Raw genomic sequence first — 1053046 nt, 5'->3', positions numbered from 1 at the left:
TCAGATGAGGCAAATGTCTTGGATCTGGGGCATGGCAACGTGCTATCATACTATTATGCTTTCTAGTCCCAACCTTGGTAGCTCCTGGGCAACCTGCCTAACCATTAAACAGCAGACAGTGTAGATATACTTATAGTCTATATATTGTATTATTTTTAATACCTGCTGGTTTTAATGATGGTTGATTAGACTTCTACAGCAATGGTAGATATGAGTGAAGAAGAGGACTAATACTAATTGAATATAAGGGTAATTTTTTTCCTTTTAAGTTTTTTTAAATTTGCACATGCATGTCCTAGGTGAATCAGCTATTCCTTAAGATTTCCTTTATATGCCCCCTTCTAAAAAAATGCCCAGTGAAAGAATAAATGATGCCTAGGCTGAAGCACTAAAAATAAAACATCGGCATCGTACCAAACACCCAGTGATCGGGTCCAATCTTAGTCAACCTGGTTTACAGAATTACTGTCCTTCAAAACCCCTGGTTCTGTAGTAGCAAAGCTCTTCTCACTCCCTAAGACAAAAGAAGCATCCTTTACAGTGGTACTTTCAGTTGCACTTAAATCATCCCTTTATTCAACCAATGTTTGAGAAAATGTACAGTGGTGGGAAAGAGTTAGGGTGTGAGCTGTGTTTGTTAAAAATAAACAAATGCTCACCCCACCTTCTCACCATGACCTTTTCTTATCTAATCTTTTTCTTGGCACCAGTGAGCAGGGCCAGGCTCATTTTAATTAATGACTCTTTGGTTTCTGTACAGGACATAAACCACCCTGCAGCAACCAAACTTCACAAGATCAGAGGCTGCTAATATGTGCAGGGTGAACGAATCTTCATCCATTCTTCTCGGTGCTCTTGCAATACACACAAGTGTGAAATGGCACCCAAAAGGGCTTCCTTAGGCTTTAAGATATGAAAGCATCCAGGGAAAACTAAGCGGTCACCCTACACATAAGAAGCTAGCTTGTGGGTTATTGATTTGTCACCTAGTCTTGTTTAGGTGCAGTTATTGACCTAGTAGGTGTTTGCTGATTTTACGCCTCTCTTGCTCTTAATTTTTTTTAAAAAAACCCTGCAGATAACTAATTTTATCTCATATGCTAATAATACAGATGTAAAAACCTGCAAAAGAAAATGCTCCCCAGGATTAAAAACTCTAGGGTTCCTTTAGAACATATGCTTTTAAAGGAAAGCTGATTTCTCCAGGAGGAGAGCTTTCCTGATTTTGTCTGCTGTAGGATTGAGATACATGGAGCGCCCACTGACATACAATGCAGGAAAATCAGCCGTGCGTGGTAAAATGCCATCATATCGGTGGCTCTCTCGCAAAGCAAGCTCTTATCACTTTGTTCTAATGTCTGCGGAATATATTGTGTGGGGTTTCCCAGGCACCATATCAGTGTCAAAGGGGCTAGACAGAGCATTTTCAGGCACAAGGAAGGAGTGGTCTTTACTGAAGACAATTTGGAGTTTTCCAATGGTGGTGAAAATACAGGTTTGGAGGCTCCAGCTTCATCAGGTAGAGCTACTGGTCTCATTTTGCACAGCACATTTTTTCAGGGCGTGGCTGGCCTGTCCTTGAGACCAGGGCTGCTGCTGCTGAAAAACCTGCTGGGGGGGGGGGGGGCGCATATCTCAGCCCTGTGCTCAACCAACTCTTGGCAGGAACTGCCTAGGATGAATTTCAGGTTTCTAAAGTCTCTCCGCCAGGGATCCAAAATGTTCATTTACTCATGCAAAGCAGTTTGTGTCCACCTAGGCTGAATTTACCAGGGGTCTGACTGAATTTATGAGACTTCAGAAGGAATTAGGGGTATCGGGCACCACCATTATACTACACTGTTGGGAGATACACTTCAGGGACAAAAGTTGTGGCAGGAGCAAGATCCGGGGGTACTTTAACACTGATTGGTGGTCCAGGCTTTTCTGTATAGCTGCAAGGTAGGGGTACCCAATTATACTGTCTCTTTTTTTTTTTTTAAGAAAATGTAGCAAACATTAAGTGCACCTAAAGGGTGAGGGTCTTCATCACAGGTCCTCCCTCAATCTTCTCAAGAGAAGGACTGATGACCACTCATCTCATTATCTCTAAACAAAAAAGAAATTCCCCTTCCAAGACGTAAATTAATCCCCCTTTAATCCCGCTCATTCACTCTATGCTGCAAAGGACCCTAGCTCCAGAAGTGTTTTCATATCGTGGCAGCCCATGGGTTGATCAGTGGATATCTACTGATGGGTTGTGACTGCGTGGTTTCGGGAGCTTCTGCTTGAACACTCTAATTGCAAAGTTCCTTCAATGGATAAACAAACATAGACTGGCCTTTGGGGGAAATGAGTCGCCTGAACTTCAAAGATCACACTCGGCGAAGTGATTTGTTGTACCGTCTGGCGTCTGAAGCACCCTGAATAGCTCCGTTTTTCAGGGAGGTACAGAGGGAAGGGGGCCTTTCTGGAGCTCCCTATTAAGCAGGGGCAACCTAAAGCTTTGGGCCCCCCCCTTCCCTCTTTGCTTTCCAGGCTGAGGAATGCCCCCTGGAATCCTTTGAATGCTCTGCCAGTTTTTGGAATGTCCTCATTTTAATCACTTCACTTCAATGAGCTCATTCACTGATGGTTTCCCACAGCAGAGAATGAAATCTGGGCGGGCCTGCTCGGATTTTAGGAGCCACAATGCCAGGAGAGAACAGGAAAACAGCTTTGCTGGGCTACTGACAGCATTCCTGGGCTCCCATGTCATGGGATTTGGGAAGGGGTTAACAATCTCATTGCTTCAAACCTTCTGCCCAGAGCCATGAATCTACCTTGGAAAGGAACCTTCTCTGAAAATCATACAGGATGGAGAAGGTCCTCAATTTAGAGAGCTAACACTATTTTTTAAAAGGTATTTATAAGGGAAATTATTAGTAAATTGTATACAACCTAGTTCTGCAATTCTGCTGCCCAAAATATTAATGGAGGGGACAGGGCATTTCCTCTATATCAAGGCCTCTAAAAGGGAAAAAAAAAAAATAAGGCACGGGACTTCCTTCAAACTACCTCTGTGTTCAAAAAGTAGCAGGGATAGGGAGAGGAGGGAGGCAGGAGATTTTTAGGGTAGTGAATCTATTTGTATGATAACTTAATGGTGGATAAATGTCATTAGGCTTTTGGCAAAACCCATAAAACTGTACACACACAGAGTGAACCCGCCTGTAAACTCTAGATTTTAGGTAATAATAGCGTATCAATTTATTTCACCAATTACAACAAAAGTACCACACTAATGCAAGATCACAAGATATTAATAGTAGGAAAAATGTATGTTGGGGTGGGGGTGGGGGAGGGAAGGGATATGGGAACTCTGCATTTTTTTCTGCCTAATTTTTCTGTAAACCTAAAATTGCTCTAAATGATAGTCTATTGATTTAAAAAAAATAGCCATGGAGGATGCCTCTAGCATTTACAAATTAGAATATCAACTATCAGGAGAAGAGCTCAGCCATTCCTTCATGAAAACATAAGGTATCTTGCTATGCTTTGCTCCTAGGAGTAAACCAGTTTTTCACAACCAGGTGACAATTTTGCATACCCTGCCCCTGCCCTGGGATGCTTTGTGATAACTGGAGGCATATGCATTTGTCATGACTGGGATTTGCAATTGGTGTCTAATAGGGCCAGAGATGCTGGTATACCTTCCCCAAATCCCAGGACAGCCTACACAGCAAAGAACTACCTGGCCCCAAATGTCAGTTGTGCCGCAGTTGAGAAAGTCTGGGATGGAACGAGAGGCAGGGAGGTGTCTCAACCTGCAGAAGACAATTTGTCATTCCCTACTGTAACATCAAGACTTGCTCAATATATCAGCTTTGTCAGAAATTGGGCTGCTTCACTCAAAAGAAGTATTAAAAAATAATATTGCTCTTATATTTAGTTCTCTTTCCCACTTCCTGTCTCTTAAATCATATGTACCTTGATATAAGTTTGCTTGGGATTCCTCACAAATGTTTACATTGTGTAAGCATCAGTCAGGCTCAGCTGAGGGGAAGGTGGCTGGGGAAGGCATCCTTGCACCCTCAAAGTACACCATCTCCCTGCAAATTCTACAGTGCAAGGTATTCAAGTGTGGATATGACAATATCCATTTAGTATCCATAAAGGACCTAAGTCCCCAGTGTCCAAGCTTCACTCCACATTCTACCATCTGCCCAGCCAAGAGACTTTGCAGAGCTTGAGACCTTTGCTTTTCTCCCCATTTCTTGCCAATGACCATGATGTGGGAAACTGAATCTACCAACTGAATTAGTTGCAATAATGCCAGCAGCTTCAGTGGGTAAAGCCTAAATAGCGGTAGCTTAATGAAGTGATAGGATGTCAGAAAAATATAAGTAGCTTAAGAAAATAAACTTGCTTTCCCCTCACCCCTTTTGCCTTACTTAACAGCCCACCATGGTATTATTGGGCAGGCAGCTCTTATCTCGTGATGATTCAAGGACCCAGGTTCCCACCGCTTTATGGATTTCCCATTTCGGACATGGGTATCTACAGAATGTCTATGGATAGCTGGGGGTCCATCTCCTGTGGTTCTTCTCAGAGAATTCCTTTTTGCTCCTCTCCCTGATTCTTACCCCTTGATGCCCTTTTTGGGTTCTCCTAACTCTTTCTGAGGGCAATTTAAGAACAAGCAAAGCATCATGCTGAACTCGGGTTGGATTCCCAGTACCTGCCCATGCAAAAAAAAAAAAAAGAAAGAAAGAAAGAAAACCGAAGCAAGCAAAGTCAAAAACTGCAAAACTTTTGGGTAATTCCAGCTGATTCAAAGGGCCATCATATAAAGAGAATGAGTCCACCCTTGGGTCCCTCTTCCAGCAGTGAAAATTCACCTGTAGAGCAGGTAGCACACACTGCCTGAAGCAGAAAGATCTGTTTTGACATCAGACGAAGACTAGCTTCAGTTTGGGATACTAAGTTAGGTGTGTAATACCTAAAATGTGGATAAATATGCAAGATGAGGGAAATATGTTTTCTTCCCAAACGCTTACTGGTTCTATCCCCAAAACAGAATGAGCTAGACCCAGGATGCTTGGCTATTGCTATATACCTCACTTGCATGTGGCTCTGCTCGATATAAAAATATTTCCATGAGAAGGTGGCCCCAAGAGTAATATGCATGATTTGTCATAGTTATTCCCTCTGCTACATTCAACCTATCTCTAAATTCTTACCTCATGGTTTCCCAGAATGCAGATAATCCCAGTTCTCCTTTTTGTTTTCTTATTTGTTTTTCCTTTAACACCTTTCTGACTGATAGAAGGTTACCTGAACACACTTATGACTTAAGCATTGTAATTCCACTAATTCCTGATTCCAGCCCCTTCCTTCCAATCCATTTCACCTTTTACAGATCTTTCTAGATTTCTTATTTCTGTAGATATTATTTCTTTCCTCCTTGGTACCAGCTAGTTTGGCTCCCAGAAAGCTAATAATTTGAGAATAATATATTAATAAATGTACATATTCTCTTTCATTCTGCAAACTGTAGGGGTTGAACCTTCCTTAACTGCTCTATGGATTGCACCACTTCCTTGCTATTCCTATATATCAAGAATAAACCTGCTAACTTGGCATTTGAGGCTGTGTGAAATCTTGTTAAGTTGTTTCTGTCTACCTTTGTTGACCTCCTCTGCTCAATGCACATTTCTGCTGAACTGAGATTATCTTCTAGTCTAATATGCAATTCTTATTTAACCCTCGATTATTATTGTCATGTACAGAATGCCCTCCCATGTCCTTCCATCCACAGAACTGGTACAAAGCCTCAAGGCTCAATCTAAGACCCACTGGCTCCATGAAAAGCAAGTTTAACTGTCCAGTTCTCATTGTTTCCTTCTCTTCTGAGCTCTTACTATGATTATCACTCATGTGGCCTTTGATTATCCTAAGAGTTTGAAGTTTGAAAGGATCTTGTAGGGGATTTCCTTCAATTCTTTAATTTTACAGGTGAAACAAACAGAATCAACATAACATCATTGTATTGTCAGATGTAAACTTCTGGTCTGCATAGCTTTTATTCCACGTATCTTTTTCTCTGTCCTACTAGATAGCAAGGATTGAGTCGTATTCCTCTGACTTTGAAGCTTCATCTCACTGTGCCAAGTGTATAGTTATAGGGACCTGATCTGTCAGTCTCAGCGATTCTTCTTTACATGTTATTTTTATTTATTTATTTATTTATTTATTTATTTATTTATTTATTTATTTTTATTTATTTTTTTTTTACACACACTTCTGCGATTTGGGATTTACCAAAAAAAGTCTCATGACTGGCTGCTGTTCTGAGGGATTTGGAAATAAGCTGTGAATTTAGCTATCAAATGTCAAGTTCAAGGTAAGGAAGCAGTAGAATCCTCTTTCAAACTGTGGCAGGCAAGTTCATTTCCCCTGCTGTGGAACTACATTCATTTGCATCCATTCATAGTTACTTCCCAGAGGCAAGCGGCTGGAGGCCTCATCACTATGTGATGCAAGTGCTTAAAGGTGTATATCCATTTTATCAACACCCCAAACCATCTCTTTACTTATATCCAGCTATTTGCAACTTCTACTGTTCTCCTTAACTCAGTGCATAAAATACACAATTATACGTACATGCAGATACTAATTATATCTTTATTTCCTTAGAGGTATTCTCGTAAGTAATGAGATGTGACCCACTATCTTTTTTTCTTTATAGGGAATATAGGGTCCATAGCCCAAACATGATCATGCTGGTACCCTTACACTGGTATCTCATTTTCTGGGACCTATGTCACTCTGGTATTTGGTATTCATATAAATGTTTCTGAGAATGGGGTTATTGGGATAAATGTAGTTCTTCCAGAAATTCAAATATCTTCTTTATCTCTTTAGGGTTCATGGCCTCTGTTCTACTCAACTTCAATCCAGCCACAGTGGAGCCCAAACTCACACACCACATATGTACTATATGTTGTTCAGGGTTCTCTAGAGAAACTACCCACAGCATATACGTATAGATAGAGATTTATTTTAAGGAATTGGGTCACCTAATTGTGGGGGCTGACATGTCTGAGATCCACAAGGCAAGTGGGCAGACTGGAAATTCCAGCAAGAGTTGATAATGCAGTGCTGAGTCTACAATCTATGGGGGCAACCAGCAAGTTGGATGCTGAGAGAGGAACAGAGGTGTGGAATATCTTCTGGAAACCACAGTTTCTGCTCTTAAGGCCTTCAGTGTATTAGACTAGGTCATCTCCTTCACTTAAAGTCAACTTTTTTTATGCTAATCATATCTACGACCTAGCTCTACCATAACATCTAGCTTAATGTTGGACCAAACAACTGGACACCCTAGCCTAGTCAGGTTGACACATAAAATTAACCATCACATAGAACCACCGGAGGGGGCAGAGGCATCTTCTCTTTCCTTACAGGCAGTAGATGCATTCTTGAAACATGGGTGTCCATCCCGTAGAGACTGGAAGCAGTGCCAAGGTTATTCTAGAAACATACTTGAGACTCTGCAACCCAATCTGCCTCTCAGCAGAAGAGAAGCCATCTGAAATATTAATATTTACCTGGACAACTTTCACCTAATCTGAACTTTAAGGAGTGTCCCACAAGAAGGACATAATCCCCAGCTGCTGAGTTGGGCTCTCATCTTTCCTCTTCACCTCTCCCAAATTATGTCAAAATGCCTGGTGAACAGTTTCATACCTAGGGCATGCTCCTAATGTTCCACCTAACTTGTTAAAACTAGAAATGCCTACAAAGAAAATAATATGGAATCTATCAGGAATCCCTGGGTCCCTCCTCTACCTTCTCCTACAGAACCTGACAACTTTCTCTAGTTTTCACCCTTCATCTATGCACTCTCACCTCCTCTAGTATATACTTATCAAGCACTTATTTTAATGAGTGTATTTTATCATTGTATTATCTTTTTTATATCCTGGAAAATATCCTTCAATTTCTAAATAAAGCATCAGAGACTTGTGAAATGATGAAGGGGGAGGAAAAGATATTGCATAATTGTTAGAAATCTTGCTTACTTAGCCCCAAATTAAAACCGCTATTACTAATAACTAAAATATCTTTCATAACTAGGCTTTATATGCTGTATTAGCAAGTGTTCCATACTTTTTCATTAGATTTTAAATTAGTTTTATTGTCTATTAGTAGGGGGGCTTTTAATTACTGTTCAATACAAAAGATACCATATGCCTTGTTGGAATTACCTTTCTAGAAATTCCACATGTGAATGGACTCAGGATAGTCAATGGCTATTAAAAACACGTAGAAATGCAGTCCTTGGGCTTTCCAAAGACCTCCACTCAAAGATACCCAGGGCACGGACAAGTTAATGCAATAGTGAATTAATGGTGGTCTTATCTGTTCCTTGTCCTGAAAAAAGACATAAAAACCAGTTGTGGGAGTGAGCTGGGTCTCTATGTTATCAGCAGGCCATGTACCTAAAGGCTTGGGTGACAGGTCCAACCCACACAACTTCAATAAAACGTGCAGTTCTACTCTAAAAATGTACATAGACCACCACCATCTCTGTAGAATTGGAAATGCCAGAACTTGATTTTAAACTGTAGTACAGAACAGAATCCATTCTGTGTGAACAGATGTGGTCAAAATACATCTATTTTGAGATCAAATTAGCTATCATTTGCAATCCCCCTTTAAAAATGTATGGAATATAAGCATTGTCAGGAACTAAAGCATCAATAAATTCATATGAGATTGCATATTGAGATTAATTGCCTCCTGAACTTTTCTCTGTATACTTGCTATATTAAATCAATAGCAGATATTTCATCAGAGGAACACAGCAGGTGACAAATTTTCATTGGCTTAATATGAATAAACAGACACAATGATAAAATAGATTCTTGTGGTAGATAGGATCATTTTTTCACTAAAAATCAGAGTGATCTGATGAATTTCAGTTATGGGACTTGACTGCAATTATTAGATTTGATATTATTGTATATTTGCTTAGTGTTAAGAGTAAAAGCCCAGGAGAGTCACACATGATCTTTGCAGAAATAATTAATTATTAGAACATGGTAAGTGGGCTCCCCCACCCTGCCCCAGGATATAAACATGACTGAATGGTTAAAATCCAGTTTCATACCATCAGTGAGAGAGAAAATTGACACAAATAAAAAGATGAGACATGAACATATTAGAAAATGCTGGGGCCTAAAAGTGAAGTAGGAAAAAAAAAATAAGGGAAAATATTTATGGATTTGAGGCTGCATATTTTTTTTTTCGTGTAAGTCCATTCTTTGAAGAGCAAATGAAATGTCATTGTCATTGTATAGCATCAGTTAATTAAGGGTCCAGAATCCAAATAATTTAATGGAAGTTTAGAAAGATTGATTACTACTACTGTCTGTTTGTAATTACTCTGGAGCACAGTTTATTTATATAGTTATTTTTATTTACAGTAGCTAAGGTTCTTGTCATTTCCTTGGATAATCTAAAGACAGATTAATTTTTCAATTACAAATATAAATGTCTGTGTCAGAAAAATGTTAACTATATTTTAATTTACGGTTTTCTTCTTATTTGGAGTTGGTTATTACTCTATTTCTATTTTGAGAATATTAACCCTTTTTTAAAATATCCAATCCAATTAAATATTAAATGTTCTAAGATTATCTGTCACCAGAAATAAAACATGATGTCTTTAAGCAACAAGTTCAAAGAGCCTCAGTGTTTTGTCAAGTTGCCTAATAAGAAGAACATTCTATGTGCCATTAAAACACTTTTGAGTTAAGCTTTAAAGAGTTTAAATGTGGTAGGATGGAGATTAAAGGGTTTGGTCCAACGTTTATCATCTGATCGAGATAGGATAGCAAACATATTTCATATAAAAGGGATTATTAATAATAGCAAAAGACAATGAAAAGATAGAATGTAAAATTAAGGAGTTAGCATTGATGTGGCTCAAGAGGAAAATTCATTCAACAAAAATTAATGGGAGGCTGTGTCTTATCCTAGCGTTATTTCTAACTTCACTGTAACCTTGAAACAGAAGTCCCTAAGTTCTCTGGAGCCCAGTTGCCATACACTAAGGAAGGCGGACCGAAAGGGAGGGGCATGGAGATGGTAAAACTTTGTGATTCTATTGTTGGGAATAATGCAAAAGTCACTACCTCTTCAAGGAGTTGATAAGCAGGAGTAGTGAGAGATTTTCCAGAAGGGAAGATAACCCATGCAGATAATAGGAAAGTATCCTCGCTACCTTCTTTCCTTCTCTCTCCACATCCCTCTCTGAGTGTTACAAGAATTCAACATGTAATGCACCCTCTCCATGTGTATGTACAGGAGGAACCCAAATAACCTCCACGAAGCAAAACCCCAAACGAAAATTGACAGCCAGCTTGCTGTCTTGGTAACATTTGCTGTGATTGACTACTCTTCATTTCCTAAAATTTGGTCTCTCCTAGACTTTTGTGGCATCACTATTTCTGGCTTTCTTTTGACTCCTCTTTCAGATCTTCCTCATTGTGTTTGCTCTCTGCTTTTCCTGAAGAGTTCCTGTTCTTAATTACCATATCACAGGCTCTTTCACACTCCACATACCCAAGCAATTTCATGTTCCAATGCTTCTAAAGTCTCCATTTCTGCCCCAAATCCTTTTCCTAAATTTTAGCCACTCTCTCCATCACCTAGTTTTTCACCAGAGCAGACTTAACTAATTATCTTTTTCCCTTGAACTGTTCTGCTTCCAACGTTCTTTGCTTTAGTGCTATGAAGTCCCCCACCCATTTCATTGTCTGAGGATGGAAATGGTCTGAACAATTTTCCTCCAAAATTTATCACCAATCCTTTTACTTTTCTATCCCAATGCCACCTTGCAGTCTAAATTGGCAACATCTCACACAAGTATTAATACATCAGCCTCCTATCTGATCATTTGTCTACAATTTTGTTCTCTTCCAATACATATTGTACACTGCAGCTAGTGTTTTTACTAAGGAGCAAATATTGTTAATAACATCCTACACTCACTAAAGAAGCATATTTTTCAAATACACCCATGTTCATCGAATTATAATGTGTGTGCCGTCGGAAGCTGATTCCTGGTTTTTAGGAACATTCTTTGTCATGCTCCAACATTGTTCAATAAGGACTTGAACAATGATAATGAAAATCAACCGAAATTGCATATGCAGAAGCTAGAGAAAACTCTTTTCAAAGAACTAAAAATGCATGTTCTAATGAACTACAAAACAACAAGAAAAAAAAACAGGAAAAACCAACTACATTTGAATTATAAGATTTGAGCATCATAAAAGGGGAGGGGAGAATATGATTTAAGCATGCCAAGTATAAACTTTGTCTTCTACAGTGTTTAGGCAACTTTAACTAAGACACATTAGTAGACATCACTGTCCCCTCTGATGAACTTCTAAACACTGCTATTTTTAAGATGAGTTTATGAAATTCTAGGTTTGTTCATAAACATATGGGACACTGTAGTTGAGAGTTTGGTCACTCAATCCACAAATTTATTGGTAGGATGTGAATAGTATTTTTACCAGTCCATTTAGCTATGATTAAGTTCTGGGAAATAAATTCATACTAACCAATCTCAGAATTGCAATGAACCGTTCTTGAACAGAATAGGGGACAAGCTATCAGAGGACACAATTTAGAAGCAAGCTGCATCATCCATTCCTGTATGACCTTGATGAAGACAAACAATGTCCCACACCCACTGAGCACTTACTATACAAGGCTCTTTGTTAAGCACCTTGCTTTTATCAGTTCATTTACTTCATTAATCCTGAGTGGTAAAACTGTATTTCTCTCACTTAGTGGATCATGAAACCAAAACTGATCTGAGTTAACTGACAAACCCAGCCAAAATATCCCATGTAACAAGAATTGACTCCAAAGTCATGTTCTCAAATGCTCCAATAAACAATCTAAAGTTACTTTACTTATTTTTTTAACCTTAATTTACTTCTGTGTAAAAACGGATAATAGCTACCTTACTTTGCAGAACTTGGGGGAACAAGCAACATTTATTCAAGTATGGTAAACTTCAAATCTCTCTAATAATATGAGGTATTACATTTATTATTTTAAACTTACAAGCAAGGTGTGTGTTGCAAAATGTCCAAGACTGTCTTCTTTTCAGGATATTCTTCCTTGTTGATCATCCCATCCAGGAAAACCAAATGTGATGCTGGGAAAAGTTGAAATAAGAATAAAGGGAATTTAGGGTAAATGAACATTTCCATTCAACACTAGGGCATTGTCCCAAGAGCAGAGTCATCAGAACAAGCATTTCCTAAATCAGCTGAGATCAAAGGATCTGTGGCCAAAGATGCTTACAAAACATTGCATATGATAGTTGTTTCATGGAGGTCCATAAACACAATGCTGTGCAAATACTAAGATTTTTTTAGGTGGTTATTTTACTCAGACTTCTAAGGCTTTTATGGCAATGGTGAGGTTTTAAATGTAGTAATTGTTACTATTCCTCAGGAAAAAGTAATCCCCAGAACACACTTGGAAATGTCAATCTTGAAGTCAGAACTTCCCATAGTGGCTCTAAACACAATCTTAGGGAATTTAGATAATGCAGTGGTTGCCTTCACCAAAGAAAACCATCAATCCTCTTGAAGAAATTGCCAAGAACATTTATGGGCTCCTTTAGCTTTCCCCTGTCAATATGGTGAAATTGTCCTTATTCACAATAAATGGGCCCCTCAAACTGAATTTAAATCGCATTTACAAGAAGAAGTTGCCATCCAAATATTCATAGCAATGCTGGCTCTTTGCTTGGTATTTCTGGTCAAAGAACATTCAAGCATTCCCTTTGTCTATTTACTCAGTCCTTGTAATTTTAACCCAGAGGATCTTTCAGTCCTCAGTTTCACAAAACTATCAAAGAAATAGAGATGTTTGATAATGAGCTCTGAATTATGCAACACTATTAAAGTGATTACTGCATAAACAAAATCCATCCAGATAAATTTTGTAAGAGAAAATCCTTTTAGTTTCTGTTTACCTGTAATGAGTCCACATGTCTTCCTTCCTTGAGCTCATACTCACCTGATGCAATCATGCTCCACATAATTGAATGGAAACATCCCATTCTATAAATCCACAAGACTCTTAATGAAAGCCTTCTGTATGAAATAAGTCGGTCACTGAGAAAGTACAGGTGAGAAAGAAAGTTGCCCTTTTGACTTACCCAGGCTACTGGGGTGTGCAAAAGGAACAGACCGCTTGCAGTAAACTGAATGAACTTTTGGAAAAGAAGGATCCTTTTCTTTTCACAAGTGCCATGAGTTGAAAGTTGAAGAATGTCAACTCATTACTGCATTCATAAAAAACAAACTTGAAAGTCTCAAATATTTCTGCATCTTAAGGCAGGAAATGGACCATAAAGAACTTGCTTAAGCTTATCTTGGACAACCTCCAGCTCTACCTAACTGCTGTCTGGCTCATTCCAGAGGTTTATTAAGAACCCTGCAAAACACCTGAGTCATTCTTGCTTTCTTCAATGTTCTAAAACATTACTCTTTTAACAAGGATCTGAGTTTCTAAAATGCTTTCCCTTTGATTCCCAAAGAATAGGATCCCTACCCAGTTAGCAGCTGAATAGAGAATCAAGAGTGTTTTACTTTTTTTAATGCTATTTACTGACACATTGATACAAGGCACTAAAATCTACTGTTATTTCATGACACCTCTATAATCGTGAGGTTTCCTAAACCAGCAGAAAACCCAATATCGGGAAAACAACCTTATTCTGTAGGATACAAACACCCTGTCATGTGAAACATCTGTCCCTCAACCCACCCTCTCCATCCCTCTACCCTGGTCCCTCTCTCCTCCTCTCTTTCCTCTCTTGCTCTGTCTTTCTCTCAAGCATCTTCTTATTTTCATTCTTATTCATGTGTCCATCCAGTTTCCCACACATCCCTGCTTTCAATAATGTCTATGTTTCCCTAGCATTTATGAAGCACCTTCTTTGGTATTTTTTAAGGATTGGATAGGTAAATGTGAATTCATATATACAAGGGCAGTGCAAATGTTGTCAGCATTGGGAATTTAGTGGTTAAGAAAGACAAAAAAACACATACAAAAAAGCAGTCCATTCCCTGCTCTCAAGGAACTCACATTTCAGTAGGATAACCATGGTTGCATTATGTCCTTCTCTGAGTTTGAAATCAATTTGGTTTCCTTTGCTCAGCTGGGAACTGAACTTAAAGAATCTAATTCATTTATATCACCATCTCTCATCTCCCCCACCTTTTTTATTTGTTTCCTAATTGAGTTTGTCTCACAGTTGTCCATTTTTGAGCATCCAACTTTTACAATCTATACACCTAAGAAAACCACAGCTAGGTATCGTAGAAGAAACAGCAGGCTGTTATAATATATTCACCAAAATGTTTCTGGTCGATCTCCCAATCAAACCCCTTTTAAGAGATTACTTGTATCAGAATTTTCTACTAATATATGACATAAATTATCATTTAATTTCTACATTACATGACCTGGGAAACTAGTATTTTAATGTATTTTTGTTCAGCAGATACCGAAGTAAAGCTTTACCTCAATAAAGAACACTATTATAAGCCCATACCTTATAATGACTCATAACTTGAATAAAATGCTACATATTTTTGTACTTCACCCCTTGGTCATTTACAATTTGTATAAGCAACCCAGCTCCAATTTTCCTCTATTAAAAGTTTTCTTAGGAATTTTCATTAAAATTCTAAAGTTTTAACAGTTCATTCCTGGTCTCAACTACAAATTCTTTGGCTAGCTCTTAAAAAAAAAGAAAAAAAAACACCGTAATACTTAAGATTTAACTTTGTAACATCATTCTATTTCAATTGGAAGAAAGTTGATGCATTCATTGTACATCTAAATATGAGAAAAATTCATACAAGAATCTAAGAGACTGAACTCACGACATACATTAATAACTTATGAGTTACTGAGTTAGTTGTGCCTGGATTACTAAAAACCTGTTGAATTTAGTCATACTTGTTTATAAAGGCATTTGTTTTATTTTTCGCCTTGATGTCATTGGCTACATTTTTCAGATACGAAATAAAGGAGTTTTGTAAGAGCATATTTATAGGAAAATTAGGGCCAGATTCTTCATATGTAATCTCTTGTACCTCAAATTCAATACAGCCTTTACCTCTTGTTGGGTATTAAATCATGTCCCCCACAAAAGGCATGCTTAGTTCTCAAATCCTTTAAATAGGATCTTTGATGATGATGCTAGTTAAGGCATGCCCAAATGGAATGAGGGTGGGTCTTAATCCAATATGGCCAAAATCCTTATAAGCAAAGGAAACTGGACAGAGAAAAAGAAGCTATGGGGAGCTAGAAGTTAGAAGGCAATGGCCTGGAAGAGAAGGAAGACACAGTCATTGCAGAAAAGACAAGAACCAAGAATTGTAGGCAACCAGCCCCAGAATACTGCAGTCTTCAGGGAGATAGCATCGCCTTCCCTCTTACCATTCCCTCTTACCCAAGATGCTTCCCTATTTCTATCAAATGCAGGCTTGCTTTCCTGGGACCCTTGCTTAACTTACCCTTGACAAGATAGCATTAAACACAACAGACTCCATCTCCTAGGTAGCTGATATTTGAGTGGAATTTCTCAGGGCGAAAGTCATATAAACATCTCTACAACAGAACTCAATACACATAGTTGGATTGTTTGTGATCGCCTTGCTTATTAGATTAGGAACCCCTGGAGGACAAGAATGAAACTTTCATACTGGTACACCCAAGTGTTTTGAGCACAATAGTTGTTGAATACATACATGTTAGGAGAATGAATGCATGAGATATTAAGACTACCTTCAAAAGTAGATTTTCTATGGGAGCAGAGAGTAGAGCATCTTTTCAGAAGGTCAGATTCAGACTGCTGTCTCCATATCATTTGAGCTGAATGTACCGTGGCTTTCATATGCATTTAGAAAGTCAGAAAAGCAGGCTGATGGTGAAATGGGCCAGTTCCTGGGCCACAGAGTGACTTTCAAGCAAGAACTGCTCCAATCAAAGGATAAAACACTATTCAGAGTCATGAGGACCACATGCTTTGAGAGGACTCTCGTCGTGATAAAAGATGTACCAGGAAGTAGAAAATTATGAGCAAATGTAACTCAGCTAAAGGGCAGTTGCTCTTCTGGAATAGATAAAGACCCCAAATCATCAGGCTAAGTGAGAACCCCAGTTCAATCATAAACTAGGCACGCAAAGTTAGATAAGCTGTATAAAGTTTTTGATGCTCAGTATGCCAACTGAAAAAATCAGACCAATGCCCAGGGCTGTTGGGAAAATGAAGTAAAGTGTATACAATGCTTTGTAAGCTGTGATTGTTCTACACTGTTATGGGTTGAATTGTGCTCCCAAAAGACATGTTTGAGTCCTAGCTGTGGGTCCTACAAACACGATCCTATTTAGAAACAGGGTCTTTGAAGAGGCAATTAGTTAAAAGGAGGCCAAACTGGGTATAGGTGAGCACTAATCCATCATGGCTGGTACCTTGACAAGAGGGAATTTTGGACACAGAGAAAGATGAAGGCTATGCAATGAAGGAGGCAGAGATGGGGTGCGGGATGCAGCTGCAGCCCAAAAATGTCAAAAATGGCCAGCCATCACCAAAAGATAGAAGAAGCAAGGAAGAATTCTCCCCTAGAGCTTGTTGAGGGAACATGACCCTACTAGATCTTGATTTCAGATTTCTAGCCTCTAGAATTCTGAAACAAGTTCCTGTCAGTTTAAGCCACCCAGTTTGTGATACTTCGTAATGTCACCACAAGGAAACTTAAGACATATGCCTAAAATCCTACTTTGGGAGTATTCAGTCAAGGCACTAGTGTAAGTTTATTATTTCCATAGATAGTAGAATCTTCTGAGACAAGGGCTTATCATTATTTTATGTTTCAGTATGTGAGAGACGTAGCATGTTTTAGTTATCCACAGTAGTGTAAATTTTGACTGCGCTGTCACATAGTTTTGAAATCTCCTCAAGCATTTTCAACAACAGTGGCTATTTAAAATTGCTAACCCTTTTCTCAGTTGCCCAGTGTTTGACATTCATATTGATGATAGTAAAGTATGACATGGTTACAGTAAAGATTGAAATGCTTTTCTTATTTCCATACGATTAACCCCATTGTATGTTTAGGAATGTACAAAATATTAGCCATGGAATAAAAACAGATTACTTGAATCTTTCTTATCATAACTCCAAATGTGTTTTTAAAGATCCTCTTTATAGAAAAGTATCATCTGTTTGTTAGGTGGTATTCTCATGTCTTATTCTGATCTTCTATTTTACCAGTTGCTAAATAAAATCAGTAAAGTATTACTGGAAATCTCAAGTTAGACCACAACCCAATGGCTCACTGATTCTATTTAAGCAAATTTAAATAGATGCTTGTTGCAAATTAAAACTTAATGATTATAAATTTTTAAAAATTGAAAATTATCTTCAGAGGGTTAGGCTTTCATTTCTGGTAATACAGCTTTGGACTTAGAAGAACCACGTTCTACCTCTGTCAATAACTAACTCGGTGAGCTTTGGCAGGTCACTGCAACTCTCGCAGTTAATTTTCATCATTGTTAAAATGACAGGATTGTGATAAAGCTGTCTGTGAGCCATCAAACACTAAGATTTTTTTAAGTGTATATTTTGGATACTTTTAATTTAGGAAGCATTTGGGAAATAAAATTGGAGAGGTAAAATTGAACAAATTGCTTTGAGTACATGGTGTCATATTGTCTGTGTGATAATTTGCTTTAACATGCCTCATGGTGTACACATGCATGAAAATTAATTTTAATATATAATAGCAGGGGCAGTTATCATTTGAAGCATAGTAATAAAAAATCTAGATGTGGTTATATAAATATTTCAAATATTCTTTTGAGACCTGATTTATCATAGGTATTTTAGAGATCATTTTTCCTTGGTGGCATGGGTGGAGAATATGATTCTATAGTGTGGTAGGCAGGGTAATGCCCCTTTCCCCTGAGATGTACAATCCTAATTCCTGGATCCAGTGAACACATTAAGCTATGAGGCGAAGGATAATTAGTAGACTTTGAGATGATGAGATAACACTGGACTATTCTACTGGGCCCAATAGAATGACAAGAGCCTACAGAGGCAGAAGAACTTAACAGTGATGTCATGTGAGAAGGACTCAATCAATCCCCAACTGCTGGCTTGAAAGATAGAGAAGTGCCCATAAGCCGAGGAATTTGGGCAAGCTCTAGAAGCTGGAAGCAACAAGGAAATGAATTCTAGAGCCTCCAGAAGGAATGCAGCATTGTCAACATCATGATTTCAGCCCAGAGAGACCCATTTGGACTTCTAACTCCAGAACCTTAAGATAACAAACTTAATCTGCTTTAAGCCACTAAGGTGTGGTCACATGCCATGCAACAAGCAGAACCCAATACACATAGCAAGCTTTCTGAGGCTCCGTTTCCCAACTTGGAAAGGTCTTGGAATCTCCAATACCTTCAGGGCGATATTATTTGTCTGTGTTCTCGCTGGCCCCATGCACCCCCATTTCAAAGGGGCACTTTTGCCTAAACCAACTAAATCTTGCCTGATCCTGTTCTTAGATTTTCATTCTTTGATTTTGACGCATACCTTTTATGAGAAGGGCTTGTGTTCTAAGACCGAGAGTGGAGATTCTTGAGATCCCCAATATGTGCCCACTGGCTAAATAAATATTTGTATTGTTGGCTGAGTTCACTTGAGTTGCGGTCTCCTGGCAGCCAGGTTATAAGGCTGGAATCACACCTGGAGTCTTCTGAGAGCTACAAAAGTACCTGGGAGTGGCTGAGTATGGCTAGATTGACCCAGGTTGGGTGAGAAAAATCAAAAGCTATATGTTTGAGAATAATTAATTTATGAATTAAAACAATTCATAAATAAAATAATGAAAAAAAATAGATGAATAAACAAGAGCAAGCATGTTTCATTCATTAAAGTTAGCACCAAGGAAAAATTGTTAGTACTTAATTGGTAAATGAGCCTTCTAAAAATTCATGGTTTTCATTAATTTGGACTGACCTTTCCTTCTCCATCAATTGGCCTCAAATCATGAATATTATATTGTCACTGATTTGCTACAGCAGAAATCAACCTGGGGTCAATTCCAAGCATAATGTACTAACATGGATATTCTCATTATTAGGAATCAAATCTTTGTCTCATTGAATGATAAATAATGATAATGCTTACATTGACTTGGGATGAGCTATGCTGAGAAAAAAGGAGTTGGGGAGCATTCCTATCATTTATTTATAAAGTGTCGATACAGCTTATCTTCTTCTAGCTTTAAACTCCTAAACTGCAGGGACTTTGCTTTGCTTGCCTTGTGTCTTTCAAAATACCTACCACAGTGCTTTGGTTAATCATGAATATATTTGAATTGAATTAAGTTTTTTAAAAAGGTAGTAATCTCAAAGGAGGAACAGAATAGGAAAATAGATCAAAATTATTTATGAGGTGGTTTCTGTAATGGGGTGTGAGAGAGAGAGGGAGGCTTTTCTGGATATAGGCTAAAGAGGAAGATGCCTAAGGAAGGTGTATTCCAGGTCTAATTTGATTTGATGCAATCAATCTGACGTAAGTGTTGATAGCTTAATAGTCAGACCACTATTTAGGTATTGAGGATGGAGCTCTGGTCAAAATAAAAAAGAAAGACACCGATTTTATTGGATATGGAGATAACTTCAAACTGGGAAGGGAAAGTCCTTGCATGCTCAGAACTCAGGCAAATGATCTTACTGCATCCAAATTTGACAGATATCTAATACTAAGGTTTCATGGATAGGGTGGCTAAATTAACTAACTTAAATGTATTCAACAACAATGGCTTTAACTCTGAGAAGAAATATTTAATCAATGAAAATTTTAAAAGAGTACAAGTCTCACTCTTTCAATTAAATTCTGCTTGGTGGGAGGGTGCATGGGTGGTTCAGTTGTAGAAAGCTTGCCTTTCACACGGGAGACCCAGATTCGATTCCCGGATATTGCACCCTCCGAAAAAAAATCTGCTTAATGGGAATATTAGCTGTTGTCAATTTAATTATGTAAAAATTAACACAGAAAAATTTAAAAAGGTAAAAAGGTATATGGAACTTAATTCCAAAATTGACTTTTGTTAGGTTACTTCAGTTAAAGCATGGTCTAGGGTGGGTTTAATCCTTTTACTGCGATCCTTTAGAAGAGAATGAAATTCAGATAAAGAGAGAGAAAGCCATGAAGCAAGAAGGTGAAAAAGCAAGGAAACCCGGAAAAGAATGGAAAGACCAGCAGATGCTACCATGTGGCTTGCCCTGCAACAGAGGAGCCCAGGATGCTGGCAGCTGGTCTTCAGTAAGAAAGGATTGTCTTGATGATGACTTGATTTCAATGTTTTCACAGCCTCAAAACTGTAAGCTTGTAAGGAGTAAATTCCCATTGTCGAATGCCAATTCATTTCATGGTATTTCCTGGAGGAGCAAATCATTGTCTAAAACAGACAATGATTCCATTGAACTGGAAGTTAAGACTGCCATTTGGCCACAATGGGCTCCTCATGCCTCTGAATCAACAGGTAAAGAAGGGGTTACTGTGCCGGCTGGGGTAATTGATCCCGACTACCAAGGGAATATAGGACTGCAACTACACAAAGGAGGTAAAGAGGAGTTTTCCTGAATACCGGAGATCCCCTAGGGTGTCTCAGTACTACCATGCCATGTGATTAAAGTCAATAGGAAAACTGCAACAACTCAATTCAGGCAGGACTACCAGTGGCCTAGAAACTTCGGTAATGAAGGTCTGGGTCACCCTACCAGGCAAAGGACCAAGCCAGGTGAGGTGCCTGCTGAAGGTAAAGGTAACATGGAATGGGTTGTGGAAGAAGGTAGTGATAAATACAAACCAGGGATGCATGGCCGGTTATAGAAATAAGGACCATACAGTTATGAATTTTTTCCTTGTTTTATTATGTTTGCATTATATACTTAAAGCAAATATCTGCTTTCTTCCTTATCCTTATCCCCTTATCATAATGGCATAAGTTGTATTAGTTTCATGTCATAGTATTTAAGTTATAGAACACCAAGTTTAAGAATGAATATTATCCAAGGACTTGCACCCTGTTCTGGGGAAAATTGGTGTATATCTGGTTGTACATAGGACAATTAAGTATTGTTAGGTGAAAATATGATTTATTGTTTTTTATTTGTACATTAAGTATGATTTAAAGAGATGTGTATGACTGCCAAGTTGATAAGGGGTGGACTGTGATGGTTAATTTTTGTGTCAACATGGCCAGATAATGTGTCCAGTTGTTTGGTCAAGCAAGCACAGGACTAATTGTTACTGTGAGGAATATTTGGGGGCTTAAATAATCAGTAAATTGATTGCATCTATGGCTGATTACATCTTCAATCAACTGAGGAGATTGCCTTCAGCAATGAGAGTCATCTCATCCAATCAGTTCAAGGCTTTAAAATGAAAGGTGATAGTCTCAGCAGTCAGAAGAGAGAATTTCCATCTCTACTTCAGCCAGCCAGCTTTTCCTGAGGAATCCATTGACTGCTTGGTTGGAGTTCCCAGCTTGCAGCCTGCTGCATCCTTCTAGGTGCATGAGACAATTTTTATTAAATCTCTTATTATTTACAGCTATTTCCTGTCCATTTTGTTTCTGTAGAGAACCCTGACAAATATACACATGCATTCAAAATAAAAAATGTGCAAGGTTTCTTGGGTTAACAGAGTTCAACTTAAAAAGGTTTCTAGCACTTTAAAATATAAAATTGTCTGTACTTAAATCTTTATATATTAATTTGGGTTTACAAAGGAAAGGTATTATAAGGTCTCCAGGTATTTCCTCAGCTCATTCTTTTTTTCTCAGAGTAGATACTGGGAATGAGCTGAGAAATCTTACGTGCAAGAACACAGTAGAATTGACATGGGAAGACACGATATAATTAACATAGAAGATATTCTCTTGAAAAGTTTTATGAAATAACTGATCACGCACTCATTTTCCAATTCTTCAGATTCAGATATTTTGCTATATAGAATTACTTGCTGTGAGATTCATTGTTGATAATCCAAATATTCTCCAGAGAGTGAACAATGGAGAGATAGATGCTAAATTTCATTCTTCCACATACCGTGCACTATTTAGTCTCTATAGCTTAGGCTATAGTTCAAAAAACACTGGCCAGTGACAATTTTGTTAGGCAGTAAAGGGCTAGATGTCCTTGGCACATTCAACACAGGATAAAATAATCAGTTTTATTGTCCAGTGGCTAGATGTGTGCATATAATTATTTAATAAAAACTCTTAGAAAAATTCTTGTAAAGAAAACTAAAAGTTAGTTTTAATATTATCCATTTATGGTGGTTTTTTCTGATATGGAAATTGATAGTTTTGATTTGATCAATATTTACTCTTTAAATATTGTTTTTTAAATTTAAAAATGTGTTTTATTTGTATTAACTTGTAATTATAAAAGTCCTTCCCACTCAAGGGCTATAAATTTACTTTTCTTTCTAGTGTTTTTATGCATTTATTTACATCATTGATTATTGTAATTTACTCATATGTACTTGTGAGACATGGATACAAATTTGTTTTTTCAGTTGTCTCAATACTCTTCCTGAAATTTATGTTTCTTGACTAACTACTAAGCTAGCTTTTCATGTACTTAATTCCCATGTGTATTTTGGTCCATATCTGGACTCTCCAATCTGTTTCACTGGTCCATCTCTGTGTCTGTCTTTTAATATCATGCTGTTTTAATCTTTGAGGCGTCATAATATGAGAGTAATACTATGGTAGTCTTTTTTTAACATCTGTTTTATTTATTCTAACGGCTTAGATATTCTCAAGGTCTCCAGATTGGAATGTGGGGCTTAGGAGAGTGACAAGGATGACAGCTTCCAGGTCCAGGACCCCAGCTCTGAGCTGGGAGGGGAGTTGCAGTAGGTGGGCAAGGAGCTGGTCTCTGAATCTGGGTCTCACCAAGCCTCTAGGGGCTTGGGGATGGAGCCTTCCTTGAGATCTGTTGGCACCTGTGTTTGGGCCACTGAGCAGGCACCGAGAATAACAAGTGAGGCATGTGAAGAAGGAGGTCGAGAGATGAGATCGCCAGCCCCCAGCTCTGTGCGTAGAAACATCAGCAGACATGTCCTTACCCATTCCTACCCACATCCCCAGGCACAGTTCCTCAGATACCTTCCTACGCGTATCATATTTGCCATAGTATACACGTTATTGCAGACCTTTTAGAGCTGTGCCCAGAATGTGCTAAATGAACGGTTTCCTACTTAATGTGATTCCGTCCCTCTTCTCTCTCGGACATTTGTTGTGCCTTCATCTGCTACATAAAGGGATTTATAAAGGCTGGATGCTAAATGATTCAGCTTCTGAGTATTCTTTGACCCAACTGCTCATTCCTGGGAAATTGTAGGTCAGCATGAAGCATGGGGCCTGCTGAGATCTTCTGTCTACTTAAGCATCCTGGGTTAGTCTGCACCTTCCCAGCCCCTGGGGTTTCCTGGGTCTGCTTCCACAGACCCCGGAAGGATCTGGGAGGAAGGCTATCCCAAGGTCTGGGAGTGAATTCCAGCCTCTGTCCTGAGTAGCTGGACACTGACAGGCTGGGCTGAAAGAGGAGGCCCCTTCCTGATGACTGCCTGATTTCAGCAATGAGGTCATGGCAGGCCAGCAAACTGGGTCCCTCCTTAGACCTGAAAGTCAAATATCAAGTGCGTTATTTTCTAAAAAGGGTGAGTCTTCAGTGAAAATAATCACTTTTCTAAATGTCTTTTCTTGCACACGTTCTGTCTATGGAGTGATGCTGCAGAACAGAATAAGGGCATGTCTCCTCATGAGAAATTAAATGCAAATTGTATTTTCTCCTTGACTTTCATTATCAAATTAGAGCTATGTTCTCTGAATTCCTACCCAGGCCTGCCGATTCCTCATTTCTGCCTCCTTTTCTATTCCTTTGCCTTCCATGGCCTTAATTTTTGGCTCACTTCTATTCTGGCATGAGAAATTCCAAGCAGGTCTGTCCCCCCTTTACCAACTCCGTATCCTTTTTCACCCCAACTCTGGCTTTCCCACTTTTTTTTTTTTTTTGGCAAATCTTCACACATACATTCCATACATGGTGTATGATCAATGGCTCACAATATCATATTAAAATATTTTAACTATCTTCATCATTTTTCTTATTTTTCAAAATTCTTCTGTTATTTTTGTGCATTTTCCCAAATGGTCTTCCAACTGGTTTTTGTTTATATACACAAAAATCATTTGTTTTTATGTTATCTTTTAAACCCCCTACTGAATCCCCAAATGACAAGCTAAGAAGAAAATACTGCAACTCATAGCACAAGCAAAGGGCTAACCTCCTTTCTCTATGATCAGTTCCTAGTAAGTGATAATGAAAAGACCAACAACCCAATAGCAAATGGGCAAACGTTATGAATTAATAGTCATTAAAAAAAGTATCATGACTGGCTTTTTAAAAAGGGTATAGATGCTTACTAAAATAATTTAAATAAACAAATTAAAACTCTTACTGAGATACCATATTTAATCTATCAGCTGATGAGGGGGAGAAGGCAGGGAAGAGGGAGGAGGAAGGGGGAAAGGAAGAAAAGGAGCAGTGAGAACCCAGATGTCGGGGACTGAATCATATGCCCCACAAAAGACATGTTTAGGTCCCAACCCCTGTTCCTGTGGGTGTGAACCCATTTGTAAATAAGGCCTTTGAAGATGTTATTAGTTAATATCTATCCAAACTGAATGATGGTAGGCTTTATTCCAATACAACTGAAATCATTATAAACAATGGAAATTGGATGTAGGAGGAGAAGCCTGGAGAGAAGCAAGAAGCTAGAAGTCAACAGAACCTGGAATAGAAAGGAGAAGATGCTGCCATTGTCATACAATGGAAAAGCCAAGGAACCTCAAAGATTGCAGGCTAAGCAGAAGATGCTGACCCCTGGAGAAAGCAAATCTAGCTTCTGAAACTGAGAGTCAAGACATTCCTGTTGTTAAGCCAAACTGTTGTATGGTATTTGTTTTAGCAGCTGGGAAACTAAAACATCAGAGTGCCATGGTGCATTCGGTTAGGGCTCCATTTGTTTACCAGCATCCAGCCTCTGTGTACAAAATAAATGATGAACTCTGAGTCCCAAACCCAAGAAGCAGATGCTTTCAGTAGTTACATGTGCTTAGGTGCTGGCCTATAGCCCAGTCCCTTTAGGAGGCAGGGCAGTTTAAGAAGACACCCATTTAGACCCATTTCATTGGACAAATTTATATATTACTGAATACTTTTGGTTGCTGCTTCTCTCCCTTTAATGGGGAAAGGGGGGGAAAAGCCTGTTTTATATGGAAAATCTGAATGTCTCTTAGTAACTTAGCATTCTCAAATTGACTATGTGTGTTTTCTTGTTTGCCTCATATCTGTCAGTGCCTGGAGCTCATAAGAGGCAGTAAAATCGGAAGATTAATGAGGAGAGAAAAGTAGACCAGGAGACAGGGTTGATTCAGAAATATGTCACCATTAATTGAGGAAGCTGAGTACTGGGGAGAAAAGTGGCATGTCAATTGACACAAGAAAACCCCACCTTTGTCCACTGAGAATTTTGACAAAAAAAAAAACAGGCATAACAATTAAAGGTAAGAATGTGGAAATGTGGTTGAGAAAGTATGATCGTGATATGCCCAAGATTGCATGGTGATTGACCTTGTTCTGACTTGAGAGAATTAATATTTTAAGAAGCAACCCAAGTGTGCATCAGATGAATGGCTAAGCAGTAATACATATCTTAGGAGAATATTGTTCAGTCATGAAAAGGAATGAATTATCACTGCATGCTACAACACGGACAGACCTTGAAGACATCATGCTGAGTGTAATAAGTCAGACACAAAAATGAGTATATTGTGTGATAGCACTTATATAAAATACCTAGAATAAGCAAATTCATACAAATACATGATAGATTACAGGTTATCAGGGTCCAAGTGGTGAGAGGAATGGGAGTCATTGCCTAATGTGTGCAAGAGTTACTGGTTGAGGTAATGAAAAAGTAGGGGAAGTTCTATCAGTGATGGTACAATGATATTGTGAATGCAATATTACTGAATTTTTTTTAAGGTGTATGGTCCAGGAATTGAACCCAAGTCTCCTGCATGGAAATTACTACTGAATTTTATACTTAAAAGTGACTAAAATGTGAAATTTCAAGTTGTATCCTTGTAACTATAATAATAAATTTAGAAGTTTAGAAAAAAAATTACAGACCCAAGCCATGGGAACAAGTGTAGCTTAGATCTGTGCTGTCCAAAATGGCAGCCATTAACCACATGTGACTTCTGAGCACTTGAAATGCAGCAGATCTGAATCGAGATAGGTTGCAAGAGCAAATGAACACCAGATTTCAAAATATATAAAATACCTCATTAACAAATACTTCGTATTGATTACATGTTGAAATGATATTTTGCATATATTGAGTAAAATAGAACATATAATTAAAATTAATTTCACCTATTTATCTACTTTTTAAAATGTGGCCGTTAGAAAATTCTAAATTACATATTTGGCTTACAATACATTGCTATTGGAATTCTAGAACCTCACATGGCCCCCATCAATAAATTCTGTTCCCCCTTCAGCTCAGTTATTCTCAGCTTTTCCCAAGCAGGGAACTCCTTCATTTTCTTCATAAGGTAAATACTTTCCTGGATTCATTGAATGTTTACTTTTTTCTTAAATCAGCAGCTAATTTGTCCCTTTCCAGAGAAAATAATTCCCTTCTGCTTAATACAGTGGCTACAACATGCTTTCACCTGCTATGAAATGATTCCATCTTAGCATGGGGAAAAATGTTTTTATATCTCCCAGCTCCTTTCTCCGTTCAGAATGCATGGTCTCAAGACAAACTGGGACCCCTACCCCATAAACAAAAAGGATTCCTTTGGAAGACTTCTGGCCTTGGAGAAAAGTATTTGAAAATCACTGCCTGGGCTTGTTGCCAGCTTCTCCTCTTTATCTAGGTTGGCTCCATTTCAACAAAGTCTTGTTTCCCTAGATAAAATTAGGTCTCTAACACATGAATCTGTTATTTAACTCCTTGGTAGAACTATCATGGAACTATTTCTATGAGACTTTTAAAATATTTTTTCCATCCAATTACCTTAGAAAAATGCTGGAAAATGATAGGTTTTGACATTTTGACCACTCAGTCAATCCATTCAAGCTTCTATGTAGCCAGATATCACTTAATTCCTATATCTTTGAAACAGACATTTCAAAAAATCTTATTTTGCGCACTTTACCAATGGAAGTTTTTAAAGCCTTTGTTGAAATGTAGATCTTAATATATACGTTCTACTCAGAAAGTGCCTGTTGATGTAGAAAATGATTTTTTTTTTGAGGCTCTAGTTTTAGAATGCTAGATTTCAAAATTCAGTTAGCCAGCTCAAATGATAGAGTTTTGAGGGTGCAGCTGCCTACAAAGGTTATCAGCACACACCTTTTAAAACTTTGTAAGACACAGCTAAGACAATCAACTGCAACTGTTCTCCTTCTTATCAGAAAGTGAGTTAAGACACAGTATGTCTAACTTTAGGATTTCCTCATCATCTAAAATCTTTGGTTTCTCTCTCTATTCCTTCATTTTGGAGAGCCTCACATTGTCTTCTTAGCTCTATCCACAAGGTGGATTAGGTGGGTAATTTTGTTTCACATCACCTTGCCCTAGGGTTGATCATTTTTTATTGTGATGTAGATATAGCTGGTTTAAACACAGGATAGAGTGGAGGACTTCTAATGAAATCCATTCATCTCTCTCTCTCACACACACACAAACACACACATACACACCCCTCCATCGACTACCTAACAATCCCATACCCTGGCAATCTGGTCTCCCCTTGAGCTTCTCCCAATCACCAATACACTTTCCTTTATGTCACAACACTTCTTCCAAAACTCAGCCTTGGTGATAACACTTTGGACATCAGCTGTCCCTTCTTGGACTGATTACTTATTGATGGGAAAAGACCACACATGCAAACATTAGATGCAGCTCCTACTTGGTTAATCAACAATCATCAGCAAGAAAACTGCATACCCTGGCATGCCTGTTCTCTGATCTTGTCAAGGATTCGTGAACCCTTTCAAGAAGTTGCATGAAGTCTGTTCACACTGCTCCCCCAATCTGTCCAAACTGGAGATAAGAGCACAGTTCTTGGTAAGCTCCTGACTTTTAATACTGAGGTCTTCATTCAGAGATGAAAAAGAATTTACAATGAATGTACTTGCGTTTAAGAACATTTTTAAAAATATCAGGATTTTCTGGTTTTGAAACAAAGCTTTACATCACCAAAATTATAGTTTTATCCAGTATTCCCTGAGTGAGATTTAAAACGCTTTTGTCTTAGTAGCTGAGGCCGAATTTTGTTAAAGGACCATTCCTCCAAATTCATTTGCCTATGAATAAATTCAATATCTATGGAGAAGGACAGAAAAAGAGAGTGAGCGTGAATGAGAGTAAACAAGAATGAGAGAGAGAGGGCATGACCCGGGAGCAAAGAAGAATAAGACAAAGAGAGAGCACAATCCAATCAATGCAGTATGGATAATATTGGCAGAGACGAGCTAGAAGTGAAATGATCAGGGAAGCCATTGTCCTTTGAATAAGTGGGAGATAAAGGAATAATGAAGTAGACCCGAAGAAGACATTATAAATTGGGGAAAAGTAGGCAGTCTGGAGGGAGCAAATGGTACAAGCAACTCGAATCTGGAAGATACTATTTAAAGAAAGTTGAAAAGAGGAAGTGGGGCCAAACATTCGTGAACCCTTCAATGCCAGGGTGAGGAGTTCTATATTCACGAAATATAGGCATAGTTCATACAATCCATACCCTGCAAAGCTAATCTAATTTAAAAGAGCTGATTTTTTTTTGCATGAAACAGAAATGACACTGCAATAAAAGGTGATGCCATGAAGCTTAGATTTTAGACTGCAGGATTGGCCAGAGGCAAAGTTTTTGCAATACAATGTCTTCCTTTGAGTACCTGTTGTGAATACCTGTCTCTCCTGTGTAGTGATTTGTTCCCTTTGGATACTAAGGGTCTCCTAGCACATTAATGTCTTGCCATTTTACAAATTGGCAGTGAGGATTTCTGTCTTAAAGTTTATCTTAACCAGAACCATAGTCCCTAAGTACTCCCATTCAAAGCTAATTTTACTTTCACTTTTACTTTTAATCATCTCTCTGTGGCTGTTTTACAGGGGTGAAGAGTGGAGTACTAACAAATACTTAGTGGTTCTCCAAAGAGGGGGGAAAAAAAAGCAAATCTAATTTGAACTGTTAGCCAATTTCCATAGAGTAAATACTCCTACCGTGGCTGATTTCACTGCACAGGGACTGGGAAGAGTTTAGCTCCACCGAGTTAAAGCAATATGAGGGATTACTGACTGAGTAAAACAATATAGACAGAGTCTATTGGTAAGGCTAACTCTAAAAAATATGGAATTCTAGGAGGCTTCTATAATCTATATTGCAACTCAAATATGGTTATAAATGTGAGGTCTGCACTGAGCTTCTCAATATAAAATTTGGACACAAGCAAAAAAGGAAACTCACACAGCATAACATCACACATGTAGGGAATGTTACTAGTTCTCAAATCTGGTGGCTTATACCCACCAGCATTGGTTCTCATAGGATTTACAGCTTTTTTCATGCCAAGAATACTTGTCATAATACAAATGAATGGAACAAAAAGACTGTGTAAATACTGACAGCTTTCTAGCAGCCACCTAAAAGTAGAGCTATGAAGAGGCAAAAGATAGAGAATTCATGCCTTAGAGCAAATCCAACTGTGGTGGCTTAGAGCTCTGTACCCCAGAAACCATGTTCTTCAACTTAATCCATTCCCATGGGTGTGAACCCAACGTGAGTAGGACCTTTTGATGTGGCTCCTTCAGTTAAGATGTTGGCTTAATTGAATCAGGATGGCCTTAATCCTATTAGTGAAGGCCTTACAGGCAAGGACACAGAGAGAAAACTAGAGGTAGCAGCCAGAAGATCAAAGTCCACAGAACCCAGAAGAGAAAGGAGAAGCCAGATGTGCTGGTTTGAAAATATTATTGTGCTGGTTTGAATCTCTGGTGGACCCCAGAGAAGCCATGTCCTTTAATCCTCATTCAATATTGCTGGGTGGGAGCATTTTGATTGTTCCCGTGGAGATATGACCCACCCAATTGTGGGAGGTAACACTTGATTAGATGATTTCCATGGAGGTGTGTCTCCACCCACAGAAGGTGGAGTTGCTTACTGGAATCCTTTAAAAGAGGAAACATTTTGGAGAGAGTCCCTGTTGATAGAGCCATGAGAAAGCCAGCAGACGTCTCCATGTTCGCCATGTGCCCTTCCAGCTGAGAGAGAAATGCTGAATGTCATCGGCCTTCTTGAACCAAGGTATCTTTCCCTGGATGCCTTAAATTGGACATTTCTATAGACTTGTTTTAATTGAGACATTTTCTCAGCCTTAGAACTGTAAACTAGCAACTTACTAAATTCCCCTTTTAAAAGCCATTTTGTTTCTGGTATATTGCATTCCAACAGCTAGCAAACTAGAACAATTATGTACCCCAGAAAAGCCATGTTTTAATACTAACTCAATCTTGTGGAGGAAGCCATTTCTTTTAATCCTGATTCAGTATTGTATGTTGGAATATTTTAAATAGATTATCACCATGGAGATATGATACACCCAATTATGGATATTAGCTTTTGATGAAATGGAGATATAATTCCCACCTGGAATGCGTGGATTTAATTAGATTACTGGAATCCTTTCAAAGAGGAAACATTGTGGAAAGAGTCAGAAATGACAGAAGGACAGAGCCTAGAGTAATGAGGGAAGCCTCAGAGCCGACAGAAACTTCACAGCAGAGCTGATACAGATGCAGACATGTGGAGAACAGAGACACAAATGTTTGGAGATACTTGCTGCCCAGCAGCCATCACCATGAGATGTTAAGCAAGGCAGAACCTGGAGAGAGCCAAGGAAGTCCAAGAGATGAAGGTTAGACCCGGAGAAGTAACAGGAACAGAGGTTAAAAGCAATTGAGCCCAGGAGCAATGGACCAGTGTATCTTCCCAGCCGACAGAGGTACTGCAGACGCACTGGCTTTCCTTGAATTAAGGTACTTTCTCTTAATGCCTTAGTTTGGACATTCCCACAGGCTTAGAACAGTAAACTTGTAACTTATTAAACTCCCCTTTTGTAAAAGCCGTTCCTGTTCTGGTATATTGCATTCTGGCAGCTGGCAAACTAACACACCAGGAGAGGCCGCCATGTGCACTGCCACATGACAGAAAAGCCAAGCACCAAGGATCACCAGCAGCCAGCCCCAGAGTGCCCCAGTCTTTAGGAAGGAAGCATCACCTCATGGATGCCTCAATTTTGGACTTCTCCTTGTCTAAACTATGAGCTAATAAATACCAGTTGTTTACGCTAAATCTTTGCACAGTATTTGCTTTGGCTTCTAGGAAACAAAACACCTCATAGTGTTTCAACAACCAGATGAGGGCATCTGCAAAAAACAAATATGTTTTAAAAATATGCAACTTTCATCTTTTAGGAAAAAAAAATCTGCTTTATGATAAGCGCTTACGTTTGCTGTGAAGAATGAAAAAGGCATGCTTGTATTACAGAATGGATCCTTTCGTAAGACCATACCCTAGCAAGAAATAGTGCTGTGAAGTGAATGTTCACAACTCCTAAACCTCAGTAGCTGAGACAGTATCTCAGTGAAGCACTTCTATCTGCAAAATACTCAGGGAGCTTGGGAAATCACTCTGAGTTGGCATGCTCTTGTTCTAAGAAGAGGTTTTTGAGAAATTAACTAACCACCCCTTTCTTTCTAGTATTTTTCAGATAGGTACTTTAATTGCATGTCCCTTGCCTTGCAGGGAACACTTTTAATGGGGTAAGGCCAGAATGTACACTGGTTTTCCTGGCCTTGATTTTCAAAGGACTAAAGCCGCAAAGGAAGTATGCTTGATGGGAAAGAATTTCGTGGTGATGCTAGGGAGCTATCAGGGAAGGATGGAGAGATGGAAAGCATCTGTTGTGAGCAAAAGGAATTTGCATCACAGCGATGAAAATAATAAGAGAAACTGGCATATATTAACTCTAAGTATCATCTTCATTTTTCCATATTTCTAAAATTTTTTCAATTAAACATTTATATATTAAATAAAGAAAGGCAAGATTTTTTCAACCTCAGCACCACCAATATTTGGAGGCAGATGATTCTGTGCTGTGAGGGCTGACCTCTAAGTTGTAAGAAGTTCAGTAGCGACCCTATCTCTGTCTACAAAACGCCAGTGGCACCCACTGCCTAGTACAAATCAAAAACAACTCCAGACTTTGTCCAATGTCTCCTGGGAAGCAAAAAGTACTCCCTTTGATAGACCCTGAGTAAAAGCAAGTTCAAAAGGTTTGAGGTCATGGTTATGAACTGGGATAAAAGTGGTCACTACCAAAAGAAAACAAAGTCAAAGTAAAAATGGCCAGCAGGGACAAGACCAGATGACAAGTCTTGTGTGCATTTGGGCAAGGTCAGTTTACACCCCATTTTCATACCCCATAAGGAAGGAGACTTTGAAGGGACACACCAACAGTGCATAAGTGTGGATTGTGTGTGACAACGACCCCTGTGCATTGAATGGGACTTGTGTGAGGCCCAGACATGATTACCTGTGACTTAACCAATTAAAGTTGTCAAGAAGTTAGACCGTTCCTTCATTTGGTTTAAGATGTTACTGAAAATAATTGCTTGGATAAACACATTCTTATTTGAGGAATTTTTTTTAAGTATTGTTGACCTGAAGTAAGAAGAGTGAAAATCATAGTTTACAAAAGTTATCATCTGGAGTTGAGAACAAGGGATGCTGAGAGGTGAGTACATTGTGACTTCAAGAGAGTTGCTAGACATGTCGTTGTTTTTTGAAATCTAACAGTAGAGATGTTTTCTTTTCCTCCCACATCTGTAACAGTCTTTCCTGTATTCCTTCCTGAAGATCAAGAACTAGACATTTTACTTTTTGTCCCTTCCATAGAGTAATTTTAAATTAAGTTGGTCCTGGGCTGTTTTATTTATTTTAACCCTCTGTATTTGTTTTTGTGAGTGTTCAAGCCTACAGTTTATGAATGTACTGGTGGACGATGTTGAATACTCAAAGACAGAGCCATTATCTTACTCGGTAAATGGATTTTCTCTTACCTGTAGACATGGGTCTACAAGTTTTATAGAAATGTTTCAGACTCTTCTTAGGAAATCAGATGAATTTTTGTCCTGCTCATTTCAGATCATAAGAAATGATGGAATTTTAAAGTGTGAAAGAATGTTAGATTTAATATCTCTTAAAATTAGGTTCTTAAAGCCGAGAGTCAAATAGATATTAAATGTTTATAACCAGTGTCTTGGGTCAGGTTTTCTAGAGGCTCAGAGTAAGAGAGGGATTTCTGTACATGGAAAGGATGGGATAGGATAGGATGGAGGAGTGGGGATAGGGGAGGAGAGTGAGGTGAGTGTGGCTCATCTGGAAATGAGTTCCTGTCTGATCCCAAGGGGAGTACTAGGCTTAACCCACATTTGGGAATCAGCCCTTCCATGCCTCAGTTTCCACCTGTCATTGTTGCAGGCTGCGGGCAATGATGGGGCATGCAAAATATCCACATCGAGATGATGCTCCTGAAGGATTTTAATGGTGAGAAAAAAATGAGTATGATACCTGTTGAATGAACCAGGAATCTGTAAACAGTGTGTTCAACCAAGGGCCTAGACAGAAATATAACAAAGTACTATTAGTAGTAGTCTCAGGAGGATACATGATTTCTGGAAGATGGCGCTTGTCATTTTCTATAATTTTCCCAACTTTTCATGGTGAACTGAGTATAGTATATAAGAAGGCATAGTCAGTAGTATATATTCAAAAGATATATAATCAAACCCTTGATTAGCCACTTCCCTGAAGGCATGACTTTGAACAAGTTACTCAGCATACTTTAGGTGAGGGATCAGCAAATTTGGTGCATGGACCAAATCCGGCCCACAGCCTGCATTTGTAAATAAAGTTGTATTGGAACACAGCCACACCCACTCATTTTGCCCTACACAATGGCAGATTGAGAAATCTCAGTAGAGAATGAGTAGCCTGAAAAACCTAAAATATTACAGAGGAAGTTTGCTCACCCCTCCCACCTTAGACCCATACTTCTCATCTGTAAAATAGGGTAACAGTTCATTCCATATAGAGTTTCTGAAAGGGTTCAATGAAAAATATATGTTAAGTGCTTGTTGCAACTCTCTCCCACCCACTGCTGCATTTATTTTATATCTGAAACACAACTAGTCCTAGCAGCCTCCCATTACAGAAGGAAAAATTGAGGCCCAGAGAACTAAAGCAAATCACCCAATTATCTCAAAGTATGTGGGAACAGACACATCTGATTCTGAGCACAGTCTCTTTTCAATGCATTGATTGCTTCAATGCAGAAAATGGATTCTCTATTTTCAAGTATATCCTAGGTTTTTAGAGGAGAACTAGCAAACATTGAAAGCTGCATATTTAAATTCATTCCATTTTAATGACATTAGTTTTTTTTCATACAACATCAAATTGCTTAAGCATTTTTATCAGTTGAGTACAATGTGGTTAAGATAAATCCAACTCCTGAGTTATAATAAATTTTCAAATTTCTTTCTTCTGTATATTGTAAATTTATATATATAAATTTGCATATAGCATGTTTGTACATAAGATTTCTTTTTTGTGCCAAGGAAAAATGTAAAGAAAACCAAACTTCATTACTTGGATTCCGCAAGATGTACAGTACCGTGCATTTGGATTCTATTACATAATGCTGAGCTGGGAAGCAAAGGTAATCCTTAACAGACATTTTATTTTAGCTGTTTCCACTATGATCACAATATATGTGAGCTAGAGACAAAAAAATAAAAAATAAAAAAAATAAAATCGATGGAGCTGAATGAATATATTTTCTGTGTCTTTATTTTTCATGTAAAGATTTCATCTGGGAATCCTTAACCGTGAAATGCAGGTAGTTCTAAAACCATGTGAAAAAAACTGGTCTTTCAATGCTATTTCCATTTCTATTCTTCCAAGCAGCTGTTGTCTTCTTGTATAACTGGGTGTGAATAAATAATTTCAAATGTGTTAAATTACAATGGTTTGGGCTGTACCAAAGGAGGGGCAGTATTCTGATCCATTCTGACATGGGGGCCAAGTCATACTTATAAATAGACCATCCATTTACACACAGTTGATAAGAATCTCCCATGTGCAAGGCAACCTGCTAGGAAAAGTCTAAATGAAACACCATTCCTATATTAAATGAGCTCAAACTTTTTGTAGAAGAAATAAATATTTAAGGCAAATACCTTTAGTGCAAGGAAATCTGCAATTTCTTCATGCAATTCAACAGACAAGAGTGGGGCGTTTCCTATCTGCAAGGTCTTTTACTAGAAAGACCAGCATATACCCCTTCAGTCTCCTCTGCTTGATATTATGAACAGTAGGGTCTTGGAAGCACTCAAGAAGCAGAAAAATGAACTAGCAAAGATTGAAGATTTTCCCCCCAAAGTGATGGGGAGAGAAGCTGGGATTTGGAGAAACCAATCAAAGGCCAGTATTGTGTCAGATGCAGCTTCATGTTCTAGCCATTGGAGTTGGGATGCCTAGAAAACCAAGGACTACAAGATACACCACCACGCCAGGTAAATGCATTACAGAAAACCATCATCTACACATTCAGAATATCTCAGAAGTTTCTGTTCTACCTTGTAGAGGTCCACTGGGTGAGTGGTAGAATGGGGTCCCAGGCAGTCAGATTAAAGGTATCAAGTTATGCCCTGCCACAGCCACAGACAGGAGAAATATTCAACCACAAGGCAGTCCTGCCTTTGGGGCAGTGCCCATGAGTGACTTAGGACAATGGGCTGTCCCTATTCATGTTTTCCATTTTACCCTTTAAAGAGTTTTACTTTGGGCACTAAATTTAACTGTGCTAACATCATTTAGGGAGAACAGTGTATGAATGAGCCATTCAGCTTGGACAGAAGTCCTCCAATAAGCTCTGCTCCAGGGCTTAGATTTTTTTTTTAAATGAAGAAGCTCAAGGTAAGGAAAATGATATATACCCTGTGCTGAGCTAAATCAAGTTGTACTCGGAGAACCTAAATACCCAGAGGCTTCACTCTGAGTTCATAAGTCATGGACCTGAACTAGAAGAAAGATTCTTCCTTTCACTTTGGGTTGGTTTCTTAGCTTTTTCCCCAAGAGAAAGCTTAATACATCAAAACAGACTGAACCTCATGCCCTGAAAATGAGGGACAACAATTTTGCTGAGTCCTATAGTCTAATTACCCCAGGATGAAATAAAAAGTCTCAACAATGAAAAGAAAAGGACCTTAATTTATGAATGTTCTAACAGGAGAAACAAATCATCAAGGATTTTGCAGAACCTTAGAGAAAGGCACTGTGTTTTCTGACTATAAGGAATGGAAGAGTCCACTGGGATGAGATGGCATTTGATCTGGTCACCAGGAAGAATTAGGAGTTCAGCAGGTGGATGTGGGGCACAAAATGGCTCTAGGACAAGGTCATGCTCAAAGTCGAAGAGGTGGGATATTTTACAGCTCATACTCCAAGCCCTGAGAAGTATTGTCTGGGATATTTTACAGCTCATACTCTAAGCCCTGAGCAGTATTGTCTGTTTGCAATATAGAATACATAAGAAAAAGTCAAAGGATCTTAAGCTGATAGGATGACCAGATGGGGGAGGATTCCTACAAAAGACTTCAGACTCTGAAGGGTTAGAAGCCACACTGGTTAATCTTTCTGTCCTTCAATAAGGTCAGCTGGAGGAAAAAGAGGAAGGAAATCTAGCTTCATTCCTGAAAATGGCCCCTAAGACATACTTTAATAAGATTATTGAATAATTTGGAGATGATCCGTGACTATCTTTAGTAGAGAAGGACAGCATCAGTGCTTCTAAACATCTATGGTGGCATGGCTCTTTTGATGTATTTCAGGAATGGTGTGAAAGTCTTCTAGGGGAAAAAGGCATCTATATGCACAGAGAGATATAAACATTGCCATTCTCAATTTAAATTATGTTTATGAGACCCTAGTTAAAATCTCTTGTTCTTGTAAGATGAGGAAATTACTTTCTGCTGGGGCGACTCCTCCTGAGCTATGCCCTGTTAGCCATAGAATCAAGAGAATGTGTCGATGAAGAAACGAGACAGGACTGTGCATTCCTTGAAGGTTGGTGTCTGCAGTGGGAGGGTACTTGGGGATGATAGCATTTTGCCAGCCACAGGGATGCCATACACCAGTGTCCTCTAAGAGAGGCAGGTACCAATTCCTGTGTCTTACTCCCATGGGTGATATCTTATTTAAACTCCAAACAGCGAATTGAGGTAGTATTGAAGTATTTAGTGAGCATACTCATTGAAGAGGAAGATGCGCTCTCATTGCCTGCCCCTGAGCTACCTGCCTGAAGATCAAAGAGCTGGTATTCGGTGACTCTGGCATTCAAATGTTCTCTGACAAACAAGGTCTTCTTCATTGTACTGCTATAATTCATATTCTCCCATTCCAAAGCTTTAAGAAGAACATGGTGAAATTGCTTACATAAATCTGCTCAAGGAAGGCCAGCAATTGGTATTGCTCAGAGAAGTATTTGAGTACTGAGTGTTCCTATAAACAAAGCAAGCATGACTTGCTTAACTAGCTGGAGGGACTTTTCCACCATAGTTATGACATTCAAGACAAAAGGTCAAATATTCAGTTATTTGACAAAGGAAAGAGTCTGAGCTCATTTCAGCTGCCTGACTTAGGCTACAAGAGAATGGTGCGTGCCAGACAATTATACATCAAAAAAAGTATGTCTCTATGCCTTTGTTCCAATTGTGCACCAAAATTGAAAAGATCTATCAATTTTTTATAGCTGTGCAGAATGAGTCTCCAGGGGGGGTTTCTCGGTTCCTCAAACTCTTGACTTCCCAGTCCAGCTATGATTCCTTTCTGTATCAGGAAAGTAAAACATATCCATCTATACTTAGGAAATTAATCCACCATGCAAGATTGTGCATCATGTTATCTTCTGAAGTGTTTGAGAATTATAAGCATTCCAATTGAATTCAATTCAGCAAACATTTACTGCACAGCTCAGGGACCAAGAAGTGTGCTAGGTGGTGTGGAATACTCAGAGATAGCCAGACACTGATGATGTCTTTCTAATGCTTATAGGAGAGAAACAGCAGACTTAAGAAATACATAAAAATGACCATCGTGGAAGTTCCGTGTGTATCAGGTAGGGTCCAGCCAGAACAGCGTGTGTAACAAATGGAACTGAATAGAGGGCATTTGCAGCACAAGTGATATGAAGAGTTAGGGAGGCATCTCTGAGACTAATAACAGGAAGTCACTATCACCCCTAGAATGGAGGGGCCAGGGAGAGGGTGGCTGTAGCACACTCGTGGAGGTGGAAGCTATGGCACATGTAGGGATGGAGCCACGGAGGAGAAACACCACAGGACGTGTGGGAAAAGAGCTGGAGTTCCCATCCTCCCAGTGACCCAACCCAGTAGGAGGCTTGGTGACAGATCCTGGGAAATGCTGCCATCAGGGTTCAGCATCTCTGTGGTTCAGAAATGAGCAAGGAAATAAAGAAGAGGGACCCCCAGAGCAGGCATGCTCACTAAGTGATTAACTTAGTGTTACAGAGACTCAAAGAGTGGGCAGGTCAGATGATGAGAAAAAGGCTTCAAAAATTCTAGATTGTGGAGGGCTTTGTGTGCTTTATGAGGTCAATTTAGGAACATTAGCATGCATTTTAAGGAAGCCAAACATGATCGATATGAATCCCCTTCCAGGAACCAGGAAAGTAGTTTTTCCATGGATCCTAAGGATGACTCTTAATCAGAGCTAGATTTATCACCTAAAATGTTTATGACTTTCTTTCCATGTCCATGACATCAGCTTTGGGTCATTGTCTATTGTAATTCATCCAGGATAGAGGGGAAAAAAAAAGTTAAAAAGAGGAAACAGAGAAATGAGCATACTGGTTGGGTTTATCTGCCATTTGTATGAGTCTTCACTTTCCATAAATAAAGCAACTTATGTTATAAGAAGAAGCTATATTATAACACTTTGGTCACTAATTTTTTTTTCTTGCTGGGAAAGAGCTATTTAAAAAATAATAATCATAATATTTTGACTTGGTTCTCTGCTGTTAGTTTCTCGTATCTGAACAACTCAGAATATTCCAGATTACTTTCATCCAGGATAAAACTTCTTGAAGAAAACCTTGTCCGGATTCTGGATCAGAGGCCAGCAAACATTTTCTGTAAAAGACTTGGTAGTAAATATTTTTGCAGGCCATATGGACTCTTGCAAATACCCACCATCGCCACTGGAGCACAGAAGCAGCCACAGATGATGCACAAACAAATCAGCGTGTCTGTGTTCCCATAAAACTTTATTTACAAAAAACAGGCTGAGGGCCATGGATTGCAGAGGCCTGGTCTAGATGCCATTACTTCAATGCACACACAAAGGTCCTGGTGTGAGCAAGGTTATTTATTTTGGCTTTTGGTAAAATCAACAGTGTAAAAAGAGGATGGTTGCCATGGCTACCTTCTAATATGAAAACTTAAACAGACATTCTTGGATTGATTTAGCTCCATTACAATCTTGATAGGTTTATTCTTTTTTTCCCCAAACACTTACACATTTTATAATGATATTAATCAGCAATAACAATGGGTATCATTATACCCGTTTTGGAAACTGGAAACTAGGGTTTAAGGAGATGAAGTCACTAAATCAGAGGTACATTGCTTATTAAATGGGGGAATTGGAATTTGGATGCAGACCCAATGGGCAAAAAAGTTTCTGTGCCTACTCTAAAAACACTGCTTAATAAGGCAACATTTATTTGAATTAAAGCGTATCAAGTACTTTGTAGGAAGAGCAATTTAAGATTCCCTCAATTTATAATACAGAAGGATAGATGGAAACAGAACTGCTGTGCAATGACACTCTCTTTCCTTAGCATTTTCCCCTTCTCCTTGATAAGGTTTTACAACTTGGGAGCTGTCCTTAAAATGAATGGCAGGGCACCGGGTGCCAGCATGGGTACCTTGGAAATTTATCACTCTTTCTCTTTCCACTTTGGGGAAAATTAAGCAGATACCTGAACTCTGACAGTGCTCATTTGATACCCATTGTTAACAACTCAATTACCTCTAGTTTCTGTAAGAGAATGATTTGTTCAGAAAAGCTGCTAGGTCTAGCTTTGTTTCTTCACTTAGCAAGATCTGATTCTCAATTCAATGAGCTGAAATTAACTGCCTCTCCCCAGCTGGCGGAAAAACAAGCCTCCCAGACCATTTCTACACTAGTAAAGTGAATTAATATATTTGCACACACTCTGGAGAATGTGACAGCTCCTCCACCAGCCTAAGGTTTCCTTGGCAGAGAAACAAGCTTCTGTTTGCTCACTTGACTAGTTTTTGCTTAAAGGAACAACGCAGCTTAAGGATAAATAGGGATTGGTTTATCTAGGGAAAAGTCTGAAGTCAGAGCTCTCTCTGGCTTTGAAGAATTACGGAGTAATTTGAGGTCTGGTATGGAAGAAGAGAAATGATACATTTTGCACTTGAAATGATTTAAGGAATTTTTAAAGGAAATAGTCAAATGATATCCTAAATGCTCTCAGTTGTTCTGCTGAAAGAACCCAGCTCTCACAATTGATAAAGGAGATGAGAGATAGACATTTCATTTTAGGCAATTTGAAAATTGATGAGGCATAATTTACTGGGTTGATGGTTAATCGATTTTATAAATCAATTGATACAACAACATAAAATTATTGGGCTCCCTTTATCTGGAGATTATTGTACAGAACAGAAAGGGGAGTGCATTTATTCCTTTAAAAGGGAGGAATAGAGACAAATGATGTTTTGTACACAATAGTTCCTTTACACACATACTTATTCCACCACAATCTTATAAGGTAGGTATAAAGATGCACTTTTGAGAGCTGAGAAAATGGAGAAGGAAGAGAACATCCTGCACGGCTGACTAGAAGCAGAATCATGACTCAGACTCAGGTTTTCCTGATTGCAGAACACACACCTCTTACTACACCACACGCCTTCAAGGGTGGAGAGAAAAATAGGCGTGTATGCGTGTAAATACAAAGATGCACATGCATGCATGTCAAGCACAAGGGACAGGCTGCCAGTTGGGTGGGCTGTAGCAATACCCCCATTTTAACTGGCTCCATGAATAGATAAGATCAGAACAGAAAGTAATTTAGGGAAAGAAGAGTGGGACATTAAGACAGGGGCCCTAAAGCACAAAGCAGGAAAACTTAGGGAATACTGAAGTTTCAAGAAACGGTATGGTTTGGCTGGAGCCAAGATCTGTGTTAAGATATAGTCAGAAATGAGGAGGGAAGGGAAGTGGGATCTGAAACATTAAGAGTAAAGGACATGAGGATTTAGATAAATCAGTATTGGGAGTAATTACCAAAACCAGAGATTTAAAGAGTTAATACGGTTAAAAGAAATTTTATTTTTGTGCAAAAACAATCCTTAGTGGATTAGGAATAAAAAAGGTACATTTTGTAAAACCCTAAATCTTAGAATCAACAAATGAAAAGTTTTATTTCAGAAAGTAGAGGAAGCTTTGTATTACTTGATGAAAAATTCTCAGCTAGCCAAATATGGAGCCGAAAATGAAGAAAATTTCTGATCCAAATGAATTGAATGATTTCCAAAGTGCAAACGAACTAAAAGTGGAAGTCAAAAGGCTTAGGGAAAGTAAGAGAATTTATTTCCCCCAAAATAAAAGATGGAAACTCTTCCATCCTGGAAAGCTACCCCCATCTTCCATCAACAATCTACTATAATTTAAAAGAGATGAGAACACGCAGCTTAGAGAACAAAACCTAGCTCTGATCTTGTGATTTGAAAAAAAAAAAAAGTTCTTTACCTGACAATTTGAAGGTACTTGCAACTTCTTTGGCTATGCAATTCTCAAATGAAGGTGACCTCCAACAAGAAATGAAAAATGCACCGAGTGCCATTATAAAATCAAATAACACAGAAAATCAAAATACTATCGCCTGAAGAAGAAAACTGATTTAAAAAGATCTCCAGGTCCATGCTGATCACCATTCCACATTTTTACAGGGAGGAAATCATAAAGGCAAAGCAGACTTGAAATATGACAGGCTGCAGTCTGTGAATTAGAAATGAGCTTTAAGAAAGAAAAGTATTTTCTCTTTTCCAATCCCTCTAATAATTCAATCAATGCTATCTTCAGTCTAGAGAATGTTTTAATGTGTGATTTAAATGAATGCTCAGTGACCTCTCTAAGAGAAGGATTGATTGCAAAAATAAACCCATGATGATAACTATTTTAGGAGGAATATGTCATAACATATTTTTTTTAAGTCAACTCTTACAGGAAATTTGGCATTTTCACTATGTATGTGGGACAAGTCTAGACAAATACCATGAGAAATACTTATGGTTTTCTCCAAAAATGGAAACAGAGATCTATAGAAGTTCTATTTGCAAATGTTTGAACTGAATGTGTTTTCTTTTGTGCTAATGTTATGATATAGATTATTGGCAATAAAGATTTTAGCTACTTAATAGTAAGGATTTCTGGTTTTATCTCTCTCTGTGATGTGAATTGTGTGACTGAGTCACCAGGCTTTTGCCTGTCCAGCACTCAAGGTGGTGCTGGACATAAATGACCATTTCCATGTGGATAAGAGGTTCAGCTCTCTCACTGCTTGAGCAATGAAAATGAAACACCTTATTTTTCTCTTCTTCCCCTTAATTCCTTTCCACATACATGTAAACCCTCTGTGAATGCTAGAGATGCAAAAATATCTTAGAATACAGGGTCAAAGAAATGAAAGTCAACAAATATGTAATGAGTCCATCTTCTGAGCCTGGACTCAGAAGTTTATGCATATTTATTTATTATTAATTCCTTAAAGCTACCTGAAAGGTGAATCATGCTGGCATCCTTAAAGAAACTTGTCTGGATTTCATGCTGGTCTAAAAAGGTAAGCCCTGTTTTTCCTGGTATTACGGGTTTTTGAAACTTCTTAGTGATGTGGTCAAACGCCATTTAGGACTTACAGAAATGAAGTCATTGGAGCAACAAGACTTACCTAGAGATCTTGAGACTTCTGATACAGTGCTATTAATTGACTGGATCTTCATATCATTATGACTAAGTTGATGCTTTATGTTTTTTAGATCTTGTTTTGAAAATATTGGAACTTGTCCCAGAATCAGTGAGTTTTTAATCTAGACTGCATAAATTTGTTATTTAATGAATATATTCTACTGTTTCTTTTATTTTTTGAGGACAGAATAAAAACATGCAATTTTATTAGAGCCTAATATTCTCAACATCTATTTTCCCATTTTAAGAAGATAGAAACATAGGTAGACACATAAATATCTCTCTACTATATCAAAACTATGTATATAGAGACAGAGCAAAGAGAACCCCTAAAAATAAATTCAGAAACTGACATTATCTGTCTCTTGATTTGTTAAAAAACATTTAAGTAATGTTCTTGCCAAAAAGCTTAACTTGAATCTAATCATGAGGAAGCAATTAAATGCAGGTTGAGGTGCATTCTATGAAACAATCAGCATGGACTCTTCAAAATGTCAATTTGATGAAAGAAGCCAAAAAGTTGCAAAGAAAATTCTGGACTGAAAGAAAATAAAAGGATATGTTACCAAATTACTGAGTGATCATTAACTGGAGCCCGGATTTAAAAAACTATATAAAGGACTTTCGAGATAACTGGAAAATTTTAATATGGGTGTTATATTAGATAATATTGTACCAATTTGCAGTTTCTTCGGTGTGATAATGTAGGATAATGTTCTTAGATCAAAGGGAAAGATTTAGTGGTGAAAATTCATGATGTGTTACTTTCAAATGATTCAGGAATGTTTCTATGTGTGGAGAGAAAGAGACAGGCTAAGAGAAAAGAACAAACACATAGTAGAGATATTCAACAAATTAGGAGATGGTAAATCATTAATAATTGGTGAATCTCAATAAAGCGTACTTCTTAATTTTCTACAAATTTGACTATTTTTAAAAATAAAAATTTGGGGAGTGAAGTAAATGCAGATCTGAGTCTCAAGCTAAGTTCTTCTCTGTCCCGCTGTAATAGATATTTTGGTTATGTAGTACCAGATTGCCTCTGTATTTTAATATATTCAGAATTGCTTTTGGACACAGCAACTAATATTCTTGCTATCTTCAATGAAGATATTTTTGTAAGCATCTGGCAGTGACTTTTAGTCTGGGAAATAGCTGAACTTATTCAGAGCCAACCACTGCGAATATGGCAGGTAATCAATATGGCACATGACACAATAGGGAGAGAAGAAGAAAGATGGTTGGAAAATTACACAAAGCCTGTGAGTTTTGATGTAACTTGGAAACTTGCAATCAGGTAATTTTGAGCAAGGAACCAAATATCTGAGCCTCAGTTTCTTTAGATGCCGGCTGGTAAGTTAAGACAATGCATGGAAAAGGGTTAAAGTTCAATATAGATACCATACAATATAGTTGATAAGGCATAAAGAACAATAATAAAATGACCAATGTTGTCTAGATGTTCTTTAAGCTTTAAGATTGATTGTTTTTAGTATGTCATATATTATCTTTTCCAAAGAACTTCTACCAGATGAGTTTCAAAAATAATTTGAGTGATGATACTAACATTGCCAAATAACACTTGAATACATAGATTGGGTCCATTGTTTTAAGAGTTCCATTAAGTAATACATCATGCATTTACGTAGAATTACTTTTATATGTACATTTTGACTAAGAACACGGTGACAGAAGCTTGGAATGATTTACTAAAAGCTGCAAAATAAAGGATAATCATGAAGTGAAATGGGATGAAAGGAAACAAAAGCAAATACTGATTATTATATGTAGAATACAAATGAAATTTTCAGTCAACAGATATGGGCAAATGATGGGATTTTAAACAGAAAATTACTACCTGTAAAGTCTATTTTGGGGAATTGGCAGACCTTGCTCAAAAGCCACTTTTTAGGTGATAATACAATTTTCATGTTAATTAACGAGTTGCTTTTGTGACAGTAATTTTTCCATAATCACCATTTATAAATACCTCTATCCTTGAGCCACAGAAATTTTATGAATTAACATATTTTTTCTTGACATATGAAAAGAAGTAAGAAAATTAGCCACATTCTTTCCAATTTCTAGCTCACACTGGAAGAGTGACTTTCAAAATAACACATTTATCCTGCCCCCATTGGTAACTGTATTAGTTTGTAAGCTTCCAGAATGCAATATACCAGAAATGACATGGCTTTTATAAAGGAAATTTAATAAGTTACAATAAACCTATAAAAAATGTCCAAACAAAGGTATCCAGGGAAAGACAACTTAATTCAAAGCAGGCCAATGAATCAGGAACACCTCTGTTGGATGGGTAGTCACATGGCTGGCATCTGCTGGTCCTTTGCTTTCAGCCTCTGTTACTGTGGGGTTTCCTCACTTTGCTTCTCCAGGGCAGACTTTAATCTTTCAGCTTCCCTTGACTCTTTCCACATTCTGATTTGCTTAACATCTCATGGCATCGTCTGTTGGGCTCCAAGCATCTCCAAATATCTGTGTCTTTGCTCTCCAGTTGTTGGCATCTTTGTCGGCTCTACTCTCTCCAAAATGTTTCCTCTTTTAAAGGACTCCAGGAAACTAATCAAGATCCGTATGAAATAGGTAGAGTCACATCTCCATCTAATCAAAAGTTCATACCCACAAATGGGTGTACCACATCTTGGTGGACATAATCTAATAAAAAGTTTCCGTCCTAGAATATTGTTGAATCAGGATTAAAAGCAATGGCTGACTCCACAAGGTTGAATCAAGATGAAAACGTGGCTCTTCTGGGGTACATAATACTTTCAAACTGGCACAGTAATTAATATTAATGTATTGTATTACCTTTTCCTTCCAGGCAATATTTTATTTCACCCAAACTGGACTACCTTCAGGGTCTGTTTCTGATGTAAGCATCTTCCTTGGTGGTGAGATAGCCTTCTGTGCTGGTTTGAAACTGTCATGTACCCCAGAAAAGTCATGTTCTTTAATTCTCATTCAATATTGCTGTATGGGATCTTTTAGAATGTTTCTGTGGAAATGCAGCCCACTGAAATGTGGGTTGTGACTTTTGATTAGGTGGTTTCTATGGAGGTATGTTTCCACCCTTTCAAGGTGGGGTTGCTTACTGGAGCCCTTTAAGAGGGAACCATTTTGGAAAAAGCTTCAGAGCTGACACAGACAAAGACATTTGGAGATGCAGAAGGAAAATGCCCCAGGGAAATCATTTCAAATGAGAAGCCAGTAGAGAAAGCTAGCAGACGTTGCCATGTGGCTTCCCAGGTGAGAGAGGAACCCCAGATGTCATCAGTCCTTTCTTTAGAGTTAAGGTAGCTTTCTCTGAATGCCTTAGTTTGGACATTTCTATGTCCTGAGAACTGTAAACCTGCAACTTAATAAACTCCCTTTTTAAAGGCCATTCCATTTCTGGTATATTGCATTCTGGCAGCTTTAGCAAACTAAAACTCCTTCATTTAAGGAGAACACAGACAATTCATGAGTGGAGTGATGGCAATTAAACAAGCCAAGCCCTTGATCTTGAGGCTTGCCCTTTTGAAATTTATATCTGTAATGGTTAAACTAAGCCTACTCATAATTATGCTGAAGAGTCACCCCCAGAGAGCCTCTTTGGTTGCTCAGATGTGATCTAAGTCAACCTCTGCAAATAAACTCACTATCCTTCCCCCTATGTGGGACATGAATGCCATGATGTAAGTCTCCCTCAGGGCTTGCCTTGGTCTTGCAATATGGTTGGTTCATGTCAGCAAAGGGCAAATTCTACTGGATTAAAATGCATTGTTGAAGGTGGAAACAACCCAGGTATCCATCAATTGATGAATGATCCATGATGCCTGACCCTGGTATCATGGGATTTAAAATGCCTTCTTAACCAAAAGGGAGAAAAGAAACAAACTAAAATTTCAGTGGCTAAGAGTTAAAATAGAGTCAAGAGGTCATTCTAGAGGTTACTCTTATGCAAGCTTCAGCCAGATATTGAAAATTGCCACAGTATGGCAGGACCCAAACAAAACAGTAATCCTGAAAACCCTAAAAAATACCCTAGGTACTATCTAAGGCTCTTTAAAAACTTACTTACTATTTTTCAGAAGCTTAAAGCCTCCAGATTGCTTCTATGCCAGATAAGCCCTAAAACCCAGAAAACCAGTTTCTCCAAAAACATCAACTAGTTTCATTCTTCTACCCCATAATGTTGACACCCCTTTCCAGCAGAAAGAAGTTAAAATGGTCACTGCCCAGATAGCCCTGAAGATTGAGAGAATGATCAAATGAGAGGGAGGAGTTGTAACTGAGAAGTTAGGATTTAACAAATGACTGTGATTATTGATCATTAGATATTTACTTTTAGTTTTTAAGGCATTAGATTATCCAGAAGGCGATATCTGAAATTGTTGAACTGTAATCCAGTAGCCTTGATCATTGATAATGATTGTATAACTATGTAGCTTTTACTGTGTGACTATGATTGCAACTGACATCCCCTTTATCCAGAGTGTGGGTAGATGAGTAATAAAGTAATGACATGCATGAAAAAAATAACTGGTTGGGAATATGGGGAAAAATACCCCAACATAAACTATGGGCAATAGTTAATAGTACTACTTTAATAATCTTTCATCAATTGTAACAAATATAACTACTGTTAAAAAATGTATAATTACAAAAAAAGTGCTATCATCAACTGTAATAAATTTTCCACATCATTTGCAAGTGTTGGTGGTAAGGTGTATTCGGTTTGCTAAAGCTGCTTGAATGCAATACACCAGAAATAGACTGGCTTTTATAAAGGGATTTATTGCTACAAGTTTACCATTCTCAGGCCACGAAAATGTCCAGATTAAGGGACCAACAAGAGGATACCTTCACTCAAGAAAGGGAAATGGTATACAGGATTTCTCTGTCAGCTAGGAAGGCACATGGTGATGTCTGCTGTCCTTCTCCCTTGGCTTCTGGCTTCAAATGGCTCTCTCAGCTTCTGTTTCCAATGGCTTTCTCTCTACATATCTGTGGGTCTTCACTCAGCTTCTCTGGGACAGACTCTTGGTTTCATCTCTTAGCCTAGCAGCTCCCAACTTCTGTGTCTTGGTTTCATCTCTCTGCTCTCTGTGTAGGCTCTGAGCTTTCTTTATGTTTCCTGCCTTTTTTCTCTTCATAGAGGTCTCTAGTAAAAAGATTAAGACCCACTTTGAATTGGGTGGGTCACATCTCCATGGAAATAACCTAATCAAAAGGCCCACCCAACAATAGGTCTGACTCCAGAAGATTGGATTAGAAGAACATGGATTTCATGGCAACATGACAGTTTCAAACCAGCCTTGGTAGTGTATAGGAATTCCGTATTTTATGCATGATTTTTCTGTAAACCCACAACTTCTCTAATAAAAAAAATTATTAATTAAAAGAAAGAGTGCAGGGATGGGAATATGCTTGTAGCACTCTTTGCAGCATCCTAGCCCACCGTATACCAAGCCCCTTAAGCCCCTCAGGGCTTGCCTTGGTCTTGCAATATGGTTGGTTCGTGTCAGCAAAGGGCAAATTCTACTGGATTAAAATGCATTGTTGAAGGTGGAAACAACCCAGGTATCCATCAATTGATGAATGATAAAGAAAGTATGTATATCCATATGATGGGATATTATTCAGCCATAAAAAGGAATGACATTCTGATACATGATACAATGTGGATAAGCCTGGAAACATTATGCTAAATGGAAAAGGCCAGATACAAAAGACTAGGTATTGTATGATTCCATGTATAAAAAATGTTCCAAATAGGTAAATTTGTAGAGATACAGAGTGTATTAGCGGTTGTCAGGGCATGGGGTGAGGGGAAATGGGGAGTAGCTGCTTAATGGGTACTGTGCTTCCTTTTCAGGTGATGAAAATGTTTTGGAAGTAGATTGTGGTGATAGTTGTACAACATGTGAATAGCATACATATCACTTTGGAAAACAGTCTGACAGCTCCTCAAGCAAAGATTTGCCATACGACCCAGCAATTCCACTTCTAACTATATACTCAAGAGACATGAAAATATATATCCATGCAAAAACTTGTACCGAAATGTGCATAATATCAATATTCCTAACAGCCAAAGAGTGGAAACAACCCCAATACCTAACGAATGCTGAATAGATCAACAAAACGTGGTCTATCCAAACAATAGGATATTATTTGGCCATAAAAGGGGAGTGAAATTCTGATATATGCTACAACGTGATGAATCTTGAAAATATTACGTTAAGTGAAAGAATGTAGTCAAAAAAAAAAAAAAAGAACACACATTGTATGACACATTCAGGGAAGTCTAACTCCTCTAACATTCACCGTGTTACAAAAGGAGAGGTAAAGTTTCAAAATATTGACTATGCATGGCATTTTTTCCTTATAGGTGTACTTATATTTTAAACTGTTTTCATGGAATCTGGCCAGGGATCTCTAGTAGGTGGGGTATTAGTTTTCTAATGCTCCTGCCACAAATTACCATAAATTTAGGAGCATAAAACAACACCCACTTATCAACTCATGGTTTCCTTGGGTCAGAAGTCCTGGCACGGTGTGGTTCAGCTGATTTTCTGCTTAGAGTCTCACCAGGGTGAAATCAAGGTGTGGGCAGGGCTGTGTTCCTTCCCAGAGGTTCTAGGAGAGAATCCTTTTCCAGAATTTGTTGGTTGACAGGTAGCATGTGGTGGTGGACCTGAGACTCTGGTTCCTTCCTAACTGTGCTCAGCTTCTAGGTGTTGTTCGCATTCCTTGCTCTGTGGCTCAACCATGGGTTGTGTCCTACCTGTGCTTTGACTCTCTGCTCTTTCTTTCCTCTACCTCTCTCTTCTGCCATGTTTCTCTGACTGAATCTTCTGCAGACTTCTTTTCCTCTTAAGGCTGCATGCGATTACACTGGGCCCACCTGGGTAATTGAGGCTATTCTATTTTATGATCACCTGATTAGTAATCTCATCTGTGAGGTCCTTTCACCACAATGCCTGGAATAGCGTTTGAGGGATAACTGGAGAATGGAATCGTGGGGGAAAATCTTTTGAATTCTGTCCTCCACACATGGGGAGGAAAGTAAATCATGTTCAGTGACCCTCTAAAGGCAAAATTAAACAACCATTGGAATGCTAGGGGACACCAGAAACAAGATGGCATAAATCAATGGAAAGGTGTAAACTGTGTGGTCCTGAGATGGAGAAGAAATATGAGTCCATGACTCTATTCTCTGAGCACGAGGGGAAAACACAGGAGATACCTGGGACAGTTGCTGTGCCTGTGTTTCCCAGGGAATTTTGGCTCATTGTGGTCTCGCCACATGCAATCTCAAACCACTCTACATATTTGTAGACCTCCCAGAATTTCCCTCTGATATTCTCTCCACCTCGCTGTTCTTCCTGGAGTGTTTTCTTGGAGATCTTCACTCTGTCTCCAAAATAAAGTGTGTGTGTCCTCATCCAGGACATCTTTGTTGATCTTCTCCCTGCAAAGTGAGCTGTATTCTCTTCAATGCTGCCCCACCATAGAATGCTCACATTTATTCCCTACAGCAGGTGTTGCTCCTTTTGCATACTCATCTCCTCTATTAGGCTGTAGCACCTTCTCCTTTATTTCCGTATGGCCAATTCAATGGTTCCTGGCATATGGCAGGCACTAAATCAATGTTTGTAGAATGAAGTGCTATTATTATAAATTAAATAGCCAGTTGGTGATAAATCATGCTATTGAGCATTGGTAGCGAAAAGCTTATATAATTATTACACTATAGCTCAAGCGGTTTCATAGTAAACCAAAAGTTTAACATGTTTCTTCAGGGCTAAGTGATTTTGTTGTTAACAAAAGCACACAAATACAATTAAATTTAAATATTTATGGTATGTAAACTTGCTAAGCCTAAGCAGGCAGAAGAATGAATGCCTGAGAAAGCCACAAGGCAACTCCGGGGGGAAATAAAAATCAACCCTTGCTCTGTAGAGTTGCAGCTAATTTGCTGTAACTAATACTATGACTTACATTGACAAGGCTAAGAACAAAGGATTTCCACTTGAGACTTAGACCTTTGAGAATTGAAGAGATTTACAATACACTCCACGGTTAAAGCTGTATGGGTAAATCAGGTTTGGAAAATTCTCCTCTGTAGTCACCCTGGGTCATTTTGAATTGGGTCCTTGACAAAAGTCGTATTTTATCCAGAAGAGCTGCTTACAGCTTAAAAAAATTTTTTTAATACCTTCAATTTTGTTTTGTGCACAGTCCTTAAAGTATGTGCAGGTAACATCAACCATTCTAGTAATAAAGGAGGAGAATCTTATTTCTTTCAATACTTTGCTTGCTTATTAGTTTAAGGGCTTTGCAAACCGTGGGTGCCAAGTATTTTTTATTGTTGAATGATGGCAAAGATTATTTATGTTTGTAGGCATTTTCTATTGCTGATATACAAATTAATAGCTTGGTGACTTAAAGAAACACCCATTTATTATCTTACAGGGCTGTAGTGAAGAAGTCCAGGTGGTTCAAATGGGTTTTCTGCTCTGAGTCTCAAAATTGATCTCGGCTTGTTTTCTGTCTGGGCTGGAGTGGTTACACAAGTTGTTCCTCTAGTTGTTAGTAGAATACCAGTCCTTGTGGTTGTAAGAACTGAGGTCCCCTTTCCTTAATGGTGGTCAACTAAAGGTTCTTCTTAGCTTCTAGAATCTACCTACAATCCTTATCTTATAGCCCTCCATCTTCCAAGCCAGTGATGACAGGTCAACACCTTCTGTGCTTTCTCTCTTCTGCCTCTTCTTGCTGCATCTCTCTGACTCCTTCTGCAAAAATTTCTCTACTCTTAAGGGTATATAGGGTTAGACGGGGTCCACCAAGAGAGAATCTCCCCCTCTCAAGGTCCATACCTTAATCACATCTGCAAAGTCCATTTTTCCCATGTAATACAACATATTCAGCAATTCCAGGGCTTAGGAAGTGGGCATCTGTACAGAGCCGATACTCTGTCTAACAGGATGTTGAACTCTTGAGAAACAGCAAATAATTGAGTACATTTTATAAGAGTAAAACCTTAGAGTTCCTGGCATGGTTATGAATCAATGATTCAAGTTTTTCATGGACAACAATATCATATTTGAGACAACCCTTCTCCTTGCTGAATCTACTAATAGAAGGACACACCCATACGTTACATCTGCTGATGAGCAAACTTAACTATGGCTTATAACATAACTCTCTTGAACCTCAGATATCTTAGTAGATGTGGGAAACACCCAAATGTTACTACTACTGGTTTTAAGTAACTTAATTTCAACTTTTTATTCAGGTTAATGTCATCTGGTAAAGACATCCTGCACTTTCAGACAGAATAGTCACTAGCTACATGTAGCTATTTAAGCTTAAATCTAGATCATTAAAATTAAATAAATTTGAAATTCAGATATACTGGTTTCTTTCAGTGGATCAATAGTCTCATGTGACTAGTGGCTTTGATATTAGGCAGCACAGATTTAAAACATTTCCATCACTATAGGAAAGTTTTATTGGACAGTGCCAGTCTAGACAGTAAAATTGTGAATTTCCAATGATGGGACTCCCTCAAGATTTTGTAACCTGATAAAGGATATTACATTCTGGAGGCTGATTTCTTATTAAATATATATTTATGATGATTTATATATAAAGGAATAATTATCTACCAAATGCATGACTAAAGAAATGAAGACTGCCATTTATATTGAGGGTATCAACTAATAAAGTAACATAATTGCTCAAAGATGTATCTGTCTGCTTAGTGCATTTACTTCTGTGTCCTGACAGGAATCCAGAAACTGATGCTCACCTTTATCCGTTAAAGATAGATTATACCCAGTAGACCCTTGAACTCTTGGCTTCCAGTCGTCTGTTTTCAGAACTCAGTTTCTTTCTTTAAAACAAAGTTCAAGGGCGGGCAACAGTGGCTCAGTGCAGAGTTCTTGCCTGCCATACTGGAGACCCAGGGTCACAAAAGTGTTGGTGAACTGTGAAATTTACCTCCCAGCATAGTTACTGCTATATAGAGAGAGAGAAAAAAAAAAAACTCTAATCCAGAGTTCATTGGCACAGGCTTGGGCTTTCATGAATTTGTCAGGTATCAAAGTGGTATGAAACCCCATAAGTCCTTCATGCCTACATTTATTTATGGATACAACTAAATGCTGAAATACATTTCACTTGAATTCATGCACCCAACAAATGTTTTCAAACAATTTTTAAAGAAAAAAAGCTCTTTGGAACAAATGACTTTTTATTCAAGTCCCGGTGATAACTTAGAGTGTTGATATATTGGTTCTCCATAGACATATAGAAATGAAATGCCTTGAGAGACACAAAGGCAGAGAGGTCTGGAGGAAAGCCCATTTGTATTAATGTGTGTAATGTGGCTTGTCTTGATGTATCAGGCTCATGGCCTGATCAATTTGTGTTCCTGGCTGCTTTGCTAATGCACTGTCCAAGGAATCGGTGATATGCAGAGATACTTGCCCATCCCTCCTGGGGTGGGCTTACTCCAAGGTGCAGAATTGGTATAAAAGGATTTTTCCTATGTACCTGAATGGGAGGCCATGTCACTGTTTAATATTGGCATTGAAGCACCTTACCAACCTCAAATAGCCTTGAGCTCCTTGCACTTGTCCCAGAAAATTGCCTCCTGCTTTCAGCACTCTGTGGTCAGAGATGTAGATTAAAGGAGCCTTCAGAATTGGAATGCCTGCAGCTCAAATCATGACCCAGTTGTCTCTTACTATGGGGCATCAGCAAATCCTTTAACCATCTAAACCCACCAATAAATGTCCCATCCAGCAGGGTTGTTGGAAGTACTAGCAGCTATGTATATGAAAAATGAAGGCTGGGTGCTCAGAGAATATGATTATCTACAGTACGAGTCCACAAACTTTTCCTGTAAAGAGCCAGTTCATAAATATTTTAGGCATTGTAAGCTGTACTATCTCTGTCATTAATGTTAACTCTGCTGTAGTAGCATGAAAGCAACCATAGACAAAGTGTAAACCATGGACATAGCTTATACCAATAAAACTTTATTTACAAAAACAAGTCATGGGCCAGATTTTGCCCATGGACCATAGTTTGCAGACCCTTGGCTTATAGCATCCAATATTTGTTGACCCAAAATATATATTTATATATATATATATATATATATTTAGCCAGCGAGTATTGCCATCTACCACTTCATTTGATCTTCTGCCTAAAAATGCCTTAATATTAATACTTCATGTTTATAAATACCATATATATTTATAAACTGATAAGGCATTTTCCTGCTTTAAAAATTAACAAATTTTCAAATTTAGCACATATATCTCTAGAATAAGATGGGAAACTTGAATGTCTCATTTGCATAATCTGCTGAGTCAAATCGACAATGAGCTGGATTTGTTCACAACTTCAGGATAGTAAATAGCCAAGAAATAATTATCAAATCTATTCCTGTTAAAGTGCTTATGACCTACCAGTCCTCTGTTTGGGAACTCCCCTTTAAAGTGTTTAGGAAGTACTGTCATTGAGAGGTGGAGTTATTATTCAAGGGCTGTGTCGTGGAAAGCTTTCCTACAGCTGACTGAGGAAGGGCTTGGTCTTAGACAGAAAACAGTGTAAGGAAAGCATATATATAGACTTGATGCTTTTGAGACTGGGAAGCTGATTTATTACATAGTCCTTAAGATGCTGTGCTGAAGTGCACATAGAAGGAGCATCTGCAGGGTTAGTAACTAACTAACTAACTAACTAACTTGTGGCTTGATGTAAAATTTACAGTATTAAGTTTTAGTGCTGAATTTCCTGACAAGGTCTAAGAAGGTGGCAATCTGTAGAAACTTAAACACCAATTGCTTCTGCATCTAAGACACCCAGACAGCACCAACCCGCCCACTTGAAGCTTAATATAATCATCAGTAAATCATATTGGGAATAATCATGAGAAGACCAGAAACAAGGAAAATTATAGAGCAGCTACCACATGATACGAACCCGCTAAGAGTTTTACATTCACTCTACCTTCTAATCCTCACCTCAAACCTAGACTTCTGTTGTAAAGCCGATGAAAGTGAGATTTTGATTTCCACTGCTAGGAAGAAAAAAACAGGGTCCAAATTCCTGCCTGCTCTCTTGAAGTTGTTGGTTTTGAGATTTAAGTGGACAATCCTGCCCCATGTGATACTCTGTCTCAGCAAGAAGTGTATGGGAAATTGGAATGACCCAATAAAGTAAGATTTCTAGGGATCCCAAGGGGATTTGGAGTTACCCAAACTCAGCCCACCCACCAAGAGTGAAGACAATTGCGGCTCTTTTTCAAAATAATTAAGGCAGTGGCTGTTAATAATTCATTTATCTTGCTGGTTTCCCTGATAGCCATTCATGACTGGGGGAGGGAATGAGATGAAAAAAGAGGAAAGAAATGCTGATGTAAGGAGTTAGTACAGAGATCTTGACCAAAGTATAAGTTAAAATGTGTAGAGAAGATTTTGGGTCTCCCTTTAAAGTGTCCTGCCAGGATGTGAATATACTTGATGACCTATTTTGCTTTTAAGCCTTGCAATAGCCCCCTGATTGCTGTAAGAACCCCTGGAATCAATCTTCTCTGCTCCTAGGTATGGGACCTGGCCAGCCCCATACCATCTACTCTGGACATATGTCTGGGATCCCTGCTGAGTTATTTTTAACTTGCCATACAGGCTTTACTCACTGTACTTTCTCCGAACATATTCATTTTCTGTAATACCTATGTCTAGCCTCTCCTTTCCACAAGCTTCTGGCTCTCCTGGGGGAATTTGGTCTTAGTTCCCTTTCTAGATGATTTCTGGATTCCCTTCTCTGCAGAATCCTCCCATTTGTCTCTTTGTTTACAATGATAAACAAAGATGTTTTGTTGATCAAATGTCCTGGCTCCAGCCATGGTCCCTTAGAACTCCCCATGTCTCAGGAAGGTAAATGTTTTCATTTGTTCTTCCCTGTGTTCCCAATCACAGTTTTATAATTATCAGTATGAAACAAGACTAACTCCCGGAAAACAGATAATGCACAATCACTTTACAAACCACTCTTAAAACCATTCCATCATAAGTATTATTATGGTGATTATTAAAATCCTCCTAATGATGATAATAAAAACAATCATGAAAGTACCCATTAAGCTCTTGGCCGGTACAGATACTTAACTTTCAGGACAATGTTATGAAGTGGGTAAAATTAGTACATCCTTTTAAAAGTACATAAAATGAGGTGTGTTTTAGAGAATAGGCAGAGCCAGTATTGAGTTGTGTTCACAGCCCAAATGTTGAAGCCATTACAGAATTCTATGGGTTAGTTAAAGTGGGTCAAATTGATATGCACAAAGGTAGATTCTCTACCTGATGTACATAACAGCCAATTTATGATACTGGGGTTTCAAAGAGAGAGAGAGAGTTTATTGCTACACGTGAAGCAGGAGATCAGATGGCCTCTTAGCCCACGACCTGTCTCCTCCAGTTTAAGGAGTTCAGGGTTTTTATGGATTTAAGCAAGGGGAGATGGACTTGTAACCATTCAATAGTCAGTCAACACAGAGCTGTGACCAGGCTAGATTAACCATCACATAGTGAGTCTGCATGGGGCTGAGGCCAGACTAGATTAACCATCACATAGTGAGTCTACACAGGGCTGAGACCAGACTAGATTAACCATTACAATATTGAGTCTACCGAGGGCTGAGACCAGGCTAGATTAACCATCACATAGTGAGTCTACACAGGGCTGAGACCAGACTAGATTAACCATTACAATATTGAGTCTACCGAGGGCTGAGACCAGGCTAGATTAAGCATCACATAGTGAGTCTACACTGGGCTGAGACTAGGCTAGATTACATCACATAGTGAGTCTACACAGGGCTGAGACCAGGGTAGATTAACCATCACATAGTGAGTCTACAGAGGGCTGAGACCAGGGTAGATTAACCATCACACAGTGAGTCTACAGAGGGCTGAGACCAGGGTAGATTAACATCACAATTGTAAGTCTACACAGGGCTGAGACCAGACTAGATTAACCATCACATAGTGAGTCTACACTGCACTGAGACTAGGCTAGATTACATCACATAGTGAGTCTACACAGGGCTGAGACCAGACTAGATTAACCATCACATAGTGAGTCTACCGAGGGCCGAGACCAGGCTAGATTACATCACATAGTGAGTCTACACTGGGCTGAGACTAGGCTAGATTACATCACATAGTGAGTCTACACAGGGCTGAGACCAGACTAGTTTAACCATCACATAGTGAGTCTACACTGCACTGAGACTAGGCTAGATTACAATCACATAGTGAGTCTACACAGAGCTGAGACCAGGGTAGATTAACCATCACATAGTGAGTCTACACAGGGCTGAGACCAGACTAGATTAACTATCGCATAGTGAGTCTACAGAGGGCTGAGAACAGGCTAGATTAACCATCACATAGTGAGTCTACACTGGGCTGAGACTAGGCTAAATTACATCACATAGTGAGTCTACACAGGGCTGATACCAGGGTAGATTAACCATCACATAGTGAGTCTATACAGGGCTGAGACCAGACTAGATTAACCATTACAATAGTGAGTCTACCGAGGGCTGAGACCAGGCTAGATTAACCATCACATATGAGTCTACACTGGGCTGAGACTAGGCTAGATTACATCACATAGTGAGTCTACATAGGGCTGAGACCAGACTAGATTAACCATCGCATAGTGAGTCTACAGAGGGCTGAGACCAGGCTAGATTACATCACATAGTGAGTCTACACAGGGCTGAGACCAGACTAGATTAACCATCACATAGTGAGTCTACACAGGGCTGAGACCAGACTAGATTAACCATTACAATATTGAGTCTACCGAGGGCTGAGACCAGGCTAGATTAACCATCACATAGTGAGTCTACACAGGGCTGAGACCAGACTAGATTAACCATCACATAGTGAGTCTACACTGCACTGATACTAGGCTAGATTATATCACATAGTGAGTCTACAGAGGGCTGAGACCGGGGTAGATTAACATCACAATTGTAAGTCTACACAGGGCTGAGACCAGGCTAGAGTGACCATCACTATAGTGAGTCTACAAATGGCTGAGATCAAGCTAAAATAACTATTACAAAAATATAAGCAGGGCTTAGGCTAGTTGCATTTCAGTAATGTCAGGTGGTAACTTTTTGCTATTCTACAACACAGAAAGAAAAAAAATCTATATAAACACACTCTTCCAGTGCAGAGCTAAGGGTCATCAGTGCTGTTGGTCTCTTATCAAATTTACTTTATGCTCTTTTTCTTTCTGATGTGTAAACTTGAGCAGGAATGTAATCATTTTGTCTCTGTTTCTTTATGTGGAAAGTGGGAATGAAAAACCATATGTTCCCCCCAAGACTAAGGAAATCAGTTAATTTATAAAATGCTTATAAGAATCACTGCAAATGGTCCATGCTTGTACTGTAGCCATTACAAGCTGGCCGACACAGGGTTTGGCAGCACGGTGAGAGGTACTGACAGGGACTTAAATTTGGATGTTAACACTTAGAGATAGTATTTAAAGCCATTAGGCTGAGTAATAACTACAAGGGAAACAGTGCAAAAGTTCTTTTGTTTTTAAAATTGGAAGGCTAAGCCCATGAAGAAGCCTTTCTGCTAAGGCTGAAACCAGACAGCTCAGAGTCACAGAGCCTTTACCCAAGCAGGTATTGTCTTGTCATAAAATGAGTATTTCTTCTCAACAAGTACCTCATTTAATGTTGGTGGCCCTGGTCTTTTTCCCTAGTTATGACACACTGGCATAATGATTTTGAAAAACATGTACAAATGTTATAAACATTTACCCAAAATCCATGCCTTCCAGCCCCATTGCATTTCCAGGGGAGCATCTTCCCACATCAGGATTGGATGGTCCCTTTAGTGGCAGTGGACCACGGAGAAGAGGCAAGAGCTAAGACTGGAACTAGCCCCCTCCCCTCATATGGGAAGGAAGATAAGAGAGTATAGCAGGGCCATATGCAATGGGGTATGTCCTTGTGAGTGAACTGGTGAGACAAAGACAGGGTACTTATGCTTGGCATGACTTAGGTAAGGCTATGGGAAATAGATTGAAAGCCAGTTATCGTAACAGGAGCAAACATCAGAAAGGGTGAAAAGACTGAGGATCTTAAAACCTTTCTGCCTGAAGGAGGAACTGAAGGATGGGGCAATGACAAGGGATGGTATCCTCAAGTTTTCCCATCCAAGCTGAAGGGCAGCTAGCACGGCAGGAGAAGGGTATTGGAGAGACTGATGTCAGGCATGGCTTGATAAGTGCTCATTAGATCAGCAAAGTCCCCACAAAGGGCTTGCTTGGTGCTTTCCTAACAACCTGTGCATGTCAGAACACAGTCCTTCAGTATGCTTGGGCCCTTAAATCCAAGATCCTGATGTGAATCTGCAAATCAGCCCAGATTTTAAGTGCACAGAATAAATTCTTGAAAGCCACTCTCCAAAAATAAATGAAATGGAAACTCATGTTTTATACATTGATTACTTCTGCACCACCACAGTCCTTTGATATAGATGTTCTGCTGTAGGCTGAATTAATTAATTAATTTGCATCAGGCCTCTGAACTCAAAGTGCTTCTTTCTAAACTAATATACATTCTCACAAACAAGTCTGCAAAATAGAAGTCAAAGTAGGACAGCACGCCCTACCTCCATTCAAAAGTGTTGGCTCTGTAATCTATTACCAAATCTTTGATGCACAGGTATCTTTAATGCATAATTGAGACACATTTCAGAAAATTCATTTTTCATTCTGAGAGTTCTAAAATTCAATATTGAATATCCCTTTAAGCTGTTTACATTACATGGTGGATATATTTTGCTTATGATAGTGCAAATATCTCTTTTCAACTCTTTTTTCAGAAATCTGTGGACATTCAAGGTCATTCCTGAATAGCATCAAAGATGAGAATGCAGATTTTTATGTCTCATTTTATTCTTGAACTATTAATTATGCCATGCATTGTGCAAAGTGCTTATAAGGTGAAGGTGATGATGACCAACCTTCACCCTCTACAGACTTCAAATCAGGGAAACATACTTAAATTCTATACCATGCAGTGTGGCAGAGACCAAGGATCAGCCAACTATGGCTTGCAACCAACCCCACTACTGTCCATTTTAAATATATATATATATATTATGATATCTTCATGCACCATACAGCCCATCAAAAGTATACAATCAATGGCTCACAATATCATAACATAGTTGTATATTCATCACCACGATCATTTTTAGAACATTTACATCACTCCAGAAAAGGAAATAAAGAGAAAAAAAAAGAAAAAAATCATACATCCCACACTCCCTACGCCTCCCTTTCATGACTATTTGCATTGAAATCTACTCAATTATGTTTACCCCTTATCCCCCCCCCATTATTTATTTTTTGTTCTGATTTTTTTTACTCATCAGATGCTGTTTTTGTATGGCTTGTGTGGTTGACTGAACTATGCAGCCCCATTTGGACATGTTCTTGGTTTTGACCCATGTTCCTGCGGGTATGAACCTATTGTCGGTAGGACTTCTTACAAATGTTATTTTAGTCAAGGTGTGGCCCAACTCAATGAAGGGGAGCCTTGATTCAGGTTACTGGATTCCTTCTTCAGCAGAAGAAATTCAGATTTAGAGAGAGCCATGGGGAAGAGCCACTGGAAGCCAACAGAATCCAGAAGAGAAAGGAGAAGACATTGCCAAGGCATAGGAAAGCCAAGGAAACCAAAGGTTGTTGGATAGATTTTTGGACTTCTGGCATCCAGCATTGTGAAAGAATAAAAGTCTGTGGTTTAAAGTCACTTAGTTTGTGGTTCTAACATTGTTCCAGCAGCTCTAGGAAACTAACATACCCTCATCATCCACACAGAAACTCCTCAAGGACAGAGGCATCGTACTCTACTACTGCATCTATCTCTCTTCTCTGAAGCGCAGGCAGGCAGACAGCACAGGAAAGAGCATTAGTGGGATGCTCAAACAGGTGCCTCTACTTGAGTCAGGAAAACTGACATTTAACCATCAAAGCTAGGGGCATGACGATGTATAGATTAATGCAGAAAGATTCACTCAAAACACAGTATGTGGATGTAAGCAAGGATTTTTATTGCAGAACTTGTGTTTTAATTCCAAATTTAAGTAGGTGTAATGTTCAAAGCTATCATAAATTGAGGTCTACTATGATACAGACAAATGTTCACTGTATTATGATAAATAAAAATAAACTCAGATATAGGGAAGGAGAAACAATTTATTTGAAAGGATAACTGTAAGATGTGCAAGTGTCTCAAAGCTCAAGCAGAAAGATTTTCTAGGGAAGGAAAAGCAAGGCTATAAAGAACTGGGTATGGAGAAATGGGTGGCCTGATAGGACAGATGACCAGAACATGTCCTTCCCTGCAGGTAAGCTAATTTCTCAGTAGGGTTGTAAGCTCACTTAGACTGAGGGCAGGCAAGAGGTGAGGAAAGAGAGAAGATTAAAGTTTGGTCAAGCCAGTTAAGGAGCATTTTATTCTGGTGGGTCAGCAGGACAGACTGTTCAGCTACTCTTTTAGGAGGCACAGAATAGGAATTTGGAAGGCCTGCATCTGGCCTTTTAATAGGTAAAAAATGAGGCATCTCTGAGTCTTATCTAAGTCATATAGGGAAGGATCATTCCTAAAAGTAAGCCATTTCCATGTACACAAATGGGTAGGAAGATATCCTATCCATTGCTGCTTTCCAGGAGCTCAGGTAAAGTCCAATATTATTAATTTCATGCATTACCCCTACTTCTTGAACAGCCTTCTAAGACAGTGCTACTTGTCCTTTTCCACATAAACACAACACATGCATGCACACACATACACAGTGATCACATTTGCTCTATGTACTGGGATAAATGGATGAATTTGCTTCTTCCTGAAAATAATAGTAACTGCCTAGGGCACTGCAACGGTGACTTAGTGGCAGAATTCTCGCCTGCCATGTTGGAGACCCAGGTTCAATTCCTGGACCTTCCCAAGCGAAAAGAAAGAAAAGTAACTGCCTAGTCTCTGAGGCCCTAGCATACCATTGGGATGCTCTGTATTAAAATATGGAATGTTATCCCCATTTTACAGATGTGCAGAATGAATCTCAGGGAAGTCAGACAGATTTTTTGAAGGTTACACAGTGAAGACTTGATGGAGGAACAGGAGTCAAATTCACAGTTAACTGATTCTAGAACCCTTTCCTATGCTGCTATTCTACATCCCCTCCCCCTTAAATATCCACAACGAAAGGTAAGCTTTTAGCTTTTCAGATGCTGTACTTAAATGGACGTCCAATAGGTAAAAATCTAGATAAATACATTGAACTTTCACTCCTATAATCTTGATGAAAAAATTGTAACCCATTAACACTGTCTCCTACCAAAAGATAGAAGTTCTGTTTCTGGGCTAGACTTCGAATAAGAAATGTAAGACCCAAGAAACAAAGGGGACCCCCACAGTCAGAACAAGGAGGCACAATGGTAAATCAAGGTCAAAATTATGCTGCTCCCATCAACCCTTGTCACATCGTGGTGCTTTCCTACAAACCCAAGAAAGTGGACAAATGCCTTCCGTGTCAACACATTCACATATGCACACTGAATTGTCCCTGTGATACAGCTGCTGTCAAAAAAAAAGTTCACATGAGAGTCTCAGAAACATGGAGCAAATTCCACATGCCAACTAGGAATGAACGTTCTTAAAGGAGGTTAATAGGCAGCTCACGGTCCCCTCTTTTTCTGTAGTACCCGTAGTTAAAATGCATCCAACCGAGATGTCAAATGTTTTACAGAATCTACTTATCCATAGAGCATGACCAAGAGTTACAACCGAATTGCAAAGAAACATATTGGGCTTCTAGATGGTCTGATTTAGAAAGAATATATTGAACCACAAATAATGGATTAATGGATTCTCTACGGTTCTCTGCAAGATGACTAATGACGGTTTGATTCTGCAGAGGGAGTTACTTATGGGTGAGGGCTAATCAGGGCTGGAGGACTGCTTTTTTTCTTGTGTATGCTCAGAGGTGGCCAAATTTCCTTCTGGATGACGAATGGTCTGTGCCAAAGAGCATAAAACCTACACGTTTGAAACACGCCTTGCTGTGCTGGCTCTTTTGGAGGAGAGCGGTGGAAAGGGAAGCTGAGCATTACATGCGTCCTTGTCCTTGGGTGCTAAGGGGTCAGCAATGACTGTCCGGGGCATCCTCTCTTAGCAACCCTCTGTGCAAAGGGGTCAGCAGAGACTGCTTGGGGCAGTTAAGGGTGAGGGGTTTGCTTCTGGAACTTTAACAGCTACAACAAAAATGACTCTAATCTGATATTCATAAACCACAGCAAGTGGCTACTGAGCAAAATAATTTAGTAACAGGATCAAGTTAACTGAGGCCAGCGAAATGGAACCCACTCACTAAGATGGACATGATATGAAAGCAGGGCTGACTCGGGTTCTATCAAGATATTTGTATTCTTACTTTCAGGGCTGAGGTCCTTCTAAGGCAGTGGTATTTTTTTAGAACAAAAATGTGGGCAGGTAGTGACTGCAGCTAGCTGGGTGGTAAAAGTAAGGGTGACTGTGGAAGCAAATACTTCCCAGTGAAAATGATAATAAAAAAAGACTGACCCCTCCCCAAATGAACTTAGTCCATTCGCATGAGCTGACAGTTATGGCTTAACTCTATAATTTCTCCCCCAAATGGGATGTAGTTGTTATCTCTAAACTACAAAAACTATATCTTTTATCTCCTTTCCAAAACAGGAAAAGCCAAAAGGCAAATTTTTATTTCAGTTAATACTTATTTTAAATGACAAGGGCAAAGGGGGAAATAAATGTCTTAATAACACAGCAAACCACGGTGGGCTCTCTGTCACAGGTAAATGGATATAACAGTTGGGTTCTTGTTGTCATGTGTTCTGCTCCATCTTCTCTTTTCCTTGCTCCACCAATGTGGTTCATCCATCTCCCCTCCTCCCTTTATTTCTGTGCTTTTGTCCCTGCTGTGTGCCTCTGGCTCCTTCAAGGAGCACACATTCATTTATTCATTCAAAAGGCATTCAAATGGTTTACCCTGAGTTAGCGGGTAAAGCAATTATATTCTTAATCAAATAAAGATGAATGAACTCAGGAAATCGACTAGATAATTTCTCTTTAAGAACAGACATCTCTTAGAAAAAGACCATAACATGTTTCCAATTTTGTATGCCAAATGGGTCCTTGAATAAGTCAAACCCATTTAGCTATTTTCTAAATGTAACAGACAATGCTTTCTCCAAATAATTCCGTTTATTGAAGAAAAATCTTAAATCGTCTGAACATGTATGTCCAGTGTATTCCTTGAGAGCTGTTGGAATGCTAAATTTCACTGCCTCTTCCTGTTTTCTTGGAAAGAATCTTACAGATTGAAGTTAATCATCCAAGCAATTTTACAATTGTTTGCTTCCCACATTGAAGTCAATTTTTTATTCTTTGTATATCTTGGACTACCTTTCCCCTCCAAATATCAAAATATTTTTCAATGAGTCTCTTACAGGGAAATAACGAGGCATATAAATCCTCTTCTTGAGGAGAAGGTATTGGGATTTTGTTTCCTCTTCAATTTAAGATTTGTGAGCTATTATCATTAGAGATGAGTAATTCTAAATTGGATCCAGGTAGTTAATCAGTCGCCATTAGGTGGAGGTAAATTGTACTGTGTTGGGTCGTAATCATGCAGATCTACTTCCCAGACTCTTGATGCGGCCTCCGTTAATCAGTGCACAGAGACACTTCTATTTTCAATACAATATTCCAAGGTAAGAGGCTTTCATTAATAGCACCTTGGAATATTTTAGTCTGCCTGCCACAGAGAGAGAATCAGAACTCTGTGAAAGGACCTACATGTGGATAGAGGGTCATACTTCATTCTTACAGTGCACATTCCATTTGCTTTTTTTGGAATTTATGTTTTATTTACTGGCGAGGAAATGCCTATTTAACTATGTTTAAATGGAGGCTGCATGAATATTTAAAGTCATGGCATCCAACCAAAGGCACATTATCATCATGGGCTGAACAACAGAATATTCCACTCGACTTGCTCCACAGTCTTGCAAAGCTTTAAAACCATTCTCTTGAAAATAACAGTGACATTCACCATCTCCGTCACTAAAATGAATGGATTGGGAATAAATAGCCGAATTCTGATCCTTTACACAACTGCATGAAAAAGAAAACTACATGGACCCCTAAAATATGTAAAGCCATCTCCTAAAGGCTGAAATGAGTCCAGTGCAATGTTTATGATGATAACTAGCTTGGGCTTAGAACTTTATTATATGCACCAAATCCTCAAAACCACTCTGTGAAGGGATGGCTAGAATTATACCTGATTTGCAAATAAGGAAACTGAGGCTTAGAGAGGCTTAGTAATTGATTGGAATCCAAACTTAAGTTAGGTAAGGAGACAGATTCTCTACCCAGGGTGTCTATGGAGTGTGATCTTGTAACCACACCCAAGTTTAGAGCCTTCTCCCTTCCTCTGTTCAAAATGAAAGCATGAAGTACTTAGTAAAAATAACAATAGCAAACTTAGTAAGTACCTCATGTGTACAAAACACATGGTACTATGAGAAGAAAATTCTACAGAGATGGGCAAGACAACTGCTTTCAAAAGTTTTTGATGGGGCAGGCCACGGTGGCCCAGCAGGCAGAGTTCTCACCCACCATGCCAGAGATCTGGGTTTGATTCCCAGTGCCTGCTTATGCAAATAAATAAATAAGTTTATGATGCATGGGAGAGAGAAATAATCTCAAATAATTATAGAACATAATATTGACTAATAAGAAAAATTATAATTATCCAGGACACCACATTCTCTAAGCATTCTCTTTACCTATTACTATTTGTTTTAAATGAGAACATAATACTGTCAGTAGGATGCCAACTGAATGTTCATTTCTTTGTTTTTTTGAAAAAAAGTTTGATCTTTTAAGAGCCCATTGATTTTTATTTGACAAATATTTACTTTACCAACTTAGAGCTCCCATCTCTTGCATCAGGATTTGCATTGTTTAGTGTGAATTAAAGGGGTTAAAGATATTAATTCAAACACTCTAGAAATTGGTTAGCATTTCTCTTGGGCGTTTTTCTGAAATTTCACATAGCAGCCAATCAACTGTAGTAATGGATTTTTTTAAGATCTAAAAGTATAAAAGATTGAACTAAGATTGAATTTATAGGGCAAAATATATAAATTTTTAAAAATAACACTTGACCTCAGTTTCATCAACCAACAAGTGGAAACTATAATGTCTCAGCACCTACCTCATAGGGTACATCCAAATATAGGGTTTCTAAAGGTAATTTGCTGATTGTAGTCATTTATAAAGTCTAATCTACCGAGTCACTTTCTCAACTGTGGGAGCAACTTTGCTTTCCCTATGTATATATAGCCAGATTCCATTTTAGCTTTTGTCTTTATACTCTATGAGGGAAGAGAAATTTCACTACAGTAAATTAGTTAGATAATAATATAAAGAACTATGTAGTCACTGTTGTTTATGTCATCCAAGGAATTGGTTGTATAGGAAAGCAGAGAAGGAAATCAGTGACACTATGCGTTGGTTCCATGCTGTAGGAGGCAGAAATGATCCAGAAGATGTGAACATGCTTGATTGTAGGCCAGAGAAGAATTAAGGCTGCCGATGGAATTAGGTTGCTTATCAAATGACCTTGAGATGTAGAGGTGATCCTGGATTATCCAGTGGGGATAACACACTCACAGGGGTCCTTAAGTGGAAAAGGGAAGTCAGAAAAAGTGCTTATAGAACTATGATACTGAAACAGGGTCAAGAGATGCTAAATGGCTGGCTTTGTAGGTTGAGGAAAGGGACAATGAGTCAACAACCACAGGCCAGCTCTAGAAGCTGTAAAGAACTAGGAACTCCATTCTCTCCTAGAGCATTCAGAAGCAATGCAGCCCAGCAGACCCCCTGATTTTAGCTTTGTGAGACCTGTGTTTTGGACTTCTGACCTCCGGAGCTGTGAGAGAATACCTTTCTGGTGGTTTTAAGCCATTAAGTTTGTGTGAATTGTTATAGCAGCAAAAGGAAACTAATACATACATAGACACCTCCTCTGAAAACATTACTGTTGGGTATGGCAAGTTGACTCATGTGGTTTTCCTACAGAAAGAATAAATGCCTGGCCTCTGGCCAAGGGGAAAGCTGTCCAGCATATGAGTGTGACAGTTTTTTATCCTGCTACCCATAACCTCGCCATAGGCACTCAATGATAGACAAACAATCACTACATACTAGTCTACACTAATGCAGGCATCATGTCTTATTTATATTTGTATCCCTGTTTGGCATTCTGGCAGCAAATGTTACAAGAGGGCACACAAAAATACACACTGTAAGACTTGTAAAAACGAGTTGGATTTGCCATCTTAATGTTCTCAGAACTCACCCTCATTTCTGCAAAAGTGGCTCACAGATCACTAGCATGGATATTACAGAAGCTTATTAGAAATGCTGAATGCCAGTTCCTACCCCAGACCAATTGAATTAAAACATGCATTTTAACAACATAAGCAGGGGCTTCCTATGCATGGGAAAGTTTGAGAAGCACTTCACACGTGTTTTCAACCTTAGCCGCACATTAGAATCACTTTGGCAGTGTCTGATTTAACTGCTCTGGGAGATGACCTGGATATCAGCATTATACAAAAAATTCCTCAGGTGATTCCACTGTGTGGTCCAGGTTAAGAACCACTGCTTTCATCTCAACTCTGCATTTCAGTCAAAGTTTGAACTTTAATGACCTACAGGGTCAACTATTGCTTACCTAATTTAAATCCTTGGTCTAAGATGCCCCATATGCATTGAGTAACCACATTTTCTTGTCAATAATTCCCTCCATCCTTTCTAGAAAAGGTATTCCTATGTACCCCCATGTTCTTAATCTTAATCCACATTTCTGTAGATGTGAACCTATTGTAAATAGAACCTCTTAAATATGGATTTTTAGTTAAGGTATGACCCGATGGAATCAGGGTGGGCCTTAATACATATTACTGGAGGCCTTATTAATAAGACCCAGGAGTCACAGAAGGCAAAAAGGAGAGGAGAGGATCTCGCTATGTGATGGGGGTAGAAATACAAGCCAAGGAATCACAGACAGCCCACTGAAGAATGTTAGTCTTCAAGAAGAAAGCAAGTCTTGCTGATATCTTGATTTTGAACTTCTAGCCTCAAAACTGTGAGCTGACAAATTCCTGTTGTTTAAGCCACACCACTGAGTGGTATTTGTCATAGTAGCTCTGGAAAACCAAGATACTAACCTTCTGGACAGTGTAGGACATATTTCTCCTGGCAAAAATCTCTTATTATTTAAGGGCATGTTTCTCATTGGAACTTTGAGGAAGCAGAACATAAAAGAAGTGAATAGTGTAAAAAAATGCACTGAAAATCTTCAGGTCAATGTGAAACTCAAGTTGTTTTCCCCTTTATTAGAAATTGGTAGGAAACTTTAAGGGCCTGTATCACAGGTGAGTTTATTTCAAAAGGAAAATGAAAATAAAAGGGATGTCTGGTTATTTATGATATAACTTCTAGTTAAAATATTTTTTATTGTAATTTAAGAGAAAAAGTAGCTGTCTGGATGTTACCTCTGAGGATACCTATCAAAGCAAAATGAAGGCAATTTCCCACATTACTGGCATATCGAAGCACTTGCATTTGTTTAGATAGTGCTAGGATGGAAGAATGAAAGGAAGATGTCTGCTATATTATTGCACTGGACATCGTGTGTCTGCCACTTCAAAATCCTTCATCTCCGCCTCTTATTCCAGCCACCACTCCTGTGGCACTTTGTGTTCAGGTGTAAGTGAACGGTGTGCTCCCATACCACCTGCCATGGGGCTTCTCTGACACCTTAGAACAGGATCTCTCCAAAACCCACTTTGTACTTGTGCACATGCAACCCCAAATCATAAGGCATCGAATGCCCTTGAGGCTACCCTTGACCAATGGCTAACAGCATCTGGACAACTCATGCTCCCTCTGTTCTCATTTGAAAGTTGATGGAATGCAATATAACAGAAACAGAATGGCTTTTAAAAAGGAGAATTTATTAAGTTTCAAGTTTATAGTTCTAAAGCCATGAAAATGTCCAAATTAAGGCACCAAGAAGAGGTTACCTTCACTCACGAAAGGCCTGTGAAGTTCAGGGTTTCTCTCTTACCTGGAAGGGTACATGGTTATATTTGCTAGCTTTCTCTCCAGGCCTCTTGTTTCTCTGGGGTGTTTTTTCCTTCTTCATCTCCAAAGGTCTCTGGTTGCATGGGCTCTGTTGGTTCTGGTGGCTCTGTCAGTTCTTCTGGCTCTCAAGCTTTTTCCAAAATGGTTCCCTCTTAAAGGGCTCCATTAAACAACCCCACCTTGAAAGGATGGAGACATATCTCCATGGAAATCACATAATCAAAAGTTACCATCCACAATTGGGTGGGACACAGCTCCAATGGAACAATCCAAAAGCTCCTACCCAGCAATACTGAATGAGGATGAAAGAATTTGGCTTTTCTGGGGTACACAACAGAGTCAAACCGGCATACCCTCTTTACATATCCCAAGTGAATAGTTCTGAGATACGTTTTGAAAGGGTCTTCAGAAACTCTACAATGAGATCAAACAGCATTTTCCTATAGAGGTGGTCAAGTCCATGAAGCATTTCTGTACTCGCTGTGCCTCCTTCCCTATTTCACTCTCTGTCTTGGGCTTCTGTTTCCTGTTCTACATTCACACATGAAGTTCCCACCCCCAAGCCTTTCCCTCTGCTCTCAGGGGAAGCCTAGCTAAAACAATTATCCTGTTATTCGCCTTCTTTCTCCTTCACTAGCCTCTGTGTTTTTATCGAGGATGCAGCTTTTAGCTCACAAAACCCTGCATAAAACAGGGGCTCAATGAATGTTTGCTGAATCAGTGAATACATTTCAGTGCTCCACTTATTTAAGAAATTTGCTTCTGACATCTCCAGTTTTTCTTCAAAGCTAAAGCACTGATGCTACCACATTCCTGCAGGTCTATATATTTCAACTACTCCAGTTTTTAACTACTGTTCACTGTCATAAATGCACCACCAGTTTTATTGACTTCTGAAAGCCAAAGATTAAAACCATATGCAAATGCTTTGCAAACGGGAAAGACCAGACAAATAGTGACTATGGCAAAAATGATGACGATGATGATAATGGTGATGATGATGATGGTGGTGACAGTGATGATGATGATAGTGAACATGACAGTGATGGTAGCATCGACAACCACCAAGGAGCCATCCAATATTAAAAATAACACCTGAGATATCATCTCACACCCACCAGAATGGCCATTATCAACAAAACAGAAAATGACAAGTGCTGGAGAGGATGCGGAGAAAGAGGCACACTTATCCACTGTTGGTGGGAATGTCAAATGGTGCAACCACTGTGGAAGGCAGCTTGGCGGTTCCTCAAAAAGCTGAATATAGAATTGCCATATGACCCAGCAATACCATTGCTGGGAATCTACTCAAAGGACTTAAGGGCAAAGACACAAACGGACATTTGCACACCAATGTTTATAGCAGCGTTATTTACAATAGCAAAGAGATGGAAACAGCCAAAATCTCCATCAACAGACGAGTGGCTAAACAAACTGTGGTATATACATATGATGGAATATTATGCAGCTTTAAGACAGGATAAACTTATGAAGCATGTAATAACATGGATGGACCTAGAGAATATTATGCTGAGTGAGTCCAGCCAAAAACTAAAGGACAAATACTGTATGGTCCCACTGATGTGAACGGACATTCGAGAATAAACTTGAAATATGTCATTGGTAACAGAGTCCAGCAGGAGTTAGAAACAGGGTAAGATAATCGGTAATTGAAGCTGATGGGATACAGACTGTGCAACAGGACTAGATACAAAAACTCAAAAATGGACAGCACAATAATACCTAATTGTAAAGTAATCATGTTAAAACACTGAATGAAGCTGCATCCGAGCTATAGGTTTTTGTTTTGTTTTGTTTTGTTTTGTTTTGTTTTTACTATTATTACTTTTATTTTTTCTCTATATTAACATTCTATATCTTTTTCGGTTGTGTTGCTAGTTCTTCTAAACTGATGCAAATGTACTAAGAAACGATGATCATGCATCTATGTGATGATGTTAAGAATTACTGATTGCATATGTAGAATGGTATGATTTCTAAATGTTGGGTTAATTTCTTTTTTTCCGTTAATTAATAAAAAAATAAATAAATAAAAAAATAACACCTGAGCTCACATACTGGCAGAAACCCATGGTTAATTATGTTTCTATTTTTATTTTTGTTTTTTGTATGTTGTGTGGTGGGAGTCATGTTTCATTCTTTTGCCATGTGACTATCTCCTTATTGCCATTTGTTGAACTTTCCTTCCCATGGTTAAATTTTTACCAGAAGCTGGGTCCATTTCTATATGGGTTGGAGGCAATACATTACGGTAAATTCCATTTCTCCAAATTTCTGGTGCAATGGAAGCTGTATTATTCCATCTCCTACATTTTCCTTATGGGTGGAGCTCTGGTGTCACATAAGAAAGGCAACCTAAGAATTTCTGCATGAATATAAAAATAACATATAAGGAGATTCTAGCACTACATTTTAAAAATTTTCTTGGATTTCGTTGAAACTCCATAGCCTAAAATATTTATAAAGAATATTTCTACTAACCCTGCTTTTTAATCATCATCAAGAACTGGGCTGCATATGGTTAGGCCATCCTGTAATGATCATTTGAAACATGGTTATTGTAGTTTAAACAGACTTCTTACTCTTAATATGGAACTAAGTCTTGTAGCTACAGAAATAACCATGCATTAAGTATGCAGAGGTAGAAGGACTATACAGGAACAGACCCCTACTTCCTCTGAAACAGAATGTTTATTTGCTCATTTTAAAATACAGAATTATAAGGAGAAATCTTTAGGGGATATTTACATTGAAGGATGTAATATTAGGTCAAAAACATTCATTTGAATATCAGCAGCAGCAGCAGCAGGTGTTATTAAAGTTAAAGCCCTTAACGATGATGGAATAACTTTAGAAAAAATATATACACTATTATTTTCTCACTATGAGATTAACTTAAAGATATGACTTGGCATAAGATAGGTATATATGTTCGATGAGTGTAGCACTATTACAGATTTATGGGAGGTAACACAATTTATAGAGAAGAAATTTCAAGGTTAAGTGTGAATTATGGGAATAATATTAACCATTCTGAAAACATGCTGAAATTTTATTGTGTTCGAATAAAAGTTCATACTGTCCATGTTCTACTTATCGTGCTGCCATTTCTGCTTTTGTTACCTGATTATCACTGAGAGCTTGCTTGATTTGACTGAATTTCTCATTTCCTCCTGGCCTATTTTTCCTCTTTCTTCCCTTTCTTTCTTCCCTGGGTGCATGTGAAATATGACTTCTTTAGATTACAATACAGTGAGGTGGAAGTTCTCATCGCATAAGAAAGTCCATGGCTTCTGCAGTACAGAGAGGGATGTCCCTCAGTTGTACACAGAGACCCTTCAGTTGACAAACAAACTCTTCCTTCTGCTCTTCAGAGGAAATGAGCAGTTTTGTGGAAAAATCCAGGGGAAAGGTGGAGCCTGATGGCTCATGGTGAAAAGAGAAAAGAAGGAATTTTGGAAGCTACCAAACCTATCTATTTGCATTGTTCTGTGGGAGTCACCCAGAAATATCATCATGCTCTCGATTTAATGCCAGACCAGTGATGCATTGTGTAGGCACTGCAATTCGAAGGCAAATTGTTGGCATTCATATACAATGTGTAATTTTAAAATTAAATTTATAAGCTTTTGAAATATGAGAAATTTTAGCTTTTTTGGCAAAATCTTAATTATTATCTAGTATCTATGATGGCCTGGTAAAGTAACAATAATTTTTCTGAGGATATATAGATAGATAAAACATGTTAAATCATTGCTGCTGAGGAAAGGAAGTGGGGTGCCTGAAGAGCAGAAATGTAGGCAAACAGATGACTTTGCTCCTTGGGTCTCTGATGAAAAATTCTTGTCACATGCATTATTCTTAGCGTGATCTTGTCAAGAAAATTGTGTCTTTTTACCATTCAATTTTTAGTCTCATATAGGAAAAAACTACTAAATAACCATTATAAAGGCTAGTTCTGGAATATTTCAACTTGAAGACAGTCAGAGATTAAACATATTATTACATAGAGCCCAGAAAATATTACGCATTTGAAATATTTATGCCTACAAACCAATAAAGCTGATCTTTAGAATAAAAGAAATTGTCTTCTCGTGGGCACTATTTTTTATAATCCAAGACTGTGTGCAGACACAATTCAAGATTAAAATTTCTTTCATTATGAATTTTTAAAATATTACTATGATTTTGTCAACCAGATTCAGATAGCTACAAGAAAAATTGATTCCTTCAAACATGCAGCATCTATACATTTACCGGAGAAGTTAATGCTGCTTGAAATGTGCCATGTTTTACCAGATGGACATGACCAAAGCAAACTTCCAGCCTAACATCATAGCCATTATCTGAATTGATGCAATAGATTTATTTCCAAATGAATACAGGCACTTTTACTGGTGACCCTGAAGGACGATATTCCGACAACAAAATTCTTCTGAATCCTGGTATTGGAAGTACCAGGCACTAAAGAAAGTTATTTTATGTAGTTAACAGAAGTTACATTTCCTTCAAATTACTTATAGATTATCTGGCACATAGGATGATTTAATTTTTTATCACACCAAAATTAATCAATCCTCATGTAACAAAGTATTAAGTCTAAGGCTGCTATTTTAGCCATTATTTCTTCTGGCATAGCTTTACAAGGAGACTATATGCGCACTAAAATTTGGAAAACAAATGGACTAGAATTGCAACAGCATTTTAGTTCCTAATGTTTTTACTATACTGTATCATTCCTAAAGATATTACCCACTTGAAACTGATGGCTTATTTTATTAAGCTCTTCTGTACATGAGGAAAGCAGAGTAGCGAATCTGAAACAAGATCACTACAGTATTTTCCAACCTTAGATTATATAAAAAGGATTTAAATGTTTTAAATATTCACAGAAAACTGTCCTGCACTGAAAATCGTGGCAGTATCTTTTGATGCCATCACTTAGAATTTAAAAAATGACAGCCAATAAGAAAGCTCATTTTGAATCTGAGTTGTTAGAGCTTGTATCAATTTCCTACTGTTGTCATAATACAGTACCGCAATCTGGGTGGCTTAAAACAATAGAAATTTATTCTCTCAAATCCTGGAAACTGTAAGTCTGAAGTCAGGTTGGCTCTCTCTGGAGACCCTGAAGGACAGTCTGGTCATGCTTCTCTCAGAGCTTCGCATGGTTTACTTGCAATCTTTGGCCTTCCTTGGCTTCTAAACTTCTTGGCTTCCAAACTTCTTGGCTTCCTTAGCTTCCAAACACAATGCCATCTATGCCTGTGTTTTCACAATGTTTGCTCCCCTGTGTCTGTCTATGTTCCTGTGTGTCCTTCCTCTTCTTAAGAGAACACCAGTCATTGGATTTGGAGCCCAGCCTAATCCAGTATGAACACATTTTAATTGAACACATCTGCCAAGACCTTATTTCCAAATAGGGTCACATTATGATGTCCCAGGTTGACATGAATCTTGAAAGGGACTCTATTCAGAGTTGATCATTTTCATTCATTCCACATTTATTGGCTATAAGACCAATGAGTTTGCCGAAGAAGAAATACTCCCTGGTTTCAAAGAAGATTGCAATCCAGTAAGAATGATGATGGTGCTGTGTGACAATACAAGGAAGAGGAGTTTGATGTGAAATGACTGGTATGAAAACCTCAGTGACTAGATGGTTGTGTCCTGGTCCACTCAGAAGCAGACACCAAGACAGGATTGAACATGGAAGGATGCTATTAAAAGAAATGTCTTTGGGAGGGAAAATGGGGTCGGAGGGATTTGCCTATTCTGGACATTTCATATAAGTGGTTTCGTACAATATGTGGTCTTTTGTGACTGACTTCTTTCACTCTGCATAAGGTTTTCAAGGTTCTTCTCTGCCTTAATGTGCATCAGTACTTAGTTCTTTTTTATTACCAAATCATATTCCACTGTACAATATTTTATTTATCCATTCATCAACTAATGACTTTCATTCCATTTTATTACAGTACCTCAGAATATCAAATCATGTTCTTTATAAAGATCTGTTCCACTCTGCCTCTCTCTCAATCCCCATGGCCCCTCCCTCTGATGTAATTCTAGGGTTCTAGGGTATGTAAACCTGGACTAGGGAAGGTGAGCATGCAGTCTCACCTTCACTTCTCTAATCCTGAAGCTCTCATTATCACATCCATCTATGCCAATCACACCTGGTATTTTAAAAGCATGATCTGTTTCCAATCCTAGCATTGAGCTTCCCACTTCAACCAGATCAAAGTACATCACATTTTTTTTCAGTGTATGCATCACATTCTAAACTGTTACAGAATCTCTGATTGTATATTCCTCCAGTATGGAATGCATCACTCTCTGCTTTCTCTTATCTATGCATCCATTTCCTTTGCCCAGTCCAAGAATTCCATGACCTACTGGGCTAACAAGTATCTAGATAACACTTACACAATCTGAAGAAATTATATAAAACAAGTTCCTGAAGAGAAAGGAGAGTATGCAAAAAAAAGGCCAATTCTGGAAGGGAGTTAACACTTGGAATAAACAAACTTTCAAGGGCGAAGGGAGTTAACACTTGGAATAAACAAACTTTCAAGGGCGAGCTGTCCATTCTTATACCTTTAGCCTGAAATCATGCCACAGTTGGCACCGCAGCTAAAATTCCAATGAAATGTCCAGTCTTTACAGCACAAAGAACAGAAGTCAGTCTGGGATCATAGCCTCTGTAAAGCGAAGGTATAAATCCAAGAAAGGAAAAATCTAGAGACAGAAAACCTTGAATGCTATGTATAACTTCTGTTCAACTATCTGACTGAACCCTGCATATTAAAGGCAGAGATAGAAAATCTCAGGCAAGAATAAAAGAAATGAATTGAGATGTGAGCTTCCATGCCAGAGAAAGACAAAGGGAGAGAGCGAGAAAGAGAGAGAGGATGAAGTTTCAGTCTGGTCAAATTAATAACATCATAAAACAAATAAATAATAATTTTGAGTCTCCAATACATGGCATTCACAGGGTCCAGGATACAATGTCAAAATTACTTGAAAAACAAAGAATGAGGAATATATGTTCCAGTGATAAGACTATCACTGGGACACGTGGAAAACCCTTTAAGCAGCACCTACTTCAATGAAGCTATCTTATCATAAGTGCATAATAATAATGGCTCTTATTACTGAAAACTTACATGCCAGCCTTTAGTGTTGTAACTGGGTTACCTTATTTACTCACAGCAACCATTTTGTGGTTTCTATCTTTATATATATATATATATATAATTGAGGACAATGAGATTTGGAGAGGATAAACTACTTTTCCTAATCACAAAGTTAAGGAATAGCATTGTTATTTATCATTGGTGCTCAAAAGCACTCTTCTATCTTTGCATTTGTAGCATCCATAATGACATGAACCATCATTTCAATTAACAAATTAATTAACAGACTGACAAAAATACTTAGATTATCTGTGGGGAAAGAGCACACTGCTTGTGGGAACAAACTTTGCATTTTGCTGTCATTCAGTCTACATAACTAAATAAGTCATGAAAGAGCCCAACTGGATTGTGAAAATTTTGAGTTTGTGCTCTTCGTTTATATTTTAGGGATTATTGGAATTTATCATTGCAGGGTTTTGGGCATTTCTACTTTAATGAAATATTATTTATCAACTCACTCAATTTTCAGATATTGTGTAATTTCCAGAAAATGAGATTTGCCCATTTTCATTAATCCAAATAAAGCCTCCTTTTGAACTTCCCTAATTCTTCCTTAATTGATATCTTTAGTTAATAACTTTGCTGATTTAGAAGAGTGGTTAGTTCAGTGATATTCAAAACATTCTCAAAACATCATTATGAGGCAATGATGTTAGTTTTATCTTTATTATAAAAATAGCTGTGTCCATGGCAACTCTACACAGTCTCTTAGACTAGATTTTCAATGTTGATTTATGTGGAAGAGAAAATCATATCATGCTTATTTTTTGTTTCACATTGAATTCATGTAACATTTTTAACTAGTCACCAATAATGGATGATCAATATGAGACAATTTCATTGTTCTCTTATGCACAAACAATTGACAAATAAAATGTATACAATTGAAAACTTTTATATTTCCTAGTTATGATATTCTGAAAAAAAAATGCTATCAGACACTCTGTTGACCGAAACTGTTGAAAATTACACTGCTTTCATATTATTAACTTTTCCTTAGAAGTTGAATATGTTAATGAGAATTGAGACACAGCTAATACTTTTTATTTATCCCATTTAAATTTATCCAGAGAAGAATGATTTACCTATAACCTTATTCTCTTTGAAGATTCGAAAACACAGAAGTAGAATTCTGTTGAAAACAAATTGCCTTGCAAATTAATAACAGGCAAGCTTACACTTTCAAAGGGAAGATGCTTCTTAAGGTTTAGAGTTGCAAAACTACCCCACGTTTTCATATGGAAAGAGTTTTTCAGGGTGGAGAAAAGTAGTGTCAGAAAATACTTTGAAAATTTTAAACAAAAATACAATCAAATCTGTAACCTAGTGCTTTTACATAATAAGTGGAGGAAATGATTTTACGCTTAAAATCAAGAAGATTGGAACAATGAATAACTGAAATATTTATATCTTGATCCATTGATGAAGCAATGTACTTGTTTATTAGCTTTAAAAAAAAGATGGGCGATGAAAGGAGCAAACATGTCTGGTAGAGATTTTTATGGCTCAAATTCTGAGACACCCATTATCATAGGAAGCACTGCTAAGAACTGAAGTATTCTGTTTCTTTGAATTACTCCATTTCTGTTCCTTCTGCCAAGTATTATTGCTTTTTTATATCATATCCAATCCAGATAGCAAAGATAGTGCAATATCATGGGAAGAACAAAACATATAAGGTCAAAATATCTTGCTCAAATTCTGAGGCTGCTTCTTTACATCCGTATAATATGGACCAAGTCCATGAAACCATAAAGACATCATTTCTTCCTTTGTAAAGCTCAACTAAAATCTATCCCACCTGCCTCACAGATTTGTTTTGAGGATTGTGGGGCCAAATGTATGTGAAAAAAAATGTTTTTGTGAAATGTAAAATACTCTACCTTTTACATACACAAAAGCTAGGTATAAGAAGGGGTGAAATGGAAGAAACATCCTCGACTGGTTGAGAATAAAATCCGCAGAGGGAGTGTGGGCTGATGGCTGAAGAATTGTTGTGGACACATGGCAAAGTTCAAGTCCAACATTAGTGTCTGAGGAATTAAGCAAGTGTCACAAAATCTTTCAGAAAAACATTCCATGTATCTACATTGTAGGGTGACCTGAATTCTCACATGCGAATACCTTATCATTCATTTCATGGAGTGTACAATTCAGGTAAACTGACAGTTCTCTTCAATGCATTATGGAAGAGGCTCAGATAATATATAAAACTATCATTACTCAAAAGGAGCCATTGTTATTATAGCCATATAAGGGATCCACTGAAAAAAGAAAAATAGTCTTGTCTCACAGTGTGTATGTAATTAAATCTACATATAGGATTCCAATTGTCCCCTGTGAATGAAGGAAGAGGCATTTAACATTACATAGTGAAAAGCTGTCTCACCAAACCAAGACTTGCCAACTGTTCTCCTCTATATAATATGAGGGAAACATGGCAGTCTAGAATAGGGTTTCCATCAGACAGAGGTTCCTTGAGAACTTTGGCAAGAAAATGAGTTTGATTTCAAGAGTAAGAGAGAGCCCTAAACTGATTTGCTACTAAACACACATTTACACATAATCTATCAACTACACATTTATTGAAATATTAAAATCTATTGAAATTTTAAGGCTTCCTGGCTACAATACCATCTAGAGTTAGGAACTGCATAGTTTTGCCTACTTATCTGAAAATAGATATTCCACGATTATGTCTTTCCCATTTGCCAAATACAGTTATCAGGTTGCATTATTTCTCAAATACAGCATAACAAATTATTCCCAAATAAACTGCACTGGGCAACTCACATTGATGACCTCACTGTTTCTGAGGTCAGGAATTTGGATACAGCTTGGATACTCCCACAATAATCATCTTAAACTCAATAGAAGGATTTGCTTCCCAGCTCATGTGGTTGTTGACAGGATTCCATTCTTCATGGATGGTTGAACCAAATGACCCAGTTCCTCCCTGGCCACCTTCAGCTCTTTGCCATGTGGGCCTCCTGGACATGGCTGCTTGCTTCAGTAAATTGTGCAAGTTGAGATGACAACACCAAAAGTCTGTTACCAAGGCAGAAGTCATAGGCTTTAATGACCTAATCATGGAGGTGCTATCGTATCACTTTTGTAGTTCTCTATTTGTTAGAAGCAAGTTATTAGGTCCCACCCAGAAAAGGTGGAAATAATATGGATAATATGAGTGTGTATACTTAGGAGGTAGGGGTCATTTTAGAAGTGTCCTACCATGCAGTCCGACCTTACGGTACTGATGTATCCAATGAGATCATAAATATAGAGCTCTTAGCACAATTCTGGGTGGATAATAACTAATCAATAATATACTCTGAATCTAAATCCTTTTCATTATGAGTCTTTTCTCAGTGTTTGCCTTAGTTTGCCAGGTTGCTATGATAAATATCACACTGTGCGTTGGCTGAAACAACAAACATTTATGTCTCTGAAGACTAGAAGTCCAAAATCAAGGTTTTGACCTGATCTTTCTTTCAACCTGGAAAGCACAAACCCATGCTTTCTCCCAGGGTCAGTAGCATTCTGGTGATGTCAGTCCATCAAATGGCAATGTCGCTGGTCTCCTACGGCTTTCTCTGACTTCTGCATCAGAATTTCCTCTCTTTATGAGAGCTCAGATAATGCAGATGAAGTCCCACTCTGATTCAGTGTGGCCAACCTAAATAGGATCTTAGAAGGACTTATTCATAAATAAGTCCATACCTGACTCACCTTAACAACAGGGTTCAAACCCACAGGAATGTGGGTTAAGATGTAGAATGTGTCTTTTGTGGGGGGCACGATTCAATCCCCAAATGTGTTTCAGATTGGGGTACAAGCAGAGTTAGGAGAAAGCATAACGGCAAATTATTTCCAGTTCTTACCTTATCATCTCAAATGACTTAATTCTCATTATGGCAACCAGGCAATCATATTTTCTTACATATATTCATAAGTTCTTGAATTTGATAGGATAGCTAGAAAGAAAAGAACAAAATTTTCTTTTTTTATCTTATAGAAATGATAAATCCCTATCAAACAGTATACACATGGAGATAAATCCTGTAGACAGAAGTTGGACAAGCATATCAACCATGCAACTCACAGCATATATTTTTAAATTACATATATTATTAGATTTTGATTAATACTTTCTGATTATAAAAATATAAGGTCATGGTGGGTTCAATTTCCAGACCATGCACCCCCCCACCAAAAAAAAAAAAATATATATATATATATATATACACATATATATATATATAAGTTCATGGAAGAGAATATAAGAGATACTTAATGAGGCAAGCAAACTTCTGTAACATAAAGAACATCACTGTTTACATTTTACAACAGTTTTGTTGAGATATAATTCACATACCATACAATTCACCTCCATAAAATATACAATCCAATGGTTTTTAATGCATTCAGATTTGTACCTCCATCATCACAATAAATTTTAGCCCACTTACACTTTACCATGCAATCCCCTAGCCTTTATGTCCCTGCATTAACAAACATTTTATAACCTGATTTTGCACTTGATATATTGTGACCATTTGCCAAATTCACAAATATTCTCCTAGAGCATGATTTATAACAGGTACACAGCAATTTAAGGACAGTTGACCTCTGTTGATTGTTACTCCTCCAGGCAATGGATCATATTATTTAACTTTCATAATAACCATGTAAAATAGATACTATGATTGCTAGAGGACTGAGGATTAAAAAGGAAGGCTTAAGTTTCTTACACAACCAATAAGTAGATGCAAAGGATTCTCACATAGGCTATTTAACTCCACTTTCTTCTAACATGGATATACCGTAACTTAGTTGACTAAGCTCCTTGTGCTTCATATTTAAATGTTTTCCAGCTTGGGGGATATTATAACTGCCTTAATTATCTATTACTTCATTAAAAAAAATTACTCAGCACTTAGTGACTTAAAAGAGACAGTTTTTTCACAGATTTCATGGGCCAAGAATCAGACTCAGCTTGGCTAGTTCCTCTCACTTAGACATTCTGCCGGTTCCACAGTCAAGGCATTGGCTGGAGTTGGGGTTTCGTCTGAAGATTCGATTGGGGAAGAATCTACTCCCAGCCTCACTCTAGTGGCTGATGGCAAAGTTCAGGTCCTTGCTGGCTCTTAACCAGAGACAGCAGTTCATTGTTATGTAGTTCTTTCCAGAGGGCAATCAAAAGACTGCAGCTGGCTTCTTTTGGAGCAACTGAGAAATGACATCCAAGATGAAAGCCACTGTCTTTTAGCATCCCAGTCCCAGAGGTGACATCCCAAGGTTTTGCTGTATTCCATTTGTTATAAGTAAGTTATCAGGCATAGCTGCACTCAAGGGGGAGGGACTGAACGAGATTTTGAACACAAGGAGGAAGAGTGGCAGCCACCTTAGAGGCTCCCAACTACAGCAACTAATGCATATTTGTAAGTAAATATTTATGCATGCATTTCATTTGTTTAAATTACCAATGATAGAGGAGGCAAATAATATAAATATATTTCAGTACATTATGTTTAGATATACATATATATGAATATATATATTTAAGTTGAATCTATGTTGACAAATGACCATAAATAGCATTGCAGGTTGCATATCTGTGATCCACTTCTTAATGTTGCCCATATTTTTATTTCAGCATCTACCTCTTCTCAACATAGTCTGTATACCTAGATAGAAGCTGAACCTTCCCCTGGTGCTCCTGATGCTGTGGTGTGGCTCAGTTGATCTAGCCCACTCAAGCAGCAAATGGAAGACATGTGATCTGAGTCATCTAATTAAGATTGACTTTGATTAGCTTCTTTCACCGAGGCAGGAGAACTTCCTCTCTTCTATAGATTCTGAGGTATATCGGTGTGATGGCTGCAATGGTGCAGCCATTTTGGCATAGACAGGAGAGCAAAATGAGGACAAAACCAACACTCAGCAAAAGGCAAGGTCAAAGGAATAACAACAAAATGGAGCAGGAGCCTCTGGTTAAAACAGCCATGATAATGCCCCTGCATTTGAATTCCTATTACATGTTCTAAGAGATGCCATCATCTGTAAAGACAGTATGAGTTATTTTTTCCCTACACCTCAAATAGTCAACCTAGAAGAATGTGCCACAATTCACAAATCACAAAATGTTGAATTGACTGAGCCTAGGCACAAATGGAGGGCACTGAAGATTTCTCTACCCTGGGCTAGGAAATTGGTTATCCTTGTTATGCACTTGAAAAACCCTAGTTAAATTGTCACCAATTATCCCATGTGAGTCAGATCCTGTGCCTATCAAGGATGTATAAAGTTTTAGGGGTATTTGGAGCTTTCTGGCTATTTTCTGAAGGTCTCAGTAAAATCTACAAGCAAGAAATAAGGTGTCTCTGTTCATGAGGCTGCTATGATAAATGCCACACGCTGAGTTGGGTTAACAACAGGAATTTATTGGCTGACAATGTGAAAGGTTAGAAGTAAAAAATAAAGGCATCAGCAAAGTCTTGCTTTCTCCTCCAAAGCCGTTTGTTCTGGTACTGGTTTGTAGCAATTCTTGCATCCTTCTCTCCAGCCACAAGGCCATCTCTTTCTCCTTATGTCTGTTTTTCTGGTTTCTGCTGACTTCTGATTTCTTCTTGTGTGGCCTTCTCCAGTCACTGGCTTTGGGTTTCCATTCTTTAGATAGTTTCTACAAATATGGATTAAAACCCACCTTAATTCAGTTGGGCCTCACCTAACTAAAAATAACATCTTCAAGTGGTTCTATTTATAATGGTTTCATATCACCTTTAGCACATTTGGTTATATGATTCAACCTACCACATAAGGTTATTACAAAATAGAGTCATGTGAAATTAGAAGGGAGAAGTACAGCTTTTGTAAGAGAGGACTTTTAAACTTATAGAATATCATTCAAAATGTCTGGCAAAAGCAAAATCTTCTATCTACCCAAGCTATGGTTTCTCCAACGCCATCCCCATCTCCTCCAGACCCTCTTCAGCTCTATCTGCTCCTCCCATAGTCTTTCTCATGTCAGAAAAGGACAATTCCATTCTCAAAGTTACTGAGACCAAAAATAGATGGACCTTATCTCTTCTTTCTCACACACGCTCCAGCAAGGGTCAAAATGAATCTGGAACCTGACCACCTCTCACCACTGTCTCCACCCCAATCTGGGTCAAGCCTTCATCACCTCTTCCCCAGGTGAAGGCAGCTGCCTCCCTCAATTCTTCCATTCTATTCTTGAGACAGTATCCAGGTTAATCCCTTTTAAGTGTAGGTCAGACTGTGTCACTTCTCAGCTGAAGTCCTTTGAATGGTTCTCCATCTTACACAATAAAGATAAATCCTTTATCATGGCCTCAAAGTCCCTGCTTTTCAAGGAATCCTGTTACTTTTATGATTAATCTTCTCTAACCACTTAATGTATTTATTCTATGGCAGTGATAATGTCCCACATGCTGCTTTCAGAACACACCAGCCACATGCTCCCAAACCATACATTTTTACTTACCCATCCTTCTACCTGCAATGCCATTTACCACATTTGGATGATTCCCACATGAAAACTGCATTATAAATTGTGTATGTAGGTGTTTCCAGTCTTGCTTCCAATATCACCTAATCCAACAATGTTTTTCTTGGCCAGCCTATCTGTGGTAGTTTTCCAGGGATGTTAAGCAAATAATAGAGACTGGTTGGTTTAAGCAGCATGACTTCATTGGCTCACAGTTTTGGAGGCTGGAAGTCCAAAATCAAGATATTAGTAAGCCATGCTTCCTCCAAAGTTTGCATGTTCTGGTGATGTCTTGCCAGCAATCCATAACTTAACTTTTGCCTCTGTTTGGCAGTCTATCTCCTTATGTCTCTTCCTTACTCCTACTACCATACCCAAATTTACTTTACTTATAAGACTCTAATCATGTTGGAAGATTCAATTAACAAATGAGTCCACCCCTACAAGACTGAGATTTAGGATTTGAATGTGTTCTTAGGGCAGCATGATTTGATCCATAATACTATCTTGAATAGCAACTTCTCCCCCGTCACATCCCATTTCCCTTACCCTGCTTCATTTCTTTCTGTAGCTTCTGTCACCTCCGGACTCATTATAAACTCATCTGTTCATCTGTCAATGTCTGTTTTCCCCCATAGAATGAGTTTCTTTAGAAAATGGACTATATTCTGTTCTCTCCTATTTCCCCAGCCCAAAAAACAGTGCTTATATAGTTTCCACTAAAAATATATGTTCAGTGCCATGAATGGAACAAGTATTGGCAGAGTCAGAGGAGAAAATACTGGTACGAAAGCCAAGTCTGCCTCCACACATCTCTCTTAAGTACACGTCAACTTGGTCTGGGTTGTAGAATGGGAATGAGGATTTTTAAAATTCCCTGGTGATTATAATAAGCCGTCAAGTTTGAGAAGCTCTGAGAGGCATTCTCTGCCTATCAGGGAGATGATCGAGCTCTTCTTGATTATGCATGTGGGCTAAAGATGGGGTAAAGGAAAAATGATCTTTCCTGAGAATATTGTTTCAAGTTGCTTGGAGTCAGAAGCCCATATTAACATTAACCACCATTAAGCTACAATGGCTGATGCATGGAGTAGATCTCAGACAACATGCAGAAGACTGCATCTGACATATGGAGATTCCCAGACTCAAAGACCATCCTCTGATATTTCTAGTGTTTTGAATGGTATGAGTATTCTAGTTTGGTAGCTACCAGAATGCAATATACCAGAGACGAAATGGCTTTTAAAAAGGAGAATTTAATAAATTGCTAGTTTACAGTTCTAAGGCTGAGAAAATGTCCCAATTAAACAAATGTATAGAAATATCCAATTTAAGGCATCCAGGGAAAGAGACCTTGGTTCAAGAAGGCCAATGAGATTCAACATTTCTTTCTCAGATAGAAGGGCACATGGCGAATGTGGAGAACATGGTGGCATTTGCTGGCTTTCCCGTGACTCTACAGAAAAAGGATTCTCTCCAAAATGTTTCCTCTTTTAAATGATTAATGGGTGGAGTCAAGACTCCATGGAAGCTAACTGATCAAAAGCTACCTCCCACAATTGGGTGGGTCACATCTCCATGGGAACAATCAAAATGCTCCCACCCAGCAACATTGAATGAGGATTAAAGGACAAGGTTTTTCTGGGGTCCACCACAGTTTCAAACTGGCATGAGTTTTACAGCAAGCTCAGGGGAATTCTAAGGGAGATCCATAATTGCCAACAACCATCTTGGACAGCCCAGTACTTTAGGTTGTTCTAGCAACCTCTAGAAATATATGAGGAAATACATGTATCATCTCAGTCAAGGATATAGCAAACTATGGACCACAGCCTGGCTTTGTAAGTAAAGGTTTATTGGAACGAAACCATGCCATTCCTTTATGTATTATCTATGGTTGCTTTCATATCACAAGGACAGAGACTGTATGGCCCTAAAAAGCTGAAATCATTTCCTATATCATCCTTTACAAAAAAAATTTTCAAATCTTTATTATTGCCCAATGAGGTAGGGATAATAAATGCGAAAGAAAAAAAAACATTGAAGATCTTTATAATTATGTGTGCTATGTTTTGTATGTCTAAGAAGTTTATTCTGAACATGAGAGCAGGTACATTCTTCTATATTATCTTCTTACTTAGTGTTTTATCATGAGTTTATTTAAAGTATGAAGAAACACTTCAGACATGTACATTAACTAATTTTCTACCAAAGTTTCATCAGCATTATAAAATGTCTTGAGGTACTTACTCATTTTGTTCTTCTAATCTAAGCTTATGGGGGCAGACCTATTGTTGGGTGGGACCTTTTGACCAGGTTGTTTCCATGAAGATGTGGCCCACCCAAATGTGTATGGGACCTTTTAAGTAGATGGAGATATGACCTGCATATTCATGGTGGATCTTAATCTACTTACTGGAGTCCTTTAAGTGAAGGACATTTTGGAGAGAGCATGGGCATTTGAAGATTCAGAAGGAAAATGTCCCAGTAGATAGCAGAAGCTGAGAGAGTCATTTGTAACCAGAAGCCATCATTTGTACATCATTTGTAACCAGAAGACATCACACATGTGCCTTCCCCTGTGACAGATGAGCACAGATGCCAGCTGCCTTTCCTCTGAGAAGGTATCCTCTTGTTGGTGCCTTAATTTGGAAATTTTCGTGGCCTTAGAATTGTAACTTGCAACTTAATAAATCCCCTTTGTAAAAGTCAACGCAATATATCACATTCCATCCATTTTAGCAATCTGAAACAAACCCAAAAGGGCAGGAAGAAACCATAATCAGCTACTTCACTGGATAATGTCATATTTGCAATTTAATGTCATGTGATATGTTGATATGATGCAACTAATCATGAAACAGCTATGATGGAGTCTCAAAGTTTGCCCTTACAGTTTAGCCTTGGGGATGCCTTTTGAAGAGTCTTTGTTCTCTAGATGTGCCAGTTTGAAACTGTTGTATAGCCCAGAAAAGCCATGTTCTTTAATAATGATTCATTATTGTTGGATGGGATCTTTTTGATTGAGTTGTTTCCATGGAGATGTGTCTCTCACCCATGTAAGATGGGGTTGCTTACTGGATTCCTTTAAGAGGAAAATATTTTGGAAAAAGCTTCATAGGTGACACAGGCAGAGATGTTTGGAGATGCAGAAAGAAAGCACCCCTGGGAAAACCATTTGAAAGGAGAAGCCAGGAGAGAAAGCTGTCACCATGTGCCTTCCCAGTTGAGAGACAAACCCCAAACGTCACCAGCCATTTCTTAAGTCAAGGTATTTTTCTCTGATTGCCTTAGTTTGGACATTTGTATGGCCTTGGAACTATAAACTTGTAACTTAATAAATTCCCTGCATAAAAGTCACCCATTTCTGGTATATTGCATTTCTAGCATTAACAAACTAAAACACTTTGTAAAGTCAATTCCCTGACCCTGACTTTCTTCTGGGTAAAATGGGCATTCAGATGAAAACAAACTTCCTGGATTATGCCTGTTGTCCTAACGAAGTTTAAAATAGCATCCTTTTTAATTCTCAAAAACATCCTTGTCTCCCATTCAAGTATTAACCAGGCCCAACTCTGTTTAGCTTCCGAGATTAAATTGCATTCAAAGTGCCATACTTGTAAGCAATAGATGGTGGTGAAAATGGTACAACATTATGAATGTAATCAATACCATTAAATCATATATCTGAGTGGAGTTAAAGGGGGAAATTTTAAGATATATATATTATTAAGAAAAACTTTTTTAAAAAACAGAGAACTATGAAACACAATGAATGCTAAACTCTGGGCTGTAGTTAATTATATAATTAAAATAATATTGTTTAATAAATCATAACAATAACACTATAATAATGCAAACTGTTAATAAAAGGGAAAATTGCATGTGTGGGGGGGTGTATATGGGAACTCTGTATCTTCTTGATTTTTCTGTAATGTGCAAATCTCTAATAATTAAAAAAAATACTTGTTTATATGCTCATCTATAGTCTTTGGGCATCCTAAAACCGGATTATTTTGAGGGTTCTTTTCATATGCAAATATGAAAAAGCATCTTTAATCTTCCTATGGACTATCTCCAGGTTTGCAATCAGAAATTTCACATCTTATAGCTCATTAATGATTAACAAATTCCACCGGTTCCCTGTTCAAGAAGTTTCCGGCCAGCTGGTTGCAAAGTGTATGATATTTTGTGTGCTGAAGTTTCCATATTAATTAGGTAGGAAGTGATTTTTTAATTGTATAATTTATAGTTTTATTTATGCATAAAAGTCCATTAAGAAAGCAGGACACATGTTGCATAATATTTTCAGAAGATGAAAGATAGAAATATTAAATACTGTGACCTCAAACAACAAAACAATGAAAATATACTCTTAATTCTAAAAATGTCAATTATTAGATATTTCCCAAATGCTTCCTAAAGCCATGACTAAGAAGACGTTCAGAAAATATGAATTGTTTTGAAACCCATTTTATATTTCCTGAAATGAAATAACACAGTACAAAAAAATAAGATTAAATTGGATTATTTTCCTGAAACATACCAAACGAAAATCTCCAGATTTCAGCAACATTTGATATAAATAATCATCCATGTAAACAAGGTTTACTATATAAGTGTATTTCCCTCGGCACTTTGTCATGGAACTTATTATTATAGCTATTTGCTCTTCTTCAATTTTAATATCATAATTCTAGGGGCAGAATGGGTTAGATGACAAGGAGACAAGAGCTCACTTTGCATCTTTCAGCATGGTCTATCTTTCAAGAAGAGCTACTGTCATAATATATTCTGTGGGTGATCACACAAGGGGAAGCATTCAGTTACACAGAAATCATCCTCTACTCTCCCCAAGTAGGGAGACTAAGTCTATAAAGAAAATGAGGAATCGACGCTAATTGTAAAATTTGGTGCTTTCTCAACTTGTGCTAGAGGGGACACTTTGGCTTTAATGAAAAGTTGTCTTTTATCTATTGTCCTTTGCCCCAAAGTCTTTGAGTAAGATAAAATAGGGACAGTCCTATTGCTCACACTTAATTCACATGTAATAAAACGACTGTTTATTGGATATATTAAATATACCGTTTTCAACAAGATTCAGGCCATGGAAGTTTGTGTCCTGTTCCACCCATCCTGGATGATTGAAACAACCTATCTCAGGACATCATTAGCTATTACTGTAATGTGTTCTCTTTAAGTGAGACCCCTTAGTCTCTGCCTTATAACATGCCATTCAGATGCACTTAACGCTCCCATTTTTAAAAATGCTCCTCAAAGCCAAGGGTAAAGACACCTGGTTCCTATAAAGGACCATTGTGCAAAACCCAGGGAGTCTACTATTTATAACTAAACTTGTTTGTAGTAGAAACTAGACTAACCAGGCCTTCCAGCTAGTAACAATGGCATTCTCCTATATCTTGACAGTAAAGTCTGCTTTTGAAGTAGATAATACGAGTTTATATTTGGAAAATTGCATTTTCAGCCTAGATTTTACAGGAAGAGATAGCAATGTCACTAGCCCTACATTCTTCCTGGAACAGCCTTGTTTAGCAATTTGGGTCCCAAAGGCTTATTTCTTAAATCTTACAAAATATCAAAGTCATACTTTGGTACCAAGACTTATGTTCTGGGAAGGATATCAGAGGTCAGTTGAATTACAGTTGCTTGCAGTTGCTTAGCAATTTTATTTGAAGGTAAATCTTGCAGCACTGAGCAATGAGGAGCAGAAAATGAATTTATATTAAGAGAAGAGCCAATTCACAGAGAAACAACCACTTCCAAAGGTATTAAGCATGGGATGTTAAAACTGATACCACCTGGTCAAAGAGATGAGCCTATTAAAGCAGTTTGTCAATGAGGGAAACACCACCTTTTCTTTTTCCTGGGCCACTTGAGAAATAGCGTCAGTTTAAGAATCAAGCAGACAGACCTTCTCTTCCCACCCCCACCCCAAAAATCTCAAATGTTGCTTTATCTGAATGCCCTCTGTTTTATAGAGCCCAAGTCAAATGATGCCACCTTCATAAAGATATTCCTGATTTTCCAATCTGAAAGTATCCTTTGTCTGCTCCAAAATCCAATGTTCTGCTGTTTCTATTAAACAGCACACCTCATCGTTTACCTCGCATTGTATTTTTTGTGTGTTTGTTTTTAACTTTAATTATGCTGTCATATTGTGCTTTTTACTCCAAAACCTCCAGGATGGAGCAGCGTGCAATACATGCAAAGACCAATATCTGCTTAATGAATTAATAATTTGCCTCAATGGATTGTCAAATATAAATTTGGATCAACCAGTAATTATCACCAAGTATCTCAAATAACATCAGGCCATATAAATAATTGAAAATGTCTACATCACAAAGAATTTCATCTATCATTATGCAAGGTCTCTGGCCCCGTGATGAAATTGGATAATTCAGATCAAGCCGGCAGAAATTCAAACACTTACAAATTCATGAAATGCGTTTCTGTTTCCACTCCTACACTCAAATTTAGCAGTGTCTGCCTAACGCAAGATGTCATCGCATTAACCCATTTACAAAGCTCACTGGCTGATATATTTTGAAAAGTACTTGTAAAATATAGGCTGCTGGCTTGCAGAAGGCATTAACCCACGCACTAGTCTTCATCTAGGACAACTAATTATCCTTAAGACTAGAAGCGTAAACAAACAGTTAATGAATTTGCTAATTGTTTTCCCATTCTTTGGAGTTCTTCATGGTCTTTAGCTGCTAAAGATGCTGTAATTAAGGGGAAACAAAAAAACAGCTAAGTTCCGACCTAGCTTTTATTTCTTCTTTGTTTTCTTTGTCCTTTTTTCCCTATAAGCCAACTAAGCATGCATATAAAAACAAACTAGGGCATATTAAGATGCAATTTCATTCAGTGAAAAAAGGCCATTTGTACTTTTTAAAGGTGGTACATAGTATATCTTCATTTATTCATCAAATATTTATCAAAAGCCAGGCACCAGGATCATGTTCACAACACTCTCCTTATCCTGTGGGGTTCTACAAGCTTGTCAGATGTATGGAAAAATCCAGCTGCTACAATTAAGTAGGATGTGCAAAAATAAGAATACGTGCAGGGGGCCTTCTGTGGAAGCACACAAGAATCGTGCCCCATCCTGGTCCAAGAGCTGGAATGGACATCTAATCCACACCTTCAAACTGAACAGGCATCAAAGAAAGCAAGAAGGGGAGTGGGACAGACACTGTTAGGGTGCCCTGTCTAAGGGAGACACATGCGCAAACCCTGAGAGGTAGGATAATAAAACACATCAGTAATCCAAGTTCACCATGGTCAGAGACATGGTCAGGGATGAAAGAGCCAGAAAGCAGAAGGGGAACATGACTCTCACTACAATGTGGGGATGGAACTGAGGGAGAGACACCAAAGGACATGATTGACTGTGCAAACTTGTACATGTGGCAAAGCATATGGAACCATCATTCAGAGGAAGCTACACAAAGCTGAAGTCATCACTACATACAATCTTTCCCAGGGAGCTAGAGGTATCTTGAGGCTCTCAGTGAACCTACTGCTACTCTGATACAGCTTGCTCATGCCGAGTGAGGAGTTGATCTTGTGGTCTTCCTATGTCATGGGCTGACCATTAGATGTAAGTAATAAACATCTAATGTATCATGGTGCTAAACAATAGCAAACATTCCTGATGTCTACTGTAGTAAGGCATAAAATAAAGTCCTTTGCCCAAACCAGCATTCACTAGCAGATCCATGCTTCACGCCTTCCCAAGATTCATTTCTACAATAGGGAAGACGGGAACTTTTTAGAGAGTATGCGCCATGTGCCCCAGAATTGCTTATTTTAGTCAGGGTAGGACAGGGGTAACGAGCTGTTAGTAGTGACTCAATGTTGACAACTTACAGGGAAACCATCAAGAATATATGGCTACCAGGTCAGTATAATAAAGAGAGAGAGATTATGGGAAACTCACCTTTGCTTTTAAATGTCTTGGATTGGATACAACATGCGTCACTTCTCACAGATCATTAGAGAAAAGTAGGTCCCTGGTCATTGCCAACTGCATGGGAGTCAGGGAAGTCCAAGGGACCCATATTTAGTAAGCATTGTTGCCTTTACCACACTGCTGAATACACTAAACATATTTTAATTCACAACAATGGCATAAGATATTGACTATTATTTTACATATTTATAAATGATGAAACTAAGAAGAATTATGGGATCTTCCTAAGCTAAAGTGGGAAATCAAAGATAGAGCTGATCAAAATTTCATGTTAAGAAATTTGGGCATTTTATTGAGGGTAATGGAGAGTCATAAAAAGGTTTCAAGTAAAGTACCATAATTCTATTTATGATGTTGGGATATCCTTTGTCTACGGGTGGGAGAGTGGATTCCAGGGAACTGGTGATAGGACAATTAAAAGACTGTTAAAATCTAGGAAAGGAGATGATGAGAAACTGAGCAAAACGTATTGTGGAGCCAGTTGCTACAATAGTATGTCATAGGAACACAGGTTCAGGGCACAACAGGAACTTTCAGCATCCCTTTACTATGTGCATAAAACAGAGTGTCCAGAGGGGCAAGTAATCTCCTGTCACTTACTCGGCACAGAGTCCAAAAGAAAAGTGCTATAATGGCAAGTCTCCTTGGGTAGCCAAAAACTGCTCCAAGTCAGGGTTGGAAGACAGCAGCTCTGCATGCCCCAATTCACATTGCAGAAGGGAAACCAATCTACACTGTTTGAATGTAGTTTTTATCTACCTCTGGGGGTGGGGGAGTTGCCACTGAAAATTCCTGTTCTGATAAGTATCTAGGACTGCTTGTTCCCAGTTTCCTTCCAGGTTTAAGGTGCAGTGGGGTCTTTCCATTAGACATAACACCTCTCACACAAAGAAAAGAAAGTGTGAGGTGTAGATGGCTGGGAGATGGCCCCTGTTTTTGATTTTGCCAAAATGCAAAACACTAGGAATGGACTGGCTTTTTTTTTTTTAATTGGACTGGCTTTTAACAATAGGGATTTATTAGCTTAGTAGTTACAATTCTAAGCCATGAAAATGTCCAAATTAAGGCATCAGTGGGAGGATACCTTCTCTGAAGAAATGCTCCTGGCATCTGGGGTTCCTCTGTCACCTGGGAGGGCACATGGATGGCGCCTGCTGGTCCTTTGCTCCTGGGTTTTAATGATTTCAGTTTCTGCTTACAGTGGCTTCCTCTGTGGGTCCTTGCTTGCTACTCTGGGGCTTTTCTCTACTTTCTGAGCTTTTCCTGTCTTGTATTCTTTCATAAAGGACTCTACCTAAAAGATTAAGGCCCACTTTGAATGGGTCTTACATATATCTCAATTGAAATAACCTAACCAAAAGTTCCTACCCATAGCAGGTCTGCTCCCACAGGCATAGATTAAAAGAACCTGGTCCTTTCTGGGGTATATAACAGCTTCAAACCAGTATAGCCACTTAAAGTGTGTTTGTGTCTTCCTCAGAGAAGGAGGTGGGGCATGTAAGGAATGGGTGATGGACGTTTAACAGGTGTGATTTCCCTAACACATACTGTATTAATCAAGAATATATTTGTTTCAAGTGACATAAAATTCACCTCAAATTGGCCTAAGTGAAGACCACTTATGACTCAGCATTCAAATGAGGGATTAGTATCTGAAAATACAGCAAACAAGCTTATCAAAATCCAATTTCTGTTTATAGTTTTGTCCTGTGTTTCAACAGGCTAAAACAAATACCATAAAATGGATTGGCATAAACAACAGAATTTACTGGCTCATGGTTTTGAGGCTAGGAAAAGTCCCCAGTCAGGGTGTCAGCTCGGTGATGCTTTCTCCCCAGACTCTGGCTTTCTGGGGCTGGCTGCCAGTGATCATTGGTCTTTACCTTTTCTGTCACATAGCAATGCACATGGCAGTCTTCTCCTCTCTCTTCCAGATTGCAATGACCTCCAACTTCTTTCTGTGGTTTTTTTCTTTAGTTTTGAATTTCATTCTGCTTATAAAGGACCCCAGTAATTCAGATGAAAGCTCGACCTGATTCAGTACAAAGTAGCATCTTAAAGAGATCCTGTTTACAATGGGTTCGGATCCATACCCATCAGAATGTGGACCAAAATCATGAAGATGTCCAAATCGGGGATGCACAATTCACTCCACCCACAACCTGGTGTCAGCATGCTCAGCAAAGTCCTCACATATTCACAGCACGTTGTCAAGGTCAAGAAAGAGAAAGGGTGGGATGTTTTTAAATAAGAATTTATCTCCTAGCAGTCAATTGACTATAACTTGACTATACATATATATAGATCTGTGTTTAATTCAATCAGTTTTGATGAGGGAGGGATGAGATCCACTGGGTGGTTTAAGCAAATACAGATCTGGGCTGGAGTCTGGTGCAAGAGTAAATGATATCCAAACCATACACATTGTAAAAGAAGAATGGATGAGTCTCCCAACTAGGATAAGAATATGTTGCCTGGTGAAAGGGAGTTGCTGTAGAGTAACAAGCAATGAGTGAGTCTACATTCCATCTCTTTGCCTATTCAATGTTTATACATTTATCTGTTTCCCTTAAAACATAGTGAAACTATGATCCCCAGAATCTAATTGATTGATTGCATGCCGTTCAATGCCAATGATCTCTGCAAAATGTACTATCTTCTCAGTCTAGTAAGACATAGCTTCATATTATCCAGGAATAATGATAATTTTAACACCTCTGGGCATGTCTACGGTGCAGTTTGGGGGAGTGGCCAACAAGATCACAACTGCTAAAAAGAAACAAACATATAAACACACACATCTTGCTTAGAAAAGGAGAGAATGAGGAAAGATAAAAGCGGTGCTCCCAGAACCATGGCCCAGGTTACATTCTGCTTGACCAGAGAAGAAAGACTCCCTGCCTGACGAAGAAGTGTTCTACTTGATCAGATACTTCTCTTGGGAATATCTCAGTTTGCATTAGACCCAGATCCACATTCAAGATATGCCTTAGGTACATGACCCTTTCTGGGGACTGCTGCTCTTCGGCAGGCCACTTCTACTTGGTAACATTTTGGGAACAGAAATGCCTTGTGGGGTTAGTGAACATGATATTGTTATTCAGCTTGTGGTTTATTGCCAGAACTTACATATACTAAACATTCTTGTGTGCATATATGTAAGCTAATATCTCCTAGTACACTTCTATTCCATTGACTTCTGGATAATTCCATGGACCAATAATAACAGCCAAGGTTCTTACTGAATATTAGTCCCTCTGTCTAGAACTGAGCTCAGGAGCTGCTGACTCCTAGCAATGCCTTCTGTAGACTCTTCCCACCCCTTCTGATGCATTGAAGGAACCACCCTGTTGTTGGTGTCTACTTGGGTGAAGAAGTAGCACATGGCACAGGGATGGGGGTAAGGTATACCATTACTCTGCCTTTTGCAGAAGGCCATTTCCCAGCTCTATTCACACTGGACCAATTTTGCTCTTTGCTTCTTCATAGAGTGGATAGATGGGCAATGCCTGACAGAGCTTCAGCTCCTGCTTTGCTTCTTTCCTATCTTCCCTAACTCTGAGTGTACCCCTGTGGATCTATTCTTTTGCTTTCTTTTGTGGGAGGCTGATCTGTGTGGATTTCCATCCTTTCCAGGCCTCCAGTGGGGTATGTGAATGGGGAGCACTGGCAGGAAGAGGAGGGAGGGAAGAAAGTCTATTCACCTAATCTATTCCTCTGGGTGGGTGCTGCAGGTATGCTATCATCCTTCCTGATTGTCACTGCTTATCTCAAGGCCACCTATGCTATAGGAGTGTTTGCATCTGGATTCAACTAATCCCTTTCGCCCCTTGTCTTTTTCACTTTAGAGGTGATCCCAGCTAATATAATATCTTATTTCATTCCCTGGCACCTTCCCACACATTTATAAATGGTCCCTAGATAATTATAGCCTCCGCTGATTATCTATGTTTAGGTGTCCCTTCTCTTTCCTCTGGGACCCTCAGCTCCTCTTAAGATGTTTTGTGCTTGGTATTTTCCCACTGCACTACTGAACTGAATTATCAACTGCTCATTTATTGCTAGACTCCACCCATACTTACACATATAATGAAATATAAGAGCCACAAAAGCAGAGACCCCATTTGTTTGCTTACCAGAATAACCTTTTTTGTCTAGGATGATATCTGGAACCCAGGAACTATGCAATAGGCATTTGTTTAATTAATTGTTTACTTTATAATGAGCTACATTCAATAGTCTATGTGCACGTTCTTGTGCATGATATATTTATATAAATAAATATACCAATAAGATGATGACTGATAAATGGATTAAATGTTTAAGGAGATACTTATAATACATAAGGGGTGTAGGACAAGTGCTGCCTACATCTCTGCTTAGAAGGCTGTTCTCTCATTAAGTGATTAATGTCTTCATTTGAACCATCCTCCTACCGTAGATTATGCCATGGCAGGGCTACATTTATTAATACAATTATTCAACCTAAGTTACAGTAGACCCCAAGTTGAATCACATTTCAAGAATGGAAATAGAAGTGTTTTTTTTGTTTTTGTTTTTTTTTTTACCAAGAGGATGTTATTTGAACCAGCATCTTTGAAGTTTATAGTATAAGAAAAGTTTTGCTGGTGTTTGTCCCATTTCTGGGGCAACAAGTTCTGAATCTTTGAACTTTCCCATGAGAGAAGTATCTTTTCTTCTTGAAGGTGGGCCCAGGAACATACTTGATAGTTCATATGTTTAGGAGACAACAGGGAGGGAGTAGCCACACGTGCAGCCTTAGGGTACGGCTGGACCCACCAGAAAGACCAACCAGCTGAGCCAAGTCACATGACATCAGTCCGACTCCTTAACCTCTGGAAGGGGAGGAGGGGTTGCGGATTGAGTTCAACCAGATGGACAATGATTTTATCAAGGATGCCTACCTAATGAGGCCTGATAACAACTTAGGACATTTGAAGCCCCAGGGAGACTCCATGATGGAGAAGATACATCACGGTGCCAGAAGTTTCATGTTCTAACTCCACATAGAGAGGTCATAGAAGCTCTTTTCTTGGCTTATTTGTATTCTTTTACTATATATAAAACTATTAAACATGAGTATAGCAACTTCATAAGTTCTGGGAGTTTTAAGTTTTAGTGAGTTATCAAACCCAAGGGGGTTATAGGAGCCCTTGAATTTGTATCCAGTGAGTCAGAAAGCAAGAGCCCTAAGAACTCCACCCCACTCCTCCCTGAACTTTTGACTGATGCCTGAAGGAAAATCTAGTATAGGATTGACCTTAACCTGTGTAATGTGGCATATCTCTGGGCAGTTAAGAGTCAGAATTGTATTGATTGAGTTCCTGTCGTATTTGCAGTTGGTTGTCAAAGTTGTGCAAGTTTTTGACAAACTAACGTTTATCCTAGCTAGCTTCATAATAGAGTCCCAAGTGTTTAAAAGGGGAAAACGCATAATTATTTCATTTCCTGGGTATACAGTTATTGAGTCCATAGATGTGCTTAAGCTATTAGGGCAATTCCTTTGTGGTAGAAATTAATTTATTTGCAACTATTTTTTTAAAATGGACATTTCCTCTAGACAGCTCTGCAATCTGTCTCCATTGCTAGGAGTTTCTAGATGCTCAAATTATTCAATATCTCTAGTTTTATCAAATAATTTATGCAAAGCTGTTTGTCTTTCTTTCCATTCCAACTAACCCAATAAAGAATATCAGCTGGGAGGTGGTTCAATAACTAATTTAACCTTAGACCTAATTCTTTTAATGATGTATCAATCACAGTCCCTTAAAATGCCCATGCCAAATGAAAATATACAGCTTTGGCTTGAATTTAATTAACTTATATAGCATTCATTTTACCTTAATGAACACCCATATAGACAAACTGAATACTTATGAATATACATAAGCCACGGGTCCAATTTCTCTATCAATAAAAAATAAGGCCAAATGAATGAAAAAAATCACCCATGAATTTTAAAAATGAGGTGCTTTCTTTCTATGATAGGGCAAGAGGGGTTGGTGGGAAGAAAGGAAAAGTGAGAAGAAAAGACTTTAACAATTATTCAAGTACCTATGTTAAGCATTTTTTAGATATTTCAAGTATTTTCCCAAATGTAGTTCTGAAGACAAGTCTATGAAGAGAGAAATTGGTGTTTGGAGAGGGAGAGGGATTTCTGCTCAGGTCTTCTGGTTTGGAATTCTCTTTTCTTTCTGTTATGTTCCAATGCAACCCTCCAAAGAGGGTTTGGAGAATCAGTGAACTCTGGCTGAGCTGGTAGAAAGTTCTGGGTTATGCCCCCAGCGTGTTGACTGAGTGGCTCCCAGCAAGAATCCAAGCTTATGGACCTTGGGTGTTTCATGTATTTAATGAGGCCTTTGAATGGAATGACCTCAGAGAGTAAAGTTCAACTCCCACTGGCCAGATGTTGCTGCGGGTTTTTTCTGGGCGTTGGGCCATAGCTCTCCACACTAGGTGAAGACAGTCAAGATGAGCTGCTTTGCTTTTCTCCTTATACAGATAGACATTGTCAAAGTGAAGGCATGATCCCGAAGAAAGACTAGACTTATGACAGTAGGTGAACCCCAAAGAGATGAATCACATGACTTCTGTCCTCTGCAGGAACGATGCTATCACTTAGGAGTTGTTCAAAACCAACGTCTCTCTCATGGATGGACATAAGGAGTTTGGAGCCTAGGACTATGAAGAAGTTTGGAGACTGTTTATTCACGCAGATTCTTTTTACCCATTTCTTTTTAGGATGAAGGAAAGAGGGAAGGTGAAACTTTAGTTTCATGTCCTGGACTAAGTGTACGATCTTAGGGTTGCTAGTTCTGTGTGAAGGGAGGAAGAAATCAAGTAGCTTTCCTTCCAGTCTAAGAGAAGAAAAGAGAATCCAGGAAAGCTTGCATACATTGCTTAGAAGCTTAAGTTAACCTAGATGTCACTCTTCTTTCTGGTTAACGAGATATTTAGGCATAAGTAATCCAAACTCTGAAGCCGTAGATGGACTTTTGTTAACTTAATTACTAGCTTTTCTTTTCCAATACACATACACATAAATTCAAGTAATACAGAATAGCGTAAAGGAGAATCCAAAAAGTCACCAATTATAAATGTAGTCAACATTTAGTCAACCAATATCATTCTTGGCATCTCCATAAACAGAGAAACAAGAAATGTAGATAAATAGATGAAATGCATAGAATTTGTGTTGTTTTTTTTATGAGGTCATACACCTGAGATTCGGAATTAGAGCTCTGAAGCTAAGAAAGTCGGCATTATCCCATAGAGCAACTGTTAAAAAAGTTGCTGTATGTGATCAGACTTCAACTAGAGATATAAATGAAGCTGATTTGGTGAGGACTAAGGTATATTAGAACACAGGATAAAGGATGATGTGGTCCATATTTTAAAACTTCAACTTCTGTGTGAGACAAAGGAAGATATGTCTATTTGGTACAAAATTTATATTTTTGATAGCACATCATCTAATTTAACTTGTATGGTCAGTTTATTTGAGTACCATAATTATATGGAATCTCAGATAGGGTGTGAGATTTTGTTGATTTGTACAGGTTAGTGTGATGCCTCAATATATCCCAAAGTAATTTAGGCAGAGAATAAAAAAGTATTTACAAGGTCCCCTTAGGGGACTGGGGAAAAAGGAGAAAATACTAAACTTCCCCATGTGGGGAATTCCTGATGTTCTTGTACACAGAGGGGACACCCAATTCAATAGGCTGCACCGTTGATCTTGGGGCTTGCCTCTATGGAAATTTTCCTGCAAAGGAGAAGCTATGGCTAATTATGCCTAAGAATCACCCCTAGAGAACCTCTTTTGTTGCTCAGATGTGGCCTCTCTAAGCCAACTCAGCAGGTGAATTCACTGCCCTCCCTTCCTATGTGGGAAAGGACTTCCAGGGGTGTAAATTTCCCAGCAACAGGAGACAGAAATCCCTGGGTGAGCCAGGACCCAGCATCACGGGATTGGGAAAGGCTTCTTGACCAAAAAGGGGGAGAGAAAAATTAGATAAAATAAATTTAAGTGGCTTAGAGATTTCAAACAGAGTCGAGAGGTTATCCTGGAGGTTATTCTTAAGCATTACATAGATATCTCTTTTTAGTTTATGCTGTATTGGAGTAGCTGGAGGGAAATACCTGAAACTGTTGAACTGTGTTTCAATAGCCTTGATTCTTGAAGATAATTGTATAACTTTATAGCTTTTACAGTGTGACTGTGTGATTGTGAAAATCTTGTGTATGATGCTCCCTTTATCCATGGTATGGACAGATGAGTAAAAAAATAAGGACAAAAAATAAATAAATAATGGGGGTTGAGGGGTAAAAAAATTGGGTAGTTTGCAATACTAGTGGTCAGTGGGAGGGAGGGGTAATGGGTATGGGATGTTTGGGTTTTTTCTTTTTCCTTTTTATTAATTTTTCTGGAGTGATGCAAATGTTCTAAAAATGATTACAGTGATGAACACACAACTATGTGATGATATTGTGAGCCATTTATTGTATTCATTGGATGAACTGTATGTGTGTGAAGATTTCTCAATAAAATATATTAAAAATGAAGTCTTGGCATATATGCTTAAAATAATGTGTATTTTTAAATTTACTTCAATAGAAGAAAATAAAAACTGAGTAAAGCTGAAAATATTGCTGCTGTTGAGAAAGATATTTCTTCTACAGAGTCTTCTAATGAAACATGTTGAAAAACATGTTTCAAATGTTGGTGACGTGTTTTTAGCAGCATACTTCGGCTAAGAACGATGATGGACTTTCTACAATTCCCTTTCTTAGAAACTCCTCTCTCCCTAACCTTGCAATTGTGTGAGTTGTATTGCTACATTTAGAAATGGCAGGCTTTATAACAATTAAAGTCAGCTAGTTCCCAAAATTTCCTCCATAATTTTATTTTAGGACCGTATTGGAATGGATTGCACTCCTTTTGGGTGAAGTACTCCTTTGGATCAAGCCAGATTTTAGATGGATTTTTTTGAACAACTCTCATCCTTAAGTAAACGTCTTTCAAGAAGAAGTCATAGCTGCTCTCAGATAACTTTATAGTTAAAGGATGATTTTGAAGGACACATTCTTTTTCAATTTTAACTATTGCCCCATTAAATTCTGGCATTAAGTATCTCTATGATATTATCTAAAGCCAACTTGGGTTTTTGTTTCCATTTTATATGGAACTTGCCATTTCTACCTGAATGCCTCTTTCCCTATTTAGTAAATTCCCTAGGATATGCATTAATAAGAGGTTTTTTGTGTAGCAGCTTTTCCTGGAACCAACTTTCAACCACTAGATTCAAGTCTTTCTTTATCTTAAAAAAATACTCCTGAATTATGTCTTTGCATTTTCCTTCTGTTATCATCTTCAGGAACACCAGTTATATGAACATTTTGTTCTCTTTGAATTTCATTGCTATCATTTTCGTGATTTTAAATATATTTTTCTTTTCCTTCTGTTTTGAGTGATTTCCTCAAACTTATCCATTGGTTTCTAATGGTTTCTCAGCCTTTTAAATTCTATTTCATGGTACTCCAAATGGCATCTTCAGTCTTTAATTCTTGTTTATCTCCTCCATTTCCCTAATGAACTTTGATTTACATTTCCCCTACATTTGTAATCTCTTTTATTGAGCTATATCATGTCTTTCAAGTCATTTTGAAAAATAAATCACGTTGAAAATGTATTGCAGGCTATGAAGAATTAATGATCTGAAATCTTGCTCTGCTTATATGAAGCTTATCCTTCACTTACTTTATGGTTTCATGTTCCTCTTTCTTTTCCATCCTTACCAGCTTTCTTTGCAGTTTATTGGCAACTGTTTTCTGGTGGCTTCTTTCTGATTTTTTCTTATATCAGAATAGATACTTGGCAATATACACACATTGAAGTGTGGTGATGTGCTCTGCAGTTTTATACAGTCTGATGCTTTAAACTCCCTCTCATCAACTCATTTATTCTTTGCCCTGGGGAGAATGTTTCTCCACAAATTCAAGAGTTCAACGAATTGGTATCAATTTTGCATGGCCTTTTTACTCATAGCTGCTGTGCAAGTTATAACTCCTTCCCAATTTTGTCCAACTTGCTTCACTTCAAGCAGCTTTGTAAAATTAGGAGTCTACATACTGTAAAAACAATGGACGTAACAGTTAAGAATATTCAAATTATTTCCTCATTTTTATTCCTAAAATTATGAATGTATCCTAAACCAGTCATGTTTTTATTGGAGTGAGATGGAGAGAAGTTTATAGTCAACTTTTGAAATTCAGAATAGGATTTTGTAGCAAGCAATCTGGGCTTGATGGAGATCTGTGACACCTTTTTTTTTTTTTTTTTTTTAAATGTCTTTACTCTGTTAGAGGACAAGGATAGATATGTAGCTGCTGCCCTTGGGTATATTTCACAATTAGCCAAGGGGTAGCTTGGTTAGCCGTCATGTGGTGTCACCATTTCTTGTTTGCATTGAAGATGGAATTTCTTCCATTTAGTTGTTGAGAGAGCAATTGAAGTAAAAGTCTTAATCACATTTAATAGGAATATTGGATAATTTTAATCTAAAATATTCATCTTGGAAGAAATCCTGTAACAGCTTGACCTTTAGGCTCTAGGAGTCAATTTAAAGTGGTGCAAACATTTATACAAGAAATATTCACAAGAACCAGCTACAAACTAGTGATTGTGATAAGACTTTAATATACACCAATGAATAAAAGAGCATGGCTACTACTTTCTCAGAACTTACGATCTCATCTTGAATTTCATGATCCCCACAAATTCCAATAGGCCATCTGAAAATGAAATTAAGAAAACAAATCTATTTACAATAGTATCAAAAGTAATACAATGCTTAGAAATAAAATGAAAGTTACAAAATGTTGTTGAAAGAAATTAAAGATCTAACTCAATGGAAAAATCCTACACTCAGGGATCAGAAGATTTATTATTAAGACAGCATTACTGTGGAATTAATTTATATACTCTACACAATCCCTATCAGAATCCTAGCTGACTTGTATATAGAAATTCATATGCTGATTCAAAAATTCATATGGAATTGTGAGGGATTCTGAATAGCCAAAACAATCTTGAAAAACAACAAATTTAGAGGACTCACATTTCTTGACTTCAAAACAAACTGCAAAGCAAAATAACCAAGGCAGTATAGTACTGGCATAAGGATAGACATACAGACTCACAGAATAGAACTGATATTCCAGAAATAAACTCATGTGCCAAATGATTTTTGACAAGGGTGCTAAGTTCTCTCAATTGAGAATCATCCTTTCAACAAATTGTGCTGGGACAACTAAATAGCCATATGCAAAAAGAATTAAGTTGACCCTTCACCTCATACCATCTACAAAAGTTAACTCAAAATGTATCAAATACCTAAATGTAAGTACAAAACTCTTAGAAGAAAACATAGGACTAAATCTTCATAACCTTGGATTTGCAAAGGTGCCTTAGATTTAATACCTAAAGCATGAGCAAAAAAAAAAAAAAAAAAGGGCTTTATCGAAGTTAGGAATTTTCATGCATCAAAGGTCACCATCAAAAAAAATGAAAAAGGAAATCCACAGAAGAGGAGAAAATATTTGCAAACCATATATCTGATAAGGGTCAAATATTCAGAGCATATTAAGAACTCTTACAACTCAACAACAAAAAAGGACAACTCAATCTAAAAATAAGCAAAGGATTTCCATTGACAATTTTCTAAAGAAGATGTACAATAGCCAAAAGGAACATGAAAAATGCTAGTTATCATAAGTCATTAGAGAAATAAAAACCAGAACCACAATGAGATATTACTTCTAGTGCACTAGGATGGTTATAATAAAATTTAAAAACAATGGAAAACAACAAGTCTTCCATATGTTGATAAGAATGTGGAATAACTGGTGCCCTTCTACATGGTGAGAATGTAAAGTGGTGCAGCTATTGTGGAAAACAGTTTGGTGGTTCAGAAAAAAGTTAAATGTAGAAGTACTATGACACAGTAATTCCACTCCTAGGTACATAATCCAAAGAATTGAAAACAGGAGTTCAAACAAATACTTGTATACAAATGTTCAAGGCAGCACTAATTACAATAGCCAAAAGTTGGAAATAACTCAGATGTCCATCAAGTAATCATTGACTAAATATAATGTGGAATATACATAGAATGGAATGAACAGTGCAAACATTTATGCTATGAGAAAGAAGCCAGTTATTAAAAACTACTTATTTTAGGGCTCCATTAATATGAAATGTCCAGAACAGTAAATGTATAGAGACAGAAATTAGGTTACTGGTTACTTAGGGCTAAGAGGTAGGTGTGGTGCATAGGACAACTATACCTAAAGTGTATGTTCTAAAGTTGATTATGATGATGGCTACACATATCTGTGAATATGCTAAAAGTCACTGAATTGTACATTTGCAATGGATGAATTGTATTAATCATTGTATTATGTGACTTTTATCTCAAGTTGTTGTTAAAAACCCAATAGCCCTTATTTTGAGCAGAATTAGCTTTAGAAACCAATGTGTCACTCTGGGCAGAAAATATGCTACTTTTATTTTAAAAAGGATTTCTCTTTGAAGGTAAATAAGTGACTACATTTGAGGAGTGCCAGCTATTTTCAAGACCCATCTCTGTTAGCCTATATCAGACTTATTGTGGTTACTATCATTTCCAATTTTAGATTTGATCAAAAATGTGCCTATCCCAGCATTTTCAAATCATTTCTGTACACAGTTGCTTTATTGAATGGTGTTCTCCATTTTTATTTTTCACGTTTCTCATGAATAATGAGAATGTGTGCTAGTATTAAGAATTCTTGACATTTACCACTGAGCTCAGAGTACATCAGATATTCAGTAAATGTTGATGGACATTATGTAGTTTTGGTGAAGTCTCTATGTAAAATTTGGGAGAAAGAGAGAGTCACCTTCCAGATGCATTCATTTTTTTTTTTTTCCAATTTAAGGTCTTAACAATTGACACGATTAGTCTAAAATAAATAATTAGGATTGATTTGAGTTACTTAATAGTCATGTAAGCACCCGTGTTTTGTGTTAGAAAATTAAGCAATTAAGACAACTATTGATCATTGCTGATGACAATATAAATGCATATTTCCAAAGGGAAGAGTTCTAAATATTTCATCAATGTGCCTAGCCATTTAAACCGGAAACCTGTTTACTGATAAATGATGCTTAAACAATGCAGAAATAAATGTGTTAGCATTGTTTGGTAAAGTAAATGAATGCTGAGTTTGAGTTGTTACATCAGAAGAAAACATTTTAACTAATGAAAATGACCAGTTAACTCTCCAAATTCCTCAGGCATGTCTTAAAATACTGAAAAGATGAAATAGCATGTGGTTGTTAGGGCTCCGTTATAGTTAGGCCTGGCATAGATTCAGGAAAAGAAACAATACAATTTAAAAACTATCACAACTCCATTGCTTGGAATTTATCCCAAGGAACTAATCAGATTTACAGAAAGATTTATGGATGAGGATGTTTATTGCAATTTCATTTATAAGTGAAAATCAGAAACAAGTCCAAATGCTCAATAACAGAAAATCAGTTGAGCAAGGTCAGTAGTGATAGTCAGCCATTAAAATACAGATAAAAATACACACGACACTGGAAATTGAAAATTTAGCATCACATTTTTAAAACAGATTACAAAAACATATGTACAGCATGATCTTAAATTTGCAAACACTTTATTAATTGTATGTCATATATAATGCATATATTTATGAATAATTTATATATAATGAAATGTTAACAGTGTTCATCTTTGGGATGCAGAAATATTCAAGGCAAATTATCATTATATATATATTTTTACTTTTCCATATTTTTCAAATTTTTGCTATAAAGCTCTATTAGTTTTCTAAAGGGAAAGCAAAATCAACCCATGGTATAAAACATTCACATTACTATTTTCTCATGTCTGAGAAAACTGATAATACAAACCACTGTTGATGAGTGTCTTAGTTTGTTAAGCTGCCAGAATGCAACATGCCAGAAATGGAATAGCTTTTAAAAACTGCAAGTTTATAGTTCTAAGGCCATGAAAATGTCCAAATTAAGGCACCAACAAGAGGTTACTTTCATTCCAGAAAGCTGATGCCATCCAGAGCCCCTCTGTCATCTGGGAGAGCATGTGGCTGGCATCTGCTGGGCTCTTTGGCTTCTGAACACCTGTCAGCTGGAAAGGTACATAGTGATGTCTGCTAGCTTTCTCTACTTTCTCGTTTCATAAGGCTTGCCCGGGGGCATCTTCTTTCTTCATCTCCAAAGGTCTCAGGCTGTGTGGGCTCTGCTGGCACTGAAGCTTTTTCCAAAATGGTTCCCTCTTAAAGGACTCCAATAAGCACCCCCTCCTTGAATGGGTAGAGAAACATCTCCATGGAAACCAACTAATCAAAAGTTACCACCCACAATTGGGTGGGTCACATCTCCATAGAAACAACCCAAATCAAAAAGATCTCACCAGCAATTTTGAATGAGGATTAAAGAACATTGCTTCTCAGGGGTACTCAACGGTTTCAAACCAGCACAATGAAGAAACCAGATCAGAGGCTAATCCATCCATTTGTGCATTAATCCCATCTCATCTCCTCTGCCCTAGCGAGGGAGACAGACCAAAAAGGAGAAAGGAACAATGCATGCAATATAGAGTGTAGGAGGATTTTAGAAAGAGAAAAGGCCTAAGAATCAATAAAATAAAATAAAGCACAGAAGGGGAGAAGGATGTGTAGGTGTGTAGGGAGCACTGAGGCAGTAATGGTCTGGGAAGAGTTCCTGGGAAGGTTGGTAAAGGACCAAAGAGGGACCTTTTACAGGCAAAGGAAACAGTAGGTGCACAGACTTTGAGGAGAGAGAGTGCACCTGATGCCCTGAGCTGTGTGGAGGTAATAAGGATGGGAACCCCTCTGGTGTATTGATCAGAGAAGTAAAATTACCTGATATAAATTTTTCTCCCCTGTGATCACTCTGCATGTCCCCTGATGACCCCCAGGTGTCCTCAGGATAAAACTGACACTTCTAAATATGCTTGCCTGTCCTAAACACCGTCCACACCTGCCCAAAAATCAAGAGGCTCCAGCCTTTGCTAAACCATCCCCATTTCCCCAAATCCGCCTTGCAGCTTCTTTCATCGTGCTTCTTTGCTGGCTGGTCCCTCGGCTCCAAATGGTCTTTCTTCCAGGCTTTGACAAGTCAATTCCATCTTGGGCATTTAAACTACTGGTTTAGTGTGACTTTCTCTATCGTGGTACTAATTGGGTTTTATTTTAGCATCTTTTAATCTGTCTGCCTCTCACACCAGATGGCGAGCACTGTGAGGACAGAGGCTTCTCCCAGAGGCATACTCATTGTCACCGAAGAATTAAAAAGAAGATGTGGATTTTGAAAAGCCTCAAATCATCATGAAAATGGCAAGCAGAGCATCCAAAGAGTAAATCGCAAGTGAGAAATACAATCAAAAACAGCTCCTAGGTTTCCTCAGAAGCAACACAAAAATTAAATTCCACAAAGTGGCATAAAGTTAGGTGACAAATACCCTCTTTGGAGAGTTCCTACCAAGATGCTCGAAGCCAAAAATCCAATTAAGCCTGTAGTTTAGCATATCTGGCCCAATTAAACGTTAAGCCCTGCTGGTGGGAAGATGTTAGCGTAGGAGATTCAGGACCCCGCCCTCCACCAGAAAAAGTATTTCAACAGACAGGAACAGTCTCAATGAACTATTTCAAAACCCTGTAGGCCAGTAGAATACTGCACAACATTCACATGAGGGTGGGAAGAAGAGACTGGTAAGGTAAGGTAAATACCAGTAAACCATGCTTTCTGTGCAGCAGTTTGGGGCTCCCATCTCCCACCTCGCAGTAGGCAGCAGTCGGTTCCAGCCCCTGATTGCTGGTGCCAGTGTGAGAAATAAAAATCCTTTCCCCCAAGATCTGGGCCAGGGGCTGGGGGTGCAGGCTGATTGCCGGTCACTGCTTTTGAGTAGCTACTTAGAGTGACCCAAAAGGGTCCTATAGGCTCTCTCTTTCCACGATAAATCTGAGGGTGGGAAAAGCCCTGAAGGAATCAGGGCAAATCTGCTATAAGATTCTATATTAGGGCAATTTAAAAAAATCTGAACCATCTCAACACACATTGGTGGGGGAGGCTTCAGCCTCCATTTTGAACTAGCTAACCTCAACTTGTCCAGTATGATGGGACTACAATGCTAAAAAATACTACAACGGGGCAAGGACTGAAAGCCAGCTGTTTTATATAAAGGAGTGAGTTTTATATTTCTGTACTCTGTCCTTCTGTATTTCTGAGTCAGTTTGTTGGACTCATGGCAATGGTTGGAAATATTAAGTCATGAGTTTCTGATTTGTATCTGCCTATATGTATATATAAGTATGGTATTGTCTTATTTCTGGATGGTATTACAAAATTAACTTGCACAATCCCTAAAAAAACAGCACTGAATTATATATTTGAGTGGGGTTAAAAGTGGAAAGTTTAGGTTGCATAAATGTTACCAAAATAAATTTTTAAAAAATCAGCGTAAGCTAACAGTGACCCCATTGTAAATGATCAACTATAATTAATAGTACAATTATAAAAATGTTCTTTCATGAATCGTAACAACTGTGCCACACTATGCAAGGTGCTACCAAGAGGCTCATATATAGGAACTCTGTATTTTGTGCATGATTTTTCTGTAAGCCTACAACTTCTCTAATTAAAAAAATATATATTAAAGAACACGGTTGAAATTGGCTTAAAGATAAATAAGCACTTAGAGAAATTAAATACTTCAACATCTCAAGAATTAGAAAAATTAAACCTGCAATACTCCTAATGTCAAGTAATAGAAACAGCTATGTCTTTTGAGTTATCAACATTAGATATAATACAAGCATACAAAGTTTTTTTACTTGTGTATATTCTTTCTAAATTTATACAGTTTGAGCAAATAAGTTAGCAAAGATATTTGAAATGCTGATAATTGTAAGTCTATGTTTAAGCAAATTCAGTTATTATCCTGACAAATTTTATTTCAACACTAATTATGTTGTATAATATGTTAAGCTAAAGACAGTTTGAGAGATCGTTTCACAAACTTAAATATATAAGGTATGTAGGATGTGCTTTAATAAGGAAAAAATGTAATTTTGTCCTAAAATAAAATGATTGTTCCAGAATAAGAAGAAAGAGAGAGTAGGACAAAACCTGGATAAATATGGAAAATCGTAAAAAGGTCATAGAAAGGAATTGTATTTGTTATGGTCTTTGAGGCTAATATCTGTACGTTTATCAGACTTTTTATGAGTTTGTATATCATATAATATATTCATGCAAAAGTAGGATTTGGTTTTCTTTCCTTTAAACTGGCAAAATTTTCTTAGACTATTGGTCTGTTCTTCATAAGAGATTGTAGAAGCTTTTACTTAACCATCTGAGTATTCTGCCTAGAAGGAAAATATTCTGTGTCTTAGAATAATTTCCTGTGCTTTATATTGAACTAATTGTCCTTTTTTGTTTAAAAGGACAATTCTCATATTGAAAAGAACCAGAGTTTTGCTTTTTTTTTTTTTTCCAATTATGTTATCTCCTCTCTCTTTCTCTATATATTTTTTCACTTTGGTTAAATAAAAGCCACGAATTGTTTCACAATGACCTTTGATCATATTTAACCAACTGTTCACAACGGACAACTTTTAACATTTTGCCTTCCCAATATCTAATCCTAAATGATGTCTTCCAAATGACAAACTGTCTTTGGTATTTTTCAGAAGCCCCTAGAGAAACCTCAAAGGGTTTGTTCTTTCATCTTATAAAACAAGAGATGCTGGAAAAAGTTGGGTTTATTTGATGTGCTATGAATTGCATTTAAGTGTCATAATATTAAATGGGATTTTCTAATCTTCTGATGGTTAAATTTGCAGATAAAAGTTATTGACATAAATATTTCAGAAATTACATAAAATTCCTAGCTATTTGTCAATACTATTTAATATCAATATAGTATTATCTGTGATAAATTCAATTATTCTTAAAAAATGTTACATGCCACAGAAATGATGAAATTTCCTTGCCAGTTATATTTTCACTCTAATGCTTCCCCTAAAAGTGCTTGCAATGGACTATAGGTCAGAGCTTTGACTTTAACAAAAAAGAGATTTCAAATGAGAAGGAAGGCAAATATATAAATTAGGTTACACCACCAGCTGCATCATCCTGGTGAAACAGTGAAGGTAGGACAGGATCATTTAAAGGTCCAGTTAAACATTTCAGCATTTTCAAATGCACTTTCCACAGCTAACCTCTTCTATAGGATATAAATATGTCCCTGTTATCATGTGCCTGTTTCTAGATAAAGATTTTTCTTGGTTGTAAGGCTACTGCCCTCACAGTAGCTTAAAAAGAAAAAAACAAAACTATTACAATTTGTTTTACGCTACCTAGGCAATTCCCACTCTCCTCTCAATTGAGAAGCACTCATTTTATTGGAACTGTAGTCAAAGGACTTTGCAAGTTCTTTCCCATCAACCAAAAACTTTACTAGCTCCTACCATCTTCAATGAATGAGAATTCTTTAAAAAAGTTAAAAAAAAATGAGATTATCTAAATTGCCCCTCTCTTCCTTAGCCTAAGGGTCTTCCCTCAGTCTTGATGGCCGTAAGATATAGCCCACTGGGAAAATATTGACTATCCCCTATAAAATTATAACGAGAAAGCCTGTCAGAGTCATTCTTTCTCTTATTATACCAGACTTCAGTCCATTACAATCTAAAAGTGTTGATTTTTGTCAAGAACTAATTGCATATTCCCAGCTCTGCCATTCACAGATCCAAAGGGCGTCTTCTCAAACTTCAAGAAGTTAACCCCTGGGTCCTTCTGTCACAATTAAAATGTACTCCAAGCTCTTGGGAGGGCACTCTCATTTCAGACCTCAAACTAAAATGTACATGAGGGTGGCTTCCGGGTCAAGATGGTGGCTTAACAACGTGTGCATTTTAGTTCATCCTCCAGAACAACTACTAAATAACCAGAAACAGTACAGAACAGCTCCCGGAGGCACGATAGTGACCAGACACACAGCGTACCCCAGTCTGGACCAGGTGGACCGGCTGTGAGCACCCCCCAGAACCGTGAGTTCCCCAAGCCAAGGCGGTCGGCACCCCGCCCCCACAGGGTGCTTCCCAGAGGGGAAGGGAAAGGACTTTACCAGCAGCAGGGACTAGGCACAATCAAACGCCAATTGTGGAACTAATTAACAAATTCTGACTACTAAAAATAGGCCCCCAGCTTAGGTAAACCTGATCAAAGCGGAGGTTGCTCATTTTTGCCCCAGCGCAAGGGGGCAGGAGTGACAGAAAAAGGGAAAAAAAAAAAAAAAAAAGAAGGAAACAGGTTTTTGTGGCTGTGTATCTACAAAGGCTTGACTGCCTCTGGACACAGTTGCAGGACTTTTCAGGCTGCAACTGCCCCAGACATAGGCAGAAGTGAGCTCTTTGGGGGGCTTATCTGGAGCTTGTGCCTTCCCTAGGGGAGGGGTGAAGGCCCACCCAGGTGGAATCCCTCCATCAAGGAATTCAGACACCAGGGCTTGGTAATTTGAAGCCATTAAAACCAGCCTACAACCTCTCCTCTGTCTCCACCAGGCCCCCAGCAGGGAGAGTCTGCCAAAGTTAAAGGTACTGCATCATCTTATGCTGGTGGGACCTGCAGGCAGACAAGTGCCACATACTGGGCAGGATAAGAAAAACAGAGTCCAGAGACTTCACAGGAAAGTCTTTCAACCTGCTGGGTCTCACCCTCAGGGAAAACCGACGCAGGTGACTCTTTCCTCCTGATAGGAGGCCAGTTTGGCCTGGGAAAATCTGGCTGGGGTCTATAATATCTAAGTAGACCCTCCTAACTATGTGGGGAAGAAGGCACCACACAAGCAGGACAAGAAACAAGAAAACAAGAACTGAAAAATTCTCCTCTGTTAAACAAAACTTAAGCTAAAGGTCCAGATAAAGCTGAATGGAATGTCAAAGAACAGATAGACAACAAATTCATCCAGCAAGAAAACCCTAGATAAAAGAAGTGAAAGCAATCTCCAGAATAAACTAATTAAGGTAATTAAATGCCTAGACACCAGCAAAAATAACAAATCACACTAGGAAAATTGAAGATATGGTCCAGTCAAAGGAACAAACCAACAATTCAAATGACATACAGGGGCTGAAACAATTAATTCAGAATGTACGAACAGACATGGAAAACCTCATCAAAAACAAATCAATGAATTGAGGGAGGATATAAAGAAGGCAAGGAAAGAACAAAAAGAAGAAACAGAAAGTCTGAATAAACAAATCACAGAACTTATGGGAATGAAAGACACAGTACAAGAGATGAAAAAAACAATGGAAACCTACAATGGTGGATTTCGAGAGAGAACATAGGATTTCTGAACTGGAGGACGGAATATCTGAAATCCGACAAGAAACAGAAACTATAGGAAAAAAAATGGAAAAATGTGAGCAGGGACTCAGGGAATTGAAAGACAATATGAAGCGCACGAATATATGTGTTGTGGGTATCCCAGAAGGAGAAGAGAAGGGAAAAGGAGGAGAAAAACTAATGGAGGAAATTATCACTGAAAATTTCCCAACACTTATGAAAGACTTAAAATTACAGATCCAAGAAGTGCAGCATACCCCAAAGAGAACAGATCCAAAGAGACATACTCCAAGACATTTAATAATCAGAATGTCAGAGGTCAAAGAGAAAGAGAGGATCTTGAAAGCAGCAAGAGAAAAGCAATCCATCACATACAAGGGAAGCCCAATAAGACTATGCGCAGATCTCTCAGCAGAAACTATGGAGGCAAGAAGACAGTGGGATAATATATTTAAATTATTAAAAGAGAAAAACTGCCAACCAAGAATTCTATATCCAGCAAAATTGTCCTTCAAAAATGAGGGAGAAATTAAAACATTTTTAGACAAAAAATCAGTGAGAGAATTTGTGACCAAGAGACCAGCTCTGCAAGAAATACTAAAGAGAACACCAGAGACAGATACGAAGACAGAAGAGAGAGGTGTGGAGAAGAGTGTAGAAAGGAAGACTATGAGTAAAGGTAAAAAGAAGGAAAATGAGATATGACATATAAAATCCAGAAGGCAAAATAGTAGAAGTACTACCCATGCAATAATAACACTGAATGTTAATGGATTAAACTCTCCAATCAAAAGAGATAGTCTGGCAGAATGGATTAAAAAAACAGGACCCATCTATATGCTGTCTCTACTCAAAGGAAACAAGGCCAAGGACACAAATGGACATTTACACACCAATGTTTATAGCAGCATTATTAACAATTACGAAGAGATGGAAACAACCAAAATGTCCATCAACCGATAGTTGGCTAAAGAAACTGTTACATTTACATAAGATGGAATATTATGGAGCTGTAAGACAGAATAAAGTTATGAAGTATATAACAACATGAATGGACCTTAAGGACATTATGCTGAGTGTGATTAGCCAGAAACAAAAGGACAAATACTGTATGGTCTCACTGATATGAACTGACATTAGTGAATAAACTTGGAATATTTCCTTGGTAACAGACCATCAGGAGATAGAAATAGGGTGAGATATTGGGTAATTGGAGCTGAAGGGATACAGATTGTGCAACAGGACTGAATATAAAAACTCAGAAATGGACAGCACCATATTACCTAACTGTAATACAATTATGTAAAAACACTGAATGAAGCTGCATATGAAAAAGATAGAGGGAGGAGGGCTGGGGCATAAATGAAATCACAAAGAAAGATAGACTATAAAGATTGAGATGGTGTAATCTAGGAATGCCTAGAGTGTATAATGATAGTGACTAAATGTACAAATTTAAAAAATGTTTTTGCATGAGGAAGAACAAAAGAATGTCATTACTGCAGTGTGCTGAAAATTGATGGTACTTAATATTTTAAAATTTCAACTAATGTGTGAGACTAAAGCAAAAAAATGTTTATTTGGTACAAATCTATACTTAAATGTACATGAGGATCCCAGAAGCATATGGCTTCCAATGTGGACAACTAACCCAAGGACAGCAAAACTAACAAATGACCCTTCACTGAGACCACCCCCTCTACAACAAGATCAAGTTGTTTGCTTATTCATCTTTTCTTTCTCTGGTGCCATTTTATCTTATCCTAATATTGTATTCCCACCTCAAAAGCTGAACCCTTGGCATGTAGGACTCATTTTCAAATATGGGTTTGGGTTCTCAGACACCTTGGCTCAGAGATATCCTAATAGGAGAACTTGTTATCTTTTTAGTCATAATACCCTTCATTTGTTTCCTGGCCTCTTGACTCTTAAAGGACGGGTACTGCACAGCCATTCAGTTGACAAATGACACAAATAAAACTTCAGGAACAATAATAATTTTTCAAATGACTCTGCAGAGCTTTGTGAAACTGAGCTCTGAGCTATGGAAAGTTTACCCAATACAAGAGGCAACTACTGGTGAAGGAGAGTGCAACAATGGCTTTGCTGAAAGCTTTACAACTGAGAGAATGTCTAAAAGGAGAGGATTGATGATATAATAAAAAATACCTTCTGGGTTTTCTCAGAACCAACCCAAAAGTTAAATTCCCTCAACTAGCATAAAATTAGGTGACAAACATCCTCTTTGGAAATTCCCTACCAAGACACCCACCCCAGAAGGGCCGACTAAGCTTCTAGTTGGGCACGTCTGGCCCAATTAAAAAGAAAGCCCACTTACTCCTAAGCCACACCTGTAAGACCAACAGTTCTCTGCTCCACTTAACAGAACTGAGCCAACTTTCTTCTTTCTGTTCATAAAACTGCCTGCAAACTCCCCGGCCTCAAAGCTGCATTCAGTTTCATAGGTGATGGGTTTCCTGGCAGTAATCATTTTGGCATTCTGAATAAAATGCTGTAAACTATAATTCAACTCTGATTGGCCTTACAACATTAGAAAATAACCAAAAAGGAAGATTGCAGGGCAAAGCCCGTTCCTGACAGAGCAAGAGAAACAGACTTAAAATTTGCTATTGAATAAATAAATGCTTATAAATATATAGATAGCAATAGGGGAAGGGGGAAGAAGAGACTGAATTCTATGTATTAAAGCCAATGAATTATTGTTACCAAAAATGCCATGCTGCAATTTCTAGTGCTCTCAATGGTTTGATTGTTTTGAAAAATAGGTTTAGATTTTTTGAGGGGTGTATCAATTCCTAATTTAAATAAATTCAGTCAGTAAATTCATATTCTATACTGTACACATAAATCCACTGGCATTTATTTTTCCAAAAGTGCCATAAAACACATTCTAAAAATGGATACTGAAAAGGAAAAAGAGGGTATGGTTTGTGCGATGATCTAAAAATACTTCATTTCATTAAATATTTAATATTGGTAAGCTCATACATTCACTCGTCCCATAAGGTAACTCATTTCAGTGGTTCTGTGCTCACTTTTAATCAGTTGTCGTTCTCAGGATGTGCGCTTTGGGAAATAATTTCCCTGTTTCTATTTCTGTCTTCTCCCTTTGCAGTAAGGGAGGAAATGTTTCAATTTCTAAAAGTTATTGGGAATAATTTCCAGTGAAGTGCACTGTGTAGCTACATGGAAAGTAGCATTATTACTTCAAATGTATTTGCCAGGCAATATCATTTTAAATAAATACTCTTGCATTTGTCTATTATTTTACAATTCTCAAAAACATTTCACATACATTATCTCATTATAAGATTCAATCCACCGAGAAAATTAACTGAAAACAGTTATTTTTATGATTTGAGCAACTCTGTTATTTTTGTGCATTCCTGTTTATCAGTCTGCATAAGGGATAGAAATATAATTTACCAATATGTGAGAATGCTCGGCAGTTACAAAGGAAAAAAAATTACATTTTATAAGACTATTTTAAAGCAAGATTTTCATGTTGTATTTTACTGTTGACTTTTAAGATGTACATAAATGCTCCATGTATATATATCAGGAATACGTAGATGGGGGAAAAAAGAATAAAATTTAAATATTATCCCATTAGCAATAGTAAACAAAATGAAAATACCTTGAAAATATTAAAAAATGTACAAGACAAACATATGGGAAATTTTAAGCTTTGTTGGAAGACATAAAAATATTAGGTGAAAAGATAACAATATTTTGCCTTGGAATTTGGCAAAATATTTCTAATTTCATCAAAATAATAGGCAAACTATCCAAAACAAATCTGAAGCAGGGTAATGAAGGGTGGGATTTATTTAATTTAACCGACCAGATATTAACGTGTTTTCCATGAGTGCAATGACCAACAGAAATAATATCTTTAAGAGATGTATATACATTGCATATAGTCACCTGATGAACTATTATACAGCAGTGAATATGAATGTGGAACATAAAACCATCTAAAGATACCTTATTAATATAATGTTAAGTTTATAAAATAAATATCAAAAGTTTCAGGCATATACAGCTGAAAAGCTCAAATGAATAAAATATGGTCTACCCATACCATGGACTCTTCTTCAGCCAGTCGAAGGAATGACATTCTGATGCATGCTAGGACATGAATGAATCTTGCAAATATGATGCTCAGTAAGAGAAACCATGCACAGAAGATCACATGTTGTATGATTCCATTTATACGAAATGTCCAGAAAAGGCAAATTCATAGAGATGGAAAGCAGATTGGTAGTTGCCCAGGGGTTAAGGGGGATGGAGAGATTGGGAGATGATGGCTAAGCAGTTCCATATTTCTTTCTTGGGTAATGAAAATGTTCTAAAATTGCTCATGGTGATAGGCACACAACCTCTGTGAATATTGAGTTATGCATTTTATGTGGGTAAATCGTATGGTATGTGCTCTGTATTTCAATAAAGCTGTTTAAATACAACTAAACACTGCAGTGTTCAGGCAAAAAATGAAAATACATAGATTACATTCTACCCTTTTTTTTTAAAAGTCAAGGGTTTGTAACACAAAATTCAGGATAGCGGACACCTTTCAGAAGGAATCAGAGAAAGTGGGGTAAGAGGGAATTTCTAGGAGGAGTGTTGGTTTTTACTACTATTCTAGGACAGTCCAAATGGGACTTTCTATGACAGTGGAAATGTTGTCTGTCTTCACTGTCTAAAGTGGTAACCACTGGCCATGTGGCTATTGAGCATTTGAAATGTGGCCAGCATAATGGAGAGACTGAGTTTATAATTTCATTTACTTTTAATTGATTGAAATTTTGCCTAGCAACTACCTCACTGGTTGGGACAATTCTAGACCTATAAAGACAGGCCAACAGAATTGGCAGAAAAGTAATATATAAAGATATATGTACATATATACATATTTTAATATATAGAGATATAGATAGATACACACATATATACTATAGTATATTTTACTATATATTTACTATATATATTTGTTTAGGGAAAATTAGAAAAATGATGATTATCCAGTTTTCAAAAAACCTCACCAACTATTCTACCGCCCTAGAGATAAAAGCTGTCAATATTATTTAAGTCTATATTCTTTCCCAGTTAGTAAACAATATGCCATGATTATATCTGTGTTCATTATTAAGTATGGTATTCTTTTATATGGCTATATCATAATTAATTAACCAATACCTACCATTGAAGAATAAATCTATTCTAATATTTTGGTAATATAAACATCTCTGGGATAAATTATTTACCAAGTTGTGCTGTTTTTCTTTAGGATAAATTACATTTACAGAGACAAATGTAAGGGTCACTTTTAAGGGTTTTAGTACATATTTCCAAATTGCCTGCGAGAAAGTGTACATATTTATTCAAAATGCCCAAGAGACCCCTTTTCCCAGAGCTTTGTTTATAATTCTCTATTATTATTATTACATTTATCAATCTCATCACAGAAAACTTCTTGTCACTTTACATACTCATTTTTTGTTCATTAATGAATTTTGACTTTTTTCATAATTATGAGCCTTCTATATACATTTTGCAGATAATTTTTTATAGTGTTGGTAACATTCTTTATTGCTATATTCCCTATCCATTTTAGGAGCTCTTTATATAGTATTAGACCAATATATATGTCATATATGTTAAAAGCTATTCTCTGCTGATTTGTCAGGTACATTTCCTTTACTCTACACAGGATATTTACATGTAATCTCTATAAGTATTTTCTTTTCATTTAACAAATATTTCTGTTCCCCATCTATGGGCAATGTGCACTAATGCTGTATCATTAAAGTAAAACAGATTTTGTTTCTTTCTGGGGGGGTCTTAATGTTTTGAAGAAAGAAAGATATTAATTTAAAAATTACAGAAATAAATGTCATTACCAAATTTAGTAAGTGCTATGAAGGATTATCAGAGTTAGAGGACTCTCACAGACACAGAAATTGGAGTGGAGGATGGGCGCAGGGGAATGGGCAATTAATGCCTAACAGGTGAAGGGTTTGGGTTTGGGTAGATGGGACAGTTTTTGTAACAGAAGGTGTGCCAGTTTGAATCTGTTACTGCATCCTAGAAAAGAGTATGCTATTTTAATCCACTCTTGTGGGGGCAGACCTGTTGTGGGTAGGATCTTTAGATTAGGTTTCCATGAAGATGTGACCCATCTGTTTAAGGTGGGTCTTAGTCCTTTACTGGAGTCCTTTAAGAGAGCTCAGGGAGAGAGAGAGAGCTTAGAAAGAAAACGGCCGGGAGGACTAAAGAGAGAAAGAAATGCCCAGAGACATTGGGACAGATCCACTGAAACCAGAACCAGGGAGGAGATGTCACCATGTGCCTTCCCCTGTGACAGAAAAACTCCAGATGCCAGCAGCCTTTCCTCAGAGAAGGTCTCTTCCTCTCAGTGCCTTAAATTGGACATTTTTATGACCTTAGAGGTAAATTTGTAACCTGATGAATCTCCACCTAAAAAGCCAACCCATTTCTGGTTTACTGCATTCCAGCAGCTTTAGCAAACTGAAAGAGAAGGTGATGAGGGTACCATAATTTGTGAATGTGATCAGTGCACTGAATGGCATAATTGGGAGTGGCTGAGATGGAGAAGTTTATGTCATATATATGGTCCCATAATTAACAAAAAAGAAAGAGCAACTAGAGAGATGATGACAATTAAATGCAATACTTGATTCTGGATGGAATTGAGCAAGGAGGAGAGAAGACTCAAAGGGACATTATTGGGATATATGGAAAAGTGGATTATAGAATGTATGCTTTATATCAACGTTAAATTTTTTGACCTTGACAACTGCACTTAAGGTGGCTACATAAGGGAATATCCTCGTTCTAACGGATTGTACATGGCTATATTCAGTGGTTAAGGGTCATCACGTATACAATCTACTCTTAAGCGTTCAGAAAATAGATAGGTAAATAGACAGGCAGATAGATAAACAGATAGGTGGGTAGATGATAGACCAACAGAGGAAGAAAGAAAAACAGAGTGAGACAGAGAAGGAGGGAGGGAGAGTGAGAGAAAGGAAGGAAGGAAGGAAAAAAAGAAATGGCAGATGTAGCAAAATGTTAAAATTAGTGGGGGGTGGGGTGGTGTGCTAGTTTGAAAGGATTTATGTACCCTAGAAAACCCATGTTTCAATTCTAATCAACCTTGCGGGAGCAATGGTTTCTTCTAATCCCAATTCAGTACTACAGGTTAGAACTTGATTATGTTATCTCCACAGAGATGTGACTTAATCAATTATAGGTATTAAACTTGATCAGATAGTGGCATGTCTCTACCCATTCTACGTGGGTCTTGATTAGTTTACTGGGATCCTATAAAAGAGGAGGCATTTTTTAAGAGAATGCCTTTTGAGAATGATGAGAAAGCGATAGCAGAGCCAAGCAGAGTCACTAGACCAAGAAAACCACCGAGGCCATCAGCCAGCAACCTTTGGAGATTCTGAGAGAGCAGAGAAGGATGACAAAATGATAAGAGCCATGAAGCAGAGTCCACCAGGCAGCGACCTCTGGAGATGAAATAGAATGCCCTTGGGGGAGCTTCATGAAGCAAGAGGCCTGGAGAGGAAGCCAGTAGATGACACCATGTTCACCATGTACCTTCAGATGTGACAGAAACCCTGGTTTCTGGTGGTGTTTGCCATGTGCCTTCCAGCTGAGAGAGAAACCCTGAACTTCATCGGCCTTCTTGAATCAAGGTATCATTCTCTGGATACCTTAAATGGGGTGTTTCTATAGATTTGCTTTAATTGGGACATTTTCATGGCCTTAGAACTATAGATCTGTAACTTATTAAATTCCCCTTTTTAAAAAGCCATTCCATTTCTGGTATATTGCATTCCAACAGCTAGCAAACTAGAACAAGTAGGGTGAATAGTGATATTTTTAGCTCTTTACATGGAGGGTTGTATTACTTTTTTAACTGTCCTGTAAGTTTGAATGTATTTCAAACTGAAAATTGAGAAACCTACTTCATACCATCACACACTCCCTAAATTTCTAAATTTAAAAAGACTCAAGGGCCATGGTGGCTCAGCTGGCAGAGTTCGATTCCTGGTACCTGCCCGTGCAAAAAAAAGACTCAAAATAGTGAGTATTGCAAGGATATAGAATGGTGCTGTCAAACAGAACTCTTTGTAATGATGGAGACAATCTATTTGGTGCTATTAAATATGGTAGCTATTAACACATGAGGCCACTGAGTATTTGAAATGTAGCTACTAGGACTGAGGGACTGCATCTCTAATTTTCAATTTCAAACAGTTTTAATTTAAAAGTGGCTAGTAACTACCATATTGGATAGCTCAATTTGATATAAACATAAGGAGGCATTTACAATTTTTCATCTGAAAATTTATTCTATCAAAAGCAAAAACTGTAAAATAAGCCCTTGTAGACATATGCATTGGAACATGGACACTTGCTTCCCAGGATGCATTTACCCATTTGTACTTCTAGTTAGTCATGTGCTTTTGTTCTTATCTTCACAAATACCTACTCCCCGACTCCATCTCCATGCAATCCAGTGTTCCTGGAAAGGCTGATGCCATTTGCAGCTCTATGTGGGGCCTGATTGAACCACAGGTAATTCCTGTTTCTTCACTAGTGAGTGGTTCAAGGACAGGGCAGTCTTCTGACTCTTAACAATAGGGTGGGGATGGAAGGCTGTTAAAAGATTCTTGGGAAAAATGTCTTCCTCACAAAGAGAGAGGCTCAGGAAGAGATGAACCCTCTTCCCCATATCAGTCCCTATCTCCTGAAACCAAGCTCAAAACTGTACAGCGATCTTGCTACCAAGCTGAAGATGACGATAATGACAACAGAGCAGGGCTATGAAAAGCATCTGGCTCCTCAGTGACATTGTAGAGCAACTTCATTTGCTCACTTGAAGCCTGGTCTTACCCCTCAGCTTCCTGCCAATTAATGGACCTAGTGGACCTTCCCATCGTAGTTGGGTTCTGGCAGCCTGTTGGAAACAAAATTATAGTTTTTTTATCACAGCTGACCAAATAGAGTACTGAGTCACAGTGAGGACGGAAACTTTAGCAAAGAAAAGGCAAACAAATGAGACAACAAGATGCAGGCAGACTTTCCCAGCCTTGCTGGGAACTCTTTACGTTGGCCAGCTCTCTCACAAATGCATGGCCAATCTCATGTGGTCTGGCTAAAAGACAACCAGGTGAATGTAAATCCACCACCACTCTTGTGAGCCAAAGTTCATGCCCTCTGGTATTAGGTTACTGGCAACAGATCCGTACAGGAAAAAGAGAATATTTTGTTTGGGTTTGCTGGCAGCCTAACCATCATTGGGAGATAACCCAACCTTCACTTCTTTGATAATATCTGGTTGACTGGAAACCTCTCACAGTTCTGTTTTCAAAATGAATTAGGGTTAAGTTTTTTAAAAAATAATAAAAATGAAAACAGTTTTGGTTGTATCCAAGTGTTTTCGTTTGTTAAAGCTACCAGAATGCAATATACCAGAAATGGAATGGCTTATAAAAAAGGAATTTATTAAGTTGCAAGTTTACAATTTAAGATTGTGAAAATGTTCAAATTAAGGCAAGGCTATGAAAATGTTCAAATTATGGCACCAACAAGAGGTTGCCTTCACTCAAGAAAGGATGATGAAGATTAGGGTTTCTCTCTCAGCTGGAAGGGCACATGGCGAAATCTACTAGCTTTCTCTCCTGACTTCTTGTTTCATGAAGCTCCCCTGGGGGCGTTTTTCTTCATCTGCAAAGGTCTATGGCTTCATGGGCTCTCATGGCTCTGAAGCTCTTTCCAAAATGTTTCCCTCTTAAAGGGCTCCCGTAAGCAACCTCACCTTGAATGCGCAGAGACATATCTCCACGGAAACCATCTAATCAAAAGTTACTACCCACAACTGGGTGGGTCACAGCTCCATGGAAACAATAAAAAAGATCCCACCCAGCAAGACTGAATGGAAATGAAAGAACATTGCTTTTCATAGATACATTAAAATTTCAAACCAGCACAGCATGCAATTCAGCATTCCAAATAAACATGGAATAGAGCTAGCACAAAGCTTATTAATCATCAGTGCTATTAAGAATTTACTCTAATTTGGAGGAACCCTCCATTATCCCTTCTCAAGAGTCCTATCTACCCAATACTTCATCTCTTCTAAAATGACTCAAGTCAAACTTGAATCTAAACAGAATTGTTTTCTTTGTCTTTCTTTCTCTGGGCTAAAGGGACAAGGGAATAATGCAGTACAATGAAGACATTTGCTAGACTAAAGAAAAAAGCAATAGTTATGATTTTAGCTCTAAATACTGATGATGCTGTTGCTATTGATGATGACGATGATGATGATGACAATGATGATAGAATCCATTTACTGAGGGCCTGCCAAGCACTTCACAGCTGGCTTTAATACTTGGGCACTGGGGTTCTCATGTTGGAGACAGCAGTAGCTGATTGGTTTTATTAGCACCTTCCCAGCCCTAGAAGTCACTATGTTTTGCCTATCTAATTTCTATCTCTTTCTTCCTTGCAGATATGTCCTCATTTAGTTCAGGGAAGAAATAGGACTAATTAAACATTCTCCAGATTCCCTTCTTGCTTTGAGTGGGATCAGGACATTCCTTCTAAAATAAATGACAAAGAATTGCTTTGAAAAGGCCCTTCAGATTTTTGCTATTTCTCCTTTGTCCTGCCATGAGTGTGGATCTTGATGCATGGAGATGCTGCATCCACTTTGCAACCATAAGGCAACGAAATTCATGTTCATGAAGATCTTCTTCACCCAAGGGATGCCCAGACTAAGATGCCCTTAGGAAAAGATGGGATGGGCCTGGATCCTTTAGCACCTCACTGAGCCATTACTCTAGCTAACAAATTTCTCAACATTGAAATTAGAGTTACTTTGCTTTTCTGTTAAATGGATCAGAATGCAATTCTGATTGATGCACCCTGCCAGCTTCGGGAGTAGGAGATTGATTTGCAAATTAGTGCAGAATGTCCCACGAATTTCTCTATGATACTTCAAATCAGGACCACTTTGAAGATTTGTGTAATGGAAATGAACTTTCCCTATCAACTATAAAGATGCCTTAAAGATGAGCCCAGATTTCTGGGCTGAGTTTCCAAGAAGGTGGTAGATTTACTTATCAAGATATGGAAACTAAGGAGGGTGGAACATAATAATGGTGTGGGCATAGAGAATTCAGATCTGAACCGATTAACCAGTGAGGTTCCAACTTAGTGGGGACAAGACAGAAGTTGGAGCCCAGACAGCAGGTCTGTAAAGAAGTAAATGTATATGTCATCAGGATGGTAATGGGAAATGACTGAGATCATCTTGACAAAATCTATAGAAAGAGAAGAGAGGACCCAGTATCCACCCTAACTACTCCAGCTCAAGTACTCAACTTCTTAGAGGGTGATTATAAGAAGAGCAGGTGGAAAGGAGGCTGAGAAGGAGGAGACAGATGGGAAAAACAGAAGAATGTGTGCTCAACAAGACTGAGAGAAGAGTAGTCCAGGAGTTCCCATCCAACCACATCAAATGATATGAAATGGCCATAAAGAAAATTGAGCATAGCAAGCACAGGAGTTTTCAACATAGAATTTACAACAGTATCAATAGCTCTCAACATAATGTTAAGTAGAAAAGACAGAAAAATAAATCTATTTCAGCATGATACAATTATTTAAATGCAGATGCATATGTATAATCATATTACTAGACCCTTAGACCATAATACCCATTCTCCTGAGAACAACAACTGTCCCCAAATGCTGAAAGAGTTATTGTTGGATGGTGAGATTTGGGATGACTCACATTTTCTTTTATTACACTTTTCCTATATATTCTCCATTTTCAAGGGACAATTTTTTCTTAATTATATGAAAGAAGAAAAATAGCAAAACTGCAAAGTTCATGTATTTCTTCACTCCATGCAGTCATATTTTTAATGTAATTTTATGGAGATATATGATATATCCACATACTAGATAATCATCCAAATTGTACAATCAGTGGTTCACAGTATCATCATATATCTATGCATTCATCATCACAATCGATTTCTGGACATTTTCATTACACCAAAAAAAAAAAATTAAAAGATGAATAAAAGTGACAAAGAACACCCATACATCCCATACCCCTCCCCACCATTATATATTTATTTTTTGTCTTTTTTTTTTCTTTTCTTACTTGGCTGTCCATACATTGGATAAAGGGAGTGTCAGTCACAAGGTTTTCACAATCACAGAGTTGCACTTTAAAAGCTCTATTTTTAATGAAATGCCATTTCATGTTATTTGAGATAGTCAATTAATTAAGGTCTTTGTGCCAGTAACAAAATTTTTTAAACAATTGCTCTTGTTTCTTCACCTCCTGCTGTTTCTCACTACTGTCTAAACAAAAAAGTATTTCCATTTGAGTCAAGTGTAGTAGACTAATGTACGATTAGTAGGTTGTTATAATTCCAATAGTATCAGACTCTTTTCCATCTCTGAAACCTGCCTTATAACATATGCTCCTCTTGAAAAACAATCTTAATAGACCATTTACTTAACTTTTCCATCAAAGAATAACAACAAAACAGGAATAACAAGTATGCTTATATAGTTCAACACTCAGGATGATAAGATATATAATTGCTTATGTATACAAAAAGACCATTGTACCATCCAATTAAAAAATGGACAAAAGACTTGAATAGACTTCTCTCCAGAGAAGATATAGAAATGGCCAAAAAGCACTTGTAAAGGTCCTCAACATCATTAGTCAAGAGATGGAAGCAACTCAATGCACATTAAAAAGATAAAAGGATAAATAAAATGTGGTATATATACATGATGGAATATTATTCGGCAGTAAGAAGGAATGAAGTCGGGAAGCACGTGACAAAATGAATGAACCTTGAGGGCATCATGTGGAGTAAAATAAGCCAGACCCAAAAGGAAAAATATTGCATGGTTTCACTGATTTGAAATAATTACAAAAAGCAAACTCATAAAGTCAGAATGTAGAATAAAGGTCATCAGAGGATAGGGTGGGGACAAGGAATGGGAAGTTAAGGCTTAAAAAATACAGGATTCCTATTCGGAATGATGGAAATATTTTTGTGATGAATAGTGATGATGGCACAACATTATGAGTATAATTAACAGCCCTGATACAGATATCTGAATATGATTAACATATATCTGAAATGCTAGATTGCATATATGGTAATGGAATGCATTTTTTAAAAAATCCATGGAACTGCACAGCATAAACAGGGAACCCTAAGTTAAACCATGGACTATGGTTAATAGTACAATTATAAAAAAGGGATTTCATCAATAGTTACAAACATCCCACACCAAGGCAAGGGGTTAATTAAGGTGGTACATTGGAATCCTGTATTTTATGCACTATTTTTCTGTAAATCCAGATTGTTCTGTGTGTATCTTGGATAATGGAATGTACACCAGTTCGTTCAAGGTAAAGTGGAATCCAGAATTTCCCAAACAAATATCGAGTAATGAAAAACAGCCTGAGGAATGAGCTTTGTAATTATGGAGAACTGGACAATATTTGGGGGGCAGGAATGTGACATTGTAAGGACAGTTGGAACAGGGAGAATGTGTGGTTAGGAAATTACATGCTTGATTGATTTAACACTGGCAAAGTTATCCTCAGAGAACTTGCTGTGTCTTTGCTGTTATAACTTGATAAATAAAACTCCATGAGGTTAGAGAGACTTTGTGCAGGGGTGATATTGTCAGAAGCAGAAATAAGATAAAAATCAAATTAAAATAATGCCTATTCAACTTAGATACAGCTGATCTAACAACACTGCTTATACAACCCACTTAAAAACTGATAATATTTACTTCTTAAAATTGCCCCAAGTGTTTGAAAATAGAGCTGGCAGCAAATCTAACCAGTAAGCTGCACCTGCACACCCCACAAATTCCCTGCCATGCCTGCATTTGGTTGCACCCTGTTCTAGTTTGCTAGCTGCTGGAATGCAACACCCCAGAGACGCATTGGCTTTTAATAAATGGGGATTTATTTTGTTGGTTCTTCAGAGGAAAGGCAGCTAACTTTCCACTGAGGTTCTTTCTTACGTGGAAGGCACAGGATGGTCTCTGCTGGTCTTCTCTCCGGCCCGTGGGTTCCAACAACTTTCCCCGGGGTGATTTCTTTCTCCATCTCCAAAGGCCTGGGCTGAGCTGCAAGTGCTGAGATGAGGAATGCCAAGCTGCTAGGCCGTGCTACATTGCGTTCTCTCATTTAAGCACCAGCCAATTAAGTCAAACGTCACTCATTGCAGCAGACACGCCTCCTAGCCGACTGCAGATGTAATTAGCAACAGATGAGATTCACCTACCATTGGCTCATGTCCACAGCAATAGAACTAGGTGCCTTCACCTGGCCAAGTTGACAACTAATCTAATTACCACACACCCAAATCTTAAATTCTATCAAGAAGGCTTCATTTGTCGTGTGGACACTCTGTTCTGTTCTTGTGGCATGCTGAATGCACAAGCTGTGTAGGGCTGAAAACACATCACATGCCCATTTTACTTTAAATTCTCTTCATCTTTTCCTCATAGATGCATAAGGTCATTTATGTTGAAAACAATTGTGAATGAGTGCTTCTTTTAAAAAGAGGAATATGAAGAAACGGAAGTCCATTTCTAGCTAATTCATATTTTGGTAGCACAGCCTATTAATGGATATGTACCAGGCACCATTATACTCATGTTTATATTTATTCAGCAAATATCCTCATCACCAAGAAGGCCCAAAGTCCAAATGCACAGGTGCCCAATTCACATTGTGAAGTTAGAATATACAAGTGCAAACAAGTGAAAATACTAGTACAAAAATTAAAGCTGGTTGTAATTAAATATAGATTTTAAATTAACATGCTACCTATTGAAGTTCTACTAGTCCATTAAAAGAACATTGTAGCCAAACTCATCAGCTTCCTGCCCAAATTAAAAGTCTTTATATTAGAAAGTCTAAAAGGAGAGGGAAAAATCGACCATCTGAATAGATACTGTTACAGGTATAGAAAAACCAAATCCTTGATTTTGATGTATTGTCTAAAGTTTACAAAACCTGCTGAAAACCAAGAAGGAAAACAGGGGTCTTTGTCTAGATGAAGATTTTTGACCTCATGCTCAAAGCCAATCAACAGAGTAAAATCAAGGTAGGCTCATTAAAATCGGGAGCAAAACAAGGATACCCACTATAGATATGATTATTGAAAATTCTGTGCAATAATCGAAGTCCTGAAGGAGAAATATGAGAGACAGATATTGGAAACGACAAGGCAAATTAGATTTATTTCCTGAAGCTATGACTGTGTGCCATGTGAAAACAAGAGGATCCACTATTAAGTTTGTGAGCAAATTGATTAAAGATTTTGATAGCATTCCTATATGTCAGACATAAATAATAAGAAAAAATATTGTTTTGAAAGATCTTGAAACAGACAATGCAAAATATAAAATACCTTGCGATGCACTGGGTGGGAGCTTGCCAGTATGTATACTGCATCAGTGACCACTTGTCACAGTAGGTCTCCTTCCTAGGTCTGAAGGAGAAAGGATGTGCTGTTAATTCTAACAGCCACGGAGAGCCAATGAGCGTTGTAAGCAGGGAAGTGACATGATCTGATCTGTGTTTTAGAGAATTCCTTCTGAGAATGGCTTGCAGGGGAGAATGTCAAGGGCCAGCAAGACAGATGAAGGGAAGGCATTTGTTCTAAAGGTGAAAAAAAACTTGAAAACAAATCTATATCCTACCAATGAGAACACAGGTTTTTAGTTAAATCCCTCTGATGTCCTAGCAACCTTATAAAGTCTAAAGAGCATCACATATCTGAGATACTATAGACTCCCGCAAAATGTTTTTGATACCTGATGTGCTGATTTGAAAGGAAGTATACCCCCTAGAAAAGCCATGTTTTAATCAAAATCCCATTTCATAAAGGTAGAATAATCCCTATTCAATACTGTATGTTTCAAATTGTATGTTTAATCGGATCGTCTCCCTGGATTATGTGATTTAGTCAAGAGTAGTTGTTAAACTGGATTAGGTGATGATGTCTCTAAACCTTTTGGGTGGGTCTTGATTGGCTTACTGGAGTCTTATAAAAGAGGAAACATTTTGGAGAAAGAGATTCAGAGAGAGCAGTACCACGAAGTAGAGACTCCACCAGCCAGTAACCTTTGGAGATGAAGAAGGAAAACACCTCCTGGGGAGCTTCATGAAATGGGAAGCCAGGAGGGAAAGCTAGCAGATGATGCCATGTTCACCATGTGCCCTTCCAGCTGAGAGAGAAACCCTGACTGTGTTTGCCATGTGCCTTCTCACTTAGAAACCTTGAACTTCATGGGCCTCCTTGAATCAAGGTATCTTTCCCTGGATGCCTTAGATTGGACATTTCTATAGATTTGTTTTAATTGGTGCATTTTCTCGGCCTTAGAACTGTAAACGAGCAATTTATTAAATTCTCCTTTTTTAAAGGCCATTCCGTTTCTGGTATATTGCATTCCAGCAGCTAGCAAACTAGAACACCCGATGGTCATATTTGGAAAGATATAGGCATCCTATTTGAAAGCATGTATTTTCCTTTTAGGGTTAAGCAGCGGCACCTCCTTGCTGGTGTAGGACCTGTTAACACAACTACCAAAAGCCTGTGGGAAACCCAGCCTCGTTTTGAGTTCTGCAATTCCTGCCTGGTTGAAAGCAGCTCTCCACTCAGCCTCTGGAGCAGTTTTCTAAAAACATAGGCCATGGCATGCCATCCACACCCAGACGTCTAAACGCATCTGAAATGCAATAGCAACTCTTTGCCCTGGCTTACGCAGCCCTAGACAACCTGGCCTCTCCCTACATCTGTAACCATCTGTATTTCCTATGGCTGCTGTAACAAATCACTACAAATGACGGGGCTTAAAAGAACAGAAATCTATTGTCTCCTAGTTCTGAGGGCTAGAAGTCTGAATTCAACATGACAAGAAGACTGTGTTCCCTCTGACACCTTCAGGGCAGGATCTTTGCTCACCTCTTCCTAGCTTCTGATGGTGTGCAGCAATCCTTGATGTGCCTTGGTTTGCAACTGGAGCACTTCAATCTACCTCCATTGTTATATGGCTCTCTCCTTGTGTCCATCTGTGTTCAATTCTCCTCTTTTTATAAGGACAACAGTCCAAACAAATTAAGGGCCCAACCTACTCCAGTATGACCTTATCTTAATTTAATTCCATTTGCAAAAACCCTATTTCTCAGTAAACTCCCATTCACTGGACTGGGGATTAGGAGTAGAATTTGGGAATTTAGGAGAAATGCAGATTCTTGGGTCCACTTTGCATCTGCTGAAGCAGAATCCCTGGGATGGGGACCAGCAAGTGTGTTTCTGTGTTTTAATGAGACCTCATTCAAAGGGAAGCTGATGGGAACTGTTGCTGGAATGTGGCTGAAATGAAAACATTTACCCTTCCATCTCTGTAAACAATTTTATAAAGAATACAGCAATTGTATAAGCAGAGCATAATTTTACTTTTTTTTTTTTTTTAAAGGATGTATCACTGAGCAGTTTATGAAAGAGATTGCCTATTTGGAAATTCACGTTTCATTACTGAACCATAGTGATACCAATGAAGCATTTGCTTGAAAACGGGAAGGCACACAGTTCCATTTGGCTGCTGATAAATTTTATTCAGCCAAAGCCTGGAAGGGAGCAACAGTTGTAGTAGGTCCTATTTGTGGTAGCTTCAGACTGGGGATTCTGGGGTTAACGCAGATGGTTTTCCCAGTCAGAAGCAGAGAACAGCAGCTGTCTTCCAAAAGTGGCTGCCCAAGCTCTGATTCTCCAAAAGTCATGATATCCCTGGGACGAAAATGACAGCAGCTTCCTTCTAGAACCCCATGCTGGCTGCTCGAGGGGCATGGCTGGGTCTGTCCTACTTCCTCATGGGTTATCTATGTGGCCATGAGAAACAGAACATTCTGGAGAAGCACTGCTGTGTTTACTCCCCATTCCTTTTGAGGCCTGGGAGAGTGTGATTCCAGTAGGCTTGGATGTCCCCATTTCAAAATCTTATTTCAGCTTTGAAAATGCTTTCCAGACCCAGCTCTGTGTGATTCGTAAAACCTGTTGAGCTTATTACTGATGACACGCATAGCGGTAGTAAAAGGCATGGACGCGAAATAAAATGATCTCCATAATAGGATGAGAGGATTATAATCAGAGAATGAAATTTGTTTTCTAATCTGGTTATGCCCCCGCAAAGCTACATTCAAATGAGCTGCCTTCGTCTCTGCTCAAGGGGAAATCATATAGGATATCTGTATCATGTTTTTAGGAATGTTTCACACAGTGTAATCACATAAAAGTGGACAAGAGGAAAGCAAGTTTACTCTTCAAATGTCAGAGTAGAACAAACATATGTATGAAAGTGATAAGACAATTCAACATAATGGGAGGACAAAGATGAATTTTTCTCTTTGACTTGATGATATCAGACAAAATGAAGAGAGCCCTGAAAATCTTTAATAGTAAAATGCAGTTTTTAAAAAAAGTATGATTATATTTTTCAGAAATCTATAGACAACCTATAGAAACAGTATCTCTAGCTCTTCTTCACTCTCTCTCGGCTCCCCTCTCTACACACAGACCAAACACCAAACCTCCTACATCTTGAATTTATATACACATATTCTAAGTGGTATCACTCTGAATGGTAATTATTATAAAGTCCATGGGATTCAGATCGTTCTTGACGTTGTTACTCTGATAAAGGATATCAATTGTAAATAAATTACATTATGCACCATCTAGAGCTACGCTTTTGATAGGCAATCAAAATGAGAATATTTTCAATGAGAAATAATAAAACTCTATGTAATTTGAGAGACAGAGAAGAATTTTTCAATGTGTGTGAAAATACTATAAAACTAAGGTTAAATCTATTCCAGAATGTGATTTCAAGAAACAGATAAAATGCTTGTAGAGAGAAGAAAATGATTTTAGAAACTAAAGCAACTTCCAGGACTAGTCCCTTGAGGATGATAAACTGGAACTGTATCTTGAGCAAACTGGAGATGGCTCGTGGGAATCTGGGGCATCCTAGAGGCAGACTAGTCCTGCCTCAGGGGCAGAAGGATCTCCAGGCAAGATCGTTCCAAGTCATGGGTCAAGTGATGGAGGAAGAGCAAAATGCGCCCTATAGGATCTTGAACCTTCCAAAAGGTGCTGGAAACATGTCATTTGGATGTGTCTGGGACATCTCCCAGCTCCTATGTCTCATCTTTATATGTATTTTTTCTGGTTTGTCCAAGGACTCACTCCGGTTTTCATATATGTCTTATTTAGATATCACATATCTAGCTGTTTTGATGCAATATTTATCTGAGGTGCATCTCCAACTTGTAGATTCCTGGACGAAAGTTTGGCATTCTGCCCAAACTTTCTCAGTGTCTGATGTGGTCTGTCCATGCTTTCAGTTGTACCCCTCCCAAAGTGACCCTGATTTGGTAGAATTTGAGCACCATTCGGTCCCCAATGTCTTTCATATAAACTGCCACAAAACTTCATGGAATTTGTCTCTTCATTCCCTCTGTCTCCTCCATGATTTCTTCCTTCAATAATCTGCTCTCCTGTTCTCTCTGTTGCCTCATCAATATCCTTCTCTAATATTTCTGATCAACAAGCACACCTGGCACAGTATCTCTTATTTAAAAATCAAAACAGATCTTCCTTAATCCCACAGCTGCTGCTTCACCATCTCTCTATTCCCTTCAGAAAACTTCCTGAATTGGCCATATCCACTCACTGTCTTTACCCCAATCTACTGTCTCTTTCCTTGTCCTCTCTTGAGGCCACACCAATGAGATCTGTGTCATCATGACCACTCACAAAATCCAATGACCATTTTTCAGTCCTCGAATTATGGATCCTCTACAGATCTTGACAGAGCTGGTCCCATTTTCTTGAAGATCTTCTACACTGAGCTTCAGAGACGTCAAGTTGTCCTGGTTGAACTCCTATCTCATGGTTGCTCCTTCTCAGTCTTCCTTGATGGATCTTTCTCATGCACCTAACCTTGTGAGGTTCAGTCCTCAGATTTCTTCTCTCCTCTCTCTCTCTCCTCATACCCCTGCTAGTCTCATCCAGCCCATGCCTCCAAAATTAGATCTCTAGCCTGGATCCCCAGGCACAAATACCCATGTGTATACTTGCTATCTATACTCCATTACCCAGGAAACATGTAAAATTTAACATGCCTAAGACTGAACACTTGATTCCATCACTCCCAACCTGCCTTTGCCCCAGTCTTCCTCATATCAGTAAGTAGCATCTCCACCCTCCCAGCTACTCTGGCTGACTCCTTGGAATCATCATTCATCCCTAAATTGCTCATGCACCAAGTCCAACCCTGAAGTGATTACTGTAGGCTCCACCTTTAATATGTATCCTGAATCCAGTCATTTCTCAATGCCTCCGCCATCACCACCCTGGTCAATAAGATCTTAACTAGACTTCTGCTTCTGTTCCCACCTCCCTATGGTCAAATCACTATACAGTGGCTGGAGAAAATGCCTTATTCTAAAAATATTATCTTGTTACTTCCATTGCAAAACCTTGCAAGAGATTTGACTCACATGTAGAATAAAAACAAAATCTATGCCAGCTCCCTATAGGATCTTATCTGTTTGGGTTCCTTACTACCTTTATGGATTAAACTGATACCACTTTCCCCATGGCTCATCATGCTACAGCTACTATGACCTACCAGATCTTCCTCTAAAAATCCAAACTCAATCCCACCTCATGTGCTTTGCATGTGTTCATTTCTTTGCCTTGGTGACTCCTTTCCAGATATTCTCATGATAGTTCCTTTGCTTTATTCAAGGTCTTGTGACCTTCCCAATTTTGGTGCTAGTGACACTCATACCCCTGAGCCACATCACTCTCCCTTACCTTGCTTTGCTTTAGTTTTCTGCATGTCTTTTATGCCCCTTTGAATTACATATGATTCAGCTTTTTTTTTTTTGGTTTATTTACATTCATCAGGATGTAAGCTCCATGAGGGAGGGACTTCATTTTATTTATCACTTTATTCTAGGTATCTAGAACAGTGCCTGCCACCCAATTAAGTGCTCAATAAAAATATCACCAAAGAGTTAATGAGCCATCAGATGGGACTGGATTTCCTGGTTATAGAATAGACTACCCTAATTCTTAATGTCATGCAACTTGGGGTTTGAGCCACAAATGAAAAAGGTTATTAAAAAAGAAAAACAGACTTAGGGCATAATTCATTCCTGAGATAGTGTTAATGCTGTCCTTTCAAGATATTATATATGTAAGTATAGTGTTATATTAGCTAAAAAGTCACCACATTTCTATCTTTATGCCACAGTAAATACTAAATGAAGGACTAACTGAATATGAACGCAGAAAAGACTTATGAATGCAACATTTACTTGCAAGAGGGGTATGTTTGGAAAATAAAAATCTTAACAGAACCATCCAATTTAAGTTGTTTTGGAAGCTAACACATTGATGCAGAAGGGTTTCCATAATCACCCCCAAGCAGCTCTGCTCTCACCTTAAACAAAATATTTTGTGATCCACTTGAGGGCTCTCAATGCATGGGGGGATATTTCAGGGCAATCACTTACATTTCTTCAAGGTAATCCTCTTCTCTGGGCCCATGGTACAATTCTGTGGGCAATGCTAATTTATAAGCAAGTTTCTTTTATGATTTCAGTGTCTAAATTCCAACAGGTTAAAGTCAACATTGCCCCAGAATATGTCAAATTCTGAAGATCGAATTGTTGGGGCGAAGGTCACAGATTTTAACGTTTGTTATTCTGAGACATTTGAAAGTGAATATCAAGCTAGGTAAACTTTATGCTCAATTCGGAATAAAGACATAACATGGATTAATGGGGTCAGCCAAGCCTCTTCAAAGAACCTCTTCTTTGCGCTATTGACTGATAACCATAACCTCTTGCTGTGTGACCTTAAATCACCCTCTTCAATATACTCGCACAACAATTACTGATGACCTCACAAAGCATTGTCAAGTCCAGTTACCTCATCTCAGGCTCTCACTGGATTTATGGCTGGCCTGCATCCTGGCTTCCAAGAAACTGTTCTGTGGCTTCCATCTTCTTGGTGCCCTGGGTAGGCTCCATCACAGACTTGTGTTTCTCCACCTCTCCTTAAATGTCAGAATCTCCCAAAGGTAGGCCTGAACCAAAGCCTGTGCTGATAAACCCTGTTCCCTAGGGGATCTTATCGGCAGCTGTGACTGCCACCACCAGCTCTATGCTGATGGAGCCTGGGCTATATCCCTGCAGGCCTGCTGAGGTCAGAACTAACATTCCCTCAACACACGCCCGCAATTCAAGGTGTCTAAAATTAAACTCATTATTGTCCTCCTTATTCGTGGTCCTGGAGAATCTATCCACATGTCCTAGCTTAATTAGGATCACACCCTTCTCATCTAGCTTCAAACTAGCGAAATATAGGACTCTTTCTTGCCCAACACAATCACTGACAAATCGCCAATCCCTCAAACTAATCGATGGTAAAACTATGTTATTTACATCTCTGAAATGTCTCTTGTATCTTGTTTCTCATTTCTCAGGCTTTCCTTGGCTCTTGCCTGCCCTGTTGTATTTGCTCTTATCAGGTCTCTCTCCAACTTATTGAATTGCCAATCTTTCATCGCTTTACTTAAAGCAAAATAAACCCAGCCATATTAAGAGTACCTATTAATGAACACTTTTCTCCTTTGTACTCATTGTATTTCTAATTCAATGCATAGTTTATTCTTTTTAGTTTGGACTAGTCCAATTGGTCCTCCTCATTTATCTGAAACCCATGGAAGTCTGAGAGGACATTCAGAGCCCAGTGGTCAGCCTCCTGGCAAAGAATCCCAAGGTACCTAAAATCTTGTTGCCCCTTTTTTTACCAAAGCCATTTTTCTGTTAACTCTGGGCTGAGCATCATGTCCATTATCTCATTCAGCTCACAACTACTCTACAAAGTATTCATAATACTTATTATATTACTGGGGTTTGTCAATGCTGATGAGATTTCAACTAACACCCTCCACACTTCCTGGTGGAGAAGGTGCAGCCACACAATAATCTGGGAGTGAGAGGTGAGGAAGCACTGTAGCTGAGGTAAAGCTCCCACATTTGGGGTGTTGATTAAACTATGAACTCTCAAGCTGGGAGAATGCCCTATTATCTCTGTTGCAATGATGTCTCAATACTATCTCAGCTCCATCCCTGTAGGAAGAAGGCTGCCATAGACTTCATGTAAACAAATGGGCATGGTGGTGTTTCAATGCATGAAATTTGGATATCAGGTAATTTCACCACCACAATTATTATTATTCCTCCATTAATTTCTCCCAACCATTTAACAATGTAAAGTTGAATTCTTAGCTAGTGGGCTCTACAAAAAACCAGTAGCAGGACAGATGTGGCCCACGGGATGTGGTTTGCTGACCCTTCTCCACGGTGTTGGATCTCAATCTTGCCTGCACATCAGAATCACCATGCATGTTTTTAAAAAATTCTCATGCCCAGACAGTATCCCAGACCAATTTAATCATGATTTCTGGGGTTGGAAACCCAGCATCTCTGGGTCTAGTTGGACAATCCTTTTAGGCATCCAACTTAATTCATCTGAGGGACACAAAAAGGAGGGTTTTAGGGCCCTCAATCTGCTCACACATGACAATACCTGGGGGTACCTTTTGGCCCTGCACTGTGTCATTTGCAAATCTATAAGGACTGTTCTAGGATCTAAATGGTGAGCAACTACAAGACCCCTAAGGCACCTTAGGGTAAGGATAGCCTAAGAGTAAAACACACACAAGCATTCTTTACAGAATCGTGTTTTTTCTCTGATGGCCTGAAGGGATCACTTAAAAACTAGGATTTCCACCATAACATATCTAAGTGATTTGAGATAACACAAAACAGCAAACTATTTATCACCAAGAGAGATGACTTCCCTAAAGGAAAAATAAAATAATTTCATTGGAGACTCAGTTGAAAACAGAATTATTTCTAATCCAAGAGTAAAAGCAATTGTTCATAGGAATACTGAATTGTAATAAAATTTTGGGCTTCTAAGTACACTGGAGGCTCACAGATAGAAATATTTCAGATGCCTAGGTTATTTTTTTGCCTGACATTTTCAAGTGAATGGTCTGGATGTTTTGCAAAATAACGATAAAATACCATAACAAGTTATCATTTCTTCAGTTGCGTTAATTCAAAATGCACTTACAAAGTACAAGGAGGGGGTGTTATACTTTTGAAACAAATTTCACTCACTCTATAAATGGGAAATAATTGGGATTTTTGGAATTTTGTGGATAATATGCATTAATCACAAATTTTATTTTTAAATATTTTTTGAATGAGCATATTACATTTATCATAAAAGAAGTTACATAAAACCCTTTTCACTTTAATTACTATACTTTTAGATATATGTTCATGTGTAGCATATGAATTTAAATGGATGTATATGTATCTAACCTATAGAAATTCATGTATACAGGATTTGGGAAGTCTTGGGGTATAGGATTTCTGCTTTGAGGGACAGTTGGATGGTCTGTGAAGTCAAACTATGTCCTCTCCTTATCCTTTCAGTTAATAACACATCCATAAAGGCTCAGAAAAAAAAAAGTCTTCTGTAAGACCAAGGCAGAATTTATCATTTTTGCAAATGTAAGGGCAAAGTTTCCAACTAAGAAGAGTTTAAGGATTAAAATTGTTTAAGGATTTCACACTCCAGTGATTCCTCTTCCATTGGAACAGTTAATGTCAGTTTGCTCTCTATAAAAATGCAAAAATATTAAAAGGATGTATACTGACCAATGATTTTATCCCTAAAACATTTTGAAATGCATTAAGTATTTAAGACACTAGTCTCTTAGTGCAGGCGGAGACAAAAGCCTAGAATTTCTTCCTTTCTTCCTGCTGCTCAATAACTACTAATAATGAGATTACTCAGGCAGCTATGAGCTGGTAATTAATCAGAAACCATCTAGTCAACAGTGTAAGTGAATGACTGATGGTTCCGCGAAAAAGGTTTTGTCATAACCTATTATTAACGCCTTTCATTCCCATGAGACTAAATTTGATTTTTAAGGCTGCTAATTCCATGCATGTTCAAAGTAATGCTGTAGGACTCGTATCAGGTTGCAACCAGGAAGAAAGTGGGGGGCAAGCTCTAGAACATTTACAGATGCCTCCCTGGGGGAGACCCACATAGAGAGCTCCTCACTGTGAGGCCAAAGAGCAGCTGCACCATCCCGGGCCAACACTTCATAAGTTATGTGCCCCTGTCACAAGCCTGCATCCATCACTGGGCTTCTTTGGTTGGAAATGTCCCCATCATTTCTGCCTCTGTTTAATCCAGGATCTTTTACTCTCCTCCTTAGAAAGCAAAGATTACCTTTATCTGGCTTTAACAATGTCTAAGAAATAAACTAGTTACTTCCATTTTTCACTAACAGACTTTGTTTTCTTTTCCTAGTCATCCCCTTTAGATGTTCTTTGGGGGGAAATAAAAGGACTCTAGAAGATATTAAGGTTTGCCCCTCCAGGGGGCACTTGGAAATGTCTAGAGATGTTTTTGTTGTCCAAACAGAGGAAATGCTACTGGGTACATAGAGGGTAGAGGCCAGGGATGCAGCTAACACACCTGCCATTCACAGGACTGCCCCCATGGCAAAGCATTACCTGGCCCCAAATATCAATAGTGTTGAGGCTGAGAAACCCTGCTGTTTTCCAAACCAGGGGAGGAAGAGTTGCCACAGAATTAATTAAATCCTTAACTAATATAACCACCTGCTCTAAAGCTAACACAGAGATGGGCTTCAGTGCAATTCCTAGCATGTCTAAAATGTGTTTGAGCACACCCATCATTTATTTTCTTCTGCTTTTGTTCTGGTTTAATGACCCTTTAGGGAGTCTCAGTTGTATGCTAGGAGCTGGGGCTAAGACCAAAAAAATGGCCATTGGGTGGCTGAAGTCTGGGAGAGAAAGCAAATGTGTAACCCACACACACTACAATGCAATGGGACTTCACAGTGGGGCCATCCCAGCCTCTGGGGAGCCAAGAGAAAGGACTAATTCTCCTAGAGGAGCATGAGTATTTTCAGAAAGGAGATGTGTTTTGTGAGGTCTTTACCCGGTGGGAGATAAAGAGGGGAGCTGAATGGAAAATGATAGTCCAGAGACCCAAGAGAGGGCTAGTGTTTATGAGGCATGAGAAAGTTCAAGTGGCTGAAGCAACAAGTGAGACCAGTTTTGGAAGCAGGGTGGGATAACGATCAGGGAAGATTGTCCTGAATTTAATGTGATTGTCAGCTTGGGAAGGTGAAACAGGAATGGTAGGTAGCATTTTCAATTATATGTTGGGAAAGATAAATCAAGTGTCTAAAGAAACATTTATTTTTCAATTTTGAAATAGCAGAGCTGGCTTCTCTTGATATTTGGAAACTTTGCAAATATCTCTTTAATAGACCTTTATTTCTTTTTAAGTTCAAGAAGATTAGGATCGAAAGATCGTTCACAAAATGTTAGACAAGCATGGCTATGTTTTTATGAAGCTACCTGCTGGGTTGGGGGTGAGTGGTGGAAAAGGGATGGAAAGAGCATCACAAGGGCTTGGATCAATAAACAGAATTTCCATCAGTGAACAAGCCAAGGAAGTCTGGGCATCAAAGGGAGCCCCGGCGTTTTGTCCATGGGATCACCCGGCTATCCCCTAAGAGTCCAGTCTAGGCTTTGTTTCTTGATTAAAGATTCTTGCCTTTCCTTGGAGAATTCAGCACCTTTCATGAGACTCTCTCCTCCATCCCCACTGTGTCTGACTGACCAGTCCTTTGTCACTTCTTATAAGTTTACCACCATGATATCCACATTAGCCTATTTCTACTGCCTTCTACACAATGGCCATGGGAGGTTCCTAAAAACATCACTATGTTATTCTCAAAAATTTTTGCAAGACAAACACGTGAAAAAGAACAAAAAGGAAAAAAAGGTCAAACTTCATAGCCTGGCACTCGCTTGGCAGTTTTGTGTCTACTGTTTTATCCAAGGTAGCGCTGGCATTAATATCCTACCGCCAATGCCCAGGTGTTCAGTTCTGCTCTCTCCTCAATGACCGGTTTCCATGGCTTCCACATCCAACCACCCCTGGAAGAGTTGATGGCCCTCATCCAAATGCAGGAATATATGTGGCCTGATTTATGTTAGTGACAAGTGACCTAAATAGGAGACATGTGTAACTGTCACTTAGCCAAATCCATCCCCTATTCCATTGCATTTTCAATCTTTCAACTTGTCACAGACTTAGCATCGTCAACAGATGCTGCCTAACTCTAAGGACTGTTCACACAGAATCAATCCTAGACAAACAGGATGCATACCCAGATACTGCAATTGTTGTGGACACCAGTTAAATGCTGCGCCGTTTACTTCTCTAATTTCCCATCCACCAGAGCCTTGTTATAGAGCTACACAGACATTTAATGCACTATCATAAAGCTCAATATTCAGAAGGAGAGAGCAGGCAGGAAGAGGCCCTTTGCCATTTACGAGTGACAAGCTTGTGTGAGCATGACAGAGATACTGATTAAGAGCTGGTGCTTTTGTCATGTGAATACTATTTTGTATTTCTATAGCACCTTTCTTCACAGAGCTCAAAATAGTCAGACATTCTCTTTTTGTACCTTGTAAAATTCCTGCAAACTAATGCCAAACTTTATTTTTAGACCTTCCCCATCATTATTACCAAGAGTGTTTATGCACCCAAAAATCGCAAAGTGTAGACTGGACATGGCCTTATCCTCATTGGGATGATAATATGTTATAGAAGGTAAGGCAAAAAATACACAATCAGTGAAACTGTAAAGAGTTATAGAGTCATTTTAGGATGTTCAACTTTAGTTGTTATTCTTTCAAAAGATGCTATTTTAAGCCTGGATGTCAGTGCATCTGAAACACAACAATAATTGACAATCATAAGCACACCTACAAGACACTGCAACTTCTTAATACATCTCCTGAGTTGTCAAAGAAATATTAAGTTATGAATTTACTCAGCACAATGGTGAAATTAATTTTGGTTTATAGCCCAGTAACTATCTATATTTATTTGGGGAAAAATCCCAGAGGTTGTCAGCTATTGTTTGGCTCTCAAAAGACACTAGTATTGGGTAAAAACTGTAAAAAAGAACAATAAAAGAAGGAAGATGACTTGAGTGCCTTTTAGTTAATTTTTCTGTCTTCCTTTTTAAAACACATTTAACTCCCTTTTAATTTAAAGTAAAAGTAATAGACATTGTTTCCCGGTGCCTGTCCATGTTAAAAATAAATAAATAAATAGACATGCATGGAGGACAGAGTGAAAGGGGAAAAGGGAAAATTTCCAATATGATCTCACATCTGTCATAGTGACAAAGTAATCCTTTTTCTGGAAGCACCATATTTATGTCACTCATCTCCAATATGGACACCTGGTTTTTTTCTAGTCTTTTGTTTTAGAAATGATGCTAAAAGGAAACTTTCCATCTGTAGAACTTTGTGCACTTAATTGAGTATATGGGTAGCATACATATCTACATTTGGATTTGCTGAATGCAATGTCTCTCCAAAGAGACTGAACCAATTTATATTCTCACCAAGAATATACAAGTGAGCCTGTTTTCTCTACACTTTGGCCAACGATACGTATTTTCAAATCTTTTGAATTTTGTCAAAATAACAAATACAGGTTGAAAAAATATTTTTTTCTGCTGTAATCTGCCTTTTAATAGTGTGATGTGATTGGATTAACTGGCCATATATTCATGAGCAAATAACATTTGTTTCTCTTTCATGTCTTTTATTCATTTCTTCGTAGTTGTTTGGGCTCTTGGTTTCTTATTAATTTGTAAAATCTCATTAAATAGTAGCAGATTAAGGCACTTTAGATGATATCTTACATAATTTTACTCTTCTGACTTCCCCTGCTATTTTTCCAGGAATTAATTATATTTTAATTTATATATTCAAATGTATAAGTCTTTTCTTTATGGCATCTGGATTTTTACTCTGCTTAACTCACTGATACTCTAAGATTAATTTTAAAATATTACCCCATCTCTTTTACTCTGTGATGTGTTTCTCTTCTATGCTTAAATCTTTGATGTATGTTATTTTGTTGGAAGGACTGAGATGAACTTAACATTTTATTAAGCTTTTCTTCTTTCTCCAAACCTTTGGTTAGTCAGATATCAGGTGGTCTGTGCTTTATATGCTGTTTTGAAATGTTACTTTTATTAAAAATGTAATTTCCATATGTATTGAGAGCAATTTCAGGGTGCTCCATTCTTTTGATCTGACTTTTCACGCACCTGTTCTAAACTTTTATTATTAATAGTGCTTAATAACTGCTTCCATATTAGATGGGCTAGTTCTGTGCTTTTCTTCTTGCTTTTGTGGATTATTTTTTGATAATTTTTATATTTTGTTTTTCCATATGAACTTGCATACCATAATATCATATATATATACACACACAGAGATATATAGAGTGTTATATGCATATAATTATTGAATTACTATCTAAGAGGTTTTCAGATCATTCTCTCAATTTTTCCAGTTATATAATCATATCTGCAAAAAAAAAAAGTTGTACTTCTTCCTTCCCAGTTTTTATTCCTTCTTTCTTTTGTCTAACTAAGTGGTTCACTAATTTCAGAATGATGTTAAGTCCTAACAATGATAGTGGGTTCCTTAGCTATACCTGACTTTAATAGGAATTTTTCTAAGTTCTCCATATTAATGAAGGTGCTAGATCTTGGCTGGATCTTGGCTAAAAATAATTATTTTGGGGCTAAAAATAATTATTTTTTCAAAGTATTGAATTACACATTTTTAACCAGAACAGACATTGAATTTTGTCGCATTGATTTTGGTACACATGGTTTTTATCCTTTGGGATTTATTATCATGCCGAGTGATATTAGGAGATACTGAGCCATTCTTATATTTTTTGGAATGAGTCAGTTTTGAAACGAATACTTCCAAAATTCAGTAATGTTACAAGGCACTGATGCCTAAGCAATGAGTGTCAAAAGGCTGGACGGAGAGCCTGCATTAGGGTTGAGGGCTCCAGAATCGCAGTGCCTGGATGATTTCCGTAGTACATGTATGTATGGGAGGGGTGTCATTTCTTCCCCCAGATACGGGACCCTTCCTGAAGTGGTACTGGGTGCGGGAAGAAAACAAGTCACACCCAGACCCTATCTCCGTGGAGCCTAGAGGTCAGCATACCTCCTGCCATCCTCCCTAACAAAAGGTATTTTTGCTTGCTCTTGTTCATGCCTGCTCTAAGGTTATTTTTATTTTACACTGAGCACTGTTAAATAACTAAAATGAATCATGCCAAATACCATAGAGAAGGGCGTCTTTCCCCAAGTTGAAGACATTTATTTGAGAACTTTAGGAACTGCATTAACGTCTGGGGAGAAAAGACAACATTTTTTGATTAATTTAAATAAAGTGAAATCGAATCATTGGAGTGATGAGAGTAGAGAGTTTATGTGAATATTCCTACAGCTCCCAAATGGGTCAATGTCTCAGGTAGAGCAGTCCCTTGAATTTTTAATTTAAACCACGAAGCTCAAGAAACTTCCGGGGAACAATAATTAGTCCCATAATCTTCTTGTTTGAACATAATGCAAGCCAAATGTTGAGAAAATCTAGAGAATGAATAAAATGAAACTGGAAAATCATTAATTTGTAACTGCTTTTAAGTGATCAGTAATTGAGGTATGGAACTGCCACATTTGTATTCTTTCACAGAGTGTATATTAAATACATGATTTTTGCTTTTAAATTGTTTAAATTTTGAAAATTTAAAAAATGTATAGAATTTTCTAATATCAAATATATGTATGGGCAGGTGGTACTTTTCCATATTTATGTTTTGCTTTTTTTTGAGATAAAACATTCACTGTTGGAGATTGTCACAATAGATTCATGAGAGGTACTATGCTCTGTTATACTTTATCTCCTGTAGGGGCATTTTAAAGACCAATTAAGGAAGCTCTGCGGTATGTCACAGCTGTCCTTCCTTGCCTGGGTTTGCTGGAGAAAGAGCTTGCCATCAAGAAACATTCCCAAAGACTGACCTGGAAAGGGACCTCTTCCATCTCCCTAATGTATTCCAGTGTTTAACAGTTAGAATGGAGCTGGCTTTCCTTTTATGGCAATCAGTAAGATATGTCATTTTGCTCACTTCCGTTTCTTTTTTCACCCATTTGTGTGAATTTGGCCCTCTATCTGTAGACCTGTTGGCAATTTTAACAATAAAAGTCATGTGGTCTCACCGACGAGTTGAATTCAAAGTAGAAAACAGTTAGGGCAACAGGTCAGAACCAATGGCCATTACTCAGCAGGCTTGGTGCTACTGGTGGACAGGGGAGGACATTGATTATGAAATTTAAGAAATTAGAGGTTGAGTATGATGACTGTCCTGTATCACTTTAACCTCTACAGTTTTTTCTTTTTCTGTGAAATATGAATGCCTTTTCCTGCCCCAGGATCCAAACTCAACGCGATTATTTGTATCAATCATTCTTATAGCATTCCCCTTCCCCAAAAACACATCGGGAAGCTAGGTCTTATTGATCTATTTATTATCTATTTCTACAAGTTGATATTATCTAGGAAATGAGATAATAAGCTTTCAAATGGCTCAGCTAGATCATTTAATGTATTTTATATTGATACATTTTCTTATGCCTTTAATAAGTATGGGTGGATGAGATGTGCTTTTCTTTTGGATAAGGGTGTCATCTTCATCACTTAAATTAGGTCAGAATTTCTCCAACAGGAGCCAAGATGGTGGCTGAGTGAGGTGTGGAATTTAGCTCATCCTCCAGAGCAGCTAGTAAATAGCCAGGAACAGTACAGAACAACTGCTGTGGCCACATCAGTGACCGCACACACAGCATACCCCAGTCTGGACTAGCTGGACCAGCTGCGATCTCACCCAGAACTGCTTCTCAGGCTCCAGCTGCCCCAGGCATGGGCCAAATTAAGCTTGTCTGACAGTTTATGTGGAGCCTGTGGCTTCCCCAGGAGAGCAGTGGGGCCAACTCAGGTGGAATCCCTCCCTCAAGGAATTCAGACCTCAGGGTCTGGAAAAGTGAAGCAATTAAAGCCAGCCTACAACCTCTCCTCTGTCTCCACATCGCCTTATGCTGGTGGGATCAGCAGGTAGACAAGCACCACATACCAGGCAGGACAGGAAAACCACAGAGTCCAGAGACTTCATCGGAAAGCCTTTCAATCCGCTGGGTCTTACTCTTGGGGAAAACTGATGCAGGTGACTCTCTCCTCCTGAGAGAAAGCCAGTTTGGTCTGGGAAAATCTGATTGGGGTCTATAATACCTAAGCAGACCCTCCTAAGGGTTAAAAAAAAAAAAAAAAAAGGCACCATACAGACAGGGCAAGAAAAACAAGAACTGAAAAATTCTGATCTGGTAAACAAAACCTCAGCTAGAGGTCTAGAATAAGTGGAACTGAGTGTCAAAGCACAGACAGCCAATAAAGCCATCCAGTGAGAACATCCTACGTTAAAAAAAAAAAAGTGAAAACAACCTCCAGAATATACGAAGGAAATTAAATACCTCGAGCCAGCAAAAGATAACAAATCATACTAGGAAAATTGAAGATGTGGCCCAGTCAAAGGAACAAACCAACAAGTCATATGAGATACGGGAGTTGAAACAATTAATGCAGAATGTTCAAACAGACATGGCAAACCTCATCAAAAATCAAACCAGTGAATTGAGGGAGGCTACAAAGAAGGCAAGGAATGAACAAAGAGAAGAAATCAAAAGTCTGAAAAACAAATCACAGAATGCATGGGAATGAAAGTCACAGTACAAGAGATAAAAAAAAAAAAAAGGAAACCTACGATGGCAGATTTCAAGAGGCAGAAGATAGGATTCGTGAACTGGAGGATGGGACATCTGAAATCCGACGAGCAAAAGAAAATACAGGGAAAAGAAAGGAAAAATAGGAGCAGAGACTTGGGGGATTAAGTGACAACATGAACCACATGAATGTCTTCAGTATCCCCAGAGGCTTTATCAAAAATGTTTGGCTTCCTCAAGTAGCAAGCCCATTTTTTCACTGGTCCCACTCCTCGGGGAAGAAAAATAAAAATAAATTAATTGTTGGTGCTTCCAATTTCCACCCACTATATTACATCCTCGAGTTACAACAGGGGCAACATGCTTGCAACTACTGTGGAATTTATCATGAGTGAGAAGGACAGCATTGAGGAGAGAGCCACAAAATTACTAGTAAATAATAATGTGGGAAAATGTGGTTCAGAAGAATGTTTTTGATGCGACACTACTATTTTAAGCCCAGACATCATTCCTCCTTAGCAATCAACATGAAATAATTAGACAAAAATTAGAATAAAATTCCAATTATAATTTTAGTCTCATCTAAGCAGTTCATAAAATCAATAGAAAATAGAAACAGGAAAGCAGAAATGCACATTCTTTTTCCAAATCTCTATGCTTTCAACCACTGATTCTTATGAGGTATGCGTATTTGTTCAGACTTTTGTTCACTTAGTCACTTAACAATTTATCATCCCATCATTCTTTCATTCACGTTCATTCATTATTTAGTGAGGGCAAGGAACATCATCAAATGGTAGGAACAGTGTAATAAGAAAAGCATGGTCCTGAAGTATCTAGTACAAGAAGGAAGGAGATGAATTAAAACAATTTAATTCAATGGAATGAACGTAAATTGCAAATAGGAAGAAAATGCTGTGAGAGCAAGAGGAAGGCTCAAATAACCTGTGCAATGAAGGAGGCTTGTAGGATGTGTCACATTTCACCCAGCGTGTTCCTAGATCATTGCCTTACTTCATCTCACCACTGCCCGCAGGTGTTATCACCATGTCATGATAATGAAATTGATGTTTGGCGAAGAGGACAGATTGGACCAAATTCACACATCTGGCAACTCTTTTTACTGCTATAGTACATCGCAATGCTTTTTTAACACTTATTGTCTACATTTTTATGCAAAGCCCATAATTTTTCCTATAAATGGATGTTACATCTTATGAATTACATTATGGCAGTCTCCATTGGGTGTTCTTCAGTCCAAAATTTAATGGATGAGGTTAAAAAGGATTTGATAATACAGGGTGGAATGTCAAACCCTGATTGGCAATACGATGTCATTTCATGCAAAATTCAAAAGTCTAGATGTCTGAATTCATGAACATCAGATAACTCCTTAGTAACTTAAATGACCACAGTCTGAAAAAGAAACAAAGGATCATATTCTTGAAGTGGCAGACAAATATTTCTCTTCTCTTCTTCATTTCATGATAACTAAATCCTAGATAACAATGGAGCTAACCAATTTCAGCTGAATCTGATAAAAGTACACATAAAATGTGCACTAATAATGTTTATTCTCTGTTCAATACTGAATAGGTCTGATTGTGAAGTTCTAGTTTAGCCCTTGAAATACTATGGGATTTTCTTAAATTAAAAATTAACATGCTCTTTGCATGCATGTGAAAACACAGAAATCAAAGTTGGGAAACATCTCTAAGGCATATTGTTATGCATTATTAAAATTTACCAAGCAATTGTTTGCTTTAAGTAACTTAGTCTGGCCTTTTAAGGGTTGTTTTTTTTTTTTTTTAGGAGAAATGGTGGTATATTTTTACCACCTAAAAGTTCACTTTATAAAAGTACACTGGTGAGCGGGCCACAGCAACTTACTGACGGAGTTCTTGCCTGCCACACCAGAGACCCAGGTTCAATTCCTGGTGCCTATCCATGTAAAAAAAAAAAGTACACTGGCTTCTGTCATATAAATTTTATTTGGAAATAGTTGAATGAATAAAAGGGGGAAAACAGTTCCAGCATTCCTAAAAGTTTTTTCACTCTATTATATGAAAAGTATTTTCAAGACTAGCTAAATTTTCTTATAAATTCCTCCCAGGGTCTTCTCTCCTTTGTTTTGGTTCTGATTTGACATCAAACTGAGCAATTATATGGGAGAAGCTAGCATCTGTGGACGCTGACACAAGATGGGTAGGTCTTTAGAAATTTCCCTCCCCTTCCAGCTACTGGCCTAGTCCCAGTTTTTAGGCCATTACCACTTTTCCAGGAGGTGGCCCTGAACAGTGCTACCTACTGTTTTGTTTTTGTTGGTTTTTTTTTTGGCATGGCAAGTTCTGGGAATCAAATCTGGGTCTCTGGCATGGCAGGCGAGACTTCTGTCACTGAACCACCATTGCAGCACCCTACCTACTCGTTCTTCAAATGGACAGAGAAGAAATATCAAGTCTAGAAATCAAGAGCATCCTCTCAAATGTGACTTGGGATATTTTCCTAAAATATGGACTTCAATGAAGCAACTTGATGTGGAAACCTAGGTAGGTGGAATTGAAATTTCTCCCTCTGAAATATATTCAAGCTCATTGGAATTGGATTGAATAACAAATCAAATGAAGAGAAATATCATTCTACTTGTTAGCAACGCTATTGCTTTTATCAGTCTTAAACTTCAAGGGGTTTAGATTTAAAAGATGCCTCTAATAGTTGTTTTCAATAGAGACAGGAATATTTCAGCCTCTTTATTTTTTTGAGGTGGTCTCTGCATTATGCAAGTCAAAGAGCAGCTGCACCTGGTGAGCACTTATCCACTCTGCAGGTTCTTCATGTACAATGAGCTAAACCCTCGACATTGGTCAAGGCTATGGGAGAAGTATAATATATCTAATATATGGATTGTATGCTCTAAATTTGGCAAACATGTGAAATGCAAGAAGACAAAATGAATTGAAGGAGGTTTTTAATTCGTAGTTTACTGTGTTAACAGAGATTATTTAAAGAAACTCATAAACAGAATCAGACAATATTTGTCCTTTGTATCTGGCTTCTTTTGATTAGCCTAATATTTTTGTGATCCATCCATGTTGTAGCGTGTATCAGAGCATCAGTTCTTTTATGGTTGAAGAATATTCCACTGTATAGTTGGAACACATTTGTCTATCCATTCAGCTGTTGATGGACATTTGGGTTGTTTCCACCTTTCGGTTATTGTGACTAGAGACTATCAGGAATAACTGTTTAATGGGTACAATGTTTCCATTTGGGGATATAAAAAAGTTCTGGAACTAAATAGTGGTGACGGTTGCAAAATGTCATAGTATACTTAATGCCACTGAATTGGACATTTTAAAATGGCTACAATGAGAAATTTAGGTTATATTATTTTACCACAATAAAATAAGATTACATCAAAATATAAAAATAGATGCCAGAATGTTTATATATATATGTACAGTTTTGAAAGTCATTTGATGATTTCATCTCCATGTGAAAAGGTAAGCTTTGGGTATTGGTGGTATTTCAAATAAAACAAAACTTCATTAAGACTTCATTGGGTGCTATCCAGAAAGCAATTTGGATTTGGGTCCCTGATCCTTTTCCAGCTCCTCATTGCTTCTTTCTCATAATGTTTGATAATTCAGAGGACTCCTGATTGGGTTTTAATGGCTATTGCAATCCCAATGGTTGCTTTGGTCTTCCTCCTTCTAGAACTCATGATTGGTCAAAATGTCCTTCACTTTGCTTCCATGGTTACCTGTCCTAATTCACCTCTACCTATCTCCCCAAGAAATCACAAGCTCTTGAGGTCTTGTCCCCACCACCCAGAATCTCCTCCAGGGCCTGTGTACAGAAGGCACTCCAAGGTTTGCCAAGTTAATGGAAAGTTCAAAGTCAACAAATAGGTAGGGCAATAGCATAGAGGGAAGAAGTATATCTCTTTTAAATAGGTGTGTTATACCAGTCTGTAAACCAAATGGAATTCAATGTCACACTGTTCATTCTTTTGCAATGGATGAGGTCTGCATATGCCACAAATAATCAGGAGAGCATCCTTACTTCATCAACAGGTTGTCATTGAAGGGTGTGTGATATGTGCAGTCACATAAGACCCCGTGTTCACAAGTTTCCATATTTGGTTGAATATTCTGCTGTTATGGCAAAAAAAAATTCTTAATAATCTTTGAAAAAGGGGCCCTGCATGTTCGTTTTGCACTGTGTCCTGCAAAATTTAGAGCTGTCCCTGTTCCTCATCAATATAAAAACTTTTTTGCCAAGTTTCATGACAAAACCTGGATTCCAATTTGCTTTCCAAAGCTAAAAGACAGGACCTAAACCAGAAGAAAAGATTCATGTTGGGATTGATTTTTTTTTAATTACTTACAGATAAAATTGTAAAATGTGAGTAGAGAATTTAGGACTATCTATATTTTATGATTTAATATCATTTATCATTCAACGATCCAAAAATACTTTTTAAAACTAAAATGATCAATGTGAAACAAATATTTTCTGCTGGCACTGAAAAGGACTTGAAAGGATCAGCCCTCTGCTTCCTTATAGGACCAACAAAGAAAATATCTACACAAATACTGCATTTGCCATTTCACAATAGAAATTACACAGCTCAGACCCAAAATACAGTTGAGATTTTATCATCCACATCTAAATCCAGTCACTTGATGCAATTTAAACTAATTTGCTCCGCATTCAAACTTCATGAATAAGAGAATTCTCTTAATGGACAGATATCTCAAGTAAGTCATGCTCATGTAGAAAAATATAACATGTACTTGAGTTATATTCATTATATTTAAATGATAGTATATACCATATTTTATATAACCTAAATGCAGACTGTATGTTATTTTCTTTTTAAGCTGAAGAGCTAATAAACTTGCTTCAATTTATCTCAGAAATGACTACATACGTTTTAAATAAAAGAACAAAAAGTACAAATGTGTTAGGTCTAATTTCATTTGTGCTGACCCTTTAAACTTCTCTGACCTTTGCTGGAATTTTGAAACATGCTGCTCAGAATATATTATCAAGAATTCCCCATTACCTAAAGACTCGCTCTAAAAATCTGATTATTGATTATGACTTGACTATCCTGTATTGTTACTGTATGTTTCTTTTCCTTTCTACATTTTCGTAAATGCCCTTCACTCAAGTAAACTTACTTTGTTTTAAAAAACCAGTGGAAATTCAATTTTAGAAACAGATATTGTAAAGCAATTAATTTCAGTTTAGTCTAAAGCAATTCTTTAATTGATGTGTTCATGGTGATGTTTTCACTTTTTTTTTTATTTTGGCTACTTGTAATAGAGACAGGTGTGTCTAGAAAGAGATACAGTTCAGTATCTCTGCAGCAACAGCAGACAACATGAGTTCTTTTAAGCATTTGGTCTTTTCAATCTGTACCAATAGAAAGCTGTGTCCTTAATATATATTTAACCCAAGGTGTATCCAAAGACCCCCTCAAGCACTGAGTCTTGAGATAGAATCTCCTTTCCTTTTTTCTTTCTTTTTATTAAAAGAAAGGCTTTAGTATTGGACAAGTCACTTAGATTTAGTTGAAGCAATATGTTGGGTTTTTGTTTCCCAGTTGTGGGCATGCAGGTCAGAAGTCCATGCGAAGTGTATTTCAGTTCAGGAAAGGCTGTCATTTGTCCCCTCAGCCTATCATGGTTTAACAGCATGGAAGACCAAGACTGAAGACTGATAAACCCCGAATTGTAAGAGAAATTCCTATAAGATTGATTCTTCACACTATACTTTACGTTCTATGTCTCTAAGACAAAAATAACAGTCTCTTGTCTTTCTTCCCTGCGGGTCTACTTCTAAAACTTTGCGACTAACTCTAGATAATGACATAAAACTTCTGCTGAAACCACCCACTGTGAAGTTTTGTTATACAAGAGTACATCTGAGTTCAGCTGTATGAGTAAAATTTAGGAGAGTGCCTTAAACAGCATTGAACTGCATATTGTATAGGAAGCTAATGATGGTGCTTTTTCTATGAATATGATAAAGAATCACTGGGAATTCTTACATTCAGATTTTGTGTCTCCATTCAGAAGAAATCGGGCTGAACCTGCATTATACAAGACTGAATTGCTGTATTTATTTTGGCTTTGTTTTTAAAATCATAGAATGCATGACAGAGGTAAGCTAGGGAATTGTTTTACAAGTATAACACCTGGGACTTAACTTGGAATCATTTGTTGTTCTCCAAACATATCACGTTTGTTTATTCCCCATACCCGTGTGTTTTCACATTCAATGGTCCATTTGCCTGGACTAGACCTTCTCAAACTTGGGCATGCAATGGAGTCATCTGGAGCAAGGCTACTGAAAATACAAACTCCTGGGATGCATTCCTGCAGTTTCTGACTCTGTGGGTGTGGGATGGGATCTGTGGAATTGTATCTCTGGATAGAACCACGTGGAGCTGTTGTACGGCAAGGAATACTCTGAGTCACATCGTATTTGCAACACCTTTCCTGATCTAACCATTTTCCACATATCTTTCAAAATAAGGTCAATGACTCCTTCAGGGAATATCCCACAATCTCTGTTTTTTTCCTAAATTGAGTACCCCTTGCACCTTTTCCATATCTCAGCCACCATCTTTGGACTTAAATATTCTGCACTCATTAATTTACATGGTAGACTTCCACCTAGTAGAGTTAAACTTCTTTGTTTGCTCACCGATTCTCACGTTGTTTGTTTCTCCAATACTTGGTATTTCTTGTTGATCAGAACATCTCTATTAATGAGGGTTTTGATCGATCATTATTGGTGGCTAGAACAAAAGTATTGCTTAGAAAAAGTGAAAAACTTTTATGTCCCAGTCAGTGAAGCGTGAATATCATGAGATCCAGCCACCTTTGAAGGGGGAGGAACAGGATGTTAAAGCAGTTGCTACTATCTGGGCAGCAGCCTCTTCAGTTTTTAATGCACAGAGGGGAGAGCTCCTTGCCACTGTAGGATCTCAGAAGATAAAGATTACTCACTCTCTGACCCCAACACTGGAAGTCTCCTACAACAAATTCAGGTCTCCCTCCTTTTCTTCTCCTTCTCCTTCTGTCACTTCTCTTTCTCCTCCTCCTCTTTATTCTTCCCCATCATCTTCTTCCTCTTTTTCTCTCTCATCTTCTTTCTCCTCCTTCTTCTCCCTCTTCTTTTCCTCCTTCTCTTTCTTCTCCATCATCTTCTTCCTCTTTTTCTCTCTCATCTTCTTTCTCCTCCTTCTCCATCTTCTCCATCATCTTCTTCCTCTTTTTCTCTCTCATCTTCTTTCTCCTCCTTCTCCATCTTCTCCTCCTCCTTCTCCACCTCCTCCTTTCTTTTTATGCATCTTCTCCTTCCTCTTCTTTTCTTTCATCTCTTGGTCACCTTCTTTTCTTTCTCTTCCTCCTCCTGTTCCTCTTCTTCCCTCTCTTCTTTTTCTTCCTACTTTCTCTCCTCTTTCTCTTCCTCCTTGTCTTCCTCCTCATCATGTCCTCCTTTTATTTATCTCTGATTTTAGCTTGGCAAAAAAAAAATGTAGGAGTGAGCCAGTGTGGGAGATGAGACTCCAAATCCCCCCAGCAGGTGAGTGGGTCTGTGCAGGAGGCTTGCTGCCGGTCTTGCCAGATCGTGGGTGTGCAGGCTGGGCTCCGCTACTCTTTGGGGTTGCAAATGAGGGTTACGTGTTCTATCTGCAAACACCTTGAGGACCAATGCTAGAAATGACCTACCTTGGAGACACAGGTGACATGAGAATATTTTTCCCCTTGGGAAAAATTCCTTTCACTGTCTGCCCTCCCTAACTCCATGCCAATGCACAGGCCCAAAGTGACCTGAAATTCTCTCTTTCTCTCTCTGATCCAGGGGACCCATCCATTTCCTGTCCCACCTTGACTGCAGGCAGTCTACTGTCTTCATTTAAGGATCCAGTCATAGGGCTTTAGCCTGAGGACTAACTCTGTAGCTGGGTGCCCCGTGTAACTAAGAAGGGTTGGACAGCTGAGCCAGTTGTTCTGTGACTATCTCATTTTATTCCCTAGGACCTCTTTGGTCCAGTTGTTTCTCCCTATAGAGTTGGCACCATTTCTTTAGGAAGCACTCCCATTTCTGTCTTCTTCCTTCCCTGAGCTAGTTTGGGCCTATGCTTCTGCTGCTAACCCTTTCCCCATTGTGTCTCGGGTTTTGTCATCTACCACGTCTTCAAAGCTACTGTTTACTCTTTCCTGTTTTCCTACATGTAGTGAACTCATTTTTCTCTTTGAATCTTTTATTTTCACTTGCACAGACTTTGCCAGTTACGTGAGGTCACATGAATTGTCCATGACAAACATCTTACATGATAAAACTTTTTCTTTGGGATAAAGAATTGGATTCAAAGAATTAAAGGATGCATATGTTATGACTTTTGAATTGACTTCCACAACGACCTCCAAAGATGTGTGTTTGTGCTATTTTTGAGTGGGGTGTGAGGGGGTTCCTCAATGGCCACTCATCTTTTGATTGATATTTATTGAGTGCTTATTATATAAAATAAACAAATCTGATTCCTGTCATCCTAGTGCTGATATTTTAGTGAAGAGACAAACACAATATATAATTAACTATGCCATTACAAATTGTTATGAACTAAAAGCTCTAGATACTATGAAAGAAAAAATAAGGCTCGGATAGGGTCATAGTCACCAACATTGGATATAGTTTCTAACAATGCTATAGCCTAAAATGGTTTGAAATTGTTTTAGTTTGTCTGCCTTTGACTCTTAAAAAGGTTGAACACATTGCTCTTTTTTTAGGTGCTGCATTTGCTTTCTGAATAACCTTCAGATTTTTACTTTTTTTTCTATGTGGGCATTTTAAATATGCTTTATTTATTGACATATGAATAATTGAAAAATCATCTTAATTTTTTCTCAGATATATACTGTAATTACCAAATTTGTTTGCTTTTTATTTACTTAGTTTTAGAATCAGAATTTTTTTTAATGTGTTGCTCTTATTAACCCAAGTTCAGATAAACCTTCCCTTATATTTTCTTTTAAATCTTTTACAAATACACTTCTTCAATAAAATCTTTATTTTGGTGTTTTGTATAAAGTGGTGGGTGATCTATCTTTTTCCTTTCTTTTCTTCACTGATTTCAAATGTCACCTCATATTTTAAATGTACACACATATGCACACATATACACACCCACAGTCACCTGGGGCTCATTTCCAGGCACATTATTTTCATAATTGAGCTGCAAATAATGTTTACACTATTTACATTCTTTTAAAATTCATTCTACCTTTGCATTCACTTTTTTTTTTTTTTTTTTTTTTTTTTTTTTTTTTAAAGGAAAGACAGAGAGAAGGAAGGAAGGAAGGAAGAAAGGGAAACATCTTTAAACATTTTCTTGTTTTATTGTATTCTGTTTCTCCGTATTTGTTACATGGGCTGGGGCCGGGAATCGAACCGAGGTCCTCCGGCATAGCAGGCAAGCACTTTGCCCGCTGAGCCACCGCGGCCCGCCCTGCATTCACTTTTAAGTACAGCAACAGCAATCATTTAGATTTAACTCAGATTAACAAATTTGCCTCAGTCCTTTATCACTCAAATTTCCTTTCATAGATTCTTTAAAAAAATCTTGGTAGTTGGAACTACATCTTTAAATACATTTTGTAGTGAGAATGCAGATGTCACCTGTGCTTGTATGATCGTAGGATGAATTTTTGGCGTTTCTCATGACTAACCACCTGTTCTGTGGAATCCTAGGTTACAAACTGCTTCCTCCAAATTTTGGAATCATTTCTCCTTTGTTCAGAGTTTGGCCATGCACCACTGAAGCTGCCACTCCCCATGCCTGGGCAAGGGGGTTTTCAGTAATTTTATTCTGTACCAGGGAAGTCCTTGTGTCTGGAGGGTCAGAATTTTCTAAAGTTTCAGGAACTTTTTCTCCTGTGCTTATTTCTGTGGCTTCTGGTTTTGAGTTTCTCATCATATATAAATTATACAAGCAATATAAATTAGAAATTCTTTTCTTCCACTGTTCTCTACTATTTCTATTTCTCCACTTGATTTTATGTAAGATCTCCCCCTTTTTTTTTTCTTGCATAGGGAGGCTCTGAGAATTGAACCCAGTCTCCAGCATGGTAGGTGAGAATTCTCCCACTGAGCCAACATTGCACTGCCCTGTAAGATCATTTTTTAAATTTCAACGACCAATTTAGTTTTCTTTAATACCCAGCCTGTTGTTATTGTCCCCATTACCATTTTTAGTTCAGCTTATTTTTTGCTTCAATCATTAATTTTTTATCTTTGTGGCTTGCTTTTCTAGTTTAATAATTGCATTTTTCTCTTGAATTGTGTATGTGTGTGACAATGGATCAAGAATCTTCACATAGTTTCTCTGGCCTCTTCTAATAAGCTCTGGTATACAGATGCCACCCTTCAAATGATGCAAGTTATTCTATGTCTTTATTTATTTGGCTACATAATGTAACATCATTTTCAGAAGGATTTTTATTTCTTGTGGCTACATTCCATATCATCATGAATTTTACTTAGCCAACTGCATTTTAGTAAATATTTGGGTAGCTTCTAATTTTTAATTTTATAGACAGTACAATAGAGATTATCCTACACATAAATCTCTCACTACATTTCTGACAGTTCTTTCAGGAAATATGCCTAAAAGTGAGGTTAGTTGGTCGAAACCAAGGAAGCTTGTAAACATTTAATACTAACTGTCAAATTACCTTCCAGGAAAATTCTAAAACTTTTACGAATCTGCTACAAGTGTATGAGATGCAACTTTATTAAGTTAAAGTATTTTCCTTTTAACTGTTTCAAATTGTGTTCTTATAAGGCAGAAGATTGTTTCTTACACTTACTAGCCATCAGCATTTTTTTGTTTACTTTTGTAACTTCTTTGTGTCTTTTGTCCATTATTTTGTTCTGGTATTAGGTATTTTTCTTTTATTCATAAGTGATCCTATAAGAGTAACTCTATTATGCTATGTGTTTTCATGATTATTTATTATATATTTTATCTATCTTTTATTCGTATAATTTATCTAGTATATATATACTCTTTTATTTTTTCATTTGTGGAATGGTTTTCCTAACAAACTTCATTTGACAATTTCATTGTCTGGGTTAAATCAAGAGTTGTTATCCTTAAGCTATCATGACAGGTGGTGATCATTGTTGCTCTTTTTTATTCTTTATTTTTCTTCTTTTCGAAAATAATTATGTGAATGAATACAGGACTGTTGTCAAACTTGGGGATGCTATTTTAGGAAACAGCTGTTTCTGTAATTGTCACAGCTATAGTTTTGCAATAAAAAAATTTCCTATATTTCTATCTTCTATCATTTACTGAACTTTTTTTTTCTTTTCTAGAGGCAAAAGAACGAAAAGTATAAAGACTGATTTACTCATTACATTTTTTGAGCTACTAACTCTATAAGACGTGTGTCCTTGGAAAAGTCATACTGTTTTCCTTTGGTATAAACAAGAGCTCTCTGCTTTGGTAATATTTTCAAATAGTCTTCAAATTATTTGGTTCATATAGAGTTAAGTATTTTTTGATGCGTGGTATAGTTTTTGTTGAATTTAGGATTGGTTAGAGGAATTTAAATAATAGACTAATGAAATTGGATCCAACTATAATCTAAAACAAAGTTTCATTGTTGTGTGTTTTTAGAACCAAAGCTACAGATCCAACAGGTGTGGGGAACACCCACCTTGGAAGTCTTCCTTTCTTGGCGGGCACACTGACTATTAAAACCCTTGGCACCTCTTGGAAAAGAAAGCTATTATAAATGTTTTTAGCCCAGCAAAATCCAAACATTTGTCCACACAACCTTGTACACGTGTGTGTGCGTTTTATGTGAATGTGTGTAAAACACCTATTAATAACATGAGAGATTATCAGTATCCATGGAACATTTGGGGAAATACTTCTCTAAACAGCAATCACTCAATATCCTCAAATATTCCCTCCTATTTCACTAAAACATTTTTTTTAATCAAAGGAAATATAGAGAAAGAGAGGGAGACAGAGAGAATGCACACACCATAGAATTTTTGTTCAAATATCAAAAGCATCCAACCAGTTCAGAATACATTCCTTTATATGATCACATTGCCCTGGTATCTTGACGAGTGTGGACTTCATTAGTTATCCTCTCAGTTTCTGATGGAAGAGAATGAGTAAAATCAGGATGACATCTTTTTACTTTTGCAATGAGGCTGTTTCTGTGTACCTGAACATTAACTAATAATCTGACACCATCATTTTTTAATACTTTGTTAAAAAAAAAAAAAAACTTAAAGGGGGGAAAAGGGAAGACTTCAACGTATGCAGATGTTACTCATTACCTATCTTATTTTTAACCTTGAGGCAATTTTCTTAGCGATTTCATTGCCAACTTGTCATCAGGGGCAGACTCTTCTCAAGACCCCACTTCATTATGCATACAATTACAACAACAAAACAGGTGTGCCCAGAAGAGGGGAGCTGATCAACCTCAACTACTACAGGAAAACAGGTACAGTGAAGTGCTAACAACAAAATTCATTAAGCCCTGACCCTGAGAGTCTGACATTTTAAAAAAGCAACAAGGAAGGTCTCTTAGATAAGATCGCTGAAGCTTAACGCTTTTGGGCAACTGCGACCCCAGGGCATCCAAGAGCTGCATACAAAACTCAATGAAAGCAGTTCTCCAAATCTAGTGAGCGTCACACCTTGTGGAGGGACCCACCTCCAGAGCTGCTGATCCTGTAGGAAGCGGAGACAAGGCCTGAGAATGTGCCTTTCTAACAAGTTCCCAGGTGATGCTGATGCTTCTAGACCTGGGACACACTTTGAGAAGGGATGGGCTCTTCTGCCGATGGGTTAAATGTCTTTTCCTGAAGGAAGTTAGCAGTTTATGAATGCAATGGCTCACAAATCGCCCAAAGACAGTTATGAATCATGCATTTTAACCATCCCTTGGTTCTTTAGCTCATAATTTCTTGAAAAGTACAACCTTAAATAACCAAGCCAGGTTAATCATTGCTTCCACAACATTGACATTCTGTCCGGCAGAAGGAATATTCTATTGCACTTTTATACATATCTCTGGGTTTGAAAAATCTTTTGGCCTTCAGACTTGCAAGATGATCCTTGCTGTTGTACTACACAAAACACTCATGAGGTGGCATGAGCCCACTTCTCAATGGATACCTTCCTTCTAGTGCTTCCCATGTACTTGCAACAAAATGTCACACTGCCCTTTCCATTTAAAATGATCCTCAAATCATTTTCATCTTCATTCATTCCAAAATTATGGGCTTGCCTTCCTTCCCAGGACCTGAACCTGTATCTTTTTTCAGAGTAATTATATTTTCATATTCTCTTAGAGAATTATGATGGATGGCTTACATTTTGTTTTGTTTTTATTTTTTTTCTCTACAATATAGTCCAGTTTCAAAGCAGTAAAATAGTATAAATGCACTGAGTCATTTTTCAAGACTTAAAAAATATATTCACATATGTATATATGTCAGTCTTTCTCCCCTTTTGCTGATTCCTTTGATTAGTTTTCAAAGCCATCCTTTGGAAACCATAAACAGAAGGGACCCTTATCTTAACAGGACTTTTTATTTCTCCCCAGGTTCTTCAAATGGCTCTTCATTGGTTTTTAGGAAGTCCCCTCCTGAAGTATCTTCTTTTGTATATTCATTTCTGGTCCTTCTCAAGCCATCTTCTCAAACTCACCCTCCACCCCCCCAAGACAACTAGGGAGCCTGATACTTCAGATCAGCTTTAATATTTTCCCCTGACAACGCCACTAAAAGTGATGCCTCTTTCTTGTTAGTCTATTGTTTAAACATTAATGTAATACTATTAATATTTTGTTAACATAGCACTTAGTATTTTTAAAATACCATTAAATATTATCTTAGGACAATGCCAGGAATTCTAGGCTTGATTCAAAATTGACTTTTCTTTTAAATACAAAGCTGATTAAAGGGAATTCTTTTCATCCATTTTATCACCACTAGATGGTACTTTAATTTTTCAAGTGGGCTTTAGGTCAAATAATTTTGAGTCAAAACTAATAACTATTCAACTAGAAGATATATATTTAAAGATATCTCCTTGGAAATTATCATTGGAAACCTGGAATAAAGAATTGTTTTATTATTTATACTTGAAAATTTTGAAGTGTTGGTTTGTATCCTCAATTTTTTTTTTTTTTACTTCCACCAGTTTTGCTTCATTTTCATTCAAACTCTAGGTTCAGTAAAGTCACTGTATTCTGCATATCAGAAAACCTTTGCACATTTGAGAATTGAGTACAGGAATTTAGGATTCAAATTACCCAGGATAACTTTCAGAAAACTTTCCTGTACAACAGTAAAGAAAAAACTAAACTTTACACCACAAAGTTCAGAAGACTTGGCTTCTTATGATGGTATTGGCATTGACTTCCCATGGAAACTTTTTTTTTTTTTTTTTTAATTTTTTTATTAATCAAAAAAAAGAAAAGAAATTAACACAACATTTAGAAATCATTCCATTCTACACATGCACTCAGTAATTCTTAGTATCATCACATAGATGTATGATCATCATTTCTTAGTACATTTGCATCGATTTAGGAAAAGAACTAGCAAAACAGCAGAAAAAGATATAGAATGTTAATATAGAGAAGAGAATTAAAATAATAATACTAATAATATATATATATATATAAAAAGGAAAAAGAAAAAACAAAAACAAAAGATACAAACACACAAACAAACAAACAAAAAACCATATTTCAGGTGCAGCTTCATTCAGTGTTCCAACCTAGTTACATTACACTTAGGTATTATTGTGCTGTCCATTTTTGAGTTTTTGTATCTAGTCCTGTTGCACAGTCTGTATCCCTTCAGCTCCAATTACCCATTATCTTACCCTGTTTCTAACTCCTGCTGGTCTCTGTTACCAATGATATAGTCCAAGCTGATTCTCGAATGTCGGTTCACATCAGTGGGACCATACAGTATTTGTCCTTTAGTTTTTGGCTAGACTCACTCAGCATAATGTTCTCTAGGTCCATCTATGTTATTACATGCTTCATAAGTTTAGTCTGTCTTAAAGCTGCATAATATTCCATCGTAGGTATACGCCACAGTTTGTTTAGCCACTCGTCTGTTGATGAACATTTTGGCTGTTTCCATCTCTTTGAAGTTGTAGGTAATGCTGCTATAAACACTGGTGTGCAAATGTCCGTCTGTGTCTTTGCCCTTAAGTCCTTTGAGTAGATACCTAGCAGTGGTATTGCTGGGTCGTAATCCATTCTGCCATTCTATGTCTTTTGATTGGGAAATTCAGTCCATTAACTTTTAGTATTGTTACTGTTTGGATAATATTTTCCTCTACCATTTTGGCTTTTGTATTATATATATCATATCTGATTTTCCTTCTTTCTACACTTTACTCCATACCTCTCTCTTCTGTCTTTTCGTATCTGACTCTAGTGCTCCCTTTAGTATTTCTTGCAGAGCTGGTCTCTTGGTCACAAATTCTCTCAGTGACTTTTTGTCTATAAATGTTTTAATTTCTCCTTCATTTTTGAAGGACAATTTTGCTGGATATAGGAGTCTTGGTTGGCAGTTTTTCTCTTTTAGTGATTTAAATATATCATCCCACTGTCTTCTAGCTTCCATGGTTTCTGCTGAGAAATCTACACATAGTCTTATTGGGTTTCCCTTGTATGTGACGGATTGTTTTTCTCTTGCTGCTTTCAAGATCCTCTCTTTCTCTTTGACCTCTGACATTCTAACTAGTAAATGTCTTGGAGAACGCCTATTTGGGTCTATTCTCTTTGGGGTGCGCTGCACTTCTTGGATCTGCATATTTAGGTCTTTCATAAGAGTTGGGAAATTTTCAGTGATAATTTCTTCCATTAGTTTTTCTCCTCCTTTTCCCTTCTCTTCTCCTTCTGGGACACCCACAACACATATATTTGTGCGCTTCATATTGTCATTCAGTTCCCTGATTCCCTGCTCAAGTTTTTCCATTCTTTTCCCTATAGTTTCTGTTTCTTTTTGGAATTCAGTTGTTCCATCCTCCAGTTCACTAATTGTAGCTTCTGTCTCTTTAGATCTACCATTGTAGGTATCCATTGTTTTTTCCATTTTTTCTTCTTTGTCCTTCACTCCCACAAGTTCTGTGATTTGTTTTTTCAGATTTTCTATTTCTTCTTTTTGTTCAGCCCATATCTTCTTCATGTCCTCCCTCAATTTATTGATTTGGTTTTTGAAGAGTTTTTCCATTTCTGTTCGTATATTCAGCATTAGTTGTCTCAGCTCCTGTATCTCATTTGAACTATTGGTTTGTTCCTTTGATTGGGCCATATCTTCAATTTTCCGAGCGTCATCCATTATTTTCTGCTGGTGTCTGGGCATTTGATCAGATCTCCTTGGGTGTGGGACCCAGCTGGTTGAAAGGTTTTTCTGTGGAATCTCTGGGCTCTGTTTTTCTTTTCCTGCCCAGTAGGTGGCGCTCGTGGCGGTCGTTTGTCTGCGGGGCAGTCGGCCTGGGAAACCGCGCGTGGAGGCGGGGGTCGCTGGCCGTGGCTTGGGGGAGTGCCGGTCCAAATTGCCCAGCTGGCCCGAGACGCCAAGCGTGACGGGAGGGCCCCGCTATCCAATGTTCCCAGTCAGACCGGGGAGCCACGTGCGTGGAGGGGACCCCAGATGCCAGCCACCCCAGCCGGGAAAACGTGCACCCCTCGGGTATCTCACAGCAGTGGATTCTCCCTACCCGTTCAGCTGTTCCAGAATGGGGTACGCTGTCTTTTTTGGTCTCTGTCGTGACTCCGGGAGCTGTTTTGTATTGTTTCTGTTTCTTTAGTTGCTTTTCTGGAGGAGGAACTAAGACCCGCGCGTCTTACTAAGCCGCCATCTTCTCCGGAAGTCCCCATGGAAACTTTTGATAAATTACTTTCTTCCTCTGCAAAATGGTGATAATAACATTTTCTCTAACACATTTTTGTTTGAGGGTCATGAGATTATAACTCTGAAAGAACTCAGTAGATGTTGTATTACTGCAACCTGGAGTTTTGGGTTTGCCTGAGACATATTCTTACATCACAATTTTTAAGAGCTGCCCTTACTTTAGATTATGTTATAGACTCCAAAAGTTGGGAATAACAAACATTCTTGTGAGTATTTAAAGGGATGGATTTATTTATTGTGTCAGCAGTGTGCAAAGCCAACAAGAACTGTTTAGGAAAAGTAAACATTTTAGCACAATCCAAAATCAATCTTAGCGTTTTCTGGGTCCAACATGTACATACTGAATATGCAGCACAAATGATATTCAGTTGAGATGATCGGCCACAAGAGAATTTCAGATATGCTCAATTGCTAACCTTTCTAAAAAGGGACCTTAGAAATGCAAAAATCCAAACGTGTTCTTAGGTGATAGAATTTTTAAAGCACTAGGTATAGAGACTCAATTACTTTGAAACACAGTGATTAATTACAGACTTATAAGGAAGAAAAGAAAAAATGTTAATTCAGATCTATCTCTGCTGGCTTCATGATATATGAACATATTCATCTATTTGGTTCTATTAAGAAGTTTTGTCAAGAATTTTAAGTTTTCCTCCATAATACAGTAGGTTAACCATCCTACATTCTTAGATAGTCAAACACTGCATTCTTCTTAACTGGTTCATTAAGAATCTCTAACATTCTTTGTGAAAATGTGTCATTGCCTTACAGTCTTCTATCATAATTAGTCATTAACCATAACTTGCATTGCTCAAAATATTCAAATGTAACACAGAACCTGTGGACTGTATTTGGAAGAAATCCAAGAAAGTCTGTAGGGAATAAAAAAGAATATATAAAACTCTGTAATGCAAACTACCCTCTTAACGTTAAAATGAAAGCTAAAATTTTAAGTAGCTCAAAATCTGAGGATTCAAAATTATGACTCTCTGAATTACGGCCTTATTAGAAATATGTATTTTATTTTGTTTTTTTTTTTCACTGCACATTTTAATGAGAAGTCCCTAGATTTAGATTTGCCTGTTTAGTTGTACTGTTGATTTTTTTTTTTAGCCTGAAAATAAAGTGAGTCATGATTAATTTCTGAGTGCAGAGAGTAAAAACAAAATTGTCAGTTGATGTATATGAATAGAATAAGACAGATCCTATTGTTTGGAACACGTTTTATTCCAAGGCTAACATAAATCAAATAACATGCTTTTCAACTAAACTCCATAGAACTGAATGAACAAAAAAATGGCTATTGATGATGCATTAATATTATGAATATACCCTTAAATGAAAATGACCTACATAAGCACAAATAGGTACATTTGAAAATGAGTGTATGAATGCAATTTTGAAAGCCATAATCGGTACTCCATTATCAATACAAACACAGACAACTTTCCCTTCACTCATACTTCATGCCAGAGAGTAGTAGGTTTGGGAAAGAAATTCACAGTAAATGCCAACAATTTAAGTAAATAATCTATGGGAAGTTTAGGCCAGTAAAAGTAGCTTCTAATAAGGCTCATGCCAAGATATTGAAAAGCAAATCAATAATGGGAATTTGTGATCCCTGCCCATGTTTTTCCTTACATGGTCCATTGATGAGATAGATTTATACAAAGAATGAACAATACATAATAAGTTGCAGCTGTAAACATCAGCCTGGGAAAAAATTTGCCAAGAATAATGTTGAATAAAAAAAAAAAGACTCAAAGAAGAATTAGTCCAATGTGATCAAATTACAAGAATTTCAAAAACATGAACTACCAAATAATATATTCATAATATTTACATATTTGCAAGTACATACCCATGAACAAATATGTAACTAATTTTTAGTAATCTTGATCACAGGTAAATATGTATGTGATAAAACTATAAATAATAACACCAAGCCAAAGTTAATCATAGTTCCTCCTGTGAGCTTGAGATAAATGTTTCAATGGAAGCACATGTTTATAGTGACTTAAAACTTCAAATAAATAGGAACAAAGAGAACTTATACAAAACAAAAGTGAGCCTCCAAAAATGTGATAGAGTTGGGTTGAGAATGTGAGGTTGAATCTTGGACCCATCACTTGAGAAGGAAACGCGTGACTAGGGAATTTAACAATAGTTTTGAATGTTAGATTTCTCACATGGAAAAATGGAGGTGGTGCCAGCAGTGAGGAATGAATGGGACCACTGGCATTAAAGGTGCTTAGCTCAGTTCTGGTGAAATGGCTGGCACATAACATTTCTGCATAGATTCATTCACCCAACAGTAATCTAGCATTGACTGTGTTGGGAACTACAGATAGAAAGAGAGAAGAGAAACAAGAGCTCATCAGTAAGTTATATCATTAAAGCTCTCTTAACTCACAAAGAGAAGAATAGATGTTAGAATAAGGACACCTGTGTCAGCTTTGGGTATTCAGTGAAATTTTTCTGGAGTAGAAAGGGAATTTGATGCTCTGAGTTTTGAGAGACATATAGATGTGCAGCAGATAGGAAAGAAAGCTGGTGCAAACATATGGGCATGGAGGAGAACAGTGTTCTGAGAAATGCAAGAGATTTGATAGTTGGGGAAGAAAGATGAAAAATTATGGTGAAAAATGAAGATAAAATTTTAGGCATGAACCAAATGTTGGTGGACCCAAACTCCTAAATGTCAAAGGGGTAAGACTATCGACCTTGAAACAGAAGGAGGGAGTGGGAGACAGAAAATGGAAATTCAGTGCACAGGAAGATTTGAGGAAGCAAGTGAAGTCACTCATATGAGACCAGAGACATGTAAACCAAAACCCCTGTTAGGATGACCCTAGAAAGAAGATTTTAGAACAGCTTTGGGACTGTCAAGGAGCAACTGTAGTTGGCACAAGGAACATGGTAAATGTAGAGAGGAGTTTGATGGCCTCTTATACTGAGACTGAGTTAGCTTCTATAGAACATGTACTGAGGGAACAAAAGCATAGGACTGGGTCATTTTGATAAAATAAAAGGTTCTTTTTAAAATATATATATGTTTGTGAATATAGAGAGCAGATGAAAACATCTCAAAGTTTGTGGCTGTATCTGAATCACCAACAATATGTAAGTACAGTGTTAGAGACTGAATCATGTCCCCCACAAAACACAGTTGAAGCCTGACCTCCAGTTCCTGTAGGTGTGAACCCATTTGTAAATAGAATCTTTAAAGATATTATTAGTTAAGGAATGGGTTCTGTGTGAATAGGATATTTGAAGAACCTATTTGATTGAGGCCAGATTGAATCAGGGCATGGGATGGGAGGTGGTCTTCATCTCTAGCACTGAAGCCTTTATAAGGAGATGAAATCTAGAGAGAGACACAGATGGCTTCACAGGAGAAGAAGCTAGAAAGAGATGCCATGTGATAGAGGCAGAGATGCATCTACAAGCCAAGGAACCCCAGGGATTGCAGCAAGTCAGTGTCAGAAAGCTTTAGACTCTGGAAGAAAGCATGGCTTGTTGAGACCTTGACTTTGGATTTGTAGTTACTGAAATCATGAGACAATCAAGTCCCATTGTTTAAGCCAACTTACTTTTTAATTGTGAAATATGTATACAAAAAAACTATAAATTGCAAAGTACATTGTAATATGTAATTATTAAACAAATTTCAGAGTTTGGTATGGGTTACAGTTCTACAATTTTAGGTTCTTCCTTCTAGCTTCTCTAAGACACTGGAGACTGAAAGAAATATTGATATAATGATTCAGCAGTCATACTCGTTTGTTAAATTCTATCTTCTCTGTTATAACTATTTCATCTCCTTTGACCTTTCTCCCAATCATTAAGGATATTTGAATTATGCCCATTCTAATTGTTTCATGTTGGAAAGTGCTGCCAATACTATGGGATGGGGATTGTACTAGCTGATGTTCTAGAGAAGCTGGCCCTTTTTGGTTTCAGGACTTATCTGGCCTAGGAACCCATCTGGAGGTTGTAGGATTCTGGAAAGCAGTCATAGTGCATGGAACCTTTGAGGAATTTCAGATAGAGCCCTAGGTGTTCTTTAAGTTGTTTGGGGTTTGGCAAACCATGGTAGATAGCAATAACCAGCTGAAACTTGCATAAGAGTAGCCTCCAGAATAGCCTCTCAACTCTATTTGAACTCTCTTAGCCAGTGATACCTTATCCTGTTACAATTCTTTTTTCCCATTTGTTCATGTAGGCATTGTCAATTCCACAGTGGCAAGGCCAAGCTCATCCCCGAGATTCATCTCCTACATTGCCAGGGATACTTGGATGACATCCATACCTGGAGGTCATGTCCCTGCTAGGGGGGAGGGTAATGATTTTCCTTGCAAAGTTGGGCTTAGAAAGTGAGAGGCCACATCTGAGCAACAAACAGGGCCTCTGGAAGTAATTTTTAGGCATAATTATAGATAGGCTTGGCTTCTCTGCTACACAAATAAGCTTCACAATAGCAAGTCTCAAGATCAAGGGCTTGGCCTATTGACTTGGGAGTCCCTAATGTCGGAGGTAGTATGAGGGGTTCCTTCAGTGGTAAAGCTTAGTAGTTCTACGTTTTTTCTCCTGTCCCTCAAGAGACTTTGCCAGTACTTTCTATTATCTGCTCAACAGATTCTGGGATGTATCCAGACATTCATTATGTTATTCAAAATTACAAGCCCTCATTTCCATTATGGGCTCCATGTGTTTGGGTTGTTTATATGATTTATCCAGACAGGTTGAGTTAGATGATGTGCTTCAGAAATTTTAGGTTTTGGACAAAATAAACCTCTCTTCCTTTGGTCTCATGTATTAGGTGAAGTTCTAAAATACCAACACTGTCATCCTTTACCTTGTATTCTGATTTACCTTAAATCTTGACCCAATTGGCTTTATTCTTATCTCTAATTGAAGCCTGATCTCTTTTTCAGTTTCTTTAACAGTTGTTGTATGTACAATGCTGACTTTCAGACCTGCAGAACTCCTACTCTGAGTCTCAGGTGACACACAGGTACCCAAAGTTCCAAAGAAATGCCAGGTGATGCATATATAGCATAGCATCTCAAAATCTAGAAATAACAATTACAGCTCCAGACTAAACGTTACTGCTATAAGAGCTTACAATCTAGGCCCCAATTTTCTTACAACTATTTTCTAAATGAGATCATACAATATTTGCTCTTTTGTTTCTGGCTTATTTTTGCATCACATAATGTCCTTAAGGTTCATCTCTTTTGCATGCCTCATAACTCCGTTCCTTCCACAGCCACATAAAATTCGATCATGGGTATACACCCCAGTTCACCATTCTACTTTTCAGTCAATATGTCCTTTAGCCACCTCCATCCATTGGGCATCATGGATAATGTCTAAAGTCAACAATCCATGTCTCACAGTATCCTCACTTAGCTGTACAATCCTCAACATCCTCAATTTTAGACAATTTTCATTGCTCTGTGTGGGGCATATTTCAAGTCATAAATAAAGCTCTCAAAAGAAGAAATCAGGTCAAAGGTCTTTAAAATATTGGTACTCATCAGAGAAACTACTGATGAGACAAGAGGCAGAAAGTTAAAGTTGAAGGAACAGGAATTGTTTTGCAAGATCTAAGAACATGAACATTTTACATGGTACTGGGTACAGCATCAGAAACAAACACAATCTCTAGGAAATGGTGCAGGGGCAAGAAGTTCAGCAAATGAAGAGAACTGACACTGAGGATGAGGAAAACTAAAACGACTGGACAGAGCTCATCCCACACCGGCAGTGAGTGTGGTGCAGGATTCTGAAGCTCACTTGTGGTCCAGCTCTTGGCATCTCAGCAAGCTCGCATCAAGGACCCTCTTAACCTGGCTCCTCCTTGATTCTCACTGCATCAGGTGTTCCCTAATCTCTGGGGTTTCACAAAGCCCTGGAAAGCCCCCTCTCCCCAAGTCCTGGATCCCTGGCATCTCTTCACCTAGCTAACTCGACCCTCTAGGTTCTATCTTTGCATCAATTCCTCTGTGAGGACCCCAGTCACTTGAACTGCACTGTACTTGCTTAATTAAGTGACCACCTCCTCAAAGCTTGATACTATCTCAAGGCGCAACTAACCCTGGTGTTATACTCTTTCCAACCTTATATCACTAAAGTATTCTTAACTTCTTCTATGAATACTCTTCAAACCTTCTACATTTTTTCTTATATTATAAATATATTATATTATAAATAAATTTCTTATATTATAAATTATTATTGTAAAAGACTGATTTCTGGAAATAAAGAGTTACTCTCATTTATTTTTTTATGACACTCTCCTGTTGACAAATGCTAATTCCACAATTATTTTAAATTCAATGTACTGTGATTTATATTAAACTATTACCTATAACTCCTGCCTCTTTTTCTGATGTGTCACCAGTTATTTTCAAAATAAGATATTTGCAAGTTTATTTTTGTCTCCCAATGTGTAGTTGCCCATAGAATATGCCAGAAGATTCTCTGTTTCTATCAGAGCTTCCCTATAGCTACAGTACATTCTCCAAAAAATGATTGGTTGAAGACTTTGATATAAACCATGGAACACATTTAGGGAAATCCTGGAGATCCTCAAAGCAAAGGTATTGTCTAAGATGTAGCAGTTATTAATTCTTCATACTGTAATCCATTATTTGGAAATTTTCTGGTGAAGTTATTTAGCAAGCCAGTAAAGCCAGGTTTGAAAATTTCCCACTGTGTTCAACTGCATACATTGCGTGTCCCTTTGGCCAACAACCTTAGCATATACTAATGTGCCTGTGGTTAGCCCAGGCCAATTTTTCCAGAAGAAATGATTTCCAAACAAGAGCCAGGAGTGAGTCTCTTTGCCACAGTATACCTTTTGTCTTTCCTGCATGGTCTACTTTTGTGCTATATAACCACAATATAGCATGGTTGATGAAGATACTTGGAGGCCATCAAAAGTGTACTCAGGATCATCCAAGGTAGAAGAATATGCTCTTAAAAGGCTTTATATGTTTTCCATAACAAACTCTGCTCCAAAAGCACAGAAGAAATTTCATTTTGAGTTTATTAACAACCAATGGTATAAAGAAGAATTTGTTCTTAAGTGGAGCTTGCCTTATACATGAGTGTTTATACTTGATCCATAAAGAAATTACCAGGCAGAGGCGCAACCCTTCTCTCCTCCTTTCCCACAAACCTCTGAGATTATGTAGACAATAAGAAAGAGAGATTTCAACATATAAAATAAAATCTTTCTTCTCCTCTTGCTTCACAAAAAATTCCTATGTTTTCAGGACAGCCCTTATGTTTAAATGGCTATATGAATTTTGCTGCCCATTGCTTATTTTTCCCCACTTAGATATCCTTTAGCATAGGACATTTTAAAATTCATACCTGAAACATCAATATTTCATCAATTCACAGGAAAAGGCAGCATTTGGGAGAATATTATGACCTTCAAAATGTTTGTATGAAGTTGAAAGCTCTTTGTCTATGAAATTGCTTGTAATTTACAGAAACATGATTGAAAATGTTGGTCTGGAAATGGAATTATAAAGCATGTACCTTTGGGGAATGGGGTGATGATAAATATAAGTATTTTGAGTTGGAAATAATTTTACCACTTCTACTGTCAGAACAAAAATATCACTCATACTAAAGCACTACAATGAGATGTGTTTTTAAAAAGCATGTTACTGCCATATAGGTAGAGGATATTTGAAAATTGAGGGGGTTACAAACTTCAAGCTTCCCCAGAAGTAGATATCTATATTTATCTATATAACACTCTCCTGTTGATGTACTTTTTAAGTCTACAATTATTTTAAATTCAGTAAGTAGATATCTGTGGACCATTTAAGATGAGATAATTCAGCCCCTAAATATGAATATGCTTGATCTCATAATATCCAGTAAACAGAGCGCCATTAATAAGAGCAGTTGGCCATTGGATGGATTGATTGATTCCTCCATTATATCACTGCTCTGGGGGGAAATACTGTTACTTTAGTGCTGAGATTCTATTTCTCTCTTGTTGAGAAATAGGTATTTGCATGTATTATGATGCTTTCAAGTGATGAATTATAACTGCTACAGAAAAATGGAGTTCCTGGGTTTTAGCCATGAGGCAGACAGATTACAATTAGGCTGTGTGAGTTATACTTTATAAACCCATTTGTCAACAGGAGAGGTGTCACATGTAATACGATTCATTGTATGTAATGTATTAGGTGAAATTTACTTAGATTTTCAGCCATCGGTGTAAAATAACTAACTTAACCCATTGACACACTATATTTTATCTTTTAAATCTTATTACTGGTCCCTGGACACATACAAAGAACAGTTGGTTGTATTTCAACTATTAGGAGGGGACAATGTCACAATTTCCTACTAAAAATCATGGTCAGATCAGCCTCACGTAGTCTTTTTGCTTTATATTTGAAAACTCGTATGTTTATAGATACAGTATAATTATTTGTACACATATGTTTGATCTTGTAGAAAAGAAATATTTCTGTATATGAAGTGGATACTTTCGCTAGGAAAATATCTAACTCAATTGGTCTGAATATTTGATTAAAAAAACAGTTACTCATGGAATAAAAATAAATAATAGGGGGAACAAATGTTAAAATAAATTCAGTTTGAAATGCTAGTGATAAATGAAAGCGAGGGGTAAGGGGTATGGTATGTATAATCTTTTTTTCTGTTATCGTTTTATTTCCTTTTCTGTTGTCTTTTTATTTCCTTTTCCTAAATCGATGCAAATATTCTAAGAAATGATGAATATGCAACTATGTGATGATTTGAGAATTGCTGATTGTATATGTAGAATGGAATGATATGTTATTATTTTTGTTTGTTTGTTGTTAATTTTTTTTAATTAATAAAAAAATGAAAAAAAAAAACAGTTACTGATGATTTCTATGAGTTAAGAAACATGGACACCTTTCTCATATTTTTATTTCTCAAGAGCTGCTTAATGGGCTGTAAGTGCATCCAAATTTCCTTTTGGAGAAACTGTCTCTTTTCTTTTGGGTGTAGAAAGGTACGTCAAGGTACCTGTTTCCCTCTAAGGAAGGCACATGGGACAACTGCACCCTCTTCCTAGAAGGCAGCATCTGACTTAAGCCCCTCCAATCAGAGACAGGTCCAAGGACATTGCAGCTCCAGCAAGCAACAAGGAAGGATGCATGGCTGAAACAGAACAACTCCATGCTGTCATGCTGATAAGAGGGCTTTTGCGATCCTGGAGTTTCCCTGGCCTCCATTTGCTCCCAATTCTTGGCATCCATATACAGGCAGATTTGTGAACCTTCCTGCCATCTTTGTACCAAAGTTCCAAAATGGGTTTCCATTGCTTTCAACCCAAACCTAGACTGATATGGACTTTCTCTCTTGGAGGGAGAGAAGGATAAAAACCTGAAATATTTGTTTCTAATCCATCTCACTGGATATTGATTTCTTTTAAAGAATGATGGTAAGGCAAATTTTTAAGGGATTAGGTGCCTCATCTTATGTGTCATTTAAAAAATAACCATGCTCAGAAGAACACACAACTAAAGCTAAACCACAATGTTTAGAAAGGTGAACTTTAATTTTAAGGCAAAGTAAATTCAGTGTAAAGGCCATTGTTGTATGCTTTGAATTAAAATGAGAAATTGTGGCATCATCTCAGGTTGGTCAACATCAATGTTGTCAAAACCCTCTAATGCATTTCAGCTTTTTGTTTTGATGGAAACACAGGATTAAACCCCCAGTGGAAAATGGTAGGTGAGGAAAGCAATTGGAATCGCACAGTTCTCTCTGCCAGATGAGAATAGTCTTGGAGAAAAAATTCTCCCTATATCTGGCACAGTCATTTCTACTAGTATTTAATCCTGCCACCACCCTAATTCAGGTAACCTAACTGAACTCCCTGTTTCCAGTCTTGCCTTTTCCCATTTTGTTTTCCAAACTATAGGCTGAGCAATCTTTAAAAATAGAACTCTGACCCTGAAACTCATCAAAAATAATAACTTCTACAACTCCCACATCCTTCAGGATGAGGTCCTAAGTCCTTCCATGGGCCTTGGGTCCCTGCTGACCACACACCAGCCAAACCACATCAGTTTCCAATTCCTTAATATGACATGGCCTCTCACACCTCTGGGTTTTCCCTCAGGCTGCTCTTGTGCCTTGAACTTTCTCTAACTCACCTCACAACCCATGACCTCGCACCAACCTCCAAAACCCTTAGTTAGCAAAATCTGTACTCACTCTTCCTGAAGTAAGCATTCCCTGACTTCTCCCAGGTACCTTTCACGACCATCCCCTGTCATAAGTATCACATTATTTAAATCTGCTGAATTCTCTTCTGAAATGTAATTGACCACTTGTCCATATACTTTGGGTGGAGGCTGTCTCTTATGGAGCACTATATTCCTAAGACCTCGTAAAATGCCTGACCTCTAACAGGTATTCAAAATAAAGTAATTCGTTGTCAGCCTTTTATTGATCAAATACCAAAATCCAGTCTAGTAATGACACTGATACAGGGTGTCTTGGTTCCCTAGAGCGGCAATAACAAACTACCACAATCTTGGTGGCTTAAAACTAAAGAATGTTATTGCCTCACAGTTCTGGAGTCCAGAAGTCTGAACTTGAGGTGACCTCAGGGTCATACTTCCTATGAAACTTATAGGGGAGAATCTTCCTTGCTCCTGCAGCTTCTGGCTTTGGCCAACAACCTTTGCAGCTTCAGCTCTTCAAGCTCTGACTCCATCTTCCTATGGACTTCTCTGCCCTGTCTGAGTGTCTCTGTGTCCAAGTCCCCCTCTTCTTATAAGGAGATTTGCCCTCTTCTTATAAGGAGATTTGCGCTCATCTTAATCACATCAGCAAAGACCTTATTTCTAAATATCACATTTATGAGATCGGGGGTTAGGACTTGAACAAATATTTAGGGGGATACAGTTCAACCCATATCACAGAGGAACCCTTCATTTCGTCCCCATCCCCACTAACCTGAGAAATACGTAGGGAAGGAAGTCTGTCTACTTACCAGAGAGTGTAGACAGTTACTCAAGCCAGACAAGCTAACTGCACTAACAATAAAAATGTTTTGATTAGCCCCAATAAAATTGCATTGACTGAAGACTCCCTACCACAACATGATCCACAAATCCAGGCACAGCATTTTGAAAACTGTAAAGCTCTTTATAAATGTAAGACATAAAGTTAAGGATGATGAGAACAAAGGCACAAATAACTATAACCTGAGAAAACCATCCAGGCAGTTTGCACACATTGTGAGCTCTAAAAGAAGCTAGGAGATGAATGAATCTTCCACAGTGATGCTGTTAATTGAAACATTACATAATTATTCTGCAAGTCATGACACTATTTTCACAATTTTCCTACAAAAATGTATAAAATCTCTGCTTAAAAATGGAACCAGAGTGACATGTTTTAAGTGAAATAATTAGGAGAATTTGAGAAGTAGTAATTTTGGTAATTACCAAATAGTGTAATTCTCTCCCAATAAAGCATATGTCAAATTACATAAAAAACATCATTATGTTGCTTGCCTTTTTTTAAGATTTCACATATGTAGCATACCAATTTAAATATTGTTGCATTTCCCCCATGTTTTGTTTAAGAAGTTTTTAAAAAATGTCTTTCAGTGCTTTTTGACATTCGCTTATTCCTTTGAAATTTCAAGCATTGGATATTTCTTCTGATCGTTCCTTGGTCACTTTTCAGGCAGAAATGTAAATTTTTTAATTTTTAATTTTTTTTTTTTTTCAGACAAGTAGCATGGGAAAGGGGTGTGGGAGGTGGGAATGTTAAGGAATTTTGCATTCTCAGAAGAAAACAGAAACCTCTGTGCATCACCTCCCTATGTATGACCTTTCCCATTTTATGTTTCTAGAAATAGTGACTATATATTCAGTAACTAATCCTCAATGTATTCACTCCCTGTGAAACTCTTAAGACAACTTATTAGCCTGATCAAACTTACAATATTTTTGATAACATGTTTTTTTTCAATATAAAAATACTAGTACTGAACTGACGTTGAAGAATATCAGATTTCACTTTTCATGTTTGTTTTGTTTCATTCCCCCCAGTTCTGGGAATAGCTCTCATGGGAGCAATACGGCAGTTTTTAATGTGAACTCAGTCAAGAAGCAAGGGCCAAAAGAAAGGGAACCGGTCCCAGCAGTGGTGGAGCTTGGTGTCTGGCTTTCTTCATTAACACTTGATTATCTGACCCCAGAACTATTGGAATGAACTTCCCCAAATAATCCAAATGGTTTTTTGAAAGAGAAAAAAGAAAAGACAACAATGACAAAAAAAAAACCCTCCTAATATTCCAGAAAGCCAATGCCCATTGGTTTGGAGTCATCAGAGCTAGAAACTGTGGTTATGGTTTCTGCGTGTATGGAATGTGGGATGTTATCTTCACACAGATAAGTCCTCAGTGGACAACAGCTGAGTCAACACTTGGTATCAGGAAGAGATGGCACTAGAGCTAATCAAGACAGGTTCTACAGGGCAGGCTATGGTGGCTCAGCTGGTAAGAGTGCTTGCCTGCCATGCCCGAGGACCTGGGTTCGATTCCCGGTGCCTGCCCATGTAAAAAAAAAAAAAAAAAAAAAGACACGTTCTACACAGGGGGAAACTGTGGCTCAAAATTCAGACACTAATGAGGAAACCTTTATTCTTATAAAGCTATGCCTCCCAGAAGATAAGTTTTACTATGAACCCAGAATAAACAAGACATGCCCACTGCTTTAGATAGCTAAAGGTGCCAAAATGCAATATACCAAAAATGGACTGGCTTTAAACAGTGAGGCTTTATCCGTTTACAAGCTTACAGTCCTGAGGTCATAAAAATGTCCAAATCGAGGCATCAACAGGTGATCCAGAGGTCCTGAGCTCCTCTGTCACCTGGGAAGGCCATGATGGTATCTGCAGTTTCCTTGCTTTCAGCTTTGGGCTGCTCCATTTGTGGTTTTTCTTCTGAGCTTCTGTGTCTTTCTCTCTCAGCTTCTGTGTGTTTCTCTTTCTGTTTCTGTCTCTAACTCTCACCCACTTACAAAGGACTCCAGTAAGAGGATTAAGTCCCACCCGGGACATACCTCAACTGAAATAATCTAATCAAAAAGTCCCACCTGCTGTATAACTATATAGCTTTTCCAATGTCATTGTGTGACTGTGAAAAGCTTGGGTCTGATGCTCCTTATATCCAGGGTATGGACAGATGAGTAAACTAAAAATAAGGATAAAAAAGAAACAAATAGTAGGGGGAGATAAAGGGTAAAACTTGGGTAGATGGAAATACTGGTGGTGAATGAGAGGGAGGGGTTAGGGGTTTGGGATGTATGAGTTTTTTGTTTTGTTTTGTTTTTCTTTTTCTGGAGTGATGCAAATGTTTTAAAAATAGCCATGGTGAAGAATATACAACTATGCAATGATATTGTGAACCACTGATTGTATAACATGGTTGGATTTATGTGTGTGGAAATTTCTCAATAAAAGTATTTTAAAAAATCAATTTGGCAAAACAAACAAACAAAAAAAAGGTCCCACTCACAACAGTTCTTCACCCACAGGAATGGCTTAGCTTCAAGAACATGATCTTCTGGGGTCCATAAAATTTCCAAACTATTACACCTGATTTTATGGGCTCTTTCATTTAATCAACAGTGTCCTATCTGAAATCCATGAGAATCACTGTCCCAAGGAAACAGACCATGTCTGGAGTTTATCAGGGCCCAGGTTAATTCTCTTAACAGATCCACCAATGTAGATAACTGTAAGGGAGTATGGTGATCATGGCTGCCAATCACTTAATTTTGCAGAGGAGAAAATTAGAGTCCATATTGGCTGAATGAGTTGACTGAAGTCACACAACCCATCAGTGGCAGAGATTCCAATCAGGGCCATCTCAGCTAACAACATGGCATGTTTGTATTAGAATTTGCACCCAGCTTTCCTTGTGTAGATGATGTTGTAGAAAAGGTTTTCAATGATTCCTTTCATCCTGCAAATGATCATGTGTGTGTATAATCATGTACATGAAAATATGCAAAAATATGTATGTATACATCCAATGTATAAAAATGCCAGCAGGACAATACATGTCAATGCAGTAATACTAAAACAGCCAATAATAAAATAAGAGGAAGTTCACATGTTGATTTCTCCCTCCATTTGACATTGTCTGAACATTTTCAGCTGCCAAATGGATCATCAGAACCATCATCATGAACATCCGCATGTGATGGTTCTAATGCCTGGCTTTGTCACATGTCTCATTTGCACTGGGTTTTGGGGGACCAGATGAAACTGGAAGGAAAGGAAGAATGGACACTGCTGAATATGTACATTGTGCCAGACTCTTTCAAATACTATTCAGTTGCGCCAAATCTTACAGGGCAAATACCCAAGTTCTACCATAGCTTACACAGATTGATAGATGTGTCATGGAGATACTACAGCTCAGTGCTCTGCATTTCTCTTCATCTTTATGAGATTGCAAAATTTTTAAAAGCCAGGAAGAGTGAGTTATTTATCCTTCTGTCTCCCAAAAATAACTGATGCACTAGGTACTTGAAGCATTTGATGAATCAATTAATGACCTCTGTCTTAGTTTGCCAGGGCTGTTACGGCAAATATAGACACTGGTGGGCTTAAACAAGAGGGATTTATTGGCTCACCATTTTGGAGGCTAAAAGTCCAAACTCTAGGTGTTTGGCAAGGCCAAGCTTTCTCTAATGTCTGATGTGCTCTAGAGATGGCAATTCTCTACCACTTGGCAAGATCTTTCTCTGGATTCTCCTACTTCTGGCTTCCAGTGACTGTGTCTGAATTTCTTTTGCTTATAAGACGTTCAGCCATTTTGGATTAAGACCCATCTTCCTTCAGTCTAGGCATACCTTAACTATTTTTATTTATTTTTTATTTATTTTGCATGGGCAGGCACAGGGAATTGAACCTGGGTCTCTGGCATCATACCTTAACTATTAATGGCATCTTCAAAGATGCTATTTATAAATGGACTCACATCCACACAGCTGGGCATTAGGACTTGAACAGGTCTTTTGAAGGAGACCTGACTTAGAACCAAATAATATGTTTTCTTACAACATTGTTAAAAACATTTCTTTCCAGACTTATTCTTCATTACCTTGGAGACCATATGGTGTGGTAGGTTGTTTAAACTTTGGGCTGTTGACTTGGACCAGTTTAGAACTACAGTCCATTGCAATTTCTTTCTGAGTCTTCTGTCACTGTTTCTGAGTCCTTTCCCATCATCTCTTGTCTTTGTTCTCAGTCTTGGGTAAAGCTCTCTAGGGATCCATTTTCCTGCCCTAAGAGCAACCTGACTTTCTTTGTAGGGGAAATACTTTTGCCCAAGCTCTGTAAACTTTTTGGAAAGGTGCCTCTCTCCCACTCAGAAAGCCCAAAGGGAAAGATCCTCTTCTGTTTTCCTTTCCTGAACCACGAGGCAGGGATTTGGCTTCAGCTACAAAACTTCAGGCACTCCCTGCAGGGTTGATTTTCTTTACTTAGGCTCAACTTCCTATTCCTCTCTGAAACAACGACTCCAACCTATAAAAACTTATAATCCACTTCTAGATACCTGCCTGGGAGATAGCATCTTATGTATGATCTCAGAATAGAAAAAAGCCTTCTTTCTACTGCATTTTCAAAGGCATTGTCATTTCTTTTTGAGACGATAAAGACATGCAAAGGTCATGGCACTCAGGCAAGCCACCGGCATTGCAACTCGAAGGACTGCTTTGATGAGCTGGTGACATGAAGGTGTGTGCGACAGCAGGTTTCCAAAACAACCTTGTACCATGAACAGAAGAAAGATGCTTCTACAGGGGGTTGTCAGAAGCAGACTTCAAGGACCCCTAATCTGAGGCTGAGTGGCTTCGGATAGCTGGGGAGTAACAGTGGCAAACAGAAATCAAAGTTTCTCCATGGGAAAAAGTAGTGCTAAAGATTCTGTTAAACCAAGAGAAGGAGGGAGAAAGTTAGAATTCTGGGAGCAGCAATGAGAGCTACTGGCTGAATAATACCCAGAAAATCTAGGGGGAAGTCAATAGTCTTCAGTTGTTTTTTTCTTCAAATCTAATATAAGAAGGAAGGTAGTTAATTCAATGAACATTTGAGTATTCATTTAGTAATAGGAATGGTGCTAGAAGCTGGTGCAGTTGCTAAGAAAAATAAGATACTAAAGCAGACTCCATTGGGGTTGGGCCCATAACCTCTCAGTCCACCTGAGAGTTCACCCAGGGCTTTAGTAGACAATCCTGGCAAAGATTGCCCAGGTGTGGTATTTAAGGGGCCTTGCCCAGCTTCACAGAGCATACCCATGCAGAGCTTCGTCTCAAAGCCAAATGCTATGGCATATAGAATGAGAGAGGGAGTGAGTGGAGATGGAAGGGAGCAAAGTACTCATAGGAAATCCAAAAGTCATTCCAGGTATCAGCTTTCTGAGGTCTTTATTCATACATGGATGGTGCTCTGCTTTAGAATTGAAATCTCCAAGGTCTCTACAAAGAATCACTGATATTATTCAGAGAGAGAGCTCAAAGCACAAGTTTCCAGTAAGAGTTTATGCTCCTCTGACCATGTAATAAAGTCAGGTCATCTCATCCGTTTGGCCAACTGGAAACCATTGTTGGGGACAATTAAAGTAGCATGTATAAATTCCACCCTCAGCGATGCCGGAAACATGCAACATGGCCGCCAGGGCTGAAACAAAGAACAGCCTAAGCTATAATCAGCCTTCTTTAAGGAAGTAATAGTAGTTTGCGCCAAAAGTTCGCGCCAAAAGTACTAACCGTACATCTGCCCTTCACCCTAGCAACAGCAGTCACCAATCTCAAGTCATCCCTTTGTCCTTATTCACCCAATCAGAGATTGTCACCTATCCCTACTAGCTACCCCCTCTCCTAGTGTATATATATACCCAGCCTTTTCAATAAACTTTTGCAGCTTGATCAGAATATTTGTCTTGCTGTCATTCTTCGTGTCTCTTTGTCCCATTTCATTCTTCCCTCACAGGAGTTGGAGCCTCGGTTGATCGTCCTGCGGGTTGGGAGAAACCATCAGTAAAGAAACAGAGCCTGAGGGTGGCCAAGGGGGTGCTGCACTCAAAACAGCACATCATAAATCCCAGTGCCTTTAACTCAGCCAAGAGCCAGAAGCTGTGCTTTCAGATGCAAAAATTCAGCTTCTCCAACCCAGTAGAAATTCAACTCCATCTCGAAGGTCCTGAGTGTGAAGAGATGACCTCAAATGCCTGTGTCTCTCTGCAAGGGGCTTTCTCTGTCAGCTTGCCAGGACTGTGCTAGAGCCATGAGTGGGGCAGTCTGGAAATGTAGGGGAGGTGGTACCCCAGCAACTGCTCCGAATGACTGAGGTATGGGAGTGGGTGGATAAATACCCCCCCCCAATTGGGACAGCTCTGATGGCTTCTCACAGTCTTGCTGCTGATCAAGATGGAGGCGCTGGACACTGGGTCCCACAGGGGAAGCCTCTCATGAGTACATTCTTTATGGGTGGAGGATGCAGAAATCTAAGATGCCCTGGTGTGCCCACCCAGCTCCTTGAGTGTGGGCAGGAATACGATGATGGGATGTCATTCCTGTGACTAGGTACTCATTTATTGACTTTGAGTTTATCAAAAGGAAGATTATAAAAGGTCAGGCTGATCTAATCAGAGGAGGCTTTAAAAGAAGGGTTAGAGCCAGAGAGAGACACTCCTCCTGGAGCGCAAGAGAGCAAACAGTCAGGTGGCTAACATGACAAGGAACAACAGGTAGGCTCCTGGAGTGGAGAGCAGTCCCAGCTGATGGCCAGAAACAAAGTAGGACCCTCATTCCTACAATATCTCTACCAACAACCACATGGGCTCGAAAGAGAAACCTGAGCACCAAATGAGAACCTGTCAATTGCAGCCTGGCAAGATTCTGGGCAGAGAACCTGACTGAACTGTCCTGGGACTCCTGACCCACCAGAACAGGAAGATAAGACATGTGTGTTTTACAAGCCTCTGTGATTGTGATCATTTGTTATGCAGCAGCATTTGGCCTTACTCACTTACCTATCAGTTTCCTACTCCTTTATGTTTTGTAGGAACACCTCTCAAACTACTTACACTAAAATTTTTGTCTCAGGCTCTGCTTTTGGGCAATTTAAAAGTAGAGAAATAGATTCTCAAAAAGTATAAAAATGCTGTTGGGTAAATAGAAAGCAATTGAGCAGAAATAGATGATAATATTCTACTTACATTTGCTGAAGGGCAAATGAAATGAAACAGGGAGTTTTTGAGGTGAAATATTCCTAACACCGCTTAATGGGCCTTTTATCTAATTCCAACTAGGAATGAATTTGTTACCAAAGAAACAATGAGAGAGTATAAACTTAAATTATCATATGAAGGAATTTGGGGAGATGTTACAAGTAATTTTATGTCTATAAATGGATCGGGAGGATGTTAGTGGGAAAATTGATAAGGCTATTTCTATGAAGATTTTAAACAAAATCAGTAAGAGTTATAATATTGGCATTTGGGGAATAACAAACCTTGATTGAAGGAAATGGGCCTTCCTAAGGAGGAAACTGGTTTTAATTTTAATAGTCGGGAAGATTCTCCATCGATATGATTACATATAGAGTTTTACTAACATCTTGTTCCAAGTACTTAATTGCTGAAGGAATTCAACTGATGCTAATTCAAACGTTATTGAGAATGTTATAAGAAGGTTTCTTTTCATGCAGTTAAGAATTGTACAGAAAATCCTTTGGGCCTTTCCTCCTCTAGTTTATGCTGATTCTGGTAATTTTCTAACAATGCACAGTGTTAGAACAATATTTTCACCCCGTTGGATAATTAACATTAACACTTTATAGAAAAGTTTTTTCTTCATTTTCATGTGCATGGATTTACCTTGAATTGGAGGCAACTCAGACTCATCTATGTCTTCAGTTTATTTCTGCATAATTATGGATGGTTTAATTTTGAATTCCCCAAATGAGAGGCCATAATCAAATCCCTTCTGACCGTCAGGCTTGCTAAATCACATCCTGGGAGAGGCTGGAGCTGCAAAGAGTTTCCCACATGAAATCTCAGTCTCTCTAACAGCCATTCTTTAGACCTGAGCTGGCCTCCAGCATGTAGAAGTATGGACCACAGACAGGTAGAAGGAGACACGGGAGGACCACACTACTTCCTCTCTTTCTTACTTCCCAAGCTTCCCCTCTGCTCTAAATCATGTACCACTGGCTTGGTTACATTTATAAGTTACCTCTGATAAACTCAAATGTTAGTAATGATCATGATACTTTGTAGAAAAAAGTTGAGCTTTCAGTTTGAGGGGCATTACAGATTCTAATATTATTTTTTAAAAATAATCAGACACCTGGGATACAAGGAATTAAATGATTTAACTTTTTCTTTTGTTGCCATGTGGTTCGATGACTACAAAAGTTTGGGTGAAAGGTACGCTTATTTTCGGCTTTGTGCCACTCATCACCTGTTCTCACTCTGGGGTTCTGTATGCGCTCACCTTATTTCTTTTCCATGTAACAGAAACAAATAAGAAACAACGCAAACCTTCCTGGATTGCCAACTACCTACTAATCTTTCCAGTCTTTCTGATGATGGGGATTGAAGCTTTCAGGGGCCCTTTGCGTGGCCCCAGGACCACATTTTTAATTTTCAAGGACAATCAAGTTCAATAGGAATGAAACAGCCTCGCAGGTTTTTGCATTTCTCTAATTTGGAATCCAGCCTGTCATCAAAACCTGGGAAAGAAGTATTGGTATCACCCAGGGTGTGAGCACAAGGGTGTCTCTTTCCCTCTCTTTATCGTCCTTCTGTTGGCTCTCACCTTGTCGTGAGCTCAAGGAGTTGTGAAGCCTTTTTCGGAGGGAGGAAGGAGAAGTCTGCTATTCTGGGCACAGCCTGTTATTTATAGCCAGATCCTGTCCATGGATCACACGCCCCAGGAGCCCTGGGATAAATATTCGGTAAGATCACATGTCAAGCTCAGAATCTGAACAAAAAGGAAAAACTGTGACAATAGGATTAGGACTCTGAGCCTCAACCCTTAAACTTGTCCTCCTCTCTGGAGCCTTCTAACTAATTGTGCTAACTGCAAAATATCCAGGTCTTTTGTTGCTTTAATTGGGTATTGTTCTCCACCTCAAACTTAATAAGCTCAGTTGCATTCATCTGAGTTTCTTTTTCATTCCATTGGTAATTTTTTTTTTTCTTATCAGCAAGTTGGAAGGAAACTGAGCAATTCCCCTTCCCTGCCGTGTTTCTTTCTGGGAGCAAGGACACCGGGATACTTGGTGCCTGTCCATCAAAGCGAGAGAGGCACAAAAGCTTTCCTCAGGGGCTGCCTGCCAAACCCAAGGAGGCAGTTGCAGTACTGAGCTCACATTCAGGCTAGATTATCTCCGCTTTTGGGTTCACTGTTGTACCACAAAGAAATGTTTACAGAACGTGATGGGACCCTGCCACCAGTGGTGGAAGGGGGTGATGGCTGCACAAAAGCAAAGAGAGAGCTGATGGGTGTGTCGGCTGAGGAGAAGGGATTGAGCTTGATCTGTGCAAAGGGGGAGAAGTAATTGCCCGTTTCATCTCTAATGGGTATTGATTTAAGTCAACCTAGATAACGCACGTGCGCACAAGGAGGTTTCACCAAGATGGATGAACGTGAGAGAAACTCGTGACATCTGCCTGCCTTTCTGAAAGTGGATACCAAAGAAAACATGATAATCACAGTGATTATGGTAAGGCTTGATGCATATGTAGTGATTTTCTTTATAGGATCAAAAATACTGGAAATTCAGCATTCTCTCCTCACCTCAGCTTTGAGGGAGCACATCACTATTTCTCAATAAAATAATGGCCTCCTTCACAAATATGCTATTTTAGGAGCTCTAACTGTCATCATTCTGGGCAGCAGTTTTAACCTTGAAAATGTTCACTGGACCTTAAGTTTAAGCCTATGATTTCCCTATGTTCACTGGACCTTAAGTTTAAGCCTATGATTTCCCTATGTGGTTCCAGGTAGGTGTGTGGTTAGTTCACAAAATTACTACCCTGTATTTACTCATGCATTCATGCATCCATTCATTCGATATTTTTCTGAGCACATGCTACTAATAAGTCAAATCTATCTATTGAAGTTCTACTAAGTGTAGAGTTGCAAGGGTGATGACTTCCTGCAAGACAAACAATGGGATACTGTGGGAAACTGAAGCAGAGTGGCCTGACTCAGCCTGGGAGGTCAGAGACAAGTCCCCCAAGCGTGACTGTAGGCAGAAACCCAAAGTATGAACACGAGCAGGTGAGAGGTGAGGAGGGAAGATTCTAGGTGGAGGTGACAGTGTACCAAAGGCCTTTAAACAGCCATTTGACAGAACAGGTTAAGTTATGCTGCTAAGAAAAATAACCCATAAAATATCAGTAGTCAACACCACAAAACTTCATGTCTTATTCACCTGTGAGTCTGCTATGGGTTGGGGGTCTCTCCAAGTATCTTAGGGCTTTGTTCTCTGGGCCATGTGACTACCTCGCAGGGGAAGAAAGGAGAGGAGAAGTACTGGCCACTCACCTCCTGTGCCTGGAAAGGTGATATGGCCCTTCTGGTCATAAGTCATCAAGTAGAACTAGCTGCTAGTCACTCGGTGCTACCTAATGGCAAGACAGCCTGGGAAATACAGGGGAGCATGCAATATTTGCTGAGCTAACTGTCCAAGCTACACTAATGATCTCTACTGCAAGAGCTCCAGCCTGAATGATGAGGGCAAACACATAGGGAGAGAATTGCATAGGACGAGTTTGGAAAGACAGAAACCATGCCATAGCATGCTTTGAAGACATTTCGAGGGATAATTTTAAGGGTCATAGGAAGACTGTAGAGATGTAAATATTGGATGTGGGCTTAAAAATGTTAGGTGGCTTGCAGTGATATACCCAGGAAAGACATGTTTTTAATCTTAATCGATTCTTGCAGGTGTGAACCCATTGTCGAGAGGACCTTCTGATGTGGTTACTTCAATTAACGTTTGGTCAACAGAATGAGGATGAGTCTGAATCCTATACGGGGGCCTTATGGAGAAGTCACAGAGAGAAGCCAAGGGAGAAGCCAGAAGCTGGAAGCCAAGGGAACCCGGAAGGAAAAGGAAAAGATGCTGCCATTGTGTGCCTTGCCACAAGATGGAAAAGACAAGGAACCCTAAGAATACCAGACAGTGAGAAGATACTGACCCCAAAACCCTATCTGGCCTGAAGACAGAGAAGTGAGGGCAGGGTGATGTTCAAGCAATTGACCGTGGATCCAAATGGATCTGAATGGATCCGAGATGGTCACTGGCTGCAGAAAAACAAAACAACTGTACCTGTGTATACCTGCTAATCAACTGTGTCCACAAGTCCTTCACACACCAGATGACATGGATGCCCAGGTTTGTTCAGGGTTCAGAGCTAATGAGTGCGCCTTAGAAAACACTGGTATTTAATGTACCTACCCTGTGTCAATATGCAGTTAAGAATTAACTCAGCAGGACTGGGTAGCCCTAATCCTGCATATTCCAAAGAAAGTTCTGGCCTTTGATCCCCTTCTGGGTCAAAGACCTTGAAATATCCTGCCATGTTCTTGAAATATCTAAGTCCTTGAGCTACCCTGCTATGCCATTGTGACCCCCTCCAATAAAAACCCTGCACACCAAGGCTTTAGTGAATTTCTCTGTTTGGCAGTTACTTTGTGTGTGTTGTCACTCATAGCTATTAGAAGACTGAACTGCTGTCAGTATCACTCCACCAGAAGGGGACAACTGGAAGCTCATGGTTGAGCTCCTCTATGCACCTTTCTCCTTTGCTGACTCTAACTAGTTCCGTTTCATTGTGATAAACCATAATCATGAGAATAACAGCTTTTCTGTGTTCTTTGAGACCTTCTGGTGAATCACGGAACCCGAGAGTATCCTTGGAGACGCCCATTGACAGTCAAGCCCTGTGTTAATACATTTCAGCTACAATCCCATTCTCCTCTGGTTTCTCTACATATTTCAATTTCTCAATCATTCGTTCTCCCTCCATTCTTTGTCCTACTCAGAGAAATTCTCCTAGGCTCCTCTGAACATACTATCAGGTTCCAGTCATCTTGAAAAATTACTCCCAGTCATTTTGACAGCATGGCTACCATCAGTGGTATTGGTAACAGCCATTCTGTAGCAGAAGGGGAAAAGACAGAATCAACATAGCAGTGGGTGTTGGGATGAATGGTCCTGAGCTATGGCAAAGAGGATACAGAGGAAAAATAAATATTGGGGTACCAGTTTATGGAGGTGCAGCAAAATCACCAGGTGCAACATTTTCTTTAGTTTCAAGTTTGCTCTGAATTACTGAGTTTAGGTCTGTTGAACAATGAATACACACATGCACCGTAGTCTGGCCATGCATTGGATCCTTTCCAGTCAAATTCTTATTCAGGGATGAAGTGTGAATATGCATGTGTTTCTTTATCCCTGGTGCCACTTACCCAAACAGCACTAGTTTGAATAAACTTAGCATCCTTTAAACATGGGCAGCCACTCTCCAGGCAATGCCAAGCCCTAATTTATAACATTCAATGGGATCTCCTCATTAAAGTTCCTGTTGCCATAGAGTTTACAGGCTCTGAAATAAAAGACATCATGGTTTCTACATATGGTTTATAGCACCTCACCCTAAAGAACAAAATAATGTGAGGGAGGAGGAAGAGGAGAAGAAGGACAAAGAGGAGGAGGATGAAGAGGAGGAGAAGGACAAAGAGGAGGAGGATGAAGAGGAGGAGGAGGATGAAGAGGAGGAGAAGGACAAAGAGGAGGAGGATGAAGAGGAGGAGAAGGACAAAGAGGAGGAGGATGAAGAGGAGGAGAAGGACAAAGAGGAGGAGAAGGACAAAGAGGAGGAGGAGAAGGACAAAGAGGAGGAGGATGAAGAGGAGGAGAAGGACAAAGAGGAGGAGGATGAAGAGGAGGAGAAGGACAAAGAGGAGGAGGATGAAGAGGAGGAGAAGGACAAAGAGGAAAGGAGGAGGAGCAGCAAAAGTAGTAGAAGTGGAAGGGAAAAGGGAAGAAGAAACAAAAACTGGGTGACAACACTTAGCCTCAGTTTTTAAGGAAGTTCTGAATATTCTGTTCTTGTTCCCACACTATCTATGGACTTACTGTTTCAGGACCCTATAGCTGAGCCTACATTTTCATCTCTCAATCCCTGAGTCCTGACATTTTATGAATGAATTTAAATGCAAGAGTCCACCAATAGAATGCTTGGTTCAAAAGCCAAATCCAAGGTGCTTCTCATTTCTGTAAAAAACAAAACAAACATTTGGCATCCTGTGCAGACATTTGCTTAGGATTTGTTGAAGTCTGCTTTCAAGCTACAATGGTAAACTTGACTCATTGGGATGAGAGTCTAAGTCCCTCAAAGCCTAAAATATTCCCTGTCTGGCCCTTTACAGACGATGTTTGCCGATGCCTGTTGGAGGTTTTGGGGGGGATAACTGTAGTCAGTGCCCTCATTTATGTTGGGCCTTTGGATAGTACTATTTATTATTTCCATGGGCAATATGATCATGGTTAAATGAACAAATACAGCGAAAACTGCAAGCCATTCATGGGTACTAAGGATTAGAAAGAAAGAAACAGGTGAATGAGGGGAATGAAATACTTGGGAAAAAATATCTACTTCCATAAAGATAAATTTCTTTCCTACCTATGAAATGGCTGTCTGGAAGACTAAATGTCAGAAGCTTCTCCTCTGTGCAGATACACCTGTTGTCTACAGAATTTATTTCAGTGTTCCGACTCTGATTTTAAACTCTAGAGTTTTTCTCTGTGATATGAAATTAGTTACATCTCACATCTTTGATGTTAGAATGGATAAGATAATTTGTTTTAATTGTATCTACTTATACCTTATGGGTCTTTAGAATTGAAGAAAAACACATCGTAGTCTGAAAACATGGAGATAGTCTATTAGAAGATAGATATTAATTCTCCGTATATGGAGCAGAGACTTAAAAATTATTTCCTTTCTTTTAAAAAAAAATGCCAGAAATTTTAACACGATTAGCTACCCCTCTCTGGGGTTGGCCTGCTATGCTCTATCCATATATTTCTGGGACATATACAGCTTGAAAAGATGTGTATACTTATGCTAAGTCAGACATATAAAATTTAGTAATTGGATCTGCCTCTAATTCATTAAGATGTAGTGAATACATTTTTGCAGAGGTTTCTAATTGATAAACATATCTGAGTCTCTGTTATATCTACTGTAAGTGGTGGATATCAGCTCAGATGATTTTGCTATGTATTTTTTTTTTGCATTCTTTCAACTCGTGCTCTCTGCCTGATAATACCCTTCAATAATGCAAAACAGTACAATAGCTATTCTACAGCAATAATTCAGCCAGACCTTAACAACCCTAATCTTTAGTACTGAACTCAAGAAGAATTACACTTTCCACATTTTACAAGGTCATCGAGTGAGCACTGATATCTATTTTTCTTCATTTGTCCTGAATACTCTAACTGTTGCACATTACCAAACCATCAAAATCTGTCCTATTAAAATGCATATTAGAACACTTAATATTCAAAGTATAATGGAGTAATATTTTTTTCTATTTCTGGAAAATGTACAATTGAGATTAGTTATTCAATGCTATTAAGAACAAAAACACCACTTTTTCTATAAAAATAAGGAAAAAGATGTGGCCCTACATAAGGCCTGAGTTTTGAATAGGGGGTGAAAAGAAAAAGAAGGAACCAAGTGTAAGCTAAGGGTAGAAGGAGAAGGTACAGTGAACTGAGACCAGAGAAGAAATATCCTTTGTCATCAGGGTTGCTGTAGGCATTTGGAGCTGACCAAATGGATCCTAATAAACTTCCTTGTTAACAGTTGTTCTTCTAAAGAATGATTTTTTATGAAGGACAAAATTTACTGAGAATGTAAACAAAGACTAAAGTGAATGGAGAAACCTAGGATGCATTTGAATGAGAATATCCAGCTAACATCAATCTATCAATCTATTTTGGTTGACACAAAGCTAATCAAAATGGTAATGGAATGTGCTTAGCTTTTAGTTCATAAAATGATTCTTCTGGGCATCTGGAAGAATAAATGTATAAGAACAGTCCTGGTAATTTAAGCAGGAAGACCAACAGGGGAAGGACAAGCGAGAGCTGAATTTCCCAGTATAAATTTTCAATGATTAGAATAGTTGGTATTAGAATTGTATGGAGGCTGATTATTAAAACAAACAAAAGGGCACCAGTGCATTAGATGATCAAATATGAAGTAATGAGAGTTTGGTTAACTATATAGGGAAAAAATAAAATTCATTTCCTATCTACTTAACCTGAGAATTAAATATAATTGACAGGACTTCTACTTCCAATTTGCAAAGAACATCACTCCCAACCTACCTAACAAACAAAACAAGTGAAATATGCTCTCAAAAAAAAATCATACTTTTTTTTTTTATTCATTAGAAATCTAAAGACATGAAGAAACATAAAAAACTAAACTCCAAAAACTAACAAGCCCTTCATCGGAATAAAACATCCCATGTCTCGTTTCATCCATGGTAGAGTAGAGGGAGCAGAGGAGTTAGCCATAGCTGAGGGCAAGGAGAAAGCCAGCTAATCTTTACTTAAGAACTTTTAATGGGCACGTGTGGGTTGGCAAATCAGATTAGAGGTCTGGGGCATCCTAGCTCAGGTCAGATCTGCAACCTGCTGCCTACTGTTTCCTAAGGATCTGCACAGAGTAGACAGACAAGATGCCCAGCGTGGGGCAGACACAGGAGGAGTGCTGAGATAGAAAGCCCCTGAGGCCCGTGAGGCCTCCTGCAAGTTTGAGGCTATCTCAAAAGACGGGGTTCCAGACATCCCTGGACTTCTCAGAATATAAGGCAGCAGCTCTGCAAAGACTGGGAAGTGGGACATGGTGGTAGTGGGGATGGGAGGTGGGGAGAGTTCTCCTGAGGTGCAGAAAACTGCCTGTGATAGACAGACTAAATGGACTTCTGAGCAAACTCTCCAAAATTCTTGTTGGTGGTCAAGTGAGAGCAAGAGCAAGAGAGAGAGAGCCAGCTCTCATGGCTAAGGAAACGAATGGCTTGAGCTGTAAAGAGATCTCTGGGATCTTGCCAAGGCATAGTGCTCAGATCCAATTCTAATTGAAAAGAAGGTCCTGTCCTAAAACCATCAGAAGCCAACGGTGAACTGAATGAAACCACAGCTTCGGCCAAGCCCAGATCCAACTCAACACTATCTGATTAACTCAGCAACTCAGTCCAGCAGTTTAAGACAAGAGACAGGTCTGTTTCTGGAAGGGAATAATATTTACTCCATTATCCTCTGTTCTTAAATACAAAATGGCTGTGGGGCACCAGGACTGGTGTGAATAACGATCTAAATGTTTAATTTTACTTTGCTTGTATTAATTTCAACAGTGACTAATGGCTGGTGATGGTTGTGATAGACTGTACAACTGTACGGTAGATGTGCACACTTTCTGTCAAGGGTCAATTAGTCTATATTTTAGGCATCAAAGAACAAAAGGCAAAAATTGAGGATATGTGTAGGCCCAGGTAGCAATGTAATGACTTAAAAATGCAGAAGATATTCTTAAATAGCAGATTGTACAAAAACAGGTGGCAGGCTAGATTTGGCCTGCAGGCTGTAATTTACCACTTACAGACTGATCACTAAAATCATCCCACAAATATGTATAGCGAAAAAGTCAACAGCAGGGATAAAATAGAGTACTAAAAAATACTCAGCTGACCCCAAAGAAGGCACAGAAAGGATAACGTGGCAACATAAAACAGGAGGGACAAATAGAGAACAAGCATCAAACTTAACTGGAACCCACGTGTGCATTGCTGATGGAAAAACAAATGGTACAAGCATTCTAGAAATCGGTTTGGAGTATCTTTTACAAAATTAGACACTCCTCTACCCTATGCCCCCAAATTCTCCTCCTGACTACTTATATCTAAGAAACGAAACTACGTGTCCTCAAAAAGATTTATCTAAGAATGTTCACAGCAGTTTTCTTCATGATAAAGAAAAACTGGAAACAATACAAATGTCTATTAAGAGGAAAATGAATAAACAAATTGTGATAGTCACATTATGACTTATTACCCAGCTGTAAAAGGAAATCAGATAAGAAATCTTGATAAATTTTCACAAATTGGACACACCTGCATCATCACCAGACAAGTCAAGACTTAAGATGTGGCCAGCACCCCAGAAGCTCTGGTATCCCTCTCAAGGGGGGGTGATTTTACTCTCATTTATATTTCTATATTTTCCAAATGTTCTACAAGAAAAATAGAAATATATTTCATATAAATTTTGTATAAGTTCACTGTCTATAGAAGAGCTTGTCCTAGAATTGGCAGCCTTCACTAGCTGACATAAACAACGTCACACATTTCACTTAAAATATTCCCTTTTTTACAATTATCCTAGGTTTTTCCTCTAATACAATTTAGAATAAAATTGAAGATTTCATTCAATGTCTATAAACTTTATTTCTAATTTGGATTATTGCTGAAGCAAAGAGATTGTGAAAATTTGTAACATAAATCTATATTGTTTCTTATTATATCAATTCCCAATTATTTTGGTAGATTTCTCTCATTCTTATAGGCGCCGCACATCTGCAAAACACATTGACAGGAGTGGATTTTTCTGATATTTCACTGGAGATTTAGGAAGATAACATCACTCAGTGATATACTGGAATGTCTACTTACTGTGCCTCTAAGTTACAAAGGACAATAACTTCTACAGAAATAAATTTCTTAACACCCCCAACCTTTGTTCAGCCAGAAACCAAAATAGAGCTTTGATTGCTCTTATCTGACCTATTTCAGTGTAGAAGTCATAACGACCTAAATTCCTAAAGTTATGGGGCTTGAAGGAACTGTGCAGAGTTGTCCAATCTGTCCTCCTAACTTCAGGTAGAATCATACTTCTGCTCGTCTTGATTCATACAAGTCCATACTATTTCTAAAAACATGCAAGAATTTGCCACCCTTAACTCTGGATTCTCAATGAGATTTTTAGGAAGATGCATGCCTTCCCATTTTCTATCCCAAAATGTAATATAGCCAGGTCATCTAATAGCATGATTAAGTGATATAGTTATAGGAGGCACAGGAGGATGGAGCCCAGGCCAGTTGGGATTATAATTTCACCTGTCACATACTCTAATTCTGACAATATTTTATGGCACCCATTTTTAAGAATCACAATTACCTTGAAATCTATTCAGAGGCATAAAGATCTATAAATATTCCCAAACCAGACAGGAAGATAATCGAGGCTTTGTTTTCTTAACTTGAATGTGAGATGTTTCATAGTCCTTTCAGGTATTTGGCTTTGTAAGCTGGCCCTGATTGCTTCATCCATTCCAGATCTATCCTTCCATTGCTTACTGCCTTGGACCTATGAATGAGCTTCTACGGAGTAATAGGTTTCAGATATTTGCCTTCAATTCTGGACTTCTTTTCAGAATATCCAACCCTGTCTCTTAGGCAGCACAAACTCCAATATATTCAAGGCTGAACTGGTGACTCTCCTTCCCAGGATACCTGCTCCTTATGTAATGTTCCCTATTTATGAGGATAACACCATCCATCCATGTGCTCTTACTAGAAACCTGGGGCTCTTTTAGCACCTCCCTTTTCATTGCTTCTCACATACAATCATTAAGTTTGATGGATTCTAATACGCAAACACATATGTGTGTATCTGTATACAAAAATTTGCGTGGGGTGTATGGGTCGTTCAGTGGTAGAATGCTTGCCCTCCATATGGGAGACCCTGGTTTGATTCCCAGACCATACACTCAATCAAACAATCAATCAATTAATTTGTGTGGTTTTTTTTTCAACTTTATTTTCTTAGTGTGCAGTGTAGCTATGCAACTTCAAATCACTGTCTTCTGCCACCTGGACTGTTACAGAAGACTCTTGTAAAGGGGCATCTGGAATTGACCCATGCCAGCCGCAGTCTATTCTCCTCAAGGCAGTGTGACTATCTTTGAAAAATACAAATTGGATCATGCTGACTAAAATCCTTCAAGGATTTTTTATAAAAATCTTGAAAAATAGCAAAAGTCTAAAATGCTACACAGACATTCCGTGATCAGTGTTGTGCTCACTCTCTCCCCAGAACATCACACCAAAATGATAAAATGCTCCTGAAGAACCAAAAAGCTTTTAAACAGAGTCAAATTTAAATATTTTCAAGACTTAAGCAGAATTTCCAGTGCTGTTTGGATAGCTGAAGTTTTGACTTCTGGGTGGTCTTTGCTGGAACAAGTGTTAGATGGCCTGCTGGTCAACTTCCTAGCATAAGGCAGAATATGATCTAGGTTTAGATGATGCACCTTCACCAGAAGCCAATTTGAACCTTGAATTCTTACCTTGAATTCTAAAGGCTATGAATGTTCGTCAGGGAATTAGAAAGACTGCCTCCCTCCTACCTCGTGTCTCTCAAATTATACTCCTCCATGAACTCTATTTTCACACCTAAAGATATGATCACTTTTCTATTGTTAAAAAGATTTCTATAAGGACAGGAGTAAAGCAAGGTGTGATGGTTTGGAGCTATATGTATACCCATCTGTCCCACATTGTGGGTGGGGCCTTTTGATTAGGTTATTTCAGTTGACACATGCCCCAAGTAGGTCTTAATCCTATTACTGGAGTCGTTTAAAAGAGATGAAATTGAAAGAAACACAGAGAGAAAAGCCAGAGAAGCTGAAAGAGGACACACAGAAACAGAGAAAAAGCCATGGAAGCCAAAAGCTGGAAGCAACAAAGGCCGGGAGAGAAGGGAGAGACCAGAAGATGTTGCCTTATGCCTGACCACATGACAAAGTCACTGAGGATTCCCGGTAGCAGGTCTTCACTGAGAAAGCATCGCCTGTTGAAGCCTTGATTCAGACATTTCCACAGCCTCAGAACTTTAAGTTGTAAGTTAATAAATCCCCATTGTAAAAACCAGCCCTTTTCTGGTATATTGCTTTTCAGCAACTTCAGCAAACCAAATCACAACACATTTTAAAAAATAACATTGACCACTTCAAAGGCATTGGTATTATTTCCAGTCTCTCAACTCCAGTCTTCCATTTAGTATCATTAGAGTGTAAAGATGAATGAACCTGACCATGTATTGATTTTTTTGATGACTATAAGCAGGCCTGAAGAATTCATTGGCCTCAATTCCCATGAATGTGTGGACATCACTAAATCTGGCATCTGTGCATTCTGAAAGTATTAAGTCAAGATTCTAGGCATGAGTCTGTGAGTGCGTATAGAATTTCAACAATGTCAGTGAGGCTGACTCAACATTTTTTCTCTAGAACCCACTTTTCTAGAACATTGAGAATAGGGAGAATTCATTGTCTAATATACAGGGCTTTGGTAAACAATTTTAAAAACCAGAAAAAAAAATACCTAAATATATTTCAGAAGAAAAATTTTATTTGTAGAAAGGATCATAAAAAATATATTCACTTTTTTTTTTTTTTGTCTGTCTGGTTGTCTTTTTTTTTTTTTTACTATTATTATTACTTTTATTTTTTTTCTCTATATTAACATTCTATATCTTTTTCTGTTGTGTTGCTAGTTCTTCTAAACCGATGCAAATGTACTAAGAAACGATGATCATGCATCTATGTGATGATGTTAAGAATTACTGATTGCATATGTAGAATGGTATGATTTCTAAATGTTGGGTTAATTTCTTTTTTTCCATTAATTAATAAAATATATATATATATATATATATATATATATATACTATTTGATATTTGGACCTTCATTACTGAATTGATAGCAGCTATGGGTGCTTGAAAGACAATTAGCATGGAGTCACAAAATAATTATAAATTGGGGCCAACTGCATTTCCAACTGGGTGTCTTTGGAGAAGACATTTTCCTGTTCCCTGTGATGAAAACATGAATTAAGTGTACATTTAAATGACTTCTACCCCTTAGAGAAGCCTAGAGACAATCTCCTTTATTTATTTACACAATCTTGAGAGACAAATGCCACTCTTCCAAACCATAGAGACTTTTACTGGCACCAATGTCTCAATTTGCCAGGGCAGCTATAACAAATAGCATAGGCAGGTTGGCTTAGAACAACAGGAATTTATTTTTGCACAATTTTGGAGGCTACAAGTCTCCAAAACATCCATTTCAGCTGGGACGTGCTTTCTCTGAAGATAAGAGTGAGTTCTGGCAGCCCAGAACTCAGTCTCTGCCTCTATTACACAATGGTCTCACTCCCCATCTGTTTCCTCCTGTGGTGTCCCAAATTTCCTCTGCTCATAAGGACTCCAGTCGTATTGGATTAAGGCCCACCCTGATTCTGTTTGGCTTCACCTTAAATAAAATCATCCTGAAAGATCCTATTTACAAATGGGTTAACATCCACAGACTGGAACATGTCTTTGTGACGGACGTGATTCCAACCACAACAACCACTGCTGTATTCTTATGGGTGAAATCTCCACAAGTCAAAATGGTGGTTCTCTTACAAATGGGTTCGCATCCACAGACTTGAACATGTCTTTGTGACGGACGTGATTCCAACCACAACAACCACCGATGTATTCTTACGGGTGAAATCTCCACAAATCAAAATGGTGGTTCTCTTACAAATGGGTTCACATCCACAGACTTGAATATGTCTTTGTGACAGACGTGATTCCAACCACAACAACCACTGATGTATTCTTACGGGTGACATCTCCACAAGTCAAAATGGCGGTTCTCTTACAAATGGGTTCACATCCACAGACTTGAATATGTCTTTGTGACAGACGTGATTCCAACCACAACACCCACTGATGTATTCTTACGGGTGAAATCTCCACAAATCAAAATGGTGGTTCTCTTGGGCACATTTTAGACTGGGCGTGGCTCCTACCATACAGCTAGTTAGCACTAAGCTTATGGTTGACCAGAATGCAATTAATGAATGGATATTTCCAGTAGGACATCTTTATATTTTAGAGAAATTTAAAAATAAAGAAAACCTCTTTTTGGAAAGTTTAACTCCTCTACTTGTACCACCTGTTTATTCTCACTGGCTCACCATCCTAATCCTCAATTTGTTGAATCGCAATTGGCTGCCGTGGAGATGATTGCGATGTCACAAACAGGATTATGACTTCAAGTGGAGAATAAACAGCAGGCACACTAAATCTTTATCAAACAAAATCCTGTTATTATGCAAATAACCTTCAAATAATCAAGCATGACCCAAAATACATAATTTTGCTTTATGTGATTTTTTTTTTCTGGATAAAGAAAAATTCATCCCCATCAGCTAAATTCAATTCTAAAATGAAGATATCATAGAATTTCAAAAACATGTTTAGGTTGTAACACCCTAGTATATACAAAGAAAAATATTAAATTATTATGTTGCTAAGATCCTTTTAGGATTTGTAATTTTTGTCCAAATCTAGCCAGATCAACTTTTCCTAATCAGCAGAATAAATAATTGCAATCCTGCTGAAAAATTGCCAAATAATACATAAAAGTAAAGAACTCACAATAGATATTGAATAGTATTGAATGCTGTCTTTCAAAATTGCACTAGCTGAAATTTCTGTACCTCAGGGCTAATCTTAAACACAGATGGTCTGGGAATGGTTTCTAGGACACCGCAAAAGTCTCCTCACACCAGAAATACCATTCTTAATGCATCTGGATCAGCGCCTAAATTTGCCATGTGAGTCACCCTTTATAATAAATGGTAAAAGAATGGAACTAGCAGTAGCAGATACAATGCCAGTTATTGTACCTAATTTTATTGAGTTCTCAAAACAATCTTGTAACAAACACCATCTCATTATCCCCATCTTTTAAAGTGTGATTTTCAGTCTTAAAGATTTTACAATATTTAAAATGATTAAATATTATGTTGGGTCTGTGGTTAACAAGTGTGGGCACCATTATTTAAACCCATCCTCACCACCTCCATTGCCTTGATACACCCAACAACTGCTGTTAACATCCTGATATACTTCCTCCATCTTGTTTCAGTGCACAAGCTTTTGATAACAATGATGTTAAATTTGCATGCTTAAAGTCTAAATTAATGAAAAGAAATGTGGGAAATAATGAAAATTGTGTTTTCTTTGTGGGATTATGGTTAACTATTTTGTCTTAAATTGCTTCAATGGTCTTTGGTATTTTGGAATAAACTTTATGTATGTATTTTGCATTACAGATATAATATATACTCATAAAAAGCTTTGGAAAATTCAGTAATGTAGAAGAAAAAAAAATCACTTGTATTCCCAGCATCAACTACTATTAATATCTCGATCTATTTCCTTTGGCTCATTTCTGTGCTCCGGTCTGTGATTGTTAGGGTGTTGCTAGAAGTACACATAAAGTCAACAATGAGAAGAAAGATGGAAAACAATTGAGAAATAGTTGTATGGTGGTTGTGGGATTTCAGTTAAACATTTCATTTCAGTTTCCTTGAATGGTCTTCGTATTACAGGGTTTTGATAATCCATCTTTGTTACACGTATTTCCATTATAAACACAGTACATGTTCATTATAGAAACTTTGAAGTTGCCGAAATGTAGAAGAGAAACTCACCCATATTTTCACCAACCAAAGACTGTGGTTAACATCTTGATATAGTCTCTTCATCTTGTTTCAGTGCACAGGTTTTTCATTTGTTAACATGGTTGTGGTCGTTCTATCTATCTGTAATAATGCCAACAATAAAAACAAAGCTAAAAGTTAAAAAAAAAAACAGTTATGTATGGTGTAGTAGAGTGGCTAGAGGGAAGTAACTGCAACTGTGATGACTGTATAACTATATAGCAGTGTAATTGTGAAAACTTTGTTGCTTCTTTAATCCAGGGTATGGACAGATAAGTTAAAAAAATAAGGATAAAAAATAAATAATAGGGAGAGATAAAGAGTAAAAAAAATGGGTAGATTGAAATACTAGTGGTCAATGAGAGGAACAGGTAAGGGGTATAGGATGTATGGGTTTTTTTTGCTTTTTCTCAAGTGATCCAAATGTTCTAAAAATGATCATAATGATGAATACACAACTATGTGATGATATACTGAGCCATTGATTGTATACCACGTATGGACTGTATGTGTGTGAAGATTTGTCAATAAAATTATTTTTTAAAAAAACCTCAATTATACAATGTCAAAATGATCAGTCCTTATCACTGTGGTTCTAAGTAGACTATAACTTTCTGTTTTTCATCTAAGAAGTGTCTTGAGTTCTTAAGAGCAAAAGAAAGAGGGAGCGATACATATTGAGTTCTACCAGGGAGGCAAAAAAAAAACACGAAATGGGTGCATGGCTGGTAGACCAAATGTCTATGGAATCTGCAGCCTTGGGTAACTTTCCTCTAAGCAACCACCTGTAAAGTCCTATAATCGAGTATTTTAGATGGTCACCAGTAATATTTTCATACTTCTCTGAATCTTGGGGTTTGAGTTAAGGGGACTAAGGCAGTTAGATTTAACAGGTGACTCTAAAAAGATTTTCTGATTAGGGCAATCTTGATGCAGAATCCATGGATCCATCCATTATTAGGGAGAGACGACTTAAGAATAAACTAGATAATAAATACTACCTGTCAGTTCTTTAATAATACAGAACGAAGTGGGTCCCAGTATAATCCCAGGGCAATATGCATTGTTTTTAATGCTTAGGAAAAACAGAGACTTATGAGTTAAGATAAGTGAGAGAATCTACCAGTGGGTCAGGAGTAAAAATTTTTTTAGCAAGTACTATTCAGCAAAGTTGAAGGAGGTAGAGCAAAGTCCAAGATTTCATGCATCCACTGCAAAAATACCACTCTTAGTAGGCAAACCCAAAGACAGAGAAATTAGATTAGAGGTTCCTAGTAGCTGGGAGTACAGAGTTTCTATATGGTGTGATGAAAAGTTTCAGAAATAAATGGTGGTGCTGGTTGGCACAACACTGTGGGTGTAATTAATGCCAATGAACTGTACATTTAAAAGTGGCTAAAATGGCAAATTTTATGTTGTAAAATTACCACATATTTTAGAAATATCATTCTTAAACAATTCCTTGGATGACTATTCCTTGGAGTAAAGGGAATTCCATTTTCACTGCACAGTCCCCCAAGTGCACCATGGTGGCATTTATGTGTTAGGAATTTTATTTCATGGCTCAGTAATGCTTGAGCACATCACTGAAAGAAAGAATTAACAGGATAAGTCTGCACACCTGGCTTGGGGCCACAACCTCCATTCCCTCAGACATGTGGTCTGCTTAGGGAACAGAGCTGCTGGACTGAGCCCTAGGATGGCAGGATTCCTGGTTGGCCAGCCAAGGTGGTATACAGCCAATGTTGGCTCCTCTTGACTGCTCTGGCAAGGAAAAGAACCCTCTGGGAAAGCTTTAATTCTGCACTGCAGGGGATCTCTGGGCTTCAGCTGCCATTATCATCTTAACCATGACTGACCCAGCCCCTTGTTCCTGGGTGAGAAGGAAAATCAGCTGATGAGTTGGCAGGTTCTGGTTTATTTGGCTTGTGTGATGTCAGAGCCTCAATTGCACTGCATGAGGAAGTTGTAAAATTTGGATAATCAGCTGGGTTTGCCTCAGGTAAATTGAAATAGGCTGCTTGCCTTCCCTGCTTTTTATCCCTTTCTTGTTTTAGGTGTTTCTTTGCTTTTGTACCTTGTGGACTCATCTTAACCTGTGGTTTCTTAGAGAGCTCTCAAGTTAGTCATGCCCAGTTTGGTCCTCCCATACCCGTCAAGCCCAATACTCTGAACTTTTTTCTCTCCTTTCTCTCTTCTTTTTGGTGCTCAAGGCTTTCTTCAGTGAAAGCTCAGATAATTATGAACTACAATGGCAAGGTGTCAGTGACTGATGATTACGAGTTAATATAGATCCAACTGTTTTTTAACAGCTTTACTGTGCTATAATTTCATACCAGATATTTGGCTTATTTTAAGTGCACAACGTGATGATTTGGGATTCATTTACAGAATTGTGCAACCATCACCATTATCTAATTCCAGAATATTTCCACCACCTTGGAAGAAACCCCATAGCCATTAACAGCCAGTCTCATCTTTCACATCCCCAGCCCCAGGAAACCACTAAACTACTTTCCATACATATATAGCTTTGCCTTTTCTGCACATTACATAAAAAGAGAATCATACAATATGTTTTTGAGTGTGTGTCTGACCTCAACATTCTTCCATGTCATAGTATTTATCAATACTTCATTCCTTTTTATGGCCAAATGACATTCCATTGTATGGATATACCACATTATACCCATCGATTAATCTGCTGATGTCTATTTGGGTTGTTTCTGCTCTTTGACTATGATGAACATTTGTGTACCAGCTTTTGTGTGGACAGATGCTTTCATTTCTCTTGGGCAGATTCCTGGGAGTGGAATTGTTGGGTCATATGGCAACTTTATGCTTAACATATTGAGAGACTATCATACTGTTTTTCAAAGGAGATGCAACATTTTGCATTCCCACTAAGCAATGTATGAAAGTCCCAATTTCTCCACAACCTTGTCAGTACTTGTTATTGTCTCTTTTATTTTAACCATCTTAGAAGGTGTGACGTAGTATCTTAACTGTGGTTTTGATTTGCATTTATTTAATTTCTTTGGGAAAAAAGTGTTTTCATTTCCTTTGCATTTGTAGTTGGATTTTTATTATTTTATTATTGAGTTATAAGAGTCCTTTATATATTAGAAAAATACAAACAGAGGAGCAATGAATTCTTAAAGGAAGCTTTCATTAAAGTACATTTGTTATTGCACCTTTCAAATGAGAATATATTTTTTCATCCCAGCGTTCCTGGCTGTTAAGAATTCCTTTATATACCAGAATCAACCACACCCTGCAAGTTTTTCTCCACTACGAGATTAAAGCAGGAACATGCTTTAATCTCACCATTTGCTCACACAGAAACCACTTAGCTAAATGTCATAATTCTATACCCACCCTACCAAAAAAGAAAAAGAAAAAAGGAAAAAAAAAAAAAACAACTGAGACAAGGCTAATTTAGCTGCTACATGGAACCACTGGAATCATTCTACTAGAGGTGGTCAACTTGTTTATTTATCAACAAACTGAGAGACATGAGTCAGGTATATCAGGACTGGCTGATTTGTCTGAAGAGTGTCTAGTCCGAGAGTTACCATATCATTATAAATGTTTGATCTTTACCCTCTTGCTTCTTTCCCACTTGCCTTCTCTAAAATATTTCCCTGAATAAGCCTATTTTCCAGGTCTTTCTATGTACTTGATGGAGAAATTATAGATGAATCCTTCATTAGAACTGATAAGTATTGTAGTTCCAACAAGTACTCCAAACTGGATGGCCTAAAACAATGGAAATTTATTGTCACACAGTTGTGAAGACTACAATTCCAAAGCCACTGTGTCAGCAGGAGCCCACTCAATCTGAAACCTATAGAGGAGAATCCTTCCTTGCCTCTTCCAGGTTCTGACCATCCCTGGAAATCCCTGGAGTTCCTTGGCTTGTGGCAGCATTACTCTCATCTCTGCCTCCAACTTCACATGGCAACTTCACATGGCCGTCTTCTCTCTCCTTGTCTGTGTTTTCCTTTCTTCTTCTTAGAAGGACACAAGCCATATTGCATTAAGGGTCAACCCTCCTCCAGCATGACCTCTTCTTAAGTACTTACATTTGCAGCAACCCTATTTCCAGATAATGTCAGATCCTGAGTGGGGGTTAGGGCTACAGCATATCTTTTTGGGGAAAATAGTTTCACCCCTAACACTGGCATTCCCTCAACCACATGACATCATGGGCACCCAGGTAGCAGTGGAGTTCATGTATAAAACTTCATTATCATCCACCTCCAGGAAACCACATTTTAAAGAGAAGCTAAATATCATGCCCTCATAGGCCATGAGAGGCTATGTTCCCCACTTGATATTTTCCTGGGCTCTTTTTAAATAACATTCCTTCAGCCTCAGGAATGCTCATTAAAAGACATTTTTATTTTGCCCCTTTATTGTTATGAGCTGAAGGGTCTTTGTCAGGGACATTCTGTAATTCCTTGTTACTTGATTTACATGGAATATTTCAGCCCTGGACGTGGTTGTGTGTTTTTTCCTCTCATTATCCTTAGCAAGAGTTATTCAGGAAGGAAATGAAATTCAACAAATGATGATGGAAAAATAGTTATGCTACTTTTTCTCCCCCATTTCTCCCCAAAGATGCTTCACAGATTGTGTAAACTGGGCTTGTTGAACACTCTGTTCTGGAATTCTATAGCCAAGTTTACCATGTGTAAGATCAAACTGTCAAACACGGTCCAGTTTAACTTGAAATGGGGACTGCTCAAAAACGCCTCTGCTGACATTTATGGATTATACAATGATGACAATGGTGAACTTTCCTGGATCTCTGGAAACCTGAGAAAGTTAAGATCCCTCCACCCCCTACTACCCACACCCACCCTTTGTGTTCCAGAAACAACTTTCTGCAAAGAATGACTATTCTCCAGATGGCTTAGCTCAGACTCAAGGACACCCCCTTGGTTTTATAGGACAAGGGCAGACACTGACCCTTCAAATCCCCATTCCCAGCCTCATCAAGGGAAAAATTCTTGTTACTAAAACTTTGGTTAAGCTCCCCTTCTTCCTCCAGGCTGAAAATCAGCCTGAGACAGCTCTCAGGTGATCTTGATGTGCGGGATTCTGTCAAACACCCTCCCATCTGCTGTCTGGTCATACCAGCCTTCCATCCCTCCTGCCCAGGGTGCTCTCTAGCCCTGTTTACTCCTCTTTGCAAAACAAAAGCTCTTTCTCCCCAAACCTTGAGATGCTGACTTTTTTTTTTTATTTAATATTTGGTGGCAGACCAGACAGATAATTGTTAGCCTCTTGTCTTCTCTTTGTGGTTTTCTTGGGTCCAAATGCAGCCCAGGAAATTCCTGATTCTGCATTCTTTGCTCCTTTACCACAAGTTCCATTGATAAGATATTAAAAAAAAAAAAAAATTAAAAATAGTCGCTTTCTCATTTCCTGGCCGCCTAGACCTCAGGAACTGATCTTCCCAACTTAAGAATTCATATCACTTCATTGAAGATATTCCTGTTTCTCTTTTAAAAATCACTTTAGTCTTACATCTACACCCTCCCTTGAGTAATAATACAGTAAAATCTTAAGAAGGAGGAAGCAGAGGTAAACTAGGGTCTTGGTCTGGACAACGTTTCAAGAGAAAATTACACTAAAGTGTTCCTGTATTAGTTAGGGTTCTCTAGAGAAAGAAAATCAACAGGAAATATTCGTAAATATAAAATTTATAAAAGTGTCTCACATAACCATGGGAACGTCCAAAATCTGTAGGGCAGGCTGTGAGGCTGATGATTCCAGTGGGGGGTCTGGATGAACTCCACAGGAGAGGCTTGCCATCCAAAGCAGGAAGAGAGCCTGTCTCTTCTGAATCCTCCTTAAAAGGCTTCCAATGATTAGAGTAAGCATCACTCATTACAAAAGACACTCCCCTTGGCTGATTACAAATGGAATCAGCTGTGGATGTAGCTGATGCTCTCATGACTTAATTCTATGAAATGTCCTCATAGCAAAAGACAGGCCAGCATTTGCCCAACCAGAGAAACAGGTACTACCACTTGGTCAAGTTGACACATGAACCTGACCATAACAGTTCCCCACCTCTGCATAAGTGATACTTATCCATTTGGGCTGGATAATTCCTTGTTATGGTGGGGTCTGTCTTGTCTGGCAGCATCTCTGGTCTCTACCCAAAGATGCCAGGAACACAACCTCAGCCCCCACTTCTGACAGCCAGAAAAGGTCTCCAGACCACATGCCCTTAAAAGTGCCCTTGGCTGAGACCTGCCTCACACTGATGCATAAGAGGTACAGACACAAACACTTAATGCATTTTATTAACCTCACATTAATTTTCCCAAAGGATATGTAATAACTATTGACATCTGCACAGCAATATCAAAATCCCCCTTCCATCTAATGTAAAACTCTTTTCCATTGTGATGCTTTAATAAATATCGTCCTGATAAGAGCATTTGAATCATTTTATTTAAAAAGACTTATTCTATTGGAATCACAGTTTTAAGACATCCAGGTGGCATTTGGGTCAGGGATGTTGGAGCAGCCTCTTTGACTAGAAAATCATAATTTCTCTGTGTCTTGAGGATAGCTGGCTGACTGTGTTTTACAAAGAGCTGCAAAGAACAAACTTCAATATCTTTTCCATATCTAGCCATGTTGAAAGTGATGGAAGCCCTGTCCTGGTTTTTTCCCTTGGTAAACCTTGCAATTTAGATTTACAAGAGTCAAATAGCCCAGCCCAGCCTTGCACTGGTTGAGAAAACAGCTGCAGGGGAAGCATCTCTAGGTGTTAATCCCTGCTCCCCATTTCTAGCCAGAGGCAGGAAATTCAGGCAGCAGCAGCAGCTTCCTAATACCCTACAAACTGCAGCTTCCCATCATGGGCCTCCTGGCCTCCCTTTCCTGTCCTGGGCCTTTTAAATGACAATGAATCCTAGCCTCCTTTCTTTGGACAATTATTTCCGGCCTTGACAGCTTTAATTAATTAACACACTAAACCATTCTGTGTGCTTTCTCCCAACCTCCCTTGATAATAACGGCTGGTTTTAAATGAACACTAAAGGACCACAGGGGCCTTCTCAGGTACATTATTATAAACAACATAACATATAACCTGACACACCATTTTTCATGTAAAATAATAGAATTACAAGCAAACAAAGATGATTAGGTGGAAACACTGTTCAAATGAGAAATGTATGGAAATGAAGTCACAGAAGGTACCGTGAATACGGAATTTGCAGGGTTTCTAGGAGCTTGGACGGCTCAAATAGCTGTAAACAGTACTCAGATTCCTTTCTTTCTACAAAGCTCCAGGGAAATGATGGAGGCAAGTACTCTCCTCCATTCCCAAGATTCTTATCTTTATGCAGATGCAGCCCAGTGCTAGCCATTTTGGCCCCTGCAGCTCAGTGTTTGGATGCTGACCCTTTACCTTAAAGACACAGGATTGTGCAAAGATGCCAGAGAAGGGAGCTCTACCATGCAGTCCTTCCACCAGAACAACTATGGAACAGGCAGAAACTGCTTAAAACAACTCCTTTGAAACTCCGGAGGCCAGAAACGCCCAGAAAAGCACTGTATAGCATCCAGGAAAGAGCAGGAAGAAAAGAATGATAAACTATGGTGAAGAACCGTTAACCGCTTTTTCTGGTGCCCATTCCCATCTCTCATGGTGGGTTGCTGTGGGCAGTTTGGTCCCTGGCTACCTAACTGGTGACAAATTCCACTTACCAGGATCAGGGGCAAGCAAGGCTGATCACGACTTCTGGTTAGCAACTGCAGAGGGCTGGGGCCCTGGGCAAAGGCAGCTGGGGAGACTTAAAGAGTATAATTCCTCTCAGCTGTAGGGGCAGTTCAAAGGCTGCATTTTCTGGGCAGATCTAGAAAGCACAGCTTTGGGCAGCCATAGGAGAAGCCTTGGCCCACTTCCTGGTCCCCTCTCCAGGTCCCTCTGGAATAGAAGTGCTCCTTTCGTGGGTCCTTGGTCTATGAGTGATGAACTGGGAGAACTCCTCTCCAGGGAGCCCTGCCCTTCCCACTCCCAGAGCTTGCCCTCCGGGTGAAAACAGCTGGAGACAATGAAAGCAGCATAAGAAATTAGGGAGGCTGATGGTTGGGGCCAAGGATCAATTGCATTAAACACAAGGACCAGGGGGAAGGTCTGTCTCCAGGGGAATAGAGTGAGCAGTCAAACTCCTCTATATAGTGGCACAAGAGGAGCACAGTATGAGACAAAGAAACAGGAAATGAAAGCCCGTCCAAAGGGAGAGGATAAAAATCCAGAAAACAGCAACAAAGAAGACAAGAGTATGGACAAACTGAACAAAGCTGTTAAAAAAAAGACCTTAAAAATTTCATGGAGATGAAGAAAAATGGAAGAGGAGAAGCTATGAGATATCAGGGGGGAAATGAATGATCAATATGAAAATCTTAGTAAAGAGATAGAAATTTTAAAAAGGAACCAAATGGAACCCTGGAGTTGAAGACCACAATGACTGAAATGAAGAATGCACAGGGGGGTTAAATGGCAGGCTGGGGCTGGCAGAAGAACAAATTAGCAGTCTCGAAGACAAGATGATTGAAATGAGACAGACTGAGGAGCAGGAAGAAAAAAGAATTATAAAAAGCGAAAATAGCCTCCGAGACCTCTGGAACACCATCAAGCACGTCAATATATGTGCTGTGGGAGAAGGAGAAGGAGAAGGATAAGAAAGAGAGAAAGAGGCAGGAAGAATAGTCAAAGAAGTAATGACAGAGAACTTCCCAAACTTAGCAAAAAACATGAATATGCACATCCAGGAAGCCCAGAGAACACCAAACAGGATTAACACGAAGAGGGAAACACCCTGCCATATATTGATCACAATATCAGATGCAAAGGACAAAGAGAGAATTCTGAAAGCTGCAAGAGAAAAGCAATGTGTGATGTGCAAGAGAGACCCGATTAGATTGAGTGCTGATTGCTCATCAGAAACCTTGGAGAAAAGTTGGCAGTGGCATGAAATACGTAAAAGTGCTAAAGGAAAACAACCACCACCCAAGAGTTTAATTTGTAGTGAGACTTTCTTTTAAAAATGAGGGATAAAGAAAAAAAAAAAGAGGGGTAGATGCCCAGGGATGAATCCACACCTGACACTATGAGATCAGCAATTAACATGCTGACCAAAAAGGGGGAAAGAAGTGTAATTAATAAAGTATCAGTGGCAGAGAGAGTTCAAAGAGAGTCGAGAGGCTACTCTGGAGGTTGCTCTTTAAGCAAGCTTCAGGTAGACTTTGCTACCTATCGTAACCTGTCAACCCCCAACGAGGACCATTTCAGCCCATCCTAAAGAACACCTAAGGCAATGTATAAGATTCCTCAAGGATTCCATTCACTAGAGTCACTTTCCAGAAACCTACAACCTCCAGATGGGTCCCTGGTCCAGATAAGTCCTGAAACGTAGAGGGCCTAGCCTCTCCAAAACATCAGATAGTTCTATCTCCCTGCCCCATATTACTGACAGACCCTTCCAATATGAAAAATTTAGAATTGCCGTAGCCCAAATACCCCTAAAGAGAGATATAGAAAGATCAAAGGTGATGGTGGAGTTATACATAGAAGATAGCATTTAACAAATGAATATGAATGCTAAATCATTAAATTGATATCTCTTTTAGTCTCCAGTATTTTAGAGCAGCTACAAGTAAAAACCTAAAATATGGAATTGTAACCCATGTCAAAGTCTGAAATATGTTCTACAACTGATTGTGATGCTGTGCTTTGAAATTTACTGCTTTTTTGTATACATGCTATTTTTCACAAAAATAAAGAAGGAAAAAAAGTCGATTGTGATGATAAAATATTTAAGCCTCCTAGCCTCTTACATTCTGGAGTAGCTAGAAAGAAAAATATGAGAAGATCATAGAGTAGACCATGACAAACTCTGGGATCTGTCCTGTAACCACTTGTTGAAGAGTGCTTTGAAAACTATTGCTTTTTTATTTCTTTGTTTTGTATTGTAACATATATACATATAGTATAACATGTATACTATACAATAAAAAAAGTTAAAAATAAAAAAATGAGGGACAGATGAAGACATTCCAGATAAATAGAAGCTGAGGGAATTTGTCCCCACTAGACCTGCCATATAAGTTACACCAAAGGGAGTTCTTCAGCCTGAAAGGAAAGGAATCTTGATGGTGGTTCAAAGCAGCATGAAGCAATAGACCTCAGGTAAAGGTAGCATTTGGGTAATTATAAATGCCAGTCTCATTGTATTGTTCGGTATGTAACTCTACTTCTTAATTCTCACAGGCACTGAAATGCAAAGGCATAAAAAGTCATGATAAATCTATGGTTTTGGACATAGCATATACAAAGACATAAGTGGTAGCAAGTACAAAAGAAGGTGGGGGGACCAAGGGGTATAAGAAAAGTATATGTGCATGCTGTTATAGTCATGGTATATCAAACCAAGTATGATTGTAACAGATTTAGGATGTTAAATTTTTTAATGCAATTTTACTGAGATATATTTACCCACCAAATAATTCATCCAAAATATACGATCAATGGTTCACAGTATTATCACATAGTTGTGCATTCATCACTACAACCAATTTTGGAATGTTATCATCCCCCCAAGAACAAAAATTAAAATAAAAATAAAAAGGAAATCTCACAGATGATATGAAAATCAACTCAAAATGGATCAAAGACATGAGCCAGAACCAAATTCCTAGAAAAAAAATGTAGGGAAGCATCTTCAGGACCTTGTGTTATGCAGTAGTTTCTTAGATATTACACCTAAAGCATAAGAAACAAAAGAGAAAAATAGATAAATGAGACCTCGTCAACATGAAAAATTTGGGGATTTAAAAGGACTTCAACATGAAAGCAAAATAATAACCCACACCATGAGAGAAAACATTTGGAAGCCATATGTGCTGGTCTGAAACTGTTGGGTACCCCAGGAAAGCCATGTTTTTCAATCATGATTCAATATTGTTGGGTAGGGTCATTTTTTTCATTTTAATGCAATTTTATTGATATAAATTATATATTCACATACCATATAATCATCCAAAGCACAGTCAATGGTTCACAGTGTCACCATATAGCTGTGAACTTATCACAATGGGCTTTTCTCCCTTTTTGTGAAAAATATATAGAAAAAAAGCAATAAATTTCAAATAACACCACAACAATTGGATTTCAGAGTTTAGTAGGGGTGATCATTCCACAATTTTAGGTTTTTACTACCAGCTGCTCCAAGATACTGGAGACAAAAAGAAATATCAGTATAACGATTCAGTAATCAGGCTTATTTGTTAAATCCTATCTTCTCTGTTACAACTCCTCCTTCCCCTTTGATCTTTCTCCCACTGTTTAGGGGTATTTAGGCTTTGCTCATTATAACTTTTCATGTTGAAAGGGGCTGTCGATAATACAGGATAGGGGAATGGAACTAGCTGAGGCTCTGGAGAGGCTGGCCCCTCTGTGTGTCAGGACTTATTCAGTCTAGGAACCCATCTGGAGGTTGTAAGTTTCTGGAAAGTAATCCTAATGCATGGAACCTTTGTAGAATCTTATATATATATAAGATATATATACATATATATATAAGATATAGGTGTTCTTTAGCATTGGCAGGAATGGTTTTGGATGGGGTTCAGCAAAACATAAAAGGTAGTCATGTCTAACTGAAGCTTGTGTAAGAGTAGCCTCCAGAATAGCCTCACAACTCTATTTGAACTCTCTCAGCCATGACACCCTATTTGTCACACTTCTTTTCCCCCTTTTGGTCAGGATTGCATTGTCAACCCCATGGTGCCAGGGCCAGTCTCATCCCTGGGAATCATCTCCCATGCTTCCAGGAGACTTTCACCCCTGGATGTCATGTCCCACATAGGTGGGAGGGTAATGATTTCATTTGCAGACTTGGGCTCAGAGAGGAAGGGTACAACTGAGCAACAAAAGAGGTCCTTTGGAAGTAACTCTTAGGCAAAAGAGGTCCTTTGGAAGCAACTCTTAGGCATACCTATAGGTAGGCTAAGCCTCTCTGCTAGATAAATAAGCTTCCCAAGAGCAAGCCTCAAGATTAAGGGTTTGTCCTATTGATTTGGGTGTCCCTAACGTTTGGCACAGGATCAGGGGTTTCTCCAGTGGTAAAGTTTAATAGTTCCATATTTTTCTCCCATCCCTCAAGGGACTTTACCAATACTTTTTGATTATCTGTTTAATGTACTCTGGGATGTATCTAGAAATTACATTAAATTATACAGAATTACAGGCCCTCATTCTTATTCAAGGCTCCCTATGTTTGGGCTGTTTATATGATTTATCCAAACAGGTCGAGTTAGATTATGTGCTATAGAAAATTTAGGTTCTGGACAAAATAAACCTTTCTTCCTTTTGTCTCATTGAGTAGGTGAAGTTCTAAACTACAGACAATGTCTTCCTTACCCCTGTATTCTGAATTACCTTAATTCCAACGTGATTGGCTTCTTTCTTATCTCTAAACACTAGGATATACATATATAGCACAGCCTCTCAAACTCCAGAAGTAACAATCACTGCTCTGGACTAAATGTGGATACTATAAAAGCTAACAATCTAGGCCCCAATTTTCTTATAAGTCTTTTCTAAATGAGACCATACTATATTTGCTCTTTTGTTTCTCACTCATTTTGCCTCACAAAATGTCCCAGAGGTTCATTCACAACAGTGCATGCCTCACAACTTTGTTCCTTTTTGTAGTGGTACAATATTTGATCACATGTATACACAATTGTTCATCATTCTACTTCCCAGTCAGTGTATCCTTCAGCCACTTCCAACTATTTGGCATTAAGTATAATGCCCAAAATCAATAATCCATCACCCTCAATTTTAGACAGTGTCATTTTTTCCCAAGAGAAAAATAACCATTAAACATACTCTCACTAAATAGAAAAGCCAAACCTTCCCTTAACTCTTCTCCCCCACCCCCCATTATTTACTCCTGATATTGCTGTGGTACTGTTGATATTTTCCTGTTAAACAGAGCCCATAGTATATGCCTAAGAGTTGCTTCTGGAGGACCTCTTTTGTTGCTCCGATGTGGCCTCACTCTCTTTAAGCCCAACTCTGTAGGTGAAATCATTGCCCACTCCCTACATGGGACATGATATCCAGGGGTGAAAGTCTCCCTGGTGGTGTGGGAAATGACTCCCAGGAATGTGTCTGGCTCTGGCACTGTAGGACCAATTCCATCCTGGCCAAAAGAAGGAAACAAAGTATAACTAATAAAGCATCAGTGGCTGAGAGAGTTCAATAGAGTCAAGAGGCTACTCCAGAGGTCTCTCTTACACAAGCTTCAGTTAGACATTGTTACCTGTCACAACTTGTCAAACCTCAACCAAAACCATTCCAGCCAATCCTAAAGAACACCTAGGGCAATATATAAGATCCCACAAGGGCAATTTCCTAGACACTTACAACCTCTAGATGGGCCCCTGGACCACATAAGTACTGAAACTTAGAGCACCAGGCCTATCTAGAACATCAGCTAGTTCTATCTCCCTACACCATATTATTAATAGCCATTTCCAATATGAAAAGGTTAGAATGGCCATAGTCCAAATACCCCTAAAGACTGGGATAGAAAGATCATGGGTAATAGTGGAGTTATAAAGAGAAGGTAGGGTTTAACAAATGAATATGATTGCTGAATCATTAAATTGATATTTCTTTTAGTCTTCAGTATCTTAGAAGTAAAAACCTAAAATCGTGGAATTGTAACCCACACCAAATCCTGAAATATGTTCTACAACTAATTGTTGTGCTGTGCTTTGAAATTTATAGCTTTTTTGTATATATGTCATTTTTCACGAAAAAAAAAGTTGATTGTGATGACAAAAAAATATTTACTCCTTCTAGCCTCCTATGCTCTGGAGCAACTAGAAGGAAAATTCTGAGGTGATGGTATGATAGCCCATAACAAACTCTGGGATCTGTTCTGTAACTACTTGTTGAAGAGTGCTTTGAAAACTATTGCTTTTTTCTTTCTTTGTTTTGTATGTATGTTATAATATACAATAAAAAAAAAAAATTCCTGGGTTCAATTCGCAGAGCCTGCCCATGCCAAAAAAAAAAAAAAAAAAAAGTTAAAAAAAACAACATAGCTCATAGCATGCAATAGAAAATTTCCCCCCACCATGAAATTATACACTCTTTGTACAAGATTCATACCTTTGAAGTAGTTCAGGCAAGAACTTATTTAATATTTGTAGCATTAATTGGTGAGACACATGGGTCTACAAAATCCCTTTCAATAATGTTCAACCTCAATATGGCAGGTGGATCTTTTTTATTAAGTTGCTTCCATGTAGATGTGAACCTAACCAATTGGGGGTGGGACCTTTGGATTAGGTTGTTTCCATGGAGATGTGTCTTCTCCCATTCAAGGTGAGGTTGCTTACTGGATTACTTTAAGAGGGAATCATTTTGGTAAAAGCTTCAGAACCAGCACAGAGAGAGACATATAGAGATGCAGAAGGAAAACACCCCTAGGGAAGCTGCTTTGAAAGGAGAAGCTGGGAGAAAAAGCTAGCAGACTTTGCCATGTGCCTTCCCACCAGACAGAGAAACCCTGAACATCATCAGCCCTTTCTTGAGTCAAGGTATCTTTTTCTGGATGCCTTAGTTTGGAAATTTCTTATGGCCTTGGAACTATAAACTTGCAACTTAATAAATTCCCTTATACAAGCCAACACATTTCTTGGATATTTCATTCTGATAGATTTATCAGACCAAAACACTCTATATCCAATAAAAGTTTAATATCCAGAATATATAAAGAAATCCTTCAACTTAAAATTTTTAAAATGGGCAAAAGCCTTGAATAAACATTTCCTCATGCAATTGGCTAGAAAGCACATGAAAAGATGCTCAACATCATTAGCAATAATGGAATTGTAAATCAAAACTACAATGAGATACCATTTCACACCCACTAGAATGGTTAGTATAAAAAACAAACAAACAGGGAACTAAAAGGGTTGAAGAGGATGTGGAGAAATAGGAACACTCATTCATTGTTGGTAGCAGTGCAACATGGTGCAGCCCCTGTGGAAGACAGTTAGGTGGTTCCTCAGAAAATTAAGTATAGAATGTCCCTATCATCTGGCAATCACACTTCTAGGTATATACCCCAAATAATTGAAAGCAGAGACTCAAAGAGATATTTTTGCACTGATGTTCACTGCAGCATTACTTACAAGTGTCAAAAGATAGAATCAACCCAAGTTCCAATCAACCAATGAATGTACAAACAAAATGTGGTATATATATATACATACACACAGTGGAATAGTATGCAGTGTTCTAGTTTGCTAGCTGCCGGACTACAATATACCATATATGGAATGTCTTTTAAAAGGGGGAATTTAATGAGTTGCTAGTTTACAGTTCTAAGGCTGGGAAAATGTCCCAATTAAAACAAGTCTATAGAAATGTCCAATCAAAGGCATCCAGGGAAAGATACTTTGATTCAAGAAGGCTGATGATATTCAGGGTTTCTCTCTCGGCTGGAAGGGCACATGCTGAGCAAGGCATCACCTGCTACTTTCTCTCCTGGCTTCCTGTTTCATGAAGCTCCCTGGGAGGCATCTTTCATCTTCATCTCCAAAGTGTTGGCTGATGGACTCTCTGCTTAATGGTGCTGCAACATTCTCTGTTCTCTCTGAATCTCCATTCTCCAAAATGTTTCCTCTTTTATAGGACTCCAGAAACTTATCAAGGCCCACTCAAATGTGTGGAGACATGTTGTCACCTAATCCAGCTTAACAACTACTCTTGATTAAATCACATCTCCAGAGAGATGACCTGATTACAGTTTCAAACATACAGTATTGAATAGGGATTATGCTACCTTTATGAAATGGGATTTTGATTAAAACATGGCTTTTCTAGGGTCCATACATCCTTTCAAACCAGCACATGCAGCATTAACCATGAGTGAAGTTGTGATCCATGTAACAACATGGATGAACCTTGATGACATCCTGTTGAATGAAATAACCCAGATATAAAAGGACAAATATTGTATGATCTCACTGATATGAACTAGTTATAATAAGCAAACTCATAGAGTTAGAGTGTAAAATATAGGTTACCAGGGGATATATTGGGATTAAAGAAAGAGGCCTTGATGCTTGACTTGTACAGAATTTCTATTTAGGTTGATTGTAAAGGTTTGGAAATGGATGGTGGTGATGGTAGCAAAATATTGTGACTATAATTAACAGCACGGACTTATATAGGTGAATTGTGCTTAAAAGGGGAAACCTTAGGGGGTGTAAGGGTAGGTCAGTGGTAGAATTCTCGCCTGCCATGTGGGAGACCTGGGTTCAATTCCCAGTCCATGCCCTTCCCAAAAAATAAAGAACAAACAAATAAACAAATTCAACAAACGGTGCTGCAATAACAAGATACTCACATGGAAAAACAATGAAATGTGACCCTGTCATACAGTATACAAAAAAAAATAGGCAGGTGGGAAACTTCAGGTTATATATGTTATCTTGCTGGTGGCAGATTTCATTTTCTTAAAACTCTACTTTGTTTTCTGCAGCAGCCAAAAGCCATTTAGGGACAAGTTTAGAGAATAAAGAATAAAGCTGAGTAATACTATACTGAATTTAAAAAAGGAGAACCTAGGAAGCCTTTTGGCTAAGAGGGATTTCCAAAAACGAAAAACTTTATAGATGTGATTCAAATTAGAACTTTAAGACAGGAAAATGATACCTCATTATTTTAAGGATCCCTTAAAAGCAGAATAGAAAGTGAGAGAGATGCCTCAAAAGGGAAGTCAGAGAGATTTGCAGCCCAAGAGGGACTGCACCTGCTGTGGCTGGAGGGGCACATGGAAAGCATGAGTAGGGATGTGGGAAAGACTGGACTCAGGCTGACACAACAAATAACCAGGGACCTTCATCCTAGAATTGGAGTTTATCCAACAACTTGAATGTGCTTGGAAGCTGATTCTTCCCAGAGCCTCCAAATAAGGAGCAGAAGAATTTCAGCCTTCTGAGAGTACAAGCAAAGGATTCAGCCGACCCTACCAGACATCTCACCTAGAGAAACTGCAAAATTATAAATGTGTATTGTTTTAAACCTCTGCATTTGTGGTTAGTTGTTACAGTAGCAATTGAAAACTAACACAGTCATTTACAAACTCTTGGTCATTGTTCTGGTTTGTAAGCTGCCGGAATGCAATGTACCAGAACTGGAACAGCTTTTACAAAAAAGGATCTTATTAAGTTACCAGTTTACCATTCTAAGGCTGTGAAAATGTCCAAATTAAGGTAAAACTATAAAAAGACATGCAGGGAAAGATATATTGGTTCAAGAAGGCTGATGATGTTCGGGTTTCTATCTCAGGTGGGAAGGCATATGGTGACGTCTGCTAGCTTTCTCTCCACTCTTCTTCAATGGCTTCCCCAGGGGTGTTTTCTTTATGCATCTCCAAAGACCTCTGGCTGTGTGGGTGCTGTCTGCTCTCTTCAATATGGTTCCCTCTTAAAGAGCTTCAGTAAGAAATGCCATCTTGAATGGGTGGAGTCGCATCTCCACGGGAACCATCTAATCAAAAGCTGCCACCCACAACTGAGTAGGTCACATCTCCATGGAAACAGTAACAAAGATCCCTCCCAGCAATACTGAATGAGGATTAAAGGACATGGCTTCTCTGGAGTACACAGTATCTTTAAACCGTCACAGTCATTGTTAGGTAGCTGAAGCAGATGCTGGAATGAGTCTCCAATTTATTGGTACCATGAGCAAGGGTTTCTACAGGCAAGGTGAGTAAATGCCTCTTCCAGGAATCTAGGGCTGCAGCCCCAAGTGGAAATATTTTATTATCTTTTCATAAGGTTTTTCTGGGATGCCTCCCATCTGATCCTCTCTCATGCCAGCCTATTATTCTTCCCACAGCTGCAGCAGTTAGTTCTTGCAAAGCCCCAGTGAGCTTACACAGATGCAACCTGGCACCCTGTCATTTCCACTTCCCCAGAACTCTTTCTGTCTTGTAAATTCTTTTTGCCTAAGCCTTGAGAGCTTGCAGACCTTACAACCAGAGCATACTCCTATTGCGGTGGTTTCTTTCCCTTTTACAATAATCGTTTAGAATAAAGTCTCTTCTTACTAATTCCATATTTGTTTTTCAATTGACAGTATTGATACAGAAGTAATTTCCCCTTTTCCTATTATATGTTACTCCAGAGACACGTTCTTTGCCTTCTATGTAGCATCTTCTCAGTCCTGTATCCCAGGGGGCATATCCCAGGAAGGCCATCAGAACTTGGGGGAACTATCAACACCAGCCAAACACTGATTATTTAGAAAAATAGGATTTCAAACTCTTTGATGTTATCAATAGAATATGTAATTATTTGGAGTTTTTGAAGTATTTTCCTAGATTGCGGGGGTGAGCAAATTACAACCCAGGGGACAAATCTAACCCCTTGTTCTGTTTGTGTACAGCCTGTGAGCTAGAAAGTTTTTTATATTTTTTTAATGATTATATAATTGCTTAATACCCTCAATTTTGCTGCATGGACCCCAGAGCCTAAAATACTTACTCTCTGGCCCTTTAAATACATTGTGTAAACCCCTGCTAGGCACTCTGATTTCCTCTCCCATGAAAGATAAAGAACTTAAAGGGAATAAAAAACAGAAAAGAACAAGAATCTTTTCCTGACTGTAAATATAAATATATTTACAGTCTAGAGTAGCTGAGCTCCAAGCATGGCCCCTGGACCAGCAGCAGCAGCAGCAGCAGCAACCTGGGGTGGGGAGGGGGTGGTGGAGAGTGGGGGTATTAGAAATGCAAATTGTTGAGTTTACAACAGATGCATGGAATCAGAAGCTCTGGGGTGGGGTGGGGGCAGTAATCTTCATTCTAACAAGCCTTGCAGGGGATTTTGAGGCTTAATCTGGCTAGCCGACACAGACTCCTAGACTTTTTTCCACCCTCTAAAATTGGAGGTCAAAAAAAATGATTGTCAATAAAGGAAATAAAAAACCAAACACCAGCATGATCATTATAATCCATAAAATAAAGGATGCGCAGGGGGAATTTGTACTTCACTGGTTAGCTCAAACCCGTTCAAGTTATCTGATTCTGATGCTTTGGGTAATTTGAGTTAATTTACAACTCTGTAACTTGAAAGCAACTGATAGCAATGCAAAAAAATTCTTGTCTAGAGATACACAATTGTTTTCCAGTGGAGGTTCAACTGATCACTCTTCATTTCAAACTGGAAGTCTATTTTGCCTCAGTTTTCACCTCCACTCCATCAGCCTTGACTTATAAATATGACCACTCTTTGGATTGTTCTTTGAAAGGGTTGTAATAACTTACTGGTGCACTCATGCTTAAGGAGTTAAAGAATATCTTTAACACTCATGTCTTATATCTGTTTGGGCACCACAGTTTTACCTTTCCTTTGAAAATTATTCTTTAAAACACATTTTACATGGAAATGACATATTCTCAGGAAAACAAAGTTTCCATGGACCAATTATTGGAAAACTTAAACATCAATAACTTCCCCTAGAGAAATAGTTCAGATTTTCACTGAGCAAACAATCACAAGATAAAACCCTGATGATGTTGCAATGTTGTCTGGCTAGAAGTTTGTCCATTTCCTGACCTTTTTTGTTTTCCCCCAATGCAACTCAAACTGGAGTAGGAATATCAAGCTTGTTATAAATCTTTTTAAAAATTGATAAGGGTTGTCAGAATAATGTTTTCTGTTTGTTTTGTTTTGACTTTTAATGCTGCCTCCTTCCAACAAGAATACATGGAGAAACCAGACCTCAGACTGGGCCTTCTCTCACTTCTCCTTTAAAAGATCAGTGAGATGTTTGGCTATGGCTGGCCAGGGACAACAGGGAAGGGGTTTTGCAGGTGAAGATCTTGACCCTTCAATGGAGACAAGTTGGGAATTGATCCAAAAAAGACCTCAAAGCCTGGTGAGAACATTTCAGCAGATGGCTTCCACCTATTTACCAATGTTTAGGAACTGTTATCATTGGTTGGACTTCTAAAATTGACTGGACAAAGAGGTAGGTCTGAAGGTCCCTCTTTTTCTTCACCCCTCCTTCCTACGCCCTGAAATATGATGATTCTTCTCCTGTTCGTGAAACTGTTCCCTCTATGCTATCTGTGCTGGTTTGAAAGCATTATGTGCCCCAGAAAAGCCATGTTTTAATCCTGATTCAATCTTGTGGGAGCTACCTTTTTTTAAATCCTGATTCAATACTTTAGTTCAGAAACCTTTAATTAGATTATCTCCATGGAGATGTGGCATGCCCAATTGTGGGTGTGACCTTTGATTAGGTGGAGATGTGACTCCAGGTGGGTCTTGATTAGTTTACTAGAGTCTTTAAAAGGGGAAACATATTGGAGAAACAATAGAAATGAGAGAGCTAACAGAAATGTCAGAGCAGAGTTGACACAGATGTTGACATATGGAGAACAGAGACATGGATATTTGGAGATGCCTGGAGCCCAGCAGATATCACCATGAGATGTTGGGCACGCGAGAACCTGAAGAGAACCTAGGGAAGCCAATAGATGAAAGCCAGCCCCAGAGAAGCAAAGTGAGGAGCCCCCACAGGAACAGAGGCCGAAAGCAATGGAGCCCAGGAGGAAGGGACCAGCAGATGCCAGCCACGTGACTTCCCAGTTGTCAGAGCTGTTCCTGACCCATTGGCCTTGAATTAAGGTATCTATCCCTGGATACCTTAATTTGGACAATTTTATAGACTTAGAACTGTAAACTCGTAACTTATTAAACTCCCCTTTTCAAAGCCACTCCAGTTATGGTACATCACGTTCTGGTAGCTTGCAATTAAACACAGTGTCTTTGAATATCTGTCCATTAATAATGACTTCTACTATCAGATTCACAACAGAATACTACACAAAGTATTTTTTAAACAATGGTATTCACGGAAATCATCTTTCTTTTCTTAAGATTGCACAAATGGTATATTTTACACACCTCTTAGTACTCTTTTACCCAGCCAGTATGTAACCATAAACTGACTGTTTTAGTTATCTATTGCAGCATTTTGGGGGCTGAATCATGTCCTTCAAAAAAGGCACACTCAGGTCCCAACCCCTGGTTCTGCGGGTATGAACCCATTTGCAAACAGGACCTTTGAAGATGTTATTAGTTAAGGTGTGCCCAAACTGACTAAGGGTGGGCCTTAAGCTAAAAGGGCTAAAGGCCATATAAGTAGAGAAAATTGGACAGAGAGAATCCACAGGAGCAGTCAAAGCTGGAAGTCAACTGAACCCAGAGGAAAAAGAAGATCCCTCCATAGCATTGCCATATGATGGGAAAGCCAAGGAAAGCCAAATATTTCCAGCCAGCCAGAAGATGCTGACCCTGGAAAAAAGCACATTTTATAGTCTCTGAAACCAAGAGCCAAAAAATTCCTATTAAGTCAACCCATTGTATGACAATTATTTTAGCAGCCAGGCAATCAATACACAATGTAACAAATCATTACAAACTTAGCAGCTTTAAACCACATGTGTTTATTATCTCACAGCTTCTTTGGGTCAGGAGTTCAGGCTCACCTTGGGAGGGTCTTTTGCTAGTCATGTAAGAATACAGTCAAGATTACAGATTGAGTCAGCATTCTCATCTGGAGCTCGGGATCCTCTTCCAAGCTCATCGATCACTGGCAGAATTCATTTCCTTGTGACTTGCTTTTTCAAGGGCAGCAAGAAAGAGGTCTTCACCGCATCAAATTTCTGAGCACTAGAACTTTTCTAAAGGAATCATCTGAATTGGCTTGGCCTATCCACAAAAATCCCATCTGAGTTTTTCTGAGTTGCCATGACAGATATCACACAATGGTACGGCTTAAACAATGAAAATTTGTTGACTCATAGTTTTGAGGCAGAAAAGTCCAAAATTGATGCATAGGCAAGGTGATGCTTTCTCCCTAAGGTCTGGAAAATTCTGGTGCTGGATGTCAGCCATCCTTGGGGTTCCTTAGCTTGTATCCCTGTCTTATGTCACATGGCAATGTCCTCTTTTTCTTATACGCTCTGCTGACTTCTGGCTTCTGGCTGATGCCTGTGGCTTTCTCTCATTTTGGATTCAGTTTCCTTCTCTTTATAACACCTTCAGTAATCCAAACTAATACTCAACTTCATTCAACTGGGTCATGCCTTAACTAAAAAACAAAACAAAACAAAAATCTTCAATAGATCCTACTTACAATGGGTTCACACATGCAGGACTGCAGATAGTAAAAAATATGTCTAAATAGGGGCACATGATCCAATCTACCACATCCCCTTTTGATGAACTCAAAGTCAACTTACTAGGAACCTCAATTATATCTACACAATCTCATCTCCTTTGCTATATGACATAAATGAATCATGGGCATAATATCCACCAGAGTGAAAGGTCCCACCCATACTCAAGGATTATATAGTACTTATGACCCGAGAGCAAGAATCCTGGGAACTATTTTATGATTCTGCCTCCCACACTTACAAGAAACTCAGATAGTCTCTTACACATTCTGTACCACAATGTAATATGATTGGGCATGTCAGTTTCACCTATCACTTGAGCAATGTCAATTGACTTGAAAAGTTATCTTTCTTTTAGCCTTCACTAATAAAAATTGAATGCCACCAATGAAAGGTTTTGCTGATGTTTGAGAAATAAGGTTCACAGAAGGAATGTTTCTCTGGCCATTTTTTAAAAGCTTCTGCTTGCAGTAGATTTGCTTTAGTCTCAAGAAGTTAATTCAGTCACTCATATTCAGGACAGAGCTATCTTATAACACCTGAGGATGGGATATTGTAATTACCCAAAATAATAAAATAAAATATCGTAGGAAGCAGTCCTAGCATGACCTGCTGCTTTTCCGTGGGACCCACAAATACATCCTGGGCTTAGGACCAGGTGTGACAGCCTGGTGGGATAAAATGCAATCCCTTAGTAGATAAGGGGACTGCAGTACATTTCTGAACATATGTAAACATTCCCTGAAGACAGGTTGACTCTAATGGGCATGTTTTATGCCATCCAGCTCAGGCCCTGGTGGTATATCTGCCCCTGGCAGGGAGTAAGTTTCCTCCATTGTGGTAGCACCAAACCCAAGAGAACTGCATTGTAGATCATCTTCCTGCCTCAGCCATGGAATGAGACCTGCTGGCCATGGAGAACTGACACTCACTCAGTGAAGCTGATCCTGCTCTGTCTCTTCTCTGTGTGTGTAAAACATCTTTCCCTCAGAGCCTGTGTGTGCCATGCTTTTGCTGGTGACCCTGACACCTGTATTGGAGTGAGTGACATCTCTGGAGATATCTCTCCTCCTGACCGATCTTTAAAAAAATGTCAAATAGTGTTTGCATTTACTGCCAACTCTTAAACTCTTAACCATGCTTCTCAGATGCTGAGGGATTCTCTTAGATGTTAGGTATGATCCAGGAATGGGAACTGATAATGTAGAGTGAGAATGTGAGATATGGAAAGGACCATGCAATTCTATACCAATGCATTCATTTTAAGATGAGGAAGCTCAATTCCACTGGACTTCCCGGAGGTCACAAAGAGAATGTGTTCATGGAGAGAAGAACCCAAGCCTCAGATGCCCAGGTCCCTACAACCCTAGTCTGATACTTACGGTTGTTGGCCCAATACACTGCTGAGTTTGAAATAGCCAGAAAGCACTAAGCATCATTGTTGGCAACAAAAGAAAAAAACATAATCCCATCTTCTATAAAATGATAACATGCCTGTATTTGGAATTCTCTAGGTAAGGGTCTAGCTTCTGAACATTAGGAAAGATAGAAAAACAATGGAAATGTAATCCAAAGTAAAAATATCACCAATAAGCAAAACTTCTGAAGAAGATCTACATTGAGAAATCAACATCAGGAGGGTTAAGGCAGAAGGAAGATGAGGTATAAGGATAATCCAAGATTGGTTGGGTCTCTATGGTCCAGGAAAATGGAAAATGAAGATAAAATTGCAATGAGCTGCTCAGCAACTAGGACCCCAGGGTTCCCATCTATATGGTGAGTTGAGCCCTATAGCATCAGCTCTGTTGGATAAAGTTGTTCACCTGGATTCACCTTCAGGTCAAGCAACATCTACAATTGTGTTTCTGCAGCAGCCATGGAATTCTGCCTTGTTTGTAAGCCTAATTTCCTGTCTTGGCTCCTGCCATCTCATCCACCATGTTAAAAACTAAAGCTTCATGCCCAAAATTTTCCCACGCAAACCTGCCTCAATACTCAGTTTCCCCAAGATCGGGCTTTGCTTTTTTCTGTCTGCTTTTACCTTGACAAAAGTCTTTCGCCTATGGCAATAGTTCTCTGACTTGAGCATGCATCAGGATCCCTGGCAAGGGCTTGTTACAGCTCTGATCAGTTCCCCTCTGCCTAGCTGAGTTTCTGACCCACCAGGTCCAGGGTGTGGTTGAGAATGTATATTTCTAACACATCCCCAGTAGATGCTGATGGGCTTATGTGGCATGATACTTTGAGAACTACCATCCTAAAGGATAGAGCTTTCTACTGGCAGTTCTCCCTAATACTCACTGCCTGGGTTTTTCCATCCTATTGGCACCTAGTATCCTCACTACCACACTCAAGCCATGGGGCTCAACTTCTCCCAGTGTCTGCGGCTGTCAGCCACTGAACACCTATGGCATGCATGACAAAAAGATATATTGAAGACCTACAATCCTGTACCTGTGGATGTGTCCTTAGCAGCATTGCAAATGGAATTGGGTAAGTTACAATGAGGTCATACTGGAGTTGATGGGGGCACTAATCCTATAAGACTGGTGTCCTTACAAGAAGAGAGGACACATAGACAGAGATGACAGAGGCAGAGATTGAGTTACGACATAAGCCAAGTGTTTCTTTGTTAAAGCTGCAGAATGTAATGTACCAGAAACAGAATGGCTTTTAAAGGGGGGATTTATTACATAGCAAATTTTTAGTTCTAAAGCCATGAAGATATTCAAACTAAGCCATCCAGGGAAAGATACCTTGATTCAAGAAAGGCCAATGAGACAGAACACCACTGTCAGCTGGAAAGGCACATGGTGACATCTGCTAGCTTTCTCTCCTCATATCAGAAGGATTCCACCAGGCGTTTTCCTTCTGGGTCTCCAAAGGTCTCTGGGCTATGTGGGCTCTTTTGATTCTGAAACTTTTTTCCAAAATGGTTCCCTCTTACAGGGTTCCAGGAAGGAGCCCCACCTTGAATGGGTGGAGACACATCTCCATGGAAACCACCTAATCAAAAGTTACCACCCACAATTGGATGGGTCAAATCTCCATGAAAACAATAAAAAGGATCCTACCAGCAGTATTGAATGAGAATTAAAAAGTATGACTTTTCTGGAGTACACAATAGTTTCAAACCAGCACACCAAGGAATACTAAGGATCACTGGCTACCACCTGAGGCCAGGAGAAACACATGGAGCAGATGCTTCCCTAAAGACTCCAGAGGGGAAGCATGGCTCTGCCAACCCATCCACCTCATTTAGGACATCTGAATTCCAGAACTGTGAAATAACACATTTCTTTCATTTTAAGTCCCCCAGTTTGTGGGGCTTTGTTATAGCAGCACTTGGCATATAAGACATAGGCCTTCCCCCAAATGTGGATGAGAGAGGCATCACTTATCCCTGTTTTACCAATAGGGAAAGTGAACTTAGAGATTCTGAGAAACTTACTCTTTGCACAGAGCTTATAAAAGGCCAACTTGGGATGTGCAGTTGGTCTTTTCTGGCTTCTGTCCCTTCTTTTTATTGGGTACAATATTGTCTCCCTAAAGATTAGCCATCTTCTTTCAGATTCTGACAAATGTTATTTCCCACTCCTCCTTCCATCTCTTTCAAATGCTCTTATGAGCGCTGGCTTATGGAGAATCCACCAGGAGAAAGTGCTCAGAGGGACAGGGACTGAAGGTCAGCAATTTGGAAAGCACAAAGTTCAGCTCTTACTCACCTGGCAGAAACACAGCAGCATCTTTTCCAAGGCATTTTTTCCCCTTACCTAAATGTCTCACTTCTCATGTTTGGTTTCAAATGTTTTCAAATGTGCTTTGTTTTCAAGTGTGTCCTTGTGAGATGGAGAAGCTCAGTGTAGAGAATGATCTAATTTCGCAGCTTTCTCTGATTGGCAAATTGAGTTACACAGAGGTTAATTAGCTTTCCTAATATCTCAAGCTGGCCATGGTATTGAAAGTAGCGACGGGGAGTGTGTAATTGGCAGTTTTGTGCTGTGATCGCTCACCAGTTCTCCTTTATTGAAGGAATCATTGACATTTTCTGGGTAACTCTTAAACTCATTATTATCTCACATTAAAATGGGCCCTATACACTTGACATAGAGTTTGATAAATATTTTTACTTCAGAAAATCAACAGGTGAACAACTTCAAGTTAATTAGGTCAACACCAGTTTAGAAATTTCAAATCATAGCAAGTCTATTAGTTTGTAGGCAGAAAGAAAGGCCACATTTAAATGTGGACAACTGTAGAAAGAAACGAGGTACTTGTCATGGGAAAGCCAACCCATGAATGAAGTAATGTGTCTGGTGATGAGGCAATCCCAGCCCCTTGTTCTTATCTCACCCCAAAACATGGAAGCCCTTGGCCCTGGCTAGCTCTTCTAAAATGATAGGGTTAAAAAAATGACCAAAGAGAAAGAAACTGAGAATGGTCTTTTTTAACCAAATTTAATCCTGCTGTAAACTAGACCTCGTAGTTAAACATCATACAAGCTGCATTTCTAACCCAACAAAATGCAGCATTTTGCCATTTTCCAATGCCCTGCTGTGGATTTTTTCCCCCTGAATGAACCCAATAAGATACTAGAGCAAAATGTCCTATTTAGGTATGGTAGCGCATCTGTTACAATTTTTCTACATTTGATCTATTTTAGCAGTATCCTCATTGTGTCACAGGAGCCTGGTGAGCTAGCCAAGCCAAATAAAAATGTTATTGGCATAACTGGTATGAAAAACAACAAAACTTGAGAGCCTACTTTTTATCATGTAATGTATTTTCTTGTTTAAGCTGTATCATAGTGTATGTGTGTGTGTATATATATGCACACATTTTATACATCTACAATATATGTATATATGAAAATATATGTATAGATAGGTAGGCATAGATAGATATAACTTCTAAGAGATGATGTTTCTTGAGGGTAAGGTTTGTATCATATTTGATTTCTTAACCTAAGCACCTACCACAGGTTTAACAAATTATAAGTCTTCAATGCTATTTGTTGAATGAAATATTTCATAACTCTTCTTGTGTTGGGCATCTACCAACGACCCAAGTTTTACCCTTTAACTAAAGAGTATAATCCCAAATGGGTTACTTTAGCTTTTTTTTTTTTTCTGATCTTTACATAGCTATTTTCCCAAGGTGAGATGCTATTGTTATATCCCCAAGTCAACTTAACGTACTTATTCTGATGTTGCTATGGAAAAGGAAAAAATACTAAATATCAGTAAACACACAAGATGCTCATGGTCCAGGAAAGAGATAATATATGTAGAGGTGGATCTTTCTGAGCACCAGCTGGAGACAATGACATCTCAAGGTTTCTGTCTTCAGTCCTGGGATTCTACTCCAGTGCATCACAGTTTTACTGTCCCTGCCCAGTGGGGAAGAATAAAGACATGGAATAAAGCACTTTTACAACTTTGATTAACTTTACATGGAAGGACGAGAGCATGCATGTGGAAGGTGAACTTGGGATTTGTAAAATAATGAGTATATTTAGTAGTGCCATAAAGAATAATGGCTCTGCTATGTTAAATGGTTAAGCAAGAGCATAACATCTCCAACTCTTCATTTTCTGGGGGAAAAAAAAAGACCTAATAATGATTATTATATTTTATAATTGGATTTAGTGGCTGCCTAACTGTATTTTGATTTTCCAGGATTAGTGCTCGGTGCCATAATTATAATTCCTTCTGATTACAGACTGCACTGCGGTTGCACAGCTACTTGGTTCATTCTGAGCACCAGCTTCTGCATTCGTTTCAGGTAATGAAGCAATCTATATTTAGGTATTTTGCAGAGGTTTTTATTTTTGGCTAAATGTTAAGCATACATTTTCCTGTAGTAAATGCTGCTAACGGCAAAGGAGTAAAATGGATTTTCAGTAGGAAAGTGTTTGAAACAGGACTCGACTTTAATCAGCCTCATCTCATTTGTACATCTCACCTCTCTTAAGATGATGATGAAGGGGAAATTGGAAGATGGATGACATTTTCAGTGTCTATTCAAATTCCATCAAATATTTGATGCAGAATATAGTAAATAACTTAGGGGAACCCCCGTTTAGGCTTCAGGCAGCAGAAATTTCCAAGCAAACAGAACTCACTTTGGGAGCATAAACAAGCAACTCAACAATTTAACATACCAAATTTATGATCCTTTCATGGCAGGTATATATTCATATGTGCATGAATAGAATTTTCTGTTCTACTTATGTCTCCATTCTAGATTTCTCCTTTTCATTCTCACCCAATTTTTTCATTTGGATTGTTCATTATTCTGTTAGCATCTTTATTTATCTTCTCTATACGATGTGATCCTTTTAAGCCATTTAAAATTTTTTTTGTGGAACAAAGAATGGATGAATGGTTGGTGGACAGATGGACGGATAGATGGATGGATGGATATGTGAAAGAATGGACGAATGGTTGATGGACAGATGGACGGATAGATGGATGGATACGTGAAAGAATGGATGAATGGTTGGTGGACAGATGGACGGATAGATGGATGGATGGATACGTGAAAGAATGGATGAATGGCTGGTGGACAGATGGATAGATGGATGGATGGATACGTGAAAGAATGGACGAATGGTTGGTGGACAGATGGACGGATAGATGGATGGATGGATACGTGAAAGAATGGACGAATGGTTGGTGGACAGATGGACGGATAGATGGATGGATGGATACGTGAAAGAATGGACGAATGGTTGGTGGACAGATGGACGGATAGATGGATGGATGGATACGTGAAAGAATAGACGAATGGTTGGTGGACAGATGGACGGATAGATGGATGGATGGATACGGGAAAGAATGGATGAGTGGTTGGTGGACAGATGGACGGATAGATGGATGGATGGATATGTGAAAGAATGGCTGGAAGGATGGGGAGATGGATGGGTAGGTGAACAACTGGGTGGATGAATGGATGATAAACAAGTGAAGGAAAACACACTTATTTCAGCAAATATCTTGAGTAAATACTGTTCTACTACACCATCATTTTTCTAGCCCTTCTCCTCCCCATCTCTACTAACATCATTTTATTATTCAGCTCTCAAACTATTTTTCATCCTTCAAGGGTCCTCTCACAGAAGCTTGTTTTCTCACGGTCTCCTCTCTCACTCCAGAATTTAGGCACCATTTGTTTTCCTATGCCCAAATCATCATAAACTTAGACTCTATTATAACACAATCCATGCCCTTTGTGTTGTCTCTCTCTCCTTTAACAAACATTGTGCCTTTTTGAGGCACTTCTTTTCATCTTATTTGGTATCCCCAACACTAGACTTGGCACTCTGTACACTGTCAGAATAGAATCAAATATAAATTCTTTAGTTTCTATTAAATACCAGGTCTGTTATATGTGCCTCATATGGATTCCATCTTCCAATCTTCATAGGAATAAAAGATACTAAGTGGTAGGTGTTATTGTGATCCTTAGTTTTAAAGTTAAGAAAACAGAGGCACAGAGGGGGTTGGTGCCTTCCCTAAAATCAAAAGGCTGGTAAGTGGTGGGATGGAGCTATAAACCCAGGTAGAGAATAGAATTTAGAAGATTGTGAGGATCTAGAATCCCCCAATTTAGATGTAATCATCATACATCATGATAGTACCAGTTTTCGAGTTCTACCCTTATTGATAAGATGCCAGTGCATCCTGGTGTGCCTAGGAAAGTCTTCTGTTGCCCCAACAGAATTATTAATGAGGTTCCCTTTTTTCTGCACAAAATGCCCCAGATGAGTATATAAATTCTATGATCCTCTGTGCTAATTTGAATCTGTTGTGTACTCCAGAAAAGCCACGTCTTTTAATCTTCATTCAATATTGCTGGGTGAGAGCTTTTTGAATGTTTCCATGAAGATGTGACCCACCCAATTGTGGGTGGTAACTTTTGATTAGATGGTTTCCATGGAGATGTGTCTCCACCCATTCAAGGTGGGGTTGCTTACTGGAGCCCCTTAAGAGGGAACCATCTTGGAAAAAGCTACAGAGCCACCAGAGTCACCAGAACTGACTGCCCTGGGGAAGTTGTTGAAGAGAAAGCTAGCAGATATCAACACATGCTCTTCCAGCTAAGAAAGAAACCCTGAATGTCAGTGGCCTTTTTGAACCAAGGTATTTTTTCCTGGATAACTTAAATTGGACATTTTCACGGCCTTAAAACTATAAACTTGCAACTTAATAAATTTCCCTTTTTAAAAGCTGTTCCATTTCTGGTATAATTGCATTCTCACAGTTTACTAAGTAGAAACCCTCCTACTTCCCATTCATAGGAAACACTACATAAATTCCAGAATTGTAAAGGATTGGGAAGAACTGGGCTTATCTGCACTATTGTGGAACTTACCATCTAAAGAAAAGCAGTTCAACGTTTATTGTAATTAGTACTAAAGGAAATTTAAATGCAAAAGAAACATGAAGAGCTGTTTTATTCATGAAAAACATTTGTGCAGAAAATCTCAGGGGTCAGCAAAGCAATAATGACCTACTGTTTTATAGCGTCCTATGTTTCCAAAAAGTGCTTTGATGTATTTATCTCCATTGATCCAGAAAAGTAGTCTGTAAGGTAAACCAGAAATTATTATAGCCAATTTAAAGATAAGAAAATTGAGATTCAGAAAGTCAAGCTGGGTGGTTTACTCAATTTTGTATAACAGAGCTTAGACTTGATCCTAGGGGGTTGGAATTCATAGCTAATGAGCTTTCCGCTCTCAAACTTTTCACAACAACCTGTTCGCAACAATTGGGTATCTTGTTTGTGTTTATAAAATAAGTATAGAATATATTTATTAGGGGCAGGGGAGCTTGTGCCAATCTTTGGTTAAGTATTATTAATCATTTAAAGGACTAATATAAAAACTAATAATAACAAGTTTTAATAAAGTAGGCGAGCGTTTGCAAATGTGACTGTCCTCCTCTATGACCCCACAACGATACTCAAAGCTGAAGAAGAAATGACCTTACATTCATTTGACTGTCTTCATTCAGTTGCCCCCAAATAATTGCTCTGGAATGCCAATATTGTTTCCTGTATCCTCATGACAGCAGCAAGCTCTGAGGATGGGTGTAGCTCACTTTAAACCTGCTTTTAAGAGGTCAGCGCTGAGCTTATTAGAGATGTGGCAATCACTGAAATATCAAAGGAGAAGGTACAAAGAGAAACTTGTCTTGTAATAGTCATGTGGCTTGCTGTGGAAGGGCAGGGTGCTGGGAGATAAAGGCAGTGGAAACTAGAGGTGCTATTAGTAATACTTTGGCTTGCTTTGGCTCACTTAAAATTTCTGAAATGTTCTTTCTGAAGAAGGACATCGCCTAAATCCCCACTGCATGTTGGACCCCACATACCAAACAAAGTCATCTAAGATATCCCCAGCTGGATGAGTTTCCTATTGCTTCTGTAATACAATCTCAAAACAACACAAACGTATGACTTTACAATTCTGGAAGTCAGGAGTGCCAAATGGGTTCAACTGGGCTAAAATCCAGGTGTTGACAGGCCTTTGTTCCTCCTGGATGCTCTCAAGAGAATCATCTCCTGCCTTTTCCAGCATCCAAAGGCTCATGGCCCTGTCGTCCATCTTCAATTCAACCTAGATGTAGCCAGCATTACAGCATCTTAAAATTGCTCTGTGACTGACCCTCTAGCCCCCCTCTTATAAGTACCCTCCATTATGTCTACACTGGGTTCATCTGGAGAACCCAGGATTCTCCCCCATTGCAAGACCCTTAACTTCATCACAACCGCAAATTTCTTTTTGCCATGTCAGACAACACATTTGAAGGTTCCGAGGATTAGGGTATAAACAGCGTTGGAGGGCGGGAGGGTGTTCTACTGCCTTCCATGCCAGTCAAACCATCTCTCTTCATGTATTATTTCACCATTGTCCCTGGGATGCCCAGGATCCTGGAAAGTTTCCATAACTGGAATATAGGGAGAAAAGTGTGGTTTCTCGGGAGCCTTAAATGATGCAGTGTGGCTATATGGTTGAACCAGATAGCTATCCTTTTTATTTTCATCTCCCAGCAAGGAACATGCATAAAGAACACTGTGTACCAAGCACACTAACAGCTCTCCCACAAATGTGGCCTCCCAGGAAAACCCAGTAGGCAACAGAGAGGATAAATGGAATTTAATATGTTTATTGCAAGCTAATTGCTTGATTTACTCAAGGGGTGGCCAGCTGCAGAAGTCAGTGGAGCAGCTTTTAGAGCAGTTGCTGAACTTTAATCTTTACTTAGGGAAACGCCATGATTCCCCAAGAATTTTGCCTCTGCAAAGACCATAGCATACGGATCATTTGCAGAGACATATGTTTGAGTACTGGGTCCTCCAGCAAAATTATCACAAATGTCTCTCCTGCTCATCTTTAAATTTCCAGCAAACACACTTTTCCACTCCCTTATCTTCCTGCCCCTTAAATGAAGGTGCTGTATGGGTAACAGTCAGACATTCGTGTCTGATGATCTGCTCCCATTAGAAAGGGGAAGTGAAGATACTTAATCACAAGATTTTACTCATAATGCCAAGAATAATTTTTTTTTCTACAGAGTGCATGAATAGCTTCCTTTATTGCCTTTGGCCCTAGAAGGTCAATCATCTGTTCTACAAGGTGCAAATCAGAATTGACGAGCTTTAGGGGGTACTGAGAGTTCAGTCGTGTCTGGGCAAGAAAGGGGCAGAGCTTCAAATGGGCAGCTTGAACATCTGGCCCCAGTGTGGCTTCCAGGCTTTTCTCCCCATGAAGTGAGTAATGCATGCACATGCCATTTCCATCTGGAGATGGAAGACACCCTCAGTGCTCTGTGACTGTTTGCAAGTCACTTTTTCTTATCTCCCTTTGCCCAAACTCCACCAGGAACTGATGCCTGCCTGGGATCACCAAGACAGTATAGAGATGACAGAGGTTTCTCAAGCTTGTGGATAGTCAGTCAGGGTTGTGAGCCAAAGAGGGTGGCTTGGCATTGTTAGAGAAGGCAAAGGTGCAAATAGAAGCCAGCAAACACAGCATTCCCTAGACCAAAAAGTTCCTGCACTTTTGTACAGTAGGGGGTGTGCCTTTTGCTCATAGTTTGATGACTTGGCCCCCACACAGGCCAGTGATAGAATTAAAGCACACCCATTTGTCTAGCATCTATTACATACCAAGTACTGGAGAGATTATAGCCAATGAGACAGATAAGATTCTCACTCTCAGGGAATGCAAAAGGAAAATATGGGTTGGGCAGATAATCATAAGTCTGATGAGCCTCCTGAAGGGAAAATATAGGATCCTAGGCAAACACATAGAAAAGGAATCTTGAGCCAAAGCCACAGGGTCTGGGATGTCTTTTGTGAGAAGCAAACATTCTAGAGATTTTCCACAATCTCTATTCACAATCCATCTCCTTTACCCTGCTGTGATGAGATTAATCCAATTAACCTACCCTCAACACAATACTCTTAAATGAATATTTATCCACCAGCCACAGCTGCCTGGAGGAAGATTGCTCAGTTTTGTTTTGTTTTTTAATTGGGACGGGGGTGAACAAAGGTTAGACAAGGGAAGGTACCAATCAACTTCAAGGCAGTAGGGCAAGCAATGACAGGACATTACAATAGAACACAGTGGAGAAGAACAAGGAAGAAGACCAACCCCCAAACAAAGTTGGCCTCAGTATTCTGCCAAGGATTGGGGCTCATTTTAGCAAACTCCCCTACTGGATAAAATCTCCAACTGCAGCACCATGCAAGCCATTCCACTTCCTTGAATCTCTCCCTTGAATCAGAGCTTCTACTTTCTGACAGAGTCAATATAATCTCATTAAGACATCTGGTTAACGTCAACAGCTTATCTGCATGGAAACTCGACTACAAATCCATCCACTGATAGAATGAATGTGTGCAAAGAGCAGGCAGAGTAAATAAAGAAAGAAAGCTGTCCCCATGCAGGGGACAACCGCAGGAGATTGGAAATCATTTTCAATCGATACCTAGAAAGTTTTACATTAGGACCTGAGCCTGGTAAATGGGTTGTGTCCTCAAACTCATCCACATGTTCATTATGGAAAGAATTCAACAGATCTGTTACTGCAAGAGGCAGCCCCATGGTAATTTTTAAGCTAGGCTCAATATATTTTCAACCTCGCCTTTTTTATTTTCAGAAGTCATGAAGGCTTGGCTTTCAAAAGTAAGCTTCCTCTCCTTTCCTGCAGCTTCTTATTCTCCTCTCCTTAAATGTTGTCTTTTGGCACTCTACTTCATTTTATCCCCACGACTCCATCCTAGCAACAGCCGCCTACTCCTCTTACAAATCCCTTGATAAAACTCACATATTACACCCAGCCTGGCAGCACTGTTTGCGTTGCCACTCATATCTGCTCACTTCAGCGTTTTCCCAAACTGTCATGCTGGATGGGAGTGTTTACTGAGGATGTCACCTCGTTGTGTTGGATAAGCTGCTCCCTCAGCTACAACAGGAGACACACGATTGTCATTCTCTGCAGGCTTCCTGCCCAGAATAAAAGAGCAAAGGTGTGTTTTGTTGGAAGCAAAACCCTAGTGGCAAGTCCTCAACCAAGACCCATGGCCTCAGTTATCAGTTGCAAAGGGGTGGTTAGAAAATGGTGTTTTTCTCTCTCACTCTCTCCCTCCCTTTTCTTTCTTTTTCTCTCAGTATTGACTTGGAATTGTATTTATCAGGGTTCTCCAGAGAAACTGAACCAAACAGATACATACATACATATATATAAAGAGATTTACTATAGGAATTGGCTCTTGGGACCATGGGAATTGACAAATCCAAATTCCATAGGGTAGGCCTATACAGATGACTCTAAAATCTGATACATCTGAACTCTGAAGGGCAGGCCTCAATCTGGAAATTCTCATGTTGGGGAAGTTGAATTCCCAAACAGAAGGGGAGAAGGTAGAGGTAGAAATTCTTCTTTTTGGCTTCCAAAATCCTCAGTTCTGCCATTAAGACTTCCAAATGACTGCATGGAGAAACTCCCTTCATTGCTGAGAGCAATGTCCTTTGTTGATTGTAGATGCAATCAGCTGTAGATGCAATCAATTGACTGAAGATGCTATTTATCTACAAAATACCCACATAGTATCAACCAGGTCAGTGCTTGACTAAACAACTGGACACCATCACCAAGCCAAGTTGATACATTAACCTAGTCATCCCAAGAATGAGCCATCTCTGGAGATCCATGGTCATCTAGTTGACAGTACATATAAACAGAGGGGCAAAGCCGCATGCCACAGTGGTCTATAGCTAGGAAGGTGGGGTCTTCCATCCAAACTCCCTCTTCCCTTATGGTTTCTGGGGAATGCATTGCTGGAGGAGGGAAGAGAGGAAGAGGAGAGTGACAATCCTAAGGCCAGACTCACTGCTTTGAGTTGTTTCCTTAAAAGGAATTGGGGATGGAGGTGCAAGGGTAGTTCAGTGGTAGAATTCTCACCTGCCGTACAGGAGACCTGGGTTTATCCACAGCCCATGCACTTTCCAAAAACAAACAAACAAAAATTCAAATGGTGCTTCAATAACGGGATACTCACATGGAAAAATAATGAAACATGACTCCCATCATACAACATACAAAAATAAAGAAAGTGGGGATTTTCCTATGAAGGATTGAACAAATGACATGGTATCAGAGAGACCTGAATCTGAAGACAGGAGAAATACTAAGGACTTGTTTCCTTTTCCTTAAAATATAAGGACAATAATAGAAAGCCTATGGTTTAAGCCAATATCCTCTCTTGTTGTAATTCCCTGTAGATAACCTTGACTTACGCAGCAGCCTACCAAACACAATGAGGAAGAACTGCGATAGTAAGTGTGGTGACAATTCAATAAACATTGTTTATTGTTGAATGACTTGCACAGTGACACTGCTACCCAGAATTGCAATTCTTTCCTTTCCAGGAGTCCTCGGGACCAGAAGCTTTAGGGAATGATCAGGAGCAAAGCAAATGGTCTTAGAGGACTTATAGGGTAGACAAGACCTTGGTGAACTCTGTCTTTCCCTAACAGTTGGAGAAAGACTAGCTACTGGTGTGTGGTAGTTAGTTTCAGGTGTGAACTTGGCCAGGTGGTGGTGCTTCGGGCTGTTGAAACATTAGCACGTGAGATTCATCTAGGCTGATTATATCTGCAGTTGGCTAAGGGGTGTGCCTTCCACAATGAGTGACATTTAATTTAATTAGAGGGAGGCTTAAAAGAGAGCACAGCCCAAGCAGTTCAGCATACCTCATCTCAGCACTCACAGCTCAGCCCAGATGTTCCAAGATGCAGAAAGGAAATGCCTGCAGAGGGCCCTTGGAACCGAGGAGCCAGGAGGGAAGGTCCATGGACGTCGCCCGGTGCCTTCCCATGTGATAGAGAACCTCAGAGGAAAGTTAGCTGCCTTTCCTCTGAAGAACTACAAGTTTTTAGCTAAATAAACCCCCTTTTATTAAAAGCCGATCTATCTCTGGTGTGTTGCATTCGGGTAGCTTTGGCAGACTAGAACATGGATTGAAAGTGACAGTGATTTGGTTAACCTGCATCAACTAACTTTCATCAATTGCATGCCTGTAAGTATTATAATCTCTATATGGAGATAAGGAAACAGGGTTCAAAAGGGTATGTATGTGAGTAGTTCAGAATGCTTGCCTGCCATGTGAGAGACCTGGGTGTGATTCCTGGCCTATGCACTGCCCCCCACCCTCCAAAAAAAACAAAGATATGTAGCCTTCTCCATGACACAGCATCTCCCATGCTTCTATTCGTAAGCTAAAACATTTGTAGGAGCTGTGATTTCCTACAATGAGTTTTGCTGGCTTAAACTGTTGACCTTTTTCCTTTTAAATGAAATGATTATTAACACTTGGATTTAACAATATCTTAACTGGTGAAACATTATCTAAAGCTTTTTGAAAATCTAGGCATATAGCAGTCATTGAACTGCCACTGTCTCCTGCAGCAAAATTATATTTGAATATCTCCTGACAGTATAAGAAAAATCTCCATCTCATAAATCCTTGATAGTTGTTGTTAATCAAATGGTTCTTTTAGAAATGGTCTCTGAATATCTTTTTATCCATTTGTTGCTAATATATTTTTACCACAATGGTGGAAACTATAAATGCTCAGTATTGATCTTAGTGAGAAATGGCATCATGCATGTCAATTCAGAGGCTTGAATAAATTAAGAGAAAAGCTGGGACAGAATTCAAATTATAGAAAACTGAAGATAGTTGAGTTATTGGTTTTTAGTCTCTTTTTTCTGATGAACTAATTCATACTATTTTAAAAGTATTTATCTCATCCTTTGTGGTCTCCAACCTATAGTGAAAATTAGTGCTAATTCTTATTCCTATCTGGCAAGAAATAAAGAGAATGGGAGACTTATGGGCACTTTTGTGGAAAACCATTTCTGTAAAAAATAATCTGATGAACCAGAAGTGTGAGGGATATAAACACTATGAAACAAAAAGGTACTTTGTAGCTTTTAAGAGTGGAAAAGGGGACTAAAAGAGGAGGTGGGAGAAAATAGAAGGTAATTTTGGCCCACTTCAATAATTGACAAATTGGTGACTCTTGTCACCAATTCACTGCTAGATAAAAAGGACTAAATCATTCTACAGAAGAAATACTAAAGGATGTGACTAAGAACTACTGGGATAATAAATACAGGAACAAGTCAGTAAGTGCTGTTAATCCTTAAGTACTGGTTGATGAGTTTACTCATTGCCTTCAGAATTCACTTGTCTACTAACTAGTAACTGTTTTCACAGATGAAGAGAAATATTATAAAGAGTTTGAGATAAACATAGCTTGTCCATCTTTAAAATAAGAATAGCATTATAAAGGGGATATATAATAGTAATTAGTTGGATTTATTCCTGTCAATATTTCTTCACTGATTTCCATTATGCTTAGAAAATGAATCATGCTTTTATATAAATTTAGAGATAATATTCTCTTCAGATGTCACTTTTTTCTGAGCCGAGTTAGTTTCATAGATGTTTCAGTCAATAGAATAAGGTTCTCTGGTGAAGAAAATTAGAATGGAAGTATTATGTTCTTTGTTTAACCAAAAATTAAGGTATATTTAAGAAAGATAAATTATTAACTCAAGATCACATCTAATTTTCAACATAAGTCTTGGACTCAATTCATTAAAGCAGAAAGTCTCTCAATTTTTTTTAGTGTTCTGCAAAAACCTTCTATTTTTAAAGTAGTCTTTAGATCAGTTAAAAATTGATAAACTGTTATTCTTATAAATAATAAGATCTGTAGCAAGGCTAAAAGATGTATTTGTGGTAATTATTTTATCAGATGAATATAGAAATGAGGTAAGACACTTTTCTTCCTTCATCTCTCGTCAAACCTACCCTTTATTTGAAAGTCAAGTAAAGCCCATTAGCATTACGTTTATAGATGCTAGACCCTATTTGAATTATATGTCTGACAATAGTTTTCCATAAGGGTGGATTTCATGTAAAGACTTCATCTATTCTTTGTAGTAAGCCAAAAATGAACTTTACCGTATACCTCACCAGTGAAAGTTATAAGAGATATTGCTACAGTAGAAAAAGGAGTAAAAGAGATTAATTCCAGTGACAGAGTAGGTTTTAAATAAACAGAAAATAGTAAGGTGAGAAAGAAATACATATACATCTCCTAAGCATCCAAGAAAAATTCCTTTGTTATCAATATATTTAGCTTTAAAAGTTATCAACATGCATAGCTTTAAAAGGATCTTACAGACTTACATTTCAAAGGACATTGAGTTTTTGTGTCTTTGGCCAATTCAAAATCACTTGGAAGGAAGCTGGGGGCCTGGAGCAATTTTCCAGGCAAAGGGATAGAATTTCCCATACATTTAAAGGAGAAAATAGTATTTGGAGTCTATTATATCTGGTTCAAGTTGGTGATCCAGTAATCTCCAATTTGCAGAGTCCTCTCTCTAAACCTCGATCCTTTACTTTCTTTCTTTTCACTGCAGCGATTTCCAACCTAATGGATATTTTAAGCCATAAAATTGGAAATAATAAAGTACAAATACGGTGTTGGGAAGAACAAGGAAGTAAAGCCACAGGTAGACATGAATAAACGTTTTTGCAATTTGTCCTTGGAGAAGGTAAATAGAAATGAGGCAAGAACCAGACTCTAGCTCTCTAGGTGGGAACTTCTATGGCTGCACAAGAAACCAGCTGACTCCAGGTCGAGTCCTGCTGTGTTCTAAGGAAAGACACCACCAGGTGAGCCTGTAGGTGCTCCATGCCCTTGGGGGCTGGGGAGGAGTGGTCAGTGGTTCCAGCTTTCATGAGATGGTTTCATTAAAGAAATAGACGCTACATAGAGCATTTTCATCTTCAACTGCCCAAATAGCCTGTGTTGGAGACCATGGTCAGGACTAAAACTTGCCAAACAATAATCACTAGTCACAAAATAGGAGAGATCTTGAGTAACACGATGGTGCAGCATAAAAGCAGCAATTAAAATGGAAATTTTCAAGCATATTACTCATTTTACAAAGACATCCAACACTTGTTATGGAACTCAGGCTGCGTTTGGATAAATACTTATAAGTTCTGTTACAACCTAGGTCTCTGTCTTAGTTTGCCAGGCTTCTATGATATGTACCACACAAGGGGTTGGCTAAACCAATGAGAATTTATTGTCTCATGGCTCGTACTGGTGTGCGCTTGCCACAATCTTTGGGGTGCCCTGATTTGCATCTCTGCCTCCTGTCACATGGTAATATTTTCTCCTTTCTCACTTCTGTAACTTCCAGATCCTCTTTATAAGGCTTCCTGAAATACAGATTGACACCCGACCTCATTAAGTTGGTCACATCTTAACTAAAAATATTATCTTCAAGAGCTCCTATTTACAAAGGGTTCATACTACAGGAATGTAGATTACAATAAAGAACACATGTTTTTTTCTGGGGCACCTACTAAATCTACCACCACAGTCTCCCAAGTCTAAATTTTCCTTGAGTTCTGTTACAACATGAAGTAGCATTGGTATTTTAAAAGGGAATACAGTGTTTTTCTCCATGTCCTGATACTTTTCTAAATATATAACACAGTTGGTAAATATTTTTTTCAGGTTTAGACATAGTTATAATTTTTCAGTTCCTTGTGTTTTCATATTCTCTTAGAAGGTCTAAATGGTGAAAATAATCTTTGAATTTGAAAACTCAAATGATAATTCTATATCTGAAACCCTACTATGTACCAAGAAATTTGCTATGTACTTTTATATGATAACAATTTTTTTCATTTAATCTCTAAACTAATCCTGCATATTATGGGTTATTCATTTTGTTTCACAGAAAAGGAATGCAGATGGAAGATAATTTAAGGTACTTAGTTTCTGAGAAAGAGCTAAAGAACCTGAGTTACATCCACTCGTTCAAAAACCCAAGCTCTTTTACCTGTTACCTGGTACATGTTTGTAACCTAATGAACTCACTAAACAAAGGCTTAATTTCCTTCTCCCTAGTTTTTCTTTGACACAAACAGGGGATTAAATTGCACTGAGTGTGAGTGAGAAAGCAGAATCTAGAACCATGTGTCTCCAACTTGAACAGGCATCAAACCTAGAGAAAGGTCTGGCATATATATATATGTAATTTTTAATTTCATACAATGTTCATGTGTTGCAAAATATATTATCCATCCTTTGCTTTCTTCCCAACCATTAAGAAATTCTTAATTTTTTAATCATTTTTAGATCAACACCCCCCCACACACAGATGTACACATGTAATCTCATTGGCTTATATGTTGGTCAGAGAGGTAAGATTGCTCCTTTCAATTTCTAGATAAAAGAAGATAATTGCAAAGGCTAAGAAAATTGCCTGACTACATAGCTAACAGGTGGGAAAGAAAGAATTTAATACCATATCGAGCTGACCCTGAATGATGCGATCTTTTCTATTTATACTATATCTCTTGCTTCTCAAGCCAGAGCAAAATATATCTTTTCTACAGCCATTGGTATACCCGAAAATGAAAACCTTTCCTCTCTCTTCTTGTAGGTGTTCAATAAAATATGCAACAGTGGATTATTTACCAGAAATACATACCAAATTTTATACATTTTTTATCACTTAGAGTCCCATGGTTTCTTAAAATACAACAAATTTCTAAAAAATTCTTTCCTTTACAAATCTACCATAGTATATTTTATTCTTTGACATGTAATTGCATTCCAATCAATTTTGATTCTCTGTTCCTCAACAGGCAATATTTGTTTGAAATATCTCTGATTTGGTTCTTCAAAGAACAAGCCATGTGTTGAATAGAAGAATCAGAATCATGGTTTATGAAGAAGACAGGAGAAGCAATTTTGAATTGCTACTGAAGATGGGTTCAAAGGTTAGATGTCAAAATCATTCCACAGATTCATTAACTTCAGCGATGCTGAGAAAGGGGCGGTTGTAAAAATCAAGCAGATGAAACAACATTTTATATTTATAGAAAAATGAGCATGATTAACAATTGTTTTAATCCTTGTGAATTATTAAAAGTGTACCCAATATATACTGTTTTTTATATGTATTTATATTTATATACATGCATATACAATGCACCCACATACACACCTACCTCCCTCATACATACATACATGTATGCGTGAGACATTCCTATCAGGATTCACATAGAAATCCTAATTCCTAGAATTTACTTTATATTCAGAGATATTCAACATTATTATCAAGTTGTATTTGAGTGTGTGTACACACATATAAAACATTCCTATCAGGATTCACATAGATTCTGAAAACCATAATTCCTAGAACTTATTCTAGATTCAGAGATGCTCAATGAATTATTGAAAGTTGTGTTTTTTCTCTTTATGATCCCATAGAGCGTGTTGGTATGCATTATACTTGTATGGCATTTCTTTGTAAAATCCTTCAGGCTGTTTTCCTGTCAGACCCTGAGTCACAAAGAAACCAGGACATTGGCGTGCCATATCATCCCCTCTTACTTCTTGGGGATGGATCTGTAAATGCTTCCTTAGTAAGGAGTGATCTAAGGTTTAACTAGAAATGATACAGCTGTAATAAGTCAAAAAAAAAAAAAAAAAAAGTAAACTTGCTTAAAACCTCAACCCTGAAAATCTGTCCTTTTGGTTGGAAACAAAAATAAAATCTTTTACATAAGCATCTGGAATCTTTTAAGCTAGGTTATCCTTTGGAAGAAAATGGAAGATTTTAGTGAAAACTTATATATTCTCTAATATAACTTTGGTCCCTACTTTGGTATGAACATTTTAAGTTGTACAAAACTTTTGATTTTTCTTTTTCAGCAGTTTTTCCCCCTTTCAAGTTGTTGGAGCTTCTCTTTGTTGTCCGTTCTCAGTTTCTTTACCCAGGCAGCCGCTCAAAAGAAGGAGGAAGTTTTTCCAGGAATCCTGGCATCTTGCATTGTAAATTTCCGACCAGCCTGTCATGTTTGTCTGTAAGAGAACAGGCAACTGCTTTGAGGAGATGAAAAAGGAGGCAAATGTGATTGGCAGCGTTCACATTTAAAACAAAGGAAAAGGCAGGCAGAGCGTGGAGAATGGAGATGATTGCTCTTTTGCTGTGGGGTAAATTGGGGACTTCCGGTCCACAGTCCTTCCCAGTGATTTAAACGTAATTTCTTGTTATTGAAATCTTCAGAGGCATTTTTGTTTGTCTCCACACAGAAAGTATAAATTGTCTCAGTCTTTAGGGCAGTAGAGGAATTTAGGTACACCAATAAATTATTGCAAATGCATTCTTCCTAGGTAAAATATTCGAGAGTAATGGCTCAGGAGCGGTGAACACAAAGGGTTTTCAAACCCAAATAAGCCAAATGGAGAAAAATGCACTTAATCAGGTTCACAAAATCTACGTGATATATAACAATGCTATATTTTTAAAAGACAAAAACGCTATCTTTTGAAAAGGAACGTTTAAACTTTTGCTTAAACTCAGATATGAATAGAGAAATAGCTATGCTTTCAGCTGAAGTTTGGTAAACAAAGAACAGGCATTTTAGTACATTATAAGTACACAGACTTTTCCTGAAAATGCTACATTTTTTTTTCTCTTGGTGCATTTAAACACAAGCTACAATTTTCAATGTATGCAGTGTGCTTGTACAGCTTCCATGGTTATCAGTGAACACATTCAGCGCTGATCCAGAGATGCAAGTTTGGGTCAGTTTACATGAAGCCAACCACAATACTCAATTCAGTGTGAAAAATCATCACCTTGGTATTCCACCCTGGGAACAAGAATGAAGCCAGCTGTTTGACTGAATTTAGTACTTTTAAACTAATTTTATTGTTTTAATTTAAAATGTTACTGTGTTAGGACCAGAAAACAAGGATTGAATGACCCTGAACTTTTGAAAAATGTTGGCACGTTTCCTTTATAGCCTGGATATGGTGAATTTTTTGTAAGGGCATCCTGTGTTCCTAAAATATATATATAGAGAGAGAGTGTAGATAATTCAATGTAGCTTTCATAATGCAATCCTGTTACAGTGTGTTGTTCAAAATTTAATGTCTCTATTTCTTTATCATTGTTATTTAGCAATTTGATTGCTTCGATTAATGAGAAGGATATGTTAGAAATTTTGGTAGTGAATGTGGTGATAGTAGCACACTGTTGTGAATATATTTAAGAGCACTGAATTATATATATGAATGTAGCTAAAAGGAGATATTTTAGGTTGTATACAAGTTCTTAGGATAAAAATGAGAAGAACAAATAGACTATACAGCACAATGAACCCTATGTAATTAATAGTACAATTATAAAATTGTTCCTTCATGAATTATAATAAACGTACTTCATTAATGCAAGGTGTTAATATAGGGTGATCTCCTCTCTACGTGGGACATGACTTGCAGGGGTGAAAGTCTCCCTGGCAATGTGGGACATGACTCCCAGAGATGAGCCTGGCCCTGGCACCATGAGATCAACAATACCTTCCTGACCAAAAGAGGGAAAAGAAATGTGATAAAATAAGGTATCAGCGACTGAGAGAGTTCAACTAGGGTCTAGAGGCTACTCTGGAAGTCACTCTTACACAAGCTTCAGTTAGACGTTGCTTCCAATCATAGCTTGCCAAACCCAACCAAAACCATTTCTGCCAATCTTAAAGAACACCTAGGTTGTTATATAAGATTCTATAAAGGTTCCATGCACTAGGGTTACTTTCCAGAGTCCTAGAACCACCAGATGGGTCCCTGGGCAAGTTAAGTCCTGAAACCTAGAGGACCCAGACTCTCCAGAACATCAGCTAGTTCCATCTTCTTATCCCATATTATGAAAATATTTAATATTTTCTAACAGAAAAAAGTTAGAATGGCCATAGCCCAAATAGCCCTAAAGAGTGGGATGGAAAGATCAAAGGTGATGGTGAAGTTACACAGAGAAGTTAGGGTTTAGCAAATGAGTATGAGTGCTGAATCAGTATACTGATATTTCTTTTAGTCTCCAGAACCTTAGAACAACTAGAAATAAAAACCCCAAATTGTGGAATTTTAGTCAGCTGTGGAATTTTAGCCAGAATACCAAATTCTGACATCTGTTCTACAATGAATTCTTGCATTGTGCTTTGAAATGCATTGCTTTTTTGTATGTATGTTATTTTTTACAATAAGAAAAAGAAAAAAGAAAGGTAGAGGTCCCAAATAATAATAATAATAGTAGTAATGATAATAATAAGATGATATATGTGGACTCTGTATTTTGTATATTTTATGTATGATGTTTCTGTAAACCTAAACTTCCCTAACCAAATAATTATTAATAAAAAAATTGCTTTAAATCAATTTCTCCTTATATTTTGAGGTTTTATTGTTGGGTTGCATGGGTTTTAATATTGAGTAAATGTTCTTATTCTGTGATTTCCTTAACTAGAGCATATACCTTTCTTCATCCATTAATTAAACATTTTTCAAACTATATTCTATGTAGTCAGATGTTAGAATTGCTATCTCAAGCAAAGATTTCTTTGAAAGGACAACAAAAGAATTAAACGTAAAAGAAACGCTTTGAGCCCCCTCTCTTTCTCCGCCGGCCCGCCGCGCGGCGCCCACGCCCCGCAGCAGCCGAGCCGCCCGACCTCCTCCCCCCCTCTCTTTCTCCGCCGGCCCGCCGCGCGGCGCCCATGCCCCGCAGCAGCCGAGCCGCCCAACCTCCTTCCCCTCCCTCCTCCCCCTCCTGCTCCGGCTGCTCTCCAACCACCACGGTGCCCTCTTCCCCCGCCTTCACCGTGCTCCTCCGCCACCAGCCTCGACAGCCTTGCCGCCCTCACCTTTCCTCCTCCAGAACAACTACTAGGGGAGTGGAGATAATACAGAGCAGCTCCCGGAGCCACGAGGGAGATCAAAGGGACAGCGTACCCCATCCTGGAACGGCTGACTATCTGGGAGAACCAGCTCCGGTGAGATCACCAAGGGGCATGGGCTTTCCTGGGTGGGACGGCAAGCGACCGGAGTCCCTCCCTTCCACCTTCCCAGGCCAGCTGGTAGAATTGGACAGGCGGTCCCCTTAGGCCGCGGCGGCTGGTGCCCCCACCACACGAGGCCCCCCGGAACAACTGAGATAGTTGGGTCGGAAATCCCCAGACTGCGGAGAACAGTGACCGGGGGATCCCTTCCAAACACGTGACTCCCCCGTCGGCTGGGAACAGTGCACTCTCCCGGGCTGCGACAGCTGGCGCCCTCCCGCCACGCTTGGTGCCCTGGGCCGACTAGCTAATTTGGCCGGACGCTCTCCTGTGCTGCGACGGCCGGCGACCCTCCCCGCATTCGGAACCCCAGGCCGGCTGGCATTCTTCCAAGACGCTTCGGCTGCCGAACCTCCCCTACGGCGAGAATTTTCCAGAGTTAAAGGACCTACAGCAACTTTCACCGGTGGAACCCACAGACAAACGTGTGCCACAAGCGCCACCTACTGGGCAGGATAAGAAAAACAGAACCAAGAGATTGCACAGAAAAATCTTTCAACCTGTGGGGTCGAACACCCGGGGAAATCTGACTAAATGCCCAGACGCCAGCAGAAGATAACGGATCACGCTCAGAAAATTGAACATATGGCCCAGTCAAATGAAGAAACCAATAGTTCAAATGAGATACAGGAGCTGAAACAACTAATGCTGAATATACGAACAGAAATGGAAAACCTCTTCAAAAACGAAATCGATAAATTGAGGGAGGACATGAAGAAGACATGGGCTGAACATAAAGAAGAAATAGAAAAACTGAAAAAACAAATCACAGAACTTATGGAAGTGAAAGATAAAGTAGAAAAGATGGAAAAAACAATGGATACCTACAATGACAGATTTAAAGAAACAGAAGATAGAATTAGTGATTTGGAGGATGAAACATCTGAATTCCAAAAAGAAACAGAAACTATCCGGAAAAGAATGGAAAAATTTGAACAAGGTATCAGGGAACTCAAGGACAATGTGAACCGTACAAATATACGTGTAGTGGGTATCCCAGAAGGAGAAGAGAAGGGAAAAGGAGGAGAAAAACTAATGGAAGAAATTATCACTGAAAATTTCCCAACTCTTATGAAAGACCTAAAATTACAGATCCAAGAAGTGCAGCGCACCCCAAAGAGATTAGACACAAATAGGGGTTCCCCAAGACACTTACTAGTTAGAATGTCAGAGGTCAAAGAGAAAGAGAGGATCTTGAAGGCAGCGAGAGAAAAACAATCCGTCACATACAAGGGAAACCCAATAAGACTATGTGTAGATTTCTCAGCAGAAACCATGGAAGCTAGAAGACAGTGGGATGATATATTTAAAATACTAAAAGAGAAAAACTGCCAGCCAAGACTCCTATATCCAGCAAAATTGTCCTTCAAAAATGAGGGAGAAATTAAAACATTCTCAGACAAAAAGTCACTAAGAGAAATTGTGACCAAGAGACCAGCTCTGCAAGAAATACTAAAGGAAGCACTAGAGTCAGATAAAAAAAGACAGAAGAGAGAGACATGGAGAAAAGTGTAGAAAGAAGGAAAGCCAGATATGATATATATAATACAAAAGGCAAAATGGTAGAGGAAAATATTATCCAAACAGTAAAAACTCTAAATGTCAATGGACTGAATTCCCCAATTAAAAGACATAGAGTGGCAGAATGGATTAAAAAACAGGATCCTTCTATATGCTGTCTACAGGAAACACATCTTAGACCCAAAGATAAATATAGGTTGAAAGTGAAAGGTTGGGAAAAGATATTTCATGCAACCAACAACCAGAAAAGAGCAGGAGTGGCTATACTAATATCCAACAAATTAGACTTCAAATGTAAAACAGTTAAAAGAGACAAAGAAGGACACTATATACTAATAAAAGGAACAATTAAGCAAGAAGACATAACAATCATAAATATTTACGCACCGAACCAGAATGCCCCAAAATACGTGAGGAATACACTGCAAACACTGAAGAGGGAAATAGACACATATACCATAATAGTTGGAGACTTCAATTCACCACTCTCATCAATGGACAGAACATCTACACAGAGGATCAATAAAGAAATAGAGAACCTGAATATTACTATAAATGAACTTGACTTAACAGACATTTATAGGACATTACATCCCACAACAGCAGGATACACCTTTTTTTCAAGTGCTCATGGATCATTCTCAAAGATAGACCATATGCTGGGTCACAAAGCAAGTCTTAACAAATTTAAAAATATTGAAATCATACACAACACTTTCTCGGATCATAAAGGAATGAAGTTGGAAATCAATAATAGGCGGAGTGCCAGAAAATTCATAAATACATGGAGGCTCAACAACACACTCTTAAACAACAAGTGGGTCAAAGAAGAAATTGCAAGAGAAATTAGTAAATACCTAGAGGCAAATGAAAATGAAGATACAACATATCAAAACTTATGGGACGCAGCAAAGGCAGTGCTAAGAGGGAAATTTATTGCCCTAAATGCCTTTATCAGAAAAGAAGAAAAGGCAAAAACGCAGGAATTAACTGTCCACTTGGAAGAACTGGAGAAAGAACAGCAAACTAATCCCAAAGCAAGCAAAAGGAAAGAAATAACAAAGATTAGAGCAGAAATAAATGAAATTGAAAACATGAAAACAATAGAGAAAATCAATAAGGCCAGAAGTTGGTTCTATGAGAAAATCAACAAGATTGATGGGCCCTTAGCAAGATTGACAAAAAGAAGAAGAGAGAGGATGCAAATAAATAAGATTAGAAATGAAAGAGGAGACATAACTACTGACCTCACAGAAATAAAGGAGGTAATAACAGGATACTATGAACAACTTTACGCTAATAAATACAACAATTTAGAAGAAATGGACAGGTTCCTGGAAAGACATGAACAACCAACTTTGACTCAAGAAGAAATAGATGACCTCAACAAACCAATCACAAGTAAAGAGATTGAATTAGTTATTCAAAAGCTCCCTAAAAAGAAAAGTCCAGGACCAGACGGCTTCACATGTGAATTCTATCAAACATTCCAGAAAGAATTAGTACCTACTCTCCTCAAACTCTTCAACATAATCGAAGTGGAGGGAAAACTACCTAATTCATTCTATGAAGCCAACATCACCCTCATACCAAAACCAGGCAAAGATATTACAAAAAAAGAAAACTACAGACCAATCTCTCTAATGAATACAGATGCAAAAATCCTCAATAAAATTCTAGCAAATCGTATCCAACAACACATTAAAACAATTATACATCATGACCAAGTAGGATTCATCCCAGGTATGCAAGGATGGTTCAACATAAGAAAATCAATTAATGTAATACACCATATCAACAAATCAAAGCAGAAAAATCACATGATCATCTCAATTGATGCAGAGAAGGCATTTGACAAGATTCAACATCCTTTCCTGCTGAAAACACTTCAAAAGATAGGAATACAAGGGAACTTCCTTAAAATGATAGAGGGAATATATGAAAAACCCACAGCTAATATCATCCTCAATGGGGAAAAATTGAAAACTTTCCCCCTAAGATCAGGAACAAGACAAGGATGTCCACTATCACCACTATTATTCAACATTGTGTTGGAAGTTCTAGCCAGAGCAATTAGGCAAGAAAAAGAAATACAAGGCATCAAAATTGGAAAGGAAGAAGTAAAACTATCACTGTTTGCAGACGATATGATACTATATGTAGAAAACCCAGAAAAATCCACAACAAAATTACAAGAGCTAATAAATGAGTACAGCAAAGTAGCAGGCTACAAGATCAACATTCAAAAATCTGTAGCTTTTCTATACACTAGTAATGAACAAGCTGAGGCAGAAATCAAGAAACGAATCCCATTTACAATCGCAACTAAAAGAATAAAATACCTAGGAATAAATTTAACTAAAGAGACAAAAAACCTATATAAAGAAAACTACAAAAAACTGTTAAAAGAAATCACAGAAGACCTAAATAGATGGAAGGGCATACCGTGTTCATGGATTGGAAGACTAAATATAGTTAAGATGTCAATCCTACCTAAATTGATTTACAGATTCAATGCAATACCAATCAAAATCCCAACAACTTATTTTTCAGAAATAGAAAAACCAATAAGCAAATTTATCTGGAAGGGCAGGGTACCCCGAATTGCTAAAAACATCTTGAGGAAAAAAAACGAAGCTGGAGGTCTCGCGCTGCCTGACTTTAAGGCATATTATGAAGCCACAGTGGTCAAAACAGCATGGTATTGGCATAAAGATAGATATATCGACCAATGGAATCGAATAGAGTGCTCAGATATAGACCCTCTCATCTATGGACATTTGATCTTTGATAAGGCAGTCAAGCCAACTCACCTGGGACAGAACAGTCTCTTCAATAAATGGTGCCTAGAGAACTGGATATCCATATGCAAAAGAATGAAAGAAGACCCATCTCTCACACCCTATACAAAAGTTAACTCAAAATGGATCAAAGATCTAAACATTAGGTCTAAGACCATAAAACAGTTAGAGGAAAATGCTGGGAGATATCTTATGGATCTTACAACTGGAGGTGGTTTTATGGACCTTAAACCTAAAGCAAGAACACTGAAGAAGGAAATAAATAAATGGGAGCTCCTCAAAATTAAACACTTTTGTGCATCAGAGAACTTCAACAAGAAAGTAGAAAGACAGCCTACACAATGGGAGACAATATTTGGAAATGACATATCAGATAAAGGTCTAGTATCCAGAATTTATAAAGAGATTATTCAACTCAACAACAAAAAGACAGCCAACCCAATTACAAAATGGGAAAAAGACTTAAACAGACACCTACCAGAAGAAGAAATACGGATGGCCAAGAGGCACATGAAGAGATGCTCAATGTCCCTGGCCATTAGAGAAATGCAAATCAAAACCACAATGAGATATCATCTCACACCCACCAGAATGGCCATTATCAACAAAACAGAAAATGACAAGTGCTGGAGAGGATGCGGAGAAAGAGGCACACTTATCCACTGTTGGTGGGAATGTCAAAGGGTGCAACCACTGTGGAAGGCAGTTTGGCGGTTCCTCAAAAAGCTGAATATAGAACTGCCATACGACCCAGCAATACCATTGCTAGGTATCTACTCAAAGGACTTAAGGGCAAAGACACAAACGGACATTTGGACACCAATGTTTATAGCAGCATTATTTACAATTGCAAAGAGATGGAAACAGCCAAAATCTCCATCAACAGAAGAGTGGCTAAACAAACTGTGGTATATACATACGATGGAATATTATGCAGCTTTAAGACAAGATAAACTCATGAACCATGTAATAACATGGATGGACCTAGAGAATATTATGCTGAGTGAATCCAGCCAAAAACTAAAGGACAAATACTGTATGGTCCCACTGTTGTGAACGGACATTCGAGAATAAACTTGAAATATGTCATTGGTAACAGAGTTCAGCAGGAGTTAGAAACAGGGTAAGACAATGGGTAATTGAAGCTGAAGGGATACAGACTGTGCAACAGGACTAGATACAAAAACTCAAAAATGGACAGCACAATAATACCTAGTTGTAAAGTAATCATGTTAAAATACTGAATGAAGCTGCATCTGAGCTATAGGGTTTTTTTTGTTTTTGTTTGCTTGTTGGTTTGTTTGTTGTTGTTGTTTTTTACTATTACTACTACTTTTATTTCTTTTCTTTATATTAACATTTTATATCTTTTTCTGTTGTGTTGCTAGTTCCTCTAAACCGATGCAAATGTACTAAGAAACAATGATCATGCATCTATGTGATGATGTTAAGAATTACTGAGTGCATATGTAGAATGGTATGATTTCTAAATGTTGTGTTAATTTCTTTTTTTTTCTTTCCGTTAATAAAAAAAAAAAAAAAAAAAAACCCAAGGAGAAAAAAAAAAAAAAAAAAAAAAAGAAACGCTTTGACAAATTGTACTCCATCAAAGTTAAAATCTCTGTTCTTCAAAGGATACTATTAATAAACTGTAAAAGTAAGGCAGGGGCTGGGAGGAAAATATTTGCAATACATACACTAGATATATGACTTGTACTCAGGTTTTTTTTAAAGAAACTAGAAATCAGTAATAAAAAGACAAGCAACCCATTAAAAAGTGGGCAGAAGGCTCAGATACTTCACAAAAGAAAATATACAAATGGCCAATAAATACACGAATAGGTGATCAACATCATCAGTTATTAGGAAAATGCAAATTAAAACCACAAAAGGTAATGCTTTCTACCAACTGGAAGAACGAAACTGGGATGACTGTAACACATACTGGAACTTTCATAAATTGGTGGTGAAAGTGTACAAGTTCCATCCACTTTGGGAAGCTAGCCATGTTAAAACTGAAATGTACTGATTCGATGACTTTGCCTAATATTTACCTAAGAGAAATAAGCTTTTTTTTTTATGGCCACAAAAAGACATGGACAACAATATTCATAGACACTTTATCTATAATAACTAAGAGCTATAAAGAATCCAAATGCCCATCAAAGGAGAATGGACAAATGACGGTCTAATCGTAAGATGAAATAGGACTCAGGTTTGAAAAAGAGCAAAACCAGTGATATATGAAACGATACAGAAAGAAGATACTGTATCATTCCATGTATATAAAGCTCAAGAATAGCCAGACTGATCTATGGTGACATAAATAAGAAAAGTAGCTGCCCATAATGGATGGTGCAGATTGATTAGAAGTGAACATCAGGGAACTGTTAGTATCATGAAAATATTCTTTATCTTGATTGGATATCCGTTACATGAGTACATACATTTAACATCACTCATCAAATTATACCCTTAATTTTTATAGTACGCAAATTTAAATAAATTTAGGCACTAGTAAAAATACATAAAAGCTGGGCAAAGCATATGTGGGATCACTTGTTTGAAAGCTGCTTCCTCAAATTCATGGAAAGTTAATGAGTTCATTCAAGTTTGTAACAATTTTAAGAATAGGGAGTAAGACCTAGTTATAGTCCATTTCAAAATCTCTTAGTTACATAATTAAAGGGCTGAAAAGTCAAGAACAAGACAAGATATTCATTATCACTGCTAATGTTTGACATCATTTTGGACATTCTAAGAAAACCAATGAAACAAAGAAAGGAATTTATATATGTTAACAGAAATGAGATTAATTGGTGTTATATATAAATATATGATTATCCACTTTGAAAATGCCAAGACAAAAATATTAACAATAGAAAAAAGCCCTACAAAATAATAAATGTGACAATAAGTGCTTAAAGACTTTTCTACATACCAGAAATGAACACTTTCCAAAATATGATGAAAATAATATTCTATTATCTATAACAGAAAAAAAAAAACAGAAAATGTTTTAAAATGAACTCAGCAGGGGGTGCAAGGGTAGTTCAGTGGTATAATTCTTGCCTGGCATGTGGGAGACCTGGGTTAGATTCCCGGTCCATGCACTTCCCAAAAAACAGCAAACAAGTGAAACAAACAAAAATTCAACAAAAGGTGCTGCACTAACAGGAAATATACTGAAATGTGACCCGGCCATACAGCATACAAAAAAAAAAAAAAAACCAGATTATAATTATATGATTATATGTATTAAATATATATATCAAATCTCTCTGAAGAATGTAAGAGACAAGTAAATGAATGACTCAAATATATCATGTTTTTCTCAAGCAAATTTTTACATTAATTCAATTCTAATTTAAAAATTTCCAGCTTATAGAAAATTGGAAACATGGTTCCAAGTTCATATGGAAGAGTAAGTTGATACACATTTTTTCTGTAAAGTGGTGAATAATTTTGGGGAAATCCCTAGAACAGGAATTGCAACACATTAGAAAGGTATAGGAATTATGGTAACAGATTACTTATTCAGGGACAGATATACCAATGAAAGGGAATTGAGACTAGAGAAGCAGACTCTAGGCTTTAATACATGGCATGCTTACATAAACTCATCATTAGTGCATGGCATTGCTTATATAAGGTGTTGACAATTTAAATTCATAGAAGGATAGATTCTTCAGTAAACTGCACTGAAATAATTAGCTGTTTGAAAAATTAATGTTAGATTTCTTCATGCTACAATTAAATGAACTTCAGAAGACAACCTGTTTAATTGCATATGGAACATTTATAAAATGTCTTACACAAATAAATATACATTGCATCAAGTACATTTTATAATAAACAATTAGTATACAAATAATATAATTTTATATGTAACTTAACTGCATGCTAGAACATAAATTAACACTCTTCAGAGGAAAATTATGGAAACCCGAATCTCTAAAACATACCTTCCATAATGTCCCATGTACAATATAAAAAATTACTAGCAGTGTGAAAAAATAGGTAAGTATAATACATAACAATAAGACAAGGTGGCCAATAGAAACAATAGAGTTATTGGGATTATTGGGAATATCAGACAAGGACTTTAAAGCAGTTATTGTAAATATGATCAATGATTATAAAAAGGGAACCATTATGAATGTCCATCATAGAAATGAGAGCTTTAAAAAATAACCTAATAGATATTCAAGAATTCTTATGCAAAATTTGTAAAACTTAGTTTCCATGGCTGGTCTTAAGAGCAGACTGAAAACAGCCAAAGAACGTGACAGTGAACTTTAAGAAACATCAATAGAGACTAATTTGAAGAAGAAGAAAGAAAAAAGCAAAAGGAACATAACTAATAGACAGAGTCTCAATGACCTGAGAGAAAACAGTTCAACATATGTATGTTTGCTATCACAAAAAAGGAGAAAATAATGAAGCATAAAAAATATTGAAATGATGGCGAAAACTTTATGAATTCATTTTAAAATATCAAATTTAGGATGTTAAGTATTGCTTTCTTTCTGTTTATTCTGCTTAGAATTCACAAACTTAACCAAGTGATAAATACAAAGAAAACTAAACCTAGGCATATCAGAGTCAAAATGATGAAAACCAAAGAAAAAGAGAAAACCTTGGAAGCAGCGAAAGTAAAACATCTTACATACTGAAGTATAAAGATAAGAATGTTTACTGAGTTTTCAACAGCAATTATGCCAAATGGAAAGCAATGGGAAATTTTTAAAAGTGCCGAAGGAAAATCCCTCTCAATCTATTATATCTAGTAAACATATCCTTCAAAATTGAAAGTGGAAAAGATTTTAAAATAAAGGAAAACTGAGAAAAAATTTTTTACAGCAAACTTGCAACTGGAGGAAAAATGCTAATGGGTATATTTCAGGCTGAAGAGAAATAACATAAATGGAAATTTGGATCTATGGAAATGAATAAAGAACCCTGGAAATGGTAAATATATGGGCAAGATTGTCCTTTTTTCTTAACCAATTTAAAGTACAGCTGTTTAATGTAAAGTTGTAATGTTCTGTGGTGTTTTTGACATTTGTAAATGTAAAAATACTCAAAACTGGCATAGAGAATGGGGGAAGAAACAAATGGATCACAACATTCCATGGTTCTTACATTTTATATGAAGCAGTATAATAGTAACTAAATAAACTGTGATAAGCTAAGGATGTATATTTTAATTTTCATATTAATGTGTATAAAAATGAGACAAAGAAATACAACTGAAAAACCAATAGAGAAAATGTAGGTCTAAAAAGTATTTACTGATACAAAAGAAGTCAGAAGATGAGGAACATTACAATAACAACAAAAGATGAGACAAACAGAAAATAGCAAAATGGTAGATACATACCAAACCATATCAACACTTAACATTAAATGTAAATGGACTAAACATTACAAATAAAAGACAGAGATTGTTAGAAAGGATTTTTTTAAAAAACAGGGAAAAAATAGAAGCTGTTAAAAAATCACTTTTCACTTTAAATGTACACTGAGAGTAAAATAATGAAAAATACAGTCCTTAAAAGCAGCAAGCATGAAAAAGATTATATGGCTCTAATGATATCAAACAAAGAAGGGCTTATGACAAAGACTACTACCAGAGTTAAAGAGGGACAGTTTATAATGATAAAAGGATCAATTTATCATAAAGATGTAAAATCATAAATGTTAACGTAGAAAAAATATATACAAATGGCCAATGAAATATGAAAAGATGTCCAGCATCATTATTCATCAAGAAAATGAAAGTTAAAGCCAGAATGAGATGTATTTCATAATCATTAGAATATCTAAAATTTAAAAAGACTGACATCTCCATAATTCCTGGCAAGGATGTTGAGCAACTGGATCATTAAATCATTATATGTTAATGATCTAAGTATAAAATGATAAAAAATACTTTGGGTTATCATTTGGCAATTTCTTAAAATTTAAACATATCCCCACTTCATGGCCTAGGAACTTGCGTAAAAGAAAAAAGAAGAAAAACGCACATCCATAAAAAAGCTTGTGAAAGATTGTTCTTACTGGTTCAATTCATAATAGCCCATAGCTAGCAAAGAGGCAAATTTCCACCAAAAGGAGAATGTATAAACAATCTTTGTTACATTCACATATGTTCTCATTTGCTAGTTGCCAGAATGCAAAATATGAGAAATGGAACAACTTTTAAAAAGGAAAATTTAATAAGTTGCTAGTTTACAGTTCTAGGACTGAAAAAATATCCGCATTTAAGCAAGGCAATAGAACTGTTCAATCTAAGGCATCCAGGAAAAGACACCTTAGTTCCAGAAGGCTGATGATGTTCAGAGTTTCTCTCTCAACTGAGAAGTCACATAGTGAGCATGACGGTGTCTGCCAGCTTTCTCTTCAGGCTTCTTGTTTCATGAAGTGCCCTGGGAGGCACTGTCCTTCTTCAACTCCAAAGGTCTCTGGCAGCGTGGACTCTCTGCTTCATTGTGCCTCGGCTCTGTTGTTGTGTCGTGGCCCTGCATCTCTCTCCTCATTCTCAAAAGGAACTCTCTCCAAAATGTCTCCGTTTTTATAGGATTCCGGTTAACTAACCAAGACCCACATATGTCTCCATCTAATCAAACTTAATACCCACCCCTGATTGAGTCACATCTCCATGGAGATAACCTAATCAAGTTCCCAACCTATAGTTCTGATTAGAGATTAGAAGAAACCATTGCTCTCACAAGATTGATTACGATTAAAACATGACTTTTCTAGGGTACATACATCCTTTCAAACTGGAACAACATAATAGAATAGAAACAACATGGATGAGTCTCAATATCTTATTTAAATAAACAAAGAAACAGACACAAATGATAATACTCTAGGTTTCCATTTATATTAAACTCAAGAATAGGCAAAATTCATCAGTGGTGATAACAATCAGAACTTTGATTGTTTATAAGGCATGGATATTGACTGAGAACAGTTAGGAAGGAACTCCCCGAGGTAATAGAAATATTCTATATTTTAATTTGGGTACAACTACATAATTTTCAAAAGCTGTGGAACTGAAAACTTAAGATTTCTGATTTAGCCTTGATGGGAGGTGACTACAGAGCTTAATCTGAATTCTAACATTAATAGTCGTTTTAAAGATAGGTGTAGCACAATCATTGGGGTGCTGATAATAAAGTACATAAGTACATTTGGCCATTCTACCTCCCATTAAATTTGCATGGAGAATTCTCAAGGCTCCCTTATAAGAGGCCTTCTCTTTACTGAAATGCAGGCATATTTGGCTCAAAGCAACAACAAGGAAACAAAGAACAAAAGGTTCTTTCACAGAACAGTCTGAAAATACAAGCATTTGAAGGGAAACTTCAAAATCATATTTGTATGCTGAATTCCTATAGGTACTATAGAAATTTCCCTAGAATTAATATTAGGAAAATATCACTATCATAGTTGACTTGATTGAATCCATGGGAAATCATATATGTGCCACGAAACAGAGTATGCAAAACGTAGTTTTCCCCTACCTTCTGCCACATGTGCAATATTTCTCAAAGCTTTGAACCAATACAGTAAAAGTCCTTCTTCACAATCAAAGAGGTATGCTTTGCCTCGAATAGTTGGAGAGAGATGGCTCAAGCTCAACACTCAGCATCCTCCCCTCCATATCCTTATTCATTTGTCCACTCCTTCATCACTGGTTATTCTGTTGCCAATTATTGAACAAATTGAACCACTAGTTTGCTAAGTCATTGTTCTGGCCATTGGAGACACAGCTTGTGATAATTTGAAAAACGTCTGTGTGCTGCCTGGGCTTCCACAGTGTTTAAGAAACACCTTCCAGCCCTGAGTCATGAACTCCCCTTGCCCCAAGTTGGAAATGTGGCCACTCCCATCCCACGCACACACCTCACCCCAAACCCACAGTGGGTCCCACGTGATCAACTCACCATCCCACTGCCCTTGGATTGCCAATCCCTTTTCATTTTCAACTGCACATACCTTAAATCAAGCTCTCCTTAACTCCAGCAGGAGAGCTACCAATCTCTACCCCCGACCCATGACAGGACACAAGCTCTTGGAACCCTCTCACTTTACCTCTGTCCTCCCCACCTGCTGGTTGCACCCTGAGCTGATGGCACTTCCCTTGGACCCCTCACCCACCCCCACCCGACGCTGAACCTGTGAATAACAAACAATCTTTTCTATGCATTATGGCCTCAGTTTCCCATTGTGTCGCACCTCAACTCCACTTGGACCCAAATTTAAAATGCAACTTGACATTCAAAACACAACAGGATAAAAACAGGTAAGAATCCTTGCCCTAAAGTAGCTTGCATTTTAATTTGAGGGAGGAAAATTTTAAAAATAAATAAACAAAATATATGGCATGTTAGGTTAAGGAGGGAATCTTGGTTGTGGGTATGTGCGTGCAATTTTAGAAACAGTTATGAGAAAATCCCAAATAGGAATCCCATCTATGCTTACCCTTTGAGAGACGCTGCTCTGAGCACCTTCCGTGTATCAGCATATTGGTCCTCATGGACCCCTAAGGAATGGGTGCAGTGCTGTTATTACCCCATTACCATTACCAATGTGAACATCTCACACCCTTGCACTTTAAAAAAGATGACAACTGCCATTCCCACCTTGCCATTCTCTTGGAGGTTATTAAACTTCAGAAACTTGAATCCATGAGCACAACTCAAGTGGTGTTTCCCGGACATGGAGCATTCTGCTCACGCTTGGATTCAGGACACCCAGCACTGCTGGAGAAGGGAACTCAAGTACTGTGGAAGACGCTTAGAAAGAGTCAGCGCAATGATGGACTGCCTGCTTTTGGAAGGTGCAAGCCAGCAAGCTTGGGGATTTGGGATCACTGTCTCTCCCTCCTCAGTGGACTTCCCTTTGGCTAACTGCAGGGAAGCCACGGGGCCTTCACTGCAGCCTCCTGTGGTTCATTGCTGTGGCCACTCCTGCCTCATGGTACTTCATTTCATCTGACATCAAGCTGCCTGGGGGGTCTTGTCACAATGCAGACTCTGATTTGGACTCTCTGGGGCCAAATTTGGCCTTTCTGGGGCAGGCCTGAGATTCTGCATTTCTAACAGGCTCCCAGGTGATGCCAGTATTACTGGTCATTGGAGCGCACTTTGAGAGGCCTGAGTTAGCCTAAAGGATGCAGTCTAGAGTGATGTGAAAACAGACTGAAATACCAATGCCAAAATGTCTGAGGGGTCTCAAACGATCCTGTCACCAGACAAAGGTAATGCACTCAAATGACCTATGCCCTCAAATGACCAATTCCTGAGACACCTGGGTTTCAAGGAGACCTCAGGAAGCAGGAGATCAGATGGACTTTGGGCCCAAAAATCTGTCTCCCCAAGGCTAGGGGAGATCAAAGTTTTTATGGATTCTAAGAAGGGGAACTGCAGCATTACAATTTCAATAGCAAGTGTAAGCAGACCTTGAGACAGAGTTATCATCACAATAGCAGGTACAGGCAGAAACAATTTACAGATGTAAAGGACAGAAACAGCTGGAGCCAGTGGATGGTTGGTTCTGAGTTGATTCAAGTTATCCCACTAGCATTAGGGGATTTGTCCTCACAAGTTACTTTGAGGGGGGGAGAAAACCTGGATAAAGGGAATCCCCGCTTTTACAATCACAAAGGCAGAAGATAAAGACTTTTACAATCATTATCAGAGATCCCGGCAGCTGAATCGCTGTTCAGAGATTTCAGCTTTTTCCCTCTATCTACTCCAACATACCAGAAAGAATAAAAAAGGAATATTTATATAATGATTCAGTGCTCATAATCATTCATTAAATCCAAACTTCTTGCTTATAACCACCCACCAAAGGTGTCGACTTCAGCAAAAACAAAACTAGGTTTTCAAAGTGTTAATAGCATGTGTGAATGTAACTTGGAACGCTTGCAGAGGGCTTCCATATTCATTTATTTCAAGCTCAAAGAATCTCTGTGAAATCAGTAAGACAGAAATTATTTTTTCTTATTATTATTAAAGAAGAAAACTCACTTCAAGACAGGTTAAATAGATAGATAAAAATAACATTACAAATTAGTCTAAGGACAGAGCGAGAATTCTCTCACCATCTGAGTTTTATGACTTTTTTCAATTGTATCCAGATTCCTTACATGGTTTCTTTCCCCACAAGTCCAGTTATATTTTTCTTCCACATATAAGCTCAATAAATAAACATGATTGACAATGATGAAGTTGATTTATTTGTTAATTCAAAATCAAGACTATCAGTTTAGGGAAAAAGTTTCCCTTTGGGGGAAAAAAAGAGCTACATTTTTTCTAGTAGAGTGTGATTATTATTTTTGTTTTAGGATGTTAACAAGTCATTCACACCACAAAAGAAGCATTATAATTCCCACTCACAGAGTGATTATATGCTAGAGATGTAAAATATGAAGTTATTTCACTTTTATTACCCAGTACTTATTTCAAGATTGGCAGAGAAAAAAATTCAAAAATTCCATTTATTACATAAGCATGTTCCACTTCTTAGAACCACCTAAAATATCTTTCTTCTGCATCAAAAAGGCTTAGCTATTTTCAACTTCGGTAGGAAGGAAAGGGTCAATATAAGTGACACTAAGAAGAAAAACCTCACACAACGAGCCATTGAGCCCTCTTGACTTACATAATGCCAGAAAGAAAACTCAGCAGGAGTTAGAAAAAAATGAGTGAAGACAAAGTTTGTAAAATTAAGTTTTGAGGAATCAGGAGTTTTAAACATATTTGTACTCACAGGTCTTCTTTGAATGACATACTATCTTCCAAGGGTGTGGTTTAGAAATTTTATGATTTCCTTGGTCCACAAAGTTATAGAGCAAATGGTGTTTACATATGTATAAGTGGTGCAAAGTCTTTCTGTTTCTCTGGCTTTTGAATAGGGGAGAGTCTGGTCTGGGAACAAATTAAAATGTGAACACTAAGTTGATTCTTTGAATTTTATTGAAGCCTAAAAAATAAAATTATTTTTTAACCCTAAAACTTCAAATTGGTAAAAAAAAAAATTGTATAGTGAAAATACCCTGCACTGGAAGTTAGAAAACAAAAGCTTCTCTGATTCTTTTACCTATTAATTATGAGGTTTAGGATAAGTTCTTAACTTCTTTGACACTCATGATAGTAATAACTCTAAAACTATTGAGACAGTTAATCAGAGATAATTCCTAAACCTACTGAGAATCGTATCCCACACATTATCATACTATCCTTATTAGAAAAAAAGTATATTTTGTGTTTTAGAGTAAGATAGATTGGTGGTAGGTAGGTAGATGGATAGATAGATAAATGGATGGATGGGTAGATAGATGGATAGGTAGGTAGAAAAGATAGATGAGATAAAAGAATAGATGGATGGATAGATGGATGGATAGATGGACAGACAAAGATTCCCCTCTTATTTCTGCAGAGGGTTTGGGGACTAAGTAAAATAATTATATAAACATCTATTATTATCTGCCATATAAACCTTATTACTATTTTTATTTCTAAATTATCTTCATTTGTTGAAAGAATTTTTTTTAAAGAGTGGCTATATGTAATAAGTTCAATTTAAAAAACTATGGGAAATGAATCCATATTACTATTATTTTAATATTCAGCTAGAAATGTAACAGCTAAGGACCACTTTTAAATTCTCCTTAACTCTTATAAATGAAGGTCCCCTTTTGGACCTTACTTGGCATGTCCAAGATTCTCACTGTAAGAGCTAATGTGGTAAAACCAGGCCCTAGGACCATGTGCACAGAGCGGTGGTTATCATCAGGACAAAATTTGACAAGGATGGATCCTTAGACAAGACATTTCAGATATCTGGATTCCAGTCCTGTTTCAGGGCTAACAATTACTTTGGGAAAAACCTGTGTCCATTGCTGCATTTCAGTCTTCTCTGTTGTGTTGCCAGACACTTGTCTCATGAATGTCATGAGATTAAATTAGAGCATATTATGGACTTCTAAAAGAAAGAGAGCTGAGAGTCAGATGGGAAGATTTAGAGCCACCCCACTGTGTTTGGCTCTTCTAGTTCACACAAGAGGATCATCTAGACCAATTAAGGTAATTTCATCCTGCTTACCAGGGCTCCAGGGATTGGTCTACCCACACCGAATACTGACAAAAGAGGGGATTTCCTGGATGCTGGTTCCCAGAAGAGAGAGGTCCATTCCTCACTGTCAGGACACGGGTGAGGAAGCTCTGCTTACTGTCGGCAATAGCCTTATGGAGATGAGGAAGCTGATGCTGTAAAAAACAAAAGTGGGCAGGTGAAGGGGTCTGACTCTATTTTTCTCCTTTATTAAACAGAAATTCACATGTACTTTAATATATAGTTAATACATTAATTATATATATTAATGTTGTTAATTTTTTGATTGTCCAAAATAATTTTTCAAGAATCTATTTTGAAATAATTTTCTTTGTATTTCATTTTTACTTTAAGCTCAAGCAGTACCCATACAAAATAAGATTTGAAAGCAGGTAATATTTATGCTATATTATTCATGAAATAAGTACAAGTTGTAAAAAGCATGAGATGATTCCATCTTTTTAACACATGTGTTATATACAGAGATATAAACTTCTTATATGCATATATGTAAATATACAGTCGTACACAGTTGTATTTGCTGATATTTACACAGAAACAGATATATGGCCAGATTATCTGGCAATTGAATTAGGAGCTTTAAAGAAAGGTGAGCCATTTGATTTTTTTAGAGAAGCATTAAACTTTTGAAATAACTTCCCCCAAATTAGTAGTTTGCATTCCCAAATATTTAAAACATACACAATGAATATAGTTGCATTTTACTAGACAAATAAAACGTAACTGACCATGTAAATATAACACCAAGTTAACGGATCCCAGTGATTTTTGATTGGTCTTTTTGTTAGAGAATCATTGCTTCTGTGCCTCTCTGTAACTGTAAACAAACTACAATTACATTACACCCTTTTTACTCTATTTTTTTTTTTTTTTACCTTGCTGGTCTCTTAGGCATTGCCTAAAATCACTCACATATCAAGAACCTTCAATAGAGAAGTGTCTTTGACATTCATTAGAAACAAGTTATTTGCTGAGCTCTCAACATAATGCCTTCAAATCTATAGATTTTCCAAATTCTGTATAGCTGAATACTGTAAATCAGTCAGAAGAAGCATGTCATTTTTATTAACAAACATAATTTTATCACTAATATGGCTTGGCATATTTCTGGAGCAAGGATGTTAAAATGAAGCAGATTCCATAATTAATAGATTGATTCAGATCAAGAGGAAGAAACTCTTTCCTGCCCTTTTTTCCTTTTAACAATTATTTTATAATTTCCCTTTGCATCTCAGTCTCACAGTACTGTAGAAGTTTCTAATAACAACACACCAATTTGCCACATTTGCAGATGTATTCCTTATTTCATTTGCCTTTATTAAGTTACCTTTGATTCCTAAAGTGTTTCAATATCTCTGTGAATACAGAGACTGATCAAATACTTTTTCAGATTTTCTGCAAATAGAATGCAGAATACTTGCATTTATATCCATTGCCCAATGGTTCATAACCCAGGGTATATCAGAATCATCTGAGGAGCTTTTAAAATCCATGGTCTGAGCCATGTACACCATTCCCAAAAGTTGCCAATGACACTGCAGTTTGGGATATTTGTTTCAAAGTTTAAGTTTCCCTGGTCAGTGACCTAGAAAAATCTTTGCATTCCCTAACATTTTCAGCAAAGATATTCCTCTTATTAGTTTTTGAGGATTCTTATACCTAATTATAAAGAAACAGCTCTTATTTAACTAACCATCCAGTAATTTAAGTGTCTGTTTCATTTTCTGGAGGATACTTCATTAAGCCATGGATGCTGATATACTGGAAAATTACTGACAAACACGACATTCTAGTCCTCAGAGACTCTTGCTGGACCTTTCAAAAGGAAAAAGATTTAACTGCGTGGAGAGAAGGTTATGCTAAACTGCACTGTCTATGTTAGCAGTGGCGTACTTGATCATCTTTCAAACCAGAAGCCCGTTCAACAGCTGAATTATAGCATTCCGATGGTAAAGATGGATGGACGTTAGTTTTTTCTACTCTTCCCTTAAATTCCTCTGCCAGTGCAAAGGAATCAAAGAAAGTTTAAATTAGGAGTCATCAATTTCACACTTTTTTCGCAGCTCACTCTATCTCCAGACGTAAAATAGAATGCGTCCCTTTTGTAAAGCCATTACTTAATTGACATGGAAGCAAAATATCGGCATAGATAGTTTTGGAAAAATTATCCAAGATTACTTAAATAAACCTTGGTAACAGTACAGATGAATTCTTAAAACAGGGTTGGAATTCAGTAAGCGCAGAAAAGCGAGGACCCCCTAGGCCTGATGAAGGGAGGTGAGTTCTACGGGTTTACAGGCTAAGTAGTATGTTCGGGAACCTTGACTTGCTGAGCCTTTCTCAGCCACAATATGGACTGCAACAGGGTAACAAGAAACATGGGTGAAAACACAATGTGTCAAAAGACAAAAGAAGAAACACAATGTGAGACATGGACTTGGTACTTTACCACCTTGTAGCAATTTTGAAGAAACACCTACCATCTTTGTCAAAAGCTATCTTTCCTTCAATATTTGAACTCAATTTCACTATTTTGCTGTCCATTTTTGGTTGTCTCCTTTAAAGCAAGAAATGTGGATTTTCCCCAATAATGAAGGGCTAGAGTCCATAGACAACGTCCTTTCTCATCCCCCAAACAAGTTGAATTCTTAAAATAGTTTAGTAACTCAAAGAACTGCCAGTCATGACGAGATGTCCCAAGGAAAGAATGCTTTCTCTGTTTCTACATTCCCAAATTGAGTTGTCTTCCTTTGTCCCTCTCTTGGAAAGAACGCTTCTGAAATGTCAACTGCCTATGGCAGCACTGGGTGAGCAACTATTCCCCAAGCTGGGTAAGCATGGTTGTGTTCAGAGGATTTTCCAAAATAAGACTTGTCTTTCTGCAAGGGTGGAAATTGACTCTGTGGCCTGAGGTAAGACATTTGGTGTCTCCCCCTGGTTTCCATAATCTATGAAGCATGGCCCACAGCTGTCAGGAACTTCCTGGAAGTGCTGGAGAGAGTAATGAGATTACATCCATGGAGTCCTTTGGGGCTTTCAGAAAATGTACTGCATTCATAAATGAACTATAATTTGATATTAACCTAAATGTACTTATGCTTCTATCAACTAGATTGTTTAACAGTGACAGAAAACAAGTCCTTCTCAGGGTTCTTTATCATTTCATCAAAATAATCTTTGGAAATAAATGATGTATCAGTTCTTCAGTCATCTTTTTTATCATAATGAACTTTATTTTCAGAGCAGTTTTAGGTTTATGGAAAAACTGCCCAGAAAGGACAGCATTCCCATAAACCCCTCCCCGCACCTACACATACACACAGATTCGCCTATCATCAATATTTTGTGTTTGTGTTGTCCATTTGTTACAACTGATGAACCAATATTGATACATTTTTAGTATCTAAAGACTATAGTTTACATTAGGGTTTATGCTTTGTGTTGTACAATTCTATGGGTTTTCGCCAAAGGAATGTCATGCATACACCAAAACAGTTTCACAAGGAATAGTTTCACTGCTGTAAAAATGCAATGAAACATTAAGATTAGAGGATGCCCTGTCCATGCCCCACCTATGAAATAAAGCCCATATTACGGAGGCCAGTGAGAAGTACCTTCCAGGCACTGGGCTCCAACAAACTTCCCTGCCTACTGATGCCCTATGCTACAATCTCACACCCTGCTCTCCCATTTTTCCCCTGATAGGTCATACTCTCAGGCCCTTGCTCCAATTTCAAATGTCCTTTCACTCCACACTCTTTCTCTGACTCTCTCTGAATCCTCCTTACCTGCCAAGGCCCTGTTTACATACATATCCTTAGGAAAGTGTCTCTTGATCCACCAGACCAAAGTAATCCCTTCCTCCACTGCTGAATAGAACATCAGCGGGACCTTTTCTTCATGCTTGTACCACTGGACTTGGTACAAGAGTTATTTGCAATACCTCACCTCTAAGTCGCATTCACCAAAGGCTGCTCTTTTTTGTATTGCCACCCCACCCCCTTCCCTGGGCAGAGCACACTGTCTTATTTGTAAAACGCATCAGTACATGTTGTTGAGATGATTATGTCTGCCTTGGGTCCTTCAAATGAGGCAGGGCAATGTCATTCCATCATCTGTTGGCTAATTAACTTTTACAGCATAGATTTATATACATTTCATTGGTAGGTTCTCTTATTTTCTCAAACATATGGCACGAGCAGAGAAACAGAACATTTTAAGGCTGAATTTGAGACCCTGGTATGCATGGAACACTACACTGGCTAAGCAATTCTGCCCTTTAGTGTACATTCCCGATACAATCATCCGTATCATCTGACTTCTTCCCGTTAACTCAGCACCTGCTGGAAGTGAATAAAACCCTGAACCAGGAACTGTTGGTTTTGACCCATGTGCACTGCAAACTGCCCAAAACTAGAGCTGAATTGCAGACCCCTGGAACAAAATATGAATCTTCCAAGCAAGCCTCATTCATTCCTGTTTTAAAGCACCACTGCTGGCATTCGACTCACACCTGCCCTGAACTGGGTGCCTGTCCACTTTACTCTAGACCCAGTAGAGTGTGTCAGTGTGACATATCCCTGGAGTGACACTTTGGGGGGGACGTTATTGTTAAGTTTATCAAAATGAACTGTGAACACCATCTGTTCATTGTGGTGGCCATTGGATGTGCAGTTCCAAGTCATACAGGGGCTCTTGACTGCTGGATTCAGAGGCATAAAGTCCACCTTCTGCTTACCCAATCTAACAGTGGGAGCTTGTGGCTCTATACACCCACATCTTGATTTCTTTGTTGGATTTATGTTTTTAATGACCCGCTCTCCTCTCATGCCAAGAAGGGATAGTGTGTTCCACATTTTCCCCCACTGCTGGAGGTCAACACTGTGTGTGGCTGACATGTTCGAAACCACATTGCTCTGAAGTCCTTTGAAGCACACATCTCCACCATTAAAGACCGCATCCCATTGAGAAAAAAATGCAGCACAGGAGTGAGACTGAATTGACCAAATGAACAAAGTACCTCATACAAGCACTATTGTTTTTCAATGTCCCTTATTGGAGGAAATACCACTTGGAGGACTAAGCTACAGACTTAAGATTTTTTCTGTAAGTTAAATGCTGAGTCCATTTGGGATTGCACTCAGTAATTCCATCCATCCCATTCATGGCAGCTTACTGGCATTGCCCTGCTCTGCCTCCAAGCCTGGGAAATACTGCTTATCCAGAGTGTGTCCTGCATTTGGGGCTTGGAGGACTCCAACAGACAGACCACTGTGCTTTCCCATCCAACCTCTCACTGTCAGTGCCCCCAGACTACTCACAGCATGGGCAGCACTGGATGGCTGCCCTGAACCTTCACTCTGCCTCTCTGGCTGGAGTTGGCTTATCTCTAAATTGTCCACCAGATTCACAAAATAACTGCATGTCTCCTAGTGGTGTGATGTGTGCAGTCAACCTTGGGATGTTGTAGAGTCTGTAAGTCAAATTATAGGAGTACTATTCATCTTTTTCTGGGTGGTGAGTAGGTGGGGGTTCATGGTCTGGGAATGGAACCCAGGTCTTCTGCATGGAAAGCAAGCCCTCTACCAATGAACCACCCTTGCAACCTTAGGGGTACTATTGAAAACAGTGCTTTCATATACATAAATCTCTGTTTTCAATCTGAGCGATGATGCGGAGTTCTACTCTCTCTGCAAAAGGCATAGGATGGAGAGGGGGAGTGGTTTTAGCCAGAGGGATAGGGACCTGTCCTTCTGCCACATGCTTCAGGGAACCTGAAAACCTTAGAGGGTTCAAGACCCCACGCCTCAAGAAAGGGCCAATACCCCAAACTGGCAAGTCTTCCCAGGTCATTGCAATGCTACTTAAGAACCACCATAAGGTTGAACTTCATGAGAATGTAAGCAATTCTCAGCCAGGAATCATGTCTTCTCATCTTTATGTCCCCAGTAATTACTGCAATGCCAGGACTGTTGAAGTTCACAACTTAATGGAAAGGATTGTTACTTCTTTAGCTTTGTTTTTTTCTACTTGACACACAGTATCTAGAACCAAGATACCACTTCAAAAAGCTTACATTTAATTTTATGTCCCAGGAGGGGACAAAACAAGCTGATCTCTATCAGCATACTCCTTTCCCTCCCTCTAGACACAGCCAGGACTGGTCTCGAGCCAGTGGGTGTAGGGACTTTTGGGAAATTGAGATTCAGAGAAATGTATTATGAAGGAGATGCCTAGCTGGTAAAGGAAAGAACAGAGCTCAACAGGGAACAAGTCATTCTTTCAAATGAATAAAGCTAATGTCTGAGTCTCAGAAAACGCAAAAATCAAGAGAATCAATAATTTAACCATTCATAGTAAACCATGTCAAAATTTAGGTCTGTATCTGCTTATCTATCTATCTATCTATCTATCTATCTATCTATCTATCTATCTATCTATCTATCTAATCTAATCTATGTACCTACCTATCATCTACATACCTATCTACCAGACCCATCTATTATCCATCAACATCTAATTAGTTGTCTTTCCATCATCTCTCTCTCTCTCTACCTATTTATCTATCAATCATCTACCTATATAGATATTTACAAAAAAAGATCATCTATTCTTTTTTCACTTATCAATAGACTGTAATCGTTTCCCCAACTCAATAAACACTTCTATGAATTCCATGGCATGACTATATTTTTATGTATTTAACCATTTGTATTCTGGATATTTCTCAATTTTGTGAAGTGATCTTAATCTAATGAATGTTTGCAACTGACTTCACCCCAATTATGGTTTTAAGTAACATGTAAAGATTTTCTCTGTTTCAGAGAAACAGATAAATATAAGAATTGCAAGACTCACTAGCCAGACTCTTCTCACACATTTTTGAGTCATGGTTGATTATGCATTCCTGCATGCTGCCTTGCTCATGGAATGTATTCAATCAATGATTGCTTAACCAAGGAAATTATGTAATTACAGATAAATAGACTAAAAGATGCTAAAAATGTAAACATCTATGGGGGTGGGAGAAAGTGAACAGCTCTCTTTTCCAAACTGAGCTGTGAACCAGTGGAGATACTCAGAGGCATCGGGACAAAAGAGTCCAAAATGTTAGCTGTATTACTGGGAAATGTAATATTTTAGGTCATGTCTAAGCTAAGGAGCAACGCTGGGGTCCCCCAAGCTTAGTTGCCTTGTTCTCAGAAGTTCTGAGCTACACAGTCACCCCAGTAGCCCTCACTGACTTCACCCCTTAGTTAAGAGCAGAAAACTGAAGCAAAGTTCCAGAGAAGCTAGGCTGAGCTACCTAAGGCAGGCACCCAGACCAGAGGCCAGGAAGGTGGGACTCCAGGGAAGCAGAACTCATGGAAACCCAAGGAAGGGAGACGGGACCACACTAAAAGTAGATGATATTTCACATGTCTCTAATACCAATTTATCACCAAAATAAAAATCAATGCTCATTTGCTTGTCTACCCCACAAGCTCATAAATATGTGCTAACTAGCCTAAATCACATATCCATCGCTGATTTAACAAAATGATCCTCATTCTTTTGAGCAGCTCTCCTCATCACTTCTGAGAACACACTGATATTTTGGAGGGTATGATTACCGATAAGCCAGCAGAGTTGTTCACGGTTGAACTTCCCCAGAAAGGTATGCCATTGTCTCCCAAAGACAATGTGTCTACAGCATTTATATGTGAGCCAGTTATTTAATTCAATGCTGACAAAAAGTGAAATGTATCCCTCAAAAGAAAATATTTGGCAGGTGGCAGCATATAGACCTCAAATCTGATAGCTTCATTGGATGCCCTAGAAGGACCTGATAGTAAACGCAATTGCTCTCCACATCACTAAGCACACACTTTAAAAGGAATGTGGATGCAGGTATGGGGAAAAGTCCAGAAGTGTAGGAACTGAAATATGAACCAGACGATGATAGTACACACAGGATCTTTGTGCCTTTCTTTATAAGTGGCTGAATTTCTGAGTTTGCCTTTTTTTTTTCACCCATATATTGACTTTTAAAGTTAGGGGAAACATATGTTATTTCCAGAAGAGAAATAAGATTGATTCAGCCTCACTTCCTATAGAAAACAATGTCAGTGCCCTGTCTTGGAGCATTTTTCACCATTTCTGGATCGTTTTAACAATTTTCAGGGAGCCCACCTTGGCTTCAGTGAGTTGGCAACCTTGATGGCCATTGAGAAGGACATCCTTGGAGATCTTGCACCCATATGCACAGCAGGCTAAATAAGCCTTTGAGTCTGCATCCCTTTTCCTTTAACCAAGGGCTCACAGGTGCAGGGTGAAAAAACCTGGTTCTCTGGCTCAGGTTGCGATAAGTCTGAGGAGTAATAGACAGGGGCAGGCTCAAGTCTCCTCTTAGTGGTGCTTGCCTGGCTTCACACCTTTTCTTGTCTCTGCCCCTTCCATCCTACTTTCCTCCTCCTTTTCCTACCTTTCCCCTATGGCGGCCCCCACCCTTCCTGCCCCATGGTTTTCAGAACCTGTATAACTCCCTCCCCTTGAGAGTGGGTGGCATCTGTGACTTGCTTCCAGCCAACAGTATAGCAAACGGGAAGGGATTCTGCAAGTGTGATTAAGGTCCCAAATCAGGTTAACGAAAAGGGAGATCGTCCTGGGTGGGCCTGACTTAATCAGGTGAAAGTCAGAGCCACCCTTTCTCCATTTCTGGATTTGAAGAACTCAGTTGCCTTTTGGGGGAGAGGGACCATGGAGAGGGTCATGTGGCAAAGAACTGTGGCTGGCTTCCAGGAGCTGAGAGTGGCCCTCAGCCAATAGTCTGTTGGGAAAGGGAGGCTTCAGTCCTGTAACCACAAGGAGACGAACCCTGCCAATAGCCTGAAGGTAGGAGATGGGTGTTTCCTACAGCTAAGCCTCTCAGGAGCCTGCAGCCCTGGCTGATCTGGATTGAAGGGAGTGAGATGCTGAATTAGGGAGCCGCACGAAGCCATGCTTGAATTACTGACAGCAGAAACTGTGAGATAATAAATGTGTGTTGTTTTAAGTTGCCACGTTTGCATTAATTTGTCATGCAGTAACAGAAAGCCAGTGAGGAAAATGTGTTTTGGTAAATGACTGTCCCTTCCAATCCATTCTGCCCCAGGACAGGTCATGGAAGTTCCCAAAATATGCTCTTTCTTTTTGCAGTTAGCTCCAGCATCTGACCTTCCAGATGTCCAGATTTGCAGAAAAATGTAAATGAAGAAATCTCACAAAACCAGGGGTTGAAAACCGTGTTGGTAATATCTAAATGCTGTGTGACAAGGTTCTGAGTTGAAATAAAGGGCAGAAGAATAACAAGATTATTCCATGGCAGACTCTTGTGTTCCAAAACATCCACTTCAATATATTCTAAACAAAAAAAGTGATTGCTAGAGAACACATTCGCGTGTGGATTTGGCAGGCACTGAATACACCTCAATTCGACTTGCTTGTTCATGAAAGCAGTCTCTCAGCACCTGCGGCATGTGATGGGAAGGCACTGCAGGGGCGGGAGAGGACAAGGTCCCTCCAGGTGTGGAACTTCAATTCTGGAGGAGAAAGCAGGCTACAGGCAAACAGACTCACAAGGAAATAGCAAGATAGTATCAGAGATGTTTAGTGCCCTGAAGAAAACGAAGCAGGGACTGGGGACGCTGGGGCAGGGTTGATACAGACCACAGCCCAGGAGACACTTCTCAGAAGGCAGCAGAGGCAGAGGACCCAAAGAAGAAACTGCCCTGCGGAGTGAGAATATAACAGTGGAGAGAAGGGCTTTCCCTCCGTGCAGAGGCGCAAGCTCAGAGAGGCATCCATCTCCTTACATAAAAAGGTAACTTGTGGTTCAATTTATTTATGTCATTAACCATGTGGCAATTTAAAGAATTCTTTTTGAATTAAAACATTACTCATGATTTCTGGAGAAGATGGCGGCTTAGTAAGACACGCGGGTCTTAGTTCCTCTTCCAGAACAGCTACTAGGGGAGTAGAAACGATACAGAACAGCACCCGGAGCCACGACAGAGATCAAGAAGACAGTGTACCCCATTCTGGAACGGTTGACTGGCTGGGAGAACCCGCTCCGGTGAGATCGCTGAAGGGTGCGGGCTTCCCCCGGCCAGGGCGGCAGGCGGCCGGAGTCACTCCCTCCCTCCTTTCCGGGCCAACTGGGAGAATTGGACAGGCGGTCCCCTCAAGCTGCGGCGGCTGGCGCCCCCCGCCTCACACACGCGCGGCCCCCCAGACCAGCTGGGAGAATTGGATCGGAGATCCCCAGGCCGTGGAGAACAGTGACCGGGGTCCCTTCTAAACACGTGGCTTCTCGGTCTGGCTGGGAAAGGTGCACTCCCCTGGGCCGCAGCAGCTGGTACCCTCCCGCCACGCTTGGCGCCCCGGGCCGGCTAGGAGATTCGGACGGGCACTCTCCTGGGCTGTGGCAGCCGGCGACCCTCCCCGCGTTCGGATCCGCGGGCCGGCGGGGAGATTCGAATTGGCACACTTCCAAGCCGCTCCGGCTGGCGAACCTTCCCCACGGCGAGAGTTTTCCAAACTTAAAGGACCCACAGCACCTTTTACTGGTGGGACCCGCAGACAAACGAGTGCCACAAGTGCCACTTACTGGGCAGGATAAGAAAAACAGAACCCAGAGATTTCACAGAAAAATCTTTCAAACTGTTGGGTCCAACACCCAGGGAAATCTAACTAAATGCCCAGACGCCAGCAGAAGATAATGGATCACGCTCAGAAAATTGAAAATATGGCCCAGTCAAAGGAACAAACCAATAGTTCAAATGAGATACAGGAGCTGAGACAACTAATGCTGAATATACGAACAGAAATGGAAAACCTCTTCAAAAACAAAATCGATAAATTGAGGGAGGACATGAAGAAGACATGGGCTGATCAAAAAGAAGAAATAGAAAAACTGAAAAAACAAATCACAGAACTTATGGGAGTGAAGTACAAAGTAGAAAAGATGGAAAAAACAATGGATAACTACAAAGATAGATTTAAAGAGACAGAAGATAGAATTAGTGATTTGGAGGATGGAACATCTGAATTCCAAAAACAAACAGAAACTATCTGGAGAAGAATGGAAAAATTTGAGCAGGGGATCAGGGAACTGAAGGACAATACGAAGCGCACAAATATACGTGTTGTGGGTGTCCCAGAAGGAGAAGAGAAGGGAAAAGGAGGAGAAAAACTAATGGAAGAAATTTTCACTGAAAATTTGCCAACTCTTATGAAATACCTAAAATTACAGATCCAACAAGTGCAGCACAGCCCAAAGAGAATAGACCCAAATAGGTGTTCTCCAAGACACTTACTAGTTAGAATGTCAGAGGTCAAAGAGAAAGAGAGGATCTTGAAAGCAGCAAGAGAAAAACAATCCATCACATACAAGGGAAACCCAATAAGACTATGTGTAGATTTCTCAGCAGAAACCATGGAAGCTAGAAGACAGTGGGATGATATATTTAAATTACTAAAAGAGAAAAACTGCCAACCAAGACTTTTATATCCAGCAAAATTGTCCTTCAAAAATGAGGGAGAAATGAAAACATTCTCAGACAAAAAGTCACTGAGAGAATTTGTGAACAAGAGACCAGCTCTGCAAGAAATACTAAAGGGAGCACTAGAGTCAGAAACGAAAACACAGAAGAGAGAGGTATGGAGAAGAGTGTAGAAAGAAGGAAAGTCAGATATGATATATATAATACAAAAGGCAAAATGTTAGAGGAAAATATTATCCAAACAGTAATAACACTAAATGTTAATGGACTGAACTCCCCAATCAAAAGACATAGAGTGGCAGAATGGATTAAAAAACAGGATCCTTCTATATGCTGCCTACAGGAAACACATCTTAGACCCAAAGATAAACATAGGTTGAAAGTGAAAGGTTGGGAAAAGATATTTCATGCAAATAACAACCAGAAAAGAGCAGGAGTTGCTATATTAATATCCAACAAATTAGACTTCAAATGTAAAACAGTTAAAAGAGACAAAGAAGGACACTATATACTAATAAAAGGAACAATTAAACAAGAAAACATAACAATCATAAATATTTACGCACCGAACCAGAATGCCAGAAAATACGTGAGGAATAAACTGTAAACACTGAAAAGGGAAATAGACACAAATACCATAATAGTTGGAGACTTCAATTCCCCACTCTCATCAATGGACAGAACATCTAGACAGAGGATCAATAAAGAAATAGAGAATCTGAATATTACTATAAATGAGCTAGACTTAACAGACATTTATAGGACATTACATCCCACAACAGCAGGATACACCTTTTTCTCAAGTGCTCATGGATCATTCTCAAAGATAGACCATATGCTGGGTCACAAAGCAAGTCTTAACAAATTTAAAAAGATTGAAATCATACACAACACTTTCTCGGATCATAAAGGAATGAAGTTGGAAATCAATAATAGGCCGAGTGCCAGAAAATTCACAAATACGTGGAGGCTCAACAATACACTCTTAAAAACGAATGGGTCAAAGAAGAAATTGCAAGAGAAATTAGTAAATACCTCAAGGCGAATGAAAACGAAAACACAACATATCAAAACCTATCGGACGCAGCAAAGGCAGTGCTAAGAGGGAAATTTATTGCCCTAAATGCCTATATCAGAAAAGAAGAAAAGGCAAAAATGCAGGAATTAACTGTCCACTTGGAAGAACTGGAGAAAGAACAGCAAACTAATCCCAAAGCAAGCAAAAGGAAAGAAATAACAAAGATTAGAGCAGAAATAAATGAAATTAAAAACATGAAAACAATAGAGAAAATCAATAAGACCAGAAGTTGGTTCTATGAGAAAATCAATAAGATTGATGGGCCCTTATCAAGATTGACAAAAAGAAGAAGAGAGAGGATGCAAATAAATAAGATCGGAAATGGAAGAGGAGACATAACTACTGACCTTACAGAAATAAAGGAGGTAATAACAGGATACTATGAACAACTTTACGCTAATAAATACAACAATTTAGATGAAATGGATGGGTTCCTGGAAAGACATGAACAACCAACTTTGACTCAAGAAGACATAGATGACCTCAACAAACCAATCACAAGTAAAGAAATTGAATCAGTCATTCAAAAGCTTCCTAAAAAGAAAAGTCCGGGACCAGATGGCTTCATATGTGAATTCTATCAAACATTCCAGAAAGAATTAGTACCAACTCTCCTCAAACTCTTAAAAATAATTAAAGTGGAGGGAAAACTACCTAATTCATTCTATGAAGCCAACACCACCCTCATACCAAAACCAGGCAAAGATATTACAAAAAAAGAAAACTACAGACCAATCTCTCTAATGAATATAGATGCAAAAATCCTCAATAAAATTCTAGCAAATCGTATCCAACAACACATTAAAACAATTATACATTGTGACCAAGTAGGATTCATCCCAGGTATGCAAGGATGGTTCAACATAAGAAAATCAATTAATGTAATACACCATATCAACAAATCAAAGCAGAAAAATCACATGATCATCTCAATTGATGCAGAGAAGGCATTTGACAAGATTCAACATCCTTTCCTGTTGAAAACACTTCAAAAGATAGGAATACAAGGGAACTTCCTTAAAATGATAGAGGGAATATATGAAAAACCCACAGCTAATATCATCCTCAATGGGGAAAAATTGAAAACTTTCCCCCTAAGATCAGGAACAAGACAAGGATGTCCATTATCACCACTATTTTTCAACATTGTGTTGGAAGTTCTAGCCAGAGCAATTAGACAAGAAAAAGAAATACAAGGCATCAAAATTGGAAAGGAAGAAGTAAAACTATCACTGTTTGCAGACGATATGATACTATACGTCGAAAACCCGGAAAAATCCACAACAAAACTACTAGAGCTAATAAATGAGTACAGCAAAGTAGCAGGTTACAAGATCAATATTCAAAAATCTGTAGCATTTCTATACACTAGTAATGAACAAGTGGAGGGGGAAATCAAGAAACAAATCCCATTTACAATTGCAACTAAAAGAATAAAATACCTAGGAATAAATTTAACTAAAGAGACAAAAAACCTATATAAAGAAAACTACAAAAAACTGCTAAAAGAAATCACAGAAGACCTAAATAGATGGAAGGGCATACCGTGTTCATGGATTGGAAGACTAAATATAGTTAAGATGTCAATCCTACCTAAATTGATTTACAGATTCAATGCAATACCAATCAAAATCCCAACAACTTATTTTTCAGAAATAGAAAAACCAATAAGCAAATTTATCTGGAAGGGCAGGGTGCCCCGAATTGCTAAAAACATCTTGAGGAAAAAAAACGAAGCTGGAGGTCTCACGCTGCCTGACTTTAAGGCATATTATGAAGCCACAGTGGTCAAAACAGCATGGTATTGGCATAAAGATAGATATATCAACCAATGGAATCGAATAGAGTGCTCAGATATAGACCCTCTCATCTATGGACATTTGATCTTTGATAAGGCAGTCAAGCCAACTCACCTGGGCCAGAACAGTCTCTTCAATAAATGGTGCCCAGAGAACTGGGTATCCATATGCAAAAGAATGAAAGAAGACCTGTATCTCACACCCTATACAAAAGTTAACTCAAAATGGATCAAAGATCTAAACATTAGGTCTAAGACCATAAAACAGTTAGAGGAAAATGTAGGGAGATATCTTATGAAACTTACAATTGGAGGTGGTTTTATGGATCTTAAACCTAAAGCAAGAGCACTGAAGAAGGAAATAAATAAATGGGAACTCCTTAAAATTAAACACTTTTGTGCATCAAAGAACTTCATCAAGAAAGTAGAAAGACAGCCTACACAATGGGAGACAATATTTGGAAATGACACATCAGATAAAGGTCTAGTATCCAGAATTTATAAACAGATTGTCCAACTCAACAACAAAAAGACAGCCAACCCAATTACAAAATGGGAAAAAAACTTGAACAGACACCTGTTAGAAGAGGAAATACAAATGGCCAAAAGGCACATGAAGAGATGCTCAATGTCCCTGGCCATTAGAGAAATGCAAATCAAAACCACAATGAGATACCATCTCACACCCACCAGAATGGCCATTATCAACAAAAGAGAAAATGACAAGTGCTGGAGAGGATGCAGAGAAAGAGGCACACTTATCCACTGTTGGTGGGAATGTCAAATGGTGCAACCACTGTGGAAGGCAGTTTGGCGGTTCCTCAAAAAGCTGAATATAGAATTGCCATATGACCCAGCAATACCATTGCTGGGTATCTACTCAAAGGACTTAAGGGCAAAGACACAAACGGACATTTGCACACCAATGTTTATAGCAGCATTATTTACAATTGCAAAGAGATGGAAACAGCCAAAATCTCCATCAACAGAAGAGTGGCTAAACAAACTGTGGTATATACATACGATGGAATATTATGCAGCTTTAAGACAGAATAAACTTATGAAGCATGTAATAACATGGATGGACCTAGAGAACATTATGTTGAGTGAGTCTAGCCAAACACTAAAGGACAAATACTGTATGGTCCCACTAATGTGAACCGACATTCGAGAATAAACTTGGAAGATGTCATTGGTAACAGAGTCCAGCAGGAGTTAGAAACAGGGTAAGATAATGGGTAATTGGAGCTGAAGGGATACAGACTGTGCAACAGGGCAAATACAAAAACTCAAAAATGGACAGCACAATAATACCTAATTGTAAAGTAATCATGTTAAAACACTGAATGAAGCTGCATCTGAGCTATAGGTTTTTTTTTTTTGTCTGTCTGTTTGTTTGTCTTTTCTTTTTTTCTTTTTTTACTATTATTATTACTTTTATTTTTTTCTCTATATTAACATTCTATATCTTTTTCTGTTGTTTTGCTAGTTCTTTTCCTAAATCGATGCAAATGTACTAAGAAATGATGATTATGCATCTATGTGATGATGTTAAGAATTACTGATTGCATATGTAGAATGGAATAATTTCTAAATGTTGTGTTAATTTCTTTTTTTCTTTAATTAATACTAAAAAAAAAACATTACTCACAGCCATATTAGACACACAAATGTCATCCTATAAATGTCAACGTGCACCATGGAGATTGACTCGTGTCCCCACAAAGACAAGTTTGAGCCCTAAGCCCTGGCCCTATGGGGGTGGACTCAATTGTACATTGGGTCTTTGAAGGTCCTATTAAGATGAGGCCAAGCTAAGCCAGGGTGGGTCTTCATCCAGTATGACTGGAGCCCTTAGAAGTGGAGGAAATTTGGATGCAGAAGCACAAGCTGCAGAAGTACAGAGAAAGTCAGATTGACGCGCGACACAGGCAGTGATTGCCAACTGGTTTGGTGAATGCATGGCCTGCTGACACATCTAGGTTGGCTCTCTAACCTTCACATGATAAGCCAATAAATTCCTGTTGCTGAAGCCCACCAGGGGCTGGCATTTGTCATAGTGGTCCCAGCAAACCAAGACATATACTGTCTATGCCAACTTACAGTGGAAATGCTAGTGAGGCAATTAGACAAAAATGTTCAAAGAGATGCAAAAATTCTGCAGTGAGAAACTTTCTATTCTCTGACAATATGATTATCTATTGAGTATATAAGAGAATCTTCAGGGACGCTAATAATAAGTGAGTTCCATAAAGTGGATGAATATAGGGGTAATACAAAAGGCAATTTGCATCCCTCTATACCAGCCACAAATAATTAGAAAACATCATTTAATGAGCATTATATTAAAAAGAAAATTAATAAAAACAACAAGTATAAAGTATCTAAAATATACCTATCATAATCATGAAAACTCATTATGGAGAGTAATAAACAATGTTATGGAGAACATAAAAGAAGATGTAACAAATGAATAGATATACTTTGATCATTAAAGGGAAGATTCAATACCTTCAAAGATGTTTATTCTCCTGAAACACATAAAAATTCAATGCAATTCCTATCAAATCAAAATTGAGTATTCATTAAACTGGACAAACTGGGTCTCAATTCGCATGGAAGGTAAATGGCCAACACTCATCAAGAAAATCTGGAAGAATGATAAAGATGGGGAAATTCTCCTGAAAAATAGCAAGAACATTATAAAGCATTTAGTAACTAAAACACTGGGGCAATGGAGAACAACTAGACCAAAGGAACGAAACAGAGAGACCATAAATACATGAAGGCATAAAAAGCAACTCATAATATGACAGAAATTCACTTAAGTCAGTGGGGTAGTGATCAGCTTTCCGAAAAACTGGTGCTGAAGCCACTGTCTCTCCAAGTGGGATGGGATGGGATGGGAGAATGCTGCACTCTATCATACAAAAATTAGGGGGGTTAAAAATCTAAATTTAAAAAGAAAGTGTCCAAATTTTTAGACAAAAGTATATGAAAAATATTTTATGGCTTGGGACTAGGGAAAATTTTCCTCAAACACCAAATATAGAGAATCAAAAGCAAAATTTTGGCATGCAAAATTGCACCAGTCAAACGTTTCTGTATAACAGAAGGCACCATAAGTCATCTGTAAAGTTGTTGTCTGGGAGATACTTACAAGGGACAAAACCCAAACCAGATTTGTCCCCACCTCTGTAAGGAAGTTTTACAAATCAGTAAGAAAAAGGAATACTGAAGAAAATGATCAAACGATATGAAAAGACAATTTATATTAAAGTAGATGGAAGAGCCAGAAACATTATAAAAACGTGTTCAAGCCCTAAAAATCAAGAAGCTATACCTTAAATAACAGGGAGTTCTTATTTAATTCTAATTTGACTTCTATTTTTTTTTAAATTTACAAGATATGACAGAATCAAGTGTTTTCAAGGTTGCTGAAAATGGAGTTTTTCAATCTGCCAGTAAGCCTGCAAATCTGTTAAGCTATTTTTGTAAATAGCTACTTAAGTTAAAACTGTACCTCCTTGTCGACCTTATGACCTAGTTATTTCACATACACACATTCCTAGAAAAAAAAAGCTCATGTACTCACACATGTTCAAGGAGACACAAAGTATTTCTTGCAATTAAAAAAAGTCACAATGACCTAAATAGTGACTTAAATCTCAAATTATGCAACAATTAAAAATAAACGAATTATATCTACATATATGAGCTGGGATAAATCTGAAAACTATATAAGAAGAGGATTTAGGATGTGGCCATGTGGCAGAAAACTATAGTTTGATAATGTGCATGCAAGCTAAAAAAAGAGGGAGACAGCCATGCCACAAATGGTTATCACAGGCATACGTATGTCATAAAAAACATGAAATGGAAGGAAGGGTTTTCAACTACTTGACAATAATAGTTATTTTCAGGGAGTAAGAAAAAGCAACAAGTAAGTATTGCTTCAACTATACACATTTGAGATCTTTTTTAAAAATATTTTTAATGTAAACAAAAAACATACATTCATTTTTCCTCGTGCAAAAACATTTTTTAATTTGTACATTTAGTCACTATCACTGTACACTCCAGGCATTCGTAGACCATCTCAGTCTTTATTGTCTATCTTTCCTTCTGGTTTCCTCTGTGCCTGCAGCCCTCCTCCATCTATCCTTCTCACATTCAGCTTCGTTCAGTGTATTTACATTATTGTGCTACAATCAGGTAGTACTGTGCTATTTCTGAATTTTTACAATCAGTCCTGTTCCACAATCTGTATCCCTTTAGTTCCAATTACCCCATATCTACCCTATTTCTGTCTCCTGATGGTCTCTGTTCTTAACTGAAATTCTCCGAGTTCATTCATTAATGTTAGTTCATATCAGTGAGACCATACATATCTGTCTTTTGTTTCTGGCTAATCTCACTCAGCATAATGTCCTCAAGGTCCATCCACATCATTACATGCTTCATGACTTTATTCTGTCTTACAGCTGCATAATATTCCATCGTATGTATATATCACAGCTTGTTTAGCCACTTGTCTGTTGATGGACATTTTGGCTGTTTCTATCACTTGGCAATTGTAAACAATGCTGCTATAACCACTGGTGTGCAAATGTCTGTTTGTGTCCTTGCCCTCATGTCCTCCGAATAGATACCTAGCAAAGGTATTGCCAGATCATATGTCAATTCTGCAGTTAGCTTTCTGAGGAACCGCTAAACTGCCTTCCACAGCAGTTGTACCATTTTATATTCCCATCAACAGTGGAGAAGTGTGCCTCTTTCTTCATATCCTCTCCTGCACTTGTAGTTTTCTGTTTTGCTAATAACGGCCATTCTGGTGGGTGTGAGATGGCATCTTATTGTGGTTTTGATTTGCATTTCCCTAATAGCCAGGGAAGCTGAGCATCTTTTCATGTGCTTTGTAGCCATTTCATACAAACATTCTTGGCATACAAACATTCTTGACATGGTTACACTCGATGGCTCACAATATCATCACATAGTTGTATATTCATCACCATAATCATTTTTTTGAACATTTGCATCTCTCCAGCAAAAGAAAGAAAAAAGAAAAATCTCATACATGCCATACCCCTTAACCTCACTCTCATTGACCACTAGTATTTCAATCTACTCGATTTACTTTAACCTCTGTCCCTCCTATTATTTGTTTATTTCTTGTCCATATTTTGTAGTCATCTGTCCACACCACAGATAAAAGAAGCATCAGACACAAGGTTTTCACAATCACAGTCATATTGCAAAAGCTCTATCTTTACACAATCACCCTCAAAAACCACCGCTACTGGAACCCAGCTCTATAGTTTCAGGCACTTCCCTCTAGCCACTATAATACATCATAAACTAAAAAGGGAATATCTATATAACGTGTAAGTGTAACCTCTAGGATTACCTCTCGACTCTGAAATTTCTCAGCCACTGATACTTTATTTTGTCTCATTTCTCTATTCCCCCTTTTGGTCAAGAAGGTTTTCTCAATCTCTTGCTGCCAAGTCCCAGCTCATCCTAGGATTTCTATCCCACATTGTCAGGGAGGTTTATACCTTTGGGAGTCATGTCCCATGTAAAGGGGGGAGGGCAGTGAATTCACTTGCCGTGTCAGCTTAGAGAGAGAGGCAACATCTGAGCAACAAAAGAGGTTCTCTGTGGGTGACTCGAGCCTAATTTTAAGTAGGCTTAGCCTATCCTTTGCAGGGATAAGTTTCGTAGGGGCAAACCCCAAGATCCAAAGCTCAGGCTATTGATTTGGTCATCCCCATTGCTTGTGAGAATATCAGGAATTCTCTAAATGGGGAATTTGAATCTCTCCCTCTTTCTACCCCATTCCCCCAAGGGGACTTTGCAAATGCTTCTTTATTGACTGTTCAAATCACTCTGGGATTTTTCAGGGCATCACACTAACCTGGACAAACCAACAAAATCTCATGCCCTATTCAAGGTTCCATGTACTTATGGTGTTAAATTAAACTGTCTATATAAGTTAAATTAGGAAATGTACTAGTTAAAATATAAATTTTGCACTAAATGACCATTTCTTTAGTCTCACATAGAAGTTGAAGTTTTAACATTTGAATGACTATTTTCAACACCCTGCAACATCTTGAAAAAGAGGCATCTTAGATCAACATGGCAAAATGTTAGCATATTTTGAATATGAGTTTGGGTTTTAGAATGTTTCCTCATATTACTCTCTACACATATTTGGTTATGAAATGTTTCAAATTTCTTTTTAATTTAAGAATCTGGGTTGATTGGGTTTAGCAAAGTATGTTGCTGACAGATGAATTCAAACTAAGAAGAAATTTGTTTCTTTTTTTCCCAAATGATTCCATTCCTTCTTTTATTTTAATCTTTTTCTGCTACATTTTTACTTCCATTAAACCACACCATCTAAATGATAAGAGGCCCAAATAAAAACAAGTTCACATAAAATGTGATTTAATATGCAATAATGTCAAAGTCTCACACCCCATGGTGAAGACTAAAAAAAGCACCATTTAAGCATTCTCTCCAAAAAGACATTTCCTGAGTCACAATATCTTAAAGAACAAAATGGATGAATTCAAGCCTTGAAAGGTCAAGGAATAATAAAACCATCTCATTATGCATTTACTAAAATGAGCAAACTTATGCTGCATAAAACTTACTAATATCTGCAGTTTGCCAACGTTCTCTCTATAGTTTTCATTTCCCTTCTCTATTATTCATGACATTTTCATGATATTTGAAAAGAAAAACATAAAAACATGCATAGAAAGCACTTATTTGCACAACACAGAACGAGTATCCAGAACGCATTTTTGGCAGGATGGCATGAATATGCGATTTCATGGCTTAACCTAAACAAACTTAATTTGATCCTCCAGGTTATATTTTTTAACAATTAGTAAATTAAGCAATGCTTTCAATTAATGTAGATCCCATGTTGTTTAGGTGGGGTTGCTTAAGCAGATGGCTTGCAGATCTCACCAGGTTCAATCTCAGGGAAATGGTAGTGACGTTGAGGGGCCACCCACCACCTCAACTACAGCCCATTTGGATGACTGCGCCGGTCAGAGAAGCTTGAAGAAGTCCATTTTCATAGGCCCCAACCTAACCTGTATAACATGGAGCACTCTTACTACCAGGTCCTTGAAAAGGGAAGAGGGTTGTTTGTAAATATGGACAATAGAAGTGATAACAGCTCTCGTTCTCCATAATTATCACTGCACCTCCGCGGTCTACAAGCATTCCCTCTTAGGTCCCGTGTGGTTGGGTCAATGTGTGTGGGTGGTGTGTGTTCTCTCCACACTCACAGCAGGAATTGCTGAGAGACAGGAATATGTCTGAAGTACCACCCCAACGTCGGGATGAAGCCCGGGAATTCTATCCTCCGCCCTCTAGCTTCCAAACGAAACAAGCACAGCAGTTTCTCTTCCTTCCATCTCTCAAGGCTGTCCCATGGCTGGGGAGGGTTTCTCTCTCTCTTGGGTTGGTTTTCTCCCCCAAGAGACCCTCAGAGCTGAAGGAGGTCTGAACGCCATTGGCTCTTCTTCTTGATCGTGCTTGAGATGACACACTTTAACACTCGGGAATGACGATGTTTATTGCCATGTGTCACAGCATTATCTCTGGCACATATGTTAAGAAATAGACAATTTGAAAGCAAATCCTAATGTGATTTACATCTCATTATTCTCAGGTTGAGATGGTCATAAAACACATACTTTGGGAAATGTTACACACATACAAAACCAGCCAAGAGGGATGTTTTAAATGTGCAAGGACACTGAAAATATATCACTCTTGGAAATAAATAGCCACGTAAGAGATGTATCCCAATAAAATGAGTTGTCAATCAAAATAAAAACCTTATGATTTGCGGCAGCAAAGCTTGATGGAGAGGCAGCAAATAGGGATCTATTTATCTGTAGAATTAAGTCTAAATAATGGTGATAAATAACACTGAAAAGCAAAATATAACTGTTAAAATTCTTGTAAGAATTTCTACTAATGTGTTAAATTATGATTATGATATATTCTTATAAAAGGTAGGAAGATATTTCTTTGGAAAACAGAAGAAATATGATAACACATTGTAAAGTGAAAAAAAATTGTTGAACTGATAAATTCAAAACCTAAATCATTGACAAAATAGTTGAAGAGAAAAAATCTCTCTCTCTCTCTCTCTCATCTAATCATCTAATCCATCCATCCATCCATCATTGATCCATCTAATCTGTCATCTCTCTCTCAATCTATCATCTCCATCCATCCATATAATCTATCTTTATGTGTTTATCTCTAGATTTATGTCTCTATATCTAGCTAGCTAGCTAGCTACCATCCATTCAGAAAGAGAGAGAGAGAGAGAAGAGAAGCTAAATTACAAAGCCTTAGAAGTAAGAGATGGACTATAATCTAGATAAAGATGAAATAACAAAAATGTAAAAGTCCCTAAAAGAATAACTGTCCTATTAACTTTGAAAATCTGCACGAGGTAAATGTTTAAAACATAAATGCATATATCAACTCAAGCAAATTTAGAGAATCTCAAAACACTAATTATCATGACGCAAATGTAGTGTATTTTCAGGAAACTAGACTTCAAAGAAGGCAGATTTTCCTATTGGGGGATTACCTACTTATTTCTTTACACCATTTCTATAGGGGATCCTGTCTTCTCATGTTTCCAGAGTTGCCTTGCAGCCTGCCTCTCAGCAAAGGTGAACTTGACACCTCATTTGCCAGTGACCCACCAGTGGACCCTCCCCTCCCTGAAGCACCTGCTTTTTTCCTTCTGCCGGAAGGATCCTGCCAACGTGTGGAAGTGCAGAAAGAATATAAAATAGGCAGAGTAAGTTCTAGCTCATTTAGGAAACTCAGAAAGCGGCAGGACAAAAACTCCATAAACATCTATAGCATGTCAAATCCATTGGTATAGGGCCAGGAAAGCCAGGCTGTTGGAGGAATTCTCTTTAAGTAAATAGTACAAAATTACAGATACAAGTGCCAAAGTCAACATTTTAGAATGACAAAATCAATGACAACAAAAATCTGAGAACTACTCTCCCAGAATCACAAAATCTAATAATGCAACATTTTTAAAAATTTGTAAACCACATGACAAAACTCTACAATGCTTTTTCTTCTACATTTTCATCTGCTTACTCTTTGATTACCTCTTCATGTGATAGCAATTTTACAATATTATTTTCTAGAATGGCAGGAATTGGTAATTGGAGTTCTAGAGTGGATGGTAAAATATGCTTTTAAAATTGGTAGTTGGAGCGAAATAATATGAGATTGTATATATGAATGTAATCACTGTTTATACAGCTGCTACAGGTTTATGTCCTGAAAACACAGGAATTCTAGTAAATTCTATTTTGTTCAATTTCCAACAGAAATGAAAAGATAAATGAATGAAACATTTATAAATGTATATGCTGTATTATAGAGTGTATTGATGATGCATGAGACTTTCTGATTTAACTAGGATTTGGTGAGAGCTGCATCCTCTACATGTCTTAGGGTAGCAAGTCTCCAAAGATGGCCACTATCGAGTACTCCAGTCTTTTTATCTGCACTGCGGCAGGTACAGCAGAAGGAGGTACAATCTGCTTCCACTCCCCTTGAATCTGGGCAGGTCTAGTGACTTGCTTTTCTTTATAGAACAGAGCTAAAGTGGAAATAGTCCAATTAGGGAGGCCAGTTTCATGCTGCCAAGAGCTGAAATTGGGATGAGATACCGTATGGAGAGGGAGAGGTCATTTGGGAAGGACTGGGGTTCCTGACAAGGGAGTGAAGGCTTCCCGTCAGCAGCCAACAGAATGTAACTGGATCAGTAACCCACAGCAGGTGACATAGAGCAGAAGAAGTGCCCAGATAAGCCCTACCAAAATTCCCAACCCACTGAATCAGGAGAACAAAATAAAGTATTGTCACTTGAAGTTGCTAAGCTTTTGGGTGATTTGTTATGCAGCACAGATAACTGAGACAACATCTCCTAAGTGGAAGAATTTTTGGCAGACTTGCTTCTGGGTCAATTACATCTCTAACTTTGTCTTTAAGTGCTCATGTGCTTTTGATGCTGACACCATAAGACGCATTCATATTGCCACTTGGTCATTAGTCCTACAACTTTGGGTCATAACAATGGAGGAGCTGATACTGGGAACAAAAGGAGTATTCCAGGAAACCATTCCTACACCAGCACAGTTAGCAATGACTTGCCTAAAATCAGAAGTGGTAGCAAACTGCATAACCTCAAGATAAAAATATTCCTAACTCAACTTCCTGGCTGGATCCCAAAATGCTTTTGGCCATTCCAAAGTTGCCAGGCATGATGGAAAGAGTGATAAAATGGACATCAGAGAGGAAAGAGGGAGTGGCATAACTAACTTGGGTAAAAATACTTTACAAGTGCACATTTCACAAAATCATATGACTATAAGAACATAGCACTTAGACCCTTCCTGGGTCCTAGAAGGGAATATGTTGAGAGAGTACAAATATTAAGCAATAGAAAACATGGAAGAAAATATTGGAGCCTCAGAGGACAGATCCAGGAGACATAATATGTGGATCCATGGGGTTTGAGAAGGAGGGAAAATGTCACGGTGACGAAGAAATAATTAAATAATCCTCAGCCATGGACCCACTCTTTTTTCCAAACTATTGTGATCAAGGCATAAGGCAGTAGTCTCTGCAAAAAACTAACTAAAGAATCACCTAGATTTATACCAATCTCAAAAGAACACAGGTACTCCTTTGAGATGTGTATTTTTTGTTGTTGTTGTTCCAAGATTGCAGAAGGTAGTGTTAAGCTGCATAAAAATAAATACAGAAGTCAAGTTACTGAAGTGTGAAACCCTGAAATTTAACAATCAGGGTAAACAGAAAAGTTTTCTCAGCAAATCAGGTAAAAATTCTGGGCTGTAAAAAGCAGAGAATATTCTAGAATTCCTCTTTTTTCCCTTTCTAGTTTAATGATGTGTAACTGTCTTGTGATCTCCCAGAAGCAGGTAATACACATAAATGACATGGTCTGACTGCCACAAAATAGGCGTGCCTCTACAGATAATTGTCCCCACAGTCTAACAGAAATCAGAAAGTAAAAAGATGATTTATTAGTAACTAGGTGTGAATGAAAGTCATTATTTTGGACAGATGTCATGAGAAAATTTAATTGGTTCATTTTTGATAACCTCTGACTAGAGGGTAATTCATTTGCTTGCTGAGGAATACATTTAGCCAATAATTTCTTCTGGAAAGATTAGGGAGAAAAGTTACTGCTTGAAAATCATGCTTCACTAACAGCAATATTGAGATTTTTCCTAGAACCATGTTGGTTACTGTAATCCCTGCAAAAAACATTTTCCAAATTATTTTGGCCATGCTCTACAATGTAGAAATTTGAGAGCAAAATTATGTTTTGTTTTGTTGTTTTTAATAAGCTAGTTGTAGGCATTTCTGTGATAAGACATCTAGCATTCCTGTACTCTTAATCCCTGAAAATTTTGATGTCATAATTAACTAACTATTAATTATTCAGCAGATATTACTAAGCTCTTACTACATGAGCTTGTGTGCTAACATTTAATGTATTCACCATAAAATCATGCTTGTGCATTAGAATCACACAACTCTAATAAGTAATCTCATCATGAATAGTATATTTACATTTAGTTATAGTTTACCCTAATAAAAATTTTGCCGGAAACCATTATAACTGTTCATCTTCTTAATGACCTGTTTGAAAATGGTTTGAAATGTATGTACCCCAAAAAAGCTTTGTTCTTCTAATCCTGATTCAATATTGTAGGGTGGAACATTTGATTACATTGTTTCCATGGAGATGTAATCCACTCAATTGTGGTTGTGACCTTTTGACTAGATGGAGATGTGACTCTGCCCATTTAAGGTGTGTCTTGATTAGGTTACTGGAGTCCTTTTAAAGGGGAAACATTTTTGAGAAAGCTCAGAAGTGACACAGAAACAGACATTTGGACATGCTTGGAGTGCCAACAGAGAGAGCAGACACCTTGACACAGATGTCTGGAGATGCAGAGCCCAGTAAACATTGCCATGTGCCTTCCCATAACATGCTAAGCAAGCCAGAACCTGGAATTTTGCCCCAGAGTAGTTAAGTGAAGGCCCACGGATACTTACAGAGAAAGCTACTGGAATCAGAAGCTGGGAGCAATGGAACTGGGAACAAGGACCAGCAAATGCTGGCCACGCGTCTTCTCTTGTGACAGAGGTGACCTGATGCCATCTGGCCCTTACTTTGGAATCAAGGTATCTTCCTCTGGATGCCTTAGGAGGGATACGTTAAGGCCTCAGAACTGTAAACCTGTAATTTAATAAATCCCCTTATAAAAATGAACCAATTTCTGGTATATTGCATTCCAGCAGCATCAGCAAACTAAAACACGACTCCAAGGCACAAATGGAAAAATCTTAGGGATAGACAGGTTAAGTAACTTACTCAAAGTCAGGTAGCTAGTGAGACATAGGGCATGAACTTTTTTGTTTTAGAATGTGTTTAGACTTTTAAAAAAATTTACAAAGATACTACATTCTGTAAACCCCACACCAGTTTTCCTCCAAAGTTAATATTTGATATTACCATGTGTTTTGTTTCCTCTTTGCTGAAGACAGTATCATGCAATAGGTTGGTGTGCTGGTTTGAAACTATTATGTATGCCAGAAAAGCCATGTTCTTCTAATCTAATCTTGGGTTCAGAACTATTGTTGGGTGGGATCTTTTAATTAGGTTGTTTCCATGGAAATGTGACCTTGCCCATTCAAGGTGGGTCTTGATCTGCTTGGTGGAGTGCTTTAAGAGAGCCCAGAGAGTTTAGAGAAGCTAAGATAGAAAACACACCAGCAGAAGCCAGAAGGACCCATGGGAGCTGAGAGACATTTTGAAACCAACCCAGGAGACAAGGGTCAGCAGATGCTACCATGTGAAAGAGGAGCCCCGGATGCCAACTGCCTTTTCTCCAAAAAGGTATTCTCTTCTTGGTGCCTGAATTTGGACATTTTCATGGCCTTAGAATTGTAACTTTTGTAACTTAATAAATCCTCTCTGTAGATGCCAATCCATTTTTGGTATATTGCTTTGGGAGATTTAGCAAACTGAAACAGTTGGCTTCAACAATGGGGATTTATTGGCTCATGATTTTGAGGACAGATGAAGTTCAGATCAAGGTTTCATCAAGGAATGCTTTCTTCTGAAGACTGGTTGCCAGTGAACCTTGGTCCTGGGCTTTTTTGTCACATAGCCATGTACATGGCCTCTCCTGGCCTCTCCCTTCTCTTCCAGGTTTCACTGACCTTCAACTTCTTGCTCCCCCTGGATTTTCCTCTTTGTCAAAATTTCATTCTGCTTATAAAGGACTCCAGTAATAGGATTGAGACCCATCATGAATGAGGTATATCACATCTTAGCTGAAGCAACCTCTTCAAAAGGTCCTACTTACAATGGGTTTACACCCACAGGAATAGACTAGGTCTAAGAACATGATTTCTCTGGGGTACATAGCTCCAAATGACCACACCATGGTAGAGTTTTCAGAACTAAGAAACCAGCATCAGTTCATTACTACTAGCTGCACTCCAGACTTGATTTGAATTTCACTTGATTTTTCGCTCATGTCCTTTTTCTGCTGTAGGATCTCATCCAGGAATCCATAGTGTGTTTAGTTGTGTGGTCTTTGTCACTACACACACACAAGACTGGAAACCACAAAAGGACGAGACAAACAAATTAAGTTCTAACACTGTCTTCCCACACTCCCATAGGAGGTTTTGTGCACCCTGTGGGAATACACACTCTATGTGGGAAACTCCTGGTACAAAGGTGGGACCTACAAGCAAATATGCCATATAACATATTATGGTCTTTGGGTAGAAATGGGAAGAAAGGAGATACATCCAGCTGCTAAGAGTTAAGAAACAGTTTGCCAGGGTGGGTGATCCTTCCATGGAGTCTTGTAGAATAAGTAGGATAAGTCCAGCATTATGGAAAATCACTGCCATCCAAAAATCACCTGTGCCAAGGACTAGAGGCTTACGAAGACACCTAAGTCCAATATTCCTAGGGCACAGAGTGGAGAAGTGCTGTACCAAGTGACAGATTCAAAGAGAAATTCACAAACCCATATTACAAAGAGTTTTGCAGTGCCAACCCCAAGAGTTGAGCTTGACCTGTTACTATCAAGGAGTGAGAGCCCAAAGTTTGCTTCTTAATTTTAACTAGCGAAGATCTGTTTATCAGAGGATCTATTCATTTGAATTCTAAAATCATACCATAGTCAGCCATAGAATATTGCATTTTGGATACTTGTCAAAGAATATAATCTTGAACTCTGTCTGTCTTACCAGAATGTTCAGTTGACACATAAGTGGTGAAACACCAACTAAAATAATGGGATACCAATTGTCACTCACCACCTTGGCAAAGATTAATACATTTGAAAATAATCCTTTGTGAAGGAAACTATCACTCTTCCTTGCTCCTGAGAGTATCTTGGAGAGCAATTTGGAAATAAATGTATCAGCAATCATAATGCATATGCCCTTTGAAATAATAATGTCATTTTGTAGGATAAGCTAGGAAATAAGCTACAGATGCGCTTACCCAAATGTGCAAATAGGTTTATGCAATTATTTCCCAGGGCATCATTATTTCCAGTAGCAAAAAGAAGGAAAAAAAAGGAAACAAACCAAATGTCCATCAATAGGAATGTACATTAAAGCACTGGGCACCTCACACTGTGAGTTATTGGACGACTGCGTGAGATGATACTAAAAACTATGCAAGATATTGTTAACTGAAGGAGAAGTTATAAAATAACAAGTGTAGACAAATCCCACTTGTGTTACACCATGTTCGATATAAATAGATTAGGTAAGTGTGTTTGCAAAAGTACAGAGCATTTCTAGAAATGCAACTAATTATTATGCGGGGCTACTTGTGGAAAGTGGTGTGGCAACTGGTTAATTTCTTTATATTTTTCTGAATTGTTTTAAGTATTCATAGAAGTACATTATTTCATTAAAAACTCTCTTTCTCAAAAGTCCATCTACAAATGCAATGTTTCTGGGGAGTTGTAGAAAGCTATCTGTGCACCCCTTCTTACTGTTTTGCGTCATTAGATAAAAGGTGTTTTCAAAAGCCTGTCAACTTAGATGCTATGCTTCTGGCCTCCCAAAGATTTGTTTTCTTGGCCAGTCATCTTGGTATTCCATGGTTGGGTCTCATCGAGGAGGTGGCTACATGTATCTACACATTTAGGGCTGTTTTCCTTCAGCATCTATAAACTTGAGTGTGTTTGTTTCTGTAGGTACATATTCCGTATTAAAAATAAAATCTCACCACAAATTTTCTATAAAAAGCTCATCATATTAAAATGTTCTTTTTAGCCTCCAAAGATATTTAGATCCATATGTGAAGTTATCCAAAGAATGAGAAGAGATGAAAAGAATAACGGAAGAAAACTTCATACATGACTGGACTGAGACCATAACTGAATAAGTGAATTGATAAATAGATTTGTAATTTGATGGCTCTGAAAAATTTTTACATTTTATTTTCATTAATCAGGTTTTTTTAAATGAAACCAGTTTAGCAGTGGAGTACCATTTTTCTCTTCTGTGCTCCAGGTGGATTTTAAAGATGCATTCGTTTTAGGGAAGCTACTATTTGGAGCTGGCACCAACCCTAAATAAACACTTCAAAAGAGAATTCAGGAAGATTCTCTCAAATTGCATTCCAAAAGGCAGGTAAAAAACTACAAGTCCTATGGTGTGAACTGTGTCTGGGGCATCTGGCCTGTATTAATGAATCCATCCCACCTGTGAACGGAGTTCACCTTCACTCAGGGCGGGCAAGGGGGCAGTTCATCCACTGCAGGCCAAGGGGTCAGGAATGCTGGCTCCGGAGATAGGATTAAGTAGGAGATTCAAGGGAGTGATTTCAGCTGCCCTCAGGGGCAGCCAGGAGGAAGCAGGAGAGGAAGCCAGCGAGGCAAGGGGCACAGAGATTGCAGGGTCTGAGGGCTTCACGGGAACTCTGGGGAAGTGGGGAGGTTATTCAGGGTTTTGAGCAGAGTTCTAAGACGACTGGACTTTAATGGTCAACAGCTCTCTCTGGCTGCTGTTTGTGGGAGACTAGTCAGGAGGCTCCTGTAGGAATCCTGCAGGAGACAGATGGTCTGTGGTGGCCCAGAGCAGACATGCTAAGAGTTTGGATCTGTACTGAAGGCACTGAGAGTCAGAGAGGGGATACATCAGTCCCAGATCATGCAGTCAAGTTGCAGAACCACGGTGAATCGGATCTATTGCCAAGTCCTTGTGCTTTTCTCTATATTGAGAATGTTGTTTCAAAGTGTTAGGAAAGGGCTTTCCCAGTTCAGCCCAGCTTCCCTGCAATGTCTGTCTCGCTGCTCTTTCTCCCATCAGTGGAACTGGGCCTGCTTCCATCCTTGATAAACTCAGCTAAGAATCTTGCTCAAGGATTCTGAAGCTGCCAGGTGCTAGAAAATGTCACAGCTACGTGGCTTCCCCTGGATTTATGAGAACCAGATGCACAAAGGAAATACAAATAGCGGACTCGATGCTCCAAGTTTATAAACACAAAACTGAAGTGTACATCATAAACTAATTAAAAATGAATTAATCATATTAATGTAGAAGGTCTACTGGAGCAAGTCTGCAAAATAACATTAAAGAACTTCCAACTATAATCTGTTCTACATCAAAAGTATGTACTTAAGCTCCTGTTCATGAACATCTCCCTGGTTCATGAATTCTGGGTGCCCCCTGACAGCCTCGGATGGTTCCCAGAATGTCAATTATACTCAGAGCAGGTGGTTTTCTTTTCAACCAAGTTAAGGTTACACTTTGTTAAAGAGGATAAAAACGTTATCTTCATGGTTCAGGCAGCCTCGGGCTGCAATTGCCCACACTCGACAGAGGTTCTAGAGAACCTCCCTGTTTTCTAGTTGCTCAGTCACCTACCACTCAGGACTTTGCAAACTGATGGGAAAGATTGTGCTTCCGATTAAAAAAAAATTGATATATAGAAACATTAAAGCCTCCACTTAAGCAAACAGATTTATTTTTTGTATAACTTCTCTTTTCTGCGTTTACTTAACACAGATTTTGCATATTGCTCATAAATGTCAGACACAAAAGCATAGTGTTTAGTATAATGATCCATTCCCTCAAGTTAAAAAAAAATATTACTAATATAGTGGAAGGCTTCTGGTATACTTCTGCATTCTATTCTCTACTCTTTTCCTCCCATCCACATCATAGTAATTAACCCTCCTCTCGAACTCATTTTTAAAAATGCTCTGTGCATTTTTGTACATTTACTATACATCTTTCTTCGCTGTCCACTTATACATATGATAGACACAGCCTGCATCTATAGACATGTATACATAATGTCTTGCCTATCCTTTATACCACATGTATTATATGCCATATATACCTCTGTGGGATGATTCACTCGGTTCTATATTTGTCAAGCTCATTCATGTTGATAGTTTACTATTTGTTCTTTCATTTCTCACTACTGCTGTGGTGTAATTCAGACCATGACCCTTCCACAATTTATTTACCCATTTTCAGGTCAAATATTTTATTTTTAAAATTGCTTTTGCTTCTGACTATAGTTTCACAGGGAACATTCTGGTAAACATATCACTATGCAAATATGTTATAAGAAGAACTCCTGGGTGACAAGACATTCATATCCTCAACCTTATTAGATATCTTCAACGGCTTTTCAATATATTTACAGCAATTAACATTCCTACCAAATGCATCTGAGTTCCTCGTTTTTCATGATCTCACCAATACTTGATATCTTACTTAATATTTTATTCATTGACATGTAAAATTTAGGTAAATTAATAACTATTTTTCCTAATCTTGGCTTTGCTTTTTTTTTGGTGGGTTGAAATTTCTTTAAGTTGAGTTTTCCCTGAACTTGCTGGGAATTATACACTTCATTTCTTTCATTTTCATCAGGGATCTCTTGGTCTTTGACTGTTTGCATGAATTTCCTGTAAATTTATTTGTATTGCATGTGGGAGTTAGATGTCAGGTCTTTTGTAAATTCTATAAAATTCTCAGCTATTATCTCTTCCTCTCCCATATTCTCTCTTTCTCCTTCTGAAACTCTAATGACTGAGAGAGTAGGCATTATTTTATGCCCCATGAGTCTTAAACTCTCATATTTGCCAACTATACTTCTGTGGTGCTATATTCTGGGTAATGCATTTGGAAGCATCAGCCAATGTTCAGCCCTTATAATCCATGAAGGTTTTCTTTAATTAATATCTACTCCATTGAAGTATTTAAAAGGCTTATAATGATACATTTTGTTTGCTGGGGGTTATTTTTCTTTATTCAGAAAACATTTTTAAAATTATTGGCTTCTACTTTATTCTAGCTGAGGAATACAGTGACAGTAGAAAATAGTAAAAGAATCCCTTGCCCTGATGGAGTTTATATTATAATAAGGGAAGATATAATGAACAAATACAGATGAAAAAGAAATAGTGTACAAGGTTGAATAATGCCCTTCCTTCACCCAAAGATATCAGGTCCTAATCTCTGGAAGCTGCGAATGCTTCCTTATTCGGAAATCAACTATTTGCAGATAGGATTGAGGTAAGGATTTTGAGATGGGGAGAGTATTCTGGCTTATCAGTGTGAGCCCTAAATGCAGTCACCTGAGTCCTTTATAAGAGTGAGGCAGAGCGAAATTTAATAACAGGAGCAGAGAATGGTTTGGAGGTGGTGGCCTTGAAATATGGGGTGGTACAATCACAAGCCAGTGAAGCGAGCAGCCACCAGAAGCTGGAAGAGGCAAAGGGCAGATCTCCGAGGAGCACAGCTCTGCCAACACCTTGATTTTGGCCCAGTGATACTAATTTCTGAATTTTCAGTTGCTTTAAGCCAACAAGTTTGTGATGGTTGCTACAGTAGCTCCACGAAAGTAACACAGGGGTCAAGAAATACTATGAAGAAAATTAAAGTCAGAAGGGAAACACGGAGTGCTTGAGTGTTACAATTTTAGATAAGATAGTGACAGAAGATATCAAGGAGAAGGGGGGGGGGCGGGGAATGCAGACAGGTGGGCAGAGGTTTCCAGAGAAAGCTGAAGGCAGAGGTTAGGGCCCTGAGGTAGGGGCATGGCTGAATTGGTCCACAAAAAGCCAGAAGTATCCCCGGTGCTGAGTAGTAGCACCCACGACATGAGACCTTGAACATCACTCAAGTCTTTCTGATTTCACCTTGCATAAGAGAAGACGATTGGGGGTTGATGTAATCTGTCTTCTCTTTCAAAAGGCTTTGTCTGCTGGCTTTGTTTACAATACCCCTGGGGAGTTGGGTAGGGAGGTAAGGGAGGAGGCAGAGAAAATAGTTATCTTGAAAAGAGACATAATGGAAGGGACTGGAAGGGCAAGTAGGAGAGTAATGAGAAAAAGTCATATTCTGGGTATATATGTTCAAAGATAAATGGTCAGGATTTTTGACGGATTTGATATGAGGGAGGAGAGAAAGTGAAGAGTCCACTGTGACACACTAGAAAACTATTAGCAAGATGGGAAATGGCACTGAGGAGAGTAGCTGTTGCATCATGCCTTCTGATCTCTAAACCTACCTCCTCTCCTCAGCACATCTCAAACAATCCTTAGATGTTCAGAAACATGCAAGATTTCTAGAATTAATTATTTGTCCCCATAATCAATGATTCTATAGATCATCAAACTTTCATAGATGATTGTCGATGGTTTTATGGGTGCCCTGGGTATGGCTTTCTGAGATAGTGGGTGAAACTCTGTTGGAACTGTTATGGTCTTTTTCTTTCTCATGATCAGAAACTCTGAACCCTGTCTGCACATTAAAATTACCTGGGGAGCTTTCAGAATGCTTGATGTTTACACTAGACCAATCAGTCCAAATCTTTGAGGGGTGGGACATGGACATCAGTACTTTTGAATGTTCCTTGTAAATCCTTTCCTAAACTTTTCTTGCCTTTCAATTTCGGTTCATCTTTATCCATTAAAGCAATGGTACTCAAGTGGGGCTATTCTGGAACATTAGACAATGTTGTCTGGAGACATTTTTGGTTGAACAGCTGGAGGGGGGACTGCTACTGACATCTAAAGGCTTGAAGGCAGGGATGCTGCTCAACATTTTATGAAGCACAGAGCAGCCCCTCCTGCATAGAATCATCCTGCACTGATTTTATTAGTGAAGCCAAAGGATTTTATTATTGTGCTGTTGGGTTTGAGATAAAAGACAAACATAGTCCATTAGACATTGCCAGACATTCTTAAACGTCTTGATATTTTTTTTTGCGGCTTTTGATTTTAATTGACAAATTGAAGGTTGTGGGAATACAAAGGGGAAGTTGGGGCAGAGAGAGCTCCAAAGTGGAATCACCTGTGTTGAATCCCTGTCTCCCATATACCTAAGTGCCTCTAGAAGCTAGTCAGGAGGACAACTAGCAATTTTTGAGATTAATGAGAACAACTATTTGCATGTTCTTTTCCTTCCTGAATGGTGTTTGGAAGAGCTGAGGTAATTATCTGATAGACCCTTGTTGGCACACCAGGTGTTGGGCGCCAGCTTGAATCTCTTCATTTCTTCAAGGTTTTAAAATGGTGCATTGCTGTTGAAAGGTCTGCTGTTGTCTTTGTAGATAAAGTTTTGGGCACATAACCACACCCATTCATTTACTTATTGCTCTCCATTCATGCTCCAACAGCAGAATTGAGCACTTGGAACAAAGCCGGTATGACAGCCAAAGACGAAATATTTACTATCTGGCTTTTTACAGAAAAAGTTTGCCAATGTTTGAGTTAGACTAAAGACAGGTAAGTTCAATTATTATTATTACTATTACTATTACTATTACTTTTGCATGGGCAGGCACCAGGGATCAAACCTGAGTTTGAGAACTCTGCCTGCTGAGCCTCCGTGGCCTGCCCTCAATTATTTTTAAGAATAACTGTTTTGGGGAAACAGAAATTTATAGCTGCCACTCAGGTTGAAAAGTTACACATATTTGGTAAAAAATCACCCTTTTAATTTCTCAAGACTATCTTTATGAAAAATATTAGTTACCTGGTTTAGATACTGTATATCATTATAAAAGGTGTTTCCACTGGGGGAAACTAGGAGAGGAATTCATGGGACTTCCTGTATGTTTTTTAAATGTCCTGTGAATCTGTAATTATTTTAATATAGTAAGTAAAAAATAAGCTGTGAGCTTATGTCCATTTTGCTCTCTCTTTAGTGCAGTTTCCATCTCCATCATTCGTGACTGGTTCTACATGAGGTGGTATATTGATGGCAGCCCTGTCAACCAGTCAACAAAGTGTTGAGTAGAATTCCACAGTTCATTTGGGACACAGTACACATCTTTACGATTTCAATTGCTACAGGCTAACATGCATGCAGTGTTTGTTATTTACCATCACTGAATCAGACACTTGGAAGGGTTTTTCAGATTTTGTCCTCAAAAGTTGTCTGTGAGGACATGCCTATAACATACTGGTCTTGTTTGCTGCTCCCACCCAGGTTTTACAGTGCTTTCTCTTTTCGCACCTTACTTACTTTATTTTAATATATACTTTATTCCCTACTCAATCCATTTTGGAATAAGAACTGCAGGCAAGATAATATATAGTTCAAGACCAGTATGAACAATGATTTGCTGCTATAACAGAGACTATAAGAGCCCGCATTAGAAGTTCTGATTCTTAGCATCAGTTTCAGCATGCATTAGTCATGTGGCTTAAATCATCCAAACACTAACCAGTTAGTCCTAAGGCCCTGTATTCTGAAATGCTGATCCATCCCCTTTGCAAACAGGGAAGTCATTGTAATGGGAAGTAGAATTAGCTTGAATTTTTAGCCTACCTTTCCCAACCCTAAGTTTAGGCAGTCATTCGCTCGTAATGGCCACACCCATATCGTGGGGAAGACTGCAGTGTTTTTATGAACATGGTACTTCCGAGAAATGGCGTATCCAGGTGATGTACCTCCTTTGGGGACATCTTTTCATTTACTTCCCAGTGGGCAGAGGTCTCTCGGTCCTTCCCCCCTCAGCACCTGAATGACTGAGGAGGACTGAATCTGGACTTGGTGTCAAGTATGGGTGTATACTTATTCCTGGAAGAATTAGTACCACATGTGGTCGAGGAAAGGGCAATTCTATTACTTATAGGAAGGCCCCTCCCCCCTCAGAATAGCTCTGCTCTATGTCATTGCAAAGAAGGTAAATTGGCCAGATAAAACAAGAACCTTAAAAATGTGAGAGGTTTTACTAGTAATTCCTCATCTAAATTTATGTTAGTGAACAAATCTTCAATGTGCAAAATTCTTTATGTACAGAGATGCTCAAAGCAACAGTATGCAGTAACATAAAAGAGGACACAATCAAATATTTATAAAATAGAAGAAGGGTTAAGTATGCAATGGTCCATCCCCTTGATGGAACCTTAGACAAGTGCTCAAAATGATGGTGGAAAAGAATATATAATGACATGAAAAACATATTCATTATAATTCTGAGAATCCTTGAGTCAAGTACTATAACATACTATAACATATAGCCAAGTACTATAACATCACCTCAATTAAATATTCATGACAAAACTATTGCACCATTAGAATGTGTGTTACACATGAAAAAACTGAAGTAGTGAGAGGTTAAGGGACCTGCCTAATGTCCCACAGGTCGTGCCTGGTGGGCAGAACTCATCTCTCTGACCCTAAAAGCTAAGCTACCACCCATTACTGTGTTCCGTACCACCTTCTCAGGCAATATGGATGATGCTATGTCCTTACTGCAAAATTTTAGAGCCCAGATTGAAAAATAACAACAAGAAAAACAATCTGAATTGAAAAAAAATGCAAAATGTTTACTTTACTTTGGGTGGAAAGTAAGCTAAAAATAAAATATAGTGAGCCACCTTAGATTTGCCTAAACAATCCAGGGAATAAAAAGGACATTTTACTGATCGGCAGCAGTTACGATGTCATGTCCTTGGCCATTTATTCCTGCTTCGCAAAAGAGCCATTCCTTTCTCTCCTTTTCCTTTCTGGACAATCCTCCTCAAAATCAAACAGGATGACTGCAATACTCAAAGCTGCTTTAACAAGCAGTTATGAATGAACGAGTGAAGTGATTAAGTAAAAATGTGATTGCACCTGGGTGAAATTAAAGCTCTACTGTGCAGCTCAGCACTAACTAAATCCTCTCTGGCATTGTTACTTCACTTCTCCTCTCTGTGCGTTACAAAGAATTGTACAAATAGAAAGTCCCTTTCTTCACCTCTGGGGTCTTCCATCTGTACCACCTGTCCAGGAAACACAGTTTCCATTACATGATAGCTGTTGCAATCCAACATCCCCTCTTTTTTTTTTTTTTTGTATGGGCAGGCACCAGGAATGGAACCCAGGTCTCTGGCATGGCAGGCAAAAACTCTGCCTGCTAAGCCACCATGGCCCGCTACCACCACCCCTTTTAAAGGTCAGTTGTTTGGAAGCTTCTGTCACTGCTCTGTGAGAGTCTCTCTGCATGGAAATGAACCAAGATGCAAAGAGAAGGCTAAGGGAAATGAGCAAGAAGGCTTCACCCTGCAATCTCATTATGAGGCAAATATCAAGACAGGCATGTACGTCAATGAAAATCAGCGTGTTCTCTCTCTGAAAATGGCCAGGGGGTGTTTTCTAGAAATGATGTACAACAGTATCTCAGGTGTCACCTGCAATTTCTTTAATTGGTCCCTGGGAATAAGACTGAAAAAAAAATTCACAATGGTGAGTTTTTTTTCACCTTTATCACCAAGAAGAAAACACAAGGGTGAGGTACTGTAACAACATCACTTCCTGTGACTATTCTATGCCTCTTTTTTCGTGCGTGGTTTTTCTATTTCAGCAGTGTGGAAACCCTCCTTTTACATGGAAATATGATCTTTATTGCTTAGATGTTCTATTCCTTATGGATTTACTGGTTTCTGGTGGTAAAATTTCATTTACTATTATTTAGCCCAATGCTTTAAGTGTAGAATGAAAAGAAATGTTGAGTGTTAAGGGTGAGATAAATTGCTCTAGGGTCCATCACATACAGGCGTGGGACACACAAATATAGACAACCTGTAGATATGAGTGACTTTCCCTTTTCTCAGGATGGAGTAAGCAGCATCCCAAGAAAAGATTTAAATGGGTCAGTGTGTAATTGCTGAACATAGAGGGTTTTTTACAAACAAATTTTCACACTAAGCTACTACCCCCAAATAGTTAAACTTACCTACGCCTACTAATACTCTCTGTCCAATGGTCACCAGAAACACAGCTGTGGCTGAACAAGTTGGATTTATTACTTATTGCAAAGATTAAGAACACACATTATGAGGACTCAGTAAAAGGGGATTAGAAAGGATTTATTATGGAATTTGGTTTGGTCAGATGATTTTGAGGTGGGACCGAGGAATCAGGGGTTCAACTGGATTGGGTGTTAAAAAGCACGGACAATTTTATGCTTGGTTATCTCAATAAATCATATCCATAGAGAAGGTAGATAAAAGCAAGGCTAAAGCTGTAAAGCTGTAATTGGGAGGAAGCAACACTCACTCACATTTGCCAGGAGAGGGGATTGTTTGAAATGTTGTGGTTTGGACAAGGTTCATGTTTTGTCTGTGTTCAGACATGATTACAGAGAGGTCTGGTTTTGGATTCGATCCATCAAAGGCAGAGAGTGGTCCTGCCTGACACTGACGTACTGTAAAATTGTTCATGTCCAACAGGAGAATGCCATGGCCTAGCTTTGGGTGCCAGCTCCTAGATATCAGGGGCTGCTTTTCTCTTTCATGACTGTATGTATTTGGCTAATGCAATTAGCTCATGCTTGGGTAGTGGGGTGAATTCTACCTGAACCAAACTTCTTGAGTAACGTTTTACAAAAAGAGCTTCCAAGAACAGTGTTTCAGTTTCCTAGGCTGCTCCAGCAAATCCCATGAAATGGGTTGGCTTTAACAATGGGAATTTATTATATTATAGCTTTAAGGCCAAGCAAATGTCCAAATCAAGGTGTCATCAAGATGATGCTTTCTTCCTGAAGACTGGCTGCTGGTGATCCTTGGTTCCTCTACCACATGACATAGCACATATCAGTATCTGTTGGTTGAACTTAGGATAAAGTTCAATCCTGAATTATGAATATTTGAAAGTTGGGAAGGAAAGCCTATATACCCTTAGTGATTCAACATTTGACTACTGAGAGCCCTTCCATCAAGTGAGGGTGAATACTCACTCATCCCACAGCCCCTGGGACTGTAGCTTTAGAATTGGCATGGCAAGTATGACCAGATAGTTTCCTGTGACTTCCCTGTGACTATGTTTTCTTCCAATCCAACTCAAAAGGTGACATCTCAAGTCTTCTCCAAACTGAACCTCCCTCACCCTCTCAAATGAGAATTGGCCATTACCCATGTGCATACGAAAAGCTCTGTGCACCTCTCTTAAGGTACTTTTGCTATTTTGCCTTGTGTCACACCCTTAATCACCTGCTTCCCCTTTGAGACTAAATACCCTGAGACTGAAGGCTATATTTTATTTTTATAAATTTATTCATTTTACATATTTTATTTAGCAAAGTGCTTTGGCCAATGCATGCTGTCTGTAATGCATGAATGAATGAACTAATGATGCCTAAGGTGGGGTGAGTATCCTATTTCCCCCTGGGTTCAATATCTGTGCTTGAGTTTGTCAGCTTAACCAATGGACTTTCAGAGAAGTGGATACATGTATTTTTTCAACCTTATTCTCAAGAGGTACTTTGCCATAATATGACTTATCTTGACTTTTCCAGGTACGTACATATGCAGCAGACCCTTATCAATGTTTAAATTTTCTCTCAAAATAAATAGACATTAGCTTGCCGATGCCCAACTAACTATACACATCATTTTGGAGATTTTTCCAATCAGTTATTAGCATGCTGGTCATTAGCTAATGTTAATGATAGAGCCATAATAATTTTTGAAAAACAGAATATAGTATCCTCTTTAGAAAGGTATATTTAAATATCAATTTAGTCTTTGAGATACTTGTGAAAATGCTCCAATGAGAATAATTCTACAGGATCATAATACTCAGTAAAAATCCTAACTCTTTTCTGACTCATTATTAAAATTCCAAATTGCAAAGTCCCATGTACCAAATGATGTATTGTACATAATGACTTTCTTACTCAATTTTTCTAATCCTATTTTTCATCCCCTAGAGGTTTTTCTCTTCTCAGTAATTGTCCAGAGCTTTAAATAAAAGAATAGTAGTGATTGAATCTTCATGCATCTTTATTTTTAGACCCACATCTTGAGGTCTGCAGAACGAGCTGCAGAGAACATAAGAGAAAAAAATTGTGTGAAGACAGTCTATGAGAATCATTTTAAGTTATTAGATGTCCTTCACTGCACAGAAAAGGAAGGGAAAAACCTTGTAGGGGATAAATAACTCTCCTCTTTTTGTGACTGATCAATTTTAGCCATTAGTATTTATCCATCTGACACCTGAGGGCCTCATCAACAGTAGGATTCAGACATAATGTCATCTTTATCGTAGCACAGTTGTGGGGTTGTGACCTCTAAAGTAAGTGTGGAATAGGGAACCCAGGTCACCACACCTTCTTCGTGGGCATTTTTACTTGTCTCTGTGAAACACAGAATCCTCAGGTCCTGTATTTGAATAATTGTTGCATTTCCTGCATGCTTCTTTCATGTTCAATATTAAAGGTTAATGCAGAGTCTCATTGCATGATTATGCTTTGTCTTATTGTTAATGACATAATTCTTCTCTCCAAAATCAGCCATATCCTATGTACCCACTTCCTACAGTGGTAGGTTAGATTATGATAAACACCAATGAATGGACTCAATATTCAGTGTCTCTCTGAGTCTCAAAGGTTGAATAAATGCAAAAGTTCTAGAACCAGAGTATTTGGACAAGTAAAGTTTAGTTTTCACTCCTTTTAAAGGAGACTTTCTGATCTTAATGAATCACATTATCTTGAATGTGATTTATTCATTTATCCATTCATGCAACTATGGAGCTCCTACTACAAATTAGGCAAAGTTCTATAGGATGGGACTCAACAGTGAACCAAACAGGCAAGGTTACTGCGCTCTGGGAAAAGTCAATAGGGAAAGACAGTAAAAATGCAGGTCATCTGTTTTAGTTTCTTGGGCTTCTCTAGCAAATACCATGAAATGGGTTGGCTTAAACAAGAGGAATTTATTAGCTTATGGTTTTTGAGGCCAAGAAAATATCCAACTCAAGTTATCATCAAGGTGATGCTTTCTTCCCAAAGACCTGCTGCCAGCAATCCTTGACTCCTCTGTCACATGGCAAAGTACGTGGTAGTGTCTGCTGTTCTGGGTTCTGTTTCGGGTTCTTACTTCCTGTTTTTTTTTTTTTCTCTCTCTCTCTCTTTCTGTATTCATTTTGTTTATAATGGACTCCAGTAATAAGATTCAAACCCATCCTGAATGAGATGGCCCACACCTTAATGAAGTCACCTCATCAAAGGGTCCTACTTATAATGGGTTCACACCCACAGAAATGGATTAAATTTAAGAACATGTGCTTTTTGTTGTTTTTTGGGGGGTTGGTGGTTATGAACAGCTTGACACCACCACATCAACCCATAAATAAATGAATTAGGTTTAGTCAGTGGTGAGTTCGGTGAAACAATAAAACAGAGTAACTGCATAAAGGACAACATCCTCAGGAAAGAGTTCACCGAGAAAGTACTATTTGAGTGGAATATTGGATGATGAGAAAAGATCCAGCTCCTCAGGATTTGGGAAAGAGTTGCAAATAGAGAAAGACTTGTGCAGAGGCCCTGGGGCGAAAACAAGCCTCACCCTTGGAAGGTGGGGGAAGACACAGTTGGAGCACTGTGGGTGAGAGGTGGACAGCGAGATCCAAACAATGAACTCGGATCTGGATGAGGAATTATGATTTCAGTCAAACTGATGGGATCTTTTTGGTGGGCATTTAGCAGGGTCAGGATATGACGAAATTTTGCCCTCTCGTAGGCTCAGTTTGGTCATTGTGAAGAAGGTGGAGGGTGGCAAGAGAGGAAGCAGTGAAGAGGCAGCTGCAATGGTCCAGGGCTTGTGGACCATGGACCAGCCACATTGGCATCAATATGGGACTCGTTAAAAAAGTAGTCTTGGACCCCACCCCCTGAACTAGGCTTTTCCTATTAATAAGATCCCCAGGCAATTCATATGTATGTTAAATTCTGAGAATCTGGTAGACCAGATGACCAGGCAATACGCTATACTAACTACATACCCTATACTAACTACTAACTACATACTAACTGTACTAACTAATCACTGGTAGGTGAGGCCCAGGCATAAGAAAAGTTCCCCTCAAGATTCAAAGGGGTAGCAGATTCTGAAAACTAGTGGTCTGGCTTTCCAACCATTTTGCCAGGAATGTTTTTATTGGAACAAGACATACGTTAAAATATTTTGCTTCCAAAAAACACAAACAAACAAACAAAAAAATATTTTGCTTCCAGGTTACTGTGCAGGGATGCTGGTGATCACAGGCCCTGAAATAACTGCAACACCCCCATCCCCATTGATATCCTCATGGGGATCTTTGGAGAGTGAACTGTGAGGAGCACTGTGGATTTCCTGGAAGAGCTGATTTTCATACAATGCAGAATTTTCCATGAAAAGTTGCCCACAGTGGGTGAAGATTCATGGAAGGTTTTCATTCCCTACTAGCATTGGCTGCAAGGAGAGTGCTTCCAAAATGAGTTCTTAGGAAATTAGACAAGTGCTAGAAGAGGAAAGAGGCACTTCAGGCAAAGGATCACAAAAGAGAGGCTCATGGGTTTATGAACCAGGTCAATGTATTTAGGCAAACCACATATTACTTACTACTTCAGAAATATAAAGACAAGGGGTGGGGGGGTGACAAGGTGATAGAAGATGCCAGAAGTGTCAGTATGAGCCAAGCCAGGAGATATCTTAGAATCTACAGAAGATTGTTTTTTTCTGAGAGGTGCTGGTAAAAGATGAGCTTCAATCTACATTTTATGAGATCACTTTAGGGGCACTGAGCAGGATGATATGCACCTTAGATAATCTTTCTAAAGCATGTTTTCTTCACATTAGTGTATTTTCCCTTAAAGCATGTATAGAAAATGAATACAATTTAGTCACTTGCTAATTAATATTTTTAAAGTATAAAAACTGTGATGTGGATACAGAGGCCGGGAATATTATAGCAGCATAATGTTATGTATGTGGATCTTCATTATCAACAGACATAGCACTACACAGAAATGTGAGATTCTGGTGGACAAATTTATACTATTGAGACTAGCATATAGGATCCTTGGTCATCATTAATAGAAGTTTTTTAAAATATTTGACAGAGTTTAGAAACCACATTTCCTTGTATTCCCACTGCATCCAATTAGGTGGGAACCCAGAACTGAATAGAGGCAAGCATATAGCCATGTTTTAGAAGTATACCCATGGTTTGGCAAGTCACAAGTCTTGCCAAGGACATTCACAATGTCCATACTTGTAGCTTGAATCCATAAATCAAGAGGTTCAGTACCCAAACCAGAAGCTAATCCAGAGTATAAAGAGTTGAACCTGAGCACAGATTCAGTAAAGCCAGGAATAAGTTCAAAAGCACAAAAATGGGTTAAAAAGCCAGGAGGGATATGGTGGTGTCAGAATATCTGGGGGCAGGGAAGAGACCAGGAAGAATTCCTAAGGTAGCAAAAGACCAGTTGCCCTTACAGTTATGAGTCTGAGGTACTGGTAAGAATGGACATAGATAGCTGTTGATCTTTCTGGCTCCTCCACAATATACTGGGTATGTTATTGTCTAGGAGGCAGTGATATTCAAGGAGGCAGTTGGTGGATGGATGAGTAAGCTCAAGGTGTATTGGGGGCTGCCACCTAATCTGATAAATACGTGGTTTATACAAGAATGTGGTAGGTGACCTTGCTAGATGTGCAGGTTGGAGCCTGGGGATGGACATTTGTAGAAGTTGTTCTAAGGAATGTAAGCTTCACCTATGAGGCTCCATGTCACCTCTGAGGATTTCAGTGTAAGTTATCACAAAGTCTGTATTGCAGGAAGATAGTGCTGGATACTCACCAATTGTTTGCTGGAAGGAGGCAGGTAGAGCCAAAGAGAAGGGTTGGCAATGGTCCAGACAAGTGCCTGGGGGATAGCACATGGAAGTAAAGAAAGAAAGGGAAACAGCAAATACAGGGCAGAACTGGTATTATGCAATTGCAACTGGTATCAACTCAGGTGAACAGCTCTCATTATCAGAGAAGGGAGGATAATGTGCTTTGGGTTTGGAGCATTTAAAAATATTTTTAAGTGCTTGCAGGGATCTCTATTAACATTTCCAGAAGGCCACTGAAATACCACTAGGGAAATGTGGTGAAGTCTTTCAAACTGGGAATCATTTATCCCTTATACCAGGAGGTACCAAGTATCCAGGAACTAGTTGTGATTTCACTTCACTTTATGTGGCATTACCTGCTGTGCTAGTTTGAACCTATTACATATCCCAGAAAAGCTATGTTCTTCTAATCCAATCTTATGGGGGCAGATCTATTGCTGGGTGGGACCTTTTGATTAGGCTGTTTCCATGGAGATGTGACTCACCTAATTCAAGATGGATCTTCATCCTTTTACTGGAGTCCTCTACGAACAGTATAAAAGACAGAAAACAGAGAGAGAGCTCGGAGCTGATAAAGAGAGCAGAGAGATAAAACCAAGTGAAGAACACAGAGGTAGAGAGATGCCCTGGAGATGCTGAGAGGAGATCCTCAGGACACAGGAGCACAAAGAGGTGTCCCCAGAGGAGCAAGGAAGGAGCCACAGAAGCACAGAGAGAAAGTTACTGGGATCAGAAGCTGAAAGCAATGCAACCCGGAGTGAAGGACCAGAAGATATCAGCCATGTCACTTCCCAGCTGGCAGAAGAGTCCCAGATGCCATCATCCTTTTCTTCAGAGTCCAGATATCATCTTAATGATACCTTAAATTTGAACATTTTCATAGCCAGTAAATTTGTAACCTAATAAATCCCCTTTATAAAGGCCAACCTATATCTGGTATATTGCATTTTGGCAGCTTTAGCAAACCAAAACTGCTGAGTTTGGTCCTTCTGCCTAAAGGCAGGGTCTTGAATATGCCAAAGGTCTCAGGCATTTCAGCTACTCTCACATATGTGTCCCAATGATGGCAGCTGCTTGCTTCCTGAAGTGGGTCTCTCCCAGTGTATCCTAATGGTTCAGTCTCATCTCTTCTCTATAATCTTGATAAAGGAAGAAATTGAATCCAATCACAACACCACTATTTTATTTGAGACATTCATGGGAAGAGTTCCTCCTGATCTATTCAGATAAACAAGCATAGTCTGCAAAGGAAAATCTACATATGTGTAACTCCTCTATCTCATGACTGATTCCATGGCACACATGCCCAACAATTATAATAATATCTTGAAAACCCCTCAGTTACCTGAAAGAAAGGAAAATTGTTATGTGACAGTGTCTCAGCAAATCTCAGGACCATTCTGGGGCTCCCTATAATAGGAAGTCAGGAGAAAGTTCAGCTCAAGGTGAGATCTGAGTGAGATGATCACAGAGGACGTGGATACAGGGCAATGTTAGAGTCACCTGTTGAAAAGGTATGCAAAGAAAGAAATGTGAAAGGACCAAGGATAAAGCATTGGAGGATACCTCACTTAAAGGTTAGGGAGAGAAAGAAAAAATAATATAGAATATAAGGACGGAGTAATCCAAGCATTAGGAAGAGTCATACAGGTGTGACTCATGGATTCAAGGGGAGGAAAGAGGTTCAAGATTTGGTTGTTAATGAAAAATAAAAAGTTGAACAAAGCACAGAGACCAACTAGCAAGACAGTTTAAAAGAAGTTATTAAGGTTATGTTCTAAAGAGATCAGGAGCTGAAATGGAGTAGAGTCTGAAAGCAGATGTTAATGGGTTGAGGAATAAGTAGGTGAAAAAAAATGCGCCAGTCAGTATAGACAATTTTGTGAATACTTGCTGGTTAAAGTATGTGCTAAAATTGCAACAGCATGGATTGATGACATCGGGCACGTATGCTGAGAAGCCTAGAGGATCCCATCCATTTATAGATGCTGCATTCTTAGGAAGGTTGATGATAAGGAAGACAAAGAGGATGAATGATGAAGACCGGTCGTGGACTGTGATGGATCTTATGGGCCAGATAGGGAGATTCTTATCTCTGGACTATGTTCCCAGAGAATAGAGGGAAGGAAGGATGCAAGCATAGATCATTTTGTAGCTGATATCAAAGACAAAGACAAAGGAAGGTTATTTCTGATAATATCTGCTTTCCCTTTGCATTAGAAAGATTATGTGCAGAGAGTGAGGAGGTGAGTTAGAGGAACTGAAAAGAATTGGTGAAACCAACCCATGAGAAATGGGTTATCAGCCAGCACCATCAGAAGTGTCCACATCACCAGTTGGTTTTGATGCTAGGATAGTGCTGGGGCCATCCATTTTCACTGGTTGCTGTGCTCAGTTTCAGGAGCAGAGGGGGTATATGGTTAGATTGGTCCCAGGATTAGGGATTGGTGGGACCAAGCTGGGTTAATGAAATAACAAGGTGGTAAGAGAGATGGGTGTGGTGCCCAGAATGGCCAGTATCATCATGACTGAGGACAGTATCTCGCAAATTCTTGAGAAAGAATGTGATTAGTTAATAAATGACAGTGACTGAGACATTCCTGGACTACCAAAGGAATTCTGACATGAATTTCATAGGATAGTTGAGTGTTAGGTGCATGTTAAAAATTGTGCTTCCACGGTGCCCTTGTCTATGATATGGGAAATGATCGTTTTGACAAAAAGTTTCTACAACCACAGATCTCATTTGTCTATCAAACCACCTAAAAATCCGTTTCAAGCATCCTGAAGGAAATGATCGCACTAAGTGACCGACATCACCTCTTATATGTGTGACCCCTATTAAGACTGGGAAAATTTGGCCTTAAAACCTGACCATGGATCATAGGGATGCAGTGCATTAATTTTTTTTTTTTCCTGTTTCCCTCCAGGAGCGATTTTTGCTCCAAAGCATGAGATTTGATTCTGAAATGTTTTTTGACTAACGGCACTGGCAGGTGCCGGTCAGCTAGGATTCAAGAATAAATGGAATGGATTTGGCACAATGGAGAATACTCAAGGGTGTCCTTGTTAAATGTTTACTATTCAGCTTCTTGTCCCAAGGGAGAATGAGCCAGCAAGATTGTCCACCGGTTAAGACCACACCCAGGGAATAACTGCAAGCATTGTTTCGGAGTGCACAGCAATTCATGTTTAAAGGGCTCCATCCCTGTTTTACAAATGTAAAGTGTGCAAAGAAGCATAGTATAAAGAATGTCATCAGATTAAGACTGACTCAAAAATGGCAGCTCAGTGGGGACTCGGGCTACCCCTGCTGTTTCCCCTCACATTTAAACATTTTGTTTTGACTACATTGATTTGTACTTGTTGATCTAGAGCTTTGGAGAAAGAGTTTTGGCTTAATTGTGTGTGTGTGTGTTTCTTGCTCCTAAACAAAGACAATGAACCCTTGATGACCAGGCCATTTCTCTCCCATATTCCCACATAGGTGCTAAATGTAGGTACCTACTGGCTGGCACCAGACAGCTGCAGTTCTCCCTTGGAATCTTTGACTGGTGGTGCCTACTCTGAATTTGGTAGGGTTTTATGTTCCCCTCAAAGAAACAATTAAATTAAAAATTTCAAGAAAATCATTTGAGATTTAAACCAACCACAGGATGTGCCCTAGGCGTCACAGAAAACTTATTTAATTTAAATTAATTGTGGTTTGGTTATTACCCTGGAAAGTACTTCAATTGAAAGACCAAAAGGGGATGCAGAGACATGTCTGAACATGGCACAGTCAGCAACTCCCAGGAAATTTCTTTGGTGACACAATGCTAACCACTCTGTGATAGCTTAATGACCTCAAAAGAATTGTGTTCTTCATACACTGAAAGGAAAGGGGGAAAAACAGAAGCCACTTATTGTGTCTTCATCGCTTCTCTGTGTGGATTTCTTTATGTAACTCACTTGGCAAATGGCTTTGCAGACTCTCTGGTTTCCAATAAAGAAATCACAGTAGCTAGAGATGGAGTACACATTGGTCCCTAGTCATGTTTTCATAATTAATGCCTCCAGCTCTACATTCTATGGATTTATTTAGTAAACAGCCTGCTCATCAATACTTCAGTGATGAAAACATTGAACGCTTCCTTAAAAAAAAAAAAAAAAAAGAAGAGAAAAGAAAAAGAAATCAAATAGCATGCACCCAAAAAATCTTATTAGAGAATGAGAGTATTTTCAAGGTTCTTGTGGTCATTTTTCAAGATATAAATGCAATATTTCATCTCATTTGGAAATATGTCAGAAATATAAAAACTCATTATCAGTTACACATAGGTGAGTACTTCTTTTCACTTTTCACCTCAGAATTCCCCTGTATTGGTATGACTGATATTTTAAGTGTGAAAACCCATAAATTATGCAAGGTATGTTTTATAGCAGGAGCAATTTGGCTGAGCACTTAATCAGAAGAGTGACTGGTGTTCCTGCAGCCTCACTGGAAGGTTGAAAAACAAGACTTTCCTTGGAGCAACAACTGCACATCTTCTACCCAGGCTTGCCCCTCAGCATCCCAGGCTGCCCCTTGCTCCCGGGTCATGATTCCCAGCGGGCTGACCTACATTTGTCCTTGTGCTTCCTCATCTCCCTTCAGTCTCTGGCCTCTCGGTTTCTGTTTCTCCCTCCACTCAAACTGGTTTCCCAAAGGATCTCTCAACGGTCACACCCAGTGGACCCTCGTAAATCTTCATCCACACTGACCTCTTTTGGAAGCATTTTAAAAATCAGCTTACTTAAAACTCTCTCTCCTTTGACATCTGACCACACCTTCTCCCGCTGTAACTGGACTGCGTGGTCTCCTTCCTCCGCCGTACACCCTTCGTCTGCCCTTTCCATACCCAGAAGCCCCCAAGGCTGTATGCTTGGCTCTTTTCTGTGCTCACCTACAGCGTCCCTCTGAGTAATCTTTTGGCTCTTACACCTTAATTTGCAGCTTGTCATCTGTGACAGTTGAGGGGAGTAAACAAACCAGAAACTCAGAACTTTGAGGTTGGGTTTGGTTATTTCCCAAGGATCTGCCTGTGGCAAGAAATGAGCTGCCTGACCACCAGCCAGAGGTTGACCACAAAACCTCAGTTCTCGACACAGGAGTTTCCTGATTCCCTTTTACCATGAACACCAGCCCAGCTTCCCTGCCTGGCCTCATTAAACAATCTATCTGTGGTGAGCAGAGAAATGGCCTTGGCTTCACAAGGAAACGAACTTCCAGAGGCAAATCAAAAGGAAAAGCTGATATACACATCGGAAAAGAGGCCAGATACACACTGGAAAACAAGGGGAGGCTGTATTTGAGAGAACATAGACAGGGAAATTTAAGAGCCTACAGGAACAGGGGAGAGAAGATATTATTGAGCCAGCAAGATGAGCTAAAGGGAGCTAATCTTATGGTTTTCCACCCAATATACAGACTGCATATTTTATTATTTCTTTTATACATATACATATATAATATTTGAACTTATACACATACATATGTATGTGCAATTGTTGGTTGAATTAATTCACATATCTTTTTAATGTATAATGTAGTATATATGTAGGTTGATTTAATTTATTTTACATATCATAACTTATATACAATAAATTATCCTATATATAAAAGATGAATTAGACATGTATCAAGTGAATAGTCTATATTATACTATAAATATCATCAATTACAAATGTTAAATTAAAAACAATAGGAAAATATATATTATAAAACATCATATATCTATAATATATGTTTATTGCATCTTTATATAAAGTTTGCATTATAAATTATCTAAATTATACTTAGACACAAACTGTATATAAATTAATTCGATCTGGAGCGCGAAAACCAGGAACGAGGCCACAGGCCTCCAGGAATGTTTAGCGAAGTTAGAACAGGCTGAGACTAAGGATCCGTAGTTTCGGGAAGCAGGTTTTATTTGCTATGGCCATAGGGCTCAGCCGAGTAGCCTCCGAAAGTCTGAGCCCTGAACAAAAGGCAACCTTAGCTTTTTTAGATTGTGTGACATGTTAAAGACAAGGTAAACAACTGGCTGATTTAAGTTGAGAATGGCCCAGAGCTGAACCGTTGAGGGGCCTCCACCCCAGGAATGTCTTCTCTTGCCTACGTGCATTTTCACCAGTTCCTGAAGGCTAAGGAGGGAGGGGGTTTCTATCCCAGGAATGTTTCTTATTTGCTTGCCTGCAAGAAGAGGGGGTTTGGGGATTTTCCACAGAGAGCACAGCTGAACCAGAAAGAGGGGGAGGCCTGCCTGCTACAGATCAACAATTACTTGTTTGTGTGTATTGATTAATAATGTATATAGAATTATTATATAACAACAATTAATTTTTATACTAATTATATAATAATACAATTATTGAATGCCCATAATATTCCAGAAACTCTGGTGGGTACGAGGAAATCAAGATTCTAAAAAACAATATCCCTGCTTCCTGTTCTCAGTGCACTCATCCCTCAATGAAGTGATTTTCCAACTTTAAGCACCTCCGCAATTCCCATTTAGATCACACTCTCATCAATAATATCTTAAAATCTTCGATTGAACACAGAACGATCTTCAGGTGAAATGCTGATCTGCTTTACTGGATGGATGAGGGTAGCATTCATCAAGAAATGGGTCAGAGGAAGAAGTTGATGGTGGCAGCTTGTTTCCTTGAGTTTGAGGTATTGATGGATGTCTCTAGGGAGATCGTCATCTTATGGTTAGAAGAGAGATTTGGGCGAGAGTTACCACTTGGAGTCCTCGGTGCATGAACCATGTAGGGTAGTGGGCTAAGTGAGAAGATGAGGGAGCCACCCAGGGTGATGACAAACAACCAAGAGGGAGGCCATCCCAGGGGGCAAAAGGAACTGTGAATGGGCTAAATCAAGAAGGAGTTATCCCAGAAGAGGAGAATGTTGTCTTGAAATCCAAGGGGAGACAACTTTTTATGAGGAGAGGTGAGTGTCAGCAACATCACCAAGGTCAATGTAAGAGAAGAACTGAAAATCCTCTGTGGAATTTGGCCACATGGAAGTTACTGGCGACCTAATAGAAATAGATTTCACAGACATGATGAAGTAGGACTTGTAAAAAGAAATAAAACAAAATCGAGTTTCTATGGCAAATAGATATTAAGTGGAGTCAGGCCATTTATTCTTGAGGTACTCTTATGCACAGCTCAGCCAGATAACACAAACTGCTACTATATGCAAAGCCTCCAGTCACAGTGCTCCTCAAAACTCAGAGGACATTTGGACATCAGGAGCAAACCATAAGATAAAGAACTGAGTAAACTATCCAAAATGAAGGACATTTGGAGCACCTTGAATATCCACCAACCATATCATCCTAGTAATTTTCCTTTTTCTTGAAAAACCCTTGCCTAGTAGTCCCAAGATGGGACACAATTTAGGTTGCTACCTGAATCTGTGCTCCTTGAATTGTAATTCTAAGACCTCCAATAAATGTCTTTGTTTTCTTCCGCTCAGTTTCTTATTTTTCAGTTGACAAGAGGTTAAAGCAGACTGCATGTTGAGGAAGAGAGTGGGGGAAAGAGTTTCATAAAACAGTTCCTGAAAAGGTTAAACATAAGTTATCCTATGACCTAGCAATTCTACTCCTAGATACATATATACTGAAAAGAAATGAAAACATATGTCTACACAAAAATGTTTATGTGAATGTTTATCACAGCACTATTTACAATAGCCAAAGAGTGAAAACAACACGAGTGTCCACCAACAGATGAATGGATAAACAAATGTGATCTATCCGTACAATGGGATGTTATTAAGCAAGAATACATGGTACAATATGGACGAAACTTGAAAACATATAAGTGAAAGAAGCCAGACAAAAAGACCATGTTTCTGATTGCATTTAAATGATTTGTCCAGAATGGGCAAATCTAAGGGGACAGAAAGTAGATTAGTGATTGCTAGGGGTTGGGGCAAGGAGGCCTGGAAAGTGTGCTGATTTAAAGCTAATATGTAGCCCAGAAAAGCCATGTCCTTTAATTCTCATTCAAAATTGCTGGGAGGGATCTTTTTTTATTATTTCCATGGAGATGTGACCCACCCAACTATGGGTGGTAACTTTTGATTAGATGGTTTCCATGGAGATTGTGTCTCCACCTATTCAAGGTAGGGTTGCTTACTGGAGCCATTTAAAAGGGAACCATTTTGGGGAGTGTTCTAGTTTGCTAACTGCTAAATGCAATATACCAGAAACAAAATGGCTTTTAAAAAGGGGGATTTAATAAGTTGCTAGTTTATAGTTCTAAGGCTGAGAAAATGTCCCAATTAAAAGAAGTCTATAGAAATGTCTAATCAAAGGCATCCAGGGAAAGATAACTTGGTTCAAGAAGGCCAATGAAGTTCAGGGTCTCTCTCTCTCAAGTGAGAAGGCGCATGGTGAACACACTTAGGGTTTCTTTCTCATCTGAACAGGCACATGGCAGACATGGCATCATCTGCTAGCTTTCTCTCCTGGCTTCCTGTTTCATGAAGCTCCCCAGGAGGCATTTTTCTTCTTCATCTCCAAAGCACTGGCTGATGGACTCTGCTTCATGGTGCTGTAGCATTTCCTGCTCTCTCTGAATCTCCTTCATTCTCCAAAAGGTTTCCTCTATTATAGGACTTCAGAAATTAATCAAGACCCACTCAAATGGATGAAGACATGCCTCTGCCTAATCCAGTTTAACAACCACTGTTGATTAAATCACATCTCCAGGGAGATGATCTAATTATAGTTTCAAACATACAATGCTGAATAGGGATTAGAAGAAGCGGCTGCATTTACAAAAAGGGATTAGGATTAAAACATGGCTTTTCTAGGGTACATACATCATTTCAAACCAGCACAGGGAGAGCAGCCAGTGCCCATACAGCCAGAGATCTTTGGAGATGCAGAAGGGGAACCCCCCCCCCCACCGCCCCCTAGAAGCCTTATGAAAGGAGAAGCCAGGAGAGAAAGCTAGCAGATGTCGCCATCTGCCTTTCCAGCTGACAGAGGTGTTCTGCACCCATTGGCCTTTCTTGAATCGAGGTGTCTTTCCATGGATGCCTTACTTTGAACATTTTCATGGCCTTAGAACTGTAAACTTGCAGCTTAATAAATTTCCTTTTTAAAAAACCATTCCATTTCTAGTATATTGCATTCCTGCAGCTTTAGCAAAACTAAAACAGAGAGTGACTGTTAACATGTTCAGGGTCTCCGTTTTGGGGTGGTGATAAATTTTCAGAATTAGAGGTGATAGTTTTACAACTTTGTGGATGTACTAAAAAACCACTGCATTGTGCACTTTAAATGAATGGTATGGTAGAGTGAATTATATCTTGATAAAGTAGAAATTATAATGATTAAAGATAACTTTAGATGGCTAATCCAGTAGAGTAGAAGAGACACTAATGCAATAGCTAGATGGAGATATAAAATAGAGAGACTTTTAAAAAAAACTTTGTTTCGTTTTTATAATTTTGTTTTGTTACATATGGTTTGGCTGTTTTTATTTTAAGATGATGTATACTTGGGCATAATTCTATAGTGAGGAGGAAAATTCAGAGACTTCAAGGAAAGTTGAGTAAAATTTGGGAGGTTCAAATCATAACAATAGAAATATTTGTCTTATATTTCAGAAAGGATAATTCTTCCATGACCTCAGAAGGAAGTCATTAAAATAGGTAGAGTTGTAGATAATAGAAGAAGGATGAGGTAAAGTGGCAAAGCAGTAAGGAGCTCATACCAGATAGCTTCTGCATTCTCTCTGAAGTAAGGAAGAAGTTCTCCTGAGAGTAAGGCAGAGGGAAAATGAAGCACTTGAGTGCCCTGAGCAAGGCAATGGAGATTTAGAATTGCTACTGTGAGGAATACAAAGGAGATCACAGATGTGTAAGGATGGCCCATAGCACTGGTGGTTCATTTAACTCGGAAGTAAAATGTTTTCTGTGAAGTGTTACAATACCAATCCTTAAGCAAGAGTCAGGAGTTAAAAGTCTGAGAAGGAGGATGGTATTTTCAGCCAAGGTTTAAGAAATCGTGGGTCAGAGGAAACAAACACAAGGGGAATAAGGGAATCATTCGCACCAAGAAGAGGGCTGAAATGCAAAGCTTGGGATTGAACCTGAAAGGAAAGGAAAGTATTTTTCCTCTGAGATGGGAGGTAGGCAGACATGGACAGAAGAACCAGTCAGGACTGGATGTAATGGTGAGGCCAAAACTCACTGACAACAGAGATAAGCCATGGTTCTGGGAAGAAAACTCAAATAGAATGGATGGTGAGTGTTTTGCAAGAGGTGCAATGGGTTATAAATATTCCATTTTGATTTACATATTACAAAATCTGAACAAGTTTAAACAGGAAATGGTAGCACCCTTAAGTCAGACACATACATTTGAATATGAATGAGATCGGATGCTGCTCAGCAGAAAACAACCAGCATTGACCTATATATATTTATTGAACCCAGATTATAAATTTCAGGTTGTAATAAGGCAAAAAACTCTGAAATGTTGATAGGCAGGTCTTGCTTTGAATCATAAGATTGCACCACCACCTTTCTGTGAGTTCCATTCAACTGAACAAAATTTACCTCCATTGAGACCCAATGCTTCAGCCACTGTGTTGGATGAGACGCTGTGACTTCCCAAGATTGGCACCATATCTAGGTGCCAGAATAATCACTTTGTGGATGACTAAGAGCTGTTTTCTCTCTGTGACCCATCATGGGGACTGCTGATAGAAACATTTTAACATGAACTGCCTTGGGAAATAATTTTGTCAACTTAAAGATGACTAAGTCCAGACACTAATTTCTCAGAGAAATACCATATTCAACTAGTCTTTTTAAAAAATCACAGTGTGCTAGTTTGAAAGTATGATGTACCCCAGAAAAGCCATGGTGTAAGCCTGGTTCAATCTTGTGGGGGCAGCCATTTATTTTAATCCTGACTCAAGATTGTAGGAAGAAACTTTTGATTAGATTATCTCCACAGAGATGTGGTATGCCCACTTGTGGGTGTGACCTTTTGATTAGATGGAGATGTGACTCCAGTCATTCCAGATGGGTCTTGATTAGTTTGCTGAAGTTATTTAAAAGAGGAAACATTTTGGAGAGAGTTCAGAGCCAATAGAGAGAGAGAGAGATCCAACAGGAACTTCAGAGCAGAGTTGACACAGATGCCAACACTTAGAGAACAGAGACATGGATGCTTGACAATGCTTGGAGCCAAGCAGATGTCGCCATGAGATGTTAAACAAGCCAGAGCCTGGGGAGGGTCAAGGGAAGCCAAGAGATGAAGGCCAGCCCTGGAGAAGCAAAGTGAGGAACCCCCACAGAAACAGTGGCTGAAGGCAATAGAGTCCAGGAGCAAGGGACCAGCAGATGCCAGCCATGTGTCCACCCAGCTCATAGAGGTATTCCTGACCCATCAGCCTTCCTTGAATTAAGGTATCTAGGGAGTGCAATGGTGGCTCAGTGGCAGAATTCTCACCTGCCATGCCATAGACCTGGGTTCAATTCCTGGAGCCTACTCATGCCCCACCCCCCCAAAAAATTAAAAAAGGTATCTATTCCTGGATGCCTTAGTTTGGACATCTGTATAGGCTTAGAACTTAAACTTGTAACTGATTAAATTCCCTTTTTAAAAGCCATTCTAGTTCGGCTATATCACATTCCGGTAGCATGCAAACTAATGCACGCAGTATCATGCTATCTTGGTTAAATAGTCATGAAATCATAGTAAATATTGAAAACAATTATACCCTTTCCTTGGCCAGCAGCCACAGCAGAGATTTAGCAAGGGATCCTGAATTCAACTAAAGTGATATTAAATGAGGTGCTAAGTAATTGTGAGATGGGGACCCCACCCACTGTAGACTTTCTGCCATGTTTGTACTTATTTGTAATAGAGAAAAGGAAATTCTGGAAAAGCACCCACCTCCTCAGATTAATGCTGGATCTCAGTCACCTACAGACCTACAAACTTGGAGAGAATGGCTGTCAGATCACCTCACAGTGGCTCTGTGAGAATTTGAAGAGAAGCTGTCCTATCCATGTGAGCATGAGAAGGATGACAAGGACATAACAAAATGCAGTCTAGCCATGTGACACAGCATTGGACTCAGGGAAGAAATAGAGGCAGACAAGCCATGCCGTGGGGTTGTGATCATTGGACAAGTGGCTGGTTCAAACGGAAATATCACCCAGAGACGTCAGGTAGAGAGGTGGAACCACAAAGAGTCACCGGCTCTGCAAAAGGTGGTTCCTGTTGCTAATCAGACGACAGAAGACATGGGAAATCAGCTTGCGTCCTGTCTGTGAGCTTCAGCACTCAGACAGAAGCTCTGACAAACACATCATCCCAGACTAAAGAGAATATCCGATACCCACGCTTTGTCATTTAATTGTAGCTATAAGATTTGTCTCATTTGTGCTGGCTCATGAATTTGATTCCATCTTTTGTGGGGCTTCCCATGTAACCAGCTTTATGAAATCTTTCAGTGACTTTACGTATTTTACTAGAGGTTGATGTTAGCCTGACATTAGCCTAATTTTTTTCTTTCACCTGTATTCTTGTTAACTTTTTTTCCCACCGAAAAGTATTTTTTTCCCCTACCTCTTATGCCAGGAATTCATACAGAATGGTTTATAGTAGATCAGGCTTCTTGACATCAGTCCTCATGAAAAGGTCTTCCCTACATTGAGCAGGGTTTTTCAGCCTCAGCACTACTGACATTTGGGCTGCATCATTTTGTTGTTGTTGTGGGAGAGTTGTCTTGTTCATTATAGAGAGCATAGCAGCATCTCTGAGTACAAGTACCTGTCAGAGCCATATCCCCTCAATTGGGATAACCAAAAATATTTCCAAGTATCTCCTAGGGGCCTAAAACTGTCTCTGGTTGAGGATTACTGGCATAGAAGTCAAACCCGGGTGTTTCTCTCTTTGCTTTCACCTTTTTCCCATCAGTTTCCTACATATGCTTCAGGTCTGAGAGTTCTTAATATGCAATGAACACATGAATTTTGTTGGTGAAAATACTGGCCACAACTTGCCTATTTATGATACTGCTCACAGCAGATTCTGGGATGTCATGGACCCTTCCAGGTTTCCATGGCAGAAAGGGGCTCTATTTGCTGGACATTTCCATGCCTTTGAGGCACTACTGCACCCTGGTTGTTGATTCAATACAAATGGCCCAAAACAAAATGCTATGTTTACAAAAGGGCCCCTTTCTTTATTCCCTTTGTGTTATCTCATTTTATTTGTTGCTCTATTATTTATTCAGCTTTTAATATAAATTATTGGAGGTTGGTTCCATCTGTAAGACAATGTAGCATTTTCACAAAATGTATTCAGCACATAGTCCTGGCAGATTCCCTGTCAATTAACTTATATGTATTAGGGAAGAGAACCGAAAGATGCTAGGCTCTCCTTGGTACCACCTGTGAATGAGTATATTACACTCCTACCTGTCACCCTGTCTCTGGGTTGAGTGTGAAGATTTGACTGTCTCTCTCCTGACCCCTGAATGCTCTGCCAGCCAATTCCTGCTACAGTTGTGTGGCCCTGAATACTCACCCGTGCCAAGCTGGAAGGCAAGGAAGGTGTTATTCATGAGTGATGGTGGCTTGAACAATAAGAGCCAGACCTTGAGGAAGGTAGGATCACATGTTACTAGTTGGCCAAGACTCCAGTGGAATCCATCATTCTTGATACACAAAAGACCCTGCTAACATCCCACAGGACGGGCTTTATGAGGACATATTTCAGGAGATACAGATTCTGTGCCTTCTGCACTCAGGGGTGAGTGTTATAACATGAACCATGCATTCCTGTTGATTCCTGTATCAATTAAAATTTATATCAAGACAAATTATACACAGTCAGGAAACCCTTCCTGCAAAGCCTTAGCTGGAAATGAGTCCTGATTCTCAAACTACAGTAAGATTTTCCCTTGAGAGAGGCGAACTTCATGGACAGAATGATACTGCTGTTCTGCTTTCTTCTTATACTTACTCTTGTCTATATTTTTAACTTAGAGGCTCTTATACATCTAAGGCATTCCTTTTTAAAAAGAATACTTTAGCATCAAAAAGTAAACATCGTAACACTTCTCATGTAGCAATTATTGAGGCTCATTAAGACATTGGATTTAAATAGATTTTATTAAATGAGTGGAATTAAAAGAATGTTGATTCACATTTAAGAATGTGGCCCATCAAATTCTTATTTTGCATGAATGAAAATAGCCATAGAAGACTTAGGTCCTAGTTCCATTGCTAATTAGCTGTGTGGCCAAGGGCAAGTTAGTTTTTCTTTCCAACACTCAGTTCCCTTATTTCAAGGATGGGATAAGGGCAGTATTGAACCCAGCCACCCACCCCCCATATATATATATATATATATATATATATATGTATGTATATGGTTCAATGAGGTAGTATATGTAAAATACTTAAGAGGACTTGGCAGGGGATAGATTATAGGGGCAAGCAACATAGGAATTAGCATTATTCCTACAGGACACTATTCCCTTCCCCTCCATACCCTCTTCCCTACAATGGCATTAAAGAAGGGACTTAGCCACTCTCTGAGGCCCTATAGAGCCCAGTCTTCATAGCAAGTAATGTGTGAAGTGTCCAGCCATCATCCAACTTCTGCTAAGAACGGGTGACCAGCATTTCCCTCATCTGCAAATCCCTTGATCCTTCATTCTCTGGCACAGACATGTGGCCTGAATATTTACTTATGGTTGCAGCCCCACTCTCTATATTGTCAGTGCTATGGCTTCTCTGGCTTTGAGCCCTCGCTTCCTTCACTGACTAGTTAAATCCTGGGTAATATTAGCAGGTGTGCAGGCTAAGTCTTCTCTAGCACAGCATTCCTAGCATTAAAAACAGTGGCTGAGGCAGACCTGGTACCCAGCAAAGATGTGCAGGTGAACAAATGGACAAACCAACTAAGTGGACAAAGCTGTGTGGTGTGGGATACTGTATCCTGATGGAGCATGAAAAATATCCTAACAGGATGTCCCTGGGGCAAGCAGATTGGGTATGAAGATGGGTTTGGAGCAGAAAAGAGCCCATAGCATGGAGACCATGTTTGTCACTTCCCATGGCTGTGTCTTCAAAGGAGAGTAGACATCACATTGAACAGGACATTCTAGATAAATAGATGGTGCTTGTGTGTTCCCTACGGGCCAACCGAGAATATCGGTAAGAGAAGGGAAGGGAAGCTGTTGAAAGTTATCCTTCCTGTAGCTAAGCTAAGGGGATCCTGACCCAAAGGTCTATACAGGGTTCAAGGCATATGAAAGAAAAAGTATTTTCCTATTTTAATCACTGCTGGCATGGTAAATTTTTCCATTGAAATCATCCTGGCCACAACATTGAGGGATCACACGATCCTGAAAACATTAAAATTAAATCTGTGGCATTTGAAAGCAAAGTACCCTTTTTCAACTTTCTTTTCCAATATAATGAACTCTGTTTAAAGTCTTCCCCTTTCGGCTCAGAATAGAACTTTGAAAAATGTCATACTTGAGAAAGATCATTGGATGGGAGACGGAGCAAAGAGGAGGAAAAGGAAAAGAATGAATGAAATAAATGACTGAAGGACATTCCGAAAATAGATGACAAACATCCTTGAAAGAGGGAACAAAAAACATACAGGGAAACAAATTTCAAAATACGGAAAATGAATCCTTAAAATAGCCAGAGAAAGAACCAGCTTGAGAAAATTTTTAGAAAAGCCTATTACAAAGTAATGTTTCTTATTATAAAAATAATACTCACTCATTGTTAAAGCATTTAGCAAACACTGATATGCATACAAAGGGAATAAAAATCATTTCAAGGCCACCCTACAGAGAAAATCATTTTAATATTTTGGGGTAGGTCTTTCTAGTCCATTTCCTATTCATATGTTTTAATGAAACCAAAGGAATATTCTAAAATTGGTTTTAGACCCTACTGGGTTTTTTCATTTAATATTATGCTATGAGCAGTTTTCCATATAAATCGTGTTTTAAAATGTTATTTTATTAGCTATATTTTATTAACTTTATTGACTATAGTCCATGGGCTAAATTCTGCCTACTGTCTATTATTTATAGCCTATGAGCTATGAATAGCTTTTAATTATTTGAAAGGTTTAAAACAATCCAAGAATAAAATTTCCTGCACATGAAAATTATGTAAAATCCAAATTTCAGTGTCAATAACAAAATTTGATTGGAACACAGCCATACCCATGTGTATTCTCCATGGCTGCTTTTGTGCTACCAGCGCAGAGCAGAGTTGTGACAGAGAGGATTTGGCCTGCAAAGCTGAAAATACTTACTATCTTGCCCTTTACAGAAAAAGTTTGTCCCTTTGAGCTTTATAGTAATACAAACTCTGTATATATCATAATTCAATTAAATGTTTCCCTATTGTTGAGCATCGTGTAGGTTTTCCTTGCCTATTTTAGAGAACAACATCTAAGCTGGTCTTGACATAAGTTGTAGCTGACATCTCTGAGTATTTACTGGGTAATTAATTATGGGTATTTGTTCTAGTTTGCTAGCCGCCGGAATGCAATATACCAGAAATGGAATGGCTTTTAAAAAGGGGAATTTAATAAGTTGCTAGTTTACAGTTCTAAGGCCAAGAAAATGTCCCAGTGAAAACAAGTCTATAGAAATGCCCAGTCAAAGGCATCCATCCAGGGAAAGATACCTTGGTTCAGAAAGGCCGATGAAGTTCATGGTTGTTCTCTCAAATGAGAAGGCACATGGCAAACACAGTCAGGGCTTCTCTCTCAGTTGGAAGGGCACATGGCAAACATGGAGTCATCTGACAGCTTTCTCTCCTGGCCTCTGGTCCCGTGAAGCTCCCTGGGAGGTGCTTTTCTTCTCCATCTCAAAAGGTCGCCAACTCGTGGACACTGCTTCGTGGTGATACAGCATTCTCTGCTCTCTCCGAATCTCCTTGGTTTTCCAAAATGTTTCCTCTTTTATAGGACTCCAGAAACTTCTCAAGCCCACCCAAATGTCTGGAGACATGTCTCCCCTAATCTAGCTTAACAACCACTCTTGATTGGGTTACATCTCCAGCGAGATGATCTAATTGCATATAATATTGAATAGGGATTATTCTGCCTTTATGAAATGGGATTTAGATTAAAACATGGCTTTTCTAGGGGACATGCATCCTTTCAAACCAGCACAGTATTTTTCAACATCTTGAAGCATTGTCTCCCAGAAAAGCATATGACAGTTTAACTAAAGGGATGCTTACAAGAAATAGGGGCTCTGGCTGAATTGGCACCCTGTTTTTTTCCCATATGCACAGTTTTATCACCTTCAACCAACATGCAACTAGGAAACAAAAGGCTGGTGTTTTTAACTCACCAGAGTAGGTTTATCTCATTCTCGTGGTATTGAGGAGTAGAATGTGACCCATATCCACCTGTTATAGCCGTACAGGGAGAGCAAAACTTCGATCTTAACATTCTGTAGGGATTTTAACCATTAGGATAATCCCCTTGTTTGTGTAACTTTTATAAAGCTGGGCAGGTGACAGAAGATAGAATAGCATAGGCAGAGTAACCCCCACTATGTCAATGATGTAGGCAGAGTGATGGAACTAACTGTGCACAAAGCAAGATGCAAGGCAGATGGTTCCCCATTCTGGGCTGGTCAGACATGATGGCAGAGAGTTGTAAGGAATTCAAATTTCCCTGTGAAGCATGTGCACTCTGTCTAACAGAACATCAGAAAGGAAGGCAGCACCAGGCAACATTGCAGATTTGCTTATTCATTAGATAGGTGGAAATGATGTACTGGTCACTTGTATTTCTTCTATTAGTTACCCATTGTTCTATAGGGAAGTTTATCTTTCTTCAAAGTTCTTTGCAAGGTCTTTCTATATTTTAAGAATACAGATGCTCTGTTTAACAAGTATAATTATACAGGATTTCTCAGTGTTTCCATGATATTTGATACGCCATGCCTTGCAACTAGGAAACAGTAGAACAAACAAGGTTAAACAAGGTCTGTTGGTGTAGGGGTTATCAAAGTATTTAATATGATAAGGTAGGTTTTAAAATCAACAGATGGGGAATTAAACTGTGGCATTTGTCAAAATTTTTGACCATACAAGGCTTTTTATTTTTTGCCATACATCTTTTAGAATCTGTTTTAATCTGTTTTGCAGATAAAATTCAGGCATCCAGACAGGAAGTAATAAATCTATGAGGAATATTTTGAAAAAATATGAATCTTATTGAAAAACAGGTAGCATTTGATTAAAAGTTTTAATAAAGGGTTAAATACAAAATAAATATAATAAAGCAACAGTTTTCTACATATAAGAAACAACTAGTTGTAAAATTTTACCATCCCAATAGCCATTGAGACATAAAAAATCTAGAAATAACCTTAATAAGAAATGTATTAAACATATAGAAAATCATTTAAAATACTACTAAGCAATATAAATTTAGAGTTGCATAAACAGAAAATTCAAAAAATGATTAACCCAGAATTCAAAATATGAATATTTCAATTATGTCAATTTTTTTCTAAATACCTTATAGATTTATACAATAACAATAAATATCCTTAATGGACATTTTAGTAATTTGTAAAGTTTTTTTTTTGAAAATTCAACTGGAATAATTAGTAAACAATCATATCAATGAAAGCCTTACAGTACTAGTGAGAGGAGAGTAAAGAGAGGTTCTAAAACATTTCACGTAGAAGGTGTATAGAAGTTCAACAGAAATCTAGCCAAGAAAAGATAACAGATGCACTCTTTATGTATATTGTGTGAGTTATAATACCCAATTATGGGTAACTCAGCTGGCAAAGATCATCCAAAGCTTATCTTTGACCCTCACAAAAGCCACCTGTTTTTCTAAAGAGAGATCTGGATGGATTTATTATCTGGGTTCTATAATCTAGGCCCCTGACTTCAGGACTTGTTTCAAGGACTAAAAGCTATATTGTTTGTTTTGAAGTCGACTGCTGTATCCTGTCCAGAGTTAATGCTATTATGTAGTCTCAAAGGATCCAGCAACTCTTTCTTCAGCAAAAGGAACAGGAGAGGCTAACCCTATTCCAAATATAGACTGTGTTCTGTAAACAACTGCCTCTTCACCAAAATCGTGACAATGCTGTAAATGTAGATATCATGAATTGATGCCCTGTGGCTTATCCCCGGCCAAAGCAGGGACTGCCAAAGAGAGACACATCCCTAAAGAGCCTAGAGTTGGCCAGGTGTTCACAGCCAGGCAGAGTGTTCTCCTGCTAAACTTAAACAACTTCACAGAATGTCAACATCAGACAAGGCACTCTGATATCAATCGCTCCATGACTGTGACAGATTAAGGCAAAAACTCAACCCTTCCATAGTCATATCTGAACACAAACAAAACAGGAACATTCTTCAAACCACAAGGTCTAAGACAACCACTCTCTAACTAAAGTGATGGCTGCTTATTCATCAATTACAACTTTAGTCTCCTCTATTAATACAATTCACTGTTACCCATCATTGAATTCACCGTACTTCCCAACAGCATTCAATTCAGAAGAAAGAAATACTTGCATGAACCTTCCACAAATCACCCGGCCTGTCTTAGTTTTCTAGGTCTGCTATAACAAACACCACACAATGGGTTGACTCAAGTACTAGAAACTTACTGAATCATGGTTTTTGAGGCCAGAAGTTTGCAGCCTTCAGGAAATCCTCAGTTACATGGTTATCTTTCTCCTAGTGTCCACTACTCTGATTTCTGCTGACTTCCAGCTTCTACTGACTTCTGGCTTCTTCTGCTCAGTTGGCTATATCTCTGTGTTGATTTTCTCTCCTTATAAGAACTTCAGCCATGTGGATTAAGGCCAAGTCCCATACATTTTGACCTCAGTCTAAAAGGGGTCTTCAAAGACCTAATTCACAAATGAGACCACATCATAAGTAATGAATGCATCTCCCAAGGTCCTATTTAGAAATAGTTTCATATGCACAGAAACATGGATGAAAACTCACATGTGTTTTGTTGGGGGGGACATGATTCAATCTTAAACATAGCCAAAGCCCAAACTCTACAATAAATCCTCTAATAGCATCTTTCTGAGATGCCCCATAGGTCCTCATGGCACGTATTTCCTTTTGCCACAATAAGATGTGTCCCAATTTGCTCAAAACCAGATGTGATCCTGGTGCTCTTTGTCTGGAAGGCATTGACAGTGAAATTGTTAAAGACCACAATACAGTAAAAGCGTGGGCATAACCCCAGAAACAGACCCTCATATTTAATATGTGATAAAGAGACATGATAGTTCGGCAGAAAAGTGGATGATTATCCAATACATTCACTTGGAACAACTGATGAGACCCTTGCTTCATATACTATACTCAAAGTGGGTTAAAAAGTTGAAATTAAAAAAAAAATCTACAAAATCCCAAAAAGAATACAAGTATGTATTACATCTCTGCAAGGAAAAGGTTTTATACGCTTTAAGGCAATAGCTAAAACATCAACCAAGAAAAAAAAAAATCAAAGTAACTGTATACAAATTGAAAATTTCTCTATGTCCTAATTAAAAGACAAGCAAAATATAAAGGAAAAAGTATCCCCCCAAAATACAGCAAATAGTTAATATTCTCAGAGTATATAAAATGATAAGAAGATCTTGATAGATGGATGAGAAAATTAAATGAACAGTACTTTTACAGAAAATAAATACAGATTATAAATACAGAAGAAAACAAGTTGGATTCCCCATGGCATCAAGGTAAGCAAGTTAAAACACTATGCTGTAAAGAACTTTTTAACCAATAGGATTAGAGATATTATTTTTAAAGAATGTAGTCATTATTAACAAGGACACTATTATTTCATTATAGTGAAATATTGAAAATACATAAAATGTTCAACAATGGGATAACGATGAAGTTATGGCTCAATTTCTTCCTTTTCCACTTTTATAACCTTCCATATTACTTTTTTCTGATAGAGACATACTACATTTATAATATAAAATTGATAAATTCAAGTGAAAAAATTCTCCAAATTACTGCTATGTAAGCTGTAAATTTATGTTTTCAAAGAAATTTTAGTGAGGCAGGCTTCTGGAATGGTTGTGTGAGGAGTTAAAGGAAAATATCTCTTAAGCTCAGAGACATCTATTATGCTTGTTAAAATTAGCAAATACAATCATTTCAAGTTTGCAGATATTGATGAAACTGAGAAGCATTTACTCAACAAACTTTGTAGAAAGTCACTAAGAACAGTGAGATATGCTTAAAGATGGAAAAAAGGCAGACTAGCTAGAGAACATCACATTCAAGGAATGACATGGTGGTGAGTTCTCTGAGTTTTATTTTTGCCTCACATTTTACAGACTTGGAGCTGAAGAAGCTGTAAACTCAGAAATGTCAATGGGCACAGACAAAAGAAAAGTCTAAACCAAATGATGAGGAAAGGGGCAACCTAGTAAGATAGAAAACTTTTAGGTGATATCAATGCTACTCCAACCAAATACCACAGAAAAATTGTGGCTCATGTGACAAGGATGACTGGAGACCCTAGACTTCTACCCTTGTGAGTCTGTAATGAGGTACCTCAACATCACTGCCAGGCTGGGTAGTGGGAAGCCAGGACATTCAGTATAATGATGGTCACACCTGCAATGTGAGTAGAGACCACATAGAAAGCCATAACTCCCACCTCTGCCCAAGATTAATGAGGAGTCCCTCCTCAGGTGTCAATGGAGACCGAGTGGGGAACCAGAAATTTTCTCTCCACCTAGCAAAACAAGGTGGGTTCCCACCCTCACTCTCCTCTACTGGAAAAGAGAAAGCCAGCTAAGACAGAGGGCTTAAGTAATGTCCAGAGTCTCAAAATATAATATAAAAATGTTCAGGTTTCAATAAAAAAAGTTACTCATCATAAAAAGAAGCATGAAGATCTTAAGCAGAAATAAATAAGACAATCAACAGATGTCAACACTGAGATGACAGAGATGTCAGAATCATCTAACAAAGATTATCCCTTTTTTGGGGGGGGTGCATGATCCAGGAATTGAACCTGGGTCTCCCACATAGAAGGTGAGCATTCTACCACTGATCCATCCATGAACCCTGCAGAATCATCTAAATAAAGATTATAAAACATCCACGATAAAAATGTTTCAGTGAGCAATTAAGACTATACTTGAAACAAATAAAAAAATAGCAAACCTTGGCAATGAAACAGAAAATCTCATTTAAGAAACAGAAGGTATAAAGAAGAACCAAATGGAAATTTCAAAACTGAAAAATTACAATAACTGAAATAAAAAGTTCAGTGGATAGGCTCAACACAGAATGGATGGGATAGAAGAAAAGTGTTAATGAACTGGGATATAGAATAATGGAATGCATCCAATCTGAACAAAAGAGAGAAGCTGAAACAAATGGACAAGGCTTCATGTACCTTTGGAACTATAAAAAGAGATCTAACATCTGTGTCATCAGAGTACCTGAAGGAGAGGAGGAAGAAGGAAGGACTTAAAAAGTACTAAAATATGGCTGAAAACTTACCATGATAGGCAAGAAACATAAACCTGTAGATTCAAGAAGCTAAACAGATCCCAAACAAGATGAATCCCCCAAAATTTACACCCAGACACATCATAACTAAAATCCTGAAAACTAAAGACAAGGAAAATCTTAAACATGGTCAAAGAAAAACAACACTTTACTTATAAAGAAAAACAATTAGAATGTCTGTGAATTTCTCACTAGAAATCATGGAGGCTAAAAGGAAGGGGCACAATATTCTACAGGTGCTTTAGGAAAAGAACTGTCATCCTACAACCCTATATCCATGAAAATATCCTTCAGGAATATAGGGGAAATCAAGATAGTCTCAAATAAAGGAAATACAAGGGAATTTGTCACCAGTAAGCCTACCCTAAAGTAATTGCTAAAGGAAGTTCTCTAAAGGGAAAGAAAATGATGAAAAAAGAAAGAAGGAAAGAAAGAAAGAAACCCTGGAATATTAGGGAGGGAAAAAGAACATACTAAGCAAAAATATGGGTAAATAAATAGGCTTTACTACTCCCAATGAGTTTTCCAATTATTTTTGATAGTGGAAGCAAACATTATAATATTATCTGTCATTCTAAATACCTATAGGAAATATTTAAGAATAATAATAGAAATGGAAGAAAATAAAGGGAGGTAATTTTCCTATACTTCAATCAAACCGATAAGGTGATGCCACTGGTAGACTGCAATAATATGTAGATAGATATAATATGATCTCTAGAGCAACCACTGAAAAAGCTATAGAAAGTGATGTGCTCAAAAATACTATAAATAAAAAATTGAATTTTAAAAAATGTTTAGGTAATCCAGAAGGAGGCAGGAACAAGAATATAGTGAACGAACATCAAAGAGAACAAAAATTAAAAAATAAAAAGCAGTTATGCCCTAACATATCAAAATTATATTAAATATAAATAGTCTAAATAAACCAGTTAAAAGGCAAAAACTGATAGCCATTTATGACAAAAACTACCAGAAAAATAGAGAAAACTTTACCAACTTTATAAGGACCATCTATAAAATATTTTCAGCTAGCATTATATTTAACGGTGAAAGACTGAATGCTTTCCCCCTAAGATCAAGAACAAAAAGAGATGTCTTCACTCACCATTCTTATTCAATACAATGTTGGAAGTTATAGCAAGTGCAATGAGGAAATAAAAGACATATAGATCAGAAAGAAATTAGACTGTTATCATACTCAATTTCAAAAGCATGATCCATAAAAGGAAAAACTGATAAATTGGTCTTCATCAACGTAGTACATATTTTACACTGCTCTGTAAATGACCTTGTTAAGAGGATGAAAAGACAAACTCTGGAGTTGGAGAAAATATTCACAAGTCATATATCCAATGTATTGCTAGTATGCAGTATATATAAAGAACTCTCAAAACTCAACAGTGAAAAAGCAAACGAATTAGGATGTGAGAAAATTTACGAATAGAGGGTTTACTGAAGAAGACATATGAATAACAATATAAAGAGATGTTCAACATTCAAATGTTCCCCATTATGGAAATGCAAATTAAAATTACAATGAGGTATCACATTGTAAATCTATAGTAATTCCTAAAACAAAAAATATAGAGAGAAAACACCAAATGCTCATAAGGATGCAGAGAAGCTAAATCACTCATACACTGATGGTTGGAATGTAAAATGTTACAGCCACTTTGGAAAACACTTTGACAGCTTTTTAAGAAACTGAACATGTAACTACCATAAAACCTAATAATTGCATTGTGGTCATTTATCCAAGAGAAATGAAGACTTACATTTACATAAAAATCTATGCATGAATACATATAGAAGCTTTATTTGTAATAGTAGAGAATTGGAAACAACCCACATTTTCTTTAGTAGGTGAACAGGTAAATTGTGGTACATCGATATTATGGAATTCTATTAAGTAATAAAAAGGAATTAACTATAACATTCAACAACCTGATGAATCATTAGAGAATTATGCTGCAATAAATAAAAATCCCAAAATGTTATATGTTATGTGATTCCATATATATATATGGAATATGTATATATATAACAAACTTGAAATGATGAGATTATGAAATGGAGGACTGATAAATAGCTGCCAGGGGTTAAGGAGGAGCTAAGTGTGGCTATAAAATGGTGACAAGGAGAGCTCTTTCTGGAGAGGGACATGCTCAGTGTATTAACTGGATCAGTATGAATGTCCTGGCTGTAATGTTGTACTATAGCTTGTGAAATGTTACTATAGAGGAAACTGGGTGTAAGGGATCACTCTGTATTATTTCTTACACATACACATGAATATACAATTAACTGAAATTAAAAGTTTAATTAAAATGAAGAATAATAAGGCTATTATGAACAAGAGCATAAAATGAGCTTTTCATGATTTGGAGAAAACATCGTATTATGTGAAGTAAGAATGTTTTATGTATCATTTTAAAAGCTGTAAGAATATATCACAATATCATCAAGAATTTGTGAGATCTGTCTTCACTTTACTTTTATTTTCCATATCTGATCATGTTACATTTATAAATAGGAAAAACATATGCAAAAGCACTGAATGAATGCTACACTGTAAGGTTGTGTAATAATTATTTAACATAGCTAGGCTCAATAATGACACGTTGTGTCCATTGTTAGCAAACTCAAAACCAGTACCATTACTGTTTTCCAAGTGCATGCCAGAGAGAGGGCACACTTGTGTTAGCCTGCCATTCGTCTATATTTCTGCTTTATTATGGAACTCGTTCATTAGTGAGGCCTCACATTTTCCCAAATGAAGACCTCACAGGAGGAAGCCTTTTTTCGATTTTATTTTCCTCATTAGTGGGTGGCGAATGTGGCATGTACAGCCAAATGGCAATCATAACACTTTTTAATGGGCTCACCTTGTTCCTAATGAAGACTTAGGATGATGCCACTTCAACCCTACTAGTAAGTACCCTTTACACAGAGCGGGTCATTTCACAATAAGCTTGAAGCTCAAATGGACTCATGACCAATTTCTGCAGGATGACTCTGAAGGACATAAGAAATATGTTAAGAAAGATTCAAATTTGCCTAAGGCTCTCTATAATAATGGGGGAAAGAGGAAGTTGAATCAAGTTCTATTGTTTACACCTTTAAGAAAGTCTACTTTGAGCCTATCTCCATTTTTCCATCCCAATCCTTGGCCTTCCTTCTCAGCAACTGATCTGTATGTAGGTTTTAAAGTACTGTAAATTCAAACTCCAAGAGTAACTTGATTTTCTGTTGCATACTTCAGATCTGCTGGGTTTGAGAAAGAGCCACAGGTACCCACATCCCTCTTTATTCCTTTCATCTGCACTCTGACCCCCAGGTGGTTTGAAGCTGCATGTACCCAAGAAAAACATGATCTTAACGTTAATCCATCCCTGTAGGCATGAACCCATTGTAAGGAGGACCTTTTGATGAGGCTGCTTCAGTTAAGATGTGGCCCACAGCATTTGGGACGGATCTTAATCCTGTTACCTGAGTCCTTTATAAGCAGAATGAAATTCAGACAGAGAGAGAAAGACACGGGGGTGGGGGTGGGGGGGGGGGGGCGGCAGGGGCAGCCAGAAGCTGAACACCAACAGAATCCTGAAGAAAAGGAAGAGATGGGTAGACACCGTCATGAGCCTTGCCGTGTGGCAAAGGAACCAAGGATCCCTGGTCACCAGCCTCAGAAGTCACAGTCTTCAGGGAGAAAGCATTACCTTGGGGATGCCTTGATTTGGACATTTTCATGGCCTCAAAACCTTAAGCAAATAAACTAGCATTGTTTAGCCCAGTCCATTTCATGGTATTTTCTTAGGCAGCCTAGGAAACTAAAACAGACCTCATCTGAAAAACAGACCTGGAAAAACTGACCTATCACAGGAGCTTGGAGGCAAACTGCTGACTGTCATGTTTAAAAATAGGACATTGCCATTTTAAAGTATAATTTATTTGTTTTTAATTGTGGTAAAATACATACAAAAACCATCTTCACCATTTTCAGTAGACACTCTTTGACATTAAGTCCACTGACAATTTTGCAGGCCAAAATGGATCCAGGGTTGGCTTTTCACGTGGTTCATCTCAGTGATTCTCAAGTAGGGGGTGATATTGTGCCCTCCCCCACCCCTCAATGGGTGCGGTGATGCCTGGAGACATTGCTGGTAGTCACAACGTGGGTGAGGAGGTGCTAGCGGCAGCTAGTGGGCAGAGACCAGGGATGCTCTGTGCACAGACTCATCCCCTGCAACAAAGAACCATCTGACCCAGAAGGTCAGCAATCTCGAGTGGAGAGAAACTGGTTCCCTGTAAAATAATGCAGGCATTACAGACAGGGACCTAGAACCAAGCTTCCAGGATCCAGATGCTCACACTCACACTTGCTGTATCTGCATGAGTATGCTAGCTAAAACAGTGGTAATGATTGTTTCCACAACGGGGTTTGCTTTGGGGGAGGATTAAGTGAGTAAATACGTATTACACATTTGAACAGTGCTGGGCTGTAGATGTCAGCTATAGAAATTTTGGGGGGATAAATATTCCAAGATTCTGAATGCACAGAAAATGTATCCCAAGTGTCCATTTTGCTTTGAGTTTTTGGATTCTTTTTTTTAATTTTTTTTGTCCTTCCTTTTAACCAACATATATGCATACCCCAAATAATTAATTTTTTTTGGAGTAGGCCAATAATTTTATTGCAGAGGATCCCAAATTCACATGCATAGCATTAAACCACGTCTATAAACCAGCACTTCTCCAAGCATATTCCAGAATTTAATGATGTTACTGGGGGGGAAAAACAGGTTGCTATGGCTGAATAAGTTTTAGAAATTATAGGACTTCTCAGACCCTTTCTTATGCTGCTGTGAAGCTCCAAGATGAGTAGAAAGTCTGCAATTTTCTAACCTTATTTAACCAGGGAAGGCTTCTTTTTCTATTGTTTTTTAAATTTATTTATTAATTAAAAAATTAAGAAACCAAATAAAACATCAACATATACAATCAGTAATTCACAATATCATCAGTTGCATATTAATCATTTCTTAGAAAATGTGCATTAATTCAGAAAAAGAAATAAAAAGACAATAGAAAAAGAAATCAAACGAACACAGGAAAGAAAAAAAAAAAAAAGATAGGTATAATCTGGTATACCATACCCCTTACCCCTCGCTTTCATTGGTAGGTATAACCATACCCCTTACCCCTCGCTTTCATTGATCACTAGCATTTCAAATTAAATCTATTTTAGCCAAATAATTAATTTTTAACAAGTCCACAAGGACAGAACATTATTACACATGCTTTACAAACAGAAAATGAGCTCATCGCAGGAAACTAATGGCTTTTATTTATGTTGTGTATTCTTGTTTGAGAGAGAGGGCCACACTGTTAAAGTCAGACCTGCCCACTGTCTGTTAAAGATACACAGAAGACTAAAGTACAGCATTTTTGTGCGCTGAAAGGAAGCACCGTGTTGTTGGTTTGGTGCTTTAGATGTCACATAAATTCTGTCCACACTCCGTGGAATGGGTTTTGAACACAGGGTATAAATGCCTCCCTATCTCTTATTTAATGTCTCTCTTAGCAAGTCAATCTTACCCCTCCAATTGCACTCCTAGTAGTCTGTCAGATATAAACCCATATTTGCATGGCTTCTACTGGGTTTCAACGTCTAAGAAGGCAAAGATTTTGCAGAAATTATTTGGATGAGAAACAAAGACAGCTGGTGAATGAACAGGTCAATTTTTCTCATTAAGGTGTGGGAGAAAGTCTGCTGCAATGCAGGCGCCCAGTTCTCCTTCAGTGGGGAGGGCAGGGCCATCTCGCCAGGTGAGGTTCCTCTGAGAGGTAACTCTGCAACTCCAGCCCCCTTCCTGCCCCCATAGTCCATGGAGCAGGTGGGAGGAAGGAAACCTGTGATTCTTCATCACCCAGACAGGGCATCAAGATCGGCTGTTAGGAGTCTCACTTTCAATTCCCCAGTTCAAAAAAAAAAAAAAAAAAAAACCCACAAATAAATAGGGGTGATTTTTCCCTTTATTGTTTGGTTCTTGTTTACATTGACACCGAGGATTCATCTGGTTAGCTTCTGTCTGGAGTTTGTCTCTTTTGGGATTCTGAATGCCTGAGTTCTACCACGTCTGAGAAAATTGCAAAACTGTATTATTCCAGCGTCTTCTTGCTGCTTGGAGACCTGCTTTATAGAACAATCATAAGCTCGTTCAGTGTGTTAGCCAGGATTCTGCATGAGCCTAGCAGCTGGGCTCTCAGTCAAACTTAAATAAATGGCAATTTTGATGGGAAGAAAACTCCACATGAAGAAACAGTTTCCAATCATTTGATGGGGCCTGTTCACATCCCTGGAAAGTGGCCACCCTAAACGCAGGATAAATTGGAAATTCGATCTGTTCTGCGGCTGGGCTGCAAAGCTCTTCAGTCTGCCTTTGGTGTGATAAGCTTGAAGGATCTGCTCCTGGGGTGGCCTGAACGGACTCCTCCCCAATCGATGGGGTCCATTTTGATGTTGCATATTTAAACATTCAGAATCTTGACTTAGATAAAAGGGAGCTCTCTTCCATGCGAGGAGATGAAGATTCCAAGAAGATTCCGAGTCTCCTTCTACCTTTTCCTTCCTAGAATATTAGAATTGGAAGATGGACAGATCTATCCAAGCGTGGGCAAACTATGACCCTGGGGCCAAATCTGGCAGGGCCTGTTCTCTGATATCGCCTCCGGGGCTGCCCTTGCTGTACAATGGTGGAGTTGAGGAATTGCAACAAAGACCACTCCTGCTGTAGACCCTAAAATGTTTACTATTTGGCCCTTTAGAGAAAAGGGTTGCTGGCCCTAATCTAGTCCAGCCTATCAATTTGGAGTTTGGAGAGGTAAGATGATTTGTTAGGATCAAACAGGCAGTGATAAGCCAGGAATGGAGATGGTGTCTCTCCCACGTTTGTTTTGAGGGCTTCAATATGGACCACGTGCCCTGGGACTCTACTGAAGGTTAATTTACATCATGCTGAGGAATGTTCTTGAACACAAAAACTTAAAGGACTAGAAAAATTATTTTTTTATGAAAGGCAAGAAAAAAAAATTTCATACCACTGCTTCATTCACACTGCACCTATGTCTGTCTAGAGAACAGAGCACCAACTCATAAATCACGTGGAACATAAGCAAGGAAGCATAATGTTAAGCTGGTTGGTGAATTTGAACAGAAGACCTATCTCTGAAAGCAAAAGTCTCGAGTGATGGAGAAAAGATGGTACCCTATCTTCTCATGGCAAAATCATCAGGAGATATAAAATTTCCCCATCTGAGGAATAAGGCTCTCACCCTCCAAATTCAGCCTGTCCACCGACATGTAATGAAGTTAAGTCATTCTGAATATTCTGTTGTTTCACTGTCTGAAAGTCTTTGGTGGCTTTCCTCTGAGCCAGGTGCAAACTCCTCAGAAGCAAAACCTGCCCACACACTAGCACAGCCCTGTCTGCCTTATTTCTCATCCCTATCTTACAGGCTCGGGGCCTGTTCTAGTTTGCTAGCTGCCGGAATGCAATATACCAGAAATGGAATGGCTTTTAAAAAGGAGAATTTAATGAGTTGCTAGTTTACAGTTCTAAGGCCGAGAAAATGTCCCAATTAAAAGAAGTCTATAGAAATGACCAATCAAAAGCATCCAGGGAAAGATACCTTGGTTCAAGAAGGCTGAAGAAGTTCAGGGTTTCTCTCTCAAGTGAGAAGGCACATGGCGAACACAGTCAGGACTTCTCTCTCATCTGGAAGGGCACATGGCGAACACGGCGTCATCTGCTAGCTTTCTCTCCTGGCTTCCTGTTTCATGAAGCTCCCCGGGAAGCGTTTTCCTTCTTCATCTCCAAAGGTCACTGGCTGGTGGACTCTCTGCTTCATGGTGCTGCAGTATTCTCTGCTCTCTCTGAATCTCTCTCTCCAAAATGTTTCCTCTTTTATAGGACTCCAGTAAACCAATCAAGACCCACTCAAATGGGTGGAGACATGTCATCCCCTAATCCAGTTTAACAACCATTCTTGACTAAATCACATCAACCAGGGAGATGATCTCATTACAGTTTCAAATATACAGTATTGAATAGGGATTATTCTACCTTTATGAAATGGGATTTATATTAAGACATGGCTTTTCTTAGGGGGCATACTTCCTTTCAAACCAGCACAGGGCCCCCAGACATTGCACAATCACCCACAGTGCCTGAAGAAGCCTCGCCTTGCAACTGTGGTACAAGGCAGTCTTCTCTGCTCCAGAAAACCCTATCACTCAATTTATTTCAACGCCCCCTGCACTTCCCTTTCTTGCATTCTTGAACGGTCACCTTATAATACATTTCATTATTGAATACTTCTTAGAAGACCACCTCCTTTCTCAAATCTTCTGCAACCCCTGGGCTGTTGTTGAGTTGTCCTTTAACCTATCACCCAACACAAAATTTTGAGTCTCCCAAGGCATGTCTTATACTTCACTGAAACTAATAGGCATTTGCACCTCAACCATTAGATCCTCTTAAGGGCAAGAACTATTTCACTCAACTTCCTAACCCTCACCATGCCTTCCAATAAAGTGTGTTGGAATTGGGCCACAAAAGTTAAGAAAATTAACTGATATCTGTTCATGTTTCTGCTCTATCTCAACTGCATATGATAGAATTCTTTATTGGGGTTTAAAGTCTCCTTATCATGAAATCAAATATCAATGTGGTCTCTCCTCTCTGAGTCATCTGCCTGGTCCATTTCACATATAGAGAGCTGTGGATAGATGAGAACCTCATATACAGCAGCAAACATGGGAGATGTCAGTCAACTTTTCAGATAACAGATATTTTAGACTTTGTGAGACTCTTGCCACTACTCACCTCTACTGTTAGAGTACGAAAGCAGCCACAGACAGAAAGAAAAATGGCCGTGGCTGTGTTCCAATAAAATTTTTTTACGAAAGTAGGTGGCAGGCGGGATTTGGCTCATGGGTTTCAGTTTGCAGATCCTGCAAAACCCTCAACAAGGAAATCCTTCGCACTGCCTGTGACATAGAGCCAGATGATAGCTGAATGAAAAATACCTTAACATTTGTTTTCTATACAAGAAATAATGCTTCAGATGTTAATTTTCTCCCAGTAAAGCCTTTTAAAAAATCTGTTTTGCCAAATGCCTTGCATCCTATAGCAGAGGACATCCTTCTCCTTCCTTCCATTTTGCTTTTGCTCAATTACTCATTAGTAAGATTTGCTTGTGAATCACTCATTTTATGTGGCTGCTAATTCTATGGAAATTAGTTTAACTCTGTCCAGAGATATGAGCTTGAGCTGAGAATTCTTCTTTTGATGCTATTAAATGCATTCATTTTCCCAAAATGGTTATTTTTGTCAATTCATGAATCTTGGGTAGATGTGAAAGCAAAGAGACAGTTTAGGTTTAAGGGCCTACAGATACAGTCATTAAGACATCTATAAACTAACATTAACAGATTAATACAAAGAACAAGGAAAATCATTTACTACAACCTCCTTATTGGGACCAACTCATCTTTGACCACCAAACTGTCCTCATATCTAACATCTTGAACATATACCATATAAGGCTAAAAATTATGTTGATATTTCCAGCAAAACAAATTTGAGTATGGCTCTTTAAACTTTCAGAGAAATATCAAGAAGCAAAGAGCCTATTGAGTTGTTTACTGATATAACAGAGAGGGTATTTGGCATTCTTTACCCAAGGTTATAAGCTTTCTTTCCTGTCTTGGTAGTTTTGTTATTTATAGGAATTGAGTCATCCCAGGATGAATTTGAAAAATACACATAAAGGATTTTTTTAGATGTTCATTGACCTAAGTGTAGCCTAGAAAGATATGATAAAAAGGTTTATAGAGCTTGGAGATGAGTGGAAAGTTGGATTTCTCAGGGACGAGTTTGCTATGCATATGCAATCACACCTTTCCAGTTTACTTTGACTTTAAAATCGAAACTTCAGGGTCATTTTGATTTAGGATGACAGACGGCAATGTTGTGAAGGGACTCTGTACCTTTTCTGTATTCTCTTGTTTTCTGATTCAAGTTTCAATGTGTCTTATCTTTGTCTACAGTTCCTACTCAAACCCTTCAGGTATGAAAATTAGGGTCCTTCTTAAGGTCTCATTCAATTCAAGATGGTTTCTGAAGTTTCACTTTGGACTGAGCGGATCCAGGAGACTTGCCCTGTAGTTGTGTTTCTCACATAGTGATTTATGGACAAAAAGTGGACCTCAGAATCATAGCGAGTTCCTTTATAAGGAGTTCTGTTTCCAAATAGTTTGGGAAATGATGCATGTCAAACTGCACAATGCTTTTGGAGAATAGCCAGGTCCAGAAGTTTCTCAAAGATGCCCAGAGATGCTGAAGGATATAACTGCATTTAACTTTCCAACAGCATTCCCCAAGCTACATGGGCAATAGAAACTCTGTGTCTGGGGTCAAGCAATAATAACTCATAGCACACCAGCATTCATGAAGCACAATGTGAAAAAGAGGCTGTGCAAACTGAACCGTACATCTCAAACTTCAATGCACAGGTAAAGCGCAGGGATTTCAGAAAAAGGCAGATGCTGATTCAGAATATATGGAGTATGGCTGGAAATTCTACTTTCCTGGCAAGCACCCAGGTGGTTCTCTGCTGCGAGTACATGGACACTGAGCAGCAAAATGATGGAGCCAACCCATTAAAATGGGTCCTTCCATCCTCTGTTGTCCTGTTCTCCTTGCTCTGACCCTCACCCGCAGTACTTCCAAGTCGGGTCCTTCATTACTGTTATTTGAATAACTCCCAGGTCATTCATTGGTGTTGAGTTCAACCTAGCTGTGCATTAGAATCATCCAGGAAGCTTTTTAAAAAGACTGATGTCTAGGACCAGATTATTAACTCAGAATATCTAGACTGGGGTCTGGACATTGCTTTGTATTTTTTTTAACTGGGATAAAATTCATAGAACATAAAATGGACCACTTTAAATGTACAATTCAGTGGCATTCTCCATGTCATGAAACCACAGCCTCTGTCTGGTTTCAGAACATCATCATCGCTCTAGAAGAACAACAGGTACCTATGAAGCAATTACTTCTGCTACCGCCTTTCCCCAGCCCCTAGCAACCACTCATCTGCTTTCGGTCTCTATGGAGTTGCCTTTTCTGGACATTTCATATAAATGGGATAAGACAATATGTGGCCCTTTGTGCCTGGCTTCTTTCATTTAGCTTTGTTTCCAAGGTTCATTGGTGTTTTTATTAAAAGCTTCTTATTAAGTCCAAGAACCACCCTGTACTGACAACCAGTGTTCTGCAAGAAAATACAGTCTTTAACACATTTAATGCATAATATTTGTTTGGTTCCATGATTCTGAAAGTGGGGTTCCAGGATCAGCAGCATCAGCATCACTTGGGAACTTGTTAGAAAGACAAATTCTTGGTCCTCATACCAGATCTACTGAATCAGAAATGCTGAAGTCAGGGAGGGCAGCTCCCTGTGTTAGCAAGTCCTCCAGGGAATTCTCAAGTTGAATACCCCTACTCTATACAGAATTTTGTAGCCTGCAACTTTTTTGTCGCCTGCAACTTTTCCACTTATCCTTTTATCACGTGTATACGTGTATTTTCCCATGCCATGAGTTATCATTCGAAAATATAATTTAATATTCCTATATACTATTCAAATACAAAATACCCCACCGTATGCCCTTGTCTTAGTTTTCCTGGCTGCTATGACAAACACCACACACTGAGTTGGCTCCACACAGTAATTTATTGGCTCATGGTTTGAAAGACTAGAAGTTCAATGTCAAGGTGCCAACATGGCCAGACTTTCTCCCCAGAATCTGTAGCATTTTGAAGCTGGTTTGCCACAATCCTTGGGTTTCCTTGGCTTGCACCTCTTCCTCCCATCTCATGCACATGTGTCTCACTGTGTCCACTCTGGCTGCACCTGAATTTCCTTTCTTAATAAAGTTTTCACCTTATGGATTAAGACTCACCCTGACTCAGTTTGGCCTCATCTAAAAAAGGTCTGAGAAGAAACTATTCACAAATGAGTCCACACCTTAACTGATAAAATATCTTCAAATGGTCCTTTTGGAACAAGGATACAATTAGGAATACACCTTTGTGGGTACATGGTTCGGTCTACCACAGCACATACCCATTCAGTTACTTGGGCACATTTGGTTTATTCCTTTTTTCCAAAGGTAAATCGTGTTCAATGAGTATTCTTGAGAATAAATATTTTCCCACATCTCTGAGTATTTCCTTTGGTTAACTTGAGAAGTATAATGGCCAGCTTATAGAGCCTAGGCAATTTATTCTTATTCTGCATTGGTTACTTCACTGGGTATGAGATTTCTCTGTGATTTGAAAGTCAGTACTCTTCATACATTAGAGATGATGGAGAACATATGGTTGACTGGTTATTTGTAATGGATTACAAATACTGTTCTATCACCAACTCTTGGCTACATTTCCTCCCAAACTGGAGACAATGGATGAGTCAGACAGACTCTCTAGATTTCTGGTTTTGCTTTGCTTCTTACCTCTCTAGGATGCTCTGGCCAGTTTCTCTACCCATAATTTAAGGGTGAAAGTACCTGAGCACTTGGTGTGCTTTTCAGAAACATCAAATGTGACAATGTGTGTAGAGATCATCTTAGACATTGCAGAGCATGATACATGTGAGGTATTTTTATAACTATGCTTAGTGCTTTGAAAACTTCCCTCCCAGAGGATTGCCTTGATGGAAATATTCTCATTTTTTCTGAGCTGAGATTTTCATAAGCCTGACCTAAGCTGTTTTATTTGCTCTGGATTCTTAAGGGGCCAAAGGAAGCTTGACTATTTACATATGCATATATTTGTGCCTGTATGGATGTACTACTTCAATTTCTGGGGTCAGCCCACTTCTGATAGGATTCATAAGTAGTACACTTCTAGCTTGCTTTTCCACTTCTTAAAGAAACAAAAACAAAAACAAGCCATGGATAAGGAAATGTATCACATTGTATGACTGGATTTGGCTTTGAATCCAAAATAGTAATTAGGTTGCTTATAATCTCATTTTTCACAGAGTGATTGTGATCTATTCATTGCCTTGTATCGTCAGTGAACACAGATGCAGAAAGATTAGGGGAAAGACAGAAAAGTTACAGGCCCAGTGAACTTGGGGGAGTCTAATGCATGAGCGAATTGGGAGTTGCTGAACTCTATAAAGTTTAGTAAATGTTTAAAGCTCTTCTTTTTCTTGATGGTGTGGGATAAAGTATATAGATATCCTAAAATGAAACAAACTGCCAAGTTTGAGATGGTAAAAATCAAGAAGCCAACCATCAAGTTCCCAGTGCACTTAATACACAAAAGTATGTTCTGGGCACCTGCCGAGGACAAGTAACTCATAATTCTGCCGCACCTTCTCTGATAAAAAGAATACGAATAATCCCCACCCCTCCTTTTTGTCCATCCATGATCCAGAAGGTTGAGGAGAATATTTGATGCTCTTAGTTAACATATTTTCTTCCACCACTTTTTATGTCCTTGATGTGCAATTTCTATTGAATTCATCTTTATGGAGTTTCCCTCAACTTCTTTTTTGGAAAGAGACAACAGACAAACTAATAAATAAACTAGCAAATAAAGTGATATGCTGCATCCTGTACCTGATACTGCATGTCCCTTTCAAAACGTTATAGCAAGTTCTATATTTATATGGAAATGACACCCACACCAAAACAGGTAATGTTGCCCATTTCCACAGGTCACCTGTAAAAAGCCTTGGCTTGCTTTCTAAATTAGGGGAATTTTTAGACCTTCTGAGTTGCGGATGAGCAATCAACTGCTATAGTGCTGCTTAAATAGCATCAAAAAACAAAAAAACAAACCCTGTTTCTTCCGTAATCCTGAATATTTCTTCCAATTAAGATACATTTTGAAAAGACTGCCCTGAAGCAGATAAGCAAAGCTTTGGTTTGTTTTAATGAGCCAAGATGAGATGGCAAGGGAGCTGTGATAAAAGAGACCTGCTCCGCAGACTGCCTGTCAGAGCAGAAGGGAGCTTCCACCGCTCTGCAGCAACCCTCTTCCCCCTTAATTCCTGACATGGTCTCTTTTCTGAGGTAGGACTGGCTGGGGGGCCAGCTTGAGAGGCAAGGCTGAGGAAGCCCCCATCTCAGCGGGGCTCATGCTTTCACAAAGAATAGGAGCATGGCAGTGTGCCCAGGGGCTGATCTGGCAGGGATGCCAGCAGTAAGGGGCTGGGAATGTGTGTGTGAGCTCGGGCCAGCTCTCAGAGCCACTGCAGCACCCTCCTGGATTTCAAGGGAATGCACCCCCAGCCTGGGAGAAACACTGACACCCTGGGCTTGCAGTAAGGGGTGCAATGTGTGAGCCAGTCCCCTTTGGTGCCTCTGCTTCAGAAAACGTCAGAAGCAGGGAACAGATATGAATCAACATTTGCATCCAGAGGGCTAAAGGCATTCCTCCAAGAGCCAGCAGGTGGGTAGCAGGAGCTTAGGGGGTGGGGGTGGGTGGTGCCCTGTTCTGTTTTGAACTCAGAATGGGGAAGAAATACCGAGAGGGTTCCAACAGAGCCGACCAGGGCAGGGTTAAATAAAAACAGTGGTATTCATTTTAAAAAGCAGGGAGAGCCGTGGCTGGCTGGAACGGTTATTTCATGTTAATCACTTTATATTTGCTGCAGCCTGAGAAAGACGCATTTGTTATGCAGACAGCGTTCATTGTCAGAGGCTGATCAAAACTGCGGTAGGGCCAGCCGCAAAATGAATCAGCTCCCTGAATAGCAAACTGGAAAACCCATCTGAACCAGAGCATGGCACGCTGTCTCCAGCAGGATTAAAATATACTATGCGCCCGTGAGAGCATGCACTGTGACCCCTGCTAATTGTCAGCTATTTTTAGGCAGGGCATTGGAGAGGGATAACTGGGAGAGGGGGAGGGGCAGCCCAACAACAGCACTCATTTATGATGTCTGGTGTACAGCTCTCTCTCCAAGTTGATTTCCCATGCTCTGGAACAGCCTTCATTTTTTTACTCAATAATTTATTATTTATCCTCCTGACGAATGTTGGGAATTTCAGCAATTCCCGGCACGCCACAAAGGAAGATCTGTGCTGTACAGAGAGAATGAAAGCAAAACCCTGTTCAGGCAAAGCCTCACTGTGCCCAGAAGAAGATGGCACAGGCTCAGGCAAAGGCAGAACAACAGAGAGGACGTTTTCGCCCTGACCTGGGCATGGGTGCCAGGGGCCAAGGAGGGCACTGCTGTGACTCCCGTGGGCAAGAGGCAATGAGCTCACAACAGCAACCAGGCTATTAAGGTGGTCAATGGAGAGGAGTCAGGAGGAGGGGAGGGGATGGTGCTTGCATCCCATTCTAGGTGGGCATGGGTTGAGCCTGCCAACTGGGTGAGTTTTATAGCTTCCCCTTTTTGCTTTCTTTCATCCCTATATCTTGCACTTCCAGCCAGAATGTGAAGCTCCGATCCTAAGCTTTGGAACTTCCCTGGGCTATTCTTTTTGTCCTCTGGATTACATTGCATTTCACACCCCTCAGTGAAGGCCCTGTACTGGTAAGGCATCACCATGGAGGTGCTACAAGGTTAAGAAAGCTTACCATGTATTCTAGTTTGCTAGCTGCCAAAATGCAATGTACCAGAAACAGAATGGCTTTTAAAAGGGGGAATTTAATAAGTTGCTACTTTTCAGTTCTAAGGCTGAGAAAATGTCCCAGTTAAAGTAAGTCCATAGACATGTCCAATCTAAGGCATCCAAGGAAAGATACCTCAATTCAAGAAGGCCGATGAAGTTCAGGGTTTCTCTCTCAAGTGAAAGGGCACATGGTGAACATAGTCACATTTTCTCTCTCATGTGGAAAGGCACATGGTGAATTACAGTCAGGGTTCCTCTCTCATCTGGAAGGGCACATGGCAAGCATGGCATCATCTGCTAGCTTCTTCTCCTGGCTTCCTGTTTCATGAAGCTCCCCGGGAGGCATCTTCCTTCTTCATCTCCAAAGGTTGCTGGTTGGTAGACTCTGCTTCTCGTGGCTATGTCATTCTCTGCTCCCTCAGAAATCTCTCATTCTCCAAAATATTTCCTCTTTTATAGGACTTCAGAAACTAATCAAGACCCACCCAAATGGGTGGAGACATGCCGTCATTTAATCCAGCTTAACAACCACTCTTGATTAAATCACATCTCCAGGGAGATGATCTAATTACAGTTTCACCATGTTATACCCTTGTCTTTGTATTGATGGTAAAAGGGTAAAAAGACAGATCTTTAAATCTCTAAAATATTAGGGAGATTTGGAAAATAAAACATGTTTCACTGACACTAATATAGATGAATCTTTCAGTCTGTTGGAGCACTGTGTCACTCAAAAGTGGCTGGCCGGGTTTTCACCAAAAGAAGAAGGAATGTTCAGAAAGAGGCAATGTAAAATCCAGGCTAATTGTCTTCCATGGAAGACATGGACAGCCAGCCCACAGAGCCGCCGAAAAGGAGGTCTGCAATTGAGATGCTTTGCATATGAGCAAATCCAGAACGGGCACCAAGGTGAGCAGGAGCAGAGGCTCATTTGGCAAATGGTGGTTAACAAGTGTCCCTGGCATCTCAAATATGTACACACTCACACACAAATGCACATGCAGATGCACACACCACCAACAAAAACCCAACCAGCAGGGAAATTTCTATTCACCAAAGTACACACCACCACCAATATCAGCAAGGAATCCCAGTAGAAGAGAAGGAAGCATATGGTGTGAACCACTGGGGAACATATCATTCCTTCATCAACTTCATGGCCCAGGCATTGCAATGCGAGCAGGCGTCTTAGATTCCCAGTGTTGCTGTAACAAAGAACTACAAACTGGGTGGCTGAAACAACAAAGCTTCATTGTTGCACCCTTCTGGGGGCTGGAAGTCTGAATTGAAGGTGGCAGCACAGCCACGCTCCATCTGCAACTTGGACGGGAGAATCTTTCCTTGACTCTTCCTAGCTTCTGGTGATTTGCTAGGTGGACCCGATCTCCTCTTTGGAAAATTCTGGCTAATCTCATTCCACATGACACAGGGGACATTTATTAATTAAAGTTCCTTCAGATGACACTTTCCAGGATGCCCAGCCTCCTGTTTGTGGGCTCCTAGAGCAGCTGCACTGTCTGAGAAGATTGGGCACTGGCGAAAAGCCAGTCCCATGGCAGAGGCCTTAATCATATCTCTAGGTATTGCCAGAAATCTAAGTGTTTTAAAATGTGCTCAGTGCACAGAAGTAGAGTGTGACTTGTTCACATGCAGAGGTTAGACTGAGAGAGGAAAAGGGAGAAAGAACTCAAAGGATGGCTGCAAAGGACATATGTGTGTTTTCTAAAGCAATCTAACGAGAGGTCTTGCCCATAATAGCAGCCTCTCCCCCACCCTCAATCACGTAGCAAAATGGGAGAGGACAGGATTCAGTGAAGGGGGATTCCATGAAACCCAGAAGGAGTGCATGCTTCCTAATCACCTAGCAATCAACAGGAAAGGAACATAGGTGGCGATATCTCAGGTAAGCCATGGACAGGTCTCTTGCTAATGGAATGTTAGAGATAAATGTAGCTTACCAGGAAGGACTTAGGAAAAAATTCATTTGCGCAGCCATCTTCTAGCAACCTCATGACAGGTGCTTCAATGGATTCTAACTATAGCCTCTTCTATTGTATGATATTTGGAAGAGAGGTGTTTATGTTCCTTGTGTTTCAGGCTGGTCTCTCCCAAATTGTAACTGGACACATCTTCCTTCTAAAGGATATGTTTCCTACAACCATGGCTGGCACCCTCCTGGAATTGGATTCCATTCCAGGGACATTCCAGGAAGCTGATGCACTAAGTCCAAGAGGTCAGAGCTTCTAAGGAAGGGAAAGCAGCTCCGGGGCAGCATTAGCATTAGCAATTCACTCCCCAAGGGGAGTGTATGAGCTGTCCATCTTCCTTGTCCTATACATACCATGTCACTGACCATGGAATATGCGCAAATTGTTCTGGTCTGACACTGACTTGAAGATATTACTTCCCAATCAATGACAACCTAGACTTGCTTCCTGACAGGTCATTAACGTCCCACTTCCTGTGTTTTCTATTCTTGTATTGTCTCTGTCACCCTGACACTTTGAAACAATGCTTTTGTCAGGTCCACATTTAAAAACAAAAGGCAGAGAGAAAATGAATATGCAACTTGTGGAAGCAGGATTTTCATGGTCAACAGTATCAGAAATATCTGGAAGTGTCTTCCTAAGGCCCATTAGGTAGACGCAAGGTTGGGCAAAGGACACCTTGACAAATTCAGGAGAAGGATTTATGGGCAAAACTCATAGCTTCCATCATCACCCTGAACAAGGGCTTCATGGAGTCTTCAGCACTCACCAGATCCCTGAGCATCTGCACCACTGTGTATTTTGTATGACTGCCACAGAAAATCAAATTTAATTCCACTCTCAGATATGTCTTAGAGAGTATCAACCGCTATCCTCCTTTCTCCCACTGATTTGAACATTTTATCAAAGAGCAATTCATTATTTCTGGTTTGGTTTGACTGGATCAGTGATAATTCAAAAGCGTTTTTCTTTTTATAGTGACAATTGGTTAATTTTAGAAGTGGTCCTCTCTATACAGGCACACACTTAAGTGACTAAATCAAATGCCACTGCAAAACCTGTGGTTTTATTTTGTTTTTCTCTCAAGATTTCCCTACTCGGCAAATGCTTTACATATGGGTAAGAAAATTCATTAGCTAATTCCCTTACTACTCAGGGATGCATTTCCAAGAGATTTTCCATTTCAATATTTGTAAATTCCTCTTCAAATTATATTTCTTTTCTTAATGTTTTTCATTTTCATAGAAATGGATACTTTCTGCACCTTAATTGTGTTCTCTCTCAGGATGGTGCTCCAACCTTATCCATATCTTATAGGTTTGATATTTCTTCCCATTAAAGCATAATCATTAGGTAACTTGACTGTCAAAAAAAAAATCACTTTAATGCCTTAATGTTATAAAGCTGTGCTTTTAATTTGGCTTCTCCTCAATGTATTACCGTCAATCTACAGATGAGCAATCTGGCAATGACTTGTGTCTTATATGCTTCTTACCCCTTCCCACTGAGGCCCCATGACCAAATAAACACACGATCTTAATAACAGGATCTCATATGTCATGATTGACTCATTGGGCAGCAACTATTACAAAGAGATATAGGTTTTACTGGAAGGCATTTGCAGAGCTCTGGTTTCCTGTCCACATAGGCTTCTCTCTTTCAGGTTAATAAGAGACCCTTTCTCCCCCAAATCCACTCAGATGCTGTAAGACATAACCAGAACATGCATTGTTCATTTTCACCTGAGGAAGCTCAGGTCTTTTCTCTAGAAATATCACCTATCACTCAAGTCCCACCCAAGCCCAGCAACCTTCATAATTACTCAACTCACTGGTCCCTCCCTTTCTAAGGCCCCATAACATTTACTCTGCAGGTCCCCTGTTTGTCTAGATATAGATACTAGAAAGCCATTTCATTTGCATTGACTTTTCAATAATGGATTTATTGATCATTTATTGGGTGCCCAATAAAAGGTAAGTTCAATGCCTGGGTGATGGAGCTTACAATCAGACATTTAATGAAAACACACAAGGTCATATCATGACCCCCACAGGAAGATTAGCAATGTCTCAGAGTAGGGTTCTGTCTTCCACAGATCACAGCTCTTTCAAGTTGCTCAAGGTAAGAACTCTTTAATTTCCATTTCTGTGCAGAGACTCTGGTCTTTTTCCCTATAAGAGCATCCACCCGTCTGGGGCATCCTGTTGTGTGTAAGTCTTAGCTTAGGTTTTAGATATTTCAGGCATACTTTGTACCTTTGAGCTTCAATGAAACAGACTTCCTAGCCTGTCAGGAGTGGATACTCTCCTCTTTTGGATATTAGATTAAAGTGTCCAATCCACTTTAGAGTTCAAAGCCCCCCCCCCCCCCCCCACCATTTACCCACCTGCCTCACCTGTACTAGCTCTTCTTTCCATAACCTACATCTAATTTCAGCACTGGGACCTGCTCTTCAGGGTATTATAAAATATTCCTCCACCACCTCCTAAAATGTATTATGCCAGCAGAAATTTATCATCCTTCTGAAACCCATAATTTTCTTAACTCTTCGGTCTTTACTGTCTTGGGTGGGATTTCCTTCAGCTTCCCCATTCCAGTTTGAGCACACCCAAACCCCTCCTATAAGGTCAGTTCACATTGGAAAACTATAGCAATGGCCTATCAGCATATAGCTGATCAAATTTCCCATGGTTCACCCACTTTATGCAACTTCAGTAGATAGAGCTGAGAAATAATTTGATAACTACTGAAACAGCCACTGTTGCAAGGCTTAAAGAACCAACCAAGTAGTCAGAATCTTGAATAACCTAAAATAAAATACTGTGTAAATTATGATAATAGGACATAAAATGTCTTGCTCCTGGCCTCAAGCAAACTGCACCATGTAGATTGGAGGTAACTTGCTAAATATAAGCTGGAACTTCTATGTGTCTGTCATTTGCAGTTGTGTGCATCAGTACATACTACCGAAAAAAAAACTGCCCAACACATAAGACTATTTAGGTAGACACCCAAGGAAGGAACAGAACTTCTGCCTTATCACTGAAAACCATTTCCCATTTTCTCTGCTCTTTTACTGTCATAGATGTTTTGTTTGCGTGTGTGTACTATAGAGTATCATTGCTCTATTTTAAAATTCTATGACATTAGTGCTAAATTCAATGAAGCAATTCTTAAAGAAATGATAGATAATTATTTTTCCTTGGGCTCCTTTTCCATAGTTTCATGATGTTTATAACACAATTACCTAAGACCAAAATTTGGAACTTAATTCCATACTTGTTGGGGATGGGACAATATGGTCATTAATTACTAATTAGCTTTGCTAGCAAAACTCATTATATACCTTATCAATATTCTTTCTCTTTATTTAAGCACTCAAGGATTATCTTTGTAGTCACTGGCAAAAGCTTGAAAAAGTTATATTTATGCATCTTGAGACCAGCCACTATTATATTTTTACTACACATTTGTGCCTAATGCCTATGTTTATTGGAGGATGAAAACTTACTTATATAACCTCAATTTTTTAGGTTATCCTACTCTATAAAAAGAATTAAGTATACATTCAATAAACATTTGGTGGGCCCTGTGCTGGTTTAAGGTTGTTGTATACCCCAGAAAAGTCATGTTCTTTAATCCTCATTCAATTTTATTGAATGGGATATTTTTGATTAGGTGGTTTCCACGGAGATATATCTCCACCCATTCAAGGTGGGGTTGCTTCCTGGAGTCGTTTAAGAGGGAACCATTTTGGAAAAAAGCTTCAGAGCCCACACAGCCAGAGACCTTTGGAGATGAAGAAAGAAAATGCCCCAGGGGAAGCTGTTAGAAACAAGAAGTCCAAGACCAAAGCAGATGCCAGCCGTGTGCCTTTCCAGATGACAGAGGTGACCTAAATCCATCAGCCTTTCTTGAATCAAGGTATCTTTTCTGGATGCCTTAGTTTGGACATTTTCATAGACTTAGAACTATAAACTTGCAACTTAATACATTCCCTTTTAAAAAGCTGTTCCATTTCTTGTATATTGCCTTCTGGCAGATTTAGCAAACCAAACTAAGTGCTCATAAGTGTTCTAAGGGCTGAGGGAAGGTCACTGAAATGATAAATAGAATTCTTCTCATGAAACTTTCACAGTGAAGTAGGAGACAAACAATAAATAGGTAACATACAACAGGTTATGTAAACAAGATAAATGCATTACCATGCTGTTTAATATGATAGATAAAATGAAACACAGACATGCAAAAAGAGTAACCATGGTAAGGGGATAAAGAATGAAGGAGATTTGGAGAGTGATGGAGAGTAGAAGAGTGGGGAGAATATTTTAGACAAGTGGCCAGAGTATGTTTCCCTGGAGAGCTGATATTTAAGATATCCCAATGATGAGAAGGAGGGTGGCCATACTGGTTGACGGAATAGAAGAATGATAAGCATGGACAGAGGCTAAAGAACAAGGAGAAGGGTTGACAGACCCTCATATCTTAGAGATTCAAGCAACTTGCTAGGAGTTGGCCACTTCAGATCCTTGGAGACTTTGGAAGAAATTTACATTTTATTCTGGGTTCAATGGGAAACCATTACTGGGTTTTTAGCAGAGATGTCACAATCTGATTTGCATTTGCCAAAAAGTGGCTAAATCTTTAGTGTGGTGAATGGATTGTAAAGAGGGGGCATAAGTGAAAACAGGTGAGAGATAGGGTTTGAAGTGGTCTATATATATAAGAGCTGAAGGTCACCTGGCTAGAGTGGCTGGACATAGGGAGAGAAAAGCGAGGGCCAGTAAGACATATTAGTAGATTGGATATGGGATAGGAAGGAAAGAGAAAAATTGAGGATGATTTGTTGGTTGTTTAATTATGATAGATAGATAGGTAAACAGTAAGATAGACAGATATAGATACATGATAGCTAGATAGGTAGATAGGTAGATGGATAGATAGATAAACAATAAGATAAATTAGATTAGATAGATATAGATAGATGGGATGAATGGTTGAATGGATAAATAGATAGATGAGTAAACACATAAGGTAAATTAGACAGATATAGATAGACAGACAGCTATAGATCGATCCTAGATACACAGGATTTGAAATGGGCTGGAGCTTAAAAATGTTTGTTAGAATGTGACCCCCTTGGTACATAGTTTATCTCCCACCCCCTGATCTATCTAGCCCTCCCTCTCTGGTACCACCCACCCATTCCTCTGCCACCCGTTACAGGTACTTGGGGATTTAGCAACATCAATTCAAGTGACAATGAAATACTGGGTTATAAACCACACTTAGGAAACTCCTTGCTATCAGAGGAAATACTTCTTCCTCCACAAAAACTGGGTAATAAGACACAGATATTTTCATATGCGACCAATATCATCTTCTTTCTCCTTGCGCTTCAATCGGAGTCCCTTAAAAACTGTGAAATGTCTGAGATTTTACCCTAGTTGCAGTCTTTCAGGATTTTCTGGGGTGCTTGTAGAAGATACCACCCTCCTGGATCAGAGACAAAGGATTGTTTATTAGTCGCAATAATGGCAGAATCCAAGAGTAATGGTGTTTGTGTTACAGTTTCCAAAGGGTGATGTGAAGAGGGCCAGGCATGGTCTGCAAACACAGTGTAACACATGATAGGAGAGGGCCCATGCACTGAGGGAACCTGGACATTTTAACTAGGGAGGGGGCTTGCCTGACCTTCCCTCCATTATTTTTATTATGCTGGTGAATAAGCAAATCTAATATTGGCTTTAGAAGAAGACATTATCTCTGTCTTCGAAGTCTTTCAAACACCCTCAAAAAGATAGTCCAGGATAAAGGCTGTCAGTATATCTAGTTGCAATATGAGCAGAAATGCAAGAGACCCATGAAGAATTGCATCCCTAAATCTCTTCTTATGGGATTTCTTGAATAATAAGAAAATGACTTAGGGATATAACACAGCCTATAATATGTGTAAAGCTGTGGCAAATCTGTGATTCTCAGTTTCCACAGAAAATGGAGGGAGAAACTCCCCATGGGTAAGTCTCCTTTCCCAAAATTAAACCTCTACAATTAGTTTCAGTTGATTTCATTGCTGGTTTAGAGCTTCTTCCAGAGAAATCCTAAAACAAAACTGATTTTTGGGCAATTTCGTGAGTCATCTTGACTGTCTGAATTATGAAGTTATTATAACATCCCCAAAAAGAAGTGATGTCCAGTGATGGAATTTGATTTGCATTTCCAAACCAATGTCCCTTCTTAGCATAGTACAAGTTTTCTGAACCATAAGAAGGCGCTGAATGGAAAGCTCTTATTGCCTATCATATGGGACTTTTTATATTACTGGAGGAGTTGGGGGGATGGGAGCAATATTGTCTTCTTTGGTTAAGATCGGTCAGTGTGTGCGTGTGTGCGTGTGTGTGTTCATGAACAAATTATGAAGACGTGTTCATCAGCATGTCCCTTTATTCTTTCTGAGTTTTTGAACCGAAGTCACAACTTGAGGGCAATCAAATTATGGTTGGGGAAGGGTGAGTAAAGGAAAACACTAAAAGTTTACTAGCCAATAGTATAAAACACTAATGTGCTTCCTCCACCAAATTGCTATTTTTAATTCAACTACTTTCAACTCATCTATTATCTCAATATCCCTACTTAGGTGATGTAGAATTTGGATAACAAATTTGCTTGATATAAGTTATAGCTTAGAGCTTATATCTTCCTGATTCACTGGAGGGTCCAATTCTTTCTAGATAACATACCCACACACGTCTGTAGGTTTGTAACCTAAAAGAGAGATGCAGTGAAGGAGTTCATCAAAAACAGGATCAGAAGTCTTATTATTAAACCACTTCTTGTTTTTGTTTTTGTTTTTTTTTTTTAGCAAAAACTTTATAGAAAAATCATGCAGAAAGACCAGAGCTCCCATTCAGCCATTTCTTACAGGTTATTCAGTCTACTGAGTCTGCAGGAATAAAGTAGAAACTTTAAACATGGGGGAAAAGTGGTGAGAAAAAAGGAGTATTTACCCTGTTTGCTGAAAATGTGGATAATGGTAGCCCTGTTGGATACATAGCAGACGGTAAGGTCTGTGAGAAACAATTTGAACTGGTTTAGGGAAATGATTTTCAATCTAAATGAAGAGTTTTGGAGGATAAAAAAAATGAAATTGTTAAATTAAAAAAAAAAAAGACTTATGCTAATGATAAATAGGAGACTACTTCAGAGTAAACCCAGTGGTTATTCATAGAGGCCATTTGTTCACCACCATCAACGGCACTAAACTGCACATATATGCAATGGTAACAAATTATGAATGGAAATCACTAGACCATATGGAATTGGAAATCTGAAAAACAATCATCTGTTCTTGGCTCCACAATGAGAACTGTCTTCTTAATTATGTGGTTGCCACCTCTAAGTTCCCTGCCTCTGAGTATTCACTGTCTTATACATTATCTGACACATAATACTGTCTTATCAGTATGCATTGTATTAAGGTTAGTTTGTTTGACCGATAGAATTGCTACTGGTGATGGTACATGGCTGCAAAGGTTAGGTCATAAAGGATGTCATGACTTGTGCCTTGTTCTCCCTCTTGGGTCCCTCATCTGAAGGAAAGCTGGCTGCCATGCTGTGAGGTCACTCAAGCAGCCCCATGGAGAAGGCTGCATGGTGAGGAGCTTTCTTTTAACAGATGGTGGGAACTGAAACCTCCCACTAATGGCTGTGTAAGGGGGTGTCTTAGAATTGGATTTTGCAGTCCCAGTTAAGTCTTTGGAGCACTGTGGCAGCTCCAGCTGACATCTTAACAGCCAGCTCTTGAGATAACCTGAGCTGAAAACTCCCAGCTCAGCCACTCCAGGATCCTTGGACAACAGAGGCTGAGTGAGTTAATGCAAGTGTGTTGCTGTAAGCCACTACCTTTTCAGAGGATTTGTTGCACAGTATTCAGTAGTGGAAACAATCACCAATACCATCTTCTATTTTGGAAGCAAAATGATAGCATCACAATTATGGTTTTGACATTGTTTGATGTTGGCATCAGTGTTATTGCTGCCAGTGCCAGCCGTTGGATAACTATAATAATGATGATGGGTGGGTGACTCAGTTTGCATAACTCCCATTCTCCTGTTATTAGAGCCAATGTATCAGAATGCAGACTCTTTAGAAATGAAAGTATTAGAGTATAAAACATTTTTAGATTTTTCATCATCCTCACATATCCATGTTCACACTTGAAAAAAATACAGAACGATCCAGATTTATGTCTGAACTAAACAAGCTGATTCCAAGGTTCACAGGGAAGAACATACAAAAGGAGCCAATAAAATTCAGGGAAAAACAAGGTGTGCCAGTTTGAAAGTATTAGGTACCCTAGAAAGGCCATGTTTTAATCCTGATCCAATCTTGTGGGAGCGACCTTTTCTTTTAATCCCGTGTCAATACTGTAGGTATTAGAGTTTTTTAATTAGATTATCTCCATGGCTATGTGATGTGCCCAATTGTGGGTGTGATTTTGATTAGATGGAGATGTGACTCCACCCATTCCAGGTGGGTCTTGATTAGTTTACTGGAATCCTTTAAAAGAGGAAACATTTTGGAGAGAGACAGAAATGACAGAAACTTCAGAGCCAACAGAAAGAGCAGATGCAGATGTTTGGAGATCAGTTGCTTTAGAGAAGAGAAACGTGGATGTTTGGAGATGCTTGGAGCCCAGCAGATGTTGCCATGAGATGTTAAAACCTGGAGAGAGCCAAGCCAAGCTAAGAGATGAAAGCCAGTCCTGGAGAAGTAAAATGAGGAACCCCCATAGGAACAGAGGCTGAATGCAATGGAGCCCAGGAGCAAGGGACCAGCAGATGCCAGTCACATGACATGGTTGTTGCAGACCCACTGGCCTTTCTTGAGTGAAGGTAGCCTCTTGTTGGTGCTTAATTTGGACATTTCCATAGGCTTAGAACTATAAACTTGTAACTTATTAAATTCCCCTTTTAAAAAGCTGTTATGTTCCTGGTATATTGCCGTTCCAGCACCTTACAAACTAACATACAAGGTAATGAAGAGGGAACATGATGCTTCACCTACATTAAATCATTGAATCATTTTATAAAACCACAGTATTTAAAACAGTTGATTCTGCCTCATGGCATATGATGAGAATATTTATTGCAGAATTATCTATAACAACAAAAATTTGAAAAAAACTTTAGAGTCCAATAATGGAATAATGGTTAAATCCATTTAATAGAATCCCATGCAACAATGTAAAAGATTGAAGCATCTCAGTATAATTATGGAGGAATGTCCAAGTGATTCTTTATATGACTAAAATAATGCAGAAAACAGATGACCTAGTGATGCCAAATGTGCTTAACTGATAAACTGTACCTCTGCTCCTTGAAACTGGTTAAGTCCAAAGTTATGTAGTGAGGATTTTCTTCTCTGTGGCATTTGGTTCTGATTCACTGGGATGACTGAGAGGAAGGTACACCCGTGATGGGGTATTTTTAGCGGTAGAAATAGTCCAAACCATTTTAGGAAGAATTCAAAACATGCCTGGCTAAACTTTAAAAAAATACTATTTTAAGATGTAATAACATCTAGATACTTAAAACATGGTTGGAAGAGTTTATTGGTAAATTCTTTAACTATGTCTACATATTTAAAATATTCCTGTACCAAAAAATAAATAGCATATTTGGCCAGTCTTGTGCCAAACAAGTCAAGATTCTATGTCTTTTTTAAAACCTCAAGGGAAAAGAGAAATAGAAGTTGAATATAAATTGGTAAAAAAAAAAAAAATCTTATGCCTACTCCCTCAAGCTTCAAAATTTTAAAGCTTTGGACTTTAAGATTAAGATCCACAAATTGCTTCTTGATCATGCCATAAACATAACTTCAGTAATTAATACAGCATAAAACTCTTTTTTCTTCTAATTAGTTTCCTGAGAAAGAGAAAATGGATACTTACTTACCAAGGGCTATTCAGAAAACAGGGCTTCCCTTCATAGGGGTCTCTGAATTTCAACCACAGGGGAGATATTTAATTGTAAGGCTGCATCACAGATAAACTGGAATGCAATAGGAAGGATGATATTTAACCCAAATCACAGATGCAAAAGTAGGTCTAGCATCTGAAATGATAACTTTGGTTTTCTTGTCTCTGAGTCCAGTCTAAATCTACACATAGAAATAGTTCTCTCCATTCTTCCTTTGAAAGTATGAAGAAATGAATTTCAAATTTTAATATTCTTGTTTCCCTAATGCTACTGATTTGGGGTGCTGGTGTATTCCTTGTGATATTCATGTAATGGAGAAGAAAATCTCATTAGAAATAAAAGGAAAAGGGGGGGGGGAATTCGCAACAAAATAGTCTTATAATTAGTTCTTCCAGAGGAACAGTTATCATATTTCAAAACTGGCTATCAGCTGTAGGTAGAAGTTCAAAGTATGCGTACTTCTCACTTGCCCTGAAAACTCCTTTAAAGTCCGCTTTTTCTCCACTGTGAGATGTTTCGGCTCTCACCAGGACAGCCCTCTTCCCACTTAAACTCGATTTCCCACCATTAGGTGAAGGATGCTCAGCAACATCGCATTAATTTTTGGTGGACACTGAGTTTTATTTCATTCAGCAGCAAGCCTCTGTAATTAGGCCTCGCAGGATAAGTGATGGCCGAGATCGCTTCTAACTGTCGCTGATCGATACCCACGGCTCCAGCTGCTCCAGCGGTCAATTGCTTCGGCTTCTGAGCAAGAGCGAGGGTCCTCTTTTGTTAACAACTTGTGCTTGCCTGAGATCACAGCTGGCTCCTGCCTTGCCCGTGGAGTCCACCTCTGCATACAGATAGCTCCTAGCCCTCTTCCTCTCCGTCTCGGCCTGGCATGGACCTGCCGGGGAGGAGCGCCTGCCCGCAACCCCTGCCGCCCCGCCACCCCTGGGACATGGCACCCCCGCTGACAGCCGGCGCATTCCAAGCCCAGACCTGACGGATGGGCACGTCCACCTGCTGACAAAGCCAGCAAAGATGGGCTGTTTGATCCCAGCAAACAGGGCTTGTTTGATGAGGCCCGGGGAGAGTAAGTACATGAAGGCTAATTTAATGTAATACTGCTCTGCAGTTACTTAAAAAGAAAAGGATGTTCAAAGCCCACACGATTTTGTTTCTTTCCTGGCGGCCATTCTCCACAAAGAGACAGACGTGCAGTGACTTTGGGGCCAGATATCGTCTGTGCCAAGGGGTTAAAAATGCGCCCTTCTACGAGGTGGCGGAGGGTGGATTCTCCCAAGGTACTCTGTTAAGCTGACACACCTGACATTTCGGTGTGGGAAACAATGCACAGAAAGGTCATCATAAACTAAAGGAAATATAGTGCCATCCTGCCACACTTAGCACAACTCACAATCAGCGGGGCCATGGAGGAGCCTGAGGTGGGGAGAAAAGGGCAATGCTGACAAGGTGGAATATATCATTGTTCGTTTAAATTGTTTTTGCCAAAAAAGAAAAGAGGTCAGTGCACGGCAGCCCAGCCAGGTGCCTTCTTGCCTTATGACAGGTGATTTTCAAATCGCTCCTCTCTAACCTGGTTTCCTCTGCACATCAGCATTCCAAGTCTCACAACTTGGCCTCTTTTTTCTAAAAGGAAGAAACCTTGGTGGGAATAACATCCCATTGCAGGCTAAGGTGCATCCCTTCATAATTAATTTTAAATGTGCTGAGACCCTTTTCTGTGTGTCCACACTTAATTAAACCCTGTTAGCAGGTGGCACCGCATGCTCCCTGTGGGGAATATGTTTCCAAACTGAGGCATAAAGATTTGGTGGCCACCTACCAGACTGCAGGAAAGAAAAAAGGAAAAACAATAGGAGTAAATGGAAAGTTCTATGGTGAGCGAAGTCAACACTGAAAATCACTAAGGCCAAAATTCTGTTTTCCACAGACTCTTACGCTGGGGAAAAGGTCAGGAATCGGTTCATCAATCAGGATTTGTGTGCTTGTGTGCACTTACTTCCATAGTAACATTTACCTTGATAATAATGGTAGTTATTCTTTGCTTAACATGCTGTAATTTACTAAATATTTCCCCTTATATTATCTCACTCGAGGCCTCATGTGAAGAAAGTAAACCATCAAACCCACTTTAAGGATGTGAAAACTGAGGCTCAAAGAGCAAATCATCCAGAAGGGAATGGAAAACCACTCTAAGTGTAACCTGGGTCAAGGACAACAAGTTAAACCTGTTTAATGAGTAGGTACAACAAACAAGACTGTAATCCAGCCAGAGCAGGGGCTTAGTGATAATCTACCCAACCCACTCATGAATGAAAAGCCAGCGCCCTACACTCATATCAAAGTCAAATCACACTTTGTTCACCAGCATCAAACTCAATGACAGGGCAAAGAAGGACTGATTTCCAAGCAGGCTCCACGGCCAGCTCTATGTTCATTCAAAATAACCCCAGTGTCCCAAGCAAGCTTTTAAAAAAATAATAACTGGGGCACATATTCAAAGAGCCTTTCTTGTGCTTTTCAACATTTTAAATAACTACTTATTTAATAGTTAAATGAATTATTTAACATTTAAACTAATTATTTACCATGTGATATAAGCAAAATCAAAAGACTAGAGCTTGATTTCCGGCTCACCACTTCTTTTTTTTTTTTTTTTTTTTTTACGTGGGCAGGCACCAGGAATCAAACCCGGGTCCTCAGGCTTGGCAGGCAAGCATTCTTACCTGCTGAGTCACCGTGGCCCACTCCCGGCTCACCAATTTTGACCCTGAATTCTTGACAAGTCATTTAATCCTTCTAAATGCCTTGTTTCTTATCTATAAAATGGGTCAATGGGAGTTTTGGGAAGATTGGGTACTTTGAAAGTGCCTTGGAAATCCTAAGCTACTGTACAAAGTTAGTAACGACCTGATGCTTGGTTGAAGGCCAAGTTCATCATAAAATAAGACCTCAGATGATTTTCAGAACTTTGTTGCTGAAATCAAGCAGTGGATTCCTGAGTCAGTATTGGGTAGGGGTTCTAGAAATGAGGATACATGCACAAATCAGTCTCTTATACAGCAGTTTAGGATCTAAACTCACATGGCCTCTCTCAGTCAAAGCACCCTTTGCCCCCTTGAATTCAAAATCTCTCAGCCTTGACACTATTGACATTTGGGGCCAGATGATTCACTGTTGTAGTGTCTCCTGTGCAGCATCCCTGGCCTCTACTCACTAGATGCAAGTAGGACATATTTCTAGGTGTTATCAAATATCTCCCAGGGCCACAATCACCCCCAGTTGAGAATCTCTGGTTTATTTCAACCACATTATTTATTCATTTACCAGGTGCTGAGAGCTGAATGGAAAGAGCTGAAGCGATATGATTTTGATTCTATCCTTACAAATTATGGTAAGGTCTATGACAAAAGAGTGCAGAAGAATTGGGGAGAATGTGAGAGGTATCTAACATATGGTGGAGAAACCAGATAAGGGCTTTCTGAGGCAATGACAGCTGATTGTTGAAGGGTGAGTAAAAGTTCCTGGAAAAGAGAACAGGAAGGGATTTCAGCCACCCAACAGCTTGTTGGGGAGGTCAGAGACCAGAGAGAGAGAAGAACATGTAATGGGCTGAAAGAGGGGGAGGGTAGAAAGCTTGGTGAGCCAGGTGGAGAATGACATGAGATGAAGCTGAAAAGCAAGTCAGGAGAGAAGTTCTGCACGGTGAGACAGACCATATCATGAATATTGTATCTCATGCTGAGAACAGTAGGGAGCCAGGGCTGATGTGTGAGCTGGGTAATTCCATGATCAGTTGACACTTTCAAGAGGTCATTTGAGATGTTGTATGGAGCATGGACTGGGAAGGGAAAGGGTGGAAGCAGAGATCCCATTTGCGAGGTTACTCCATAAGCACTGGTGAAACAGGATGGTAGCTCCGCTAAAGTGGAACCAGTAGAGATGGAGAGAAAGAAGATGGAGAGACATCTACGGAGGTGTGGCCAACTCCTCACAAAGCCATTACCTGCCCTCTCTACACTCCCAGGTACTACACTAGCCTTGTTCTTCAAAAAACTAGCATGATTTACAACATGAAATTTCCTTTGTGGGCTTTTTTCTTTCCTGTGTCTCTCCCTCCCCAAGCATTTTCCAGCTGTAATATCACCCCCAAAGTTGGGGGACATTTTGAGAGTAGACCAGGCAGGACTTGGTAAGGGATTTTAAGTTGGAAGGGGAGCAGTGAAAAAGGAAAGCTATCGAGATTGACTCCCAGTAGCATAAGTACTCGATCTATGGAAGTGCATTTACTGAGAGGAAGACAGGGTGGGGGGCAGGGAACAGCTAGAGGCAGAAGCCCAAGAGTTAAGCATGGGACTGGTTGAGACTGAAATTCCTCTGTGACATCCAAGTGGATATGTGAATTAGTAGGTAGGTTGTGCAGTGGTTGAGTTCTCCAGAGGTGAACTGGGCAGATCAATCCAGGATTCGACGAGCATGCAGAGGGTATCAAGGCCACAGAACACGAATGAGGAAAAGCACTGAGTCAGGACTAAGTTCTAAGGAATTCTACCAGCTACAGGATAGCTAGACAAAGAAGAGCAGGCAATGAAGACTCAGAAGGAGCCATCTGAAAGGAAGGGGTTAAAAAAAAAAAAAAAGGGAGATCCAGGAGATGGACTGTGTCAGGAAGGCGTGCCCTTCAACACTGTTGGATGTTGCTAAGCGCCAACAGAATAGTGAGTAAAAGGTGACTTCAAAATGGGGCATTTTAACTTAAGGGCTCAAAATATATTGATTCTCCAATGGAAAGTTTTTCTTTAAATAGTCTAGATGACCTTTACATGGCTATGTTAGAGCAACACCTTCACTTAAGAGCCCCTAAAGGAAACTGCCATAGTTTCCTTTGTTGCTGGGTTATTTTCATTACTTTTGCCATCATTATTCCTGATGGAGGTCACTCAATAAATGTTCGACAGTGGACAGGCAGAGCAATGTGATATCTAAATGTAGACACGTTGTATTACCCTACAGTCGCTCTTCGCAATTGTTTTTCAGGCATTAGGCAATTGCGGCATAATAGAACTATTAATAAATGTCAATGCTTTACTCATCTCCCTTATAATCAAAGCACCCATCTAAATTAAATTGCTGACCGAATTATTTGGGAGTCAAAATTTACTTTCCACTATCTCAACATTTATGTTCTGTTTCAGATCTTTTCCACTTGCAGTTGAGAGAGAGATGGGTTCCCTGTTTCTCTAGGTTTTGAAATTGAAACAGAGGATGTTTGGGCATGAGTTAATTTTAATATGTGTGATATTGGTAGAGAAGGTGTGATATACAAGGACAAGGCTTGTTTTGGGGAGAAGGAAACATATGATGTCTTTTTTTCAGGATGCCTAGAACAGGTTAGCCTCAACTGAGAAGGACCAGCTGCTGGCACAAAGATCAAATATGTCCCCCGAGACTGGCTGTCACTGGATTGTGTTCAGCGTTTGCACTCATCTCTATGGATGAGGACAGATATGCAAAGCGATACTCCAAGTGGCTGAAATTTCCATTTGCCATATGCAGATAGATGGAAATATATGCATCTCTATTATAGATACTGGGAAGCATTTGTTAACGAGGAGAGACAAGTAAAAGTGGCTAAATTTGACTATGGAAAAGATGTTCATGAAGTGAATAGCCAAAAATGATGGTAACTGTTCCATTTAGGAAAAGGAAGTCTGAGAAAAAAATATAATATATATATATATAAAGATGAAAGAAGGCTATCGTTACCTAAATGAAGATCCAAGTTTGGGTGAGAAAGAGTTTTAGGAGTCAGACAAATATAACTTTCAACATTTATTAGCAATAGCAATGTGACTATAAGCAAGTCATTGATTATCTCCGGATCCCAGCTCCCTCATATTTAAAAAGATAAGGAGTTCTACCCATGTATATCAAAATGCCTAATGACATACATAGTATGTGATTGATGGCAGTATATTTTAGTCTTCCATCAGAAAATGTTTCAACTATTTAAATTTTACTCTCACATCTTAAGAGTATCAGTAAATACATCCAATGACTTTAAAATATTTTTCATAGCTTTGTAAAACTTTAGGAAAAGAAACTTTAGAAAACCTATAAAGATTTCATAAATACAAAATTAGAGCCTACAGGAAGGTAAAATTTTATTCCATGGTTATGATGTATATCTCCAAGAAATAACCCTTGATATGCATGAAGCTTTATCTCCTTTATGGTCTTATTTTGATGCTGGGATAGGGGAAATAAAACTGCCCTTTGCTTGACATAACTTTCACTCCATCCCCCTTCTCCTTGAACTAAAATTGCCAGAATAAAGGAAAATTACAATAAGTACCGTGGTTCCCAAGTAGGTTTGTCTTGATTATTTTAATTAACCATGACAGTGATCTTGCTGACAGTGAAAATTAATAAAATTATCAATATACGGGTAAAAGAAAAATCTTACAAATATAGATGTACTCTTAGGCACCTTTGGGATAAGATTTAATAGTAATGCATTGAGTCAATGGGCGATGTTTGGAATACCTTATATACTTTTCAGTACTCAATTCCAAACATGTGAAAATGAAGAAGAAATAGTCTCTTTTGTGGGTTCAATTGTATCCCCCAAAAGATATGCTCAAGTCTAAGCCCCTGATTCCAGTGAATGTGACCTTATTTGGAAACAAGGTCACTGTAGATGTCATCAAGTTAGGATGAGGTCACACTGCAGTAGGGCGGACCTGACACCCAGTGACTGGTGTCATTATAAGGACAGAGAGATCTGGAGACCTGTAGAGTGGGAAAAGGATCATGAGAAGATGGAGGGAGAGAATGGAGTGATGCAGCTACAAGCCAAGGTTACTGGCTACCACCAGGAGGTGGAAAAGGCAAGGGTAGACCTGCCCCAGAGCCTTCAGAGAAAGCACTTCCCTGCTAACACCTTGATTACTGACTTCCAAGGCTGTGTAAGAATAACTTTCTGTTGTTTTAAGCCATTCAGTGTGTGGTAATTTGTTACAGATGCTTTAGGAAATTTATACAGTCCCCAACACCACAGAGAAAATGGCTGGGTCAGGGAGACATACCTGGACATAAATCACTGTAATAAAGTAAGAAAAGAATAGCCTTCCCAGACATGGTGGCATGAGAACAGATCTGTTGAGTGGACAGCTACTTGCTAGGCATGTGTTTGACAACAGGGACATGAAGAGAACTTAGTCTTGAAGATTTGCACACGGTCCCTAAACATGGGGCCAAGTCAGACCAAAATGTTGGACCACTGCTCCTTCCCCATTCCCAAGCTGAACCCTCTTTCTAATCTGTCAAACAGGGCCTCGGCATGTCTGCAGGACATCATTTCTGAAATGTTTCATTGTAGTATAGAAAGCAAACCATGAAGTTCCCCTCACTTTTCTCTCATTCTTATATCCCAGAGTGTCTCAGCTCTGTCAGATCCAATATACCCTCTCTGTCTGTATGTGTCCAATTTCCTTTCTGTTTAAGCACCCCAGTCACATGGGATTAGGACCCACCCCAACACATGTTGCATTCATCTTAACAACACCTTCAAAGGTCCTATTTTCAAATATGGTCACATTCCTTAGGGCTTAGAAATTGAACATATGTTTTTGGGGGCACAATTGAATTTGTAACAGTGATCTTGGTTCTCTAAGGTCTTTAATGTTTGGGCAGGATGGGCTGACCTGTGTGAGCAGAGACTCAGAGATCTGCAAACAGGTATATTTCCCTGCGGGAGCCATTGTCCATGCATGCCATCTTCCTTTGTTAACACTTTCAGCTCATGTGTACAAGAAGGAGGAAGAGGCTATAAATCAGAGGATTCATCGACTTTCTAAATACAAAAATGTAAGGAGAAAAGGCCAAAAATCCCAAAGCTGTTTTAATGAACAATTCAGAAGTGGAAAAGAAAGGAGAGGCCTCTGGAAAAAAGAGGTCATCCAGAGAGCTAGAGAGGAGAAAATAGAACCTGCGAGGAGGAATGAGAGTGGGGACTAACAGAAGCAGAGAAGGTGACATCAAGATGCTCCTCTGGCTGAAATTATGCCAGGAGCTGAACTACATGGTGGCTCTGTGACTTGCAGTGGTGCTATCTGAAGAAGATTTGCATCTCCGGGCAAGACTCACTGCTGCAAATTCTGATGAGAAAGGCATGCACAGGCAGACTTTAATCTACAGTCCTGAGACCCCAAGCACACAGAGGGTGAGATGCTTCAGAAAAAGTCCTGGAGAGCTGGGGGATGATGTCAGACATGGAGCTTTGAAAAACTCATCTTGCAAGGGTGATGAATAGCAGTTTTGACAATTCGATCAAACTCTTCAAATCTTAAATGAAAGGAAAGTTTCTGCAATCACTTCTTTTAAAAAAGTGGAATGGCTTGTTTCCATTGTCATGCAAATGACCTCCCCAAAGCTGTCTATTGTCAGGTAACTAGGGTTCTGGGGCAGCTTCTCCAAGCATTGAGGGGGTGGGAATGGGGATAGGTATAGAGATTTTTATGATTCCTTCAATAAGAAAACCAGGAAGCACATTTACTTGAAGAAATAAGATGAATGTATTATTTTATGTATGAGAGGATTTAACCTTTATTTATATGTGAGATTTTAAAAGTATGTAAAAATATTTTATGAGAGGATCCTGAGTCCTGCATGACACTTGACAAAACAATACCCTATGCTTTCCCCTATCCCAAACAAAAGCAACTTCAAATTTTAAAGATGGCTTCATTGACAAGCATTGAGCATCTTTTCTTCATAAAGAACTGTTGTTGGTCTTAAGAAATAAAGTTCAGTTTCCAAAACCTTGTGAAAGACTCAAACATAAATACAAATAATGCATGGGAATAGCAAGGAGAAAAAGATCAGGCTATGCCACTCCTTACCCTGAAGTTTTAAATCATGGTGGCAGAATTACATCTGGGTCACTTGAGAGCTCTTCCAATGAGTGCTCAGAAGGAACACAGTTCCAACTAGCCTGCCATAAAATTCTCCCCTCCAATCAAGACTATGCTTGGGGTTAGCCTAATGAAATGCCAGAGAAGGAGCAAAGTAATCTCTCTCTTTTCCGCCACTAGAGCATGGCAAGGCATGAGGCAAAAGAGAGGGAATCGGGCAAAACTTGACATTAAAGCTTGCATCCTCACCCTTCTTATTTAACCAGAAGCCAGCGCATCAGCGCTCAGCATCTCTATTCAACAGCATTCTTGATTGTTGGTAGGAGACCACAGATCAGACAATGGTTTGGGTATAACTATTGACATGTGTTCAGCAGATTCAGCCCAGTCTGTACTGTTTTAGGCCAGGCAGGTGACTGAGTTGTCAGGGGAACTACAATTGCCAGAAATTGGGTGGGTATGCAGAAAATGGAACTAAACCAAAGACCCAAGTCAAAAGCCAGATGTTGGACTTTGTAGTGCTTACAAGGCGGGTGGAGGGGCAATATTAGGGTGGCTGGTTCATGAAATGCAGGTGTGGTAGAATTAGCCCATGCAGGCTCTAGAATCCACAGTTGCTCAGAAAAGTGCTCCACTTATTAGCCTCTCCTTCCCTCTACTCAATATCATCAGGTATTGCACTGATAGAGAGTGGTTGACAATGGTTTTTGGCTTTGTTTATTTTTGTGTTTACCTGTAAATTGTTTTAAAGCTGATAGAAAAGAGCCAATTCTGAGCAGACAGACAAAATCTTCCTCTAAATTTCAGAAGAAACAATAAAAGAGTTGAGAATAATGGCCTCTGGGAAAGCAGTAAAAATGGGAGGGAGGATGAGGTGGGACAACAGAAGACCTTCTTGATAGAAGTATTTTTATGTGCATCTGACTTTTAAAAATTATTTGCATTTAATTCTTCAAATAAAATTAAACACAAAATACTATTCTATGATCTTTTCTCTACCAAAATTAACATGATCTGATTTTTTAAAATACGATTATGTTACTCCTTACCAGAACTCTTTAGCACACCCCAAATTCCTTTAAAATAAAGTCAAAATGTATTAACATTGTCTAAACGAGGTTTCATCTCCCATATCCTTGCATGATCAGGTGAAGTACCTCTTTACCTGTCTCCACAGCACTGCAGAATTCTCCTTTCATATCAGAACTTTTCTGTCTCCTCTAAACTCCAGATTCCCTGAAGATAGTCTTTCACCTTTGCTCTTGAGAGTCTTTCAGTGCCGACACCACTGCTGAATGTTTATTAAGTGAATGACACTGATCAATGCTTGGAAAAAAAAATCAGGTTATCAGAAAAGACACCCCAGCTGTGATTTACTGAAAATGGAAAGAACTCAGCATTTCCATTTGCTAAAGTGAAGAAAATAACCTGTCCCAGAATATGCCTGGTGGGTAGAGATTCTTATTCCAGCTTTCTCCTTGTCCACTACAGTCTAAATATATTTGAAGGAAAAAAAAAGGTAAGTCTAGGAAAAGAAACTGGAAATAACAGAGTGTCAGCTATTCAGTTTCAATTACTTAAACTGGAACTCTAAAATCTGAGGGTTAAGTATTGCAGGTCTTCTAATCCAGGGAGTCCCCATCTTTAGTGGTTGGACTTGATGCATCAAAGAGAGAGGGGAATTTGTCAACAAATATGCAATTCTGGGCCTTACTGCTAACTTGCAGAATCAGAATCTCTCATTGTAAGGCACAACTCAGCATTTTCTAAAATCTCCTGATGTGATTCTGATGGGTAGCCACATTTGGGAACCAGGGATCTAGCACGAACTCCATACAAGACAGCTCAACCTCGTTTCTAAGACATGATCATTCAGTCTGTGTTTAAATTCCCTAGATAAGAAACTCACTTATTCTATTTTCAGAACTCTCAAATGGTTACAAAGGATTTATTCATTTTAAGTAAGCCCTATCCACCCCCTTAAAGTCTTCATATGTTGGCATGTATTTGCTCTTGGAGACTCAACAGAATAAATATAAATATTTTCCATCATTTCAAGCACTTTAAACTCTTGAGCAATGCTAACATGTTGTGCAAGTTAGCTATTGCTCCATAAAAATTATCAAATTATCTCAATTTTAGTGGCTTGAAGTAACATTTCTTACAGTTTCTGAAGCTCAAGTCTCTGGGCATGGTTTTGCAAGGTCCCTCACAGGCTGCAAAACAACTTCCAGCCAGGGTTGTGGGCTCATCTCAAGATACCCCCTGGGAAAGGATCTACTTCCCATGAGTGCTGGCAGGATTCAGGCCCTCATGAATTGCTGGACTGATAGCCTCAGTTTCAACCTGGCTGTTGGCTGAAGGCTGCCCTCGATTCCTTGACATGTGGGCTGTCCAACAGGGCAGCTTGCCTCATGAACTCGGCGAGCTGCGAAGTACAGTCTCAGTGTGCTGGCAAGACAGAGGTCGTAGGCTTTGAGAATTTCATCTTAAAATGACATCCCATCACCTGTAGGATATTCTATTCATTAGAAAGCAGCTGCTGGGTCTTGCCTACACATGAGGGGAAGGGATCACACAGGAGTATGTTTCAAGAGTTGGGGATCCTTTGAAGCCCTTTTGGAAGGCTGCCAAGCACACCTATGACTCCAGGTTGTCATTACTCCAGATATACCCATTTTCCTTAAGTTCTCATAAACTCGCATTTCTGTACTCCCTGAACCAGTCTTCACTTGTCTTTGCCCTTTGGCCATCAGTTCTCCAACATTTAACTGGAAAAGGAAAACAAGAAGGATCTCTCTCTCTCTGCCTTCTTTTCCCTAGGTTCTTATTTTTTATTTTAGGAAATTTTATTTCAATCTGCCCCCAAAACTCAGGAAATTTTTCACATAAGTCAATAAGCAACATTCAGATGGAAAGGCTGCATGTGTGAAAATGTGTTGTGACTCCCACTGCCTGGCTGTAATTCTCGCCTTTCTTTTCTAGTTCATGCTTGATGTCTCAAAACCCATATTGTATAGGAAGTCCCATCGCTCAAGCTGGGGAACCTTTGTTCTCCAATATCCTTGAAGTATGACACACACACAGAAACTCTATCATGACACACACACACACCTTGGGTAGAAGCCTTTAGATTAGTTTGAACTATTCTAAATCTCAGCGGATTGAAATGCACATGCTGAGTAACTCTCAGCAGAACTAAGAAAGGTCTATAAAGATTATCTTACTGTTAGAATCAGCCAGAGGATTTTATTTTTACTTTCCTTTGGTCTGTTTTGAGTCACAGACAGCCTACCATTGTAGTTGTGCTGCAAAACATTTTATTTAAGATTCGATAAATCGGTCTATCGGCCAGCCATAGCTTCTCAACTTAAAGTGAATTAATTCATAAAGATATTTGTTCCTAAAGCTAATAGAACAAGTAGAGCAAATCTTCTGGATTTCTAGTTTCCACCACATGAAGTTTTATGTCTTCAACATGTACAGCTCCTACTTTGAAAAGCAGAAAGTCAGGTCTACCCCACCCCCACCCCAAATAGCACTACAAACCAGAGCCATTGATAAGTTTATTGCTACTGACAGTTTGTTATTAAAAGTTAAAGACTTATCTTGCGTATCTAGTCAGTGAATGCGAACAAGCCCAGTACAGAGCCCAGTACAGAGTCTGGTCCAGAGCTAGCATTTAGGATCAACCTAATCCATGCTTGCTTCCTCCCTTTGCCCTCTATTTAGTTTTTCAGGCCCAACTGCCCCAGGTAATATCCACACAGTATATGGAGAAATCATGTGCTTTGAGTTGCATAGATTTATGTTTACCACTGAGCTGAATTCAACCATTTAAGAAGTGAGTAAAAATCATTGGCCCTTTTTGCCCTACTCTCTCACCATTTAAAAATGTAAGCGATGATGGTGATGATGACGATTGTGGTGGTAACAGCAAGAAAGGCTGATGAAACAAAGAGCAGGTACATAAAAGGTTCTCTTTCCCCCTGCTATTTCCACAAATTGCTAAGACATTCCTTCCTGAAAGATGTACTTCTTACTGGAAAGATTTCATACAATGTACTTAAAATCCTCAAAAGTTTAACAGTTAAATAACATAAAGAATGAATAGAGAATGGAAATCTCAGGAATACATTAAAGAGAGGGGACTTTCGATGGTGTCATGGTGTGAGGCTACGAAGCATCTGTGCATTCTGAAATGTGCTCATTGGCTTTCCATGAAAGCTCCCTTCCCTTGATTATTTATCCCTCATCCCAATTCTTACTATTTATACACACTCACACATACACACAACAAACACATCCTCTAAGCTAAATTTTAAAGTTACCTTTCATCCAAGAAGTTAGTTTCATACCTTGATTTAGATATTCCACATGCCTTTGCTTCTTTCGAATGCAGTGATGAACATCGTTTTGCAATGATTTAAGAATTACTAAATGAAATGTAAAAGGTCTCTTTCTTATCTCCATAGTGAATGAGGCAAAGGAAGAATGGCTTCATTCACAAAATCATATTTGAGGAAAGTCTTCATGAACATGTGGTGCTTTTTTTTCCAGGTCTTCAGTGGCAATAATTTTGTCTCCGTTCACAATTGTAGAATTCTGACAGGCGATTTTGAAGGCTCACGGCTTTTACAAGATGAGTTTCTTTTTCCAGCTAATATTCTTATATAGCCCCAGTCTATGGTGCAGTTTGCCACATTTGGTATCTTTAGCATTAATATAATATTCTGGGAGGGGATAAAAAGCACCCAGGAAATAATTTAGAAACAGTGAGAATTGGTGGCCATGGGTGAAAATCTCTACTCTGCAGAGGCAGGGCAGTTTTGATGTAGGTCACGTTTGTACTGTTATGAGCAATGCACCCACATCATCACATATTCCGAGGTCTTTAGGGAAAGGGAAGAAAAGGGGTGACACCCACAAGGCTGAAAGTTGAGGTTCAAGGCAGAGGTGGACAATCTTTTGATGTTGGCAGAGAGGAGAGCAGAGGGCTGGGATCGCCCAAGCCAAAAAGGAACAAGAATAAAAAGGCTGCATAGAAGACCTGTATATAGCCACATTCATAGTTTTACAAAATTTCACAGGAAATAGGAAGGCAACTGTAAAAATTAATTTTAAAATATTAAAAGTAATCTATAAGTAATAATAAACATGCTTTGTTTATTATTAAATATATATAATCGATATATTATTTGTTTATAATTGATAGGGAAAGCTAGCAGAACTCCTATGTGCCTATCCAGCTGAGAGAGAAACCCTGAATGTCATTGGCCTTCTTGAATCAAGGTATCTTTCCCTGGATGCCTTAGATTGAACATTTTCATAGCTTGCTTCAATTTGGACATTTTCACAGCCTTAGAACTGGAACCCATGCAATGTATATTCCCCTTTTCAAAAGCCATTCTGTTTCAGGTATATCATATTCCAGCAGCTAGCAAACTAAAACAATGGGTACACACGATAGCCTAAATTTTGCAGATATGCCTCATAGCATAAACTCTCATAGATATACACAGTATATACAGGGATATATATTGTAGCTAAAGTTATGTGGATATAAAAGAGTACACTCAGTAGCATAAAGGTAGGTGGATATACTTTGTGGCACAAACATGTATGAATGCACACTGTAGCAAAAAGGAAGAAAAAGTCAAGGAACCTTTAGCATGCCCATTTAGCAACTAACCAGTATATGCCCTGGGTTTCATCATCTAAGGGAAAATGTTTAAAATCCTGCCTCTGCTCCAGAACCACATGTACATGGCCAGTTTTGAATCTTTCTGTGGTTAGAAAGATCATATGGAGAGTTTCCTGTGCCTTCCTAGAATCCTCCATGGAAGAAGAAAACCAGACTCTCACCATAAGCTCCCGGAGAAAACTGGGGGAAAGTCTACCTAACTGGTCTGCATGTTCAAGTAGGGAAGGAACTCACCTCTCTCCTACTCCTAAACCTCCTGCACTGTCTTAGTACAGAGCCCAGCACCCAGAAGCTATAAGGAGACCCAGGTACAGGAGGTGCTGCAGTGGCACACATTTTCACTGATCTTTTCCTAGGAACCTTAGACAGTAAGTTTGCCTTCTGCTCTCAAACGAGAAAATGGCCGGATTCAGGTCATAGTGCTCAATTCTGGGGGGAGCCAGAAGTGTGTTATTCCCTTAAATAAGCCTCAATGACTGTTAGTGCAGATTCTTCTGGATCAGTGCCGTCAGCTCACTTTTATGAAAGGGCAGGTACAAAGCGAGAATTCTGCTTCTTTTATAACTGGAGCAAATCTCCACCTGTGCAGAAATGTCACCGGCAAATGTGGGCTCCAAAGGGAAAATGAGGGCAACGAAAAGTTTCCCAAAAGCACTGCACCTGCCCGTGCTTTCCAAGACCATCCCGCTCCATAAAGTTGCGCATCTTTGCTAAATAAATTGAATTATGTCGAGCAGCCTGTGCTTTGCCTCTTCCTGGACAATCTATAATCTGATGCACGTTACACAAGAGGGTATATACTTTCAATGACTCCCTAATGTCAGTGGTGTGGGTTTTGTAGGGGCAAACCTCTTTGCTTGCTTTTGTGAGTGATAGGTGCATTTTTATATGGTGGTTAGTTTGAGGAGGTAGGTGGCATCTGAAGCTACAAGAGACTGCTTCTGTTATGAGCCCTGTACTTTAAACAGGGAGCTAAAAACCCACTAGCAAAGTTTCCTATCAACAATGGATGCATTAGTGTCCTATGCTGTGAAACATACCACAAACTTAGCCACAACACAAATTCGTCATCTTCCAGTTCTTATGATTAGAAATTCCCCAAGGGTCTCGCTGGGCCAACATCAAGATGGGGATAGGGTGGCAGTCCTTTCTGGAGCCGCTGGGGGAGTGGTAGCTTGAAGCTGTATGTTCCCCAGAAAAACATGTTCTTAAAGTGAATCCATTCCAGTGGCTGGGAACCCACTGTAAGTAGGCCCTTTTGTTGAAGTTATTTCGGCTAAGGTGTGGCCCACCACACTCAGGACAGCTATTCCTCCCATTAGTGGAGTCCTTTGTAAGACAATGAAATTCAAACAAAGAGGAAGCCACAAGAGGCAAGAAGCTGAACCTGGAAGGGAAGGGGGAGACCTGGAGACCCCATCATGTGCCATGTGACTAGCTAAGGGCCCCAGGACTGCTGACAGCCAGCCCCAAATGCCACTTCTTCAGGGACAAAGCACGCCTTGATGATGCCTTGATTTTTATTGTTTCTTGGCCTCAAAACCATAAGCTATTAAATTCCCATTATTGAAGCCAAACCTTTGCTTGAGCAGCCCAGGAAACTGAAACACGGAAAATTCATTCCCTTGCCTTTTGCAACTTCTATAGGCTGCTGATGTTTCTCTGTGTCTGGCTCTTTCCATCTTCCAGGTCAGCAGTGCAGCATCTTACTCTCACTCTTGTACTACTGTCACTTCTCTCTCTGACTCTGAACTCTTCTGTCCTTCTTCCCCATTTACAGGGATCCTTTGGACCACATTGGATCCACCTAGATACCTGAGGATTTTCTCTCTATTTTAAGGTTGGCTGATTAGCAACCTCAGTTCCATCTACAATTGTAACCCCCCACTCTTGCCATATAACCTAACACAGTCGCAGGTTCTGGGGGTTACAATGTGGAAACTTTGGGGGACTATCTTCTGCCTACTACAACACGTGAACACACATTTATGCTCACCTGCGATGAGACCTTTTTCCATCTGTCTTAACTAACACCTATTTCGCAACATAAAATGGAGCAAATATGCCAGTTAAATTGAGCCAGATCCATGCTTGTACCACTTCACACCTGCTCTTCTTCCACGGTTCACAGCTTATATGGACAGAAAATGCCCCCCACACCCCAGTGTTGCACAGCTGCTTTTAAAAACAGACTTTTTGACCTTGAGCCTTCTGTCAGCACCCCTGCACGCAGAGATGGGAACTTTTGGGAGTGAGAAGCAGAAGCACAGGGGGTCCTGGGCTGTGGGAGCTGAGGATGTCAGATGCTGGGTAGGGTTGGGGAGGGGCTGCTTCAGCATCAGCGCATCTGGGGAGCTGGGAGATTAACTACATTAATTCAAAAGGTAAAACAATCATAGTAATCTAGCAGTGAGATAAAAAAGACTTTCTGAGCAGACAGCAGCACTGCATGAGATACTGCCAGTTAGTAGTTAGAATCTAGAAATAGGCTTGGCGCTCACGCAAATAAATGCATCCCCAAGTGGGCAGAGAGCAGAGCAAAGGAGAAGCCACACACCCAGGCTGTCAGCACAAATGGGGCCTAGAGAAATGTGTCTTCCTTCAAAGATGTAAGACAAGAAATGAATGCCAACAGGGATCTATGAAAGGAAATGTTAGAACAAGGGACATACAACATTAACCTGAAAGTTAAGAACCCACTTGCCCTAAAATATAATCTGAAATTTTTCTTTTTCTGAACTATGAGAACAAAGGGAAAACATTCTTCAAGCATTCAGGCAGGAGAAAAAAAGAAGGTTACCCACAAGGAGCCAGAGTCAGGTAGTACTCAGAGAGCTCATATGGGAGCCTAAATTTAAAATGTCCTATTTAAAATAGAAAAGTTTGGGACCAAAGAACTTTATCCACCCAAGACGTATTTATTAGTGCAAGAAAGAAATAAATCATTATCAAATATTCAAGGATCCTAAAATTTTAAAACCCAACACCTTTCTAAAGAATAAAATCTACCTCAATGCATCGGAATATGAAATGCAAATAAAAACTCAAAATGCAGAAATTATGAAGTAAAAGGACTGAAAATGAGTACTGAAGCAGATAAGCATAGTGCTACCTTCCCCCAAATTTCAACTATGATTATTGAAGTGAATTTAATATTAAACATTATTAAAAGAATGTATTTTTATCTTTACATAATTTAGGTTTAAAACCCCATATTCTATTAGAAAAAGTCTGAAAGGAAACGAGTTAACAAAACTTACCAATACCCCTCTCCGCCTATTTTTCATAATAGGAGTTAAAAGATATGACTTCATTCTAGTTTGGAACCATTTAGATCACGATAATAATGAAAGCAACTCACATTTATTGAATCTGTATAATGATGTTCCAGGCATTCTTCTAAGCATTGCACATATATGTTTGCAAAATGGGTTCAATAATGCTCTTGAAAAACTAAAAAAGAACCACAAGCATATTTAAAATCAGGATCTGCCTTCCAACCTTAGGAAGAGATATAAACAAGCAAGATATAATCATATGACAAAAGACAGAGAACGCAGAAATCAGCAGGAAAGCCTTAAAAATACCCATTAGACAATGAGACAGAAGTGCAGTCAATTACATCTGTTATTATCCTGAAATACAGAAAAGTTAAACTTCCACCTAAACAGACAAAATCTCTCAAATTAGGCTAAGAAAAGCCAAATCCAAACATTAGGAGGAAATAGCAGCCCAAGAACAGGTCTCTAACTCTTCTGCTCTTATTTCATAAACCCCACAGAACCTCACAAAGGATACCAAAAAAAAAAAAAAAAGAAAAAAAAAAACAACAACAAGAAAAACAATCATGGTCCTCAAACAAACAGAATGGCGCCAAGCTATGCTGCAGACCTCAAGGGATTTCTGCTGTGTCTAAGAGGCCATCAGATGCTACCCTAAAACTCTCCCTCCTGAGAGAGGGGGGAGATTTGTAGGATATAGAAAGAAGAAAACCTGGAAAATTCAAAGGGCATCATCTAATTTGGAGGGACAAAGAGCAGGGATGAGGCCACATTGCAAGAGATGGAAATGGCTCCCCTGTGGCCCTGTGACCTCACAAATCCTTGGGACTAAGACAACGTGATAATGACAGAACGGAATGGTCTCTCCTTGCGGTCTCTAAACCGGCCTATTCATAACATCCTCAAACTTCTCCATTTGGGGAAAGGAGGAGGATGGGTGAGCTGGGAATTCCTGAAAGTGAAAAGAGGACTAATTATGGAGTGATGAGGACCCATATATTTGAAGCCATTTTCAGCTGTGAAATGGCAGCAACCAGGAAAACTCAGCAGGAGAACCAAGTCCTTCCCCAATTGTCAGTCCAGGAAGCCTCGATTTATGGAGGCACAAATCTCCTAGGGTTCTTCTTGGAGCACAGTTCTCCTCCTCCTGCCCCCAGTTGGCTGGCATCTGACTCAGCCATTGCCCAAAGTCTGAGCCTGCTATGCAGGTCAGTACTGCACAGGATCCCACTACACATTCTCCATCACTAACTTAGCCATGTCTAAACCAGCTCTCAGTCAAGGACTGCTTTGGAATAAATGTGGGTTATCCCATGACCCTTCTCTTTCTCTTTCTCTCCCCGCCCCAACTGTCTCTCTTTTTCTTTCCCCACCCCAACTGTCTCTCTCTCTCACACACACACCATTCAGCCATTTAACCAAAGATGATCAAGATTTAGCTTTATATTTACATAAAAAGCTATTAAAAATGATTCTTTACAATTATGAAGATGATATACAAGGGAAGTTAGGTAGTAAATGAACACAAAATGATATTTTCACAATAACAAATTTGTTTTAAAAGTATGTCTCTAAAATACAAATATATTTACAATTATAATGTAGTTAGGTAGGTAGGTGAATGGATGGATGGATGGATGGATGAATGGATGGATGGATAGATAGATCAAAGATAATAGATGATGGATGCATGGGTGGATAGATGGATTAACAGATGGACATGGTAGATCTTGGTAGGTGGACAGGTAGATAGCTGATTATGATAGATAGACAGATAGAGAGGTAATAGAAATTAGGCAGAGAGTATAGGTGATAGACAAAGAGACAGGGAGAAAGGCAGATAGATGGATGGATGAATAGACAATGAAACAAACATACAGTGGACTTTGAGGTCACTCATCAACACATCTTAAAAGATACTAATTCAATTGTAAATTGAATTGTAATTGAATATATAAATCGAATTGTATTGAATATGTAAAAACTAGATAACTTGTCTGAGCTTAAGTTTCCTCACCAGTAATACAGGGATAATAATGTATTTTCAGCACAGTTCTTGTAAGGATCAAATGGTATTATCTGTCACAGTACTACCTCATAAGTTTTTCAATAAATTGCAGTTTTCTGTCCCGTCTAATTTAGAATTATATGTACCCATACAGACATTACTTAAGAACAAGCAGTCTTAAATCCTGGATAACCTTGGGGCAAATGAACTTGAAATCCCAATCTGTAAATAGATGTGTCCTACAATTGTACATTACATTTGAAAAAAAAATAGTCTTAGAGGATCTAAGACTATTTACATATATATTACATAACTGCATTCCTTCAAGGAATGAAAGCCAAATACATAGAGAATTAGACCACAATGGACCACACTGTCTTTTTATCTTTAAGGTAATGAAGGAGAGGAGGAGAGGAAAACTGAGGGCTCGTTTAACTTCAGCAATGACCCATCATGAGTGACTTTCGCATGCTCACTTCTGAAGGGGGAGGCAATCAGCCTGCTCTGTGAGGTATTTCAAGCATCACCTCACTGAGCGTTGTTGATTTCATAGCTTTCTTTATGTTCTGTAATCAATCAGCCCACTTTATTTCATCAGTCTTGATAATAGATGACTTTGTTCCTAAACCACCCAAGAGGAAAAAGTTTAGGTGAAAGTTGAATTTTCCTAGCTCCAGGTTTAGGTCATCTGGTTTCTTATACTATATGTAATAATAATAATATTATAATGTAATTATAGGCAATTATGACCCCTAAGAAGAATCTCCACCCTGATTTCAAGGACCGTGGATCTGCTACCTTCCATGGTAAGTGGGGCCTTGGAGGGGTAACTGGTTAAGCACCTTCTGATGGGGAGATTATCTTGGCCAACTGGGGTGGGCCATGTAATCCCCTGGGTCCCTGAGGTCAGAGACCCTTCCCACAGAGGTCACAGGGAGATGTGACTATGGAAAATGGTGAGACAGCAGCAGAGCTCTTGGCTTTGAGGATGCAGGAAGAGCCCATGAGCTGATGGCTGCAGGTGGCATTGAAAAGGGAGAGAAGGGAGTAGGTTTTCCCCAAGCATCCCCAGAAGGAGGGCAGCCCCAACAACAACTTGGATTGAGGACAGCAGGCATCCAAGGCTATGAGAGAATAAACACGCACTGTTTTAAGCCACCAACTGCATGGTAATTTGTTATAGCAGTGATAAAAAATTAATCCAGGCAGTGTGGCGGGGCAAGTTGTTATAAAGGAAATTATAAATTGGTAACATAACTTTTATAGGTTATTGGATATGAAATATAAATGTGCATGTGCAATGTAAATGAAAACAAATACACAATAATATACACACAAAAAAAGAAGTTTAAAATTATACTTTTAAAATGTACTGGTGATGTAAGTTCTATAAACATGGGAGAGACAAGGGAAACTTCTTTCCTTTTTCATTTTTTCCCCCTTCTTTCCCAAAGAGAATGAATGCTGCCTCTTTTATCTTTTAAGAAACAGACAGGTTTCCCAAGAAACAGTTTTCTCATGGTTGTTTATTACGTTTTAGTTAAATATATTTTAGATGCCTTTGCCTATAAATTTGGAACTAGTGTTCTAAAAATAATAACTTATTACATAATGTGCTCTATTACATTGTTTACTGTATTGATTTTCTTTTGTTTTGCATGGGCAAGCACTGGGAATCGAACCCGGGTCTCCAGCATGGCAGGCGAGAACTCTGCCTGCTGAGCTACCGTGGCCTGCCCTGTATCGGTCTTCTATTGTTGGAATAACAAATCACGGCAATACAACACACGTATCATCTCATAGTTCTGGAGGCCAGAATGCTGGCCCGGGAAGCTGAGTTCTCTTTTCAGGGTCCCACCAGGTTGAAACGAAGGTGTCAGCTGGCCTGGACCTTCCCTGGGGCCTTTGGGGACAATCTACTTGAAGACTCATTCCAGATGTCATCAGAATTCAACTCTGTGCAACTCTCAGACTGATGTTTCCTTGCTGGCTGTCAGTCAAGGGTTTTGAATGCTTCTAGAGGCCCTTGGCTCTCTTTGGTTTGTGACTTTTTCTCATCATCTTTCAAGCTGGTAATGGTCTGTAGAATCCTACCCATGCTTTGAGTTTCTCTGACTTCCTTTTCTATCACTCCTCTCTTACGTCCTCTTGTGCCTCTGCTTTTAAGGGCTCATAAGATGACCTTAGGCTGACCAGACAAGCCAGGAGAACTTATGTTACAGTCAACTGATGAGTGACATCTGCTAAGTGATGAGGATTAGGATGTGGGCATCTGCCCTATCATCTATGCCAGGCAGAAGGGAGGGTCATAGAAATGACTTGATTATATAACTTCATTGATGGTTGGTCTCTGCCAAAAATGCACAGAACACAGTGTGTCGCAGATCATCATTTTCTATCCCTGTTATATACGAGTAGATCAAGGAAAAGCTAGGAAAGGGGATGAGGTCAGGGGAAATCCTACACTTTGGCCAACTCGATATCCAGAGATGATTACATGTATATTCTGGCAACACTAAGCTCTTTTGTTATAAAAATAGATTCAATGTCTTTACTTTAACATGAACGTGGATGATGGGGGACAGAATTAGGTTAAACAATTAGCCTATGACACATACAAGGTCAGTTTAAGCCTTTAAATGTTGCCAAGAGCATAGATTGTCAAACTAGAGATTTTCCCAATCACTGAGCACATCCTTCGTTCCTTGGCAAGAACAAACAACAAGCTCTACGATGCTGCAGGGGAAACAACTTTCCTGCGGTCCCTTAGAAGGATCAGCCATCAACCTCAAGCTACCACCAAGAGAAAGGGAGACTTCCAATGCAGGTTTCAGAGCTGTGAGAATACCCACAGGGACCAAGCTTTCCTTCTCACACCAAGCTAACTTGGTCACCCTCGGGACAAACGGGAGAGCTGTCTACCTTCAGCAGATCGCACACACACACATACCCAGTCACACAGGATGGGGCATTAGAGTCCCTGCATCCTAATTTTCCTCCACCCCTTCCAGATGACTTCAGTATTTCAATCTCCCTTGCCTCATTTTCCATGTATTAAAAAAGTTTGTATCGTGGTCTCCAAGTTACCTTAGAGACTGGAGGTCAGGAATTCTGGAATTCTATAAACATACACATACTGAGTGGCAGAGGACAGAGGCGCTCAACCCGTTCTGCTCTCATGGGGAGGATGGTGCCCTTACCTTTGGAGAGGAAGTAGCCTTTGCAACTCTTTTGTGTATGGGTACACCAGCTAATCTCTCCCCACTAAGGAGGTGAGCCATCTCCAGAGACTAATTCTGCTTTGTAAAACCAAAGATTTGATGTTATCTTTATTTCCAACCCCCCCCCCCCCGCAAAGTAGCTAACAGAGTGCCATATCTTATAAATAGCTCAACACAGAAGAAATATAAGTGTATAATTAAAATGTAAGTGATATGCTGAAGCTCTCATTAAATCACGCTTTTCTATGAAAATAAAGATAAAATCATTTTTACCCACCCCTTGTTGCCAGAGATATATGTAAATTATAAATGGCACAGACGTAAATGACCTATTAGGTCTGTTGGCTATGATATCTTCCTCCAGAGCCTTGAGGTTATTTGGAAAGAAAATAAGGTGAAATGTAGTTAAGGAGCAAATCCTCCAAGAATTTTCATCCTCTTTCTTTAGAATATGACTTCAAAATGCAGGCAAATTAACACACTTGCCTGTACTAGATAAAGCTTGGCAAAATGCCTGAAATGAGGCGAGCAGAAGGAGATACACAATCTCTGCCGTCTGTCTCTTAGAATTAAAATAGCCCTGCAGATAATTCAGACCAGACATTTCTGAGAAACTTAGGGTAAAATGAGCTGGCAAGGACTCTGCATTGATGACATTTCAGTTGCCCATGGAGGGTACATGTGGGTATATGTATTTCAAATAATTCCCTACATGCTTCAGATATACTCTTACACACCACCATCTAAACTTTAGGTTTACTTTCATAGCCACCACCTCAAAGATAGGCAACATTTTATCGTGGTGTATTTGGTAATTCATTCAGATCATCACAAAATTAATACAGTATGTCCAACAAGGTAAGTACTCTGAGCTGCTGGAGGAGGACTGAATATCATACTAGTAATACATTAAAATGGGGATTCACCTGTTTGGGGATTATTTATTATTTCACCAGTTAAATGTCTTTATAAAGTCTTTCACCTTCTCTTGGTCTCACAATATTTCTTTGCTATTAAAATGATGACATTGAATCTGAGGCACCTATGTCCTCTCATGCTATAGAACATGAAAGAATTTGCAGTCCAGTCTTCAATGTGTGCATCTCAAGAGGGCTTCCATCAGTATCACAAGGGTCACCAAAGAAAGCTTCTTCCCTAAGTGTCTTCAAAAGTACAAGTTCCTCTTCTATCAGCCAGGGCCATGCTACCTCTCAGGACTTCCTCGCCATTTGGTTCAGAGAAAAATATGTAAGTCCAAGAGGCTTGCTGGAGCTGCATCTCAGGTATATCGTCTGCAGGTAACCATACCCAAAGTGATAACACCTTGACAATACCACCCATCCTGAAGAAACCCTAAGCCACTGCATTTGTCAGCGTTGTACATTTTCTTAATTACCTTTTTCTAGCTTTAAAGTATTAGGTCACATGCTCAACTCCCCAAGCCCTCTCTCCTTTATGCTCTACCAGAAGACATCTCACCAGGGATGTAGAGGCCCTGCAAAATGTCTCTCCTGATTCAAAGCCCCATATGGGGCTGAACATCTTTCTCACTTCTGGGTGACAAAGGCTAAGAGGGATGCTGAGAGCCAACACAGTACCCAGGCCACCATAGCCAGGAGGGGAACAAGGGAAGAAACTGTCATTTGAGAGCCTTTGGAGGAAGCTAGCTATGCCATCGTGGCCACTGTATCCAAAAGGATTTGGAGCAAAGCTTGGTGTGTGCATGTAGCAGGGGGTGGGGTGGGAAGGAGGGAGGTCAGGTTGGAGCTCAACACAAGAAGGAACTTCCCTGAAGTTTGGCTGCCTCATGTTGCCTTAATATTCACAGTTGAACCCAACCAAATCTCCTCTGGAGTTTCCTCCTGACTTACCCTTGCTGGCCAGTCAGCTTCTCTGTGGCTGGGTCCCTGCCATGCCCCTCTTCTCTACTTCTTCAGGGATCCCCAACTTGATCTGGTTAGTAGGGTTAGGTCCCCTAAGTCTGGATCACCTTTTCTCCTATATTTTGGACCTTCTGGGTCATGTACAGGCATTGGCCAAATGGATCCTTATTGAAAGATGCACAGAACAACAAGTAGAAGCTTGAAGCGTGGAAGGAAATAATTGCCCCAGCAACCTCCTTGGCAAAATAAATAAATAAATAAATAAAAATTCTTTATCTTTGGACATTCTCTCTGAATCAGTGAAAGCTATTTTACTCAAGTACCCAAGAACAATGGGTTTTCATATAGAGGGCTTAAATCCCTTTCCATCCAAATGGAAGCTTAAATTCATTACTTTCATAGAAAGTAATTTTATAAGTTCACATACATAATATTTATTTAATGTAATTTCAATTAACAAGAGCAATGGAATTATTTAGATAGGCACCCATGTTTGAAATTCAGAGTTAAGGATGACTTTTGCATTATGATCAGCCTTAGTGTGTGATTTCTTTTTGTATTTTTTCTCCTGGCAGGCAAAGTGTGATGAACATTCTGATTCACAAACAGAAATAATTGCAAATAACAATTCTCTGTGTCGTGTGTGTGTGTGTTTTGTGTCTTTGTGTTATGTGTGTTGTGTGTGTCATGTGAATTATGTATATGTGTGTCGTAGATGTTGTAGTATTTGTGCTGGGTTTGTTTTATAATGTGCCTCTGAAACTTCCTTAATGAAAGAAGAAGCTTGAAAGAGATGTGATAGGATATTTGTTTCAAAATGAATAGCTCATAATATCTCTTAAATGTTCATATTCCTCTATTGTTAAGTTCAATTTGGAGGGAGCATATGAAAGAGTTTCATAGCCAGTTTAATTCTCATTTGGGGGAAATAAATAGTTTTCCAGTACACAGTCAAACATTATGAAGATCATATGTATGTATATTTAGATAGCAACTTCCTCAGTGTCAATTTCAGTCTTCTATTCAGTCTCTTTCAAAACTCTCAAATGTGTGCGCTTTCTTTCCACCTGAGGCAAAAATCTATTGTGATTTAGTTCTGACACTATATCTGCAGTTATAAACATAAGCATTGCCACTCTGTATAACCAAATTGCATCTATTCAAATTGCTAAAAAAATGGTCCAAAACACAAAAAGTGGTTCTGAATCTTGGTGATATTTAGCTAAAGAATTTCTATAACTGCTTAAAATTAAAACAATGAAAATGTTAAACAGAAATACATTCACTCATTTCAAATAGACATATCAGTGTCAATGACTTCAACAATGATAGAAAAAAGTAAATTCAAAACTCTTATTTGGATTATTACACCTATTACGAAAACATATCTACTGAAGTCTGTTCATTGCTGTAACTGGCACTGGGATAAGAATACCAAACACCGGCTAACTCGTTTAACTCGCGTTTCTCTAAGCAACAGCTAATGCTACATCCTGGTCACAGCTCTCATGAGAACTTCTGTTGCAACAGTTTTTACTGCCATTGGTTTTGAACCATCCAGTAGAGGTAACACTCTTTGTGCTGGCTCATTTGAAAAGTGTTACAGTCGGTCTAAACACTTTGAAAGTTCTTGCCTTTTATGCATGTGTCAAGTGATTTGAAACTTCAGGAGAAACCCCAAATCAGAACTACACAGTTGAACTACTCCAGAGTTTCTGAAACACAGAAATCACAAGTGAAAGTGTATGTTGTTTCTTGGTTGTTTGAAACCATCCAGTTTTGGGATGATTTAGGTGGCAGTAGATGACTAGCACAACCCTCTTCCCTCAGACAGGGGAGCCTCTGCCTGTGGTAATCCAGGAGCTCCAAAGGATCAAAGGGAAAACTCCAAGTGACTAAGGAGACTCTCAACTCTAACTAATGCACTTTATTCTCCTGGATCGCTCAGACATGGAGGATCCAATTCTGTGTCTCCCAAGCCTCACAACTTGGGAATGGAATCAACCCCCCACTGAGCTCCAGTGGTAGTGATACCATTCAAATTCAGCCTTAGGTTTGCCAGCAGGCTCTTCACTGGGCTCTTCAGTGGGCTCCTTGGCCCCAGTGAGGCTATTAATAAAAGCATGGCACAAATACCCCATAACAAAGAAATGGAGTGCTGTGAATGCCATCTAGCTCCTGTTGTCAAGTAACAGGGTTAGTAATAAGAGAACATGGTGGCCAATTAACAACAAGCAGTGCTTTGTCCACATCAAAATAATCATGATAGTGTTGCTGAAGAAAGAGGTCAGTAACCAGAAGTCAAACTCATATGGAAGGGCACAATCTAAGAAGGATCAGCATGCTTCTCTGACCCTGGGAATTTCTAAATGCAGAAGTGAGTTCCCCTCTGGATTCAACACACTTCTAAGCTCCAATTCCAATCATGTCCGTACAGGGAATCCTTCATGTTGGCCAGAATTTCACCAATCAAAACAGTCCTGCTGCTCTCCTCTGGATGAATTTTTCATTCATCTATTTAATATTTAATAAGCATAGAATATTTTTAAGATACTGTATTCATTTCCTATTGTTGCTGGAACAAACTACCACAAAACAACACAGCAATTTTTACATTGCATTTCTGGGTCTCATTGGGAAGCCTTCCTTTCTGGAATGTTGAGGGGAGAATTTGCTGATTGCCATTTCCACCTTCTAGATGTTGTTTGCATTCCTTGGCTTACAGTCCTTGTGATGGTTAACTTCATGTGGCAACAACTTGTCCAGGTTATGGTGTCTAGTTGTTTAGTCAAGGAAGCACTGGACTGATTGGTACTGTGAGGACATTTCATTGACTTAAATAATCAGCAAGTTAATTGCCTCCAAAAATGAGGGAGATCTCATCCAATCAGTTGAAGGCTTTAAAAGAAGTAGTGATTTCAGTAGTCAGAGGAGAGAATGTCCATTTCTACTTCAACCAGTTAGCTCCTCCTGGGGAATTCATTGAAAACTTTCATCAGAGTTACCAGTTTGTAGCCTGCCCTATGGAATCTGGACTTGCCCATTCCCACAGTTGTCTGAGAGAATTCTTACAAAAATCTCATAATATTTACAGTTACTTCCTGTCAGTTCTGTTTCCCTAGAGAATCCGGACTCATATAGCTCCCTTCCATGTGGTCAAGTCTTTTTCACACTCTGCCTTTTCTGTCTCTCTAGTCCCCATTTATAAGAATCCTTGTGATTATATTGGACCTACCCAGACAGTCCAAGATAATCTCCTAATATTAAGGTCGGCAGATAAGCACACTTGATTCTACCTGGAACCTTAATTTCCCCTGCCATGGAACACTGCATATCCACAGGTTCCAGGGATTTGAACCTGTCCATCTTTGTAGCCATTATTCTGCCTACATAGATACTTTGTTTATCTCAGAGATACAAAAGCAAATCGAACATAGACACAGCCACTGTGGGTCTTCCAGTCTAAAGTAGAAGATCTGCAATAAAATATTACAACTACATGTCCTATAAGAACACAGAAGAGGAGGCATGTCAGAGATACAAATCAGAAAAGTCTCCCTGAGGAGGCTGCATTTGATTTAAGTCTTAAACTACTGTTACCAAATTAATGATAATGGGAAAGAGTACAACACTTTAACTTGTTGTACGCCAAGTTAAGGGAACACCACGGACAAGGATCTAGAGGCAAGAATTAATATAGCTTGTTGGGATGCTGCACTGATTCATCATGGAGTTTTCTTACTGAGAAATGGAATGAAATTAAGACCAAGGAAGAGTTAGGGACCAAGCCTTGGAAGTCTTTTTTTTTTTTTTTTTTTCACTATGCTCATGACTCTAGGCTTCATCCCTAAAAGATATATCAATAATTGAATGTTTTTTTTTTCCAAACACAGCCTAATGGTGAAACTCCAAATATAAAGGAGGTAAGCAGAAGAATCTAAGAGTAGCAGGGAGGGAAATTCATTTCTTCTCTCTGAAAAATGGCAAGTATATGGAATCTTAGAGACACAAGGAGTGCTACTTAGGGCATATAAATGAGTAGCAGTATGAGAACACTGAAGTTGAGAAATGATGTGATTAGAACTTGCCTTGCAGTTTTGAACAATCACTCTGACTACATTTAGGAGAATGGACTGAGGGATGAAGGGGATAAGAGGCAGGTAGACCAATACCCCTACACCTTGATGACAATGACAAACTTACGCTTTTTTTTCTGGTGACAAAAACCTTTTGCATTTCAGTTTAAAAACTGGACCCTTTTTTATCCCTAATTGCATGCCTTAATTTGAAGACCAAATTACAAGGCCTGGAATAACGCCTTTCAATTCCAATCTCATGGTATCTGGTAAAACCAATCTGATCCAACTACTTGGATGGGTTGCCTTTTAACACCGCCCAGCAGAAAGACTTGTGATCTCTCAATCCACCTACCTGTGCCTATCCTTTCCCGGCATACACTGGGATCTTGAAAGGATAAATGGAAGCTTTTTAAAAATATGAGAAATCATCTTATGAAATAACAAGTGGTCTTTCCCTAGAAACATTCAAATCAATTATGATAGAGGAATATTACCAAGAAGGATTGCATTGTGAGGAAATTTTACGCGTGTCTTCTAGGAGAGCATGGACAGGAGCCAGTCCCAGGTTGTTTCTTTCCAGACCACAATCAGATGAAACAGAAATGGAGCATAAGCCTTTGGAAAGGGAGTTAGCAATTTAATCAAGGAATTTTAGGTCTGTTGAGTCTAATAATAAAAACGTGGGCTTTTATTTTGTAAGTCTGTTTGTTTCATGTTTCTCGTCATTCATTTTTTTTTTTCTACAAAAGTGTTGGTGTATGGTGGATTGGAAGGGTTTTTATAGAATGGTGGGACACTCTAGGATCTTTTCCACTTAGTCTGAGGTTCAAAGTGAAGTCTGGAGCATGGCTGTGACACATGCTCTAGTACTTATTCCCACTTTGCTCCTCTATCATCCCTAATGCCTCATCCATTTTTCATTAATTCTCCACTAAATCCCATTCAACCCTCTATTGCCATTGTCTTCACTCTGAATTTAGCAATGGTATCTCTTAAATTATGCTCTTAAACTTCAGAACCAAATAAAAACATTCCTTCAAAATTCTAAATTGCATTAATAAAAATGATCATTTACTGAATCTCCACTATATTCAAGCACTGCTTAGAACTTTGTATATACTCTTTTTTTATACAGAGTAACCACCAAGGAAATTAGTCACATTGTGGACAAGGAAATGGAGTCCAAAAAAAACAAGTGCCTAAGCTGGTTTGGGGGCCAGAACACATTCCTTCCCCTCAGCTGCACTTAATTTATACCAAAGGATCATGTCTAGCTTCACCAAATAATTATAATTTAATATTTCCTAGTTCAGGGTTGTAATCAATCTAAAGTCCAGTCATGCTGACCTAAAACTATAAAATACAGTACAGGAAGTTCAGTAGCCACTTTTCAAAAAGATCTGTATTCTAAATAGCTAATTGCAAAGGTTCTTTGTTAAATTGTAAAGTTAATGATTTGAGAGGTGTCATTTAAGTAGGGCATAAACTTTGCTAGAACTCAATATCTCTTGCAAAAATCATGAAAATGTTACTTATATATCTTCATTTTCTCAAAGGCAAGTTGTCAGGAATTGACATTTGATGATGCTAAATCTACTTTTTCAAGGCCAAAAACTTAGAGTAGAAAGCTCTAAAACAGAAATGGTTTTAGAGTTGAGACCTATCCTCCTCCACCCCCTGGCTCCAAAGATAAAAATATTTTGTGCAAATTCAAACTGGGTTAAAAGAATTACTATAACATCCAAAATTGAAAATCAGTACAGCCAGGGAGTAGATAGGAATTTTTGTCTTCTCTTAGAAAATCTGTTCTGCTGTAAAGTCGCACTTTCACTTTTAAGTGACACAAAAAGATCCCAGTCTCTACACATTTCATAATTAAATTTAGTTACTTGGATGTCTAATGTGTTCCAGATAATTGCAAAGCCCTTTATTGTGCATTATCTTATTTATTTCTCACACTATACATAGACATGTGTATCAGTTAGTTATTGCTGTGTGTAACAAAACACTCCAAAACTTAGTGGCCCAAAATAGCAGCCATTTGCTATTTCTCACATATCTTTGGTCACCTGGGAAGTATTTGTGACCTGAAATGAATTTGTTTGCTCTTAGAGAGGCTTGACTTTCCATCAGTGTACATCTAGTGGGCCAGTTCAGGAAGACCTCTCTTCCTCCATAGTGGAGGCTAGCCCAGGCTTGTCCCTATGGCAGTGACAGGGGACAAGAAAGGAAGCAGGAGTGCAGACATGCTTTCTCAAGCCCCTGTTTACATCACATTGACAATGTGAGTCACAAGACAAAGTCCAGGGACAAGGATAAGATGGAGTGCATAGAAGGTGTGTCACAGAGAGAATAAGTGCCTGAGCTGGTTTGGGGATCAGGTCTGAATCCAGCGGGTGTTACTTCTACATTGCCACATTTAATTTATACCATTTTCAACAAATGATTATAATTAATCCTTTCCACATCAGAATCATAATGAAACAAGCATACAGGCATGCTGACCACATTTATAAAAATGCACACCAGGAAACAGAGGCACCACTTTTCACAAAGTCCTTTAAAGATCTAAAAGTATCTAACTGTAAAGGATGTGGATAAAGGGAGGCTATTAACAGGGTGATTGATGCAATCAAGCCACTACATCAAAACTCAAACAATCTAATAAATTGTCCATGGTCAGACAAGTAGTAATTTGAAAATGGTTCTCAGTGCCCTCAAGTCTGTCTCTCTGCCTCTGTGGTAACGTGTTAACATTATGAGCTTTATCTGCTTCCCTTGTTGACAATTTTCTATGCATTATACATGCAATGGATGTGAAAATGGAAGCTTGGACCAAGACACAAGAATATAATTGAGTCTGCATACCAAAATGAGGTGAGAGACACCCATGCAGAAATTATTGAGGAAATATTCTCCAATTCTCAGACCCTTTGCCAGATCAAGGATGAAAAAGGGATCACTGTGCAAAAGACAAGTTTCTCTGACCAAGCAACAGAGAATGGAAATTCCAATCCCCTTCAAGTTGTTTACATCCATTTTTTTCCCTCTAAACTAGTATAGCTTCTACCACAATAAAGAAGAGCTGGTTAGCTTTCTCACGGTCACTGTAATCAACAGAATGCACATTTCTTAAAATCCTTCAAACATAATCTTACAGTTTTCCACATTCTGTTTCCAGTGTTGTCATGATTTAATTATTCAATGCCCTTTTTTCAATACATTAATCAGCATAGGATCATTAAATTCTGCTCTTTGACATGTGTTCTGTGCCTGGATGTCTTCTACAATCATGGAAGGCTTCTCAGGTCCTTTATCAGAATATCAAACACACAATAGTGAACAACTGTGCAAACTGGTTTTGATCCCTCAATACCATCTGGGAACTGTTCTATATCTCAAGATTTCCCATCCTTCCCTACCCCACCATTTGCAGTTGCCCCCTGGCTTGTACATCCTCTACTGAATGGGCAGTGTTGAATAAATATCTTTCTACAGTTGACCTTCTGCTCCAAATTAGTCCATCTTAATGAAAGCATTCAAGCTGTGAAAATCAATTTCAGGACAGAGATGCAGAACAATTCCATGTGAACACATTAGGTTCTTAACTCCCCAGCTGTGAGATCCTGGATAAGTTGCTCAACCTCTTTATTTCCTCTTTTGGAACCCAGACAAGGCCAAATTCAAAAGTTTGTTGTAGGCTCAAAAGAAGTAATAAAAGGATATGTCTTGTAAACAATAAAATGTTTTACAAATATATTTGCTCATTTAATAAGTAAATCAAGAGGCTGTTCAAGTGCCTTAAAGAAGTCAGATATAATTTTTTGGTCCTATGTGCACTTCAAGCAAGAATTATATCTGCTATGTGAGCTGGATAAAATCTCTCATGAATTTATCAGAGAAAGCAGGGATATATAAACATTCTGATTAGAAAATATAGAGAGCTTCAAAAAATAAATGGCAGAACTTCTGGGAATGAAAAGCATGAGAAAAGAGATGAAAAATGCAAAGAAGACTTGCAACAGCAGATCTGAAAAGGCAGAAGAAAGGATTAGTGAACTAGAGGACAGAATATCTGAAATCCTACACACAAAAGAATAGATAGGAGAAAGAATGGAAAAATACAAGCAGCGTCTCAGAGAATTGAATGACAACATGAAGCACATGAATATATGTGTTATAGGTATCCCAGAAGGAGAAGAGAAGGAAAAAGAGGCATAAAGAATAATGGAGGAAATAATCACTGAAAATTTTCCATCTCTTATGAAAGACATAAAATTACAGATCCAAGAAGTGCAGTGTACCTCAAACAGAATAGATCCAAAAAGACTTGCTCCAAGACATTTACTAATCAGATTGTCAAATGTCAAAGACAGAAAGAATCCAGAAAGCAGCAAGAGAAAAGCAGCCCATCATATACAAGAGAAGCTTGATAAAACTATGTTTAGATTTCCCTGAAGAAATCATGGAGACAGCATGTGGTATGATATATTCAAGATTATAAGAGAGAAAAAAACACTAACCAAGAATTCTCTATCTGGAAAAACTGTCCAGCCAAAATGGGGGAGAGTTTAAAATATTTTCAGACAAAGAAACACAGAGAGTGAACTGTGAACAGAGATTGGCTCTACAAGAAATACTAAAGGGAGCACTATGGGCAGGAAAAGACAGGTCTGGAGAAGAGTGTAGAAATGAAGGCTATCAGTAAGAGTACAGAGAAAGATAATATAATAAGATATGATATATCAGAATAATGTCATGATGCCTTCAACAATGTGGATGAAACTTGATGACATTATGTTGAGTGAAATTAGCCATAAACAAAAGGATAAATATTGTATGGTCTCATTAATACAAACTAACATTAATAATCACACTTTTAGAGTTAAAGTTGAGAAAACAGGTTATTAAGAGTTAGAAAGAGGGTAGAGATTAGGCATTTGATGCTGAAGAAGTACAGAATGTTCCACGGGATTGATCGAAAAGATTCAGAAATGGATAGCACAGTACTACCTGATGGTAGCACAATACTGTAGGCACACTGAACAAAGATAAATGTGAGCATGGTTGAAAAAGGAAGGCTATGGAGCATGTATGACATCAGAAGGAAAGATAGATGATAAAGACTGGGACTGCATAACTTAGCTAAACCTAGAATGGACAGTGATGGTGATGCACAAATGTATACATATAAGAATATTTTTATATGAGGGAGAATAAAGGAATGTCAACAGTGTGAGTTGTTAAAAATGGAATGGTATACAGAAAAAAATACAATCAATGCAAATTAGGGTCTACAGTTAACATTAAAATTGTAAGATGCTTCCATTAAATGTACAAGACCATATACCAAAGCTAAATGTTAATAAGAGGAAAATATAAGGGAGGGGTATGGGATTTATGTTGTTAATGTTTCTTCATTTTATTTTTTATTCTTCATTTTTTCCTCTTCTTCTTTCTTTATGGAAGGAATGGAAATGTCTTTATATAGACTGTAGTGGTAAATGTACAAATATGTGATTATACCAGGAACTACTGATTGTTATTTAGGATGAAATGTATAGTATGTAAAAAAAAGTTTAAAAATAGATAGAAAGACACAGGTGCTGGCGAAAATGTGGAGGGAAACATGAGCCTATTCCCTGTTAGTAAGGAAGTAGAATGGCACAGCCCCTCTGGAGGGCATGGTGTGGTTCCAAAGGAGGCCAAGCATAGAGTTGCCATATGATCCTGCAACCCTGTTTTAAAGTCTATACTTGGAAGAACTGAAAGCAAGGACATAAATGGACATTTATGCTTACAGTGGCAGTATTTATTATTTTTGCAGTGGATGGAGGTGGCCAAACAGTCCATCCATTGATGAACAGATTGGCGAACTGTGGTATCTACATATAATGGAATATTGAGCAGCTGCGAAAAGGAATGAAGTTGTAAGGCACACAAATAGATGAATGAACCTTAGAAAGTATGTTGAGTGAAATAAGACAAAAACAAAAAGATATAAAATGGACTAACTATAATGTGGAAACTCTAAGAATTGAATTTGACAGCAAAGGCTATCAGGGAAGACTTACTGTAAAGGTTCTAGATTATAAACTTTTAGAGCAGTCACACCTATTCCTGAGTTATAACAGTTATTTCTAAATTCTGAGATGCAGAACTCTTTGTGTATAAATTGGCCATTCCCTGGAACTTTGGGTATGTGTGTGACACCTGCGACTCAGAGCTAGAGTCCTGCAGCTAAGAAAGTCAGCATTAGCCCATATAGCAGCTGCTTAAAAATCCAAGAAAGACATCAGAATTCAATTAGAGATATGAATGAAGTTGATCTTGCTAGCACTCAGGTAAATCAGACTAAAGGGTACAGGATGATATTGACTGTTTTAAAATTTCAACTTCTGGGGCTTCTGGGAAGATGGCAGAGTGGGGCAGATTGAAGTCACCCATGCTCTGTGGGACAAGATAGAGAATGGGGGTAGAATGACTGAGAATGGGGGTAGAATGACTGGGACTGATCCCAGTGTTTGGGGGAGTTGATGATGTAGAGGGTCTTCACTGTTTCCTGAAGAGGAGAAAGATGGGGGTGGGGAATCAGGATGGGGAAAGCAGGGTGGGTTGGACTGACCGTGATCCCCACCAGGGGTGGATGGCAGTGCATGGGGAAATGTGGATCAGAGGGGACCGACTGCCTCTCAGGTCCAGCTTGCCCCTGCTGCTGGCTGGGGAAACTGATCTGAGTAGCTCTGTGCACATGGAGAGCCTGAAGATGAGCCTGGCCATCTTTGGTGGCCATGTCCACCAAGAAAAGCTGCCCCCTGGGTGTGGTACGTGCCAGATCTGCCAGGTGCTGGGTGCTCTGGGCTGGCTGCTCCATCTGGGCAGGCTGTCTGCTCCCCCATTTCATTCCAGGAGCAGCTGTCCTGCAATTGTAGACTGGGAGTAGTCCTGTGCCACACACACCATCTTCTCAGATGCTGCCACAGTCCAGGAGGGGCAGGCTGAGGGAGGAGGTGCTTGGGAGCACAAGAAGCAGTAAGCTCAGTCTGGCAAAGTTTCAACCCACCTAGGTTTGTTTTTCTTTTTTCTTATTCTTTTAAAAATATGGTATGGTTATTATTTTATTTCTTATTTCTTATTTTTATTTTATTTTATATTTATTCTCCCTTTTGTGTGCACAAGCTGGAGTTCATTCCCAATATATCTTGGGGTGTCTCCTTCTGATTTTGGGCCTACAACGGTGAGGTGTGTTTTTTTTTCATATTTTTATTTTAATTATTATTTTATTTTTTGGAAGGGAGTGCATGGGCTGGGGTCTCCTGTGGGGTAGGCAGGCATTCTGCCACTGAACAAATCTTGCACCCCTTCATAGCTTTTAGTAGATCCTCAAGTAGAACTGTACTTCCTAAATGCAATCTGGGCCTTGGTTTGGTGGGGAATTAGTGACAAAAAGGTGCAATAGGAAACCTTCAACACAAAACCAAGTAAATACAAGACTTTAGATGAGTGAAGAAATAATCTTAGTAAGATAATCAAATGCCTCTAACACAACAGAAAATCACAAAGCATTTGAAGGTCCAAACAGAAATTGCCTAGCCAAATGACCAATTTAAAACTTCAGAGGGACATAGAATATGGATTGAAGAAAAAAAGGATATCAGGAAGATAAAAGAAAAACATGAAGAGGATTTTGAAACATTAAGTAGAAAAATGGCAGATTTCACAGTGATGAAAGATACACTAAACAAAATTAGAAATATACTAGAGACACATGATAGCAGATTTGAAAAAGCAGGAGAATAAGTGAGCTAGAAGACAAAAATATTTGAGCTATAGCACACAAAAGAGCAAATGGCAAAAAAAATGGAAAGCAGGAGTAACTATACTAATATCAGATAAAATAGTCTTTAAGTATAAAGATGTCATAAGAGACAAAGCACACTACATATTTATAAAAAGGAGATTTCACCAAGAGGAAATAACAATCATAAATGTTTATGCATCTAATCAAAGAGCTCCAAAGTACATGAGGCAGACAGTGGCAAAACTGAAGGGAGCTATAAGTGTTTCAACAATAAAGGTGGGAGACATCAATACACCACTCTCCACTATAGATAGAACAACTAGACAGAGGATCAACAAGAAAATAGGGAACCTAAAAATTGAGATAAATGAATTAGACTAATAGCCATATATGGATCATTACACCTCCCAAACACAAGGATATACATTATTCAGTAGGGCACATGGAAAGTTTTCCAGGATAGATCATATACTGGAACAAAAATGAGTCTTTGTGAATTTAATAAAGCTGAAATTATCCAAGGCACTTTCTCAAATCATGATGGAATGAAGCTGGAAATTAATAATCACCAAAGAACCAAAGCTCTCACAAATATATGGAGATTAAACAACATACTCTGAAATAGTTAGGTGTCAAAGAAGAAATTGCTAGAGAAATCAGTAAATATTGGGAGATGAATGATAATGAGAATACAACAGATGAGAAGTTGTGAGATGCAGCAAAGTCAGTGCTGAAAGGGAAATTTATTGCCCTGAATGCCTGTATTAAAAAATAAGAATGAACAAAAATTGGACTTAGCTGTTCACTGGGGATTTTAAAGAACCAAGAGCAAACTAACCCCAAAGGAAATAGAAAAGTAATAAAATTAAAGCAGAAATAAACAAACTGAACAATAATAAAACAATAGAAAGAACCAATAAAACCAAAAGTTGGTTTCTTGAGAAAGTCAGTAAAATTGATGGACCCATAGCTAGACTAATAAAGAAAAAATGGATACAAATAAATAAAATCAGAAATGAGAGGGGGTTCATTAGATGGATACAGAAGAAATTTTAAAAATCATAAGAGAATATTATGAACAACTATATACTATCAAACTAGATAACTTAGATGAAATGGACAAATTCCTAGGAACACATGAACTACTTATACTGACTCAAGAAGAAATAAATCGCTACAAAACTCTACAAGGGAAAAGATTCAGTCATCAAAAATCTTTCCACAAAGAAAAGCCTAGGACCAGACAGCTTCACAGGGGAATTTCATCAAATGTTCTAAAAAAACCTAACATCAGTCCTGCTCAAATGCTTCCAAAAAATAGAGGAAAAAGGAACACTACCTAACTCATTTTTAAGAAGCTAACATCAAATCCAATATCAAAACTACATAAAGATGCTATAAGAAAGGAAAACTTCAGACCAACCTCCCTAATGAACATACATGCAAAAATTGCTAATGAAATACTAGCAAATGATATCCAACAACAATTAAAAGAATTATACATCACAACCAAGTAGGGTTTATGCCAGGCATGCAAGGGTGTTTCAGCACAAGAAACTCAATCAACATAATACAGCACATTAACAAATAGAAAGGGAAAAATCACAGGATCATATCAAGTGATGCTGAAAAAGCATTCAACAAAATCCAACATCCTTTCCTGATGAAGATACTTCAAAAGGGAGGAATTGAAGAAAACTTCCTCAATACGATAAAAGTCAGATATGAAAAACCCATAGCCAGCATCATACTTCAGGGGGAGAGGCTAAAAGTATTGCATCAAAGATCGGGAATGAGATAAGGATGCCCATGGTCACAATTGTTATTCAACATTGTATTAGAAGTACTAGCTGGAGCAATTAGACAGGAGAAAGAAATAAAAGGCATCCAAATAGGAAAGGAAGAAATAGAACTTTCATTATTTGCAGATGACATGATTCTATACTCAGAAACCCTGAGAAATCTTTGACAAACAATAACCTAAGGAGACAGGGAAGAAAATAGCATTCATAATAGTGACCAAAATAAGCAGATATCTGGGAATAAGCATAATCAAGGATGTTAAGCACTTGTACACAGAAAATCACAAAACATTGCTAAAAGAAACAAACGTGTTTTAAGTAGCTGGAAAGACATACTCATGGACAGGAAGATTAAATGTTGTTAAGATGGCAATTCTACCCAAAATGATCTACAGATTCAATGCAATACCAATCAAGATCCCAACAACTACTTTGAAGACTTGGAGAAGCTAGTTATCAAATTTATTTGGAAGGTAAAGAGACCCCAATTAGCTAAAGATCCACTAAAAAAAGAAGAGTGAAAGGGGAGGATGATCACTTCCTGATTTTAAAGTTTGCTATAAAGCCACAGTAGTCAAAACAGCATGGTATTGGCACAAAGATAGACATATTGATCAATGGAATAGAATTGAGAGTGGGGAGATAGACCATCTATGGACAACTGATCTTCAATAAGGCCCCCAAATCCACTATCTGGGACAGAACAATCTTTTCAATAAATGGGAATGGGAGAACTGGAATTCAATAGCCAAAAGTTTCAATAGATGGACATGGGAGAACTGGATTTCAATAGCCAAAAGAATCAAAGAGGACCCTACTGTATACCCTATACAAAAATTAATTCACAATGGATTAAAGACCTAAATGTAAGAGCTAGTACCATAAAATTCCTAGAAGAAAAAGCAGGGAAACATTTCAAGATCTAATAATAGGAGGCAGCATCTTAAACATTACACCTAAAGCACGAGCTGTGAAAGAAAAAATAGATAAATGGGAACTCTTTAAGATGAAGGGAAACAATATATATGAGTTTCTCTAAATTCTGGCTTTTGGACAAAGAAGATGCTTTGGATCAAGAAGATGCTTATATACTGTCCCTCAAAGGATTTTGTAAAAAAGGTAAAGAGGCAGCCAACTTGATAGGAGAAAATTTGGAAGCCACATTTCAGATAAAGGCTTGATATCCTGTGTACATAAAGAAATTATACAGCTCAACAACAAAAGAACAAACAACCCAATTATAAAATGGGCAGAGGATATAAATAGAAACTTTTCTGAAGAGCAAATATAGATGGCTAAAAAGCGCATGAAGAGATGCTCATCTTCATTAGCTATAAGGGAAATGCAAATCAAAATGACAATGAGTTATCGTCTCACACCTACAAGAATGGCTACTATAAAACAAACAGAAAATTGCAAATGTTGGAGAGGATGTGGAGAAACTGGTAGAGAATGGATAATGGTAAAGCTGTCAAGGAAGACAGTTTGCTGATTCATCAGAAAACTAAGTATTGAGTTACCCTATCACCGGATAATACCAATACTCAGTGTATACCCAGAAGAACTGAAAGCAGTGAAACACATTTGCACAACGATGTTCACAGCAGCCCTATTCACAATTGCCAAAAGATGAAAAGAACCCAAGTGCCCATGAACAGACTACTGGATAAAGAAAATGTAGAATATACATATGATGGAATATTATGCAGCAGTAGGATGAAATGAAGACCCAAAGCATATGACAACGTGGATGAACCTTGAGGATGTAATGCTGAGTGAAATAAGTCAGACACAAAAGGACAAGTAGTATACAATTTTGCTATTATGACTCTGGTAAAGGTAATCTCAGAGGCTACACTGTAGAATATAGCAGACCTAGGAGAACACAGAAGTTAGAAATGAGGGAAAGGCTATGTAATGAGGTTGAACCCAAATCCAAGGGAACAGATAAAAGTGATGGTAACTAATCAGCAGGGTTATAAGTAACATTGCCATATTGAAAGTGAATTTGATTGAAAAGGGACATATATTGCCATGTATCCTGCTGATTAAATCTATAATTATAAATAAGTTCTCATATGAACTATTTCAAAGGTTCAGTATTGGACAAAGTCAACAGTAGAGAGGTACAGGGGGAAACAAAAATGCATGCTATGGCCAGTAGTTAAAAGGAAGACATCATAGTTGGTGATGCTGTTTGTCAGTTCTCTGTTGCTATAGGCCAGTGAAAATTTTCTAAAATTGAGAGTGCTGCTGATTGTGCAACCAAGTGAGGACAGTGTAAGACATGTTTGTTTATTTTGGAAATTATCATGATGCCCAATAGATGGAGGGATCCGAAGGGTGCAAAGACTGAGAAGCAGAATGGCAAACTGTGATGCATTTATATGATGGAATATGGTGTGGCTACAAGTACGGTATTCTATCTTACACAATAGGTCTCCCTCCAGGAGACTGGATTAGGAAAAAGAACATGGCTTTTCTGGGGTACATACCAGCCTCAAACAAGCACACTGGGTTTATGCCACTGTTCTGGTTTGTTAATGTTGCTGGAATGCAATATACCAGAAATGGAATGGCTTTTGAAAAGGGACTTTATCAAGTTTCAAGCTTATAGTTCAAATGCCATAAACATGTCCAAACTAAGGCATCCAGGGAAAGAAACCTTGACTCAAGAAAGGCTGATGGTTCCAGAACATCCTGTCAATTGGGAAAGCATATGGCTGGTATTTACTGGTCCTTTGGCTTCTGGTTTCAAATAGTTTCCCTGGGTGCATTTTCTCTTTGTGTCTCCAAAGTTCTCTCTGTTAGTTCTGAAGCAACTGTGATTCTCCAAAATGTTTCCCTTTTTAAAGGACTCCAGTAAACTTCATTAGTTTACTAATGAAGACATACCTTGAATAGGCAGAGTCACATTTCAAACTAATCAAAAGGTCACACCCACAACTGAGTAGATTATATCTCCATGGAAACAATCTAATTAAAGGGTCCCACCCTATAATACTGCATCAGGATTAGAAGAACAAGGCTTCTTTGGGGTACATGACAATTTCAAACCACCACAGCCACAAGTATTGCATAATCCTGGGTCATTTCTGTTTGAAACACGTAGCATATTCCATTCCCAACATCATAGGTCAAAGGAGAAAACAGTGGTAAATTTCTGGAGAATTTGGTTTGCCTCTCTTACAATATACATGAGTTTCTCTAGATTCTGGTTTTGGATCAAGAGGATGCTTATATTCTCCAGGCACACATGATTTGGTTATAGAAGAGGGGAATACAGGTTAAAAAATGGGTGAAGTTTGGAAATTTAAAAGACCAAAAAATTTAAAGCTCCCAACCTCATCAATCAATGTAGAATTTAAATGACATGATTGTGCCTGTTTCCACAAGTTCTTTAAATACATGTTGTGTTCACCACACTCTGTTGAGAGTCTTTACAGAAAAATGAAGCCTGTGTCAGTTATTTAGGATGTTGGCAAAGAACCTTTGCTACTGCAACATTAATTTGAAAAGATGGGATTGCTATAATGCAAGGTTGGAGATGGTGGTGGTGGTTATTACAGTGTCCCAGGGTAAAGAATTACTGTCTTTAAACTGAAAATTGAAATTCTGGCCAACATCAATTTGTCACAGATCCCAAAGAAAATCACAGAATCTGAGTATTTAATTAATCTAAATGATAAATTACCTGTGAATCTTAAAACACACACAACACCTATGAGGAGAGGGTCACATGAGAAAGAAAGATAAATTAATTTATCTATAAGATAAATTTAGAAATTTATCTTATAAACAACATTATTCTAAATGCTACAGCTGAATAACTTAGAGTCACGTAATGTATTTGCTCATGACTAGTAAGAAGAGAAAAATTCAGAGCATTCTTTAGGGCCTCCCTAAAGATGTTTTGCCATATACATTTGCTATTCCCAAGTATATAGATTTCAATATCTGTTAGCATTACCCTCTGAAGATTTATATATAAAAATAAATCTGAGGTTAACCCAACTATCCAATGGATGCATGATTTATTGTACAAAAAATAAAATAAACAGTTTCATGATTATTCATCTGACATTGAATATCATGGAAAAATCATTTTTAATAGAATCTTCTAGCCATCTAACTTATTTGAATGCTTCATGATCATACATGGATATGTGTATATATATGTATATATGTATATATACATATATGTATGTGTGTGTGTGTATATATATATATCTTCCTTAGAAAAATTACCATTCTTTAAGGGAAGATACCTCCTAGAACTTATCAAAAATATTATGTTTAATGAAAAGATCATCATTTTCTTTCTTGAATTCTGAAGAATATCTGAAGAGGCAGGTGAATTTACAAATTCAGGAAAGGGTGGCTCTCAGGAAACCCAATCACTTTTCAATCCATGATACAATGCCAGATGTTAAAATTTCTCTGAAGATCTCTAGAGAAGAGAAAGCAATTAGATGTTATCCTTCATTTCTTCTGTTCAGAATCTCATTACCAAAGATTGCAGACAGGCTGGTGGGGATATGCATATTGCAGGTGGTAATCTGTCATTGTTAAAATAAAGTGGGGAAGGATAGATCTTACTATAATTTTCCCAGCAGTCAGAGAGAGGAAGAGGGTGAGGGAGAGGGGGAGAGAGGGAGAGGAGAGGAAAATAATGGAGAAAGAAGGAAATGCTATGCATATTAAAAAAAAAACTTACTACATTATTTTGGAAAGCAATTTCATAGCTACTATAACTATAGAGCATTTGAAAGCCGAGTATTCTGTGACACACAATGATAAAACCTAACAGGTAGATCTTCTAGAATGTTTCCTGTAAACAAAGCTACAATAAGAGCTTCAAACCATGACTGTCCCTCCAGCATGGGGACTAGGGGGTTGAGGAACCCAGAATAGGTTGGGTATCACCCTGACTCAGCAGCCTGGCCAGCAGCCCAGGAATCCTGGGTGTGAGTCCAACTCTCATTTCCCTCCTAAGCAGGAGTGGGCCCATTGCAAGTGACCAGTTCCTTCCTCCCTGGGACGATGGCATGAGACTGTCTCATCCCAGGGACCCTCCCTGAGTTCATGATGGCCGAATTCTAACCATTCTCCATGGTTTCCAGCTGCGAGGAACCCAGGCTTGTGGTCCTGGGTCCTACTGTGTGAAATAATGAACTTGGGACATCTGTTAAAGGACATGCCAACTTCTCTATTTCTGTCTGTGAAGTTAAGCTTTTGTGGTTGTTTCTGAATGACAGCTGAGGAAATTACACTGGAGAGGGCAGCAAAGACGCAAAGCTGCCTCTGAACCCCTGGCTTTGATCATTCTGTGAGGACCTACTCTGGGGGAAGCTGCAGAAGCAACAGTAGGAGAGGCAAGAATGCCTGGCCAGATGTCCAGTTGTCCCTGGCAGGCGTCCCGAGAGGGGACAGAGCTCCCCCAGCATGTCCCAGACACGAGAATGTGACATGGTCCAGTCTGGGTGGGAGGAACTGCATATCCACCCATCCATGGAACTCAACACAGCGTCTCTTTGCTGGGCGCTAGCACCTGGCACTTCTGGTGCAATTTCAACCCTGGCAGAGGCGTTGTCCTCTCTGCAGACAAGCCACAAACACGTGGGGAAGGCTCCAACAGGAAAAGGACAGGCCTTCCAGCTCAACACCCCAGACCTCCTCAGACTCCATTTGTAGCTAAAAGGGTTTTTCAGTTTGGTAAACTTCACTAAATTATTGTAGATCCCCTCTCAAAACAGGAATCGGGTAAATTATTTATTAGGCTCACTCACACCTTTTTATTCAGTGAGAGAAAACAAAGGGGGTGATTTATACATATGCATACAGACGAGTATCTTTAATTCAGCATCCACCAGGCACATTCATTAGAGTCACTCAGTGGAGCTCTGAACTCACATTATAACCTCTTTTCCCTACCGCCCCAGAAACCAAGTCCAAGGTCATTCACAGGCATGAGCCAGAGGTGGTCTTATCAATTCTTATCACATTTCTGCCTTTAGGTTTTCCTTCATTGAGGTAAAATTCACATTCCATTAAATTAACCATTTTAAAGTGGATAATCCAGTAGCATTTTTTGCAGTCATGATGGCATACAACTGTCACCTCTATTTAGTCCCAAACCATTTTCATAATTTCCAAAGAAACCCCATACCCATTAATGAATCTTTCCCTATACCCTCCCTCCAGCCGTAGGCAACTGCTGACCTAGTTTCTGTCCTACAGATTTGTCTATTCTGGTCATTTTATATACATGGGATCATATCATTTGTCCTTCCGCGCCTGGTTTCTTTCACTTAGCACAATGTTTTCAAGTTCCATCCATGTAGTAGCAAGTATCAGGACTTCATTCCTTTTTATGGCTGAATAATAGCTAATTTTCTTTACTTTTTAGGCTTTCATAGTATATACATTAAGTAAGGACCACCTCACCTGCACATTTAATTTATTTTTTAACACTCTGAGTCACACACTACTATTTAGTCCAAAGCAATTCCTAATGTAGTCTAAAGGAATTAGGACCAATTCTCAAAACATTCAGAATGAAAGGAAAAGAAAAAAAAATGTATTAGAAATGTACAACTACATTATATTATTCATCTCATATTTAAAAGACTGTTTCATGGCATTTTTTTCTTTTAGGTTGTGAAAATTGAATCCTACCTTTTTCTATTCACTGTTGAGCCATTTCTAAATAATTCATTTCAAAGATGAGTTCTCAGGAGATAACACAAAGGTACCAGCTTTACTACTGTAAACTAGAGGGTTGAATTTGAAATAGATGGTGCATCCTTGGGCACATCCTTTAATCTTATCCTTAGATTTACCAGTTCGAACTGGTTCAGCCTCTTTTTCCATAGGTCCAGCATCCCCGAGGTTCAAGTCTTATTAGGTACTGAGTTTTCAATTTAAAGCTGTGTTCCATATTCTACACAAACATCACGCTGGGTTACTACAAATCTTTTCACCAAATGTGTTCAGGGGAACAAAAATTCTGAAAGATACTAATCGATACTAGGAAGGAGAAAAAGGCCACTATGAAAAATTCTAGATTAAACAAACTGCAGCCAGTTTCTTTCCACCAAGATTTCCAAGCATCTTCAATATTCTAATGCTCCATCTGTGGGGGATAACTTGAAAACATTTTTTCAGTTTTATTTGGACTCAGAAATCTTCTTTCAAGAAGCCTCTATTAGGACTAAATGTGACTTAGTATTAGACCAGGGGAAATGTTGCTCTTGGAGCTGTTAAGATATTTATACCTTAGAAGGAAACATAAATCTAGGAGCAAGTGTGGATAGCAATTTGGGGGAGGGGTCAAAGGGCGCTCAGCTGAGGAGGGGGATGTCAGGCATTAACAAGGGCTTCTCGGAAGTCCTGTGGTTTCGAGATTGGGTAACAGGAGACAAACATGACCTGCTTATTAATATTGTATTGTGATATCTTTTAGGTGCAGCAAGACTGTAGGAATTACCAAGAGTGGGTAAGTGTGATGGAAAAAGAAAGCTGCTCTTCCTCTACAACTCCTTTCTCTGTCTCCCCCTGCTGCTCCTGGAGGGTCTCTGAACCCCACTGAATTGGTCGGTATTCTCCAGAGAAAAAGAACCATTAGGGGAGGATAGGTAGGTAGCTATCATCTGTAGATGGATGGCTCATGCACTGTGTTCTCCAGGAGAAGCTGGATGGTTGAAGAAAAGGTAGTAGTTTTTTTTTTTTTTCTGATTTTTTAAATCCTCAGTTCTTACTTTAAGACCTCCACCTGATTGGATGAGGGAACTCTTCATATTGCAGAAGGCAATCTATTTTGTGGATTATAAATGCAGTCCCCTGCCAATGACATATATCCATCCATGAAACAGCCCCCAGATTAACAATTCGGACAGTACTTACTTAAACAAACAACTGGATACCAACTGGCCAAGCTGACACATGAACTTGACCATCACTCTCACTTAGGACCCCAGACCACTTTTAACTCTGAATCTAGACACTAAGAACACAGGAGAAGTAGAGTCATATTGGAGGTACATGCTCTTCATACTTGCACATCCTGTCTGGAAAATGGAATAACTTGGGCAGGATAGGTCAATGGTACCATGAAACAGATTAGAATTCAGTCTCACCTACTCTGGGATTCACTTTCTTGTTTTAGCTTTTTCTATTTTCTACCTGATTCCTGACATGATGACTTAAGCCATTAAGAAGCTGTGTGTCCAAGCACCACAGCACATACTCAAATTAAAATGAGAATTTTAATTTAGAATTTTAAATTTGAGTATTAGAATTTTATTTTGAGTATGTGCGTTGGATTTGAGGAGTTTCAGTAAAATATTGGTTCATTCATTCAAAAATTTACTGAGCATTTGCTGTGGGGACTTGGGGAAATATTCTTGAGCAGACAGAATGGAGAATTAAAAAATGATGCTCAGAGGGCTCCCGGGAAGAAAGTGAACAGGATATAATGTGTGAGTGTAGGCATTGTGGGAACCGACAGCAGCAATCCTTGGGAATGACACAGAAACGGTTGATCAAGTTGCTCTCACAGAATGCCTTCTAAATAGAGATAACTAGGGAAGTACACAAAATTGAGTACACTTGAGCATGTATCGTTTGGTAGTTTGTTGCTCTTACTATAATCTTGGGTTTAGTCCCGAGTTTAACTTTATTCTAGACCCTGACATTTATTGACACAATCCTCCTTTCCCTTTGGAGCCAGGTACTTCCATGAATTCTAATGTGCAGTCAGAGAAACTGAGGCACAAGTAGGAAATCAGCCTCAGGTAGGGTTTTGGAGCCAGGACTAGAAAACTAGGCAGTTTAGCTTCAAGCCCTACATTCTTAACACACTCCTCTCCTGCCTTCTAATTAAATGCTACTTTTTTCTTCAAGATCTAGAAGATATATTAGATATTTCTTCCCACAGAGGGAGCTATAATATTATTTCAATGATGTGCAGTCTTTTGCTACAAAATGCTCAACCCTTGAGGGAGAGCAATAAGTAAACAGACATACACGTCACTCTAATAAAAAGGATAGATGCAAACATGTGGACATTTTTATTGATGTAAATCTGAGCATTTTTCCTGGGACTTTATATATAGAGAAGTCTAACTGAATGTGATTCCTGCAGTCATATTTGCATATGCAGACATTTTCTAACATGACAAAAGCCTGGGAAATCCCATCTCTATTGAATTTAATATAGAAAGATCTGATGAGAGTTTCTTCAAGTAACATATGCCACTCCAGCTGCAGCTGGTGCAGAATTCACATTCCAATGGCTGGCCATGTCCTTCATCTGACCCCAGCAGATTTAGGGACTGAAGTCCCCAAGGCTGCCCATGAGCCTGTGAGCTTTACAGTGAGGCTCTGAAATAGTCTCGTGTCATGAAAAGCAACACATACACTCAAAGTTTAAAATACTCAAAGACTGGGAAGGGTTTCTAGCTAACTTCTTAAGTGCGACTTAAAAAAAATTTTTTTTCTTAGAGAAGTTGTAGGAGTAGAATTCTCATAAAGCAACCCTCCCAACAGTTTTAGCTATTATTTACATTGTGCATTAGGGTGGTATTTTGTTATAATTGAGAAAACAATATTATTCTAATTATACTATAATTAGAATATAAATATATATATACACACAAATCAATTATACTCATCTTGTGTTTGTGTTAAAGAGTTCTGTTTTTAAAAAACACTTTGTGTTATAGGGTTCTATGTTTTTAAACATGTTTATTCTGCTAACATGTTTACAACCTAAAATTTCCCATTTTACCCATTAGAAAGCTACAATTCAGTGATGCTAATTACAGTTACAATGTTGTGCTACTATTACCACCATCCATTACCAAAACATTACTATCACCTTAAAAGGGGATTTTTTTAACTCTTTTATGTGGCTCATGGCCTCTCATATTACCTTCTCCTTAGTACATTCTAAAGACATTCCATCAAGTTCCACAGTAATAAAGAATTATTATATGTGTAATTAAGCATCAAATAATGATATCTGAAATGCACAAATATCATAATTGCAGAAAGCATGCACATTTTCAAATTATGTCCATAATTTCAGGAACCATGCACATTTTGAAATAATTGGCTCAGAAGTCTTGCGTTGTTGTGTTATTTTGATAGAGTCTTAGTGTAAGTTTGCCCAAGAGCAGACCCTGAAGTAGCAGTTGAAAGTAAGGTGTTTATCTGGGAGGTGAGTCCAGAAGGAATGTGGAGGGCATGGAGAGAGTGATGTAGGGAAGGAAGAAAGCTAAGGAGGGTGTGGTAATGAGCGGTTCCTGCTGCGAGTGAGGAGGGGCCATCACTCTGGGGACTCTGTGAGAAAAGGTGTAGTTTTAGAACCAACACCCCCACCCCAGAACTGGGCATGTGGCCTCTGTGGTGGACTGAATGGTGTCCCCTAAAAAGACATGTTCCAACCATAACCCTGGATCCTGTGAATGGGAACACATTTGAAACCAGGATCTCTGAAGATGTTATTAGTTAAGTCAAGGTCAAAGTGGAAGAGGGTGGTCTTAATCCAATTTGGTTGGTGTCCTTATAAACAGAGGAAACTGGTACAAAGAGAAAGAGTCAGACAGATGGCCATGGATGGAGGCAGGGATTGAGCTACACTGCCACAAGCCAAGGAATGCCGCCCAACACCAGAAGCCAAGGAAGAAGTGTGGAACAGATTCTCTCCTTTAAGAAGGAACCTGGCCCTGCTGACATCTTGATTTTGGACTTCTGGCTTCCAGAACCATAAGATTATAAGTTTCTGTAGTTTAAACCAATTTGTTTGTGGTATTTTGTTACAGGAGCCCTGGAAATTTAAGACAACCTCTGCCTCCATCCCCCTGGGATAAGAGGGCCATCCCAGAGGTATTGACCTATGGGCAGCTGAGCAAATTCCCAAGTGCCAGAGCCAGCCTTGGGCTGAGATGAGGGGAGACAGAGGAGTTTAACGGGAAGCCATCGGCTGCTGGGAACCATCCTCTACATCTAGAGGTGAACTTAGGTGGGCCAATGGGATGAGGGCAGGGTAGCTGCACATACTGCAGTATAGATTAAGGCGCCATTCTAAGAGTGATCTCTGCACGTTTATTTCATGTCTCTATTTCCAGACACCCAGGATGATAAAGAAGTTCTAATGGCACTTCTGCAGGGACGCCACCCTGGACCATTCAGACAAGAAGACCCAGATGGCTGCTCCTGCATCTCCTGAGCTTCTCGCCCTGCCTGCCTCACCCAAGGGAGGGGGGACAGTGCAGGGGTAGGTACCACATGTCCTTGCTGACCCCTGACACATACACAGAAATGTGTCCTCAACAGTTGTTATGTTAAATGGATGGATGGATGGATGGATGGACAGTCTCCCAAGCATTAAGACCAAAAGAATATTGGAGCACTCACTGGAATTCCAAAAGATATTTATTTTACATTCAGAAGCCTGAAAGAAATGAAGTTTTTCAACAACTTTTTTTTCCCATTTCATTTAAAAAATGGATAGCTTATAAAATGAGCCATTAAAGATGAAAATTTAAGAAATCTTCAGGGGAAGGAACTACATATTTCCCAGAATCCTTTTATATGTTCCTAACTGCTTCTGGAAAATATGGGCTCTTCCCAAAGAGAACAATGCTTCACAAATCCTGAGGACAAACTTAGAGGGAATATAGGCAGGAAGCCTGGTGATTCTATATTTTGAAGAATGGTATTATTTTCAGAGGGTCCTTTCAATGACCAGATTTGTAGTTTGAAATTCCAAATATCTATGGTCTACATTAGCAATAATTAATTTGTAAAGGTACATGGAGAGGGTTGATGATCATTTGTAATATTAATTCCAGACCAGCACTGTCCAATAGCAAAATAATGGGAGCTACAGACATTAGCCACATATGTGATTTCAGTTTTCTAGTAGCCCACATTAGGAAAGGTAAATAGAAACAGGTGAAATTAAATTTAATAACATTATTTAAGCCACTATAGCAACAATATTATTATTTCAACATATAATCAACATCTTAAAGTTATTGTGGTATTTTTACACAACTTTTCAAGCTGAGTCTTTGATGAATGGTATGTATTTTGCTCTCAGAGCACATCTCACTTTGGAATAACCATATTTCATGTGCTGGTTAGCCACATTGGTAAAAAAGCCTGCCATATTGAATCATGCGAGCCAAGGTGATGGCAGGCTAGATCTTGGGAGGGTAGAAAACAGTGAATGTGAGTTCAAGCTAGAAAAGTCTTCCACAGATGACACATGCATGGAAGATTCCTTCTCAGTAACAGGTAGCACATTCCTCTACCCTCAGTACAATGCAGGTACTTCTTGTTGGGGTAAATACTCAGGACTAACTGTCAGGTGGTGGAGAAACCCTGAGGTGGAACATTCTGGAAGATGTGTTGACTGTAGAAGATACTTCAGTCCGTGGGAGAATGGGGAGGTGGTCTATATCCAGCCCCTCCTCCCTGGAACTGCCCAACTCAACACAATACAATACCTGTGAAGAAATGATCCCTACCTTTGGCCTTTGTTTCTGTAATTGCAGAAGGACACTGTATCGATTTCTGATTTTTGCTGTTAACAAATCACCACACACTTAGTGACTTAAAACAATCCACATTTATTACGTTATAATTCTAGAGGTCAGAAGTCCAAAATGGGTTTTACTAGATGGAAATCAAGGTGTGAGCAGGCTGTGTTTATTCTAGAGGCTCTGGGAGAGAATCTGTTTCCTTGCCTTTTCCAGCTTCTTGAAGCCAGCTGCATTCCTTGGCTTGTGGCCCCTTCCTCCATCTCCAAGGCCAGCAATTACTAAGGGAATCTTTCTCAGATCACATCTCCATGACCTTTCTGCCTCTTCCACTTATAAGGATATTTGTGATTATATTGGACCCACCTTGGATAATCTAGTATAATCTCCTAATTGTAATGTCAGCTGACTGGGAACCTTAATTTCACCTGCAAACTTAATTCCCCTTTGCCTTGTAAAGTAACATATCCTTAGGTTCTGGGGATTGAGATGTGGATATCTTTGGGGGGGCCATTGTTCAGTCAGCCACAATCCCTGTCATTATCATTCTCTTCTATTGATAATGTTTTTGTGGCTATTGAATCCATAAGGTCTGAAACAAAATGCCCAGCTAAAGCTGTCAGCACTTTTTCCTCTCAGAGCTAGGTATACTTTGTTTTTCTTTTAGAGCTATGTGTACTTTTAATTTACTTGAAACTACTACTTAATATTTATATTTCACGCTTGTCATAGTTTTATGGCCATTATCCTGAAGCAAAGTGATTTTTATAATCTAAAATAATTAGATTTTAAAATAAGTGGCGATTTTCTGTTCAAGACAACAATCTACATGAAAACATTTTCAACTGCCCAATTAAAAATACTTTTCTAACACAATTTTATAAATTCTCTCTCATTAAGAGATTTGCAAATGTTCAATCAAGGCACAAGATGATTTTTTTCCCTTAAGACATATAGAAGAAGAGATGCTGAGAAACAGTATAACACTTTATAGTCACTCAATAAATGTACCAATTTTGGGAACAGAACCACATTCTCAATACTAGATTGTTCTTATCATTAGCAACATCTTGTCCACAGTTTCTACTTCCTGAATCACACTTTCCTTTTTAAATTATGTGACTGAGTCTTTGAATTTTAAATAAGAATGCAACTTTTTTCTAGGCAAAAGGATTAATCTTTGATTGGGCATTCTCTTAAGACAGATAACATATCGAGGCAGATGTGCAAAGGATGGCACAAATTTAAGCAAACCTCACAAGTAAAACTATATATGCAGCTTACTAAGTTGATTGAGCTCAAAAAGTACATTGTTATTGAGGGCTTAAGGGTAGATTAGTAGCTGGAGGTCAAGTAGGAAATCATTTCTACGCCCAGTACAAGATATGACAGTCATAGAAATGAAAGTGGGTTTTTTTGTGTTGTTGTTAATTAACATTCACTTACTTTTTAAAAACAATTTAAATTTTTTCTTTTGAAATATTTTCAAATGCATTGGAAATACATTTAAATTATAATGAATCATAAAATAATACAAACCCCATACAGAGAACTCTACTCTACCCTTATGTTCCTAGATACTCAGATCCATCAGTTGTATCATTTTCACATTTGGTGTATCATTCTATCTAGGTCTACAACAATTTAGCAATTCCTCTATGTAGCTACACATTTATCTGTCCGTCTGTCTGTCAGTCTATCAATCCATTTTCTGAACATGAGTATAGGTTATATACATCATGCTCCTTGAACACTTAACACTGCCATGCACATTTCCTAAGAACAAGGATATTCACTTATGTCATCTTAAGTGCAGTTATTGAGTTCAAGAACTCTAACACTGATATAAAGCTTATAGATTATATTCTAATGTTTCCATATATTCAAATAATGTCTTTTTGAGCCTTCTCTCTTCCTTTATTTGATCTGGTCCACGGTCATGAATCCCTTTATCTGCCATTGTCTCTTTACTTGCTGTATTTTTTTTACTGTAGGAAGACAGATGCAACATGAACTTTTCCATCTGAACTGCTCCCAAACACACGATTCAGTGGGATTAATTACATTCACTATGGTGCGGTACCCTCACCACTCTCCATTGCTAAAGTTTTCCCATCTCTCCAAACAGAAAGCCTACATCCACTTTGTATTAACTCCTCACCGCCCCTGACCCTAGCCCTGACAACCTTAGCTTTCTATTCCATGGGACCACTCTATTCCAATGTGACCTCATCTTAACTAATTCCATCCATAATGATTCTGTTTCTACAGTCTGGGTCCTGGGGGTTAGGGCTTCAACATGCCTTTTTCAGGGGACACAATTCATAATCAAGTGCCTTCTCTGAGCTGGGTGGTATTTCCGGCATTGCAGGTTCAGTAGTGCTCCCACCCTCATGGAAGGGGGTAGGTGGATATGACGGTTTGAAGCTGTTATGTACCTCAGAAAGCCATGTCCTCTAATCCTCATTCAGTAGTGCTAGGTGGGACCTTTCTGATTGCTTCCTTGGAGATGTGACCCATCCAATTCTGTGTAGTAACTTTTGATGAGGTGGTTTCCATGGAGACGTCTCCACCCATTCAAGGTGGGGTTGCTTACCAGATGCCTTTCAAAGGGAACCATTTTGGAAAAAGCTACAGAGCCCATGTAGCCACAGTGCCTTTGGAGATGAAAAAGGAAAATGTCCCAGGGGAGCTTCATGATACAAGAAGCTCGGAGAGAAAGCTAGCAGATGTCACCATGTTCCCTCCCAGCCGACAGAGAAACCCCGAACATTATTGGCCTTTCTTGAGTGAAAATAACCTCTTGTTGGTGTCTTAATTTGGATATTTTCACAGGCTTAGAAGTATAAACTAGCAACTTAATACACTTCCCCTTTTAAAAGCCATTCTGTTTTTTGGTATATCACAATCTGGCAGCTTTCAAACTAGAACAGTAGGCAATAAACAAATTACCGATCAAGAAAAAGAACGGATAGCAGTAAGTACTCAATAGAAAATGGAAAAATCCAACATGATGCACTGGACCTAGATGGCCAAGAAAGACCTCTCAGACGCAATGACATTTAAGCCCAGATCTCAAAGCTGAGTGGTCTGACCGGGGCACTCCACCCTTCATATTCATGATTAAGGGTTTATGGAACAGATTTAAAGGTTCAGGAATATTAGTAATAGAGCACAGACTTTGAGAGAGAACATTTATGCTCAAAAATATGAGTGGACTGGGTCTCATATAGTCTTATTCAGGGTCTCTGTAAACATATAATGATTTCTCATTACGATTTTCCCATTGCATCACATGAACTCTATAGAGGGGAAAAGCATCAAATTAGCATTTAACATTTGTTTTAAAGTTCACTGTATTTCTCTACTTAAACCTCTTTTCTTAGGCTTCTAGAATGTGTTTCTGCTTCAGAAACTCAGTTACTCTATGTTGGAAGCCTAATCTATTTATTCCAGCATCTTTGCATTCTTGAGAACTTCTCTGTGAAAGTCTATATTATCTAAAGGAATAGCATTTTCTAGTGATTTCATGATTACTGACTTAATTATCCATGTATGTCTTTAAATGAAGAACTACCAGCCACATCCTGGGCAAAACCATGAAAGGGTAAATTATGGGGTTAGCACCTCACAATTCTCTTTCAGTCTTTGATTTAGTAGTCTCTCCCTTCTACAGTTCAATTTCAAATCAATATTGGTACTTGCTGGGCAAAATGGCAATTGCTAAACTAGAAAAGATGAATATTTAAAGGTCTCCACAGTAGATGCTTGTTGTTTTCTTCACCCCTTTACCCTGAAAAGCACCCCTTACCTCTCTGGAGATGAACACTGGCTGCTAGCATTGCTGAGCTACACCAACTGCTCTCACCTAAATGGGAATTACCTTGGAGGTTAAGACCTTCCCCAGAGGTGGCCCCAAACTAAGGACAGGCATGAGGGTCTTCTATCTATCTGTGACTACATGGCAAACCATTCCACATATAGGGTCATAAAACAGCCACCATTTTCCTTTGTTCATGAATTGTGTAGGTCAGGAATTTGGAATGGGCACTGTGGGCAAAATCTTTCCTGCTCCATGATGTTTGGAGTCTTAGCTGGTAAGACTTAAATGACAGCTGGAGGCTTCTTATCTCCCTTGCCTGGTTCCTGGGCTAAGATGTCTCAAAAGCTGGGTGCAAGGCTTCCAGGAAGATGGTGGAATAGGATAGGCTGAGTTCACCCCGCCTCCTTGGAGCAACTAGAGAAGTGACAGAAAAATGACCAGGACAACAGTTCCAGGGTGCGAGTGACCAGAGAGGGTTTTTACACTATTTAGGGAGATCCTGAATAAAAAAGCAGAGAAACTGTGGTAGAGAAAAGTGGATGAGTGTGTTCAGTCATGACTTCACCAGGTATAAGTGGTAGAGTTGCATGTACTGCATGACATGCTGGCCTGGGTTTGGGGAAGAACTTCGAAGTCAACTCAAACAAATATGAACCATGGATGAGTAAGGGAAATCAACTTCCAAAATAGCTATCAAGATAATCAAATACCTCATAACTGAGAGAAAGTCAAAAGGCACATGAAGATGCAGGCAGATATGGCACAGTGAAATGACCAAATTAAAACATTGGAGGAGACACAAAACTTGGAACAACTAATTAAAGACACTCATCCAAAATCCTAAATAAACTCAAAGAATAAATAGAAAAATAGCAGATCTCACAAAGATGAAAGATAGTAAAAATCAAACTAAAAATATACTAGAGATTTCCAAAGTTGGCCACATTGTGAAGTGTGGAATTTAGTTTGTCCTCCACAGCAGCTAGTAAATAGCCAAGAACTTTACTGGGGGGACATCAGTGACCAGACACACATTTGCACACCAGTCTGAAATGGGAGGAATGGCTGAGATCCCACAAAGAACTGTAAGTCTCCCAAGCCATGTAGGCCAGTGCTCTGCCCTATGGTATGGTAGACTGGTTCCCCGAGGGGAAAAAAAGCAGACTTTAATTGTAGACAGGAGTTACCTAAACCTAGCTCCAATCGTGGAATTAATTAATAAATTCAGTCCGAGCACAGAAAAGCATGGAGTAAGCACTAAAGGAACCAGATGTCCCCCTCACCTAGCAGAGAGGGGGCAGGGGCTGATGAAAAACAAAACAAAAACAAGACACCAGAGGCCTTTTGAATTGGAAAGCACAAAATACTGGGAAAGTTCTGGGGCACATAGACCCTGGAACATACAGAGCCACGTACCAACTCTATCTATTGTGTGGTAAATCAAGAAATCAGGGGTCTGCCTCTGAAAAGGCTGTTTTTTAAAATTTCTTAAAAGTTCATTAGATAGAACTGTGAGCACTCTCAGGCCCTAGGACTGTTGCAGGGAAGAGTGTAATTAACGCAGGTCTGAGAGACAAAGTAAATAGTGAGGGAGACTATTTCTTAAAGTGTGTATCTTTCCCAAGAAAGGGTGGGTGGGGCCCAGCTCAAGTGGAGGCCCCCCTTTGGGAAATTCAGGTTCCAGGGAATGGAAAACAGAAGCAATCAAAGCTGGACTACTACCCCAGTCTCTGTTTCAACCACGCCCCTGGCTGGGAGAGTCTGCTGAAATTCAAGGCACCCCATCACTTTACAGTGGTGGTTAGCTGTAGATAGACATGCACCACATGCCAGTCAGGATAGGAAAAGGACAGAAACTAGAGGCATTATAGAGAAGTCTGACAACCTGCTGAGTCTCACCCTCAAGGAAACTTGATACTGTCTACTCTTTCCTCTTGAAACATGGGTCTGTCTGGTCTGAGAAAATATGACTGGGGTGAACCATATCTGAAGAGACCATCCTCAGGAAAAAAAAAGCTTCATATAAGCAGTGCAAGAAACAGAAAAACAAGGACTGAAAAATTCTGATCAGTTAAACAGAACCTATGCTAAAGGTCTAGAATAATTTGAACTGAGTACCAAAGAACAGATAGAGAACAAAGCCATTCAACAAGAAAACCCTAGGTAAAAGAGTGAAAAAAAACTCCAGAATAAACTAATTAAGAATCAACTGCCTACATACCAGCAAAATATAACAAGTCATACTAGGAAAATGGAAAATATGGCCCAGTTAAAGGAACAAACCAATAGCTTGAATGAGATACAGGAGTTGAAACAACTAATTTAGGTTGGTCAAACAGACATGCAAAATCTCATCAAAAATGAAAAGAATGAGTTGATGGAGAATAAAAAGAATGCATTGGGCAAACATAAGAACACGAAAGTTTGAAAAAACAAATTGCAGAACTTATGGTATGAAAGGTACAGCAGAAGAGATGAAATACAAAAAAATGGAGACCAATGATGACAGATTTGAAGAGGCAGAAGAAAGAAATAATGGATTAGAAGACAGGACATCTGAAATCCAACACACAAAAAAACAAATAGGAAAAGAATGGAAAAATATGAGCAGGGTCTCAGGGAATTGAATAACATCATAAAGCACACAAATATACATGTTATTGGTGTCTCAGAAGGAGAAGAGAAGGGAAAAGAGGCAGAAAGAATAATGGAGGACATAATCACTCAAAATTTCCTATCTCCTATGAAAGACACAGAATTACAGACCCAAGAACTGTGGCATATCCCAAACAGAACTGTACAGTTTAGCCTAAGGTTCTACTGCTTCGGAACTTTTCAAGATGTCTCAGGAATGTTTCATTTCTATCTTGTTTTGTTATTGATATGTGTCTGCATAAATCTACTTTTGCAGTTTTAATTAATTATTTCATGCATAAAAACTGGAAATGCTTCCTAATGTCCAGTTGTATTTACATCATCTTACAGATAATATCTATTTTATCAGTTCTGCTTTCCAGTCTTTTATATATGTAATCTGTTGAGCAGCCAAATAACAAGAGTAGGGTTATGTCAGCCCTGCTCCTGCCTGGATCCTAATGCTGAAGGGGTTGAAAGGACAGGCTGTGGTCCCCAATGCAGAAGTTTGTCCTGCTTAGAAGCAATCACAAGCAATCACAAGCGAAGTGGCACACTCAGGGGTGCAAGACCTCACTGAAAACCTGGTGTCTCTCTACACTTCTGTCTCTCAGGCCAGACAGACTCTTCTCTATCCCCTTCCTTGTATTTCCCCAGCTTCTTTTACCTTGTATAAACTCTTCTTGGTTTGCAGGGCAGCGATCAAAAATACCACAAGAGCTGGGATTTATTGTCTCATGATTTCAAAGGCTAAAAGTCCAAAATAAAGGCAATGATGAATCAAAAAAAAAAAAAAAAGTAAGGAAGAGATTAAATTTTTCACAGATAAACAAAGGCTGAGAGAATTTATTAACAAGAGATCTGCCCTATAAGAAATACTAAAGGGAGTCCTGTTGGCTGGAAAAGAAGACAGGAGAAAGACGTCTGGAGGAGGACACAGAATTGAAGAGTATCAATAAGGATAAATGAAAGGATAAAAAGAGAGAGAGGGATAAGAATATGTAGATCTGAAAAATAAAAACCAAAGGATGAGATGGTAGCTTCCAGAAATGCCTTTACAGTTATAACTCTGAATGTTAATGGACTAAATTCACCAATTAAAAGATACAGATTGGAAGAGTTAATTAAAATATATGACCCATCTGTATGCTGCTTATAAGAGACTCAACTTAGATACAAGTATACAAATAGATTGAAAGTGAAAGGATTGAAAAATATGTTACATGCAAGCTGCAACCAAAAGCAAGCAGGAATAGCTATTCTAATATCAGACAAAATAGACTTTTAATGTAAAGATGATTCATAAGAAACAAGGAAGTGCATGACATATTAATAAAAGGCACAATTCACCAAGAAGAAATAATGATCATAAATGTTTATGCTCCAAATCAAGTAGTTCAAAAGTATGTGAGGAAAAAACTGACAAAACTGAAGAGAGCAATAGACATTTCAACAATAATAATAATAGGTGACTTCAATACACCACTTTCCCCAATAGATGGAACAGCCAGACAGAAGTTCAATAAGGAAAGAGAGAACCTAAACGATGTGATAAATGGATCAGACCTAATAAGACACAGATAGATCATTACATCCCAAAACACCAGGATATACATTCTTCCCTAGTGCTCATGGAACATTCTCCAGGATAGTTTATATGCTGGTGCACAAAAAATGTCTTTAAAAATTTTAAAGCATTTAAATTATTCACAGCACTTTCTCTGACCACAACAGAATGAAGTTGGAACTCAATAACCACCGAAAAACCATGGTATTCACAAATATATGGAGATTAAATAACACAATCTTAAACAATCAGCGTGTCAAAGAAAAAATTGTAAGAAAAATCAGTAGACATCTGGAAACAAATGAAAATGAGAATACTATAAATGAGAACTTATGGAATGGGAGAATACAACATATGAGAACTTAAAGGCAGTACTGAGAGGGAAATTTATTACCATAAACGTCTATATTAAAAAAGAAGAAAGAGCAAAAATTGAGGACTTAACTGCTCACATGGAGGAACTTGAGAAAGAACAGCAAACTAACCCCAAAGCAAATAGAAGAAGAGAAATAACGAACATTAAAGCAGAAATAAATGAATTGGAGAACAATAATAAAAAAAAAAAATAGAAGGAATCGATAAAACTAAAAGTTGGTTCTTTGAGAAAATGAATAAAATTGATGGACCCCTGGCTAGGCTGACAAAGAAAAAATAGAGATGATGCAAATAAAATCAGAAATGAAAGGGGCATCATTACCATGGACTTTGAAGAAATTGAAAACAAATCATGAGTATAATATGAACAATCATACATCAAAAAACAAGACAACTTAGATAAAATGGACTAATTGCTAGAAACACACAACCTATACTAATTTGAGAAGAAACAAGATCACAAGAAACCAATCACAAGTAAAGAGATACAAGCCTCCCTAATGAATACAGGTGCAAAAATTCTCAACTAAATACTTGCAAATTACATCCATCCACACATTTAAAGAAGTATACACCTTGACCAAATGGGGTTTATAGCAGGTATGCAAGAGTGGTTCAACACAAGAAAATCAATCAATGTAATTCAACATATTAACATATCAAAAGGGAAAAATCACATGATCATCTCGATGTTGTAAAAGCATTCATCAAAATTCAGTATCCTTTTCTGATAACAACTCTTCAAAATGTAAGAATTGAAGGAAACATCCTCAATATGATAAAAGGCATATATGAAAAACCCACAACCAGCATCATACTTAATGGTGAGAGACTGAAGCATTCCCCTTAAGATTGGGAAGAAGACAAGGATGCCCATTGTTGTCATTACAATTCAACATAGTGCTAGAAGTACTAGCTAGAGCAATAAGGCAGGAAAAAGAAATAAAAGGCATCCAAAAAGAAAAGAAAGAAGTAAAACTGTCATTATTTGCAGATGACATGATCCTATACTTGGAAAATCCTGAGAAATCTATGATAAAGTTACTTGAGCCAATAAATTCAGTAAAGTGGCAGGAATCAAAATTAATGTGCCCAAAGCAGTAATATTTTCATATACAAGTAATAATCTAACTGAAGAGTCAATTAAAGGAAAAATTTCATTCAAAATAGCAACTAAAAGCCTCAAGTATTTAGGAATAACTTAACCAGGGTTAGAACTTACCTGTACACAGAAAACTGCAAACATTGCTAAAAGAAATCAGAGGTGGTCTGATTTCCTGCTCATGAATAGGAAGGTTAAATGTCATTAAGATGTCAAGTCTACCAAAATTGATCTATAGATTCAACACAATACCAATCAAAATTCCAACAACATACTTTGAAGACTTGGAAAAGTTAGTTATCAAATTCATCTGGAAGGCAAAGACACCTAAAATAACCAAAAATATTCTAAAAAAGAAGAATGAAGTGGGAGAACTAACTGACTTTAAAGCTCATTATAAAGCTGCAGTGGTCAAAACAGCATGGTACTGGCACAAAGATAGACATAGTGATCAATGGAATGAAATTGAGAGTACAGAAATAGACCATCAAATCTATGGTCAATTGATCTTTGACAAGGTCCCCAAATGCACTGAACTGGGACACAGTAGTCTTCAATAAATGACCCAGTGAGAACTGGATATCAATAGCAAAAAGAATGAAAGAAAACCCCTACCTTATACCCTATACAAAAATTAACTCAAAATGGATCAAAGAGGGGGTATAAGGATAGCTCAGTGGTAGAATTTTTGCCTGCCATGCAGGAGAACTGGGTTCAATTCCCAGTCCCTGCCCTTCCCAAAAAACAAACAAGAAAACCAACCAAACAAACAAACAAATTCAACAAATAGTGCTGCAGTAATGGGATAGTCACACGGAAAAATGATGAAATGTGACCCTGCCATACAGCATACAAAAAAAAAAAGAAAGAAATGTATCAAAGATCTAAATAAAAGAGCCAGTGCCATAAAACTCCTGGAAGAAAACATAGGTTATCATCTTCAAGACATAATAATAGGAAGTAGCCTCTTAAACTTAACACCCAAAGCACAAGCAACAAAAGAAAAAATATATTAATGGAACCCCTCAAAATCAAATGTTTCTTTGCCTCCAAGGACTTTGTCAAAAAGGTGATGAGGCAGCCAACTCAATGGGAGAAAATATTTGGAAACCACATATTGGATAAAGGTTTCATATCCAATATAGATAAATAAATCATACAACTCCACAACAAAAGAACAAACAACCAATTACAAAATGGAAAAAAGATATGAATAGACATTTTTCAGAAGAGCAAATACTAAAAACACATAAGGAGATACTCATCTCCATTAGCATAAAGGAAATGCAAATCAAAACTACAATGAGATATCATCTCACACCTATACAAATGGCTGCTATTAAACAAAAAGGAAAGTACAAATGTTGGAGAGTATATGGAAAAAAATGGAATACTTTTCACTGTAGGTAGGAATGTATAAGGGTACAGCCCTTGTGGAAGACAATTTGGTGGTTCTTCAGAAAACTAAATACCAAGTTGCCTTTTCACCTGGCAGTACCACTTCTTGGTATATACCCAGAAAAGCTGAAAGCAGTGACAGGCACAGACATTTTCTTTTTGTTTTTTTTTTTCTTTTCTGTAATGGAGGGCTTTACTTGACTGGTTGACAAAATGAAGAACTCCAAAGCCCAACAAATCATTTAGTTAAATTACTATATTTTTAGGGAAACTGAGACTATAGGTAGTACCACAAAGTATAACAAATACAAAAAAAAAGTTCATATGAATTTTCTGACCTTTGACAATGTCATTGTTCAAGAATTAAACTAAATTATTTTATTTTCTTAGGTGCATAGTCCAGGAATCAAACCTGGGTCTCCCATATGGAAAGTGAGTATTCTACCATTGAACCACCCATGCACCCTAACTAAATTACTTCTGAGGTATTTTATAATCATGGGTTTGGCATTCGAAAAAAGTTTAATAAAAAGCTCAACATAAACATATGAGTTTGGTAATCATTCATATTTTCCATTCATATTCCGATAAATTAATTGACCCTGGCTGACTGCATGCAGAGTAAGAAGCTAGTCACTAAACAGGCAGGAGAGATCAAGTTACTCAAGGGTGAGCGGTAAATGCAGGAAAAATATGATCTCCATACGGGAGCTGATGACTGAGGCCAAAGCCAGCTATTACCAGTGCCATTTTTGTGACAAGGCTTTTATGAACTAAGCTTCCTACAAAATCATACGCAATGCCACCATCCTGAAGATTCTCACCTTGGGTATAAGAAAAAAGTGTAGACTGATAAGCTCCAGGATGAGGTCAACATGTTGAAGGCTCTGCTGCAGCTCACCAAGTCTCAGTTAGAGGCAGCACAGCATGCATATGCAGGCAGATTTTCTAAGGAGTATGAAATGCAAAAAACAGAAGAGAAAGAATCTCTAAAGTTATTTGATAGGTGGAAAGAGAAGAAAAGGAGAAGCTAGTTGATGAGATGGAAAAAGTCAAGGAGATGTTTATGAAGGAGTTTAAAGAATTAACTTCCAAGAATTTGGAATATCAATTGTCAGGAATCTAGAAGTCCAAAATTAAGTTGAACACAGGCATGTTAAAAGATGCACATAAGTTTAAAGAAGACTGTTCTCAGTATTCCCAGGATTTACAAAATGTAATGCAACTTCTCAACAGTCAGCTCCTTTCACTATAGAGAAACTTGAACCTCAATGATAGATGATCTAAATGCAAGTAAGTCTTCTACAAAAAAAGAACAGAAGAGTTGCTCTGGGAACAGAATGAGCTGATTATTACTCAGAGACAACAGATAAAAGAGTTTACCAATAAACCATTAAACAGTGTTGGTGACCTCAAAGGGAATCCTTTAAGCTGGCAAACTTCTGAACCTAAGCCAGCTACCCCAGACATATCTAGAAGGGAAAATGAACAGAAATTAAGCAATGACAAGATATATTTAAGGAAACCTTTGAAGAATAACCCATCCCTCATTACAAACAGACATTTGCACACCAGTGTTCACAGCGGCATTATTCACAACTACCGAAAGATGGAAACAATACAAATGCCCATCAACAGACAAGTGGACAAACAAAATGTGGTATATACATATAATGGGATATTATGCAGCAGCAAGAAGAAATGAGGCCTTGAAACATATGACAATATGGTTAAGCCTTGAGGACATAATGTGAGTGAAATAAGCCAGACATAAAAGGGATAGATACTGTATGATTTCTCTAATCGTACCCTGGTAAAGCAATGAAAATTGTCAAAAACTGAGAGTGATGATGATTGAACAACTAAGTGAGGGTACCATGAGATAGGGATTGTTTATTTTGGACATTATCCATTTTGCCCAATGGATGAAGGTGGCCAAAACAATTGAGAAGCATAAAAGCGAATTGTGGTATATACAAATAAGAGAAGATTGTACAGTAACAGAAAGGAACAAAGTCATGAGGCATGCAACAAGGTGAATGAATTTTGAGGATATTATGTGGTGCAACATAAGTCAGAAACAAACGGACAAATATTTTATGGTCTCTTTTAGAAAATAGTTATAAGAAAACTTGGGCCTAGATTGTAAGCTCTTATAGCAGTCACATTTATTCCTGAGCTTTAAGTGTTATTTCTAGAATCTGAGATGCTGTGCAATATATGTATAACCAGGTATTTCCGTGGAGCTTTGGGTACCTGTGCGACACCTAAGACTCAGAATTGGAGTTCTGCAGCTCTAAAAGTCAGCATTGATATATATACAAATTGTTAAAGAAACCAAAAAAAAGAGATCAGGCTTCAATTAGAGATAAGAACAAAGCTGATCTGGTTGGGACTAAGGTAAATCAGAATACAGGGAAAAGGATGACAGTGTCTATATTTTAGAACTTCATCTACTATATGAGACCAAAGGAAGAGAGTTTTATTTTGTCCAAAACCTGCATTTTTTTGTAGCACACAATCTAACTCAACCTGTCTGGGTAGCTCATTTAATCAACCAAAAAACATGAAGTCCAGAATGGGAACAACGGCTTGTAATTCTGATGGCTTAATGTAGTATCCAGATACATCCCAGGGTATGCTGGGTAGATATTTAAAACATATCAGTAAAGTCCCCCGAGGGACTGGAGAAAATATATGGAACTATTAAACTCTCCCACCTGTGAAATGCTGGATACCCTCAAACACTAGAGATGCCCAAGTTAATAGGACAAGCCCTTGATGTTGAGGCTTGCTCTTATGAAACCTATTTTTGTAGGAGAGATGCTAAGTCTACCTATAATTATGCCTGAGTTACTTCCAGAGGAAGTCTTGTGTTGCTCAAAGGTGGCCTATATCTCTCTAAGCCCAACTCTGCAAGTAAATCATTACCCTACCCCCTTACATGGGACATGACATCCAGAGGTGTGACTCTCCCTGGCAACATGGGACATGACTCCCAGGGATGAGCCTGGCCCTGGCACTGCGGTATAAACAATGCCTTCCTGACCAAAAAGGGGAAAAGAAATGTAACAAAATAAGGTATCAGGGGCTGAGAGAGTTCAAATAGAGTTGGGAGATTATTCTGGAGGCTACTCTTATATGCAAGATTCAATTAAATATTGCTAATTGCCATGATTTGCCAACCTGCGACCAAAATCATTCCTGTTAACTCTAAAAAATACCCACGGTTCTACCTGAGATCCTTTAAAGGCTGCACACACTAAGTTTACTTTTCAGAAACCTAAAACCTTCAGATGGTTTGTCGGCCAAAGAAAGTCTGAAACCCAAAGGTGCCAGTCTCTCCAAGAACATCAACCAGATCCTTTCCCCTATCCCATATTGTTGACAAGCTTTCTTGCTGTAAAAAACGTGAAAAAAAAAGTTAGAATGGGCATAACTCAAACATCCTTAAAGATCAGGAGAAGGATCAAAGGAGAAGGAGGAGTTATAACAGAGAATTTAGGATTTACTAAACAAGTTTGACTGCCGAATCACACTGATATTTCTTTTTAGTCTCCAGGGTCTTGGAGCAGTTAGAAGAAAAAACTTGAAATGGAACTGCAACCCACCAAACTTTGAAGTTTTGTTCTATAACTACTTGCACAGTGTACTTTGAAATGTATTGCTTTTTGTATATATTTCACAATAAAACATATATATATATATATAAGAAAAAAGCTGGGCTCAGCTGGGACTGTTGATGAGGGCACTGCCCACATCCTCCCCAGGTGGCTTGGCCTTCCCCCAGCAGGGCTGGCCTCAGGGCATTTGGATTGCTTGCATGGTGAACAAGGGCTCCCAGCATGAGTGTATCAGCACACACTGGAGAGGTTTACTTAATTGTAATCCTCCAGAAGTCATGTCTGCCGCTCTTCACTTTGACTGGTGAGTCTCAAGAACTGAGCTGCTAATTCAGGGAGACAATGTGGTGAAGACCAGTCAGAAGCACTGTTGAATGAGCAGGGGCCAGCTAGAATGATCACCTAATCTGGTTTGTCCAAGACAAGGGTTTTCTTGGGACCCAGGACTTCCAGTGTTAAAATTCAGAAAGTCCTACACAAACTGAGAAGAGTTGGTCTCCTGGTGCCAGCTTGCTCACATCTTTCTTGAGTATCTAACATAGTTTTTACCCTCATATTGAAATGGCTATAAATGAAGAAACACAAGTGTCAGCACACCCCATATCAAGATGCCTATGTATCTTCATCTCACAAGCTTCAATAATCCTTTTTGGAAACAGTACATTCAACGGGGTGATAAAAGTTGAGTTTGGTCATACAATTTATTGCAGTGAGAGGGGCACATCCCATGTGGAACTAAGCAGTCTACCTGGAGGACAAGCTGAGTCAGGTCACATGACTCAGGGACAGATTAGGCAGCTGTTGGGTCCACCTGGAACTTTCCAGCCCCTGTGACATAAGGACAAATTAAAAAATAAAATAAAACCAATTAATGAATTGAGTTACTTCTGGGGGCATGTGCGGAGGTGGGGACAGTAGCATCAGGTAGGAATAACTGCCAGATATTTCCTGGAGAGGCAGTAATTTAAGAGCCCCAAAGGCACAAGAAGATTCACACCCTGAGTCTGTAGAGGACATTCAACCATGTACTTCTCTATTAATCTTTAATCATGGGAGCAGTTTGATGAATATGGATTTAGGGAACCTTGGGTTCATTCCTGACTTTGTTGTTTAGTATTACCTAGATTTAGCCACATCACCTATGTGGCCTACTTCCTCGGATCAGACTTTTCCTCATTTGCAAAAGAAATAAGTAAGGAATGTCTAAATTCTCTTTCACTCACTCCCTGTTGAGTGAAATAAACTAAGTGCAAAAGGACAAATATGGTATGATCCCACATATATGAAATATAGAAAATAAGCAAAGTAATAGAGACAAAGTAGATTCAAGGTAACCAGGGGCCAGGGGGAGGGAGAAGGGGCTTTATTACCTAATAGGTCCAGAGTTTCTGTTTGGGGTCATGAAAAAGTCTTGGTAATGGATGGTGGCGATTGGTAGCATGTCATACATTATGATTTTAATGAATTCTGCTGAAAGAGTCACTTAAAAATGAGTAAAATGTGAAAATTTGCATTATATATACATGCTATTGTAAAATTTTCTTTTTCTTTAAAGGTAATGACAATAACATTTTTTAAAAAAGAAACTCAATCCTTCTGGCTTTCAAGATTGCTACTAAGAAAACTTTTGCTTCAATGAATGTTGACACACTGCTGAATGTTACTTAAAACCATTCATTCATCACCAAGCTAGGAATAGTTCACCCGTTTCATGAATAGGATTTCATTGACTAAGCCTAAGTGTATGTTAAAATGGCACTTAGATTTTTTTTTTACAAGGCAAGTCTATTAAATGGATCAGTAGTCTGATCAAATAATGGATTGGCAATTATATCATGTCATATCTTATGTATTTTTAAAAGTATGCTAGGAGCAGAAAACTCAACCATACATTAAACTCCTTCTGTATTAGAGCTCTGTCAACACCCATGGGCAATAGGTAATTACCCACTTTTTACTGGCACTAAAAAAAAAAAGTTGTCATTCAGATTGATGGAACAACCAATTTATTCCTGCACATTGCTATTACATCAAATTGTATTATATCTTGACATAACCCAATAATGTATAGGTGTTTTTCCATTAAGCAAAACACCAATCAGAAAAATTAAAGTTTAAACACCTCTAGTAGAATTCAACCAAATGCTATGGTTAGGAATGTTTTTTTTTTCCAAACCGAGCATTTATTGAACTGTGAACATTGACCATGCATCATATTTCCCCCCCAATTTTGTTGGTCTCATTCTTTTATAGATTTTAAAAGCATTGAGCCACGTTATATGGAAGCTGCTGTGCTAACTAACCGCCATGCATCCAGATGTAAACACTGTTCAACAGGGACAACAGAAGTCAAGAACCCTGTCTGATTATTCAGTAGGGCTCATTTATGATTGTATTACATTCCTCATAAATTGTTTCAGACCAAGTACAGACAAAACATGCCTCCAATAGTGATGCAAATATTTTGAAAAGATGAGAGGTTGTCTGTAGACAATGCAGTTATCTGTATAGATGGCAGTTTGATTACTGTGCAGTGTAGTGTCCAGGAGAGAATTCAACCCAGGAAACTATAGGCTATGCTTACACAGGCCAAATGAAGTGTGAAGTTGTACCATTCTGGTGAATTTGATCCATTTAGATGTCAATTGAGATGAAATGAAATAAAAAAGTACCCTTTCTTCTTATCAAGTTGACTTGTATGTGGTTCATTCCCCACTGTGCCCCGTCACCAGATTAAATAAATATGGAGGACCCATTGACCTAGCTCCCAGTAAGCAACTAAAGCTCCTTTGGGGACTCTAAAGTAATAATCATGTTTCCCTCCGGAAGATTCTGTAGTATCTGCTCCTCTGAGAATTAGCACTTGCTTGGATATTAACATTTAAAATCTATGAATACCCTTTTATTTTCACATCTACTATGATGACTCAAAAGTCATGAGAAAGAGAGAACCTAAGAGCAAAACAAATACATATGGTTATAAATTTTTGCATACTATACAACAATTAACTTTAATTCAAATTAGTTTGAGTACCGCAATTTCATGTGCTTCAGAATTTAACTATGGTGAGAAGAGATTATCAGTTGTACCTCCCACCCACACCCCAACACAAAAGCTCAAATACTTTTACTTTTGAATGACTGTGTCCATTGGAGTTCAGTGCTGCTAACACACACCACTCTAGCTATTTTCTTCAGACCAGAATGAATACAGAACCTGTATTTGCAAATCACTGGTTTGGTCTCTAAGGACATCTCACAGACTGCCATCATGGAAACAGGACCCAGGCTGAAACTTGACCTAGAAATTCAATTCAGCTGCAAGTCATGCCCTGGCAAAATGGGTCCTTCACACAATACCACTTTCTCCTTACCAGTTTCAGTTCCTAATACATAACTTAGAAGATTGGCTCTGATTGCTAGACTTAAAAGCTCAACCAAACCTCATCTACAACCCAAGCTGCAAGGTGGTCCAGGAAATGTAGTGCTTGGCCTCCAGCCTCTGCAGTGTGGGCAACAGACTCAAAGGGTATGGAATAAATGCTGAGTCAGGCAATTTATCATAGCTGCTTGGGTAGCCGTTCATGGTGCAAGCTTAATCTCTTAAAACATATTTGCCAGGTTCTCAAACTATATTTATGTTCTCTACATTAACCATTTATTCTGGAATGTGAAGTATGAGCACTATCTACAGGAAATCGCCAGAGAGCTCACAGAGTCTCTAATAGGGAGGCATTTCCCTAGGGCTGAAAGATGGTCACTACACTTGTTACTAGTCATTACTCAGCTCATCTTCCATTGTCACCAAAATCTCCTGAAAAGTTTGTTAAAAATAAGGGTTCTCCAGCCCTACCTTCAAAGATCCTGGGCTTGGCCTCAAGGAACTGCCTTGCCCCTGAAATGATATTGATGCAGGTGGTCCAGAAATCTACTATTAAGAAATTAGAAGATGGGATGAGGAAGTTGGGGTAGGAAAAGTAATTGAGGTCAGGCAAACCAAATGCAATGAAATGAACACAGCCCTCTCTGGTTTTGACTTTTCTCTAGGCAGGAAAGTGAAGTTGGGTTGTCTGGGATGAAAAGATCATTTTCTGAAGCTGGCTTAGATTTTTAGATTTCTATCTCAAAGTTACTGGCATGACATATTTGAGAAATGTGTCATATATCTACCATGTCCTTATAAAACAACAGCACACATAATTTTTAATCATTGTTTTGGAATGATTTATCATTACCTTTTCCTAGGGATCTGCTTTGCTCATTCAAGTTTAAATAAAAAAATAAGGTTAATTTCTGTGGGTAACAGAATAAATTACTTTTCTCTCTTAAGTTGTCCATTTTCCTCAATCAGTAATGTGAAAGTCCTGCTGTTGAAATACTCTTTGAGCCATATTATATAGAACATTACCCACTTTTCCTGACATTTCTTGATAGTGTATATTACAAAGCCTTTAACAGAAAAAAATTTTCCCAGTTTTTAATTAAGATTTCATCAGATATAATCACAGATAGCATTTCAGATGGAGTCACATGATGGCAGTAGCTCACTGGGAGTATAAAAAAGTTCACATTCCACATCCAGCACACACGGCTCCATGAAATGCTTGTGCTTCACATTACAGACCAAGTGACCCTTGGGATACAGTCACTTGTGATTACTCAGAAATTGTCATGGTTGCTGCTCAGAGGAAAAATTCCTGGGTCAGTGGTAAGCCTTCTCTCTGATCACATCGCATGAAGAGGGATCAGCAACAATGAGTGACCTGAGAATCTCAGAAATAATTTTCTAGGGTCAGTTTCATGGTGCAAAGTGCCTACTGAATATCCTAATAAATGGAAAGGCCTTTTCTAATGAAAACTTAAGGGCATGTAAGATTCATTCTCAATCACCATCATAGATGGCCTAAATCCATTCCTTATGGCTGAAGACCAAGCTACCCCCATGTTTTATGTTCCGTATGTAACAGAGGAAGAACACAACGGACAGATCAAAGGATCTTATCAGAAAGAACTGAATGCTATTGAGTCCCCTTGGTTTACCATCACGTGCTCTGGAATTAACTATGGGAGAGAAAGAGTAAGTATTCATGCCCCTACGTTTATCCATCTATTCAGTCAACACACAGGTCAAAGTTGGGAGTTCAAGAGAGTTTGGCTAATGCTTCTTTTCTCAATGTCATCTCAGATGAGTCATTTCCTACCTCTGGGTCTTGGTTTTCTCACCAGAAGCAGGGGATTAGAATACAGTTAGAATAATAAGGGGACCTATAAGGTCTTTTTTGAAAAATGGCTTTATCTTTTAAAATTCTGTCCACTCCAAAATTTAAGATTGTCCGAATAGCTTGCTTCCACATCTTATTGCCTTTTTTTCAGAAGAAGAGAAATGAAATATATTTTGACATGATTAACTATTTCTTGTTTACTTTTAATTTCTCAGCAGCTTGGCACTAAATTACCTATCTTATCCTAAGATTTGTATAAATCATTCTCTGAGTCTGTAATTCTTTTTTTCTAATAAGAGAGTTCTATATTAATGTGAACATCCATAAAAGCAATTTTAAAACACAAGCTTATTCTAAATAATAAACATTTACAGAGAATTGTAAAATAAAAACATAGGACTTGGATTTACATCAGATCACCAGAATTACCATCCAGGCTATGGTACTTCCTTTAGGCAGGCATTCAATCAAATGATGATTTGATGATTTATTCATTCATTCATTTCACAAATACAGATGAATTGCCTACCAATATCAGACAATGCTAATTTCTGTGAACGCAGCTGTGAAGAGCACAATTTCTTCTCTCATGAATCTTACATACTAGCAGTGGGTAATAACAACAACCCAGAACATATGATCACTGGAGAATGAGACTTCATGTTGTGTTTGGATGGAAATGTTCCATAAACACATTTGCTTTCAGTTGGCCACTGTGCAAGGAAAAGACTTGATCCAGGAGTCTGGGCTTTGCTCAGTAGTCAGAGAATCCACATAACATAGAGAGAGAGATGGTCAATTATCCATGGGTCCAGTGGGCTCCTTTACAGATTACGGAAGGAAACTCAATTTCCTTTTAAAACCTATTTATTCTGTAATTTAAGATAGCAAATGCAATTTTCTAAGACAAAAGGTTTTCAACCTTAAGGAATTCAACTAATACAAGGTTCTTTCTGCTCAGCAGTAAACCAAGAAGACCATCTTACAACTTAAGGTTAGTGTACCTACTTCAATTCTAATGCCTTGATGCCATCGGACTCTGTTTATTATATTCCCATTGTTACCTGAATTATACATACTCTCTGGCCCCTGTGGGCCTCATAGTGGGAATAAAAAGCTTAAGAGGTTTGCAAGAAAATCCATTGGTATGTGGGAAGGTAATGTAGGGAAGTCCATGATGGGCTCCAAGTGGAGGTTTAGGAAGAGTTCCAATCCTGAAAAATGCCTCCTCACTCGTGCAGCCCCCGTGGTAAATGTTACAGTGGGATCCTGGGTTGAATCATGTCCCTCCAAAACTATGTTCACCCGAACCTCAGAATGTGACCTTATTTGGAAATAGGGTCCTTGCAGATGTAATTGTAAAGTTGAGATGGGATCATATTGGATTAGGGGGTCCCTAAATGCAGGGACTGGTGTCATCAATGAAGAGGAGGAGAGGCAGAGGGGAGAAGGCCATGTGAAGATGGAGGTAGAACTGGAGTGCTGCAGCCACAAGCCAAGGAGCACCAAGGACTTGCGAGAGCCACAGGCCAGGAAAAGGCAACAAGTCCTCTCCCCCTAGAGACCTCCGAGAGAACATGGCCCTACTGACACCTTGGTTTCAGGCTTCCAGCCTCCAGAACTGTGAGAGACCACGTCTGCTGATTCAAGCCATCCTATTTGTGGTCATTTATTATGGCATCCAGGAAACCGAGGCAAGCGGAATCTCTGGGAGAGATAGGGGTAGCCTCACTTGTTCTTAGTTTGATTAATATTCTACTCACCCACCCCCACCCCAGCAAACTGTGACCCATTGAAATTAATGATCAGCCTCAAAAGAGGATTTATCACTTATGCTCTCTGGTTTTAAATGAATTAACCTGTCACCAAATGGATGAGTGGCTTAAAGGATCCTACAAAGAAACCAAGATTGACCTTAATACAGACATTGCAAACACAATGCAAATGGCCTCAACTATTGCCATCACAGTGTAAAGTGAAAACAATAATCATCCAATAAAACTTGACAAATTGTTTGCCCCGACCCCAAATAAAATTCTGACTTATCAGAATGACAATTTAAAAGAGTGATGTATACCCACTATCACTAATGTGTGGAATCCCACTATTAATGTACGTTGCACCACCAGATAAACATTTTTGGTGTACAAAAGTGGTAATTTCATATGGTTTGACTTAATACAATTGTGGCTTTCATTTCTGCATTAAAACATTAAGTCCTGGGATGTTGGATCAGGATGTCGAATAGTGATAAAGGGCAATAAAGAAAATTCAATAAGTAGTTGTAAAGAGAATAGCTCAGCCTGTGGGATTGGAGAAGGCCCCCAGCGGGGAGATGGGAACTGAACACTGAGATAGGAGAGGGATTTGTTTGGGCCCATATTCGAAGGGGTGGTGACCCAAGAAGTGGGAACGGCTCTGCCAGAGGACAAGTTGAGCAGCTGTGTCTGGGTTGGCTGGTCCAGGGCAGAGGGTCTTGGAAGAGGCCAGAACCCTGGGCAGGGAGCCGGCCACGTAGGACCCCATGGGGTAGGCAAAGGAGTTGGGTTTCCTGCTGTGCAGAGGGAAATGGAGAGTACTGGGTAGGGTAGGGTCGTGCTCTGTTTCTGATTGTGGTATTTACTTCCCTTCTGGAAGTGCCCACTTCTCCCAAGTTCCCTGAAGGAGTACCCACCCCACAGGGTTTCAGACCTGATTAGATGAGGGCAGGTACTTAAAAGATACCCACTCATACTTCACACATTACAAACAACAACAAAAAAAGAATTCCATCCAATTTTTGAAGGTAGCATCAATAACTTCTTTTCCATTATCAGGAGGGGTGATAATTGAAAGATGATTACTTTAAAATATTTTAAATAATCTCAATAAATTCCAGGTAAAGATTTTATCCAAATACAGTTGAAAAACAACAGGTAGGCAATAGTTAATGACCAAATAAATGAACATTCTAAAGGTAGGAGCTCTTAGGAAAAATCATTTTAAATAGCAAAAAGAGAAATTGGATATTATTATAGTTATTATATCCCTACTCTATGTATTTTCATTCAGGTCTCCTTGTGTTCTTAATGTTTATTAGCAAGAGAGATAGCATCAACTTTCTTTGCTATTGACAGAGAGATTGCCTACATTTGTTACTTTCATTTTGTACTTTAATTTTCACTTTCATTGCAAGAGTTTCTGTCAACATTTTCAAATATGGAGTTTTCAGGAAAGCACTTAAATTAATTCTGCCCTTATTTTCTTTTAATAAATATATCAAAGCTAATGTTTCCAAATGAGAGAATTCTCTTCAAAGCAGTTACCTTTGGAAGCAAATGACTGAGCCCAAGTTGTGATGTATTAGAATTGTCTGTGGAGAGTGTTTCCAAATCACACAATTTCACTCCTTTTTGGCAGCTGCCCATTCTTTTTTTTTTTTTTAGTGTTAATTCAGCGCTAACTATTTTTTTATTATTAATTAAAAAAAATTAACTAACACAACATTTAGAAATCATTCCATTCTACATATGCAATCAGTAATTCTTAATATCATCACATAGATGTATGATCATCATTGGCAGCTGCCCATTCTTATCAAAACTAGAATTTATCTTCTTCATCACAATGAGATCTAATTATTTAGTTAATAGCAAGAAAAAAAAAAATCAAACCATTTCCCAAGGAGTTAACCTCCACCACCATGAGAATGTTGCAATGGGAACAAAATCTTCAACATCAGGGACCTGCCCTGTTCAGCTGTACCCCTTACCCCACCCCACCCAAAGCACTATGCCCAGAACCTGACAACTGGTAGGAATTTCAAAGACCTGAACTCACTTCCAACAAGGAAGTTACATAGGAAGCTTCCCATCAATGCCAACACTGCTTCAGTGAGACTCCTCAGAGTTATCTTCTCTGGTCTCTCAGAGTTAGCACTTAGAAAGGGATAAGGCTTACAAGAATGTACAAGCTTGGATGTGGCATTTGACAAGTCAATTATTGTTTCTTTATAGTCCCATCTGCTGATCCCATACCAGACTGAGAATAGTGTTGAATTAGTGTAAAACATACCAAAACTCCAAGGAGGAGATGGGAAGTTTCAGATGATCACTTGATGATAGCATAAGGAGGAGTTTCCCTGCAGGGTAAAGGAGTGGATGCTGATAAACCAGAAAACAAATTCTGTGACTCAGATGCCATAGAAAGACTCAATAGAGGAAGGAGATGGAGCCATTAGAGTTGACTTCCTTTGGAAGACCAATGGAAGGGGAAACTTGGAGAATGAAACGATAGCCTCAATGAATATGTGGGAGTCCCCATATAAGTTGCTGGACATAACCATAGCTAACAAAATACCCATTGTCCCTGCCCTCATAAAGCCTGGAAATTCCTTGGGGAAAACAATGACCACCTGTGCCAATGGATAAGAAGAAAGTAGATCAAAAAGTTCTCCTGGTGGTAGGAAGTTTTAGAACCAGTGGGGAAGAGTTTGCAATGGGCAGGCTTTGGTGAAGCCGGAGCCTGCTGGAGCAATACTGCCATTGTGACTATCCCTAGGGAGCTGCTAAGCAAGACGAAGCCCTCCCTCCTGTCCCCGACACACCAGGCCTCCCATCCTTCTCCCCCATGTACAACTAAGGAGCAATCCAACTTGTCAATGTCTACATCAGACTGTGAACTCAATCCAGCTATGCTCTGTTTTTTGTTGTTGTTGTTGTTGTTAGGTGCATTGTCTGGGAATCGAACCTGGGTCTCCCACATGGAAGGCAAGCATTCTACCACTGAACAACCTGTATGCCCTGTTTTTGAAAATAAAGATAGAATGTATGACCCACAAAACAAGAAATATTTACTACCTAGCCTTTTACAGGAAAAAGTGTGCCAATTCCGGGTTGTAATAACAATATACATTGCCAAAAGAAAAGAAAACATGCTATGTGTAGAGTGATATTCCAAAATTGAACAGCTGGAACTCAGTGAACAGACATATTTGCATTGTTCTTTAAGTTTACTATCATCTTTCTTTCTAGGAATGTATGGGGTGACTTTTTATATTGTATAATTGATTATTTGAATTTTTGCAAGATGTGAAATTCCACACAATTTTCTGTTGTAAAATAGGTGATATTGCCAAGCCTTTCTATATAGCAGCAAGGCAGGGATGTCATCTATGTGATGTGACTCTCAGGGCTTGCTGGCCATCAACGTCTAACTATAAAATAAACAGCTCTCCAAAAATACCTATGCTAATATGAGCTCATTCTTCTACTGACATAATTTGCATTAAGCTGAATCATTTCCCAGAATAAATTCAAGTGGTATTTCATTTTAAATCCCTATTATTGCAGTTGTTCTAGAAATATTTCTATACATAAAAGAGTTAGGTCCTTTATTAATTTATAAAAAAAAATTTCACAAGGCTGATAATTGAAGTTCTGAAGGCAATAACGAGTTCAATTATAATGCCACCTGTCTTTAATACAGATGAACTCTTTATTTTGGAAATAACAGTACAAAATGAGAATTGAGAAAAATTTTCTAAAGCATGATGGAAAGATGTAGAGAAGCCATTTTCCTTTGTTTTAGAAAGGTACTAATGACCCAAGAAATTCCTGTAATTGATAGACTTCTTTCTCTGGGTGAGATTTACCCTTTACCTTCATTTTTGGATAGCTGGGATTTCAGTTTCTTAACTCAATGGAAGGTTTTCCTATGTGCTGAACAGTTAATAATCCAAAGGTGACAGAATTTGTAAATCCAAGATTCAAAAAGTTGAACAAGGGATAAGAAAGTCTTAAGTCTGTTTAAAATTACCCAAAGATTGAGTATTTAGAATCCTATCACTTTGCTAAAGTATAGCCTGAAGAAGTGCAAGTATTTTATGATACAGCCTTGAATTGTAGAAAATAAAGCTGATGATACTTAGTGACCCTAGAAATAGACATTTTCTGCATCAAGGTGGTACCAGGAAGAGAACTTCAGCATCTTAAAACCGACAAGGATTAGTTGAAGAAAAAAGCAGGTAAAAAAAAAATATTAGCTAATTTATTTTTAGCTTTGTTGGCATATACATTAAAGAGATTTTAGATTGATTGCTTGAAAGAATTTTTAAAACAGTCCTGAAGGGATAATGGCAAACCAAGATGCATAAAGAAAGGTCTACCAGAGCCCTCAGCCTTGGCCACGTGTGAGCATTTCCTGGGACGGTTTGAAAACCTTTGTACTCAAGGACACCAGCATCTCTCTCTGTGGATGAGGCCAGCTATCCACATCCTTTAAATTCCCAGAGTGATTCCAATATGCACTCAAGTTTGAGCCCCCTGGTGAGAGTAAATCCCATCCCTTGAAATTTGCAAGCAGTAAAAAGAATCTCAGTATATAAGTGAAAGTCATTTAATAAGTATGGTTTGTTAGAAGAAATCTTCAAAAACATTTATTTGAAACCTACACCTTCACCCTCACTCAGAACCCACCATTCCCAAAGACTTCAGAAGGCCCCATGGCCAGTCATTTGGCCATTGTTGCCCCCAAATTAGGGACAATAACATAGTAGATTAGGAATTATATTATGGAGAGAGCTTGCCTTTGGGGAAAGATGCCCAAGAATTTTATAGCAACAGGTCTAGAGAGCTAAAAAAAAAGAAGGAAAAACAGAGGCCAGAAGTTGAACTCACAGATATGACAGGTGGTCTTGTCTAAACTTCAAGAACAAAGTTAGGGGTCAGATATGTTCTTATACTCAGTTTCTGGAAAACATATATATGGCAATATTAACATGAAATGAGCTATTTTTTTGAGAAGGACCAATCATTCAAAAATATCAATAATTGTATTTTTTGGTAAAAAAAAATTGACAACAAGAATATATAGTAAGCTAGCATGAAATGTTAAAATTCATTTCTAAAGATGTCTTAAGAATAATTCCTCGAAGGAACCACACTTTTAATGTGGAATTCTGTGTGACAACCACTGACTGTTTTTCTTCAGTGCAATGTGGGAGAGAACACTGCATTAAATCTGACTTAAATGGCCTCAGCAAAGATAATTTATACATATGGGAGAACATTTTATTATCACAAGAAGATTCGTTTCACAGAGACAGAACCCACAACAACATACATCAAGGCTGAGTCTCTGGCATTCTCATCAATGACTTCAGCAGAACTGCCAGAGGCCGGACGTGACAAAGAAGATGGAAATCGCATGTCTTGGCTCAATGTGAAGCAGGAAGATTCTTCCAGAAATGAAGCTTCCAAATACCATTTGAAGATGCCAGCCCAAATCTCAGCCAGATCACCTCTGATGAGAGATTGCACAGCCAGTGGGAAGACATCGTTCAGTGCAGGCTGAACAAAAGATGAGTTTCAGGCTTCTCATTGATTCTGGCAAGGGTAAGCCCTGATTTGGCCATCATCTCAGAAAACAGAGTTGTGGAAATATAAGAAAAAATTAAACACGATTCACCAGGCTGATTACCCAGGACACACACTGTGAATCATTCCACAAGATGCAGTCTCAGAACAATAAGAGACCAAGACACTGCCAAGTATAAATGTAACTCCAACTCATTATACTCATATCTTTGGAAGCAAAAATTCTGTTTGCTGAATTTTTTCCTCTGTGCATGAATGTGACAGAGAATATAAGTGTGTCCTTAGTTCTTCTCTAAATGAGATTTTCTATTCTTTTTTGTTTGTTTGTTTTCTCTCTCTCTCTCTCTCTCTTTCTTTCTGTCTGGATTGACATTTTCCTTTACTTTTCTATTGAATTTGATGCTATTGATCATTGTCTCTTCGAAACTCTTCTGGCTGGGCAGGTACTATTTTTCTTTGTTAGACTTTAGCTCAGTATCTTACATATGCAATAAATATTTGTTGGATGGATGGATAACATAATTTATTAGTTATATGGTTTTATTCTTCTCCTTCTCCCTTTCTGATTTCTTTGTTTTACCTTCACTGGTTTAATTACCTCTTCCTTTAAACAAGTCTCAAGCCTTGGAGACCTCATGGTTGCTGAAAGACTATGGGTACAAAGGCTTACTGGAGGTCACAGGTGATTAGCAAAGGGACATCCCCACAGGGTGTGTCAAACAAGTGTCACTGGAGGAATGTGAGCAGATAGGACAGGTGAGATGCTTCCATGCCTGGGAGGTCATTCTAAAGAAGGGTGGGAAGGTTGGATGTGAGCTGTAGGTAAGCACAGTTATGGTGTGGAAGACAAGAACCAGCCCACGTGGTATGTCAAGATCTGCCTTTGGCTAACCGATACTGGAGGCCCAGGTGGTACGCCAAGATCTGCATTTGGCTAACTGATACTGGAGGCTCAGAAGAGAAGAGAAAATGTTGCACTCACACCAAGGACACAATGTGCCAGACTCCACGATGTTTGTACTGCCTGATTCTCACCAAATACCTCAGGGGGCAGACCAGGGAGGTGTGGCCCTTGAAGTGGTACACAGGGCAAAAGAAGTTTACACTATGATTTTCTAGCCCTTTACTATATTAATGGGTGAAATAACTGTCCCCTCCCCAGCACACACATGGGCATTTAGAATGTAATAGTCTCTTACATCATGTCAAGTACCCTATGCCTGAAATCAGATACTTCACTTTTCCAACAAAATTCCACTTCCCTCCACTCCCAATCTCCTTCACTCCAGCAAAAACCTCTTCATTACTCCCTTGTCCACCCAAGCAATCACCCAGTCTATCAGTTCTCACTTGGTAGTGTCTCTGCCCTGCTCTTTCTTCCCATTCTCACAGCTTTCTCCTCATCCAGACACTTATTTCACAACAGAATTAGCTGTCTCATATAGTAACTCTTCTTTCCAATTCCCAACTCCTGAATGCCTCCCTGTAGCCTGGACAAGCCATTTCCTGCTGCCTTTCATACCTCAACCTTCTCTGCTACCCAGTGAGCTGTGACCCCACCTGAAAGGTCAGATTCAAGGACTACATAAGGCCTCAGTGGTCCCTCCATTCTACAATGACCTCTTTCTTCCTCTCACTCCTTGAGGCACTGTCTGAACTCCTGATCTGATAAACTAAATAGCCAATTTCCTTAGTTAATTTGCATGAGTCACATGGCCAAACACTTCTTAAAACTGGTGACCTCTTTATGCTTCTTGGGATGCCTAAAATATTTTGCACAGTTGTTGATTAAGCTTTGTTCCAGTCTCCTTCAAATCAAGGCTTCTAACAGCTAAGATTGCCAGATAAAACAGAGTGCTCAGTTAAATTTGAATTTCAGATAAGCAGTAAAAGCTATCTTAGTACAAGTGTGTCCCAAATATTGCATGAGGCATACCTATACTAAGATATTACATGTTGTTTATCTAAAATTCAATATTTTATTTTCTAAATAAAAATTTCATTTTCTAAAATTCAATATTTTTCAAATATTTTTACTTGCTAAACCTGGCAAACCCTGCCAACAACAGATTTAGTTTTCAGTGTGAGATCAGAGTGAAGCACTTCCTAAGGAAATACAAAAGTAGTAGATTTCCTGCCTTTTAACTGTGAAGAAGAGGCATACAAAATGAACAGACTTAAGTCTCATTGAGGAAGCTCTCATCAAAGGCCAATTTATACAAAGCAATCTGTGAAGATAAAGGCTGAGGATGACCTAACATGATTAGATTAGAGGTTAGATTAATGGATGCAGGTTTCAAGGACCTGGCTTTCAAGCTGTCTTTTGGGGAAGAGAATTCACAGCTTTTCCAAGGAATGTGGAGGCCAGGGGAACGTCAATGCTGGAGAAGTTAATGCGTAGAAATGACTGCACAAGTTCATTCATCTCTTGCTTTCCCACTCAGTGTCATCAGTTTTGTTTGCTTGTTACAAAATATCAAGAATAAATATTCCCAGACTGTCCATTACAAAGCTTGACCTAGTTAATTGCAAGAAACCATGACCATGCTCCTCTCCATCCACAAATCTCCAAGCTCCAGGGCAGTAAAAATCACACCCTTTTCAGAGAAAGGTATGGAAGTAAGTAATTAACTGCCACAAGACAGTACTTGAGAATGTTATGATGCTAACTCCTTGTGATGACAATTCCTATAGATGATAGTTTATGCAGCCAGTATGAATTCATTTGAAAAGCAAATGTTAAGAATTGGGAACCCTGAGACCAACTCTCAAACCCAGTAAGGGAACACGGCTATTTTCACACTCTTTGGAGATATTCTGCTAACTTTATTCACAACCAGAACCACCCCCAAGTAGGGCACAGAAGCTGTTCCAATGCCGTATTTTACAGCAAGAGCTTCTAAGCCTCTCTGCTCTCAATTACTTTAGTGATGTTTCTATAGTTGAGACTGTAAACTTTGTCCGCCTTGGCCCTCATTATAGTAAAATTTGTGAGGCAATGCAGTTATATTAATATGCTGCAGGTTTGAGGTCAACTCTTATCAGAAAACAAACAAAAAGATTTTGCACCAGGACAGTTTGTAGTCATAAGTGCAAAGGAGATCTCCAGGCTCATCTGGGGGCTGGGAAAGTTGTGTGAACATGACTGATGAGCCGCGGGCTGTGTGGGAGGTCTAAGCTCCTGAAAGCTCCATTCTGGAGGGTAAATGGCAGAATTCTCTTTTTACCCTTCCCTGAACCCAGCCATGGGTCACTTGACCATGCACAGTATGCTAAGAGAGAGGTCAAGGGCATGAGATGAAGCATTGGATATGTTTCTTTGTTTCCAAATTAACATATGCAAGAACTCTTGAACTGACATAAAAATTTTCAGAAGTTCACTTTTCAAGCATTGTCTTGGAAAAGAGGATATGTTTGGTTCCTAGTAGTATTGAAATATAGTTTCTCATTTAAACGCAGGCCACCAGAATAGCCAATTGCTAGTTCTCATCACAGATGCCCAGAGAGAGCAGGAGAATCTAAGAATGGGGTAGTTGTCAGTCCCAAGGATCTGGGCTCCCTCTGTTAGTGGCAAAAGCGATTAAAAATATTTTGTATTAACAAGAGAGAAGACAATGATACAACAACGTAAAATATTTAAATCCCCACTGACAAATATTGTATATATAATAAATAACTTATTGCCTAGGAGAAATGAAACTAATTGCTAATTTAAAATTCATTTCTAAAATCCAGAATAACCTACTGCCTTGACATGGAAACTAAAATGAAATAATACCCACAGCAGATTTCGAAGGAGTGAATAAAATCACTGAATGACTAACTTCTCAAAACCACTAGGAAGAGATAATTCTAGGCACGGAGATTTTCTTATATCAAATCACTTCCCCCAACAGGACCCACTCATTATTAGATCTGCAAAAGCGCCTCAATCAAGCACAGCAGGCAGGAGTTTAGAATTCTATGACTGTTTATATTATAGATTGTAGCTTGTTTTTTTTTCAGAAGTAGATTATCGAACATGTTTTTTATGCATTGACTTGTTATCATTGATTTCCATGTTCATTTCTTGCTCTTTACTTGGCAGTACTCAAATAGAAAAGACACTTTGGTGAATCCTCTGTTTCCAGTGAGTCTTCTATCTTAAAACAGAATATACGATTTTAACATTTAATATAGTAAAACAGTGCTGTGATAAGTTCTTTATTTAACTGGAAAACTAAGGTTTTCTTTGCTGGAACATTAGTTTTTGACCTATGCACCTCACTGCTAACACAAGGGCCAAGAAAACAACACACACGTTCTGTCTGTCATGCACCTGGTGACATCCTAGCTCTACTTCAGGTATCAGGGGATTACAGCTATTGCAGAAAAGCGGACGGTTAATATGGTTGATTGTTTTGTGCCCAAAGTGTGATGTGGCCAGGGCCCCGCTCATCCTTGCTTACCATATTTACGTGTCTAGTATATCACAGTCGGTTGGTTTCTTAGTTCTGCTCCTTAAAGGAGGCTCGAAGGTCCTGGGCTTGGAGTTAAATTGTCATGTGGCCCTGGCACATGAAGACATAGAATGTCCTGCCTTTGAGAAATTCTGACCTTCATTTCCACAGAATTGCGAGAGATGACAGACTTGCCAGGACACAGGGTACTAACAAATTCTAATCTTCTGTGGATTTCTGAAAAGCAGAGTTATTTAAAGTCCATTGCTTGGAAATTTCTGCTAAATATTTTATAGGCTGATGCTCAAAACCAGGTTTAAATAACTGATTTCACCAGGTCGGCAGCATTTGCTGATCTAAAAGTTGTGGTGGTTGTCCAGGACACACTGACCCCTTGACCTAACTCATCAGATTCTACAGTTTCACCTCTTGGATCTTCAGGGGTACAAGTGGACACACCAGGAGGAGGGAAAGAAATATATTTTCCTGGGGGTCCAAGAGAGAGAACTCCATTTAACTGCTAAGTAACTTAAACATCTTTTGAATATTAAAGCAATGGTGGAGGGAATTTTTTGGTGTTAGACTGACTGCTTACTTCATAAACACCAGCTTTGGGATGGCGCGGTTATGATTTAATTGTCAGCTTCCCCTGAACCTCTCTAAGGTCTGCTTCATTGTCCCTAAAATCTTCAGCATGATACATACCTGGTAAGACTGATATGACTGTGATGGTAAGGATTTTAAAAAGACAAACTTAAAACATCCAATATACTTCTATCATGGAGCAGATATTTTAAAAATTGACCAATGATGGAGATGTCAACGATGGTAATGAGGATTTGCAACCACATACAATGACCTAGACTGATGTCCAAGCTTTAGAAACCTGAATCATCACTAGCTCTCAGTACTACAACTGATTATGGTGATATATCATACAAATACCCCCTCCAGAGTAAGATTATTTAAAGTCACAAAACATGCACCTCTTTGAGACAAAAAAGTTATAGCAGATGAAGTGGGACAACATTATAAAGCATCAATTCATCAAGAAGATATAGCAATTATAAAATTATGTGACCATGACAAAAGAACTACAGATTATATGACCAAACCCTGACAATCCTGAAGGAAGAAATAGGTCTATTTGGGAAAATTAACATGCTAAAATCTAATATTAAATTTAGTATAATTGCTTGCATATCTTCTTCAGTATTTCCTATATATAAAGACTTCATGTCACCCCTTCACTTTCTAAAAAAATAAATGGTCTAACTTTTACTCTTTCTTCATTGAGTAAGTCATAAAAGGAGGGTAATTAGAGAAGAACTTTCCCATTTACAAAAGTTCTTTTATAAAAGTATGGATATGCAGCAGTAATTCTAAACCAGGGGCGATATTGCCAGCACCTCACCCCTACCTCCAAGGGACATTTAGCAATGTATGGAGACATGTTTGGTTCTCATGATTGGGATAGAGGGGTGCATCTGGTGCATAGAGGGCAGGAATGTGGTTAAGCATCCTACAATGCTCAGGACAGATCTTCACTCACAGAAAAAAGAATTATCTATCCCCAAATACCAATAGTGCAGAGGTTGAGAAGCCCTGGTACCAAGAAACAATGGGGAGAGAGGCTAGTAACACAGGGCCGGTAGCAGCCAAAGTGTTTCTACTGCAGACCCAAAGGGTGGAGGGGAAGGAGTTGTGACTGACAACACAAGGGGAGAGAGTTGTGTAGTCTCCTCCCTGAGATGAGTAGTGTATTTGGTTGAGGGGCTCAGCCAGTCCAAGGTGCCCTGGAAGGGAGACAGCCAGGGGAACTGACAGTCTAGTTTCCTTCTTTTCCTTTCTTAATGTTCAGGGAGACTCCCATTGACCAAACCCACTGTGAAGCTAAAGGTACAGAGCCTATTAGTGATGTCCGCCCAGATCACTCTACTGGAGGCAGAGAACAGGGCAAGAATGAAGAGCTCCTCTGGCGTAGGGGGAAAGGACAAGCCATCTGACATGCACAGGTTTCTACCATTCCACTTACCCCTTTGCTGCTGGAGTCTGCTTCACTTCTCATTTCAGGATGCCAGCCTTCTCAGCTCACTCCTGTTGGATGCTCATGGTCAATACCCGCCCAGGCTGCCTGGATAACCTGTCCAGAGTTCCTTTCCATTCCATTCCTTTGCCATGCTTTTGGGGGCAGCTACCTCCATTCTTCAAAAGTTGCATTTGATGTCCATGATGCATCCAAGACTAATAGTCATAGAAGTGACAGTCTATAGAAGTGAACACTGCAAATGTCTTTCTTGGGAAAGAATATTGGGTCGGAGGCCTGGATGTGAGTCACAGTTCTGACATGTCCCGGCTGAGTGATCTCAAATTGTCAGCTCTGAGGTGTCTCGACTGATGAAATTGGAATAATACTATAACCTCCCGGGATGAATGCAAAGATTGTCTGATGACGTGTACAGTGATCAGCCCAGACTCTACAATACAGAGAAAGGTAAATCTTAATTATTATTTTCATAGTTATAATGAAGATAATATACCTTAGGGTTTTTCTTAAAAGCCAGAGGACTATATAGATATTATTTTTAATGGGCTTGTACCCTAAATCTAAGGGAAAACAGAATAATTTGAAACAGTTGACATCACTGATACTGGTAATCTTTGCTTCAGATTGTACGGAATCATTTTCTCCTCTACTGTCCTCAGGAAAGATAAATTACAAGGCAACCTTTGTATTCTCGAACTTAATGCATTCTATCCCCGAAGCTTGTTCATCATAACCTTTTCATTATCCTTCACACAGCCTTGTACCCCAAGACACCTTTCAAAGAGCTCAATATGAGATATTTTATGATCCACTGGCTCGGGGAGGGAGCGGGGTGTTGCATCTTAGAGAAAATCCAGTTTGGAAACACCTGCTGTTTACTACAACTGAGAGTCCAGAAGACATCAGGATTCTGCTCTCCTACTAGGTAGCACTCTCAGCCTCCTACCATGAGACCTGAGATAACAGATATCCACAGGCACAACTTTCCCATAACTTAGTGAAAAATTTAAAACACAGTACCTAGGGACAGCAAGTTGTGAGAGACAGAAACTATATGATGCCAAGAAAAGGAGATAAAGAAATTATTATGAATTCCCTTGCTGGGTGAGATGAAAATTGCTTTGAGTTTAGAGAACTGGAGAAATTCCAAATACGCATTTGGAGCAAAGACCCCCAAGGAAGGATGATTCTTGTCAACGCTAGCTCTTGGAAGAGTTAAGAAACACTGTGGAATTCTCCTGGACCACTGGCATGCTGGGTGTGATGGAGACACTCAACTGAGGCAGCAGGAAGGGCTGAGCTAGATCTGGAAGTCTGGGGAAGGAGCCACAAAGCACAAAAAGGATTGTGATCCAGCCCAATGCCAGAGGGAAGAAAGAAAACAAGGGAGCTTATTCCCATATGGTGAGATGACAGTACAATTAAGAAGTGTGGGAAGCTAAGATAACAGCTCAGATGCTCCCAGTTGGCTTCCATCACCATGGAGGGCAAGGCTGTAAATGGAGCAATGGCTTCCCGCTTCTCCAATTTCCCCTTGCTCACCAAACTTTGCATTTCACCAAGCTAAGAGCTCTTTTGTCCCCAGCTCTATTAGAGCCTTCTTCCTTGAGTTGTTCACCAGGTGCACTTTATCACAACAAAAAGTCACCTCCTTATTGAACCTCTCTCTACTCCATTCCCACCGCTGCCCATTTCTCTCCCTCCAGTGATCCTGCTTTATTCTTTTTCACAGCACTTAGCATGAACAGGTATGCAACATCTTGACTTCCTGTTTCCCTTGCCATAGTGGACACCCATGAGGGTCGGGCTTGCTTCGCTCATCACTGCAGTTTTGCAGGAGAGAGCAGCGGTTTGCACAAAGGGCCCAATATACACTGTTTAAATGTATGAATCAGACCGGGAGCAAGGCAAAAGCCTGGACAATTTCATTAATGGAAGGGGAGAAAAATTGGAATTGCAAGTCTAGCCCTGGCCAATGGGGTTGGCAGATGAGAAAACATGTTTCCAGCATTGGTGCAGAGACTGGGAATGGGTGAGGGGGCTGGCAAGTAGCAGCTCCCAAAGGGGCAGGACACAGGCAGCAAGACAAGCTGAGAGGTGAGAAGAGGATGGAGCATCTGGTGAGCTATTTCAAGCTCCACAGGAAAAAATTAGTTGCCTAATTCATTGGACGTCTCACCGGTTCCTAGCAAAGTCTTCAGCCCTGGGGGATGCTTGAGAGTTCATGTGCTGAGGGGAGGAACGCAGGATGCTAGTGGACCCGAGTCCTCCAGCATCACAACAGCCATTACGACTTCAGGATAATAGGACCACCCTGGGTGATTTGACCACAGACAGGGGTACACGCCTAGTTGTGCATCTTTGATTCCAGGGGAGGTAAGGTCTGGAGGTGAGCAAGCATGAGTGCACTGCAAATAGATGGCCTAGCATCTGACAACCGAATGGGATTGATGCAGCAAGAGCACTCACTTCATACATGATTCTATTCTACGTATTCACCCTTATAGTTCTGAGTATGTTTAAAATTACATAAAAGACCCAGACTATCAAATAAGGCTATGAGAAACACAACAGTAAGGATAGTACTTGAAATTGAGTCAGCAGGTATGTAAAAATTGCTATATCATAATGTGATATCTGATTTAGGGACAGATAAAATCCTTACATAGTGGAGGGAAAAGTCATAATTTAAAATACTATTTCAAGCCAAAGAGAAATAGTGATGATATTTTGGGATATTTCCTTAAAGCAGCATTTCATGCATATGGAAATGCACAAACATCTTTTGTTAAAACAAATGAACAATTCTGGTTCTGGAACAAGATAGAATAGACAGACTTCTCCTTGTTCTTCCCGCTAAATTCAGTGAAAACCCCTGGATGCTATCTGTAAAGGAAGAAGAAGTAGGAGGAGGAGGGGAGAAGCAGGAGAGGAAGGAGAAGGGCAGAGGAAAAGGTAGGGAGAAGGAGGAGGGAACAGGAGGAGGGGGGAGCAGACCAGGAGGAGGGGGAACGAGCACGGAGAAGAGGAGGAGGGGCAGGAGAAAGCAGACCAGACAGGGATCTTGAGACCAGAAAAAGGAAAAGGTACCAGAGTGATCAAAAAATGGAAAGAAAAAGAGTTCTAAACTTGAATTTTCAGTTTCCTTGTCCTCCAGGCAAAGAGGGAAATGCATGAATGAAAGAACTCTTGGGATCTAATACAAGAACATAAATCATTTATTTGTTCATGAACCCATAACACTAAGCTGTACAGATAACTTTGGACTTGCGTCTTTTTTTATGAGATACTCTGAACAAGGTCTTTCCTAGCACTCTGAGAGATAACTCAGAAACATTCTCCATGGAATTTTTTTTTCTGCACTGACACTCATTAAAACCTGAGCTCCAACTCTAAAATTCTGTGCTTGGAAACCATCTGTTAAAAGGCAGTGTAACCTCCTGCCAGGAGACTCTGTACCAATTTTCCTCAAAGTGTGATTCATAAGCCAGGTTGAAGTCTGCAATGCTGGATAGAGAAGCGGATATCTGGGCAGCACCCAGACACATTGAATCAGAGTCCTTTAGAGGTGGCCCAGAAATTGGCATTACAACAAGCTCACAAAGAGTCTGTCAGTTATTCCCAGTCCTGGATGAACTTCAGAAACCTGGGGCACAGGTAAAGCACTACTATGAATTCTGGGGTGGGGATCTGGCCTCCATATCTTTGAAGTTTCCCAAGTTTCAATATTCAGCCATGGCTGAGCTGGATGGCGCTAGAGCTGTGGATCTCAACTTGAACAGGCACAAGAATCATCAGGAGGGCTTGTTAAACACAGACTGCTGGGCCCCAGCCCCAGAAATTCTGAGCCAGCAGGTCTCTGGTGGAGACCAAGGATGTGCATTTCTAATAAGCTCCCAGTTGCTGCCACTGCTGCTGGTCCAGGGACCTTGTTAACCCCAGCTCGAGTCGAAGCAAACGATCAAGTGTTCCTCAGATCCACGGTTTCCACAAACCATCTACCCATCAGATTCATCTAGGGAGATTCCTGACTCCCGCCCAAGACCTATCAAGTTAAATCTGTAGGGCTAGAACCACAGGCCAAGAAGTTCTAAGAACATCTCCAAGAAATGTACCTTATAAAAATCACAGAGGGCAGAACTAATTCAACCCTTAGTTTCCTAAGGACATAAGCCATTCAGAGAACTTGGTCCACTTGTTGGAGGAGGGATTGTGACTGATGTGGAAACTTTCACCCCACACACTGCATGGGTACTTCTAACCTCTGCTTTGTGCAGAGTTTATGTTTCCTAAATGTTCTTAAAATAAATAACTTCCATAAATATGTGAAATATATATATATATATGTATATGTATTTTCTTACTATTATTTTCTTGGTTTTACTTTATCCAACTTTCCCTGTCTTCTTTTGTTTTTTCTCCTAGTATCTTTTTTTTAAATGCAATTATATTGAGAAACATTCACTTACCATATAATCATCCAAAGTATACAATCAATGCTTCACAATATTATCAAATAGTCATGCATTCATCATCAAAATTGAGTTTTGAACATTTTCATTATACCATAAACAATGAAAATCGGAATAAAAATAAAAGTAAAAAAGAACACCCAAAACATCTCATATGCCCTACACCCTCCCCCATTATTTGTTTACGTTTTGTCTTTATTTTTTTACTCATCTGTCCATACACTGGATAAAGGGAGTGTAGTCACAAGGTTTTCACAATCACATGGTCACATCATAAAACTATATGTTTATACATTCATCTTCAAGCATCGAGGCTACTGGATTATAGTTCAACAGTTTCAGACATTTCTTGCTGGTTACCCTAACACAACAAAAAGCTAGAAAAGGATAATGCATAAGAAGAACCAGCAGAATGACCTTCTAACTCTATTTGAAATCTCTCAGCTATTGAAACTCTACTTCAATTTCTTCCACCTTTTCATCAAGCAGTCTTTCTCACTCCCATGATTCCAAAACAGGCTCATCCCAAGAGTCATGTCCCATGTCGCCAGGGAGAATTACACCCCTGGGAGTCATGTCCCATGTAGGGGTGAACGCAGAGTTGGCTTAGAGAAAGAGGCTACATCTGAGCAAATGAGGTTCTCTGGGGGTGACTCTTAGGCATAATTATAAGTAGGCTTAGCTTCTCCTTTGTAGGAATAAGTTTCATAAGGGCAAACCTCAGGATCCAGGGCTTGGCCTACTAAGTTGCTAGTCTCCAGTGCTTGCAAGAATATCAAGTCTTCCCCAGGTGGGAATGTTTAATATTTCCACATTTGCCCCCCATTCCTCAAAGGGACTTAGCAAATACTTTTTTTTTTTACCTTCTGCCCCTTTCACTCTGGGATATATCAAGGCATCACACTAACCAGTGCAAACCAACAAGATCTCACTTCCTTTTCAAGGTTCCATGTAATGATGGTGTTTGAATAAACTGATCATACAAGTTGAACTATATAGCTGGTAATATAATTTTTGCATGAAATAAACATCACTGCCTTTGCTCTCACACAGAAGTTGGAGTTTTAAAATACAGTCAACATCATTCTTTACCTTTTAGTCTGATTAACCTTAGTCCTAGTAAGATCAGCTTTATTCATATCTCTAACTGATACTTGATCTCTTTTTCAGCTTTTTCTTCAAGAGTTGCTGTATGGGTTGATGTTGACTTTCATAGCTACAGAACTCTAGCTCTGAGTCGAAGGTGTCACACACATATCTGCAGGTCCAGCAATGATAAGGTTATATATAAAGAGCTCAGCATCTCAGAATTTAGAAAAAACAGCTACAACTCCAAAATAGAGGGGCTGCTATAATAGCTTACAATTTAGGAGATTTTACAATAAGTTTTCCACTGATAACCTACTTATAATTTAGGAACTTTTACAATAAGTTTTCCACTGATAATCTATGGTCTCAAATTCAATTCTCAGAGCTTTCACATTGTAGTTAGTCCGTATTAGTGAGGTGCTATAATATTTGTTTTTTGGTCCTGGCTTATTTCACTCAACATACCGTCCTCAAGTTTCATTCACGTAGTTGCATGGCTCACAATTTTGTTCCTTCTTGCAGTCACTCAATATTCCTTTCTATACATATACCACAATTCACCTTTCCATTCATCAGTCAATATACCATTAGTCCACCTCCATCTATGGAAAATCGTGAATACTGCCACCATAAATACCAGTGTGCAAATGTCCACTCGTGTCCCTGCTTTCAGTTCTTCGAAGTATATACCTAATAATGGGGTTGGAGGAACATATGGTAGCCTTATACTTAGCCTTCTGTGGAACCATCACACTGCCTTCCAGAACCATTTGGACTGCAAACTCCTTGCAGAACCATTTGTGAATTTTTTTTTTTTTCATTTGTTTGTTTGTTTGGGAAGTGCATGGGCCATGAATTGAACCTGGGTCTCTTGCATGGTAGGCTAGAATTCTACCACTGAACTTCCCTTGCACCCTCTCTATTTTTTTATTTTTTATTTTTTGTATGAGCAGGCTCCAGGAATTGAACCCGGGTCTTCAACATAGCAGGTGAGAATTCTGCCACTGAGACACCATTGCCCATCCGACCCCCTTCTGTTTATTTTTGAACAGTTTTATTCACACACCATACAATCCATCCTAAGTAAACAATCAGTGGTTCCCGGTATAATCACATAGTTATGCATTCACCATCACAATCTATATGTGAGGACATTTCTATTTCTTCCACAAAGAAAGAAGAAGAAAAAAAGAAGAATTTAAACAAAAATAAAATAAAAAACAGAAACAACAACAAGAATTCTAAGCCCCTCCCTTTTATCCCACTCTTATTTTATGTCATAAGAAAAAGCTATGTCATAAAAAAAAAGCTAAAAAATTGACATTTAGCTTTGGTATATTGCCTTTGTTAAACTGAATGGAAGCATATTACAATATTACTGTTAAATATAGACCCTAGTTTGCATTGATTGTATTTTTTTCTATACATCATCCCATTCTCAACCCCTTGTGCTGTTGATATTCACTTCTTCGTCCTCATGCAAAAAACATTCTTATATGTGTACATTTAATCATCGTCATTATCCATTCTAATTTTTGCTAAGTTATATAATCCCAGTCACTGTCTTCTAGCTTTCCTTCTGGTGTCATATATGCCCTTAGCCTTCCGCTTTCAACCACACTCACACACAGCTTTGTTCAGTGTACTTACAATACTGTGCTACCATCAGATAGTATTGTGCTAATCCATTTCGGGATCTTTACATTAATCCTGTTGAACATTCTGTTCTCCTTCAGCATCAAATGCCCAATCTCTACCCTCTTTCTATCTCCTGATAACCTGTGTTCTCAACTTTAACTCTCAAAGTTTGCTCATTAATATTAGTTCATATTAGTAAAATCATACAGTAATAGTCTTTATGTTTCTGGCTAATTTTACTCAGCATAATATCCTCAAGGTTCATCTACATTGTTGCATGTGCCATGACTTTATTCTGATATATTCTATCTTCTTATTTCTTTCTCTCCTTTTGCCCTTACTGGTCAACTTCATTTCTATACTCTTCTCCAGACATCTCTCTCCTGTTTTTTCTATATGCCTGTGGTGTTCCCTTTAGTATTTCTTACAGACCTGATCTTTTGCTCAGTGTCTGTCTGTCTGAAAATATTTTAAACTCTCCCTCACTTTTGAAGGACAGTTTTGCTCAATATAGAATCTTAGTTGGCAGTTTTTCTCTTTCAATATCTTAAATATATTATACCATTGCTGTTCTAGTTTGCTAGCTGCTGGAATGCAATATACCAGAAACGGAATGGCTTTTTAAAAAGGGAATTTAATAAGTTGCTAGTTTACAGTTTTAAGGCTGTGAAACTGTCCCAATTACAGCAAGTCTTTAAAAATGTCCAATCTCAGGCATCCAGGGAAGGATACCTTGATTCAAGAAGGCTGGTGAAGTTCAGGTTTCTCTCTCAAGTGGAAAGGCACATGATGAACATGGTCAGGGTTTTTCTCTCATCTGGAAAGGCACTTGGCGAACATGATGACATCTGCAAGCTTCCTCTCCAGGTCTCCTGCTCCATGAAGCTCCCTGGGAGATGATCTCCTTTTTCACCTCCAAGGGTCACTGGCTGGTGGACGCTGTGCTTCTCGTGCTATGTCGTTCTCTGCTCTCTCAAATCTCCCGCTTTCTCCAAAATGTTTCCTCTTTTATAGGATTCCAATAAGCTAACCAAGACCCACTTGCAACTAACACCCACTCTTAAGTGAGTCACATCTCCGTGGAGATAATCTAATTAAAGTTTCCCATATACAGTATTGAAGAGGGATTAGAAGAAACTGTTGCTCCCACAAAATGTGATTAGGATTAAAACATGACTTTTCTAGGGTACATAAACCTTTTCAAACTGGCAAAACTGCCTTCTCGACTCCATGGTTTCTGATGGGAAATCCCCACATAATCTTATCAAGCATTCCTTGTATATGATGGATCACTTTCTCTTTCTGCTTTCAGAATTCTCTCTTTGACTCTGACCTTTGATAATCTGATTAGTAAGTGTCTTGGAGTAGGTCTGTTTGGATCTATTCTGTTGGGGGTGCACTGTGCTTCTTGGATCTCTAATTCAATGTCTTTCACAAGAGATGGGAATTTCTCACTGATTATTTCTTCCATTATTCTTCCTACTCCTGTGCTAGTTTAAAACTGGTATATACCCCAGAAAAGCCATGTTCTTTTGTGTTTTGGTTTGTTGAAGCTGCTGGGATGCAGTATACAAGTAATGGAATGGCTTTTAAAAATTAAGTTGCAAGTTTATAGTTCCAAGGCTATAAAAATATCCATACCACAGCATCCAGAAAAAGATACCTTGATTCAAGAAAGGCCTATGGTTCTGGAACATCTCTATCAGCTAAGAAGGCACATGGCGATGTCTGTTAGCTTTCTCTCCCAGCTTCTTGTTACAAAAGGCTTCCCCGGGGATGTTTTCTTTCTGCATCTCCAAAAGCCTCTTGTCTGTGTCAGCTGTGAAGGTTCCCTCTCAAAGGACTTCAGTAAGTAATCCCACCTTGAATAGGTGGGTTACTTAAATAACCCATTAGATGGAAACCAGCTAATCAAAAGGTTGTACCCACAATTGGGTGGGTCACATCTCCATGGAAACAACTTATAAAAAGATCCCACCCAGGAATATTGAATCAGGATTAAAAAAAACATGGCTTTTCTGGAGTACACAACAGTTTGAAACTGGCATATTTTCAATAATCCAATCTTGTGTGGACAGACCTATTGTTTAGGGTGGAAGTCTTTGTTTAGATTGTTTACTGGGAGATTGACTCACCCAATTACGAGCATGACCTTTTGATTAGATTACTTCCATGGAATTGTGACACACCCAGCTGTGGGAGTGGCCTTTTGATTAGATGAAGATGTGACTCCACCCATTCAAAATGGATTTTAATTAGTTTACTGGAGTCTTAAAGAGGGCTCAGGGAGAAGGAAAGAGCTCATAAACCACAAAGATGCAGACATTTCGAGACACTCAGAGTGCCAAAGGAGATGCTTTGAGAGCCAACAGAGAGGAGATGCCTAGATACAGAATTTGGAGATTGAGAAAGAAAAAGCCTGGGTGCTAAATAATTACTCACAGAACTAGCTAGAACCTGAAGAGAAGAAATTTTCAAGTTTAGATGCTAAAATAAGAGATGAAATCCAGTGTTGTCCTCCTCAGCAGCTAAGTGTGGAACCATAGAAGCTTAGCGAGGAAGCTGCTGGAATCAAAAGCACAAAGCAATGTACTAGAAGCAAGGACCTGAGACACTAGCCACGTACCTTCTTGACTGACAGAGAAATCCCAGATGCTATTTGGCCTTTCTTTGGAGTCAAGGTGTCTTTATCTGGATGCCTTAGTTTGGACATTTTTGTGATCTTAGAACTGTAAACTTGTAAGTTCATAAATCCCCTTTATAAAAGTCATTCTATTTCTGGTATATTACATCCCAGAAGCTTCAGCAAATTAAATCAGTCTTTCATTCCCATAAATTCTGCCATTTGTTGAAGCATTCAAGTTCTTCTTTATGGTCACCCAAGGTCTTCTTTATATCCTTCATCTCTTTTGCCATATCTTCCCTCATTAATTTGATTTTGAATTGATTTAGTATGCTTGTTTGAACATCTTTTAATCAGTTGTTTCAACTCCTGTGTCTAATTTAAAGTGTTAGTTTGTTCCTTTGACTCGGCCATATCTTTTTTTTCCCTACCATGACTTGTAATTTTTTATTGGTGTCTAGGCATTTTACACAAATGCATGTAAGGCCATGTTTTAATTCTAAACTTTTTATTTTAGGTTACATCCTTCATGATGTGATACATAATACATTATTTACTAGGTTTTGAATATCTTCAATCTCTATTTTGATTTTCTTATTAACTGAAAATGTATTTAGATGATGTTTTTAGCTGTCAAATGTCTGTTTGCTTGCTTTTAGTATCTTTTTTTTTTTGTTAGTTCTTCATTCAGTTTTAGCACAGTCAGAGAAAGTGGTCATATGCCAGTTCTTTGAAATTCTTTGATGCTTTGTAAATGTGCTGGTTTGAATCTGTTATGTACCCCATAAAAGCCTATGTTCTTTTAATCCAAGCCTGGGGGGAGGAGATCTGTTGTTTGGTGGGACCTTTTGATTACGTTGTTTTGAGAGGTGACCCCACCCGTTCAAGGTGGGTCTTAATCAACTTACTGGAGTTCTTTAAGGAGAGACATTTTTTGGAGAGAACTCAGAGCCAAGAGAAGCTAAGAGAGACAGAAACACCCTGGGAGAAACAAGCAGGGACCCACAGAAGCCCAGAGACATTTTGGAGTAAAGGATCATCAATCCTTTACTCCATGTGTCCTTCCATATGACAGAGAAACCCTAGACAGTAGCAGCCTTTTCTCCAAGAATGTATCTTCCTCTGGAAGCCTTAAATTGGACATTTCCATGGCCTTAGAACTGAAAATTTGTAACCTAATAAATTTTCATTGAAAAAGCCAACCCATTTCTGATATATTACATTCTGGGAGTTTTAGCAAACTGAAAACAGTAAGCTACTTACATGTACAACTTTTCTAAATGTTCTGGATCTGTTTGAAATAATGTGAGTTCTACTTTTGGGTCATCTAGACCAAGCTTATTAATTATGCAGTCAAATTTTCAATAATCTTAGTAATTTTTGATCTGCTTGATCAATCATTTTCTAAGAATACTATTTTCAATTTTTAAATTTCCTCTAAATTCTGTTACTTTTTTGCTCCCTCTCTCTTGTTTTTTTCCCAGGCTCTGGATAAGATCGATAAATGTTTTTGATTGTTCTAAATTTTAAACAGATGGTTCCTTCTGTTTTTACATAAGCAGTCCTTCTTTGGTTTAATAAGTGGCATATTTTAACTGACTTTCTCCTCATTCTTTTTTTCTGGTTATTTTTTTTCTCATCTTTAGGAGTATTTTCTATAATACATTTTATTTCTTTGTTGATTCAGAAACTACAGGTTTATGAGGTTTCCTTCTCCCATTTCTGCTGGTATCATTATGTAGAATTTAATTCTACCATTTAGTTGTCTTCTTTTTTAAAGTAACACAATTAAATATGCCAACATGCTTGCTTTTCTTTCTCTCTCCCTTTTACTGGCTGTTATTCCATGCATCCCACTCTTTATCGTTGGGTCTGCTTTCCTTCTTGCTGAAATGCCATCATCAGCCTTCCTTTCGGTGAGACTGCTCTGACTTTCTTATACTTCCCGGTCTACATGGATGTTTAGCTTGTTTTTGAGCACAGCTGGGTCTTGTCAAGTTTCCCTTTATTAGTTTCATGTGTTTTGTGTTAAGGACCAGCCTAAGGAATGGTGAATTATTTTGACTGTAAAAACTGTTACTAAGATATCACACATTTTCACTTCAGAGAAATTAGAGTATAAAAATAAGTGAAAGAAAAATGATAAAATGCCCATAAACCCCTCTCCCAGAAATAATTACTGTTCACATTTTTATATTAATAACTCCACATATTTTTCTCTGCATTGGTTTGCATATACTTTAATAAAATACATGTTTGAAAACTGCCTTTTGTTTTTAATACCAAAATACTCTTCTAAATCAATACATCATTTGTACACTATAATGTACAACATGGATGTAGTGGAATTAATTTCATCAATACAACATAATGGGCTACATGAACAGTGCCTCAACTTTTATTTGTGTAGGTGATATTACAGCAAATATCCTAGTGCCTATGTTTTTTAGCCAAACCATGGGTTATTTTTTGAAATTAAGTTTCTAGAAATGAAGCAAAGTGATCTAGATACGGCTTATTATTACTGACTCCCTCCTTTAATCTCGCAGACAAGTAATTTGTTAGGTCTATGGTTTGATCTGGAGAAACTAGCATTCATCTGTACCGGAAAGCATACATTTAATATGTATCATATTTTGAACCTATAAAACTAAACGAAGTTATGGGGAAAAAGCTGGAGGAAAACCATTTCATCAAGATACATTGATATATTTCATCAAAAAATATTGTTTAAATGTTTTAAATTTTCAAGAGCATTTTTTTTCCTTGGGCCTTACCAGTCCTAATTTTACCAAGATTAAGGCAACATAATAACAATATTAAAACAACAAACAACACAGCAGTGAGAAAATTATATAAAAATTCTCTAGAGAGTAAAATTTGCGCCAGATTGATTTTCTAATTTTGAAATGAAACTTCTTGTCCATCCCACTCACTCTAATCCTCCTCAAAGACTTGACTTGAAAATATTTTCCCTTAAAAATACTGATCACCTCTGCTCACCTCAGCAATTGTGAAATTTTTCCCAGGATTGAGATCCTTTCACCTACAGTGAAATTCCAAATATGCAGCACAGTGCCCTAGCATAAGAGCAAAAGTACTTCAAAAGGTAATAGCAGAGGGGTCTATGCAGACTCAGTTTTTTCTGCCGGATTTTTCTGTAAGCCTACAATTACTCTAATAAAAAAAAATAGAAAAAAAAGGCAGTGGCAGCCACCCTTTATTCCAAATTCTCTCACTGGACACCTAAAAATGTTCTTGGTGATACTGGCTTTATTTCCTCCCCAATTGCAGCTCTTATGAAACTCCTCAAAGTTAAAAGTTTAAAAATAGTTCTCAAGACTTTTTCCCCAGAGGCAAAGTTATAAAGTGGTTCAACAAAGTTAGGCACAAACAGGACAGGGAACATTAAAGGATTAGCCAGCCAAAGTAGTTGAAAATGAAAGAGGTGCAGGTGGCTTAGTAGGTACCTCTCTTCCTGCTGCTTTCTGTCTTCTAAATACTTGTTGACATATTTGCTGTCAATTGCTCTCAGTGGACCTATTTATTTTTATCCATTTATTGTCATTTTGGTTCAATTTTGAGAAGATGAGGAAATTGTGCTGGTCCACCCTATTTAAGCTTGACCATGTATGTGCATTTGCAAAAAAAAAAAAGACAATGTAACATAACATTTTCAAACTCTATCTAAAAGTGCTTGTTTCTCCATATTTCAGAGACTGTTCTATTCTCTCCTTTGACCTACTCTGCTAAACCTATTCTAACTAAGGCAAATAACTTCTATAAGAACATACTGCATTTTTATGAGTCCTTTCTTTTTGTTTGGGTTTAAAAGTTGTTGTCTTCAAATTTTAGGTACTGGAATCAACGAAGGTGTGAAGGTAAACAGAATGGGTGGTAAGGTAACAGAATTTATTAGACGCATCCTTACGTTTGTGAATTTGAATACAAAATTCATTTGATGTTAAGATTTTTGGTTACATTGGTGAGGTATGTCTGGAGAAGAGGGAGCCCAAGATAAAATGATTCATACTGCAGTTGCAATGAGAATCAGTTTATACACAGCAGGACTCAATGAATGAAAATTGAATTGGAGAGAATTGGGTTTCGTTTTTCTAAGAGTGACTTACAAATGAGGTCGCTTGAGGCTTTTCCTCTTTATTGAAAATTAAGAGACCACAATATTTCTAATACTCTTTTATTTTAGGTGTTGAGAATTTCTCAGTCAGTACACATTTGCTGATTGCCTGTATACAAAGAATTTGAATGAGAAACGGTGGGAAATCATAGCTCCATTAACAGCAGATGAATAAAGAATTGTACCTCTGGCATCATGTGTAACCAAGAATTCTTTTAAGGCATATTTAAAAAAAAAACAACAACAGAAAATGTAACAGAGGTTTAGCTTTGACATGAGATGGTTCATGTCTCAAGCAAAGGGCTGGGTTTACCTTCAGTGATCATTTATTATGAATTCAAGTGCTGACCCAAGGGCAAGGCTTCTTCTGGCTTTCCGGTCTTTTCCTCATGACTTCCCAACTGCCCAAGGCCAATTGGTTTTCTCTGTGCTCATGGGCCTTTCTGTTTGCAGTGATTTCATAGAGTGGTCAGAAAACAGTGGTTCAGGTGAATTTATATAATTGCAATGAAAAACCCAGCCGAGAGTACTCTAAGGGAGGAGCTCTATTTTGTAGTAACTCACATTTACCTACTCATTTAAATGACAATTACACTGACATCACACATTAAAATCTGAAGTAACTGTGCTAGTGCTGAATGAGTAAGAATTAGAGTCACAAATCCACCAGGCTTGTTTTATTATAGAACAGCTCTCTTTTATTTTTAAGGATTTTTTTTCAATGGTTTTCCTTATTTTCTGAAATTTGTTTTCAAACTTGCGAATGTATCAACAAGGTCCATAAGGTTCTTCATTTAATGACCAAAAGTGAAATGTTATAAATAAAATGTATGAAGTCACACATCGAAGAGAAACAAGCCCCTGGTAAAGGCTTTGGGCTTGGAGGCTCAAAGTTGTAACAGGCTGGGAGATAAGACAGGAGGGAGAAAATGGGAGAACTGGTTGACAGCCTATGTAAGATGCTGTGAGACCACTGGCTTTTCTACCCCGCTCCACCTTCAGAAAGCAGATGGCCAAGGTGGCCAAGCTCACGATCCTTCTCCAATATTGTTACACTCTTGAGGGGAAGGTGGGTGTTTTAAAAGCCTTCTCTAGCATGGTTGAAGTCCATGGGTAATGCTTACATTTGATAAATCAGGAAAGACAATGTGCACACAATTTAGAAATATTAGGATCCAGGCCAGAGAGCCTGGAGTGGGGCTGCCCCCTGCAGATCATCGCTGGTGGGTTCAAGCCTGCTCAGGGCAAGCTTTGCTTCTCCAGGGGTCAACTGGGAAACACCTGCGTCCAGTAAGATCCAGCCTCTTCCTCACAATGCCCACCCTTTCAGCCCTTTCAGCCCTTTCAGCCTTGAAACTATCTGCCTCACTCTTACCATGTGCCCTAGCTTTGTTTGCCCAGGACTCCTTGGTCATTCCTCAACTTAAGCTCTGGTCCCCACTGTAATTGCCTTTTCTGACCCCCTTTCCCTCCATGGTGTGAAACCCTTGCTCTGGGTACTCTACTCAAGTTCCATCATGAGGAAAATCCCTTTCCTCATCCAACCCTTCTGCTCATATCCTAACCCTTGCTTCCCTACTCTTATAGCACAGCCTTTCCTGCAGCCTTCCCAAATGAAGACACTGTTCTCTTATAACCCTGTGTACCTCTGGGCCTGGGGATGGGACAGCCATCATCCTTGTTCTGCAGTCCCATTTCTGATGACCATTCCTCCCCCATTCTCAATAACTTCCAGGTTTGCATCTCAACTCACTGAACTATCCCATACAACTTCTAACTGTTGCTGGTGTCTTCTGACACCCACTGAATGCCCTGATTCCCTGATGAGCTAGCTCCTGGTTCTCTGTCATTTTTGCTCTTGTGACTCTTGGTCATGCCCTCTGTCCAATAATCTAACTTTCAGTTCATGAACTTCTCTTCCTCCATCATCTTGTCCTGCATAATATCTCAGCCACTCCCTCCCAAGGTCATATCCTAGACCTTCTATTATTAATCGTTGTCATTCCTTCATAAAGTCAGTTTCAAATATCCTACACATCTATTTTACCTATCCTTTCCCTCTAGTACACTGAAGTGAGCTATGCTTCTCTTCACACAGAACCCTCCACCCATTCATTCCATCACTTGCACTGTCCCTTACAGCCTTCATGAACTCACTTTTCTCCTCCAACTTTAATTTTGTGGTCAGATATTATAGTCACTCCCTTATACATTCCCTCAACTCCCTTGCCCTCACCTTGCTTCCATGGGCTCATGTAGCAAACCAAACCCTTAAATCCAAATCTTCACCTGCTCCATGTTTGAACTTGGCTAGATTAACGTGGCTGGAGAAAAATGGTAGAAGAAAGTATTGCTTTTCCAGTAGTAACATTAAATGTTAATGGATTAAACTCCCCAATCAAAGGACATAGACTAGCAGAATGGATTAAAAATAGGACCCATCTCTTTGTGTCTACAGGAAACTCATTTTAGACCCAAGGACAAAAATAGGTTTAAAGTAAAATGTTGGAAAAGATATTTCATGCAAACAACAACCAGAAAAGAACAGGAGTAGCTATACTAATTTCTGAGAAATTAGACTTTGAATGTAAAACAATTAAAAGAGACAAAGAAGGGCACTATGTATTAATAAAAGGAACAATTCAACAAGAATACATAACAATAAAGTATTCATGCACTGAGCCAGAGTGCTCCAAAATACATGGGGCAAACCCTGACAACATTGAAGGGAGAAGTAGACACCTCTGCCATAATAGTTGGAGATTTCAATTCCCTGTTCTCATGAATGGATAGAACATCTGTACAGAGATTCAATAAGGAAGCAGAGATTTTGAATGCTGTAATAAATGAACTAGACTTAACAGACATTTATAGAACATTACATCCCACATCAACAGGATACACATGTTTCTCAATTGTTCATGGATCATTCTCAAGGATAGATCATATGATGACTCACAAAGAAAGTCTCAATAAATTTAAAAAGATTGAAATAAAACAAACTACTTTCTCATATCATAATGGAATGAAGTTGGAAACAAATAACAGCCAGAGGGCCAGAAAATTCACAAATATATGGAGGTTAAACAACATACTCTAAAACAACCAGTGGGCCAAGGAAGAAATTATGAGAGAAATCAGTAAATATCTCGAGGCAAATGAAAATGAAAATGCAACATATCAAAATTTATGGGATGCAGCAAAGGCAGAGCTGAAAGGGAAATTACTTGTCTTAAATGCTTATATTAAAATAGAAGAAAGAGAAAAAAAATCAGGGAATCAACTGCTCACTTGGAAGAACTAGGGAAAGACCAGTAAAAGAATCCAAATGCAAACAAAATGAAAGATATAATGAAGATTAGAGCAGAAATAAATGAAATTGAGAATATGAAAACAACAGACAAAATCAACAAAACCAAAAGTTGGTTCTTTGAGAAAATCAATAAAATCAATGGACCCTTAGCTAAGTTGAGAAAAAAAAAAAAAAAAGAAAAGAAAAAAAAACAGAGAGAGAGAGGATGAAAATAAATAAAATCAGAAATGGAAGAGGAGACATAACCACTGACCCTGCAGAAATGAAAGAGGTAATGAAAGGTAAAAAGCTAATACTATGAGCAACTATAAACTATACTATGAGCTAATAAACTAGACAATGTAGATGAAATGGACCACTTCCAAGAAAGGCATTAACAACCAACATTGACTCAAGAAGAAATAGAAGACCTCAAGAAACCAATCACATGTAAAGAGATGTAATCAGTCATGAAGAAGCTCCCAAAAAAGAAAAGTCCAGGACAGATGGTTTCACATATGAATTCTACCAAGCATTCAAGAATTAGTGCCAAGCCTGCTCAAACGCTTCAAAAAAAATTGAAGAGGAGGGAAAGCAATCTAATTCAATCTACGAAGCCAACATCACCCTAATACCAAGCCGACAGAGATATTACAAGAAAAGATCATTACAGACCAATCTCTTTATATTACTAATCTCTTGAATGAACATAGATGCAAAAATCCTCAAGAAAACACTTGCAAGTTGAATCCAGCAGCATAATAAAAGAATTATACACTCTAACCAAGTGGGATTTATTCCAGGTATGCAAGGATGGAACTCCGGGATTTGCCAGGACCCAGCATCAGGGGATTGAGAAAGCCTTCTTGACCAAAACGGGAAAGAGAGAAATAAGACAAAACAAGGTTCAGTGGCTGAAAGATTTCAGAGTTGAGAGGTTATCCTTGAGGTTATTTTTATGCATTATATAGATATTCTTTTTTAGTTTATGTTGTAGTCAAGTGGCTGGAGGGAAGTACCTGAAACTGTTGAGCTGTATACCAATAGCCTTATTTACTGAAGACAGTTGTATAACAATATAGGTTTTATAATGTGACTATGTGATTGTGAAAACCTTGTGTCTGATGCTCCTTTTATCCAGGGTATGGACAGATGAATAAAAAAATATGGATAAAAATAAATAATTAATAGGGGGCCTCAGAGGTAAAATAAATCGGCCAGATTGAAATACTAGTGGTAAATGAGAGGGAGGGGTAAGGGGTATGGGATGTATGAAGTTTTTCTTTTTCCTTTTTATTTCTATTTCTGGAGTGATGCAAATGTTTTTAAAATGATCATGGTAATGAATACAAAATTATGTGATGATATCTTGAATCACTGATTGTACACCATGCACGGACATGGTGAAGGTTTATGAAGGTTTGTCAATAAAAATATATTTATAAAAAATATCAACTACAGCTATCAAATATGTTGTAATATATTTGTTCTCCTTTTTTAAGCATTTGGGCACACTAGTCATTTGTCCCAATGATTAGGATATGGCTGTGAACTTGCCAGATGTCAGAAGCCTCCAGGAAACAATAGGGGATGCTTTTGTGCTTGAGCCTAAGAATGTTTGGCAAAGATTTTGCTACTCTAGGAGAAACAGAGTGTTCATCATGCCTTACAAAATGACACGAACAATCAAACCCAAATCCTCATTTACCTTTTAGTTTAACATACCTTATATTCTGCATTGGCTTTAAGTGAAAACTCTGTTGCTATGATTGTGTAAAATTCCTTTCAAATAAGGAGAAATTGACTCAGTTGTCTGGGTTAGATATCTGAATAATGTGAATCAATCACATGGCTGTAATTATGCTAGTAGCTGAGTGCTTTTGTTTCCCAGGCTTCTATGACACATACCACACAACGGGTTGGCTTAACAGGAATTTATTGGTTCCCTGTTCTGAGGCTAGGAGGAGCTCAATATCAAGGCATTGGCAAGGTGATGCTTTCTCACTAAAGTCTGTAGCATTCCGGTGCTTGCTGCTGGTGATCCTTGGTGTTCCTTTGCTTGTCTCCTTGTGTTGTCACACGGCGATGTCCTCTCCTTTCTCTCATGCGTTCTACTTTTGGTTTTTAGCAACTCCCTATGGTTTTCTCTATGTCTCAATTTCTTCTGCTTGTAAAGGACTCCAGTGATCTGTTTTAAGATCGTCTCTCATTCTTTTGGTCATACCTTGAGTAAAGTAACATTTTCAAGAGGTCCTATTTATTATTATTCCCACCAATAGAAATGTAGATTAAGATCAAGAACATGTGTAAATTATTCAATCCACCACAAGGGTGATTAAATGTTCCTGTCTTCCTTGTGTATGTTTGCTCTTTTCCCTTTCTCTTGTATGTAGACAAGAGGAGGATTTACAGTCCTACTTTTTATTTTCTCCTCTGCAATCCCCATTTAAACAAAAGGTAAATTCCAGTGCTCCATTCAACCATACATCTCTTGAACAGGTTGAAACTGCATCCTGTATATGCAGCATCAGGGTATGATCTTTGATTGAAAGGTATTGTCTGTAGGATGGTGAGGGCGTAGGTGCAAGATTAGCATATCCTCTTGTACGAGGAGTTTCCACAGTAGCATGCCATATACTTTTCCAAGAGCAAGCTGTGTTTTAAGGAGGAGAAATTGCTCTTTAGAGAACCTTGCCACAATGAATGCATCAAACAAATTCCATGCCTGCATCTGCCACCAGCTGACAGTCAGATACTATGGAATTAGAGTGTCTAAAATTATAACTAAATAAACACACAATATAAAACACAAAGGAACGAAGAATTTCAGATACACTCACATGTGAACTGCAAAACTTAAATTATGGGTCTGAAAAGCATGATCTGTTATTTTAAGGTTCTGTACTTAAAAAAAAAATGATTCTAATTCCACAAAAACAGAATGAAGCATTAAGCTTTTAAAAGGGAAAACTGAGGCAGTTCAGCACTAATTCAGTTTAATTAATGCCACCCCATTCTTTAGTCTACAAATAGTTACTGAAAATGCATAAGTTATATATGCCCTTCTTAACTGCTCTCTGTTCTTTTACAAATCCACTTTATCATGCACATTCAGAGCTACCAAGAATGGAACTCTAAATTATTTCAACAGCATTTATAGTTTACTTTTTCCATTAATTCTTCAGGCAGAAATTTACCCTTTGGTTGGCTTGCCTTGGACAAGTTAAATAAATTTCCCACCAACCTCTCTCCAATCATCCCATATTTTTCACTGATTGCCATCATGTTTGTTGGTTTTCATAAATGGTCTTAGCCACAACCTCCAATGCATACCAAGAGAATGATTCTTTATAGTGCTTCTAGCTCTAAAAAAAAAAAGTTCAAATTAGCATGCTTAGGCAGTCTGCTGACACAACCAATCTCCTCATTAGGTGTTTAGTAAATGACTTTGAAAGCTCTGGGAAGTAATTTTCTTTAAGGAACAGAATGTTCATTTATTCCTTAACAGATATCGGTCCTCTCCTAGTGGGAAGAAGCTTCAGACTGGTCCCTCATCCTTCCTATTGATTAGATAGCTATGCAGCCACCAACTCGTGGTGCAGCTCAGCCGTCTATGCTATGCAGGTATTTTCAGACAGGGACAATCCTCAACTTTTCCACCCCACAGGTCATGACTATGGCATAGCACGATCCTTACGGTATACAGGAACACCTTGTAAAATCTCTCTGAGATCTAATACTCTATTTTAAACTTTTAAGTAAATTTGGCATTCTACCACATAATACCACAATGTTGGGTTTAATATAAAATTATAAATTACTCATGATAAAATTGACACCTGCAAAAAGGTGTTATAAATTATTTACCACTTGCCTTGCAATGAAATTGACACCTCCACAGCATGTGATGTAAATTAGGGGCCATTTACCATCCATGTTAACTCCAAAAAAACAATGGGACATGGTTATCCTATAACTTTGTGTATTCCAGATCATTCTTTTCTACCTTAGGAATACATGGACCTCAGTTTACAAAGCATGGTCATAGAAAAATATTCCTGTAGTGAACTCTTGGTTGCTGGTCACTGGTATTAAATCCTTTACTGCGCAAACCAGAGACTGGGAGGGATGATATCAAACCCACAGGAACTACGTTGCACTACCATTGCCAGATTTAGCAAATAAAAGTAAAGGATGCCCCATTCATCTTGAATGCCAGATAAATGATGAATGTTTTTTGGCATAAGCATGTTCCTTATTTATGTGAAATTCAAATTTAAGAGGGCACAATCCTATTTTGCACTGATGTACAAAATCATACTTTCCCCAAATTCACTCTCCCTTGGGTTGTTTCTGTCCAAAGCCCTCCTCTAAACTTCTTCCTGTGAAGTGACTATATCCTTTCAATATGATAGGGCTGCATAATCCAGAATGCATGAGCAGCCAATTATTCCCACTCTTAAAAAACAGGACTCTGTAACCCCAGAAGAGGGAGATGCTAATGGAGGTGGTGAAAGGGCTGTGGATGAAAGTTTAGGAGTAGGACCAGCCAATTCTGTCTCAGGGCAAAGAGGACCACAAGCTACTTATGAGGGAAGACAAAAGCAAGGTGGGTTTGCCCACTTCATCCAGCAGCATCCCACTGCGACAAACATAAACCAGAAGACTGGTTTGTTGTGGATTGAATTGTGCCCCTCCACCCAAAAGATCAGTCGATGCCTCACCCCCTGGTACTTTTGAACATGACCTTATTTGAAGCTATGGCCTTTGCAGATGTAATTGAATTAAGATGAGGTCATGCTAGAGAGGGGTTGGCCCTAATCTAACATGACAGATGTTGTTAAAAGAAGAGGAGAGCAGACACAAAGGAGAAGGCCATGAGAAGATGGAGGCAGAGACAGGAGAGCTGCTGCTGCAAGCCAAAGAATGCAAGGATTGTTGGCAAACAACAGAAGCTGAAAGAGGTAAGGAAGGATTCCCCCCTACAGGTTTCAGAGGGAGCATGGACCTCTGAAACTACTAGACAATAAGTTCCTGTTCTTTGAAGCCAGCCAGTTTGTGGAATTGTGTTGGTTAAGTTCATGTGTGAACTTGTCTAGGATATGCTGTCCAGGTGTCTGGTCAAGTAAGCACTGACCTGGTTGTTAGTGCAAAGAAAGCTAAATAACTAGTAAGTTGATTGCATCTACGGCTGATAAGATCTACAATGAGCAAAGATTACCTTCAACAATGAGAGAAATCTCATCCAATCAGTTGGAGGCCTTAAAAAGAGATGTGATGATTTCAGGAATCAGAAAGGAGAATTCCCATCTTTACTTCAGCCAGCCAGCTTCTACCAGGGAATTCCTCAAAACTGCCACTGGAGTTCCCAATTCATGGTCTACCTATGGAATGTGTACATGCCCATCCTCACAGTTGCCTGAGCCAATCCCTATAATAAGTCACATGTATTATATACATTATATATATATATATATGTTAAGTTTACATTATATATACATATATATCCTGTCAGTTCTGCTTCCTGTGAGAACCCTGATTATAGAGGTACTTTGTCATGGCAGTCCAAGGAGATCAGAACAAGGTCTGTTCTTTCAATTTTTCCTTTAGATTGGGATCTTACCTCCACACCTCTTGACTTTGCCCTTCTACTTCCTGGAACTTTGCCATAGTGCTCAGCTCCAGTGACCAGCTGGTGATCTGAAAGATGGAAGCCATGTGTTAATCTCCATGGTCAGGCAGGAAGAGAGAAGGCATCTCATTGCTCCATGTTCCTTCATGGCTTCTGACTGCATTAGATCCCTGCCTTCATGGCTGGGAGTAATTTTTAACTGCTTCTGGTGACTAGAGTTTCCGCCTTCTACAACTGAAAGGAAGGTCTTGTTTACAGAATCAGAGAATGCCAAAAAGGAACAGATTTTGAATATCACATGCTGGATTTTGGGCTTGTTGAGTTTGAGATAAAATGAGAAATCCAAGAAAGAGCAGTTGGATAAACAGATCTGGAAGCCAGATTAGTGTGGTGAGTATAATGTTTATGAGCACAGAGGGATTGGGTTAAATCCTGACTTTGCTACTTCCAAGATGTTGGCTGTGGCAAGTTACTAAATCTTTCCTTGCCTAGGTTTGCTCATCTGCAAAGTGAGGAAAGACCTGCAGTCACTTGGACATGGTGGTCTGACAGTGGTCTGACTGCATCTGCTAAGGAAACAGAGCAGGACGTGCCAGCAAGGAGGAGAAAACAGGAGAGGGGGGTGCCTGGGGCTCCAGGAAAGAGAGCACTTCCGTTCAACGTGGACAAAAGGGCCATGCTGGGGAGAAGTTCCCCAAGAATCCATGTTAAGATCTGTCCAACAGGCAATTCCGAGTCTCTGGAGACATGGCGCAGCATTGCCTGGGGCAAAGTGAAGAGGCCAGAAGCGAGGCTGCAACAGGCTCAGGAGGAAACGGGAGTTAGGAGGTAGAGGCAGCAGGTACGGACCCCTACCTTGAGAAGCTTGAACAAGGAGGGAGAAGAGAGAGGAGCACTTGAAGGTTTGAACTGACATTGTGGCTAAAAGCAAAAATATCTAGCATTAAGGGAATAATTAAGGGAATTTGTTATAGGCATAGGATGCAAACATATGTAGCCAATAAAACAAGAGCGTTTGCTATTTGTGTTTCTGTTCCTAATTACCACTGAGCAAGCTAATGTAAATTAGAAAAGTTAAGGGAGGCAGCTTTTCTATGTGGGGATCTTGAAACACAAACAAGCTGGAGAGGAAGGAATCCACTAAATTCTGGAGCTCTGGACAGTGCCCAATGTGAATGTGGATGGTAGTGCCTGGAACACCCAACCGCAAGATAGAGAAGACCCATCATTTTCCTTTACAGGACTTCCCTGCTCCTCCTGTGGTCTCAGGTGCAGTGAGTGGTTAAAAGTCTCGTGCTGCTGTGTCTCGGAGAAAGACAAATTGAAGTCCTGACCCCCAGTGCCTCAGGATGTGACTTTATTTGGAGGTCAGGTTGGTGCAGATGAAATCAGTTAAGTTAAAATGAGTCCTATTTGGAGTAGGTGTGTCCTTGTCCAGCATGAATGATGTTGTAAGAAGAGGAAATTTGGACCCAGGCAGAGAGGCGAACACCATGTGGTATGGGAAGCATAGAGCACATGGGCTGCCAGGAAGCCACCCCAGGAGCCAGGAGAGTGCATGGGACAGAGTTTCTCCCCAGACTTCAGGTAAGCGAGGCCCTGCCACCACCATGCTTCAGCCTACTGGCCTCCAGAACTGTAAGAACATAAATTTCTGGTGTTGTGAGCCACCCAGTTTCTGAGGTTTTGTTATGACAACCCTAGGAAATAAGATGCTACTTCAAAAATATCTTAAATGTTTACGATGCCATGTTAAAGATAACTAACTCTTACGCTGCTTCATGACCACTCTAAGCCCCTAAATTAGCCAAAATCAATTTGTTGTTTATCTCACGAACACCTTATGCAATCAGCTTCTTCTTTAATGAATATATTTGTTTATAAAGAAATGCATACCTGTCTGTGTGTATATGTGTACATTATATATAATAACCTCTTTAGGTAAGCTTCCAAAAAAACTTGCCTGCCTTTGGTCTTGCTTTTGTCCACTGCTTATTAACTCAGACCTGCAGTGAGTGAGAAGGTTGCGGGCAGGCTGATGACTTTATAATGAACCGGGAAATGCAGGCATTCCTGCGCTTCATCATCAGTTACACTCTAGCGCGTGACAGGTGAGGGATGGCTCCTGCTGGGAGGACCTTCCACCTATGATGGAAGCACGGGTTGCATGTCTCCACAGACCCCGATTGCACACAGGCCAGCACACAGGCTCTCTGGAAACGCACATTCCCTCTGCTGTACCTGGAATCCTCCATCCTTTCATCCTTGTAGAACAGAGCATTTGTTCAGCTGAAAGGTTTAAAGCTAGGATCGAATCTTGCAAAAAAAGAGCAGGCAACCCATTTCAGGTCAAGGGTCACATGAATTATGCCAATTTAAGAACAACCTTCATAAAGCACCTTTTTTTTTTTTTCCTTTTTGCAATAGTAACCCTGCCGAAGCTAACAGGTATAAAGGTGAACAGGGAACCTTTATGCAAATGTCACATTTTACTTTCAAATTCCTAAGCACAATTATCCATTCTGTCCCAGAAAATTGGTAATAACTAAAAAAAGCAGATAATGGATAAGTACTTCGGCAGACCAATTATAATGCATGCTAAAAATTATCTTTTTTACAAACTCATTCTCAACTCTTCGGTTCTTTTGATTTCTGCAAAGCACGACTTTTTATCTCAAAATTCCATCCCTCATATTCAGAGATCTGGTGAAACCTTTTACATTTAAGGAAGTGGAGGAAATCCAATTTCTTTTCTATCTAGACAAGATAGATTTTTATCTTTATCAACAGTCTTGCAAAAGTGTGGGAAAAATATATTACTATCTGTGAGAGATTTCCTTAAAGAGGTAACTGGGGCCAGAGCACAGAGAAAATAATCTAATGCCATAATATGAATTTCCCAGTACTTTTCATTAAAAAAGACATTTATTTCTATAATCTGAATATGGTAATCCATGAAAAAAAAAACTTCAAGAATTTTGGATAGCTCTTACAGAAGGAATGCTATAAATATCTTTTCAAAATACAAAGAAAATTTGAATATGATAACTTCTACATTTGTCACAATCCACAGGGGATTGGCTCCTCCCTCTTTGAAGCCCTGTCTACTGAAAGGAAGAAAGAGAAGCTATTCAGGGAGAGGTGTGGGATCTCAGCGACCTTTATGGGTGCTGGCATGGTGAGGGGTTTTTAAGGCCTGTACATTCCAAGGGTTTCCATATATATCTCCAAGTTCTTCTACCGCCTACACATCTCCTGATAGCCTTAATCATCAGGACTTTTAAAACATTAAAATAGAATAATGCAACATTTCCTCCTTTGCCAATTAACATTTCAGCAATTACTTTAATATATAAACATTTCTAAAGATTTCTTTCATCTTGGCAGAAAGTCTTTTCACCTAGGAAGCTGTGATTCAGCCATCTCATGTATTATCTCAGATATTTGTTACTTGGATTTTTTTTGTTTTTTTGTTTCATGGTTCACAAGCTTGGACCCAAATGAAAATTTCACCCAGATGCTTCATCTATTGTAAGGTACCAAGAAAGGAGGCAACATTTATTCTAAATCTTAGGCATTTAGCAAGATAGGTGAGGAATAAAACCTTGATATTCTGGAAAACCATGTTTTAACCACTACTAGAAACTTAGTGGGTGGGGAGTCACAATCTCTACACAGTCACTAAAACTCAAGTGGATACTGTTGGCAGTCTATCAGTTAAGAGAAACTGCCTATCAGCATTGAATTTTAAGCTTTCTTAACTTGTACCTCATTTTCAACACTTTCCAAAGCATCTAACACACTGCCACTTGAGGCAAACATGAATATTTTATTTTCCCTCAATAAAACCGTTAAACACATCCATTCGCTTCCTCTCAAGGGTTTATGACCTAAGGTCAAGGCTACACAATTTAAAATGAACAGAGACGAAAGAAAAAAGTCCAAATTCAGGTCCTTCAATTTGGTCATTTCTGTGGAGCTCACTTGTTATTTAAATTCCAGGCTAATGCTACTGTTCTGAAAGTTATACTTCTTTGAATTGATTTTGTTAACTCAACAGTGACATAGAACCTACCAGATCTTGGGCTCAGAAATGGCACAGAGAGAAGTCCTGCTTTCAGGAGAAGGGGTATCATTCTCACTGGTTCCTGGACCCTCAAATCTGGCACCAACCCCCTAATCTTCACCATCACCGCCTACTATTGCCTAAAACCCAATTTTGCAAAGCCCCTCTTTTCCTCTTCTCAAGCACGAGGAATTGGCTTATCTGAAGAGTCTCAGGAAAGCCTCACCCAACTACAGGACTTCCATTTTCTCTAGGGATAAAAAAGATCTACAGTGCACCCACTCACATCTGTCAGAGAAACCTGGCTGAAAGAGGTGCACACCTGTACCTGTGCTTGGCCAGCCACCATCTGTCAGTACATATTTTAGTTTCCATGTTGCTATGACAAATACTATACAATCGGTTGACTTACAAAACAGGATTTATGGGCTCATGGTTTTGCATAACAGAATATTCAAGATGATTCCACTTTATTTTTAAATTATACTATGTATGTTTACAATATGTACATAGTAAAGAGAATGAAATGATACAGGCCCAAACTGGTTACCCCAGGGGGGTGGATATGGAAGAACTTGGAAGAAGTGATTTCTAGCTTGCATTTACACTTTTTTCCATGATTTTAATGAAAAATAAATATTTAACTTTTTTCTATTATTTTAACGAAAAATAAATATTTTAATATTTTTACTTTTAGGCTATAAAAACTATTACATTTATGTTTTATCTAGTTTAAAAGTATAACTGGTAGGAAACATTAAGAAAAAATGGGGAAAGAAGATGAAAGTATAATTAAGGAAGGAAATAAAAGTGGTCAATGAACACATGAAAATCAAAGAAATGCAAATTTAAGATTATGAGTCCTTTTTAATCTACGACATTTGTAAAGATGGTTATAAAATGGTTCCTAGAGGTTGTCAGGAGAGTAGAACCTACTGGGGACCTATGGTGTAAATTAAAAAAAAATGTATAAAGAGAAACATAGAAACACATAAAAATCATAAAATTATGCACACACTTGGTGTCAGAGACTCAGGCTAATTTAACCTAAGGAAATGAACATGAATATTTCCTAAGGAAACGAGCATGAATATTTCCTAAGGAAATGAACATGAATATAAAGAATAATTTAACCAAAGGCTACGTTAGCAGAACTGACAACTTAAGTGCCCAATAATTGCAAGTAGTTGAAACCCTGTACAATATAAATGGAGCAATATGCAGCCAATAAAAAAGCTATCAAAGAAAATAATGAACTGTACAGAAAAATGTGAATAATATATAAAATCAAAATGTTTCACAATGTGGCATGTACGTAATGATACAATTTTTTGGAAAAATATCCTCTGAGTCTCACATATACTTAAGAGTATGGAAGAAGTTACAATAAATTACATTTTTTGGTGATGGGATTATTGTTGATATTCATTTAGTTCTTTTGGCTTATTCATCTCTTCTAGATCTAAGAAATGAACAGATATTGTATAGTCTCACCAAATATAAACTAATTACAATGAGCACACTCTGAGAATTGAATTCAAGAGCATGGGTTATCAGGAGATAGAAAGTGGGCAGAGGTTGGGCAATCAATGATTAAGGACTACAGAATGTTCAATAAAGCTCATTGTAAATGCTCCTAGATTACAAGCTCTTACAGAAATCACATTTACTCCTGAATTCTAACTGTTATTTCTAAATTTTGAGATGCTGTGCTTTTTGTATATAACCTGGCTGTTCCCTGAAACTTTGGATATCTGCACAACATCTGAGACTCAGAGTTTGAGTTCTGAAGCTCTGCAAGTAAGCATTACTCCATACAGCAGCTGTTAAAGAAGCTGAAAAAGAGATCAGACTTTATTAGAGATATGACTTAAGCAGACATGATTAGGACTAAAATAAATCAGAATACAGGGTAAAGGATGCTATTGTCTATATTTTAAAACTTCAACTTCTCTGTGAGATGCAAGGAAAAGTTGTTTATTTAATATAAAATTAAAATTTTCTGTAGCATACTATCTAATTTAATCTTTCTCATCAGTGTATTTAAACAACCTAATTACATGGAACCTAGAATAAGAAATGAGATACTGTGACTCTGTACAGGTTAATGTAATACTCTGATATATTCTAGAGTATTTTGGACAGAAAATAAAAAAAGTATTTCCAAAGTCCCCTTGAGGGACTGGAGAAAAAAAATGTGGAAATATTAAACGTTTCTATGAGAGGAATTCCTGGTATTCTCTTAAGCATTAGGGACTCCCAATTTACTAAGCCAAGCCCTCAATTTTGAGGCTTGCCCAAATGAAACTCACCTCTGCAATGGTGAAGCTAAGTCTACATGTAATTATGCCTAAGTGTCATCACCAGAGAACTTTTTTTTTTAGATAAAAAAAATTATAATTCTCAGAAGCATTCAGAATGTCAACAAAACAGCTACTTTTTTTTTTTTTTTTTGCAATTACAGGGTGGGATTCAGGTAACAGAACAATTATTTTGGATAAACTGCATCAGAGAAAACTGAAGATGAAAAAACTACCGTCCCCATATATATAACAGATTTGTGCTGTGCACCAAGAAGAATCTGTTTTAAATTTCCAGGTCAATTTACAACCCCCATAGTGTACCAGGCAAGGTTAATGGCTACTGAAAAGACCACCAGTTCAAGCCTACCTAAAGACATTTGGTAGTATGTTAACTATACCAAAAAAGACATTGTACGGTTTAAAAACAAATCTTACACTTCAAATTTTTTCTTTAGAAGGAGTGAGCTGTGTATGGGGGGTTAAGTGCTTCATAGACAAGGAAAAAAACTGCTCTAGAACCGACTTCATCATCATCATCTTCTACATCTTCCTCCTCCTCCTTCTTTTTCTTCTTTTCTCAGTCTTGACAATTCCAGTATTTGCTGCATCAGGCTTTCCTTTAGCTGGAAATGCAGCAATATCCTTTCTGTATTTCTCCTGCAGCTTAGCAGCCTTTTTTTCACACGGCTGTGGGTCATGTGCCCCAGTAATTCCACATCTCTTCTGGTTTCTTTACAGCATTGCCAATGGACAGGACAGGAGGCTCGCCTTTGATTTTGGGTGATACTCAGAACAAAGCAAGAAAAAGGCCAAAGGATGCCTCCTAGGTGCACTGGAATCCTTGAATTTTTTTGTTTCCCTTTTAGGAGGGATATAGGTTTTCACCTCTCTTTCATCATGGGCCTTGTATGCTTTGGCTATGTCTTCAAATTTTCTTTTCTCTTTAGTAGACATGGTTTCCTCTGAGAATTTCTGAGAAAACTCTGAAAAGTTGACTGAAGCATTTGGGTGCTTCTTCTTATGCTCCTCCTGGCAAGTTTGCACAAAGAAGTCATATGATGACATTTCGCCTGTCGGCTTCTCAGGGTCTTCTTTGCCCATGTCTAGTTATTTTTCATTCGTGAGGCTCAAAGTTGTCCAGTGCCCACCCAGCCTGCTTTGTTTGGTGCTGTCTCTATGGAGCTCAATGTACTTCAGTGACAGTGAGAGCAGGAGCCAGATAGAGCCCCCTCAACTCTCTCCACTCCAGAACAGTCCAGAGAACATGCTTTGTTGCTCAGCTGTGGCCTTTCTCTCTAAGCCAACTCTGTAGGTAAACTCATTGCCCTTCTTATTACATGAGACATGACTCCTAGGGGTGTAAGTCTCCCTGGCAACGTGGGACATGATTCCCAGGGATGACCTGACCCTGGCATCATGGGATCAACAATTCCTTCTTGATCAAAAGGGAGAAAAGAAATGAAAAACAAAAAATGAAGTTTCAGTGTCTAAGAGATCTCAGATAGAGTCAAGAGGTCATTTTGGAGGATACTCTTATGCAAGCTTCAGCCAGATTTTGCAAATTGCCACAGTATGCCAAGTCTTAAGTGACAGTATTCCTGAAAACCCTAAAGAATACCCTGGGCTCTATCTAATATTCTATAAAATATTATTCTATAAAAGGTCTACCTATTAAGTTTAATTTTTCAGAAACTTAAGGCCTCCAGATGGCTCCTATGCCTGGTGAACCCTGAAACCCAGAGGTACCAGTCTCTCCAAGAACATCAACCAGTCTCATTCCTCTACCCTGTAAGGCCAATACCCCTTTCCAGCATGAAGAAGTTAAAATGGTCATTGTCCAGATTTCCCTGAAGCTTGAGAGAATGATCAAATGCGAGGGAAGACGTATAACTGCAAAATCAGGATGTAACAAATGATTATATCTACTGACTCATTATATAGATATTTCTCTTTGGTTTCTAGTGTATCAGATTAGCCCAAAGGAAATACCTGAAATTGCTGAACAGTAATCTAGTCATCCTGATTTCTGATAATGACTGTATTTAACTATGTAGCTTTATCATGTGACTGTGTGATTGTAAAAACCTTGAGAATGGCGCTCCCTCCACCCAGTGTGTGGGTAGATGAGTAAGAAAACAAAGTATGCATTAAAATGATAATGATGATAGGTTGGGAATATTTGGAAAAATATCTGTCTATAAACTATGGACAGTAATTATAGTATTACTTTAATAATCTTTCATCAATTATAACAAATATAACTGCTATTAAAAAAAGTAGAATTACAATAAAAGTATTATCATCAATTGTGAAAAAATTTTAACACCAATGTGTATGTTGGTATGGGGTAATGTATGGCAGTTCTGTGTTTATACCTGACTGTTTCGTCGACCTACAACTTCTCTAATTAATTCTTGTTTTAGAAAAAGAAATGAAGACGTGTTAATTTGGTACCTAGAAAAAGAGCGATTATTTTAAAAGCTGCATCATATGGAGTTGGTCTAAAGGCCACAAACATACAAGAGTTGAGAATGATGTACACTTGGAAGCTAACAGATGTGTAGGCTGATACTGTATCTTATCACTAAGGGTGGCTCAAAAATGATTAATCTAAGCAGTAGCCACATAAAAGGGGCTTTCTCATTTGAACTGAATATAAACCCGCCAAAATTATAACCATATAGTTCTTGGTTTGACAGTGACTCAAGCTATATGGAGATACTAAGATGTAGGTGATTCTATTTGTCCTCTAAAGAAATCAAGCAATGAATTCAGCTTCTAGCCACAATATTTTCCACTGGGTTTTCAGGTGATGCTAGCTTTCACATCCAGGAAAAGGGGAAAGGAGACAATTAGACATCTCTGTTTTTCTGCCCGAACACCTCCAGGATTTTTGAGAGCAGATAAAAGAAATGAAGAGGTAGGTCCTGGACAGAGCAAAGCTTATTTCACATTCTCCTAGCACACAAAGGAACTGTTTAAAACGATTCGGCAGAGAACTTGCCTGAAGTTATTCTTTGGTTCCAACAGCTATTTGCAGGTTTTAGAAAAGAGGAGGAAAGGATGGCCTTTCTCAATCACTGTTTGAATAAGGGTCCTTGTGTTAAACTGACAGTCTGCTCATCTCATAAAATTCCTGTGAGACCTTCAGAGAACAAAAGAGCTGAGGCCTGGTGATCTGCCCTTGCAACTCAGGCTCCCCAACCACCAAGTGCAGCCTCCTTTGCCCCTCTTGGTTTCATGAGTGCTGACGAGAGTTCATATTTTACAGCAAAGCCTCTCAAACGCGAATGTGCACATGAATCTGCTGAGATCTTGTTAAAATTACAGACCCAAATTCAGTACCTCTGGGATGGTTCTGAGATCCTGCATTTCTAACATGTTCCCAGGTGGGGCAGGTGTTGTTGCAAGACTCAGACAACACGCGGAGACCAAGGTTTTAGGCCATGCCAGCGAAAAAAATGATCGTTTCTCACCCCTAAGAATCGTCCTGAGCTTGCATGTCATATATTGAACTCAGTACAGTATTTATAAATGTGCTGATTTTTAATTCCAGAATGTGGATAGGGTTCATTCCAACAGACGGAAATGAGCCTGAAATGGAAAGAAAAGAAATAGATGTTCTGAGGATACTGGCTTCTAACAGGTCTGGAAACTGAGGGAAATGCCCAGCCTCATAGAAATCTAAACAGTAATAAGGCTGCAATGTGCCCAGGGAAGAGTCAGGGGAGAACCCCATTAAAGAGGCCAGTGGAGACAGTCCAGCTCAGCATTAACAATGGGAGAAGACGATACCGGGTTCCCCTAGGTTAACCCTTCATCACTGCACAGAATATAGAACAAGAATGTATAAACTAGGGCCTCCTCGCTCCAGGATACCCTCTCATAGGCACCCCAGAAGAAAGATGCCCCTTTATCTGAGTTGTCTGATGCAAATGGTCTGTATGGTGGTGTCTCTTTTGCCATTTTCCATAAAAATTCGATTCACACCTGGAGTTTTGTGAATATATTCTGCAAACTTTATTAAATACATCATAAATGAGAAGGATGGTTTTCATTTCACATACCTCAGAGCTTGTAATTCTCCAGATCTCGATTACCTCGTCTGCCTTGTAAGGCTCTTTTCTCTCCTTTTCTCCCTCCTTATCCCTTCCTGCTGGGATGATCTGCACATCCCCCATGAAGCAAGGGCATTATACTCAGATATCCCACTAAACTCCATGCTCCACAAAACCAAAGGACACTGTGGTCAGGGCTGACCCATTTAAGAATCTATGCATGTTGGTGAGGCCTCATCTACACTAAACTGCTAATCATTTGCAGCACTTTCCCTGCAGACAACCCTATGAAACTAAACTTCTTCCATTTTTTTTGTTGAGCAGAAAATTTGCTTTCTGTTCCCCTTATGATACTGCTCAAACTCCATATATTAGTTACCTACCACTGCATAACATATCATCCCAAATCTTAGTAAAACACAATACACATTTATTATCCCCTGGTTTCCATGAGTCAGTAACCTGGACACAGCTTAGCTTGATCCTCTGCTTCAGACTCTCTCATGAGGATACAGTTAAGGCAAGTTCACAAACCTGGCTGTTGGCAGGAGTTAGCGTTTAGCAGACTGTTAGTATCTGCTAGTGGACAAGCTCCATGGGGACTTCTCTAGCATGGCAGCTTGCTTCCAACAGTACGAGCCCACTAGCAACATTAGAGAGACAAGTGGCATTCAGCCACCTGAGATTGAGCAAAGATACGTCTCTAATGCCCTTAGAGGTCTGGAGTTTCACACATGCTACACTGCCTGACTCAGTGTGTGCCTGCCCTTTGCCACCAGGCATAGGTAACCAATTGAACCCCATTCATGATGGGGATTGGGGACTGCAATCATTCCCCATGAACAAGGAATTCCCAGTAAGTGTGGGTTATAATCTTCTGTTGATCGAGTCCCTGCCCTTTGTACACATCACCCATTACTACTATCGGTTGTATGGTTTAGTGAGGCCCTCGGATCACGGTTTATAATCTCATCACAGAAGTGACTTGACATCCTCTTGTTTGCTTTATTGGTTAGAACAATATCCCTTGGTTTGGCTCATATTCACGGGAGGGCATAAGCAGCAGGAGCTGGGGATTTGAGGAAGCCACCTTAGAAGTCTGCCATACAAACTTCTTAAGACTCTCCACCATCTGGCCTTTGATCACAATCCAGCTCAAGCTTTAGCCCATACATGAAACTTCAAGGTCTTTGCACCCATTCCTGAAATGCATCATGCTCTATGTTGCTTCTGGAGACTCACAGCCTGGTCTCCTCTCCCTGGAATGTTCTCTCCATACCTCCCACAGGTATGTATTCACCTGTATAACTTGGATTCATTCTTCAGAATCTAGCTCAGATTCTGCTATTCCCCCATAACATGTTTCTGATCCACTGAGTGAGGGAGGTACATGCTCCAACACTACCAGCTAATTCTCCTAAAAGTTAGCACTTAATGCCATGTTGTGGTTGTGTACCACCACTTCCTCTCCCTATGACCTGCAAGTTGCAAGCTGCACAAGAAATAATTCCATAAATGTTTGTTGAATGAATGTGTGATTGCCTGGGCAAGAAGAGATATGAGGCAGAGATGGGGGTTCCATTTTAGTTCTCGGAGAGTGGTCACTAGGAAAGGAGGCACTTTTGTGGAGTCAACAGGAAAGGACCATGGCCATCTGACCAGACTGCACACTGCTCTTAAACAAGGAGAGGGAATGTCCGATGGCCAGGATTTGGTGGAAATCTAGTCTTTAGGCTTTGGTCTCTAAATACTGCCCTGAGAGTGACTCATTTGTCTACTCATTCAAAAAATATGCGTGGACATAGATACTATAAGAAGGGCCCTGTGTGCAGTAGCAATTTGGAGCAAGATGTTAGAATAGGTAGTCTGCCCACTCCAGAGTATCTATCACCAATGCACCTCTGATTGACTGCCCTGTTTGGGGAGGTAATCACCATATAAGCAAAGGGGAACTGTCAGAATGTTTCCAGGTGCCACTCTTCTCTTTATAGGTAGAAGTCATGGAGGTGATATGGCTTTGACAGTGAGGACCTCTTCCAAAACAGAGAGGAATCTATTTTGCTAGATTCCATTTTCTCAGAAAATATTTACAGGACAAGCAGGACGATGGCACTGGGGTCCTTTTGAGATGACACAGAATCAGGCTTTGTGGGACCTATCAGACTCTAGAGTGAAGAGTCAACTGGTGTCAGGATAATCCAGTAGTGGAAGAATAAACAAAAAATGCAAGTGAATTACCCCATTACCTTGGCTGATGCTTCAAGGTGCTCCAGAATCAGAAAACCTTCCTACGTTTTTGAAATCCCTGACTTGGCTGCCACGTTTTTAGAATTTCTGTGAAGGGGAGTCATTAGATCCCAAATGTTTAAAATAAAGTACCAGTGCCAGGAATAGATAAAAATGCCAAGAGATGCTGTTTTCCCTTAATCTGTTAGTGGAGAAGAAAGGGTTTGAAGCACCAATAACTTAATAGGGAGCACTTGGATTCCCCATGGGTGATGGTAAGTCTCTAAACTCAAACTTGAATAGCTCTTTTCAGTCTTAGTAGGTATTACATGCAGGAAGTGCTGATGTTATCATCCTAGAATATCCATATATAAAGGTTTTATCCAGAAGGTTCCTGATTACCTCATTCCACACACCCTCCCCACTTGATGTGGCCATGGAAATGTTCAATATTAAGAATATGGGATTTCAAGGGAGCAGACTGATCAAACAGTATTATATTGATTTATACAACCCATCAGTGAATTAAGAAATCTTTCTTCTTTAGCTCTTTTCTCCTTGTCTGGAATTTTCAAAATAAAGTTTTGATTTTGGAATAATTTTCTATTTAGAGAGATGTTGCAAAGATAATACAGAGAGTTGCTTCACCCAGTTTTCTCCTGTTTTACATAACCATGGTACGTTTGTCAAAACTATGAAACCAAAGTTGGAGCAATACTCTTAACTATATTTCAGACTTCACTTGAATTTTTCCAAGTTTTTCCACTGATGAACTTTTTCTGTTCCAGGATACAATCAAAGATTCCATATTGCATTTAGATTTCATGTCTTCTTAGTCTCCTCTACACTATGATTGTTTCTTAGTCTTTCCTTCTTTTTTGTTTTTATGACCTTGGTAGTTAGATATTTTATAGAACCTTCTCAACCAGATGATTTTCTGATGGTTAGCCTGGGGATATGAGAGGTGGGAAGGAGTTGCCCTTGTCCTCCCAGCCTATCAGAGGTCCATGATGTCCACAAGCCCCATTGCTGGTGGACTTAGCCCTGAAAACAGGTAAGAGGAAGTGTCTGCCCAGTTTCTCCATTGTTAGCAAGTCCATATAGAATTCTGACGGTGGTATTTTAAATTTTTATTAGTTTTCAAATACCAGAACTTAGATGTCTTTCTTATTCCTATTGGGCTTCTTTTTTCTGTTTTCAATTTATTTCTAGTTTCATCTTTATTATTTTCTTTCCTCCAGTAAAAGATTTCTTAAATAACCACACTTTTCATAGAACTTTTCTGCTTAAACCTGGAGGCCCTTCTTTGCTGAGATAAAAGGAAACCCATATCTTGACAACCTTCTGGGTATGAGGGAATATAATAAATATTTTATATACATTTCCTACTTACATTTCACAAGAGCCCCCTAAGTTAAATATTAACAAACCATTTTTCAAATGAGGAAACCGTATTTCCCAAAGATAGTGAGGAATGAAACAGGAAGGACAGAACCTAAATTCTTTGCTTGGACATTCAAGATCATCCACAGTCTTTCCTGACTTGACTACTGGTGCTCGTCTACACAGACCTATCCTCAAAACCAGATGGTTTCCTTAAAAACCCTCAGTGTACACCTTCCCTCCCACACATTTAACACTGAGCATTTGCTCCTACAGCCCCCATCTCCTAGGGCCCTCCCCAAATATCACCCATCCTCCATGCCCAGTCTTGCTGCATGCTGCCTGCAACTGCTTTCCCTCGTACTGAATGCGTGGTCTCCAGCCACCCTGGCTTGTGGTACTCAGTGTTCCCTGCCTCCAGCATGTAAAGGGAGCTGGCCCAGGCTTGCATCATACCGTGGAGGGGACCCAAATTGCATCCTAATGGGCCAGCCTCAGGAAGCCCCCCAAGGCAACCTGTCATCTTCCTGACCTCCTGGCTGGACCACGCCCTGGGTCCTTGTCATGGAACCTCAGCTCCTGGCTCCATCTGTGGCCTGTGTCCTCCATCTGTCCTCCTTCTGCTCTTGGCTTTATGCTCCTACAGCAAACGTCTTGAAGACCCGCAGTCCTCTTTTTCAGTTCTTAATGCTGCATACGCTTTCCTAACATCACCCAATATGTGCGTTGGCCAGACACTAATCAGACACCAAACATGTTTACGATGGCTTTTCCCTCATGGAGAGTGTTTTATTTTCTCGTTTCTACTTTTCTGCTCTTTCTGTAGTTTCTACAGAAATTGTTCCTTCTATACTTAGTACAGGAAAACATATTTTAATGACGTGTTTTACATGTTACCTAGCCAGCTTTGTGCTCTGTGAGCATCAAAATCTGCCAATTGAGTAAATCCTTATATAAAATAATATTTGGGGAATTGTGGGTTATTTTCCCTCTTGGAATTGTGTGAAAATGACTAAAAAGGATGTACTAATAATAATATAAACCCCATTTGTTTACGAGAACTGTGAATTATATTTTCAGCCATAGTAAATGCAGACAATTAAAAGCATCATACATATAAGGCACGCATATACATAAAAACACAATCAGCTTCTAGGCAGATATAGAGATGTTGAGTAAGCCAGGCCTTCCAGAACACATAGAACTCTTAGGCTAGAATGATTATGGAAATATTCTCTTTTCTGTCTCATCTAAATCCCTTTCTGCCATTCAATACCCCTGTTTCTCAAGCATTGTCAATGGGGACACTACCACCCCAAAGAAGTGCAAATTCTTTTTTTTGGGGGGGGTATAAAAACTCTTACTGTTTTTACATATAAAACACAGATATACATGCAGTACATAAACAGAAATACAGAGTATGTGAGTAGTAAAGTTTCCTCAGGAGGATACAGTCAAGAAAAAAGTGTCTAAAACATCTCCTTAAAGAAGGTGATAATGAAAAATGTTGAGAAACGCTGGTCTGGTGCTGGCGAATGTTTGCAGAAAGTTCTTAGTTTCTGCCCCTGCACCTGCTCAGTGTTCATTTTCAGTAAATTCTTTATAGAATTATTTCTAGAGAGAGAGGCACGGTTTGCTGCTGTGGTGTGCAAAATACCCGAGATTAATTACTTATTGACCAGGGCTGGATTTTCTCCTTCTGCCTCTGTGGCCCAATCCACGTGAGCACAGCTCTCTGATTTCTGCTCCAGCCTGTCCCATGGAAATGGGATGGCGCCCATTCACAACGGCAAGTCCCTTCTTACTCGTTTTATTATAAGCTGTGCACTTTGATTCACATAGGCTCTCCCCTAATACCCTGGTGTTTACGTAATAAGAGCTGGAAGGAATTATACAGCTCAGTGATGGATTGCAGGATGCTAAACCACAATTTGGTGAAATCCTCAAGGGGTTTTTAATGTGGGGTCTGAACTGAGAAACTTCCCTTGTTTCTCCCCAACCTGCATAGTCTGAACTGAATCTCACAGGGCACCAGAATCTTTCAGCAGTGGTTAGAACTACAATGTACCCCCTTATTCATGTCCACTGAAGCCATGCTTAAGCGTGGAAAAGTGAATGATTTCATTCTAAACAACAAAAGGAAAATTACTTCCTTAATGGAGCATTTCAGTTCTCAAATATCATCGGAGAAGAACTACCAAAGCAGTGCATAATCATGAGTAACGACCACTGCACACTGGTGGTGGGATGCGCGGAGGATACATTTAGTGACAACTGAGTAGCATGCCCGCAGTCAAGGTCTGTCATGGTTGAAGAGCACCTGCTCCAAATGCATGTCCACCCAGTACCCCAGAATGTGACCTTATTTGTAAATAGGGTCTTTGCAGATGCAATTAGGTTAAGGATCTTAAGATGAGATCCTTACCTTATTATGATTATGGGTCCCACTTTATCAGTGAGGAAAATGAGACACGGGGACGTAAAGTGCCCAAGTTTCCACAGCTGACAAGTGGAAGGCCCAGGAATGGGACTCCGGACTCTGGCTCCAGGGTTGACCCTCAAAGAAGTCTACCCTTCCCCATCAGTGCACTACAATGATCCCTGCTAGCAATGCAGCATTCGGGAGACGTGTTCTTGATGCTAAGAAAAGGTAGACACTTCTGGAGCCTGGAAACCTACATTCAAGAGATCTCAGGTGTGCTAGGAATTAATACATTTTTAAAAATTCCAATATGAAAGGGACAATCAATCAGTGATTCTGAAAGAAATAACAAGTAGAGGCAATTGTTATAATTTCTCATGTATTGAGAACCTGGAATGCTCTCAATGGTGTCAGGTTTACAGAATCCATTTCCCAAGCCATGGAGGTATAATTTTAGCCAGTAGTAAAGACACCAGTCACAGTTTTCTGATTACAGTGTTAATTTTGCAGGCTCTGCTTCCAAGGGATTTTTTAAAAAGTCATAATTTCTGTTACTGAAATCCTAAACCCCTGTGTTTTAGTCTATAAGCATATTCATACATGACAAATTCAAGGAGCTTGCAACTATAGGTGTTAATCTCTCATATTTCCATCTAGTTTTCAATCAGCGCTCTCATATAAAACAGATAATTTCATAAAGCCCTCTGTTTGGATTAGATTCTATTATTTCTGTGACATAAAGTTGTCTTCCATTTTACAGTTAGTTTGGAAAGTTCCTATTCTGTTAAATGTCCCCAAGCATATGTCTATATAATTACAGTCACCAGAATATGCGAACTTGATACCATGAAATTCATTTAATGGGGAAGTTTCTTTTAAATGTCCCTAATAGTTTAAACCATGACCATTGCAAATGATTGTTTTGAATATTTTTTTCATTTTTTGAGTTCCATGTAAAGCCAATATTTAGACTATTTAAATAGTGCATGGCTATTTGTTGGTCTCTTTCTATATTTTCTAAAACGTATATTTCTTGAATAAACCTATAGTTTCATCTATGACTGAAACAATTACTTCTCACATCTATACTAATTCTAACAATAGGTTTTGCACACCAATGTGCAGTTACAAAGCATTTTACAGGTACTGTTTAATTAACCTTTAGCAGAACAGATGGCGTAGGTGCCGTAACCATCCCCAATTGATAGATGAGGGTCTGAGGGGAAATACTATTTAGCACAGCTAGTGCCTCAGAGTAGGCTAAGCTGCTATAACAAAGACATTGAAGGTTATTTCCTGACTCAGACATGGTCACTCTTGTAAACCATGTACAATTTGTGCCAGTAGGGCAGTGGAAGGCTCTACTTCATCATCCATGGATCCAAACTGACATGACTCTGCCATGTTCAACTCCAATCTCACTAGCATCACCACTGCAGTCAGCTGGGAGAGAGCATGAAGGAAATCTTGTACAAACTTTAACAGGTCAGGTCTGGCATACTTTATTTCTGTTCAACTCATGTGACCTGATCACTCAGGCACACCTAATGGAAAGGGAGGATGGGAAATGAAAGTGGCTGAGAATATGGAAGAAGGGACAGGCATAGCATCTCTCTCACAACCAAGGAAGAGCCCCAACATGACTAGAACTGAATTCCCCTGACCACAGATCCCACATTTTCTCTCCATCTACTACTGCTTGAATGCCCTCTAACCAGGTTCCAGGAAAGTATCTTTGGACCCAAAAGATGTTTCCTCCCTGCAAACATCTTTTGAGAAATGATACAGTCATTGTTTGGTTCAGGCTTACCGTGTACATACATGCCAATATTTTAATTCAGAGGCAGATGGGAATCTTTAAGTCCTGAAAATATCTTTGATTTCAATGTAGTAAAATTTGCAGTGCAAACTTGCATATAGGAACATGCAGGCCGAATAAGCTTGCCTGGAACATAAGAAACCAGAGTATGAAATGTTATTTATTTGGTTTTACCCAAGGTTCACCCATCAGTTGGTAAACAGATAAACAAAATGTGGTCTATGCATACTATGGAATGTAAAATTCTGATATATGCTACAATATGGATGATCCTTGAGAACGTCACACTAAATGAAAGAAGCCAGACACCCATGACCACACGTTGTATGAGCCATTTATATGCAATATCTAGAATAGGTAAATCTATAGAGTCAGAAGTAGTTTGGTGGTTGCAAGGGGCTGGGGGTACGGATGGGAAAATTGGACGTTGAAGGTGATTGGGCATAGGGTTTCTTTTTGGGCTAATGAAATGTTCTAAGATTGATCACAGCAATGGTTGCACCACTCTGTGAATATAATACAAGCCACTGAATTATAAACTTTAAGTAGAATAATTTTATGGCATGTGGATGATATCTCAACAGAGCTGTTAAGATATTTCCCTTGGTAAGGGGCATGAGGTGAGCTTATAGTCACCTATGCCCTAATGGGGTTAAGAAAGAAACCCATCATGCTTCATTCCAGAGACTCAGTGCTTCATGAGTCCTACAGTGGCATCCACCAAAGAAAGTCACAGCCCCAATCCCCTGACACCAACTACGTTCCATGAAATGCAACTTCACGAAACATTCCTTCTGTGCCTCCTCAGAAACCACCTTCATTTGCCCAGTGCACAGGGGCCCAGGCATCCAGGAAGCTGAGCACTTGCATTTCAGCTTCCAAGCAAACCCACACACAGGACTCAACCACAACCTGTACAGAATAGAGCTTCTACAATTAAATTCACAAGAAGTTCTGGTTCCTACCCTGGTCTATTTTTCTTCAACCATGATGGTATCAATTTGTCAAGAGATGTCCTTGCTTCACCTGCCCGCTTCACTTCATCTTCTCTGTTTGCTTATACCAAGTACAATTATTCACTCAATTAACAAATTCTCAAAACATAGCAGTTCTTGGAGAAGTTCTTTAATGTAGACCTTTTGTGAAAGAGGAATTTTTGGTGATGACTGCGTCACCAAAATGAGAACTATGGCCACCTGTAAGTGCAATGAATAATGAAGGATATACCATACATTCCAGCATTCCACTCCAATTCCTCCCAGCTAAGCAATGCTTGAGCAAAGGGTAGAGAGAACCATGTTCACTCTGAGCCCAATTTATCTCTAGGTCCTTGCTTTTCTTTCACCCTCTGGCCTGTGCCCAGAACTCATCTTCCTCTGTTTTTCTTTTACATTCTCATGAAACACTGTGTTTGCAATGTATTTCCAACCACTCTCATGAAATGCGCTGGCTGTTGCTACAAGATGCTGCAGGGTCTCTGTTTATGTAACCTTGTCTCTGTGCAGGTGTACCGACAGGTGAGAACCCCATCCCTGCCTCTGGACAAGGTCACTTCCTGCTTGAAGTTGGAAATGAAAAGGGGGTCTTCACCACACCAGGACAAAGAACACTGTGATGTGTCCCCACAATACGCTTAGATATTTCCCAGGGAAGTGGTTCAAGAAATTGGATTTATTCACTTCATGCCCAACACTTTGTGGGCTGGTCATAACAGGGAAAAGGGTCTAAAGTCATCACTCCTGGCCCTTGAAAACTGGCTGTATGCTTGAGGGAGGAATTGATTCTTCAATGATGCTTTGCCAAGTTCTCCATTTTCCTACAAAAACCACACTTTTGAAACCACACAGAGATGAGTGACGCTTGCCAGCATGCCTATTCTGGTACTTTTCAAGAGCCGTGTTTTAGGAAGTACAATATGGGCCAGCATCTACACTACAAGCAGTGGAGGGCTTTATTTACAAACAGAGCACTTTAGACAACGTCTTTTGCATAATCCAAACAGCAAGTTCTTATTTTCAAATGGCTGTAATACTCCTCGTCAAAAGCTCTTTCAGTTGAAACGGCATAAGCATACATCTTATTTTCTGAAAAATGTACTGAAAACTGCATGAAAAACATACATTCTATGGGCTTTCAGGAGAACTAAAGGCACTGAATCAAAAGGAAAATGGAGTAGTTATTAAAAGACCCGATTTCTCCACTTCGGGGAGGTCTGCTAACTCAATTCAACCAACGGGAATTGAGCTGCCTCTGTGTTTGTTACCATGCACTGCTGCAAGCAGAGATATAAAGTTGAATTATATGTGGTCCTTTCTCTCAAGAGATTATTAATCTAGCTTTACAAATATACTGGTCAACAAATCCCCACTGCCTTGCCAGACAATGACACATTGTCCATTCTTCGCCCTGTGAATCTCCTCCAAGTTCAGTACCTGAAATAAGAAAACAGTGACATCTACTTCAGCCCAAACAACAGTCCAAAGACTTAAAGCTGAGTACCTCTGCTCTCTGTTTGCTACTTGCTTGATTGTTTGAAAAGAGAATGCCAATGACCAATTTTGCACTAAACAGGCACACCCCAATGCTCTCTTTGTTGATAGAAGGTGCTTTGGGGTCACTGAAGTGTCATTTGGAAAATTACCTTTCAACGCATAATATTACAGTAATGATCCCCTAAAGCATGGAATACATGCTCCTCCATGAGAGGCAGCGATTTATTTTCTTCTAAGTATTGCTTTAAAACAATAAGCAGTTGGGAGCCAGAGAGAGGCTTAATGGGACCCTAGGATTTTTAAAACACACTTGAGGGGAGAAAGACTGTTCATAAAGCTTCATTTAGAGAGACATTTCAAGAGGCAAAAAAAAAGATAAATTTCTTTTACATACAAGCACATGATTATAATGTACATGACACCATAAGTAAGGGCAAGTGATAGAAACTACTAGGACATAGGGGTTAAGGCTTAATGTTAGAGAAACCTGGGTTCAAATCCAACTTGCTACTCATTGTTTATGTCCATTTTCTTAATAAATTGAGATTTTTGAGCTCAGTCACCTCTAATTGAGCAAAATTAAAAAATTGCTGTGAGGATTAAAAACAATATCGCATGCAAAGCCTAAAAAGGACAGTGCCTGGTATGTAGTATAACCCAATAAACTCTACTGATAATTGCAATAGTTATTATTATATAGGAGTGTGTTAGTTAGATTCAGTTGTCAATTTGGCCAGGTGAGCATACCTAGTCTTGTTGCTGCGGGCATAAACCAATGGTACGTGAACCTCATCTGTTGCTAATTACATCTGCAGTCGGCTAGGAGGCGTATCTGCTGCAATGAGTGACATTTGACTTAATTGGCTGGTGCTCAAATGAGAGATCACAACGTAGCACAGCTAAGCAGCTCGGCATTCCTCATCTCAGCACTTGCAGCTCAGCCCAGGCCTTTGGAGATGCATAAAGAAATCACCCTGGGGAAAGTTGTTGGAACCCAGGGGCCTGGAGAGAAGACCAGCAGAGACCATCCTGTGCCTTCCACGTAAGAAAGAACCTCAGTGAAGTTAGCTGCCTTTCCTCTGAAGAACCAACAAAATAAATCCCCTTTTATTAAAAGCCAATTCGTCTCTGGTGTGTTGCGTTCTGGCAGCTAGCAAACTAGAACAAGGAGTTATTCCCAAAATGATAATATATAAGGCATACAAAACCTCATCTTCCTTGCATTAAAAAGATTATATGTATTGTGTATCTAATATTATGTGTATAATTATGTATCTAGATGTATATAGTTATACATGTAATATTATCTTAAAGGGTATTTTAAAAGCTAAAATCAAGACTTATACAGAAGATTTTAATAAGTGATCAATAAGTGGGAGGCGTGAGGGGTATGAGATATATGGGATTTTTCTTTTTCTTTTCATTTTCTGGAGTAATGAAAATGTTGAAAAATGATCACGGTTATGAATACACAACTATGTGATGATACTGTGAACCGCTGATTGTATACTTTGGATGGAGTATATGGTGCATGAAGATAACTCACAAAATTACATAAAAAAGACTCATACAGATATAAAAATAAACAATGTTCAGGCTGCTATTTAATTTTTTAATGGGGAAAGTGGTAGAATATTACAGCCACGTCAAAGCAGAGCCATACTTACAGATGAGGAAGATTGAAATGAATGCACGCGAGATTAGCTTCTTCCATGGATGGGGAGGGAAGTCAATTGAAACTTTACCAGACAGGACAGAATTCGTATGCCCATAGACAAGAATTATTTTGCATTGCTCCTGTAGAATCAGAGCCAGGTAAGCCTGTAAGGTATGTCCTAGGCAATGCATAGTTTTCCATCGAAGCACGATTCTCATCACCACAATCATAAATATACAATGCGTGTGTAGTGTATATAACATATGAAATTAAAAATACACTTTATGTAGATGTGTGCATGTGAAATGTGTGCTGTTTTACCTAGCATTTTCATATGTCACACTTTTCACATAAGCCTTCACTCATACTGGCTCCATTTTATATCACTGAATGAATCCTCACTATCCTCCTGCCACATACAGAAAGAAGTAAACTCCAGGGGGCAGCAAGAATGTACAATTTGAGTAAAAAAGATTATTTTATCATTCTAACATGCTCTGTATACTTTGTGGTCTACAGACAATAAATGTCCAACTATTAAAAGATTTCCTCAAGCCTTTTAAATTACCTTCAGATGTCCCAGCCATAGGCAGGAGGGAGGATGCTGGTTTTCACAAGGTCCCCTGATCGGTGTCTGGACTCTCCACCAGCTGGAATGTGCAGGAAGGGCTGAAACCAGTAATCCCCAGCTGAAAGTGAGGTAAGAAAGGACTGCCGCCACTAGCTTCTCAGCTGCTGAAACTTCTTTCCTGCTCCTCCTTTTAAAAGAAGCTGGAGTTGGCCTCACAGGATGTCTTCTCCCAGCAGCGGCTGTAGCAGCAGGACAGAGGTGTCCTGGCCACTCTGGTTCTCGGGATGTAGGACAGACCACCCAATTCATTTCCCACCACTGCCTCACCTGGCCACCCCTGTCTCTACTTCTCTGGTTGACCGTTTCCCCTTCATCTTGCCCTTCACGCCTTGGGTGGGGCCCCAGCCCACTGTCCTTGCTGAAGACCTCAAACCCCTCTTTCTCTTCTTCTTCAGGCTGCATTCATGGAGCCCTGTTGATTTCAGATTTGATGAAAACCCAATAGAATAATCCATAGCTCATGATGTAGGCATTACCTCCATTTTAAAGATGAGGAAATCAAGAAATACAGAGGACAAGTAAATTGCCCCTGAATTACCTATCCAGTAGGTTGAGCAGTGCATTATTTCTCTATTACCACATAATGAATTATCCTGAAACTAAAGATTTGAAACAGCACACATTTATCCTCTCTCAGTTTCTGTGAATCAGGAATTGGAGAAAAGCTTAGATGGGTCCTGTGCTTCAGGTTCTCTTGCAAAAATGGGGAAGAATCTACTTTCAAACTCACTGACACGGTTGTTAAGATGTATTCCCTCAAGGCTGTTGGACTGAAAAACCTCATTTTCTTGCTCATATATACTTTTTTTTAATTATTGTGAGAACTTATATAAAACCCAAAATTCATAATTTTAACTACTTTTTTTACATGTATAACATTTATTTTATATAAGTAATTTACAAATTCCAATTAAAATTTGTTATAGTTTTTTCTTTTTCTTTTATATCTATTTTATTTTATAATCTTGTTTCCTATGATAGTTACTTGTTTTATCCCATTATATAAAATAGGCTCCAAGCTATAATGCTAATATTACTAATAATAGTAAAAGCTATTAGGTGAAATTTAAGATTTTATTTGAAGGCGTTATTTGTGCTTAGCATATGTTCCAAAATTATAGTCTACAAAGTATTATCAGAAAACCATGCATTTTAACCACTTTTAAGTGTATAATTCAGTAGTATCAACTACATTTACAATGTTGGGTTACCATTACCACTTTTGAGTTTTGACAAAAATACCAACTACATGGTCACTACAATCATGCTGGGAAAACTACATGCAAAAGAATGAATGAAGCTGGACCCTGACACCACACAGTATACACAAAATTAACTCAATATAGATCTAGGACTTTACATATAAGAGCTAAAACCATAAACCCTCAGAAGACAAAACAGAGGAAATCTTCATGACTTTCCTTTCGACGATGATTTCTTTGACATGACACCAAAAGCATGAGCAAGAAAAGAAAAAATAGATAAAATGCACTTCATCAAAATTTAAAACTTTTGTATGTCAAAGGAAATTATCAAGAAAGTGAAAAGAAAACATACAGAATGAGAGGATAGCTGAAAATCATATATCTGAGAAAAGTTTAATATTTCATCATCTTTGTTCTTTGTTCCCCTTCCCTCAGCAGCTTACTTTGTCAAAACATGCAAACCAAAAAGGCAGTAGGCAGAATTTACTGGCAAGACAGAAGCTGGGGTTTTTAATAATCTAATCATGAAATGGTATTCAATCGCTTTTGCCAAATGCTTCCAGCCCATATTCAACGGGAAGGGGTTATAACAGGAGGTAAAGATGATGGGGTACCATTGTAGGAATTTGTTTCCCACAAGAAGCCAGGATCCAAACCCTTATTTGTCTAACTCCCAAGTCAAAAATCTCTACTCTGACTCCATAATTGAGCCTGAATACTGGTTTAGCAAGTCAACTTTTATGAGACAAAGAAAAAAAGATTTTAACAGATGTTGGAAGCCTGAGTTTTATTTGCCAGTCCTGTGTGCTCTGGCTGGCAGCAGTGTACAAAGACAAATTTTAGCACAAAGGCCCCATATTTGTAGGGACTTCACATCCCTGTCCCTTAGACCACACAGTCCCATATTCATGACTTTATTTTGACAGCTGGGGGGAGGTAGCTATCCCAACTCAACTACAAAGGGCCTCTTAAAATAAATATCTTCTTTTAGTTAGAAAAAATCATTTTGGGTTCCCATGTAGGTGATGGGTGGCCCGAAGATGGGCTCCACCAAATCCAAGAGCCAGAGAATTTATCTGGTGTGGGATGTGGTGGCATGTGGAAGAGACTGAGCTCCAACTTGGCCATATGCATTGTGTCTCTTTGCATGCATCTTCTAAAATGAAATTGCCCCGGAGAAGAATGATCAACTTTCCAAGGAAAGAACTAACCATTGCTCTCCTGATCTCTCTAAACTTATTTTCAGGATCTAATTTTTAGACACACTAACCTAACCAAGGTTTTTGTTTTTGTTTTTTTGTTATCTATAGAGTTAAGAATGGAAGAGTTAAAGTGGAAGGAGCTTTCATGATAGAGTCAGTCAATAGATGTCAGAGAATTTTCTAGATCCAATCTCCGTTTTGTGCATCTAGGGTAAAGTTTGCACCACTGATAAGATGGTGGTCCTTATAAAAGGTGCCACTGGCAGACCCATTTCTGTAGACTATAATAGGATGATGTCCCTGGAGATATGTATAATAGCAGCAGAACCTGTTATAACTCTGAAGCATAAATATGCTCAAGGGCAGTTGAGAATATCTCCTTCAAAGTAAGTTTCAGTATGACTGTCCCAGCTACTTCCTTCCAGAATGCTGGACAAGGTTCTATGAAAATCAACAATACATCAGCAAAGGGGCATCATACTACTGCATACTCAGAGATTTCTACTCTGTGTTATAATCCGAGATGAAAATCAAAGCTTCTGATTTACCGTTCTAGAAGTCAAACATTAAAGTGAAAACCCTTCCGTCTGATTCTATCAGCATGGAATAAGAACAAAAAACTTAGGGACTCAACAGGCATCTCGAATTTTGGCTAATAAGTAACCATGTAAAACAGGAAAAATTCTTGTTTGTAAATTCCTATCATATTGCAAGAAGTTCTAAGGATCCATATCCTAGGCAACACAACTGTGCTCTGTAAAAGAACTCTCCCCACATGCTTGGCTATTTGCTGCATCTATGCTTTTATTTAAACAAATGAGGAGTTTCTTTTGCCAAGTCGCCCCGCTTCAGCACATCAGCACCCTGTTCGCCAAGACACTCCAATAACAGGCAGAGAGAAGGGGATCTCTCCTGACCTGGGCACCCTGGGCTGCCCCCTCCTCTAATCTACTAGAAACTTGAAGATGGACTACACTAAAGTGACCACTGCAATTATACAGAGCTATGAGATTTGTGGAAAACATCATTGTCCTACAAATTCAGAAAGGACTTCTTTGACCCAGAGTCAACAGCACACAAATTCAAGGAATTCGTTCTCCATGACAAAACCATTTCAATGTAGAGGTGCATCTTTCCTAGTGCATAGAATAATCAATGGAATAAATGTGAAATGTCAGACTATAATATTTTGCAATTGTGGAATAAATTATTTTCTTCCACTGGGGTTTTAATTTGTGACTGGACTCCTTGACCTTGAAGGCAAGGGATATAAATCTAATTACAAACTCTGAGCAGCACTGAAGATAGAATATTCTAGAACCACCTGGGACCCTCACTTTGGGTTTCTCTATGATAATGCTACCTGATCAGTAACTTCACAAACTATAGGCAAGGAGGAAAGCAACTCTACCAGCTGAGGCAAAAATGCTGAGGCCCTTATCCAGTGAGGTCACAAAAGACCTGCCCCTGGCAAAGAACACCAATACAATGGGGAAAAGCAGGGACTCCAGGGTTAAGTACCTGAATCTGCATGCTAACAGTTATCAATGCAGTGACCGTGATGTAGAGTGAAGATGTCATGGAATTTGTTTGGGTTCCAGGCCCCAGGCTACCTCCTGCCCTAGGAGCTCTCCAAGTGGTCCAGTCCTCCCAATTCACATATTGTGTTTGGGGCCAGAGTCCCAGATGGTCATGAAGTACTACTTTACCTAAATGAAACCTCAGGAAGGGGGTGGCATTTACATGGTACTGTAAGGCCTCTGTAGAATTTGGACAAATCATCTGACTATGGGTTCAAGAAGACAGAAAACTACATCAGCTTTTTTTATTTTTTGATCCCAATTCTGTGGCCCTCTGTATATCATGAGATGTCACATTGTAGAGGCCTTTCAGTTTCCCATGAATCTTATTGATGTGGCCCAGGTCGGTTTTTATGCTGAACTCTATTCTTCAGTGGGAACTATCGTGGTTCTTGGTGAGAGTAAGGAATGATTTGAATCAACAGCAGCAATATGTATTTGTTTTCCTTTCATCTTTAACATCAAAATAAGAGATAAAGGAGCCAATAATTCAGTTTTAGTTTTGTTAGTTCATTTGTTTTTAGTAAACTTTTGTTGTCCACATTAAACTCATAATTAAGGAATAAGAAAACAGTGATAAATGGCTCAGTTTAGGTCAAAATGTTGATAATGTTTAATACAAGTCGGATTAATAAAGGATGAATGACAGTTCGACAGGATTAAAAAAAAGAGAGAGAGAAAGAAAAAAACACAACAAAATAAAAGATATAACACCTTCAAAAGTCAATCCTGGGTTATATCAGCCGATAAATATTACAGATGGGGATGGTCAGTCATTGCAGCACTAATAGGTCATTGTTCTAGTTTGCTAGCTGCTGGAATGCAACACACCAGAGACGGATTGACTTTTAATAAAAGGGGATTTATTTTGTTGGTTCTTCAGAGGAAAGGCAGCTAACTTTCCACTGAGGTTCTTTCTTACGTGGAAGGCACAGGATGGTCTCTGCTGGTCTTCTCTCCAGGCCCCTGGGTTCCAACAACTTTCCCCGGGGTGATTTCTTTCTCCATCTCCAAGGGCCCGAGCTGAGCTGCAAGTGCTGAGATGAGGAATGCCAAGCTGCTAGGCTGTGCTACCTTGCGATCTCTCATTTAAGCACCAGCCAATTAAGTCAAACATCACTCATTGCAGCAGACACACCTCCTAGCTGACTGCAGATGTAATAGGCAACAGATGAGGTTCACGTACGGTTGGCTTATGTCCGCAGCAACAAGACTAGGTATGCTCACCTGGCCAAGTTGACAACTGAATCTAACTAACACAGTCATGAAGAGTAGAAAGGGAAACTTTTGGCACAACCAGATAAGTGAACTGTATTTTACAATTTTGGATTGTTATTTATTTAAAAAATCTGCCTCTGTTTTCAATTCCCAACTCCATTCACCAACCTCATACCTCCAAACTTCAGATGCCCGGCCTTGAACATGAAGACAACTGCTTAAAAGTTTATTCCTTAAGGAACTTGAGCAACAACCACAGAGAACCCAGCCATATCTATAATCATGTATCCAGGAATTGGTGCAGAAGATAAGGCATTTTTGGACAAGAAATAAAGACTTGTGGCTGAGGTTGGCTTCTAAATTAAACATTAAATCCTTCAACAGCATGCTTTCCTCAAAAGAATGCTTCCTTGCAACTATTGCAGTGCGTATTTGGCACTACAGATCAATATTTGATTCCAATATTTAAAAATAAATGCAAGGCAGCATATTTGGTAAGTGCCTTTTAAAATTTTGTTTCATTTTTTGGATCACAGCTCACTGTTCCCCACTCCCCAATATTAAGATCATACTCAACAAGAGGATACTTGCCATTGTCCACCCTTTCCTGGACTGGGAATGGAACAGAGTAAAGTAGCAAATTATACTGTTCTAGACCTGGGTAATTTTGTTCCACAAAATCCTTCCAAATAAATCCAAGCTTGACAAATTAACTGCTGCCACTTTGGAGATAAAGATTGTGGCATGTAATCATTTTTTTTTTTTGCATGGGCAGACACCAGGACTCGAACTGGGGTCTCTGGCATGGCAGGCGAGAACTCTACCTGCTGAGTCACCACGGCCCACCCATGTGGCATGTAATTGTAATGGGGCTGCTCCATAGACAGAAAAGGCACATTTAAGGGAGGGGATATTAGGGTATGTATATTCATTAACAACAAAAAAGTAAAGTCTCTGAGTTTTAGTCTGCTAGGACAATTAATTGTACAGCTATGATCCTGCATACAATAGTTTAAAATGTGTATTAAATGCTTGTGCTCTTAGAACCATTTCATGGGAAAACAGAACAGGAAACCTGTTCTACGGCTCTTCTCAGAGACTGACTCAAGCATTCCCAGATGAGGAATATCATCAAATCCAGGAGTCACGAGGTCAGGGATGGAAATTGATGCTCTGTCCCTTCAGACAACTAACAGCATGTTACTAATGGACGAGGATCAAGCAAAAGTTTGCTCCTGGCTGCTCAGGCTGCTCCTTGCCAGTGATTCTAGGGTACTCTCTGACACTGGAATCTCTGTTCTTTTAAAATTAGGGTAAGTTTTGCCCCCATTCATATTTTTCAATGCATTAATGTGCTTAGATAATAAAGTACATTATTAGGTGATCCTAATTTACAGAGAAATTTTTTCTGTTGTCAAACCAAAACAAAATATAAACATGAACATTCTTAATATACAAATATTCTATACATGGTGTACAACCAATGACTCACAGTTTCATCACATAGTAGTATATTCATCACCGTGATCATTTTTTAGAACATTTGCATCACTCCAGAAAAAGAAATGGAAAGAAAAAAGAAAATCTCACATATTCGATACCCCTTACCCCTCCCTCTCATTGACCACTAGTATTTCCATCTACTCAATATATTTTAATCTTTGTTCCCCCTATTTTTTTCTATACCCCTTACCACTCCCTTTCATTGGTTACTAGTATTCCAATCTACTCAATTTATTTTAACATTTGTTCCCCTTATTATTTTATTTATTTTTAATCCATATTTTTTACTCATCTGTCAATACCGTAGATAAAAGGAGCATCAGACACAAGGTTTTCACAATCACATAGTCACATTGCAAAAGCTATATCATTATAAATTCATCTTCAAGAAACAAATCAATAGGTTGAGCCCCCACTCTTGGGGTTTGCGCATATTAAACTTGTCCCCACAAAGGATAGGGTAAGCCTACTTAAAATGAGGCCTAAGAGTCAACCCCAGAGAACCCCTTTTGTTGCTCAGATGTGGCCTATCTCATTCTCATTTAGTATATGTGTGAACTCTAAAGCTTTTTCCAAAATGGTTCCCTCTTAAAGGGCTCCAGTAAGCAACAGGCACACTTAAAAAGCAAAAAAAAAAAAAGAGATCATACAAATAAAAAGGGGGGACAGAAGTAATAACAAAGAAAAAGAAGGCACGGATCTAGGCGAGAAAAGCTGGGCTTTGTTTTGCTCTTCTTACATTAACTTCCCCCTTTCCTTTTGTCCAGTGGCACTCCGAATGTTGGTCTATTATAGGGCTTGTAGCAGTCAGTGTGTATTAGTCTCTTGTTTGTATGCATCTTTCTTCACCACTAGAGAAAGTCTGGAGGACGTGAGCTGATTCACGTTTATCTCCATATCCTCCACACTACCCAAAATGAGCCACACAGAAGCCCAAAAATTGATGTTGCATTGAATCAAAGGTGAGCTTCAACATAAACTAAATTCAAGTCTTCACCAAGATCCTACATGTTGCTAAAATCTTGATGGGCGAAATGATATGACGTTTGGGATTTGCTTTGCCGTAATCCAATGGTGTGGGGATTTGGTGTGCAAAGAGGTGTAGCTGAGACAAGATTTGCCAGTAGTGGAGAACTGTTGAAGTTAGACTATTTGTATACATGTTCACTGCTATTATTCTCCCTGTTTTGCATATGTTTAGATTTTTCTTGAATAAAAAGTAAAAAAAAACAACTGCAATGTTTTAAGATAGTCATGTGTTTAAGAAAACTCTACACACTGATTATCGTCTTCTCCTCTAATAAATGTTCATTACTGTTATTCCTATATCCTTAAATTACAGTTCTTAGTACAATTATAAAAATGTTCGTATAAAATATTTAAAAAAATATTAAAAACGGGGCCTCACCTGAAAAATACTTTGTCCCCAAGAGGTAGAAATAATCGTACAGCCTTTCTTTAAGCACATGAATTCCACATCCTAATGCAAAGATCGGCATTCATTCTTTTAAGGAATGAATATTTAAGGAAAAACTGTTCCCAACCCCATTCTTTCACATATTTTATTTTTCAAAACCTTCTTAAAAATCTGCTACTCCTGTCCAAACTTTTATAATTGTGAAAATTGATGTCAAAAAACACATTTCTGTCCATCTAAAATCATACAGTTAAGTGGGAAAAAGCCAAGGTTAGGGACCAGGGCTTTGGACTCAGGTTTTTCTTTCCTTATTCTTTATTCAAACGCTTGTGGAGTGTACCAGCACAGTGAACTGTGCAGACAAAATCCAAGCTGCCATGTAGGAGGCTCGATGTCGGGGCATGGGTGGGGGAAAGGAGAGGTCAGACAATGAACAAAAAGGAGGAGGGTGGCTAAACACAGACTTATCATCTCACCTAGCAATCCCACTTCTGCAGATTTTCCCAAGAGAAATGAAAACATTTTCCCACAAAGACTTTTACAGGAATGTCCATAGCAGCATTATTTATAAAGGCCAAAGGTGAAACACTCAGCTGTCCACAAAATGTGGCCTATCCATAAAATGGAATACTATTCTTTCATAAACAAGGAATGAAGCTCTGATACATGCTACAATGTAAACGAATCTTGAAAACACTATCCTGGGTGAAGAGCCAGACAAAAAAGGACACATACTGCATGATTCTACTGATACGAAATGTACAGAAAGGGCAAATCTATAAGATACAAAGTATATTAGTGGTTACCTAGGGTAGTGGAAGGGGGCAAATGGGGTGACTGCTAATGGATACAGGTGATTACTGCTTGGTATAGGGTTTTATTTTGGGGTGCTGAAAGTGTTATAAATTGACTGTGGAATTGATGTTCACACAACTGTGAATTATACCTCAATAAAGCTGTTAAAATGTTTTAATTAAAAAAGAAAAAGAAAATATAGAGTATGTAAGCACTGTACACAAAAATTCAATGTGTAGAGGGATAAGAAGTGCCAGAGGGGTTAAAGTTTAGTTCAGTGTTTTCCATCATTCTGTAAACTCTTATAAATAAATGAATTATAAAAGATGCCCATCAACCAGTGCCAAGTCTGGCGCTAACCACTTCCCTCCTGCACCATGAACTGAAATGTATTACCATAGGCTTAGAAAGCATCCAGTCACTTTGTATCCCCAGGAAAGTCAGAATGAGACCAAGAAAATATTGCCTATAAATCTGTGGAAAAATGCTGCTGCAAGGACCAGAACTCTATCTAAGAACTAATTGAGTTTCACGTTATTTGCATACCTGTGGCTCTGTTTTGCAGGCAAAATCCTAGAAAAACTTGAATCCTAGAAAAAAGTTGGATGATTCAATACTCCTGGGCCCTCTGAATCCATAGAGTCATGAAATCAGTATCTAATCCACTTTCCAGACATCATGAGGCTGGTGTTTTTAACAATGTATGTGTTTGGTAATTTTCCAAGTTCTCTTATTTGAGAATGCATTTAGGTTTATCCAAAGTCTTCAGAAAACTCTCCCCGGGCTTCTTATAGCATAATGATTCTTGGAGCCCCAACTTCCTGGAGCAGCGTCCAGCACCCCTGCAAACCTGCCTTGCTCACCATCACTTATCTTTCCACTTTTCATTCAATTCTTCCAGCTCGCCTGTTGCCTCCCTGCCCCTAGCTGGGCCAGGCACTCAGTGCTCCTCTCACAAGTTACACTTTCATTACAGTGAAGATGACGATTGCCCCTTGGCACTAGAGCAGACAGAAGTAGTTGGCACTGTATTTTAATAAAAAATGTAATAAATCACACCCTGAAGAAGTGATGCCCTTGAAAGCATTTTCAAGGCGTAACTTGAAGGCAAGGTAGAAAACTCAGGCAGCTGCCAAAGGCTCTGGCTTAATGTTAACCTTCACTTTTAGCTCTTACTGTAGTTACATATTTTTCTCTGAATTTAGAGTCTTCTCTTGGGCTTCCAACAAAACCTGCATCCTGGATGGCAGCCAGCCCTGAGTGCCTACACGGGCAGCCATTCCAAGAGGGTGATAAAGACTAGCAAATATGAAATATAGATTTAGAGTGTCAGAAGAAAATAAATTGGGTTCACACTGTATTTTCCTCTGCATCAGAATGTCCCTAAAGCAGCATTTCATTTCCAGTGTCAGACCTGAGGCAGAAACGGCCTGTTCAGCCAAGAGGAATCAAAAAAGTCTGCACAAGACTGGATTTTCCAGCTGCCAAGACCTCTGTTCCATCTATTCTCCAAGCAAAATAAAATTAGGGACTGAAAAGTCTGCTCTGGGGTGGTAACTATTTATGTGTGAAACTTGTAAAACTGGAAATCGCCAACAAAGAGGAATAAAACATGTGAGCAGTATGTTAGGGGATATGATAGATTCTGATAGACAGAGAAGAGAAAGCCTGGAGAGTATGCATGAACAGAACTTGGGAAGGAAAATACAAAATCCTGGATGGTTAGAGGTGATCTAAGAGGTACATTAGAAATACCAGAGCTCTAAGAAAAATGGACATCTTTCTTCCTTAAACAACATTAACAAACTGAAGGAGCATTAAACATCAGGTTAGGAGGGAAATGCCATCATGAGTACTGCACACTAAAGATGCAGGATTTCATTCTCCAGCCAGTAACACTCATGTGACCGCAAGTGAATTTCTTAGCTCTGTTGAACTTGGTTGTATCACTTGAAAAAGGATAGATAGCAGTACCCATTTCCCAGAGTAGTTAGACTGTTAAATTGTATATGTACTAGTAACTAAGACAAACTACGTAAAAACAGAAACTGGATTTTGTCACCCATAGACAACATTTTAGAACAGCGGTCAGCAAAGTATACACATGGGCCAAATCTGGCCCTCAGCCTGTGCTTGTAAATAAAGTTTTATTGTAGCACAAATACGCCCACTGATTTATATACTGCCCACTGCTACCATGAACTACCATGGCAGGGACAGATAGTTTCAATAGAGACCTTAGAGACTACAAAACTGAAAATATTTACTATCAGGTCCTTTACAGAAAAAAGTATGCTGATTGCTGGTCTAGAACATCAGTTTATCATCATTCACTTGGGAAGAGGAGTAAGCGTTCATTTGTTGGTCACCTGCCATGTTTTGTCATATGCTATTTCACTTCATGTTATCAGATAAGTATTGGTATCTCCACTTTATTTTTGAAAAACAAACAAAACACAGAGGCTTACAGGTACTATTTTCCTCAAAGTCATAGTTGAAAAGAGGTGGAGCCAAAATTCTGTTTCAGCATCAATTCTCAGTGGCATTTGTATTACAAATAAGGATACAATGCAGGAAGGGGAACAAAAACAAAAATCAAAGCGCTAGCTTAAGAGATTGTTCAGCTAGCTGATGGCAGATAGAATACTGACAAAGAGTGAAACTGACCTCTGTGTGGGGGCATATGCAGAGCTAACAGGACACCCTTCCAAGCCCCATGTCCTTCAGGAAGCAGGCCAAGCAGGTATAGCAGGATTTGGGTGACCTAGTTCCTTCTCACCTCTTCAGCCTCACCTCCTACCTGTTTAGCCTTGCTCATTACGACCTACTAACTACAAACCAAAGGGAGCTCTCCTGCCAGCCCACTCCCATGTGCACACACATACATACACCAGTGACTTCCCATCTGCTTCTGTCTTCTTTCTGAGAAACACGGAGGCCTGGGTCTAAATCCTCACCTCTCCAAGAGCCCATCCCTAACTCCCAACTGAAGCTAGTCCCCTCTCTGGACTCTCAGTGTATATGGTATGGCTGTTTTGCCATTAAGCCCCCCCCCCCTACATTGAGCACATCTAGTCTATTTGCCCACCTATCTAATGATCTGGGGTCACACTGAGGTGAAGGACAACATTTTATCTTGGCACAGGGTACCCAGCTCACACTCTAGTTAAGAAAAATATACTTAGTTGAGCCAACTCTGCTTCTAATCAAAGCCTAGATATGATAAGGAGAAGCAGCAGAAATTTAAATTCGCTTCTTTAAACTATTTCTCCTACCCAATAGGCAATCTTTTGAGCTTGCCTCTTCCCCTTCCCTTCTAATTACTCTGACATTTCTTCCAACAGAAAAAAAAGTCAGACTGTCCAAGTTCCAAAGGAGCAGATTTGGACCTTTGCTGGGCAGGTGGGTGGGAGGGCAGAGGGAGACTTCACCTCTTTGGAAACCCCAATGCCACAAGAACAGAGAGTATCAGGGACCACGTGCCCTACTGAAGGCAGGAAGTTACAAAATAGGTCATTGGCACCCCCCCCCCTTAAATGGAGGCAAATGAGGTCCTTTACCTTAAAGCTTCCCATGAGAACATACATTTCCTTTATCCTGGTGTTGGGAAATTCCAGATGGAATGCTCCTATGGACAGGTTCCATGTTTCTGCACTCACGGCGATACTAGAGGCCTCCTCTTTCTGTTGCCTGTTTTATTCACAGTTGAGCATGCCTCTACTACACTGTTTGGATTTCCTCTGTTCTGCTTGGCCATCAGAGAAGTCAGGCTTGGGTTTGTGGTGTTGCCTAAAATTTCATGGTCCCTCGCCCTTTTGACATTCTGTGTCTTCAGCACTTGACCTGCAGGTATTCTTGTCCCCAAGGAAAATGTTTTCTCTGTGACTCCCATAGACAGGGAAGGCTTCATTACTATATATTGAAGCCCAAACATGGTACGCATACACAGGAGTACTGTTCCGTCTTCAAGAGTTTCTTCTTAACCACCCTGGAGGTAAAAGCATGTTTCTGATCACAGGTGTCAGGTGCCTAGATAACCTGCTATGGTCCATTATTTTCACCATTTGTTTGCTATAAAAATATATCATTCAGGGCGGGCCATGGTGGCTAAGCAGGCAGAGTTTTCACCTGCCATGCCAGAGACCTGGGTTCGATTCCCAGTGCCTGCTCATGCAATAAATAAATAAATAAAATATACATATATATATATATATATATAATTCAAAATATTTTTAAAAGTGAGTGAAAAAGTAAAAATATTCTGCTCATTACAGTCTTCTGGGAAGACAGGAATTTGAGATTGTTGTTAATATAAAGAAAGGATATTTATGTGAAAGAAAAAAAGTGTTCATCACACAGGAACACAAAATCTCCACGTGCCCTGAATTTACTGAAATGTCATATTTATGGTAATCACATACATTATACTCTGTTTTCAGTCGGAGGTAAAACTGAAGTTTGGGTAGCTGCCAGCAGTTGTTGAGCTTGAGGGCAATGCTATAAATTTCCAAGGACATAATTGCAGTTGCACTGTATGTAGTTGTCTACTCAGCTGATTAGCTCAAGTCCAAGTTTAAAACCCAGACAATGTTTAGAAGTGAGCATTTTCAGGGTGTTTATAAGTGTTGCTTGATCTCAGGCAGGATTAGTCAAAGGCAGTGGGTGTAGGGGAAAGTGCACAAGACTGCATATCATGAAAATTAGCTGTACCACTCACCAACTGAGAATGTGTACAATTCTCTCAGCATCCCAGTCTCAGTTCCTCAATCTGTAAAGTGAGGTAGCTGGAGAAGAATGCTCCTAAGGTCACTGCCTATTCCTAAAACCAATGACATTATTGGTGTACAGGAAAATATAAAAGTATATGAAAAATATGAAACAAGATATAATCAAGACAGAGCCTATTCATAGCCAAACAGGTGACCCTGGGGTCCATGAAAATACAGCAGAGGACAGTAAATAAATGGATCTACTAAAAGTGAAAAGGGAAATCCAGAGTTTTTCACAGAACCTGAGGGTCACCCCTCATTATATCACGTACATTTGTTTATTTTCAGTCATCCTGAAGAGGATTTGATACATGGCTATGATAGAAGCTCATTTTGTAAATAGGGAGGAGAACATGCCATTTAAAATGAAAGCAGATATCCCAAAAGTGTCAACTTTATACATAAAATCAGTGTGATCAAATTCATCTTGCTACTTCCATTCCAAGGACTATTATTTTTTTGCGTGAAATGAACAAGCATAAGACCCTTTCTTTAATGTAACCAATTAAACTCAACCAATATGCGCTAGATGAATCACTGCTCATGAAGATGGCAGTCTAATTGGGCATACATATCTCAAGGTAGAATATTAAAGGCACACAAGAAATCATATGCAATTGTATGGCAATTAAAATGGAGATAATTTGCATATTATATTTGTCTCACATTTTGCAATTTTAAGTGCTACTGAGTTCATTAAAAACAAAAAATTTTCCCCATTGATAAATTTAGTTATAAACCTCTCTCCTCTCTCGATCAAAACCACACAAAAACAGTGAAAACAAGGGCAAAAATATAACCAAACTTTATCTTGGAGGAAATGAGGAACCATGCAAATGTTGAATCACAATATATGAAGATGGGTACCAAGTTCAATAAATCTTAGATAGGGGTGGAGGGTGGAGATTTCTGAGGAAGTGTGAACATTTTGGATATGTTTTCCACAGTAGGTGGCACAGTCCAAAAGGGAAAACCTTGAAAAGACAGGATGAAGAAAAGAAGCAAGGAAAGAGGTTTACTCAAGGAAACATTCAAACATAACTTTGCAAGATGCAGTGTCAAGGAGAGGAGAATACACATGTTACAACGGCCTTGAAAATACTAATCTCAGTGGGCTATAAAGATATTTTTCACTATTCTATTCCAAAAAATAAAAACAGTGGCAGTACTTCCGGAGAAGATGGCGGCTTAGTAAGACGCGCGGAGCTTAGTTTCTCCTCCAGAGCAGCTACTAAGGGAGCAGAAACGATACAGAACAGCTCCCAAAGGTACGACAGAGATAAAAAAGACAGTGTACCCCATCCTGGAACGGCTGGCTGGCTGAGAGAACCCGCTCTGGTAAGATCGCCGAGGGGCGCGGGCTTCACTGGGCGGGGCAGCAAGCAGCCGGAGTCACTCCCTTCCCCCTTCCCGGGCCGGCTGGGAGAATTGGACAGGCGGTCCCCTCAAACCGTGGCGGCTGGCGCCCACACCACGCGCGGCCCCCCAGACCAACTGAGAGAATTGGATCGGAAATCCCCAGGCCGCGGAGAACGGTGACGGGGGGGGGGGGCCCTTCCAAACCCGTGACTCCCCGGGAACGTGCACTCTCCCGGGCGGGCCGCTGCGGCTGGCGCCCTCCCGCCATGCTTAGCGCCCCGGGCCGACTAGGAAATTCGGACGGGTGCTTTCCCGGGCTGCGGAGGCCAGCGACCCTCCCCGCGTTCAGACCCCGGGCCGGCTGGCACTCTTCCAAGCCGCTTCAGCTAGCGAACCTCCCGGATGGCGAGAGTTTTCCAAAGTTAAAGGTCCCACAGCACCTTTTACTGGTGGGAACCGCAAACAAACGTGTGCCACGAGCGCCATCTACTGGGCAGGATAAGAAAAACAGAACCCAGAGATTTCACAGAAAAATCTTCCAAACTTTTGGATCCAACATCCAGGGAAATCTGTCAAAATGCACAGACGCCAACAGAAGATAACGGATCACGCTCAAAAAATTGAAAATATGGCCCAGTCAAAGGAACAAACCAAAAGTTCAAATGAGATACAGGAGCTGAGACAACTAATGCTGAATATACGAACAGAAATGGAAAACCTCTTCAAAAACGAAATCGATAAATTGAGGGAGGACATGAAGAAGACATGGGCTGAACATAAAGAAGAAATAGAAAAACTGAAAAAACAAATCACAGAACTTATGGAAATGAAGGACAAAGTAGAAAAGATGGAAAAAACAATGGATACCTACAATGATAGATTTAAAGAGACAGAAGATAGAATTAGTGATTTGGAGGATGGAACATCTGAATTCCAAAAAGAAACAGAAACTATTGGGAAAAGAATGGAAAAATTTGAACAGGGTATCAGGGAACTCGAGGACAATATGAAGCGCACAAATATACGTGTTGTGGGTGTCCCAGAGGGAGAAGAGAAGGGAAAAGGAGGAGAAAAACTAATGGAACAAATTATCACTGAAAAATTTCCCAACTCTTATGAAAGACCTAAAATTACAGATCCAAGAAGTGCAGCGCACCCCAAAGACATTAGACCCACATAGGCGTTCTCCAAGACACTTACTAGTTAGAATGTCAGAGGTCAAAGAGAAAGACAGGATCTTGAAAGCAGCAAGAGAAAAACAATCCATCACATACAAGGGAAACCCAATAAGACTATGTGTAGATTTCTCAGCAGAAACCATGGAGGCTAGAAGACAGTGGGATGATATATTTAAATTACTAAAAGAGAAAAACTGCCAACCAAGACTCCTATATCCAGCAAAATTGTCCTTCAAAAATGAGGGAGAAATTAAAACATTCTCAGACAAAAAGTCACTGAGAGAATTTGTGACCAAGAGACCAGCTCTGCAAGAAACACTAAAGGGAGCACTAGAGTCAGAAATGAAAAGACAGAAGAGAGAGGTATGGAGAAGAGTGTAGAAAGAAGGAAAGTCAGATATGATATATATAATACAAAAGGCAAAATGGTAGAGGAAAATATAATCCAAACAGTAATAACACTAAATGTTAATGGACTGAACTCCCCAATCAAAAAACATAGACTAGCAGAATGGATTAAAAAACAGGATACTTCTATATGCTCTCTACAGGAAACACATCTTAGACCCAAAGATAAACATAGGTTGAAAGTGAAGGGTTGGGAAAAGATATTTCATGAAAATAACAACCAAAAAATAGCAGGAGTGCCTATACTAACATCCAACAAGTTAGACTTCAAATGTAAAACAGTTAAAAGAGACAAAGAAGGACACTATATACTAATAAAAGGAACAATTAAACAAGAAAACATAACAATCATAAATATTTACGCACCGAACCAGAATGCCAGAAAATACGTGAGGAATAAACTGTAAACACTGAAAAGGGAAATAGACACAAATATCTTAATAGTTGGAGACTTCAATTCCCCACTCTCATCAATGGACAGAACATCTAGACAGAGGATCAATAAAGAAATAGAGAATCTGAATATTACTATAAATGAGCTAGATTTAACAGACATTTATAGGACATTACATCCCACAACAGCAGGATACACCTTTTTCTCAAGTGCTCATGGATCATTCTCAAAGATAGACCATATGCTGGGTCACAAAGCAAGTCTTAACAAATTTAAAAAGATTGAAATCATACACAACACTTTCCCGGATCATAAAGGAATGAAGTTGGAAATCAATAATAGGCCGAGTGCCAGAAAATTCACAAATATGTGGAGGCTCAACAACACACTCTTAAACAACGAGTGGGTCAAAGAAGAAATTGCAAGAGAAATTAGTAAATACCTCCAGGCGAATGCAAATGAAAACACAACATATCAAAACTTATGGGATGCAGCAAAGGCAGTGCTAAAAGGGAAATTTATTGCCCTAAATGCCTATTTCAGAAAAGAAGAAAAGGCAAAAATGCAGGAATTAACTGTCCACTTGGAAGAACTGGAGAAAGAACTAATCCCAAAGCAAGCAAAAGGAAAGAAATAACAAAGATTAGAGCACAAATAAATGAAATTGAAAACACGAAAACAATAGAGAAAATCAATAAGACCAGAAGTTGGTTCTATAAGAAAATCAATAAGATTGATGGGCCCTTATCAAGATTGACAAAAAGAAGAAGAGAGAGGATGCAAATAAATAAGATCAGAAATGGAAGAGGAGACATAACTACTGACCTCACAGAAATAAAGGAGGTAACAACAGGATACTATGAAAAACTTTACGCTAATAAATACAACAATTTAGAGGAAATGGACGGGTTCCTGGAAAGACATGAACAACCAACTTTGACTCAAGAAGAAATAGATGACCTCAACAAACCAATCGCAAGTAAAGAAATTGAATCAGTCATTAAAAAGCTCCCTAAAAAGAAAAGTCCAGGACCAGATGGCTTCACATGTGAATTCTACCAAACATTCCAGAAAGAATTAGTACCAACTCTCCTCAAACTCTTCAAAAAAATTGAAGTGGAGGGAAAACTACCTAATTCATTCTATGAAGCCAACATCACCCTTATACCAAAACCAGGCAAAGATATTACAAAAAAAGAAAACTATAGACCAATCTCTCTAATGAATATAGATGCAAAAATCCTCAATAAAATTCTAGCAAATCGTATCCAACAACACATTAAAAGAATTATACATCATGACCAAGTAGGATTCATCCCAGGTATGCAAGGATCGTTCAACATAAGAAAATCAATTAATGTAATACACCATATCAACAAATCAAAGCAGAAAAATCACATGATCATCTCAATGGATGCAGAGAAGGCATTTGACAAGATTCAACATTCTTTCCTGTTGAAAACACTTCAAAAGATAGGAATACAAGGGAACTTCCTTAAAATGATAGAGGGAATATATGAAAAACCCACAGCTAATATCATCCTCAATGGGGAAAAATTGAAAACTTTCCCCCTAAGATCAGGAACAAGACAAGGATGTCCACTATCACCACTATTATTCAACATTGTGTTGGAGGTTCTAGCCAGAGCAATTAGACAAGAAAAAGAAATACAAGGCATCAAAATTGGAAAGGAAGAAGTAAAACTATCACTGTTTGCAGACGATATGATACTATACGTCGAAAACCCGGAAAAATCCACAACAAAACTACTAGAGCTAATAAATGAGTACAGCAAAGTAGCAGGTTACAAGATCAACATTCAAAAATCTGTAGCATTTCTATACACTAGCAATGAACAAGCTGAGGGGGAAATCAAGAAACGAATCCCATTTACAATTGTAACTAAAAGAATAAAATACCTAGGAATAAATTTAACTAAAGAGACAAAAAACCTATATAAAGAAAACTACAAAAAACTGTTAAAACAAATCACAGAAGACCTAAATAGATGGAAGGGCATACCGTGTTCATGGATTGGAAGACTAAATATAATTAAGATGTCAATCCTACCTAAATTGATTTACAGATTCAATGCAATACCAATCAAAATCCCAACAACTTATTTTTCAGAAATAGAAAAACCAATAAGCAAATTTATCTGGAAGGGCAGGGTGCCCCGAATTGCTAAAAACATCTTGAGGAAAAAAAACGAAGCTGGAGGTCTCACGCTGCCTGACTTTAAGGCATATTATGAAGCCACAGTGGTCAAAACAGGATGGTATTGGCATAAAGATAGATATATCGACCAATGGAATCGAATAGAGTGCTCAGATATAGACCCTCTCATCTATGGACATTTGATCTTTGATGAGGCAGTCAAGCCAACTCATCTGGGACAGAGCAGTCTCTTCAATAAATGGTGCCTAGAGAACTGGATATCCATATGCAAAAGAATGAAAGAAGACCCATATCTCACACCCTATACAAAAGTTAACTCAAAATGGATCAAAGATCTAAACATTAGGTCTAAGACCATAAAACAGTTAGAGGAAAATGTTGGGAGATATCTTATGAATCTTACAACTGGAGGCGATTTTATGGACCTTAATCCTAAAGCAAGAGCACTGAAGAAGGAAATAAATAAATGGGAGCTCCTCAAAATTAAACACTTTTGTGCATCAAAGAACTTCATCAAGAAAGTAGAAAGACAGCCTACACAATGGGAGACAATATTTGGAAACGACATATCAGATAAAGGTCTAGTATCCAGAATTTATAAAGAGATTGTTCATCTCAACAACAAAAAGACAGCCAACCCAATTACAAAATGGGAAAAAGACTTGAACAGACACCTATCAGAAGAGGAAATACAAATGGCCAAAAGGCACATGAAGAGATGCTCAATGTCCCTGGCCATTAGAGAAATGCAAATCAAAACCACAATCAGATATCATCTCACACCCACCAGAATGGCCATTATCAACAAAACAGAAAATGACAAGTGCTGGAGAGGATGCGGAGAAAGAGGCACACTTATCCACTGTTGGTGGGAATGTCAAATGGTGCAACCACTGTGGAAGGCAGTTTGGCGGTTCCTCAAAAAGCTGAATACAGAATTGCCATACGACCCAGCAATACCATTGCTGGGAATCTACTCAAAGGACTTAAGGGCAAAGACACAAACGGACATTTGCACACCAATGTTTATAGCAGCGTTATTTACAATTGCAAAGAGATGGAAACAGCCAAAATCTCCATCAACAGAAGAGTGGCTAAACAAACTGTGGTATATACATACGATGGAATATTATGCAGCTTTAAGACAGGATAAATTATGAAACATGTAATAACATGGATGGACCTAGAGAACATTATGCTGAGTGAGTCTAGCCAAAAACTAAAGGACAAACACTGTATGGTCCCACTGATGTGAACGGACATTCGAGAATAAATTTGGAATATGTCATTGGTAACAGAGTCCAGCAAGAGGTAGAAACAGGGTAAGACAATGGGCAATTGGAGCTGAAGGGATACAGACTGTGCAACAGGACTAGATACAAAAACTCAAAAATGGACAGCACAATAATACCTAATTGTAAAGTAATCATGTTAAAACACTGAATGTAGCTGCATCTGAGCTATAGGTTTTTGTTTTGTTTTGTTTTACTATTATTACTTTTATTTTTTTCTCTATATTAACATTCTTTATCTTTTTCGGTTGTGTTGCTAGTTCATCTAAATCGATGTAAATGTACTAAGAAACGATGATCATGCATCTATGTGATGATGTTAAGAATTACTGATTGCATATGTAGAATGGTATGATTTCTAAATGTTGGGTTAATTTCTTTTTTCCGTTAATTAAAAAAAACAGTGGCAGTTCTTCTCTTTCTGGAGTGATGTAAATGTTCTAAAACTGATTATGGTGAAGAATACACAATTATGTCATGATATTGTGAACCACTGATTGTACAATATGGTTGGATTATATGTGTGTGGATATTCAACAAAAATATTTTAAAAATTTAGAGATTTTACAATTTTAAAAAGGTCATATGGTAGACAGGTGGGAACTTTCTTCACTTAGATAACTGGTTGAATAGAGAGTAGGTATATCTGGAATTTTCCCAACCATCTGGCATCCAGCGAAGGAGGTATCTAGTGTGATACGAATGTTTACTTGGATCCTTGCATCTTAAATTATGTGACTGCTCTACTCTTCCTAACTCACCAAAATCAACTGGAATAATAAATAAAGGAGCCTCAACTTTCAATGATTCCTCCAGTTATTCTTTATCCTAATTATTTGGCATCCTTTGGCTTCTCTGATTTTTAACTTCTAACAGGAAATAAACAAATGAATAAAGGAACAAATGCAAACAAACAAGAAGCAAGCAATTATTAGTAGGAAGTTCCAAAAGGAAATGAGTTTGATAACTTGTGACTGTGGAGGATGTATTTTCTCATAGCTGTAATTGTATGTTACAAGGAGCACTTTTAATATATAATAACTTCAGCGTGCCAAATTGATCACAGATGAAAATAGTTGTCAATAATCATAGACTTTCACAAGATCAAGGTATTCCACAAACTGTACTTTATATCCTAGCTGTTCCACCACCTAAATAAGCTTAAGAATCACTGAGTCATTCTTTTGCAGCAAGAAAGGATATTTTCTGGTTCCTTATTTTACTTCATCTTCTCAGTCTTTGAGAAGAACCAGCAGGTAGGTGATTTGGAAATTAACATTTAGAATAACATTAAAGCCCTAAGATCATGAAGAGGCTATAAGAGAAACAAACAGTGGAGGAAAGATATTTCAGCCTGGATAAGCTGCTTCTCAAATCCACGAAAGAGCTTACAAATTATATGGACTAGTAATCATTGGTAATTTGAGAAATCATCAAGAAAACTGAAAATTGATTATGTGTTCTGAGTTTTCAAAGACAAAAAGAAGACGAATCGCACAAACTGGGGAGCAAGAAAGATGGGATAGTGGACAGTGTCAAATGCCATGGAAAGGTCAAGAGAGGGGAGCTGAAAAGGCCATTGATTTGGTAATTAGGATTCACTTGCACTCTCCTAGAAAGCAGATCAGCATTGCAAGAACATGAGCCTACTGTCATCCAAAGGGATAAGTTGGAAATGGATTTAGATTTTAGGTTGGCCAGTGAGGACTTAAAAACAAGAAGATGGAGGTCCCCTTGAGAGTCCTTCTGAGGAAGTCATGCCAGGCTAAGCTCATTTCATTGGATTGATAAATACTAGTAATGTAGTGGACTTAGAAGAGAGCATCTACATTTGAGCCAAGTATTTCACAAAGTGTTTTCATCATAGCCTTGTATACTGGGTGATGAAACCATTAAAATGAGCTTAAAATGTACAAAAACTGATGGTTAAGGGATGGAGGTCCACTTGGAGGGGCATTTTTTATGGTTCATTCCCCAACTGTCTCTTTGGTCCTCTCCTGTTGACCATTTTAATAAGTGACTTGGTTGAGGAAAAGGATGGCCTGCCAATTAGGGCTGAAAATGAAAGGAAGCTGTGAAGATTAGTTAATACCAGTATGACATAATTGAAACCAGAAGAAACCAAGAGGGAAAAGAGAAAAGAAGAAACAAACCAAGGATAACTTAATGGGGTGGATGAAAGTGCTGGATTTGGCAAGAAGACCAACAGCCACTACGAAGTACTCTTTAATCAAACAGGCCAGCTGCACAAGTTCTGACTGGGGGAGACAGGGCTTACCACCTGTGTCCTAAAAATGATTTATTTTAATTGACTGTCAGAGAAATATGTCTTCAGTATAATCAGCCTAACCCTAACAACAAAAGAAATATAAATCAAACAATAACAATATAAACATACTGTTGAGTAATGTAGTGGGTTAGTGCTATGTACCCCAGAAAAATATGTTCTTAAAGTTCATCCATTCCTGCGGGTACAGACTTATTGTCAGTAAGGTCTCTTCATGAGGTTAGTTTAGTACATGTGTGGCCCAAATGGTTTAGGTTGGGCTTTACTCTAGATTACTGGAGTCCTTTCGAAGCAGAGTAAAAAGTCAGGGAAAACCAGAGGGAGCAGCCAGAAGCTGACCATCAATGGAATTGGAAGACAAGTCAGGAGAGGCTGCCACATGCATTTCCATGTGATAGAAAAGCCAAAGGCCAAGGATGGCTGACAGCCAGTCCCAGAATGTTTCAATCTTCTGGTAGAAAGCATCACCTTGATGAAGTCTTTATCTTGGACTTCTCTCCTCAAAACCATGCGACAATAAATTCCCACTGTTTAAGCCAACCCATTGGCAGCCAGGAAAATGAAACTAGTATGATTAAAGTCCACCTTAGCTTGGACCTCACTCTGGGGAACTGTACTCATTAGAATAATAGAGTATAGTAGCTCCTTAAAAATAGTCTTTGATATTTATATATGCAAACTCACAATTAAGAAAAAATGTTGAACCATGTAACTTTTGAATTGGTAAGATTCAAATTTGTGGAGTGTGAGCTGGCAGTCCAATCTCTGCTGAACAGACCACACGCACAGAGCCGTGGAGTTCTGTCCTGAGAAACCGATGATGTGTTTTCAAAGGAAGATGACTATGGTGGTGAGAAACCAAAAGGCAGATGGACAGATGAGTGGGGGAAAGACAACAGAAGGAAAGGGGGCTGGGAGGGGTGGGCACAGGGAAGGGGAGGATGAAAGGCACAGCAGGGTAGAGGAACGGGTCTTGTGCTCAAACCACATCCCCTTTCTGGATGATTTATGTAGCCATGTCTCTCTTCTTATTTCTGTGTCTGGACTTTTGGGTATAGCTAGTGATACAGCCTGCTATCACCACATTAACAGATCTCACACAGAGGCTCCCCATCACACACTGCAGCTTCCCTTTTGTAGAACACAATGAAAATTAATAACTACATGAGTACATCTCTCCTTTCACCTCTAGGCTCTAAGCTAGGTGTAGGGAAGCTGGGGCTGTGTTGGTTTCATTCATTACTGTATTTTTAATGCCTAGTAAATGTGCATGCACACACATAGACTAAGCACACTTTAAACATATTAGAATCAGTTTTTGAACATTGCTCAGCAATTCAATAACTTCCCTATGTAGTAGAAATAAAAAATCAGAAAATATAATGGATAGAAAAATAGTTTTTACATTAGCATCAGAATATTGCAACTACAAATGAAAAATTCACATTCTTTCAAACACACATGGAATATTTTATGAAAACTGGCCACTTAATTCATAAAGAAACTTATCATCAGACTGTATCAGGCTGGTACCACATATGTCTCATTCTAACCCCACAATGCGATTAAGTTAGAAATCAAGAACAAAGAGATAAATAGATACCCCCATACAGAAATTTTAAAATACACATTTAAAAAAACTCGTGGTTCAAAACAGAAATCATAGGCAGGCCACAGTGCCTCAGCAGGCAGAGTTCTTGCCTGCCATGCTGGAGACCCAGGTTTGTTTTCCGGTGCCTACCCATGCACAGAAAAAAAAAAAAAAGAAAAGAAAAGAAATCATAATGGGAAAATGAAATACTGATAAACAATAATAAAAAGCTATATATACATATATATCAATTATACCATAACAATGGAGCAGTACCTAGAGGGGAAATTAAAGCCTTAAATGTCGATATTAGAAAAGAAAATAGGGTGAAAATCAATGAATTAAGCACCCAGCACAGTAAGTTAGTGAAAGAATAATAGATTAAACTTCCCCTATATAGAAAGTATACCAAGACTGGGAAACCTCTGGCAATACTGAAGAGAAGAGAGAGAGAAAACAAGGGAAGGAAAAAACAAATAAACTAAATTAGGAATTTTTTTTTAAAAAGAAAGAAGTATAGATGCTGCAGAGATTGAGAGGATAATAAAAGATAGTATTAACAACTTTAGGCCAATAAATCTGAAAACTTAAATTACATGTTTAAAATCCTAGAAAAATATAATTGACTCAAGAAGAAATAAACTGAGTAAATAATTTAGAACTCTTCCCAGAAAGAAAATACCAAGCCCAGTTGGTTTTAAAAATTAATTATAGATAATATTCAACAAATAATCCCGAAGCAATACAACTCTTTCAGAGAACAAAAAATAAAGAAACTAACTCCAGCTTATTTTATTAGAATTGCTAATCTTAATATTAAATTCAGCCACCAACAGATAATCTTAAATATGGGAGCACACTTCTTAAACAAAATAGCAACAAAACAATCTAGCTATGTATAAAAGATAATACTGATGTCATAACAAAGTAGATTTATCCTAGAAATGTAAAGCTTGATTAACATTAGAAAGATAAATTCATTAATTACCAGAGAAGAGTTATATGACCACTTTAGTAGATGAAGAAAAAACATTCAATAAAGTAAACATCTATTCCTTATTTTAAATGAATACATATGTCCTTACCAAATGAGAAGAGAAAGTAACCTCCTCACTCTGACAAAGAATATCCGTTAAAAAAATAAAAAAAGTAGAATCTATTTGAAATATCATACTATTAAGTAAAAGTTATCAAACCATTAGGTGAAAGGTGTTATCATTCCCTTATAAAATCCTGTATAAGAATGCTTTCTATTATTTCCTCCATTCAGCTTTGAACTGAAAATCAACGTACTGAAGGCCAGTTCAATGAAACAAGAAACAACAAAATGAAGTGTATAAAATTAAAAATGAAAGAAACTGCTATCATTTGCAGATTATCTCATTATCTGCCTAGAAAACCTTGTGGAATACTTAGATAAATTAATGAAATCATTGAGAGTTTACCTAGGTTACTGGATACAAGATAAATATTTGCAATCACTTGTATACCTACATCTCAGCAACAGTAAGAACATAATAATTTTTTAAGATAGCTTTCACAAAAGCCAAAAGAATAAAGAAGTAATAATGAACGTAAAAAATGATAAGATTTCCTGGGGAAGTTATAAAAATATACTGAAAAATAACTAAGAGCATAGCAAATGAAGAGATATAAAGTTGAATAAAAATATCAAAAAAAAATTTTAAAGAAGTCACTATTCCTGTAACCAAGCAATAGATTGAATACAGTTGCCATGAAAATATTAGCAGGATTTTCTGAGGAAATTTAAATGCTGGTTCTGAAATTTATACGGAAGAGCCAAGGGGTTAAGACTAACAATGCCATACCCAAAAGAAGATGGGGAGACTCATCACAAAGTTCTGGTGGCTAATCCCATGTGGAACTGTGGCAAGAACAGGCACACCAACCCAAGAAAAGAACAAAGACCCCAGAAGTAGACCTTAAGTTCTTAGACTTTTCATACATCATGAGATATGGCTTTGCAGATGTGTAGGGGAATATGGAATACAGAGTACTGACACAAGGGGTTAAAACCAGAATCGGGTCTCTACTTTATATTCTATACAAACATCAGATTTAGATGGTTGAAAACCTTTCATACCAAAAGCAAAGCTATAAAACTTTAAAAGACAATTTAGGAGAATATCACATCCTCAGGATAAGAAAAGAGCTGTTAACCAGAACAAAAAATAATGATAAGTCAAGAAATAAAAGAAACATTAATCTGACTACATTCAAATTAAGAATTTGTATTTATCAAGATATGGGTATAGAGAAAAAATTATGTCTCAAGCTGACAAAGGCTTATCATCTGGAATACATAAATAATTTCTATAAATCAATTTATATATAAAAATGTCCAATAGAAAAAAAAAATGAGGAAAAGACTTGAAGGATTTTACCAAAGAGGAAACACTAAAATATATGAAAAGATGCTCAGTCTCATTAGCGATCAGGTAATGAGATACAACCATCCAGTTGGCCAAAAGTTGGAAATCTAAAAAAATTATTTAAGTGCCTGCCAGCTACCAACATGAAGCGGGGAGGGGGGCAAAATTGTATATGATAGGTTTTCATAGGAAATGCAAGAAATTGCTGGAGGACCCTAGAAAGTACTCCAAGACTATCCAGTATCCTCACCTACTTCAAGAATATAACAAGGAGCCAAATCTGAGATTGGTGAGGCACCTCCATTGAAGAACTCTGTTGCCATGCTGTGAAGGCCTCCACTCTCTGGAGGAAGGGGTAGGCTACCATCTGTTCCCAAGACCAACGAGTGAGGCTTCATGGGGACGCCAAGAGAGCTTTGAAATGTTTCTTGCAGAAGGAAGACATGGAGGATGGTTGGCTAACAGAGACCTGAAAAAGCTAATTGGACTGCAGCTTGGTTCTGACTTAGGGGCTCTGACCAGCGCAAGGGAAGGGGGGAAGAGCAAGGAGGAGTAATTGTACTGGGTTCAGTCCACATTTCTTGGATCACATGGAATCCTGCACAGGGAAGGCTGCTGGGTAATTGCTTTGAGCTCCTGGACATCCCAGGAAGAAGGCAGGGTGGTAGGTGGCCACCTAGAATAGAGACACTCTCCCTGCTCCCCTGGCAAGGGGAGGGGTTCAGTTGAAAATCACGGAAGAGCCCTGGAAAGCAGGCATGAGAAAAGGAACCAGCTCTAGCCCTCTGCAGTCCACCCAGGGACAGAGAAAGAGACCTGTCCTGTCCACTTATCCCACCCACCAGTCCAGAGGCAGAGCAGAGAGAAGACATAAACTTGACTTGATAAAGTCAAGTTCAGTTTCGAAGTTTTGACTATTACATGGGACTGGACATCATAATTACGGAAACAAGACAGTTTTATGAACAAAAGTGGAAGGAGGATACTTTATTTTTCGAATGTGGTGAGCATCTCCAAGTGTTTAGAAAGGGAGGTTGGAGACAAAGATATCACACTTGTCCAACACCCTGGCTGTTATGTTCATAGGAGATTAACACTATCAAGAAAAGTCAGGGAATGTTGAATACAGAACTCAATGAGGCTATTTGAGGTGGGCTGCAAAGAGACAGGGTGAAACTCAGAAGGGACAGGAAGTGGAGGCAGCCTTCTGTGATCCAAGGTGGTGGGTGGGTGCAGGTGGCCAATTCACTGTTATTCTAATTATTTATTCCTCTGTTCTACAGACATTTGTAAGCATTCCATATTTAATGTAAAGCAGCATTGAAAGGGAAGTCATTGAAAAAACTGGAAGAAAATATGCACGTCTGTTTATCTGACTCAAGGGATTCATTTATTTATTTATCTTTCTATTTTCTCAAGTCTGTTGTTTGAAATAAACTTTGAATGCCTGTAGTAGTCCAGGTCCCAGTAGTTTTTAGATTTTTAAAAACCAAAGGGCAGAAGAAATTTTTTTTCTCTTTCTGGCTATTTTATATGCCTCACCCCCAGGCAATGAATACATATCTGTCTAGTTGTTTGAAAGATGGATGGGTGGGATGGGGAAAAGGGGATTTATGGGGAGGATGAAAACATGACTTCAAAAATATCTACAACGTTAATAGTGTTTAACTCTACATCATCCAATTATTTGAGATTTATATTTTTATATGATGTCCTATTTGTACCAAGTTTTTTCACAATGAGAAATGAACTATTTATGTAATAAGAATTAAACAGAAATAATTTGTCCTGTCTCTCTTCTCAAGTAGAATGAAATTGTCGAGAGGGCAAGCTCACATTTCATGTCTTAGCCCAGTGCGTGGCCCATTGAAGGCACCCTAAAAATACTTGCTGAATTCAATAGAGTAAGGCAACTTTAAATCCTACCCTTCCATTTATATAAAAGTGAAAAATTATAATGACAAGGCATAAACCTTCTGTATTGCTATGCTTCTGTGCATTCTTAAAAAATGACAATTTAAAGAGTGAAGATTATCAAGACAATCCTTTCTTGTACTTCTCTTGCATATCTGGATATATTATTTATTACTTTAAATAATAAGTGTCTATTCTATTTGTTGAGTGATTATGAGCCAGACTACGCTAAATTATATATATATATATGTATGTGTATATATATATATATGTACACACACACTTTAATCTCACAAGTAGCCTATGATACCTATATTATAGGTGTTGCTGTCCCCATTCGCAGATGAGAAAAAAGTAAAGAGATTAAGTAATTTGCCCATAATGTAAAAAAAGCTAATTAAGTGATAGAGTATAATACCACATTTTCAGCTATTTTACTCTACCCAAACATTCTTTAATTTCTGAAATCACTTTAAAGCGAAAAAAAAAAAAAAAAAAAGCCATCATTATTTTTCCACTCTGGAGGAAAAGCCATTTGTATTGATGTAAATATCATTTTGATTCATCTCTTCCAATCTCACCACCAGGGACATAGAAAAGCTTTCACAGTTCTGATTTTAATAACTGTTTTTTAGCTACCTATCTCACCTCCCTGTCTTAAATCTCAGTCCTCTCCATCTAGCTTCAGCAACCGTCCATGCTGGGTCTTCCTCAAATGCCTGACTCTTCTCATCTCACTTTCATGTTCACCAATGTCTAGATCTTCTGGGAAGCCTTCAGCAACTCTGCACTAGTTTCCTGTTGCTGCTGTAATAGATCACCACCAATTTAATGGCTCAAGACAACACCAATTTATACGCTTACAGCTGTAGAGGCCCAAAGTCCAACAGAGATCTCAGATGGCTAAAATCAAGACGAAAGCAACACTGCATTCCCTCTTGAGGATCCAGGGGAGGAATCCATTCCTTGCCTTTTTTGGCATCTAGAGGTTGTTCACGTTCCTTGTCTCATGGCCCTTATCACTGTGACTTCTGATTCCTTCCTCTCATTTCCTTTTCTGACCCTCCCACTTCTCTCTTTTAAAGACCCTTGTGATTGCATTGGGTCCACTTTTGGATGACCCAGGATAATCTCCCCATCTCACATCTGCAAAGTTCCTTTTTCCATGTAAAGAAACGTATGCACAAGTTCCAGGGATTAGGACCTGGACACATTTGGGGGACGGACGTTATTCTGTCAACTACAAGCACGCCCATTAGCACCTCTTATTTGAGTTCATGCCCTTCCTCTGTGTGCTTAATAGCCCCTAGAGCAAACTTCACCAGGAACCCCCACACAGGACATTATACTTGCTGCTTTACTTTTCTCCCTTTTGTGACTATTGCTATATCATGTTCACCACAATTCCCAGTCCTGTGAGTGAACTCATTTGTAAACAGGATTTTCAAAGATCCTGTTAAAGTGAGGCCATGCTGAATAAAGGTGGGTCCTAAACAAATATGATGCAGTCCCTTATAAGCAGAGGAAATTTGGACACAGGAGAAGACAGATGGGGAAAGAGACGGCCATATGATGAAGGTAGAGACTGAGTTTTGCACCAGAATGCCACAGACTTCAAAGAAAGCATAGCGTGGCTGACACCATGATTTTTACCTTCTAGCCTCCAAATCTGTGATAATAAATTCCTACTGATTACACCAACTAGTCTATTGTTCTTTGCTACAGCAGCCCTGGCAAACAAAGACAATTGAGAGCTCCTGGAAATTAGGAATGGTTTGACATCTTTGTAGAATGAATGAATGAATGAATGCAAGCATAAATGAATGAATGAATGAATATTGTGTTAATTTTTGTATTGGTTCTTCTATGTTTCCACTGGTTGAAATTGGGTCTAACTAACTGTGCACGATATGAAGTGCTAACCAGAACTTTTATTTTCAAGTAGTTATTCTAGCATTCTCATAGGGACAAAGTCATTATAATCAAGATTTATAGTTTCTCTTCTCCATTAGGCTTTATGACTTACATTAGCTACTTTAATTAAAATATTTAGAAATTGGCCCTGGGGAACTTCATTAGGGCTTAGCTAAGGCAAATATGGACTGGTTTGCCTGGAAGCACACTGGTTTATTCTTGCTACCTGCTAATTACTAACAATACCCTTTTACCTTTCTAGATTTCCTGATTTGGATAAGTTATGGACCCTTTACAAATTTTGATATTTTCAATATCAAAGACATCAATTTGTTTTGAGTGAAAAGAAGGGGGAAAGCAAATCCCTGGAAATCTGTGACTGGTATAACTTCCCCTATCTCTTACTTCTTCAAAGCTTTGTACAGGCATCATGGTTCCTGGAAAAGTTACAAGTAGGAAGAAAATTATTAATGATTTCCTTTCAAGAACTGATAGGGATTCAAATACCCTCAAATCTCAGTACTTCTGCTTACATATTTTGTGTTGAACTACTCAGCTTCTTCTTTCCTAAACTTGTATTTTCTAAAGACTCTCATGAAGGGAACTCAATTTCTCTGGCAAATGACTGCAGGACTTTTACTTACTGAGGAGTACAGAAAATGTTAGCATTGGATAGGATCCAACAGGACAAGACGACATAGGAGCAGAAGGACTGAAGTGAAGGAAAATCACTGCATGCCTGAAAGAAAAGGCAACAGTGGAAGAGTGCCAGGTGTAGTGCTCAGAAAGGGAACACGTCTACAAGTGATCCAAATTTACAACTAATATCTTGCCTTGAAACTAGGACTAGACAATGGAAAGCTAAGGAAGGAAAAGGAACTAAGCTGAAAGGACACATCCAAATATGAGCTTGTTTATGGCAGGTCTGTACAGAAAGATTGCCCTTGAAACAATTAGAAGATGAATAAGTGCAGCTTAAAATATCTGAAAGTAGCAGAGGAAATGTAATGCATTATAGTTTATTTGGAGAACTGAATTAATTTTCCTAAAAAAAAAAAACAAAACATGAAAATATAGTAAGAGAAAATGACACTGTCCAACAAATCACTTTTTCAAATACCAATAACTAGAACTACAAACCTTGACTATGAGCCACATCTACCAAGTTGGAGACAGGCATAATTATTGAGAAGTTTTCTGACATATTCCTTAACAATTCTACAGTTTTGACCTATAAAGACTGCTGTGAAATTGTTGATCCATTCCTGACATTTAACTCATTTTCCACAATGGCCTATATAACATACACAACTTAACACAACATAAAGATCATAAATAAACATTTGCCTTTTATTTCTTTTAATAGAACATATGTTCATATCTGCTCTATAGTAGAGCGATTATTCCAGGTTAGACAGAAACCTAATACTATTTGATAAATAGTGATTTTATATTTAGATCATACCCAAGACCTCCTGCTACATATGTGGAAAATGGAATTATTGCCAGAAACATTATTTAAAGATTAGGGTATGAAAGAAGTATTAAGAGGTCAGAAGGGTCTTTTTTTAGAAAGGAGCTTATCTCAATGCATTCTAAGATCTCCATGCCAGCTTGAGGGCTTTCTGAAAATTTAAATTGCTAAATGAAAGACCATATGTGGTCCAACGCCGAAAGAATGCAAAATCTCAGAAGCACTATTAGACAATTCCAGTATCTTCCCTGATTCTGGCAAAAAGAAAAAGGGAAAATAAGTTGTCAAATTATTCAGTTTGAGGACTTATTATGTAGAAATCATTGCACTAGATTTTAAGAGGAGAACATTGGGATCCCTAACCTCATGGAGTTTCTGGACTTGCTGTGACAGTGGGGTCTGGGCAGGAAGACCCACCTGACCAGCATTAACTAGCAATGCATGTATGTCTGTGTCAAGAGTTATGACTGAAACCTACATACCCTGGGATGGCCATGTGGAGAAGGGCAGGATTTAATTCAACTTTGTGGATGAAGGATTATTCCCCATAGCATGCCATACTTGAACTTAATCTTTAGGAGGTTATAGGAATTTAAAGGCAAAGACAGTTTCATAACAGCATTATCCACAGTATTTGAAGGTGGAATCAACCTACATGGCCAGCAACAGATGAATCAGTAAACAAAATGTGATAGATACACAATGGAATAATATTCAGCCATTAGAAGGCATTAAGTTCTGATCCATGCAACAATATGGATGAACCTTGATATGTGCTAAGACAGACATGAAAAGGACAGATATTGCATGAGTCTACATATATGAAATATCTAGAATAAACAGACTCAGAGAGATAAAAAGTAGGTTAGAGGATACCAGAGGTTGGTAAAAGGGAGAAAGGGAAGTTAATGCTAAATGGGTATAGTGTTTGTTTGGAGTGATGAAAAAAGCTTGGAAATAGATAGTGGTGATGGTTTTCCCACGTCATGAATGCAATTAATGCCACTGAATTGTACCATAATAATTATTTTTAAAGGGGAATAAATAAAAGTGAGGTTATTGAAGGAAGAAGGCTCAGAAAGGGTAGGGGCAGAGAAACAAGGCAGTGGGGGTGGGGTGGGGGGAATCTTTGAGGCATTAAATCTGGGAATATGCATTCAGTTCAAGGATGGCCTTATGCCTTGTCTTAGCTAGAATATGAATTTCATCAGGAGCTATGACAGACCCATGGGCAAGGATGGGGCACTGGTTCTCTGAATTGGGAATTTCCATCTAATGACAACTAGAAAAGTGTAAGGGAACCTGAGCCCAGGGGCAGATAGAAAGAGGAGATGAAGCATTCAAGAGGGGACAGGTGATTTTAACACTCCGTGTATATCCTCAAACAGCTGATCAGCAGAAAAATGGTGAATGGAATAATGGTCAAGTTGGAAGTATCGCAATTCACAATAAGAGGTTTAAATCCCAGCTCTGAATACAACAGCATGCTTCAGTCTCCCCATAGTCTGGTAAGGGTTTGATGATGCAATTTATGGAAAACACTTGGGACAACACAGGGTACACACTGTTATGACCCAAGTGATACTGGGTTTATGCCCTTTCTCTGTTCAGTTATGTTCACAGACATAGGCCATCACTGAAGATGTCCTCATTGCTACCCCCTGCCCGAATCTCAACAGATCCAGCCATATGAGAACAGTGAGTAGTGGTTTTGATTGCGTTATTCCCTATTTTTCCCTTGCAGGCTAATAACTTGGCACAGAAACAGACACAAAGTTCCAAGTCCTCATGCCAGCTTTGCAACTGAGTTCACAGACAGACTTCAGGCTCAGTTTTTTAATCTCCATCCTGAATAAAATGAAGGTTGCCATGGTGCTACTTAATGTAAAAGGATTATGGGGATTTTCATCATTAATGAATGATTACCTTATTCTTTGAAACCCCAAGTAAGACTATAACTTCAAAGTCCAATAGATACACAAGGACTATATCACTGATGATACAGTTTTAAAGTATCCCAACTCAAAAAATGAAAATGAAAGCAACTCATTTTAATGTAATCCTCAGACAGGTAAGTCATCTCTAAACCAAGTCTCTCCTACCTTAACTGATGCTGCTTTAATGTGGGCATAACTTAAATTTAGTTCCATTAATGTTTATGCAATCCTAGCCAGACATAAGGAGACCTGGGGAATCTGTGATCCTCCTTGGAGGACTTCCTTCTTACACCTAGCTGCTTGGCATTAAAAAAATAGTTTTCAGGACTTCTTGGAAGATGGTGGAATAGGATAGGCTGAGTGCACCCCTGTTCCATGGAGCAACTAGAGAAGCGACAGAAAAATTACCAGGACAGCAGTTCCAGGGTGTGTGACTTGAGAGTGTCTTCTACACTACAAATGGAGGTCCTGGAGGAAAAAGCAAAGGAATTAGGACAGAGGGAACAGGGTAAATGCACTTAGTTGTGACTCCTCTAGCCTCCACAGCTAACTTGGGAGATGAGCCCCCTGAGCTCCACAACCTGGAGTTCCCTAGGGGATCCTGGAAGCCAGCAAACTTGCTTTCCCTGTCCACAGAGACCGTCCAACTACAGAGCCTATGGTTCCCCTTTCCATATGGATGCAAGGAGCCCTTAGGACTGTGTGGACTGGGAGGTGGAGACTGAACCCCTACACCCTGTGCTCTGCCCCAGACCCCAGACCCGACCCCCCGGACCCCGGGCCCTAGCACCATGCATTCTGCATTGTATTTGCCCCAGCACCACACCCCTACACCCCCATGATCCTGCCACTCCCACCCCTGGGCTGCATCCTGTTACCCTGCACGTCCACACCTTGCAGCCCCATGTTGTACCTTGCGCCCCCATGTCATACCCCACGCCCTTGCATCCCTGTGCCTCACACCCCACACTGTACCCAGTGCCAACGCATTGCACCCTGCCCTGAACTATGCCCTGTACCCAGCACATCAGCGACCACACCCAGTGCCCCCGCACCACATCTTATACCCCCATATTGAACCCCGCACCTCATGTCCAACATCCCGTGCCCCCACACCATGACCTGCCCCGCTGTGCAGGCCACTGAAATACTCAGTCCCACAAGCGGAACCACTGCTGAGGTGCACACTGCCCACACCCAGCCCTGGGGTTGGCGGCTTTCAGTGCCCACCGAGACCAGAAGACCTGGCTGGGATTGCATCAGATCTCCACCTAGCTTAGCCAGCTGCTGCAGTCAGGATGAAGCAGAAGAGGATGCCTAAGTGCACCATCTGCTGGGAAGAAATGGAAAGCGTAGTCTGGCAAACTGCCTATCTGTGTAGCTTTAAACAGATCCTCAAATAGAGCTGCATCCATGTATGAGGTCTAGGCCTTGGATTGGTGGGGAATTAATGACTAATCAAGCACAAAAGGAGAACTTCAAGCCAAACTCAAACAAATACAAATCTTAAATGATTCGGGGAAATCAAATTTCAAAATAACCCTATCAAGATAATCAAATCCCTCAAAGCCAATAGAAAATTGCAAAGCATATGAAGATGTAGGCAAATATGGCCCAGCCAAATGACCAAATTAAAACACTGGAGGAGAAACAGAATTTGGAATAACTAATCAAAGATGTTAATACAAAACTTAATAAATTCAAGCAATTGGCTAATGACATAAAGGATATCAAGAAGACACTAGAAGAGCAAAGACAAGAATTTGAAAGAATAAATAGAAAAATAGCAGCTCTCACCAAGATGAAAGATACTATAAGTCAAATTAAAAATAAACTAGAGAGACACAATAGCAGATCTGAAGGGGCAGAAGAAAGAACAAGTAAACTAGAGGGTAAGACAATTGAATCTGAATGCACAAAAGAGCAAATGGCAACAAAGATGGAAAAATTGGAATGAATCTCAAGGAAATGATGGACAACATGAAATGCACAGACATGAGCATCATTGGTGTCCCAGAAGGAGAAGAATAAAGGGTTAGGAAGATAGCTTGAGAACATAATGAGGGAAAACATTTCAATCCTTATAAAAGACATAAATATGCAAATCAATGAAGTATAACAAACTCCAAATACAATAAATCCAAATAGGCCTACTCCAAGACGTACTAATCAGTCTGTCAAATGTTGAAGAGAAGCAGACAGTCCTGAAAGCAGTAAGAAGAAAGCGACTCACCACATACTAGGGAAACCACATAAGACTGAGTTTGGACTACTCAACTGGCACCATGGAGGTGAGAAAGCAGTGGTATAATATATTTAAGATCCTGAAAGAGAAAGGCTTCCAGCCAATAATTCTTTATACAGTTAAGCTGTCCTTCAAAAGTGAGGGGGAGATTAAAATTTTCACAGATAAACAAAGGCTGAGGGAATTTGTCAACAATAGACCTCTCCTACAAGAAATATTAAAGTGAGATTGGTTGGCAGAAAAAAAAAAAGGCAGGAAAGGGAGGTCTGGAGGCGGGCACAGAATTGAAGAGTATCAGTAAGGATATTCTTAAAGGATAAAAATAGAGACAGAGAAAATTATATTCAGATCTGCCAAATAAAAACCAATGGCTAAGATGTAGATTCAAGAAATACCTTTACAATAATAACTTTGAAGATAAATGGACTAAACTCACCAATTAAAAGACATAGATTGGCAGAATGGATTAAGAAATAGGATCCATCTATACACTGCTTAGACTTATCTTAGATCCAAGAATACAAATAGATTGAAAGTGAAAAGATGGAAAAAGATGTTACATATAAGCTGTAATCAAAGAAGGCAACAGTAGCTATACTAATATCAGACAAAACAGACTTTAAATGTAAAAAATCATAAGAGACAAGGAATTACACTACATATTAATAAAAGGGACAATTCATCAAGAAGAAATAAAATCATAAATGTTTATGATCCTAATCAAGGAGCTCCAAAGTTCATGAGGCAAATATTTGCAAAACTGAAGGAAGCAAGGGACGTGTCAACAATAATAGTGGGAGACTTCAATATACCATTCTCTTCTACAGATAGAACAACTAGTCAGAGGATTAACATGGAAACTGAGAACATAAAAGTTTGATAAAGGAATTAGACATAAGAGTATATCATTTTATACCCCAAAACACCAGGATTATACATTCTTCTCTAGTGCTCATGGAATGTTCTCCAGGATAGATCATATTCTGGGGCACAAAACAGGTCTTTATAAATTTAAAAAGATTGGAATTATTCACAGCACTTTCTCAGATCACAACAGAATGAAACTGGAAATCAAAAACCACCAAAACCCCAGAAATTTCACAAATATATGGAGATTAAATAAAACATTCTTAAACAATCAGCGGGTCAAAAAAGAAATTGCTAGAGAAACTTGTAAATATCTGGAGATAGATGATAATAAGAATACACCATATCAGAACTCATGGGATGTGGCAAAAGCTGTGCTGATAGGGACATAAATTGCTCTTAATGCCCATTTTAAAATAGAAGAAATAAAAAAAACTGATAAATAAATAAATAAATAAAAAATAAGCAAAAATCAAGGACGCACTTGTTTACCTGGAGAAACTAAAGAAAGATCAGCAAACTAACCCCAAAGCAAACAGAAGGAGAAAAATAACAAAGATTAAAGCAGAAATAAATGAATTGGAGAACAAAAACACACCAGAAAGAAACAATAAAACTGAAAGTTGGTTCGTTTAGAAAATCAATAAAATTGATGGCTCCTGGTTAGGCGGACAAACAAAAAAAGACAGATTATGCAAATAAAATCAGAAATGAGAAGGGGTACATTACCACAGACCCTGAAGGAATAAAAGTAATCCTAAGAGGATACTATGAACAACTATATGCCAACAAACTAGACAACTAGTTTTGGTCAAAACAGCATGGTACTGGCACAAAGACAGATGTGGTTAACTACTGAAATTAAATTGAGAGCACAGTGATACAGCACCAAATCTATGGTTAACTGATCTTCAACCAGGTGCTTAAATTCATGCTGTCATATGCTTCAGGACGTGAACTGGGGCCAAATAGTCTTTTCAATAAATAGGCATGGGAGAAGTAGCTATCAATAGACAAAAGATGAAAGAGGATCCTTACCTTATACCCTATACAAAGATTAACTCGAATTGGATCAAAGACTTAAATATAAGAGCCAGTACCATAAAACTCCTAGAATAATATAAAGGGAAACATCTTCAAGACCTAGTAATAGGAGGTAGCTTCTTAAACCTTATACCCAAAGAATAAGAAATGAAATAAAAAAATAGGTAAATGAGAACTCCTCAAAATCAAATGCTTCTGCATCTCAAAGGACTTTTTTGTCAAAAAGGTTATGAGGCAGGGGGCGGGCCGCGGTGGCTCAGCGGGCAAGAGTGCTTGCCTGCCATGCCGGAGGACCTCGGTTCGATTCCCGGCCCCAGCCCATGTAAAAAACAAACAAACAAACAAAATATAATAAAACAAGAAAATGTTTAAAGATGTTTCCCTTTCTTCCTCCCTTCCTTCCTTCCATCCTTCCTTCCTTCTCTCTATCTTTCCTTCCCTTCCTCCCTCTCTCTTTAAAAAAAAGAAAAAAAAAAAAAAAAAGGTTATGAGGCAGCCAACTCAATGGGAGAAAATATTCAGAAATCACGTATCAGATAAAGGCTTGATATCCAGTATAATAAAGAAATCATATGACTCAACAACAAAAGAACAAATTACAAAATGGACAAAAGATACAAATAGGCATTTTTTTCCTGGCTTATTTTGTACCATATAACGTCCCCAAGTTTCATTCACCTCATTGCATGCCTCATGACTTTTTTTCTTTCTGTAGCAACACAATATTTCATCATGTGTATATACCACAGTTCAACATTCTACTTCTCAGTTAATGTATCCTTCAGCCACCTCTATCCATTGGGCATCATGGATAATGTCCAAAGTAAACAATCCCTATTTTTCTTTCTAGATTGTAAGCTCTTACAGTATTTAGTCCAGAGCTGTAGCTGTTATTTCTAGATTTTGAAAGCTGTGAGATATATATTATACTGTTATTTCTTTTAGTCTATAGTGTTTTGGAGCAGCTAGAAGGAAAAACCTGAAATTGTGGAACTATAACCCATACCAAAACAAACTCTGAAATCTATTCTATAACTACTTGTTACAATGAACTTTGAAATTTATAGCTTTTTAATATATATGTTGTGGTTCTTTCACAATAAAAATGGTAAAAAAAAAAAATGAATTAGGAAACAAAAAAAAATCTCCAATTCATAATTTTTCCAACAGAGCTAAAAAGAAATTGACCTAAACACCTTATTTGTAATGTTTATTCTTTCAAATTCTGTGTGCAAACTAATTAAAGGGGTTATAGGCATATACTTGATTAAAAATCTGTCCTTTTTCACCACAGGCCATGCATTAAAATGAAACAAAACAAACCCATTTTTTAAAACAAAAATCAAAACCTAAATTATGCCTGAGGAGAAATCTGCATTTCCAGGTTTATGTCCAAACATTTTGTCACTGAATTGAAAATAGCACTTGAGGCAGTAGGTATAAATAATTGAGAAGGAATTTTGTTGTAAAGTTTACAATGTAGCCAAACACCAGTCGGGTCAAAGAAAAAATTATTCCTGGACTATTTACATTTCCTAATGTGTGGTTCCATGGAGGTGTGGAGTTGGAGGCAGATGCAGGAATAGGTGTGATCAAAATTAAAGAGACAAAGATTGTTATCAAGTCACATGGGAGCTAGGTTAGAAAAGTAGGACCTCTATCACATATGAAATAACTTCAGAAAAAGGCAATGCCAAAGAAAACAGGAACTTTAACCAATATCTGATGCAGGCAGAAATAAAAATATTTATGAGATGTAGACACTGGACAGCAATGGAAACTGAAGTTCCCATTGGGGAAGCTTCCTTTAGGTGTAGGGGAGTTAGAATATTCCTCCTGAGATTCAAAGGAATACAGGCTAGTGACCCTAAATCATGGAAAACAGGAGATAATTCTGACAATTTAAGGAAAGGAAGGAGGGGGTTAAGTGAAGGGTGGACAGATATCTGGATGGTGAGGAAATATTTTTATTCTTTGTGTATAAAAGAAAATCAAAGAAAGATGAAAACAAGTATATCATTTACCAGGTCAAGGGGATATAGTAAAGGTGGTAGGTATTATTTTAACACTCCAGGATTGACCAATGACTTCTGTGACCATACAGACAGAATGGAAAGACAGCATACAATGGATTCTAAAAAAGATGAATTAATTTAATAAGTTGCTGCATGATGAAAAACCAAAGTAAACACACCATTAATTGTTTTCTTGCTAGAAGTATCACTGGTATGGTGATATTACCCACTGTGAGGTAGAGATAGGCATGAGGGAGCCTCCATCATTTTGAAATTCATTTGGTGTTGGTGATAATAATATCAAATAAAAAGAGAACATATTCTAGATGTGCAGAATTTAAGCTTGGAAATAATCTGGCTCCTGTGTGTCCTAAGGTCACGTTTTAATATGTCTTTGGCTAGAGGCTCTAATATTTGGGATAATGAAAAAATAACCATATTCAATCCCCCCTGTGCACCCACCAGTATCTACAAAAGTGGGTTGGGGCTTTTCTCCGCCGGCCCGCCGCGCGGCGCCCACGCCCCGCAGCAGCCGACCAGCCCGCCCTCTTTCTTTCTTTTTCCGCCGGCCCACCGCGCGGCGCCCATGCCCCGCAGCAGCCGACCCACCCGCCCTCTTTCTTCCTTTCTCCACCGGCCCGCCGCGTGGCGCCCACGCCCCACAGCAGCTGACCCGCCCGCCCTCCTCTCCCCTCTTCCCCCTCCTGCTCCGGCGGCTCTCCAACCACCACGGTGCCCTCTTCACCCGCCTTCACCGGCTCCTCCGCCACCAGCCTCGACAGCCTTGCCGCCCTCACCTTTCCTCCTCCAGAACAGCTACTAGGGGAGTGGAGACAATACAGAGCAGCTCCCGGAGCCACGACAGAGATCAAAGGGATGGCGTACCCCATCCTGGAACGGCTGACTGTCTGGGAGAACCAGCTCCGGTGAGATCACCAAGGGGGGCGGGTTTTCCTGGGCGGGACGGCAAGCACCCGGAGTCCCTCCCTTCCTCCTTCCCAGGCCAGCTGGTAGAATTGGGCAGGCGGTCCCCTTGGGCCATGGCGGCCGGCACCCCCACCACGCGAGGCCCCCTGCACCAACTGAGAGAGTTGGGTAGAAAATCCCCAGACTGCGGAGAACGGAGACCAGGGGGTCCCTTCCAAACACGTGACTCCCCGGTCCGGCTGGGAACAGTGCACTCTCCCAGGCTGCACAGCTGGCGCCCTTCCGCCACGCTTGGCGCCCTGGGCCGACAAGGAAATTCGGTCGAGTGCTCTCCCGTGCTGCGGCGGCCGGCGACCCTCCCCGTGCTCGGACCCCCGGGTCAGCTGGCACTCTTCCAAGACACTTTGGCTGCCAAACCTCCCCTACCGCGAGAGTTTTCCAGAGTTAAAGGACCCACAGCAACTTTTACCGGTGGAGCCTGTAGACAAACGTGTGCCACGAGCGCCACCTACTGGGCAGGATATGAAAAACAGAACCCAGAGATTTCATAGAAAAATTTTTCAACCTGTGGGGTCCAACACTCAGGGAAATCTGACTAAATGCCCAGATGCCAGCAGAAGATAACGGATCATGCTCAGAAAATTGAAAATATGGCCCAGTCAAAGGAACAAACCAATAGTTCAAATGAGATAAAGGAGCTGAAACAACTAATGCTGAATATACGAACAGAAATGGAAAACCTCTTCAAAAACGAAATCGATAAATTGAGGGAGGACATGAAGAAGACATGGGCTGAACATAAAGAAGAAATAGAAAAACTGAAAAAACAAATCACAGAGCTTATGGAAGTGAAAGATAAAGTAGAAAAGATGAAAAAAACAATGGATACATACAATGACAGATTTAAAGAGACAGAAGATAGAATTAGTGATTTGGAGGATGGAACATCTGAATTCCAAAAACAAACAGAAACTATCGGGAAAAGAATGGAAAAATTCGAACAGGGTATCAGGGAACTCAAGGACAATATGAACCGCACAAATATACGTGTTGTGGGTGTCCCAGAAGGAGAAGAGAAGGGAAAAGGAGGAGAAAAACTAATGGAACAAATTGTCACTGAAAATTTCCCAACTCTTATGAAAGACCTAAAATTACAGATCCAAGAAGTGCAGCGCACCCCAAAGAGATTAGACCCAAATAGGCGTTCCTCAAGACACTTACTAGTTAGAATGTCAGAGGTCAAAGAGAAAGAGAGGATCTTGAAAGCAGCAAGAGAAAAACAATCCATCACATACAAGGGAAACCCAATTAGACTATGTGTAGATTTCTCAGCAGAAACCATGGAAGCTAGAAGACAGTGGGATGATATATTTAAGTTACTAAAAGAGAAAAACTGCCAACCAAGACTCCTATATCCAGCAAAATTGTCCTTCAAAAATGAGAGAGAAATTAAAACATTCTCAGACAAAAAGTCACTGAGAGAATTTGTGACCAAGAGACCAGCTCTGCAAGAAATACTAAAGGGAGCACTAGAGTCAGATACAAAAAGACAGAAGAGAGAGACATGGAAAAGAGTGTAGAAAGAAGGAAAGTCAGATATCATATATATAATATAAAGGCAAAATGGTAGAGGAAAATATTATACAAACAGTAATAACTCTAAATGTTAATGGACTGAATTCCCCAATCAAAAGACATAGACTGGCAGAATGGATTAAAAAACAGGACCCTTCTATATGCTGTCTACAGGAAACACATCTTAGACCCCAAGATAAACATAGGTTGAAAGTGAAAGGTTGGGAAAAGATATTTCATGCAAATAACAACCAGAAAAGAGCAAGAGTGGCTATACTAATATCCAACAAATTAGACTTCAAATGTAAAATAGTTAAAAGAGACAAAGAAAGACACTATATATTAATAAAAGGAACAATTAAACAAGAAGACATAACAATCATAAATATTTATGCACCGAACCAGAATGCCCCAAAATACGTGAGGAATACACTGCAAACACTGAAAAGGGAAATAGACACATATACCATAATAGTTGGAGACTTCAATTCACCACTCTCATCAATGGACAGAACATCTAGACAGAGGATCAATAAAGAAATAGAGAATCTGAATATTACTATAAATGAGCTAGACTTAACAGACATTTATAGGACATTACATCCCACAACAGGAGGATACACCTTTTTTTCAAGTGCTCATGGATCATTCTCGAAGACAGACCATATGCTGGGTCACAAAGCAAGTCTTAACAAACTTAAAAAGATTGAAATCATACACAATACTTTCTCAGATCATAAAGGAATGAAGTTGGAAATCAATAATAGGTGGAGTGCCAGAAAATTCACAAATACATGGAGGCTCAACAACACTCTCTTAAACAACAAGTGGGTCAAAGAAGAAACTGCAAGAGAAATTAGTAAATACCTAGAGGCGAATGAAAATGAAAACACAACATATCAAAACTTATGGGATGCAGCAAAGGCAGTGCTAAGAGGGAAATTTATTGCCCTAAATGCCTATATCAGAAAAGAAGAAAAGGCAAAAATGCAGGAATTAACTGTCCACTTGGAAGAACTGGAGAAAGAACAGCAAATGAATCCCAAAGCAAGTAAAAGGAAAGAAATAACAAAGATTAGAGCAGAAATAAATGAAATTGAAAACAATAGAGAAAATCAATAAGACCAGAAGTTGGTTCTATGAGAAAATCAATAAGATTGATGGGCCCTTATCAAGATTGACAAAAAGAAGAAGAGAGAGGATGCAAATAAATAAGATCAGAAACGGAAGAGGAGACATAACTACTGACCTCACAGAAATAAAGGAGGTAATAATAGGATACTATGAACAACTTTACGCTAATAAATACAACAATTTAGATGAAATGGATGGGTTCCTGGAAAGACATGAACAACAAACTTTGACTCAAGAAGAAATAGATGACCTCAACAAACCAATCACAAGTAAAGAGATTGAATTAGTCATTCAAAAGCTCCCTAAAAAGAAAAGTCCAGGACCAGACGGGTTCACATGTGAATTCTATCAAACATTCCAGAAAGAATTAGTACCAACTCTCCTCAAACTCTTCAAAATAATCGAAGTGGAGGGAAAACTACCTAATTCATTCTATGAAGCCAACATCACCCTCATACCAAAACCAGGCAAAGATATTACAAAAAAAGAAAACTACAGACCAATCTCTCTAATGAATACAGATGCAAAAATCCTCAATAAAATTCTAGCAAATCGTATCCAACAACACATTAAAAGAATTATACATCATGACCAAGTAGGATTCATCCCAGGTATGCAAGGATGGTTCAACATAAGAAAATCAATTAATGTAATACACCATATCAACAAATCAAAGCAGAAAAATCACATGATCATCTCAATTGATGCAGAGAAGGCATTTGACAAGATTCAACATCCTTTCCTGTTGAAAACACTTCAAAAGATAGGAATACAAGGGAACTTCCTTAAAATGATAGAGGGAATATATGAAAAACCCACAGCTAATATCATCCTCAGTGGGGAAAAATTGAAATCTTTCCCCCTAAGATCAGGAACAAGACAAGGATGTCCACTATCACCACTATTATTCAACATTGTGTTGGAGGTTCTAGCCAGAGCAATTAGACAAGAAAAAGAAATACAAGGCATCAAAATTGGAAAGGAAAAAGTAAAACTATCACTGTTTGCAGACAATATGATACTATACATCGAAAACCCGGAAAAATCCACAACAAAACTACAAGAGCTAATAAATGAGTACAGCAAAGTAGCAGGCTACAAGATCAACATTCAAAAATCTGTAGCTTTTCTATACACTGGTAATGAACAAGCGGAGGGGGAAATCAAGAAACGAATCCCATTTACAATCGCAACTAAAAGAATAAAATACCTAGGAATAAATTTAACAAAAGAGACAAAAAACCTATATAAAGAAAACTACAAAAAACTGCTAAAAGAAATCACAGAAGACCTAAATAGATAGAAGGGCATACCATGTTCATGGATTGGAAGACTAAATATAATTAAGATGTCAATCCTACCTAAACTGATCTACAGATTCAATGCAATACCAATCAAAATCCCAACAACTTATTTTTCAGAATTAGAAAAACCAATAAGCAAATTTATCTGGAAGGGCAGGTTGCCCCGAATTCTTAAAAACATCTTGAGGAAAAAAAACGAAGCTGGAGGTCTCGCGATGCTGGACTTTAAGGCATATTATGAAGCCACAGTGGTCAAAACAGCATGGTATTGGCATAAAGATAGATATATCGACCAATGGAATCGAATAGAGTGTTCAGATATAGACCCTCTCATCTATGGACATTTGATCTTTGATAAGGCAGTCAAGCCAATTCACCTGGGACAGAACAGTCTCTTCAATAAATGGTGCCTAGAGACCTGGATATCCATATGTAAAAGAATGAAAGAAGACCCGCATCTCACATCTTATACAAAAGTTAACTCAAAATGGATCAAAGGTCTAAACATTAGGTCTAAGACCATAAAACAGTTAGAGGAAAATGTAGGGAGATATCTTATGAAACTTAGAATTGCAGGTGGTTTTATGGACCTTAAACCTAAAGCAAGAGCACTGAAGAAGGAAATAAATAAACGGGAACTCCTCAAAATTAAACACTTTTGTGCATCAAAGAACTTCATCAAGAAAGTAGAAAGACAGCCTACACAATGGGAGATAATATTTGGAAATGACATATCAGATAAAGGTCTAGTATCCAGAATTTATAAAGAGATTGTTCAACTCAACAACAAAAAGACAGCCAACCCAATTACAAAATGGGAAAAAGACTTGAACAGACACCTACCAGAAGAGGAAATACGGATGGCCAAGAGGCACATGAAGAGATGCTCAATGTCCCTGGCCATTAGAGAAATGCAAATCAAAACCACAATGAGATATCATCTCACACCCACCAGACTGGCCATTATCAACAAAACGGAAAATGACAAGGGCTGGAGAGGATGCGGAGAAAGAGGCACATTTATCCACTGTTGGTGGGAATGTCAAAGGGTGCAACCACTGTGGAAGGCAGTTTGGCGATTCCTCAAAAAGCTGAATATAGAATTGCCATACGACCCAGCAATACCATTGCTAGGTATCTACTCAAAGGACTTAAGGGCAAAGACACAAACGGACATTTGCACACCAATGTTTATAGCAGCATTATTTACAATTGCAAAGAGATGGAAACAGCCAAAATGTCCATCAACAGAAGAATGGCTAAACAAACTGTGGTATATACATACGATGGAATATTATGCAGCTTTAAGACAAGATAAACTTATGAAGCATGTAACAACATGGATGGGCCTAGAGAATATTATGCTGAGTGAGTCCAGGCAAAAACTAAAGGACAAATACTGTATGGTCCCACTGATGTGAACGGACATTTGAGAATAAACTTGAAATATGTCATTGGTAACAGAGTCCAGCAGGAGTTAGAAACAGGGTAAGATAATGGATAATTGGAGCTGAAGGGATACAGACTGTGCCACAGGACTAGATACAAAACTCAAAAATGGACAGCACAATAATACCTAATTGTAAAGTAATGATGTTAAAACACTGAATGAAGCTGCATCTGGCTAAAGGGTTTTTTTTTTTTTTTACTATTATTACTACTTTTATTTCTTTTCTCTATATTAACATTTTATATCTTTTTCTGTTGTGTTGCTAGTTCCTCTAAACCGATGCAAATGTACTAAGAATTGATGATCATGCATCTATGTGATGATGTTAAGAATTACTGAGTGCATATGTAGAACGGTATAATTTCTAAATGTTATGTTAATTTCTTTCTTTTTTTTTCTTTCTTTCCATTAATAAAAAAATTAAAAAAATTAAAAAAATAAAAATGTAAAAAAAAAAAAAAAAAAAAAAGTAGGTTGGGGTTGAAAGTAAATACACAGTGGGAATGCAGTGTTGATAGATGAGTTCTGAAAGGTCCCAGGCAATTACATCAGCAGAGAGTAGTTCTCCTCATCCTTGCGCATTGAAGAGCACATCAAAAAGGAATCTTCAGGTTTCCCTGAGCCAGGCATTATGCTAACATTCTTAGTGCCATGATTCTTTCCCACAACCTCTCCTCAAAGGGTTAGGAAGTTGTAAAGGATGAGGACCCACTGGCATCTTTTAAAGCAATCAGAAAACACCTCAAGATGCTCACACTCTAGTGTGGGAGAAGGTTCATCAGTCCTCCCAGATAGCACCCTTCAAATGTCCCAGGGCAGTCACCCACTAAAGCCAAACACCCCGATTTCTTCATCCATTTGGTACCCTGGTGTCCACTGTGCACCATCTTAATGACACACTCTCTGGAGACACTGCTGCCCATCACCCTCTTCCTCATTGAGGAATCTGCTTGGGGGATGAGTTTTGAATATAAGAGTTGTTGCTTCCAACAATCAAGTTAAACTTCTTCAGGTTGACCCACTGCTCTGTCAAGGGATGTGCAGAGCCTGAAATGGTCAGAACCCATGTGGGTGCTTTCTCACCCAATTTGATGAATCTGTATCACATCTCAAAACTTTGGATTTAAGTCTCCAACCAAAAGACACAGACATAGGTGGGAACAGAGTCCTTTTACAAGTAGTTCTCAAGCCTGGTCACTTGCTGGGATTTTCCTGTGGAGCTTTAGATAGGTGCTTACTCTTCCTTCAATTAGGGAAACAGCCAATCCAAAACTGTGAGTATTATTATTACAGGGAAACCTGGAATCGGATACAATTCAATGTTTTAAAGAAAAAGTTCCAGACATTAGCATTTCAACTATTATTGGTACATTCAACCATGGTTATGAAGGATTTTTATCAGAAACCTCTCCCCTGTTTGATAATGATCCACTCAAAAGAGCCCTTTGGATTCAGTTTTTCAAATTGTTATTAATTAGCCTAATTGTATTGGCATTTAGTACATATTTCTCCCATTTGTCTAGAGTCAACATCAAGTGTAGATACTGAGGATGCCCTCACACTAATGAGATGGACTGGCTAGTGTTATGCCAAAATTGTTCACTTTTTTCCAGTTTTATTGCCTGGAAAACCAAAGAATGTTCTCTCAATGAAATCTTGGGCACTGGTTAGAAAGTAGTCTTTTTGGTTTTTGGATTTTTGTTTTAAAGCTTTAGAATATTGCTCTAGGGTTCACAGTGACAGATAGCTTTCAAGCCATTGTGGGAAACTCAACAACACGTTGTGTGCTGACACTGGATTATTGCTTTTGGACAAGCAGTGTCTGGCTACTTTGTTCTCTAGCCTTTTTTCTTTCTTTTTATGAAACGATCACTCAAAGAAAGCACCGAGTCTTAGCCATCCTTTTTTCCAGTAAAGTAAGCTTTTACTCATCAACCTCATTCTCTCACTCCATCAAAAGGAGAGATTCTATTAGCCTGGAGATTTGGGAACCCCTAAGGGAGGGGGCTATGGGGGGCATGGCCCAAAGGGCAGGCAAAACCCCTCAACTGCCCTGCAACACTTGCTTCTCTAAGGATTCTCGCTGTGGCATTTCTCTTCAGAGCATGTCCTCTCTAACCCAGTCCAGAGGGCTTCTTTTGATACTTAAAGAACTCAAAAATTAAACAGATGATCTCAAAAGCAAACTGACAGCGATCTACCTTTGGGGAAAATATTGGATTGCTGTGGTCTGATTTATTCATCTGTGGCTTTTATGAAGGTTAGATCTTAAACTAGAATATACATATTTTCATTCTGGTAATTTGTGTTTTGAAAAGTGAATATTGCAGTGTTGAGCATACACATAAGTCTATGTCTGCTTATAAATAAACATATCAATGTGTTTATTTCAGAAAGTTGTATAATATAACACAGTCTACAGTACAAATTGAGCAGTTATCTTTTATTTCTGACACTACCTCTAATGTCCCATGAGTCCCTTTGGGCAAAATCACTTAAAACTTTTATCTTGCTTTCCTTTGTGGGAAAATGGAGATTATACATACCCTTTAGCCATTTTAGAGTAATGTTTTGATGCCAGCCATTATGTGATTATAGGAGAAAAAAGCTCTGAGCTTCTGGCATTTAGGTGCTGTATACATATTATCAGCAAGCTCCTGAGATTTTATCTATCAAAAATGACAAGTCTTTCTCTTCTAAAACCTCCTATCTTTAGCCCCTGGACACATGTTCCTGAGAGCTCTCTCTTTTTAGGGATCCACATAACTCCACAAGAATAGTCATAGTCCTTTGCTCAGACAGTTGCTTCTGAGCACTCAGATACCAGACATTCTGTTCAGGGCAGAAAGCGGTGGACAAGCTGCAGAACCTATGACAATCTGGGTAGTAGGAAGGGATCAAGAAGAAAAGAGATATTCTGGTTGAGAAGGATCATAAAATAGGAGGAAGAATTAGGTCAGAGGAACACAGAACAAGTGTGCAAAGCTGACTGAGCTCATGCAAAGTGGGCAGGTGACAGCAGTTCACACCCGGACATACAGCCCTGCCTTATTGATGGCTCCTCTGCACAAAAGGTTTGCCGTTGGATGTACAGTTAACTGCAGAAGGAACCCTGCTCCTAACACACCTTAAACATGAATCCCTCTGTTTATCTCAAAAGCATTTCCTTCTGCTGAAACTGTTATCCATGATGCTACACAGGGATGGATCATTTGTGTAGGGAGAATTGTCCAGAGGGAAGGAGAAATGGAAACTGCCTTGCCATCTGAGTAACTTTCACTCTCAATTTTTTCTTCATTTCAGTACATGGAAACTTTCATTTACCAAGAGGCAGAGAATTAAATGAGTAAGCGTTAAAAGACCAAAGTAAAATTCAAAAGATATATTCCTATAAAAACGAATACTGGAAAAAAAAAAAAAGATATATTCCTTATTTGTTTTCAAGATGTGTCTAGATAAAACAAGTGAAAGCAGAGCAATGGATATACTCTCTTTCCTGGTGATAACTAAAGCTTCTACTGCTTGGTAAGAATTGGCTCAGGGAATCACGTATGTCACTCAGCTGTCCTGCCGAATGATGAGTGCGATTTGGACTAATTTTCCAAACTGAGAATGGAGTGATTTTTACATTTTTTTTCCTTCTAGTATACGGCATCCACATCAATCAAACTTCAAGTGAATAGGCCAAAAGCCAGAAATGAAATTAGAAAAAAAAATAATTAGAACAGCAAGCATATGTTGGTTTCCTTTGCTGTCATTTTCCAGCAACGGTAGTAATTTGGATATACTGATTTGGGGAATTTTTGGTCATGGGGATAATTTCTGTTTCCTCAGCTTTGCTGAGTGATGCCAGCAAGCTAAACCAGCCCAGGTATAGTTAGGATCCCCTTTGGGATAGTCAAGGCTCTGATCCAAACCTGCAACTGGCCGTTTCATGAATGTCTGGTCGCAACACGAATCAGGAATTTGAAACTTGGAAAGTAGGAGAGAATCCACTCAAATTTACTGGAGTGTCAATGCAATACATTTAACCTGATAGTTATCATTAAAACTATCCTTGGGGTAGAGGCAGACTGAGACAATTTTAGATTTAGAAGGATGTCAAATTAATTGAATACTATTTCTCAACCTGTACAAAAATTATTCCTTTCAGTAACTCCTGTGTACTCAAACACTGTGCTGCATACTAGAAGTTCAAAGACGACCAAGACATAATTTATGTCTGCCCTTTAAATGCTTGGCAACCTAGTGTGGAAGACAGCCAAAACCAGGTCATTTATATAAAAAATGCTAGAAACAGAATGGAGCACAAAGAAGAGGTATTGAAGGCAACCCAGAGGTGTTTAACACAACCTGTAGCATCCAGGAAGGTTAGAATATGTCCAAGTATGGAAAATGGAGATTTAACAAATCACAACATTCCACTGATAATTAACATCTGTTTTTAAAAAGTGTTTTCTAATACTAAATCAAAATTTGCCTTCATATAATTTTTACCCATTTGTCCTACATCTTTTTATTCTCTGGGGTGATCTAGATTATATCTCATTTGTCCCTTCCTTTTTAGAACTCAGAAGGTAAAAAATAAATAAGGAATTAGAAACCTTGCCTGGAATCAATATTACAGTTGCTTCCCTACTATAAAAAATCACAAGGGAGGTATGTTTAGGAATCATCTATATATATTTTTAACTATAAAACTTCTCCACCATGAAAAGTCTCCTATAATGCCCAAGCCTACAAGCACAAGTTAAAAGATCCGTCCCCCCATTTTAATAATCAGATAAGCATGTATCAGACCCCAAACTGAGATCTTTCCTGAACTTCATAATCAATAAATCAGACAGTCGTTCTACAATTGCACCCATGTCCCAAATCCCACATTGGGTTCTGGAACCCAAATATTCCTCATGGTAGGTATTGGGGTGGGGGCAGAAGGTATACTTGGGGTCTTTTTTTCTGTCCTAAGGGCAGTGAAGGGCAGCATCTTCCTGGGTGCTGGACAGCAGCAAGTCAACACACTTTCTCTCACATAGTTCTACGATAACCTTAATTGATAACCCTGCCTCTTGTTGCCCCTCAGGCATCAGCTCTTATGAATATAAGTCAGATGGTTTCATTCTTCTACCTCAAAGCCTCGATTAGCCCCCACTTCCAACTCAAGGGTTAGGGTTTTGCAATATTACATGTTTTCACTTCATTTTATGATGTTTATTATTTTTGAGTTTGCAAGAGAACATTTTTTCCCAAAATGCAAACAAACGGATGTCACCAAGTACTTTAGGACAGTTTAGGGTTCAGTATGTTTGGAGAAGGAGAACATTAATAAACAAATGCTCTTGCTTTTAGGGCCACTGTTCTACTTTGCAAGCTGCCAAAATGCAATAAACCAGTAACAGAATGGCTTTTATTAAAAAGGGGAATTTATTAAGTTGCAAGTTTACATGTTCTAAGACTGTGAAAATGTCCAATCAAAGAAAGGCTACAGAAATTTCCAATCTAAGACATACAGGGAAAGGTACCTAGGTTCAAGAAGGCCAATGACTTTCAGGGTTTCTCTCTCAGATGGAAAGGCATGTGGCGAACATGGTGATGTCTGCTAGCTCTCTCTCAAGGCTTCTCGTTTCATGAAGCTCCCCCAGGGTGTGTTCCTTCTTCATTTCCAAAGGTCTCTGGCTGTGTGAGCTCTGAAGCTTTCTCCAAAATGGTTCTCTCTTAAAGGGCTCTAGGAAGCAACCCCACCTTCAATGGGTGGAGACACATCTCTATGGAAACCATCTAATTAAAAGCTACTACCCACAAGTGGGTGGTCACATCACCATGGGAACAATCAAAAAGCTCCCACCCAGCAAAACTGAATGAGGACTAAAGGACATGGCTCTTCTGGGGCCCAGAAGAGATTCAAATCGGCAGTGATTAAGTTGGCATATTTCACAAATTACTAGAGGAGCACTCGGAGTTATTATGGCCAAACTTCCCATCTCAGGCCCATGTACCCCACTAAAGTGCTGACAACAGGACCTAGGCTATTTCACTCCTCAGTTCTGTGTTCCAGTGGCACACACAGTTTTAGATTGCCCATCATTAAAACTGCCTTTGCTGGCAGGACTGCAGGAAGTGAGAATAGATTTCATTTTATCTGCCGTGCAAATGTAGAAAAAGTAAGCCTTTATTTTCTCTTGGCAACTGAGATTTCTTACAGATGGTCCTAAAATTGGATGTTATCTATGACCTATTTTACATATACCTGGCTGTCCATACAACAAAGCCTGATTAACTTCTCAGGGAAAAAAACCCACTTTTTATTTTCTAAAAGAAAAGTAATACGAACAAATTTGGAACATTAATTTTACCTTTTGATCATCATAAAGTATACAATTATAGATTAGAAAAATACTATATAACGATTTTTATTCATAATCCCACATATCTCTCATGATGAACATACGTTTGGCGTACTGATGCTAAATGCCTTTTAGGGATTACAATGCAAAGATAGTTTTGAGAAATTGAAAAAATGCCTTTATGATATCTAGTTGCACTGGAGAAAACCACCTGCTTTAGAATATCTAAACAAACAAAAATTCATCTTTTCCAAACAGGCAATGTGTTGTTCATTTCTGCATCGGTTTTATTGACCACAGAGCAGAATGGGGTGTGATGTTGTCCCACCTTGCTTAAAAATATGGGAATGCTAGTGCTAACGTAGGGATTTCCACAGCCTGCCTCCCTCCTGCACCTTTGAAGGACGGTGCCGTGTCCATCTGGCTGCTTCTAGGGCTGCTGTTAGTTTATCAAGATAATGGGCTCCGAACAGAAAATGACAAGTGCTGGAGAGGATGCGGAGAAAGAGGCACACTTATCCACTGTTGGTGGGAATGTCAAATGGTGCAACCACTGTGGAAGGCAGTTTGGCGGTCCTTCAAAAAGCTGAATATAGAATTGCCATACGACCCAGCAATACCATTGCTAGGTATCTACTCAAAGGACTTGAGGGCAAAGACACAAACGGACATTTGCACACCAATGTTTATAGCAGCGTTATTTACAACTGCAAAGAGATGGAAACAGCCAAAATGTCCATCAACAGAAGAATGGCTAAACAAACCGTGGTATATACATATGATGGAATACTATGCAGCTTTAAGACAAGATAAACTTATGAAGCATGTAACAATATGGATGGACCTAGAGAACATTATGCTGAGTGAGTCTAGCCAAAAACTAAAGGACAAATACTGTATGGTCCCACTGATGTGAACGGACATTCGAGAATAAACTTGGAATATGTCATTGGTAACAGAGTTCAGCAGGAGTTAGAAACAGGGTAAGATAATGGGTAACTGGAGCTGAAGGGATACAGACTGTGCAACAGGACTAGATACAAAAACTCAAAAATGGACAGCACAATAATACCTAATTGTAAAGTAATCATGTTAAAACACTGAATGAAGCTGCATCTGAGCTATAGGTTTTTTTTTTTACTATTATTATTACTTTTATTTCTTTTCTCTATATTAACATTCTATATCTTTTTCCGTTGTGTTGCTAGTTCCTCTAAACCGATGCAAATGTACTAAGAAACGATGATCATGCATCTATGTGATGATGTTAAGAATTACTGATTGCATATGTAGAATGGTATGATGTCTAAATGTTGGGTTAATTTCTTTTTTTTCCGTTAATTAATAATAATAAAAAATAATAACATTTAAAAAAAAAAGATAATGGGCTCAGGTGCAGCATGAAAGTTCCTGAAAGTCAGGATGCTTTAAATTTTTTAAGGAGCGGGAATTATTCTTAGGGAGAAAAAAGAACAGTATTAGAAAAAATGTGGGGGATGTGTGTGTGTTGTGTGCACGCACAAGCGCCTGAGAGAGAGACAGAGAGAGAGAGAGAGAGAGAGAGAGAGAGAGAGAGAGAGAGAGAGAGAGAGAGAGAGAGAGAGAGAGAGAGAAAGGGAGAGCAGGAGGAAGAGAGAGAGGGAGAGGCTAAAGGAGGGTTGGCTCCTCCTGAGTAGATGGAGTTTGGGGAAGGTGAGTTTGAGGGCACCTAACAGGCTGATGAGATACTGAGGAGGCAAATTGGGGGGATACATGTTTAAGCAGTTCTCCTGTAGGCCTATTTGGAAGACTTCGGCAAAAAAATTAAGTTATTTTTCAGAGCTTCTCTGGATGTTGGAGATAGTTTCCTGTTGAATGTGCCACATGCTGAGATGTGAAATAAGTTTGCCCCACGTTACATGAAAGTAGCCTTAATAGTGCATTAGCCTTTACAAAAATTTTGCCACTCAGCTGAGACATGTTGAGTTTGCTGTTAAAGACTTCAGGTGTTTCTCTCCCAAATTGCAATTATTTGTCAATAATAACTCAGAGCTGTAGTCAGCGCCTCACCTTCTTCTTTTATCTGCCCCTTTAATGGACTGACCATCCAAGCTCTCTGTGTCCACTGATGTCAAAGGTGAAGGACGTTTCATAAGTTTTCAGCGTCAGCAGTAGCAATCTGTAAGCCAGTTCAAACATTAGTCGTGTCTGCATAGTACCCCCACTATGCAGTGGGGGGTGGGAGGGTGCTTATGTATTAAGCACATACAGCACTGCCTTCGAAAAACTTAAGATGATGTATTCATTCTCCCTACCATTTCCCATATTAAACTGTTCTTTGTCACAGGGAAAGGGCCAACACCAGTTTTTTATCCAAAATAAAACTGTGAAGATGTTCAACTAAAGAGGAAATGCAATTCGGGACGTGCTGTTCCCATGGGCCCTGCCACGTTTGAATGCCTAGTATCATCTGGATGGCTGGGGTTATCCTCTCCCAGCAGATAGCAGCTGATATAACAAGGTAAGCAGGCAACCCCAGAGCCTAAACCAGCCCAGAAGTGGCTGGCTCTCGCATCCCTGTGGATTAGCAATTGGAGGTGGCATTGCATTGCATCATCAGCTTGGACTGCCTAGTGAAAATGTTGCCTGGAGCCATTTTGAGTGGCAGTCTGATAGGTTTTTCAGAAGCCATACAGCTAATCCATGCAGTGTATCTGCTAGGATTGCCAGGGGGAGGCTTTCTGGCTCTGCTCCCAACCTTCAACATGTGAACAGAGATCATAAGAACAGAGAGGAGTCGGATGAGGTTGTAGCAGTCTGTTGAGCCCAACGTGGCTAGTACCTCATCTTTTCTGGCTGTGATTGGTATTCCTGATTGAATCAGTCCTCTTTTATTATAAAAAGTAAGGCATCACCTGTAATGGCAGGTATATAAAAAGTAATAGCACCTGTATCAAAATGTTACTTTTTGAGTGGGCCACGGTGGCTCAGCAGGCAAGAATGCTTGCCTGCCATGCCAGAGGACCCTGGTTCGATTCCTGGTGCCTGCCCATGTAAAAAAAAAAAAAAAAAGATGTTACTTTTTGGTTTGGGACAAATTCGTGAGGAGGAAAAGTCAACCCATTAGACTGCCTTGGCCAGGATCTCATTTCTCAGCAACCTGTAACAAAATGGGTGAAAGGGTTGGCTATAGACTGGAGACCTCATGAACCACAAACAAATAGAGTATTCCTCTCACAAATACCATTAACCCAATGCCTCTTTTTCCTACCATATTTCCATCCCAATTCCTTAGTACTGTAAGGGTACAGATATTCTGGACAATTGTTTTAACTGCTGGTTAATCCTTTAGGCATTAAAATGTCTGAGGTAAACTTTTTACTACTGTTGTTACAAATCTGCTTAAAATTATACCCATGAAAACTTTTGTGGGTGGACCTCTCATTTGCTACTTAATCATGTCTTGATGATTTATTATTATGGATATCAATTACTCATACTGTCAAAATCATAACTATGATGCAGATATGTATACTGGTTTTGAGGGTGGAGCCCGCAGTGCTGTGTATTCATTTAGAGACATTCACTGGAACACAGCATTTGTAAAATGCCCTTAATGCTAGCTTACTCTCTGACACTTGCTTCAGACTCATAAAAACAAGTGAAAGATAGGCTGCTACCTAATTTTCAGGACAATAAAATGTGGCTGATTTTATGCAAAATTAATTATGGAATCAAAGACTGAAGCATTATTCTCCCAAGGGTTTTTTTCATCCTCCTGGAAAATCATTTCCCCCTCTGTCATCACCATTATCCTTTGGCTTCACATCATCATTCAACACACTTCATCAGCATCATTAACAAAGTGGACCACAGGCATCATCTTGTCAACTTCAGCAACTTCTACCTTTCTTCGACAGATACTGGAATAAAAGGGGAATCTCTTCTAATATTTTAAGAATTTATGTTGAGTTATGTTTGGAAGGGCATTGTCCAAAGTACACAAATGTGTTCATCCTCTCCAAGAAAGGGGACCCATGACATGATTATCTCAAAGCTCTCTTTAGTGTTTATGAGATACCTTCACTTTCCAGACTTCCCTATATACCAGATGCTAAGTTCAGCCTTGGAGCTGTAGAAATTACTGAGATTGGGTTTCTGCAGGATTTATAGCAAAATTGGGATTTATGGTAAAGTCGATGATTTCATACAGTAGCTCTATGATGGGTTAAATGTATCATCAAGTCTCTTCTGTAATGGCTGGTCCATTCTCAATTTCACTCTCATCATCAGTTCTAATCAACTGGTGGAGACCTGAGAGTACCAGTTTGTGAAGATAATTGTGGAGCATGTGCTTAATGTTCTGGCCGCTATAGACAAACTCTTCTTGGTTCAAATCCTGATACTGCCACTGAATGCCCAGTGACAAGTTATTTCAATGCCCTGTGCACCCATTTTTTCTTCTCTGAAATGGCAGTATTCATGATGTAATATTGTTTCTGAAGGATTAAATAGAAGTAACAGGGACTTCCACTTCGGCCCAAGAAAGACTCTACAGAGGAACTGGATTTACTCTCCCACCTAAAACAACCCAAACGACTTAACTAAATATAGGAAACAATTTTTCATTTCACTGGGTATCAGACAAAGAAGGACAGAGATTGCTGAGAGACTGGAAACAAATTAAGTGAGCCCTATGACTGCCGCAGCTTATAGACTTGAGAGACAGTTTCCAGGATAGAGTGCCAATAGGGGAAACTGAGGCAGAGGGTGATGGACTCTCTGAGTGGAGAAGATGCAGCTGAAAGTCCAGGGACATTAAGGCAGCTAGAGTGAGCGGGACAGATTACCAGAAGTGGTAGCACTGCCCCAGGAAAGACAGCCCCACAGATGTTCATCAGATCCTGGTCAGTGCTTAAGAGTGAGAAAGTCAGTTAATGCTGGGGGAAGGACCACCTGAAAAGATTAGAGGGGACAGGGCATGGTGCTCACACATGGCTGGGAAGAGCAAGTGCTTCCATCAGCCAGACTGAAAACACCTCATAATTCATGGGCCATCGGGAAGAAGGAGATGCAGAAACACCTTGTCTTGGTACTGGGGGAATAACTGATTCACCCTAGAAAGAACTGGCCATGAGTCTGCCTCACAAAATATAAAAGCAAGACCCAATAGTTTCAAGAGATTTCTAGGTAACAACTAAAACTTAGAATACAGCTCAAGAAAATTTGTAGGAATTTTTTTTTTTAATTCAGCACCCAAAAAGATAAGTTCAGAATGCCTGGCTTTGAGGCAAAAAATTTCAAGCATGCAAAGAAACAGGAGAAAAATGACCCAAAAGGAGGAAAAATCAATCAGTTGAAATGAATCCATAACTGAAGCAGCTGTAGATTGTGTTTTCCTCTAGAAGCTTTACTGTTTTAGGTCTACTTTGTGTTAAGATTAGTATGTGATCTACTTTGTGTTAAGATTAGTATGTATGTGTGTTTATTTGCATGTGTTATTTCTAAGTATGGATTAGTGTTCAGTTTTTTTTGCACATGGATATTCACTTGGGGGAGAATTGACATCTTAACAATATTGAGTCTTTCACCAATGAACCAGGTATACTTCTCCATTTATTTAAGTTTTCTTTAATTTCTCTCAGAAATGTTTTTGTAGTTTTCAGTGTACAGGTCTTGCAAGTCTTTCCTCAAATTTATCCCTGCATATTTCATATTTTTGATACTCTTATAAATGGTACTGATTTGTTAAATTTAAATATTTGATTGTTCATTGCCAGAACATAGAATTAAAGTTGATTTTTGTTATTGACCTTGGCTCCTTCAAGTTTTCTTGGCTCAATTACTTCTAGTAGCATTCTGTATATTCCATTGGATTTCTGATCATGCAGTCTGTGCATAGACAGTTTGACCTCTTTCATTCTAATATGGTGTCTTTTATTTACTTTTATTTTCCAATTCTCCAAATTCTTCTTCTGTCTTGAAGTCTTTTCTAGGCTAACTTCCTCCCTATGTATTGTATGCATCCTTCCACCATTATGAAGTTGCCCTGAGGTTCCACATCTTGGCATCAAATTCAGATGCACCAAAGGTGACTGGAAGGCAGCCATAGGAATTGTAGGGAGGCAGTGAAAACTCCCAGCTGCAAAGTCTTGGACGTACCATTTCATAGAGCAGAACCTGACTTTTCAGACCCTTAATTCTCTAGGTGAATGGGGTACACTGTAGATGGCAAATGGGATGAACCTCAAGTCTTCGGAACTCTTCCAACTTTAAAATGCCCTGTTCTAAGAAAGGACTATATTTGCTAGCCCTGAGGGAGAGAAGCTTGTCACTTCAGATTCTCTTTAATTAAAAAGATAATCTGTGCTAATTTTCCATGCACTGCTTTAAGTCAATTCATCACAAAGAGACCATTAGGCATAAATTCATAAATACACTATGTCAACTTTGAAAACTGATTTAGCACTTTTCACTACAAAACCTTCAGATTTCTTAGGTGAGCAAACAGATGCTTTTGCTTAATTGTTTTACTTTGTCAGATATCAATCTGTGTGATGGGGACATATCACTTAGCTAAATGTGAAGGGAAAAGTAGACTAGGTACATCTCAATTAATAGAAATTTCTGTTAAAGTCCTAAATTAGCATGTGTCTGTCTCCCCCATTAGTATGTAAGTTCTTAAGGGACATAGACTGTTTATGTTCATATTGAATTAAGGGAGGAGGCATCTATATTATACAACATGTCAGAATGATGGGTGCATTTGTTCTTTCCAGCCAGACCTTCCAATGTCCTAAGCAGCCTGCCTGGACTGTGCTAGCTCCTCCATCCGTCACAACGGCACAGGGATAGGAAGAAAACTGGTAATCTCAGAGCCCTCTGTTTAGGAGGACTGGGAGTAAGTCCCATTGCCCAGCACACCCAGTGCCAGGGGTCCTTAGTGTCTCAGTGCTACTTCTCTGCTCTCCCTGGCTGGATGGCAGACAGAAGGTGGCGGGCCCATCATTTCTTGCTCCTTTGCTCATGGCAGCCCTCATTTCCTGGTCCTTGGATTCTTTCCTCCATGAGCCTCAGGCTCAAAATCCTTCCCACGGAGTGCATGAGATGTATCTAGAGGTGCTGTTACATTTTGGGAATGGACATACTGCATGAACTCAGGTTGTTTCCCTTGGTCAGCATCAGGAAACCACTCCACCAGTATACTTCTGTGGTTCTCAACTGCAGGTGATTTTGCCCCCAAGGGGACATTTGGTAACATCTAAGGACATTTTTGGTTGACACAGATGGAGGTGTGCTACTGGCATCTGGTGGGTGGAGACCAGGGATGCTGGTCAACATCCTATAGTACAAGGGACAGCTCTCACCTCAGGGAGTGATCCAGGGCAAGATGCCAATAGTGCTGCAGTTGAGAAAACCTGGTTTATCTGACAAAGAAACCTGAGGTTCTCACTCCTCCAGGAATGGGCTCTGTACCATAAGTTTACTGCCCAACTTGTTTGGATTTTGACACCTAAAGCTTACCAGCCTTCCCCCAGGAAACTCAATTCTCCTGCCAAAAGGTCACCGGCTAGAGCTTAACTTGGCATTTTTATTGTTTTCCTGGAAGCCCTCATGACATTCCCTCTGGTGTCTAGCTTGCCCAGACGATGCTTGAGTCTGACATGCTGTGATAAGATCACACAGCTTCTCAGGCAGACAGATTCCCTCCCTCATTCTCCCATCCGCCTGCTCCCAGGTCTGCAGGTCCCATCAAGGTCTCCCACCCAGTTCGCTTCACCATGATGAAACTGATGCTAGGATCCAGCATCTACCATGGCCAGTGTCAAAAACCCTCTCAAATGTTGCCATCCTCAACTGAATAAATAACCCCTTGCTACACAAGCAACCATGTTATTGATTTCCCACCACTTGGTGAAGGTCAAGGGTGGAACTAAGCATGCAAGCAGGTTGTCATGTAATATTTTTCCAGACTTTTCTGGGATTATCCTAAGAGAACTTTTTCACATTTCATTTGCAAAGCAGAAAGATATTCAGCTCACTTTTTATCCAAGGTGAAACCCATAAACATGTATTACTGAGCAAAGATATCTCAACAGAGACAAGATATTCAAATTTTTGACAAGGTCTCATACATAATGGTGAGGAAAAAAAAATCTGGCTTTTGTGCCTCCTAATCAAATTACTCTGACTAATCACAAGATCTTGCAGATAGGCCGAGTCAAATGAGATGCTTCAAATCATCCAGGAAGGAAGACAATGAAGGCAGGACAGGTGAGGTCAGAGCAGCTGGTCCACCAAAGAGATGCAGGGGAGAGCACTGGGTCAGGCCAGTAGAGAGGGACAAGGATACTAGAGAAATAAGCTCTGCCAAAGGGACACAGAAACAGAACACTTAAAGTGCTTAGTGCTATGGCCAGAGGCCCTAAATGGTACACTGCCAATGGAAAGTGAGATGGGATGCTTGAAATCTACAGACCTGCTGTGACCAGAAAGACTCCATCAGTATCCTTCTAGTGGTGGGTCTCACTATGCCATTTTGGGGCAAGTGGACGTCTCAAGAATGGGTAGTGGAGAAATCATAGGTATTGGGCCCTCCCAAGATAACATCCCTGGAGGGATGAGGAAGTGAACCTGTCCATGTATTCACTGAGCACATGGCTATGGGGTAGCAGATGCTCTGTGACTCGTGCCAAGTCAATCTTGTGATAGCTTTTCAACTAGCGTATTGTAAAGGAAAATATGCCTCTTGTCACCACCTTTTAAGGTGACGGAGTCACTGCCTTCAAGTCAATTGATAGCCTTCATTCAGAGTCTTAATTGCCAATTTAATATCATTCAATTTGCCCAGGACGCATTGGCTGGAGGGATGATTTAGGCTGGGAACAGGCTTCTGGAAAGCTTTTTGAGAATGTTATTTAAGTAAAGACAAAATTGAGGAACTTAGAGATTCAGGAAGGTTTGCATTGTTCCCAAAGGTCTTCTAAGCCACTCTTAAACGAATGCTTGGAAGACCCATGTTATGGTGTAGGTGTGTGTGTGTGTGTGTGTGTGTGTGTGTGTGCATATATGTGTCTGTCTTGCTCCTGAGGAGCACAGAGGATTCAGAATGCAGAATGCAGAATCAGGTCTGTTCTTATCACTGTGTCAAAAAGTTGAACGATCCTCACTGAGGCATTGCTGGATTCCATTTGTAGTGCTCATCCTCCTCCATTAGAATCTCAGTAAACTGTCTGTATAAAGTTCTGAAACTTGCCAGGGTTTCTGACACCTTGCTACCAACACAGCCTACCATCAACATTTCATGTAAATGTTTGCTGACTAGATGACAAGAATAACAACAAACGAACACTAACAACACCTGCCCCACAGCATGGCAGAGATACACAACTTGTAAAGTGTGTCCCAAGGCAAGTTAATAGAAGCTACTTGATAAAAGGGTTTTGTGATGAAAGGAAATCGGAAAAGGTGAATTAAACAAAATGGGACGGTTTTCTGTGCTGCAAGGCATGGCAAATTTCCAGGAGAAGTGACTCGTCATCAAGGAAATGCAAAGAGAATTATGGGATAACTCATCTCATATGCACCAGAAAGGGTGTCGTTAAAAATACTGATAATATAAAGTGTTTCTCACTTTACTAATCAGAGATCTTATGGAGAATACATGAAGAATACATGTCAACCACCCTCCACATCCTACCTCCTCCGTCTGCCCAAATTAACGAAGGAACACAATTGGGGTGTTCCCTACTCTACACCAATAAGAAATGTGTTTTTTGCTGCCAAGGACCGAAGCAGCCAGGTAACAGCCAGGTCAATCAGGAGCCTACTGCAGATAAAATTAGGTGTGGGGAAATTGGGTGGGAGCAGAAACAGAAAGTATGGACTATGGGGTAAGGAGAAAGGCTGGAAGCCAGGGAGCAATTGTTGCAGTAGGGTCTGAAGGAGCATCTTGTTACAGAGCAGGTGACATGGTTCCTGTTTTCCATGTGGATCTGGAGAAAGTAGATTGGATTTCTCATGAAGAACACCCCTTATTGCCATCAGAGTTGGAGAAATAAGGATGCCTTTTCCTATGAAATTCTTCCTTTCGGCTGAATGTGGTTGACTCAAGAGGGGACTTAGCAAGCTTCAGACAGGTGAGACACAGAGACAGTTTAACCAGAGTTAAGCCAGACTATTTTATTTCATCTAAAATGTGTAGATAGGATCAAAGTTTGTATACTTAAGACTGCAGTGACCTTCACAACATTTGACTATCATTGCTATGCATTTATATGTCTTTATACTTCTCTTTTGGGGCTGAAAAGTTGGCTTTCCATGGGGTCAGGAGAGATGCAGTTAGGGGAGCAGTGAATTAAGTGCCCCAAGGTTGTAAGCTGTGAACAGGGAAAAACGGCATCCTTAATTGGGTTTGATAAAGTGTCCTACATATATGGGAAGGGCTGGTAAAAACATGTATCAAGTGATTTGAAGAATAGACTAGCAGGCTGGAGATAAGAATGGAGCTGCTGGAATTTACTCATTTTCCTCTGTCCTCTTGCCTCTTCCCTCTCCTTTTGCTTTCTCTTTCCATCTCTCTCTCACTTCCTGGGCTCACAGGAGGGTACCTGCCTACTCCAGGGTGAACCTGCAGCAGATAGCCTCTTCACTCTCAGGGCCCCACAGAGAACGATGAACATGGCCAAGGAGTTAGCTGGGCTGGGGAAGGTGGTAGGAGGGCTGGCCTCTTCGAGCTCTGTTTGTGAGACCAGCACAGGGTCAGCTGCTAAATTAGCAGGGTCTTCTCCATTTGCCTGAGCAGTATGGTGATAGACATATACAACTGGGATGCCCCATTCTCCAGACCAAATAACCAAGATGGCGCTAGGCTGCCCAAACAGGACTTAGGGATAAGGACCGAAGCATCTGTGCAGCCTGGTCAGTGCTGTGGGCAGCATTTGACCCCAACTTTCACCCAAGCTCAAGTAGCCATGTGCGCCATGTGCCTAGATCTGTACCCATCAAACTTAAGCCAAGGACTTTCTGCTCTTCCTCTCTCCGACTGGAGGGAGCCAGAGAACCTGGGACTTTGCTGGCTGCTTCAGCCATCTTAAGACCAATAGTGCCCAACCTTGGGTGAAGCCAAACCTGAGCAGAGCACAGTAGAAAAAGGAAAGACCTGCACCTCTTGGGACAATACCAGGCAATCAAATGCATCAAACAGAAGCTAGCCATCCCTCTGAATTCTCTTCTTGAGGGCCATATGTCCAGGTGGTTTAAGCTGATTGGCAGCAGGTGTGCTATTACCTGCAGCTGAATCATCCCAACTGAAAGGAGTGGCAGTGGGAGCTAGGAAGCACCACAGAGGCCTTCTCTGCATTCATATGCATGACAGCTTTTGGGATAAAAGTTTACCTTTCATTTTGGGGGCTTTCAATGGTATCATAAAGATGTCATCACCACACAACTGCTGTGTTGTGGGAAGGGGACTCAAAAGAGGAGAAAATGTCATTTCCAGCCTAGAATGTCAGCACATACATCTCTTTTTGGACATAGTTATGGTTGCAGGGTCATGTGGGTGAGTCTTACAGGTTGTTCCAGTTTCTACAAATAAAGTAATATACATACACCTGCACGTATGGGAAGAGCTGTAAAATCCAGCTCAGGTCCGTGTCAACAAGATGATGTTGACGGACACAAGCATTTTCAACGTAAGGACAGTAACATTTGTTAGTCACATATTATTTTGAAAGTTTGAATTAAGGGGTGTAAACTTCTAAGAAAATAAAAACTCACAGTTGAAAATTACAATCAAATAAATATGATTAAATGCACTCAGAAATAAAAACTCATTAAATATTAATGCACCTAAAATATAATGTACAACACCCCTACTACATTATTGTTTCTTGATTCTGCTCACAGTCTGTTGGTATACATATTTCTTTTTTACTTTCTCACATAAAAACACATGCACACAAGCTACTATAGGTAAAAAACAAACAATTATCAATCCCATTACTATGTGTATACTCAGAAGATCTGAAAGCTGGGATGTGAACAGTTGCACACCAATGTACATAGCAGGCAGAATCCACAATTGTCAAGAGATGAAAAAAACCTGTGTTCCTCATCCGATGAATGGATAAAGAAAATGTGGTGTATACATACAACAAAATGTTATTCAGCAATAAGAAGAAATGAAATCCTGAAGCATGCAACAACAGGGATGAACCTTGAAGACAATACGTTGAATGAAATGAGTCAGACGCAAAAGAACAAATGTATAATCTTACTAATATGAGCTAATTATAGTAAGTAAATACATAGAAACAAAATTTAGAATACTGGTTACCAGGTGATAGAATGAGGCTAGAGAACAAGGAGTGACACTTAATGTGTGTAGGATTTTTAACTAGGTTGAATTTAAATATTTGAAAATTGATAGTGGTGATGGTAGCACAATATGGAGAGTGCAATAACAGCACTGAATTATGGGTGTGATTGCGGCTGAAAGGGGAAGCTTAGAGCAGAGTGTGTTACTAGAAGGAAAGTGAAGTTAAAACAGGGGACTGCAGAACATAGTGAATCTTGTAGTGGATGATGGCCATGATTAACAGTACAAATATACAAGTGAATCTTGTAGTGGATGATGGCCATGATTAACAGTACAAATATACAAATGTTCCTTCATGAAATAGAACAAATGTATGTCACTATTACAAGGAGTTAAAATACAGGAAAATACACCTGGTGCAAACTATGGACTATAGTTAACAGTAACATTTTAATATTATTTCATCAACAGTAACATATGTATCAACACACGAATGCTAAGGGTCAATAATGGGGGGTGGGGATAAGGGGTATGAAATGTTTCTGTTTTTTATTTTTTATTTTGTTTTTGGAGTAATGAAAATGTTCTAAAATTGGTTGTGGTGATGGTTGTGCAACTATGTGATGATATCATAAACCACTGATTGTACACTTTGGGTGAACTGTATGGTATGTGGATACAGCTCAATAATAAAATTGCTTAATTAAAAAATAAATAAATAATCAAAAGCTCCTTTTGACCAATGACTTTATTAACAGGTTACTGCTGAATGAATGAATGAATGAAAAATGTTTATCTGAATATACACAACACACATGTGAAATTGTGTATATTAAATATATCAATGTTTATGCATCCAGTTTAAAGACAGTTCTTTGATGGTAAACAATCAGAAAAATCAAGTGACTCCACTTTAAAGCTAGAGAAAACATAAAAGGTTTCTGATTTGTTCTGTATCTTTAAACGTAGTATCTATTTTCCGTTTAAAACATCCTCAGCTCTTCATGGCCAGCCTGCTCGGCAGCCGATGCTGTCTGCATCTTCAGCAGACTGCAATGAACGAATAATACCCAGATATGCTTTATAACCACAGGCATAAACGACACTTTTGTCATTTTGTGTGAGAGTGAGCCAGTGCTTTTCCAAAAGAGCTTATACCATTTGGACAGAATTTTAAACTTAGGCCAAGTAGTAATGTGATACGTTGGGTAAAAAATATTGGGTTATTAGAATCTTCTAACCAGGAATTGCATGGCATCAAGTTGCAGCTCAGAACCCTCCACAGCTTCCTCTTGGGCTTCTAAGCAAGGTCCAAACTCTTTGTGGGGTGAAAATTGATTAAACCACCTCTCCTACTCCTATGTGCAATTTGTAGTTCCTCTTGCTCAGTGCTCTGTCATCAGAGAGTTTTCCTTCCTGAGCGCATCTTCACCTTTGTACATCTATGTTTTCATGCACCTGTCACTTCGGACTTCCCCATGTTTGCTGCCTCTAAAGTTCCCTTAATTTAGGAATCTACTTTCTTATTGGGGTATAAGAACATTCAACAGTTCAGCAGGATATAAGCACAATCTCCATTAAGAAAGAAGCCATGTGGTAAGGAGGGGTATGTTTAGACACTAAATGAAGTGAGCAGTTTCACTGCAGTTTAGGGTCGCTCAGAAGAGGTGCTTTGGGGGATGGTGAACATGGTGGGTTCCATTGACAAGGAGGGTCTCAGTTGGTCTCCTAAGAGGTTCTGGGAATTTTAGAGGCAGTGAGCATGGGGTACACATCCCAAGGGACAGGTGCATGAAAACATAGATGTACAAAGGTGCAAGGTGAGCCCAGGAAGGAGGTACAAACTTTTTGCTATGTGTTTTCATTGATCAAGTCTCTGCTCTTCTTTTATTCATATTTTTGTAGCATCTTTCTTTTTAAAGGTCCCTCACTGACCTCTCCCTGTTTTTGTTTTAAAGTAGTATCACACCTCCTCTTTAAAGGAGGAGATAATTTTTGGACTGGGTATTGAGTTCAAATTTGGGGAGAGGGGACAGAAGAATAATCTAAAGGATGGTTAGCTGGAGATTTGAGATTCAGTATGTTATCTCTGGGGATTTCTCAAATGCACTTGACCCTGGGGTGACCTTTTTCCAGGGCAGCAGGAAGTCTTCCTGGTTCACAAGGAGGCCATGCATTTTAAAAAATGTTTTCATGTGGTTATTTAACCTTGACTTATCTTCATTGAGCAAAATTAGCTGTTGTAAGGCTACGTGTCACCTCTTAACATCTCCGGAATCTTGTCAAACCAATAGGCTACTTTGGACAAAAGTAGCTTGGTTTCTTATTCAATCTTCATGTCATGCCACAAATTAAGCCTGATTCAAGGAGGCTTCTGAAACTACCCCATGAATCCACCTTACTCTTTCAAGAGAGAGATGATTGGTGCCACCCACTTTAGAGAGCTGAGTACTGGCATCCTTGCCTGATTTTCCCAGAAGAGGATATCTTCTCTTGCCATTCTCCATCACCTTTAGCCAATTTCTCAGGCATGTGGTCATCTTCCTGCCTATTGTAGTCGAGGATTATAGGTGATTCTTAGCTTCATCAAATCTAACATTTGTTTCTTTTGTGTGCTTTTCTTCCCCTTTGTTGTTTTGGGTTAGTTTCATAGAGGAAATGGGGCAAAAAATATGTGTCAATACCACCAATTGAAATTGAAAATTCAATTCCTTCCAGTAAATCTGTTCATTTTTCACCCTCAATGCATTTGGTGTCAAACGAGAGGGAGGCAGGTAGAGGAGAAAGAGGGGAAGTGGAGAGAAAGAGAGAGGCAGGAAAGACTTTGAAGAGAATGTTTCAACATACTTATATTTAAAAAGTCAATTGTGGGGCATGCAACTAGGCAAATGAAGCTTGAGGATAGTATATTGAATGAAATGTCAGAAATAAAAAGAAAATATTATCATGCCTCAATCATATGGACTAACTATAATATACAAATTCTGAGAACTGAAATCAAAAGCTTGGGTTATCAGGCTTGGCTACTGTAAAGGTGCCTAGGTTTAAGCTCTTACAGCAGTCACACCTATTCCAGAGCTGTAACTGTTATTTCTTAATTCTAAGATCTTGAGATATTTATATATAACCCGATCATTCCCTGGAACTTTGGGTATTTCTGTGACACCTGAGGCTCAGAGTTAGAGCTCTAAAGCTATGAAAGTCAGCATTATTCCATACAGCAACTGTTTAAAAAATTGAAAAAGGGATCAGACTTCAACTAGAGATATGCATGAAGCTGAACTGGATAGGACTAAGGTAAATCAGAATACAGAGTAAATGATGACATTGACTATTATAAAATTTCAACTTCTGTATGAGACCAAAGGAAGCGATGTTTATTTGGTGCAAAATATATATTTTTGGTTGCACATTATCTAATTTAACTTGTACGATCAGTTTATCTGAAAACCATAATTACATGGAATCTTGAATAAGGTGTGAGATCTTGTTAGTTTGTACAGGTTAGTGTGATGCCCCGATACATCCCAGAGTAATTTGGGCAGAGAATAAAAAAGAATTTGCAAAGTCCCCTTGGGGGACTGGGGAGAAAGGAGGAAATATTACACTTCCTCGCCTGGGGAACCCTGGCATTCTTGGAAGCAGTGGGGACAACCAATTCAACAGCCTGAGCCCTCGATCTTGGGGCTTGCCCCCATGAAACTTATTCTTGCAGAGGAGACACTAAACCTACTCATGATTATTCACCCCAGAGAACCTCTTTTGTTGCTCAGATGTGGCCTCTCTCTCTAAGCAACTCGGCAGGTGAACTCATTGCCCTCACCTCTATGTAGGACATGACTCCCACGGGTGTAAATCTCCCTGGCAATGTGGGACATGACTCCCAAGGATAACCCAGGACCCAGTATCATGTGATTGAGAAAGCCTTCTTGACCAAAGAGGGGAAGAGACAAAAGAGACAAATTCAATTTTCAGTGGCTGAGAGATTTCAGACAGAGACATGAGGTTATCCTGGAGTTTATTTCAAATGTCCTAAAAATGACCATGATAATGAATATACAACTATGTGATAATATTGTGAGCCACTGATTCTATATTTTGGATGGACTGTATGTTGTTTGAAGATATCACAATAAAAATATTTAACAAAAAAGAGTCATAAGTATGGGACATAGATAAAATCTCTGAGAATGATGCTGCTGACAATTTTTAATGGTGCATGAGGATGGTCTATACAAAGATGGTGTTGGATAAAGACAGTGGATTCTTTTTCCCAATGGGCTCAAATGACCAAATCTTGAGACATCAGGCTTTCTAAGACAGAAAGTGTTCATTGCTAGATGTGAAGCAGTGAACTGCAGTAATTCTGATAGTTTTATAGCATTAAAAGACAGGGAGCTTATGAAACTTATTTCTGTAAAGGATAGACTAAGCCTACTTAAAATTAGGCCTGAGCCACCCCCAGAGAACTGCACTTGTTGCTCAGATGTGGTCTCTCTCTCTCTCTAAGCCAACTTGGCAGGTGAGCTCACTGTCTTCCCCATTACTTGGGACATAATTCCCAGGGGTGTAAATCTCCCTGGCAATGTAGGACAGGACTCCTGGGATAAGCCAGGACCCGGCATTATGGGATTGAGAAAGTCCTCTTGACCAAAAGGGAGAAAAGAGAAATGAGACAAAATAAAGTTTCCGGGGCTGAGAGATTTCAAACAGGGTCAAAAGGTTACACCGGAGGTATCCCTTTTTAGTTTATGGTATATTGGATTGGCTGGAGAGAAGTACCTGAAACTGTTGAGCTGTGTTCCAGCAGCCTAGATTCTTAAAGACAATTGTATAAAGATATAACATTTACAATGTGACTCTGGAATTGTGAAACCCTTGTGTCTGATGCTCCTTTTATACCGGGTATGGACAGATAAGTTTAAAAATATGGATAAAAAATAAATAAATAATAAGAGGGATAAGGGGTAAAATAAATTGGGTAGATGGAAATACTAGTAGTCAATGAAAGGGAGGGGAAAGGGGTATATGATATATGAGTTTTTTTCTTCTTTTTTTTTTCTGGAATGAAGCACATATTCCCCAAAATGATCATGGTGATGAAAATATACAGCTATGTGATGATATTCTGAGCCACTGATTATACACTGTGTATGGACTGTATGTGTGTGAAAGTGTATCAATAAAAATATTTTTTAAAAAGATACAAAAAAAGACCGACAGGGTTTAGGATGGCTCACAATGGCTCTAGATGATGTGATGAGAGGTGATCTAATTATTGATCACCTGCAAACTGAAGGCATGCATCATTGGATATATGTAAGAAAATGGGGAGATTCATATGATGATGGATGTGATCTTTAGTATTACGAGGTATAGGTGACTTGTAGGTTAAAGTCTGAGCTACTACACATGTCAGGCGGGCCATTCTGGTTAGGTCCAGCTTCCTTTATCGAGACAGCTTTGGACTTGATGAGGGCGGGGTGCCTTCTGTGCTGACTCAAGTCCCTTCACTAATAAACATTAGGAGCTGCTTTCGTGACCACAAACCTCTAAAGTTGAAAAACCAGATAAAATGCGTACAAGTGAAAGTTAGTAACAAGGTGCTCACAATCACAAGGGCACAAGATAAAGGCCATACAATCATTATCGGATATCAGGGCAGCTGGTTTAGTTCAGAGACTTAGGTGTTTCCCTCTGTCTACTCCAACATACCAGAAAGTAAAAAGGAATAGCTCTATAATGATTAAGTAATCATAATCATCCCTTATATCCTAACTTCTCGGTTACAAAAATTCAATCAGTGAGGATACAGAGATGCAGGAAGGACACTGATAGAGAATTTTAATGATTTCTCTAAGAGGGATGGCATATAGCTATACAAATCTTTCCTTAATTCAAACCATAATTAGATTGCTTTATAGATAGCCATGTTCACTTTTCTCGAAGTTATTTTGGTTGAAGTGTGGCAAAGGATATATACTTTAGCCTCTTTTTGCCTTAATTTCTTCTTTCTCCCTGTCCTACCAATTTTATCTGAAGAATAAATTTTCCCTGTTTGAGCTCAACTAGCTGTTCTGCAGAAAATCTGCAGGCCCAGATGAGCTCAGCAGATATTTACATGAACTAGCAGGAAAGGGTACAACTGGGCTACCTAACTTCGGTTGGCGATATAGAAGAAGGATATCAATTTGTTGTGCAAATCATTCTAGAAGCCCCAAGGGTTAAATGCGAAGTTGCTACTTATTATTTCATGGTGTTTAAGATTACCTTATAAAATATTTAAAATGAGGTGAAGAGTGTGGATTTTTGAGAAGCCTTTTTGATACCTCTTGTTTATGACAGCCAGCTTATTTCTAAAAGGGTAAGTTTAAAAAGAGGGGGTTCTTTCCACAAGTATTGCTCAATAGGCAGGGAAAAACGTTCAAAATCATAAAAAGCAAACCAATATTCTCAAATGCCATGTTCTCGTAGTTGGGAAGGAATTACTATATATTCTTAAGTAACTTCATGTTGCAACGAACTAATATTTAACTAAAATAGGCAATTTTAGGAAAAAGTTATATACATAAAGATGAAAAATATCATACACTTAATATTCCACTGGGATAAATGCTGGTCTTTTCTCACACTGTTCCTTAATTTCTAATGGAGGGTCTCTGACTGAGTAGTTAGGATTGAGGGGACGATTATGATTACTGAATCATTATATAGCTATTCCTTTTTTTCTTTCTGGTATATTAGAGTAGACAGAAAGAAATACCTGAAATCGCTGAACCATAATCAAGATGCCTTGATCTCTGATAATGATTGTATGGCCTTCAACTCATGCTCTTGTGATTGAAAAACCTGTGACTGACCCTCACTTGAACCCATTTTATCCAGTTATTCCAGTTTGGAGTCTTGTGATCACTAAAGACAGCTCTTAATGTTTATTAATGAAGGGCCATGAGTCAGCTCAGAAGGAAACCACCCGAATTCCAATGCTATCTTGATAAAGGAAGCAGGATCTAACCAAAATGAGCCTGCCTGACATGTGTAGTAGCTCAGACTTTAACCTACAAGTCACCTAGACCTCATTATAATACTAATGTCCATCATCATATGAATTCTGCCATTATCTTACATTTGTTCTGTGACTGACCACGTAATCAATCTGTGCATGCTCAATAATTAGATGACCAATATTTACATCATCCGGGGCCACTGTGCTCATTACCCTAAACCTGCCCATCCTTTAATTTTACAAAATTATCAGAATTACTGGAGTTCAGTTAGACAGATTTTGGGGCCCATAGGCCATCTGATCTCCTGCTTCGTACCTAGCAATAAACACTTTCTTTGAAATCCGGGTGTCTCAGGAATTGGTCATTTGAGTACATCAGACAGAGAACCCACTGCTTTTGACCGGTTATCAGTTTTCTCTTCAACATTCTACAGTAGACATTTTTAAAAGAATAGTGGAGGGCGGGCCGCGGTGGCTCAGCGGGCAAAGTGCTTGCCTGCTATGCCGGAGGACCTCGGTTCGATTCCCGGCCCCAGCCCATGTAACAAAAACAAAAAAAAAACAAAATACAATAAAACAAGAAAATGTTTAAAGATGTTTCCCTTTCTTCCTTCCTTCCTTCCTTCTATCCTTCCTTCCTTCTCTCTGTCTTTCCTTTAAAAAAAAAAAAAAAAAAAAGAATAGTGGACTTGAGATACCAGTCATGATCACTTATTTGAAAATATGTCTGATATTAATAAGTTACTTAGGACTTTCATAAAATAACACAAAACAATGTTATTTTGGAAATGACGGTTGTGTGGTGGCTGCTGTTGTGAGTAAATGTATGATTTGGGGAGAGTATAATATTGGCATTCTTGTGAATAACTTCCGAGCCTGGTCAGTGAAGAAAATGGCAGAGAATGATGCTTCCCTTATAAACTTTCTCCCAGCCACTGTACCCCTTTAGGGTAGGATTAGAAGTCCTAACCATTGCAATTCTATCTGAAATGCAGGACAGGGTGTAGGGAGATTTCTTTATGGGTGCTCACCCCTCTGACCCTCACAGGTACACTACTGGTGACAAGTAGCGATGAGCATAAGATATGGCCCACAGCTGACATTTCAAAGTATAACATTTTAACAAAAAAAGGTGGCTCAATTCAGCACAGAAATAAATTTCAGGGGACCTGAGGCTCTGCCCTCCACATTGCCTCCCCACCCTGGCCATCACCATGACCTGGGGCTGCAGAGTCAGCCAGTCCTCCACTCGCCCTGGACAGCAGGCTCAGCCAGCGCCCGCTCATCTTCACACTTCACACTGCCCTGGAGGTGGGCCTCTGCCTGTGTCAGAGTGTGGAATCTGGACAGGATGCTGGGACCCAATGGACACCGGTGCTGAGAAGATGTAGGCAAAAATCTGCTTCTACAGGGCTGGACTGAGTAAAGACACTGCCCTGCAGAAGCATTCCCAGCACTGGCCGTGGAGATCTGGGCAATATGCCTCTTATGGTGCAAGGCAACCCCCTCCAAACTGGAACTTGCTGCTTTTGTGCGAGAGAGGCCTTGCTGGTTTGCAAAGAATAGGAAGTGCTTTAAATTGGGAAAATTAAGGGCTTGGAAAAGCAATAGCGACCACTGCCAGGCTCCCCTGATATTCAGAAAACTGTGTGACAGCTCAGTTGAGTTTTCCAGCCCTATGGTCCCACCTGCACCCAACAATTAAATAACAGAAGCCAGCCCTAGGGGAAATCTGGAATGCCTATAGCCACCCTCCTTCTTTGACCTTCCTACCTGCAGGCACTGCTTCCCATTTTCTGCTTTCTTTATGCCTATTACCTTCAAAGTCTTCTATATCGTATGACGTGCTCACTCAAACCTACTTCCATTCCTGCTGTGCTCTATATTCAAAAGTACTTTGCTTTGAACTCCCCTCTTCATCCTCTGCCCTCCTCCCTGCATCAAAATTTGATTCCCTCTTTTAGGAGTGCTCAAGTAAAAATGAGAAGGAAGTGATCTGATTAAACAGGTTAAGAGGGGAGCTCGCATTTTGAAAAGGGGATTAATTAGCATATTTGACAAATGTCGTGTGGAATTCAATGCAGAGATGGAGAGCAGGAAAGAGCTTCCTTCAGTGCAGGAAGGGAGAGTTTAGATCACAAGTATTTTCAGGTGCTTAAATCCTAGGAGCACTTGCCTGCTTCATTAGCATATTCGTAAAACATCTCTTCCGATGAGTGGGGCCCAAAGAACCACAGAAGGTGATGAAGAGTCCTTCAGTTGTTTGGCCATGTTTGACTTGCAGAATTAAATGGATTTAAGGGTGGAAATACCAACACCCTCCTGTAAGTTTGGTCCTCTAAGTTTACCCTCAGTCATCTAGGTGTTTGCTCTCACCTTCCCTTTTCTTTTAAGGTACATTTCTTGAAAGAGAAATTTAAGCTCAACCTCATTATCTTTAGAATAAAGTTCAGATTCCTTTACAAGGCCCTTTACTCGATGGAGCTTAGAAGCCTCACTTCCTCTTTGCACCCTCTTTGAATCTTTCATTTAAGGCATACCAAACTTCAAGAGACAGCCTACTTTGGCAGAAGTCCTTTTCCTCTGCAATGAGTGACTGCCCCATACTTTGGCTTCCCTTGACAGCAACTCTCAAGGATCCAGATGCAGGTATCCACTTGGTCACTTCCATCCTCTCCAATGTGTCTGCTTCCCTGAACAGATAACCAACAATGGCCAAATCCAATCTCTGCTTCTCTGTTCTCATCTCACTTGGGCTCTGAGCAAAAACCTGGAGGTCAACCAGCTCACCTTCACGAAACTCTCTTTTCCTTCAGCACCCAGGCATCACAGTCAATTTCCCCCATTGGCAGTTTGTCAAGTCCAGCCAACCCTTGGCTTGGAGGAAATGTGCAGCTTTCAGGGAGGCCAGGTCTTAATAGACAAGGACGTGTTAAATGAAGAGAGGAAACCAATTCCCTTCTCTTTCTTCATCCCGACTCCCTCATTGCTCAGTACACTGCCAAGTCCCTTTGATGCTACCTCCAAATTGCTGCTGAGACACGTCCATTTGCTTTCTTAACCGTCCTCATCCAAACCATTAACATTTCTCTCTTGCACCACTGCAAAGGCTCTTTTTTCTGCCTCCTTGGTCCTACCCTTGCCTCCCTCCAATTGATTGTCTGTAGTGCAGAGAGAATGATCTTTAAAAATAAGTGCTAATCTGGTGTAAATGTTTTTGAGGGTTTCCTTTGCACAAATCTGAGGCTTGGAGACAAGCTCACTCCCAGCTGGGGACATGCCAACCTCTCTGTCCTTGCTACCTCCCTCCAGAGATGGACACATGGTCTTCCTCCCTACAGAGCCTCATGAGCTGTTGACTCTACTATAGCACTCTTTGCAGGCTAACTCCTTGGGTTTTTTGAGGTATAAAATTTACATTCCAAAAATCCATCCCCTTTAAGTGTCCAATGCAATGATTATAAGTGTATTTAAGGCATTCAGCATCACCACAATCTTAACTCTTTTCTATCACCCCAAAAAGGAATTCCATACCCATTAGCAGTCATCTCCCATTCGCTTCTCCCCAACCTCGCCAACCTCTAATCTACTTCCTGTGTCAATGGATTTGCCTATTCTGGTCGAGTCATAGAAATGGAATTATACAGTTTGTGGTCTTTGGTATGTGGCCTCTTTCACTCCAGCTGATGTTTCCAAGGTTCATCTATATGATAGTATATATCAGAAAAACCTTCCTTTTTATGGCCAAATGATAATTCATTGTAAGGAAAGACTACACTATATTGATCCATCTATCTGCTGATGGACACCTGGGTTGTCTTCTGCCTTCTGGGTACTGTGAAAAGTATAATGTGGATAAATGTCACCATTTCTCTTGGGTATATAACTAGGAGTGGAGTTGCTGGGCCACACGTTTGATTTTTTAAGAGACTGGCCAGGCTGACTTTTACTGCTTTCTGATTTCACCTAAGTGTACTAGGGCCATCCTTGATCTTTCAAGCCTAAATTAAATTAGGTGCCCCCTGCTGCTCTTAGATCTATTTTTTTTTTCCTTTGTGGAGGACAATCTGTTTCTGAAAGTGTGGCCCTTTACTATGTCTCCGCCTGTGAGTCCCAGGTCCCACCCGGGCAGGGCCATGCCTTTCTTTTCACCCCCCGCACCCTACACCGAGCAGAGATAAACACTGGCAAACTGATCAGTCATGGAGGTTGGGTGGTGCTAGCTTTCTCCCCAGAACTCTGGGGATATGTGTTAAGCTATCCTTTCAAAGATGTGCTGGTCAGAGCAGAGCAGCTGACCTTTCATAGACATTGCAAAGAACTGAGCACATGACTGAGAGAGGTGGTCAGTAGAGACACCTGGACCTGCCTGTCTCTGTGACCTTCATCAGGACTCTGGAACAATTTGGTTAACCGGCTCAAGGCTGACTTCCATCATACTGAAGTTCAGGCTGAAGCGTTAACCTGGTCATTATTGCACGGGGTGGGGGTGGGAAGATAAGGAGAACTACCAGCTTGGAGAGAAGAAATCAAGGAGAGAATTGGAAGAACTGAGATTGGAATAGTTTACGGGAGGGAAGTGAGTGAGGAGAGGATCATTCATCCTTGAGAGGCTCTGAAAAACACTACATGGTAATAATCAGATGGCAATTTTTCAGGAAGGCTGAGCCTGGGACTTTTAGGGCCCCGGACTGTGGCTGCAAACAACATGCAAATCATTGTTGACTCAGAGGCAGTCTTCAAGTGAACTGGCTAATAACATGCTTCATAAACACGACTGCATATTAGAAGGGAAATCAGCAGAGAATAAACAGCTCACCACAGAAGGCTGAGGAGCATTTGTGAAGGACTTCTCAGAACTGACATCCTGTAGTATTTCCTAGAGGCAGGAGCAGAAAGCTGAAGGCCAGAGCAATGAGGGAACTGTCTCACACACAGATAAGCAGTCATCTCCCATTGAGAGTTTCCCAATATCCCCATGAGCTTACTGTTTCCCCAATTCGTGGGCACCCTGAACTTGTTTAAAGGAAACAGTCTTCTTGATAAAACTGATAATACAGCAAAGTTAGAAAGGTGCTTGCTATGCTGTCTTAAATAGTGGGGACATATGTTAAATGTGATAAGGACTCACGGCCCCCAGGGAGGATTATTGGGGGGAAGGTCTATCCCAGGAAAGTGATCATGGGAAGACCAACAAACACTCTTTTTACTCTAATTTCCAGAAAAAGTTCTTGCTTGCCCAATGACTGAGGACTGCATGGCTGCACATAATTAAAAGTTTTCTCGAGTATAAAGAGGATATACCTTATAATATTAACAATCCACCATTTAATAAGTGAGTGATCTTGGGCAAGTTATGGCATATAACTGTGCCTTAATTTCCTCAGAAGTCAGACATGGGGATATTGGGAAACTCTCGACCATGGTGAGGCGGGAACTCAGACACAAAAAGAGCAAAGCAAAAGCCCAGGGACATATGCTTATAAATAGAAAGTGCCTGGTTGATGAAGAGGACTCAACAAATGCTAGATGACCTATTTATGCAGAAATGGAGTACTGTGTAATTTTCAAGAGATCGGCATATGTGAATACGTTATACTAATTAAAATAGTTTTACATGAGTTTTTCATATTTCAGCAACTATCTGTCTCCTTGACTTTCTTCACTAGTGAGCGCTTTTTCAGAGACTGGCAAGTGTATGGATTCTTGGTTGCTGAAGCATATGGATTCTTAGTTCACAGAAGTGTATAGATGCTTGGTTCGCTGGAAGCACAGAGCAGGCATTGCTGAGCAGAGGGGATGCCAAGGTTTCCTGTGGGACCACTGGTTCTGGAAGTGCTTTGTACTAGGTCTTCAATTTCTGCAGATCTCCTGGCCCTAAAGGCTGCTCTGGATTTCTGACTATGGGTACGTTTCATTCCTGGCCTGGTGGTCTTCTGGATAGTAATGAGTCTGCCTGGCTTCTGTCTAATTTAAAAGGCTAACTTACTGTAGGTGTGCATGTTGAGACTCCAAGGTGCTGCTCTGGCCGGGCTGGCCCGGTCTCCCATCTACTTGACCCATCTGATGGTGAATAGGCTACTCAGCCTCCCAGCCCCTGGGTCCTCTCCCTTCTGTGTCACAACCTGTGACTAGACTCAGACTATCGATTACATGGACTCCTGAGAATTCACCATTTTCTGTTCAGTTATATGCAAGTGAGCCCAAGAGGTGAGCCTGGTGATCTTTTAAGAGATGATCCCTGAGAGGTTTAGAAATACATAAAATAGACCACAGAATCAAGAAGAACTATAAACTCTAAGCAAGAGCAAAACAAAGCAAGCCATGCCTCAGCAAACTGAAAGCCAAGAACAAAATCTTAGAAGCAGCTAGAAAAAAAAAGAAACATTGTCTTCAAAGATGTAAGAACAGGACTGATGCCTGGGATTTCAATTAAAACTTTGAAAGGCAGACAACAAAGGTACTTTAAAACGGTGAAAGAAAATTACGCTCAAATCAGAACACAATATCCAGGGAAAACATCCATAAAAAGAGTGGTGAAATAAAGATATTTTCAGACAAACAAAAATGGATAATTTTTTGCAATCAGACCCATATATGTAAATGTTAAGTAGTGTTCTTTCTTGAATACCACTTCTAGAACAATGTCAAAGGTTTATAGAGAGTGGGAATCTTTCCGTTTGCTTTGTTCCTGACATGCTGATTTTACCATTAAGTACAGTACTGGCTAATGGTTTACATAGAACAGGTATTCTTAATCACATTAGGAAATAACTACCTATTCTTAATTTATTAGGACTCTGAATGTGGACAGTATACCAATCATTTTGTAGTGAATTTTTAAGTAATTTTTTTACAACATATGACTTCAACATCCTTTGACAATGTGCTTAAGAAGTAAAGATAGATAACTGAATGCTTACTAAGACCTAATGATTGTTAAAAGAGGGAACTGGGGAATATTAGGATGATTAAACTCTTTTTAACATGACTCTTGACCCTTACAGAAATATGGTAATATTTTGGTAAGTCATTGGAAATGTTTTAATGTAAAAACACTCATTCCATGCACATTGTTGTAGAGATCCATAGCCTTTGGTATCATGGTATTGGCAGGCTAGGGAAAGGAATGCTTTAATATTAGAACAGCTGCAAAGCAACTCCATGAGAGACATCTGCCATCCTTTGATAATCAAGAAGAGAGTTAACTACTTAACCCTCAAATATAATGTGAGAGAAATGGTACACGGAAAATGTTAGCTAATTCAAGGACCGTTCATATCAGAGGAGGCCACACTGCCTTCTATCTACTGAAGAACCTTACTGGAAACTAGCATATTTGGAGGCATACAGAAGATGTGCTTTCAGAAGTAACGCCAGCTTCAATCAGCAAATATCCTTGGGCATTTTCTAAAAACTAGTCGATAATACCTCATAGACTTTGAAAGAATAACTACTGTAATGGCCATTAAGTAGGCCATTCATTCTGCTTTAGGCAACCTCATACTGTGACTTCATTCAAGTCTTCAAACCAATACTATGAATTACTTATTAACCCCATTTCACAGTAAAGTATCTGGGGTTGAAAGGGGTAAACAAGATGACCTGACTAGTAGTAGCAGAGCCAGGATCTTAATTGAAGTCTGTCTAGTTTCAAATCCCTTCCTCTTTCAGCATTTCCTTTTTCTGTAAGAAAATAATTCTAGAGGTTGGCAGTGATAGACACAGGTCAGAAAGCCTTCATATCAGGCCTAGGAATTTTGGACATTATCCTATAGAAAGGTCGAGAGCAGTGTAGACAAAACTGTTAAGCAGGGAGCTGCTATGGATAGGTTAAAACTCATTATTTTTCATGTAATGTGTAAATTTGTTTTTAGGAATTAGAAATACCATTCAAAGCATGCCAAATTTAGTACCAAGCTGTCAATTAAATGAAAAGGAGTGTGAACTGCATCCTGTATCTAGACGTTGACTACTGTTGCATAGCAGAGATCATTCCCAGCCTTAATAAGCAGATTCTCTCAAGTGTAAAACAGGTGTCTTCCACATCTTTTTTTCCTTTCAGAATCACTGAACTCCAAATGAGGACTTATTAGGTGGGAAAAAAAAAACTCTAATAAGAAGTAATTAGTAAGGTCTTAAAAGTATTGTGCACGTTTCATGTAAGCCGAATTAAGAGGAGACTGATAGAGTGTCATCTCTGTTGTGGATCCTACAAGTCCTTTTAAGGGTGTATAATGTATGAGCAAACATTAATTCTTGTTAGGGCACAGAAGTCTACCAGTTCTATTGATCACCACACGTCCTAATAGAACACACTTTAAATGTGCTAAGAAAATAGGACAATTATTCTTTTCACTTTTTCAAAATGCGACAAGTACATTGTGGTCTAAATTTTCATCATTATGCGTCTATGAAATCAATGAGTTCTTCAGGGGAATAACACCACTAAAAGGTACTGAAGCATCAGGGCCAATGTGGAAGAAGGAAGACTGTACGTACTTTGACAAGCATTGGTGTTTTTCCTTAGTAAAAATACGAGAATTTAGCTGTAGCCTTGACTAACACACCACCACCACCACACTTCAGATAAAATTCGCACTAGAGAAAATTTGCCCTGATCTAGATCTACGTCATTCAGATGTGCATTAAACCTCTTTGTCTTATTCATACAAAATGGTCTGACGTTTAGATAAGAAAAACCTAAGTACTTTGCTTGAACAAGACACTTAAACAAGTAACTATTGTGCTGTCTTTACTCACTGTACACAAAGGCACTACAGCCTGCTTAAAATGTATAATTATCATTTCCTAGTTTGAGTCCTGTTTGGATTTTTTTAGAGCCAACTATTCACATCTTTCAATTAGTTAGATTTGTTAAGGGATAATTGTTTTTAAAAGATAAAATCATGACTCCCACACAAATATAGTTTGAACATGGGTCAAAGATTTTATTTCACAAAATGAGTGAGGGGATTTGTAAGATATTGCAGCTGGTTCAAAGGACAATCCAAAGAGCAGGCAAGGGCACTGGCCATAAGGAATGCTGAAACGAGTTTGCCACTCAGACAAGCACGTGGGCCATTACAGTCCTATACCTTAGAGTAAATCACAGAGAAGCAGAGGGGCAGCCCAGATCAAATGCCTTGGCAGAACAGCAGAGGGGCAGCCCAGACCGAGCACCCTGGCAGAACATCTTTCCTGCCTGACACATTAGACACAAATCCCAAAGGCTGGGCACATCAACAAAAAGGGGCTGATCGCTCAGTTGTCATATAAATAAACTGTCACTTGGTCCTACCAAGTGTGCATTCTGAAAGAAAAGCATCTTTCCATCAAAGATAGTATTAGGAGACAAATGTTCTTAAAGGAGGAAGATAATTTTTCTGAGGTAGTAAACCTTCTCAAGTACATATAAGGGTGTTGATTACAAGATACATGCCAGAGTTATATGCAAACTAAAAGGAAGCTATAGGTGATATGGCTCAGAGTTAGTTCCTGATCAAAGGTCTAAAGAGACAGTCTGGGGAAGTAAAAAGAATTTTAATGCTTACTAATAAGGAAAATGATTTCTTAGCTGTCATCAATGATGCGAGTCTCCAGTCAGATTATAAATCAAACTGAACTACCATCTAGCTTTTATCAATCGCTATTGCATATGAAGACAGGTGCTGGCAAGAGTGAAGCAGTGTATACTGTATATAATGAACATATATATATATATACACACACAAAAAAAGCATATAAATATATATATATATACATACTTTACACTTTCCAATTAGTGTAACAGACTAAAAAGAAAATAATTCAATGCAGTTTGTCTTGGAAAATTATACATATATATAATACATAAACATAACTGCAGACATATACACATATAAGAATGCATACATGTACATATTTGTATGTCCATATGTATATATACGTGTGTATATTCACTTCAGCACAGTGTCATCACTTTGCTTATTCCAATGGTAACTCAAGACTGCTCTTTATTTCTGGGGCTGTCTCTACTCTGCTTCCCTCAATTGTCAAGTGAGGTTTATCAACACTTTAGAGAGTGGGTCAGGCCAGCCTGGCCAGGAAGGCAGCCTTCCCATGGACTTCGAGGTCCCCCTGGGGCTAGGAGAGAGGACAGGCTGCCAGAAGGTGGAGACGGCCGGGCTGCTTGTGTCCCAGGAGCTGTCCAGCTGCTTTCATCATTTATTTGGCGGTACGGGTCAGGATAGTGGGTGCGGTGGGCGTGGGGGACAGCGCAGTGACCCATTCACTCATAGGGTGGCAAGCCAAACAGCTGCGGCTGGAAGTCCTGCAGGGAGCTCAGTACGATGGTAGCCTTCCGTGTCAAGTCTCGGTGTAAGTTCCCGTCGGGCACCATGACCGCCTGCATCCCAGCTGCCAGGGCTGCCTCCACCCCATTGGGGGCATCTTCAAACACAAGGCACTGTGGGTGAGGACGAGAAAGAGAGTGAGGATGACCTTTCAGGGAGGTGGGCATCTAGGCTGAGTTTTTATCATCACCACCACTGTTAGCATCCTCATCGCCTCTCAAAGTGTGCAAAGCCAGACAGAAAATAAGGAGAGGTGGCTTTCCAGCTTGTAACCTGCAGTCTGAAGCATGCACCGTTCTTTAGGCATTCCTACTGGCACCCCACCTGCTGTTACTTTAGAAAGTAGAGGCTCCTAGCACCTCCAGAGCATTATTGAAATGTAGTGCAGCTGGATGACAAAGCAGGCCTCTCAGCTCAGAACTTTATTTTATTCAATCAATAATTGAACATTCAGAGCCTGAGAGGAAATTGTAAAAAAAAAAAAAAAAATGCTTTTTAAATGCAAAATAAATTCAGCACTGTTAATGTTTTATGTACTGTAGTTTGAAAATTAAATGGTTAGGGTGTTTTAGTTAAAAATTTAGTTCCTGTGTGTGTTGGTGTTATGCCACAAAAATCTCATTAGCACAAAGATTTAGATTTAGTATGAAATGCAGTATCTTTTGCGGTTTTTCATGCAAATCCACCTTATTACTTGGGTTATGGGCACGGTGGCATGGTAAAACCTCCTGTGTTGCCTGCATTCAGATACCCACATTTAAAATGAGTATTGATCCGTGAGTTCGTAAATGCCCTATCACATCAGCAACACTGCAGCAAATTTGGGACTAGGGCACATCAAGAAACCCTGACATCTGTTCTAATGGGAAACAAGAGCAATCAAAGTGTGCTGTCTTTGTTTGACCCTCCATCTTAGGAACATTTCAAGCACTGCTGGCATTACCACAAACTTCATGTGAAAAGGGGCCCATGGATTCTTTTTCCCTAAAAGTAGGTGGCTGGGCTGGCCTCTTCAAAGAAGAGAGGGCCTCCCATCACCATGAGGCACTGTCCTTATGCTCGCTGCTCTCTGTAAGGGACTATCATGCTTGGACCTTTCAGCCCCCACCCCACTCCTCTTGGACTCTTCATCCCCTCACCTTTCATTATGAAAACTTTCCGACCCACTGTGCATAAGGCACAGAACAACCTGATACCCCGAGGACCCCAGAGAGGCTCAAGGATGCCAGCGGAAAACACAAACACACGTGTGCATGCACACACATGCCCGACCCCATGTAGTAGCATGCTTACATCGGCAGTCTCAAGTGACAAAAATGACACCTTCTTTTTCTTCCCTCCCTCCTGCCCTTCCATCTGGGACTAAGATATCTTGTCAGGCACTTGGTGCACAGGGTCAAAAGGAGGACTGATGAATGTGCCACTCATGTGCCACAGTAAAGTGGCCGCTAGATATCTCCAGAGAGAGACCAACTATTCCCGCTGCCCAGGTCCAAGGGACTGTCCGGGAGGCAGGACTTCCAGGGCTAGAAGGGGGACAGTCCTAGGCAAAGCAGAACACTTCTTTCTTCCCGAGAATTGCCTTCTTTCTGAGAACTTCTGAAGTGCTCTGTGTTTTTTTAATTGGTGGTGGTGGTGTGTATTAAAGCGTCCTGCTTTCTACCTTGACGCTGTTTTCCATCTGTGGAGAAAAAAATGAGTCCACTCAGCCCACCCAGGCTTATTCTGTAAGTTGTGTGATCCAGAGACGACCTGTTAGTTATATTTCTGTCCCTGCCTTTCACAGTTATTACTTGACTCTATTGTAAATGTCCTCTTTGTCTGGGGATGGGGTGGGGGGCAGTGGCCCAGAGATAAGAAAATTTGTAAATGTCCAGTTACATTTTGTTGTTGAAATACCCATCTAGTTCTCTGGGGATGTAGAACCTTGTGCAGTGCATCTGTGAAACGTGGTTGGGGCAGGGACATTCATTTTGTTTCTCCCTTAGGGTCACTCTGCGTGGCCAAAGTCATAGTAGCTTCCTTTCTGTGTTTGTAGGCTGCTTCCAGAGAGGCCAAGGACCACAGGTGAGATTGGAAACAGAAGGTGCATAAACTATAACATTTAAAAAAGACAGAGAGGGGGATTTGCCCAGATATTGCACCACCTCAACAAGAGCCTGGAGTTAGAAGTGACGAGAACTCCATGCGATCCAATCATACCTGATCGTGCTTTCCAAAACAGTTGTGTAGAATGACATGAAATAATAATCTAAACTATGAGCAGGAAAGCAGGAAAGGCACCCATAACGCTGAGGCAGTGTGAGTGGTGGGCATCCGCTATCTTTTTGAAATGTTTACTCTTGCTCAAGACTTGCCCAGTTTGTTGGATTCTCTGTCTTCATTTCATGATTTTCCCCCATGTAATTTTAGAATGAAGAAATCAAAGATACGGCTTATATCTGGACTAGTCCATAAATGGATAACATGAATGCAAATTAAAGGGGCCCTGAGGAAGCCTCAGAAATGGAGAAAGTTTTGTTATAATGTCTTTGTTACACTCAGTGGAAACATATTACAATGGTACTGTTGACTATAGACCCTAGCTTGCATTGATTGTACTTTTTCCCATATTCCATCTATTTTCAATACCCTGCAATACAGGCCACTTCACTTGGGCTGGACAAACTCAAGCCACTTGCAATGGCAACTACTTGGAAAGGTCAAAGACTTCAATATGGTCCTGAACTATTGAAGCCATAGTGAGCAGAAAACCTGATTTCATACACTGTGTGGATGGCATGGAAAATCTGTTTGTCTTCCTCCTGGCATGTGGTCATGTCATGCAACAGCTTTTAAAAGATGGTTTTCAGCAGCAGAGGATGGACTCTGTCACACTTAAGGTCAGCCAACAAGAATCAGATTGGAGAAATGTGGAGATATTTACAATAGAATGGGAAATATCAATAGTTAATAGACTAGGCCTCTAAAGCTAGGCCAGTGTAAAAAAATTCACAGGAAAACTGAGCAAAGAGGAGTGGGGGGAGCAGGGATGGTTGTGGCAGGAGTGAGCAGTCCACAGAAGTACGGAAATAAGGGGCTTCTAAGAACAAGCATTGTTTTTACAAAAATTAAACAGCTAAATACAGGACACAAACACCAGACTCCAAAGACAGATCATGCTTGGAAGCAGCAGCTCCCACGGCTCCATCAGGTCACCTGCACCAGACAGCCTGCAGCAGGCGCTGACCTTCAGGATGCAGGAGCAACCAGGATTGCAGGTATTTCCTTTCCTTCTTACAAGCACCAGAATTCTAAAGCTGAGCAGTGACTATATTTTCAAGTATCTATAAAAATGTCTCAAAAGGTTTCTGTCTGACTTAGACAGCATTCCTTGATTCCAAAGACCTAACATGCTTCTAAAGAGGATGAGTAGTATTAGAAAAGCAAGCAATAGCAAGAAACCTATGTTCTAAGAATTTTCATGGCAGAGTTTCTACCTACTGACACCAAATAATAAATCTCAAGAAGTCATCTGCTAAGACACTGCCTATTAATCACAGGGCTCAAAGATCAAAAATACCTGTTGAAAGATAAAAGCTAAAATAATACTGTCCTACAGTCGTGTGCAAATAATGTACGAAGGAAGTATGTTTTTCTAATCAAACACCACAATTTCTCAGCACAGTTTTCGTCTGCCAAACCCAACTAAGTGAAACAAGTTTCACAAGGGTGGATCTTGGCCTCCGTTCTTGTTCTTAAATACTTTTTTCCCTTCACCTTAGGGACTTGCCCATCCCCTCCACCCTTGACTGCCTGATTACACATGACCACAGACTCATTCATACCAATATGTGTAATCAGAACTGCGTATGGGTTTATTTTGGTATCTGTGGAGAGAAATTTTTCCCTCCAAGTTCAGGAACTGCTGTCCCTGCAAGCAGGGGTTAGAGGATGAAGAACAGAACAACTTTTCCTGAGATACATGTGGCGGGCCAATCCTAATTCTTTCAGGGTAGCCCAGGCTGGTGTGGTGGGAGGAACGATCTCTGCTCTCTGCCACCTTCAGTGGAGCAGGGAGTACCAGGCTGGCCCCAGGGGAACAGTGCTGGGAGCGCACACACTCCCAAGCAGCCTCCTTCCCCTAGAAATCTCCCCTTCTGCCCACTTTATCACTCTGCCACAAGTCACATGGACGTAAATGTGGATGCATATGCTTTATACTATCTCGATTAATTTAATGGCTTTTTAGCACAGCAATTTGGTGGATACTCCAAAACAGATCTCTATGCCTTCAAGGAAGTTCTGGTTGTCATCAGAATGTTCTTCTCACTGTAATTAGGCAGGGTCTAGTGTTTAATGCTCCTTCTCACGGTGCCATGGCAAACACTGTAGAGGTGTCATCCTGCAGGGCTTACAGCAACAAAGAGACCACAGTATCTCAGAACCGGAGGAGATTAGCTGATCCAGTCCTCTTGTTTTACAGATGAGGCATCTCGGCCAAGGGAAGTTCAAAGGTAAGCTGAAGGTCACACAGATGACAGATTTTAGGAGCAGAATTCAGGTTTCTGAGACCCGGTGTTCTTTTCTCTGCCAAGCTGAAGGCAAAAATATATCTGATTTCCATCTCCAGGAGAGGAGATGAGCTTAATTAAACTGTAGCTCGAGGCATGTAATTTAGAAAGAATGACATTTCTAACTTTGGGGAGGTGAACCATTTCATGACTTATCACCTGGAGGTACTGAAGTTCCTTCTCTGAAGATGTTTAAGCTCAGCAACCTGTGGGATGGTCCAAGTCTGTGTTCTTAACCTCAGCTACACATCAGCACCATCAAGAGAGCTAGAGGTTTTTGTACTCCTACTTCACAGATACATATCGTATAACTAAGATGTTCCATTTTAGTTGAAGGGAGTAACGGAACAGCATATTTGTCAGAGGGTGGCAGGGGAAAGAATAAAAATGGATGGGGATAAAGAAGTATTTAAGAAGCAAAAGGGACTTGAAGCTAAATGGGTTGTTCTGGCTATGGAAAAAGATGATTGCAAAGGTTCTGACACGGTGGGTGGTAGTGGAGGATTTGGTGGAGGAAGAGTTCATTTTGTGGCATGCTGGGTTGGAGATGACTGTGGGACATTCCCACACAGTATAGTGGCTGTGAGCTAGAGGTGTGGCTGGGTGTCTCCAATATAGTGGCAGCTGGAGCTGTGGCCTTGGAAAAGAGAGGAAAAGGAACCTGGAGAAGCCCCAGCATTGCTCTGCAGTGAGCAGAGAAACAGCATCCCGGGAAGAAGCTCACTGAACAGTGAGGAGCAGGAGGCTAGCCAGGAGAGAGGAGCCAAAGTTTAAGGGGCTGTCAAAAGGGAGGGAGTCATTGAGAGCTTTTTAATGTTCACTTCCTAGATATGTTTATCAGAATTTGTAAAACTCCCCCTCAGCCATCTCTTCCGGTTCATGTTTTAAGATTTAGCTCGCCACCCATACTCACATTCTCAATCTCCATGTCCCTTCCCCACATGTGTCATCATCTCAGATGAACAAAGGGTTAAGAAACAGATCAAAATAGCCACATGAAGAAGAGCTCTATCAAGTCACTTTTCGAATGCCATAGATCCTGTTCTCTTCAGTTATTCACATAAACATTGCCCAGTCCAGAGGTTTGTCACAAATTTTAAGCAGTTACAAGTATGCATTTTAAATGATAATGGATCTATCATTTAAATTCTGGATTAGTGGAATTTTCAAGTAAAACTATATTATCTCCAGGAATAAACTTTTATTTTGTTTAAGGGACACAAAATTTGATATAAAATCATTTAAAGTTTACTTTCAAGACCCTGAAAAGCTCTGGAATTAGATGTATGTGTACTTTAGTATATCCTACAGCAACCCCAATGCCAAGACTGGCTATCATATATAGCCATGTATGATCTGATTCTGAGTCTAATCATTAAAAATAACTTTCAACTACATCAATATGGTTTAAGTTAAAACTTTTATTATAGCACTTTATATCATAGATTTTTTTCTATGCATTAATTTTATAATATTGTTCTAGTTTGCTAGCTACCAGAATGCAATATACCAGAAACAGAATGGCTTTTAAAAAGAGGAATTTAAAAAGTTACTAGGTTACTGTACTAAGGCCGAGAAAATGTCCCAATTAGAACAAGTCAATAGAAATGTCCAATCAAAGGTATCTAGGGAAAGATACCTTGGTTCAAGAAGGCTGATGAAGTTCAGGGTTTCTCTCTCAAGTGAGAAGGCACATGGCAAACACAGCCACAATTTCTTTCTCGGCTGGAAGGGCACATGGCAAGCATGGCATCATCTGCTAGCTTTCTCTCCTGGCTTCCTGTTTGATGAAGCTCCCAGGGAGGCGTTTTCCTTCTTCATCTCCAAAGGTCGCTGGCTATGGACTCTCTGCTTTGTGGTGCTACAGCATACCCTGCTCTCTCCGAATCTGCTTCATTCTCCAAAATGTTTCCTCTTTTATAGGACTCCAGGAACTTATCAAGACCCACCCATTTGGGTGAGACATGTCACCTAATCCAGCTCAACAACCACTCTTGATTACATCACATCTCCAGGGAGATGATCTGATTACAGTTTCAAACATACAGTATTGAATAGGGATGAGAAGAAATGGCTCCCTTTACAAAATGGGATTAGGATTAAAATATGGCTTTTCTAGGGTCCATACATCATTTTAAACCAGCACAAATATCAAAATCAATGTTTGTATTGCTAGATATCAAAAGTTCATAGGGGTCTTAACTTTAATTTTGATTGGTTTTCTATTGCAGGGCTCATATCTAAGGTTTAGGTCTTATTTGTCTCCATGTTCTTCGTTAGACTGTTCATTATCTAGAAACAAATTTGACAATGTAATAAGATTGAATATGTATTTCATTAGAATTTTATTTAAATAATAAACTTACCAATAATGCTAGAAAAATGACTGCTGAAGTTTGCATACATCTTGTTATTAATTAGTTCCTCTATTTATATTATCCAGCTGTCCATCTAACATTCTATTTCGCCCTGCTGGGGAAGTTGTAGACATGCTCAGTGGCCATCTCCAACCCCAATTCCTTTTCCCCTCTTGCTTGTTTGCATGTAGGTGTATGGGACATTTCCATTTCACAAGAACCAGTAAGCGGCCAGGGGAGGGAGACATTAGATTTTAACCATGAAAACACAAGCTGCCCAGAAATGGAACAGCCTAACTATACCTTGAACCTGAAACCAGGATCAAGCAACCCCACTCTGCACAAAGGTTTCTTGATGCATGCTTTTTTGCTGAGTGGTAGGGCTCCAATTTCCTGAGGTGTATAAAAAACCCAGCACTCAATCATCAGAGGTATCCCTCATATCCGACATGAAGCGCAATGCATGGAGTACCATCCATCAATCCTGACACGAGTAGTTGGCCTCCCTGGGGAATAAGCCATGAAGGCATCCCTTTCCCTGCTCTTTTGGATCCTCTGTGCTATTTAAGTAGTAATGCAGTCATTTGCTGAAAATCTGTTGTATCTGAAACTGTGTTCCCATGACACTGTGCAGCAATTTGTTCCAAACTCCCTCTCTCCTTTCATTCATTCCTCCATCCTACCGTCTATTCATCCATCCATTCCTCTATCCATCCATCCATCCATAACAGATGCTGTACTTCTGGTATCCTAACTTATAGTATCCGATGTGGAGAAGTTCAGTATCCCTTTATTGTCTTGTTGAATTAATTCTGGTTTGAAAATCAAGCTATAAAACCAACAGACATAAACAGATTCACAAAAAAATCCTTTAGAGTCACAAGCTAAATAAATTAATTACAGCCATCATTTTTCAAGAATAACCTTTGAAACACTTGGAATTTAAAAATTGGTGAGGGTGGGTAGGAAGCTTCCCAAAGAGTTCTCCATGTCACTTTATCTGTAAAATGTATGAAGAACTCTGAGTATTCATATGAAAGGTTATATGTGTAGGTATATATATAAATTGAGAGCTGAGCAAAAGAACTCCAGATAGACCAAAAACTTCTACTCATTTTTCTTTTTTAATAATATTGACTCCAAGTCCATCAAGCTGTCAGGAATCATTCAAAGCCCAGCAAGGAGGTCCTCAAAAGTGCCTACCGTTTCAAAGAGTAGGCACAGTAGTTTCTAGGACGTCATCAGAATGCTTTTTTTTTCCCTTTTCTACTTCCTCTACGTATTCAGGTCAAATGCGCAAAATTCCATCAGTGTTCCTCAGCCTTTGCACAACACTCATGATATGTGCTTGTGTGAAATGAGATCCCTGTTGGTTTCATGTATTAAGAGCTAAACCAGGACCTTAGCCTCTTGAAGAGGCACAGGAATAGTGCATTTAAATATGTATCATCATAAGCTGTGTTTAAATTTCAATTAGTGCTTCTACAGTGGAAGAACTAAGGTGAAAAACAGCTTGTGGTTTGAGGGGAAGGCAATAAATATTTCCTGGATGGTCTAATTCCACCTGTTCTTAAAACAGCAAAAGCACACAGCCATGTTCTGGCCTGCCTTTGAGAGTAGTGAGTTAAGTGGCTCACACAAACAGGATTATCCCGGTGCAGAGATATGCCTCTCCTGATTATCGAAGTGATGGTCAATGTTGTCCCCAAGTGGACTGTGCCACAGTGGCTGACAATTCTTATGGGAAGCAAAAGGCAAAGGAGGAAATGCCTAGAGTGGGAGACAAAGTTCTGAGTTACCCACCGAGCCAGGCAGCTAGGACTTTGTACTTTGACCTTCATGCCAACCATAATGCAGAGGGTCCCTCTAGTCATTTCCAAGAGTGACATCTGTCATCCATGGCCCAGTCACAGAGTTAACAGATGAGAAGTCTGCAAATGCATGGTGGAGTGAAACGCGAGTATGGACACATCCTTGGCCTTGGTCTGCATTCTGGTGGGCATGAACCCACTATGAATATGATCTTTTCAAGATGTTATTTCAGATAAGATGTCACCTAGCTGAATTATTTTGAGCTTTAGTCCAGATTACTGGAGTAAGTCCTGGATAAGTAGAGTGTAAGTCAGACAGAGAGAGAAGCCACCAGGAACAGCCAGAAGCTGTAAGTCAATGGAACCACCAAGAGAAGGGAGAAGATGCCGCCATGTGCATTGCCACATGATGGAAAAGCCAGGAACCCCCAAAGATTGCTAGCCAGCCAAAAGACACACACCTTAGAAGGAAGTAAATCTTCCAATAAATTTCTTTTGTTAAGCCAATCACTCATTTTATGGTATTTGTTTTAGCAGCTGTGAAACTAAATCGAAAGACGATGCCCTGAAGTGTTTGTTTGCTGGTTTTCAGAAATACCATCAATTTTCCTTCCCACACAGGTGCTGACTCACGAAATAAAAGCCAAACTGGTTTTTATACGTGTCACTGCAAAGTCAGAAAGAGAGATGCATTGGAATTCCAGGTGCACTTGTGTTCCTCTCACTCCCCAACCGTCGTATTACAGTTCAATTCTAAACTGTCTAGACTAGGATGGCATTATGTACAGGGTTTCCAGGATATTCTGAGCACCACTGGTCCAGAGAAATCTTGTGTGAAATGGAGATTCCCTGAGTCAAATTGGGGGGGTGCATATTTGCAATATACAACAATTAGCACAAAAATGTTTCCAGATATATAATGAAATAAGACTGTTTTCTAAATTTTGTTGAAGAAGTTTTCCAAACATGGAATTGTGTTTTCATATATTTGTTAATGTCTCACAAACCAGAATGCTCTGAGGAATATATTTTGGGAACATTTTCATAAGATATTGATATTTTTGACAGTGACATGATGCACATAAATGCAAATAAAATGTACTTGCTTATATTATTGAGGTTCTCTAAATCTCACTTGTAAATAATGACTTTAAAGTACTTTAATAAATAAAAAACAATGAAGCAAATTTTCACCTGAAGTGCTGTTCACATGGCACAGACCACTTTAATTCAATTAGAAATTAAAGTGAAATAAAAGATAACCAGCACTATGTGAAATCGCCTTCTCCCAGCATCTTTTTGTTCAGGCTCTGCTGGACTCTCAGGACAAGATGGCGCCAAGAGCATGTTCTGCACCACTCCCTTTCCTCTGGACAGTGAGGGCGGAAACAACTTCTAAGTCTTAGAACATAGACAACTTCTCTCTTTTCGCTCCCACTGTCTGAGATTTCAGATGATGCCTCTGTGAGAAAACTGGATCCTAGGGCAAGGGGGGGATGAGCAGAGAAGCCTAGTAGTAGCTAGAAGGGATATAGATGGTGGGGGGCACTGGTGAGTAGGAATAGGACACACACACAGAGGGCAATGGAGCCCTGTGGGTGGGAACAGCATCGTTAGGAAGGGCTCGTGGGTCTGCAGGAACCAAGAACTCACAGGGAGCTTGGACGACAAGCCCTTTGTTTCCAAGGCTCTTCTTGGGGGTATCATATGGTTATGGGGTGTCTGTTGACCAAGGTTCCAAGCTGACTCAGATCCTTTGGGCTGATATGAATGTATCCCTGGGTGATCCTAGAATGGAACTCTGGATTTCTGCTCCCTGGGAGTTGGCCAGCAGACACTCCCCGAGATGGAATTAGTATCACATACATCCCCAGGATAGAGGGTTTCTCTGTGGTCCTCCAGGTCCCCCAACATTTATCCAATCCATCCTGTGCAATTAACTGATAACTACAGTTAAAACAAACTAAAGAAGTACTATTTACTTTTGAAAATGATTATTGTAACAATAATGCTGTTTTTTGAAAAAGATCAAAGTGAAAGAACAGTAAGCGTTGTATTACATTAGCTTCACCCTCTAACCTGAGAACATGTGGACAGAGAATACTTTAGCCTCCCATCAATTCATCTTCTCATAGATTTAAATTACTAGAGCTTCCAATTCAGTTTCTCCCCTGATTAAAACAGCAGCGGCACCAGGCATGCACCAACCCCAGTGACTTATCTGTGTGAGGGTAAGCTGGCTACTGTGTGGCTGGCCTTCTCGGACATGGCCAAGGTCACCTCTTTTCCTGGAGAGCAGGTGGCAAGGGGACAGTGACAGGCAGCACACATCAATGCCCTGCAGGAATCAGAATCTGAATTCCTACAGAACTACCTGGAAAGAGCAGAGGATGTAGAGAGAGCAAAAAAGGGACTCAGTGGCTGGGAGAAACTGTATCATTTGTCTGGGGTGCTGCCTAGAGCAAAGAGAATCTCCACAAACCTTAACAGACATATACCCATTGTACAGATGACAGCCCAGAAACTGAGGCTAGGCAATGTGGTGGGTAAAACAAATGGTCGCTACAGACAACCACACCCCAGCCCCCAGAAACTGAATATGGGACATTACATAGTAAAAGGGTCTTTGCAGATGTGCTTAAGCTAAGGATCCTAAAATAGGGAAATTATCCAGTATCATGCAGGTGGGCAGGAATGACATGAGCCCCTAAGAGCAAGCAGAGAACTTTCTCTGCTGGAGTAGGAGAGATGGAGCAGAGAAGTCAGAGAGATTCCAAGCATGAGAAGGACTTGACATGCTGCTGCTGGCTCTGACGTGTAGGGACCACAAGCAAGGACTGTAGTGTGCTGAGTCCAAGAGGCAGCCTCTGCTGAGGAAATAGATACCTCCACCCTATAACCAGAGCAAACTGGAAACACGCAAAATGAAGGCAGGCAACTAGTGCAAGGGCAAACATCTGAATTCATATGTAAGGCTTTCCAAACATAAGTTTTCATAAATGTGGGGAAAACAAAACAAAAATCAAACTGATAGACTCTCTGCTTGTGGTAAAAGAGCTGAGGTTCAACCGCCATTAAAGAAAAAAAGTGTCCACAAAGAATATGTACTATGTGCTGATGGTTGAGAGACAGGGATGCAGGAAGGAATTCCCAACTGAGCAGCCAACCTGCTTTCTTTGTGCAGGATTCAGTTCCACATTCCTGGTGCATTCATTTGGGACAGCAGTGTTTTGTTTTAGAAAGCAAAAAGGGCTTCTAAATGCAATCACCATTGACAAGAATGTGATAGGGTTACAGACGCTCAGGGAGAGTGAAAAATGCTAGGCTCAAGACCCCCAGCAGCCCCTAGGGATCTGGGACCTCTCAGGAACAGCTCAGACAAGACCTTGTCAAACCCAGGCTTAAACAGGGGTGACCAACAGTCTCAGGTAAGCTGGGGCTGAGCAGGTTTCCAGAACACAAGAGCAATCCAAGACCAGTTCATCATGTAGCTTAACCAGACCAAGGGAAGAAACGAGTTCTAATTTGGACCCCTTTAACAATTAGAAAATCATCCTTGAATCAATTACATGCTAACCTTAGAAATTATTTAAGAATATAAACCCAGAATTGGTTTAATCCCGTAAGTGACTAATCTGGTGTCACTTTTCTTTTCATTGTAGTACTCCCCCCCACCAACAGAGTTATTTCACACATTTTTTTTCCTAGTCAATCCTCCTGTGAAATGTTAGTAACATAGATGTCCAGTGTATCTGTTTATCTGGTATGTATCTACATCAGCATGTCTTATACATAAAAAAGTAAAAGAAAAAAATTTCTTTTGCCTCTTGGGACAAACTGGAGAACCTATGAAAAACCACTCTTAAGGTTGGGAAGAAATCAGGTGGGTCTGTGGACCAGAAGGTGAAAGCTCCATAAAGGAAGAAGTAGCTGACGGCTCTAGAAGGTAGAACACTTTCATTACAGAGAAGAATGCTCCCACCCTCACTCCACAACCCCAGCTTTCTGGAATACCCCACATACCTAAACACAAACTACAACCTCCTAAAGTGTTGTCACTAACAGTGAGAGACAACAATGAATTATTTGGGGAGCCTTTTACTTGCCTGGGAGGAGTCACACATTTCAGAGTGTGGGGAACAAATAAACAAGTTAATTCATGACAAGTAATGATATTACAGACCTACCTGAACACAGCTTTCCATCAACATCCCATTCTGTAAAGGAATGAATAAACAATATCCAGTGCTTGCAGCCCAAAGTCCACCAATAAGATAAGCCACTATGATGATAATGGTGGTACATTATGGATGTGATAACAAATTCTTTATGATGTTTAAAATCATTCAAGCCTGTTACAGTTTTAGGCATAGCATCTAATATTTTAATGACTAAAGTATACAGCTAAACATCTCAAATGATAACCCAAGATATTAACAAAACACAAATGAATAGCATTTGTCTGTTACTGTTTGTGTTTTCATGTGATTCATCAAGAATGCATATTGATACTATCAGCTGGGCTTTATTTCAATAGTTATCAGCAATTTGAGTAATTTAAATATACACTTAGGAAAATGAAGGCTGCATGAAGCACTGCCCTGGGTGGGTGGCAGACAGAAAGCAGAGCAGAAGATGCACTCACCTGCTTCAGGCTTACGAACCTCAGAGGCTTGCGAGAGGGAGGCTGAACTCAGACCCATTATGCAGGGCATAACACCCCAAGTGCACAGTTCTCCTGGGCAGGGATATGGGTCATCAGCTTTGGTCACTAGGATTTGGGGAGACGGCTCAGAGGAAGTGGGTTTAGTGAAGATGACTTGGGGTGGCATGGGTCAGGGTCAGGTCATAACCATAAAAGATGGCAGTGGTCTCACCAGATGAATACAGCAAAAGGGAAACTGGAGGTACAGGGAGACCTACAGGCACAGGGAAGGGATTGGCTGAACCTCAGAGTCAGAGTCACAGACCACAGAGAGGGTTCATCTGGGTGTGATGGGCAGGTGGACTGGTAGAGGCTGTGGGTGTATGGTGGGAAGGTAAAGAAGAGAAGACTGACAAGGAAGCCTGCAGTAACAAACGGGGGAGACCAGGGCCAGGCAAAGGGGTTTATACTTTACGGGCTGGTATGGGAATAAGATGGAATCAGAGGAAAACATTATCATACTGGTGTTTTAGAAATATTAAAACAAGGAAAATACGAGGAACATGAACCCGCTGACTTACAAGGAAACATTTAGCATTGTTCATTCAGTGTTGAGCCATGGCTTCCCTATCTTCAGCAGGATTGATTATGTCTAAACAGAGTACTGGGGAGCATGAATAGGCGGTAAGTTTTTTAGAAACTCAAAATGTAACTCACCCTCTTAATCACTGGATTAGTTTCATTTTCTACCCTGTGATGGTGATTTAATATACATATGCTACATGCATGCTTCTATCATGGCCTAATAAGATCAATCATTCTTTGAAACTGCTAATGCATGGAGACTTCACAAATCTCATGTACAGATGTACACAGCATTGAGAAAACTACTTAGCAGTTTTGCTAGTGGAACACATTATATCAACAAATTATAGAGCCCCTCAAGTAATGTTACAAATCACAGCAACAAAAAGTCATTTCTGGCATATTAGTTCAGCGATTTATGTTTTGTTTGATGTGTGTGCTAGTATGTATACATCTAAAGAATTAGTGAAAAATAATTGCTTAGTTATCTATTTACCAGCAATCACACTGAATAAAACTGAACAAAAACATTACAAATATGTAGAGGTCTAAGCTCCTGTTGGGTTAATAGTCTTCGTAAATGCAAAGGAAAATGTTCCTACCATCATTTTTGTTTATTCAATCGGTTTATCTGAAGCTGGAAACATATCAAGAGCAATTACCAGCCATACTTGATCTTTAAACTAAAGGCATACACCCATGCAGTTATTTAGGAAGAAGAGTATGGAGGAGGTATTGTACATGCTGTAAAGGGAGATTACATCTCTTCCATCATTCCATTAGCTCTAGTGAATACCAAGTAATTATGCTTTTAGATATTGCAGTTATACCATTGGTAGACATGTATTCCAAAGTCTGTGAATTGTTGTTGCATGACCCATTCCTTAATGAAGGTTGAAGACACTGTGAATGACTGTATAACTCACCCGTTAATCATGATCATGCCCTATGTATGGCCTTTATTTTAAGTATTTATAGAAAAGAAAGCACAGATGATAGGACCAAGATATTTTATTATGCCGGCACAAATTTTGGCACTGCTTCCTCATGCTGAATAGGAAGTTCTCACAGACAGAAGAGTTCAGGACATAGTTGCAAGATCACTATGGAACAGGTACAAAGTTTAAGAAACCAACATACATTGCAAAAGGATATCAGCTAGAGGAAGGCAAGCTATTCAATTTGCATATTGTAAACGTCCTCTGATAAATGAATAATTAGGACATTATGCACTCCCAGGTGTTGGGTGGGCAACATTTTCAATTGGGATCACAGCCAGAAACAGGAGCTCCTCATTTTCTTTTCAGGCATTGTCATTCAGAATTGGAACATGGAGCTGGGAACAAGGAAGGCAAGGAGACAGAGGAGAAGGGAGTGTCCGATTCCTTGCTCAGGGTTCAATCTGGAACACGCCTTGAGTCCCACGTCTCCAGAAACTTCCCAGCTGTCCCCAGACAATATCTGATTCCTTGAGCTACAAAAATATAGCTCCAGTGATCCTCTGGATGACCCACAGGAAGAGTCTTATTTTTTGCAGAAGACAAGTTTTCTTAACCCCTTGGCAGAAAAAAGCAGATAAAGGAGTAGGAGACACTAAGTTCATTAGACTGATGTTTATTAGACTTATGATGTACTCATTCAGTGAATAATTTAATGCTCAGATGTTTCTTAAGAGAACCAGTCCCTCCTCTAATTTTTTGTTAACAGCATAAAGAGTCTGTACTGCTATTTCACAATTCTTAGGAAAAAAAGCAGTGTATACATAGAAACCAACCACTCTCATCACCCATGATTTTGGCACTTTAAAAGCTGATATTCTGCAGTGTTCTTTAGTTACCCTTCAAATGGCAGTACCTTTCACCTCACAACCTTGTCTTGGAGAAGCACCCACCCTGCCTTCCTCCCTCCCCAGTGAGCTCTAATTTTATCAAAACATGCATGATGTCTGAGCAGTGATTCGTCACTGAACATTTGCCTTCAGGCACACCAACTCCGACTCCTATATCATTCGCCTATGTCTCATCTAGGAGACTGCAGCCCATTTTCCCCATATCTGTTTTTGCAAGTTTAACTCTCTCCTAGTAGAATCTGAAGGTGCCCCTCGGATGGGACTCCCAGAGGTGCTATTTCACGCCTCGCTAGACATCAGAAGTACATCTAGAGCCTAACTGGCAAGGCCTGCCATGCTTTCATCCATAGGTACCTATGCAAACACAACCCCAGGGACCTCCTAGAAATTCTACCCACCTTTCTTACTACACTGAAGACAGGGTGTGTTCTGCTCCCTGCGCAGGGGACAGCGGGGAAGCTGGTCTTCACTGAGGCTGGGGCAGCCATAGCCACAGCTCTTGGGTCCCTCCAGGGGTGCAAGAGACTGACTCAAGGAACATCCATTTTCCCCAAACAGAGAGGCCTAACAGACTCACCCAGCCATGCAATTCTACCTTTAAATTTGACACAGACAATACATCTCTTTGCTTTCCATTACTCTAGGAGGTAATGAAGTGCTCTTTCTAAAGGGCTGTCTCAAACAGCAGCAGTTTTCCTCTTACTGTCAGGAATATACCATATACCATCAACTATAATAAACTTCGGATGGTTTTCAGATATAATTTCAGGTATTATACTTTTTTTAAAAAAAGCCTCTTTCTTACACCTCTTTTTGATTTAGAGAGGAGATACAAAATGAAATTTTTCTTTAAATTTTATACAAACAGATAAAAAACATATATTAGTAATGGATTTCTTATAGTCATTTCACTTTCACTAAGCCTTGCCGAGGTTCTGTCATTGTGGAGAAGTCTTTTCCTAACTGAACAGTAAGCTCCCTGAAGGAAATGGTGTTAGAATTAATATTTTCCATTTCTGTCTCCCTACTACCTGCAGCCATATCAGCACATCCCTCATTAGTTTCTGAAACGCAAATGTTTTCAACAAGTTTCTTGGAAGAACTATGAGCGACCTTTAAATGTGTACTATAGCAGGTGTGTACATTTCTGCCTGGTTTTCAAACTCCTCAAACATATTCTGCATTGCTTGCACTGCCTTCCATTCCTGCCAAATCCTATCCTCTCTGAAAATCTGAGCTAAAATTTTCTAGGCCCCATTTGAGCCTAGCTCCTCCATGTTTTAATGATTCCTGCCCAAGTGGACTTCTCTCTTCTTCTGGCACATGAGTAGAATTCCTTCCCTCAATAGTTTATTAGACAAAAATTCATATTTATAATAGAGGACAAGAATTTCACAGTGATACTGCAGAGACTGCATGATTTTTGGGTGTGCATAAAAAGCAGCAGAAATGTTTAAAAGCTGCTGAAATAAGCCCACCTTATTTAGATGGACGTGCTCTCATTCATTAACAAGTATGTGGGTTTCCAGGGAAAACAGGAGTCTGCCATGTCTCTTGTAACAGTGATGGGTTTTACCTGAACCCTGTGATCCTAGAAAACAGCATCAGCTAAGAACCCCCTCACCCATTATGTTACCACCTATGACACCCTTCACTTCCCCTTAGCTTGAGTCAACTTTAGACTGCTGCCCCTTGAGTTGAGGCCTATTGCCCTCTCACCTGGGCCCTTACGGAATCCAGAGAGGACCCGGTCCCCCCTCACGAGATAATACCCTATAACAGACACCCACCCCTCACTGCCTCACCTTCCCCTCCAGTCCTCTTGCATGAGCTCATCCCAGTCCTTAAAAACTCTCTGTCCCCTGCTTCAGGGGAGCTGAGCCCTCTCTCTTCTTTACCTGAGTCTTCTGGTCTCTTTCTATTATAACTGCCTTCTGGTGTGCATGTGTCTATCACAACAGTTTCTCATCTTTCTATCACAACGTTCTGGTCTCTGTTTCTTCTCAATGCATACAGTTTTGAAAAAAGTCATTGTTAGCTGTATAAAACTGTATAAAGGTAATGTGCAGAGCTCTCTTAAAAACCAAATAATAATAATAAATCCGTGAAACTCAGCTCTTAACAAGAAAACTAATATAAGCAACATTGTGACTGTTGGGCTTTTAAAAACTGATTTCAACTTTTACTTGTAATACAATAAACATCAACCTAAGAAATCATGTATAAACTGGCATCATATTTATTTTACCACAAAACGGACCATGGGGGACTTCAGAAGGCAGATTATTTTTGCTTATTGTAGTATGAAAGAGTGATACATAAATAATTTTAAAATACATATTTTTAATGAGCATTTAATTATTTGACACCAGTTCCGCTAGGCACTTTCTTCTAGAAAAAATGGTAACTAATAGTTTAATGTAATATTTTTCTCCTTCATTCATTTTTTTTTACTCTACTCCTAGTACTACTACTATTATACCTAATTAATTTGATGATACCCATGATAATAAGTTCCCTATAGCAAATGTAGATCTCTCTAGTGACTTAATCACCTGCAAGTAATACCCTTCAACTTCGGAGGCATGCTTCCCCTCTGACTCACATCTGCCCTGCATCAAAGAGAAAGCAGAGGACATGGTTTTACAACTATGCCGTATTTCAATAGCTCCTTGGTAATTGCTTCCTGTACTATTACGAGAAATGCCAGTATAAAACTCAGAGTACTTCCTCAACAAGCAGCCAACTTAAACTTACCTTTCCAATTATAATACATACATCACAAACAGGAAAACACAAAAAGCTTTAACTATAATTGCATAAAAATTATGCTAAGAAATGATTCTCTAATTTCTGTAAGAGAAATACTCCCATAAATCAACAGGTGGATTAGTCACACCAGTAATGTCTACAACACTAAATCACTTTTAAAACATGCAGTTGTTCATTTCTCTTTGACAACTCTACGACAAACACTGTCAATGAACAGCAAGCAAACTGGGATGGCATAGCTGCATGTGGGGAGCCTGTTCTTCTGCATGGGGCCATGATAACGGAAACCCCGCGGGTGGCGGTCGTGCCCTCACTAAACACAGTTCCAACACAGGGAGGTCACAGTTCAACACACACAAGTTCCTGCAAAGCCAGGCCTGCCTACTGATGAAAGGAACCTGATAATCTTCTTCCTTTAACTGCCCTATCTGTGGAAGCAAAACACATTGAAAGAGAAAATATTTTATCAAGTCTTCACCAGATTGAATATAGTATTGAACAGTGACTATAAAGTGAATATTGTACCAGTTTATGGAGGGAGATGCCTGTATCTGACTTGTGAACAGTGAAATATTAACTTGCACTATATAAAGAAAATGGTGACTCTGTGAAGAAGAGGTTGTAAGCTAAAGCTATGGGAAGATTCTCCAGGAAGGGGGAAGGTTCTTAGAGAAAGAGAACATGCTTTAATGGGATTTGTGCTGGGATGCCAGGCACACAGATCTACAAAGATACTACATAGGCAGCAAATCCTCCCCCCCCCCAGGACCTGCTCTGGCCACACCAGGAGAGGAGTCTCCAAAAGAGCAGGGGTTTTCACTGGGCCTTATGGATCCCTGGCTGGGGATCTCAGGCAAGTCCTCCCTCCTAAAATGACTGTCAAGGAGAAGTCAGCAAATGAGATCTGAACTGGCCAAGGCCCAGGAATCCCTACAAATGAATTACTGTCAAAGATTCCTTAGGGTGGACTGAGGTATACATTTCAGCAGGTTTTACAAGTTTGGTATTGTAGGTTGGACCTGGAGCCAAAAAATATATAATTCAGAAATACTCAAGTAGCTTAGTTTTATAGGGAGGGAAATTTTCAAGTAATTTTTCTTCAGTAGACTTTGGAGAAAACTTTTTACTGGAGGTAGACCATGAGATTTATCAATACCTTACTCAGGTCGGCAACACATCTGGATGTCATCACACTCTATGTGATGAAGACTGCCTAGTGTTCTGGTTGGAGTATGTATGGGAACATACGCCTGCTGCTGACATCAGAAACAAGGCCTCCAGCCTAAGAGAAGTTAAGAAATCATGCCCCCTTTTCAAGTGCCCTAGGTTCACAAATAAAAGACCTTCTAAAAATGAGAAAATTGGCCCATATTTCCCCTAATACTTGGGTGCTCTGATTCTCAGGTACAGCACAGATTGTTTTCTTCTTCACTCCACATAAACAGAAACAGTGGACCAGGGTGGGTCGGACAGCACTTACTGGAAGCAGAGGCGGCACATTTCATGTTCATGAGCAAAGTACAAGAGCCTGGGAGACAGTCCAACAGCCATGCATACCAGAGACTGTAGTTTTTTACTTTGGTCCTTGTTCTACGCTAAGGATCTGAGGAAGAAGGGAGGGTACACGATCTGCTCTCAACCAAGGAGACTTGCACAGCTGTTGGCTTGCTAGACACTGGCAGGTTGGCCAGCGATTTTCACATCGTTCGCTGCCCACTCTAGCAGTAGAGTGGGGGTTCAGTATGCACTCAGAATCACCCATCACCCTTTCTGTTGGCACATGCCAGTGGTGGTTGATAAAAGTTCCTTTTCATCTTAAGAAGTTCCAATGCACATGAGAACTGTGTGTTCAGTGCAAACCCTTTCCTTCCCATGAATTCTCTGGTGAATGTGAAGAGGGCAACCACTGCGTTGCTAAGTGTTTACTGTGTGCCAGAAGACAAGAAATCAGACAAATAAGCCTCCTTTTCAGTGTGGTCTCATGAAATATTCAGCCCAGAAGCACTCAAAGCCTTCTGGTCTGTAAGCTCACAACCAAGAAATCAGTCCCGCAGAGCATAGCTTGACAGGCTGGGATGAGAGGGTCCTGGGAGGTAGGGGGGGGGTGGGCTGTGTCTCCCCACACACTCTGCTCTGCTGTGGACTAATTAACTTATGAAATGGCCACAGTAATTACTCTTCAAGAACGTACACATGCAAAAAGATGGCTAAAGTAAGTGCTTTGCTTCAATTGCACCTGCACATGTGCTACCAGCTATTGTACCACTGAAAGTTTGTGAAGATCTTAATTGTGACCCAATGTCTTTGTGCCCTTGCTCTCTGCACCCCTGAGATGAATGATCCTGGGGGATGTTTATGGGCAGGTCACATGAGCCAGGCATCTGGGCCCCCTAATGACACACCAATGCTTAGCAGAGACCTTTTTCCTTCTTTTCTTCCTATTTGTGTTTATGCTTGTTCAAGGTCATTCAATTTCCCCAAGAGCCTAAAGTAAACAACTAGTACAAAAATATTTTATGGTAGATTCAGTGTTAATAGTTTTAGTAGGATTTTTGATGTAACAGGTAAATCTTCAGTATCATATTTTAGTTTTTACCTCCTTTTTAAAAATACTATATTGGGATGACACCCCTTTCATTGAATGAGACACCAGAAAATGTGAGCTAAGCTTCATTCCTTCAACAGGCGTTTACTGAACAACTACTATGAAGTAACTAAAAGCCCAGATTCTAAGAATTATGTTAGACATGGGAATATAGAAATAAAAGGTAACATTCCTCCCAGCAAGAAGCTCAAGTTCTGGGGTAGAGAAGAAAAAGTAACCTTATAATTAAAACGGAGCGTGGAAACTCTTAATCTGTAAGTACAAAGGGAGCTCTAAGAAGCACCAAAAGGCATGTAATTCTGATTTTCTGGGGCTGACGAAGGTCAGGGAAAGCTTTCAAGGAGTGTTTCTCAAGCTTTCTGACAACAGCTCACTTAGGCAGGAAAGGAGGTAATGCAGCAGATGATGCCACCCGCTGCCACCTTCTCACGGCAAAACAGAAGCCAAAAACTTCACGATAAAAAACAAAACGTTACTAAAAAGTGAAAGCAAAAACTTTCACTTACAAATAACAGGTCACTTTGTGAGCAACTGGAGGGGAGAAGTGAGTTTTGAAGATTTACATTTGAAGTGCAAGAAATACAAGACTGAAAGTCTACTGATTACAAAATAATGAAGATGCCATGGCCCCAATCCATTAAAACACCCCCTTCTGTGCAAAGTGCTATATTAGTCATAGCTCTGACAAATGCATTACTCTTTTACGGATGTCCCTGCATCTCAGAAGACTTTGGCCCAGTCTCATGGACCCAGCGTCAGACCTGGCTCTGCTCCCACATAGACCTAGCAGATTCTGCTGCAAAACTCTCAACCCCTCATACACCCTCATTCCCAAACCTGAGGAGATTTCACAGTAGCTCTTGAAGAGTGAAAACAAAGACTTTTACTATTTTAAAAATACCAAAGGAATATTACACTGTGAAGCATGGTCTATCATGGCAACGTTCCATCAATATTCAACTTACCTTTTCCACAGGAGCAGAAGGAGAAAATCTCTTGGCGCAAGTTAGAAATATTGCAGGATCGGGTTTGCCACTTGTCACTTCAGGATCATCTCCCAAAACGATATGGTGAAACAAGCTGAAGAACTCTTTGTGTCTACTTGTTTTCATTGCAAATGATGTGGTCCCTGAGCTGGTAGCAAGAGCAAATGGTATGTGGTGTTTTCGTAGGTGGTGGATCAGTTTTTCGACACCTGGAAAAAAAGAAGGCAAGATCAGCAAGCTGGATAAAGCATCCTCAGGAACAGTTCTTCTAGCTGGGTAATAGGATGCACACTTGGGAAGTATGGAGGACAAGCAGAGAGCACAGGGAGGGCTTCTGTACCTGTGAGCATACAATTGCACTTGGCGGAGGCAATGATCCTGGCACAGATGTGTCAGCCTGTGTTTTTTCTGCAACAATGAATATAGGAGGACTATGCTTTTGGTGCTTTGTGAAAAAACTCTACATTTTACAGAAGGCGACTCAGTCACTCCTCAGGCTGTTGGGGAGAGGAAATAATGAAAGGGCTTCAGCTGGAGACTGAAGGACAAAGGCTGGAGTGACAGCTCTAACACTACTTAATAAAGGACTGGAAAATAAAATAAACCTCGCCCGATTTCACTGAACAATAACAACAAAAACATACCATGTGCAAAGGATGTTCCCACATTCTAACTGACTATAAGGATGAACTGCAGGGAATTCATGGATTAACAGTTATTCACAGAGCTATACGAGAGGCTGGATAAAAGAAATGTATCTGAAATAACCGTACATGTTCATTCTACCTTTAATCTATGCTGATTGGGACAGTAGTGACAGATAAGTTCACCCAAATTACTATGACTTATCTAAAACAGTATTTTAAATAATATATACTCATCACTGTCTTAATAAACATATGTGATAATGGCCCTACTCTGTCAATTGCTACAGAAAAAAGATTGATACTTTTTTCCCAAGTACCTAATAATGTTTAGTATGGCAACAGATTCATGAAAACTTGACACTTTAAGGAAATAGTCCTGTCAAAGCTTAAAGGCAAGGCGTGAACAGACCAACTTCATCTACTAGTAACTTAACTCTGTGGCAGGATAAAGTCAATGCTCTTTAAAGAATAAAGTAAAATCCAGTACTCTGCACTGTAAAATTCACAATGCCTCACGTCCAATAAAAAATTACAAAGTCTACAAAGAAACAGACAGATACAATCAGTAACCAAGAGAAAAAACAATCAATAGAAATGAACACAGAAGTGACACAGATGGTGGAGTTAGAGGATACTGACTTCAGAGCAGTTTATAAACAGTGTAAATATGCCATAGGTAGAGACTGCCATGATGGAAAATAAACAAAACAAAGCAAAACCCAATTATATATTATCAACAAGAAACTTACTTTATACATCTATGGATAGATTACAAATAAAAGGATGAGGAACTACTTATTCTGCAAACAATACTCAAAAGAGGGCTTGAGTTCTAAACTTTAGAACAATAAATGACTCACATAGGGACATTTCAAAAAGATAAAATCGATCAATGTCTTGAGATCAACAAGACAATTCTAAATGTGTATGCATTAAATAATCGACCTTCAAAATAAACAGAACTAAATGAAAATAACTCCTATCAGAAATTGATAAAGGGGTAGAAGTCAGAAGCCCAGAAAGTGGTATAAATGTCATTGCTTTGGCTGGTTTTTATAAACTCAAGATTGGTAAGTACTGCTGAATATTTATAATATTTTAAGATGAGATTAGAAGCAATTATGAAAATCTTGTCTCACAATAAGGCTTGCTGATTTTTATATGGCTGAGTAATCAAGAATTTTTGAACTTAAAAAGTTAAAAAAAAAAAGACAACTGCGCCAAATGGCAGAACTCTTCTCAGGTAAGTGACTATCAATGGTATACTTCATTAGCAGATAAAAAACAACCTGTTCTTTTAAAAAAAGCACCTTTTTCGGAATAAGTGATTTCTGAAAAAAATATTCTATGGAGAGAACATTTTGAAGATGGAGTTCTTGAAATCTTATCCTGAGATTTTTAAATTGAAAAATCTATAAACATTCTCAGATCGTCAAACTTAACAATTTTCAACCAGGTATAAAGAGCCTCTATGAGAAAAGTTTCTTTGGGTTTTTAATTCACAGGTTAAAAAATATAAAAACACCACACCATTCAACTAGTTTGCAATAGCCACTGATTAATATCATGGAAGATAAATTTACTAACTAAATTTCATAACTGGCAAATGGAAAGAAAGAATGAATATAACAGAAGTTCAGCCAAATATGCACTTCTATTCAGATATACATAGTGATTACAGTTCAGTACCAACTTATCTCAATTTCAAACATGATTTCAAATTGCTATATTAAACACATTAAACCTAAATTTTTTTAAAATGGTGAATACTCAAACACAGAAGTCTTCTAAAATACTATAAAAAGAAAATTGTTAGAAAAGTTCTTTCATGCACTGATAGAATGAATAACATGGTTTATTTCATTTTAGCTTATCTTTGTACAATTTATATTTCTGAGAATATTTTGTGCTATACCTTTGCAACAGCAGAGCAGGTATTGTAAACAAAAATGCATACATGCATTGGAATGTTTACTCAACATTTTTACTGGTAGGGGAACGAGTCCTTACATTTTTGGCTGACTGTTTTAAAGCAACAAACTTACTGAGATCCTTCAAACTGTCTGAGAGCAACAGGAAGAGAATACCTGGCAGGAAGATGAATACAGCCTGCCTAGCTCAGGCAAGTTAGAGGCCCTCTTTTGGGCTGCTGTAAGGTTAAATGAGGAAATACTTGCAAGTCCCAGATAAGTATCAGCTATTATTATCAGATGTAAGCAGTTTATAGTCAGCAATAAATGACTCTAATATCCTGATATGTAATTGCCAGAATTCTTCTTTAAAAACTTTATATTCTTTAATTATTGTATACCAACTTAAAAAAAAAATCAGTTGCTTTCCCTGAGAAGCAAAAGACTGTGAACATGTAAGTGGAGTTCTGTCCTAGAGAGAAGATGGTTAATTAAGTTTATAAATGACATCCAGCTAACAGCTCTGAGGACTTAAGTTCATTCAAGAAAAGAGCAGAAAGACAGATACCTATTGCTACAAAGAGCTAACTTTCAAAGGTTCACTCAATAGGGGAAGAGATAGGACGCAGGATGAACAGGTGAGTTCAATAGGAAAAAAACTTCTATTTTACTTCATCTTAGATAACTGAGATGGTAAGAACCTGGACATTGCAATTTAAAGCATTTATTAAAAAAGGAGAAATGCAGGAAATATTAATCACTCTCTTGAGTTTTGTAAGGTATTCAAATGCATTTGTTGTCTGGATATAGCTATGGCAACCCTCCCTAGTCCATGTGCTACTTGTACTATCTCACCCCAAACACAGGGATCTATGGGGAGGAAAGAAAGGAAGCTTGGGCTCTAAGGAAGTTCACAAGAAGGGAGAGATGGGATCATTTTACAGAAACTCCCTCACCACTATGCACTGGGCATTTCTCGAACCCTTCAAGTGGGTCTGGCAGCTGGGGAGCTAATGCAACGGTGTCCATGATGAACCCACCCCACAGAAGAAGGGAATGGATGCTGGAAAGGGCTCTCAGATGCTTCTGCGGGAGGGCTTGGCCTAGTCGAGGCCCCATGCACAGGTGTCCCAGTGATGGGGCTCGAGCCTTCCTCGCCTGAACTCTCCCCATCACCAAGGGTGTGAAGTACATAGGCATGCAGCCTCTCTCCGTGGGACCTTCCCCATTACCTGAAAGGTTGGCTGGCCAACACCAGGATGAAGAAGATCAGAGGTTATGTAAAGAAGGCCCCCCCAAAAAGGTATGGCCAAGGTTTTACTCCTGAATGTGATCTTATTGGGAAAAAGGGATTTTGCAGATGTAATTCAGTAGGGTTTATAAAATGAGATCGTCCTGGATTTAGGGTGGATCCTAAATGAAACCCCATGTATCCTTTTAAGAAAGAGGAGAGAAGGCCACATGACCACAATGGCAGAAACGGGAGTGAGCAGTCACAAGCCAAGCACCAGGAGCCATCAGACACTGGAAGAGGCAGGAAGGATCCTTCTACCCCCGCCCTTAGGGGGCAGCACAGTTCTGCAGACACTAGGCGTTTGCAGTTCTGTGTGCAGAACTGCAAGTGAATACATTTCTGTTGTTTTAAGCCACCCAGTTTGTGGAGATATGTTACAGGAGCCCCTGTAAACTAAGACACCAATTCTCAGGAACAGAACCAGCAATAGAGACTATAAACCAGCATCATGACTTTAAGACACGGTGACTCTTCACTGTAAAAACCATATGGTGCTGGCAATACCTCCGAAATAAAGCGAGGATACAGCACAGAACAGAAGCGTCTCTCCATATTAGTAAACAAGGGCCAGGAATGTCCACCCACCATCTTAGATCCAAAGGCTAGAAGAATCGCCATTCTCCTCCTGGCCTCCTCAGGTACTGCCACAGTGTTCTAGTTTGCTAGCTGCCAGAATGCAACACAACAGAGATGGATTGGCTTTTAATAAAAGGGGATTTATCTCATTAGTTCTTCAGAGGAAAGGCAGCTAACTTTCAACTGAGGTTCTTTCTTACATGGGAAGGCACAGGGCAATCTCTGCTGGCCTTCTCTCCAGGTCTCTGGGTTCCAACAACTTTCCCCGGGGTGATTTCTTTCTGCATCTCCAAAGGCCTGGGCTAAGCTGCGAGTGCTGAGATAAGGTATGCTGAGCTGCTTCGGCTGTGCTATGTTGCGCTCTCTCATTTAAGCACCAGCCAATTAAGTCAAACCTCATTCATTGCAGCAGGCACGCCTCCTAGCCGACTACAGATGTAATCGGCAACAGATGAGGTTCACATACCATTGGCTCATGTCCACAGCAACAGAACTAGGCATGTTCACCTGGCCAAATTGACACCTGAACCTAATTACTACTCACGGGGAAGCATGGAGGAGGTTGCTACGCATTAGCACAGTGGTTCTCAACAGGGGGCTGTTTTGAGCACTCCCCACCCACCAGGGGAACATTTAGCAGTGGAGACATTTCAGGCTGCCATGACTTGGAGGAGGGGGATGCTCCTCACACCCAGCTAAACATCCCACCATGCACACTACAGGACTATGCCACCCCAGTGCTAGCAGTACCAAGGCTGGGAAACCGTGTATTAGCCTGTGTTAGCCTGAGAGAATCCGTCTTTAAAACTTCCATGATTACCACCTTCCCCTGTTGACCACCGTGCTGAGCTATTCCTGTATGCCTAGCATGACAGCTGGTTCAGAGGTACAACAAAGACTGAGAAGGAACCTCTTCAAGTCTGGTCATCAGGCCTTTCCAGCATAGCAAGGAAGTTAGCTTACTGGCAAAGGATACGACATAATGATGAGAGATGCTGTGTTTTTGTCTCTTCAACTTTTCTCTAACTCAACCATTCTTTGTGGTCAGACTGGTTTGACTTCCAGCTTCTTAGCTTCCTTTCTCATTTCTACTTCAACTGATGTGTTGTTTCTGCTGTGAAGGATCTGATAACTCTCATATGGAGACAGTGGGATCCAGCAGTGGAGAGAAAAACATGAGCCTCAGATGGCAATAGACCTGACTGTAAGTCTCAGGAACCTACCGCAGTGGCTATAGGATCTGGGTGCCAGTTCTTCAATTAATGAAGTGGATGGGGTTACCATGCTCATCACACAGATCTAGAGGAGATAAAATAAACTAACTTGGGTGAGAACATACTCAGGAGCTACTCTGAAGTCCTGGGAGATGTTGGCTAGTTAGCCTCCTTTCTTTATTGAAATGGAGTTTCCCTGAGTTCCACAACTCAGATCTGTATCCTCAGGAGAGCCCAATGACTCCTCCAGGTGGCCACCTGCATACGGAATAGTCGAGTGTGGTTTCCTGTTGTGAAACTCAACAAAAGAAAAAACATCTATGTCCAGTGCAAAGGCCAATTAACACCCCAGGATGGCTTACTCATATTGCAACTTCCTACCTAAGCCACTGATATGAGAGAAGGAAACATAACTCGTGTGCTGACGGTTTACCTTAATTCTCTCACATTCTATTAGATGCATCACACATACTGCCAGCAAAATAAAGTGCTCACTCCTGCTCCCCAGCACTACCTCCATTCCTAAGAAGGGAAGACAAGAAGAGAAGGGAGGGGAAGGAAATGACTGAGTAGAATCCCCTAGATTTTCCTGCAAGGAATAAACCCAACCATTCATTCAACAAGCAGGCAGTGAGATTCTCCTTGGGTCCTGGGAGAACAAGGGTTACTTTTAGTTCTTAAACTGAAGAGTGATAAACATGCAACTCAAGAAAATCACAAGGAAGCATTACAAGTTCCATGATGAATTACAAAGGGTTGTAAAGATGGTAACAGTTGATTCTACGTAGGGAGGAGGAGTCTAGAAAGATTTAAAGGAAATGAAAAAACTAGGTCTAACAAAAATGTGTTTGCCAAGTGGACTAAGGCAAAGAAAGAATGTTTTTTTAATGGGCACTGATAAAGAATAACAAAGAAACAGGAAGCAAGGTCCGGATGTAGGGCGTCCAGGGAACAGGCAGAGGTTTGGCACAGAATGAGGGTGGTGATGTGAGAGAGACCTGGGCATCTGCAGAGATCAGAGAGAGGGCAGCGTTTTCTGTCACGCTGAGGAAGTAAAACTCTACTTTGCAGGAACTTAAGGAGATATCAAACAGGTTTTTTTGTCAAGTTATGATGTACTTATTTAATGTTTTAAAATTGAAATATGACTCCAGATTTATAAAGAGAGCAGGCTCCTGCCAGCCCCCCCCCACTACCAAGGCTCAAAACCCTAACAGAAATTGTCCTCAGAGCTGAGATTTCCTGTTTCCAGTATTCTCTTGACTTTTCTTTTACAGAGTTCATCTCTTTCAGTTTAACCTTCAAATGTGCTTCCCCATGGCATTCTGTTCCTGTTTTCAGGATTCAAAATTTCTGCTCTGTAAATACAAATCATCATCGACATTATCCCTTAGCTATGCACTTTGCTCTGGATGGCTATTTTCCATCAGTTTCCTCTTTTCCACCATTTGTGTGAGGCTCTCACACACTTGAGGCTTTCCTCCAAACACCTGGTGACATTTGGGCTGCTCATTCCCATTGGAGAACAGAAGCCCTGGAGAGCCGAGTGGGAGCTCCTCGCCCAGACCCAGGGGGTTGGGAGATTTCATGGTGGTAAAAGAAAAGAGGTCACGTTTGAAAGAAAAGGAAAATAAGAGACACATTTCATATTGAAAGAAGTCAACCAGATGTTTGTGTCTGACATCTGTCTAAGCCTTCTACCCTGTTACCTCAAGACAATAATAACAAGTATTACAGAGAAGAGGAGTTCTTCATGAAACTGATGTACATACCACACAGGAGATTGGCCTTCTTGTAGAATTATCACTCTAGAGGATGAATCCAAAATCTCCAACAGCCTTCTTCCATCATCATTTAAGTAAATACTCTCAATGTTCAAAATATATCGCTTCTCATCCTTCTCGCCCCATTTTATAATTTCCAATTTAAAGGGATAGAGCTGTGATAGGACTTTCCAAATTCAGAATCCAAAGTTCACTGCCTGCATGTTTCCTGTTGCAAAACCAGTGCCTAAGTCATTTATTTGTGCTTACTGTAAATCCAGATTGGGAAAAAGACAAAAAATGGAGCAGTGACCAAAAAAAGAAATACATGCACATGCAGAAGTACAAAAACAAAAGAAAGATAACATTTGAGAATTTAAACTATATAGCATATATAAATCATATTTTTAAAATATCATATATATACACTATATATTATAATCAGATAACATCTAATGGAAACAAACATAGCATATAGGTTTATTAATGTTTGTTAATGTCCCATGTTTAACTTGTGTACTAGGCAACTAGACCACATTAGAATATTTGCTAGTTTGAAGTATACCAAAAATTTTACCAACCATTGGCTCACTGTTTCGGTACAATCAGAAAGCAGCAGAAGGGATAACCTTTTACAATTTTAGTCTTAAGAAATTGGGTCCTTAGTCATTCCTAATAGAGAAAAAAATGTACAAAAAATTTAATAATTTGAGATTATGCTCAAAATCTCCTTATTAAGCTGCCTTTAAATAGACTGTGCCCAGTACAAAAAAGAATCAGTTAAGATTCATATAACCTGTAGAGTGTCCACGCTGCAAGTTTCACATTATTTTCTGAAATATGGTGACATTCAGAAGACGTCAGTAAGTGGCACATCAGCCATGTTTCAGTCCCACATTTAGTTTCTCAATCTGGCAAGGTTATCCCATTCCAACACACAAAAGTCCCTTTATTCTCACAGTACAGATGCTGGAGACTTCTCTGGAAGATCCTACCCTCTCACCCTTCACCTCCATCCTCAGATGCAAACTTCTGTCTAACCCATGTGACAAACTCTACATTTGTCAATTCTCAGTTCTGTTTGGAAAATTCAGAATCTTCTATGGCTGCTTTCAAAATCAAATTGTTTTTGTTCTTCTGTGTTATATAACAGATGAGACAATATGAGAACAACTTCGCCAGCTTTACTTCAATGTGAAAGAAAACATGGTACTGAAAGGTTCTAAAACGGAATATGCGACTTGGTTAAAAAGATTCCAGGGCAGACATTTCCAAGGTTCTGAGTATGACTACCAGCTGCCTTCTGTAAACAAGAACACAATCATTCTGGATACTTGTCTGTGCCTGCTGTCAGTTGTCAATGATGAAAACAAAAAGAAAGGAGAAAAGGATAGAGGTATCCGGTTCTAATAAACTTGTGCTTACTTTATCAACTAGACTACTTCAGGACCCCTAGATTGCAGCAGAGTCCAAAAGAGACTGCAAGGAAGAATCAGGAAACGAAAAAGAAAAGCACGTTTAATGAGGACTTCGATTCTCATTGGCTTTCTTAATATTTAAAACAACTAACCAATAATTACAAAACATTAACAATCACGGGGGACTGTCTGTGCCTTCATTTGTTTGCTTGAAAGCTGCTTAAAAGCACTAATTTTATTTACTTTGAATTACTTTTAAAGGTGCCACTTCTAAGAATCTGTCACTACAAAACCAATATTACAAAACAGCTGTGTAATTAGCTATTATTAACAGTCAAAAAGAAAAGTAAATAAATTACAAAATGTTGATAGCACACTGAATTTTCCTTATTCTTTGTTACATGTTTTTATATGATAAAACAATTTAAATTCACTTATCTAAATAAACACTGAGAACAATATGAAGCCTAATCTGAAATAACCCATCGACCTCATCAGAGATAATGTCATCTGCCATGTCTCGGCAAGGCTAGCGCAGTAAAGACCCGGGAGGTTCTAGACCCAACTTTTCATTCCTCCCTTACCTTCAAGAAACCTGTATTCTCACCTATAAAAGGTAACACCAACACTGCTTACTTCACAGAACTGGTATGAAAATGCAGATGAAACAAGGAAAGACCCTTAGTTTTCAAATCCTACACAAATAAGAAGTATAATGGAAAACAAAACAAAACAAGAACTGGCATGTGCCTTCTAAACAACTCATATTAAAAATCGATTCCCCTGGCATCCAAGGAAACAAAACTCATTGCATATTCGACTATGGTAACCCCCAACTAATCCAAAAGTTGTTAACCCATTCTGCAAACTACTACAGAAAAACAGGATTTTTTCAGTTGTTCATTTTTTCCTGCTAGTATTCTGAGGAAATTCTAACTCTGTGGCCAGACCGGAACATAGTAGGATTTTGTAATTGTTGTTTTCTGTGAATTATGTCAAACAGTGATTCCTGCTATTATATTCTATACTCTAAGGAGTAGAATACAAAGAAAACATAAGTACTTCCTGGTACTCTTCTCTCTGCCCCACCCTAAGGTAGAGAAGCAAACAAGGTTACCAAGGTAGAGAAAACTGTCCTTCACCTCCTGAGACACCCTTCATGTTTCTATTCCCCGAGATGTCCCCTCTGTCTGTGCCCGAGACAGGACAAGAGACAGCGGCCTTGTCATGCTTGAAATGTCAATTAAACGTGATGATGACACTGGGACAAGAGACCACAGAGTCCAATTTCATCAGCCCAGGAGATTTACCAAATATAGCTGCTCAAGTCTTAAATGACTTTCTGCATTTTCAAAAGAGAGGCAACATGATTTCTCCTTGCTTCAAAAACAATAACCAAATCCTAGTGGAAATATTTTGCCTGTTGTGCAATATATTCCCGAGATAATGGTATCAGGAAACAGAATTAAGATAGAAATCAAAACAATATGGCCACATAGGGTTACTTCCTTTAGTGCACACAGGCTATCAAATTACCCAGCAGGTGGTGGTAGAAAGGATGGGCCACATGTGAGCTCTGGGTGAGCGTTGGAATTCCAGGCCACCTCCTGGAACTGGGCAGTTCCCTTGCCTGCTGGAGATGCGTCCTGCCATCCCACGGGTCCTGCACATCCTGACAGCTACTGTGTGAGCACCGCGGCCTCGCCCCCACAGCCTTCCCAGGTGGCCTCCAAGGGGCTCGGCTGCACCACACACCCTCACAGAGGCCGCACCTAGGTTTGCTCCTGTGGCCATTTCCTGTCCATGTCCTGCCCTCTGCACTGAGAGGTCCCTGAGGCGAGGATTTTTCTCACTTGTTATCTTAGCCTCCTGAATACCTAAAAATTCATAGAACAGCCACACATTTAAAAACAGGAATTCTAATTCATTTGAGAAAAACCTTTACACGCCTAGCTGCATGATAACTAATCTCATCTGAGTAGAGATACAGGTCTTGTATTAGGTTAGTCTAGGAGACAACTAGGGCCATGAGCAGTCTTGGAATGCCAGGGAAAAGGAATACCGATCATATTCATTATCAAGTGAGCAGAGATTTGAAAGGAGAAAGGGAGGAAAGAATTTTAAAGGCTTGCTGTCATTTATAACTGACCTGCAGGCTATCTGCCCCTGTTCCCCAACAATCCTAAATATCTCTGGACAGGTACCTAATTTTTATTTTGTAAGTGGAAAGAGGAACTAAGAATGGACTGAATTGGTTACACTGGTGACTAGCCTCTGCTTCTCCCCCCACTGGTCAGAGCGTCCTATAATTGGACTGCTCTTCCACCACTCCCATGAGTCCAAGGAGATGGAGCTGACTCTGAGCTCAGCTAGAAATCGTCAATGACTAAGAACTGGCTAAGCGTACAAAACTCAACCAGCACCAGATGTGACTGTGATGGAGTCCTTTGACCTTCAGGGCTCCATGTGGATTCCAGGTGAATGTAGAAGGCCCAATCCATGACGCCATTTTAGAAAGCATTCTCTTACCTTCTAACTCTCTCGCTGACAGGTGCCCACCTCAATGTAAGGCCAATGCCACCTCCCTGGGGGTGGTAGAGTGCCGTGACTCTAGGTGCAGGCCTGGCTGCAGTTATCTGCAAAACGGAAAAGCTAAGAATACAGGTTGTCACTGGACGCAGGAAGCTCACACGCACTGAGAGCCTGAGATTTGGTGAGGACTCGATGATGTGAGCTGAGGCTACCACAACTACTGCTAAAGAGATGAGGGGTCTGATGGCCAACATCAGGGGCATCCACTGGATGTGACAAGGGAGCCATATCCTGAGCACTGTCCACATAGGGCCATGTGGACCCCACAGGGGCAGGGCTGTGAAAGGATTGCTGAAGACACGTGTCAGGAGAGGGGGGGGATGCTCTCTGTGACCTGACATGAATGGTCCCCCCTCTCTGCGGGGTTCCTGTCATGTGGGGGCCACACTGCCCTAGACAGAGGCTTCCCCCTAGGGAGCTTGTAAACTAACAGGGAGTTAGAGGGCTGATTAGCCAAGGTTTGCCCTTCCGCTATCCGGCTTCCGATGTCCTGCAGCTGACCCTGGTGCTCTGCTTCCCAGAGGCACTGGTTTTCCCTGTGAAGAAGTGGAATTTGGCCCTGAACCACTGCAGGGAGACATGGCTGTGCACACATCCGGGGAGGTCAGATCAGAAAGGATCATGGCAACATGACCGTAACTCAACTCCAGTGCCACCAAGGCACAGACACACAAAAACAGGACTGATTGAGGACTTCTTCCAACTGCACCCAACATGAGCCTCCTACTCATCTGCGGCAGATGAACAGACAGTTGTTCCCAACCACGAGAAACCTGGGCACCTTCTCGTCAGCAAGGAATGCTGTATGTTTCAGAGCACCACAATGAGGATTCACCCAACACTTCACTCGCGTGACGCCTGGCTCTTTCCACAAGCATCGTCGAACCATTTCCCTCAATAACCTGGGATTTTCTTCCTACTAATCCTACGTGTGCTGCTTTGGCTCCTGCCAAATCATCTCATCTGCCTCTCTTCCTCAAGGTGTGCGTGGGTGCATATATTTATGTTGACAAGAAAACTGGCTTCATAAGAAAAGAAGGAACCCTAAAAAGTTAATTAAATGGTGGTACCTCTAGGTCCTGGGATTTACTGGGGCTTCCAATATTTATTCCATATATGTTCATATTGCATTAAATGTGTTATTTTGTAATTGGGCGGAAAAAAGAGTGAGAGAGGAAAAGAAATAGAGATATCATATTAGTAGTTTGTTACCATGAAACAACACTTTCCGTTATCAATACCATCCTTTTATTCTGACTGTGAATCTTTTCACTGTCTAGTAAATCATTTCCTTATACTACTATAAATAGTAGAAAAACTACGTATAGCCTGAGATTTTCCTTCTCTTCTCAAATGTTGTACACCGGAGTAAATTAAGATTCCTTTTATTTCTTAAACTTCAGTGTGTCGATGCTCAGCTAAGGACTCTGAAAACTATAGTTCCTGTCCTGGCCACTCACATGAGTTTTAACTTTGGCCAGATTCAAACAGTCACCTCAACTGGGACTGTGGCCCACTTGGACCTTCTGACAAGCTCCACCTTAGATCAAGTCTTTATGTCCTTAGATGGTCCTCCTACTGCCCATCTAGAAATTCTGCTCAAACCATGTTTCAGTATGGCACACCTCCCCTTCAAAAAGCACAATGGGAGCACAAGCACCTAAGCCTGGGACTAAGGATTTGATTAATTTAGGGAAAATTCCTGCCCGCTCTTCTCACACATCAACAGCAAGAAGCTTAATTTCCAGTTATCACAAGAGCAGATTCATTTTCTGACTAAAAACCTTCATTTATACTACTTTCCACCTGGAATGGCCTGCCCTCCCATCCACATCTTTTGTACCTTTCCCTCAGTCTGCTACATCATAAAGGTGCCACAGCTTTCCTCTATACCCATTCAGCAATTCTTTCCCGATTTTCTCTTTTTGATATGTAACAGTATGCTGCTATAGATTTCCACTTATACCTCATGAACATGTATGTCTCCTCTCTCCCAAATTGGATTCAACACTCCATCAGAAAGGAGACCTTTCTTTTGTGTCCCCTCAGAGCTCACTCAGCAGTATATGCACTGAGACGAGATGAAGAAAGAGGTAAGTTATAAGCTGACAGGAGAGAAGAAAAGAGTTCAGATTGGATGGATGATGAAAAGTATGCTTGAAAACAACAAAAACCAGGCTATCAATGCATCTGCTAATAGCTATAGTGGATCAGACATATAAGAAAAGTAAATCAAGGATGAAGTGGAGAAAAATAAGGCAGGGGTACAGAAACCCAAAAATAATCAACAGGCTAAGTAGGTGTGGCAAAGAATGGACTTGGATAATAACAAAGGCAACCACAGCCTCCATCTGAGTGATCAGGACGCACATTTCACAACTGGTTTTCATGTTTCAATGAAGCTGAGCACAGGGGCAGGGAAGCATGATTAACTTCTCAGGGTGGAGCACACGGTGAGGTGGGTACCTTCCCAGGAAGGAAATGGTGTGCCTATCAGCCAGGAGCTAGAAACCTTGCAAGGGGCTCTCAACACCACCCTCGGGTTGACATCTTAGAGTAACACCCCTGATAAAAAGTCAGCACTTCAGGTCCCCTGAGGACACAGCCATAAGAGCATGTGAATTGTCAGCGTGAGAGCTGGCACATGGCCTGCCCCGCTTAGCCTGAGATGACACCAGTTTACTCCACTCGGCCCCTCTTCCCAGAGGAAGGCCTGCACACCATGTCCACAGCAGCCAGGGAGGACAGAGGGCCAGGGCTCCAGAGAAAGCCTTCTATCTCTCCTGTGCCCGAGGACAGGGGACCGGGGTCCCAGGGAGAGCCTCCTGTCACTCCTGTGCCCGAGGACAGGGGACCGGGGTCCCAGGGAGAGCCTCCTGTCACTCCTGTGCCCAAGGACAGGGGACCGGGGTCCCAGGGAGAGCCTCCTGTCATTCCTGTGCCTGGGGTAGGGACAGAGCACAAAGGTTCCAGGGAGAACTTTTTGTGTTGTACTCTGTCACCCCAAAAGATAGCTTGAAGTTCTGCTGTGGTATCTATGCATGTGACCCTTTTGGAAACAGCGTCCTTGCAGATGGAATTAGTTCATTGAACTGAGGGCCTCCTGGAGTAGGGTGGACCCTTATTCCAACATGACCTGGTCCTCATAAGAGGAGAGCACACAAGGGGAGAAGGGCACCAGAAGATGGAGTCTGGCCCAGCCTTCCTTTGTGCTCTGCACTCAGGCCAATGCTCTCCTTCTCCACTTTTCCTCCCCTTCAGGTACAGCATCACTCTGATCATGTGGCCTCACTGTAATTCCACTCTGAACACCCCAACACTGCCTCTTGCACCCTGTCTTGAGTCTGACCTGCAGCCCACCGTGACTTTAAGCTTCTCCTGCCCAGCATTAGCCCAGGCTTTTCTTACACCCTCAGTGTCTTCTGTGTTTGCTGCTTGCCTCCCTAACAAACCAGAGATAAAATTACATGTGGTGTGTGGAAACAACTGCATATTTTCAAAGACAGACTTTGTTACTGCTGATAAGTACATGCCCTCCACTGTAAAGCTAGTAAAAGCTAAATAAGTACATGCAAAAACTCTTATGGGTACAAACAAGATTCTTAGAATAAAAGAAAAAATTTAAATAGCTCATATAACCCTCTCACCCGAAAGAGGACTAAGAATCTTAGAGGAGGCACAGAGCCTGTCATGCAGTACATTCTACAGGACTCAAATCTTTGAGGAGCTAGCTGTTGGCTCTCCTCTAAGGGGAGCTTGTGGATTCAAGTCACATCAGTGACATGACCAGCACCCTAATTAATTCAACCTCCCTCACTGGGAGAGCTAGAGGAGGCCTCTGCATTGCCTGGATTGCAGGGAGACTTCATAAAATAGATCCATTAGTATTCCAATCAAACTACCGGACAAGCCACACAAACCACCACGTTTTCTTGCAATCAGAATGTAATAGGCTTCCAATATGCTGGGGAATTCAAGAGAAAACATTTCAGAAGGAAAACCTTTTCAGAAGAAATACAAAAGGTGTGCATGGAAGAGGAACGGTAGAGAAGGACGTAGGACAACGTATACTCCGCATGCGCCATTAAGCAGAGGCCAGGTCAAATATTAGCTGTATGGACATGCTCCATTCAGTGGTCAGCCACTCAGTGCACAATGTCAGGGAATTACAAGGTGTGGAGAGCTGCCTTCACATACTTGCCCCTGTGCCTAAGGTCTGTGTCCAATTGCAGCTGGGGCAGAGAGAATGATCACAGCAGGCATGCACGTGTGTGCCGCAGGGTATGTGCATGTACCTGTGTGCTGGTGTAAAAGGATGTATGTCCCATAGAAAAGCCATGTTTTAATCTAAATCCCATTTCATAAAGGCAGAATAATCCCTGTTCATTACAATATGTTTGAAACTGTAATCAGATCATCTCCCTGGAGGTGTGATTTAATCAAGAGTGGTTTTAAGCTGGATTAGGTGACATGTCTCCACCCATTTGGGTGGGTCTTGATAAATTTCTGAAGTCCTGTAAAAGAGGAAACATTTTGGAGAATGGAGATTCAGAGAGAACAGAGAATGTTGCAGCATCATTAAGCAGAGAGTCCACCAGCCAGCACTTTGGAGATGAAGATGGAAGATGCCTCCTGGAGAGCTTCATGAAGCAGGAAGTCAGGAGAGAAAGTAGCAGATGATGCCTTCCTCGCCATGTGCCTTTCCAGATGAGAGAGAAACCCTAAACACCATCAGCCTTCTTGAACCAAGGTATCTTTCCCTGGATACCTTTGATTGGACACTTCTATAGACTTGTTTTAATTGGACATTTTCTCGGCCTTAGAACTGTCAACTAGCAACTCATTAAACTCCCCCTTTTAAAAGCCATTCTGATTCTGGTATATTGCATTCCAGCAGCTAGAAAACTAGAACAATGTGCATGTGCCTATGTGACCAGGCATGTATGTACATGTGCCTATGTGTACGGGTATGCATGTGTATGTGCCCACACGCATGGGCATGGGCATGTGTGCCTGTGTGTATGGGTGTGTACATGTATGCTTGCACATACAAGTGTACGTGCATGTGTCTACCCTTAGGGGCGTGTACGTGTGTGCTTGCATGTGCAAGTGTGTATGTGTGTGCCTGTATGCATGTGTGCACATGTATGTGTCTGCAATACACAGGTGTGTGTGCCGGTATGCATGCGCATGTACATTCATGTACCAGCACGTAGGGGCATGTACATGTGTGCCTGTGTGCATGGGTGTATAATGGTGTGCCCATACACGTGTTGTGTATGTGCATGTGCCTGTGTGCACAGATGTATATGTGAGGGTATGGGCATGTGCTTGTACATGCATGTACCCATGCTTACAGGTGTATACGTGTGCAGCTATGTGCACAGGTGAATACTTGTGTGCACACATGTGCTTGTGTGCACTTGCATGTATGCCTGTGCCTGTATGTGTGTTCCTGCATAAATGTGTATACATGGGTACCTGCATGTATATGTGGATACAATTCAAATTAATTCACTTCAAAACCAAAATTATTGATTTCTCCCTGTCCACAAGTAACTGTAAAGATTGAGTATTCACCCACTGTCCAGGAAGAATCTTAAGGCAGTACTCCACTTTTAAGCATGTTTTAGCCCTCTAATTTAGAATATTCTTGAAATTCTCACTTCTAGCAAGAAACAGCAGGCAATACTGCCCTCATCGATCCTCAGTTACCAAGCCCCAAGGGAGCAAAGTAGTCTTTCCTTTAAAAGGAAAGCAGAATACAAAGAAAGGATGGGGTAAAGGGCATCCAGACATGTTAAAAATGAATTATGTCTTTACATTTTTAAACAGTTATGCTTCTTTGAGATTTAGCTGCTTGCTGTCATCTATATGTTATAGTTTTCCTAATTACTAAAAAGTTAATCCTATATCTAATTTTGAGAAGCAAAAGGAAAAAACAGCTATTAAAATTTAAAGCAATTCCCAGCATTAACATAAGCTTTGCATAATACCGATACAAACAATACTCACGTTTCTTGGGACCTTAGAAACCAGTGAAAACAATTTATACTATTTTGCTAGGCTCTTAAGGAGTTAATTGAACCAAAACCTAGACCAATGTCCACAAAACTCTCTGGGTGGCACTTTAAATCTTAAATAGGAATATTTTTTGACAAATTAATAGGAAGAGAAGGAAACAAACTACACATGCTCTATCCTTAGATTTTAAAAGTGATTTAAACAAAATTGCTGATGCTCACAAATACCAACCCCAACCCAGAAAGGAGACAGCACCTGGCAACAGGGCAGCAGTGGGGAACAGCTGTTTTAACTTGGTCTGGCTTTCTTCCACAAGGTCCTCTTTGGTCATTGGAAGCTGCAAGACTTCGATTATCACCTCTGCCGCTTCTAACGCAGTCTTCCCCATCACAAGGGATTTTACATCCCAGGTGTATTTCTTATCATAGCGACCACATATTTCTTGAAACACCACTGAATAGAGCCTTTCAGTATCTGCAGAGATGAAAAGGAAACAAAAAGGTTTTAAGGGGCATCCTACATTAAGAATAAGTCTACAACCCAAAGGCACCAATATACACAGTATAAATTACAGTCAGTGAAACAAGCTGTCAAGTGGACCTAAGTAAAAATGTTTGCAGGTCACTTTTGCTGCTCTACATCGTGGACCGCCTCCTCTCAGTTTGCTGAGGACTCACTGGTAATAATCGGGAGACTATCTTTATGCCAGCATACACAAACAACGCACAATGGAAATATGTTCTTGTGTCCACAAGCACCTTCAGAATCCACGCAGTGTCTCCACTGATGCCCCCAGGGGTACCTGAAGGAAGCACCCCAGGGCTCTGTGTTCCTGTGCACCCCAACTACTGTTGGGGCACTTCCACCATGGTAGAAGGTCCGCATGGTAATGGAACACCACATGTGGGTCGTGTGTCAGCCCGGAACCACAGCCCTGCTCTGGGTAGGCGAGGGGCAAAACCTCGAGTGACTCACTCAACACCCCGTGCCTCCTTCTCTGTCTGTTAGCAAGAGGCAAACAGTAATATTTGCACATTAGTAAATATGAATAGTAATAACTAAGTAAATATTAATAATATACTACATGTAGAAGCATGCCTTTGTGTGTATTTCTTCTTCGTACAGACTTACCAACAGAATTAATAATAATTGCCTACTAATAACCTATCCAGCCCAGGATGGGTACTCCTACCACTACTACAACTGCAGACAGGGTGAACATAGCATGATGCTACTGCGATCACTGAATGCAGGAATGCATGCAATGTTCTAAGATCAGCATCCTGCTCACAGCATGTGCTCACTCACGCTGTCCTTAGAGGTCTCCGCATCCTGGTTGTCTCCATCACTGTACAACGATGGAGTGCAGGGAGTGCAGAATACAGAACCGACCAAGTATGCTGCTAGAAGGCATCCTCTGCAATGACGCGGATGGTGCCCACAACATGACTTCACACCAGAAGAGTGAGTGCACAGCACCCAGTCTCTGCTCACGGCGCTGAGACTCTGGTCGGCAGTGACTGCGCCCACCCCATGGAAGCAGCCAGCCTCAGAGCCCCCAGCAGGCCTCTGGGGCACTAACAGAGACAGTCCATAAGCCCGAGAGGTGGGCGGGCTGTGCATAATACTTAGAAGACACACAAACTTGCTTAGGAATGTTCAAATTAGAACACTATTATGAGACTGAGTATCCTATTCTGATTTGAGCGTTAAAGCCTTCATTTGTCTTATGAAGCTATTAGCAGTATACACTCTATGCTGAATTTGTACTGTTTGACCCACTAATGGGTGCTGAAGATTGCTGAGAGACTTCAATTGCTTTTAACAGCGTTTCCCCCCTATGGGATGGAAAAATAAAATAATTCCGTATTAGATAATAGTTGGTAAACTCAGGACAAACAAAAGAAAGAAAGTGTGGACAAGAGAGAAGGGAGAAGGCTGTGAGTGTACAACAAGGAATCTACAAATTGATAAAGGCAGGAAACGGTGATAGGGCCGCCACCTCTGCTAGGGTCTCTGATGCCCACTGCCCTCCCCTGGGATGGCTCTCATGGGAATGGAGGACATGGCACAGAGCAGAGGTGGGCCCCTCACCCTCCTTCGGAAAGGCTTGGGATGGGTGCAGGATGTTTTCAAAAGCACGACCTCAGAGCTTTCTCCACATACCACCTTCTCCAAGCACCATTAACAAGTGTTTTCCCTCCGCCAGCTTCTTCCAGCCACTGGCCCTGCTGGCCCTCTCACTGTGCCCCTCAAGTCAGCTTTAGCACTTTCATCAATTTCATCCCAGTTTTTTTCACTGCAGGCTGTATTTCACTGAGAAGCTGTAAAACACACCAAACAAGCCTCAGATTCTACACCCTTCTGGATAATGGGGATGGCTACAGCAAGATCTCTGGATTGGGGATTTGGTGCTTTGTTTTGTTTTCTTTTGTTTTTAGACAAAAGGCACTGGAGCTTTGGTAAAAGTCTCTCTGGGGCCTTTGTAGAAGAAGCTATAGGTTGGATAATAACCTATAAACCACCCTGTACTCACTCTCTGCAAAGAAGTTAAATAATAGAGGAAAGGGCCTTTTCACTCTTCTCCAAGGCAGCAAAACAGAGGGAGAGCTTCTTTAATGGAGGGTCACCTGTAACAAGTGCTGTTTTGCTCTCCCTGTAAGGCGAAGAAAGAGTGAGAGCTCTCAGGGCAAAGAGAAGGGTAGACTGGGAGTGCCAGTTCATAATTTGAGCATTTTTCTTTCACAGTTGGGAGAGGAAAACTGACAAAAAGACGACCTCAGGCTTCTGCCCTGTCTGGAAATTCTGTGGGGCTGAAAAGGTGAGGAAAGTGTGCCAGGACGAGAAGCAAAGGTTGGAGAGGAAATAAGGAGGCACCTTTAAGACACCTGCTAAAACATGTGTACAAGAAAGGAGAAAGGAATTTAAAAAACAGGGATTCCAAAGACAGAAAAATAGCTATATCTTATTGTAACATGCTTTAAATAGTGTTTATGCAAAGCTTAAAATGTCATAGAGTGTTTAATTTAAAAGATACAGAAATGTAGGATTATAAATCTGTAGGGGACTACACAGCCACTTTTCTTAACAATTTTGATAACACCATCCTAAATCCTCCCAGGAATAAGGAAGGATCTAAACAAGTAATTAAACTCAGATCAAATGATAACTCCACCAGCTGATGACAGCATGTCTAAATTAAAGAGGCAGCTTTTTGAAATGAAGAAATTCTCCAGAAGCTAAAACCTAGAGCATTAAATAGCTGTGCTGAACCATCGAATGCATATTCTCACCTGCTTAACGAGGTGAGGTTTAAGCTTCTCAACTTTTAAACAGGAAATTCAACATTTTTACTTCAACATTGTTTTTAATGTACAATAGCCATATATGAATGAGAGAACCTCTTCCCTCTTAGATGAGTTAGAAAACAAATCCCAGCTGTCCTCAAACCTGGCTTTTCAATCGGCCTCAGCAGCTAAAGCAGTCAGGGCACCAGGGACAGTAGCATGTTAAATGGGAATGGCCACCCTGGTCTGGGGTGGAAAATGGTGTTGGGAAGGCTGCTATGTTCATTATGAGCACTACACCAACATTCCAGTGGGAAAAACATAAGGTATTAGAGTTTAAGCTAATTAAATGTTTTAGAAAAAGCCCCTGCACCTGGAGACCACTTTTTAGCTACACGACTTGAGATAAAATCTCAAAATGTCTGCTGTGCAGTTTCTGCAGGTGAAAGGTGGTGAAAACCAGCTGGCGGCATGGTGAGGAGCATACAAGGCCTCTGGGAGGTTCTAGGTAGGGAAGGCTCAGTCAGGTAGCAGCTAAGCAGCCAGCCCACCGGGGACTGATCTCCTGCCCAGCCCAGATGCAAGCTCAGGATGCAAACTATATCCTTAGGATTCAAGCCCACCCCCACAGGCTGGTGTCTTCATCTGCAAAGAGGGGATACACGAATGACCACCTTTGAGACCACTGTGCCAGTGAAGGGAAATAATCAAGGACGTGCTTGGAGCACCATGCTGAATGCATCATCTTGTGGAAGCCTCACGCATCTACTCAGGAGGAGCAACCGCCCCGCAGCTGCAATGACATTAGTTGCTTGAGCGGCTCCAGCCCCACAGCTGCCCCACAGAATGCAGTTAGTAACCACTGGCGAGTTAAGAGGGAATTACAAGATCTGCTTTCTCTTTATACACCAATGCTCTAATGAGAGCAAGAACTGTTTAAACTAGGAAATCAAAATGCTTGGTACCAAACATTTTATCTAGAAAATAGACAACAACAAAAAAACCCACTAGCTATTTGAAGTTAGCAGAAAAATGTGACAAGTTCCATAAACACAGACTGACTGAGAGGGTACAGGAATATGATCCCTTGTCCACAATTTCATAATTCAAAAACTTTCTGAAATTGAAGGTTTCCATTTAGAGGCAAAAGCTGTGCTGAACCCGGCCAGAGGTGGTCTTAATTAATATTTATGGCAGTTACGATGAACATTCATATACTCCTTTAAAAAAAAACATCAATGGGTTTGATTATGGATGTTGCCCTAGAACCCACTGAAGCCATGTAGAATTCAGAAGATATGCATTTGAATACCTTAAGAAAAATCTAAATCTCTCTTGTCCCACAGGTTTTAGATAAGGGACTAATATCTAAATAAACAGGGTTTATTATTGCTTGTTAGATTAGACCTTTAAATCTTTGTGCATCTTAAATAAGTGAACTTGATGGGGCTTTTTCAAAATTTATTTTAGTTTCCTGAACACAGTTTTATTTTTATTAATCTATTATTTCCAATTACAAAAAAAAAAAAAAGGATGCCCTAAAGCCAGGGAATTTTGTTATCGATAAATAAGTTCCTAAAAGAAAAAAATTAACTTCTGCAAGAAAGAACCCATCTTGTGTGAAACTCAAATTGTCACCACTTTGCATTTATGAAGACATGACAGTAATAAAGATGTGGCAAACTGCATGCATCTCTATCCAGAAACGTAGCAGTATTTTTTATTTAGATAAAAATTTGGTATTTTATGATTTAAGTAAGAAGCTGGCATTTTAAATGTGAAGTTGTTTTAATAAAAGGCCAAAATGTTAGCACATCTTGCTAACAGTGGTTTTGTTATTTTTCTATGGTTCAAAGTAGGTAACTTATCATTATTTGTTGAATAGATTTAAAAAATACATTCACTAATTTTTTTTTCACCTGAAATGTTCTATCTACTTGTTTCTTTAACACAATGATTCCCAAAGTGTGGTCCCTGTTCCATAGGCAACAGAATCACTACGTAAAAATGCAAATTCTTGGGCCCACTCCAGACCTACATAACCAGAAATATGGCCACTGTTAAAAATATTAAAAATTAAAGTTACTTCTGATGAGAACTGAGAAGGAAATGAGGACTGTTAGTGGAAACAGGAAGAAAGGTGACCCTCATTATACAGTAACAGAGAGCTTGGCAAAATTGTGTCCTGATGTCCAAAGGAAGGCAGAACTTGCAGGTGATGAACTAGGATATTTCGCTGAAGAGATTCCCAATTAAGTGGGGAAGGCACAGCCTGGCTTTTCCTTGCAGCTTATAGTGAGATAAGAAAGAAAAGGGATAAATCCAGGATTGATCTGTTAAGCACAAAGACAACAGCAGTTGGTGATTTGGAACATTCTCAGCCTATCCAGATAGCATGCTCTGAGACTGAGGCCAGAAGTGGCTCTAACAGAGAAAGTCCTGAGCTTTCAGCAAGTGAGTTCCCAGGGGACAGAGCTCCGTGTGAGGGTTTCACTGAACAGTATTTTGCTAAAGGCTGAACGTGGATTACAGTGGAAATCAGGATTGGAGATGCAATTATGGAAGAAGAGTCTGTGGAAAGTTTTACCATCTGATAGTTTAGACCTGCTTAAATTGCACACAAAGATAACTAGTTTTTGCAAAATGTGAATGAGCAGAACTGTCAGCCTTGACTGAAAGGGACAGAGAAGCGAAAAAGTGAAGGAAAAATTATTTCAAGGACAGGACCTGGAAGCTGAGGCCTGGATAGAACAGATCTCCTCAGGCCAAGAGAGGGGGCCCACGTGTGGTGTGGAAAGGGCAGGTTCAGCCCTGCATTTGGAGGGGGTGGGCCTTGCACCCTGGTCAGGGAGAGTGCTGTCACCCAGTGCTCAGAGAGGGTGGAGCCTCTGCCCTAGTGTTCAGGGAGCACATGGCTGCTACCTAAATGCTTAGGGGTGAGGAGGGAGGCTGCTGCTCCACCAGGCTCAGAGAACAGATGACTCTAAGACCTTGAAATTTAATGGGGTTTGCCCTGCTGGGTTTCTCAATTGTTAGGGACCTGTGACCCCCTTTTTCCCTTTCAATTTCTCCATTTTGGAATGGGACTGTCTATCCTATGCTTGTTCCTCCATTGTATACTTTGTAGCAGATAACTTATTTTTTAGGTTTCACAAGTCTATCAGACAGAGGGATTTTTGTCCCTAGATGGAACCCACCACAACTGATTTTGATGACACTGTACTGATTATTCTAAAATGGCTTAAGGCTTTTGGGATGTCGTGATGGAATGAACGTGTTTTGCAAGTAGGGAGAACATGCTATTTTGGGGTCCAGAGGGCAGACTGTTGGAGACTGAATCATATCTCCCACCAAAGGTATGTTCAGGGCCCAAGGCACAGGCCCAACAGTGCTGTGGGTGTAAACCCATTTATAAGTAGACTTTGGAAGACATTATTAGCTAAGGTGCCCAAACCGAATGAGGGTGGGCTTTAATCCAACACGGCTGAAATCCTTAGAAGCAAAGGGAATTAGACACAAAAAGAAAAAGCTAAGGAAGCAGGCAGATGCAAGAAGTCAACAAATCTGGAAGAGAAAGGAAAAGAGGCTGCCATGTGCCCTGCCATGTGACAGGAAAGCCAAGGCCCAAGGATCACCAGTAGCCAGCTGCAGAATGACCGAGTTGTCACCTTGCTAATACTTAGACTTTGAACTTCTCCTGGCATCCAAACCCTGAACCCATAAATTCCTATTGCTAAGTCAACCCATTGAATGGTGTTTGTCTTAGCAGCCAAGAAACTAAAACAGATGGCAAAGAAGTTATGCACAACACTGCTAAGAACATGGCAAAGGCAACTCTTTAGAAAAGACATGCTGATAAGCGTTGGTTACTTAAGAAACATTTGTCTTGGAAAACAATATATAGACAACTTGATGGAGCATCCTGTATTTAAAGGTTTAGTCAATCAACTCATCTTCCTCTTAAATGGAAATCAAGAAAAAAAAATTTTCTAGCACTGTAACCAAAAAAAAACATGAAATATTTATTGCTGTAATCTTGTTTTGAGAATCATTATTGAAGCTTTTACTTGTCTGCTATATACAAGTTCTAGCAGAAAGAAATCTTTCTCCTCTAGTGAAAGCATTTCCAGCTTCATAAAAGGTATTGTCAGAAAATAAGTCTTTTTCAAAATTTAACTATTTGGGTAGTAGCAGCACTGTGCGTCCCTGGAAATAGGGTCCTGTCACAGGGCTTGGGCAGCTATCCTCTCCCACCTTCACCAGGCCTGCATGGCAACCTTCTCCAAGTGTAGGAGACCTGCCACAGGAGCATTGAGCAGGAATGAAATAGCAAGTGAGTGACGGACAGGCAGTTACATGTGAGAGATGGAACATGCCAGTGAGGCCCGGACTATGATGACAAGAAAACTTGCACCCACCAGCTCTGATGGTTGGCCCAGAATACTGAGGACCTGGCTAAAGGCTGCTGCTTCCATCTCAGAACCAGCCAGGGAAAACCAGATTGCTCCCCAAGCATATCACACAGGAAGACTGCCTCCAGTCAACCTGTACCTGACCCCCTACCACAGCTGTCTCCTGAGAGGTTTTCACAGGTGTGCTCAGTGGAAAAAAGAGGCTATTTGGCTTTGCTTGCTGCTGCCAAGCCACTTGGGTTCTCACGTAGCCCTACCTATAGGATCTGGGCTCTGAGCTATGGACCAGGAGTATAAAGAACAGCAGTTAATAGGTGCTTCACTCAGTGGCCTTAGGAAATACTTCTTGCCGGTAGGGTTTGGTGAATCACTGAACACTTTTAGTTGCCCATCTGTTCAAGACACCATCTGGTCAAGATACCAGAGCTAGCCATTGCTGTGCCCACAACTCATCCTCTCTCCTGAGAAATGCCAGGTTTCCTGGTTCACATAAGTCAGCTCAATGCAGAGAGCTGCTGGGTGAGCTATGGAGCAAGGCTGGAGATGTTCGAGTCCCATTCTGGAAGGTGTGCTGAACTGGCCACAGACTCAGGCCATGGGCTGGACACATGGGACCTGGATGGGCACTTCCAGCTGGCACCGCCACTCTTCCCGGTCACCTGGGCAATCCACAACCATATGCTTAGTGTGTTTTCAGTCAGGCAGTGGGCTGCAATCTAGCCCCCAGGCCCATTCCCCTCTCCCCCACTTTGTCTCCTTCACCTCAATCATTCAACTTAAGAGTTTCTGTGCTTCTGAGTCATTGGTGTAGTTGTGGGAACACTTCACAACCATGTAGCAATGAGTCTACGTATGAATAAAAAATGCAAGTATATAACTGGACAAGGTAACTAAAATTAAAACGGAAATGGGTAAAAATACGGGGCCATCCATTTGCCTCCACAAAGAGACACCATCTTCCTCTCTGTGAAGCTTTCTGTACACTGAAAACTGCCAGTCTATCAACAAAGACAACAAACCTAGCCAGCTCAACATTTGCCTCCCTTGCTTGTTTTGAAGGTATGATACTCTATCTGCTCTTCACTGCTACTGCACATTATTTCAGTTACATTTTGGATGTTTTAACAAGGTTTTAATAGTACAGACTAGAATACAAACCCACCCTAAAATTTACTTTTGTTCTATAAGAAAATTCAGTCCAAATTTCAAATGACTGAGCACAGAGGCCCTTCTGAAACAAATATTTATAAACTTGGAACATCCTATATTACAAAGTAAATAACACACAGCACTGGTTAGAATCATAGATCAATGAACTTAGGGCAGGTAAACAGTACATCATTGGAATGTAATCAGTTCAATTCAACAGGTATTTTATTGGGCTCCTGTTATGTGGTAGGCACTGAGAAAAATGTGATAGTTGATACGGAAACAGTCCTTATAACTAGAAGAAATCAATGATCAGAAATAAAAAAGTTTATTAATATTAGCTGGAAAAGATAAATAAGGAAACGAACAGCCAAATACTGGCAAAGGTAGGGGAAACCTTACAAAAGAATGATTAAGAAAATGCCATTATATAAATCACAAACTTTTTCTCAACTGAAAGCCTGCTGATATTTCACCCACAGTTACCTACAATGACTTACTATCCAGGAAATTTCCTCTTAGATTTGAAAACAGAATTCACAAAAACGCAGTGTTAGAAGCCAAACACAGCAGTCTGGGGGAGGAAAAGGAAACAAGATGGTGAGAAAATATAATGAAGAGCAGCATGAGGATCTACTTAGTGAGCACTGCAAGCCCCTAGGACATCGAGAGCACAGAACTACAATTCTCAAACCCACCAACTTTTGGCACATTCTCTGCACAAGAAAGAGATGCTCAAAGTGCTCTGTTGTAGCTGTTTAACCTTTACAAGGGAGCTCACATGTAAGAGAACTGCTTCTCCGTTCTTAGGAATTTGAAAGACTGAAATGAATAATTAACAAGCACAAAATTATAATGAATATCAGTAATATGTGCTTTGATTTAAGCTCACAATAGTGGGCTTAGAGAAAAGAATGCAGGTATTTGATATGCCACTTCATGTGGTGGTAAACTATCATGTCTGAATTATAAAGAAATAGTAATAAAAGTGGTTGCTTAAAATTAAGATGAGATTAAGTGATCATTTGCAAATTAAAACTTTTGATTAGTATTTAGCATAATTCATGGGATTATCAATTAGTTTCACGTAATAAGTGAAGACACTGGTTTAAGAATTTTCTTCTGATAATCCATATTTAAATTAAAATTCATTATAAAAGTGAACTTTTCAAAGGAGGGTACCAAATGAATTGATTATGTGTATTGGAAAAAAAATGTGAACATAGACTCCTAAGATTATAGATCTACATGTAAAACCCAAATGATAACACTTCTAGAAGAAAACAGACAAAACCTTTGTACCCTTGGGTTACAGGAAAAGCTCCATACAAAGAGGACAAAAAGAATCGCAAGAGAACATATTGATAAAGTGGCCTTCACCAAAATTAAAAGACACCATCAAGAAAATAAAAGGCAAACCACAGAATAAGAGAAAATATATGCAATATGTATTTCAGCTAAAGAACTTGCATCCAGAATATATGAAGAACTCTTACAACATAACAGTAAAATAAATAACCCATGGTACACAGAATTGCCCCCCAAAGATGTCTCCATGGGAATCCCCAAAATCTGTGACTATGTGGCAAAAAGGTCATTGCAGATGTGATGAGATTCAGGGTTCTGAGATGGGGGGAGGTTCTTTGATTACGCAAGTGTGCCCAATATAATTACAAGGGTCCTTCTAAGAGGGAGTGAAGACACTCGTAGAGTCTGAGGAGGACACGGGATGGCAGAAGCAGCGGGGCCATGAGTCAAGGAACACAGGTGGCCTGCGAAAAGCTGGAAAAGATAAGGAAACGGCTTCCTCCCTAGAGTCTCCAGAAGGAACGGAGCCCTGCACACAACTCGATTTTAGGATTTCTGCCCTCCAGAACTGTAAGGTAATAAATCTGTGCTGTTTTACATTACTTAAGCTTGTGATTATAGGTAACAGCAGCCATAGGGAACTAATCCACAACCCAGCATAAAAAACATTTTAGAAAAGTTTGGCAGTTTCTCAAAAAGTTAAACATCCACCTACCATGCACCCACCAAGAATTACTCCATTTCCAGATATTTACCCCAGAGAAATGAAAGCCTAGTCTAGGTCTATACCAAGATTTACCCAGAATGGCCAACACAGATCCACCCACAGTGGATAAAATACTGGGAACAATCTAAAAGTCCATCAACAGGTGACTGCATATCCAAGTTGTGGTAAATTCACACATGGAATTCATACAACATAGACAGGTTTTGGAAAAATCATGCCCAATGAAAGAAGCTAGACAAAATGTTTCAAATGATTCTGTTGTATAAAATTCTATGTAGTACAAACTAAGTCTACAGGAACAGATAGACAGCAGACAGGTGGATGCCTAGGGATGGGGGCAGGGAGGAAGCGGGCTTCCAAAAGGAACAAGGACATGTTGGGGGGTAGGGGGAGATGGAAACCATTCTTTATCTTGGGCATGGAGATCATTCACAGGTTAGCTGCCCGCCAAAATATGTGCAGTTTATTATATTCTAATTATACCTTAATGAAGTTATATAAAAAAAGGGAAAAACGTCAAGGTTAAAAAAAAAAATGGATGGTTACAATGTTAGCAAATCACATCTGTCTACAATGAGCAAGCAATAACTTATTTTCAACCCAATACCAGTAATCTACCCCTGAAGTCCAATGGTATGGAAGCTTCCTGAGACTCAACTTTCCTTCATGAAATGTCATTTCCATAGTGTCACAGGGGAAATTTGCTAATTTCATTGAAAAATCCCATCTTTATGTTCTCAAGACATGAGCAATCTTGCACAAATCGACTCAGGATTTGAGACCATCTGAAGCACTGATGAGATGGATATCCCACACATTTGGAAAATCACCCAAAATGTAAAGCACTGGCTTGCCATCAATTTCAGAGCTGCAGTGGACAGTGCAACCATGCAAGGGCAAGACAAATGGGCTGAGAGCTCCCTTGAAGAGAACATGGTGGGGGTAAAGTTGTCATAGACGGAAAATGCCACGCACACAGGACTGCTTGCCAGCAGAGGCATTGCTGGGGTCAGCCCACAGTGGAATCTGCACCAGTGGGGTAGCAGACAGCTGCATGCTCAAAGATAGCGCTTGTAAACAGAAAGAAAGCCTTCTTTTAGAGATCCTGGCAACTCTGCCGAAGGATACAAGACCTATCAGCATCACTTCTGAAGAAACAAAGACTTTCTCGGGTTTAAGATGCAGGGGAAACATAATCTTTGAGGATATGAGAGAGCGGTATGTCATGGTCTGGTTCATGTGTCAACTTGGCCAAGTGGTGGTACCTGTTTCTCTGGTTGGGCAAGTGCTGGCCTGTCTGTTGCAATGAGGTCATTTCACAGAATTAAATCATAATCATGTCAGCTGCATCCACAGCTGATTCCATTTGTCATCAGCCAAGGGGAGTGTCTTCTGCAATGAGTGATGCTTAATCTAATCACTGGAAGCCTTTTAAGGAGGATTCAGAAGAGACAGGCTCTCTTTCTGCTTCGGTTGGCGAGCCTCTCCTGTGGAGTTTGTCCAGACCCTCCATCGGAATCTTTGGCTTCACAGCCTGCCCTGAGGATTTCAGAGTCTGCATTCCCACGGTCATGTGAAACACTTTTAAAAATTTTATATTTGCGAGTGTTCCCTGTTGATTCTGTTTCTCTAGAGAACCCTAACTAATACAGTATCTTAAAAATAAAATCAACCTGGAGCTGCTTCTGCTCCTGTCCTTTAGTACTGAGGCAAAGGAGAAGACCACGTACTGCAGCTAGGGGCCTGGAAGGCCCCTCCTACCACGCCGGCGGCACAGGGGCCTGTCCTGGAGAACCACAGGGGGAGCTCGCCCACATCCCTGAGTGAGAAGCAGTGGGCATGAGGGCTGCAGGTGCCAGGAGCCCCTCCTGCATACACAGAAGTGCTCAGGCAGAGGCAGGTAAGCTTGCCTACGAGCTAAGGGTGACATGTCCTTTGTCCTTGGTAAAGGATGGGCTAAGGGTATTAGTGATGAGGCATCAGGTGCAGGTTACTGTGAGTAATAGCCACAGACTTCATAGGTAAATCTAAGGGAGGCCTCCCTCTAGATATTCCTGAAGGGGCAACTGCACAGTTGGCACAGATGTCCCTAGTCTGCCAAGGGGAGGCTAAAGATGCTTTGGAGAGTCTAAATCATTCAAGAGTGCTTCCCACAGAACCCCTGGGATAACTATCTCTCCCCTCATTTAAGGAACATGCACAAACAATAATTCATACTTTTCTTCAAGAAAACAGGACTTTAACAGATCCCTGCAACTTATTAAGAAAATCCCATGCTGCTCGTAACTTTCCAAAACAGTTCTTTTTCCTCAAAAATTGGTGACATTCTCTTTATCTCAGCTTTCCCTTATTCCCTGTCTCTTCTGCTCTGCTCACCTAAAACCATGCATAGATTCTTCCTGCCATTCAAAACAGTGGAAGTGAAGGAGGAAGGGGTGCAGGCCTGTGCTCAGGGTGAAACCAGAAGGCAAAACAGCGGGTGGGGAGATGGGGATAAAGGAATAGAAGACAGCAGCAAGCTGGAAAGCATGAGGGAGTGGGGCAAGATGAAGAGAGGCATTAATCAAACACCACATTCAAGATCAGGAGACAAATCTGGTCTAAAATACCAGGACTGGGCCTTTTCTGAATATGTCTGCCCTTTGGTACAGATAATTCAGTGTGTTTCAGGTTGTACATCTCCCAAAGTTATCGGTGGGGCCACTTTACAATTTCTCAATTACTTTCCTAAATGTAACAAGCGTTACTGTTACATAAATGAAATGGAATCTGTTTCCAAATGAGAAAACAGATGCTTACTGAGCTTCCACTGCAGGACTGAAAACCAAGCCTTGTTCACGCGGATCCCTTAAACCCTCCATTTCTGCATGCGGCCACCTCACTGATTCTGGGTGCTCTCCATGGACAGCAGGGGTACTCAAAGCGGCCCTGGACCAGCAGCCTCAGCAGCTCCTGGGAGCTCATTAGAAATGAAGATTCTCAGGCCCACTGCAGACCCACTGAACCATATCCCCAGGAGTGGGCCCAGCAGTCTGCGTTTTCACCAGCTCTCCAGGAATTCTGGAGATAGCAAGTCTGGGAAGCCCCGGAAGAACCCACAGTTTCACTAGCCTTTGTGCCAATTACCTGACAAAGCAAACATCTTGCTATCACCAAGGTCACAACAATAAGCAGTACAGAGCCCAGTGTCGCTAAGCACTGCCTGTTTGCCAGGTTCTAGAAGAAACAGACGCTCTCACAAACCTCTGTGGTGGGGTCTCGCATTAGTCTTCTGATGGGCAGCTGGTGGGCTCAGGCAGCGAGTTGTCCAAGACTATATAGGAAGGGGAGAGAGTGTTGGCCTGTCTTCTCTCTCCCAAGCTCCTCCTCTCTACCACCCCATAAGCCCTTCTCTTCCCTTAACAGCTGTTAGCCAACGCCTGCATTTCATCTCCTGAAGCCTATGCATCTTCATTTCACCACTTTATGGAACGGGTTTCACATCTCGTCTGTTTAATCCCATCTCATGGGAAGGCTAGTCCCCTATAAATATATGGGGAATCTTACAGTGGTATGTTCATATGGTACTCCCTGAATTCTGAACTGCCCAGTTGAGGAGATTAAGTGCAGTGATTACCAGATTACAGGCTGTCAGTAAGGTGTCACCAAGGGTGGGTTCTCTGGAAGATTTCCCCAAAACTTCAAGACAGAGCTCATTCAAGCTGGGGGATAAGAGGACTCCAGGTTGGGTGAGAGTCTTACAGGCAGCTGCAGCTCACAAACACCACCCACATTACTTTCTACAGAGAACCTATCCCAGAAAGAGATCATGTCTGTGACAATCTTACAACAAAATTCTCTACAAACCCTACTCTCTGCAACCCACCTAGCGGAATAGACACAGGCAGAGCACAAAGCACAGTCTGGCCAGACCTGTAACTGAAAAAGCAGAAGAAACATGTGCTTTCACTCTTATACTGTCAAGTCCCTTGAGAGATTGGACAAAAAGTAGAGTCTGGGAACCCTAAAGAACTAATCTCTCTTTGAGGAGAAATCAATGACGTGAGCATTTGAATACAATATGCCCATCGTGCATCTTGATGAAAATGGATAAGGCACACGCAGGCAGCTGCTCTTTAAAAACCTCTCTCCCACCCTGAGAGGACTGTCACCGTGTCTCAATTACATTAGCATGCTGGGTCTTGTGTGGACGCAGTGAGGATGGGCACTTGCTGAAACAGGAATTATGTTATCAGCTACTTCCCCTCACTCTAAGAAATGGTTTTTTGTGTGTGTGGGTAACACAGAAACCCTACCCACGGGAGGGAGGCAAAGTGAAAAGACCAAAAGCACAGGCTCAGGAGTCAGAGACCTGGATTCACAGGTCAGCTCTGCCACTTCCTAACCGGGGCACTCTGCGAGAGAAAACTTAGCTTTGGAACTGGTGCAGCAGGGATAATCGTCCCCATCCTCTAATGCTGCCTGGGGATGAAAGATGATATCACGAATAGACTGTCCAGATGAGGTCTGAAGCAAAAGCAAGGGGTAAGTGCTGCTTGTGACAGACGTGGGTTATGAAGGTATTGGAGGGGAGGGGTGTATAAATGTACAAAGAAGAGCCAATCAATGAAAAGGCACATAAAGAGACAACAGAAAGGAATCCCTTTAGGGGGCCTGCCCCAGGCTGTGCTGGGCTCTTCCCCCAGCAAAGGTCAGTCATACGCTCCACCCCCCACAGCCTCCTAGCTCAAAGCAGGTTCCTCTCCTCTCTCGCTTTTAATTACGGGAGGTGGGTTTGAAGGAATACTTTAAGAAAACAATGGGAACGTGCCCTGGTTTACACTGAGTGACAGGTTGTTTCACCCACACAGAAGAGTGAGGGCCTCAGGGAGCAAATAGCCACAGGGAGGGGGCCAGGTGGGTGGGCACAAGGGGGGCTCTGACTTTAAAGTTGGGGACAGACAATAACAGGGTTGGTTCTATTCTGAGGCCTTCTTCACTACTCTGCTATGGGTCAGATCTCTCCTGAAGCCACAAGAAGGGTAGATGATGGGATAAAGAACTATTAATTCAAATTTACAACTTCAAAAAAAGCTATGGATCCTTAAGTAAAGATGAACAAAGGAGTCTAAGTTCCGCAGATATGGGAATTAAAATAGTGTTTTACACTAATTTGCACACGAATCTCAAGTACAGGATACAGATCAGAGAGTCCAGGAAGGGTGCTGAATAATATTACCATACACATAAACACCGTTCAGCTCTCTTTATAATCACACTTTAGCAGTAAAAAAAGGCTTAAAAATTTTTTTCTTGTCATATATATTTATTATGTACCAGTTTCCTAGTTTCTTTCCTTCCCACTTTTACTACCTAGCTTTTTCACAGCACAATCTCAGAAAGTGCTGTCATGATTAAACTAAAGGACACTTTCTTCTAGAAGGCAGCAGGTATTTTCTGGAATAGCACACCTATTTCCCACTTTGTTTCAACTGTACTTCATCTACAAGAGACATCCTGCTGCAGCTTTCTTTGTTTCACTAGTACTAACTATCCTGAGCAACACTGTTTTATTTTCCTGGTTGCCCAAACAAATGCCATGCAATAGGGTAGCTTAGCAACAGGAATTTGTTGGCTCACGGTTTCAGAGGCTAGAAAGCTTGCTCCCTCCTGGAGTCAGTACCTTCTGGTTGGCTAGAAATTTGGGGGGTTCCTTAATTTTTCTGTCACATACAATGCACATGGTGGAATCTTCTCCTTTCTCTTCCGGGTTCCACTGACTTCCAGCTTCTAGATGCTCTCTTTGGCTTATCAAATTTCCTTTGCTTATAAGGACTTCAGCCATACTGGATTCACTCATTTTGGGTACACCTTAACTAACCATACCTTCACAGGTCCTATTTGACAAATGGTTTCACACACACAGGACCAGGATTGGGATCTGAACATGGTTTTTGTAGAGGGCATGATTCAATCCCCAACAAATATTATAGGGTGGGTAGCCACAAAGCAATCATCCCTTTTTGCAATTTGGAATGATTTGTACAGGCTGCTTCGACATAGCCTGCACACCCAGATTCAGACTCTAATCACCCACTTCTAAACTAAAGTGTACTTAGAAGGCACAATGTGAGAGAGTGCATTATAGAGTACAGAATTCCCACTCATTGTGCAGCCCACAGAAAGGAGCACTAATGAATAGAGATAAAGTACATTCAGTGACTTTCTCCAGAAAGAATGCTCGCAAGGGATTAGTACTAAAAGAGTCACATTATCATTTTGTACATATGTCCCTTTCCAGTCAAAATCACTTTCAATATTTGAATAGAGCTTAACAAACCAAAGAGTAAATAAAATAAAAGCTAAAAAAAAAAAAAAAAAGGTCTAATCCAAAGGCAGCATTTAACGCAAGAATTATTAAACATTTTTACTTTAGTTTTTTTTGTTTGTTTGTTTTGGAACATCTTCAAGCAAGGTTTGGAAACACTTAAAAAATAATCTTGTTATTTCAAGCAAGATTTTGAAACACTTAAAAAAATAATCTTGTTATCTTGTACCATAGCACATATGTAAAGTCCTTTATACATGCAAGTTTTTTAGTTTATTATCCAATAACCAATTCAAATATTTAGTCTTTCTAAATTGTGTAAACTTATTTTTAAAAAAGATGAAGAATTATGATTCTGTAACACTGCTTTTTTTTAAATCTTTGAGCAATGGTTCTTAACTGGGGTAATTCTGCTCCTCTGAGGACAAAAAGATTTGGTTTGTAAATCTTTTATTCTACTATCTGGTTTAAAAGACAACTGCATAAAGCAATAATTTAGGTCTGGGTTGATGAGCACACAATGTCTAGAGATGTAATTGGTATGACAATAAGGACAAGGAAGGGAAGAGAAGGGAACTATAGATGAACAAAGTTTTTACATACTATTTAAATTAAATTAGTATTATGCAAAGTAGACTGATACACATTAACATGTTAATTGCAATTCCCAGTACAACCACTAAGAAAATAATGAAAACTATATAGTAAAAGCAGACAAGAGAATTTAGATGGTACCCTAGAAAATAACCAGTTAATGTAAAAGAAGGCAGTAACAGAGGAGTAACAGAACAAAAAAGATAAGACACTGTTCTGGCATGAAATGCTTACGTACCCCAGAAAACCCATGTTTTAACCCTGATCCATCTTGTAGAGGCAGCCATTTCTTTTAATCCCTATTCAGCACTGTAGGTTGGAAACTTGATAAGATTATCTCCATGGAGATGTGGTATGCCCAGTTGTGGGTATGACCCTTTGAAAAGAGAGATTTTTTTACTCCACCCATTCCAGGTGGGTCATGATTAGTTTACTGGAATCCTTTAAAAGAGGAAAACATTTTGCAGAAAGCTAGAGAGCCATGAGATCCCAAAGAGCAAGAGCCCATGCAGCCAGAGGCTTTTGGAGATGAAGAAGGAAAAGGTCCCTATGCTAACAGATGTTGCCATGTTCACCAACTGTCTTTACAGCTGAGAGAGAAACCCTGAACTTCATCAGCCTTTCTTGAGTGAAGGTAACCTCTTGTTGGTGCTTTAATTTGGACATTTTTAAAGACTTGCTTTAACTGGGGCATCTTCACAACTTTAGCATTGTAAACTTGCAACCTAATAAATTCCCCCTGTTAATAGCCGTTCTGTTTCTGGTATATCGCATTCCAGTAGCTAGCAAACTAAAACAGACATACAGAAAGGAAACAGAAAAAAAGCTAGACATAAATTCTAATTTACTAATTACATTAAATGTAAGTAAGTTAAACATTCTAATTCAAAGGTGGAGGTTGAGTCTTCCGGGAAGATGGTCAACCAGAATAGCTCAAGATTAGCCCTGCTCCACGGAAAAGTTAGAGAAGGGACAGGAAGGCGATTGAGGTGGCAATTCGGGAGTGTGGCTGACCTGGGAGAGCATTCTGCACCACACAGGGCAGCCCTGGTTGCAGAGACTGAGGAACGGAGAGGTACAAAGCTGGAGCTTGGGGTGGAGGAGCAAAGACATGGAGCGGGCGGAAATGCACGGACAGGAGCAAAAGACTAGGAAGGAAGCCAGGCGACATTCCTTGGGCACACTACCCTCACCAGCATAGCCTCATGACCGGCAACTCACCCTACAACCCACACACCTGAACCCCGTCACACACTCCCATTCTCTGCACTCCAGATGTGCCCACCCCACCAGCCCCGAGTGCACATACCTGCCCAACACCCTCACCCCAAGTGCATCCCAACTCACCTCTCCTGCATACCTCCCGAGCACTACCTCCTCCTCCCTGTTCTCTGCAGGCTATCGCCAGCTCATGCAGGTTGCGAGCACTAACCTCCATATCTAGGCTTCCCCCATCCCCCTTGCACAGTATTGCACAGTATTGCACAGTATTGCACAGTCTCACCCTGCCTTCCCTGAACTCAGCACATCCTTTTACAGCACGCCCAGGCCCACGCATTTGCACAGGCCCCCAATCACATCATTCAGTTCTGGGAACCGCACTTTATAGCAGTCCAGAACCGCGCATACACACAGACCTCAGCCTCACTTCCCAGCTCTGAGAGAGTACTGACCTGCACAACCACTTCATATCTGCCCCCAATCTATGAAGGCATAACGTCGATTGCTGCCACAGTTCTACACATGCGCACAAATGACCCTGTGCCTTAGACCAGTGCACACCAGTGTTACACCCCATAGATCGGTGCACGCGCACAGCTATATCCTCCCTGGTCATTGGGCGCCCACGTTCACCACCATCAGCGTAACATCCCCAGCCTGTACCCATACCTGTCCTGAAATAAATCACTGAGAACTCCACTCCATGCCCTGCTCCCAGCTGTACAACCATCCCACAAACACAAGGCCTTAGACTACCAAAAGAAATCAACTCCCAAAGTAAATCAATCAAGATTTTTACATGCCACGAAGACAGGAGATCACTAAGCATATCACAATGCAGAAAGATATAGCCCTGCCTAATGACCAAATTAAAATACCAGAGGAAAGACAGACATTGGAAGAACTAATCGAAGATGTTCATACAACTGTACTTAATAAAATAAGTGGGATACCAAATGACATAAAGGAGATCAAGAACAGTAGAAGAGCACAAAATTCCTCAAAAAAAAAAGATGAATTTGAAAGAATAAATAGAAAAACACTGGAAATTACAGGGATTAAAGACTCTGTTGGCCAAATAAAAAACATACTAGAGGCACACAACACCAGATTTGAAGAGACAAAACAAAGAATAAGTGATAGAGAGGACAGGAGAATTGACATTGAAGACTCAAAACAGCAAATAGCAAAAAAGATGGAAAAAACTGAGTGGGAACGCAGGGAAATGATAGACAAAGCTGAGAGTGCAAATATGAGAATCATTAGTGTCCCAGAAGGAGAAGAGAGGAGTAAAGGCTAAGAAGAATAGCTGAGGATATAATGGGGGAAAACTTCCCAACCCTCATAAAGAACACAAATATACAAGTCAAAGAAGCCCAAAGAACTCCAAACAGAATAAACCCAAATAAGCCTTACCCAAGGCACATACTAATCAGTCTGTCAAATGTTGAAAAGAAGCAGAAAATCCTGAAAGTGGCAAGAGAAAAACAATCTACTACATACAAGAGAAATCAAATAAGACTAAATTCAGACTACTCAACTAGAACCCTGGAGGCAAGAAGTCAGTGGTATGATATATTCAAGATTCTGAAGGAGAAAGACTTCCAGCCAAGAATTCTGTACCCAGCCAAGTTGTCCTTCAAAATTGAGGGAGAGATTAAAATTTTCACAGACAAAGAAGTCCTGAAAGAATCTGTCAACAAGAGACTGGACCTACAAGAAATACTAAAAGGAATTCTTCTGGCTAAAAAAAAAAAAAAGACAGGAGAGGGAGGTCTGGAGGAGGGCACAGAATTGAAGAGCACCAGTAAGGGTAATTTAAAGACTACAAAGAGAAAGAGGGAAAAGAATATAAAGATCTGACAAATAAAATAAGAAAGATAAGATGGTGGAATCAAGAAACAACTTTTCAGAAATAACTTTGAATGTTAACGGACTAAATTTACTAAATAAAAGGTACAGATTGGCAGAATGGATTAAGAAACATAATTCAGTTATATGCTGCTTAGAAGAGACTCATCTTAGACACAAAGATACAAACAGATTGAAAGTGAAAGGATGGAAAAAGATTTTCCACACAAGTGGTAACTGAAACTAGTATAGCAGGAGTAGCTATACTAACATTGGACAAAATAGACTTTGAATGTAAAGACATCATAAGAGACAAAGAAGGACGCTATATACTACTTAAAGGGTCAATTCACCAAGAAGATAGAACAATCATAAATGTTTATTCTCCCAATCAAGGAACTTAAAGTACATGAGACATACATTGGCAAAGCAAAAGGGAGCGATAGATGTTTCAACAATAATAGTAGGAGATTTCAATACACCACGCTCCTCTATAGACAGAACAGACAGAAGTTAAACGAGGAAATAGAGAAGTTAAATAATTTGATAAATGAATTAGCCCTAACAGAAATATATAGCCCTAACAGAAATATATAGGTGATTGCACCCCAAAGCAAAAGGCCATACATTTTTCTCTAGTGCTCATGAAACATTCTCCAGGATAGATCATACGCTGGAGTACAAAACAGGTATTTATAAACTTAAAAATACTGAAATTATTCAAAGTACTTTCTCTGGTCACAACAGGATGAAGCTGGATATCAATAACCACCAATGAACAAGAACATTCACAAATATATGGAGACTAAATAACACACTCTTAAACAACCAGTGGGTCAATGAAGAAATTGGTAGAGAAATCAGTAGCTATCTGGAGATGAATGAAAATGAGAACACAACTTATCAGAACTTATGGGATGTGGCAAAGATGGTACAAAGAGGAAAATTTGTCTGTATTAAAAAACAAGAAAGAGTGGTTCAGTGGTAGAATGCTCCCTTTTCATGCGGGTTCAATTCCTGGACCATGTACTGCACCACGACCCTCCCCCCCCAAAAAAGCAAAAATTGAGGACTTAACAGCAAACCTGAAAGAACTTGAGAAAGTACAGCAAACTAACCCCAAAGCAAATAGGAAAAGAGAAGTATCAAAGATTAAAGCACAGATAAATGAATGGGAGAACAAAAGAACAATAGAAAGAATCAATAAAACCAAAAGTTGGTTCTTTGAGAAAATCAATAAAATTGATGGGCCATGTTCTAGTTTGCTAGCTGCTGGAATGCAATATACCAGGAACAAAATAGCTTTTTAAAAGGGGAATTTAATAAGTTGCAGGTTTACAGTTCTAAGGCCGAGAAAATGTCCCAATTAAAACAAGTCTATAAAATGTCCAATCAAAGCATTCAGAGAAAGATACCTTGGTTCAAGAAGGCCAATGGAAGTTCAGGGTTTCTCTCTCAAGTGAGAAGGCACATGGCGAACACAGTCAGGGTTTCTCTCTCAGCTGGAAGGGCACATGGCCAAAATGGTGTCATCTGCTAGCTTTCTCTCCTGGCTTCCTGTTACATGAAGCTCTTCGGGAGGTGTTTTCTTTCTTCATCTCCAAAATTCACAGGCTGGTAGATTCTGCTTCTCATGGCTATGTCATTCTCTGCTCTCTCAGAGATCTCCCATTCTCCAAAATGTTTCCTCTTTTATAGGACTCCAGTAAACCAATCAAGACCCACCGAAATGGGTAGAGACACATCTCCCCTAATTCAGCTTAACAACCACTCTTGATTAAATCACATCTCCAGGGAGATGATCTAATAACAGTCTCAAACATACAGCACTGAATAGGGATTAGAAGAAATGGCTGCCTTTACGAAATGGGATTAGGATTAAAACATGGCTTTTCTAGGGTACATACATCATTTCAAACCAGCACAGGCCACCAGCAAGACTGACAATGAAAAAAAGAGAGAAGATGCAAATAAACAAAATTAGAAATGAGAAGGGGTGCATTGTCACAGACCCTGAACAAAAAAGAAATCATAAGAGGAACTATACGCCAACAAACTAGACAACTTAGATGAAATGGACAAATTCCTGAGACACACAAAAAAGCTAAACTAATTTAGGAAGAAACAGAAGATCTCAACAAACCAATCAAAAGTAAAGAAATTCAATAAATCATCAAAAATCTTCCTACAAAGAAAAGCTCAGGGCCAGATGGCTTCACAGGGGAATATTATAAAACATTCCAGGAAGAACTAACACCAATCCTGCTCAAACCTTTCCAAAAAATTGAGGAAAAAGGAACTCTACCTAACTCATTTTATGAAGCTGATATCATTTTAATACCAAAGCCAGGTAAAGATGCTGTAAGAAAGGAAAACTATAGGCAATTCTACCTAATGAACACAGATGCAAAAACTCTCAATAAAATATTAGCAAATCGAATCCAACAGCACATTAAAAGAGTTATACACCATGACCAAGTGGGGTTTATACCAGGAATGCAAGGATAGTTCAACACAAAAAAATAAGTTAATGTAATACAGCACATTAACAAATCAAAAGGGAAAAATCATACGATCATCTCGATTGATGCTGAAAAAGCATTCAACAAAATTCAGCATCCTTTTCTGATAAAAAACACTCCAGAAGATAGGAATCAAAGGTAACTACCTCAATATGATAAAGGGAACATATGAAAAACCAACAGCCAGCATCGTATTCAATGGAGAGAGATTGAAAGCCTTCCGCCTAAGATCAGGTATAAGACAAGGTTGCCCACTGCCACCACTATTATTCAATACTGTGCTAGTAGTTTTAGCTAGAGCAATCAGGCAGGACAAAGAAATAGAAGACATTCAAATTGGAAAGGAAGAAGTAAAACTCTCATTATTTACAGATGATATGATAGTATATTTGGAAAATCCTTAGAAATCTACAGCAAAGTTACCTGAGCTAATGAATAAATTCAGCAAGGTGGCAGGTTATAAAATTAATGTGCAAAAATCAATAACATTTCTATACACAATGACCTAGCTGAGGCATCAGTTAAGGAAAAAATTCCATTCAAAATAGCAACTAAAAGAATCAAGTACTTAGAAATAAACTTAATACAGATGTAAAGGACTTGTACACAGAAAACTACATAACACTGCTAAAAGAAATCAAAGGAGATCTAAACAGGTAGAAAGACATTCCCTGCTCATGGATAGGAAGGCTAAATATATTTAAGATGTCAATTCTCCCCAAATTGATATACAGATTCAATACAGGATCAATCAAAATTCCAACAACTTACTTTGAAGATTTGGAAAAGCTAACTACCAAACTCATCTGGAAGGAAAAGAGACCCCGAGTAGCTAAAAGTATACTAAGAAAGAAGAACAAAGTGGGAGGAGTAATACTCCCTGACTTTAAAAACCTACTATAAAGCCACAGTGGTCAAAACAGCATGGTACTGACACAAAGACAGAAGCATGGACCCATGGAATCAAATTGAGAGTGCAGAAATAGACCACAAATTGACAGTCAACTGATTTTTGACACGGCCCTCAAGTCCTCTGAACTGGAACAAAATAGTGTTTTCAATAATTGGGCATGGAAGAACTAGATATCAATAGCCAAGAAAATGAAAGTGGACCCCTATCTTACACCCCATATAAAAATTAACTCAAAATGGATCAAACACCTAAATAGAAGAACTAGCACCATAAAGCTTCTAGAAGAAAATGTAGGGAAACATCTTCAAGACCTAGTAATAGGAGGTAGCTTCCTAAACTTTACACCCAAAGCAAACGCAACAAAAGAAAAAACAGATAAATGGGAACACCTCAAAATCAAATGCTTCTGCACATCAAAAGACTGTATCTAATAGGTGAAGAGGCAGCCAACTCAATGGGACAAAATATTTGGAAATCACACATCAGACAAAGGTTTGATTTCTTGTATATACAAAGAAATCATACAATTCAACAACAAAAGAACAAAAACCCAATTATAAAATGGGCTATGTCAGGTGCAGATGAGACAGAGGTCACACATGCTCACTGCAGAGATATAGAAAAGCTGTCTCTGTGGGAAAAGGCACCTGATGTCCTGAAAAGACTAAAGCATTACAAAGCAGTTTGAGCCTGGGGCAGAAGGAGGCCTTGGGAAACATATAACTTTTGACTCATACAGTCACAATGAAGCAGATAGTTCAGCTCATGCTGCCTCCTCCCCCATTCTTTAGTTATATTTTTGACTTTATCTCCTAGCCCTATAAAATAAACAGTGCTGAACCTCTCTGGGTCTTTGAGTCTCCATTCGAGCTCAGGGTCCCATCTGGTCCCAGCTTTAACTATATCTTTGTCTCTTGTGTTTCTTTCTCAATTTCTTGTCGCTTCCTTCAGTCCTGACACTAAGCTGTGCTGGATGCAGCAGGCTAAAGATATGAATAGGCAATTTTCTGAAGAGCAAATACTGATGGCTCAAAAACACATGAAGAGATGCTCATTTTTACCAGCTATAAAGGAAATGCAGATCAAGACTACAATGAGATACCACCTCACACCTATAAAGAAACAGGAAATTATAAACGTTGGAGAGAATGTGGAGAAACTGGGATACTTATGCACTCCTGGTGGGAATGTATAATGGCGCATCCATTATGGAAGGCTGTCTGGCTGTTTCTTGGGAAACTAAATATTGAATTGCCTATGACCCCAGCAATAGCACTACTTCGTATGTACCCAGAAGAGCTGAAAGCAACGACACAAATAGCATTTGCACACCGACGTTCATAGCAGCATCATTCACAATTGCCAAAAGATGGAAACAAATCCAATGCCCATCAACAGACGAGTGAATCAACAAAATGTAGCATAAATATACGATGGAATATCATGCAGCAGTAAGACAAAATGACATTCTGAAGCACATGACAAAATGGATGAGACTTGAGCACATAATGCTGAGCAAAATTAGCTAGACACAAAAGGATAGATACAGTGTGATTCCACTTTTATGACCAGCATAAAGGCATAATCAGAGGCTTAATACAGAATATAGGGGACTTAGAGATACACAGAAGCTACAGATGGGTGAACCGTTAGCTCATGAGGTTGAACTCCAATGTAAGGGAATAGACAGGAAGGAAGGTGATTCTCTAGTGGGTCTAGAAACAATATTACCATATTGAAGATAAACAAGATTGAAAAGGTTGTATAGACCTATGCATCCCACTGATTTACACTAGAAATATGAATGAGTTCTTGGAAGAATTACTTCAAAGATCCGATTCTTGTATAAAGAGTATTCAAGTCCAAGGTACGGGGGGGGAAAACTATTATCACATACTATGAGCTATGTTCAAAAGGAAACCATCAGCACGACCACAGCAACAGCAAAGGTAAATAACTCTTGAGAGACAAGAGTTAAGAGGAGGTTTAGATTTCCTATTTTGCAAGGGTGTTTATTGTTTTTCTTTTTGGGGGGAACAATGAAATTATCTAAAATTGAGAATCCTGATGGACTGTGAACTTTGGGCCCGCTGCATGATGCCCAATGAATGCAGGTGGCTGAAGGATGCACTGATAGAGAAGTAGATTGGCGAACAATGGTGTATACTTATGAACGAAGGTTGTGCTGCTACAAAAAGGAACAATGTTGTGAGGTATACAATGATGTGAATGAACATGTAGGACATTTGGTGAGACAAAGTAAGCCAGGAACAAAAAAAAACAACAACGGTATGGTCACCTTTAGAAATGCTTATAAGAAAACAGGGGCCTAGATTGTAAGCTTTTAGAGCAGACACATTAAGTCTGGAGTGGTGATTATTATTTCTGGATTTTGAGAGGCTGTTTTTTGGTATATGATCTGATATTTCGAGATAGGAATGAAGCTGAACAGGTTGGGGTTAAAGTAATTCAGAACATAGGGGTAAGGAAGTTAGTGTCCATATTTTAGAACCACATGTACTCTTTGAGACCAAAGGAAGAAAGATTTATTTCATCCGGAACTGAAATTTTCTGTACTGCATATCTAATTCAAAAGTATCTGTATAGTTGATTTGAACAATTGAAACACAGGAAGCACAGACTAAGAAAGAGGTCCTTTAATCCAGTATAGATTATTGTAATGCCTGCAAACATCCTAGCATATATTACGCAGATAATCAAAAAGTACTGGCAAAGTCCCCTGAGGGAGGGCAGAAAGAATATGGAACTATTAAACCTTACCATCAGGGGCCCTGATACTGTGTCAGACTTTAGGAATACTCAAATCAATAGGCCATGCCCTCAATCATGAGGCTTACTCTTGTGAAGCTTACGTAGGTAGTGGAGAAGCTTAGACTACCTATAGGCATGCCTAAGAGTTACTTCTGGAGGACCTCTGTTGTTGCTCAGATGTGGCCTCAGTCTCTCTAAACCCATCTCTGCAGATGAAATCAATGCCCTCCTCCCTATGTAGGACATGACATCCAGGGGTGAAAGTCTCCCTTGTGACGTGGGAAATGATTCCCAGGGCTGAATCCAGACCTGGCACCATGGGATCAACAATTACACCTGGCCAAAAGGGGGAGGAGAAGTGTAAGTAATAAATTATCAGTGGCAGAGAGAGTTTAAGTGGAGTCGGGCTACTCTGAAGGTTGCTCTTACACAAGCTTCAGATAGACTTTGCAACCTATTATAACCTGCCAACCCCCAACCAGGACCATTCCAGCCAATCCTAAACAACACCTAGGGCATATGTAAGATTCCACAAGAGTTTCAGGTACTAGAGTAACTTTCCAGAAACCTACAACCTCCAGATGGGTCCCTGGTCCAGATAAGTCCTGAAACCTAGCCCATCCTCTTCCAAACATCAGATAGTTCCATCTCCTTACCCCATATTAGCAACAGACCCTTCCAGTATCAAAATTTAGAATTGCCGTAGCCCAAACAACCTTAAAGAGAGTTATGGAAAGATCAAAGGTGATGGTGGAATTATACATGGAAGATAGGACTTAACAAATGAATATGAACGCTGAGTCATTAAATTGATATCTCTTTTAGTCTCCAGTATTCTAGAGCAGCTAGAAGTAAAAACCTAAACTTGTGCAATTGTAACCCATGACAAAGTCTGAAATATGTACTACCCCTAATTGTGGTGCTGTGCTTTGAAATTCATTGCTTTTTTGTATATATGTTATTGTTCACAAAAAAAGGACAAAAAAGTCAATTGTGATGATAAAAAAGTATTTAAGCCTTCTAGCCTCCTGTATTCTGGAACAGTTCAAAGGAAAAATCTGAGAGGATCATATGGTAGCCCATGAGAAACTCTGGGATCTGTCCTATAAGCACTTGTTGAAGAGCGCTTTGAAAACAACTGCCTTTTGATTTCTTTGCTTTGTATATATGTTATACTATACAATAAAAAAAGTTAAAAAAAAAAAAAAGGTGGAGGTTGGCAGAATGGATGAGGAAAAAAACAAACACGATCCAACCCTGTGCTCTCTATAAGAGAACACACTTTATATTGAAATGCATGAAAAGGTTGTAAATAAAAGGATGGAAAAGGCTAACTATGTAAATACTAATCAAAAGAGAACTCATGGTGCAATACCTATATGAGAAAAACTGGACTTTAAGACAATTTGTTTTCTAGAAGAAAAGAAGGATAATTTACAATAATAAAAAGGTAAATTCATCATGAGACATAATAATTACAAATATGAACCCAGTAACAGAGCCCCAAACTACATGAGGGAAAACAGACAATTAAAAAATAGTCACTGAAGACCTCAATAACCCATTTTCAATAATGGGTAGAACAACTAGACTAAAGATCAGCAAGAAAAAAAAAGATTTAAAAAAAGAAAAAGATCAGCAAGAAAACAAAAGACCTGAACACTGTAAGCCAACTAGACTAAACAGATATCTAAAGAACACTCCACCCAACAAGAAGAGACACACTTTCTTCTCAAATATACATGGAATATTCTCCAGGATAGCCCATATGCTAAGTCATAAAATAAGTCTCAAATAAATTTAAAAGGACTGAAATCATAAAAAATGTTCCCTTTCAACAATGGAATTAGAAATTAATAACAAAAGAAAATGTGGGAAATTCACAAGTGTGGACATTAAACAACCCACTTTAGGGCAATTGATAGTTCAAGGAAAAAATCACAAGAGAAATCAGAAATACTGTGAGACAAATGAAAACAAACAAACAAACAAAACCAGAACATATCAGAACTTATGGGATATAGTGAAAGAATTGCTTAGAGAGAAATTTCTCATATTAAAAAAAGATGGAAAGAGAGATGAAATGTTACTGAAGATAGGGGGCCATGAGTCAAGGAATGCAGGAGCCTGTAGAGAATCAGAAACAGGAATCAAGACCCTTTTATAAAGAACACGTTTGCATATTATAAATGTTTATATATCTCAGATTTTTTTAAAATTCTACCTAATATTTCTCAAATGAACCAAAAAAGGCAGCAAAATGATTTTTACAGAGTATACCTCTGCAGCATATAATTTTAGAAGTGAAATGTGAGGTAGAGTTTTTCTTGACAAAGGGCAGCACAGCTTGCTGTAGCAGCTAGTTCACTGTACCAAGTCACCCATCCAAGGGGCACTGTGGGGTTAATGGGTCAGAAATACCCACCCATTCTCTCCAGAAGCTACTGACCTATAGTCCTCAGCTCCAAGCCCCTGGGCAGTGACAGCCAGGGAGATTGCCAGCTCTTTGAAGAGGCAGGAACTCAGCCAACACAGTTAAGGACTTGCTCTGTGTTCATTTTCCAGCATATGTCAGTGGTATGGCTGTGTAAGGTTTTGCTGTAATTCAGGCAGACAAAATGCATGAAGGATATCAAGAACTCAGTCAAGATATCTTATCTGCCATCCCTACGACAACTTTATGGACCTAGGGAGTAAATGAAGGCATGCAGAATTCTTGTCAAGTTCATAGGTTATTAAATTTAGGTGGAAAGACATTTAAATTTTTTAAGAAATGCAAAATCCAATCAACTGATCCACCATGGGCAGGAAATGGAAGTACCTGGCAGGGTAACTGTTGTCCTGAATGGACTGGAATCTCTCAACCTCCAAAACATGTAGAGAAATGTTGAAAAGCAAGACCACGGAATAAAACTTTTTGTGCTACTTACTATTTTATTACTTGCCCTTTTTTAATTGAATTAGTCATTTAAGGTGACAATGCTGTAAACAAAGTTTTAAGTGCCTGTCTGAACTACATATTTACTCTCCCAATTTAGGGCAACTTTATTGGATCTCCACTAGAACATTAACCAGAATCTGATGGTCATCATTTTCATAAATTTCACTTTTTTAACTTAAACGATTATTGACTACTCAGAAAGGTTTGATTAGTTAATGCAGACAGCTTTAGTACTCAACAAGGAAATACAATATACTATTTTTATAAATCTGGTTTCATAAGTATAAAAGTATTTGGGTTTATAAAAAAAACTAGTAAGTGAAATCAAATTGTTATATTCTCCTAACAGTGACTGTTAAAATTCATTAGATTTATAAATGAAATAAAGCTGAGAAAATGGAAAAAGCAGAAATTAAAAGGTTAAGGAGTAGCTAAGTCCTTGAATATTTAACATTCATAAGTTATTTACGTATGCTTAAAACCAAAGCGTGCAGCATACAGTTAGGTCCTCAGAGAACATGAGGACACACATTACTGATCAGCACTTCTGAGACCACACCCTTTGTGTGTACAGCTATATTAGAATGGTGGTGAGCAGGTGCTGGAATCCAGGGCCCCGTCAGGGTGAGACTGTGCTCCTGGCATTCCAAGTCCATACTCAGAATAGAGTTCCCCACAATGAGTAAGAGGTGGACAGGACATTTGGAAATAAAGCAGCTCTGCAGAAAATGAGAAAGGTTTTCTGAAGGTGGGTCTAACCACAATTAATAACATTTTTATCTGGGGAAATACATTGCAAGTATCCAAGGATTGACCCTCCATTTACAATCTTGTGCGATGGGAATGAATGACAGTGTGGATCAAATTCAGATAGCCATCTAAAGCACAAGAAGGCCTAAGATGATCATTCCATGAATAACCAAGAATTAATATATACTTTTTACATCATAAATACCCAGCCCAAACCCCTGGTCTCTCTTTTCTGTGACTGGTAACTGTTTATTAAGTATAACTGCATTCAAATGCTGCTGGACTATGAGCTCCCACAGGTGAAATTCCAAGTTAAATACAGTCCTGAAGTGGAAAGACAAGACAGAGAGAGCCCTTGGCCTTCGGCTATTCTGACAGCCAGTGCTTTGGACATAATTAGAGAATACAAGGATATGGAAAAGAGGTGCCAAGACATAATTAGCTATGTCCCATCGTCATTTAATAGCACTCAAGGATCTTAGCATGCACGCCAATCAATATTCCTTGTTCTTTTACTGTTCTAAGGGCTGATGAGTCAACTGTCAACAGAACAGACTGAAATCCAGGTCTCAGTGGATGGTATACTCTAGGATCCAATGTTTTGGTCAGAGTTTGCTCTGGGCTCCAAGACAGTAAGGCAAAGCTCTTCTGTGCTTTTGGAGCACTATAAGCATTCCTCCTTCACCACGTCCCGTCAAGAAAACAGGAATCAGATGCAAAAACCATGACCCACAATGCTACCTCTCTGAGAAGTCCTTTTTATTTATTTATGACATTTTTGAATTACAACCTAGGCTCTTGTCTAGGAAATCATTTCCTTCCTTATTCCAGGATTTTGACCTTTTAAAGATCCCGTCTCCGGGCAGGACACCCAGGTGAAGACAACAAGGGTGTTACCATGACCTCAGTTTTGAAGCCAGGAACATCAACTATGAGAAACTCACAGCGCAGAGCATACACTGATTGGACAGATGTTCACTGGGAAGAGAAACTAGTTTGGGTATAAAACTGTGCAGTATAAATTGAAGCAAAGAACACCATCCAATAAATGCTTATTTTAAAGTTTATACTGGGCATGGTGAGCCAACACCAACATTTATTCTAAAGTACTTTCTTTTCTCAAACCCCTTCTCTGGAAAACAAACTCCTCTGTTTAGAAGCCATCAAGCATAATAAACTCCATGTGACTGGTGGAGCTGGGTCAACAACTTCCCCTGATGTTTGCAGTCAAGCTGGAACTAGAAGGGAGAGAGTGGAGTGAGGAGGCTGAATTCAACACTGTGAATTCCCCCCATTCCGAGGTGAACAAAAACAGAATCTAAGACAGTAGCCTTGATACAGGGATCAGAGAGGAATCAGAGGCCTGACCAGAAGCTGGTAGGGTGGGGGTGGGGAGGTGGTAATAAAGGACCTGGAGCCCGATCCATTTATACTGATGTAGCACATTTTCCTCCTAGCTTCCAAATAGATTTCTTTTTCTCGATTTCCATGCCAGAAAAAAGCCACAAAACATGTTGTGCATAAGGCACGACTGCTAAATTTTCAGATACTTCTTAATTATTCAATGCTCTGTGTGTGTGTGTGTGTGTGTGTGTGTGTGTGTGTGTGTGTGTGTGTGTTATATACTCAGGGTGGGGACTCTACAATGTAAGTTGCATGTCTTCTGAGTACTGTTGATTGAACTCAGTTCTCCTTATATAGTAACAGCATGAAGTGTTTTGTCTGTCTTATATGGAAAATCGTGGTGACTCCCATCCATGAGGTCAACCTAAAAGGTGCCTAGACTTTCATGCATATCAAATAATCATGTCCAAACGTCCAAAATGGAACTCATCACTGTTCAAAAAACCTTGCCACTTCCTCTAGGCTCTGCTTCAGAGCAAGCCATCACTGTTACCCCAAGTCAGATGGGTCTTGGTTGTCTCCTTTCCCTCAGTCCCTCCATCCCAGCTCTCAGTCCAACAGACTCTGAGTGAGGCTTTTTCTCTTCCTTTCATGCCAATCCTTTGGGTCCTTCCTTATAGTGGAGTGAATGGTGGGTACCAAAAGATATGTCTATGTCTTAACCCTAGAACATGTGAATGTGACCTTTGTGGGAAAAAGGTCTTGGCAGATAGAATTAGAGTGAAGGATCTCAAGATGAAGTCATCCTAGATTATCCAGATAAGTCTGAAATCCAATAACAAGTGTCTTTATAAGACACAGTAGGGAGAAGAGAATGTGACAATGGAGGCAGCGGCTAGAGTAACATGTCTACAAACCAAGGAAAACCAAAGATTGCCAACAAGTACCAGACGCTCAGAGAGTGGCATGGAAATGGATTCACCGTCAGAGCCTTCAGAGAGAACATGGTCCTGATGACACATTGATTTTGGACTTCTGGCTTCCACAACTGTGACACAATAAATAGCTGTTGTCTTAGGCGACCAAGTTTGAGATGATCTGTAATGGAAGCCCGAGAAAACTAATATAGTCTGTATCTTCCACCTGGACAACTGCAATAACCTTCTAATTAAGCTTTTTTTTTTTTTTAACTCATCCACATCCTCAGAAATGTCTTTCTAAAGCTCCTATGTTCTTTCCCTCTGCATACAAACTTTGAAGACCATACAATGGCTATACAATAAAATCTAGATTCCAGTGCGGTACAAGTTGCTCACCACAACTTGTCCCCAGATCACATTTCTACCTTCCACTCCACCACTTACCACAGGACATGCACTTACACACAGGTCACCTTGGCCCGAAACCCCTGATTTTTTGTTTGTACTTTATGTTTGCACATGGCGTCCTCCCAGCTTTGAAGGCTCTCTGTCCTCCCCCCTTCTCCACCTAACAAACTGCTACAACTTTAGCACATAGCTCAGGAATTCTCTGGTCTGTGAGACACATCCGACTGACCCATTTCCTTTTCCTTGCTTCCAAGGAAACTTAGTCATCTCCAGCAGATAAGCAACAATGATGCAGCAGGATAGAAAAAGTCTACCTCCCCAAAGCACATCCTTTGAGGTCCCAATAGAGGTCTCCTTGCACAAGAATGGTAGTGGACTCATCCCCCTCTCCCTCCACACATGTTACTGTAGCCGGCATTTGGTGGACATGCCATAAAAGCGATAAAACGAATTCAAGAGTTGAACAAATGTCACCAACATGTCTACCTCTCCTTAAGAACCCAGTGGAACCATAGGACCATACCTTCATTTGATTCCTTTTGAACTTAAAGCCCTTTCCCTAAACAAGTTTTCAACAGCAAAAAGAGCCATCTATCCTCAGCCATCTGAATGGATCCACCTAAACTGCTGGGCACATTAAGCCACTTGAATTGCTTGTGATGGTTATAATGGTTGGCTACCAGCATTGGTCAAATGACCCAGTGGGAGATGTTAAAATGCTCTATCAGGCTGCTCTCCAACAAGCAAAGTCAGCACAACTGGTTTAACAAGATGGCTGCTGAGATATGGCTAGAGCTTTCAGAAAGGAACAAGTCTATCCAGGCACACCTTCCACTATGACCACATAAGCAAACAGAAAAAACAATAGAGGGTAGAAGGCATCGTATTTTTCGCAGATAAGGCTGGAGATCCCCAAGATCTTTCTCTTGAAAGTATTTAAGGATCAGTTTATGACAAAATTCTTCTGATGCAAAGAATCTAGGAACATAAACTGGAAAAAAAGCTGACGTGAAGACTATCTCTCACCAACCCCTTTTCATCAAAATACACCTGGGTCCTAGGAATCTGTTTGCAAAGTCATCTATCTGAGCACCGAAATTCAACCATTGCTACTAATCTTTCTGGAAGTAACAGCTCTTGAAAACAGCTGAATTTTGTGAATTTTTGCACCTTTCCCTGAATTTGTGAGAAGAGGCATGAGCTGTTAGTTATCATGGTCACCACCTCTGAAGTTAGGTCACTTAACCTCACAGAGCCTGAGTTTTCCCATATGTGAAATGGGTGACAATAATAATAACCATGTGTCCTTGGACTGCTGTGAGAGTTTAAATGAGACAACACATGTAAAGCACTTGGAATAGTACTAGGCACATGGAAAAGGTTCTCGATATTAATTGCTATTAGACCAGGAAAATGGTCAAATCTAAAGAAAGGCAAGGATGGCTGCAATAACATGTAAATGGCTTTGAAATATTTAAGAAGACGCAAGTACTCGGAATGTTTAGACAGAAGATGGGGAAAGGAATGGAAGATAACTGCAGGCTTCTGACCTAGACAGCCCATGGTGTCACACTGGCTTACTACATAGGAATGCAGAAGAAAAGAGCTGGCAGGCATTGTAAGCTCAGTGTTTGGGGCTGCCCATGGCCATTAGTTTAGGAATACCAGGTGGTGTCTGTGAAATGCAGATTGGGACTCAAGAAGCAATTCCATCAAGGGGGGGTCAAGAGTTCACAGAGCATAGGTCTTAGGGGTAGTCCTCAGCCAACCAGAGAAGAGAGTCCACAACAAAGCCTGGGGGACACTAAATACAAATTAAGAAGAGAAGAGTATGAGGAGCACAGAAAAAGAACTCTCAGCACAGCTGATAGATATAGAGACTTTCAATTAGAAAGATGGGCAGTGTCAAATACAGCAGAAAATTCTGAAAGTCGAAGAAAAGAGAGCCTGCTGGATTTGGCAATATGGAAGCTACTGCCAACTTGGTCAGAAATTTTCCATGGGCTCTAGAGCTGAAGCCAATCTGCAGTGAGGACAAGGTAAGAGAGGGAGCAGGGGTGTGCAATGTGGCCTGCTCTATCAAGAAGTTTGGCTGAAAATAGAAGCACAGAAGAGTTAGAGCAGAGCAACAAGGTCAAAAGAGCACTCCTGGTTCTGTTTAAATGATCAACTTAACAGGCTCGATGTTAAGGTGAATAAGCAGTAGAAACCAAAGAAGCTGACCATGCAGGAGAAAAAGCATGAAACCAAAGAAGCTGACCATGCAGGAGAAAAAGCAACCACTATTCTAGACCAAGAGCCTGAGGAAGGAAGGGCCAAGGTCCCTGTCCAGGTGAAGGCACTGGAGTGAACAGGAAGAAGGACATCTCACTCCCAAAGGGAAAAAAGGAGATAAGTACTAGGCAACTTCCTCAAACCATGACACTGATGGAAGGGTCAGTTCCAAAGGACCTCATCAAATCCAGGACCTAAACTCTACTGCCAGCCCATTCTATGGAAACCATAAATACTACAAGTATCAAGATAGGTGCTTTGCATGTATTATTCAGCAAAATAGATGTATAATAAAAAGATGTTAAATGTTTCAGGCTACCTCAGAGAAGTGCCATCTGCCCACAGTGGGAATATCTTTTTACCTGATCACATAATTAACACCATTGGTATAAAGAAGGGCTGTAGAATACATTCAGATGAATCTCCTTTGTGAAACCATGTCAGACAGTGCATGGTATTAAGGGCCTAGGATGGGGTATTAATGTGGACCTCATCCTGATAATTTCTATATTTTGCTGAGTCTGCAAAGTCCTAGAAGGGGTCAGGCACTAACAAGGTAATTGTACCACATCAGTGGGGTGAGTAAACTGGCCAAGACACCAGTTAGGCCCCATTTCAGAATGTACCTACCATTGTCACTGAGCAAACTGGCCCTGGGCGGTCAGCAGATGCTTTGAAACCCTCATTTGTGAGATACAACTAACACATTCCATGCTGGTTAGGTGATCTTTTAGGAAGAACTAAGGACTATACCTATACTAGAGGGTTGGCAAGGTGCCAGGTGTATTGATGCGTGTTAACATATGGCAAAAAACACCCAGAGCTATAAGGAAGCTCCTGGGAATGGGAGTAAAGACAGCTGGGTTTTCACTGGGCTCTCCAGCGAGCTCCCGGATTGTCCTGCCTCAATTTCTCGGTAGAGAGGAAGGGGTGCTGCAATTCTAAGTCTCAAATTCAACCACTATTCTATTATTAAAAAGCCAGTCCCCTGAATATACCATATTAAAAGCTTATACACAATCATCAAATTGTCTACACTAAGGTTAAAATAAAGGGTTACAAAAGGTAATAATTCATCAAGTTTCCCTAGAGAAAGTATTTATTTAAGCCAAGGAAATGCTTTATGTTAAGATAAATGAGGGGAATAAATTAGGAGATGAAGAAAGACAGTAAAAATGTACTATACTGAAATCAACAAAATGTTTATTTAATGAGATCCATGTTCACTTGTGGCCAGAACAAAAATATGATTACACCTTGCTGTCCCCAATGTTTCTTCAATAACCAAGTGGCTTATTTTTTTTAAAAAAGCAAGAGCTAAAATGTTTCTAAATGGGTGGAGTTGAGGGAAATAAGGGAAAGAGAACTCTGAAAGTGTATGAAGAGATGACCTCCAGTGCCCTGTGCCACGGACAAAGCTGGGTGCAGTGAATGGACACGCATGGTGGGCATCACTTTAAGAAGTCATCTCTTCACTTATCTTCAAGCCCCAACCTGACTGTACTAAGATGTGGAGGCTTGGGATAAGAGGAGAGGAAGCCAACCCACACCCAGATGTCTGCAGAGAGCAGTCAGTCAAGAGGTGCAATCAGAGCCCCAGGGGATTCAGCTGATGAATCAGCTAGGAGACATTTCCAGCCATGCCTAGTCAACCTATATTGAAATATAGATGTCAATGGCTACTGTTTGAAGAACATTAAGTTTTTATTCTATTCTTTTATCTTATGATCTCCTGACAAAATATCAGTGTCCCTTTAAAATACCACCAAAAGAAAATTCTGTAAACAAATATCTTTCCAAATCCTATATCGCTGGCTAGAACACCACTACAAGAAAAACCAACAGGAACTAACCAAGGAAAACTACGACATGGTATTTTTCTTTTAAGAATCTGTATTCTACCATCATTTAACTTTCAGATCCCGAAGGGAATGAACTGCCACCTAAACTCTCCAGAAAACTGAAGGTTTTAGAACTGTTTATTTCATTCCCCTAAAGTAAATCTTCTGAAGATATACCTTTTTTTTTTTACATTATTGATTCTTTAAATAGAATCCACTGATTACTATTTAAGCTTTTTAAAATTTTTGTTTTTATTTTAGTGGTTCATGCTTAAGACTTAATCCTCAATTTTCTTTTGGTTTTCAAGTATATCAAAAATAAAAAGAGTTGAATAGTAAGCACCCAACACCCATATGGCCATCACATGTATCCTACAAAGATTAACACTTGGGACAGTAGAAACCAGGACACTTCCTCCCAAAGAAAAGGACCAGCCTTCCACACAGTCTTAAGACCACTACCCAACCCAGGCAAATCAATAAGAATTTGCTAGCATCACCTTGATACCCAGTTCATCTCATAGTTCTGCGACTGCCAAACAATGACCCCAAGAGCCTGCCCTTCAGCATTTCCCAGCTGGCAAGGTTATATGTATTTTTATGGATGGAATACCAATAGGGAGTACCAGCAGAAGCATCTAATTACGCTCCCAGAAGCTGGTGCTGGGACAGCTGTTTAACGAGGACAAACACCACACCTCTTGTAAGGTAAACACTGTTCTAAGACCTTTACAAGCATTAACTCATCTAAGTTTGAAAAAAGGCTTGAGCTAGGTACTGTATTTTATTTTTTCCCAAAGACAGAACTGTTAAGCATCCCACTCAATCTAACATCACCCCGTCGTACAAGTGTCTCAGCCAGGTCTCAAAGAGCAACCATGGGGAACTATTCCCCTAATTCTAAAAGGCTTCCACTTTTCCAACCATATGCTTTCTTATTTTAAACACTGCAATTTTCCAGCCACAGTATTCTGTTGTCATCATGGTTTGGCAGCATCCTCCATCTGCTTAGAGTCAACTCCGCTAGCCCTGCTCCGTTCAAACTGAATCTACCACTTGGCGGATCAGAAGCGGCCACATGAACACACAGACTGATCCCAACCTCTTAATGCTGTTTGGGAGACAGGCTGCTCAGAAAAGAAGTTTTTGAGAGAGTCTGAAAATTTTTTGGCAAATTTTCTAGGTAGCAATGACCAAGAATCAGTCCTTTTTTTCCAAAGCTGTGCCTCAGTTTGGATTATTAAATTGACTTTTTTGCTCCTCTGGCTACCAGCTCCTATCCAGGGCAGCGTAAACAAGGGATACTTCCACCATGGCAGCAAATTCTACTGGGGGGGACACTAAGGCTCGAGAGCAGGTAGGTGGACAGCTGTCCCCAAGGACAATGTACATCTCCTAAGTGTGTTGTGACAGGCTATGCGAGTGGGAGGGAAGCCTGACACCTCTTCAGCTCTTGTCCAAGGCGTCCCATGAGCTAGACATGCAGGCTGAGAACAGGACCTCCCATCTGGAAAGCTACTGGGAGTCACACAATCTGAACTGTTCCCCATCAATGTCTGTGATGTGTGTGGTCTGCAACACATCTTAAATAGAGGATCTGTAGTCCCAAAAGGGCTTCTAAATTGGCAGAGCCCTGAGGCTAGGAGAACAGTCAGCATGTGCCTAATGCATGGCCTGGTGCTGCCAGCAATGCTGATGGAACTTCCTGCCAGCCAAGGGCATTGCACAGGGAACCATTTTCAACCCACACAGGACACTTTACTGCGTGGTATGCAGATACTTGGCTACTGACTATGTGCACCCTGAGGAAGGGCAGGAGAGAGGCCAAATGTCAAGGAGAATTAAAGGAGGTGGTGATAAACCAGTGAGATGCCCAAAAGTTGAGAGAGGCTAGAATAACGGGCCACCTTCACAAAGCCAAGGGATGTGTGTACACTAGAAAGATTACATATTTAAGGAAATCCTTATTAGACACCAACTATAGGCAATTTTAAACCACAAATATAAAAACTGTAAAACCAAAGTTGCCCCCTTCCATTTTAACAAAATCAAATGAGGCTTATAAACTATCAGATGCTGCTGTATTAGTCAATGGTATTCACTTAAAGCCAATCGTGGGAGCTTAGTTTTTGAACATAACTCATTCCAGGATATTGCTATTGTACCTTCCAACTACAGCCTGTGTGCAAATCACTTTTCAACCACTTTATTCAAATGTATGATGTCACGTGGACAGCTATGTAATCAGGGCTTTCAGTGGACATATCTCAGGAGATATTATTTCCATTGTCCTTTTATTTTGCATTAAATCTCCACCTACCCTTGTATAATGAGTAGCATTCAACTATAAATCAGAGGTAAGAGTCCCCAGAAGACTGCCCTCATTTTAGATGACAGCTGCAAATTTGGGAGTCCACAGAACTAACCTCACTTTAGACCAGCTGTCTACAAATTCAGGAGTCCCCAAGAACTCCCCTAGGTTTGATAATTCATTAGAACAGCTCACAGAACACAGGAAAGTGCTACATTTACAAGTACAGTTTTATCATAACAAAAGGATAGAAATCTGAACCAGCTTAAGGAAGAGAAGTATAAAATGAGGTCTGGGAGAGTCCTAGAAGTGAAGCTTCCATTGTCCTCATCACATCATTGTTTGACAATACTCAGAGCAAGGCCGAGCAGGAAAGCTCACTTAGCTGTGGTGTCTAGTTCTTACTGGGGTTTCACTGAGAAGGCATGACTGAGTCAGTGCCTAATTGATTAGACTCAATCTCCAGCCCTACTTTCCTCCCTGGAGATGGGGTTATAACATCGCTCAAAGGCCCAATCCCCTAAATACAGGGTCTGTCTTTCTTAAGTGGGCCATCCTGAGTCATCACAGTAGCATCAACTAGCAAGAGGCCCACCAGTAAAAACAAGGACATGCCAATCACTTTGGGAAATCCCACAGGTTACCTTCCAGGGCAAAGGCCAAAACTCTAAACTTAGGACAAATTCTTTATTAAACACCCTAGGAAGTAACAGAGAACAAGTGACATTTAAACCATGAAAAGAAAGAAAGAAGCAGAGTGAAGAGCAAGTAATCAAAAGATAAGAGAGCTCAAATAATCCCCCCCCACACAGCTTTTAAAGGGAAAGGAAGGAGGAACAAAAGAATACCCAGAGAAAAATGATGACTGCTCTCCCATGATTTTATCTAGTTTGTTTAGCTGAGGTTCCAAATGAAACCACTGTGAGGATAAGAAAACTAGGAAAAAGTAAAGAAAGGACATTTTATACCTGCACTGACAAAAATCATCTGAATATTTTAGTCATTGACAGCTCGACAAAACTCCCCTTTATCTGCAATTTAAATCTCACTGGCTTCTCAGTTCCGAAACAGGAGCAGCTGTGGTTCACAACCACCCTCTGAGTATAATAACAAACCCCAAGTTGACATAGTTCAGGTCAATTAGAAAGAACCCAAGAGGGCTGTGTGTATCAACTTTAATCCACAATTCAGTGCTTTTTTTATTACTGACAAATTTACTAACATTTGATTTAGCCTATCATTGCCTTCCTCCAACCCCAACCCACCTCCAATCTTCCTCAGAATCATTTTGGACCTTTATTAGGAAAACCCCTGTCTTATGCTGGCTGTATCATGCTGGCTGTATCTGAGACATTTTTCCTGTTTCTGGGGAAAAAACAAACTCACTGATTATATTGTAGCAAGGAAGGCAAAATCATGGTCCCTTCTGCGTGGGCTCATGCCTTACATTGGTCTCCAAATCTTACTGATTCCTTTGCAGATGTGGAAGAGAACCTAATTTTCACCTAACAAGGTTAAGTGAAACGTAAATGTGCCTTGTGAGTTCCCAGGAGAGCCAAGGCAAAGAGAGAAGGGGGAGGAGCCATGGCATAGTTGCCCCAACATCCAGAAAGAGACTTCAATGCACACAACAGGGAGGGCTGTCTTTAAAACGGAGAGCATACCAATCATTACCTCCCTGCAACTGGGATCTCTGCAAGTTGTGAGACTGAATAACAACCCACAAAGAGAGGGACTGAATGACCCTTTAAAAGATACTTTATAACAGTATGTGATAGAGAACCAACTGGCACTGAAAGTCCATCACTTCCGCTTTCCCACCTCATACATTTAATGCTGGGTCAAAAGATGTAGGCAGTGTAAGGAGGTTCTTCAGAAAATTAGTCTAGGGCTAAAAATAGGGAAGTTCTATGTTTGTCACCAGCTATATGGCTCTTCCAGCATTTTTTAAAAATTAGCTTAGGTGAAGTTATCAAAAGAACAGCAGCTTGAGACTGGATTCTGACCACAGACTGGGCACAGTGGTGAAGTGACCAAGTCCTGGGGTGCTATGCTCAGAGACTACCACAAAATCACTGAGAGCTTAGGATACAGCAAGAAAAAAACTTCCAAACAGCCTTCAAGTGCCGTTGCCGGACAAAGAGAAAGTACCTGGAGTGTGAATAGGGACAGAACAGACATTTCGTCAGGGTGAAGAAGATGCCAAATTGTGTCACCATACAGACATGGTAAATTATAATCCATACCACAGATACTATTATTTCCCTCTCAGATTTTTTTTCTGCTGATTTTTAAAGAATTTTCAAATGAGCTTCCTTAATTTTCTTTGCTGAAGGTTTAAGAAGCATAAATAAGTATTGCATCAGACACTTGGAAAACACATTTTGTACACTCCAGAAGCTTCCTAATTCATCTAGTTTGATAATATCCACTGGGGTGGGAGGGCTGCACACCACAGCTGGTCTCAAAACAGCAGGCAGCCTGGGTGGCTTCCCACAGCTAGAGGCCAGGCCTGTCCATTGCACAGCAACTTCCTACATGTGGCTATCAAGCACCTGAAATGGAACCAGTTTAACCCTGTGCTGTGAGCCTAAAATAAACACAGACTTGGAAGTCTTAGAACCACAGCCCAACCCAAAATAACTCAGAGAGTCCTTACATTGACTAAAAATTAAATAGGAACATTTTAGATACATTAGTTTAGATAAACACATCATTCAAATTAACTTCATCAGTTTCTTTTTGCTTCCTGCTGCAACTAGAAAATTTTATGACTTGGTTATATCAAGACTATATTATACCAAACAGCCTGGCCCTGGACAATAAACTTTCTCCTCCTTTAAAAAGACTGGGTCCATTCTTTGTGCTCCCACTTTTTCACAGCACCTACCTTAGCTAATCAAGCCCTATATAATATCCCTCATCCATGTGTTCAGATCCTGCTCAATGCTTATCAACCTTCCCTCAAAATCTTGTCCTGGGGTGTAAGGGTAGTTCAGTGGTCGAATTCTTGCCTGCCATGCAGCAGATCGGGTTCGAATTCCGGCCCATGCACTTCCCCAAACCAAACAAACAAACAAAAATTCAACAAATGGTGCTGCAATAATGGAATACTCACATGGAAAAAGAATGAAGTGTGACCCCCACCATACCAAAATAATAATAATAATAATAATCTTGTCCTGGTTCCTAAGTAATCTCAGTCCCCACATCCCATCATACTTCTTCTCTGAACTCCATTTGAAAGGCAAAAGGATAACCTAAATTATTGCTGTTACCTTGTGTCAAGAAAAACAGAACCCAAAAGTGTCTTTCAATTGGAAGGAAAAGTAAAGGCATCAAATGTATCAAAAGCACTAGAAGTGCCCTGGCATTCTCAACATTTCCACAAAAATTTCCCTTTACTTCCTCATTCTCTGATTAAACAAGCTCCACTTGTATTATATGAACTCTGATGAAACTATTTGGTGTCAATTTTACTTCCCTGAGAACTGTGGCTCCATTAACAAATGGAACTTCCTGGGGAAATACATATAAAATTCCAAAGACCAAACCTCCTGCAAAAGAAATCATTATAAATTCATGATACCTTGTTATGCAAACAACAGATATATCTGAATGAGGCACTAAAAACATGGAGCAGGCCTTATTTGGTAGATTAAATGTGATACTTTTTTTTTTTACATAGGTAGGCACTGGGAATCGAACCAGGGTCTCTGGCATGGCAGGTGAGAATTCTGCCACTGAGCCACCGTCGCACCACCCTAAATGCAATAAATTTTTGTACAGTTTAAAAAGCTGTTCTGTATAAGATGTTTGGTAAAAGTGCAGAATAAGCAAATGCAAATTTCTGAGACAGCTCTGCAGCTCTTCCCACCATGAAGAAGAGTTAAGGCAAGAAAGGATAAAAGGAGAAAAAAAAAAAGTCTTATCTTCTGAAATCGCAGTAATTTGATTCTCTGATCGGTTCACACTACCAGGAAACAGTGAAACTTGCTTTAAGTAACAAAGAAGAGGACATGGGTTGATAATTACTCCTGAAGCAAAGCCACAAATGCCACATTCACCACTTCAGGGATTGGCTATGTGTAAATCTAGAGTTAGAATGAAGCATTGAGCTCATTTATAAGTTTAATAAATTTAATTGTAATGAGACACTCAGCTTGTATTAAAATTCATGAGACTCCCACAACAGGTTCTCTGGACCTTTCATTAGAGGGTAAGGGATTGATTTAACAATTTAACTTCTTGACCACTTAGGTAGGAAAACTCATGTCTACAAACTATACTTACCAATCCCCGAGGCTTTCTGAAATTGAATCATTTCTAATTTGATAGCTGCATACACCGTTCTTTCCTATTATGGACCTACAGAGGGATTTTGTTTGTTTTCCCCTTGGAATCCCTGAGTTTATATCCCTGTAACCATAAAACCAAGAGACTGGTATTTGTGTGCCTTATTAAACGAAAAAAATCAATCTTATTACTCCTGAATCATGCAGAAAAATGATCAGCTGGAGCAAGGACACACCCCAAATTTAAGATAAACACAAGGTCATTTGAATTTAGAAGTAGATCAATATTCAATTACTTCTCAGTTTTGTTCTTTATTTGCTTTGTGACCTCGGGCAAGTAACTTTACCTCTCTGAGCTTGTGTTGTTTTTTCTTCATCAGTCCAACAGATAAATTTCCTTCTACCTTGTCAGATGTTGAGATGAAGCAATAAGGTGTGTAAATAAGCCACCAAGGTCAACAGGGCAACATAAAGTATGCAGGGTTTTTTTTTACCGACCTAGGAACAGCCTGCTGGTGGATGCGGGTTAGAACGTGAGCTTTACAGTGTTCATTCTGTTAAGGCTTTGGATAGCGTTTGGGGCAATGGTCTCCTGAGTGATTCACCTGGGTCTTTTTCACTGCTGGAACTCAACTCAGTAGTCCCAGCCAATTCCGCGTCTACGGCCAGCGAGCTGACACACATGCGGATGGTTAACCCCTCGGAGCAAAGAGGGGTGCCTCTCAAACTTCCAAGCTTGATCAAATGCAAAGACTGACTGCGCAGGGGCGGGGTGAGGCCCGAGGTTCTGCATTTCTGCACGGCTCCCCAGGGACGCTCAGGCTTGTGGTCCCTGAGCAGCCAGACCCCTGGCAGCCCACGTGGGGCCCGAGCCTGGTGCGCCGGGCAGGGTGTGCCGCAGCAGCACCCCACCTCAGGGCAGGCACGCCGCCGCGCCCCAGCCGCGAGCCCCTCCACATCCTCCGACGCCGCCAGATGTCGCCGGGGAAGGGGGGGCACAGGCGCCGGGCCGACAGCCGCTGCCGCGCAGGGCGCCACGACCAGGGGCTCGCCCCCCCAGCAGGTACCCTCCCGGCTCTCGTGCGCATGGGGAAACTGAGGCAAGGCAGGGCCGCGCGAGGCCGCCCGGGGCGTGGGACGGTCGGGAGTCCCGGGCGCTGCCTGCACGGTCCGGGGCGGGGTGTTCCCTGGGGGCCGGCCTCGGCCGCCCACCCACGGCCTGACCGCCGGAAGCGGGTGTCGGGGCCCCGCAGAGGCCGCCGCCACGCGCGCCCGCGGCCGTGGAATGAGGGGGCGGGTCCTCACTGCGGGCCGACTTGGGAGCTGGCGGGGGGCGCGGGGGTGTGGGGGGCGCGGGGGTCTCCGCCCCGGGACCGGGCCTGAGACGCGCGTCCCCCGCCCCGCCGCCCGCCTTCCCTTCCCCAGAGAGCCCTCGCGGGAGATGGCCGCACGCTACCCACCCAGAAGGAGGCCGTCCATGTCAAAGATGAGGTGGGTGACGGGTCGCGGCGGGGGCAAGGGCGCCGCCATGGTGCCGCCTCCACGGCCGGATGGGGGAGGGGAGGAGGCGCGCGCCGGCCCCCCCGCCTCGTACTGCGCACGCGCACGTGCGCGTCCTGGGCCTGCCGCAGGCTGTCCCGCGCACGCGCATCTAGGCCCGTCCTCGCTGCACCGGCGGGCATGACAAGTCTCCTTACCGCGAAACCGGCTCCCTTCACGCCTGGCGGCTCAAACCCGGCCGCGCAGAGCCAAGCGGCCGGGCTGGGGGAAGTTCACAGCTGGAATTTGGAAAGGACCGGGGTGCAGAGTCGCGGAGCCCTGGGATCCTAGCAGAGGGTCTGGGGCTCCGCTTCCCGGCTGTTCTGCCCCGGGGCTATAGGCACGCGCGCAGTGCGAGGGGCTCTGAAGGGGCGCAGCCTCTCTGCCTCCGCAGCCCGGAGGGTCCAGGGCAGGTGCGTTTTCTCCAAACTGCGCTCCCCGCCCCGGCCCTCACCTGACAGCCTGGAGCTCAAGGTGGACACTGACGTTAAAAAAAAAAAAAAAAAAGGGAAAAAACCATTGCGTTTTCCTTCCTGTATTCCACCTGGCACTGGCTGCCTTGACCATTTTTCCTTTTCTGTCTTTTCTGGAAAGCATCTATTGCACCATTTTCATCAATAGGTTTTTGCCCTTGCTTCTGTTTAGTGTTCCTTTGCATTGCGTATGCACCGTAGGTGTAAAGATGTCACCTTTCAAGAAGCAGAAACAAGACATTTCCAGGGAATTTTAAGTGTGTGTGTGTGTGTGTGTTTAAGCGCCTAGATTTGGAGATGTCTGGTTCCCCAACACGGCTTGTTAGCTGTGATAGACAGTGAATCCCTGTACCTCAGTTTCCTCTTGATGGGCTCATTCCACAAATATTGGGGTGCGGGGGGGTGCCTGCAGTATGCCATCCTCAACAGCTGGACTCTTTTTTTTTCTCATTCCCCATTTATTCCCATTCCCGGTAAACAAATAGATAAGCAAAGGAGTCTTCTTTTTTCTCCATTGTAACATCACTTTTGTGTGTACTCAGGAAGTCAGAAGAGTACTTTGAAAGGAAAAGCGCCCCAATAACCAGGATTATGAATTCAAAAGTACAGTGATAACGCACATACATTGTCCAGGGCAGTTATTTCCTTAGAAGCAGCTTGCGGACTTGTCTGGCTTTTGAAGACCCCACACATTAGTAAACACAGAAGTAAATGAGGAAGGTGTCAGACTAACTGGGGTTGAGGTACTTGGGGAAGGTCGCGTGTGTCATACTTGGTTGGCTGCAGCTCTGGTCTGGTCCTTGCTTTTAGGAGAGAAACCCACTAGTTCACTTCCAGACACTAAGGTGCTGGCGGCGAGTCCCCTCCCCCCAAACTATGGCTGAAATGGCAGAGTCTCATGATCATTGTAGAAGACATACATCGAAGAGCCCTGTGGACTTTGGGAACTTCAGCTCCCCACCCTTATGAAGATATAGTTTATATTATTAATTTTTAGAGTGTTATTTTCCCTGCTCTTCAGAAACACATCTCATATAAAATGGGAGATACCACTTCAGTGGGGGAAAAAAAAGAATACTTTAATGCTTCCTTGTCATAAGACAGATTGGAAAAATAATGAAAATGTGCTCTTTTGAAGAGATTTGTGCACAAGTAACTAACTAGATGCCCTTAAAACTTTTCATAATTCTCCCAACTGCCAAAAAATGGACAGTTTCTATGAAAAAGCAGGATGGATTTCCTTCCATGAATTAAGTTTATGTTCCTTCCATAAAATTAAGTTTATGTTTGGAAATTGTATTTTCCTCACAGGAAAATAGCTTCCTTTCTCTGACAACTTTAAAGTACCGCAGAAAATCCGGTAAGCTGTAGTACTCTGATGTCAAAAGCATGTTAGCAACTGAGAGAACAAATCAAAAGATGATCCTTTCTCACACGATATAAAAATTTAAACATGTTATTTATAATGTCTTAGTTTATTTCATGTTTCTTGTTTTGCTGTGTTGATTCAACTGCCTACAAAGGTACACGTGTTCTTTGCCTGTGTTTGCATCATCTGTTGTATTTGGGAAGTTGCTTATAATCTAGGTCATCTTTGGATATAACCCTAGCCCAGAACTCTGGTTTTCCTTCCCTTAGTCTTCCTAGAGACTCCAGGTTGGCAGGCAAAGCTGCCCTTCCTACTTGCCATTCTGCAGCCCTAGTAGTGCAGAGACCACCAGACCTAAAGGTGAGCCCAGAAATATTGAGTCCAGAACTAAGGAACACTTGAGGCTACTGCTGACTGGACTCTTCAGGCTTTCCTGGGAATCTGGAGGTACCATTGTCCTCTTTGCAACTGCAAGAATCCCACTGCTCAGCACTCCTTTAGCTGGGAAACTTCTCTGGGAGTGTCTTAAGACCTTTTAGGGAACAGGACAAGGAAGACTTTGGAGTGACTGATATCTTCTGTAGACAGCATATAGAAGGGTCCTGTTTTTTAATCCATTCTGCCAGTCTATGTCTTTTGATTGGGGAGTTTTATCCATTGCCATTTAGTGTTATTACATATGGGTAGTGCTTTCTTCTACCATTTTGCTTTTTGGATTTTATGTCATATCTAATTTTTCTTCTTTTTACCTTTACTGATAGTCTTCATTTCTACACTCTTCTCCACACCTCTCTCTCCTATCTTTTCATATCTGCCTCTAATGCTCCCTTTAGTATTTCTTGCAGAGCTGGTCTCTTGGTCCCAAATTCTTTTGATTTTTTTGTCTGAAAATGTTTTAATTTCTCCCTCATTTTTGAAGGACAATTTTGCTGGATATAGAATTCTTGGTTGGCAGTTTTTCTCTTTTAATAATTTAGATATATTATCCCACTGTCTTCTCGCTTCCATGGTTTCTGCTGAGAGATCTGCACATAGTCTTATTGGGCTTTCCTTGTATGTGATGGATTGCTTTTCTTTTGCTGCTTTCAAGATTCTCTCTTTCTTTTTGACATCTGTCATTCTAATTAGTAAGTGTCTTGGAGTATGTCTATTTGGATCAATTCTGTTTGGGATATGCTGCACTTCTTGGATCTATCATTTTAAGTCTTTCATAAGAGTTGGAAAACTTTGAGCAATAATTTCCTCCGTTAATTTTTCTCCTCCTTTCCCCTTCTCGTCTCCTTCTGGGACACCCACAACACAAATATTCAGGTACTTCATGTTGTCATTCAATTCCCTGAGTCCCTGCTTCTATTTTTTCCATTCTTTTCCCTGTATTTTCTTTTGCTTGTCAGATTTCAGGTGTCCTGTCCTCCAGTTCACTAACCCTATTTTCTGCCTCTGGAAATCTAACATTGTAAGTCTCCATTGTTTTTTCATCTCCTCTACTGTGCCTTTCATTCCCCTAAGTTCTGTGATTTGTTTTTTCAGACTTTTGCTTTCTTCTTTTTGTTCATTCCTTGCCTTCTTTATATCCTCCCTCAATTCATTGATTTGATTTTTGATGAGATTTTCCATGTCTGTTCAAACATTCTGAATTGTTTCAACTCCTGAATCTCATTTGAATTGTTGGTTTGTTCCTTTGACTGGACCGTATCTTCAATTTTCCTAGTGTGATTCATTATTTTTTGCTGGTGTCTAGGCATTAAATTACCTTAGTTAGTTTATTCTGGAGATTGTTTTCACTTCTTTTACTAGAATTTTCTTGCTGGGTGACTTTCTTGTCTGTTCTTTGACATCAGTTCAGCTTATTCTGGACCACTAGCTTAGGTTTTGTTTAACAGAGGAGAATTTTTCAGTCCTTATTTTCTTGTTTCTTGCCCTGCCTGTATGGGCCTTTTCCCCCCACCCTTAGGAGGGTCTACTTAGGTATTATAGACCTCTGCCAGATTTTCTCAGATCAAATTGGCCTCCTGTCAGAAGGAAAGAGTCACCGGCATCAGTTTTCCCTGAGGGTGAGACCCAGCAGGTTGAAAGACTTTCCTGTGAAGTCTCTGGGCTCTGTTTTTCTTATCCTGCCCAGTACGTGATGCTTGTCTGCCTCCAGGTCCCGCCAGCATAAGGTGATGTGGTACCTTTAGCTTTGGCAGGTTCTCCATGCTGGGGGTGAGGTGGAGACACGGGAGAGGTTGTAAGCTGGTTTTAATGGCTTCAAATTACCAAGCCCTGGGGTCTGAATTCCTTGAGGGAGGGAATCCACCTGAGCTGGGCCCCACCGCTCTCCTGTGGAAGGCACAGGCTCCAGACAAGCTCTCAAAGAAGATTGTTTCTGCCTATTCCTGGGGCAGTTGCAGCCTGAGAAGCCCTGCTACTGTATCCAAAGGCAGTCAAGTCTTTGTAGAAACACAGCCACAAAAAAGAAAGAGAAAAATCCTTCTCAGAGTAGGACTCCCGTTCCTCAGGTTTGCCAATCAAGAACATAAATTGGTATGTTGCTTTGTGTACCTTCAGATCCTATGTGCCCCCTCCTTTCCTTCAGGAACCAGACCCTTTCAAGTATTATGGGCTATGTGATCCAAAAAAACCTCTGTTTCTCTTTTTTTCTTCTTTCTTTTTCCATCAGCCCTGCCCCCTCAGCGCTGGGGCTAAAATCAGCAACTTCTGCTTTGAGCAGGTTCGGCCGAGCTGGGGGCCCATTTTTAATAGTTAGAATTTGTGAATTAATTCGACAGTTGAAGCTTAGTTGCACTCAGCCCCTGCTGCTGGTAAAGTCTTTCCTTTCCCCTCTGGGAAGCAGCCTGTGGGGAAGGGGTGTTGGCCACAGTGGCTTGGGGAACTCACGGTTCTGGGGGGGCTCGCAGCAGGTCCAGCTGGTCCAGACTGGGGTACACTGTGTGTCTGGTCACTGATGTGCCCCCAGCAGTTGTTCTGTACTGTTCCTGGCTATTTAGTAGCTATTCTGGAGGACAAACTACATCCCACACCTCACTATGCCACCATCTTGGCACTCTGTGACTGAGATCTTGAATGAAGCTCTTATCTGTTAAGTAGTAGTATAAATAGCACACACTAATGAAAATTTAAAACACCAACATCTTAATTGAGTCCTAATGTTACTGTTCTGTCCATTTCACAGATTTGCAAGTTATTCTTGCATCTTGCGGATGAGATACTCACTAAGGGAATATTTACTTTGTCCTTTCCCCATTCAGTGCCTTTCGGATTTTGTAACCCATGGTCCTTTAGTTAGTTCTCCTAAGTTAGAGTGAGCAACTCATCCTGCTTTGCCTGGAATCTTCTCAGTTTTACCACTAAAAGTCTTCCATCCCAGGAATCCCTTTTTAGGCCTGGGTAAGCTGGAACAGTTGGTCAACCTACCCTAGGCTACCATCTAAAGTAACATATAGTTAGAATGTGCTTGAACCAATATTCTCAGCATTGTGGAAACTTATTAACAGAAATAAATGTGCTTGTCCTGAAATTTAAAGAAATTGGAAACTGTGGATGGGGGCCCAAGACTGAATCATTCTTTTCTGTCGACGATAATCCATGTGCACGGAGAAATAGAAATGACAAGATTATTTCTCAAACTTGCATGCCTCAATGTCCAAATGGGCCATTTCCTCAAAATGGAGCACAGAGTGGTACAATAGGTAACCTCTATGCTAGCACAGCCAGTTGTTCAAGGAGAATTTGGAGTTGACCCCCATGGGCCTTCATATGTAATTAGTCCTATTTTAATTTACTAGTGCTGCCAGAATTCACTATACCAGTAATGGGTTGGCTTTTATACAGGGGATTTATTAAGTTACAAGTTTACAGTCCTACAGCTGTAAAAATGTCCAAACTAAGTGTCCAGAAAAAGATGCCTTAACTCAAGAAAGGCTTTTGTCTGTTACATGGGAAGGCATGTGGCTGGCGTCTGCATCCTCCCTCAGCTTCTGGTTTCAAACAGCTCTCTCAGCCCCTGTGGATCCTTCTGACACTTGCTTTGCATCTCATGGGAAGGCATATGGCAACATCTGCTGGGCTCTGCATCTCCAAACATCTGTGTCTAGGCATCTGCTCTCTCTGTTGGCACTCCAAGCATCTCCAGATGTCTGCATCTATGTTCCTTCTGGTTGCTGTATAGCTTCTGTCAGTTCTCTCAGCTCTTGGCATCTCCTGGGGCTTCTGCATTTCCAAATATCTGTGTCTGCATCTGAGCTGTCCCCAAAATGTTTCCCCATTTAAAGGACTCCAGGAAACTAACCAAGAACCACTTGGAATGGGTGGAGTCACATCTCCACCTAATTAAAAAGGCCACACCCACAATTGAGTGGGTCAATCTCCATGGAAACAATCTAATCAAATGTTCCATTCTTAACAATAGGCCTGGCCCCACATGACGGGATCAAGAGTGAAAGAAAATGGTTTTTCTGGGGGTACATAACAGTTTCACGCTACCACAAGATACCAAAGAAATAATTACAGAATTGAGGTTAAGGACCGTATAGAAGCCAGTTGCTTATATAGACCTAGTTCTCCACCTTGGCAATATTGCAGTTTGGGCTGGACAATTGAGGGTGGGCAGTGCATTGTGGGATGGTCAGCAGCATCCCTTGTCTCCACCCACTGGATGCCAACAGCATATCCTCCCCCAACCCCAGTTCTGACAACCAGAAAGGTCCCCAGACATTGCCAACTGTCCCTGGGGGGCAGAGTCATCCAGTGAAAAAACCATGGCATAGAGAAGCATAGGTATGTCCAACTCATTGATTAATGGATTGGTTAGTGATACGTGAATATATATTCATATATATGTTCTAGTTTGCTAGCTGCTGGAATGCAATATACCAGAAACAGAATGGCTTTTAAGAAGGGGAATTTAATAAGTTGCTAGTGTACAGTTCCAAGGCTGAGAAAATGTCCCAATTAAAACAAGTCTATAGAAATGTCCAGTTTAAGGCATCCTGGGAAAGATACCTTGGTTCAAGAAGGCCGACGATGTTCAACATTTCTCTCTCAGCTGGAAGCGCACATGGCAACAATGGTGGCGTCTGCTGGCTTTTTCGTGGCTCTACAAAAGGGACTCTCTCCAAAATGTTTCCTCTTTTAAAGGCTTCCAGTAAGCAGCTCCACCTTCAATGGGTAGAGACACACCTCCATGGAAATCATCTAATTAAAAGCCACCATCCACAATTGTGTGGGTCACATCTCCATGGGAATAATCAAAATGCTCCCACCCAGCAATACTGAATGAGGATTAAAGGACATGGCTTTTCTTGAGTCCACCACAGATTCAAACCAGCACATATGGTAATGTCAAGAGAAGCAAAGTCCCCGATATAATCAAAGGCCGTAGTTTTTGTTAAAAGAAACCGCTCAAGCTGGGAAATCTCAGACAGGACAAGGGGGAGCCAAAGTTTTAAAGTGACAAACTGGTTCCAGTGGCTTATAAAGGCAATTAAGAGAGTTTCAAGGGGGAAGTTATGACTGGTTGTCATTTGAGTTATTACCTAGGAGGGCCTTACATTGATTAATAAAATACACTTTTCCATTTTTAGTGGGCTATCCCTACCAGGCCAAGACCAGCTGATCATTATATGTTGCTCAAACGGCAACTTAACAGAAAAGCTGCACTTGCTCAGTTTTCACTCACCCGTGGTCAATTTTTTATCTTCTCAAATGTCTCTGCCATTCCTTGGAATAGGAGCCACAGCCAGCATCTCCCAGTGCAGATGACAGTTTATTTTATTTAGCAATATGTATGATTCCAGCCTCAAGGAGAAGCAGACAGGATAGGGCAAGAGCTCACAGGTTCTGCCCTGCATGCAGGAGCTTTTCCCCTATCCCATGCCAAATGCAGGCATTCGTGACACAATCAGAGGGGTCCTCTCGGATATAAGAGGGACGAAAGAACCAATTGCCTGTACAACTGAAAAATGACATGACAGATGTATTTTTGTAACATTTTCCCACAAAAATATGCTATTCCATACTTAAGAAATGGGTCCTTCCATGCTAGTGACACAAATAAGGGAGTGTCTCACTTTCCTTAGAGACTCCGAAATACTGAAATGACTGTAATTCAATGTCTGGGCTACATTGTTTCCTTCATGGTAGAAACCAACCCCTAATTGAGTACAATACTTCCAGGGCCTGTATTTGCAACATTTCCTGGGGAGGGGCGGAGGTGGTGGACACAGGTCGGGTAGAGACCATCCATACCTGTGCAGGTCTCATGCGCCCCATGAGGTCCCAACTCAGGGGCTACATGGCTTGGGGCAAGTCTGAGTACACATGCCTCCTGCTGAAGGAAACATGCTGGCCTCACAGGGAGTGGGAAAATTCCAAACCTTTCCCCAAAAGTCTGCCTTCCATCCTGTTGCCTTCATGAAAACTTCTCTCCCTGACTAATTCCTTCCTGCTCCAAGCTTTCAACCTTTATCGAAAGGGCAGAATTCCCTATTACATGCTCTTGGAGCAGGCAGAGGTGGGATGGGGGATACAGGACACAGGATGCCACCACTTCCTTTCAGTGTCAGGACACTCAGCTGCAGGAGGGCCTAGTCGATTTGCCAAGGGGGCTTAGCAGCCTGGAGAACTGGAACCCATTTTCCGTACTCCCAGACCAGTGCTCAGTCTGCTATGCAGACTTTCCATTGTCCCTTTTATGCCATGTTTCTACTTCTCAAGGTTCAGATCCCATTCAGCTGATATCACAGAGCCAGTATTGGTCTGTCGTTGTATTAGGGTTCTCCGGAGAAACAGACACAGGATATCAATGTGTGATTGTGTGTTTGTAAATATGTGTGTGTATATCTCCAGCTTTTTTTATATATATATATGTATATATATACACACACAGACACACATATGGGGTGGGGGAGAGAGACACATTTATTATAGGAATTCATTCACATGACTCTGGAAATTGGCAAGTCTAAATTTCTGTAGAACAGCCCTCAAGCTGGAAACTCCAGTGAAGAGGGTCTTGAATTCCCAGGAGAAACTGACTGAAGTCGGGGCACACATTCTTCTTTCTGAATTCTGAAATCCTTGCTTCTGTCTTTTAATACCTCTGTCTGATTGGATTGCTGAGGGCAATGTCCTTTGTTGATTGTAGATGCAATCAACTGACTGTAGATGTAAATCCATCCACAAAATACTGTCACAGTCACAGTCAGGCCAGAGCTTGCATACCCCAACCACTGGACTCTCCTTCTCATTGGCCCTGCAGACAGTACCGACAGGCTGTTTTCTAGGGTTACCATATCAACGTTTCAGACATTAGGTGGCTTTAGACAATGGGACTGTACCCTTCCACAGTCCTGAAGGCTACAAGTCTGAATTCAAGGTTTCAGCAGAGCCATGCTGCCTCCAAAGTCTCTAGGGGAGAGGCTCCCCTTGCCTTCTCCATTCTCTGGTGGTGGTGGGCAATCCCTGCTGCTCTTTGACCTGTGGATGCCTGACTCTGGTTTCTGCCTCAGTCTTCACAAAGCTGTGCTCCATGGGTCTCCACCTGTGTGTCTCCTCCTCTTAGAAGGACACAGGCATATGCAGCCAAGAACGTGCCAACTCCACCTGACCTTCTGTTAATTTAACAAGTTCAAAAATCTGCCATGGCCCGATTTCCAAATAAGTTCACATTTTGTATACTAGGGGTTAGGACTCAGCCTATCTTTTGCAGGAATTTCTTCATCCTATAACAGGCTTCAATCCACTCCAACCACAGGGGGCTCTCACAGCCCCCCACCCCCACCCCCCGTTTCCAGTCCCCTGGGAGAACAGTCTCTGAATCCCTTGATGGGACTGGATGACACTGAGGCTACAGTGTTCCTTGATGATGACAGTCAAAAACCCCGACTCCCTGACTGCTGCTGGTGGGCTCGCACTTTAGCTGTCCTTGGGGGTCTGCTTCTTTCTCTGGCTTCTCGTATGTAGCTGAGGTGCTGTGGAGAGGGCTGAACTTACCGCTCCTGGCGTTTTCCTCTGAGGTGTTAGTTTGTGTTGGGGCAGTGCTCCAGTTCCTCGCCAGCATCAGAGCCCACTGTGAGGGACCTGCCTGCAGGAGATGGGGCCAAGTTCAGTCCCCACTGCTGGGCTAGAGGAGCCGGCGCTGTTAGAAATAAAGGGTCCTGGGCCCCAGCTACGCAATCGCGTTTGCATTCCAGCCAAGGCTCCTAGGGGTCCGGCCCCTGGCCCCTCCTGGGCATCACCCCTCACACACACACACACACACACACACACACTTCTTTTGGGGGCATATGAGAACTTCTGCTTGTGGTTATTTTGTGTAGGGGAGTAGAAGTGGAAGGAAGCTTAGCTAGCAGGTTGTCCCGGAGAGGTGCTGGGGCTTCGCATTCGGGCGGAAGGTGTGTTTCCGGGTCAGTTCTCCCAGCTCCTAGGAGAGGGGACGGGGTGGGGGGGGCCTCACTCTTTTGTTCAATTTCAGCAGAATGCAATGTAGTATCAGGATGCAGTGTCCTTACAAGTGGTATTCGATTTTAAGCCACCCTCCCAATATAGACAAAGGTCTTAAAGAAACTGCTACAAAAATAATAAAATGCAAGTTCAAATTAAGAACAGGAAAGTGGCACTTCTGGCATAAGCTTAATAGCAGCCCCTTAAAGAAAAAAAAAACGTGTTTTGTAGCATGTATAATAATAGTACAGAAATAGATGTCTATAATTTATAAAATAGCGTATTTCATATGCTGTGAGAGTGAATGCTGAAAGCATCTGAGGGGAGGGGTACAGCCAAACCATGCCATGTTGTACAATTCCTCCTCTCTCCCTAGGCTCTTGGCTGACTGCATATGACCAGGAAATTGGGGGGTGGGGGGGTCATGAATAGCATCATCCCCTACTGGTAAAAGCCCTTGTTTTAGGGTTTGGAGTCCATGTCTCAGTGAAATTCCTCCCTTCCTCCCTCTCTGCCTTCCTTCTTTCCATCCTCTGCCCCTGCCTTCCTAATTCTCTCCTCTCCTATCTTCCTCCCTCCTCATCCCCTCCCTTCCTGCCTTTCTTCCTTCTTTTACTATCTTCTGTCCCTCCTCCATATCCCCTGCTTCCTCACTCCCTCTCTCCCTGCCTCTGTGCCACAGTCCTGCCCTGCTTCTCTCCCACCCTCCATCCCTTACTCCCTCTCTCCCTTCATGGCCTCCTCCCCCCTTACTTGGCCAAATCCTCTGGCACAGCAGGGCTCAGGCCCCTGTTGGGGGTCAGCTGTGCCCCGGGTGGGTGTGACTGGGGGATCTTAGGTCCTTGCTGCTGTGTTCCCCGTTTCCACCCTGAGCGCCCCTGACCCCGCCCGCCCTGTGTTCTCTGCAGACCTGGCCCTGCAGCACCTTTTCTCTCAACCCCTAGCTCTGCTGCTCTGGATTAAACCACACGCTCATTTTAAGTCAGTGATTGTGCAAGGTCTAATGCCAGTCACATGGCACGCTCAGAAATATTTATTGTGGACATGTGTTGAGAGTCCCAGATTAAAAATGATTAATCGTTCATGGTTAAAATCGCTTCTTTGTTTCCTAACACCCCAGGTCATGGCTACCAGTTCTTGACTACTTTATACACGATCTCTTATAATTCTCCCGGTAGCCTTGTAAGGCATGCAGTATAATTATTATTATTATATAAAAGAGAAAATGTAGCTTCAGAGAAGTTAAGACCTTGCCTCAAGTTATGCAACTTAAAAAAAAGGGGGAGCAGGGTCAAAAGCCAAAGCTACAATGGTCCTGCTTCCTCTAAGAACAAAAGAAAATGCATTTTAAAATAGTATTTCCTATAAAGTGGTATTCCTGTCATGGGTAAGTAATCAAAACACGAAGTCTAGTAAGATCATTAGTGTGGAGTCATAGGTGCTGTTGGTCAGACAAAAAAAAAACAGGAACATGTCCCAGAAGCCATCAGCAAAACCAGCAGAACAGAACAAAACAAACAAAAAAACTCAGGAAAATGAAAAGTCAAAAAAATGAACAGGAAGAGAAAGAGACTTTCTGTGTTGGTTTTTGCGATTTGGATGCAAGTGTAGAGCTAACAGGGATAGCTGTACCTCCATTCTGCCAGCAGCTCTCATTCCAGTGGACCCCAAAGTTGCAGGTTTTCACCTTTCGTGTATTCGTCCCCAGTTCCCTAGGGTCCTGCTGGGAGAAGCAGCCTTTAGGCACAAAATCAGGCGGCTGTGTAAGCTCAGATCCCCGCCCCAGCAGGCTAGCGGGGAAACCCTGGGGGCAGCACCCACCCCTCACAAATCCCCAAGCCACATTTTCCCGTGGAGCCCTCCCCTGCCTGCACTCAAGGACGCTCTCCAGGTTTTGTCTGTGAAACATTTTCCAAACTTGCTTGGTGTGAACAGCTCACACAGTTTTTAAAAAGGTAGTCTCTGTAAACAGCCCATTGAGTTGGGTCCCTCCAAAAACACTTCTAGAAATGTCAGGCTACAGTTACAGTGGGTTCTGATTCTGAAATTCTATCCAGCCACCAATTGTCCTGAGGTAATTGCTTAGTAAGAATCTGTGATGTGAATAAGGTACGGTGAAACCAGATGTGTTCAAATAACATGGTGAATAGCATGGCAAATCTACATGATAAGTCGTACACAATGGTGATCTTTTGAGGATCTCAAATGCTTAAGATTTTAAGACTCTTAAGAGGAATAGCATGTGTGTATACAAATATTTGTAAAAATATATGTTGCATATAATTTTAAGACGCTTAAGAGAAAATGTCTATTTAAAGTAGAAATATTTAATTTGCATATATACACATAAATAATTTATGGAAATAATATATGTGTATATTTTAGTTTGTTAGTGCTGCTGGAAATGCAATATACAAGAAATGGGTTGGCTTTTATAAAGAGAATTTATTAAGTTACAAGTTTACCATTCTAAGGCCATAAAAATGTCCAAACTAAGGCATCCAGAGAAAAATACCTTCACTCAAGAATGGCCAGTGAATTCAGAACACCTCTGTCAGCTGGGAAAGCATGTGGCTGGTGTCTGCCTGTCCTTTGGCTTCTGGTTTCAAACAGCTTCTCTGAGGAGGGGAGGGGGTTCTTGCTACATCTCCAAAGATCTCTGTCTGTGTCAGCTCTCAGTGCTTTCCAAAATGTTTTGCTCTTAAAGGGCTTCAGTAAGCAACCCCACCTTTAATGGGTGGAGACACATCTCCATGGCAAAACCTAATCAAAAGGTCCAACCCACAATTGGGTGGGTCACACCTCCATGGAAAAAACTTAATCAAAAAGATCTCACCCAACAAAATTGAATCAAGATTAAAGAATGTGGCTTTTCTGGGGTACACAGCAGTTGCAAACTGGAACGATGTGTGTGGTTTTAAGAAACTTGGAAGGGGAGGTCTTTATATATCTGTTAAATTTCACATTCATATTTGTACACTTGTTACATATTTTCTGTGGATATGTGTGTGTGTGGCTTTAAGGAACTTAGGAGGAAAGGTCTTTATAATTTATATGTTATGTATGTATATACACACACACACACATATAGTTGCATGGGTTTGAGAATTTTATGTAATACATTAAGTGAAGTAGATGAATCAGACAGGTACAATAAATGCAGTTTGTTCTTTTGAGGGTCCACTTCAATTCAATATGCTTGTTGCTTTCCATTATATTAATGTATAAAGAATAACATTTTAAAAGCATGTATTTCAACTTCCTTTCCTAGGGCCATTTAAGCTACTCTGTAAGAGCCTTAGAGGCAATCAATTTCCAGGACTCATTCCTTGTGGGAGTAAACTGCCATGCCATTTAAAGAAAGGCAATTTACTAGGACTTTGGTTTTGGTTGAATGATAAAGCTAGAACTTCAACCCCCAAAATGCAATAGATCAAGGAGAAAACCCTGATTAGCCCTGCTGTTGTAAAAGGGGAAGTGCATGATAATTAAGAACCACCAATACCTAAAACTACCCACCCCAGAACAGTGCTGGATTTTCCCTCATCCTCCTTTGATTGCAGTCTACCCTGGTTCATGTAGCAGCACACAGAGGAAGAATTGTGTGTGGGAGGGGAGGGATACTTCTCACCTGTTTCTGCTCCTTGCCGCTCCAAAGCCTTGATATAGCCAGGAGGGATTTTAGGGTCCGAGATGGGGATTTTATGAAGGTGGTAAATGGCTTGGTTCAGAACTGCTGAGTCCTGGGACTGCATGACAAAGTGCTACCAACTGAGTGCCTTAAGACAAAAGAAGTTTATCATGTCACAGTTCTGGAGGCTGGAAATCTTGGATCGCTGTGTCTGCAGGGCAATGCTTCCTGGGAAATCCATAAGGGACAATCCCTCTTTGCCTTCTCTAGCTTCTGAAGGCCCTGGCAGTCCTTGGGGTTCCTTGGTTTGTGGCTCCATCACTCCAGTCTTGTCTCTGTCCTGACATAGCCTTCTTCCCTGCCTCCATCTTTGAATGGTGTTCTCTCCTTTTTGTATCTGTCTGTGTGCAAATGTCCTCTTCTTACTAGAAGACACCAGTCCAATGGATTGGGCCCACCCTACTCCAGCATCTTAACTAATCCCATCTTCAACAACCATGCTTCCAAATCAGGACTTGAACGTGTCTTTCTTGGAGGACATGATTCAGCTGATAACAGAGCACCTACCCGATAACAGAGTGCATGCAGTTAGTTTCTGCTGGGTCATTCTCGATAAGCAGCGTGAAGGCTGCAGAGTGGATTGGGAGCTCTCCAGGTCCTCTCCTCTCCATGTGGCTCTTTTGCAAGTCCAGACCCAGCCTGGCTCCCCGCTGCAGGCACCATGCTTCCCTGGCCTCAGGTACCCAGTGGCTTGGAGATGCTTGCTCCTTGATTCAGAACTTTGTCATCAAGCCTGTGCCCACACACCGCAGGCACATCCAGTCTTCCAGAGTGAGTCTATGCTTACTAACCCTCAAGTGCCTGCACCAGTATGCTCATCCTATATGCCTTTAGAGTTTTCCACAAAGATTCATCCCATCTTGGAAGGCTTTTCCAACAAGAAGTCCAAAGGAAGAACGTTTGCCCTGCTTTAGTTGGGGAGTGCCACTGGAATGACTTTGACAGTCAAGGCAGCTTCAGAATGCATGAGCTTGAGTAGATCCAGCCTTCGACAGTCTCCCCAAGCACCTACATGGGTGAATAAAGCAAAACCCCTGCTTTTTAAGACCCAAAAAAGGAGCACATATTTACAATGTCATGCATGTGCCCTGCTCTCTTATCAGTGACTGTGCATGGAATGTGTTTCTTTGTCTGCTTTGCAGGTGATTGTAAAGGATAAGACTTTTCCAAGGTGGTGAGATGTCCACTGAGGCGGGGTCCAAGGACTCTCAGGCACCAGACATTGGCCATTACCCACACTCCAAGGGGAAGCCCAGCCCAACCCCGACCACTTACTTGCCCCCATGGAAATTCCCTATTCACTTCAGCCCTAGAAAGAACTAGCACCCAGTAAGTCACAGTAAAGCAAGTGGCCTCGTTGGCTAACAGAAGCACAGGGATTTGTCCATCACAACCGGGACCCCAAGGAGGGCATATGACTTGCACAACTGCTCACCCCACTTCCCATTGGAGGAGAGGGACCCTGAGCCCCCATAGTGAAGCTCTCTTTGTAACCCCAGGGTGGCAATTCCTAGCTGCAGTGCATATTGTGCAAGCTCTTTGCAGGGCCAGCAGGGTAAGGCCCAGGTAAAAGGGGTAAGGTTCCTTAACTCAGCTTACCTCTCCTGCTGACTACTGCCTTTTGTTCTTTTCAGGAATTGCCTGTAGCTAAGTGGCTGGGGAGAAGGGAGGGGTCTGGGATGCTGGGGAGTGATGAATGTGCCCTAGACACCCCAGCAGAGATGGCAGTGGTAGAGGCAGGACTGAATTTAAATCTGACCCCCAAAGCACTCTTCCCACTAAGACAAATGATCTTTGTCTTAGGACCAAGAAGCTAAATCAAAAGGAAGCCAAGATATGATGAGCAGTGCCGATGTCTGAGATCCCGGTGGACTCTCTTGCACCTCAAGGGTGTAAAAGACAGGGAGAGATGGGCATTTGTAAAGAGATTTGGTCAGCATTGTGAGTTTGGCTACCAGCCCAGGGTCAATGTGTGCCTGTCTTCTCCCCAGCCAGGAGAGGGGGCTTCAGTGGTGCCCCTCAAAGAGCTTAATGTCTGATTCTGCGCCCCAGATGTCCCAAGGGGCTGGTACCTGAGTCCCACCTGGGAAGCAGAAGAGACCTGTGTTTGTGAGCAAGGAGGCTGTGCTGGCAGTGGTTGCCTTCCCAGAATCTCCCAGCGGTGCCCACATGCTTCCTGTCAACCAGATGGAGGTCGCGCTGGAGGAAGAAAAGGTTGCAGCCATGTGGACCTTTGTTCACATGCCTGCTTGAGAGGGGTCTCAACAGAAGTCCAGGTCTGAAGAGTGCAGCAGCCAGAAGAGAAGGCACTACCTACATCTCAGAATACAGGATACTCCACTGGAATGGCTCCCAAGAACCTGTGGAAATGCCCGTCAGAGAAAGGGTCACCTCTTGGCAGCATCAGTGAGAGAACTTTCCATCCCCTTTTGCCCCCTCCACACTCCCTGTATGGACAGGCCAGCAACAAAGCAGCAGGCGGCGGGGGCGGGGGGGCAGTGAGAAAGCCAGAAGCTTCCCCAAGCACTCCCTCCTAGGACCCCCAAGAGGAAGAAGTCTCACTGCGAAACTGAAACTGGCAGACTCCTGGTTGCAAGTACTTTGCTGGACATTTCGTCTTGAAATGCAAAGCATCCAGTGACGAGAAGCATCATAGGGCATGCTGGAATTTTGACCAGCTGCTGGTATCAAACATCCTCTGATGAGTAAATTTTATAGACAACCCAGGAGACCAAACATTGCCTCTTCTTCTTATAATATATATTCTGGTAGGGAGGGCCACAGAGGCTCAGCAGGCAGAGTTCTCTCCTGCCATGCCAGAGATCTGGGTTCGATTCCCGGTGCCTGCCCATGCAAAAAAAAAAAAAAAATACACACACACATACACACATATATGTATAGACATCTTGGTCTATGTATACATACATATATGTATAGTATACATATATATATATAGTAGACATCTCAGTACTATAATCCTTAGTGACTAGTAAGAGTGGAAAATATGTTAGCACCCACTTTATTATGTATTAATTATTCAAGTGCATACCAAGAGCCAGAGGCACACAAAATAATTAAAAATAAGTCATGTTTTATTTATAGAAGTGGAAGAGCGAAAACGAAGGCTCTAGATCGAACTTAACTTTTCGTTCCCTGGTAAAGAACATAAACTGAATGATGTAGGTAGTGGGGGGAGTGGGGGAGAAAGAGAAGTAAAGGATTATGTCTTCTGGGATAGTATTTCCCCCACGTTAGACGTGGGGAGCCAAACTCCCTGTGCATTTCATCTGTGTGAAGAGCCCTGGACCCCTCCTTGCTTTCCACCTACGGATCTTTGGACGGTGCCCAACCCTTGTTGACACCGAGAATGAATTCCTTGAGGCTCTCTGTGTCTGTGTAACTCACGTAACAAACCAGCTTGTGGGATGTATGTGCTTGGAGTCCCCACCCTCTGCTGCCATCTCAGGTTCCCGTTGATAAGAAGGCCGGAAGCCCCGTGGGATGGGCTGGCTCAGCTTTGCACAGAATCTTTCTTCTTCATGAACACGTGCTTGTTTCCCTGTGGTGCACAGGAAAATGCAAAGTCCAGTGCCCACTGGAAATAGTTTGAGTGAACCTCCATGTGGTTTGGTTTTGTTGTCCCTATTTGATCAATAAGGGTTGGATGAGGTGTTTGGAGCCAATACCTGCAGCTGCCATGGTGTTATTATTGGTTGAGGAAATGCAGCTCCCCTCTGACTTATATGTGAAGCATGTGGGGCATGGGGGAAGGCCAGGTGGGGAAAAACATGCAGCTAAATATTTTTTTTATGATAGATTCACCAATTACCCAGTGATGCATGACCTGCAATAATCGTCCAATATAACTGGCTCGGCTGTCAAATGGTTGTTCAGCGCATGGTGAGCTCTAGGCTGGGGTGTTGAATGAAATCATTTGGGAAGCTCCTCGAGGTCCTTGAAGCAAAGGCGCGGAGTGTCTGAGCCTCCAGGTAAGAAGCCCTGCCTGGAAGGTGCCTAAGAACCGGTGAGTTGGATTCATTTCTCTGCTTGTCAGCTGCTAAGATAAGGAGATAAATGGTGGCAGAAAACTGCTACTGGAACTAGTTCTTTAGCTGCACTGTTTCAAAGGAAGTGCAAAGGTTCCCATTTCTCTTCCTTTCTGGAATAGCCAATTGGCATACAGGCTAAGAGTTAAGTAAATTGAGGAGCTAAGTCTTCGAGATGGGAGAGAGAAGCTTAAAGTACAATCTGAGGGACAAATGCAAGTTTGTATGTGTTTATCTTTAGTGTTACAGTAACCACCTACGACCACTTATCAAATATGCTTTCGTTTGTTCATTCACACTGAAACAAGGTCTTTGGGGAGAGGAAGGTAATTGCCACATTTTCTGGATTTGAAAACACAAGCTGTGTAAAGGGGTTAGAGGAGAGCTCAGAGGAAAGAAAATGAAAGAGGTGCGTTTTGTGTGAGAGCTTACTAAAAGAGAGACTGGATTAATTAGCCTTATATATAAAAATGATAGAAGCGCTGCTTTTGAGTTAGGTACAATGCAGTGAATATAAAGAAAGCATACCACCATCAAATTTTTCCAATAAAAAATGGTTTTATGACCTGCTTTTCTAAAATATAAATTTGAAAATGAATTAATAGTTCCACTTGAACAATTTTTTATTTTCATTGTGACTTTTTTTTTCATTTAATTGAGGGTCATACAACGTAGATGATTGAATTTATCCTTGGGGCCACTGAGTGAAATGTTTCTTAAGAGGCTATGTTTTCTTTGTTCCAGGAGAGGGTAGTTACTTGATTGTTTAAGATTGGGTTTGGCTATGTAGATTATCTCTATAAAGGATCTAGGTTCACTGAGGACTGAGTTTGTGGTTGAGGAAACAAGTATTCTATTCTCAATATTTATAATGATTACAAAAAATTAGCATCCAGGTGCATGTAACCTTTGCCATACATGCCATACGTCATCTTCCAATTATGAACCAAACAAATGTAAGATTTTTTTCTAAAGTAAGTAATCCCTTGCATCTGGTCCTATGCGCTCATGTGAAGGCATGTACAAAATGAAGAAAGATGCTACCTCTTGCTTACTGTACATCTTAATCTGATTATCAATTTATTTTGCTTTAATTGAATTCTGTCTTCTGTGCTAACCCGTCCAGACTGAATTAGAGGGGTGATAAAAATAATGCATTTTAATTGAAAATGATGTAATTAAAAATAATGTTACTGATTTGTAGAAATATTACTCCCCTTTTTAGCCATTCACTATAGGCATCTTTGTCTCACTAAACACACTAAGTATCTGATAGGACACCTCTGAACTGCTGTCACCAGTGACATCAATATTCACCCACTGAGACATTGCCCCATATTCATGTATAATGAGATTATAGCATAACAGCTGGATGTATCAGGATACAGCAGAGTTTAAGCTTTCAGTGTATGAAAAAAAGATTGAAAGACTATCTTCTATATGCGTCGAAACCCAAACAGTAATTGCCAGGCATCCCTTAAAGGGTGAATGAAACAGACATTCAGAGTTTGTGGATAAACATCATAGACCATGCATCCAGAACCACTGTTTTGTTTCCATCTTGTTTTTACATTAAAATTCCTGTGTTGTTTGGAAATTGACCCCTGTAAACCTTGGACTCTGAGTCAACAACACTTACCCAGTTACCCTGGGTTACAACGATGGAGGATGTAATGATGACGAAACACAAGTCCAGTCTCGCCTTAAGCGTTGTCAGAGAAGGAAGACAGAGACCCAACTTAAATGCTATGTTGGTAATAATTAAATGAGCAGGGCAGAGGCTTGCAGTGGGCTAAGAGGCACACCCTTGAGTGATGGAAAGAAAGCTTGGTGGGTGAACCAGGTTTCCATGTTCCTCTAGGTGTCTCCAAGACTGCAAAGTTTCATTTCCAGGGATGGACCAGGGGACTGTGAGTTCCACTTTGCAATTAATTTGTCTGCCCCAGGGTTTCTCACATGCAATGCTACTGACATTTGAGTCTGGAAAATTCTTTGTGGTGGGGCTGTTCCTGTGCATGGAGGTATGTTGAGCAGCATTTCTGGCCTCCCCACCATGAATGCCAACCACGCCAACTCCTTGTAGTTGTGGCAACCAAAAATGTCTCTGGACATTGCCAACCGTCCTTTGTTGAGAACTGTTGAGTTAGAAACAGGGAAGAAGCAGTGCCCAGGGAATAAGGCAGGTGGTTTGAAGGCTATTCCTGAGGCTCTGTCCTCTGCTGCTTTTCCTGTTTCCAGGCAGCTCTGCCTTTTTGTTGGAGTCTGTCTCAGCTTTTTCACAACTTGGGTCATTGGGCAAGGGTTCCCTGGGTCCCTACCTGTCACCTCTTTTGCATATGAGGCAACTGGAGTTATATGAGTCCACATGATTTGCTAACTTCATGTTTTGCATAGACCGGTTTTTACAGGGCTTGATTTCTTGGTCCCCAGGACTGGTCTCCTTCTTTCTGAGCCCTGCCTTCCAAGCTACAGGTTTGCATTCCTTGGCTGATAACCAAAATAAAAAACAACTCAGGAAACCAAAACGTAGTTTTGTATGCATTTGACAGAGAAACAATATTGAACCGAGTAGCCTGAGGTGGGCTTTGTTTAAATTGCATTGACTATGATCCCCATCTTGTTTCACTGTTGAGCTTATTAATATGTGCGATTGCTGACTGCTGTCCTGGACTTTTCTCAGGGTGTTAGATATCACACAATATATTCACCATTGTCTTCTGAAATCCCCTCACTTCTGAATTCTGAACACATGCGGCTCCAAAAGCTTCCATTCCAAATAGAAGAGGATCCATTTTTAACTGATGCTAACTTTGAGCATCCAATGACACTCATCAATTAACGACCACACTCCTATTGTGATATCACTTTATGCTCCCAAATCTCCGGGGTAGCTTCCACCATTTAAAATATCATTTCTTTTCTGCACTCTCTAAGATTTGCCACATTGTTAGACACTCAAGAGGGTAAACTCAGCCAGAAGGTAGGGCAGAGTATTTCACCTCCTGCTTTCCAATCGATGCACCTAAGATGCTCCCGAGATGCAGATCTATTGGGCACACGATGGTGCACAGTGGGGATGCTATGACTTTGAGATACCAAGCTGAAAGGAGTGTCTTGACTTTGGAAAGGACACATATGTGATACCTTTCAAATATCATCAGGTCCTTATTGGGTTCTTTAAGAAGAAAGGCAAATTGTTCTTTGGCTAGCATGGATCCATCCAAGCCAGTATTTCTAAGCCTTGGCCCTATTTTATGTGTGTTGCCCATAACTCCTTCTCGTGGGGACCATCCTGTGCATCGTAGGATGTTTAGTGCGTCACTATCCTCTCTCTACCCAAGAGCTGCCAGTAGCCTCCTCCCGGCTGCAAACACCAAACATAACTTCAAACATTGCCAAGTGTCCCCTAGTGAGTCAAGTCACCCCTGGCTAAGAGCTACCGGCCTAAGCTGGTGATATGCTGTATGGAATTGCACTAGTTTGACCTTGAGTGGTTCTTATATTTACAGAAGACACTGTCACATATTTTATTTCACTCAATTATTTTCTCAATTCAACCCTGGGAGATGAGTATGTTGTTGAGTCCCATTGGACTTACAGAAATTTAAGCGCAACCTTGTAGAGATGTACTGGGTTCGAGAGTTTTTTCTGCGTTACCATATTGTCATGCCTCCCACATGTGACTCATTTACAGAGGTGACCAAACCTATTTGCCTTCTCTGGCAGTGTGGATCATATCAGATAGTTTAGATTTTACCAAGCAGTGTCTCCACAGTCAACAATGTGGAATCGATCCCAAGAACTTCCCATTGCAAATTAGTCAAGTGATGAGTTAAATGTGGTTGGGTATCGTCATGGGTGCCCGAAGCTGGGGCATACGTTACGCAGACCGTTCTTAGTTGACAGTGATGGGAACCCAGTTCCACCTTGTTCAAACCTAGTAGGAGATGTATCAGTTGTATGTGTGGGAGGCTCAAAGGATCAGAAAAAGGAGCCAGAACAGAATGGCCGGTTGCCTTAAAGACAAACTGTGAAAGTTTTTGAAGGGCATGCAATCAATGGCTGCTTGGGAGGCATATTGAAAGTACTTGATTTTGCATTCTGGTTAAATTCTGTGGCATTATTTTTATTTAATGTGTTTTCGAGACGGGTCAAGGTGTATTAGGTTTCTCTTACTATGTAGCAAATGACCATAATCCTAGCAACTTAATATAACTGTTTCTGTGGGTCAGGAATCCAGAATTTGCTTGGCCCAGTCTTCTGCTTAAGCTCTCGCAAAGGTGCAATCAAGTGTCCTTCCTAGCTGAGGCATCCTCTGAGGCTTGAGATCTTTCTGCATGCTTATTCAAGTTGTCTGCAGGATTCGGTTCTTGCAGTTTAGGACCGAGGGCCTCCACTGTTGGAGGCTGTCCCTTCCCATAGGTGTTTCAGAAGAGGGCTGTTTGGTTTCTCAGGAGAACATCTCTTCTGCTGGTAGTCTCATGGAAAAGGATCACCTGATGAGGTAAGGCCCACCCAAGTTACTCTCCCTTCTGGTTAACTCAGAGTCAACTGATGTGGGATTTCCATTGCACCTGTAAGACCCCTTCACCTTTGCCATATGCTATTGATCCGAAACCAGTCACAGATTCTTTCTGTGCTCAAGGGGAGGGGATGCCAGAGAATGGGACTCAGAAAAGTAGGTTGGAACTTAAATGTAACGTAGGAAACGCATTCTGGAAAGGTGGGTTGGAACTTAAATGTAACGTAGGAAACGCATTCTGGAAAGGTGGGTTGGAACTTAAATGTAACGTAGGAAACGCATTCTGGAAAGGTGGGTTGGAACTTAAATGTAACGTAGGAAACGCATTCTGGAAAGGTGGGTTGGAACTTAAATGTAACGTAGGAAACGCATTCTGGAAAGGTGGGTTGGAACTTAAACGTAACGTAGGAAATGCATTCTGAGAACCAAATGACTTAATTACAAAGAGACTTTTGGGGGAAACTGATTTAGAAGTTGAAGTTGCTGATATTGACTCTAATTAGCTAATATTTAATATCATTTATTTTCCTTTGATGATCGTGAAATAATGGAAGATTAGACACATACTTGATTATTTCATTATGGTAATGTCAGAGTCCCCCCCCCCACACACTCATCAGAGTGAGTTGGACGTACTGAGGCTGGCAACCACTTGGAAAACGTAAGGTGGCCGTGTGCCACTCCTTAAAGGAGGCAACCTGGATGGGTCTCTGTGAATAGCCTCCCCTCACTCTCTGCAGGAGCACATGTGCATCTTTTCTCCCCTACCCCGCCCACTGGGTCAGCCCTGGCCTTCCTTTCGGTCCACCCAGAGCTCGCAGTGGGGTGTGCTGTCTCCGTGCGGGGGGGAATATTCCCCCAGCATCCTCTACCATCCTCCGTGTCTCCCTCCCTGCCCTCCTTATCCAGGGCATTCCTGATGCCCAGAAGCCAGGGTCGCCAGGGCTGACCTGAGGCTGTACAAGGATGTTAAGAGGGCCTTTGTTTTTTTCCTTTGCTAAAATAGGGACATAAGAGTACCAAAGCAGGGTCCCATATACAGTAAGGACCCCATAAACGCTCCCAGTTATTATGAGTGCATTTGTTTCCCAGGGTGGCTTTCATAAATGACAACAGACTGGGTGGCTGAAAACAGCACGTATTTCTTTCCCTATGCTTCTGGAGGTCAGGCATCCAAAATCACTGGGCCAAAATGGATGTGTTGGCAAAACCACCCATGCCCGGCCTTGCCTTTTCCAGTTTCTGGAGCCGCATTCCTTGGCTCTCGCCCCTCCCTCCATCTTCAGAGCTAGTAGTGTAAGACCTTGCTTCAATATTCACATTGACTTTTCCTCTTGTAAGAGTGCTTGTGATTGTATTTAGGGCCCACCTAGGCAATACATGATCTTTTCCCCATCTCGAGAGCTTTAACTTGATCCACCATCTGCTAAGGCACCTGGCCATACAAGGTTAAATAGTCACAGTTTCCAGATTCAGACTTGGTTGTGTTACTGGACAGAGGCAGTGGATTCATTTGTCTGACACACTCAATAACCAATTCCTGAGACCCCAGGGTTTCAAAGAGAGAAAGAGTAGATTGCTAGATGTGCAGTAGGAGAGCAGATGGTCTAGTGGCCCAAAATCTGTCTCCCTGAAGGTACAGTAATTTGGATAGTTTTATTAGAGAAAAGGTAGGCAGGGTTTAGGATAACGAGTCACCCCAGATGATGTAATTAGAGGTGTTCTGATTACTGAACATGCACAGATTGATTACATGCTTAGTCATATAAGCTACTGCATATGTCAGGTGGGACCATTTTGGTTAGATCTAGTCTTGGTTCTCAAGATCACTTTGGACTTGGGGTGGGTTAGTTCAGGGCTGACCTAAGACCCTTCATTAATAAATGTTAGGGGCTGTCTTTAGTGATTACAGGACTCTAAAGTTGAAAAACTAGACAAGTGAAGGTTGGTGACAAGATTTTTACAATCACAGGGCTATGCAATCATTATCAGAGATCAAGGCAGCTGGATCACAATTGAGAGATGTCAGGTATTTTCCTCTGTCTACTTCAATATATCAGAAAGCAAAAAGGCATATCTATATAATGTTCGGCAATCAAAATCATCCCTTAAATCTTGATTTCTTGGATACAGTGATCTTTGGGGGCCAGTGTTCAGCCAACTATAAGCAGCACCACCTACTTTGGGCCAAACTTGGAAATGGTGCCCTGGGACAGCCACAACCTGGTAGGCGTTTCTTGGGGACACGGGGCTTCCTTTTGGCAATGACCCCACACCTTAGGACACTATTTGTCATGTAGGGTTCCTGCTGAATGGTGGCCCCATTTGGCATCCTGGTCATTTAACCAGTTCCTATGAAGTGGTCAGGTCCCACCATCCCTCCCAGACCTAGGACCCTGCCCCAGAATTTCCCCAAGTATAGTACGGGGACTGAGTAGCACCTGCCTGGCTTCCATATCACTGGACTCTACCTGCTTATAGAACAACCAGGTAGTTTCTTTCACTTGGAGCACAACCCAAAAACTTGAATACAAAAGCTCTGAGCAGCTCACATTTGCCAAAAAGTGGCAAAGACCCAGTGTCCACCAAGGGATGAGTGCATGGATAAACAAATGGGTCTGTGCATGCAATGTAATATCATTCAGCCACAGGAGGGAGGGTGGTACTGATTCATGCTACCACCTGGACAGACCTTGAAAACATGATTCTACCTGAAAGAAGCCAGGCACAAAAGGCAGCTAGGGTAGGTTGCATTATGTACCCCAGAAATAAAAGTGTCCTTCGCCTGCCTTCACCTTGCTGTGGATGTGAACCCATTGTAAACAGGTCCCGTTGAAGAGACTATTCTTAGTTAAGGTGCGGTCCAAATGAATGAGGGTGGGTCTTGATGCCGGTGCTAGAGGCCTCGTAAAGAGAAAGCTGGGACGTGACAGGAGGAGCAGAAAGTCCAAAGCCAGCAGTCCAGGAGCCCAGAAGGAAGAGAGGACAAGACCATGTAACCCGAGACAGGGAGGGGTGCCAGCAAACCCCAAGAAGTTGCCAGTAGCCAGCCTGAGAACTGTACCGACAGGACGGAAAGCTTCGCTTTGCTGATGACGTCTCAGGTGTGGACTAGCTTCAAAGCAGTGAGTCAGTAAATTCCTGTTGTTTAAGCCAAATGAGTGTGTGGTGTGTGTCATGGCTTCAGGTTGTCTGATTCCACTTAAAGGAAATGTCCAGAATAGGCAAATAATCCATAGAGAGGGAAAGTAGGCTAGAGGTTGCCAGGAGCTGGGTGGAAAGGAGAATCAAAGGAATTGAAGGCTGACTCTTGATAGGCACAGGGCTTCTTTTTTGGGGGGGGATGAAAGTGTCCTGGGATTTGATAGTGGTGGTGTTTGCACAGCACTGTGAATGCCACTTGAACTGTGCAGTTTAAAATTGTGAGTTCTGTCTCAATAAAGATGCAGGGCCTATGGGCTGAGACCAGCTCAGCCCCTATCCCAGATGTGTTCTGAGCTTGCTTTGCAGCCCTGGGTAAGGTACTTAGCTTCTCTAAGCCTCAGTTTTCCCATCTGAGAAGTGGATCCTGCAAAGATCTGAACCAGGTCTATCTTATCACCTCTGTGTCTTCCTGTGACACTCAATTCCCCTGCTTTCTGATACTCCTTTCTTTTGACCAGCTTCCCCTACTCTGGAGCCTTTCCCCATCCCTTGCAGCCCAGGCTGGTGAATCTCTCTCTCCTGGAGCTTCCAGGACACCCCAAGCCCCGTGATCATGGCTTGTACTGATCTGGTTTGCCAGGAGTCTTTGGGCCCCCCTGCCTTCCAACATGCTACCCCAGGGTCTCGCAGCGTCCCCCTCACAGTGGCATAGGAGAACCCAGTGCCAGAGGGAACTATCAGATGGGAGAATAAAAGACACTGAGCACATCGGAGTGTTCAAAGTTCCAAGGGGAACCCCTGCCCTATATTTTGTGTTCACCTTTCACACTCACTAGCGTATTGTCACATACACAGTGTGTACTGAAATCATTCTTGTTGGGACGAAGAATTAGGGAAATGAGGCCTGGGCTCGTCCAATATGGTTTAAATCTGCAGCCTTTTTCTTTCCCTTTTGGAGCATTTTCCTCAAGTTGGCTAATTTGGTTTCTCTCCTATGCCTTCTCCCAGGTGTAGCATGAAATTAGAAAGCAGGAACGCAGGCTTCCGGCCTCCTAGGAAAGTGTATTTTGGTCCTAGTAGGGCTACAACGTGTAGTTACCTTTTGAGTAATTTAGACTGTCAGTTAAATCCCCAGTCATCTTGAAAGAGGCAGCTCTCATTATCCCGCTTCTCGGGACTGAAGCAGTCATCCTCAGTTTTGTGCCCAGAGACACTGGTTTATATCAGCGGGCATTTGGGTTGTGACAAAGTCTGTGCGTGTACGTGTGCGTGTGTGTGTGTGTGTGTGTGTACATGCCCGGGGAGGGGGCATGGGGGAGGGGGCTTGCTCGTGACACCTACAGCTTAGGAGAGCTGCTCAGCATCCTACAGGGCACCGGGCAGCTCCCACCACAAAGAATAGTCCTGCTGCAGAGGGCAGGTGAGACAAAGAGAGACTCTGAAGGATACAGCATGAATGCCACCGAGAGAGACTAAACTTACAGCTTCAAGCCATTTCCAGCATGAATCTCAGGGAAGTGTAGAATGACTTTCCTTTTTAAAATGCCCACTGTTTTAGGAGGTAGATCTTTGTTGGTTTAAACTTATTTTCTCTTGAATAGATTAGAATTTCTAAAGAACATTTGTTTTCATTCTTTATTTTCTTTTTGTTTGCAAGTGTGGGTGTCAGGTGTTGCCCCCACCCCCACCCCATGGGCTGTAGGCTTCCCCTCTTTGTCCCCCTTCTGACTTCTGTTTGGGGGCCACAGTCCTGAGTCACCCACAGCCCACAGCCAGTGTGAGCTGCCCCCTCCCACAAGAGGGCTGGTGGCACTTGTCACATTTCAACTGGGGATGTAATGGCACATCCGTGATCTCAGAAGACTTCGCAGTACTTGTAAAAAAAAGAAATTGATATAAAATCTTTACTGTTTCTTATTTTTTGGAGATGTGATTCACCTAACGTAGAATTAATCGTTTCAAAGAGTACAGTCCGGGGGCATTCAATGCATTCTCAGGGTCATGCATCCATCACCTCTATGCTCATTCCACAGTACTCTGTCATGCCCAAAGAAGACCTGGTCCTCATTAGTAGTCACCTCCCCTGCTTCCCCTTTGCCCCAGCCCCCAACAGCCACTAAGGTGTGATGTCGCTGTGGATTTACCTAATTTCACCATCTCCTATAGATGGAATCTTCCAGTGTGGTTGGTCGGTTGTGTCTGGCTGCCTTCACTCTGCGTGATACTTTCTAGATCCATCCACACTGTAACACATCAGCAGCCATTCCTTCCTGTGGCTAGGTGACAGCCCGTTATGTGCAGAGATCACGCCTTGCTGATCCTTTCCTCTGCTGATGGACACTCTGCTGGCTTCCACCTTTCGGCTAACCTGAGTAATGCTGCTATGGACATCGATATACAACTATCTGAATGTCCATTTTCTGTTCTGTGGGGCATATACGTAGGAGTGGGAATGTTGGGCCATGTGGTAATTCTGTGTTTATCTTTTGGAGGAACCAATAAATTTCTTTCTATGGCAAGTTCTAAGATCTCTTCATCTTTAAGGTCCTCATGTCAGAACTTTTTCCAGGCTTGGTTTAACCACCAGAAAGGTCACATCACAGTATCTCCTGCTGGTACTTCAGTGGGAGAGAAATGCATCTCGCTCATGAAGTTGCACTTGGCAAAACCATGATTTATGTATGTGTTAGGAGGTGTAAATTTTCAATCCACAAAATACCCCCCAAATAACAATCAGGCTAGTGCTTGCTTGACCAAATAACTGGACACCGTACCCTGGACAAGTTGACACATGAACTTAACCATCACACCCTCTCTGCTTGAAAATCTTGTCCTTTTTCTGTCCTGACACTAAATCATTTGACTGGCTGCTGCTTCTGCCATCTGGGCTTTTTTTCTCTCCTTACCTCAATTTTGGTTATTTTCCAAGAATTGCCATTGTAATTCTTTCCTATACTTAAGTCCATAGGATGGATTTTCCATTCGCCCAAGTCCTCATTGGGCAGTCACACTATCATCTCCCCTTCTGGGACAGTCTGCACTCAATTGAACAAACATATAGTTATTTCAGAAGAAACAGCCAATAAAAGGGAGAAGGAGACTGTACTGAACACTGACAAGTTACATAGTTGTAAAAAAAAAAAAATACTTTAACTCTGGGCATGGGTGCTTGCTGGGACATCATCTGGTGAGGATTTTTTAAAGAGAAAGAAAATCCAAACTCATGCAATTTGGGAGTATACTGTAGACCACCAAGCACGGCCAAGACCATAAACAGCAAATTCTTCGCAACAGATAACAAAATTGCTACAGAGGCCTGCTTGATTGGCAGTATTGGACTTCAGCCTTTGGGCATGTGCCACAGCTCTCGCCCAGCTAAGAACTTCATGTTTGATAAGCTCTTCTTTTTCTGGAAACGTCAGATAAAATAGTGCTCTTAAATGCACTTTGATCAACAAGGAAGAATTGTTTGGGGAAGTGGAAGTGATAGAATTCTCAAGAGGAAGTGACCATAATCTGTAATAGTAAAATGAACAACGTGGTTAGACATGGACCCTGGGGTTTTGGAAAAACAAACTTTTGCGTTATTCAGATAAAAATTGAGAGACGATCTGGCCAGGGACTCTACGAAAGGACAGGCTCAAGCACTGAGAAATACTCAAAAATAAAGTCTGCTGATACAATCACAAAATCATAGGCTATCATTAGAGAGGAGGACGTATGAAACATTTAAAGAAGTCAGTGGGGCAACATGGGGTCCCCTTTCGAGAGAGAGTGAATGGTTCACCTTGCTCTATATAAAGTCAGGAAGACCCAAAACCCAAACAGACAAAAATGCTCAAATGGTAACCTTTGCTTCCTACATCTATGCTCCCCATGGTTTGAAGCTGTTATGTAAAAATTCATAACCCCCAAAATTCATGTTCTTAAAGCTAATCTATTCCTGTGGAAATAAGCCTATTGTAAGCAGGACGTTTGGATGCGGTTAGTTCAGTTAAAGCATGGGTCCACGGTAGGTCTTAATCCTCTTCCTGGAGTCCTTTATAAAGGGGATAAATACAGAAAGAGGAAGTCAGGGAACCAAGAAGCTGAAAGCAAGGAAGCCCAAAAGAGAAGAGAGAGACCAGAGATGCCCCCCTGTGCCTTGCCATGCAACAAAGCAGTCCAGGATGACTGGCAGCCAGTCTTTGGGGACAAAGCATTGCCAGATGATACCTTAATATGAACATTTTTCTCAGCTTGAAACTGTAAGCTTTTAAGATACTAAATCCCCATTGTGGAAGCCAACCCATTTCTGATAGATTGCTTTTGGCATTCTAGCAGGCTAAACAACCCTTATTCAATTTCCTTGCCCTTTGATGTGATAGAGGACCTAGTCCATCAAACTGGCCCTTATTGAGCTAAATATCCAGTTAAGCCATATTCATATATTTTGAGTTTTGAAACTATATAATAGCAGACATTCATGCACTCATCCCCTGAAATTAGCTGATGATAACATTTTTTTCTTGTTTGGTTTATGTCTTCCGTCCTAAACAGTACTGACAAGTTTCCCTAAGACAATTGCATGGACATATTTACCTGATTCATTTAAGAACCTCAACTCCCTTTCTCAACTGTGTCTTTGGTGTTGTTTGTCAGCCAATGTACTAGCATGAACTAATGCTCTCTGGTGTTCCAAACACAGCATTCTCATTGAATCCCAAATCTCACATCTGTTTCTCTCACTTTTAGCAGAGAACATTGCCTCTGAAAATTCTGGGGTGGGTAAGCAAACTAACTGAGAAGTCAACAAATGAACATCATCAAATTTGATGCCCCAGTTCTCTTCTCTTTAACCCCCAGTCTTGCCCTGATTTTAATCCATCCTAATAATCCCCCTTCAGGCAATCCAAAACGAACCTCCTTCTCAGTTCTCTTGAATGCATCAGATTACGTTGGAGAACGGCATCTCAACCTTTATCTAATTGGCTTTGGCCTCATCTGGAATTTCTTTCCCAAGGTTCCCAGTGATCTCCTAATTGACAAATTCAGTATCTTGTCTTTTGTGACCATTCCAACTTCTGGTTCCCTAGCTGTCCTACAGCTCCCTCTTTCTGAGCTTCCTTTGCTAGGTCCTTTTCCCATTGCCAAGTCTGGAAGGTTTGGTTTCGTCAAACTTCTGCCTTCACACATTTTCTCTTTCTCGTTCTTGTTAGTGGTTCACCCACAACACAACCTTGCCATTTTATCTTCTGTTGAGTGGTATCTCCTAATTCTTGATCCCTTCCCTGATTTCTCACCTTTATTCCAGTAGCCAGGGAAACATTGCTGTTGTCATTTGTGATTATGAGCACAGTTCCAGAATCAGAAAACCTAGATCCAAATCCCAGCTTTGCCACATGCAAGCTGAGCTAGTAAAAGTCAGTTTACCCTTCTATAAAATGAGGAGGAATAAAGCATGATTATAGATAACATACATGCATAGCATTAGAATAATGAAGAGTACATTGTGAACTCAGTAAATGATACACACAGTGATGATTTTTTTGTGTGTTTGTTTTCTGATGTGGACAGAGTCAATATGTTCAAAATAAACCCTTGGATCTCTTCTAAATCAATGCCACCTATCTCTATTAATGCCCCCCATCAATGAAGGGGAAGCCTCAGTGTCCACGACCCTCATCTAGTTGTCACCTGTTTGTTGGCTTGGTTTCTGAAATATCCCTTGATTTTACCTACTCTCAGTCCCCGTGGCCACAGCCTATCAATCCTGTTCTTAGGACGTTCACAGTCATGCACCATCTGGATTTGTCCAATAAAACATGCCTTTAGGCCCTTCAGTGTGTTTGTGCTGGAAGCCCGTGATTTTCACTCCATGTTCCTATGTTACTTCCCTAATGTGCTCACCTGGCTTGTTTCTTTTTTTATTAATTAAAGAAAAAAAAGAAATTAACACAACATTTAGAAATCATTCCATTCTACATATGCAATCGGTAATTCTTAACATCATCACATAGATGCATGATCATCATTTCTTAGTACATTTGCATCGATTCAGGAAAAGAACTAGCAAAACAACGGGAAAAAAAATAGAATGTTAATATAGAGAAAAAAATAAAAATAATAATAATAGTAAAAAAAGGAAAAGGAAAAAGAAAAAAAAAGACAAACAAACAGACAAAAAAAAACCTATAGCACAGATGCAGCTTCATTCAGTGTTTTAACATGATTACTTTACAATTAGGTAGTATTGTGCTGTCCATTTTTGAGTTTTTGTATCTAGTCCTGTTGCACAGTCTGTATCCCTTCAGCTCCAATTAACCATTATCTTACCCTGTTTCTAACTCCTGCTGGACTGTTACCAATGACATATTCCAAGTTTATTCTCGAATGTCAATTCACCTCATTGGGACCATACAGTATTTGTCTTTTAGTTTTTGGCTAGACTCACTCAGCGTAATGTTCTCTAGGTCAATCCATGTTATTACATGCTTCATAAGTTTATTCTGTCTTAAAGCTGCATAATATTCCATCGTATGTATATACCACAGTTTGTTTAGCCACTCGTCTGTTGATGGACATTTTGGCTGTTTCCATCTCTTTGCAATTGTAAATAACGCTGCTATAAACATTGGTGTGCAAATGTCCGTTTGTGTCTTTGCCCTTAAGTCCTTTGAGTAGATACCCAGCAAATGGTATTGCTGGGTTGTATGGCAATTCTATATTCAGCTTTTGGAGGAACCGCCAAACTGCCTTCCACAGTGGTTGCACCATTTGACATTCCCACCAACAGTGGATAAGTGTGCCTCTTTCTCCGCATCCTCTCCAGCACTTGTCATTTTCTGTTTTGTTGATAATGGCCATTCTGGTGGGTGTGAGATGATATCTCATTGTGGTTTTGATTTGCATTTCTCTAATGGCCAGGGACATTGAGCATCTCTTCATGTGCCTTTTGGCCATTTGTATTTCCTCTTCTGATAGGTGTCTGTTCAAGTCTTTTTCCCATTTTGTAATTGGGTTGGCTGTCTTTTTGTTGTTGAGTTGAACAATCTCTTTATAAATTCTGGATACTAGACCTTTATCTGATATGTCATTTCCAAATATTGTCTCCCATTGTGTAGGCTGTCTTTCTACTTTCTTGATGAAGTTCTTTGATGCACAAAAGTGTTTAACTTTGAGGAGCTCCCATTTATTTATTTCCTTCTTCAGTGCTCTTGCTTTAGGTTTAAGGTCCATAAAACCGCTTCCAAGTGTAAGTTTCATAAGATATCTCCCAACATTTTCCTGTAACTGTTTTATGGTCTTAGACCTAATGTTTAGATCTTTGATCCATTTTGAGTTAACTTTTGTATAGGGTGTGAGATACGGGTCTTCTTTCATTCTTTTGCATATGGATATCCAGTTCTCTAGGCACCATTTATTGAAGAGACTGTTCTGTCCCAGGTGAGTTGGCTTGACTGCCTTATCAAAGATCAGATGTCCATAGATGAGAGGGTCTATATCTGAGCACTCTATTCAAATCCATTGGTCGATATATCTATCTTTATGCCAATACCATGCTGTTTTGACCACTGTGGCTTCATAATATGCCTTAAAGTCAGGCAGCATGAGACCTCCAGCTTCGTTTTTTTTCCTCAAGATGTTTTTAGCAATTCGGGGCACCCTGACCTTCCAGATAAATTTACTTATTGTTTTTTCTATTTCTGTAAAATAAGTTGTTGGGATTTTGATTGGTATTGCATTGAATCTGTAAATCAATTTAGGTAGGATTGACATCTTAACTATATTTAGTCTTCCAATCCATGAACACGGTATGCCCTTCCATCTATTTAGGTCTTCGGTGATTTTTTTTAGCAGTTTTTTGTAGTTTTCTTTATATAGGTTTTTTATCTCTTTAGTTAAATTTATTCCTAGGTATTTTATTCTTTTAGTTGCAATTGTAAATGGGATTCGTTTCTCGATTTCCCCCTCTGCTTGTTCATTACTAGTGTATAGAAATGCTACAGATTTTTCAATGTTGATCTTGTAACCTGCTACTTTGCTGTACTCATTTATTAGCTCTAGTAGTTTTGTTGTGGATTTTTCCGGGTTTTCGATGTATGGTATCATATCGTCTGTAAACAGTGATAGTTTTACTTCTTCCTTTCCAATTTTGATGCCTTGTATTTCTTTTTCTTGTCTAATTGCTCTGGCTAGAACCTCCAACACAATGTTGAATAATAGTGGTGATAGTGGACATCCTTGTCTTGTTCCTGATCTTAGGGGGAAAGTTTTCAATTTTTCCCCATAGAGGATGATATTAGCTGTGGGTTTTTCATATATTCCCTCTATCATTTTAAGGAAGTTCCCTTGTATTCCTATCTTTTGAAGTGTTTTCAACAGGAAAGGATGTTGAATCTTGTCAAATGCCTTCTCTGCATCAATTGAGATGATCGTGTGATTTTTCTGCTTTGATTTGTTGATATGGTGTATTACATTAATTGATTTTCTTATGTTGAACCATTCTTGCATACCTGGGATGAATCCTACTTGGTCATGATGTATAATTCTTTTAATGTGTTGTTGGATACGATTTGCTAGAATTTTATTGAGGATTTTTGCATCTATATTCATTAGAGAGAATGGTCTGTAGTTTTCTTTTTTTGTAATATCTTTGCCTGGTTTTGGTATGAGGGTGATGTTGGCTTCATAGAATGAATTAGGTAGTTTTCCCTCCACTTCAGTTTTTTTGAAGAGTTTGAGGAGAGTTGGTACTAATTCTTTCTGGAATGTTTGATAGAATTCACATGTGAAGCCGTCTGGTCCTGAACTTTTCTTTTTAGGAAGCTTTTGAATGACTGATTCAATTTCTTTACTTGTGATTGGTTTGTTGAGGTCATCTATTTCTTCTTGAGTCAAAGTTGGTTGTTCATGTCTTTCCAGGAACCCGTCCATTTCCTCTAAATTGTTGTATTTATTAGCGTAAAGTTGTTCATAGTATCCTGTTATTACCTCCTTTATTTCTGTGAGGTCAGTAGTTATGTCTCCTCTTCCATTTCTGATCTTATTTATTTGCATCCTCTCTCTTCTTCTTTTTGTCAATCTTGCTAAGAGCCCATCAATCTTATTGATTTTCTCATAGAACCAACTTCTGGTCTTATTGATTTTCTCTATTGTTTTCATGTTTTCAATTTCATTTATTTGTGCTCTAATCTTTGTTATTTCTTTCCTTTTGCTTGCTTTGGAATTAGTTCTTTCTCCAGTTCTTCCAAGTGGACAGTTAATTCCTGCATTTTTGCCTTTTCTTCTTTTCTGATATAGGCATTTAGGGCAATAAATTTCCCTCTTAGCACTGCCTTTGCTGCGTCCCATAAGTTTTGATATGTTGTGTTTTTGTTTTCATTCGCCTCAAGTATTTACTAATTTCTCTTGCAATTTCTTCTTTGACCCACTCGTTGTTTAAGAGTGTGTTGTTGAGCCTCCACATATTTGTGAATTTTCTGGCACTCCGCCTATTATTGATTTCCAACTTCATTCCTTTATGATCCGGGAAAGTGTTGTGTATGATTTCAATCTTTTTAAATTTGTTAAGACTTGCTTTGTGACCCAGCATATGGTCTATCTTTGAGAATGATCCATGAGCACTTGAGAAAAAGGTGTATCCTGCTGTTGTGGGATGTAATGTCCTATAAATGTCTGTTAACTCTAGCTCATTTATAGTAATATTCAGATTCTCTATTTCTTTATTGATCCTCTGTCTAGATGTTCTGTCCATTGATGAGAGTGGTGAATTGAAGTCTCCAAATATTATGGTATCTGTGTCTATTTCCATTTTCAGTGTTTGCAGTGTATTCCTCACGTATTTTGGGGCATTCTGGTTTGGTGCGTAAATATTTATGATTGTTATGTCTTCTTGTTTAATTCTTCATTTTATTAGTAGATAGTGTCCTTCTTTGTCTCTTTTAACTGTTTTACATTTGAAGTCTAATTTGTTGGATATTAGTATAGCTACTCCTGCTCTTTTCTGGTTGTTATTTGCATGAAATATCTTTTCCCAACCTTTCACTTTCAACCTATGTTTATCTTTGGGTCTAAGATGTGTTTCCTGTAGACAGCATATAGAAGGATCCTGTTTTTTAATCCATTCTGCCAGTCTATGTCTTTTGATTGGGGAGTTCAGTCCATTAACATTTAGCGTTATTACTGTTTGGATAATATTTTCCTCTACCATTTTGCCTTTTGTATTATATATATCATATCTGACTTTCCTTCTTTCTACACTCTTCTCCATACCTCTCTCTTCTGTCTTTTTGTATCTGACTCTAGTGCTCCCTTTAGTATTTCTTGCAGAGCTGGTCTCTTGGTCACAAATTCTCTCAGTGACTTTTTGTCTGAGAATGTTTTAATTTCTCCCTCATTTTTGAAGGACAATTTTGCTGGGTATAGAAGTCTTGGTTGGCAGTTTTTCTCTTTTAGTAATTTAAATATATCATCCCACTGTCTTCTAGCCTCCATGGTTTCTGCTGAGAAATCTACACATAGTCTTATTGGGTTTCCCTTGTATGTGATGGATTGTTTTTCTCTTGCTGCTTTCAAGATCCTCTCTTTCTCTTTGACCTCTGACATTCTAACTAGTAAGTGTCTTGGGGAACGCCTATTTGGGTCTAATCTCTTTGGGGTGCACTGCACTTCTTGGATCTGTAATTTTAGGTCTTTCATAAGAGTTGGGAAATTTTCAGTGATAATTTCTTCCATTAGTTTTTCTCCTCCTTTTCCCTTCTCTTCTCCTTCTGGGACACCCACAACATGTATATTTGTGCGTTTCATATTGTCCTTCAGTTCCCTGATCCCCTGTTCAAAATTTTCCATTCTTTTCCCTATAGTTTCTGTTTCTTTTTGGAATTCAGATGTTCCATCCTCCAAATCACTAATTCTATCTTCTGTCTCTTTAAATCTATCATTGTAGGTATCCATTGTTTTTTTCCATCTTTTCTACTTTATCCTTCACTTCCATAAGTTCTGTGATTTGTTTTTTCAGTTTTTCTATTTCTTCTTTTTGTTCAGCCCATGTCTTCTTCATGTCCTCCCTCAATTTATCGATTTCGTTTTTGAAGAGGTTTTCCATTTCTGTTCGTATATTCAGCATTAGTTGTCTCAGTTCCTGTATCTAATTTGAACTGTTCTTTGTTCCTTTGACTGGGCCATATTTTCAATTTTCTGAGCGTGATCCGTTATCTTCTGCTGGCGTCTGGGCATTTAGTCAGATTTCCCTGGGTGTTGGACCCCACAGGTTGAAAGATTTTTCTGTGAAATCTCTGGGTTCTGTTTTTCTTATCCTGCCTGGTAAGTGGCGCTCGTGGCACTCGTTTGTCTGCAGGTCCCACCAGTAAAAGGTGCTGTGGGTCCTTTAACTTTGGAAAACTCTTGCTGTGGGGCAGGTTCGCCAGCCGAAGCGACTTGGAAAAATGCCAATCCGAATCTCCCAGCCGGCCCGGGGATCCAAACGCGGGGAGGGTCGCCGGCCTCCGCAGCCCGGGAGAGTGCCCGTCCGAATCTCCTAGCTGGCCCAGGGCGCCATGCATGGCGGGAGGGCGCCAGCCGCTGCAGCCCAGAGGAGTATACCGTTCTCAGCCGGACCGGGAAGCCACGTGTTTGGAAGGGACCCTGGTCACCGTTCTCCGCGGCCTGTGGATCTCCGATCCAATTCTCCCAGTTGGTCCGGGGGGCCGCACGTGGGGGGGTTGCCCCAGCCGCCGCGGCTTGAGGGGACCACCTGTCCAATTGTCCCAGCCGGCCCGGGAAGGAGGGAGGGAGGGACTCCGGCCGCCTGCCGTCCCAGCCCAGGGAAGCTCGTGCCCCTTGGCGATCTCAGCGGAGTGGGTTTTCCCAGCCAGTCAGCTGTTCCAGAATGGGGTACGCTGTCTTCTTGATCTCTGTCGTGGCTCCGGGAGCTGTTCTCTATCGTTTCTACTCCCCCAGTAACTGTTCTGCAGGAGGAACTAAGACCCGTGCGTCTTACTAAGCCGCCATCTTCTCCGGAAGTCTCACCTGGCTTCTTAGTAGTTCCTTAGCTTCTCCTTTCCCACCAGAATGTTCCTCAAAAGGGAATCTTGTCCTGGTTCTTTGGAGACATTTCCATTGTTTCCAAACTCAGTCTAGCTCCAAAGTCAGTCTTGGCTGAATTAGCCAGCATCTCATGGATACCAAAATTTCAGATTGTCTCCGAGACACCCTATGGACATTTCCATGGTAAGGGCCTGGATGGGAAAGATGTCTTAGGTTGACTATAAAACGGTGGGCATGGAAACAAGGTCATGCTCAGATAGCAAGTGCATTCTCAGGCAGCAGTTTGAGAGGAAAGCACTAAGGGATGCTGAAGGTCTGGAAACTGATTCGCCTAGAGCACTCCCTACCTTAGCCTTCCCTAGGGCCCCTCAGCCAGTCTTTGTGATTCTCTGGGTGAGTGTCCCATTGTCTGTAAAGCCCCATTCAGTGTAACCACTTTCGCTTCTGTGAGAGTTACGTTTCCACAACATGTCTCATTCTCCTTGGATAACTGTTATGGGTTGAATGGTGTCCTCCCAAAAAGATATGTTGAAGTCCTAAACCCCAGAGCTGTGAACGTGACCTGGTTTGGAAATGCGTTCCTTGAAGATGGAATTAGGCAAGTTAAGATGCGGTCAAACTGGAATAGATTGAGCCCATCATCCAGCATGGCTGGGTCCTTATAATTAAGGGAAAGGAGACATTCAAGAAAGTGGCCTTGTGCCAAGAGGCAGAGATTGAAATGATGCACCTGCTAGCCATGGAATGCCCAGGATTGCTGGCAAAAAAAAAAAACACAAGCAAGCTAGAAGAGCCCCAGATGAATTATCTACAGGTTTCTGAAGGAGCATGGCTCCTTGACTTCAGATTTCTAGCCTCCACAATTTTGAGGAAGTGAATTTCAGTTCTTTTAAGCTGCCAGGTTTGTGGTACATATTACATCAGCCCTAGGAAAGTAAGCAGATATACTCATCATACTGTGCAAATAAGGAGCTTGGCCTGCTAGACTTGCAAAATGTGTTTGGCTTGAGTCATCTAATCTCAGTTTTTTACTGCCCTGCAGTGTCAACCTTCGGTTCCAGGGAGACCAGCTTTCACCATGCCCAGCCTTCCTGCCCCTGACCTTTCCTTCTCCAAAAAGTATCCATACTTAATTTCCAAACTTCTGTGTTCTTCCTTAGGTCGGGAATACTCTGTGCTACTTGTCTTATACACAATACCAACATCGTGATCCAAATCCCGCCCTCAAAGTGCAGTTCTGTTTTTTTTTATTCCAGGAGTGCATGGTGAACTAAAAGGGAAACTAAACATCCTGTAACATTAATAAACCACAGGGGAGAGTCAGGCTGCTCCCTAGAGGAAAATCCACTATTCCATAATTTATGTATGCCCAGTGAGTGATGCCAATTGAGTTTGCACTTATTTCTAATATTGTACTTAAGGCACTTGACATTTATTCTTTGAGTGTGAGGTCATGAACTCCTTGAAAACAGGAGCATTGGCTTACTAACCTTACCCCCTTATCTGATACATAAGCTCTCAATAGAGGATTTTGGACAAATGAACCCCATAAAAATTGTAAAAGGGTCTTAGCACACTTACCTTATTTGTCCTTGCAATGTTTCTGTGATTTAGAAGTGATGGAGGCTGTTTTTCTACTTGTTGGGAATGTGCAAATTTGCCAACTAGTCCACATACCCTCTTTTGAGCAGCTAGCTCCTCCTTAGAGACTTGGTGTATTTGTTTCCTAAACAAATAATCATAAATGTAGTGGCTTGAGACAATATGCATGTAGCATGTTATAGTTCTGGAGGTTAGAAGTCTTCAAATCAATAGGTCAGAAGGACTGTGTTCCTTCTGGAAGTTTGAGGGGAGCATCCATGGCCTTGTCTTTTCTTGTTCTAGACACTGCCCACATGCTTTGGCTTGTGGCCTCTCATCACTCTGACTTCTGTTTCTTATTGTCTTCATACCTTCTTCTCTTACTCCTACCCTCTTGCCTCTCTCTTAGAAGGACCCTTCTGATTGCAGTGGGTCCTCCTTGGTAATCCAGGATGCTCTCTCCATCTGAAGATCCTTAAATTTATCACACCTGTAAAGTCTCTTTTGCCTTCAAGGTAATATACTCACAGGTTCTGGGGATTAGGATATGGACATTTTGGGGGAGCCAATATTCTGTCTACCAAATTTGATTTCTGTTGATGTAGCTAGTAATAGTTTGGTTTGGGGAAATCACTTAGCCAGTTACACATTCAGGAGTTCATTAATAGCAAACGACATTGTTTGCTAACATGAAATTATTTTATAAGTAATAATATGTATTTATTCATAAACAAGTAGTGTATGTTTTAATTTTCCTGCTGTCTCATCATGTCTTACTTTTGGAAAATGAACTTTTTGTTAGGGTTGGTATGCTTGAGCCAGTCAAGGACATGTCTGTAGAGAGAGCCAGAGTTTGTTGTACAATAAACAAACAAAATCTATCTACACAGGGTATTGAGACATCAGAACAGAATGTTCCTTGTTTGCCAAATGGACAAAAAATCAAGTTTTGCCCTTTCCATTTTTTTTTTTAAACTGTGCTTCAGGGCTAAGGGATACTAACTTTGTTTAATAGCATTCCCTTTGGTGTTTAATACTTTTTAACTTCCCTTAATTTGGAGAAACTCATGTTTTGCTGTAGGTACAACGAAGGGGGTTGCAGCTCCTGCCATGGGTGGCCTCTTTTGTGCTTGCTGTGCTCCCTTTGAACCCAGGGAAGGTGTCCATTGCATCAGCCAAGCTGAACCCAGGGAGGGTGTCCACTGCATCAGCCAAGCTGAACCCAAGGAAGGTGTCCACTGCATCAGCCAAGCTGTCCATGTTTTCCTAGCTGTTGTTTTTGGTCTGATGTCATGATTGGCTCCCTCGCTTCAGCCTTTAAACATTCTCAGGAGCTGATGTCTTCCCTTTGTTACCAAACCTCTAAGGAAGGTCTTCACTAGCTTTCCTTGGCCTTCTCCTCTGCCTCCCTTCATATTAGATGGAACTCCATGAGTGAGCACAGGTGTTTCCACCTGGGTCCCTGGTTTCCCAAATTGACCTGCAATGAAAGAGCCAGAAGAGTTGGTGTTTCTGTTTCCACAGCTTGGGAATGTTGCCTCTGGACAGATATGAGGAGCCTGAGATTAAGGAGACTTCTGTTGTCATGAGTGGTCTTGTCTGAAAGGTTATGAATAGTCTCACTGTGGACCAATCCGCACACGGAGAGGGGACTGAAGACCTGGGTGCCCACCAGGGCTTTACAGTTATAGCACCATTCCTCATGACAAGGGGCAAGTGATCAGCCTTCCTGAGATTCCCTCCTCTCACCTATCCAGCTATGGTTTTGATTATAATTTCTAGACAGTGTCACTCAAACTCTACGAAGTCAGCGTCCTTCTGGGTAGACCCCAGACTTGCGCTTTCCACAAAGCTCCCAGGCTAACCTTTGAGGTCAGCTGCCCTGGCATAGCTTCTCCTGTAAAACTAAGTGTTCATTTAATAAATGTTACTGCATCTGGGGGCCATCAAGTATCAGATGATTTATAAAAGTCTCCACCTGAGTGAGCTGGCAGGCCCCATAAATTCCCCCCAGCTACCCAAGATTAATCATTTTGCACTGAAAGCAAGTAATTATGAATTTGCCTCTGAATCACTTCTTAAGTCCACACTCCAAAGTTGACAAACTGTTCTCATTAGTCAGATCTTATCAGCCAGTTACCAGCAAGGATAGCCCCAAACTGACATTTCTCATTGAAGACGCACTTCCAAGCACCATAACTTACACCCACTCCTTCAGAGCTGCCCCTAAGTAAAGGGAATGTTTCATGCCCATTGAGAAGTCTTCTCCGTGTTTCAGTAGGTGGGGCAGCTATGTCTGCTAACTGCAGAAAATGGGACTCTATTCCACAGTCCAGTGACAAAACAAAAGTTGTTGTTTAACCATGTATGCTTTTAAAGTTCTGCATAAATTAATGAATTCATTAAATTGTCATTTTTAGCATAGCATGTTAGAAATGTGAATTATGGTCTTCTAGCTCTCAAATATTTGAGTATAATCAAACCCTTTGGTTGAAGCTGTTGTCTTGAGACCAGATTAATAAGATAAGACCATGCCAAGAAGAGTAAGGGGTAGATTTTATCAACAAAGCTGTCTTAGAGGGCCTTTGGGGAAGATCCATAGATTATCAACATAAACACGCTGAGGACATTGCCCAAGCAAGGCAGTAACTCTTCCAAGACCCACTGGTATGCGCTTGGTTCCAAAGCTGACTGGCCAGGGTTCCATCAGCCATGGCTGTGGGGCCAGCCCCCACACCTGACCATCCTTGGAATGAACATGAGCTCTAGCCAACCTCATGCAGAGGCTGTGGGTTTCAGGTTGTTTATTTAATTAACCCTGGGCTGTTGGTCCACAGCATTTCCACAAACTTCATCTTTGAAAATGAGCTGAAGCTTGCTTTCCTGTGTGTGGATGCCAAAGGGATGACCTTTAAAAAATGCAATTGTAATTTATTTTGTTGTACCTCGATTATATTTTCTAAGGCTCCCTCTCCAACACTTTATTACAATTTTTTCCACGCTCACATCTCATGTGAAAGAAGAATCACCCACATACCCTTCATTAGATTGAGTAATTGTCAACCTTTTGCTGTATTTGCTTTATCTATCAATTTATAAACTTAATGACTTTGTACAGTGCAGCACATACGCAGAAATTCATTCCTCAGGGGGTGCTTGGAGCTCTCAGAGTATACTTGAAGAGAAGAGAATTAATCCTAGGGTACATTTGCATGCTTTTAGGTGTTGGCAAAATATAGATGCATCCTCCAGTCCCCAGGCTGAGTCACGGTACATGGGTCCTGTGTTCTTGGCAGGGGCCTGTCCTTACTGCTCAGCATGGGTGGCTGCTTCTTGCAGCCAGGTGAGGTCCAGGACTCTGGAATGTCCATGGGCCCTTGTGCTGGACTAGAAGTTGGAAAGGATTCCAGCACTAGCTCTACCTCACACTAGATTTTTCCTCCTGAATGTTCCAGATGCTTACGTCTAAAACTAGGGGAAAACAATCTCTTATAAACACAGCCTCTTCCTAAAGGAATGAGTGGGTTATTGCATAGGAAAATGCTTTGGAAATCCTTGTGGACATGCTCCCTGGGGTTACTTTATGGGTGCTGAAGTGAGAAAAGACAGAAATGAGAACCTTAGATGTGTGAAAAAGTGAAGTTTGGTTTGAGTCCGGCGTTCCCTCCTTCCCCTACCTCCTTCTTCTCTAGGGACTCCCACTGGATTGGTTCCCTAGGGCTCCTGTAACAAATTACTGCAACTTGGTGGCTTAAAGCAACAGAAATGAATTCTCTCACAGTCCTTCAGGTTGAAATTGCTAAAATGCAATAAACTTACAAAAGACTTAATAAGACCCACTCTGTCTGCTGCTGTAACGTCAATGGATAATGGAAATAAAATGAAAACGTGGCCTCCTCTGGGAGGGTCATACTGATTATTTAGGGAGCCAAGACACAAATGTTCCCCAAAACAGAGACTCAGAGGTAGAGCAGATTGTAATAAATATTAAATTGCATTACCAGTTCAATTTTGAAAATAAAGAACTTTACATTATGCAGCATATGAATGAAAATAGTCAGATGACTTGATAGGTTTCCATTGAAAAGTCTGTTTATAGAAAAATCATGCAGAAAGTGCATTGTTTCCATATATCCATCCCTCCTCCCAACACACAGGCTTTTCCCTATTATTAACACTTTGCATTACTTTTGGTAAATTTGTTACAATTGATGAACCAATATTATTATATTAACTATAGTTCATACTTTACTTAGGGATCACTCTTTGCGTTTTACAGTTCTATGGGTTTTTTTGTGTTTTGTTTTATTTAATTATTGTGGTAACATATACATAGCATGAAATTTCCCACTTTAACCACTTTCAAGAACACAGCTCAGTGGTGTCGATGACATTCACGCTGTCACGCCACCTTCCCCACCACCCATTACCAAATCGTTTCCGTCACCCTCCATTTTTTTTTAAATCTTAAATATCCAACTGGCCCTTTGAAATTTAGATTACCCTTAGTATCAGTTGAAGGCATAACAACAACTATCCCATCCTGAGCATGCTAAATGTTGCCTAAATACCCAAGCAGCCAACAAATCAAATTTGTCAGCAAATTTGAAAACAGCCACAAAGCAAGGGAGAGTAATGGAGAGAAACTTGTGGTTGTAATTTTTTTTTTCTCGTTGGGTCAATGTTCTTAAGTTTATCTAATGTAAGGAATTTACTTTGTGCCATAAATTCAAATTCAGTCCTATTTCAGGCCTAAAAGCCATTTGGTAGCGAAGCTAAGCAGTGTCTCAAACAATTACTTAGTTTCAATTGTGGTTTTGAAATGAGCCGGGTCCCCTGCCCTGAAACTGAGTCTCTATCATGTAAAATGGGGAAATGCCGCATGAAATCTATTGCTTCACCATTTTACATTGGCTATTGAAACATTGATTCTGCATGAAAGAAGAGGCTCTGAATTAGGACTATGACTCTCTCATTTCAGTCTGATAATTCCAGATGTTCTTTGTTTACAGAGTGACGCCTACACCCTCAGTTTCGTTAAATTCACAGTATTTCCATGATCCTGGGTAACACGAGATTGCAACGCATGCATACTATCGAGATATATGTCCCCAATTTCCTATCGAAAGCCCTTGGAGCCATCTGTGTTTTGAAATTCAGGATTTGTGCATATTTTAGAAAGATAATATGGGCATTTATCATATCCCACAGGACACCTTTAGCAGATAGGAGCAGTGCTGACTAATACGACACATTAACATTTCTGCAGAAAAATGCATGAATCTTCCTGCCGCTGGGATTCATGAAGAGTACAAATAGTACAATAGCTCATTTAAAGTGCAGATATATAGTAAATCACTGGCAAATGAAATTATGGGATAGGTAGACCCTAGTATTCCTTATTCCTAAGTAAAACATCAGATGCCAGGTCTAGCACATTGAAAATAAGTTCTAGCACATTGAAAATAAGTATACACACACCTGCAATCTATGCCCATGGCCTCTGGATGCTTGAATACCTTGGAGAAGAGGATGTGTCAGGACCGCTGTGGTGCTTTCAACCTGTTGAGGTATCCATCTGATGATGGGTAGGAAATAGGATCCTCCAGAGATGAAGTGGTACTGTGACAAACTTTTTAAAGACTTTTTCCATTGCCATGTGGCCCATCCTTTTAGAGTTCTCTTTAAACATCTCTCACTCCTAAACTGCTGGAATCTCTTGTTCTTGAGGCCAGCAATCCACAAGCCACACATTCTAGCCTTATCATTTAGACTATCCATTGGGAAGTAGTTTCTGGTTAGGGCCAGAGAGGAAGTTTTTTGCACTTTACAGGCCATTCAGTCTCTGGATCACATAGTTGTGGGGTGAAAACGGCCCTAAACGTTTTGTAAAAAGAATTGGTATGACCATGGCCCAATAAGACTTTATTGGCAGATGAGGATTGCTTCATGGGCCATAGTTTGCCCCTCTCTGGTCTATAGGATTTTGTTTTTCTACATGGTTCATAATGCATTATCATTACCATCCCTTTTATCTCATGTTATCAATATGTAACTATATTTCATCAATGTCCTGTCACTCAAGGTCCACATTAACTGGTATCATTTTGGGAAAGTGCAGAATTTCCTCTGCATTTTTTACGGATAAGCTGCTGGCATAAGTAATGAGGTTTCATATAATTTTCTCATTAGTAACCTGGCATTCTTCGAGTCCTCATCTGCATGCTCAGTTGCAAACCTTGCTGTAGCCCAGGGTCTGGGCCAGACATTTGTGGAGTTTGATTTCTCAGCATCGTTGTGAGCATTTGCAGTGGTGTAAAGAACATCTTAAGACCAAGCTCTTCCAGGAAGAGCTGTAACTGCCTCAAAGTTAGTAAATTAAGACAATGCCACTCTGTGATCTTACAGTGCTGTAGCTCTGAAGACTCATTTTAGTCACTGGGCTAAAACGTGAGTGTTGGCAGAGTTGTGTCCCTTTCTGGCAACCCCAGGAAAGAATCGATTGCCTTGCCTTTCCCCATTTCTAGGCGCTGCCTTCATTGCATTGCTTGGGTCTCGACCCCTTTCTCCATCCTCCAAGCCATGGCTGCATCTTCAAATGTCCCTTAGCCTCAGACCTCCCTCTTCCATTGTGGTTGCAGTGGGCCTACTTGGCCAAGGTAGGATACTCTCCCTCTTTTATGGCAGCTGCTTAGGAACCTTAATTCCACCTGCAATCCTAATAGCCTCTGCCGTGTAACCTAATGTGGTCACAAGTTCCAGGGGTTAGGATGTAGATCTGTCTGGGGGAGGGCATGGTTTGGGGGAGGGTCTATTTTGGATTCCTAAGCAGCTGATAAAACGTGAAACACAGAGTTGAAGGCAATGTCTATCTGCTCTTTGTGGAATGTGAAATTCCTAGGTCACAGGCCATATGATAGATTTCATACTGAGAAAAAAATAAGGACTTAAAACAATGTTTTATAATTGGGATGGGAGGGGGGAGCATGCAGAACAGTTTTCCAGAAACGATATGACTTCGCAGTTTTTTTCTAGTGCACTTGTCTGCTATTGAAGTACCCCGAGCATTCTTCCTCTTTGCATATTGATAACTAGGCAAACTGTGTGCACATTTCCATCATCTTGGATTTTTTCCGTCACTGGCAGCCCTACCCTGCATTCGCCTTAAGTGTTGACACACCCAAGAATCATCTCCCTGACCGACCCTGAGCTTTGTGGCCTTGTCCCCACTGCTGCCCTCTCACCCGCCTTGGTTAGGGTTTCTCTAGGATGGTCGCTTACTGCCAATATGCGGGTGTTGCATCAGCGTTGGACAGATGTTCAGGACAAAGCTTTTCTGGTCAGATACTGTGCTTGATCCAGTCCCAGGAAACAGGCTCTGAGATGAGATTTGTGCTCGGGAGGTTTGGTGGGGCACAGTTTCAGGATCAGCACTTGTGAGGGAATGAGGAAAGGGAATTGAGACAAAGCTGGGACATCCATGCCATCCCAGTGAAGGCCTCAACCCATGGCAGAGGGGACTCTGGAGCAGGGATGGTCCCTCTGAGTTGTCCCACCGAGAAGCAGGCAGGTAGACCTTTAGGAATCAGTCCTTGCCTGCGTGCTACCCTGGGAGATGACATCACCAGGAGAAAGGAGCACTCTGCAGAGGACTCCCCAAAGGTGGACTTATCTCAGCACTGCCAGTCATCAGCACAACTGGGGGCAAGGACCTAAGTCCTCACTGGAAACCTGAGCTCACACCAACATACCCAACATTGACATTACTTCTGCAAACTCATCAACCTTGTATTTATGTTCAGAAGATGCTTTTTCACTCCAAATTTCCAATGTTTTGCTCCACCAAGCTTCTTAAATTCCTTCCATCAATCATCTGAATGTGCACACTTGCCTTCCATGTTTGCTTCTACATGGAATATTCTGGGGGCTCCGATGATCAAGTAGGTGGGCCAACTTTCTCCTGATGTGAAGACCAGAACTCTGCCCATCCTGGCACACTGATCAGTTGGCTTTTCACAGTTGGCCTCTCTGTTTCTTTAAATGACACATAGAGTGGTTCCTATACCATCTTCATGAAATAAGTTCTCCAAGATGCTGTGCTCAAGCTCCTGCAATAGCTACATTACACTTCTTGGGTCAATGATAGTGGCAAATAGCATTTCTCTTCTTCCCACTGTCGCTCGCTGGGTAACTCTTTTTGACATTTTCATGTCCAAATTAATCCCCAAATCACAACAAGCAGTACAATAGCAGCAAACTGCAGAGGCTTGTGGGCTGAGACAAAACTAATGCCTCTGGTTGGTTCAGGTGGCTTTTTGCTGCCCCACAAACTGAGAATTATAAGAAATACTTAGGTTTCCCAAGATTTTTAGGTTTAGAATCATAGGCAAAGAAGGGTGGGCTACAATGCCATCCCTAGATTGCTGTCATTTTCTGTCTTGGACGACGGAAACCTGATTTGGAGGGGCCATGAGAGAACATTGAGTGATTCACAAAATGACCAAGCAACTGACAATTATGGAAATGTATGACCAGATCCTAAGAGGGATAGTGAAGCGTGTTTTATTATTTTGGAGCTCACAAGCTAATCACAATTCAAGTTCCTGTAATAAAGCAGAATTTACCTGGTGAACACGTCTTCCTGACCTGTGAGTATAATTTAGATGACCACTTTTATCTGAAGAGTCCGATTGCCATATAAGTTTCAGTAGTGAGAGTGGAACACCCGTGAGTAGTTTCTGTGTATAATTGTTTCAGCAGAGTGGGTGTGACAGCCCCCTCCCCAGCTCATTTACCCATCTTTAGGATCACAGTCACTGGAGTGATTTTTAGATCAGTGGTCTAATGCAGGGTTCCTAAACCTCAGCACTACTGACATTTGGGGCTGGATGAATCTCTGTGCTGGGTGCTGCCCTGGGCAATGTAGGGTCTTGAGTAGCATCCACCCACTGCATGCCAGGAGCACCCCGTTTCCCAAATTGCCACAACCTAAAAAGTCTCCAGACATTGCCAAGTGTCCCTTGGGGACAAAATTGTGCCCAGATGAGAATTACATTAATCCTATTTTAAAAGCTGCATTCCAGAGTGGTCCTTTAGGTTTTCCTTTCTGCTCTTTTCATTGTGCGCATTTAAGCTCTTAGCGGCAGCTCTGCTGTGGCAGCCTTTGCCATTTAATCCCTCTGCATGTGTTTCTTCTTCTTTTTTATTCAGTGGGTTTGGCGGGCACAGAGTTTCAAATATGGATCAGACGGTTTCCATGCCAATAACTTTAATCCGTTTTCAGTAAAGAAAGGGTATGGGCAGGAGAAGGGAAAAGGATGATTTGGATCAACCCTGCCTCGCAAGGGGAATTATCCAACTGTTCAAGCCCACATCCGTGGAATCTTCGTCTGCCAAGGTGATGTCATGATGATGTGGCCAAACCCTGTCCTGCCTGTGCTGGGAGGTCACAGGTCAGCGTTGACAGCCACTGTTCCATTTCAGGAAGAATCGACTGTGAAAAGCCATGCTGGAAGATTGATGACGGTTTGAAATGCCATCCCTAGTGGGGTGGGAGATAGCATTTCTGGGTCACCGATTAAACCTAAGAGATTGTTGCTGAAAGCTTAACTTTATTGAAGTGAGCTCCACATTTACAAAAATCTATAGAATGATAATGTTTCTCTAACGATGTTCTCTTGTGGATGTTATTTACCAAGGGGGATTGTGCTTCATGTTTTTAAGCATAAGCTATTGATTTATACATTAGTAAATTACTTCAAGGAATATGTCAGTGTTTGTCTAGATGTCAACAAATATAAGTTTTTCAGTAGTTCCAAAGCCACCTTATTGGCCCTCTTCTGAGCTCGTTTTAGATTCATGTTTGGTGTCCTATACAAGAGGTCAACAAAATTTTTTCCGGTAGGGGCCAGATAGTAAAAAGTTTAGGCTTCATGGTGCATACATAGTTTGTCAGAGCTATGCAAATTTGCTGTTATAGGATAAGGTCAGCGGTAAATAATATGAAAGGAAAGGGGTATGGCTGTCTACCGATAAATCTTTCTTTATGCACATGGAAATTTGAATTAGATGTTCTTTTTATAAAGGCAGTTTTATTCACACACCACACAATCTATCCAATGTGTAGACATATATTTTCAATGTGTCAAATTGTTCATCTTTTCACTTTAGTCCAACCATTTAAACATATAAACTTAGCGGATCATACAAAAAACAAATGATGGAATGGGTGTGTCCTGTGCACCGCACGCAGGAAATATTTACTGAATGCTTGCTGTGTTTGAACACACGCGCTCTCCTCCTTCCCCTCATGATCCTTACACCTGGGAAGAGCATGCATATCAAGAGGAGAAAGCAAGAAATAAGTATATAAAGGCAAAGTGTGATAAATGCTATCAAGGGCAAAAAACAGGTGCTATGATAGTCAGCCATGGGGAAGGCTGCCTTCTATTAGGTAGTCATGGAGGGCTTCCCTGAGGTGGTGACTTAGAAACTGGTAACTGCTGATGGCTGTGAGTTTCACACAGTGGAGGGCAGGCAGTACAAGAAGAGGACCCCTCTAGTCCAGAAAGAGCTCATTTTATTTAAGCATGTCAGGCTCTATCCATTCAGTACATGACCATTCACCGTTTGCTTGAATTCCCAGCGTGAAGCTGATGTGCTCACCCCTGCTGAGTGCTCTCACATCACCACTGTATCTGCACATGGTGACCTCAATGACATGAGATCGTCTGGAGGACGGCTGCTCAAGGATTGTCGTAAATCGTTATCAGGGTAAGTATCACTCTTTACAATGTCATTGCCGATTTGCAAAATGCATATCTCACCCACCTATATTGTCTAAATCATGGTGTTCCAGAGCATTCCCAGATTGCAGGAATAGAGTGTACACGGAGGTATCCCAACTGTCCGTTTTGTTGAGAAGGCAAGTTTTGTTTGAAGGCATGAAAAACTGTACAGGCCAAAGGGTAGCAGTGGGTGCTGTCTAGTAAACCAAAGTATGTGGCAGGAGGTGTGGGAGGTCTTGAGGCTCATGGGGATGGTGATTTTCTAATTGAGTTGATGCAGACCCAGCATCTGTGGCACCTCTAGTTTATCCAGCAAGTCTACAAACCCAGAAGGCTCCTGGTAGGCCTGTTGACCAAGAGGCTCTCTCCTGGCACCAACAGCACTTTCTGCTGGTGAGAGGCGTGTGTGCATGTGTCATTGGGACAGGCTGAGGGAGACGTGTTTTGAAAAGGACTGCAGGTGAAAATCCCTATTAGACCCCTTCTCTCGATGCAATCCGCATCCTCATGTAACTGTGCATTTAGAACTCAGGCTAGGCAATGTGCAGCCACCCAGGGCATCAGGGCTGTCCCTCACAAGCATCAGGGTGGAGAAAGGGGCTGGGAAATCCTTACACAGGAAATGCACAGCTCAAATTCATACAAAGACCCTCTCAAAGATTGGGCCATGTTGTGGAGTCAGAGAATTGCAGGTCCCCACAGGAAGCTGGCTACCCTCTCCCCTCGGTTTCCTCCCCCATGAATGCTTCATAGGGTGGTTGGGAAGAAGGGATGTCATGGGATAATACATGATGAAGCCCTGTAAAAAACTGCCAGCCAAAGTGAGGGGAACTGAAATGAGGGCTGCAGGGTGATTTAGTGATTTTCAAAGGGCAGCTTTGGACAACTGGGGCGGTTTTCCACTGGGCATGTGGCACTGTATGGAGGCGTGGTTGGTTGTGGCAGCTGGAGGTGTCCCTGCATCTCCGTGGTACAGATGAGGGTTCTGCTGAAACTTTCTGCAGCACCCACGACTGCCCGGCAGAAAGCAATTATCCAGCCCCTAATATCAGTAGTCCCACATTGAGAAACCCTGCTCTAGGAAACAAGAAACTTTCACTTAAAATTTCTCTTTCTTCTGAGAGTCATCAACTGTCCTTTACTTTGAAGGATCTTAGACTAAGAATTAAAGACAGCAAAAAGACAATGACCCTTTAGGATTTTTTTTTCCCTGTGGAGGATTCTTGTACTAGAGGGAACATCGTGGAGGCTTAAAGCCTGGCGTGAGTTCATTCTTAGCACTGAGCAGCTTAACTTATTCAGTTTCTATTGTGGTTTCTGTACTTCGTTCTTTAAAAGGAATGGGCTTCCTTTTCTCTGTTTCAGAAACAAACTTTCCAGGGCGGGGGGTGGGGGAGGTTTAAGGAATAATTTATTTCCTAATGTCATTGAAAATGCAGGAGCCTGCTTTGATTTCTGACCTAGCTTTCAAAGCCTTAAGCGCGTCCTAAGCAGGGTTTTATTTTTACTTCTCTGGAAAATGTTTTGCCAGGAAATGCTTAGAGTACCGTTTGTTTTGTTTTTCTCCTGTTGCTTTAGTCCAGAGGGGAGATTGACATTCTTTAGACCCAGCTAGAAAACCCCAGAAAAAAATTGACTGGCTCAGTAGCTAATTAAAAGTATGAGGCTAGAAAGACTAATGATTAATTCATGATAAACTAATAGAACGTTCATTATCCTTTCTTAATGTTCTGATGGAAAGTGGGAGCCATTCAGAGTGGACTAAAATGTCTGTTCCTAAATACCTAATAACAATATCCATTATTTTTTTACCAACATAAAGCCATCCTCACATGGTATTTAATGTGTTCCACAATTCAGAATTCAGGGTTCTTGAGTAGAAAATATGAAAAGTGGTTGAAAACTTTGGAGATAATCAAGAAGATAGTTTTATCTTGTCTCTGTTTTTTCTAATTTCTTCCTGGAATAAAAAAAGATTTGGTGACTTTAAAATATAGTTTTCCTATGCAAAAACAATGAGACTTTCCTTTTCATGAGATCGCATTTGATTTAGAGAGCCGCCGTTAGTCTCTTGGCTTGTTCTGCCTAATGTATAATAAGATAGTCAGTGTTTTGTTCTGTTCTGTTTTTTCTTTCAATCTTTTGATGGTGATAAAAAGGTTTTCCAAGTGGACTGTAAATTTTTAATGAGGATATTTTACTGCAGCAAATAAATACCCCTGGTAATAAGTCCATTTTTGAGTCAAGATGTTAATCCCAGCCCAAAGAGTTAGGTTACCATGTTGTTTGTCTCAGAAGTAGGAAGGCAAGAAGGTGAATTAAGAAGTAAGTTGTGGGGGAAATGGAACACTCTGGAACTTATATCCTCAACCAAGTGATCACCGGTAGTAGATGTCCTGTTGTCGTGGACCTGTTGTCATGGGTATCCCCACAAGGGGCGATAGGTAATGCACAGTAATACCGCTACTGCCAAAAAATGTCAACCTGAAAATTATCCCAAGGATGCAGTCAGACCAATCCAGAACATTCTATAAGATGCTGACTTAGCTCTTTTGAAAAATCAGTGTCTTGATAATCAAAGAAAGGTCAAGATTATTGAAAAAAAAAAAAGATCTAGGAGGCAATACCTGACCCTCAACTGGATCCTGGATTAGAAAAAAGAACCTGTTGGTACCATTATTTGTTGACTTTACATGAGGTAAATTTACCAAATTAATGTTAGTCTTTACAGTTGTGATAATGGTATTGTAGTTACATAGGGAAAATGCCCTTAATTTAGGAAATATGTGATAAAAGTATTTACGGGATGAGGTGCCCTCATCGATAAACCCTTACGATAGGCATATACAGCATTCCTTCCTCTTTCTTCGTGTTTGCATTTGGAAAAAGTGATGTACAAAACTCTCCTGGTTCCCTAGGGCTGCCCTAAGGAAGTACCACAAACTGGGTGGCTTAAAAGAGCAAAAATGTATTGTCTACGAGTGCTGGAGGCCAGAGGCACAGAGCAAGGGGTCGCAGGGCTGGGCTTCCTCTGAAACCTGTAGCAGAGGACCCTTCCTCACCTCTTCCCACCTTCTGGTGGTGGGGGCCAACCCTTGACGATCCATTGCATGTAACCCAGAAGTTACGATTGTGGGGATGCTTATGATTACTGAATCATCATGTAACTATTCTTTTTACTTTCTGGTATGTTAAAGTAGACAGATGGAAACACTTGGAATCTCTGAACTGTAATCCAACTGCTTGATCACTGATGATGATTGTATGGCCTTTAACTTGTGCCCTTGTGATTGGAAAAATGCAAAAACATTGACTCCTCCATTGTACCCCATTTTATCTGTTTTTCTGAGTTTGAAGTCTTCTGATCACTAAAGACAGCCCCTGATGTTTATTAATGAAGAACTTTGGGTCAGCCGAGAACGAACCCACCCCAAATCCCAAGTTATCTTTTTCTTTTTTTCCTTTGTATTTACTTTTTTATTGATATATATTCACATACCATGTAATCATCCAAAGTCTTACAATCAGTGGTTCATAATATTATCATATAGTTGTGCATTTGTTGTTGCAATATGGACTCCAAAGTTATCTTGGTAACCAAAATTGAATCTAACCAAAATGGGCCCGTCTGATATGCACAGTAGTTTAAATTCTAACCTATAAGTCACCTTACCTCATTACAATACTAAAAATCACACCTATCATCGTATGAATTCCACCATCATCTTCCACATGTTCTGTGACTAAGCATGCGATCAATCTGTGCATGCTTAATAATTTGATCACTTCTGATTGCATCATCTGGGGCCACTGTGCTCATTATACTAAAACCTTCCCATCTTTTGATACTATAAAGCTAAAAGAATTACTGCAGTTCAGGTAGACAGATTTTTAGATTGAGAGGCCCTCTGATGTCCTGCTTTGCTCTTAGCAATAAACGCTCTCCCTTTGAAACCCCTGTGTCTCAGGAATTGGTCATCTGGGTGCATCAGGCAGAGAACCCACCACCTTTTTCCAGTAGCAGCTGCAGAATTTCAATCTCTGCCTTGGCACATGGCCTTTTCTCTCTCTCCCTCTCTCTGTCTTTCTTATAGGTACTATTGGTTTAGGGGCTTGCCCTTCTCCAGTCTCATCTAAACTAATGACATTGGTATTGACTCTATGTCCAAATAAAGTCCCATTTACAGGTGCTGGGGTTTAGGTTGTAAACGTGTCTTTTGGGGGCACACAGTTCAACCTGTAACAATATTTATAAAAGTTTCATAGATGAGTCGGTACATCTATGTGTGTGCACATAGTCATACAAAGAGAGCGAGAAATGGAAGGAAGGAAGGAAGGGAGAAAGAAAATGAGGCAAAATGTAAACAGTTTGTGACTCTAATGAAGGAACCCACATATGTTCACTTTTTATTCTTTCAACTATTTTTTTAAGTTTGAAAATGTTCAAAATAGAAGTTTTGGTGAAAAATGATACATAGGAAGTTAATCTTGCTTTCCCCTGTTGATTTTTATTTTTTAAGTATTCCAGAACCAATTCATAAGTGCATGTATCATTTATCTGAATCAGGAGAGCTGCTTTCTGTATGATACACAAGGGACCCCAATCTTGATGGTTTATCATATCACGTACAACATCCTGTCGCCCCTAAGTTGATGGCACCCTGCTTTTGTGTTGTGTGCTATTTATTAAGTAGTGGCAGAGCTCCTTATCTTCCTTTTTCCAGTAGCTTGCTTCTGTGGTGTCCTCCATGGTAAATTCATGCCAAGAGCTGTGCTCAGAACCTCCTTTGCTGATTTTTGTGGTGCCTGTCAAACCTCCCCCACACTTTCCACTTGGCTTGGAAAATGGAAAAGATGGGACAGGGTCACATGACACCCTGATCAATAATACAATGAGGAGGGCTGTTTGAATCTGGAGATTTATGTAGTGGTGCTCTAGTTTCTGAAGTCTCATAACTGTGTGTGTCTCCTCATGGTTTGCCCAAGCAGGATCAATCAGGTGCTGCAGGTTTGTGGGTATTTCTGTAGCAAGACCAAAGAAGTCCACCTAGCTCCTTCTCAACAAGAACATGCCTTGCTTGGGACTTTACAACGATGATTTTGCCCTCCATTTTAAAAATAGGATGAAGAAATTCTTTAGAGTTGTCATATTCTATTTATAAGGAACATCTTCAGACCCCCTCCAGGCAAGACATAGTGTGCAGTCTTTATTTCCATTTTGGAGTAAGCCTCGGCAATGTGAGATTTCACCTGCAATGCTTGACAGACTGTCCTTCTGGACCCTGAAAACTTTTCAGGCTGGCATTGGGAATATGTCCTCAGGCTTGGAATGTCGGTTATGGAGTTATCTCCCACTTGTAACAGAGCAACACGGATTTTCGTGTACATCTGACTTCCTCATGTGACTGAAACGTAAGACGTGGTGGTCTTGTGACTAAAAAAGTGAAAAATACTCATTCTTCTCCTTGTTCCTTCTTACAACTGAGGCCAATACTGATGCTCAAAAAAGTTAAATTATTTACTTGGGGATCCAGAGGTAAAGACGAAATGGGGTCTACTGATGTCCTCGACTAAGTTTTATACACAGTCTCTTCAGGCGCCTTTAGCATTGAGCCATCGCGATTCAGAACAACAAAGCAGACACATAAATTGTCTTGGAAGGAATTAACTTTGATATTCAAAGACCTCTTGTGCAGAAAGCTTTGAGGCCCCCTTGCATTTACTTCATCAGCTGTTGCTCACCTCTGCCCATGTGTATGAAGCTGTACAAGAACACACTAAGCTCAGCAGCTTCTGTCCCCCACATGTCTCTTGATGGCCTCTCTGCATCTCCCAAGGCCTCTATCTTTGCATCTCCCAAGGACTCTATCCTAGCCCCAGTGTCCAGTGGGACCTCCTTAAAACCCAAACCTAATCCTTCCAAGGGACGTGCTGGAACCTTTCAGTGACTCCCTACTAGAAGGAGAATGAAATTCTCAACCAGATGTGGGAAACTCTTCTTTGTCCACATATACCTTCCTCACCCCCAAGTCTTCCTTGCTCTAGGAAGCCTCTTACCTGCCCTGTCCCTCCACACAAGCTACATTACTAAAATCTCTCTGAGCAGGCGTGCTGTCAGGTCTCTGTCAACAGCCTTTCGTCCTCGCAGCCAGATAACCCTCCTCCTTGCCCCAGGCACACTCTTGTCTTCCCTCCCAGCTACACATTTGGGCAACTGCTAGCTGGATGGACCAGTTTTGATAATTACCATGATATTCAAGAACCCATTGCAAGCTCTGGGAGGGCACAAGAGCAGTCGGTGCACTGCCTTCTCCCCACACCACCAAATGGGCTTAGCAGATACTTGGTGACTCGTTCTTGAGGACGTGAATGAAAAAATGAAAGGTTCACAGCCTCGTGTTCGTGTTGATATTGGATTGTATTTGTTGGATTTCAACCACACTAGAAGGTAATGTGCCAAAAAAAAAAAAGAAGCCTGTTTTCTCCTATGATTTGATATAAAGAATGGTATTTAATGACTATCGCCAATAAATCTACCCAAGATTCCTTTAGGGGAAGTAAAATCATCTGATTCCTGGCAGAAGGAAGTACTTTTTCTTTTATTTACAGACAGAAACTCAGCTCATAAATAAAGATACTTGCCTTTTCTGCCATGTTCCACCATGTATTCTTCGCATGTCTTGCTGACGGTGATTTTAAGTATACCAGTTCCTTAATATATACTGCATGCAAGGTGTTTTCAGTTTCTGATGATTTTTCATATTTAGTTCTCCATTTTAGGGAATGAATTCTGGGGATAGATAGGATGTTATACAGTTTTCAAATATAAAGTATGATATTATTTTAAGTCAATCAAGAAATAATCTAAACTGTAAATTCAAATTATTCAGCATGCTTCAATATAAAATATTGGAAGAGAGAAATAACATTTCTGTAATTAGATTGATTTTATAATTTAGAGGTACAGCCTTCTAATTTTCAAATAATAATCAATCAATAATGAGTGGTTAGTATATCTCCGTTTTTATTAAAATTAACTAAAATTTGATTAAATGAAGGGAACTTGTTTAATATATTATAAAACTTCAAAATTTAAAACTTAAGTTCTTTCTTTGAATTCTAAATTTTTGTCTTTGTAATTTACTTTCTGTATTTTGCCTTAGATTTTTCTTCCTTTTTTCCCCAGAGACTGAGGGGAGTTACTGTGTATATTTAATTGTGTAATATTTTACTTGCTATAAATAGGGGACCAGTTGACTTTAGTTTCAGGATTCTGATATTTGGGTGGGGGTTGCAGCTATTAAAACTAAGGAATTGATCAAGTGCACAGTTAATCTATACTTACAGTAATGGTTCAGATGCTGTTTTCTTGCTTAGCTAAATATTTGCTTTTTGAAATTAAGCATCAGACCACTATTCTCAGAACAAACCTCTGACTACAGAATTTATCTTCAAAGGATATTTCTCTTTGCTAGAAATAGGAAATTGCATAATAGCTTCCCTAGGCTTTGCACACCTGACCATACAAATGCCAAAGATAAATGTGTTGAGCATGTGCAATAATAATGAATACCATAATGAAACTCAAAGTAATTTTTGATTTCTCATTGAGCAATCACATATTTGAAGCATTGCAGAGCTTTATGAACTTAACAATATTTTTTATGGGTAATACTGTCCTTTAATATCAAATACAATTCTGAGTTATCTTCATTAGGAAAGTAAAGAACTGGTATGGTCTTCAATCCCTAGTTTTCTTCAACACTTGCAAATATATTTAAGTAATATTTCTGTTTTTATTCTTTCATCATATTGGAAAGCATTCAATAGCTATGATATTTTATTAAAATTTTATATCAGATTTCAGGAAATTTTGAACGTCCACACTACCTCTAAACTCTCAAATCTCAAGTCATATTGCAATGTCAGTGATGTAAAGAAATATTTTCGCTGACATAATAAGAACCAATTCTGCACATTGTCATCTCAAGAGACTACACTAGTGACTAGGATTAGTGCGTTTCCTGCAGAGAAAGGAATGCGTTCGAGCTCTTTCTCCTGTTCCGTCTGGACACTTGTTGAGCCAAGCATGGAAAAGATGGGGACAGGAAGGGGGAGGATAAGCTCCTGTTTTTCTGTCTAGTCAGTAATAGAAATGAGTCCTGAAAGAACAAAAGTGTGCACCCTAGTGCCAGGGATAACATGTTTATCCTCCCACCTGAGCAGATCTTGTGGCTCCATCAGGCACGCTGTACCCCAGCACTGCATCTCTTACTCTTTCTCTTTTTCCCCTCCCCTTGTCCCCTTTGTCCATGGGTCATGATGAAAGCTTGCTGTCCACATGCACTTCATTTGGCCACCCATTGATGTTCTTTTCCAATTCCATGAAGACTCCTTTATTTGTATGTGTCTAGCCAGCCTCATCTGTACTCACGCAGTTTTCATGTTGAGAAGTTCTCAAGCAGGCCTGTTTGTAGTTGATTGCTTACCTCAATGACAAAGAATATCCCCAACATACATTGGTCATATTGTTTGTTATTTCTATTACTGGAATACTTCCAAGTATCGATTTCATTTTAAAAAGTTGTATACATATATATGTATATACAAGTGGGCATGTGTGTGTGTGTGTGTGTATAGCTTCCATAACTGACATTCCCAGGTAAATAAAGGTGCAAGTGCTAACCAATATGTTAACATGAAGAGAAAGGAATAGAGGAAAAGATGAAACTATTTTGTAAATGAAAACTAAATTACAAGGAGCATGAGGGAAGAACTTACAATGAAAAGCAAAGAAAGGGCCACAGAAAATAGAAGGCATGGAAACTACAACAGCAAAACGAAAACAAAACAAAAACACAAAACCGATGTTGCATTTTTTTTCCTCAGCCTCTCCTCTCTCTTTCTTATGTTCTCCTCTTTCTCTTTCTTAGCCTCTCCTCCCTCTCTCTGTCTGTTTCTCTCTCTCACACACACATATCAACACACATGCACACACAGATTTCTTCTTTGGCTCCAGTTGAAGTCAAATGAAACATGATGATAACTAAGAAGGGTCAGGAAGCTCTTCACCTTATGGAAAGGATGTCTCTTTAACCATCCTTGAGATAGGCGTTTTATCCCATCTTGGGTTTTGTGGACATATGGGAAGGATGTTCGTCTCACCCATTCTACTCTTCTCAGTAATGACCCACCCAACCCAATAGTCGCTCATCCTTTTCATTAGACACTTTTATGGTAGTTTACTTTTTTCTTTTCTAACTTTCCCCCCCTAGCCTGATATGGGGGATAAAAAGGGCAATGATAAAGAAATCTGGCCTGGTGACTGTTGGCAGTCCCTGAGGCAGGCTAGGTGTCAGCTTTCGAGGGCGTGTGTGCAGCCGCATTCATAAATGCTGTACTATTATAATCATCTTCCACGAAGAAGAAAAACTCTAAAGACTAGAAATCTTTTTTAATTCAAGTCTCTGCAACAAGTATTTATTAAGCTGTACCATGTCCTTTTTCTAAAAGCCTTTATTAGACTTTAAAAGATTTCCCTAAAAAGGAAACCTTATTTTTTTCCTGATGATGTGACAAGGGCCAGCTGCACAGGATATGACAGAACATCATCATTTAAAAATCAGAGCTCATCAAACTGAAGTTCTCTAAATTAGGGTCTCTTCAGGCCAGCTATGAGGCAAGGCCCACTTTCTTTTTTATTCCCATTAGTGTAAATTGTCAGGTTGGAGTAGTTTTGTAAATTCAACTATGACAGCCTTCATCAGGAGAAATACAATCTGATTAAATTGTATTCATCAGGTTCTTTTCTCTGATTATAAAAATAAGCAAAACATTTGAAAAATACAAGACTATATAAAGAGTCATATAAAAGTGCTTCCCCTAGAGATAATCACAAATAAGTTGTCTCATCTTCCTTTGTAGTCACATATATGCCTGTCTAAACACATATATAAACATAAAATACATACATAAAGAAAGAGGAATAGAATTTTTTAAATTTGTAATCATGCTGCCTCCAAGTAGGTTGAAATCTGACTTTATCGCTTATGAAATGCTCCAACATGACAAGATACTCTTCAAAAATCAGTCATTTTAAGGGCTGCACAACATTCCATTGTGTAATTTATTTACCTTTCCCCAATTCTCATGGCTTTACACTTTTCTAATGAACATTGCTAGTAGCTACCATTTAATATAAGAGTTGGGTGTGTGTGTGTGTGTATATCTGAATATTTCCATAGGATAAATTCTTAGACGTGGGGACATAGAGTCAGAGTGAGAAAAGGTTCAGGCACCAGATATCTGTTGTCAAATTGTCCTCCCTACAGGCTGGCCCATTTGCATCCCCACAACTGGTGGATAAATATCCCCTTTCATCTTGTCTTTTCCAAGAATGTCAGCATGTCGTAATATTTGCTACCTTGATAAACCAGGAACTACCTTTTCCTTTTGTTTTAATTCCACTTGATCTCCTATAAGATTGAACATTTTGTGTTATGTTTACATTAATTTATATAATTTTTGTGTTCACCAATTTGTCTTTTGTCATGTTTTACTATTAGGATGTTGATTTCCCCCCATTCATTTATCTTACCCTCCTTCCCTTCTCTCCTCTTCCATCTTCTTATCCAAATGCTTATAATGTCCTTCCCATTCTAAAATACAGATCACAATGATATATGACTAGAAAGAAAGATGAGTTAACTTTATTTGTGATTATCTCTAGGGGGAGCAGTTTTATATGAACCTTTATACATTCCTGTATTTTCCAAATGTCCAATGATATATTGAGCTCCATTGCGGTCCCATATGTATTTTCCATGCCTGACTCTTCCAGAGGAGAGCTTGTGTTGTCTCATCTCCCAGGTGGGCTTGTGGACCAGAGCATAAGTGGTGCCCAGTCCTTATGAGAAAGAGAAGAAGAGATATAATATTTTGGACCGTTTTCCAATGAGATAGAGCCTTGGGCAAGTGTGTGATGAGGGATGGTAGGTCAGTAAAGCACAGGGAGTATCATACAGGTAACTTGATTCTGGTTCAGTCACACTGGAAAAAGGGAGGGTTTTTCCCTGCCTTAGCACCAACAGCCTGGTTTTTATAGTGAGAAACAGATAGAATGGGGCCTTAATTATTTTAATGACTAGTAATCATTTTTCACTGTTCCTTCAAGTTAAGAGTGGCATCTCCATCCTTGATTCATCTTTGGAATCTTCTTTATGTGAGTCCATCAAGTGAAAATGGCATCGATTGGGCATAAATGCTTTCTCCACAATGAATAAACAGCAGATTCCCCAAGAGCAGAGGCTCTTCCCTGAGCTACAAAGGGCAGACACTCGGTCCTTTGAATTCACACTGGTCAAGGCCAGTGAAGCTGTGGCTTGCATGGTTTGGCTGCCAGAGAACACCCAGTGAGAAAGCATTTGACTCTGGGTTTTGCAGACTTTCCTGATTGCCTTCCATCGTTCAGCGTAGCTATTGTAAGACTGAAGCCATTCTGTGTCTTGCTTTTGTGTACGTGAACCATCTACCCCTCTTCCACCCTGCCACCAACCACACCACTCACCCCCCAAGCATGTAAGATCTTGTTTTTGCCCTGAGCTTTCTACAATTATGTTCCCGTGCTTTGATGTCTACTTTCATTCGTTGTTTTGGGCACCCGATGGTCTGTTTGATGTCGAGATTCGAACCCTTCACTTCTAAAAATGTGCTCAACACTATTTCTTTGGTACTGCATCCCCCATGAACACTCTTTCTCTGAAATCTCCATTTGCTGAATGTTGGACATCCTGGGTATTAGATTTTAATTTTCATATCTTTTCTCCCCTGTTATCAATCACCTTGCCGTTTTTCTATTTTTTCTTTGAGATTTCCTCAACTGGATCGTCCCAGCATTGTGATGAATTATCTCATTTATCAGATACTGAATTCTAGAAGTTCTGTTTTGTTCTCTCAGTATGCCTTTCCCGGTCACGTCCATCGCATGCATGTACGCCTGTTCTGTGTTAGTCCTTTGGTTGTTAACGTTTGTGTCTGAGACATAGTTTCAAAGGCCTTTTGATCCATGGTGCCGGCTTACGTGCAGGAGGGAGGCTCTACTGAGCCTGCCAGCTGCTGTGCTCATTTGTAGGCCTGCGTGTTGGGTGACTGGCCGGTACCTCACTGTGTCTTGACCAAGGCCGTTTCTCATCCCCTTGACCAAGCTGCTGCTCTTGAGCCTCACCCACCGCCATGCGCCCTCCCTAATCCCAATGACCCTGTGGGACTGCAGAGGAAAGTAACTCGGCCTGTAGGAAAAAAATAATGAAAATTTCAGACCTGAATTATTCTGATTATCACCCTTGTCTTCACTTCCCTCTCCCCTCTCCCTCTCATCCTGGCCCTTACACTGCCCAGGCGCCTGAGAGGCTCCTAATTAGGTAGCTCCTTAGTTCCTACCTCCTCTCCCAGCTTAGCACAGCAAAGGAAAGCATTCTGAACCAAGGGGCCCTGATGGCAAGCTCAGTAAATCCCTCACCCGCCTCAGTGACCAGCCTCCCTCACTGTCTTCCAGAATTTTTCCTCCAACCCACAACGAGCCCTTACAAAGCTGGCTGCCCTTTGTTTTGACGGAGCTGAGTTCTACTCTTCTCTTCCCTGCTACAGCAGCCCCAGAACCGCCATCCTGTCCTGTTTCACATTGTTTGGTGCAGTGTTTTCTTTGCCCATCCAAAGGGCAGTGTTTGTTGTTTGAGGCCATCATTTTCTGCAGAGAGGAACTCCTGTCTCCCAGAGAATCACAATCTGCTATCAGAGAAAAAAACCACGCTGGACAGTGTACAAACAAGGAAGATTTCATTCAAGGCTCATGCAGTGGGGAAGGGAGATGAGGTGGCCAACAGGGTAGTTGAGACAGAGACTGAAAGGCTATTGCAATAACAGAGAGAGAGCAGAACCACGTCTGGCTTGGTGGAGAGTGTTCTCTAAGGGCCAGAGTGAGAGGCAGGTCAGAGGCAGGGAGAAGCCAAGTTGAGTCAAGCTGAGAGGAACTGAAGGCCGTCTTGGGCAGTAAGGTAAAGAAGACTGGAGGATTTCTTAACCTATGCTCATTGCAAGGGTCACAGGTTCAGATGAAATCTGACACTGCCACCCACAGCTGGAGCCCCTGACTCTGGGCCTTAGGGCACTCACCTCACTGCAGATTTTATTTGGCCTTCCAGCTGGCTTACTCAGCTCCCCATTCCAGTATCTACTTCCCAAACCCTCTGAAAACCAGTGGGCGGTCCTCATCTGCTCTTATCTTTTTTCTGTTCATCTCTGTCCTGCCAGGTTGGCATATTTGTAAATTTTAGTGGGATATAGTGGAAAAAGGAATATGGCCATCCGCCAGGTTACCGTATTTGATATCAACCCCTCTTTAGCAGATGAGAAAATAGAGACTCAGAATAGGTCAGAAATGTCCCCAGAATCACAGCTCATCGGCTAGAGCTGCCTCCTGACTTCATGGCTGTTAGTATTCACATGAAATATTCGGCTGAGCCATGCGACATTATGATATGGCAATTTGCAATGTCAGGTTGGCCTACAAAAATGGCCATTTCAAATGGCTCATGCTAATAATTTCATCAAAATTGTTGTCTGTTTTCTCAATAATTAAAGCCCTGCTTTTTCATTACAAACATAGAACGCTAAGATCCAAGGGCATTGAATAAAAGCCCATGTGAATGAAATATATTTATTTATGTTTATTTTTATAATATGAATTATGTTATTCATATTTATTCCCTGTGTGAATAAAATATGCAGCTAAAATCTAAGGCAGAGCTAATCAAAGTTACACTAAGTTTTGTGATAACTTTGTTAGATATATCATTTAGACCCAATGACTACCAGAGAAAACATTTCATCCATTTAGGTTTGACAAGCAAATGTAAGATTCTCTTCCTGTAATCCATTTTAATAGCTTTCAATCTTCATTAGAAATTATGCTGGTTTTCTCATGCAAAGCCACACATTTCCTTGAGTTGCTGATCAATTTTTCTGCATTACTTAGGGGTTACATTTTATTCAGAAAATGACAAGTAGCATGCTGGCTTTAAATCACCTTCACATGGCAGTCATGAATCCTTAACTTTGTCTTCCAGTGGTTACACATGTGCAAATGAAACAATAAGGCCACTACTGGAAAGTAATGGACTGGGAAGCCGTTGTTATGTTTTCACAATGTAGTTGAGAAGTCATTTTTCTGTATGCAGGGGAAGAAGTGAATTACAGTTTTCCATGTCAATTGAATTCATTAATATTAATTTTAAAAGTTTTAATTTTTCTAAATGATGTCATACAGAGGTCTTGTAGAAATGTTGAAGCAGCCAAACCCCAAGTTTAATCTATTGGTCGTACTAGTAAAGGTCATGATATACTAAAGATTTATTGGCATACAGAGGAAACTTTAAAGTTCTAAGAATTTTCATGTTGCTGTCCAAATTTGAGCTCTAACAGAAGAGGAATCATTATACACAAATAAACTCACAGGTTTGTTTGGTTGTATTTTCGTCACCTCGTGTGTAATGATAAGCTGGTTAAGAAACAAACAGGTACCTGAAGAATTATGTTATAATTTAAAGGGAAAGAATCGTTTGCTTGATAATTTATGCTAATCATTTCATGATAACTATAATTTAAAGGAAAAGAATTGTTTGATTGATAACTTAAGGTTCAGGTTTATACATATCATTTTAGATTATGCCACTTCCACAAATCCTAATTCATGACAAATATTCACAGAGTTGTACCTGTCCTAAGCGTGGGTTGGTGGTTGGGGACACAAACAGGTATTGTCTTGGCCTCTTGGAGTTTGTCGAACTGCAGGCCAGGCAGCTATAAAAGTGGGATGCATTATAGCCTGCCACAGGGGGTCTCAGCTGCTCACTGCCATTTCATAGTAAAACCGAGCGTTTGCTTCACAAGTCGTGTTTACAAAGGAGCAGCATTTGGACAGACTGACAGTACAATAAAAATATATATTAGGAAAAGGTGAGGATTAAGCTCTTTCTCTCCATGAAGTACTGAGATTACCATACTCTACAATTCTTTGTTTTCTTTGAAAGAATTGTTGTGCTTTCTGTTTGTGTTTTTTATTATGATAATAAAAGCAAGGCATGTTTATTATGAAAAATTGCTTCAGAAAGAGTTATGTCTCAAGAGAAACTAGGGTAAAGAATTTGCTATTTATATAGCAGATTTTATATATTGCTTTCATTTGACTTTGTGTCTTCTTGCCTTGAAAGTTGATTTAAACAGACAAGATATCCATCCAGGAGATAATCAGAATACTTTCTTATTTACATACACAGAAGCCATAATTCTCTCCTTTTGATGTAAATGATGACAAACTGTACTAAATTGTACTTCAATTGCTTTCTTGCTGACAAGTGCTATACTTTAATGAATTTGCGTGATCGAATTGTAATCAGCAATAAATTCAGGTCTTGCTATTTACGTATCTATACTATTTAAGTGGTTGGTACTGGAAATGATAGACTTTAATCTGGTTTGGTCAACATCCAAATTTCTTAATGCTTCTTTTTTGCATTAGAAATCATATCCATCTCTAACCTTAAGAAAGGAACCCTATACAACCAACTTCTCAGGTAGCTTGTTACTTTTTTCCGTGCACACCAACCCCAGTCCCCTGCCAGATCCTAGCATATGGGCGTTAACAATTGTTATCTAATTTGTTGGGTGACAATATCAGTTCTTTTTGACCTTGCTGCTTAAAGAACTTCTCTATGGATCCTATTAACTTAGTGATACATTTTCTATAATTTTCTAGAGACTTGTTCTGTTTAAACATAAGCACAAATTAACTACATGCTATAATCTTTGAATTATGCTTCAAGTGTCCTTGTCTTTTCCAATTGAGCACAGTCGAAACCTACTTTCCAGAAAGGATACTCCTTCACTTTTGTGAAGTTTTCCCTCAGGTTGGGGAGTGTGCTGGTTTGAAAGGATGTATATTCCCTAGAAAAGCCATGTTTTAATCAAAATCCCATTTTGAAAAGGCAGAATAATCCCTATTCAATATTGTATATTTGAAACTGTAATCAGATCATTTCCCTGGAGATATGACTTAATCAAGAGTGGTTGTTAAGCTGGATTAGGTAACGACATGTCTTCACCCATTTGGGCGGGTCTTGATAAGTTTCTGGAGTCGTATAAAAGAGGAAACATTTTGGAGAATGAAAGATTCAGAGAGAGCAGAGCAGAACGACATAGCCACAAGAAGCAGAGTCCACCAGCCAGTGACCTTTGGAGATGAAGAAGGAAAATGCCTCCCAGGGAGCTTTATGAAACAGGAAGCCAGGAGAAGAAGCTAGCAGATGACGCCATGTTCACCATATGCCCTTCCAGCTGAGAGAGAGACCTTGAACTTCATCAGCCTTCTCCTGGATGCCTTAGATTGGCCATTTCTATAGACTTGTTTTAATTGGAACATTTTCTTGGCCGTAGAACTATAAACTAGGAAATTATTAAATTCACCTTTTAAAAAGCCATTCTGTTTCTGGTATATTACATTCCGGTAGCTAGCAAACTAGAACAGGGAGTGAAGGGAAATTTGTACCTTCATGGGATGTGATGTGGAGAGAACGAGTTCTGGACCAGGTTCACCACCCCCACCATGTTTTCCAATGCCATGGGGCTGGTAAGCCTCCCCACCCTCCTGAAATGGGGATAAGAACACTTACCCTGTACTGAGATGATGGTTATCCAGGGCACGTGATGGACAACTGCCCAGTACGAGGACAGGGCCTGGATTGGATTCCTTCCAGCTGCCCCTCAGAGCCTCCCTACTTTCCTCCACCCTGCCCTCTACCCTGCAGGCGCCCCTTTGGAACTATATCAACGGGCATGCTTGCCCAGTGGCTCTCATTGTGTTTGGCCAAGGAGAGCCATGATATCGGAGCTGGACAGCGTCATGGTCAAGTGTTGATCCCCAGTGTCTCCTCCCTGCAGTGTAGTCCAGGAAAGGCTGCGTCATGGGCCAAGGATCCCAGGTGCCCCACAAGGGGCCCTCAGTGACTCAACCTCACGCTGGGCCTTCGGGATGGTTCCAGCATGGCAGCCGGCACTGCCCCTCCTCGCATCCCTGTTTCTGCCCTTTCAGTCAGCTCTCTCTGAGTTACTCTCTTATGCATGCATCTCTTCTCTTTCTGCTTGGACCTTGGTTCTGGTTGGGCCCTTCTGGCATGCCCCGCCATATGCAGCAGTCCATCTTAGACCTACTAAGCTTTCCCCCTAAACCCTGAAGGAAAACAGAAGCTGCTGGTTTGGAGCTGACTTTTGTCACAAGCACATTGAAGTAGGTTGCTCCTACAAGCTGATCAGGCATGTCAGCTGAGTATTATGGAGGACCATATACTACAGTAACTGAGTTTTATATAGGCATTAACTATTATACAGGATTACCCATTCCACAACCTGACAATAGTGTAACTGATACCTGTAGAGACAGGGCAGGCACCCGCTTGCACCAATTTTATTGAAAACAATGTTGGTAAAGTGCCATCTAGCCTTCTAGAGATGCCAGGGAACCAAGTGCTGTGCTCCTCTACTCCGTATGATTGCTCACAGAAAAGGAAGGCCTATCTTAAGTACAGATCAGGCTTTAAATGGAATCAGCTCTCCTGCTCTAAGAGTCTGCCTGCTGCTACCAATCTGGGCTTCCTTTTGTCTTGATGGAGCTGCAAGGGACTTAATGATCAAGGGAGATGCCAAGAGAATGCACACTTCGGCTGGGCAGAGAAGAATAGCCTTGCCACATATCCTGCACAGCCAGGGGCCACGCCAAGCCTGCAGCAGCAGAACCAAGTTGCAGAGTGAAGCTGTAGACAAGAGGGATGGCAGGACCTGGCTGGGCACGCCGCTGTCTGCGGAGAAGTCTCGTCATGGGAACCTGCCTGTGAAACTCCTGCCCAGCAAGAAGCATGCAGAAGGGTAAAAGAATCAAGATGCTGTCTCCTGGATCCTCAGCTCTCATCCCCCCAAAGCAGGGGCAGACACTGGAGGAGCCGTGGAGATAGACACGTATTCCAGTGAGTGCTGTGTGATTTTCACTTTGAAATAAATGGAGATGTGAAGCCCACGAGGACCACCTGCTCCTCTCCCATATTCTCCCAACAAGTATTGTCATGTACTTGTTTCTGCAATGCTTTGTTACTTAGTAATTTCCATTGATTGTATGATTTCCTGTGATGCTTAGCAAGGGAAGGTTTAGAGGGGATTATAAATGGGGCTAATCAGTAAGATGCAAATTGCTTTTATGGCTGTTTGAAAACATTTTAAATGACCCCTAATTAAATCACTTTGCCAAATTATTTGTTAATTATCATCTTCCTATATAGTTGTGTTTTTTTTTTTTCTCCTTAGATCAGGAGATTTCAAGCACAGTCTGCTAAGCAGAACAAGCTGCATCATGGGGATACATGGCCAAAACAATTCAGAATGCTTGCTTTGTTGTGTTTCTTTCTCAATTGGCATACTTCCCCTTTCTGCTTTGGTGTTTCTTAGATGAAGGATAGATATGGTGATGGGCTGAATCTTCTAGCTGGAAAGAGGACAGTAGGCATTTCATTCAGATTCCCTTCTCAATGAAGTAATCTTTTCCACAATATCTGTAACAGGGTGGGGCTTTCCAACCTCCACTTGGACGTGTGAGAAGGCGTCCCAACAGGCTGTTGATTTTGAGATCTGGCAGCTCTTATAAGATCCCATGACTTATTCTGTCCACTGCCCTCACCTCACTCTGTCCTCCCAGATGATAGCAGAGTCCATTCGCTCTTTCACAGACGGCTGCTCAAGTAAGTTTAAAGGAAGTTTTGATTCCTTTTCCTTCTCTGGGGGAAGCATTACTAATTCCTAGGTAATTACTTGTGCACAATGGTTTAGGTACTTTCAGCATCCTCATAGCTGTTCCCTTGATATGCAGGCTGGTCTCTATCCCACTGAAATTGCAGTGGGTAAAACTGCAAATAATTATTCCAACTGTGGTCTGACGTGTTATGTGCTCAGTGGAATGATTGTCTCCCTTTTGTCAAAAACATTTCCGTAGTAATGTCTACTAATATAGGATAAATTTAGCCTTTGAGTGGCCCTATCACTGCAGGCTGACAGTTTGTAGTCCATTGAATCCTTCAGTCTTCTTGTGCCTTGCAGTTAGGCCATGCCAACTTACTATTTCCATCCTTGTGCAGATGATTATTTGTCTTAAATAAGTAGATTATGCTTTTCACTAACGGATTTAGTTTTGTAAGTTGTCATCATCTTTTATTCCACTTTTCAAGGTCTTTCTGGATCTTCTCTCCCAAAGCATATGCTCTCCTCCACGTATTGAGGAAATATTCTAGAAATATATTTATGCAGATCATGGATATAATTGAATAGTGCAGAGCCTTTTAACACATTCTCAGAAACCTTTCACATTTGTGCAAGTTCTTTCTCAGTATTTTTGGGGAGCAGATGTTTAAGCAGCTATGACTCCAGTTACCTGAAGTCCACATTCTACTTTCACTTGCAAACACTGAACATGAGATTTTCAAACTGTATGCCAGAATTGCATCTGTTCAACTGCTGCTAGTACCAGGAATAAGTTATCTGGCATTTCCTTAAAGGACAGGAGGCTGTGCAAGCCAGGATTCTTTCTAATGGACTCAGATGATACCAAGCAGTCACCAAGTGACTTCCTACGTGCACACAAGCCATCTGTAGAGAAATTATTCGAGAATCGAGTGTCAGATAAATGTTGTGTTAAACAGAGATACTAAATTCTAAGAGCATCCTAATGACATGTTATAGTTGTTTATCAAATGACATCCTCTCACTGCAGACCCCTCTTAACATGTAAATGTTTCTCTGTGGACATTTACCTCATACATACAGCTTTCTCTGTGACTGTCTTTGGCATCCTTTGTTTACATTTGTGTAGGCACCCTTTTAATTGATAAGGATCTGCCATTAGCTAATTAGTAAAGAGGAATTTTGTCTTATTGTCAAGTACCATCATGCTGTGGCTTGAACTTAGATTTCTTGGTTTACTGTTCTTGCAACAGTCTGCCAACAAGTGACGATGACCTTAAAGCTTATGTAAACTCAACAGATGAAAACTCACTGCCAGGGGCATCTGTGCTTTATGGAAGATGTTATTCAGCTGGGACACCTCAGTAGGACTGAGCACAAAAAACACATCTATATATGGAGAAACTGCAAAGGGATGCCTCGAATATTTTACCAAATGATATTTAACCTAACAACAATTATCATCACCATTTCCTGTGTTATCTAAGAAGACAGGATGTTGCCCATCTAAGACATAAATAGTGAGCTTGCTGATAACATTTCCTGCATGCTCATCTTCCTTTCAGACTGGGATTAAACTTTTTACTCCAAGATTGGACATACTTGCTTATGTATTTATATCAAAATTGTTTTTCTGCCAAAGGCAATTTTGAATTGCATCCTGTTAATCGATTGACATTGTCTATAGATATTCTTTATATGAAAGAGACTGCTGATGGAATGTAATGGGCGTGCTTATAAATAATGATTGCTTTTGGATTTTTAAAAGAGGCTTATTTTGGCAGTCCTAATAGGAGAACTGATTGTTTTCACTCACTGGGAACTCAGAGGAGTCTCAAAATAAGGGAAAATTTTCCTGGACAAGCAGACAGTTTGTCACCTTCACAGTCTAAGAACTAGGTCCTTTAGTTTATTATTTTTACAATTATACAATTGTATAATTGTAATCATACAATGTTTTCCTCAGTGAAGGATAGTGAGAGTTTAAAGAGTTCCAGAATGACTAAATGGTGTGAATATTTTCATTTTAAACATCAGCAAGAGAAAGGAGTTAAAGTAATCCTGATTTTTGCATGACAAATTTGGGTAGTAAATATTTTATTTGTAAGCAAACTCTGCCACCACAAATATTTCTTTTCCTAATATTTTTTTCTCAAATTTTGTAGGTATTAAAATTGCTTTTACTGAGTAATTTTAAACCCTAGCTGTGAATAAAGTTTTAGATAAAAGGAATGCTGTACCATTACAGTAAGTTATGTCTTTTAAATGCAATAGTGATTATTATGTGTACTTTTCTCTATTGCTTTTGAAAAGCATCCAAAAATGAATTAAATTTATGTTTTAAAAATCTGGTAAAAGCCAGTGAAGGATGTGGAGAGTTGGAGCAGGCATCTTCTATTCTTGCCATTCATAGAAACACTTTGAAATCAATCCATGTGGCTCAGAACAGATGCTGTCCAGGTTGAAGATGGCAAAAAGAGGAGAAAGGAAGAGAGCACCATCGTTGCATACCTTCCATCTGACTTGGAAATTGGGTGTTCTCCATCTATTTCAAAAATGTAATAGTGAGAACCTTTGAATAATAAAACCAGGATTTGAAACCAAGAGGACCACCTGACTCCATGATCTGATCTTTCTCCTCAAACTCCTGAATTCTGAATGAAAAATTAGGAAAGTAGGTTTCCTGGACCTTCATTTACTCTGGACAGGTTCTGATTTCAGCAAGAATTAAAGTCTAACGGGCTGCAAAGCACTGCATGATATTCACCAGCAGCATGAAGCTAGGAGGTGGGACTCATCCCTCCTGGTACTGATTTTCTGAGTCTTTTGAGTAAAATCTTTAACCTCTATGGACTTCAGTCCCTGCACCTGAAAATAGAGGGTTTTTCCCTACAGGATCTCTAAGGGTCATTCGGATCTAAGGGTCTGTGATTCCGAGACCATTTCCCACTATGAAGTTTGATGTTCCCTGGTTTGAAGAATGTTCTGTTGCTCTCCAGCTTTAATCTTCTGTTCTGGCTGCCTCCTCTGATTTCTCTCCTCCCTTGCCATTTACTCTGCATGATTCAAAGTTGAACAGGTGGTCAACAAGATGTCCTTCAAAAATCCCTTGTCTGAGGGTGTGGGGACAGCTGGAGAACCCACTGGAAAGCCAAAAATGTTTAAAACAGTAGACCTGGCCCTGAAACTGTTCCAGACGGACCAAAGGCAATGATATTCCCTGCATTCATAGCCTCCACTTGAAGTCACTTTCATCCAAGAATCAACCTGTATGTAAATGCATGGTGTTTCTTTGGACCAAATGTAGCTAACATTCAGTAATAGGGGAGAAACAAGAAGAAGCAGTGAGAGTACCAAGTCTCTAATTCAGTGATGCTTGTTTCTTGTATCAGGGGTCTCTAAGACCACCTCCAGGTTCCATGATTCATTGGGAGAACTTGCAGATTCAGCAAAGGTTTATTACAGCAAAAAGTTACAAAGTACAGTAAGCAAAGGGAAAAGGCAAATGAGGCAACATCTGAAGGAAACAAGGAAGAAGATTCCAAGAGGCCTCTCCTGGTAGAGTTGCACAGGATGCGCTTAATTCTTCCAGCAAAAAGTACGGCAACCATAAGATGTTGTCCACCAGGGAAGCTCATTGAAAACTCAGTGCTGGCATTTTTATTTGGAGGTTGGTCATGTTGGCTCCCTCTGCCCAGAGCACAAAATCTGGACTTCCAGAAGGAAAGGTGTTCAGCATAAACCACAATATGCAAGCAGTTTAGGCACAATGAGACATTCTTATAAGTTCTGGCAATGGGTGGGAGCGCTCTCAAAATCTGAGTTCCCAGATCAAGCAGACCTTTCTAAGGATAGCAGCCTCAGGCCTGTTGTGTTAACTTTTTTCTGCAACTTTTAAAGTGCTTTCCTCTTCATTATCTATTTAGTGAAATATAAACTGTTCTCAAGGCAGTAAAAAATATAGAAGCTTTAAGGGGGTCTTGAATTATATGTGTTACTGCCTTTTATAGTTAAGGAAGTCAATTATGTTCTTTTTTAAAAAAATATTTTTGAGTTATAATTTCCTTACAATAAAATGCATAAAATTTAAATCTGCTGTTCAATAAGTTTTGACAACTGTATGTGCACATGTAGCCACCATCAAAAACAAACTACAGAGCATTTCCATAACCCCCTCAATTTACTTTTGCCCCTTTCTAGTCAATACCCTGGCCAGACAACCACTATTGTGATTCTATCAGCATAGATTACCTTTGCCTGTTCTTGAACTTTCTATAAATGAAATCGTGAAGTATGTATTCCTTGTTGTCTGACTTATTTCACTCAACTTTCTGTGTTTGAGAATCCTCTGAGTGTTGCATATAATGGTTTTCTTTTCTTGCTCACTTTGTTTCTTTTTCTTGCTTTGTCATTTTCTCCTAAATGAATATTCTACAGTTTGTGTATCCATTCGTCTCCTGATGGTAGTTGGTTTGTTTCCAATTTTTGACTGTTGTAACCAAGGTTCTCCGTGAATGTGTGTTTTCATTTCTCTTCTTAAACTTGGAGTCTTGTAATTGCTCAACAATAAGGAACATGATGTTTAATTTTATAAGAAACTGCGAAATGTGACTCTGAAGTGTTTTCAGGTTTTGTCACTTCTACCAGTGACATATGACATTTCCAGTTGCTCCATGTCCATGTTAACATTTGATATTGTCAGTTCTTTTGATTTCAGCCCCTGTAGTGGGTGTGGCATAGTATCTCATTGTTGTGTTAGCTTAGTGTCTCTGATGACTAATGAGGTTGAGCACCTATTATTTGCTGTTTGGCCACTCATGTAGCTTCTTTTGCTAAACATATATTTAACTCTTTTTCCCATTTTTATTGTGCTGTTTTTCTCTTTATTGTTGATTTCTCCTTTATATATTTTGGATACATATCCCTTAAAGAATGTATGTCTTTTAAATATGTTTTACCAATTGGGGCTTACTTATCCATTTTCATAAAAGTACTTTTGAGGAACTGAAATATTCCATTTATTGTACTTTTTTTCTCTTTGTTTTACTTTGGATAATTTCTACTGATCTGGCTTCAAAGACATTGTTCTTTTCCTTTGCCTACAAAATGAATTCCTTACTGCTGATATTATGTATATGTATGTACTATATATTTTATTTATTTTATATCTAGCATTTCCATTAATTTCTTCTTCTATATTTTCATCTCATCCTTGAAACTCCCCATCTCTTAAAGCATGCTGTTCATCTTTTCCACTCAATTCTTTTCATGAATCCTTTACTATATTTAGTGTATATAGCTACTTTAAAAGACAATATTGCTATTTTAACATTTTTGTTAAATGTTAAAATACTTTATGCTACTTCAAATACTTTATTTTTTTTTAACTTAATGATGGACACCAAGCATAAAAGGAGCATGGAGACTGAAATGCAATAATATCCCCAGAAAATATCTCTTCCCTTTGCCCACTTCTAAGAGGTTCTCAATCAGTACAGCAGCTGTCTGTTGGGGCTCTAATGAGCTTCCGTTCGCCCACTGGCTTCAAATGCTTTGAGAAGGGATCCCTGCTTTTGCTTTAGTAGAGCTTGGGAGCCAAAGGTCTCCCTCTGCTCTGTACTCTAGCAGTTGGCTGGTGGGGGTTTTGTGAGCTGTCTTTGTTCTCTGTCCTGCTTTGGGTTTCTGAGCCTCAGGGCATCTATTTTCACCCTGAGCCCAGCCCCCAGCTTTGGTGGGACAGATAAGGGTGAGTTGGTGGTAGGTGCAGAAATGCCACCTAGCTGGGCCTTCTAGGACCTGATCTGCCCACCCAGCCAGGAACCATCTTCAGCTAGTTTCTCATTACCAATGCCTGAAAGCAATTCTCATCTTACTCCACACCCTCCTTCAGGGGATGGAAGTAACTGAGGGTCTCTTCTTCCTGGGAAGATGCCTCCCCCTCTGCTATCTAAGTTCATGTAGGTTTTGTTGCATCCTCAGCTCTTGGATTTAAAATCCATGAGTTTGAGGCTCATGTGAATTCTCTACCTTGTTAACATGGGTTCAGCTTTCCCTTTGGCCTTCTACATCCTATGGGCAGTGAAAGCCAGTTCCTCTTTTGCAATGTCATAACTTCCATTTTTTTCTGTAAACATTTTCCACTATCTTTGCGCATCTTGGAGTGGCTGTGGCCAGCTGTTCATATTTTCATCCTCTGGTGTCCTGTTGGAATATTTAGGATCCAATTACAAAGAGCCGGGTGGCATAGATTAGTTTGAAATCCTTAGCAAAGCCTAAAGATCAAATCTAGGGAAACCAAGCCCAGCCAGGGAAAGGGAGGGTGGGGTTGAGTGGAGACAGTCCTGGCTGGTTTCTGAATCTGAGTACTGGCTGCAGGGTTCACCAGCAGATGAGAGGATTGGCCCTCAGCAGTCTACTATTCATACTTACTTGGCACGTCAGTCTACAGATGACTTTTACAGGAATTTATCCCATTTATTTTTTTTAACCACCGTGAGAGGTAGAGAATGATTTTGGAAAAAGCAGAGTGAGATGGATTGAGTTCTGTTGGAAATTGTATATTCTTCTACCCTGGCTTAGTTCTGAGATCTTTGATCCAAGAGAAAGAGTCTGGCCAGATTTCATTTCAAATTTATTTTCACTTTCATCCCAGTTTCCCACCCTGAGTAGAGGAATGTGGAGGATATGTTTGTTTTAGCTGCCAAAGGCTGGTTCGGAAGACCCTGGCACTGGGAAGGCTAGTTCTTTTGGGTGGAAAGAGGAATGGCAGGGCTAGGCACTGGTCAGGGGTCCCTGGTATGAGCAGATGCTGACCTGCAAGCTCATGGGAGTCTTCTTGGGACTCTTCTGTCAGCTAGTTGGAGATGCCTGGCTGGCCGACCCTTGTGGCTCATCCCTGCAGACTCAAAACCAAGGAGATGATAACCCCATCACATTGGACACATTTTACATCCAGTGCCCTTTCTTGCTAGACTTTGAACACAGGAGAATTGCCTAATCAAGCCATACATTTCAGATGCTGGCCACCTTACCTACCAAGCAATAAAAAAACACTAACAGAGCCTCTATACATTCTTAGAGGTCCCACAACTCTATGCACATATTTACAGCTAAAGTAGCAGCTATTACAGGAGAGCTTATCCTGGGGAAGGAGCCCAGCACTGAAATGAGGGTCTCTACAGCATCTCCAGAAAGGAAGCCAGGCTGGTGTCCATGATTATAAAATGCTCTAACACACAAAGTCCGCTAGCTTTCTCAAGGGTGAGGATAAGAGTAGCAGCCCCTGGGCATCCACCAGCAGCCTGGCCTTGGCTGTCTTGAGCTATCTTTGTCTTGTTCCTTAACCTGGTTGTTAAATTGCTCATGCCTGACTCTGGCTTATAGCTAAAGTAATGGTTTTCCTTTACATCTCAAGTCATTGCTTGGGCTGAACGGTTCTCACCCCCATAAAGAAAGCTTTAGTACCTCTGAGAGAACAACCCCAGAGGCCCACTGATATTTATGGCACAGGCAGCGATGTCAGGACAGAAGCAAACACTTCACTCCGTTTCTGAATTTCTTGCTATAAGTTCACTTCTGTGTTCTTTCTATTCTCCATTTGTTTGTTGCTTATAGTTCCACCCCTCTCCCCAGTTCCCAATCAAGCAGACCTATTCTTTCATGCCCAGTGTTCTAGTTTTCTAGCTGCCAGAATGCAATATATCAGAAATGGAATGGCTTTTAAAAAGGGAAATTTAATAAGTTGCTAGTTTACAGTTCTAAGGCTGAGAAAATGTCCCAATTAAAACAAGTCTATGGAAATGTCCAACTTCAGGCATCCAGAGAAAGATACCTTGGTTCAAGAAGGCTGATGACGTTCAATGTTTCTCTCTCAGCTGGAAGGGCACATGGTGAACGTGGTAGCATCTGCTGGCTTTCTTGTGGCTCTACAAAAGGGACCCTCTCCACAATTTTTCTGCTTTTAAAAGATTCCAGTAAGCAACTCCACCTTCAATGGGTGGAGACACGCCTCCATGGAAATCATCTAATCAAAAGTTACCACCCACAATTGGGCGGGTCACATCTCCATGGGAACAATCAAAATACTCCCACCCAGTTTGGCGGTTCCTCAAAAAACTGAATATAGAATTGCCATACGACCCAGCAATACCATTGCTGGGTATCTACTCAAAGGACTTAAGGGCAAAGACACAAATGGACATTTGCACACCAATGTTTATAGCAGCGTTTTTTACAATTGCAAAGAGATGGAAAAAGCCAAAATGTCCATCAACAGAAGAGTGGCTAAACAAACTGTGGTATATACATACCATGGAATATTATGCAGCTTTAAGACAGAATAAACTTATGAAGTATGTAATAACATGGATGGACCTAGAGAACATTTTGCTGAGTGAGTCTAGCCAAAAACTAAAGGACAAATACTGTATGGTCCCACTGATGTGAACCGACATTCGAGAATAAACTTGTAATATATCATTGGTAACAGAGACCAGCAGGAGTTAGAAACAGGGTAAGACAATGGGTAATTGGAGCTGAAGGGATACAGACTGTGCAACAGGACTAGATACAAAAACTCAAAAATGGACAGCACAATACTACCTAATTGTAAAATAATCATGTTAAAACACTGAATGAAGCTGCATCTGAGCTATAGGTTTTTTTTTTTGTCTGTTTGTTTGTTTGTGTCTTTTTTTTATTATTATTATTTTTATTTTTTTCTCTATATTAACATTCTATATCTTTTTCTGTTGTTTTGCTAGTTCTTTTCCTAAATCGATGCAAATGTACTAAGAAATGATGATCATGCATCTATGTGATGATGTTAAGAATTACTGATTGCATATGTAGAATGGAATGATTTCTAAATGTTGTGTTAATTTCTTTTTTTTCTTTAATTAATAAAAAAAAAAAAAATACTTCCACCCAGCAATACTGAATGAAGATTAAAGGACCTGGCTTTTCTGGGGTCCACCACAGATTCAAACCAGCACACCCAGTGTTAGAAATTTGGATGCGATTGGGTTTTATCTGGGATTCTGCAATATGGGGATTTTGAAAGGCTGACTTGGCCCACCTCTGACCCATCCTGTGAGGTCCAGGAGAACATGCTATGTTCAAAAATGAACAGTTTAGCCAAAGTAATTCTTTACTACTGGCTCTGGTCTTGATCCTCAAGGTAGAACTTAGTGAGGTAGACTGAAATCTAGCCACAGCTCTTTTCCTTCCATCACCATTATATCTTCCTGAGTTGCTGGATCCTGTTGCTGATGTGCAAGGAAAATCACTCCTCATGGTGCCAGAAGAGAGGAAGTAATGGGACACTTGAGCTTTAGCACTGGGGCCATGGGCCACATGGGAGGACAAGATGGTGGCCAAAGAGTGAGGCCTGTCACCACCGTCAGGGGCAGCCCTGGAGTTTGACCCCTGGGATCTGTGACCCAGTCAGTGAGTTCAAGCCTGAGCATCTCTAGGCAGTTGGAGGGCCTGGGGATAGTGGGGACTTTACTGCTTTGAAGTCGGGTCCATCATAGGGGAAGGGGGAAGGAAAGGGGAATTCTTGAGCTCACCCTATGGAAAGCATCCAGCTTTCTGCATATGCTTGTATATGCTTTCCTTACAAGATCCTTCTGTCATTCACTGTTACCTGTAAATAATCTGACTCTTCACCCTTTCCTCCATATCCCACTGAAACAAACCAATTCTCTAGCAGTAAGAGCCCTCCAAATATAATAGACTCTCATCATCCAAGAAAGTTTTAAGATGTTGACAGGGTTTCTGTGCAGCAAGGTGTAAATTTAAAAACATCGGTCAAACCTTGATGAGTGGATCTGGGCAAAGAGCTGAGATTTGGAGGCATCCTGTAGGCATTAGGCTGAGCTTATAGGCTGTGGCAAGCGCCATTTGTGGTAAAGCATTATCACTTCCCACTCCTGCTTGCCTGGCCTGCAATGGGCATCTCTGCATTTCTTACAAACGTGACTTTGAACCCCCTTTTAAAAGAGAGACAAAATTATTGTAAGAATTTCTAGTTTTCTGAAGCCTAGAATATCAAAAGCAATTGAAGTGGTAAAAGAGGTGTTCAGTTACTGACATTTGTTTGCTTGTGTTAGGATTTGCTAGATTCTCTTTGGAGTGCTCTTCCGTTGCAAAGTACACTTTGTTTTTAAATTTGGGGGGAAAATATGGTTTCCTGTTAAAATCATCTCTTGAAAGGCAATCCACTAATCGCAAAATATACTTTTAAGAAAATGGTACTTTATAAAAGCTCCATGACATAAAGTATTCTCTAGGGAGCAGAAAATGACTAAATATTTGCTTACTAAAATTATGAATTATTACACTTAGAGTGAATGAGTTGCTAATCTCCCTTTCTCTTAGGAGCAAGCTGTAACACATAAACATCTAACCCCATGAGAAGGGGGTTCAGCATGGTTCAAGCAGCAGTAAAGCTTTATTTTAAAATATTTGTAGACATTAAAAATATCAATATACAGACATATGTATGTGTTATATATATGTATATGTAAACAGAGAGATTTGTATTTTGTCATGTTTTTGGCATCCTGTATCTAAAGAGAATATATCTATGTGGTACATGTGATGTATATGGTATATACATACACAAAGCATCTGAGTGCTTTTTTGTTTCTCAGTTATTTGAGAATGTAATGAGAAATTTTACGATGAAGAAACGTTATGTGATATATACATAAAATGTCTTAAATTTAGTTTAATATAGTTCACAGAGACCCAACTTGTTATTCACTTGTATCTTATGTAGTTTATTTCAAAATAGGTGTTCCAAGATTTTAATCCTACAAATAGCTGAGAAAAAGATCTCTAAGTGTGGTCAGCAGCCCAGGCCTGAGGTTCTTACTCTTTTAACTATTTGATGCCTCATTTTATATATTTTTACTTTGTGTTTTGCCCTTGCTCTCCAAGCTGCCCCACCTAACTCTGATGCTTTCTGCTCTTACCACTGCTCCTACTGGGGTTGAGATTGTACTTTTCTGCTCCTCTGGAATAGTGGGGGAAGACCCACGTGCAGCTGCCTGGCCTGAGCGGGTCTTCATGTGGCCGCAGCACACTGAATAGTACCTCTATGTGAAAAATGTCTGCACTCCCACCCCGAACCAAAAGGAATCTAATCTCATGGCACACTTGCTTGCATCTGCACCAGGAATCAGCCAGCTCCCAGCCAAGCGCTCTGCCTCCACTAAGCTCTGCGAAGCTTCCAGGTGTACCTGGAGGCAGGAAAGATTTACCCTGAAAATTGAGTGGAAGGGGGTTGTGTTCTCATGAGCTTGAAAATGGTGGGACATAAAGGCTGTCCGGACTCTGCTTTATACAATTTTCATTGAATACTTTGCTTAGCATTGATGCTTTCTGAGAAAGCCTCTGAGTCACTTCCAGGTAGACTTAGAGAAAGTCTGTCTGATCTGTAAACATCACAGGATGGGAGCCTTTTTGTTGTACAACTATAGAAACCTGCCGAAGTGGGTGACCTGTTCCAGTGTTGACAGCTCATAAGCGGCTATGCCAGGAGGGGATTTTTGTCTCTGGATTTCTTATATACTGCCCCACCCTATCCATCTCCAGATGCCCCAGCTGGACTCACAAAATATGGGGAGAAAAATGGTTGGGAACAAAATGGAGTCTGCAGACTTGCAGAATTGTTTACTGTTTCCCCAAACTTTTCTAAAGATTTCAAAGTAAACAATGAAATTGGCTGGGACTTTATTTTTTCAATCAACTTTTCATTTAATTTGAGTCTGTGTAATTGAGTGTGCTGAGAACTGTAAAAGTCTAGAGCGCTAGCTTCAGTTGCATAATCAGTGAAAACTGAGGTTTGCTAAATAAATAAAATGTGGACGCTTATTTTAGAGAAAACACAGGTCTTTCAAATAGGTGTCTAACTAGAGAAACCCCATTTCAAATACCCATTTATGTCCTAATGTTAGACGAATTTTCTTTACTAATTCAAAAATAGGATTTCAGACAGATAACAAAACTAACCAAATTTCATTTTTTACACATGAATTGAACAAAACTGCCTTTCTTCTAAAAAATATGGGTTGTAACATAGGTTTTTCTTTATTTTTGATAAGACTTTTCCCCATCAAGGAAATGGACCAGGAACATTTTAGTTGCCAGAGTAGAGCCTCAGTTATGTAAGCGGAATGTTAATTTTCTTTTAATGAACAAATTTAATATCATTACACCTGTAATTATGGAAATGTTCCTTTGTAGCTCTCCTTCATAAAATTCTCCTTTAGGAATAAACATTTTCTCTGAAAAAAAAAAGTGTTTCTTGCTTTTGCCAAATTGAAGTTGATCAGAAAAATAATTTAATTTTTTTCCGAAGGGGAAATTATATAGTTTTTCATAAGTTAATGTTCAATGGTCTTAATATTTTGGAGTGCAGCATTTTCATTTCATTTTTGAGCATCTTCATCAGTCCGTTTAATAGTTGGAAACATCTTTATAAATGCCTTGTATTCCATGCTTGTAGGAAAAAATTAAGTCTGGCTATTTCAGAAGGTAAAACTTATATGCCATGGAGTCCAGGTTTATTAACAAATCTATATTTTCACACATCCATAATTGGCCTAGATAGTATTTTTCATTGTAGCCCTGACAGTATTTCCTCCAGGCACATTGTGGGGTTTTATTTAGTGATTTACTGTCACACTGAAATAACCAAAACCGTGCTGTGATTCAGAAATTACTTTAGACCTTAAAAATTATTAGGGTTTTTTTTTAATCCTATTTGAGTTCAGTTTCAATAAATAATCATTAGGCTCCAATGAAAGGTCTGTTCTGGGAGTAACCCTTTCAATAGACACAGACAGTCGAAATGGATCTTTTCCAAAGAGGTGCTTGCACCCAGGCTCGATGCTTCCAGTCGTGGCATCGTAGCAGGAGACAGATTCTTGATGTGCAGCTCTGCTCGTTTTCCATCTTCATCACTCCCCATCGAAGCTGGTGGCACCCATGTGTAAGGTCAAAGGCATCTCAGGCCACTTGCTCTTTCTGACAGCTCATATCCAGCCAATTACCAGGTCCTATTGATTTCCGCTGCAGTCGGGTCCTTTCTCCATCCCAGGCTGGTCTGCGCATCCCCAGCCATCTGGGACAGCCACCCCTGTCTGCACACCCCCTCATGCCACTCCCCAGTCCCTGCACCACCCAGGAGCCCATTTGTCTGCAAAGGCAGAAGCTGCCCACAGTCCTGCTGGCTTCCCGTCACTTCTCAATGAGGATAGATATCCTTCACGCGCTCCGCATCTCCTGACCCCTGCTATTTCCCCAGGCCCTCCCTGCCTCTTTGTGACAGCTCTGTGTGAAGAAAGTCAGGGCACGCGTGTGTAGGAATAGTGGTATTTCAACCACATAAAAAGCATACCTACCAAAGACAATGTGGATAGACACACGCCACATGTGGTTTTCTGGTCAGTTTATGTTTTTCTTTTGAACGTTTATGATGAAGTTTAAAATAGAGAAAACAAAATTCATTTGAAAGGAATTTGATTTTGTCCACAATCAAAGCATAGTAGCCCAAAGAAGAACTCTCAGTAGCTGGTTTTCTGTGAGACTTTCCTCAAGACTCAAATAGAGCTTGATTTGCTCCACGAAATCTCTCTTTCAACCATATCCCTTTGGGCTACCATGAGTCATTTTTTTCCCTCCTCTCCTAGAGTTTTCATCTTTCAATCATGAAACAAAAATTCAGTTTTCACCTGGTTGCTGAGCTGAGAAATGTGTGTGTAATAACTTATATAACTTCTGACTACTCATTACTAAATGAAACGTGTTCTTAGTATAAGTCCAATGTGACCTTCACAGCCAGTGCTGTGGAAAGCCTGTCTGACCCTCACCAACAAAACCCGACTGCCCATCTCCAGCTGCTGTGCTTTGCCTTAGTCATCTATCGCTGCATAGCAAATTGCCCCAAAATGTAGGCACTTAAAGCCACGCACATCTGTTATTTCCCTGCTTCTGTAGGTGAGAACCTCAGTGTGGCTTAGCTGGATTCTCTGGCTCTGGGATTCTCAGTGTGGCTTAGCTGAATTCTCTGGCTCTGGGGTGTAGAAGCTGCCTTGAAATCACCTATCCTGATTCTCTTATTTCAGATGAGAAAGCCAAAACCTAGTCTAGAGACTGGCAGTTTCTAGGGCAAAACCCAGGACATGTGGCTCATGGCCCCTAGGCACAGGACATTGTTTCTAGAGCTTTCCAGCATCCCATTGGGTAGACACCTCAGACTTCTTCAAACGTCCCATTAATTATTTGGGCTATGGAGTGATGCCTGTGATTTTGCAGTACGCTGTCCACCAAATCCCCTCTTGCTGCCAGGCCATATGTGGCTGAACTGGGTATTATTAAATATATATATAATTATAATTGGATAATGATTAATAGTTGAATATTTATATACATATGATCGAATATATATGTATATATATTTTTCAATCCCTTCCCCACTACAATGGTGTTGACTGGGCTTTGTAACTTTCCTTGGTTTCATTATGAGCCTCGAGTGCTTTATAACTCTTGATTTTGAGTTTGACCACATGACTTAACTGATAGAGTGTTATTAGCTGTGAGGGGAGCGGAAGCTTGGAATATGCCTGCATGTTTGGCCTGGTCCTCTTGTACTTCTGCATTGCCCAATCAGGGCTTCCTCAGCCTGCTTCTCAGCCTGAGCCCCCAAAATAAATGTGTGTTGTGGACATAAGCCTAGAGCCTGGCCTGCCTTGTTAACTGACAACTAACCCCCTAGTCCAATACCCATTGTTGTTGTAAGTCACTGAGTTTGGGCATGGATTGTTACACAGCGTTATTTTGGCGGCAGCTAACTGATACACTATATAATCTAAATTACCAGCATGCGGAAACAGTACGAGGAGATGCCCTGCAAATAGTGGCAGAACATAAATGATGAAGGTCCAGAAAAAAAAAATTAACAGGGTTTGGAAGTGAGGTGTTAGTTTTGGTTTTTCATGTACTTATGTTCCCTTAATGCTCAGGTCGTGGGTGACCTTCTTTGCTAGTTCTCCTACCTAGCCCTGTGAGCCAATGCATAGTTATTAAATTGCTCGATGGAATCTTGATAAGGAAGTGTACACAAATACAAATGGCCAGGAGAGTCTCCTGGCAAGGGGCCTGCGGATCACGGGTTTCAGGGGTCAAGGTTAACTACCACAGTTCTGTTGACTTTGGGAATGACCCTTCTTGCTGGGGGGGTTACTCTGTGATTGCAGGATGTTTAGCAGCATCCCTGGCCTCAGCCCCCTAGATGTCAGGAGTGCCCCCTCCCCAAGTTGTGACAGCCAGAATGTCTCCAGAAGTTGCCAAGTGTCCCCAGTAGGGATAGTGGGGGTGGCAGAACTGCCAGTCAAGCTGATCTGAGATGGGAATCCATCCCTGGGCCCCAAGAGAGAGCCAGTCGCCAGCTGCCCTTTCCTCCTGCATCTAAGAGGAGCAAGTTTCCCTAAACACTCCTGAAAAGCAGAACAGCACATCATCAACATCTTCCTCAGTTACACTATTGGGAGTGCAGAATATTTTGCAAGTATGACTTTTTATTTTTTAAGGAGACAGGTTGAGTATGGGAAGGTATGTGAAGTCTGGAAGCATTTCACATGCACGCGCACACACACACACGCACACACACCTTTATTAATCTGAACTAACCACCTCTGTGCCTCCTGGGGAATGTGTTATCTGAACTGAAATGGCATTTTTAGTAATAATTTAGTTTCTTAAACCTCTTAACAGGGATTCACCCTGTTGTATGGTATGTGAACATATCACAGTAAAACTGCATTTTTTTAAAAAGTGATTGATTCTATTCCTCTTAATGTTTGAATAGGATAGAAATGTTTTAAAAAATAAAAATTAAAGGGTTTATTTAGTTTAGGATAAATCTAGAACCCAAGGCATTATTTGATGGTTACCTTTACTTTTAATGATAGAGGGGGTAGTTTAAGTTTTGAAAAATTATTTGGATGGCTCAGCTTAGTTATATCATTAGCTATTCGCATAGAATTCTTTCATGTGATGCACATGTATTTTACTTTATATTTCCTCCTATTTATTTTCATAGGCTGTAGATAAGACCTGGAATGGTGTGGTTAAGTAACTGGCATCCCTGTCATTTTTTTCTCATTTAAGATAGGCAAGGAATAAAGCTCTCCCTTATCTCATCATAAAATTATTATTTTAGAGTTAAAGATTTATAAGGGCTACATGCTGGCTCTGTAATCCTGAGGGTGGAATGAATATATCATCTGCTTCCTGGGTGAGAATTCTCATCCCTATTAAGCAAGTTAGATGTAAAATCCCACGCCATCCCCTGCCACCTCCTTCTGTGCTGTACATGCTGAGCTAGGCAGGGCCTGAAGCAAAGAAGAAAGTCTCCCCAAAACCCTAACCACAGCGCTTTCACACTTTATCTCATTAACAAGTCTTTTAGAGACTAGGCTCAGCTGAAGACCTGGCCTCTACCAAGTGCTCCTTTTATGAAGACTCTATTCCTTTTTGAACAGCTGTTTTGAGACAGTTCTCTCATTCCATTCCATATCAGTTAACTCGCTCTTAAGGTGGTGAAGCCAGGTTCCTGCTCTACATATGGAAAACAGATTCATAAGACGTGCACCCTGAAGTTTGGAGGAGGATCAGAAGCATTGGCAGAAACACAATAGGTCTCTGCCCTACAGGAGACGGCTGGGCGGGCATCACAAAGTGTAAGCTCGTCTTCCTTTCATGGGCTGCACAGCTCGTCTTTTAGGGAGGTGAGCATAGGACTCAGAATAAGAAGGCGATGATAATTTGAAAAGGCCCCTCCCCAGTCCCTACCACCCCCAGCTCTATTGCAGTGTCTTTGGGGACACTCTCGTGTATTCCTCCAGTGGGGACTAAGAGCCCCCATTTCATATTCTGCCACACCCTGGGCGTTTGCTTCTTAGCACTGCTGACATTGGCAGGTGGTTAGGTGCTTCAGATATTTTTGTCTATTCCCCCCTGCTACACTTTAAACATTTTGCAGACAGGAAGCAGGTCTTCTTTACTCTCTGCTATGTGCCCTGAGAGTTCTGGGCTCTAGTAAATAGCCAATTAATATTTGTTGACCAAACAAATGAGTAAATAAGCACAGTCACCTTCCATGGACTTAAGTTTGGAAGGTCCCTTCACTTCCCGATTGGACTGTAGGTGCCACACAGGGAAGGGCTGGTTGAATGCTATAAACGAGAACCACATTACAGACACTGGCTTTTAATCTGTTAATTAAGAATTCCTCACTTTAGCTCAATGCAGGAGGAGATGAAAAAGGATCATGAACCATGATTTCAATAGTGGGAAGGTTTTCTGGAGAGCAGGAAGGATTTGAAAATGAATATCCATCCCCAAAGGTAAAGCATAAGAAATACTCAAGGGTTTAAAGGCTACCAGAGACACCCACCCACTCAGAAGCTTCCTAAATGCTTAGGATCGGGGTCTCAGGGTCTCAGTGTGGATTTCACGGCTTGCAAACCCATCACTGACTTGTCAAAAAGAATGCTCAATAAAGCCCTGTCCTATAAAGTATGTGACAGTATGGCACTCAAACCAGAGATGGCTAGAAACGAGTGCTGTGGTGGCATGTCTGCAAAGAGTTGCATTTTCAGTTTCACTTGATGCAGAGAATAAAAAATACATTTTATTTTCTTAAAACTCCAGTTTTTGAGGGTTTAGTATGTAGCAGGTACTCTAAGTGCCTTACGTACATCCTCTCTTAATCGAGTCACCTGTGTAGAGGAGAAATAGGACCCCGTTTTGATTATGCGTTCTGCTCTGCCTGGTGACCTAGAATTAGTAACAGGGACTCTCTCCTTGGCCTTGCTGGCATGGGGGCTGGATCATTCTTTGTGGCGGGGTCTGGCCGGTGCGTTTGTGGTATCTGAACCCTTGGTGTTTGATACCAAGTTGGCCTCTCACCTCCAGGCCAGATTTTGCATGTGCAAAAGTCAGGCCTCTCAATTCATGCCTTTAAAGAAGAGGCGTCCTTCTTATTTCTTTCAAAACATAACTCTTAGCTACGTGAGTTTGCCAGGATGGCTTAAAGCGATAGAAATGTATTATCCAGCGGTTCTGGAAGTAGACGTGTGAAATCTTGGTGGTGGCAGGTCCATGTACCCCCTGAGCCCCGTAGGGGAGGACATGACCCTGTCTCTCCCCACTCCTCATGTCTGCCGCAGTCGTTGGTGCTCCCTGACTTGTGGCTGTGGCATCTCAGCCTCTGCCTCTAGTTTTGCATGGACACACGTCTGTCTGGGTGTCCTCTTCCCTTAGAGTGACCCCACCCCTATGGGGTTAGGGCACCCTAATCCAGTGTGGCTTCACCTATCTTTTTTCTGTTTATTGAGATATGTTATATGCTTGCACACCAAGTAACCATCCAGAGTGTGCACTCAGTGGTTCACACTCGCTGTGCATTCCTCATCACAATCGATTTTTGAATATTTCATTACTCCAAAAAAAGAATTTAAAAGAATGAAAGTAAAAATAAATGTGGAAAATAACACCCTAAACATCCCATCCCCTGCTCCCCCTGTATTATTGATTTATTTTTTTTCCCTTACTCATCTCTCCATACACAGGATTAAGTGGGGCATCAGTCACAAGGTTTTCACAAAGCAGAGTCACACCTTAAAAGCGCTATAGTTATTCAGTCATCTTCAAGAATCAAGGCTTTTAGATTACAGGTCAACAGTTTTAGGTACTTTCCTCTAGCTATAATCTAATACACCAAAACCTAAAAAGCGATATCTATGTACTGCATAAGAATAATCTCCAGAATGACCTCTTGGTTCTGTTTGAAATCTCTCAGCCCCTGAAACTAGAGACTTTCTCTATCCCATAGTGCCGGGTCCTGGCTCATCCCGGGAGTTCTGTCCCATGTTGCCAGGGAGATTTACATCCCTGGGAGTCATGTCCCATGTAGCGGGGAGGGCAATGAGCTCACCTGCCAAGTTGGCTTAGACAGAGAGACCACATCTGAGCAACAAAAGAGGTTCCCTGGGGGTGACTCTTAGGCATAATCCTAAGTAGGCTTAGCTTTTTCTTTGCAGGAATAAAATTCATAAGGGCAAGTCCCAAATGGAAGGCCTGGAGTTTGGCTTTGTCTTAACTCATCGCATCTTCAAAGACCCAATTTCCAAGTAAGAGGCTCTTCACAGGACTCGGGGTCAGGACTTGGGGGACACAACTTCTCCCCTTGCATCAGCTTCAGCTTTTAAAATAGATACTATCTCTGGGCTTAAGGCATCTTGTCGCTGAGTAGCTCTAAGCACTTGCAAGCGAAGGATGCGGTAAGAAACTCCTTTGCCTAAGTTTTGAATGTATTTTGCTTCTGTATGGATTAAGTTGCACCAGTAGGGGTTGGACTTAGCTGCAGGAAGGGCATCACCTAACGAGCACAGAGAACTGTTCACGTTCCTGAGGTGAAGTTTGTACAAGTTCCTTTTGAGATGCCCAGTCAACACCCATGTGGGGATGTTAGCTCGACTATCGGGTCTGCAATCTGGGAAGCAAAGTGTGGCATTGGCCTTGCCTCCCTCTGTCAGGACTCACCCTAGAGAGTCCATTGGGCCCACATGGGTCACCCAGGTTCTCTGTCCACCTTAAGATCCTTCACTTCGTCACGTCTACAGAGTTCCTTTTTTCCATTACGATCATGTTCACAGGTTCCAGAGACTAGCACCTGGAGATACTTGGGGGGCCTTATGCAGCCCCTACCAGGTGGCAATGAGCATTATGGAGAAAGTTCTTGAGACAGCGTTCAGAGGCCTGGAACGGCCTTCTGGGCTTGCAGAACAGCTGCCTTCCATGGCGCTACCCAGAACATTCTCTCGGGGGTGTGCAGGAGAAAGCATTGAAGGGGTTCCTGCTCCAGGGGCCATCAGTGCCTCCTCCATTTCTGCAGCTCTGGTGGGATCCTCATGTCCCTGTCCCCTCTGTCCTCGACTTTAGCTTCCTCCCCTCTGCTGTTCTGATGCTGCTGGGCTCTGCTAAGCCCTTCTCCCATCCTCTCCCCAAGTCCCTGGTTCTCGCACCAGGGAGAGCAAGGATTCAGGCAGTCAGCGATGGAGCCAGCACAAGGACACTGGTATTTCCCCAGGTGCCTTGATGCCTGCAGGCTCTTTTCCTTGCTTTAATAGTCAGGTGGCAGTTTCTCCAGGCATCAAAGAGCGGCTGTCAGGTGGCTGTCCTCCCGAGAAGCCCTCTGACCTGTCATTTCTGAAGGTCCTAGGGTTGAAATGTTGCAAGGTGATTGTGGGTTGGGCTGGCAGACCTAGCAGGTGGACAGCTGCCCTTCCCAGGGACATTCACTGTTGTCCAGTACCTGTCAGAGTTGCCCTAGACTTCGCCATATGTCCTTTGAGTTTGGACAAGTATATTTGCACCTACATTTATATGTTTAACCTTAAACTTACTAAGCCAGCGCTCGTGCTTCATTTTAAAATGGCTGTGAGCCTGATCATTTGATCTGGATGCAATGTCTGTTTTTCCAGTGTTCCCATATAGGACTTTTAGCTAATTACATGGTGATTTTTCACTTTCATCTCTAAGCCGAAGTTGAGTTTAGGCCCAGGGTAGAAACGAGAGATAATTGCTATCCATGGAGAAGAAAATATTTGTTTTGAAGAAAACACACTGCAGGTGGAAAGGATAAAATTCTCACCTCCTGGGCTTGTCATACCTTCCCTCTTTGGAGCCGGCAATGCCTGGCGGTGGGGGACAAGTATGTCCTGGCCCGAAACTCATGCCAGGGAGTGAGGGTAGAGGGGAGCCACCGCCCCTCACTTGGCTCTTGTCTCCTGACCCTTCTCAGGAGGATGGGGCCCCTTTTCCTTCTGCTGCTGTTCCTGCATGAAGCCTGGGGCGCCATGGAGTCGAGGCCCAACGTCGTGGTGCTCTTGGTGGACGATCTCGGCATAGGGGACCCCGGCTGCTACGGCAACGCCACTCTCAGGTTGGCTGGTGGGGCTCGTGGAGACACACGTGGCTCTGGGTGCAGGTGTCGTCCACCGTGGTGGCTCATGCATGCTCACACACCGTGGGGACACAGATCACAAGGCACAGGACACCCTCCCCGCAGCGTCTTTCCACTCCTGGCTGTATCCTTAGGTTCATGCAGAGGTAATGGCGGCAGGCAAGACTTGGCGGGTTTGAGCATGTGCAGTGAGGTGGGCGAGCCCACAGAAATCACCGTGAACATATATGTTCAGAAGAATTCTTTCTCACGCAGCACTTCCACGCTGCTTTTCATACAGTCCCGTTTTCTTTCCCTTTGCTCTCCTCTGTGCGTCATCTTCTCTCCTTGGCCACGTCTAGCTTGGTTCCATTTGCTTCTGGACCTGCCCCACCCCATCCCAGCTTGTCAGCTCTCGCCGTCACTGCACGCCTTCTTTGCCCTTTCCTCCCAGTCCTTTCTCACTCAGCAGTGACGCTGGCAATCAGGCCCGCTGGGCAGATGTCATAGTTTGGGACAGCATGGCTTCTAAAGGGGCAGGGGTGAGGGCAGCAGGAGGAGAAACTCAGGAAATGACATCTAGAACCATCAGATGCTTGGGTCTGCGTGACAGGGGGCACTTGGTTTCTAATTCCTCGGCATAAAATTGCTTTGACATGAGAAATATCTCTATGGCTCTTCAGTTTAAAAGGGGAAGTAAGTCTCTGTGTAGTCAAATATTGACATTAGGGTTTCGTTTTCTTTTTACTGTAATGAGGAAACGATTACATAAAAAGAGTTCTATGGAGAGCTTCATTGCATCAAAGAATCAATACAAACTAAATTAAAGGAGAAGATGGGGAAAGAGATCATTTTCTTCCGCTAGAATTTTCTCATATGAGCTATGAATAAGGAAAATCTGAACCTGTTTTCATGCTCTGGCTGGGGTGAGCCTGTCAGTGAGTGTCCAGAGACGCTGATTTATTTTCATACCGTTCGCTCAGGCTCCTCATCTTTGTTTCAATGTTAAAATGGGCCTCTGAAAGGGTATTTTGCCGTTCCATGTCAGATTAAACAAAATTAAGTAAATCCTTATTTTAAGAAAAAATTGCTTATGAGACATAGGGAAAAATATCTCAGTTACTCTCTGAATCTTGACATTGAATGTCATGGGGAAAGCACGACATACATTAGATTTTGAAGCATATTTGAGGGTAAGAGCTACCTTCAATGTTCTCTTCACATTTTAACTGACATGCATATTTTCTGCTGTACCTTTGGCACCATTTTGTTAAAAAATTTTGGATCCCCCTTTTTGACATTTGTCACATAAAACCTTTTTTATTTTAACTTAACTTCTCTTCTGAGAGTCATAATTTCTGTTCTATAAGCACTATAAGATTTAAGTGAAATATGTTCTGTTCTCAGCACTATAAGATTTAAGTGAGATATGCAGCAAGTTTTTGACTTCTAAGTATTTTGTCATTTAAGGCAAAAGCAAAATGCGAATACTGACCATGAAAATAATTGTGTACAAACAAAAGTAATAGATGGTGCACTTGTTTGACCTAACAAATGCAATTGAAAGCCATTCCTCTCCAAGTTGTGCATTATTGCCACGTGCTAGGACCAGTTTAGGGAAGCTCTGAGGCCCACAACAATGAACAAGATGCAAACCCCCTTCCCCACAGGCAGTCATCTTTGAAGAGGGCACAGTTAGCCACATTATCGCTTTTACAGAGAGAAAGCTACTGTGCAAGGGAAATTCAGACTGCTGCCCTACACACAGAACGGTGTCCCTCCTCCCTCCCCTTCCCCATGAACCATGAAGGCTTCTAGAGGTATGCCCAGGAGAATTCCACCTGCAAATGGAAGTGAAGAGTAAAACATCACAAGCCAGGGAGAAAAATGGGTCCCGGGGCGGCTGGTTGAGGATATAGGAAAAGAGCTTTGCACCATGGTTCGAGAATTGAAAGATGTTGATTCCCAGTTGCCTGGGAAGTGTGGAACAGGTTCCAAACAGGATGGGCCAGTCCATTCATGGAGACAAAGCATGGAAGGCTCATCTTGAAAAATGCATCATCCTAGAAATGAACCAATCAATAAGTATTCATTAAACTTAAAAATCCATAAACCCATGAAGGGAATGTGGTTCACGCCCACAGTTTTTTCACATCAGTGTGTGTCCATTTTTCCTGGACTATATTAATGCATTTGCTGTACTGTATTAATTGCTAAAGGCACATGGGATCCCATTATTCCCTTCTACCTGAGGCATGTGGGAACTGGCCAGTGATGAGAGCTGGTTGTGGGCCTCCCTCTAGCTATTGCTGAGAATAGAGGGGTCGAGCTGTCCCCAGAGCTATCTTGTTTTAGGGCATGGCGGTGACTAGGGGTGTAGGTATGTGGTGGAGGAGTAAGGCCTGGCCGTTCCACTCGTTGTGTCACATCTCTCAAACTTGTTTGCTCTCTTTTAATCCAGGTCTAAGGGAAATGGGGTGACAGCATGGGTGGTCCCCTGGGGACATCAGCCTTGAATCCTGGTTTGGTTCTAGTTCTGAGCCTTGGTTCTTTGTCACCTCTTCATCCCCCTCCCTCTCCATGTCACACAAGCACCTAACTGCCCTGGGTTGTTGAGAGAAGGCTGTCCACATCTTCAAGGTCACCCAAACCAGCATAGTTCTTGTCTTCTAGAACTCCCAATATTGATCGGTTGGCCAGAGAGGGAGCGAAACTCACTCAGCACCTGGCAGCATCTCCCCTGTGCACACCGAGCAGGGCGGCCTTCATGACTGGCCGCTACCCCATCAGATCAGGTAACCACCTGTCTTCATCCCTCTGTCCAATGGCCGTGGGGCAGCTACCGCCCAGCATTCTCCTCTCTTAACTGTTCATTTCTCCTGCTCAGGAATGGCATCTTATTCCCGCATTGGAGTATTCCTGTTCTCAGCCTGCTCTGGAGGACTTCCCAGCACTGAGATCACATTCGCCAAGCTTCTGAAAAAACAAGGCTATTCGACAGCTCTGATAGGTATCGGCAGCTGAGGAGGGAGGGAACAAGAACCTGGGTAGAGTGGTCAAGGGAGCGGGAGAAAGAATCAGAGCAGTCTTCTCATCAGTGGTGCCTGCTGACATCATATTGCACAACTTTATATATAGGAGACATGATTTCAATTTTAAATTATAACAAAATGACCCTATCTGTGTCCTCTCTCTCTGATAGGTAGGTAGATAGACAGACAGACAGACAGACAGATATATGTATATATATATAGAGAGAGAGAGAGATAGATGATTGATAGATGGATAGATAGATAGATAGGTAGATAGATTAGGCAGATAGATTAGACAGATGAGACAGATAGATTGATTGCTGGAAAAATACTTATCAATGGGCAGTAGGTAGATATAGATAGATGATAGAGATGGGCAGATGGATGGATAGGTAGATAAGATGGGTGGGTGGATGTTAAAAGATATATTAATGAGACAGGCAATAGATTGGTAGCTATAGATTGAGAGATGATCAACAGGGAAGGGATGGAATGGGAGGAATGGATGAGATAAATATTGTGGGAGAGGGAGAGAGAGAAGGATGTATGGATGATGGATAGTTGAAATAGGTAAATGGGTAAGCAGATAATTATACACAGAGAGAGAACTCACAAAACTACATTAACCCAATATGATATTGATAAATTCTGCCATTTTACATTTCCTTTTTTTTTTATCAGTTGCTATTCCCATTGATTTAATTCCATTGGTAGGTGTATTAGTTTCGTGGTTGCAAAATCAAATACCATGCAAAGGATTGGCTAAACAATGCATATCTGTTGGCTCACTGTTCTGAAATAGGAGAGGTCCAAAGTCACGGTGTCATCAGTGATACTTTTCCCCAAAGACCCTGACACTCTGAGGCTGGCTGGCAGCAATCCTTTGGTCCTTGGCTTTTCTGTCACATGCAGGCAATGCATATGGTGGCCTCTTCCAGCTTCTCTCTTCTCTTCAGGGTTCTTTTGTTGTTCAGCTTCTTACTGCTCTTCTTTTCTGCTGTCTGACTTTCACTCTGCTTGTAACATACTCTAATTATCCTTGTTAAAGCCTATTTCATTTGGGCCACACCTTAACTGAAAGAACATTTTGAAGAGGTCTGATTTACAGCAGGTCCTCACCTGTCAAAATAGATTAAGTGTAACAACATGTTTTTTCTGGGGTGCATAGCTTCAGGCCACCACTATAGAAATGACACATGCTCCCAATTTGCTTGATATGCTTGGGTGCAAGCAGTTCGTTGGGTGAATCTTAGAATAGGGATTCATTTCCACTCTTAACAGTCAAAGAAGAAAACTAAGTTGATTTTGAAAGTTTAGTTTTAAGGAAGTTTCTCTGAAAAGCATTTATCTCAGAAAAAATGCTTCTAGATTTCTAGGTAATTTTGTTTCTTATCAAAGAGGTTAGCTTTTTTATTTGCTTGTTTTTTTTTGCAATCATTAAATTGGTTCTCGTCTTCTGGTGGAGTGAGTAACCCAAACCCTCATGGTCTCAGGAAAGGGAGCGAAAAGCAGAGGGGGCGATGAGTACAAAGGCTGGGCTCCTAAAAATGCAGGCAGGTTCATTTTTCCCATGGTAGGCATTTGAAGCTGGCGTTGAAATCAGGGCTTCTGTTGGGTTCAGCGTGTTACTCATCTCTCTCTTCAGGGAAGTGGCACCTCGGGATGAACTGTAACAACAAAAGTGACTTTTGCCACCACCCTCTGAGTCATGGTTTTGATTATTTCTACGGGATCCCAGTAACCAACCTGAGGGACTGCAAGCCTGGAGAGGGCAGCGTCTTCATTCTAGGCTGCCGGCTGCTGGTTTTCATCCCACTGCAGATCATCGGGGTTGCGCTGCTCACCTTGGAGATGTGCAATTGCCTAAGACTGTTCCGCGTACCCCACTGGGTTTTCTTCTGCCTCCTCTTCCTTGCGGCCATCATCCTTGTCCTCTTAGCAGTCTTCCATCATTACATGCGTCCCTTGAACTGCTTCCTGATGAGGAACCATGAGATCACCCAGCAGCCCATGTCCTATGACAATCTCACACAGAGGCTGACGCACGAGGCCATCCAGTTCATCCAACGGTTGGTATCACCTCTCTGCTGGCCTTTGATTCTCCTGCTGCCTGTGAAAATTAACCCACAGTTATTTCCCTGGAGACAGGAGATGCAGGGTTATGCGTCTAGCCTCACGTTCCCTTCCGTGCCTAGTAATTCTTGAGCCAGGTTCTCTGGAGAAGGGAGATGGTCAGTGAAGCCATGTTTGATGGTTTTCGAAAGAACTCACCATGTTTGATGGTTTTTGAAAGAACTCACAAGTCTGTGGGCTCTGGTTATAGTCGGTTGCTTTGCCTCCTTGATGACACAGGAGGAGGAAATTGTCACCATCGAATGTGGTCCATAGAGGAAAGATCATGGAATATTGTTTAGTCTGGAGCTTGTCCTTGTAATACAACATCCATCAAGGAAAGATTCAGAATATCTTATGCAAAAGTGTGAGTTCCCTTATAGTTCATAGTTTGGAAAAATGAAATCAGCAAATAGAATAATCATCAACTGAAAAATGGACAACAGTCCTGGGGTCAAGGCTGTATTGAGAACACTGGGAGTTAAAAAACAAACGAATAACACCATTGCTGTTCCGTTTGTTATTTTTTTATTTTTTTTGGTGCCAAAACCTGAGATGTTTGTCATTTTTGAGATCTGTACTTTAGAAAAAAAAGGAAGATGGAAATCTCATTTGAAATCATGCATTTGGCTTTTGTGGCTATTTGAAACTCTAAGGCAGATTTAAAAGACGGATTTGGGGGGTACTCAAGATGATAAAGAAGTTAGAAGAAATGTAGATAACAATTACACAACATAAAATTATAAAAACTATCCTAACAACAAAAGGACAGATTACTGTGATCAAAGATTTCATTGTTAGTATAGGAAAAAATATGAAACATTTCATTTAAAATAATTTTTTTTCAGTAAGAAACAAAAATGCAAAGCTTAGTAAAAAAAAATACATAGTTGGCAAACTACCTACTTAAGGGCTGGTGAGAAAGGTAAACAGTCAAACTTATTCTATGGAAATTATGTAAAAGATGTAATCTTCCCCCATCTGTGGGCCCATCTGTGGGCAGAGGTTGCCTGACCCCTCCTACTTCAAGTTGTGAGACAGAGGAAGTGTTGTTCATTTCCCTGGGGCGCAGTTATAGTCTTTTGCTAGTGTCATCACCATCTGTACAACAGACAAATCATGGAGCCTGGTTTAGTATAAATATCTGCTACTACGAAAGGGTCTAATACAGCCAGTGAGAGTTTTGTATAGATTGTTAATTAACTGAGACAAATGTTGCCATTGATAATATTCCCAATTGTAAAAATAAGGCAAAAATAGGAGTGATCACCATCTACACTTCATATCCTGTCCAACTTTCAACAGGAAACTGACTTATAATCCAAATTTTAGTTTAATTGTGAAATACATAAACTGGTCATCAGTTATAACTGTTCTCAGTTGTAGCTTCTGGAATATGATTCCAGACCCTATGGTTTGAGCTGCCCAACGGTTTGAGCAGTGAGTAGAAGACAACACTACTTCTGGTGCCCATTTTTGTAGTTGTCAGCCAAGACAGATGAAATCTCAGTAGATTCACAATGGGAAGTTAATTTCTTGCCCATAGAAGACCTATCGCCAAGGAAATTCTCCACAGGGACACTCAGGGATCCAGTTTGCTAAGGTCTCGTGGCCCTATCATCTCAACAAACGGCCTCCCCAAATGCAACAACAGAGGAGAAAGAATCAGAGGGTCATTATTTCCTTATCGTGAAGTAGGACAAGGTCTGTGTCCCCAACTTGAGTACATGTGGTTCGAAGATGCAAACCAACCTGTATGCTCAGGAAGAAGAAGACAAAATGGGTCCATGATTTCAAATTTCTTTTAAGTTGAGGAATACTTCAAATGAAATTATATTAGAAGCTAAACATGTAGGTGGAAGAAAAGTTGAAGTATTTGGGCTGACCTAGAAAGGAGGATACTTTTGGAAATGACATTTCATACACACCATGGAAAATGAATGAACCAGCTAGAGAGAAAGGACAGACTCAACAAAATAATAAAACAGTATGTGCACACACACCTACTTAGTCAGGACTCCAGAGAAATTAATGTTGTGACACACACGTATAAGTACCAGAGGTAGGCACACAAAGAAAAAAGCTAGTGTGAACCTCTGAATTTTAAAAAAGTTGTTTGATATTAATATATGAGAGAAGTATGAAGGAATTTGGGCAATGTTGCAGAGAAATGAAACTTAAGGAACTAACTTATTAAAAAATTTCGATTATTTGAAGGGTTATGAATTTTACATTGACCAATATTTTATCAAAGAAAAATGGAATATTGAGGAAAAAATTAATATTTTGGTTATATACATTAAAAAAATTCATTTACAAAGGGATGTATTATTGAAATTGAATTCCAAGGGAGGTGATAGGAAATAGATATGTAGAGTAGCCAATATACACAGTATCCTTCTTAAACTAAAGAATAAAAAAATGACCTGACCAAGAATGGAGAGCTATAAACAGAGTAAGCTCCAAAAGTCCCTTAATAGCTATTACTGTATGATTTGTTGGTTCATCCAAATTCAGGATAGGACTTGTGCTGCTTGTCTTGATTTCCTTGGGTTTGGGTTTAGAAATCACGTATGGGAAGGGGGAAGCACTGTGCTTGGGCACTGGGTCTTGGATTGTGGCCCAGCCAGCTGACCAGAATGCACCAAACAGCCTGGGACTCTCTCCCTTGACACGTACCCATGTCAACAGCCGATTGTATCCAGCGCTGAGTGGAATGATGTGGTGGACCACAGCACACCATTCTCAGGAGAAAGGGGAAGGTGTTAAGTTGGAGGTCTCTCTCCAACACATTTATTTCAATTATTATTTGCACATGGAGATGCTACCCAACCCTTCAGTGCCCGGGGTAAACCTAAGTAATGCCTCACAGAAGCTATCGCTTGCAATGCCCTCTGCATCCTTGGAGGGGACTGACTTTGAAAGCCTGGTAGATGGTGCCAAATAAAATAGGATCATTCTAACTTTCCACAGATGACCAAAGAGGAACAGCAGGCAATGATCCTACAAGTATGGATCAGTGGTTGCTCAGACTTTGCCCAAGGACCACCCGGGGGGAGGGCTTATTCAAATTGAAGATTGCCAGGCTCACCTCCGGGGAGTCTTAATGGGATGTTTGGGGGTGTGGTCACACAGCTGCCTTTTAATGAGCTCCCCACAAGATACTAAACAGTGTTCCATGGAACACTCCTGAGAAACACTGCAACAAATGTAGATTTTTGTTACTGTGAACAAAATACCACAATCATGGTTTTTAGATCTTCTGGACAATTAGACTAGACCTGTGGGCTAATGCAAAAGCTTTAGAACATTAGAATTTCCTAAGAAATATGGTTTATGCCAAGATCCAGAATATAATTGAAACAGAAGTCTCCTTAAGTGACCCTTCCCTTACCAGGGTGGTCACCTCTGATACTTTCTATCCTATTCTCTTCTGTTTCATGAAAACAATGATCTGTTTGTGATACTAAGTAAATCTCCTGACTCACCAGTAGTTCACAGTCTTTACAATTGGAAAGGCACTGGCCTAATGGCTTAGCGTTACGCTATTTTTATTAGTAAATGCACAGCCCTGTCAAGATGGAGAGGTGGCAAACCAATCCATTTAAGCCAACATTCAACGTCCGTTGCTTGATGAATTTACTAAAGAACTGAACATTCTCCTCTCACTCACCTACCAACAATCTCTCAAAACACACAAGCAAAGGAGATTAATATAAGCATTGGCTAGAAAATGTTGGGGTTCATAAATAATTCTCAGAGTGAATCACTTGTTAGAGCATATATTTTGATGTATATGATTTAATGGAGAGAATGTATGACTATTTGTATGATTGCAATACAGAAATTTCCAATGGGTCCCTTAGCATATGGCTTTGGAAAGGGACCAAAACAAATTTGATTATCCTATGGATTTTAGAGCCCAAACAGTTTATCTTGATTGTCTTCAGGAATTTGTGATTTTCTTCCAGAACTAGAACCTTAGGATGTCCTAGTAAGACATAGATGGAGATAGTCATAATTGAGTTATAACTAAAGGACTTTTTTTTTTCTGCAAAATAAGTGCTTTAAATGTAAATGTCTGTTGTCCATGTTGGAACACTGCATCATCAGTATAAGTGAAAATGCTAGCAGTTTTACACAATGGTGCTATTTACACAAACCTTCTTACATACATTATTCAAAGGTACAAAAATGTAAAATATTGAGGTAAAATTATCCTCAGATAAAATATCCTCGGGTGTTATATTAAGATATCTGATTAGCAGTCGCATCCAAGAGTCAGGAAGAGAATTGCCTTAATATGCCAACAAAGAATGATAACAAGGTGGCACTGCTATGTTCATAAAATATCTTTTCAAGGATCTGAAGACATCTGAATTATCTCATTAATCAGAATATCCTGAATAAATTAGGCAGGTCTTACTACCTTTCTGAGAAATGAATTTAGAGTTCTTCAGAACTCCTGATTAAAGCAATGACATTGTTAGAAAAATTTATTCAAGTGCCTCTGAATTCAGAATCTCCCAATTGAGAACTGGAGCCTTATTTAGATATATTAACAACAAAAAAAATTCTGTGTACACAGCTTCCCCTCTATTCATACATCAGAAGTGGCAGAGCAAGATGATTTAAGCTGCCATTGCTAAAATTTATGTTCTTTCTCTACACTGTATTTCTGAAATGATTTATACTCAAGGGTTTGTTTCTGAGATGCTAGCTTGAGATGGTAACGTAGGAATTATGGGGACATGAGGCTGAGATGCTTCATTGGTTTGTGAGTGTCTCAAATGAGGCATCCTTAGCCAAATTTGGAATGTGCCTTCAGATTACAAGTGCTTATTTCCAAGTGGAGGGGGGCGATGGTTTAAAATATGTAACTATGCACTCCAGGATACCTCACCCTACTTTGTTCTTTTCGGGGTAAATTTGCCTTGGAGCTACTTCTATTATTAGAGAGCTAGTTAATTAGCTTACCATGTATTATAAGCTGTATAGTAATTCAGCAGACTGACTATCCTGAGTTCGCTTTAATTAGCAAGAAAGCCTTGTTGATGGAATGAACTGTAACATTCTCAGAGAAAGCCACCTCTCCATTTGTGTCCTAAATGAAGGATGATCATGTAACCCAAACATCCACCTTCTAATGTGAGTGTCTCTGTAAAATGGTGCTAACTCGATGGCCTGGGGAATCAGTGTGGTGCATATTTAAGCATAGCAAAGGCTTGTTGAGTGGGCGCCAGTTGTACGTCATTCTCCGTGGATGTACACATCTCCTCATGCGTACTTCACCCTCAGTGCCTCTTTCATATTTCAAAACAACACTGCCCCATGGGCAAAGAGATATCTCAAGGAAGAGCAATTCAAGGATTAAAACAATGATGATTCACCAAAGGCTACAGGTCCTCCTGAAGGCAGGACATTTTTAATCAGCTAACTGCACCTCCTGCATGCTGAAGTGGGCTTTCAGGTGCATTCCCAACTGCACTGCCTCCTCTTTGGTGGCAGGCTTGCTGATAAGTCAGAGCAAGGCTTACTGGAAGGAAGCTGAGGCCAGTGGGCAGTTATCTCGATACCCTGTCACGATATAGGAGAGTCCGTGTCCAGTGCTCTCGTCTGCCCCCAAAGCAGGATGGGTTCTGATAATTCCGATATAGACTCTGGTGTCATGAATGGTGCTGTCACCATCTCAATAAAGAAGTGTCTGGGTATTCTGAAAAGAAAATAAAGACAACAGGACTGAGGTGAGTTGAGCAGGCTGATTTTATTCACAAAACAGTTTGTCTTCAATTCAAGTCAAGGCTAAATTTAAAAAGGTGATATGCCAGTGGATAGAAAGGGCTCCCTAGAGGCTGTTAACCTTGGGTAGCCTGTTTTGTGAAAAGACCCATATTTTGGTCTCATTCAAAATGTTGCCTCATTGCTGGGAAAAACAGCTGAAAGAAACCACTTTGTATTTTTCTCTACAAATGGACACATGTTCACATTAAAGAGGAAATTTCTAAGAACAGTGAGGTCTTTATATGCATACATATAATTTGTGTAGCTTTTTGTATCCAGTTATTGGATTCATAAATTCATCACGAGGATTCTGGTCTTTAAAGCCCCTGGTTCACGTAAGTTGATGCAATATGTTAAATATGTGTTCTATGTGTGTGCGCGTGTGTATTTTAAGATGCAATAATTCAAAGTTAAATAAATGCTAATAAGTTTCTGTTCAGCTCAAGATGAGATATTTCATCTCCTTCTTAAGTATGTCCTTTAGCAAATGCTGTATAACAAATCCAGAATGTGGAAATGGCATAGAGTTCTACTTTAATCTCTCATGTCTTAGGATAGTAAGATCTCCTTGTTCAGACTCCTATGAACCCCAATCCCTGACAACACTCCACAGAGAAAATTGGAACATCAGATTTGTGGAGAATACAGGCAACCAGGGGAAGGGAAATCTACCTGGAAAATCTGTGCCCCTCATAGAAGGTCATAGGGAAGTGTCTCCCCTGCCATTTTCTATGGTCTTTAGTTTTACAGCAAATGCATTCTCCTTTCTAAAAGTCTGGTTTGTGTCATTGTAATTCCCTAAAATCCGTGACAGCTGATAAATGGATGATCAGAAGATAGGACCTTTTTCTGGATGTACCACCGTCACCATTTGGCACAGTCAGGATCCTGAAATGTACTTACAGAGCCTCTCCAACCTAACCTTTCACATTTCCTGCTGAGCAGTGGCGTAAATAGCTATGATGAATGGTGCAATTTGGCATCAAGTGTCTTTTTGTCAAAGAGATCTTGGGATGATTTCATTAGTTCAAATTAGAGTTTAAGGCGGAAAGAAATAAGGGTAGTATTGATTTTAATTCGTGATGGAAAAGTAAATCCGATTAGGGTGGGCCATGGTGGCTCAGCAGGCAGAGTTCTTGCCTACCATGCCAGAAACCCGGGTTCAATTCCTGGTTCCTGCCCTTGCAAAAAAAAGGGAAAGAAAATTAGATTAGAGACTAACTTCAAAATATATATGCATGTATGCATTTATGTATATTTATATAAATAGGCATAAACCCGCACACATATATATATATCCACAACATGCATATTGGCATATATATTTAGAAACTGAAATGTTAAATAATTAAAGAATTATTTTCAAAGAATCGCCTCATTCAGTAAAAGGTAGATGCCACTTGCTTTGTTTGTAAGTTGCGCAGCCCCAACAGGATATTTCTTTAAGAATATAGGGGTTCTGTGGACACACCACTCTTTACAGGCTGGTCATGCTATAAACTGAATACAATTCTAGAGGGAGGGTAGTGTTTTTGCATTTCTCTGTACTGGATTCCGTGTTCCTAAGTTGGGAATGATTGAGCTAAACTGAATGCTCCCTGAGGCCAGGTTCTCTAAGAACCCTGCCAGTTGACAAGCTGTGTGACCACAGATGCAGCCCCTTCCCAGCACCGCATGATTCAAGCATATCAGTATCACCTGGCATCGTGGTTCTCTCATCTAAAATGACTAGGAGCCTAGCTTGTTTGACGTCTGCCCTTCTAGCTCCTCCCGGGTGACCTCCTTGCCCCCTGCCACCTCCCCTCCTCCCCATTCTGCTTTCTCCTCCTTCCCTCCAACACAACCCCCACGCACATCCCTCCCAGCTTCCTCCAGGCAGAACGGAAACCCAGCTCTGCCCACTTTCTCTTTTCCGTCTGTGACTTATTTAGGTCCCATGCCATTTGGGCTATCACAGAGGACTCCTATTAAACAGGAACAAGGAAATGAGTAAGAATCGAAAACTGTCACAAGCATTGGAGAAGTTGCAAGTGATAGGCAACCTGCAGCTTCAGTAGACGTAGAATGCAGGGATGGGAGAAGGGAACAATTGGACGTCTAAATCCATCTTCCTTACACAGCAGCGGTAGCTGCCATGTGAACTCTGGCTCGGGGACTGCTGATGCCGTCCTCTGGTTTGTGCTGTCTTCTAATTACTACCAGCAGCAGGCACGCAGAATCAACACAGTTTCCTGTGTGAATTTGCATTACTCCCCATGGAGATTCACATTGGAATACTAGTTGAATAATAAAGGTCAAAAACTCAGTGTGGAATGTTGCACTCAAGACCTTAAAAAAGTAGAGTCAACGACAGAAAAGGGAAAAAACATCATTGCCACCTTCTTGCATAGATTTTTCACCACCACATTTCTGGGATGTAAATCTTTTTGTCCTGAGATTGGATGATTGCATGTTACTGTGATGGCTCCAAGCTGTCACCTGTATTTTTAACAAATGAAGTGAAGGCATGAAGCAGCTGAAAGTTCTATCTTTCCACACAGTGTGCAAGACAGGGGCAATAAATTTTCAAAAGAGTTGTTTACTGAAGTGCTCCAGCTAATAAAAAAGGAGTTAAGCTCTTATTGAGAAATCACCCTCCCACCAACGCGCTGAAGTGCCGTTCCGTTTTCAAGGTCAGCTAGAAGAAGCAAGACTAGGTCTGCTCAAGGAGGCTCACCATGAACCCTTTCCTGCTCCCTCAAAGGATATCACAAAGTGAGAGATCTTTCGCCTGAGAGCCAGCTGCCAATCATGCCCCACATGTCTGCAGGGTGTCTGATTTATGTCTGGTTTGTCCTCATTCCCATGTACCATTGATTGTACCACAATGCCTGGGTGGTAAATCTTCATGTTACAATGTTTTTGGCAAGCCGGGTAATGGTTTTCTAGGTTTATTTTTGTATATAAAACCTAATCACACTCCTCTGACACCCAGAAACTTGGGTGACACCCGTGATGTCTAGCTTACTGAATGGAAAAACTGCTGCTTTATAGAAAGATGATAGAAAAAGGAACCTACAAGTATGCACATGTCTACAGTAAGTGTATTAATGGCCTTTTCCCTGTCCACTGAGATGTCTCCTCTACCCCAAGAAGAAAGCTAGGTTCCATGGGCATGCCTGAACTCCAAAGTAGCGGGTCTTACTACCTCGTCATTCGTGGTATTTCTTTGAGCTCCATCTTCATCATTTTTAATTTGTTTTCACCTCACCCTTCTTAAATACTTGGCTCAGTCCTGTGGTCCTGCTGTTAATGTTGACTGCCTCCTCTTTCTGCTTTGTCTTTTTTCTTAAAATTGTTGGGCAAGAAACCAGAGCCCCATGGAGATAACATGCAATGGCTCGTCATTTGCAGCCAGCTCTGCCTGTCACATCCAGCATTTCCATCCATGACCATCTATTGTGCTCACAAGACTAACTTTTTAAGCTTGCTTGTATCTTTTTCTTAACATTAAATCTAAAGGTAGATGGGAAAACAGATGAGAGAGAAATTGCAGTGAAATTATGTCCATATATAATGCAACTGTCTAGAAATGAACATAATGAGTGTAAAGTTTGTTTTGAAGAATCTAAGCGAATTTTTCAGGAAGGCCACAGCCTTTATTTTGAGAAGGACAAGGAAGTGCAGTTTGGCCCTGTGTGAACCATCGTTCCCCAGAGTGACTGAGGTAGAGACTTACGGCTGCTGTGTATGACAGACGGCCCTGATGTAGCAATGGCTTCATTTGGGTTCCCCTAGGTTCTTCAAGGGATGTCACCAAAGGGATGCCTCAGTAGACATTCTTATGTAGAGATTGGGGTGAGGATGATGTGAGTAGGGGTCTGTTTGAGCACCAGCATCTCTTCTGTTTGTTCTAAGAAGTAATGGTGAGTTATGGACTCTTCAGACCATATGGGTTCCCATCTGACATCTGATTCCCATGATGCTGTTTAACACAAGCTGTTTATAATCTTTTCTTTTTTTTTTTTTTTTTGCTTTCTTAGTTGAGAAGTAATAATTCCTCCATCTTATATGCTTGTAAAAAAAAAATAAAGTGACATAATACTTCCCCAGGCACTATGATTCTAAAACACAGTACACATGACTAGTGATAACTTGCTGAATTTGATCTGCCTGTTTTCAGAGAACAGGAGGTACCTGGCTCAGCTTTCACTCAGACTGCAATGTTTTGGCCTTATTTTCTGTTTTAAAAGACTCGGGCCTAATAAATGCAAAGATTGACCTTAAAAGAGAAGTGTTCCAGCCAGTAGAGCCCAGGAATTGACCCAGGAGGAGCTGTCTGGGCTGCCAGACCCAAGCTCTATTAACGTTAGGAATTACAAAAGCACTTGGAAAAGTATGCATCTGTTCACTTCTTTGCTCCTAATTCTGAAATGGTTTTGGTTATTAGGAAGAGTTAAGGCATTTTTAAAAATTCTAAAAACAAAATTCATTTTCATCAAATATGTAGTTTTTTAGGACTTTTATTGGCTGGTAAGATTGTTAAACACAGGCAATGAGCCCTTCAAAATGACTAGAAAAGTAGATCAGAAGTTAGCCTATAAAGTTGCTACTCTCAAGCAACTTTTAGAAAAACGATGTCGCACATCAGCCCTACCCACCCCCACCCCCCACCCCACCCGGTTCACTCCACTGCTGGATGGGGCTGCCAAAGCCTAGACAGCTGATGGGAACTCTCACCCAAAGATAGATGTTTATAGCTTGTGCTACTTGCCCTCAGTGCACTGGAATGCAAAGATGACATGCCTCTGCTTGTAGTTTAGTGGGAGCATGAGAAAGGAGACACAGCTCCTGTGTAGTGGAGCAAGTGCTTTATTAGGAATTTCATTCATTTGTTCACTCATTTGCTCATTCCTTTGGCAAGAGTAGTGAACACCTTCATAGTCTGTGCTCTGGGTACTCAATTGGAAAGGAAGGCCCCATGGTGCTTAGCCTTGTGGGGTTTACCTGGGAAGAGGGGCAGTTCTGTGGGATCCCTTTGGAAGAATTTTAGGTTGAAGGATCATCACAGGCAGGACGTGAAGCCCCAGGTGTGCATAGAGCTTGTGCCATGTGCGGTGCTGGCGTTGAGACATAGGCAAGTCGGAACTTTGCATGTTGCGAGGAGAAACACAAGGCCCAGAGATTTAAAGAATCCACCTGGGTCAGAGAAGTAATGAAAGGAAGAGCTATAATGAGTGAGAAGGCAGGTCACAGAGCGTGGGCAGCGCTTGATCAAGGTTAAAGGTGAGGCATGCCTGCATCTCCTGATAGCTGCGTCCACCCACTCTAGCAAGCGGGCACACGCTTTTTCCCAGTAGCCTGCAGGGCAGCCAGTGACCCAGCATTTCCTTTTAGCTGAAAAGGAATCGCCGGTGTTTCCCTAGACAGCAGTAAAGATTGAGCCTGTTTCGTGTAACTGGAATGCAACATCAAGTGCTTTTCTCAAGGGTCAAGTGGGTGCAGAGAGGATGAGCTGTGACTCATTGATCCCTTCAGAATGCTCGGTGGTGAGAGCTCAGTTTTACCCACAGTAACCACTCTATGGCAGGTGCAAAAGGGACCGGACATTGCCAGTGACTCGTAACTTTCTAGCATCTGTTCTAATGTGTTCTAACCAAGGAAAATAAAGTAGGTTTAGGTTCATTCTTTTTTTTTTTTTTTTCTTTTTGTATGCTGTATGGTGGGGGTCATATTTCATTCTTTTTCCATGCCAGTTTCCTGCTTTTCCAACATCATTTGTTAAAATTTTGTTTGTTTGTTTGCTTATTTGTTTGTTTTGGGAAATGCTTGAGCTGGAAATTGAACCTGGGTCCCCTGCATGGCAGGCGAGAATTCTACCATTGAACTACCCATGCACCCCAGGTTTAAGTTCACTCTTAACTGAAAAAAATATGTTTGCAGTAATGTTCATCTCTGTAGATAAAAATAGAGGTTTGGGCCAGTTCAAGGAATGTTCCATTGAACTAACAAAAGTTCGGAGTTTGAAGTCAATAAACCGTGAGTCTGTGTTCATTCTGGGAGACTTGGTCTGTAGTTGGAAATGGGAGAGTTTGGAGAACAGCAAAGTGAATTGACATTAAAGAGATTTTGATGAAAGTAGCTGGCACCCAAGAGACTGCCTTTATTAGGTGATAGTGCATGTACATGCTTTTTTCCCCCAAAGAGAACATTATTTTGAAGGTGCTTAAATTCATATGTATCATTGTACAGAAGGAAGAATACAGCCCAAAAAACTAGGCAATCTTCCCTCGTGTTTCTGCATGACTTGTCATTGGAAGCCAAATGGGGGCCCAGTCCTTCTATTTGCAGATCCATAGAGGGTAACAATAAATCATTTCATTGGGACACTGCAAAGACTCCCCTTTCTCTGAATAGAAGGTGTGCTGCTATCGTTTTTTGCTATTTTATGAATTGCCCAATGGTGTTGTCTAATGACAGCTGGTCTCCATCGGAACGGTGGTCCATGGGCTTATATGGGTGTTGGCATTGCTTTGCAGGAGTGCTGAGATGCCGTTCCTCTTGGTCTTGTCCTACCTTCACGTGCACACAGCCCTCTTCTCCTCCAAGGACTTTGCTGGCAAGAGTCAGCATGGTGCCTACGGAGACAGCACCGAGGAAATGGATTGGAGCATTGGTACGTACCACCTTGATGGGTACTTAGAGGTATCTAAGTCTTCTCTTCCTTGTATCTAATTTTCTATGAACTTCTACCTCTGACCCAGAAGCCTTGACAGCCAACACATATGTTTGTCTGTTTTTAAAATTTAACCAACCAACCATTATTTCTGAAGGTAAACAGAATTTTGACCCCATGTGCGTATTTGGGGCTGCCATTCAATCCATGGCTTTGGGTCTGTGGGTAGGTGATCAAAGAGATTAATGGATAAATAAAACCAAAGCATCAATCCTTATCATAAAACCAAAGTATCAATCCTTATCATAACTTTTTCTATTGACAATTAGGCATGTACAAGACCTTGTCAGTTACAGAGTTAGATAAGTGGTGCCCTAACTTTTGGAAATATTAACCTGTAACTTGGTACAGCCTTGGGGAGTAAGCGCCTTGGGGTCATCTGTGGGTGCACTTCTCATCACTGCCTCAAGCAACCATTTTTGCTTCTTTTAGGGCTCATGTTCTATTAGAACAGCCTCCTGCTGCCTACCTGAGCCCACTCTGGTCCTCGTGCCCCTTCTACAGCTTCCTAATAGATCACCCTTTATTCCGAGAAACATGGAATTTTTTTAGATATTGGGAAGACTTTCTTGTTGAGTCTTCGTTTAAAGTACATGTCTGCCACATGCCTAGGAAAACATCCTTATCATGCTTTTGCTTTCTTTTGCACATCTCAACCATCTCAGTTCTACTCCATAGAGCTCAGAGGAAACAGTGGTATGTGGGTTAACGAAAGGGATGGAAAACCCATAGGTTCTGAACTTCCTGTGCAAGTTCCTGTGTTTTTCTTGTGGCATAGTCTCTTGATTCTATATTGCTTGGTCCATTTGGGCAAAGTTACAAAAACAGGTTGTCCAAATGCTTCTCATCAACCACATTGCTTAAGATTTTGGTTTATTTGTTTTCTTTCCTTTTTTTTCCTTCCTCACTCCTCTTCTTCCCTTCTTTTCTTTTGTGCACTAAATTGATAGTTTTATGGGTTTTCTTTTAACTTTTAATATAGACATTTTGGAAATACTTGAACATTGCTGGAAACTTGAGCTTGTTTGTTTTAAACAACTTGAATGTCACGATGGACCTATTTTGGTGATTATAAGAACAAGGTCTATTTTGAATCATGGAAGGAGTGCCGTCTTCAGAGACAAGAAGCCTAGATCCTTGTTCTAGCTTCTGACTCTTCCTTTAACTGTCTCTCTGTGAAATTGGATGCACGTCTGAAACCTCTACGTTTCAGGTTCATCATCTTTACGTGAAGAGCTAGATTAGGCAACTTTCAAGTTCCTTTCTTCTCTAACACTCTGCAATTCTATAAAATCACAGAAATGAGTATAGATAAGTAATACTAGAATATCAAAACCGGAACATTTCCCAAGCAAAAATTATAAGAATTCATTATGTTTAGGGCATTTAGATATACCCATAGAAGCCTGCCTCCTTTTTTTTTTTTTTTTACCTCTTTCTTCTTCAAATGTTGCAAGTAAATCAATTTACATTTTCCATACCTTACTAGTATAAATCAGTAGAATATTTTGTAGTGTAAATCAGTAGACTATTTTCTCTTTAATGAGTGTTATAGTTTACTATATGGGGTTTCTTACACAACACTAAGATTTCTGTTGGCTAGCAAGCAAGCCTATGCTGAATCACACTTATTTTTATTTAATTAAATTTGTATTTATTATAATGGCCCACATATGCCTACTCTGATTTATTATGAAGTATAACTGCCAGTCTCATCCTACAACTAGCTCCCTCAAAAATAGAATGGAGAGCATTTTTTCAATCTTTGAGAATGATACTAGATCCTTATATAATACCTATAGATAATGAGGTTCTCTCTTTTGGGCCAAAATATAAAATAATTCCCCTAGGCCATTATATTAATTTATCAGGATGTTTTAATTGTATTAGAAGTCCCATATATTTGAGTATTTGAAAGAACATTCCTTCTTTCCAAGGAAGAGCTTTCATTCTTATACTGCGGGGAACTGTAAGCATTTTGAATGATTATATAATTAAATAAATTAGGGGTATTTGCTTCAAAAGAAATACTCCACACCCAGGGCAGCTGGGATAGCAACAATTAACTGGAGAGACCACTATCTGCTGTTCAGGCACTTCTACTTCTAAATTTAGGAATGCAGCATGATTGTATGGTGCAATACTTCGCCAAGGTGGGATTTCTCTGTGAGTTCCAAGCTTTATGTCTCTTTGTGCTTTGCCAGCAGCCAGTGCTGCATGTAGCATTATTAAGGTAAGCACTGGAGAAAGCTAAGTACACTGACTCAGGTATCAAAATTAGTAAGTCCTGGGTAGGAATTTACATGCGGTTTCCTATCCAGAACGGGAAGTCTCTACTCCCTTGCTCTACTGCTTTGTGTTTAATTCAGAAAGGCTGCATCATAGCGATATATGGTCAATAATAAATCACAGGGAAAGGGCAAGTTCATTCATTAATTGCATTTATTGGATGTGGACTGAGTACACCATTGTTTTGGGAGATGCAATGATGATAAGACTCTGGGTTTCAGGGAACATAGAGGCTACTAAAGGGTTTAAGATCCTGCAGAAGTCCTTATAACACAGCAGAAAGTGATGCAGAGGAAATACTGGGGTCATTTAGAAAGGGAAAGGGCTTCATAAAAGGGGCAAATGAAAACAGCTAGCTTCATCATTTCAGCTGGACACACAGTTGTATCCTTGGGCACTTGTGGTGCTATTTCAAAAATTCCGTTTCCAACTCCAACTAATTGTTAAGGAGTGATGTGTTGGGGAGGAATACAGTTCTGAAAATTGCCTTGTTTTCAAGTGTACAGAAAGTATTTGGGTTGCGTCGTTTTTGCTGTGTTTCTCCCTTTGAAAGTGCAGTGACATTCACCAGTGTGCTGTCAGTGGGAAGGGGTAGGGAGAGCTGGAGTGGAGGAAGGGTAGGTAGCACCCTTTGTTCCTTATCTGCAACTTGTATTTTTCAGCTCTCATTCCATCAGTCTATTAGGCAGAATTTGCATGCAATCAGCGTTTATTTAGAGCCCCTTGCTATCAATAGAACACATGAAGGAATCATAAATCATTGCTTGCTCAGTATTAGACTAGCAGGTTCTACCTTTTGTAAAGGGAAATGCAAGTAGAGGGTGGTAAAGTGAAACAAATTTCTGACTTCCAATCATGGGCCATGAAACCTTCCTATGTGAAAAGGAAAAAGGAAATCCCTGCTACTGTTAAGCGTTGGGACCAGATGGCTTACAGTGGACTTCTTCCTTTCAAACACAAAAACTGTGAGCCTTTCTCCTCTAGAAGAAGACACATCAGCCTTGAAAATGATGTTGCAAAATTCCTCCTAGTTTGGTTTCCAGTTGCTTGGAATCTATATCTTGCTGCCCCTCTTGTGGCTGTGTCTGGTGTGGCAGTCCTCGGTTTCTCCTTCTGCACTGCCCCTCCCATTGAGGTGCTGGATAGTTCCAGCCTCCCAATGCAAGAATGGAACGGAGAAGCAGGAGGGAAAGTAAGGGCTGAATTCATTAAAAATGAGCTGGGCAGTAGTAGAGAATGCATTCATCCTTCCATGTGCCACTTACCAGCAACATCCACCCACGGAACCCTTCTCAAAGGGTGGAGAATCCTTTGGAGGGCCTTGGAACAAGAGTTCAGGAGAGTGATAAGAACCTCAAGAAGTACAGGGAAACTCTCGAAAGGGAGGACCTTAGGTCTAGGTCCAAGCTCCTGAAATATGCTGCAGAATTCTAAATAGGGGTTGGCTAGCGTGGCTCTAATGAATTGTCCATTTAAAAATGGATTCCTTCTAGGAGAGCTGGACTAACATTGTTTTTAGTTTATGAGATGCAGGATGCTGTGAAGATGATGATGATGATGATGATGCTCATTTTTAGTTTAGTTGATATGGGCAACATCTTTCAAAATCCAAAATCCTATGTCAGGCACATAGTACATGCTCAATAACTAATTTTTAAAAGTGATATCATAGGGATTGGATGCCCAATGTTTACCCAGACTGCTTCAAGATGTCAGAAATTACTAGGTACACTGCAATGTATGCGGCAGAGGTGGTATTCTCTTATATACACAAGTATCAGTCCAATCATGAGGGTGCAAAAGATAACCCTGCAGGAATGTTTAAGGCAGTTGAGCAGCCCACACTGTATCTCCATCTAAATTCAGGATAAAAGTTTAGATATCAACCTTCATGCTTTTACTTCTCCAAAACTAACCTTGTGGGGCTTGAGAAAGCAATACCAGTTTTCTCTTTGACTTTGTTGTAGTCTGTAGAGAATGTAATCTATGCCATGAGGGCTATTTCCCTTGGGATTCAGGGCATCAATTTTCTATCTTGAATTTTTAAATTTTTTTTATACTTGATAAACGGGATCTGCTTCAAAAAGTAAAAATGAGTTGCTCACTCCTGGTGCATATAAGAATGGAAGGCCAGAAGCATTCAAAGGAAGGGCAGGGGGAAAGACCCCCACCCCACCCCCACCCCACAAAAGAAACAAGAAACTTCTACCAGAGTCAGAGAAGCCAAAGGCTGGAAGAAGTAAGGTCGTGGAATCCAGGTTCAAAGAACATTTCAGGGAAGAAGGATCAGTACCCATCAGTGCTTGAGAGCTTCTAGGTAAAGAGAGTGTGAAAAGGGCCAAGGGAACTTGGCTTCTATGACTTGTAGGGTTGAGTGGCTTGAGGAGTGAGCAGGATGGAAAAGCTGGAGGTCAGTGAGTTTGGAGATTTCCTTTTAAGAGCAAAGGAGCTTGGTCAGAGGATGGCTTATGAGCTGTATCTGTGCTCAGCTGTGATTGGAGACCAGAAGTTGAGTGTTGGCAAATTCCAGCAGGTACATTATTTGCTTTTCAGCCCATTTCAAGGACAGACAGGAAGATCATTTAATTAATTGACTTATGATTACAATCATGCTCAGAAAAGACCAGCATAGTCTGGGAATGAGGAAAGAATGGGTCTCAGGGTTGGGAGGTGATGATTGGAGGTACTAATATGTGGGAGAAAAGGTGTTAGGAGGTGAAAATGTTTAATTCCAGTAGTAGAAGGAGTCTGGTGTGTATTGGGGTGGGTGGGGTGGGGTCAATGGTGTGACCATAGGCTGATAAAGGAAGGCCAGAAATGAGGTTCCTGTTGTCAGCAAGCCAAGGAACTAGGAAGCTGGAGTGTTGAGCTGGCATCTTTTCTAATTACGGTCATACCACAGTTCAGCCATCCTATGATGATGAGGGCTCCTTACCCTCACTCACTGTTAAGGTGGGGGGTTATGGCTGGGCAGAGAGAGGGGATGGATAAAGGGTAAATACTTTACAGGAGGGCTGTGGTACCATCATGAACCCTAAGTTGATTATCACCTTGTTATTTCATCCAACAAACACTCAAGACTGAGGCTTGAAAAATTGCTGTGGTTGGAAACCACCCAAAGTTCCTAGTTTTGTCTGGACCCCTGAGAGTTGAGGGGTACATGAAAGCCTACTGGCTTCTGGCGGTCTGTACCACAGTCCTCCCCCCACCCTGCCAACTCTGTGATATGGAGGTAGCAGTGAGATCTAACTGTGGAGATGGCAGGACCCTGTCACATCCCTGCTACCTGTTTCCAGGGGACAGGCTGGAAACCCCCAAGTTTCCAAAGAAAGTCAAGTGTGTATTTTAGTCTAATTGCTTGTTTCTGCAGTGAAGGCTGAATATGGCATGAATTCTTAAAGGTAGTCTTAATTTGCATTTTGCTTAAAATTGTGCCTGGTAGAGTTTAAAATGCATAACTAAAGTTCTGGAAGAGACAGAAAGGGGCCCGAGAACAGAAAGTCCAGAAACAGAGTCTGAGGTGAATTTAAAGGTGGAATTTCAAAGCTAAAGGCTGAGAATACATTCCACATTGATCGGCGAGAGAATAAGTAACTTTGGGATGAGATGTGGAAGTTTACCCACGGCAGCCTGGTACTGTGCTGAGTGTTTTGCATGCACTTAAAAGATAGGATGATGGTGATGGTGAAGAAAATGATGATGGCGATGATGAAGATGAAGACAATGGTGATGGTGAAGAAAATGGTGAAGAAGGTATTGCTGCTGGTTAAGATGAAGTCAATTTTTCAGGGAATCAGAGGTTGGAAGACGAACACAGCAGACCTCACGTGAGGGAGGTAGCATATGACAGCTAGAATTTTAATCTGGTTCTGTCTTACATATTATTATATGCAGCTGCTCCACCTACCTCTAAGTAAGTTCCCCATGCTGATAAATTTGTGAAATGGAACTGAAAAAGACCGGAAGTAAATGTACTGGGAAATATTTATCTATTATATAGCTGAGCCGGGTCTTCCTAAGCTAAAAAGCAAAGGAAGAAGTGCAAAAGGAAAAGACTGCTAGGTTTCCCTATGTAAAATCCAAAATTTCCATATGTCAGAAAGAAGATAAATCAAACTAAGAGATCAATGACAAACCAAGAGCTGTGCAATACCTATGTAAGATAAAAAGAACATACCTAACAGAAAGCAAATGATAAAAAAAATCATGTTCATTGTACCAGTACTAAATTTACCAAATTTGATACCATTTGACATTACAGTTAAAAAAAAATTATTTGCTCATGAGATGAGTGAAAAAGAGCCAGTCTTTTTTTGTGTGTGTGGGAGAGGGATGGCCACTCTGTTTTAAACATTACATTATAAAGATTCCTAAAGAAGTCAACTTTTTTCTTATCTTTTTTACCAATAACAACAAAAAGATCCTCTGTCATCTAGCAAGTAGGGTCAGGATTTTTTTTGAAGCCCCAACATCCCTGGGATGACATGATGGGAAAGCCATAGTAGCCACATATAACACCATTATTTTTAGCTTACAAAGAGCATTTTAAATATTCAGTCAATACTTTAATCCCAGGGCATCCATGGCACAATTATCAAAGCTCAACTCGAGCAACAAATTGGATTTTATTTTCACACTGTTTTGCCTCATTGAAAATTCCCTTTGGGAACTTTAAAAAGGCTCTAAGTTTTCTTGGAATGCACACGTGTGTGTTGACACGTGGCATTTTTACATTAAGTTTCTCTTCAACTGCATCCTAAATAATGCTTCCTAAAATTACATGCGCTTGTAAAGTCTGCTTAATTAAGTAACTTCCATGCGATGCTAATTCCTCAAAGTGGCAACTGCCATTAAGAAAAAAATAAGAGATCCACTAGTTTATCCCAGTCCATCAAATCTTAGATAGATGTTTGGGATGGGAGCTTATCCCTGGGTCAGATAAAATATGACCTCAAGTCGTGTCTTTGCAAACTCTGGTCCTTGAGATAATCATGAGATAGAGCATGACGGCACACCCCATCTTCCAGGGACCTTTTGACAGGGACTGGAGTGAAACCACCCCTGCCCAAGGAGCTAATGTTTTATTCAAGCAGATCTAGGCAGGAGAGAAATGCAATCATTTCCACTACAGACCACTGTTCACCTGAATGTGAGGTACACAAAGAGGGTCTGAATCTTCAGAAAAATATGACGGAGGAGAGAACAGCCCATAAATTGTAAAAGAGTGATTAATACAGACCACCTATGCATAAATCTCTTTCCACGATTGTCAAAATTGCTTAATAAAGAGACAGGATAAAAATCACCAGTCACATGCTCAATTGCAAAATATAATGATTTCCCAGCGAGCTTCAGGACGTGCAAAAAAAATTAACAAGAACATGTCATTATTCTCTTTGAGGCTGCTTAATGTATACTTTGTTATGGGGCTTCCTCAAATAATATATGAGATACTTTTATGCAAGTTTATTTAAGTTTAGGCTCTTTCCAGCTTTGAAAGGAAAATTTGGATTTATTATTAATAAGAATAAAAATCACGTGTACAGACCTTATCTCTTTGCTGTCACCTTAAGAATTGGTGAATAATCGAGCAAGTGTTGGAAGAAATGATAGATATGAGATGCTGACCAGTGGCCCTGACTTCAATCTCTGCCCTGTGCTGCTAAGTTGGAATGTTCTCTATTCATGCAAAGGTTGATCCACCTGGATGAGACACTGAGACTACAGTTCTGTGGTTTTGCCAAGAGCATTGTTTTAGGCTGTTGGTGCAGCATCTCACATATCCCTTTGTATCAGAAAAATCATTGCAAGGACTGTCCCCACCCTGGTTGCGATGACAGAGTGAGATTCTTCAGAGCTCTACCCTTCACAGAAGCTCTGAACAACCAGTGAGAACTGAATGAAGCATCCTTCTCAAAGCTCCAGAGAACAGTTAAAGGACTGCAATAAGAGAGTGAGTGCCAAATCAAGCAAAAGGCTACTTCTAAGCAGTAAGATCTTGTGGTGCCCCAGTGGGTTCGTGCCCCACTCTTCACCAGAAACCTGGTCCTGCTTCTGCAGGGAGCAGAGGAACCCTGGTGACTTACTGGCAGCATGTCTGTCTGGTCTAAGTTCTCTGGTGATGTTCTGAGGGACTCTCTATCCCAGAACTTGCCCTGTGCTCAGAAGGCAGCTCCCACAGCCTCCTGAGAACACTGGGGGACAGCAGTCTTGTTCTGCTGCCTGGACAAGGAATGGGTGACTGTAGGACACACAGTGTAGCACCCAGGACTGTGAGGAAGAGGGAACATTCATATCTGTGTAAAAGGGGGGATTCTTAGGGCCATATGTACATGCCCCAGACAAGATACATATGCCAAAAGGACCAGGGAGGCATCTATGCTTTGGCCTGGAGCTATTCGCTAAACTCATTGTATGGGTAAGCCTTGAGGGAGAGCGCTCACACAGCTTAAATCGTCCAGACTGGGCAAGGTGTTTTCTTCTTTTTCCTTCTTTTTTCTTTTATTTTGTTAGCTCCTGGCCTTCAGGGAAAGCTCTGTCATAACATTTGGTGGATACAAGCTTAAGGAGCAGATGTCTTAGGGTCTAAATTCCAGCATTAACACATTAAAATATCAAAAGTTCCCAGATTTCAACAGAAGGTAATGAAACATTCCATGAAACAGAAAGTACAAGCATTTGAGCCTACCTCTTCCCTACAAGCTGAAAGAACTTTTGCCCCAAGAAGCCTTGGGTGGTGGGAATTCAGGATCACTCCCTGAGTCTGAAGAAGAGTGTTTGTGCTTTCAGATATTTCTGGAATCTTCCAGCATGGCACTTGGTCCCCTAGGCAGGTAGCAATGGTGCCTTAATATGCCTCTGTCCACTTAGGATATAACCTTTCCTGCGAAGAAAAGATTCTTTATGATTGGGCTATGTAAGCCACTTGGTTTGTTCCAAAGCAGTAGAAAAAAGGTGAAGATGATGTAAAATAGCATATTTCTCTAATGACTCCTCAATACAAAATGGATCTTGCTTATTGGGTGTCCCACATTCCCCTGATGGAAAAAAAAATTAAATCTGAACAAACTTCTCTTATTTCCAGAACTTGAGCACTCAGTGTACTTAGCAAAAAATTTCTTTTCTTTCTTTTTTTTTTTTTTACATGGGCAGGCACCAGGAATCAAACTCGGGTCCTCTGGCATGGCAGGCAAGCATTCTTGCCTGCTGAGCCACCGTGGCCCACCCTAAATTTCATTTCTTTAAGGTCACTAACTTGGCTGTAATTTAGAGGAAGATGGCTTCTGATGTTTATCAATTACTTAAATTGGAAGAACAAATAATCAGGAACATTCCTGTTCCACATTATCTCTTTTTTAGGGCAAAATGTACTTTTGTACATATCTATGTCCAAGTTTATAGAAAATTATTAGGGAAAGAATATTGTTGTCATAATTTTTTTTCATGCTGAAGTAAAACAATAGCCAGAAAAATACAAAAATCACAAAATTACAGCATTTTATGTCTTTTAACTTTAATCCTTGGAAGGCAGAATTGCCTGTCCAATAGCTTTGTGGACAGTGTTATTTCCTTCCTGCCAAGTTTCATCAGTAACAACCATCTTATAAATGCATTTATGCATCTGATTTTTAGCAGGTAAATATACCATGCTTTAGGAAGAAGAAAATATGCAGAAAATAAGCTTCTCTGACAATCTTTGAAGCTTTGAATACTGACTTTAAGAAAAACCATTTTGCTTTGTTTACGAAATGTGACATTTTGATTTGGTTTCGTGCAGTCTCACAATTAAAGAGGCAAAAGAGACACGAAAGGATGTCACCACTTAATTTGAAATGGAAAGAATAACTGCATTGACAGATGCAGCAAACACTTCCATATTAGAAACTCTTTGTAACTTTATACTCAGAGAACTTTCTGAGAAGACAGCAACACAGTGGGATGGATGTGTCTGTAAAAAATGTAGCCCTTCTAGAGTGGGAATGAATTTGGGGCAGACACCACTGGTCAAGGAGGTGGTAGGCCAGTCGGTTTTGGTGAAAGACAGGGGCCATGTAATTAGACTATAAAACAACCTCAAGGGTTTATTAGCGCTGACTGAATCCACACCATAAATCCCACCTGTATGTGGACAGACATACCAACAAGCCTTCGAGTAATATACTATGTATTTGTTCTCCCATCCTGTCTCAGCAAAATGCCAAAAGAGATTCTGGGAATGGCCCCTGCTTGCTTTTGTCCCTTCGTCTTCCATGACCTTGTTCTGCATGGCAGGTCATTTGCTCAGCTGGCCAGCCTCAGAGCGGACATTCCCTGGAGTGGGGTCTGAATTCTCTCAGTCCCTCTGGAGGCGCACACTCCAAAGTCCCACTGGAAGCATTTCTAAATTTGAAGGGCGACTCCTGTTACTTTGCTACTGAGCAAAGTAGCAAGTCTACTTTGTTCCAGGTCTAAGTGGTACTGGAAATGAAGGTAATCAGGACAGGGTCATCTCCTCTAAATGCCACTTGTCTACCTGTTAGCCACAGCTCCTTTTTCTGCTCCCAAAGCAGCAGTGGGAGAGGTTATAGAGCTTGCCTTTGATTTAAGAGGGGGAAGAATTCCTTCCAGGTTGACTGCTGCCTAAATACTTGAGGTCAAACCTACAAACCTTGTTGGCCCCTCCATAGCTGGCTGCACTGCATGGTGGACTCTATGCCCTTAAGCTGCCTCCTGGGTTTGAGTGTTGAAACTTCCATGAGCCTCTTGAATATGTTTATTGGGCTTCCTTACTCAGTACCCCTTAAGAAGTAGAAGAATGGAATTCCTAACATAAAGTCCATGTCAAGAATCCAGTGATGATTAAAGATAAGGACAAGCTGCAGCCAGAGGGTCATGGAAAACCATTCCACTGTCTTTCTTGTGTGGGTGGTGGTATTGAAGTTATTTTCCACTTTATTCCCTTGGGAGTACTGTTTCACTCACTTGTCCACCAATTTTAGCTTTTGTCTGTCAGTACTTGTTTATTATTATTATTAGTAGTAGTAGTAGTGTCATTAAAATGTTCCTGCATATTTTTATTAATTCTGTTTGAATTAATTTGGCAACCTGCTTCCTTGTTAATTTATTCTGGGCCCTCTTTGTGAGAAATATTCTGCATCTTCACTTGAAATATTTTGCATCTTCACTTGCCGTAGGTATCTTCAATTTTAAAGACTTTGCTCTTGCAAATTAATCTGTATCCTCAAGGATGCTTTTTTCCCTTCATTTCCTTATTCTTGATTTTAAATGTGTGCTTCAGATCACATATTTGGAAAGCTCATAGTAAATCAGTGTATCACAAAACCCATTGATAAGGAAGCAAGAATAGAGGAAACATTTTTCTTCCTCTTTGTTTTCTGAGTCTCTGCTAAAAAAATAACTATCTACAGCAGGAGGTTCTGCAACCTTAGTCTAGAGATTTAAACAGTACTTTAGTAGGACAGTTAAAAAAGATGAGGGAACATTGCAGCAGGACCAACACAGGACTTGTGATTCAAAATTTTGGCTGCAATACATAGTTGGAAATTCATTGTGCAGATTATTGATTTTGGGCCTCAAAAATCAATTTGGCTTATAAATCATAAAGCCCTGAGTCTCATCAACTTTGTAATAGTGTTACCATTTTTAAAAAAGCTGGAACCTTAATTTCATATGCTTGAGCCTAGGAATAATATTACCTTACTTTGAATTTACATCACACATTTTAATTAATATTTTTAACAGTGTTTCATAAATAGTTCTCATAAAGAGGGTCCATAATAAATTAACAGGGAAGTAAGTTGCCAAATTAATTCAAACAGAATTAATAAAAATATGCATGAGCACTTTAATGATACTAATTATTATAATAAGAATAAATAACTACTGACAGACAAAAGCTAAAATGTAAAAGCATTTATTATATTATACTCACTCATCTTAGCCTTTTCTATGAATGAACTTATTTAGTCTTCACAATTATACTATGATATGTTTTTATCATCCTCTTAGGTTTATAGGTGAGAAAGTAGAGGTTTTGAGAGGTTAAGTAGCTTGCATAAAGTTTTCCCAGCAATACTGCACTATACATTTCTCAAATAGCATGAAAAGATTTCTGGAATGCTGAATTTAATTGAGACAGTAGACCTAGATTCTGCAAGGACTCCTTTCATTTCTAGCCACAGGTTCTTTGTTCTTTAAAAGAAACCTGTTTGAACCAATGATCTGTAATTGTTCTCTCTAGCACCTAAATTCCAGGATTTCATTGAGTCTGGGTTCTTGAGTCTACTGCATATACTCTAAATGTTTAAAGTAGAAAAGGATGTCTGTGTCCAAAATTAAATAATGGACAGGGCAGACAATAAAATATAGACATGTATGCTACGGGACTGTATCTAGCAACAAACCCTCCCAATTATCCCATTCATTTGCTAATTAAATATTGCAAGGCATATTTGGATTCAATCATTTGAGCTAAACCTATGTTGTAAATAATATTCCATTGAATACCAATTCATGTATTTGAAAGGGGAGATCAGAATTTGGGATCAGGAATAGATTTAAATGCCTGTTACTTTTAAGTCTTGACCCATTTATGGCTCAGTCAAAAAAAAAAACCTAATCCAACAATCTCTATCCATATGTTTATTCACCCTGCTTCGATTAATTAATTAGATTAAATGAAGTCATGTATTTAGAGTACTCAGATCAGTATCTGGCAGGTGGTATGTGCTCAGGAAATGCTAGCAGCTGTTATATTATTCTTGTTATTATTAGTAGTAGTCATAGTATTCTCCCTTTCACAGATCTGTAAAGCATCTTTGCTTAAAATGTACATATATCTCCATTTTACATTGAATAGAAAATCATGGTAGAGAAAAATGTCTAATGTAGAAAGCAAGCAGACAACTGCACCATCCTACACTATTTTGTTATTATTTTACCTTATATTTAGAATGTCCCCTGTGGAATTAGTACAGGTATCTCCATCACCTTCATCTACTATGGACTCCCCAGCAGAACCTCTTGATAGCCTCAGTATTAAGGACCATGGGGGAACCGTCCAGAGTTAGAGGATGCAGCAGGCAAATTGCAGAAGGTCAGAGGGGAGGTCATGTTGATTAAAAGCAAAATAAAGGAGAAGAAGCTTTGTGTGGTGTTAGTCAATATGCCTGGGTTTTAAGTAAGCTTAAGAGGAGTCTTGAATCCATGGTGAATGTGCAAGATATTGGCAAAGGGAAATTTTCAATTTTATGTCCTCAGCTTTGTAGGCAATAAAGACAAATCCATTAACTGAAGGATGGATAACCAAAATGCGGTCCATCCATACAATGGACTATTATTTGGCCGTAATAAGGAATGAAGCCTGATCCGTGCCACAACGTGGATGAACCTTGAAGACATTATGCTAAGTCAAAGGAGCCAGATGCGAAAGGAGAAATATAATGATTCCACTTAAATGAAATTTCTGGAATAAGCAAATCCATGGAAACAGAAAGTAAATTAGAGATTACCAGAGGCTGGGAGGATGAGGGTTGGAAGTTATTAACAGATTTTCTAATTGGGAAGAATAGAAAGTTCTGGAACTAGATAGGGATGCTTGTGGCATAACATTGTGAATAGGTTTAATGCCACTGAATTATACACTTAAAATAATGAAAATGACGAACTGTTTGTATATATTACCACAAAAATATATTTAAAATGTAAGTATCTAGTCCTGAAATAAAGGGAGTATGGGCTAGCTGGTAAAGTATTATAAGAAAGAGAATTCTGAAGGGATTAGTTTTCTTGATAGTTGCTTATAGTCTCTGGTTATTTTCTATTCAAAGACTAGCTTAAATGGGAATTTTAATGGTGCCCTTCAGTTGTAGCTGGAGAAGTGCTAACTGATCTCTTTCCAGGTCTCTGGACTAGCTCATTGGAGACACTGTCCCTTGGACATCTGGTCAACCTCATATTCCATGGCAAATCCTGGGAAATGGGAATCACGTCAGCTGAGGACCATTCCAAACAGAAAGGGATGTGCCGTAAAAGCCAACCCTTAATAAAGACAGAAAATTCAGCTCCAGGAAATGCAGTTGCTTACCTGGATTGAGAGTAGGAAGACTGTATGCTCGCTTTAATATGGTTTCTTGTCATCCTGGGAGCCTGGCCCTCGGGCCAACCACTTCCATGGGAGCAGGGACCAGAGTCCCAGATCCCATGTTGCTTTCTCAGCCTTGCAGGCATGACAACTCTGAGTTCTCTCCCAGATTCTCTTGTATAATTCCACTGAATAGATACCATGAATCTATTCTTCCATTTGTGTCTGCCTCGTTTACGCAGGAAAGCACTGGCCTGTTCCAGATGAGTGAGAATTAGTCAGTGTTATTCAAATTATTTCCGGTAAAAACAATACCCTGGAAAAAAATACACAAATTATTGATAATCCAAGAAGGAAGCTGAGTAAAACAACGAAAGCATCCCAGATGGTGAGAGCAGATGTAAGTGCAGAGGCATAAATCACACATTGCAACTATAATGAGGGTGAAAATGGGTTTAATAGAGGAAATCACAACAATATCATAACAAGCAGGTACAACACAAAATAAGGATGGATTTCCAGGAAATTATATGAACTCAGATAGGTTCATATAAGCAAAGGGGAGGAAAAGAGCAAATGAAGAAAGAATCATTTAGTGACACTGATAATCCTAATGATATTGTGTTTATTGACTGTGTATAATAGCTCCATGTTAAATTATCTGAAACTCTAGCCAAATCTCATTATCAGAGCTGATCTTGTCTGTAGAATGCCAACCCTCTCCTTTTTTTCTGTACCAAAAATTGACTAAACATTTAGTCATACATAACCTTCCTTCGCAAAGTGTGTTCCTCAGACTTGCACTATCTCCGTCTGATGGGCATTTGTGACATATCCATGTTCTCAGTCCTCACCTATTATTGAGTCAGAATCTTCATTTTAATGCAGTCCCCACATGGTTAGGACCCACATTAGAATTTGAGAAACACTGATCTATACATACACACATACATAATGAATGCCCTGTGGAGCCTATATTCTAAATACCAGGTTATGATAATTAGTTTGGGTCAGTCAGCTTTATGAAAAAAAAAACACATAGATCAATGTGTAAATCAGTCTAATTGGTTCCTTAATATCAACTTTGCTTTCTTTTCCATTGGTCCTTACAAAATCATTAGGGATGTCTTCCAAAAAGGCTGTGAGTGAAGTTTTTGTTTTGACTTAGGTGATGTGGTTGTGCATAACATGACAGTATAAAAAGGACGAGAACAAAATTAATGACTGTGGTGGGTCTGATTGAATAGAAAATAAACAAGGACTGGCAGGGGGTACATGGATAATATTTCAGCTCTTGCTGTCAGAGAAGAATTTATCCTCTAACTAAGGACCATCTAAGAGGAGGGTTTCATGGCTCCTCCATCACATGTCATCATTAGTGTGTGCTTTCACATGACATAAATGGTTCATGACAAAGTTTGAGCACTTTACCTTGCTCAGTTATCTGAAGATGGAGTCTACCCTCCTCTCCATGCTTGGAATATGGAAATACGTGGAGAAGTTCACCTTTTTGCTTCAAGGTCCTTCTTTCCTGAAACCATCCTGTATGAGTTTCATATCCAATGCTTTCTTTTCTTTGGACCTTGCCCTCCAAGTGACATTTGTCTAATTGAGTCCTGGACCATATCGCATCCAAAAGTGGCGTTAGATCTGAATATAGGAAACCAAAACACCACATCTTCTTAATTATTATGATATTCTGCTTTTTTTTTCTGAAAAATATCCCCACAGCAAATAAATGGAATGGCATAACAAACAACACCAAAAACAGCAAACAAAAAACCCCTAAAACCCCGCATGTCAGTTTTGTATCCCAACCAGCTTATGGCGGGCAGATAAATTAATCCAAATGAAATTTGGGGGGGGGGGTCATATTCTATTTTTTTCTCTTATGAGTAAGCTTTTGAAATTGATTTGATACTGTAGATCTATTGCTTGCCTTTGAATGTCACATCTGTGGATCCCTTGAGCTGCAAATTGATGGTGAAGATTAGAAGTGAAGTTTTGGAGATCATGATCATTTATTTCAGTAAGAAGTACTTGATGAGGTTCACCTCCATGAAATAGACATTGGCTCTAACTGGAAACGATAGGTCATCTGTGTGTGCAGTGACAGATATGGCCTGAGATTGGTGATATTGGTTGGGCCTCTAATCCTACATCAGCTGGTAAAGAATTGCCTTTCTGGATGGGCTGTGGTGGCTCAGCAGGCAGAGTTCTCGCCTGCCATGCCGGTGACCTGGGTTTGACTCCTGGTGCCTGCCCATGCCAAAAAAAAAAAAGTATTGCCTTTCTAGGGCCAATGACAGCAGAATCACTCAAGAAATGGTTTGGTGGCACTTCAGAGCATAGCAGCTCAGACTACTGAACAAATTTCATTTCCCACGGCCAGGGGATGGTCCTGGCCGCCTCCAGGTGGGCTCTTAGTAACTCCCATTTCTTTATCTGAAAACTCTGGCCCTGGTGTTCTATCATCAACCAGTTAGTCAGATGAAGACCTTACATGCCCACTAAAATAGTTTCAGGGGAAATATTTAAGGCTTCTGTGTTTTCCCTAGAGTTACAATGAGTAGGCAGAAACTCTCAATTATTCATGGTAGGTGGCTGCTTAAGATAAAGGTATATATTTCTTTAACGGGCCTGATGCTTCCAAGAATGAATGTAGTTTACTTTGCAGCATTTTGCTCCAATATTTTTGTCTGAGTCTACTTACCTTGTGGAAGGAAAGACAAAATTAAATTAATTGGAACCACAAGGCTTTATTTAATTCAGAGCTAAGGTGCATTGCTCTCTCACTGGGGGAAAGAGGTGGACTGAAGGGTTTTGTACACAATTTCCTTGCTTGTTCATCTTGGCGACCTTGTACTGGGATCCCCTATCATCTCTGACTTAGAAGTAAAGAATCCTCGGTGAACTAGTGGGTTGCACAGGATTCAAGCCAGGTCTGTTTAAACAAGGACGTAGATGCCAGAGCACAAGCAAATATATTCTGTGTGATTTCACCTCTCTCAGGTAAGACCTGGAATTCTGTGGTACATTTGAAGCCTTTCTGTGTGACCCATCATGGGGGCTGACTCGTAAAAGTGGCTTAATCCTTGTAGGTAGAATGAATAAATTGAATGGACAACCTTTCTAGAATTAGACTTCCTCTGCAACCCTTTGAGGAGGGAGGAGACAGATTTTCACTTTCCTAAGTTTTCTGCTTTAGGTTTACAAAAGACTGGTCAAGAAATCCTCTTTTTTGATAAGCTTCCTTTTGTAGTCTCCAGTTAAATAACAAAGTCCTCTTGAAATGGCTTATTTTCTGTATATGCTTTGTTTGGAGGAACCAGGTGAGAAAGTTTGGAAATAACACATTTCATTTATAAGCTATCCTGCAGCCCACAATTGGTGATTCAAAACTATCATCCTATATAAATTGGTATCATTATGCTTTGAGAGCCTTACTGGAAAATAATATTTGAGGACCTGTGAATTGCAATATATTCCTCTGAAGGCAAGAATAATACAGTAGTGTTTCTTCCCAGGGGAGATTTCTGATCAGAATTTTTAGGAGAGAAATGTGTTAGACCTTTATAGGATCAATCTTCTGAAAAAGTGAATGGTTAATGGGCTCTGGGCTTTACAAATGAGATTCTGGGTTAAGACTGACATGGTACAAGAACTAGTATGTCTTTCAGGTGAGAAAGGACTAAGAAGAAATCAGTCTAGCCCAATATTCTAGTATTTACACATGCATGGTAGTCTCAGCTACTTTCTCTGATATTAATTCCAGCCCAGTTTTAGATGACACCTTTGATGAAGCTGGTAGTTAAAATGATCAGTCTAGGCGATGAATGAGAAAAATTGATGGGAACAAGGTAAATAGCTCATCATGGCTGTTTGCAATATTGGAATTTTGGGGAAATATCCAGGGAGGTGTGTTAAGAAGGAAAAGGATGCAGTATATTTTAGTAGAAGGAATTTATATAGTAAATGCAGTTGCAATTTTGCCTGAAGACAAAAACACCCTAAAAGGGAAACTGTAAATAGCAAATATACCTCACTTGAACAAAGGAAATGTGTCACCAGCAAAGCTTTGGGGATAAGAACTGTCCCTATTCCCTGTCTTACCCCAGCTTTTGGTGTACACCCTGTGTATAAGAGGTACTTAATATACAAGGGTCCAGTAGTTGAAGGAACGAAGCAGACTCTGAGTCAAAATAGCATTTAGGAGATACATGTGTATAGAGGTATTTGTTCATGACATTTTCTTCATGCTAAGGTACATCTAAACCTAAGTAAGAGTGAATTTTATCTGAAGTGGAGATGTATGGTAGCATGTCCTTTTGCAAAATGCTAATTACCACACAAGTAAGTAAAACCCTCCACCCTGTGCCATCTTCCTGGTTTTATTACTTTACATAGAAATTGTGATAGGAGCAAAAGGGGGTATGTGCTTTTTAAAGTACAAGCGGGGGTTCTATGGTTTTGTTGCTTCTTTTTATTCCAAGTAACTGGACGAATGACCTTTTTCAAGGTAACCAGGCTTAAATTAGCAGCAGAGCCAAATATCCCAATCCAAGAGCTCAGGTGGTTTCTTGGTGTGCAAAACAACACCATAGAATACATCTGCCTCATCATCATTGATCATGGGTTACAAGTCATTGAAAGGCCCTCCTTGGTTCTAAGTATGTCTTAGTCTTATATGTTTGGATTCCAGAAATGTTTCCATTTAAGTTCAAAGTCGAGAATGCTCTAGCCTATGGCATTCTCATTCAAATAGCAAAAATATATCTTATAACATATAACTTGGCCATATTGTTTTAGCATCAGAAATCATCTCTACCGTCTCCCTGGGAGATAAACTTTTCAGTCCTTCTAGCCCTTTTCTGGGTCAAGTGGATGATGGTGCCACCTGTGGGGGAGAGCCCAACCCCCATGCGGCAGGGCCCACCTGCTGGATAGGATCTACCCACATTGAGATTGTTTTTCCTAAGATGGAGTCCATCCAGTTAAGGTGGGCAGTGCTTGAGAGTGTGGGTTTGGGATTTAGGTCTCGCTTTCTGCGTCTCCCCCTTCCTAAATGCATGACCTTGAGCAAGTTGTTTAACTTCTCAGAACATTGTTGCTTGCATCAGTGAAATGAGCTGATGCTATTTACTCCTTGGGTTTGGCATTGTCTCAAGAGACTGTGTAATAAAATCCTTTGCATGTAGAAAGTACGCAATCAATGGTAGTAATTATTATTATTTTGGCCATGGTTATTTTAAAGTTGAGGCTGGTGTACAGTATTATGGTTGGGGACAGAATATGTGGGCCAAAAAGAAATATGAGGGATATTGATAGGTACAGATAGGCTATTTCATATTTGGGTATCTACTGTAAGAATTTTAAAAAGATACGCGTCCTAAAATACTTTTGGACGTATTTGTTCATGGAAGAGGAAATTTAAGGATGTAATTTTTTTATTCAATAATGAGCAACAGTAGACTCTGTTATAGCATCAGTGTGACAGCTGGTTGGTGGAGCAACAGTTTGGCCTTGTCTTCTACTGCCTTGCTCTGAGTGGCTCATGATGTATGAGCCAGATTCTTCTAAAAGAGTCAAATGATGCTTCTGAAGGACACTAAGGCCAATGACTGAGTTTTCCTGGGGTCTATACCAAGAACCCTGCCCAATCAAACTCTCCTGATGATATGACATCCCCTGTTGGGATCAGCCTGGGGAAAGCTCCAATATTTGAGAGCATTCCCTCCTGTGTTGGAAATTAACCAACAAGTTAATGAGGGTAAACATCTCCATTACTTTTGTTTGGATTGAACCACTTCGAATTTGATTATTTTCTCCCTTTCAGGGCAGGTCTTAAATGCCCTAGATGAGATGAGACTGGCTAATAAAACCCTCATCTACTTTTCATCGGACCAAGGAGCACATGTGGAAGAGGTGACTTCCAAAGGAGAAATGCATGGAGGAAGCAACGGGATCTATAAAGGTGAGCAGTGCACTGATCTTCATAAATTCTATCCTCCCAGCTCACCCACTGCCAAAATGGCCATGTCCATGACCATCCCCAAGGAACTTAAAGGCACACGTTTATATGCCAAGATGTTAGAATGAGGTCGCTTTCCCTCAAATGTCAATACAGTCCCATATTGGGTAACCACCAAAAATAAGATCTTCTCTACCTTTGTTTATTAGTCTCCCGTTGCTGCTGTAAAAAATACCACACTCCTAGGGACTCAACACAACACAAATTTATTATCTTACCTTTCTGGAGGGAAGAAGTCCAAAATGTTTCTATGTTCCTTCTGAAAATCCATTGCTTGGCCTTTTCCAGCTTCTAGAATCTGCTGGCATTCCTAGGTTTGTGCTAACTTCCTCCATCTTCAAAATTAGCCATATAGCCTCTTCCCCCCCCCCGCCTCCTGCTTCCATCATCACATTTCCTTCTTTAACTCTAACTCTCCTCCCTCCCTCTCTCTTAGAAGAACCTTTGTGATTGCATCGGGCCCCCTTGGATAACCCGAGAGAACCTCCCCATCTCAAGAGCCTTAATTTATTCACCTCCGCAAAGTTCCTTTTTGCCACATAATGCAACTTCTTCACTGGCTGTGGGGGTGAGATTGTGAACATCTCGGGGGAGCTGGTGACATTATTCAACCAACCGCACCCTGCGATAGCCTTTTGAGCTGACACGTCATTCTTTGCACAGCCGCAGTGGAGCCGTCCCCATGGAGGATTAGATAACACCCAGCCACTGCCCCCAAGGAGCTCCCACAGTGGACACATGGAAACACAAGACGTGCATGAGGGCCATTTCCCACAGACTTAGATAACACACCTCAGAGGGCATATCAGTGCTCAGGGGTGGGAAAACCCACCAAAGCTATGGTGGATAAAGAGGGATCGGTATCATAGAAGGTGAAGCCTGAGTCAAGAGAGCAGGTAAGCAGAGGTGGCCAGGAAAGGGGAAGAATGATGCCGAGACATGGGGCTTGATCTGAATAAGGCAAGACCGTGTGTAAGAAACAGAAATCCATGGGACCATTGAATCTTGATAGCAGAAAGAGATAAAGTGCTATTAGCCCTGTCAGTATTTCCTCATACTGACATGTTTCATAGACTCCCAAGACTCTGGAAAGCACAATTTACCCCCCAAAGATGTAAAGGGATGATATATGGGGCGCTTTCATCCATTAACTTAGTTAGAAATATTAGAATGTCCTGCATGTCTAGCACTGTGCTTGAAGTAAAGATAAATATGAGATGTGATGTGTGCCCTCAAGGAACTCATGAGGAAGGAGTGAGTGTGTGGGTGGTGACAGCAAGCCTGGAAAGACCTCGTGCCATTGATAAGAGCTTTGACATTTGCCTGTGCAAGACGCACATGCAAGAAAGAGTCTCACTGGGCCAGTGGGGCCCAAAAAATATTTCCAAAGGAAGCAAGGCTGCAAAGCCGTCAGTTTGTGCTCATTCTCTTGCAGTTCTTCTAGCTCTTCCCCAAATCCTTATTCTCTTTGCAGTGCTGGGAATAAGGAGAAGGAAGACGTGGCCTCCTTGGCAAACTGCAGGAACCTGAGTCATGTCAGATTTCACCAAACCTGATTTTGCAAAGGGGCAGAGCAAGAGTTGTTTACTCTTTATCCTACTCCAGGCAAGGAACCAGAGAAACTTAATACTTCCAAATTTGTATCTTTAAGTTCATATGGGAGTCCTATTAAACACTGAATTCCTTGGGTCAGGGGCCATTTGTTACATCTTTTGTTACCTGAAACCTAGCATGAGAGAGTTCCTTGGCAGTGTTTGTCTGGTCAACCCTCTAGATTGCACAGTTCTGAGAGAAGCCATCCATTCCCCTGGCACTGCGATGCTTATCTTAAGCCAATGAGGGGCCCAGGATCCAGTGTTTAATGTGGGGTTAAATGAATGAGCCTGTATGTTTCATCTGAACAGCTCTAGCCCTGGTAGCCTGTCACCATTTCAGCCTTCCTGTACTTAATTTTCAAGAACTGAGAAAGGAGAACTTATGTACTTATGTGTTAAGACTGGGTGTTCCAGTTTTACATTCATAAGGTTATTTGGATACCCTCTGTAGAGGAACTTATTGTTATTTTATTTTCTAGATTATGATGCCTCTATGACATTTCACGTGCTTGACCATCCACCCATGCATCCATTCTCACGTTGGGTGTTTTCCAGGTCCCAGAGTAACCTTATCAATAGATATATACTTAAATCACAGTGATTGAAGTGACTTAAAAGGGATGTGCTACTTAAGAAAACTACATGTGCCACGCTATGGCTGCGGTACAGGGAGAGATAGCAGCTGATGAGTCTAGAGAAGTTTCTGCAGAGAGGAGGAGATGGCCTTGGAACTTTGCTTTAACAGTTGGGAATCTGGAGACATAGCTGTAAGGACTGGCCAGAAAGTGTCCAGGCTGCTGAATGTTGGTTAGGGAACTGGGAAATTTGGTTATCATATCAACAGCTTTTCCACATATGCTTTGTTAGAAACATATTGGATGTGTTAGAAGTGTTTTGCTGCAGTGTTGGAAATCTCATTAATTTATGGCACTGTACTGCTTTCTCAGCTGCTTCTCCATTGTGAAGCATTATTCTTGGGCCACATTTAGTTGAAATCAAGTTGTCGTTGAAACATTGTTGAAATGCAATGTCTTCCAAGAATGGTGTGGCTTCCTCCCAGCTATAGGAAGTGACCAAAGACTTCTGAGCGCCAAGACTTCTCATTTTCCAAGTTGCGAGTTCAAACACATGCTCATGGCTTGAGCCAACACAGGGGTATCATTCCCTCACCAAAAGACCATGCTTTTCTGAACAATAATGCCTTCGACTCTAAATCAAAGCCTCTCAAAACCATCTTTACTCTTTAAGCCTCAGTTATGCCACTGAATTTCCAGTCCCATCACAATTTCTTTCACTAATGAAATCTTTGAGTTAATTTGACTGGGAATAAGTCAGTCTTATACAAACTCCAACAGGTCGGTCTTTTGATCATAGAAACATTTCTTTCCTACTGTCGTCTGCATTTCAAAAATGATAATGTAATATTATGGGAGAGAGGGAGCAGAGCTACCACTCATTGTTTCGCTTGTGTTTTTTTAAGGAAATCTGTTAGCAATGTGATTTTCCTGTTTAGATTGAGATATGGTTAAATTCTGTCTTTGTCAAAAGAATCCAGCAAGAAGGGAAGTGGAGAGATAGAAATAGGGTCAAATGTGTATTTTCAATATAATTTTGGTCAAATTTTAGAAATCTTGGCTGTAATTCCTTCATACAGTAATTCTTGAAATATTTACCACTGAGAACCTTTTAAGATAATTTTTTCTACTATCCACATGTTTTGAATGATTATGTCAACCTAATAAACCTCAGTTTAATAAGTAATAATCTGTATTCCCTCTAAAGAATTAATGAATAATTGTCTCCATTAGAGCTTCTAATGAATTTGACAGTATTCCCAGGCTGAGTCGTTAGGATTTTCATCAAGAGCAGGATAAATAAATAAATAACATGAGATTCCCAGACCCTCTTCATTAGCCTGAAACATCACAGTGCTTGTAAATGTACACATCCCTTCAGGTCTTTTGAAATATTGAAAATACCCATGTTACTGCCCTGGAACTCAGGACTGGAAACCACTGCTTCATGTTGACAGAGTTTTTCCAGTTTCCTTGCAATCCTCAGCTCCCTCTGCAAGACATGGATTATGGCTCTCAATTTGTGTTCCTGTACCTGAGCAGGTATTAGGTCTGTTTAGATCCAGGTGAGCAAGTGAATCTTGGGAAAACCCTTCTCTTGTCTACCTTTATTGATGTGCGTCAGGACAATTAAATTAGAGTTTCCAAAATAGTCCTGCAATATGTGGTTCTCCAGCTGCCTCACTTGGGGATCTCCTAGCAGATAGAGGAGCATATAAACCAGCAGCTATTCCTTCTCAAGCTGCCTTGCTGATGGTTTCTCATCTGACCAGCTCTTGAATTTTGACAATTCTGGGCTCTATCCTGAGCCCTTTTCCTTTCTTTTGTACCATATATGATTTCATTACAGCATCCAAGTGCTGGTCATTCCCAAATACCTAGTCTTGACCCTTCCTTGGAGCCCCAAACTCTTGTGTCCAGCTCTGCACTTGACCTCCGACATGGATGCTGAGTAGATACGTCGTATTTAACCGATCCCAATTAGAGGTCTTATTTCCCAAGCCCACACATCTCTTCTGCCCCATCTTATGGAACAGCAGCACTCTTTTTCCACTAGTTCAACCCCCAAAGTTTGGAGTTTACCCTGGCTTGCCACTTTCTCTGCCACCCCTCTACCCCATATTACGATAGCAAGTCCTATAAACATTATCTTATAACTATAACTGATGTCAATCCACTTTTCTCACTTCCATTAATTATAACCTTGTTCAGGCCACCATAATTTCTCATGGAACTTTCTCCAGTTGAGTTTCATAATTTATCATTTATCCCCTGAGATCCATTCTCAACTGAAGCATGAGTGGTCTTTTGTAAGCACAAACTCATAAACACCTTTCCCCTTTCTTAAAACACTCTCATAACTTCCAATCCACTGGGAATGAAATGTCAAGTCTACAAGCTGGCTGGATATAGCCCCACTGTGACCCAGACCTGCTTCTCTCTTCTTTTCTCCTGGCTTTTTCTCAGATCCTCCAACACCTTCATCTCGACCCAAGCTTAGAGCCTTTACATTGGCTGTTCCTTCTGTCAGAACACACCTTTCCTGATCTTTGCATCAATTTGATCCTTTCATTGAATGATGCCCCTAGATGGCCAAATCAAAAGTTTTTGTCTCTGGCTACCACAGGCAGTCATAAGATCACTCTGTTTAATTACCTGCATACTTTGGATCTCACCTGCCATTAATGTATTTGCTCATTGTCTGCCATGCCCACCCTCCATTATACTGTGAGCTCCAGGGTTCTGCACTGTCTGATTTCCCTCTGCATCCCCAGTGTCTGTCATAACCACACAATAGGTATTTGATAAATGCCTACTGAATGAATTATGACTCTTTCACAGAGCCCTTTTCTTTCTGTTCCTTCCTATGCCACCTGAGTGTTTCCCCCTCTACTCTAAGCCCCCATCCACACTTTAGCCAGAGCCAGAGTGGCTTCCCTAAGATTTTCTTAGAGTTCAGAGTTATTTCCCTCTTTCTCATCACAGAGAATTTCCTGTTGTCTCAGATGAAAGCAGTTAAACTCCTAGCTCTGGCTTCATTTCCACTCCTCTCCCAAGTTAAGGTCACCCCAAAGGCAGCTTTTTTTTTCCCCTCCCCTTTACTCTGCCTAAAGGCAAGTAATAAATATCAATTCAATGGATAAATTAACACTATACACGGTTTCTGCAGAAGCAGGAGGGGAACTCATATTTTCCTCAGTGTTCAAAATATAGACTTTCTCCCTATTCAGGGAAATGTCTTTAAAATTCCCCAGTTCCTACACCTAAGGCACCACTTCTCTAGCATATCATCTTTGCCTTAAGTGCAGATTCCAAAAGCAGCTGACTGGCTTGAATCCATATCTCTTAGGCATTCTTACATCAATGAATTTGGCATCTCTTTATCTCATGCAATAACACAGCTGAAAGAAAGGATAACAGCAGGAGGTGCTGATAGTTTATCAGTAGGTGGTTATGCTCAGGTTGTTCCTTCAGATGTTGGCAAGCATTTTCATCAGCTTCCCAGGGTTGGGCGAGCCTCCTCCACCTTGCCAGTATCTACACTTAGTCAGGAGGTGCCCGCCAGCCTTTTTTCACCATTGAAAGAGGATCACATTTTCTACTCGTTCATCCGTTCACTCTCATTCAGTTGAAATTCTCCTGATATGCTTTCATATATCGGCTGTATGTGGTGTGCCAGGAGTGGGGCTGCCTATGGCGAATAATACTGGCCCCCTGATCTCTAGCAGCTCGTGGTCTGGATTTTGAGACATAGCTATAAAGCGACTATTTCAGTATAATGAGCTGATAAGGCAGTTGTTGAGGAGGGGCGGTTACAAGCAGTGAGCCCAGGCTGGGGACTCTGAGACGCTTCCAGGAGAAACTGGTGTTTTGCAGGCTGGTGTTTTTTTGAAGCACTGTCTGGGATTAAAATGTGGAAGAACTTTGTAGGCAGGCAGGGGGTACAGTTGATGAGCCACAGGCAGCTCAGTATGGTCAGGAATAATTGTGTAGTTGTGCAAGGGGATGAAGCTGGTGAGGTAGGTAGATGCAAGGGATGCGGACTGTGCCTCTGTGTACAGACACTGGGCTCTACTTTGTTGTGGGGGAGGTTCACTGGAGTGTGTTAAATCACTGTGACTTGTGGACAGATTTGGGCACCACTTTAGCAGCAATGCTGATCAAAGGAGTTGATTCTTAGAGGCTGTGGAAAGACTCCAAGCAGTTGATGACAATGTCCTGAACTAAGGAAGCAAAAGAAGTGGAAGGGACAGATTCCAGAAGTGTTTGCGTGGTAAAACAGGCATAACCTGTTGACTGGGAAAGGGGAGGCAGGAGATGTCTGTGCGTGGTGGCACTAGATGCGGTCCAAGTTTAAGAGTCATTGGGATGGGAAAGATAAGGAACTAGATTTTGTATTATTGAATTTGAGATACCCATGCTATACTCATGCTCAGATGTCCAGCAGAACTAAGGATATCTGTGCATGAGTCATTAATTTTGGGGGGTAATTAAGGCTGAAAGTGAAGAACATCACCCAAAGACAACATATGGCAAGAGTAAAGCAGTGGATTTAGGGAACAGGAAAACAGAGTAGTCAGAGAAATCTCAAGGAGAAGAGGAGAAGCTACTGCCAGGAAAGACAAGGGATTGGAAAGTTTCAGGAAGAGCGTAGTTATCATTGTCAAAGAGAGGACCAGCAAGATAAGGTTTGTGAAGTGTCAGTTGGACTTAGAAATATAGCAGTCATCCCTGAACTTTGCTTGAGGGATTAGTGGTAGATGCCAGGCTGAAGACGAATGAAGACTAAGTGGGAAGTGATGATGAGACACTGGTGGTTGATCACAATTTTAAGAAGCTCAGGCAGGAAGAGAAGGATATATAGTAGCTTGAAACCATTGTGTACATATCTGTTTGTAGGCTAAAGATAAAGAGCTAGGGGAAGGATTGAGGTTGCAGACAGAGGAAAAGGATGGAAAATTTGATGAAGCTAATCTAATGAAGAGATGGAAATAGGTACAATAAAGAGCACAGGTTTGGGGAACTGACTTGGAGCAGGAGGACACTCTATCCATGCATTCATTCAGGAGATGTTTGTTGAGTGCCTACTCTAAGCAAGATCCTGTACTAGACACTGAAAGTGCAGCTGGGAAAAACTGCTGCAAAGACTCTAACTCAGAGCATTTATGCTCTGATGGCAGAGACAGGCATCAGACAAGGTAATATGAAAGTATTCAGTGACCTCAAATGACCTGAAGGAGTAGGGGGGATAGGAGAGTTGAGAATAGCCCATGCTGTTGAGTTTGTGGCCTGCATTCAAATTCTAGCCCTGCCACTTACTGTTTCTGTGTCCTAGGGTCAGTTATATAAACTCTCTGTGTATCCATTTCCTCCACTTTAGAATTCGAATAATAGGATTTTTATTATAGGAATGTCATAGAGAATTCCTTTTTCTGTAAGAAGAAATGAATGTCAATTATTTGCACTTTTAATGCTAATTACTATTGTATTTTAACAACTTAAATGTATCTAAGGGCAACATTTTCCTGCTATTACCATCTTGTATTCCTCAAGTAGCAACGCTTTTAATCTTTTCTTAGTGTATTCTTGTGATGAACAAAAAGACATTACAGGTAGAGTTCTTTGCAGACATTCCTAGTAAGTGCCTGGAGTTCCTGTCATCCACTAGAGGTCAAGCTCTGGATCCCCAGAACCTACCATAGTGCCTGACATGTTTTGAGAAATATTTGTTCGGTAAATGTATGACTTTAAAAAAAAAATTGAGCTTTAATTTGAAGGATATATAAGTCACTTGGATGAATTGGAAGAGGAAGAACATTGTTACATGGGTAGATCCACTGGAAGGCAATCAGTTGGGCATTTGGTTTGAAGGAAAGGAAGCAATAAAAGTGCCTCCCACATGTTTGGCTTGTGTGTTTGGGTGGACAGCATATGCTTCAGGGAATTGAGACTCACTGGCCGACCTCCATATTGAGTTGGCATCAGGGAATGGGTATGAGAACATTTAGAGAAAGTAGAGAAGAGGGTCAAGGTCAGATACCAAGCCTTGAAGAACTCTTCATAAAAGGTGAAATGGAAGATGATACTCTAGCAAAGAGGACTGAAAGAGTGATTGGGGAAATGCAAAGAAAATGAGGAGAGAAGAGAGGATTCTGGGAAAGATATGGTTGGTAGAAATAAGTGCTGATAAAAGTTCAAGAAATGTGAGGATGAAAAGAGCCAATTGTATTTAATGCATAGGACAACCATTTGTAATGGTAATAAGTTTATTTTCACTGGAGAGGTGGAGCCGGGGGCCAGATGGATTGAGAGGTATGTGGAAGGTGAGCTATTTTCTCAAATTCATTTGAGAAATTTTTCTGTGAAAATAGGCAGGCTGTGAAAGGAAATGACTTTTAATAGAGAATAGAGAATAAAATGCATTAGAAAGATACTTAACATATGAGGCATAAGTGAAAAGGTCAGATTTTTGAGATCATGAAAAGTAAAATCCAAATGCTAAAGGAGGACTGGTCTTTGAAAAGAAGAGGCACATTCTCTTCCATAGGAGGGGGCAAAGGAGAGCAGATGCTGGTAGATTTGAGTGTGTAGTGGCTGAATATTGAAGCTGTTTCCAACCTAAGCCTTCAATTTCTCTCTGCAGAAGGAAGGAAAGGTATCTGCTGGTGGGTTACAGAAGTGTGTTGGTAATTAAAGTGGCCAAAAGGATAACGGAGGAGGGTTGATGTCCTAGTTGTATTTGGGGATCACTGTCTTACAGTAACAGTGTAGGACTGTATTTTGTTACTTTTCTTAGAAGTACAAAGCTGAGACGATCAAGATTTATAGAGAACAGCTATTTTCATTGAGGGCTGGTGTTTTACCGAGGAGGTGTGAAAACACATAGAGGATCTATGGAATTCAGAATTGTGGCAAGAAAGTGATGGAAATGGTGCAGTATGAGATATGATCGTGTGGTGGGGACATGAGAGATGGGACCAAATTAGCAAATACCCCTAAAGTTGGTCCACATACAATAAGACCTGCATAGAATCCATGGTCATATATCCCATAAATAAGGAACTAGAAAAATGCCATCAAATAGAGTAGGAAAACATTGACTGCTGTGGTGGTTGCAGTTTAGCATTGTCTGGTGTAATTTTCTCTTTGACAGAGGCTTAATGAAATGGGAAGGGATGTCATCCAGATTTTCAGGGATTCGCAGAAATGATTTGGAGATAGGAGCACATTTGGGCAAAGCAAACAGCGAGAGCAATGGAACATTCCAGGAGGCAAGAAAGGATGAGCAATTTCCGGGGACCAGTACGTGAGACTCTCTTACTGTATGAAGGGAGATTTCATAAATGAGCTTAGAAAAGGATGTAGTTAGCTTTATGTTTGAGGCTAAAATATTAAAAAAAAATTTCCTGCCTTCAGAAGATATTAAGAAGGGATCCCATGAAATGGAAAAAAGTAAAAGTTTGAGTAACATTTTCTACCTGTATGAAAGGGTTTAATATTGTAGGCTAAGGTCATACACACACACCCCTGCCCCCACCACACACACACACACACACTCTCTCTCTCTCTCTCTCCCTCTCTCTCTCCCTCTCTCTCTCTCTCTCCCAAAAGCAACATTTGTTCAATAACTTACAACAGGGGTCAGCACACTAGGGTTCATGGATCAAGTACTGCACACCACCTGTTTTTAAGTAATGGAATTTTTTAAAATCATTTTTACTAATTTTATTTACACATACTCCATATCCACCAAATGTACACGCCCTTTCCCCCTCCTGCATTCCCTGCTAACCTCTACTCTACTTAATATCACTGCAGAATTATTCTTTCTATACATCTCTTACAAGTGATACCAGAAAGTATTCATCCTTTATGGATCTTGCTTATTTCGCTCAGCATAGTTAAAGGTTCTTTGATGGTACGACATGTACCATCTCAGAACTTCATTTTTTCTTATGGCCAAGTAACATTCCCTCATGTGTATGGACTGCATTTTAGCTATCTGTTCTTCCATTGATGTGCACTTGGATTGTTTCCACCTTTTGGCTATTGCAAATAATGCTGCTATAAACACTGGTGTACGAGTGTTTGTCTGAGACCCGGGTTTCACTCTTTTTAGAGATAGAATTAGAAGTGGAATTGCTGGGTCTTATGGTAATTGTGTAGTTCACTTTTTGAGGAATTGCCATATGGGTTTTCATAGTGAATGAACCATTCTACTTTCCCACCAACAATGCACTGGAGTTCCAGTTCCTCCAAACCCTCTCCAACACTTTGTTTTTAATATCCATCCTCATGGGTGTGCAGTAGTATCTCATTTTGGTTTTGATGTGCATTTCCCTAACGGCTAATGTTTGTTGATAGCACTGTCTGTGACTACTTTTGCAGTACAGTGGCAGAGTTCAATAATTTCAGGAGAGAACTTGTGGCCTACAAAGTCTAAAATATTTACCAGCTGGCCCTTCAGAAAAGAAACAATTGCCAACCGCTGATTTATTTATCAGTTTGATGTGTTGCTTTAGTAGTCACCCTTAAGCATTTGAGCTGAGTCAATTTTAGGGGTGTCCTTCCATTCTTTATCCCTCATTTCAGTACTGACATCAGCAGGTTTTTATTCTTCATGTTTGTCCTTCTAATATGTTGGTAAAACCCTGATAATATGATTATGGTTCCCATCTGTAATTTGTGTGTTTTGGTGCCTAGAATGAATGTAAAATACAGCAACTTGGGCAAGAAACCAGCAAGTGTGAATTACACTCGTGTTGTAATTTGCTAGCTGCCAGAATGCAATATACCAGAAACAGAATGGCTTTTAAAAGGTGAATTTAATAAGTTGCTAGTTCACAGTTCTAAGGCCGAGAAAATGTCCCAATTAAAACAAGTCTATAGAAACATCCAATCAAAGGCATCCAGGGAAAGACACCTTGGTTCAAGAAGGCCAGTAAGTTCAGGGTCTCTCTCTCAAGTGTGAAGGCACATGGTAAGCACAGTCACGTTTCTCTCTCAGCTGAAAGGGCACATGGCGAACACAGCATCATCTGCTAGCTTTTTCTCCTGGCTTCTTGTTTAATGAAGCTCCCCAGGAGGCATTTTCCTTCTTCATCTCCAAAGCACTGGCTAGCAGACTCTCTGCTTCATGGTGCTGCAGCATCCTCTGCTCTCTCTGACTCTCCCATTCTCCAAAATGTTTCTTCTTTTATAGGACTCCAGAAACTTCTCAAGACCCACCAAAATGGGTAGAGACATGTCATCACCTAATCCAGCTTAACAACCACTCTTGATTAAATCACATCTCCAGGGAGATTATCTAATTACAAATCCAAGCAAACAGTATTGAATAGGGATTATTCTGCCTTTACGAAATGGGATTTTGATTAAAATATGGCTTTCTAGGGTCCATACATCCTTTCAAACCAGCACAACTCGTCTCATGCTTCAATATGGTTTGTACCAACTCAGGGAATCAGTGTTTCCTGGGTAAGGAGACACCCGAGAGGAGGAAAATGAAAAGCAGAATGTTTCATAAAATGCTGTACTCAGATCAAGCCTGAGAATGACTAGCATATGCTATTGCCATTAAAAATGATTTGACCTGCTGTGTGGCAGCATTTGAAAGGACAAAAATAGAAGCCATGTTTGGAACCAGCTGTTCCTAACGAGAGTCTCAGAGTCGATTGTATAAGAATCTTCTCTGCATTTGCTGGGAAAGAGTGTGAAAATCAGGCATCATCCTTCTTTGACTTTCTGTCACACCAATGTGACATCAAGATGTTAAAAATGTGCATTTGACAATTACTCAACCAAATTTCAAATTGAAACATTGCCTTTATCTCTGCCCATACATCTTCAGAAAAACAAGAAATTCAGGTCCCTTAATTGCTCTTTCCTTTCTCATTCCTCAGTCCCATATTATCTTTCCTAAACTTATATCTCCTTTGGCAACCCAACACAAAGTCCAATGCCTTGGGGCAGGTTTCCCCAGATTTTCCGTGTTTCTGTTGACACCCTACTAGAGTTATCTGTGGGTGTACCTGAGCCCTCTCTTGGGATTTTGAGTTTCTGTGGGGAAGAGATCACTATCATATGTCTTTGTTCCCTTCTGTGGTTTTGAGAACCCATGAGGCCTAGTTTTGAGTCACACAGACTCTGCACTTCCGCCTGGTCCTGTCACTTCCTAGCTGTGTAACCCTGACCACGGTTTACTCATTTGTAAAGTAAAGATTATGGGTTGAATTGTGTTCAAGGACCCCTGGTCCTCTGAATGGGACCTTATCTGGAAATAGGGTTATTAGCAGATGGAATTGGTGAAAGAGGATGTACTGGAGGAGGGTGGGCCCTTAATTCAATATAACCAGTGTCCTTACAACTGGGCACACAAATAGACACAGAGAGAAGATGGCCATGTGAAGATGGAGGCAGAGATCGAAGTTATTCAGCTGCAAGGGTTGCTGGCCACTCCCAGAAGCCAGGAGAGAGTCATGGAAGACATTCTCCCCTATAGGTTTCAGAGTAGTGTGGTTCTTCTGATACTTTGGTTTCAGACTTCTGTTTCCAGTTGCCCAGTGTGTGGTACTTTGCTGCAGCAGCCTTAGGAAACCAATACCATGGGGCATCAACCCTATTATGTGAGCCTAAGAATTGAATGAGTTATTATGTGGAATGACCTTTGAATAGTGTCTGGCTGTTCTCCACCATTATTGAACAATGTCTGGTAAACTCCACCATTATTGCTGGCCATGGAAAGCTGTTGCTAAATAAATATTTGCATCCATTTCTCACCCTCCTGAGTTTGGGTAGTGAGTGAACTTCCCATGATCCCCAATTAATGACGCGCAGTGCCTGGAGAGCCGTGTGCTATAGTCAATGAGTCTGATGGGCTCATCTTGTATATGTGCCTTTCCAAGAAGTATGGCTGCAGGAATAAGATGAAAAGTTACACCATATAACAAGCAAGGGAATTTGTTCATCAACCTATGCCTGGAAATGTGTGAACCTGAGAAAACATGTTTTTCCATAGGTAGTATATACATGGATGTGTTTATAATCTGTTAAAAGTTTCTAAAAATCTTTTTTTTTTTTTGCCATGGCTGTTGTACAAAAAGATTTTTTTAAAAAAACCTTACAGTTTTAGGCATTTTTACAAGATTATTGATACATTTCTTTACTTTCTAAATATCAATTAAAAACTCTAAGATGAAAGTCTTAGAAACACAGAGTGGGTTCAGTTTCCCCTACTGAAACTGTCCCAATTGTAACCACCTTAGTCAGGGGAAGTGGAGGCTGCAGATACAGCTGGCCACTATGGTCCTGTGCTATGGGGATTGCTCTGAACATCTCACCCAGAGCCTTGCCTCCATGCAAACCTGTTGCCCCCAGGTGACTGGTGGTAGTTTAGAGCTCTCTTGGAGATCCACAATCTCTGGAAAAATGTGAAATTCTAAAGTCTCTATAGGGGGTTATTTTCAAAGTGTCTATACCTCAAGTCTTGCTCTCATAAGACTGTTCCCATCACCGTCATCTTAGCAGAGTCCTGGAAGAGACCTGATCCCTAACAGTTGAATAGTGAAATAGGCAAAACTTGCATGCCCCTCCTGGTGGATTTCTATGGAACGATCAGCTTTTTAACAGCCATACTTCTCACTCACTTCTTGCTTGGCTCTGCAGCCAGGTGGACCCCTCGACTTTACCTGGTGAGCCCCCACCTAACCAGGCTTGCATAATCATGGCACACATATAAACTCCTGGGAAGAGATTAAAGTTGCATCGTGTCACTGTCCTGGGCTCAGGAGGTCTCCTGCTCAGATTAGTCTTTATATTTCTAATCTAGTGGACCTGTCAATTGAGCACCAATTTGGGGGGATGGCAAAGATGAAATGATACTGAGAAATTGTTCAAATCTACAAACTTTGGAGTTGGAAAAGCTGGATTTGTATTTGTACCCCACCCTTTATTAAATGAATAAGTGAAAAGTTACCTCTCTCAGCCTCAGATTTTCCATCTATAAGTGTGGGATTAATGGTAGCACCCTTGTAGATAAGTAATATAGGTAAGTAGTACTTACTACTCATAAGTAGTAATAGTAGCACCTTTATGAGTAGATGTGAGGAGTTACTGAGGTAAGATGTGTAATGTAGTCCATGAGATATAGGAGGTAATTCATAGAGTTACTCATTCATATGTCAAGAGATGATGCCTTATGCTGTCCTTTGAGATGGTATAAGGGCTTTCCTAATATTGTCACTGCAGGAAACAGACACTTAGTCAAAGGGACAATTTTTCTTGGGTCAACTTTCTATTTCAGGATAAGTTCGAATTTATAGAGTAATCGCAAAATAGTGTAGAGAGGTCCTGGATATCCATCACCGATGTTCCCATGATTTCAATAATCCTACATAACAATCATGAATTTGTCAAAACTAAAAAGTTAACATCAGTATGTCACTATTAACTAGTTTTATAGATATTATTCAGGTTTCGCCCACTTTTCCACCAATGTCCTTTTTCTGTTCCAGGATCCAGCCCACAATGCCATGTTCCATCTAGAAGATAAACTTTAAAAGGGTACTTTTTCATTATTTTAATATTTTGGCCTACTTTCCCATTTTTATTCTTATTTTGACCAATGAAACATGTGTATCCATTCATAGAAATTGGTCCTTTCTCGTCACGCAGTGATCGCTTGTTTTCCTGTTAAATTTAAGATGAAAATGCTATGGGCTTGATCTAGTAAGACAACCACCCTGAAATTCACATGCTGAATTTCTCCTACAGCACCACTATTGACAGCTTGAATAAACTATGGCAAATTATTTAAACTTTCCATTTCTTGGATGTGACATCTGTGAGGCAAGAATAATGGTGTTTGTCAGATAATTACCTCAAGGTTGAACAGATAAAGTTAGGAGAAGAGTTTAAAGTTTTTTAAGGAGAGCGCTGTGGAAACCACAGACTCTTATTTGGATTTATATATGAATTTTTCCCAAGTGTCTGCATATAAAACATATGAGTGTATGCAATTTAAAGGTCTTGCCTTTAAGGGGAATTCAGTCTGCAACATTCAGCTTTAAGAAGTTAACTTTAAGAAATGAAGAGTTGCTTAAAAATCCCTTGCACCTCTGACCCCAGCCATTCACTTTTTAAATTTAAATGACATTTATGTCCAACGTGAATCATGCACTGAATCCCTGCTATGAGTGTTCTTTTTTAGCTTTCCTCGTTTTAGTCCTTGATAGCCATTGTTTAGAATGGGCTATATTTTAAATTCGCTATACTTTAGGCTCCTGCCCTCCCTCCCCAGCCAGCTTCCTGAGACTTGCTGCTAGCATGCTCAGTTCTGTGCTCGGTTCTGTGCTCGGCTACTTCTGAAGAAATGGGGAACTGCTTTGGGGGAGCAGGGCATGTGCTTCTTCATCCATCCAAGAGCCATCCATCTGCATGGACTGAAGAACTCCAGCCCTCATCTCTCTGGGCCCTGTGCTGGCATCCCTCGGAGCCCATCAGCTGGGGCATTTCTGGGTACCTTCTGTAACATCTCTTTTGACATTCTGAGCCACCCTGACCTCTCCTTTTCCAGGCTCCTCCCAGTACTCATCGTCTGTTTAAGTTAATGATATTCTAATTGTCCCATAAGTGCAAAGCTTATTTCCTCAACTAAACAGTAAGCGCTGAATGGATGATAAAGTAATCGCAATGATGGTAACGGCCAATTGTTGTGCACTTCTTCTCTTCCAGGCAATGGATTTTGCACTTGGGATAATAATATCCGTTAATGCTCATACCTGGAAATCTGTGAGTCTGAGACACAGAATGCTTAAGCAGTTTAGCTGGGGGTGTATGGCTGGGAAAGAGTAGAAAGTAAGTGGGATTTGAACTTGTGACTCTGACTCTTTGTCATTGCTTATGACTGTGCCATTCTATGGGAATGACCTTGTCTTGGATGTTATTTTATTTCCCACCACTACATGGTTTGCTGCTCATGAAATGCTCATTCAGTCCTTATCATTAAAATACTTGCTCCTTCCCAATTGATGGCTCCACATTATGTAGGCCAGTGACCAATGAAGACTTAAATTTCCCTGTTGCCTCTCTTTTGGCATTTTAGGAGGAAAAGCTAACAATTGGGAAGGAGGTATCCGTGTTCCAGGCATTCTGCGATGGCCTGGGATGATACAAGCTGGGCAGGAGATTGATGAGCCAACTAGCAACATGGACTTATTTCCTACGGTAGCCAAACTTGCTGGATCCCCGTTGCCTGAGGACAGGTACTGTGAATCAAGGGTGCTTGGTAGAGTCATGTTCAGATTTCCCAGGGCATTCTGGTTGTGTTACCAGCCCTCCTTGGATCAGACCCTATAGAAGGTCTCTCCTGTCCAGTGTCACTCATGCCTATAGAACACTACCAGACTCAGTGAAGCAAAGCAAAACTTTTATTCTTTGACCAAAGAATGGAGAAGGGTGGACTTGTATTCAAAAGGGAGCATCTCTTTGAAGGTAGGTAAGTGTGGTTCTTTTATGGGGTTCAGGGGATGCAGGTGCAGGTGACTTGTACAGGTGGCTTGTGCAGTTGGGCAGTGGGGTTTCATCATTGGTTCTGATCATGTGCAGTTCCAAGAACATACTTACCTACATCATATGTTCAGAAAATGACATCGAAATCCCACCCAGAGGGGCAGAATTTACTTGTATAATAAGCAAAGGTAAAGTAAGGTTAGGGTTGGGGGCATAGCATGCATACTCTGAGAAGGGGATTCTCCAGCTGAGGCATGGTAGAAACTTGTGGACAGCATCACACATGCTCCTGCTATTTCCTTGTCTGGGACTTTGTGGCTCACCATGAAGTGGTAGGGCAACAACTGCAGTACCTATAATTTGCCATGGCTTCTTGCAGGTGTTTGCTGGCTTTATTTTTCTTGGAAATAAGCCCAACTCAAGTAGAGACAAGTTAGAAGGAACAATTCATTTGGTCAGATTTCATCCTGGTAACAGTCTGTCTGCATAATGGCACAGTGCCTCAGGCTGAACTTGTCATCCTGTTAGGAAGCATAGTGGGTTGGCCAACATAAAGACTTCTCTGTAAATTCCTTTATCCCAAGGAGTAATAAATGCTAACATTTTTAGTGACCAGGATTGGGGGTTGATGGTCTTGAATTCAGCCTTCTACTTTCTGTACCAAGTTCATCCTGTCTTCCCTGCCTGTCTTGATCATTGACTTGTCATAGGGCATCTGGTCAACTACCCCTTTTGACCTTCCACCTACTGATCTTACCCCTTTCCTTTTGGCCCTACTCAGCAGCTCTCTGCTGTAACAGAAAGAAAGGCAGCTGGTTCCACAGTCAAGGCCCCTATTTCCCAGCATGTCTTCATTTAGCAAGTTCTAAATGAAATGTCTTTCTCTTAAATTTAAATACAACTTCTTATGACATTGCCAATGGTTTCTTCTTAAGTGTTATTACCAATCTGAAGAGTTTTAAGTGAAGCATGCTGATTAATTGTTTTCATTAGTTGGGGGCAGGTCAGGCTAATGTCATACAGGCAGCTGCAAATCTTATTTAAATTCGACTGCCGGCAGAACCAAGAGGGAAAGGGAAACCAAAGACAGAACAACTCAGCCAAAACTGAGCCAGTTTAGGTTCCCTCCATCTGCTATTGTTTACAAGCCTCTTTCCTGCTTTCATTGTCTTTTCCTTCATTGTTTTCTTAAATCTGTTGATTTCAAGATTGTTCTCAAATTTCTACCCCCCCACTACACACACACACACACACACACACACACACACGCACACACAGAAAGCGGCATTGTTGAGTGCAGCCATTCTCAAACTTTATGGTCCGAGGAACTCTTCACAATGTGCAATTATTGAGGCCCCCAAAGATTTTCATTTGTTTTTATGGATTATTTTTAATATGACAATGTCTGTTGTATTAGAAATTAAAACTGAAATTTCTCTAAATTAAAAAAAAATTGTATTAGAGAAGTTGTGACTTTACAGAGCAATCATCCATAAAATAAAGGATCCCCATATACTGTCCCGCCACAAACACTTGTATTGGCCTGGAAAGTTTGCTGCAATTGATGATGATTCTTTTTTTGTAATTCTACTTTTTTAAAAAACACTAGTTACATTTGTTACACTTGATAAATGATTATTGAAATAGGACTGTAACTATTGTCCATAGTTTACATAAGGATACTTTTCCCCATGTTCCCAGCCTATTTTTTCATGCATGTCTTTATTTTATAACTCATCTACCTATCATTGGATAAAGGGCATTACCCAGTTTTTACCATCACATGGTCACATGATAAAAGCTTTATAACTATTGAATCATTATCAAAGATCAAGGCTGCTGGATTGCAGTTCAACAATTTCAGGTATTTCCTTCTGGCTGTTCTGATATACTAGAAACTAAAAAAGAGACATCTATGTAATGAGTCAGGACTCATAATCATTTGTTAAATCCTAATTTCTCAGGTACACCTCCTCCCTCTCATTTGATCAGTCTCTTAATCTTCAGAGAAATCTGGGCAATGGTCATTTTAACTTCTCCATACTGGAAAGGGGTATTGACTTTGTGTTCTTCTGGAGGTATACCTGAGAAATTAGGATTTAACAAATGATTATGAGTACTGACTCATTACATAGATGTCTCTTTTTTAGTTTCTAGTATATCAGAATAGCCAGAAGGGAATACCTGAATTTGTTGAACTGCAATCCAGCAGCCTTGATCTTTGATAATGATTCAATAGTTATAAAGCTTTTATCATGTGACCATGTGATGGTAAAAACTGGATAATGCCCTTTATCCCTTTATTGATTTTATGTGGCACAGAAACGTAGTTGATATTCTTGGAGAGACTGTTACTGTGGGTTTTAGATGGCATAGGAGCCATCTGGAGGTTTTAAGTTTCTGAAAAAATAAACTTAGTAAGTAAAACGTCTGTCGGCTTTCAGATAGCTCTCAGTGTTCTTTAGGATTGGCAGGAATGGTTTTGGTTGGGGTTTAGAAAGCTATGATAGGTCAATGTCTAACTGAAGTTTGCATGAGAGTGACCTCCAGAGTAGCCTCTTGACTCTATTGAACTCTTTGTTACACTTCTTTCCCCCCTTTTGGCCAGGAAGGCATTATCGATCCCACAGGGCCAGGGCTAGACTCATCCCTGGGGGTCATCTCCCATGTTGCCAGGGAGACTTTCACTCCTAGATGTCAAGTCCCATATAAGAGAGGAGGGTGATGAGTTTATTTGTGCTTAGAGAGAGAGACTATCTCCGAGCAACAAAGGAGGTTCTCTGGGGGTGACTCTTAGTTATAATTATAAGTAGGCTTAGCTTCACCATTGCAGAAATAAACAACTGAATTTTTAAAACACAAGAGCACCCCAGTGTACATCCTATTGGCTGACAATAGGATATTAGAGGGATGATGTCATCACATGCCATAGGCTCATGGGGGAGTGAGAGTGAAAACAGCAAAGAATGTCTTATTATTATTTGAAAAATAACTTTAACCTTATGGCCTTCCTGAAAGGGACTTGAGGATCTAGGGGTTCTGGACCCTATTTGCCTCTACGTGCTGGCACAGGGTAGAGGAAAGATTTTGGAGCCACGCCACTTGCCTTCATGTCCTGCGTCCAGCACTGATACGTGTTTCACCTTCCTGGGCCTTGATTTCTTGCCTGGAAAATGGGTCCAAGAATGGCATCCACCTTAAGGGGTTATTATAAGAATTAAAAGGATCCCTGCATGAAAAGTACATTAGAGAACATTTGACCATTTGCAATTTTTCTTGCACCCGTCATATTGAGAAGTAGTTGTAACATGTACATAAGTACACATCTTTTCTCTTCTATGTTTAAGATTCATCTAGGAACACGGACTTATAAAACATGAAGGCTGAAGGAGATGTTTAAGATCTACTCCAACTATTCTTTTTGTACTCTAGTGACAGAAGACTTGTCAGCACTAACTCATAAGGGTCTTTTCTCATATAAAGCCAGAAAGCTCACTCCCTATTTCATCTGCTCATTGGCCCTTGGAACAAAGCGTATTGCTCCCTCAAATAATTAAGCCCCAAATTTTAGGTAATCTCATTAGTTGCATTTTTCTGTTATGAGTCATTGTGGTAAAATCATAACTGCTCTTCACTACTCTTTATAATACCATTCATGGGTTCCCATTCTTGTGGGGAAAGGCAAGTTGTGAAGAAAATATTCAGAGGCCAGGAGGTAAATCCATAAATAGAAACCTGAACTTCCTACCCAGTTCTGAGGCTGATAGGAGGTCATTATTTTCCTCTTGTGCATGCTTGTTGAAGAAGGAAATGGCCTCTTTCTTAGATAGACCCAAATATTTCATGTGTGAACTTGTGCTGCTAGCAGAACCCATTCTCAATATTGAAGATGTCTTTCTGTTGCCATTTCTTTTTTTAATACTTTTATTGATAAAACTTATCATACAAACACAAAAACATTCTTAACATATAAACATTCTATACATGGTGTACAATTAATGGCTCACAATGTCATCACATAGTTGTGTGTTCATCACCATGATCATTTTTAGAACATTTATATCACTTCAGAAAAAGAAATGAAAAGGAAAAAGACAAAACTCATACATATCATACCCCTTACATCTCCCTCTCATTGACCACTAGTATGTCCATCTCCTCCATTTATTTTTAACCTTTGTCCCCCCTATTATTTGTTTATTTTTTATCCATATTTTTTACTCATTTGTCCATACCCAGGTAAAAGGAGCATCAGACACAAGATTTTCACAATCACACCGTCACACTGTAAAAGGTATTTTATTATACAATCATCCTCAAGAAACAAGGCTAGTGAAACACAGCTCTACAGTTTCAGGTACTCCCTCTAGCTACTCAGATACTCCATAAACCAAGAAGGGATACCTATAGAATGCATAAGAATAACCTCTATGATAACGTCTCAACTCTGTTTGAAATCTCTCAGCCACTGACGTTTTATTTTTTCTCATTTCTCTTTTCCTCCTTTTGGTCAAGAAGGTTTTCTCAATCCCCTGATGCCAGGTCCTGGCTCATTCCAGGAGACCTGTCCCACATTGCCAGGGAGATTTACACCCCTGGGAGTCATGGCCCACATAGTGGGAGGAGGGCAGTGAGTTCATTTATGTTCATTTTAGAGAGAAAGGCCACATCTGAGTGACAAAAGAGGTTTCTGTAGTGACTCTTATGCCTAATTTTAAGTAGGCTTAGCCTATCCTTTGCAGAAATAAGTTTCTTAAGGGCAAACCCCAAGATTGAGGGCTTGGCCTATTGATTTGGTTGTCCCCACTGCCTGCGAGATTATCAGAAATTCTCCAGATGGGAAAGTTAAATATTTCCCCCTTTCTCCCCATTCCCCCAAGGGGACTTTGCAAATACTTCTTTATTCACTGTTCAGATCACTCTGGGATTTATTGGGACATCACACTAACCTGAACAACCCAACAAAATCTCATGCCCTATTTAAGATTCCATGTACTTATGGTATTCAACTAAAATGACCGTACAAGTTAAATTAGGAAATGCACTACCCATAATATAAATTTTTGTTGCCAGTTCTTCTTATGGGGCCTGTTGACCTAAGTCAACCCACTGATATTATCTTTGAGAGCAAAGTGCCTCTTCAGGTCCCCGTATTAGTTCAGTTATGAAACAGCACAGATTATAGAACAGAAATCTGCTACCAAGTCCTTCACGGCAATAACATTTTTCACAAAATAGCTTATTTAAAGCACTTTGTCATCTAGGTTCAGTAGCATCTGTGTCCTTCTGCCCTGGGGGCTAGGGCCACCTAAAGCAGTGGTTTCTTATCTGGGGTGAATTTTCTCCCCCAGGGAGCATTTGTCAAGTCTGGGGAAATGTTTGATTGTCTGAACTGGGAGCTGCACCTGCCCTTAAGTGGGTGAAGGCCAGGCATCCTTCTCAACACCCTGCAATGCCCAGGCCAGTCCCACCACAGAGGACCATCCAGTTCAGTGTCAGTCAAGCAGAGGTTTTCATTGCTCCTTTATGGAAAATGCTGTCATATTCCAAGTCCCATCAACGCTTTCCAGTAAGAGCATCTAGATCATATCTGCATATCTATGTCAACCTGTAAATGCCATGCAAAAATTATCTACCTTTTAGAAGGTGGCTCCCAGCTACCCAGCTTCCAGGATTTCTTGCTAGAGCAACAATTAAAATTAGGTTTAGCGGGAGGATAAACTCTCAGAGCATTGGAGTCCAACTGTTTGAAAACCACTTAGCGAGTGGTCTTTGTCCCTTTCCTACATTCTTTGTTTGAATGAGAGGGCATCCTTTAATTCTCAAGAAGCATTTTGCACCTAGTAGGAGACTTCCCTGGCTAATCGAACTTTGTGGGAGATAAGAAGCCCTTCAAACCAGGGTTTCTCCTTAGGTGGAAAGATGTTGGTACAACAAGGTGGGCCAGAGGGATTTTAGCTTTGCAGAGTCTTAGTGCTGCCTGAGAATAGTGCTTTAACATGGCCCTGCCATGTGTCTCTATGTGATTTCTCACAGGCAGAGAAATTTTCCTTCAACCACACTTGAGTGGTTCATTTGCATCTAGTGTGACATGTTTTATCAAAAGAACTTTCAGAGGCCGTCACCTCAGGCCAATTCAGAAAAATCATTCCTCCAGAATCTCCAAATAAGCTGATTCTGGAAATAAATGGAGGGCAACCTTTGGTGATGTAAAAGGAGGTAACGAGGGCTTACGAAAAAGAAGACTGTCTCACACCTAGGTATATTAATTCATTAAAATGAAAAACATTTCTATCACATCCTTGCAGGCAGATATAATTTTACATTGACCAAACTTTCCTGAGCCCCTACTAATATTGTAACAAAGAATCACAACCTACCATCATTAGTGCTTTTGGAAAATATTTAAATTTTGATCCTGGTCCATTCAGCTGGGAGAAGGGGATGAAGGCTTAGAGGGCAAACATTTGATCTCCTGTCCCATAGTTAAAGTGAAATTTGGTTCTGTTCTTGATAAATAAGACTATTGGGGAGCTGTATCGAGTTTACCTCTTTGCAGGATGAAAAGTAGATTCTCTTCCTTTTTATGTGAACAATCCAAGCCTTGTACTTGGAACCACTTGTAACTGATCTTGCTTTGTATTTACATATAGCAAAGTGTTTAATATTGATAAGTATAAACATGTTTCTAAGTTATGAAAAAATTATCAACATAACATTCTGGATACTTGGGATTCCCTTTATTTTGTGAAAGATGTGTTTACTTTCTTCTAAAAATATTTCCATGGTGATTACTTTCTACATTGACAATCACTGTACTTTGAATATTGCACAGGTAAGCCCCAAACTTTGTACATCAACTAACTTCTTAACCAGTCCCCCCAATTTTTCCCTGTGTGTCCCCCAAAGCTTTCCTTTCTCCTGGGAGCCCCAAACCCTTCCTATGTCCTGTGTCCCCAAATGCACTTCCTTCTCTTGTGTCTCCCCGAGCATTCCCTTTTTCCTCTGCCCCCTAAACTCTTCCCTTCTCCTGTGTCCCCCAGTCTTCTCCTTTTTCCCATGTCTCCTGGCCTGGTTAATCAGAACCTCAATGCAAGGCAGCATTCCCCATCCTGCCACCCGGTTGGTAACCTGGGGAGCCCTCCAGGGCTGGAGTTCACCATCTGTAGCAGCCCTCAGCCACGCAGCACTGAGTGGAGTCCTCTACTGCCTTCACCTTTAGTTCTCCACTTCCTCACCTGCCACAGGAAGCTGGCCCTCACGCATGTCAGCTGCACCCTCTTCCTACCTTTCACAGCCTCCTCCTCCTCCTCTCCCTCTCCTTACCTCCATCCTCCGCCCCAGCTGGAGCCCAGATGCTGCAGTGGGTCATCTGCACCACATGCAGTGTACACATGCCATTTGTGTGACCGTGTCCCCAGTGCCCTGCCTGCCCTCGTTCATTTCGGGCAGTTTGGGGAGTTCGGAACGTGAGCTGGGCCTGTTCCTGCCTCCTTTCCAGCCTCGCTTCCAAATACCCTCTGCCTTCTCCACTGCTGCCGTTTTACGGTGCTCTTTACAAAGGATCCTCCCACCCCGTAGGGATGTTTCATCCCCCTGTCTGCTCTGTGTCCCCCTCTCCAGACCACCTTCGTGGTCTGCCACAACTTGAGCTGTGCCATATTTAAACTTTGGGGAATACCTCTAGGATAGTACCGGCTACACTCTATTGCCACAACCCTCGCTCTCCCCTCCACTCTCATTCCTTTAGGTCAGGGCTCGGCAGCATGCCTAGAAAGGATGCCTGATAAAGAGCCAGGCACTAAGTATTTTAAGCTTCCCATCCCATACTATCTGCATCGCAAATACTTAACTCTGCTGGTGTAGTACAAAGCAACCCTAGGTAGTGTGTAAAAACAAATGGGTAGGACTGTCTTCCAATAAAACTTTATTTACAAAAACAAGTGGAGGGCTGGATTTGGTCAAGGGGATGTAGTTTGCCAATTTCTGCTTTGTCTTCTTAGACTACTTAATTTATCTTTCTATGTTGGTTGCCTAGCACATGTCCAGTCCCAACACATAATCAACAAATGTATTTTGGCAGATTCCATTCCTATTCATTTTATGTTACACCAACTGAGGAAATGTTCATTTAGCCATCCACTGATTTTATGAAGCTATTCAGTATCTGCTACGTTCCACCCACAGTGCCACACAACAGATAGGAAACATAGGTGCTTCCTTCAGCTCAGGGCCTAGAGGGGGAGGTGGGCAGGCATCCAAAGGCACTGTTAATTCTGTGTTATAAGCTTAGAGGAGGGAGGGCAGGAGAGGGTTGTCTCCTGGACTCAGCTCGCAGATGGAGATTTGCTCAGCCCTGGAAGGGGCTCTGGGGAGACTGTGTATCCTGAGCTCCATTTTCCCAGAGTTGGCCAAGCAAAGGCAGGTGGGAAGGACACTGCAGGCAGAGAGAGGGGCATGTATGAAGGCCTAGAGCTGGGAGACAGCAAGGTTCATTCATGGGTAGGGGGCAAGGTCATACTAGTCCAAGGAGAGTTTCCAAATGTGGCCAGCTGAGTTACGGGGAAGTCACATTTATGCTATTTGTATCAACCTGATAGTCTCAAACTTCAGTGCCTTGGAAATGAGTTGTTAAATATGACTCAGTGTGACTCATGAACCGAAGGTGAATAATCTCACCTTCCAAATTAAAAACAGTACCAAATGAACACATTTTCAAAAGCATTCAAGCACATGATACAGCGGCTCTCGGTCAATTTTGTTGCATCGGCTCTCTGTGCAGAATTTCTATGAAATTTCAAAGTAGGTTGCAGAAAATGCCAATTAGAACTTTTCCAGAGGAAACAGCTATGTTCTGAATGTGAATTGAAGTCTACCCCTGAATCATGACATTCTAAAAACCTCCCAGTGTGAGCCGAGTCACAGGCAAGTGCTGTCTTGCAGGTTATTACCACCGTGAAGTCGGAATTGCACAAGAGGCGGAAAACAACCCCCAGTATTTTGATAGCTTGGACATCATTTAAAAGTTTAGCTTCAATAGGGTCACTTTCAATTTTTCACGGCAGAAATAAATGCTTCCTTGACAGGCCGGATATCTGCAGCTCTGTTAAACAGCCGCTTGCTGCAGCAGCATGATTTATTGCCTGCTTCTAGGATAGGGCGCCTTAGTTTTTGGATATAAAAAAAGTAGGTCTCTCTCTGCATTTGCAGAATCGTCTTTCTCCCCATCCTTGTAAAAAAGATATCAAATATTTTGCTTTAAAGTAAGAAAAAGAATTCCAAAACCTGGGAGTCTCATTATTTTCTTTAAGTAAATTTCCCGTCATAGTTCCATGACCGCTATTAACTGTCAAACACTGATGTTCAGAAAGCAGTTCCATCTGCCATGTTCTTAAGTCGAGTATTGAGTTTTGTGGGCCTGTGATGAAAACAACTTCAAGAAACAGAGATGAAGATGGTTTCCAATAAACAGGGATTCCTTCTAGCTCTGCCTGGTCATGGGAAGGCTCTCTCCTAAGTGGAGAGGGACAGAAGCCCAGTGTCTGCCCTCCCCTCTCTTTGAGGGATATTTTCACCACTGGGACATCCTATGATCTGATACACATACCTGCATACTTCCCTTCCCGTCCCTTCCCTTCTTTCAACTCCATTCAGAATCTCATGTTATTAAGGCCTGATTGTTTCTTGAAAGGAATTTGAAAAGAGCAAAGCACAATACCTGCCATTCTAGGATAGAAACAGTATTTCAGAGAACGTGCTGTTTCTGAATAGAACTGTCTCAGCCATGTTTCCTTCCCCACTCCCCCACCCACCCACCCTCCCACCCCGCTCATGATTAATGGAAATGGAGCCTTGGGATGTGAGCCAAGCTTGTCTTTTGTTCTTATTTTTAACTTATGATAATGGAATATTTTCAGTCCATAGGCTTCTGTGTAATAGCAAGGGTTGAGGCTGGGAAAGCGCTAAGCAGTGAGGCTACAATTATAGAATGGTGTTTCAGCGACACCAAAATAAACCACAAAAAGCTCAAGGGACTTGGGACCTCTAAGATGTGCTTACCCAAATTATAAAGCCATGTTAAACTTCCAGTTTCTAAGTGCCTTTTAATAGAGGATGGCAGGGATGCCGTACTTTTAATCAGAGAAAGAAAATCGACACAATAAACTCTTTCAGAGCAGCTGTTTGCCACATTTCACCTGTAGAACCCTACAGTGTCAATGGCTTCGTGTTCTAGAGGAGCTGTTAATTTCAATTTAACTCAAAACAAAATTGTAGGCTTTTCCTTTTATTTGAACGCCAAGTGATCTTATTTTTCCCACAATCAACTTTATATATTGATTGTCCACAATCTCCAAAGTTCCCCTCCTTAGTGTAGCTGGAGGCCCAGTGGTGGAGGAGATATATTTTCATCCATCAGCAACTCATCCATTGGATTTAAAAAATATTATCATTATTTATGAATTAATTCATTCTGATTCGGAAATTTACTTTCATTAAAGTCTATCTGATTTAAGTTGACTCATGCCATGTCTTAGATTTTTGAGCCCCAATTGTCAGGTACTTTTATGTGTTCATTAGACCCATCATTTATGATGAGAGCTTGCCCTTTGGCAAAACAATAGGTAGAAAATTGGGGTTAGGAGAAGCAGTAGGTGGAGCAATTGAGAGCTGGATGCCAGACAGCTCTGTCTCTTCTGATATGGCCTGGGATACATCACTTAGAATTTCTATGCCTCAGTTTCCTCCCTTCTATGCTGGGAATGGTTATTGTCCCTAGCCAAGGTCTGTTAGGAAAATTCACTGAGTTACCATATGCCCAGAGCTGGGGTCTCCCCTCCAAGTTGGCTAGTGTCCTTTGTATGGCTACTTCATTGTGACCATGCGGCTGTATCATCCTCTTGCTTGCTAAGGAAGGACAGGTTGGAAGTCAGGGTGTTTCTGTCCCATGATGACGTGGCTGCCCCTCCACATGACCCCCCACTGATTTGTCCCACAGGATCATTGATGGACGAGACCTGATGCCTCTACTTCAGGGGACAAGTCAACGCTCAGATCACGAGTTTCTCTTTCATTACTGCAACTCCTACTTAAATGCCGTGCGCTGGCACCCACAAAATGGTGAGTAACCCACCTTTCCAGGCTTCTCATCCTCTCTGCGATTGGGGCCAGGGGAATCAATGGAATGAATGCAGTCTTTGCCTCGAAGAGCATAATGGGTGCCTCAACATGCCGGTGCGCTTTGCTTTCTCCTCCCTTTTCCTCTTCTCTCTTCTCCTTTTCCTTCTGAGGACCTGGTGGTCCAGAGACTCAGTGTCAGGACTGTGCCACTATTCCATACTAGCCCTGCCAAGGGCTCCTCCTTCCAGGGGTAGCTCCAAGTTCCTAGGGGGTTGGGGCACCATCCTCCACTGCTTTGCCAGCTGCCCTGCTCCACTTCTTCCTCACTCTGAGTTTCAGCCAAATGGCCCTGCATCATCTGCATCAAACACACACTTTGCACCTCAGATTCCTTGACCTGGAAGGACATCCTGCCTCTTCCCTCCTGCAGGTTGCTCACCAGCCCCTCCAAGACCCCAGAGACAGACCAGCAACTCTGTCCATTCCCAGAGTGATTTCGTGGCCCCCTCACTTTGCACTCATCGTGCTGAATGAAAGATTCACCTGGGTCCCTCCCCGGCCTCAAAGATAGGGGACCATGACATGTTGTTGTTTTGTCATAGACCACATATCTGTGCTAGGCTTAGATGTTTACAACAGCATCCACAGGCTTTCATGCTACCGTATCTCCCCAGTCAGGTGTTCTTTGAGTTGTGCCCTCCATCAGTAATGGCATCTCATTCAGTTTTTCGATACCAGTTTTATAATTTTATTTCTAACAGATGTAGGGAATAAATGGAACCAATATAAAATCTAGAGTGTTGTTGTAGGTTTTAGAAACTGTTGACCATATACTTTAAACTTCAGTGTGCAGTAATGTTCTTTATGAGACTAAGATGTGTGGAATCTACAGAAATCAAGCAATGTATGCACTTGTTGTATATTCCTTGAGGCGGTTTCTGAGGTTGGACTTCCACGCCCCTCTTGAGAGGTTAAATACAACTTCTCTTTTCTCCAGCGTGCCTTGGGGTTCATTTCCTAGAGGTCACACACCCCCAGGCCATGTAGTAATCTAGCAAGGATGGCCCCCCTTGAAAAGGGTGAACCCCAACTGTTTTCCCATCGTGCTCCCCACCCTACAAACCCAGCGGATTTACAAAGGGCTTAACTTAAAGAACTGCCTGTCCATCCTTCTTTAAGGTGGAAATTATGACCATTACATTATCCTCAGAAATCACACCAGGTTTTCCCTTCAGAATTTCGGTTTTGAATCTGGGCAGCTTCCTTACTATATTTTCTGGAAGACAGAAAAAAAACAAAGGTTTTGGTTATAGACCTATAAAGACTTTATTTACCTATTTCATCCACATGTTTACAGTTCTCCATAGGAATCCTGTTTATTCTTTACATTAGTTTATAGTGTTTATGTCTAAACAGTGTAATAAATGGGACCTCTACTCCCAATTCTTTTTATATAGAGCCTGCAAAAACAAACAAACAAACAAACAAACAAAAAAAACAGTTTCTGTGACATCCTGAACCCTGCAAAACTACATTGAAATAAAGCCAATCCCCCTTCAAGGGGCAGGATGGGACCTCCTAAATTAGGGCTAAGGGACACAGTATGTGTGGGAATCACAAGTAAAAGAACTAATAAGTGAGAAAAGCAAGCCCCAGTTTCTGATGGGCAGCTGGCACTGGGATATAATTTGCCTCTTAGACTGATGCAAGTGGCATTTCCACTTTGTGCATTCCTTACAGTCTTCTGCCTTGAACTGGCAATAAAACAGGAATCGCTGTATCTCAATGCTAGAATCATTTGTCTCCCCAAAGGTTCTCCGTAAACCATGGAGTTTGTGAACCATCAATTTGCTTTTCTGATTATAGCTGAAACTCGGCTGTGATGTGTACCCTCTCACTATCAGGCATGGCTCAGTGCTTATTTATCCAGCATTTTGTCTATTCACTTTTTTTTGCAAATGCTTATTGAGTCCCTAGTATGTAAAATGCACTATTAGAGGCACTGGCAAAATATTTTACACGGGAATATTTTGCCTACTTCTTAGAGTTAAGTGCTGTGAACTGTGACTGACAGCTGGATGAAGTTTTGTGTCCATTCGGGAAAGCTGTGCACATGGATGGGGTCTGCTTAGTTTGTCTCCGGATGCTCTGGTGAAGACTTTTAGGAATCACTGGATTACGTGGTGTCCATAAGTCTTAGGATAAGAAGGTTGCTGCCTGACCTCAAAACACTTAGTAGAAAATAAAAGAGAAATTTAGCTGTGGGGTTAGTCACAGACAGCCCTGTGCTTGAGGTCCGTCTTACCTGTTTAGGAATCTTGCCAGCTGGTTGTTAAAACATTGGTGCTCAAAATTGACCGTGTTGAGAGAATTTGCACCGTGGAAATTGGCAAACGCTGCAAATCAGAGCTTTCCTTCTTCTGCACAGAGCTAGTTTAGTAGTAGTTCACTGGTATGAGGAAATTAGAACTGACTGGGAATGCGTTGAAAAATCCAATGACTATTTATCCTGATTAGTTTGAAGATTGCATTTTTACAGTTCCAGACTCATTAAATACTTATTTTCAAAAAACACAGAGCTAGAATTCTGTTTCTACCTTTTTATTTTAGAAAAAAGAATCCATTTTAACTTTTATATGTGATTTCTTCTCTATAATTTATTTATTTGTCTCAGTGAGTGAAATGATAAAATATATGGATGATCTGATACGATTATCCCTGTGGCATTTTAAAAGAACCCATGAAAACATTATTATACGTGGAACTCCGAGTTAAAAATTGCTGTTCCACTTATATTACAATTTTGGCTTTAAGTTTTGACATGCAAACTGATGCTATTAATATTTCAACACAATGACAACCTGATTTTATGGATACAATTTTCCTTAGAAAGTAGGTAGATATTGGGCTCTAGGATCCCATTGCAGATTTCCCAGTTGATCAGTATAGACAAAATACTTGTATTAATGTGAGAATTAGTAAACCAGGACTCATAGGATGGATGGCTGTGGACCTGTTCTGGAACACATTGCAGTGTGCACAATTAGTAGTTTAGAGTTTTTCTGTAAACATGTATGGGTTTCTGACATCCTCTAGAAAAAAATCATCTTTTTTTTTTTGCTCCTGTGGAGAAATGAGCTCTCCAGGAAGCTGCAATGATAGATGAGGAGGAGAAGATATAGACAGCATTCCTCCCCTTGGAAAAGACCATGGCTGTCCCCACGCTGACCCAGCAGTGTCATGGATCTGCTCCATTTCAATTCAGAGTCATTGGAAACTTTCATTGACCAGCATGAAAAAAAAAGCATCATTATTTTTTAAAATAACTGGATGGTAGAATTCATTCTAGAAAAAGGGTGTTTATGTCTGACTCTTCTAAACAGTCCTTTCATTCCAAAATAGAAGGTAATAATGGTTTAAAGTCAAACAAGTATTGCCGTGATAGGGACACGGTCTTCCTTTTTCAATATTTAAAATGGTTTTCATTCAATTAAGATGTCAATTTCTCTTCTAAAATAACTTAATGCAAGAGCAAAGGTTTCATTTATAGCTGCTTGAGTTAACTGACTATGAAAGGTGTGGTTAGCATTTGTTTCTATTGATAATTTTAGTATCTGCCCTCTCCCTCTGTCAGCAGAATTAGACTCTACAGAGTCGGAAATAAAATATGGAGGGTTAAAACTGAAGGAATACAGGTTTTAACGTTTCCAAATGCAAGTGCACAAAGAACTTTGCCTAACTCCAGCGTTCCTTAAAAAGGACATGCTCTTTCCCTACCATCACTTGGGTAGAAATTAAGGAAAAGCATATACAGTCAATCCGCATTGGTTTTAACAATCCCTATTATACAGATTCTAAATCCATGACACTTTCATGATCTTTAGTGGTCATTAGCAGACATGTGCAGAGTGACAAAAAAAAAACATTGACTTCCCCAATGTGTACATCCCCAGCTGAGCTTGAATAAGGCTAGGAGGTTCTACCTTCTTATTTTAGCTGTCCTTATTTTAGATCGTTAGTCATTGATACTGCTTCTAGGTGGATTAAATGGGGGGCATTCTCTAAAAGGCTGATGAAAGAAAGTACTTCCTTTCTGTGGTCATTTAAGGAGGAAGCAGAAGACACAGGGTATCTTTAAACAGAAGCAAACATAAAGCAAGGTTAAGTCTCAGCAGGATCAGTGGAGGAAATGTGGTGCCCCGGGGGCTGGCAGAAACTTATCCCGGTTTCCCAGCAGTTCAGTATTCACCCATTCAGAGTAGGCATCGGCTGTAAAGAACATAACCAGCGTGGATAATGAGAACAGGATGTTTAGGCCAACCATTTCAAGAGTATATTTTAAGTTTTAGGATTTAGGCGGGAAATTCCCAGAAGGTGGAACAACATGCAAAAATATTTACACTACCAGAGATTAGGGCTCATTCATGCAGGGGGAACGGGCAGGGCTGTGGAAATGGATTGGGTTGTGAAGGGGCTGGGGCAGTTGTTGAGGTAGGAAGGGGAAAGAGCCTCAGGCAGCAGATTTGGGAGGGCAGCAGTGTGTACAAAGGATGAAGGAGGTAAGACTGAAGGCAGGAAAGTAATGGGACTCAGGGATGGAAATTCTTATATCCTTGTCACTCAGACTTCAGAAATGCCCTAACCATCCCAGCCATTCATTTCCTTTAAAGGAAACACACTCATGTGCATATTTTGCTTTTTCCTTGATGTATTCTATTAGACATAATTATTCACATGACATTTTATATTACTTACAATACGGGATTAGACAATTTGTGAAAGAGACATTCACTTTTCTGCTCAAGTTTTCATGTCTGACCAAAGCTGATGTTAATGGCATGGATGAAGCAGCCATTACTTTTGTTAATTGACCCCAGTACAAACTTGCTTCCTTATGGAGGCAAAATAAATCCATTGTATTTTCTTTCCAAAATACGAGAAAAAACAAAACAAAACATTGTTTCTGTATGTTTGAACACCCTCTTCAAACTTAACTCAGCACCAGTTTGTCATCCTTTTCACCATAGTTCAGTGTTTTTTCTGTTTACATACTCATTTCATTGATTTTCTACATGATGTTCCACATCTCTTTCCTCTGACATCCGCGTGGGGTATAACTCTGTCCTTCTCATATGTTTACTTATGTCTCCAACCTCAACTCCTGATTTGCTTTCATTCGCTCTGTCAGACCCGGCATTAACGAGGGCATGTAGTATTTGACCAGTATTTGTGTCTTCTTTATCTTTTTGTCTCCAATACCAAAATGTTTTGTAGGTGGTTATGTACTTTTCCCTTTGTAAATCTTTTTTTCTTGACATTTTCATCTCTTTTATGTGGCTACTGAATATCTTTCAAAGCCATACTTAAACTTTGCATTTGTTGCATGTTTACCATGTGGCAGACAGGCTGCTAAGCACTTTGCATTCCATAGCTTATTTAATCCTCATGATTAAAGAGATGACAAGTCTATTAGAATCAGGCTTGGGTGTATCAAAACACAAAAAAAATAGATGTAGCTTATATCAGAGATGTTTACAGCTCCTTCTCATCCATGAAATCCACAGGTGAATGGTCTAAAGCTTGTGTGTGGACTCCACTCCACAAAATCTCAGGGATGCTGACTCCTCCAGCTTCCCTTCCACCCCCTATAGGAGGCAGTGACTTGACTGATGACTGTGTCCATACTTGGACACAAGGTAGTGGAATGGGGGAAACATTGAGAGGGTAATGGATGTGTCAGCTTCTCCCTGGAGAGCTATCCAGACTTTCCCAACTGTGGGTCCCAGAAGCAGGTCACCTGTGCACACCTAGCAGAAGGGAGGCTGGGTCTTGGTGCATCAGGAGCAGAGCTGGTGCACAACCAAGATGTGAAGCCAGCTCTGTGTGTCTTCTGAGTCTGCTCACCTAACATGGTTTGGTTGCCTTTCCATGGACTGGAGCTTCCTCCCCAGAGACAGTCAGTTATCTCACTCCTTATCGCCATTGTGAGGCCTCCTGCCCCTTGCCATCGACCTGGTACCTGTGTCCTGGTGCCCCTGTATGTGGCTGTCCTGGCTTCCACCACTTGTGCCTGTGCACTGGCCCCCTCTGTGGTCCTGCACCCTCCCGGCCGCCAGCCTGCCTGGCCTGCCTACTCCCGCTTGGTCATTCTTTTCTGATCGCAAAAGTATCTCGGATTTGCCACACTAGTCCCTTACGCTGCCTGCTTGGGGATGCTGGAGCCCTGCATGCAGATGGACTGCCAAGCTCTCCGGCTTCCTCTGTAGCTGATCTGCTGTCAGCCCACTGTCCTCCCCGGCACTCGAGGCAGCTGGAAGTCGGGGTGTCTCAGTCAGTGGGGGTCCCAGAGGGCAGACAGCAGAGGGCACCAGGCCTCTTTCCCCCTCTCTGGCCTCTGCCACATTGTCCTGTAGCCTGTTCCCTCTCTTTCAGCCCCTCCCCGCTGAAGGCCATCATGTCATTCATTTATCAGTTCACCGAAGGAATGTTGATGGGATATCTGTAAATGTGAACCCTGGGTACTGTGCATTTAAGAGATTCCAGGGATAGAACTAGCCTCGCCTCTGAGGAGGCATAATCTGTTAAGAGAAATGGGGCCCCCAGATGTGATATACTCTAAGGGCTGCTACACAAGTGGGGAAAACTGGAGAGGGAAAGTGGGGTGAGTCCCAGGCTCCTGGAGGTGGGATTTGTTGCAGGATTTTGAAAGGATGGGTAGGATTTCCATGTTCAGAGGCGAGGACAGGAAGGTAAAGGGCCAGCCATGTGCCATGGCCCCCTTTTGGGCCAGGTTCTAGATTAATGTGTCCCCTAATGGGTGAAACCTGAAGCTTGGTCAAGGACAGCACTTTGCTCTGGACACTGCAGCATGCAGCAGAAGATGAGGCTCTCTCTCTGACCACCTGGCTCCAAAGCTGTGCCCCTCGCCAAGCCCAGAGTCACTTCTTCCTTCTGCCAACTCCAGAGCAGTCAACAGACTAAAGGCAGGAGTTCAGCTGTGTGCTTTCCCCTAAGACCAACCAGAGGTTTGAGTTACAGAGAGGTCAGAGTGGACCTCAGGGGTCAGGAAGAAGGCCTGGGACCATGGTTCTTTGGGATCATATGGATGTGTCAGGTGAGAAGACATGGTCCGCCATGGGGGCGCCCCTGAGGACATACTGTCACATCCCGTGGCTTTAAGGAGATCGTACTTTTCAAGTGGAGATTGGTATCTGTTCTGCAGAATTAAGCAACTGTTCTGAATGTACCCACAGAAAGGCTTCCAGTGCCTTCCAGGACAAAAGGGCAGAGTCAGGGTTCTCTTTGCACACCAAGATGGTGGTAGGCAAGATGGTGATGGAGCCTGGGCTCTGGCTGGTGCACTTTCTCCCGGGGCCTACTCCCTGGGAAGCTGTCTTAGAGAGCCTGAGTCAGAGCAGGGCACGGGCTTTTGGTGTCTCACACTAGCAGTGAGGCTGAGAAAACCAAGTACACCTAGATCTCTTCCAAAGATATCACTGCACTCGGGGCAGGGGCAGTTTTGGGCCCCTGGCACCCTCTCTCCATCATACACCTTTACAAAAGTGTTATCGTGATAACAAATATCTAACATCAAATTTGCTGCTTTAACCATTTTTTCAGTGTACAATTAGTGGCATTAATTACATTCCTAATGTTGGGCTGCTGTCACCACCATCCATCACGCAAGCATTTCCATCACCCCCAATGGAAACCCTGCACGCATTCAGCAGTAAACACCCGGACTTCTCTCCCTACACCCCCTGATAAGCTCCCATCTGCTTTCCATCTCTATAAATTGCCTATTCTGGGCATGTCATGGAAGTGGACTGTGTGTTCTTTTGGGTCTGGCTTCTTTCACGTAGCATAATGTCTTGAAGGTCCGTCCAAGTTGTAGCATATATGCCTCTTTTATATTCATCTATTTTATATATTATCCTTCATATGTCTTGGAAGAGCACAGAAAACGTACCTTTCCCTGTGTCTCTGTTTGCCCTATAGTTGCATTGCTCTTTGATGCATGTTCTCCCCTTTAGAGATGTTAATCCATTTACACAGTTTATTGCCAAATCTTAGGGACTTATGATGACTGCATAGATCCCAGTTTGGCTTCTGATTTATATTATTGAAAGTCAAATTTGTGTTATTTTGTATTTTAACCATCAAGGGGTATACCAGTAGGATGTGGCCAGCCTATCCTGGGGTAAGCATTTAGCCCTGAAATCTCAGGAGCCTGAACATGGCAAAGGCTCATTTTCTCTCATTAGGTTTCAGGGTTTCTCCACCTCAGCACTGTTGGCATTTGGGCTGGATAATTCCCTGGGCATTGTAGGATGTTTAGCCTCCACCCCCCTCCCAGATGTGACAACCAAAACTGCCTTCAGTGTCCCCTGGTTGAGAACCACTGTTGTGTATCCCTGGCAGTGGCGGGGAGGTGGGGGTCTAGGAAGAGGGGGCCCAGCACCCCTGAGTCATCCAGGGAACAATCCTGACCGAAGTGCCATCACCTGGGATGCTGCCAGCAGAAGGGCCAGCTCTCCTGTGCTTGAGCCTAGAAAGGACCTGCCACATTCTGCTTTCACTAAGCCAAATGCCATCACACAGCTTCTCATATCTTAAAGGAAGCCGAACCATATGGGATCACATGAATTATTTGTCTCCAGGACAGGATGAAGTCTTATTTTTCTGGCATCAAAGTTCCCGGTTGGGGACACTTTCCTTTAGCCCCCATGGGTTAGAAGCAGGGATCTGAAATGCTGCTTGCTGTAGCTACCCGTGAGCATGGATGATTGTCTATTGTGGAGTGACATTGATACTTGCACGTGCAAGAGCTTTCCCAGCTTAGCGTAATTTTGTCTGCACAAGGGCTCTGAGACTTTTTCAGGGTAGGGGCTTGGGAATTCAGAGCCCGAAGGAGAGGATCCCAGGGTCCGGGTTCAGCGAGCTCTGCCGAGTGTCGTTACTGCTACCTGGTGACCAGGAGATGCTACCTGAGGTTCTTGTTTCAGCAGGACAGACAGGGTCACTCAGAGCACTTGGGATAAAGGCAGAATGAAACTTGGAGTGACCTCTTCAGCAGGACGTTGTCAAATTGGCAAGGAATTGAGCCTGATGCGACTCAGGGGTGTCAAGAAAGAACATGTGCTGGACTTGAATATTGTTTGTTTTCTTTTTTTAACTTTGGGATGCCCCTCAATTTCAGGTTTGAAGTTCTGACCCCTTTCTTTTCAAATAAGGAGTAGCATTGCCAAATGAACTTTATCAAGAACTGTCTTCCTTAGTTAGCCTGCATTTTTAATGTAAGATTTAATAACATTTTCCCTATAGTCATAGGATCTCAGTTATTTGTATGTGAGGTTAAAAGCCTTTTGTGGTAAAAATATTTATCTTTACAGAGGTGAGAAGAGTAATTTTTTCCCATAGGTCTCCCCAACATCTTTTTCCATTGGGAAAGGCAGAACCAATATCTATCTGAATAAAGAAAGAAATTCTATTTACCATCTACCTCAGAGAATTGTTTATTTTTTCACAGAGAAGTGGGAGGAAGGTTTAGTATCTACTTAGATACCAGTTATTGTGTTGGGTATATGTTGCAGATAAATCAATTTCCTAAAGAGGGGCCTATATAAAATATGTAATTTTGGCATAATTATAAAATAATTGAAGTAAGTATGCACCATAAGAAAGGTAGAGTGAGAAATGCAAAATTATACTTAGTCAGTACATCATAAAAGGAAGCAGGAAGGTGTTCATAGAAGGAAGGGGATATTCTCTTTCCTGAAAAAAGCAACTGCAGTGAGGAATTAGGAACTCATGGAAATGTTAGAATTGAATGTGTGGATCGCTGCCATTGGTCCTCATTAGAAACCAGCTACCAAGTGGATTTTCTTTTCCCCTAGAAGAAGGAAAAAACTCTTCCAGAGACTCAACATGTGTGAAAGAACCAAAACAAAAGTCCAGTGTATAATCTCAGCCGTGAACTGGTCAAATGCACGGCTTTAACCTCATGAGCATACAGACTCCAGACGCGTCCTCTACAAGAGAGACGGTGATAAAATGACCAGCCTAAGGACTTTTTCATTGATTATGAATGAATCATTGGTGGGCCCTTTGAAAGTCACCACTGCTAGGAGGCAATGAGCAATCCTTTCAGATGGAAGCTTCTGGAAGCACTGCCTGTCTAGGCATCAGCTGACTCATGCTGGTTTCCCGGCTATACCCTCTGTGTCATCTTGGCCAAGAATGGGCGATTCTACCCAAAGGGTTTTACAGGTTGCATCCCTGGGTATTGGGTTCCAGCTTCACAGGTTCCCGTGGAAACTTTGTTGACTAGAGGGGGCCAGGCTCCCATCAGAGGGCGTCCTGAATTTGTGGTCCCAAGAATGAAGAATTGACACCATCTGTCCCTTCTGAAAACTTGAGCTGGCTGCCCCACTGCCCTGTTGATGCATCTTGGAGCTGTATGCGCCAGAGCAGATCCGGTGCCCATGAGAGTGGATGTTAGCAGGAAGGGGCCAGGACTCAGACGTGTGAGGCTGGGTCTCTGTCACATCTCAGAGTGCTGGATGGATACTACCATCGCCTGGCCCACAGCATGATTTCACCCTTTTTCTTCTCTTCCCTCCCCCAGCCCCAAACAGTGGACTGGAATTTTAAAGTTATTAATGCATTTTTAAATCCCAGTGTTTTTCAAAGACAAGGAAAAATTCAGAATGAAGTGAGTAAGCAAAATAATTTTAGAGTACAGGTAAATATACTAATTAAAAATATAGCGTGACTCCAGGTACCTCCTATTTTATAAAACGATTGGAGTTTCCTCTTTATCTGAGAAATGGCACGTTGAAGATGTCGGCTCCCTAATGAATGAAGGAATAATCGGGTGCTGAAATTAGGATCTGTGACTTGTGAATGCATGTAAGATAAAATGCCATTCTGTGCCTCTCATTCAAACAACTCCTTTGTGGTACAAGGAAACCATACGGTGAAGAAGCAATTGATCATTTTATAAAAAGTTTAAAAGATTCCAACGAGAGGATGAAGGGCAGATGCCCCCACATCATGCTGAATAATTTGTCAGAAAAATTCATCCTTAATTCGGCTCTTGTCTACACTCCCAAGCAGAGAGGTCAGCAGTTTTTGAACTGACCCTTAAATCCACCTCCCTGCTCATGTCTGGGTCGGGCAGAGTGCAGGTGACAATACCGGAATCTGTGTGTGGGGCTTCCAGAAGCAAGTGGGAAATATGGGTTCTTAAAATGAATTGGTTCCAGGAGCCTGTGCTCCCTGGGGGTTTAGTGCATGCTGAGACTTGACTCGAATATCAAATTCAGAACGCCCTCCAGGTATGCAGCGTTCCCAGCAAGAACAAAAAGGGGATCCCCAGCCCCCTTCTTTGGGAACGTCCCTCCTGCCACCAACCCCTATGACATGTCTAAAAGAGCCAGGAGCTCTGTCGGCTTGTCACTGAGATGGTGGCACAAAGCAATCTGTCATACCTGGGAAGAAAGGAGATTGCAAGCAGTCAATGTAAGGGTTTTCAGGTTAGCCTTCTTCCTTAGTAAAACTCTTTTGGAGACAGTAACCATGACCCCAAATTCTCCCTGCAGCCGTGTGTGTCAGCCTGACCTTATCTTTAAAAGGCAAGCGCGTCCAGCATGTGCAAAGTGACACAGATGTTAGGTCCCAGCTCTCCTCTCAGACGACGACGCTGCAGACTGGGGACATCTCATTATAGAGTCCCTTTAATATCTTCCTCTATAATATATCCCCAGAGCTTGCTTGATGTCCACAGTTCTTGCTAAGAACCACAGAGAGGCTTGCTTTCCCTTTGGTGAGCCTGCCCGGGACCAGGGACTGCTTGGTGCCAGTGAGGATGGCCGGTAACTGTTGATTTAAACGGATTCCACGAGTTTATTTTGCAGTTTGATCCACTGATCACGAAATACCTATATTTACAAAAGTTGTCGTTGTCATTATACACGTGAATTTCGAAACGTGTTTGTGACACGTCCACGTAGGGAGATGCCTTACAGCTTTGTGTGGAGAACTATGGGGGATGTGTGAAAATGGAGGTTCTCTTTCTCTGCCTGATTCTAATCGGCTCATGCTTTTTGGCTCTTGACGTTTGTTTTATCGGCCACTTTCATACTTCTTTATAAATCCATTTTTTTTGGTAAAAATATTTGTCAATTGATTTTCTTTTGGTAACAATTTCACTATTCTGGAACATGAATGGAATACAGTTTAATGAGGTATAACTAACATTCCATAAAATTCACTTGCTATAAGTGTGCAATTCAATGGTTTTTCAGAATATGTATAGGATTATGCCACCTTCATCACAATCTCATTTTAGAACATTTCCTTGTGTCCATTTGTAGACACACACTCCTATTCCTATTCCTACTTTAGTTTACTTCTCAATTTGATGTTTGGAGACTTTATCAGAGCCCAGAAGAGAGAATAAAGTGTTAACTGAGATCCTTCTGTTTTCAAGATTGATCCAAGGGCAACTTTGTGTATGTGGCTTCATCATCTCAGCACAGTGCCAGCCTCTTCCTCCATTTTTATTTTAAGCCAAAATTCAGGATAAGCAAATGTGAAGCAATAAAGTTGGAGGGCAGGAGAAAGCAGAGCTAGAAATTTATAATATGTTTGTCAATATGTATTTACTGCCTGACTGCTATATATTTCCAAACTGTAAAGTTTATCAACTAAAACAACAGTCCTGTTTGAGTTCTATGCTCAAACCATGATGCACTTTCTCCACTTTTGCCAGCACAGCACCGCCTAATAAATTAAGGGTTGGGAGAAAGAAAGGTGCTGGGGTGGGGAGACAGTAAGAGAAGAGGAGAGCGTGGGATGAGAATTGATTTCTGAAGAAGGAAGTGCTCTTGTTTTATGGTGCCTGAATTTACTACGTAGCAGTTCTCACTTCCTCAGCTTCATCTTTCTTTCCTTTGCCACCATTGGCAATGAACCAGCAGTGCATGGTTGGATGGCTTCGCTTTTCTTTTAACTCTGGTCCTTACCCTTTTGAGAAATATATATATTTCATCCATTATCAACCCGGGACAGCATCATGTCTGTATTGCCTCACTCCTGATAAATGCTTGGCACGTAACTCAACACTGCTTTCTGTCCTTTCAAATCGCAGGCACTTCCATCTGGAAAGCCTTTTTCTTCACACCCAAGTTCAACCCTGAAGGCTCCAATGGATGCTTTGCTACCCACGTGTGCTTCTGCCATGGGCATTACATCACCCATCACCATCCACCTTTACTCTTCGATATTTCCAAAGATCCCAGCGAGAAGAACCCTCTGACTCTGGAGACAGAGCCTCGTTTCCACGAGGTCCAGCAGGTCCTACAGGAAGCCGTCGACAGGCACAAAAGGACCTTGGCAGTGGTGCCCAATCAGCTGTCTCTAGGGAACGTCCTCTGGAAGCCGTGGCTCCAGCTGTGCTGTCCCACCTCCGGGCTGTCTTGCCACTGCGACACAGAGAGTCAGGACCCAGGGGTGAACCGTTAGTACCCTGGCAGATGTTCATCTGGAAGAGGTTTTGGGTAGAGTGGGCCCCAATCATCTTCACCACCCCGGATCTGAACCGAGGCTCTACTTTAGGTCTGAATGATTCGCTGAAAGCTCATCAGTTACCCAAAGCTGGGGAAAGAGGTGTGCAGCATAAAAGGGAAAAATGTTAAACATCTGCCTTCCATAGCCAAAGTCTTGGACTCATGTAATCGTGATGGAGAGGGGATCTACGGTGCATCCAAAACCACTAAAGACAGATAAAAGGAAGGTGCAAAAGGGAACCTCAGTTTACCCTTCAGCAAATACATGTGGGTAAGCGTAATGTGTCCTGTATTTCATAGTCGGAAGATGTACGATAGGCACCGTGGTTCCCCTAGAGCACTGATAAAAAAAGACAATAAAATTAAACACAGTTTAGTGAATCTTAAGATAGGCAACATTGTAATGAATAAAAATCCATCTTATCACCAATAGTAGACGATGGTAGATTCTGATTTAGTTATTACTGGTATTATCTAAAACATATATTAAACACTATTCAAAAATACAACTGTATATATTCAGTGTTTTTCTTTGTTCAAGAAAGTTAAGATGTTTAAAATATGGAGCTAAGCATGTATCACTAATTAGATGGAAACAGAAAAGGCTCAGAAACAGATTTGTTTCTGCAACAAACAAATGAAGGATTTCTTCATTAGCAAAAATCCCAAGCCAGTCTTTCCTGTACTGATTTAAACAGTAGAATTTATAGTTATTATATTCAGCTTCTACTGTTTCTTTTGTGGATGGAAGTTCTGAACTTAAAAACTACTTTATGAATGCTGCAGTTCAGGAACCTCTTCCAATGCAATTCAGAATCATAGCCATGGAAAGTACGAGGTATCTGGTGGGACAAAGAAACAACAGTGCTGACACATGCTTCATAATATCTTGAGGTTCTAGGCAGAAGTTCATGATGGGAGAGCAGTCATAAATGTAAATACTGTTGATGGGAGAGGATTTCTGCTATGGCTGAGAAATATCTGTACCTCCAGTCCACAAGGAGATGTACCTCTGTGTGTTGATCTCATTTTTCCCCAAACCTCGTTCACTCCAGGAAGTACATACACATAAGAGATGGGCTGAGGGTGGGGCAGCTGCAGAGTTCTGAAGTCTCAGCCAGCCCCCTCCCGAGGGAAAGACTGCTCCGTCTGTATGGAGAGCACTTGTACCAGCTCTTCAGACACAGCACGTTCTCTTTACTGATAAACCAGAGGCCACTCTCCATCTGCTTATCCATCCAGGTCTTCTTTGAACATCGCAGAGTGTCCTCCCTTTGCCCCATGATGGATCAGCTGTGAGGGACCATAGGTGATGGGATACTGTTTGCATGCTCATGGGCCAGTGGGTGAGGGGTGCATGCTGGGAGTGTCCCTGTGGTCAGGGGTGAGTGCAGTGCCCCAGGGCAAGGCAGAGAAGGAGTTCCAGACTTCCCAAGGTCATTTGGGGGACTGTGAGATGCATCTGAGGCTCTCCTACACTTGACCATGATCTTCTGTTTCTCTTCCCCTGAGGGATTTCCAGGATGCAAGAGAATCCCTCCAGTTTTTCTCTGGTTTTCCTATTGAGACATCAATTTTTGCTCTCCTTTTCTGAAGTAAAGAAGTGATTATCTCCCCCCCCCCCCCCCAGGAATTATTGGAAATTAAGGGAAAAAGCAACAACAAGAACTCTTAACTTTAATGTGGACTTCTCACTCCAGGAATTGGAGAAAATCTGATATGTTGTTTTAGAATACTATCATTAAAGAATAGGGTTTGGTTCTTGGAACCTTTGCCTTTGCCAAAAAAAAAAAAAGTAAGAAAGAAAGAATGTACCAGCATATCAATAACCTGTTAAGATTACTGGTGATACTATAATGCAGAAAATATTGAAGGCCATTAGTATGAACTTCTGAGTTAAGATGACAACGTTTACTCAAAGTTTAGCACATTCAATGGAAATGGAGTTTTAGGAAACACTTTATGATGTGAGAATACTGTAGATTATATGAATATATGTTTGCATATAGAATTAATTGTTTAATTGTTTAACCTGTAAAATATTAGTAAAATATTAGTGTCAAATGAAGCACAAGACATACTTTAGATGTTTCAATTGAACTCGAAAGTGTTTGCCTCAAAAATGACAAATAGCAGTACTATTCTATTTAAGAATTTTTGAAAACCAGGTTTTGTAATGACTGTGATTATCTTAGATTTCAAACAATTGCCCTCTGAATATTTTGCATTGATTGTGTGACAGGAAATTTGGATTCTTTTGTCCAAGAGAGACCCACCAAACACTTTAGTTTGGAGAGCTTAGTTTTCTTGGAGAGCTGTAAGGCATGGCCACGTGTTTTCAAAGCATCTCATTGATATGGCCTCTTGGGTTGTATGTGCAAATCTGAGAATTTCTGAAGCTTTAAACAAAGTACCTAAAAATATTTCCTTGTATTCCTAGCCTTTTGTAGATGTTAAAATCTAAGCAGGGGAGCAGTGATAGAATGTTCACCTTTCACGTGGGAGACCCAGGTTCAATTCCCAGACCATGCACCCCCCCCCAAAAAAGCTAAGCAAATATAAGCCTACCTACAGTTATGCCTAAGAGTTACTCCCACAGGACCTCTTTTGTTGCTCAGATGTGGCATCTCTCTCTCTCTAAGCCCAACTCTGCAAGTAAATTCATTACCCTTTCTTCTGCGGGGACATGATATCCAGGGGTGAAATTTTCCCTGGCAATGTGGGATATCACTCCCAGGAATGAGCCTGACCCTGGTACTGTGGGATTGACAATGCCTTCCTGACCAAAAGAGGGGGAAAAAATGTAACAAAATAAGATACCAGTGGCCGAGAGATTGCAAATGGAGTTGAGAGGCTACTCTGGAGGTTGCTCTTTTGCAGGCTTCAACTAGATATTGCTATTTGCCAAAGTTTGCCAAATGCCAACCAAAACCATTCCTGTCAACCCTTAAGAACACCTAGAGCTCTATCTGAGAGTCTACAAAAGTTTCATGCAGTAAGATTGCTTTCCCGAAACCTAACCACCTCCAGATGGGTTCCTAGGCCAAATAAGTCCTGAAACCCAGAGAGGCCAGTCTCTCCAGAGCATCAACTAGTTCTTTCCCCCATCCCATTAGGTCAACACCCGTTTCCAACAGGATAAAGTTAGAATAGGCATAACCGAAATACCCCTAGAGTTGGAGAAGGATCAAAGGAGAAGGTGGAAATATCATTATATTGATATTTGCTTTAGTGTCCAGTGTGTTGGAACAGCTAAAAGTAAACACCTAAAATTGTGAACTGTAACCATACCAAGCTTTGAAATTTGTTCTATAATTATTTGTTACAGTGTACTTTGAAATGTATTGCTTTATATATATATATATATATATATATATATATATATATATATATCTCACAATTTCAAAAAAAAACTTCAGAAAACAAAAGCTAAGCAAACAGTAAGCACAGCATCATCTTGTCAGGTAACACTCAAAGAAAAGCACAGTTGCATCGTACATATCTGTGAAACTAAGCATTCAAGAAGGAAACACATTCTTCAGATTTCTCCTAAGGTCATGGAGTGGAAAATGCAGAAATGAAACTGGGGAAACGTTTGGCCCATGTCTGGGAAATGCAATCTTCAAAAGCTAATTGTGTCCAGTAAAAAAGTTTTCTTATTAGAACATGTTAATATACAACTAAAATAGACATTACCTTCACAACTAAATAGGTTGTGTTCTAGTGCCATGTTTTCTAATGTAACTCACATTGATGAGTGTTTGGAGCATTGCCTAAGTCCGAAGCGTGATGTTACACTTGAAGAATACAAGTTTTCAGTTGATAAATATTTATTGAGGGTTCTCAGTTGGTTCAGGACAGGATTACGGAGGGCAACATGACAGAGAGAGAGCCCCAGGCTCAGTTTGACCGTGATCAGGACAAGTCCAATACACCTATGAGGCACAGAACCTAGGACCTACAATACTTTAGGGTCCCATGACAATGTCTTTTTCTTTTAAAATCAGAACAGGAAAAAAAAATGTACATTTAGGGTTGAAAATGTTATTTAGACCAGCACAGTTGACTATGGAATGTAATCTAGAATATGTTGTCATATGCCTTATGTTTTTTATTGTTGTAGCATACAACAATATACAATTGTGAATACTAGTGAAGGAATTGTATACTGAATATACTAGTGAAGGAATTCCTTTGTTCTACAAATGTTTGGAGAAGACAAGTTAAAGAGTCCAACATTTTATATGATGTATGATTATCCTCCCTTCTCTTTCAACTAGATTTCTTAGGAAAACCGAAAAAGAAAACCTCAGAAGCAGTAAGAAGAAGAAATAGAAGCCAGGGCATAGCATTGAGACCAGGATAAGTTAACATTTGATCTAAAATTCTAGTTAAAAGCTGTAATAGTGGGATGCAAAGGTAGTTCAGTGGTAGAATTCTCTCCTGCCATGTGGGAGACCCGGGTTTGATTCCTGGTCCACGTACTTCCCAAAAAATAGACAAGCAAAGCAATTAAAAAACAAAAACAAAAAAAATCAACAAATGGTGCTACAATAACAGGATACTCACATGGAAAAATAATGAAATGTGACCCTGCCATACAGCATGCAAAAAAAAAAAGGTTAAAACATTACCATCAAGAACATACTGGATGATGGATAACAGGAGAGAATATGCCTAGGACAAGAGTGGTTGGTTTCATGGAGAATTTCTTTCAACTGATAAAAAATGAAACCATATTATTCCCTTTAGCCTATAGTATGTAATATTATAATGTAGATTACTTAGTCCCTTAGATTTTTAAATAATAGCTATCTATTCTCTCCTTATCTGTCATCTGTCTGGGCTTCATCCAAGAAGACATATACCCAACTGTCCACGTTTGCCAGGCTGCTGTCATAAATGCCACACAATGGGTTGGCTTGCACATGGGTACTTATTGACTCACAGTTTCAGAGGCCAGAAGTCCAAGTCAAGGCGTTGGCAAAACCATGCTTCCTCCTGGGGTAGGTGGCATCCCAGTTTGCTGACTGGCAGCTATCCATAGGGTTCCTTGACTTGTATCTCTGCCTCCCACCACATGGCCATGTTCTCTCCTTTCTGTTTTCTGTGACTTCCAGGTTCTCTTTCTATGGCTTTTGGTAGTCTGGATTAAGGACCATCCCGCTTCAATTGACCACACCTTAACTAGAAATCTTCAAGAGCCCCTATTTACAATGGGCTCACACCATCAGGAAGACAGATTAATATGAACATCTGGCTATGTTGGGGTACATAATCCGGCCTACCATGCCAGCCTTGGACAGCTTGAGGTGGGTGGGGTAGGTTCAGGTTGCATGTCCCAAGCCCTGCCCATCCTTGTTTTTTTGACACCATGAACCACTTCTGTATTACTACTGTTACTTCAAGCGAACATTATTTAATGCCTTTTCTTTGTGTAATGGGCTCTGAATAAAGGGATTGTAATTTGCCAATATTTAACAGTGTCAAATTTTATGTTAGTGGAAACTTTCCAATTAAGGAAATGTCAGCTTTCCTAACCAGAATGCTGGTAGATATGTCCCTGAAAAGGAAGCTTTGTCATATAACTACTTATTGGTTTTCTAAGGGACATTTAATGGGGCTTTCTTATAGAGGAAATTTTGCCCCTCCCCCTGAAAAAAATGGTTCTACTCATTAATTTCAAATCCTTTAAATAATTTTTCAGTATAAATCCATTGTACAATGTCTAGGCATAACTTAAAGAGCAAATATAATCACTTTACTGTTGAGGTCTGTAATAAGAAAATTCGCTCTATTGGTGATAGAAGACCTCAGGTTTCCAATTATATTTTCTGTGCTAAGGGATGATGATATTTTTCTAATGATGAAATTTCTAATGAATATATTGTTATAATTATGTGCTTTGAATAGCACAACAAGCTTTACATTGTCTAAATTCCATGGAGGATGCAAAAATAAATGCATAAGAACCATATTTCCAAAGGCATGTCATATCCCCTGGTGGGCAGAGTCTAATTGGAACTATATTTTAATACAAATTGTCTCATGGCTCAAATAGGTATAATGCAAAACATTATACCTATACCCTCACAGTTATGCTGGGTCCAAATGAGCCACTCGGCATGACCAGAAAGTTTCCTGCTTAATCCTCTAGGGATACTCTCTGATTGTTGCCCCTGGATGCAAAGTACCCAGGAAGGACTGTGAGAAGGATATAAGAAATAGTGATGCCACAGAGAGCAGGAGCCTGGATCCTTGAGTCACCACCTGGAGCCAACACTGCAGGGCTGCTTGATAAACAAGTGAAGGTGACCTGAGGGCGGGAGCCTGGATCCCTGAGTCACCACTGGAGCAGACCCCACAGGGCTGCCTGATCAACAAATATCCCTGAGCTGAAGAAAAATAAACTCTCATTTTTTCAAGCCACTGACTTTTGGAGATTGCAGATGTGTAAGCAGATAGAGTTAGGTACCCTGGCTAGTACTATACCTTGGCCACACCGTATAAACCTGACATTTGATGATCATTCTTTAGACTTTAAAAAGATACTTTCATTCACTGTTACTACTTTAAATAGAAGCTCAATGCTTTAACTCTATAAAATATGAGAAGGTAAGAGTTAGATAGACTTGAAGATAAGAGAGAGCATAGTCAGAATTACCATCACCCATTGACCATGTCCCAGATGGAGGAGAAATGATTTTCTAATTATAAGTTAATGAGAAGATACAGCTGGATGCTTACACAAGCAAATAGATGATTACTTAAATTTTGAAGTTCTTTTTCAAAGTGGAAGCTTATACTTTGCCTCATTGCTTATGGGAGGATGGCAGATTTCAAAACATATTACATTTGTTGAAGGTTGATGGTATTTTTAATGGCAAAATGTCAAAAATATGCTTATATATAAAACATTGTTTGAATAGCCCATTAAATTTCATCACTTTAGAGATGCTTTTTAAAATTGTTTGTGTACATTATAAAGTACTGCAGTGAATGCAATCTTTTAGTGGGTTTTTTTTTCAGACCTTAGTCTTAGAAAAAGAATAAAAGTCGATGTAATATTTTCAGGCCAACTTCTTTCAGCGATCTTTGAAATAATGCCATGCCACTCATGGTTAATAGTTCCAATTAATCCATAAGGTTCTTGCTCTTTTTTGTTGCTTTTCCTTAAAAGTCATGTTTTAAAACATTCAGTTGACACAACGCATATGCTGTGTTTTAAAATTGGAGTGGCATCCCACAGCCAGGTCTGCAAGTAGCGTAGTCTAGTGCCTCTCAGGTTGAAGTGTGTGAAGTCAACAAGCACTGGATGAAAAGGTTGGGAGAAGTCAGAGTTTCACGGAATTCAGAAAAGGGCACTCGTGGCATTTTATCAGACAAGGGAAATGCCTCAAATTGGTAACTGCTGAAAGAGGGATCAGATGGATGAGCCATTAAACCTCCTCTCAGGGAGACCCGTTTGCAGTGATTTCATCTGTAACAGAGGCAAAGTGAGTTTCGGCAGTGCCTCCCGTCTCGTTGTTACACGAGATGGAAAATGGTCTAAGGGAATCCAGCAGATGGTGCAGCTTGGAATACAGGGCTCCCTCACTGCAGGCCTTCTTCTAGAAGATGTGGGGGATTAATGCATTTAGTGCTCACTGCAGACCCATCAGAGAGTGGTTGTCCTGGGTTGAACACTGTCCCTGCAAAGTTTGCCTCTAGAACCACAGAATGTGACCTTGCTTGGAAAGCATATCTTGGCAGATATTATTAGTTAAGCTGGACTGGAATGGACTCTAAATCCCATGGCTGGTGTCCTCATAAGAGGCCATGCAAAGACAAAGAACCGCACAGAGGGAAGGCAGAGGCAGGTGGTGGCGTGATGCAGCCATAAGTCAAGGAACACCAAGAATAGATAGAAGCCACCAGAAGCTGCAGGTAGCAAGGAAGGCATGGCCTCACCCACACTCAGGTTTCACACTACTCGCCTCCAGATCTGAGAGAGAATAAAAGTACGTTGTTTGAAGCCTTCCATTCATGGTAATGGACTACAGCAGCCTAGGAACCTAAGACGGGTGTAGTTATACCAGTAAAGATGAGGAAGCAGGTGCAAAAAGCAATACCTAAATAGATTGTTTTATGCTTAGGTTTATGTAGCAATCCTTTTGGTGGAAAAAAAAAGTAAATGGACAGATCGACAATGTCCATAAAAGACTGTATATCCATCCTGTGCACAGTCTAATCCCAGGTGTGGGGGCGTTCACATAGACCACGATGGGAAGAGGGCTTCCTGAATTTCACAGTGTACCACCCGTCCTGCCGTACTTGGTGATCCTGGTTAGATGGTGGTAAGAAATAAATAGATGAAAATGTAGTTATGGGATAGGAGCCATTGCCTTGATGCCTAGAGCAAGGAATACAGGGGTGTGCCTTAGGTGTGCTTTGAATATAGCCTTGAGAAATTTCCAGGGGGAAAGGAGCCACAGAGAGTACTGATCATGAAAATGGAGCCCAAATAGCAGAGTTGCCTTTTTGGCCCTCAAGGCAAAAAGGCACATGGTTTTGCATTTATTGGTTGGTTGTATGGGCGTACCAGAACCACTGGCTCAAGGTTCCAGGTGTCTCTGCTGTCCAAACACATGGTAGGATGATACATCTGGTCTCCAGTAAGTGTCACATATGCTTGCTGAGTTAGAACCTCACCTGTTGGTATGAGAATCCCCAGCACTTTCTCAATGCCCCAGACACAGGTTACTCCCCCGAGCTGGTTCCCGAGTGAAGACCCCAAAAAGACCCTCAGCTGATTCATGATAAATGTATAGCAAAACTGAGAAATTAACCTTTGCTGCTTTAGCCACTGATATTTCAATGTTGCTGCAGCATAACCAAGTTTGTCCCAAGTAACTTATGTTACCAACCTGTTACTGCAAAAGAACTAATTATTAAATTTTGTAAAATAACTGATGGCCAGTTTCCTTTCTCTTGGGTTCCTGGGATATTTTGGACCCTGGCTTAGTTAGAATTGGAAAGATGTTTTAGATGGTTGGGGGAAGAGTCACTGGGGATGACTTTAATCCAAGGTAAAAGATAATAATCTTTAGGTTGACTGTATCTTCATAAATAGATGCATTTCACAACTTTGTCGAGGTAAATAGAAATGGTAAGTATCACTTCATTTGATAACATGTGACGCCATGTGAAAATTTAATTAGCATTGTACAAATACAAACATCCTTGCTTAAAAAATATAAACACTCTACATCTTATTACCACTTTAAATGTGTTTATGTGTTTTGTTGTATTTAATTCCATGTTAAAAAATGTTGACAAAACTCTTAAAGTTCAAAGAATATATATTAGGAACAATAATGTTTATATACACACTGCTTAATAGCACTTGGAGTACACGGAAACCATCGTTTGACCTTTAATCATTTGAATTGTTTGCCCTTTTTTCTCACCCCAATAATGTTTTGTGAGTTCTGTATTAACAAAAAATAATAAAGGTTAAAAATTATACGGTTCTATTCTTTTCATGACAGTGTTTTAAAGGGCAACTTGTGCGGGGCAATATTTAAAAGCATATTATGTAATTTCATCAAGGCAAAACAACACTAAGGATTTTCCAGGACTATAAATGGCTCATTGCATGTAATGGCTGAATTCCACAATGAAGACAATTATACATGAGCGCTCAAGTTGAAATGAGACAGTGTCTTATGTGTCACAATGGAAAAGGGGGAAGGAAGACAAGGGAAAGATTAGTGTAAAATATAGAGGGAAACCTTCATCGTCCCTTTTTCTGTTCATGGTGCTGTTCTCTTAAAGATGACAAAATAGAGGGTGTGGGACCACCTAGCCATCAGTCGCAGTGTGGCAATTACCCAGTAACCATATATCCTAAACAATCTTAGATAAGGCATGAGACACTGCTTGATGAATGCTTCTGTCCAAACACCAATTTAGGCTCTAGGGCAGAGAGAAGAGCTGGAATTTCAGACCCCCGCACTTTATACATACTGTCTCGGATGTATAAAGCTGCAGGCATCCAGTGTCAGCTCATTACTTACCACCCTTTTAAAATACATATTTCTCTGCAAAGGATTGCCTTTCTGCTCTGTCGCTCCACTAAAGTTTTCTGAAAATAGAAGAAATCCTTTTTGGAGATGTCGCGATGTATTTTAGGAAATGACAGCCCTCTTGGTCTATCTTTCAGTGAGATCTGTCCGTGAACAGCGCCTCTATCTATGTTAGATGACAGGCTGCCCTTTTTATAAATGAATGGCGATGACAAAACTATTTCACTATAGCTTGGGCAGCTGTGTTAACGTGTACTCTGTGAATGCTGTGGGTACTTGGCCATGCCCATCCGTTTCAAAACTTTCATTAATAGCATGGAGATAGCCCTTTCTCTTCCCTCCCTCTGTTGTAAATCTACACTAACTTCCTTGCCTGCGCTCTCTCTCTCTCTCTCTCTCTCTCTCTCTCTCTCTCTGCTTTATTACTGCAGAGATTTGCATTCTTAGCTAAAATAGCTATGCTAAAATGCTGACTATCCAGGAAACAGCACTTGACCTAGTGAGTTAATATTGCCTCATATCCCTAATTCTGAAGACTGTGTCAACATAAAATGATTCAATTTTCGTAATATAAATAATGTCTGAGAAGGGAGGTAGGTGGAGACAGCGGTAGCTGAATTTTAAAGCATCGTTGTGATTAAACACAATCATTTTATCTATACACATTTTAATTATCCTAATAGGAGAGGATTATCCAGTTAGAAAATGCTTTTAGCATTTCCATGTGGAGATTCCTTTTCGATACATCTTCCCTACTGTTTTAATTGTAGTTTGTAAGGACAAATGCAAATGGAAATATACTCAAAGCCATTTCTTATTCAGTGGATTAATATTTTCCTGAACCATAAAAATATGGATTCACCAATGTAGGGCGTTGTTCATGTTTCCCTACCTAGATTTCCTTTTATCTTGGCAGAGAACAGAGAGTTCTTTCCAGCATGGAACTCAGCTTGCTGATTATTCAGGGCTCCATTTTAGTTGCCAGTACCTTAGAAGTTACAAGATACTCTGTTATAAAAGCAATGCATCTTCATCAAACACAAAAATATAACATCATCCTCTTTGGGAGGCTCTGAGCGTTTTGCATTTTTACATTAAATGTGATAATAGTATAGATTGTTTATGTCTAATTTGCATGGGATTTTTGCAGTGAACTTTGCCAGAAGGAAAATTCTTTCAAACCACTTATGGAAGCCTTAGCAATTAGGAAGGAAAGTGTACAATAAAATAATGTAATGCTGTTTCTTGAGTGAGGTAGGAAAAAAATTATATTTTAAAATCCAATCTAAGTCATACTGTTCTAGATAAGAATGCAATACAGAAAAGATTGGACTTCATTTTTTACAAATATTTTATTGTGGAAAATTTCAAATGCACACAAAAATAAAAATTACTATAACGTTGAACCCCCATGAACTCATCTCCAGCTTCAAAAGCTGAATTTGCCAATCTTTACATGCAATTAGAGTCACAACATTTAAAACATTTGTATGGTCATCCATGAGCAGAAGATAAGAATTGTAATGTTTCAAAATATATTCTGTAAATTGAAATGGCAACATTTTTCTTATGAGTATATGCATTTTCTTAGGGATAAATAATAAAGGAAGTGAGTTTAATAAGAGCATAAATCATATTGGTGTTTTCTGTGTGTCAAACCCTCTCAAAACTTAGTGGTTTAAATGCCCATATTTTTAGCTCCTGGTTTTGTGGGTTGACAATTGCATGTGGGCCAGTTGGATGGTTTTTGCAGTTTTAGCCCAGCTCATCTGATTTTGGCTGGGAGAACCCAGATCTGTAATTAGCTGAGGAGCAGCTGGACTACTGGTTTATGATGATCTCATGTGGGAAGGTAGGAACAAGTGGAGCCTCTGTCCACTGCAGCAGGCTACCCAAGGCATATCTTAAAGGCTATGATTCTAAGGGTCCTAAGATTAGCGGGAGAGGGAAGCCCAACAGGTAGAATTTGCAAGTCTCTCCTGACACACATTTGCTATTTTTGTTTGGCCCCAAACAAGTCACATAGCCAAGCCTAGATCCAAACGGTAAAGAAATAAACTCCATCTTTCAAAGACACTTTGAAAAAGGACATGCATGCAGGTGAGGAACCAAACTGTGATCTGTTTTATAATCTACTTCATAAAATTAGCTTTAGCTTTATCAATGAAAGCAAAAGGAAATGATATTGACATCAGTGAGAAGGGCAGACTTTCTCTCCCACATAAAAGCAATGAGAAAACTGGAAGAGTTTAAGAATCAATATTTATAGAACTCTGGAAATTAACCAAAGGCTTACAGTAACCTGGAGAGTCTTTGAGAAAAACAGCCAAATCTCAGTAAGAACAGTGAGATTTGTTTAATTTGCCCTACTATCTACCATTCCCCATTCCCATGCCCCACTATAGTTTTGAAAACACCAGCTTGTGTGTGTGTGACAGTTGTCTTACAGAGGAGGGAACAGAAAATAGCTGGAGCACCTTCAAAGCCACATTCCTAAGGAATGGTTACTACTTAATTTGACTGAAGGTTTCAGGTATAAGGTTATCTCTCTTTGACCTGATTCAGAGCCAACATGCTATAAATGCTTCCCCTCACCCCCACCCCAGGGCTGTTTGTTGAAAACAATTAAAGGTAAGTGTTTAATTTTAGAGCTTCCCATGGCAGTGAATAACAGTTGGAGGAAACAATAGAAGCCAATTAAAAACTTTTAAAAGAAAATCTGGGGAAATGAGATGTCCATAGGAACTTTGAATAATTCTGGCATATTCCTAACAATCTAGAAGTCCAAACCCCTGTCCAAAGCCTTTTATTGGCTCAGGAAAGCCTTGAGTAAGTCCTAAGCTCTACCACTGATTTCTTATCAGAAACCATAGAGTTCAAAAGGCAGTGGGATGACATCTTCACAGTGCTAAAAGAAAAATGCTTGTCTACCAAGAATTCTGTTCAGCAAAAATAGCCTTTACAAATGAAGGAAAAATTAAGGCATAGCTAGATGAACAGAAAGTGAGAATGCTAGTCTGTAGCAGACCTGCCAAACAAGAAATGCTGAAGGCGGGTCCTTCAGGCTGAAAGGAAAATAAATAAAATGGAAAAGGGTCTAGGACATAGTTCGTGTATACTCTTACAGTTAAGTTGGTATCAAAACAAATAGATTTGATATAGATATAAGATGTTAAATTTTAGCCCCAGAAATTACAAAGAAAATATTGGGGAATATACAAGCTCATAGAGACAGAATTAGAGTACAGGTTGCCAGGGATGGTAGAATAGGGGAAATTGATGTGAAATGAGTATAGGGTTTCTCTTTGAGAGATGGGAAAGGTTTAGAAATGGAAAGTGGTAAGGGTACTGTGATATACTGAATGTGATTAATCCCATTGAATAGCATGCTTGGGAGTGGATGAGATGTGAAAGTTTATGTTTTAGATATGTTCCCACAATTTCAAAAGGAAAGTAAAAGCAACTGATTAGACAATGACAATTAAATGCAGTACCTGATCCTGGATGGGACCTAGCAAGGGAGGACGAAAGGCTCAAAAAGGCATTATTGGAATATAGACCATAAGCTTTACATCAGCATTAAATTTCTTGAATTTGATAAATGCACTTAAGTTGATTACATAAGTGAAAATCCTGTTATAGGAAATGTACGTGGCAATATTAAGTATTCAAGGAGTATGATATATAAAACATACACTCAAGTGTTCAGGAAATGGATCAATGAGTAGACGATTAGAAAAAGAGATGGATAGTTAAGTGGACTGATAGGTAATGGAGAGATAAAATGATATGACAAATGTAGCAAAATGTTAAAATTGGTAGCTCTGGGTATCTAGTGTTTAGGTCTGTTGGAGTTCTCTTTAAGAGGTTTGTATTATTTTTCTAAGTATCCTGTACGTTTGAATATTTTTTTCAAAATAAAACGTTAAAAAACGTATGTCCATATAAAAGCTTGTGACAGCTACATTGTCATAATAGCCTAAAAGTAGAAACAACTTAAATGTCCTTTAACTGATGAATGGATAAACAAATGTGGTATATATGTACAATGGAATATTAACCAGAAAAAGGAATGAAGTTCTGATGTGTGTAGGAACAACACAGATGGGCCTAGAAAACATGCTGTATTGATTGCCATCCTTTGTGGGAAATTTCCAGAAAAGACCAATCCATAGAGACAGCAGAATAGGGGTTGCCAGGGCCCGTGGAGGGTGCGGGGTATAGAGAATGGCTGCTAATGGTTTAGGATGTCTTTTGGGGGTGATGGAAATGTTACGAATTTAGGTAGTGGTTATGGTTGCACAATCTTGTGGATACACTAAAACTACAGATTTGTCCACTTTAAAGTACAAACAATTATGGTATGGGAATTCTATCCCTAAAGAATGAAGTCCCTTATTTCAATAAATTAAAAAGCAATCAAGGACGGTGCAACAGTGGCTCAGCAGGCAGAATTCTCACCTGCCATGCTGAAGACTGGGGTTCGATTCCTGATGCCTGCCCATGTGAAAAAAACAGAACAAAACAATCAAGACAAGGCAGCTTTCTTTTCACCTTCACTTATTCAAAATTGACCCTCTTGACTGACTCTGTTGAATGACTGCTTAATTTCATACATTCATGGAATTTTGGTGGTGCCACTTTTGTTCCTTTCATGCACTATGATGCACAGGTGCCCAAGTCCATGGCCCAGCTGCTCTCTTGGGTTCGAATGCTCCCTTCTCTCCCCACCTGTTCCCATCCCCAACCTTATTAGCCACTGTTTATCTTAGAATTCACAGCCCAGTCATCCCCTCTGTATGAGATTTACTTTCTTTGTCTTGAACTCTTTGCACTATAGCTTTCATAACATGTGTTTTCAACTATATATATTTCAGAACTGCCAAGTCCTTGAGTGCAGGGCCAGTTTTTATTCCTCTTTACATCCAGTGTACAGTTCAAAGGGGTCATTTCATCACCCCACAACACTGTGTAGTTTAGATTCCATATAGACAAGTGTAAACTCTGTGGTCTGCAGAACATGTCACCCACCCCAGCTATGCCTCTTCAAATGCCAACATCATGGAGGTGACTCGAAAACAGAAGATAGTTGAGTGTCAAGTTGGTCCCATCTGTAGACCCATTCAGTTTTTCTTGGGTCTTGGAGGTGACTGAAGAACAGAGGACAGTTGGGTTTCAAGTTGGCCTCATCCGTAGACCTGTGTGGTTTCTCTTGGGTCTAGAGAAAGAATCCAGTCTACTCTCTAGGGTATGTTCTTCTGAACCTGACTTGAATCTGAATCCCAGTGTAGAGCCACCCTGACTCCAGGGAGCATATTTCACTTTGAATTCTCTGTGGACAGACAGTACAGCGCCCTGCATTGGACCGCACTGTGGAATCTTCAGCATGGCCACTGGTCCCTAGAAGAGTGCACCAGAGCTTCAGTGGTCTACTCCATTCTTTTCTTCCCAGTCTCTGGCTTAGGTGGGGCTCCAGGTGACAGCCTAAGGTGTCCAGATTTTGGCCACCTTTCTGTAGGTGGCCTGGCTCTGACTAGTTAACCTGGTTGCCCAGCTTACATTCTGAACTTTACTTATCCCCTCCAGTTTGTCTCCGTACTCTAATCTCTGGTCTAAGATTTGCCCATACTTGTTCTTGTTTCCTTCATATGAAAATCTGTTCCTTTCCCTCTGTACCACCTAGCTTCTGTGACTCTCTGTTGGTCCTCCACCCCAGCCTGCCACAGAAATCACCTTGATCTAAATTTATATATCCAATATGTTTAATTACTCATTGACCTCAACGTCTCAAGTGACTATGTTTGTAACATGTACATTTGTATCCACATCTCTTCTTTGAGAACGTATTTTTAACATTGTTTCAGGCTACTTCATAACCTGTGAAGAAACATCTCACAGAGTATCCCCATTGAGCAAATTTCAAACTTTCTGTGGGTTCTACATCTTCATTGATACACTGGTGTATTTGGAAAGTTAGATTTTTAGCAACGAAAAATAAAACTGGAGACTGAGCTGGCTATCAGAATCAAAATACTGGAGCCACAAGGCAACAAGTGATATTTTTAGATAACATCGCCTTAAACTTGCTTTATCTCTTGTTTGAAGATAGCAGGAATAAGACCATGGCACAATTTAAACCATGTAACAGAAGTTTATAACATGTATACAACTTGCAGTTATTGAAAAGATCACATACTTGAGTGTGGGTCAGTGATAAATGATGAAACCAGTTGTCAAATTAAAACCTTAAAAAAGCGCTAAATAATTTCTGTAGGTTTACTCAAATCCACTAATTAAATTGATTGGTTTATTATTCCCTGATTGTCTGAGGTGCTTTTACGTTTTGAGAAAAGAAGATATGTAACATGTTTTGTCAGTTTTTATGCTCTGAAGAAAATGTAGATCTTTCCAGTGTGAGCTAAAGAACAAACACGGGCATTTAGAATTAAATGAGTGGCTTTTACTGACTTACTGTCTTTTTAGATGTGTCATGGAAGGACTCAGATTTGTAGATTGCAAATGAGTGATATTCATCATATTGGTGAGTTCTAAAAAGTAAATTTTCTTAGGCATGTATGGATGTGATGAATTTGTGCAAGCATTTACATACATTTGAGCATGTGGAGTTTAATGGTCCTGGTTCAGAACAGACCTTGACCTGCCTGGTTTATTTTCATTCTGTTGTCATTTTCTTGGTTTTGAGGCCGTTTATCGGTCTTCTTTGATCTTCAGATCTTTGATGCTAGAGCCTTTTCCTATTTCATTCTGCCTACCCCCAAACCACAGGAGACAGACTTTCAGACAAGTTTAACAACTCAGGTCCAGGTCTCTGTGGCTTTGGCTTGGATGTGATCAAGTATTAGTCAGCTATTATCACAATAATGTCATCTAACAAGTTACTCCCTTTCTCAAGGATGTAAAAATACACATAAATTCTCATGCTTATTAATCTTCAGGTCACTTTATGAGGCTCTGCCCCACATGTCACATTCCAGGGCCCAGGCTTGAGGGACAGAGTTGAAGAACTTCAAGGAACAAAAGGAAATGTGTGCTGCACTTCAGAAGCAGGCCCAGAACTGTTATTTCTCTCCTTAGTCCTTTGACCAAAGTATGTGGCAGAGACATCTACTCCTCCCATGGAATTTGGGTGGTACTATATTGGCTTCCTTTCCATGCAGCATAATGATAACCTCAAATTTAGTGAGTTAAAACAACACCTTTCTTATTTTCTAATTTTTAGCTTCACGGTTCTTCTGTAGATCAGAAGTCTGGCATGGTGTATCTGGGTTCTCTGCTCCAGGTCTCATAAGATTGAAATCAAGATATCAGCTGGAGCTGGGGCTCTCACCTCAGGTTCAAGGTCCTCTTCCAAGCTCAGTGGTTCTTGGCAGAACTTATTTCCTCTTACTTTCCAGGTGGTTTACTCCATAATTATACCAATAATAGTAGGTGGAGTCATTATGCCTCAAAACTCTCTGCCCACAAAAAAAGATAAGTACAATTCAGTGAGTCAAATGGAGCTGGCAGAAGTATTAGGAGTGTAAGAAGCAAATGTTCCAGAAGTTTCCTTTGTAAAAGGTCAAGTTGGTAGAAGTTTTCAAATGGCACCGAATCTGCCCTGAAAACTGAGCTGTGGCATCTCTCCCAGTCCCAAGATTTTTGGATATACTCAAAGCATGTTGGAAAATAAAGGTAGGAGGAAGAGAAGCCAAATGTTTATGCTGTTATCTGACCTCCTGCCAATTGAGCCGCTACTGACATTCCTGAGAAAGCTAAGATCAGGAATTTATTTTCAGTTGTCTGCAGAGAGAAGAAATATAGGGGTTACAATACTACATTTCATGGATCTGCAACTTCTAAATAGCCTATCCATTTCCCATGAGAGCGTGCAAATAATTTCAGTTCTGGAATAGCTTCATGCATAGCCCAGGCAAGGAATGACAGCTGCAGGTCCTAGGAAGGACATGGTATGAGGCAGGCAAGGATGACGAATGAGTTCACTTAGGTCCATCAGTATGTCTCTGCACCAAGTGAGTTTGGGGGAATATGTATTCACAGTAGATCAAGACCCTGGAGCGAAGATGTCATAGAGAAATGAATGATGCTCACTGGACTCCATTCTCCATCTATCCATCCATCCACATGGCCAAAGGAAGCACTTTCCTATTACTCAGTGTTTGAGATTGGCAGCAAGGGTGAAAATGCAGAGGACTCCAGGAATGTCGCTGCTGTTCTTGAACAAGGAGAAAGAACTCTAGGATCCAAAGCGTCTTCTGGGCAAATGCAGTGATTTAGGGATCCAGGCTTTCCCTGGGGGACTCAGTTCCAGAGTCATCTAACAGGCCAGCAGCTGCAACTCTGCTATATCCCTAAGCCACTCAGGGCTCTTGCACCATTGAAGAAGACAGGAAACAGAGTATATGGTGGCCAGTCTAAGAAATACCAATCAGTTATGCTGCCATCCACCTCCCAGGTGTCTTAGTTTGCCAAAGCTGCTATCACCATTACCACACACTGGTTGGCTTAAAAACAGTAATTTACTGGCTCACGGTTTTGGAAGCTAGAAGTACTAAATCAAGGCTTCCTTACAAAAGTCTGTAGCCTTCTGGCTTTCTGCATTCTTGGGGTCCTGTGGCTTGCACCTCAGCCTCCCATCAAGTGGGCATCTCTCTCTCCTTGGTCTGGCCTTCAGCTTTCTGCTGACTTCTGGCTTCTTCCTGCGTGGAGTTCTCTAACTTATGGTTCCCAGTTTCTTCTCTTTATAAAATCTTCCCTAATATGGGTTCAGACCCCACCCTGATTCATCTTCCAAGGGCCCTATTTATAAATGGGTTCACACCCACAGGAATGCAGGTTAAGATTAAGAACGTGTCTTTTGAGGCAGTACATTATTCAGTCTATCAAACCATGCTACTTCTTGGAATTAAATTAAAATGGCATCGATTGCAATGGAGATTACCCACCCACACTGAGAGCAGAGGCCTCAGACTCTAAATTAGGGTTGGACAAACTACAGTTTGTGCGCCAAATCCAGCCCCCCACCACCATCTGCTTTTGTAGGATCCATGAACTAAGAATGGTTTTTACATTTTTTAAATGGTAGGGAAAATCAAAAGAAGAATGATATTTCATAACATGGGAAAATTATATGACATTTCAATTCTATTTTCCATAAGTAAAGTTTTATTGGAACATAGCCATGCCCATTTTTATAAACATTATCTATGGCTCCTTTCAAGCTACAGCTGCAGAATTGAGCAGTTTCTACAGACAGGACAGCCCTTAGAGCCCAAAATATTTACTAGCTGGCCTTTTACAGAAAAAGTTTGGCATACTCTGTGCTTAATTCCTAAATTCAAATAGCCCCACCTTCAGTGTGTGAGGGAACAGCTTTGCGTGAAGGTGGGGAAGACAGAACTGATTGGCTTTCTCTTCTCAAGAAAGCACAAGGTCAAGGACCTGGGAAGGGGAGATATTAAATGGTTTGTTGTGAAGTAAGGGATTGATAATAAAGCAGATTCATCCCCTACTTTTCTTGTGGTTGGGCTCCTCCAGATGCAGACCAGGAGACAAAGATTTGAGTGCACTCTGGTTGAAATGGAGAGAAAACATGGGCAGGATCATGGGGAAATGAGACCAGGTAGGGCAGAAGGGATAAAAGGTACATTCTCAAGCCTAGTCCTAATCCTTTGGCTGAGTGTACCTTTTTTTTCATATGCACAGGCACTGGGAATTGAACCCAGGTCTCCGGCATGGCAGGCAAGAACTCTGCCTACGGAGCCACCGTGGCCCACCCAGTGGCTGAGTGTACCTTAATCCAACTAGGAAACTCTGGAAGTCAGCCCAGGGCACACACCTTAGAGCCATACCGTCAGAAAACTTTTTCATGACCCCGAACTTAAACTCTGTGCCCACTAAGCAATAACTTCCCGTTCTCCCTTCCTGGGCTTCTGGTGCCTCTAATCAACTTTCTGTCTCTATGTATTTGTTTATTCTAGATAGTTCATATAAGTGGAGTCATGCAATGTGTCATCTTTTGTGACTGTCTTCTTTCACTCAGTATAATGATTTCAGGGTTCATCCATGCTGTAGCATGTCAATTTTTAAGCAGTATTTTTTTGTGAACATGCAATATTGGCACTTGCATTTGACTATAGAAAGGCTGTAAGGAGTGGCACTCTGAAACTTTTATAGAGTTGGTTAGTAGTCCATTTGGAAGAAGAATCTATGGGTCTGGTCTACATTAGCATTCTAGGTTATTTGAGCATTTTCTTGGGGTGGTAGGTGGACCTGTAGCACCTCATCCCATATCCTCCTTAGAACTACCTCTCCATACAAAACTGGCTGGGAATCTCTCCTCCTCAGCTCAATACTGGCTACTTTATTTTAGCAAAAGGACAACATCTGCCCAGTTAAATTTATCTTTTAAAAGGAAATGTAATAGATTTTGAGTTTGTATCAATAAGACAGTGTTGCATAGTGATTGGGAACTCAGAATCTCGGACCATGTTGTCTGGGCTGAAGCACTCACTCTACCTAGAATGATCTCATTTTCTTCACCTGAGAAATGAAAGAAGAGGGTGGAAAGGCACACTGGAATGGCTTTTGGAGCAAATGAATTCCAGATGGGAAGCCATAGAACATAGATAGAAAAAGAGATGAGGTGAAAATTGAATCAGAATGTAGAATCAAGGGAAGTTTCTCTCCCTGTCTCTCTCTCTCTCTCTCTCTCTCTCTTCCTTTCTCTCAAGGTGTCACTAAAACATATTTATATTTCTATAGCTGATATCTAAAGATAAGCCCTGGATACTTGAGAAACATATTTCAGGAGAGGAACTAAAGAATCGTTGACATCTGTTTTCTCATTTGCCCCACAGCCATTTTGTCTTCAGTGATGTTCTGAAGTTCCATTAGGAAAAAAAATTGGGTATCCTCCACCCATGTGGTTCTTGTCATGTTTAGCTACCCCCAGCTCTCAACCCCACAAAACAGTGATGGATATGTGCCCTAAGCTTGAGCAATTACAATGCATATTATGCCAAATTCTGTTTCATGCCTAGCCTGTGACATAAGTCAAGTTAATAAGTCAATGCCATGGCCTTTCCTGAAATTACGGGGGAAAGATGATTAAAATTTTCTCTAGAGTTGATAAGTTGGTAGAATTTTAACCTGTAGCTGCTGGTTGTCACCTTACTGAGATGCCAGCTCAGAATAAAGCAGAGGTTAGAAAGAGAGAACAACTTCCAGTGTTAGAGCTTAAGACATCCGGATCCAACAATATCTGAAACTCCCCATACTTCTAGGAGCCTAGAGATTGGCTCAATTCAATCAAGCCTGATTGAATTGGGTTTCTGACACTATCAACTTCAAGAGATCCATCTAATACCTGTGACAAAATAGCAAAGACTTCCCCAAATAGCAATGCATTCCTCAAACTTTCTTGAACAAGCTTAGCCTCTGGGCCTTTGCACCCACCATTCCTTCTGCCAGAAATACTCTTCTACCTGCCCCTTGGCTTGCTCCTTCACATCTCCTCAGGTCTCTGCTCAAATATCAGCTTAGAAAAATAGAAGAGAGAACAATGTTGTATCCTGGGCTAGTCTTCTTCCTAGCATTTATTGCCGTCTGGTTGTTGTTGATGATGGTGGTGGGGGTGATTTTTGGCCATGCCCTCCACCGGCAGCTAGAATTTAAGTTCCGCAGGAGCAGGACATCATGTGTTCGGATACTGCTAAATCCCAGTGCCTAGAAGAGGGATTGGAACCTATGTTACACTCCTGAATGCTTTGTAATGGTATTTAATTGATACAAAATGAGTAAATGGATAAATACAATTGAAACACGAAAGCTACATTGTTTATATGCACAGACAGCAGGCTAGACCACCTCCATTCCTCCTTTGGGAACTAAGGGAGGGTGTCTGGGAGAAAGAGGGGTGAGGGGGAATTCCATCACTATGTAGCTGGGCATCTTAAAGAGAGATATAAACTCTGCTATCTCATCTCTTCCAAGTATCTCAATGGTCCTTGTTTATCCATTCTTGTCTTCTCAGACATTGGTACAGAGGTATTGGTAAAAACTTATTGGGAGAGTGATTGCTGGGCAGCAGGTGGAATTAGAGGGAAGAGGAATGAGAAGTAGGAGATGAGGAAGAGGCACAAATGAACAACTTAAGAGAAAAAGACACCATCTCTTTTAGGTTAGCTTGCCCTTTGAAGCATTCGGGGTCTCTTGTTATTTCCCTTGCCCACTCTAGAAGAATCCAGGGACTATGAATTGAAACCATCAATCTTGTAGGTGGACTGAGGGCAACTCAAACTTCTAGGGTATGTTCTTAGGAAAAAGAACAGGAAGGGATTCCAGGAAGAAGGAGGCTTTGAGAAGGAAGGCAAATATACAAGCTGCTTTGCCATTTGACTGAGCTTACCTAGGATTATTCCAGATATTACTTGAGTTAAAGGTTTATAGGCTAGCCACAGAGACCCAAATTCAATGTGGCTTATGTGATATAGAAGTTTATTTCTTTGCCACATAAAATTTGGGTTGGGCTTTGTATTATAAGACTTTAGCAAGGGTTCAGGCTCCTTCCATCTGATTTTCCAGTCTTGCCTAGGGTGGTGATTTCCAAGAAGGCTGCCCAAGATATGACATTACAACCCCTGAAAAAGGAAAAGTGTGGATAGTGAAAGCATGACTCTTCTCTAAGAACCTGTGTTGGAAGCTGTACAAGTCATTGACTTTCATACCTCATTGGCTGGACCTTTGTCACATGACCAAACCCAGACACAAAGGAGGCTGGAAAATGTAATCTTTAGCAGGGAACTATTTTCTCAGATAACAATTCTCTAATGAAGAAAGAAAAACAGAATTTATATTGCGAACCCACTGGAAGTCTCTACTGCCCTCCACAATGACTGACATCCCAGCCCACCAATAGTCTCAGTTGACTTGCTTCATCTAATTCTCATACTACACTCATGGGCGAGGAGTAATCTCAGTTCCCAAGAGAGAACAATGTGCTTTGCTTGACAGAGGTAATGTTCAGTGAGTGGGGTAAGTCATGAAGGAATTCTAGGAAGAAGGTAGGAGGGTACAAAGGAAGGGAGGGTGAAATGTTATTCTACATCTAACAATTGAAGAGCTTTTGATATTCTTGTATCTCTGTGTGTGTATGTATCATTGTGTGAATGTGTGTGTTTATTTGTGCATAGGTTTGTGTGTCTGTGTGTTTGTTGTTGAGCTGTGTGAGGGTGTGTGTCTGTATATTTGTATATCTGTGTGTTTGAGTGTATGTCTTTTTATATTTGTGTGTCTGTGTTTTGAGTGTGTGTTTGCCTCTGTGTTTGTGGGTGCGTTTGTATGTGTGTGTTAATTATGAGCTGTGGTTGAAGTGGGAAGCACTGAAAGGCTTTAAGAAGGGGACTAAAACATTTCTCGGAAATTAGACTTTGGCAGCTAGCTCTTTATCTCACCCCATGGCACCTCCAGAGGTGACATGGCTCAGCTGGATGAAAGGGCCTTGTACATAAATGTATGAAATTTCATAATTAAAGCAAGCCAGTCATATGTCACTATATACACAAATAAGACTCAAGCCTATTTTATTGGAAGGGATAAAATCTTCCCCTTTGTATAATATTTTGTAAAATGCAGAAATGCTTTCCCATGTTTCAGCAAGTTGCATTTCTGTGGTGCAAAGAAGAGGAGACAAAATAAGCTTGAAATTTTCCTTCCAGATTGAAGGCATCAGATTTTAGAAAAGGCTCATATTTCCTCTGGGATTTCTAAGGTTGCCGTGACTCAGCAAAGGTGCTTAGCTGGGTTTCTTCCTTGTCTCCTCCTCCGTAGTCTCTTCTCTTCTGCAGTGTGGGTCTTTTGCAGGAGCCGTGTCACGTGGCAATTCTAAATCACATTAGGATTGTAAATGAATTTGAGCAGTAGCAGATGCCATAAACGGGTTGCTGTCTTGAGATATGACATCTATGCCAACCAATATATCTTTGAGGAAAGACGGCTGTTCCTCCTCTCTCCTTATTTACTCTGAGGTGCCCCATAAAACCCTCCACAATCAAATAAATGATGGCAGAACAGAGAGCCTATGTTCAATAAATCCCGTGCTTGGCAGATTGTACTAGATGTATTTCAACGTAACAACTCTACCTAGAAACTGTTTCCTAGAGCAACCCTTGCCTTAAGACCCTATTCAGGGGCCATGCCTGTTTCTGAACAATGTAAGTTCCTTCTCTCCTTACCCCCTACCCCGTAACTACACACACAAGCAGCTTGGAATAAGAATGGGCACTTGACCCATGGTCAGCTGATACATTTATGATCATTTTACATGAATATGAGAGCTGGGCCATCAAATATCTTGCCAGGAATTTGAAATTGGAAAGCAAACTAGGAAACTGAGGCACATGGCATGGGTTGAGCTTGAGCGGAGATATTGTTTTTTCCTGGTGTTACATTGAGAGCCATCTGATGGTTAAAGTTATTAGAGAAGCCAATTTAAAGGAGGCAATAAGAATAGAGACTCAGAGCAACATATTAGGTTGTGTGTTAAGTTAAGGAATGATGAATTTTGTATGTGGTATATTTTAGGTATTAATTTTTGATGTAAGATTGTCACTTGTCCAGGACTTGTGGGTCATTGGGTTGACCATACATTAAGACATAAATTGATCCCAAGCCAGGGATTTCAAATTGATTGATTTTGCCAAGAAGAGGGTCTCTCTATAGGACAAAGAAAGAGAAAGCTGTCCACATGGACAACAAAAATAAACAAGAAAATGGAAACTGTGGGAATAAATGACTCATCTAGAAAATAAGTCATATAGCTGCTAACTGGTGAGGTGATTCTGAAGGAAATAGGAAGTATGGAAGGTAAAGGCAGAGCTGACATGCATGAGCACCAGGATAAAGTCCTCACCTGCCTTTCTACTCCAAGATACACATCAAAGTATCCTCTTTCCCGGGGCAAGTTCTCCCCCACCCTCTGGACTACTACGGGAATGTTGTTGAGAATGAGGACTTGAGAGTCCATTAGCACATGAACTCTGGCTTTGTAAAACTCATGGCTACCAGTTGTGTGACCTTGCACTCAGCTTTTCTCACCTGCAAGATGGACATATGAGCAACACTACTTTGTAAGGTCATGATGTGGTATCATTAATGCAAACACATATCAAAAGATTTGCAATGTCTAGATGATATGCCCAAGCCTTGTCTGTCAACAGCCATTAGTTATCCACGTATGCTTGTGTATCTTTGTTCCATCCCCTGACACACTTCTCCTCCCTTCTGCATATTTTATCCTACAGCAGATGTTCTTCATACTGCATTCACTGCCTTCAGGTGCCTAGCTATCTTCTCTCTCTCTCTCTCTCTCTCTCACTTTCTCTGGTTTACATATGACTACAAGACTATTTGACCTTCACGGTTCAGATAATTCTATCACGCATTACTGAATTCCACTCTGACACCTCTTAAATTTCTGAATTTCCTTGGTGTCTACATTTTGATAAAGAATTCGAGAAACATTAAAACATTTTAAAATTTATACATGCATATTGAGCAAATTTCAATCAATATGAAAAATATATATATACTGCCTCCATCTGTGTCCTTCAGCCACCCAGTTGGCAGTTGCTTGTTCATATTTCCAGATTATTCTATGTAAGCATGGTATGAGAATCTTTCCTTTCTTCTTTTCTTTTTTCTTCACATTAACTTTAATACATGATTTTATAATTCTGCTTCATATGGAAGTGAAAGGAGAGATGACATTTCTCAGGTAGCCATCGTGTCCTGGCTGTCTCTAGATTAAAAAGGGCCCCGCTTGATGGGAAAGCATCCAAACATGCTTAAAATTTCAGAGACGAACTTCCAACTGCTTTGCAGATGGCAGCAGTGGGAGTTGGTGGTGTGTGGGCATCTCAGGATAAAGCAAAAAATGTGTGAGAAGGCCGGAGATAAGAGCTCTAAGCCATGAATCCACTAGCCTTTCTTCCCAGGTTAAACAAGCACCACCTACTGTGTAACAAGTGAGGACCACAACCGATGTGCCACAAGCTGCTCTCTGCTAGTCCCAGGTGGCTGTCCACAAACTCGCAGACACTTGACAATCCCCTCCCTTATCTCTCTATTCTTACTGGACCGAGAACATGGAAGCCCTTTGGCTAACACACCTTCAGTTTCCTTTGGCTAACACACCTTCAGTTTTCCCACCCTTCATCCCAAACAGTTTCTGTGCCATTATGCTCTATGTCTGTCTTGGTGGACTCCTGTTTGGCTGGACTCCTAAACTTTTGAATCCACTCACATCATCTACACTCTTGCTTCATCTGAATTCTCCTTCTGTATCTTGGTTTCTTCCTCTCCACCATCGCTTCCCATCAGTCTTCCTAATTCCTGCTGCCTTTCTATAAAAGGTAGGCATTTCCTCCCTTACTTTTGTTATTTTATACTCTTTCCCAACTAGAACAACTCCATCTTAGAAATGACTCCCAACCCCCTCATTAGCTCTCACCTTTACCTAAAGTTTCAGTCAGTGTTATAGCCCCTTTGCTAGAGGTTTTAAACTCAACACATCCCAAGTGGAATCTGCTAACCTCCCCTTCTCTCAAAAAAGAAAAAAAAATGTGTATATATATATATATATATATATTTTTTTTTTCTTTTTTTGCCCTACTCTTTCTCCTCCCCTTGATATCCTCAGTATTGGTTAATTGCATTACCATTTTCCATTTTGATTCATTTAGCCTCAAAATATTGAAGTCACCTTTTATTTCTTTCTCAACATTTTATTCAATTTTTATCGAGTTCTGTTGATTGTGCTTTAGAAATATCTCTTGAACTTGTACACTTCTATTGATTCCAAATGCCACTCTTTCAGTTCAGGGTCTTGTCATCTCTTATCTAGATTCTTTCTGATTGATGATCCTTCCTACAGCTTCTTTGTCCCTCTAATCTATTCTGCAGACAAATGCTAGAACTGTTTTTCTCGACACTCATGTCCTAACCTTATTTTTTCCCATCTCTGTTTGCTCCTCTGTCCATATTTCTTATGTTCCAGCCACATCAGATAACTTGATGTTCTCTCTCCTTGGTTCTTGCCATATATCTTGGCTTATGCCAACCAAACGTGCTGACTGGAAAGACCTCTCTCCCTTCTCCCTCATTGAAGTCTCTATTAGTTTTCTATTGCTGTCAAAACAAATTACCACACATTTAGCAGCTTAATGAAACTCCAATTTATTATCTCACACTTTTTAGGTCATAATTCTGGGTGGGCTTGGCTTGTTTCTTTCAGTTGTTTGGAGGAATTCAGTTCCTTGCCAGCTATTTGCTGGAAGCTTTCCTCAGTTCCTTATCACATGGGTACTGCTAACATGGCAACTTGCTTCCTGAATTGTGTAAGCCAAGAAGTCAATTGAGTATGCAGGCAAGATGGAAGAACGGTCTTTTGTAACTTAATCATGGAAGTGAGAAAGTCAACTAAACTCTGTCATCCTCTCCAATCATTTTATGTACACCAGAACAGAGCAAAAACTTTTCAACTGAAAAAGAAACTTAAGGCTGGTTACTTCCATATTAGCCAAACCCAGGTCTTCAGAACCTCCTCGTTTTATTTATTTATTTTGGGGATTGTACTTATTATCTTAATTAAAAATTCATTTATACATAGTTTATTCATTTACAATGTAAAAATTCATTTACATTATAGTTTCTACCCATTCAATTATAGTTTTTATTAATTTGCTTGTAGCTTATTCATTACTTATAGTTTTGTGAACATCTACTGTTCAACTAGATCAAAAACCCCTTTGAGGATTCTGTATATTATACAACATTTTTGAAATATTAAACACTAAAGATATTTGATAAAGAAATATATAGTATCTAAGCAAACTAAAAGAGAATTAAAGATTTAATAAAAGTGTATAGACCCCATGTAGAATGTAGCTGTCCTTGTTTTTGTAGTAGCAAAATGGCACATTGGATATAAAAGCAAACTGACACAATCTTTTCATTCTGTTCTACTAAAACCCATCTTGAAGAGCTCATAGAAATATATACCACAGGCCAACACAAGTGATTATAAATAAAAGCAGTTCTAGAGAGACATAAATAGAAGTTAAAATGAGAAGTGATTAAATAACAACATACTTCTAAAAGCAAGGATTTTATAATTGCTCTTTAATCAAATGAGTTTGCATAGGGGAACTATCTTAAGATTTAGTAGTGATTCTAAATGACCTGGTAGCTTTCCCATTTTAAAGCTTGTTTTGCAAAATGTGGGACAAAAATTTGTATAAGTTCTTAACTGTGGACCAGCTTCTAACCCAGGTGTTGCCACTTTACCTCTGCCCAGAACTAAACTTCCCATAATGGGGAAATTCCTTGACTACTTCTTAAGCCTCAGTTTCCTTTTCTGTGAAAATAGTTTTAAAAACATCTATTCTTAAAGAGTGGTATGAAAGAAATAATATATGTGGAGCAGTTGGCACATAATCAGTACTCGATAAGTATAACTTTCTTAACATAATGCTTATTCTATATTAGCAGATAACCATTTTTCATTTCATAAATTTCTGAGAAACTGATTTTTCTTTAAAATTCAATTATTTCCATGACTCAGCTCCTATGAGGGACATTCTCAAAGGAATGTCGTTGATTACTAATGACATTCAATTAATTCCTCCCCACATATGCTCATTTGCTCCTCTAATCATCATGTGCTTCACCTGCACTCAGAGTTTGCCATGGACGTGTCTTTGTGATAACCTCTTCCTGGGCAAAGATCCTACATATCAATTTTCCTTTCTGATGACTTTCCTTGGTCTTCAGGTCTGGGACCCTCAGAGAAAGTGATGTATGCTCACTTGACTCAAGTAATTCTTACATTTGTGCCACCAATGTTGGATCTCAAGTTCCAAGATAAATATGCTATGATTTAGCAATTCTGCTAGAATCAGCCTTCAATTGTCATTACCAAGGTCTGCTCCAAAAATATCTGCCCCTCCTTGCTTTTCAGCTGTGCACTGGATTCTGAAAAGACATGAAAGAAATGGAGAGAATATTCTTTAGTTGGTTTCTGTAATACTTATGCATTATTAATTTTCTTTAAAAAAAAAAAACCATGAATGTCCAGATTGATTAGAATCCTTAATGACATATATAATTTGAGGATTTTCACACCATGACATCCACCCAACAGAACTGATTGCTAGAAAGGAATGAGTCTTCGTCTCCTAGTTACAGTTACACATGAGTATTGTGACTAATGATGTCAGACAAGCAGCCTGGTAACTTTATGTCTTCACATCCATTTACACTTGTTTTTCCTAATTGAAATTAATTGGAATAAATATGTGTCAAATAGTTAAACTCAGTAACCTAATTTTAATGAAATGATTGAGCTCTTTTTCATACTAATGAGCCTTGCTGATTCTTCATCTTATAAATTTGCCCTTTGATGAGCCTTTTAATGACAGTGTATTTCTCGTATTCTAGGCTTTGAAGGATCTCAGGAGTATGGTGAGGTAAGATCCAGGATCTCTCTGCAAATGGGAAAAAAGCTGGTCAGTTTAGTCATGTCAGAAAAGTAGTAAGTGAAGAGGTATAAAACCCTTCAAATGAATTGGTAGCCCATAGCTATTCCAAATAGTAATTATTCTATAAATGCTGAATAAGTTTGTCTGAAATGAACAAAAGTGTCATTTTTTTACCTTTCCTCTTTGCAGTCACATAAATACAGCAATAGACAACTGATAAACAGACTTGTAATGTTTTCAGAACTCAGTGCACATAAAAAGACATTCATATTCCATACAAGGCAAACTTGCATTACTTTATCGTTATGAAATCTATAATTGGCAGTGACCTTAAAAATAGTACACATGGTGAGTATATACAAGATGATTAAATTGCCCTCTATTTTCTAAGCACTATATGCATTAATATCATGTGGGATAAGCCCCAAGGTCATCCAGGAGTTTTACATTTAGAGTTGCAGATGAATTTGCATGTGATGGGATTAGATTCCTCCTGCATACTATCTGTTCTCATATCGAACCAAAGGACCCCATATTGCCTGAGGTTCCAACTGCTGATGGTTGAGAAAACTGAAGAATCATCCATGCCTCAAAGGAAAACATCCTGAAACAAACATACTTTTGCCACATTAAGCATCCATATTGGTGAACTCAAAGCTGACATTTGCATGTCAATAATCATATATTCATATCATTATTTATTATCATTATTACTGAACCCATAACATGGATACATGTGTGGTGATCAACATTTTTCACATCTTATACAGAGACATGCATGGTTGAAACTGTGAGTCCTTAGCTTTTACCAACAGTTCATAGCAACAGGGTATCACCAAGTGCCAGCTCTGGAAGAAACATCCTGATATCTTGGTCGCATTGGAATCAAATTAGATAGTTCAAGTTTCTTGGCAACCAGATGCCAGCAAATGCATCTTGTTTTGCAGGCAGTCAGCTTTGAAGCACATATATACCTGGGCTTAAAGAAATTCGGTCTAAGCATTTGTACGATGTTGGCAGATGAAAGTTCACCAAAATCATCTTGTGGGAAATTTGCAGCAACAATCCGAAGAGAATGGCAAACCAAGACAGCCATGTCAGTATTCTCTATGAGTGCCTTAATTCTTCAATTTGGTTTGGCTCAGGAGTCATTCTCTTTGATGAATTTTTAAAAGGCACCCGTAAGTAAAAGGAAAGTCTGTGACAATAGCCAAAGACTCCAGGGCCAAGAACAAAATATAGGTCAAAATATTTTACACTACTTTTCAGTGTGAAAGGAAAAAAAATAGCTTTCATTATTTTCGGTGTAGCCACGTATTATTGTCAAAACCCCCTGTTATAGTTTGCTAGGTGCCGGAATGCTACACACCAGAGACGGATTGGCTTTTGATAAAAGGAGATTAAGTTAATGTATGGTTCTTCAGAGGAAAGGCAGCTAACTTTCAACTGAGGTTCTTTCTGACATGGGAAGGCACAGGGCAATCTCTGCTGGCCTTCTCTCCAGGCCTCTGGGTCCAACAACTTTCCCCGGGGTGATTTCTTTCTGCATCTGCAAAGGCCTGGGCTGAGCTGCGAGTGCTGAGATGAGGTATGCTGACCTGCTTCGGCTGTGCTATGTTGAGCTCTCTCATTTAAGCACCAGCCAATTAAATCAAACATCATTTGTTGCAGTAGGCATGCCCTAGCCAACTGCAGATGTAATCAGCAACAGGTGAGTTTCACATGCCATTGGCTCATGTCCACAGCAACAAAACTAGGCACCTTCACCTGGCCAAGTTGGCACCTGAGCCTAACTCCCACACCCCCATTTCCACTGGTGATGCGTGAGAAAAGAAATCCCCCATACCCAAACTTACCATTTGGGATACCAGTCATGTCCAGTCTTATACATTGCATGAATATCCAGTCATCTCAAAATTGAACATCCCCAGCAGGTTGGAGCCCTTCCCTTCTCCTTCTTAAAGGCTACCCCCCACCCTCCATTCCAAGATGTTGTCCAGATCTGTGAGGAGCTTCGATATCCTCATAGAGGTAGGGAGTGGCCTGTGGAGTAACATGTTTTGCTTGTTTGTTTTCCTTATCCCCTGCACTGCTGAAGTGACAGTGGGTCCCTCCTCTGGTTGAAGATTTTGCTTCCAGTTGCCCGCAAAGAGCTGCTAGCAGGGGATTGTTCTCCCTAGATTCTGGCTATTATTTCCACTTGTTCTTTGCTTTGCACATTCCACCTTGCAGTTCTCCAACTCAGGGTTATTTTACATCCCTTCCAGAAGGCAAGTTTCCCACCTGCAGTCTTCAGCGCTCTTCCAGGTAAAAATTTCTAGATTTTTCATGAAGTTCGCATATGATCTGAGGAGAGCCAGTGTTGACGTGTGGTAGACTGGGATTTCTCTTGAAATATTTCTTGCCCAAACAAGACATGATACCATTTTGATCCCCACTGTAATTTTGATTTCATTCTTTGTCTCAAACTCCAGGCGTCTCTCTCCTTCCTCTCAAGGGCTGTGACATTTAAGAGGAGAAAGCTCCCCTCACCTCGACTCCTGGCATTCCTTGCTCTCTTTCTTCTCCTTCTTAATACTTACTTACAGCACACAAAAAAACCGTTTTACCTTTTAGGTCTGATAGAGACTTTTCTTACATTTTCTTTTGTGCCTCTCTGCTCTATTGCTTACAGCTAAAGGCCAGGCTTATATTTCCAAGTTTTGCTCTTGGTTTATCAAGACAAAGTTTGGAGTTTGGAAAACCTTTATCATTGCTGTCGGTGTCAGGCATGCAAAACTATTGCCTACCTAATAATTTAAACCAAGCCACCTTGCAAACCCAGAACTGAGAAATGAGTTCTTTGTTCTTTATATTTCCTTCTGACACAGTCAATTCCAGTAGTGCAATGGGTGGGGCAGGCAGGGCCTCGTGGATTATGGGGAGCAAATATTTTGGTTTAATATCTCATGTATATTATCCACTTTATATATATGGATATTTGTATATTTTCCATCAAATCACTGATTCCATTTGTATATGTAGTTCTTAAAATAAGTCAGTTTTACATATTTATAGTTAGAGCAAGTAGCAATTTTCAACTCTAATATTCTAAATGGCAGAATGATTTGAGAGAGTGAATAAAATTGAACAATAAGAAGTCATCAATCTTTGCCTTGAAGAGAATGGACAGTGTCTAATTATAGCTTGTAGCTGCTGGAGACCTCAGTCCAAATCCTGCCCGCCCCGCTCCAGGCCCTTTCATCTCTCCACCCTTGGGGTCAGTCCAGGTTTGTAAACCCCGCTCCCCACCTTCTCCATAAAGCCCTTGGACCCTTTGTCTGTCAGTGAGGTAGGGGAAGATGCTTAGGCTCAGGGACCCAAGCCTGGTCCTACTTCAAACTTCGTTGCCTCCTCCACTCCAGTCCTAGTGTTGTCAGGATCCCCACTTTGTCTCCTAGTCCTGCCTTCCATTTGGTTAGAATAGTCCCATTTGGCTTCTCCATCCCCTTGACAAAGCAGGAACCGGGAGGCAGGCAATCAGGCGGAGGACCGTGTAACATCACAGTCTGTTGCATTTATCTCTACCCCCAGCACCTTCAGTGTGTCCTGAGACACGTACCCATTGCCTTATGCACATCCCCCTGTTGGCCAAATGTGACATAAAAGAGACTGAGCTTTAGAGTCTGATTCCTGATTGGCCATATATCAGCTGTTTGACTCTGGGCAACTTATACCATCTATTCATATCTCTGCTTCTTTACCTGTAAAATCAGAGTAATTTCCACCTAATTACATTGTAGGTTTGGTAGGAGGAACAAATATTGCATGAGAAAGTAACTGGAACATTGTATAATCTCAATAAATTCTCATTTTCCCTTCCCTCTGGAGGCTTATCCATACAACTTATTCTCAAATGTCTCTTCTCCTCAACCCCCAACCCCAGCTCCATGTCTGTCACACCAGTACAGTTTCACAGATCCAAGGTTGACATGAATATTAGGTACAAAATGTAAACCCAGTTTTATTTCAATATGAATAGCCCTAAAACGATTTTCAAGGTCCATGTAAAACCATGTTGATTCATAGGACTCTGGATGACTAGCATGAAGGTTTTTTCCTTTATTTCATCACTTGCATTTGCTTAATGGCTAGAGAATTATCACAGAGGAACATAACGTGGACATGCCAAAGGAATGGTGATTGGAGTTGAATGATTGAAGTTTTACCTGGGAAGAAAAATCCAACTGCTGCTTGCCCTTTAAAGTCATGGCAGTTTTGTTCATCCATAAACAAACTGCAATTTCTAACGGTGAGATTGGTGTTTTGCTCAGAGGAAAAACAATGTATATAGTTGTGCTGGTTTATTCTGTTATGTACCCCAGAAAAGCCATGCTCTTCTAATCCTAATCCAATCTTGTGGGGGCAGACCTATTATTTAGGTGAAACCTTTTGATTAGGTTCTTTACATGGAGATGTAACACACCCAAATGTGGGTGGGACCTTTTGATTATATTATTTCCATGAAGATGTGACCCTGATCATTCAAAGTGGGTCTTAATTAGTTTACTGGAATCTTTTAAAAGGGGATATATTTTGGAGAAAGCTCAGACGCAGACATTTGGAGATGCTTGGACTGCCAACAGAGATGCTTAGGATGCCATATGAAACCAGAACAGAGACACTTAAAGAGAAGAAATCTCTGGCCTTAGGAGATTATAAGCTAAGAGATGAAACCCAGCATTTTGCTCTGGAGAAGCTAAGTGAGGGCACACAGATGCTTGGAGAGAAAGCCACTGCAATGAGAAGCTGCAAGTAATGAACTGGGAGCAAGGAGCCCAGTCTCCAGCCATGTGCCTTCCCATTTGACACACATTGGCCTTGCTTCAGAGTCAAGGTATCTTTCTCTGGATGCCTTAGTTTGGACATTTTTAAAGACTTTGAACTGTAAACTTTTAACTTAATAGATCCCCTTATAAAAGCCAATCCATTTCTGGTATACTGCATTCCAGCAGCTTTAGAAAACTAAAACAGTAGTCATGGTAGGACATGGAGTTAGAGTTCCAAAGGTATAATCCAATGTGAAGGTAAAGAGAAGAACCCATGGATAATGACAAAGAGAGACAGAGAGAGACCAGAGACAGAGAGGAGTCAGAAATAGCTTGAAAGAAGGGGAAAAAGTATGGATACATATATTTTTATCAACAGAAAACAACTGGCCTCATCGTTAGCATGCTCCTCTCTAAGCCTTCCACTCAAACCAATACACTGACACAAAGTCACTTGTACCCCTTGAAGAAATAAAGATTTCCTTTATTCATTATTTTGCTCATCTATTGGTTTCTTCACTTCCACCAATAGCAGAAGAAAGGCTACCATCAGAGCTGAAAACTCTTGGTTGCAAAGTTATCCCATGGCTGAATTTCAGTCCTTCTGATATCTGAGCCTCTCATAGATATTGGGAGCTATCGTGTTTTTCAACATGCTGTATTGAAATGTTATGCATGGCCCATGAAAAATATGCCATTTGATAGACTTCATAAATCCATCTGCTATAACAGCAACTGTGATAAAAATCAGCTGTCATACCTGGGAGACATGAATAGGTGCCTCCCCAAGCAAGTCACTCCAACCTTTCTGCTCCTTCACTTGTCCCCTGTGATGGCACCGTTACCTGACAACCCAAGCCAGGACGGCACTCAGTGGAAAAGTAATCTCCTTTGATTTAGTAGGAGAAACACCAGGCAAGAGACTTGTGAATCCACGTGCAGTTCCATGGATGCCCAAAATCACATTGTGTGAACTCAGACACCTCATTTTTGGTTCTTCAGTTGTTGAGTTACTTTTTAAATGCCAGAAGGGAGACTGAACCAAAGCACACAGAAGCCAAATTCTAATACTATGAAGCCATGTGGGGGATGATCCCTGGCTTTTGTCCCTTGGCTCCTACTAAATGTGGCCAGTAAATCCTCCCGAAGATCAAGCAGTGTACATGAACATATTTGGATGTGCCAAACATGAAATTCCGCTTTTGTGACTCCTGCCCTTCACCCTCAGGGGGGAGAAATGTTCTTTGGGTGTTTACTCTCCACTCACTTCCCAACTTCTGCAGGGAACCTCAGTTATAACCACAGAGTTTAATCCCTTAAGGCAGGAAGAGGATCTTCTATTCTTTCATTCAACAAAAATGTTTCAAGCACTTACACCTCTGGGCCACGATATGAATATTAAAATAGCTGCTGTGCTTAAACAAATTGGGGAGGTAGAGGCAATGAATACAATCAGGAAAATGAAGATAAGCATATCAGAGTTGCTTGACCCACTGAGAGAGGGGCTTCTAGCAGCCTAGGGAAGGGGAGGCCCTCCCAGAGAGCTTCTCCAAGGGGATTCAGCCTGGGCAGGCCTTCAAGGCACTGCAGAAGTCAGACAGATGGTGTTTGTGGGGAGCATTTTCCAGGCAGGATCTCTAACAAGGAGCAAAGACAAGGAGGTGTGAGTGTACCTGTTGCCCCAGGGAGCTGTGCACAAAATGAAGCTGAAGAGGTACCCAGAAAACAGGGACATTCCCAAGAATTGATTTCTCATATTGAAAGAGAGGTATGGAAAGAAGGACTATGCAGGCTATGAGGTGGGAATTTCCCCGTTATACAACAAGAGCTTTTCCCAAATCATAGCCTCTTATCCTAAATTCTGCATTCATGGAGTTTTTTGTTTTTTTTTTTTCATAGAGTGGGGCTTCTGCTGAACACTCTTGGAGAGAAGGAAAAGAAGTTGAACCAGCACGTGCATCTTGGTCTGTCCAGGAGTTAAATTTCTCATGTCAAATATTCACATTGGTCTTTTTGTGAATGACACTGGTCTTTCAAGTGTTACCATCTGTTAGTCCCCCGAGCTGCACCTTGGCTTGGCAGGGCAGCTCCTTACTGCCAGGACTTGTGATTCCAGCCTGAACCCACAAGGTAGTGTACCCCTCCCATTGCTGGTTCTAACTGCAGAAGCCTCTCCTACCCCTCCAACCTCCCTTCCCAATGCTAACTCTCTTCTAAAGAAACATAATATTCTGGGTCTGGGTTTCCTAAGTGGTATCCCCTTGAACAAAGCACTCTGCATCAAATTTGTCTAGACAATGCTGGGTTGTATGCACAGGCTTCTTTACAGTGGGACTCCTTGGGCCATTTTATTTTTCAAAATGTGTTGTGAAAATCCAAGAAAGAGAGATGCATGATGAGGCATTTCCCTGATGTATTTCTGTAAAGAACATGTTTTCCGCAACATGTATTCATTTAGTATTTCTGACTAGTTTTCCTGCCATCCCCTCTTACGTGGCTTACTTCTATGCCAAACAATGCCAAATGGATGATCATTTCAGTGTGTTCTCTGATCCCTACCCAAGAAGAATTAATCACGTCTGTGTTTGTAAACATCTCCAATACAAATCCAAGCACATTGTATTAATACTGTATTTGTTCAATTTTTGCCTCTTTCGCTAGAGTTTATTTTTTATTCACCTCTTCTGAGAGCCAAGATATTTTTCGCAATCAGCTTCTCATCTACTTAACCTCACCTCACCTCTCACTTTATACCCGTATCTGGCTCACAGTGGGTGTTCACTGAAGTCATATTCAGAATAAAATCACATTCATTACACAGATATCATGAGTCAGGAAGGCTACCAGACTAAGAAGGAGAGTGAAAGAAATAGGCAGATGGGCTAGAAGTAATATGAAGGCAGAAACATCAAGAAGGGGGAAAGAAAGCTATGAATTGTGTAGAGATTTCGATTTCCACCTTTCCAATACCCTTCTAAGTAAGGTTACTAGGCTAGAATATGGCAGAGTGCCATATCACATCACATGTCTCAGACTCTTAAATATTGGGCAAACTTCCCTCTGAAAACAAGGCACCAAGAATCCAAGAATTTACCAATGATTCAGCTTTCCCTCCTTTTCTAGCAGATATGAGTTCATCTAATTTCCATTGACCATCCATCTTCTTTCTTTAAGGCCCTAGACATTTCCCCAGACCCCAACTTTCTAAGTACAGTTCAAGGTCAACTGATCTCTTAGAGAAGGGTTAAACAGAAGGAAGAAATTAAATGTGAAAGGTCATACTGATTTTAGCATTGCTATAAACTTAACTGCAAGGCTCTGCTGTCTACTTCATGTTGTTACTAGCAATTTTAATTCAGGCTTCCATGCTGAGAATTGCTGTCTATTATTTTTATTGTATGATATAACCTAGCAGGGATTAATATACTTGCCTCAAAATGCCAGACTTGATTTTAAGGAATAAAACAAGGTCTAAGAGGAAAACAGTCATAGTTGAGCTAAATTTTTCTGGAGCACAGCTTCCAGGTGTGAGGTAGGAAGTTTGGAAGCTTCTTGGAGTCTTTTGGGTGGGATATTTTTCCCTCTGTGGGAAGCCATTTAGAGATGGAAAACCAGAGTTGCATTGCACAGCTGAGAGTCCTTCCTGGACTCCTCCACCCCTCACCCCACCCCCCACTCTTATCCTACTCTCCCTGTAATCCTCTTCGATTCTCACTAACCGCAAATCTTTCCATCAGTTAAGAAAAAGCAAATTCATTAAAAAGGAGACTTTCTACGGAATGCAGGGAGGGAGAAAGGCTGTGTATGTTTAGTGGATCTGGAGTGTTTGTAAATGACATTAATTTGTTTAAAAAGGAGATATTTTTACTTCTATTCACTCCCCTTTTCAGTTATGCAAATGGAAATGGAGCTCTGTACTTTCTAGCCTCTACTAAAAGACTGAGAAGGTAGGGAAAGAAGTGGAATGTGCTAATGGGTGTTAAGTGTTTGCCTGTTTGTTTCCATGTTGGGAATCCAGAAGCCTTTCTAAAATTAAAAGAAAAGGCGGTATATTGAGAAAGCTCTCTAAACATAGAGAGTCCTATAAAAGAGGAAACATTTTGGAGAATGGAGATTCAGAGAAAGCAGAGAATGCTGCAGAACCACAAAGCAGAGAGTCTATCAGTCAGCACTTTGGAGATGAAGAAGGAAAATGCCTCCCGGGAAGCTTCATGAAACAGGAAGCCAGGAGAGGAAGCTAGTACATGACGCTGTGTTTGCCATGTGCCCTTCCAGATGAGAGAGGAACCCTGACCATGTTCACCATGTGCCTTTCCAGATGAGAGAGAAACTCTGTGTTTGCCGTGTGTCTTTCCACTTGAGAGAGAAACCCTGAACTTCATCAGCCTTCTTGAACCAAGGTATCTTTCCCTGGATGCCTTAGATTGGACATTTCTATAGACTTGTTTAATTGGGACATTTTCTCGGCCTTAGAACTGTAAACTAGCAACTTATTAAATTCCTCTTTTTAAAAGCCATTCTATTTCTGGTATATTGCATTCTGGTAGCTAGCAAACTAGAACAGCGGGGGAGGAAAAAGAATCACATTGGGGTTCAAAGAGTAAAGGAATTAATTTTTTCTATATTTTATATGTCTCCCATATAATTTATTTGCATTTAATCTTTCTATTATCTTGTACATGCACAGACAGATTCAGTGGGCTCTATTAGAGAATACTTACTAAAAGTCCATTTTCTGGGCAGGCCACGGTGGCTCAGCAGGTAAGAATGCTTGCCTGCCAAGCCCGAGGACCGGGGTTCGATTCCCGGTGCCTGCCCATGTAAAAAAAATAAATAAATAAATAAATAAATAAATAAAAAGGGGAATCTAAAAAAAAAAAAAAGATATGCATTAAAAAAAAAAAAAAAAAAAGTCCATTTTCTTCATTTCCTTACTTTAAATACAGAGGCAGTTTTTCCCAGGCCCTTTCATAGAAATCTGAAACAAATCTATGCCCTTTACAAATATAATAAACATGCTGCAAGTCAATTGGGATTTTTTTTGTTCACATTTTCCTGAAGGTGATGGATAAGGTATTTAAAAATTAAGCACAATTCTCAATGGAACTTCAGTTGAGGAAGAGCCTGACAAATGAAATAGATCCAATTGCCAAGAAGAGAAAAAAAATGTTCTGTATAATGGAGAGGTAAAAAGAAAATTTCATCCTCAGTTCTTATTAAGGCAGTATGTTGACATTGCTTCACCATTACTGCAGAGTATTATAAAAAGAAATGGATTCTCTACGCTACCTGCTACAATGCAGTCTAAACATTGCTAGCAAGCAAACAGATATTGCTCTGCAAATTCCTCCTTAAACACAACTCTTACGAAAATAATAGGGTTAGTAACATCAAGCATCCACTGAGCACATATTACAAACTATGTACTAAGCAATTTACATAGACTATGTAATCTTTTCTTAGCGGTAGCAGCTGTGGTTTGCCTCATATTTTGGTTTAGGGTATTTATAAGTCTGATTTCTTTCAAACAATAAACTCTTCTAGAGAGAGGGCTCCAGGAAAAGCAACAAAATTTTTTTGCTGATAATCAATTTCTGTTACACTATTAAGTAATTAACCTACTCATACATTCGTTGATTCACCAACATTTTTGTGTACCTAGAACACTGCCCAACACAGAGATTGTGTCCAATATACGTTTGTTGGTTGGATGATGAATAAAAGAACGAATGAGCAATTCATGTATAAGAAACTAAGCTAGAAATGTGGGGCATGAAGTACTGAATTCAGATAGGAATATCGTTCCTAATTGTAGTCATGGAAATCCATCTTGCACCTACATAGCAGTAATTTCAAATAGACATGGTATATCGAAAAAGAGTTCTTGGAGAAAAATGTAACTCCAAGATGGGTGATCAGTAGGGGCTTTGTGGAAGAGAGAGCATTTGAATTTGACCAGCATGGAGGTCAAGAAGCCAAGAATCATAAAAGGGAAAGAGAAGAGATTCAAATGTAGGCAAAAATAGCTGGAAATTCCCTCTACTCTCCAAGTACAGAAAGTGCCCCCTCAAAATCCACTGCAGGAAATCTTTAAACATTCTCATTAGCATAAATGAGATAAGCAGAATAAAGGTGTATCGCCACCCCACCCCCCCGGTAAAAAATCGATGGATGCCATGTCCATGTCCTAACCCATGACAAAAAGTAATTTACAGGTGTGATTAAGATAAGGATGTTGAGACTGGGAAATTTTCCCAGATTACCTGCATGAGCCCAATGTCTCCACCACAAGGGTCCTTAAAAGAAGGATGCAGGAGGGTCAGAGGCAGAGGAGATTTGATAGAAATAGACTGGGTTTGGATGATGTGGCCAAGAGCCAAGGAATGCTAGCAGCCTCTAGAAGCCAGAAAAGGCAAGGAATGAAATCCCTCCTGGAGCCTCCAGAAAGAATGCCATCCTTGATTTTAGTCCAATGAGACCCATTTTGGACTCCTGACTTCCAGAACTGAGATAAGTATGTGTTGTTTTCAGCCACCAACTTTGTAGTACTTTGTTACAGCAGCCATAGAAAATTTCATATAGTGAGCTCATGTCTAAGCTCTGTCCCTTTTACTTTCCAGTGTCCTTGTTCTACACAATGAAACAAACCTAGTAGTTCCAAAGTCCTGAGAGCTGTGCCAATTCATACAGACAGACCCAAAGAGCCAAAGTAGAGTGGTGTTTAAGACATCGTCTGACCCTTTGAATTGAATCTATTCTTGATTCTCTGCCTCCTGTTGCTATGGCACCCAGATAAAATGACTCAAATGCTTTCTTCCTAAGGGCAAAACCATCAGCTCACACATTCCAAGAAAAATGCTGCAACATTCATCTTCATTCTGGGAATACAAATGTACAGATTTTTTTTTCCAGAAGTGTACATGTCAGAAAATCATCTATATGAGCCTTCACAATATTGGGAAGGGAACAGCATCTGAAATACACACCTTCTGAACACTGATTCTATTCATCTTTGGCCTGCTAACCTCTACCTTCCTATTTTCCCAGAGAACTGATGAATTGTTCCCACAGAAGGATAAAAGATATTAATGAATTGGAGATCATGTATTTTCTTATCTTTCTCCATGTCCATGATGAAAAATGACTCTCTTAGCTCATCATCAATATTTATGACATTTCTGAGTCAGATACAAACTCACTATCAAGCATACTCATCAAGGATTCTCCAAAATTTGCAGTTTGTGGGCTGCGGTTTTTTATGATACAAAGTTAAGTTCTTTGGTCAACTGTGGAAAACATCACAGATTCTTTAGATTTCTATGTAACTAGGGAAATCCAACTGTGTTCCAAATTTAGTGTAAAGATGTCAGGATTTCTTTCCCCTTCAGTTAAATTCTCTATGAACCAGCAAATACACAAAGGTATATTTGAGTTGGTTTTTTATTTGAATCAAGGACTTCAGATAGAACAGAAAGCATAGACCTACAATGACTGCAGGTCAGCCTTCTTGATCATGGGGCATAAATCAAACCACAAAATCCAGACAGTCTTATCTTTGATCTTCCTTAAAGCCTAAAAGAGAGGATGGGTTTTGATCTAACAGAACTCCTGTTTTGCAAGCCCACAAAGAATTTTTCATGCTTATGTGAGTATGAATAAATACTAAAGTTTGTGTTATTCTACTTTTTGTAGTTGTCCTCAGAGACAATCATGCTGGGAAACAAGCACCTCTTTAGAAAATAGCAAGTATCTACAAAATGAAGCTAGTTTATTCGGTTTTCATTTGTTTATATATGTTCTATCAGTAAGAATTTCATGAGATGTCTTAAAGGTCCTGAAGCTGAATAAATGTAAGGACTTTCCTAGATACCAGAACTTAAAAAAAAAAAAAGTCATGTGTCATTCATTAAATAAAGGCAAGAGAAGGACAAAGTAGAATAAAATAGGATATTAAGAGATATCCAATTTGAAAGAAAAGGTGTTAGGAAGTGTGCTGGTTTGAATCTTTTATGTACCCCAGAAAATCCTGTGTTCTTTTAATGCAATCTTGTAGAGGTAGAACTGTTGTTGGGTGGACCTTTTGATTAAGCTCTTTCCATGGGGATGTGACACTGCCTATTCACGGTAGGTCTTAATCCTTTCCTGGAAGCTTTTAAGAGAGTTCACTGACAAAAAGAGCTCAGAAAGAAAAATGCCCTGGAAAGAAGCAAGAAGGACCCACAGGAGCAGAGAAAGCTGTGTGAAACCAGAAGCCAGGAGAGAAGGACAGCAGATGTTGCCACGTAATTTTCTGTTTGACAGAGGAACCCTGGATGCCAGCTACTTTTCCTCCAAAAGGGTATCCTCTTTTTAGTGCCTTAATTTGGATATTTTCACAGCTTTAGAATTGGAACTTGCAACTTAATGTATCCTCCTTGTAAAAGCTAATCCATTTCTCAGCTATTGCATTCGGGCAGCTTTAGAAATCCAAAACAGGAAGATATGTTCCTTCAAGTTGTGTTCATCAGCTAATCTGGACCTAACCTCATGGTAGGCATCATGTAAATGGCAAAAGTACACCAAGTTTGGAAAGAGGGTGATGTTAGATAAGATCTTAGGGTGGGTGGCTGAGAACTTGAGGACAAGAGTATGTCAACTTAACTACATATTCAGTTCCAGGAAAACCCAACAAAAGACAAAGTCTTGGGGCGATAGATTCCACAATAGCAGTATAAAGTTTAAATGGATCTCCTAAGAAGAGAAAGCTAAGAAGCAGCCTATGCTATTTAGGGCAAAGTAGTCCCAAAATTCTTTGTGGGCTTTGTGGGAGGAGAAGGAGAATAGAATGCTGGTTTGCTCCCTATGGGGATGCCAAGGTGGAGATTGGCTCTCGGCAGAAGGTGGCTGCTGTAGACTAATTGCTGTCATTTCAGAGGTGGTGATACTCAGTTGTCCTTAGCCCAGGATTCTTGAGCTGACTTCTGTTTCCTAATTAGCCCATTTGTTTAAACAACAGCGACAACCACAGTCACATCAAATCCTTCACAAACAATCTTAATTTGAATGTACCCTTCCTTTCTCATTAGCACATCCTCCTCCTATTATACCAGAGATGCAGATACACTTCAGAGGCGATCAATTCCTGGTCTCTGTTAAACTCCGGCCATGGAATCATTTGACTGACCTGGATTCCAAGGTCACACACTTGTGATCCATTCTCTATGAGTCCAGGGTTTCAACATGACTTTAGTCATCCTCCACCAGTATTAAACCAATACATACTTGGTCCACACTAGAGGCTTGACACTGCATGTGTATTACATGAGTTATTTTGGATGTAAACCTTCTTTAAAAAAATTTTTGCATAGATTAATCCTGTGCAAAATGTACTTTAAATTCAGTGTGTTAGAAATTTCCCCATATAGGCGAAGCAACATTCTTCTTTTGTTTTGGGGTTTTTATATGTATCTGAACATTCTATTTTTAATATGTTGTATAGATGATATAGGGGAAGATTTTTTTTAAGATTTCTCCCAACAACTGTAGAGAAATCCTTGTACATTATTTCACTGGCTTTCAAACACCACTGAAACCCTTGCATTTCTCTCCATCATACAGCAGGATAATTGTTTCTAGTTCTTTTGGATAAGATATAAGTTATTTTCTTATCCTCTCGTAAGAGAGCTAGATGTCAGTTTTGGTGTTGGAATATTAAAGAAGGACTAATTACCTTGGAGTCAGGGAAGGAATAATGGAGGTGCTGTTTTCTGGGCAGGACTTGGAACAAATTTCAGGGACCTCCTTTGAAATGCTTCAGATTTCTTCTCTTGTCTCAGGAGAGAATCCAGTGAAGCTGGAATCTGCAGGGTCTTCAAACTTTAAGCTGTAGCTCTTTGACTGAGGATAAATCTGATATAGTAGGTCTCCCAAGGAAGTTACAGAACACAATAATTCATCCTGAATTCACTCCCCTACCACCACTTGAACATAGAACCTTTTACCCATTTCTGACAATATATCTGTTTCATCAAAGGCAGGCACGTTCAAAATCCAGTGAGAACACTGGGGAAAATCTTTTTTGGTTGCAGAAAATGTTCAAGGAAACTGTTTGCAATGGAATAGTAGGAATAAGAAGTGTATTAGTTATGTGTCGCTGCATAACAAATAACCACAAACCTAGCTTAAAACAACACCCATCTATCTTCTTACAGTTTCTATGAGTCAGAAATCCAAGCACAACTTAGCTGAGTACTTTTCTCAGGATATCTCTTTTTGTAAATGCAATTTTATTGAGGTGTATTCACATAACATATAGTCATCCCACTTGTACAATCAATGGCTCACAGTATCATCATATAGTTGAGCATTCATCGTGACAATCAATTTTAGAACATTTTCAATACTCCAAAAAAATTAAAACAAAAAAACCACTCAAAATGTCCCATATCCCTTATCCCCCCTATTATTTTTTTATTTTTTGTCTTTATTTTCTTATATCTGCCGTTACACTGGATAGAGGGAATGTCAATCACCAGGTTTTATAATTACACGGTCACACCTTATAAGCTATATTGTTATACAATCATCTTCAAGAATCAAGGCTATCAGATTACGGTTCAAAAGTTTCAGATATTTCCTTCTAGCTATTCTAATACACTAGAAACTAAAAAAGGAGTATCTATATAATGCAAAAGAATAACCTCCAGGACAACCTCTCAACTCTGAAATCCTCAGACACTGAAACTTTATTTTGTTTCATTTCTTTTCCCCTTTTTGGTCAAGATATCTTTCTCATTCCCATGGTGCCAGGGTCAGGCTCAACTCGGGGAGTCATGTCCCACATTGTTAGCGAGATTTACCCCCCTGGGAGTCATGTCCCATGTAGCTGGGAGAGCAGTGTGTTTATTTGCAATGTTGACTTAGTGAGAAAGGCCACATCGGAGCATCAAAGGAGATTCTCTGGGTGACTCTTAGGCATAATTATAAGTAGGCTTAGCTTCTCCTTTTCAGGAATATGTTTCGTGAGGGCAAGTCCCAAGATTGATGGTAGTTCCTCGTGCTTGTGAGAGTATCAGGAATTCCTCAGGTAGGGAGGTTTAATACATCCACATTTTTCCCCAGTCCCCGAAGGGACTTTGCAAATACTTTTTTATTTGCTGCCTGAATTACTTTGGGATATATTGGGGTATAACATTAACTGCTCAGGGCATCTTAAGCCTGCAGTTAGGGCTGCCAAGCTCCCTGGGGTTGTTGGCAAAAATCATTTCATTGTCACTGCAGAATTGATGACAACTTGCTTCTTTAAAGCCAGCAATGGAAAGAGAGAGAGATTCTCTGCCGCTTGGAGACTCTGACTTCAGGGAAGCCTAGACCTTCTTTTCAAGAACTTGTCTGGTTAGGTCAGGCTCACAAGATACTCTTCCTTTTGATTGACATAAGTTAATTTGAGCCAGTCACATTGAATTGTCTGATGAGGAGCTTTAATTGCATCTGCATAACCACTTCACATTTGCCATGTAACATAACTCTGGGAGTGACATTCAATTACCTTTGCCACATTCCTTTGTTTAGAAGTGGATCGCAGTTTCCACCTGCAGTCGAGTAGAAGGGATGGTAAAAGGCAGGGATACTGAGGGGGCAAATCAGGGGGACCACCCTAGGCTACGTCTGCCCCAGATACATAATTAGGCTGCTGTTCTTTTCTTCAGCTGAGCTTGAGGTCCCCCATGCCCAGAAACTCTACAGTAGAGCTTTACAGTCCTTAGAAGAGATTCCTGGCTAGGCTTCCAGAAACCCAGGCGCCCCCTGAGAGCATATGCAAAATGTCACATAAATTCCTATTTATGTATTTTTCTGGCGAGGAGCAGGTCAGTGGCTGACATTTGTTTTTCCACAAGCACTGTCATAAGATCTTTCTCTAGAGACACACTCAGGAGAGTCCTCTGAAGAGCTCTTCTGTCTAGGAGGGAGGGGTACGAAAGCAGGTGGCTCTTTCCATTAATATCATGCTAAGCTGTGTCCTAACTAAAGAATTAAGACTCCAATCTGGCTAATGGCTCTAGCATTTAGTGTCTTATGATAAGTCTTGTTGATCCATATCAATAAAATCACATTTGGTTCTGAGCAATTCTGGGCTGCTTTTGGCTTTAAATTAGCCTCTGCCACATTCGCTGCCCATTTAATTGCTGGGTCACACCAGATTCACCCTTGTAGGTGTTCTTATTGTTTAATAGCCTGGCTTTACCTGGGGTGAAAAGTCTGGTTTCCAATTGAGTGATTTATTGGTTTTTTTTTTTTTTAAATAACAGTATGCTCAAAGTCCTTTCCTGTTTACTCTGGTTGAGTCTATAATCTGGAACTGAGCCAAGGAATACTTGCTTCTGCTCTCCCCATCTCCTGAGAAATGGTTCTGGCTGCACCTGTCTACATAAAAGCATCCTTTTGAATGAATGAAACACATGTTTATCGAGTCTTTTATTCATGGACCAGACCTGAGACAGGGGATTTTGTGCACCTTGTCATATTTAAACCTCACAGCAATCCTGGGAAACCATTAATTTTACTCTCATTTTACAGATGGGAAACTCATGGTCCTAACCAAAGCTTACCTGCCTCAAGGCCATATAGCCAGTAAGGGACAGCACTGTATTTTTTAAACTTTTTTATTGCATAATATAACATATATACAAAGCAAAGAAATAAAAAAACAGTAATTTTCAAAGCACTCTTCAACAAGTAGTCCAAGTAGTCACAGAAGAGATCCCATAATTTGTCATGGGCTACCATGCCATCCTCTCAGGTTTTTCCTTGTAGCTGTTCTAGAACATTGGAGGCGAGAAGGAATAAATATTTTTTTATCAATACAATTGACTTTTTTTCTCTGTTTTGTGAAAAATAATGTATATACAAAAAGCAATAAATTTCAATACACAGTGCAACAATTAGTTGTAGAACAGATTTCAGAGTTTGGTATGGGTTACAGTTCCACAACTTTAGATTTTTACTTATAGCTGCTCTTACATATTGGAGACTAAAAGAAATATCAATATACTAATTGAGCGCTTATACTCTTTAGTTAAACCCTACCTTCTGTATAATTCCACCATCACCTCTGATCTTTCTCCCACTCTTTAGGGGTATTTGGGCTATGCCCATTCTAACTGTTTCATGTTGGAAGGGTTTGTCAATAATATGGGATGGGGGATGGAACTAGCTGATGTTCTGGAGAGGCTGGGCCCTCTACATTTCAGGACTTATCTTGTCCAGGGACCCATCTGGAGGTTGTAGATTTCTGGGAAGTTACTCTAGTTCCTGGAACCCTTGTGGAATCTTATATATTGCCCTAGGTGTTCTTTGGGATTGGCTGGAATGGTTTTGGTTGGGGTTTAGCAAGTTATGCTGCATAGCAATGTCTAACTGAAGCTTGAGTAAGAGGGACCTCCAGAGTAGCCTCTCAATTCTGTTTGAAGTCTCAGCCACTGATACCTTGTTTGTTACACTTCTTTTCCCCCTTTTGGTCAGAATGGCATTGTTGATCCCACGGGCAGCACTGCATTTTAAACCCAGATATGAATGACCACCAAATCCATGGTCTTTCTATGAGCTGGCATTATCAAATTCAAGTTTTTAGAATTCATGAAGCCTATTCTTTAAGACACAAAGCCTACAAGTCTCATTCTCCGGATGACTCTATATTGTAATGAATTCTTCCCTCTTATTCAAACTACATCCATGGTTCTCAGCCAGGGACAAACTTGCCCCCCAGGGGACAGTTGGCAATGTTTAGGGACATGTTTGGTTCTCACAAGTAGAGGTGGGGTAATGTTTCTGGCATCTATGGGGTGGAAACCAATAGAATGCTAAATATCCTATGGTGCACAGGCTTTTGCAGCCCCAAACGTCCTTACTGCCAGCGTCAATAGAGGTCAAGAAACCTTGCACTTCATTGTGACTTAATAAACACTGTCTCAGAAGCATTGCTTTTAGAAAAATGCCCTTTGCTATTCTGCAGTTGTTCCATCGAAATACATATTCACCATTGATGGCACAGCATTTAATCCAGTTCATTTTTATGATTCTCGCCTCTTATTTCCTTTCAACTCTTTGTTTATGACTTTTCCTGCGGGTAAGTGTTTTGCTGCTACAAATCTGTTTATTGTTTGCTCTTTTTTCTCTGTGTTTAGCTATTTATTCTGCATCTCTGGAATCCTTCTAAGAGGTGCTATATAAAATAAATAACAATAATGACAATGTTTACAGTGCTTATCCCTAGCAATTTCAAGAGCATCATGAAAGGAGACACAGAGAGGCAAATGACAAAGGAGTTAGTTTGCATTTTTGCATTTTGCCTATAAATAAACACAGAACAGCTTTCCTCTGTTGTGAACTATTTATAGATTGTTTTCTCAGCATAAGTGGGCATTTAGTTCTTAAATGTATATCACCCTTGGATACATACAATTTGTCTTCATTTTACAGTGCATTCTGTTAATTAGACAAGGTTGGAAGATTAATAACTCTTCATTGCTAATACATTCAGTGGACTGCATGTTTAGTTTGATGAGGAGTTCTCTCTCTCCAAAGGAACATTAGTGATCAGTTTATACAAGTCGTATCAAGCCTTTGATGAAGTACACTGCAGAGAAAGGGCTCGAGACTATAATAGTCTTTAATGATTTTCAGAACCATCCAAACATCGAAAAGGCAATTATGTTACATGTACATAATAAAGTAACTACCTTGAGGATGAGGAAGATGTTTTTAATTGAGATGATGCACATGATGTGACTGGTTCTAGTTGAAGCTACCTAATAATAGCAGTAATGACAGAGCCTTATTCTCGATAGGGTTTTCCATTGTCAAATGATTTCTACATGGATGCATTTTGATTTTCATAGCCAGGTCAGACAATTTTTATTCATTTGTTTGGTTGTTTTTAATTCCATAGCAGTTTTTAAAAATGGCATAGCATCATATAATGCGTGGAAAAGCTGGAGCTAAATAAACCCAGTTCTGCTGACTCTGGGTCCATTTCCCTCTCTATTATAAAGCACGTCAGTTTCTAGAAAAGGCAATATTAAAATTACGTATCTTGGACATGGCACGTTGCAAATGAAGTTATAAAGAAAAACTGTTGGTCGTGTCAGAGGTTTGACAAAAACAGCCTTTCTGAAATAACTGGCAGCCCCCTTCCCTGTTCATCACAGTTTCTCTGTTGTCTCTGCACATGCTTAGGGGGACTGAGGTTCCCAGGGACAGAATCCTCAGAAGTTGCCATAGTTTGACTACAGTTAACATGTGCCCTGGACAAGCCAGAAATGAAAGGTACTTCTCCAGGAAGCCCTTGCTTTGTCCACTACCCTCTTCTGAGGGATTTTGTTTTGTAACTTTTTATTTTGATATAATGTCAAATGTACACAAAAGTTGCAAGAATAGTAAGAGAAACTCCTGTGAACCCTCTTTCTTCAGATTTACTGGCGGTTAACATTTTGACCCAGTTTCTAGAGAATAAGGTTTTACTGAAAAATTAATTTGAGAAATAGAGATGGTGAATACCAAGCCAGTAGACAGGATGGGTCTCATGACTATATCGTCTAGAAACTCAGCCCCATGTCCATGAAGTCTACCATCTCCAGTCTCTCCCGAAATAACCCTTAACCACCTCCACTCAACTCTGCCACTGTCAAATATGATAACCACATTTGAAGATTTATCAACTTCTCTATCCAAGTCAAAACAAAACGATCAAGTCAACATCATAATGGCTTTAGTATTTACCATCAATTAAATTACGTTGAATATGAACACTTTAGGTGCCGACATAACAGAAATTCAGACAGTTTTCTCTAATTCAAATATAAGCTAAAGATACCCTGAATCTGGCATCTGGTCTGAGTGGCCCATAAAGACTTCAGACACAGAGAAGGACTTGATGATGATGATGAAGTCTCTACCATATCCACAGCATCAGTGTTGGGGTAAACTGCAGATGGAGGTGGAGGTAGGTTCAAAGCACTTATCAACAACTGGCATAGACCAGATATACTGCTAGGTGCAGAAGATATAGCAACAGGATATGGTTTCCTCCCTTAATAGTCTAAAAATCCTATAGGAGAACTCTGTAGAAATGTGAAGTTTCACTCACAGGGGACATCCTCTGGCATCTCATTAAAAAGTCCTGTTACTTTTTGAGGTTCTCTTGTGAGCTCCAGGACTCACATCTCAACCTCATCTATCAACGTGTCTCTTGACCCTCTACCCTCTCTAGGACCCAAGACCAGTCATTTCGGCCCCTCTCTGAATAACTTCACTCCCAAGGCTTCTGATGTACCCAAATGAGAGACCTTGGGATCCTCTTTGGTGTTTCTGTCTTTTCTTCTCACTCCCTGCCCCTGTCTTCTCTCCCTCTTACCCACTATGGTCTCATGCCATGTTATCAAGCCTTTGAGGATGATTGGTCTTTTATAGGAACTCCTTTGTATGGGATCCATCACCTTGTACTGTAATGACCTGTAGGTTTCTCTTTAGAGGCTGTGAGCTCCTCATATGCATGTTCTATAAATCTTGTTATAATAAATTTGTATCATCTGCTATTAATCCTTCGAACAAGACTTCTAGTTGCAGCAATTCATCATTTCCTTCCTGGCAGTGATTTTTAAACATACTTCTATTTACTGATCTGGAGGCAACCACTTTGCAGTATATTTTTTTAGAAAACAGATCTAACAAATGTGCGATAAGTTAATGATGTGATTTCAGGATTACTCTGTGATCTTATATTTAGGGTAGGGGTATGTGATTATCTGTATTCATTTCATTCTCAGTCATGGCATAGTCTGTCTCCCCATTACACAGTAGTCTTGTACCTACTGGGTAGTGGAAAAACTTAAAAAAGCACTACATGTTTAAATTTAAAATGTACACTATTTCAAAAAGGAGGAAAGGGACTGCTATTAATTGTCTCCTCTGGGTGTTATAAAATAATTGCCTATATTGAGGAAGTTTTACAGTAATATACATATATATATATATTTGCATATATATGTATTTGCATATATATGTTCTTAACACAACAGAAATTTATTGACTCACAGTTCTAAAGGCTAGAAGTCTGAAATCAAGGGTTGGCAGGTTCATTCTCCCTCTGAAGCCTCTAGGAGAGGATCCCTCCTTGCTTCTTTTAGCTTTGGGTGGCTTCAGGCAATCCTTAGCACACTTTGCTTCTAGCTGAATCACTTCAATCTCTACCTCTGTCTTTGCATGATCTTCCTATATCCTCTTCTTATAATGACACCAGTCATTGGATTTAGCACTCCCCTAATCCAGTAGGACCACCTCTTAACTTGATACATCTGCAAAGACCTTCTTTCCAAATCAGGTCACATTCCCAGGTAATGGGACTTAGGACAAGAACATGTCTTTTGAAGGGACACAATTCAACGCATATCAGAGGAGGTAGGAATGTATCGATCCTGGGTAATAGAATTGGGGTACACAAAATATTGACAAACTGAAATGATAGGCCAATCTGTTAAATTTACATTTAATAAGGGAATTTGTAGATCTCAACCCTTGAGTCTAAAAACAAATTTAAAAAAATTAAAAATGCCACAGGTATAGAATGGGTGGAAAATGTGGTTGAGTAAAAGTATGTGTTTTCAGAGAGAGTTTTGGTTGCCAGGCACAATCTGTGGGGTTCTAAGTTGGTAGACCCTACAGCCATTTTGTTCTACCCTCTTCCACTTAGGCAAGTCACACAAGCCCCATGCATTGCATTTGATTGATATATGTCTTAAATTTCTTTTAAGCTATCATATTTCCCCCTCAATTTCCCTTTGTCATGTCATCCATTTGTGAAAGAAGTATGGCTGTTCCTTCTGCAGAATGGAAACAGTATTTTAACATTCTGACATCAGTAAAATATGTTTAAAAGTTTCCTCATAGTAGGTAATAGTATGACCTTGACTATATGGTTTTACATATCAGAATAAGGTTTAGAAATGTCCTTCCTGGCAGTCAGGAATTGCTATATCTTCTTTCTTCCCATAACTGATGTGCAGATGGCTTAAAAGGATCAAGGAATAAATAATACTATTTTCCCATGATCTGTATATAATGGAGAGGAACTCAGCTGGTGTTGTGGTAAGGTCACCATGAATTATTAGACTATACTGCATTTTGCTGCTCTTTAAGCTGAGGAAGACATACTTCAGTTGAAGGAACAGGCAGAATAAGATAAGAGCACACACATCTCTCCTGAAAACAAGCAATGCACAGCAGTGATAACTGATATATTTGGGGAGCAATCAGAGATTTTTGGATAAAGCCCTACATTTATTACTAGAAGATGGGATGCAAATCTTAGCATGACCACTTCCTACTCACTTGACACTGGAAAATTCTTATAACTTTCAATACTGTCTACACTATGACAATAAGGATAATTAGTACACTAGCATCAATGAAATGTTAAGAGAGTACCACATTTAAAAAAGGAGGAAACAAAACAAAACAAAACCTCTTTGAGAAATATAAAAACCACAAACCAACAAAAATAAGCAGTAAATTATTAAAATGTTATTGCCATGCACATATCAATTTTCTAATGTATTTTCTCTTCTAGAAGCTAAACTGGTTGTAAATTACTTCAGTTGTTAAATCTTCAAAGTATATTTGAAAATGACTTGGCATGCCACAAAATGATTTGCTAGATTCATAAAATTACAAAATTTGTGATTTGAGGATAATGTCATTATTTCCTATAAAATAAAAGGAGGTTTTTTTTTTTATCAATTTAAGTCTTATCTAAAGTTTTTTGTATAGGACTTTTATCAAAACTATTTTTTACTTCTAATCTGAGTATTACCCATAATAAATCCTGAAAAATGAGGTGCATTCTCCAGGACATTGAAGCAGTAGGTATTGTCTTGACTTAAATATATAAATCCTTTTCTGAGATAGTGATTTTATTTCTACTGATTCCAGGAGTTTAAAGAACTGGGGGTGGGGGGGTGGGGGAGAGACCTATTAGGTTGCTATAAATATACTGGATTTAGCAGCCTAGATTTTTCAAGATGAGCATAACCACGGGGATATTATTTATGGCTGGGTTAAAAAACTTAGTGGCTTAAAAGTACACACATTTATTTTCTCATGATTTCTGCTGGTCAGGAATCCAGGCATGACTTAATCGGGAGCATCTGTCACAGGTTGCAGTAGATGTATGGGCTGGAGCTGTAGTCACATCCAAATGTGACTAGGACTGACTGCTTCCAAGCCCACCCATTGGTGGTAGGCGGGATTCCGTTTCTTTGGCACTGTTGGACTGAGGGCTTCATTCTTTGTTGACTCTTGGTTGGAGACCACCACCAGTTCCTTGCATGGAGTTGGGTCTCTCCATCTTGGCGTCTTGTGTCATCAAAGCCAACAAGAAAGACAGTCTGCTGCCAAGATGGAAGTCATAACCTTTTACAACCTAATCATGCATATGACTTCATTGCTTTTGCCATATTCTGTTTGCTGAAAGTGAGTCACTGCTTCCTGCCCATACACAAAGAGGCATGAATATATGGCGGTGGGGATCACTGAAGGCCGTTTGAGAAGTCTGCCTTCTACAGATGTCTACTCTATCATTATATCCCCAAATGAGGAAAATTGGACCCAGCAAGTTAAGTGCATTGGCTAGGATTTCCCAGCAAGTTAGGAACAGTGTACAGATTGGAGCCCTTCACCTTAGCAGTCAGTTCTAGATCTACCTATTGCCTCCTGCTTTTTGCTCCACGTAGGTCTGACCAACATGGCAGGATGCTAAACACGAAGCTGTGATTCAGCCCTGGACCTGCTTCCCTATAACACACTCTGTGGTCCCAATGTGAGGAAGAAATCCTGCAGACTGATCAGAGTCCCCTCCCAGAGCTCTTTATTGTTTGCTGTTGGTAAGGTGACTCTGCCTGCATTCATGACCCTTGAAACACAGTGGCAACCAAAAGATGAGAATATCTTTTGAAATATGCTTCTGTGTCAATTTTACGAAACATGGACGATCACTGCCTGGAGCCATAACCTTTCCATCCAAGCCCAGCTCTGCAAACCATTCAGCTGCATGGATTCTGGGAGATATGAAATAAGTATGCTTTTCTTTTCTTTTTTTTTCTGACACTGAAAACTTTTATGATTGCTTTAAGGGCAAGTAGTTGTACTGCCCTGTTTTCTGAGGATGTGCCCTACTCGTTTCTCTTTATAGTATAATGCCCTCACTTTTAGAGGATCTCTCCCCAGATATTACATAAATTGAGCATGGAGGTCCATGTCCCTGCACCTGCCCTAGTGTTGATGCAAAATTTCTTTCTATTTTCTTAGGTGAGAATTCCATAACAAAGAGAATTAATTCTGTTTGGGGGAAAACTAAGCAGTTAAGCTCAGTTTTAACCAGATCTTGCTGTTTCCCTCCTTAAGCACATGGTGGAAACGGCCAAGTGGAAAGATGGGCTTGATTCATTTGGAAATGTTAACCCAGTTTCACTTTCAACCACATTTCTCTTGAAATGGGCTGTAGAAAATGATGCCTGAAAGTTATTTTTTTTAAACTTTTTTTATTAATTAAAAAAATTAAGAAACAAAACATTGATATCATTCCATTCTACATATACAATCCGTAATTCTTAATATCATCACATAGTTGCATATTCATCATTTCTTAGAACATTTGCATCGATTTAGAAAAAGAAATAAAAAGACAACAGAAAAAGAAATAAAACAATAATAGAGAAAAAAAGATTATACATACCATACCCCTTACCCCTCGCTTACATTTACCACTAGCATTTCAAACTAAATTTATTTTACCATTTGTTCCCCCTATTATTTATTTTTGTTCCATATGTTCTACTCTTCTGTTGATATAGTAGCTAAAAGGAGCATCAGGCACAAGGTTTTCACATTCACAGAATCTCATTGTGAAAGCTATATCATTGTTCAATCATCATCAAGAAACATGGCTACTGGAACACAGCTCTACATTTTCAGGCAGTTCCCTCCAGTCTTTCCACTACATCTTGAACAACAAGGTGATATCTACTTAATGTGTAAGAATAACCTCCAGGATAACCTCTCGACTCTGTTTGGAATCTCTCAGCCACTGACACTTTGTCTCATTTTACTCTTCCCCCTTTTGGTCGAGAAGGTTCTCTCAATCCCTTGATGTTAATTCTCAGCTCATTCTAGGTTTTTTCTCAGTCCCTTGATGCTGAGTCTCAGCTCATTCCAGGCTCTCTGTCCCACATTGCCAGGAAGGTCCACACCCCTGGGAGTCATGTCCCACGCAGAGAGAGGTAGGGTGGTGAGACTGCTCATCGTGTTGGCTGGAGAGAGAGGCCACATCTGAGCAACAAAAGAGGCTCTCTTGGGGGTGACTCTTAGGCCTAAATTTTAAGTAGACTTGACCTATCTTTTGTGGGGTTAAGTTTCATATGAACAAACCCCAAGACTGGGGGCTCAGCCTATAGCTTTGATTGTCCACACTGCTTTTGAGAATATCAAGAATTCAACTTGGGGAAGTTGAATTTCTCCATGCTCACCATTCCCCGAAGGGGGCTTGCAAATACTTTTCCAGTCACTGATCAAATCACTCTGGGATTCATCGGGGAATCACTCTGCACAAATCAAGAAAATCTCATGTCCTACCTGAGATTCCAAGTTCTTATGACATTCAGTCAAGCTCTCTACATGAGTTATATTAGGAAATGCTCTAGTCAAAATATAAATTTTGTAACAAATAAGTATTTTTTGCTTTAGTCTCACACATAAGGTGACATTTTAAAGTATTAATTATCATCTATTTTCAGCACCCTGCAATAATGACATTCCTTTGTTCTTCCTCATGCAAAAACATTTTTAAAGTTTGTACATTGTACATTTCACTATTATTATACACTCTAGGCATTCCTAGATTATACCATCTTGATCTTTAACATCTATCTTTCTTTCTAATTTCATTTATGCCCCCAGCCCTCCTCCCTCTATCATTCTCACATGCAGCTTCATTCAGTGTTTTAACATAATTACATTACAGTTAGGTAGTATTGTGCTGTCCATTTCTGAGTTTTTGTATCTAGTCCTGTTGCACAGTCTGTATCCCTTCAGCTCCAATTGCCCAATGTCTTACCCTATTTCTGTCTCCTGATGGTCTCTGTTAATAACGACATATTCCAAGTTTATTCACTAATGTCAGTTCATATCAGTGAGACCATACAGTAATTGTCCTTTAGTTTTTGTCTAGTCTCACTCAGCATAATGTTCTCAAGGTCCATCCATGTTGTTACATACTTCAAAAGTTTATTCTGTCTTAAAGCTGCATAATATTCCATCATATGTTTATACCACCGTTTGTTTAGCCACTCATCTGTTGATGGACATTTTGGCTGTTTCCATCTCTTTGCAATTGTAAATAATGCTGCTATAAATACTGGTGTGCAAGTGTCCATTTGTGTCTTTGCCCTTAAGTCCTCTGAGTAGATACTTAGCAATGGTATTGCTGGGTCATATGGCAATTCTATATTCAGCTTTTTGAGGAACCGCCAAACTACCTTCCACAGTGGGTGTACCATTTGACATTCCCACCAATAGTGTGTAAGTGTGCCTCTTTCTCCACATCCTCTCCAGCACTTGTCATTTTCTGTTTTGTTGATAATGGCCATTCTGGTGGGTATGAGGTGATATCTCATTGTGGTTTTGATTTGCATTTCTCTAATGGCCAGGGACGTTGAGCATCTCTTCATGTGCCTTTTGGCCATTTGTATTTCATCTTCTGAGAAGTGTCTGTTCAAGTCTTTTTCCCATTTTGTAATTGGATTGGCTGTCTTTTTGTTGTTGAGTTGAACAATCTCTTTATAAATTCTGGATACTAGACCTTTATCTGATGTGTCGTTTCCAAAAATTGTCTCCCATTGTGTAGGCTGTCTTTTTACTTTCTTGATGAAGTTCTTTGATGCACAAAAGTGTTTAATTTTGAGGCGCTCCCATTTATTTATTTCTTTCTTCAGTGCTCTTGCTTTAGGTGTAAGGTCCATAAAACTGCTTCTAATTATAAGATTTGTAAGATATCTCCCTACATTTTCCTCTAACTTTTTTATGGTCTTAGACCTAATGTTTAGATCTTTGATCCATTTTGAGTTAACTTTTGTATAGGGTGGGAGATGTGGGTCCTCTTTCATTCTTTTGCATATGGATATCCAGTTCTCTAGGAACCATTTATTGAAGAGACTGCTCTGTCCGAAATGAGTTGGCTTGACTGCCTTATCAAAGATCAAATGTCCATAGATGAGAGGGTCTATACCTGAGCACTCTATTCAATTCCAGTGGTCAATATATCTATCTTTATGCCAGTACCATGCTGTTTTGACCACTGTGGCTTCATAATATGCCTTAAAGTCAGGCAGCATGAGACCTCCAGCTTCGTTTTTTTTCATCAAAATACTTTTAGCAATTCGGGGCACCCTGCTCTTCCAGATAAATTTACTTATTGGTTTTTCTATTTCTGAAAAGTAAGTCGTTGGGATTTTGATTGGTATTGCGTTGAATCTGTAAATCAATTTAGGAAGAATTGACATCTTAACTATATTTAGTCTTCCATTCCATGAACATGGTATGCCCTTCCATCTATTTAGGTCTTCTGTGATTTCTTTTAACAGTTTTTTGTAGTTTTTCTTTGTATGGGTCTTTTGTCTCTTTAGTTAAATTTATTCCTAAGTATTTTATTCTTTTAGTTGCAATTGTAAATGGGATTCGTTTCTTGATTTCCCCCTCAGCATGTTCATTACTAGTGTATAGAAACACTACAGATTTTTGAATGTTGATCTTGTAACCTGCCACTTTGCTGTACTCATTTATTAGCTCTAGTAGTTTTGCTGTGGATTTTTCAGGGTTTTCGACGTATAGTATCATATCATCTGCAAACAGTGATAGTTTTACTTCTTCCTTTCCAATTTTGATGCCTTGTATTTCTTTTTCTTGTCTAATTGCTCTGGCTAGAACTTCCAACACGATGTTGAATAACAGTGGTGATAGTGGACAACCTTATCGTGTTCCTGATCTTAGGGGGAAAGTTTTCAGTTTTTCCCCATTGAGGATGATATTAGCTGTGGGTTTTTCATATATTCCCTTTATCATTTTAAGGAAGTTCCATTGTATTCCTATCCTTTGAAGTGTTTTCAACAGGAAAGGATGTTGAATCTTGTCAAATGGCTTCTCTGCATCAATTGAGATGATCATGTGATTTTTCTGCTTTGATTTGTTGATATGGTGTATTGCATTAATTGATTTTCTTATGTTGAACCATCCTTGCATACCTGGGATGAATCCTACATGGTCATGATCTATAATTCTTTTAATGTGTTGCTGGATTCGAATTGCTAGAATTTTGTTGAGGATTTTTCCATCTATATTCATTAGAGAGATTGGTCTGTAGTTTCCTTTTTTTTGTAATACCTTTGCCTGGTTTTGGCATGAGGGTGATGTTGGCTCCATAGAATGAATTAGGTAGCTTTCCCTCCACTTCAATTTTTTTTAAGAGTTTGGGCAGGATTCGTACTAATTCTTTCCGGAATGTTTGGTAGAATTCACATGTGAAGCCGTCTGGTCCTGGACTTTTCTTTTTGGGAAGCTTTTTAATGACTGATTCAATTTCTTTACTTGTGATTGGTTTGTTGAGGTCATCTGTTTCTTCGAGTCAAAGTTGGTTGTTCATGCCTTTCTAGGAACTTGTCCATTTCATCTACATTGTTGTATTTATTAGTATAAAGTTGTTCATGGTATCCTGTTATTACCTCCTTTATTTCTGTGAGGTCAGTGGTCATGTCTCCTCTTCCATTTCTGATCTTATTTATTTGCATCCTCTTTCTTCTTCTTTTTGTCAATCGTGCTAAGGGCCCATCAATCTTATTGATTTTCTCATAGTACAAACTTCTGGTTTTATTGATTTTCTCTATTGTTTTCATGTTCTCAATTTCATTTATTTCTGCTCTAATCTTTGTTATTTCTTTCCTTTTGCTTTATTTGGGGTTAGTTTGCTGTTCTTTCTCCAGTTCTTCCAAGTGGACAGTTAATTCCCGAATTTTTGCCCTTTCTTCTTTTTTGATATAAGCATTTAGGGCAATAAATTTCCCTCTTAGCACTGCCTTTGCTGCATCCCATAAGTTTTGATATGTTGTGTTTTCATTTTCATTCTCCTCGGGATATTTACTGATTTCTCTTGTAATTTCTTCCTTGACCCACTGGTTGTTTAAGGGTATGTTGTTGAGCCTCCATGTATTTGTGAATTTTCTGGCACTCTGCCTATTATTGATTTCCAACTTCATTCCTTTATGATCTGAGAAAGCGTTGTGTATGATTTCAATCTTTTTAAATTTGTTGAGACTTGCTTTGTGACCCAGCATATGGTCTATCTTTGAGAATGATCCATGAGCACTTGAGAAAAAGGTGTATCCTGCTGTTGTGAGGTGTAATGTCCTATAAATGTCTGTTAAGTCTAGCTCATTTATTGTAATATTTAAATTCTCTGTTTCTTTATTGATCCTCTGTCTAGATGTTCTGTCCATTGATGAGAGTGGTGAATTGAAGTCTCCAACTATTATGGTAGATGTGTCTATTTCCCTTTTCAGTGTTTGCAGTGTTTGCCTCACGTATTTTGGGGCATTCTGGGTCGGTGCATAAATATTTACGATTGTGATGTCTTCTTGTTGAATTGTTCCTTTTATTAGTACATAATATCCTTCTTTGTCTCTTTTAACTGTTTTACATTTGAAGTCTAATTTGTTGGATATTAGTATAGCTACTCCTGCTCTTTTCTGGTTGTTATTTGCATGAAATATCTTTTCCCAACCTTTCACTTTCAACTTGTGTTTATCTTTGGTTCTAAGATGTGTTTCCTGTAGACAGAATATAGAAGGATCCTGTTTTTTAATCCATTCTGCCAGTCTATGTCTTTTGATTGGGGAGTTCAATCCATTAACATTTAGTGTTATTACTGTTTGGGTAGTACTTTCCTCTACCATTTTGCCTTTTGTATTTTATACGTCATATCTAATTTTCCTTCTTTCTACACTCTTCTCCATACCTCTCTTTTCTGTCTTTTCATATCTGACTCTAGTGCTCCCTTTAGTATTTCTTGCAGAGCTGGTCTCTTGGTCACAAATTCTCTCAGTGACTTTTTGTCTGAAAATGTTTTTATTTCTCCCTCATTTTTGAAGGACAATTTTACTGGGTATAGAAGTCTTGGTTGGCAGTTTTTCTCTTTTAGTAATTTAAATATATCATCCCACTGTCTTCTCACCTCCATGGTTTCTGCTGAGAAATCTACACATAGTCTTATTGGGTTTCCCTTGTATGTGATGGATTGCTTTTCTCTTGCTGCTTTCAATATCCTCTCTTTCTCTTTGACCTCTGACATTCTGACTAGTTAGTGTCTTGGAAAATGTCTATTTGGATCTATTCTCTTTTGGGTGCGTTGCACTTCTTGGATCTGTAATTTTAGGTCTTTCATGAGAGTTGGGAAATTTTCAGTGATAATTTCTTCCATTAGCTTTTCTCCTCCTTTTCCCTTCTCTTCTCCTTCCAGGACACTCACAACACGTATATTTGTGTGCTTCATATTACCATTCAATTCCCTGAGTCCCTGCTCATAATTTTCCATTCTTTTCCCTATAGTTTCTGTTTCTTTTTGGATTTCAGATGTTCCATCCTTCAGTTCACTAATCCTAACCTCTGTCTCTTGAAATCTACCATTGTAGGTTTCCATTGTTTTTTTCATCTCTTCCTCTGTACCTTTCATTCCCATAAGTTCTGTGATTTGTTTTTTCAGACTTTCCATTTCTTCTTTTTGTTCATTCCTTGCCTTCTTCATGTCCTCCCTCAATTCATTGATTTGGTTTTTGATGAGGTTTTCCATTTCTGTTCATATATTCTGAATTAGTTGTTTCAGCTCTTGTATCTCATTTGAACTATTGGTTTGTTCCTTTGACTGCGCCATATCTTCAGTTTTCCTGGTGTGATTTGTTATTTTTTGCTGACGTCTAGACATTTAATTACCTTAATTAGTTTATTCTGGAGATTGCTTTCACTTATCTTACCTAGGGTTTTCTTGCTAGATGAGTTTGTTGTCTATCTGTTCTTTGACCTTCAGTTCAGCTTTTTCTGGGTCTCTAGCTTAAGTTTTGTTTAACATAGGGTAATTTTTCAGTTCTTGTTTTCTTGTTTCTTGTCCTGCTTGTAAGGTGCCTTTTCCCTCCCTACCCTTAGGAGAGTCTACATAGGTATTACAGACTCCAGCCAGGTTTTCCTAGACTAAACTGGCCTCCTATCCGGTGGAAGGAATCTCCTGCATCAGTTTTCCCTGAGGGTGAGACCCAGCAGGTTGAAAGACTTTCCTGTGAAGTCTCTGGGCTCTGTTTTTCTTATCCTGCCCAGTATGTGGTGCTTTTCTGCCAGCGGGTCCCACCAGCAAAAGATGTTGTGGCTCCTTTAACTTTGGAAGGCTGTCCCTGCTGTGGGCGTGGTGGAGACAGAGGAGAGGTTCTAGGCTGGTTTTAATGGCTTCAAATTGCCAAGCCCTGGGATCTGAATTCCTTGAGAGAGGGGTTCCACCTAAGTTAGGCTTCACCCCTCCCCTGGGGAAGGCACAGGTGTGAGACAGCCTTGAAAGCAGTCTGTTTCTGCCTATGTCTGGGGCAGTTGCAGCCCAAGTAGTCCCACCACTGAATCCAGAGGCAGCCAAGCCTTCATAGAAACAGCCAAAAAAAACCCTCCATTTTGTCCCCTTTCCTCTTTTTCGGTTAGCCCAATAAGCGACCTCCACCTTGACCAGGTTCGCCTGAGCTGGGGGCCTATTTTTAGTAGTCAGAATTTGTTTATTAATGCCACAATTAGTGTTTGGTTGGACTCAGTCCCTGGTACTGTTAGAGTCTCTTTCCTTTCCCTCCGGGAAGCCGCCTGTGGGGGAGGGGTGCCAGGCGCTGGGCGCCAGCCTCCACAGCTTGGGGAACTCCTAGTTCCAGAGACTCGCAGCTGGTCCAGCTGGTCCAGACTGGGGTACGCTGTGTGTCTGGTCACTATCGTAGCTCCAGGAGCTGTTCTGTACTGTTTTTGGTTATTTAGTAGTTGTTCTGGAGGATGAACTAAGACGCACAGATTGCTAAGCCACCATCTTCGCCCCTCCCCTCATTCTCTCTGAAAGTTATTTTTTAAATTAATTAGCTGTACTTACTGTTCTCCATCCTAGCACAGCTCCTGACTTGTTCCACCATTCCAAATTCTTATAATTGTTGTCTCTATGATTGACACATACTAAGTGGTAGGTCCTGGATAAGATCTGGGCCTTAAATAAAATTAGATCAGATCTTTTCCCTCAAAGAGCTTATAGCCTAGAGTGAGTCTGATAAGGAAATTGACAAAGAAAATGCAATGAGAAAAGCAATAGTAAACTTGAGCTTGTTGGTATGGAGAATAATTTGACAAAGAAGGGGAGGATGATTCTCCCAGGCAAACAACATTGTGATGTGAACTGTTAGAAACTTTTAAAGAAGTAACGATATTTCTATATCATTGGCAAAAACAGTGCATGCTTAATTAAAGATTAGGGAAGCCTGGCCTTGTGCGAAGCTAAGGAGACTGAAATTTATCCTGAAAATGGTGGAAATCCACTGAGAGGGTAAAGAAGGCAAGAATAACTCTAGGGAATACTAACTTTTAAGTGGCATTTTGAAGATAGAGGCCCCATTAAGAAGATAAGGAATGAATGGACATGAAAGTTTGAAGATAACCTGGACCTGCAGAAATATAACTAAAAAGAAAATTTTATGTCAACCCTTAAAACCTATCCACAAAAGTAGAAGAGGAAGAAAGCAGTTTAATTATTGAGGCATTAAACCAGAATGTGATGCATATCATAGGCAGTCTGCTAAAGAGTTTGTAAAAACAGAAAGAAATCTCTACCCTTTTGTGGAGCCAAGCATACATATTCTCAGGATAAAGGATTAAAAGGACTTGACAGCACCATTTGTCACCCAGAGTTCATCTGAAATTCACCTGGTGTTGGAGTGGTCTACTGTCTTAGTTAACTGGCTTTATCCAAAGGAAAAATAAACTCATATTTTTATGACAGGAGATAGTTTTACAATGTGGAGCAACAAGGAACTTAAATTTTTATCCTCCCCCAGAAACTGAAAGATAAGGGCACTATCTTCCTTGATGAATGCTTTGCAAAGAGTTGATTCCCAATTCTTGACATCCTTGAAGGGACTCTACTGGGTTATTGACCTATCCAGAGACTTATTTAGCTTTTCAAAAATATTTACATACAGTTCAAAAGAAGCAGAGAAGGAAGTTTTCTAATGTAATCTGAGAACTCAGGTTTGTGTGGGGTGGAAAGTCTTTTTTGTACCAGGGAGGTTTTTATTTCCTGATTTGTGACTTGCATTTGCCCTTACACCTGTATGGTATGATGATACCAAGCGTGAAGGTGGATATCTCAAGAAGGAAGAAGTGGTAAAATGGCAGAGTGGCTTATCTGAAACAGCCCTCCCACTGAAAACAGCTAAATGATTCTGTCCTCCATGGGCCAAAGAATTGGCAAAGTAGTGAGATAGTATCTGGTCAAGATCTAAGTGATATGGAGAACATAAAAATAAAGAGAGCACTAAATAAGCCATTCTTCTGAAGTCATTGGAATCAGGAAAACTTGAGCAGTGGTGAAAAAGGGTCTGGAGAGGCAAGGAGAGCAGATGTCAAATTCCACACTCAGTATATTCCGGTGGAAAACATTCCTCCATAAATCCAGGATCCCTATGGGTTCCCCCTTCCCAGGGTAGCAGTGAAATGGGAGTAAATCTCCCTTACCCTCCATCCCTAGGAGGCAGCAAATTGTTTGGGTGCAATGCAGAGAGAAGGAGGTTAAACTACAGTTCAGATTTCACTCAAATCTGTGAGGCTCCTGTTGGTCAATTCAATAGCCTTTAACCAAAAGACAAATATTAAGACCACTCAATCTGGAATGTTATCAGAGAAAGAGTTGGACTTTAACAGTGCTGTTTATTGAGAAAAAAGGTAACATGGAAAATATACATCTGAAGATCGTATGCATATGATACAACAATTGATCATAATTAATTCACATGTAACCTACTTTCAACCTTCTATTTCCAAACAAGTGGCACTTTCCTAACAGACTGTATCTTTTATTTCACATCACTTTGATTCAAGGAGTCCAATGGTGCTATTGATCTCATACTGTAATGCAAATGCATGCAGCAAAAGACTAAGTCAATAAAGTTTCCTGAATAAGAGTAATGTGTGCAACCAGTGCTTACAGTCCTAGGGTGAAGTAAAATATGATATATAATCATAAAATATGATTTACTATGATTTTTTGCTCTGCTAGGGTTATTTATAATTTTTTTGTTTGTGTTTTGCCTCTGTTGAGTGAAATTAGCCAGTATCACCAACTCATGTTACAGAATGGGAAGTAAAGAAGTAAAATCATTGAAGGGTAAGCATTCCATTTGTCATGTAAAAGCAGAGGAGTAGGTGCCCTTGGGAAACTTGAGTTTCCTTTGTGTTCATGAACTGAGAGTGTGGGAGACAACAGAGTACTCAGACTGTGACCCAATCAGCCTACACGATGGAACCCTTCTTACTTGTTATGTGATTACTTTGTGGATCACCTAACTCAGAAAGATGTCTTCTGTAAGAAAAAATCATGCATCGAAAATGGTGGCCCATCAGGAGCCAAATCTTGATGTAAGAAGATACTAGACATAACATCCACTTGTAGCCACTTATAATAAAGGAAGAATATTCAGATACTTCCTTGGGATCTGGTGAGACAGACTTGGAAGAAGATGACTCATTCCATAATGACCACTGACTTGTGGTCTGTTATGTCTTCCCTCTCCCCTAAAGAAAATGTTCATGTTCCATTTTAATGGCTGGTGCTCAAGAGTGTTTGGCTAAGTTTGGACATTATTGAATACAAATATATTTTAATAGACTATGTTTTAGAAGTTTTGGATTTACAGAATAATTGAGTAGATGGTACAGATTTCCCATGCACTATCCCACACACACACACTCATTTTCCCTAGTATTGATGCCTTCCAGTCATATGGTACATTTGTTATAATTAATGAATAAACATTCATACTTCACATTAAGGTTCATTCTGTGTGCTGTACAATTCTATGTCTTTTGACAAATGCCTCATCTCATGGACCTTTAAACATTACACAATACAAATATTTTTAAATGTCAGTTAGCTAAGCAGACTTAAATGAAGCAGAGTATGAATTTAGGCATGTCCAGAAATCATAGTAAGGGAAAATAATCTAGATAGAAATTTCCATTATCACAAAATCCTATTTTTGTTTTCACCATACAAGTAATCCTATGAGTCAAATAGAAAGATGTGCTTTTTTGTGACATAGCAAACTTTCAGACATAAAGCATGCATATCTCTAAGAAAGTTACAGAAAATGAACGAATTTATGATCTGGAGTCAGGGCTTACAGTGTTTGTGAAACTGATTTCATGGTAGAATAGAATTAGATCTTTCATGCCTTCACTTTTAGGAGAGTAAGCTCCATTAACTTCAAGGTTACCCTACAGTGCTAAAGTATGGCTCAATCATTGAGACCTGGAAGAAATTTGAAGACAAATTTTTATTTTTGCATTGGAGAAGAAACAATAGTGCTTTGTATTTAACCATTTATTTTTCACATCCTGTTTTAGGAGAGTTATTACCTGTACTTCCATCATGTTTTCCAATTTTATCAAGTTTATCCTATTGTATCTGTTTTTCTGCTAATACTTTCTCTTCTGATTTTTTTAATATTTTCTGAATTGAAATTTTTTTTCTTTATTAGGGAAGTTGTGGGTTTACAGAGCATTCATCCATAAAATACAGGATTTGCATATGCCAGCTGTGGTAGTTTGGTTCAGGTGTCAATTTGGCCAGGTGAAGGTGCCTAGTTTTGTTGCTGTGCGCATGAGCCAATGGCATGTGAAGCTCATCTGTTGCTGATTACATCTGCAGTCGGCTAGGAGGCGTGCCTGCTGCAATGAATGATGTTTGATTTAATTGGCTGGTGCTTAAATGAGAGCGCTCAACCTAGCCAAGCCCAAGCAGCTCAGCATACCTCATCCCAGCACTCACATCTCAGCCCAGGCCCTTGGAGATGCAGAAAGGAATCACCCTGGAGAAAGTTGTTGGAACCCAGAGGCCTGGAGAGAAGGCCAGCAAGGATTGCCCTGTGCCTTCCCATGTAAGAAAGAACCTCAGTTGAAAGTTAGCTGCCTTTCCTCTGAAGAATTATACATTTTCAACTAAATAAATCCCCTTCCATTAAAAACCAATCCATCGGGTGGGCCACGGTGGCTCAGCAGGTAAGAATGCTTGCCTGCCATGCCCGAGGACCCGGGTTCGTTTCCTGGTGCCTGCCCATGTAAACAAACAAATAAAAAATAAAAAACCAATCCATCTCTGATGTGTTGCGTTCTGGCAGCTTTGGCAGACTAGAACCCCACCCTATTATTAAGACCTTGCTTTGGTGTGGAACATTTGTTACAATTGATGAAAGCACATTTTTATAATTATACTCTTAAAATTTTACTGTTTTATGAAGTCTTAAGCTCTTCAAATATTTTTTCATCTGAAAATTATTTTGAGCATTGGTTGTTACTTTTTTCCCTTTGATGAGTGAGCTGTGTCTGCCTATTGCTTTAGAATAGTGGTTCTCAACCTCCTCCTTTTCCCCGCCACAGGAGAAATCTGGCAATGTCTATGACACTTTTGATTGTCACAGTGTGGGCGGGGGTGGGTGTAGGTGAGTGTTCCTGGCATCTGTAGGGTAGAGGTCAGGGATGTAGGTAAGCATCCTATAATGCAAAGGACAGCCCCACAACCAGGAATTATGTGGTCCCAAATGTCAATCATGCCAAGATTGAGAAACTCTTCTGTAGAAGTGTTCTTCTGTGTTAGGTACTAAAGAGGAGACATAGTATTTAGTCACCAAGATCCTTCTGTACACCATGACAAATGTGCTAGTGTAAAAGAGTGAGAAGACAGAGGGGTGCAACAGGATAATTAGTCAATGTAAATTAGTCTTCTGGGTAAATAAAATTAAGGAAAAGAGGAATTATGTGGTATGAGATGAAACTACGATTCAAAAAATAAAATAAACTGTTATGGTACAGTTCTATTTAAACTGCTAAAACTCAACTTTCAATGGCAATAGTTTCCAGAGTCCAAATCTAAATGAACTCCCTGCTGTTACAGAACTCATTTATTTCTCTTTTCAGTACTCAAAATTCAGAAATTATATTCATATTCCTAAGCAGCACATGCCTCTCTCTTCCACTAAGCTTTGTGAGTACAAGTATGGTATCTGTTTTGTTTATTACTGCCATGACTAGGACACAACTTTCTTATTATTCAGTGGCTGCCGGTGTCACTTGTACAGGAGGTTTGGATGTTAACAAGGTGGAATCAATAACCAGAACTTGCAGATGCAGGTGGAACCAAGGAGTGTGTTTTTGTTGGAAGGTCGACAAAAATAGGCCCAACCTCCTGATTGGTCTCCTGTAATTATAGTGGCTTGATTGGTAGGGAGAAGAATTTATACCTAATGGGGTAGGGATTCAGGACAAACTCATAAGCAGGAGTAAGACACAATGGAAGCTGTATTTATAAAACCTGACATAATCTTCCATGAAGATTTTGTCATTAATACCTAAGTACAATGTATATAAGCATTGCATGTTATATTGTTTGCCATGCTTAATATTAAATATTAAAGTGAAATTTTGCCATGCTTATTAGATCTGTCTTTCAAAATCTCTCTTGCACACCTACTAAACGTGTGCATGATGTATGTGGAGAGTGTCAACATCTTCCTCTCAGCTTGTCTTGTCATCAGGATATTCTCACAGCCTATCATTTTCTTTGAATCACTGCAGTTTGGTCTTTAAGAACCTCTCCTTAAAATACTTATGGGCAAAATACCGTGATGAGTAGTAGTTATTTGGATACCTTTACTAGAACAGCACCACATTATATTATCCCATCAGTCTCTAATATTTTCACTTCTTTTTTTCAGAGAATTTCTGCTCCTCCCGTTTTTTGGGTTTTGAATAAAGGACATGTATCTATCTCTTTTTCTAGAAAACAGAGAGTTGGAGAGGTAATGGCATGGAAGGTGGGGTTGTGCCAAGACAAATTTTGGCCTTGATTTGGTTACACTTTCATCCTGTGCCCTGCTTTCTAGACACATCACTGCTATGATATTTAGGAACAAAAATGAGATGTGATTATACTCAAATTCCACTACCTCTCTGTTCTCCTTAGTTCTTTGAGTTTGCTTTTGATCCCAAGTCTTGTTTCTTCAACTTCATATCTAAAAACTCTTAGCATCCACTCTTCTTTCATGCCAAATTATTTTTTCTAAATCCCTCTTACTTTTTGGGATACTATGATCATCCTAAAATCATTGTATTTTCCTTATCTTCCAACATACACACATTAGTCTCAGATTCCTTAACTAGCTTTCTTTCATTTCCCATGTCAACTTCCATAATTGCACGCATGAAACTGTTCATCAGTACCAAGTACATGTTTGCATCACTGTGATTCTGTAATTATCCTGACATGAGGAAGAAGTTCCAGTGACAGATTGAGGCCCAAATTGTTTGTTGTGAGTTTGTATCTCCCTGAGGGCCAGGGCTGGCTTCATGGGTGTGTGACCCGTAGCATCACACAGGGCTCTGTGCTCAGAAGGGTCCTGCAGTTTCTTTAGTGCTTTGTTGTTGTCATCTTGAAAGTGGGCCCCACATTTTCAGTTCACACTGAGCCCTGCAAATTATGTATCTTATCGCTGTTGAGGGCTCATCATTTTTGGTCGTAGTTTCCATTCCGAATGTTGGAATCACCAACATTCCAAACCATGCCCACTATATCACGATGCATATAGGGATACAACCGAAGACTCTCCCTTCTCTTTTCATAGATATCCCTAAACATTTCTCTAAATTCCCTATTTACTCACCCTTTGATAGACATTGTTCCCCTAGGTATTATTAACCACTTGAACTCTGCAATTTATGCATTTAAGCTGTAGCTAACTCACAATATAAATAAGAAAGGAGATTTTTAATAATAAGCTGCAGTATGGTGTTCTTATCAGTAGGTAATAATTTTAGGTATTCTTTTTATGTGCAGAGTGTTTTATATAGTTTCAAAATACAGCTGTGATAACTAGACTAATCCACCATCTCCCTAAAACTCCTTCCACTAGCTTTTCTGTCATTTTTTTATGCTTAGATACTTTTGAATAAAAAATGAACTCTCCCCTTTACCTCCTATTTTGCTGAAGAGTACCACTTCCCCCTGCTTGCCCAAGCCAGAATCCCTGGTCCTCTTGTTTCCATCTGGCTCTCATTTCTCAGCCCAACCAGCCACTGTAATCGATAGACTCAACTACCAAAAATCCCTTGAACCTACTCCTTTTATGTAGCATCACTGCTGTTGTTGTAATTGATACATACATGGTTTCCTGTGTTAAAACATAGTTTCCTCTTTTATTCTCTATTGTTGTCTCCGGTTTATTCTTTGTGCTTTAGCTAGAATGGTCTTTATGAACACCTGAGTTTGTCATTCTTATGCTTAAAATCCAGAAAGAGTGATTCCTAGTTTTCTTAAATATAAACTCCGAACTGCTTTGTTTGGTGCTGGAACCCTTGGTACAGGATGCCTGTTAACCTCTGCAGGCTTTCTCCCTTCACACTTAAAGGGCTTGCATTTCTGTACAAAGATCCACGTCTGCCATTTGCTCTTACTACCCTTCCTGGCAAAGATATATCTCCTCTCCTTGCTGCCCTTACTAATTCCCACTCAAAGGCTTAGCCCAGTGGAGGCTTCTTTGTTCTTTCACTCTTGCTCTCTCCTGGTCTCTGCAGCATCCTTTCCATGGGTCCCTGTGCCATCATGGCTTGCTATTCCAACCACATGTATGGCCCTATGATGCAATTGGCTGTCTAAGTAACCATTGTCTCTACTAAACGATGGTATCTGGTCATGCAAAAATAATATTTTCTTCATCTTTGAGTCTTCAATGCTAAGCAATAACTGGTGCATTTTCCTCAGAGAGAGAAAAAGAAAGAGAAAGAGAGAGAGACGGATTGTATGTTTATGAGAACATTCTCCTGGACTCCCTTTAACATCTTTGAATACTGTTACTAAAATTATCTTGGATACAATTCATTCAGACCGCAATTATTCCTTCTTGAAAACAAATAAAATTTCTCATTGTCTAGATATACACTGACAGAAAGTATAAGAATTAAGAGCCAACCTCTCCCCAATGATGCAGAAATCACCTATTCAACTTCTAAAATACAAATAGAAACAATTTCCTTACTCTAGTAGATACCTTAGAAAATACTATTCTTTACCTATTAATATAATCCCCCATAGTAAAGATATACTATAAGCTGTCACATTAATAATAATAACAATAAACAGATTTTCATTATTTACATGCAAATCGTTGAGTTTCAAATTAACAACACTCAAAGGAAAACTGTTCACACAAATGAAATTTGAATTGAAGATAAAGTGACACTTCACAAGGGTTAGGTCACATTGTAGCGTTTTCACACTACCAAGATTTAATTTATGTAGTGTCATTGCAAAGAAAGAACTCTAATGGCTTTTTAATTACTCTCAACTTCAAAGAGCATATGAGAGAGTGGCCAGTTCCCAGACAAAGGGAGAAAATATTGGAAGCTGACTGAAGATAATTATTTAGCAATGCCCTAGTGAAAGTATTTTAGGAGATGGGAGACTGTAGAATACTTTTTCCTACATCAAACCAGACAGAATACAGCTGTATTCTTTGTTCGCTTTGCCACCATCATGTCTCATCCTCAAAAGCTGGTGATCACAGTAAGTAACACAAAATTTTAGAGAGCTTTACTTACACTTTGAGGCAAGCTTGTTGGGCTGTGGATTACACAGAAGTAGTAGAAGCCATTTGTTATGTCAGTTTACAGGAGTAAGGTTAGAGTGATTTTTGACCCAATGACTTCAGAAAGACCTACAAGTCCAAAATAAAATGTTGTGAGCACTTCAATGTTGAAGAGAAGCAGAAAATCCTGAAAGTTACAAGAGAAAAACAATCTACCATATACAAGGGAAATCAAATAAGACTAAATTCAGACCACTCAACTAGCACCCTGGAGGTGAGAAGGCAGTGGCATGATATATTCAAGATCCTGAAAGAGAAAGACTTTCAGCCAAGAATTCTGTACCCAGCCAAATTGTCCTTCAAAATTCAGGGAGAGGTTAAAGTTTTCACAGACAAAGAAGTCCTGAAAGAATCTGTCAACAAGAGACTGGCCCAACAAGAAATACTAAAAGGAATTCTGCAGGCTGAAAAAAAAAAAAAAAAGACAGGAGAGGGAGGTCTGAAGGAGGGCACAGAATTGAAGAGTACCAGGTAAGGGTAATTTAAAGAATATGAAGAAAAGGGGGAAAAGAATATACAGATCTGACAAATAAAATAAGAAAGATAAGATGGTGGAATCAAGAAATGCTTTTTCATAAATAACTTTGAATGTTAATGGACATTATTAAAAGATACAGATTGGCAGAATGGATAAGAAACATAATCCAGCAATATGCTGCCTACAAGAGACTCATCTTAGACACAAAGATACAAATAGATTGAAAGTGAAAGGATGGAAAAAGATTTTCCATGGAAGTTGTAACCAAAAGAAAGCAGGAGTAGCTATACTAACATTGGACAAAATAGACTTTAAATGTAAAGACATCATAAGAGACAAAGAAGGATGCTATATACTAATTAAAGGGTCAATTCACCAAGAAGATATAACAATCATAAATGTTTATGCTTCCAATCAGGGTGCTCCAAAGTACGTAAGGCAGACATTGGCAAAACTGAAGGGAGCGATAGATGTTTCAACAATAATAGTAGGACACTTTGATACACCACTCTCCTCTATAGACAGAACAATCAGACAGAAGTTAAACGAGGAAATAGAGAAGTTAAATAACTTGATGAATGAATTAGACCTAAAAGACATATAGGTTATTGCACTCACAAAGTCCTAAATTCTCCTCTAGTGCTCGTGGAACATTCTCCAGGATAGATCATAGACTGGGGCACAAAACAGGTCTTTACAATTTTCAAAATAATGAAATTATGCAAAGCACTTTCTCTGATCTCAATGGGATGAAGCTGGATCTCAATAACCACCAAACAACAAGAATATTCACCAATATGTAGAGATTAAATAACACTCTTAAACAACCAGTGGGTCAGAAAAGAAATTGCTAGAGAAATCAGTAGCTATCTGGAGATGAATGAAAATGAGAATACAACTTATCAGAACTTATGGGATGTGGTAAAGGCTGTGCCTAGAGGGAAATTTATTGCCTTAAATGCCTATATTAAAAAACAATGAAAGAGCAAAAATCAACGTCTTAACAGCTCACCTGGAGGAACTTGAGAGAGAACAGTAAACTAAGCCCAAAGCAAATAGGAGAAGAGAAATAACAAAGATTAAAGCAGAGATAAATAAATGGGAGAACAAAAGAACAATAGAAAGAATCAATAAAATCAAAAGTTGGTTCTTTGAGAAAATCAATAAAATTGATGGGCCTCTAGTAAGACTGACAAAGAAAAAAAAGAGAGAGGGTGAAAATAGACAAAATCAGAAATGAGAAGGGGTGCATTACCACAGACCCTGAACAAGTAAAATAAATCATAAGAGGATACTATGAACAACTATACACCAACAAACTAGACAACTTAGATGAAATGGAGAAGTTCCTGGAGACACACAAACAAGCTACACTGACTCAGGAAGAAATAGAAGATCTCAGCAAACCAATCACAAATAAAGAAATTCAATCAGTTATCAGAAATCTTCCTACAAAGAAAAGCCCAGGGCCAGATGGCTTCACAGGGGAATTTTATCAAACATTCCAGAAAGAACTAACACCAATCCTGCTCAAACTTTTCCCAAAAAACTGAGGAAAAAGCAAGTCTACCTAACTCATTTTATGAAGCTGATATCATTTTAATACCAAAATCAGGTAAAGATGCTATAAGAAAGAAAAACTACAGGCCAATCTCCTTAATGAATATAGATGCTAAAATTCTCAATAAAATATTAGCAAATCCAATCCAACAGCACATTAAAAGAATTATACACCATGACTAAGTGGGGTTTATACCAAGAACACAAGGATGGTTCAACACAAGAAAATCAATTAATGTAAAATATCACATAGCAAATCAAAAGGGAAAAATCAAATGATCATCTCAATTGATGCTGAAAAAAGCATTCAACAAAACTCAGCATCCTTTTCTGATAAAAACACTCCAAAAGATAGGAATCAAAGGTAACTACCTCAATATGATAAAGGGAATATATGAAAACCCAATAGCCAGCATTGTACACAATGGAGAGAGATTGAAAGCCTTCCCCCTAATATCAGGTACAAGAGAAGGATGTCCACTGTCTCCACTATTATTCAACATTGTGCTAGAAGTTCTAGATAGAGTAATAAGGCAGGAAAAAGAAATAAAAGGCATCTAAATTGGAAAGGAAGAAGTAAAATTCTCATTATTTACAGGTGATATGATACTATACTTGGAAGATCCTGAGAAATCTACAACTAAATTACTTGAGCTAATCAACACATTTAGCATGGTGGTGGGATATAAAATTAATATTCAAAAATCAGTAATATTTCTATACTCAAGCAATGACCTAGTTGAGGAGTCAGTTAAGGAAAAAAATACATTCAAAATAGCAACTAAAACAATCAAATACTTATGAATGAACTTAACTAGGGACATAAAGGACTTGTACACAGAAAACTACATAACATTTCTAAAAAAAAATCAAAGGAGATCTAAATAAGTAGAAAGATATTCCCTGCTCATGGATAGGAAGGCTAAATATAGTTAAGATGTCAATTCTCTGCAAATTGATCTACAGATTCAACACAGTACCAATCAAAATTCCAACAACCTACTTTAAAGATTTGGGAAAACTAACTATCAAATTCATCTGGAAGGGAAAGAGACCCCCAGTAGCTAAAAACATCCTTAAAAAGAAGGAAGTGGGAGGATTAACACTCCCTGACTTTAAAACCCATTATAAAGCCACAGTACTTAAAACAGCATGGCACTGGCACAAAGATAGAAGCATTGACCAATGGAATCAACTTGAGAGTGCAGAAATAGACCACCAAATCTGTGGTCAACTGATTTTTGACAAGGCCTCCAAGTCCTATGATCTTGCACAAAATAGTCTTTTCAATAATTGGGCATGGAAGAACTGGATATCAGTAGCCTTTTGAATGAAAGAGGACCCGAATCTTACACCATACCCAAAAATTAACTCAAAGTGGATCAAACACCTAAATATAACAACTAGCACCATAAAGTTTCAAGAAGAAAATGTAGGGAAACATCTTGAAGACCTAGTAATAGGAGGTAGCTTCCTAAACTTTACACCCAAAGCATGAGCAACAAAGGAAAACATAGATAAATGGGAACTCTTCAAAATCAAATGCTTCTGCACCTCAGAAGACTTTGTCAAAAAGGTGAAGAGGCAGCCAACTCAATGGGAGAAAATATATGGAAATCACACATCAGACAGGGGTTTGGTTTCCTGTATATATAAAGAAATCATACAACTCAACACCAAAGAACAATCAAATTATAAAAGATATGAATAGACATTTTTTTGAAGAGCAAAAACAGATGTCTCAAAAGCACATGAAGAGATGCTCATTTTCACCAGCTATAAGGGAAATGCAGATCAAGACTACAAAGAGATACCAACTCACACCTAAAAGAATGCCTGCTATTAAACAAACAGGAAACTATAAATGTTGGAGAAGATGTGGAGAAATTGGGGCACTTATGCACTGCTGGTGGGAACGTATAATGGTGCAGCCACTATGGAAGAGGTGTTTGGCAGTTCTTTAGGAAACTAAATATCAAGTTGCCCTATGACCCAACAATAGCACTACTTGGTATATACCCAGAAGAGCTGAAAGCAACAACACAAACAGATTTTCACATCGATGTTCATAGCAATATTATTCATAATCACAAAAGATGGAAACAAACCAAATGCCCATCAACAGACGAGTGGATCAACAAAATGTGGTATATACATATGATGGAATATTATGCAGCAGTAAGACAAAATGACATCCTGAAGCACATGACAAGATGGATAAGCCTTAAGGACATAATGCTGAGTGAAACTAGCCAGATGCAAAAGGACAGATACTGTATGATTCCATTTTCAAAACCAGCATAAAGGTATAATCAGAGGATTATAATACAAAATATAGGGGACTTAGAGATACATAGAAGCTAGAGATGGGTGAGCCACTAGCTAATGAGGTTTTGAACTCTAATCTAAGGGAATAGATAGGAGTGAAGATGATTCTCTCGTGGGTCTAGCAGTAATATTACTATATTGAAGATGAACAAGATTGAAAGGGGTTGTATAGACCTACATGTTCCACTGACTCACACTAGAAATATGAATGAGTTCTCATAAGAATTACTTCAAAGATATGATTCTTATGTAAAAAGTGTTTAAGTCCAGAGTACAGGGGGAAAGCTGCTATTGCATGCTATAAGCTATGTTGAAAAGGAAACCATCAGCACTACCACAGCAACTGAAGAGGCAAATAATGGGGCGAGGGACAAGAGTTAGGGGGTTTTGATTTCTTATTTGGTGAGGGTGTGTTTAGTGGTTTTCTGTTTCTTGAGAGCAATGAAATTATCTGAAATTGAAAATATTGATGGACTGTGGACTTTGGGTCCTCTACATGATGCCCAATGAACACAGATGGCTGAATGATGCACTGACAGAGAAGTAGATTGGTGAACGATGGTGTATACTTATGAACAAAGGTTGTGTGGCTACAAAAAGGAACAATGTTGTGAGGCATGCAACGATGTGAATGAACATGTGGGACATTTGGTGAGACAAAATAAGCCAGAAACAAAAGAACAACAATGGTATGATCACCTTTAAAAAATGCTTATAAGAAAACAGGGGCCTAGATTGTAAGCTTTTAGAACAGACACATTAAGTCCTGAATGGTGATTATTATTTCTGAATTTTGAGGGGCTGTTTTATATATATAACCTGATATTTAGAGATAAGAATGAAGCCAACCAGATTGGGGTTAAAGTAATTCAGAATATAAGGGTAAGGAAGACAGAGTCTATATTTTAGAACCACACATAGTCTTTGAGACCAATGGAAGAAAAGTTGATTTGAAATTGAAATTTTCTGTAGGGCATATCTAATTCAACCTGTCTGTTATAGCTCATTTGAAAAAGTGAAACACAGGAAGCACAGAATGAGAAAGAGGTCCTTTAATCCTGTATAGATTATTGTAATGCCTGGAAACATCCTAGAGTATATTAGACAGATCATCAAAAAGTTTTGGCAAAGTCCCCTGAGGGAGGGGAAAAAGACTATGGAACTATTAAATCTTAACATCAGGGAATCCCCTGATACTGTGTCAAATCTTAGGAATACCCAAATCAGTAGGTCAAGCCCTCAATCATGAGGCTTACTCTTGGAAAGCTTATGTAGGTAGCAGAGAAGCTTAGACTACCTATAGGCATGCCTAAGAGTTACTTCTGGAGGACCTCTGTTGTTGCTCAGATGTGGCCTCAGTCTTTCTAAGCCCACCTCTGCAAGTGAAATCATCGCCCTCCCCCCTATATGGGACATGACCTCCAGGGGGGAAAGTCTCCTTGGCAACGTGGGAGATGATTCCCAGGGATGAATCCAGACCTGGCACCATGGGATCAGCAATTTCATCCTGACCAAAAGCGGGGAAAGAAGTGTAATTAATAAAGTATCAGTGGCAGAGAGAGTTCAAATAGAGTCGAGCAGCTACTCTTGAGGTTGCTCTTAAGCAAGCTTCAGGTAGACCTTGCTACCTGTCCTAACCTGCCAACCCCCAACCAGGACCATTCTAGCCAATCCTAAAGAGCACCTAGGACAATATATAAGATTCCACAAGGGTTCTACGCACTAGAGTAACTTTCCAGAAACCTACAACCTCCAGATGGGTCTCTGGTCCAGATGAGTCCTGAAACCTAGCCCAGCCTCTCCAGAACATCAGATGGTTCCATCTCCCTACCCCATATTAGTGACAGACCCTCTCAATATGAAAAATTTAGAATTGCTATAGCCCACACAACCCCAAAGAAAGGGATGGAAAGATCAAAGGTGGTGGTGGAATTATACACAGAAAATAGGATTAACAAATGAATATTAATGCTGAATCATGAAATTGATATCTCTTTTAGTCTCCAGTATTTTAGAGCAGCTAGAAGTAAGAATCTAAAATTGTGAAGTTGTAACCAATGTCAAAGTCTGAAATATGTTCTACAACTGATTGTGGTGCTGGCTTTGAAATTTATAGCTTTTTGGTATATATGTTATTGTTCACAAAAAAAAAGAAGGAAAAAAAAGTAGATTGTGATACTAAAAAAAAAGTATTTAAGCCCTCTAGCCTCCTATATTTGGGAGCAGCTAGAAGCAAAAATATGAGAGGATCATATGGTACACTATAACAACTCTGGAATCTATCCTGTAACTATTTTTTTCATCACACAGTTGTATATTCATCATCATGATCATTTCTTAGAACATTTGCATCAAGTCAGAAAAAGAAATAAAAAGACAAGGAAAAAAATTTGTACATACCATACCCCTTACCCCTCCCTTTCATTGGCCGCTAGCATTTCAATCTAAATTTATTTTAACATTTGTTCCCCCTATTACTTATTTTTATTCCATATGTTTTACTTGTCTGTTGATAAGGTAGATAAAAGGAACATCAGACACAAGGTTTTTGCAACCACACAGTCATATTGTGAAAGTTATATCATTATACAATCATCTTCAAGAAACATGGCTACTGGAACACAGCTCTACATTTTCAGGCAATTCCCTCCAGCCTCTCCATTACATCTTGACTAACAAGGTGATATCTATTTAATGTGTAAGAATAACCTCCAGAATAACCTCTCGACTCTGAAATCTCTCAGCCATTGAAATTTTATTTTGTCTCATTTTGCTCTTCCCCCTTTTGGTTGAGAACGTTTTCTCAATCCCTTGATGCTGAGTCTCAGCTCATTCTAGGTTTTTTCTCAATCCCTTGATGCTAAGTCTCAGCTCATTCTAGGATTTCTCTCCCACATTGCCAGGAAGGTCCACACCCCTGGGAGTCATGTCCCACATAGACATGGGGGAGGGCAGTGAGTTTGCTTGTTGTGTTGGCTGGAGAGAGAGGCCACATCTGAGCAACAAAATAGATTCTCTTTGGGGTGACTCTTAGGCCTAGTTTTAAGTAGGCTTGACATATCCTTTGTGGGGTTAAGTTTCATATGAACAAACCACAAGATTGTGGGCTCAGCCTATTGCTTTGGTTGTCTGCACTGTTTGTGAGAATATCAAGAATTCAACTTGGAGAAGTTGAATTTTCCCCCTTTCTCACCATTCCCTGAAGGGGACTTTGCAAATACTTTTTTTTTTTCACTGTTCAAATCACTCTGGGATTTAACAGGAAATCACTCTGGACAAACCAACAAAATCTCATGTCCTACTCAAGGTTCCATGTACTTATGGTATTTAATTAAGCTGTCCACATAAGTTATATTAGGAAATGCACTAGTCAAAAAATAAATTTTGTACCAAGTAAACATTTTTTGCTTTAGTCTAACACGTAAGTTAAAATTTTAAAGTATTAATTACCATCAATTTTCAACACCCTGCAGTAATGACATTCCTATGTTCTTCTTCATGCAAAAACATTTTAAAATTTGTACATTTAGTCACTATCATTATACACTCTAGGCATTCCTAGATTATACCATCTCAGTCTTTTGTCGTCTATCTTTCTGGTTTCACTTGTGCCCCCAGGTCTCCTCCCTCTATCATTCTCACATTCAGCTTCATTCAGTGTTCTAACATTATTGTATTACAGTTAGGTTGTATTGTGCTATCCATTTCTGAATTTTTACAATCAGTCCTGTTGCACAATCTGTATCTCTTCAGCTCCAATTACCCAATATCTTACCCTATTTCTATCTCCTGATGGTCTCTATTACCAACTGAAAATGTCCAAGTTCATTCACTGTCAGTTGATATCAGTGAGACCATACAGTATTTGTCCTTTTGTTTCTGCCTAACCTCAATCCTCATAATGTCCTTAGGGTCCATCCATGTTGTTACATACTTCATAACTTTATTCTTTCTTACAGCTGCATAATATTCCATTGTATGTATATACCACAGCTTGTTTAGCCACTCCTCTGTTGATGGACATTTTGGCTGTTTCCATCTTTTCACAATTGTAAATAATGCTGCTATAAACATTGGTATGCAAATGTCCGTTTGTGTCTTTGCCCTCATGTCCTCTGAGTAGATACCTAACAATGGTATTACCAGGTCATATGGCAATTATATACTTAGCTTCCTGAAGCTAATACTTATAATTGCCAGGTCATATGGCAATTATATACTTAGCTTCCTGAAGACGTGCCAAACTGCCTTCCACAGTGGGTGTACCATTTGACATTCCCACCAACAGTGGAGAAGTGTGCCTGTTTCTCCACATCCTCTCCAGCACTTGTTGTTTTATGTTTTATTGATAATGGCCATTCTGATGGGTGTGAGATGATATCTCATTATGGTTTTGACTTGCATTTCCCTAATAGCCAGAGAAGTTGAGCATCTTTTCATGTACCTTTTGGCCATTTGTATTTCCTCTTCAGAGAAGTACCTGTTCAAGTCTTTTACCCATTTTGTAATTGCCTGTCTTTTCGTAAGTGTCTGTCTTTTTGTTGTTGAGTTGAACAATCTCTTTATATATTATGGATACTAGACCTTTATCTGAAATATTATTTCCAAATATTGTCTCCCATTGTGTAGGCTGTCTTTTTACTTTCTTGACGAAGTTCTTTGATGCACAAAAGTGTTTAATTTTGAGGAGTTCCCATTTCTTTCTTTCTTTCTTCAGTGCTTGTGCTTTGAGTGTAAGGTCTAGGAAACTGCCTCCTATTATAAGATTTATAAGATATCTTCCTACATTTTCTTCTAATAGCTTATGGTCTTAGATCTAATGTGTAGGTCTTTGATCCACTTTGAGTTAATTTTTGTATGGGGTGTGAGAATTGGATCCTCTTAAATTCTTTTGCCTATGGATATCCAGTTCTCTAGGCACCATTTATTAAAGAGACTGTTCTGTCCCAGGTGATTTGGTTTAACTGCCTTATCAAAGATCAGTTGTCCATAGATGAGAGGGTCTATATCTGAACACTCTATTTGATTCCATTGGTCAGTATATCTATCTTTATGCCAATTCCATGTGGTTTTGACCACTGTAGCTTCATAAATCGCCTTAAAGTCAGGTAGCGTGAGACCTCTGACTGCATTTTTCTTTCTCAGGATACTTTTAGATATTTGGGGTATCCTGCCCTTCCAGATAAAAAATTTGGTTATTGGTTTTTCTATTTCTGCAAAGCAAGTTTTTGGGATTTTAATTGGTATTGCATTGAATCTATAAATCAGTTTAGGTAGAATTGACATCTTAACTATATTTAGTCTTCCAATCCATGAGCATGGTATGCCCTTCCATTTATTTATGTCTTCTGTGATTTCTTTTTAAGAATTTCTTGTAGTTTTCTTTGTATAGGTCTTTCATCTCTTTTGTTAAATTTATTCCTAAAATTTTATTCTTTTGGTTGCAATTGTAAATGGAATTTTTTTCTTGATTTCCCCCTCATATTGTTCATTACTAGTATATAGAAACACTACAGATTTTTAGGTGTTGGTCTTGTAACCTGCCACTTTGCTGTACTCATTTATTAGCTCTAGTAGTTTTGCTGTGGCTTTTTTGAGTTTTTTGTCATATAGAATCATATCATCTGCAAACAGTGAGAGTTTTACTTCTTCCTTTCCAATTTTAATACCTTGTATTTCTTTTTCTTGTCTAATTGCTCTGGCTAGAACTTCCAACATGATGTTGAATAAAAGTGGTGATAGTGAAACATCCTTGTCTTGTTTCTGATCTTAGGGGAAAGTTTTCAGTTTTTCCCCATTGAGGATGATGCTAGCTGTGGGTTTTTCATATATCCCCTTTATCGTTTTGATGAAGTTCCCTTCTATTCCTATCCTTTGAAGTGTTTTCAACAGGAAAGGATGTTGAATTTTGTCAAATACCTTTTCTACATCAATCAAGATGATCATGTGGTTTTCCTGCTTTGATTTGTTGATATTGTGTATTACTTTAATTGATTTTCTTATGTTGAACCATTCTTGCATACCTGGGATGAATGCTACTTGGTCATGGTGTATAATTCTTTTAATGTGCTATTGGATTCCATTTGCTAGAATTTTTTGTTGTTGAGGATTTTTGCATCTATATTCATTAGAGAGATTTGTCTGTAGTTTTCTTTTTTTGTAATATCTTTGTTTGACTTTGGTATGAGGGTGATGTTTGCATCATAGAATGAGTTTGGTAGCTTTCCCTCCTCTTCAATTTTTTTTTGAAGAGTTTGAGCAGGATTGGCACTAATTCTTTCATGAATGTTTGGTAGAATTCACATTTGAAGCCATCTTGTCCTGGACTTCTCTTTTTGGGGAGCTTCTTAATGACTGATTCAATTTCTCTACTTGTGATTGGTTTGTTGAGGTTGTCTGTTTCTTTTCGAGTCAATGTTGGTTGTTCATGCCTTTCAAGGAAGTTGTCCATTTCATCTACATTGTCGAATTTACTAGCATAAAGTTGTTCATAGCATCCTCTCATTGCTTCCTTTATTACTGTGGGGTCAGTGGTTATGTCTCCTCTTCTATTTCTGATTTTATTTATTTGCATCTTCTCTCTTCTTTTTGTCAACCTTGCTAAGGGTCCATTAATCTTATTGTTTTTCTCATAAAACCAACTACTGCTTTTGTTGATTTTCTCAATTGTTTTCATGTTCTCAATTTCATTTATTTCTGCTCTAATCTTCATTATTTCTTTCCTTTTCTTGCTTTAGACTTAGTTTGCTGCTCTTTCTCTAGTTCTTCCAAGTGGACAGTTAATTCCTGAATTTTTGCCCTTTCTTCTTTTTTGATATAGGCATTTAGGGCAATAAATTTCCCTCTTAGCACTGCCTTTGCCGCATCCCATAAAATTTTGATATGTTGTGTTTTCATTTTCACTTGCCTCGAGATATTTACTGATTTTGCTCGTAATTTCTTCCTTGACCCACTGGTTGTTTAAGAGTGTATTGTTGAGCCTCCACATATTTGTGAATTTTCTGGCACTCTGCCTATTATTGATTTCCAGCTCCATTCCTTTATGATCTGAGAAAGTGTTTTTGCATGATTTCAATCTTTTTATATTTATTAAGACTTGCTTTGTGACCCAGAATATGGTTTATCCTTGAGAATGATCCATGAGCACTTGAGAAAAAGGTGTATCCTGCTGTAGTGGGGAGTAATGCTCTATAAATGTCTGTTAGGTCTACCTCATTTATTGCATTATTCAAATTCTCTGTTTCTTTATTGACCCTCTGTCTAGATGTTCTGTCCATTGATGAGAGTGGTGAATTGAAGTCTCCTATTATTATGGTGGAATTGTCTATTTCTCTTTTCAGTGTTTTCAGTGTTTGCCTCATGTATTTTGGAGCATTCTGGCTTGGTGCCTAAATCTTTATGATTGTCACGTCTTCTTGTTGAATCATTCCTTTTATGAATACATAATGTCCTTCTTTGTCTCTTTTAATTGTTTTACATCTCAAGTCTAATTTGTTGGATATTAGTATAGCTACTCTTGCTCTTTTCTGATTGTTATTTGCATGAAATATCTTTTCCCAACTTGCACTTTCAACCTATGTTTGTCCTCATGGCTAAGATGTGTTTCCTATACACATCATACAGATGGGTCCTGTTTTTTTGTATTTTTTAAACTTTTTTTATTAATTAAAAAAATTAACAAACAAAACATTTAGATATCATTCCATTCTACATATACAATCAGTAATTCTTAATATCATCACATAGTTGCATATTCGTCATTTCTTAGTACATTTGCATTGATTTAGAAAAAGAAATAAAGACAACAGAAAAAGAAATAAAATGATAAGAGAGAAAAAAAAACTATACGTACCATACCCCTTACCCCTCGCTTTCATTTACCACTATTTCATACTGAATTTATTTTAATATTTGTTCCCCCTATTATTTATTTTTATTCCATATGTTCTACTCTTCTGTTGATATAGTAGCTAAAAAGAGCATCAGACATAAGGTTTTCACATTCACAGAGTCTCATTGTGAAAGCTATATCATTGTTCAATCATCATCAAGAAACATGGCTACTGGAACACAGCACTACATTTTCAGGCAATTCCCTCCAGCCTCTCCACTACATCTTGAACAACAAGGTGATATCTACTTAATGTGTAAGAATAACCTCCAGGATAACCTCTCGACTCTGTTTGGAATCTCTCAGCCATTGACACTTTGTTTCATTTTACTCTTCCCCCTTTTGGTTGAGAAGGTTCTCTCAATCCCTTGATGTTAATTCTCAGCTTATTCTAGGGTTTTTCTCCGTCCTTTGATGCTGAGTCTCAGCTCATTCCAGGATCTTTGTCCCGCATTGCCAGGAAGGTCCACACCCCTGGGAGTCATGTCCCACGCAGAGAGGGGTAGGGTGGTGAGACTGCCCATCATGTTGGCTGGAGAGAAAGGCCACATCTGAGCAACAAAAGAGGCTCTCTTGTGGGTGTGGGTCCTGTTTTTTAATCCGTTCTGCCAGTCTATGTCTTTTTGTTGAAGATTTTAATCCACTAACATTTAGTGTTATTACTGTATGAGTAGTACTTTCTTCTACCATTTTGCCCTTTGGATTTTGTATGTCATATCTAATTTTTCTTCTTTTTACCTTTACTGATAGTCTTCATTTCTACACTCTTCTCCACACCCCTCTCTCCTGTCTTTGTGTATCTGCCTCTAGTGTTCCCTTTAGTATTTCTTGCAGAACCAGTCTCTTGGCCACAAATTCTCTAAGTGATTTTTTGTCTGAAAATGTTTTAATTTCTCCCTCATTTTTGAAGACAGTTTTGCTGGATATAGAATTCTTGGTTGACAGTGTTTCTCTTTTAGAAATTTAAATATATTATCTGACTGTCTTTTCACCCCCATGGTTTCTGCTTAGAAATCTATGCATAGTCTTATTGGGCTTCCCTTGTATGTGATGGCTTGCTTTTCTCTTGCTGCTTTCAAGATTCTCTCTTTCTGTTTGACCTCTGACATTCTGATTAGTGTTTTGGAGTACATCTATTTGGACCTATTGTCTTTGGGATTCGATACACTTCTTGGATCTGTAATTTTAAGTCTTTCATAAGAGTTTTTCAGTGATTATTTCTTCCATTAGTTTTTCTCCTCCTTTTCCCTTCTCTTCTCTGTCTGGGACACCCACAACACATATATTCGTGCGCTTCATGTTGTCATTCAATTCCCTGAGTCCCTGCTCCTATTTTTCCATTCTTTTCCCTATATTTTCTTTCGCTTGTCAGATTTCAGATATTCCGTCCTCCAGTTCACTAATCCTATCTTCTCCCTATTGAAATCTGACATTGTAGGTTTCTATTGTTTTTTTTTATCTCTTCTGCTGTACCTTTCATTCCCATAAGTTCTGTGATTTGTTTTTTCAGACTTTCAATTTCTTCTTTTTGTTCATTCCTTACCTTCTTTACATCCTCCCTCAATTCATTGATTTGATTTTTGATGAGGTTTTCCATGTCTGTTCAAACATTCTGAATTAATTGTTTCAACTCCTGAATCTCATTTGAATTGTTGGTTTGTTCCTTTGACTGGGCCATATCTTCAATTTTCCTAGTGTGATTTATTATTTTTTGCTTGAGTCGAGGCATTTAATTACCTTAATTAGTTTATTCTGGAGATTGTTTTCACTTCTTTTACCTAGGATTTTCTTGCTAGATTATGTTATCTATCTGTTCTTTGACATTCAGTTCAGCTTATTCTGGACCATTAGCTTAGTTTTGTTTAACAGAGTAGAATTTTTCAGTTCTTGTTTTCTTGTTTCTTGCCTTGCCTGCATGGTGCCTTCCCCCTCCCCTCCTGACACTTAGGAGGGTCTACTTAGGTATTATAGATCAGATTTTCACAGACCAAAGTGGCCTCCTGTCAGGAGGAAAGAGTCACCTGCATCAGTTTTCCCTGAAGGTGAGACCCAGCAGGTTGAAAGACTTTCCTGTGAAGTCTCTGGACTCTGTGTTTTTCCTATCCTGGCCAGTATGTGGTGCTTGTCTGCCTGCAGGTTCCACCAGCATAAGGTGATGCAGTACCTTTAACTTTGGCAGACTCTCCCTGCTGGGGGTGTGGTGGAGACAGAGGAGAGGTTGTAGGCTGGCTTTAATTGCTTCAAATTTCCAAACCTTGGGGTCTGAATTCCTTGAGGGAGGGATTCCACCTGAGCTGGGCCCCATCCCTCTCCTGGGGAAGGCACAGGCCCCAGACAAGCTCCCTAACAACCTTGTTTCTGCCTATGCCTGGGGCATTTGCAGCCTGAGAAACCTTTCAGCTGTATCCAAAGGCAGTCCAGCCTTTGTAGAAGCACAGACACAAAAAAAAAAAAGAAAAAGAAAAAATCCTTCTCAGAGCAGGACCCCCATTCCTCAGGTTTGCCAATCAAGAGCATAAGTTGGTATGTTCAGATTCTATGTGTACCTTCAGATCCTATATGCCCCCTCATTTCCTTCAAAGTGCAGACCCTATCAAGTATTATGTGCTCTCTGATCCAAAAAAAACCTCTGTTTCTTCTTTTCTTTTTCTTTCCCATCAGCCCTGCCCCATTGGCACGGGGCAATAATCAGCAACCTCCACTTTGACTAGGTTCAGCTGAGCTGGGGGACTATTTTAAGTAGTCAGAAATGTGAATAATTCCACAATTGAAGCTTAGTTGCACTGAGCTCCTGCTGCTGGTAAGGTCCCTTTCCTTCCCTCTCTGGGAACCAGCATGTGGGGGAGGGGGCACCGGCCACCACAGCTTGGGGAATTCACGGTTCTGGGGGGCTTGCTGCTGGTTCAGCTGCTCCAGACTGAGATATAACTTGTGTCTGGTCACTAATGTGGCCCCAGGAGATATTCTATACTGTTCCTGGCTATTTAGTAGCTGTTCTGGAGGATGAACTAAATCCTGCACCTCGCTATGCCACCATCTTGGCACACTCTCCTTCTCTGGTGTTTTCATTTGGTCATTAGGCAGGGATGTATCTGTCGGAATTGTGATAGGCTTAGTGATCTTCCACTGTCTTCATTGCATGTAAACATCTTGAGTGATTTAATTTGGGAGAAGATTTCTTTCAATAGTCGAAAGCTTTGTGTTTGTGGGATAGTTGTAGAGCAGGGAGCAGGCCATGCGGTGGCACACTCAGTGTGGTGATTTGTTTCAGGGCAAGTATGGGCGCAGGTTGGAGATGTTATGCTGATGTTTCCACATTCCCTGCCCCTCCCACAATACCCCCTCCTGTAATTCCCTTTATGACACATCATACTGTACGTCACCCACAATTCACTCATTCCCCAGAGTACACAGTCATTCTCACACTTCCAGGTCATAACCACAAATCCTGGTCACAACTACAATTCCCCATTTCCTTCCAACGTGGTTTTGTTGTTACAAAACACTGCCTCCCCCAAAGTTTATTATTGTGTCTGTGATTATGCTCGCACCACTTGCCGTGTCTCTTCCTTATTATTACCTCCCTCCATACTGTCCCTCCCCTAATGCACCTTGTCACCACAATTTCCAGTGCCTCCCACAATTTCTTTTGGACCCATAATTCTGCGTGGAAACCCCCATTCCCTACCCCGGCCACAGCTCCCCGTCTCTCCCACAATTACCTCTACACCCATCATTCTGGGTGTCATCCTCAATTCACTCATTAGCCAGAGTTCCCTGTCATTCTTACACTTACGGGTCATAACACAAGTCCTGGTCACAGCTGCATTTCCCTATTTCCCTCTGCCGTGGTTTTGTTTTTATACAACTCATTCCTCGTCTGAAGTGTGTTGTAGCGTCTGTAATTATCTGGTACTACTGCTTGCCCCGTCTCTTCCTCATTATTAGCCTCGTCCATATTGTCCTTCCCATATTTCACTCTGTCTCCCACAGTTCCCTGTTACCCCACAATTCCCTTTGAGCCCATAATTCCGCGTGTTGGCCACAATGCCCCGTCACTCTCACAGTTTCAGATGAAACCGACAGGACTCTGTGCATCCCACAATTCTCTCTCACTCCCACTATTCCCTTTATGACCCACAATTCTCAGTATGTCCGACAATTCCTTGTTACTCGCAAAAGACAGATATAACCCACAATTCCTATTACCCCACAATTTTGCGTGCAGCATAATTGAAGCTGGACCCAGAGTTCTGTGTCGTTGTCACAATTCCAGGTCATAAACCCAGTCTTCAGTGCAACAATTCCCCATCTCCTTGCATGATGGTTTACTGCTTACAAAACTCTCTCCTCATCTAAACTTTATTATCCTGTCTGTGATTATCTGGTACTTCCCCTTGCCCCATGTCGTCCTCATTATTAGCTTCCTCCATATTGTCCTTCCCATCATGCACTTCATCACCCACAATTCCCTGTCACTCCCACAATGTGCTGGGACCCATAATCCTGTATGTTACCCACAATTCCATGCCCCACCCACAGGTCCCTGTCACTCCCACAATCCCCTTTACACCCCTCATTCCATGTGTCACCCACAATTCAGCCATTCCCCAGAGTTCCCTGTCATTCGCACACTTCCGGGTCGTATTGCAAGTCCTGGTCACAACTACCATTCCCCATTTCCTTCCACCCAGGTTTTTTTCTTGCACAAGTCTCTCCACACCTAAAGTTTATTGTAATGTCTGTGATTATCTAATACAATGCTTGCCCCATCATCTCTCATTATTACCTTCTCCATATTGTCCCTCCCATAATTCTTTATGTCACCACAATTTCCTGTGACTACCACTATTCCTTAAGGACCCATAATTCCGCCTGTTGAGCACCATTCCCTATCCATCCTCAATTCCCTGTCACGCCCACAATTACCATTATCCCCCCTCATTGTGTGTCACCCATAATTCCCTCATTACCCAGAGTTCCCTCTCATTCACTCATTACCCACAGTTCCCTGTTGTTCTCATACTCTGGGTCATGACACAATACTTGTTCATAACTACATTTCCCTGATTCCTTCCAGTGTGATTATGTTTTTATACAATTCTTTCCTCACCTAACATTTACTATTGTGTCTGTGATTATCTGGTACTAAGACTTGCCCCGTTTCTTCCTCCATATTGTCCCTCCTATCCTTCACATTATCTCCCACAATTCCCTGTCACTCCCACAATTCCTGAGGAAACCTACAATTTTCTGTGTTACTCACAGTTCCATCTCACTCGCACATTTCCCTTTATTACAAATAATTCTGCTCGTCTCTCAAATCCCCTGACACTCCCAACAGCAGGTATAACCCACATTTCCACATTGCTCACACTCTTCCGTGTCCACCACAATTCAAATATAACCCAGAGTGGGCCACAGTGGCTCAGCAGGCAGGAACACTTGTTTGTAATGTGAGAGGGTCTGGGTTCAATTCCTGGTGCTTGCCCATGTTAAAATATATTTATATATATGTATCAACTTAGGGCGGGCCACGGTAGCTCAGCAGGAAAGAGTGCTTGCCTGTTATGCCAGAGGAGCCGGGTTCGATTTCCGGTGCCTGCCCATGTAAAAAAATATATATATATTTATAACCCAGAATTCCTGTCATTCTCACAATCCCAGATCAGAAGGACAAGTCCTGGTCAACAAATACAATTTTCCAATTTCTTTCCCAGTGGCTTTGTTTTTTGAAACTCTTTCCACATCTGCTGTTTGTCACAGTGCCAGTGCTTATGGTACTACTGCTGGCCCCATGACTTTGTTATTATCAGTCTTCTCCATACAGTTGCTTTCATAATTCATTTTGACATCCAAAATTACTTGTTACTCTCATAATTCCCGTAGGACCCGCAATTGGTGTGTTAACCAAGTTATCCAGCCCCTACCACAATTCCATGTTCCTCCCACAGTCCCTTTTTCATCCATCCTTCAGTGTGGGGTCTACAATTCACTCATAACCCAGAGTTCCCTGTGCTTCTCCCACTTCCGGGTCATATCGCAAGTGCTAGTCACAACTCCAATTCCCCATCTCTTTCTACTGTGGTTCTGTCTTTACACAAATCTTTCCTCATTCAAAGTTTATTATAGTGTCTGTGATTATAAGGTACTACCGCTTCCCCACGTGTTCCTCATTATTATCCTCATGATTTTATCCCTAACATAATTCACTTTGTCATGCCCACTTCCCTATTATTCCCACCGTTCCTTTAGACCCAAAATTCAGCATGTTGAGCACCATTCCCTACCGCGCCCCTAACTTCCTTTCACTCCCACGATTCTCTTTATCACCCATCATTCCGTGTGTCACCCACAATTCACTCATGACCCAGAGTTCCCTGTCATTCACACACTTCCGGGTTCATATGGCAAGTCCTACTCACAACTACAATTCCCCATTTCCTTCCCCCATGGTTTTGTTTTTATGCAACTCTTTCCACACCTAAAGTTTATTACAATGTCTGTGATTATCTGATACTACTGCTTGCCCCATCTTGTCCCGATTATTAGCTTCCTCCATGTTGCACCTCACATAATTCACTTTGTCACCCACCATTTCCAGTCACTCCCACAATTCCCTGTTGATGCATAATTCCACATGTTAACCTGACCCTCCCACAATACCCCCTCACTCCAATAATTCCCTTTATGACACAGTCATTCTGTGCATCACCCACAATTCACTCATTACCCACAGTACCCTGTCATTCTCACACTTCCAGGTCATCAGCACAAGTCCTGGTCACACCTCCCGTTACCAGTGTCCTTACACTGTGGTTTTAGTTTTACAAAACATTTTCCTCCCCCAAAGTTGACTATTGTGTCTGTGATTATGCTTGCACCACTTGTCATGTCTCTTCCTTAATACTAACTTCCTCCATACTCTCCCTCCCACAATGCACCTTGTCATCACAATTTCCTGTGCCTCCTGTGGGGGTCAGAAAGAGGAACTATAAGTGAGGCCCAACCACAACAGAAACAGGAGGTATGTGTGAGACAGAGTGAAATGGGGAATTGTCGTTGTGACCAGGACCTGTGGTGAAGACTTTGAAGTTTGAGAAGGAAAGGGTACTCAGGTTCATGAGTGAATTTTGGGTGACACAGAGGATGAGGTGTCACAAAGGGAATTATGGGAGTGAGGGAGTATTGTGGGAGAGGAAGGAATGCTGGGTACCATGTGGAATTATGGGTCTACAGGGAATTTGGGGAGTGAGAGGGAATGGCGAGTGACAAAGAGAATGATGGGAGGGAAAACATGGAAGAAGCTACCAATGGGGACGAGATGGGGCACAATCGGTAGTATCAGATCATCACAGACAGTCTAATAAACTTGAGGTGTGTAAAGAGTTGCGTATAAACTAAACCGCAGGGGAAGGAAATGGGGAAAGGTCGTTGTGACGGTGACTTGTCATACGAACCAGGAATTGTGTGAATGACAGGGAAGCCTGGGTCATCAGTGAATTGTGGGTGACACACGGAATGATGGGTGATGAAGATAATTGTTGGAGTGACTGGAAATTTGGGGCGGGGTAGGGAACAGTGGTTAAGACGCCGAATTGGGTCTACGGTGGGAATAACGGGGAATTGGGCATGTAAAATGAATTTCATTAGGGATCATACGGCCGCTTCTAAGAATGAGAAACACGGTGGGATGAAATGGGGAACTGGGGAACTTGGAGTTGTGACCAGGACTACGATATGACCCGAAAGCAGACGAATAACAGGAGGCTCTGGGTAGTGAGTGAATTGCGGGTCATAGTGAAGAAGGTCCGAAGAAGGGAATGGTGGGAGGTAAATGGAAATGTGTAAGGGGCCGGAGAATTTGGTTAACAAATAAATTGTATGTTCTATTCGAACTATGAAAGGAAGAAGAAAACTTGGGTGTTCAAATCAATTCTAAAACTGACAGTACCGACGTGGTCGCTGAAAAAGAAGACACACAGTCAGCCGTGGTATGGTGTTATGTCAAACTGCAGAGAGAAAAAAGCTTCTAATACCAAAAAACAAACAAACAAAAAAACTGGTTAATAGAACAGAAGAACTGTTCTCGTTGACCAGGACTTGTGCCTCTGATTCGGGATTGTGAGAATGACAAGAATGCTGACTCCTATTTGAGTTGTGGTGCACACAGAATAGTGGGAGAAACGGGGACCTGGGGCTGATACCTGGTGTTGGGTGTGAGGGGGAATTGTGAGAGACAAGCGGTTTTGTTTGCACTCTGGTTAATGTCTGAAGTGTGGGTGACATATGGAATTGGGGGGGTCAAGGGAATTGTGGGAGTGACAGGGAGCTGTGGGTGGGGCAGGGGATTGTGGGTACCATACATGGTTATGTGTCCAAGCGCATTGTGGGAGTGACAGGGAATTGTGGGTGACAAAGAGAATGATGAGAGGGGAAACATGGAAGAAGCTAAGAATGGGGATGAGATGGGGCACAAGCGGTAGTATCAGATCATCACAGTCAGTCTAATAAACTTGAAGTGTGTAAAGAGTCGCGTATAAACAAAACCACAGGGGAAGGAAATGGGGAAAGGTCGTTGTGAGGGTGACTTGTCGTACGACCCGGAAGTGTGTGAATGACAGGGAAGTCTGGGTCATCAGTGAATTGTGGGGCACACACAGAATGATGGGTGATGGAGATAATTTTCGGAGTGACAGGAAATTTGAGGCGGGGTAGGGAATGGTGGTTAAGACACCGAATTTTGGGTCTAAAGGGAACGGTGGGGTGGGAGTAACGGGGAATTGGAACACGGCAGGAAGAAATGGGGAACTGGGAGTTGTGACCAGGACTACGATATGACCCGGAAGCAGACGAATAACAGGAGGCTTTGGGTAATGAGTGAATTGCGGGTCACAGTAAAGAATGTCCGAAGAAGGGAATGGTAGGAGGTAAATGGAAATGTGTAGGAGAATTTGGTTAACAAATAAATTATATGTCCTATTGGAACTGTTAAAGGAAAAAGAAAACTTGGGTGTTCAAATAAATTCTAAAACTGACAGTACCAACTTGGTTGATGAAAAGGAAGACACGTGGTCAGCTATGGTATGGTATCACACGAAAATGCAGAGAGAGAAAAGCTCTTAATGCCAAAAAAAAAAAATTGGTTAACAGAACAGAAAACCTGTCTTTCTTGGCCAGGACTTGTGCTTCTGATCCGGGATTGTGAGAATGACAGGAATTCTGACTCCTATTTGTGTTGTGGTGGACACAGAATAGTGGGAGAAATGGGGACCTGGGGCTGCTACCTGGGGTTGGGTGCGAGGGGGAATTGTGAGAGACAAGCAGTTTTGTTTGAACTCTGGTTAATGTCTGAAGTGTGGGTGACATATGGAATTGGGGGGGGTGAGGTCAAAGGAATTGTGGGAGTGCCCGGGAACTGTGGGTGGGGCAGGGGATTGTGGGTACCATACATGGTTATGTGTCCAAGCGCATTGTGGGAGTGACAGGGAATTGTGGGTGACAAAGAGAATGATGAGAGGGGAAACATGGAAGAAGCTAAGAATGGGGGTGAGATGGGGCACAAGCGGTAGTATCAGATCATGACAGACAGTCTAAGAAACTTGAGGTGTGTAAACATTGCGTATAAACAAAACCGCAGGGGAAGGAAAGGGGAAAGGTCGTTGTGAGGGTGACTTGTCGTACGAACCCGGAAGTGTGTGAATGACAGGGAAGTCTGGGTCATCAGTGAATTGTGGGTGACACACGGAATGATGGGTGATGGAGATAATTGTCGGAGTGACAGGAAATTTGAGGCGGGGTAGGGAATGGTGGTTAAGACGCTGAATTTTGGGTCTAAAGGGAACGGTGGGGTGGGAATAACGGGGAATTGGAACACGGCGGGCAGAAATCGGGAACTGGGAGTTGTAACCAGGACTATGATATGACCCGGAAGTGGACGAATAACAGGAGACTCCGGGTAATGAGTGAATTGTGGGTCACAGTTAAGGATGTCCGAAGAAGGGAATTGAGAGCGGAAAATGGAAATGTGTAGGGGCAGGATAAGTTGATTAGCAAATAAATTTTATGTCCTATTGGAACTATGAAAGAAAAAAGAAAACTTGGGTTTTAAACAAACTCTGAAATGGATGATACCGACATGATGGATGAAAAAAAAGACACAGGGACAGCCATGATACCATAATCACCAATTTCACAATGAACAGCAAAAACAGAAAAAATTTTGCCAAAATAAAAAACCATGGTTAATAGAACGACAGAACTGTCCTCATTGACCGTGCTGGTAACCTGGGATTGTGAGAATGACAGGAATTCTGACTCCTATTTGAGTTGTGGTGCACACAGAATAGTGGGAGAAACGAGGAACTGGGGCTTATACCTGTTGATGGGTGTGAGAGGGAATTGTGAGAGACAAGCACTTTTGTTTGAACTATGGGTAGTGTCTGAAGTGTGGGTGACACATGGAATGAGGGGGCGGGTAAAGGGAATTGTGGGAGTGACAGGGAACTGTGGGTGGGGCAGGGGATTGTGGGTACCATACACGGTTATGTGTCCAAGCGCATTGTGGGAGTGACAGGGAATTGTGGGTGACAAAGTGCATGACGGGAAAGACAATATGAAGGAACCTAATAATGAGGACTGCATGGGACAAGCGGTAGTACCAGATAATCACAGACAGGATGACAAGGTTTAGATGAGGAAAGAGTTTTGTAAGCAGCAAACTGTAGTGGAAAGACATGGGGAATTGTAGCTGCATTGAGGCCTGGGTTTGTGACTGGAATTGTGAGGATGACAGAGGACCCGGGGTCCTGCTTCAATTGTGCTAACCAAGAATTGTGGAGTAACCGGAAGTGTGGTTTATAACGGTCTTTTGGGAGTGAGAAGCAGTTCTGGACAGACCGAGAATTGTGGGTAGGAAAGGGAATAATGGGAGTGGGAGAGAATCTGGGGATGCACAGAGTACTTTCGGATTCATCTGAAACTGTGAGACTGACAGGGGATTGTGGCAAACACGTGGAATTGTGGGTCCAAAGGGAATTTGTGGTAGCAGGGAACTGTGGGAGACAGAGTGATATGGGGAATTGTCGTTGTGACCAGGACCTGTGGTGAGGACTTGGAAGTTTGAGAAGGAAAGGGAACTCGGGTTCATGAGTGAATTTTGGGTGATGCAGAGAAAGAGGTGTCACAAAGGGAATGATGAGAGTGAGGGGGTATTGTGGGAGAGGAGGGAATGCTGGGTACCATGTGGATTTCTGGGTCTACAGGGAATTTTGGGAGTGACAGGGAATGGTGGGTGACAAAGAGAGTGATAGGAGGGGAAACCTGGAAGAAGCTAAGAATGGGGACGAGACGGGGCACAAGCGGTAGTGTCAGATCATCACAGACAGTCTAAAAAACTTGAGGTGTGTAAAGAGTTGCGTATAAGCAAAACCGCAAGGGAAGGAAATGGGGAAAGGCTGTTGTCAGGGTGACTTGTCGTACGAACCCGGAAGTGTGTGAATGACAGGGAAGTCTGGGTCATCAGTGAATTGTGGGTGACACACGGAATGATGGATGATGGAGATAATTGTCAGAGTGACATGAAATTTGGGGCAGGGTAGGGAACGGTAGTTAAGGCGCCGAATTTTGGGTCTAAAGGGAACGGTTTGAATAACGGGAATTGGGCATGTAAAGTAAATTTCATTAGGGATCATACGGCCGCTTCTAAGAATTAGGAACACAGTGGGAAGAAATGGAGAACTGGGAGTTGTGACCAGTACTACGATATGACCCGAAAGCAGACGAATAACAGGAGGCTCTGGGTAGTGAGTAAATTGCGGGTCATAGAAAAGAATGTCCGAAGAAGGGAATGGTGGGAGGTAAATGGAATTGTGTAGGGAGCCGCAGAAATCGGATAGCAAGTAAATTGTATGTTGTATAAGAACTATGAAAGAAAAAACAAAACTTCCGTGTTCAAGTAAATTCTACAACTGACAAGGCCGACGGGATTGATGAAAAGGAGAACACGCAGTCCGGCACGGCATGGTATCACAGTAAACTGCACAAAAAGAAAACCTTTTACTACCAAAAAAAAATAAAAAAATAAAAATAAAAATTTGATTAACAGAAAAATTGTTGTCCTTGACCAGAACTAGTGGTTCTGATTCGGGATTGTGAGAATGACAGGAATTCTGACTCCTATTTGCATTGTGGTGGACACAGAATAGTGGGAGAAACGGGGACCTGGGGCTGATACCTGGGGTTGGGTGCGAGGGGTAATTGTGAGAGACAAGCAGTTTTGTTTGAACTCTGCTTAATGTCTGAAGTGTTGGTGACATATGGAATTGGGGGGGGGTGTCAAAGGAATTGTGGGAGTGCCCGGGAACTGTGGGTGGGGCAGGGAATTGTGGGTACCATACATGGTTATGTGTCCAAGTGCATTGTGGGAGTGACAGGGAATTGTGGGTGACAAAGAGAATGATGGGAGGGGAAACATGGAAGAAGCTAAGAATGGGGACGAGATGGGGCACAAGCGGTAGTATCAGATCATCACAGACAGTCTAATAAACTTGAGGTGTGTAAAGAGTTGTGTATAAACAAAACCGCAGGGGAAGGAAATGGGGAAAGGTCGTTGTGAGGGTGACTTGTCGTACGAACCCGGAAGTGTGTGAATGACAGGGAAGTCTGGGTCATCAGTGAATTGTGGGTGACACACGGAATGATGGGTGATGGAGATAATTGTCGGAGTGACAGGAAATTTGGGGAGGGGTTGGGAATTCTGGTTAACATGCCGAATTTTGGGTCTAAAGGGAACGGTGCAAATAACGGGGAATTGGGCATGTAAAGTGAATATCGTTAGGGATCCTATGGACGCTTCTAAGAACGAGGAACACGTGGGGCAAGCAGCAGTACCTTACAGTCACAGACACTATAATAAACTCTGGTCGAGGAACGGGTTGTGTAAAGATAAAAACACGGTAGGAAGAAAGGGGAATGGAGAGTTGTGACCGGGACTTGTGCTATGACCCAGAAGCGGGCGAATAACAGGAGACTCTGCATAATGAGTGGATTGTGGGTCACAGTGAAGGATGTCCGAAGAAGGGAATTGTGGGAGGAAAATGGAAATCTGTAGGAGACGGAAAATTTGGTTAACACATAAATTGTACGTCCTCTTTGAACTATGAAAGGAACAAGAAAACTTGGGTGTTAAAACGAATTCTGAAATGAACAGTACCATTGTGGTTGATCCGCAGAAAAACACAGGGCCACCAGTGGTATTATAATCGCTAGCAACACAACAGACTGCAGATGGAAAACAACTTTCACACACAAAAAAAGCTCGGTTAACAGAAGAGCAGGATTGGACTCATTGAAGCTTATGGAAGAGCAACCTCCAGAGTAGCTTCTTGAATTTCTTTGAAGTCTCTCTGCCATTGATACTTTATTAGTTATACCTCTTTTCTCGCTTTGGTCAGGATGTAATTGTTGATCCCACAGTGCCAGGGCCAGACCCATCCCTGGGAGGCATGTCCCATGCTTTCACCCCTGGATGTCATGTTCCATGTAAGGGGGAGGGCAATGATTTCACTTGTTGGGCTTAGAGAGAGTGAGTCCACCTCTGAGCAACAAAAAGAGGTCCTCCAGAAGTAACTCCTAGGCATATCTATAGGTAGGTCAAGCTTTTCTGATACCTACATAAGCTTCACAAGAATAAGACTCAAGATCAAAGGCTTTGCTAATTGATTTGGGTATCCCTAAAGTTTGACACAGCATCAAAGGATTCCCTAATGGTAAAGTTTAATAGTTCCATAATTATTCTCCCATCCCTCAAGGGATTTTGCCAATACTTTTTGATTATCTGCTTAATAAACTCTAGGATGTTTCCAGGCATTACAATAATCTATACAGGATTAAAGGACCTCTTTCTTATTTTGGGCTCCCTGTGTTTCAGTCGTTCAAATGAGCTATACAGATAGGTTGAGTTAGATTATGTATTATAGAAAATTTCAGTTCTAGACCAAGTAAACCTTTCTTCCTTTGGTTTCAAAGATTATGTGTGGTTCTAAAATAAAGACAATGTTTTCCTTACCCATGTGCTCTGAATTACTTTAACCCTGACCTGATCAGCTTTATTCTTATTTCTAAATACCAGGCAATATAACCTGGTCTTTATATATATATATATATATATATATATATATATATAACTGCCTCTCAAAATCCGGAAATAATAATTACCACTCCGGACTAAATGTGTCTGCTATAAGAGCTTACAATCTAGGCCCCTGTTTTCTTATAAGCATTTTCTAAAGGAGAAGATACCATAATTGTTCTTTCTTTTCTGGCTTATTTTGCTTTACCAAATGTCCCACATGTTCATTCACATTGTTGCATGCCTGACAATTTTGTTTCTTTTTCTGGCAGCACAACATCTGATCATATGTATACACCATATTTGCCAATCTACTTCTCAGTCAGTGCATTCTTCAGCCACCTGCATTTATCAGGCATCATGTATATAATGCCTAAAGTCCAGTCTATCAACACTCTCAATTTTAGATAATGTCATTGTTCTGAAGAGAAAGATAACCAACAAACACACCCTCGCCAAATACAAAATATAAACCTCCTCTTAACTATTGTCCCTCACCCCATCATTTACCTCTGCTGTTGCTGTGATAGCGCAGAGTTTTCCTTTTAAACATAGCCCATAGAATGCAATAGCAGTTTTCCCTCTGTACCCTGGACTTAAGCACTCTTTGTACATGAATCATACCTTTGAAGTAGTTCTTATAAGAACTAATTTGCATTTCTAGTGTTAAGCAGTGGGACACAGAGGTCTACACAACCCCTTTCGAAACTGTTCATGTTCAATATGGTAATATGACTTATAGACCCACTAGAGAATTGCCTTCACTTCTATCTATTCCCTTACAATGGAGTTCAACCTTATTAGCTAACGGTTCACCCAGATTTGGCTTCTACGTATCTCTCAGTACCCTATATTCTGTATTATAAGCTTCTGCTTATACCTTTATGCTGGTCATAAAAATGGAATCATATGGTATCTATCCTTTTGTGTCTCAAGGATATCCTTTTATGTATGTATCCTTTTATGTCCTCAAGGCTCATCCATCTTGTCAGGTGCTTCAGGATGTCATTTTGTCTTACTGCTGCATAATATTCCATCATATGTATATACCACATTTTGTTAATCCACTCGTCTGTTGATGGGCATTTGTTTTGTTTCCATCTTTTGGTGACTGTCAATAATGTTGCTATGAATATCGGTGTACAAATGTCTGTTTGTGCATTGCTTTCAGCTCTTTTGGGTATATACCAAGTAGTGCTATTGCTGGGTCACAGGGCAAATCCATATTTAGTTTCCTAAGGAACCACCAAACTGTCTTCCATAGTGGCTGCATCACTATACATTCCCACCAGCAGTGCACGAATGTCCCAATTTCTCTACATCCTCTCCAATATTTATAGTTTCCTGTTTAATAGCAGCCATCCTTATAGGTGTGAGGTGGTATCTCATTGTAGTCTTGCTCTGCATTTCCCTTATAGCCAAAGAAAATGAACATCTCTTCATGTGCTTTTGAGCCCTCTGTATTTGCTTTTCAGAAAAATGTGTATTCATACTTTAGCCCATTTTATAATTGGGTCGTTTGTTCTTTTGTTGTTCAGCTCTATGATTCCTTTATGGATACAGGATATCAAACCTTTGTCTGATATGTGATTTCCAAATATTTTCTCCCATTGTGTTGGCTCCCTTTTCACCTTTTTGACAAAGTCTTCTGAGGTGCAGAAGCATTTGTTTTTCAGGAGTTCCCATTTATCTATGTTTTTTGTTGTTGCTTGTGCTTTGAGTGTAAAGTTTAGGAAGCTACCTCCTATTACTAGGTCCTGAAGATGTTTCCCTACATTTTCTTCTAGAAGCTGTATGGTACTAGTTCTTATATTTAGGTGTTTGATCCACGTTCAGTTAATTTTTTTATAGGGTGTAAGGTAGGAGTCCTCTCTCATTCTTTTGTAGCATGGCAAATATTTTTGAGTGCCCTTTTTATGCTAGGCACTATTCTAGCCACTCGGAACATAAATCAAAGTCCCTGACCTTATACATTTGAGCTTCTGGTTCAGGAGACAGACTATGCCTGCATATATGTATGTATCTAGGTAGATATGTGTGTGTGTGATCAGATTATGTATATATATAATTTTATATATATAATCAGAAGATGATATACAAAATTAGAAGACGGGCAGTGCTTTATAAAACAGGAAAGGATTATAATGAGTGCTGAGCTGCAGTGAGGATTGTCATTTTGTGGGGGGAAATTTAAGGAAGGCCTCTTCAATAAAGGGGCTCTTGAAAGGAGAATTGAAGAAAATAAAGACAGAGCAACATATGTGTCCATCCACATAGAAGAAAGAGTGAGTGGCATGCCTGGTATATTTGAGGACTGGAGGTGGGCAAGGAAGAGATACGGAAGGGTGGTTTAGGCAGAATACAAGTGAATCCACAAACAGAATTTTTTACAGCAACCAAGAAGGGAATCTTAAAAGAAGGACTGTGAGGCTTGTTTCAGAGGCTTGGAAGCAAAGGAAACACAGTATTTGCTTAATTACTATTATTCAAGATCAAAGGATGGACATGAAAATAGCTCCCAAAAGTGGGTGAAGGCAACCAAAACCATTCCTGCCAATCTTAAAGAACATCTAGGGCATTATATAAGTTTCTACAAAGGTTCAGTGTACTAGGGTAACTTTCCAGAACCTGCAACCTCCGGATGGGTTCTGTGCTGGGTTAAAAGGATTTATGTACCCTAGGAAAGCTCTGTTTTAATCCTAATCAATCTTGTGGGAGCAATGGTTTCTTCCAAACCCTATTCAGTACTATAGGCTGGAAACTTGATTAGGTTAGCTCCACGGAGATGTGACTCAACCACTTGTGGGGATTAAACTTGATTAGGTGGAGATGTGTTTCACCCATTCTTAGTGAATCTTAATTAGTTTACTGGAATTCTATAAAAGAGGAGACATTCTGGAGAGAGTGCCTTTTGAGAATGAGGAGAGAGCTGCAGAAGCAGACCAGAATGACGAGAGAACCCCAGAGTCCACCAGCCAGTGACCTTTGGAGATGAACAAGGAAAAGGTTGCCAGGGAGCGTCATGAGGTCTGGAGGGGAAGCTAGTAGACATCCCCCTGTTCACAATGTGCCTTTCAAGTGGAGAGAGAAACCCTGAACTTTATCGGCCTCTTGAACCAAGGTATCTTTCTCTGGATGCCTTAGATCAGACATTTCTATAGACTTGCTTTTGTACATTTCCATGGCCCTAGAACTGGAAACTAGCAACTTATTAAATTCCCATTTTTAAAAGCCATTCCAGTTCTGGTATATCACATTCTGGCAGCAAGCAAACTAGAACAGGCCCCTGGACCAGATAAGTCCTGAAATGCAGAGAGGCCAGCCCTTCCAGAACATCACCTAGTTCCATCCCCCATCCCATATTCCTGATGGCCCCTTCCCACATAAAAAAGTGAGAATGGGCATAGCCCAAATACCCCTGAAGAGTGGAAGAACAATCAAAGGTGATCGGGAAGTTATATAGAGAAGGTAAGGTTTAACAAATGAGGATGACTGCTGAATCATTCTACTGATATTTCTTTTAGTCTCCAGTATCTTAGATCAGCTAGAAGCAAGACCCTAAAATTGTGGAATTGTAACCCACACCGAACTCTGATATCTGTTCTCCAACTAATTGCTGTGATATGTAAAGGGAAAAATAAGAGAAGAAGTTAAAGCAACAGTTTTGCAAAACATCTGCAGACACAGAACACTGAGCCTTGTGGGTTATGAAGGAATATTAACTTTAGAACATTCAAGTCAGCCAAAGTTGAGAAACATCCACTTGGCTATCACTCAATAAAGATAGAGTTAAAACATGCTCTTTGTCCTGTAATCATTACCCCAATAATGAAGGAATAGGCACTCTCTCTGCCTGTACGTATGGTTAAAGAAGAAGCACAAACAAAATGTTATTTCTGTGCACTCCCTGCTGAACTGAGAAAATAAATATGATGCTGAGCAAGCATTCAGGGCTCTTGTCCTTTGAGACATGAGTCCCCTGCTCTCATCTTAAAACACTCTTCTGTGTGAATGTCTTTATTTTTCAGATTCGTGGTGCCTTCCTTGACCCCTCGTGCTGAGCTGGTCTCAGCAATGTGTTTTGAAATGTATTACTTTTTTGTATATATGTTATTTTTTACACAAAAGAAAAAACAGAGAAAGGAGTAAACAGAGAAGACAGAATTTAATAATTGAGTACGACTGCTGAATCATTGATATTTCTGTGGTCTCCAATGTTTTGGAGCAGCTAGAAGGAAAAAAAACAAAAAATTGTGGAACTGTAATGCATACCAAACTTTAAAATCTGTTCTATAACTACTTGTGAAAATGTACTTGGAAATGTATTGCATTTTTGCATATATGTTATATTTCACAATAAAAAAACTATTAAAATAAAGTGGGTAGAAGATAAGGCTCAAGCAAGTGAAGTGAAATAGAGTAGAAGACAGTAGATAAAAGGACTTTAAAATACTTCGATTCTATCCTTTGATACACTCACTACCTACCTCCACCAGGTAACTTGACCCTCCCTTATTTCCACAGACCCCTGTTTACAGGATTCTTTCCTGCAGTCTGCATTCAAAGTGAAGCTTCTCTCGTGGTTAAAAAGAGGTCTCTTCAGCATGCTCCTGTAGCAGTGCATTTACCCTTTTTCTGGCCTCCTGGGTCATCCTAACAGGAAGAAATGTATAGTCTCGATGTTGGCCTATATTTATGTGCTGGTTTGAAAGGAAGGACGCCCCCTAGAAAAGTCATGTTTTAATCAAAATCCCATTTCATAAAGGTAGAATAATCCCTATTTAATACTGTATGTTTGAAATTGTAATCAGGTCATCTCCCTGGATGATGTGATTTAGTTAAGAGTGGTGGTTAAAGTGGATTAGGTGACGACATGTCTCCACCCATTTGGGTGGGTCTCCATTGGTTTACTGGAGTCCTGTAAAAGAGGAAACGTTTGGGAGAGAGAGATTCAGAGAGAGAAGCATCACGAAGCAGAGAGTCCACCAGCCAGTGACTTTTGGAGATGAAGAAGGGAAACACCTCCCGGGGAGCTTCATGAAACAGGAAGCCAGGAGAGAAAGCTAGCAGATGACGCCATGTTCGCCATGTGCCCTTCAAGCCAAGAGAGAAGCCCTGACTGTGTTCGCCATGTGCCTTCTCACTTGAGAGAGAAACCCTGAACTTCATCGGCCTTCTTGAACCACGGTATCTTTCCCTGGATGCCTTAAATTGGACATTTCTACAGACTTGCTTTACTTGGGACATTTTCTCGGCCTTAGAACTGTGAACTAGAAACTCATTAAATTCCTCTTTTTAAAAGCTGTTCTGTTTCTGGTATATTGCATTCCGGCACCTAGCAAACTAAACAACTTACAACCCAATCACTTGTGCCTGGACCTTCTCTCAAGTAATTCTGCTAAACCATACACCAAACGCCCTTTGTGACATGCTAATGCACACACACCACTCTCCCATCACAGTGCTCTCCCTCTCTTTTGATCATCTCCATCTTCTTTCTGCTTTTCCTTCCTGTGGGTATCGTGGGGCTGGAATCCTGACTCATTTCCATTTCTCTGATGTGTACTTTTCTACTTGATCCACCAAAACCATATGATCCTTCTTTTTAATTCAATATTTTATGCAAATATTGCATAATATGACTTCTATTAGTCAGAATTCTCTCAGGTGGGGGACACATGACAGAATATAATATATGTATATATATATATATATATATATGTATGTATATGTATATGCACATATTATGAGATTTATTAAAGGAATTGGCTTATGCAATTGTGAAGATTGGTAAGTCTAAACTCCACAGGGTAGGCTCCAAACTGGGAACTCAGATGAAGGTTTTGATGAATTCCCCAGGAGAAACTGGCTGGCTGAAGTAGAGATGGAAATTCTTCCTTCTGACTGCTGAAATCATCAGTTCTTCCTTTAAGGCTGTGCCAGTTTGAAAGGATTACACACCCTAGAAAAGCCATGTTTTAATCCTGATCCATCTTGTGGAGGCAACTGTTTCTTTGAATCCCTAGTTTGGAAACTCGATTAGATTATCTCCACAGAGATGTGGCATGCCAAGTTGTGGGTATTAACTTTTGATTAGAGGGAGATGTGACTCCACCCACTCCAGGTGGGTCTTGATTCGTTCACTGGAGTCCTTTAAAAGAGGAAACATTTTGGAAAAAGGTTGAGAGCCATAAAATCCGTGAGAGCCCATGCAGCCAGGGACCTTTGGAAATGAAGAAGGAAAACACGCCTGGGGGAACTTCATGAAACAAGAAGCCTGAATAGTAAACCAGCAGACATCACCATGTTTGCCATGTGCCTTTCCAGTTGAGAGAGAAACCTGAATGTCATCACCTTCTTGAACCAAGGATCTTTCCCTGGATGTCTTAGATTGGACATTTCTATAGTCTTGCTTTAATTTGGACATTTTCACGGCTTTAGAACTGTAGACTTGCAACTTAATAAATTCCCCCTTTTAAAAGCCATTCCATTTCTGGTATATTGCATTCCAGCTGCTTGCAAACTAGAACAGATTTTGGTACTGGGAAAAGTGGGGTGCTGCTGCAGTTTGCAAATATCAAACATGTTCGAATGGCTTTTTAAATGAAAAAGGGAAAGATTTTGGAGGAGTTGTGAGGTGCTTGATAGAGAAGGCCTAGAATGCTTAGAAGAGACTGTTGGTAGAAATGTGGACTCTAAAGATACCTCTGATAAGGCTCTAGATGGAAATGAGGCATGTGCTATTGCAAATTGGAAGGAAGGCAATCCCTGTTTTAAAATGGCAGATAACCTGGCAAAATTGACTAGTGGCTTTGGCAAAATTGACTAGTGGCTTTGGCTGGAAGGCAGATTTTAAAAGCCATGAATTTGGATATTTAGCAGAAGAGATGTCCAGATTAAATGTGGAAAGTGCAGTCTGGTTTATCCTTGCAGCTTATAGTGAAATGTGACAGGAAAGAGATAAGCTGAGATCTGAATTTGGGGTACAAAGAAACCAGAAATTGATGCTCTGGAAAATTCTGGGTTTCTAGGAAGGAAGACTCCAGAGAATAGGTCCCCATGTGAGGCTTTAATGAAATGTGGAACCAATCAGGCATTTCAAAAAAAAAAAAACCAAGATTGGAGATGGAATTATCCAGGAAGGAACTGTGGAAATACCTTCTGTCTGATGGGCATGTTCACTTACTACATAGAAAGCCAACAAGACTGCTGTGTGACCTGTATAATTGGAACTGCTGCCAGTCTGCACTAAAAGTCTACAAAAAGAGACAAAGTGAAGGTAAAATGTCTTCAGAGGCAGAACCATGGAGACTAAAGCTGAAGTCAAGAAACCTCAGGCCAGGAGATCAGACCCACCCAAGTACTTGGAGAGGGTGAGTTTGCCCTGAAGGCAGAGGGTGGGCATTCCACCTCATTGCGATGGAAGATTTGTGCCTCCTCAGGCCTTGGAGAGAGTGGAGCACATTCCTTGGGGATTGGGGAGAGCCTGCCTGCCACCACATGGAGGAGTTGAGCATGTGCCCGGGAGATAGCAGGGAATCCAGGTGCAGCCCCTGATCCTTGGAGAAGGTGGAGCTGAGAAAAATGTGGTCTCCCAAGGTTCCATTTTGAGAGAGGCAAGCCAGTTGTGTAGGCCCCGGGAAGGGTGGGACTGTCACTTTCTAAGTCCTGAAAGATAAATGACTCTCAGACTTTGAAATCTAATGGAGTTTGCCTTGCAGTCTTTTGAAAGTGCTTGGGTTCAGTGACCCTTGTGGTTCTTCCAATTTTTCCCTACAGAAATGGGAATACATGTCCTATGACTGTCCCTCCTTTATACGTTGGCAGCAAATCACTTGTTCTGAGTTTTACAGGTCCAGAGCAGAGAATTTTGCCTTAGAACAGACCACGCCTGCAACAAACTTTGATGAGACTTTGTACTGGCTTTAACTTTGCATTGTATTAGTATTGTTACTGAAATGGTTTAAGGCGTTTGTGATATTGTGATGGAGTGAATGTATTTTGTATATGGGAAAGAAAACATATCTTTTTTAGGGTCTAGAGAGTGGAATGTGCCAGTTTAAAAGGATTATGTGCCCTAGAAAAGCCATGTTTTAATCATGATCCATCTTCTGGAGGCAACTGTTTCTTTAATCCTTATTCAGCACTGTAGGTTGGAAATGTGATTAAATTATCTTCATGGAGATGCAACATATCCGATTGTGGATATTAATTGTGGATTTTAATTACAGGAAGATGTGACTCCACCCATTCCAGGTGGGTTTGGATTAGTTTACTGGAATCCTTTAAAAGAGGAAACATTTTGGAAAAAGCTTGAGAGCCATAAAAAACCATGAGAGCCCTCACAGCTAGTGAGCTCTGGAAATGAAGACGGAAAACACTCCTGGGGGAGCTTCGTGAAACAAGAAGCCTAGAGAGTAAGCTAGCAGGCATTGCCATGTTTGCTATGTGTCTTTCCAGTTGGGAGAGAAACCCTGAATGTCATCAGCTTTCTTGAACCAAGGATCTTTCCCTTGATGCCTTAGATTGAACATTTCTATAGCCTTGCTTTAATTTGGACATTTTCATGGCTTTAGAATGCAAACTTGCAGCTTAATAAATTTCCCTTTTTAAAAGTCATTCTGTTTCTGGTTTACTGCATTATGGCATCTAGCAAACTAGAACAAAAGCTTTCAATTGATCAGATGAGACTTCCTTCACTGCTGAAGGCAATCACCTGTACTGATCATAGATGTAATCGGTCATAGATGCGACCAACTTACTGATGATTTAAATCCACAGAGTACCCTCCCAGTAACAGTCAGGCCAGTTCTTGCTAGGAATATGCATCTTTATCTCAAGTCCAACATGTTCACATGTTGTATTTCCCACTGTCTGTGTTTCCTATGGCTGTTATAACAATTTGTCACCAATTTAGCAGCTTAAAACAATGCAGATGTGTTATTTCACAGTTCTGTAGGTCAGACGTCTCAGTGGACTCAATTGGTTTCCCAGGATCTCTTCAGGCCAAATTCAATATATTAATCAACCTGGACTCTTAACTAGAGGCTCTGGGGGTGACTTCACTAACAAATTCATTCAGACTGTTGGAAAAATCCAGTTCCTTGCGGTTGTAGGACTGACATCCACGTTTCTTCAGTAGTTTTCATCACAGACTCAGAAACTTAAGCTTGCCTGTATTTCACATCACATTGTCCCCACCATCTTCAATCCAGCATTGCCTATTGAGTCCTCCTGCTTCAGACCTCTCAGTCTTCTCTTTCTTCCAAATCTCTCTGCCTCCAAACAGGGAAAGCTCTCTTACAATGAGCCCTCCCAGATAAACCAATAAATCAAGATAATCATCCCATCTTAAGGTCAACTGATTACTATGCTTAATTATGTCTGTAGAGCCCCTTTTCCCATGTAACATAATGTAACCATGGGAATAACATCAGGTGACAAAGATCATAGGGCCTCAAATTCTACTTCATGTACCCACTGAACATCTCTGAACACCTAGATGCACCTGCACCTGCCTTTTATTCCAAAACCTCACCCTTTAATTTTCTAAATAATTGTAATGGTGCCACCAGCCATCATTTTTGTCCCTCTTTGTTCTCTCCTTCAGCTGAAAATTTCCCAATATCACTAACATTGTATGATTTTAGGTTGTGTAGGCCAACACTTTCCATGCCAAAACATATAGAGAAAATGGTCACATCATTATGGCACATTGGTGTCAACAAATAGGGCTGCTCCTGGACAGAGGCAGCCCAGACTCAGGCAATATGGCCCTGCTCAGCCATTCCAGGGATGAGTGAATCAATATCTCAGCCAACTTCCCACACGCTGACAATGTTCTCCTGACTTGCTCCTCAAGTTGTGAGGATGAGCCATATCAGCATGATTTTGGAGCTTGGTAGAAATGCAGAGACTGTGGCTCATTGCGCACCAGCCCAATTCAAATTTGCACTTTCATAGGAACCCTACAAGATTTGAAGCAAGAGAAAATGGCCTTAAGTCTGGGATGTTCTTTCTTCAACTTCAACATGATGCCCCAAAATGTAACAAATTGTACAGATTTTCTTATCTCTCTTTTCTGTTTTTTTTTCTTCCTAAACCCTATTGTTTTTTAGACCTGAGCACACTGTTACCATTCATGACCCTTTCCCTCAGAATCTCCCAGTCTGGCTTTCTATCTGCTTCCAAACACTCGCTGAATGTCCTCTAAGGACCACTGATGGCAGACTTAATTTTGCCTGATTATCACAGATCTCTGACAATTCCTCCAACTTCTCCATCAGGCTCTGTTCTGGGATATCCTTTTTGTACCTAAGTGTCTGTCCACCTTACATGGTGCTCCAGTTTGCTAGCTGTCAGAATGCAATATGCCAGAATGGAATGGCTTTTAAAAAGGGGTACTTAATAAGTTTCTAATTTACTGTTCTAAGGGAATTGTGGGTTATAAGGGTCTTTTGGGAGTGAGAAGGAGTTCTGGACAGACTGAGAATTGTGGGTATGAAAAGGAATAATGGGTGTGGGAGAGAATCTGGGGATGCACAGAGTACTGTCGGATTCATCTGAAACTGTGAGAGTGACGGGGCATTGTGGCAAACACGCGTAATTGTGGGTCCAAAAGGGAATTGTGTGGTAGCAGGGAACTGTGGGAGACAGAGTGAAATGGGGAATTGTCGTTGTGACCAGGACCTGTGGTGAGGACTTAGAAGTATGAGAAAGAAAGGGTACTCGGGTTCATGAGTGAATTTTGGGTGAGGCAGAGGATGAGGTGTCACAAAGGGAATGATAGGAGTGAGGGAGTATTGTGGGAGAGGAGGGAATGCTGGGTACCATGTGGAATTATGGGTCTACAGGGAATTTTGGGAGTGACAGGGAATGGTGGGTGACAAAGAGAATGATGGGAGGGAAAACACGGAAGAAGCTAAGAATGGGGACGAGATGGGGCACAAGCGGTAGTATCAGATCATCACAGACAGTTTAATAAACTTGAGGTGTGTAAAGAGTTGCGTATAAACAAATCCACAGGGGAAGGAAATGGGAAAAGGTCGTTGTGAGGGTGACTTGTCATACGAACTTTGGAAGTGTGTGAATGACAGGGAAGTCTGGGTCATCAGTGAGTTGTGGGTGACACACGGAATGATGGGTGATGAAGATAATTGTCGGAGTGACAGGAAATTTGGGGCAAGGTAAGGAACGGTGGTTAAGATGCCGAATTTTGGGTCTAAAAGGAATAGTGGGAATAAAGGGGAATTGGGCATGTAAAGTGAATTTCGATAGGGATCATATGGCCGCTTCTAAGAATGAGGAACACGTGGGGCAAGCAGCAGTACCTCACAGTCACAGTCACTGTAACAAACTTTGGTCGAGGAACAGGTTGTGTAAAGATAAAACCACAGTGGGAAGGAAAGGGGAATTGGGAGTTGCGAACAGAACTTATGATATGACCCGGAAGCCGGTGAATAACAGGAGACTCTAGGCAATGAGTGAATTGTGGGTCACAGCGAAGGATGTCCGAAGAAGGGAATTGTGGGAGCAAAAACGAAAAGTGTAGGGACCACATAATTTGGTTAACAAATAAATTGTATGCCCTATTGTAACTATGAAAGAAATAACAAAACTTCAGTGTTTAAACACATTCTGAAACAGAGAGTACCGACATGGTTGATAAGAAGTTAGCCACGGGGCCAGCCACGGTAACAGTTTTGCTAATTCCACAACAAATAGCAGGTCCACATAAACTTTTATGGAAAAAATTTTTTAAAAACCTTGGTTAACAAAACAGTACAACTGTTTTCTTTGACCATGACTTGTGCTTCTGACCCGGGATTGTGAGAATGACAGGAATTCTGACTCCTATTTGAGGTGTGGTGCACACAGAATAGTGGGAGAAACAAGGAAATGGGGCTAATACCTGTTGTTGGGTGTGAGAGGGAATTGTGAGAGACAAGCACTTTTGTTTCAACTCTGGGTAATGTCTGAAGTTTGGGTGACACATGGAATGGGGGGGGTAAAGGGAATTGTGGGAGTGACAGGGAACTGTGGGTGGGACAGGGGATTATGGGTACCACATACGGTTATGTGTCCAAGTGCATTGTGGGAGTGACAGGGAATTGTGGGTGACACAGCGCATGATGGGAAGGACAATATGGAGGAAGCTAATAATGAGGACTGCATGGGACAAGCGGTAGTACCAGATAATCACAGACAGGATAACAAGGTTTAGATGAGGAAAGAGTTTTGTAAGCAGCAAAATGTAGTGGAAAGACATGGGGAATGGTAGCTGCATTGAGAACTGTGTTTACGACAGGAATTGTGAGGAAGACAGAGGACACGGGGTCCTGCTTCAATTGTGCTAACCAAGAATTGTGGGGTAACGGGAATTGTGGGTTATAAGGGTCTTTTGGAGGTGAGAAGGAGTTCTGGACAGACTGAGAATTGTGGGTATGAAAGGGAATAATGGGAGTGGGAGAGAATCTGGGGATGCACAGCGTACTTTCGGATTCATCTGAAACTGTGAGACTGACACAGGATTGTGGCAAACACGCGGAATTGTGGGTCCAAAGGGACCCACATGATGAGGTGTCACAAAGGGAATGATGGGAGTGAGGGGGTATTGTGGGAGAGGAGGGAAAGCTGGATACCATGTGGAATTATGGGTCTACAGGAAATTTTGGGAGTGACAGGGAATGGTGGGTGACAAAGAGAGTGATGGGAGAGGAACCATCGAAGACGCTAAGAATGGGGACGAGATGGGGGACAAGCGGTAGTATCAGATCATCACAGTCTAATAAACTTGAGATGTGTAAAGAGTTGCGTATAAACAAAACCGCAGGGGAAGGAAATGGGGAAAGGTCGTTGTCAGGGTGACTTGTCGTACGAACCCGGAAGTGTGTGAATGACAGGGAAGTCTGGGTCATCAGTGAATTGTGGGTGAAACACGGAATGATGGGTGATGGAGATAATTGTCGGAGTGACATGAAATTTGGGGCGGGGTAGGGAACGGTAGTTAAGACGCCGAATTTTGGGTCTAAAGGGAATGGTGGGAATAACGGGGAATTGGGCATGTAAAGTGAATTTCATTAAGGATCATACGGCCGCTTCTAAGAATGAAGAACACAGTGGGAAGAAATGGGGTACCAGAAGTTATGACCAGGACTACGATATGACCCGGAAGCAGGCGAATAAAAGGAGGCTCTGGGTAATGAGAGAGTTGCTGGTCATAGCGAAGAACGTCTGAAGAAGGAAGAACTGGTAGGACATAAATGGAAATGTGTAGGGAGCCTGAAAACTTTGTTAACAAATAGACTGTATGCCCTATTGGAACTATGAAAGGAAGAAGAAAACTTGGGAGTTCGAAACTAACAGTACCGACATGGTTAATGGTATCATGTCAAACTACAGAGAAACAAAATCTTTTAAAACAAAAATAAAAAAAGAAATTGGGGAACTGAAGACTGTTCTTGTTGACCAGGACTTTGCTTCTAATCCGGGATTGTGAGAATGACAGGAATTCTGACTCCTATTTGAGTTGTGGTGCACACAGAATAGTGGGAGAAACGGGGACCTGGGGATGATACCTGGTGTTGGGTGTCAGGGGGAATTGTGAGAGACAAGCAGTTTTGTTTGAACTCTGGTTAATATCTGAAGTGTGGGTGACACATGGAATTGGGGGGGGGGTCAAGGGAATTGTGGGAGTGCCAGGGAACTGTGGGTGGAGCAGGGGATTGTGGGTACCATACACGGTTATGTGTCCAAGCGCATTGTGGGAGTGACAGGGAATTGTGGGTGACAAAGAGAATGATGGGAGGGGAAACATGGAAGAAGCTAACAATGGGGACGAGATGGGGCACAAGCGGTAGTATCAGATCATCACAGACAGTCTAATAAACTTGAGTTGCGTATAAATAAAACCGCAGGGGAAGGAAAGGGGAAAGGTCGTTGTGAGGGTGACTTGTCATACGAACCCGGAAGTGTGTGAATGACAGGGAAGTCTGGGTCATCAGTGAATTGTGGGTGACACACGGAATGATGGGTGATGGAGATAATTGTCGGATTGAAAGGAAATTTGGGGCGGGGTTGGGAACGATGGTTAAGACGCCGAATCTTGGATCTAAAGGGAACGGTGGGAATTACGGGGAATTGGGCATGTAAAGTGAATTTCGTTAGCGATCCTATGGACGATTGTAAGAATGAGGAACAAGTGGGGTAAGCAGCAGTACCTTACAGTCACAGACATTATAACAAAATTTTGTTGAGGAACGGGTTGTGTAAAGATAAAACCACGGTGCGAAGAAATGGGTAATTGTGAGTTCTGACCAGGACTTGTGATATCACCCGGAAGCGGGAGAATAACGGGAAGCTCTGGGTAATGAGTGAATTGCGGGTCACAGTGAAGGATGATCGAAGCAGGGAATTGTGGGAGGAAAACGTAGGAACTGGGTAATTTGGGTAACACATCAAATATACGTGCTATTGGACCTATGAAACTAACAAGACAAATTGGGTATTAAAATTAATTCTGAGATGGACTGTATGGACGTGGTTGATGGAAAAGAAGACACGGGCACAGCAGCAGTAGCATAATCACTGACACAAGACATGGGAACAACAGGGGTAGTATAATCACTGACACTAGAACAAACTGCAAGTGAAAAGGAAACCTTAAAAAATAAAAAAAAAAACCCTGATAATCAGAAGACCAGAACTTTCCTGGTTGATCACAACTTGTGCTTCTGACCTGAGATTGTGAGAATGACAGGAATTCTCACTCCTATTTGAGTTGTGGTGCACAGAATAGTGGGAGAAAAGGGGACCTGGGGCTTATCCCTGGTGTTGGGTGTGAGGGGGAATTGTGAGAGACAAGTAGTTTTGTTTGAACTCTGGGTAATGTCTGAAGTGTGGGTGACACATGGAATGGGGGGGGGTAAAGGGAATTGTGGGAGTGACAGGGAACTGTGGGTGGGACAGGGGATTATGGGTACCACATACGGTTATGTGTCCAAGTGCATTGTGGGAGTGACAGGGAATTGTGGGTGACACAGCGCATGATGGGAAGGACAATATGGAGGAAGCTAATAATGAGGACTGCATGGGACAAGCGGTAGTACCAGATAATCACAGACAGGATAACAAGGTTTAGATGAGGAAAGAGTTTTGTAAGCAGCAAAATGTAGTGGAAAGACATGGGGAATGGTAGCTGCATTGAGAACTGTGTTTACGACAGGAATTGTGAGGAAGACAGAGGACACGGGGTCCTGCTTCAATTGTGCTAACCAAGAATTGTGGGGTAACGGGAATTGTGGGTTATAAGGGTCTTTTGGAGGTGAGAAGGAGTTCTGGACAGACTGAGAATTGTGGGTATGAAAGGGAATAATGGGTGTGGGAGAGAATCTGGGGATGCACAGAGTACTTTCGGATTCATCTGAAACTGTGAGAGTGACAGGGAATTGTGGCAAACACGCAGAATGGTGGGTTCAAAGGGAATTGTGTGGTAGCAGGGAACTGTGGGAGACAGAGTGAAATAGGGAATTGTCGTTGTGACCAGGACTTGTGGTGAGGACTTGGAAGTTTGAGAAGGAAAGGGTACTCGGGTTCATGAGTGAATTTTGGGTGACACAGAGGATGAGGTGTCACAAAGGGAATGATGGGAGTGAGGGGGTATTGTGGGAGAGGAGGGAATGCTGGGTACCATGTGGAATTATGGGTCTACAGGGAATTTTGGGAGTGACAGGGAATGGTGGGTGACAAAGAGAATGATGGGAGGGGAAACATGGAAGAAGCTAAGAATGGGGATGAGACGGGGCACTAGCGGTAGTATCAGATAACCACAGACAGTCTAATAAACTTGAGGTGTGTAAAGAGTTGCGTATAAACAAAACCACAGGGGAAGGAAATGGGAAAAGGTCGTTATGAGGGTGACTTGTCCTATGAACACGGAAGTGTGTGAATGACAGGGAAGTCTGGGTCATCAGTGAATTGTGGGTGAGACACGGAACGAAAGGTGATGGAGATAACTGTCGGAGTGACAGGAAATTTGGGTCGGGGTAGGGAATGGTGGTTAAGACGACGCATTTTGTGTCTAAAGGGAACGGTGGAAAAAACGGGGAATTTGGCATGCAAAGTGAATTTCGTTAGGGATCATATTAACGCTTCTATGAATGAGGAACACGGTGGGAAGAAATGAGGAACTGGGAGTTGTGACCAGGACTCCAAGACTATGAGATGACCCGGAAGCGGGCGAACAACGGGAGGCTCTGGGTAGTGAGTGAATTCCGGGTCATAATGAAGAATGTCCGAAGAAGGGAATGGTGGGAGGTAAATGGAAATGTGTAGGGGAACCGGATAATTTGGTTGACAAATAAATTGTGTGTCCTATTGGAACTCTGAAAGGAAGAAGAAACCTTGGGTGTTCAAATAAATTCGGCAACTGACAGTACAGACATGGTTGATGAAAATGAAGACCCTCGAGCAGCCGTGGTATGGTATCACATCAAACTGCAGTGAAAAAATCTTTTAATACAAAAAAAAAAAAATTGGTGAACAGGAAACTGTCCTTGTTGACCAGGACTTTGTACTTCTGACCCAGAATTGTGAGAATAACAGGAATTCTGACTCCTGTTTCAGTTGTGGTGCACACAGAATAGTGGGAGAAACGGGGACCTGGGGATGATACCTGGTGTTGGGTGTGAGGGGTAATTGTGAGCGACAAGCAGTTTTGTTTGAACTCTGGTTAATGTCTGAAGTGTGGGTGACACATGGAATTGGGGTGGGGGTGTCAAGGGAATTGTGGGAGTACCAGGGAACTTTGGGTGGGGCAGGGGATTGTGGGTACCATACACGGTCATGTGTCCACGCGCATTGTGGGAGTGACAGGGAATTGTGGGTGACAAAGAGAATGATGGGAGGGGAAACATGGAAGAAGCTAAGAATGGGGACGAGATGGGGCACAAGCGGTAGTATCAGATAACCACAGACAGTCTAATAAACTTGAGGTGTGTAAAGAGTTGCGTATAAACAAATCCACAGGGGAAGGAAATGGGAAAAGGTCGTTGTGAGGGTGACTTGTCCTACGAACCCGGAAGTGTGTGAATGACAGGGAAGTCTGGGTCATCAGTGAATTGTGGGTGACACACGGAACGAAGGGTGATGAAGATAATTGTCGGTGTGACAGGAAATTTGGGGCGGGATAGGGAATGGTGGTTAAGACGACGGATTTTGTGTCTAAAGGGAACGGTGGAAAAAACGGGGAATTTGGCATGCAAAGTGAATTTCGTTAGGGATCATATTAACGCTTCTATGAATGAGGAACACAATGGGAAGAAATGGGGAACTGGGAGTTGTGACCAGGATTCCAGGATTATGAGATGACCCGGAAGCGGGCGAGTAACAGGAAGCTTTGGATAATGAGTGAATTGCGGGTCATTGTGAAGAACATCCGAAGAAAGGAATGGTGGAAACTGAGCAGAAATGTGCAGAGCTGCCTGAAAAATTGGTTAACAAGTAAATTGTAAGTCTTATTGGAACTATGAAAGAAGAATATTTGGGTGCTTTAATAAATTCTGAAACTGACAGTACTGACATGGTTGATGAAAAAAAAGACACGCAAGCAGCTATAATATAGTATTACATCAAACTGCAAAGAGAAAAAAAAACAAAACAAATAAAATTGGTTAATAGAACAGGAAAACTGTTCTTGTTCTTCTAACCCGGGCTTGTGAGAATGACAGGAATTCTGACCCCTATTTGAGTTGTGGTGCACACAGAATAGTGGAAGAAACGGGGACCTGGGGCTGATACCTGGTGTTGGGTGTTAGGGGGAATTGTGAGAGACAAGCACTTTTGTTTGAACTCTGGTTAATGTCTGAAGTGTGGGTGACACATGGAATTGGGGGGGGGGGTCAAGGGAATTGTGGGAGTGACAGGGAACTGTGGGTGGAGCAGGGGATTGTGGGTACCATACACGGTTATGTGTCCAAGCGCATTGTGGGAGTGACAGGGAATTGTGGGTGACAAAGAGAATGATGGGAGGGGAAACATGGGAGAAGCTAAGAATGGGGACGAGATGGGGCACAAGCGGTAGTATCAGATCATCACAGACAGTCTAATAAACTTGAGGTGTGTAAAGAGTTGCGTATAAACAAATCCACAGGGGAAGGAAATGGGGAAAGGTCGTTGTGAGGGTAACTTGTCCTACGAACCCGGAAGTGTGTGAATGACAGGGAAGTCTGGGTCATCAGTGAATTGTGGGTGACACACGGAATGATGGGTGATGGAGATAATTGTCGGAGTGACAGGAAATTTGGGGCGGGATAGGGAACAGTGGTTAAGACGTCGAATTTTGGGTCTAAGGGGAACGGTGGGGTGGGAATAACGGGAAATTGGAACACGGCAGGAAGAAATAAGGAACTGGAAGTAGTTGTGACCAGGACTACGATATGACCCGGAAGCAGACGAATAACATGAGCCTCCGGATAGTGAGTGAATTGCGGGTCATAGTGAAGAATGCTCGAAGAAGAAAATTGTGGGAGGAAAATCTGCACGGACTGGGTAATTTGGTTAATACACGAAATACACATCCTATTAGACCAATGAGATGAATAAGATAGCTTGGATATTAAACATGGCTGCTGAGAAGGAAAACACGGGCACATTAGGAGTAATATAATAACTGACACCAGGACAAACTGCAGATGCAGAAAAACCTTAAAAACAAAAATAAAAATTCTTGATAATCAGAAGAACAGGACTATCCTGGCTGACCAAGACTTGTGCTTTTGACCTGGGATTGTGAGAATGACAGGAATTCTGACCCCTATTTGAGTTGTGGTGCACACAGAATAGTGGGAGAAAGGGGGACCTGGGGCTTATCCCTGGTGTTGGGTGTGAGGGGGAATTGTGAGCGACAAGCAGTTTTGTTTGAACTCTGGGTAATGTCTGAAGTGTGGGTGACACATGGAATGGGGGGGGGGGTTCCAGGGAATTGTGGGAGTAACAGGGAACTGTGGGTGGGGCAGGGAATTGTGGGTCACATACAGGAGTATGGGTCCAAATGCATTGTGGGAATTACAGGGAATTGTGGATGACAAAATGCATAAAGGGAATGGCAATATGGAGGAAACTAATAATGAGGAGGGCAGGGGGCAAGCAATAGTATCAGATAATCACAGACAGTATAATAAAGTTTAGATGAGGAAAGAGTTTTGTAAGCAGAAAGCCACGGTGAAAGGCAGTGGGGAATGGTGGCTGTGTTGAGGACTGGGTTTTTGACCAGAAATTGTGAGAATGACACAGAACTCTACGTCCTGTTTCAATTGTGCTGCATGTAGACCTGTGAATGAATGGAAATCATGAATTATAATGGTCTTTTGGGAGTGACAAGGAATTGTGGGACACACTGCGATTTGTGGGTAATAAAGAGAATAATGGGAGTGAGAGAGAATTATGGCATGCACAGAGTATTTTTGGTTTCATCTGAAACTGTGAGAGTGACAGGGAATAGTGGCAAACACGTGGAATTATGGGTCCAAAGTAATTGTGTGTTACTGGGAAATGTGGGAGACAGTAAAATATGGTAAGGGCAATATGGAGGAGGCTAATAATGAGGAAGAGACGGGGCAAACGGTAGTATCAGATAATCACAGATGGTATAATACACTTCAGATGAAGAATGAGTTGTTTAAAAACAAAACCACGGTGGAGGGAAATGGGGAAATGTTATTGTGACCAGGATTTCTGTTATGACCAGGAAGTGAGAGAATGACAGGGAACTCTGGGTAATCAGTGAATTGAGGATGACACACAGAATGATGGGTGTAAAGGTAATTGTGGGAGAGACAGGGAGCTGTGGTCAGGGTAGGGAACAGTTTACCATGCTGAAGTATGGGTCCAAAAGAAATTATCTGAGGAACAGGAAATTGGGGTGACAAAGTACACTATGGGAGGGACAGTATGGAGGAAAGTAATAATAAGGAAGACACATGGTAAGGGGTGAGAACAAAATCACAGGAACTATAGTAAACTCTACTGGGGGAAAGTGTTTTGTAAAAACAAAACCACGCTGAAAGGAAATGTGGAACTGTAGTTGTAACCAGGACTTGTGGTTATGACCTGGAAGTGTGAGAATGACAGCATATCCTCAGTAATCACTGAAGAGGAATATATGGAATGGTGTGGATACTGTGGGAGGAGCAGGGAATGTTGGCTAACGTGGCATTATGCATCTAAAGGGAATTGTAGGAGTGACAGAATTGTGGGTGACAAAATGAATTATGAAAGGGACAGTAGGGAGGTAGCTAATAAACAGTAAAAAACCAGGCAAGCAGCAGTACCACAATCACAGGCAGTAGTATAAACTTAGAGTGTGGAAAAACTTTAGCAAAACAAAACATTTGTAAAACTAATTGAGAAATTGTTAATAACCAGGATTTATGGTACTGGCCTGGGATTGTGAGAATGATGGGAATTCTGGGTCATATTTGAATTGTGGTGCACACAGAATAGTGGGAAGAATGCGGAATTGTGGGTTATACCTGCTGTTAGGTGTGAGAGGGAATTGTGAGAGACAAGATTTGTTTGCAATGAAGGGAAATGTGTGAGTGAGATGGAATTGTGGGTGACACAGAATATTGTAGGTTTACTCAGGAATTGTGGGAGTGAAAAGCAATTGTAATTAACACAGGGAATTATGGGTCCAAAGGATTTGTGGGAGTAACGGGGAATTGTGGGAGACAAAGTGAATGATAGGAGTGACAATATGGAAGAGGCTAATACTGAGGAAGAGACGGGGCAAGTCGTAGTACCAGATAATCACAGACAAGATAATAAATGTTAGGTAAGGAAAGAATGCTATAAAAACATAACCACAGTGGAAGGAATTGCAGAAATGTAGTTGTGAACAATTGTGCTATGACTGGGAACTGTTAGAATTACAGGGAACTCTGGTTAATGAGTGAATGAGAAGGAACTATGGGCAATGAGGGTATTGTGGGTGACACACCCAACAATAACGGGTGATAATGGTAATTGTGGTGTGAGAGGAAATTTGTGGTGGGGTACGGAATGGTGGTTAACACACCAAATTGTGGGTCTAAAGGGAAAGGTGGGAATAACAGGGAATTGGGCATGACAAAGTGAAATACGTTAGGGATAAAATGGATGAGGCTAATAATGAGGAACACAAGGGGCAAGCGGGAGTATTTTATGATCCCTGTCATTCAGGCACTTCAAGGTCAGAACACAAGTAATGGTCACAGCTACATTTTCCCATTTCCCTCCACCGTGGTTCTGTTTTTATACAACTCTTTCCTCATCAAAAGTGAGTTATAGCATCTGTGATTAACTGGTACTATCACTTGCCCCGTCTCTTCCTCATTATTAGCCTCCTCCATATTGTCCTTCCCCTATTTCATTCTTTGTCTCAGAGTTCCCTATTACCACACAATTGCCTTCGGACCCATAATTCCACGTGTGTGCCACAATTTCCTCTCAATTTCACAGTTTCAGATGAATCCGATAGTACTCTATGCATCCCAAAATTCTCTCTTGCCCTCATTATTCCCTTTATTACCCACAATTCTTAGCGTGGCCCAGAATACCTTCTCACTCCCAAAAGACAATTATAACCCTCAATTCCCGTTCCCCCACAATTCTTTGTGCAGCACAATTGAAGTCGGACCAAGGTTCTGTGCCATTTCCAAAATTCCAGGTCATAAACCTAGTCCTCAGTGCAGCTAAAATTCCCCATGACCTTCCACCGTGGTTTTCTGCTTACAAAAACACTTTCCTCTTCTAAACTTTATTATCCTGTCTGTGAATATCTGGTAGTACCCCTTGTCCCGTGCAGTCCCCATTATTAGCTTCCTCCATATTGTCCTTCCCATCACGCACTTTGTCACCCACAATTACCTGCCGCTCCCACAATGCGCTTGGACACATAACCGTGTATGGTACCCACAATCCCCTGCCCCACCCACAGTTCCCTGTCACTCCCACAATTCCCTTGGCCACCCCCCTCATTCCATATGTGACCTACACTTCAGACATTACCCAGAGTTCAAGCAAAACTGCTTGTCTTTCACAATTCCCACTCACACCCAACACCAGGGATAAGCCCAAGGTCCCCGTTTCTCCCACTATTCTGTGTGCACCACAACTCAAATAGGAGTCAGAATTCCTGTCATTCTCACAATGCCGGTTCTGAAGTACAAGTCCTGATGAACTAGAATAGATGTACTGTTTTATTAACTATATTTTTTTGTTGTTATTGAAGTTTACTTTTGCATAATGTTGTGTAATCAGTAGTAATGGCTCCGTGAACGCCACCTGCTTTTCTTTTAATCCACTGCATAAGTACTGTCAAATGTTTTTTTTCTTTTCGTAGTTCCGATACGATATGCAATCTATATGTTAACCAAATTTTCGGCCACTACACATTTCACTTTTTTTTCCGCAATTGTGTTTTTCGGGAGTCCTTCACTGTTACCCACAGGTTCAGTCATTACCCACAGTTCACTCATTACCCACAGCCTCCAGGTATTCGCCCGCTTCCGGATCATACCTTAGTTCTGGTCACAACTCCGATTCCGCATTCCTTCCATCCTTGTTTTATCTTTACACAACCCATTCCTCGACCAAAGTTTGTTATAGTGTATGTGTCTGTAAGGTACTGCTGCTTGCCCCACGTGTTCCTCATTTTTAGTAGCGTCCATATGATCCCTAACTAAATTCAGTTTGCATGCCCAATTCCCCGTATTTCCCACCGTTCCCTTTAGACCCAAAATTCAGCGTGATAACCACCATTCCCTACCCTGCCCCAAATTTCCTGTCACTCCGACAATTATCTCCATCACCCATCATTCCGTGTGTCACCCACAATTCACTGATGACCCAGACTTCCCTGTCATTCACACACTTCTGGGTTCGTAGGACAAGTCACCTTACAAGGACCTTTTCCCATTTCCTTCCCCTGTGGGTTTGTTTATACGCAACTCTTTACACACCTCAAGTTTAATAGACTGTCTGTGGTTATCTGATACTACCGCTTGTGCCCCATCACGTCCCCACTCTTAGCTTCTTCCATGTTTCCCCTCCCATCATTCTCTTTGTCACCCACAATTCCCTGTCACTCCCAAAATTCCCTGTAGACCCATAATTCCACATGGTACCCAGCATTCCCTCCTCTCCCACAATACCCCCTCACTCCCATCATTCCCTTTGTGACACCTCATCATGTGGGTCCCTTTGGACCCACAATTCCGCGTGTTTGCCACAATCCTGTGTCAGTCTCACAGTTTCAGATGAATCCGAAAGTACGCTGTGCATCCCCAGATTCTCTCCCACTCCCATTATTCCCTTTCTTACCCACAATTCTCAGTCTGTCCAGAACTCCTTCTCACTCCCAAAAGACCCTTATAACCCACAATTCCCTTAGAACAGTAAATTAGAAACTTATTAAGTACCCCTTTTTAAAAGCCATTCCATTCTGGCATATTGCATTCTGACAGCTAGCAAACTGGAGCACCATGTAAGGTGGACAGACACTTAGGTACAAAAAGGATATCCCAGAACAGAGCCTGATGGAGAAGTTGGAGGAATTGTCAGAGATCTGTGATAATCAGGCAAAATTAAGTCTGCCATCAGTGGTCCTTAGAGGACATTCAGCGAGTGTTTGGAAGCAGATAGAAAGCCAGACTGGGAGATTCTGAGGGAAAGGGTCATGAATGGTAACAGTGTGCTCAGGTCTAAAAAACAATAGGGTTTAGGAAGAAAAAAAAACAGAAAAGAGAGATAAGAAAATCTGTACAATTTGTTACATTTTGGGGCATCATGTTGAAGTTGAAGAAAGAACATCCCAGACTTAAGGCCATTTTCTCTTGCTTCAAATCTTGTAGGGTTCCTATGAAAGTGCAAATTTGAATTGGGCTGGTGCGCAATGAGCCACAGTCTCTGCATTTCTACCAAGCTCCAAAATCATGCTGATATGGCTCATCCTCACAACTTGAGGAGCAAGTCAGGAGAACATTGTCAGCGTGTGGGAAGTTGGCTGAGATATTGATTCACTCATCCCTGGAATGGCTGAGCAGGGCCATATTGCCTGAGTCTGGGCTGCCTCTGTCCAGGAGCAGCCCTATTTGTTGACACCAATGTGCCATAATGATGTGACCATTTTCTCTATATGTTTTGGCATGGAAAGTGTTGGCCTACACAACCTAAAATCATACAATGTTAGTGATATTGGGAAATTTTCAGCTGAAGGAGAGAACAAAGAGGGACAAAAATGATGGCTGGTGGCACCATTACAATTATTTAGAAAATTAAAGGGTGAGGTTTTGGAATAAAAGGCAGGTGCAGGTGCATCTAGGTGTTCAGAGATGTTCAGTGGGTACATGAAGTAGAATTTGAGGCCCTATGATCTTTGTCACCTGATGTTATTCCCATGGTTACATTATGTTACATGGGAAAAGGGGCTCTACAGACATAATTAAGCATAGTAATCAGTTGACCTTAAGATGGGATGATTATCTTGATTTATTGGTTTATCTGGGAGGGCTCATTGTAAGAGAGCTTTCCCTGTTTGGAGGCAGAGAGATTTGGAAGAAAGAGAAGACTGAGAGGTCTGAAGCAGGAGGACTCAATAGGCAATGCTGGATTGAAGATGGTGGGGACAATGTGATGTGAAATACAGGCAAGCTTAAGTTTCTGAGTCTGTGATGAAAACTACTGAAGAAACGTGGATGTCAGTCCTACAACTGCAAGGAACTGGATTTTTCCAACAGTCTGAATGAATTTGTTAGTGAAGTCACCCCCAGAGCCTCTAGTTAAGAGTCCAGGTTGATTAATATATTGAATTTGGCCTGAAGAGATCCTGGGAAACCAATTGAGTCCACTGAGACGTCTGACCTACAGAACTGTGAAATAACACATCTGCATTGTTTTAAGCTGCTAAATTGGTGACAAATTGTTATAACAGCCATAGGAAACACAGACAGTGGGAAATACAACATGTGAACATGTTGGACTTGAGATAAAGATGCATATTCCTAGCAAGAACTGGCCTGACTGTTACTGGGAGGGTACTTTGTGGATTTAAATCATCAGTAAGTTGGTCGCATCTATGACCGATTGCATCTATGATCAGCACAGGTGATTGCCTTCAGCAGTGAAGGAAGTCTCATTTGATCAATTGAAAGCTTTTGTTCTAGTTTGCTAGATGCCATAATGCAGTAAACCAGAAACAGAATGACTTTTAAAAAGGGAAATTTATTAAGCTGCAAGTTTGCATTCTAAAGCCATGAAAATGTCCAAATTAAAGCAAGGCTATAGAAATGTTCAATCTAAGGCATCAAGGGAAAGATCCTTGGTTCAAGAAAGCTGATTACATTCAGTGTTTCTCTCCCAACTGGAAAGACACATAGCAAACATGGCAATGCCTGCTAGCTTACTCTCTAGGCTTCTTGTTTCACGAAGCTCCCCCAGGAGTGTTTTCCGTCTTCATTTCCAGAGCTCACTAGCTGTGAGGGCTCTCATGGTTTTTTATGGCTCTCAAGCTTTTTCCAAAATGTTTCCTCTTTTAAAGGATTCCAGTAAACTAATCCAAACCCACCTGGAATGGGTGGAGTCACATCTTCCTGTAATTAAAATCCACAATTAATATCCACAATCGGATATGTTGCATCTCCATGAAGATAATTTAATCACATTTCCAACCTACAGTGCTGAATAAGGATTAAAGAAACAGCTGCCTCCAGAAGATGGATCATGATTAAAACATGGCTTTTCTAGGGCACATAATCCTTTTAAACTGGCACATTCCACTCTCTAGACCCTAAAAAAGATATGTTTTTTCCCCATATACAAAATACATTCACTCTATCACAATATCACAAAAGCCTTAAGCCATTTCCGTAACAATACTAATACAATGCAAAGTTAAAGCCAGTACAAAGTCTCATCAAAGTTTGTTGCAGGCGTGGTCTGTTCTAAGGCAAAATTCTCTGCTCTGGACCTGTAAAACTCAGAACAAGTGATTTGCTGCCAACGTATAAAGGAGGGACAGTCATAGGACACGTATTCCCATTTCCACAGGGAAAAATTGGAAGAACCACAAGGGTCACTGAACCCAAGCACTTTCAAAAGACTACAAGGCAAACTCCATTAGATTTCAAAGTCTGAGAGTCATTTATCTTTCAGGACTTAGAAAGTGACAGTCCCACCCTTCCCAGGGCCTACACAACGGCTTGCCTCTCTCAAAATGCAACCTTGGGAGACCACATTTTTCTCAGCTCCACCTTCTCCAAGGATCAGGGGCTGCACCTGGATTCCCTGCTATCTCCGGGGCACATGCTCAACTCCTCCATGTGGTGGCAGGCAGGCTCTCCCCAATCCCCAAGGAATGTGCTCCACTCTCTCCAAGGCCTGAGGAGGCACAAATCTTCCATTGCAATGAGGTGGAAAGCCCACCCTCTGCCTTCAGGGCAAACTCACCCTCTCCAAGTACTTGGGTGGGTCTGATCTCCTGGCCTGAGGTTTCTTGACTTCAGCTTTAATCTCCATGGTTCTGCCTCTGAAGACATTTTACCTTCACTTTGTCTCTTTTTGTAGACTTTTAGTGCAGACTGGCAGCAGTTCCAATTATACAGGTCACACAGCAGTCTTGTTGGCTTTCTATGTAGTAAGTGAACATGCCCATCAGATAGAAGGTATTTCCACAGTTCCTTCCTGGATAATTCCATCTCCAATCTTGGTTTTTTTTTTTTGAAATGCCTGATTGGTTCCACATTTCATTAAAGCCTCACATGGGGACCTATTCTCTGGAGTCTTCCTTCCTAGAAACCCAGAATTTTCCAGAGCATCAATTTCTGGTTTCTTTGTACCCCAAATTCAGATCTCAGCTTATCTCTTTCCTGTCACATTTCACTATAAGCTGCAAGGATAAACCAGACTGCACTTTCCACATTTAATCTGGACATCTCTTCTGCTAAATATCCAAATTCATGGCTTTTAAAATCTGCCTTCCAGCCAAAGCCACTAGTCAATTTTGCCAAAGCCACTAGTCAATTTTGCCAGGTTATCTGCCATTTTAAAACAGGGATTGCCTTCCTTCCAATTTGCAATAGCACATGCCTCATTTCCGTCTAGAGCCTTATCAGAGGTATCTTTAGAGTCCACATTTCTACCAACAGTCTCTTCTAAGCATTCTAGGCCTTCTCTATCAAGCACCTCACAACTCCTCCAAAATCTTTCCCTTTTTCATTTAAAAAGCCATTCGAACATGTTTGATATTTGCAAACTGCAGCAGCACCCCACTTTTCCCAGTACCAAAATCTGTTCTAGTTTGCAAGCAGCTGGAATGCAATATACCAGAAATGGAATGGCTTTTAAAAGGGGGAATTTATTAAGTTGCAAGTCTACAGTTCTAAAGCCGTGAAAATGTCCAAATTAAAGCAAGACTATAGAAATGTCCAATCTAAGACATCCAGGGAAAGATCCTTGGTTCAAGAAGGTGATGACATTCAGGTTTCTCTCTCAACTGGAAAGGCACATGGCAAACATGGTGATGTCTGCTGGTTTACTATTCAGGCTTCTTGTTTCATGAAGTTCCCCCAGGCGTGTTTTCCTTCTTCATTTCCAAAGGTCCCTGGCTGCATGGGCTCTCACGGATTTTATGGCTCTCAACCTTTTTCCAAAATGTTTCCTCTTTTAAAGGACTCCAGTGAACGAATCAAGACCCACCTGGAGTGGGTGGAGTCACATCTCCCTCTAATCAAAAGTTAATACCCACAACTTGGCATGCCACATCTCTGTGGAGATAATCTAATCGAGTTTCCAAACTAGGGATTCAAAGAAACAGTTGCCTCCACAAGATGGATCAGGATTAAAACATGGCTTTTCTAGGGTGTGTAATCCTTTCAAACTGGCACAGCCTTAAAGGAAGAACTGATGATTTCAGCAGTCAGAAGGAAGAATTTCCATCTCTACTTCAGCTAGCCAGTTTCTCCTGGGGAATTCGTCAAAACCTTCATCTGAGTTCCCAGTTTGGAGCCTACCCTGTGGAGTTTAGACTTACCAATCTTCACAATTGCATAAGCCAATTCCTTTAATAAATCTCATAATATGTGCATATACATATATATATTATATTCTGTCATGTGTCCCCCACCTGAGAGAATTCTGACTAATAGAAGTCATATTATGCAATATTTGCATAAAATATTGAATTAAAAAGAGGGATCATATAGTTTTGGTGGATCAAGTAGAAAAGTACACATCAGAGAAATGGAAATGAGTCAGGATTCCACCCCACAATACCCACAAGAAGGAAAAGCAGAAAGAAGATGGAGATGATCAAAAGAGAGGGAGAGCACTGTGATGGGAGAGTGGTGTGTGTGCATTAGCATGTCACAAAGGGCGCTTGGTGTATGGTTTAGCAGAATTACTTGAGAGAAGGTCCAGGCACAAGTGATTGGGTTGTAAGTTGTTCTAGTTTGCTAGCTGCCAGAATGCAATATACCAGAAACAGAACAGCTTTTAAAAAGAGGAATTTAATGAGTTGCTAGTTCACAGTTCTAAGGCCGAGAAAATGTCCCAAGTAAAGCAAGTCTGTAGAAATGTCCAATCTAAGGCATCCAGGGAAAGATACTGTGGTTCAAGAAGGCCGATGGAGTTCAGGGTTTCTCTCTCAAGTGAGAAGACACATGGCGAACACAGTCAGGACTTCTCTTTCAGCTGGAAGGGCACATGGTGAACACGGCGTCATCTGCTAGCTTTCTCTCCTGGCTTCCTGTTTCATGAAGCTCCCCGGGAGGTGTTTTCCTTCTTCATCTCCAAAAGTCACTGGCTGGTGGACTCTCTGCTTCATGGTGCTTCTCTCTCTGAATCTCTCTCTCCAAAACGTTTCCTCTTTTACAGGACTCCGGTAAACCAATCGAGACCCACCCAAATGGGTGGAGACATGTCGTCACCTAATCCACCTTAACCACCACTCTTAACTAAATCACATCATCCAGGGAGATGACCTGATTACAATTTCAAACATACAGTATTAAATAGGGATTATTCTACCTTTATGAAATGGGATTTTGATTAAAACATGACTTTTCTTAGGGGGCGTGCTTCCTTTCAAACCAGCACATAAGTATAGGCCAACATCGAGACTATACATTTGTTCCTGTTAGGATGACCCAGGAGGCCAGGAAAAGGGTAAATGCACTGCTACAGGAGCATGCTGAAGAGACCTCTATTTAACCACGAGAGAAGCTTCACTTTGAATGCAGACTGCAGGAAAGAATCCTGTAAACAGGGGTCTGTGGAAATAAGGGAGAGTCAAGTTAACTGGTGGAGGTAGGTAGTGAGCGTATCAAAGGATAGAATTGAAGTATTTTAAAGTCCTTTTATCTACTCTCTTCTACTCTATTTTAGTTCACTTGCTTGAGCCTTATCTTCTACCCAATTTATTTTAATACTTTTTTTATTGTGAAATATAACGTATATGCAAAAATGCAATACATTTCCAAGTACATTTTCACAAGTAGTTATAGAACAGATTTTAAAGTTTGGTATGCATTACAGTTCCACAATTTTTGTTTTTTTTCCTTCTAGCTGCTCCAAAACATTGGAGACCACAGAAATATCAATGAATCAGCAGTCGTACTCATTTATTAAATCCTGTCTTCTCTGTTTTACTCCTTTCTCTCTTTTTTCTTTTTTGTAAAAAATAACATATATACAAAAAAGTAATACATTTCAAAACACATTGCTGAGACCAGCTCAGCACGAGGGGTCAAGGAAGGCACCACGAATCTGAAAAATAAAGACATTCACACAGAAGAGTGTTTTAAGATGAAAGCAGGGGACTCATGTCTCAAAGGACAAGAGCCCTGAATGCTTGCTCAGCATCATATTTATTTTCTCAGTTCAGCAGGGAGTGCACAGAAATAACATTTTGTTTGTGCTTCTTCTTTAACCATACGTGCAGGCAGAGAGAGTGCCTGTTCCTTCATTATTGGGGTAATGATTACAGGACAAAGAGCATGTTTTAACTCTATTGAGTGATAGCCAAGTGGATGTTTCTCAACTTTGGCTGACTTGAGTGTTCTAAAGTTAATATTCCATCATAACCCACAAGGCTCAGTGTTCTGTGTCTGCAGATGTTTTGCAAAACTGTTGCTTTAACTTCTTCTCTTATTTTTCCCTTTACATATCACAGCAATTAGTTGGAGAACAGATATCAGAGTTCGGTGTGGGTTACAATTCCACAATTTTAGGGTCTTGCTTCTAGCTGATCTAAGATACTAGAGACTAAAAGAAATATCAGTAGAATGATTCAGCAGTCATCCTCATTTGTTAAACCTTACCTTCTCTATATAACTCCCCCATCACCTTTGATTGTTCTTCCACTCTTCAGGGGTATTTGGGCTATGCCCATTCTCACTTTTTTATGTTGGAAGGGGCCATCAGGAATATGGGATGGGGGATGGAACTAGGTGATGTTCTGGAAGGGCTGGCCTCTCTGCATTTCAGGACTTATCTGGTCCAGGGACCTGTTCTAGTTTGCTTGCTGCCAGAATGTGATATACCAGAACTGGAATGGCTTTTAAAAATGGGAATTTAATAAGTTGCTAGTTTCCAGTTCTAGGGCCATGGAAATGTACAAAAGCAAGTCTATAGAAATGTCTGATCTAAGGCATCCAGAGAAAGATACCTTGGTTCAAGAGGCCGATAAAGTTCAGGGTTTCTCTCTCCACTTGAAAGGCACATTGTGAACAGGTGGGTGTCTACTAGCTTCCCCTCCAGACCTCATGATGCTCCCTGGCAACCTTTTCCTTGTTCATCTCCAAAGGTCGCTGGCTGGTGGACTCTGGGGTTCTCTCCTCATTCTGGTCTGCTTCTGCGGCTCTCTCCTCATTCTCAAAAGGCACTCTCTCCAGAATGTCTTCTCTTTTATAGAATTCCAGTAAACTAATTGAGATTCACTAAGAATGGGTGAAAACACATCTCCACCTAATGAAGTTTAATCCCCACAAGTGGTTGAGTCACATCTCCGTGGAGCTAACCTAATCAAGTTTCCAGCCTATAGTACTGAATAGGGTTTGGAAGAAACCATTGCTCCCACAAGATTGATTAGGATTAAAACAGAGCTTTCCTAGGGTACATAAATCCTTTTAAACCAGCACAGAACCCATCCAGAGGTTGTAGGTTCTGGAAAGTTACCCTAGTACACTGAACCTTTGTAGAAACTTATATAATCCCCTAGATGTTCTTTAAGATTGGCAGGAATGGTTTTGGTTGCCTCCACCCAGTTTTGGGAGCTATTTTCATGTCCATCCTTTGATCTTGAATAATAGTAATTAAGCAAATACTGTGTTTCCTTTGCTTCCAAGCCTCTGAAACAAGCCTCACAGTCCTTCTTTTAAGATTCCCTTCTTGGTTGCTGTAAAAAATTCTGTTTGTGGATTCACTTGTATTCTGCCTAAACCACCCTTCCATATCTCTTCCTTGCCCACCTCCAGTCCTCAAATATACCAGGCATGCCACTCACTCTTTCTTCTATGTGGATGGACACATATGTTGCTCTGTCTTTATTTCCTTTAATTCTCCTTTCAAGAGCCCCTTTATTGAAGAAACCTTCCTTAAGTTCCCGCACACAAAATGACAATCCTCACTGCAGCTCAGCACTCATTATAATCCTTTCCTGTTTTATAAAGCACTGCCCATCTTCTAATTTTGTATATCATCTTCTGATTATATATATAAAGTTATATATATACATAATCTGATCACACACACAAATATATCTACCTAGATACATACATATATGCAGGCATAGTCTTTCTCCTCAACCAGAAGCTCAAATGTATAAGGTCAGGGACTTTGATTTATGTTCCGAGTGGCTAGAATAGTGCCTAGCATAAAAAGGGCACTCAAAAATATTTGCCATGCTACAAAAGAATGAGAGAGGACTCCTACCTTACACCCTATAAAAAAATTAACTGAACGTGGATCAAACACCTAAATATGAGAACTAGTACCATACAGCTTCTAGAAGAAAATGTAGGGAAACATCTTCAAGACCTAGTAATAGGAGGTAGCTTTCTAAACTTTACACCCAAAGCACAAGCAACCACAAAAAACATAGATAAATGGGAACTCCTCAAAACCAAATGCTTCTGCACCTCAGAAGACTTTGTCAAAAAGGTGAAAAGGTAGCCAACACAATGGGAGAAAATATTTGGAAATCACATATCAGACAAAGGTTTGATATCCTGTATCCATAAAGGAATCTTACAGTTGAACAACAAAAGAACAAACGACCCAATTATAAAATGGGCTAAAGTATGAATACACATTTTTCTGAAAAGCAAATACAGAGGGCTCAAAAGCACATGAAGAGATGTTCATTTTCTTTGGCTATAAGGGAAATGCAGATCAAGACCACAATGAGATACCACCTCACACCTATAAGGATGGCTGCTATTAAACAGGAAACTATAAATATTGGAGAGGATGTAGAGAAATTGGGACATTTGTGCACTGCTGGTGGGAATGTATAGTGATGCAGCCACTATGGAAGACAGTTTGGTGGTTCCTTAGGAAACTAAATATGGATTTGCCCTGTGACCAGCAATAGCACTACTTGGTATATACCCAAAAGAGCTGAAAGCAATGCACAAACAGACATTTGTACACTGATATTCATAGCAACATTATTGACAGTCACCAAAAGATGGAAACAAAACAAATGCCCATCAACAGATGAGTGGATTAACAAAATGTGGTATATACATATGATGGAATATTATGCAGCAGTAAGACAAAATGACATCCTGAAGCACATGACAAGATAGATGAGCCTTGAGGACATAAAAGGATACATACATAAAAGGATATCCTTGAGACACAAAAGGATAGATACCATATGATTCCATTTTTATGACCAGCATAAAGGTATAAGCAGAAGCTTATAATACAGAATATAGGGTACTGAGAGATACGTAGAAGCCAAATCTGGGTGCACCGTTAGCTAATAAGGTTGAACTCCATTGTAAGGGAATAGATAGAAGTGAAGGCAATTCTCTAGTGGGTCTATAAGTAATATTACCATATTGAACATGAACAGTTTTGAAAGGGGTTGTGTAAGACCTCTGTGTCCCACTGCTTAACACTAGAAATGCAAATTAGTTCTTATAAGAACTACTTCAAAGGTATGATTCATGTACAAAGATTGCTTAAGTCCAGGGTACAGAGGGAAAACTGCTATTGCATTCTATGGGCTATGTTTAAAAGGAAAACTCTGCACTATCACAGCAACAGCAGAGGTAAATGATGGGGTGAGGGACAATAGTTAAGAGGAGGTTTATATTTTGTATTTGGCAAGGGTGTGTTTTTTGTTTATCTTTCTCTTTGGAACAATGACATTATCTAAAATTGAGAGTGTTGATAGACTGGACTTTAGGCATTATATACATGATGCCTGATAAATGCAGGTGGCTGAAGAATGCACTGACTGAGAAGTAGATTGGCAAATATGGTGTATACATATGATCAGATGTTGTGCTGCTACAAAAAGAAACAAAGTTGTGAGGCATGTAACAATGTGAATGAACATGTGGGACATTTGGTGAGGCAAAATAAGCCAGAAATGAAAGAACAATTATGGTATCTTCTCCTTTACAAAATGCTTATAAGAAAACAGGGGCCTAGATTGTAAGCTCTTATAGCAGACACATTTAGTCCTGAGTGGTAATTATTATTTCCGGATTTTGAGAGGCTGTTTTATATATATATATATATACATATAAAGACCAGGTTATATTGCCTGGTATTTAGAGATAAGAATAAAGCTGATCAGGTCAGGGTTAAAGTAATTCAGAGCACATGGGTAAGGAAAACATTGTCTTTATTTTAGAACCACACATAATCTTTGAAACCAAAGGAAGAAAGGTTTACTTGGTCTAGAACCGAAATTTTTTATAATACATAATCTAACTCAACCTATCTGTATAGCTCATTTGAACGACTGAAACACAGGGAGGCCAAAATAAGAAAGAGGTCCTTTAATCCTGTATAGATTATTGTAATGCCTGGAAACATCCTAGAGTTTATTAAGCAGATAATCAAAAAGTATTGGCAAAATCCCTTGAGGGATGGGAGAATAATTATGGAACTATTAAACTTTACCATTAGGGAATCCTTTGATGCTGTGTCAAACTTTAGGGATACCCAAATCAATTAGCAAAGCCTTTGATCTTGAGTCTTATTCTTGTGAAGCTTATGTAGGTATCAGAAAAGCTTGACCTACCTATAGATATGCCTAGGAGTTACTTCTGGAGGACCTCTTTTTGTTGCTCAGAGGTGGACTCACTCTCTCTAAGCCCAACAAGTGAAATCATTGCCCTCCCCCTTACATGGAACATGACATCCAGGGGTGAAAGCATGGGACATGCCTCCCAGGGATGGGTCTGGCCCTGACACTGTGGGATCAACAATTACATCCTGACCAAAGCAAGAAAAGGGGTATAACTAATAAAGTATCAATGGCAGAGAGACTTCAAAGAAATTCAAGAAGCTACTCTGGAGGTTGCTCTTCCATAAGCTTCAACGAGTCCAATCCTGCTCTTCTGTTAACCGAGCTTTTTTTGTGTGTGAAAGTTGTTTTCCATCTGCCGTCTGTTGTGGTTCTAGCGATTATAATACCACTGGTGGCCCTGTGTTTTTCTGCGGATCAACCACGTTGGTACTGTTCATTTCAGAATTCATTTTAACACCCAAGTTTTCTTGTTCCTTTCATAGTTCAAAGAGGACGTACAATTTATGTGTTAACCAAATTTTCCGTCTCCTACAGATTTCCATTTTCCTCCCACAATTCCCTTCTTCGGACATCCTTCACTGTGACCCACAATTCACTCATTATGCAGAGTCTCCTGTTATTCGCCCGCTTCTGGGTCATATCACAAGTCCCGGTCACAACTCCCCATTCCCCATTTCTTCCTACCGTGTTTTTATCTTTACACAACCCGTTCCTCGACCAGAGTTTATTATAGTGTCTGTGACTGTAAGGTACTGCTGCTTGGCCCAGTGTTCCTCGTTCTTAGAAGCGTCCATAGGATCCCTAACGAAATTCACTTTACATGCCCAATTCCCCGTTATTCCCACCGTTCCCTTTAGACCCAAAATTCGGCGTCTTAACCACCGTTCCTTATCCCGCCTCAAATTTCCTGTCACTCCGACAATTATCTCCATCACCCATCATTCCATGTGTGCCCCACAATTCACTGATGACCCAGACTTCCCTGTCATTCACACACTTCCGGGTTCGTATGACAGTCACCCTCACAACGACCTTTCCCCTTTCCTTCCCCTGCGGTTTTGTTTATACGCAATGTTTACACACCTCAAGTTTCTTAGACTGTCTGTCATGATCTGATACTACCGCTTGTGCCCCATCTCGTCCCCATTCTTAGCTTCTTCCATGTTTCCCCTCTCATCATTCTCTTTGTCACCCACAATTCCCTGTCACTCCCACAATGCGCTTGGACACATAACCATGTATGGTACCCACAATCCCCTGCCCCACCCACAGTTCCCGGGCACTCCCACAATTCCTTTGACCTCACCCCCCCAATTCCATGTGTCACCCACACTTCAGACATTAACCAGAGTTCAAACAAAACTGCTTGTCTCTCACAATTCCCCCTCGCACCCAACAGCAGGTATCAGCCCCAGGTCCCCATTTCTCCCACTATTCTGTGTCCACCACAATGCAAATAGGAGTCAGAATTCCTGTCATTCTCACAATCCCGGATCAGAAGCACAAGTCCTGGTCAAGGAGAACAGTTTTTCTGTTCTGTTAACCAATTTTTTTAGCATTAAGAGCTTTTCTCTCTCTGCATTTTGGTGTGATACCATACCTCAGCTGACCACGTGTTTTCCTTTTTATTAACCAAGTTGGTACTGTCAGTTTTAGAATTTATTTGAACACCCAAGTTTTCTTTTTCCTTTCATAGTTCCAATAACACATACAATTTATTTGTTAACCAAATTCTCCGGCCCCCTACACATTTCCATTTACCTCCTACCATTCCCTTCTTCGGACATTCTTTACTGTGACCCGCAATTCACTCATTACCCAAAGCCTCCTGTTATTCGTCTGCTTCCGGGGTCATATCGTAGTCCTGGTCACAACTCCCAGTTCCCCATTTCTTCCTGCCGTGTTCCAATTCCCCGTTATTCCCACCCCACCGTTCCCTTTAGACCCAAAATTCGGCGTCTTAACCACCATTCCCTACCCCGCCTCAAATTTCCTGTCACTCCGACAATTATCTCCATCACCCATCATTCCGTGTGTGCCCCACAATTCACTGATGACCCCGACTTCCCTGTAATTCACACACTTCCGGGTCGTACGACAAGTCACCCTCACAACGACCTTTCCCCATTTCCTTCCCCTATGGTTTTGTTTATACGCGACTCTTTACACACTTCAAGTTTATTAGACTGACTGTGATGATCTGATACTACCGCTTGTGCCCCATCTCGTCCCCATTCTTAGCTTCTTCCACGTCTCCCCTCCCATCATTCTCTTTGTCACCCACAATTCCCTGTCACTCCCACAATGCGCTTGGACACATAACCGTGTATGGTACCCACAATCCCCTGCCCCACCCACAGCTCCCTGTCACTCCCACAATTCCCTTGACCCCCCCAATTCCATATGTCACCCACACTTCAGACATTAACCAGAGTGCAAACAAAACCGCTTGTCTCTCACAATTCCCTCTCATGCCCAACACCAGGTATCAGCCCCAGGTCCCCGTTTCTCCCACTATTCTGTGTGCACCACAACTCAAATAGGAGTCAGAATTCTTGTCATTCTCACAATCCCGAATTAGAGGCACAAGTCCTGGTCAACGAGAGCAGTTCTGTTCTATTAACCAATTTTTTTTTTGTTATTAAAAGTTTTTTTTCTCTCTGCAGTTTGACGTCACACCACACCACACCACAGCTGACCGTGTGTCTTCTTTTTCACGGACCACGTCAGTTGTCAGTTTTAGAATTTATTTGAATACCCAAGTTTTCTTCTTTTTTTCATAGTTTGAATAGAACATACAATTTATTTGTTAACCAAATTCTCCGGCCCCTTACACATTTCCATTTACCTCCCACCATTCCCTTCTTCGGATATTCTTCACTATAACCCGCAATTCACTCACTACCCAGAGCTTCCTGTTATTCGTCTGCGTCCGGGTCAACAACTCCCAGTTCCCCATTTCTTCCCACCGTGTTCCTCATTCTTAGAAGTGGCCGTATGATCCCTAATGAAATTCACTTTACATGCCCAATTCCCCATTATTCCCACGCCACCGTTCCCTTTAGACCCAAAATTCGGCGCCTTAACTACCGTTCCCTACCCCGCCCCAAATTTCCTGTCACTCCCACAATTATCTCCATCACCCATCATTCCGTGTGTCCCCCACAATTCACTGATGACCCAGACTTCCCTGTCATTCACACACTTCCGGGTTCGTACGACAAGTCACCCTCACAACGACCTTTCCCCATTTCCTTCCCCTTTGGTTTTGTTTATACGCAACTCTTTACACACCTCAAGTTTATTAGACTGTCTGTGATGATCTGATACTACCGCTTGTGCCCCATCTCGTCCCCACTCTTAGCTTCTTCCATGTTTCCCCTCCCATCATTCTCTTTGTCACCCACAATTCCCTGTCACTCCCAAAATTCCCTGTAGACCCATAATTCCACATGGTACCCAGCATTCCCTCCTCTCCCACAATACCCCCTCACTCCCATCATTCCCTTTGTGACACCTCATCCTCTGCCTCACCCAAAATTCACTCATGAACCCGAGTACCCTTTCCTTCTCAAACTTCCAAGTCCTCACCACAGGTCCTGGTCACAACGACAATTCCCCATTTCACTCTGTCTCCCACAGTTCCCTGCTACCACACAATTCCCTTTCGACCCACAATTCCGCGTGATTGCCACAATTCCCTGTCACTCTCACAGTTTCAGATGAATCCGACAGTACTCTGTGCATCCCCAGATTCTCTCCCACTCCCATTATTCCCTTTCATACCCACAATTCTCAGTCTGTCCAGAACTCTGGAGGTTGCTCTTCCATAAGGTTCAGTTAGACATTGCTGCCTATCATAACTTGTCAAACCCCAACCAGAACCATTCCAGCCAATCCTAAAGAACACCTAGGGCAATATATAAGATTCCACAAGGGTTCCAGGCCCTAGAGTAACTTTCCAGAAACCTACAACCTCCAGATAAATCCCTGGACCAGGTGAGTCCTGAAACCTAGGGTGCCCAACCTCTCCAGAACATTGGATAGTTCCATTTCCTTACCCTATATTAGTGACAGACTCTTCCAACATGAAAATTTAGAATGGCCACAGCCCAAGCACCCCTAAAGAGAGGGATAGAAAGGTCAAAGATGATGGTGGAGTTATACAGAGAAGGTAGGATTTAACAAATGAATATGATTGTTGAATCATTAAATTGATATCACTTAGTCTCCAGTATCTTAGAGCAGTTAGAGGTAAAAACTTAAAGTTGTGGAATTGTAACCCATGCAAACTCTGAAATATGTTCTACAACTAATTGTGGTGCTGTGCTTTGAAACTTAGTGCTTTTTTGTATATATGTTATTTTTCACACAGAAAAGAAATCAATTGTGGTACTAAAAAAATATTTATTCCTTTTTTCCTCCTATATTCTGGAGCAGCTAGAAGGAAAAATCTGGGGGGATGGTTATGGTAGCCTCTGACAAACTCTGGGATCTGTCTTGTAACTACTTGTTGAAGAGTGCTTTGACAACTATTGCTTTTTTCTTTCTTTGCTTTGTATATAATGTATATTATACAATAAAAAAGTTAAAAAAAAAATATTTACCATGCAATGAATTGGTTTACACAGTGTGTTGATTTTGCAAGCTGCCAGAATGTGATATACCAGAACAGGAACAGCTTTTAAAAAGGGGAATTTGATACATTACAAGTTTATAATTCTAAGCCTATGGAAATATCCAAACTAAGGCATCCAGGGAAAAATACCTTAACTCAAGGAAGGCCAACGGGTCTGCTGGAAAGACTTGTGCTGGAGTCTGCTGGTCCCTTGCTCCTAGGCTCTGTTGCTTTAAAGCCTCTGTTCCTGTGGGGGTTCCTTACTTTGCTTCTCCAGGGCTGGCTCTCCTCTCTTGGCTTCCTTGGCTCTCTCCAGGTGCTAACTTCCTTAACATCTCATGGCAACGTCTGCTGGGCCCCAAACATCTCCAAACATTGGTGTCTCTGTTCTCCAAATGTTGGCATCTGTGTCAGCTCTCTCTGTTTGGCTCTGTTGTTTCCATCAGCTAGTTGTTTCTGACTCTCTCCAAAATGTTTCCTCTTTTAAATGACTCCAGTAAACTAATCAAGACCTACCTGGAATGGGTGGAGTTTCATTTCTCTCTAATCAAAGGTCACACCCGCAATTGGGCATGTCACATCTTTAGGGCAATAATCTAAATCAAAAGTTTACAGCCTACAGTATTGAATTAGGATTAAAAGAAAGGGCTGCCCCCACAAGATTGAATCAGGATTAGAATGTGGCTTTTCTTGGGCACATAAATCTTTCAAGCTGGCACACCCAGCATGTCATTCTGCAGTATTATTAATTCAGGAGCCAAATAACATAAAGCTGTCAATCCTTCTAGATCCAGGATCCCATCAGAAGCTTTCCTGCATTCTACTGCTTTTCATATGTTTTCCCTTATTGCAAAATTGAGTTTATCCATTAGCAGAAATTGCATAAGATTCTATAGCAACCACCTAAGAAGTTTCATTCTTACCAACCTGATTTCACCATTATTTCTGAAACCAAACTAAGCCAACAGAGTTGAGTACTGATAATTGTTAGATGTCATATAGTTAATACATTTCTTTAACATCCAAGGTATAACATTATGGGAATAAATTTACGTATTCTAGATATGTTTTCCAAAAGGAAAAAGGAAGAAAGCTAGGAGTAACTTATTTTTGCCCACACCACTGACATTGCAAAATTATGACCCCAAAGTGGTTAACTGGTGAAAAGTTACTACATTTAATAATCATAGATTGCAAAAAAAGTAGTAACCCATCCATTTACCACAGCCATTGAAAAGTTGTAAGAGGAAACTGAAAGCTTTTTAAATTGATGGGGCAGCAAAATGCATCAGAACTAAGAAATGATAATTGAGTCACTTTCAGCTTGCATATTCTTGCAGGAAGGTCATTTTAAATCTTAGAAAAGAATATTTTACAGGAAGGCCAATCAATGAACAGATGCATTCAGGAATGCATATAAAAGAGGTTATTTTGCAGGAAGGTAAGTCAACGAACACATGCACTCCCAACTGCATTTAATTAAGAATAAAACTCAAACGTGACTGAAAGACATGGCAATGTTGATTGAAAAGACACTGGGAGAAAGCAGAACATTTAGAAAGCTGCCAAATTATTAGAAACAATAATATTCCAAGGAGATTAAACTGAAAATATAGTTAAGTATTTTTCCTCCTTGCTCAAGTATAGGCACAACTTCTCCCTTTGTGGAATAAGAAACATTAGAAACCACAAGGCATGAATAGAGGTAATATTGGGAGTTGCCCACTGGGCTAACTCATTAGACACACTGGCCTGGTCCCCCAGTTGCAGTGTAGAACCAGCCTTTGTCGAGAGATTTGCTGCCTAAAATGCATTGGAACACAAGCCAAGTTTTATGAGCTCATAACATTCACTATTTCAATTAGATACTTCCTTTCCTTTATATTTGTAGCTAGGAATCAGGCCCAAAGCCTTCTGACCGAGATTATTGCTTCTTAAGTAAAATGATGATTTATATGAATTATATAAGAATAAGCATTTTAATCCACCCACCTACAAAGTGTCACTGCTAGTCTACAAGTTCAGGAAGACAGAGGCTGGAAAATATAGACAAAGAACTATTGGGTGGGCCACGGTGTCTCAGCAGGCAGAGTTCTCGCCTGTCGTGCCAGAGACCCGGGTTCGATTCCCGGCGTCTGCCCAACTATCGACATGTACATCTTCAACAATTGTCCCTGAGTATAGACAACAAAAACGAATACAGTAGCCTTCTTTTTCCTTCCACTTGGTTATTTTGTTCCCTCTTCAATCTCTCTGAAGGCACCTATTTAGTAATCAAATTCATGTGCCCTTACGTATATGTGAGAAACCTGCATAGAAAGCCTGTTTGGAGATTGGTGTCCAAACTGTAAACTTGTAATGCATCAGTCCAGAACACAACCTTGGGCACTTTAGGATCAAAAGCCACAACACAAGATGTTGGATTAACCGGACAATAGAATTTGAATTGTCTAGTCACAGTCCTGTGATTCATGAGGCTGGCTGCATTTGAATGTGAATGATTCCATCTTTCCATCTCAAATGTAAAAAAAAAGAGAGAGAGAAAGAAGAGAATTGTTATTATAATTTTTGAAATGAGGAAATATTTGTTGCTGTGCTTTTGAAACAGGATTATATGACATTGAACTAGATGGCCCAGAAACAATTTGTTCTTTGAAACATATTGTGTAATCTGTGTCCAATTGGGCATGAATTTCCCCTGGAGGGATCTTGTCCAAGGCTAATCCCCTGAGAATAATTGGTTCAGTCACCACAATAGCCATCGTCCATACAGCTGGGCAGGAAAATCATCCTGCTGCATGGAGTTTTCCATGACAAACAAAGCAGACTCTATGTGCTCTTCAGCAGGTAAAATACAGGTAGAGGAAATGATGAACCGAACATAAAGAAGAAGGGAGGTTGCGAGAGACTCACATAGCAACAAGTCACTGGATTTCTCTCCTTTCCTCTCTCATTTTCATGGAGCTGCACAATGTATTTTTCTTAAAATCAGCATAAAGAATCCCTGCATGTTCCAAAAAGGAGGCTGAGAACAGGAAGGATTATTCTCCATCTCTCCCCATTAAGTCGCTGTTTTCACACCACACAAAATCATTATCGACCTGGCTTCCAGAAATGATCAGTCATTTATTTAATAGAATTAATTTACATCACTCCATATATATTATCATGTTGAACCATACGAAATTTCCACTATTTGGCCATGATGGTTTTGCGTGATTCAACGCAATGTATCTATAAAAGTTAGTTGAATCAATTCAGAGGAATAAATCAATGCTCTTAAAACAATGAACCAGGGCACTGGGGCTTGGCATGATCAGTCATCTCGTCCCCTGTGAAATGCATTATAAAGTTCCCCTCTCCTGGATACATGCGGGGTTATAATTACTCCATGCCCTAGGCGTTAGGTCGGCTCAGGTGACTGCTTTTGACTATTCACAGGGAAACGTGACTAGAAGTGAGATGCATCCCTTCTGGGCTGAAGCAGTGAATCACCTTAGCTCAGCGCCCGAGCCCGCTTTGTCTCTGTGTCTGCAAACCTGATGCCTAATGTGCAGGTGGTGGCGTGGTAAGATGGCAGCGTCTCCATCAACCCGCAGTGTGATTCACGAGGTTGAACAGCATCTCTCCGCTAAAGGCATTGGCTAGAGAATGTGAACAGGACAGAAGCCTTTGTCATTGTAAGCCAGTGGCATTTTTGGAGAGGTTAGATACTGTGATATAACCTGACTCATTCTGACTAAGAGGCCCCTGGGAGTGAATATTACAGACTCAGTGATACTTCTTGGTGATGATAAGATTAGAATCCATGTTTATTTATTTACAATTTAGAGAGCATAAATTGCCACTGCCAAAACTCTGGTACCAGGATTCCCTCTCACTAGATATCCTATTCAGAAATATCTTTTCCTGGGAGGTTATCAAAACTCCTGATGTGATGTCTTGCAAAAGAGATGTACCCTCTCCTGTTTAATATCTGGTTATGATAGATTTCATTAAGTTTGAAATCCCAAAAGGGCAGGGTGTAGGTCTTTGGAGTGGCACCAGTCCCTTGTTTAGTTTAGGAAAGAGGGAACTCTAGAAACTTCCTGAACCTCAATAAACACTCCTAATATCACGAGCAATTAATAATAAATTACACTTGGAACTGACAGTCCAAAGTTAATACACAGAAATGTCATCTTTTCAGAGTGAAGCTCTTTTGACATGCTAAATTCCAATAATATTAAACACAGCTGTCACTTCAGTGTAGGAGTGATGACTGAGTTAGGTAAAATTAGGATCATGACCACCAGAAGAAAATAAAAGGCAGGAATGATAGAAAGAAAGAAGAGTTGCTATCAGAAGAAAATATAACAAAATATGAATTTATGCAGAGCCTGTCCTCCAAGTAGTTCTTTTTATCCCCAAGGGAAGGGGAAACAAAACTTTCAACCACTATATTTATAGGCTCTGATATATCTGTAGTCTAATCTTTTCTTTGTAGACAAAATCTGACAACAAACACAATAGAAATAAGCCTAAAGTACATAATTTTGAGTAGACAAAACCTTTTTCTATAAAACACCCAGAAATGAGCAACAGAAGCTTTGCTATTAATTTCCACTGCTATTTTTAAGCAAGCTGTAGATTCCACAAACAACTTTCACTTAAGTTCTTGTTTTGTGATAATAAAGTATGTTGACAGCACAATAGACTTGTGCCAATCCAATTTGAAATTAAAATAACAATACTTAGAAGGAAACAAAAGACAAAAGGGATATGATGGGCTACAGTTATTTAGCCTGGAAAAATAAACCTGGCTCTCTTTTTCAAGAAACCTGATTTGGTTAAAGAATGCGATTTGCTTCTCTGATTAGAAATGCTGGTTGGAAATGCTATAGTTCTTTGTGATTAATGTACAAAATTTGGTTTTACCGGATTCCAAGTATTCATTCCTGGAAATCTAACAAGTGCATAACCCAGGAGAAAGAGAGAGCCTTCATTATACCTTAAAGAAGCTCAAGATCATGACATGGCATAATTCATCTGTGATAGCATGCTCTCTCACTTGACGTCCAGGGTCTAGTACATCAAGTACTGTCCTTAAACAGCTCAGGAACCCCGAACAGCCATGAGTCCATGTCTCCATGCCTGGGAATCTTCTTTTCTCTCTGGCCTCCATCTTCTCCTAGGCCCCCTCAGGATTCTGCTTTCCCGTGGTGGTGAGATTAGAAAGAGCTACTCTAGCGAATCCCCCACTGATTTCAAACCATGGAGGCTTCACCCAGATGGAAGTCGCCAGGCTTCAGAGTTAGGGGTTTAAGAGGGGAGGGGCTGCGATGTGTAGGGAGGCGTTTAAGACCTGCCATGCCCCTCTAGAGGGTGAGGCTACACCTCCCTTCTTCCCCAGTTGGAAACTGGAATCTTGGGTCGGGGCAGTGGTATGATTATGAAAATTCCTTTCCTTGATTTTTCTTCAAAGAATTTCTCTGCTGTCTGAGGTCCTGCTCCTGTGAACTTTGAAGGTAGAGAGGAAGGAGGAGGGTCTAGCTCAACCGAGGCAGAATGAAGATGGAATGAGGGCCCAAGGGCCATGGTCGAGAAAGGAGAGCATGTTTCCTGGAGTGTTACATGCTCACGGTGAATGTGGAGGATGCCCTATGGGTCAGTCCAGGAGGAGGAACCCTCAAATCTTTCAAGCAGGCCTGGAAGATTCCTGGAAACAGATGTACCATTAGCTCCCTGAAATCCTCTTGTGTCGACATCCACGTGGTCTACCTGTGCTTAGGAATTATAACAAAGTGCTTTATTTCCCAATATGGGGATATAAATGCTGGCACACTTCATTGCAAAGTGAATTCCAGTCACCCACCTCCTCCACCTTGTTTGGTTTATGCAAAATACCATGGCCTTTATGCACCTTGGGTTGGCATGTGTGTTTGTTGAGACCATCTCTCTTTGCAAAACCCTACCAGTCTGCTCTCTGAACCTCCCTTTGCCTTTACATAGAATGACTTATTTGGCCCCACAGTTTCTATAACGGAGAAGGCCGCCACTTTTCTAAAAGGGATTTCCCTGGGTGTCTAAGAGTCTGGATTATCCTATGTAACTCCATGCAGTTAACAGAATTCTTAAGAGCAAGTTTATTTTTTTCCCAAATCTACATTAATCTTATTAAAGTGCCTTAATTCAACCTTAATGCACATAAATGCCAAGTCAGTATGAGATCAGAGACCCGGAATCAAGTATATTTTGATAGCCTTGGATATGTTTGGAGTCTGCAGTAACTAGAGTTGCGGCTGGTTGGAGCAGTGCTGAGGACTCTGTTCTAAAGCAGCCATGTCAAGGGTCACAGATCTGCACCTGAATCCTGGCATGTATCCTTAAACTCAAAGCTGGCCTCCTTCAAGGGTCTGGGGTGTGTGGTATGTACATACATGGAATAATGCCAATCTCTTTCTACTCTCGGGGAGACAGCTCAAAGCCCTTCCCTTGTCAATGGTGGGTCAGTCGCCTGGTTAGTAGGAAGGACAGAACAAAATCAACCTGGTTACAGAGGGATCTAAAATTCATGTATATACTTAAGCAAATGCATCTTTTGTGGACAAAAATACAAAATATTGATTCCTGCTGTTGGACTTTGCATGTGAATACTTGAAAGTAAATTCCTCTACTTTCATACCTGTCTTTGTTCCTATGCTTTTTCCCAGCCCTTTCAAGTTAATTGCTTTGCTTATTTTGTAATCTGACATCAGAAAACAACTCAAGTACAAATTGCCCCACTTCCCAAGAAACATGTACTGCCGTATGATTGAAGCCACTTCAAGCCTTTTTGCAAACCCATTATGAAGAATTGAATTTTAGCCTTTTGTTATTTACTGCTGTGACCAACTAGTCTCTTTAATTGCCTCCTTATATCCACAACCCGGGAGGGTATGTTTGCATGAACAAAGAGTCCAGAGAGAGAGAGAGAGAGAGAGTGGCTGAGGAAGGAAAATGACTTTTCCCTGTGATGAGAATAGAGGCTCAACTTTGGGGTGGGATTCATTTGGGCCTAGAATTGGTCCAAAGTAGTTAAAAATAAGCAGACAGTGCACGGGTAGTTCAGTGGTTAGAATGCCTGCCTTCCGTGTGGGAGACCCGGGTTTGATTCCCGGACCATGCCCCCAAAAAGAAAAAAAGAAAAAAGAATTGGAAGGGCCTGGTCCAGTGACTTTGTCCTCCCTATGTGTGTGTGTGCACGTGTGTGTGTCTTTGCAGATAAATCCAGACACCCTCAGCCCCAAGGAGACAGAACCCAAGATGATCCCAAAGTGAAAGTGTCAGGCTCTGCAGTAGACGACTCGAGGGCAGCCCAGCCTTGTCCCTGGAACCTGGGAAGACCTTATGTTACATGGCAAAAGGAACTGGCCTTTGTTCCTATGCTTTTTTTTTTTTTTGCATGGGCAGGCACCAGGAATCAAACCCGGGTCTCCAGCACAGCAGGTGAGAACTCTACCTGCTGAGCCACTGTGGCCCACCCTGTTCCTATGCTTTTTCCCAGCCCTTTCAAGTTCATTGCTTTGCATATTTCATCAGACATGATGAAAGTTGCCAGCCTTGAAATAAGGAAGATGATCCTGGATTATCTGGGCCCAGTGTAAGCATGCAAGCCCTCTAAAGTCGAAGAGGAAGGTAGAAAAGTCACTCGTGGCCGAAGAAGGAGAAAATGAGCTCTTGCTGGTTCTGCCATGTGGCTGGGGACAACAGGGACTGGAGGGGTGACTCCTGGACAAGTGACCTACAGAATACTGAGCTGATGAGTGGGGATTGTTTTAAGCTGCTAAACTTGGGGTTATCACTGCAGCAACAGGAAGTGAACGCAGGTGCATCCTACCACAATTTCGGGTGTTGGTACCTGCTGGCCTCAGGGGATTTTGTTCCTTAATGCATGTGCTGGTTTGAAAGGATGTATGTCCCCTAGAAAAGCCATGTTTTAATCAAAATCCCGTTTTGTAAAGGCAGAATATTCCCTATTCAATACTGCATGTTTGAATCTGTAATTAGATCATCTCCCTGGAGATGTAACCCAATCAAGACTGGTTGTTAAACTGGATTGGGGGAGATGTGTCTCCACCCATTTGGGTAGGTCTTGATCGGTTTACTGGAGTCTTATAAAAGAAGAAACATTTTGGAGAATGAGAGATTTCAAAGAGAGCAGAGAATGCTGCAGCACAGCACCATGAAGCAGAGAATCCATGAGCCAGCGACCTTTGGAGATGAAGTAGGAAAACATCTCCCAGGGAGCTTCATGAAACAGGAAGCCAGGAGAGAAAGCTAGCAGATGATGCTGTGCTTGCCATGTGCACTTCCAGCTGAGAGAGAAACCCTGAACTTCATCAGCCTTCTTGAACCAAGGTATCTTTCCCTGGATGTCTTTGATTGGACATTTCTATAGATTTGCTTTAATTGGGACATTATCTCAGCCTTAGAACTATAAACTAGCAACTTATTAAATTCCCCTTTTTAAAAGCCATTCCATCTCTGATATTTTGCATTCTGACAGCTAGCAAACTAGAACAATGTACAAAGTGGGATTTATGGTCCAGCAGCCTGAGAATCACCTGGGAGCTTGTGAGACCTGCCACCCACTCCCCCCAGACTTCCTGAATCCAAATCTGCATTCTAACAAGATTCCCAGGTAATTTGCTTGCACACTCAACTGCCACTGGTATCCATTTAGACATCACTGCAAGATAATGCATTTATTTCTTACAGTGTGTTCTTTTCTATTTAACAATGCAAAAAGAAGTTTTTAAAAAGCATGTAGGTAAAATAAACCTCTTAGCTGTACTACAGAATGAAGAGTATTTTATGGAGTATTTCTGAGTCCATATATTTGAAGCATTTTAAACATATGAAATTCCTGCGGTCTGTTTCCCGGATGGAAAATGTTCTGTTTCTGGAACGTTGACGGGAACATTCCCAGGAACCAAAACCACTTCTGCCTGAATCTCGGCATTCTCCATTACAAACTCTTTTCTCTGTGAACACTCATGCACGCAGGGCAGGACGGCAGCTGTCCTAGAGGAGTGATGCCAAGGCGAGAAGCGGGGCGGTTATTAGGCATTTATAAAACTGCCTGGAGACCCTCCGCTTCCTCTTGTCAGCCTCTCCTCTGGCTGAAGTCTCATGCTCTACCTTTCCTGGCAGACACTGGTGTCTATTATTCTCTGAATGCAGCCTGGCCTTCCTCTCGGTTTGCCAACTTCTTAAACCCTGACCGATGTCTTCCTTTGACAGCTGCTCTGGGCAATTTGTGGGCTGCTGATAATCAAGGCTTCTTTTCTCTAATCTGGATTCTATTTGGCTTTCTACAACTTTTTATTGTGTCCCCCCACCCCGATTGGTTCTTAACTGCAGCAGTTTTCTCATTCCCTATTTTTATCCTACAATGAGATAAAAACAGCTCAGATTTCTGCACACTTAATTTTTAATTCCTCTTTTCACCAGAGTTTACCTGCTAACTAATCTTTTCAGCCATTCTGATTGTGAAAAATTAAGCTAAATTGCTGCCTCGGTCTAGCTTTTCTAGAGATAACATATTTCTAATTAGATCTTCCTAGAGTTCAGCCCAGATAGAAATCTGCATAAAAACAAATTAATTATAGTTCACCAAGTAAGCCTGATAGTCAATTAAGGCAACTTTGGAATTAATGTATTGAGCAAAAAACTGCTCTACTGCATTAAGGCTAAGGCTATTTGCTTAATGAGAAATTATCTTAGAATTTTAAATATTGTAAACTTTTTTATACAGTATATATATTGGCATTGCTTAACTCTTCACATTTCTGATAATAGAAAACAAGCGTTATTCAGATCCTGCTATGAAAACTCAGTCCTTCTGTGGTAGAGCCCATATCCTATGTATGATGATATAAAAATATGAACAAATACATAAGATGCAATGTGTTGAAAACTATAATGTATATATTCAACAAAGACTATAGCATATATGTGTGTTTACAAGTGATCAGGGGTAGTACATGGAGTCATCAGTGAATTGTAAATCATATTACAATAAAAATATAATGTATATAACATTTATTCATCTATGCACACCATTAAAAGAATACAAAGGCTAGTCAGAGAGTTGGGAGAAGATATTTATGACTCAAATCTAATAAAAGACTATTATCCTGAATATATATGAAGAACACCTATAAATGAATATCCAAATTTCAGATAACCTAGTAGAAAGATGAGCTAAAGACTTGAACAGGTACTTCAAAAAGAGACTAAATGGCCAGTAAAGCAGATTAAAAGCTTCTTGAATGCAAATTAAAAACACAGTGTGATACCACTACACATACTCCAGATCTTGCTAAAATGAAAAAGGCAGGAAAAAAATCAGGTGTTGGGGAGAATGTGGAGCACGTGGAAATCTCATCCAATGCTGGTGGAAGTACACATTGCTCAGTTTTGACAAGTGGCAGTTGTCTACTAAAGCCGAACATGTGCAGACCCGTGTGCCCCAGAAATGCCACTCTTAGGTACCTGCACATTGTGCACCACTGGTATGTAAAATAATGTTTTAGCAGCAGTATTTATTATCACCTCAAACAGGAGACAATCTAAATGCCCAACAGCAATAGGTTGAATAAAAAAAAAAATCGAGAATTTTGAAAAGAACAAAACCTTTGGGCTAGGTGTTGAAGGGTGTTCTAGTTTGCTAGCTGCTGGAATGCAATATACCAGAAACGGAATGGCTTTTAACAAGGGGAATTTAATGAGTTGCTAGTTTACAGTTCTAAGGCCGAGAATTAAAACAAGTCTATAGAAAAGTCCAATCAAAGGCATCCAGGGAAAGATACCTTGGTTCAAGAAGGCCGATGAAGTTCAGGGTTTCTCTCTCATCTGGAAAGGCACATGGCGAACGCAGTCAGGGCTTCTCTCTCGGCTGGAAGGGCACATGGCAGACACGGCGTCATCTGCTAGCTTACTCTCCTGGCTTCTGGTTTCATAAAGCTCCCCGGGAGGCATTTCCCTTCTTCATCTCCAAAGGTCGCTGGCTGGTGGACTCTCTGCTTCGTGGTGCTGCAGCATTCTCTGCTCTCTCCGAGTCTCTCTCCGTGTCCAAAATATTTCCTCTTTTATAGGACTCCAGTAAACCAATCAAGACCCACTCAAATTGGTGGAGACATGTCATCCCCTAATCCAGTTTAACAACCGTTCTTAACTAAATCACATCAACTAGGGAGATGATCTCATTACAGTTTCAAATATACAGTACTGAGTAGGGATTATTCTACCTTTAAGTAATGAGATTTATATTAAAACATGGCTTTCTTAGGGGGCATATATCCTTTCAAACCAGCACAAAGGGTGAGCTGAATTTCATCGGTGATTTGGTGTGAAAGTGCTTCTGCTCACTTTAGTACCATACATATGAACGGACCTATTTATGTTGCTTTTATTCGTTGGTTTGCATCCCATGCCTTTGCACGACTCAGCAGAGTCTACTCATGACAATGCATATCGAACTACATAAGCGTATGGCTGCTGGGAAAAACAAAAAAAAATAAAATAACTTTTCTGACAGTGAAAGCACTGCCTGCTAGTTTTTCCTTTGAGGCTTATTCAAAGGATCACTTAAAAACTTCAAAAGAAGATTTAATTACAAAAGAGGAAATCCGCTATGTGATGTCTCTAACACTTATTTATTTGGATTTGGTTACTGAGAAATGCAAGTGGATATTGGAGAACGAGGACTGAAGGTCTCTCATTCCTATTAAAGGGCATTGTAAACTGGTGGTAGGAGGCAATTGTTCTTGACCTCTGCTTCTTCTAAAAGATCTCTTCAGTGGAGGACCCTCTTTCTCTAAAAACTTCTATTATCCTTGGCAGTCTGGTAAGAAAGCAAACCCTGCTCAGAGGAGGTGATGATACTATTCATTGTTTAATAAATAATAATACTATAATAATTAAGAGCTTTGAGATGCCTCCTCTGGAGATGGAGGGCTCATTTCGCTAGCATAAAAATGCCATTTTTAGAGGAATCATTGCACAGAATCTTGGGTTTAATTTGAGGCTATTAAAACAAGATCAAGGGATGATAATATACCTTCTATAGCAGGTGGAGCACTTATTCTCAGATTTCTGGTGTCTCCTCACCCATCCTCTTCTTGGACATGTTATGTGGAGGTTGGGTGAATCCTGTTCAAAGTTCTTTCACCCTTGGCAATGCATTCCAAGAGGGAGCTAGCAGAGAAGGGTCCTTTGTTATCTCACTTTCTGCTCTGAATAGAAAACAGGTGTGAACTCAACCATAGGCATAGGATGAGGGAGAAAAACCTGGATCCTTGTGTGTGTGTTTGGAGTTCTTAGCTTGACTTATGGCCTTGGGTAAAAGGATGACTCGTGTAGCCAGTTGCTTAATGTGCACATTGCAGATGCTATGATAAAGAATCCGGTTCCATAGCGTTGCATGTATCAAACTCCATTCCTTTTCACAGCTGAATAATATTCCATCATATGTATATTCCACATTTTGTTGATCATCCATTTGTTTACATCTTTTGGGTATTGTGAATAATGCCAGAAAATATTTTTCATTAGAGAAATTATAGGTTTACAGAAAAATTATACAAAAAGTAGAGAGCTCCTATATACGCCCTCTCACATATGCAGGTGTTCCTATTATTAACACTTTACATTAGTGTAGTGAGTTTGTAACAGTTGAAGAATGAATATTAATATAAATGTACTATTATTAGCATAGTATGAATTATTAATACAATTGTACTATTATACTTTTATATATTTTGTGTAATTGTAGTATTAACTATACTTTATGTGAAGGCTCACTGTTAGTGTATACAGTCCTATGATTTTAAAAAACGTTATTATTGTAGTATATATACAGTCTTAAATTGCCTTCTTAGCCACATTCAAATATATAACTCAGTAGTACTGTTTGTTAGTGTGCTGGTTTGAAACTCTTATGTACCCCAGAAAAGCCATGTTCTTGACACCCAATCTTGTGGTGACAGACCTATTGTTAGGTGAAAGCTTTTGATTAGGTTGTTTCCATTTAGATGTGACCACCCCCGCCCCCCTCCTCCCCCCACCCCGCCATTCAACATGGGTCTCATTTTGTTTACTGGAGTCCTTTAAGAGGTAGATATTTCAGAGAAAGCACAGATGCTTAGAGAAAGAAAACTCCCAACAGAAGGCAGAACGACCCACAGGAGCTGAGAGAGCCATTTTGAAACCAGTCCAGGAGAGAAGGACCATCAGGCATCACCATGTGCCTTCCCATGTGACAGAGAAACCCTGGACACAATCAGCCTTTCTTGAGTGAAGGTATCCTCATGTTGACGCCTCAATTCGGACATTCTCATGGCCTTAGAACCATACATTTATAACCTAATACATCCCCTTTATAAAGCCAATCCATTTCTGGTATACTGTATTTCAGCAGCTTTGGCAAACTGAAACAGTTACATTCACAATATCGTGCTACCATAAATATCATCCTAACCAAAACTTTTCCATCACCCCGATGAGAAATTCTGTACCAAATAAGCATTAACTCCTCATTCCTTAACCCCACCCTGGGCCCTGGTAACCTATATTCTAGTTTCTGACTCTATGCTTGTGTTTATTCTAATTATTTCATATCAATGAGATAATGCAGATATCAATGAGATAATGCAGATATCAATGAGATAATCAATGAGAGTCCTTTTGTGTCTGGCTTATTTCATGCAACATGATGTCTTCAAGGTTCATCCATAGTGCTGCATGTATCAAACTCCATTCCTTTTCACAGCTGTATAATATTCCATCATGTGTATATTCCACATTTTGTTGATCATTCATGTGTGTACATCTTTTCGATATTGTGAATAATGCCAGAAAATATCAGAATGCAAATATATGTTCAAGTTCCTGGAACTGGGATTGCTAGGTCATATGATAATTCTGTACTTATCTGTCTCAGGAAATGCCAAATTGTTTTGCATAATGGCTACCCCATTTTACATTCCTAACAACAATGAACAAGTGTGCCTATTTCTCCAACATTATTATTTTCCATTTTTTTAAAAACAGTAGCCATTCTAGTGGGTGTGAAATTGTATCTCATTATGGTCTGGACTTGTATTATTTGAATGGCTAATGGTGTTAAGCATCTTTTCATGTGTTTTTTAGCTATTTGTCTATCATCTTTGAAGAAATGTCTATTCAAGCATTTTTCCCGTTTTTGAATAGGGTTGTTTGTCTTTTTATTGTTGAGTTGAAGAATTTCTATATATATTCTAGATATTATACTTTTATCAGATATATAGTTTCCAAATATTCTCTCCTATTCTTCAAGTCTTTTTACTTCCATGATGATGTCCTTTGAGGCACATAGGTTTTTAATTTGATAAAGCTCCATTTATTTTTATTTATTTTTTATTTTTTATTTTTTTCACATGGGCAGGCACCGGGAATTGAACCCAGGTCCTCGGGCATGGCAGGCAAGCACTCTTACCTGCTGAGCCACCGTGGCCTGCCCAAAGCTCCATTTATATAATTTTTCCTTTGTTGATCCTAACCCTAACCATTGCCTAACACAAGATCCTGAAGATGTTTTTCTGAGTTTCATACTTTTTGGTTCCTATATTTAGGTCTTTGATCCATTCTGAGTCAATTTTTGTATATGGCATGAAGTAAGGGTCCACCTTCATTATTTTGCATATGTATATCCAATTTTCCTGGCACCATTTGTTGAAGAGACTATTTTTCACCCATTGAGTGGGCTTGGCACCCTTGTCAAAAATCAATTAGCCACAGATGTGAGGGTTTATTTCTGGACCCTTAATTTATTCCATTGGTCTCTATATCTGTCCTTGTGCCAGTACCACACTGTTTTGATTACTGTAGCTTTGAAATCAGTTTTAAAATCAGGAATTTTGAGACTTTCAACTTCATTCTCCTCTTTCAAGATGCTTTTGGCTATTTGAGATCCCTTACCGTTCCATATCAATTTTCTAACTGGCTTTTCCATTTCTGCCAAAAAAAGCCGTTGGAATTTTTATTGGGATTGTATTGAATCTGTAAATAATTTGGGGTAGAATTTGACATCCTGGCAGTATTTAGTCTTCTAATCCATGAACTTGAAATATCCTTCCATTTATTTTGGTGGTGTTTGATTTCTTTTAGCAATGATTTATAGTTTTCCATCTATAAGTACTTGACATCCTTGATTAAATTTATTCCCAGATATTTTATTCCTTTAGTTGCTATTATAAATGGAATTTTTCTCAATTTCCTCCTCAGATTATTCATTACTAATGTATAGAACTATAAACTACAAGAGACTTCTGATTTTTGCATGTTGGTATTGTACCCCACAACTTTGTTGAGTTATTTCATTAGCTCTAGTAGTTTTTTGTATAGTTTTCAGGATTTTCTGTGTATAAATCATGGCATCTACAAATAGGGGAAGTTTTCTTCCTCCCTTTCTAATTTGTATGCTTTTTGTTTATTTTTCTTGCCTAATTGCTGTGGCTAGAACTTCCAGCACAGTATTGAAAACAGCAATGACAGTGGGTGACCTACTCTTGTTCCTGAGCTTAGAGAGAAAGCTTTTAGTTTTTCACTGTTGAGTATGATATTAGCAGTGAATTTTTCACAGATGCTTTTCATCAAGTTGAAGTTTTCTCCTATGTCTATTTTTCTAAATGTTGAAGAAAGAATACTGGGTTTTGTCAAATCCCTTTTCTGCATCAATTGAGATGATTATGTGTTTTTTACCTTCACTCTATTAATAGGGTACATTATATTAATTGATTATCTTATGTTAAACCACAGTGCATGCCTGGAATAAATCCCACTTGATCATGGTGTATAATTCCTATAATGTGCCATTGGATTCAGTTTACCAATATTTTGTTGAGAATTTCTGCATCTATATTCACAAGGGATGTTGGCCTCTAATTTTCTTTTCTTGTAGTATCTTTATCTAGCTTTGGTATTAGGAAAATGTTGGTGGATCTGTTTTGTTATGCATGCTCACAGTTTTCCCTCTTCCCCTTCTGTTCCAAATCTGTTCAGGCTGTTAAAAATGCCTGGGTGCTCCTTCTTTTGGCAACAGAGGGGGAGTTCAAACAATGCAACCCTCACCCAACCCCATCCTCTGAACCCCTAAGCTAGGTTGGTCTCCTATTCCTTCTCTGCCACACATTTTCAGATCTGTTTTTGGAGCCTGCCCTTTCTGCTTAGAAAAATTCATTATGTGAATAATAAGCCTCCTCATGCCCTTCTGGTTTGTATGAAATGTCCTTAGTCATAATATCCAAATCAAATTTTGGGTGGGAGGACACTCACAATTCTGAGAGATGACTACAACAGACACTATGTCCCTGCCTCAAGGAATAGGAGCAAAGAACCCAACATTTTTCAGAATATCAGAACTTCTGAACAAAATAATGCACTCACCCATCGATGTTAAAAGCTTATTTTTATGTACTTTCCAATAGCTATATATTTTGTTTACTGCTCTTTCCTCAGATGACTTCTATGTGGAATTTCCTTTTCTATTCACAGCCTGACATGATCCTCTCCCCTCTGAACTGCCATAGTGTTTTGTTTTCCACTCTGTTAGACAAGCTATCACATTCTTCCTTGTATTACATTTGTGTGACTACACCGAAGTCCTTTGCGGGCAGGGGTTATCTGTTCATCATGGAATCGTAACTTGCACAATCCGTGTTCACAGAATATGTGTATGAATCCATTCTGAGAACTAATAGCAAAGCAGAAATAGAAGTACAGTGCTGTTGGTTTCACACTAAACATTTAAAAATACATATCTGAGAGTATAAAAGAGCCTATCTCTTGCACTGCCAGTCTCCCAGGCCCAGGTTATGAGAACCTGCCTTTTGCTGATTTTCGTAGTATAAAAGAGAGAGTGAGCCCTGAAGATAGGGGATCCATGTGTCATGGTTGCACTTAGAGTAATTACAGTGACAGCTCTTATTTGTGGAGCTATTAATATGAACTGGAAACTTCGCCAAGCTCATCCCATGTTATATTTAAATGAACATCACAGCAACACTATGAGGCACTTTCTAGTATTCCCCCCATCTTCGTTCTCCAGCTGCTAAGACAAATACCCTATAATATGTTGGCTTAAACCATGGGGATGTATTGCTGCTTTGTTTTGAGGCTAGGAGAAGTCCAAAATTGGGGTGTCAGTAAGATGAAGCTTCCTCCCTCAAGTATTCTGGGGCTGGCTGCTGGCAATCCTTGGGTTTTTGGCTTTTCAGTCACATAAAAACGTCCTCTTTTTTCTCTTCTAGGTTCTGTTAACTTCCAGTTTCTTCCCTCCACATCTTTCTCTTCATAAACCCTCCAGTAATAGGATTAAGTCCCAAGTCCACACCTTAACTAAAAATAGCATCCTTAAAAGTCCTATTTATGAGTTTACACCCATAGGAATGGAATAATATAGAGAAAATGCCTCCTACCCACCCACCTCCCCTGCTACATAATCCAACTTATCATACTCCCACTGTACAGATTTGAAAATTCAAGGTTAGTAAGTAGCCTGCCAAAGTTATATGTTGGTAAGTTGGGATATTAGGTGTAGGGACACAGGTGGTCCGACACCCTATTCCACCCACATTTATAAGAGTTGTGGCAGAAAACTCTGAGATGGCTGCCAATATCCTTTTTCCTGGTATTCCTACTCCAGGGTAGTCTTTTACCCTTGAGAGTGGGCAGGACATATGATCTGCTTCTCACCAATAGAATATACAACAGTGATGCAATGTCACTTCCATTATTCAATTGCATAAGATTGTAAACCCGATTTCTAGGAGCCCCTCCCCACTATGAGCTTTGAAGATATAAGCTGCCATGTTGTGGTGATCCACATGGCATGGGATTGAGGTTGGCCTCTGGCCAAGAGCCAGCAAGCAGCTGAGGCCCTCCATCCAACACCTCAGAATGACTTGAGTTCTCCCAGCATCCATTTGAGCTTGGAAGTGGTTCCTTCCCCAGGTGAGCTTCCAGACCAGACCTCAACCCCAGTTAACACCTTGTGAGATCCAGCCAAAGCATGGCCAGATTCCTGACCCACAGAAATGGTGGGGTTAATAAATATGGACTGGATTAAGTTGCTGGATTTTTTGTAATTTCTTACACAGAGATATATGACTAATACAGGAGGATTATTGTGTTTAGAGAGGGGCAAAGGGAACAGCTTCATTTCAGATCCTTTTATCACTGGCAGCTTTATTGCCAATATCTTTTCTCCTTTTTCCTTCCTTCTCAACTGATCTTAGAAGGAAGTGCTTCCTAAATGCTCCTGATTATAAGAATCACTTAGGGGAGCTCATAAAGCATATGAAATTTCCACCCTTTAGGGCTAGAAAATCAGTTTGTTTGTGGAGGGGCCCAGGGGTGTGGAATTTCAACATGAGTTTGATGATATTCTTTATCTCAGGCAATGTGGGAAATCACCATCCTAGATTTAGACAGTAGATCTTGATCTTGGCTATACTTTGGACCCATATAGGGAGGTTTGCAAAATATTAATGTTGCCCCTTGTTATCCACAGAATCTGTTGCACCTTGTCTGGAGTGTGGCTGGAGATCAGGATAGTTTAGAAACTCCCCAAGTGATTTTAATTTGATGTTGGATTTGAGAACTGGTGACCTATAACTCACTCAATAACAGCAATTGGCAGGGACTCCAATGGGGAGGAGGTTTAGAGATATTTAATGTTCTAACAAATATGTATGTTCCTACAAGACTGACCCACCCCCCAAAAAAGATTGTCAGCTCCTCTTTCAAGTTTAGCTTTTGTTAAAATTCATTTGAAAATTACTCAAAAGGCAAACATAGTGACACAATGTTTACTTGTAAGATTTTTGACTATCAAAGTATAAAAATAAAAGGTGCCAAAGCAATGAAAGGGAGAATTTTGTTTATAAGGTCTAGATTTTCCTACAAACTCAGGTTGAAAATGTAGAGTACAGGAATGGACAGGGCCAGCTATATATTTTGTGGGACTCAGTGCAAAATGAAAATGTGGGTCCCCTTGTTTAAAAACGAGGAAAAATTTGCATTACAGGAGCTAAGATATAAAGCCTTCTCCTTTATTCTGCAGTCTCTCTCCTGACTTGTCAAAATGTTTTGTGTTTGTAATTTAATGTTGTGCTAAGTAAAGAAAAATAAAAATTTTTAATTATTAGCATGGCTGTTATCATTCATCTATTTTTTATTTTTTAAATTTTTTATCATCACAATTGACTTGTTTTTCTTTATTGTGATAAATAACATTTATACAAAAAGCAATACATTTCAAAGCACTTCACAACAATTAGTTGTAGAACAGATTTCAGAGTTCGGTATGTGTCACCATCCCACAATTTCAGGTTTTTGCTTCTACCTGCTTTAAGATACTGGAGACTAAAAGAAATATCAATACAATGATTCAGTGCTCATATACTGATTTTTACACCTTACCTTCTCTGTTTAACTCCCCCATCACCTTTCATCTTTCTCCCACTCTTTAGGAGTATTTGGGCTATGCCCATTCTAACTTTCTCATGTTGAAGGGGCCGTCGATAATATGGGATGGGGGGATGGAACAAGTTGATGTTCGGCAGAGGCTGGCCCCTCTCCATTTCAGGACATATCTGGTCTAAGGACCCATCTGGAGGTTGTTAGTTTCTGGAAAGTTACCCTAGTGCATAGAACCTTTGTAGAATCTTATATAATGTCCTAAGTGTTCTTTTGGATTGGCTGGAATGGTTTTGGTTGGGTTTGCAAGCTATGATAGGTAACAATGCCTAACTGAAACCTGCATAAATGTTCAGATAGAGTCAAGAGGCTACTTGACTCTACCTGTACTCTCTCAGCCACTGATACCTTATTTGTCACACTTCTTTTCTCCCTTTTCTTCAGGATGGCATTGTTGATCCCACGATGCTAGGGCCAGGCTCATCCCTAGGAGTCATCTCCCACGTCGCCAGGGAGACCTTCACCCCTGTATGTCATGTCCCATCACTCAGAGAGTTGGGCTTAGAGAGAGAGAGGCCACATCTGAGCAACAAAAGAGGGTCCTCCAGCAGGACTCTTAGGCATACCTATAGGTAGACTAAGCTTCTCTGCTACGTACATAAGCTTCACAAGAGTAAGCCTCAAGATCAAGGGCTTGGCTTACTGATTTGGGTGTCCCGAATGTTTAACACAGTATCCAGGGTTTCCCGGTGGTAAAGTTGAATACTTCCATATTTTTTCTCCCATCCCTCAAGGGACTTTGCCAATACTTTGTGATTATCTGTTTAATATACTCAAGAATGTATCCAGGCTTTACATTAAGCTATACAGGATTAAAGCCCCTCATTCTTAATCTGGGCTCCCTATGTTTGAATTGTTTAAATGATCTCTATAGAAAGGTTGAGTTAAATGATATACTACAGAAAATTTAGGTTGTGATATCATCTTTATACTGCACAATGCCAATTTTAAATGCAAAAATGAGAGCATTTAACTTCTATATAGAATAACTGAAATTACACAGAGTGTATTTTGTGATTAATACATGCAAAGAGTGGAAACACTGCACAAAACTAGCCCAGCTGTTTTTATTTTGCTTTTGATATGTGTACATTCTAGCAACACCCCACCTTTAGCTTATTCATGTGTAAGGAAGAGCTCGATAGAAAAGGAATATGGGCTGCCCTATATTTCCCTTTTCTTCTCTGCCATCATTTTCAGCCTAAGTGGTTAGCCAATACAGGGAAGTAAACCAAGAAAGGTATGGTAGGGCCCCTTTGTTTTTCATGTTTCGTAGAATGCCATTGCCTTCTTTCTGTATTTGAAGCAAGCTGTGGTTTGAACAGAAACTGTGGCCTCTTGTCTTACTCAGTCACAGATGTAACACACTTACCTTGTCCTTGCTTTGAGTATTTTGGATCCCCACATATCACGAGTCCCCTGGAATTCTGTGCACTGCATGCACTATATATGAATGGATAGCAAGAAACAGAGGTACATATAAATGTCACATATATCTTTCTGCTCATATACATGTCCTCTTGTCCCATTGGAATTTACTTACAAACACAAGTTCAAAGATAAAATTATTTAGAGTTTCTAGATGACAAGAGCTGAGCAGTACACCAAGCACAGGGCCCTGTGTGATGCCCAGGTGGCATGCCTGTGAAGCAGGCCCTGGAGCTCGATGTGACTGTAGAGGGAAACAGAAAACAAAGGGAAGCTTGGAAGCTATTATCGAAATTATTCAACAGATGGCTTCATTGGCTTTACGACTCCAGAATACGAATGAGATGGTTTTCTTCTGTCTTTTGAATGTTCAGTGAGCTGGTAGCCACAAATGAGTGAGTAATCCTACTCAGCAGAGCTTTTTGATATAATATGTAGGTTGAATCAATGAATATTTGTGACAAAATGAAAGGCATTTCATCTGACAGCAGAGTCAGAGGGGAAGTGAAAGGAACCTGTCCTTTCTGTTCCTTCTTTGATCTGACTTCTCTGGGTACAGCTCTCAGGACCTGAGTTTGAGGATAATGTATTGGGTACAGACTTTCATAAATGATATGCTCTTTAAATTGTAAGTGAAGCCACAAGTTATGATTCCTCCTGATTTGCTGTTTTGCCAGATAATTCTGAAATCAATTCCTAATCGATATCCTTGCAACCTCGCAGATTATAACACACGGATGGCTTGCTCAGAGGCCTGGTTGAATTCATCTCTTCCAGCAGCCTCTCCAGAGCTTGGAAAAGGTGTAAACATAAGCACTGTCTGTCTTCCTCACCACCTTAGCCTGCTTCCCCCTCTCCAAAAGTGACCAGTTGCGGAGCTAAAAAAACGGGCTTACAAAAACTTTTTTTAAAAAACAGATTATCAATACATCAAATTATCGAGGTAGGGTGAATATGTTTTTTCTCTCCCTTATCCACTTGGTCTTTCAAAGATAGTCCCAGCAGTTAGAATAACTGGATTTATTTTGGATGTTGTGAAGCATTTTGAACAGCGAGGGAGCTGAGACTGCTGTGGGGGCTGGAAGCTTCCCAGGGGGTCCCTCCGCGAGGACCAGGTGAACCCACCAGGAATTCATTGGCAAGCCTTCCTGCTCCAGGAGAAGATGACTCAACATACCTGCACATCTCGGGGAGTTTTGGTGGGTAGCTCTTCCTCCCTCCACCATCCACCCTAACCCCCGCCTAGAGGCAATGAGCAGAGCAGAGCTGTCACCTGCCCAAATGGCACTCAAGGTCCAACTCCCTCCTTCTGATGAGGGATTGTGAAGCAATCCAGCCTTGGGACTGTGGGGGAGGGGAGGGGAGTGGTGTCAGCCCTTGTGAGACTACCCATAGATACAGAGGAGTGAGGTTCAACATTCTTGTCACTTGCCATTGTAAAGTGCAATGATGGGTCAAAAGGCACCAGTGTTCTCTCTGTTTCTTTTTAGAAACTATATGATATTTCAGTGTTCCCTTCACACTAAGAGACTGGATAGGGCAAATGGAGAATGCTGCACCCTATATAGAAACAGAACGCTGACCCACAAACTCTGCAGTAACCAGCGAGGAAGCCAAAAAGCAACTTCTGCAGCAATTGTCTCAGAAGGGTCAGGATTTAATCTGTAACTGATAGTTACACTAATTTTTACAACTGCTTTCAGCTCTGGATCAAGCAAAGAAAGCCAATTAAATATACTCCCCTCACCAATGATGTAAAATGCCCTGCTTCCAGCTAGCCACCTTCAGCGTCCCCATGCCCATTGCCTCCAATCAGGGCATTTCTTTTTCTCTTTTTAAAATGTATTTTCTTATTAGAGAAGTTTCAGGTTTACATAAAAATCATGCAAAAAATAGAGTTCCCATATACCTCCCTTTTATTAACATCTTGCATTAAATTAGTGTGGCATCTTTGTTGAAGGAATATTATTATAATTGTACTATTAACCATAGTCCATGGTTGAAAGGTTCCCTAATGTAATGCTTGTGTTGGACAATTCTGTGTGTGTGTGTGTGTGTGTGTGTAGTTTTTTCTAATTCATATTCTAGTAACATATATACAATCTAAAATTCCCCCCTTTAACCACATTCAAATGTATAATTCAGTGCTGTTAATTACGTTCACGATGTTGGGTTACAATCACCACCATCCATTAGCAAAACTTTGCCATCACCTCAGCGGGAACTCTATACCAATTAAATATTAAATCCCCATCCCTTACCCTCATCTCAGCGCCCGGAATCCTGTATTCTAGTTTCTTATTCTATGAATTTGCTCATTCTAATTATTTCAAATCAGTGAGATCACTCAATATTTGGCCTTTTATGTCTGGCTTATTTCACTCAACCTGATGTTTTCAAGGTTCATCCATGTTGTCGCATGTATCAGAACTTTCTCACATCTTCCTCCTTTTTCCACTCTAAAGCGCTCCCATCCCCTCAGCCTCCCTTCGCATCTCTGTCAAGGAAAGGGGTGGCCAGCTCTCTTCTCACAGCAAGTTCTGAAAAAATCGCCTCTGCATGCCCTCCTTTGTTGGTCTTTGTTTATTTCTAGTGTATTGTCCCCTCCCGAGGTGAAATGCTTCCTCTGAGCCTGAATAAACATACCGACCCACGCGAGGGTGACCTCAGCCAGCATGGGGCCTGACTTTCTCCTTTGGAGGGAAACCTCTGACCTGTGTCTCCTTCTGCCCCTTTGGTACATGCCGTGTGCATGTGTGCGTGTGTGTGTGTTAATGTCCACCTTGAACATTTTGACTGTTTTATGTGAACCCTTCCCACTGAGTCTTTCACTTATGTGTAGCTTTCAAGTTCCAGTGAACACTGGTCACTTACCCACATGCAAATGACACCACAGACTCTGCCCCAGGACTAAGCTGCTGGGAGACTCTGCTGCATGATTCTTGCCTTCCTGCCATTGCTCACTGTCCCGCAGCTTTCTTGCATAGGACAATGGTATGTGCTGAGAATTCATTACAGGGCTCCAGGGACCCTGGTGCCTTTCTCGGGACACGGTCTCCAGGAACAGTGGTGACCTGCTCCTTGGGAATGGTGCGGCAATGTGAATGGGTAGTGCAAGCCTTTTAGGGTGCAGAGATTTAAACGTTGGAAGCTCTGACTTTCACAGCTGTAAAGGCAAAAGGGTGGGAGGCATGCCCAGGTCTGGCACTGGAGGCAGGGGCAATCTGCCATCTTCCTTTTCCTTCTAGTCTTCAGAGTCCTGCACAGCCTGAGCGATTCATCTTTAACGCAGCGTCCCCTTGCACGGTGCACCCATCAGGGAGTGCTGCCTGCGCCTGGACCCCATATAGCGCTCGGCTGGGACCCTTTGCAGGGTCCCCAGGTGTATGCTTGTGACAGGAAGCTCAAGGCATCAGTAGTGGGAACACATCATAGGAATTACGACGGGAACTCGCTTCATCTTGCCTAAATGCCTTCCACCTCTTAAATACCAACGCAAAGCTGTTAAGACACAATCCTCTCTCTAGGATGTACACAGAGTAAAATCTGGCTAACAGCAAGCGGATCTTGAGGTTATAATTTGAAATCATTGTTTCCAGTCAGCAAACTAAGGTTCCAGTCACTGATTTAACCCCCTTTTTATTTCCTGGTCTTAATAATCCAGGCCATTGAATGCCATTAGCAATTGCCGTTTTTATATTGTGACCCAACAATTGGTTTTAGTTCATTAATCTGGATCTTCTAGACTTTTTTTAAAACCATGAATTTTGCATTCTACCCTGGAAAGACTCTCATGCAGGGCCCTAGATTTAATAATCTTTTCTTTTTCCATTTCTCCCCTCCACACAGTGGGAAGTTATTCACCCTCTCTTTGTTCTTTTCATGCACATATTCAACCTATTAAAGTCGAAAATTAATCACTATCTTTATCCTTCTCAATAATACAAGGATTCAAATATATCATAATGATTAGTAGTTCATTTTTGCCAATGTTCCATCTTTTTTCAGGATTTTAAACCTTTTAATTTTGTTCATTCTGGTAGATTGGGTGTGAATTCTTATTGTGGTTTTAACTTTCATTTTCCTGACAAGTAGTAGTGTTTAACATATTATATGCTTATTAGCCGTTAGCGCAATGATTTACTGCTGGATATAGTGCTTATTCAATTCTTTTGCCCATTTTTTCAAGTTGGGTTACTAGACTTTTTCTATTCATTTTTTAAATAGTTTTATTGACATATCTTCACACACTTATAGTCCATACGTGGTATCAATTCAATGGCTCACAATATCATCACATAGTTGTGTACTCATCACCATGATCCTTTTTGGGAACATTTGCAACTCCTCCAGAAAAAGAAATAAAAAGAAAAAACTCATACATCTCATATCCCTTACCCCTTTCTCTCATTGACCACTAGTATTTCACTCTACCCAATTTATTTTACCCCCATCCCCCCTATTATTTATTTAATTTTTAACTATTTTTACTAATATTTTACTTTTATCTCCTGAATAAAAGGAGCATCAGACACAAGGTTTTCACAATCACATGGTCACATTGTAAAACTTATACTTTTATACAATTGGCAAGATTTTTCTTACTTATATTTAAGATTTGCTTATATATCCTGGAAGTAATTGATTTGTTTGATATGTGTATTGCAATCTGCTCTCAATCTGTGGTTTGCATTTTCACTCTCTCAATATTGTTTTAAGATAGATTCTCGATTTTAATGAAGAATAATTTACCAAATGTTTTTCTCTTTCATTTAGTATGTTTTATGTCCTATAGAAGATATCTTAGTCTACCCAAGTTAATAAAGATGTCCTCTGATGTGTTCTTCTAGAGACTTTGGAGTTTTAACTTTTACACTGAGGCCTGTGATCCTCCACAAATTAATTTATGTATATATGTAAAGTAAGGGCCAAAGTTCATTTTCCCATATGGATATCCAGCTGATCCCGCTGCAGTTATCAAAAACACCGTCTTTTCCCACCTGAATCGCAGTGGCACCTTTGGCCTAAATCAAGTGTGTGCATCTTTCTGGACTCTACATTCTATTCTAGTTTATCCTAGAGCTGCAAGTGCATCATCTTTATTAATATACCTTTATACTGAGAGATTCAGTATAAAAGTGGACACGCGCCCAACCATAAACGACAAAATAACTTCAACCAAAACCTCTTGTACCATGCGACCCTCAGTGGTGAAGATTTGCTCAAAAACTGACAGGTTTTCTACATTTTGTCCCCACTTCCAACTCAGACTAACCAGGGAAAGCCAAATACGCTCCCCTAACCAGTCATAGTGAGCCCCCTTCAGGTTCCAATCACGGTACACCTGAAACCTTCCCCTCCTGCCCACCCCACCCCCCTCCTCTACTACAAAGCTCTCCTACCTCCTGTCTCCTTCAGTCACTGCCAAACACGAGGGATGGTGGCCAAGTCCCTTATTGTAGCAAGCTCTGAAGAGAGTGTTCTCATTTGGGGGCTGAATTTATTCCCACAATTGTAAGTCCTAAAAGTTTACTAGTGTTAAGTCCTGTAACTTTTTTCTTCTTGAAGATTGTTTTGCCCATGATGGGTCTTTTAAATTTCCATACGAATTTTAGAACCGTTTCTCAATTTCTACAGAAGTCTGCCTGCATTTTGATTGGGATTAAAGCAAATCTATACATTAATTTAGGGAAAGTGATCTAAGTAATAATGAGTCCTCCAATCCATGAAAATGGTAAGGGTTTCCATTCATTCATGTTTTCTGCAATCTCAGCAATCTTTGGTAGTTTTCAGTACAGACATTTTACACATTTTCTTAGGCACATTTCTTGACATGTGATGCTTTTTGATGCTATTATACATCATATATTTTTAAAAAGTATTTTTTGATGTTTGTTGCTTTTCTAATCATTACTTGTGTGCATGCACGTGTATGTTTGTGTATGTGTGATTCCATGCCCTCGGGAACTGAAAGTGCGCAAATTCTTTGAAGTCTGCATTTGAAACGATTTCTAAAAATGTATGTTTGCTTCTATCAGATATCGCTTGGTACTTGTACATTTGAGATCATTATGAAGACATTGTGAGTTGACCACACAGATGTTGAAATTTCTGATAATGAACCTATCCCTGAGCTCTAACTGTTTGGGTGTTTGGTTTCATGCAACCATCTCAAATTACATTTCCATTTTTCAGTACAGCCTGGGAACCCTGTCCAAAGCACCGAAGTTCCTTAAAAGAGAAGCTTCTCATTGCTGGGGATTGGCGGTAGACACCTTCAGAGCAAGCATTTCTCCCAGTGCTGGCTCACCTTGGGGACTTGTGCTCTCCCAAAGTATTTGATTCTTAATCACCAGCTCAGATGTACTTAGGGATTAAACAAAATGAATATTTACATTTGATCTGCCATTTTAGATGTTCTGTACCCAGAGGGGTTGTTCTAACATCTAGTCTGCCATATTGCTGGGAATGGACCCTCTTGATTAAAAAAATATTCTTTAATTAATGTTTCTAAGGTTCATTATAAATCAGTTAGGAAACGGAGCATTATGCGATCACTGAATTATTTTCTATAATTTCTGCTTCTGTTTTTAGCACTGGAGCATCACATAAGAAATAGTTGTTATGCCAGAAACTAAAGGACATTTATAAAATTGAAGAAAAATTGACTGCCTAAATTTGTCTGATGAAGTTTAGTTAAATTTAAATGCACTAATGTTTGATGCTAAAAGGCCTTTTTCTCTTATCTGTGAAATTAAAATTAAGCAGAAAATATTTCATAAAATTATTTTTGCAAAAAGATCTGTACATATATCATAAATAAAAATTAATAGAGCCTATTGGTATTAGAATCGCATTGCCAATACATAGAGACGTACATTATTCTGTTATATATTTTTGACTTCTTTATTGTATAATATAACATATACACAAAGCAAAGAAAGAAAGGAGCAGTAGTTTTTAAAGCACTCTTCAACAAGTAGTTACAGGACAGATCCCAGAGTTTGTCAGGGGCTACCCTACAATCCTTCAGATTTTTCCTTCTAGCTGCTCCAGAATATAGGATGCTAGAAGGAATAAATATTTTTTTAACATCACAATCGACTTTTTTTTCTTTTTTGTAAAAAAATCATATATACAAAAAGCAATAAATTTCAAAGCACAGCACCAAATTAGTTGTAGAAAATATTTCAGAGTTTGGCATGGGTTACAGTTCCACAAGTTTAGGTTTTTGCTTCTAGATGCTCTAAGGTACTGGAGACTAAAAGAGATATCAATTTAATGATTCAGCAATCATATTCATTTGTTAAGTCGTATCTTCTCTGTATAACTCCACCATCACTTCTGATCTTTCTATCCCTCTCTCTAGGGGTGTTTGGGCTATGGCCATTCTAACTTTTTCATGTTGGAAGTGCTGTCAATAATTTGGGGTAGGGAGATGGAACTATTTGATGATGCTCTAGAGAGGCTGGGCCCTGTAGGTTTAAGGATTTATCTGGTCCAGGGACACATCTGGAGATTGAAGGTTTCTGGAAAGTTACTCTAGTGCATGGAACCCTTGTGGAATCTTATATATTGCCCTAGGTGTTGTTTAGGATTGGCTGGAATGGCTTGATTGGGGGTTGGTAGGTTATGATAAGTAGCAAGGTCTAACTGAAGTTTGTGAAAGAGCAACCCCCAGAGTAGCCTCTCAACTCTATTTGAACTCTCTCTGCCACTGACACTTTATTAGTTAAATGTCTTTTTCCCATTTTGGTCAGGATGGAATTGCTAATCCCACGGTGCCAAGGCTGGACTCATCCCTGGGAATCATCTCCCACGTCGTCAGAGAGACTTTCACCCCTGGATGTCATGTCCCACTTAGGGGGGAGAGCAATGATTTCACTTGCAGAGTTGGGCTTAGAGAGAGTGAGACCACATCTGAACAACAAAACAGGTCCTCCAGAAGTAACTCTTAGGCATGCCTATAGGTAGTCTAAACTTTTCTGCTATCTACGTAAGCTTCAGAAGCGTAAGCCTCAAGGATTTATAAAAATTCAACAGCATCATTCTTTTTTTTTTTTTTTAGCTAATTGACTTCATTCCTGAGTGTCAATTAGCAGAGTAGACAGATGACTTAGCTCTGGGAAATCAGTCATCTTACTTTTCTTATTGTGAAATATAACACATATACAAAAAAAGAATAAACTTCAAAGCACACTTTAACAAGTAATTATAGAACAGGTTTCAAAGTTTGGTATGGGTTACAGTTCCAGAATTTCAGGTTTTTCCTTTTAGCTATCTGCGTGGTTCTTAAAATTAGACAAGGGTATCTAAACCTGGTTCCCACACCACATTCTAGTAATAGTGGGAAATTAATCCAATAGCTCAGGACATTACATCTTCATTGAGTCATATCAATGCTATAAATCATATATTTATATTTTTATTTTCCATTAGCTACCTCTTCAAATCTTTCAGGCTTAGGGTTACGTTCTTTCTCTGGGTTTCCTTCAGATTCGGTATGAAATGTCTGATAATGGCTTGCACAACATGGAAAGTGTTGGAGAAGTAATTTTGCTAACTGCACTAGCAATGTGGGCATAGAAACATTTATGTCATTCTATTTCCTTCCCTCCCTCCCTCGCCAACTTTCCCTCCGTGCCTCCCTCCCACCATCCCTCCTTCCTTACTCTCTTGCTTCCGGGTAGAACATGAGAACTATGTTAACTCGCCTGAGGCCCCCATCTAGCATTTTTGGAGCCAGTTCCTTCTGCCTTTTTCCAAGGTCAAGCCCTTCATGTAAATCTCACCTACCTCAGTCTTCTGTTTTCTTGGCTATAAAAAGGTTTTCATACTGTACAAGTCCATGCACAGTGGGTACTCATACATTCTTCATCCTGTAAATGCCAATAGGACCCACAGATTCCAATGGGCATGGACACTCTCGGCAAATATGGCACACAGTAGGGACTCAGATAAATCTTAAGGCGGTGAGTGGCTGTGATATTGGATAGCCATGAAGTTTGAGTCCTGCCACAATCTGTTCCTCCAAATTTGTGAAGAGAGGTATGTTGGAGAGGTCACTTCTCCATGCCTCCTGGTGTGTCTTCTCGATGGTTGGTGCCCCTCTCTTTCTCCCTGTCCACATTAAGTGGACCGGCTTACCTGAGTATAAGGGGAAAGGTGGGTGTGTGACTTGGCGCCATCTTCTTCCCTTTCTCCTAGGCGTGAGCTGCCCATAGGCAGCAGCCACTTCTCTCCATTTTCCTGTAAAAGGAGTCTTAACGGTACTGTCCTAGAAAGGAGGCCGGCTTTGCTCCAATACTGACTGGGGACTGAACAGAAGAGTCTAATTTGGGGTCAGAACTAGAAAATTGCTTCCCTCCAGACAAAAAGCACATTCTCCAATATCTTCTTTGTCAACAATAAAGATGCCATTTTGTTCTCCATAAGCCTCATTCTTCTGGTTCTCAATTACTTTGTGATGTGGGAGAGGGCTGCTATTTCTGGAGCCCTCTTGACACTCAAAGGGTAGTTTGTTTTCCTGTTATTTCTTAAGAATCTTCCAGTAGGTATGCTATAAGCAGAATAGCAAGATTTTCAACAATACACTGTATGCATACCAGCACACTACATAATTTGTGGTTGCATCTGTCTGTGCACATGAGTGTTAGCTTTTTGTACATTCATGCCTCATCTTCCAGTGATCATATTATGAAAGTTATCCAGCAAAGCAATTATTGATACTGGTGCCAGACGTGAAGCGCTTATTGATATTTTATTTTTAATGGCAGTTCTTTGTTTCTTTTATCTTCCATGTAATGTCATCAACCAAACCATAACCTTGAGGCTGCTTTCTTTTCCCTTAGTTACATTTATTATGCATGAGTCACATCTTTAAGATTCAATAAACCTTAGAGTTAAGAGTAAATTGTATAAACTTTCATGGGTGACGAAAAGCCTTGTGAATGTCGGTCAAAATGTCAGTTACCTAAATAAAACATGGCACTCAGATTATGTCTGCATAAAGGATCAAAGACCAACAGCTCAGGATGGAAGCACAATTTATTTAATGAAATCAACTGTAATTATAGATAAACTTTCTAATCTGCAGCTCCCTGCTGTTTTGGTTGAAGTATCCTTTTGGAAATGTTTAAAATTAAACAAGTGTGGGTTCAAAGATATCAAATTTTTATAACTCTTGGATATTTGCTATCAGATTAATGATTCCATTACTGTTGTTGAGATTCAGTAGTAGTTAAATATCATTCAACTTATTTCTCTTAATATCTGAGAGCTAACTGACCTCCTTATTGAGATTCTTCGAAATAATTTGCAAAGACTTTCTTAAAGAGCATGAAGTTAATTGCTTCTTCTTTCTTGAGCATCTTTCATCTATGTATTTCTCTCTATGAATATTCTTCATGTTTGGATTTCCTTTAGCCAAAACGCTTTAGGACTTTACTTCAAACAACGTTGTGAAGCAAAAGAGGCAACAGAATACTGACATGGTTTACAGTGACTAATCTCCACACCTGCAGTCACACGTATGAAAATAAATCCCTAGACCCTGAATTCTAACCCTTAATCCTCTCTCATCTAGGCTTGTGAAGAATTGCACTGTCAACCATGATTTGGAAGAAGATGGTGACTTTAGGTTTCACTGCAACATTATTTTTAAATTTGGTGTACTACAGTCAACTTCACAGCAATATTCAGTTTAAAGTGAGAAACAATATGTGTCTATTAAGAATACACCTAATTGAGCAGATGTGGATCAAAACCCAGGGGCAAGAAAAAAAAAAACAAAAAAAAACCCAGGGGCGGCTGGAGAGTCCATTGGCGCTCACCCAGGGCCGAACTTAAGCCATGGACAGCCTCATATACCCATCACATGCCTTTAGAAAATTCTGTGGATTAAATCTTTTCACTCAATTAATATTAAGATTTGTGTGGGAGGGACCCTCTTACCCTTTTTCATCACAGTTTCCCCAGGACATAGTATAATATCGAGCCTATCGTTATATATGCTGAATATCTGACAAATATTTAATCGCTCATCTCACAGAATTAGAAGCAAAATAATGACTTATCTGTCTACTATCTACTATCTCTCTATATTTACCTATCTAATCTATCACCTATTTACCTAATCTGTCATCTAGCTATCTATATCATCTGTCTACTCATCTATCTAATCTATAATCTATCATTTTTCTACCTATTTATTTATCATCTATCTACCTACTTATCTAATCTTTCACCTATCAATTTATATCTAAATATGGCATATTACAGATACATAGTTTATGCTTTCTTTGTATAGTTTCTGCATGCCTTCCCATTTTTTTCCTTCCAGGGAGAAAACTGTGTCCTGAATTTGGTATTTATTTTTCTCATGTGTGTTTTTAAATTGTTGCTGTCTTAAGTATTCAGGAATAATGTATTGACTTGTCTTGCCTGATTTGAAATTTTATACTACCAGCATTTCATTTTGCAGGTCATTCTGATGATTACCATTTCCCCCAAAATTGGTTAGAGGTTTTTGCATATTACCATATTTCTATCTGATTCAGATGATCTTAACTACACAAGTCTTTCGTTGTATGATTCTACCACTCATGGTTCTATTTTGCTACCAATCGAAGATTAAGCTGTTTCCAATTTTTGCTATTATAAGAAACGTCTCAATTCACCTCCCTCCACGTGTCATTTTGAGCAAGGTCTGTCTCCTTCGTTAGCATATATAATTAGGCATGGAATTGCTGGCATGTGTGGCAGGAACAATAGAGAGTTTGTACCAACTGGTACAGACTCCCAGTGACGACAGGGTTGCCGCTGCTGACACCTGGGATGGGCAGTTTTATTATTTGCCGATATGATGGATATGAAAGAATATCTTGTTTACAGGTGCATCTGAATATCTTTTCAATTTTTTTATTATTCGTGTACATTTGCACTTCTGAGAATTTCCTGTCCACGTTCTTTGTGTATTTTCTTTTTGGGTCCTTTGTTTACTGAAATTATTGTCGATGATTGTTACTATAGTCTTGACACAAAACCTTTTGTATAAAGAAATGTACCTATTGCTAGATTGATACAACCTTGGTGAGCATAGTAGGGGCAGTCTTAGCCGCCTCTCCCGGGGACCCACCAGTGTACACTGTCTTCAGGACCGGTGGGTCAGCCTGGTGGGCTAAAACAAAACTCGTAATAGTAGGACCAGCTAGGGACCTGAGGGTAGCCTTCTTCCCCTATTGTCCTGTGCATATGGAAGCATTCCCTGGGGACAGTGTGACTCTGGTGGGTGTGTTTTAGGACATCCGGCTCACACCCCAGTGGCAGGTCTGTCCCTGGCGGGGAGGAAGGGGTGCGTCCTTTGCCGCGGCACCAAACTCAAGGACACCTGCCCACCTCCACCACAGACAGACCCGCCAGCTGTGGGGAACTGTTACCTACCTAGCTTCTGAAATCTTTGTACGTTATCTGTCAAATAATCACGATGCAAGAACTTTTACAATAGTTGAAGAAAAGGAAGTAAAATGTGCGGGTCATGCTTGGCCTTAATCACTTAATAAAGAATAAAGATAATCAGTGTAATTCCAAAGTATCATCAACAACCTGAACAGGAGCAAGCGCAGGTGGCAAAGAAAGTCTAAAACGAGGACGACATTGCGCTATCAGCCAATTGCCATCATGGAAGCAAGTAGTGCAAGAGCAAAGCTACCAGCTAATTCCACATGCAAATCCCTCCTATTTAAGGGCTTAGGATGTTTATGCTGAAGCCTACTGGAGACCTTTCTCAAATCACTTTTCTCTAATTCCAGCAAGAGCTACCATCTGACAATGCATCTTTCTTCCCAGGCACATCTCAGGCTGGGGCAGGCTGAGCCATACCTAAGTCCCAGTAACTCAGCTCGATTTCTTTCTCGTTGTTATTATAGAAACTGACATTTTGTTTCATAAATTATTCCATATCATCATTCTGAATCAATTTAGCAAGGCTTGATCAATGCTGTGTAAATAGATAAAACTTGCAATTTTGAGCCCATTTAGACAACATTGATCCGAGAGCGAAGGTGATCACATTAATCAGGGAAAGTGGTACCCTATTTGCCATCTAGATAACTGGACCCAACCAGATATTCATAGCATGAAGACAACAGACACTTTGGTTAGTGAAGTGTCCAGATTATTCCTATAATACCTTAGAAAGGTCATAGAAAATCCAAAACATATATAAATACTTACAGACCCACTTGCTTGATATATATCCTTTACTTCACTGAGTACAGATGTTGGGTACAGCAACTTGAGGTGTCCGTGTAAAAGTTATGGTGTCCTGACGAGGTCACTGTGAACCCATAATAGTTGTAGGTAAAAAAATTTACAAGCTCCTGGCACCCAGTGCAGAGCTTCCCACATTGGAGGGACGGATGTCAGATTTTCCAAAAGGAAAATCCAAAAGGAGATCCTGGATTGAAATCTTGGGATTCCAGGGGAAGCCAACAAGGAAGTCAAGAAGCCTAACAGGTAAGGGGAGAAAGACAATAAAGGAGTGCTTCCTGCAGAGAAAGCCTCAGCAGTCCTCCTGGGGAGGACCATTGCCAGCCTCAGCGGTCCTCCTGGGGAACACTGGAGCACCAACTGGACCTGGAGATTTTTACTTAGTTCGAGACAAGGCAGCTGGGCTTTCCTAGCCACTCCCAGTCCATCCTGAATTTCAGTCTTTGGGGACTTGGGGTGGAGGGGCAGTGTGGGAAGTCAGCAGGAATTCCCAGTGCTATTTTGTGCTCCAGAAGCCCAATGGGAGTCAGACCACTGGTGCCAATGCCAGAGGGGAGTACCCAGCTGCTAAAAAGGATCTGCTGGGACCTTGGCAGAGAAAATGCATCTGCTACTAGGGTCGCCAAATATTTGCTGAACTCAAAATCCATTCATCTGTAGACTCTGCTATGATCCAAACTGTGGCAAATTGAAGAGAAAAAAAAATGCCTCAAAAATCCATCTCCATCTCAAATACTCCTTGCAAGGAAATTACTGTTGTTAATAGTTGTATCAGCAATCATCCTATCATCCTTGAAGAAGATTGCCTAATCACAAAATGTCCTTTCAAAAACAGATTCTGTCAGCCCTGTGCGGCTGATTGAATTTGGAGTTTGTAGGAGGGAAATTGGTTGATCGGAAAAGACAGAAGGGATTTAATTCAGGGGAAATTATTTAAGAAATTTATGTAGTGGCAGAAAAGGTTATGACTTGGAAATCAGCCAGAAGAAGCTGAATCAGTGGGATTGCAGGGTGATCAATACTTTAGCGGACATATTGCCGGCAAAGAAACAATCTGCAAAGCGTGGCCCAAAAGCCATGATGGCGTATCCATTTGAAAATAATTCAGAATTACAATATTTTTCCCTGATAAGATGTTTTAATAAATGATTGTTCAACCACATACTTTGATGGACTGAATATGCCTTTTTTTGTAACAGGTACCAAGAAAGTAATACACATTGTTTTAGCAATTAGATAACAGTAGGTGGAGGCCATGGATACTGGAAACAACACCCTACAAAGCACAGAACTTCTCCCACAACAAAGAATTATCCATCCCAAAATGCCCATCTTGCTGATGTTGAGAAATTCTACATGAATAAGGGTGGGGGATTTGAAACAACTCCAGTTTCATCCAACTGCACATCTTATGCATTAGTTATGAGGCATTTCATGGAATCTTAGGGGTGTAGGAACACAGCTGGAGGAGCGAGAACTAGTGAGGTGGGGCCCTTGAAGTTCTGGAAGTCTCAGAGACTGTGTGATTCACTGAAGCCAGGCTGCCTGAGAGCTGGAAATCCCCCTGCAAAATAACTTAATATTTAACAACTGCCCAGATTCAGAAATTACTGGGTACATCTGGTCAGTCAGGGCACACTGGCTCAACATTAGCTTTTGGGGGTGAACTAGAAGACTTCTGGTTAATGGACACCCCTAGAGAAAAGAAGGCACCTAGAGAAAGCACCTGCTAAAACACTGATTGTAGGAGAGAGGCAGCTATTCTGGGTCACCATTATATGGAAGTTATTTCCAGCCCCGCCCCAGATCACAAGTGTCAAACTTAAAATTGTGTACACCATGGAGGTTAAAATATAGACATTTGGACTTAGTCCTAGCTGTACTGTTTAGTAGTGAGACACTAACTCTCTAGCCCACAGTTTCCTCTTATATTCCATGGGACTCATAATTGTGCCTGTCTCACAGGGAAGTTGTGCTGGTTAAGTAAAATCATATTCATTAGGCATTTTACCCAGTGCCTGGCTTTTTTGTAGGTGTCCAATATAAAATATAAAATATAAAAGGAGTACTCGTTAAATTTGGTAATGCATGGGCACAAGTAAAGCAAAGCTGGGTTGCCTGACCAGATTTTATCATGAAGGTAGAAGTCCAAGCCCTCTGGGTTGCAGTCCACTAACTGGGTTCTGGGTCCCCAGGATGGATCCTGGCCATCTACTGGAGACCGCAGTGAGAAACCACGAAGCAGAAGTGGCGATGCCTTGTCTGGCAGACATAGGGCAAGACCTGCAGCACTTTGCTGGTGGGAGTGATTTATTTTCGTGTTCATGTGAGTTGGTCATTTTAAATTGCTAGAAAAAATACCAAAGGTGGAATAACATAGTTGGAGGAAAGGAAACAGGAATATTTGGATCATTGCAATTTGAATTGGATATCAATTTGACTCTTGGGAAAATAGGACCAGGGGCATTCAGTTTAGATTATGTTTAAATCAAATGTGGAAAAATAGAATAAACTGAAGAGCAACAAAAGCTGAAAAAGCTATGTAGCTTTAGAAAATGTCTAAATTGCTAAAAAGTAGTAACTGCTTATCTAGCTTGATATACCCATATAAGGAAAATGAAGTGTAGTTATGATGATATTAAATTGGAATTGTTATAGAAAGAACATGCATGCAATTCTCTTGAGCCTCATTCATCAGTCTGCTTCTCCCTTTTACGCCCTCTTCTTCCCTCTTTCCTTCTTCTCTCCTTCCTCCTTCCTTCCCTTCCTTCTTCCTTCTTCTCTGCCCTTCCTTCCTCCCTTCCTCCCTCTCCATGCTTCCTCCTTTCCTTCTTCTCTGCCCTTCTTGCTCCTTTCCTCTCTCGCTCTTTGCTCACCCTCTTTTCCATCCTGCCTCTGTCTATACATATGTATTGAGAAGCTATTACATTCCTTGTGCTTTGCCCAATACTTGGGCACAACAAAATAAATGAAGCTCATTCCTCTGTCCTCCTGGACCTCACAGCACATAGCGAGGGTCAGACACGTGCAGCAAGGGACAATATAATTATGGACACGTTGTCAAGGTGGAGGGTGTGCTTTGGAGGTTCAGAGAGGGGATGGTTTCTCATTATATTGAGGGAGCAAATTGTGGGCTCAATCGGAGTTTGCATTTTATCTGACAGAGGAGGATGGTAAGAGCATTCTCTTCAAGGAAAACAGGGAGAGCTAATCAAGGGTTGTAAATGTCCACTGCATATTTCAGCCACATGCCTGAAGTCCTAGGGTCCCAAGGAGAGTGGGGCAGTAGCAGCTGACTAGGGGAAGCAGCAGGTGGTGCTGGAAATGCAACATGGGGCCAGTTCACCAAAGGCTTCAAAAGCCATGCTTCTGAGGGTTTTTTGTTTTTTGTTTTTTTTAAGAATAATACTGGTCTTTTAATCACATTTTCATTTCATTTTGGTCAACATAGCCCTGATGTATTTTTTCCAACTCAAGTGAATAAGTGTTTCTTGTGTCTTTGCCAGTTTCTTTTTCATGTTCCTACTGAAGAAAAATAAAATGATTCCCAGATAAAACTAAGCCATACACATTCAAACACCCAGAGTCTTTGCGCTGTAATTCCCTGAAAAGGATCTGAGTCGCTGGCAACATCCAACACCTTGGATCAAGAGTTCCTTCTGCTCAGAAGGGAAACTCACCTTCCAAATGAGCAGGGTGAAAGGTGAAAGGAAGTGCAGGGTCTCCTCACCACTCTGCATTCACAGAACACTCAAACATCCCATCATTTTGGATGGTGACCCTTCCCCACATGTGGGCCGAGTCCGCTTGCATTTTGGTCACCCCCAATTCAAAGATGAAGAAGCAGACAAAGGTCAAAATGACTTTTTAAAGTCAAATAATCAGTGTCAGCAGCAGGTAAAGGGCTTGACCAAGTTTCTAGATTTCAGGCATCTGTCGGGGACTTCCTGAGGTGTTATCCCACCTACCTCACTCCCACAGCAGCCAAACTCACTAATTATTGATTTCATGCTAAACGGAAAGGGGGGGGGGGCGGCTGTACGTTTGATAAACAATCAATTTTTCAGAAAATCCATAACTTACTGTGCTGCATTTCAGGTAAAGTAATTACATTTCCATATCCAATGTGCTACGTGGGATGGGGTTCAAGGGTAGGTTTAAAATTAGGTTTGATATGGACATGGCAAGAAAAGAGCAAGTTTACCTCCCTTTTTCATACTCTTAAGCCACTGGGACAAGCAGCTCCTGGAAAAATTTGTCTGGATGGGTTGGTGGTAATAATCCATCCCGGAATGGAGCGTATGATCGGGGAGAGAGAACTTGTGTCCACCACACTAATCATTTTGAATAGTTTGATACACAGCCACTTTGTCAGATTAATTCAGAGATAATGTGTCAACCAAAGATGATTCTCAGTGCAGTTATTATCATCAAGGGTACACTGAGTCTGAAATATTTCTCAAGACATGTTGGATCCAATATATTGGATTTTCTTACATTAAGACAAATTATTTGAACTGCCAAATGTTAAAAGTTGATTCAGGGGGGAGTTAGAAAGCAAAAAGACCCTTGGTTTCTAATGAAGTGAGATACATGTTTACACACATGGACAGGGTTACAGGACTTGAGTTCAGAAGCCAGTGTGGTCTCGGACCCTCCTTTCCTTCTTGCAGTGGACACACAGCCTCGGTAGTCTCACTCACAGGTGGTTTGGTGGGAAAACCCGGCTATCTTCAAGCCATGAGAGACTACTAGGAGCTTCATCTTAGTGTGCCAGGCTGGTATGACAAGTACCACGCCCTGCTTGGCTGGACTATGAGAGTTCATTGGTTCATGGTTTTGGAGACTAGCAGTCCCAAATCAAGGCATCCAGCAGCACTGAAGCTTTCTCCCCGAAGTCTATAGCCACCTGGCACTGGCTTGGCACACACTCTGGTGTTCCTTGGCTTGCATCTCTCTCTCTCTCTCTCACTCTCTCTCTGCTTTTCTTTTTTTAAATTTCTTTTTATAAATTTATTTTTTATTATCAAACCAAAATAACATAAAAACATGAACATTCTTAACATACAAACATTCTGTGCATGGCATACAATCAGGGGTTCACAATAGCATGACATAGTAGTATAGTCATCACAATGATCATATTTTAGAACATTTGCATCACTCCAGAAAAAGAAATAGAAAGAAAAAAGAAAAAACTCATACATACCATACCCCTTAACCCTCCATCTCATTGACCACTAGTAGTTCCATCTACTCAATCTCTCTGCTCTTCTGCTTTCAGCTGATTCCTGAGTTTTCCCTGTGTGCCTTCTCTGAGTGTCTGAATTTCTTCAGCTTACGAAAGAATTCCATTAATAGGATTAAGATCCACCGTGATTCAGTTGGGCCACACTTTACCAAACATACCATCTGCAAAAGGGTTCCGTTGGTAAATGGGCTCATACCTATCAGAATGCAGGTTAAGATGAACAGCATATCTTTGCTGGGGTACGTAATCTAATCTATGCAAACCTTGCTCAGCTCCTTGGCTCCTAGCCTTGACTGCAAAGCTGTAATTTTTGTTATAGAGTGACTGGCACTGCAAGGATATTTAAGCAGATGTGAACTGTCTCTTGGAGTATTCTTTTTGTTCGAAGAATTATCCTGACCTTGCTCATTTCTTATCCAAAGAGATCATTCATTTACTTACTTAGAGTCATTCATTTACTCAACCGGCAGTTAAAATGGGAACTCATACAAAATGATGAATACTTCCTTTAAAAAATATGCTTAACGTAACTTATAAAAATATATTTATTCACCGTTCTTTTTATTATTATTATTATTATTAAATAGGAGTCTTTTCTTTGAGTGTCTGTTTGCAGATTGGAGGGTTGCTTTTTGGGTTGTTTTTCACATGAGACATTTCCATGTTCCATGTGACAGAATGAACCTCAGATGTCCCATGACCCTATGAAGTGGCCTCCATGCCTTGATGCCATCTCCTCCCCATGAGCTTGGTTTATCCTAGTTTCTGATCAATACAATATGGCAAAAGTGATGGGAAGTCAATTCTTTGATTAGATTACAGGAGACTGTAACTTGTATCCTGCTAGCAGAGCCACACTTTGGCAGGCTTTGATGAGGCAAGCTGCTGTGTTGTGGGCTGCCCTGGTGGAGAGACCCTCATGGCAAGGAACTGAGAGTAGTCTCCGGCTGCCAGTGAGCAAGGAACTTAGCTCCTGCAAAGAAATGAATGCTACCAACAGCCACACCAGCTTGGAAGCACATTCTTTCCCAGCCAAGTCTTCAGGTGACAATCCTTGATGCAGAGGGGCAAGCCAAGTCTGTCTGAATTCTTGATCCATTGAATTCCTGAGATATTTTAAGCCACTTAGTTTTGTGGTAGCTGGTTATCAGCAACAGATAACAAATCTATTATTCATGATTTTCAACATCGATTTCTTCAAGGTAGAAGTAGGAATTAAGACATTCATAAATCAGTCTCAGAACATTAGGCTTCGAGATCTCTATGATTTTTCTTCTCATGCTTTTACAGTTAGGGTGCCCACACCTAATTTAATAGCCAATGTCAGCTCACTTTACTTGCTTTTTCCAAAGCCTACAACTATGTTTTCCTCATAATAACAGCTTTTTTTCTTTTTACACTGAAATGTTATCAGTTCATATAATAGCCAATTAAATATCATAATTATAATAACAGGTACAACCAGTATAAACATATTTGAGATCAAAGCAACTGAATTATATTAAGCAAACCATTTGGCTCCTGGAAACAGAAGGGCTTAGGTAACATAAAAACTAGCCTGTTTGCCCCAGAGTTCGGTGTGTTAAGGAATTAGCCAAAATATTTTACAGAAGGAATGAGCTCTGTTGATTAACTGGACAATGTGATCAAATGGAGTTCGTTTTTGAGAGTTTTGATTATGATCATAAAACTAATGATTTCCAATTTGGATATTTTCTTTGTTTCTGTCAGTTAGGAGCCCTTGATGGGATCAGATGATATTAGGAATTAGACATCCTCAATCTTTACTAAGGCTTTTCTGAATCTATCCAGTACAATTATTGTTTAGTTCATAATTAGTTTGTTGTACCTATGAATTGCAGAGTGAGAAATCTCCATTTTTGTTCTGTTGTCACATATCTGGTTTTACTCCAAAATTGTTGGAGCAAGGTTCCTAGGCAATAAGTTTCACAAATGTCAAACAAACACACTTTGACATTATAGGGGGGAAAAGCATGTTTCTATACATCTGTACACATAAAGAAAAAAGAAAGTCATTTTAAGGAGAATATTGACTAACGTATTTCAAATTCGTGGTTCAGGAAAATGACTTGTTTGCAAATTCTCTATTTTGTGTAGTATCCCCAGAGACTCAGTCCTATTTTACCTAATAAAACAGATCTGAATTCACAATAGTTGTTGCAAGAGATAAGGATGCTTTCTCTAAACTTGTTCTGCTTAGGCTTTTTCCTTGGGTTAGAATGAATTCAAAGCCTGTGTGCTGGATCCAAACTAGATGTGGAAGAAATCAAAAGGGAGGCCAACAGTGAGTCTTCATCTCATCAAGCCCAAGCATTAATTGGGTGGAAGCCCAGATGACCCAACATAGAAGATGCCGAGAGTCAGCAGGAATTCTGCTTCAGCTGGGTCTCTAATGATTTATAGATACTTCCTAACTCCAAAACCCTGATCATATTATTTTAGAAATCAACTCCCCTCAAATTTATACCCTTAGATTCATAGAGCACTTCTCTGCCATATATAAGTGCCACCTCTTGCTCCTGAGCTACAACTTGAGACACCCCAAAGTCCTAAGTCTTATCATACCCCATACACATTGTAGCACTCATTCTTCCCCAGCAATGCATGTCCTGCCCTTTCCTATAGGCAGTCCTCACTTTGATCAGTTCCTGTTAACCGAAACTCATGCACATTAGAACTGTGTCTTCACTTTGTGTAGTAACTGAGAGTTGCAAAGTGAAGACGCATTTCTGGATATCCTTGGGTCTCTGTAACCTGGGACTGTGCAAAACAAGGACTGCTTATAGTAGCAAGAGTAACAGCAGAAATAGTCACCAAAGGGTTTCCCACACAGGAGAAACTTGAATGAGGCCCTGAAAGTTCACCTTCTTCCCTTTCAGGGGAACAAAAAGAGAACTCTCTGGTCAATTGCTTAAAGTCTGTAATGGCATTAGGAATGACTCAGCAGGAATTATTTAGATAAGAACAAGCAAGGTTGTTCATTGGCATGAGAATACTTTGTATCTCTGTAGCTCTTCAAATATTGGGGTCTTTATGGAGTTATACAAAGAAAGTGAGGTTTAACAAATGAGTATGAATGCTGAATCATTGTACTGATATTTCTTGTAGCCTCCAGTACCTTAGAGCAGCTAGAAATATAATCCTAAAAATGTGGAATTGTAAGCCATACCAAACTCTGAAATCTGTTCTACAACTAATAGTTGTGATATACTTTGAAACATATTGCTTTTATGTATATATGTTATTTAAACAGGAGTATAACAGAGAAGGTAGGATTTAATAAATGAGTATGACTGCTGCATCATTATATTGATATTTCTGATGGTCTCCAGTGTCTTGGAGCAGCTAGAAAAAAAAATGAAAAATTGTGGAACTGTAACCCATACCAAACTTTAATATCTCTTCTGTAACTAGTTATTAAAATGTATTTGGAAATTTATTGCTTTTTGTACACATTATATGTCACAATAAAAAAACATTAAAATTAAAAATTGGGGTTTTTAGTAAATAAACAGGCCACTTCTGGTAGCATTTTCTCTAGTGCTGAGCCCCTGCCTTCAGCAAGCTATGGGTGAGTGATATTTTAGTGGTGTTGACACTGTCCTTGGCTGGTAAGCACATTGAACTTTGTACATTTCAGGGTTGTTTATCTTGAATCCTTAGAACACACTTCAGATTCCCTAATTTAAAAAAAATGTGCATCCTGGCATTTAAAAAAATGTAATTCATAATATTATAGTCACAGGCTGGCAAATATAATAAAAATTAATATGGAAGAAATAATTTGTGATGTCTCCAGAGAACGTTGATTCAAATCCTCAGGGGCCTTCTCTTTTCTTTGTTACTGAAATATTGAAAATTGTGTTAGTTTTTAATTAAATAAATAAATGTTTATTGTAAAATAATTCAAACAGTACAAATTAAAGCAGAATTAAAATTGCATCTCCAAGTTCCAATATGTAGAGAGAACCATTTTTAACTATATTAAAGAAAATGCCACTCAAATCTCTACACACACACAAACACACAAGCACACACATTTAACATGCATCTTAAATTAGCTTTTTTCTTCCACAAGAATAGATCAGGGGCAACTTTAAAACTTCTGTCTGACTGTCTGTCTGTCTATCTATCTATCTATCTATCTATCTATCTATCTATCTATCTATCTATCTATCTATTCATCTATCCATCCATTCATCCAACCATTTACCCATCCATCCATCCATCCATCCATCCATCCATCCATCCATCCATCCAACCATTCACATCCATCTCTATCTGTGATCTATTTCCTTGTTTGACTATCTTTCTAGCATCTGTCTTGTTTCATCCATCCATCTCTGTCACTATTATCCATCATCTATCTCTACCATCTATCTACCTATCATCTATCTCCTATCTGTTATCATTTGAAGTAGCTCACTAATGTTTCATTGAACAAATTGCACTATAATTCTATAATTAATTTGTTCAACCAGCTCAAATGACAGGCGTTTTGTGTGTTTTCCAACCTTTTACTATTTTAAACAAATTCTGTTAAGAGCATGTTTGCACATTCATGTTTGCATATTTGTCTGTTCACCTTCCTAAGGTAGGACTGCTGAACAGAAGTGCAAAAGTAGTTAATATTTTTAATATGTATTCCAACTGTTCTTTTATACAACAGTGTTCTATGCCAAGATTAAGTATTTCCATTTTTTTCATTTTTGCCAGTCATGCCAGAGGCATGAGGAAACTACTTTTTAAAATCCAACTCTTTCCTTTTTAAAAAATTAAAATACAATATTTCTCTTCTTTATCATAGACAGATTTTTTCTTTTCCCTAGTTTTTCTGATAATTCCTGATGGGCTCAAATTCTATCTTTATCATACTAAAACTACATTTGATTTTGACTTCCCTGAAATATCTGGTTATACCTTCTCCCTATACTCACTTGTCAGCTAAGAATTTGGTCAGTGCCTCTCTGCAGAACAGGCTGGGGAGGTGAAGTGGGGTCTCCAGGCTGGGCTGCTGGAGTCATGGAAGAAAGCCAGAGGGCAACAAAGGGATGCCTATATCAGCATGACCTTGTTCTTTGCCAAGACTCTTATCCCTAAAAGGACTGGAAGGAAAAACAGACAGGCGAAGCAGTTGTGGTCTTTGGTGTGTGTGAATCATCATTTAAAAAAATCGGTACAGAGACAATCCGGAGACTTTGACATGTCAGAGATGATCAGGAAACCACAAGCACCTCCAAAGCCAAGCACCAAAGATAGGAAGAAGGGGGAGTCTCTGAGGCAGCATCAGGGTGCTCAGGAAAAGCATGGGGCTATAAAGACCTCAACAAGATTGCAGAAGAAGCCTAGAGGCTCAACAATTATCACAGGCTGAATAAGAGTTGAATGAAAATGAGTAGAGGAGGCCCAAGAGACCCCATAGAATTCCAAGTAACAAACTGAGCAGCCAGCAACTTCAGAACAAGGCTGGAGATCTAAAAACTGTCTGCTGACCTAAAAATTCTCTCCAGTGATTTTTTTTTGCTGAGCAATAGCCAACCATGGAGAGTCTTAATCTTAGCCAACAGAGTAACTGTCGGTTAAAAAAAAAAAATGAACTTACATGAATGTCCTTGTTCGCAGGAAACGTATGTGGAAGTATTATGTCTTCAAAGAGTATGAAATGGGCAGCCTGCCTCAAATGTTCAGGAGACACACGGAAGATAGATGATAGATATATAATTGATGGTTAACAGATGGATGCATAGATAGATGACAGAGATGGATGGATGGATGGATGGATGGAGAGATGACAGAGATGGATGGATGGATGGATGGATGGAGAGGTGACAGAGATGGATGGATGGATGGATGGATGGAGAGATGACAGAGATGGATGGATGGATGGATGGATGGAGAGGTAGATGATAGATAGATGGATAGATGATAGATAGATAGATAGATAGATAGATAATGATATGGCAAATGTGGTAAGAAGTAAAAATGGGCAGATCTGGGTATCTGGAGGGTGGAAGCATATTAGAGTTCTCTGGATGGGGTTGGTATTATTTTTGCACCTGTCCTGTAGTTTGAAATTATTTCAAAATAAAATTTAAACAATTAAAAAAATAAAATGAACAAGTTGTGAAAAGGAAAAAAATCAATACAATGCATTATTTGTTCTTAGACCTCAAACATATGTCACTTCTATGGCTGGTCAGAACATTTGAGGGTCAACCTTGAATTAGGCATTTTTCTTTCCATAGAGCTCAACAACGACTTCTTTGCTGGTTGGTCAGTGTTGTCGCATCCATGGTGGCTTTCAAGGTCTGTTATATACACATATTTCATCAAGGTGTTGATGCTTTGCCACCTTCCTTAAAGTTGGTCTGGTCCTTCTCCACCCCTGCTTTTCTTTTCCTTCTATATCCCACTGACCCCACGGTTCCACTCTTGCCATCTGCTTCTTGGTACTGAACCCATGGCTGCAGACGATGGAGGAGAACCTTGTCTTCAAAGGAAGTTATTAAAATGAAACACTAGGTATTTCTTTCTGAGTAATAAAGATACGTCCCCCCATTTGAACAGAATGACAAGATACCCACAAAGACATACACACACACGTACACACTCCCACCAACACACTGAAGTGCTCAGACACTGAACTTTCATTGGCGTGTGAAGTTAAGATGCCTGGCTTCTACCTCTCTCTTTGCCTCACAGACGTCTGGAAAGGTCAGTTAGATTTATGGGTTTCAATTTCTTCATTTGGAACTCCATTTGTATCTATTCATCATACTACAGGTTTAGCTAGATTTTATCTAAAAAATAAAAGGGGTCTCTAACTAAGGAAAAATAAAAGGTTTGAGGATCATAGAACTATTTTTATTTCTAGGGTCCCTTCCAGCTCTGAGTCTAAGAAATCAAACAATTTTTTGACATCTTCCCAAAGTAGACCCCTTTGTGCATGGTATTCTCTCATGAAACTATGGAGATACATAAATGGGTACAGCTGAAGCATTTACAATTTCTTAACAAAAGATCATTTCATCTATTTTAGGAAATTAATTTTCATCAAGCATGTCTACGATAAGAGAATAAAGATGACTAAATCATTCTCAGAAAAACAGAATTCCTAATGAGAATTAATAACCAAAAAAAGAGAAAAATCAAAATGAAATCGGCAGCTAGTTAAAATTCTAAATATATGTTAAGGGGGGAGAAAACACAGGATGTGGTGCTCTAGGCAGGGAGAGAAATGACAGCAGTCATTCTACCTGGAACTTTTCTAAAAATCTGTTTACATGGGATGATCATACTGTATTTTAATAATGATTTCTTTTTCCTCCTGGCATCACTGAGTATGACTCAAAGAATGAGTCTGAAAGCCAGTTTATAAATCACAACCTCAAGAGCATTTGTTGGGTACCACTCATTTGCCCTCAAAGCAGGATGCTATTTGAGGAACCCTAAGTACTGTGACCGAGTTTCCAGGCAAGTTTCAGGGTCATCCTAGTGAATTAAAGCCAAAAAGGAATACCACTTGTATCAAGTATAAATAAGACCATTGCTTTCTTTCCAATAAATTGTTTTCCAAACCACCGTCCAGCATCAGGTCATTCTGGAAACAAATGGACTTACCTGAGGGTTTCTATCCAGGGTGCCCCATGCCCCACTTTAACCAAAATAATTCTAGAAGCCTGAAAAGGGAAGGGAACCAAGCATTCAAATAATCCCATTAGCAGGTGATATCCTTTTTTTGAATTAATGAATGCGATCTTATCAAAGGGATTTTTGTTTGTGAAAAACAGAAAACCTCTTACACAGATTCCATAAAACAAATGGAACTAAGAACGCCCAGAGCATCCTTCAGAAACTCAGGGGAGGCTGGAGGGCTGGGCATCTTGAGGACAGAAACTAGGTGCCACAGAGGCTTAAAAAAAACAGGCTATAAGCCCTCTCGCCCTCGCCCTCACAGCCTGCAGAAAAACATTTTGTACTTCAGTGAACAACTATGCTTTGGCTACATAGCATGCCCTTCCAGACCATCTATCTGCTTGACTCTGAGCTATTTCACAACTCTTTATACATTGTAAGTAATTGATAGGTTGCAACTCTCTCCTCCAGCTTCCACTGACTTCCCTCCCACTGTGGGAAACTTTTTTTTTTAGCTTATATATATATATATATATATATATATATATATATGTTTTTATTTTTTTATGGGCAGACACTGGGACTCAAACCTGGGTCTCCGGCATGGCAGGTGGAAACTCTGCCACTGAGCCACCGTTGCACCGCCCTAGCTTATGTATATTTTTAATTGTGGTAAAATGCATGTAATATAAATTTTACCATTTTAACTATTTTAAATGTACATTTCATTGTCATTAAGTACATTCACAATGTTGTGGAAGCATCAACATTATCTAATTCCAGGACTTCATCACCACAAATGGAAATCCTAGGTCCATTAAGCAGTCTCCATGCTCTTCCTGTAGATGGGACACTCCCAAATCTCAGTTCTTGTAGCTCTGTGAGGCCAAATGCATAGAAACAGCAAACGGCTGAGGAGGAAACCAGCAGGAGGGTAGGAGAGTTTTCTCAAATCTGTCTCCCTGAAGTGATTTTTCAACTGGCTTTTATACCCAGGAGAGACAAAGAGAGATAAGCATCTTAGTTCACTGGCAAGAGAGGTCTGAAGAACTCCAGTAGTTTATCTCTGTTACTCCCTACTTCCTTCAGGATTTACATCCTCTGACACCTGGAACCATCTAGGGAGAGAGATGAAAAGCTTATTCATCTGGGGCAATAGATGAAAGCTTATCCAAATCTGGGTGCAGAGTTCCATTTACACATTGGTCCTTTGTCAGGCTAAGAGCTCTCATTTACAGCTTGCTTCCAGCTTTAAAGTTACACTTAAAGGGTTTTTAAAAGATTATATTTTAAGGTTACCATTACAATTTCCAGCTTGCTTACAGTTTTAAGATGATACTTTAAAAGTACTGTTACACTGCTGTCACTGGACAAAGGCGGTGGGTTCTTTTGCCCGATGTACTCAATGACCAATTCCTGAGACACTGGGGTTCAGAGTTTATTACTAGGCACGAAGCAGGAGATGGCATGGCCTATTGACCCAAATGCTGCTCTTCTTGAACTGCAGTAATTTTGATAGTTTTATAGTATCAGAAGATGGGCAGCTTTTAGGATAATGAACTCAATGGCTCCAGATGACGTAATTAAAGGTAATCTAATTACTGAGCGTGCCTGATTGATTGCTTGCTTAGTCACAGAACATATGGAAAAAAATGGTAGCCATCATATGATGATGGACGTGATTTTTAGTATTCTAATGAGGTATCGGTGACTTGTAGGTTAAAGGCTAAGCTACCGTGCCTGTCAGGCAGGTCCATTTTGGTTAGATCCAGCTTTGGATATCAAGATAAATTTTGGACTTGGTGTAGTTTAATTACAAGCTGACCCAAAGCAGCAGATGAATGGATAAGTAAAATGTGGCCTATCCATACAAGGAAATATTATTCAGGCCCACAAAGTAATTCATGCTACAACATAGATGAATCTTGAAAACATTATATTAAGCAAAATAAGTCCAGTACAAAGACTACGTATTGGATGATCCCATTTATCTGCAATCTCGAAGATATCCTCAGAGACAAAAAGTAGATTAATGGTTGCCAGGGGCTGGGGGAGGGTGGAGTGTAACTGAAAAATTATGGTTTAAGGGATGATTATGATTGCTGAATCATCATATAGATATTCCTTTTTGCTTTCTTGTGTTTGAAGAGAAATACCTGAAATCTCTGAGCGGTAATCCAGCTCCTTGATCTCTGATAATGATTGTACAGCTTTTATCTTCTGCCCCTTGTAATTGTAAAAACCTGTGACTGACCCTCGCTCGTACCCATTTTCTCCAATTCTGCAACATTGGAGTGTTATGATCACTAAAGACAGCCCCTAATGTTTATTGATGAAGGGCCTTGGGTGGTGTGAATAGCACCCAATATGGACCCTATATGAGAAACCAGGTTAGACCATGAGGAATGGATCCAATTGAGCCAAGGGCTGTTCTTTTCTGCTCCCTCAGCCAGGTGTTGTGAATGGCCTTTGTGAACCACCTCAATCAAGGATGCAAGTGTCAGAAACTAACTCAAGTGAATGCAAGCCCCAAATCTTGTTTTTTGCAAGCGTACATAAGTATCTCAGGACATCAGAGGGAATTTGGATCTCTAGAAAGATAAGAACCAGAAGCTGAAACACTGTCAAGGACCCAAATAGAGGCATATTTCACCTCTTGTTGTTTCTGTTTCTATCCCTGTTGAAAAACTTTTCTTACTTCAGTGAGAGTCTGTGCATTTGCTATAGTACACCCTCCCAAGCTGTGGGATTCCAACCCAGTTCATTGTCTTTAAACTGTTTGGTACCTCTTTTGACAGATTAGTGACCTTTGGATATGCAAATCCTGCTCATAGGGTTTTTCAATGGACTGCCATCCTCCCTATAGAAAAATCAAGGTTGCTTCCATCTACAATTTAATTCCTTTGCTCTTTCCAAATTTTTGTCTTTTCCCTTCAACTGGTTGTAACATCTGCCTGGATTTCTCACGTGAGTGAAATAAAAAATATTTATCACACCTTTTTATATCTCTAGAAGAGTCATGATTTTACCTTTTCCTGAAAATTGTCGGTTGCATTCTTACTTCTCTGCACCCCGGTCTTCCTCAAATTCCTGTGAATGTAGCTGCCTTCGAGCCCATGCTTTGAGGTTTCCTATTTCCAAAAGACCAGTTCAAATTCAGCCAGCTCCTTTCAGTTCCAAATGCCTATTACCAGAAGAACGCATCTGATTGACCCCATTCAGGCCAAATGTCCATCCTTGGCCTAATTCGTTGGCAGGGAATGGGCACACCTCGACGTGAGGGTAGGGGAAGGTGTTTGAAGACAAAGGAGAGTGCCTGCATGTGACTTCTCTCAGACGAGAAACTGTGGTCCTACAAAATTATCACTTCAACTTAATCTCTTCATTGGCGACCGTATGACTGCAAGGTTTGCTCTTCAGTGGTCTGATTTATTTCATTAACGTAGGTGGACCACTATATAATAGTAACTCCAATAAAGACAAGGAAAGACTGTTTACACAAAGTTAGGGATGTTTCTACTTTATGACACCTTTTTTTTCCCTAAGGAAATTTAAAATCTGAGTATCTGCTATCTGAAATATTAAAAAGTCAATTGAAGTAATTTTTAGGAGAACCATATTTTGGACCTAACTCGCCGAGCCACATTTCTTAAACTTTAAGAGTTCTTTTACTTAGAGTTCAGTATAACAAAACTTATTCTTCATTTCTCCGGGCTGTTTTACACTCTTAGAACTACAAAACCAGTTATTGTTTGTCCATTCTTTTACAATTCTTGAATTGAGGCAGCTGTGTAAGCTCCTATTTATCCAACCTGGGAGGCAATTTGATTGCCTTGTTTATACAGAAGCATCTTAACTTAAATCTGAATCCTGAGGGCATGGAAGATTGAAAGGTGCATTGGCAGAGTAAAATAATCTAGAAAATTTCATTCATTGGAAAGTAAGGAAACAAAAATTGGGACTCACAAGTAGATTCAGCATCATCACCAAACTTTCTAAAATAAGCTAGCAAAAACAAAACCAGCCGATTTGCATCTAAATTAACTTCTCTAATCCATAGCCACATGGCACCAGAATAAGTATTGAATAAAATGGCCAAAATAAAAGGAAAAGGAAGGAGAATAAGAACCAGCAAGGGCCAAAGAAAAGCCACAAAACATGATCCATGGCTGGAGAATCACTGGCTGGAGAGTTAAAATAACTTTGGCAATGTCATTCTCTAACTTTACAGTATTTTTATTTCAAGAGGATATCAGATGTGATACATATATGATTTCTAATTTTCTGTTCACTGGCAGAAATGAGTATGGAAACTGTGAGAGTTCATGAAAATTGTGAAACCATAATTGAAATTTTTTATTTCACAAAATCAGTACAGCATTCCATCATTTTATTTCCTATTAATGCATACACATGACCTTTCCAAATTTTTTTTTAAGCCAAAAGAAAATTCTTTATAGGTAAAGGGCAATCTAAAAGAAGGAAACAATGAAGTAAAGCGTGAGGAAATTTTATATTTTCTTATTGTTTTCTTCAGGAAGATAAAACAATCAAGAAGATTGCCGGTGCCCAAAGGACAAATGAATCTTATATTTGACTTAAATGAAAACACATTAGGTACTAAATCTCACAAAACTGGCAACTGAGATTAAAAAACAGCAAAGGAAATCATTCATGTTTATTGCCATCTTGTAACCTCCTATTTATTGGTTTGTGTGGCCATTTATTATTTATGATTCATCCTTTGATTCAGAGCTGATATTGTCCCTCAAAGATGGCACTTTTACTCTTCTTATGTTCAGAATCTACACTCAATACTAGATTTTATCTCACCAAGGAGCCACTTCTTCCATGCTGGTAAATACTTATAGGCTCCAACATTTAGTGTTTGGGGGCAATTTCATTTTAATATTATTTGAAATTAACAGAAAAGTTACAAAAATGGTATATAGTAATCCTGTCACTTTTATCCAGATTCATCACTGTTTACATTTTATCCCATTTACTTTCTCTCTCATCACCAATTTAGAATATGTTAGATGCTGTGGTCTTTCACCCCTAAATATTGAATATATGTTCCCTAAGGATAAAATCATACTCCAATATAACTATAATATAATTATCTAAAATCTAGAATATTGCCTAATCTACATTCTGTATTTAAATTTTGTCAACTTTCCTGGTCTGGTCTTACATTTAATTCAGGATCATGCATTGCATTTAGTTGTCCTTTTAATATGGAACAGTTCCTTTGCCTTTCTTTGTCTTTCTTGAACTAAGCAATTTTGAAGAGTAAAAAGCCAGTTATTTTGTTGATTAGCGTCAATTGTGTTTGGTGACCAATAATTAATGCTGATGTTCATTTGATTCCTTGATGAGCAGGTGGCCCACGTACTGCAGGTCATGCAGTTATAGTCTCAGCCTGAAAATGACAAATGAAATTCAGAGGCCTGTGTCCTTCAAGCACACTAGGGGTTGGTAATATGTTGATGTGGTCATCAGAGAACCCTACAGACTCCAGCCCAGGAGGTCTGAAACTAGCTTTTGTTAGTGCACCCAACATGTTTATTAGAACAAAGAGCACTTAACACTGGTTAAGCTGGGGAGCTGGTTAAATGGAATTCTACTCTATCCATAGTTTACATTCCTCTTATGATTTACAGATGACAAGTGAATATCACAGGGCATACTTAATTTGCTGCATGTCATCTCTAGGATTCATAGGTTGTTTGATGAATACAGCTTAAATGCTATGGAAATGCAGCAGAAGGAACAAACTTAGTGATAGAAACAATTATTGTTTAAGTTTCTTTGGATGTAAAAATATGCAACTCCAAGGTGTTTAGATACTTACTCTTTAGAGGGTAATTTATCTCATTATTCAGGTACTGCCCCACCTTAGCCACCCACAGAGCTTCAGTGGCCAGGGTCTCAGGACCAAGAGCAGAGCAGACATTGTGTCCCTATAACACTCATCTAAAAACCAAGCCCTGGATAGGAGAGACTGATAGTTTTATTAAGTGATGCCTGTGTGCCTGCTAATGCATTTTTGTTTTTGGACTATGGGTTCAACAGGGGTTGGTCAATTTCATGAGTTGAGTTCTTCCCCAGGTATAGTTTTATTTTCCTTGTAAATGTCTATGATATAAAGGGCATGTTAAGATGCTGAAGGTAAACAAAGATAACCCAACTGGCCTTAGAAAATGTTTCCGTTGCCCAAATATTAAAGGTAGACTTAAAGGACTTATAGAGTTGGTGGCTCAAAAAAGCAGCCATTTCCTCTTTAAGTTATGAAAATTAAAGAACCTCCTAACACCAGCAGAGTTCCTGGGATAGGTAAGGATTCCTGGTAAAGTCCCCTCTCCCCCATGTGAACAAATGAATTCAGCAAACATTTATTAGTTGCAGGAGGACTTGTTTGGGTCACCAAAAGGCCAGTCCTTGCATTTGGATTGCAATGGGTAAGGGCAGAGGAGCAGACATAGGTCATGGAGGTGAGCAAGAATCAATTCATGAGTGGTAAGGAGCTTGAATTTTATTATAAATGCACTGAGACACCACTATCAAAATAAGACCCACATGCACTTACCCATATCTACCTCTCTTACAGATCTCCAACACATGTTCACAGAAAAACTATAGAGAAAAAATAAAACAGAAAACCAAATGCAAGAGACATTCAGACAAAGAAATTACTAGGTTGTGAATCAATGTGAAGGCCTACATAAGCTTTCAAAATGGAATATAACACTTTGGGGAATGTCATGAACGAGTTGGCTAGAAAGTCAAGACAATTGAGTGTGAGGTTTGGATCTTGACCGTGATGAAGGGAAGCAAGATAGTAACTGAAATGAGAGATTTTTCTCTTTCTGTTTACTCTGTAAACACTTAACAGTTGTGGATAGTCTTTGGAAAGGGAGAAATTTATAGAAAAGAGATACTTGGAAGGGTAAGGAGGTGAATGCAAGGGAGTCTGGGGGTACTTCGGTGATGATTAGGAGGTAAGGGTGGAGATCATGATATGGAAATATGGAATGTGGGACTCAATGTCCAGGCAGGGTTGGGGGAAAGATCAATGTTAAGAGCAATGATTCTGCAAATCATTCACACAGATTTTGTGTTCATTTTCTATTGCTGGCATAAAGAAATAACATAAATTATTATCTCAGCTCTGGATGGCATAAGTCCAGGCAGGCTTGACTGGGTTCTCTGTTGAAGATCTCACTAATCCCAAATCACGGTATCTGCTCAGCTGGACTCTGATTAGTAGGCTCTGGGAAAGAATCTGCTTCTACGTTCATTCAGGTTATTGGCAAATTCATTTCCATGTGGTTGTAAGATGATGAAGGACTGAGGCCCCTGTTTCCTTGCTGGCATACAGCTGGGGGTCATTCTCAGTTCCAGGGGCTGCCTTCCTTCCTCAACTTGTGGTCCTTCTATCTTCAAAGCCAACAGCGGCGTGACAAATCCTTCTTATACTCTGAATCTCTCTGTCATCCTCTTCTATGCTCTTTAGGGCTCATGTGATTCCATTGGAACCCTACCAATAATTCAGGATAATCTCCTAATTTTAAAGTATATACTTAGAAGATTGTTGAGTCCCTTTTGCCATGTAAGGTATTCATAGACCTTGGAATGTGAGAGTCATAATTCTGCCAACTACAGACTTCAGTCCTAGTTTTGTCCTTCATGAGTTGCAGAATTTTAGGCAAGACATTTCATCCCTGCTCCTCAGCCTCCTCACATGGGTAATGGGGAAAGTGGTGGCTTCTTGACCAAAGAATGTTGGGAGGATTAAATGAGTTAATACTCATTATAGCAAATAGAACCATGGCTGGCACAGGGTTAGCTAGTGCTCTCTGTATGTACTAGATTTTATTTTAAAGAAAGAATGGAAGCACAGTCACTTAGGAAGCAGATTTTACATGATGTGAATTGCATGTGTTGGAAAACCACATGACCACCATGTTCTCGTTCTGGCTTTCCAGAGAAGCAGAATCTGTAGATACTTGTTAGTTTACAAAATACTCTGTAAATGCCACTGATGAAGGGTGGTGGAGCTCTGCTGAGAGGCCTCAGTGCTGTGCCTTAACACAGTCTGTTAATTCACCTTGCCTACATTTTAACAAGATTTACATAGATTTTATGACTTTGTCTGCTTGGCTTTTCTTCTCTCCCCAGTTGCAAAATATCTGCCTCATTTTGTCGTGGGAAGGTCTGTCTCAAGGATATATGAATTCTTTAAACTTAACCAGAGATTCATTGAATGTCCTTAGAACAAGGCGGATGAAAAAAAAATCACCCCTTTTTTATGGTGCAGTGTATCAGCTAGTGCTTGTTCAGAACCTAAAAGGAAGACCTGGTTCCTCTGTGGGGAAATGAGGTCAGTGAAGGCCACTGGCAAGCTTTTCTTAAGCTTCAGAAAGGACTTAAAGTTTCTACACCCTACCACTGCTAAGAAAAGACATTTTATTAGATTTTTCTCCTCATTTCTGTGACTCCCATTAGCCAAAGAACTGAAAAAATATATTAGTTCTGTGTTCAAAGAATAATGAGAGGATAAACCTCCTCTTGATTCAGCTACATATAAAAATTGTCAAACTTGGAGAACTTCAGGAAGATATTTGAGGAAAGTTGAGATTTGAATTGAAGTACATATATTTAATGTATGTATGTATGTATGTATTGATGATATAAATTCTTGTAGTGTTATATTTACATAGTGTTATATATTGTGAACATTGTATAATTGTTATAGAAAGCATGGTTGCTATATATAAAACACAATGCTTTGCAAGCAAACTGTAATCCTCTCTATATTGCATATGTATATCTGCAACACCATATAAAGGTAATGTTTTGCATATATACACACATGTACATGCAGATCCACATGCATATATGATGTGCATATCTAGCATAACGGAAAGCAACGCATTTTCCATTTTTTGTTAACAATTTCAGAAAACCCAGAGTCTTAGTAGGTCATCTTTAAAGCCATTTATATGATGTGTGGATAACTCTATAACACAATGGCTTTTAAGGAAATGAGGGATGATGTTTCAGGGCTATATCCTTAAATTCAAGGGGGATTACTGAAATCTTCCCCGTGGATAAACTAAGAATTAGACTGTGGTGGTTTGGAGCTGTATGAACCACCGAAACATGCATTCTTACTCTTAATCCATCCCTGTTTGAACCCATTGCAAAGTAGGGCTTTCTGATGAGGCGTCCTCAGTTAAGGTGTGGCTCACCTCAATCAGGATGGCTCTTCATCCTGTTATAGGAGCCTTTATAGGGAAGACCACAGAATGAGAAACCTCATGGATCAGCCAGAAGCTGGAATTCAGTGGAACCCAAAAGAGAAAGGGGAGAACACTGCCATGTGCTTTGCCATGTGTCAGAAAAGCCAAGGAACCCTAAGCCTCAGAACACTGCCATCTTTCAGGGAGAAAACATCTGCTTCCTAATGCTTCCATTTTGGATTTCAAAAAAAAATTCCATTGTTTAAGCCAACCCATTGTATGGTATTTGTTTTAGCAGCCAGGAAACTAAAACATAGACCTTGTTTGTCAACATGCAGTATCTTTTAACCTTTGCCACGCAGAACAAATTAGGTACATAGAAAACAACTGTCACCTTCAGTCTCTCTCCAGAATAGATTCTATGGGTACATCTCTGACTGTTCTCTTTTGAGAGAAGGATTGAGGCAAACAGCAAATTGTCACACAGGTCAGGCTGGGTCTCTCCAGCACAGGTGTTGTGTGCTGGCCCTCTCCCTCAGCATCTGAAAAAGATGTGGTCTTTGTCTGGTCAGTTGGGCATTCTTGGGGAAAAGGACCCCAGCCCCTGCTGTTGTTTTGGGGAAGGGGCATGGGGCACCTGGGTGAGAGTGTGACAATGGACCTATCTGTGGTGGCTCCGTGGGTAGGGAACATCTCCTGCAGGGTACTAGCTTCACAGGGTGATTGGAGTCCCACCTGGGACCTCCTGTGTGAAGTTACACTTATGATCAGACCCTTCTGTTGGGGAGAGGGGAACCTCAGCTTGCTCATTGTCAAGAAATCCAGAGGAAGCTGATGCATCACCCCATAGATGAGTCACTTGTCTCTACTTTGTTACAATAAAAGGAGATAAAGTGAATATCTTTTATTAATTCCTTTAAAAATATTGCTCATTAGGAACAGTAATTGTATCCCAAGTTACCCGTAAAAGAACTCATGTCTAGCCTTGCTTTCCTGCACAGACATTGTAATTCATAGGAAAGTGCACTGCCTAAAGAGTCCTATTCATTTAATTTATACTGAAGACTCAAAATGTAGCAATCTTGAAAAGACTAATCTCAATGCTCAAATGTATAAGCCTTTATGCATCTGACTATAAATATCAAATTCACTGTATAATTCAAACTCCAATCTGGGGCCTTGTGGTAGAGAATTACAGTGGAAGTGATATTTTCATCTAATTATCTCTCCTTTAGACTTAATTTGATATTGTGCATTATGTTCCCCTAATATGCAAAATTATTTCTTCTTCTGTCCTTAGATCATTCCAAGCTGATAGGGTAACTCTATTATCTCTCATTTACCTCTCTTTTTTTTTGGCTCCTTCTTTGGGGGAAGGAAGTCAAAGTTTGGAACCCTTAATTATGATTTCTCCCCCTGCTCTATAGTTATTGGTGTTGTCTGGGTTTTTTTTTTTTTATCAACCTATAATTTATTTTTCTCTCTTTAGTGCGCCATTCTAAAGTCTAAATTCATCTTGACTTTGAAAACATATGGCAAAGTGGACACATGTCGGCCCAGTGGCCTTATGTCCTAACCCATGGGCCATGTTCAACCAGCCTAATTGGGGTTTATCAATGTAACTGCATGTTTTCATAAATGTGTAACTCTGTTATATGCGTTTGGCTTTTATATCCAGTCATAAGGTAAATCCCTTAATGATGCACAATTTCTGTCTACATAGCACTTGGATCATAGTTTCCTGTCATCTAATTTATGATTCCTTGAGTGGAACTGCAGAAGCTACTGAGAATCATATGTGATTAATTCATTCTGTACGTGTGTACTGAGCACCTGATATGTAAAGCATCTCTCCAGGTGGTAAGTATTGTACAGTAATGCATATAGAAACTAAAAATCCTTGCCCTTCGAGAGCTCACATTGATGTGTGTATGAAGGGATGGTTTTAGATAGTAAAGATTTAAATTTCGAATTACTATTTTGTGTGTGTGTTTAACCCCTTGCAGTTATCCCTTCACCTACGATTTGTAACGACAGAGGTGCAACAAGTAAGCTCCATGGTTTAATTTCTGCTCTTGGGAGTTTCCTTCAGGATATATTTTATCTTCTTTATTCCCTCAGCTCCCTTTTCCTCTGCAGCTTTCTTAGCTCCAAACTTCATTATCTTCTTGGAATCCGTAAATATTATGTAATTTATTTGGTGTTTAAGAGAAAACTTGACTTCACTGTTTGAGAATGAGAATTAGTGTCTGTTTAAAAATACCTCAAATATACTTATGAAGGACTATCACATTATAATTTATTATATCTACATTCATCAAGCCTTTGGGGGCTGCAAGGGACAGACACCTAGCTTGATCAGAAAGGGATATATGTTGTCTCATAAAATCAAAAGCTCTGGCGAATTTGGCAGCAAGGGCTCTGCCTTCTGCTCACTCTTTCTTCTGCTTCCTCCATCATGCCAGTCCATCCTTGCCTCCCTCTACTCTTGGACCAGACTCTGTCCTGCCAGAGGTGGACTTTCTCCACAGAGTTGGAAAAGTGACCCCTGGCAGCTCACCTGAGTGGCCCAACAGAAGACCCTCTCACATTCAGCTTCTATACATCAGAATTCACTGAAGGACCTGACTGTACCTGATGAGGCAATGTCCCACCCTGAGATGAAAAAAGTGTAGTCATGCGAATGAGCCACTGGGATTAGCTGGGACCAGCTCATGAGACTTTTGGAGCCAGGTGGACTCCTGTCCTTAGAGGTCCAGTCTTTGTAGACAGGTGACAAGTGTGTCCCTCTGTTGAGTACCACCAGGATTCATGGACTGTCCTTGAACATGGGAGGCAGGTGGGTACCTGTCCCTGGGAATCCCTTTAGACCTCAAGGTACCATCTCTGTGGATGGGAGGTGGTGGGTCCCTGTACTGATGGAGCCATGTATTTTAGAAGGACGGCAGTTCCTCAGTAGAGAGAAGATGGAGCCCCAGGGACCACAACACAGGTGCTTTCCTTTTCCCTCATAAGATCAGTGCAGCATTATGGTTCATAACAATGTGCTGTGGAGTCAGGACACGCACGTTGAACACCTTTTCTCAGTAACTCCATGTCTATTGTCCACATCCTCCCTGTGAGTGAGATGGGCAGGTTCTATCTCAACATTACGGTGAGGATGAAAAGACATAATAGATGTAACGTTCTTAGCACTGGGTCTAAAATATACCTCATGTTCAGTTAACATTATCTCAGTCAATGCATCATTGATTCTAGGACAATCTTGAGGCACATGCTAACTATTTTGAGGCATACATTCTTATCCACACTCATTCTGAGCTCTGAAGTGTTTCTAATGACTGTCACTGGAAGTTAGGGAAGTTATGCTCCTAGTATAGATGAAGGCTGAGGACAATAATTTGAGCTCTCTTCTTCTGGGGCATGGTTAGTCCTGAAACTCCTTTGTTTCGGTTTGCTAAAGCTGCTGGAATGTAATTAAAAGAAATGGACTGGCTTTTACAAAAGGAATTTATTAGGTAACACATTTACAGTTCTAAGGCCATGGAAATGTCCATATTAAGGCATCCAGAGAAAGACACCTTGACTCTAAAGAAGGGCCAGAGGCATCCAGGATTCCTCCATGACATGGGAAGGCACATCGCAACGCTTGCTGGTCCTTCTCTCCAAAATGTCTCTGGGTTTCTGTCCTTCAGGGGCACTTCTGTCTCTGAGCTCTCACCAAAGTGTTTCTCCCTTAAAGGACTCCAGCAAGTGGATCAAGTCCCACCTTGAATGGGCAGGGTCACATCGCCATGGAAACAACCTAATCAAAAGGGCCCACTCAACAGTAGGTCTGCCCCCACAAGATTGGATTAGAATAACAGGTTTTTCTGGGGTGTGTAACAGAGTCAAACCAGCGCACCCTTCCTCATGTTTAATGTAGTCATGGATTAAATATTCCCTCTCGTGCTTGTCAGTGGAGCTTGCCTCTAAAACATGCCTCAATAGCTTATCCCTTTCAGAGTTCAAGGACATTTTCTGTGGCTCTAATAGACAAAGGGGGTGCTTGCCAGCACATACAAGTTTTTGTACAGTGTCAGTATGTTTTTTCTCAGCCCTTGCCTATGTCTCTCTAAACCTATAGGTGCTGTACTGGTAGTGAGACAACTTGGCTCTGGATCCTGGACTGGCAATTTACTTCACTTTTGTTTGTCTCCCCATAAAATATGCATTATGAGCTCTGGCAACCTCATGGAGACATTTCATGGAACAAAGAAGACAATCATTTATTTAGCTCTATTTTAAATAAATGTTTTCTGACAGTAGACATACAGAGAAGTTTACTTATTCTGGTTTCATTGTGTAGGCATTGCATTGGATCCAATATCTCACCCGCTTACTTTATGTATTTTTTGCCATGAATCATATCCTAAGGATTTGTTTTTACAAGAAGAAGTACATGTGAGCTAAATTTTATGAAGTCTTGAATTTTCAAAAATGCTCTCAGAATATTTAATAGTTTGGAATATAAAGCCCTGGATGCAAACTTATTTTCCCTCAGAATTTTGAAGTCATATTTCTATTGCCCTCAAGCTTTCAAGGTCCAGAAGAGATGTGTATTCGCTCTTTCTTTCTCCCTCCCTCTCTCGCGCTCTCTCCCTCTTTCCCTCTCTAAGGCTTTTAGAATTTTTAATTTTCATCCTTATGGGTTTGAACATTCATCAGAATGTGTTATGGGGTAGCTGTTTTCCCATTCGGCTACCTTATGCACATTTAACCTCAATCAATCTTCTTACAAAGGGTTAAATTATTGGTTTTATATTTAGTTTATTTCCCTCTCTGTATTCTCTCAATTCCACACTTCTGAAATTCCTCTGTTCTTACTATTTCAATCTCTGGATCTATCTTCTATGCCTTTTCAATTTACTTTCTTTCTTTCTTTTTTTTTTAATCATTTTTCCCTCTATGTTCTGGGAGATATACGCAGTTTTATCTTAAGGATCATAAATTTATTCTTCAGTGGTCTTTATTCTGTTAAGAAATCTTCCATGAACTTTATTTTTTATTTCCAGTATCATTTTCCGATTGCTCCATTTTTTTTTTTTTTTTTGCCTTGAAAAAGTAGATTACTCATTCTTTTTTTTTTTTTTTATTAATTAAAAAAAGAATTAACAAAACAATTAGAAATCATTCCAATCTACATGTACAATCAGTAATTCTTAATAACATCACATAGTTGCATATTCATCATTTCTTAGTACATTTGCATCGATTTAGAAAAAGAAATAAAAAGACAACAGAATAAGAATTAACACAATAATAGAAAGAAAAAAAAACAAAAAAAACAAAAACAAAAAACCTGTACCTCACATGCAGCTTCATTCAGTGTTTTAACATAATTGCATTACAATTGGGTAGTATTGTGCTGTCCATTTCTGAGTTTTTATATCCAGTCCCGTTGTACAGTCTGTATCCCTTCATCTCCAATTATCCCTTCTCTTTTTTTTTTTTTTTTTAATTAACGGAAAAAAAGAAATTAACCCAACATTTAGAGATCATACCATTCTACACATGCAATCATTAATTCTTAACATCATCACATAGATGCATGATCATCATTTCTTAGTACATTTGCATTGGTTTAGAAGAACTAGCAACATAACCGAAAAAGATATAGAATGTTAATATAGAGAAAAAAATAAAAGTAATAATAGTAAAATCAAAACAAAACAAAACAAAACAAAACAAAAACCTATAGCTCAGATGCAGCTTCATTCAGTGTTTTAACATGATTACTTTACAATTAGGTATTATTGTGCTGTCCATTTTTGAGTTTTTGTATCTAGTCCTGTTGCACAGTCTGTATCCCTTCAGCTTCAATTACCCATTGTCTTACCCTGTTTCTAACTCCTGCTGAACTCTGTTACCAATGACATATTTCAAGTTTATTCTCGAATGTCCGTTCACATCAGTGGGACCATACAGTATTTGTCCTTTAGTTTTTGGCTGGATTCACTCAGCATAATATTCTCTAGGTCCATCCATGTTATTACATGGTTCATAAGTTTATCTTGTCTTAAAGCTGCATAATATTCCATCGTATGTATATACCACAGTTTGTTTAGCCACTCTTCTGTTGATGGAGATTTTGGCTGTTTCCATCTCTTTGCAATTGTAAATAATGCTGCTATAAACATTGGTGTGCAAATGTCCGTTTGTGTCTTTGCCCTTAAGTCCTTTGAGTAGATACCTAGCAATGGTATTGCTGGGTCGTATGGCAATTCTATATTCAGCTTTTTGAGGAACTGCCAAACTGCCTTCCACAGTGGTTGCACCCTTTGACATTCCCACCAACAGTGGATAAGTGTGCCTCTTTCTCCGCATCCTCTCCAGCACTTGTCATTTTCTGTTTTGTTGATAATGGCCATTCTGGTGGGTGTGAGATGATATCTCATTGTGGTTTTGATTTGCATTTCTCTAATGGCCAGGGACATTGAGCATCTCTTCATGTGCCTCTTGGCCATCCGTATTTCCTCTTCTGAGAGGTGTCTGTTCAAGTCTTTTTCCCATTTTGTAATTGGGTTGGCTGTCTTTTTGTTGTTGAGATGAACAATCTCTTTATAGATTCTGGATACTAGACCTTTATCTGATATATCATTTCCAAATATTGTCTCCCATTGTGAAGGCTGTCTTTCTACTTTCTTGATGAAGTTCTTTGATGCACAAAAGTGTTTAATTTTGAGGAGTTCCCATTTATTTATTTCCTTCTTCAGTGCTCTTGCTTTAGGTTTAAGGTCCATAAAACCGCCTCCAGTTGTAAGATCCATAAGATATCTCCCAACATTTTCCTCTAACTGTTTTATGGTCTTAGACCTAATGTTTAGATCTTTGATCCATTTTGAGTTAACTTTTGTATAGGGTGTGAGAGATGGGTCTTCTTTCATTCTTTTGCATATGGATATCCAGTTCTCTAGGCACCATTTATTGAAGAGACTGCTCTGTCCCAGGTGAGTTGGCTTGACTGCCTTATCAAAGATCAAATGTCCATAGATGAGAGGGTCTATATCTGAGCACTCTATTCGATTCCATTGGTCGATATATCTATCTTTATGCCAATACCATGCTGTTTTGACCACTGTGGCTTCATAATATGCCTTAAAGTCAGGCAGCGCGAGACCTCCAGCTTCGTTTTTTTTCCTCAAGATGTTTTTAGCAATTCGGGGCACCCTGCCCTTCCAGATAAATTTGCTTATTGGTTTTTCTATTTCTGAAAAATAAGTTGTTGGGATTTTGATTGGTATTGCATTGAATCTGTAAATCAATTTAGGTAGGATTGACATCTTAACTATATTTAGTCTTCCAATCCATGAACACGGTATGCCCTTTCATCTATTTAGGTCTTCTGTGATTTCTTTTAGCAGTTTTTTGTAGTTTTCTTTATATAGGTTTTTTGTCTCTTTAGTTAAATTTATTCCTAGGTATTTTATTCTTTTAGTTGCAATTGTAAATGGGATTCGTTTCTTGATTTCCCCCTCAGCTTGTTCATTACTAGTGTATAGAAATGCTACAGATTTTTGAATGTTGATCTTGTAACCTGCTACTTTGCTGTACTCATTTATTAGCTCTAGTAGTTTTGTTGTGGATTTTTCCGGGTTTTCGACGTATAGTATCATATCGTCTGCAAACAGTGATAGTTTTACTTCTTCCTTTCCAATTTTGATGCCTTGTATTTCTTTTTCTTGTCTAATTGCTCTGGCTAGAACCTCCAACACAATGTTGAATAATAGTGGTGATAGTGGACATCCTTGTCTTGTTCCTGATCTTAGGGGGAAAGTTTTCAATTTTTCCCCATTGAGGATGATATTAGCTGTGGGTTTTTCATATATTCCCTCTATCATTTTAAGGAAGTTCCCTTGTATTCCTATCTTTTGAAGTGTTTTCAACAGGAAAGGATGTTGAATCTTGTCGAATGCCTTCTCTGCATCAATTGAGATGATCATGTGATTTTTCTGCTTTGATTTGTTGATATGGTGTATTACATTAATTGATTTTCTTATGTTGAACCATCCTTGCATACCTGGGATGAATCCTACTTGGTCATGATGTATAATTCTTTTAATGTGTTGTTGGATACGATTTGCTAGAATTTTATTGAGGATTTTTGCATCTGTATTCATTAGAGAGATTGGTCTGTAGTTTTCTTTTTTTGCAATATCTTTGCCTGGTTTTGGTATGAGGGTGATGTTGGCTTCATAGAATGAATTAGGTAGTTTTCCCTCCACTTCGATTTTTTTGAAGAGTTTGAAGAGAATTGGTACTAATTCTTTCTGGAACGTTTGGTAGAATTCACATGTGAAGCCATCTGGTCCTGGACTTTTCTTTTTAGGAAGCTTTTGAATGACTAATTCAATTTCTTTACTTGTGATTGGTTTGTTTAGGTCATCTATGTCTTCTTGAGTCAAAGTTGGTTGTTCATGTCTTTCCAGGAACCCGACCATTTCCTCTAAATTGTTGTATTTATTAGCGTAAAGTTGTTCATAGTATCCTGTTATTACCTCCTTTATTTCTGTGAGGTCAGTAGTTATGTCTCCTCTTCCATTTCTGATCTTATTTATTTGCATCCTCTCTCTTCTTCTTTTTGTCAATCTTGCTAAGGGCCCATCAATCTTATTGATTTTCTCATAGAACCAACTTCTGGCCTTATTGATTTTCTCTATTGTTTTCATGTTTTCAATTTCATTTATTTGTGCTCTAATCTTTGTTATGTCTTTCCTTTTGCTTGCTTTGGGGTTAGCTTGCTGTTCTTTCTCCAGTTCTTCCAAATGGATAGTTAATTCCTGAATTTTTGCCTTTTCTTCTTTTCTGATATAGGCATTTAGAGCAATAAATTTCCCTCTTAGCACTGCCTTTGCTGCGTCCCATAAGTTTTGATATGTTGTGTTTTCATTTTCATTCGCCTCGAGGTATTTGCTAATTTCTCTTGCAATTTCTTCTTTGACCCAGTCGTTGTTTAGGAGTGTGTTGTTGAGCCTCCACGTATTTGTGAATTTTCTGGCACTCTGCCTATTATTGATTTCCAACATCATTCCTTTATGGTCCGAGAAAGTGTTGTGTAAGATTTCAATCTTTTTAAATTTGTTAAGACTTGCTTTGTGACCCAGCATATGGTCTATCTTTGAGAATGATCCATGAGCACTTGAGAAAAAGGTGTATCCTGCTGTTGTGGGATGTAATGTCCTATAAATGTCTATTAAGTCTAGTTCACTTATAGTAATATTCAGATTCTCTATTTCTTTGTTGATCCTCTGTCTAGATGTTCTGTCCCTTGATGAGAGTGGTGAGTTGAAGTCTCCAACTATTATGGTATATGAGTCTATTTCCCTTTTCAGTGTTTGCAGTATATTCCTCACGTATTTTGGGGCATTCTGATTCGGTGCGTAAATATTTATGATTGTTATGTCTTCTTGTTTAATTGTTCCTTTTATTAGTATATAGTGTCCTTCTTTGTCTCTTTTAACTGTTTTACATTTGAAGTCTAATTTGTTGGATATTAGTATAGCCACTCCTGCTCTTTTCTGGTTGTTATTTGCATGAAATATCTTTTCCCAACCTTTCACTTTCAACCTATGTTTATCTTTGGGTCTAAGATGTGTTTCCTGTAGACAGCATATAGAAGGATCCTGTTTTTTAATCCATTCTGCCAATCTATGTCTTTTGATTGGGGAATTCAGTCCATTGACATTTAGTGTTATTACTGTTTGGATAATATTTTCCTCTAACATTTTGCCTTTTGTATTATATATATGATATCTGATTTTCCTTCTTTCTACACTCTTTTCCATATCTCTCTCTTCTGTCTTTTTGTATCTGACTCTAGTGCTCCCTTTAGTATTTCTTGCAGAGCTGGTCTCTTGGTCACAAATTCTTTCAGTGACTTTTTGTCTGAGAATGTTTTAATTTCTCCCTCATTTTTGAAGGATAATTTTGCTGGATATAGGAGTCTTGGTTGGCAGTTTTTCTCTTTTAGTATTTTAAATATATCATCCCACTGTCTTCTAGCTTCCATGGTTTCTGCTGAGAAATCTACACAAAGTCTTATTGGGTTTCCCTTGTATGTAATGGATTGTTTTTCTCTTGCTGCTTTCAAGATCTTCTCTTTCTCTTTGACCTCTGACATTCTAACTAGTAAGTGTCTTGGAGAACGCCTATTTGGGTCTAATCTCTTTGGGGTGCGCTGCACTTCTTGGATCTGTAATTTTAGGTCTTTCATAAGAGTTGGGAAATTTTCAGTGATAATTTCTTCCATTAGTTTTTCTCCTCCTTTTCCCTTCTCTTCTCCTTCTGGGACACCCACAACACGTATATTTGTGCTGCTCCATTTTTTTTAATTTTTTTTTTATAACATCATGTCCTTTTTCTAAGAAGCATCCTCCAGTCTCTCTAAAGATACGAAATAATTTTTAGAGGATTTTCTTTATTTCTTCTGTTATAGCTGCTTCAAAGGTTTTAGTTATTCTTTCTCATCTTGATGATAACCTCTCTTTTTTATTTTGTTTCCTTTATTGTCCACCAGCTGGAAATCTTTGTTTAATGTTCATATTATTGAATAAAAGATGGGATGTGTTAATAGAGATGGCTGGTTAACACAGATGGCCACTTTGTAGCTCTACAGACTTCCTTCTTAACTCTGGGGATGGCAGCTCCTGGCAGCAGACAGGCATTTCTGACATGCACACGAGGCTCTCACAGGCAATCTTGGGAGACCCCAACACATGCAAAAGAAGGGAGCACATCATCCTGGGAGACCAAACTCATGGAGCTTACCATGGGCCAGCCTGCCTTTCATATCACTTCCTATGTCCAGTTCATTGATCCTGAATCACCTTCATTTTCATTCCTCTTCTATATTCTTGCACCCCTGGCTGTGTCAGGATCTTTTCCATGGTCTCCTACGATTGAGAACACAGATCTGGGTGCTTTGGGGGCATATGCAGCAGCTGCTGCATGATCACTGGACTTGGCAGGCCTCATTGAACCCTGTGAACCTGCAGGTTAGCACCTGCAGGCCCCAGCACAGTGTCTTCCATGGCTCTTTCTTGAAGGCACCATTGTCATCTCTATGGATGCCTTCTCCTTCACCCAGTGGCACTCCAGTTAGCATTCACCCATCCGTGTAGTGTCTCATCTTCATGTCAAAATGTCTCAGAACACTGGTGGTACCCTTTCTTCTTTTTGGCTATACCAGGGAGTTGACATTTAATTTTTTAACTTGTTCATCATCTCAGGTGAATCCTGGGAGGGAGGAAGGCAAATGTCTTGCTTCCAACTCCATGTTGAACTGGAAATTCCAAGCATAGGTTAGGATCTGACTTCCAGACCTGCCCAACAGATGACATATTTTTCCTTTCAATCTCCTTTAGAAAATAGCTTCATCATTCGCTGGATAGAGTTTATTTTATATCCAAGACATGCAGAGATTCTTTTGGGTTTACATATTCTATTTGGTCAAAAATTTGGTATTTGCTAAACCCAAACACATTAGACCATGTTGGATACTGCCTTACGTTTCCCCTGCTGTTTATGTTTTTAGTACTTTGACCTTCATCCTGTTTAATTTTGAGATATTTTAGAATTAATTCCTCTATTTATTGGCCCTGAGATTGAGCTTCCAAATATTTTACTAATTGTTCTCTCATTTGCTTCCTTTTTTTTCTCTCTCTTCCCTACACCTCACTCTTTTTGGCTTTAAAAAAAAATTTTACCAGCTCATCTGTGCACAAGGGGTATGACTGATTACTATTCAACAGCAGAATATTGACCGTGTCTTTATCAGGAAGCCCAAGTGTTATGTTCAGGCAGATTCTGTTTTCAGTAATGATGTTAAAGTAAACATCACTTCATTTGCAAGTTCTTACCCTTCTTCACACTTAAATAATAACATGGCTTTGTCTTATTGAGCTATTTCTTACATTTAGATTTCCTACTTTTGGAGAAAACTTTGAAACAGATGAAAGGAGCAAAAAAGTACAATTTAAGATGATTTCCCATTATATTTATTAGGTAGTACAGTGCTTGAAGCAAATTAATCTTTTAAAAAGTGCTTTCAGGGTGGGCCACGGTGGCTCAGCAGGCAGGAATGCTTGCCTGCAATGCCAGAGGACCCGGGTTTGATTCCCAGTGCCTGCCCATGTTAAAAAACCAACAACAAAAAAGTGCTTTAAAAACTACATCTCAGGCGGGCCACGGTGGCTCAGCAGGCAGAGTTCTTGCCTGCCATGCCAGATACCCATGTTCAATTCCTGGTGCCTTCCCATGCAAACAAATAAACAAAAACTACATCTTATTTTATATAATATATATTCTTAGGAAAATTTTACCCAACTTATTAAACATAGACTAAGTTACAACTATTGGAGATATTTTAATAAGAGAAAAGTTCTATTAGCTATTCCATCATCAATGAATATTCTCGATTAATTTCACCTAAGTATCAACACTTGGAAATTTACACACCAGTGGTTTTCCAACGTTTAAAATTAACTTTTCTTAATGTATAGTTCTAACAGAAAAGGCAATTCACCTAAATTAAGACTTCTTTTGAGTTGGTCCAATATAGCACCTCTAGCAAAGAATAGAACTAATCTACAGTTCACCACAATGAGACTATAATTTGGATGAGAAACTAATGGACTAGGAGCTTGCCTGACTATGAAGTAGCCTGTGAACACAGCAATGTTGGTGTTGAGAGTTTGTTGACAAGTAATGATGTGCTTTATGCCATGATGTGGTGGGGAACAAAGCTGTACCTGAGACTCATGGTGAAATAAGACTCCAATTCCTAGCATTAGACCTGGTGTTATTAATTATGGTAGCCTTTCTGCTTCTTAGTAGTTATTAAGAGACATGCAATTAGTAGTTGAACTGGGATTTGTACAACTTCATTCTCATTTGGGTTCTTCCATTCCTCCATATAACCTCAGGCAATACACACTTTCCTGACCTGATTTCCTTAGCTATAATATTGTTCTAGTTTGCTAGCTGCCAGAATGCAATATAGCAGAAACAGAATGGCTTTTAAAAAGGGGAATTTAATGAGTTGCTAGTTTACAGTTCTAAGGTCAAGAAAACATCCCAATTAAAACAAGTCTATAGAAATGTCCAATCTAAGGCATCCAGGGAAAGATACCTTGGTTCAAGAAGGCCAGTGAAGTTCAAGGCTTCTCTCTCAAGTGGAAGGGCACATGGTGAACATAATCAGAGTTTCTCTCTCATCTGGAAAGGCACATGGTGAACACGGTCAGGGTTTCTCTCTCACCTGGAAGGGCACACGGCAAACATGGCATCATCTGCTAGCTTCTTCTCCTGGCATCCTGTTTCATGAAGCTCCCTGGGAGGCATTTTCCTTCTTCATCTCCAAAAGTCACTGTCTAGTGAACTCTGCTTCATGGTGCTACAGCATTCTCTGCTCTCTCCAAATCTCTTTCATTCTCCAAAATGTTTCCTCTTTTATAGGACTCCAGAAACTTATCAAGACCTACCCAAATGGGTGGAGACACACAGCTACCTAATCCAGTTTAACAACCACTCTTGATTAAATCACATCTCCAGGGAGATGATCTAATTACAGTTTCAAACATACAATGCTGAATAGGGATTAGAAGAAATGGCTGCCTTTACAAAATGGGATTAGGATTAAAACATGGTTTTTCTAGGGGACATACATCATTTCAAACCAGCACAAACATTAAGTCATAGGAGAAGATTAGTGTGTTCAGTATGTTGAAGGTGGAGGAGTTGCTTTCAGAGTCTTGCAGGGGCTACGTAGTGATTGCGAAAGAATGCAAGTGGCCATGCTATGTGACTTGTACGCCGGAGAACCAACGCTGGAGAAGGTGGCTCTAACATCGCCACCCTAGGGTGGTGAACAAGAAAGGTGGGTGCTGGAAGCTGGAGCAAGACCCATCACCAGCAAAAGCAAATTGAAATCAAGCACAAGTGAGAGAAGACACAGGGATACTTCAGCATCCAGTGCATTCAAAAGCCCAGGTGATTCCTCACTCCACCCCCAACTCTAAATTGAACAAAAAGAGTTGGCATATGAAGAAAATTCCCTGGCTCGTCGGTAGCACTAATAGACTCACCACATTTTAGGACTCCCTCGAAAGTCAATGTGATGGTAGATATATGGCTTTGATTTCACTGTTTTAAGCAGGCTCATAAATAATAACTTAAAAATCAATTCTTACAACTTTTGAAATATAATTTCATACTGTCTAGTATACAAACCACTTCCTAATCAATGGCATTATTTAAACTGTACAACTTTACAGTAAATAATTCTTTCAAACCTTAATGTGAAAGGAGATTTTTGAAAGTACGCTGTTATAAATCAAGGAATAGCTTGGAAACTTGAAATATCTCACTCAGTATTCATTTGATACTTCTTGACTTAATAAATCCTCACATGGAAACACATATAAGAATACTAATGGACATTAAATGCTTCAGAAACTAAATAGCATGGAAAAAAATGAAGCATAGTACTCATTTTTCTATTATAAAAAACCTATGAGTTCCCGATATAACAAAGAATTTATTAAATGAGGAAAAACATGTTTTATATATTGACAAAGTGGTTCATGTGCATTTTCAACAATAATTCAAACTATTTTAGCTCTATTAGGATGAGACAAAAATTCAAAGGCTTTAACATGAAGTGTACTACAATAAGCCATTGGCTGATTCGGGCAGAGAAATTGATAACACCTTCTTAGACTACCTGTCAAGATCCCTCAAGGCACCTGGGTCAGTAAAAGGAGACTTCATCCCATGGTTTTAAGGCAAAAACTGCTTTCTGATCACAAGCCACGACGTTTGAGGCTTTACCTAAACAGTTGCTAGACCTTGCAATGACCCTGCAAGCTATACCTTATTACACACATTTTCCAGATGATAACACAGACACAACACAACACAACACAAAAGGCTCATGGAAGATTCTGCTTTTTCCACCAGATACAGTGCAGGGGCTAGCCTCATTTCTTCGTGCCAGGTGTTCCTATTTAATATCCTTTGGCAAGAGATTATAATTTGGGGGAGGTAGCTTGTAAATATGTGCCACACATGTCCTTGAAAGTTTTGCAGAACGAGTTTTAAATTTCGATGAAAAGAGGCTGACAAATGTAATCAATGGAAGACATCCCTTTATTATTACACGAAAGGATTCTGGTAAGCAACTCATTCATCCAACTCGTTCAACCATTCCACCCTTTTCAGTATTCATTTTAGCCATTTATTTTTTCATTCATGCATGCATGCATTCTTTTTTCACTCTTCATTCATGCAAGAAATGCATGTTAAGTACTTACCCAGAGCTAGCATCCTACACTTTCTCTTTTATGAAAGCTGTGATTGAAGATTTACTTTAAAAAGAGCAATAGTCCTTTAATGGCAAACAACCAATTCCCTGCTACAGTGGTGAGATTTTACCATATTTAGATTACATTAACATCCGCGTTGTTAAATCATACACTATTTTGTTTAAGCTCTTAGGTAAATTTGCTCCTCTTGAGAGTGTGAAATATAACCTTTCTGTATCTGATAAAGCAATGCGTGGTTTTCTGTGCTATGCCACTTCCATCCCATCTGGGAATTATTTTGAAATTTTTTCTTGGAACAGTGCTTTGAGTGTTTTGAGAATTCAGATTTTAGTCAGCAAACGTGAATTTTGAAAGCTAAGGTACGCTGCAGCGAATTTAAGAAGTACATTTTGTGGGTGGCAAAAATTCAATGAGCACACAGGTTTTTCTCACAACACCAAAGGCCCTATTTACCAGTTTTATGTTGCCTTTTAACTTGAAGCAATTGAGAGGACCTGGCTTATGAGATAATAAAGGAAAGAGTTTATGGAGATTTATTTAAAATAAGGTGGGGTAGCTGCTAATTCAGGCCCTACAACGTGGCATAACTCCACAATAACAGACTGAGGGGTGGAAGACAGTGGTGGAAGTGCTGGACTGGAAGCCAGGTTGAAAATCATTGTAATTGTAGATGAAATAATAGTAATTTGAGATCACTTGCTAATCAGAGAAACCAGTGATGAGGCTGCTGACAAGCCCTAGCGAGGTAATTAAGGTGAAGCATTGGATTTACATAAATTTACACTTTGATCTTTGTTTGCAAGATTCTTTCTCTAGAAATAGACTTGGCTCCTTTCCGGTTGCACACTGAATTGAAGGAAGGGGGGAAGGAGAAATGCAGAACAGCTATAAGGCTTAAAAAATGCAGAATCCCCTCTCACATAGATAATTATCTGAAGATTCTGTTCTTGCTAGTTATAAGATCAGGCTGACTGTATTTTCAAATTATTAATTTAAAAATATTAATTAATATTTGCACTTTGACATCTTCGGTAAAATTGAAGTTGAAAATTTTGCAAAACCATTCCCTATATGTGTCATGGCATGAAATAATATTTATCATATAATAAGTCTTTATGTTCTCTCTGTAGGGTGAATGCCCCATTCTACCATTTATCCGTCATTTGGCATTGCCATTTTTAGTTAAGAGTCATATAGTATACATTAAGTGAACGCAGTGCCAACTAAATGCTTTTACGTATTATTGGATTTCTTATTTTACCAAACTTAACATGTGGAATTCAAATTTAACTAAGGCTTAACAGAAGATGAAAGCCACCTGGGAACAATCCATGTGCACCTGATTTAGCGGCAGCAATATATGGTTTGGATGGGTTTTTTTGACCAGGAGGTAAGTGAAGAGACCAAGGCTCAATCAAAAGAGCTTTATTGCAAGGCTGGTGCAGGCCTAGCAGCAGTCTGAACAAAAAAAAGAGGCATAGGTTATATAAATGATTGGCCAGAAGTAGGGAAAGGGAGGTTCATTAAGCAGGGAGTTGGCAGCTCTTTATTGGCAGGGTTTACTTATTTTTTGCATGGGCAGACACCGGGAATTGAACCGAGGTCTCCCGCCTGGCAGGCGAGAGCTCTGCCATTGAGGCACAGTTGCATCACCCTGGCAGGGCTTACATTTTAAGTGCTACCATAGCCATGCAGGGCTGTGCCAGAGGGCAGATGCTGGGTAAGGAGAGTCATCCCCAGACTGCAGCTACTGGTGGGCAAGAGGGGTGATGTGACTGTTGCGTGGGCTGGGGTGGGCTGGAAATCATGGGCTATCAAAATATTTGCAATTTATAATTTCTACAAAAAGTTCTTTGTTCCTAGAAATAAATATTCCATGACTAATAATGGGGGTGCTTTGCAAATGAACTCTAGAGACTAAATATACAAAAGGACAATAGAAATCTGACCCACACCTGTGCAGCAGCCAGCTCAGGAAGTCTATTCAGTTTCTGAGTGGTTGTCCCAGAATGCTCAGTATCTGGTTAATGACTGCTAAATTTGCAAATTTCGTCCCATCTTCCAATTCAGGACCAACCAGAGAGAGCCTCCTTAAACCAGTCACAAGATGCCTGATTTCGAGTTAGCCCACATCCAGTTTCTCCACGGCAGCAACCGCCCATGAGGGTATACCAGAAGTCTTCCCTCTTTTTCACTAAAAACCTTCCCCATTTCTCTGCCTGCTTTCAATTCTCTGACTTACACAAGTAATGGTGACCAACCCCCTTGCTATAGCAAGTTCAGAATCAAGAGCCACTGTTTATTCTCATTGGGGGAGAAGGCTCTCCACATTTTCCAGAAAGTTGAGATAGTTTAATACAGATGGATATAATAGGTACAAGCTAAGCACATCACCATTATCACTTTTTAATTTTTGTATTCCAGTTAATGTCCATTTTGCACTGTAGATGTTACTATTTTGGTAAACTAGGGAACAATCAATGCCAACTTCTTATCCAGTAATAAACTACTAGTGTTGGTCCTCGTTCTCAATAGTTTAAGCACCACTTTCCAAAAAAACTTCAGTGTCTTTGTCATTTTGCTTTGGTATCTCTGACAAGCTGCAGCAGAAACTCTTGTCAGCAAAGCGAAGAGCAAAAATATGTGGAACTCAGGATTCTGTGTTCACCAGGGAAGAAGCAGAAAGCAAATAGTCAACATTTTAAGAGTTGATTTTGTGTAGAAACAAACTCTGAGGGTGAGCGGTAATACCTTCACAGAAGAAATTTTAGCAATTGGAAGGCACTTTATCAAATGGCTTTGGAGAAAGGATGAGATTCAGAGAAAGTACGTACAGTTGAATAGCAACCTTTCTCTGCAATTCGCTACATCTAAGTGGCCATAATGCTGGGACAGGGTAGTTAACTCCAGGAGCTCTTTGTGCAGGTTTATTTTGTCTGGGTTTTTATCTTGCAGCATCATGTGATCCTGTGAAGGCTTGCTCCCTTGGAACATGGGTTTTTTTCCCATTTGTCAGAAAAGGCATGGATTATGAAAGTCTGACTTGACACGTGTGATGTTGCTGTGCTACCAAAGTGTCACTGAGAGATGAATGACAGCTCTTTGGTGCTAAGAGACACCCCTTGGTCTCTCCAGGAATTTTGCTGGAGCAGGACATGGGTGCTTTGAAGAAGCAGGCATGGTACACTTTAATTCTAAGGCAATTTAAGCAAAGGGACTGAAAAATGAGTAGTGAATTTTACCCCTAGGAAAGGAAAAGGCAGACAATATTTCTGAGAATAAAGGTTTTTGAACATAAAATAGAGAAATTGCACTAAAGCAATCTTCTGTATTTGATGGCAATTTCCATTTCTGTTTCGACCACGTCTTCAGATACAATTTCAGTAAAGCATACCTTCCTATTTAACCAGTCTCTGGACACAAGGTTGCCCCAAATCTTCAGCTACTGATTGTATTTGTGATGCTGCTTATAGAAAAGACATCTCCAAAACACACTCATCTTGTATCTCTTTTTTTTTTTCAAAGTCATCATCTCAGAGTTCTTGATTAGAAAACAAATTAATCACACTAAAGAACACAAAAGAAAAGGAACATAATCTTGCAATTCTAGAACACAAAACTAAATTATATGGTAAGGGATTCTTAAATTTTCAAAGAATAGAAAAAGAAAAAAGTAATAATTGGCAATCATTTAGGACAGTGTTTCTCAAATTTAGCTCCTTCCACAGACATCTTGGGGAGGGAGCCACAAGATTTCTGTAGTAATTTTTTAATTTTGCATTTTAAATTTGAGAATCTAAATCAAAGTAACACACAGTTGTTCAGGATTACCTGGACAAATATCTTACATAAAAATACTGCCACATGATTGCAGCATCTTCACTTGTATCTCTGACCCCTGTGGCACCAAGTGAGAACAGTACTTAACTTTTCATGCAGAGTTTCTCAGCTTGGGTCCTTACAGACTTTTCGTGGAATTGCTGAACGTTTCCCATGAAAACTATTAAGTTGTCATGGTTGAGAACACTGGCTCAGAGTCGTGTTTCTCAATATGGGATAAGGTGATATAAAGATGGTGAAGGGGGATATGCAGGTAGTTTGAAAAAGCACATTTAAGAAGCTATTGATTTCTTCATGCTAACTCTAGAGGGTCAAGCTCAGCAAGATATCTTTGACTGATGTGTAGCACAAAAGACCAAATACAGATTCAGCCTGGGGGGCCTGGAATAAGCATGGTCGTGGTTGAGAAACACTGGTTTAGAGGTAGAGGACTGCTGGCACATGAACAGTAAAAAAATATGCCAAAGAGAAAGAACATCTTTCGGATCAATGGATAAATATTAAACCAGAACTTGTCATGGTGTTTTTGAACCCAAAGACCACTCCAGAAGAAACTCAAGATGGTTCATCAATCTTTTCATCCCCATGGTGTGGGGAAAGTGGGTCTACCTTCTAATACTGATCCAAAAGAAGAACAAAGCCCCCTATACATTATAATTATTTTGATTAATGCATTTCAGAATTTAAGTAAACAGCTGCTGTAGTTGGGTAAGAATGGCCAAGAAGTGCTGTCATCGTTGGTGAGGCCATCCAGTTCTCAAGGAGGGTATCATTGAGGTCTGCTCTGTAATTATTTTAGGGCTTCAATTTGCCGTAGCCGTGTCTCTAGTTCCCCACTCTTTTGCATGTTTATTAGATCAGTACATCCACCTATGCGATCTTTTCCGATAAAGACCCGAGGTACCGTTCTTGCCCCTGTGAGCTGCTAGAAATAATCTTGAATCGCGTTTGTGTCGCTGGTGGCCGTGATATCAACAAATTCCAGGAGTCCTTCTTTGAAGGGCATTTGGCTGAGGATCTCTTGGGTCCGTCTGCAGTAGGGGCAGGTGGGTTTGATGAACACAACCACCTTCCCAGGGTGGATTTTGCTGTTCACGTATGTATGAGCCATGCTGGCAGGCGGCGTGTCTTCCCGGGAGGAGCCCCCAACCGCACGTCCTGCTCCGGTGGGGAAGCAGCCATCTTGTATCTCTTTACAAAAGAAATATCAGTAGGATCTTAACATCTAGAGCCACCTCTTGGAACATCCTGCTATCTAACTCTAAGGTGAGTCAGAAAGAAGAAGCACTGCTCAAAATCCTATAAAAATCCATCAAGACATTTTTGCTAAACATTTTGGTAAAAAGGGACTGGATAAGTTGGCACTTATCCACCAACTCTCAGCTCCTTTTGGCTTAAAGCTTGTGCAAGGGGGTCAACTTGCCTGCATGCATCTTCTGTGGGCTATAGTGGAGTGAAACCAAGGAGACTTCTTACTGAGTCAGTCCTTTGGTCACTCCAAAAATGAAAATATAGAGAGCCACTAGCAAATGCACATGTCTAAGGCTTCCTATAGCATGAACAATTTGATGTTACATTTATATGAGACCATTCCATCAAAATCACCGATAATGCCTAACAGGATGAGAATTACAACTCAGCTGTATAATAGAATTACCCACACACTTGTCATTTCCCTCCATTGGGATAATAACTAACAAAGGTACTAAAAACATTGAATTTATTTCCACCAAAACCATACAAATAGAATCAACAAAATGGAGTAACTCAGAAGAAAAACCAAGTGCTAACATGATGGTTGTTGCTAGGGAATATAATGTTTTGATCCTTCATATTATTAACATAGTGAGTGTTTAGGTTTTTTTAGTTTTAGTATGGTATCTGAAAGCAGATACCATAAAATGGATTGTTTTTTAACAGTGCGAATGTATTGGCTTACAAGCTTATGGTTTCAAGGCTGAGAAAAATGTCCAAATCAAGGCATCATCGGACAATGCTTTCTCCCTGAAGATTGGCTGCTGGTGATTCTGGGCTCCTCCGGTCACATGGCAGCATCTGCTGTTCTCTCCTTCTCTTCCAAATTTTATTGCTTTCAGCTTGCTTCTGTGCCATTCCCTCTCTCTAGTTGTGTTCATCCCCTTTGTAATGGACTGCAATAAGAGGATTAAGATCCACCCTAGGCCATGCCTTAACTGAAGTAACTTCATCAAAAGGTCCTATTTACAATGAGTTTACACATGAGTGGGTTAGCTTTAACAACGTGATTTTCTGGGGTACATACAAGTTCCTAACCACCACAGTGAATTGAAAAATTTCTTCTGTTACTTCAATCTACTCTAGCTAACTCAGCCCTTAAAGTGCAATTACTATATTGCTCATTTCGTAAATATATTAAGCTCAATCTTTGTGATTCTCAGATGAAAGCTTCAAATGTAGTATACTTTTTAACAAACAAAATATTTAGCCTATTTGTTGATTATTTACTTACATATCCTACCCCCCAAAATTACACAAAGCATCAAATCAGAAAAAGCACCTTTCTGTTTTCCTGGAACATGACACATGCTAATTAGCAACAGGGCTTCTCTAAGGGTGAGTTCAGTGTTAGATCACTGTCCACTGTCACTGCTGTCTTCAAGATTGATTTCCACTTGATGTGGTAATTTGTGCAGTGCAGAAAAGCATCTTGGCTCTTAATTTTCACTCCTTTTTCATTCAGTTCTCATTTACAGAGTGTCAATAAGGCACTTGGCACATCAACAAAGCCTGTCTGTGCTCCTTCAGCATTTCAGATGTACCTCTACTGTAGCCTAATGACATTGTTTAATGATTATTCCTCTCTAGATTATCCATCCAGCTCACTTTTGACTAGTTGTGAACTCTGGATGGGGAGGAATCATATCGTATTTATTCTTCAGTCTGTCTGCTCCCATCAACCTTCCCCATACACAAACCTGCACATCAGATCTATTGCATTGCTGGACTGTTGCGTAGAAAATACCCAATAACCTTTTGTCAAATGCACTGAATAATGAAACTAAGCTCAGAATCGTCACTTCCTCATGCTGTTGATATCCCGATATGACTAGTAGACATTAGCACATCAAGTGAGGTATGTAAATATGCCTTACCTCTTGCTTAGTCTGGGAAGGATATAGAAAAGATGTCAGAGAAAAGAGCTATCTGTAAAACAATTCCTTAGCTCAAAGAAAACTCATCACCACTCTATTTATAGGATATATTTTATTGCATTTCTCATCTTGAATCTCCTGTCACCTTCCTTAGAATTCTACTTGCTTGGAAAAAAAGCATCAAAGCTCCTTGATCTATCATGCTTGATCTACCCTGCAGACTTCAGATAGCATGGGTCTTCAGACTTCAAGGGATGGTATACTGGCTGTCCTGAAAGAGCCAGACCTAGAAATTAGCTGATTACTTCACTCCATCCCGAGCCATTTAGTTTAGAAACATTTTCTTTAAGGGAGATATGCTCCTTCCTCAAGCATCTCTGTCCGCGACTTCTCGCTCAGCGTCAAGCCCCCGGCCGGCGGGTGAGACAATGAGGAGAGACAGAGAGACGCAGACAAATCCGCGCTGGTGAGATCCAAGACACGTAGCAGTTGTAAGCACAGACCTTTACTGGAGTTAAGCTTGCATTCTCTGTTACAGGTTCCGCGCGGGCGAAATATCCCGCGGGGGGACAACCTCTATGCGGCCGTCAGGTACGGCTCCCTGTGGGTCGTCTCCACCCACCCTGTCCGGGTAACCTCTTATATACTGTGCCCAAACCCAATAGGTTAGTGCCACGTATACAGAGGTGATTGGTAGACAGGGTTGACGGGCGCGTACGTCATACGCGGAGGCAGGATGCGGGCGCCATCTTGGCTCACTCGATGGGCGGGGGGAACTCTAGAGCAGGCTGCGGCGTGTCCACTAGGCCCGACCCGGGAGGCGGCTCTCCACACATCTCCTTTAACTGAGGTCTATAGCATATCTTATTGATAGCCTGCAACTCAATACTTGATTACATCTATATGAGCCTTGACTTTTCATTCATATTATGTTGTAGAGAGCCGCTTTCCGGGTTTGGCCTAGTGGACACGCTGCAGCCTGCTCTAGAGTTCCCCCCGCCCATCGAGTGAGCCAAGATGGCGCTCACATCCTGCTTCCGCAAATGACGCACGCGCCCACCAACCCTATCTTCCAATCACCTCTGTATACGTGGCACTAACCTATTGGGTTTGGGCACAGTATATAAGAGGTTACCCGGACGGGGTGGGTGGAGACGACCCACAGGGAGCCGTACCTGACGGCCGCATAGAGGTTGTTCCCCCGCGGGGTATCTTGTCCCGCGCGGAACCTGTAACAGAGAATGCAAGCTTAACTCCAGTAAAGGTCTGTGCTTACAACTGCTACGTGTCTTGGATCTGTGTTTCTCACCAGCGCGGATTTGTCTGCGTCTCTCTGTCTCTCCTCATTGTCTCACCCGCCGGCCGGGGGCTTGACGCTGAGCGAGAAGTCGCGGACAAGTGGTGGCCCGTACGGGGAACCCTTCTGCTGCCTTTCCCCGAGCTGGTGAGGACGTGCTTCTTGAGTTCGCAGCGGACTTCCCGCGCCTGATCACCGCGAGAAGGTGAGTACTTCTTATTACGTGAGAGTTAAGGCCCGCGGGCTTTCAGGTAGCCCCGGGGACTCGGAAGAGCTCTCCGAGTGATTAAAGTACAGTGCCGACTGCAAACATGGGGCAGTCCGGAAGTTTACCTTTGTTAGCTCCCTTAAAGACCCTTTTAGCGGACGGCTCCTGTGAAAGTGAGCCGCCCACTTGTAAGCCGCCAGAGTCTGGCGCTAGTTCAGACACCTCTGACTCAGAGTCAGATGGTGATGAGACCGAGGGTGCAGACGCGCCTCCGCTGATCGATTGGGGGAGGCCCCCTGTCTCACCCACGCAGCCTTCCGCCCCGCCAGCGCCTGCTGCAGGGACGCGGCGGCTTCCGGTGAATGGTTTTGGTGATCTCGCCAAAAACCCTCACCACGGGCTCCCTCTGGTGGCCGAATCAGGTAATTACAGTGGCCCTCCTTTGCGAGACCCGGAACCCCTTACAGGCTGGTCGGGGGAGGGGCAGTTACGGCCGTGCCCCCCGCCCGAGTGGAGCAGGCGCTCAGCAGCGCTACTCTGAAAAGAATAAACCCCAGTGAGCCTTTTGAAGCCTGCGTGCTGCCGACAGAGTTACAGCCCACGGCAGTGCTATGGCAGCAAGAACCATTACTCTGGGTTCACCCTGGAGTTTCCCCAAAAAAGGTCCTAGAGCACTATCCTACAGCTGTTGCAGATCTGGCCTTAGAATCAATTAAAAGGGCCATACAACATTTCGGCCAGCAACCTGAAAACCTCAGAGTACCTTACTCTTCCCAGCAACTTGAGATACTCACTGGATGCATAGATCAATGGGCCATCCTCCGGTGTACATTTCTAGGAAGCATTAACAATCAATTCCCAAAAGCCCCCCTTTTGCAGTTTGTTACTCGACACCCAGTAATCTTTCCTAAAGTAACTTCGCCTAAGCCACTAGTGGGCGCCCCCACCGTGTACACGGACGGCTCCAGCTCCGGTTCAGGAGCATATTATATGGAAGGATGTCCTGTCAGGACAATGGCAAGGCCCTGACCCAGTGCTCAGCTGGGCCAGAGGCTCTGTTTGTGTTTTTCCCCAGGAGCCAGGACGTCAACCAGTGTGGGTTCCGGAAAGACTGGTGAGAACCGTGACATCGCCCGAGGAGGCCACGGAGCTGTTGCCTAAAAAACCAACAAGCCTTCAACCTGAACCATCAGATCAGGCCTCCAACTCTGCTGATGACGGCGGCGACTGACGAGATAGCAACGAAAGCGCCGGTCACCCTTCGATTGTTTAGAAGGGGGACCAGTTTTAATAACCCCCGTTGCCTTCGACCTTTCCAAACTGGGCGAGACTGTACAAAGTCTGTGGAACCGAGTCACCTCATGGTTCTCTTGGCCCAATTTGACTACTTGGATTCTCGTGGCAGTGGGACTATTAGTGGGCTTAGTCACTGTTAAATGTTTGTTAGAACGCTTGTTCCAGACACAGCAGCAACTACGTGTTTCTACCATGTTAGCTATGTCTTCCCAGTCAAATGTGGGTGTGCGTCCCTCCTCGATAGATAGCCCGTCTGAATCACCTGGGGCAAAGCTCTTGTCAGCAAGGTTTGTTGCAGGCTCCCTGGCCACTACCCGTGTTTAGCTAGGTACCAGAGGCTGTTAATTTTGCGCGCCTAGCCGCCTCGACGGTGGAGCTGCGGCCGCAGTCCTGGCCAGACTGGGCTTGGCTCTAGCCATTGCACCGAGGCCTCCGCAGCGTTTCCTATGCCCTGGCTGTCGCTCTCATAATCCCCGCTTGACCCAGTTGCGAGGCGAAGCACTGCAGGGAGGAGTCACGTGGTATCCAGTTCACGGACTCTCCGGTCTCTATATGAGGTGAGCATTCTGGTCGGTGCCAGAGGCTCCGTCGTGTGATGACGCGAGCCTAGTCCAGACTCCCCAAAGCACCAAACTATGTTGTGAGCCACTCAGGCCCACGGGAGCACCATCATCAATAGAGACACTGGGTACAAGAATACGGTCTACGGACCATGCCTCTTATAAAAACAAAAAGGGGGAGATGTAGAGAGCCGCTTTCCGGGTTTGGCCTAGTGGACACGCTGCAGCCTGCTCTAGAGTTCCCCCCGCCCATCGAGTGAGCCAAGATGGCGCTCACATCCTGCTTCCGCAAATGACGCACGCGCCCACCAACCCTATCTTCCAATCACCTCTGTATACGTGGCACTAACCTATTGGGTTTGGGCACAGTATATAAGAGGTTACCCGGACGGGGTGGGTGGAGACGACCCACAGGGAGCCGTACCTGACGGCCGCATAGAGGTTGTTCCCCCGCGGGGTATCTTGTCCCGCGCGGAACCTGTAACAGAGAATGCAAGCTTAACTCCAGTAAAGGTCTGTGCTTACAACTGCTACGTGTCTTGGATCTGTGTTTCTCACCAGCGCGGATTTGTCTGCGTCTCTCTGTCTCTCCTCATTGTCTCACCCGCCGGCCGGGGGCTTGACGCTGAGCGAGAAGTCGCGGACATTATGTATTCCTTGATAGTGATACATGCCATGGATTCAGAGTGCCTGGCAGAGGCCTGGATACTGGCAGCTCTTCAATAGACAGTTGTCGACTAATAGCCCTTAAAGTGTGAATTATGAGTTCTACCAAAATGCAAGGTCTCATCTACATAATTATAAGCTGAAGACTGACAGGCAAAATGAGGTGCAGGACTACTTCAGCATTACCAAGTCTGCCACTTCATTTGCTTGAAGTATAGTCCACATTAACTAAATTTAAATATCCCAAAGTTAAATTTTTTTAAAGAGAACTGATATGCATTGTTGTGTGAGGAGGTGGTCAAGGCTGCATTATCCCAACACAGTCAATGACAGAATGCTAGGAAAACATCCTATGGGCAACCCACCTTGGAATAAACGTCAGTCTTATATCCTTAACTCTTGTCTCATATGGGTCTTCTTAACCTGACATCCATGGATGAACTTTAGGGTCCATGAATTCACTGATAGTACACAAAATTATCCATGTGCTGTGTACACCTTTGGGTTAAAGGTGCCATGCACATCACTGATTTCTCAAAGATGTCTGCTTCAAGAATTTACAGAAGAAAGGACCCATCCTGGCTCCAAAGAAAGTCATTTGTTTCCTAGGCCAATTCTAGAGGTAAAGAGACTCTCACCATGCAGCAGTCATGGTTTGGCATCAAGGGCTTCCTCCAAGCAGGTTTGAGCTCTAAGGTAGTATAAAATGTAGCTTATCTGTTCAACAGGTAAACTAAGCCTTAATATACACATTGAAGATCAAAGCCGGAATGGTTCCTGGGGGCCTGCATACTCAAGTCAAAACAGTGGGAAAGTGAAAGTGACAGGGGCTAGCTATCTGTTCATATCAGGATGGGTAACTAGTTAATAGCATCCTTTGCTACTTGCAAAGATTTCTGTATTTTCCAAGTTTGTAATGGGCTGTGCTGACCTATCAGTTCATTAAAGGGTGATTATAGAAGGTATTAGTCAAAGTTTTGCTGTTTCTCTTTTCTGAATCTGTTCTCCATGGACTATATCCCTTTCCTTTCAGATTCCTCTTTAGTACTCCATGCTACAGAGATGTTCTTGAAGTACTTGGCTTTCTGAAGACATGATGGACTGCCATCAACGTTGCTTTCTGCCTGTTTTCATTCTTCTCTTTTCTGTGTCCAACTTCTTTCAGTTTCCTGAGGCAAGCAGTTTTCTACCTAGCACCTCTTACAGATCAATTATTTTGTTATAAATTATGACCATATAATTCAGAAGGACTTAATGTTGTTCATTCTGCAGATTGGAAGATGACTATACGTTGCAAAGAGTTTACTCTTATTATGCTACTTTCCCAAGATTCTTTCTGGCAATAAGGGATTACAGCACATTCTGCAAATACAAATGACTTATTCATTGTAGGATACCAAGCATAAGTCAATACATCTTTCCAAACCTCAGAAATTGACCTTTAAAAATCTGCCAAACACAAGAGTAATGATGTGGTGATAATTTACAAGGGGGAAAAGAAGCATACCTCATAAAGTCAGAAATATTGGTTGGACCCCAGTGTTCCTGAGAGCTCAAATCGGGGATTCTTAACGTGTGATTCATAGACCCTTGGGAGTCTACAAGGCCCTCTCAGGTGTTAAGGCAAAACTGTTTTCATTACCAAAATACCATTTGTCTTTTTCACTAGGTTTATGTTTGTACAAAAACAATGGTATAAAAACAACACAGTAAAACTGCTGGTGCCTTAGCAGAAAGCAGTTCGTTGACATTAAGTTGTTGTATTTGTCATCATCTTCTTCACTGCTGTACACTGGTCGTTTATTAAAACACATTTTCACTTAAGGATATCCTTGATGAAGCAGGAGGCATTATTAATTTTACTAACTCTAAGCCCTGGAGCGTATGTCTTCTTAATATTCTGTATGGCAAAGTGGAATGTGAGCACAAAGTAATTCTGATATCAGTTGTCACAAGAGGAAGCACTTGTGTGATTTTTTGATTTGCATGTGGAATTGTCCTCCTTTGTCATGGAATGACATTTTCACTTGAAAGAATAAATGTCAGATGAACCATTTTCCCTCAGACTTGAGGAGCTGGTAGGCATTTTCTTGAAAGTGGCCAAAATGAGCTGGTCAGTCCAATGATAACAACTGACAGAAATGGTTGCTAACAATAACGCTCGAACATTCAAGCAAGATTTGGAACTTTGAGAAACATGTATCTGCCACCGTAAGCGTGAAATCTTCCCCAAATTTAAGACTTTTGTGATGGGATTGGCGGCAATATTAACAAAGGATAGATTTTGAGACTCAGCAATGAAATATGTGGATATTTGGAAGATCAGTCTAACTCACTGAAGCAACATATTTTTTAAATGACTACTGCATCATGCTACAAAATCATTCATGGCTAAAAGATCCATTGAAAGTAAAATATAGAACAATGGATTTTTTTTTTTCTGCATGGGCAGGCACCAGCAATTGAACCTGTAGACCAATGGATTTTAACAGGACAGATTATGAAAAGTCCATTCATGCCAATCAGAGATTCCAAATTTCAAGCCATCTTTGACAAACAGTTGTTTGTAGATTTGGGGTGCAATATCAGAGAAGAAGGTCCACAGTTATCTGAAAGGCAACTGCAGTACTCCTGCCTTTTTTGACTACATTTCTGTAAAGGGTGGATTTTCTTCATGGGCTCCCACCAAAACAGCACTTGGCAACAGATTGCAGAAGCAGATATTAGAATCCAGCTGTCTTCTGTTAAGCAGGATACTAAAGAGCATTGTATGAATATAGAAAACAATAGCACTCTTCTCACTTTCTTTTGTTTTGCAATATACAGTTATTTTCCACCAATATCTTATGTTAACATGTAGTAGCATTACGAAAGTATAAAAATGTCTCAGTTTTAATATTTAATGTGATAAATGACAATAGGTTTATCTTCTCCCCACCCAAGTTCTTTGGCATGCTCAATAATTTTTTTTTAAATGTAAAGGGGTCCTAAGACTAAAATAAAGTTTGAGAGCTGTTGCCTTGGTGATTTGGAAACTGAGATGAACATTACAAATCAACAGGGAAGTTTTACATGGAAAGAATCCTTGGCCTCACCCCCTGGAAGTGCTGAGTCCATGGAATGCTTCAGGTCAGGCGCCTTCCTTCCTATTAGACTCAGCATAGACTCTGATGTGTGGAAGTTATGGTAATGCCTGATGAACTTTGATAATCAAATTAAAAGTATGTCCTTTCAATTCCTGAACCCTGCACTACCACCACCCAAAATATTCTTTATTAAAATTTTTAAATCTCAAAGTAGATTCCAATTTATGTTTTGTATACCTGCTGGTTCGTAGGTTTACCAATAAAAAAAGGTCATGCTTGTTATTTTGGGAACCTGTAAGTGACCTTCTGTTCTTTCAGGAGATTTCGTTGCTAGGTTGCCTTTTCAACAGGGGAAATCATTCTCTTGTGCTTATGACACATATGTTTTTGTGGTCTTGGAATTTTCTGTTGCTTGGATCCAATGCTCAGAATTTTAAATGCTTCTTCTTCCTCTTTTTTTTTTTTAAGTCCCCACTCAGTTTATTCAGTCGAGCATAAAACATGAATGTTCATATTTACCAAACTCATTTAAACTAAACAAGGACAGCTTGTTAAAAGCTGTCACTTCAATTTAAAAACACACAAATACATAGAGTGCAGCTTAAAAGTCACCATTTCATCTTTTTCTCAACTTTTTATTTTGAAATAATTTCAAACTTTCAGGACAGTTACAAAAATAATGCCCACCCTATACAGAGAACTCCAATAAACCCCTTTACCCCCAGATATCCAGATCCAATTTTAACATTTTGACACATTCCAATCCATCTATCCATCTATCCATCCATCTGTATATCTATCTGTCTGTCTACCTGTAATTCATTTTCTGAATACTTACATGTAGGTTGTATACATCATGCTCCTTGAACATTTAATACAACCATGTACATTGTGTGAGATCAAGGATATTCACTTAGGTGACCACCTTACTTGCAATTATCAAGGTCAAGAAATTTAGCATTGATAGAAAGCTTAGAGTCTATATTCCAATTTCTTATATGTCTCCAAAATATCCTTTTGGCCCTTTTTGCCTACATTATTAGATCCTGTCCAGGATCACATATTGCATTTAATTGTCACTATCTCTTTTGGTGTTCACTATTTCTTTTAAATTCCTATATTATTTGTCATTTGTGGTAGTTAGATTCAGTTGTCATCTTGACCAGGTGAAGGCACCTAGTTCTGCTGCTGTGGACATGAGCCAATGGTACGTGAACCTCATCTGTTGCTGATTACATTTGCAGTCGTCTAGGAGGCGTGCCTGCTGCAATGAATGATGTTTGACTTAATTAGCTGGTGCTTAAATGAGAGAGCTCAATGTAGCACAGCCCAAGCAGCTCAGTATACCTCATCTCAGCACTCACAGCTCAGCCCAGGCCTTTGGAGATGCAGAATGAAATCATCTCGGGGAAAGTTGTTGGAACCCAGAGGCCTGGAGAGAAGGCCAGTAGAGACCACCCTGTGCCTTTCCACATAAGAAAAAACCTCAGTTGAAAGTTAGCTGCCTTTACTCTGAAGAACTAATGAAAAAAATCCCCTTTTTTAAAAACCCAGTCCATCTCTGGTGCGTTGCATTCTGACAGCTAGCAATCTACAATATCATTTTACAAAAAATGATATCAACTGAGGAATAAACATTGTTTGTTGTGTAATCTATAAAAACGACTAAAAGAACAGTAATAGTGATAAGAAGAGAAGTTGATAAAATGATTCAGGATGGTTTTCCAGGGGAAAGGATTTCTAAGGAGGATCTTGGAGAAACAGAAATACATCCTCAAAAAAAGACTCCCTTAATATTCAATTTTGATTTCAAACTTTTTTAAGCACTGACCATGTGCTATATACAGTCACCATGTGGCAATATGATGACAGAGAGGTGCATAAATATGGTTGCTTTCTTATAAGAGGAATTTCAAATCTAAAGCAAGGACTGGAAAGTTGGAGAGGGGCCCACATTATTTGAAATATCCTATAAGAAGTTTTTGCACAACTTGACTGTCAAGAAACATTGCACCATGAGAACAAGGAGAAAGGGTATTAGACAAGAAATAATTAATTAGAGCAACAAATTATGAGGGCCACAGGGCCAGAAATACTGGAAGGCAAGTTTGATATCAAATAGAAATAAGGAGTGATTTGGGAGCTTCAATTCAGCATGAGAGAGGGAAAGTGGGGGAAATTGCCACTATGATTTTCAGGACAGACCCTTAATAAACTTATTAGAAAAAAATAAAAACACCTGGCATTAAAAAAGGACAGTAGGTTGGTTTTTTCAGCTGATTTTCATCTACCCTTTATGTAATGATAAATTCCAAGATGGTTATTTCATTGCTACTAAAAGTAGTGGCGAGCTGGCAGCAGCATCACCTGGGAGATTTCTGGAAATGAAATTTCTCAGGAGCCACATCAGTAAAATAGAATCAGAAACTTCAGGCAGGGGGCAAGAGAGGAGACGGACAGGGATCTGCAATTTGCAAAACTTTCAGGTGATTCTTCCGCAGGCTAAAGTTTGAGAAGAAACAATTCAAAACATTCCAGAGAGTAGAAAATATGTGAATTGTCCAAATTAATTTTATAAATGAATACGACCAGGAGGGAGGAGAAGAGACCCAAAGTCGACCTAAGGAGCTTTACTGGTGGGCTACAGGCAGGTGGGCTAACACTTAAGATGGTGGAGCAACGAACAAGGGAAAGGGTACATGTTATATAAGGTGGCCAATGGGAAATAGGGAAAGGGAGGCGGTGGGTTTTCTTTGTCTAGCTTGGGAGCAGGAAGTTGGCAGGTTTCCATTGATTGGTTTTGGAAGCAGGGGGCTAAATTGGGAGTTGGCAACTTTTCATGGGTAGGATTTAAAAGTTAAACGCTGCTGAAGCCATGCAAGGTTTTAACTGCCTGAGTGCAGATGTTGGGTGAGATGGGATGGGGGAAGCTTCTTGGAATATATGCTAGGGGTTGGTTACATCATGGGGGAAGGGGTTCTGCCTAACAAGTATAACATTCATAAAAAATGAAATGATGAAAGTAGAAAGGTACTAGTAGAGCAATTTCATTTATGAACACAGATGTGAAGCTCTAAATACAATATTAGCAAAGCTTACCCAGCTCTTGCTCAAAAGAAGAATAATGCATCATGACCAAGTTACATTTATTCCAGAAATGGTAGAAGAGTCAACATAAGGAATTATATTAGTGTAACTAATTATATAGAAAATTGAAAGAGAAAAATCACGCAACCATATGTGGCATCAATGGATGCCACAAAGACATTTCATAAAATAAACCAGACTTTACAGATGAAAAATTGATATAGGAAAAACTGCTTAAGTATAATGAGGACTGTTGACTCCATATAACAGCAATCAAAATAATGGTGAGATTCTGAAAGTATTTTATTACAATTAGATAGAGCCCTGTACTGTTACTTTTCATGACTATTATTAATACTGTCTGTTTAATGCAGATAATAAAACATAAAAGAGAATGATAAAATTATTTGGATAGTAGAACTTATTTATATTTGTGGATCATTTGAAGACTAATGAAAACAACTAGAATTAAGTAAACTTTGTTAGGTTAAATTAACCTGTTTAACCAGTTAAACACACAAATCAATAGGCTTTTTCTCTGAAGTTATTAGAATAAAAGAAAAAATAATGAACTAAGTGCTGACAATGATTAATGCATAGAAATAAATTTAATAAAAAATATTTAGAACTTATATGCAGATAATTCTAAATCTTGCTAAATGCAAGATACAAAATCTGCACATACATATGTAGAAATAGTCCATTGTTCTGGATTAGAATATTTAATTTTATAAAAATACAAATAGGTAAACTAAATGCGTTCCAATAAAAATCCCAATGAATAGGGAGGAGGGGAAGAAAAGGATTAAATCTTTTTAATGTTCCAGTAATTGCCAAGGATATTATAGAAAAGAATAGTGTTTTTTTGCAACAGTGTATGTGTGTATACGTGTGTGTAAGTGTGGAGGGTTATAAATTAACCAGAAATTAAAATTTACCATAAAATCACTGTTAATAAAAACAGATATTTATGAAGAAAAGGATAAAACATTAATTAAATAAGAGATCAGTGATATACGCATATGTATATGTATATACATGTGTCATAAAAACATATATATTAATAAATGTGTAATCAAGGCAGCACTTCAATTTCATAGGAGCAGACTGATAACACTAATTTAATAAATGGTGCTGGCATAATTAACTAACTATATGAAATTTTAAAAAGAACTACATTCCTATACCCAACCAGATTTACAAGGAAATTTCAGATGGGTTTAATAATTAATGAAAAAATATATAATATTAGAAGACAATTGAGTAGGTAAATTTATTGATCCTGGACCTCCCTTATCACCTGATGTCTTGTTGTGTAAGCTGATACCTTTTCCCTATTCTCAAGTCATTTTGGGGGGGGGTGTCTTCCATTTATAGTTGATAAACATCTGCTAATCTGCATCACCACTAAATTCTCATACTTAAAATTTCATCGCTGACAAGCTGTAAATTATAGTTAGGAAGTTACAAATAAAAAGTTATTCACATTCAATTATATATATACATTTAGGTATTATAAAGGGAGACAACACCAGCATCTGCTGATAAACAAAAACCTCAGTGAAAAAGCACCTTCACTTTCTCTTGCTCTTCTCTGACAAGGTGTGAGCCTCATGAGTCATGCCTGCAGCATGACCTGGTACAAGATAGAGAAGCGAAAGGTGAAACGTGCTAAGAATTGGACTTGTGAGTCAGTGCAAAGGCAAAAAAAAAAAAAAAGCAGCAGGGAATACAATCTGCAACTTACGTAATGCAGGAAAGTGTTTTAACACCTGTATAAAATGCAGCAGATACTAGATTCTTGGGTGAGGGAAGGGACTGTGGATAAAAGGATGGAGATTTAAAAATACGAGAACAAAACTGGATTACTGACTGATAAATTAATGGCCATAGACAGCACTCAGTTTTTTCAATTAACTGGGTATCCTCTGAGTGGAGGAGTAGGACTACCAGTTTTATAGAGTTTCTATCTCGAGTACTGAGGATGTGTAGAAGTTCAACTTGAAGAGTATGATGTTATAAAGGGAGCGCTGATTTAAAGATAGTAGATGTCTGCACGTATGTAACAAAGAGAAACATGATGATGAAAGTATGGACAGTTCTGCTTCTGCCCATAAAAGATTAGCTACTAATGGATTTGTCTTCTCACTGCAAACAATTGGAAAGCCAGAAATATATGCAACAGTGGTTTTAAGAGGTTGGACTAGAGACTGCAGGCGTGTGATCCTTGAAATAAGGGAAACAAAAGAGGGGAGCCCCGAGACTAAGGCAGTTTCCAGACCTTAGCTCAGGGAGGAGGAGTTGGTGTTTTTGCAGAACTGAGAACACAAAGAGCTGAGTTCAAAGTGCGGGGAGGCTAAGGTCGCTAGGACCTGCCAAGCACAGCCATAGAGAGGATGTATAATCCCAGAGCGACAGCTGCTGGGCTCCCCAGGATGGCATTTTGCTGCTCTGGCATGCTGGGGCGGGGGCCTCCAGAAGGGGGTTCACCCACAGGCTCCCTGAGCTACTCAGATTCATAAGCCCAAGAGGAGGGACCCCATAATGCCCAGGACTCCTGGAAAGCATCATTTGAAATCGAACAGTTAAGCCAAAGACTGAAAGAAAATATTCACGAAATGAGTTTCTGTTGAAGGACAGAGAGCAAAATTTATGCAGGAGACTTACAGTGTAATAATACAAAGACAGCACTTCAATTTTAAATAGGCAGAAGACACGAATGGACATCTGGCAAAAATAAAGAAATGTATGGTCCATAAGCACACAAAGAACTCAACTTTGATGGTCATCCTGGATCCGCAGTGAGATTCGACTAAACACTAACATTAAAATTAAAAAGACTGACAACATCATATGTCCACAATGATTTGGAGCCACTGGAACTTTTATATATATATAGTGAGTGTAAAATGGCACAGCTTCCTTGGAAAACATCTGATAGTTGTGTATAAAGCTAAACACCTCTTCATGTCTTGGGCATTCCACTCTTAGTCACTTACCCAAGATAATTTATCTTCCAAAAAACTTGAAATTGGATGAAAATTAGGAGCCACTTTATTTATTATATGTAAAAAAAAAAAAAAAGGAAATGGCTCAGGAATCTGTCAAGAGGAGACAGGAAAAAACTAATTGTGGTATTTTCATATGCTCAGCCACAAAGAGGCTCAAATTACTGATGTATATATGAGTGTGAATAGGTCTAAAAAATATTATGCTGTCTGAAAGACACCTTAGCCAAATGATTACCTAGTGTATATTCCCATTTTTATGAAGTTCAGTACAAGCAAAATTAATGTTTGTCATAAAAATTATGGGATCACCATTGCCTCTCTTGCAGTGGGTACAGAGACTGAAGGAAAAATGGCACAAGGCAACTCTTATGCTGATGCCTGCATTCCGTACCTTTATAGGGGTTTGGTTTACACAAATGCATGATTTTGGAGCTTCATTAAACAGTTGGCTTATTATTTATGCCCCTCAGAGATTGCTTCCCCTGCACTGAGCTCATCACCTTGGTCATGGGCTGTTTTCCATAGACTGAGGCCGTCAGGGTCCCACCATCTTAATTTCCCTGGACTGAGGCTATGCTGGCTCCCATCATGGTCATGGAGTGTTTGCCCTGGAATGGGGTGGTGGGAGCAACCACCTTGTTTTATGGTTTTCCATGGCCTGGGTGAATTAACTCTATCATTGACTGCTTTCCCTGGACTGAAGCCACGTGGGCCCCGCATTCTTGGACATAGTTCTCAGAAGAGTTAGGAGTAAAAATAAATAAATAAACATATTGTATGTATGTATATATGCATAGGTGCACATTCATTGAAAAAAAGTTTTCTTTGAAAAAAAGTTATTGGCATCTCAATCAGGAATGTTGGAGGGCATCTTTCAAAGCATATGTACTGCCAAATTTTAACTTTTTTGTTAAAATGATGAGTGAGAAATGGTGTGTGAGTGCATTTCATGTTCTTTCACTCATTTTTTAAAAATCAGTGATTTCGGACTTGTTCTCCCTTTGCTTTTTCAGATGTTGTTTTCCTTTAATTTTAAGAATTTATTATACATTAAGAATTTCAACACTTTTTTGTCGGGAATATTTAACTCCAGAGTGTGTCTGTTTTCTTATGACCTTACTTATGGCATTTTTTCCAAAAAAAAACTTTTGTTAAATTTGTATAGTAAAATTTCTTTGATTGCATTTGTCTCTGAGTGATATTTAGAAAAACTTTATCCATCCAGTTTTATAGAAGAATTCATAGATTTTCCTTCTAGTATTTATATGGTTGCAGGTACCCATGTGTTTTAGTTTGTAAATGTTGGTGGAATGCAATATACCATTGGCATATAAAAGGAATTTATGAAGTTAGAAGTTTACAGTTCTAAGGCCATAAAAATGTCCAGTTAAGGGATCCAGAGAAAGATACTTTGACTCAAGAAA

General features: G+C 39.9%; 2 protein-coding genes, 2 long non-coding RNA genes and 2 pseudogenes across 19 annotated transcripts in view; 2 read left to right on the top strand and 4 right to left on the bottom strand.

The window, feature by feature from the left end:
* Positions 1-12215, bottom strand: part of LOC143670487 (uncharacterized) — a 139320-nt gene extending 127105 nt beyond the window's left edge. For both annotated transcript variants that reach the window (XR_013169377.1, XR_013169376.1), the window contains exon 1: positions 12112-12215. This is a non-coding gene — a long non-coding RNA (uncharacterized LOC143670487). The remainder of the gene's footprint in view (positions 1-12111) is intronic.
* A 66125-nt stretch (positions 12216-78340) lies between these two features.
* PUDP (pseudouridine 5'-phosphatase) lies at positions 78341-653614 on the bottom strand. 7 transcript variants are annotated; one of them, XM_077145314.1, is made up of 8 exons: positions 648255-648446; positions 633790-633796; positions 623179-623214; positions 620597-620603; positions 611945-611954; positions 608130-608348; positions 590416-590645; positions 566867-568386 (listed from the first exon to the last, which is right to left on the bottom strand). In XM_077145314.1, the coding sequence occupies exons 1-8, from the start codon at positions 648337-648339 to the stop codon at positions 568210-568212; spliced, it is 771 nt and encodes a 256-aa protein (XP_077001429.1). In that variant the 5' UTR covers positions 648340-648446; the 3' UTR covers positions 566867-568209. The 7 variants fall into 7 exon arrangements, 6 of the variants coding, with proteins under 6 accessions (XP_077001426.1, XP_077001425.1, XP_077001429.1 ...); XR_013169370.1 differs by lacking the exons at positions 566867-568386; positions 611945-611954; positions 620597-620603; ... (1 more) ...; positions 633790-633796; positions 648255-648446 and adding exons at positions 78341-79982; positions 80816-80908; positions 103213-103258; positions 259960-260123; positions 653482-653614; XM_077145311.1 differs by lacking the exons at positions 566867-568386; positions 611945-611954; positions 620597-620603; ... (1 more) ...; positions 633790-633796; positions 648255-648446 and adding exons at positions 197670-197780; positions 259960-260123; positions 653482-653614.
* On the top strand, positions 135064-157531 carry LOC143670486 (uncharacterized). Of its 4 annotated transcripts, XR_013169374.1 has the most exons (5): positions 135064-135221; positions 135821-135922; positions 140790-140893; positions 143244-143359; positions 144083-144555. It is a non-coding gene; the product is annotated as an uncharacterized LOC143670486 (long non-coding RNA). The 4 variants fall into 4 exon arrangements; XR_013169373.1 differs by lacking the exons at positions 135821-135922; positions 140790-140893 and adding an exon at positions 157350-157531 and having other exon boundaries at positions 144083-144278; XR_013169375.1 differs by lacking the exon at positions 135821-135922 and having other exon boundaries at positions 144083-144552.
* On the bottom strand, positions 468934-470516 carry LOC143670537 (high mobility group protein B1 pseudogene; annotated as a pseudogene).
* Positions 652972-823413, top strand: STS (steroid sulfatase). 6 transcript variants are annotated; one of them, XM_077145305.1, is made up of 13 exons: positions 653012-653084; positions 653447-653512; positions 671355-671527; positions 703504-703631; positions 743355-743495; positions 746169-746290; positions 746383-746505; positions 748173-748596; positions 760939-761075; positions 781343-781480; positions 797809-797968; positions 809212-809333; positions 822487-823413. In XM_077145305.1, the coding sequence occupies exons 4-13, from the start codon at positions 703579-703581 to the stop codon at positions 822858-822860; spliced, it is 1794 nt and encodes a 597-aa protein (XP_077001420.1). In that variant the 5' UTR covers positions 653012-653084; positions 653447-653512; positions 671355-671527; positions 703504-703578; the 3' UTR covers positions 822861-823413. The 6 variants fall into 6 exon arrangements, with proteins under 6 accessions (XP_077001419.1, XP_077001420.1, XP_077001418.1 ...); XM_077145303.1 differs by having other exon boundaries at positions 671355-671562; XM_077145304.1 differs by lacking the exon at positions 653447-653512 and having other exon boundaries at positions 652972-653084; positions 671355-671562.
* Positions 823414-1035586: 212173 nt separating this feature from the next.
* LOC143670453 (glutaredoxin-1 pseudogene) lies at positions 1035587-1036433 on the bottom strand (annotated as a pseudogene).
* Between the last annotated feature and the right edge of the window lie 16613 nt (positions 1036434-1053046).

This window comes from Tamandua tetradactyla, chromosome X, assembly GCF_023851605.1.
Source record: "Tamandua tetradactyla isolate mTamTet1 chromosome X, mTamTet1.pri, whole genome shotgun sequence".
Taxonomy (NCBI): Eukaryota; Metazoa; Chordata; class Mammalia; order Pilosa; family Myrmecophagidae; genus Tamandua; species Tamandua tetradactyla.
The sequence above is the reverse complement of the archived record's forward strand: the minus strand, read 5'-3'. Positions and strand labels throughout refer to the sequence as shown.

Excerpts from the sequence above, each read along its gene's own strand:
- PUDP (XM_077145314.1), bottom strand. The coding sequence starts at position 648,339 with ATGTCCTTGTTTTTACTGGTGGGCCTCTTGCTAGTTGATGCTACTGTG. Across the intron at positions 590,646-608,129 it reads CACTGCTGCCCTGTTGCCAG|GTGTCGAAAAACTGATCCAC; the intron begins GTGCTGTCTCCT and ends CTTTTTTTCCAG. Across the intron at positions 568,387-590,415 it reads CTTCTGCTCCTGTGGAAAAG|TGCCTTGTGTTTGAAGATGC; the intron begins GTAAGTTGAATA and ends CCTCACCCACAG.
- STS (XM_077145304.1), top strand. The coding sequence starts at position 703,579 with ATGAGATCGTCTGGAGGACGGCTGCTCAAGGATTGTCGTAAATCGTTA. Across the intron at positions 748,597-760,938 it reads GCCATCCAGTTCATCCAACG|GAGTGCTGAGATGCCGTTCC; the intron begins GTTGGTATCACC and ends ATTGCTTTGCAG. Across the intron at positions 761,076-781,342 it reads GGAAATGGATTGGAGCATTG|GGCAGGTCTTAAATGCCCTA; the intron begins GTACGTACCACC and ends TCTCCCTTTCAG.